This window comes from Bos grunniens, chromosome 11 (assembly GCF_055505025.1).
Source record: "Bos grunniens cultivar Pamir isolate PY7600 chromosome 11, Bosgru_T2T1.0, whole genome shotgun sequence".
Taxonomy (NCBI): domain Eukaryota; kingdom Metazoa; phylum Chordata; class Mammalia; order Artiodactyla; family Bovidae; genus Bos; species Bos grunniens.
Window position 1 is genome coordinate 48,390,997 of NC_141175.1, and position 1,153,433 is coordinate 49,544,429.

The 1,153,433-nt window shown below is 36.7% G+C and overlaps 1 protein-coding gene and 2 pseudogenes across 1 annotated transcript; 1 reads left to right on the forward strand and 2 right to left on the reverse strand.

The window, feature by feature from the left end:
- Positions 1 to 555,010: 555,010 nt before the first annotated feature.
- On the forward strand, positions 555,011 to 562,796 carry LOC147363073 (phosphatase and actin regulator 3 pseudogene; annotated as a pseudogene).
- A 203,594-nt stretch (positions 562,797 to 766,390) lies between these two features.
- Positions 766,391 to 767,672, reverse strand: LOC147363074 (V-type proton ATPase subunit D pseudogene; annotated as a pseudogene).
- Positions 767,673 to 917,517: 149,845 nt separating this feature from the next.
- On the reverse strand, positions 917,518 to 924,147 carry LRRTM4 (leucine rich repeat transmembrane neuronal 4). The gene is made up of 2 exons (XM_086323681.1): positions 923,499 to 924,147; positions 917,518 to 921,719 (listed from the first exon to the last, which is right to left on the reverse strand). The coding sequence occupies exons 1-2, from the start codon at positions 923,500 to 923,502 to the stop codon at positions 920,167 to 920,169; spliced, it is 1,557 nt and encodes a 518-aa protein (XP_086179807.1). The 5' UTR covers positions 923,503 to 924,147; the 3' UTR covers positions 917,518 to 920,166.
- Between the last annotated feature and the right edge of the window lie 229,286 nt (positions 924,148 to 1,153,433).

Below are 1,153,433 nucleotides of genomic sequence, written 5' to 3' on the forward strand. Positions count from 1 at the left end.
ACAATTATAAATATATATGCACCCAATATAGGAGCACCGCAATATGTAAGGCAAATGATAGCTACTATGAAAGGGGAAATTAACAATAACACAATAATAGTGGGAGACTATTATGACTATCCACTCACACCTATGGATAGGTCAATTAAACAGAAAATTAATAAGGGAACACAAACTTTAAATGATACAATGGACCAGTTAGACCTAATTGATATCTATAGGGCATTTCACCCTACAACAATGAATTTCACCTTTTTCTCAAGTGCACATGGAACCTTCTCCAGGATAGATCACATCCTGGGCCATAAATCTAGCCGGTAAATTAAAAAAAAATTGAAATCATTCCAAACATCTTTTCTGACCACAATGCAGTAAGATTAGATGTCAATTACAAGAAAAACACTATTAAAAATCCCAACATATGGAGGCTAAACAACACGCTTCTGAATAACCAACAAATCACAGAAGCAATCAAAAAAGAAATCAAAATATGCATAGAAACGAATGAAAATTAAAACAAAACAACTCAAAACCTATGGGACACTGTAAAAGCAGTGGTAAGGGGAAGGTTCATAGCAATACAGGCTTAACTCAAGAAACAAGGAAAAAGTCAAATAAATAACCTAACTCTGTGGTGTTGGAGAAGACTCCTGAGAGTCCCTTGGACTGCAAGGAGATCCAACCAGTCCATTCTAAAGGAGATCAGCCCTGGGTGTTCTTTGGAAGGAATGATGCTAAAGCTGAAACTCCAGTACTTTGGCCACCTCATGCGAAGAGCTGACTCATTGGAAAAGACTCTGATGCTGGGAGGGATTGGGTGCAGGAGGAGAAGGGGAGGGCAGAGGATGAGATGGCTGGATGGCATCACTGACTCGATGGACGTGAGTCTGAGTGAACTCCGGGAGTTGGTGATGGACAGGGAGGCCTGGCGTGCTGCGATTCATGGGCTCACAAAGAATCGGACACGACTGAGTGACTGAGCTGAACTGAACACCTAAAGCAACTAGAAAAGGAAGAAAGGAAGAACCCCAGGGTTAGTAGAAGGAAAGAAATCTTAAAAATTAGGGCAGAAATAAATGCAAAAGAAACAAAAGAGACCATAGCAAAAAACAACAAAGCCAAAAGCTGGTTCTTTGAGAAGATAATTAAAATTGACAAACCATTAGCCAGACTTACCAAGAAACAAAGGGAGAAGAATCAAGTCAACAAAATTAGAAATGAAAATGGAGAAATCACAACAGACAACACAGAAAGACAAAGGATCATAAGAGACTACTATCAACAACTATATGCCAATAAAATGGACAACTTGGAAGAAATGGAAAAATTCTTAGAAAAGTACAACTTTCCAAAACTGAGCCATGAAGAAATAGAAAATCTTAACAGACCCATCACAAGCATGGAAACTGAAACTGTAATCAGAAATCTTGCATTAAACAAAAGCCCAGGACCAGATGGCTTCACAGCTGAATTCTATAAAAAATTTAGAGAAGAGCAAACACCTATCCTACTTAAACTTTCCAGAAAATTTCAGAGGAAGGTAAACTTCCAAACTCATTCTATGAGGCCACCATCACCATAACACCAAAACCAGACAGATCAGATCAGATCAGATCAGTTGCTCAGTCGTATCCAACTCTTTGTGACCCCATGAATCGCAGCATGCCAGGCCTCCCTGTCCATCACCAACTCCTAGAGTTCAGATGCCACACAAAAAAAGAAAACTACAGGCCAATATCACTGATGAACATAGATGCAAAAATCCTCAACAAAATTCTAGCAAAGAGAATCCAACAATATATTAAAAAGATCGTACATCATGATCAAGTGGGCTTTATCCCAGGGATGCATGGATTCTTTAATATCTACAAATCAATCAATGTAGTACACCACATTAACAAATTGAAAGATAAAAACCATACGATTATCTCAACAGATGCAGAGAAAGCCTTTGACAAAATTCAACATCCATTTATGATAAAAACCCTCCAGAAGGCAGGAATAGAAGGAACATACCTCAACATAATAAAAGCAATATATGACAAACCCACAGCAAACACTATCCTCGGTGGTGAAAAATTGAAAGCATTTCCCCTAAAGTCAGGAACAAGAAGAGTGCCCACTCTCACCACTACTATTCAACATAGTTTTGAAAGGTTTGGCTACAGAAATCAGAGCAGAAAAAGAAATATAAGGAATCCAGATTGGAAAAGAAGAAGTAAAAATCTCACTGTTTGCAGATGAGATGATCCTCTACATAGAAAACCCTAAAGACTCCACCAGAAAATTACTAGAGCTAATCAATGAATATAGTAAAGTTGCAGGATGTAAAATTAACACACAGAAATCCCTTGCATTCCTATACACTAACAATGAGAAAGCAGAAAGAGAAATTAAGGAAACAATTCCATTCACCATTGCAATGGAAAGAATAAAATACTTAGGAATATATTTACCTAAATAAACAAAATACCTATATATAGAAATCTATAAAACACTGATGAAAGAAATCAAAGAGGACACAAATAGATGAAAGAATATGCCATGTTCATGGATCGGAAGAATCAATATAGTGAAAATGAGTATACTACCCAAAGCAATCTATAGATTCAATGCAATCCCTATCAAGCAACCAATGGTATTTTTCATAGAACTAGAACAAATAATTTCACAATTTGTATGGACATAGAAAAAACCTTGAATAGCCATAGCAATCTTGAGAAAGAAGAATGGAACTGGAGGAATCAACCTGTCTGACTTCAGGCTATACTACAAAGCTGCAGTCCTCAAGACAGTATGGTACTGGCACAAAGACAGAAATATAGATCAAAGGAACAAAATAGAAAGCCCAGAGATAAACCCACACGCCTATGGACACCTTATCTTTGACAAAGGAGGCAAGAATATACAATGGAGAAAAGACAATCTCTTTAACAAGTGGTGCTGGGAAAACTGGTTAACCACTTGTAAAAGAATGAAAGTAGAACACTTTCTAACACCATACACAAAAATAAGCTCAAAATGGATTAAAGATCTAAATGTAAGGCCAGAAACTACGAAACTCCTAGAGAAGAACATAGGCAAAACACTCTCCAACATAAATCACAGCAGGATCCTCTATGACCCACCTCCCAGAGTACTGGAAATAAAAGCAAAAATAAACAAATGGGACCTAACTAAACTTAAAAGCTTTTGCACAACGAAGGAAACTATACGCAAGGTGAAAAGACAGCCTTCAGAATGGGAGAAAATAATAGCAAATTAAGCAACTGACAAAGAATTAATCTCAAAAATATACAAGCAACTCCTGCAGCTCAATTCCAGAAAAATAAATGACCCAATCAAAAAATGGGCCAAATAACAGACATTTCTCCAAAGAAGACATACAGATGGCTAACAAACACATGAAAAGATGCTCAACATCACTCATTATCAGAGAAATGCAAATCAAAACCACAGTGAGGTACCATCTCATGCCAGTCAGAATGGCTGCGATCCAAAAGTCTACAAACAATAAATGCTGGAGAGGGTGTGGAGAAAAGGGAACCCTCTTAACACGGTTGGTGGGAATGCAAACTAGTACAGCCACTATGGAGAACAGTGTGGAGATTCCTTAAAAAACTGGAAATAGAACTGCCATACGACCTAGCATCCCACTGCTGGGCATACACACCGAGGAAACCAGAATTGAAAGAGACACGTGTACCCCAATGTTCATCACAGCACTGTTTATAATAGCCAGGACATGGAAGCAACCTAGATGTCCATTGGCAGATGAATGGGTAAGAAAGCTGTGGTACATATACACAATGGAATATTACTCAGCCAGTAAAAAGAATACATCTGAATCAGTTCTAATGAGGTGAATGAAACTGGAGCCTATTATACAGAGTGTAGTAAGCCAGAAAGAAAAACACAAATACAATATACTAATACATATATATGGAATTTGGAGAGATGGTAACGATAAACCTATATGCAAGACAGCAAAAGAGAAACAGATGTATAGTAAAGTCTATTGGACTCTGTGGGAGAAGGTGAGGGTGGGATTATCTGAGAGAATACCATTGAAACATGAATATTACCATACGTGAAACAGATTGCCAGTCCAGGTTCGATGCATGGGACAGGGTGCTTGGGGCTGGTGCCCTGGGATGACCCAGAGGGAAGGGATGGGGAGGGAGGTGGGAGGGGGGTTCAGGATGGGGGACACATGTACACCCATGGCTGATTCATTTCAATGTATGGCAAAAACCACTACAATATTGTAAAGTAATTAGCCTCCAATTAAAGTAAATAAATTAAAAAAAGACATTAATGAGAATGTCACATAGTAAGACAAAAGGCTCATGAACACAGGGCCTCTATTTTAGCATAAATATTCCTACAACATAAATCCAATCCTACCAGACATATATGAAAACACAATAGGACACAGTGGATACTTCTGAATTGTATACAAAACTTTCTTAAGCTGTGAGGATCAGCTAAATACATAATTCCATTGCCTATTATGTTATCATAAGGAGAAATGCCATAATGCAAATTGGTGACGGAATCAGCAATGCAGAGCTACACATTCTATGGATACACAATAGAAAGGCATTTCAGGGTTGTATTTATTAATTTTGCAAACAAAATTTGTCATAGGAAATCAAGTCAAAACATTGTAATAAGCTAATTTCCAATAAGAAATCAACTTTCAAATGTCAGTGAATGTTTGGGGAAAGCAAAAAATAACAATCAAACAAAAAATCTTTAATTAGCTTAGCCTATCATCCACTCATATTTCTGTATCAGATCTGGGTCATAAATTTTATTATGTGTGTTTTAATTTTAACACAAAAATCCATTATAGTGTTCTTTTTCAGAAAGAAAGTCATCTTTTGTTTATCTAAGCATACAAAACTGGACACAGGCAGAATACTTAAAATACAAATGTTCATATTTAATAAAAGGATTTTCTCCTAATTATAAGACAAAGGACCTGCAGAGTAAGAAAATAAGATCAGATTTGCTTTTGATACAATATTTGATATGCTGTATTAGTTTGTATCATTAGTATCATCTCAGAAAGAAACAAATAACTAATAATGACACCTTTCTGTGCAAGAAGGAAGTCACTGCATACAGTAAATTAAATACTAAACACCAGAGACTGGGAATATATATAAATTCTGCCAAGTGGTATATTAATAGAATGTTACTATTCAACTCCAGGAAGCATTTATTTGGCATATACTCTGTACAAAACAGAGGAACCATGGCTGCTCAAAAAATAGCAAGACATATCTCCATTCCTTTGTAAATTATAGTATACTAGGAAAGATGTGTGTGTGTGTGTGTGTGTATGTGTGTGTGTGTGTGCGCGTGCGTGCATGTGCGTGTGTGTATGTGTGATGGCACAAGGTAAGTTTTGCTAAATCTTCTAGTAGCTATTAGAGAATACAGTTTTCCAGGGAAGAAAAACTGTCTCGTGAGTTGCCAGTGTTGATGCTGTGAATGGTCACTCTTCTGCTGAATTCTTCATGGGGATGCTCTACAGATCTCTGGCATTCTCTATTTATGCAATTTTCCACTTTTTAGTACTTTTTACTATAAGTGTCAGTAACTACAGACTCCCAGCTCTGCTCCTCAATTTAAAGTCACTTGGGCTTTGCCTGGGTCCTCCCTCCCTGCACTGTGACCTGGAAACTCATTCAAGGCAGTAAGCCAGTGCAGTCATAGGTTTTACCCTATTTGTCTCCATATCTTAGGAATCACCATCTTGCCATTGCCTGATGTGTAGTGTCTTAAGAACCCTTGTTTTATATATTTTGTCTGGATTTTTATTTGTTCTGAGTGGAAGGGTAAAACCTATGTCTGTCATTCCATCTTAATGGAAATTAAAAATCTTCATTCATTCTATACTACTCTTAGAAGAAGAAATTTCTCCTTTGCCGGTGAAGAATTCAAAGCCTTATCAATATCAAATAACTTTCTGAGTTTCACACAGAACATGGAAGTATGAGTTAGCGTTCACGCTCAACTTTTTAGGAAAGTAGGGTTCAGGGTCCTGTTGTTATGCAATGAATGGCTTATGCCATTTTCTCTAGCTTTCAGGGAAATCATTCTTCCATTGTTATGCTTCATATTTGTTCATGTCTCCTCGACCCTTCCCCCTATTGGAGTACTTAGATATAAACAGTATGTTTTATCCTATAAACTTGCTTTCTTTATGGGAATCTAAAATCTTGATTATGGTGATTTTTTTCTGTATATCATAGACTTGGTTTTCCATTTTAAAAATAGTTTCTACTTATTCTTGCATTTTATTCTAACTTTACTTTTATAAATTATCAGTTATCTCTAATGCACATTCATTGATTTCTCTCAATATTTTCTGTCTACGTAATTGATATATGTGCATTTCTTTTGGAAGAAATAATACATAAGCCGAGCCACAAAGGGAAGCCCAAGAACTGGAGTGGGTAGCCTATCCCTTCTCCAGCGGATCTTCCTGACCCAGGAATTGAATTGTGGTCTCCTGTATTGCAGGTGGATTCTTTACCAACTGAGCTATGAGGGAAGCCCCTGATATATGTACATTGTTATTGAAAGAAACAATACATAAACTTATAAAGAAAAGAATCACATGAGGTTCAGTCAAGAGTTGCCTTTTTTGTTATCTCTTGATGAATAAATATACTTTATGCTGTTTTAAAACTTGGAAAACTACTTTTGACTTTACTTTGTTATGCTTTTTCATTTTCCTGAAAATTAGGAACCAGTATTTTGAAGGCACTACCAAATTGCCAGAATTGGTACCGAATGATTCTGGAATCTACTATCGTGTGCATCAATGATGTGGAATGTTGCATGGCCAGTGATTGTTCCTGTAACATATTTAGTCAAGAAACTAAAAAATATGATAGATTGCACAGAATTTTTTGCTTGAATTTTAAAGTTCAACTCAGAAAATAGATGGCAATCTTATTTTAAAGAATGTTTTCTCCCATTTCTTTCTTATTTTAGCTGAGACAGTAAAGAATTCAAATTACATAATATCTCTGTCTTCTAGACCAGCTGTGTTTTGTGTTCGTTAAATGTTTCAAGTGATTTTCAAACAGCTGGGCTTTCTCAGCAGTATCTTATCCCAGTTATATTTCTCCATGATCTCAAAGCTATTTGAAATGATTTTTCCCCTGATTCAATACACATGTTTATAGTAAAAAAAAAATTGGAAAATGGAGAATGAAATGGTGAAGAAAATGAGTCAGCTATAATCACACTAACCAGTGAAAAATAATGTTAACATCTTTTTATCACTAGTAATTTTTCTATACACATACAAGTACAATCCTATTGTAAATATTGTTTTATACCATTTACATACTATAGCATTAAGCTTCCAAATTTGTGGCAACCCACTCCAGTATTCCTGCCTGGAGAATCCCATGGATGGAGGAGTGGGCTACAGTTCACGGGGTCGCAAAGAGCCGGACACGACTGAGCGACTTCACTCACTCACTCATTCTAAAGTATGAACATTAATATCTGTAGTTCATTGTTTCTCCCCTACAACCACCTTCCTTTCCCAGCACCTCCCCCATCAGTTATGCCAAATTCATACCTTTCCCAAGCAGAGGAAATAGAGATCAAATTGCCAACATTTGTTGGATCATGGAGAAAGCAAGGGAATTCTAGAAAAGCATCTACTTCTGCTTCATTGCTATCCAGAACCCTTGACTGTAGGAGTCACAACAAACTGTGGAAAATTCTTAAAGAGATGGAAGTAACAGGCTACTTTACTTGTCTCCTGAGAAATCTATATTCTGGTCAACAAGCAACAGTTAGAACTTGACATGGAATAGCAGTGTGGTTCAAAACTGGGAAAGGGGTATGACAAGGGTGTATATTGTCACTCTGCTTATTTAACTTGTATGCAGAGTGAAAAAGTGAAAGTGTACACTGGAAGAGTGTACATCCAGCTCTTTGTGACCCCAACAGTCTCCTCTGCCCATGGAATTCTCCAGGAAAGAATACTGGAGTGTGTTGCCATTCCCTTCTCCAAGGGATTGCCCTGACCCAGGGATTGAACCAGGGTCTTCTACAATTGAAGGCATATTCTTTAACATCTGAGCCACCAGAGAAGCCCTAGTACATCATGTGAAATGCCAGCCTGGATGATTCAGAAGATGGAATCAAGATTCTTGGGAGAAATATCAATAGCTTCAGATATGCAAATGATATCACTCTAAGGGCAGAAAATGAAGAACTAAAGAGCCTCTTAATGAGGATGAAAGAGGAGAGTGAGAAAATGGACAATACTACAAAGCTATAGCCCTCAAGACAGTATGGTGAAAGTTAAAGTGACTCAGTTGTTTCCAACTCTTTGCGACCCCATGGACTATACAGTTCATGGAACTCTGTAGGTCAGAATACTGGAGTGGGTACACTTTCCCTTCTCCAGGGGACCTTCCTGACCCAGGAATTGAACCGGGGTCTCCTGCATTGCATGGTGGATTCTTTACCAACTGAGCTATCAGGGAAGCCCTTTTAGTACTGGCACAAAAACAGAAATATAGACTGATGGAACAAGATAGAAAACCCAGAGATAAACCCATGCACCTATGGATATCTTATTTTTGACAAAGGAGGCAAGAATACATAAATGGGACAAAGATAATTTCTTCTATAAGTGTTTCTGGAAAACTGGACAGTTACATGTAAAATAATGAATTAGAATACTTCTAACACCATCTACAGAGATAAACCCGAAATGGATTAAAGACCAGAAACTATAAAACTTTTAAAGGAAAATGTATGCCAAACACTCTATGACATAAATCACAGCAAGATGCTCTATGACCGACCTCCTAGAGTAATGGGAATAGAAACAAAAACAAACAAGTGGGACCTAATTAAACTTAAAAGCATGTACACACGCACACACACAAAAAGCATGTGCACAGCAAAGGAAATTAAAGCAAGGTGAAAAGACAACCCTCAGAATGGGAAAAAATAGTAGCAAATGAAACTGACAAAGGATTAATTTCAGAAATATACAAACAGCTCATACAAATCAATACCAGAAACACAAACAACCCAGTCAAAAAGTGGGCAAAAGACCTAAACAGACATTTCTCCAGAGAAAACAAACAGATGGCTAATAAACACATGAAAATATGCTCAATATCACTCATTATTGGAGAAATACAAATCAAAACTACAATGAGGTATCACCTCACACTGGACAGAATGGCCATCATCAAAAAATCTACAAACAATAAATGCTGGAGGGGGTGTGGAGAAAAGGGAACCTCTTGCACTGTTGGTGGGAATGTAAATTGATAGAATCATTATGGAGAACAGTATGAAGATTCCTTGAAAAACTAGAAATAAAATCACCATATGACCAAGCAATCCCATTTCTAGGCATAAACCCTGAGGAAGCCAAAACTGAAGAAGACACATGTACCCTCAATGTTCACTGAAGCTCTATTTAAACTAGCTAGGAAATGGAAGCAACCTAGATGTCCATCAACAGATGAATGGATAAAGAAGCTGTGGTGCATATATATATAATGGAATATTATTCAGCCATAAAAAGGAAGGCATTTGAGTTGGTCTTAATGAGGTGGATGAGCCTAGAGGCTATTATACAGAGTTATAAGTCAGAAAGAGAAAAAAATGTATACTAATGCATATATATGAAATCTATAAAGATGGTACTGTTGAACCTATTTGTAGAGCAGCAATGGAGACAGACATTGAGAACATACTTATGGAAATGGTTGAGGGGGACAGAGGGTGGGAGGTGTGGAAAGAGTAACGTGGAGACATACATTACCACATGTAAAATAGATAGCCAATGGGAATTTGCTGTATGACTCAGGGAACTCAAACCTGGGCTTGGTAGCAACCTAAAGGGGTAGAATAGGAAAGGAGATGGGATGGATGTTTAAGTGGGAGGAGACATGGGTTAACCTATGGTGGATACATGTTGGTGTTTGGTAGAAACCAACACGATGTTATAAAGCAATTATCATTCAATTAAAAATAAATAAATTTGAAAGAAGCTGGCTTAAAACTCAACATCCGAAAAACTAAGATCATGGCATCAGGTCCCATCTTTTCATCACACATAGAAGGGGAAAAAGTAGAAATAGTGACAGATTTTATTTTCTTGAACTCCAAAATCACTACAGATGATGACTGTAGCCATGAAAGTAAAAGACATTTGCTCCTTGGAAGAAAAGCTATGACAAACCTAGATAGTGTATTAAAAAGCAGAGACATAACTTTGCAGGCAAAGGTCTATATGGGAATGAAAGCTACAGTTTTTCTGGTAGTCATGTATGTATGTAAAATGTGGATCATAAAGAAGGCTGAGCACTGAAGAATTGATGCTTTCAAATTGTGGTGTTGGAGAACACTCTTGAGAGTCCCTTGGACAGCAAAGAGTTCAAACCAATCAATCCTAAAGGAAATCAACCTGGAATATTCATTGGAAGGACTAGTGTTAAAGATGAAACTCCAGTATCTTGGCCACCTGATGTGAAGAGCTGACACACTGGAAATATTGTGCTGGGAAATATTCAGGGGAAGAGGATAAGGGGGCAACAGAGGATGAGATGTTTAAATAGCATCACCAAGTCAATGGACATGAATTTGAGCAACCTCTGGGAGATAATGAAGGATGGAGGAGCCTGGTGGAGGCAGTCAAACCATGATGAGTGGCAAACTGTCAGACACAATGCAGTGACTGAACAACAATAACAACCATGGACTGGTCTATTACTCTTTAATTCACAACCCACATCCAGTCATCCTGATAACTACCTCAAAAATCTCCATAATCTACAACTTTCCAACCTCTACTGCTAACTCCTTAGCCAGTCTTTTTTTTTTTTTTAAATTTTCTAGTTGACAAGAGGAGCCTCTCTTCATCTGCTTTGCCACACCTAACCAAGAACCAAGATGAAGTAGCTCAGTCGTGACTCTTTGCGACCCTCTGGACTGTAGCCTACCAGGCTCTGCCATCCGTGGAATTTCCCTGGCAAGAGTACTGGAGTGGGTTGCCATTTCCTTCTCCAGGGGATCTTCCTGACCCAGGGATCCAACCCCAGTCTCCCGCATTGCATGCAGATGCTTTACTGTCTGAGCCACCAGGGAAGCCCTTGCCATGCTTACAATTGGTTAAATATGTCAGACTATATACTCCACTCAGAATCCACCAATGCTCTTCCTCACACTGTCAGTGAAAGTGAAGCGTTACTTGCTCAGTGGTGTCCGACTCTTTGAGACCCCAAGGTCTGAAGCCTGCCAGACTCCTCTGTCCATGAAATTTTCCAGGCAAGAATACTGGAGTGGGTAATTATTCCCTTCTCCAGTGGATCTTCCTGACCCAGGGATTGAACCTGCATCGTCCATCTGCAGGCAAATTTTTTATGGTCAGTCACAAGGGGGTCTTAATACATGCCTTGGCCTGCAAGAACCTGTATGACTTGTGTGTAGCTTCTCTTTGATCAATCTTTATCCTTTTCTCCTTTCTCACTGGGCTGCAGCTACAGTTGATTTCTTAAGGACCCTTGAACATTCTGTACTTGCTTCTGAGAGCCTTTGCTCTGGCCTTAAGACCTTTCCCCAGACCCTCATGGCTCCTTTTCTCAACCCATTAAGTCCTGTTCAAATGTTCTCACCTCAGATATCTACCTGTAAAAAATATCACCTGTGACTTGCTGTTCTACATTTTGCTTTAATATTTCTTCAGAGCATTTATTACCAGCTGATATGTTGTATATTTATGTACTTGTTTTACTTATTTTCTATATTCTTCATTAGAATGCAAGCTGAATAAAGATAGGGGCATTGCCATTTTTGTTCATTGCTATATACTCACCACTTACAAAGTAACTGACACACAATAGTCACTTATAAATAGATTAAACCAGTTTCCTTTAACTGCACAATTTTTATTTTCTCTTACAGACAATGATTTTAATCCTTAATTATAATTTAATAGTAAGCCCTAAGAAGTGAATTGCGTCATTTAAAAGATGTTAATATTTTGCAGAATGTTTCTTAATAACAGGTTGTTCTAATTTATGATTCCACTAACAGGGAATGAGAATACCTAATATTCTTATAATCAATGGACATTGTTTCTCTTATATTTTCCTCTTACTTGTGAGTCAAGGTATTATTTTCACAAATTTTAGGTACTACTATTGAAACTGCTTTGAGATCATTTATGTAAACAGCCTGCTACATAGTGAGCTATCAGTACAGGTTAGTAGCTTAAAAAAATTCTAAATGTGTTGTTGCTCTAAAAAGTCTTAGAATCTAGAGAAATTGTATTTCAAACATAAAAGGCTAGTTTTTAGCTTGTTGCAACAACTTGCCTGAGTTTCTCATTATCACTAAAATACTTGTCCCTGCTTCAGTAAGATTATTAGCCTCTTAATGAAAACTGTGCCTTGAGATCAATGAATAAACCATATTACAAAAGCATGCTGATTAGGCATGAATGCATTTTCTCTAGGCACTAAAATCCCAGAGGTTTAGTTCTAGTTATTATTCAATATTACAAACTTCATCTTAGAATTTATGAATACTTCATGTTATTTTATATGGTAATATTGTAATCATTGGTTAAAATATTAGTGACTATATCACTGAAAATAAATCAGGAGATATTTGGACATGACTCATTTGAAAGAGATATAGAAATTAAAAGTGCTTCTTACTATCACAAAGTCCTCCAACCACACCACCCTCGCCTTATCTCCATGCCAGCCACAGACTTTGACAGTTCCATGGTTACAGGCGTTTCTTTCTTTTATGACTTTGATCCAAAAGTTATTATCAACATCTTTGAATATACACTTCCTGACACCTTGTAGGCACCTTCAAGTTTTCTTGAATATTCATGAATCTATATTATTAATAAAAAATAAATGTTAGTTCTCTGTAACCCCTTAAACCTATGTATTTTATCTAATGTCATAGATTTCACAAAGCAGCTTGCAGAATCTTGAAGGCCTAAAGATGAATGAATAGACATTTTGAAGAATAGACATTTTGAAGAATAAACATTAAACAAGGACAGAAAACATGGTTGGCACCTCTTCGGCATCCAAAAAAGCAAATGGACACTGACAACTTGAAAAAAGGCCACACGTGGCATATCTGTGAGAGCCAAAGGGAGCAGCCACACAATCACCTCTCCTACATTGTGAGTTCACTTCAGGCTTTCCATCTGAAGAGAAAACCTTTCTGGCTATCATTTGAGCTAGAGTTGTCTGCCTTTGTTTTTGCAATGTGTTTATCTAGTAGATTAATGTGTTTCTGCAAGAATCAACATGAGAAACTGAACACCAACAGAACTGACTTCATGTGTAACTGTGCCTCACACACTTGGAAGGGCCTCAAGATTGCTCTTTTAATTAGCTGTTGAACAAAGACCTTACATTTTCATATTACTGATTCTAAACACCAAGGTGGCAGAGAGTTAGAATCCAAATTTCAATGGTTAAAAGTGAGTCTTCATTTGATTTGAAACGTAGGAATTTGCAGAGCTTCAATATTGGGAAAGGAGTACATCAAGGCTGTATATTGTCACTCTGCTTATTTAACTTGTATGCAGAGTACATCATGCTAAATGTCAGGCTTGATGAAGCTCAAGCTGGAATCAAGATTGGCGGGAGATATATCAATAATCTCAAATATGCAGATAATACCACTTTAATGGCAGAAAGTGAAGAGGAACTAAAGAGCCTCTTGATGAAAGTGAAAGAGGCGAGTGAAAAGGCTGGCTTAAAATTCAGCATTCAAAAAACTAAGATCATGGCATCTGGTCCCATCAGTTCAGTTCAGTTCAATTCAGTCACTCAGTTGTGTCTGATTCTTTGCCACCCCATGGGCTGCCGCATGCCAAGCTTCCCTGTCCATCACCAACTCCCGGAGCTTACTCAAACTCCTGTCCATCAAGTCGGTGATGCCATCCAACCATCTCATCCTCTGTTATTCCCTTCTCCTCCCACCTTCAATCTTTCCCAGAATCAGGGTCTTTTCAAATGAGTCAGCTCTTCGCATCAGGTGGCCAAAGTATTGGAGTTTCAGCTTCAGCATCAGTCCTTCCAGTGAATATTCAGGACTGATTTCCCTTAGGATGGACTGGTTGGATCTCCTTGCAGTCCAAGGGACTCTCAAGAGTCATCTCTAACACCACAGTTCAAAAGCATCACTACTTCTGTGCTCAGCTTTCTTTATGGTCCAACTCTCACATCCATACATGACTAATGGAAAAATCATAGCTTTAACTAGATGGGCCTTTGTTGGCAAAGTAATGTCTCTGCTTTTTAATATGCTGTCTAGGTTGGTCATAACTTTTCTCCAAAGAGTAAGTGTCTTTTAATTTCATGGCTGCAGTCACCATCTGCAGTGATTTTGGAGCCCCTCCCAAATAAAATTCTGTCACTGTTTCCAGTGTTTCCTCATCTATTTGCCATGAAGTGATGGGACCGCATGCCATGATCTCTGTTTTTTGAATGTTGAGTTTTAAGCCAATTTTTTCACTTTCCTCTTTCACTTTCATTAAGAAGCTCTTTACTTCTTCCCTTTCTGCCTTAGGGGTGGTGTGATCTGCATCTTTGAGGTTATTGATATTTCTCCCAGCAATCTTGATTCCAGCTTGTGCTTCATCCAGCCCAACATTTCTGATGATGTACTGTGCATATAAGTTAACTAAGCAGGGTGATAATATGCAGCCTTGACGTACTCCTTTCCTGATTTGGAACCAGTCTGTTGTTCCCTGTCCAGTTCTAACTGTTGCTTCTTGACCTGCAAATAGATTTCTCAAGAGGTCCCATCACTTCATGGCAAATAGATGGGGAAAAAGTTGAAACAGTGAGAGATATATTTTCTTGGGCTTCAAAGTTACTATGGTCAGTGACTGCACTCACAAATTTAAAGCACGCTTGCTCTTTGGAAGTAAAGCTATGCTGGGAAAGACTGAGGACAAGAGGAGAAGGGGGTGACAGGATGAGATGGTTGGTTGGCATCATTTTCAATGGACATGAGTTGGAGCGAACTCCCAGAGATAGTGAAGCACAGGGGAGCCTGGCACGCTGCAATCCATGAGGTAGCAGAGTCAGACACAACTGAGTGACTGAAAAACAACAACAGAATAGGAAAAATCACATATACACACACACACACACACACACACACACCAACTGTATGTTTTTCTTCCTTGATCATCTTTTTTGTTTTTGTTTTATGTTTACTGTTTGTATAATGTTTACTCCTTTACTTTTCTCAAGTTAATCTCCCATTTTCCTGACTCCCATTATACTACTAAATATGTTTCATAAGAATTAAATTTCAAACACGGAGCTTTTTTTCTATAGCAATAAAACATTAAAATAACTTATCCTCCTTTTGATAAATGGAGTTATTTGAACTTCATAAAGCACTAAGAAAAAATTTATAGTGTAACTGAATAATAAACACAGTTGGTGGAAGTCTTTGAGGTCTGGAAGAAGGAATGAAACAATGTATATGTCCTCCCATCTCATATATCTAATCCAATTTTCAGATCTAGGATCCATTCTAGTCACTTAAACACCTCATAAACTTCTTTGACATTTAATTATATTATGTGTATGCCTGGTACTATAGAAATACTGACAGAATGAAAACTTCATTGAGTGTTTTCCTGGCTGCCAACCAATGAAATGCTCTGTAAAAAGGGACAGTGGTTAACAAATGCCTGGCCTGGAAGTAAATTCTCCTGTCTTAAGAGAGTTTTGGAAAAAAGAGAGGCAGCTTGCTAAACTGTGGTTTAAATTGACTGGGGATACTTGTTAGGACTGAAATGAGCTCTAATAGGCTCCGCACAAGCTTGATTAGAGCCTGTATCACCAAGAGACACTTCACTCAGAGTGATTATTGTCTTTCAATTATAGTTGGGTCGCCTCCAGCCCCAGCGTTTTCCTGTGAAGGAGACATGAAGAAAATGTTTTTCAATAAGGCAGCCTTTTTGTGCCTAAGCTGAAGATGGGATAAATATTTAATCTGAAATGCTTTACTGCATTTCTCCATTAAAATAGGTTTTTTCCAAGGTCAGATTTAGATAAAGTTTGCATATGTTTTTGCTAAAAAACATACTCAGATCCATTAAAGGACAAATATGTGTACATATTTCATCTGGAAAGGTGTGCACATGAAATCACCTCACTCGAGAACTGTTTATAGGAAATATTTTTCTTTACTTAAATCATGAATGGTATAATCTTACTTCTGTCAGACAAGGACTATCTCTCATTAGCCATTTCATCAGATGTCTTTCATCAACCCCGGGCTCTCTTGACTTTCCCTCATGTCAGGGGAATATGAGAGCACTGGTTCTGTCTCAAAACATGAAATCCATAAGACATAAAGTATGAAAATAACTATTAATACTTTGTTCTTTATAACTTCTCATATTATTTCCATTAAAATGTGTAATTCATGTGTTTTGGATGTAAGCTATTCATTTATGTGAGTAATAAAATACACAATCCCAGAAGAATTGCATTCAAAGACAAAAATGCAGCAAAAATAAGGTAATTCAAGCCAGTTTTTGGTACATTTCTTCTTTTTTGAATTTCAGATTAGGTAGGGTTGGTTGACAAGCTTTAAATTTTATTACTTCTGCAGCAGTAGCATGGGGCAGATAAGGAGGAGAGAAGGAGTGTTATTTTTTTAAATAAACTTTTTCAAAGACTAGTTTTCGATTTACCAAAAAAAAAAGAAGAATTTTTTTGCCAAAAATGATAGTATAGAGGGTTCTCATATTCTGTACACCCTGTTTGTGCTATTCTTAACATCTTACAGTAGTGAAACGCTGGTATTACACTGTCACAGTTAATTTGCATGCTATTAGTCACTAAAATCCATTAAGATTTCCTTAATTTTTTCCTAATGTCTTTTTCTTGTTCCAGGACCCTGCATTACACGTAGTCTTCGTGTCTCCCTTGTCTCCTCTGGGCTGTAACAATGTCTCAAACATTCCTTATTTTTAATGACCTTGACAGTTTCGAGAAGTACTGGTCAGGTAGTTTGTAGCATACCCTAAACTGGGATTTTTCTGATGTTTTTCTCACAGTTATTTCAGAATTATGGGGTTTGGGAAGGAAGATCACAGAGGGGAAAGTGTTATTTTCATAAAATTTATCAAGGGAAATACTGTCAACATGACTTATCATTGGTGATGTTAATTTGTATTATCAGTTTCAGGTAGGGTCTTTTTATTTATATACCATAAACTTACTCCTTACTCTCATCCCTTTTCCATTCTGTGTTTTGTGGAAGAAATCACTATGCCCAGCAACACTTCAGGAATAGGGAGTTGTGATCTTTATTCTTGAGGAGGAGTATCAACGTCAATTATTTGGAATTCTGCATGTGACATTTTTCTATTCCTTCTCATCTCTTTACTTAATAACTCATTAATATTGGTATGACTCATGGATATTTATTTTATGTTTTGCTTTACAATCTATGATGCTTATTTTGGTTGCTGAAGTTGTTCCAGCTTTGATTATTGGGAGCTCTCCAGTTGGCTCTTAGTATCACTTTGACATGGGTATAAATTTTGTAATAATACAATAATCATAAAATAGTGAAAAGGCTTAAATATCCAAGGAAATGTAAACTTATCATCCCTCTGGCTAAAGGTCAAACAGAGACTTTGGTGAAAGAATGTGTCTCAATTTCTGCTCACTCTTTACATCAACTCCTACTGGTATTAAAGTGTTTTCCAAGTGATGATAAAAAGGAGCTAACACACCTCTACTACCCAGTTATTTCATATATGTTTCTTCACAAATAATGAGAATATTGAGAAAGAATATTCTCTCACCAATTATGAGAATATTAACAAATTCTGGGGCCCATGCATAGATCCTTTGTTAAAAAAAATAGTATATTTACCAAGTAAACTAAAGAAAAATGAGAAATAAGCACTCTCTGTAATTTATAATGCCTCTTGCAAAACCTGTACATAGGTCAAGAAATGACAGAACTGGACATGAAACAATAGACTGTTTCAAAATTGGGAAAGGAGTATGTCAAGGTTGTACACTGTCACCTTGCTTATTTAACTTGCATGCGGAGTACATCATGGGAATACAGGGATAGATAAAGCACAAGCTGGAATTAAGTTTGCCAAGAGAAATATCAACAACCTAAAATATGCAGGCCTGGCCACAGAGAGAGAAGGGAAAGGATCTCTTTGCTGGTGAAAGGAGCAGTGACCTCAGAAGAGACCGAGACAGACGTGCCTCTGAGAGTCCAGGAGTCTCTGGCAGAGGTATGAGTCAACAGTAGCCTGCTCCAGGGTCAGGGGCACTGAATACAGCAGTCCAGGCAGCCCCTGGACTCCCTGGGTATGCCGGCAAAAGTCTTTTTTAGGAGGTCCTCACTACCTCCATTTACTCCTACTACAGTTTGGCTTCAGGCCAAACTACAGGGAGGCGACACAGCCCCACCCATTAAGAGAAAATTGGCCCTGAGCATGGCCCTGCCTATCAGAGCAAGACCCAGATTTCCCCACAGTCAGTCCCTCCCATCAGGAAGCTTCCACAAGCCTTTTATCCTTATCCATAAGAGGGCAGACAGAATAAAAACCACAATCACAGAAAACTAGCCAAACTGACCACATGGGTCAAGCCTTGTCTAACTCAATGAAACTATGAAAACTATGAGCCATGCCCTGTAAGGCTACCCAGAATGGACAGGTGATGGTGGAGAGTTATGATAAAACGTGGTTCACTGGAGAAGGGAATGGCAAGCCACTTCAGTATTTTTGCCTTGAGAAGCCCATGAAGAGTATGAAAAGGCAAAAAGATATGACACTGAAAGATGAACTCCCCAGGTCAATGGAGATCAGTGGAGAAATAGCTCAGGAAAGAATGAAGAGGCTGAGCCAAAGCAAAAACAAGGCCCAGATGTGGATGTGACTGGTGATGGAAGTAAAGTCCGATGCTATAAGAACAATGTTGCATAGGAATCTGGAATGTTATATCCATGAATCAAGGTAAATTGGAAGTGGTCAAATAGGAGATGGCAAGAGTGAACATTGACACTTTAGAAATCAGTGAACTAAAATGGACAGGAATGGGCAAATATAATTCAGATGACTGTTACATCTACTACTGTGGGCAAGAATGTCTTAGAAGAAATGGAGTAGCCCTCATAGTCAACCAAAGAGTCTGAAAGGCAGTACTTGGGTACAATCTCAAAAACGACAGAATGATCTCTATTCATTTCCAAGGCAAACCCATTCAACATCAGAGTAATCCAAATTTATGCCCCAACCATTAATGCCGAGGAAACTGGTGTTGAACAGTTCTATGAAGACCTACAAGATCTTCTAGAACTAACACCGAAACCAGATGTTCTTTTCATCATAGAGGACCAAAATGTAAAAGTAGGAAGTCAGGAGATACCTGGAGTAACAGGCAAATTTGTCTTGGAGTACAAAATGAAGCAGGGCAAAGGCTAACAGAGTTTTGCCAAGAGAATGCATCGGTAATAGCAAACACTCTCTTCCAACAAAACAAGATAAGACTCTACACATGGACATCCCCAGATGGCCAATACCAAAATCAAATTTATTATATTCTTTGCAGTTGAAGTTGGAAATTCTCTATATAGTCAGCAAAAACAAGACTGAGAGCTAACTGTGGCTCAGATCATGAACTTCTTATTGCAAACTTCAGACTAAACCACTATGAGGTACCATTTCACGCCAGTCAGAATGGCTGCGATCCAAAAGTCTACAAGCAATAAATGCTGGAGAGGGTGTGGAGAAAAGGGAACCCTCTTAACACTGTTGGTGGGAATGCAAACTAGTACAGGCACTATGGAGAACAGTGTGGAGATTCCTTAAAAAACTGGAAATAGAACTGCCTTATGATCCAGCAATCCCACTGCTGGGCATACACACTGAGGAAACCAGAAGGGAAAGAGACACGTGTACCCCAATGTTCATCGCAGCACTGTTTATAATAGCCAGGACATGGAAGCAACCTAGATGTCCATCAGCAGATGAATGGATAAGAAAGCAGTGGTACATATACACAATGGAGTATTACTCAGCCATTAAAAAGAATACATTTGAATCCGTTCTAATGAGGTGGATGAAACTGGAGCCTATTATACAGAGTGAAGTAAGCCAGAAGGAAAAACACCAATACAGTATACTAACGCATATATATGGAATTTAGAAAGATGGTAACAATAACCCTGTATGTGAGACAGCAAAAGAGACACTGATGTATAGAACAGTCTTTTGGACTCTGTGGGAGAGGGAGAGGGTGGGATGATTTGGGAGAATGGCATTGAAATATGTATAGTATCATATATGAAATGAGTCGCCAGTCCAGGTTCAATGCACGATACTGGATGCTTGGGGCTGGTGCACTGGGACGACCCAGAGGGATGGTATGGGGAGGGGGGAGGGAGGAGGGTTCAGGATGGGGAACACATGTATACCTGTGGCAGATTCATTTTGATATATGGCAAAACCAATACAATATTGTAAAGTTAAATAAAATAAAATTTTAAAAAATTCAGACTAAAAGAGGAAAGTAGGGAAAACCACTAGAGCATTCAGGTAGGATCTAAATCAAATCCCTTATGATTATACAGTGGAAGTGACACATAAATTCAAGGGATTAGATTTGATAGACAGAATGCCTGAAGAACTATGGAAGGGGATTTGTAACACTGAACATGAGAAGGTGATCAAAATCATCCCCAAGAAAAAGAAGTACAAGAAGGCAAAATGGTTGTCAAGGAGGCCTTACATATAGCTGAGAAAAGAGAAGCAAAAGGCAAAGGAGAAAAGGAATATATATATCCATTTGAATGTAGAGTTTCAAAGTAGATCAAAGAGAGATAAGAAAGGCTTCCAAAGTGAACAATACAAAGAAATAGAGAAAAACAATAGAATGGGAAAGACTAACGATCTCTATAAGATCTTATTTGACCTATATCTCCTATTTGACCACTTCCAATTTACCTTGATTCATGGATATTAAGAAAATTAAAGATACCAAGGGAATATTTCATGCAAAGATTAGCACAATAAAAGACAGTAAAGCTATGGACCTAACAAAAGCAGAAGATATTAAGAAGAGGTGGCAAGAATACATAGAAAAACTATACAAAAAGATCTTCATGCCCCAGATAATCATGATGATGTGATCACTCACCTAGAGCCAGACATCCTGTAATACAAGATCAATTAGGCCTTAGGAAGCATCCCTGAGAACAAAGCTAGTGGAATTCCAGCTGAGATGTTTCAAATCCTAAAAGATGACCCTGTGAGAGTGCTGAACTCAATATGCCAGCAAATTTGGAAAACTCAGCAGTGGCCACAGGACTGGAAAAAGTCAATTTTCATTCCAATCCCAAAGAAAGGCAATGCCTAAGAATGTTCAAACTACCACACAATTGCACTAATCTCACAATCTAGCAAAGTAATTCTGAAAATTCAACAAGATATGCTTCAACAGTACATGAACAGAGAACTTCCAGATGTTCAAACTGGGTTTAGAAAAGGCAGAGGAACCAGAGATCAAATTGCCAACATCCATTGGATCATAGAGAAAGCAGGATAATTCCAAAAAAACATCTACTTCTGCTTCATTTACTATGCTAAATCCTTTGACTGTGTGGATCACAACAAACTGTGGAAAATTCTTAAAGAGATGGGAATACCAGACCACCTTACCTGCCTCCTGAGAAATCTGTATGCAGATCAAGAAGCAACAGTTAGAATCGGGCATGGAATAATGGACTGGTTCCAAATTGGGAAAGGAGTATGTCAAGGGCATATATTATCACCTTGCTTATTTAACTTATAAGCAGAGTACATCATGTGTAATGCCTGACTGGATGAAGCACAATCTGGAATTAAGATTGCTGGGAGAAATTTCAATAACCTCAGATTGCAGATGTTACCACCCTTATGGCAGAAAGGAAGAGGAACTAAACGGCCTCTTGATGAAAGTGAAAGAAGAGAGTGAAAATCTGCCTTAAAACAGCATTCAAAAAATGAAGTTCATGGTTCCAGTCTCATCACTTCATGGCAAATAGATGGGGAAACAATGGAAAGAGTGACAGATATTATTTGTTTAGGCTCAAAAATCACTGCAGATTGTGACTGAAGCCATGTAATTAAAAGATGCTTGCTCCTTGGAAGAAAAACTATGACCAACCTGGATTGCATACTAAAAAGCAGAGACATTACTTTGCCAACAAAGGTCCGTGTGGTCAAAGCTATGGCTTTTCCAATAGTCATTATGGATGTTAGAGCTGGACCTTAAAGATAGCTGGGCACTGATCAATTGATGCTTTTGAATTGTGGTTTTGGAGAAGACTCTTGAGAGTTCCTTGGACTGTAAGGAGACCAAATCAGTCAATCTTAAAGGAAATCAATCCTGAATATTCATTGGCAGGACTGATGCTGACGTTAAAGCTCCAATACCTGATGCGAAGAGCTGACTCATCGGAAAAAACCCTGATGCTGGGAAAGATTGAAGGAAGGAGAAGAAGGGGATGACACAGGCTGAGATGGTTGCATGGCATTACCGACTCAATGAACATAAGCAAGCTCTGGGAGATGGTGGACAGGGAAGCCTGGTGTGCTGCAGTCCATGGGGTTGCAAAGAGTTGGACATGACTGAGCGACTGAAGAACAATAATGTATACTGTCTCTGATGTTGACATCACAATGTGTTTTTTTAAAATTTTTATTTATATTGGAGCAGAGTTGATTAACAATATTGTGTTAGTTTCAGGTGTACAGCACAGTGATTTCCAAGACTTTCTCCAAAGAAGACGTACAGATGACCAAGAGACACATGAAATAATGCTTAACACCAAGTGATTTTTATGGTGTGAGTTGATGGCAGACAGGATTATAAAGTGGGTCATATGTGTCCTTGAAAGCAACTCTTCCCTGTTCTTTCCTTCTTTATTTTTCTCCCATTTTAGCAGAAACTTTTTTTTACCCTAGGCCACTTAGTGATTTCTGGCTGCCAATTTGACCCTACCTGTCATAGAGAAAAGCATCTCATAAACCAAATAACAGGGCACACAATAAATCACCTAATGCTTTGACTTATCACTTAATGCAATTGCACTTGGCAGACATTTATGGGGTAGTAATTTTATGCTAAACATAGGCATCATGGAGTGTAGCACAGCCTAGCACATGAGGCAGATACATACATAATCCAGATTCAGTGAGATTAAAGAAGTTTAGTATTATGCCTTCTTAGGATTTCATTTTTACCAGTGGGATTTATGTGTGTCTATTTTATTTAAGAATTCTATAGGGAAAAAAATGCTCATTTCAGGTGAATAGTACAATTTTAGACCTTAATTAGAGACTGTGATAGAGTGTGGAATGGGATACAGAATAAATGGGAATTCCCTTCATCTCACAAATGAAACCTAGAAAACTGACTATAGGCATTATTTTGGTTACATGGTGTTAAAACACCTCTTCATATTCTCACACACATATGCATGTTTATCACTGTATCCCTAGTACTCACAATAGAACATGATATTACAAAGTATTATAGGTGTATACTCAATAAATACTTTTATTCTCACATGCTTTGTTTATTTTTACTTTACCTGGACATTAAAAAAATATTGCTAGAGATGTTATAGTTTTCCAGCAAAATTGAGCATAAAGTGCGTTCTGAAACACCTTTGCCCCTACATATGTGCAGCCTCCCCCACTATTAGAATTCACTTGAGAATGACAGGGAGAAAGGAAGAGACTTCTAGAAGGAAGGGACAGGCTGAAGCAATTGTGATGCCAGGAGTAGGCATGGCTGAGTTTAGCATAAATGAGCAAGCAGTCTCAATAGCTTGATGATTCATTCTGATGTATAGTGGGCAATTATATTTCTTGGCTAATAAGCTATCAGATTGGAAGTTCAGTTTAGGTTGTTGCTGAGTTGGAGGTTATATTAATATACTAAAGTTGATATGATTATTATAGAAGTAAAAGACATGAAGGTTGAGGCTGTGCACAATGGAGCTGGGGTCAGGATGTATAAGAAGGAGCAATTAACTAACATTGACCCAATTACAATGTTGGAAATGGAATGAGTTATACCTTGTTTAATCCTCACAAGAACAGGAGAGGTTGCACAGATCCAAGAACAGATCCAATGTTGCACAGCTAGTATGTTGATGAGATCATATTTTGTTATTCCATTCCTGAAGCTCTGGGGAGCCATTAGAATTGTAGCCAGAGAGTAAGACTATGCCTATAATATATCTACTCAAGTTCTCAGAAACTTGCCCGGAAAACCTCCTTTAGTGTCATTTTAAAATGCAAAGTGCTTAAAATACTACTGTATGCTTAAATAATCATTGAATAAAACACATTTTTAACATGTTTGTATTAATGAATCTGGGCTTCAGAATAACATCATCTTGCTCCAAATATGCTAGTTTTTATACCTTATGTGAAAAGGATTGGTTTTCCTCTCCAGGGAAAATGAGCTGTGGGTATTTATAATAGAGCCTGTCCTCATTCTTAAGACGTAATCAGATTGGACTAACACTACAGGGTTTTATGCTGTCTTAAACTCTGGATAGATGAAAATCCAGAGCAAGTTCTTAAAAAAGTTAAGGATACAAAAAAAAAAAGTTAAGGATACAGAGAGCAATAGAATCATGGACATGGTGGATTGCAGCCTTTGGTCAAGGAGAGGAAAAAATAAAAGCTACAGTATGTTATCCTCTGTAATATTTATTTAAGCTTATGTCATATTTCATGATCTTTAGAGATGTTTTTCAATGTTAAAACTAATAAGACAAAAAAGTAAATTAATATTTTAACTTAATTTTTTAAAAAATTTGTTAAAACACAATGTCTTATTGATTTGTTGTGTTACTTTAGTGAGTGAAAAATATGATAGAATTTACTTACTAGGACATAATCTCTTCTAATATTAAATTTATACTTTAAAAATCTAGAAAAAATATGTGAAAACTATGATCTCCTCACAGTCATGACTCATTGAATTATTGAACATGAAGTCTGAACTAAAACGTCTTTCTTATTCCTCAGCCAGAATGAACAAATGCTAAGATGTAAAGTATATTGTAAAGTGACATAAAAATGGTAACCAGTCTTCCCTTTCTCATTTCCTTGCAAATAAAATACTGATGCATTCCAAATGTGCCCAATCCAATTAATATTTAAGGTAATTAAAGGGATAAGCTTGAACATGAAAGTTCACTCTTATATCACAGTGCCCACATATGCTGATAACCCTGTACTGAGACATATTATGGTACACACGTGTTTCCTGAGAATACATTTTTTAAAAAACTGGTTAATCCTAAATAAAAGACAACAGTGAAAAAATTTTATACACTATTTACAATTAAAAAATGAGAAGTCATGTACATTAAATATTAGTGAAATCAGTAAAAATAATGTTGTCCTAAGTAATTGTTGACATGGTTATGAAACAAAGCAAATAACAAAACAGTGTTTGAAATACAAAAAATGTAATAACATTCTGTTTATAACCTCATATTATTTTATCAAAACTTATTAAAATAAGATTATTAGTCTCTCATTATAGACTAAAATAAAGCTAGACTTCCTTGGTGGCTCAGAATCTGCCTGCAATGCAGAAGACCCAGGTTCGACACCTAGGTGTGGAAGATCCCCTGGAGAAGGAAACGTCAACCCATTCTAGTATTTTCGCCTGGGGAATCCCATGGGTAGAGAAGTCTGGCAGGCTACAGTCCATGGGGTCACAAAAAGTGGGACACCACTTAGCAACTATACAGCAACAACAGACAATGATAATAATATCCAGTATTTATTGCCATCTCATACCATATGTATATTACATAATTTAATCTTCATTCAAAAAAATCACCTGAGGTGGATATTCATAGTTTCTTTACTATGCAAATGAGAAAGCTGAACCTCAGAGAAGTTAGTTATTTGTTCAAGGTTATAAAAGTAGTATGTATGCTTCCCAAATTAACAGCATAAATAGCAAATCAAGTGTCACCATCAATGTAGCAAAACAGAGCCAGGAAACTAAGAAAGAACAATGAAACACTTTATAAATAAAATAAAGACTGACCAATTGGGCCTGGAGAGCAAAGCAACAAGCAAACTGTATTTTAACATTCTGTTAATAGATGAAGTACTTAAACATTGATGAATATCATTTCATAGCATTAAAAATATTGCTATTTCAAGAAAATCATGGGTAAAATTCAAAATCAAAGCTTTGCCACCTGACAGTGATACTTTTATAATTTTTCCACTCTCAAAACTGTGATTCACTTTCTAGATTGTTATTCTCAGCCTACCACTGCTGTTAAACCTTCAACTGAGAAAATAGATAATGGAACTTGTTCAGATTCCAGCTATCCCATTCAAATTCAACTTTCAAGTGGAACCATCATCCTCCTTTTCTTCTTCCAATTTTAGTAGCCTTCTGTGAAAGGTCAGTCTATCAGCTTTTTGCTTTTTCAGGAGTTCCAAACCATCAGTATACCCTCTCTGTGATCTGAATATCAACTTCTGTATCTCCTTGGCATGATGTTATGTTTTAATAATGCCCACCTTAGCAATGGTGGCAACTACAAGAAAAACTTCTGAATCCCTTATGCCTTTCCAGGTACACGTCTCACAGTTCTCTAGCCATTCCTTTCTCCAGGGTATCTTCCCGACCCAGTGATCGAACCCTGGGTCTCCTGCATTTTGGGCAGATTTTTTATTGTCTGAGCCTCCAGGGAAGCCCTTACCCTTTTTACTTTATTTATTCTATTATAATTCTACTTACATCAGACTTTTGTTCATGCTACACAATGGAACTGCTTTTTAATTGTTATAAATTTAATTGATGCACATTGTATCAATTAAAATTTTCATCTTTCATGGCCTCTTTTTTGAACTCTGTTGAGTAGTCAGCCTTCCTACCTGGCTTCTCAAAGTTGGCATTCCTCAGGTCTCCAGCTTGGTACTCACTTTCTTCTTGTTTAACTTTCTCTCTCTAGACTCTCTAATTTCCTGCTGCATCAAATTCGAAAAGACAAGACTGAAGGCCAGATCAGGGCCAGAGCTATAGCTAATTTAGTGGAACTGGAGGAGAATGGAAAGCTTAAAGATTGCTCCAGGCTCCAATGGGAGTGAGAGTAAAAGCAAAACAGAAATCTAGGATAAATTATTGCTTCATTTTTAGCTTTAGTTACTGGGAGGCAGAATCATTGCAAGAAATTTGTCATAAAAATAATGGACTATGTTTTAGCTATGTTAATCTTTGAGATTAACCTATTCAACTATATGTGAATATCTTTAGTGTTTTTTGCTTATAGAGAACTTTTTATAATACAGTCAATTATCAAAAATATTAAGATACCGAAACTCTCTGTTAAAAATAATAGAAAAAGTAAGCTTAAGTATCAAGTTGGCAATATTGGTAATGTGCATTTATAATTTAATACTATTTAAAATTCTGAATGCTACTATTGCACTCATAAAGTAAAAAATCACTGAGGCAAAAAAGGAGCTGGAAGCAGTTGCAATATCTTAATTCTCCATTATATCCATCCTCTGGATACTGAAAATAAGGACCAACTGGTAGGGCATCACCTAATGCGTTGACATTCATTTTTGAACTAAAAGTGAGGTGACTAGATATATGTTTTGATGTAAAATCATGGGATATGTCAGAGTACTGAGCACATCAACACGATGAATATAGAAAATAAATAAGAGGTGTCAATGAACATAAGAAATAAATGGAGACTGATTTTGAGCAGTCTGTGACCAGGGTAAGAAAAAATGAGTTGCTCCTACAACATAACGTGTCATACAATTGTGTAACAAAATAAGGCCAGACATTTATGGAAACGCACATTTAAAAGGGATGGAATCATCCCTTTTGCTTTGTTTAAATGCATCTTGAAACTAAGCTTTAACAGCTTGAGAAAAACCATAAAAAGTGAGTAGGATAATTCATAAATCTTGTCCCATCTTCAGAATTAAATTAGAATGGAAGAAAGATGGAGTGCATCCCTGGGTGCTACGTACAACTGAGGATAGACATTCTGCCCTGAGTTCTAATGTAACTGCTGCTTTTGTTTGTTTGTTTAGCCTTCATAATTTCTGAAATGCAAAGTATTTTTCTAGGTATAAAACTTACATAACCAGACTAAAAGAAGATCTGAGACCAAATCCATTGCAACGGAAAATCAGGAATACAGTGATATAAAAACAACACAAATTGACATAATTTTGCAGCACCTGGCATGGATCGTTTCCTTTGACTTCTCAGTCTTCTAGGTTTTAATTAATTTGAAAAAAGGTATACTAAAGAGATAAAGTGCTAGTATATCTAGCAAATATCTATCACAGTAGGGGAAGTGGAGAGGTGGGGTTTTCCCCTAAAATAGCTTCATTTACATATTAAGAAAGGAGAGTAAAAAGAAAATACAAAAATTTTACAAAACATGAGAACAAAAAATGTACCGGTGAATTAACTTACTGCCCATCCACGGAGGACACTGCCTAGTGTGTACTGGAACAGTCTAATAATTTTTTTAAAGAAATGTCAAATACATCATTTTGATTTTGGAAAATAGTGAAACTAAATAAACTCTTACAATTAAATGAGTGAAAATATAAAACCAAATTTGGCCCGTAAAAATATTCAGTAAAATTTTGATAGAAATGATAGTCCAGATTCAAACAAACATCATATATTCAGAAAAAAATTCTTTAGAAAAACAATAATGAGGAAACAAGAAAAGTAGAAATGGAACAAAATATATTGTTTGCTATTTTATATTGAAAAGAGTGAAAAGATCATGTATTAGTCTTGATACAATGATTACAAAATGAAACAATCAGGTAATAAAGAAAACCAGCACAGAATTTAAAAACAGGTTACACTACATACAAATCACAAGAGGAAATTAAAAAAAAAAAACAAAACATATCTTGTCCATATAGCAAAAGACTAGGGAAAATAACCCAGGTAGAAGAGAACAAAGAAACAAACCAGAAAGAATTAAGATGATAAAATATGAACATATTTATAACTAAATTGGCTAAAAACTTCAATTAAAAGAAAAGCTTCTCACAGCAAATGTGGTGATTTTAAAATACATTCACAGATTCTCTTATATTGCTCTCTTCAAGAAGTGAAGCCTAGTTCCTGTCCTTTTATGAGTTGGCTGGACTTAATAACTCACTTAACTAATAGAACAAAGTAGTAAAGACAGTGTGTGACTTCGAAGGCTGGGTTATAAAAATCAATGCTGCATTTGTATTATTCACGTTCTCTCAGATTGCTAGCTGTAGGAGAAGGTAGCTGCCCTGATATGAGAATATTAAAGCAGTCTTGGAGAGGGTCTCAAAGTGGAGAATTCAGCCATGTGAATAAGCCATGTGAATAAGCCATCTTGGAAATCTGTGGCACCAAATACACCTGGGGTTATTTGCCATCCCTCACGGCACTCTGACTGCAACCATGTAAGAAAGAGATGGGAATACCAGACCACCTTACTGACCTCCTGAGAAATCTGTATGCAGGTCAAGAAGCAACAGCTAGAACTGGACATGGAAAAACAGACTGATTCTAAATCAGGAAAGGAATACATCAAGGTTGTATATTGCCACCATGCTTATTTAACTTATATGCAGAATGCATCATGTGAAATGCCAGACTGGATGAAACATAAGCTGGAATCAAGATTTCCAGGAGAAATATCAATAACCTCAGATATGCAGATGACACCATGCTTATGGCAAAAAGTGAAGAAGAACTAAAGAACCTCTTGAGGAAAGTGAAAGAGGAGAGTGAAAAAGTTGGCTTAAAACAAAATATTCAGAAAACTAAGATCATAGCATCTCGTCCCATCATTTCATGGCAAAAAGATGGGGAAACAATGGAAACAGTGACAGACTTTATTTTGGGGGGGTGCTCCAAAATCAGTGCAGATGATGACTGCAGCCATGAAATTAAAAGATGCTTGCTCCTAGGAAGAAAAGCTATGACAAACCTAGACAGCATATTAAAAATCAGAAATATTTGCCAATGAAGGTTCAGATCAGTTCAGTTCAAGTTGCTGTTGTGTCCGACTCTTTGCAACCCCATGGACTGCAGCACGCCAGGCTTCCCTGTCCATCACCAACTCCTGGAGCTTACTCAAACTCATGTCCATCGTGTCAGTGATGCCATCCAACCATCTCATCCTGTGTCATCCCCTTCTCCTCCCACCTTCAATCTTTCCCAGCATCAGGGCCTTTCCCAAGAAGTCAGTTCTTCACATCAGGTGGCCAAAGTATTGGAGTGTCAGCTTCCGCATCAGTTCTTCCAATCAATATTCAGGACTGCTTTCCTTTAATTTTATCTCCTTGTTTTTATCTTTTATCTCCTGGTTTTATCTCCTTGCAGTCCAAGGGATTCTTGAGTCTTCTCCAACATTACAGTTCAAAAGCATCAGTTCTTCAGCACTCACGTATCTTTATGGTCCAAATCTAACATCTATACATGACTATGGGGAAACCATAGCTTTGACTAGATGGACATTTATTGGCAAAGTAATGTCTCTGCTGTCTTGGTTGGTCATAGCTTTTCTTGCAAGGAGCAAACATCTTTTAATTTCATGGCTGCCATCACTATCCGCAGTGATTTTGGAGCCCCCCAAAATAAAGTCTGTCATTGTTTTCATTGTTTCCCCATCTGTTTGCCATGAAGTGAAGGGACAAGAATCCATGAACTTAGTTTTTTGAATGTTGAGTTCTAAGTCAACTTTTTCACTCTCCTCTTTCACTTTCATCAAGAGGCTCTTTTGTTCTTCACTTTCTGCCACAGGGGTGATGTCATCTGTGTATCTGAGGTTTTTGATATATCTCCTGGCAATCTTGACTCCAGCTTGTGCTTCATCCAGCCTGGCATTTTGCATGATGTACTCTGCATATAATTTTAATAAGCAGGGTGGTGATACACAGCCTTGATGGACTCCTTCCCCAATTTGGAAAGAGTCCGTTGTTCCATGTCTGATTCTAACTGTTGCTTCTTGACCTGCATACAGATTTCTCAGGAGGCAGGTAAGGTGTTCTGGTATTCCCATCTCTTTAAGAATTTTCCACAGTTTGTTGTGATATGTACAGTCAAAGGCTTTGGCATAATCAATAAAGCAGAAATAGACATTTTTCTGGAATTCTCTTGCTTTTTCTCTGATCCAAAGGATGTTGACAATTTGATCTCTGGTTCTTTTGCCTTTTCTAAATCCAGTTTGAACGTCTGGAATTTCATGGTTCACATACTATTGAAGCCTGGCTTAGAGAATTTTGAGCATTACTTTGCTAGCACATGAGATAAGTGCAATTGTATGGTAGTTTGAACATTCTTTGTCATTGCCTTTCTTTGGGATTGGAATGAAAACGGAAACTTTTCCAGTCCTGTGGCCACTGCTGAGTTTTCCAAATTTGCTGCCATATTCGTGCAGCACTTTCACAGAGTCATCTTTTAGGATTTGAAACAGCTCCATCACTTCCAATAGCTTTGTTTGCAGTGATGCTTCCTAAGGCCTACTTGACTTCACACTCTAGGATGTCTAGGTGAGTGACCACACCATCGTGATTATCTGAGTCATGAAGATCTTTTTTGTATGGTATCTTCTGCTTCTGTTAGGTCTGTACCATTTCTGTGCTTTATTGTGCTCATCTTTGTAGAAAATATTCCCTTGGTAACTTTAATTTTTTGGAAGAGATTTCTAGTCTTTTCCATTCTATTGTTTTCCTCTATTTCTTTGCTTTGAACACTGAGGAAGACTTTCTTATCTCTCCTAGCTATTCTTTGGAACTCTGCATTCAAATGGGTGTATCTTTCCTTTTCTGCTTTGCCATTAGCTTTTCTTCTATTCACAGCTATTTGTAAGGCCTCCTCAAACAACCATTTTGCCTTTTGCATTTCTTTTTCTTGGGGATGGATGGTCTTGATCACTGCCTCCTGTACAATGTCACAAACATCTGTCCATAGTTCTTCAAGCACTCTCTCTATCAGATCTAATCCTTTGAATCTATTTGTTACTTCCACTGTATAAGATGAAGGGATTTGAATTAGGTTCTACCTTAATCGTCTAGTGGTTTTACCTACTTTCTTCAATTTAAGTCTGAATTTGGCAATAAGGAGTTCATGATCTCAGCCACAGTCAACTCCCAGTCTTGTTTTTCCTGACTGTATAGAGGTTCTCCATTTTTGGCTGCAAAGAATATAATCAATCTGATTTTGGTGTTGACCATCTGGTGATGTCCATGTGTAGTGTCTTCTCTTGTGTTGTTGGAAGAGGGTGTTTGCTGTTACCAGTGTGTTCTCTTGGAAAAACTTTGCTAGCCTTTGCCCTAGTTCATCTTGTTCTCCAAGGCCAAATATACCTGTTACTCCAGATATCTCTTGACTTTGTACTTTTGCATTCCAGTCAGTTATGATGAAAAGAACATCTTTTTTTTTGCTTTAGTTCTAGAAGGTCTTGTATAGGTGTGCAAAAATAGTTATTTTCAAAGACACGCAAATTCTGTCTCTTCTGGTGGAGATTAAGTTGACTCTTCCCAACATCCCTTTTCAGTTTTTGCTTCTATTTACATAATCTTTCAATATTCTTATCTATAATTATGTCTGTCTTTTGCATCCTTTTGACCAGTTATAATAGCTGCCTGGTTTTCTCATAAATTAATGAGTATAAAAATTTAGAATGTGTATATTTTATATCTGCATTTTAGTTATATCTTTTTTTAAATAAAATCAACTACACATTTACTTCAGGGAATAAAAGCTGTTTTTCTTCAACTGATGCTCATACATTCTTAAAAATATAGTATTTTCACATTCTCTTTGGAGTGTTTTCATGTTCAATAAATTCAAACCATTTAATAAATTCTTATTCTGAGTGGTACCAATACACTTACTTCATTATATTAACCATCAAATTACTTTAAGTATTGCTTATGCTTGTCTCACTAATGCTAAAGTAGACAGTTAGTAACAGAACAGAATCCCTTCCCTAGGGGAATTTAGAATATAATGAGGAAATTCAGTTAAGTCTGTTCAGTCGCTCAGTCGTGTCTGACTGTTTTTGACCCCATGGATTGCCACATGGCAGGCTTCCCTGTCCATCACCAACTCCCGGAGCTTGCTCAAATTCATGTCTATCAAGTCGATGATGCCATCCAATCATCTCTTCCTCTGTCATTCCCCTTCTCCTCATGCATTCAATCTTAGTTTGAATTAATTAATCTTAGTTATTAATTATTATATGTCCATATTAGTTAGTTTTACAATACTAGCTAAGTGAATTATCAGTTAATAATGATTCTAGTTAATAAAAGTTAATGATAAAATACCAAAGGAATATTTTAGCATTGTTTCCTGGCATTTCAGAGACAGATAAATGTGATTGGTCACAGAAGTTTTTAATGAAAGGATAGGTGTTTGGGACTGAATTTACTGGATCATCAAGTTTGGGTAGGATCTGAATAGTTACGGAGAATGATGGATTGGTTTCCAAATAGGGAAACAGTGTGATCAAATGGATCAAGACAGATTTCACAGAATATACCTGGTAGACAAGAAATGACACTTTAAACATAACCAATGACTCCATTTTACATTACTTTTTATTAATGTATTTATTTAGACATATTTGCTAAACATTTACATTGTTTAAAGGAAACTTTTTCAGGAATTAAGGCCTTAGTGATGTGAGCTTCATAAAAAAGTCCCAGATCTCTAGAAAGGCAAACAAAAAGTAAACTTTAAAAATAAACATCTCAGATACTTTCAGAATGGTATGTCTTATATAGTAAAGAAAATAAAGTAATAGAGTGGAGAATGACTAGAGGCAATGGCTTTTTAAGATGTCCATGAAGCTTTAGACAGTCAAGGAAGTTTCCCTAAGAAGGGCATTTTATCTGAGACCTGAATGATGAGAAGTCACAAAGAGTAATTGAAAATTGAAAAGTGTAAAGACACAATGGGAAATGATCATGACCAGAATATAAATAAAAGACAGTAGCTAGTTGTGTTGAGCAACATAAAGTAATACAAAATTGAGTGGGGAAATCCTCTTCTCAGAGAGGAAGTAGTCATTTGCTGTAAGGTTAGTAATGGCCCCTCGAATATGTTCATGTCCTAGCCCCCAGAACTTGTCCTGTGATTAAATGGAGAATCATGAGATATGGAGATTATCCTGGATTATATGAGTGGACCCAATGTAATCACAAGTGTTCTTATAAGAGTTAGGCAAGAGTCAGAGAGAATTTGATATTTTCAGAGTATTTTAGATGATAAAATATTTATATTTAGTACTAAATGTGATAGAAGAGAGAATGGAGAGAAGCAGAGAAGATTAAGGAGGAAAAAATGATCTACTTTACATTTTTATAAGACATTCTAGATGCTGGATGTAGAATTGGATTAAGGGGCTAGGTGTTGAAGTAAAGAGGACAGTTAAGAAGTTACTGCAGCAATCCACGCTAGAGATAAAAGCAGATTGGACCATTCTGAAAGCACCAGGTATGTAGAGTAGTGAGTGGGGAGTAGCGGGAATACAAGGAAACATTCTGATTTGGAACATATTATGAACATAAAGTTAATTGATAAACTGCTGGATTGGCTAAGATGGGGAGAGAATGGTATCCCAGGGACAGGGGAGCCTGGTGGGCTGCCGTCTATGGGGTCGCATAGAGTCTAACACGACTGAAGCGACTTAGCAGCAGCAGAAGCAGCATCAGGACTTGAGATGCTTCTTCTGTAATTTATTACCACAAAATATACTTATATTTTGCCCCAGATATTCTGTTTTGAAAAGCCTACCTCTGTTTTTATTCTAGTTATGACTTTCCATGTGACTGGCATCTGTGGAACTAAGGAAATGAACACAGTCGAAGCCTGTGCTGTCTTTCAAAGGTCCAAACCTCAGAACACATATCTTGAATTCTCTGCTCAAATAACCCCAAATCTCATTTCCACTGGAGATCAGGCACACAGGCTTAATAAACAGCCAAGGAGCAACTGATGCCTGGGATTGAAATAGTTATGGGTTGATGGTGTCCATACCATGTTTATGATGCTCCTTGAATGCAGGGAGACCTAGAAATAAGAAAAGAAGAGAAGCAGGATGCAAACTAGGTGTGTCCAATTGTACTCTTTCTTCAATCCCACAAATATTAGGGTTGTTCCTGCCTAGAGTGTTCAGTTTAATTCTACCATTAGCTAACTTAATTGGTCATTTTATTTCATGGAGAATCTCCCACTTATGACATCTGAGTTCATAGAATCTGCACTACAATCTGATCCTTGATTGTAGGCTGTCATGTGATTGCTTTTTGATTGATTGTAGACTCTCCTTACTCTTTGTAATCACATACAAATTGTATTTACTGTTTAGTACTCTATCACATATATTAGTTACTAAGTTCAATTTGTTATACAAAATATAGAGAACAAGGTACATGTTTCAATTAATCTGATTTCCTCTTCTATTTTTCTTTGGATTGCTGATTTTATCATTGTGCCCAAGAAAAGTTAAAACAATGTGTTATAGCAGCATCTTATTCTTGATTCCCTTAGAATACTGGACCTCTGCCTTACATTTTAATTCATCAAGATTGTAGACTTCATAGCTTTCAGTTATACAATTTGAGTTGATTTATTTTTTGAATAATAGAATCATGGAGAATGAAGAAACATGAATGACCATTCAGTTTACTCCCTTTCTTTGGCGGGAATCCACAGCATCCTTGAAGATAACTAAAGATTAATTGTCCATCTAATTAGCTAAACTTAGACTACCAGATGCATATATTGCAGGACTCTGAGCAGTTTTAAACTCACCAATGTATAATAATAACTTCCCAGAATAGAAACAAATCTCATAATTTTACATGGCAGAAGTAACAGTAATTTGATTACCATGGCTACTATTCTTTCATGGGAGAATCTTAGAGACCCCAAATTCATTCATGCCCAGTGTCCACATGGAACACTGTTCTTACTATCATCAAAGTATTCACATTTCTATAAACTTATGCTATCTTGTGTTTAATTCAGCTGTATCTACTCAATTTTTATCCTTTACATTTCACCTTCAAGGATTTTTTTTTTATTTTCTGCAAAAAAAAAAAAAAAGAAGAGAAAAGAAAAGACAAATTAACACTGGAAAGAAAGTTTAAACTTGCTAGCCTAATAGCTTTGCTCAACTATTTAATTCCTTCTATAGCATATATAATCCCAAACATACAATTCATTAGCTACTAAGAAGGTGTATTCCTTGATATCTGATCATTCAATTATCCACTTTTGCTATAATGACTTGAAAAACTGTTGTTCAGTTACTAAGCTGTGTCCAACTCTTTGCAACCACATGGACTGCAACAGGCAAGGCTTCCCTCTCTTTTATCATCTCCTAGAGTTGGTTCAAACTCATGTTCATTGAGTTGATGATGCATTCAACCACGTCATGCTGTGCCTCCCCTTCTACTGCCCTCAGTCTCTCCCAGCATCAGGGTCTTTTTCAATGAGTTGGATCTTTGCATCAGGTTGCCAAAGCATTAGAGCTTCAGCTTTAGTATCAGTACTTCAAATGAATATTCAGGACTGATTTCCCTTAGAATGGACTGGTTGGATCTCCTTGCAGTCCCAAGGGACTCTCAAGAGTCTTCTCCAGAACCACAGTTCAAAAGCATCAGTTCTTTGGTGCTCAACCTTGTTACGGTTCACCTCTCACCTCCGTACATGACTACTGGAAAAAACCATAGCTTTGAGTGTGTGGACCTTTGTCAGCAAAGTGATGTTTCTGCTTTTTTAATATGCTGTGTTTGTCATAGCTTTTTTTTCCCAAGGACCAAGTGTCTTTTAATTTTGTGACTGCAGTCACCATCCACAGTGATTTTACAGTCCAAGAAAATAAAATCTGTCACTGTTTCCACTTCTTCCCCATCTTTTTGCCATGAAGTGACGGGACCAGATGCCATGATCTTATTAGTTTTTTGAATGTTGAGTTTTAAGCCACTTTTTCACTCCCCTCTTCCAGCCTTGTCAAGAGGTTCTTTAGTTCCTCTTTGCTTTCTGCCATTGAAGAGGTATCATCTGCCTATCTGAGGTTGTTGATATTTCTCCTGGCAATCTTGATTCCAGCCCCATCCTGGCATTTTGCATAATCTACACTGTATATAAGTTAAAAAAGGAGGCTGACAGTATATAACCTTTATGTACTCCTTTCCCAGTTTGGAAACTCTCCATTGTCCCATGTCCAGTCTAACTGTCACTTCTTGACCAGCATACAAGTTTCTCAGGAGGCAGGTAAAGTGGTCTGATATTCCCATCTCTTTTAAGAATTTTCCACAGTTTATTGTGATCCACACAGTCAAAGGCTTTGGTATAGTCAATGAAGCAGAAGTAGATTTTTTTTTCTGGAATTCTCTCATCTTTTCTGTGATCCAATGGATGTAGAAATTTAATGTCTGATTCCTCTGCCTTTTCTCAATCCATCTTTCACATTTAGAAGTTCTCAGTTTACATATGGCTGAAGCCTGTCTTGAAGATTTGGGCATTACTTTGTTAGCATGTGAAATGAGGGCTTCCCTGGTGTGCAGAGGGTAAAGCGTCTGCCCACAATGTGGGAGACCTGGGTTGGATCCCTGGGTCGAGAAGATCCCCTGGAGAAGGAACTGGCAACCCATTCCAGTACTCTTGCCTTGAAAATCTCATGGACAGAGAAGCCTGGTAGGCTAGAGTCCATGGTGTCGCAAGGAGTTGGACACAACTGAGTGACTTCACTTGTTAGCATGTGAAATGAGTATAATTGTACAGTAGTTTGAACATTCTTTGGCATTGCCTTGTTTTTGGAGATTGGCATGAAAGCTGATTTTTTTCCCAGTCTTGTGATCACTGCTGAGATTTTCTAATTTGCTGACATATGGAGTGTAGCACTTTAACAGCATCATCTTTTACGATTTGAAATAGCTCAGCTGGAATTCCATCACCTCCACTAGCTTTTTCATAGTAATGTTTCCTGAGTCCCACTTGACTTCACACTCCAGAATGTCTGGCTGTAGATAACTGACCACACTGTCATGGTTATCTGGGTCATTAAGACTTTCTTTTGTATAGTTCTGTATATTCTTGCCACCTGTTCTTAATCTCTTCTGCTTCTGTTAGGTCCTTGTCATTTCTGTACTTTTTTGTGCCCATCTTTGCTTGAAATGTTCCCCTAGTATCTCTCATTTCTGTGCAGAGATCCCTAGACTTTTCCCTTCTATTGTTTTGCTCTATTTCTTCGCATTGTTCACTTAAGAAGGCTTTCTTATCTCCCCTCACTATTCTCTGGGACTCTGCATTCAGTTGGGTATATCTTTCCCTTTCTTCTTTGCATTTCATTGTTCTTCTTTTCTCAGCTATTTGTAAGTCCTCCTCAGACAACCACTTTACCTTCTTGCTTTTCTTTTTCTTGGGGATGGTTTTGGTCACCACCTCCTACACATTGTTATGAACCTCCATCCATATTTCCTCAGGCACTCTGAATTTGATTTAGGTCATACCTGATTGCCAGATGGTTTACCTCAAATTCATGATCCAATGAATATACTCCAACAAATACATTCATATATCAGTGAAAGTTTTGATGTCTGAAAGAAAGGATGTTAGAATGCTAGCATTTTTGTTCAACTCCTCTCATGACATCCTATTGTTACTAACCACTTCCCCATCTTTCCTGAGAATTTAGCCTTTAATGGGCCTTAATATTGAAAGTACCAAGCACCTGTGGACACTGTCAATGTGGGTACAATTCAGATATTAGCTTTAGTGTCTTTACCATGTTTCTTCTTTTTTTAGAATTTATATGTTGGCACATGTTTGTTGCAGTGCCGAAATTAAATGCAGTCTATAGCTGACACAGTATCGTATCTTTGTATTTTACATGTAGATGTATCATTTTGGCTTCTTTAAGTATTAAGCAATATTAGAATTGGTAACATTAAAAACATTCTATTTTGCAGAAATCCTCTGTGGATTGTTATATTAGTAGTTAAAAACAGTTTAGTGATTTCCAGGAAGACATTTGGGGGTTTGGATACACTTGGAACCCATTCTTTTCCTTCAATTTAAAATAATGTAATAGAGGTTCCCACTGTCTGAAAATTTGCTCTCCAACACACTGGCAGACACAAATTAGGTTTTGATACTTAGAGATGTCTGTGTTCTGCTTTATTGTATTGCTTTTGTTTAGCATGTCTGAGTTTCCTATCACCAATTTAATTGTAAACCATTTGGAAGTTTATCTTAGGCTTCTTTGCATCCGTATTGAGCATAAAATATGTTGAATGTGAAGCAGGTACTTTACACAACTTGAATCAACTGTATTCAAGTTGATTAAACTTCACACACACACATTCACACACACACATACACATGGTTTCCCTGAAATCACCTGGATTGCCAATCTTATGATAGAGCATAGTCTCTCCTATAGTCTGTTTTCCAGTACATCATTTTAGTGAGCTTTGGAAGTGATTCTTTTATCTACTCTGCTTATTAGGATAAAGAAGACTAAGAAACGCTTAGTTGCTGGATGAAAATTTGTTAAAATGTGAATTAATATCTTTAACTTTTCTATAATGCTTGAATTTTCTCAATGTATATTCAATTTATTATAACGAAAATGTTTTAGAATGAGTATATTTTGATATTAACAGACAGAATTTAAATAACACCAATCTAGTTACTAAGTCTTGCCATTTTAAATTAACCTCAACTCATGAATGAGAAAGTGAGATTGATTAAAAACTAGCTGACAGCAAATTTGGAAAACTCAGCAGTAGCCACAGGACTGGAAAAGGTCAGTTTTCATTCCAATCTCAAAGAAAGGTAATGCCAAAGAATGCTCAAACTATTGACCAATTGCACTCACTTCACACACTAGCAAAGCAATGCTGAAAATTCTCCAAGCTAGTGTATTCTACAAGAGTACATGAATGTAGAACTTACAAATGCTCAAGTTGGAAGGCAGAGAAACCAGAGATCAAATTGCCAACATCACTTGGAACATAGGAAAAGCAAGAGAATTCCAGAAAAACACCTACTTCTGCTTTATTGACTATGTCAAAGCCTTTGACTCTATGGATCACAACAAACTGGAAAATTCTTCAAGAGATGGGAATACCAGACCACCTGACCTGCCTCCTGAGAAATCTATGTGCAGGTCAGGAAGCAACAGTTAGTACCAGACATGGAACAACAGACTGGTTCCAAACTGGGAAAGGAGAATGTCAAGGCTGTATATTGTCACCCTGCTTATTTAACTTATATGCAGAGTATATTATGTGAAATGCTGGGCTGGATAAAGCACAGTTAAGTTCAGTTGCTCAGTTGTGTCCAACTCTTTGTGACCCATGAACTACAGCATGCAGGGCCTCCCTGCCCATCACCAACTACCAGAGTCCACCCAAACCCATGTCCATTGAGTCAGTGATGCCATCCAACCATCTTATCTCCTGTTGTCCCCTTCTCCTCCTGCCCTCAATCTTTCCCAGCATCAGGGTCTTTTCCAATGAGTCAGCTCTTCGCATCAGGTGGCCAAAGTATTGGAGTTTCAGCTTCAACATCAGTCCTTCCAATGAACAACCAGGACTGATCTCCATTAGGATGGACTGGCTGGATCTCCTTGCAGTCCAAGGGACTCTCAAGAGTCTTCTCCATCACCACAGTTCAAAAGCATCAATTCTTCGGTGCTCAGCTTTCTTTATAGTCCAACTCTCATGACTATAGTCCAACTCCATACATGACTACTGAAAAAACCATAGCCTTGACTAGAAGGATCTTTGTTGACAAAGTAATGTCTCTGCTTTTTAATATGCATCTTTCAGTGTCCTATCTTTTTTTATGATCCAATAAAGTACAGCTAAAATCCAAATTTCTAAGAGTAATATCAATAACCTCAAATGTGCAGATGATACCACCCTATGGCAGAAGGCAAAGAGGAACTAAAGAGCCTCTTGATAAAAATGAAAGAGGAGAGTGAAAAAGTTGGCTTAAAGCTCAACATTCAGAAAACTAAGATCATGGCATCCAGTGCCATCACTTCATGGCAAATAGATAGGGAAATAATGGAAAGAGTGAGAGACTTTATTTTCGGGGGCTCCAAAATCAGTGCAGATGGTGACTGCAGCCATGAAATTAAAAGACACTTGCTCCTTGGAAGAAAAACTACAACCAACCTAGACAGCATATTAAAAAGCAGAGACATAACTTTTTTGGACAAAGGTCCATTTAGTCAAAGCTATGTTTTTTGCAGTAGTTATGTATGGATGTGAGAGTTGGATCATAAAGAAAGTTGAGCGCTTAAGAATTGATGCTTTTGAACTGTGGTGTTGGAGAAGACTCTTGAGAGTCCTTTGGAGTGCAAGGAGATAAAACCAGTCAATCCTAAGGGAAATCAGTCCTGAATATTCATTGGAAAGACTGATGCTGAAGCTCCAATACTTTGGCTACCTGATGTGAAGAACTGACTCCTTTGAAAAGACCTTGATGCTGGGAAAGTTTGAAGGCAGGTGGATAAGGGGATGACAGAGGATGAGATGGTTGGATGGTATCACTGACCCGATGGACATGAGTTTGAACAAGCTCTGGGCACTGGTGTTGGACAGGGAAACCTGTGTGCTGCAGTCCATAGGTCGCAAAGTGTCGTACACAGCTGAGCGACTTAACTGAATTCAACTGATAACTCTTCTGATGCACTTAAAGATGCTCAAGACAAAGAAGACTGCAAGTCTCTAGGTGTGATGTGATGAAGGTCTGATTAAAGTTCAAGGTATTGCGACAGAAAGTTACAGAAGATTAGTAAAAATGTCAAGAGAACATGCTGATTTATCTAACTCAGTAGCTGAAGTGCCCAGAGGAATTTAAACATCAAGTTGTTAATGCTGAGATAAGAGAGATGGTGTAGTACACTAGACACATTTTGATGCTATTAGCAATATTGGAAAGTTATAAAATAGAACCTGATTTTAAGTTGGAACAGTTATTGTGTGTTTTTGTGAGTCTGCAGTGACTGTTAGACATCTAAGTGGAACTGTGTATGAAGTATTGATTTGGAACTTGGGTGAGTGAGCATAGATGAAAATACAGATTTGGGGGTTGTATGACATAGAAATAATGGTTGAGACCATAAAAGTAAATGAACTCTGCAAGAGAGTGATCATAAAGGGTGAAGAGTTTTATTTTAAAGCTCTTATTTTCCTTTAAAAGAATTCATTGTGACTTACTCATCCACATCCATGCAGCAAATTCGGATTGTAAATATGCCACTTGTCCTCCAACTTTGCATGGATGTTCTAAGTGGGTCAGAGTAGTTGAATCCATAAACTTAGCTATACCCAACATATTTTATCTCAGCAGTGGAGAAAGTAAATTAAAAGAAAATTAAAACACTTTAGCTGTCCTTATGTACAATACACCTGTCAAATATAAGTTAGTCTAATCACTATAAAAACTAGTAGAATAAGGTTAATCATTGACTTTCTCAGTTCAATTAACTATTTATTAGAATATCCACTTATAACCTTATATTAGTCAATATATATTATCAATAAGCATAATAAATTATAAATGATGTTGTTAGTAAATACATAATAATGTTTTAATTGTATTAGTCTTTAAAGTTATTGTGACTATAAAATGTTTAGCATGCTCAGCATTAAAATTTTTAAGAATAGAGACAATTTTAAACTATAAAAATTAAAAATAATTTCTTTTTAGAGAAAATAAAAGGATAATATTTGACATGTCTATATTTTAAATATATATTGTTCTATTTAATTATGAGTAACAAGGATAATTTTTGAATTGTCTATCTTCTCATTTCCTCAGTGGCATTATATCCTTCATATATGTAAGTCTTCACAGTGTATGTAATACTAATTGACTAGATAACCATGATATAGTTGAACAAGCTCTTATTTTTGGACTAGAGCAATTTCCAAATATCATTTACTCTAATTCTTCAATGAGAGTATTTGTCCTTAAAATTTGGTTAGTTTTCTCTTTGAATATATTCCTAGAATTAGAATAGTGAATCAAGACTTGTTGGTGTACTTAAGGCTCTTGGTTCACATTCAAGAGATAAGGTAACTATAGTCATGTAAGATAATTCCAGGTTCTGTGGATGTGTGTAAAGTTGTAAGTGATTGATTCTTTTGCTCATGGCCTCAAAGAGCAGACTTCTTTAATAGCTGTACAAGGTAGTTTTAAGATCAGAGTAGAATTAACAGCCTCTTCATCCATTTCCATCCTGCTTGCTTTTATTCTGAGCAATGTATCATTTCATCATAATCATATTCATCATGTATTTTAGAGAATATGCCATTTGTCCTGGGTATGCTTTCTCCTTGGTGACTCATTCAAATTCCTATTCAAAGATTGCTTTTCAACTCTGAGCTAGGATTTGTGGAAATATCAAAATATTTAATTTGTTGGCCTATATTCTACTTGTATAGATGATGCATATATAAAATGTATAGATCTCTTTGGAAAGGCAATTTTATATAAAATTCAAGAATAATAGAAGAAACACTATGCACAGTGTTCCGCAGCAATAGTTGAATACATGTCAAATGAGGATAAATAAGGACTGATGATGGGTATCCTCCCCGTAATATATGGATCAAGTTCCTGACCGAAACACACCCTCAAAGGGATTTAGGATGAAACATCCTGTGTTTTGGATACATGGGCCCTTAGATAGTTAAAATGGAAGAATTTCAGTAACACCAGATTCTTGCATCTTTTGGTACATAAACACTAAATTCATTAACTGAGATGTCTGATCCACATAACTAACAAGATGTATGGTTAATAACATGCTGAAACATAGTTGAAAGATATATATATATATATATATATATATATATCCAGGATCTTCTCCTACCTCTGTAAAGCAGTTTTTCAGCACTATATGAGAGGCTCTTTCCTGGGCCTATAGTCCTGAGTAAGTCCTCAAATAAAACTGAAACTCACAGCTCTTACATTATGCAAATATTTTTATTTCAGTCAATTTGAGTGATTTCAAAGAAGACTAACGTCACCATTACACTACGGCCAGTTAAGGGATTTTTCAGCTCAGTTCAGTTCAGTCACTCAGTCATGTCTGACTCTTTGTGACCCCATGGACTGCGGCATGCCAGGCTTCCTTGTCCATCACCAACACTTGGAGCCTACACAAACTCAGATCTATCGAGTCAGTGATACCATCCAACCATCTCATCCTCTGTCGTCCCCTTCTCCTCCTGCTTTCAATCTTTCCCAGCATCAGGGTCTTTCCCAATGAGTCAGCTCTTTGCATCAGGTGGCCAAAGTATTGGAGTTTCAGCTTCAGCACCAGTCCTTCCAATGAATATTCAGGTCTGATTTCCCTTAGGATGGACTGGTTGGATGTCCTTGCAGTCCAAAGGACTCTCAAGAGTCTTTTCCAACACCACAGTTTAAAAGAATCAATTCTTTGGCACTCAGCTTTCTTTATAGTCCAAGTCTCACATCCATACATGACTACTTGAAAAACCATAGCCTTGATGAGATGGACTTTTGTTGGTAAAGCAATGTCTCTGCTTTTTAATATGCTGTCTAGTTTGGTCATAGTTTTTCTTCCAAGGAGCAAGCGTCTTTTAATTTCATGGCTGTAGTCACCTTCTGCAGTAATTTTGGATCTCCCCAAAATAAAGTTTCTCACTGTTTCCATTGTTTCCCTGTCTATTTGCTATGAAGCGATGGGACTGGATGCCATGATCTTAGCTTTCTGAATGTTGAGTTTTAAGCCAACTTTTTCACTCTCTTCTTTCACTTTCATCAAGAGGCCCTTTTGTTCTTCTTCACTTTCTGCCATAGCGGTGGTGTCAACTGCATATCTGATGTTATTGATATTTCTCCTGGCAATCTTGATTCCAACTTGTGCTTCATCCTGTCCCTCATTTCTCATGATGTATTCTGCATATAAGTTAAATAAGCAGGGTGACTATATACGACCTTGACGTACTTCTTTCCTGATTTGGAACCAGTCTATTGTTTTGGAAAATCATAAAGATCCGATCTTCCCTTTACATGTGGGAAAATTAATAACAGGAATAAGACGTATCAGTTCAATGACTAAGTATGATATTCTGATTTATCAGAGATATGTTTTGGTCATTCAGATATGTTTGATCTTTGTCCACAGTTCCTGGATCACAGTCCCCCAAACCTTTGGAATATCCTGTGTAATAAAAACAATATGAAAAAAAAAAAAACAATATGAACACCTTTTGTCATAATATTTGGTCTCTTGTTATCACTTCTGAAATCGCTTCAGGGCCATAAATATGAAATGGAAGTCATTTTTTCATAACACAAAATAACTGGCTTAATCCTAATAAAGGTACAGTTGGAAAGCACGTAAAGATTAAGGAATGGTTGCAAAGAAACTGTGAATAGTTGGAGCTTTCAGTACCAATTCCTGATGTTCTGGGAGAGGAGAGAGAGAGTGAAGATTGAATTCAGTCACCAATGCCATTAAATTAACCAATTAAGCTTATAATGAAGCCTTCATAAAACCCCCAGCGGATAGGATTTGGAGAGCTCCCAAGCTGATGAACAAGTAGAGATGCAGAGAGAATGGAGCACTCAGAGGGCATGAAAACTCTGAACACTTTCTCCATAACTTGTCCTATTCATTTTTTCCATCTGGCTATTCCAGAGTTATAACTTTTTTCTCACAAACCAATAATCTAAAAGGTATAATGTTTCTCTGAGTTCTGTGAACTGCTTTAGAAGATTAATTGAACCCAAAATGAAAGTGAAAATCATTCGTGTCTGACTTTTTGCAACCCCATGGGCTATACAGTCCATGGAATTATTCATGCCAGAATACAGGAGTGGGTAGCCAGTCCCTTCTACAGGGGATCTTTCCAACCCAGGATAAAACTCAGGTTTCCCACATTGCAGACAGATTCTTTACCAGCTGAGCCACCAGGGAAGTTCAGTTCAGTTCAGTCACTCAGTCGTGTCCGACTCTTTGTGACCCCATAACTGCAGCATGCCAGGCAGTCCATCACCAACTGCTGGAGTCTACCCAAATCCATGTCCATTGAGTCGGTAATGCCATCCAACCATCTTATCCCTTGTCATCCCCTTCTCCTCCTTCCCTCAATCTTTCCCAGCATCAGGGTCTTTTCCAATGAGTCAGCTCTTCACATCAGGTGGCCAAAGTATTGGAGTTTCATCTTCAACATCAGTCTTTCCAATGAATACCCAGGACTGATCTCCTTAGGATGGACTGGCTGGATCTCCTTGCAGTCCAAGGGACTCTCAAGAGTCTTCTCCAACACCACACTTCAAAAGCATCAATTCTTCGGTGCTCAGCTTTCTTTGTAGGACAACTCTCACATTCATACATGACTACTGGAAAAGCCATAGCCTTGACTAGAAGGACCTTTGTTGACAAAGTAATGTCTCTGCTTTTTAATATGCTGTCTAGGTTAGTCATAACGTTCCTTCCAAGGAGTAAGCATCTTTAAATTTCATGGCTGCAATTACCATCCACAGTGATTTTGGAGCCCAGAAAAATAAAGTCTAACACTGTTTCCACTGTTTTCCCATCTATTTCCCATGAAGTGATGGGACCAGGTGCCATGATCTTCGTTTTCTGAATGTTGAGCTTTAAGCCAACTTTTTCATTGTCCACTTTCACTTTCATCAAAAAGCTCTTTAGTTCTTCTTCACTTTCTGCCATAAAAGTGGTGTCATCCGCATATCTGAGGTTATTGATATTTCTCCTGGAAATCTTGATTCCAGCTTGTGCTTCTTCCAGCCCAAGTGTTTCTCATGATGTAGTCTGCATATAAGTTAAATAAGCAGGGTGATAATATACAGCCTTGACATAGTCCTTTTCCTATTTGGAACCAGTCTGTTGTTCCATGTCCAGTTCTAACTGTTGTTTCCTGACCTGCATACAGGTTTCTCAATAGGCAGGTCAGGTGGTCTGGTATTTCCATCTCCTTCAGAATTTTCCACAGTTTATTGTGATCCACACAGTCAAAGGCTTTGGCATAGTCAATAAAGCAGAAATAGATGTTTTTCAGGAACCCTCTTGCTTTTTTGATGATCCCGCGGATGTTGGTAATTTGATCTCTGGTTCCTTTTCTAAAACCAGCTTGAACATCTGGAAGTTCACGGTTCATGTATTGCTGAAGCTTGGCTTGGAGAATTTTGAGCATTACTTTACTAGTGTGTGAGATGAGTGCAATTGTGCAGTAGTATGAGCATACTTTGGCATTACCTTTCTTTGGGATTGGAATGAAAGCTGACCTTTTCCAGTCTTGTGGCTATTGCTGATTTTCCAAATTTGCTGGCATATCGAGTGTAGCACTTTCACAGCATCATCTTTTAGGATTTAAGCTGGAATCCCATCACCTCCACTAGCTTTGTTCACAGTGATGCTTTCTAAGGCTCACTTGACCTCACATCCCAGGATGTCTGGCTCTAGGTGAGTGATCACACCATCATGATTATCTGGATCACGAAGATCTTTTTTGTATAGTTCTTCCATGTGTTCTTGCCACCTCTTCTTAATATCTTCTGTTTCTGTTAGGTCCCTGCCATTTCTGTCTTTATTGAGAACATCTTTGCATGAAATGTTCCCTTGGTATCTCAAATTTTGTTGAAGAGATCTCTAGTCTTTCCCATTCTTTTATTTTCCTCTATTGATCTCCAAGGAAGGCTTTCTTATCTCTCCTTGCTATTCTTTGGAACTCTGCGTTCAGATGTTTATATCTTTCCTTTTCTCCTTTGCTCTCACTTCTCTTCTTTTCACAGCTATTTGTAAGTCCTCCTCAGACAGCCATTTTGCTTCTTTGCATTTCTTTTTCTTGGGGATGGTCTTGATTCCTGTGTCCTGTACAATGTCACAAACCTCTGTCTATAGTTCATCAGGCACTCTGTCTATCAGATCTAGGTCCTTAAATCTATTTCTCACTTCCACTGTATAGTCATAAGGGATATGATTTAGGTCGTACCTGAATGGTCTAGTGGTTTTCCCCGCTCTCTTCAATTAAGTCTGAATTTGGCAATAAGGAGTTCATGATCTGAACCACAGTCAGCACCTGATCTTTTTTTTGCTGACTGTATAGAGCTTCTCCATCTTTGGCTGCCAAGAATATAATCGATATAATTTTGGTGTTGACCATCTGATAATGTCCATGTGTGGCGTCTTCTCTTGTGTTGTTGGAAGAGGGTGTTTGCTATGATCAGTGAGTTCTCTTGGCAGAACTCTATTAGCCTTTGCCCTGCTTCATTCTGTACTCCAAGGTCAAAAATTGCCTGTTACTCCAGGTGTTTCTTGACTTCTTATTTTTGCATTCCAATCCTCTATAATGAAAAGGACATCTTTTTTGGGTGTTAGTTCTGAAAGGTCTTGTAGGTCTTCATAGAACCGTTCAACTTCAGCTTCTTCAGCGTTACTAATCAGGGCCTAGACTTGAATTACCGTGATATTGAATGGTTTGCCTTGGAAACAAATAGAGATCGTTCTGTCATTTTTGAGATTGTATCCAAGGAAAGCTCAGAGTGTGGGTCATTGGAACTTCCAATCTGTAGCAGGTCAGTCAGGTGATAACCTGGAATTGTGACTGGGCTCTGAAGTGGAGAGGGGAGTTAATCTTGCAAGACTGAGCCTTAACCTATTGATTCTGTCATTATCTCTGGACAGGGTCAGAACTGAGTTGAATTGTAGGACAATTAGCTGATGTTTTTTCATTGCTTTATGATCTAGGGGAAATCCTTCACCTCCATGATGGGATTTGGTGACCAGCAGATTTACTATTTAGTTCATCAGTAAACCAGATTATTTGGGGGTAACTAATAATGTCAGGATCCTTATAGTCGAACTCTGGTGTCAGGTACGTGTTTCCTCAAGAGTAATTATCCCCATAGTAGCATCATATGGAGGATGTAAGAGACTAATAATGATTTAACTTAGCCAAGGGGATCAAAATACTGGTATTAATTCTTCCTTGTGAATAATTTTTTAGAAATATGACTTTGGTACAACTGCTTAACTTTTCTGAGCCTCAATTTCAGTGTTTTGAAGACTCTTGCAATTGCTCAGTAAATATTAGCCTCCTTCTTCATTGTCTAGTTAATGACTTTGATAATGCCCATTTCAACATTTGCAAGCACTTACTCCAGAGTATTCTCCATTTCTTCCTGTCTTCTTTCTCATTTTCATTTTCTTCCTCACATCTTTCCAAAAGGTCTCTCTTATCATGTCCTTTTGTTCCATCTTAATTTGTAAAGACACAGTGATGATACTATTGATAATTAGCAGTTAACAAAAAATTTATATACACCAGAGCTTGTGATAAATGCTTTACATGAATGTCACTTAGTTTTAATAACAACCACATATTATAAGATCTACCAAGCATATTCCCTTATTCTCGTACAGGGAATAAAGTTTTGGAGATAAGTACTTTCTCCATGTTACATGGGTAAGTAGCCCAGCTGAGATTCAAATCCACATGTGGCCAAAATCCAAGATAGTGCTCAATTTAGCAAAGAACTCACTTCCCAAAGTCTAAGAATGTAGAGAGCAAAGTGTAACCAGAGGCTAAAGTATGTTTGACCATGAGTTGTTAAGATTGGTCCTATGGAAGTTGTTTTAGTGTTTTCTCTTCTATTCCAAGAACATTTTAATATTAAGTTATATTGCTAGAGTAAATAAAAATAATATATGATACACAAAATCAGAGGATTTTCTCCATGTGGTATATAGCAGGTGAAATCTTAAAATGGGATCATCTATCACCGTTGAAGTTAAGAATGAAGGTAGAAGCAAAAATTTGGGAATATTCGAGTCATTTTTAGTACTGCTCAAATTTATAGTCTCAAAAGTGTCATAATCTTCAATTAATTAATATGTGAGATTCTTAATTGCATTTATCATTTAATTTATATTACTATAAGAAAATATTTTGGCTGAGCTATCCAGAAGCATATTTTCAACTTGTTTTTTTTGTACAGTATTTATAGTAGTTGTTTTTCTACTTCTAAGATTGTAGTTATTTTGTATAAGAAGGCTTTCTGCAATGTTTAATGTATACCCCTAAATCAAGAAGAATAACTTATTGAGTAGGAACAAATAATGTAACAATTTCAGACTCTGTCCTACTATTCTTCATGACAGCATAAAAGAATTTCAACTTGTGGAAACTATTTCTAATTTTATTACCTCAAATGCCTTTGCAAATTAGCTTTAGAATTCATTTCCCATTCCCCCAGTCAACCTCTGTTGAAGCAGAGAGTGGCACTTTGCTTCTCATTCTATTTGAAACTGCTATTAACACCACATTCTGAAATGTTACAGTTTCTTCTGTGAATCACACCTCCAAAAACATCCAGAAATGCATGACAATTCATTTAAATAATAGGTTATATTTTATAAATATATATTATTTATGTATTATATATATTATAAAATACATATTAAATATATATTATATTTTATATATAATTTATATAAATATAAAATATATTATATATATTTTATATATAATTTATATAAATATAAAATGTATATATCAAATATATATTTAATAAAATGATATTTTTGCATTCACAATAACATGGATTAGTTAACAAGAGCTTGTTGATGGACTTAAAGGGCTAAATAAACCAAATATCACTTTTGATTTGATGTTGGAAAATTTCAGCAATTTATACTGGATTTACTTTTCAATTACTGCAAGGAGATCCAACCAGTCCATTCTGAAGGAGATCAGCCCTGGGATTTCTTTGGAAGGAATGATGCTAAAGCTGAAACTCCAGTACTTTGGCCACCTCATGCGAAGAGTTGACTCATTGGAAAAGACTCTGATGCTGGGAGGGATTGGGGGCAAGAGGAGAAGGGGACGACAGAGGATGAGATGGCTGGATGGCATCACTGACTCGATGGACGTGAGTCTGAGTGAACTCCAGGAGTTGGTGATGGACAGAGAGGCCTGGCGTGCTGTGATTCATGGGGTCACAAAGAGTCAGACACGACTGAGCGACTGATCTGATCTGATCTGATGTTTCAGGATACCTACTTTTTGTTCTGAAAAGAAACCCATCCATCCAATTTGTTTCAATTTACATAATTATTTTGTTTTTACCAAGAACAATACTAACAACAAAATGTGTAACATCTATTCCTCAATAAAAAATTAAAGGGGATTTATATACCCATTATGGGAGCCAGATCACCTCAAGTCCTCTGTAATGTAAATACTCTGCACTAAATATCTTTGTAGTATTTTCCCCAAGGATATTTACCATAATATAGAGTTAATTATGAAACTGCTAAAAGATAAAAAGAAATTAAGAGACAGTGTGAAGAAAATAAGAAGCACTCTCTCAAATAATTGCTGACAACAGATGGAGAGTCAATGAAGTAGAGAGATACAGATATTTTATCCTCTATTGAAAATTTCTGAAAGGAAAGTTCTCAAAGCACAAACACAAAATTGTATTAATTGTCCTAGCCAGATCTCAGAGAATGTAAGACTCGCAGAGGAAAGAAAAAAATCCTTAATTAACCTTTTTATAACTAAAAACATTTTGCTCTCTCTAAATCCTCATACGATAATCTTAAAATAACAAAAAAAAAAAAGCAGTGAACTATATTTAATGTAGATTTACTTGACAATTTATAAATTTCCATTTTCCTTATAATTAAGTAATTATATTTTCTAACATAGTAAACCTCAATTGCATAATAGGCCATTCTGGTAGATTGTTTTGATTCTGTCATTTTCAATTAATAATGCATGTTTGCTGGAGATGGTTGTTCTGGAAAACTGTCAGGAAAATAGTATTCTAACACAATATTTCCCACATAGAGTGGGAATAGAGTGTTTCCATTATCATTAATAGTAGAAATGGATTTGCATGTATTGTATAACTAATTTCTTTATCAAATAATTATTTATTATGCTTATAAACGTATTTGGTTAATTTAGGTAATTTTTAAGTAAAAGTTTATATTTTTAAATTCTTAATCTTGTAAAACTGCCCAAAGGAGTCTTTGTTCCACATGTATGCGTAAACTCAATATCAGAGTCACACTAAGAAATTCTTGCTTAATCAAATGGTTCTGGAATTCTGAATTTTTCTTTTATTTACTTAGTAAGAATTATTGAGTGTCTGAAGGAAGCAGCAAGCAACTACAGTATTCTTGCCTGGAAAATTCCACGTATAGAGGAGCCTGGTGGGCTACAGTCCATGGGATATAACTAACATTATATGCCAGGCACCAAATCTGACCCTGAGGACATGATAATAAATAAGAGAGACCAAATATTGCTTCTATTCCTGAAAGGCCCTCCTTTAACTTTGCTTTTTAGGTTCTGATAATGATGTTCTATTGAATATCATTAATAATGACAAAAATTGTTTCTCCTTTTAATGAACTTCTTAGTAAGGAGGGTTATAGGACAAAACAAAATGGACTAACAGCCATTTGTTATTTTAAATTAATATTAGTGAAATGCATAATACTCAAGTTGTTATTATTCTTATTTTTCAAGGTCATTGTTTAAATAAAATACAGTGGGCAGAAAACAAATTTTGAGGGGAATTGCAAAAATAACTCTAAAATTATTTGAGCAAATGTAGAAGACATCTTCCACAAATCCAGCCTTTCCCTGCCAGTAAAAGAGCTTTCCTTTCCTTCTCTTATATCTCTCAGAACACGTCTGGTTATCCAGCAAATAATTTGAAGTAGAGAATATGTGGCAAAAACAGAACTATATTCAGCAACATGGAGCTGAACACTATTTTTCATATAAAGTTAAGCACATTATATTTCCTTCCTTACCACTTGCTTAGTCACCATCTCTTTGAGAGAGACAAGTTTCATCTAAATTATTTCATCTGATTGATGATTGTCCTTTATAACTTTATTGCTACTTCTGTCTCAGGTATTCCTTTGGAAAAGGTTTATGGATTCAATACATAGTCTAACATATTGTCTATAGATTATAATCTGAAGTCAAGCATGTATCTGCTGATATTTTTAAAGTTGACCTGTCTTTATACTTAGAAATGTCTCTCAATAGTAGACTTCCCTGGTGGCTCAGATGGTAAAGAATCTGCCTGGAATTCAGGAGACCCATCTCTGGATCAGGAAGATCAGGAAGATCCCCTGGAGAAGGAAATGTCAGCCCACTCCAGTATTCTTGCCTGGAGAGTTCCACGGGCAGAGGATCCTGGCAGGCTATAGTCCATGGGGTCACAAAGAGTTGGACACAACTGAGAGACTATCACTCCCTTACTCATCCAGCAAGTGCTTAGGTTTACTCGATGGAATTTTATCTGCTGCTCCTCACATACAGAAGATAGGATCATAAAACTAAACAACAACAACAAAATAAAACAAAACAAAAATCACCAGGTTCAATGCACGATGCTGGATGCTTGGGGCTGGTGCACTGGACGGCCCAGAGGGTTGGTATGGGGAGGGAGGAGGGAGGAGGGTTCGGGATGGGGAACACATGTATACCTGTGGCAGATTCATTTTGATATTTGGCAAAACTAATACAATTATGTAAAGATTAAAAATAAAATAAAATTAGAAAAAAAAATGAAACATAAAAAAAAATAAATAAATAAATAAATTGAAAAAAAAAAAAAAAATCAATTGATTGGCTTTCCACAGATGCCTTGCCTAGATGTAGTTTTCTATTTTCTATGGTAACAGATTTAAAAAAGAAAAAGAAAAAAGGAGAGAGTTGGTAATGATATATGGAATCTTGTTTCTGGTCATAAGTTTGCCATCTCTCTGACGGTGCATCCAGGAAACGTCACTTTCAATTTATTATCTTTAAAAGACCTTTGTAATACTGACGTGTGATGGGAATTTATTCCAATGAATACATTGAAATCTTCAACATTTAAATACCATGCAACTCCAGTGATTATTAGTATTCAAGATACACAATGTCAGTCAAAATTATAGAAAGTTCAGAGCCAGTTTGGAACCTGTAAAAAAGGGAAATGAAACCTCTCCTGTGTACATATGATAAAAAAGTTCAAGATAAAAAAAGTCAAATGATCCAATACAAAAATCAAACAGTGTATAAATATAAGAAACCAATGAAATAGCCAATAAAATATCAAATATTCAACTGTACTAATAACCAAAGGTGCCTAACTTAAAACAAAAGACATTATTTTTACATATCAAATAGGCAAAAATTTAGAAAGATATTAGTGAAACTGTGAAAAAATATGCTCACATGTACACTGCTCATAGGAGGCAAAACCTGAACATTCATTACTAAAAACTGAGCATTTTTATCATTAAAAATGTATTTTGAACTGAGTTTCAACAATTCAAACTTTCATTTCCCATATTTCATTTGAAATAATATCAAAATAAGAAAAATTCTGTGACAAAGTAAAATAGGAAGGAAATTGGCACTCTATTTTTCTATGAGTGAAAAATGATTAGGTTAAGTTATGAAATATATCTTTATTATAGGAGATTAGCTATTTTTTATAAATATATAGTTAGAGTTAGCTGTCACTTCTATGAATTCAGATGCAGAGAGAAATTTTCTCTGCTTAGAAATGGCCCCATAAGTTCAAAGTGATTCTCTAAAATAAGTGAGAAAATTTATACATTGCCACTCTTGTTTTTTTTTTTTGCGTCATTAACTTCGGTATCATAGTGCAGTTTTGCTCGTCTTCATTTCCAAGTGACAAAGAGGTAATTGTAATCATTTTGAGGGGCGCAAATAGGTAAATATGAGTGAAGAAGGAGTGAGAGCAATGGCTCTGGATGGAGGAGGAAGAGAGAACATAAAAGAATCTGAAGATGGTCAGAGTGTGATTTATAGTTTTTCCAGTCTCAATTTTATTTTTATATTTGCCCTTGATGACTTTCTGATGACTTAGATTTAGTATATATTCTACAAATCTAAAATTGCATTGTGAAATATCTTTAAATATATTTATATTTACTTCATTACATTTAATCCTCAACGCCCCTTTCAGGTGAGGCTTTTAACTTCTTTTTACAGATAAGAAGAATGAAGCCATACAGCAGTAAGAGGAAACGTAAGGCCTAAATTTAAGGTTTTAGTAATGGATAACTGGAAATATCTATGTTGACTAGATATTTGATGATAATAATAAATTAATTAAAATTTTACATCGAATACTAATATTATGGTAAAGTTAATGAGTTCTTCCCCTCACAGATCACTGCCTTGCCGTGGTGAAGGGGCTTGTGTAACTCAGTGAAGCTGTGAGCCATGTTGTGTAGGGCCACCCAAGATGCACATGTCATAGTGGAGAGTTCTGACAAGACGTGATCCACTGGAGGAGAGAATAGCAAAACTACCCCCATATCCTTGCCATGAGAACCTCCTGAACCATATAAGATGACAAAAAGATATAACACAGAAAGAGGCCTGGCATGCTGCAATCTTTGGGGTTGTAAAGAATCAGACCCAACTGGGTGACTGAACAACAACAATGGGTTGTCAGTTTTGAAATTGCATACTGAAATATTAACAGATGAAGTGATATAATTTCTCAGATACATTCAAAATCATCTGAAGGAGGAAGGTTGAATAAGGGTGAGTCTGGGCCAAGACTGACCAATGTTGATGGTGCTGAATTCAAGTGGTAGGTAGATGAGAATTTTTCATCCAAAGCTATTTATGTGCATGTTCAAAATTCTCCATTATGAAAATTAAAACAATATCAATACTAAATATTCCCATCACCAAAACCCACAATTTAAAACACTCACAGAGAGGGGTTCAGGATGGGGGAAACATGTACACCCATGGCTGATTCATGTCAATGTATGGCAAAAACCACTACAATATTGTAAAGTAATTAGCCTCCAATTAAAATAAGTAAATTAATTTAAAAAAGTAATTTCTTTATTAACATTTATTTGAGAAAGAATCATCTTCTCTGTTTTGGGGGAAACTGAATAATCTTTCCTTGGCTTTTGTTCTCATCTTTATGTCAGTAAGAGTTGAATTAAATAATTTTTGTCTACTGCTATATAATTTAGTTTTTAACTGAAGTATCACAAATAAGCAAAGAAACAAACAAACCACATATCATTTCTAATAATGTGGCTTAGAATTGGTGAGTCCCATGCCAAAAAACTTGTTACCACCATTGCTATTGACAAGGAGGGTTAAATTGTTTTAGAAAAAGAGATTATTTGGTGATAATGCCTCTCAACCTCATTTCTAAAATCACTGAACATCTTAGTAATGGGTCACTCCTGCGTACAGATTTTAATAAGAAAATCTGGTATAATGCTACCAAATCCATACACACTGTGTAGTTGGACTTCAGCCTAGAGGTTGCTTAGTCATTTTTAAAACCAATATGTTACCTTCATTTTGAGGAATTGCAATGAGATTCTTTGGTTACCAATTAAAAGCAAAAGCGAAGTCACCCAGTCATGTCTGACTCTTAGCGACCCCATGGACTGCAGCCTACCAGGCTCCTCCATCCATGGGATTTTCCAGGCAAGAGGACTGGAGTGGGTTGCCATTGCCTTCTCCAGGAATTAAAAGGCAGTAGTAAAGATGAGGGGAAGAGATGCTGGCAGGACTTATATTGATCAGAGATATAGTGGGACTGCAAATGCGAATTCATTTTAGTGGTGCAACTGAGAATTCCAGCCTCCAAATCTATAACTTCAGTTACCTGATTATACACTGTTTTGAGGTGAGAGAATTAAAGATTTGTGATTTATAAAGTAAAAGTCTGAATGTGAAAAAAACCAGACCATAAAGAAACTAAAATACGCCAACGTGATAAAACCAATGCATGTAACATTATTGAAAAACAACAATCAATATGAAATTTAGAGTGTATGTGACAAACTAGGAAACACAGGATCTGTTGTGGACAGCAATGTGAGTGGTAGCTCCCTGTACACGTGTGAGGAAGAATCCCTTCCTAGCAGAGAGTCCTCTACTGGAGGCTGTAGATGGACGGTGAGATTTAGTTACACTAGGTGATAACACCAAAGAGGAAGTGAGCACTGGCGGACACTAAAAAATACATTCCTTAGTATCCAGGCATTTTTCTACAATATTCAAGCACTACCTGGGGAGCTTACATCAATTTCTTTCAGTCTTTTTATCTAAAAAATGGAAAAGCTATTTATAAAGTTGTCTATGTGACAGCATTCTCCACATCAACAGTGCAAAAAGAACTGGAGCATTGATAAGGAAATAGGAGAGAGGCTCCTAAATACAATTAAGAATCAGTGCTCTAGTGCAGAAGGACACCTCAGAAGCTAGCCATCTTGCGGAGGCACTGAAAATTTGGAAGACAATTGATAAGGCAGTGAGGTAATTCCAAAAATGGGCTATTGCAGAGACCAGAGTGATATGAGTGAGGCACTTAGGGGGCAAAATTTAGGATTGCATTCACACTAGGGGGCTGAACCACCACTTGTACTGCCCTTATGAGAACCTCCTTAACATTTGTGCCCTAGATACCTTCCTCCCGGAAGACAGAATGAAAACCACAATCACAGAAACTAATCAAACTGGTCACATGGACCACAACCGTGTCTAACTCAATGAAACTATGAGCCATGCCCATGTGGGGCCACCCAACACAGACAGGTGATGATGGAGAATTCTGACAAAATGTAGTTCACTGGAGAAGGGAATGGCAAAACACTTCAGTATTCTTGTCTTGAGAAACCCATGAACAATGAAAAGGCAAAAAGATATGATACTGAAAGATGAACTCCCCAGGTCGTTAGGTGCCCAATATGCTACTGGAGATCAGTGGAGAAATAGCTCCAAAAAGAGTGAAGAGATAGAGTCAAAGCAAAAACAATGCCCAGCTGTGGATGTGACTGGTGATGGAAATAAAGTTCAACGCAGTAAAGAGCAAAAAGATTTAAGATAAAGTTAAGTCCATGAATCAAGGTAAATTGGAAGTGGGCAAACAGGGGATGGCAAGAGTGAACATTGACATTTTAGGAATCAGTGAACTAAAATGGACAGGAATGGAGAGCAAATTTAATTCAGATGACCATTGTATCTAATATGTGGGCAAGAATCCCTTTGAAGAAATGGAGTAGCCCTCATAGTCAACAGAAGAGTCTGAAATGCAGTCTTTGGGTGCAATCTCAAAAATGACAGCATGATCTCTGTTTGTTTTCAAGGCAAGCTGTTCAATATCACAGTTATCCAAGTCTATGCCCCAACCAATAATGTTGAAGAAGCTGTAGTTGAATAATTCTATGAAGACCTATAAGCCCTTCTAGATCTAACACATACAAAAAGATGTCCTTTTCATCATAGGAGACTGGAATGCAAAAGTAGGAAGTCAAGAGATACGTGGAGTAATAGGCAAATTTGACATTGGAGTACAGAATGAAGCAGGGCAAAGGCTAACAGATTTTGCCAATGAAAGCGCTGGTCATAGCAGACTCCCTCTTCCAACAACACAAGAGAAGACTCTACACATGGACATCACCAGATTGTCAATAGCAAAATCATACTGATTATATCCTTTGCAGCCAAAGATGGAGAAGGTCCATACAGTTAGCAAAAACAAGACCAGGAGCTGACTGTGGCTGAGATAATGAACTCCTTATTGCCAAATTCAGACTTGAATTGAAGAAACTAGGGAAAACCACTAGACCATTCAGGTCTGACTTAAATCAAACCCTTATGATTATACAGTGGAAGTGAGAAATAGATTCAAGTTATTAGATCTGATAGACAGAGTGCCGGAATAACTATGGACAGAAGTTCATGACATAGTACAGGAGGCAGTGACCAAGATCATCCCCAAGAAAAGAAATGCAAAAAGGCAAAATGTTTGATTGATGAGGCCTTCCAAATAACTGAGAAAAGAAGAGAAGCTAAAGGTAGGGAGAAAAGGAAACATATATCTATCCGAATGCAGAGTTCCAGAAAATAGCAAGAAGAGATAAGAAAGCCTTCCTTGGAGATCAATGCAAAGAAATAGAGGAAAACAACAGAATGGGAAAGACTAGAGATCTCTTCAAGAAAATTAGAGTCACCAAGGGAACATTTCATGCAAAAATGGGCACAATAAAGGACAGAAATGGTATTGACCTGATAGAAGCAGAAGATATTAAGAAAAGATGGCATGAATACACAGAACTATATAAAAAAAGATTTAATAACCCAGAGAACCATGATTATGTGATCACTCACTTGGAGCCAGACATCCTGGAGTTCGAAGTCTAGTGGGACTTAGGAAGTGTCACTTCAAAAAAAGGTAGTGGAGGTGATGGAATTCTAGCTGAGCTATTTCAAGTCCTAAAAGATGATGCTGTGGAAGTGCTGCACTCAATATGCCAGCAAATTTGGAAAACTCGGCAGTGGCCACAGGACAGAAAAAAGTCAGTTTTCATTCCAATGCCTAAGAAAGGCAACTCCAAAAAATGTTCAAACTACTACACAATTGCACTCATCTCACACACTAGGAAAGTAATGCTGAAAATTCTCCAAGCTAGGCTTCAACAGTACGTGAACTGAGAACTTCTAGACTCTCAAGCTGGATTTAGAAAAGGCAAAGGAACCAGAGATCAAATTGCCAATATCCTCTGGATCATAGAAAAAGCAAGAGAGTTCCAGAAAAACGTCTACTTGTGCTTTATTGACTATGACAAAGCCTTTGACTGTGTGGATCACAACAAACTGGAAAATTCTTCAAGAGATGGGAATACTAGACCACCTTACCTGCCTCCTGAGAAACCTATATGCAGGTTAAGAAGCAACAGTTAGAACTTTTCATGGAACAACAAACTGGTTCCAAATAGGCAAAGGAAAACACCAAGGCTGTATATTGTCACCTGCTTATTTAACTTATATGCGTCATGTGAAATGCTAGGCTGGATGAAGCACAAGCTGGAATTAAGGTTGCTGAGAGAAATATCAATAACCTCAGATATGCAAGTAACACCATCCTTATGGCAGAATGGGAAGAGGAATTAAAGAGTGTCCTGTGAAACTAAAAGAGGAGAGTGGAAAAAACTGGCTTAAAACTCAACATTCAAAAATGAGATCATGGCATCTGATCCTATCACTTCATGGCAAATAGATGGGGAAACAATGGAAATAGTGACAGACTTTATTTGCTTGGGCTCCAAAATCACTCTAGATGGTGACTGCAGCCATGAAATTAAAAGATGCCCGCTCCTTGTAAGAAAAGTTATAACCAACCTAGACAGCATATTAAAAAGCAGAGACATAACTTTTTTTGACAAAGTTCCATACAGTCAAAGCTATGATTTTTCCAGTAGTCATGTATGGATGTGAGAGTTGGACTATAAAAAAGGCTGAGGGCTAAGAAATTGATGCTTTTGAATTGTACTGGAGAAGAATCTTGAGAGTCCCTTGGATAGCAATGAGATCCAACTAGTCAATCCTAAAGGAAATCAGTCCTGAATATTCATTGGAAGGACTGATGGTGAAGCTGTAGCTCTAATACTTTGGCTACCTAATGCAAAGAGCCAGTTCACTAGAAAAGACCCTGATTTGGGAAAAATTGAAACTATGAGGGTAGGGGATGACAGAGGATGAGTCAGGTGGATGGCATCACTGACTTGATGGACAGGAGTTTGAGCGAGCTCTGGGTGGTGATGAAGGATAGGGAAGCTTGAACTGCTTCAGTCCACAGGGTTGCAAAATATCAGACACGACTGAGTGACTGAATAACAACATTAATGAAAGAGGAAATGGAAAAATATAAAATGTTGGAAATGGATCATTTATGAACAATGCAAGGGAGTATCTATTTTCCCACATAACTGATCATAGACTCCTTTAAGCCATCTGAAACATTGAGACTATCTCTAAATGTATTTAATTCCAAAGTTCCAGGTGATTTTGACTAAATAGAAGCAGCCAGTTTTGCTAAATCTAGAGCCCTTCTTGGGCCGAGGGCCCAGTTTTGCTAACAGTGCACATTCAGGGAACACTGTGAGCAATTCTATTTATCTAAGAGTTCAGATTCACGCTTGAGTTTGCAGGTGCAGCTGTAAATTTCAGGTGATTTACAGAGTGGGAAGCACACCAAATCTGAAATTATAATGGAGCTCAAGGCTCACAACATCTTTTGTTAGATGCCCTGGTTTTATGATTTTGGGTGGGTGCCACCACATTTTTCTTCCAAGTGCAATAAAAAAATGATGCCATTCAAGCTGAAAAGCTTAACAACCATTTACATTTATTGGATCTGTAGCTAATGTACTGAAGTAGCAGGGGTTTTGCTGCACATGTAATTTGGGGTTTTGTCTGGGCATCTTTTTATACCTTAAAAATGGGTTTTCATTGAGGACTAGTGATTTACCTAAAAGATCTAAAAATAAAGATGCATGACCTAATTTATTTTGCTGGCAGATGCCCACCTAGAACCAGTCAGAAGGAAATACTGAGTTAGAGATCATGAAGATTGTGAAGTTATCTTCTAAAAAATCCTGCAAGACTAGCTGTAGATTTAGGCAGTTGCTTAATCTCTGCACATTTCAGTTTTCTTAACAATTTGACAGGCTTGAAGTTAATCATCTTCAGTTTCATTCAAAGTGCAGGAGTGTACTGTTCTACGGAAACTTGCATGCTTAGTTAATTTGTTTGTTTGTTAATTTGATGCTGAGTGTTTTCCTAAGAGCCTTTCTCCAAACTATCTTCTTGGGGTATGGCAAACTGAGCATAGTTTTTTTTTTTTTTTTTAATTCTGAATTAGGTTATAATTCTGATTACAATAAAAATTATAAATTTTAATCCTATTTGCTAATCACATAAGAAATAGTCTCTAGGTTTCTACAAGTGAAGGGAGTAAGGAAAGTACAACTTTCATGATTGTGGCGTTTTAAGATAAGGCAGTATTATTTAAGGTTGAATCATACTGCATGTATATTAAAGTCCCAAGGAAACCTCATTTCTTCTAATGCTATTCACATTTTAACTAATAATTCTGAACACTTATTTCTTACACATTACCTTCATTATTGAATGTTATCATCAGAACAGCTTTATTGGAGGTAACAAATGAGTAAGCAGAGCTTGGATTCCAACTCTGAACTTCTTCCAAACTTAGAAGCTTTTTATAATATCTTTTCTATTAAATCATGCCTCTTACTACCACTCAGCACAGACTGGAGACACCATTCCTAGCATAATCTTAGTTTCCTACCATAATCTTAGTTTCATTCCTTCCTCATAATCATTGATGTTTTTTTGGATTGTTTGTTGTCATTCTGTCCTAGACTATGCAAACCTTACACTTACATTAAGATTTAAATGATGTCTCAATCCTCATCAGGAACTCTCATTAATAACTACATCAGATTCCATCAACTCTCTTTCTGAATATTTTTAGGGAATTTTGTCTGTATCACTTTTGGATGCAATTTTCTGTTCTCACATATTATTATTTATTAAATTTATGTTTGCTTACAAGCTGCTTTTTGAAAAACGCATATTTTTATGGCCACACAGAATATTTGCAATAATTATTATTTAATCCATCCATTCATTCAATAAAATTTTAACTTTCTTTGCTATGAAACAAGCAAATAAGATAAAGTATTGATAATATTTTAGAAATTTATAGAGTAAGACACTCAAATAAATACTCCAATACAATTCATGACTAAGCTTGCCTTAACTATTAAAAAAATAGATATGGAAATTAGTTTTGTGAATGGTATTTTAGGTTTGACAAAGCATCAATGAGGAGACTGGAAATTATAAGAAACTGAACTTTCAGTTAAGAGAGGACTTTGTTAGAAGAAAAGATGTATGCAAGTACAAAAATCGTATATTCTCAGAAAAGGATGGGAATCTGTGTATTAGAAAAAATTGAATAAAAAGAGATAACACAGAACTTAAACCTTGGTGCCTGTTTGTTGAAAGCTTTATACTTTGTGGAAAAACCTGGGCTTTATCTTAGGAGATGAAGAAGATTTTTCAGTTTTGTTTTGTGTTTGGCAGAGCTTTGATGTGAAAAATTTGGTGTTGGAGAGATAAAGCTGGGTATAGCATGGGGAATGCGTGGGGAGGAACTGTTGTCCTAATATAGCTGTAGTGAAAAAGGAGAAGTAAAAAATTGATTCAAGAGATGTTCAAGAAATACAATCAACAGAACTGATTGAATCAAGATAGGCTCTCAGTTCTCCAAGATTGTTTTTTTTTTTTTTTTAATATAAGTCTACCTTTATTTCAACATCCAAATTATTGAGAGCACCTGTCACCATTTAAATAGAACTCAATTTTCTTGCTGATTTTTTTCTAGGACAAGCCAAATACTTGTCTTTACCCTTTGGATGTTAAAGCTGTCTTTGAGTGTGAGCACTGTTCAGTTGTAGATAATTTGTCTAAGAAATGCTACCCAGGACATATACTTAAAAGTGACTTCCTTTGATACTAGTCAAAATAGGTTAAGTGGCAAATATTTGTACACAGAAAAAAAAGTTAATCCTAAAGAAAAAAAGATATTGAAAGTCATACTCAAACTCTTTTCCACAGTGGATATCAGGTACACAGTACATCAAAAATTTATTAAGTAAGTCCCAGATGAAGTCATTTTCCAGAGGGCAAAGAAAACAAAAAATAAAAATTTGATTGCTGTTCTGCAAGGACAAATACAATGGCAGTATTACAGTTAATCCTACACGAGGCTGACCTGCCATATGTGGCATCTGAAAGAATATGTTTTCTCAATGACACAAAGTTTAGTTTCATTTATCGCCTACTTATAGAAATTATTGAATATTCATATGTGTCTACCTCTCCTCAATATTGCAGTTTCTCATTTTTCTATCTATTAAAGTGTTCAATACTTAAGAAAATCACGGTCTGCCTTTATTAATAACCATGCTGAGTTGCCAAGCTTAAAGCCTTCATTCATATTCCACTTCTTTTCTAGCAACTAGTTCTTGATTTTGTTCAGGGATAAAATTATATTTCCAGTAGATGAGTTATGATTGCTCTAAGGCAATAGAAGTAGACTCCTTCTCATTGCTAGACATTCACTGTCACAGTCTCCCATGTAACTAAAAGTTGATCCTTTGACAAATAATCCCCCCACCACAGGTGGCACTGGTGGTAAAGAACCTGCCTGCCAATGCAGCAGACATGAGGGATGTGGGTCCAATCCCTGGGTTGGAAAGATGTCCTGAAGAAGGAAATGGCACCCCCCTCCAGTGTTCTTGCCTGGGGAATCCCATGGACAGAGGAGCCTGGCAGGTTATAATCCACTGGGTTGTAAAGAATCAGACACGACAGAAGCAACAGGTTAGCACTAATCTTTAAGGGAGCTTCTGCAAGAGCTTTGGCTGTCTGATAAAAGGGTGAGCCATGCTGAGAGTTTGGTTTTGCTTTCCCTTAACAAACGCATAGATCTTAAAATGAGTGGTAATACAGCTGAAGTGGTAATCTTCTTCCAATCATGAAGTAGCAAGTGCAATAATCCAAATCCGAATCAATAAGCATGGTAGAAACAAAGAAATGAAAAACTTGGGTCCAAAGAGATTCATAATCCACTTTTTGAGAATAAAATAATTAATGATTCATATTGGTTACCAATTTTAGTGTTATAAACATTCCTACTATTGCTGAATTGAAGTTACCAATCACTAAATATGTACCACACCACTCTGCTATGCTATGCTAGGTCACTTCAGTCGTGTCTGACTCTGTACCAAATGATTAAAACTGAACTACTAAGCCTGCTCTTTACTTTAAAGTAAAGTAAAGCCTGCTTACTTTAAAGTACTTCTACTTATTTTAAAAATATTTATTGAACACCTATTACGTGTCAAAAATTATTCAAGGCATTTAGAACACATCTGTGTGCAAAACAGAGAAAATATCTCTGCCATCATGGAAGTGAGATTCTAGAAGAAAGGGAAAGATAGTCAAGTAATTTTCTTTATTATTTCAATAACAATGAAAGCTAATACGTAATCAAATTATATAACATTTTAGAAGTTGATAAGTATTATTTTAAAAAGAAACAGTAGATCTGAGTAAAGATATATAGAGTTTAGTGGCCAGAAAAGATAAATTGCAGTAAGAAATTAGATGTCTTAAATAACACGGATTGAGACAGTAGCATTTGGCCAAAGATTTGAAGGAGAAGAAAGACTTAGCCAAGTAGATATCTGGGAGAAAAGTATTCCAGGCAGAGAGAATTGTTAGAGCAAAGGTTTTTGTTCAGAAGCCTGGGAGGCCTTATTGAGGAGTCACCAGGAGCAGATGAGGGAGAGAAAGAAAAATGTAACACGTCAGGGAGGACTTTTAGGTCACTAGTTGTTAGGTCATTGACCATCATTGCTGAAATAACTGAAGAAAATTACTGATCTATATCAAAGACACAGACTGATATTTATGAATGCCTGACCTCATACTCTTTGACAGTCCTTAAATGTTAATTCATGCTCTGTGAGATCAATTTTCTCTTAGAACTTAAAATATTCTACAAAAAAACATTTTTTCCTTAAATGATGGTTAGAACTAAAACTATTAAAATTTAAAAAATTTTCCATTTTTTATGAAAGAAAACCTGTATTCTGAAATTGTATCTTACTTGAAAAACAGTAAAATCATATAAAATATTTTATAAAGTTTCTTTTAAAGCTAGAAAAAATTATAAAACACATTCTGGAAGTAGATTATTGGTAGAGAAAATAAATTTCATTCATATGAGTCTCTTCCTTTGCTTCCACATTGTTTAATGAAACCACACACACACACACACACTCAAATAATTTTAAATCAACATTAAAATTAAAACCAGCAAATAGTAACATCAGTATGTCAAAATGCAAGCAAAAACTCTGAAAATATTTAATGTGGATACAACTGGCATAGTCAGCAGGATACCCAGCAGGTAGAAGAGCCTGAGGCTGTACTGGATGGAGGAAGCCAGTGGCCACCATATAGCATGCAGTACCATGTGGCTGCAATCCTCTCAGCATGGGCTTTGGTGGAAGGCTGAGAAGCGGCGGATGGTTCACTGGCTAGCACTGAAAGGGCGTTACAGGTGGTGAGTTCCCATTTGTCATGACGGCACAGACTGCCGCTGGCACCATGGGGTGGAGTTTTCCTGATTGCCCTGAAGGTGAATATAGATAGTGCTCTCTGGGATGCTTTGTCGATGTGCAATGTGCAGAGAGACTTAGAAGAACTAGAGCAATGTAAATTGGTCTTAGAGTAAGAACCCTGTGGCCCTGAAGAACCCAGCATCTCTGATAGCGAGGTAGGAAGTGATGCTGATGATGAACGTTATGAGACTGCAGTCCCCTCTTGGCAGCGAGGCCCACTGTACAGCAGAAAGTGAGGCATAGGGCCCAGGGTGGGGGGAATCCTCAAGGGGCCCTCCATGTGAGTTCACAACATATTGACCATATACTCAGGCAGAGTTGGTTGACTTGGGTACTCAATTTCAGAAAAAGCAAGGGGAACCCTTGGGAGCATGGTTCTTACAACTTTGGGACACAGGGGTGGACAGTATCATATGTACTGGGGATGAAATAGAACAGTTGGCATCTATAACCATTCACCCTCATTGAGACAAAGGTTGCAAAATGCTAGGCGACTCATGCAATGGGTGCCTAACCAAACACACACCCTCATGGAATGGATTAATGCTGCCATGCACACCATCTGGTCGAACGCAGGAGAGCTCCTGGATACTGTGAGTAAATGGCATATGTATGCCCAGTTGACCCGAGTGATGAGAGAACTGGGCATGAAGCAGTCAATATTTAACGCCAATACTCGAGGCTCATATGACGAGCATTTTACTGGTGGCATTCAAGACGCCATTTTGAACTGCGCCCCATCTACCACTTTCGGATCCCAGACTACTATTCTTGCACCCTATATGGGGTGCCCCATTTATGAAGTTGCCTCAGTGGTAGCTAGCTTGGAAGAAATAAAGGGATGAGGGCAGGCAAAGGGAATTAAAAGTGTGAAGACCCTGAAGGGGGCCTGAGATGGTAAAGACTTCATCCTGGTGACGATAACGCAAATGTGGGCTGATTTGCTGGCAGTGGGAGTTGACCAAAATAAAACTGATAGACAGCCCAATGCTCTGCTCCTAGAGCTCTGGAGGCAACTGAGACCAGAGAAGCAGTTTTTCCAAGTTTGGGAAGCACCCACGGCAAGAGATACAGGTGTTTCAGTTAGAAAACTACATGATGCCCAAGGATGTTCCTTTCAATGATGTCCTTTTCTGCTTTGAATAGGACTCAGACCAAGGTGTCCTTCTGAAGAGCCTGAGCAGGGACCAGAGGCCCCATATAGAATTTGCAATTCACTTGTTACTAGGTAATGTACAGAGAGTAATGGCCCTGGTTGATACTGGTGCCGAATGCAACCTTGTTAGTGGCAAGCCAGAGCAGTTTCATGGTCCTAGTGCATACACTGATGGTTATTGTGGCCAAATGATGTAGATTTAGACTGCAAAGATTTAGCTGTGTCATAGATTTAGAACAGGGTACTGCAAAGGTTGTGTCCTATGATATAGATTGCACTGTAAAGATTGTGACCTGTTATGTAGACTTAGTAGAGCAGTGTACTGTAAAGGCTGTGTCTATGATGTGTGGCTGACCTCTGATTATCTTGCAGATTTAGAATAGTGTGAAAGCTTTTGGAATCATGGGGTTGGGTTGTGAATGGTGCAAAAAAAGAAAAAAAAAAAAACAACCCTCCTTGAAGGGGTGGGCCTGGAGCTTGTGAGGGGTTTTGTGGGTCCTTAATAAAAAACCCTGCAGGGATGGAGTTGCCCCTGTGGTTGCTTTCCTGTAATCTCACAAGGTAGATGATGGACTGGAGTTGGCCATGGAAGATAAAGGCACTCCACATGCAGTGGGAGGCTCTTCAAGCCCCATGAGGGCAAGGACTGTAACACGAGTTCCAGGTGAGAGGAACTATAGTGGAAGATGGGCTGTGTATAGACTGTGAGGCAAGTGACCTTGAAGGGGTAGAGTGTAGAGAAAGAGCAAGTTAGCCAAGATGGTGTAGTCAGGCTCTCTCACCCCATGCCCTTTCGCCTCATATCCTGTAAACAATGACTTTGCATGGTTATGTAACAGCTGAGGTCACTTATAACACTGCACATGTGCATCACAAGGTACTCGCTTGGTCACAGGCTACTTTGTGTGGTACGTCTGTATGAGCTTCACCATGAAAGCCCTGGCTGCTGCTGCACCAGGGCTACACTGGAGCGACATCATGGTTATGTTATATGAGGTTATGTTATGGCTATGTTATGGCTGCTTCTATAGCTGTTGCATCAGCCAGGAGAGAGGCTGTGTTATGGCTTCCATGCCAGCCAAGAGAGAATAAACGTTTCTGCCATTCCTACAGCTCCTTGTGTCTTCTTCCAGTCTCTTAGCTCACACCTTGCCTACCCTGGGTTTAGCGAACAGTGTGGACAGTGTAAACAGCGAGACAGTCTAGAAAGTGAATCTGTTAACTTGGAAGAAGAGCAATCATCCTGCTATTGGCACATTTGGGTACTGTGTGGGTTAAGGGAGCTTGATAACAAGGCTCCCACCTGGGATGTGGAGTTGATGTATGGCAAAACCAATACAATATTGTAAAGTAATTAGCCTCCAAAAAAATAAATAAATATAAATTAAAAAAAAAAGCACAAATGATGCTGCTGTTGAAGGGTGAGAATAAATAGTAGATTTAAATAAAGACTCTTCAGGATTTTTTTATGGTGGGAAATTGAAATAACCAATTCATAGAAGAACTACAATTGGCTACTCTGGTAATTACTCAATTACTCTGATAATCAAAGAAACAAATTAAGAAAAAATATTATAATAATATAATACAATTGGATATGATATGAAGTTCAGGTTAAGAGATATCTTATATATGTAAATGTAAATATTGAAATAGGAACATATATTAGTAAGAAATATGAAGCCAAAGGTAGCAAAAACATTAATAGTATGTCTAGAATTTATCTCAGAAATTTGATTTCTAGGAATTTCCATTAAAAGATTCATACTGTTTTTGAGTCATTTGTGTACAAGTGCCCTTTAAATAGAAAAATAGGAAATGACCTAAATATTTACTATAAGTTAATACTTAACATACTTACTTATCAATAAGACACTTTATTTGCCATTAAGAAAAATACATATTAAACTATTTGTGAAAATGTCCCTGTATATCATTAGGCTGAATGTGTTTTAAACTTTATACTGTTTTTCTAAATATTTATGTCTATAATAAAAATATTAAATATACATATGACTGAAATAAAGTTCATGCAGTGATACAGCATATTTAGAATTGGTCATTGCATGATTTCTCTTTTTTGCTTTCTTGCTTTGCTCTTTCCCCTCCCAGGTTTTGAAAAATAAACAAGCATGTCTTTTGTTCTTAAAATAATCATTAAAACAAAAGACAAATGTAGAGCAAACAGTCTTCATAAGTATGTTTCTCTTATTGCTCCAGTATATGTTTACATTACCCTTTTTGTTTAAAACACGTATATTTACAAAGTTATCAATATAGTATACACAGAAGTATGTAATATTTATTCATATATTCATATGAATACACATATCAAATATTTGAATCTAGTGGATGGTTTCTGGGAGTTCAAAAACTCCAGGCAAAAGTTTGGAATTGTTGGTTTTCTGCGGCAGAAAACCTGGCATATACAACTGTCCATATCCTGTATTTCCATGTGACTTTTTATTCTATTTATTTTGTATTTAATCCTACATTGTAATATATCAAGGAAATTCTGAGGACAGTTACATAGGAGTTGAAAGAGAGTGACTTCTAAATCCCACTTTGTCACTAATCATGTCTTTTGGTTTGTTGTACATCATTTGAACTTTGTGTCTCATTTTTCCATTACTAAGCAATATTGTTAATATGAACACCATTTAACTTTTATTGAGCACCTAATACATAGTGGGCAGTATTCTGTGTATTTAGCAGATATTATACACAACTTAAAACAACTCTATGAGTAAATTTCTATTTTATAACTGTAGAACTGGAGGAAGCCAGAATAAATAGCTTTAAGAAAGAACAAATGACAAAGCTGAAATTCAGGCTCTTTCTGATTCCAATACCCTTGCACTCAACCCATATCCTTCACTTCCTCAGTAAGTTTAAATATAATATCTTTTAGGTATTCCTGCTTTAAGTTTTTTAATGAAGTACAATTAAGCTGTTAATACAGAAAATTGCTATGGAAAGTATAAATAGCTATGTTTTAAATATAAATTCAGTAACAGTTACTCTTCTGTATGTTGTGTTTAAAGAAGCCCCACAACACAGTTCTTTTCTTGCCAGAGAAGATCTGCAAACTGGCTTCTAAGACACATATGTGAAGAAATTTTCTTGGGGATTGTACCTGTCTTGGTATTCCAGAAACTTGAACTATTCAGTGTCCCAGGGATTTGGGAACTTCAAATATCAATTCATACAAATTAAGTTAGCAGGAAAGGTTTGGTGCCATGCAGTCCTCTGCTTAGGTGGCTGGTAAGGTCTGGTAGGACTGGTTGTTTGTACTCTTGGAACACAGTCTCTGACAGGTTGAGAGTTTGTCCTTGGGAAGTGAGGAAGCTCAGATTAAATGGCAATTCACAGCAGTGCTTAGAAAATGCTTTTTGAGATCTAGCAATCACTTGTTATTTGTTGCTTCTACCTAAAATTGCTGTGATCTTTGTTCTTTATTCAGAGAAGTGCTTGAAAAGGGTGATAAAGCCAGCTGCCACTTCTCAGGTGAGAAACAAATGCTGAGAAATGCTATTGTCCTGAAAAGATTAAACTGAAGGTCATTGTTCTGGATCAGACACAATAGACACTAGCATCATGTACTGCTGACCAAAAGAAAAGAATATTGTACTCTGAGGAGAGGGAGGGAAATATTATATACGCATGTATTATATATATATATGTGTGTGTGTGTAATATATTATATATATAATACATATTCTCTCTCTCTCTATATATATATATATGTATGTATGTATGTATATATATCAAAAATAGAGCAATGGTAATACTGGGGAATGCTCTATAAATGCAGTTTGTCTGTCAAATTGAATTTTATTGACTCATGAAAATGAGACTCTTATTCACATAAATTTGTTGACTATAAAGGAGAATTGGCCCAGCCCTGAATCACAGCCATGGTGGACTTCTTTCTCCTGCTGCAAGAATGAGCTGGGGCCCTGAAGGCTGTGCTTCTAGAAGCAGGAATGTTTTGAGGACTTGCCTCTACTGTTTCTCTCTCTGCAGAAACAGGAAAAAATGAAAAGGGATTACCACTGAATCCCAAGAAGCAAAAAGTCCACCAAAAAGCCTGTGCTAGCTACTGTCCCTGCTGAGCCATTTGACAACACATATAAGAATCTCCAGCATCGTGACTATAGCACATAAATTTCTTATACCTAAACCTGGACTCTTCAAGTTCAGGATGGCTTAGTTCTCTTCAGGACTAGAGCAACCATGCCTCTGAGAATTCAGTTTCAAGATTAAATTTTCTGTGTCTTTCTCCATTATTGCCATCAGAAATAAAATCTTCTCAGCAATCAAAGAATTGGAAAAAAATTGAAGTTAAAAGAGAAAATGCAACTTTAATAAATGAAGACACCTTGCTTAAAAGAAGGATTCTTATGTTTACAGAAAACCAATGGTTGGTTAAGGATGGCACCATCTGTATATTCTTTTGCATAATCTAGATTATAAAGCAGATTCTACACCCAAACTCTATTTTCTGCCCCCAATCCCCAGTTATCTACCTTTGCTAGGGAAGAATTTAAGTCATACACCACCACACTTGATTTCAAAATTGGAAGCACTTAGTTGGTGATTTAAATATAACCCCTCTGGACACTCCTACCTCCCACTTACCTACCATGTTCATTCAAATTAGTTGATTATTTGAAAACTTGGTCTCCTTGAGGTTATTATAAACTTCTGGGAAGAGAGAAAATACAGCTGCCTAAAGCCATGTAATGCATGTAATAATTCAGTTCACACACTGAATTGGTAAGATAGATAAAATTAAGAGTGCATATGTATATGTGTGTGTGTGTGTGTGTATTTCTATGTCAGAAAATCAAGATGTAGAGGTTCATGATGCCCGAGGTGGCAAGAATACATAGAAAAAAACAAAAACAAAAAAGATCTTCATGATCCAGATAATCACAATGGTGTTATCATTCACCTACAGCCAGACATCCTGGAGTGCAAAGTCAAGTGGGCTTTAGGAAGCATCACTACGAAGAAGCTATCGGAGGTGATGGAACTCCAGCTGAGGTATTTCAAATCCTAAAAGATGATGCTGTGAAAGTACTGCATGAATATGTCAGCAAATTTGGAAAACTCACCGGTGGCTACAAGAATGGAAAAGGTGAGTTTTCATTCCAATCTCAAAGAAAGGCAATGCCAAAGAATGTCCAAGCTACTGCTCAGTTGTACTCATCTCCCACGCTAGTAAAGTAATGCTCAAAATTCTCCAAGCCAGGCTTCAGCAATACATGAACTGTGAACTTCCAGATGTTCAAGCTGGTTTTAGAAAAAGCAGAGGAACCAGAGGTCGAATTGCCAACATCTGCTGGATTGTGGAAAAAGCAAGAGAGTTCCAGAAAAACGTCTACTTCTGCTTTATTGACTATGCCAAAGCCTTTGACTGTGTGGTTCAGAACAAACTGGAAAATACTTCAAGAGATGGAAATTCCAGACCACCTTACCTGTCTCCTGAGAAATCTGTATGCAGATCAGGAAGCAACAGTTAGAACTGGACATGGAACAATGGACTGGTTCCAAATTGGGAAAGGAATACATCAAGGCTGTATATTGTCACCCTGCTTATTTAACTTATATTCAGAGAACATCATGTGAAATGCTGGGCTAGGTGAAGTATAAGCTGAAGTCAAAATTGCAGGGAAAAATATTAATAACTTCAGATATGCAGATGACACCACCCTTATGGCAGAAAGTGAAGAGGAATTAAAAAGCCTCCTGATGAAAGTGAAAGAGGGGAGTGAAAAAGCTGGCTTAAAACTCAACATTCAAAAAATTAAGATCATGGCATCTGGTCCCATCACTTCATGGCAAATTGATGGGGAAACAATGGAAACAGTGACAGATTTATTTAGAAGCATTACTTTACAGACATAAGTCTGTATAGTCAAAGCTCTGGTTTTTCTAGTAGTCATGTATGGATGTGAGAATTGGACTATATTGAATTCTGAGGGCTGAAAAATTGAGGCTTTTGAACTGAGGTGTTGGAGAAGACTTTTGAGAGTCCCTTGGACTGGAAGGAGATCCAACCAGTCAATCCTAAAGGAAATCAGTCCTGAAAATTCACTCGAAGAACTGATACTAAAGCTGAAACTCTAATACTTTCGCCATCTGATGCAAAGAGCTGACTCATTTGAAAAGACCCTGACACTGGGAAAGATTGAAGGCAGGAGGAGAAGGGACGACAGAAGATGAGATGGTTGAATGGCATCACCGACTCAATGGACATGAGTCTGAGCAAGCTCTGGGAGTTGGTGGTGGACAGGAAAGTCTGGTGTGCTGCAGTCCATGGGGTCACAAAGAGTTGGACATGACTGAGGTACTGAACTAACTGAACTGAACTAGATCACCTAGTTAGTATAGCAGATATAGTGTATGAATCCTAAATTGCCCGGCACTAAATTTGCTTCGTATTCACTGTTCTTCAAAGGTAAATGTGTTTCATATTTATATATCTTGATTCCCTTTTCATTGCCTAAGGTCAAGTCCACAGTTTTTCAAATAACAATTATAAATAGATGCTAACTGCTGCTAAGTCACTTCAGTCGTGTCCGACTCTGTGCAACCCCATAGACGGCAGCCCACCAGGCTCCCCTGTCCCTGGGATTCTCCAGGCAAGAACACTGGAGTGGGTTGCCATTTCCTTCTCCAGCGCATGAAAGTGAAAAGAGAAAGTGAAGTCGCTCAGTCGTGTCCGACCCTCAGTGACCCCATGGACTGCAGCCCCCCAGGCTCCTCCGTCCATGGGATTTTCCAGGCAAGAGTACTGGAGTGGGGTGCCATTGCCTTCTCCATAAATAGATGCTACTTTTACACAAATAACTAAAACTCTGCCCAGAAATTGATAGAAAATATAGAGGAAGATAAAGGCATTTTCCTTACATATTTATTAACAAGCTAATTTTTCACAGTTTTCTGATGTTATAAAATATAAGAGAATCATATTTCACAAATCATTAACACTCAGGCATCTGAAAAACACTGGGTGACTGAATGAGACCTAAAAGGTCTTAGCTATTTAGAATATCATGCAACATTTAACTAAGATGAAATTTAGTAAGAATAAATGTTAAATACTGCATTCTGATTTAAAAAATAATCTGCAATACTTAAAAAGATTTAGAAACCTTAGCCTAAAATTTTAATTTTTGTTGTTTAGTCTTTAAGTTATATTCAGATCTTTGGTGACCCCATGGACTATAGCCTGCCAGGCTCCTCTGTCCATGGGATTTCCCGAACAAGAATACTGGAGTAGGTTGTCATTTTCTGCTACAAGGGATCTTCTTAATCCAGGGATAGAACCCATGTCTCTTGCACTGGCAGATGTATTCTTTACCACTGAGCCACCAAGGGAAGACCAACTTAAACTTTCTCACCACATTTTAGCAAGGGAAACCAAACAAATTATATCCCATTTTAAGGATAATGATAAGGGTTACTATGTAAATTGGGAATATACCATCAAAGGAATTTTGCTTGAGAGAATAAAAGTCTTGGGGAAAATATGATAGTCTTCTTGCAGCATTTTGACATAGTCATGTGGAACAAAAATTCCCCTTGTTTTTTAAGTGGTAGAATTCAGATCAAAAGGCAAAATATGGAGTCAAAATTTCCTCTCAATGTATAACCAAGCTGGCGTAAGACAGAATGAAATACCAAGGGGGTACAAATTTCCTCCTCTTGAATTTTTTATGCAGAAATTTAAAAACCATTTAAAAACCATTTGTTGGTGATTTCAGTGTTTGACAGTGCTTATAATCCCATCTAAATCTTGATCGTTACTTATTTATGCTGTTCATATTCTTGTAGCAGAGAATTGTTACTAGGGCTCTGACATCATTCTCTGTCCTTGTTCCTGGTTAGGTTAGGCTGCCCCACCCCACTCTCCCACAGCACAAGCAATCATTGTGTAGCACTTTGCACACATCCTGTTTTCAGAGGTTATTTACCTGTGTTTTCAAACTCTTTCTTTTCCTTGGGACTATATGCACCACTGGGGCAAGGATCATGTTCATCTTAATATTCATGGTTTACCCACCATGGGGGAAGAAGTCAATAAATATTTATTGACTGATTAATCACCAGAGTCCCCTTTTCAGGAGCTACTTCTGGATACTCATTGGTTAAAAAAAAAAAACAAGCGTTAAAGACCAATATAGTATTGATGCCAACACCACCATGGGATCTAGGGGATGGGCATGTTCCAGCTATCTCTATGGTCATTTTGAATGCAGTTTATAAAATTAAAGTTTTTTTTCCAAAATATCATTTTACAATTTTGTACCAAGTTTTCATTCACCTTTGTTACTTTATAGAGAAGTTATTATTGTTTCATAAAACTTTTATTGCTAATTTGAAGAGGTCAGTTTCTCTAGGCTTTTTGCCCAATTTCTCATTAAGCATCTGGAATCACAGGATCTTGAGCTCCCTCTCATAAGTGCTAAAAGTCAAGAGTTAAATGATGTTTTGGATTCAAGGAGATTGCTAAGATAAAACTTTAGTTTAAAGAATAAATCAAGCAGAAACACACATACTTAAGACATAAATGTTGACTAAATAAAGGGCAAAGACTATACATTTAAAGGAGAAAGAGAGAGAAACATTTTATCATGTGATTATCCTGTTTAGTATATAAAAGGAAAATGTATTAGGACAATCACATAATCACATTGTATATTACTGAATAGAGAGTAAGAAACTATATGAAATATATCTTTAGATCCCTGAAGATTAAGGTTAGAGTCTAGAATACTATTTTATGTTATGACAAATGTTGTGTATATCAAAATTCCCATGTCAAATCATTTAAATTGTTTTGAAAAAGGCATGTATTACTCTTAGGGTGATAATAAAACTCCACATAAGACTTCACTTAGCAGCTGGAGTGATATGAGCAGGTGGGGAGGAATCTTGATACTATTCTGTACCCCATCCTTGATGCAAACAAAATAGAGGAACTTGGTGCTATTCCTTCCAGAGCAATATAGTGCTCTTGCCAAAGAAGAATCCTTGTTACCTACCTCCCTACAAGATTTGTCCAAAGTTAGGGAATTAAATCCTTTTGAGGACCACTGAACATTTCAGAAGTTAGTTTAAATCTATCTGTATGCACTTCAATTGAGGACCAATCTCAGTTCCCACCATCCTTGTCTTTGAAGCCTTGACAAGCTTGCCAACATGAAGTGATTATGATGCAGTGGTCTCATTTTGAACATTTTCCTCAGGGTTTTCATCAGTTCTGTTGGTTACCTTGCTTTCCTTAGAGCAATTTCAATTTCCTTATGACTCAGCAAGCAGCATTGGATCAATACTGTATTTTTTCCTCTTTCAATTTTGGATTGGCCCTTCATCTCTCACCCCACCCCCAAGACAAATTAAAAACCTTTCTCTACCAAAAGGCAAAACTTTGAAAACTCTGAACTGCATCCTTTTACAAACAATCCTTGATTGATGTGTCAGGTTGTGTCACATCACTTTAGGTAACTCCGGTCTCCTTGCATGTACCTGTCAACGAACAAGTGAGAATGATAGACTAAACTGAACAAGAAACATTAGGATACAAAATGATTCTTGTTGGACAAGTTTCTTTGAGGTTTTATAACAGATGCTGCCAATGAATACAAATATGAAAACCTTCAGATCATGTTTGCAAACCAAATTGGATACAAGTAGGTTCAAGTATAAAATGATTTAAAGATGCCTAGTGAAGTGAAAGTCACTCAGTCGTGTCCGACTCTTCGCGACCCCATGGGCTATACAATCCATGGACTTCTTCAGGCCAGAATACTGGAGTGGGTAGCATTTCCCTTCTCCAGGGGATCTTCCCAACCCAGGGAGCAAACCTAGGCCTCCCGAATTGCAGATGGATTCTTTACCAGCTGAGCCACAGGGGAAACCCGAAGATGCCTAGGGTATAGCCAAAATTCTGGAAACATTTTTACTGTTGATTTGCTCTGGGTATCTTTGGTGTGGTTGACAAGTGTTTAAATTTTCATTTGTTTTCTTACATGAATGTTAGATCAGATCATATCAGTCGCTCAGTCATGTCTGACTCTTTGCGACCCCATGAATTGCAGCACGCCAGGCCTCCCTGTCCATCACCAACTCCCGGAGTTCACTCAGACTCACGTCCATTGAGTCAGTGATGCCATCCAGCCATCTCATTCTCTGTCGCCCCTTCTCCTCTTGCCCCCAATCCCTCCCAGCATCAGAGTCTTTTCCAATGAGTCAACTCTTCACATGAGGTGGCCAAAGTACTGGAGTTTCAGCTTTAGCATCATTCCTTCCAGAGAAATCCCAGGGCTGATCTCCTTCAGAATGGACTGGTTGGATCTCCTTGCAGTCCAAGGGACTCTCAAGAGTCTTCTCCAACACCACAATTCAAAAGCATCAATTCTTTGGTGCTCAGCCTTCTTCACAGTTCAACTCTCACATCCATACATGACCACTGGAAAAACCATAGCCTTGACTAGATGAACCTTTGTTGGCAAAGTAATGTCTCTGCTTTTGAATATGCTATCTAGGTTGGTCATAACTTTCCTTCCAAGGAGTAAGCATCTTTTAATTTCATGGCTGCAGTCACCATCTGCAGTGATTTTGGGAGCCCAGAAAAATAAAGTCTGACACTGTTTCCACTGTTTCCCCATCTATTTGCCATGAAGTGGTGGGACTGGATGCCATGATCTTCGTTTTCTGAATGTTGAGCTTTAAGCCAACTTTTTCACTCTCCACTTTCACTTCCATCAAGAGGCTTTTTAGTTCCTCTTCGCTTTCTGCCATAATGGTGGTGTCATCTGCATATCTGAGGTTATTGATATTTCTCCCGGCAATCTTGATTCCAGCTTGTGTTTCTTCCAGTCCAGCGTTTCTCATGATGTACCCTGCATATAAGTTAAATAAACAGGGTGACAATATACAGTCTTGACATACTCCTTTTCCTATTTGGAACCAGTCTGGGGTTCCATGTCCAGTTCTAACTGTTGCTTCCTGACCTGCATACAGATTTCTCAAGAGGCAGATCAGGTGGTCTGGTATTCCCATCTCTTTCAGAATTGTCCACAGTTTATTGTGATCCACACAGTCAAAGGCTTTGGCATAGTCAATAAAGCAGAAATAGATGCTTTTCTGGAACTCTCTTGCTTTTTCCATGATCCAGCGGATGTTGGCAATTTGATCTCTGGTTCCTCTGCCTTTTCTAAAACCAGCTTGAACATCAGGAAGTTCACGGTTCACATATTGCTGAAGCCTGGCTTGGAGAATTTTGAGCATTACTTTACTAGCATGGGAGATGAGTGCAATTGTGCGGTAGTTTGAGCATTCTTTGGCATTGCCTTTCTTTGGGATTGGAATGAAAACTGACTTTTCCAGTCCTGTGGCCACTGCTGAATTTTCCAAATTTGCTGGCATATTGAGTGCACCACTTTCACAGCATCATCTTTCAGGATTTGGAATAGCTCAACTGGAATTCTATCACCTCCAGTAGCTTTGTTCACAGTGTTGCTTTCTAAGGCCCACTTGACTTCACATTCCAGGATGTCTGGCTCTAGGTCAGTGATCACACCATCGTGATTATCTGGGTCGTAAAGATCTTTTTTGTACAGTTCTTCTGTGTATTCTTGCCACCTCTTCTTAATATCTTCTGCTTCTGTTAGGTCCATACCATTTACTATTATAAAAATTCGAGATTTTTTTTTCAGTTGAGGAGGTATCTGCTAATATCTTAGTTGCAAATGCTGCTACAGAGATCCTAAAAGCACGATGTACTTCCATTACTGCTCATATTCCCCCTATGTTATAAGACCACTTCAATATGTAATCACTGACCTTAACATTTTTTAACCTTTTGAAATAGATTGCTCTTGTTGATTAATAAAATTTGGCACTATGGGGCATATGTTGTCTGGAATAGAATATATTTTCTGTAAGACATGTACCTTCTAAAACACACATGTGTACACACACACACACACACACACACATGTATGTATATATGTTTCTTCTCATACTAATTAGCAATAGAAATACCATCAAAGACCCAAGATACATAGGATTGAGGTTGTATTTGCTTGTAGCCCTAGGAATTTTATAGAGATTAACTTCATTAGAACTTCTTATTAATTCTTCTGTTCAGTTCATTTCAGTCACTCAGTCATGTCTGACTCTTTGCCACCCATGGACTGCAGCATGCCAGGCCTCCCTATCCAACACCAACTATTGGAGTTTACTCAAACTCATGTCCATTGAGTCAGTGATGCCATCCAACTGTCTCATCCTCTGTCGTCCCTTGCTCCTCCTGCCTTCAATCTTTCCCAGCATCAGGGTCTTTTCAAATGAGTCAGTTCTTCACATCAGGTGGCCAAAGTGTTGGAGTTTCAGCTTCAGCATCAGTCCTTCCAATGAATATTCAGGACTGATTTCCTTTAGGATGGACTGGTTGGATCTCTTTGTTGTCCAAGGGACTCTTAATAGTCTTCTCCAACACCACAGTTCAAAAGCATGAATTCTTTGGTGCTCAGCTTTCTTTATAGTTCAACTCTCACATCCATACATGATCACTGGAAAAACCATAACCTTGACTAGACAGACCTTTTTTGGCAAAGTAATGTCTCTGCTTTTTAATAAGCTGTCTAGGTTGGTCATAACTTTTCTTCCAAGGATAAAGCATCTTTTAATTTCATTGCCAGAGTTACAATCTGCAGTGATTTTGGAGTCCCCAGAAATAAAGTCTGTCACTGTTTCCACTGTTTCTCCATCTATTTGCCATGAAGTGATGGGACCAAATACCATGATCTTAGTTTTCTGAATGTTGAGCTTTAAGCCAGCTTTTTCACTCTCCTCTTTCACTTTCATCAAGAGGCTCTTTAGTTCTTCTTCACTTTCTGCCATAAGTGTGGTGTCATCTGCATATCTGAGGTTATGGATATTTCTCCTGGCAATCTTGATTCCAGCTAGTGGCTTCATCCAGTAGAGCATTTCTCATTGTATCTGCATATAAGTTAAATAAGAAGGGTGACAATATACAGCCTTGGCATATTCCTTTCATGATTTGGAACCAGTCTGTTGTTCCATGTCCAGTTCTAACTGTTGCTTCCTGACCTACATACAGATTTCTCGAGAGGCAGGTCAGGGGGTCTGATATTCCCATCTCTTTCAGAATTTTCCACAGTTTGTTGTGATCCACACAGTCAAAGGCTTTGGCATAGTCAATAAAGCATAAATAGATGTTTTTCTGGCAGTCTCTTGCTTTTTCAATGAGCCAGCAGATGTTGGCAACTTGATCTCTGGGTACTCTGCCTTTTCTAAAACCAGCTTGAACATCTGAAAGTTCATGTTTCACATACTGTTGAAGCCTGGGTTGGAGAATTTTGAGCATCACTTGGCTAGCATGTGAGATGAGTGCAATTGTGTTGTAGTTTGAGCATTCTTTGACATTGCCTTTCTTTGGGATCAGAATGAAATCTGATCTTTTCCAGTCCTGTGTCCCCTGCTGAGTTTTCCAGACTTGCTGGCATATTGAGTACACAACTTTCACAGCATCATCTTTTAGGATTTGAAATAGCTCAGGATGGATTCCATCACCTCCACTAGCTTTGTTCGTAGTGATGCTTCCTAAGGCCCATGTGACTTCACATTCCAGGATGTCTGGCTCTAGGTGAGTGATCACACCATCGTGATTATCTGGCTCACAAAGATTTTTTGTATAGTTTTTCCATGTATTTTTCCCACCTCTTTTTAATATCTTCTGCTTCTGTTAGGTCCATAACATTTCTGTCCTTTATTGAGCCCATCTTTGCATGAAATGTTCCTTTGGTATCTATAATTTTCTTGAAGAGATCTCTAGTCTTTCCCATTCAATTGTTTCCCTCTATTTCTTTGCATTGATCACTGAGGAAGGCTTTCTTATCTACTCTTTGGAACTCTGCATTCAAATGTATATATCTTTCCTTTTCTCCTTTGCCTTTTGCCTCTCTTTTCACAGCTATTTGTAAGGCCTCCTTAGATAACCATTTTGCCTTTTGCATTTCTTTTTCTTGGGATGGATGGTCTTGATCACTACCTCCTATACAAGGTCACGAACCTCCATCCATATTTCTTCAGGCACTCTGTCTATCAGATCTAATCCCTTGAATCTACTTGTCACTTTCACTGTATATCATAAGTGATTTGGTTTAGGTCATACCTGAATGGTCTAGTAGTTTCCCCTACATTCTTCAATTTAGTCTGAATTGGGCAATAAGGAGTTCATGATCTGAGCCAAGGTCTGCTCCAGGTCTTGTTTTTGCTGACTATATAGAGCTTCTTTGGCTGCAAAGAATATAATCAGGCTGATTTCGGTATTGACCATCTGGTGATGCCCACGCATAGAGTCTTCTCTTGTTTTCTTGGAAGAGGTTATTTGCTATGTCCAGTGCATTCTCTTGGCAGAACTCTGTTATTCTTTACCTTGCTTCATTCCATATTCCAAGGCCAAATTTGCCTTTTACTCCAGGTATCTATTGACTTCCTACTTTTGTGTTCCAGTCCCCTAATAATGAAAAGGACATCTTTTTTTTTTGGTGTCAGTGCTAGAAGGTCTTGTAGGTCTTCATAGAACCATTCAACTTCAGCTTCTTCAGCATTACTGGTTGGGACACAGACTTGGATTACTGTGATATTGAATGGTTTGCCTCAGGAATGAGCAGAGATGATTCTGTCATTTTTGAGAGTGCATCCAAGTATTGCATTTCAGACTCTTTTGTTGACTCTGATGCCTACTACATTTATTATAAGGAATTCTTGCCCACAGTAGTAGATATAATGGTCATCTGAGTTAAATTCATCCATTCCAGTCCATTTTAGTTCATGGATTCCTAAAATGTCACTGTTTACTCTTGCCATTTCTTGTTTGACCACTTTCAATTTACCTTGATTCATGGACCTAACATTCCAGGTTCCTATGCAATATTGCTCTTTAAAGCATCAGACTTACCTCCATCACCAGTCACATCCACAAGTGGGTGTTGTTTTTGCTTTGACTCCCTTTTTTCATTCTTTCTGGAGTTATTTCTCCACTGATCTTCAGTAGCATATTGGGCACCTACCGACCTGGAGAGTTCATCTTTCAGTGTTGTATCTTTTTGCCTTTTCATGTGTTCACGGGGTTCTCAAGGCAAGAATACTGAAGTGGTCCACTGGAGAAGGGAATGGCAAACCACTTCAGTATTCTTGCCTTGAGAAAACCATGAACAGCATTAAATCTTACTGCCAAGTTAACAAGAACAAAAAATCCATCCTACTGAATCAGTTTCAGGTGTGGGGACATTTCATAGTTGATGAAGGTATTCTGTTTTACATTGGGCTAATGTGAGTATCGGCTTCCCTGGTGGCTCAGAGGGTAAAGCATCTACCTGCAATGCAGGACACCAGGGTTCGATCCCTGGGTTGGGAAGATCCCCTGGAGAAGGAAATGTCAACCCACTTCAGTACTCTTGCCTGGAAAATCTCATGTACGGAGGAGCCTGGGAGGCTACAGTCCATGGGGTTGCAAAGTGTCGGACACGACTGAGCGACTTCACTTCAATGTGAGTATCACAATCTAAGTCAGGGAAAAAATTATAAAGCCATCTGATGGAATTAGGTATTTTTTTCAGCTGAACTCAGTCAACCTACAGTAAGTTTTAAGAAGCAGACTCTCACCTAAGAAATCTTAAAGCTAATTTTTTCTGATATCATTATATATTGTTTGATTGATTAATAGCTCAAGGAGGAATCAGATTTAAGATCCAGTCTGTAGTCCTACCCGAATCTGAATCACATTTATTAAAATTTCAGTATCTTCTATCTATAGACATTCCACGGTCAGTTTTCAAAAAATGTTTTCTGGTGTGAACAGAATATGTAAGAAATATCTCTCGTTTATATAGCACCTTTCAATCAGAATGTTCTTTGTACACTGTACATGGTTTATTTTTCTCTCAAATACATGCATTAAACTCCCACGGATCTATCAGTAATTTCAAGGGGCTATTTTAAGATTATGTTAGAGAAAGTCTTTAGCAGAATAAAAAAACATAGTATAGCCCTCACTCAACTCAAGAAAGTTCAAGATATTTTTATATTGTCTTGTTCTATGCAGAAATATCATTAGGAACACAATAAAAAATATCCAGTGAATTTGCAATAGGCATTATGTAGGAGGGAGCTCAGTCACTTAAATAAAAAGAAGCATAAAAAATTAAACTGAGTCAGACTCAGATGAAAGAGGATGAAGTAGACCTTTGATCTTTTCTGGGTAGTCTTTTTTTTTTTCTTTTTCTTTTGCCCCCACTAAATCATCCTTTGTCTCATCCTACTCCCAAGTATCTCAATTTTCATTATAATTTCCCTGGCCACCCTATCAAGTTGCTTTCAGGAAAAGATAGGGAATTTACTTAATCCTACATATGTGCAATTGTTTACAGTTTTATTTGACCTCTCTGGGTTTTTGGATTTTTAAAAGTAATAAAACTTTAAGGTTACGAAGGCACATTTAGCTAGCAAGTTGAAGAGACTGAGCCTTCTCTTTGCCTTTCCAGTTGTATAACAGGATATCCCCCAGTTTCATGTATTATTTTTTATATTAGGCTTTTCCTAACCTTATAAATGCAGAGTAGCAAAGCTCAGAAATGTCACAGGGTATGGTTTGGCTTTTTCTGAGACTGATTTGAAGAATGAATGGGAGATGAAAAAGGCTAGGTGATTGATTTTTTAAAAAAAGATTCAGATCTTTGAGGGGAACTTAAAAAAAAAAATGTCGGCCAACTAAAGATATGCTTAAGAACATGGTTGATATTATGTGTGATATAAGTAAATGTATGCTATTAAAATCAAAATACAATATAACCAAAGGCAAAATGAATTTATTTAACCTAGGAAATATAATTGAAGTTTATATAATATGATTATAAGATAATCTGAAAGAAAGCTACAAACTAAAATAATTCCCAAGGACAACAAAATGTCCTAGCAGATAACAACCTATAAATTAATAATAGTAATGATAAAGGCAATAGTATTTTAAGTGTGCACATTATTTGTCATTTTACAGATAAATTTACATTTGCTTTCTTATAAAATCCCTTTTGAAGTGAATGATTGTCTAATCTATTTGGGACAGAAAGTGGGAGATTTTCAATGTAAATGAAAAACAAAAAGAGATTTAGGGAGACAGAAGATAATTACCCAAACTGGAATATTGCCAGAACGCATAGATTAACAGTTCCATCCTGGGAGAAGTATCCTGGGATCTTTAAAGCTCACCAGTAGCTAGTATCCTTTTTTATTTCTTACCGGAATGACATATGATGTTGTATCTTACTGAAGTCCTCCAGTGTTCAGTGTTTGCTCAGCATTTTTGCATACCAATGCCTTTTACTGCCTTCTCCAGGAAGAATACATAGTTTACATTTGGATCAGCAAAGCTGCTGACTGGCCTGATAAGCTCTTTTCCAAAGGGTTGTGTGCTGTATCCTACAATAAGAGATATTGTAACCCTCTCTGGCATCTCTCACTGATTTCTGCAGGACAGTACATTGTTGAATAACGATTGCATGAGTGTAGTCAGAACACCTTAAGCTCCATCCCTAGTATTTCCTGAAAGAAAAACTGAAATTTTTAGGGTAAAATATTTTCTTTGGGAAAAAAAAATATATTAGAAATGATTAGATAGCAAGTACAGGTATACAGTAGGTGAGTGAACTTTGTCCAGTATGTTTGTTTCTAGTGCTAAATAGAATACTGGTCAATTCCTTTTCTATCTTTTTAGATCTTTTGTTTTTCTCCATTTGTGCACATGTCAAACTTCATGGAAATGTTGTAACTCAGCTGATCCCTAATAATACACAGCTTAATCATCTTAACTTTGTACTAATCTCTGTTCTCTGAATGAATCCAGGGACACAGCTCCTGATTATGTGTACAGAGTTCTACACCTTACAGACTACACAATTAGGTTATAGCACAGTACAATGTAGATTATAAAATCTTTGAAAAAAAATCAACATGACATCAGCTTGGTTACTTATATTTTAAAATGGCATATTCTATACAGGGCTTCCCGGGTGGCTCAGTGGGTAAAGAATCTGCCTGCAATGCAGGAGATGCCAAGGATATGGGTTCAATTCCTGGGTCAGGAAGATCCCCTGGAGGAGGGCATGGCAATCCACTTAGGTATTCTTGCCTGGAGAATCCCAAGGACAGTGGATCCCAGCAGGCTACAGTCCATAGGTTGCAAAGAGTCAGACATGACTGAAGCCACTGAGTACATTCTATACTGTAGAGAACGAAGGTTGTTTCAACAATGTAGAGTAGCAAATGTAGAAAAAAAAAGACTTCCACTTAAGCATTTAAAAAGCCCTTCTGTCAAATTTGCCTTAAAAGTTAAAATTATTGCATGAAATGCACAGTAATAAATAAAATATTAGCATGAAAGAGATATCTAGTCCAATATCTTAATAGTATAGATGATGAAACTGGGCATTAGTGGAGTTGAAGATTTGACTAACCTTATATAGTGGTTAATGAGCATATTACTTTGCCAACAAAGGTCCGTCTAGTCAAAACTATGGTTTTTCCCATAGTCGTGTACAGTTGTGAGAGTTGGACCATAAAGAAGGTTGAGTGCCGAAGAATTGATGCTTTTGAACTGTGGTGTTGGAGAAGACTCTTGAGAGTCCCTTGGACTTCAGGGAGATCCAACCAGTCAATCCTAAGGAAAATCAGTCCTGAATATTCATTGGAAGTACTGGTGCTGAAGCTGAAACTCCAATACTTTGGCCACCTGATGCAAAGAACTGACTCATTTGAAAAGACCCTGATTCTGGGAAAGCTTGCAGGTGGGAGGAGAAGGGGACAACAGAGGATGAGATGGTTGGATGGCATCACCGACTCGATGGACTTGAGTTTTGGTAAGCTCTGGGATTTGGTGATAGACAGGGAAACCTGGCGTGCTGTCATTGTGACACAACGGACACAACTGAAGCAACTTAGCACACACGCTTATGACACAATTCAGGGAAAGTAAGATTTTGCAGATGACACCACCCTTGTGGCAGAAAGTGAAGAGGAACTAAAAAGCCTCTTGATGAAAGTGAAAGAGGAGAGTGAAAAAGTTGGCTTAAAGCTCAACATTCAGAAAACGAAGATCATGGCATCCGGTCCCATCACTTCATGGGAAATAGATGGGGAAACAGTGGAAATAGTGTCAGACTTTATTTTTCTGGGCTCCAAAATCACTGCAGATGGTGACTGCAGCCATGAAATTAAGAGACGCTTGCTCCTTGGAAGGAAAGTTATGACCAACCTAGATAGCATATTCAAAAGCAGAGACATTACTTTGCCAACAAAGGTCCGTCTAGTCAAGGCTATGGTTCTTCCAGTGGTCATGTATGGATGTGAGAGTTGGACTGTGAAGAAGGCTGAGTGCCGAAGAATTGATGCTTTTGAAGTGTGGTGTTGGAGCAGACTCTTGAGAGTCCCTTAGACTGCAAGGAGATCCAACCAGTCCATTCTGAAGGAGATCAGCCCTAGGGTTTCTTTGGAGGGAACGATGCTAAAGCTGAAATTCCAGTACTTTGGCCACCTCATGCGAAGAGTTAACTCATTGGAAAAGACTCTGATGCTGGGAGGGATTGGGGGCAAGAGAAGAGGATGACAGAGGATGAGATGGCTGGATGGCATCACCGACTCGATGGACATGAGTCTGAGTGAACTCCGGGAGTTGGTGATGGACAGGAAGGCCTGGCCTGCTGCGATTCATGGCGTCACAAAGAGTCGGAGACGACTCAGTGACTGAACTGAAGATTTTGCCTACAATAATTGCCTATGCTCCCGCCGTGTGTGTGCATTCTTGCTAAGTCATTCCGGTTATGCCTTATTATTTGCAACACTATGGACTCTAGCCTGTCAGTCTCCTTCATCCATGGGATTCTCCAGGCAAGAATGCTGGAGTGGGTTGCCATGCCCTCTCCAGGGGATCTTCCAGATTCTGGGATTGAAACTGTATCTCTTATGTTTCCTGCATTGGCAGGCAGGGTTTTTACCTTCAGTGCCACTTGGGAAGCCCACACTCTCACCATACACTGTCTCAAATAGTATTACTGCATTTGGAAAAAATAGTTTCCATTGAGGATGTGATGGAAGATCTGATGTGTCATGGGAAGCAAAATTACTCTCTCCATGGAAACACATCAAACTTTTCCAAATTATGAATGGTAATTTGATGGCAGTGCCTAATTAAGAAATGGATTTTGCTAGAAAACAGAGAGAAACAGGCAAAGGCCAGAGTCTATATATTTATTAGCAAATGCTTGTCATCAAAATTTGGCTTTCTCATTACCTTATACTCCTACTATCTGCATGACAATATGGATGGAAATGCATTGTAATTACTTGACTGACTCATTCATTTACTAATAATTACTCATTTTTAAACAATATATTACAACAAAATATGTCAGATTTGGCTAAATGTGGGACTACAAAGATGGCTTCCTGGTAATTTAGAGGCATCATGTGTGCATCATTAAAAATGAATGAACTATGAACTTATGTTTATTTTAGCCTGTATGCTACTTGGGTCATGCAGAAGCTTCTAGTTTCCAACACTGTGTAGCAGAATATACGGACATAAAAAAATTCCACAAATAAAATGCCAAAATGCCACTTCAGTAATGAAACAGGGATATTGGCAGACAATCTATAAATGAGAAATAAAAATCAATATAATAAATGAATAGATGTAAATTATAACAGATAAATGACAAATCTATAAGCAGAATATTTAACCTTTATCATATAACTATAAATGAGACCCGAGGCTGTCACCTATAAAATAATTAAATAATAAGAAATAAGGTCTTCTCTGGTGGTAGAGAATCTGCCTGCAATGCAGGAGACCAGGGTTTAGTCCCTGGGTTAGGAAGATACTCTGGAGAAGAGAATGGCTACCCACTCTAGTATACTTGCTTATAGAATTCCATGGACAGAGGAGCCTGGTGGGCTACAGTCCATGGGGTCATACCTACTGGTAACATTACTAGTTATTAATCTTGCAAAAAAAGTAATCTGGCAGTAGTATCAAGAGGTTAACTATATTCTACTTATAAGAATATATTCTAAAGGAATATAGAAATCATCAGAAACAGAGACTAAGATTACGTTACAAAATCAACCACTGAATTGCTATCTAAAATATCATAACATTAAAATGACATCAATGATCAATAACAAAAAAGAATTTCTCAGTAAACATTGGCCCATTTATATGATAGAATATTACATAGCTATTCAAAATATTGTTCTCAATATTTGATCATTATACTCAGAATTTATGTATTAAGTCTGGCCATTTATTTGTCCAGCCATTCATTTATGAAATGTTTATAACTATTTTGATACACACCTATTTTGGGAGTACAATTGTGTACAATGCATTGTTCTTGCCCTCATGAGGATTATTACCTAGCTATAGAGTTAAACAATGAATCAAACAATTTAAATGTGATATTGTGTGTGTATGTACTGAGATAAAAGAAAAAGGTACTAAAAGAACAGAATAAAAATTTGGTGAGCAAAGTTTGTTGAGCCAAAGTCAACTTTGACTTGTCAGGACTTCCTCAAGGGTTATCTAGGATGAAACAAGAAGGATAAAGAGAATTTCAGCAGACAAAGAATGTTTGGAAGAATTTTCCATACAGAAGAAAAATTATTTGCCAATGTCCAAAGAAATAAACATTTTCCTCTACAGCATGATTTGAATTTTCTGTAAAGTACTCCAGCATACTAACAATGATTCTCTGTGGGAAGTAGATTTTTGGTTTGTATTTATAACTTTTTCTAATTTTTAATTTTTTAATTAAATCTTGTTTATAACAAGCATGAGTTGCTATTAAATTAGGAAAAATTAATCTTGTAAATTTGCAAGAGATTCAAGTGATTAGAGGGGATTGACCTTCAAAGGAAGTAATCAATACTTAAATTTATTCTGTACACTGTTTATGAGTTCATTTGTGTTTAAATACATTAGCATCAGCACTAAGATATCAATCTATCAACTTGTTTTCCGTGCTTCACCTATTAATATATGTGACTTCAAGCAGCATGCCTGATGATTAAAAATAAGGTCACAGTAAAATGCCACCCAGTAGTACATGTCTTACACAAAGCTATCATAGAATTTAAAGATGGGATAAAGTGTTAGTCTAATTACCAGACTGAATGCCAGGGGAAAAATCAACAATCGCTCAGAGAAACTAGCTATTTTTTTTTTTTTTTTTTTCAGAGCTGGTTTTCCAACTACCCTGCATACACATAGGTGACTGACTAGATGATGGGAAATGTACCAGTGTCTAGGAGTGTCTAGGTCTGAAAATACTAAACAAATTATCTAATTTTCTACTATGATGCAAATGGATTTCCTTATGCCTTGAAAACTTTTGTTACTTGAATTTTTTCCTTCTTGTGGCTCAGCCGGTAAAGAATCCGCCTGTAATGTGGGAGACCAGGGTTTGATCCCTGGGTTGGGAAGATCCCTGGGAGAAGGAAACAGCTACCCACTCCAGTATTCTGGCCTAGAGAATTCCATGGACTACAGTTCTTGGGGTTGCGGAGTCAGACACGACTGAGCGACTTTCACTACCCTATGAAATAGAAGAGACATAAATTAGTTCTATGGGCAACATCAGCAACATAATCTTCAAAAACAGATTTTTGAGCATCTTGTCTGTCATAAATGTTTACATATTATGCTGTTATTAGATAGGTAAAAGATATTATACATGCCCTCAGGAAGTTTCACTCACTTAGAAGTGCATATTAGAGGGACAAGATACTATCAGTAGAATATTTTAAGTGCTGTGTAAGTGACATAAACAGTAAGTTCTCAGTGAGGACAAATGAAACCAGGACCATACATGGACCCTGGAGATGAGAGGTGGCTTCCTGGAGGTGACACTGAGCACTTCAATAAGGGGATCTATAAGCAAGTAGAGTGACATTCAGAGAACCATTTGCTGTGTGCAAAGACATTTTGGAAGGTAATTGTAATTTACATTGAAAGAGACACGTGTACCTCAATGTTCATCGCAGCACTGTTTATAATAGTCAGGACATGGAAGCAACCTAGATGTCCATCAGCAGATGAATGGATAAGAAAGCAGTGGTACATATACACAATGGAGTATTACTCAGCCATTAAAAAGAATGCATTTGAGTCAGTTCTAATGAGGTGGATGAAACTGGAGCCTATTATACAGAGAGAAGTAAGCCAGAAGGAAAAACACCAATACAGTATACTAATGCATATATATGGAATTTAGAAAGATGGTAACAATAACCCTGTATATGAGACAGCAAAAGAGACACTGATGTATAGATCAGTCTTTTGGACTCTGTGGGAGAGGGAGAGGGTGGGATGATTTGGGAGAATGGCATTGAAACATGTATAATATCATATATGAAATGAGTCGCCAGTCCAGGTTCAATGCATGATACTGGATGCTTGGGGCTGGTGCACTGGGACGACCCAGAGGGATGGTATGGGGAGGGAGGTGGGAGGAGGGTTCAGGGTGGGGAACACATGTATACCTGTGGTGGATTCATTTTGATATATGGCAAAACCAATACAATATTGTAAAGTTAAAAAATTAAATTAAATTTAAAAAATTGCATTTTTATTACTTTTATTGATTCACAATTATGTAACTGTTTTATGATAATTTTAATGGGGTTTCATGACTCTGTTTTTAACCTACTTCAAAGTAGAGAAAAAGCTTAATGTTTGGATATTGCAGCTACTTTCTCTTGATTGTAGACAAGATTTATCTCCTTTAAACACTGGATCAGTACCTTGCTGTTTTACTCAAAAGTAAATTGTATTAGTTATCTAGTGTTGCTTAACAGAATATCTCAAAATTAGCAGCTTGAGGCAGACATTTTCTGCCTCCCCATTTCTGTGGGTCAGAAATAGCTTCGTTGGGTCCTCTGCTTCAGAGTCTCTTACAAGGCTTCAATTAAGGTGTTGAGGATTGATTTGTAGATTTGACTGAGGAAGAATCTTCTTGAAAGCTTACTTACATAACTATTGACTGGATAAATCCTTGTGCACTGGGTGCATATAGACCGAATTCCTTGATGGATGTCAGAGGTAGCACTCAGTTCCTTACAACCCAGATCTCTTCATAGCACAGCTCATGAAACAGTAGCAGGCTTTTAGTTACCAAAGCGATAGTTACAACCATGTGTAATAGCCCATCAACTGCTATATTGTACTAGATAGAAGAAAGTCACACTTTTTCCCCTTTCAATAGGTGGAAATAATACCAGGAGGCAGAGATAATTATGGCAGAAACAGAAAATTTTTAATTCAATACATTCAATTCCTTGAGATATCCTTAACTAGATGATGTGGTAAAACTATGTAGATTGCTAAACTAGTTACTCATTAAAAGTAGACTATAGTATAAATTTTAGATGCTCTCAGTTCAGTTCAGTCACTCAGTCATGTCCGACTCTTTGTGACCCCATGGACTGCAGCATGCCAGGCTTCACTGTCCATCACCAACTCCCGGAGTTTACTTAAACACATGTCCACTGAATAGGTGATGCCATCCAACCATCTCATTTTTTGTTGTCCCCTGCTCCTCCTGCCTTCAATCATTCCCAGCATCAGGGTCTTTTCAAATGAGTCAGCACTTTGCATCAGGTGGCCAAAGTATTGGAATTTCAGTTTCAACATCAGTCCTTCCAATGATTATTCAGGACTGCTTTCCTTTAGGATGGACTGGTTGGATCTCCTTGCAGTCCAAAGGACTCTCAAGAGTCTTCTCCAACACCACAGTTCAAAAGCACCAATTCTTCAGTGCTCAGTTTTCTTTATAGATCAACTCTCACATCCATACATGACTACTGGAAAAACCATAACTTTTATGAGATGGACATTTGTTGGCAAAGGAATGTCTCTGCTTTTTAATATGCTTTCTAGGTTGGTCATAACTTTCCTTCCAAGGAGTAAGCATCTTTTAATTTCATGGCTGCAGCCACCATCTGCAGTGATTTGGGAGCCCCTCTAAAGTCTATCACTGTTTCCAGTGTTTCCCCATCTATTTGGCATGAAGTGATGGGACTGGATGCCATGATCTTAGTTTTCTGAATGTTGAGCTTTAAGCCAACTTTTTCACTCTCCTCTTTCAATTTTATCAAGAGGCTCTTCAGTTCTTCTTTGCTTTCTGCCATAAGGGCGGTGTCATCTGTGTATCTGAGGTTATTGGTATTTCTCCCGGCAACCTTGACTCCAGCTTGTGCTCCATCCAGTCCAGCATTTCTCATGATATACTCTGCATATAAGTTAAGTAAGAAGGGTGATAATATACAGGCTTGACATACTCCTTTCCCGATTTGGAACCAGTCTGTTGTTCCATGTCCAGTTCTAACTGTTGCTTCCTGACCTGCATACAAATTTCTCAAGAGGCAGATCAGGTGGTCTGGTATTCCCATCTCCTTCAGAATTTTCCACAGTTTATTGTGATCCACACAGTCAAAGGCTTTGGCATAGTCAATAAAGCAGAAATAGATGTTTTTCTGGAAGTCTCTTGCTTTTTCAATGATCCAACGATGTTGGCAAATTTATCTCAGGTTCCTCTACCTTTTCTAAATCCAGCTTGAACATCTGGAAGTTCACAGTTCACATACTGTTGAAGCCTGGCTTGGAGAATTTTGAGCATCACTTTGCTAGTGTGTGAGATGAGTGCAATTGTGCGATAGTTGGAGCTTTCTTTGGCATTGCCTTTCTTAGGGATTGGAATTAAAACTGACCTTTTCCATTCTTATAGCCACTGCTGAGTTTTCCAAATTTGCTGACATATTGAGTGCAGCACTTTCACAGCATCATCTTTTAGGATTTGAAATAGCTCAACTGGAATTCCATCACCTCCACTAGCTTTGTTTGTAGTGATGCTTCCTAAAGCCCACTAAACTTCTCATTCCAGGATGTATGGCTCTAGGTGAGTGATCACACCATCATGGTTATCTGAATCAGGAAGATCTTTTCTGTATAGTTCTTTTTGTAAATCTTTAATTCAATTTTCTGTTGATGGGGAAGGTTTGTGTTCCTTCCCTCTTGTTTGACCTGAGACCAAACTAGGGTGGAGGTAATGAAGATTATTTGACCTCCTTCAAAATGTTCCATGCATGCACTGCCCTACTCAGTGCCCCTGAATTTGCAGCAGGCCACCATCAACCCACACCTCCACTGGAGACTTCTGGACACTCAGAAACAAGTCTGGGTCAGTCTCTTGTGGCATCATTGCTCCTTTCCCCTGGGTCCTGGTGTGCACAAGTTTCTGTTTGTGCCCTCCAAGAGTCTATTTCCCCAATCCTGTGTAAATTCTGGTGGCTCTGTGATGGAGTTAATGGTGACCTCTTCCAAGAGGGCTTATGCCATACTCAGGTCTGCTGTACCCAGAGGCCCTACCCCTGTGGCAGGCCATTGCTGACCTTACCTTTGCAGGAGACACTCAAACACAGTTCTGGCTCAGTCTCTGTGGGGTCTCTGGGTCCTGGTGCACACAAGGTTTGTTTGAGCCCTTTGAGTGTCTCTGGAAGGTAAGGAGTTTGATTCTAAATGCGATTTTGCCCCTCCTTGCCCCATCTTGCTGGGGCTTCTCCTTTGCCCTTGGATGTGGGGTATTTTTTTTTTTTTTTTGGTGGGATCTGACATTTTCCAGTAGATGGTTGTTCAGCAGCAAGTTGTAGTTTTGGAGTTCTCACAGGAGAAGATGAGCACATGTCCTTCTACTCTGCCATCTTGAACAAATTTTGTCATAGTGTGTGGTTGAAAATGTATGTTTCTTTAGAATAGTGCTAACATGGGAAAACATTTTGAGTAAGAGAGTTTACTAACTTGGAATACTGTTTAGAGTTAAAAAAAAAAAAAGCAAACAAACAAAATCCCCACCTTTTAACTTGTTGCCATCTTCACCATAATTAAATTTAATGAGCTTTTCTCTAGTAGCCCCCAAGGAATCTACTGTCTATCAAGTCTAATTGGTATTTTCCCTAGAGATAAGAATTATATACACACACAGTGAAGAACATAGTATATGTAAAGATTTTAGAACAAAAGGGAGGTATTCTTTTGAGAAATGAGTATGATTTGGATTGATTTTTGACATACTTACACCTTATTTTAAAAAGTTGTTCATTTAAAATGTCTCAACTCAAAGAACACTTATAAAAGCTAATCAAGTACTCGATGTTAGTGCTGGGCATCAAACTACCAGAGACATAAAACTATCTAAAAACATTGCATCATTGCATTAAGATTAAAAATTGTTAGATAATTTTTGCTAGTTTAAAGGCCTGGGGAATGTACTGAAATGAATTATTTTTTTTACTGAAAGGTGGTTAGATAGCATCACCAACTCAATAAACATGAATCTGAGCAAACTCCCAGAGACAGTGAGGAACAGGGAAACCTAGCGTGCTACAGTCCATGGCGTTGCAAAGAGTCCGACATGACTTAGCAACTGAACAACAAAATCAGATGACCCAGAGGGATAGGATGGGGAGGGAGGTGGGATGGAGGTTCAGGATGGAGAACACATGTACACCCGTGGTGGATTCATGTCAATGTATGGCAAAACCAATACAATATTGTAAAGTAATTAGCCTCCAATTAAAATAAATAAATTTATATTAAAAAAACTCTATTAGGCATAACAGTATAAGAAAAATTTATAATTTCCATTATCCTTGTGTTGTGTGTGTGCTTAGTTGCTCAGTTGTTTTTGAGTCTTGTGACCCCATAGACTGTAACCTGCCAGGCTCCTGTGTCCATGAGATTTTCTAGGCAGGAATACCGGAGCGGGTTGCCATTTCCTTCTCCAGGGGATCTTCCCAACCCAGGAATCCATTATCCTTGCTGCTGCTGCTAAGTCGCGTCAGTCGTGTCCAACTCTGTGCGACCCCATAGATGGCAGCCCACCAGGCTTCCCCGTCCCTGGGATTCTCCAGGCAAGAACACTGGGGTGGGTTGCCATTTCCTTCTCCAATGCATGAAAGTGAAAAGTGAAAGTGAATTCGCTCAGTTCTGTGCGACTCTAGCGACCCCAGCGACCCCATGGACTACAGCCTACCAGGCTCCTCCATCCAAGGGATTTTCCAGGCAAGAGTACTGGAGTGGGGTGCCATTGCCTTCTCCGCCATTATCCTTAGACACACATATTTTAAAAAGCACAAAAGATAATATAATGAGTATCTATATGTGTGTGTACTTGCTAAGTCGCTTTAGTTGTGTCCAGCTCTTTGCAACCCTATGAACTGTATCCCTTCAGGCTCCTTTGTCCATGGGATTCTCCAGGCAAGAATAGTGGAGTGGACTGCCATGCCCTCCCCAAGGGGATCTTCCTATTTACCACTAGCACCACCTGGGCTCTAAAGTAACATATAATGCCTATGATTTTCATATTTGCTTCAGAACACTTTTGTTAACAAATTCTTATACACAAAATTGAATATCATTTTTATGCTCTTTCCTGTTCTTCATTCCTGCCATTCTACCTCCGTCCTTCAAAAGAGACAACTAATATATCATGAAAATTTGATATATCCAGTCCATTTTTGTATATTAATTGTTATTGTGAGTCTAAAAATAGTATATGGATTTTTATTTATCTACTTTATACATTAACTCTGGGTGAATTATTTTTCAGCTTATAAACTAATAACTTACTCTAGAACTTGGTAAAAAATAACATACTGATGGTTGCCAGAGACAGGGCTTGTTGGGGGAGTGGCTGAAATGCATGAAGTTAGTTCCAAGGTACAAACTTTAAGTTATAAAATAGATATCTTGGGAATGTAGTGTACAGTCTGGTGACTATAATTACTACTGTATGGTATATTTGAAAGTTTCTAAAAGAGTAAATCTTAAAATTTCTCTTCACAAGAAAAAAAATTTGTAAATATATGAGGTGCTGGATGTTAATATATATAGTTGTGTCATCATTTCACAATATACACATAGATCAGATCATTATGTTGTACAGTTGAAGTTGGTATTAATATGATATGTCAATATATCTCAATAATAACTTTAACCTAAAAGTAAAACAGTAATGGATATAAGTTGATATGACATGCATTAGGAAGGAGATGATGGTGTAATGAGGACCATGTCAATAGATTGGTTAAAATAAAGGCTTCCAGTCTCTTGTTTTCCAAATTTAAACAGCTTTTATAGTTTGTACAGTAAAGAAGCTACAGGCATACTTTATTTTATTGTAGTTCACTTTATTACACTTTGAAGAGGTTGTGAGGTTGTACTCAACCTCTATTAGTTTATAAGCTGAAAAATAATTCAGCCAGAGTTAATGTATAAAGTAGATAAGTAAAAATCCATTGTGTACACAACCACACAATCTTTTATAAATTAAAGATTTGTGATAATTCTGTGTCATCTATTGGCACCAATTTTCCAACAATATTTGCTTATTTTGTTGTTGTCACATTTTCATAATTCTTATAATATTTCAAATTTGTTATGATTATTTTATTTGTTATGGTCATCTGTGATCAGTGACCTTAGTTGGTCCTATTGCATTTGTTTGGGTGTACCACAAATCACACCCATATAAGACAGCAAACAATCAATAAATGTGTTCTGATTGCTCCACTGACCAGCCATTCTCTCTCACTCTCCTTGGGTCTCTCTATTCCCTGAGATGAAAAAAATCTTGAAAATACACCAACTAATAACCCCACAATGGCCTCTTAGTGTTCAAGTGAAAGGAAAAGTTTCTTGTCTCTCTCTTTAAATCAGAAGTTAGAGGTGATTAAGCTTAAGTGATGAAGGCACATTGAAAGCCAAGATAGGTCAAAAGCTAGGCCTCTTGAGCCAGTTAGCCAAGCCGTGAATGTAAAGGAAAAGTTCTTAAAGAAACTTAGAAGTGCTACTCTAGTGAACATATGAATGATAAGAAAGTAAAGCAGCCTTATTGCTGATATGGAGAAAATTTTAGGTGTTGGGGTAGGAGACTAGACTAGCCAGAACATTCCATTAAGCCAAAATGTAATCCAGAGCAAGTTTCCACTCTTTTCAGTTCTATGGAAGCTGAGAGAGACAAAGAAGCTGCAGAAGAAAAATCTGAAGCTAACAGAGGTAGATTCATGAGGTTTAAGGAAAGGACCTGTTTCCATTACATAAAATTGCAAGGTGAAGAGGCAAGTGCTAATGTAGGAGTCGCAGCATGTTATCCATCCAAAAAACCTTGCTAAGATAATTAATGAAGGTAGCTAAGACAAACAACAGATTTCTCTGTTGGCAAATGAGACTTCTATTGGAAGAAGAGGACTTCCATAGCTAGAGGGAAGTCAATGTCTGACTTCAAAGCTTCAAAGGAGGGCTGACTCTCTTGTTAGGGGGCTAAGGCTGCTGATAGTTTTGAGTTGAAGCCAATTACTCATTTACCATTCTGAAAATCCTAGGGCCCTTTAGAATTGTGCTAAAGCTACTCTAGCCATGCTCTATCAGTGGAACAAAAAAGCCTGCACGGTAGCACAATTGTTTACAACATGGCTTGCTGAATATTTTAAGCCCATTGTCAAGACCTACTGCTCACAAAAAAAAAAAAAAAAGAAATTTTTTTCTTTCAAGATGCTATATTTTATTGACAATGCACTTGGTTATTTTAGAGTTCTGATGGAGATGAGCAATGACATCAAGTTCCTTTCATGCCTGCTAACACAATATCCATTCTGCAGCTCATGGATCAAGGAGTAATTTTGACTTTCAAGTCTTATTATTTGAGAATATCTTTCATATGGCTATAGCTGCCATAGATAATGATTAAGCTCATGAATCTGGGCAAAGTAAATTGAAAAGCTTCTGGAAAGGATTCACCATTTTAGATACCATGAGTATTTAAGAATACTCATAATTTATTTCTGGGTTAAGATGGAAGAATAGAAGGACAACACGCTCGTCTCCTGCTGTGAGAGCACCAAAATTGCAACTAACTGTTCAACAACCATCAACAGGAGGACACTGTAACCCACCAAAAAAGATACCCCAAGTCCAAAGAAAAAGAAGGAGCTGTAGTGAGACAGTAGGAGGGATATAATTACGGTGGTGGGTATGGGATAAAATCAAATCCTATGCTCACCAGGTGTGTGACCAACAAACTGGAAAACAATAATAATAAAAACTTATCCCTCCATTGTGAAGATTCTGAACCTGTCAGGCTTCCCATCTTGGGGATCTGACAAAGGAATTGGAAATACCCAGGGAATCTTACCTTGAATGCTAGCAGGATTTGATTATGGGACTTCTGTAGAATTGGGGGAAATGGAGACTCCAGCTTGGAGGGCACAAACAAAATTTGTGTGCACCAAGACCCAGAGGAAAGGAGCAATGACCCAACAGGAGACTAAACCAAAACTACCTCCTAGTGTTGGAAGGTCTCCTGTGGAGGTGTGGATCAGCAGGGGCTCACCACAGGGATGGAGGCACTGGCAGCAGCAGTCCAGGAAGGTGTCCCTTAGAGAAGACCTCTTGGATGTTGCCATTAACCCTACCATAAAGCCTGTACCCCAGGGCTGGGTTGCTTTGGGCAAAACAACCTACAGGGAGGAAGCAGATAATTGGATTAAAGTTTTACTGAGCAAGGCTCTGCTCACTGGTTCAGTTCAGTTCAGTCACTCAGTCGTGTCCGACTCTTTGCGACCTCATGAATCGCAGCACGCCAGGCCTCCCTGTCCATCACCAACTCCTGGAGTTCACCCAACTCATGTCCATTGAGTCAGTGATACCATCCAGCCGTTTCATCCTCTGTCATGCCCTTCTCCTCCTGCCCCCAATCCCTCCCAGCATCAGAGTCTTTTCCAAAGAGTCAACTCTTCGCATGAGGTGGCCAAAGTATTGGAGTTTCAGCTTCAACATCAGTCCTTCCAATGATCACCCAGGACTGATCTCCTTCAGAATGGACTGGTTGGATCTCCTTGCAGTCCAAGGGACTCTCAAGAGTCTTCTCCAACACCACAGTTCAAAAGCATCAATTCTTCGGCGCTCAGTCCAACTCTCACATCCATACATGACCTCTGGAAAAACCACAGCCTTGACTAGACGGACCTTTGATGGCAAAGTAACGTCTCTGCTTTTGAATATGCTATGTTGGTCATCACTTGCCTTCCAAGGAGTAAGCGTCTTTTAATTTCATGGCTGCAATCACCATTTGCAGTGAGTTTGGAGCCCCCCAAAATAAAGTCTGACACTTTTCCCAGTGTTTTCCTATCTATTTGCTATGAAGTGATGGGACCAGATTCCATGATCTTAGTTTTCTGAATGTTGAGCTTTAAGCCAACTTTTTCACTCTCCACTTTCACTTTCATCAAGAGGCTTTTGAGTTCCTCTTCACTTTCTGCCATAAAGGTGGTGTTAGTTGCATATCTGCCACGGCTGCGACGGCTGCAACGGCGCACAGAGCGCGGGCGGCTGCGATGGCGTGCAAAGTGTGGCGGAGAGGAGATACCCCACGTCCGAGGTCAGGGGCAGAAGCCGGGAGGACCCCATGCCCAAGGGGCGGCGGCCAAGAGGAGCTACTCCCCGCCCGAGGCCAGGAGCGGCGGCCAGGAGGAGCTGCCCCATGCCCGAGGCCGGGGGGATGGCCGGGAAGAGCAACCCAGTGTCCAAGGAGCAGTGGCTACACGGGCGCCAGAGGGCCTAGAGGAGCTATTCCACGTTCAAGGTCTGGAGGGGCGGTGGTGAGGAAATACCCCTAGTCCAAGTAAGGAGCAGTGGCTGCACTTTACTGGAGTAGCTGTGAAGAGATACCCCACGTCCAAGGTAAGAGACCCCAAGTAAGATGGTAGGTGTTGTAAGAGGGCATCAGAGGGCAGACACACTGAAACCATAATCACAGAAAACTAGTCAATCTAATCACACTAGGACCACACCCTTGTCTAACTCAATGAAACTAAGCCATGCCCCCTGGGGCCACCCAAGATGGGCAGCTCATGGTGGAGAGGTCTGACAGAATGTGGTCCACTGGAGAAGAGAATGGCAAACCATTTCAGTATTCTTGCCTTGAGAACCCCATGAACAGTATGAAAAGGCAAAATGATAAGATACTGAAAGAGGAACTCCCCAGGACAGTAGGTGCCCAATATGCTACTGGAGATCAGTGGAGAAATAACTTCAGAAAGAGTGAAGGGATGGAGTCAAAGCAAAAACAATACCCAGCTGTGGATGTGACTGGTGATAGAAGCAAGGTCCAATGCTGTACAGAGCAATATTGCATAGGAACCTGGAATGTCAGGTCTATGAATCAAGGCAAATTGGAAGTGGTCAAACAAGAGATGGCAAGAGTGAATGTCAACATTCTAGGAATCAGCGAACTAAAATGGACTGGAATGGGTGAATTTAACTCAGATGACCATTATACCTACTACTGTGGGCAGGAATCCCTTAGAAGAAATGGAGTAGCCATCATGGTCAACAAAAGAGTCCGAAATGCAGTACTTGGATGCAATCTCAAAAACGGCAGAATGATCTCTGTTCCTTTCCAAGGCAAACCATTCAAAATCACAGTAATCCAAATCTATGCCCCAACCAGTAACACTGAAGAAGCTGAAGTTGAACGGTTCTATGAAGACCTACAAGACCTTTTAGAACTAACACCCCCAAAAGATGTCCTTTTCATTATAGGGGACTGGAATGCAAAAGTAGGAAGTCAAGAAACACCTGGAGTAACAGGCAACTTTGGCCTTGGAATACGAAATGAAGCAGGGCAAAGACTAATAGAGTTTTGCCAAGAGAACGCACTGGTCATAGCAAATACCCTCTTCCAACAACACAAGAGAAGACTCTACACATGGACATCACCAGATGGTCAACACCAAAATCAGACTGATTATATTCTTTGCAGCCAAAGATGGAAAAGCTCTATACAGTCAATAAAAACAAGACCGGGAGCTAACTGTGGCTCAGATCATGAACCTCTTATTGCCAAATTCAGACTGAAATTGAAGAAAGTAGGGTAAACCACTAGACCATTCAGGTATGACCTAAATCAAATCCCTTATAATTATACAGTGGAAGTGAGAAATAGATTTAAGGGACTAGATCTGATAGATAGAGTGCCTGAAGAACTATGGACAGAGATTCATGACATTGTATGGGAGACAGGGATCAAGACCATCCCCATGGAAAAGAAATGCAAAAAAGCAAAATGGCTGTCTGGGGAGTCCTTACAAATAGCTGTGAAAAGAAGAGAAGCTAAAAGAAAAGGAGAAAAAGAAAGATAATCCCATCTGAATGCAGAGTTCCAAAGAATAGCAAGAAGAGATAAGAAAGCCTTCCTCAGTGATCAATGAAACGAAATAGAGGAAAAGAACAGAATGGGAAAGACTAGAGATCTTTTCAAGAAAATTAGAGATACCAAGGGAACATTTCATGTAAAGATGGGCTCAATAAAGGACAGAAATTGTATGGACCTAACAGAAGCAGAAGATATTAAGAAGAGATGGCAAGAATACACAGAAGAACTGTACAAAAAAGATCTTCACGACCCAGATAATCACGATGGTGTGATCACTGACCTAGAGCCAGACATCCTGGAATGTGAAGTCAAGTAGGCCTTAGAAATCATCACTACGAACAAAGCTAGTGGAGGTGATGGGATTCCAGTTGAGCTATTCCGAATCCTGAGAGATGATGTTGTGAAAGTGGTGCACTCAATATGCCAGCAAATTTGGAAAACTCAGCAGTGGCCACAGGACTGGAAAAGGTCAGTTTTCATTCCAATCCCAAAGAAAGGCAATGCCAAAGAATGCTCAAACTACCGCACAATTACACTCATCTCCCACGCTAGTAAAGTAATGCCCAAAATTCTCCAAGCCAGGCTTCAGCAATATGTGAACCGTGAACTTCCTGATGTTCAAGCTGGTTTTACAAAAGGCAGAGGAACCAGAGATCAAATTGCCAACATCCGCTGGATCATAGAAAAAGCAAGAGAGTTCATAAAAACATCTATTTCTGCTTTATTGACTATGCCAAAGCCTTTGACTGTGTGGATCACAATAAACTGTGGACAATTCTGAAAGAGATGGGAATACCAGACCACCTGATCTGCCTCTTGAGAAATTTGTATGCAGGTCAGGAAGCAACAGTTAGAACTAGACATGAAACAACAGACTGGTTCCAAATAGGAAAAGGAGGACGTCAAGGTTGTATATTGTCACCCTGCTTATTTAATTTATATGCAGAGTACATCATGAGAAGTGCTGGGCTGGAAGAAGCACAAGCTGGAATCAAGATAGCCGGGAGAAATATCAATAACCTCAGATATGCAGATGACACCACCCTTATGGCAGAAAGTGAAGAGGAACCAAAAAGCCTCTTGATGAAAGTGAAAGAGGAGAGTGAAAAAGTTGGCTTAAAGCTCAACATTCAGAAAACGAAGATCATGGCATCTGGTCCCATCATTTCATGGGAAATAGATGGGGAAACAGTGGAAACAGTGTCAGATTTTATTTTTCTGGGCTCCCAAATCACTGCAGATGGTGACTGCAGCCATGAAATGAAAATACGCTTACTCCTTGGAAGGAAAGTTATGACCAACCTAGATAGCATATTCAAAAGCAGAGACATTACTTTGCCAACAAAGGTTCGTCTAGTCAAGGCTATGGTTTTTCCAGTGGTCATGTATGGATGTGAGAGTTGGACTGTAAAGAGGCTGAACGCCGAAGAATTGATGCTTTTGAACTGTGGTGTTGGAGAAGACTCTTGAGAGTCCCTTGGACTGCAAGGAGATCCAACCAGTCCATTCTGAAGGAGATCAGCCCTGGGATTTCTTTGGAAGGAATGATGCTGAAGCTGAAACTCCAGTACTTTGGCCACCTCATGTGAAGAGCTGACTCATTGGAAAAGACTCTGATGCTGGGAGGGATTGGGGGCAGGAGGAGAAGGGGACGACAGAGGATGAGATGGCTGGATGGCATGACTGACTCTATGGGTGTGAGTCTCAGTGAACTCTGGGAGTTGGTGATGGACAGGGAGGCCTGGCGTGCTGTGATTCATGGGGTCTAAGAGTCAGACATGACTGAGAGACTGATCTGATCTGATACCACCAAAACTACCATTTAATAGAAAAACTTGCAATGACTTTTTAAAATCTAGATGTGTATCAAAATTATCTTGGAAGCTTTTGAAAAATACGAATTCCCAGGTACTGCTTTTTATCCTCCGAAGTTCCAGACATGTTTCTAATGAGCAGGCATGTTTAAAAAACCAGACTATGTGGTGGTCTTTTACTTTTACCTAGTTTGATTTACTTTTTCTATTTCATATTCAGTGGTCCCATTTCATTCAGTTTATGTTTTCCAATTTCTCCATCTCTTCCTTTTTTTAGTTTTTATATTACTTCTTAAGCTTTTATCAAGCATAGTAGAAAAGCTTTGAATACATACATATATATATATATATACATATATATAGTATGTATAATATATATATCTTAGAAAGCTTATTAATTAAAATTTTGCCCAACTAAAGCATTCATGGCATTTTGATTTCACTTGTTTGTTTAGTATGAATCGAATGCTAGACGTTTAATTAAAAAAATATACAACAAGCAACAAAGGTTTACTGTATAGCACAAGGAACTCTAGTCAATATCTTGTTATAACCTATAACAGAAAATAATCCCCAAAATATATGTTTATATGTAGAACTGAATCACCTTGCTGTGCACCTGAAACATCGTAGGTCAACTATACTTTAATAAAATATATACGAACAGAGAAAAAGAATATTCATGATTTATGGGGGAAAAGTTAAAGTATCAACATTGACAGCAGATCAAAAGAAGCTGATTTCAATCTCCATGGATAACTTTTAGAGAATCAAGATTTCAGTGTAGAAAGTAACTTGAAATATGATGGAACTAGCAAAAGAACCAAAATTAGAAGTGGAACTTGAAGATGTGAGTAAGCTGCAGCAATCTCACGATAAAACTTCAATGGATGAGGAGTTGCCTTTTATGAATGAGCAACAAAATGGTTTCATTTTTTAAAATATTATTTTTTTTAATTGAAGAATAATTGATTTACAATATTGTGTTGGTTTCTACCATTCATTAATGTGAATCAGCCACAGGTATACATATGTCCTCTTCCTTTGGAACCTCTCTCCCACCTCCTACCCCATTCCACCCCTCTAGATTGTCACAGAGCACCAGTTTGAGTTCCCTGAGTCAACAGCAAATCCCCACTGACTATCTATTGAGACTAAACCTACTCATGAAGAAGATGCTCTGAAGATTATTGAAATGACACCAAAGATGGTGCAACCTGAGAAGCCATGTAGAAGACAGTAGCAGCTGACTTTGATAGAACTGACTTCGAATTTGAAAAAATTTCTGCTCTAAGATGCTATCAAATTGTATTATACACTCCAGAAAAACCACTCATGAAAGAAAGAGTTAATGCATTCTGAAAACTTTGATATTGTCTTATTTTAAGATGTTGTCACAACCACCCACATCTTTATCACCCACAACCACAATCTGTCAGTATCCATCAACAGTGAGCAAAACCTTCCCCCAGAATGAAAATTATGCTTTGGTAAAGGTTCAGAGGATGGTTAGAAATTTTTGGCAGTCAAGTATTTTTTAATTAAGATATTTACATTGTTTTTTTTCAGATTTAATGATATTTTATACTTAAATGACCATAGTATAACTTTTATTAATATATGCATTGAGAAAGCAAAAAGTTACTCTGACTTGCTTTATTGAAATATTTATTTTACTACTGTTGTCCAGATCTTAATCTGCAATATTTTCAAAGTATGCTTATATTCTAAACTTAAATGATTTTTTTAAAATTTAAATTTATTTATTTAATTGGAGGCCAATTACTTTACAATATTGTATTGGTACTGCCACACATCAACATGAATCCGCCACAGGTGTACACATGCTCCCCGTCCTGAACCCCCCCTCCCACCTCCCTCCCCGTACCATCCTTCCAGGTCATCCCAGTGCACCAGCCCCAAGCATCCTGTATCGAACCTGGATTGGAGATTTGTTTCTTATATGATATTATACATGTTTCAATGCCATTCCCCCAAGTCATCCCACCCTCTCCCTCTCCCACAGAGTCCAAAAGACTGTTCTATACATCTGTGTCTCTTTTGCTGTCTTGCATAGAGGGTTATCGTTACCATCTTTCTAAATTCCATATATATGCACTACTATACTGTACTGGTGTTTTTCTTTCTGGCTTACTTCACTCCAGTTTCATCCACTTCATTAGAACTGATTCAAATTTATTCTTTTTAATAGCTGAGTAATACTCCATTAATTTTGGAATTTTCATCTAGTATGTATCAGAGGCTTTGAAAAGTAGAGAAAGTCTTACAACTTTTCAGTTCAGTCACTCAGTCACGTCTGACTCTTTGCGACCCCATGAACCTCAGCATGCCAGGCCTCCCTGTCCATCAAAAACTCCCAAGTCCACCCAAACCCATGTCCATTGAGTCAGTGATGCTATCCAACCATCTCATACTCTGTCATCCCCTTCTCCTCCTGCCCTCAATCTTTCCCAGCATCAGGGTCTTTTCAAATGAGTCAGCTCCTCGCTTCAGGTGGCCAAAGTATTGGAGTTGCAGCTTCAATATCAGTCCTACCAATGAACATCCAGGACTGATCTCCTTTAGGATGGACTGGTTGGCTCTCCTTGCAGTCCAAGGGACTCTCAAGAGACTTCTACAACACTACAGTTCAAAAGCATCAATTCTTCTGTGCTCAGCTTTCTTTGTAGTCCAACTCTCACATCCATACATGACCACTGGAAAAACCATAGCCTTGACTAGATGGACCTTTGTTGACAAAGTAACGTCTCTGCTTTTGAATATGCTATCTAGGTTGGTCATAAATTTCCTTCCAAGAAGTAAGCATCTTGTAATTTCATGGCTGCAATCACCATCCACAGTGATTTTGGAGCCCAGAAAAATAAAGTCAGCCACTGTTTTCACTGTTTCCCGGTCTATTTGCCATGAAGTGATGGGACTGGATGCCATGATCTTACTTTTCTGAATGTTGAGCTTTAAGCCAACTTTTTCACTCTCCTCTTTCACTCTCATCAAGAGGCTCTTTAGTTCTTCTTCACTTTCTGCCATAAGGGTGGTGTCATCTGCATATCTGAGGTTATTGATATTTCTCCCGGCAATCTTGATTCCAGCTTGTGCTTCCTCCAGCCCAGTGTTTCACATGATGTGCTCTGCATAGAAGTTAAATAAACAGGGTGATAATATACAGCCTTGATGTACTCCTTTTCCTATTTGGAACCAGTCTGTTGTTCCATGTCCAGTTCTAACTGTTGCTTCCTGACCTGCATACAGGTTTCTCAAGAGGCAGGTCAGGTGGTCTGGTATTTCCATCTCCTCCAGAATTTTCCACAGTTTATTGTGATCCACACAGTCAAAGGCTTTGGCATAGTTAATAAAGCAGAAATAGATGTTTTTCTGGAATTCTCTTGCTTTTTCCATGATCCAGCGGATGTTGGCAATTTGATCTCTGGTTCTTCTGCCTTTTCTAAATCCAGCTTGAACATCTGGAAGTTCACGGTTCACGTATTGCTGAAGCCTGGCTTGGAGAATTTAAACTTTTAGCATTTAACATTTTTTTAAAAAGCTACAGGTAAATTTTATTTTGAGTAGATTCTCTCTACCCTGATTCTTTGGCAAAGTTTTTGGTTAATTCATTTATTTCCTTACATTTAATTAGTAGTCTGAAAAAAGTTGATTGAAAAATATTTTATTAGTTAAAATATCCATAATTTTGTGCAATTTCAATAAGGAAGAGTTTATACATTTTTAAAGCAGTCATTCCTTTTAAGTTATTTTTCTGCTTGAATGTATACGTTTTCAGAAATTAATGACTATTCTACTTTTATGAATAATTGTTAATAAACTAAAGGATAAGCACTTTATAAATGCATGTAATTTAGTGTTCTTAGTGTGTGTGCTCAGTTGCTAAGTCATGTTCAACTCTTTGTGACCCTACGGACTGTAGCCAGTCAGGCTCCTCTCCATGGACTTTTCCAGGCAAGAATACCAAATTTATTTTTTCCATGACCACAACTACTACAACAGCAATTCCACAGCCTGCTAATAAGTGAGTTGAGAACTCAACTGGGATTTGATTTTTCATAAATGACCATGAAGCCAGAGGAAATTTTTATCATCCTTTAAAGCATCAGTTTGAAACCAAAGTTCTATAAAGCCTAACTAGCCATCAAGTGTGAGAGCACAAATGAACATTTTCAAACGTTTAACATTTCCGAGAGTGTACTATTCACATGGATATAAGAGTTGGACCATAAAAAAGACAGAGAAGTGAAGAATTGATGCCTTCAAATTGTGGTGCTGGAGAAAAGTCTCAAGAGTCCCTTGGACAGCAAGGAGATCAAACCAGTCAATCTCAAAATAAATCAACCTTGAATATTCATTTGAAGGACTGATGCTGAAGCTCCAATACTTTGGTCACCTGATGTGAAGATCCAACTCATTGGAAAAGACCTTGATTCTGGGAAAGATTGAAGGCAAAAGGAGAAGAGGGCAACAGAGAATGAGATGGTTACATAGCATCACTGACTCGATGAACATGAGTTTGAGCAAACACCAGGAGATAATGAAAGAGAGGGAAGCCTAGTTGTTGCTGTCTGTAAAGTCACAAAGAGTCAGACACGACTTAGCCACTGAACAACAACAACAATTATTCACACATGATCTATAAAATTCTTTTACCTTTGTTAATAGAGCACTTTCCCCAATTAAATTTACAATGATAGTTTATGTCTGGTATTATTACTATTATCTCAGGATGTAACTTTTTTGAGGTGAAGATTTGCTTTGTTCTTTTAAATGTTTTCTTACTTCCTCTTTTATTTATGTTTCTTTCTTTTTATGTAGCCAAAGATACTGAATTTATATTAATGTTAATGTTTTAGTTAAGTCTTGGTAAAGAGTGTGTTTTAAATTCTACTTGTGTTAACTTTTAGGGGAAAAAAAATAAGGATTATTTGTCTCCCTAGTAACCATTATCCAAAATGATTAGAACTTGATTTAAAAATAAATTCCTAGTATGAAATTCTATTTTCAGTCACACTTAGCCCTTGATGCTCTGCTTCAACTCTGTGCCTAAGCATTTTGTACTATGATGTTCAAACTAGATTGTGAGTATCCAAATGAGAAGCTGGGACCTCTTTATGTTGCATCTCCACCACATGGTAATAAGTCAAGGACATAATTTTTTTGTTGACCAAAAGATACATTAATTGGTATTGGAGTGCTATCCTTCATCTTCAGCACTTTTACAGCTCTTAAGCTCCTCTTCAGGCCCAGGAGAACTTTCTCCTGGCAGGTTTCTACCACACTCCTATACCCCAAGATAACAAGAAGACCTAGCTCTGGAAGGTTTGTTTTAGTAGCAACCCTACGGATTTATCTAAAAGGGAGGAATGGTGGTATTAAATTTGAAAGAGAATTTTTGTACCCAAACTAAGCTGTAGTCTGAGAGCCAGATACACATAAATTCAACCAAAAAGGTACTCACAGAGTATGCATGATTGGGGCAGTGAAAAGTCGACAAGAGAAGATCCTATTAGAAACAAAAAAGTCAAAACTGTCTCACTGTACTCCTCTCTTCCTCCCATCCCACTTTTTCTCATGAATCCTTTCCTCAGGAATTGGGGAGTTTGGAGCAGTCCCAGCCCCTGAAAATTACTTCATCAGGCATCTCAGTGTCAATGAGCTGGGAGAGCTAAAGTTGAGCACTTCAGAGATCTCTTTAGAGATTCAGACCTTGAGTGTGAGTCTTTAGATTCAGAGTTTGAGCTAAAAAGTCTTTTATATTGATCCTAATGTAATCAAAATTTAGATGTTTTATTGGTACCTACTTTAGACTAAGCAAGTCAAGTGTGACTTTTAAAAAATGCCTTTGAATCTTATTTTTGTTGAGCACTTGATTTTATAACAGGCACTGTGCTATACTATTTGTTATATTATTTCATTGAATTTGCACAACAATCCCATGAAGAGAATTAAAAAGAAGCTTAAAGAAAGAGTAAGTTGCCCAAGTCAAAGAGCAAGTTAGAAGTCAGGGAATCCTAAGTCAACTGTCAAAAGCCAAATCATAATTACCATGATAACTACTTTAATACAAAATTACATATGTATAATACTGGATATTGGGATAAAACTAAATTCCAGTGATGGACAAATGTTTAAGCAAACTATGGTTATATCTAAAGATTATTATATGCCTATTAATTGATTCATGCATAATGATGTTTCTGTTAAGCCAAAGAAGTAGAATGTAAAATTGTGTGCAACGTAAGATTACAACCTCATATCCAATTAAAACAGCACCACAACAAAAAACATTCAACATGGGGGAAAATATACTGAAAGCTTTTAAATGCTGAAAAATTTAACCCAGTAATTCTATTGCTTATAATCTGTTTTAAAGAAGTAATATAAAAGGTGGATAAACACATGTTTATCTCTAAAGATGTTTGTTAAAGTGAAAAAATGCAAGCAACTTAAGTATCCAAGTGCACTTTCAAGAAAATTACTGTGCACACATAGGATGCAATTTTACATAGTTACTATGCCTTATAAACATTTTTAATAGCAAAGAAAAATGCTTGCAGTATAATGGTAAGCAGAATTGCAGCATGCACAATTGTATGTGTAGTATGATCATAAAATATAAGCACAGATTAAAAAAACTGGAAATAAAGACATGAAAATGTTACTAGTGGTTTTCTCTGAATATTAGGATGATTATTTGGTTTCTCTCTCTATAAGTTTCTGTATTCTACAAATTTTCCACAATCCCTATATTTTATTTTTATTTTTTAAAACAGTCACTCCAACTTCCAAACGTTCTCAAATGTTTATTTTTACAAAGAAGTAAACAAATGTAAAAGGATATTCAATGTTGACTTACAAGATAAGATCCTACTCTATCGGGCTATAAACACTAAAATGCAGCAATAGCATCTTTATAGTATGTGTATTCCCCTTACTTACCACTCTGCTCAATAACTGTTAACTGAATCAATAACAAGAAAAGACATGGACGATTTGAGCTGACTGATAAACAGGAAGGGAGCTTTGACCAAAAAAAAAAAAAAGTCTAGAAAATATCATGAGCCATTGGGAATTTAAATTACATGTGAACTTTCAACTAATAAATGATAATTTTGTATATAAACTTTACCAGACCCTAAGACAGAAACCTTTCAGTTTACTTGGAAAAGCTAGCAACACCTCAGATAAATAAATGTAACAAAAATAGCACCTTCCAAAAAACTAAATGAAGAGTTGATGTAGTTTAGTCACTAAGTTGTGCCGAACTCTTTGTGACTCCATGGACTATAGCCCACCAGGCTCCTCTGTCCATGGGATTTCCCAGGCAAGGATACTAGACTGGGTTGGAATTTCCTTCTCCAGGGGATATCCCCAATCCAGGGATTGAATGCATATCCCCTGCAATGGCAGGAGGATTCTCTACTTCTGAGCCACCGGGAAAGCCCAACAGAATAATACAATGTAACCAATAGAGCCATTTCTAAACTTAAAAAATGTTCAGCAAATCTTATTAAAAGGTTAAACCTAAAGGTATTTGAGAAAAGTGAATATTCAGAATATAAAATCAAAGCAAAGCTAAGAAAATTAAGAAGATAAAGAGTATTAGGAAATAAAAAAATACAATATATTTCCCTTAATGTGACATAGGATACTTACCTCAAATAAAAAACAATATTTTATTTAATAATCAGCAATAGTCTTTACTTAAGTCCAGACACTTGAGACTTCACCATTAGTGATAATTAAACACCCTGAAACTTGCACATACATACATTGTTATGTGATATCTGGTGATATGTGGATTAGCTTGAATGTCCATGGAACTCAGGTTAAACACCTCTACTTTGAGGAGTTCCCTTTCAGGTTAAGAATAAGTAATGACTCCCATGATCAAGCACTTTTATGGTACTTTGCTCTATCTCATGCAATAAAGCCAAAGGTGAGATAATATGAGTTAATATGAAGAAAAAATGGAGACATATCTTTAATTTCAAGAAGATATAGTTTACTACCTGGAAAACCACAGGAAAAACTGAAAAGCCCATAGACTTAATAAGCGTGTTTGTAAAAAATGTCTGGTACAAAAATAAGAACAGAAACATAATTTTCCTAGATACTAAAGATAATCATTTAGAAAGTGAAGTATATAAAAAAAGATTAACAAAGAAAAATATTAAATACCTGGTAATGTTAGCACTATATGTCTAGGATCTGTACAATTAAAACTATCTTATTTCAAAAACAAAACAACAACAAAAATCTATCTCATTCCTGAAAGGTGAGGAAGAAAAAAAAAAAAAGAAAATCGTTTTATTATACTACAAAACATTATAACTTTTTGGCCTAATATATTCATTCAAATTTGTCTGCAAGTCTAAATGTATATTTCAGAATACCTCAAAGTTATAGTTAAAGAAGACTTGCATTGCATTATTATTGCATCATAGTTACTTACTTTTAAAACTGAGTGGTATTATCAGAATGTATAGACAGATTTATTACATGAAATATAAGTTGAAGAAAGAGACACAGATAAGCAAATACTTTTTCATAAAATATAAATTATATAAAAATGAGTTTGAATTAACTGCCTAGCTCATTAAATGAGAAAGAAAATAATTCATATGCTAAAATATCAAAGTATAAAGTGAAAGTAAATGTACAAAATATTAAATTTTGGCCACATTTAATTTAATAAATCTTGTTTGTGTACACGGGAAATTCTAAGGCTCAAAGTAATAGCAATAATAATTAAAAAACATGATAGATGTTAATATATAACCAACGGTACCATCACTTCAAAACAGCAAGAATGACAAAGAAATACAACAATTAATACTCTTAATTTATATTTATATATACTTACATATATGTCATAAATATATATACGGCATATATACACAGACTATACTTATGAATGTTTTTATATATATATGTGTATATACACATTCCAAAATAAAATACAATAAAAGATAAAATTAGAAAATATTTCATGATTAAAATTCAAAAAAATAGTTGAGAAAAAACATGAAAGAATAAAATAATTTACCCAGTGGGCAGTGGAATATAATATAAAATAATGATGTACTACTTTTACATTTTGGCTATCAAATTGTCAAGGTTAAGAAAAAATGCCTAAGTTATCAAGTGGAGGCTCTAATATTCTCCTTATCGATGGTTAAAATAACAGTCTACTTGGAGTTGAACCTGTATCTGTTTATTAAAAGCCATTAAAATTATATACACTTTGAGCCATAAGCTATATATGTGTGTAAATATACACACAGACATATATATTCTTAATGTCTTCTATTGTGTGGGTGTATATAAAGAATATTAAAGAAAAAAGATATAATTTATATATATGTATACATATGATTTTAAAGAATATGCATTTAGCTGCAAATTTTGGAATAATAATGAAATGCAAATTATAACCCTGAAACTCATTATATATGTATATATACTTTACTTTGTAATGTATAATACATAAAGATAACATGTATTTTGTCCTTGCACACACACACATCTAAATGATTATATTTTAAAGCTTTACAATTATCCTTTATGGATGAATATATTTATTTTTTAATGTGCATGCATATCTTTCATTATAAATAAAAACATATCTAAGACTAAAATATAGCTTACTTCAAGTAAGGAAATTAAGAAAGATATTCTGGTTGTTGAGATGGCAGATGCTTCATAACTATTCTCATAAACAAAAATTATCATCTTAATTTCATTTCAATTCAACTTTCAAAGTTCATTTTAATTATCTAATAGTCTAATCTAATTCTTTTTCTAAATTTTAGTCTGGACCACTGCTTTCCTTGCCTCTTATATTGTATTTTTAGTAATATTTATTTTGCTAAATACTTTTTTTTGGCTACTCTAGAAAAATAACCGGAGAAGGCAATGGCACCCCACTCCAGTACTCTTGCCTGGAAAATCCCATGGACAGAGGAGCCTGGTGGGCTGCAGTCCGTGGGGTCGCTAGAGTCAGACTCGACTGAGCGACTTCATTTTCACTTTTCACTTCCATTCATTGGAGAAGGAAATGGCAACCCACTCCAGTATTCTTGCCTGGAGAATCCCAGGGACGGGGAAGCCTGGTGGGCTGCCGTCCATGGGGTCGCACAGAGTCGGACATGACTGAAGCGACTTAGCAGCAGCAGCAGCAGAAAAATAACATTTACTCTTTTGCATCAGACACCTAGTTGCCACATCCAAAGAATGACTTTTTTAATGATCTGCCGATTAAATCAAGTTTATAGTTTAAAAATGGAGCATAGTTATTCTGACCATCCTGCTTTCCCTGTTTTAAGACAAAGAATGTGAATCTAAATTTTTCAATTAAGGCATGCCAGGAACCTAGTTTCAACAATATTTTTTTTCTTAAGGAAACATATGTACTTAAATATTCCAAAATAATACTTCCATTTTAACTCTGAATTAGAATGCTACTATCACACAAAAACAAAAACTTCTATGAAAAATTGAATTTAAAGTAAGTAGACTATTTCATTTAATGGAGAAATAGGAACATTTGATCTTTACTTTGGTTGGATTAACTGTGCAATTGATAAAAAATGAGTAATTTTACCTTATCACCATTTTAGTTATCTGTTTATAAACTAAGATTTTGATTTTAGTCTTAAACATACTTCAACCACAAACTGCTTAGCATGATGTAACTTAGACTGAGAAACTAGATATAGACTTTGAAAAATAAATATTTCTGTATAGACTAAAAATACTGGTTTTTGTGTATAGTCTTAAAAAAAAGAAATGAGAAAGTCATATTAATAGAAAAGAAGTAGGAAGAATCTTTGCTTGAAATAGGTCTTTCATTTCAATGGTACTAAAGTAAAATCAACTGTCACTTCTTTTGATATTTTTATTATTCTTAAAGATTATTAGTTTTAATATCTGATTTATGAATTTAAGAAATGAAGATTTGAAGATAGGCTAGAAAATTCACAACAGATACGTAAAAATAATTTGACTTCAAAGATCTGAGGATACAGAAGCAAATGAATATAAGAAGCTGGATATTGAAGCAAATGGAAGGTCAAGATAACTGATAATGCAGTTTGCAAGGTGGCAGGCAGGCACCTGAGTAGTAGCCCCACCATATTCGGAGTGGCTGTTTAAATTACATAGGAGAAAAGTTATTCTTGTTTTTTTTTTTATCTTTCTTTGGTTTCTATCATGTAGGAGAGGAAAGGAGAAAAATAAAATAGGGGAAAAGAGAGGAGAGAGAAACAGAAGGTAGACAGTGAGATTGAGATAGAGAGAATGACTGCAAAAGAGAGCAAACAACTTGTAAGTGATGATCCATGTCCACAGGTTCACCTCAGAGCATTCTGTTCTGTGGCTTATTCTTAGATGAATGACTTCAGGGCTATTTGCTGAAGTCAGTCGTTTTACTGGGGCTTCCCCGGTGGCGCTAGTGGTAAAGAATCTTCCTGCCAATGCAGGAGACATAAGAGACGCAGGTTTGATCCCTGGGCCGGGAAGATCCCCTGGAGAAGGAAATGGCAACCCACTCCAGTATTCTTACCTGGAGAATCCAATGGACAGAGGAGCCTGGCGGGCTACAGTCCATAGTGTGGCAAAGTCACTTCATACACAACCAAAGCGACTTAGCATGCATGCACCCAATCATTCCATCAGGAGCAAAAATATCTGAGGTCATTTGCTGATGAATGTCTTATCCAGGATCAATGAAAATTAGTAACTGTAGCACACACACTACCAAAAGCAAGATAAAAACTCAGAGTCTTAGAGCTGGATTTCATCATCTTACCACTCCAACCCAATAACTTTATGCTGATAAAGTCACTTGACCTGCCTGTTGAGAAATCTGTATGCAGGTCAGGAAGCAACAGTTAGAACTGGACATGGAATGACAGACTGTTTCCAAATGGGGAAAGGAGAAAGTCAAGGCTGTATATTGTCACCCTGCTTATTTAACTTATATGCAGAGTACATCGTGAGAAATGCTGGGCTGGATGAAGCACAAACGAATCATGATTGCCGGGAGAAATTTCAATAACCTCATATATGCAGATGATACCACCCTAATGGCAGAAGGCAAAGAAGAACTAAAGAGCTTCTTGAGGAAAGAGAAAGAGGAGGGTGAAAAAGTTGGCTTAAAATTCAACATTCAGAAAACTAAGATCATGACATCTGGTCCCATCACTTCATGGCAAATAGATGGGGAAACACTGGCAAAAGTGACAGACTTTATTTTTTTGGGCTCCAAAATCACTGAAGATGGTGATTGCAGCCATAAAATTAAAAGACGCTTATGCCTTAGATCGGAGAAGGCAATGGCACCCCACTCCAGTACTCTTGCTTGGAAAATCCCATGGATGGAGGAGCCTGGTAGGCTGCAGTCCATGGGGTCCCTAAGAGTCGGATACGACTGAGCGACTTCACTTTCACTTTTCACTTTCATGCATTGGAGAAGGAAATGGCAACTCACTCCATTGTTCTTGCCTGGAGAATCCCAGGGACGTGGGAGCCTGGTGGGCTGCCATCTATGGAGTCGCACAGAGTCAGACACGACTGAAGTGACTTAGCATAACATAAGCATGCCTTAGATCCAACCAGTCCATTCTGAAGGAGATCAGCTCTGGGATTTCTTTGGAAGGAATGATGCTAAAGCTGAAACTCCAGTGCTTTGGCCACCTCATGTGAAGAGTTGACTCATTGGAAAGGACTTTGATGCTGGGAGGGATTGGGGGCAGGAGGAAAAGGGGACGACAGAGGATGAGATGGCTGGATGGCATCACTCACTCAGTGGACTTGTGTCTGAGTGAACTCCGGGAGTTGGTGATGGACAGGGAGGCCTGGTGTGCTGCGATTCATGGGGTCGCAAAGGGTCGGACACACTGAGCGACTGAACTGAACTGAACTGAACACCTTAGAAGGAAAGTTATGACTAACCTAGACAGCATACTAAAAAGCAGAGACATTACTTTTCCACACATGTCCATCTAATCAAGGCTATAGTTTTTCCAGTAGTCATGTATGAATGTGAGAGTTGGACTATAAAGAAAGCTGAATGCCAAAGAATTGATGCTTTTGAACTGTGTTGATGGAGAAGACTCTTGAGAATCCCTTGGACTGCAAGCAGATCCAGCCAGTCCATCCTAAAGCAGATCAGTCCTGGATGTTCATTGGAAGGACTGATGTTGAAGCTGAAACTCGAATAATTTGGCCACCTGAAGCGAGGAGCTGACTCATTTGAAAAGACCCTGTTGCTGGGAAAGATTGAGGGCAGAAGGAGAAGGGGACGACAGAGTATGAGATGGTTGGATGGCATCACTGACTCAATGGACATGGGTTTGGGTAGACTCTGACAGTTGGTGATGGACAGGGAGGCCTGGCGAGCTGCGGTTCATGGGGTCGCAAAGAGTCGGACACCACTGAGTGACTGAACTGAACTGGAGGTGTTAATGAACACATTTAGACAAAAGATTAAACATAATGAACAGAATTCAAGCAGTCAAAAACTACCAGATTTGTAGCAATTGGACAAAAAAACAGAAACTTTTTTTTCCAGATGGCAATCTTTTATTGGCAATCTAGGGCAGGATTGCAAATTATGGCTCACAGCCTGACATTCTGTTTTGCAAGATGAAGTTTTTGTATATAAAGTTTTATTGGAGCACAACCATGTTCATTCATTTCCATACTGTCTATAGCTGATTTTGTACAACAACAATAGAGTTAAATAGTTGTGACAGGAAAGTCACAGCCAAGGAGGCTTAAAGTATTTATTATCTGACTCTTTCAGAAATGTTTACTAACCCTTGCCTTAGAGAATCAGTGATAATATTACCACAAACTACAACATTTCCTATAAGGTGGCAGAATATGAAATAATCAGGCAAAAGTCAATAATCTTTACATATGAATAAGATCTAGTTAGAATATTGTAAGAGTAAGCTCAATTTGTAATAGCAATATTAAAAAAAAATCACTTTAAATTCTTGGTTGTTTTACCACCAATGCAGACGGGGACAGCCACCATGGAGAACAGTATGGAGATTCCTTAAAAAACTAAAATATAGCTATTTACATATGATTCAGCAATCCCACTCCTGGGCATATATTTGGGAAAAATCATAATTCAAAAACATGCATGCACCCCAATGTTCATTGTGTGTGTGTGCGTATATATATACACACACACACACACACAAGTGCTCAGTCGCTCAGTTGTGTCCAGCTATTTGTGGCCCCATGGATTGTAGCCTGTCAGGTTTCTCTTCGCTTCGGGTAGCCAAAGTATTGGTGATTCAGCTTCAGCATCAGTCCCTCCAATGAATATTCAGGATTGATTTCTTTTAGGATTCACTGGTTTGATATCCTTGCAGTCCAAGGGACTCTCAAGAGTCCTCTCCAACACCACAGTTCAAAAGCATCAGTTCTTCAATGCTCAGCCTTCTTTATGGCCCAACTCTTATTCCATACATGACTACTGGAAAAACCTTAGCTTTGACTATATGGACCTTTGTAGGCAAAGTAATGTCTCTGCTTTTTAATATACTCTATGTCTATAACTCTATTTCTGCTTTGTTGATAAGTTCATTTGTATGCTTTTTGCAGATTCCACGTATAAGTGTTATCATATGTTATATATGTTTCTCATTGACTTCTTTCAGTTTGAAAATCTCTAAGTCCATACGTATTGCTACATATGGCATTATTTTGTTCTTTTTTATGGCTTAGTAATAGCCTAAATATATATAGAATATCAGAGAAGGCGATGGTGATTGCAGCCATAAAATTAAAAGTTTTGGTATAGCTTTTCTTCCAAGGCTGTCTAGGTTTGTCTCAGCTTTTCTTCCAAGGAGTAAGCATCTTTTAATACCATGGCTGCAGTCACCATCTGCAGTGATTTTAGAGCCCCCCAAAATAAATTCTGCTACTATTTCCATTGTTTCCCCATCTATTTGCTATGAAGTTATGGGACCAGATGCCATGATCTTAGCTTTTTTAATGTTGAATTTTAAGTCAGCTTTTTCATCCTCCTCTTTCACCTTCATCAAGAGGCTCTTTAGTTCCTCCTCACTTTCTGCCATAAAGGTGGTGTCATCTTCATATATGATAAAAGTAGCATTTCAAATTACTGGGAAATATGGAGATAATATGGATTTTTTACCATTGAAGTATTAGGTAATCAGAGAGCCATGTGGAAGAAGATGAAACTAGATTCATACCTCACATAAGAATAAACTCCAATGAATAAGATATCTAATGTATGAAGTGAAGACATACATGTACTAGAAAAATTAGATTAAATAATCTACAACCTAGTAATGGAAAAACCTTTTAAAATTAGGATTCAAAATCCAGATACAAAATGTGAAAGATAATTAATTTGATAAAATTTCACACAGATACAAAAGAAGAAAGTAAATATAGACAAAAAACAAAAGATAATTATGGAGAAAATATATCTAGAATGTATCACAGATGAAAAACTAGTCTCCCTGTAATTACAAAGAGCTAAAATATGAGTAGAGGAACTGAAAAATAAAATTCAGAGTGGTGTCTATTTGGTATAGTGTATGGAAAATAAGTAACTTAATATGGCTATTGTATTATTCAAGTTTCCTTATGTTATGATTGTGAAAACTAGAAAACTTAAATGAAATTTAATTTGTCTTAGTTATTATATAAAATAATTTATGTAATAATCTGTTAAAATGTAAATGCTTTAAAGTAAATTACAACTGGTGTATCTTTCTAGTCAATTATAATAGTAAAAACCTGTGAGTTGGTTTCTGGAACACAAGCCAGCCTCCTTCCCAGATTACCAGCTTTTCTGATTCTATTAACTCCCCCCGACCCAACTTTTTTTTTTAAACCCATGTTTGCCTCTTGTGTACTGATTTTTGAGCAATGAGCATCTGGTCTTGAGTTCGGTAACATAACCACTGAACCCAAACCGTACCCCAATCTCTAGGTAACATATCCATGCTGGGAAATTGTTCACTTGTTTACCTTTCTCAGTCCTATTTGTCCTTTCTGATGCAAAATGATAAGCTGAATTTATCATTCATTTACCAATACATATTTTGATTACTCTCTTTTTCAGTTTTGGATCTTCGACAATAGTCCCTCGTTTTCTAGTTCCTTGATGGTAGTGCAAACCTCCCATGCTGATAGTCCTGACTATTTCATTCTGCTATCAAGTTGCTGCCAGGTCCATGGTATAAATATTATAATGTTTTACAACTCTCATGCCATTTTTCATTGCTTATAGAGTAGATTTTTAGGAAGTTAGAGTTAATAGACTCCCACTGTAGGCATTTTGAAAACTGATTTAAGTGTAAATTACTTTTGATGGCAAATCTAAAAACACTGATGAATATCAGGAATTCCCAAAACATGTTCCAAGGAACCACAAAAGTCAGTAAGTTTAATTCTAAGAGGAAAAATATCAGTGGGCTGGTAGGAATTCAAAATGAAATACATTTAGGAAAAGCTGGGTGATTTTGAATAGTTTAAACTCAGAAGGTCACAAGACTTTAAATATTCATTATGACCCTAGTGTGGAAATTAACTAGATGGTGCCAGTCAGGCTTTCTCACCCCACATTCTCATGCCTTCTTGCTCCATAATCTGTGAACAATGACTATGCACAGTTATATAACAGTTGAGATCACTTATAGCCCTGTGCATGCACATCAGGAGGTACTTACTTGGCCACCGGCTACTTTTGTTCTGTAAATATACATCAGGTTCACCTGAAAAGTCCTGGCTGCTGCTGCACTGGGGCTACATTGGGGTGGCATCAAGGTTATGTTATATGAGGTTATATTGTGGCTACGTTATGGTTTTGTTATGGCTGCTGCTACAGCTGTTGTGCCAGCCAGGAGAGAGGTTGTGTTTTGGCCACTGTGCCAGCCTCCTTGCATCTTCTTCCAGCCTCTTAGCTCGACCCTTGCCTACCCTGGGTTCAGCGAACAGTGAGAACAGTGTGAACAGTGAGACAGGGTCAGCAATACAGCAATCCGACAAGAAAATGAAGTATGTTGCATTTCCCAAATATGTTTTCCTTGCATTGTTTTTCATGGGAGATTGTAAAGGACTAGAGTTCCTCAAGAATATCTTTGGGAAATTTGACTTGGAAGGAAATGTGACAAGAAACATTGAAATGACACTTCAGTGGCATGCTTAGGGGATTATTAAAAATCATTCCTAATGACATATTCACAGTTGTCCCCAAAGAATGAAAAGATGCTGAAAATCATGATTAGAGGACTATTGCTTAATTTGAACCTCAGAGAAACAGACGTAACGATTATCAGCAGAAAACAAGCAAAACAAAATCAATTACTTACTTCAAAATCAATTAATACAAAACCAATTAATTAATAATACCAAATTGATTGATTAATATAAAAGTTAGTGAAAAAATGACCATAGAATTTGAATTTATAAATCAAGCATTTAGTGAGATTAAAGAAGTAATATTATTCTATTATTATCACAAAGTCAATTAGGTATCTTTTATATTAAAGGAAAAAGCTTTTTCATTTGACTTTTAAAATAAATTCAGATATATGTTATTTTAAAAAGATAAAAAGAAATACATTTTTATAAAGTCACCTGCAAATAAAAGGAATACTTTTCCCTCAAAAGGAGGATATTTTAAAAAGCCATTATTAACCTCAGTAGAGGCAGAACAACTTTAACAACCTAATAATCTCTGATAAATTTGATTTAATTTAAAAGTTTTAAAGAATTAATATTCAAAAAGTATTAAAAATAGATAATTCTTAATTCTTGGTGAGTTATTTCAAACATTCCAAGAGTAGAAAATTTACAGGTTATTTGGTCTGTTTCAGGGAGAAAAATGTGTAAACAATCCAAAAATATTGTTCCCAGGTAGATGAACAAGCTAAGAAAAGCAACATAAGCAGGTTGTATATTCCAGGCCAATTTATGGCATGGTTTGGTTGTATATTTGTTGTTGTTATCAAGTACTATATACGCATGGACAGAGGGAAATTTTACTGGAATTCCACAGAGATCTTGATTCATTCTCATCCTATTTGATACATGGTATGTGTGTGTGTTTGTATGTGTGTACCTATGAAATAAGAGTGTTAGTTGCTCAGTCATGTCTGACTCTTCGCAAACTCTGGACTGTAGCTTGCCAGGCTCCTCTAATCATGGAATTCTCCAGGCAAGAATACTGGAGTAAGTAGCCATTTCCTTCTCCAGGGAATCTTTCCAACCCAGGGATCAAACCTGGGTCTCCTGCATTGCAGGAGACTCTAGCATCTGAGCCAACAAAGAAATCCAGGTATACTTATCCAAGGTATCAACTTTATTCTAAGCTGATGTTCTCTGTTCTAGTTAAGGCATGGGTCTTCTGGGATTCTATTTGCTTGAAAGAGAGCTCATCCTAAGGACACTGGCATATTTCCTGACGAGCATGGCCAGGATCAGAGATAGAGAAATTCTAGTTGTGTCAATGCATCCTGCCCCTATGTTTTCGTTAAAAAGTTGCAGACTCATCCCTGGATCCCAAGGATTAAAACAAAACAAAACAAAACCCAACTCTAAGATTCAAAAGAGTTGTTTTAATTTAGTATGCACTGTGCTTGTACGTTTCACATATTTAACACTAGAAAGGAGAAAGATACTTTTTATTATTTAGTCATTAGCCACCGTGCAGTCAACAGCTTTTCCATATAAAATATGGGTCACTTGCCATGTGAGAAATTTGAGATTTTAAATGGTCTAAGTTCAAGCAAGTTTACAGTACATCTGGTCCAATCAACTGTAAGTAACTCTCTTAATTAAATTGAATTGTGCATTGATACTGAAAAAACAATAGTTAATTTTATGTAAAAATGATCTTTATTAATGTATGTTGTTACAGATATGCAAAGATGACCAGTGGACAAAATTTAAAGAGAGATAAACTTTGCGTATTTAAAACTTCTGTTCCTAAAATCAAACGGTGTTTCCAGTGAAGTCAGTTTCCTTGAGAGACAGTGGTTATTTTTTCACATGCTAGAAAATCATATAAAAATAATTTATTAGCAAGAATTCAGGCACTGATGGATAACTGGACTATATGGCATATCACATTCCACTACCTGGAATTCTTTGATTCTTGTTTGTAGAAAGCACTCAGTCATTTGATCCTTAATATCTAAATAGAGGCCATGTCTACTTATGGATTCTAAGCTGACCACATTTGAGGATAATATGTTTAATTCATTTTATTAATTAGCTTGGTCATAATCAATTGAAACTTTGTTAGGTTGCTACAACTTAAAGAAGCAGATCACCTGATTTTTAATATGGTGGTTGCAATTAAATAACATCTTGTTGGAAAAATGTTAATGTTTCTATTTTCAAAATGGGCCAAATGTTAACTCTTTTGTAAGACTGAATTCTATTTGGTGAAGATATTATTAAAAATCATTATTATAAATCTTTTGCAATAGTTTGGTTACATTTTTTATTCTTTTATTAAACTAGCAATTCAACTCAGCAAACAGTTTTAAACACCTGACTGTAAGCTTGCTTAACAGGTATCTATATATAAATATTTGTGTTGTGTGAGACATACATACATATTATATATATGTATGTATATATATATATATATATATATATATATATATATATATTGGCTTCCCTGGTGGCTCAGACAGTGAAGAATCTGCCTGCAGTGTGGGAGACCTGGGTTCAATCCCTGGGTTGGGAAGATCTCCTAGAGAAGGGAATGGCAATCCACTCCAATATTTTGCTTAGAGAATTCCATGGACAGAGGAGCCTGACGGGCTACAGTCCATGGGGTCGCAGAGTCAGATATGACCGAGTGACTACAGTTTCACTTTCTTTTCATGTATATATATATGTGTGTGTGCATGTATATATAAGTTTATATGCATATAATGCATATATAAGTGCTTATATATGTATATACACACACACAGACATTGTTTATTTCAAATATATGTGTACAAATACATATAGCTATACTAGATGTTTAGAAATATAGTTAATGACACTTGATTTAAGCTTTATATTATTATCTCTTAAAATAAATTACAGTCCTGCAACTTTCACCTCCTTAGAAATTTCACTTACCAAATATTAAAGAATGATATTTCATTTTTCAAATAAAACACGGAAAAATGCTTTGGCAAACAATGCAGTCAGAAAAAAAGAAAAACAGATTTAAAAGAGCCAGGTAGACATTTTCCCACTACAAAATTTTAGCACTTCATTTACATTTCTATTTGTAACCTATCTACTTTTTATAGCATTCTGTGTTATAATTCCAACTCTATTTTTATAAAACTTGTGGAAGATGGTAGACTGATTTGCTATGGATAAAAATACCTCATATTCAAATAAACTTTACAAAATAAATTACCTGTGAGTTCTTTACTAGTGAATCTATTCTCGTTGCAGTACCATTTATCCATCAAAGAGGAAGAAGAGGTCATAATAAAAATAGTGCTTTATGGGGTATTTATGTAGCCTATACAATTTATAAATCAAGGTCACAAATATTATCTCATTTTTGGTATAGATTCTCAGAACAAAGGCAGATTTGGTGACAAATCAAGATAAAATTTTTCATTTTTTCAGTCAGTGGGTATGTAACTGAAAAAATTGCAATCCTCAGAATTTTCTTCCCTTCTAGTTATGTTTTCTGACAAAGGGAAGCAAACATATTGTTAGAGGTTTAAATACTTCTCTCTTTTGCTTGAATTCTAGGTCTGTCCGTTATCTGTCGCTAAATCTGGCACACTCTTCAGGTTGTACAGTTAAGACAACAATATGTGCCTTCATCACTCCATCTGAATGGAATGTAAAGAGCCATAGGGGCAAACACAATGCGAAAAATATATTGGTGGATTTAAGCCCAATTCTCTCTTTTTATGAATAATTAAGAAAATGTTTAACTTCCGGGCAGACTAGGAAGGGTAGCAACATAACCCCAATTATTTACATTGACAACTGAATTAATTTGCTTCTTTTCTTTTTCTTTTTTCAATAACATATGGGTTCCACTCAGCTGTATAATATGGTGGAACCTCACTGGGATCACATCTGTCAGGTTTACAGGGTAAATAAAAGGCTCAGCAGGTTTGTGTGCTAGTGTGTGTGAATACAGAGTTGGATAGGTGCCAACTCCATGTCCTTGGAAAAATACTTTGGCTTGTCCCAAAGATGTTAAAGATCATTATCTATTACATAGATGAACCCTACAAAATATCCTTTATGGGAAAATTCCAAGAAAAATGTGAGTATGTAAAATGCCTTACACTTGGTTAGAGTTTCTCTGCAGCTCACACACCCATAGTTTGGACTCTGTTATGTTTTTCCTATGGGGTGGCCAAAAAAAATCACTTGATCTATAATTTAGATAAAAAATATCATAACCTATGCAGTCACAATTAGTTAAAATTAGATAAAGTTAAAAAAGCACATTGTTTCGTACATAAAAATAAGTTTTCATCAATTATAGACATATTTTAATTTCTACCTGCCCTGGCAAGGGCACTGAAAATTTTATTTTTTTGTGTGAAAAAAAGTCATCAGGCTTGAACAATCCATGTGGCTTATCTCAGGTACAATTATTCATGACATGGCAAAAAATCTTAAAAATTAAGTATACTATACTTGGCAAAAGTTTACTTAGTTCAAAATATATCAGATACATGTCAGTTATTTAGGGTCTTCTCAAAACAGAATCACTTTAGTTAAAACTGCATCTCTTTATATTTTTATTTAGTTTATGAAAGTGCCATCTCATCAAATCTTTAAGAGTCAGTCTGATTTTCAAATCCTTTCATTTCATAGCAAGTGCTTATTGGACACATTCTGACAGGACTTTTAAGGACTATGATTGCTATATATGGTTTATATGATGTGTTTCTTGTACTAGAGGCACATTATTTGGCAAACGAGTTGCCAGTCCAGGTTCGATGCACGATACTGGATGCTTGGGACTAGTGCACTGAGACGACCCAGAGGGATGGTATGGGGAGGGAGGAGGGAGGAGGGTTCAGGATGGGGAACACATGTATACCTGTGGTGGATTCATTTTGAGATTTGGCAAAAATAATACAATTATGTAAAGTTTTAAAATAAAATAAAATTAAAAAAAAACATAGAGTTAAATAATTACACAAAGTGATTTCTAATAAACTATGGTTTTTCCATGATCCAGCGGATGTTGGCAATTTGATCTCTGGTTCCTCTGCCTTTTCTAAAACCAGCTTGAACATCATTTGTATGCAGGTCAGGAAGCAACAGTTAGAACTGGACATGGAACAACAGACTGGTTCCAAATAGGAAAAGGAGTACGTCAAGGTTGTATATTGTCACCCTGCTTATTTAACTTTTATGCAGAGTAAATCATGAGAATTGCTGGGCTGGAGGAAGCACAAGCTGGAATCAAGAGTGCCGGGAGAAATATCAATAACCTCAGATATGCAGATGACACCACTCTTATGGCAGAAAGTGAAGAGGAACTAAAAAGCCCTTTGATGAAGGTGAAAGTGGAGAGTGAAAAAGTTGGCTTAAAGCTCAACATTCAGAAAAGTACGATCATGGCATCTGGTCCCATCACTTCATGGGAAATAGATGGGGAAACAGTGGAAACAGTGTCAGAATTTATTTTTGGGGGCTCCAAAATCACTGCAGTTGGTGACTGCAGCCATGAAATTAAAAGACGCTTACTCCTTGGAAGGAAAGTTATGACCAACCTAGATAGCATATTCAAAAGCAGAGACGTTACTTTGCCAACAAAGGTCCGTCTAGTCAAGGCTATGGTTTTTCCAGTGGTCATGTATGGATGTGAGAGTTGGACTGCGAAGAAAGCTGAGCGCTGAAAAATTGATGCTTTTGAAGTGTGGTGTTGGAGAAGACTCTTGAGAGTCCCTTGGACTGCAAGGAGATCCAACCAGTCCATTTTGAAGATCAGCCCTGGGGTTTTTTGGAAGGAATGATACTAAAGCTGAAACACCAGTACTTTGGCCACCTCATGCGAAGAGTTGACTCATTGGAAAAGACTCTGATGCTGGGAGGGATTGGGGGCAGGAGGAGAAGGGGATGACAGAGGATGAGATGGCTGGATGGCATCACTGACTTGATGGATGTTGAGTCTGAATGAACTCCGGGAATTGGTGATGGACAGGGAGGCCTGGCGTGCTGTGATTCATGGGGTCGCAAAGAGTTGGACACAACTGAGTGACTGAACTGAACTGAACTGAATGCCATTATACAAAAAATATGTGTTATACATTCAAGACAGAGAAATTAGAAGAAATCTGTGGAGTCTGTATTTTTAATTGTTTTGAATCTGGTAAAGAGATTATTCTGATGAGAGTGCCCAGTGTACTTAATTAAGATAGACATTCTTAGGTTGTTTCAAAAAGGAGGTGGTGGTTTAGACAACTCTACAGTTATTGCACTAATGAGTCTGAAAAAGCCCAGATTCTCTGAGAACCTGAGATCTGAAGGCAAGCTTTGAGCTGAATTTTAGTTGCTTATCCAGGTCAGAGTAGTGGGGTGGTGTGGGAAGGCTGCCTGATAATACAATCACCTCCTCTGCTGCATCTTGTGAGTGGATAGAAGAAAAATATGTTGTCATGCAATATCTGTACACCTCAAATTTTATCTCTATATGTCAAATAAAGTAAGAGTTTATATGATAACCAATACTTATTTTTATTACTAAGTCTATTGGGCATAAATGATCTAAAATGAATTAATTTAAATTTTCTCATGAAATTTGTGCATTGTGTGTATTCTCTACAGAGCATATAACATTATAACAAAATCACCTTTTATTAATCTTTGGTAAATAGACATAATATTAAATGTAATAAATAAAAAATGAAAAAGAATAAGATGAAGTCTTGAATTTCTTACATCTTAGTCAGTTAAAGACAGTCATCAGAGCTGTTGCTGTATATATATCCGATTTTTACTTCCAACATCCGATTTTTACTTCCAACTAGTACAACTAGCAGAGAAGGCAATGGCACCCTACTCCAGTACTCTTGCCTGGAAAATCCCATGGACGGAGGAGCCTGGTAGGCTGCAGTCCATGGGGTCGCGAAGAGTCCGACACGACTGAACGTCTTCACTTTCACTTTCATGCTTTGGAGAAGGAAATGGCAACCCACTCCAGTGTTCTTGCCTGGAGAATCCCAGGGACGTGGGAGCCTGGTGGGCTGCCCTCTATGGAGTCGCACAGAGTCGCACACGACTGAAGTGACTTAGCAGCAGCAGCTGCAGTACAACTAGGAAATAATATACTGTGAAAGTGAGAGTGAAGTCGCTCAGTCGTATCCGACTCTGCGACCCCGTGGACTGTAGCCTACCGGCTTTCTCCACCCATGGGTTCTCTAGGAGAGAATACTGGAGTGAGTTGCCATTTCCTTCGCCAAGGGATCTTCCCGACTCAGGGATTGAACCTGCATCTCCCGCATTTCAGGCAGCGGCTTAAACTCTGAGCCACCAGGGAAGTCCTAACATACTGTAGCAAAGATAATGTTTTAATCACTGTTTTAATTAATGTTTTAATCACTGAGTAGGCTACCGTCAGTGAATGCTATTTGCTTCAGGAACTGGGGCTTGGTCATATGTTAATGAGAACATTTCATAGGCTAGTCATTTGCTCTGTGGACCCTTGTCCTTGAATTCTACATTTATTCATGCCTAGACAATTGGTAACATAGGAAGTGATTACAGGAATTCATTCCAGAGGAAGGAAAAACAAAGTAGATTTTTCATATTAGTAGAATCAAGCCATCAAAAGGGAAGACAATTTAAAAAGGGAAGATTTTATATAGGAAAAATATTCTAATCTCTTCACTGTTTCAAAACTCCAACCCTTAATAAGATGGCCCAGATTTGATCCTTTGTCCAGTCTTCCTTTAGAGTTTCTCTGTAGATATGGAATAAAGAAGAGAGCTCAAGTGAATGACTAAACCCCATGTAGTATCAGGAAATTTAGCTAAAAGAAATGTGGCAGTTTCACATAGGCTCTCTTCTTTTATAAATATATTTTCCTATGTATTCTAAAGGATGCATATTGCTATTTACGTACATTGTGTAATACTCTTGGTTGTTTCTGCTTCTTAATTCTGTATAAATAAAAAATTTGTACTTATTATAGAGTGACTATGCATCTGTTTTGAATACATAGGAATGCCTCTGCAACGTTACTTTCTTCTCTTAAAAAATCCCAACAATTAGGAATTTTATATGGAATGTTTGTTAACAAATTTTGGGAGATCAGCAGATTATATACAGTACTTGAGACAATATGACAACCGTTTGAGTAATTTCCTCTTGTATATTGCAAAATTTTACTTCTGTAGAAAAGGGTAGTTTCAAAATGTTCATAATGGTATGTTCATAGTATGGCAATGAGTAGTGGTACCAAATAATTTAATTAATGCCCCCTGTTGAAGTCCGTGTTAATATTTTTATTATTAAGTCATGTTGAGTTTCCTGAGCAAATATCTCTAGAGATATAGTGTCTTATGGAAGATGTCTATTAGATTTAAAAAGAACTAATATGCTATCCACCTGCCAATGCAAGAGACACAAGAAATGAGGGTTTGATCCCTGGGTTGGGAAGATCCCCTGGAGTAGGAAATGGCAGTCTGCTCCAGTATTATTTCCTGGAGAATTCCATGGACAAAGGAGCCTGGCAGACTACTGTCCATGGGGTCACAAAGAGTCAGACATGACAGAGCAACTGAGCACATACAATATATGTTATGAGATACAAGATATGGGTTATATATATAAATATATATATCTTATATGATGTAGAAGAGGTATAAGACTTTTACATATGTTATAAGATGTAGGTTATAAAAGGTATATGTTTTCTATGTCATGAAAGGTGTTAGATATGTCATAAGAGGTATGATACATGCTATATTATAAGAGGTAGACGACACATACATGTAGCTTTCACTGTAACTTTGCACATAATGTAGACCAATTACTATGTCATACTTTCTTTCTAATGCTTAATTTAGCAAAGATTGATTTTCCTGGGAAATAGAACCTAGTTTGTATAAGAATGTGCTCTTTGATTAAGTTACATTCACATATCAGTAGAGGAAAAAAGGTTTATGGTCACAGAGTGTTGAAAGATTGGTTAATTCCACATTTGAAGAACTATAAAATTCTTAGCTAACTCCTTACACCAAAATGAATCATTGTTTGAAATAAAATGAAAAATTTAAATGAAATATAGGTGAATGTTTACAAACTCAAGATAGAAAAGAACTTCAATAATTTAATCAACAAAAATATATATATATAGAGAGAGAGAGATTCTGGGGATACAGAGGTGAACAAAACTTCATAAATACTTGTCCTCTAGGAGCTTACATTCTAGTGGAAGGGAGGAAGACAAATAAGCAGCATGTCTATGTACATTGTACCTTCTAACAGTAGATGATAAATATTATTGAGAGAAAGGATGAAAAAATGTGGGTGGTATATGGTTTAAGAGTTGTGAGTAGACTGGCCATGGTAGGCCTTTTGAAGATGCCGTATGAACAAAGACTTGAAAGAGGGGAGGGATCAGTCCTAAATGTTTCTGGAGAAAGGCTCCACAAAGAGGAAACACGGAAACGGAAAACACCTAAGGTGAGCTCATGCCTGGCTTACTGAGGGAGCAAGAAGATACAGGAACAGAGAGAAGGATGGTGAATAATAGGAATATTATTAAAACCATAGATGGATTTATTGAAACAATCGATAGGTTTAATTACATATGCATTTATAACTTCTGAACATTATAGCAATTAATGAATAAATTAAGAGGCAACAGACAAATTAGGGTCAAATATCAGGAACAAATATAACAAATTGTAATCCACTAAATAGCAACATCTATGAAAGCAAGATCATTTCTTTGTTCACTGTAGACTCTCCAGAACTTAGAACAGTAACTTTTGCATGATCTCCATACTAAATATAATTCTTGAATGTTCTTTAATAACTTTCTTGTGGTTGTAGAATATGGACTTTTTCAAGTATTAGAGAGTTAAAATACCTATCAAGAGTCTCATCATTTCATGCTGTTAAATTCAATCATTGTCTCTATTCCTTCATCTTGTTTAATTATTTTCAAAATAATAGTCATTCTTAGCATTATATTTTATATTTACTTTAATATATGTATCTATTAGGGTAACAGCGTTGTTTTGTTCTTTCTTGTATGCCAAATTATAGAATAGTTCCTGGTATATCATAACTTTATATAAATAGTTTGTGAATAAATGAATGAGCTATTGTACTTCTAGCAAATAATCCAATTAAAATAAGGAATTAAGTCAAAGATCTATGGAAAAGGATGTTCATTTCATCATATTTTAAAAATAATGAAATAATAAAAAACCTAGCATTTGTAAAATAAAGGTAACAATTAGAAATTATTGCATATCCATTTGATGGAATATCATAAAGGAGTAAATCTTCTTTGCAAAGAACATTTAATATTACAAAGTAATGTTCACAGTGTGTTCTGTTCAGTTCAGTCGTTCAGTCGTGTCTGACTCTTAGCGACCCCGTGGACTATACAATCCATGGAATTCTCCAGGCTGGAGTACTGGAGTGGGTAGCCTTTCCCTTCTCCAGGGGATCTTCCCAACCCAGGGATCAAACCCAGGTCTTCCACATTGCAGGTGGGTTCTTTAACAGCTGAGTCACAAGGGAAGCCCAATAACATATATGATGTATATGTTTCTAAACATACATGTTTTTAAAACAAGCATACTGTGATAGAATTGGCTCTAAGATTGAATGTCAATATGACAGAAAGTCTGTCTTCTCGTCCTGTCTTTTTCTGGTCCTCTGTCCACTGCTAAAAATATGCAATAACCACATATCTCCATTGTGAAAATTCTGAGAAACTTGCATTATTTTTTCACTCATTTATACTTTCTTGAAATGCTATTTCCTCTAACTCAGTCCACAGTTTTATTACAATGAATTCTCAATAAATATTTTGAACTTTAATTCCAGAGATTTTGTCACATATCTCTTTCAAAAGAACAATTCAAAATCCTTTTCTACCATCTACACATAATAATTAATTTGCAGAAGATACTTATGACATTGTGGTCTTGATGGAATTGGTCATTTTGTAGCCATTCCACATTTTTCTTTTTTCTCTTCATTTTCAATAGAAATAAAAACATTTTTCCCCAAAAGGATAAAATTTGACATATTCCCTGCTAGTTTCAGATAAGCTGCTTTACATCCAAACTAATGTGAGGTTTCTGTCACAATACTTGCAGTGCTTCAGCACAGTTTTAGACTACAGACATTCTTATAAAATCAGTCTAGGATGCCTGGTTTTGAAATAAAAGTTTAGTTTCCCATTAAATTCTGAAGGCTTTGCACTTGTGCAAAAGAATGACATTGAGGTTTTAGCAGTTTATTTAAAAACCTAGAGAAGACTTCATTCTCATACCTGCCACATTTGGTGATATGTAAGGTCTAATAAAATTTAAAAATTGTCAATTTGATTTATTTGTAATTTGGGGGACTCAGCTGGTAGCTATTTAGAGCTGGGTTTTTGGTTTAGAGGTGTTTTCTTGTATGTCTAAATATACAAGGATGGAAAAGCAACAAGTAAAATATGGTATGTAAAATGAAGCACCTCGCTCAGCCTATGATGAATTCTCAACAAATGGTCTTTGCCTTCCACTTCATTTGCCAAAACACCATTATTCTAGGCTATATCTCTACCACATTAAAATTAGTTCATATATTTGAAACATTTTTGTTAGTATCTTTTTTGATTGTTTTCCATTTAAATATGTTTGCTTTACTTTAAAATAACTTTAGACTTATGGAAAAGTAGTACAAAATTGGAGAAGGAAATGGCAACCCACTCCAGTATTCTTGCCTAGAGAATCCTGTGGACAGAGGAGCCTGGTGGTCTGCTGTCCGTAGGGTCGCACAGAGTCAGACACAACTGAAACAACTTAGCATACATGCATGCATTGGACAAGGAAGTGGCAACCCACTCCAGTGTTCTTGCCTGGAGAATCCCGGGGATGGAGGAGCCTGATGGGCTGTCGTCTATGGGGTCGCACAGAGTTGGACACGACTGAAGCGACTTAGCAGCAGCAGCACAAAGGTAAGTATAGAGTTCCCATATACCACTCACCCTATTTCTCCCATTTTTTACCTCCTTATATTAGTAGATTGGTAAAAACTAAGCCAGTCTCAGTATAATATTATTAACTGAACTCTGTACTTTACTTAAATTTCACTATTTTCACCTAATGTCCTCATTTCTATGCCAGGCTCCCACCCAAGATATCACACCAAATTTTGTCATCATATCTCTTAAGCTTTTTCTTGACTGAGACAATTTTCTCAGACTTGACTTAATTTTTGATGACAACCATTTGAGTAGTATTGGTCAAGTATTTTTCAGAAAGCTGCTCAAATTGAATTTGTCCAGTGGTTTTTTCCTTAAGGTTAGACTGGGATGGTGGATTCCAGGTAGGAATGGCGCAAAGGTGCAGTCCCTTCTCATTACATTGTATCAAGTATGGGTTCTTTTAAGATGACTTACAACTTCACTTTCACTTTTCACTTTACTGCATTGGAGAAGGAAATGGCAACCCACTCCAGTGTTCTTGCCTGGAGAATCCCAGGGATAGGGGAGCCTGGTGGGCTGCTGTCTCTGGGGTCGCACAGAGTCTGACATGACTGAAGTGACTTAGCAGCAGCAGCAGCAGCATCATTGATGATAAGCTGCCCCCTGGTGGCTCAGATGGTAAAGAATCTGCCTGCAATGGAGGAGACCCAGATTTGATCCCTGGGTTGGGGAGAAGGGACTGGCAACATACTCCAGGGGAGTTCAGGACACTTAGGAGGGAGAAAAATACTGGCAGCCTAGCAACAATTACACTGCAGCCACTCCTCACTGTGGAGAAGAACATGGCAACCCACTCCAGTATTCTTGCCTGGAGAATCCCATGGACAGAGGAGACAGGTGGGTTACAGTCCACAGGGTCACAAAGAGTCAGACACGATTGAGCAACTTCACTTTCACACTTGATCACCTGGTAGAGGTAATGCTTGCCACATTTCTCCACTGTAGTTATTCCCTCAAATTGGTTTTCTCATGTCCTGCCCTTTGAAAGTAAGTCATTAAGCACAGCTCACAGTCAAGTTTCATCTTCTAGAGTAGGTGTGTGTGTGTGTGTGTGTGTGTGTGTGTGTGTGTGTATGTGTTAATCACTGAGTTGTGTCCCACTCTTTGCGACCCCATGCACTGTAGCCCGCCAGGCTTCACTGTCCATAGAATTCACCAGGCAAGAATACTGGAATGGGTGAAGCCATTCCATTCTCCAGGGGATCTTCCCAACCTAGGGATCAAACTTGGGTCAGTATCTCTATAAATGAATTGGAATTCTTTTGCTTGGAAGATTTGTCTCTTTCTCCCATTTGTTCATCTGCCTAATGTTTTATTTATGTCCATGTAGATTCATGGACATTGGTTTTATCCTGTAGGTCACATTATTTTTTTGTTGTTGTTGCTCAAATTGTTCCAAGTTTGGCAGTTGGGTTTCTTTCATGTTTCTGTGTCCCTTTGACATGCCCCAGTTGTTTTGATTTTTTATTACTTCCTTACCTTCTAGCATTACAAGATGTTTCAAACTCATCTTTATATTACTGCTCCAGCCCAAGATAATCAGCCATTTCCATAAGAAGACCTGTGTCTTTTTATTGAAAAGAACATTGGAAATTAAGATCTAGGTGCTTGATGGCTCATTAATATCAGGTTCATTTTTTGTTTTGTCGTATAAAATGTCAAACATATACAAAAGTAGAAAAATTATTGAATCCATCAAAGTCTTCAACTCAGTCAGTTATCAACAAAGGCAAATCTTATTTTTCTGCTCCTTTACCAGTTTCTCTCACATACTTGCCAGGTTCTACTGTCCTTGTGTTTACAAAGTCTCTAAAGGATAAATACATTAAAAAATATATATATATATATAGCCACAATGCTTTTATCAAACTGAAAAAATTCATTCTGCCATATCATCCAAACACCAATGAGCATGAAAAATTAACTCTCATATTTTAAAAATTGATTATTTTCTTCCCAAGTTTATTTAAACTGTTTAAAAATCCAGGAATTTTATGGTAGCTTTAGCCATAGGCAGGCAGAGAATTATACTGCTAAATAATTGCTGAGGCCATACAACTAGGCTATTAGAAGCTGGCTAACAAAACTTGTAGTTTCTAGATCAACACATTAGCAAGAGAGTAGGGAAAACCACTAGACTATTCAGGTATGACCTAAATAAAGTCCCTTATGATTACACAGTGGAAGTGACAAATAGATTTAAAGGATTAGATCTGATAGACAGAATGCCTGAAGAACTATGGATGGAGGTTCGTGACATTGTATAGGAAGCAGGGATCAAGACCATACCAAAAGGAAAAGCAATGCAGAAAGACAAAATTGTTGTATGAGGAGGCCTTACAAATAGCTATGAATAGAAGAGAAGTGAAAGGCAAAGGAGAAAAGGAAAGATATACCCATTTGAATGCAGAGTTCCAAAGAATACCTAGGAGAAATAAGAAAGCCTACCTCAGTCATCAATGCAAAGAAATAAAGGAAAACAATAGAATGGGAAAGACTAGAGATCTCTTCAAGAAAATTAAAGATACCAAAGGAACATTTCATCCAAAGATGGGCACAATAAAGGACAGAAACTGTATGGACCTAACAGAAGCAGAAGATATTAAGAAGAGGTGGCAAGAATACACAGAACTATACAAAACAGATCTTCACCACCCAGATAATCATGATGGTGCAATCACTACCTAGAGCCAGACATCCTGGAATGTGAAGTCAAGTGAGCCTTAGGAAGCATCACTATGAACAAAGCTAGTGGAGGTGATGGAATTCCTGTTGAGCTATTTCAAATCCTAAAAGATGATGCTGTGAAAGTGCTACACTCAATATTTTAGCAAATATGGAAAACTCAGCAGTGGCCACAGGACTGGAAAAGGTGTTTTCATTCCATTCCCAAAGAAAGGCAATGTCAAAGAGTGTTCAAACTACCACACAATTACACTCGTCTCATATGCTAGTAAAGTAATGCTCAAAAATCTCCAAGCCAGGCCTCAGCAATATGTGAACCATGAACTTCTAGATGTTCAAGCTGGATTTAGAAAAGGCAGAGGAACCAGAGATCAAATTGCCAACATCTGCTGGATTATCGAAAAAGCAAGAGAGTTCCAGAAAAATATCTACTTCTGCTTTATTGACTATGCCAAAGCCTTTGACTCTGTGGACCATAACAAACTCTGGAAAATTCTTCAAGGGATGGGAATACCAGACCACCTGACCTGACTCTTGAGAAATCTGTATGCAGATCAGGAAGCAACAGTTAGAACTGGACATGGAACAACAGACTGGTTAAATCAGGAAAGGAGTACATCATGGCTGTATATTGTCACTCTGCTTATTTAACTTATATGCAGAGTACATCATGAGAAGCACTGGGCTGGATGGAGCACAAGCTGCAATCAAGATTGCCAGGAGAAATATCAATAACCTCAGATATGCAGATGACACTACTCTTATGGTAGAAAGTGAAGAGAAACTAAAAAGCCTCTTGATGAAAGTGAAAGTGGAGAGTGAAAAAATTGGCTTAAAACTCAACATTCAGAAAACTAAGATCATGGCATCTGGTCCCATCATTTCATGGCAAATAGATGGAGAAACAGTGGAAACAGTGACAGACTTTATTTTTTTGGGCTCCAAAATCACTGCAGATGGTGACTGCAGCCATGAAATTAAAAGATGCTTGCAACTTGGAAGAAAAGCTATGACCAACCTTGACAGCATATTAAAAAGCAGAGATATTACTACTTTGCCAACAAAGGTCCATCTAGTCAGGACTATGGTTTTTCCAGTAGTCATGTATGGATGTAAGAGTTGGACCATAAAGAAAGCTGAACGCGGAATTTATACTTTTGAAGTGTGGTGTTGGAGAAGACTCTTGAGAATCCCTTGGGCTGCAAGGAGATCTAACCAGTCCATCCTAAAGGAAATCAGTCCTGAATATTCACTGGAAGGACTGATGCTGAAGCTGAAATTCCAATACTTTTGCCACCTGATGCAAAGAATTGACTCATTGGAAAATACCCTGATGCTGGGAAAGATTGAAAGTGGGAGGAGAAGGTGATGACAGAGGATTAGATGGTTGGATGGCATCACCGACTCAATGGACATGAGTTTGAGTAGACTCTTGGAGTTGGTGATGGACAGGGAAGCCTGGGGTGCTGCAGTCCATGGGATTGTAAAGAGTCGGGCATGACTGAGCAACTGAACTGAACTTAACTGATGTTTATCCCTGATTATAGCTGCTTCTTCTGGAGAGCAGGGGGATGCTTAATGGTATAACTCCATGACCACTATGACATATATGTTAGCACAAAGTGATGAAACCTGGCCACTAAACTGCTAGATAAGAGATGACCGAAGGTAAGCTAAGACCACAAAGTGTTTTGTCTGGATCTGATAGATTAGATGTTCAGCTCTGTTCTACTACTGACTATACTAGGCACTTTGTAACTATTTCCAGAAGCAAATATAACTGCTTTTCACCAGAATTATATTTTGTCTAAATTATCTAGTGTTTGTCACTGGCATTATTTTTTCTGTTTGTATTACCTATATATGCAATCATTCATCCCTCTGATATTATCATTCAATGACTTTTTCTTTTAGAGGCAAATAGCATTTGATTGTTGTTTTTGAATTAGTTTGGGACTCACTGACTTTCATGAATAAAAATTTGGAGAATTCACTTTTATTTCAATAATTTATAAACAGTTTTCTCTTCTTTTCATGTTTATTCTTACATTTCTTAGCCACTGCATGTTTTTCCCTTTATTTTTTGTATTGAGCACAATTTATCTTCTCTACCCTATGCATACCCCATATATTCTAGGAAAGCTTCTGCTTTGCCTTTATAAAATTATAGTTTGTTTGGCACTTAATTTAGCCAAATCCCACCATATTAGTATTATGCACAACATTCTCAAATTTGTCTTATTTTGATGCTATTACCTTACTTCATTTCACAATTGCTAATAGAAATATTCTCATTTCATATATCTTCAGTTATGTCAGTGATAATTTGGTGATAGTTTGGATTAAGCATCTGGTCACCAGTCAATTTCAAAGAGGAATGTCTTTTTATCTTTTTTTACATTCCTGAAATAGTCACATAAGATGGCCCACACATGCATGCGTGCTTGCTCAGTCACTTCCGACTCTTTGAGACTCCATGGACTTTACAAGCTCTTCAGGTTCCTCTGTCCTCCAGGCAAGAATAGGGAAGTGTGCAGTTGTCCTTTCCTCCTCCAAGGGATCTTCCTGACCCATGGACTGAACACACTTGTCTCCTGCATTGGCAGGTGGATTCTTTGACCACTGAGCCATCTGAGAAGGCTGACCCACACATGAGCACATGAGGCATCTTTAGTATTGTTGTTAGAGAGATATAAAATATTTTTGACTTAACTTTTTTTGACACTTAGCCTGTTTTTGCTTAGGTTCCTGATCATCTTTCTGCAGAAGAAGTGCTATTGAGGGACAATCTGAAATGTCTTAACTAGAATGGAGCCTTGATACCTGGGCAGCAATTTACAAAAGATCAAGTGAGAAGTAGAGAGAAACCTATTTACATATTTCTGAAAGCTTCTGTTATATAAAATCTTTTACTCTCAGAAACTCTCTTGTACCAAACACATGTTTTAAATCCGAGGCAAAACACACATATTAGAGATCAGAGTGGTTATCTTTAAATTAGAACTCAAGTATCCAAGGTGTACTGCTCTACCTTTACAACATATTTTCCTGAACTTTTCTCATTTATTCTCTATGAGCTCTACATATTTATGTAGATGAACAACATATTCATCCCATTTCTCTTTTTCTTTGGCTCATTGGAGCCATAACCACAGCTCAGCAAGGACTTGATGGATTGAAATAAAGTCCATTTATGTATCTATCCCAAATTCCAAAGACTATTTCAATTCTATTCAATTTAGAAGGTACTACAAAGTTTTTATTCTATGCCATTCTTTTAGGCATTGAAGGCAATAGAAAGATAAATATGTATAGTTCATTCTACTATAATGTTTGTTTTAAAGATGCACATTAGTTTCAACACAGGTAGTATATTAACAAACAATCTGAGCATAATATGAATTTTGATTTACTTATGCATAATTTCATTTGTGAGAAATACTAGCAGAATGCAGAAAGCTGTACACATCTGAACTGAGACAGCTAGTTCAGTTCAGTTCAGTCGCTCAGTCATGTCCAACTCTTTGCGACCCCATGAACTGCAGCACGCCAGGCCTCCCTGTCCATCACCAACTCCTGGAGTTCACTCAAACTCACGTTCATCGAGTCGATGATGCCATCCAGCCATCTCATCCTCTGTCATCCCCTTCTCCTCCTGCCCCAAACCCCTCCCAGCCTCAGAGTCTTTTCCAATGAGTCAACTCTTCGCATGAGGTGGCCAAAGTACTGGAGTTTCAGCCTCATTCCCTCCAAAGAAATCCCAGGGCTGATGTCCTTCAGAATGGACTGGTTGGATCTCCTTGCAGTCCAAGGGACTCTCAAGAGTCTTCTCCAACACCACACTTCAAAAGCATCAATTCTTTGGCACTCAGCTTTCTTCACAGTCCAACTCTCACATCCATACATGACCACTGGAAAAACCATAGCCTTGACTAGACGGACCTTTGTTGGCAAAGTAATGTCTCTGATTTTTAATATGCTATCTAGGTTTGTCATTACTTTCTTTCCAAGGACTAAGTGCATTTTAATTTCATGGCTGCAATCCCCATCTGCAGTGATTTTGGAGCCCCAAAAAATAAAGTCAGCCACTGTTTCCACTGTTTCCCCATCTATTTCCCATGAAGTGATGGGACCAGATGCCATGATCGTACTTTTCTGAATGTTGAGCTTTAAGCCAACTTTTTCACTCTCCTCTTTCACTTTCATCAAGAGGCCTTTTAGTTCCTCTTCACTTGCTGCCATAAGGATGGTGGTATCTGCATATCTGAGGTTATTGATATTTCTCCCGGCAATCTAGATTCCAGCTTGTGCTTCTTCCAGCCCAGCGTTTCTCATGTTGTACTATGCATAGAAGTTAAATAAGCAGGGTGACAGTATACAGCCTTGACATACTCCTTTTCCTATTTGGAACCAGTCTGTTGTTCCATGTCTGGTTCTAACTGTTGCTTCTTGACCTGCATACAGGTTTCTCAAAAGGCAGGTCAGGTGGTCTGGTATTCCCATCTCTTTCAGAATTTTCCACAGTTTATTGTGATCCACACAGTCAAAGGCTTTGGCATAGTCAATAAAGCAGAAATAGATGTTTTTCTGGAACTCTCTTCCTTTTTCCATGATCCAGTGGATGTTGGCAATTTGATCTCTGGTTCCTCTGCCTTTTCTAAAACCAGCTTGAACATCAGGAAGTTCACGGTTCACATATTGCTGAAGCCTGGCTTGGAGAATTTTGAGCATTACTTTATTAGTGTGTGAAATGAGTACAATTGTTCAGTAGTTTGAGCATTCCTTGGCATTATCTTTCTTTGGGATTGGAATGAAAACTGACCTTTTCCAGTCCTGTGGCCACTGCTGTTTTCCAAATTCACTGGCATATTGAGTGTACCACTTTCACAGCATCATCTTCCAGGATTTGAAACAGCTAAATTGGAATTCCATCACCTCCACTAGCTTTGTTTGTAGTGATGCTTTTTAAGGCCCACTTGACTTCACATTCCAGGATGTCTGGCTCTAGGTGAGTGATCACACCATCTTGTCATCTCATCTGTTGCCTCTTAACAAATTTGTTCTTAAGCCAATTACTACCTCCTACAATCAGGATCCTGCTCCCTTGTAGGCAACTTTGCTCCACCCAGCCTATTAAAATACCTTAATGCCCCTAACAGGCCAGGTAACTCACTCCTTTGTCATTACTTCCTTATTACCTAAAGTGGGTCTATGAGAATGAAATGTTTACCATTGGAAACACCCTAGACTGCTCTTATGGAGGACTAGGGGAAGAAATCAATGACTTAAATCCCTTAATGCAGTAAGAGGATAAGCTTATGACTGTTAACACTGTTTCCCAGTCTCAGGGCATAGGTTTGGATTGCTTTACATCATGGTATCTATTCCCATCTGTGGTGAACAAACTGGCAGTGAGTTAAAATTACAACTCCTCAATCCTACCCAGCACTGATCATTCTGGAGATCTTGGGGATGCCCAACTTCAGTTGAAGCGTCTCAGGAGGTCAACCTGTCTTGACCTGCCTATGGATCTGGTCCTTGAAACGTTGTCACACCTCAGTCTGCTTGGGGATCTGCCAGTCCAAGGGTCCCAGGAGGTCATTAAGCCTCGACTTGCCCAGGGACCCAATTCTTGGGAGGCCAACTTGCCTTGACCTGCCTGGGAATTTGATCTTCAGCAGGCTATCATGCCTCAGCCTGCCTGGGGACCTGAACCCTGACTCAGGGACACCTGGCTCTAAGGTTGCAACAGGGTAGGATAAGCTTCAGAAAGACTCACCTCTAAGGAAGTGCACCCATGGAAATTGAAGGAGGCCTGTTAGTTTTTTCTTTTTCTTTTCCTCCCTGCCATGACTGTCTTTCAGATGGGAAATAATCAATCCACTTTCCGGCAGACACTCTTGAGATGCATCCTTGATAACTGGAAGCTGTTCAATCCTCTAACTCTAAGAAGTCACTTAAAATTCTTTTGTGCCACAGCATGGCCAAAGTATCCACTGGGGGACGAGGAACTCTGGCCTGAGGATGGGAGTTTAAATTACAATACCATCCTGCAACTAGAATTATTTTGCAAAAGACAAGGAAAATGGACAGAGATCCCCTATGTCCAAATTTTCTTCCAACTAAGAGATATGAAGGAGCTCTGTCATAAGTATGGGATTGTTGTATGCCCTAAAAGTGAGCCTACTAGGCAAATGGTGTTACTCACAGGCAACCAAGAGAAGGAACCCCCCCCCCCCCCACACACACACACACCCATAAAGGCTCACCTCCCACGTTCCCAAAGAGACTGGAGCCTCCCACAGCTCCCAAGTTGCCTGGTGTTCCTTCCTTGTATCCAAATGTGCCCCCATATCTGGGAGCACCCCCTCCACAAAAGCCAGCTTCAGTATATCCCATAGTTGAAACTGGAGGAGCATTTGAACCAATCTGGGTCCATAAGCCCTTCTCCCTCTTAGAACTATGACAGATCAAGCAAGACCTGGGAAGCTCATACAGATGACCCAGGCAAATATATAGATACATTCCAACATATTACCTTGGCCTTTGACTTGATGTGGAAGGACATCATGGTCATATTTAGTCAAACTTTATCTGACCTGAGCATGCTAGGGTCTTAAAGCAAGCCCAAAGGTACGCAACAGGGCTTCACATGTCAAGTGATAAATACCCAGTAGGGGAAACTGCAGTCCCCTCCTCTGATCCTAATTGGAATTATAATGACCCTGAGCACATCTGGGAAAGAGATCATTTTCTAATCTGTGTGAAGGCAGGACTGAAAGCAGCCCAGCAAAAAGTAATCAGCTATGCCTGGGTCTCAGCAATAACTCAGGAGCCCAATGAGAACCCCATTGCCTTTCTGGAGAGGCTAAAAGAGGCACTCCAAAAGTTTACCAACCTGGACTTAGACTCTTACGAGGGACAGGTGATTTTAAAGGACAAAATCCTGTCCCAATGTGCATCAGATGTCAGAATTAAGTTACAGCAACAACAGCAGGACCCTGCTGCCTCTTTAGATGAGATGGTCCAGACAGCCACCAATACATTTAAAAACAGAGAACAGGCCAAGGCCCAGGAGAGGGAGAGAAGAAAAGAGACAAGGCATGCCCAGATGCTGGCTGCCCTCCAGGGAAGCCCTATGGCAAACCCCAAGTCCCTAAAGGACAAGGCAAGAGGCAAATGCCTAATCTGTAGACAGGCGGGACATTGGGCCAATGAGTGTCCAAATTGTGACAAGTCTCCTAAAATGGCTTGCTACAAATGCCATCAACTGGGATACTGGGCACTCTGCCCTCAGAACCCAAGAGCCTCAAGGTCAAATGCCAAGCCTTCCCTCATGATGGTTCAACAGGACTGAAGTGGCCTGCTCCAGCCGCCTGCCTGTCGCAGATAATCATTGCTGGGCTGGAGCCAAGGGTGCAACTGGATGTGGCATGTAGGTCCGAGAATTTCTTGGTTGACACGGGGGCTATCTACTCTGTCTTGATCTCCTACTCCGGAGCCTTCTCCTCCCAAACCTGTACCATTTTGGGTGCTACTAAAAGACTACTAAAAACAACTACTAAAAGATTCACCCGAGCACTTCTTTGTTGCTGGGATGGACAAATATTTCCCACCAGTTTCTGGTGGTCCCTGAGTGTCCTACTCCCTTATTGGGAAGAGATATACTCATTAAACTGGGGACCACTCTTGAGATAGGAAGCTTTTCAGCCCCTAGAGCCCTACAGCTCCTGGTTACTACTGAAGAACCCATTACACCCTCTCCAATAGAGAGGGACCAAAAACAGTGGAGGACAAAAGTAACCCCTAGGTGTGGGACCAGGGGACTCCTGGATGAGCCCACCAAGCTGAATCATCATCATTGTCCTCCGAGATCCCACTTGGTTTCCTAACTGGAAACAATATCCTCTCAAAAGAGAGGTTCGGGAGGGACTACAGCCTTTAGTAGATAAATTCCTTGCTTGTGGGCTATTGGTCCCCACCAATTTGCCAGTCCTCTCAGTAGAGAAAAAGGACGGAACCTGGCGAATGGTTTAAGACCTCCGGATCATAAATGAAACTGTAGTCCCCCTCCATCCCACAGTACCCAATCGCTATGTAATCTTGGAAGAAATCCCACCTAGGGCCAAGTGGTTTACAGTCTTGGATCTCAAAGATGAATTTTTTTGCATACCACTGGCTAAAGAATCCCAATATCTTTTTGCCTTTGGGTGGGAGGCCCTAGGAGAAAAACACCAACAGATGACTTGGACAGTATTACCTCAGGGGTTCAGAGATAGCTCCCACCTGTTTGGACGGGCCTTTAGCTGGGATCTCCTATATCTGGACCTGGGACCTAATGGGAAATATTACAATATGTAGATGACCTACTAATCTGCTCTCCAGATGAGAAAAATGCCCAACAACATGCAATTCAGGTTCTAAACTTTTTGGCAGAAAGTGGATATAAAGTCTCTCTTGCTAAGACACAGATGGTTGAGACAAAGGTCACTGACCTGGGAGTTCAGATTACATACCGGCCCAAGAGGCTGTCCTCTGATGGGGTACAAGGAATCTTCCAGTTGCCCTCCCCTACGACTCAAAAACAATTGCGAGCTTTCCCGGGGCTAACTGGGTATTGTAGAATCTGAATACCTAACTATGGTCTAATTGCCCAGCCCTTATATGAAAGCTTAAAGGGACAGGATGATTCAATCCCACTGATGTGGGGAACTCCTCCAAAGAAGGCACAGGCTACACAAAAACAAGCCTTAACTCAGCCACCTGCCTTGAGGTTGCCAGACCCAGAAAAAGCATTTGAATTTTATGTCCACGAAAAAGAGGGAATAACCTTGGGAGTGTTAACTCAAAGGTTGGAATCTGAGCCCCAGCCTGTAGCTCACTTATCCAAGAGGCTCAACCCAGCTGCCAGAGGCTGGCCTCCCTGCCTTCGAAATCTTTTAGCTATTGCAATCTTGATAGAAGATGCTTTAAAACTCTCCTCTGGGGGCAAACTATTTTTACCAGCCACCAAGTGAGACAACTAAATGGGAGAGGCCATTTACGGATGTCTGATCAAAGAATCCTCAGATATCAAGTAGTGCTGATGGAAAATCCAGGCCTCACTATATCCCCTTGTGAGGTTCGTAACACAGCCACCCTCCTGCCTACCCACGAGGGCTCTCTCCCCTTTCACTGTTGTCTAGAAACCTTGGACCACTGGACAAAAACCCAGAGGGGTTGTTAGAAGATCCTCTGACCAATCCTGGGTTAATCTGGTACACTGATGGAAGCAGCTTTGTCCTGGATGGAAAAAGAAGAGCCGGGTATGCAGTAGTCTCTGATTTTGAGACCATAGAGGCTAAGCCTCTGCCACCAGGTACTTCAGCCCAATTAGCTGAGCACACAGCCCTGACTTGAGCTTTAGAGCTGGGAAAAGGAAAAAGAGGAGCCATTTACTCTGACTCCAAGTATGCCTTTCTGGTGCTACATGCACATGCTGCTATTTGGAAAGAAAGGGGCCACTTCTCCACCCAAGGGTCCCCAGTCAAATATGGTGATCAAATTCTTAAGCTCTTGGAGGCAGTCCGTGTGCCCACTGAGGTTTCAGTATCCCACTGTAAAGGACACCAAAAAGGGAGCATGGATGTGGCACGAAGGAACCAAGCAGCTGATCAGGCAGCTAAGAGAGCAGCATTACAGAACAATGACCTAATAGGGATTGCCACCTTAGTTCCACAGACTAATTTGCTAGAAGCTCCTTCATATACTGAAGGTGAGACTCTTAAAGCTAAGGGTGAGTGTTTTCAAGAAGATCATATGGGGTGGTTCCAAAAGGAGGGACTCCTTTTTCTGCCTGGGAACCTCCAATGGAAGTTGGTTAACTCCTTACATGCCACTACTCATTTAGGAGAAAAGGCCCTCCAAAGATTACTAGAAAGGTCCTTCAGAGAAACAGGCCTCCAAACAACTATAAGGCAGGTGGTCTCCTCTTGTCCCACTTGCCAATTAAACAACCCCCAAGGAGCTCGAAGACCCCAGCTGGCCCAGCCCGTCCAACGATGTGGGGCCTAACCAGGAGAGGACTGGCAGATGGACTTCACACAGATGCCAGTTTCTCAAGGGTATAAATACCTATTAGTCATGATAGATACATTCACAGGATAGACTGAAGGTTTTCCCACTTGGACTGAGAAAGCTGAGGAAGTGGTAAAAGAACTGCTCCATGAAATCATTCCACGATTTGGTCTGCCCAGGTCATTACAAAGTGACAATGGGACATCATTTACTTCTAAGGTCACCCAAGGGGTCTCTAAAGCATGGGGCATTACTTAACATCTCCATTGTGCCTGGAGGCCTCAGTCTTCAGGAAAAGTAGAAAGAGCCAACCAATTAAAATCAGTGATAAGAAAGATTACCCAGGAGACCTCCCCGGGATGGAGGGAGGCTTTGCCAATAGCTCTCCCCTGCACCCGTATTGCCCCTAAGGAACAGGTTGGTCTTCAGTCAGTTCAGTTCAGTTCAGTTGCTCAGTCGTGTCCGACTCTTTGCGACCCCATGAACCACGGCATGCCAGGCCTCCTTGTCCATCACCAACTCCCGGAATACACCCAAACCCATGTCCATTGAGTCGGTGATGCCATCCAACCATCTCATCCTCTGTCGTCCCCTTCTCCTCCTGCCCTCAATCTTTCCCAGCATCAGGGTCTTTTCCAATGAGTCATCTCTTTGCATCAGGTGGCCCAAGTATTGGAGTTTTAGCTTCAACATCAGTCCTTCCAATGGACACCCAGGACTGATCTCCTTTAGGATGGACTGGTTGGATCTCCTTGCAGTCCAAGGGATGCTCAAAAGTCTTTTCCAACACCACAGTTCAAAAGCATCAATTCTTCTGCGCATGTGAGATGCTATATGGGAAGCCTTTTGTTTATGTGAATGACCTCTTCCTAGATCCAGAGGTTCAGACTTTCCAGTCTTATACCATGGCCATTGGGCAATTCCAACAGGATATACACTTGTGGGGGGTGTGAACCAGGACCCAAAAGATCCAAGGAATCACCACTATATGCTCCAGGAACTCAAGTCCTAATTAAAGTCTGGAAAGATGGGTCCCCAAAGGCTCAACTCCAGCCCACATAGAAGGGTCCCTACCCTGTAATACTTTCTACCCCCACAGCAGTCAAGGTACCAGGACATGACTCCTGGATTCACTACTCATGAGTCAAGCCATGGAAGAAAATCGAAGAGGACATTCAATACACCTGTGAGCTCCTGGGAGATCTCAGATACATATTCATAACTACAAGTGAGTGCCATTCTAATGAACACCCCCAAAATCTAGTTTCTGGGGATAATATTTCTCAGGAAAGCTCTAAAGAGCCAACACAGCTTGGCAGGGGTTGTACTCCAAAACAGACAGGAGACAGATATTCTGATCCCTGAACAAAGAGGGACTTGAGCCATCCTGATGATGGGAATTTAGAGTTTGATAATGGCACCCCACTCTAGTACTCTTGCCTGGAAAATCCATGGACAGAGGAGCCTGGTAGGCTGCAGTCCATGGGGTCATTGAGAGTTGTACACAACTGAGCGACTTCACTTTCACTTTTCACTTTCATGCATTGGAGAAGGAAATGGCAACCCACTCCAGTGTTCTTGCCTGGAGAATCCCAGGGATGGGGAAGCCTGGTGGGCTGCCATCTATGGGGTTGCACAGAGTCAGACACGACTGAAGCGACTTAGCAGCAGCAGCAACAATGCCCCTACTAGTCCTTGTTATGCCATATTGATACTGCTTATGACTGCTCCATGTATTATCAATTGTCTAACATGTTTTGTCTCTGCCCAGGTCAACAAGCTACAACATGCAGTTCCAGTTCAACAAACATATAAAACTACAGCCGACCACGGAAAATATCGCTCACCCTTAGATGGACATCGCTATAAGGACTCTGAGGCCTGAGACTAGCAAGAGGGGGAAGCCCAATACCCCTCGCCATCCCAGTTCAGCAGGAAGTAGCCAGAAAGACCTCGATACCCCTATTCCCAAAGAATTGGGCCTCCCATCTCTTGAGGGGGGAATGTTAGATAGTTAGAATAGGAAAAAGGAGTCCAGAATGGCAGTGGCTAAAGACAAGGAAGGGAAAAGTCCATGAAAACAGAACAAAGGAAGGTCCAAGGACCGGAGTGAGGACCTCGTGTAGAACGAACAGCACTCCTGGCTAGTCCAATTTACATAGTGCAGACCCAGAGGGAGGAAAAAACATAAAAAGAGGAGTCAAAGGGCCGGGGGTCTGTCTCTTTCCCTTGCTTGTGGGCGCTCGTTCTCTCTCTCTCTCTCCTCTTCGCATCTTTGGGTAGGCATGCCCTCATGCCTCAAGGGTGTATTTTCCTATTATTTTCTAAATAAAATTGAGCTGTAACATGGAGCTGTAACACTGATCTAAGAGGTATAACAAGGTCTGTTCGAGACCTGAGAGCTATAACATGGTCTGTCCAAGACCCAAGAACTATTACACGGTCTGTCCAAGGGCTATGACATGCTGAGGGCTCTAATGTCTGTTACTTCAAATCTCTGTTGAGATGAGACAGAACCGAGGAGAATACACTCACCTGACAGTTCTACCTTAGGTGACTATTTTGAGGACTCAGTGAAATATGCAATGTATTTAAGAGTATTTTTATGAAGGATTGAACAAACCTTAAATACATTTACTTTTCAAAAATAGATAAAATAAAGCTATAATAAATAGTCTCTCAAAGAAAAACTTTTTAAACAAGGCTATGCCTTTGCCAATCAACAATAGTACTGATCCACTCTATATTAGAGTGAATACATAATATACATAACACATTTTATACATAACACACGCATTCTCTGGTTCATTCCTTCTAAAGAGAGCCCATCATTGTCTACTATTGAAGAGTAAATTGATGGAGTTAAAGAGAGCTGAATTGCAGTTGACATTTTCATGAATTGTTATAACTGTGATGATAATAGTGCTTTCATGAAGAAGAAAGAAATTTCCCCTTGATTGCATCCACCTACTATTCTGTATCTTAAAATTTCCAAAAACCTACTTCAGAAAAGCTCATAAATATGAAAATTCTTCCTAGTTTCAGTATGACCAAAGCAAAGGCATGTGAACACATGTCAAGATGATGAATGGAGACATATTACATCTGTTTAATTTATTTCTGCATTTAAATTGTAAGTTGACAACTATTTATGTTGATTTTACTTATCTTGTTCTCATTTGTATTTATTAAGCTATTTGCAGTACTTAGATTTCATATGCATGTAGTTGATTTCACTAAAAGTCTTTGTCAGTTGTTATCTTACATTTTTTCCCTTGGAGCCCTCCCTTTGTTATACTTACATGATACCTGATGCACTATTGTATTTATATAAATAGTTTATTTGTTTTGGAATATGAATCAGTCCCAAATTGACACAATTAAATTTATTCTTTAGAATTTTAGTATATAGGGGATTAAGAAATAAAAGGCTCTCCAGTATAAAAAGTCCATGTTATAAAACTTTGTTCTTCTTTGTAGCTGTGATTCCCACATGTCAAATATGAGAGATAAAGGAGATATGCCAGAGACAAATAGAGGAAAAGATGAAATGAAAAGGCCGTAATGTAAATCTTGATTCTTGAAGCTACCTTCTTTTTTATGATTTGGTTTTCCAACAGTTATATATTTTAAGAGTCAACATATTTGTCTGTTCTCCTCCATTAATTTAGTTTTGTTTCTGTTATTTGCAGTGGAATTCTAGTTAATCAACTGTTATGGAGGTAGCAAAAGAACATACGTAATTTAGCTTCCCAGATTGTGCCTTATGTTTTCTCAGTTTACAAATTCAGTCTAATGTTTTGTTTCTTTCTCTAGAATTTTTCAGTTTTAGAGCATCTATATCTGTAAGGTTTTCAACAGTTGGAACAGGAGATAATGAGACTAAGCTGGTAAAAGGAGGTAAGTCTCCTCTAAGTAATAAGATTTATTTTCTCATAAGATTTATTACTTTGAAGGTCTTGTTCTTTAAATATAATTAGACTAAAGTGATTCAAATAAGCTGACTAATTTTGTAAAACACATAGCCTAATTGCCTTTTTAAATTTCATGCTGCTGGAAGGCAGAGAATGTGCCTTTCCAATTTTTATATGGCTTTATATCAGATATAATAGTCACATAATAAACGTTTGTTGAAGGACAAGAGCCATGTGGATGTGGGAATTTGAGTTTGTGACAAAAGTCGCACTTTAGAATCACACCTCACATCGGATGCTTATAATCCTTTAAATATTGATAAAATAAAAATTCAGTGTTAATTGGAATTCTCTATTTTGACTGTCAGTTCTCTCATTTAAAACATTAAAAGTGGTTAATGTATAATTTATTGAGTAACAGCAAAAGCCATCCCAAAGTGTTATGAATGTGTTTAAACAAGTGCTGGATGAGCGGCTGAGATGTAAAGACTTTTAATTTTGTGGTTTCAAGATCAAATTCGGCAATGTGCCTGTGGGTTTGACCACTACTCATGCAGGAGCTTTGAGGATTTTTGATGATGTAGAACAATCAGTGGTGAAAAATCAAAGGCTGGAACATTGAGGGCAAATACAGGTTCATGAATTTTAAAGGCGGTCATGCTTTAAATAATTTCAGTGCATAGAATGAAGCTGCTAGGACTGGTGAAATGGGCATTCAAGGAAGCCAACTTACTTTATCTTTAGATGAATAGGAAAAGATAACTATAGCCCAAAATATGGACGTTTTTTCAATTTTTTCAAACTAACTGAAAGACCTTTAATTAGTTCAAGGAATAAAAATGCTTGTAAAGATTGCTTCTTAATTTCTGATAATTTCACCTTTTAACTTAACACCATGAAAAAATTAATTAGGGACTATCAAAAAGCAAGAATGTGATGTAGCCATCTTTAATATAAAATTGTATTAAATCAGTTTTCTAGGATTGGTTCTATGTTACTGTATTTAATTTCACATAAACTTTAGAAAGTTTTATGTAATATAGTATGCTCTTACTTTTAGAGAGAATTTAATATAGCTTTTGTGACAAAAACATTGTGAAAGTGGGCAGCTGATCAAATTATAGGTTTAGGTTTCCATTGAAGAAAAAGCATCCTTAGGACACTCTTGACTGCACATTTTAACAAAAGCTGAAGTTCACCAGCTCACCTTCTTTTCCAAGCTCAAGCTATGAATGCTTCAAAGAAATAAAACAAATTAGGCCATAGAGTTAAAGGTCACACATATTAGTGAAAGGAAGAAAGAGGTTGTGCTTTGTTTTGTTTTGTTTTTCCTTTGTGGATTGCTCTTATTTGTTTATCATCTCTCCTTTGCCTTTCTTGCACTTCCTTCACTGAGATGGCCTGGAGGACTCTCATACTAGGAGGGGCAGCTCACTAAGATCTAAATGATTAGCAACACAGGGCCCACAGACCACAATCATCCTGTTCCACACCAAGTCTGGCTATGCTAATTGGTTTTTGAATCGCATGTGTCTGCTTTCAAGCTACCATGGCAAAGTTAATGGTTGCAACAGTGTCTTATAGCCCAGAAATCTTTATTTATATTTATTATCTGGACATTTACAGAAACTATTTTTCAACTCAGCAGTGCTAGGTTCAGGTGGAAGAAGTATAAACTGAGAATTTTAAGCTGACTCTGCTCTAGTTCTTAGTTTTTTCTATCTTGGATTTTCCATTGAGACTTTCTTTGCTAATAGGGTGAGAAAGTTTAAATGTCTTAGTAGAGACTTCAGGAATATTGAGAAGGGTAGACATGCTTCTAGTCTTGACTTTAAGTAAAACATGCCAAGTAAGGTCTTAAACTAGTCTCGCATAATTCAAAAAGGTACACTCTGTGGGGGTAAAATGGAACTCTTCATGTACAACAATAAATTGAACATTTCCCCAGCATTCACTCCATGTAAATCCTTCATGGATCTAGTGTAGAACAGGACTCAGAGTCTAGTCACATTCTCTAGCATCAGTGATCTAACAAAACACACGGCTCAAAAATGAATATCAAATGAACCTCACATATCCGATCTTTTGAGCTTGTTCATACATAAGGAACAGAAACAAAAAGGTCAATCTGCTTAGTAGCAGAGCTCTAAAAATAAATCAATTGCAATTGGAGTTGCTTTTATTTATTTTTTTAAAATTTTACTTATATCAGATTGTTTTAGAATGAAATCCAGTTTAAGTGGGAGAACTACCTTTACTTGTGGGATTTTTGGTGTTTGTTGTTTTTTTGTTTGTTTTTCATTTATTATCCCTCTGCACAAAGATTGCAGATGAGTGATGTTTCAACTTCAGACTCTGTGTCATAATAGTATATTTCCTAACAACCAATCACAACACATCATAAAACTTGTCTTAATGGGATTTTGCCTTAAGCATGATCTGTAATTAGGTAGGAGGTTACCCTTGCAACTCTATCACTGTGATTTTTAGGTGAATCTCTTGGGGTTCTTTTGGCCTCTGGGTTTCCAAGCTTGATAGCATACCTTGAACATTAGGTGAGCTTCTGCTGATGCTCAGGCGCACACACACACACACACACACACTCACACACACACACACAGTATGGTTAATATTCATCAACATTTCTGTAATTAGCGAATGTGTCTGTGCTGAAAGTTTTATTCTTATTTTATTATTATTTCTTTCTTTTTGCACATATTGGCTCTTTTGATGTAAGTACAATCAAATCTAGAGACAGAAATAAACAGCAGATGCCACACCAGAAGTGTGCTGATGACACCATCTGCTTTTTGCAACTCTCTCTTGGTCACTGATTTCCCTGAGAGGTTTTCTTTAAGATAGTTGGACAATCTTATGGCATGTTGTGTGACATATGGAGTACTATTTCATTAGTGACTTCAGTATGCTGGAGTTGAGAAAGCAAGGAATGTGGAATCAGACAGATTTAGAAGTCTTGGTTGGTTTCCTCACTGGATAAAGTCATATGTCCTTTCTGTCCTTAGTCTCCTAAGCTGTACAGTAATAACCAATGTCATCAAGCTGCCTAAGAGGTGCTGTGATAAATAACTTTAATACTGAAAGTGCTAGATAAACTATAAGGTGATATTTAAAAATAAATTATAATTATTGTTTTTTACAATTATCTTAGTGAAAGTCAAATCATCTCTATTATCAAAAAGGAAACTTTTCACTCCAGCCCTAGTGATATTTACATCACTTCTGTCAGCACTGCTTAAAACTCATAGACTCTGTTTGATTTTTGAAGTGTTAGACTTTTGTTTGGAGAATTTGCCCACATTAGTTTTGTATCAGTATCTTATGTCTGTAAGAAAAATTTATAGGATTATGGTACAAAATCAATGAGAAAGAGAGATATAATAGATCCTTTGGAAATAAAATTAAATAAAAAACATTAAACTTCTTTATCAATTATAAAGCCCATGGTAATGTAGTAGCTCGGAGAAGGCAATGGCACCCCACTCCAGTACTCTTGCCTGGAAAATCCCACGGAAGGAGGAGCCTGGTAGGCTGCAGTCCATGGGGTCGCTAAGAGTCGGACATGACTGAGCAACTTCACTTTCACTTTTCACTTTCATGCATTGGAGAAGGAAATGGCAACCCACTCCAGTGTTCTTGCCTGGAGAATCCCAGGGATAGGGGAGCCTGGTGGGCTGCCGTCTATGGGGTCGCGCAGAGTCGGACATGACTGAAGCGACTTAGCAGCAGCAGCAGCAATGTAGTAGCTCCTATATCTATTAAGTCAGTATGGAAGCTATTAAACAGAGGAGATTATTTGCGTTCTTGACATTTTTAGAAGCATACACTAATAAATATAAGCAATAATACTTATGGCTCTCAACATTTTATTAAACTTATCTTCTGTAATGAAATGAAAAAAGCATAGCATAGTGGAAAACATTTCCTTATTCTCTCCATAAAGTTTTCCTTTGATTTTTAGTCATAATGCTCTCTTTGATTTTTTCCCTTGGCAATACCATTTTTGATTCATGAGTATGGGAAAAGCTTCCCTGATGTGCCCATAGTTTTCCTGCATGTATTCTCAGTGTTCTCTTTTTTCCAATCTCTTACTCTCTCTCTCACTCTTTTTACTTCCCCCTTTCCTAATGCCTTCCAGCTGTCTTATTGATCAAGACAGTCCCTCATAACTCTCAGGGTTGGATTGACAAAATCCAATTGACTGGCTAAGGGCTTGATTTAAAGGCTGAATAAAAAACAAAACCAAAACCTATTTACACCTCAGTCTAGAGTTCAGCACTTTCAATAGTCTATATTTACTATACATAAAGCTGATCCTTTGATACCTATCTTACTCTCATTCTAGTTTTCAAGTGACATAGAATCATTAAGTGGCAGATTTTAATTAGTACCTTGAAAACTCCAACAAATGATTTCAATATCAAAGTGGTTTTCATCAGGTTGAGAGAAAGAAGGCTAGCAGGACAGAGAGGTTGGTAAGTGAAAGAATAGACTAAAGATGCAGAAGTATATCTCCACAAGATATTTGACTCCAGTTCTGTCTAACCTGAGAATTAGTCAAAATAGTCACAGTGATGATTGTGTTATCCCTTCTTTCCCCTTGTTTAAAGTGAATTTTATTGTATTTATCCTGTTCATCTTTCATACTGTATATTAACAGACACAGAAACACATATCTTGAGCCATGGGCATTACATGAGAATGTGACCACATCCCAAGTGGTTGGGCTTTGAGTTGGAAACATGAATTAACTGAAACCTTGATGATACTCCCTTCAGGGAGGGAACAAATATGTTCGTTTATGAGAAGGACTCTCACCATTGTCAGGTGATCAAAGCACAAACTGATGAGAGTTGTTGCCCCCCACTGATAACCATTATTCACTCTTTCCCTTAGTAATAAAATCTCTAACTTATATCTGGACCCATAAGAAAAATATTCCCCTGCCTTGGTGACAGGTATCTGTGACCACTGTACTAAATTGTGACAAAGGAATGTGAGTAGAAGTAGTAGGTGCAAGGAATATCCTAAAAGGAAGGAGAAGCACATCCTTCTTTTGTATTCAGTATGTACTCTGAGCCTCATTTGTCTCATTTGTAAATACAAAGGACATTTTCTAGAATAATATCAAAGGTCATTGCCAAGTCTAAGAAGTCTATCACTTTCTGAAAGTGAAAGAGTCATTCAGTCGTGTCTGACTCTTTGTGACCAGATGGACTGCAGTCCACCAGGCTGCTCTGTCTTTGGAATTGTCCAGGCAGGAATACTGGAGTGGGTTGCCATTTCCTCCTCCAGGGAATCTTCCCGACCTATTAATTGAACCTAGGTCTTCCGCCTTGCAGGCAGTCTCTTTACTGACTGAGCCACCAGGGAAGACCTATCACTTTCTGATAAACCTTTAAAATCTACCTCAGAAAGATATAGCCAGAATTTGCCACTGGTAAGTTTTAAAGTAGATAAAGATTTTTAAAATGAATTTTTATTGGAGTATAGTTGCTTTACAATGTTAGTTTCTACTGTACAGCAAAATAAACCAGCGATACATATACATATATCCCCTGTCTTTTGGATTTCCTTTCTATTCAGGTCACCACAGTGCAGTAAGTAGCATTTCTTGTGCTCTACAGTATTGTCTTCATTAGTTATCTATTTATAGTATCATCAGCATATACTTGTTAATCCCAACCTCCCAATTCCTCCCATCTCCCCTTCCCCTATCCCCATTTGTTCTCTATATCTGTGTCTCTGTTTCTGTTTTGCAAATAAGATCATCTACACCAGCTGTCCCCAACCTTTTTGGCACCAGTGACCAAATTGTGAAAAACAATTTTTTTTCACAGATAGAGCGAGGATGGTTTTGGGATGATTCAAGTACATTACATTTACCATGCCACCACTGATCTGACAGGAGGCAGGGCTGAGGTGGTACTGCAGGCAACAGGGAGCAGCTGTAAGCACAGCGGAAGCTTCTCTTGCTCACCAGCTGCTTACTTCCTGCAGTGCGGCCCAGTTCATAACAGGTCACAGACCAGTAATCAATGGGTGGCCCAGAGGTTTGGGACCCAGATCCCATTTTTCTAGATTCCAGATACATGCGTTCATATATAATATTTGTATTCTGACTTATTTCACTCTGTATGACAATCTCTAGGTCCATCCACATCTCTGCAAATGACCTAATTTCATTCCTTTTTATAGCTGAGTAATATTCCATTGTGTGTGTGTATGTGTATGTGTGTGTGTATGTGTGTGTGTGTGTGTATATGTATATATATATATATATATGCACCATGTCTTCTTTATCCATTCCTCTTAAATGCTGGAGAGTGTGTGGAGAAAAGGGAACCCTCATACACTGTTGGTAGAAATGTAAATTGATACAGCCACTATGGAAAACAATACAAGGATTCCCTAAAAAACTAAAAATAGAGCTACCATATGACCAAGCCATCCCACTCCTGGGCATATACCCAGAAAAACCATAATTCAAAAAGATACATGCACCCCAGTGTTCATTGCAGCACTATTTACAATAGCTAAGACATGGAGGCAACTTAAATGCCCATCAACAGAGGAATGGATAAAGATGTGGTAGAGATGAAACTTCTTAAAAAATTCCAACAACTTTCTTTCTTTGGTTTTATCATTCTTGTAAACTGTCACATTCCCAATCAGAAAGGAAGCCTGTTAAGTTATTTCTAAGAGTAGTGATGATAGAGGTATGAGTGAATTCATACCAATTCATACCAATGTGTTGGTGACATTCTGCATTAATCCTCTACAGTGTTTGCCTTTTGAGGAAAATAAATACACATACACATACTATACAGACATCTCCTTCTTTTAGAAAGCTTGCTTTATGCCATTTTGCTTTTACAAAAGACCAACATTAGTATCTATTTTCACTAGCCAAAACAAATCTGAGAAAATATTTTCACTTCTATGAAAAGGAAAACTGATTCTTTACTTTAAATCATTTTGGCTTAAAAGTTTTCATAGGAACCTTCTACTTTTGAATATGAGGGAACATACACCACACATGTATTCTCTCTCTGTACATATACATAAATGCATATGCATACACACATACATAAGACAGGAAAGTGTTTGTGTTAAGAAATTAGCTTCACATAATAGAATTTTACATATTTTATTAACACAGAACAGTAATTTGAGGACTTTCCTGGTGGCTCAATGGTAAAAAAAAAATCTGCCTGCCAATGCAGGAGACATGAGTTTGATTCCTGGTCCAGGAATATCCCACATGCCACAGGGCAACTAAGCCCATGCACCACAACTACTGCGCCTGTGCCCCACAGCCTGGGAGCTGCAAGAAGAGAAGCCACCACAATGAGAAGCCACTGCACCGCAGCCAGAGAAACACCTGCAGATCCAGCACAGGTGAAAATAAGGTCATGACTTCTAAAGTAATTTGAGATACCTGGATTTTCTTCAGTTCCTCAAATCCTAATTTGGTGGTTACAAGCTTTAGTCAGTAAGTAACACTGAATACCACAGTAAGTCAATTTATGACAAATGACAGTAAATGTATCTAAATAGCACACTTTAAAAAATCTGTGAAATAACTTCAATTCACTGCATTTAATTTCATATCAAAGTAATAATTGTGAGTTCAATGAGAAAGATATGCTTCCTCAAGCAATAGAATTGTATGTTATCCCATTCTAGTATTGTAAACCTGCCAATTACTACATATTAAAAATGTTTTCCTGTATCCAAATATAGGCATTCTTTTTTATGTCACAGTTTTCTATCAATAGCTACTTTCCCAAACATTTGATCGTGTTTCTAGTACTACAGTTAGAATCAACTTTTGCATATTTAGCTGCCTACAGTAATTACTGGAGAAGGAAATGGCAACCCACTCCAGTAATCTTGCCTGGAGAATTCCATGGACAGAGGAGCCTGGCAGGCTACAGTCCATGGGGTTGCAGAGTTAGGAATGACTGAGCAACTATCACTCACTCACAGTAATTACAGGATGATAAATAGAACTCAGGTGTGTAAAAGGAGAGGCGTGCATATTAATTTTTTAGAATTTATTAATAAAATTAGCCTCTGGTATTAATAATTGCATTCTTTCTAGGATACAGTTTGAAATAAGAATATGCAGGATTTGATCCATTGGTGTACTCACTGTAGCTATTATATTGATTGAAAGCTGCTAGATAAATCATTCTTCAGTTACAAGGTGTTGACTGGATCAGAGACTGATGATTTAAATAAATAAAGAAGGAGAAATTTCTGAGCACAGCATTAGTGTCAGAATCAATGAATTGTTCCTGCTGAGTATTTGTTAGTGTACCTAGAAATAAAAAACTGACTTTATAGACAGCTGTGACATTCCAGGGAAAGTTGATGAAAAATTTAACCCTTCGCTCCAAATTTACATTTCCCTCTGCGACTTGATTTGAATATTAAAAGTAGAAATTTAAAGTATATTGGTAATAATCTGCCCTACAGAGGCACTGCTATGCTGAGAAATAGCATCTTCATGTTAGTGGCCAAGATATCAACGACATTCATTTGTTGATTTACCAAATGATCACTTTGCATCCGGCCTTCAGTTTCAAAGCACGATTCTACATTAAAGGAAAATAGAGCACTGTAGGGAAGTTCTAGTGAAAGATGATACTTATCAAAACATTTTGATAACAACTGTTCCTGTATGGCTATGATGGAAAACATGGCAAAGAACCAGTGTGCTGGTCATTCTGATCTTTGGATGGAATTTTCATTTTTTTAACTTGATTTTGCTTATGCATCAAATAATCCTTTTATTTTAATGAAAGTACTATGCAGGATAATTGGTGGATATAACTGATTTTATCAAATCACTGTGTATTTTAAAAAATACCTAAAACTCTAATACCACTTGAGTAAATCACTGAATCAAAGTATCACTTGTAAGCAATGAAGGAATGTTGATTTTGTTTAACATTTGGGGGCTTTTAATAGGCTCTGCTTCATTAAGATTTTCCTGTTTTCACTATAAATTTTAAAAATACTTAACAATAAACTTTCATCCCAATTTGTGTTTTTTAAAAATAATTTCTGGTAAAGAAAATTTCTTTACCTCTGCATTTCTTCAGCTAATTTCAACAGATTTTATTTTTTCCCCCTGACATTCCTCAGTTCTAATTCCATCTAGTTGGCAAGTCCAGAGAGAGTACAAAGAATAGTCTTGATGTTTTAGACAAATTAAAAATGCTTCATTTGACCCTAAGTGCCTGGCAAAGTTATATATTTGGCAAAGAGCCATACTGATTATATTTTAGAAACTGGAATGAAACTATTATATTTCTTAATTTCAGAGACAAAAGAATATAAATTATTATAAAAAGTGTATCTCAAATTATGATGACAATTTTAGAACACTTTCCCTGATTATGGATCACATAATTTCGTTAGAAAAATCTTCTTCATAACTGCTTTTTATTGTTTGTAGTTATGTTTTGGGAGATGTGATTTGACACATGGTGTGTTTAAATATAGGAATTAGTAAGTTAGATTTTAATGATCCTCACTGAATAAAATAGATGGGAAAACAGTGGAAACAGTGTCAGACTTTGTTTTTTTGGGCTCCAAAATCACTGCAGATGGTGATTGCAGCCATGAAACTAAAAGACGCTTACTCCTTGGAAGGAAAGTTATGATCAACCTAGATAGCATATTCAAAAGCAGAGACATTACTTTGCCAACAGGGGTCCGTCTAGTCAAGGCTTGGTTTTTCCAGTGGTCATGTACGGATGTGAGAGTTGGACTGTGAAGAAAGCTGAGAGCTGAAGAATTGATGTTTTTGAACTGTGGTGTTGGAGAAGACTCTTGAGAGTCTCTTGGACTGCAAGGAGATCCAACCAGTCCATTCTGAAGGAGACCAGCCCTGGGATTTCTTTGGAAGGAATGATGCTAAAGCTGAAACTCCAGTACTTTGGCCACCTCATGCGAAGAATTGACTCATTGGAAAAGACTCTGATGCTGGGAGGGATTGGGGGCAGGAGGAGAACGGGACGACAGAGGATGAGGTGGCTGGATGGCATCACTGACTCCATGGACATGAGTCTGAGTGAACTCCGGGAGTTGGTGATGGACAGGGAGGCCTGGCGTGCTGCAATTCATGGGGTCGCAAAGAGTCGGACACACTGAGTGACTGAACTGAACTGAACTGAATAAAATGAGATACTATATTTTGAGTGACATAGAATTTTTCTCTAATATTTTTCTTTATGTTTATACAAATTGCTCAAGGAGCTTAAAAGCTGTTCTGCTGGATTGTAGTCATATGCAAGCAGGAAGGCTATTATGGAAAGTTCTTTTTGAAAGGTGTTAGTCTTTTTATAATGTTATATTTGAAAAAATTAATAGGAAAATAAAATATTTTAAATTATTAGATTTCATCTATCTCTTTTATAAAATGTCTTATTTTCATTTTGTGTTCTTTTTATTTTTTAAAGTGTGTATTACAATTTTGGTCTTCTAATTTCATTAATCCAACCTATAACACAGAGCATTACAGAAAAGAAATGCCTAGGGAAGGCAAAGGAGCAACGAAGATTTAGGTTTCAATTGTTTGTTTTTCTTTGCAGCAAAGCTATTCTCTATAGAAACTTCTGTGTCTGTGAAGAAGGCTTGGGGGATCTGTTGGCATCAATATTTGTTTAAGCACACTTTTAACATTCTTATTTGATAAAATTATTTGTGCACAGACCCAATGAGGAAAGCATATTTCTATTATGCTAATAGTAAAGAGAATACATTACTATCTAAGAAATTATATTCAAGGAAACTTGGAATCAACCTAAATATTTTTTAACAAGGAAGTTGATGAATAACATTTCTGTACTCTATTCATTCTCATTGTCCCCTTTCCATCCTCACTCCAGGTAGGAATGACATCTTTGAGCAGCAAAATAATGCATTAAAATTAAGTCACTTGAAAAGTGAAAGTCACTCAGTTGTGTCCGACTCTTTGGGATCCCATGGACTGTAGCCAGACAGTCTCCTTTGTCATGGGGATTCTTCAGACAAGAATACTGGAGTGGGTTCCCATGCCTTCCTCAAGGAGATCTTCCCAATTCAAGGATCGAACCCATGTCCCCCACATTGCAGACGGATTCTTTACCAGCTAAGTCACCAGAGAAGCCCCCTATCCCTTCTCCAGTTGATCTTCCCCACCGAAGAATCCAAGAGGGATCTCCTGCATTGCAGGCAGATTCTTTACAGGGGAGCTACCCTGGGGAAGATGAACCGTTAATAAGGGAAATATCATTTTGTCCTAGATGTATGCCTAGACTTAAGAATGTACTATCATGATGAAATGGGTCAAGGGTTTACAATTTGTATGAGTCAATTTGAGTCAAAACTTGAGATTGAGAGAGTGACAGTATGAAATAGAATGAATTGGATAGTGGGACAAAAAGATGAAGCCAATTGTAGGAGTGAATAAGACATGCTGACCAAAGACAAGGGTCAGGGAAATTTTACCGCCCATATTAAACTAACTCAGCTAAGAATACAAAGCAAATACAGAGGAACAGCATATAAATCTTTTTATTACCCCTTGGACTCCAAGTATATTAATAGTCTAGGAGTATCATAGGGTTATTTCTGATGAAGCCTGTCATTTGATCTATTCAAGTATCTTAGGAATATTCACATAACTGTCTTCTATTGGTGATGACATGAATATTCTGAAGTGAAGACATTTCCAAGTCTTTTTGAAAGTTAAAAACAGAAAAAACACAAATTAAATTTACTTACTATTTAGTTACATTAATGAAAAAGTATTATGCTTTGCTTTATAAAAGCAAATATTCCTAAAACTATCCTCTTGGTATTATAAAAATCAAATTTAGTTGCAATAAACCACTCAAGTAACAGAGGACTCATGTCCCACTTGTCTTCATTGAATTGTGGCATATTAGACTGTAAATATGAAGATCTGGTGACTTTCCATGTATTTGTGACATTGCGCCGGCTGTGATGGACTGTTCAGAAGTGGGGCCGAGAGGAGCTACCCCTTGCCCGAGGTCAGGGGCGGTGGCCGAGAGGAGCTACCCCATGTCCAAAGGAGAGGCGGCTATGCGGGTGCAGGAGGGCTGAGAGGAGCTACTCCACATTCAAGGTCAGGAGGGGTGACCAAGGTAAGGACCAGTGGCTGTGCTTTGCTGGAGCAGCCATGAAGAGAGATACCCCCACGTCCAAGGTAAGAGAAACCCAAGTAAGACAGTAGGTGTTGTGAGAGGGCATCCGAGGGCAGATACACTGAAACCATAATCAGAGAAAACTAGCCAATCTGATCACATGGACCACAGCCTTGTCTAACTCAGTGAAACTAAGCCATGCTGTGTGAGGCTACCCAAGATGGACAGGTCATGGTGGAGAGGTCTGACAGAATGTGGTCCACTGGAGAAGGGAATGGCAAACCACTTCAGTATTCTTGCCTTGAGAACCCCATGAACAGTATGAAAAGGCTAAATGATAGGATACTGAAAGGGGAACTCCCCAGTTCGGTAGGTGCCCAATATGCTACTGGAGATCAGTGGAGAAATAACTCCAGGAAGAATGAAGGGATGGAGCCAAAGCAAGAACAATACCCAGTTGTGGATGTGACTGGTGATAGAAGCAAGGTCCAATGCTATAAAGAGCAATATTGCATAGGAACCCGGAATATTAGGGCCATGAATCAAGGCAAATTGGAAGTGGTCAAACAGGAGATGGCCAGAGTGAACGTTGACATTCTAGGAATCAGCCAACTAAAATGGACTGGAATGGGTGAATTTAACTCAGATGACCATTATATCTACTACTGTGGGCAGGAATCCCTTAGAAGAAATGGAGTAGCCATCATGGTCAACAAGAGTCCGAAATGCTGTACTTGGATGCAATCTCAAAAACAATAGAATAATCTCTGTTCGTTTTCAAGGCAAACCATTCTTTTTTTTTTTTTTAATTTTATTTTATTTTTAAACTTTACATAATTGTATTAGTTCTGCCAAATATCAAAACGAATCCACCACAGGCATACATGTGTTCCCCATCCTGAACCCTCCTCCCTCCTCCCTCCCCATACCATCCCTCTGGGTCGTCCCAGTGCACTAGCCCCAAGCATCCAGTATCGTGCATCAAACCTGGACTGGCAACTCGTTTCTTACATGATATTTTACATTTCAATGTCATTCTCCCAAATCTTCCCACCCTCTCCCTCTCCCACAGAGTCCATAAGACTGTTCTATACATCAGTGTCTCTTTTGCTGTCTTGTACACCAGGTTATTGTTACCATCTTTCTAAATTCCATATATATGCGTTAGTATACTGTATTGATGTTTTTCCTTCTGGCCTACTTCACTCTGTATAATAGGCTCCAGTTTCATCCACCTCATTAGAACTGATTCAAATGTATTCTTTTTAGTGGCTGAGTAATACTCCATTGCATATATGTACCATAGCTTTTTTATCCATTCATCTGCTGATGGACATCTAGGTTGCTTCCATGTCCTGGCTATTGTAAACAGTGCTGCAATGAACATTGGGGTACACGTGTCTCTTTCCCTTCTGGTTTCCTCAGTGTGTATGCCTAGCAGTGGGATTGCTGGATCATAAGGCAGTTCTATTTCCAGTTTTTTAAGGAATCTCCACACTGTTCTCCATAGTGGCTGTACTAGTTTGCATTCCCACCAACAGTGTAAGAGGGTTCCCTTTTCTCCACACCCTCTCCAGCATTTATTATTTGTAGACTTTTGGATCGCAGCCATTCTGACTGGTGTGAAATGGTACCTCATAGTGGTTTTGATTTGCATTTCTCTGATAATGAGTGATGTTGAGCATCTTTTCATGTGTTTGTTAACCATCTGACAAACAACTAATCTCAAAAATATACAAGCAACTCCTACAGCTTAACTCCAGAAAAATAAATGACCCAATCAAAAAATGGGCCAAAGAACTAAATAGACATTTCTCCAAAGACAAACCATTCAATATCACAGTAATCCAAGTCTATGCCCCAACCAGTAATGCTGAAGAAGCTGAAGTTGAACGGTTCTATGAAGACCTACAAGACCTTTTAGAACTAACACCCCCAAACAATGTCTTTTTCATTATAGGGGACTGGAATGCAAAAGTAGGAAGTCAAGAAACACCTGGAGTAACAGGCAAATTTGGCCTTGGAATACTGAATGAAGCAGGGCAAAGACTAATAGAGTTTTGCCAAGAGAATGCACTGGTCATAGCAAACACTCTCTTCTGACAACACAAGAGAAGACTACACATTGACATCACCAGATGGTCAACACTGAAATCAGATCAATTCTATTCTTTGCAGCCAAAGATGGAGAAGCTCTATACAGTCAGCAAAAACAAAAACAAAAACAAAAAAAACAGGAGCTGACTGTGGCTCAGATCATGAACTCCTTATTGCCAAATTCAGACTTAAATTGAAGGAAGTAGGGAAAACCACTAGACCATTCAGGTATAACCTAAATCAAATCCCTTATGATTATACAGTGGAAGTGAGAAATAGATTTAAGGGACTAGATCTGATAGTCAGAGTACCTGATGAACTATGGACGGAGGTTCATGACATTGTAGAGGAGACAGGGATCAAGACCATCCCCATGGAAAAGAAATGCAAAAAAGCAAAATGGCTGTCTGAGGAGGTCTTACAAATAGCTGTGAAAAGAAGAGAAGCAAAAAGAAAAGGAGAAAAAGAAAGACATTCCCATCTGAATGCAGAATTCCAAAGAATAGCAAGAAGAGATAAGAAAGCCTTCCTCAGTGATCAATGCAAAGAAATAGAGGAAAAGAACAGAATGGGAAAGACTAGAGATCTCTTCAAGAAAATTAAAGATACCAAGGGAACATTTCATGCCAAGATGGGCTTGATAAAGAACAGAAATGGTATGGACCTAACAGAAGCAGAAGATATTAAGAAGAGGTGGCAAAAATACACAGAAGAACTGTACAAAAAAGATCTGCATGACCAAGATAATCACGATGGTGTGATCACTAACCTAGAGCCAGACATCCTGGAATGTGAAGTCAAGTGGGACTTAGAAAGTATCACTACGAACAAAGCTAGTGTAGGTGATGGAATTTCAGTTGAGCTATTTCAAATCCTGAAAGATGATGCTGTGAAAGTGCTGCACTCAATATGCCAGCAAATTTGGAAAACTCAGCAGTGGCCGTAGAACTGGAAAACGTCAGTTTTCATTCCAATCCCAAAGAAAGGCAAAGCCAAAGAATGCTCAAACTACCATACAATTGCATCCATCTCACATGCTAGTAAAGTAATGCTCAAAATTCTCCAAGCCAGGGTTCAGCAATACTTGAACCATAAACTTGCAGATGGTCAAGCTGGATTTAGAAAAGGCAGAGGAACCAGAGATCAAATTGCCAACATACTCTGAATCATGGAAAAAGCAAGAGAGTTCCAGAAAAACACCTATTTCTGCTTTATTGACCATGTCAAAGCCTTTGACTGTGTGGATCACAATAAACTGTGGGAAATTCTGAAAGAGATGGGAATACCAGACCACCTGATCTGCCTTTTGAGAAACCTATATGCAGGTCAGGAAGCAACAGTTAGAACTGGACATGGAACAACAGACTGGTTCCAAATAGGAAAAGGAGTACGTCAAGGCTGTATATTGTTACCCTGCTTATTTAACTCATATGCAGCGTACATCATGAGAATCGCTGGGCTGGAAGAAGCACAAGCTGGAACCAAGATTTCCAGGAGAAACAGCAATAACCTCAGATATGCAGATGACACGACCCTTATGGCAAAAAGTGAAGAGGAACTCAAAAGCCTCTTGATGAAAGTGAAAGTGGAGAGTGAAAAAGTTGGCTTAAACCTAAACATACAGAAAACGAAGATCATGGCATCTGGTCCCATCACTGCATGGGAAAAAGATGGGGAAACAGTGGAAACAATGTCAGACTTTATTTCTTTGGGTTCCAAAATCACTGCAGATGATGATTGCAGCCATGAAATTAAAAGATGATTACTCCTTGGAAGAAAAGTTATGTCCAACCTAGATAGCATGTTAAAAAGCAGAGATATTACTTTGCCAACAAAGGTCCGTCTAGTCAAGGCTAGGGTTTTCCCAGTGGTCATTATGGATGTGAGAGTTGGACTCTGAAGAAAGCTGAGTGCCGAAGAACTGATGCTTTTGAACTGTGGTGCTGGAGAAGGCTCTTGCAATTCCCTTGGACTGCACGGAGATCCCACCAGTCCATCCTAAAGGTGACCAGTCCTGGGTGTTCATTGGTAGGACTGATGAGGCTGAAACTCCAATACTTTGGCCACCTGATGTGAAGAGTTGACTCATTGGAAAAGACTCTGATGCTGGGAGGGGTTGGGGGCAGGAGCAGAAGGGGACGACAGAGAATGAGATGGCTGCATGGCATCACTGACTCTTTGGAAGTGAGTCTAAGTGAACTCCGGGAGTTGGTGATTGACAGGGAGGCCTAGCGTGCTGCGATTCATGGGGTCGCAAAGAGTCGGACACGACTGAGCGACTGAACTGAACTGAAAAATATTTAACTTATTTTCCTCAGCTTTTCATATGCTTTTAGATCCCCTAGATGCTCATTTATTAATTTATTTTACTTTGTTTTAACATGGAATTCAAGTAAATCATTTAATTATAATTTTTATTTCATATATAGGATAAATTATTAACATAAGCATATTTAAAATTTAAATATGTCATAGTGTTATGCAAATTTTAAATTTGCATAACACTATGACATATTTAAAATTTATGTAAAATTAAAAAATTACATAAAAAATACATGGAAAATGAAATACTTATACAGTTAAGGTAATATTCTAACATATTTTGTGTTAAAGACTTCTGGCATTCTACTTATTTAAGCATAAACCTGGAAAAAATGTAAGGCATGATATACCTTCTAAATAATAGACTTCATATATTTTAGACATTGGAGATAGGATACATCTGGCCTCAATTTGCACGTGTGGTTCACTGGAAATAATTTATTTGTACTCTTAAGCACAGTATCTAGTATGTAAAGAGAACAGAAGAGGTATATGTATAATGCTATTAATCATCATGACAATAATAATGATACTTATGCTATTCTTTTATTATTATTATTATTATTATTACTGGTTGACTTCTATGAAGAAATCAAGGCTGTTGAACCCTGGTCATTTTATTTCCTGATACCTATCAACTCAAATGTAGAAATGTTAATAACACATTTATAGGATCATGGTCAAGGATATTGATAATGTTCCAATTCTAGATGAAGAGCTTTTAAGATCTAGTACAGTTCTAATATATTCAAGCTCTTTGATTCATCGTCATTCCCTCTGTCCTAGCTGGAATATGGGGTGATCAAAGGGCATGAGCCCCCCTGCTTTCTGGGATATACTTCTTTCCTAAGATCTGTGAGAGTTAATTTACATCAACTCTGTTAAACATTAGGGACAATATGCACTTTTCTTTTTTCCTTTGACTTTTTCTTGCCATCAAAACAGTGAGTTTTATAGATAAAATTTAGAGGAAAAGAGAACTGAGGAATCCATTAGATCTATTAGAGTAAAAATCTCAGGCCTACTTTCTCAGCAGTAGAGTTTTTGTATCTATGGAGTCCAGTTTAGCTCACTCACCTTTGAGATTTAGGCCCACATGGAAATAAGAATAAAATGTTCCTTCCTTGCTGTCCTCTGAATCTACATCTCCACAAAGATACATGTGATGTAATTATCTTAGGATAAATTTCACGACCTTCTCTGATAAACTTTCCATCAGGCCCAGGATTATAAAACTTTGTAGATAACATATTCCTTTACCTCTTTCAAACGAGGAAGCTATTTGAAAGCTAATGGAGAATGGATTGAAATATGTATAATATCATATATGAAATGAGTCACCAGTCCAGATTCGATGCACGATACTGGATGCTTGGGGCTGGTGCACTGGGACGACCCAGAGGGATGGTATGGGGAGGGAGGAGGGAGGAGGGTTCAGGATGGGGAACACATGTATACCTGTGGCGGATTCATTTCGGTGTATGACAGAACCAATACAATATTGTAAAGTTAAAAAATAAAAAAATAAATTAAAAAAAAAAAGAAAGCTAATGGAAAGGAGACTGAGGACAAAACAACAAAAAAACAAACAAACAATTAAATCCCAGATATCAAACACGGTAAGTGACAACATAGGAGTGACATGACATTAACAAAAGAGCAAGAAAAGCTAAATCAGAATAAGTTATTTGGTTTATGAAAAGTTGTTTCTGAGATTTGTGGTATAAGAACACAAACATTCTGCAGAATCTATAAACTCCTCACATATCACACTTTCTAGGTGAATATTCACACTTTAAAAACTTCTGTATTTACTAGAATAGAGTATAGTACATTCTAGCAATTTTGTAACTGGTAGCTTATCACTGGGAAAATTCTGGTTATGGTACTTTTAGAGTATCTTTAATGAACTTTAAATTTTAGATGACTTAACACAATAGAAATTTCTAACTTAGACAACGTTTCAGTACAGTTTCTCTTGGCTACTTTCCTCTGCATGAAGTTTCACGAATGCAGATTGATTTCATCATATTCTCTATAGTCTTGTAATCCTCACATTCAACATCAAATGAGGGAAAAAGTAGTGCAGACATACTGTACTTTAAAAATCAGAAAATTTCATGCTTCAGTTCTGCTCATATTCCAGTAGTGAAAGATAGCTTCCTCCCAACAGTACCTTCATTATTATGAAAAATAAAATACATTTTTTGGTAAATATCTTCTCCTGATATTGAAAGAATATAATAATATTTTGCCACTCTTCTGATAGATATTATGCTTTTTCTATGTTAAATGACAAATTTTCTTCTGACCCCAAAATTGTGAAATAGATTTTATCCAAAACTATTAAGGTGTATCAGATAATTCTAGATGGCCTGATTTTTAACTGACATTCTTTTAGTAAATCGGTATTCAATAGCTTCTAAGTGGCCAGAAATCATCAATAATTCTCAACATTTTGAAGCAAATTTAGGAAAAAAATATCATGAGTCATTTTCCCACAAGTAATTTATTGACACTATTGATTCTTATATTCAAATGTACGCTTTACAGGCTTGTTTCATTATTTCAAGATCAAGACGGCTTTGGTTCTTTAAATACTCTGTTTCTTGTGTACGTGTGCAAATCTCAGATTATATTTATTGTGTAGACTTCAGGAAGAGTTCCTGAAGAGGGTATGCAGTTTAGGTCTCCACTCACCTTCCTTACACTGTGCTAACCTGCATCCTTTGCTTATTTATGCCCAGAATTTAAACCTAAAGCCCCAGCTCTGGCAAAAGGCATCCTTTCAACTAAAGCCTCTTTTCTTTCTCTCTTCTATTACAAGGCTAGCAAATCAAGCTTCATGTTGCATTTCACTACCCACTGACTTGTTACCACTTAGTTTTCCCTAGAACTGAGTCTGATTCTCATAGCTGTGTTAAGGAACTCATTTTTTTTCTTAATATTGTGGCTGGAATTTTATTTTTTCATATTATATAAGAAAGAATGAAAAATAAGGTAAAGCACAATACAGGAGAAGATAAATGAAAATGTATGCAAAATATTATTTCAGAAATATGATCAAACAAGAAGGGAAAATGTGAAAAAGAAGAAAAAGTTGTTTTCTGTTTCCTGCTGCATTCACTAGCAGGATGTACATATACTATATATGTTTCATATGTTTAGTTATATTTGATTAATTTGGGAGCAAAAATAGCTGTTTATATTAAACAAGTTCTAAAGGCATTCAAAGAAAAGTCAGATGAGAGTATTAAGATTTAGAGATAATTGATGTTTTGCCCTTTGAGGAGACCAGACAAAAGAATACATATTTCTAATGCTTAAATCTCTGTGCTAATTCTTCTTTGCTTAAAGACATTCTCAGAGAGTTTCAGTGAGAAAAGAGAAAGCTTATAAATGTCCATTACAAAAATAATATGCCCAATAGTCTTACGCTGAGCTTTTATGAACACTCAATCTACCTGTTAATACATTAGAACCTTGGGCAAGTCAGCAACTTCTAGTATCAAGAGGTCTTTTTATTTCATCAGTTCTGTTCTGTTCTGTGCTCAGTTGTGTTTGACCTTTTGTGACCCTATAGACTGTAGCCTGCCAGGCTCCTCTGTCTGTGGGATTTCCCAGGCAAGAATACTGGAGTGGGTTGCTATTTCCTCCTCCAGGGGATCTTCCCCACCCAGGGATCAAACCCATGTCTCCTGCATCTTCTGCATTTCAGGTGGATTCTCTACCACTTAGCCACCATACTGAGTAGTTTTAGGTTTTAATTTTTCTCTTCTTTTTTTTTTTAGCTGTATGACAATTTATATAAAACTTTTAATAAGAATGTGGGGAGTGCTAGGTACCAAATATATATTAATTTCTGTCTTATGGCTTTCTAATTCCAAGATGAATGTATATATGAAATAACATATTTTGTAAAGGAAGGTATTTTGTAAATATAAGTAATTAATATTGCCAATGCTTAAAACTACAAGTTGCAAAAAAAGAAAGTGTTTGTCCTGTCTGACTCTGACCCCATGGAGTGTAGCCCGCCAGGCTCCTCTGTTGTGGAATTCTCTAGGCACGAATACTGGAGTGGGCAGCCATTCCTTTTTTCAGGGGATCTTCCCAGTGCAGGGATTGAACCCGTCTTCTACACTGAAGGCAGATTCTTTACTGTCTGAGCCACCAGGGAAATCATGTAGTTCTAAATCACGTATTATTTGGTCATAAAGTATATGTCCGCTGGTCCTTTTCTTTAACAGGCAATGAAATTTTGAGAATTATAAATACACCATAAAGTGATAATCAGTAGATAAACTCTACAATCAGTAGATTTTAGTCCTTTCTTCATGTTAGAATTCCTATAAAGCTGTTATAACATGCCAATCTCTGGATTCTGAAACCCTCAAGTCCCCAAATTCTGTTTTTTTAAAATTTGTGATAAGGCCAAAATGTCAATATTTTTCAAAGCTCCAATTAATATACAGGTATTTTTGTGGTTCACTTAATCAAAAGGTTCATTGCCAACAGTATTAATGCCATGAAGAGATGTTTACACTTATGGTCTATTTGTTTTCATTACAATTTATTTCTCTATCTCTAACAATTCGGTTCTGCTCTACTACTCTTGTGAGCTCCAGACTTCTGTATCCCACTGCCTTCTGGTTGGCTTCAACTGTGTATCCTGTAGTAATCTAATCTTCAAAACACCACAAAAGGAATGTATTACTTTTGTCTCAGGTCTACTTTTTCTTTCAATAAATGGCACTAACACACATTTGTTGTTTTAAAGCAAAAGCAAGAGCTTCAGCATTAATGTCTTCCTTGATTTCTTCCTTCACACACAATCCCACACACCAAAAAAAAAAAAGTCTGATGGCTTCTCCTTCTTATACATCTCCTTTATCTTTTCATACTCATGGCCATTACCTCAGTACCACTATCTTACCTTTCCTGGACTATTTCTATAGCTTCATCACTGATTCCCTTGATTTTAGCCTTATTCGTCATCAATCCAAATTCCATGCTGAGTCATCAAAAGAACATATGATCGCATCTTTAGCCTAAATATTAACATGGCCTCTGATGCCCTTTAAAATTGGCTACTACTTGTCTCTCAGGTCTCATTTCTCTTCACCCTCGTATATTCCTGTCACACTAGGCTTCATTCTGCTCTGCCTTATGCATGCTCTTGCTCTTTGAATACGCATCAACACCTTGTGAATCCGTTTCCTAATACCTCTCCTTCCTACAAACGCATACTTTCATGTCATCTCCTCAAGGCAGCCTTCCCTGACACTTAAATCTAGTTGAAATTTCTTCCTAGAGCCTCTCATGGTACTACAATTCCTTTCTCAAAATATTCACAACAGTGTATTGAATTCTCTATTGTTTATTTGTTCAAAAACACTGAAGTTCTCTGATGGACATAACTGCTTTGTTCTCAGATATGTCTCCAGTGATTTTCCCAATGTCTGAGAAGTAGTAATCACCTAATAAACAAAGAAAGAAGGTAAAGATGATAATGCATTGTTTATGAGAATGAAAGAACACAACTTATGGAATATTTATGGGTACATTCACCTATAAATTGGAATTAGTGGGAGGCAAATGAAGATAAAAAGTTTCAATGCCATTGTTTCCAATTTTGTTCTAAAAGTGCCATCATATTCATTTATTAAAAAATTGACTATGGTTATAGATAGAATATTCAGTTAGTAAAATGTAAAGCACTTTTCCAGGTATTCTCAGAGTATATTTTAGAAGACCAAGCAGGAAATTTACCAAAGACAAGTAAAAGGATCTTCGTAGTGAATGAAGAGATATTCAAAATTATGTATTTTTAAATGTATAAGTCTGTACTCATTGGGGATATTAATGAATGTTCTTCAGCTTAGACATAAGAAAGGAGATAACTGGGTTGTTTAATTTTTTTGTATTGAGCTGTATAAGTTGTTTGCATATTTTAGAAATTAATCATTTGTGAATTGTTTCACTTGCAAATATTTTCCCAATCTGAGTGTTGTTTTTTTGCTTTGTTTATGGTTTCCTTTGCTATGCAAAAAAGTTTAAACTTAGTCATGTCTCACTTGTTAATTTTTTTTTATTTTCTGAGGGGGTGGGGGGATCAAAAAAGATCCTGCCATGATTTATGTCAGAATGTTCTGCCTATGTTTTTCTCTAAGAGTTGTATAGTGTCTGGCTTTACATTCAGGTCTTTAACCCATTTTGAGTTTATTTTTGTGTATGGTGTTAGAGAATGTTCTAATTTCATTCTTTTACATGAAACTGTCCAGTTTCCTCAGCACTACTTATTGAAGAGACTGTCTTTTCTCCATTGTGTATTCTTGCCTTGTTTGTCATAGATTAGGTGACCATAGATGCATGAGTTTATCTCTGGGCTTTCTATCCTATTCCATCGAAATACATTTCTGTTTTTGTGCCAGTACCATGCTGTCTTGATTACTATAGCTTGGTAGTAGAGTCTGAAATGAGGGAGCCTGATTCCTCCAGCTCTATTCTTCATTCTCAAGATTGCTTTTGGTATTTGAGGTCTTTTGTGTTTCCATACTAATTGTAAAGTATTTTGTTCTAGCTCTGTGAAAAATGCCACTGGTAATTTGATAAGGATTGCATTTAATCTTTAGATTGCTTTGGGTAGTACAGTCATTTTCACAATATTGATTATTCCAATCCAAGTACATAGTATATCTCTCCATTTGTTTATATCATCTTTGATTTCTTTAATCAATATCTTAAACTTTTCTGTACATGGGTCTGTTGCCTCCTTCTACTTTTAGCTATTTTCTTCTCTTTTTTGCAATGGTAGATGGAATTGTTTCCTTAATTTCTCTTTCAAATCTTGAGTTGTTAAATAACCAGAAGACCTAAATAGACATTTCTCCAAAGAAAACGTACAGATGTCCAACAAACACAAGAAAACATCCTCAACATCACTCATTATTAGAGAAATGCAAGTCAGAACTACAAAGAGGTCTCACCTCACACCAGTCAGATTGGCCACCATAAAAAACAAAAACAAAAACAAAAAAAACTGCAAACAATAAATGCTGGAGAGGGCGTGGAGATAAGGGAACCCTTTTGCACTGTTGGTGGGAATGTAAATTGATAAGCCACTATGAAGAACAGCATGGAGGTTCCTTAAAAAACTAAAAATAGAATTTCCGTATGACATAGCAATCCCACTGCTGGGCATATAGCCAGAGAAAATCATAACTCAAAGAGCCATATGCACCCCAGTGTTCATAGCAGCACTATTTATAATAGCCAGGACATAGAAGCAACCTAAACGCCCATCGACAGAGGAATAGATAAAGAAATGGTACATATATACAATTGAATATTATGCAACCATAAAACGGAATAAATTTTGTCATTTGTAGAGACGTGAACGGACCTAGAGACTGTCATACAGAGTGAAATAAGTCAGAAAGAGAAAAAACAAATATCATATTTAATGCATATATATGGAATCTAGAAAAACGTTATAGATAATCTTATTTATAAAACAAATAGATTATACAGACATAGAGAAAAAGGTATGGACACCAGTTGGGTAGGAGGTGGGTGGGATGAATTGGGACATTGAGATTAACATATATACACTATTGATGCTATGTCTAAAACAGATATCTAATGAAAACCTACTGCATAGCTCAGGAAATATCACTCAATGTGCTATGCTGACCTAAATGTGACAGAAATCTAAAAAAGATGGGGTATATTTATATGTATAGCTGGTTCACTTTACTGTAGAAACTAACATAATATTGTAAAGCAACTACACTGCAATAAAAATTAATAAAATTTCTTTTAAAAATTATGAGGTTTCTACAAAATTTACTTGGGAGGTTATTGGAGGAGTTCAGGACTACTATAAAAGGTCATATAGTTTGTGGAATTTAGAAATCATACTGTGGAGTCAGGACTGAGATTTAAGGATTTGGAAATCTTAATTCATGGTTAGGGCAGTTGTGCTTTGTCTAAGGTCATGAGTAGAGTAAATAACAAGACATTATGACATCTATATGAATGAAATATAATTACTTAGAATCTTAACCAAAATAATCACTTGATATTTTACTTATATCTTTGTAAATAATAAAGGATAGAATATGCAAATAACTTCAACGCCAAGGACATCGTTCATAAGATAAAGCAACTAGGATATCTAAATGACACTTTTGATGTTTTTTGAGAAAAGTAGGAGAAGGCAATGGCACCCCACTCCAGTACTCTTTCCTGGAAAATCCCGTGGACGGAGGAGCCTGGTAGGCTGCAGTCCATGGGGCCGCTAAGAGTCCGACACGACTGAGCAACTTCACTTTCACTTTTCACTTTCATGTATTCGAGAAGGAAATGGCAACCCACTCCAGTATTCTTGCCTGGAGAATCCCAGGAACGGGGCAGCCTGGTGGGCTGCCGTCTATGGGATCGCACAGAGTTGGACACGACTGAAGTGACTTAGCAGTAGCAGACTCACTTTAATGTATATTTACTGGTCTCAGAGTAACAACTTATTCAGTGAAGAGAAAATTGCTGTGAAAATGTCACCATCGTAAAATGTATGATATTTTATTTTAGCAGATTGAAAATGGCCCCAAAAGCGTGGGGCGATATTGGTGAAAATGAAGAGTCAATTGGTGTGGCAAATGTGCAGTGCAGTTGGTGGCAGAAAGAGGATCACGGTGTATACAGTTTGTTAAATACCTTTTCATAGAATTAGAGCCAGCATTTGATGAAAAAGATATTTTTAACCTATAAGGCACTGAAAAAGGGATGTGTGTATTTTTAATGCAAAAAAAATTTTTTTAAAGACTTATAACGAACTTCAACGGCTTCCATCGTAGCTCAGTTGGTAAAGAATCTGCCTGCAATGCAGGAGATCTGAGTTCAATTCCTGGGTCAGGAAGGTCCCCTGGAGAAGGAAATGGCAACCCACTCCATGATTCTTGCCTGGAGAATTCCATGGACAGAGGAGCCTAGCAGGCTACAGTCCATGGAATCCCAAGAGTTGGACATGACTTAGTGACTGACCACAACCACCAGAATGAACTTCAAGAAAAAGACAACAGGAAAACAATAAAATATTGATTAATATTTGTGGAAAACATTTGAGATAAAAAATGAAACATCTCAAACAATGATATTTTGAGTGAAAAATGTGTATTTTTTCAAAGAAGCACTAATGAAGACTGGATTTTTATAATAGCAACAGGGAAACTGATTTTTTTTACTTTATTTCATTCAAGTATGCAACCATCATTGTATCTCCAATTAAGAAATTATGATAAGAAATTCATATATCCTTTCTCATGCTAGTTGTCCACTCAATTTTTTTTTAAATAAAGGTTTCTCTTAATAATAATAAAACTTAAAAGAAAGAAAACCCTAATCCTAACCCTATTTGCTGGAAATCTCAATGCAATGTTATTAAAGTACAGCATTTTGCCATGTTTCCTAAATATAGGCACATTGAGTCTTGACTCAGGTAATGAACACCTCAGAAGCTGATTATTTCCTTAGACTTAAATATATTCCTGGAAGATGATTAAAATCATTCTGGAGAGTAAATATTACAAGGAAATTACACTTCTAATTACGTTAAGTGGGACTGGTATAAGCATATGTTTATAAATTAATACTTTTTTTTTTTAGTTTTGCATTATCTTTATAACTTGTTACAGACTAGATGTCTGTGTCTTTCAAAATTAGCATGTTGAAACTTAACTCCCAATGTGATAGTATTTGGATGTGGGGCCCTTGGGAAGTGATTAGCTTATGAGGCGAGAGCGGTCATGAATGTAAAATATCCCAGAGAGCTACCTCCCTTCTGCCATGTGAGCGTGGAGTGAGAAGAGAGTGGTCTATGAACCAGAAAGAGTTCTCACCAGACATCAAAGTCTCACTAGACTTTATCTTGAATTTCCTATCTTAAACTTCTTCCAGAACTATGAGAAATTAATTTCTTTTGTTTCTAAGTCACCAGTCTACAGTATTTGCTACAGCAGCCCTAACAGATAAAGGTAAAACTATAAAGCAAATTCAAATTACAATAAATATATGAGGAATAGAAAAACTATTATCATTTGCGTGGAAAGATGTACAGTGTTATTATGCATTTAGAAATACGGCTATATATAAAAGTACAGGTAAGACTTGAGTTATTTGAAAAAGTCTTAGCAGTAAAGTGCCAAAAACATATACCAAAGAATCATGTACACTGGATAACTCTACACTTCCTAATATTTAGTGAACTTGGTTGGTTATTATTTCTGAACCTCAATTTTTCTTTAAAATTGAGATAATAATGTATACATTGCTGGCTTCATTGAAGGAATAAATGCAACAGAATACATAAAGCCTGGCCAATTTCAGCAGCATAGTATGGATGTAACAATGATAAATATTTTGCTCAAACATGCTATAGTAAAAATTTGGTCTTTAATCTGCAAAATTATACAATATAAAAAGAAGTTAATTTTTGCCCTGAAGTTTCATTGAAACTTTTAAGTATCACTGGAAATATATTCAATGTACATGAATTTATGAGTCATTATTTAGAATGCTGAAGCTGAAGCTCCAAAACTTTTGCCACCTGATGCAAAGAGCTGACTCATTGGTAAAGACCCTAATGCTGGGAAAGACTGAAGGCAGGAAGATAAGAGGGCAACAGAGAATGAGATAGATGGATGGCATCACTGAATCAAAGGCCATTAGTTTGAGCAAATTCTGGGAGAAGTGAAGGACAGGGAAGCCTGGTGTGCTGCAGTCTATGGTTTCAAAAATAGCCAGGTATGACTCAGCGGCTGAACAACAATTCAAAACATGTCCTTTCTGACAAATAAGGCACACCTGGCATATACAGGTGAGAAAGAGAACAAAATTTTAAGTCCCTTTCTTTTATTATAATTAAAAAAAATTATTATAATATCACCAGGAAGGCCTGAAAGAAGACATGGTTTGATAATGATAAAATGGTTGGAATGATAAATAAAACAACTTATAAGTGTGATGGTATCAATGGTTTTGTATGAAGGGAGGGGAGATTTTGAATTCTCAAATCTTGGTCTGGAAATTTGAAGCAAATATTGAGATTTGAGATGGAAAAAATGAATTTTTTTAATATGCTAAGTGTACTTAACTGAACATCAATCAGGAAGAATAAGATGGTAAGTTGATAATCATAAGTAGCAGCAGAAGTAGAACTAATTGAATGCATTCAATATTCCTGAGGCTATAGTGAGCTACTTTATACCTTATTTCATTCAAACTTCATAAAGGCACTATTACTAATAGCCTTTGCCTTGTAGAAATGAGAAAGATATTACATTATATAGGGTACACAATTTGCCTTGAAGTCAGATTCTTGAATTGTCATTTTAAATTAAGTATAATAGTGTAGAAATTATGCTTTGTTTGTAAAGCTCTAATTTATCAATATCATATCAAAAACATACATGTATGACTTAGTGCCTCACCCCATCTTATCTAATTCATGTTTGCACATTCAAGGAATCAATTTACAGATAAAACTGAGCAATGAGACATATTGACCCAGACAGACACATGGATAAATTGATAGATATTTGTACATACCCATGCATACAAGCATGCAGAAACACATGCACATATACAAATATCATTCTAATTTTGACAATTTACTTTAGAGGGCAGCTGCCCCTTAGAGAGGAGTTTCAGTTACAATGAATACAATACAACCACTAATCACAATGTCCTTTAAGCTTCACTTTGAAAATGTGTATTTTATTTTTAGATTTGAGAGAATAAGCGTGTTTTACACTAGCTTCTTAGCAATGACCAAACAGAAGAAAGGTATTTCAATGTGACTCTTCAGATAAAAGTAGTTATGAGCTGCCCAAATACCCTGATCTTCTTCCCTCATGCCCTGTACTGGAGCATCTTTTAAAATTATATACTATTAGTTGACTTCTGCACTTGTCTTTTTTGCAGTTCCTCAACCTATTTTATTCACTACAGGATAGAGAGGAAGGAAACTTTGACTTAAGGCAAAAGATCCCTAAATACTGTCAGAGCTGCAAACTGCACAGCAACAGCAAGTGACCCCATCACAAATCTATTCAATGACAAGAGGAATAGAGCTGTCTTTTGTTTCCTCCCGCTCTCATTACTTGCTGCTATTGTGAGCAGAAAACAGATAGAAGGCATGACAAATATACGTTGGGGCTATGATCCTATTGTACCTATAAATCCTTTTCACAATTTAATTAGACTAGAGATGTGTGTAAACCTACGTGACTAAACTCTCATGGGTTTGTCATATTACAAAGCCTAGTCTATTTTAATCTTATTTCATTAGTCTATTGAACATATTTGCAGAGGAAATTTAATAATCTTACACTATTTAGAAATACTATATTTTTAGGATTTCTCATCTCTTTTCATTTATCTAATTTCCATTTCCTGTAGAAATTGTCATAGTAATTTCATTTGGAATCAATTCCTTGGTCTGATTATGATTCTGCAGGTGTTATGTAGTAACTTAATAATAGTTCTTAGGCAGTTAAGTCACTGGAGCTAATTTATAGTGGAAATGCAGATGGAATAATATATTGCTGCTCTACTGAATTTCAAAGGAATTCATTATGATTAATAATATTACAACAGCAATAGCAGGAAGTAATGATGATTTGCCACAAGTTGTAAAGACTCATTGAATAGTTTTAATCTTACTATATTTAAACATTGAACTGAAAGTAAATTCAGCGATACTCAGTAATGAGATTTGGGATTCATAATAATGCCATTAATCATAGCTAGGTTTTGTAAATTTTATGGCAAAGACTACATGATATCTGCTGGATTTGATTTAAAATATTTTACTGATTTTAAATTAAGCTATCTGTGTGAGATTTGAAGCCTGTGGTGATTAAGTCTTTACAAAGGCCGTATTTGTTCCAAGTGATTGATAGGTTTAATTCTCTCTAGTGACTATTCCATATTTACACCCAAATTCAACTCTTTCATACAATTAAGAGAAGTAGAGAGCTTTAGGGAAAAAGAACAATGTTCTAATAAAAAATACATTAACACCCACTTTCCTGCTTCTTAGGCATTCCTGGCCCTTGGAGTCAATATTAAATTTAGATGCATTTTTAAAAATGAGTTCAAGTAAATGAATAATTGCTAAGTTTCTAGATCCACATTAAAGACTTAGGATATAAATATAAAGAACTCAGGCTGCTCACTCTCATGGAATTCCCAATAAAGTAGATGCAGAGCCACATACAACTAAATATAACACAATATAAAACCTTCTCTCCTGTAAGCTGGAAAATACTCCAAAGAAAGAACAATTCTTTCTGCTTGAATAGTTCACAGAAACCTCATAGATAAGATAACATTTTTAAGCAGACTTGATGGATGAAAGGAATTACAGCTGTTGGGGGTGGCATGGAAAAAATGTGCCAAAAATATTAGCAGAGAAGTGATAATGCTCGGTGACCACAGTATTTGGAAAGATCTCAGATTTTTCTTGTATATGTGTGTTTCAGTTGACTTACCTGTAAACTATGTCACTTCTGTGTTATTGTGATAATTTGCACATATCTAACAGAATTATCATCACTGAACACATTGGAATAGTCAAGATCACCTTGTGATATTGTAAACACATTATTTATTTTGATATGAAATACTTATAATGATAATGTTAGAAAAATAGAGAAAATGGAATAACAGGTTCAACAGAAAAGAGATAAGATGCTTTATCATTGACTGGTCAAGATCATGGACTAAGTCTCATTTTATCCAAAATTAAGACATATGGGAAAATAAATAAGTAGGAAAAAATAAGGGATAAATAGGCAATATGTAAAATTGGTAGATGGTAAGAAGTCAGCAGTAAGAGGCTTAAGCTTGACAAGAATGAACAGGCAGAGACATGGTACAAGCAAAGAGAGGTGGATTCTCAAGGGATGGAAAGAAAGTAAGAGTAGCAATTCTTGGGAAACTAATCAAGCAAGCCCTTCCAGATTTATGAGCATTTCTAAAAGAATTGAGAAATTCTTAAAGAGCTTTCCCAAGGAAAAAGTAAGAACAATTCATAGTTCTGAAGAATAGCCTAGAAGTATATCATAAAATGTCACCTCAGAGGCCTCTATGGTACCATGGCATTAAATTCTATTAACCTTCAAAACTGTGAATGTGAATGTTGTCTTTGAATTTTAAAAGGTTAAAAAAATGCTAAATTCTTTGCTGGATCAAGGCGATACTGATTAATTTACTTGAAATAATATCTGGTGAGCCAGAACAAATTTCTATCCAAATCTTCAATGATTGTTTTTACACATAGCTTAAAAAAAAAACCCTACAATCTGTACAGAGATTGTAAGAGATTGGTGCTCCTATAAGAGTAGTTTTAATACATAAAAAAAGGAAATCTTGAGACTTGACCCAATTCTTGTAAAAAATTAAATAAAATTTTTAAGATCAGTTGTAGTTGAAAGAGCTTTCAGGAAGAGGTTCTGTCATAGTTAGATTATAAACTGCACAAAGTCAGGACTTTTATTTTGCTATTTTTTCATTCACTGCCAATAAATATGTGTTGGTTGAACAAATGGAAGTGTAAGTAAAACATTATAAGACTAATTATACAGAAAAAAGTAACTTTCAAATAAGACCACAGCTATTATATTCCAAATAAATAAACTCTGAACATTATTCATCCTTTGAAAATGCTAAAAAGACTCTTTCCATTCCAGGATTCCTGAGTTAGATAACAATTGTGCTTTTAGAATCAGTTGTCCTTGTATTGAAGCAAATATAAGATAAGCTAATGATTTTAAATTTCTCAATACCAGTCCTTCATAAAATATATCTTCAGTGATAAAACAATATGATTTCTCCATATCACTAAAAGCTATAGAACATTAATTTATTGCTTCCAGAGTTTATGTTTATATTTGAATGAAAAATATTTCCTAATAGTCATATGCTTGTATCTTTACTAATGTATTCAGAATATAGTTTAGTTCTATTTTTGGATAATTATAAAGTCTATCGCAAGGACAAGCAATAAAAGTTTCCTGAAAATATAAGATTTGGATTATTTAATAATAATATTCTCTGCACTATTAATAGTTTATTGATTGGGAATTAATTGATTGCAGTATACAAGCACATTAGCCTATGCGAATGAAGGCGATTCTGACTCAAACAGTTACTAAGGTTAGGTTACTTAGTGGCATATTCTTTTGCCTTCCTGGAAAGAGCTTTGTTATCACCATTAATATGTAGCATAATTGAGGAGCTGTTTTGCCCAGCATCTAAATGTGCATCATTAATGAACCTAAAATGAACTCAAGTTCCCAGATGTCAGGAAAACCTCATTGTTTTCCTGATAATGTGTCTCCAAATATACCAGGCAGATGCATTCACTTGCAGCCTGTTTTACTTCATTTCAATGCTTTGGAGGAGGAATGCATCAATGTGGTTTACCAGTAGATCTACCTATTAGTATTTTTCTATTTTAACAAAGAAATAAAATATAATAACTATGCCACATATTATTTATGATGGTTTTAGTCTAGAAGATTTATACAACAGTCAACAGATAGATCTTTAAATAATACCTGAAAAAAAATTACTAAGTGAAAATGTACATAAGTAAATTCTTTTCAATTGTCCCCAAATTTAAAAGTAATCTTACAAGTATTAAGTAATAATAAAACTGGAGTGGAGTGATAAGAGTTAACTAAACTTATAGCTTTGATCACTTTGTAATGTATACTAATATTGAATCAGTATGTTGTATACCTGAAATTAATATACTGTTATATATCAATTGTACTTCAATTTAAAATATATAAATAAACAAAATACATTTGTGTGATTAACAGACTAGAGTTGTGTGTTCTGTGATCCTACTGACCAGTGTGCAGGCAATATGAATGACAAGTGTTTGTAAGTAAAATGATTAGGAGAGCAGTTGATTTGAGTTGTTTTCTTCTAGTCTTAAAGTGAAAGTGAAAGTCTCTCAGTCATGTCCAACTCTTTGCGACTCCATGGACTATACAATCCATGGAATTTTCCAGTCCAGAATACTGAAGTGGGTAGCCATTTCCTTCTCCAGGGGATCTTCCCAACCCAGGGATGGAACCCAGGTCTCCTGCATTGCAGAAGGATTCTTTATCAGCTGAGCCACCTGGGAAGCCCTCTAGTTTTAAGGGTGACCTCTCTTCCACTTAGATTTTAAGAAGCCCATTTTATCCACAAATACATTTCTTTTCAACTTTACTTTTCATAAAGAGAGAATATGTCTTCTCTCTTTATGAGAGAAGAAAACAAATCACTGGACCACATCTTCTTTCTATTCCAAACAATATTTGGGGGAACTTTTTTCTCACAATAGTGAAACATAATTTAAGAATTACAAGGTTAAAAGTGTTGTTTTGCTTTCTAAAATAACAAGAATATGTATTAACTATTCAAAATTTGAATGTAACTTTCACAATTTCAAAAGGATTATTTTCAGTTCCATTATTTACCCTTTAATCCTGGGCAAACTTGGGTTATCATATGTTCTTCGTGACTGGAAAGTGAATTCTATGAGAAAATGACTAAATTCAATCCACTTTCTATTAACAGGATGAAAGGCTTCAATATGAGAAGTAATAGCCCAAGTCCCTCAAAATGTCACACAGTCATATAATTTTGACAACTTCTCAAAATAGGATGTTAGAGTAGGTTTCCTTCAAGAGATATAAGCCTTTATTTTATTTATTTTTTATTTTGTATTGGAGTATAGTTGTGTTAGGTAGGAAGTTAGGCATGAGCAATGAGGGGCGACCTCGCTGAAAAACATTTAAGGTAGTCTCTAAACCCCACTCCAGACATGCCCAAATGCAGCCTAGGAGAGCTCACAGATATGCTACAAAATAACCAGAGACTTTTCTAACTCCAGCACATGTGCTCTAGGTACACAGGGATACAAACGAACTACAGGGGCTTTTCCAACTCTGGCCCCTGAACCCTGGATGCATAGTTGTGTCCTCAAATGATCTTAGGCAGCAGGACCCCACTAAGGGTTCATAAATATTCTATACATACATACATCTGATTACAACAGACTGAATTATGGGACAGACATGTGCATAAGAGCCTGTTGTTATTTAAATTGCAACTGTTCATCAAAACTGTCAGTCCATGCCCAGCTAGGTGAATATTTAAAAGCCCTGTCTTGAAAACCCCTTGTACTACATCATTCTGGAGCCAGTGCCTCTCTTGGCTTGGCCCACCTCTCTACAGAGGTACTCTTCCTGTTCTTTCTTTAATAAACATGGGCCAGTGCCTCTCTTGGGCTTCCCTGGCAGCTCAGATAGTAAAGAACCTGCCTGCAATGCAGGAGACCAGGGTTCAATCCCTGGGGCAGGAAGATCTGCAGGAGGAAATGACCACCCACACTAGTATTCTTGCCTGGAGAATTCCATGGAGAGAGGAGCCTGGTGGGTTACAGTCCACGGGGTCAGAGTCAGACACAACTGAGTGACTAACACATACACACACACACACACACAATGCCTCTCTTGGCCAGGCTCACCTCTCACTTGAAGTGTTCATTCTATTCTTTCCCTAATAGACTTGGTTTTGCTATGGGTAAGATCTCAGATTCTTCTTTGTGTCCTTACCAAGAACTGAGGCCCAAAAGGGAGGGTCTTCTTCTACCCTCTCCCTACCTGGTAACAGTTGTCTTACAATATGTTAGTTTCTGCTGTACAGAAAAGTGAATCAGTAGATATATATATATACTGACTCTTTTTCAGTTTTCCTTTCCATATAGGCCACCACACAGCACTGAATAGTGTCCCCTGTGCTATACAGTTATTGCTCATTAGTTATTTTATACATGGTAGTGTATATATGTCAATCCCAGTCTCCCAATTCACTCCACCTTCCCTTCTTCTTGATATCCATAAGTTGGTTCTCTACATCTGTGTCTCTATTTATGTCTTGCAAATAAGTTCATCTTTACCATTTCTCTAGATTCCACATATAAGCCATATTATATGAAATTTTTCTCTTTCTGACATACTTTAGTCTTTATAAAAGTCTCCAGATCAATCCACGTCTCTGCAAATGGCATTATTTTATTCCTTTTCATCAGATCAGATCAGTCGTTCAGTCATGTCCGACTCTGTGACCCCATGAATCGCAGCACGCCAGGCCTCCCTGTCCATCACCAACTCCCGGAGTTCACTCAGACTCATGTCCATCGAGTCAGTGATGCCATCCAGCCATCTCATCCTCTGTCGTCCCCTTCTCCTCCTGCCCCCAGTCCCTCCCAGCATCAGAGTCTTTTCCAATGAGTGAACTCTTCGCATGAGGTGGCCAAAGTACTGGAGTTTCAGCTTTAGCATCATTCCTTCCAAAGAAATCCCAGGGCTGATCTCCTTCAGACTGAGTAATATTCTATTGTATATATGTACCATATCTTTATCCATTTCATTGTTGATGAATGTTTAGGTTGATTCAACATTTAGCTGTTGTAAACAGTGCTGTAGTGAACTGTTGTATAAGAACATATCTTTTTGAATTGCTTTATTCTCCAAGTATATGCCTAGGAGTGGATTGCTGGATTACATGGTAAGTCTCTTTGTTTTTTGAGAAACCTTCATATTGCTCTTTATAGTGACTGTACCAATGTACATTCCTAGCAGTGTAGAAGGCTTTCCATTTCTCCACATCTTATTCAGCATTTACTGTTTGTAGATATTTTGATGGTGGCCATTCTGACTGGTGTGAGGTGATACCCCATTATAGTTTTGATTTGTGTTTCTCTAAAAATTAGTGATATTGAGCAGCTTTTTGTGTGTTTTTTGGCTATCTGTATGCCTTCTTTAGAGAAGTATCTATTTAGATCTTCTACATATTACTTCACTGAGTTGTTTGTTTCTTTGATACTGAGCTGCATGAGCTGTTTGTATATTGGAGATTATCCCTTGTTGGTTGCTTCATTTGCCTCTTGATGGGGGTGAAAGAGGAGAGTAAAAAAAAACTGGCTTAAAATTCAACATTCAGAAAACTAAGATCATGGCATCTTATCCCATCACTTCATGGCAAATAGATGGGGAAACAATGGAAACAGTGGCAGATTTTATTTTCTTGAGCTCCAAAATCACTAAAGATAGTTACTGCAGTCACAAAATTAAGAGATGCTTGCTCCTTGGAAGAAAAGCTATGCCAAATCTAGATAGTATATTCAAAAGCAGAGATATTACCTTGCCATCAAAGGCCGATCTAGTCAAAGTTATGGTTTTTTCAGTAGTCAAGTGAGTCAGTACGGATGTGAGAGTTGGATCACAAAGAAGTCTGAACACTGAGAAATTGTTCTCAAATTATGGTGCTGGAGAAGACTCTTGAGAATCCCTTGGACTGCAAGGAGATCAAGCCAATCAATCCTAAAGGAAATCAGCCCTGAATATTCATTGGAAATACTGATGCTAAAGCTGAAGCTCCAATATTTGGCTACCTACTGCAAAGAGCTGACTCTTCAATACCGGGAAAGATTAAAAGCAGGAGGAAAAGGGGATGACAGAAGATGAGATGGTTGGATGGCATCACTGACTCAATGGACATGAGTTTGAGCAAATTCCAGAAGATGGTTAAGGACAGGGAAGCCTAGGGTGCTGCAATCCATGGGGCTGTAGATTTGGACACTACTGAGTGACTCAACAATAACAACAACAACAACAACAGATAACCATAGGTGTGTAGGTTTATCTCTGGGCTTTCTATCATGTTCCATTGATCTGTATTTCTGTGCCAGTACTTGTGTGTGGAATTCTCAAGGCAAGAATACTACAGTCGGTTGCCATTCCTTTCTCCAGAGGATCTTCCCAACCCAGGGATTGAACCCAGGTCTCCCACATTGCAGGTGGATTCTTTACCGTCTGGGCCACCAGGAAAGACTTATCAGATCAGATCAGTCACTCAGTCATGTCCAACTCTTTGTGACCCCATGAATCGCAGCACGCCAGGCCTCCCTGTCCATCACCAACTCCCGGAGTTCACGCAGACTCACGTCCATCGAGTCAGTGATGCCATCCAGCCATCTCATCCTCTGTTATCCCCTTCTCCTCCTGCCCCCAATCCCTCCCAGCATCAGAGTCTTTTCCAATGAGTCAACTCTTTGCATGAGGTGGCCAAAGTACTGGATTTTCAGCTTTACCATCATTCCTTCCAAATAAATCCCGGGGCTGATCTCCTTCAGAATGGACTGGTTGGATCTCCTTGCAGTCCAAGGGACTCTCAACAGTCTTCTCCAACACCACTTCAGTGTTCTTGCCTTGAGAACCCCATGAACAGTATGAAAAGGAAAGACTTATAGGTGCTGAAATTTTCCCAAGATAGTTGCAGGGCTGTTTATTCATAGTTTTCACACCTGTAATAAGAGATGTCAGATTCATTCCTTAGTTGCATGGCACTTGGGGCTCAGTTGTGGTTTTAGCCCCACCTCTGCATGTGGGCCTCCCACAGGGGTTGGCTCCTAAGGCTGCCCTGGAGCTTTCAGTTCTGCTCCAGTGAGGACAGGGCATGGAGGTAACACAGATGCTAGGGTCACTGAGCCTCGGGGGAAATAGGTGTGTAGGGATCAGCAGCTGTGAGAAATCCAGCCCCATCAGTGATAACACACTGGTGACCAAGGGAATGAAAGATTAAGCCCTGGTGGGAGCCTGTCATTGCTCCTGCCCAATGGCAACCAATTGCCAGCCCTAGCAGGAGCCTTTTCTAATGTTTAACCATAAGTGCTAAGGGGCTTCCCTGGTGGTTTAGTGGTAAAGTGTCCACCTGCAGTACAGGAGACAGGAGATGCAAGTTCGACCCCTGGGTCAGGAAGATCGCCTGGAGGAAGAAATGGTAACCCACTCCAATATACTTGTCTGGGAAATCCCAGGGACAGAGGAGCTTGGCAGGCTACAATCTGTGGGGTTGCAAAGAGTCAGACATGACTGAGCAAATGAGCAGGCACGCAGGCACATAGGTTAAACCCTGGCAGGGTCTTTTCTAGTGTTCAGCCTCAGGTGTAAGAGACCCAGCCCCAGAAGGGGCCTTTTCTAACACTTGGCTGCAGGTGAGAGAGGGTCAGCCCAGGTAGGGGCCTTTTCTAGAGTTCAACCACAAGTGCAAGAGGGTCATCCCCCTTGGGAGCCTTTCCTAGTGCCCGGGGTGGGGGATTGGGGTGGGGGTGGGAAGGGGCCAGTGTGTGTGTGTGTGTGTGTGTGGAGAGGCTGAAATGACAGCTCCATTCCCTGTGCTTCACTTACTAATGGTGCCTTGTTTCTATGGCAGTCCACGTTTCCTCCATAAGCATTCCCAGCTTTGTGTTTCCTTACTCTTGGCCCCTCAGTCTGTCTCCTCACATCCAACAGCAGTCTTCTTTCAAAGTCTGATCTCCAATCTCCACATTCCAGCACCCAGCACCCTTGTGCACCAACAGACATAAGTCCCAGGCTGGGGTGTGCAGGTCTATGGCATGAACCATCTGTGTAGGTCTTACTCTGTCCTGCCTGCCACAGACCAGCCATGTCACTCTCCTCCAATAGCCCCAGATGCTCCTCTTCTGTCCCAACTGATTTCCACATTGATAAAAGGGTTTCCCTGGATACAGGAATCTCTCCACTACTTCACCCCCAGGGGCACAGGTCCCATTCTGCTTCCTGTCCTGTTCTTTTTCACTTCTTTCTTTCATCCTACCCAGTTATGCAGGAATCTTTCTTGTCCTTTCTGGTGTCCAAGGTCATCTGCTAGTGTTCAGTTGGTGCTCTGTGAGAATTTCTCTCTCTATGTATGTATATGTATGTATATATACACACACACACACACACACATTCTTGATATATTTGTGGAGAGAGATGACCTCCAGATCTTCCTACTATCCTTCCATCTTGCTTTTTCTTATGCTTTTATTTCATTCAAGCTTAACTATTCTATTGTCTTTGGTTGCAGTTTCAGCTATTTTCAACTGTAAACCTTGGGACCTTTGAGATAATTATAAAATCTTTAACTCTTGATATGACTCACATGCACCAAAAAGTTGTCTTATTAACTACAAAATTCCAAGGGAGAAAACATTTCTCTACTTTTCCCCTTAATACGAAATTAAATATTTTTAGAGAAGCTAACTATTTGCATGCAGTGGCAAGGCAGAGGGCCTGTGTGATAATCATAGTGTCAAATTTCTTGTGCAAATCTCACCCCAGGAGTCCAGAATGAAAACCAGGAACAGTTTTGACAGAATTTCTTGATTGATCAAAATTTCAAGATGAAATCTGTAGCTCTCTGGCATGATGTGCTGATAGATTTTCTAAATCAAAGGTAAGCAACTGAGCCCCATAATTATTGGAATGAGCAAACATTGAAATGCACCCACTCCGACTCAAAGGAGGGATGCCCACTCATATCACTTCTATTTAACATAGTATTGGAAGTCCTAGCCATGGCAATCAGACAAGAAAAGGAAATAAAATTATGCAAAATAAAAACAAAGAGATAAAATGGCATGCAAATAACTCTGTACAGAGAACCCTAACGTCTCCACCCAAAAACTGTTAGAACTATTAAATGAGTTACAGAAGGTAGTAGGATGCAAGATTAATATATAAAAATTGTTGCATTTCTATACAATAATAATGATATATCAGAAAGAAAAAAGCTTTTTAAAACCTCATTTAGACTTGTATCAAAAATACCTGGGAATAAACTTGTCTCAGTTCAGTTCAGTTCAGTCGCTCAGTCATCTCCGACTCTTTGCGACCCCATGAATCGCAGCACGCCAGGCCTCCCTGTCCATCACCAACTCCTGGAGTTCACTCAAACTCACATCCATCAAGTCGGTGATGCCATCCAGCCATCTCATCCTCTGTCGTCCCCTTCTCCTCCTGCCCCCAGTCCCTCCCAGCATCAGAGTCTTTTCCAATGAGTCAACTCTTCACATGAGGTGGCCAAAGTACTGGAGTTTCAGCTTTAGCATCATTCCTTCCAAAGAAATCCCAGGGCTGATCTCCTTCAGAATGGACTGGTTGGATCTCCTTGCAGTCCAAGGGACTCTCAAGAGTCTTCTCCAACACCACAGTTCAAAAGCATCAATTCTTTGGTGCTCAGGTTTATTCACAGTCCAACTCTCACATCCATACATGACCACTGGAAAAACCATGGCCTTGACTAGACTTGTCTAAGGAGGTGAAAAAACCTATATGCTGAAATGTACAAAACATTGATAAAGGAAATTGAAGATGATTCAGAGAAAGGAAAAAATAGTTGTTCTCTTGAATTGGAAGAAGCATTATTTTTAAAATAGCTACACTGTTCAAAGGATTCTACAAATTAGGTGCAATTCCTATCAAAGTATCATGGGCATTTTCCACAGAAACAGAACAAATAATCATAAAATTTATACAGAACTGTAAAAACTCCAAGTTGCCAAAGCAATCCTGAGGAAAAAGAAGAAAGCTGAACATGTAACTATCCCAAGCTTCAGTCTACACTACAAAACTATAGTAATCAAAACAGCATGGTTTTGACATAAAAATGGGCATATAGATCAAAGGAACAGAATTACAGAGTCCATAAACCCACACACTAGTTGTCAACTAATCTATGACAAAGGAGGCAAGAACCTACAATAGAGAAAGACAGTCTTCAACAAGTAGTGCTGAGAGAACTAGACAGGTAGGTGTAAAATGATGAAATTAGAAAATTTTCTAAAACCATTCACAAAAATGTCTTAAAGTCCTAAATATAAGACAGGACACCATAAACTTCTAGATGAGACCATAGTCTAGAGTCTCTTTGACATATATCATAGCCATATTTTCTTTGATCACTTTTCTGAGGCATCAGAAATAAAAGAAAAAAAAAACAAATTGGATTTAATCAAGCTGAAAGTTTTGTCATGGCAAAGGAAACCATAAACAAAGCAAAAACATGGAAATGGCAGAAAATATTTGAAAATACTGTAAGCAGCATGGATGGAATGGGAGATTATCATGCTTAGTGAAATAATTCAGACAAAAGATTACTAAACAATATTACTCATCTGTGGAATCCAAAAAATACCAATGATTCTATGTACAAAATAGAAACGCATTTATAGACATAAAAACAAGCTTACAGTTATCAAAATGGAGAAAGAAGGAGAGAGAGAGACAAATTAGGGCTATCAGATTCACAGACACAAGACCCTGTATACAAAATACCTATTTTATATATTGAGCTATATGAACTTCTTGTATGAGTTGTACAAGCAACAATGATTTACTCTATATCACTGGGAATTATATATAATTCTTTGTAATAAATTATAACCTGAGAAAAAACTGAATCACTATGCTATAAACTTGAAACTGACACAGGTATTATTATAAATCAATTACATTGAATAAAAATTGCAAATAGTTCATCACACAGTAAATTTCCCTTAAATATGTATACATATTTAACATATGTGTGTGTGTGTGTTTTATTTGCATAGAAAACCTGAGAATTGGAGTTACATAAGATTTTTTATTTTTCTATCTATGATTTTCTATTTTTGAACTTTATAAAATAAACAGCATTATTATTGAAAAGACAGAGTAGACAATTTTAAAGTATAATCTCTTCCATCTAAATGAATATAATGCAATATAGACTTGTATGATCTCTTTATTATTAGTCTCAAAAATTGCATCATAAAATTACTTTACAGTCAATAATATGTGGTATCTTTTCACGAATGCTCATATTAGCCTGCACACACACACACACACACACACACACACACACACACAGAGGAACACTACATATCCTTTTCAGGACCACGGTATATTAAAAACAATTTCCTGAGGATCAAGATAGTAAAAGATTAACAGGACTTTAGAATCACATGATGCTTTAAAACTTGACTATTTTCTACTGTATTACCTTTTGGAAATTATTTTTCCTTTTAAAATAAAATCTGTGTGGTTATAATCCAGCCTCTTAAAAATCTGAATTTATACTGTCCTTATGAGGTTTAAATTGAGAAATATACTTGAAATGTTTAGTAGAATGTTCAGCATGTTATAAAAAATAAATGCTCACCATTTTTATTGAATAATGACTACACATAATGTACTGTGCTAGGACTGTGGGGGGAATGAAAATAATACCACAAAATGATTTATTTTTCCAATGTAATTTTGGAACCAACACTTGTAAAAGACTAGAGAGAATGTAAAATTCTATTTTCAGTGCACCAATCAGCATCCATGGTGGAAATCTATTAACACATTACATATTTTGTTTCTTAGTTATTATAATAACAAGATAAAATTGGATAGTATAATACACTGACTTTTCTGATCATCTACCACTCTAGAAAGTGATGTTTATTTTCAGGTGACACATTTATCTATTTATGTAATATAATTTGAAATCTTTGAGCAGTGAGGAAATGCTGCCCAAACATGAAAGATTTCTCGACATCATCATTTTCTGAGTCCTGAAATTCCCAACTGCTACAATATGCCTTATTTGCAATATCAGAGCATTTCAAAAAAGTGAAAGTGAAAGCCACTCAGTCTTGTCCAACTCTTTGCGGCCCCATGGACTGTAGTCTGCCAGGCTTCTCTGTCCATGGAATTCTCCAGACAAGAATACTGGAGTGGGTAGCTGTTCCCTTCTCCATGGAATCTTCCCAACCCAGGGATCAAACCCAGGTCTCCTGCATTGCAGGCAGTTTCTTTACCATCTGAGTCGCCAGGGAAGACCTATCAGGGTTAGAATTTCACAAATACATTAACTTGCCAACATTTCTATACATCAAGAAATTACCTATCATTGTTATTCAGAGCTTTGCCTCTGCCAATTTGAGAACAATTTATCAAAGAATGCCTACTTTAAATAATCTTTCAGAATAAAATTGTATGTTATCTTTCTGTAAGAGAATAACTCTAATATAGCTGAGTGTCATAGGGAAATAGACCTTGACCAGTTTCTTATTGGAATACGTTGACTACTTTGTTCTTCTCCAGAGTTTGGAAAAGGAGAGAAAGAAGCAGGGTAAGGAGATGGGTGAAGTCATGAAATAATGTGTTCCTGTTTAATTTTGTTCTTTGTTGAAACATCTTTCCTGTTTCTTGATGAGTGCCACAAAATAGAATCAGATATTTGTGAAAAGCATATCAGTATATGTTTTAGAAGACTTTGAGGCAATTCAAGCAAAGAATAAAAGAGTGAATTGGTATATATATTTATATGTATGACATTCAGTGTGATTTTGTCCTCTGATTTGAAAGGTTAAGATTACATAAAATTCTACTTTTGTTTCTGCTATATGAACTTTATGATATTCTATAAATTCTCTTGACTTCCTCTCTTTTAAAAAAGATTTTAGTTTCCTACCACAGGAAATATTTTGGACAGCTATCATTATCCTGAAATACACGCAAATACCAGAGTTTCAGAAGCCAATTGAATCAATTGCAATTATTATTGTTTTTAATCTTGGCAAAGTAATCAGCTCTAAGACTCTCCAAGGCCCCCACACCTCTCAATAAGGAAATTATTCTCATTTGGAAATTCTTAACTGTGAATTAATAGCTTTTAATCATAAAAAAGTAAATAGATTATGCCAACACATGTGCAAAATATGAATTAAATACAGGAGTGTGGACAAAAATGGTTCATAATATTTTGCAGTATAAACTTTTAATTAACAGTAATAGTGAACTTCATTCCATAACAGTTTGAAATAATGAACCATATTAGCCAGCTCTGAGGACTATGAAATTGACACTGCATCCACCTAGAAACAATCATTTCCAAGTTTTACTGAATTATTATGACAGCAACAATCTGTAGGTGAACCTATGTATTATTTAGTTGGAAAATTAGTCAACTACTTAAGATGTATTTTACTGAAATTAAATAACCAATGTTTCTATAAAAATAGTATAATCAATTATATACTATCTAGCATAAACAGGATGGTAGAGTAGAAGGACGTGCATTCATCTTCTCCTGTGAGAACTCCAAAATTGCAACTAACCACTGAACAGCCATTGACAGGAGAATGTTGGATCCCACCAAATAAAGATACACCATGTCAAGGGCAAAGGAGAAGCCCAAAAAGACAGTAGGAGGGACAAAATCGTGTTTAGAATCAAACCCCACACCTATCAGAGATACTTGGAAGGCTCAAAACAAAACTTTGTGCACACCAGGACCCAGGGACCTCGCAAGAGACTCAGCCAGATCTGCCTTTGAGTGTTTGAGTGTCTCCTGCAGAGGCATGGGTCAGCAGTGGCCTGCCTTGGGGACAGGGGCTCTGGCTGCAGCAGATATAGGAGGAGTGACATGCAAGCCCAACCATAGAGGCACCGAGCAAACAACCAACAAACTGGAGGACAATTATGCCAAAGAAATTCTCACATTGTTGTAAATGTTCTAGGGCCCACAACAGATTTCCCAGTCTGGGGATCTGGCAAAGGGATTGAGAACCCCTAGGGAATTTGACTTTAAAGGCCAGTGGGATTTGATTGCAGAACTTCCATGGGACTGGGGAAATAAGAGTCTTGGAGAGCACAAACCGAATTTTGTGCACATCAAGACCCAGGGGGAAGGAGCAGTGATCCCACAAGAGACTGAGCCAGACTTGCCTGTGAGTGTCCAGGAGTCTCCAGTGGAGGCGTGGGCCTGCAGTGGCCTGCCGTGGGGTCAGGGGCATTGAATACAACAGTCCTGGTATAAGTACTTTTGAAGAGAGCTGTTATTACCCCTATCAGAGTTTGGCCTAAGGCTAACTGCAGGGAGGGAACATAGCCCTACTCATCAACAGAAAATTGGATTAAAGATTTACTGAGCATGACCCTGACCATCAGAGCAAGAACCAGATTCCCCCATAGCCAGTCTCCACCCTCCAGGAAGCTTCCAGAAGCCCTCTTATCTTTATCCATCAGAGGGCAGACAGGATGGAAGCCATAGTTATAGAAAACTAACCAAACTGTTCACTTGATCACAGACTTATCTAATTCAATGGAACTATGAGTCATGCCGTGTAGGGCCACCCAAGAAGAATGGGTCATGGTGGAGAGTTCTGACAAAACATGGTCCACTAGAGAAGGGAATGGCAAACCACTTCAGTATTTTTGCCTTGAGAAGCCCATGAAGAGTATGAAAAGGCAAAAAGATATGACACTGAAAGATGAACTCCCCAGGTCAGTAGGTGCCCAATATGCTACTGGAGAAGAGTGGAGAAATAGCTCCAGAAAGAATGAAGAGGCTGAGCCAAAGCAAAAATGACACCCAGTTGTGGATGTGACTGGTGATGGAAGTAAAGTCCAATGCTGTAAGGAACAATATTGCATAGGAACCTGGAATGTTAGGTCCATGAATAAAGGTAAATTGGAAGTGGTCAAACAGAAGATGACAAGAGTGAACATCAACATTTTAGGAATCAGTGAACTAAAATGGACCAGAATGGGCAAATTTAATTCAGATGACCCTTACATCTATTTCTGTGGGCAAGAAACCCTTAGAAGAAATGGAGTGGCCCTCATAGTCAACAAAAGAGTCCAAAATGCAGTACTTGGAAGCAATCTCAAAAACGACAGAATGGTCTCTGTTCATTTCCAAGACAAACCATTCAATATCACAGTAATACAAGTCTATGCCCCAAAAATTATGCCAAAGAAGCTGAAGTTGAACAGTTCTATGAAGACCTAATAGACCTTCTAGAACTAACACCCCCGCCCCCACACACACACATACACAAACACACAAAAAGTCTTTTTCATCATCACAGGGGACTGGAATGCAAAAGTAGGAATTCAAGAGACACCTGGAGTCACAGGCAAGTTTGGCCTTCAGGTACAAAATGAAGCAGGGCAAAGACTAAAAAAGTTTTGCGAGAGTAGTCACTGGTCATTGCAAACACCTTTTTCCAACAACACAACAGACAACTCTACACATGGACATCACCAGATGGTCAATGCCAAAATCAGATTGATTATATTCTTTGCAGCCAAAGATGGAGAAGCTCTATACAGTCAGCAAAAGTATGACCAGAAGCTGACTGTGGCTCAGCTTATGAATTCCTTATTGCCTAATTCAGACTTAAATTTAAGAAAGTAGGGAAAACCAACAGACCATTCAGGTAAGACCTAAATCAATCCCTTACTATTACACAGTACACATGACAAAAAATTTAAGGGATTAGATCTGATAGATAACTCTGAAGAACTATGGATGGAAGTTCGTAACACTGTACAGGAGGCAATGATCAAAACCATACCCAAGATGAAGAAATAAAAAAAGGCAAAATTGTTGTCTGATGAGGCCTTACAAATAGCTGAGAAAAGAAGAGAAGTGAAAGGCAAAGAGAAAAAGGAAACATATATCCACTTGAATGCAGAGTTCCAAAGAATAGCAAGGAGAGATAAAGCCTTCCTCAGTGATCAATGCAAAGATAGAGTAAAACAATAGAATGGGAAAGACTAGAGATCTCTTCAAGAAAATTAAAGATACCAAGGGAACACTCATGCAAGATGGACACAGTAAAGGACAGAAATGATAAGGACCTAATAAAAGCAGAAGATATTAAGAAGAGGTGGCAAGAAAACACAGAACTACACAAAAAAGATCGTAAAGACCCAGATAACCATGATGGTGTGATCACTCACTGAGAGCCAGGCATCCTGCCATGTGAAGTCAAATGGGCCATTGGAAGCGTCACTACAAACAAAGCTAGTGGAGGTGATGGAATTCCTTCTGAGCTCTTTCAAATCCTAAAAGATGATGGTGTGAAATGCTGCATTCAATATACCAGCAAATTTGGAAAACTCAACAATGGCCATAGAAGTGAAAAAGGTCAGTTTTCATTCTAATCCCAAAGAATGGCAATGCCAAAGAATGTTGTAACTACTGAACAATTATACTCATCTCACATGGTAGCAAATTAGTGCTCAAAATTCTCCAATCTAGGCTTCAAGAGTGTGTGAACTGAGAAATTCCAGATGTTCAAGCTGGATTTAGAAAAGGCAGAAAACCAGAGATCAAATTGCCAATATCCATTGGATCATAGAAAAAGCAAGAGAATTCCAGAAAAACATTTACTTCTGATTCATCGACTACATTACAGCCTTTGACTGTGTAGATTGCAACAAACTGTGGGAAATTCTTAAAGAGATGAGACTATCAGACCACCTTACCTGCCTTCTGAGAAATCTGTATGTAGGTCAAGAAGCAACAGTTATAACTGGACATGGAACAATGGCCTGGCTCCAAATTGGGAATGGAGTATGTCAAGGATGTATATTGTCCCCTTGGTTATTAAACGTATATGCAGAGTACATAATGTGAAATGATGGACTGGATGAATCACAAGCTGGAATCTAGATTGCAGGGATAAATATCAATAACCTCAGATTTGCAGATGACCCCACCCTTATGGCAAAAAGTGAAGAGGAACTAAAAAGCCTCTTATTGAAAGTCAAAGAGGAGTGTGAAAAAGTTGGCTTAAAACTCAGCATTCAAAAAGCTAAGATCATTGCATCCCATCCCATCACTTCATAGCAAATAGATGGGGCAACAATGGAAACAAGTGTCAGATTTTATTTTCTTGGGCTCCAAAACCAGTGCAGATGGTGACTGCAGCCATGAAATTAAAAGATGCTTGCTCCTTGGAAGAAAAGTTATGACCAACCTAGTCAACATATTAAAAAGCAGAGACATTACTGTGCCAGCAAAGTTCATCTGGTCAAAGCTATGGTTTTTCCAGTAGTCATGTATGGATGTGAGAATTGGACCATAAAGTAAGTTGAAGAATTGATGCTTTTGAACTGTGGTGTTGGAGAAGACTCTTGAGAGTCCCTTGGACTACAAGGATATCAAACCAGTCAACCCTAAAGGAAATCAATCCTAAATATTCATTGGAAGGACTGATGCTGAAGCTGAAGCTCTAATACTCTGGCTACCTGATGCAAAGAACTGACTCATTGGAAAAGTCTCTGATGCTGGGAAAGATTGAAGGCAGGAGGAGAAGGAGATGACAGAGAATGGGATGGTTGGATAGCATCACCAACTATATGGGCATGAGTCTGAGTAAGCTTTGACAGTTGTTGATGGACAAGGGAGTCCTGGTGTGCCGTAATCAATGGGGTAACAAAGAGTTGGACATGACTGAGCGACTGAACTGATTATATATATTGGGCTTCCCATGGGGTTCAGTGAGTAAAGAATCCACGTGCAATGCAGGAGCCACAAGAGACATGGGTTCAATTCCTGAGCTGGGAGGATCCCCTGGAGGAGGTCATGGCCACCCACTCCAGTATTCTTGCCTGGAGAATCCTGTGGATGATATATATATATATATATATGTATGTATGTATCCCATTATCATTTTATTGTTACCTTCATTCTGTAAAGTGGGTTAAGAAAAAGAGATTTAAAATATTTTGGTACTCACAGAAATGCTCTCACCTCTCAAAATTCTGATGTATTTACTATTATAAAATCTTAATATTTTTCTGTTTAGACACAAAAAATATTTTTTAATGTGTGAAATTGTTCCCAGTAAATTGACCTTATGTTTGTTGAAAATTAGCCATGTTCACATTATAAATGAGCTGTCAATGAAGAAATAAACATTTGAAGATATTTACTTCCAATATAAAAATTCCTGATTAAATATAGGAATTGGAAAAAGCAGGAATCTAGAATAAATTCTTGTTTAAAGAGAAAAATGTAGCAATTTTACATATTTTTTATCCAAGATGTATAATACTAAGCCATTATCTGGTCTGTGCAAAAATAACAACGAATATTAGTTTTTCAATTCAGGAACAAAGCAAAACAAATAGCAACCCATACTACTTGTAATTAATAGAAATGGATTCAGAATGTAGAAGAAAGGAAATTTTTGCCTAGATCCTTAGCTCCACCTTTTGGTTGTTTTGCAGTGCACTGACTCAGCAAAATTGTGCTGTCTGAATGGAAAATCCATTTCAAGTTGATACTTACAACCTCTGTTTATAGGCAACTCTATGCTGGTTTGTGACTCTTGGCTTTTTTCAGCAATGACGTTTCCTGAGAGAAAGATCTCCTTCTTACCTAGTGCCCTAAATATTTCTAGTTATTCTAAAAAATGAAAGTGAAAGTGCTAGTCCTTATGAATAAAGCATCACGAGAGTGGAGTGTGTGGAGTGGGGAGAGAAGCAAGGTCCTTTTTCTAAAATTCACTATGTGCTAGATTCAACACAACTTTCCACATGATAACAGAAGGAGAGGGGCCCTTGGATCCCGCTGAACTTCTTTCTGTACTTATCCCAAATTCACTCCATATTTTCAGTTAGTGCCTTCATGGAAGGATAAAAGAGCATCTTCTCTACAGAGCATTATGACCACCAGTATAAAAACATCAAAGTCCCTAGATTGCTGCCATGTTAAGAAATAGTAAGACCTACATATGTCATTAAAGAGGATTTTTTCGGAAATAATAAAGACTGATTCATGATAGATTTGTAGTGTTTTCTTCTTCAACTAGCGTTAACCTTTTTAATATATGAAACCTTTTGCTACTTATCTTCCACAAGTTTTTATCATGTTTTAGCACTACTCTGAACACATTCTTCTTAAGGGACATGATTGTTTGATCAACAGTGGCCAGGGTTGGCTGTCATCAATTAAAAAAAAAAACATTAAAATCATAAATGCAAAATATTATCTTTATTCTACTTTTAGCCAAAATAATTGGGGAAAGAAGCATCCTGGGTAACATAAGCAGTTGAATAGAGACATCTATATGCATTGGAATGGATGTCGGACCAACACTTAGACATGGTTTTATAATAATGGAGTCAGTTTCTCCATTTCTGATATGAATTTATAACCAAATAAAGGCAAAAGCCTATTTTGGCTATCCGACTTTAGATGATACATGATATATACACATAAGTATGTATGTGCATGCTCTGTCATGTTTAACTCTTTGAGACCCTCTGGACAGCAGTCCACCAGAGTCTTCTGTCCAGGGGATTTTCCAGGCAAGAATACTGGAATGAGTGGCCATTTTGTCCTCCAGGGGATCTTCCCAACCCAGGGACTGAAACTGTGTCTCCTGGGTCTTTCGCACTGGCAGATGGATTCTTTAACACTGATCATTGGGGAAGCCCATATATACATATATGGTTAACTAATTTTCAACAAATTTTACTTCAACAATATACTTTCAAATTTTGCTTAAGGCAGTTGAATCTTTGATAAATTAGCAGATGTGCTAGAATGTGACACAAATTTAGGATCATCATTATGAAGTTACTTTATCTTCATAACAAAACTATGAGTATAGATATTGTATGAAGTTGACCACATTTATGTCATAACCATACATATCCTGAGCTTATTTTCTGTAGCACATGCCAATAATTTGAAAGAGAGTAACCAAATTAAAATATCTAAGAAGAGCGTTTTGTACAAGACAGTTTGTACAAGATTTGCTGCTGCTAAGTCGCTTCAGTCGTGTCCGACTCTGTGTGACCCCATAGATGGCAGCCCACCAGGCTCCCCCGTCCCTGGGATTCTCCAGGCAAGAATACTGGAGTGGGTTGCCATTTCCTTCTCCAGTGCATGAAAGTGAAAAGTGAAAGTGAAGTCGCTCTGGCGTGTCCGACTCCCAACAACCCCATGGACTGCAGCCCACCAGGCTCCTCTGCCCTTGAGATTTTCCAGGCAAGAGTATTGGAGTGGGTTGCCATTGCCTTCTCCAATGTACAAGATCAGATACTTACAAAGATTATAATACAAAATATTATATTTTGGGGGATAAATGGATGGTGACATTTCTAAATAGTGTATATTACTTCCACTCTTCCGTCTCTCAGTTTTATTGGTACATACATCTCTCAGTACATAAAAATATACTGCCTAGATTAATAAATCAGATGTATACAGAGATGTCTAATGAAAATATTTAGAATTTTCCTAATAACCAACAAAAATATTTTTCCCTTTCAGGAGAGGGACTAGATATTAAATATTGAACTTGTGAGTTGGAGTACCTTTTATTGTTCACATTTCTTAACCCATGAATGTGTCACCTTTTTAAACCAAAACAAGTAAAATAAATCTATGAACAAACACATAGCAATATAACTGAGAATTTCTAGCATAATATGAAATTAAATGGTTACTAGAATAGGTAAAAAAATCTAAAAAGTGACAAGTAACAGGAAAAAAAATCCCAGAAAGTATTACAGGTTGCTTATTCAATATATCAAGACAAATAAATGTAATGGTACTTCAACATTATCAAACAATTTTTAAGTAATCTAAAATTTCCAACACATTATTAAATGCCATCATGACTTTAATCAAAAGTTGATTAAAAACTAGTATATATATACAAATATACAAACATATACATACCCTCAGGGCAATTAAAATCATTGATGTAAATAAAAAATCCAATTTAGAATTCTAACAATATTCTAGCAGTACATTAAAATATGACACATAATCAATTTGTTATTATTCTAAGAATGCAAAAATACTTCAGTATAAATATTATTTAGTCAAAGAATGAAAAATTCCAACATTATTACCTTACTTTATGTAAGAAGTATACTTAAAAATTAAATTATTCTTAACAGAATTTTTATTAAAGGTAGATTTTTTAAATATAATTAATTTTAAATTATACATATTACAAATCAGGAGTCAACATTAAATTAAATGACAAAACCCCAGATGCTTTCCTCTAAAGTCAAGGGTATGATAATCTTAGATGTCACTCCTCTGAAAGTCAATTATGATGAATAACAGCATGACAAAGATGGAAGTATAAATTTTGGAAAAGAAGAAAAACTACATACACCGATACATCCACATCTGTACTGAGAGAAAAATGATGCGTCACAAAATAGATATTTTCTTATATTTCAATAATTAATGTTTTGTTGAATATCACAATTATCTTTGAGTAAAACAATCTTATAATACAATAAAACTACACTATAAATATAAATGTTATAGCAATAGAATTTTGGATAAAAGAAATTATTTTAGTCAACAAATATCAGATAAAATTTCATGGAAGTAGTTAGAATTAATCTGGAATTTAAGAATAAGTCCCTGAAAGCCATATAACATGTATGCCTATTGTTGTGACCACAAGAAATTCAGTTTATTTGAGGATTGAATAGGATAGTAACATTTTGCAGTAAACAATCCAACTAGTCTTAAGAGTTTTTCTCTAGTGTGTTTCCTTGACTGTACACAACATGAGACATTTGAAGGAAATTAATTTATGATAAATGCCAGGTTTACTTTACAGAATATTTCTATAATATCCAAAGTCAGGATATCTGAAATTTCCCTTTGATCTTCCTGTATGTATCTTGACATTTTTCCCTGTGCCTGAATCAAACTCAATAATTCCATAGACATTTGTACCACCTGCCATGTATTTAAATTGTTTGATGTATTTCAGACTTGTTTGACTTATTCCAGTCACATTCTTTATTCTCATGTTTCAAATTCAGTGAGTCAGAAAGTTTTCCATATTTTATCTCCTAAATATGTCTCCAATGTATTCCACTCTAGTTGCAGGATCTCTATCAATTCAGACTCTAATAATATCATATCAGTTCAGTTTAGTCACTCAGTCGTGTCCGACTCTTTGTGACCCCATGGACCGCAGCACGCCAGGCCTCTCTGTCAATCACCACTCCTGGAGTTTACCCAAGCTCATGTCCATTGAGTCCGAGATGCCATCCAACCATCTCATCATCTTTCAGTGTCCTATCTTTTTGCCTTTTCATACTGTTCATGGGGTTCTCAAGGCAAGAATACTGTCATCTTCCAAAGTGGCAATTTTAATCATGTCACTCAACAAATTATTATTTCTACTATTGGAATGTGGGCATGGGCTCTTTTTAATATCCCTGCTTACCTCCTTTTTAAATTTTCTCAATTAACTTTTCATCACTTAACCTAATCACACAAAATTATTTGTAATTCATCAAACTGGCCATGGTTATAAAACTTGCTCCTTTGCCCATGAGAATTCTTAGGATATTCTTTTTTCTCAGCTACTATATAGTTTTGTCCAATTTCTACTAACTCTTTAGGTCTTACATTATATATAATCTCCTTTGAAAAGCAGATTTCCCTATTTTTTAAAATAGCACATTGTAAATACCAATAACACTCATTACATTCTCCCCTGGATTTTAGACTTTATACAAACAGACCCTATATCCTATGTTACCTCTGTTTCCAGCAACTAGCTCTGTGCTGATGCAGTATAGTGGTTTAACAAATATGGAGACGAAAGTTGACTGAGGACGGGCATGTCATTGTCAACTCTTTATTTGATTAAAAAGGCAATAAGGGATGATTGAAAGATTAAAGATGAAAGTAAGCGAAGTAAAGAAGCTCAAATGTCAGTTATACCATTCATCTATCTGTCATCAACATTTTGGCACATATTCAGGCATTTATTTATGCAAACCTTATATTAAACATGTACCTTACAAGGTATATGTAGAAACTGTTTAATTCACTAATGATAATCAAATAAATATAAATCAATACTGCACTGGGAACTCTAAAAGGAAAATCAAATTTGGCAATGAATCTAAAATCTAATAATACATTGTTGTGGTTGTTTTAATCACTAAGTCATGTCTGACTCTTTTGTGACCCCATGGACTGTAGTCCACCAAGGTTTTATGACCATGGAATTTCTTAGGCAATAATATTAGAGTGGGTTGCCATTTCTTTTTTCAGATAATCTTCCCAACCCAGGGGTCAAACCCATGTCTCCTGCATCAAATAATTTATAGCCTTGGTAAAACGTGAATATAGAAATATGTAGAGTATACAAAATCAAATTAATCTTTCCCTTTTGCATGCTTTCTGTCTGCTCTCTTCCCCTCTATATCTACCTACCTTTCTATCTTCTCTTGCAAGCATGCATGTATGTATCTGTATATACACATATACATATATGTGTGTATGCTGTTTGTTGTTTAGTCTCTAAGTCTTGTCAGATCCTTTTGCAACCCCATGGACTGTTGCCTACAAGAATCCTCTGTCCATGGGATTTTCCAGGCAAGAATAGTGGAGTTGATTGCCATTTCCTACTCCAGGGGATCTTCCCCACCAAAGGACTGAATCTGTATCTCCTGTGTCTCCTGCATTGCAGGTAGATAGATTCTTTACCACTGGGCCACCAGGAAAGCCATATATACATACATATTCCTGTCTATTGGAGGGAGAAGGAAATGGCAAGCCACTCCAGTATTCTTGCTTGGGAAACCCCATGGAGAGAGAAGCCTGGCAGGTTACAGTCCATGGGGTTGCAAAAGAATCAGGAATGGTTTAGTGATTAAACAACAGCAACAACTCTCTCTCTATATATATAAATATATATATATATATATATATATATATATATATATATATATATATATATAAAACTTTCAGTCAGTCTGTTCTTCCTCAGTAGCTTTCCTTTAATCTTTCGTTCATTTGGCTCTTAGTTCATTTGGGTTGGCCAGAGGAAGAGAATAACAAGTATTTATGATAGAGGGAAAAGGAACATGGAAGGAAGAAAAGATAAAAGATGTACCACACAGTGCTTGATAATCCACACAGTCAGGTAAGGATCCTCACCCTGAGAAAATACCCTTATCCTAGTTTAGGCTTCTGCCCAGCACTCAGAGTTCAAAGGCTGCTACTGAGCAAAGCACTTAAAGTAGATTGCCTTACTCATCGATTTGTGGCTTCTTTTTAAAGATCTCACAATCCCAGAGTTTTGTTGTCAATGTATTGAATCAAAACTGAGCTCCTCCTGTCAGTACCTAGGGAGCTGTCAATTACCTTGCAGTCATTTAGCCTTTGCTAATTGCAAAATAAAGTCTGCTGCCCTTTTCGCCCTCCCAAAGGGCTTTTCTCTCATCTATACAGCATATCCAAGGATTTTCTATTGTCTATTTCACTTTTTAAAGTTGAAGGATCTGATTTTTTTTAGAACTTAGAAGCATGGTTAAAGAATAGCTTTGGGTCCCCTTTAAAGGTACCCTTCCTTATGTTAACAGTCTTTATGTAAACAGCTAGCTAGACTCTTGTGAGGATGGGTTAGGTGCTGAAGGAGTAGTATCATAAACCTTACTTCTTACCTAGTCATTCTGCAAATTAAGCTTTATTCTATTTTGCAGAAGTTCTGGTATCTTTTTTTTTCTATCTATTTTTTGGTTTCTGCTCTCCCTGTTTCTAGCTGGTGCCAGATACAGAGATGCAAAAATGCAAGAAAAATGATGTTTTTAGTGCCTCAATCCAGAAGCATATGTCCTAGAATTCCTCCAAAAAACAACTCTAGAAAAGCTGTCAGTACAGCTTTAAATATAGAAGAAATTTAAGCCATTTCTGGTAAAAATGTGCTGTGCTGTGTTTAGTCACTCAGTTATGTCCAACTCTTTATGACCCATGGACTGTAGCCCATCAGGCTCCTCTGCCATGGGGATTCTCCAGGCAAGAATATTGGAGCGGGTTGCTTGCCTTCCTCCAGGGGATCTTCCCAGCCCAGGAATCAAACCCAGGTCTCCCTCATTGTGAGTGGATTCTTTGCCATCTGAGCCATCAGGGAAGCCCAAGAATACTGGAGTGGGTAACCTATCCCTTCTCCAGGGGATCTTCTCAACTGAAGAATTGAACCAGGGTCTCCTGCATTGCAGGCAAATTGTATACCAACTGAGCTACCAGAGAAACCTTTAGGTAGACATGCTGCTGCTGCTGCTGCTAAGTCGCTTCAGTTGTGTCCGACTCTGTGCAACCCCATAGACGGAAGCCCCCTAGGCTCCCCTGTCCCTGGGATTCTCCAGGCAAGAACACTGGAGTGGGTTGCCATTTCCTTCTCCAATGCATGAAAGTGAAAAGTGAAAGTGAAGTTGCTCAGTCATGTCCGACTCTTCGAGACCCCATGGACTGCAGCCTATCAGCCTCCTCCGTCCATGGGATTTTCCAGGCAAGATTACTGGAGTGGGGTGCCATTGCCTTCTCCGTTAGGTAGACATATGGATAGCTAAATACTGATTATGTGCAGAATGAAGCTTTGCATTTTCCATACAGTTAACAAAACTTTCTAACAGTCATAACATGCCATAACAATGAAATAATAAAATAGCCTCAGTAATAATATAATAATGATGATGAAAATGATGATATTGGTAAAGATTTTGAGTACTTATTGCATTCTCAAACTATATTGTGGACCTTTTGTTAGTTGTTTTTGGCTACATTGTCTTCATTTCTCACAACAGCCACAAGAGTTGAAATTGTTCTGTTTTTAAAAATGACAATAAATTGAGATTTAGAGAAAATTAATACCTGACCCAGATTCTCAAATTCATCTTTCCTAGTTTGTGTATTATTCGATATATCTCTATTCGGCTGGAACTTTTAATAACTTTCATGTAATTTCAAATTGGAAACAATTTTAGAGATTTCTCATCCCATATTCACTCCTTTTAGGGACAGGAAATTCACAGAGTTAAGTGATGTGCCCATGGTCTGTCAACCAAAAATTCAAAGTAGTACACGGCACAGTCTTCTTTTTTGTGACATTTAAAATGGCTCCAAAAACTAGGACTCATAATTTGATAACTGTGAATAAGTATACAGGGTAAAAGTGATAGAATATTTTAAATTTCTGAGAAGCCAGTGTATGCATTCAGCATACACCACGCTACCTTTTTTAGTTCATAGACAAAAGCAATGTATTTCACAGTATTCAATTCTGAATACTTGTTCTTCTCCTAGCATTCATGACACTAATAGTATTATAAATAGTAAGGAATCAATTTTTATTCTATTGCAAATTCCCAAATGCTCCTTGTTGGTAAGAAGTTACATAAATTCAGCAATATTCATGGCATAGTTTACAAATATGATAAATATTATAGAAATAGCTATTATCCTTAGCTCAATAACTTTTGAAAAATAATTGGTTTGAGTAATGAAACCTGTAATTTCTCACAAAAGGAAAATACCCTGAAGTTATTTCACACCATCTTCACATATGGTCTGCCAAAAGTTATATAAAGTCAAACCTCCCAGCCTAAAGCTGTAGCAAGGTAATTAGATTTCTATTTTACAAATGAATATGTTGATTTCATTGGAAGATGTTTAATCATATATTTTGCTTATAATGCTAAAATGTCACATTTAGAGGGTGATAAGTTGAATTACAATTAATTGAACCATTTAGGGGAATAATTGGGGCAAAGGCAGTATAAAGTTCCCATTGAGATGTAAATGAAGCCCACTTAGGTTTTAGGACCATTGATTTATTTGCTGTTTAGAACCAACCCCTTTATTCAAAGACTTGCAGAGTGAAAAATCTGGTGACAGTTCAAAGCAGCATGTGAGGATGGCTAGGCAATTTGATAGTCTAACATTCCTAGATTCCTGAACTGGAAACAGAAAGCAATGTTCTTTGTGTTGGGACTGATGCTAGAGGAGAGAACAGCAGTCTTCTGAGACAGATAAGATGGACTCCCAGGAGCACTTCCTCAAAGTCTGTAATGAGGATAAGTTGTTACTGCATGTGCCTGTATGTTTGCTGAAAGCCAACTTTGTCACTCAACCTACCCAAGTCAGACTATCATGAGTTGGAGTCCTGGAATTTGCACCTCTGATAAGCATAAGAGTATGCACCTAGTCAATTCTGAATGCAGAGTGAAAGTCTGACAAACATTGGTCCCTAGATTTTGATGGCAGGCTATTGATGAGAGAAAACCAGATGATTAACAGGTGCTAAATCTCACAAGGAATATCAATTGAGCTTTATTGGGAAAACAAACCACTTCATCAGGGGAACTAGGAGATATTCAGATAAGTAATTAGCATCAGAGGCATCTGTGAAGCAGAATAGGAGCAGGCAGGGCTCTAGTCTCAGGTTTGGGTAGAGTTCTGATCTCAAGGAAGAAACAGTTATCAGTGTAGCCCCTCGTTTGAGAAATATTGGTCCAAACCTGTGTCAGATCAGATCAGATCAGTTGCTCAGTCGTGTCCGACTCTTTGCAACCCCATGAATCGCAGCACGCCAGGCCTCCCTGTCCATCACCAATTCCCGGAGTTCACTCAGACTCACGTCCATCGAGTCAGTGATGCCATCCAGCCATCTCATCCTCTGTCGTCCCCTTCTCCTCCTGCCCCCAGTCCCTCCCAGCATCAGAGTCTTTTCCAACGAGTCAACTCTTCGCATGAGATGGCCAAAGTACTGGAGTTTCAGCTTCAGCATCATTCCTTCCAAAGAAATCCCAGAGCTGATCTCCTTGAGAATGGACTGGTTGGATCTCCCTGCAGTCCAAGGGACTCTCAAGAGTCTTCTCCAACACCACAGTTCAAAAGCATCAATTCTTTGGCGCTCAGCCTTCTTCACAGTCCAACTCTCACATCCATACATGACCACAGGAAAAACCATAGCCTTGACTAGATGAAACTTTGTTGGCAAAGTAATGTCTCTGCTTTTGAATATGCTATCTAGGTTGGTCATAACTTTCCTTCCAAGGAGTAAGCATCTTTTAATTTCATGGCTGCAGTCACCATCTGTAGTGATTTTGGAGCCCAGAAAAATAAACAAGGAATAAGGAGTCAGCTTGAAATGGAGAACATAGGGCCAGAGTTTAACCTTAAGAATTGTTTTTAAATATGTTGACAAATACATTCAATCATTAGATTGTGGACTTGTTTTTCAAAGTTTTCAAACTGACATAACAGAAAAGAACAGAAAATAACATGTCACTCCTCCAGAAATAAGTGGAGAAAACAGAACAAAAATCAATAAGATTTAAATTGTAATGATAAACTTTTAAACAGTTATTTACTTTTCCATAAAGTGAGAACTGATGATTATAGGATAGTGTTATATTTCATAGCACAAATCATACTGTTTTATTGATCCAAGAAGAAATGGAAGTCTTTATTGTTGGGGGTCACCATCATTTTTCTTTCATGGCCTTTATTTAAAATGCAGCATAGAACCTGGCTGTTTTTCCAGCACTTTCCCAGAAGTCAGCCACTAAAGGAAAAACTCAACCATTCTCAACAGATTTTACCCCAGAAGATTTGTCAGTAAAAGAGGGCCCTAATAGTATTTCCATGAAAATCCTGGTCAAATCTACTCATCCAATTAGATGAGGGAGGTCTGGGAGGATGAGGATGAGGGTATAACAGAGAGTAACAGAGTATGTCAGTGCTAGCACCCACTGTGAGCCTCTCAGCAGAGAGAAAATCTCCTCCTCCTCCTGTTAATATATGCAAGCTCCTAATTAATGGTACTCTGAAGTCACCAATCTCTCTCTGCTTTATAAACATTGTGTGTAATTCGTTTATTCACTCAACACTTTTTAAAACCTCCTTCTGTGTGCCATGTGGTAGTTTAGGCACACCCATAAATAAAACTGTTGATGTGTCTAACTTCCTGGCATTTAGAATCCCTCATGACAAGCTTTGTCTGAATTATCATACCACCTCTCAGTGAAAAATATTTACCATATGAAATAATGAAATTAGTATGATGAAAAGATTTGCTAGAGTTAATTCTGTGGTTCCCTTGCCTGCTTTTCCTTTAAATGGTAAGCCAGAATATTGAGTAACGATTTCTTTGTACCAATGATACCTATGTACCATTCGGACCAGATCAAAATGAGAATGTTTTCTTTGATACTAAAACAATGAAATCAGGTTTTGACTCCCTGAAGTGGATGACATGTATCTGGTGAGATAAAAGCTAATCTTATTGCATAAATAGTGGTTTATTTGATGGCAGTTGGAAGGAAACTGATAGCTGACAAAGAAAGGGTTGGAAGATCAGTAGCATTGAATTAGACTTTGATTTCTATGATCTTAAAATCATAGGATAAATAACTAAATGTCTTGAAAGTACTAATAACAAAGTGTTAACAATTTATTTTATTATGTTTATATAATAGCAGAGTAGCCTGGTGGGCTACAGTCCATGGGGTTGCAGAGTTGGACATGACTGAGTGACTAACAACACACACACCACTTGTCCATAATTCCAGTTACATTAAATTACTGAATTCATTGATTTTTAAAATATTCTTAAGAGGAAGAAATTTTTTGTCAGAAGTTTTAGCTCTCCAGTGCATAATACAAAAAATATGTATCATATTTGATATCCATATTCTCCTGAAGGTAGATATGCTTTTACTTTTTCCATTGGCTAAAGTTTTCAGATGGAAAAAAGTCTTGATAGGTATTTGGAACACTCTACCCAAGAAAATACTGCCTTTCCTGTCAGACAGGGAGAATTGCAGACCATCTCACTTCTGATGAGCTCTAATATATACTTTCGAAGGTAATGCTCATTTCTATTCTATCAGTGCTAATACAACCAGATAACCCATTTATGCAATTTTCTACTTTCCTACAAGATGGATGAGTAAGCTTAATGTATAAAAGATGACAAAATGAAATATAGAAGTCTGGACAGAACAGAATAACCATACAATTACTAGCATCTGTCAATCTTTCCCTATCATTTGTCATTCACTCTGCTACTAAATCTCACAGTTGAAATTATATGTCATAGAATAAATGCGATAGAAAGCTACTTTCCAGCTTTTCGTACATGAAGAATCAATGAAACATGTATTGAGAAAAAAATACAACTGGTATTGCTGAAGATGCTTGTCGTGTTCGCACCTTCAGGGTGGAGGAAAATGCACTCTTCAACGCAGCACTTGTTAAGAACATAGTACATAAGGAGAATAATTTCCAGTTCCTTAGAAAAATGTCTTGTCATCTGTTCAGATAAATGCACAGTTTCTAATGCCAAATCATATGATTATTAATACATTTGCTCTAGCATATTTGTATTTTTTATTCTGACATACCAGAATATTAACAATAATTTAGCAGATTTTTAAACATATTTTGACATTGCTATTCCTGAAAGTTAATTTTTCTTAAGTTAGAAATTTTATGCTGGGAACACTAGAAAGTTTGAAAATACCAAATCATAATGTTATTATTACAAAATATAGTGTATTTTATATTAACCAAATCCTTACTTTGTCTATAGGGCTTACCAGGTGGTTCAGTGGTAAAGAAGCCACTTGTCAATGCTGGAGACCCTGGTTTAACTACTGGGTTGGGAAGATCCTCTATAGTAGGAAATGGCAACCGACTCCAGTATTCTTGCCTGGAAAATTTCACGGACAGAGGATTCTGGAAGGCTATTGTCTATGGGGTCACAAAGAGTCAGACATGACTGAATATATGTACACTATGACTATAATCACCTTGGCATGTGTTTTTGAAACATCTTTATATGTATTCTCTGTTTCCTAGCATTCAAAATTGGTAAATTGATAAACAGTGGCACTGTGAAGAATGACTTGTTTTTATAACTATCACATGAACTATGTACAGATGTATGTTGATAAATATCAAAAGAAACAAACAAACAAACAAAAAGCCCTGATTAGTAGCATCAGCTGATTACTGTGATGTATCCTCCCACAGTGATGGGTCTGCAGCTATCAATCTAATATCATGATGGTGGAGAGGGAAAGAAATGTGCGATTGGTCCTATCTTTGAGCACACCACTGTACTCATTTAAGAAAAAGTAGCATATCCTCTATGGGGTTGCAAAGAGTCAGACATGACTGAAGTGACTTAGCAGCAGCAGCAGCAGCATATCATAGGCTCAGGGAGCTCATCACTTTTTAAATACTAACCAAATCTCTCTTTCTAGTAGAGATTTCTTAAGTAATACCCCCATTTGTCATGCATGTGGTGAGAAACAGGCCACTTTGCTCTTAATGCCTAGTTTAGGCAAGGAGGATACATCTCATTTGCTCACTAGGGATTTGAGGACAAAACCTAACAAGAATTTTAAAAGGAGCATTTTCTGACCAATACTCTGTGATTTTCTAGGGAAAGTCTGGCAGTGGAGGGAGGTTGTTTTCAGAAATTACTAACCAGTGTGAAATAAAACATGTATCTGCCATATTCTTCCTTCCCCTACTATTCCTTATATTAAGCATTTTATTTAATATCACTACATTTTAATTTTCATATCTCAAAAAAAGAAAATAATTATACCCACACTAAAAATCAAAAGATGATTTTGAGGTGAATGTTATGAGTTAATTATGGAAGTACACCTCTATGCAGAAAATATTAAACACATATGAGGAAGATTTATTATTGGACCATTTTTGGCAGAGTCCTTTATAAAAGACCTTGAAGTATCTTTATGATGATACAAATAACCAGCAAGTTTATAGGAAGCAATGAATCAAATTAGTATCTTCTTCTTATTCATTTGTTTTTATTGTTATTCAATTGTTAAGTCATGTCTGACTCTTTGCAACCCCACTGACTGAATTACACCGTGCTTCCCTGTCCTTTACTGTCTCCTATAGTATGCTCAAACTCATGTCCATTGAGTCGGTGATGCCATCTAACCATCCCGTCCTCTATTGTCCCATTTTCTTTTTGCCGTCAATCTTTCCCAGCACTAGGGTCTTTTCCAGTGAGTTGGCTCTTCCCATCAGGTGGCCAAAGATTGGAACCTCAGCTTCAGCATCAATCCTTCCAATGAATATCCAGGGTTGATTTCTTTTAGGACTGACGGGTTTGATCTCCTTGCTGTCCAAGGGACTCGAAAGATTTTGCAGCTAATCAAATAGCAATTAAATGATCTCAGTTTAGTTCAGTCTCTCAGCTGTGTCCAATTCTTTGCGACCCATTGACTGCAGCATGCCCAGCTTTCCTGTCTGTCCATCACCAACTCTTGGAGCTTGTTCAATTAAGTGATTTAGAAATAATTAAATATAAATTCTAGAGATAAAATAAGCCACAGAAAAATTTAAGAACAGGTAGCTTCTTATTTTGTTTTTGTTTTGGGGTTTTGTTTTCCTAATAAATTTTGAATTCTTGGTCATTCATGCCATGTTGTATGGGTTTTATTTTTTTATTATCTCTAATTTTATGGGGAAAATCACATTTCTTTTATTTAATTATAGCTCTTATTATCATAAATATGGTCCTTTTATTAAAATTTTGTTTGTATACCTTTCATATTAAAGAGTTTTATGCAATCTCCAATCCACTTACAGACATACTCTGTTATCTTTTCTGCTTTAAATGAATGAAAGATGTTCTCCTAGAAATTTTTCCTTTGCTTGCTTAGCACACAATTAACCATGTGAAGAGTCTTTTAATAATAGCAGAATATGTCTATGTCAAAATTCATTTTAAATAATAAAATCAAAAGAACAAATGCAATCAAATTATGACCTAATTAGACCTGGCATCAATGGAAAGCAAAACATATTGTTCTCAATTTAAAGAAATCCATTAAAAAATATAAATAATAAGGTTGGATAAACTTATCATTAGTTAAGAGACAAATCATTATTATATATCAGTAGTTATTCTCTCAATTCTTATATAACTCTATGTAGTCTCTGTTTTTAGGTTTTGTAGCTGTCTCCGCCTTCTCCATAGTTCTCTGCATGTTGGTATGGCTCAGGCTCAGAGAAAATTGTTTCTCTACCGACACATACCATTATTTTTCTCATCCAGCTCTGTGGCATTAAAAGGCATCAATATGCTGATTTCACTGCGTGTGTTTGTGTGCATGTGTGAAGTGGGTGCCTGTGTAGATAATTTTCTCAGTGGAAACCTTCCCTTTGAGCTAGCAACTTGGCCATTCCCTTTGGATGTTCCCACGTCAATATTAATAAATTCAAGATGGTGCTCTTGATTCCACAACCCTTTTCATTCTTAATGGCACCAGCAAATATCCTTTCTTAAAATAAAATGCGTACCTGTGGCTGATTCATGTCGATGTATGGCAAAACCCACCACAATATTGTAATTATCCTCCAACTAAAATAAATAAATTAATTAAAAAAAAAATGCCTAGCTGTACTGATTTTCTATACCCACCTTCCAATTTTTTGTGCATGTCTGAAATTTTTTGCTCATCTTCTCTTGGGAATAATGTGTGATTCTTAACTTTTGATCAAGTTAAGCACAAACACCCATAAACTTACTTGCCTGGTATCTATCACAACTTCCTGCATAGAACTCACACAGCATGAAGACATATTATTGAAAACTAATTCTGAAAGATTAAAAATATTGGCTTATTCTCAATTAAAAAAAAATTTCAGCAGGTAGAGTATGAACCACTGTAGTCATCCACACTTGAATCAGCAGCCTGTTGATAACCAAAATATCTGGGGCTACCTTTCAATGCCCAAGGCATTGAAATATTACAATAACTATAGCAAACTGTTATTGGATTCCTAGGTCCTCACAAGCATAACTCATGTAGAGGTTTTTTTCCTTTGGAATATTGATAATGTTGAGACCAGGAAAATATGACATTCCATTTTTCTTGGTATAATTGTTGTCAATTGGTGATTCTTTATTATATTTCATTATGAAACAGCAAAGTAAAGCATAGGAAATATGTTTTCTCTTTCAAAAGCCTATAATAAGAAAACAAATAAGGATTAGAGTAAAAACTCTTTTTATCCAAATGTACTGAAAACAGTGGGATGCCCTTTTATGCTAACTATGTCTAGGAAAGAATTGAAAGGCTTACTGAGCCAGAAACATAAATGGCCTTGATAGCTCTAGAGTTGAAAACCTTTATTTACATTCACTCAGTGTGAATGTGAGCTTCCATATGGTCAAACCTAAGGCTTATGAGTCTGTGGGGAGGGTTAATATGTTATCTGGCTTTTCTCACACAAATTATATTCTGATGGTAACCATTAGCTCTCTCATAGTTTTCTTTCTTTTATGAGCCTTCCCAAACTTTTCTCCCTCTTGGCCTACAAGCAGATTTCTTCCTCTACTAGGCTGGTTCATCATGATCAACTCTGAACGCAAGGTCCTTTCTTTTCTAATACAGAAAAGTAGTGCTTTGCTAAGGCATTTCTTCGGAAGGATTTAGCTGTTTGAAATTTAGATACAGGAAAGAAAGAATCAAAGCACATGTTTGGCTTAAGCTAGAGGATTTTATTGCTTACTTATGTTGGTGATGATGAATGATAATAGCTCTAGTCATTTTTCTTATATAACATGAAAATATATTTTTCAATGTCTGCTTTCACATTTATTTTGATAGTCCAAATTCTCACTTACTAATATGGCCTCCAACTTATGGGCTCTTGTATTCTAAGCAATGGGGCTGAATAAAAGTAAAACTGATGAGATACTACAAAGCACTTAATCATTTTTGTCATTAACTCAGTCGTTTATTCAATCAGTGCATATTTCCAGATACCATATCTATAAGGTATACTAACTACTTGCAGCAGAAAGGGAAATTTAAGCATGTCTGGTGAACTGATAAACAGATCTCCCTGTAGTTGGTTTGCATGAAAACATTTATTTTGAGATGGTGAAAGAGGAGACTTTATGGGTACTGGCATCTGGTGACTGAGCCTAGGAAGGAGTTGGTGCAGAATAGCGTATTGTCCTCCCTTACCTTGTGGCATGAACTGGGTCTGAGGTCTGAGGAAACAGAGATGAAGAAGAAACTGCATAACCTATTTTCATGTAACCTCATCCTTGATACTGAGAGACAGCCTAAACTCATGTTTTCAGATAATATAAAATGACACAGAGTGGGAGAGAAGGGTTTTGCTCTCTGTTCCACACATGTAATATAGTATTAAGATTATCATAACATGTGTGATTTCATGGTGATTTCCAGTGCTTAGAACAGAGTCAGAGACCAGAATGTTCAATGGTCAATGAAGATTCTTGACCTCCACCAAGTACTCAGCAGTTGCTCACCTTAGTAATAGCAGTTTCCACTATTATCATGTATACAATATCAGACATTTCTTGGAGACTCCCAGAAAAGCCTGGATATTCGTTCATGTCACTGAAATGCTACATGAGCAGAGGTAGGAAAGAACAAATGGAAAATCTGACAACTTAACCTCACTTCAACCTGCAGATTGCTGAAGCCTAAAAAAGAGAGGTCTCACTTTCTAGAGGTAACTTAGATTTTAGGTATTAAGCAAAGAAAAGGCATACCTACACAACATGAGGCCAAGGTACTCATTTAGTAGGGGCAGAGGGAAGGACAGATATAGAAAGGGTTACAACCTATTAGGGGATACTATAATAATTCAGGAAGAGAGAGTGATATGTGAGCACAGAGGATAAATATATAATCTATACTTATAAGACAGTTCAGAAAGATACAGGCAAAAAAATTAGAGAAAGCATAAAAAGCACTGCAGTAAAAGGATTAGCAAGACATTCTAAGGTATAGTCATGGATGTGCTAAAGCTTGGTAGTGTATGAAGCAGATTTTTAATTAGGGCATAAACGATAGATAGGTAGATAGATCAATAAATAGAGCAGAGAGATAGTAAGATAGAGAGATTGATAGATGTGAGTTTAGAAGACAAATAAGGCTCATGTCATAAAAATATCTTGTATTGTTTACTGGTGTCAGGTCCTACAAGGCTAGGGACAACATCTCTCCTATTCACTGCTATACTTCAAACAGCATCCCTGTTACTGGTAAGCAGCAGAAATCTAACAAATAGTTGTTGACTAAATAGATAACTATATAGTAGGGTGATTGAAGTTTATCTTATACCCAATGTAAACCACTGGATAATAGCAGGCAGGGGAGAAGTCTTGTCATGGGAATAAAATACAAAGAGTAACAGTTAAAAGTTTCTTTTATAGGTGATAGAATTGAGCATATTTATGTACTAGAAACAGAGAAGGCAATGGCACCCCACTCCAGTACTCTTGCCTGGAAAATCCCATGTATGGAGGAGCTGGTAGGCTTCAGTCCATGGGGTCGTTAAGAGTCGGACATGATTGAGCGACTTCACTTTCACTTTTCACTTTCATGCATTGGAGAAGGAAATGGCAACCTACTCCAGTGTTCTTGCCTGGAGAATCCCAAGGACGGGGGAGCCTGGTGGGCTTCCATCTATGGGGTCGCACAGAGTCGGACACGACTGAAGCGACTTAGCAGTAGCAGCAGCATGTACTAGAAAGAAAAATCCAATAAGGAGAGAGAAGATGAATATTTAAGACAAGAGACAACTGTTTAAGTATCTAAGAGGAGTGAAGAAATATATCTAAAATAATGGATGGAGGAGTTTGCCATGCACAGAGAGAAGGATACCTCCTCCACTTGAGACGGAAAAGAAAAAAGGTGGCAGTGAGCATGGAGGTCAATCTTATGACTGGAGAGATGAGATTGGGGCAAGACAGGAAGTTGAGAATGAACCCTCTTATGTTTCTATTTTCTCTATGAACTTCTCTCAGAAGTTCAGGAATAGGCAAAAAAAGAAAAGAAAAGAAAAGAAAAATCAGAAGATTAACCTGATCAGAATCAGGTTGATGGATGGGGAGAAGTTACTGAATATCTTGGCTAAAGCTAGAAATAAGATCAGTGCTAGAAATTGAGTGTATTATTTATCTTCTCTAAGTTTTATTTATAAGGAAGTAAATGAAAAGGAAGTGGATCATTGTGTAGGGAACACACATACGATGCAGAACAAGCTTTTTATTTGGAGCTTATTTTGTGTAGATTAGTATGTATAAGACAATGGGAGTTCAAATAGTATAAAGAAACATCTCCCTTGACATTGTACATGAGTATGACTTACACCTCCCCAAGTTAGCTTTGAACTCTTTGAAAAAAGGGGTTTGTAATTTATCTAAACATCATTGCACCTAGCCTGCAACTTCACTGCTTTGGACATATACCCATTTTTGTTTCTAATTAATAAAGGAAGAAGAGTGGTGTAGTAATGGTGGTGGTGGTGGTTTAGTCGCTAAGTCGAGTCTGACTCTTGAGACCCCATGGACTGGAGCCTGCCAGACTCCTCTGTCCATGGGATTCTCCAGGCAAGATACTGAAGGGGGTTGCCATTTCCTTCTCCAGATGTAGTAATAGTCCATTCTGAAGGAGATCAGCCCTGGGATTTCTTTGGAAGGAATGATGCTAAAGCTGAAACTCCAGTACTTTGGCCACCTCATGCGAAAGAGTTGACTCACTGGAAAAGACTCTGATGCTGGGAGGGATTGGGGGCAGGAGGAAAAGGGGACGACAGAGGATGAGATGGCTGGATGGCATTACTGACTCGATGGACGTGAGTCTGAGTGAAGTCCGGGAGTTGGTGATGGACAGGGAGGCCTGGTGTGCTGCGACTCATGGGGTCGCAAAGAGTCGGACATGACTGAGCGACTGAACTGAACTGAACTGAAGATCTCTTTCAGGTCTAGCAATATTCTCAGTCAGGGTGCTTTTCTTCTCTTCTTATTATTTCTTTTTCTTATTTTTTCCCTTTTTTAGAAGAATAAATGTATAAAATTAATGATAATGATATTATAAGGCATTGAGACATGTCTTACTGTGCCTCTATGGAAACGACTAAGTCAAGGTGACAATGTTTTGTACCACATGATACCATCTTAGCCATTAGCAGGCACTCAACTCAAGAGTAACCATCCAAAAGCCACTCAGCAACCCTTAACTTATTATTTGGCCTCAAATTATGAGAATGTTCTAAATCTAAATATTCTAACTACCATCTCTTACAAGCCAGAACTACTGATAGAAAGGAAAAAATAGGTTTGGGAACTAAGTCTCAAAATATTTCTTAAAAGAGTTGTAAAGAATCACTGGTTCTGTGATGGAACAAGCACAAAATTGAATATGTAAGAGAGAAAAAGGTATAAATAAGCAGAAAATTCCACATGGAAGATAAAATAGGATGAAATGCCAGTGTGAACTAGAGAGTGTGAAGAAGACCCTGTGCAGTCTATATGAAACAAATTTCTAGACTATGTTCCTCTGTTAATAGCTTCTCATTTCCTTTGTATTTGTGAATATCATGGCATTTAAAGGCATAGTCTACATAAAGAAATTTCTTGGGTTTGAATAAAAGCTCTATTATTCACTAAACGTGTGCTCACTGGAAAGTTAAACTTTCTGGCATCAGTATCATCATTCATAAGACAGAAATAATAATAGTTATGATGGTTAAATTAATTAATAGAAAACACAACTGAGTCCCTGGATAGAGCTTTTGCTAAAATCTGGGCATCTCTATCCTCAGTTTCCACAAGTGTCTCTGGAATATTTTAAGTACTATGGTCTGAATGTTTGCATCACCCTCCCACCCCATCACATGTTGTAATCCTAATGCCCACTGTAATGGAGTTAGGAGGTGGGACTTTGGGGAGGTGATAGGCTCGTGAAAATGGAGCTATAATGAATGGGATTAATGCTCTTATAAAAGAGATCCCACAGAACGTCCAAGTCCCTTTTGCCATGAGAAGTCTAAAATTCAGAAGAGGGCCTCACCAAACCATACTGGCACCCTGAAATCTACTCCCAGCCCCCACACTTATGAGAAATTCTGTTGTTTGAGCCTACACAGTCTGTGGTTTTTTGTGATAGCAAACATCTTATATATTTTCTCAAACTAGTTGTGCTTAGCTTTATGTATTTGCCAAAGGTGGGCTTCCTTGTTGGCTCAGACGGTAAAGAACCTGTCTGCCAATGCAGGAAACATAGGTGACATGGGTTCATTACCTGAGTCGGGAAGATCCCCTGGAGAAGGAAATGGCAACCCACTCCAGTATGTTTGCCTGGAGAATTCCATGGACAAAGGAGCCTGGCAGGCTACACTCCACGGGTTGCAAAGAGTTGAACATGACTGAGCGACGAATACAACAACACAACATTTGCCAAAGGCAGACGTGGGGGTGTGGCTGACTCTGAGTAATAAATCTAGATTGCTTAAAATTTTTCAAGTATGTAATTAAAAAAAAAAAACTGTAAGGTAGAAGGATAAACAGATGGGATATCTCTACTACTCTATCTGTCTTGCAGAAAGATGCAAGAAAAGAGAAGACAGCTGTGGAAAGAAGCCATTCTCCTAAAAGACATGTTTTTTGCACCAGATTATTAAGACAGATAAACTCTAGCCTGGTGTGCTAGCAAGCTAGTGAAAACCTAGAGGCGCTTTTGAAGCCAGTAACTAACTGGAGTGTGGTAAGTAAGGGCTTTGACCCCAGCGCTTCACGTTTCAGAGCAGTGCCTCCTGAAATGAGCACAGTCAACATCTCATGACCATGAGAAAGTATTCTAAGTGCTTCAACTTAGATCTCAACAAATGCCAGAGGTAACGATTAGGTTGCAAGTACCATTAAAGAATTAAAGGAGTGGAGGAACTATATATTTCTGTATTAAATTTTATTTCTTAAATTTTTAAAAATTGTTATGGAAATCAGAGATTTATCCCCTATGGTTACATACTGATATTTAAGTGTTCTTATCCAGTTAACACAGTAGGCTTGTCCTTTGCTGGCCTTCAATTTCTTTGGGGTACAATCATAATGAAATGATTAATGTAGTTATCAAATGCTGTTTCACTCAATTACAAGTAGTTGCCACATAGTAAATGTTATAAAATGTTCATATTCAGTGAATAAATATAATCATTATTTACCTTGTTACATTTGAAAAAATAATAGTGTTCATTAATTCCCTACTCAACAAGTATTAACCTTGTTTTAGACATCGCATCCTGGAAAATAGAGAGATGTGACCATGAAAATCATAGTCTCTGCCCTAAAAGAGAAACTCAGATGGTAGTAAAACAAAAAAGACTCTTTCTCAGCTATGCCTCACTCAAAAATTCACAGCTGAGAATAGCAACTAGGCAACATCAATAGAAATCCCCACTCACCTAAGGGCATTTACTCCTACTGCATAAATTCTGCCTAGGTGGAGACAGTCGGGCTTTGCAAATTAAAACCTTTTTTTAAATATAATTATTTCATATTAGCATGATTTAGAAATACATAAGTAACATTTAAAAAATCAATTAAAAAAGAGTCCAGGGTTCGCTGTACAGTAATGGAATGCATAATGTGAGTTTTGATAGAGGTAATACTAAAAATCAGGTACTTTGAGGAGTCTTGATTTCCTTAACATGATAAACCTTTGGGAAACTGAAACTAAACTGCCTTGGAGGAGGCATACTGGCCCTTTGGTAGAAGATCACGTTTTTAAAAAAGCTTAGAAGCATATCTGCTACAAAAGAATTGCACACAGTGAATTTATATTTTCTTACATCATCAGTCCTAAGTCTGACTGTATTATATGTTCACAAATATTACTATGAAATGACATCTGCCATATTTCTTTTACTTATCTAGTTATCTGACCCTTAAAGTCTGCTATCAGCCTCCAGTGATTCACTCAAAGTCTTGTTGCATTTAAATACAAAAAAGTAAGGAGCCCCAGTGAGAAGGAAAATCATTAAAATAATATGAATTCTTAGAATATTTCTAACATTTATATTATTTCACTCTGAAAATCCCAGTGATGCAAAATGGAAAATATTTTTAACCACATAAAGATTTTATTTTAAAGCCATCAGTCTCTTTCAAGGGATTTAAATTAAATAGAAAGAAGAGAGGAATTTGAAATCTATTACACTCATGTCAAGGTTGATAAAAAAAAAGCAAATTTGCATAATTCTTGATCTTTTATGGGTGAGATGTGACCAACTAGGGGAAATTGAGTTGAGTGATGAAATGTGACCTATTCCAGATGCTGCTGCACATGTATGTAGATCAAGCACAGATCTGGTGAGACCAAAGGAGCATGGGTGAAATCCAGAGTTGAACAGAAGAATTTAAAAGTTTAATTTGAAAGAGATTCAGGAGTAAATAAAAAAACAGGGTAAAATATGAAAGCCAATATTTAAATTTACTTGCAAAAATAGAATGCACTTTTAACCCCTTACTTCAAAGCAAGTGAAATGAAATATTAAAAATTGTAAGTTTTATTTTCAATCTTATGCCTACTGCTGTGGCCCTTCTATGACAAGACGAAAAGCATTTCTCAAACAATTTTTCTTAGGCTCCAAATGCAGATAAGTAAATTGAGGCTCTGGCAATTAAATAATTTACTTGAAGTCACACTTCAAATTAAATAAAAGTTCATACTTAAGTCCTTTGACTATAAATATTATCTTCTTTATAGGATAGTACCATTACACTCAAAAGATTTTAAGTAGTCCATTTAATTCCAGCAAACCATTAAAATGAAAAAGACCATTTATTTCTGCCTGCATAGGAGGATTGCTCTACAATTCAGAAATGCTTTAATAAACCCAAATATACAAGAAAATGATCAATATGGAATGGAGCAGAAAAATCCAAATTGGCTGTCAGTTCCCACCTCATTTTCTTAGAAATATATCACTGAACAGTCATGTTTCTTAGTTTATACTTGTATTTTATTTATATTGTATTCTTCAAAATCATATTTGAGAAAGAAAATGACTTGGGGATTGTTTCAATCATCTTCATGTAATCCAACTCTGCATATCATTTCTGTGAGATGAAACAATATGAGGCCATAAAAAATTTAAATTTGTCTGTCTTCATCATGACCTAGTTTGTAGATAAAAGTCCAATAAAAATAGTGATATTGGGTCCACATGGAAGTTTCACTCTTAATTATGCATGCACCTATTATTTTTGTATATGTTTTAAGATGGGAAGCAACAGAAATTGTAACAACCTTTTGAAAACAGCAGGATGATTCCCAGTGCAACTACCCGACACCTGCTGCTTGTGATCATTATCTGAATTAAGATTCAACACATGGTTGGTTACCTAGACAATTATAGTTATTTACAATTTTAAGGAAATTTACCATGCTAAAATGTTACTAATTTCATTTTAGAAAAGTAGAAACATACAATGCAAAAGGACCCTCTAACTAAGAATTAACATACTGTGGTTCCTTTGAGACATGTTGTCTCAGCTCCCAGATGCATTATTAATTTAATAACAGTTGCTTTTGAGTGTGAAATATATTTACTGTTAGCACACATTGAAATTTGTTTCTTGGATTCAAAAATTCTTCATTTAGAAATATGTAGATTTTATTCTTTATAGAATTAAGGAACAATGTAGTACATGTCTATGAAAACAAGCAACAGAGATTTATAGCAGACACTGTTACATAGATTTCACTGTTCTACACCCCCACTCCCTTTTTCTGTGATGACTTATATGCATGGTGGCCATGTGATAACATTTTGACTTATGAGACTTTTGACTTAGAAGTATGTCTGGATTTGACATACTCAGCCAAAAGCCTTTCTGCACCACCTTCTTCTTCCTAGGGGCTTCCCTGGTTTAGATGGTAAAGCATCTGCCTGCAATATGGGAGGCCTGGGTTCAATTCCTGGGTTGGGAAGATCCCCTGGAGAAGGAAATGGCAACCCACTAGAGTACTCTTGCCGGGAAAATCCCATGGACAGAGGAGCCTGGTAGGCTACAGTCCACAGGGTTGCAAACAGTCAGACATGACTGAACGACTTCACTTCCCTTTCTTCTTCCTGCCTTAGACTGGGATGTGATGCCAAAGTTAGGGAAGACTTCTTACAACTGGAAGCCAAGAACCAACACAGTCAGGTCAGTAAATCAAAAAGGGGCATAAGACTCACATATTAGGGATATCGTGGAGCCACTGAATGAGCGCTATAGAAAGGTAAACTCCTACTTGTTCAAGTTCATGTTGATTGGATTTGCTGTCACTTGCATGCTAGATCATTCCTAACTATACTGTTCACTCTCAGGTTAATATGATCAAAAAACTGAAATGAGAATATTGTATTCAGATTTGTATAAATAGATAATGAAATGGAGGTTTGACAAAATAAGAATTATTAAGTTTAGAAATAATATAAAGATTTTTCTTCTGAATTTTGGGGAAATTAATTAATATAACATCATAGACATTCAAAGTATTTTAAATTTAGAATGAATTATATACACTTGAGTCTTTTAAAATCTCGTAACTTCAAGCAGCTCCTCTCATAATTTTCCTCCAAAAATATATATATATTTTTACATTTTATCAAAATGTGGATACTCTTCAGGAAACTTTAAATTTTGTTTGAAAGTATTGCATATATATATGATGAATTCCCAATTAGAAAACTAGTAAAAAGATTTTTATTAGAAAAATGTAAAAGTTGTATATATCTAAAAAGTTCCCAGCTGTGAATTAATAGGTGGGATAGTGTTTCTTTGAGAGTAAATTGAGAAATTGCCTCCTCTGTTTTAGAAAGTCTTCCCAGAGATATTTGCTTTCTACTTAGAGTCCCAGTGGGATAGCATTTCCTTTCTTTCTTCTTCCAATACCACAGAAAAGGAAGAGAAGAATGAGAAGGAATAGGATGCCCCTTCCAGAGACCTTGAGTGACAGTAAGGCACACAAGAGTCATCACTTTAATTAGCTTTAATAATCCAAAGCAGAGTGTGAGATCCCTTCCCGAAACAAAAGAAATCAGCCGCTGAAAGGATGTTAGTGAAAATTCTGCTGTGTTAAAAGTCTTGCTGCATGATTGAAGTTTTTGTTAAGGAGTTCAGGAAGTTAGAGGCTGCTGAGTAATGTATGAGAGGCAATCAAAACAGGAGATGAAATCAGATGCTTTGTTTTTTTGTTTTCAGCTAAAAACTAGCTTTTTAAATGGCACAGTCTTAGTATATTATGGTAGCTTTATTAGCACACCATATGCTCAACACTTTTAATGATAAAAGAGAATATTGAAAGAGAATATGAATCATTAATAAATGCCCAGTAAAGAATGAATTTGTCCCACTTCACCCAACTCACATACTTATTCAGAGGTTTCGAAGAGTTGAAAACAAATAATTCAACCAGTGAAACTCTAAGGTCTCAATTCATAATCTTCCACTTGGCTGGATCTAGTAAGTTGTGAAATCCTTTGACCCTTCATTCACATTGTAAGTTTAAATTTTATCAACTGCTTTATCATCCAGAAATATGACTGGTTAGTTATTTTAAATAGTTAGCTTTAGATTTTCACTGGACTCTATCCTTTGTACTTCAGCAATACCACATGTTCTAAAATATTCCTTTGGCATATTAATTCAAATTTTCATTGTTTGACTTGAACTCTTAAAGAGTGTACATTTAAAAATCTATTCTTTGGAAAGTTAAGCATGAGTATTTTCTCTTCTGGTATCAATTAATAAATGGATTGGGCTACAAGAGATTTAGCAACAAAGGAGATTCTCATAGACTTTAACTGGAAATTTAGTAGGTACATTCCTTTTGGAGGTCTGATGTGCATAAAGACTGCAAAACCTAGATCAGAGGTTTTCCCTACATAAGGCAAATTCTACCCATTTCTGGGTTACTCTTGTATTTTCCTTTTGGAAGTTCCCCCTCTTCTACAAAAACAAAAACAAAATTACTTGTTTGTGCTTCTAGTTCCTGAGAGTAGGCATAAAGTCCACTGTGGTCAATCTGAGTACTTTTGGTAGGTAGTAATATGTAAGCTATCTCTTGCTACTAAAATCTCAGAAGTTGAAGACAATGGAAGCCCAGAGTGACCTGACACAGTATCCTGCTGCTGCTGCTGCAGCTAAGTCACTTCAGTCGTGTCTGACTCTGTGTGACCCCACAGATGGCAGCCCACCAGGCTCCCCTGTCCCTGGGATTCTCCAGGCAAGAACACTGGAGTGGGTTGCCATTTCCTTCTCCAATGCATACAAGTGAAAAGTGAAAGTGAAGACACTCAGTCGTATTCTACCCTCAATGACCCCATGGACTGCAGCCTTCCAGGCTCCTCCATCCAAGGGATTTTCCAGGCAAGAGTACTGGAGTGGGGTGCCATTGCCTTCTCCATACAGTATCCTAGCACACATAGTAGGTTTGTTTGAGAATGAAATCAATAGACAAAATCTGAGCCAAGGGATGAAGTAAAAAAGATAAATTATATTTTTTGCTCTCCTAGATTGAGCCATGTCTGGAGCAAGTTTTAACCCTTGGACTTTGTAGTTAAATGGACCATTACGTTCCTTTTGTTTTAGCTAATTTGATTTTGGTTTCTATGATTTGAAACCATAATAAACTTGAAAGATACACTGCTTCATCCTCAATTTGTAAGGTAATCACAGAGGACATTTTAAAAACTAGATCATAGGGACTATCTTGATCTCATATTTATCTGAAAGTCAACAGCCAGTGGTAGAAAGAAACTGCTCCAAAAAAGTGTTCCTCTGTTGTCTCTGCACAAAGCAAAGGAAAAAGATCAAATCCAAATTTGGGAAGAGTGATACAGGTTAGTAGGAATTAATCTGATTTTACTTATGTGGTCATCCCTACTTCATAAATTCCATGTAAGAATTGTCCTTAAATAAATTACTCATTATCAATTGTTACATTTTCCTGCTATTAAGAAGTGATGTTTACTTTTATAAGCAAAGGATGTGTAATATTTGGTCGAAGTCAGAATGCTAGAGCTTATTACATGTGGAGCAGTGTGGGGAGAGAGCAAATTAGCCAAGATGGCATGTTCAGGCTCTCTCACCCCACATTTTGTAAATAATGACTATAAAAGCTGAGATCTTTTAAAGCACTGTGCATGCATGTCACAAGGTGCTTGCTCATGAGCTGCTGCCAAGTCGAGTCAGTCGTGTCCGACTCTGTGCGACCCCACGGACTGAAGCCCACCAGGCTTCTCTGTCCATGGGATTCTCCAGGCAAGAACACTGGAGTGAGTTGCCATTTCCTTCTCCAATGCCTGAAAGTGAAAAGTGAAAGTGAAGTCGCTCAGTCTTGTCTGACCCTCAGCGATCCCATGGACTGCAGCCTACCAGGCTCCTCCATCCATGGGGTTTTCCAGGCAAGAGTACTGGAGTGGGGTGCCATTGCCTTCTCCGATGCGTATATAAGCTCCGCCTAAACAGTGGTGGCATTACTGCTGCCTCATGGCTGTGTCCCTTGGGTCAGCCACGAGAGGAGAGAATATAGTGTGTCTACTGCTACTGCTGCTGTGTCAGCCAGGAAAGAGGTTGCGTTGTGTTAGGTTATGCTATAGCTGCTGCTACAGCTGCTACATCAGCCAGGAGAGAATAAACATGCCTGCATTTCCTGTGGCTCCTAGCATCTTCTTCCAGCTTCTTAGCTCTAGCCTTCCCTACCCTGGGTTCAGCAAACAATGTGAACAATGTGAACAGCATGACAACTGGCATCACGAATGGGATCAGCAACATTTCAGGTACCTACACGTCACCTGGTAACAGCATATGAACTCTTCAGTACTAAGTACTGTGTTATACATTTATGCTTTAACAATTAGAACTCTAAAGAAGAAGTTCTACAATTGGCCTGTAGTCAGTTTAGTCTCTCACTTTCACCAGGTGATTTCTAAAGCAGTGGTTTTCAAAGGAGAGCCAATACATCTCAGGGAATGTTTAGAATTATGCAATGGGGTCCAGAAAGAAAATGCATTGAGTTTCTATTGATTATTTTTCCATTCATAACTCTTAAGTTTTCTAAGTCATGATGGGATAGCAACTCCAAAATCTTAGTAGCTTAACATAAAACCTCTCTCTCTCACCATGTTCAGAATATGCTTGTTAAAGTTTTTGATCCACAGTACTAAGAGACCCAGGATAACAGTCTCTATTTGTGTGTGTGTGTGTGTGATCCTTTAGCTTTCTGTTTTTTTAAATTAAATTTTATTGAATTATAGTTTATTTATAATGTTGTGTTGGTTTCTGCTATACAGCAAAATGAATCAGTTTTATGTATATATGTATATACACTCTTTTTAGATTCTTTTCCCAAATAGGTCATTACAGAGTATGGAGTAGTGTTCCTTGTGCTGTACAGTGGGTTCTTATCAGTTACCTATTTTATAGGTAGTGTGTATGTGTTAATCCTGATCTCTGAATTTACCCCTTACCTCTTTCACTCTCAGTATCCATAATGTTGTTTTTTATATATGTGACTGTTTCTGTTTTGTAAATAAATTCATTTGTACCATTTTAAGACTAGAGATCTCTTCAAGAAAATTAGAGATACCAAAGGAATATTTCATGCAAAGATGGGTACAATAAAGGACAGAAATGGTATGGACCAAACAGAAGCAGAAGATATTAAGAAGAGGTGGCAAGAATACACAGAAGAACTATACAAAAAAGAACTTAATGACCCAGATAATCACAATGGTATGATAACTCACCTAGAGCCCAACATCCTGGAGTGCAAAGTCAAGTGAGCCTTAGAAAGCATCACTATGAAGAAAGCTAGTGGAGGTGATATAATTCTAGCTGAGCTATATCAAATCATAGAAGATGATGCTGTTTAAGTGCTGCACTCAATATGTCAGCAATTTGGAAAACTCAGCAGGGCCACAAGGCTGGAAAAGGTCAGTTTTCATTTCAATCCCAAAGAAAGGCAATGCCAAACAATGTTCTAACGGCCGCACAATTGCACTCATCTCACATGCTAGCAAAATAGTGCTCAAAATTTGCTAAGCTAGGCTTCAACAGTATGTGAACCGAGAAGTTCCAGATGTACAAGCTGGATTTAGAAAAGGGAGAGGAACCAGAGATAAAATTGCCAACATTCACTGGATCAGAGAAAAAGCAAGAGAATTCCAGAAAAACTTCTGCTTCTGCTTCACTGACTACCCTAAAGACTTTGACTGTATGGATCACAACAAACTGGAAAATTTTTCAGGATATGGGAATACCAGACCACCTTACCTGCCTCTTGAGAAATCTGTATGCAGGTCAAGAAGCAACAGCTATAACTGGATATGGAACAATGGACTGGTTCCAAATTGGGAAAAGAGTACATCAAGGCTGTATATTGTCACCCTGCTTATTTATATGCAGAGTACATCATGTGAAATGCCAGGCAGGATGAATCACAGCTGGAATCTAGATTTCTGGGAGAAATATCAATAACCTCAGATATGCAGATGATACCATGCTATGACAAAAAGAGAAGAGGAACTAAAGAGCTTTTTGATGAAGATGAAAGAGGAGAGTGAAAAGCTGGCTTAAAACTCAACATTTAAAAAACTAAGATCATGGCATCCAGTCCCATTTCTTCATGGCAAATAGATGGGAAACAATGGAAATAGCGAGAGGCTTTATTTTCTTGGGCCCCAAAATCACTGCAATGGTGACTGCAGCCATGAAATTATGAAATTAAAAGACACTTGTTCCTTCGAGAAAAGCTATGACCAACCCAGACAGCATTATTAAAAAGCAGAGACATTACTTTGCCAACCAAAGTCTATCTAGTCAAAGCTATGGTTTTTCCAGTAGTCATGTATGGATGTGAGAGTTGGACCATAAAGCTGAGCATAGAAGAACTGATGCTTTTGAACTGTGGTGTTGGAGAAGGCTCTTGAGAGTCACTTGGACTACAAGGAGATCAAACCAATCCATCCTAAAAGAAATCAGTCCTAATTATTCACTGGAAGGACTGATGCTAAAGCTGAAACTTCAATACTTTGGCCACCTGATGTGAAGAACTGACTCATTAGAGAAGATCTTGATGCTGGGAAAGATTGAAGGCAGGAGGAGAAGGCGATGACAGAGGATGAGATGGCTGGATGGCATCATTGACTCGATGGACGTGAGTCTGAGTGAACTCCGGGAGTTGGTGATGGACAGGGAGGCCTGGCGTGCTTCGATTCATGGGGTTGCAAAGAGTCGGACATGACTGAGCAACTGATCTGATCTGATCTGATTGTGTAAATATATGTTTTGAACTATTCTCATGAAGTTGAATTGACTAATGTGTTGAATAACTAGCAATATGCTGTCAAATTCGTGTCATATTTACTTCATTATGAACAGTCTTAGAGAAGTGTGAGGTAGAAGAAAGGCCATATGCTTGGACATAAGAATTTCACAATTAGGTGACAATATGCTGTGAAAGAGATCTATTGCTACTTTATTAGAAGTTGACTCAATGTCTTCTGGTCAATTGCTTATTACATGCCCTTCAGTGAGTGACTCATCATTCCCAGCAGAAGGCAGTTCAAGAAACTGAGCTTTTCCTCAAAATACGAATTCTATCGCCTCCTCCACACATACAGACAAAAGGAGATAACAGATCAACATTTTTCACTTTACATGGACATGGTTACAAAAGCTCATGAAGTTTAGCTGAATTCTTTTTAGAGCAATTGTAACAAGAAAGAACATATCTGACTCTGTATTAGATCTGTTTTTTTACTTTAACCTTTGTGCACTGTTGCTGGTGCTTAGTCATGCTGGCTCTGCACCTTTTGTAAAAGAATGTCATCTAATAGTCTGAAATACATAGGATAGCCGATTCTTAGGGTTCTGACCTGTAAGAGTCCATTCCGAAAGATAAAATTTTCAGGACAGAGAATAACATTTGTTTTATTGGAAGTTTGCAGGAACATCATGACCTGACCTAAGTGGACAGGTACAAGAACAAAGGATTCTGACAATAAGTGTGCAATAACTAATCACACCCATCTCTCACCTTGCTTTTTTGGCCAATTTGTTTTTTAATTGAAGGATAATTGTTTTACAGAATTTTGTGATTTTCTGTCATATCAACAAGAATCAGCCATAGGTAGTCCAACATCCCCTCCCTTCTGAGGTCCCCTCCCTCTCATCTCTCTCCCCACCCCACCCTTCTAGATTGTCACAGAGTCCCTGTTTGAGTTCCCTGAGTCATACAAAATTCCCATTGGCTATTTTACATATGATATTGTAAATTTCCATGTTACTCTCTCCATACATCTCACCCTCTCTGTCCTCCCCTCCCCTGGATGTCTATAGGTCTGTTCTCTACGTCTGTTTCTCCACTGCTTCCCTGAAAATAAATTCATCAGTACCATCTTTCCAGATTCCATACATATGCATCACTATATGATATTTATATTTCTCTTTCTTACTTCACTCTGTATAAGAGACTCTAGGTTTATCCACCTCATTAGAACTGACTCAAATGTATTCCTTTTTATGGCTGAGTAGTATTCCATTGTGTGTGTGTATATATATATATATATATATATATATATATATATATATACCACAGCTTTTTTATTCTTTCATCTGTTGATGTACATCTAGGTTGTTTCCATCTTCTAGCTATTGTAAATAGTGCTGCAATGAACATTGGGGTACATGTGTCTTTTTTTCAATTTTGATTTCCTCAGGGTATATGTCTAATAGTTGGATTGCTGGGTCATATGGTAGTTTATTCCAAGTTTTTAAAGGAATTTCCATACCATCTTCCATAGTGGCTCTAACAATTTACATTTCCACCAGCAGTGCAAGAGGGTTCCCTTTTCTCCATACTCTCTTCAGCATTTATTGTTTGTAACATTTTGATGATGGCCATTCTGACTGGTATGAGGTGGTATCTCATTGTAGTTTCGATTTGCATTTCTCGAATAATGAGTGATGTTGAGCATCTTTTCATGTGTTTGTTAGCCATCTGTATATCTTCTTTGGAAAAATGTCTGTTTAGGTCTTTCTCCCACTTTTTGATTGGGTTGTTTGTTTTTCTGATATTGAGATGTATAAGCTGCTTGTATGTTTTGGAAATAAACCTACCTAAGGAGACAAAAGAACTTTAAATGGAAATGAAGAAGACAATCCCAGGGTTGGGACAATCCCCTGCAAAAGGAAATGGAATCCCACTCCATTATTCTTGCCTGGAAATCCCATTCACAGAGGAACCTGGTGGGCTATAGTCCATGGGGTCACAGAGTCAGACACAACGTAGAAACTGCTATTGCTACTGCTAAGTCACTTCAGTCGTGTCTGACTCTGTGTGACCCCATAGACGGCAGCCACCAGGCTCCCCCATCCCTGGGATTCTCCAGGCAAGAACACTGGAGTGGATTGCCATTTCCTTCTCCACAATGTAGTAACTAATCAACAACAAAAAAGATGCCCGACATCAGTAATTATCATAGAATTGCAAATCAAAACCACAATGAGATAGCACCTTACATCTGACAGAATGGCTATCATCATAAAAAAGTACAAAAAACAAATGTCACAGGATACAGAGAAAAGGGAACGCTTATACATTGTTGGTGGGGATGTAAATTGGTGCAGCCATTATGGAAAACATTATGGAAATTCCTCAAATCATTAAAAATAGAACTACCATATGATTTAGATTTCTACTTCTGAATATACGTATAGCCAAAGGAAATATCTCAGAGAGATATCTGCACTACAAATTCACTGCAGCTAAGATATATTCATTAGGAGCCAATAATGAATACATTCATTATTCATAGGAGCCAAGATATAGAAATAACCTAAGCATCCATCAAAAAATGAATGAAGATTCACAAATATAAAGTGGAATATTAGTAAACTATGAGAAAGAAAAAATTTATGCCATTTGCAATAACATGGATGGAACTTGGGGGGCATTCTGTTAAATAAAATAAGACAAAGATGAATATTGTATGGTCTGACTTCTCTATGAAATCTAAAAAAGAAGAAAAGAAAAAAAAGAAAAGAAAACAAATGCATAGAAACAGGGAATAGTAAAGTGGTTGACAGGGGCTGTAGTGTGGGAAATAGCAGCTTTAGGATGAATAATATCTGAGGGTCTCATGTATAGCATGGTTACTATCATTGGTAACACTACTGCATAACTGAAATTTGCTAAGTCAGTAGCTCTCAAATGTTCTCATTGAAAAAAAAGAAGATAAATGTGGCAGATGATGAATGTGTTAATTAACTAAATAGTGGGAATCCTTTTACAAAGTATGCATATATGAAATCACTACTTTATGTTATAATTTTCTCAATTATACTTCGATAAAGCTGAGATTTTAAAATTAATAAAACTAAAATTAAAAAAGAGGTAACAGTAATTATGAGATTCCTAGTGTCTTACTAATGAAAGTTGTATCAGTTTCTATAATTTTGCTTACTGTCCCATAAAATGTTTTTTTGTAGCTTACCAAAACAGAAAAAGAATATTTCAGAGTAAAAAAAAAGCATATGAAGTGTAGTTACTTCTTTGAAGAATTGTGGGGAGAAGCCAAGTCAATGATTGTAAAGGTAAAAGAAAATTTTGCTTAATACCAAATATTACTAAAAATTAACAGAGAAAAAATAAGGGTGACTATAAAGCTGTATTAATTTCTAAGCACAATCCTAATACAACTGATCTCTTGCCTGAAAAATGTGAAAATCTTATAAGTACAAATGAGTAGGGTTGAAGTTTGAGAATAAACCTCTGGAAATATTCTTTAGGAGAAAATGTACAATAATGTTAATGATTGGTGAAGAGTTACCTGAAAATCTGCTGAGATGAAATATAAAAATAAAACTGTGTATTTATAGAAAAAAATATGTTTTTCTGCATAACTGAGTTATTGGCCTAAGAGCCACACCTAAAGCAATTTTTTTTTTTAAGAGACTTACTCTTGCAAGCACTTTGCAGGAACTTATCAATATTTTAATATATCTAGAAAGCAATCAGAGCACATGTTAAGCCAAGTCAGTGTGTGGTCCCAACAGTAAATGTTGGTTCTGGTCAAAGAAGAAGAATCCAGAGCCATAGGGATAAAGTATTGTTGGATTATTTTCTGTATTTATGCAGATCCGGATATTTCTGATGGATTTCTCAAAATGTCTTATTACAAAACTGCTTAAACTTTTAAATAACCTAATTTCACTCATTCTGATCCCATGCCCTCTAGGCAACCGTCAACTTACAAAACTAAATCAAAAGGACTTCAAATATTTATGATCTGTCTGATTATGATTTCTAGAAGTGAAAGGACTCTCAGTCCTCAGTCCTGACTATTTTTTCTCCTTTTGGTCCCCATGCAGTTTGAATATAGTGACAGTTTTTTTTTTTTTTTTGTAAATATTTAAATATATTAGTGTACCTGTTGGTATAAATGTTTTTCCACTGTAAGTTTAATGATTTAGCAAAAGTAAACCTCTCCACAGGTGATTTTTGTACATGGTGAAGTCTGACATCTATTGCTCTAATTGGCCATCCCTTTGGAGAAAGAATCAATGTGAAACAAGAGTCATTGGTGATATCCTCAGTTACACTTTCCTTAGTTTTTTTCTTCTTTTTTTTTTCTCCTTTCTTCATAAGTTAAAATTTCTTTTAGTCAGTCTTGAATTATAGTCCCTTTGTGGTAATGACTCATTCCAAACACTTTCAAACAGAACTGCACCAGAATCAATAAATCAATATAATTAAACCACAATCATAAAGAATATTATTCAACATTATGAGAACTGTAACTATGTGCCCTAATGTGTGTTCCTCTTGGTTTCCTATCCTGTGAGTGGATATAATTCTCAAGTGAACAGTTTTAGAAAATATCTTGATAGACTCTCAAGATGTACTTGAGCGACTGGTACGTGGTAATGATGACTGTGACTTAAGTCTCTCTGGGGGCCAATCTTAGGGCCATAAAAAATGCGGAACTCTAAGAAAGAAAACAAAATAGCTCGTGAGGAGTCTGCAATAATAATGTGAGATACCAGAATTTTCTCTCAGTTTTAGAAAATAACATATTTTTAGCCTACTCAGGCTAAAAGAGAACTACCTTGTTTTGTATCATGAGAGCAATAGAGGGCATTTGAGGTTTCCCTATTTTCCTCAACTTTCAGACTTTATAACTTGAATTATTTAAGCTGTTATACAGTACAAATAATCTACATATTTCTGGTACATTGAATTTTCTCCACTGGCTTACACTGAATCTAATTTTGTCTTTCACAGCACATCATTTAGAGTTTCTGTAGCTGTAACCATTCCTCATTTGTCTCAGGATCTCAAATAGAAACATTTCGAACAATTATATAATATGGATTCCATACTTTTACAAAATTGCTTCAAAATGCCATTTTCAGATGGTTTCTATTGTACCTTAAAACTAAGTTGTTACAGTTTAAAAGTGTACAAGGGCAGTGTGACAGTTCTGTATACTATGGAAAGAACTAAATGGATGATGATAATAGCTTTTTTCAGCCAGAAAACTGTACAATAGATTGTTCTTCTTTACATATAACTGAAGGTAGACTAAAAATACAGACTGTGTGATTTTTTTTTTCTTTCTTTTTTGGGGGGGTGTGGGGAGGGGGTTTCTGAGCCTCATTTACCTTGATGAATTGACAAAAGCCTCAGACACTACCTGAGCTGGAGAAAGACTGGGAAAGTGTGTCCATAGGTGGAAAGCATGACCCTGAAACAAACTGTGAATGAGCCTGTGGGCAGCCGAGGCACAAGAGAGTCCTTTGGACGAGCATACAGTCTATCTTCTTCTCAGCTTTAAAGGATTTCTGGGAGGAGTAAAGTGTTGGTAATTGTATGGTCTTTTCTATCATACAGATGCTGGCATTTCACATTTGAAGGGCTATAATAACTGATAGCCTGGGAAATGATGTGACAGGTTTAGTATGCAGACCGGCTAGTAGGAGGATCGAGCATTGTTACGTTCTCTTTGTCTTCCTGGTGGTACCTATGCTATGTGAGAGGTGAAGGGATCACCGGGGTAACCTACAACCCAATATCGTTAACTGTCCTCAGGGATAGCAGACTTCAGAGGTGCAGCACTGCTGCTGCTGCTGCTGCTGCTGCTAAGTCGCTTCAGTCGTGTCCGACTTTGTGCGACCCCATAGATGTCAGCCCACCAGGCTCCCCCGTCCCTGGGATTCTCCAGGCAAGAATTCTGGAGTGAGTTGCCATTTCCTTCTCCGATGCATGAAAGTGAAAAATGAAAGTGAAGTCGCTCAGTCCTATCCGACTCTTAGCGACCCCATGGACTGCAGCCCACCAGGCTCCTCCGTCCATGGGATTTTCCAGGAAAGAGTACTGGAGTGGGGTGCCATCACTGGACTGCCTTAAATGAGAGGAAGTGGGAGGAATCACTTTATTGTCCCATCATTCATGGCACACAGAGCAAAAGAGAGATACATATCTTGAGTTGTCCTGGGAAATTGCAGATTTTAAGAGTAATAGACTAACAGATTACTCTGGCCATTCTTTCATCTTCTTGGTTTTTCTCTATAGCCATCATTTGGGCTCTGTTCCCTGTCTCAGGAAGCTTCCATTTTTTCACTCCTCAAGTTAACCCATACCCTTACATGCTGGCAGTAGAGGGAAGTTTTACATGGGAAACCCCTGGTTCTTTCTCCCTGGAATCTCTTTGTCCTTGAGAATGCAGTCACTGTCCCCTCTGTTGTAAGGGAGGCCATCTACCGCCTGGTAACCTCAGAGGGGAACAGTTTAAAGACATTGAAACAACATTAAAAATTAAGCCACACAAATGAAATACTCTTCCTAAGCCCAAAGACTAACAAAGATAATAGATGGACAGTATATTCAAGCTAACTAATAAATGCTATCTGCCTTGCTCTCTGAGGCTGTAAGCCCAACCCAATCAAAGAGTTGACTAACTAGACTGTAGCAGATGTCAAACCTAAGCAGCAACTTCAGAGAAGCTTATAACTTCCCTTCTTGAAATTTACTTTCAAAGGCTTGTGGTCAGAGGGAAAAGACAGTTTTTTTACTAGCCAGTCTTCAGATTAACAATGAATTTCATTTTTTTTCTGTTTCTGGATCACACTTTTCCCTTGAATAGTTGGCAAGGTATCCAAAATGATTAGTGTAACTAGAGAGCCAGGGTTTCTGCTCCCAGGAATGTGTTGCTTCAATAAGACAACCTTATCTGAATGTAGTACAACATTCCTAAGCCAAATGCATGTAAGTAATGGTGTGTGGGGGGTGCAGGGGGTGGTGTGATGTCAGTAGATAGGGAGTATCACTGTGGGTCAAACATTCTCTTTCTCTGCATGATAGAATTAATCATTGCTAATACTTCTTTGAGGACAAAAGGTAAGATTAGACTCAATGAATAGCTGGAAAACAACATCATCTCTGAACTCTCCTTTACCCTCACAGCCACTTCTCTTCATCTCCACTGAAAAATAAGCCCCTCCTGTACAATCAGATCAGATCAGATCAGATCAGTCACTCAGTCGTGTCCAACACTTTGCGACCCCATGAATCGCAGCACGCCAGGCCTCCCTGTCCCTCACCAACTCTCGGAGTTCACTCAGACTCACGTCCATCGAGTCAGTGATGCCATTCAGCCATCTCATCCTCTTTTGTCCCCTTCTCCTCCTGCCCCCAATCCCTCCCAGCATCAGAGTCTTTTCCAATGAGTCAATTCTTCGCATGAGGTGGCCAAAGTACTGGAGTTTCAGCTTTAGCATCTTTCCTTCCAAAGAAATCCCAGGGCTGATCTCCTTCAGAATGGACTGGTTGGATCTCCTTGCAGTCCAAGGGACTCTCAAGAGTCTTCTCCAACACCACAGTTCAAAAGCTTCAATTCTTCAGCGTTCAGCCTTCTTCACAGTCCAACTCTCACATCCATACATGACCACAGGAAAAACCATAGCCTTGACTAGACGAACCTTTGTTGGCAAAGTAATGCCTCTGCTTTTGAATATGCTATCTAGGTTGGTCATAACTTTCCTTCCAAGGAGTAAGCGTCTTTTAATTTCATGGCTGCAGTCACCATCTGTAGTGATTTTGGAGCCCAGAAAAATAAAGTCTGACACTGTTTCCACTATTTCCCCATCTATTTCCCATGAAGTGATGGGACCGGATGCCATGAGCTTCGTTTTCTGAATGTTGAGCTTTAAGCCAACTTTTTCACTCTCCTCTTTCACTTTCATCAAGAGGCTTTTGAGTTCCTCTTCACTTTCTGCCATAAGGGTGGTGTCATCTGCATATCTGAGGTTATTGATATTTCTCCTGGCAATCTTGATTCCAGCTTGTGTTTCTTCCAGTCCTAGTACTCACTGTGAGAGACACTGAAGGATTGAGAATTTTCCGCAGTGCTTCATGTGCCTTTATTTTGGCAACTGTTTCTTCCACTACCTCTTTTACATGACCATAGCGCCTTACTACTACCTCCTACTCCTCTTGACAAAATTCATGTTGCATAAACAATGACTGGTGATCTACACAAATAATTCCTTCTCAAGAACCATTGTTGATGAACTATTCTGGAAACTAGTCAAACTGCCACTTGTCCCGTCTGCTGTGTGTGTGTGGGTATGTGCTCAGTCGTGTCCAACTTTTTGCAACCCTGTGTACTATAGCTGGCCAGGCTCTTCAGTCCATAGGAGTTTTCAGGCAAGAACACTGGAGCAGATTGCCATTTTCTACTTCAGGGGATCTTCTTAACCCAAGGATCAACCCCACATCTCCTGCACTGGCAGGCAGGTTCTTTAACACTGCGCCACCTGGGAAGTCCACCCTGCCTGCTAATCCTCCTTAAACCCTTCAACCCTTCTGCCCCAAGTTAGGATGTTTCTTTGGAGCCTTCTCATGCTTGGCATTTTCAAATAAAGATTTGTTTTCATGATAATTGATTTTCTTCCACCCAGTGTATAAAACACATGCTTAATATTTTACCCTCTTTGAATTAATCACCTTTGCAGATCTTCAATATCACACTTTGTTCTTTTGAGATGATATTGTGATTTTCCTCATCTTCAAATGTATAATTGACTTCTTTTGAACTGCATATCTTAGTTTGTTTTTCAAATAAGCTTTTAAAGTTTTTGCTGTGAACCCCAAAGCAACTCTGAGAGACTGCAAGTTGGGGGTCTACCCATGTATGAAAGGAAGTTGTAAAAGTGATGCATTATTGAGAGTAGATACCCAGTTCCTGGCTGGAGGGATTATTTTTTTCGTATATGCAGATTCTCAGCAAATATTGCAAGCCATATATCAAAAATTTTAACATGTGGGCCTTTTTTTCCCCTATAACCATCACTGCTGACTTTGTTCCATCTGAAACCATCATTCACCTGAACTCTGTTGCCTTCTAAGCAGCATTTTTGCTTTTATACTGGCCCCTTCTGCAGCCTGTTTATTTCATAGCAAACAGATTATTCTTAAAAATGTACAAAAGAATGTGTCACTCTTCTGCTTAAGCTCCCAAGGCTTCACACCACAGTGCTCTTTGTGTTTCCTGGAAACAAGGAGTTCATTTTTTTCTCTGCCCTTGATGCACCCTTGTCATCCTTACTCTCATTTCCTCTTCAGACCAATTTCTTCTCGCTATTCAGGTCATTATTTAAAAGGTTTCTCATCAGAGGTGTCCCCTGGAAGACTGAATCTAAATTCATACCTCTCCCTTCAGTCAATTTTTACCATATTAACGTGTCCTATTTAGCTAATTTTTTGAAATATGTATCATTTGTTTAATTATTTTTAATTTTTACTTGTATAATCACTGTCTTACACTAAGAAATTTTGCTGTGTAGAGCAAAACCTTGTCTACAGTGGTAACACAGTGCCTAGAACAGAATTGATGCATAGTTGGTGTTCAGTTGAATTTTTATTTAAATTTTTTTATATCTAACCTTTACTTTTGCAAAAAGGATATATTCAATCTTTCTTCTTTTATATCTTTACTTTTGCAAAGAGAACAAATCCAATTTCTCTTCTCCTAAAGTCCTGTAGATTAAAATTGCAGGTTCTTTATGTATGTGCTGTTTGTGCCATTTTCTTCTTGTTGATGGAATTTTCTTCATGTATTTTTTATAACTAGATTTTAAAATTCATGGTAATTGTGTATTTCAGTTTATTTGCTTATTATTATTATCATTGGTATTGTCATTATTATTAAACATGTACATGGAGCTTATACTATTTTAGGAATTATTCTAAGAAATTTACAAATATCAGCACATTTACTAACATTCTTCTATAATCACATAGATAATATCCAGTCTTATACACAGAGAGTGGGAAGCTCAAAGAGAATAAGTGATGTTCTTGATCACACCGGTAATAAATAGAAGAACCAGAATTTAAACACAAATTCAGGTAGTCTATCTGGAGAGTCCAACTTCTCAAATGAATAAATAGGTCAGACCTCCAAATGGCATATATTTAAAATATTTTCTCGTATATTCATTTCTTTTCAATCATGCTTTTCAGATAATTTCTATTTCTTAAACAAAGAATATCTACTCATTCAAGGGGAGAAAAATATGGCTTAGAATACAGGGGTTACTGCTAATGTTTAAATCGTGAATCTAACATTTTTGGAAATGCAGTCATCACAATAATTTAAAATATAGGCCCCATTGAGAAAAATATTATTTTTCTAAATTCTAAAAATCAATTTTTACTAAGGTCAGATATCAAAGATATGCTCTGCAGACAATGGTAACAAGTAGTTGGGGATTATTGCTTAAGGTTGTCCTGTTCCAAAAGTAAAGTCTCAGGAAATACATGAAAATTTAACATTGGGATCAGAGTCTCTTGCCCTTAGTCAAATCCTATATCTATATGGCATTCTGAAGCAACTCTTCACAATCTGTAGGTACCAATAGTTGTAGAAAAATAGACCTAGATATCTCAGAATTTAGGGGCTTCCCAGGTGGCACAGTGGTAAAGAATCCACCTGCCAATGCAGGAAATACCAGAGGCACAGATGTGATCCCTGGGTCTGGATAATCCCCTGGAGAAGGAAATAGCAACCCACTCCAGTATTCTTGCTTGGAAAATTCCATGGACAAAGGACCCGGGAAGGCTACTGTCCATGGGAATGCAAGGAGATGGACATGACATCCTGGAATTTGAGGCTATGGAATTCTTGAAAAGAACTGGTGGGTTAGAACGAAGGTCTGGGATAGGAATATAGGCGTTGCAAAAATGAACCTCTTGACAGCAGTCTCTGGGATGTGGTAACAAGCCACCCAAAAGGAACAGGCAGAGCCAGTCACACCAGACCCTGACACGGTGGACACCACACCCTGACACAGTCAACACCAGACCCTGACACAGTGGACACCTTGTGTCCTGTGTCACCCTGTGTCACCTTCACCCTGACACAAAGTGAAGAGACAAAGGCAAACTAGGCTTGGGAAGATTGATGGAGGCCAAAGGACAGCAGTTGGACCAAATATGTCTCTAGCCAAACACATTCATAAAAACCTCTTCTTATATACAGATTTGAGGAGGGCAAAATGTAAACTTTATAGGGAAAATAATAGCCCAATATGATTGTTTTTAATTCCAACGATCTTTTATTAACAAGAATCTGAGTTAATATGAAAGACCCAACTTTAACTTGGGAGAACTGGGGAGAAAAATAGAAACTCAGGAGAATCAGATCTTTTTCTTATAAAAAATAAAGAGAAAGGATTTTTTGGGGGGAGTGGGGAGGGCTCACACAAGATGTAGCATATGCACATTTATAATTCTATTATCTAAGATAACTAAGAAATCACAGAGGAGATGTGAGTAAACAGAGGAGATCATTAAGACTCCCTTGAATATTGCATTAAAAAAAAAATTGCCAGCCTTTAGGCATAGTGCAAAATATTATAGCAATTTGAAAAGATCAAGATGACAGTCAAGCATGTAAAATCTGTTGAAGTATATTGGTCATATGATCAAATTCTATTCCCATGTGTAAGAACATATTGGAAAGCAATGAAAGTCTATGAATAAAAATAACTATTTCCATCCATAGGAGGACCAAAGAAAAACTGGCTCCAAGCTTTGAGAAAGCATTGGTCTGTCATACTCCTTTCCCTGTCTGATAAAGTGTCAACAGGAATGTGTTCATAAATTATACATCTGGCTGGCATATTAGTGAATACTTTTACAACTAACTCTCACCATTCGGGTCTCTCTTAAGGGTAGAGACTAAAGGAAGGTATTTACAGTGTTCTTGCAATGGGTCAGTGGGAAAGAAATGCAGCACATGTTTCATTCTTCTTCAGAGAGGGTTTCATGAATAGAAAATTGACTCTTCCTAATTGCTCTCCTATAATTAACTGCCATGTACAATTCCATAACCTACATCATTCTACAGAAGACACGGCAAAGGTTGTGATTTTGTTCTACATCCAAGACAGCTCACAGAGCTTTATTGTTTCTTCAGTGAATTGGGTCATTCACTGAAAATACAAATGTTTACTGTGCTTCAGATATATTTTCTAAGGTATTAACCTCCACTGCAACCAAAGTGAAATATGGAAGAAAATAAGCCGCACCAACAATTGCAGAACCTTGTTGTTTAACCAGTCACTTATTATGTTTGAATAGATGCATTGATAGAGGAGACAATGAAAAAAGAAAATAAATGAAAACCTCAAATCTAGTTTGACCTTAAGGTAAATTAACGTCATCCTTGATGACATTCTTTACAAATGGCATTCTTTATAAAAAGACTTTTAAAAAAAAAGCTACTTGAGTTGGTGGTATGCATATTTATTTATGTTTAGCCCAGCATCTTAGTGAAAACTGATACATAAAACATCTAATCTTATTTTATCTTATAATGAAATGTAATCTTTCTTACATTTTTTTCTTGAACTATTATCATTCCTAAAAGCAGAATCATGGAAGTGTCATAGAATAATGGGTCAGAGTCTTCAATGTGTTCATAATAAAAAAGCTTCACTCAGAAGCTAGAGTAACTGTGAGCAGTTTCATCTCATCACTGATGTAATACCAGTTGAACTTTTTTTTAGAGAATTCTTGATTTATTTTTAATTGGAGGATAATTGCTTTACAGTATTGTGTTGGTTTTTGCCATGTTTCCCCTTTCTCTTGAACCTCCCTCACACTTCCCACCCCATCCCACCCCTCTGGGTTGTCACAGAGCCCCAGATTTGAGCTCCCTGTATTGTACAGTAAACGTCCAATGACTGTCTAATTTTGCGTATGGTAATATGTGTTTCCATGCAATTCTCTCCTTTATCCCACTGTCTCCTTCCCTCCCAGTGTCCACAAGTCTGTTCTCTATGTCTTATCTCCATTGCTGCCCTGCAGATAGCTTTATCAGTTCACCTCTTTAAATAAGTTTGCCACTGTTGTCACCATAAGACAAACAAGGTAGGGGTGAGGAGATTAAATTCTCTAGGTGTTGACAGTGCAATGCCGACCAGCTTTGTAAATGCGCAACATCTGAGTATCAGACTGAACTCTTGTCTTTCTTGCAGAGGTGTTTGCCATGTAGCTCATGCTTATATCAGTAGTCAAATCATGTACATTAACTCAGTCAATTTATTGCTTCTGCCTGGGACGTAGTGATTTCCAAATGTACCATTTTTATAATTGTTTTCTAGGCCTGAAGGCATGGCAAGGCATCGGCAATGCCTTTCTGGTAGCTTATTGCTTTCTCTTTGTAGAATTCACTGTTTCTGACTGGGTTAGCACTTTATATATAACACTTTTCTCTGTTATTCAGTTTGCCAGGTCTCAAGCCACATTGGAGCCAAGGAGGAAAAAAGAAACCGAAATGATGAAATGCAGCTGAACAGTTTTGCTGACATCTTCTTGTCTCATTTCATTCACAGAGTGTGAACCCCTGGAGTTTTACAACCATTTTGAAATTCAAAGGCAAATGCTGAGGGCACACCATCATGAGAATTGGCACCAATAAAAAAGTTTGTCAAAACTTTTTTGGCACTGATAGCAGCGGATGTTTCCCAGTGTAAGCGGAAAGCTGACACCATTCATGCACAAGGGCCGACCCAAAGGAAAGAATTTCTTTCCTCGCAATTACCATATGACTTCAACATGGAAGTCTATAAAAAATACTGTTTTTCTCTGACATGTGTTCTGTGGCATTATTTTCTTTATCATGAGAGGTTTGTCCTCTCATATTTTCCTTACAACTGGAATATGCATTTTGGAAGCCTACTATTGATTTTGAATTTCAAACGAGATAACAAGCATGATTCATGTACTATGACTCATTCCTAAGTGTTCTAAGTGTTCTAATTGTATAAACTACATCCTTCAAAGCATACTACAGACACATTAAATATTAATAAATGCATTTAAAAGAGCCAAGAGGTATGATACCTTCAGGATCACTGATGAAATTGTAAATGATCCTCTATGTCTACAGTGAAAACTAAAGCTAAAAAGCTAGTAAGCCTTTCATTTTTAATATTAAACTTGAACACACCAGTTCTAATATTCCAGAATCCCCATGTTAGGAATCAGTGGAAATCAACTCATCTTCCATATTCATGATTTTTTATAATTTCCACCTTGCTTCAAATAAAATTTAAATTGTTTATTGTATTTTGTAAAAATTTTTACCGATAGGTTTATTTCTTTTAATACAACGTACCATTCTATCTCCTAATAATTTGAGAAAGAAATGATCATTAGTCAAAACTTTTTAAATAAAACCACTTCCAGTCACTACCTACCATATGATTCTCTAATTTTGCTCAGGATACTTCTCAGACTCTCTAATCATTCTTTTGCTTGTCATAGCACCTGTCTCCTGTCATTAAACTTTATGTTCCATCAGTACAAGGCCTTTTTTCTTTAACACGTTCAAAGTACAAGGCCTTTTTTCTTTAACACGTTCAAAACTGTATCCCCTCCCACTAGAACCTAAAAGAGTAGCTGGTACTTAGGTGGTAATAGGGAACATCTACTGAATGAATGAATACAGAAATAAACAAATAAATGAATAAATCCACTGTTCAGAGTGAGGTTAATCAACTAAAATCCTATCCACAGGTAATTTTCTAAGCTGAAATTGATTGTTTCAGGGCCCTGGAACAGAATGTTACTTCACCATTCTTACCACATAAAAACAACATTCAAACAGAATTGAGCAGCTAGGGATCAAGTATCAGTTGGGGTTTTTTTTTTTTTTTTTCTTTTTTTTCTAATATTACTCATCTATATAGGGGGCTAAGATATTAAAATTACTGAATTAGTCAATTTTCTGTGACTATCAGAGGTGTATGAGTAATCAAGAATAGTACTATCTGGTAGGATTATAATGTGAGTTGCCTGTGTAATTCAAAATTACCTGTGTAATTCAAAATGTTTTTGTAGCCACATTGATAAATGAAAAGAAAGATGTGGACTGAAGGATAGTGCTCCTCCCCCTCACAATTCATATGTTTAAACCCTAACCCCCAGTAGTTGACATTGGAAGATGAGGATTTGGGGAGGCAATTAGGTTTGGAAGAGATTATGAGAGTGAAGCTCCCAGATGGTAATCATGACCTCATAAGAAGAGGAAAAGACTAGAGCGCTCTTCTTCATGTGAGGACACAACAGGAAGGTGGCTTATTTACAAACCAGAAAGAGGGCTTTTACCAGACAACGAATCTTCAAGCATCTTGATCTTAGATTTCTCAGCCTCCAGAACTGTGAGAAATAAATGATGGTTGTTCAGGCCATTTAGTCTATGGTATTTTGCTGTAGAAGCCAGAATTTACTGAGATAGTAAAAAAGCAATTAATTTCAATATATTTCATTTAACGAAAAAATTTCAAAATGTTATATAATCACATAAAAATTACTATTACTGATGAATTTACTTCCATTTATCTACACTAAGTCTTAAAAATTCAGTGTGCATTTAATCCTCCTAGCTGATCTCCATGTAGACTGTGTTTGCGCTCAGTCACTCAGTTGTGCCTGACTTTGTGGTCCCAGGGACTGCAGCCACCAGGATCCCCAGCCCATTTAGACTAGTTACATTTAAGTGCTCCACAGTCAAATGTGCTAGTGGCTATCATGTGGGACAGAGTAAAATTAGAATAACGGACTTGTTATTGAGGCTAGACACTCTGCAACCTTGAGAACTAATGCAGGAGTCTTCAAGGGTTAACCTCTATGTTTAATGTTGAGCCAGATGTTTCTAAAGGTCAACCTGATTGACACCTGGAGAAGACTTTCTTTGTGGACAAGAATGAAGAAAGAGTGGAACATCGGACAAAATGCAGCACACCTGTTTCTCACCTCCTCCAAGCTAGATGCCACAGATGGCTTCACCATGGACCTACTGACCCATGTGGTCCAAAGCTCACAGCTACTGAAGGAAGAGAACTGAGGGGAGGTGCAGAAACTGCAGGCTCAAATGCTGCCTCACACATACAAGGTGAGGTGACAAATCAGCGATAATGCGTGCTTGCCAGCTGCCATAGTGTTTGAAGCCCTCGTCAAACTTTAAAGCATAAACATACGGCTACTTCTGCCTTCCAAGTCACACATAAAATGTCTTTTGCGGCCAATGGCAACCCTGTGCCATACAGAGAATGAATTCTGGGAAGTGAAGTTCTAGTTTAAATCGATACAGTGTCAATGCGCCTACTGGAAGCCTACTCCAGTATTTCCAAGTTCTATTAAAACTGAAATTATTCTTTGAAAACATCATCTCAATGATATTATAACAGAGCTGTTTGAAGCAGATGTTCTAATGAAAATTCCTGTAGGGCAGAAGAGTTTTTACACTGAGAAATTAACACCTATAGACTTTGTATTTCTCTCATCCTCTACTGCTGCTTTTTTTCCTTAATCTGAAACTATAGATGTAGACAAAAAATTCATTCACCTGCAGAGATCCTGAAGAGTATAAAGAATCATCAACAGAGCCCAGGAAGGATTGATGAGTGCTAACTGCACTTGAAATAAAAGTATCATAGGCTTACAGACTAGAAGTGGTGTTCAAGTTATCAGATTGACTTTCCAGATGAGGAACTGAGACCCAGAAACATAAAATGAGTAACCTCAAATTTGTTTATGCAACAATTCAGCAAAAACTAGGACTCTGTTTTCCAGAGACCTAATACACTATAGCTGAAATAAAGTGAGATGAGCAAATAAGAGTCAATCAAATAAGGATTGCTTTCCTGGTTAAATTTAACACACTACACTAATATAATTATTATTTGTAGTTATTGTCCACAACACTGTTAAAAACTTAACCTGTATAATGAGTATAGTACATTGTAAGTGACAAGTAACCTTAAGGAACATCCCGTCAGAGAAAAGATACACGTTCAAGAAATGTACTTTTAATCGCAACAAGCAGATTTAATATGAATGATTAAGGTTATATAACTTTCTCCCCACTTTCCATCATTCTCATTTTCTTTCCTTTTTACTTTCTTTATTCTCTAATTTTTCCCACTGAAAGAAATCATTACAGAAAGGTCTTTGCTTACCCAATTTTGGGTTGAATTTCAAGGGAAGAAGTGAAACTATTCAGAACACTTGAGATGGAAACAGGGAGCAGGAGAAGGTGTGTACCTTGATGATTCTAGTTTGTCTTTTGTGCTCCTGTGTGTTGGCTGCCTAGAGCAAATGTGCGCTTGAGACATGTTTGGGCAAAGATATAGTCTGAGGAAAGTGCCAGACATTCTCTATCTCCCAGGAAGTAGAGACAGGGTCTTCCTGTTGAGCAAGCTTGCCTGTGAGGTCACCATTCTGAGGAAAAAGTGGCCTCAGAAGGAACATTGCAGGCAAACCAGAAGTCAGATGGAAGTCAAATCCAAGCCTAAGATGATCTGCACTATCAGAAACTGAGGTAAGATAATTAACATCAGTGATGATATGGAACGGCCCTTCCAAGACATTTGCCTCAGCAACCAGTGCTGAGAGGACTGAATGATTTACTGTAGCCTCTGGCATTCTAATCAGTGGCGACAACAAGGGCAGAGGTCAATGCTAACCAAAGCCAGCAGTGATGACAATCTTCTCAATACATTTACATACTCTCTTGAAGAAAGGAAGGGTCAGTAAAACAGTGTGGGATGGGAGGAATAACTCGAGTAAGAAATCTGAGTTTTGAAATAGTTACCTATTTACCCCAATAGATCATTGTAACTATAAAGAGACCGTTGTAAGCTGGAAGGATCCGCTACCTTCAACTGGATGGGTTACTTAACTTCTTAGTGCTTCGGTATTCTATGAGTAAACTGAGGACCACTGTACCCATATTGAAAGGATTTTGAAGGTAAGATTTGGTTTAGTTAGGTTACTTAGATTAGTAAACTTACATGTTTTTTCATCCCCCAATGTATGAATCAAAATGAGTAAATTCTCAACCCTGTGCTATGAGTACGATGAGGAAGCATGATGAATATGATCAGGTATGCAGGGTGATAATAAACTCAAATAGTTTTTTGTTGTTTGTTCCTCCTACATGCAATGGATTTGTAGGACTTGATGGAGAGAATGAATAGAGAGAAGTGTGTGAGGGCAAATAACATTGAGAAGGCCAAATTCATAAGAAACAAAAAGAACTAGACAAAAGTCAAAGAATAGGCTGACTATAAGCACAAATATGCTTAGAATGCAGGACTGTATGAGTATATATATTCTACTTATAAAGGAAGCATTAATTTGTTGTTAAAAGTTTATGAAACACAAACAAGGCAATCCTATCCTATATAAAGCCCCACTTGCACTTTTTCCATGTAAGAACTTTTATATAGTTAATAAACACTCTTTATGTGATTGGCTATCCTTTTTCTCAATAACATTACAAAACAAGCATTTATTGTTGTTTTTGTTGCTAAGTCATGTCCAACTCTTGAGACCCCAGGGACTGTATTCAGTATTCTCTGTCCATGGGGTTTCCTAGGCAAGGATACTGAGTGTGTTGCCATTTCCTTCTCTGGGGATCTTCCTGACCCAGGGATGGAACCTGAGTTTCCTAGATTGACACGCAGATTCTTTACCACTAACCACCTGGGAAGCCCTACATGCATTTATATGCCATCTAATAAAACTTTTTATAAATATTATTTTAATGACTACATAAGATACCATGATTGACTTTGTTTCTTTCAAAAAACTTTGTTATTCAGGGACTGTGATGGTCTTTTGGTTTGTCAAAGTGGCTAGGCTACATCTCCAATTATTCACTACACGTTAACCTAGATGTTGCTGTGAAGGTATTTTGTAGATGTGATTAATGTCCATAATCAGTTGATGGTCACAGAAAATATCCTGGATAATCAGGATGTATCTGATTTAATCAGTTAAAAGGTCTTAAAAATAGAGCTGAATCATCACCCTATGGACAGTAGCCTTGCCTGTACCCAGAGCTCCACCCTGCCCTTCCTGGAAGTCTACCCTATACTACAAATTTCAGACGTCTAACCAGCCCCTTCTATTGCAACTGTGTAAGCCAATTCCTTGAAATATCTCTTAATATATAACTCCCACTGGTTCCACTTTTCTGGTTGAACTGCACTGATACAGGAAGAAAATCTTTCCTTTTAGAAATAATATTGCCATGGAATATAATCTGAATTAGTAAATAACGACCAAGAAAATCTCATCAGACTAGTGAATGCATGAAGTGCATAGGAAAAAAGAAACTGGAAATCTGAAATCTCTCGAGACTATCTCTAAGTACTAGATTTGAAATGTCAAAGAAAATGGAATGTCATTGGCATGCTAACTTAACTTTGTTTTGTGGGTGAGGAGTAAACAGTGAGAAAGAAGAGGAAAAAGAAATAGCTCTTAATTGATGACCATAAATAAGTTTTTCAAACTTAGAATTTTGGGATAACCAGGATTTTCCTCCTAGCACCATAAATCCTGAAAGTATTGTAGCCATGCTGATGTGCTAGCTCAGACGGAAAGGTTTCCACGTCTATTTGCAACTGGACCACATAGGTTGCCTATTCTCTCATGCTGGGTTCCTAGTTCTGTTGAAAGACAGAGCATAAAATATCCTGCCCCTGAAAATGCAAATAAACTTACCCTTACTGAGGTGCCCACTCACAAAAGATAAATGGAAGCCTTGAAATGTTTCCTCTAGTGAATTACGTATTAGAATTACACTTTCTATTTCTGGGAACTTTACATTCTCATCTATTGCCTTGTTCAACATTTGCAGCCTCAGGCTGCAGAAATTGATTAGGAAGAAAGGCCACTTGGAGATTTGAAATGATTCTGTATTGACTTCTTCTTCTTCTTTATTTTTTTTTTTAAATAAAGAAGATATAGCCAGCAGAGAGATATGCAATATGCACTGTTTATTTAATTGCAGCTAGAGTCATATCTTGTTTTCTCTGTTTTGCAGTAGCAAACTATGAATAATCCATGCTTCTTTCTCAATTACACTCAGCTAAAATATATTCTGTTACTCTTTTTAAAGGCAAAAGGGAAGAGAAAAAACATTAGGCAGTAGGTGTTTTGCCCTTTGTTGCATGTGTGTTAAGTCCCTTCAGTAGTCTCCATGTCTGACTCTTTGTGACCCTGTGGACTGTAGCCTGCAAGGCTCCTCTGTACATGGGATTCTCCAGGCAAGAATACTGGAATGGATTGCTATGCCCTACTCCAGGGTATTTTCCGAACCTAGGAATCAAACCTGCATATCTTCTCTCTCCTGCATTGGCAGGTGTGTTCTTTCCCACTAGTGCCACCTGGGAAGCTAACATCAAAAATAATCCTCCAAGACAAGTGTCATAGATGAGAATACTGGGGCTGCAGAAATTGTGTCATATCCAATGCAGAAACAGGATTTTAATCAAGACTTACTCTTTTTTTGCTTTGCCATGCTGCTACTAGAAGTTATACATATATTCTAAAAAAGTCACATTTGACATAAGTCCCATTTTAGTAAATATGCTTGGGAACAATTTCATAAAAATAATCTCCTGTAAACTCCTTTTGTGGAATAAATGCCATCCTTATTGGCTTTCAGTTCAATTCAGTTCAGTCACTCAGTCATTTCTGACTCTTTGTGGCCCCATGAATTGAAGCACGCTAGACCTCCCTGTCCATCATCAACCCTGGAGTTCACTCAAACTCACCTCCATCAAGATGGTGATGCCATCCAGCCATCTCATCCTCTCCTCTTGCCCCCAATCCCTCCAAGCATCAGAGTCTTTTCCAATGAGTCAACTCTTCGCATGATGTGGCCAAAGTACTGGAGTTTCAGCTTCAGCATCATTCCCTCCAAAGAAATCCCAGGGCTGATCTCCTTTAGATGGACTGGTTGGGTCTCCTTGCAGTCCAAGGGACTCTCAAGAGTCTTCTCCAACACCACAGTTCAAAAGCATCAATTCTTCAGCGCTCAGCTTTCTTCACAGTCCAACTCTCACATCCATACATGACCACTGGAAAAATCATAGCCTTGACTAGACAGACCTTTGTTGGCAAAGTAATGTCTCTGCTTTTGAATATGCTATCTAGGTTGGTTATAACTTTCCTTCCAAGGAGTAAGCGTCTCTTAATTTCATGCCTGAAATCACCGTCTGCAGTGATTTTGGAGCCCCCCAAAAAATAAAGTCTGACACTGTTTCCACTGTTTCCCCATCTATTTCCCATGAAGTGATGGGACCAGATGCCATGATCTTCGTTTTCTGAATGTTGAGCTTTAAGCCAACTTTTTCACTCTCCACTTTCACTTTCATCAAGAGGCTTTTAAATTTAGTTCCTCTTCACTTTCTGCCATAAAGGTGGTGTCATCTACATATCTGAGGTTATTGATATTTCTCCCGGAAATCTTGATTCCAGCTTGTGCTTCTTCCAGTCCAGCGTTTCTCATGATGTACTCTGCATAAAAGTTAAATAAGCAGGGTGACAGTATACAGCCTTGACGTACTCCTCTACCTATTTGGAACCAGTCTGTTGTTCCATGTTCAGTTCTAACTGTTGCTTCCTGACCTGCATACAAATTTCTCAAGAGGCAGGTCAGGTGGTCTGGTATTCCCATCTCTTTCAGAATTTTCCACAGTTGATTGTGATCCACACAGTCAAAGGCTTTGGCGTAGTCAATAAAGCAGAAATAGATGTTTTACTGGAACTATCTTCCTTTTTCCATGATCCAGCTGATGTTGGCAATTTGATCTCTGGTTCCTCTGCCTTTTCTAAAACCACCTTGAACATCTGGAAGTTCACGGTTCACGTATTGCTGAAGCCTGGCTTGGAGAATTTTGAGCATTACTTTACTAGCATGTGAGATGAGTGCAATTGTGCGGTAGTTTGAGCATTCTTTGGCTCAAAGCACTCTTTGCCTTTCTTTGGGATTGAAATGAAAACTGACCTTTTGCAGTCCTGTGGCCACTGCTGAGTTTTCCAAATTTGCTGGCATATTGAGTGCAGCACTTTCACAGCATCATCTTTCAGGATTTGAAATAGCTCAACTGGAATTCCATCACCTCCACTAGCTTTGTTCGTAGTGATGCTTTCTAAGGCCTACTTGACTTCACATTCCAGCATGTCTGGCTCTAGGTGAGTGATCACACCATCGTGATTATCTTGGTCATGAAGATCTTTCTTGCACAGTTCTTCTGTGTATTCTTGCCACCTCTTCTTAATATCTTCTGCTTCTGTTAGGTCCATACAATTATTGAGCCCATCTTTGCATGAAATATTCCCTTGGCATCTCTAATTTTCTTGAAGAGATCTCTAGACTTTCCCGTTCTGTTGTTTTCCTCTATTTCTTTGCATTGATCGCTGAGGAAGGCTTTCTTATCTCTTCTTGCTATTCTTTGGAACTCTGCATTCAGATGCTTATATCTTTCCTTTTCTCCTTTGCTTTTAGCTTCTCTTCTTTCACAGCTATTTGCAAGGCCTCCTCAGACAGCCATTTTGCTTTTTTGCATTTTTTTCCCATGGGGATGGTCTTGATCCCTGTCTCCCGTACAATGTCACGAACCTCCGTCCATAGTTCATCAGGCACTCTATCTATCAGATCTAGTCCCTTAAATCTATTTCTCACTCCCACTGTATAATTATAAGGGATTTGATTTAGGTCATACCTGAATGGTCTAGTGTTTTTCCCTACTTTCTTCATTTTAAGTCTGAGTTTGGCAATGAGGAGTTCATGATCTGAGCCACAGTCAGTTCCTGGTCTTGTTTTTGCTGACTGTATATAGCTTCTCCATCTTTGGCTGCAAAGAATATAATCAATTTGATTTCGGTGTTGACCATATGGTGATGTCAATGTGTAGAGTCTTCTCTTGTGTCTTTGGAAGAGGGTGTTTGCTATGACCAGTGTGTTCTCTTGGAAAAACTTTATTAGCCTTTGCCCTGCTTCATTCCGTATTCCAAGGCCAAATTTGCCTGTTACTCCAGGTGTTTCTTGACTTCCTACTTTTGCATTCCAGTCCCTGATAATGAAAAGGACATTTTTTTTGGGGGTGTTAGTTCTAAAAGGTCTTATAGGTCTTCATAGAACTGTTCAACTTCAGCATCTTCAGCATTACTGGTTGGGGCATAGACTTGGATTACTGTGATATTGAATGGTTTGCCTTGGAAACGAACAGAGATCATTCTGTCGTTTTTGAGATTGCATCTGATTACTGCATCTCGGACTCTTTTGTTGACCATGATGGCTACTCCATTTCTTCTAAGGGATTCCTGCCCACAGTAGTAGATATAATGGTCATCTGAGTTAAATTCACCCATTCCAGTCCATTTTAGTTCGCTGATTCCTAGAATGTGGACGTTCACTCTTGCCATCTCCTGTTTGACCACTTCCAATTTGCCTTGATTCATGGACCTAACATTCCAGGTTCCTATGCAATATTGCTCTTTATAGCATCGGACCTTGCTTCTGTCACCAGTCACATCCACAACTGGTACTGTTTTTGCTTTGGCTCCATCCCTTCATTCTTTCTGGAGTTATTTCTTCACTGATCTCCAGTAGCACATTGGGCACCTACTGACCTGGGGAGTTCCTTTTTCGTATCTTATCATTTTGCCTTTTCATACTGTTCATGGGGTTCTCAAGGCAAGAATACTGAAGTGGTTTGCCATTCCCTTCTCCAGTGGACCACATTCTGTCAGACCTCTCCACCATGACCCATTCTTCTTGGGTGGCCCTACACGGCATGGCTTAGTTTCATTGAGTTAGACAAGGCTGTGGTCCTAGTGTGATTAGATTGACAAGTTTTCTGTGATTATGGTTTCAATGTGTCTGCCCTCTGATGCCCTCTTGCAACACCTACCATCTTACTTGGGTTTCTCTTATCTTAGACGTAGGGTGTCTCTTCATGGCTGCTCCAGCAAAGCGCAGCCACTGCTCCTTACCTTGGATGAGGGGTATCTCCTCACCGCCACCCCTCCTCCTGACCTTGAACATGGAATAGCTCCTCTAGGCCCTCCTGAACCTTATCCACACCCTTTCCATGTATATATATTTTAATTTTGAGAAAGATATAAAAGAATCTTTTTTTCTCTTTATTAAATGTACATGCTAGGATTTGATAAATACAGGTAAAGAGATCATATGCTGACGCTAAACAAAAGTAGTAGTAGTGCTTAAGAACAAATAACCATAATGAAACGTTGATACGTAGATATATTTTATATACAATTAATATGTCTAAATATCTGGCTCATGGCATGTATGTTTAAATCAATATGTACTTGACTTATTTTTAGATGTAATGTACAGATTGCTTAGTTTAATAATCTAAAGAATTGAGAACTGAAAGAATTATTTTGCATTTTATATTTTTAAAATCTTGTTTCTACTCAAAACATTACATTTCTGTTATGTGATGAAAATAACTTCCCTATCACTTCATGGGAAATAGATTGAGGAACAGTGGAAACAGTGGCTGACTTTATTTTTGGGGGCTCCAAAATCACTGCAGATGGTGATTGCAGCCATGAAATTAAAAGATGCTTACTCCTTGGAAGGAAAGTTAAGACCAACCTAGATAACATATTCAAAAGCAGAGATATTACTTTGCCAACAAAGGTCCACCTAGTCAAGGCTATGGTTTTTCCAGTAGTCATGTATGGATGTGAGAGTTGGACTGTGAAGAAAGCTGAGTGCTGAAGAATTGATGCTTTTGAACTGTGGTGTTGGAGAAGCTTCTTGAGAGTCCCTTGGACTGCAAGGAGTCCATCCTAAAGGTGACCAGTCCTGGGTGTTCATTGGAAGGACTGATGCTGAGGCTGAAACTCCAATACTTTGGCCACCTGATGCGAAGAGTTGACTTATTGGAAAAGACCCTGATGCTGGGAGGGATTGGGGGCAGGAGGAGAAGGGGATGACAGAGGATGAGATGGCTGGATGGCATTATCGATTCGATGCACATGAGTTTGGGTGAACTCCGGGAGTTGATAATGGACAGGGAGGCCTGGTGTGCTCTGATTCATGGGGTCACAAAGAGTCAGACACGACTGAGCGACTAAACTGAACTGAACTGAACTGAAAGAAAAATGTTTTTTGTCTTTTTTTTTTTTTTTAACAAAATCTCATTTTGTTAAGCTGTAGAGTACTGACTTATCAATTGTTTTTGTTTTTGCTCTTTTTCTCTTTGTGAACAGATGAAAATAGATCAGGAGGGGTGTAAAGCCCTCTTTGATACCTAAGGATTCCTAAGGGTCCTTTTATTTGTTGATGGCTGGGATTTTCTCATTTACATTCTGAGAATAAACCATGTAACTGTCATATCGTATCTGTGTCTGGATAAGCTTTTGTACTAGACTGCTGTGTATGGATTAACTCATGGTGATTATTGATTCAGATTTCCTACAGCATTTTTTTCTGAGCAGAAGATAGAAACCAGTCTCTTCCATTCCTATCATAACAACAGCACCCAGGCCAATTTCTAGAATCATTACATGTTGGTTATAATAAAAAAGATGTGATATTTCTTTCTTGAAGTTAAATTCTGAATTGCTAATAGTTCAGAAGAAGTTAGGCTGAAAGTTTACATTAACTCAGAAAGCTTTCTAACCATACAGAAAAAACAATTTTTTAGGACAAGGTTTAAATTCTTTAAAAATGTTTAAGTCTTTTGATGCAGAGTGAAAGGTATAAATTCATATAAAAATTTGGTATGACAATTATAATTATTTTCCTTTCAAAAAAGCAAGCCATGGATTTCTAAGGGAGGTAGCAGTGTTAGCCTAATTTTAGCGGTGGTTTTTGTTTGAATGTGGAAAACATACTTTTTTAAAATATTTTTTTATTCTGAAATTTAAATTCTTTCATGTAGTACTCTGCTCCTCCCCACCCCCAATCTCAGCCTCTAAAGCAAAAAGAAGGAATGCCTTGTCACACAAATCTAGTGAATTTGCAGCTCCAGTCTTGAATCTCACACCTTGGAAGACCCCAATCTGCTGTTCATTTCACAGTGCCATGTGAAAAACTTCCCGAATGAAATATGAAAACTCAATTTTTAGAGTTGTTATAGAAAGTCACAATATAATGGCACTAACAAAGAAATGGTATTGAGTTTTACAAAATAAGATTTATTCAAAAATATATAGCTGGATACTGACTTTTCCCTGTTTTACAAATAAAGACAATGTAGGGCACTGACCCTGATTATTGATATCTCTTGTCATTATTAGGGCCTCCAAAACCTTAATGTAAAAAAATGCTCATTTTGAAAATATTGTATAGTGTTTAAGGATACCATCTCTGATGTCAGAATATTTTAAATCCAAAATATATTAATATTTTAAATCTAAAATTTATTACTTTATATGTGATCTTGAGAAGATTACAAACCTTCCCTAAACCTCAGGTACCCATTCCAGTGAAATGTTACTATGAATCTCATTGAATGAACTGTTGTGACGATACAACAAGAAAATGAATTTAAATCTTTAGTATGATAATTGAAAGACAGTAATTGTTTAAAAGGGTGAGCATGTATTTATACCCCTAACCTAGTGATACAAATTAAATCATTTTGCTGATGAAAGGAATTCTTGTTTCTAAAACATTCAACCAATTTTAAGAGAGACCTATTTGGTTACATTTACATTAGATTATTACTTTAATGATACTCATCATACAGGAATTGAACACATAACTGACCAGAATATTTTGTCAGAAGTGGGGCTATAAGATAAAATTTTTAAGTATGCAGTACTGACTTTGGTACCAGGTATGAGTGGGTTAAGGCTAAATGAATGTCAGGAGACAGACAGACAAGATTAAGCTGAAAAAGAAGGGAAGAAATTGTTATTGGAGGTTGAAAAACATAGTGATCTGAGTATTTTAGTGGAATAATTGGCAAAACCGTACCCTGTTCTTGATTAGAAAACATGAAATATGCTTAATGAACCAAGAAACTGAGATTTCCAGACTGGGTATTATAAATTTGATTTTTTTTTTTAATCTGTGTGTATTGAGGTACGGGAAGAGAAAACTGAACTAAGAAAATTTTCAGTTCACAGGTGGAGTTAACAGTAAATATAGAGGACACAGGACTTGCTTAGTTTGAAAAGACAATTATATTTTCTCCAGTCCTTCCCAATAGTAAAATAGTCTCAAAGTAAGTGGACTCACAGTAAGGATTAAATCTAGAATAGCTATGGTGGTGGTTTAGTTGCTAAGTCATGTCTGACTCTTACAACCCCCATGGACTGTAGCCCTCCAGGCTCCTATGTCCAAGGGATTCTCCAGGCAAGAATACTGGATTGGGTTGCCATTTCCTTCTCCAAGGATAGCCATGCTGCTGCTGTTGCTGCTAAGTCGCTTCAGTCGTGTCTGACACTGTGCGACCCCACAGATGGCAGCCCACCAGGCTCCCCCGTCCCTGGGGTTCTCCAGGCAAGAACACTGGAGTGGGTTGCCATTTCCTTCTCCAATGCATGAAAGTGAAAATTGAAAGTGAAGTCGCTCAGTCGTGTCCGACTCTTCGCTACCCCATGGACTGCAGCCTACCAGGCTCCTCCATCCATGGGATTTTTCCAGGCAAGAGTACTGGAGTGGGGTGCCATTGCCTTCCTTCTCCAAGCTATAAGATCCTCTTCATAATTTAGAAACATTTATGGAGTTACCGTCAGCTTCACAAAATGCTTTTTAAGTACCTAAAAGCCTCTGTTCCAACAATCTATGCAAAACAGAGAGAAGTCTGTTTCAGAAATAATTGTAGATACAGCTTTTGAAACATGGTGTAAACAGTTACATGCATATGAAGCTCACCTTTTTAAGGGAGTGGTATCAAATCTCAGATTGAACTAAAAGGGTCAGAAGTAGTTCAAAATGAAAAGATATCTCTATGCCCACATAGTCATTTCTATGACCAAAAAGCAACCTGAGAAGATACTCAGCCTCAAAACTGGTCATTTCTTAGAAAAGAAAAAGTGTATTTCACAGGGTGGAGCCAAGAGTCTCCAGAGATAAAGAATTCAAGAGTCATGTTCCCAGTTATTAGAAATAGACTCTAATGAGAAGCATTCTGTCTGTCTTTGGAGTGGGAAATCCTGAGAACACCCAACTCTTTTCAGAATTGTTGTGTACTAGTGACTGCCTCTCATTTCTTAACTTTTTGAACAAGAGTGCTTATTGCAGTTATTCCGTACTTGTCTCATCACTGTTCAGTTCAGTAGTTCAGTCGTGTCTGACTCTTTGTAACCCCATGGACTGCAGTACACCAGGCTTCCCTGTCCTTCACCAACTCCCGAAGCTTGCTCAAACTCATGTCGGTGATGCCATCCAACCATCTCATCTTCTGTTGTCTTCTTTTCTTTTCATCTTCAATCTTTCCCAGCATCAGGGTCTTTTCAAATGAGTCAGTTCTTCACATCAGGAGGCCAAAGTATTGAAATTTCAGCTTCAGCACTAGTCCTTCCAGTGACTATTCAGGACTGATTTCCTTTAAGATGAACTGATTTGATCTCCTTGCAGTCCAAGGGACTCTCAAGAGTCTTCTCAACACCACAGTTCAAAAGCATCAATTCTTCAGCACTCAGCTTTCTTTACAGACCCATTCTCACATCCATACATGACTACTGGAAAAATCATAACTTTGACTAGATGGACTTTTGTTGGCAAAGTAATGTCTCTTCTTTTTAATATGCTGTCTAGGTTTGTCATAGCTTTTCTTCCAAGGAGCAAGTGTCTTTTAATTTCTTGGCTGCAGTCACCATCTGCAGTGATTTTGGAGCTCAAGAAAGTAGTCTCACTGTTTCCCTCTATTTGCCATGAAGTGAATGGGAGTGGATGCCATGATCTTAGTCTTTTGAATGTTGAGTTTTTAGCCAAAGTTTTCACTTTCCTCTTTTACTTTTATCAAGAGGCTCTTTAGTTCTTCTTCGCTTTCTACCATAAGCGTGGTGTTATCTGCATCTCTGAGGTTATTGATATTTCTCCCAGCAATCTTGATTCTTGGATTTGATACAGTCATCACTGTATATTGGCAACATTAAGGTGTGTGACTTAGCTTTTTACTTTAATCATTCCTGGAAAAACAGGAACACGTTAAAGCTACTGCAAATAAGAAATATTATCAATATCCAGAACTGCTATAGAAAAGGAACATGGACTTCCAGACCAATACCTTGATTGAATAAGATATCGGAGTTTTGGCAAAGTGTGAATTTATTTTATAGATGGATCAGGGCATTAATCATTGTACTTAGAGAGCAGAACAGGGCAAAGTGTTGTACATTACTTGGGGCTTCCCCTTCTGAAATATCATGGCCAAAGGGATATCAACACGCATGACACAAGAAACGATATGATAAATGATTACATATCTGAGCTTGCAAGCTGTCACTATGTTAAAAAAAAAAAAATCACACTCTTCACACTAAAGGTCACATGGAGGGAGATATCCTATTATCCCAGCCATCCCCACTAAGCCCTGCCCAGCTGAATGTAGCTGCCTGAATACACCCAAGTGAAATTAGCAAAAAAAACTTTCTTCCAGCCCACAAAATCAATTAACAAATATATGTTTCTTGTTTAATCCTCTAAATTTGAGAGTGATCATACAGCATAGATAACAAATTCAATTACTAATGCCATAAATTCTAACACCAGTGTCTTATCTCACAAATGCATGCCATTGGTTGCAAAGAGTCTAGAATAAGAATAATAAAACAATTCAAGTTCTTAAAAAAGAAAGAAGAAAATACAAAAAGAAATAAAAGGGGGAAAACATTTCTTTGTTACTAATTGTATGACAGTGAGTGAGCCTTGTAGCCTCTTCTTTTTTTGTTTTTGTATCATTTTTCTCATTTATGGATTAATAAAACATATTTTACTCATTTAACATTTTCTCACTTAAGGGTTAAATGAGGTAATATATGTGAACCACTCTAAAAAATATAAGACAGCCAGAATAAAGGTGTTTGTAAAAGTGAATAGTAAGAATTGCCTTATTGAAAACACGTTTTAAGCACTGAGTCTAGCACATCATTTCATAAGGATGTTTGGAAAGCTAGTTAGGATATATCTAGTTTGAAATGCAATGAGCTTTTAAACCAATAATACAAATGGACAAAACTAGAAAAAAAAATTACCAATAGTAATCAGTTTGAGAAACTATACTGTTTTGTTTCAATTAGAACAAGAAAGACTCGATCCATATTTTTGAAATTCTGAGGCTTTCAACAATTCAGGGCATGCATATTTTCACATTTTAAATTGTGCTAAGATCCCTCCATAATTAGTGTAAATTTATGTCACATTCTAAAAGTTAAAAATCTTAAGTAACAAAGAGGTCTATAATGCTTTCTTTCTCTAGCTAAACCCATGGCCCCTTAATAAGTCATAAATATTTCCCTGGAAAAATACAATGAACTCTTCCTTATGTGTGTTATTTGCAATCCTTTCAAATGATCTCTTGAAGTAGGTTGATTCATAACTACAATATCCAATTCCTCTCTACTGCTATTTATCATGATGCCTAATATTTCATCCTTGATATGACTAGGCCCTTCTGCCTCCAGTGAGCACAGGACAAACTTTGGAGGTAGTTTGCACATGCTTGGATGTAAGAGAAACTTAGTCCCCAGTCCCAGATTGCTCACTACATTGGTGAGCATTAATATCTTTCTTCTTTTCTGCAGAGCAGTTATTTCAAATAGCAACACTTCCCCCCCTTCTCCCCCTTCTCCTCTTCCCTTTCTCCCCCCTTCCTCCTCCTCTTTCCTCTTTCTTCCCCCTTCCCTTTCTCCTCCTCTTCTTCTTTTCCCTCATTTTCCTCTTTGATATTCTGAATCTGTGTTCTTTTTTTCCTCAAGAGTCAGAATAAAATCCATCAATATTTCAACAGATATATCTTTCAGAAATTGAGCAGTATTGGGTGCCAAAAAAATGCCAATCTGTTCCCTGTTCTCCATTGTACAATAGCTTAGTAAGTGACTAAAGGTAAGAGTCAAGGGAGAGACGATCATGTTAAAAAGTAAGTAGGATAAATACAGAGTCACCAAAGAATGCTTGTTCAGGCAGTAGCATGATATTACAAAGACTTAACCACCTCCACCAAGAAATGGAACAGGACTTAATGGTCCTTGCCGCATGTCCTTAGACTGCTTTTTGTCTGTGGAAAAACTTTAGCCAAAGAATAAGTTAAATCAGAAAAGTGAGAAAGTGCAGAACAAGACTTAGTAATAATAGTTTAGTCATTGAGCATAGTCAAAGGCATTTAGTCCCTTTTCCAAGGCTACCAATAATATTCTGAGCCATATATTGTGAGCTGTCTTTTAGATACTGAAACCATTGCCAGGTGAAAGATGTTAATTACATAGGGACCAGACTGTAGCCATGACTTAAGTTGCCATAATTTCAAGAACTTGCCTCAAAGAAATGGAAACAAACTGACCCTGGAACTAAGGACTAACTGCACTTAAAGCAATCAAGATGACACTGATCAGGCTTCATACAGCCTGACTTTCAGAGCTGACTGTGCTTCTTCTACATGGCCCCCTCCCTCTGGTTGTCAGTGGCAGGCAGTCGGCCTTTGGACAAGAGTCCCCCACCCGGACTGCTGGCATCCTAAATAAAAGAAGCTTTCCTTTACACTAACCTTGCCTCCTTATTAGTTTCAGAGCAGCAAGTGGTCAGACTCCCAATTTTGTAACAACCAGGCCTTGCCAGAATATACATGGCAAATGATTCTTTCTCCCTTTATTCCTTATTTTGAATGTAATTTCATCAATGGCCATTTCTACATACTTGAGACCTTTCAAGTATGTGATCAGTATTCCAGAGGTTATTAGATCAGTATTCCAGAATACTAGAATCAGAATATTAGATCAGTATTCCAGAGATTAAAGTCAATTACTACTTCTAACAAATTATCTTGCTATATGAATAAACACAATATGACTGCACATGCCTCCTACTTAAGTCAAAATAAAGCATGTACAATGGGGGAACAGCAAGTGCATAGCCCTTAAACAGTTATAAGTTATAAACACTAAGACAATTTTTTTGGCCTTAGTTAAGTTTTGCTAAGTGCTTTTTACTAAGTGCTTCCCCAGTGGCTCAGCAGTAAAGAATCCCCCTCAATGAAAGAGGTGTGGTTTCCATCACTGGGTTGAGAAGATTCCCCAGAGAAGGAAATGGCAACTCACTGCAGTATTCTTGCCTGAAAAGTCCCATGGACAGAGGACTCTGGCAAGCTACAGTCCATGGGGTCACAAAAGAGTCAGGCATGACCTAGAGGCTAAACAACAAGCAATGACATTATAGTGCAGGCTGTGGAAACTTTAGTAATTAGCCCTAAAAGAGAAAGAATCTTTCGATGTATTACATTGGTGATAATAACAGCTAATATTTATGTTCTAGGGGCTGTTTGAAGAACTTAACATGCATAGTTCTATTTAATCATCACTGAAACCCTATGAGGGAGATATTATACTTTGTTGATTTTACATCTAAGGAAAGAAAATGAGACTCAGAGAAATTAAAAACTTTGTGCAACCTGGAAGGTGGAGTCAACTACCAATGTGCCAGACTCTAAGTGTTTGATTTTTAACTAAGTCAAAAATTACAGGAGTAGTTTCTGTCCAACATATGTATTTGTAAAAAATCGAAATTATTACAATAATTTATAGTGAGTTTTATCATCTTTTAAATTATGTTGCAAAATTACAACCAAAGTAATACTAAGTGACTAATCTAGTTTTTATTAAAATTTTATATCAGACTCAATTTCAATTATTATACCGTATATGTATAAATCATTCTACCAAACCTGAAAAACAGTTTATTTTCATATTAAAATTAAAATCCTGAATGAAAAGAAAGTCTATTTGCATTTTTGCTTGCATATCACACACAAACACGCATACACTTTAACCCAAGTATTGTTTCAAAATTTTTGTCTGAACTAAAATTATATTTGGGGGGAAATTCACAATACAGTATGAGCTATAGTGATACACAAGTATTCAAAAGAAGATTTCAATATTTGTAAATACAAGTAGATAACAGATACATCTGTGAATATTTAGTACAATGTTACAGAAAATGCTAATTTAAAGGAAAATATGTAGTATCACATAATGAAAGGTCAGTAAAGAAAAAAATCTCTCCCTTTAGTTACAACTCTGCACAGAATTTGTGTTTTCCCATCTATCACCTTGATCTTTCTGTATCTGCCATACCACCAAGCAGTACTGAAATTACAGTGGCCATATCTCACACTTCCTGTATGCCATTGCTTTCCTTGCCTTCTCCCCTGAATTATTTATAGACTGAACCCTTAGATATAGAGCTACTTTTCTGACACAATGTGAGGCCATCTCTTCTTATTTGCATGCTTCTTCATACCAAAGAATGCCATGTAAGGGTAAGATAGAATGTTTCATAGGGAAATAGATGCTTTAACCTGAGGAGTTTTTTAAGTTACAAAAATTAGAAAGTTGAATTGACTATTATAAGGAAGTAATGATGCTTTTAAAATAGCTTCTATGATAAACTTAATTGTCACAACAATTAAGTTGCCAAAATTAATTTGTAGTATATACATATACCAGTGATTGAGAGGTTATAAGAGCACTTACATGCTCCTAAACTCAACATCCAGGTGGCAGGATCAGAATGGGTGGGTAGTCACTTAGGAAGTATATGGTAAACACTGTTTATCAGCCAGTATAGAAGCAGTTTAATGTTTTAACAAATGGCATGATTGTACCAATTCTACTAGTATAATATCAGCTCTGAGTGTATAAAGTGCTTCTTGAATCACTAGGAGCCTTCTAAATGATTTTAATTAAAAGTGAATTTTCTAAAGGATCATTCTATCTAGTTTAATCATTTACTGAACTGTCTTTTAAAATAATATGGGGAAGTATTACAGATATCAAGATGTTTGAATTACAATATTCAGTTCAGTTTAGTCGCTCAGTTGTATCTGACTCTTTGCAACCCCATGAGCTGCGGCACGCCAGGCCTCCCTGTCCATCACCAACTTCTGGAACCTACCAGAACTCATGTCCATTGAGTCAGTGATGCCATCCAGGCATCTCATCCTCTGTCGTCCCCTTCTCCTGCCCCCAACCCCTCCCAGCATCAGGGTCTTTTCAAGTCAGCTCTTCACATCAGGTGGTCAAAGTATTGGAGTTTCAGCTTCAACATCAGTCCTTCCAATGAACACCCAGGACTGATCTCCTTTAGGATGGACTGGTTGGATCTCCTTGCAGTCCAAGGGACTCTCAAGAGTCTCCAACACCACAGTTCAAAAGCATCAATTCTTCTGTGCTCAGCTTTCTCTATAGTCCAACTCTCACATCCATGCATGACTACTGGAAAAACCATAGCCTTGACTAGACTGACCTTTGTTGGCAAAGTAATGTCTCTGCTTTTGAATATGCTGTCTATGTTCATCATAACTTCCCTTTTAAGGAGTAAGAGTCTTTAAATTTCATGTCTGCAATCGCCATCTGCAGTGATTTTGGAGCCCCAAATAATAAAGTCTGCCACTGTTTTCTCTGTTTTCCCATTTATTTGCCATGAAGTGATGGGACCAGATGCTACAATCTTAGTTTTCTGAATGTTGAGCTTTAAGCCAAATTTTTCACTCTCCCTTTCATCAAGAGGCTCTTTAGTTCCTCTTCACTTTTGCCATAAGAGTGGTGTCATCTGCACATCTGAGGTTATTGATATTTCTCCCAGCAATCTTGATTCCAGCTTGTACTTCTTCTAGCCCAGAGTTTCTCATGATGTACTCTGCATATATGTTAAATAAGCAGGGTGACAATATACGGCCTTGATGTACTCCTTTTCCTATTTGGAACCAGTCTGTTGTTCCATGTCCAGTTTTAACTGTTGCTTCCTGACCTGCAGACAGAGTTCTCAAGAGGCAGGTCAGGTGGTTTGGTATTCCCATCTCTTTCAAAATTTTCCAGTTAATTGTGATCCACACAATCAAAGGCTTTGGCATAGGCAATAAAGCAGAAAAAGATATTTTTCTGGAACTCTCTTGCTTTTTCCATGATCCAGTGGATGTTGGCAATTTGATCTCTGGTTCCTCTGCCTTTTCCAAAACCAGCTCAAACATCTGGAAGTTCACAGTTTACGTATTGCTGAAGCCTGGCTTGGAGAATTTTGAGCATTACTTTACTAGCATGTGAGATGAGTGCAATTGTGTGGTAGTTTGAGCATTCTTTGGCATTGCCTTTCTTTGGGATTGGAATGAAGACTGACCTTTTCCAGTCCTGTGGCCACTGCTGAGTTTTCAAATTTGCTGGCATTATTGAGTGCGGCACTTTCACAGCATCATCTTTCAGGATTTGAAATAGCTCAACTGGAATTCCATCACCTCCACTAACTTTGTTTGTAGTGATGCTTCCTGAGGCCCACTTGACCTCACATTCCAGGATGTCTGGCTCTAGGTGAGTGATCACACCATTGTGATTAACTGGGTTGTGAAGATCCTTTTAATATAGTTCTTCTGTGTATTTTTGCCACCTCTTCTTATATCTTCTGCTTCTGTCAGGTCCATACAATTTCTGTCCTTTATTGAGCTCATCCTTGTATGAAATGTTCCCTTGGGATCTCTGATTTTCTTGAAGAGATCTCTAGTCTTTCCCATTCTCTTGTTTTCCTCTATTTCTTTGCATTGATCGCTGAGGAAGGCTTTCTTATCTCTCTTTGCTATCTTTGGAACTCTGCATTCAAATGGGTATATCTTTCCTTTTCTCCTTTGCTTTTCACTTCTCTTCTTTTCACAGCTATTTGCAAGGCCTCCTCAGACAGTCATTTTGCTTTTTTGCATTTCTTTTTCCTGGGGATGCTCTTGATCCCTGTCTCCTGTACAATGTCACAAATCTCAGTCCATAGTTCATCAGGCACTCTATCAGATCTAGTCCCTTAAATCTATTTCTCACTTCCACTGTATAATCATAAGGGATTTGGTTTAGGTCATACCTGAATGGTTTTTGGTTTTCCCCATTTTCTTCAATTTAAGTCTGAATTTGGCAATAAGGAGTTCATGATCTGAGCTACAGTAAGCTCCCTGTCTTGTTTTTGCTGACTGTATAAAGCTTCTCCATCTTTGGCTGCAAAGAATATAATCATCTGTTTTCAGTGTTGGCCATCTGGTGATGTCCATGTGTAGAGTCTTCTCTTGTGTTGTTGGAAGAGGGTGTTTGCTATGACCAGTGCATTCTCTTGGCAAAACTCTATTAGCCTTTGCCCTGTTTCATTCTGTACTCCAAGGCCAAATTTGCCTGTTACTCCAGGTGTTTCCTGACTTCCTACTTTTACATTCCAGTCCCCTATAATGAAAAGGACATCTTTGTGGGTGTTAGTTTTAAAAGGTCTTGTAGGTCTTCATAGAACCGTTCAACTTCAGCTTCTTCAGCATTACTGGTTGGGGCACAGACTTGGATTACCGTGATATTGAATGGTTTGCCTTGGAAACGAACAGAGATCATTCTGTTGTTTTGAGATTGTATCCAAGTACTGCAGTTTGGACTTTTTTGTTGACTATGATGGCTACTCCATTTCTTCTAAGGTATTCCTGCCCACCGCTGCAGATAAAATGGTCATCTGAGGTAAATTCACCCATTCCAGTCCATTTTAGTTCTCTGATTCCTAGAATGTTGATGTTCACTCTTTTCGTCTTCTGTTTGACCACTTTCAGTTTGCCTTGATTCATGGACCTAACATTCCAGGTTCCTACACAATATTGCTCTTTACAGCATTGGACCTTGCTTCTATCACCAGTCACATCCACAACTGTCGATGACTTGCATTTATTTTATTGCACATGAATTACAATGTGCATTGCATTTATTTTAGCCTGTTTGCCCAATTCTTACTATGTGAATTTTAACATATTGCGTTTGTAATATCCTAAGAGTATGTTCACTTAAGTTCTATTTGAGAAGCACAATACTGCTTAAGAGCCGAGTGTATGTGTGTGTTAATTGCTCAGTCGTGTCTGACTCTTTGGACTCCATGGACGGTAGTCTGTCTGTCCATGGAATTCTCCAGGCAAGAACACTGGAGTTGGTTGCCATTTCCATCTTCAGGTTATCTTCCTGACTCAGGAATAGAACCTGAGTCTCCTGCATTGCAGGCAGATTCTTTACTGTTTGAGTACCAGGGAAGCCCTTAAGAGCAGAATAAAAATTATTGATAGAATTAATATTGATTAGTTTTTAAAATTAATTTATTTTTTATTGGAGGATAATAGCTTTACAGAATTTTTCTGTTTCTGTCAAACTTCAACCTGAATCAGCCACAGATATACATATATCCCCTCCCTTTTGGAACTCCCTCCCATCTCCCTCCCCATCCCACCCTTCTAGGTTGTTACAGAGATCCTGTTTGAGTTTCCTAGTCATATAGCAAATTCTCAGTTGACTATCTCTTTTACATATGGTAATGTAAGTTTTCATGTTGCTCTTTCCATACATCTCACCCTCTCCTCATCTCTACCCATGTCCTGTAGCTTTTTCTCTTTTTTAAGTAACTGTTTCCAAATTAAAAAAAACATAGAATTGAAATAATGCACAAACACGTAAAATGAACTATTTTTCACTTTGTACCCATATAAGCTTTGGTAAGGTTTTACTCCAATTAAAATAAATAAGCAATTATTCATGGTATTAATGATTAAACTAATAAGTTTTCCATGGAGAAAAGGAGGGTTAACTTAAAGAGTTTAACATTCAGCTAGAAAAAGAAAATACAAATGTACTTAAGTCTGAAATTCAAAACAAATTTGAAGAAGGAATAAGCATCAGAAGGTACTATATGACTCACTAAGAAATAAAAGGTACATAGATTAAGAAAGTTGGCAAGTGTTAAATGATATAAAAGTGGGATACCAGAAACCTAAAGCATGAATGAAAATTAAGTGTCGGAAACCATTTAAAAACATTAATCAGAGGATTTCCAGGAAAAAATGTTGAGTTTAGATCAACTTTCTAATCTTCTATCACTCCATTAAAAGACTTCTGGGGAAGCCCAAGGGAATATAAAATAAAAAGGAATCATCCACATGACTAAAAGCTTAAAAATGTTTTCTTGGATATTAGATGCTATGAGATGAGATTCAAAGAAGGCAAAAAAAACTATGCTCAAGTCATCTTTTCTGTATGAGAATGAATAAAACAGAAATTCTGAAAACAAGGAAAAGATATCAAAGATCTGACAAAATTATTATGATGTGGATTAAAAGACAGCACACTGAAAATAAACAGTTTAAAAGAAATGGTGATATAAAGTCAAAAATTAGGAAAACAACAGAGAAACTATTCATAAACAATAAAGTCAGAGTCATCTATGCAGACAATAAATTCTCTGACTTAGTATACAGGTTTGATAACTCCAGTACTAAAAAGTAAAAGTCAGAGATGAACACTGTGAAAGAGACAACTTGATAAGGAAGTCAGAAAATAGAAATCTAATATACGGTGATTAGAATTCCTAAAGAGGAAAAATAAATAAATAGTAGTCAGGAAATTACCTCAGTTTTCATTACATGAAACATTCTTGAGCAGAGGAAAGATCTGTTTCTAAATAAAAAGAATCATCATTTACCTTGAAACATTAACTTTTTTTTTTAACCCAACTTTTACATCTGGATATTCTCAGTTTACTGAGAGTTCTAGATTGAAGGATTTAGAGAATGTGAATCTTACCACATGTGAAATGAGCACAATTGTATGGTAGTTTGAACACTCTTTGGCATTACTCTTCTTTGAGACTGGAATGAAAACTGACATTTCCAGTCCCATGGCCACTGCTGAGTTTCCTAAATTTGCTGGCCTATTGAGTGCAGCACTTTCATAGCATTATCTTTTAGGATTTGAAATAGCTCAGCTGGAATTCCATCACTTCCACTAGCTTTCTTCATAGTAATGCTTCCTAAGGCCCACTTGACTTCACACTCCAGGATGTCTGGTTTTAGGTGAGTGACCACACCACTGGGTGTTATCCAGGTCATTAAGACCTTTTTTGTATAGTTCTTCTGAGTATTCTTGCCACCTCTCTTAATCTCTTTTGCTTCTGTTAGATCCTAATGTTTCTGTGCTGAGACCGTTCTCTCTCTCTCTCTCTCTCTTTTTTTTCCCCTTTTTCTGTTCTGTGGCTGAGATTTCCACTATTCTGTCTTCCAGATCAAAAGAAAGCAATGGCACCCCATTCCAGTACTCTTGCCTGGAAAATCCCATGGACGGAGGAGCCTGGTAGGCTGCGGTCCATGGGGTCGCCAAGAGTCAGACAAGACTGAGTGTCTTCACTTTTACTTTTCACTTTCATGCATTGGAGAAGGAAATGGCAATCCACTCCAGTGTTCTTGCCTGGAGAATCCCAGGGATGGGGGCGCCTGGTGGGCTTCCATCTATGGGGTTACACAGAGTTGGACATGACTGAAGTGACTTAGCAGCAGCAGCAGTCTTCCAGTCTTATCCATTCTTCTGCTTTAGTTATTCTGCTATTGCTTTCTTCTAGTTTTTTTTAATGTATTTTTGTTTGTTTGTTTTCATTTCAGTTATAGTTCTATTCATCTCTTGTTTGTTTGTTTGTTCTTTGGCTCTTCTAGGTCTTTTTAAAACTTTTCTTGTATGTCCTTGATCTGTGTCTCCAATCTGTTTCTGAGATTTTGTATCCTCTTTACTATCATTGTTCTGAATTCTATTCCAGATAGATTTACTGTCTCATTTTGTCAGACTTAACTGTGTTTGTGGCCTTCTTTTCACAGCCTAGAGGATTTCAGTTCCTCTTGCTTCTTGAGTCTACCCATGATGGTGATGATGTTGATCCAGAGAGTTGTGCTGTTATCCCCTTGAAGGGATTTAGATTTGTTTTGTAGTGATCAGAACTTATCCTAATATTGAGCAGGGCTTCCCCTTTATGCTGTGGTTGTCATTGCTCTGCCGGAGGCAGGGTCTGCTCCCTAGTTGTTGGAATAGAGTCCTCCATATCTGTTTCTTAACTGTGATTCTGATCTGTGGTGCAAGGTAGGCAGGATTGGAGCACTGCCACTGGGAGAGAAGCTGCTGAGTTTTCCTCCTTTGGTGGTGTTCACTTGTGAATGTGCTCTGTTGTGTCCCCTTTCGCCTGTTTTGTGGATTCGCAAAGTGTACTCTTGGCATTGCTCTCTGTCTCAACTTAAGTGTTGGTATGCCAGCAATTGGCCCTGGGGCCTCTTGGGTATTGTTTTCACCTTGCCACAGGCACAGGTCCACTATAGTTAGGTCCTACTAGTGCAGGAGTTGTCCATTTGGACCCCCTGTGGGAGCTATGGAAGCAGCTTGAACTCTGGTCTGGCTCGGTCTCCATGTATAAGCGCCCACATCTGCTAAAGCTAGACCCATCCCAGGTGCCAGAGCACTTGCTCTCCTTTCAGATGATTCACAGGAGCTGAATTTAGGAAGCCATCAGCAAAGGTGTAACTCTGCAGTTTGTGCAGCTGTGAGGAGAAACTTTAGCTCTTCTTCCTTAGTCACAAAACCCCTGGGGCTCAACAGAGGTTCATTCCCTTCTCTGGGTGAATTTCCTAGCAAGGGTGGGAGGGAGCTATCTGCACCCTCCTGGGACTGTGGGTCAGGGCCAGGCACCCACTGGTGTATTTCCTAATAGGGAAAACTATCCATGTGCCCCAGAGTAACAGGGCAGGTTTATGCATCCGACAAAGGACCTCCTAGTCATGGAAGCTCTCTGTGCCCTCCTTGGACACAGCATGCCCATCAGCATGGGCAGAGCCTGTGGCCTGCTGGCAGAATTCCCAGTGGAAGAAGCTATCTGTGCTCTTCTGGTTCAGCAGGTGCAGGTTCTGGGGCCCTTGGTGGAATTGCTAGTATCTGGATTTCTCCATGCCCTTCTGGGTCAGCGAGTGTGGGTCCTGTGTTCTGCTGGCAGAATTTATAGTTTCAGAAGGTGTCCTAGTCTTTCCAGATTAGCAGGAGTGGGGCCTGGTATCTGCCTACAGGCCCAGAAGAGGCAGCTTCTTGAGCCCTTGAGGCAGAGGCAACCCATGCTCTACCCTAGAACTCCCTTAGACTGTGCCCTGTTGTATGGTAGCTCTCACAAGGAAAGAAGTTTTTGCGGTGGTCCTGCCTCTTTCCTTATGCACCTCCCAATAATGATGCAATTCCTCTCTTGCAGGCCCAGGCTTTCTCCCAATACACCCTTATTTGCCACAGACTGAACTCTTCAGGCTGTTTTGTGCACAACTCTGATCCTTTCCCTGGGACTGAGTTTCAGAATCTGAGCGTCACCATCCAATACCCGCCCTCACCAACAGTGGAGTATGTCAGATTGGAGAGAAAACACGGTGGATGTGCCAACTCTCTGTGCAGGTTACTCTCCATTTTGCCTTCTACAAACCAGTTACTGCTCTCCCCCTTTGTAGGCTCCCACATTCCTATCTCTATCCAGTCTAATTTCTGTGATGGTGAGGAGCCTTCTCACATGCAGGTAGCTTTCCACCGTCACAGCTCCCTCCCCAGTGCACAGGCTTTGTCCTGACTTCTTCTTTTTCCCTTTGATCTTACCCAGTTACATGGCAGTTTTCTTACATTTTCAGACATCTGAGGTTTTCTGTTTCTGAGTAAATCGTTCCACTTGTAGAAAAATTTTTAATGTTTCTGTGGAAGGAGGTGAATTCTGCTTCTTATTCCTCTACTATGTTGATCCTGACCTGCCTATGTAATTTCACTTTAATGAAACTCTAGAAATGCAAAATTGTAGAAATAATGAAGAGAGTGTCTGATCTCACAGAGAAGCTTGGAGTGTGAGAGAGGTGGCTGTAGCTTTAAAAGTGAAATGAGAATCTTTGTGGTGAAGGCAATGTTCTATATTTTGACTCTATAGATATCAATAGTCTGGAATAATTATTGCATTATAGTTTTGTAGGATGTTTACTTTGGGGTAAACTGTGTAAAGGGCACGTGGTATTTGTCTGCATTATTTCTTAAAACTGCATGTGAATCTAAAGTTATCTCAAAATAAAAAGCTTATTTAAAAAAAGGAAAATCCTTGTTAGTCACCTTTGAAGGACAGCAGGGAAAGATTTATTTTCTTTAAAAGAAATAATAGGAAAAAAAAGCTCATCTTTATCTTGCCTTTCTTATATGAACTATAACACTAATAGTAGATGAGTGAAAATTCTCTTCATAGAAGCATTCCTATTCACAAAAAAGAATTATACTATCATCATTTTCAACCCTCAAAACACCAGTGACTGAATATCAGTGGTTGTTAACAGCATCAAGCAAACACACACAATATGCTTCCTGAGGAAAGAAAACATCATCTGTATCCTTGACAAAGTGACTAAAACTAGTCTATCAAGTCTCTGGATTCAGCTGCCTATTTTCAAGAAAGACAAAGGCAAAGGAATGTTGAACTGCAGGGTGCTTGTGAAATCAGCAAGACATCCATACCGTAGGAGACCTAAATGCACTGTAATCTTCTAAACATAACTGGGAAGAGAAAAATAAAAGATGGAGAAAGAATCTGCTGATTGAATGTAAAATGCATATCACATTTTAAAAATTTGAACAAGGTTAAACTATAGTGTCTCGGGAAGTACACATTGATGTTAAAACAAAAAAATAAAAACAAACCAAAACTCACACACAAAAAAGCAGTTGCTATGAATGTCAGATGGAGAAGGCAGTGGCACCCCACTCCAGCACTCTTGCCTGGAAAATCCCATGGACGGAGGAGCCTGGTGGGCTGCAGTCCATGGGGTCGCTAGGAGTTGGACACGACTGAGCAACTTCACTTTCACTTTTCACTTTCATGCACTGGAGAAGGAAATGGCAACCCACTCCAGTGTTCTTGCCTGGAGAATCCCAGGGATTCTGGTGGGCTGCCATCTATGGGGTCGCACAGAGTGGGACACGACTGAAGCGACTTACCATCAGCAGCAGCATGAGTGTCAGAAAAGCACTTAATTTGATTGAATTGGTGCACTTGGACAAGACCTGCAGGAGGCTGGCAAAATTCTGTTTCTTGACTTGGGTTTTTGTTACAAGGATGTTCATTTTATAATATATAATTAAGTTCTGCACTTCCCAGGTGAAGCAGTAGTAAAGAATCAGCCTGCCCATGTAGGAGACATGGGTTTGACCCCCGGGTTGGGAAGACTCCCTGGAGCAGGAAATGGCAACCCACTCTAGTATTCTTGCGTAGAAAATTCCATGGACAGAGGAGCCTGGTGGGCTACAGTCCATGGGGTCACAAACAGTCAGACACAACTGAGTATACACACAACCCAGTGCAAGTTCTGCACATATTTTTCTTTTTCGTTTTTTTTTTTCATATTTTTCTTTTAACTCAATATTTAAGGAAGTATTTTATAGTGAACACTTCTCCACATTTTAAAAATGCTTTGAAATCTTTGTTTTAAACTAATATAATATACCTTTATAGGGTATACAATACTTATATAACAATTTGCCATAATAGAACAATTGTAGCATTTCTAGTTTTTAATATCACTCATAAAGGTACAGTAAGAATGATTTCTGTTTAAAAGATGGATTTTAAATATTGATTATGTTATAGTTTCAGCCTCAGGCAGGCTGCTGCTTTGTTAAATGCCCTCAAAATATGGAAAAGATAAAACTTTGATGACCTGAACATATTATAGTATATCTCTTTATGTAAAGTTTAAGTAATTCATCTAATGATCTATAGGGATTTTTTGGTATTAAGCCAGTTAATAAGATGTTGTTACATTCTGAGAGACAAATAAGCCATCTTTATCATATAAAATTAAAATTATAAAATTTATCATATAAAATTATTTTATCATATAAAATTATTACTATTAGAAGTGAGCTGGACAAATAGTAAAACAGATCTCTGTATTATTTGTTTCAACTGCATGTGACTCTATGATTATCTCAACATACAAAGTTTAATTTTTTAGAAAAAATCAAGTTGTTGTTTTTCAGAAACAGCCTATGATTTTCAATACCTAATATTCATTAGCATCCTGAAATGCTATAAAAATGAACAAAAGTGCACTTCGATGGTACAAAACTAACATATATATTTAGTACAGGGGTAATATTTTTTATGACATCCATGCTTGTTATAGTTTAAAAAATTACAATCAACTCGGGTATTTTTCAACAAGTTTATGTTAATTTGTATTACATCTGTAACATGGAATGCAGACAGAAATAAAAGAGAATGGACTATTGATAAACACAATAACCTAGATGTCCAGAGAATTATGCAAAATGAAAAAAAGTTCCAAAAGATTATTTATTATAAAAATCCTTTTAAATAAAATTACAGAAATAGTGAAAAGACTAACTGATCTCACTGATAGGCTAGAAGTATGAGAGGTGGCTGTAGATATAAAGTGAAATAAGGAAACTTGTGGTGAAGGAAATGTTCTGTATCTTGACTCTATGGATATCAAATGAGAGGATAAGTCATCCTATCTCCAATATTAATCTTTGCATAGACTAGACTATTATATTCCCTATCTCCTCAAATATGGTTAAGTATAGTCTATGCTCAGATCTGCATGGAGAAGAGTTCTTTGCAGGTTTATGGTGGAAGAATTCTTCAACTTTTCTGTGTTTTAGAAATATTTTTTCCATGAATTAAACTGACATGCAGTACAGAAGAAGATGGTGATTTAATTTGTCAATATTATTTACAGCTGCATGGCCAATATTATATACAATATTAATATATTGAGAGTAAAAAAACTAATTATGCATTTATTGCTTACATAATTATGAGTTAATTATACCACTAATGGAAAATGTCTTTCATTGCTGTTAGACTTCAATAAAGATATTCTTTATAATCTTTACTTGGCATTTAGTGTGCATTAAATGTCTTCATAAATATAAATTCAATGCTTTCTTGAGAGAGCCCATTTAAAATAATAAACTCATGTGACAATGATCTTGTTTAGAAAACATGAATTTTAAATACTAAATAGATTACAAACTATGCTGATTCCTTGGAATCACACTATTCTTTCATCATAGTCAAAATTTAAAGCCCTTCTTCACAAGACAGTATTTCTGTTGCAACTTTTCAGTTACATTTCAACTTAAAAATACCAGGTAACTAGATTGTGATTGTCTCAAAAGTTATTTTTTCCTTTTCATCTCTGTGCTGTTTTATCAGGAGTTTTAACATATTCTTTAATATAAAGTGTGTTGTAGGTGGATGACTTTTACATAGTACAATTGGTAGAAACATATTTTATGGTTTAATAGACAATTAAAATTGAGAAAGAAAGAAAACTTGTATGTTATAAATTTCTAGTAAACCAATATGATAAAATTGGTAGTAAAAAAAGATTTCCAAACATACCATTATTGAAATATAACTACTCTAAACAGATATTATTTATAAATAAGATAAATTTAAAAATAAACAGATAAACCTTAATAGGATTTTGATGTAGCTCTCTAATGCCTTATAAGGAATAACACTTGTATATATCACTATAAACCATATAATAATAGTTAAATTTCTCCATTACAGGAGAAATTTAGAAAATTTCCCCTTAGAAAAGAAAGGGAAGAAAATGGGATCAAGCAGATCTTAATGAGTCAGGCTTGTTTTCATTTGTTCAAGTGTTCATTTATTCATTCAACAAATACATTGAAGTTCTGGTTTGTGCAGAAATTTGCTGTAGTATACGGTAACAAGAACAAAACTGAGTCCCTATTGTCATGGAGCTTACAATATCTTGGAAAGAGAAAGAAATAGAAATTTAATAGACCAGTGGTGAGTGCCATGAAGGAGCCTACAGAAAATTAACAGAGAAATGGGACAGGGTTGGGGGAGTGGTGAAATATGAAATAATTAGGCCAAACTCTGATATGGTGAAAATTACACAGGGATTTGAAATGAATGAGTTAACTACATGGCTTGAGAGAAAAGCTTCAGAAAGAGGAAATGGTAATTAAGGGCATGCAGCACTGAGGGACGGCAAGAAGGCCAAGTTCAGCTGGAATAACGGTGAACGAGGTAGGGAAGACAGATCACGTAGGATAGGATAGAACATGCTATGAAAGTTGGACTTTACTCGTTAAGATGGGAAACTGAGACATTTTAAATGAGAAGATACAATATCCATCTGACATGCTACAAAACTAAAACTCTAGCTTCTCCAAGCTCTGGCTTTTCAAAGCTATTCTCTGATTTCTATAAGGAAAAATACTGCAGAGCTGGGGAGAAAGTATAAGGGTGTAAACAGAGAGTCTGGTTAGGAGCTAAATGCTATATTGCAGGCCCACAATAAAGGGCTTCCCTGTGACTCAGATGGTAGAGAGTCTGCCTGCAATGCAGGAGACCCGAGTTCAATCCCTGCATTGGGAAGATCCCTTGGAGAAGGAAATGGTAATCCACTCCAGTATTCTTGCCTGGAAAACCCCATGGATGAAGGAGCCTGGCAGGCTATACAGTCCACAGAGTCACAAAGAGTTGGACAAGACTGAGTGACTTCACTTTCTTCTTTTCTTCTTTCAAGGTAATGGCAGGGGACACCAGGGCAGTTGCTGCAGAGAAGGTAAAGGAGATCAGGTTCCTGGCATCTTCATATATGATTTTATATACCTATGAGATGTAGGTATATAAAAAAGAAGAGTTGATAGTCAAACTAATATGTTGTGCTTGAGTAACTGGAAGATTTCCTTTAAGCTAGGCTTCCAGAGTACATGGCCGAAAACTTCCAGATGTAGAAGCTGGATTTAGAAGAGGCAGAGGAACCAGAAATCAAATTGCCAACATCTGTTGGAACAGGAATTTCAGGAAACATCTACTTTTGTTTCACTGACTACACTAAGGCCTTTGACTTTGTGGATCACAGCAAACTGTGGAAAATTCTTAAAGAAATGGAAATAGCAGACCACCTTATCTGCCTCCTGAGAAACCTGCATGCCGATTAAGAAGCAACAGCTAGAACCAAACATGGAACAACGAACTGGTTTAAAACTGGGAAAGGAGTATTGCAATGGTATATATTGTCACTCTGCTCATTTAACTTCTATGCAGAGTACATCATGTGAAATGCCAGGCTAGATGAATCACAAGCTAGAATTCAGATTGCAGGAAGAAATATCAACAATCTCAGATATGCAAACGATACCTTTCTAATGACAAAAAGTGAAGAGGAACTAAAGAGCCTCTAGATGAGAGTAAAAGTGGAGAGTGGAAAAACTGATTTGAAATTCAACATTCAAAAAACTAAAATCAAGGCATCTGGTCCCATCATTTCATGGCAAATAGAAGGGAAAAAGTGGAAGCCATGACAGATTTTATATTCTTGGGCTCCAGAATCACTGCAGATGATGATTGCAGCCAAGAAATTAAAGCTTGCTCCGTGGAAGGAAAGCTATGACAAATCTACAGTATACTAAAAAGCAGAAATATCACTTGGCTGACAAAGCTCTATAAATTCAAACCTATGGTTTTTCCAGTAGTCATGTACGGACGTGAGAGTTGGACCATAAAGAAGGCCAAGTGTCAAATTTATGCTTTCAAACTGTGGTGCTGGAGAAGACTCTTCAGAGCCCCTTGCACAGCAAGGAAATAAAACCTATCAGTCCTCAAGGAAATCAATCCTGAATATATGTTGGGAAGACTGATGCTGAAGCTCCAATAATTTGGGCACCTGATGTGAAGAGCCAACTCATTGGAAAGACCCTAATGCTGGAAAAGATTGAAGGAAAAGGAAAAGGTAGCAGCAGAGGATAAGATGATTAGATGAAATAACTGACTAAATGAACATGAATTTGAACAAACTCCAGGATATAGTGGAGGAGAGAGGAGCTTGGTGAGCTGCAGTTTGTGGGGTCACAAAAGTCAGACATGACTTAGTGACTGAACAACAATAACAAGATGGTCACCTCATCTATGACAAAGAAGGAAAGAATACATAATGAAGAAAAGATAGTCTCTTTAATAAGTGGTGCTGGGAATACGGGACAGCTGCGTGCAAAAGTATGAAATCAGAACACTCCATAACACCATACACAAAAATAAACACAAAATGGATTAAAGACCTGAATATACTACCAGACATTATAAAACACTTAGAGGAAAACCTTGGTAGAACAGTTTGACATAAATCACAGTAGGTTTATTTGACTGACCTTAGAGGATAATGAAAATAAAAACAGAAATAAAGAAATGGGATCTAATCAAACTTAAAAGTTTTTCCCCACAGTAAAGGAAACAGATGAAAAGACAACGCTCAGAATGGTAGAAAATGTTTGCAACTTCACTTTCACTTTTCACTTCTTTCTTTCTAATAAGCAACTAATGTTTAGCAGAAGGGAATCTACTCATTGACCTGTGGTGACCTAAATGGGAAGGAAATCTAGACAAGAGTATCAGATCAGATCAGTCTCGCTCAGTCATGTCTGACTCTTTGCCACCCCATGAATTGCAGCACGCCAGGCCTCCCTGTCCATCACCAACTCCTAGAATTCACTCAGACTCACGTTCATTGAGTCAGTGATGCCATCCAGCCATCTCATCCTCTGTCGTTCCCTTCTCCTTTTGCCCCCAGTCCCTCCCAGCATCAGAGTCTTTTCCAATGAGTCATCTCTTCGCATGAGGTGGCCAAAGTACTGGAGATTCAGCTTTAGCATCATTCCTTCCAAAGAAATCCCAGGGCTGATCTCCTTCAGAATGGACTGGTTGGATCTCCTTGCAGTCCAAGGGACTCTCAAGAGTCTTCTCCAACACCACACTTCAAAAGCATCAATTCTTCGGCGTTCAGCCTTCTTCACAGTCCAACTCTCACATCCATACATGACCACAGGAAAAACCATAGCCTTGACTAGACAGACCTTTGTTGGCAAAGTAATGTCTCTGCTTTTGAATATGCTATCTAGGTTGGTCGTAACTTTCCTTCCAAGGAGTAAGCGTCTTTTAATTTCATGGCTGCAGTCACCATCTGCAGTGATTTTGGAGCCCAGAAAAATAAAGTCTGACACTGTTTCCCCTGTTTCCCCATCTATTTCCCATGAAGTGATGGGACCAGATGCCATGATCGTCATTCTCTGAATGTTGAGCTTTAAGCCAACTTTTTCACTCTCCACTTTCACTTTCCTCAAGAGGCTTTTTAGTTCCTCTTCACTTTCTGCCTTAAAGGTGGTGTCATCCTCATATCTGAGGTTATTGATATTTCTCCCGGCAATCTTGATTCCAGCTTGTGTTTCTTCCAGAAAGAAGAAACAAGAGTATATATATGTATAACTGATTCACTCTTTTATACAGCAGAAACTAACACAACATTGTTAAGCATCTAAAACCAATAAAAAATAAAAAGAAATAGAATTGACTTAAGCCTCCGTCTCCATCACAAAATGAAATTGTGTAATAGGTATTTTTTGGAATTGATTTTTTCATTCAGCATATTTCTCTGAACACCTAGGTTGTTGTCTTTATCAGCAGTCCATTCCCTTTTATTTTTGAGTGTATTCCACCTTATGGATGTAATACAGTTTAACGATTCACCTGTTGAAGAACATCTGAGTTGATCTCAGTTTTTAAATATTACAAGCACAGCTGTTATAAAACATTTCCCCACCCACTAATATGTATGCTACTTTTGTACCATCATAGTGCATGTTTTATTAATTTTTTATAGCATTTCAGGATGTTAATGAATATTTGTTCGTGCATGCATGCTCAGTCACTCAGTCGTATCCAACTCTCTGCGACCCCATGGATTGTAGTCTGCCTGGCTCCTCTGTCCATGGAATTTTCCAGACAAGAATACTGGAGTAGGTTGCCATTTCCTTCTCCAGAGGATCTTCCTGACCCAGGGATCAAACCTGCTTCTCCTACATTGCAGGTGGCTTCTTAACCACTGTGCCACCTGGAAAGCCCTCAATAATTTTAGGTATTGAAAATCATAGACTGTTTTTCAAAAAGAGAAATCTCTCTCTAGATATATTTAAATTAAACATTTTAAGAGCAATCTCTCTATTTATTTTAAATTAAACTTATGTTGAGATTACTGAAGATTCACATGCAGTCAAACAAATAATACAGAGATTTATTTTACTATTTTCTCAGCTCCTCCCAGTGATATATATGAATAAGAATACAAAAATAAATGTGCATAGGCTTTAGATGAGCCACCATCTTCATTTTTCTGGATAAATCCCTTGGAATATAATCGATAGGTTGCATGGGAGCTGCATGTACAGATATCTTTAAGAAACTGCCATAGTGTTTTCCAGGACCATAATACCATTGTACATTCCCATTAGTAGTGTGTGAGTGATCTGTCATATCCTCAGTAGCATTTGAGGTTGTCACAAGTTTTAATTTTAGCCATTTTCATAGACATGAAGTGACACTTCACTAGAGTTTTTATCTGCATTTTCCTAGTGGCTAATGATGTTAAAACATCTTTATGCACTTATTTGTAATCTATAATGTCTACTGTGATGCAATGCCTCTTTATGCTTTGTTGGTGATATAATTGGGTTATTTACATTTTTTGCTGTTAAATTTTCAGATACCTTATATATTCTAGATTTTGGTTTTTTATCAGGAATGGTTTGCTAATATTTTCTTCTACTCTGGAACTTGGGCTTTCATATCCTTAACAAACTGTTTCAAAAGTCAAAATGTTTAACTTTAATAGTCTAATTATTTTTTTCTTCTTTGGATCATGGTTTTATGTATCAATCCTACGAACTTTTGTCGAGTTCTTTTTAAAGAACCAACTTTTTGTTGCATTGAGTTTCTCCATGGCTTTTTTGACTTCAATTTTATTCATTGCTTCTTTTATCTTTTTTGTTATAAAAGGGCATGGTTTATTGCACAGAAATTATTATTCAATAAATAAAATGTAAAATGAGTTACTCTTAACTTCTACCCCTTGATTTATAGACCTACATATTCTGGTTATAAAGGAAAGAGCAACCTTGATTTTTCAGTTGAAAATATATATTGTTCTTGCAAGATATGACATTTCTCTGTTTTGTCTATATACCACAACTAAATTAGGGCATTGCATTGTTCATCAGGAAAGTTCAGTTCATAAGCATAAGTCCAAATCTAGTCTTAAGTATAAAATTCATTCCATTAAAAAAAATATTTGTTATACCTGATGTACTTGCATTTATTAATTAAATTAACTAATAATAATCACCCAAAGTCCATGGTTTACATTAGAGTTTATTCTTAATGTTGTACTAAGAGCTTATGTAGTGCATAAACTTTGTGCTGTACATAAGTATATAATGATATAAATCCATCATTATAGTATTAATCAGTATTTTCACAGTCCTAAAATTTCCATGTGTTTGGACTAATCATGACTCCTCCTCCCCCTCCCAAAAACCACTAATCTTGTTTTGTCTTCATAGTTTTGACATTTCTAGAAGTCTGTTAGGTTACAGTTATTTAAGATTCCTCCATTCTTTTCAAGACCAGATACTTTATTCATTTTCTGAATGCACCACAGGTAATTTATCCACCTACTGTAGGATATCTTGATTTCTTCCAAGTTTTGGCAATTATGATTCAAGCTTCTATAAATATCCATGTGCAAGTTTTTGTGTGGGCATATGCTTTCAACTCCTTTAGATAAACACAAAAATTGCTGGATCATATGTTAAGAATATATTTAGTTTTGTAAACAAAGTGACTTCCAAAAGTGACTGTCTCATTTTGCATTCCCAGCAGAAATATATGAGAGTTCCTTTTTCTCCACATCCTTAACAGAATTTGATCTTTACTGGATATGGCTATTTTCATAGATATGTAGTGTTTGCATGCTCAGCCATGTCTGACTCTTTGAAGCCTCATGGACTGTAGCCCACCCGGCTTTTCTGTCCTTGGAATTTTCCAGGCAAGAGTACTGGAGTGGGTTGCCACTTCCTACTCCAGGGCATCTTCCTGACTCAGAGATCAAACTTGGGTCTCCTGTATTGCAGACAGATTCTTTACCACTGAGCCATCTGGGAAACTCTGCAGATATGTGTGTTCTTAGTCGCTCAGTCATGTCTGACTCCTTGCAACACCATGGACTGTAGCCTGCCAGGCTCCTCTGTCCATGGGGATTCTCTAGGTAGGAATACTGGAGTGGGTTGCCATGCCCTCCTCCAGGGGATCTTCCCAACCCAGAGATTGAACCAGGTCTCCCTCTTAGCAGGTGGATTTTTTACCATCTGAGCCACCAGGAGAGCAGGTATGTAGTGGTGGTATCTAATTGTTGCTTTAATTTGCATTTTCTTGATAACATATGATGTAGAGCATTTTTTCATATGCTTATTTGTTGTCTATATGTCTTCATCAATAAAGTACCTGTTAAAGACTTTGGTTCATTTCTTAATTAGGTTGTTTTTTCTTATTCTTGAGATAAGAATTCTTTGTATATTTTGAAACAGTTCTTTATCAGATGTACCTTTTGAAAACATTTTCTATCTGTGGCTTGTCTTTTCTCTTGCCATTCTCTTTTACAGAGCACATATTTTAATTTGAATAAAGTTCAGATTACTAATTATTTCTTTAATGGATTGTACCTTTGATGTTGTATCTAAAAAAGTCATCACCTTATCCATGATCATTTAGGTTTTCTCTTATGTTATATTCTAGTAGATAAAGTTTTGCATCTTGCATTTAGGTCTCTGACTTATTTTGCTTTAATTTTTGTGACAGTTTCAAGGTTTTGTATCTGGATTTATTTTCTTAAAGCGGATTTCAAGTGGATTTCCTTTTGTTTCAATGCCATTTGTTAAAGAGATTATCTTTGCCCAACTAGATTGCCCTTGCTTTTTTTTTTCAAATATAGTTGACTATTTTTCTATGTGTCTGTTTCTGGATTCTCTATTCTGTTCCATTGATCTATTTGCCTAATTTTTTGTCCATACCCCCACTGCTTTGATGACTACAGCTACATCAGTCCTTCAAATTTATCTTTTTTCTTTGATATTGTATTGCTATTCTGGGTCTTTTGTTTCTCACTAAAAACTTTAGAAATAGTTTGTCAATATTCAAAAGATTACTTGCTGGAATTTTGATTGAAATTTCATTGCATCTATAGATCAAGTTGGAAAGAACAGACATCTTAACATATTACTCCTGCTTGGAGTTTGCTTATACTTTTGAATGTGAAGATTCATGGCCAGATTTGGGAAGTCTTCAGCTATTATTATTTGGATACCTCTTCAACACTGTCTTTTCTCACTTTTCCTTCTAGAACTCTGATAATATGAACATTAGAATATTTGTTGGAGTCCTACAGATTCCTGAATCTTTGTTTTTCAGCTTGTTTTATTTATATCATTCAGACTGACTTCTATTTTTTCATTTTCTGTTGCACTGATCATTTCCTCTGCCTTCTAGTAACACAGTGGGACACAGAACACATCCACTGAGATTTTTTACTTTGGTTATTTTATTCAACAAAGTTCTAAAATTTTATTTATCTTATTTGTTCAGTTCTAAAATTTCCATTTTGATTTTCTTTGTATCTCCTTTTTTATGAAGCTTTTTTTTCTCCTTTGTGAAATGTGTCCTTAATAGCTTATTGAAGGTTTTTTATTGTGGATGTTTCAAAATCTTTGTCAAATAATCCTAACATCTTTGTCATCTCAGCATTGGCATCTATTTTTTATGTTTTGCATTTTTATATTAGGTTTTATATTTTTGAAGTTGAGTGATGAGTGATTTTTAAATGATACATAGACATTTTTGTATTATATTCTGCTTTAATTGTCTTCTTCTGACCCCATTTCAGCAAAGGAATAGAGGGTTACCATCTCTTTGTACAAGAAAGATGTAGAAGTCTGGGTTATTTTATTGGTCTTCATTGGCCCCTAAGAGGATGTTTTATCATTACTTCTGAGTGGAGGTCGAAGTTCCAGATTCTCACATAGTCTCTACTTAATATCATGGTAGGTGAAAACATCAGATTCCCATGTGATCTCTGCTGATACCAGGGCATTGCCATCCCATGGTAGTGAAAGTCCCATTTCACCATCTATTCTGCCGCTATCTAACCAGCAGAGAAGGAGAGGGAAATCCAATTATTGCTGAATAAGAATATATGTCCTTGTTGCCTACAAGGGCTCCATTTCCACTGTAGTATAGAAGGTCTTGTTACCAGCTGATAGTGAATTCTAGTTCTAGACTTTACTTTTTGAAACCACTCTAAGGGTGTTGACATGTGTTATTAGAGCCTCAGGTGGATAGACATTTAACCTCTCACTCAGTTGTTGCTGAAGTGAACAGAGATGAGGTCCATGTGTATATATGTGTATATATATATATATATATTTTTTTTTTTTTCTGTAGTGTTTGGACGCCATAGAGCATGTATCTTGTAAAAGTTTTTTTGTCTTGCTAACCTGTTCCTCTCCTGGTCCTTTGGCTAGATAGAAATGACTTTGCTAGGACTGTTTTTATCTGTGTGTATTGGTATTTCCACATTACCAGCTTCTCCATCTTCAAGTTGGAGTATATGAGACAAAGGAAAAGAAAAAAAAAACTCACCATTTTGTAGCCCGAGTCTAAGATCCCTAAATGATGTGCCTTCTCTTCATTTTTCAAATTCTTCTTATATTTCTTTTGTAAATAATGGCAATGGTCTTTATTTGTAATTGGGGAAAATAATAAGGCAAAATAGGTCTATTCCTTCTTCTCGGAAGTAGTCTCTTCTTTTAAAAAACGTACTTGATTTTATCATATTTGTATGTGATTGTATGGCTTGTAGTTAATTGCAATTTTTAGCCTTAGTGAAGTTCAGAGTTTTCCACTTTTAACCATATGGAGGTTGATAAGTTGTATATTGACCTGTTTTGACATTAAAATATTCTTAGATATGGTACCAATGTACTTTCTCATTCTTTTAGTCTTAAATCTGTAAGTAACTATATTTCATATTTTTCACAGTTTTATGTCAATTTTACTCTAGTAATTTTGGTTATCTGATGTTTAATATCTAATAGAGTTTTCAAGAAGTTTTCATGGGAACAATATTCTGACTTCTTACTTGTTGATAACAACTTGACTGTACTCCTTATACTTGAATGTCAAGATGGGTTAATATAAAATTCTTGTCTCACAGCTTCTCTTTATTGTCTTAAATATGTATAGCATTTCTCATGAATACATCATTGTGTTTGAGAGCTTTGATTATAATCAAGGTTTCAATTAATTTTCTTTTTTAATCTATGTTCACAAGTGATTTTCTTTTGTTAAATCTAGTAATTTCATTATAACTCTCTGTGTTTGTTAGTTAATACTCTCTGGTACATGATTTGCTCTTTTGTTTTATAAGCTATTATTCCTATATGAGATTTACTTTTTTTCACCCTTCAACATTTATCATTTTCATCTTAAATAGTTTAGCTTTTTAAACTAATGTCCAAGGTTAAGAAGCAATAGTTAGAAGAACCAGATATGGAACAACTGACTGATTCTAAATTGGGAAAGGAGTACATCAAGGCTGGTAATTGTCACCTTGCTTATTTAACTTATATGTGGAGTATATCATGTGAAAGGTTGAGCTGGATGAATCACAAGCTGAAATCAAGATTACTGGGACAAATACCAAGAACCTTAGATATGTAAATAGTACCACTCTAACTGCAGAATGTGAAGAGGAACTAAAGAGCCTCTTGATGAGGTGAAAGAAGAGAGTGAAAATACTGACTTGAAACAACATTCATAAAACTAAGATAATGGCATCAGGTCTTTATCACTTTATGGCAAATGGGGAGAAAGTGGAAGCTGTAAAAGATTTTATTTTCTTTGGCTCCAAAATCACTGCAGATGGTGCCTGCATCCAGGAAATTAAAAGATGCTTGCTCCTTGGAGAAAAAGCTATGACAAACCTATACAATGTATTAAAAAAACAGAGACATCAATTTGCCAACAAAGGTCCACATAGTCAAAGCTATGGGTTTTTTTAGTAGTCATGTATGGATGTGAGAGTTGGACCATAAAGAAGACTGAATGCTGAAGAATTGATGCTTTCAAATTATGGTGCTGGAGCAGACTCTTGAGAGTCCCTTGGACAGCAAGGAGATCAAACCAGTCAATCCTAAGAGAAATCAATCTTGACTATTCATTGGAAGGACTGTTGCTGAAGCTGAAGCTCCAATACTTTGGCCACTTGATGCAAAGAGCTGACTCACTGGAAAAGACCCTCATGCTGGGAATGATAGAGGGCAGGAGAAAGGGGGGACAGACTATGAGATGGTTGGATGGCATCCCTGACACAATGGATGTGAGTCTGAGCAAACTCCTGGAGATAGTGAAGGACAGGGAGGAAGCCTGGAGTGCTGCAGTCCATGGGGTGGCAGAGTTGGATATAGCTTAGTGACTGAACAACAGTTTTAGCATTTTCTTCATCTTTTCTTGAAATTTTAAGCTCTTGTATTTCCTTTTATCTTGTATCTCTCATAAGGCATTATCTGTTTTGTTTATTTGCTTTTGTACTTCTTCTAGCTTCAACTTTATTTCCAAGAGGAATTTTTGTTTTGAATGCTACTGGTTTTCTGAGCTTATCTAATTTTTAAACTTTTTCTCTAAATTTTATTTTCATCATTCTTTCATATCATATATTTTGATTTTAATGTTTTTGATCTCTTTATACTTATAAACTTATATAATTTTTTGGTTAATCTGTTTTGCGGAGATTTGTAAGGATTTTCAACTTTAACATAAAGAGTGGTGAGGACATTTCTTCTCACTTATCAGTGTTCCTTCATCTTTTATTATTCTATACTATTCAATAGTATGGGAGCTCACTTTCTGAGCTTTCCTAGCTCTCCTTTTTCCTCACTTTTATCTGCAATTCTCTTTTCTTCATTTCTATTTTCATTGCCTTGTTCAATTTTGATTCAATTACAAGAATTTTCTCCCCATTAAAGAACCATGTCTTAGAAGGTGGAAGTCTTGGTTGGTTACTGTTGAGAATTCAGAATTATTTGCTCTTTCAGTGCTTATAACCATGAGCCCAGGCCTCTTGTACTTACTTATCTTTGGGGTGGGTGAAATGTTTCCCAGGTCTTCTGTCTCTACCTACTTGGATTTGAGGGTTCATGGGAACTACCTTCTCATCTACTTTTATAGTAAATTTTATTCATGAGTTTTTAATTTAGCTGTCTCATTTCTCTGTCCATTCTTATGTGGGATTTGTGGTGATTCAAACACCCTGAACTTCTAAAACCACATTTTCTCACAATAAAAAAGATAATTGACTTTTATGATATTTTTGGACTATTTATAAATTGGTCTTCCTAATCTCAAGCAAGATAAACAGTCTTCCATATTTAGCCCTTTCCCGCATGCACCATTTTAACTAAGGGGGTAAAATAGAGAAAATAATACTGGTACAAGGATCATTTCCTTCTTAGCAAGTCTTTTCCCAAGAGAACACTCATTTATGATATGGGGTGAAATTAGGGGAGGGTTTCAGTATGTGTGGATGTGATAGTGATGCTTTTCAACCTTTCTTAAAATAAAATATGGGAAAAGTCAACATTATCAGAATTAGTATGGCACTGTACATATTTGTATCAACAAGAAAAATCTTGAATTAGAATATTTTCCAAAATAGTTTAAATATATTTTAGCACATTAAAATTCAAGACAGATACAAAATGCAAACGTGTTGAAGTAGGAACTATGCGGGAAGAATGAGACGAGACTATCTTGCAGGCTAACTGCAGACAGAGAGCTTCTATTTCTTTAATATTTTCAATATATTTTCAATATACATATATATTTCAATATATATATTCAATATATTTTCAATATTTTCAATATACATATATATTCAGTTCAGGGATATAATGAACTAAAGTGGAAGAAAGGGACATTTTAATCTAGAAGGAAAACAGAAAAGGAATAAAAGCTGCTTCATGGTGAATATGAACTGACATTAATAGAAGGCAGAGACTATACTAAAAAATTCAACTTGCATTTTGCCAATGTATTTTCCATAATGGAAAATTATCTTTAATTTGAAACAGTGAAAGCATCCAACTAAAAAGGAAAATGTAGCTTAACATTTGAAGGGGTAGTAAATTGGCACCTAAAGGGGTCATAAGTTAATATATATCATGTTATTTTAAAGGGATTTAAAAAATTGTCAAAAATTAATAAGTTAAATGTTAGAAGACCAGAGATAAGAAAATGATTTTTAAATAATGAAAATACAAATTCTGGAATCAAGCAGAATATCTAGCTCTTCCAAAAGTTTAAATTGAATTATAAAACTGAGCTTTTCTCAACAATAAAAAATTGCAAATATTGAATAAATGAGTGTAAATCCAGTTAAGACTTGTCAATATAGATAATTTACTTTTCTGATGAGATTTTAATAAGTTTTATTGAAGATAAATAGAAGTTCTGAAAAAGCATGTACAACATTTCACTAATTCTAATACTTTTCCTCTCTACATTTTTAATATCTCTGAATAGAAATACTGTATATTTCAATCAATGATATCACTTTATAGTTATGGTATATGTTTTAATTGTGAAGTTGTATATTGGTTGGAAAGTGATAACTGGAGTTTGCTCTATCTGTAAAAGTAGTGCTTAAGCTGAACAAGTAAGTTTTTCTTCACCGAGGAAATCAAACTAAATTGAAAATGGATTTAGGTAGAGTTGGAATTAGCTGAGGTATTCTATCAAAACTACAGTGGTTAATGGTAGTCTTCTTCATCTTGCCTTTTCCCTCAGGGAAAAGTTTCATGGCAGGAATGCCTAGGACTGTTGACTTTGCTTTCTACAGAGCCAAACTCTAATAAAAATTATAATTACGGGTAAAAGGAGGTTATCAACTGTCACAGTGAAATTAATGTTAGCTACTCATTTTTAATTGACAGTTTTTAGAGAAAATGGTTTATCTCAGGAAAATGAAAATCTTCAAAACTAGAATATTAATGCTATTTAACCCTTACATAGCAAATACTATTTGCAAGAAATCTTACAAGTGCTTAAGAAATAAACTTTCTAACACCATTGATGTTATGAGGCTTGCTCATGGTCACTCGGAGTGAGTAGTGGGACTCAGTTGTAAACCCATGTTACTGGCTTAAGAAAGTATGTTTTGAAGTGCTGCACTGTCCTGCTTCTCAAACTGGAACTATCCTAAAATAAAATGGGTTAGTCCCAGAGCCTATCACTATCAGTCATTTCACATAGCATGAAATTTATTCAGTCATTATATACAAGGTCTGTTAATTGAATTTGTAGTCTGATTTTATGAGCAATGAGGGCCAACTTTAAGATAGCGTGGTTCTAAGAGAAGTGATCCTTTTCTGTGTCACAAATCACATGCTATGAATAATAAATATATATCCACCTATTTATTCAGCTGCGTTTTGTTCCTTCTCTGATATGCTTTAGTATATTCTCTTTGGTATCTGAAATCTACTGCTTTATTTTTAAAGCAGAGTGATTCTGTGTAGTGCATAGAAAAGGGATTGATCACCCAAAATATTCCTGCCATGTTTCATAAGTTATCATTAAAAGGGCAAGATATTTTATGGTTTTGTTAACTGTCACTTTTAGTTTTAATTGCTTGCTTGGCATTTATGTAGCTCTGACAAAATGTAAAATTACCTAGGGTTCCAGGATTATTATGTTTGGGAGTTTACGAATACTCAGGTGTTCTGATCTGGTAAAAAGTGTGTGTGTGTGTTAGTTGTTCAGTCATGTCAGACACTTTGTGACCCCATGGACTGTAGCCTTCTAGGCTCCTCTGTCCATGGAGTTCTCCAGGCGGGAATACTGGAGTGGGTTGCCATTTCCTTCTCCCAGGGATCTTCCTGACCCAGGGATCATACCTGGATCTCCTTTGTTATAGGCAGATTCTTTACTGTCTGAGCCACCAGGAAAGCCCTGAGATATGGGCTTCCCAGATGGCTCTAGTGGTAAAGAACACACCTGCCTATTCAGAAGACATAAGAGATGGGAGTTTGATCCCTGGGTTGGGAAAATCCCCTGGAGGAGGGCATGGCAACCCATCCCAATATTCTCACCTGACCCCATGGACAGAGGAGCCTGGCGGGCTGCAGTTCATAGAGTCGCAAAGAGTTGGACATGACTGAAGTGACTTAGCACACACACACAAACATGAAATATGCCTAGCATACTAACCATTTACCTTTCCTAAGCAATATGATATTAAGTACTAGAGAGCAAGAAACCAAGGATATACGCATATCTAAGGAAGTTTTACAAAGTCTACATACATATGTACTCTAAGCAAATGTCAGCAGAGTGCCCTAATACCAACTATATATTTCGACAAAGAGCATGATAAAAATATAAAGACAAGTAGCACTTAGTCTTTTTACGAGGTATAATTGACAAACAGTAAAATGCACATATTATGCTCATGCTTGTGCATGCTCAGTCATGTCCAACTCTGTGACACTATGGACTGTAGCCCACCAGGCTTCTCCGTGCATGAGATTTTTCAGGCAAGAATACTGGAGTGGGTTGCCATTTCCTTCTTCAGGGTATCTTCCTGAAGTAGGGATTAAACTCAAGTCTCCATTTCTTGTATTGGCAGGCAGATTCTTCACCAGTAGCACCACCTGGAAAGCCCCCATATATACTTAGTTCAGTTCAGTTCAGTTCAGTCGCTCAGTCATGTCCGACTCTTTGCGACCCCATGAATCGCAGCACACCAGGCCTCCCTGTCCATCACCAACTCCTGGAGTTCACTCAGACTCAGGTCCATCGACTCAGTGATGCCATCCAGCCATCTCATCCTCTGTCGTCCCCTTCTCCTCCTGACCCCAATCCCTCCCAGCATCAGAATCCTTTCCAATGAGTCAACTCTTAGCATGAAGTGGACAAAGTACTGGAGTTTCAGTTTCAGCATCATTCCCTCCAAAGAAATCCTAGGGCTGATCTCCTTCAGAATGGACTGGTTGGATCTCCTTGCAGTCCAAGGGACTCTCAAGAGTCTTCTCCAACACCACACTTCAAAAGCATCAATTCTTTGGCACTCGGCCTTCTTCACAGTCCAACTCTCACATCCATACACAACCACAGGAAAAACCATAGCCTTGACTAGACGAACTTTTGTGGGCAAAGTAATGTCTCTGCTTTTGAATATGCTATCTAGGTTGGTCATAACTTTCCTTTCAAGGAGTAAGTGTCTTTTAATTTCATGGCTGCAGTCACCATCTGCAGTGATTTTGGAGCCCAGAAAAATAAAGTCTGACACTGTTTCCACTGTTTCCCCATCTATTTCCCATGAAGTGATGGGACCAGATGCCATGATTTATAAATTAAAAATCATTTTGACAAAATATATATGGACCAAATGAATGATTATATGTATAAATTCCGTATAAGCTATAATCACATTTTAGGAAAGTGTGAATAGTGTCATTAGCATTTTATCCTAACAGCTTTTCTTTAAATATAAATGTTAAAGTTGAACTATTTTTGATATAGTAATTTTTAAAGAGGACCAACTCTATTTGAAGGAAAATAATGTCAAGAGCAGTTAATGACAAGTTTTGATTATAATACACAAAATACTCTTGGAGATTTCTATAGAATACTAGACTGATTTGTTATCTAGTATATCATCTGATTGATGACAAACATTAATTAGATTGTACTTGCACTGCATCAGTCAATGGAGATTCACCCCTCATTAAGAATACTCTTTGAATAGGTGTGGAGAAAAGGGAGCACTCTTGCACTGTTGGTGGAAATGTAAATTGATACAGCCACTATGGAAGATGGTATGGAGATTCCTTAAAAAACTAGGACTAAAACCACCATATGACCCAGCAATTCCACTCCTAGGCGTATACCCTGAGGAAAACAAAATTGAAAGAGACACATGTATCCCATTGTTCATTGCAGCACTATTCACAATAGCTAGAACATGGAAGCAACTTAGATGTCCATTGACAGATGAATGAATAAAGAAGTTTAGTGTATATACACAATGGAATATTATTCAGCCAAAGAAAAGAACACATTTAAGTCAGTTCTAATGAGGTGGATGAACCTGGAACCCATTATACAGAGTGAAGTGAGTCAGAAAGAGAAAGATAAATACTGTATTCTAACACATATATATGGAATCTAGAAAAATGGTACTGAAGAATACATCTACAGGGCAACAATGGGGAAACAAGAGAGTTCCAGAAAAACATCTGTTTCGGCTTTATTGACTATGCCAAAGATTTTGACAGTGTGGATCACAATAAACTGTGGAAAATTCTGGAAGAGATGGGAATACCAGACCACCTAACCTGCCTCATGAGAAACCTGTATGCAGGTCAGGAAGCAACAGTTAGAACTGGACATGGAACAGACTGGTTCCAAAGAGGGAAAGGAGTTCGTCAAGGCTGTATATTGTCACCCTGCTTATTTAACTTCTATGCAGAGTACATCATGAGAAACGCTGGGGTGGAAGAAGCACAAGCTGGTATCAAGATTGCCGGGAGAATTATCAAGAACCTCAGATACGCAGATGACACCACCCTTATGGCAGAAAGTGAAGAGGAACTAAAGAGCCTCTTTGAAAGTGAAAGAGGAGAGTGAAAAAGTTGGCTTAAAGCTCAACATTCAGAAAACTAAGATCATGGCATCCAGTCCCATCACTTCATGGCAAATAGATGGGGAAACAGTGGAAACAGTGGAAAGAGTGTCAGACTTTTTTTTTTCTGGGCTCCAAAATCACTGCAAATGGTGATTGCAGCCATGAAATTAAAAGACGCTTACTCCTTGGAAGAAAAGTTATAACCAACCTAGACAGCATATTCAAAAGCAGAGACATTACTTTGCCAACAAAGGTCTGTTTAGTGAAGACTATGGTTTTTCCAGTGGTCATGTATGGATGTAAGAGTTGGACTATAAAGAAAGCTCAGCACTGAAGAACTGATGCTTTTGAACTGTGGTGTTGGAGAAGACTCTTGAGAGTCCCTTGGACTGCAAGAGATCCAACCAGTTCATCCTAAAGGAGATCAGTCCTGGTTATTCAATGGAGGGACTGATGCTGAAGCTGAAACTCCAATACTTTGGCCATCTGATGGGAAGAGCTGACTCATTGGAAAAGACCCTGATGCTGGGAAAGATTGAGGGCAGGAGGAGAAGGGAATGACCAAGGATGAAATGGTTGGATGGCACCACTGACTCAATGGACTTGGGTTTGGGTGGACCCCGGGAGTTAGTGATGGACAGGGAGGCCTGGCATGTTGAGGTTCATGGGGTCGCGAAGAGCCAGACACGACTGAGTGACTGAACTGAACTGAACTGAATGGAGAAACAGATATAGAGAATAGATTTATGGACATGGGGAGAGGGGAGGAGAGGGTGAGATGTATGGAAAGAGTAACATGGAAAGTGACATTGCCATATATAAAAGAGATAGCCAAAGGGAATTAGCTATACGGCTCAGGAAACTCAAACAAGGGCTCTTTAAAAACCTAGAGTGGTGATATGGGGAGGGAGATGGGAGGGGATTTCAAAAGGGAGGGGATATATGTGTACCTATGGCTGATTCATGTTGAGGTTTGACAGAAAACAGCAAAATTCTGTAAAGCAATTATCCTTCAATAAAAAATAAATTAATTAAAAAAAGAATACCCTTTGAATGTATTTAAATTGCATGTTATATTCAAGTCAAAAATCTCATCTCTCCATTCACTTTGCCAATATCCTGCCCTATGTCTGGCAGAAAGTAGGCTTTCAATTAATATGTATTTAATTAAATAAATGAATAAGAGATTTCTAGTCATGAAGAGATTATACATATAATTTAAAATGTGACTAAATTATCTGATAATCCAAATTAAATTGAATAAGAAATTATAGGTAAGAAAAAGAAAAGCAGGACCAAATCTTAAGAATGCCTCTCCACCCACAAAATTGAGGATGGATTAAGAGTAAAAGTGACAGTAAAGGAAACTGAAAATTGATTTTCCGGGCACACAAAAAGAAATCCAGGAGATTGTGGTGTCCTGGATTCAATGAAAGAAGAATATTTCTAGGAGGAGGGTGATGTCAGCTCTGTTGAAGACAACTAATAAGTAGGGTAAATTCAGAAGAGAAACATGTAAATTGAATTTAGCCACATGGAGATTATTGATGACCTTTGAAAGAGCAAATTCTGTGAGACAAAAGGGATTATTTTAAACATATTTTATTAGTGGTAAAAGCTGCTTTAGTCTTCATATATGGAGAACTCATATTTTTGAAAACCAAATTTAGAATAGGTTAAACAGTGACTGAGAGATTATGAATATATTTTTCAGTAAAATAACTTAGAAGGAGATTTCTATCTTTACGCTTTTCAAATTGCCTTGCATACTTAAATGCATCTAATCAAGAGACACTTTTAAACTGAATGCCCAGAAATATTTATTTTTCTCATAAGAAAGAGCTTGTCATATAGTGTAGCACAAAGGAGACTCAATTTTAATTTTTCTGGTTGATAGTTCCCTATTCTTTTCACAACAAACTACAATATAAATCTCTGAAGTAGACCTTAACTGAAAGATGACACTAGCATTAATTACTTTCTAAGAGTTTGATTGACCGTTGGAAGTTAAATCTAATCAATAGAGCAAATTTTCAATATTATTAAAGGCTTTTTAAAAAAAGGCTTTAAATTGATTAAGGAACAGCCTAGTGGTTTTGCATCTCGTCCAAACACTTCATGGCAAATAGATGGGGAAACAGTGGAAACAGTGGCTGACTTTATTTTTCTGGGTTCCAAAATCACTGCAGATGGTGACTGCAGCCATGAAATTAAAAGATGCTTAGTCCTTAGAAGAAAAGCTATGACCAACCTAGACAGCATATTAAAAAGCAGAGACATTACTTTGCCAACAAAGGTCCATCTAGTCAAAGCTATGGTTTTTCCAGTAGTCATGTATGGATGTGAGAGTTGGAATAAAAAGAAAGCTGTTCAGTTCAGTTCAGTTCAGTTGCTCAGTCGTGTCCAATTCTTTGTGACCCCATGAACCACAGCACGCCAGGCCTCCCTGTCCATCACAAACTCCTGAAGTTTACCCAAACTCATGTCCATTGAGTTGGTGATACCATCCAAACATCTCATACTCTGTCATCCCCTTCTCCTTCTGTCCTCAATCTTTGCCAGCATCAGGGGCTTTAAAAAGAGTCAGCTCTTTGCATTGGGTGGCCAAAGTATTAGAGTTTCAGCCTCAGCATCAGTCCTTCCAATGAATGCTCAGGACTGATTTCCTTTAGGATGGACTGGTTGGATCTTCTCTCAGTCCAAGGGACTCTCAAGAGTCTTCTCCAACACCACATTTCAAAAGCATCAATTCTTCGGTGCTCAGCTTTCTTCACAGTCCAACTCTCACATCCATACGTGACTACTGGAAAAACCATAGCCTTGACTAGATGGACCTTTGTTGACAAAGTAATGTCTCTGCTTTTGAATATGCTGTCTAGGTTGGTCATAACTTTCCTTCCAAGGACTAAGCGTCTTTTTATTTCATGGCTGCAATCACCATCTTCAGTGATTTTGGAGCCCAGAAAAATAAAGTCAGCCACTGTTTCCACTGTTTCTCCATCTACTTGCCATGAAGTGATGGGACTGGAGGCCAGATTCTTAGTTTTCTGAATGTTGAGCTTTAAGCCAATGTTTTCACTCTCCTCTTTTCACTTTCATCAAGAGGCTCTTTAGTTCTTCTTCACTTTCTGCCATAAAGGTGGTATCATCTGCATATCTGAGATTCTTGATATTTTTCCTGGCAATCTTGATTCCAGCTTGTGCCTCATTCAGCCCAGCACTTCACATGATGTACTCTGGGTATAAGTTAAATAAGCAGGGTGACAATATACAGCCTTGACGTACTCCTTTCCCTATTTGGAACCAGTCTGTTGTTCCATGTCCAGTTCTAATTGTTGCTTCCTGACCTTCATACAGGTTTCTCAAGAGGCAGGTCAGGTGGTCTGGTATTCCCATCTCTTTCTGAACTTTCCACAGTTTGTGGTGATCCACACAGTCAAAGGCTTTGGCATAGTCAATAAAGCTGAAATAGATGTTTTTCTGGAACTCTCTTGCTTTTTCAATGATGAGCACATGTTGGGAATTTGATCTCTGGTTCCTCTGCTTTTTCTAAAACCAGCTTGAATACCTGGAAGTTGTTGGTTCATGTATTGCTGAAGCCTGGCTTAGAGAATTTTGAGCAATATTTTACTAGCGTTTGAGATGAGTGCAATTGTGCGGTAGTTTGAGCATTCTTTGGCATTTCCTTTCTTTGTAAATGGAATGAAAACTGACCTTTTCCAGTCCTGTGGCCACTGCTGAGTTTTCCAAATTTTCTGGCATATTGAGTGCAGCATTTTCACAGTATCATCTTCTAGGATTTGAAATAGCTCAACTGGATTCCATCACCTCCTTTAGCTTTGTTCATAGTGATGCTTCCTAAGGCTTACTTGACTTCACATTCCAGGATGTTTGGCTCTAGGTGAGTGATTGCACCATCGTGATTATCTGGGTCGTGAAGATCTTTTTTGTACAGTTCTTCTGTGTATTCTTGCCACCTCTTCTTAATATCTTCTGCTTCTGTCAGGTCCATACCGTTTCTGTCCTTTACTGAGCCCATCCTTGTAGGAAATGTTCCCTTGGTATCTCTAATTTTCTCAAAGGGATCTATAGTTTTTCCCATTCTATTGTTTTCCTCTATAATTGATGCTTTTGAACTGTGGTGTTGGAGAAGACTCTTGAGAGTCCCTTGGACTGCAAGGAGATCCAACCAGTCAATCCCAAAGGAGATCAGTCCTGAATATTCATTGGAAGGCCTGATGCTGAAGCTGAAACTCCAATACTTTGGCTACCTGATGTGAAGCGCTGTCTCATTTGAAAAGACTCTGATGCTAGGAAAGATTGAAGGCAGGAGAAGTGGATGACAGAGGATCTGATAGTTGGATGACAGAGTATCTGATGGTTGGATGACATCATTGACTGGATGGTCATGTGTTTGAGTAACCTCTAGGAGTTGGTGATGGACAGGGAGGCCTGGTGTGCTGCAGTCCCATGGGGTTGCAAAGAGTTGGACACGACTGAGCGACTGAACTGAAATAATGGTTTTGAGATTTCAGACTTCAACTGAATCTCTCTAGGATATTAGAGAATGCCTTACTATCAAAGAGTTCAGATGTTTAATTAATTAAGATACAATAATTCCTTAGATAAAAGCTAAGGAATACAAATTGATAACTTATTCACATGCTTTCACTTAAGACATATAATAAAGAACCTATCACAGAACCAACAAAAGAAAGCATTATGTTGACAATAAAAACCAAAGTCAGAGGAAATATTGAAAAAAAATTTGTAGGTATAGAAGAAGATAGAAAAATAAAATGATTGCAAAATAAAGTTCATATAGCTTGAGGTATTTGTTGTCCTGTGCTTAGTTGCTCACTCGTCTCTGACTCTTGCGACACCATGGACTGTAGCGTGCCAGGCTCCTCTGTCCATGGGGATTCTTCAGGCAAAAATACTGGAGTGGGTTGCCATGCCTTCCTCCAGGAGATCTTCCCAACCCAGAAATCAAATCGGGTCTTCCACATTGCAGGCGGATACTTTACCATCTGAGCTACCAGGGAAGCCCAGCTGGAGGTATATTTCTTGTTTTATCCACAGTTACATATAGAGATTACATGGTTTCATGGGCCATAGTGTTATTACCTGTATGTTCCTTTGTCCAGGCTAATTTTAAACTCCTGGAACAATATTAATTTTTCCAAGTAACAAAATTTTATTTAAAAATTTTCTATCATAAAGATCCTACTTGGATATCATATTCTAATCAAAGTCATTCCTGATTAGCTTAGCAATGTGGATCTCTACCAATGGTTGGCCCCCTGCAATCTTTACTGTTCATTGACTTTCGGGCCCTCTCTAAATATTAATTTTGCTTTTCACACAAATTGATCTTATCTCTTAAACATATTATGTATACTGTATAATGCTGGTGCTATTTCTTTATAAATCCTTTTATGTACTCTCTACAGAGACTTTCATATATTAGATATTGATAATTTGGCTTTTGTCTAATAAGCTTGATATTGTTGAATCTCTGGAAGAAAGAAGAGTCCCTCTAGTTGACCTAATAATAGTGACTGAAAAGGAAGATGGTGAGAGATGTTTTATCATGCCCCTTGTAGCTTAACTAGGGATTTCTTAAATTTTCTGTTCATCAATGCAAGGCATAGAAACTCTTCTAATCTGAGTCTTTGGAGGAAAGATCTAAAAGTTTCTAGAAGTAAAATGAGCCCTAATTATATCCTGCAGGGTGCTTACTCAGATGTTTAGCATTCTAGAATTTCCCTTACCCTTACCAGTTATGTGATATTTCCTTCAATAAGTGGCCCCTGAACAAGATGATATTGAATTTCACCACTTTACTCTCCCTTAAATCAGGTCATCAAGGCAATGGGATGGGATTCCACTGCTAAGCTGTAATCATCTAGGGAGTCAAGAGTATATATTCATTTATAATTTCTTCAGTACAGTAGTCCACACTTATCTGCAACTTCCTTTTGGTTTTAGTTCCTTGCAGTTTTAGTTACCATACCATTTTATCCATAAAATATTAAATGAAAATTTCCAGAAATAAGCAATTCATAAATTTTAAATTGTGCACACTGAGGAATGTGGTGAAATCTCCCACATGGGAGGTGAATCATCCCTTTGTCCCACATTTCCCATCTATTAGTCACTTAGTAGCCATCTCAGTGATCAGATGAACTGTCAGAGCTATTACAGTGCTTGTGTTCAAGTCACCTCTATTTTATTTAATGAGGGTACCAAAGCATGAGGGTAGTAATGCTGGAAATTCAATTATTCTGTTACTATGCCTAATAGTAGTAGTAGTAGTGTTAGTCGCTCAGTCGTGTCTGACTCTTTGTGATCCCACAGACTCTAATCCACCAGGTTCTTCTGTCTATGGGATTCTTCAGGCAAGAATACTGGAGTGGATTGCCACTCCCTTCTCCAGAGGCTCTTCCCAACCCAGGGAGTGAACCTGGGTCTCCTGCGTTGCAGGCAGACTCTTTTACCGTTTGAGCCACAAGGAAGACCTACTGTGTCTAATTTATAAACTAAACTATGTGTATGCATAGGAAAGATCATAGTAGATATAAATTTCAGGAATAACTTGGAGATCACAGGATAGATCTGCCTTGGCTAAGCAGGGGAACTACTAGTTAGAAAGACAGGACATGGGTTTCAGAGATACTGGCTTCCCAGTAAAGGTCTTCACCAAATTCAGTGAGGGTTAAAATATCTTAGAGAAACTGTTAGAAATCAAGTTCATATTTGTCATCAAACAATGTGGTGTCCTGTTGTCTCTTTGAGTCTTGAATTTATAAAGAACTTAGTCACTTAAATCAGTGTAGGCCATAATATTTCCCTCTATCATCATTGTTTAATCCTGCCTGACAGGCAATTTCAAGCATTACACACACCCTAAATGTTGTGTTTGTCTCTGATTACTTGGAGCACTACTTGCAAATGTAACCATGTCAGTGATTTCTCTCATAGCTGTTTATTCCTATTCTAACCAAAAAGAATCCTCACATACATGTAATACATTGTGTCTCCTTCAAACAGGAAACACAAATCTCCCCTTTTAAAAATTGTAAAGCCTCAAATTATGGGAAGGGCTGCTTTAATTTTGACTTAAGGAGACTGTTTAGGATCTCTATGCAGATCCCAATAGACACATTTTATGTTTGTTTTCAATTTCCAGTATTTCTGGCTAGAGTTGAGTTCTGCCTCCAATTAACTGGTTACAGAATCTAAATGCATTCTCAATTTTAATTTCACATTTTAAATTGGTTTCACATTAATGTGCTTGGTGGGAAGTACACATTTTTCTGGTCCATTCTCTCAAGGACTTCAGTAATGAAGTATGCCCGGAGGTCAGTGTCTAGTGAAACTATCAGAATTTTCAGGCTCATATTCTTTGCTGAAGTCCAAATGAACCTAGTGGCCTTCGAAATACCCATATAATTACAGTAAAATGATTTTCTCCCCAATAAAGCATCATTTCTTTTTTAGACAACTGATATTTTCTTCCTGAGTATTTATCACTAATACATACTATTTCTGAGAAAAATCTCTATAGCCTTTTGAGTAGAAAAAATTGCAGAACTTTGCAATTCAATATTCAATTACTATTGAATAATTCAATATTCTTACTATGGTTTTCCTTAAAAATCTTTTAAAAAGAAGCAAATGATGACCATGATTTTTAATCTTGATATTCCACTCAGAAATTCAACCTTTGAAATTTGCCTAATACATTGATATCTGCCATGTACAGTCAGGAGCAGCTTCGTTATTAAAATTCACCTGATCTTAGGCATGTTGCCTCCAGTCTAAAAATAGCATCTATTTTGTTTAATTTTGGCTGTTTTCATAACTTATCATTTACATTCTGGCTAATTTTTTAAAGAAAACTTACATTGCTCAGATTCTATGAAGCCATGTTTCAGCATTATCCATGTCCATGCCAAATGTTGAAGTGATGCAAAATTTTGGCCTCCCTTCAACTTTATTTCTACCATTAATCCCAGCAGTACTTGTATGATGAGTATTAGATAAGATTTTAATACTGCTAGAATGGAAATCATCATCCTAAAAGATGATGTTGTGAAAGTGCTGCACTCAATATGCCAGCAAATTTGGAAAACTCAGCAGTGGCCACAAAACTGGAAAAGATAAGTTTTCATTCCAATCCCTAAGTAAGCAATGCCAAAGAATGCTCAAACTACCGCAAAATTGTACTCATCTCACACGCTAGCAAAGTAATGCTCAAAATTCTCCAAGCCAGGCTTCAACAGTATGTGAACCGTGGACTTCCAGATGTTCAAGCTGGATTTAGAAAAGGCAGAGGAACTAGAGATCAAATTGCCAACATCTGTTGAATCATCAAAAAAGCAAGGGAGTTCCAGAAAAACATCTATTTTGGCTTTATTGACTATGCCAAAGCCTTTGACTGTGTGGATCACCACAAACTGTGGAAAATTCTTCAAGAGATGGGAATACTAGACCACCTGACCTGCCTCCTGAGAAATCTGTATGCTGGTCAAGAAGCAGCAGTTAGAACTGGACATGGAACAACAGACTGGTTCCAAATAGGGAAAGGAGTACGTCAAGGCTGTATATTGTCACCCTGCTTATTTAACTTATATGCAGAGTACATCATGAGAAACGCTGGTCTGGAGGAAGCACAAACTGGAATCAAGACTGTGGGGAGAAATATCAAGAACCTCAGATATGCAGATGACACCACCCTTATAGCAGAAAGTGAAGAAGAACTAAAGAACCTCTTGATGAAAATGAAAAGAGGAGAGTGAAAAAGTTGGCTAAAGCTCAACATTCAGAAAACTAAGATCATGGCATCCGGTCCCATCACTTCATGGCAAATAGATAGGGAAACAGTGGAAACAGTGGCTGACTTTATTTTTTTTGACTCCAAAATTGCTGCAGATGGTGACTGCAGCCATGAAATAAAAAGATGCATAGTCCTTGCTGCTGCTGCTGCTGCTGAGTCACTTCAGTCGTGTCTGACTCTGTGTGACCCCATAGACGGCAGCCCACCAGGCTCCTCCATCCATGGGATTTTCCAGGCAAGAGTGCTGGAGTGGGGTGCCATTGCCTTCTCCAGCTTAGTCCTTAGAAGAAAAGTTATGACCAACTAGACAGCATATTAAAAAGCAGTGATGATTCTTTGCCAACAAAGGTCGGCCTAGTCAAGGCTATGGTTTTTCCAGTAATCATGTATGGATGTGAGAATTGGACTGTAAAGAAAGCTGAGTGCTTAAGAATTGATGCTTTTGAACTGTGGTGTTGGAGAAGACTCCTGAGAGTCTCTTGGACTGCAAGGCGATCCAACAAGTCCATCCTAAAGGAAATCAGTCCTGAATATTGATTGGAAGAACTGATGTTGAAGCTGAAACTCCAATACTTTGGCCACCTGATGTGAAGAGCTGACTCATTTGAAAAGACCCTGATGCTGGGAAAGATTGAAGGTGGGAGGATAAGGGGACAACAGAGGATGAGATGTTTGGATGGCATCACCGACTCAATTGAAATGAGTTTGAGTCAACTCTGGGAATTGCTGATGGACAGGGAGGCCTGGCATGCTGAAGTCCATGGGGTCTCAAAGAATTGGAAATGACTGAATGACTGACTGAACTGAGAATGGAGTCATTAGCAAAGCCCTTTCATGCCCACCTCCCACCAATTTTACTATCTTTCCACCTTTTTTTAAAGCCAGTTCTCAATAAATCATTTTGAAAATGAAATAATTTAAGATTTTCTTGGTGACTCAAGTTTTTAATCAACACAGTGTAAATAAAGGAGTTAGTGACTTTCCTTCTCTCTTACCCTACTGTTCATACATAGCACTATTTCATAATGCTTTTTATTTCTTTACACATCTTTCCCCATGAAAGTGATAGTCACTCAGTCGTGTCTGACTCTTTGTGATCCCGTGGACTTTAGCCCGATCGACTCCCTTATCCATGGAATTCTCCAGGCAAAATTTCTGAAGTGGATTGTTATTACCTTCTCCAGGGTATCTTCTCAACCTAGGGATTGAAGCAGGGTCCCCCACATTGTAGGCAGATTCTTTACAGTCTGGGACACCAGGGAAGACTTTTCCCATATTAAACCAAAAATAATTGAGTTTAAGGACTATATTATATATGGCCTTGTTCCTACTACTTGTAGTGAGTATTTTAAGAATCTGTAAAATAAGCAATAGAGCATTTAAGATACTGTAGGTGCAGTGAAGGTCAATAGATTTCTAAGTTCATAAGCAATTTGAATGAGGTTACATATCTGCAGAATAATGATGAATGCAATTAATGAAAAAATAAATCAAAATCTTTCTTTGCTTATATAGGACAAGAGAAGTGATTAATTTCTAAAATAGTAAGAAATATAAAGACATGACCTATTTAACATCTAAAAGACCTATCATCTGACTGTTCTAAGACTAAGGACTTCACAAACCAGCTTCTAAGAATAAAGAAGCTAAGGGTGGTTAAGTTTTGCTTTATTTTGTTCTGTTTTGATTTTTGATAGAGGACTTAAGTCCAAGCCAGGTTATATCCTAAGACAAGTCCAAAACCTCTTTCAATGATTTTTTTTTTGTAATTGAGCTGAAGTTGATGTAAAATATTATATGTTCCCTGATGGCTCAGTGGTTAAGAATTCACCTGCCAATGCAGGAGACACAAGTTCAATCCCTGGGTCTGGAAGATATCCCCTGGAGGAGGAAATGGTAACTAACCCACTCCAACATTCTTGCCTGAGAAATCCCATGGATAAAGGAGACTGCTGGGCTACATTTCATGCAGTTGTAAAAGAGTCGGACACGACTGACCAACTAAGCAACAGCAACAATAATATCATGTGTTTCAGATGTTCAACTTATTGGCTCACATTTTTTAGAAGTTCATTTAGAGTTATTATAAAGAATTCACTATATTCCCTGGGCTGTACAATATTCCTTATAGTTTATTTTAAACATAAAAGTTTGTGCCTTTGAATCCTCTACCCTTAATTTATCCCTTTCCCTTCTTTCCTCATATGGCAACCCACTGGTTTGTTTTCTGTGTCTATGTGTATCTCCTTTGTTATATTTACTAGTTATATTATTTTTTACATTCTATATATAAGTGGCATCATACAATATTTGCCTTTCTCTGTCTGACTTATTTCACTTAGCATGATACCCTTCAAGTCCATCTATATTTTTACAAATGGTAAAATTTTATTCTTTTTCAAATTTTTTTTTTATGGCTGAGTAGTATTCCAACATATGTATATTGATGTATATTACATGTAGCTGTTCAGTTTTCCCAGCACAACTTATGGAAGGGAATTTTTTTTCTTCATTGTACATGCTTGCCTATTTTGTCATAGATTAATTGACCATAAGTGCCTGAGTTTATTTTTGGGTTCTTCATTATGTTCCATTGATCTATTCATCTGTTTTGGTGCCAGTATCATACTGTTCTGACTACTAGTCTGAAATCAAGGAGAAAGTGAAAGTGAAGTCGCTCAGTCATGTCCGACTCTGCGACGCCGTGGACTGTAGACCACCAGGCTCCTCCATCCATGGGATTCTCCAGGCAAGAATACTGGAGTGGGTTGCCATTTCCTTCTCCAGGGGATCTTCCCCACCCAGGGATTGAACCCAGGTCTCCCGCATTGCAGGCAGACACTTTAACTTCTTGGCCACCAGGGAAGCCGAAATCAAGGAGAGGGTTTCTTCAAGTTTTGCTTTCCTTTCTCAAGATTGATTGTTTTGACTATTCAGGGTTTCTGTAAAAATTTTAAAATTATTTGTGTTTCCATACAAATTTTAAAATGATTTGTTCTTTTGTTATTGTATAAGTTGCTAAGTTGTGTCTGACTCTTTGTGACCCCATGGACTGCAGCACACCAGGCTTTCCTGTCCTTGACTATCTCCCTGCTGCTGCTGCTGCTGCTAAGTCACTTCAGTTGTGTCCGACTCTGTGAGATCCCATAGATGGCAGCCCACCAGGCTCCCTTGTCCCTGGGATTCTCCAGGCAAAAACACTGGAGTGGGTTGCCATTTCCTTCTCCAATGCATGAAAGTGAAAAGTGAAAGTGAAGTCGCTCAGTCGTGTCAGACTCTTAGCGACCCCATGGACTGCAGCCTACCAGGCTCCTCTATCCATGGGGTTTTCCAGGCAAGAGTACTGGAGTGGGGTGCCATTGCCTTCTCCACTATCTCCCTGAGTTTGTTCAAATTCATGCCCATTGAATCGGTGATGTCACCCAATCATCTCATCATCTGTTGCCCCCTTCTCCTCCTGTGCTCAATCTTTCCCAACAGCAAGGTCTTTTCTAATGAGTTGGCTCTTCACACCAGGTGGCCAAAGTATTGGAGCTTCAGCTTCAGCATCAGTCCTTCCAATGAATATTCAGTGTTGATATCCTTTAGGATTGACTGGTTTGATCTCCTTGCTGTCCAAGCCATTGGTATTTTGATAGGGATTGCATTGAATCTGTAGATTGCCTTGGGCAGTGTGGAATTTTAAGAATATTACTTCTTTCAATTAATGATCACAGTATATCTTTCCATCTATTTGTGTTGTCTTTAGTTTCTTTCATCAGTGTCTTATAGTTATACGAGTACAGCTTTTTACCTCCTTAGAATGATTTGTTCCTAGTATTTTGTTCATTTTGATGTGATTGTAATAGGATAATTTTCTTAATTTCTTTTTTTTTGGTTGTTCCTTGTTAGTGTATAGAAATGCAACAGATTTCTCTACATTAATTTTTAATCCTGGAACTTTTTCATATTTATAGATGAACTCTAGCAGATTTTTGGTGGCATATTTGGGATTTTCTGAATATGGTAACATGTAACAGTGACAGCTTTAACTCTTTCTTTCCTATTTGTATGCCTTTTATTTATTTTTCTTTTATTATTACTGAGACTAGGACTTCCATTACTACGTTAAATAAAAGTTGTGAGAGCAGGCATCCTTGTCTTATCTCTGATCTTAGAGAAAATACTTTCAACTTCTCACTATTGTGTATTAGGTTAGCTGTGGGTTTATCATATATGACCTTTATAATGTTGAATTGGTTTCCCTGGTATCTCAGTTGGTAAAGAATCTGCCTGCAATGCAGGAGACCCAGTTCAATTCCTGGCTCAGAAAGATCCCCTGGAGAAGGGATAGGCTACTCACTCCAGTATTCTTGGGCTTCTTTGTGGCTCAGACAGTAAATAATCCACCTGCAATGTGGGAGACCTGGGTTTGATCTCTGAGTTGGGAAGATCCCCTGAAGGAGGGCATGGCAATCGAGTCCAGTATTCCTGCTTAGAGAATCCCCATGGACAAAGAAGCCTAGTGGGTTGCAATCCATAGGGTCACAAAGAATTGGACATGACTGAGTGACTAAGCACACAGCACAGTGTTGAGTTATATCCCCTTTATTTCCACTTTCTGGAGAGTTTTTATCATAAACACAGCTTGAATTTTCTCGAAAGCTTTTTTCTGCATGTATTGAGAATAGCTCCCTTGGTAAAGAATCCACCTGTAATACAGGAGACCTCTGTTTGATTTCTGGGTCAGGAAGATACACTGGAGAATGGATAGGCTACCCATTCCAGTATTATGGCCAGGATAATTCCATGAACTGTGTAGTCCATGGGGTCGCAAAGGGTCAGACATGACTGAGTGACTTTCACACCACCATTGAGAAGATCATATGGTTTTATTATTCCGTTTGTTAAGATGTTATATCACACCATTTAAAATACTGCAGGTATTTAAAAATCCTTACATTTCTGTGATAAATCCAATTTGATCATGGTGTATAATCCTTTTAATGCATTACTGAATTCAGATTGCTAATATTTTATTGAGGATTTTTGCACCCATGCTTATGGGTGATATTTGACATGTAACCTTTCTTGAAAAGCTGTTGTATTGGTGCTGAACTATTTTAGCTTTTTCTTGACTATAGAAGTTTTGATCTCACCATCAAATCTAAATGAGAGATTTGCTGAGTATTCTTTGTTGTACATTTCCCCCTCTTTTGTCACTTTAAATATACTGTGCTACTCCCGTCTCGCCTAGAATTTCTGGTATAAAATTAGCTGAAATGGGTGCTCCCTTGTATGTAATGTGTTACTTTTCTCTCACTGACTTCAATATTCTCTCTTTATCTTTAATTTTTGCCACTTCAATTACAATGTATCTCATTGTATTCCTCTTTGGGTTAATCCTAAATGGGACTCTCTACACTTCTTGGACTTGGATGTTTGTTTCCTTTCTCAAGTTAGGGAAGTTATTAGCTATTATTTTTTCAATTATGTTCTCAGCTCTCTTTTCTCTCTCTTCTTCTTCTGGAACCACTTTAACGCAAATATCGGTGCACTTGATGTTGCCCCAGAGTTCTCTTAAACTGTCCTCATTTCTTTTCATAATTTTTTTCTGTTCAGAATCAGCAATTTCCACTACTCTGTCTTCCAGCTCACTGATCCATTCCTCCATATAATTTAGTCTACAGTTGATTCCTTATAGTATATTTTTCATTATTTATTATATCCTCTATTTCTACAGGTGGTGAGTTCTTTATAATTTCCAACTTTGGGATAAAAGCTTCTAACTTCCCAATCTGTGAATTTATCCTTCTCTCAAGTTCTTTGATTGTGTTTAGAATCACTACGTTAAAGTCTCAGTTCAGTTCAGTTCAGTCCAGTCACTCAGTCGTGTCCAACTCTTTGCGACCCCATGAATAGCAGCATGCCAAGCCTCCCTGTCCATCACCAACTCCTAGAGTTCACCCAGACTCACGTCCATCGAGTCAGTGATGCCATCCAGCCATCTCATCCTCTGTCGTCCCCTTCTCCTCCTGCCCCCAATCCCTCCCAGCATCACAGTCTTTTCCAATGAGTCAACTCTTCGCATGAGGTGGCCAAAGTACTGGAGTTTCAGCTTTAGCATCATTCCTTCCAAAGAAATCCCAGGGCTGATCTCCTTCAGAATGGACTGGTTGGATCTCCTTGCAGTCCAAGGGATTCTCAAGAGTCTTCTCCTACACCACAGTTCAAAAGCATCAATTCTTTGGTGCTCAGCTTTCTTCACAGTCCAACTCTCACATCCATACATGACCACTGGAAAAACCATAGCCTTGACTAGACGGACCTTTGTTGGCAAAGTAATGTCTCTGCTTTTCAATATGCTCTAGCCTGGATATATAGCCTTTCTCCACCTCACTTAGTTCTTACACTGTTGTATCTTGTTCTTTCATTGGGAACTAGTTCCTCTGCCACCTCATTTTGTCTAATTGCTATTTTTATCCATCTGGTGGTTGGCTATGTTTCCTGAAATTGAAAAAGTAATCTTTTGTAGTAGAAGTCCTATGTATCTCAGCAGCACACTCCCTTCTCATCACCAGAGTTATATGCTCTAGGGGTCCCACTATGATGGTTGTATGGGTCTTTTTGTTGTGAAAAGCTGACTATCTGTGCAGTCTGGCAGGTTTGGTTGGACCTTAGTCCATTTGGTTCCCAGTCTTGTCTTGTGTAGAAGCTGCCTGCCACTGTTTGGCTGACTGAGGAACCCTAGGTGGCCCTGGGGCTAGTGCTGCATTACTTATGAGTGGAGTCAAGGTTCAGGAAAACCCAGGTTTGCTGCCTGCCCACTGGTGGGTGAATCCAAGTCCTAGGACTAGTGCCAGCCTACTGGCAGGCAGGGATGGGTCCTGGTTACAGGGCCTAAAGGTTCCAGAACAAGTGGTAGATTTCTGGTGGGTGGGGCCAGTTCTGGACACAGTTGGCCCAATGTGCCTTAAGACTTTGTTGGCCTGTTAGTGGGGCAGGTCCAAAACCTAGCCCATCCCATGCTGGATCTGGCCTGTTAGTGATTGGGGTGAATTCACAACCTGTGGGACTGTGGTTTACTTTTGACTAGTATCTGCTTTATTGAAAGCTTTAATACCTAGTAGAGTTACACACCCTTCGTAGATACTTTTAAGTAGTTTCCTGGCTATTCTTGTGTATTTTATTTCTGCATATGACACTTGGTATTAAATTATCTGGCCATGTAAAATATTAGTTTGTTGGTATTTGTTCTGAACAGGGCAATTTGCAGGTGGCTCAAGTGGTAAAAAATCCAACTGCCAAGGCAGGAGACGCAAGAGACGTGGGTTCAATCCCTGGGTCAGGAAGATCCCCTGGGGTAGGAAATGGCAGCCTACTGTAGTAATCTTGCCTGGAGAATTCCATGGATAGAGGAGCCTGGCAGGCTACAGTCCATGGGACACAAAGAGTTGGACATGACTGAGCGACTAACACTCTCACTTTCATTATGTATCCAAATTATAGCTCTTTATTTGTTAATACTTGCAGATATTTTAACAAATGCTATACATGGAATAACTAAAAATAGACAAGTCTTGTTTAATCTACTGAAACTCTAAATGAACCTTAAAGTTGTATCATAAGAAGCTCAGATTGTCAAATTGATAAATTTCAACTAAGCCTCGGTAAGCTCAGTAAAACTTAAAAAACAAGAAAGAAAATAAAGTCATCAGACTCATGTTTCAGTAACCCTACTTAGAAGCACTAATAAACGGGCTTCTCAGCAGGCAAAATACTCTGAAATCTTGGCATATGACAATTGTAGAGGTTAAACACTCAACTACAAACCCCATACATTTCCCAATATTCAAACCAGTACAATATTCAAACACCAGTACAGGTGTTGTAGTATACTGAATTTAGGAAATATAGATTTCCTAAATTTATAAGGAAATTATAAATTTAGGAATTTAAGAATTCCTAAATTTAGGAATGAGATTGAGAAGTCAAAAGAATAGATATTTGGACACCAGTCATTCATTCCTTTAGTAGTTTTAAAGAAGACCAATTATGTGAGTTCACGTTCTGTATGTGTATAAAGTGAGAGGAAATATTACAAATTAAAAAGAGAAAAGAGACATAACAACTGAACACAATGTGTGACCCAAATTTGTTTTTTTTTTTTTTTCCTATAAGGACATTATTAGAAAAGCTGGAACATTCTGAATAAAGCCTCTAGTTCAGATAATATTATACCACTATTAATTTAATCATTTGACAATTATACTATGCATATATAAAAGAATGTCCTTGTGTTTTAGGAAATACACACTGAAGTGCTTATGGGTAAATATTCCAAAAAGTAAAAAGAAGGAAAACTATAAAGCAATATGACAAAATAGTAACATTTGGGAAGTAAGAATTAAGGATACATGGGAATTCTTAGCTGATTGTACTTTCCATAAATCTCAAATTTTGTCAAAATAAGCTAATTTTTTTAAAAAAGATATAAACAAAAATATCTCTCCCTATTATAAGTTTTAATTTGATGTATGAACCATGGTAGTTACTTAACATCTGTTATAATTGGTACTCAACCAAATCAGAATTATAGCAAGACTGCATTTTATATGTATAATAGTGTAGAATAAAATATGTGCTCTTTTTATTATACAGAAAATGGGACGACCCAGAGGGATGGTATGGGGAGGGAGGAGGGAGGAGGGTTCAGGATGGGGAACACATGTATACCTGTGGTGGGTTCATTTTGATGTTTGGCAAAACTAATACAATTATGTAAAGTTTAAAAATAAAATAAAATTTAAAAAAAAAAAAAAAGAAAATATTTTAGAATAAAATGTAATTTTATGCAATCCTTATGATCATGTGTAAATGCTTTATGTGAATGTCATATAATTTAATGTTCCTAATGGAATGTTTATAAATTTATATTCATCAAGAGCATTTCTCTTGATGGAAGTAACTGTAAAGACATCTGTAGTCAGAACATTAGACTCCTCCCCTTTCTTTTCCTCCTCTTCCTTAGACCTCTTCCACTGTCCTTGGGCAAAGCCTTTGGAATGGACCCTAGGGTTGAAAGATAGGGCTTTATCTGTGCCAAACAAAGGGATAAAAACTAGGTCTGGAGTTGTGGTTTGCAACGAAGGGTGAGGGGAAGCAGAAGATATCTTCTTTGGGCTCTGTTTTTCTTCTATCAAGATGCCCTGATTCTCTTGGGAACACTCAAGCCTAGGAAACCTTGTGTGTGGTTTTGTTAGGCCAGCTCTGTCCTTGGGCTAGAAAGTCAAACTAGTTTTCCCATTGTTTGCTGCTTTGCTTCTTGTATTCACCTTTTATTGTTGTGTAAGTGGGTATGGTTCTGAGAAGATAAGAAGCTATTTTTCCATTTTGGTTGTAGGTCAATGGTTGATTCTAGTGTAGGTATTCACATTTGAGGGTAGTGTTCCAAGGGACAACTGACTTTATTTTGCATGTTTAAATTTTCTCACTATCTGTAAGAAGTGTTACCTATAGGAGAATGGAAAATGAGGATTCAAGCATCCTCAGCAAACATTATCTTCCAATTCTAACACAACATACAACATTGCAAAAAGAAGCATTTTTGAGAAACTGATATTTCTTTGAAGGGTCTTCTTGTAATGCTTGCAGAAGTGTTTTTAAGAATGCTTAAATGAATGTTGCTGTGTTCAATTTACATAGCCTTGCCTGGAGAGTCCCAGGTACGGGGGAGCCTGGTGGGCTGCTGTCTATGGGGTCACACAGAGTCGGACACGACTGAAGTGACTTAGCAGCAGCAGCAGCTGAAATCTAATTCAAACCATAATCAACAATGACACTGTGAGAAAGTAGAGAGAGAAAGAGTTAAGCAAGTGCTGTCTGATTCAAAAGGTACAATATGGGAACATTTAATTATAACTGGAATATTATCATATAAATGTGTAGATTAGAGCCAAATTTTATGAAGGATGATGAATCAGGACCAGTCTAATGATCCTATAATCTGGGCAGAATTCCTCTGGCAAACATTCTTCATCTTAAAAAGACAAAGGATTTCTGCTGAAATGATAACTAATGGGTGTTAAGCTCTATATGTCAGGTAAAAATAAATCAATTATAATTTATTTGCAATTAAAATTGCTAAATGGTCAATTCTGCAACCTGCAAATTGGTAAAAACAATTTTTAGCCCACATCCTGGGTAAGAGTTTAGTGAGCCTCGAAACTAACGAAACGCCTGCACACTTATCTCAGGATGTGCAGTACTCCATTTGGGAAGATTACCACACATTCTACTTCATTTGTTTGTTTCCTTCCACATCTTTTTACCAGATAATAATAAAAAATGAAGACAGAAGTCATTAATGCATTAAACATTCTAGGGAACTTCCTGTCAGTATTTTAATAACTGCTGTAGGGATTACAATATCTTTGTTTAGCCCTCACAGTATGGGAATACACACCAAAAGGACATATTGTCCTTTAGGCTTGAGTACCTTGAACTGACCTGAATATAAGGTGCATAAAATTTGCAAAAGCAATATTATTTTAATGGAATCAAACATACACTGCTTAAATATTGATAAAATAGTTCAGCTAAAGATAATCTGCAAAATATGGTGTTTAGAATATTTATTTGAAAGCTTGCCAATTATATCAAACTGTCCAAAGATTACTTTGTATAAAAAGCTCAAAACTACTGGTGTTGATCTTGTTCTCTTTGAAAGAAAAAATATTTTAAAAGAAAATTCATGCAGATCTTAAAGTTGACCTTAAAAATATTATAATAATGTATTTTTCTGAACAAATGCAGGTATTAGAGGAGGGAAGGATGTATATAGGAGTGAAACTAGCTTACTTGATGTCTTTTCCATGACTAACATATTTTTGGCATTATACACATATATATTATGGACAGGCTGGCATATATGAGGCTTATGTATGTAAGAATATTTCAATAGTGAAAACTATGTGAATATGATAATCAGTTACCAAGTGTTACATGTTATTATCTACCTTTTAAATTCATTAACATAAACTGTCTTTACATGAAAAGGTCACATGTCATTTTTGGAAAAAAAAATGATTTGGCAAAACTAATACAATATTGTAAAGTTTAAAAATAAAATAAAATTAAAAAAATAAAATATTAAACTCATCTCTGAGAAGCCCCACAATAAGCTAATTTAACATTAAAAAAAAATGGAATATACGAATGAGGTTAGAAAGTTAATGTTAACCCAGAACAAAGCTAGTAAATCTGAAAGGAAAGGTAAAATTGGAACCCAAAGTTTGGGATTCTGAACTTGGTATCCTCACTGTTTGTGTTTGTTACAAAAAATTTCAAACTTCATTAAAAAATAGAGGAAATCTTGCAAATGAACTCCATGCCCATCACTCAATTTCAACAAGCATCAGGATTTTTGCCCCATTTTTAAAATCTATCACTTTTTTTTTTTCCTTTGCTGAAGTAGTATAAATCTAATTCCTGGTATCATATCATTTCACCTCCAAATTACATCTCTATGCATTTTTTTCAAAAATATAGGACATGTTTGAACCTAAGAATAAGTCCATTTTTATCCCTAAACAAAAATTGATGATATTTGAAGCATTGTATATCTGGTCCCTAATTCAATTTCCCTGATGGCTTCAGAATTTTTTTTAGTTGATTTGAATCAATATCCAATCCACACATTGCATTTGTTTGCTATGTTTCTTGTTTCTTTAATGCAGAACAGCTCCCTCACTTTTTCTTCTATTCAGTTCAGTTCAGTCACTCAGTCGTTCTCTTTGTGACCCCATGAATCACAGCACACCAGGCCTCCCTGTCCATCACCAACTCCTGGAGTTTACCCAAACTCATGTCCATCGAGTTGGTGATGCCATCCAGCCATCTCATCCTCTGTCATCCCCTTCTCCTCGTGCCCTCAATCCCTCCCAGCATCAGGGTCTTTTCCAATGAGTCAACTCTTCGCATGAGGTGGCCAAAGTATTGGAGTTTCAGCTTCAGCATCAGTCCCTCCAATGAACACCCAGGACTGATATCCTTTAGGATGGACTGGTTGGATCTCCTTGCAGTCCAACTGACTTATTGGAGAAATCAGATTAGTTGTTCTATAGCATGTTCAGCATTCTGGATTTGTATATTGAATTCATTTTATGTCATTTAGGTTGTTTTTCTATTTTCTCATATTCCTGTAAGTCTGACAGAAATTGAACCATTAAGAAAACAATACTTCCTAGGTGGTTCCATATAATGCATTAGAACCAGGTCTACAAGCCTAGAAGAAAGGGTATTATCTTCTTTGCAAGCATTACATATTACCTTCCTTTACCCTACTCTATAAACTTTATCTCTAGGAACAATCGTTAGCATGAAGGCTAGCCAAAGTCCAAGGTGTGCAATGGAATGTTTTGTTTTGGGGGGCGAAAATCATTAGAAATCATTAGTAAATGGAAGTTTAGTGCCAACCTAGTTACTCTATCATTTCACCAAGTAGTACAAATCAAATCTGATATTCAATTGCCACAGAGACCTAGCAGACAGTCTGAATGATGAAGTCCCTGGAGGAGACTTTGGCAGAATGACAAGAGAAGATACTGCTCAGCAGGAAGATAAGCTGAGTATGACACATACACACTGGAGACTGCAGTGTGGATTTACCATTTTCTTCCCAGGAAACAGTTGCCTCAGTCACAGTGTGAAAATAGAAGAAGATATAAGATTAAAAAAAAAAAAAAATGAAGCATAGGGAATAAGGCAGAAAGATATTTGCTCCATAGTATTGTCACATATGCATTTGCATACACACAGTTTTTGTCATACAGAAAAAGACAGTTTGACTTTGGACAGAGTTGAAGGGTTTACTTTGGAGTCATCAAACCAAATGAGGTGACTCTAGTGGGATAAATAAAAGAGAAGCAGAAGTGTGGTATTGATAAGACTGACAGAAATTTGTAGAAAGAAGAAAGAACTGGAAGTCCATCCTTTGGCTCTTTATTTTGATTGCTAACTTATTCCACAGGAAGATGTCCTTCTCCTAACTCCAAGAATCCTAATCTTGGAGGGATTAATCCTCCAAGTGTCCAAGAATCAAGGCACATTTTGTCGCAATTTAGGAGTTAAAATGTGTTTAGTGGTTCAGAAATATGTTACATTGACTCTTGGGAGAAATCCTGATGAGAAGAAATCCTTGTTCTTGGCACCCTTACTGAGTTTTTTTTTTTTTTTTTCCTTCTTAATTTTACAGAAGTATAGTTGATTTACAATGTTGTGTTAATTTCTGCTGTGCAGCAAAATGATTCAGTTACACATATGCATATATATATATTCTTTTTCATATTCTTTTCCATTTTGGCATACCTTTTATCAAAGTATTTGTGATCTTTTTTAGTTTCAAGTATGACATTAATTTAAGCCAGGTAAGTACATTGCTAAATGTACTGAAATTTAGCCAGTCACTGTAGGCAATTTGTTGTTTACTTCTCAGAGTTGTTCGTAAGCAGAAACCTAAGTAAACTGAGCAGTTGCTGCTGCTTCTAAGTCACTTCAGTCATCCGACACTGTGCGACCCTATAGACGGCAGCCCACCAGGCTCCCCTGTCCCTGGGATTCTCCAGGCAAGAACACTGGAGTGGGTTGCCATTTCCTTCTCCAATGCAGGAAAATGAAAAGAGAAAGTGAAGTCACTCAGTCGTGTCTGACTCTTCGGGACCCCATGGACTGCAGCCCACCAGGCCCCTTTATCCATGGGATTTTCCAGGCAAGAGTACTGGAGTGGGTTGCCATTGAAGTTAAAAGACAAAGAATTCGTTTGTGTGAGCTGCCGTAACAAAGTAACACAAACTGAATGGCTTCAGCAACAAACGTTTACAGAGACTAGAAGGCAGAGGCCAAGGCGTCAGCAGGGTTGGTTCCTTCTGAGGGCTAGGGGGGCGAATCTGTTAGATGCTTGTCCAGGCACATATGGTGGTTTGCTGGCTGTTTTTGGTGGCCTGTGGGCTGTTGAAACATCACCCTACTCTCTGGCTTCATTTTCATATGATGTTCTCCTGTGTGTGTTTGGGTCCAAATCTCTCCTTTCGTAAAGACTTGAGTAAAATTAGATTAGGGGCCTACCCTATTGTGTCCTTACAACTTAACTGTGTACATCTGCAACCAATTATAACTAATTGCAACCAGGACCATATTTCCAAATAAAGTCATATTCTGAGGTACTGGGGATAGGACTTCAACTTATGAATTATAGGGGAGGACACATTTCAACCCATAACATCCACTATATCATTTAGACTTAGATGGTAAAATATTTGAATTCTCAACCTCAGTTTTACTGATACATTGGATCTGCTGATTCTTTGTTGGGTGGAGGTATGGGCTGTCCTCTACACTATAGAATACATCATCCTGCACCTCTACCAACTAAAGATCAGTAGCACCTCAACCCCGAGTCATGGCAATCAAAAATGTCTTCAGATATTACCAAGAATCCCCTGGGATGGAGGGATAGCCTCAGCTAAGAACCCACTGAATGATTAGATAGCTTTTAAGGTATTTCTGTATGTCTACAGATCTGAAAATTATCATGACTCAGAAGCAAGTTAGCTCTTATTATTCCCCTTAGCAATAGTAATTAAAGAAGAGTTAACTTGTTTTTCAAAGTGTTAAGTTTGTATTTTATTTTTATATCTAGATAAAAAATATTTTTCTCTAAAATGGATTTCTCTATTTTCTCATCTGTATCTCTCTGCATTTTTATTTTGATCTTATAAAAATTAATTGAAAGTGAAGTGAGGTATAGGCAATGGAAGGAGCTGTGTTAACAGGGGAAAATAAAGCAACATATACTTCTGATCTACATAAAATAAAATAAAATAGATAAATTGTGTGTGTGTGTGTGTGTGTATGTGTAAGGGTATACTTAGATGGGCCAGCCAAACAATTGACATGAAAATTTGGTTTTATCATCAAGTGAGTCAAGAGAGGTAGAATCATACACTTATTTGGGTATTGTAACTCTGTTTTGGCATGGACTGTTTTATTTAAAAAAATGAACAGTCATTATAGATCAATTTTCAGAGATAGGCAATACAGTTGATTGTGTTAAAGCTTCTTAATATAACCCTGTAAAAACTGGAGACTCAAATAGAGAATCCCTGTATGCATATAATTAATATAATGCTTCAAAAAATAGGCCTAAATAAATTCTGGTGATTTGAAAGAAAAAAATCCTTATTCCTTGCACATTTGTTATTGAAATGTTTTTAGTGTATCTTTTCGTAAATCTTGATAAAATGAGTACAATATTACTTCCTTGCCTTGAAAATATACAAAGAAAGAAGAAAAATAGACATCCTTTGGCCAGTCTCAATATCTCTTACCCAAATGACTCTCTAATAAGGAATATAACAAATTTAGATGAGTTGAGCAAATCTTTTACTCTTTAGGTTTCTATTTCGTAAAATAATAACAGTGAAATGACCAAAAGTTTAATAATAAGTATTAGAGCAATATCACACCCCCCACGTTTTTTCTTTTGGAATAAACACTGGACCCCATGACATGCTCCTAGACATTTATTTGGAACAGAAGTCAAAAACAGTGTCTGATGGACTGTACTTGTCTGCAGCTATGTTTTATTGCAGCAGACACTTTCCTTTTCATTTTCTTTGGTTTAAATTCATTAAAAGAAATAGAATCAGAACTTTTCCTTTAAAAATCCAAGATTTCAGATTTTCTTGAGAAATCAGCAGCTCTGAAATTTCTGATTACGCATTCTTACACAACAATCAGCTGATAAGAGTTCAAAAGCTGTAGGGCTTTTTTTGGGTATGTTTTTCTGTAGGCTACTGGGCCCATCACTGTCAGTTTTCCCCAATAATGTCTAATGCTAGATGTTTTATGTTTTGTTGTTGTTGTTCAGTTTCTCCCCTGGCTCAGTGGTAAAGAATCTGCCTGCAATGCAGAAGCCACAGGAGACAGGAGAGTTTGATCCCTGGGTCGGGAAGATTTCCTGGAGGAAGAAATGGCAACCCACTCCAATATCCTTGCCTGGAGAATCCCTATGGACAGAGGAGCCTGATGGGTGACAGTCCATGGGGTTGCAAAGAGTTGAACCCAACTGAAGCAACTGACTGGTTTGATATCCTTGCTGTCCAATGTACTCTCAAGAGTCTTCTCCAACATCACAATTCAAAAGCATCAGTTCTTTGGTGCATGGTCCAACTCTCACATCCATACATGACTATTGGAAAAACCACAGATTTGATTACAGCAAAATGTAGTGAAATTTTGCTGTAGCAAAATGATGTCAGAAAATGATGTCTCTTCTTTTTAATATGCTAACTAGATTTGTCATAGCTTTCCTCCCAAGGAGCAAGCATCTTTTAATTTCATGGCAGCAGTCATTGTCTGCAGTGATTTTGGAGCCCAAGAAAATAAAATCTGTCACTGTTTCCACTTTTTGTCCATTTAATTGCCATGAAGTGATGGGACCAGATTCCATGATCTTTGTTTTTTGAGTGTTGAGTTTTAAGCCAGCTTTTTCACTCTCTTTTTTCACTCTCATCAAGAGGTTCTTTAGCTCCTCTTCACTTTTTGCCGTTAGAGTGGTATCATCTGCATACCTGAGGTTGTTGATATTTCTCCAGGCAATCTTGATTCCAGGTTGTGATTCATCCAGCCTGGCATTTTGCATGATATACTCTGCATATAAGCTAAATAAGCAGGGTGACATTATACAGCCTTGACGTACACCTTTCTCAATTTTGAACCAGTACTTTGTTCCATGTCTGGTTCTAACTGTTGCTTCTTTACCAGCATACAGGTTTCTCAGGAGACAGGTAAGGTGGTCTGGTAGTCACATCTCATTCAGAATTTGACATAGTTTGTTGTGATCCACACAGTCAAAGTTTTATGTATGTGTTTGTTCTCTTCTAGCTTAATCCATCAATTTTATGACCCTAAAGATATCATAAACACTTGCCGTTTCAACTTAAAACTTGAAATCATTTTAGTTTAAAGAAACATGTATGAGAACACTTCCATTCAAAATTATGACAAAAATATAAGGCATCATTATGAAGGTCTAGAATCTGAACCCACAAGGGTTTTTTTTTTATTTATACATTCAACAAAAGTTTTTGCCACTAACTCACTGGCACTGTTAGAAGCAAATTACGTCTCTCATCTAAACTGATACCTTGAGTATTGCAAAATGATACTTCTTTCGCCAGCTAAAAGAAGTCTTAGCATTAGTTAACCTATCCAAACCTCACTTTCCACTTCTAAAATAGAAAAAGTAGTTTTTGCTTATTGCATAAGCTTATGTAAGTATTTTAAACAGATAATGTACTTTGTTTAAAATTATGTTTGGCTGAGTAAGCATTAATTAAATGTTACCTATTATTATTCTTGCTATAATTATTCTAGTAACTCACTCACTCATTCTGTAAATAATCGTCATGTCTTATATTCCCAACTGATTCAAACAAATGAGTAATTAACTTTACTTGTATCTGCTTAGGTCCATCCATCTCCAAAAAATGTAATAGATAACATTAAATACTAGTGCAACTGTTCTCATTGCTGGGTGGCTTTGACTTCTGACCCCATGAGAGAGTTAATTTCTGCAGACATTTTTGATCGTCAAGACTAGGGGTATGTGATATTGTTATCTAGTGGATAGAAGCCAAAAATATTCTTAAATAATCTTCAATACACAGGATAGAACCCATAACAAACAAACATATGGTCCAAAATATTAATAGTGTGGGATTTGAGAAAACTGCATTAGAGAGATATTTACTGATATAACTTAAAGAATTACTATTATGAAAGAGGGTAAAAAGAAATAATCAGAAAAGGGAGATATGTCTAGAGAAAGTCCAAATGACAGTCATAAGGTGTTTTTATTTGTACTATATATTCCTCAAAGAAGTTTTCATTGTCAAATGAATTGTTTTTCTTTGGACTATAGAAGTTAGACTATAGACTTTCAAAAGAAAGCTTTTAGAATCAGAATAGATCTATCATTTTAACACCTGACTAAACTGCTGAAACCAAAATAAATTAAATCCCCCAGTGGATCACTAGCCATGTGTGCCAGTCTGCTTCTAAAATTAATACATGTAACGTCATGCCTTGAAACCAGTTTCCATAGTTTTTCTCTGGGGTATATAATACATCAAACTTTAAAGGTCCCTAGACATCTATAAAACCAATTTTTGTGTAAGACTCATCTGTTAGCATTAACTATTTACATAAAGTCTAAATTGGTTATCAAATTTGCAATCTGAGCACCTGGATAAAAACTTCGTATAATTTTTTTTTCACTCTGTCTCACTTTATCAAACAGGAAACTAAAAACAGTCTCTGGTTTTCAAGACAGTGGAAGAATCTGTGAAAATCAACCAGCCATTTCTTCTAGTATGCTATTGTTTTTAAGAGCCATAATTGTTTCTTGGGTCCGAAGTTCTTTCGTTTCTATTTTTCCTCAAAGACCTGCAGTAATTTATATGCAACTTAAAAAAACAAATGCGTTTTATTTGTAGATGGAAGCAATATCTTTGGAGACATTAGTAGCCATTGACCCCAAAAGCAATCAATGAAAGAAAAGCAACAGCACTCATAACCTGGGAAAAAGAGCACCAAATAAAATAAGGTTACATCTCCTTTCTCACAAAAGAGAATCATGAGGCTCTTAAAAGAGATCATTTATGGCCATATTATTCATATAATATGTTATAGTTTCCTCTTGTCTTTTACTTCATGTATTTTTTACTGAACTAGAGGAAGAAGCCATATGCTATCATGTTTTATAATGATACTGTGTTCAGAATCTACACACTAGGTTTTATTCTAATTTTGCTAATCGCTTCATTTATTTCTCTGTAATACTGAAGTATACATCTGTGTGCAAGTGTTTGTGTGTGTATCTAAACATCCTTGTGAAAGTTTCCATTAATTTTCTATTTTAATTATTTTCTTACAATACCTAGGATGCTGACCCAAAAGTTCAAAACGTAAGTGAAAAATGTGCTTGATGCAATGCTTAGCCCCGTTGATTTTTTCCAGGGCATGTACAATGGAATAGCTTTCCACTTGAATTTACGAAAATAAGATTTCAGGTGCCATTGAATAATTTTTGAAAAGGAGCTAAGAATTCCAGGGAAGAAGATTTAAAAAAAAGAGACAACATCAAATGATGATAAAGGGATATTTTACTAACATTTTTAGGAGAAACAGGAAGCTGTGTGAAATTTAAGAGAGATTAAGAGAGTCCTTGATGATAACTACAATCTCACTGGTTCAAAGAAACTATAAGACAAAACATAAGTTTATCACTAAGACAGAATTCAAGTACTGCACAAATGCTATATATATGGGACATTTTGCTTCTATTTGTAAATATATGACATCTTTTTCTCCTAAAGTTCCATGACTGATAACTCTAAATGCTTAAGTCTGAATAGGATATTCATATTTAAAAATAAAAAGGAAATGAACAAAATTTATTAATTAAATAAGCCACAAAACTGGGATAGTGAAAGAGGAAAAAAGAAGACTGAACAATTAATGTTCAATATGAAGCTTGGTGGGCCAAAGTGTTTAAAAATCAATATATATCATCAGGAACCAATGATAACAGATCTGTGGAAATGAATAACAGAAAGATAACTGTAGGTATTTGACTCTCAATTTTAAAATAATACACTTAAAGTTTGCTTTGTGTTTTCTGCCGATTTATCCCAGGCCTAAAATGATTGCTTACAGCTGACAGCTTGCTGATCTCCTAGTGATTTCAATAATTATCTCTATTGAGTTAGCGTATTGATCTGTAGCTGCAAGCCATTTCAAAATTCCCCTTTTATCCTACTAGAGGTAATAGAATTAATGAGCCTCTTTGCCAAACATAGCAGGAACACTGGGTACACAATTAGGTCACAATATGAAACTGAAAAAATAAAGCAAATTTAAATGAAAATTTTGAGCTAAAATAAATGTATATAAGGCAGTTTTTTTCTGTTTAATTTGTTAAATATTGACACAATAACTGGGCTTCCATGGTGGCTCAGATGGTAAAGAATCCACCTGCAATTCAGGAGACCTAGGTTAGATCCCTGGGTCAGGAAGATCCCCTGAAGAAGAAAATGGCAATCCACTCCATTCTTGCTGGAAAATTCCATGGACAGAGGAGGAGCCTGGCAGACTCAAGTCCATGGCGTCACAAAGAGTCTGAAACGACTCAGCAACTAATACTTTCACTTTCCTTTTCAGGCATGCTGTTAAAACAACAACCAAAGAAATCAGATTGATTGATTATTGCATTTTCAGACTATCCTGTGCTAATATGAGTAGTAAAGCAGCTCAATACTGCTTAATACTCAAAGTAATTTTGAGTTAGAGAAGTACTTAGTAATTTAAAAAAAAAATCATCCATGGTTGTTACATTTGTGATAAGTTTCTGAGTTCCAGTTCTGCATCAGCATGCCTGAAATAAAATCTGGGGCTTTGCTTACTTTCTAGCTGTGAGACTTTGTTTCAGTGTCCTTGTCTGTAGAATGGGTATAGAATTGTACTTTCTTCAGGAGATTCTTCTGAGGAGTCAGTAAGAAAGCAGGTCATGGGGAAGGTGGACCATGGGAGAAGATGCCTTTATACAATCTATAAAGTTCCATCAAAATAGACAAGTGGTTAGATGGCTCAAGGAATGGTTCCAAGTGAACTCTTAAAAAAATAATTTTGGTTGAGAAAGTGTATTGCCTATTGTTCAAAATCACAAATTAATAGAATGGGAATATGTCCAATCACAGGTTTTAAAACATTTTTCCAGAGGCATTCACTTTTACTTTGCAAATAATTACACAAACCTGGGGATACAGACTATTTGAAATGATGAGAAATGAGGGAAATTATAAAATTTTTTCACTCCTATACAAAAAAGTATATTTACTTGTTTGACTGTGTACTTTTAATTGTTTATAAGAAGGATTTTCAAAGCTATCTAATAATAAAAGACCTAAAACTACAGGATAAATGGAGTAAATAGGCTAAACATTTGAAGTAGATACTATTAAGGAAAAAATTCAAAACTATATATTTCCTAGTTGGTATTCCTAATAAACATAGGTATTATTACAACCTGTGCCTTAAGTGTCCCCATTTACAATTAGAGCTATACCCTTAGTTTAAAGAATCATGGTTTTGAAAAGTAGAGAGGTTACCACTGGCTGGCCACTGTTTTTTAAAAGTAAAAACAATCAGACTGCTATTTCTTTACTTTGAAAAATTGCAATTTTTAAAAGTAAGGTAGGCATCAGTGACTGGAAAAATTGCAGAATCAGTGGCTGGAAAAAATCATTTTGATCAATTTATCATCACAACAAGTTTGTTTTTGACTTGCTCATTTGCAACCACCCTGCCCCAAGAAAAACACACTCAGTTTATTTGCAGTCAAATCGCATGCTTTCCATGAAGTAGGAGTTGAGCAGCTGCATTTATTCTTGATCCAAGTGCAAGGTTGGGCCAAGAGCAAGGGCCCTGTGAGAGTGGGTTTCCAGCAAAGAAACGGTGCTGGCAGAGGAGGACACTGCCTCCCATAGCTAAGAGCTTCCAATGCAAGCACAGGAAAGGAACAGTCCAACAGAGAGGCGATTTGACAGCTGTTTCTGCTGACTGTCTCTAAGAACTGCTAGATACCTGAGGAAACAAAGTGACAGAGCACCTAAATTACTCCTTGTCTCTGGGACTGGGCCTGAAATACTCAAGGAACAACGTGCTCAACTGCTGACCGAAGTCAGCTGTGCTCTTTTTGTTTGGGCACACATCTTATTTATAAAACCAACTTGAGAATAATAATTTCATATATGAAAAGATATAGAGAAGTCCAAGGGAAGAAAAACCAGCCAAAAACCCTGACATATCCTCCTTTGAAATCAATTTGCTTTAAAAACGAAGTTTTTTTTTTAAGTCAAATTTAATTTTAGAATTATACTAGTTTTAAAAGTATACCATGTTTACAACAAATTTAAAATACAAACTAGGCAATAGAGAGAAGATTGGCTATAACATAAAACAGTATACATGACCTAAACATTTAAACAAAGGCTTAAGATCAATGAAAAAAATAAAGACTGAAGAACGAATAAAAATTGAAAAGACTGTCATTGATATCTACATAAAAATAAGATACAATAACATTTTTTAAAAGTCATTCTCTGTAGAAATAGTTCAGATTTTACATTACTGTGAACTAGGCAAATTTTTATATACATAGCTATATTAGTGGCTAAAATTTTGAAACCCAATGATGTAAGAAAAGAAAAATCAGCTTCCAGCCCCCCACCCTCAATGGTTGCCTTTTACAGAAAAAAGTATATTATCTAATTTCCCTTTGTATTCTAAATATCTAAAGACAAGGTTTTAAAAGATAATGATTGTAGAACAAGAACTATAGCCAAATTTTAGTTCACATAATATGAGATTTGGCAAACTATAGCTTGTGTACCAAACTTGATCCACCACTTGTGTAAATAAAATTTTACTGTAACGTAGTCATGTCCATTCATTTACATGTTGCATATGGCTGCTTCCAGATTATGTAAGAGTAATTGCAATGGAGACTGTATGGTCTGCAAATTTAAATTTTTACAGTGGTAAATATTAGGTATTTCCTATCTGGTTTTTTTACACAAAAACGTTGCCAATCCCTGATATAAAATTTGCTAACCCCTGATCAAAAGAGTATATAAAAATTTAGAAGGATTATCTCACATTTATTTTTCCTATGAAGATATTATACAAAATAAATTTGGGGAAAACCCTGTAAAACACAAGGTATAAATAACTGTCATGTTACTATGAAATCTATTTACATGTAAAAATTTTCTAGAACAGAAGAGGCTAACAGTATAATATATACTTATTATTGTAAGCAATTGAGATAATGTGTGTGAAAATGCTTTGAACCCTGGAAAAAGCTAAACAGATTAATTAAATTATCATTAGGCACAAGACCATTAATTAGAGAAAGAGCTTGTTTACAATATACTAGCATACAATTTAGTTGTTAAATCATAGAGCAGGCATGGTTAATTTTACCTTTCCTTACTATTAATAACATGAATCTTGGTCTGGCTGTTTTGATTTCAAAGAATTGGGAACCAACCAAGTTAGTCCCAAGGTTCTTATCCTGGCTGCACATTATAGTCACCTGAAGAGCCTTCAAACAAAATACCAAGTGCTGGTCCAATATCCCAGATCTATTAAATTAGAACCTCTTGTTGATTTTCAAAAACTCACCAGACGCTTCTAATATGCAGCCAGGTTCAAGAAGCATGAACTGTTGAAATAAATATATAAATAAAAGGAACTGGTTTTTAGTGTTGATATGGAATGCAGAGATAAATTTCATGGGAAGCTAAGACTAAAATTCATAATAGCCCAGGGATTCATGGAACTTTGAATTAAGAAAGTTCCCATAAGAATAAGCAGGCACAGATATGTGACTCAGTCCCATTTCTTTTGTCAACTTTTCTTCAGTTTCTATTCTCCCATAAATTTTTGGTCAGTAGTTCAGAGTTCTCATGGACCTCTGGTGTCAGTTCCAATTTATGGCAAAATTACAATAATCTTTTATTTTCCTATACCTAATTTCTTCATTTTTAAAAATTCAATCTAACCAACCAAAAAACCCTCAAGGTAAGATAGCTTTCCTCACTGTTTTTATTTCATGGCAGATTGTTAGTTACTGGGCATTCTTTTTAATTATCCGTCTTTGGTCTTGTAGCCAGTGTTTCTGGCTGAAGGGGGATAAACTAAAGAGTGCGAGCGCCAGCCAACAGGCACATGAAAGGTGTGGAGCACCATCAGTTACCAGGGAAATGGAAATCAAAAGCACACTGAGAGATAACATTACTTCTATTAGAATGGCTATTGTCAAAGAGACAAAAAATAACAAGTGCTGGGTGAGGATATGGAGGAAAGAAAACTCCTGTGCACTCAAAAAATTAAAAATAGAGCTACCATATGATCCAGCAATTCTACTTCTGAATATTTATTCAAAGGAAATGAAAAGAGAAAGAAATCCCCCTATGCTCACTTAAGCATTATTTACAACAGCCTATGCATTTAAGCAACCTATGGCATTCAGTTGATGAACAGATGAATAAAGAAATTTATGTAAATATATACAGTGGGATATTCAGTTCAGTTCAATCGCTCAGTAATGTCCAACTCTTTGCGACCCCATGAATCGCAGCACGCCAGGCCTCCCTGTCCATCACTAACTCCTGGAGTTCACTCAAACTCACGTCCATCGAGTCAGTGATGCCATCCAGCCATCTCATCTTCTGTCGTCCCCTTCACCTCCTGACCCCAATCCCTCCCAGCATCAGAGTCTTTTCCAATGAGTCAACTCTTCACATGAGCTGGCCAAAGTACTGGAGTTTCAGCTAGACATTTTGCTCTAATTTTCATTAGTGGCTGGTATATTATAACTATGGGGTTTCCCAGATGGCATTAGTGGCAAAGAACCTACCTGCCAACATTGCAATACGTGAACCGTGAACTTCCAGATGTTCAAGCTGGTTTTAGAAAAGGCAGAGGAACCAGAGATCAAATTGCCAACATCTGCTGGATCATAGAAAAAGCAAGAGAGTTCCAGAAAAACATCTATTTCTGCTTTATTGACTATGCCAAAGACTTTGACTATGTGGATCACAATAAACTGTGGAAAATTCTGAAAGAGATGGGAATACCAGACCACCTGACCTGCCTCTTGAGAAACCTGTATGAAGGTCAGGAAGCAACAGTTAGAACTGGACATGGAACAACAGACTGGTTCCAAATAGGAAAAGGAGTACGTCAAGGCTGTATACTGTAACCCTGCTTATTTAACTTCTATGCAGAGTACATCATGAGAAACGCTGGGCTGGAAGAAGCACAAGCTGGAATCAAGATTGCCAGGAGAAATATCAATAACCTCAGATATGCAGATGACACCACCCTTATGGCAGAAAGTGAAGAGGAACTCAAAAGCCTCTTGATGAAAGTGAAAGAGGAGAGTGAAAAAGTTGGCTTAAAGCTCAACATTCAGAAAACTAAGATCATGGCATCTGGTCCCATCACTTCATGGGAAATAGATGGGCAAACAGTGGAAACAGTGTCAGACTTTATTTTTTGGGGCTTCAAAATCACTGCAGATGGTGACTGTAGCCATAAAATTAAAAGACACTTACTCCTTGGAAGGAAAGTTATGACCAACCTAGATAGCGTATTCAAAAGCAGAGACATTACTTTGCCAACAAAGGTCCGTCTAGTCAAGGCTTTGTTTTTTTCCAGTGGTCATGTATGGATGTGAGAGTTGGACTGTGAAGAAAGCTGAGTGCCAGAGAATTGATACTTTGGAACTGTGTTGTTGAAGAAGACTCTTGAAAGTCCCTTTGACTGCAAGGAGATGCAATCCGTCCATTCTAAAGAAGATTGGTCCTGGGTGTTCTTGGGAACGAATGATGCTGAAGCTGAAATTCCAGTAATTTGGCCACTTCATGCGAAGAGTTGACTTATTGGAAAAGACCCTGATGCTGGGAGGGATTGGGGGCAGGAGGAGAAGGGGATGACAGAGGATGAGATGGCTGGATGGCATCACCAACTCAATAGACGTGAGTTTGAATGAACTCCGGGAGTTGGTGATGGACAGGGAGGCCTGGCGTGCTGCAGTTCATGGGGTCACAAAGAGTTGGACATGACTGAGGGACTGAACTGAACTAAACTTTTATTAGTAGTTCCGTTTTCTAAGCAACTTTTATAAACTTCTACATTACTTAGCCTAGTCAAAAGTTGTCAATTTCTAAAAAAAACAAACTCTTTCTTTTCCCACTAAACTTTGTCAGTCTTCTTTTTATCTGCTAAGCTCTGCAATGGTTTTCTGAAACTGCAACTAAATTTCTTCTTTTATACAGAGTTATTTAGCATTCTTGAATCAAGAGAAATAAACAATGACCATAAAACAATGTACTTCAAAACAAATATATCGTGTTGATCTCATTTTTTTTTTTTTTAATTTTCCTCACAAATGTCTTGGGATTTGGAAGGGCGTTTTTCTTTCAGTAATAAACCATTATCTTGTCACAGTGTATAATAATTCCTTTAGTAGAATTGTCTAAATATCCCCAAGTCTTTTTCTTTTTTCACTTGGTTAGCTTCAGCACTTAGATATTAGAATAAAATAGTGAGAAACTAAGTATAATGGCTTATGTTTTGGCAAGGGATCAACACAAGCTCTGTAAGTGAGGTGCCAGTTCCTCACTCATCATTTGAAACATATTTCATAGGCCTGAGCAGCATAATTTGTTTAGAATCAAGTCAGGGGTAAGAGACACAATGATTTTGTTTCCTTTTCACGTGAGTTATATGGAATCTTTTAAATCTGAATAACACTCTTCTTTTATTGGCATGTTCTACACCAAGTGATTAATCTTTACACAGTGGCAGTTCAGTAGGCAATAATAAAAGGCGATACATTTTTCCTCAGTGATCTGTATCTGTCCTCTTTTGGGAAGAGTGAAACAGTAAAGCAAAAAGCATTTGCTCACATCTTCAAGTCACTTTTTATATTAAACATGTCCTTTTCTGTCTCATGATATTCTATTATACCCTGAATCATATTGCCAGTTCTTCTCAAGAACCCCAACTTGATATTTTCAATTGAATGTGGAAAAGGCATCTCAAGGAATATCACAGTCAAAGTCATACTCTTCATTTTGTTTGTTTTGTTTTCTTTGCGAGAGGCAAGGTAGAATGAAGGTGTAAAGCAGAGGCTGGCAAACTATGGCCCATGGGCCCAATATAGCCCTCTGTTTGTGCATGGCCCTTGAAGTAAGAGTGCTTTCTACAGATAAACATTTGCAATCTATGATATGATAGGTAACATTGGAATCGATTTATCTGGAAAGCATCTTGCTTTGGCTAAATTACCTTGGGCTAGTTATGCAATCTCCCTATGCTTTAACTACTTCACAGCTCATATGCTTAGAAAAAAAATAAATAAAAATAAAAAACCTACAAAGACATATGCCTAGATGGTAATTGCAGTTTTCAGTGGAAAAATTGCAAATAACTTCTTCTTTTTCTCACATGATTTTTTGGATACAGGACATTTGCAAAAGTTTCTGTGGTAATTAGATAATTGTTTTATAATACAAATACACTATGGAAATTATTAAGCAGTAAATGGAAAAATTTATATCAAATGTCCTTGGAGAACATGGATTAGCATCAATTTTTTTTCTCGGGAAAAAAGAATATGTATTTGAAATTTTAAAAATATTAAAGCAACTGCTGCTGCTACTGCTAAGTCGCTTCAGTCATGTCCAACTCTGGGCGACCCCACAGATGGCAGCCCACCAGGCTCCGCCGTCCCTGGGATTCTCCAGGCAAGAACACTGGAGTGGGTTGCCATTTCCTTCTCCAATGCATGAAAGTGAAAGTGAAGTTGCTCAGTAAGTGTCCGACTCTTCGTGACCCCATGGACTACAGCCTACCAGGCTCCTCCGTCCATGGGATTTTCCAGGCAAGAGTACTGGAGTGGGTTGCCATTGCCTTCTCTGATTAAAGCAACTTAGCTGTATATATTCTTATTTGTATTAAAAATATTCAAACCTTTTGGGAAAACAAAACCTACAAACATAGGGTCATACTAGACAAATTTAACCATTACTTTACGTTTACAATAAAATATGTAAAGTCATCCAATGTTAAGGAAAAGGAATATCTATATATGATATGCTGCTGCTGCTAAGTCACTTCAGTTGTGTCCGACTCTGTGCAACCCCATAGACGGCAGCCCACTAGGCTCCTCTGTCCCTGGGATTCTCCAGGCAAGAATCCTGGAGTGGGTTGCCAGATATAAACACCATTAAAAAAGCTAAACATCTCTAGATCGAGTTTGTTTATGATTCAAATTTGGCTTCTACCATTTAACAGCCCTTACCTTGGGTACTTGTAATTTATATTTCTTTCTTTTTTTTCCCCCCAAATAAAGGAAAATACAGTATTTTCTTAATAGGGATGGTTTGAGTGCTAAGTAAGATATATCATGAAAAGATTTTAGCACAAGGCCTAGAATGAAAAATGCTTAATTGTCATTCAAATCCAATTTATATAAAGGTATTATTTCTATGTGTACGTCTTTGTTTATCAAGTATGAAGTAGAAGCAGTAGCAAATCAGAAAGTTAAATCATTAAGAGGCAAATAATTATTTACTATATTTCTTATTATTATAAGAAGCATATCACATAGAGTCAAAAATATCAACTCAAGTCCTAGCTTTGCCACTTCCTTAATTTATAACTTTGGAGATGACATTAGATTTCTTTCAAGCTTAGTTTCTTTAAATCTATAAAATCAGTACATATCAGTTGTCTTCTTATTTCACAATGTCAGTGAAAAGCAAATTAGATAAGGCAATATCCTTTAAATTACAGATAGTAGTAACAATTTTAATTGCTTGGCAAATCTTAAAATTGCCAAATACTTGCCAAGTACTTGGCAAGTCTTAAAATTAAGTTTGTATTGCTAATAATTTTAAATCCAGGGTGTTAAGCCTGCTCTCATCTGTTCCTTAATTTACCCTAGTCTACCAGTATCTGAAAACAGTGGTCTTCAAAATCAGAATAATAAACCTGCTGAGATTCTGAGAGCCAAAATGTTAATTATTTCTTGACTTAATGTGATGCAGAAGCTTTCAAAGTGAGATCACTGCTGCTTCAGGCTTGCACACTGCATCAGTCTGAAGGTATGTGACAAACATTCTAGTCCCTCCAGGAAGAGAGTTCAGCATGGGAGCCAGATGAATATGACTAACCGTGCTTTGTTTCCAGAAATGCTATTTCCCAGGCTAGTATAAAATATCATATTCCTATATATATCAAACCAATTCTCAAATATGATTTTCCATTATCCTCTATTCTAAATGATCTACCTCACAATTTCAAGCAACTAAATCCTATGAATCTGTGATTCATTAATGTGAACAATCATGAGTTAATTGAACTAGCTCTGTCTCTCTGTGTGTGAGAGACATATATATCTCCAAACTAGTCACTCTATGTTTTCACCATTGCCAGATGAATATGTTGAACCCTAGTTGACTTTCAAAGTCATCTACACAGTACTTAATAATTGATAGCTGTTAATGATCCAATTAAACAAAATATTTTATGGAGGTTCTTTGAGAATGTGTAAAGCACAAGTGACCTTATAAAGCATGGTGTAATGAAAATAGCTAATGTCCTGGGATATGCCTATGAAAGATGTGTGAAGGGAATAGAAAAGTAAGAGGGAGTCCAACACATTTGTTTCATTGGTCAACTCTGACTTGAATTGACCTTTGAAAACCTCTCTTCTTTTCCTGCATAAATTCTGCATATTTCCATTGTTGGACAAACCTCCAATCTGGTAAATTTCTATTTGCAGTAACTTCAGGATCCAAACAAAATAGAAACATCAGTATTTGCAATTTATTTTAGCTTCTGAACCAGATTAATCGAAAAGCATATGGCAACGAGAAAAGAAGATAAGAATTTCTCCTTTAAAAATGCTAGAACCCTACATAATAGTAGAATTTCAGTCTCTGCAGAAAAATGATAAGAAAATCTGAAGAGAACTAATACATGCAACTCCGTGCATCAATTTAAAGCTAATAATAATTTTAATCAGTGTTTAAATGACGAGTAACCTGATCTGGTAATTATTTCAAGTTTTCTAACTTGACAAAGCTCTTTCTGGAAAATGACCCAGTTCTTCTGCCTACTCAATATGCATAGTGATTATACTGATACTTTAAAAACCAGGGGTTGTGGCAGACTCAAATAATTCAGGAATTCATTTGCCCTCTTTCTCTTTCTCGCCAACATAGCATATTCTTAGATCTTTCATGATATCTTATTCTTGCCTCCAATAAAGTGCTGCTGGGACAGGTGGCTTAGAGTTCTCCAAAACTTAATCATACTTCAACATTCTGTAATGTTGGCACAAGATACAACACTCTGCAGCACAGATGCAGGAAGTTAGAGGTAGGCCTTAATTGTTCAGTGCAAATTTTAGGGCTTGAACATTCTTCTGATAATTCTTCTTCAGTATTTTGCTCCCCTTGTTCTTTTTATGGTAGCATAACCTGCTGGTCATTGCTGTGTTCATATTTTAAATTATGGTAAGGTCTCCAAAGACTTGTTTTACATCTGTTGAGTTCATTCTATTTAGAATAAAGTAATGCTGCTTCCTTAGCCTGTGTATTTGCTAACCATGGAGTCTTTATATAATTTGCTTTTATGTTTTCACAAAATTACATGTACAATTACTAACCTGAAAAAAATTTAGAACAGAAAAATGTGTGCTTTTTGGTGATAATTGTGCTCTGAACAGAAGATCCATGTGCAGTCTTTTCTAAATTATGCTCTTTTTTTCCCCTGAAAGTCTTGAAAAGATGCAATTGAACAGAAAGGGCAAATGCTATTTAAGTTCAAAATAAAAGGAATTCAGTTTATAACATCTGAAATTTCAATAACTTTAAATGTTGTTCATTAATTTTGGTCAAAATTAAATTGAGCAGATTTTCGAAACATTCCATTTCAAGTCAAATTTCCATCTCCAAGCATTCCATTTCCAAAATGTCAAATGCTTATTATAGTAAACTATAAATTCTGAATTTATAGCAAGTTTAATCCTTCTGCATTGTGTTTTCCCTAATCCAATCAACTCTATTCTGTAGTTATGAGAAGTCTACCACATGCCACTAAAATAAAGATTATCGATGGTCTGGATTATTATTTTTGTGAAGGAAATAAAGGTTATTTGGGAAATAGATTAAAAAGTAAAAGTATGAGTAGGAAGAAAGATTCAGTCATGTGTGTGTGCATGTATGTGTATGCATATTTTCAGCATGACTTTCAAAGAAGATTATAATCTGTTTCCTTAATGTACTTATGAAATGTGGAAATATAATTCAAAAGAATGCATTGGGAAAAAAAAGTTAACATTTTCATCTCAAAACCAATTCAGGTTTGGTTTTTTTAAAAAAGGCTTGGGAAACTCTAATTTTATTCAGTCATACTCCCACCTGAGATAATATTGCATAAGTTTAAGAAAGTGATAACTGTAAAATGATGTCTTGCAACAGTATGCCTATGTATTATTTAAAACAGTCCTTCAGTGAGCAATCTGATAATTGCCCCATTTACTGAAAAATATATAGTGGAGGTAAAGCATTGAAGGCTACAGAGGAAGCTAGGGAAAGGTATCTTAAGAATTTAATTTAAAAGTAGATTTCAAAGTTGACATTTTCTCCCTCACTGAGAGTTTGAAGCAAATTGTGGCAGAAGACACAGATATATTTCCTTTGAAAGGCACCTGTCAAAAATAATTTGGCAGAACAACTCTTAGCCACATTCTTCAGGCCAGGGAAGTATATGCATACCTTAGAAGATACCATCTTATCTTCAAGCAAGGTTACCCTTGGTCATGCAGGCCAGAAATGAATCATTCTGCGCATTTCTCCCACAAGATGAAATGGCATCTTAGATTTGCTTGATGCTGTTTCTTCATATTCTCTAAGGAATATATGACCAAAAAGTTATTCAGCTTTTTGGGGAAAATTTTTGACACAGACAAAGGGAACTTTCGAATATTCTATCTGAGCTTTGGTATTTTTTTGGTACCTTCCTCCCCCACCCTTTGCCTTTCCTGATTGACAGATTTAACCTATTCTTGGGGAATGTAAATATCACCTACATTCTGAAGCCTGCCTGTGCAAGGACATCTAATCCCTAGATATTCTAGGATCTGATAAATCTTTATAATTAATGTTGATTAATGTTATTTAGCACCTATTGCATTCTACTGTGTTTCATTCAACACATATTGACTTAGCACCGATAATAATAGTTAGCATTAACATTTTATTGAAAAAAGTATCATGATTCCAAGTATCACAATGAATAATCTATACCATTTATTTTAATTCTCATGGAAGTCCTTTCAAGTATTACTAATCCTATTCAACAGGGAACTTAGTTATTTTCCTACTGCTAATTGGGTTGTAGAACTGCTTTTCTACACAGATCTACTGGACTTAGAACCATGATTTTTTCCCATCTTTATATTAATATACAGTAATGGACCCAGAAGTTCCAGAAATAAAAGCCACAGCCGTTCGTCTCAGAAACTGACATATAATGATGAAAATTAATTTTGAAAAATATATTTTAAAATCAATGTAAGATTAAGTCATGCCTCACTCTTGTTTGATCATTTTTGGGGATCTTAATATCTTCAGCATCTCAACTTCCCTATAAAGAATGCTAAGTACTTTTTTGTTGAATGGGTGAGTAAATACCATTGTGTGCACGCTAAGTCACTTCAGTTGTGTCTGACTCATTGAGACGCTGTAGCCTTTGGAGAAGACAATGGCACCCCACTCCAGTACTCTTGCCTGGGAAATCCTATGGACAGAGGAGCCTGGTGGGCTGCAGTCCATGGGGTCGCTAAGAGTCAGACACAACTGAGCGACTTCACTTTCCCTTTTCACTATCATGCATTGGAGAAGGAAATGGCAACCCACTCCAGTGTTCTTGCCTGGAGAATCCTAGGGACGGGGGAGCCTGGTGGGCTGCCGTCTATGGGGTCACACAGAGTCGGACATGACTGAAGCGACTTAGCAGCCTGCCAGGTTCCTCTGTCCATCAGATTTTCCAGGCAAGAGCACTGGAGTGGGTTGCCTTTCCCTCCATCAGGGGATCTTCCCCATCCAGGGATAGAACCCACATCTCTTATGTCTCCTCGCATTGGTAGGCTGGTTCTTCACCACTAGCACCACCTGGGAAGCCTGTAAATACCATATGGTACTAAATTACATTTTGTAACAACTGAGTTTGACAGAATAACATTCTCAATTACATAATATGAAGCTGCAGGTAATGCTGGAAAATTTTGGGGCTGTGGTTTAGGATAGCATATTCAATATCAAGAAGGGAGGTATAACATAGGAACAAAATATTTGGCAGAGTAAACTCCTGATCCAAAGCTAGGAGCCTTTGTTAATATTGCCCTTTGATTCTTCTCCCATTTAATAACAGAAAGGAGTTTATTTCTAATTTACCCATTTCAATCATTTTCATGGTTGTCATAAGCTCTGAGCATCCATTTTTATGTTGATGAAAAAGACAAATGATGTCAGCCTTATGCATTTCATATAAATTAAATCATATGTGTGAGATACCAATTACAGCTCCAAGTACTTAGTTTGTGCTTAATAGATGTTTGGTTTTTGTGAAATGGGATATAATAGATCTTTCCTACACACTATGGCAATGTCTCAGATAAATCTAGGATTTGTAAATAAACTCCACCTTTTCATAGTGAAGAAAAGTGACATACTGTAGCTTTCTCTCTTGGATTCCTCAAGGCTAACTGTAACAACATTTATTAGTGAAAGGCAGGAGAACATAGTGGTTAAGAACTCAGATGCTGAGCTAGATTTCCCATTTCAAATCCTGTCTTTATTAATTATTATTTTGTAACCTTCAAAATGTTAAGTTTTTATGTTTCAGTCCAACCATCTATAAAAGGTCACTAGTTGTACTGGATCTGCCCAATCTGTTGTATTAAATGAATGGCGTTTACAACAGTACTGGCATGCAGTGAACATCTTAAAAACAGACTGATGGGCATCACCTCTGTGGGCAGCAAACTGTAGTAGTAAATTCATGCTCTGAAGTTCAAATTCTCTTACTTGGTGTGTTTTAGAACTCAAGATTTAAAGCAAAATATTGAAACCATAGGGTCACTAAGGCTTAAAAGAAGTATAGTAATGGCTAGGAATCAGGAGATTAACAGGAAAGTGCAGCAGTTCATCTACTGTGATTAAATGCCAACACAAAAAATAATTGAAGACTCTTCTTGTCATAGAGAAACTTGATAAGTAGACACCTACACAAGTAAATATGTAAAAAAGGAACATAAATATATTTAAAAAGTATAAACCCACTAAAGTTTAGCATTTTGTGAAAAATGAACTAAAGACGATGAGACATTTAGGTGAAGTCTTGAAGAATTACTAGTAGTTCTCTAAAACAAGGTTGACTAGTAATGAATGCTGTGCAGTGATATGTCCAGAACAACTGTATGGCTGAAGGATGGACTGGCTGCTAAATTCCAGCCCACGATCTGATCTGATCAGAAACCTATCAATATTGCCCTGTTCTTGATGAAAGTGAAAGAAGAGAGTGAAAAAGTTGGCTTAAAGCTCAACATTCAGAAAATGAAGATCATGGCATCTGGTCCCATCACTTCATGGGAAATAGATGGGGAAACAGTGGAAACAGTGTCAGACTTTATTTTTTGGGGCTCCAAAACCACTGCAGATGGTGACTGCGGCCATGAAATTAAAAGACGCTTACTCCTTGGAAGGAAAGTTATGACCAACCTAGATAGCATACTCAAAAGCAGAGACACTACTTTGCCAACAAAGGTCCATCTAGTCAAGGCTATGGTTTTTCCTGTGGTCATGTATGGATGTGAGAGTTGGACTGTGAAGAAGGCTGAGTGCCGAAGAATTGATGCTTTTGAAGTGTGGTGTTGGAGAAGACTCTTGAAAGTCCCTTGGACTGCAAGGAGATCCAACCAGTCCATTCTGAAGGATATCAGTCCTGGGTGTTCTTTGGAAGGATTGATGCTAAAGCTGAAACTCCAGTACTTTGGCCACCTCATGTGAAGAGTTGACTCATTGGAAAAGACTGATGCTGGGAGGGATTGGGGGCAGGAGGAGAAGGGGACGACAGAGGATGAGATGGCTGGATGGCATCACTGATTCGATGGACATGAGTCTGAGTGAACTCCGGGAGTTGGTGATGGACAGGGAGGCCTGGCGTGCTGCGATTCATGGGGTCACAAAGAGTCGGACATGACTGAGCAACTGAACTGAACTGAACTGAGTGTGTGTGCTTAGTTGCTCAGTCATGTCCGACTCTTTGCAAATGCCTGGACTGTAGCCCACCAGGCTGCTCTATCTGTGGGCTTTTACAGGCAAGAATACTGGAGTGGGTTGGCGTTTTCTCCTCCAGGGGATCTTCCCCACCCATGGATTGAAACTGTGGTCTACTGTGTTTCCTGCATTGCAGGTGGATTCTTTACTGCTGAGCCATCTGGGAAGCCTGCCATTGTAACTGTAATTTGGCATTAATAGAATTGTCCTATTAATAAAATATGTCCTAATCTGGGTGCATTCTAGCACAATAACAGGAAGTAAGCAAAGTGAATATCTGTCAGGAAGCAATCTGAATTTTACACCGTGTTGTGTGCTCAGTTGCACTGGAGTCGATTGTCATTTTCCTCCTCCAGGGAGAAGAAAACAATAGATAACATTTAAATCACTGACAAAACTTAAGAAAAAATCCTGAAAAGTAGAGAAATTTCTAAATGATAAAATGAAGATAAAACAGAACAGTGGAAATGGCTGATGATCTCATTGCTTATTGCAAATTAGAAAAAGTACTCCTAGGTATTAAAATCTGGCACTAAAATAACCAACAACAATTTCTGATTAGGATTATTGGCGTAACTAATACAAAGGACCCCAATGAAGGCAATGGAGAATTCAGATAATGGTTCATATTTTGATACAACGAACTAAAATTTTAAGCATCTCTCAAAGATAAGATGGAATACTGCAGGTCAATGAATTAGAAAAGATGAATTTCTCCAGAACTCAAGGAGAGATTACAGGATAAATATTATGAGAAAGCCATAAAGAGAAAAACTAGGATAGTTGACTTTCAAAGGCACATATGCATGAAATAAGAATTTCAGGAAGAAGGAAGAAAACAGAAATTGAAGAGGCCATAATCCAATTCATCATAAGATATATTATCCCTGAGCCCAATGATAGCCTCAATTTAGAGAGAAACCTCTTACTGAGCATAGTCAAAATAAATGAAAAGAAATATGTAAGTAGAAATATAAACGTATGCTAATTTGATGTGTATCAAAAAGAAAAAACATACTGATAGATTTTTATTTTCTTTGTTTAAAATATATAAAATAAAATAAAATATTTGGATACATAGTGTCAATCTATAGTCAAGATGCTGCTGTTGGTGCTAAGTCACTTCAGTGGTGTCTGACTTCATGCAACCCCATAGAGGGCAGCCCACCAGGCTCCCCCGTCCCTGGGATTCTCCAGGCAAGAACACTGGAGAGGGTATACTCAAGATAAGCGACTATATATATGAAGTGTTCTTACAAATTATTATATATTTATTAATAAAAATATATTCATGCTAAATATGAAATAGGGACAAGAAATATAGAGAGGTCTTGTTTCATTTCTGTTTGGGGTTTTTATTTGTGTTTTTTGTTTAGAGATACAGACGTTAGTTGTGTAAAATATGTTGTGGAAGGAAGAGTACACATTACATATATTTTAGTATATATATAATTTCCTGCTTCTTAAAGAATCCTGTCTCTAAAATGGAAAAAAGAACATTTGCCAACCAGAAACTGGGTGGCTATTTCCTTCTGACTCCCAGTGCTTCAGTTTTTGGCTTGTTTATTTTTTTGAATTGAGTATAATTCATATACCATAAATGTCACCATTTTAAAGTGTATGAGTCAGTGGGTTTTAGTATAATCACAGTCATGCGATCATCACTATCTAATTTCAGAACATTTTCATCACTCTGAAAAGAAATCTCAAACCTATTAACATTCATTCCTCATTCCCCTCATCTCCCAGGCCTTGGGAACCACTAATCTACTTTCCATCTTCATGAATCTGCCTATTCTGAACATTTATAAAGGTGAAATCAAACAATATGTGAAATTTTGTATCTGCCTTCTTTCACTAATAGATGTTTTCATGGTCCTGCATTTTATAGTATGCACCTGTACTTCATTTCTTTTTATGCAGAATATTCCAATGTATGAGCTTACTACATTATGTTTTCCATTATTTGATTGGACTTTTGGGTTGTTTCCATTTTTGACTATTATGAATAATACTGCTATTAATATACCTGTATATGATTTGATGGATATATTTTTAAATGTTCTGAAGTTTAAATGATGGATCTATTTTTAAATGTTTTATATGTATCTAAGAGTGTAATTGTTGAACCACATGGTAAATATACTTAACTTTTTGAGGACAAGGCAACTGTTTTCCACAGTGGCTGCACCATTTTGCATTGTCAACAGCAATGTATCAGGGGTCCAACTTCTCCACATCCTAGCTAACATTTGTTAAAACCACACTTGATCAAAACCACACCCAAGAAAAAGAAATGCAAAAAGGCAAAATGGTTGTCAGAGGAGGCCCTACAAATAGCTTAGAAGAGAAGTGAAGGGCAAAGGAGAAAGGGAAAGACACACATCTGAATACAACATGTCAAAGAATAACAAAGAGAGATAAGAAAACCTTCTTAAATGAACAATGCAAAGAAATAGATGAAAACAATAGAATGGGAAAGACTAGAAATTTCTTCAGGAAAATTAAAGACAACAACATTTTATGCAATATGGGCACCATAAAGGATAGATGGTAAGGATGAAACATAAGCAGAAGAAATTCAGAAGAGGTGGCAAGAATACACAAAAGAGTTGTACAAAAAAAATTAAAAACATCTTAATGATCTAGATAACCACAACAGTGTGGTCACTTTCCTAGAGCAAGATATTATGGAGTGTGAAGTCAAGTTGACCTTAGGAAACATTACTAAGATCAAAGTTAGTGGAGGTGATGTATTTCCAGCTGAGCTGTTTCAAATCCTAAAAGATGCTGCTGCGGAAGTGCTGCACTCAATATGCCAGCAAATTAGGAAAACTCAGCAGGACCACAGAACTGGAAAATGTGTTTTCATTAAAATTTCAAAGAAGTGCAATGCCAAATAATCTTCAAACTACCACATAGTTCTGCTCATTTCATATGCTAGCAAAATAATGATCAAAATTCTCCAAGCTAGGTTCTACAATACATGAACCAAGAACTTTCAGATGTACGAGCTGGATATAGAAAAGGCAGACAAACCCAGATCAAATGCCAACATCAGCTGGATCATATAGTAAGAGAATTCCAGAAAAACATCTACTTCTGCTTCATTGACTACACTAAATCTTTTGGATATGTGGATCACATCAAACTGTGTAAAATTCTTGAAGATATGGGAATACCAGAAAACCTTACTTGCCTCCTGAGAGACTTGTATGCAGGTCAAGAAGCAGCAGTTAGAACCAGACATGGAATAACAGACTGCTTCAAATTTCGGAAAAGAGTATGTCAATACTGCATATTGTCATCTTGTTATTTAACTTACATGCAGAGTACATCATGTGAAATGCTGGGCTGGATGAGTCACAAGCTCACACCACCCTGATTGTAGAAAGTGAAGAGGGACTAAAAAGACTTTTGATCAAGGTGAAAGGGGTGAACAAAAGGCTGGCTTAAAAGTTAACATTAAAAAAATCTAAGATCATGGTATACATAATTTAAAGGGAAGTAGATGGGGAAACCAGTACTCTTGCCTGGAAAATCCCATTGATGGAGGAGCCTGGTAGGCTGCAGTCCATGGGGTCGCTAAGAGTGGGACACGACTGAGAGACTTTACTTTCACTTTTCACTTTCATGCATTGGAGAAGGAAACGGCAACCCACTCCAGTGTTCTTGCCTGGAGAAGCCCAGGGACGGGGGAGCCTGGTGAGCTGCCGTCTATGGGGTCACACAGAGTCGGACACGACTGAGGTGACTTACCAGCAGCAGCAGCAGCAGCAGCAGCAACTATTTCCAATCTTTTCTCCATCTGCTGCTGCTGCTCCTAAGTCGCTTCAGTCGTGTCTGACTCTTAGCGACCCCATGGACTGCAGCCTACCAGGCTCCTCAGCCCATGGGACTTCCCAGGCAAGAGTACTGGAGTGGGTTGCCATTGCCTTCTCCGTGGAAATAGTTACAGACCTTATTTTCTTGGGCTTCAAAATCACTTTAGACAGTGACTGCAGCCATGAAATTAAATGACGCTTGTTAAAATTCTCCAAGCTAGGACTCAACAGTATGGGAACCGTGAAATTCCAGATGTTCAAGCTGGATTTAGAAAATGCAGAGGAACCAGAGATCAAATTGCCAACATCCATTGGATCATAGAAAAAGCAAGAGAATTCCAGAGAAGTATTGACTTCTGCTTCATTGAATATGCTAAAACCTTAGGCTGTGTAGATCACAACAAACTGAAAATTCTTCAGAAGATGGAAATACCAGACAACCTTATTCTCCCTCCTGAAAAATGCAGGTCAAGAAATAACAGTTAGACCTGGACATGGAACAATGGACTGGTTCCAAATAGGAAAAGGAGTATGTCAAGGCTGTATATTGTCACTTTGCTTATTTAACTTATATGCAGAGTACATCATGTGAAATGCCAGGCTGGGTGAAGTACAGGCTGGAATCAAGATTGCCGGGAGAAATATCAATAACCTCAGATATGCAGATGACACCACCATTATGGCAGAAAGCAAAGAACTAAAGAGCCTTTTGATGAAAGTGAAAGAGGAGAGTGAAAAAGCTGGCTTAAAATTCAACATTCAGAAAACGAAGATCATGGCCTCTGGTCCCAATACTTCATGACAAATAGATGGGGAAACAATGAAACAGTGAAAGACTTTATATTTTGGGGCTCCAAAATCACTGCAGATGGTGACTGCAGTCATGAAATTAAAAGATGCTTACTTCTTGGAAGAAAAGCTATGACCAACCTAGGCAGCATATTAAAAAGCAGAGACATTGCTTTGCTGACAAATGTGCATTTAGTCAAAACTATGGCTTTTCCAGTAGTCTTGTTTGGATGTGAGAGGTGGACCATAAAGAAAGTTGAGTGCCAAAGAATTGATGTGGTGCCAAGAATTTGAACTGTGGTGTTGGAGAAGACTCTTGATTGTCCCTTGGACTGCAAGGAGATCTAAACAGTTAATCCGAAAGGAAATCAGTCCTGAATATTTATTGGAAGGACTGATGCTGAAGCTGAAGCTCCAATACTTTGGCCACCTGATGTGAAGTGACTCATTGGAAAAGACCCTGATGCTGGGAAAGATTGAAGGCAGGAGGAGAAGGGGGCATAAGAGGATGAGATGGTTGGATGACATCACTGACTTGATGGACCTGAGTTTGAGTAAGCTCTGGGAGTTTGTGATGGACAGGGAAGCCTGGCGTGCTGCTGTCCATGGGGTCTCAAAGAGTCAGACATGACTGAGCACCTGAACTGAACTGCTCCTTGGAAGAAATGCCTTGACAAGCATAAACAGTGTATTAAAAAGCAGAGACCTCACTTTGCTGACAAAGTCCATCTATAGTTTTAGATGGACTGTAGTTTTTCCAGTTGTCATGTATGGATGTGAAAGTTGAACCATAAAGACAGAAAAAGCACCAAAGATTTGATGCTTTCAATCTGTGGTTCTGGAGAAGTATCTTGAGAGTCCCTTGGACAGCAAGGAGATCAAACCAATCAATCCTGAAAGAAATCAACACTGAATATTCATGGAAAGGACTGATGCTAAAGCTGAAGCTCCAGCATTGGCCATGTGATGCAAAGAACAGACTCACTGGAAAAGACCATGATGCTGGGAAACATTGAGGGCATGAAGATAAGGGGGAAAGAGCGGATAAAATGGTTTTATAGCATCACCAACTCAATGGACATGAGTTTGAGAAAACTCCTGGAGATAATGAAGGACAGGGAAGCCTGGTTTGCTTCAGTCCATGGGGTTGCAAATAGTCGGACTTGACTTAGTGACTGAACTACAACTATAATAACTTTATTTCAGTTCTTTTAGGTACCTCCTGATGCTGTGAAAGTGCTGCACTCAATATGCCAGCAAATTTGGAAAACTCAGCAGTGGCCACAGGACTGAAAAAGGTCAGTTTTCATTCCAATCCCAAAGAAAGGCAATGCCAAAGACTGCTCAAACTACCGCACAATTGCACTCATCTCACACGCTAGTAAAGTAATGCTCAAAATTCTCCAAGCCAGGCTTCAGCAATATGTGAACCGTGAACTTCCTGATGTTCAAGCTGGTTTTAGAAAAGGCAGAGGAACCAGAGATCAAATTGCCAACATCCTGTGGATCATAGAAAAAGCAAGAGAGTTCCAGAAAAACATCTATTTCTGCTTTATTAACTATGACTGTGTGGATCACAATAAACTGTGGACAATTCTGAAAGAGATGGGAATACCAGACCACCTGACCTGCCTCTTGAGAAACCTATATGCAGGTCTGGAAGCAACAGTTAGAACTGGACATGGAACAACAGACTGGTTCCAAATAGGAAAAGGAGTTCGTCAAGGCTGTATATTGTCACCCTGCTTATTTAACTTATATGCAGGGTACATCATGAGAAACGCTGGACTGGAAGAAACACAAGCTGCAATCAAGATTGCCGGGAGAAATATCAATCACCTCAGATATGCAGATGACACCACCCTTATGGCAGAAAGTGAAGAGGAACTAACAAGCCTCTTGAGGAAAGTGAAAGTGGAGAGTGAAAAAGTTGGCTTAAATCTCAATATTCAGAAAACGAAGATCATGGCATCTAGTCCCACCACTTCATGGGAAATAGATGGGGAAACAGTGGAAACAGTGGCAGACTTTATTTTTCTGGGCTCCAAAATCACTGCAGATGGTGACTGCAGCCATGAAATTAAAAGAGGCTTACTCCTTGGAAGGAAAGTTATGACCAACCTAGATAGCATATTCAAAAGCAGAGACTTTACTTTGCCAACAAAGGTTCATCTAGTCAAGGCTATGGTTTTTCCTGTGGTCATGTATGGATGTGAGAGTTGGACTGTGAAGAAGGCTGAACGCCAAAGAATTGATGCTTTTGAAGTGTGGTGTTGGAGAAGACTTTTGAGAGTCCCTTGGACTGCAAGGAGATCCAACCAGTCCATTCTGAAGGAGATCAGCCCTGGGATTTCTTTGGAAGGAATGATGCTAAAGCTGAAACTCCAGTACTTTAGCCACCTCATGTCAAGAGTTGACTCATTGGAAAAGACTGTGATGCTGGGAGGGATTGGGGGCAGGAGGAGAAGGGGACGACAGAGGATGAGATGGCTGGATGGCATCACTGACTCGATGGACGTGAGTCTGAGTGAACTCCGGGAGTTGGTGATGGACAGGGAGGCCTGGCGTGCTGCGATTCATGGGATTCATGGGGTCTCAAAGAGTCGGACACTACGGAGCGACTGATCTGATCTGATCTTATTGTTCTTTATAGTGGCTACACCAATTTGCATTTCCACCAACTGTGTAGCAGTGTTCCCTTTTGTCTACATTCTCTCTGTCATTTGTTTGTGTGAGGTGATAACACATTGAGTTTACTTTTTAGGTTCCTTGTATATTTAATATTGTACAATACTTGTTTTTCTTTGTCCGGTTTATATTGCTTAGCATAGAGTACTCATAGTTGATTCATGTTGTCACAAGTAGAAAGATATTTTTTCTCTGGGCTCAATAATTATTGCACTGTATATTATACCACATATTTTATCTGTTCATTTGCTGTGCATTTGGACTGTTTCCATATCTATTATGAGTAATGTTGCAATAAACATGGGGGGTGCATATAAAGTAGTCAAAATCCTGGTTTCATTTTCTTTGGGTACATATCCAGAGTGGAATTGCTGGATTATATGATAGGTCTATTTTTAACTTTTTGAAGAATCTTTATATTGTTTCCATTATAATTAGTTCAAATTTACATTTCCATTAACAATGTACAGAGGTTCCCTTTCCACCACATTCTCACCAGCACCAGTTGTTCCTCTCTTCTTGATGATATCCATTCTAACAGGTGTGAGGCGTCTGTCATAATGGCTTTGATTTGCATTTCCCTGATGCTTAGTGATGTTGAGCATATTTTCCTGTGCTTGTTGCCCATTTTTATGTCCTCTTTGCAAAAGTGCCGGTTTAGTTCTTTCACCCATTTTAATGGAACTTTTTTGTTAAGTTGACTGAGTTGTTTCTATATTTTTGATATTAATCCGTTGTCTGATAGATCATTTGTAAAAATGTTCTACCATTCTGTCTGTTTTTTCCTTTTGTTAATTTCTTTATCTTGCTGTGCAGAAACTTTTGAGTTTGGCATCATCCTATTAATTGATTTTTGTTTTTGTTGTTTGTGCTTTTGGCATCATGTTCAACAAATCTTTTCTAAGACCAGTGTCAATGAGTTTCTTCCCTAAGTTTTCTTCTAGGAGGTTTATGGTTTCAGGCCTGATGTTTAAGCGAGTGGTATGAGATAGTGTTCCAGTTTCTTTCCAGTATTCCCAGAAAAGAGACTACCCTTTCTACATTGGGTGCTCTTGGCTTCTTTGTCAAATATTAGTTGATTGTGTATACCAGCCTTTAATTCTGAGCTTTCTATTTTGTTCCATTGGTCAATATGTCTATGTTTGCACCAGTACCACTTTCTTCTTACTATAGATTTGTAATATAGTTTGAAATCTGTAAGTGTGATGCTTTGTTCTCTTTCTCTCAGATTTCCTATGGCTATTCAGAAGAAAATTTTGTTCCCCACATACTTTTAGAATTGTTTCTTCTATTTATGTGAGAAACATAAAAAAAATAAATAAATAAACTCTTCTTTGCTCCAATTATATACCATTGTCCCAGGCAGTTGCAAAGTTTAAAACAATTGACTGCAAATGTTTTTTGATACTCCTCATGGGAGAAGTTTTAGCCTTCACAAGCTAGAGTCAGGTCAATTAAATACAAACTTTTGAATAGACACTTCTAGGTAATGGCCAAACTTTTCAGATAATAACAATTGTTTGTGAATGAACCTTGGAAAGAGTGTTTGTTTTTTCTTCTCCTTCCAGTTCCTGAAATACAAGTCATTTTATTTTTATCAAGACTACTATAAAATTTAAGAACAAGGAATGGGACTAGGACCAGACAAAATGCCATGAAACACACTGATATTACAGTCAGCCATGTTTTTTAAAAAATAAATGAGTTAAACCAGGGGAAAAAAATCTCAAGTTGTAATCATTATAAAAACTATGAACAGGTAAAACAAATTTGAGATTAATTATTTTTATTTTGTTTAAAAACTATGTACTGAAGAATACATTCTCATTCATGGCTATATATATATATATATATGTATATATATTCCCATTCTGTGCTATAGACTCTTAACAACAACAGTATTTGTTGTTGATAAATAAAAATCTTCAAACAGGCTCCACAATCTACCATTTGGAGAGGAAAGTTGCGGGGGACTAGTGTTTAAGCTTTGATTATGCATCATCCATACTACAGCCCATGAAGCATTAAGTTGGTTGGTGGTACAGAATAGGAAAACTGACAGATGTTTGAGATTCTGATTTGGTAGGACTTTCTCATTTTAGTTCATGTCACTGAACTCTCCAGCAATTTTTCTACTCTCTCTAATCTCTCAAAATTGTTATTTGATTTTGCTTAATAGAAAATATACATTATTTTTATTTATATATATATACACACATATATATGATTTTCTATATCAAAAAACAGAGTTAGAAGAATGATATCAAAGATTCAAACCCATATATTCCATGCTGTTAATTTAAAAACATAAGTTTGAGAACAGCTCCTGTCAAAAGCATAAAAATAGAAGAAAATTAAATCAGCTGTTTACAATGCTGACTCTATTTAAAATTTATAGATTAATCTCTTCTAAAAGGGTAATCTTTAACTAAATATCCAGATGAGTCATGTGAAAGTTATAAACTATTCAACAAGTTTGTCATTATAACGGAGGCATTATTTCCCTGAATAGAATTGATAGCCTGAACATACAAATATATCTAATTTCAAAATACAGTGGGTCCTTGAACAAACATGGGATTGAACTGAATTATGTACTATAGTACTATTTGTTCCATGGTTGTTTAAATCCACACACATGGAATGGTGGATAAGAAAGGCTAACTATAAATTTGTGAGTGAATTTTCAACTGCACTCCACCCCCACCCCCACATTGTATAATAATTAATTGTAGATGAATCCAAAGACTTGGAACATATGATTTTTTAGATTCAAACATCCCACATGGTTCACCCAAGAATACCTTACCAACACTTTTCCACAATCCTCAAAGTTTATATGATTTTATCAGTTCTCCAACTACTTGTTTCTGTCAGATTGCAATACAAGGCTTTGGAAGATTATGTTTTATTAGAATATAAATAATTTTGCTAGTTTGTACTAAAGATTTTAGGGGAAGAACAAGAAAATGGGTCTAAAATATTCTGGTTTAAGTTTTATCATGTTATCATTTTTGATATAGTAAATTCATCATAAATATAAAGAATATATAAATTTAATATATTAAATACAAGTATAAATTATTTGCTTATGACATTTTTGATAATGCAAAAGTGCATAAAGAAACAGAAATATTATCCTTTAGCATGCCTTGTTAATCCTCACTTTCCAATTGTATTCCCATAAGAGATTTTTCTATATGTAGAAAACCAGTCTACATCCTAGGTACAAAATCAGAATTTGTGTTTAAACAAAATCCCCAGGTGGTTTATGTGCATGTTATGGCTTGAGATAACATATATATATATGTTAATATCATATAGAGGCAACCACTATTGAAATTTTGATGGATACAGAGGTGTTTTGTCTCCCCCAGTATATGCAGAGTACATCATGAGAAATGCTCGGCTGGAAGAAGCACAAACTGGAATCAGGATTGCCGAGAGATATATCAATAACCTCAGATATGCAGATGACACCGTCCTTATGGCAGAAATTGGAGAGGAATTAAAAAGCCTCTTGATGAAAGTGAAAGAGGAGAGTGAAAAGTTGGCTTAAAGCTCAACATTCAGAAAACGAAGATCATGGCATCTGGTCCCATCACTTCATGAGAAATAGATGGGAAAACAGTGGAAACAGTGGCAGACTTTATTTTTTTGGGCTCCAAAATCACTGCAGATGGTGATTGCAGCCATGAAATTAAAAGACACTTACTCCTTGGAAGGGAAGTTATGACCAACCTAGATAGCATATTAAAAAGCATAAATATTACTTTGCCAGCAAAGGTCTGTCTAGTCAAGGCTATGGTTTTTCCAGTGGTAATGTATGGATGTGAAAGTTGAACTGTGAAGAAAGGTGAGTGCTAAAGAACTGATGCTTTTGAACTATGGTGTTGGAGAAGACTCTTGAGAGTCCCTTGGACTGCAAGGAGATCCAACCAGTCCATTCTAAAGGCGATCAACCCTGGGTGTTCTTTGGACGGAATGATGCTAAAGCTGAAACTCCAGTACTTTGGCCACCTCATGCGAAGAGTTGACTCATTGGAAAAGACTCTGATGCTGGGAGAGATTGGGGGCAGGAGGAGAAGGGGATGACAGAGGATGAGATGGCTGGATGGCATCACCGACTCGATGGACAAAGAGTCTGGGTGAACTCTGGGAGTTGGTGATGGACAGGAAGGCCTGGCGTGCTGCAATTCATGGGGTTGCAAAGAGTCAGACATGACTGAGTGACTGAACTGAACTGATATTATAGTTTGCATATTCATACAATTTTATATTATATTATGAATATTTTCTTATATCTTAAAAGTTATTCTTATTATTTTCTAATTTTATTATTAAATATGACTTTTTGCAAAAATGTAGCAAAGTAGAGCACAAATTGAAAACAACCGGATTCTTACCACTTAGTACACATTTTGATGCACATTTTTTCAATAATATAAATTTATTAATATATTGCTGTATGTTAAACAGTATACATATAGAATATGGAATTGTATAGTAGTGTAACATGCTTATTTAAATGATACTTTTCTTGCTATAATGTTTCATTTCTATGTTATAATACCTCCTGTAAACATGTTCTCAATATTATTTTCCATAAATCATTAGCATTATAAATTTATTTTAGTATTGAATCTTAAGAAATGAGTTTTTAACCAGAAAATTATCCATTATTAATTTTCATTTTTTTTGATTTTCAAATACACTGTTAAAGAAGGGTATAAAGGAATGAATGTGTATTATTATCGAAAATATAATACAGATTCTAATTTTGTATAACAAGGGAAAATCTGATATTTCCTTTGACTTTTTCCACCTGTATATTTGTACATATTTTTGCTTGTAATAGCACTTTTAAAATAGCCATGGTTAAGTATGCAAATTTCAGCAAAGTTTTTTTCTAGAAATGTGGTAAATTCTTTATTTGCCTATTCCTATATTTTTTCCAACTGAGAGAATTTTATTAATTAGATATGCTTTTACCATATGTATTTATAAAAATACATTCTTAATTAATTCTATATTTTTTCTTATGAATATCTTATCTTTGTGTACATTTGTACTTTTTTCCTGCATTCTGAAAACCATTACAATTTTGACCTTCATATGAATCACTCAGTATTGCAGTGTCTATTTTATGTTTCATAATCTTCAGTGGAAGTTTAAATGTTTTAATGGATATTTTAATTGACCCAAATTCACCTTTATCTATTTCTCCTTTAATTTTAGTCTATTGTCTTATTATCTGAATCTTGATATCTTTCTATTGTTCTCATACATAACGATCTGTTCTAATTAACCTTACTAACAGAATGGGTTTGTGGATTATCTCTTTTCATACAGCCTGTGTTCTTGGAACTGTTTGATCAACATCTTCAACTTGGAAACATAAAGTGCATTTCTGTTGACAGTCTCTTCAATGCCTCCCTCTCTTGAAGCTGACTTTATCATGTGGGAAATGGCAATAATAAAATGACATGGTTCTACTCTTTTCACTCCTGCTTGGAATTATAGAAACTCAAGGTTAAACATTCAGCATTCCTTGCTTCTTTAGTTATGTTGTTAAGCTTACAAAAATACTCTATTTTTGGTGACTGAATTTTCAAGATTGTGCTTTCCTGAATTTTTTCTGTCAGTTATCTGTCCTCTATCTATATCTATATCCATTTACCTATCTGTGTGTGTGTGTGTATCAATCTATTATCTATCTCTATCATCTATCTAGCCTTCTATATTTGGATGGATGGATTTTATGGCTGTGAATTACATTCACCAATAGGGAGCTGAAAGAAAAGTCCTGATTTGGAACAGAGGAAAGGAGGGCTGTTTTAGAAATTACCATAAACATTAGAATGACATCAGGTCAGTGGTAATGGATCTGGTCTTTCTAAACTAAGGTGGAAAAGCTGAGATTAGATTTTCCTATAATTCTTAGTTGGCTTGCAGAGTTGTACCAGCATTTGAGTTAACCAAATAAGTTCCCTCAAGTTATTGTTTAAAAGAAAACCAAATACAGCAGCAGAAGTTTGATTTAATCTTGTCCTTTTTTTTTTTTTCAGAACATAATGATATTTCACTCTTTGCTATATTTTAGTAAATATTTCAGTGGAAATGTGGGTGACAGAATATCCAGACTGCTAGTGAAGTGAAAGTGCTAGTAACTCTTTCTAATCCTGTATCCTGCCAGGCTCCTCTGTCCATGGAATTCTCCAAGCAAGAATACTGGAATAGGTAGCCATTCCCTTCTCCATGGATCTTCCCTACCCTGGGATTGAACCATGGTCTCCTGCACTGCAGGCAAATTCTTTACCATCTGAGCCACCAGGGCAGCCCTCCAGACTACTAACTCATAAATTCAAGCCAGGAGTTATTTCTGGATCATGTAAACCACATCAACATTCTTGTATCAAAGTTAACATTTATTTTATTTTAATGTATGATCATCAGTGAGGTTTTCCCACAGAGTAAGTAGATGAGATTCCCCCTCCAGTATATTATAAATCTGAAGCTGAAAAGACTAACATAAAATATAGATAGTGTATCCTTCCAAACCTTGTCCAGAGATTGAGTTTTGACTGAATAGTGTCTCAAGAAGTGGATTATTTGATTATCATTTTCTTTACTTGTAAAAGTTAGACTTAATAAAAAATAACCTGGATACTCTGCTTGTCTTAGTGAGGAAATCAGCAGTTAAAATGCTTTAATTTTTTTCAGACTAAATTGAGTTTGTGGCTATATTTAGTTTTTATCTCACAAAACAATTAAAATTATGCCTTGTACACAATCTAGGTACTCATGATATGAGTGGCAATACTTAATAGCTATGCTGGCAATACTTAAGATCTCTTTATAAACTCGTCATAAGCTGCCTATTATTTTCTCATATATACAATTGGATTAAAATGTGATAAAAGAAATCTAAATTGAAAACTTTTTTTTTTTACTTTGTTTTAAATAGTGTGATGAGCAGTTAAGTCGATTTCCTATAGGGTCAGTCTAAAGTCTGATGAAGATTCCTTTCCAAGAACTGTTCCCATTTATTTCAGATTTTTTTCCTAGCCCTATGTTGATCAGTAAGGCTTCTGATATTTACGTAAAGCAGAAGACATTTTCATTCTTTCAGAGCCATTCTTTGAAGAGAAAGATGCTACAGCTTGGAAAACATTCATTAGAAGCACATCTAACATGTACTGCTTGTCAATGAGATACAAAACTTAGTAGAACTCATAGTGTCCTGGAAAATAGAAAATTTCTTCAGTGCTTGGGTTTAACTTGAGAAATTACTCTAATTTGTAGCAAAATGTATTGTACACAGGCTGCAACATATTTGCATATTTTAAATACTTTTTAAAAAGTTGCTGAAGCTTAAACTTCAATACTTTGGCCACCTGATGTGAAGAACTGACTCATTGGAAAAGACCCTCATGCTGGGAAAGATCGAAGGCAGGAGGAGAAGGGGACAACAGAGGATCAGGTGGATGAATGGCATCACTGACCTGAATGACATGAGTTTAAGCAAACTCCAGGATTTGGTGATGGACAGGGAAGCCTGGCATGCTTCAGTCCATGGGGTCTCAAAGAGTTGGGCACGACTGAGTGACTGAGCTGAATACTTTTAAAGACTGTTTCACCAAATGATTCCTTAATGGAATTCACAAGTTGAAAAATAGGACAACAGTTTTAGCCCCCGGAATATCAAACAGGCAGTGCATTAAAAAAAACAGATATTATAGCAACAAGTGTCATGATAACACGGATTCAATGTAGTGTTTTTGTTTATTTGTAACAAATAAGCATGAATATCTTCATGTGTTTCTTGGGTGAATAATATTTATTCTTTTTGCTATATTTATATGAAGCATGAGTATTGTCATTGAATGTGCCCCTAAATTATCCTAAAATGTTGCATTAGTAGAAAAAAAATGGATAAAAGTCACACAAATGTCATCCGTTTTTGCTGGTTTTAAGTTGTATGATTTTGAGATAACTCATTGTTCAAATTATTCATGAATGGCTACTTTATTTGCAAAAATAGCCTTTGAGAGACTGTGAGTGCTTTCTTATTACTAGCTCTATGCTAGATTTGTGCATACAAAAATTTGCCTCAATTTATCCCTTTATCAAGAACCATTTTTCTCTCCATTTACACTGATAGCAATTAGGTTGAACAAAAAGAAAAACATAAGTGCAGCAAATTTAAGATGGTACTGCAACCGTTGGTATCAACTCTCATAAGTACCTAGGTGGTCTACAGTTATTTTTCATTGTTTAATTATGCCTTGCTATATCTCAGGAAGATAAATAAATTCCAGAAGAATATCTTTTTTTTTTTTGCATGCCTTTTCTCATTGACTTTCTGTTCTAATTTGTACTTATTTATATGCTTTGTATTAAATTCCAGGAATATTGATGTGCCCTTTAGATTTTGATCTTGAGGTGTAGCTTATTTTTGTTTTTCCTGATTGCTTAGTTGATTCAGTTTTTACTACAATTGTATTTATCAAACACACATAATGTGTCTAATACTGGCCCACATGCTGGAGGACCCAGACACCCAAACTCAAAGACTTTACTATCTTGTTTCCTTTTTCAAATGAGTTTTATCATAAAAATTGTAATTAAATTTAAATATATATATTTTAAAAGTTAACATTTATAGTGATTTATTACAGTTTTCTCAGTTGAAAACAACTTTACAAGTCTATTTAAAGACAGTTTATTTTAAGTTTAGATCTTTAATCCATTTTGAGTTTATTTTTGTGTATGGTGTTAGAAAGTGGTCTAGTTTCATTCTTTTACAAGTGGTTGACCAGATTTCCCAGCACCACTTGTTAAAGAGATTGTCTTTAATCCATTGTATATTCTTGCCTCCTTTGTCAAAGATAAGGTGTCCATATGTGCGTGGATTTATCTCTGGGCTTTCTATTTTATTCCATTGATCAATATTTCTGTCTTTGTGCCAGTACCATACTGTCTTGATAACTGTGGCTTTGTAGTAGAGCCTGAAGTCAGGTAGGTTGATTCCTCCAGTTCCATTCTTCTTTCTCAAGATCGCTTTGGCTATTCGAGGTTTTTTGTATTTCCATACAAATTGTGAAATTATTTGTTCTAGCTCTGTGAAGAATACTGTTGGTAGCTTGATAGGGATTGCATTGAATCTATAAATTGCTTTGGGTAGTATATTCATTTTCACTATATTGATTCTTCCAATCCATGAACATGGTATATTTCTCCATCTATTAGTGTCCTCTTTGATTTCTTTCACCAGTGTTTTATAGTTTTCTATATATAGGTCTTTAGTTTCTTTAGGTAGATATATTCCTAAGTATTTTATTCTTTCTGTTGCAATGGTGAATGGAATTGTTTCCTTAATTTCTCTTTCTGTTTTCTCATTATTAGTGTATAGGAATGCAAGGGATTTCTGTGTGTTGATTTTATATCCTGCAACTTTACTATAGTCAGATCTAAACATAAGACCAGAAACTATAAAACTCCTAGAGGAGAACATAGGCAAAACACTCTCCGATATACATCACAGCAGGATCCTCTATGACCCACCTCCCAGAATATTGGAAATAAAAGCAAAAATAAACAAATGGGACCTAATTAACCTTAAAAGCTTCTGCACATCAAAGGAAACTATTAGCAAGGTGAAAAGGCAGCCTTCAGAATGGGAGAAAATAATAGCAAATGAAGCAACTGACAAACAACTAATCTCAAAAATATACAAGCAACTCCTACAGCTCAACTCCAGAAAAATAAACGACCCAATCAAAAAATGGGCCAAAGAACTAAATAGACATTTCTCCAAAGAAGACATACAGATGGCTAACACACACATGAAAAGATGCTCAACATCACTCATTATCAGAGAAATGCAAATCAAAACCACTCTGAGGTACCATTTCACACCAGTCAGAATGGCTGCGATCCAAAAGTCTACAAATAATAAATGCTGGAGAGGGTGTGGAGAAAAGGGAACCCTCTTACACTGTTGGTGGGAATGCAAACTAGTACAGCCACTATGGAGAACAGTGTGGAGATTCCTTAAAAAACTAGAAATAGAACTGCCTTATGATCCAGCAATCCCACTGCTGGGCATACACACTGAGGAAACCAGAAGGGAAAGAGACACGTGTACCCCAATGTTCATCGCAGCACTGTTTATAATAGCCAAGACATGGAAGCAACCTAGATGCCCATCAGCAGATGAATGGATAAGAAAGCAGTGGTACATATACACAATGGAGTATTACTCAGCCATTAAAAAGAATACATTTGAATCAGTTCTAATGAGGTGGATGAAACTGGAGCCTATTATACAGAGTGAAGTAAGCCAGAAGGAAAAACATAAATACAGTATACTAACGCATATATATGGAATTTAGAAAGATGGTAACAATAACCCTGTGTACGAGACAGCAAAAGAGACACTGATGTATAGAACAGTCTTATGGACTCTGTGGGAGAGGGAGAGGGTGGGAAGATTTGGGAGAATGGCATTGAAACATGTAAAATATCATGTAGGAAACGAGTTGCCAGTCCAGGTTCGATGCATGATGCTGGATGCTTGGGGCTGGTGCACTGGGACGGCCCAGAGGGGTGGTATGGGGAGGGAGGAGGGAGGAGGGTTTGGGATGGGGAACACATGTATACCTGTGGCGGATTCATTTTGATATTTGGCAAAACTAATACAACTATGTAAAGTTTAAAAATAAAATAAAATTAGGAAAAAAAAAGAAAAAAAAATAAAGACAGTTTATTTTAAAAGGGATTATTCAAAAGGGCATCATTCACATACAGTACAATAGATCTAGATCAGTTCAGAAAATTGCTGTTGGCTTAATAAATTGAGAACTCATACAGATAAACCATATGTGAATCCATATCATGTACTATTTGTATTTCTCATCTTATTTCAAAAAATCAATACAAGAGAGAGAAATATAAAATAAAAACCCACCTCTTTGGTTTTGACATTAACGTCACAGAAAAAGCTTTCTCGATTTTTAACATGCTTGTCTTTTTTCTTATAAGAACTTCATTACTACTTATAATACATTGCACATTTGCTCTTAAAGAAACAATGCAAATGTCTTGTAACATATACTATATACAATACCAGCAATATTTTGTCATTTTAATTTATTGTTTCTATTCTATTGTTTTAGAAGATCAGCTTGTTATGACTCATATATTTGGGATAATTCCAAGCCTTTATAAAGCCTCAAGAAGGAGAAAAAAGTCAGCAATGTGTTGATATATTGAAAATTACTGTTTTATTAATTTATAACTTTTAAAACTATGCCAATATATCTATCTGATTGTTACCTGTTTGATTGATACGAAAATACTATATTTGTACAGCGTGATTTTGGTAAATAAGTCCAGATTTGTTCATAATTTTATTTGTGAGATGATCAAAGTCCAAAGTCCTTTACTTTTTCATAGAATGAAAGTCAGCATGGTGGGGATTGCGTCATGCACCAAAAAGACACAAAATGTGCTAAGGATGTGGCTCACCTCCCCAGGTTCCCAATTAGCCACCCTATGGGGCAAATAATGTCATGCTAAGAATATGTAGGAGTGAGTACATGAAGTTAAAATGCTAAATCCTAAGAGATACTAAAGGGTTTGCTCACACAGAAAAAGTTGTAGCAAATAAAACATCTACCATATGTTTCACCAACCATTTATTTCAACAATGAAAGCCAGTAAAACAGCCAAAACAAAGATGGTACAGCCAGATAAATGGCAAGTTCATCCTAGCAAATATTAGATTGTCAAGCAATATAAGTAGTTCTCACTACTTCTTAATGAATATTTAGTAAAAAACAATAACTATAATATTCTTCTTAATATTCTTACTCTGTTATTGAGGTTGACTAAATCCCCATAGCTAGTCTCCCTTCCTTCTTTCACAGCATTAGAATTTTGCAATTTTTAACTGGAAACAATATTTAAATAAAAATGTGATTAATTTCTCATCAATGATATAAAAACACAAGATAAAACTTCCAGTGAGCATTACTTAAATGAAAATTTATTTTGTCTTTGCCTACCTTTAAATAGTTTTACATTCTCATGCAGAACTATGTAAATTACTAGATACATTTCAAGTTATAAAACCTCTCCAAGCCTCAGCTGGTTTAATCATAAACAGCTATAATAATATCACCTACTACATATGATTTTCATGAGAAATAATTTCAATACCATATATAGAAGTTTATCTTAGTTAAAAACACATATTAGATGCCCAAAATTTATATTATAGATATACATGTATTTATAAAATTCCAGTTATATGTTTTTTTAATTACAAGCTACAGAAAAGATAGTGGAACATTAATATAGGCTAGAGTTTAATACTTTGTGTGTGTGTGTGTGTGTGCTCAGTTGTGATCCCATGGACTGTAGCCTGCCAGACTTTTCTGTCCATTGATTTTCTAGGCAAGTGGAGTGGGTTGCCATTTCCTCTTCCAGTTAATACTTTGTAGTGGTGATATAATTTTATACACACACATACACAATAAAATTTAATTCAAAAATATCTATTGTAAAAGTCAAAGTTATCTCTTCTATAAGTAAGATTTTACAATTCCTGTATTGTAACAATGAATGCCTATATACCAACTAAAGCTAATCTGATTAGCAGTATAATTTCAAAAGCAAATCTTCCTATTACTGGAAAAGAATTTTTTCCCTATATCTATGTTAAACAGCTAAATTTAAGAATTTTCAATATATTTAAGCTTATGAAGAAATAGTTTATGGACTATCTTTTCTTTAATATCACATTGATTATTTTTGATATATGTATATATAGTTAATAAATCACATAAAATATTTTCATTGATACCTGAACATAATTTTATAGTCAGCTTTTTAACTTAGGATATTTGTTTACCTAGAAGTATTATGTACTAGCAATAGCTCAAGAATCAATGAACAGTTGAAAGTAAAAGCACCCCTGTCCTGAAAGCATATTGTAAATTTTAAGTGGCCTTTGAGTCTTACCTCAGTGAAAGATAAATTAACTTAAACTAGAAGTTATTAAAGATTTATATAATTCCCTATTCTCTTTTTAATGAGGAATTATATATTAAGAAAGAACTGTAATCTGCCTTTGTATTCTGTGGAAAACTAACTGCTGGTGTGCCATTTATTGCTTTTTAGCAAACACTGTAAGATACACAGTTTTCTTCCTGACATAATTCCTTTAGTTTTTACCAAGAAAAATATGCTCAACTAAAAAGAACAATCAAATTATTTTTATTTTGAATCATTATCATATTTTCTTTATCTATTTTCAGCACTTTGTATATCATATAATGATTTTCTGCTTGTTTAAAAATGGCTTGTTACCACAAACTTTTTAACCAATGTAAAATATATGAAATTAAAATTGTTTCTAAATGTTCTTAGTTCCTAAATCTTCTAAGCACTTATTTGCATGAATATTCTTATCTTCATAAAACTTATATAGATAATGAAGAGCCAAAAGGAAGAAAATATTCTATGCTATTGTCATTACCCTATAATATAAGCCAGTTTTTGAAAAGGGGACAAAACATGTGAGTTAAATTTAGGTTAAAATGTCCTGTGACAGATCATACTGATTTAAGTAATTGGGAATTGCATTGAAGATGGATAGGAAAAAATAATAATAGTAGAAAGTATTCATAGAACATTTTAATATTCAAGGAGTTTTTCTACACAGTTTTTCTATACATATTCATTTAATCATCACAGCCATCCATAGAAAAAGTTATTCATATGCTCATTTTTCAGATGAGAAAAATGACTCAAGGAGAATGGCAGCTGGCCTACTTCTAACATCACAGAGGTGAGGCAGCTAGAACTCAAGCTCAAGTGGTCTGTCTCTAATCATGCTTTTTACTAATATATTCTGTTTCCTCTTAAATGTTTCATTGCTTCTAATTTTTAAATCATTTACTCATGTTTGTTTTTAAGAAGTTAATATTAGAGGTCACACATCATAATTAAAAAACAACAATAATCTTCGTGCAAAGTGCTTAGCCCTAGCACAGTGAATTAACACCACGATTAAATGTCAGAGAACTGACTTTTCTCTCTAGCAGCAATGTTATCTAAATAACCTAAAGAAACAACCTACAAACACACCTAGGCATTCTAGGTAAAATGGTAAACTACATTCTTTTATAAACCATTGAACCTGAAGCTACAGTATAGTATTATAGATTACCAGAGGCTCAAAAGAAAAGGGAGTTAGAAGTAAAAATGGCAAGTTAATACTAAAACTAAAGCAACCAGTGCATTGCTGCTGAGCTTATTAAGCAAAAGGTTTGTTTGCTGGCAGCTTGGGTTTTAATAGTGGCTCTGGAGACAGAAAACAAGACATTAGGTTAAATAGCATCAAGAAGGTAGGCGTGCGCGTGTGCACGCACGCACACACACACACACACACACACACACACAGTGAAGCTGAACTCTCAAAGCCTTCCTTTCTAAGTGAATTGGTGAACTAGAAAAATTGTTCCTGCTGGCAATGGTGAAAAACCACAAGATAATTAGCCTATCCTGGCCAAAGGTCTGGTGGGAAAAAAAATCTCTTCCATAAAAATTCACAGTCACAGCCTGCTCTCGGCATTTAGGACTCTGATTTTACAATTGGTCCAGGAAAAATTGCTGATCAATAAGTTCAATAAAATTTCCTGACTGGATTAAGCCTCAGTACTCTTCTGATGTGTAGATCCTTAACCAGTCTTCATAGAAGTCTCACAAACTAAATCCTGGGAAACCAGAGCTCACCATTTAAAATTACTAAGTACATGAACACACAAGTCACACTGGGTGAGAACCACCAGGAACATTTATAAAAAGAACACAAACAACAACAGCACAGTGTAAAGATAATAAAATAATTGGATGAAGAATATAAAACTATGTTTAAAAATATTGACAGAGTTGAGAACAATAGAAAGGCAAGTGGGCAATTGTAAAATGGGCAGAGGACCTAAATAGACATCTCTTCAAAGAAAACATACAGATGGCCAAGAGGTACATGAAAACATGTTTACCATTGCTCTTAGAGAAAGGCAGATCAAAACCACAGTGAGATATCTTCTCACATGAGCCAGACTGGCTATCATGAAAAAAAAATTAACACACAATAAATGCTGGAGAAGGTGTGAAGATAAGGGAACTCTCCTGCACTGTGGGAATGTAAATTGGTGCAGCCACTATGGAGAACAATATAGGGGTTCCTTAAAAAACTAAAAATAGAGCTACCATATGACCCTGTAATCCCACGTCTGGGTATACAGCCAGAGAAAAACATGACCCAAAAGAATACATGCACCCCAATGCACATTGTAGCACTGTTTACAATAGCTGAGACAAGGAAGCAATCTAAATGTCCACCGAGAAATGAATAAAGATGTGGTACATATATACAATGGAATATTACTCAGCCACTAAAAAGAATGAAATAATGTCATTAGCAGCAACATGCTGAACCTAGAGACAGTCATACTGAGTGAAATAAGTTAGACAGAGAAGGAGAAGTATCATATGACATCCCTTATCTGTGGAATCTAAAAAGAAATGATACAAATGAACTTACTTACAAAAAAGAAAGAGACAGACTTGGAGATCAAACATGGGAGAAGGATACAGGAAAGGGATAGTTTGGAAGTTTGAGAAGAACATGTACTCACTGCTATATTTAAAATGGATAGCCCATAATGACCTACTGTATAGCACATAGAAGCCTGCTCAATGTTATATGGCAGCCTGGATTGAAGTGAAGCTCAGGGGAGAGTGGACATATGTTTATGTATGGCTGAGTCTCTTTGCTGTTCACCTGAAATTATCACAACATTACTAAGGGGCTATGTCCCAATACAAAATAAAAAAGTTAAAAAAGAGAATGAACAGCTGTGAAAACATATTTACAAAAGAAAACATAATCATTTAATTTAATTAACTGTTAGTAAATATGTGCAGAAATAAAATAATGGAAATATGACAACATGTCAATATATTTCTTTTCCCATTTTCTTCTTCTTGAGGCATAACATCATACACATACACTTCATTGGGAAGCGTAATACCAGGGAAGCTGAAGAGGAAAAGGGAAGTGAAGCAGGAAAAAAGCAACAAGAGATATAACCAAGTGGATTGCTGAGGAAGCTACAACTTCATGACAAGTGAAATGATTGGTCTTGCCTCAAACAGGAGGAGGAAGAGAGGAGAATTGATCTTGATCACTGGATTTCTTCTATTTGCCAAAGTTTATGACCTAAGGAGTTAAGTCCATATACTTTCCAGTTGCAGATGTACAGATATCAAATAGATCCCACAGAGTCTTATGACTCAGAAGCCACTGGAAGCCCTGAGGTGAAGACAAGAGGGACAAATGAGAGGCATGATGTTAGTACCATTTGATATTATTCTTTGAATCATTCAGTGGTAGAAGGGCTTAGGAGAAGCCTCAGAAGATCCCTCAGGCTGTGGGGATGGTGGTCATAGTGACCTGGCTCCAGGACAGAGAAAGAAGCAGCACATACCATCTGTAGAGCCTTTGGACTATACTGTGAGGCAAAACACAGCCTCAATCTAGCTGTCTGTGAACTGTCTCCTGAAAATAAATATCTACAAATACTCCCTGTGTTAGAGGTCAAGGGTAGTCTAATGTCCAGCTACTTGATGTCATATGGAGGTGACACCAGGCTTCCCAGTCACACTAGTGGTAAAGAACTCACAGCCAATGCAGGAGACTAGAGACACAGTTTTGATCCCTGGATTGGGAAGATCACCTGGAGAAGGGCATGGCAACCCACTCTATATTATGAGGAAAAATGATCTACTCAAGTAAAAAAAAAATACCAATAAAAGATTTTCAGTAAAAGAATTATAAAAGAGTGTTCTCTGTGAAGAAGAAAAAATCATATAAGAAAATATCAAGGCATAAGACTAATGAGTAAAAATATTGAATAACATGAGACAATATAAACAAAATAGAGTGTATATGATAATAATACAAATGTTCATAATGAAAATACTGGAAAAAAGACAAAATTGAAGTTAAATACCAAATTACAACATTCTATACAATGGAAGGGATTTATAAAAGCTAAAATACTATATATTTTCTGAATTAACTTTAGAGTGGGGGTAGAGACAATAGAGGACTTTCCAGGTGGCTCAGTGGTGAAGAATTCACCTGACAAGGCAACAACCACAGGAGATGACAGTTTGATCCCTGGGTCAAGATGATCCCCTGGAGGAGGAAATGGCAACCCACTCCAGTGTTCTTGCTGGGGTAATTTCATGGACAGAGAAGCCTGGTGGGTTCCATGGGTTCTCCTGATGGGTCCTCATAGTCCCTGGGATTGCTAAGAGTTGGACATGACTGAGCGACTGAACACACAGATAATAAATATCTGTTGTTCAATCACTAGGTCTTGTCTCACTCTTTGTGACCCCATAAACTATAGCACGCCAGGATTCCCTGTCCTTCACCATCTCCCAGAGCTTCCTCAAACTCATGTCCATTGAATTGAGGATGCCATCCAATCATCTCATCCTCTGTCATCCCCTTCTACTCCTGCCTCCAATCTCTCCAAGCAAGAAGGTCTATTCTAATGAGTAGGCTCTTCCCATCAGGTGGCCAAAGTATCAGAGCTCCAGCTTCAGCATCAGTCCTTCCAATGAATATTCAGTGTTGATTTCCTTTAGGATTGACTGGTTTGATTTCCTTGCAGTACAAGGGACTTTGAAGAGTTTTCTCCAACACCACAGCTCAAATGCATCAATTCTTAGGTGCTCAGCCTTCTTTATGGTGCAACTCTTACATCCATATATGATTATTGGAAAAACCACAGCTTTGACTAATCGAACCTTTGTTGGAAAAGTAATGACTCTGCTTTTTAATATGCAGTTTATCTTCGTGAGAGATTTTCTTCCAAGGAGCATCTTTCAATTTCATTGCCACAGACACCATCTGCAGTGATTTTGGAGCCCAAGAAAATAAAGTCTCTCACTGTTTCCATTGTTTCCCCATCTATTTGCTGTGAAGTGATTGGACTGGATGCCATGATATTAGTTTTCTGAATGTTGATTTCAAGCCAGCTTTTTCACTCTCCTCTTTCATATTCATCAAGAGGCTCTTTAGTTCCTCTTCTCTTTCTGCCATAAAGGAGGTATCATCTGCATATTTGAGATAATTGATATTTCTCCCTGCAATCCTGATTCCACCTTGTGCTTCATCCAGCCCGTACTTGCATGATATATTCTGCATAGAAGTTAAACAAGCAGGGTGACAACATATAGCCTTGATGTAATCCTTTCCCAATTTCAAACCAGCCTACTGTTCCATGTCTGGTTCTAACAGTTGCTTCTTGACCTGTATGCAGGTTTCTCAGGAGACAGGTAAGGTGGTCTGATATTTCCATCTCTTTAAGAATTTTTCAGTTTGTTGTGATCCACACAGTCAAGGCTTTAGCACAGTCACTGAAGCAAAAGTAGATGCTTTTCTGGAGTTCTCTCGTTTTTGTATGATCCAAAGGATGTTAGCAATTTGATATCTGGTTCCTCTGCCTTTTCTAAATCCAGCTTGAACATCTTGAACATTGGAAGTCCTCAGTTCACATACTATTGAAGACTACCCTGGAGAATTTTGAGCATTACTTTGCTCACATATGATATGAGTGCAACTGTGCTGGGAGGGATTGGGGGCAGGAGGAGAAGGGGACAACAGAGGATGAGATGGCTGGATGGCATCAATGACTCGATAGACATGAGTTTGAGTGAACTCCAGGAGATGGTGATGGGCAGGGAGGCCTGGTGTGCTGCAATTCATGGGGTTTCAAAGAGTCGGACACAAATGAGCGACTTCACTGAACTGAACTGAGTTGTGCATTAGTTTCAATGTTTTTGGCATTGCCTTTCTTTGGGATTGGAATGAAATTGACCTTTTCCAGTCCTGTGGCCACTGCTGAGTTTTTAAAATTTGCTGACATACTGAATGCAGAACTTTAACAGCATTGACTTTTAAGATTTGAATGGCACAGCTATTCAACCCTCAATATCCAATGAATACTCAGTGTTGATTTCTTTTAGGATTGACCGATTTGATCTTTTTGCTAATACTAGATATAGGTATTGTCAAATCAAATATGAATGCTTGCGTGTTTAAGAGTAACTATTGGGAGTGAAAAAGTTGGCTTAAAGCTCAACATTCAGAAAACGAAGATCATGGCATCCGGTCCCACCACTTCATGGGAAATAGATGGGGAAACAGTGGAAACAGTGTCAGACTTTTTTTTTTCTGGGCCCAAAGTCACTACAGATGGTGACTGCAGCCATGAAATTAAAAGACGCTTACTCCTTGGAAGGAAAGTTATGACCAACTTAGATAGCATATTCAAAAGCAGAGACATTACTTTGCCAACAAAGGTTCGTCTAGTCAAGGCTATGTTTTTTCCTGTGGTCATGTATGGGTGTGAGAGTTGGACTGTGAAGAAGGCTGAGTGCCGAAGAATTGATGCTTTTGAACTGTGGTGTTGGAGAAGACTCTTGAGAGTCCCTTGGACTGCAAGGAGATCCAACCAGTCCATTCTGAAGGAGATCAGCTCTGGGATTTCTTTGGAAGGAATGATGCTAAAGCTGAAACTCCAGTACTTTGGCCACCTCATGCGAAGAGTTGACTCATTGGAAAAGACTGTGATGCTGGGAGCGATTGGGGGTAGGAGGAGAAGGGGATGACAGAGGATGAGATGGCTGGATGGCATCACTGAGTCGATGGACATGAGTCCCGGGTGAACTCCGGGAGTTGGTGATGGACAGGGAGGCCTGGTGTGCCGCGATTCATGGGGTCGCAAAGAGTCAGACACGACTGAGCGACTGATCTGATCTGACCTGATTAACAATAGAAAATAGATTATATAATTTCTATCACTGGGAAAAATTAGATAAGCTATTAATCTAAAAGGAGGAAGAATTTTTAAATGTAAAATACAGCTTAGGAAATCAGAGTAAGTAGAAAACTTACATTGACAGAAATAATTCCAAATATATATTATCCATTTAATGAAATTGGATTAAACTCTTCAGTTAAAAATAGTAATTTTAGGCCTCATTCAAAATAGAAAAATTATATGCCAACAATATTTCCATGTTTATTTTATTATAGAACTTAAAAGGAACACAAAATGTGGAATTATACAATATTTGAAAGCAGAGGGACATGGCTAAGAATATTCAGAATAGCAGTATTTCTCACAGTGAGTCGCTCAGTCGTGTCCAACTCTTTGCGATCCCATGGACTGTAGCGTAACAGGCTCCTCCATCTATGGAATTTTCCAGGCAAGAGTACTAGAGTGGGTTGTCATTTCCTTCTCCAGGGGATCTTCCTGACCCAGCCATGGAACCCAGGTCTTCCGCATTGCAGGCAGACACTTTACCATCTGAGCCACCAGTTCAGTTCAGTCCCTAAGTTGTGTCCAACTCTTTGCAAGCCCATGGACTACAGCATGCCAGGCCTCCCTGTCCATCACCAACTCCCGGCATTTACTCACACTCATGTCCATTGAGTTGGTGATGCCATCTAACAATCTCACTTTCTGCCGTCCCTTTCTCCTTCTGCCTTCAATCTTTCCCAGCATCAAGGTCTTTTCCAATGAGTCAGCCCTTCGCTTCAGGTGGCCAAAGTATTGGAGTTTCAGCTTCAGCATCAGTCCTCCCAGAGAAATATTCAGGACTGATTTCCTTTATGATTGACGATTGGACCTCCTTGCAGTCCAAAGGACTGTCAAGAGTCTTCTCCAACATCACAGTTCAAAAACATCAATTCTTTGGTGCTCACCTTTCTGTATAGTCTAACTATCACATCCATACAAGACTACTGGAAAAGCCACAGCTTTGACTAGATGGACGTTTTTCAGCCAAGTAATGTTTCTGCTTTTTAATATACTGCCTAGGTTGGTCATAACTTTTCTTCCAAGGAGCAAGCATCTTTTAATTTCATTGCTGCAGTGACCATCTGCAGTGATTTTGGAGCCCCCCCAAAATAAAGTCAGTCACTGTTTCCACTGTTTCCCCTGAAGTGATGGGACTAGATGTCATGATCTTAGTTTTCTGAATGTTGAGTTTTAAGCCAACTTTTTAACTCTCTTCTTTCACTTTCATCAATAAGCTCTTTAGTTCTTCTTTCCTCTCTACCATATGTGTGGTGTCATCTGCATCTGAGGTTATTGATATTTCTCTCAGCATCTTGATTCCAGCTTGTGCTTCATCCAATCCAGCATTTCTCATGATGTGTTCTGCATATAAGTTAAATAAACAGGGTGACAATATACAGGCTTGACGTACTCCTTTCCTGATTTGGTACCAGTCAAGTTCTAACTGTTACTTCCTGACCTGCATACAGATTTCTCAGGAGGCAGGTAAGGTGGTCTGGTATTCCCATCTCTTGTAGAATTTTCCACCATTTATTGTGATCCACACAGTCAAAGGCTTTGGCATAGTCAATAAAGCAGAAGTAGGTGTTCTTCTGGAACTCTCTTGCTTTTTTGAAGATCCAATGGATGTTGGCAATTTGATCTCTGGTTCCTCTGCCTTTTCTAAATCCAGCTTGAACATGTGGAAGTTCACAGTTCACTTACTGTTAAAGCCTGGCTTGGAGAATTTTGAGCATTACTTCGCTCCTGTGTGAGATGACTGACATTGTGTGGTAGTTTGAACATTCCATTCAGGTATGACCTAAATAAAATCCCTTACGATTATACAGTGGAAGTGAGAAATAGATCCAATGGATTAGATCTGATAGACAGAGTGCCTGAAGAACTATGGTTCATGACATTGTACAGGAGGCAGGGATCAAGATCATCTCCAAGAAAAAGAAATGCAAAAAGGCAAAGTGGTTGTCTGAGGAGGACTTACAAATAGCTGTGAAAGGAAGAGAAGTGAAAGGCAAAGGAGAAAAGGAGATATACCCATTTGAATGCACAGTTCCAAAGAATAGCAAGGAGAGATAAGAAAGCCTTCCTCAGTGATCAGTGCAAAGAAATAGAGGAAAACAATACAATAGGAAAGACTAGAGATCTCTTCAAGAAATTTAGAGATACCACAGAAATATTTCATGCAAGATGGGCACAATAAAGGACAGCAATGGTATAGATCTAACAGAAGCCAAAGATATTAAGAAGAGGTGGCAAGAATACACAGAACTATAGAAAAATGATCTTCATGACCCAGATAATCATGATGGTGTGAGCATTCACCTAGAACCAGACATCCTGTAATGTGAAGTCAAGTAGGCCTTAGGAAGCATCACTATGAACAAAGCTAGTGGAGATGATGGAATTCTAGTTGAGGTATTTAAAATCCTAAAAGATGATGCCGTGAAAGTGCTGCACTCAGTATGCCAGCAGATTTGAAAAGCTCAGCAGTGGCCACAAGACGGGAAAAGGTCAGTTTTCATTCCAATCCCAAAGAAAGGCAATGCCAAAGAATGCTCAGACTATTGCACAATTGAGCCACCAGGAAGTCTATTTTTTCTGATAGCTGAGTATTTATATACAGTTTTGTCCTCCTATAGATAAGGAAAAATAAACCATGATCTTTTCATGTGTATGTATTACATAGCAGTGAAAATGAATGAATTACACCCATATATGTCAAAATGAATGAACTGTACAAATATACTGTTAGGCATAAAAGTTGGAGAATAATGCATATATTTCAAGTTTATGTACATGTACATAAATTATGCACATCAATATTACACATGGTTTAAGAAAATAAATATTCTACAAATATATGCATGTATACATTTACATACATTTTATATGATTACCTTCAGAGAAAGGAAAATTGGATGCAGTTGAAAATGTTGGCAAGGAGATTCCAATAGATATTACAATGTTTTATTAATGTATTTTATGCACATGATGCTTTTCTTTATTCTTTCTATGTATCAGAAATAATTTATAATGAATGTTAATCAATAGGGAGAACAATCAGGCCAATGTGTAAATGTCTCCTTATGTCAAGAATTTGAAGAAATAGTTGTTTGTATTGAATAATGTGATTATGTGAAAGCTAAGCATCTGATTAATATTCCAAGTATTTTAGTATAATGAAATTTATTTAAATTTAAAGTTCATATGAACATAATTTTAAATAAAATAGTAATATATTAGTCACAGTCATTTACATTTTTTTGAATGTGCAGTACAAAAATAAATCTGTACAACTTTCTGAAGACCATAACTTAATTGGTCTATAAACAGACTTCATTCTTTTCCACAAATTATTCTCCTCTTTCCTTAAGCTACCCATTGATTTTTTTTTTCATCCTCTAGTGTTCTCTTGTTCCTTTGACTAACATGCAATGAATTTTCTGTCATTTCTGTATCATTTACGCATTAACCTCTTTATCAGCCTCACTGCACTCTTTGACACATTTGCATTAATAATGTTGACTGTGATAAAAGACTGAGTATCCATCACTTTTTCAAGAATTTATGCTAACTTGGGTTAAGAATTTATGTCATAAAGCACTTCATCAGATGACACTCACAATACTCTGACATGCCTTTTTAAAAACTAAACTTCACACTCTACATTTCCATTTACTAACATTGTAAAAGTTAACATAATGCAGTAGAAAATGCACAATATTACACATGAAGTGTTCTTGTTGAGTTGAATTATACCTTCTAGTTTTAATGTAGTTTACAAGAAAAAGCACAGAATGAACGTCAGGTTAAACCTCACCACAGGGATGCAATCAAGCAAATTCAGCATGTGGAACATTCTATAGGACACATAGTCTGGCTTCTCCAATGATAAGTATCATAAAATTTCAAAAGCAGAGTCTCTTAAAACCCCTTAAGAGATATAATATTCAAATGCAATGGGCAGCTATGTTTGGTTTAGTTTAAAATAAATGAAATGTTAGGGAAAAAAAAAAAAAAAAACATTGAGATAATCAAGAAAAAGGGACTATGGATTTACTATAAGACACCAAAGAGTTTTTTTGTTTACTTTATTAAAAGCATAATATTATGGGTGTTGTTTAAAATATTGCTATGCTAGGTGCTTATATTGAAATATATGCAAGTTTTGGAATTGTTTTATGCTTTTAGTAAAAGTGGCTCTGATTCTTTCAGCTAATGTTACCATTCAGAAGTTTTATTATTTCATTTCATGTTTAAAAATAATATTCTGGATTCCCTTAGGTTGTAGTAGAGTGCTATAACCACTGAAGACAATGAAAAATATTTAAATAAATAAATGAGTAAAACAATCTTGACTATAAGTAAATAAAGTATTTGCTTTCTAAGCAGCACACACACTATACATATAGTAATAATAATCAATCTTTAATAATTGTATAATATAATATATAAGATATAATATACAGCAAGATATAACACAATATAAGTAACAATATCTTAAAATACCTATGCTAATGAAGAGTTGACTCATTGAAAAGACTCTGATGCTGGGAGGGATTGGGGGCAGGAGGAGAAGGGAATGACAGAGGATGAGATGGCTGGATGGCATCACTGACTCCATGGACGTGAGTCTGTGTGAACTCCAGGAGTTGGTGATGGACAGGGAGGCCTGGCGTGCTGTGATTCATGGGGTCGCAAAGAGTCAGACACAACTGAGCGACTTAATTGAACTGAACTGAAATGAACTGAATGTGCATATGCATATATCATAATATGTATGTGTATATATATACATATATATATATATGCATATGTTTATCCTTAACTGCCCACTCTTCATATCAGAAATTCTTTTTATAAGAAACCTGGCTTATCTAAAAATGTATTCTGTACACAAAATAGGGAAGGTAAAATTAGACAAAAACTATAAAAACTAAGCAATGCCATTAGACTAATAGTAAAGTTTTTTCATTTTAGTATATATTCTGATAAACAATATTTCTAAATATGACAGTACTATGCCCAAACAACATAATTAGCCTTCAAAAATATTGAGGCAAAGATACCTAAAATCTAGTTTGTTATGGTCATTTGCTGTTGTCTTGCAGCCAAAAGCCTCCTTTAGAACCTCCTTTTTATGTGATTCTGCAAAATATACTTCCAACATTTCCTAAGTCTGTTGGCATTCTATTAGATGATGCAAATTGCAGGAATGAAGTAGAGATTATAGTACATATAAATGGATTTCTTTCCTGTATTCTAGCAGTTACTATCTATTAATATACTGTTACAGTGGCAGATGATCACTGACTCCAGGCTGAAGCTTCTTTCAGCCCTTAAAACCCAGGTTTGCCATGTCTTCATGGCATTTAGTATACCAAGCACTGCAGGCAGCCTTGCACTGGCTATGTGGTCTAAGTATCAGTAAGGCCTTTCCTCAGAAGCCCAAACCTCTGTTCAGTGTTGCTTCCCATGCCTGCCCTGCTACTCCAATTAAATCTCTGCACTAGTGGACATCCAGAGGATGAGATGATTGGATGGCATCACTGACTCAATGGACATGGATTTGGGTGGACTCCAGGAGTTGGTGATGGACAGGGAAGCCTGGCATGCTGTGGTTCATGGGGTCACAAAAAGTCAGACACGACTGAGCAACTGAAATGAGTGGACATCCATCATGCTACTCCTTCAGTTCAGTTCAGTTCAGTCACTCAGTCATATCCAATTGTTTGTGACCACATGGACTGTAGCACACCAGGTTTCCCTGTACATCAACAACTCCCAGAACGTGCTCAAACTCATCTCCATTGAGTCGGTGATGCCATCCAACCATCTGATCCTTTAAGATTCCCTTCTCCTTCTGCCTTTAATCTTTCCCAGCATCAGGGTCTTTTCCAAGTCAGTTCTTTGCATCAGGGGGCCAAAGTATTGGAGTTTCAGCTTCAACACCAGTCCTTCCACTGAATATTCAGGACTGATTTCCTTTAGGATTGACTGGTTTGATATTCTTGCTGTCCAAGGGATTTTCAAGAGTCTTCTCCAAAAGCACAATTCAAAAGCATCAATTCTTTAGCACTCAGCTTTCTTTATGGTCCAACTCTCACATCCACTGGAGAAGGAAATGGCAACCTACTCCAGTAATCTTGCTTGCAGAAATCCATGGACAGAGGAGCCTGACAGGCTTCAGTCCATGGGGTTGCAAAGAGTCAGGCATGACTGAACAACTATTACTCACTCACATCCATACACAATTACTGGAAATAGCCATGGTTTTGAATAAATGGACCTTTGTCAGCAAAGCAATGACTCACATTTTTAATATGTTGTCAAGTTTTGTCATAGTTTTTCTTCCAAGGAGCAAGAGTCTTTTAATTTCAAGGCTGCACTCACCATCTGCAGTGATTTTGGAGCCCAAGAAAATAAGTCTCTTACTGTTTCCATTGTTTTCCCATCTATTTGCCATGAAGTAATTGGACCAGGCATCACCGACTCGATGGACATGAGTTTGAGCAGGCTCTGGGACTTGGTGATGGACAGGGAAGCCTGGCGTGCTGCAGTCCATGGGGTCCCAAAGAGTCAGACACGACTGAGTGACTGAACTGAACTGAATTTGAATGGATGGCATGATCTTCATTCTTTGAATGTTGAGTTTTAATCCAGCTTTTTCATTCTCCTCTTTCGCTTTCATCAAGAGGTTCTTTAGTTCCTCTTCTATCTGCCATAAGGGTGGTGTCATCTGCATATCTGAGGTTATTGATATTTCTCCTAGCAATGTTGATTCCAGCTTGTGCTTCATCCAGCCCAGCATTTTGCATGATGTATTCTGCATATAAATTAAATAAGCAGGGTGGTACTATACAGCCCTGATGAACTCCTTTCTTGATTTGGAAGCAGTCTGTCATTCCATGTCCAGTTCTAACTGTTGTTTCTTGACCTGCATACAGATTTCATAGGAGGCAGGTAAGGTGGTCTGGTATTTCCACCACTTTAAGAATTTTCCAGTTTGTTGTGATCCACATAGTCAAAGGTTTTGGCAAAGTCAATAAAGTAGAAGTAGATGTTTTCTGGAACTCTCTGGCTTTTTCAATGATATAAAAGATGTTGGCAATTTGATCTCTGGTTCCTCTGCCTTTTCTAAATCCAGCTTGAACATCTGGAAGTTCTCAGTTCACAAACTATTGAAGACTAGCTTGGAGAACTTTGAGCATTACTCTGCTAGCATGTGAGATGAGTACATTCTTTAGCATTGCCTTACTTAGGGATTGTAATGAAAACTGACCTTTTCTAGTCCTGTGGCCACTGGTGAGTTTTCCAAATTTGCTCATCTTTTAGGATTAAAATAACTCAACTGGAATTCCATCACCTCCATTAGCTTTGTTCATAGTGATGCTTCCTAAGGCCCACTTGACTTCATATTCCAGGATGTCTGGCTCTAGGTGAGTGATCACACCATCGTGGTTATCTGGATCATGAAGATCTTTTGGTATAGTTCTTCTGTATATTCTTGCCACCTCTTCTTAATATCTTTTGCTTCTGTTAGGGCCATACCGCTTTTGGTCTTTATTGTGCCCATCTTTCCACAATTAGAAAATCTCAAATTTTCTTGAAGAGATCTATAGTCTTTCCCATTCTATTATTTTCCTCAATTTATTTGCATTGATCACTTAGAAATACTTTCTTATCTCTCATTGCTATTCTTGGAATGCTACATTCAGGTGGATATATTTTTTCCTTTTTTCCTTTGCCTTTTGCTTCTCTTCTTTTCTCAGCTATTTGTAACACCTTCTTCAACAAGCATTTTGCCTTTTTGCAGTTCTTCTTCTTGGGGATGGTTTTGATCACTGCCTCCTGTACAATGTAACAAACCTTCATCCAAAATTCTTCAGGCACACTATCAGATCTAATCCCTTGAATCAATTCACCACTTCCACTGTATAATCATAAGGGATTTGATTAGGTCCTACCTGAATGGTCTAGTGGTTTTCCATACTTTCTTCAATTTAAGTCTGAATTTGCAATAAGGAGTTTGATCTGAGCCACAGTCAGCTTCAGGTCTTGTTTTTCTGACTGTATAGAGCTTCTCCATTTCCCACTGCAAAGAATACAATCAATTTGATTTTGGTATTGACCATCTAGTGTTGTCTATGTGCAGGGTTGTCTCTTGTGTTGTTGGATGAGGATATTTGCTATGACCAGTGCATTCTCTTGGCAAAACTCTGTCAGCCCTTTCCCTGCTTCATTTTGTACTCCAAGGCCAAACTTGCCTGTTACTCCAGGTATCTCTTGACTTCCTACTTTTGCATTCCAGTTCCCTATGATAAAAAAGACATCTGTTTTTGGTGTTCATTCTAGAGGGTCTTGTAGGTCTTCATGGAGCCATTCAACTTCAGCTTCTTTGGCATTAGTGATTGGGGCATAGACTTGGATTACTGTGATATTGCATGGCTTATCTTGGAATCAAACAGAGATCATTCTATTGTTTTTGAGATTGTACTCAAATACTGCATTTCAGCCTCTTTTGTTGACTATGAGGGCTACTTCATTCCTTCTTAGGGATTCTTTCCCACAGTAGTAGATATAATGGTCATCTGAACTAAATTCACCCATTCTGGTCCATTTTAGTTCACCAGTTCCTAAAATGTCAATGTTCACTCTTGCCATCTTGTTTTACTACTTCCATTTACCTTGATGCATGGATCTAACATTCCAGGTTCCTATCAATATTGTTCTTTATAGCATCAGGCTCTACTTCCATCACCATTCACATCCACAACTGGACTTCTTTTTTGGCTTTGGCTCAGCCTCTTCATTCTTTCTGGAGATATTTCTCTAGTCTTCTCCAATAGCATACTGGTTATGTACTGACCTGGAGAATTCATCTTTCCGTGTCATGTTTTTTGCCTTATAATACTGTTCATGAGGTTCTTAAAACAAGAATAGTGAAGTGGTTTGCCATTCTCTTCTCCAGTGGACCACGTTTTGTCAGAACTCTCCACCAAGACCTGTCTGTATTGGTTGGCCCTCTGGCTTCCCTGGTGGCTCAGAAGGTAAAGAGTCTGAGGTAAAGCATCCTGCAATGCAGGAGACTTGGGTTCAATTCCTGAGTCAGGAACATCCCCTGGAGAAGGAAATGGCAATCCACTCCATCACTCTTGCCTGGAAAATCCCATGGATGGAGAAGTCCATGGGGTGGCAAAGAGTCAGACACGACTGAGTGACTTCACTTCAATTCACAATGGCATAACTCATAGTTTCATTGAGTTAGACAATGCTATGATCCAAGTGATCAGTTTGGTTAGTTTTCTGTAATTGTGTTTTCCTTTCTGCCCTCTGATGGATAAGGATAGGAGGCTCGTGGAAGCTTCCCAATGGGAGGGACTGGCTATAGAGGAATTTGGGTCTTGCTCTGATGGGTGGGGTCATGCTCAGTAAATCTTTAATCCAATTTTCTGTTGATTCATGGAGCTATGGTCCCTCCCTATAGTTTGGCCTCAGACCAAACTATAGTAGAGGTAATGGCAGTAATGGCAACCTCCTTCACAAGGACTTGCCAAGACTGTTGTGCTCAGTTCCCCTGATCCCACAGCAGGCCACTGTCAACCCATGCCTCCACTGGAGACTACTGGACACTCACAGGGATATCTGGCTCAGTCTCTTGTGGGGTCACTGGTCCTTTCTCCTGGGTCCTGTTGCACACAAGGTTTTGTTTGTGCCCTCCAAGAGTCTGTTTCCCCAGCCCTGTGGAAGTTCTGTAATCAAATCCCACTGGTCTTCAAAGTCAAATCCCTTCACAGATTCCCAGGTTGGGAAATCTGTTTTGGGCCCTAGAACTTTAACAGTAGTGGGAGAACTTCTTTGGTATAATTGTTGCTGCTCCTAGATTTGGTTGACTCCATATATTTTGACTTTTTTTCAGTAGCTATAGAGGTGAGTGCTGCTTTCGGCAGTTATGAATTTCTATGTTACTTCAGAGTTCTTTTCTGATCTTTCAAACTTCCAAAATCAGGGTAAACAGATTTCCTTTGCTTGAAGTATGCAATGTTTTTCTGAAACATATTCTAAGTGAAATATATTCTAAGATGGGGATCTTAGTACATATTTATACCTTCTATAATTTCAAATTATTATTTAAATGAACAAAGAAAGGTAATACTTGGCAATGGTGTTGGCAAATAATTTTAGCTCTAAATCGAAATTAGGGGGTAATATTTTGGATTCAGGAAAAAGAGTGGAAGAAGGGCTAAAAATAATGTGAAATTCTGGAGTTATTGGGCTTAATCAAGAAACTCTGAATGCAGAAGGAATGTCTTCTGGTGGAATTTCCATAATATTACATAATGCTGTGCTGTGCTGTGTTAAGTCACTTCAATAGAAAGGACTGATGCTGAAGCTCTAATACTATGGCCAACTTATGTGACGGGTGGACTTATTGAAAAAGACCCTGATGCTGGGAAAGATTGAAAGCAAAAAACAGAAGTCGGTGGCAGCAGATGAGATGGTTAGATATATCACTGACTCAATGGACATAAATTTCAGCAAACTCCGGGAGATAGTGGAAGACATAGGAGCCTGGCATGCTGCACTCTATGAGGTCACAAAAAGTCAGAGGCTACTTAACAACAGCAATATTGTTTATGGCTGCTTCTGTACTATAAAGTTACTACTTAGCCCTTTATTGAAAAAAAAAAATAGTGACGTGGTTGACAGTATATCCACGAGTAAATTATGGTGCTATATGCACTGAACAAAGTTTATTCCCCAGATTAATTCCAAATATTAGACCTGATGCAAGAACTTACACAGATAAGACACTGAAAGTTTTATTCACCACAGATTTCATTTGGGGGGTGCAATAGGCTGAACATGAAAGGTGAAGTCCACTGACATAAGTTGTTGCTAATGATGGATATCACGACATCTGGAAAGTTAAGATATCACAAAAATGATATTAATAATAGTTAATAATAAATTGGCTTAAATCACAGAAATAAAAGAATCATTTTGTCCTCCAAGGCTAGCACACATTGTAAAAAGGCACAGACAACTGAAGATTTAAACTGGCAAATTGAATCTAAAGTTTTTCTATCTCCCATGTCATGGAAGATATAAACAATTCAATGCAATCTGTAAGAGAATTCTTGATAGTGTAAAAAATAGTCATACATCTATTAGAATAAGAAATCATTTTTTCTCACTGAGCATATGAATTGGATTCAGCAATTTAAAAAGAAAGGGGAACTGTCTTTGAATTCTATATTAATATCCACTTAGAAATGAATTTACAGTGTAAAAGATTTAAACTTTTTGGTATCTGTAATTGTCCTTCAACATAATTCATAAGAGCATAATATGTAACAGAATAGGCAGCTAGGACAAGACAATACACTTAGTGAGGGAAACTGATTCAGGTGGAAATGTTACCCAATTTAAAAATACAGTGGAGACAGTAAATAGCAGATTGCAAATTGCAGGAAATTCAATTATTTATTAATTAAAGCAATTCTGAAATTTAGGTAAAAATAAAGAAAAGCAAGACAAAGAGTGAAGATAATTAGATAGAGCTCTATGTATTAACTGTCAATGGAATTCCAGACTCAAGGATTTACTGCTTATTTGACAATTTCACTTGAATATCTAATAAGGATCTCAAATTTAACAAAATCAATACAAAATTATTTGTATCATCCAAATCACCTCTGCCTCCCTGGTCCAGGTCAATATCTTCACTCACTTGAACTGATATGAAAGCCTTCTTGAAATCATTCCTGCTTCCACTTTTGTCCTTCAATACGTTCTCCACATGGCAATCAGAGTGATCTTTTAAAAATGTAAATCAGATCTACCATTGTCCTACCAAAATCCTTAATTAGTTCCTTCGGCAAAAATAAACTGTAGGAATTTGAAGGCAGTGGTGTGGTAGATTTTAATTTCATGAGTACTCCCTTAAAACATGTGGGCAAGGATAGCAAAACCTCAAACCCACACACAATATCTAAAACAAAGCTAAATGTTAACATATTCCTACAAACCTCAAAATATAATCAGGTCGTGAAAAACTGCTAAGAGCTAAAGAACCAGATTTATCAGAATTTGTGCAGAAGGAAGTACATTATCAACCAAAACTGAAAAGAGTACAAGAAGTCCTCACTGGAGTGCATGGTGAAGCCAATTTGATGATAACAACTGAGAATGAGATAGATGAGTTTAACCCAATCCAATTAGGAGGTGAGTCAAGAGGAGGTGAGTGAAGGATTCAAGGGGCCATTTTACCCTTCAGATAAGCAGAACATCACATAAGAGGATGTAAACAAACATGCATAAAACTGCTAAAGAGAGCAAAGACGACTCAAAACAGGTGAGCACAAAGAAAGTCAGGGAAATCTGAAAAAATTCAACTTTCTGAGTTGAAAAATAACTAAAATATAAAGCAAAATGTATGTTTTAAATAACTGAAGATAGGATCAATAAACAGTAATATGGATGTTAAGAAATTATCCAAAGTGCAGCAGAAGCCACTAAAGAGATTAAAATAGAATATGTCTAGTTGTTCAAGCAATAGAGGACAGAGAACATGAGGGAGAGATAAATGCAAAGTGATATGACTTCACATTTTCATAACTGAATAAAGATAGGAATAATTAGATGCAGGCATCCTATACACACACAAAAGAGATGACATAAAGAAAGCAAACTCCACATCTAATCAAACTGGAGTAAATCTGAACACTAAAACAATGGGTAAAATTGATCAGTGGGAAACAACTAAGCACTTATAAAGAAACCACAACTGTATCACCTCTTAAAATACTAGGAAAAAATAGTGGCAACTTAGAATTTATACTCAGCTAAACTATCATGTTAAAACCAATAAAATAACCAAATCAAATAAAAATAAAATCTTCAAACAAATCCAAATTTACCAACCTAGTTTTGCTGAACTATTAATACCTCCTGTATTGCCTATGGAGAATAGCATTGACTCCAATAAGGATGGAACTTTAAACTGATACAAACATAAATTACTATTATATATTTAAAAAATGTTTAAGGTTTACATCCTTTGCACCAGAAATTTCTTATTTATAAGTCTTATCCTAATAATTTTGTCATGGATATGTGCAAATGTTTGCCTATAAGAAAATTTTATTTTCCTAATATTAAAATCAGAAATATTTTTGACATCCAATAAAAAGGAACTTGGAAAATATTAAAATGTTATACCATCTTTTATCATGTTTTTATAGAGAGACATCTGTCTAAAGGCCTGAATATGTATCAAAGTTATATTATTTTCAAATGAAGTCTACATTACTTCATAAAGTTCAAATATAATTTTTGAAATATTACTAGAGGCATATCTTTCAAAATATTAAAATTATTTTTGTCAATGGAATTTCAAATTGCATTTTTGTGCCTGACTGTATCTTAAAATTAATTCTACAATTATCATTTGCTTTTATACTCAGAAGAAATATTATCAAAAATAAGTGTTATCTTTGGGTATAAATATAGCCTCAGTTTTTGAAACTGTGAAAACATAGAACTTGAAGAAGGCATGTAAGAGCATGAACTAGCCGTTTTTATTAGCTTGTGAGTGAAGAAAGTGTTAAGAGAGTTTTTCTGCAATGGACCATGACCTTTACTCTCACATGATTAAGTATAAAAATGTGTGAGGCAGGAGGAGAAAAACTGAGAAGAATAGGATACTCAGGGAAATTGAAGGCTGTTTATAAGGGAACTGTGTATATTCGAACTAATCTCAAGATATAATAACTTATCCAGAGGTCTTCCATGTAAGCATATAAATACTGACTTTTAGTAAATGCTATATTTGATGATTGCTACTGTTTATTTCTATTTATTTTAGTTTTCCTTGCAAATAGAACTTGCAATAATTTTTTATTGCATGACCAAGAAAGAAGTTAAGCTACCAGTTTCAACTGAGATTATAAATGGATTCAAAAGTACCAAAAATATGTGATATCTTATAATTTTTACTTAAAATTAGTCCATATATGAATATAAATCTAGGCATAGACATTATATTGAAAAGTCATAGTTGCAGATAAAAGATGTTTTCCCTTTTATATAACTTTTCCAGTTGGTAAATCTGCAGCTTTGCAGTGTTACACAAAATATTGTATTGATTTTTAAGTACAATGGTCAGGAATCACTAATGTGTTTAAACAGACAGGGTATGTATGATGTACACACGTCTCCCACTGCAAACAGCATCAAAATTGCAACTAGCTATTGAACAACCATCCACAGGAGGATGCTGAAACTCAAAAAAAAAAAAAAAAGAAAAGTGCACCACATCCAAAGATAAAGAAGAAGCTTCAGCAAGGTGGTAGGAGGAGCACAATCATAACAAATTCAAATCTCATTCCCACCAGGTGGGTGAACCACAAACTGGAGAACAATAATATAAAAGAAGTGTTCCCACTGTTGTGAAGGATCTGAACCCCACATCCGTCTTCTCAGTCTTGGAGTCCAGCAGGAGAAGGAATCTCCAGAGAATCTGACTCTGAAGGCCAGCAGGATTTGATTGCATGACTTCCACAGGACTGAGGGAAACAGAGAATCCAGTCTTGAAGAGCACAAACAAAATTCTGTGTGCACCAAGATCCAGAGGAAAGGAGCAGTGACCCCATAAGAAACTGAAGCAAAACTACCTGCTAGTGTTGGAGTGTCTCCTGTGGAGGTGTGGGGCAGTTGAGACTCACCACAGGAGCAGGGGCTCACCATAGGGGCAGGGACACTGGCAAAAACAATCTGGAAAGATCCCCTTTGACATAAGCCGTCTTGGAGTTCACCATTAACCCTACCAGGCTTCCCTGGGGGCTCAGAGGATAAAACGTCTGCCTGCAATGCAGGAGACCTGGGTTGGATCCCTGGGTTGGGAATATCCCCTAGAGGAGGAAATGGCAACCCACTTCAGTATTCTTGCCTGGAAAATCCCATGGAAGAGAAGCCTGGTGAGGTACAGTCTATGGGGTCACAAAGAGTCAGACACAACTGAGTGACTTCGCTTTCACTTTTCAGAGCCTGTAGACCCCAGGGCTGAGTTATCTCAGGCTAAACAACTGCAAATGAGAGAGCACAACCACACCCATCAGCACATAATTGAATTAAAGCTTTACTGAGCAAGGCCCTGCCCACCAGAAGAAGAGCCATATTTTCCCACAACCAATCCTATTTGGAAGCTTATATAAGCCTCTTAGCCTCCTCCATCAGAAGCAGACAAAAGAAGAAAGAAAAACTACAGTCTCACAGTGGCTAAAACAAAAGCCACATTACAGAAAGTTAATCAGGATGAAAAAGAAAGTTATGTTCCAGAGATTAGCAAGGAGAGATAAGAAAGCCTTCCTCAGTGATCAATGCAAAGAAATAGAGGAAAACAATAGAATGGGAAAGACTAAAGATCACTTCAAGAAAATTAGAGATACTAAGGGAACATTTCATGCCAAGATGGACACAATAAAGGAGAGAAATGGTATGGATCTAACAGAAGCAGAAGATATTAAGAAGAGGTGGCAGGAATACACAGAAGAGCTATACAAAAAAGATCTTCATGACCCAGATAATCATGATATTGTGATCACTCACCAAGAGCCAGACATCCTGGATGTGTAGTCAAGTGGGCCTTAGGAAGCATCACTATGAACAAAGCTAGTGGAGGTGATGGAATTCCAGTTGAGGTATTTCAAATCCTAAAAGATGGTACTGTGACAGTTCTGCACTCAATATGCCAGAAAATTTGGAAAACTCAGCAGTGGCCACAGGACTGCAAAAGGTCAGTTTTCATTCCAATCCCAAAGAAAGGCAATGCCAAAGACTACTCAAACTACCGCAAAATTGCACTTATCTCACACGCTAGCAAAGTAATGTTCAAAATTCTCCAAGATAGTCTTCAATAGTCCATGAACTGAGAACTTCCAGATGTTCAAGCTGGTTTTAGAAAAGGCAGAGGAACCAGAGATCAAATTGCCAACATCCGTTGGATCATCGAGAAAGCAAGAGAGTTCCAGAAGAACATCTATTTCTGCTTTATTGACTATGCCAAACCTTTAACTATGTGGGTCACAACAAACTTTGGAAAATTCTGAAAGAGATGGGAATACCAAACCACCTGACCTATTTCTTGAGATATCTGTTTGGAGGTCAGGAAGCAACAGTCAGAACTCGACATGGAACAGACTGGTTCCAGATTGGAAAAGGAGTATGTCAAGGCTCTATATTGTCACCCTACTTATTTAACTCATATGACGAGTACATCATGAGAAATGCTGGGCTGGATGAAGCACAAACTGGAATCAAGATTTCTGGGAGAAATATCCATAACCTCAGATAGGTAGATGACACCACCCTATGGCAGAAAGCAAGGAAGAACTAAAGAACCTCTTGATGAAAGTGAAAGAGGAGACTGAAAAAATTGGCTTAAATCTCAACATTCAGAAAACTAAGATCATGGAATCTGTTTTCATCACTTCATGGCAAATTGATTGGGAAACAGTGGTTGACTTTATTTTTCTGGGCTCCAAAATTGCTGCAGATGGTGACTGCAGTCATAAAATTAAAAGACTCTTGCTCCTTTGAAGAAAAGTTATGACCAACCTAGACAGCATATTAAAAAGCAGAGACATTGCCAACAAAGGCCCATCTATTCAAAGCTATGGTTTTTCCAGTATCATGTATGGATGTGAGAGTTGGACTATAAAGAAAGCTGAGCACCAAAGAATTGATGCTTTTGAACTGTGGTGTTGAAGAAGACTCTAGAGAGTCCTTTGGACTGCAAGGAGATCCAACCCATCCATCCTAAAGAAAATCAGTTCTGAATATTCTTTGGAAGGACTGATGCTGAAGCTGAAACTCCAATACACTGGTCATCTGATTGGAAGAACTGACTCACTTGAAAAGACCCTGATGCTGGGAAAGATTGAAGTCAGGAAGAGAAGGGGATGACAGAGGATGAGATGGTTAGATGGCATCACCGACTCAATGGACATGAGTTTGGGTAGGGTCTGGGAGTTGGTGATGGACAGGGAGTCCTGGTGTGCTGCCATCCCTGGGGTCGCAAATAGTTGGACACAACTGAGTGACTGAACTGAACTGAACTGAACTATGTTCCAGATACAATCCCAGAAAAACAACTAAATGAAGGGAACAGATAAAATCCCAGAAAGTCAACTAAATGAAGTGGAGATAGGCAAATTACCAGAGAAAGAATTCAGAATAATGATAATGAAGATGATGCAGGATCTTAGGAAAACACTGGAGAAGATGCAAAAAATGTCTACCAAAGATATAAAAGAACTAAGTAACAAACAAACAGAGATGAATAATACATTAGAAGGAATCAACAGCAGAATAACTGAGAGAGAATGGATAAAAGACCTGGAGGAGAAAATGGTGGAAATGAAATCATCATAGAAGAGAGTATAGAAAAAAGAATGAGATAGCCTAAGACTCCTCTGAAACAAAATTAAATGCACCAACATTTGCATTATAGGGATCCCAGAAGGAGAAGAGAGAGAAAGAACCTGAAAAAAAATCTAAAGGGATAACAGCTAAAAACTTTCCTATATGGGAAAGGAAATTGTCAACCAAGTCCAGGAAGCACAAAGAGTCCCAGGCAGGATAAACCCAAGGAGGAACACATGGAGATAATAGTAATCAAACTGAAAAAATTAAAGACAAAGATAAAATATTAAAAACAAGGGGTAAGTGACAACATACAAGGGAACTCCCATTAGGCTAACAGCTTATTTCTCGAGAGAAACTCTACAAGCCAGAAAAGAGTGGTATGATATATTTAAAGTGATGAAAAAGAAGAACCTACTACCAAGAAAAATGTACCCAGCAAGACTCTCATTCAGGTTTGATGGAGAAATTAAAAGCTTTCCTGACAAGCAAAAGTTAAGAGAAATTAGCACCACCAAACAAGTTTTACAACAAATACTAAAGTAACTTCTCTATGCAGGAAACACTAGAGAAGGGAAAGACCAACAGAAAATAAACCCCAAACAATTAAGAACTCATTAATAGGACCAAATGTACCTAGCAAAAGACATAGACCTGTTGTGCCTGTATGCACTTCCACTTACCACATCACTCTGCTTGACCCCCAAAATTGTAAGTAATTATTTTATATTGTTAGATATTCATGTTCCCATTATGGCTTACAGTTGTAATTATCTTTTATTTTTAATCTGGCTATTGATTGTGAAAACTTATAAACATAATTTACTATTGTGATAATGTAACTAATACCCACTTAAAACCATTTTGTTATGATTGGGCAAACAGAAAAATAATAGAAAGTATATTCTAAGTCATGAAAAAGAAGAACTTAAAACCAAGAATACCTTACCAAGCAAGACACTCAATCAGATCTGATGGAGAAAGAAAAATCTTTACAGACAAGCAGAATTAAGAGAATTCAGCACCACTAAATCACAGAACTGAAGTGACTTATCATGCACTCAGGCAAACCAGTTTTACAACACATACAAAGGAACTTCTCTAGGCAAGAAACACAAAAGAAGGGAAAGAGCTAAAAAAATAAACCACAAACAATGAACAAAACAGTAGTAGGATTATACATGTCAATAATCACCTTAAATCTAAATGGATTAAATGCACCAACCAAAAGACGTAGACTGGGTGGATGCAAAAACAAGACCCATATTTATGTTGTCTACAAGAGACCCACCTCAGACCTGAAAGTAAGGGGATGGGACAAGGTACTTTACACAGATGGAAATCATAAGAAAGCTGGAGTAGCAACACTCACATCAGAAAAAAATAGACTTTGAAACAAAGACTGTTATAAGAGACAAAGAAGGACACTACATAGTGATCAACAGTTCAATCCTAGAAGATATAACAATTATAAATGTCAGTTCAGTTCAGTTCAGTCACTCAGTTGTGTCTGACTCTTTGTGACCCCATGGATTGCAGCATGCCAGGCCTCCCTGTCCATCACTAAATCCCAGAGTTTACTTAAACTCCTGTCCATTGAGTCAGTGGTGACATCCAGTCATCTCATCCCCTGTCTTCCCCTTCTCCTCCTGCCTTCAATCTTTCGCAGCATCAAGGTCTTTTCCAATGAGTCTTTGCATCAGGTGGCCAAAATATTGGAGTTTCAGCTTCAGCATCAGTCCTTCCAATGAACACCCAGGACTGACCTCCTTTAGGATGGACTGGTTGGATCTCCTTACAGTAAATGGGACTCTCAAGAGTCTTCTCCAACACCACAGTTCAAAAGCTTCAATTCCTTGGTGCTCAGCTTTCTTCACAGTCCAGCTCTCACATCCATACATGACCACTGGAAAAACCATAGCCTTGACTAGACGGACCTTTGTTGGCTAACTAATGTATATGCACCCAATATGGTAACACCTCAATATGTAAGGCAAATACTAACAAACATAAAGGGAGAAAAGTTGAAAGCATTCCCTCTAAGACAGGGAACAAGACAAGATGTCCACTCTTACCACTTTTATTCAATGTAATTTTGGAAGTCCTAGCCACAATACAGGAATCAGAAAAGAATTAGAATAATGGGAACCCAGATTGGAAGAGAAGTTAAATTGTTTTCAGATGACATGCTACTATACTTAGAAGATCCTAAAGATGCTACCAGAAAACTGTTAGAACTCACCAATCAATTTGGTAAAGTTATAGGTTACAAAATTAATACACAGAAATTTGTTGCATTTCTATACACTAACAATGAAAGATCAGAAAGAGAAATTCAAGAAGCAATATCATTTACCATTGGATCAAGAAGAATAAAATAGGGAGGTAGGAGGGAGATTCAAGAGGGAGGGGACATACATACACCAATGGTTAATTCATGTTGATGTATGACAGAAATCAAACCAATATTGTAAATCTATCACCAATCAATTAAAAGTGAATAAATATTTAAAAAATTAAAACATGATAAAGAAAAGCTTAACAAAAAAAAGAATAAAATACTTAGGAATAAACCTACCTAAGGAGAAAAAAACCTGTGTTCCAAAAGCTATAGGAAGTTGATGAAATGTATCAAAGAAGACATTAAAAGGTGGAAAGAGGTGCCATATTCATGTTTTGGAAGGATCTATATTGTTAAAATGACTATACAGATTCAATGCAGTCCCTGTCAAATTACCAATGACATTTTTCACAGAACTAGAACAAAAAATCTCAAAATTTGTATGGAGACATGAAAGACTGTGAATAGCCAAAGCAATATTGAAAAAGAAAATCAGGAATTGAGGAATCAGTCTTCTTGAATTCAGACTATACTACAAAGCTATAGTCATCAAAACAGTACAGTACTAGCACAAAAATAGAAGTATAGATCAATGGAAGAGTTTAGAAAACTCAGAAACAAGCCCAGGCACCTATGGCCAATTAATCTATGAAAAAGGAGGCAAGACTATACAATGTTGAAAAGACAGTCTCTTCAACAAATGTTGCTGGGAAAACTAGATAGCCACATGTAAAAAAAAAAAAAAAAATCATTACTTAACTCCATACACAAAAATAACCTTAAAACGAATTAAAGATCTAAATGTGAAGACCAGTCACTATGAAACTCTTAGAGGAAACCATGCACAGAACACTCTTTGACATAAATCACAACAACATCTTTTTCAATCTGTCTCCCAGAATAATGAAAATAAAAGCAAAAATAAAGATATATGACCTACTTAAACTCAAAGCCTTTTTCATAAGGGAAACCATAAACAAAATGAAAAGACAATTCACAGATTGGGAAAAAATATTTTGAAATGATGTGATTGATAAGGGATTAGTATCTACAATTAACACACAGTTTATAATGCTTAATAGCATCAAAACAAACAACCCTGTCAAAAATGGGTAGAAGACCTGAATAGACATTTCTCCAAACAGGACATAGAGATGGCCAATAGACATATGAGAAGAAGTGGAACATCACTAGTTATTCAGTTCAGTTCAGTCGCTCAGTCGTGTCCCACTGTTTGTAACCCCATGAATCGCAGCACACCAGGCTTCCCTGTCCATCACCAACTCCTGGAGTTCACTCAGACTCACGTCCATCGAGTCATGATGCCATCCAACCATCTCATCCTCTGTCGTCCCCTTCTCCTCCTGCCCCCAATCCCTCCCAGCATCAGAGTCTTTTCCAATGAGTCAACTCTTCACATCAGGTGGCCAAAACTGGAGTTTCAGCTTTAGCATCATTCCTTCCAAAGAAATCCCAGGGCTGATCTCCTTCAGAATGGACTGGTTGGATCTCCAAGGGACTCTCAAGAGTCTTCTCCAACACCACAGTTCAAAAGCATCAATTCTTCGGTGCTCAGCTTTCTTCACAGTCCAACTCTCACATCTATACATGACCACTGGAAAAACCATAGCCTTGACTAGACGGACCTTTGTTGGCAAAGTAATGTCTCTGCTTTTCAATATGCTATCTAGGTTGGTCATAACTTTCCTTCCAAGGAGTAAGTGTCTTTTAATTTCATGGCTACAGTCACCATCTGCAGTGATTTTGGAGCCCCCAAAAATAAAGTCTGACACTGTTTCCACTGTTTCCCCATCTATTTCCCATGAGTGATGGGACCAGATGCCATGATCTTTGTTTTCTGAATGTTGAGCTTTAAGCCAACTTTTTCACTCTCCACTTTCACTTTCCTCAAGAGGCTTTTGAGTTCCTCTTCACTTTCTGCCATAAGGGTGATGTCATCTGCATATCTGAGGTTCTTGATATTTCTCCTGGCAATCTTGATTCCAGCTTGTGCTTCTTCCAGCCCAGTGTTTCCCATGATGTACTCTGCATAGAAGTTAAATAAACAATATACAGCCTTGACGTACTCCTTTTCCTATTCGGAACCAGTCTGCTCTTTCATGTCCAGTTCTAACTGTTACTTTCTGACCTGCATACAGATTTTTCAAGAGGCAGGTCAGGTGGTCTGGTATTCCCATCTCTTTCAGAATTTTCCACAGTTTATTGTGATCCACACAGTCAAAGGCTTTGGCATAGTCAGTAAGGCAGAAATAGATGTTTTTCTAGAACTCTCTCGCTTTTCCGATGATCCAGTGGATGTTGGCAATTTGATTTCTGATTCGTCTGCCTTTTCTAAACCAGCTTGAACATCTGGAAGTTCACGGTTCACGTATTGCTGAAGCCTGGCTTGGAGAATTTTGAGCATTACTTTATTAGCATGTAAGATGAGTGCAACCGTGTGGTAGTTTGAGCAGTCTTTGGCATTGCCTTTCTTTGGGATTGGAATGAAAACTGGCCTTTTCCAGTCCTGTGGCCACTGCTGAGTTTTCTAAATTTGCTGGCATATTGAATGCAGCACTTTCACATCATCATCTTTTAGGATTTGAAATAGCTTAACTGGAATTCCATCACCTCCACTAGCTTTGTTCGTGGTGATGCTTTCTAAGGTCCACTTGACTTCACATTCCAGGATGTCTGGCTCTAGGTGAGTGATCACACCATCATGATTATCTGGGTCTTGAAGATGTTTTTTGTACAGTTCTTCTGTGTATTCTTGCCACCTCTTCTTAATATTGTCTGCTTCTGTTGCTGCTGCTGCTGCTAAGTCGCTTCAGTCATGTCCGACTCTATGCGACCCCATAGACGGCAGCCCACCAGGTTCCCCTGTCCCTGGGATTCTCCAGGCAAGAACACTGGATTGGGTTGCCATTTCCTCTGCTTCTATTAGGTCCTTACAATTTCTGTCATTTATCGAGCCCATCTTTGCATGAAATGTTCCATTGGTATCTCTAATTTTCTTGAAGAGGTCTCTAGTCTTTCCCATTCTGTTGTTTTCCTCTATTTCTTTGATTCATAGCTGAGGAAGGCTTTCTTATCTCTTCTTGCTATTCTTTGGAACTCTGCATTCAGATGCTTATATCTTTCCTTTCCTCCTTTGCTTTTCGCTTCTCTTCTTTTCACAGCTATTTATAAGGCCTCCCCAGACAGCCATATTGCTTTTTTGCATTTCTTTTCCATGGGGATGGTCTTGATCCCTGTCTCCTGTACAGTGTCATGAACCTCAGTCCATAGTTCATCAGGCACTCTATCAGATCTAGGCCCTTAAATTTATTTCTCACTTCCACTCTGTAATCATAAGGGATTTGATTTAGGTCATACCTGAATGGTCTAGTGGTTTTCCCTACTTTCTTCAATTTAAGTCTTAATTTGGTAATAAGGAGTTCATGATCTGAGCCACAGTCAGCTCCTGGTCTTGTTTTTGTTGACTGTATAGAGCTTCTCCATCTTTGGCTGCAAAGAATATAATCAATCTGATTTCAGTGTTGACCATCTGGTGATCACTAGTTATTAGAGAAATGCAAATCAAAGCCACAGTGAGATATTACTTCACACTGGTCAGAATCATTATCATCAAAAAATCCACAGAAAACAAATTATGGAGAGGGTGTGGAGAGAAGGGAACTCTCCTGTCCCATTGGTGGGAATGTAAATTGGTACAGCTTCTACGGAGAAGAATATGGAGGTTTCTTAGAAACCTAAAAGTAGAGCTAGCATACGACCGTGAAATCCACTCCTGGGCATATAGCCAGAGAAAAACATGGCCCCAAATGATACATGCACCAAAACATTCATTGGAGCATTGTTTACAGTATCCAAGATATGGAAGCAACCTAAATGTCCATCAACAGAGGAATAGATAAAGAAAATGTAGTATACACACACACACACACACACACACACAATGGAATATTACTCAGCCATTAAAAAGAATGAAATAATGCCATCAGCAGCAACTTGGATGGAACTAGAGATTGTCATAGTGAGTGATGTAAGTCAGGCAGAGAAGCAGGAATACCATATAACATTCCTAATATGTGGAATCTAAGAAGAAATGATACAAATGAAGTTACTTGCAAAATAGAAAGAGACCCACAGGCTTAGAAACTGAAATTACAACTGCTGAGGGGAAGGGAAATTTAACGACTTTGGGAAAGTCATGCACACACTACTACATTTAAAATGGATAACCAAAAAAGACCTATTGCATAGCACATGGAACTCTGTTCAATGTTATGTGCCAGCCTGGGTAAGAGGGGAGTTTGGGCGAGAATGGATACATGTCTATGTATGGCTGAGTCCCTTCACTGTTCACCTGAAATTACCTCAACATTATTAATGGGTTATACCCCAGTACCAAATTGTTTTTGGTGTTAAAAAATAAAAATGAAAAAATATTATAAGAGGTTTAATTTATTCAAACATTCTAAAACAATTTTGGAGTCCAGATATGTTCTAGGCTCTAGAGCTTATTTCTGCCTTAGAATTCAAAAGTTAATTTAGTCTGACTGCATACTGTTCAGATAGATGTGATTCTAGCACTATAGAAGGTATTTCCATCTGCAAAACTCTAGCACTATGCGGTTCAAAATTCCTGCATTGTACCCAGAGCATTTATTATTGCTAAAATGTAGAATTTCACAACTAAATTACTACTTCCTATGTTCTAAATTCAATAATGTAGAAATCGCAACTAGGAGGTAAATTTGCTATCTTCAGGAAATGTTCCTCATCACACTGACCTCGTTTATTTATATAAGGCCAGACCTTCTATCATGGGCTGTCATTACTAGAAATTGGGAAGGTTTTGTAGAGATGCTGTCACTCGGAGGAAGGTCCATTTTTTGTCACTTTGGTTAGAAAAAAATCTGATAAACTATCCTTGGAAAATAAAGTGTTAGTCTTATTTGCAAACATTATTAAATTATAGTTTGGTCTAGGAACATTAAGTACTAATATTGATGAAATATACTGAAAAAACTATAGCCTCAAACCATGGAGAGTATCTACTTTCTTCATGAAGGAAAATTATATAGACATTAATAATATCATTGCAGCTGGTAAGTGACTGACTAACTCCATTTTTATGATTTGCCGCGGTTTATGAGTTGGCAGAGACACATAGTTTCTTTCAATACTGCTTTCTCATTATTAAGGATCAAAATATTTCAGTGATTGATAGAGCATGCAACATTGCTGAGACATCATTACACACATTTATTTCTAACTCTTCAGCTTTTGACAAAGTATAGCTTTTTAATCTAACAAAACTGAATCAATCACAGTGAATGTTCATCACTGAACACAATAGACATAGTCCTGAAAAGGGAAAGGTGGTAAGGCTAACTGGTTAAACCATGTATTAGGGAGCTATGTTTCCTGACTTATCATTATAATATATGAGTGTTAGAAATAAGTTACTTTTTTTTTAGATCTTGATTTTCTCACCTCTCAAATGGAGATAATAATGGTATAGAAATGCTTTGAAAATCAAATGAGAAAATCTGTAAAGCTAGGTACACCATATAAGTTTTTGTTCTCATTTCTCTCTCATAAGTTTTGAAGAGGGGGCATACTAATAATCACTGTTGGGTAAGATGCATAATGTAAGATTTTCTGAGCAACATGGGTACATGATTATTCTATGTAAAGCACCCTTAGCTCAGTGCTTGACACTCAGTAAAAGTTCAATTAATGCAAAAAAAAAAAAAATTGCTATCTTTCAATTGTTCAGTCATGTCTGACTCTGCAACCCCATGGAATGCAGTCCTTCCTTCACCTGTCCTTCACCATCTCCCAGAGTTTCCTCAAACTCAAGTCCAATGAGTCAGTTGTGCCATCCAACCATCTCATCCTCTGTCATCTCCTTCTGCTCCTACTTTCAGTCTTTCTCAGCATTAGGGCCTTTTCCAATGAGTCAGCTTTTCGCATCAGGTGACCAAAGCATTGGAGCTTCACCATCAGTCCTTTCAATGAATAGTCAGGATTGATTTCCTTTAGGATTGACTTGTTTGATCGTTTTGCAGTCCAAAGGACTTGCAAGAGTCTTCTCCAACACCACAGTTCAAAAGCATCAATTCTTCAGTGCTTAGCCTTCTTTAGTTAACAAAGATTAGTAAAATTTTAAATTTTATCTATTTACCTGTTGTTTGAAGAGCAAATCTCCTTTTTTAAATATTTTGAGCCAAGAGCAACTAAGAGCAAAATCCAACCCAATGAGTCCTAGGAACTTTGCTCATAGGCAGAGCTATCAAATAATCATTAATTTGTGTAAGCAATGTTTACATTGCATCCTTTATTCCAAGTATTGGAGTAGGTACTGTAGATAGAGCAAAGAGGATATAGTCCTTGCCCTCTTGGAGCCTACTTTTTAAATACACTCAAGGGACAACAATGTTTAGGAAACTTTTAAAAATTTTTATTTACTTTTTTGTTCTTTTTTTTTTTTTAGAAATGGAGTTCGACAAAAGTTAAACATAAGGAAAGAATGTTAGGATAAACATGAACTGAAAGAGTCATTAGGACAGGAGTCCTAATACAAAGAATGAGACCAACCTTTTTTCTGTCATTTCTAGAGAATAAAGCTCTTTGGAGGACACAGTAACCTCATTACCTACAAAGATATTTCTTTACAAAACTCTTGTAATAAAAGGAATTCTAAATGATAGTCTGAAAATGTGTCCCAGAGTATGCTGAGAAACTAACTTACTGTTGAGATCTAATTATGTTTAGAAGAAGAAGGAGGGTGGGCAGAGAAGAAGGGCTTAAATTGCTTGGTATGAACAAATTGGGAGGAAAACTTTCCAAAAAGTGTATTCCACAATAACACCTAAGATTCTATGTTACTTTTTATTGAATATAGTTGATTTACAATGTTGTGCTAGTTTTAGTTGTATAGAAAGTAAATCAGAATCTGTTCAGATTCTTTTCCCATATAGGGTATTGCAAAATATTGAGTATGGTTCCCTGTGCTATGCAGTAGATCCTATTGGTCAAATGTTTTATATATACTAGTGTGTATAAAGAGGCAACCAATGGTGTAAATCTGCTTTTCTAGCAGAATTTCTGAATTAAGCTTGACTGAGAGCTCTTAGAATCTTAAACATCACTGCTCTGGGTAAGTTACTCCTCTTTTCCATGCTTCTTTCCTACTCTTCAGATCAAGACTGGAACTGAAGTATAAAGATATTCTACTTACAGAATATCTTCTATAAGTTATCTAGGTTATCTAGGGTCTAGGACTCACATAAGTAAGGGTGATCTCCATTTATGTATAATCCCCCAAATCTCAATGACTTAACAAATAAATGCCTACTCTTTGCTCATGGAACTTTAGTTACTGGTTGCGCATACCTCTAAATTTGGCTCAGAGATTCAAGGTATTTCATAACCTGTTGGTCCTGGGTTGCAAGAGAGTTGCAAGAGAGCTGGAATATGTGTGAGGAAATATAAATATTCAACCATCAGCAAAATGCATCATCTACATGGCTGTATTATCACATAGAGAGCAAGTTAACAGAAATGGCATTATAGTTAAATTAAGTTTAGGATTTGAACAGGAACTGAGATGAATAGTGGTGAGAATTTCTAAGGGTGTGCTTTATTAAAGAGTGAAGAAATGTTTCAGAAAGAAAGTTATCAAAACTACTTAAAAGCAGAGCTATCCCTCAATATTAATTCAAAAATATGAAATGGAATATTAAAATGGATAGTTTTTAAAGGAATCAGAAAATTGAGATACATAAGATTTTCAAATACTTCACTAATTTTCTGGGTCAATAATATAATTTCATGCTTCTGATGTTTCATTTTCAGCACCAGATTGAATCATCTCTCGTTCATAAACTCACTTTCTTAGACACAAGTCCATTGATAAATGACTTGACAGTGCCAGAAAATTGATATATATATTTTTTGTAAAGGACAATATTTATCTTGTTCAGAAAACAAAATCTGCACATTCAAAGAATGTCTTTGGCATCTGTGATAGAGCCAAACACTTCATTCACTTCACTGATGCATGGTATTTGTGTCACTGGAGGAAAAAAATTTTTTTTTCATCAACACATCTTATCCTCTGACAGTCTGAGAAAATAATTTAATGTGTCTTTCAACAGCAGTCTACAGTTCTATAGTGCAGAACCTCAAGTCTTCAGAATGATTTTGAAGCAAACCTTGAAAAGCAAACCTAGGAGCTGTATGTGTCTATGTGCTGGTTATATGTGTGTAGGTGTACTGTTTGGGAGATAATGACAAGAGAGATAAATACCATAAGGGACAGTTTTAATGCCAAACCTCATATCTAGGTGAAAGACTTTAATTTTTTTTGGAAATGGGGGGAAAGATAATGTGAAAAAACAAGGTACCAACTCATTTCTTTTCATGCTTCCAACAGCTGTATCACCCTAAATTTTGACAAGAGTAAATGTCTGAATTTTAAAAACTAAGCTCTATGTAATGATTTTTATCATTAGCTCTTAATCTTAATATCAATACAAACATTTTCAAAAGTGGAACTGAACTGCACTTAATTAAGAACATAGCATAATAAATTATCTCTCTCAGGGGATAAATAGTGTGGTGTTGTGCCTCCTCAATTTAAAGCAAAAACAAAGTGTTAAGAAATATATATTTCTTTTGATGCTTAACATTTAAAAAGACACACACTGCAAAAATTTGAAAGCCAAGATGCTTGCTTTGGAAAATTATGCAAAGTTTGGTTTTGCAAGGTGAGTAAGAGTTATTCAATAATAAATAAGATTTTCATGCCATGGAAATTTTAAAAATATACAGTAATTTAGAAGATGATAGGGAGTTCTTGTGGAAACAAATTTCCATAGGAAAATAGCAAAAGTTTTACTGTACATTCATGGATTCATAATGATTATGTAGATTTATTCTTTAATTTGAAGGATGATTTTATTCCAGATTCCCTGGGTAGATGACATTAGCTAATTATTTTTCTATCATTTTCTATAATTGAGATGATGTTTCAGATTACTGTCTTTCACAGGAAGACAAGAAGGCAGCAATGATGTAAGCTACCCTGTGGTGGGTTCCCATTACAATGTAAAATTCTCAAATGTAAGAATTTAGCATAAATCTATTTTAAATTTAGATAGCATAAACCTATTTAAATTTGAAATATTACAGAAGATTGATTTATTAATAATTGTGCAATTTTGTAAAATATTTGCAATATAATTATCAGTAATTGCTTAGTAAGTTGACATTGCTGCTTTGTTTTGGAATATAGAGATAGGCACAATATTTATAAATATTGTGCATATAAATATTTATATATATACCACATAGTCTATATTATTTTATAAACAACTAAATATAAAAATATTTATTTAACAAGGTTCACATTAAAAGCTAGAGATATTCACTGTTTCATAAAAAGAACTTGCACAATTTATCCCTTCCCTCCCCCTTTTCTCACAGTAACCATAAGTTTGTTTTTTATATCTGTGTCTCAATCCTGGGGGGTCACAGTGCATGACTTATGGAATTTTAGTTCCACATATAAGATTGGAATTGACATATACAGACTACCATATATAAAACAGACAACTCATAATGACTTATTATAGAGCACAGGGACTCTACTCAGTACTCTGTAATCACCTATATGGGAAAATAATGTAAAAAGTAACAGATATATGTATAACTGATTCACTTTATTGTACACCGAAACTAACACGATATTGGAAATCAACTAAAAATTGATTGTAAAGTTTTGCAATTTATACATTATTGCAAATCAATAAATTTTTTTAAAGAAGAACTTGCACAAGCATTCCATGAGTAAAATGGTTGAGTTCAGTGGGAACTACTTACATCAGATACTACAGAATAATCACATTACAAACCTTACTGCCATGCCAAGTACATTAAAAATGTTTTTGTAGTATAACAGTGTGTGGTAAATTTTCATGATTTTCTTTGTGGTCAGTTCCTTTTTAAGTATCTTCCTTCATGGGAAGTTCTCATGATGCAAGATATACTCTCTCTATAGATATCTGAAAGTACATATTTTGAACAAGCATACACCATTCTTGAAATTTGCATATGGGTAGCTCAGAAAGTCTGATATTGGACAATTGAATGTTAATATTCCATTTGGAAACTCTATCATCCATCATCCACGAAAGTACTTTTCCCCATGGGAGTCTGCTCACAGACTTAACTGAATAAATGATAGAAAATCATCCAAGTGAAAAGCTTCTCTCAAGTAATAAATGACAATAATATTAAGGAGAGGCAAAATTCAGAAAACCCAGCAATCTGTAATGAGTGAAAAGTAATTAATTTTGAAATAGTATTTGTGTGATTCTTATCAATCCAAGTAATTCAGCAGTCCCTCAATTTGCCTCAAAGCTTTTATTTATGTAAAACATGTTAAATTTATATGTGTCCACTCTAAGAGTCAGAAAAATGATAAGATCCTGTAATAAAAATCACTGGCATGGCTCAATGTGTTAAGAACATCAAACAGTGAATTAGAATCAATTTTAAAATGTGAAAAAATATTTTCTTATTTTTAACACTGAATATCTGAATTAATTTACAGAGTGAGAACCAGCCTAGGAAGCAAATGTGTAAGTTGAGGTGTTTGCTTTAAAAGTAAACAAAAGAAAAAATTTCCTCCTTATATACAACCCCACTTCCATCTGGAGAGTGAGAGAGAGAGAGGAGGGAAGGAGGAAAGGATGGAGGGAGAAGTATAATTTAGTCTTTTTATTTGATATCTTGGCATATTAACTTTCCTGATGAACTCCATTTACTTAAATACTTTTTTTTTTTTTTTTTCTGTTTTCTGACTTGCAGCCTAAGGTAAATAAAGAGAGAAGGAAACTCCAGCTGAATCACATAGAAACCTTAAATAGCAATGCTGCAGTTCTTCTTCCGTATTCATTAGTTTCTGTGGATTTTGTGTGGAAATGAGCCTTTACAAGGAACACAGTATCCTTAATGGCATAAGTTCATGAATCCAATATCTAATCCTTGACCTCAAGTATCATATTCAATATAGAGATGAAGTAAAACACATTTTTCGAGTAAAACTTAGATGAGAAGGTTTAAATTTATTTTAGAAACTCCTAATTCCATCTCATTTTATTCTTTTACCTTCAATGAAACAATGAAAAAGCTTTTCCTTATTCATACAAAATAAGGCTTCTAATATTATTTTCACATCAGGAGTTATTTGCTATGCTGATGCATGTTGAGTGGCACCAAAAGTGATTTTCACTATGGCCACAGCAGTATTCCAATTAAAACACTAACATGAGACTTCACCTGTTACCTTCTCTGCCTTGAGTGCTGAAGAATTGATGCTTTTGAACTGTGGTGTTGGAGAAGACTCTGGAGAGTCACTTGAACTGCAAGGAGATCAAACCAGTCCATCCTAAAGGAAATCAGTCCTGAATATTCATTGGAAGGACTGATGCTGAAGATGAAACTCCAATATTTTGGCCACCTGATGCAAAGAATTGACTCATTGGAAAAGACCCTGATGCTGGGAGGGATTGGGGGCAATGTTTTAAATTCCCTTATTTTAAAAAAAATGGTCATAAATTTGGGCATAGAGTAGGATTAACTAGTTCAGAACTTTAAAACAAAAATTGATTATCAATGTGTCAGTTTATGTTTCAGAAGAAAACTTTCAGTAAGATAGGATGCAGATCTCTTATCTAAGTCACAAATCTCACCAGATAATCTGTGCTACCTGTATACCTCTTTGTTGACCTTTGATTAAATCGGCAACACTGGAGTCACTCTCTGTTTCTAGTTCCCTGGAGGAAACGCTAATAATTTTGATTCAGTTTTGTACTCCTCTAGCCATCAGCACAGATTCACATATCATGTTTCCCGGACAATGGAACATGGCAGCAAGATATGCTGCTGACTGTACTGTTTTTTGACCACGATGTAACTCATTAACATCCATCTTCTTCAGGTCAATACATAACATTGTGCTGATTCTTTAAAAACATTTCTATCTGCATGTCTTGCAGATATGTCTGAAGGGAATAGGAATCAGCAAGCAGAAACTGGTAGCTTGTGAGGCATTCTGGGCCTGGTTGTGCAGGACATGTTTTGAATAAGCAACAAGGGTGTATCAGCTGATCCTTTCTTATCTTCCTAATTAGAGATCCTCAAAATCCATAACAGTAAATGACCCTTCAGATTGATGAGGGAATCTGATTGAAAAGCATCCAAAATTTTTGCAATGCCATCATAAATAGACCTTGGCAGAATTCCTTTAAAAAAATTTGGCCACAAGTGTACATAATTAATTGCAGTTCTGACTCACTGTATTATAAGTCTGGATCCTCAGAATAGAAAGTCATATTTTGGATGACATCTGTGAAATGGTATTCCTTGGTCCTAGGTGATTTAAAGATTCTATAAACACTCCTTCTATAATTTTATATGATATGATATGGAGATGAAAAAGATAGCCCACTAAGCCTTGCATCAGAGACAAGGGAGCATGTGTACACAATTCCCACCAGAGCTGACTTTCAATCCCCTCTTACAGGAAACTGGTGCACATTTAGTAGACCAGGATTCGCTTTTCATCCTGTATTATTTTCTATTTTAAAAGCCCCACTCATGTCAAACCTTCTTTATCATTTGGGTTGAAGTTATTGATAATTACATGTAAGCAACAGAAGTATATCAGGACTGTTCTGCAGTAATAAGTTTACCACAGTTGTGATAATTCCCTGAATGCTCCTTTTTTGACATTTAATGATATTTATTGTCTACATAATCAATAAAATGAAGTATGTGCATTCTCATATGTCCTGTGTATGTGTGTGTGTGTGTGTGTGTGTGATTTAAGAAAGATATAAAGATATGGACATTTTAAACCTCTACACTGAAAAATATGAGATTGTCATTTCTAGATTATATGCTTTTAAATATCATTATGCCTAGTAGAAATTTCATCTGAAGCTAGTAACAGAGCTTTGAATCCAGTGACCTAAACAAGTAGTGATTGCACACACATACACACATATGTGCATATATACATATAGAAGTGTGTATATAAATATATTCATATGTACATAAATATATGGATCATATATAAACATATAAGTTGTAGACTATGTACATGTATACATATGTGTGTACATGTTGAGTAAAAATAAACTATTCTTCAACTGGGAACTGAAATAACTGTTATTGTCTCTATATAAGCAAGTAAACTATTTTTATAGAATTCTTTATACTCTATGTTGAAAAACTAACTTGCCTATGTTGCTGTTTAGTTCAAAGTGGCATAATCCAACAAAGAAATACATTAATAAATACTGCTCAGAGATAAACTAGACACTGGACAGACAAAATATTTTAAGAATCATTAACAATTACAAATTAATAAGGGAATAAGTGTAGATATTTCATATTGGAATTATAAGGCATACAATGAAGAAAAAACAGAGAAAAAGTTTGGGAGATGGAAGTGATCAGATTATTGTTCTAGATTTCGGTATCAGTGCATCTCCTCCTTGCTATGGTATATTTCTTCTTGTGCAATGAATGGACAAGATGCTATATCTCAAATGTAAATAAAATGATTCCACTGTAAGAGAGGTAAGAAAGATAGATTCCCTTCATGGAAAATCAATTCTCTAAGCTTGCTCTATATGGGTTTCTCTCATCTGACAAATAAAATGTAGCATGTAGAGAGAAATGTGAGATGACATAAGGGTCTTGTCAGGTCATTCCTAGAAAGATTAGGAGCTATTAATGGGGTCCTTTGCCAACAAAGGTCCGTCTAGTCAAGGCTATGGTTTTTCCAGTAGTCATGTATGGATGTGAGAGTTGGACTGTGAAGAAAGCTGAGTGCCAAAGAATTGATTCTTTTGAACTGCGGTGCTGGAGAAGACTCTTGAGAGTCCCTTGGACTGCAAGGAGATCCAACCAGTCCATTCTGAAGGAGATCTGTCCTGGGTGTTCTTTGGAAGGAACGAAGCTAAAGCTGAAACTCTAGTACTTTGGCCACTTCATGCGAAGAGTTGACTCACTGGAAAAAACTCTGATGCTGGGAGGGATTGGGGGCATGAGGAGAAGGGGACAACAGAGGATGAGATGGCGAGATGGCATCACCAACTCAATGGACATGAGTCTGGGTGAACTCCGGGAGTTGGTGATGGACAGGGAGGCCTGGCGTGCTGCAATTCATGGGGTTGCAAAGAGTCAGACACTAATGAGCAACTGAACTGAACTGAACACCACTGAATGGGGTCCTCCTGGTGTTGCTTTAATAACATCTAAAATGAAAGAACAACTTCAATGAAGGGTATCAAAATGATGAAAGGAAAATCAGACATTTAATCCTTGAAAGACGTTTGCATCACCGGCTCTTTCCAGGAGAGAGTTGCAGTCCTTTGAGTTCAAAGATATTTACCCACTATTTTTTTTCTTTTTCTGAGTGCACCTGGGAATTATAACATGGAAAGCCAAGGATTACAAGGATTCCTTGCAATTAAGGAACTGGATTGCAATTCCAAGAGGTCTTAGAATTTATTTTTCATTCTGCTACTGTGATCTGAAGATTTCTATATTTCTTTTATGTACAAATCCATCTTTTCCCCATTTTCACCTTCAATCTTTTATCCTCTAAATATTCTGAAAACTTGCATGATATGCCATGATTTTTTTTCCTCACCAGTATTTTTATTTGACACCTCTCCTCCACAGTTTAGATGCCACTTACTCAATGTCTTTCCTAGACACTCAAGCTCTAGTAGTCTCAAAGAATCCTGAACTCAATGCAACTTTTCTCATTTCCTTTTAATCTCCTGCAAATGCTGTCTTATAAGTTCCTTGTGGCTCATCATTTGCTATTAGAAGCTATTTAATGAATAAATTAATCAAAATTACTTAAATTTAAGCTGCATTAATCATATGAATCCATAAACTAATGCAATATATTGCAGCTAATCTCCAAGATATTTCAAAGTGTATTCAGCTTTTGATATTCACTTAGTGTGTAGCTTCCTTCCACATTATACCAGAATTGGTTTCTGTGACTGATAGAATATAAAAACAGTGTTAGGTCATGTTTCAGGTAATATTATCAATGACTGAAGCTTCCCTTTTGATTATCTTCTCTCTCTCTCCCTTTCTTTCTCTCTAATTCTTTGCTCTGGGGGAAGTTATGTTGCTGCTGCTCAGATGCTCAGTCATGTCTGATTCTTTGCAACCCCATGGACTATCACTTGCCAGGCTCCTTTGTCCAGGGAATTTTCCAGGCAAGGACACTAGAGTGGGTTGCCATTCCCTACTCCAAAGGAGAAAGGAAAATCATGCCTAAATCGTTACTTTAAAATGGCAGTGAAAATGATATTTTTCATATTTTTGTGTCATGTTGATTTTCCACTTTGTCCTTGCACATAAGTGTTTCCAATCAAAGAAAGTATATTTCTATCTCTGTATCTCCTCTGTTTTCCTGGGCTTATTATTCCCAAGGCATATTTTCAGAAATCTAGCCACCTAGCCATAGCCTGAGAGCATTACTTTAATCTAGGCATGCAAGTAGTGAAAAAAATGAGCAGTTCACTCCCCTCCATAACCTCTAAGACTGACTGATCTCTGATCATACAGTGGTCTCACAGAATGAATAAACAAGATTTTCACTAAATGCTGATACTAAGCACTCTTATGGGTAAGGGTAAGGGAAGGACAAACCTTCCATATCCTCTCTACAAACAAATGCTAGTAATGCACAGGTAGGTACTCCTGCAAGGAAGAGGAAACTGATTAGTTAGGTCTGGGACAGTGCAGAACTATGTGAAGTGCAAGCACAAATGTACTCTTTGAGTGAGTGGACATAAGCCCTCTGTTGCTTTTATTTAACCAAGCTTTTCTTTGTATTTCAAGCTGGTTCTCTCGAACTTTTACTATTTTGAATAAAATGTGTCTGACCGAAAACCTGCTTAAATGAACTTGAGTTTCTGGCTTCATTGACATGCTTCATTGAAGAGTTACAGTTATTCCTTTGTGATGAGAATCAAACCTTGCCAGACATGATCTTAAGTAAAAGAAAAGAAAAAGTGTCTTACATAGATAGCATAATCCCAGATACACAAGGCTTCCAGGAAATCTCTCTGTAAACTTTGCTGACAGCTCCATGGAGCATCACATATTTCAAGTAAATGACTACCTGCACCATATGACCATAAGGCCTTTCACAGAATTGTCACTGTTTACTGTTAAGTGAAACTGAATTGGTTCTCCTTTGAGACAAAGCTTGCTTAAGGAAAGCAGCTATTAGTAACCCAGAATGGTCATCAATGATTCCAAACATCGTGCAATGTTAAGCTGCTGCTGCTAAGTCGTTTCAGTTGTGTCTGACTCTGTGCGACCCCATAGACGGCAGCCCACCAGGCTCCCCCGTCCCTGGGATTCTCCAGGCAAGAACACTGGAGTGGGTTGCCATTGCCTTTTCCAATGCATGAAAGTGAAAAGTGAAAGTGAAGTTAAGGTAACACTTAAAATAGCAATGACACTAAGTAATCACAGAGATATGCCTATCATGTATTCTTCCTCCCAAACAGGTCTCATATCACATATTGGAGGTTCTTATTAGGATTTAGATAGCTCAGTTGGTAAAGAATCCATCTGTAATGCAGGAGACCCCAGTTTGGTTCCTAGGTTGGGAAGATCTGCTGGAGAAGTGATAGGCTACTCACTCAAGTGTTCTTGGGCTTCCCTTTAGGCTCAGCTGGTAAAGAATCTGCCTGCAATGCAGGAGACCTGGGTTCCATCCTTGGGTTAGGAAGATCCACTGGAGAAGGGAAAAACTACCCACTCCAGTATGCTGACCTGGAGAATTCTATGGACTGTATAGTCCAGGGGGTCGCAAAGAGCTGGGCACAACTGAGTGACTTTCACTTTCATCTTTTCCTTTCACTTTCTATACATCTTTTGAGTCTACTAATAACCTTGCCTTTAGAAAAAGCAGCTACCAGAATCTCTTAATAATAAAATATGCTTTATTTTATCATTCTATCCCCATCAGTTATTTTTAAGTATCACACATTGGATGTGTGAGAAAAATGCACAATAGTTTCTAATTTAATTAAGATAGTTGCGTCTAGCTAATAAATGAGAATGAAAAAGTAAGCAACAAGGCTCACATGCTTTGATCCAGAAGTCTTCAACTTGCATTTGTTCTAGGAATAAGTGGAGAAGCCTTTCCCACTCATTTCATGTTTTGGATCCACATGGTGTGTTCACAATTATATTTTCTTTAAATCACCCTCTGGCTTCATCATATATGCCTACCTCATTGTTCTTTAACATGACTTTCTATCATGAAATGTATAACTTTAGGAATATTGCAAATAACTAGATTATTATAAAAGTTAAGAAGGAGGGACCTTTGCTTATTCTTATTCAGGAGTGTGCAAATATATATATGTGTGTGTGGTGTAAGTAAGAGAGAAAAAGAGATTCATAAAATTATCAACGAATAGAAACTTTTTTTTCACTTGAGTAACTTTTTTTTATGACCTAAAATTTTTCTCAATACAGCTTTCAGTTCATGATATATTAAAGTTAATCCATGCTTACTATCCAAGGACTGTAGAAAAGAACACAGAATTTTGAAGTGTGGCTTAGGGCCAAGAACATGAGTTATTTGTCAGAGCTGTTTTTAATGTGTATCAGTGCTTTGTAATGGATTTATTACTAGGGAAATTAGTTAGAGGGAAAGACTTATTGAATTTCACAAAAACATAAGTATAATTGAATGTATTATTCACTTGGTATAAATCCAACTTTATTAACAAGTGGACATCATTCAATTTTTCACGTTTTCCAAAGGTCAATATCCTTTCCTCAAGGCTGGTGAAAAGTCATTAGTCTTCCAGTCATTATTTGGATGGCTTAAGGCTATGACAGAAGGAGAGTTATTTATTTGACTTTTTTTTGATCATCATTTGCAAAATGTGGAAAGCATTAAAGAGATTTCTAGAGTAAAATAATAATAGTTATTATTTTGGATGTTACACACTATACTATAATATATAATATTTGTGTTTAATTTATCTTTTATTATTTTATTTCATTATGCAGTACACAGAGGGAGAAAGTCTGATAATAAATGTGTACTAAACAAAGCTTCATGTAAATGTTTTATAGATATTTAATCATCATGACAGGGCTTTCCAAGGGGTGCTAGTGGTAAAGTACCCACCTACTGATGCAGGAGACATAAGAGACGTGGGCTTGATCCCTGGGTCAGGAAGATCCCCTGGAGCAGGGCATGGCAACCCATTCTGGTATTCTTGCCTGCTGAATCCCCATGGACAGAGGAGCCTGGTGGCTACAGTCCATAGGGTTGCAAAGAGCTGGACATGACTGAAATGATTTAGCATGCAAGCACACAGGCAATCATCACAACCACCTATGGGGTAAGTTATTACCCCAGAAGTTATTGTAACACTACTTTATTAGTGTTATTCCCATTTTACTGACAAAGGAATTAAAATTCAGAGAAATTAAGCTAAACAAGATCACTTCCCTTGTGAGTGTCAAACCTGGAATGAAACATCAACTCTGGAAATCCCAGCTCTTTTAGCACCAGTATTTCCTTTGCTGATTCAGCCATGATTATCTGGCATGTTAAATATGTAAAAGTGAACTGACGGAGTTAGCTTGTCTTTTATTCAATGATATATTTTAAATATCTGGGTTTGGGATTTAACTGAACCAAAGCTGTAGTTCATAATATATTGTGCACTATCCGAGCATAATTTATTTTAAAAGATGGTATACTGCATGGGATGGTGGAGAAAGGCTGGATGTAAACTTCTCAGCCTAATCTGGGCTGTACACTTTCCAGAGGATGTCAATGTTGAGAACCTGGGGGAGGAATTTAGAGTTATGTTTCCAAAGGTAGGATCCAAAAGCCTCTCGTTTCTCAATAAATTTTCTGTGAATATATTGATGTAAACACTTAGGAGGAAACATCCCTGAAAGATTCAGGAGATGAATTTTAAGAAAAAGAGAAGGAAGAGTGAAGAGAAATTGGAAGAAGAAAGAGAAGGTGGAGAAGGAGGAAGAGAGATAAAATGCATATGAGTATAAACATTAACTGATATTCTTTTACCTGGAGTGAATCTTGCAGCTCCATAGAAAATGTACTTCAAGTTTTGAACATAGCCAATGGCTAAAATAAGCATTTTGAGTATAAAATATGTCTACTACTGATACTCTACTAACTGATGTTCCTTTGCCTGGAGTGAATCTTGCAGCTCCATAGAGAATGTAGTTCAAGTTATTGAACATAGCCAATGGCTAAAATAAGCATTTTGAGTATAAAATATGTCTCTGTTGGGTTTTATTTGTTTAGAAATGGAGCTAAGCTAGTGTTGGCAGCTTTTCAAATATCTAAGACAGAGACCAGCTAGCTCAGTAGTAACTGAAATAAACATCAAGAGCTTTTAGTGTGACATGACCCAGCTTATAGGTTTCCCAGGGGGATCATAGTGGTCATTACTAGTGGTAAAGGCCCTGCCTGCCAATGCAGGAGACTTAAGAGATGCAAGTTCAATCCCTGGGTCAGGAAGATCCTTCGGAGGAGGGTGTGGCAACCCACTCCAATATTCTTGCCTGGTGAATCCCATGGACAGAGAAGCCTAGTGGGCTACAGTCCATGGGGTCACAAAAAGTCAGACATGACTGAAGCGACTTAGAAAGCACACACAACCCAGCTTATGCATCTCTTTCTTCATTGTTTTTCTCAGTTAACTCATTTTCTCTTTTGTTTTTCCTGGAAAAAAATTATTTAGTGGCTTAGAGTCTATGCTTAAATCTTCTAGGAATTCCCACAGATCATGATTCACACTAGCCAAAGCAATATAAGACAAAACTTTGTCCAATCAAATCAAGAAAAGATAAATTCACTACTTTAATGGTTGGTTCTATGTCAAGGTGAATCAACTTTTACTGAGGGAAAAGTGGGGATGTTACCATTAATACTTTATCAACAAGCAGGTTAAGGAACCAATGCTTTCTTGCTTTGGGCATCAGAGACTTCAGTTTTGTCATGAAGTTAAGGCATACTGATTTATATTGTGGGAGAAATATCAACAACCTCAGATACGCAGATGATACCCTGTAGTAGCAGAAAGTGAAGTGGAACTATAGAACCTCTTGATGAAAGTGAAAGAGGAGAATGAAAAAGCTGACTTAAAATTCAACCTTCAAAAAACTAAGATCATGGCATCCAGTCCCATCACTTCATCACAAATAGATGGGAAAAAAGTGGAAACAGTGACAGATTTTATTTTCTTGGGCTCTAAAATCATTGCTGATGGTGGCTGCAGCCATGAAATTAAAAGACACTTGTTCCTTGGAAGAAAAAGTATGACAAACCTAGACGATGTATTAAAAAGCAGAGACATTACATTGCCAACAAAGGTCCGTCTAGTCAAAGCTATGGTTTTCCAGTCGTCATGTCTGGATGTGAGAGTTGAATCATAAAGAAGGCTGAGCACCAAAGAATTAATGCTTTCAAATTGTGGTGCTAGAGAAAACTCTTGAGAGTCCTTTGGACAGCAAGGAGATCAAACCAATCTGAAAGGAAATCAACCCTGAATATTCATTGGGAGGACTGGCGCTGAAGCTGAATCTTTAATCCTTTGGACACCTGATGGGAATAGCCAACTCATTGGAAAAGACTTTGATACTGGGAAAGATTGAGGACAGGAGGAGAAGGGAGAAATTGAAGATGAAATAGTTATATAGCATCACTGACTCAATGGTCATGAATTTGGGCAAACCCCGGGAGACAGCGAAGGACAGGGAAGCCTGGCATGCTGCTATCCATGGTGTCACAAAGGGTTGAATAGGACTGAGTGACTGAACAACAACAATAATTTGCATTTTGTGTCAAGTGACACAAGCTATTTCCCTTCACAGATGTATATGCACCCTGGTACTGTGGGTACCATGAAATATATTAGCACAATGATAATTTCCTCCTCAAACTATTGCCATTGTGTTACAAATGTCATCCTGATACTTGAGACATGGGTTACCACAGTTAGGTGGGATTAAAAGCATCTGGTTTCACTTTGTTTTATTTTCCCATTTTCATGCATATTTGAAGAATTTAAACCACTTAGTATTTTAAACAGTAAGAAGAGGTTTAAAAAATGAGTTATACCTGCCATGTCCAAAAATCAATGCTATATATTCTTTTGTGGTAGCTAAAATTGAAAACGGCAAAGATTTAAAAGCACTAGGCAAAATTATCTTAAATATAAATATAAAATGTACCATATCTATTTTGAGTTTGCTTCCTTGATAGCTCAGTTGGTAAAGAATCCACCTGCAATGCAGGAAACCCAGGTTTGAGTCCTGGGTCCAGAAGATCTGCTGGAGAAGGGATAGGCTACCCACACCAGTATTCTCTTGTGGCTCATCTGGTAAAGAATCCACCTGCAATGCAGGAGACCCAGGTTTGATCCTTGGGTTTGGAGGCTACCCACTCCAGTATTCTGGCCTGGAGAATTTTGTGGACAATCCATGGGGTTGTGAAGAGTCGGACATGACTGAGAATGACTTTCACTTTTATTTTGAGTAAAACTTCATATATATCTAGGATCAAGAGATAGTAAAGATAAAAATTGGCACGTTTTTCAAGCTAGCAGTTCAAAATTGAATGATTTAAATTTATAAGGAATTTAGATCTGATACTGTCATGACTTGTTTATGATAAAAACATGCAAAATGTGTGCTATCAGGTAGCTTACAGTTTGAAGTATCCAGTTTAAGGCAATTGTTTTTAGATAATTGATGACTTTGTCCAATATTTTCATGCACATTTTTTTCCATTAGAAAAATGTTGTATTAGCTTTTTGTTGACCACAATAAATTCAAGGTTTAGGAGATATTTGTCATTAAAAATATGTTACATGTATTTGTGCTATATACGGATTTTGTTCTCCTGCTAAGGGACACGGAACATTTGGCTTTAATGCTTCAATTTTTATAGAACTAAATATATCAATTTTCTTAACTGATGCGAACATCTTTTTCATAATGTAATTAATCATAAAGTGAATTAAATGGGCATAAATTCTTTATTTACTGCCTCTGAGCCCAGATTAGAATGTAAAGAGAGATTATTCCCATTTAAAGACAATATTAGGAAATGGCAAATTTAGTTCTTCAGAAAGAGAGTGTGATCCTTAACATTCAAAACTTTCAGATGCATCAATAACATTTATTTGCAAAGTACTACAGAAAGAAATTTTGAAATTATGCTGGCTAAAAATTATAGTGGAATAAAAATCTGAATAAAAATGGACTGGTTAAAAATATTCCATCCACATTTTGAAAAGCCTGGATCTGCGGCAGTCCCCCATCTCATGCAGTACTAGTTTCCTGGAAAACACTGGCCCATATGCAGGGTTTACATCACTAACCATAGTTTTAATTAGTGTTGAAGGACACCAGATCTTTCTCTGCACGAGGCTGACCCATGTGTCCCTTTTCAGAGACAGAGCATTCCTTCTCTGAGGATCATTCATTATGTTCAGTGGCACATGCCTGCTTGCTTCTGTCCTCACTGTAGTCAGGATACAGTCATCAGTGAGGAGTTTTCCATCCTAGTGATAAGGGTCTTCTGGGACTACAAACTCCCTGCAACATGTGCATTAGACATCAATATAGTCCATGACAGAACCACACATATATAATAAAATGGGTTATGGCAGAACTTGCTTTAGAAACTGAATGCTATATTTACTCATTACAACTGAACATTCTGATTAATCTTCATTGGATTTCACAAACATCTCATAAATCTGTTATGGAGGAGAAAGTCACTCAGTTATGTTCAACTCTTTGCAACCCCATGGACTACAGCACACCAGATTTCCCTGTCCATCACCAACTCCTGGAGCTTGCTCAAATCTCCATTGAGTTGGTAATCCCATCCAACCATCACATCCTCGGTCTTCCCCTCTCCTCCTGTCTTCAATCTTTCCCAGCATCAGGGTCTTTTCTAATGAGTCAGTTCTTCACATCAGGTGACCAACGTATTGGAGTTTCAGTTTTAGCATCAGTCCTTCCAATGGATAGTCAGGACTGATTTCTTTTAGGATTGACTGGTTGGCTCCCTTTGCAGTCCAAGGGACTCTCAAGAGGCTTCTCCAACACTACAGTTCAAAAGCATCAATTCATTGGCACTCAGCTTTCTTTTTTTATTATTATTATTATTATTTTTTTAATTTTATTTTATTTTTAAACTTTACATAATTGTATTAGTTTTGCCAAATATCAAAATGAATCTGCCACAGGTTTACATGTGTTCCCCATCCTGAACCCTCCTCCCTCCTCCCTCCCCATACCATCCCTCTGGGTCGTCCCAGTGCACTAGCCCCAAGCATCCAGTATCGTGCATCGAACCTGGACTGGCAACTCATTTCTTACATGATATTTTACATGTTTCAATGTCATTCTCCCAAATCTTCCCACCCTCTCCCTCTCCCACAGAGTCCATAAGACTGTTCTATACATCAGTGTCTCTTTTGCTGTCTCGTACACCGGGTTATTGTTACCATCTTTCTAAATTCCATATATATGCGTTAGTATACTGTATTTATGTTTTTCCTTCTGGCTTACTTCACTCTGTATAATAGGCTCCAGTTTCATCCACCTCATTAGAACTGATTCAAATGTATTCTTTTTAATGGCTGAGTAATACTCCACTGTGTATATGTACCACTGCTTTCTTATCCATTCATCTGCTGATGGACATCTAGGTTGCTTCCATGTCCTGGCTATTATAAACAGTGCTGCGATGAACATTGGGGTACACGTGTCTCTTTCCCTTCTGGTTTCCTCAGTGTGTATGCCGAGCAGTGGGATTGCTGGATCATAAGACAGTTCTATTTCCAGTTTTTTAAGGAATCTCCACACTGTTCTCCATAGTGGCTGTACTAGTTTGCATTCCCACCAACAGTGTAAGAGGGTTCCCTTTTCTCCACACCCTCTCCAGCATTTATTATTTGTAGACTTTTGGATTGCAGCCATTCTGACTGATGTGAAATGGTACCTCATAGTGGTTTTGATTTGCATTTCTCTGATAATGAGTGATGTTGAGCATCTTTTCATGTGCTTGTTAGCCATCTGTATGTCTTCTTTGGAGAAATGTCTATTTAGTTCTTTGGCCCATTTGATTGGGTTGTTTATTTTTCTGGAGTTGAGCTGTAGGAGTTGCTTGTATATTTTTGAGATTAGTTGTTTGTCGGTTGCTTCATTTGCTATTATTTTCTCCCATTCTGAAGGCTGTCTTTTCACCTTGCTGATAGTTTCCTTTGATGTGCAGAAGCTTTTAAGGTTAATTAGGTCCCATTTGTTTATTTTTGCTTTTATTTCCAATATTCTGGGAGGTGGGTCATAAAGGATCCTGCTGTGATGTATGTCAGAGAGTGTTTTGCCTATGTTCTCCTCTAGGAGTTTTATAGTTTCTGGTCTTACGTTGAGATCTTTAATCCATTTTGAGTTTATTTTTGTGTATGGTGTTAGAAAGTGGTCTAGTTTCATTCTTTTACAAGTGGTTGACCAGATTTCCCAGCACCACTTGTTAAAGAGATTGTCTTTAATCCATTGTATATTCTTGCCTCCTTTGTAATACCAAAACCTGACAAAGATCCCACAAAAAAAGAAAACTACAGGCCAATATCACTGATGAACATAGATGCAAAAATCCTTAACAAAATTCTAGCAATCAGAATCCAACAACACATTAAAAAGATCATACACCATGATCAAGTGGGCTTTTTATCCCAGGGATGCAAGGATTCTTCAATATCCACAAATCAATCAATGTAATACATCACATTAACAAATTGAAAAATAAAAACCATATGATTATCTCAATAGATGCAGAGAAAGCCTTTGACAAAATTCAACATCCATTTATGATAAAAACTCTCCAGAAAGCAGGAATAGAAGGAACATACCTCAACATAATAAAAGCTATATATGACAAACCCACAGCAAACATTATCCTCAACAGTGAAAAATTGAAAGCATTTCCTCTAAAGTCAGGAACAAGACAAGGGTGCCCACTTTCACCATTACTATTCAACATAGTTTTGGAAGTTTTGGCCACAGCAATCAGAGCAGAAAAAGAAATAAAAGGAATCCAAATTGGAAAAGAAGAAGTAAAACTCTCACTATTTGCAGATGACATGATCCTCTACATAGAAAACCCTAAAGATTCCACCAGAAAATTACTAGAAATAATCAATGACTATAGTAAAGTTGCAGGATATAAAATCAACACACAGAAATCCCTTGCATTTCTATACACTAATAATGAGAAAACAGAAAGAGAAATTAAGGAAACAATTCCATTCACCATTGCAACGGAATGAATAAAATACTTAGGAATATATCTACCTAAAGAAACTAAAGACCTATATATAGAAAACTATAAAACACTTTTGAAAGAAATCAAAGAGGACACTAATAGATGGAGAAATATACCATGTTCATGGATTGGAAGAATCAATATAGTGAAAATGAGTATACTACCCAAAGCAATTTATAGATTCAACACAATCCCTATCAAGCTACCAACAGTATTCTTCACAGAGCTAGAACAAAAAATTTCACAATTTGTATGGAAATACAAAAAACCTCAAATAGCCAAAGCGATCTTGAGAAAGAAGAATGGAACTGGAGGAATCAACCTACCTGACTTCAGGCTCTACTACAAAGCCACAGTTATCAAGACAGTATGGTGCTGGCACGAAGACAGAAATATTGATCAATGGAATAAAATAGAAAGCCCAGAGATAAATCCACGCACATATGGACACCGTATCAGCTTTCTTTATAGTCCAACTCTCACATCCATACATGACTACTGGAAAAACCATAGCTTTGACTAGATGGACCTTTGCTGGCAAAGTAATGTCTCTGCTTTTTAATACTGTCTAGGCTGGTCATAGCTTTTCCTCCAAGGAGCTAGTGTCTTTTAATTTCATGGCTGCAGTCACCATCTGCAGTAATTTTGGAGCCCCCCAAAATATATTCTCTCACTGTTTCCATTTTTTCCCCTTCTATTTGCCATGAAATGATGGGACTGGATGCCATGATCTTAGTGTTCTGAATGTTGAGTTTAAAGCCAACTTTTTCACTCTCCTCTTTCACTTTCATCAAGAGGCTCTTTAGTTCTTTGCTTTCTGCCATAAGGGTGGTGTCATCAGCTTATCTGAGGTTATTGATATTTCTTGCAGCAATCTTGATTTCAGCTTGTGCTTCATCCAGTCCAGCATTTGGCATGATGTACTCTGCACATAAGTTAAATAAGTAGGGTGACAATATACAACCTTGACGTACTCCTTTTCCAATCTGGAACCAGCCTGTTGTTCCATGTCCAGTTCTAACTGTTGCTTCCTGACCTGCGTACAGATTTCTCAAAAGGCAAGTTAGGTGGTCTGGTATTCCCATCATTTGAAAAAATTTTCACAGTTTTTTGTGATCTACAAAGTCAAAGGCTTTGGTGCAATCAATAAAGCAAAAGTAGATGTTTTACTGGAACTCTCTTGCTTTTTCCATGATCCAACAGATGATGTCAATTTGATCTCTGGTTCCTCTGCCTTTTCTAAATACAGCTTGAACATCTGGAAGTTCACAGTTCACTTACTGTTGAAGCCTGGCTTGGAGAATTTTGAGCATTACTTTGCTAGCATGTGAGATAAATGTAATTGTGTAGTAGTTTGAACATTTTTTGCCATGCTTTTCTTTGGGATTGAAATGAATACTGACCTTTTCTAGTCCTGTGGCCACTGCTGAGCTTTCCAGATTTGCTGGCATATTGAGTGCAGCACTTTCCTAGCATCATCTTTCAGGATTTGAAATAGCTCAACTGGAAAACAATAGAATTGGAAAGCAACTGATAGGATCTAGAAATTCTCAATAAGTCTACTGTTGTGCATATTCTTTTGTTTTTTGCAGTATTAATTTTGAAGGCTTTTACATATATCTGTATAAAATTTAGATATCAGTGCTTTGAAAGTAGCCACAACAAATATGAGAACTACAGGGATATAGGTAGCAATTCAATGTGAAAATAACTAATATAGCAAAATGAGTGAAGAAACAACATTTTTTGTTAGTGACTCCTAATATTATTATATGCCATTTTGACTATTATGTATCTTATCTAAGGCTAATATTACATTAATTAAGGGTTTAAAGGTTCTGAGAATGGAAGTACTGACACTCAACATTTGAGTAAATGGAAAGGTGGAAAAATTGCATTTCATGGAGATAACAGGGAGAGGATACAAACCTAGGCCTTCAACTCCAAAGCCTCTTATCTAAGTCACAATTCTACACTTTGATTATTACATTCATCTCTAGAGTTCCTAATGTTTACTATGCTACAGCCAGAGCTGGAATAGACTGAAATATCTGCAGTTGACAACACACTGAGGTAAACACAGAAGTACAGATAATAAATGTCCTCCACACTAAAGATTACAGGTTTTATAGTTCAGCCACAGGCTTGATGGTTTTAGACAATGATTCCTAGAAATCTTCCTCAGGAATTAATATTTATTGTGTTGGCCAAAAGATTCATTCATATGGTAAAACCCAAATGAAATTTTGGGCCAGCTCATAGAATTAATACTCCTGAAATGTATGACACCATTTACAACATCAAATTGTTTCACACTTTTTCACCACAAATTTTTGACAAGACTTTTTAGCAAACTGAAAAATCCTCTATGTTGTACCCTATGAGTGAGTTCTTTTTCTTGTTTCCGTGGTTTCCAGGATGTTTAGTTCAATGACTAGACTAGATTGAAAACCCTAATGAGCCAGTTTCCTTTTGGTTGCTTCTCACCATCTTCACACACACACACACAATATCTGTGTATCTCTTAAAGCATCATTAATTAAAGGAAAAATTTATGGTTCTATGCATAAGTAAAAAAGGTAATATCCAGTTTTTATCTTAATATACTGAGTAAATAAATAAATATTTGAATTAATTTTTTAATTCAAAGATTAGCTACTATCACATTCTAGATGTTTCTCCTTAATAAATAAGTCAAAGTAAGTCAGTTTTAGTATAACAACATGGTCCTTGACCCCTGAGCCCGACGGTGAGAAACTTTCATAAACTTTGGGAAAAGATTTTTCTGAAGGTGGGTTGAGGAAGGGAATGACAGTGATGATGTTTTACATGTTTTACAATGCTAATATGTTTCTAAGACAGACATATATATAAACACATTTTTTTCATTTATACTATACATGAGAAAACTGAGTGGAAGGGATATTAAAAATATTTCCCCCAAAAAATAAAATAAAATAAAAATATTTCCCAAAGTCCCACTCTCCTTGTGACAAAACCATAGTACTAAGTTTTTAGTTCAGAAAATCTTATTGCATTAAATATTAAATTTTCCTTCAATTTGAGTTCTCTGTCCCCACACTTAAGCAAAATTAGTATCAACACCACTAATAATGAGGCAAATATTGGAATGATGGGGATTCAAATCCAGACTGGATGATTTCTTAAATCAATACTTCTAATTCCAATTGTAACTATTCTGAGTAAAACAACCTGTTTTGCTTTTTTGCCAGTTATCTTGTTTGAACCAATTAATCTTTACAATTAAAGTTATTTTAATATAATAATTTATATTTTTTTAGCCTTGAAATATCATTAGTGTATAGGAAAACACTGTAATAATAATCATTTTGTTTCAGTGAATTCCAATGCTCTCTGTGGTGGTAAAACACGTTAATTTTGATACCAAAAATATGTCAGTGGCATTTGCTTCGAGGGGTGATCTGAGTTTATGCTTATAGCATTCCCCTTTTCTCCAGAAGTTCAATGCAAATAATCAGTGGTATAGAAAAACAGAGGAAGCAAACTATACAACTAAGAATCTAGGACAATTTTCTCATACACAAGCCAGAAACTTTTCAGAATTTCTGCAGGTTATTAAGAAAGAGAAACTGGATTTAAGGAAGGGTCAAATGATTCATTGTTTACAATGAATAAAATAAGACTCCAGAGGGAAAATAAAGGGGCAAAACAATCAAATGATTTTCAATGCAAACTTCTAGTTTGAAATAAAGGGTGACATTACAAAGAAGACTTTGGATAATCAGTTGAGACTAGATGTAGATATGAATATATTTTTTCTGTAAACTCACTAGGTTTGCGAGTTCATACATGGTCAAAATGTCTGTGGTCATTCCATATAACTTATTGCTGCAGGGTAGTTTCCTCTGGGAGCTGATTCAGGGACAGAGCTTAATGTTAGGATTAAGAAAGACAGCAGTTTAGCAGAAGGAGAAGTTAAGTTTAGCAGAAGGAGAAGTTACGTGATTAAGAAGGTCCAGTTATAGGTTTGGCCAACTCAGTGGGAAGGCCTGGATATGGTCTTCCATATCTGAGTTGTCCTGATGTGAGTCAAAATGTCCAGGCCTTTATTACCTCATAAGTTGGTCACTGTAGGTAGATCTTCCTGGGAAGGGCTGTGGCCTTGGATAAACTGACTTTCTGCAATTAAGGCACTTCCTGAAGGAGCGGACACCTGAAGTGTGCTTGCTGACAATACTCTCAATTAACCAAGCTACGGGTCCTTCCTTGACAGGAGACATGTGAGGACAATAACCTGCTCATCACACCTACCCAGGAACAAAAATAACACCAGTTTCTGATGGCAATGGTCATGCTGGGTAGAGAAGGAAACACAGAACCATCCATGAATTACAAAGAAGACAAACTGGTCCAAGATAAGGATGACTGCCACAGTTGCCTTCATCTATAGTTTCTACTGAACTCTGCAGATAGAAGAACAAGAATTCAGTGCTAGAAAAATAACACTTTAGAAAACGTAAGCTTTTCCCTTCTTTATTATGTGACTGTAAAATTAAGAGAGTTGTGCATATGTAGAATTCCTCTTAGCTACCAAATTATGATAGTCTATAGACTATCATGGAGAGACAATAAAAGAGAAAAAATAGAACAAGTCATATAGAGAAATTTGGCAATTCTAAAGAACAGAAAATATCTGGGGAACAAAGTAAATATATTTCAGAGAAATAGAGTTGCTGGAAGGACCACTAGAAAGTTGTCATTTTTCAGGGAGATTTGAGAAGACTTTGAATTTATTAATTTGGGAAACAGTAAGATTGGAGATATGTTTTCTGATATGATTAGAAAAACTGCAAACATGAAAAATATAAATAATGTACAGTAAATAAAACATGTAAAAATCAATTTATAGCCTTGAAAGGAAAGCCAAAAAATATTAATTTCAGCAAGAAAGAATGGCAACATTAATAGAAAATGATAAACATAACAGGCAGAGAGTTAAAAACTAGGAGAGAAGCAATATTCATGGAATATGAAGTCCAAAAGTAGAGTAGAGTAACTGACAAAGAATAGTAAAAAAACAAACAGAAACAGTCTTTGAAGATGAGAAAGCCTGTTTTATGTTTATTTTTCTGCTTTCTATATTTTAGAATTTGATACAGTACATCTGTATTAATTTCACAACAAAAGCAGAAAATGATATATAGGATAATATCTTGAAGAATTGCAAACTTAGTTGTCATCAGAGTTTTTCTCTTAAATGTGCATGTATTCCTGGGTAAGAAAAAATAATAGCCCTAGAGCATTGCTTATGCAGTTGTGCAGTCTTAGTATTGTGTTACAAAGATTATCCTCCTGCCAAGAAAATTTAAAATCAAAGATTTTCAAATCCATCACCTTTAATCTACAGTCCTCCATCTGGCTGAAGTGTGGAAACAATATTAAAAATGTGGTCTTTTAAATCTATATTCAGACCTTGTTAATTGATAGTATATATTTAACCTCTTAGTACATATTTATTTATTTTTAGACTCCATTTTTAGAATTAACCATTTAGCACTATATCATTGGGCATTTTATATCTAGAAATATACGATACTGTTTCCATGTTATTCTGCAACAATTAAGAATCTGAGGACTGGCAGCAAAATTACAATAGTAAAGGGTTTCATGTCTAATTTTAGTGAAGATATATACATAAACTCTTGTAATACTTTGCATTTTCAACAATCTTCATTTCAACTCCAGCTTAAAAATTGTTCAAGATCAAGAGTGCTTTGCTTACATTTCCTTGTGGGAGAAGCACAGTATAGATGTTAGAGACATGGTGGCATGTTCATCCTTTTTAATTTTAGAACTGAGAAGTCAAACTAATTTAGACCTGAACTATTAGGACATCTATGAAACAAAGGGCTCTGTTGCAACACTGGGTCATTACTAACTAGAAATAGAAGCTTTTTAACTTTTAGACTAGGATAACAACAATTAAAACTTTCTTTTTCCATGGCTATCACATTTCCCTTTAGTTCCTTTAAAAGCCAGAGATTTCTATGATATAGAACACAGAGATTTCAGAAAATAAAATACATGTTTTACTAATATTTCATAATTTTCTCTTATTCAGTTCAGTTCAGTCACTCAGTTGTGTCCAACTTTTTGTGACCATAAGAATTATAGCACTCCAGGCCTCCCTGTCCATCAAAAACTCCCAGAGCCTACTCAAATTCATGTCCATATCCTTGGTGAAGCCATCCAACCATCTCATCCTCTGTCATCCCTTCTCCTTCCTCCTTCAGTCTTTCCCAGCATCAGGATCTTTTCAAATGAGTTGGTTCTTCGCGTCATGTGGCCAAGGTATTGGAGTTTCAGCTTCAGCGTCAGTCGTTCCAATGAATATTCAGGAATGATTTCCTTTAGGATGGAGTGGTTGGATTTCCTTGCTTTCCAAGTGACTCTCAAGAGTCTTTTCCAACACCACAGGTCAAAAGCATCAACTCTTTGGCTCTCAGCTTTCTTTATAGTCCAATTCTCATATACACATATGACTACAGGAAAAACCATAGCTTTGACTAGATGGACCTTTGCTGGCAAAGTAATGTCTCTGCTTTTTAATATGCTGTCTAGCTTGGTCATAACTTTTCTACCAAGGAGCAAGTGTGTTTTAATTTCATGGCTGCAGTCATCATCTGCAGTGATTTTGGAGTCCCCCACCCCCCAAAAAAAATGTCTCTCACTGTTTCCATTGTTTCCCTATCTATTTGCGATGAAGTGGTGGGACCTGATGCCATGATCTTAGTTTTGTGAATGTTGAGCTTTAAGCCAACCTTTTCACTCTCCTCTTTCACTTTCATCAAGAGGCTCTTTAGTTCTTCTTCACTTTCTGCCATAAGGGTGGTGTCATCTGCCTATCTGAGGTTATTGATATTTCTCTCAGCAATCTTGATTCCAGCTTATGCTTCATCCAGTCCAGCATTTCACATGATGTACTCTGCATAGAAGTTAAATAAATAGGGTGACAATATACAGCCTTAACATAGTCCTCTTCCAATCTGGAACCAGTCTGTTATTGCATGTGCAGTTCTAACTGCTGCTTCTTGACCAGCATACGGATTTCTCAGAAGGAAGGTCAGGTGGTCTGGTATTCCCATCTCTTGAAGAATTTTCCACAGTTTGCTGTGATCCACACAGTCAAAGGCTTTGGTGTGGTCAATAAGCAAAAGGAGATGTTTACTGGAACTTTCTTGCTTTTACATGATCTAATGGATGGATGTTGGCAATTTGATCTCTGGTTCCTCTGCCTTTTCTAAAACCAACTTGAACATCTGGAAGTTTACAGTTCACGTACTGTTGAAGCCTGCCTTGGAGAATTTTGAAATTACTTTGCTAGTGTGTGAAATGATTGCAATTGTGTGATAGTTTGAACATTCTTTGCATCACCTTTCATTGGTATTGGAGTGAAAACTGACTTTTGTCAGTTCTGTGGCCACTGCTGAGTTTTCCAGATTTGTTGGCATATTGAGTGTGGCACCTTCACAGCATCATCTTTCAGGATTTGAAATAGCTCAACTGGAGGGAGGCGCCAAGATGGCGGAGGAGTAGGACGGGGAAAACACTTTCTCCCCCACAAATTCATCAAAAGAGCATTTAAACGTCGAGTAAATTCCACAAAACAACTTCTGAATGCCGGCAGAGGACATCAGGCACCCAGAAAAGCAACCCAACTCTTCGAAAGGAGGTAGGAAAAAATATTAAAGACAATAAAAGAGACAAAAGAGGGAGGGACGCAGTTCCGTCCCGGGAAGGGAGTCTTAAAAAGAGAGAAGTTTCCAAACACCAGGAAACCTTCTCACTGCCAAATCCGTGCCGAGCTTTGGAAGCACAGAGGGCAACATAACAGGGAGAAAAAATAAATAAACAATTAAAACTCGCAGATTGCGAGCCCTACGGTAACTCCTCCAGCGGAGAAGCAGCGCAGACGCCTGCATCCGGCATTAGCAAGCGGGGGCTGGGCAGGGAGGCGCGGCGCAGGCTGCATCGCTGAGAGTAAGAATCTGGCCTGAATACCCTGAGCACTATCTGAGCGAAATAATTTGGGCTAGCAAACCAGACTGTGGGATATCTACCATGCGAAAAGCCAGCCCTAACCTAAGACACCGCCAGCCCGCGCACGGAACAAAGGACTAAACAGAGATAGCTGGCTGCAGACCTTCCCCCTCTGGTGACAGGCAGCCAGAGCCGGAAGGGGGCAATTGCAGCCCCAGAGAGACATTATCTATAAAACTGGCTTCTTTGCTAACTAAAACTTATTGGGGGTCTGGACGGTCAACATCTGCCTGAGAAGGTGCGCCGGTTTTACACCCAGATAACCGAGTGGCGGGGAGGTGATAAGTTGCAGCATTGGCGCTCGCCAAACACCTCATCACCTGAGCTGCTCGGACCTGGGAAGAGCACAAAACGCAGGCCCAACTGAGTCTGCGCCTCTGAGGACTACCTGAGTGCCTGAACCTGAGCGGCTTGGACCTGGGAGGTGCATGCAACCCAGGGCCAGCCTCGGATTGTTCCCGGCGGAACAACCTAGAGCCCGAGCAGTGTGGGCAGGGAGGCTACACGCGCCGTGAGCGGGGGCAGACCCAGTGTGGCTGAGGCACTGCAAGCGCACGCCAGTGTCATTTGTTTGCAGCATCCCTCCCTCCCTCCCCACAGCGCGACTGAACAAAGAGAAGAAATACAGCTCCACCCACCAGAACACCGACACAAGCTTCTCTAACCAGGAAACCTTGACAAGCCACCTGTACAAACCCACACATAGCGAGGAAATGCCACAATAAAGAGAACTCCACAAACTGCCAGAATACAGAAAGGACTCCCAAACTCAGCAATTTAAACAAGATGAAGAGACAGAGGAATACCCAGCAGATAAAGGAACAGGATAAATGCGCACCAAACCAAACAAAAGAGGAAGAGATAGGGAATCTACCTGATAAAGAATTCCAAATAATGATAGTGAAATTGATCCAAAATCTTGAAATTAAAATGGAATCATAGATAAATAGCCTGGAGACAAGGATTGAGAAGATGCAAGAAAGGTTTAACAAGGACCTAGAAGAAATAAAAAAGAGTCAATATATAATGAATAATGCAATAAATGAAATTAAAAACACTCTGGAGGCAACAAATAGTAGAATAACAGAGGCAGAAGATAGGATTAGTGAATTAGAAGATAGAATGGTAGAAATAAATGAATCAGAGAGGATAAAAGAAAAACAAATTAAAAGAAATGAGGACAATCTCAGAGACCTCCAGGACAATATTAAACGCTACAACATTCGAATCATAGGGGTTCCAGAAGAAGAAGACAAAAAGAAAGACCATGAGAAAATACTTGAGGAGATAATAGTTGAAAACTTCCCTAAAATGGGGAAGGAAATAATCACCCAAGTCCAAGAAACCCAGAGAGTCCCAAACAGGATAAACCCAAGGAGAAACACCCCAAGACACATATTAATCAAATTAACAAAGATCAAACACAAAGAACAAATATTAAAAGCAGCAAGGGAAAAACAACAAATAACACACAAGGGAATTCCCATAAGGATAACAGCTGATCTTTCAATAGAAAGTCTTCAAGCCAGGAGGGAATGGCAAGACATACTTAAAATGATGAAAGAAAATAACCTACAGCCCAGATTATTGTACCCAGCAAGGATCTCATTCAAGTATGAAGGAGAAATCAAAAGCTTTTCAGACAAGCAAAAGCTGAGAGAATTCTGCACCACCAAACCAGCTCTCCAACAAATACTAAAGGATATTCTCTAGACAGGAAACACAAAAATGGTGTATAAACTCAAACCCAAAACAATAAAGTAAATGGCAATGGGATCATACTTATCAGTAATTACCTTAAACGTAAATGGGTTGAATGCCCCAACCAAAAGACAAAGACTGGCTGAATGGATACAAAAACAAGACCCCTACATATGTTGTCTACAAGAGACCCACCTCAAAACAGGGGACACATACAGACTGAAAGTGAAGGGCTGGAAAAAGATTTTCCATGCAAATAGGGACCAAAAGAAAGCAGGAGTCACAATACTCGTATCAGATAAATTAGACTTTAAAACAAAGGCTGTGAAGAGAGACAAAGAAGGTCACTACATAATGATCAAAGGATCAATCCAAGAAGAAGATATAACAATTATAAATATATATGCACCCAACATGGGAGCACCGCAGTATGTAAGACAAATGCTAACAAGTATGAAAGGAGAAATTAACAATAACACAATAATAGTGGGAGACTTTAATACCCCACTCACACCTATGGATAGATCAACTAAACAGAAAATTAACAAGGAAACACAAACTTTAAATGATACAATAGACCAGTTAGACCTAATTGATAGCTATAGGACATTTCATCCCAAAACAATGAATTTCACCTTTTTCTCAAGCGCACATGGAACCTTCTCCAGGATAGATCACATCCTGGGCCATAAAGCTAGCCTTGGTAAATTCAAAAAAATAGAAATCATTCCAAGCATCTTTTCTGACCACAATGCAGTAAGATTAGATCTCAATTACAGGAGAAAAACTATTAAAAATTCCAACATATGGAGGCTGAACAACACGCTGCTGAATAACCAACAAATCACAGAAGAAATCAAAAAAGAAATCAAAATTTGCATAGAAACAAATGAAAATGAAAACACAACAACCCAAAACCTGTGGGACACGGTAAAAGCAGTCCTAAGGGGAAAGTTCATAGCAATACAGGCACACCTCAAGAAACAAGAAAAAAGTCAAATAAATAACCTAACTCTACACCTAAAGCAACTAGAAAAGGAAGAAATGAAGAATCCCAGGGTTAGTAGAAGGAAAGAAATCTTAAAAATTAGAGCAGAAATAAATGCAAAAGAAACAAAAGAGACCATAGCAAAAATCAACAAAACCAAAAGCTGGTTCTTTGAAAGGATAAATAAAATTGACAAACCATTAGCCAGACTCATCAAGAAACAAAGGGAGAAAAATCAAATCAATAAAATTAGAAACGAAAATGGAGAGATCACAACAGACAACACAGAAATACAAAGGATCATAAGAGACTACTATCAACAATTATATGCCAATAAAATGGACAACTTGGAAGAAATGGACAAATTCTTAGAAAAGTACAACTTTCCAAAACTCAACCAGGAAGAAATAGAAAATCTTAACAGACCCATCACAAGCACGGAAATTGAAACTGTAATCAAGAATCTTCCAGCAAACAAAAGCCCAGGTCCAGACGGCTTCACAGCTGAATTCTACCAAAAATTTAGAGAACAGCTAACACCTATCCTGCTCAAACTCTTCCAAAAAATTGCAGAGGAAGGTAAACTTCCAAACTCATTCTATGAGGCCACCATCACCCTAATACCAAAACCTGACAAAGATCCCACAAAAAAAGAAAACTACAGGCCAATATCACTGATGAACATAGATGCAAAAATCCTTAACAAAATTCTAGCAATCAGAATCTAACAACACATTAAAAAAAAAAAAAAATTCACACCAAATTTCAGGAACTTAGTACAAGGAAAAAAAGGATATCTCTTGGTAATTTTTACACTGGATATGTGTGAAAATTATAATATCCTGGATATATTAATATATCATTAAAATGAAAAAAAAAAAAAGAAATATGCCTTTCCTTCTTCAGTCAATATCCAAGGTCTTCCATATCTAAATAAGTGTGTCCTCCAGAATGTTCCTCTTTGGAGAGTATGTTTATCTCAGAACTGCTGCCATTGCTTAACTCTAGAAGAATCTAGAAAGTTTATTCCTAAAGCTTAGCTTGTTTCTTTAAAGGGGGAAAAATATTTCTTCTTCCAGCCTGACTTAAAGAGAAATGTTATCTTTATGAGTTCATCAATAAAAGCAACCATATTAAAATTTAGTGCATAGACTATGGGAGCACAGCTATTTTGGGCCTGAATCCTCATTTTGTCTGCTTTCTGTGAGAAAACATGGTGCTACAGGATTCTGCAACTCTGTGCAGCAAAATTTTATATACAAGAGAAATGGTTAAAGTTGCAGCAGATCAATCTCATTTAAAGAGTTCTGTATGGGGTAACTGCAAGTGCTATCTTGCAGTCTCTAAAACTATTTTAAAATTGAATTTATTTTGCAATCAATGTATCACATCATTTATACCTATAAATATTTGATCTATTTAATGTAATTATTTTCTTTTTCTGCCCTAAATTTATTTAAATGCCATCCTATTTTCAAAAGGGACTTATGGCAGTCTACAAAAATACACACAATGAAAAAAAAAAAGAGACAGTGAGATAACCTATTATTATGCTTTTATAACAAAGAATCTATGTAAGGTCTAGCTGTAAGCAGAATGTTGCTAAGAGGTGACCTAATGGTTGTCTTGTTTCCCTTGCCTTTCTTTATGACACAGCGCCTGGAATATATTTGATATTAAAATAATGTAAAAATGAAGCATGCCTGAAAAAAAAAAAAAAGAAAGCATATCATTAAATCCCTTCTTCTACATCTAAATTATAGTAAAACCAACAATTTCAGTTAGGAGTCTTCGTTTGCAAGCAACAGAAAAAAAAAAAAAAAAGAAATAGCTCAACTGGAATTCCATCATCTCCAGTAGCTTTATTCATAGTGATGCTTCCTAAGGCCCATTTGATTTCACATTCCAGGATGTCTGTCCCTAGGTGAGTGATCACAATATCATTATTATCTGGGTCGTGAAGATCTTTTTCGTATAGTTCTTTTGTGTTTTCCTGTCACCTCTTCTTAATATCTTCTTCTTCTGTTAGTCCATACCATTTCTGTCCTTTATTGTGCCCATCTTTGCATTAAATGTTCCCTTGGTATCTATAATTTTCTTGAAGAGATCTCTAGTCTTTCCCATTCTATTGTTCTCCTCTATTTCATTGCATTGATTACTGAGGAAGTCTTTCTTATCTCTCCTTGCTGTTCTTTGGAACTCTGCATTCAAATGGGTATTTCTTTCTTTTTCTCCTTTGCCTTTAGCTTCTCTTCTTTTCTTAGCTATTTGTAAGGTCTTGTCAGACAACCATTTTGCCTTTTTGCATTTCTTTTTCTTGGGGATGGTCTTGATCATTCAGTTCAGTTCAGTTCAGTTCAGTCACTTAGTTGTGTCCAACTCTTTGCCACCACATGGACTGCAGCACTCCAGGCTTCCCTGTCCATCACCAACTTCTGGAGTTTACTCAAACTCATGTCCATTGAGTTGGTGATGCCATCCAACCATCTCATCCTCTGTTGTTCCCTTCTTCTCCTGCCTTTAATCTTTCCCAGCATCAGGGTCTTTCCAAATGAGTCAGTTCTTTGCATCAGGTGGCCAAAGTATTGGAGTTTCAGCTTCAGCATTAGTCCTTCTAATGAATATTCAGGACTGATTTTCTTTAGGATGAACTGGTTGGATCCTCTTGCAGTCCATGGGGCTCTCAAGCCTCTTCACCAACACCTCAGTTCAGAAGCATCAATTCTCCAGCACTCAGCTTTCTTTATAGTCCAACTCTCACATCCATACATAACGACTGGAAAAACCATAGTTTTGACTAGCTGGACCTTTGTTGGCAAAGTAATGTCTCTGCTTTTTAATATGCTGTCTAGGTTGGTCATAACTTTCTTCCAAGAAGCAAGCATCTTTTAATTTCATGGATGCAATCACCATCTGCAGTGATTTTGGAGCCCAAAAACATAAAGTCTGTCACTGTTTCCACTGTTTCCCCATCCATTTTCCCTGAAGTGATGGCACTCGATGGCTCCTGTATAATGTCACGAATCTCCATCCATAGTTCTGCAGACATTCTGTCTATCAGATCTAATCATGTGAATCTGTTTGTCACTTCCACTGTATAACTGTAAGGGATTTGATTTCGGTCATACCTGAATGGTCTAGCGATTTCCCCTACTTTCTTCAATTTAAGTCTGAATTTGGTAATAAAGAATTCATGATCCGAACCACAGTTGGCTCCTGGTCTTGTTTTTGCTGACTGTATAGAACTCCATCTTAGGCTGCAAAGAATATATTCAACTTGATTTCAGTATTAACCATCTGGGGATGTCTATGTGTAGTCTTCTCTTGTGTTGTTGGAAGAGGGTGTTTGCTAACACCAGTGCATTTTCTTGGCAAAACTCTATTAGCTTTTGCCCTGCTTCATTCTGCACTCCAAGGCCAAATTTGCCTGTTACTCCAGGTGTTTCTTGACTTCCTACTTTTGCAGTTTCCAGTCCCCTATAATGAAAAGGACATCTTTTTTGTGTGTTAGTTCTAGAAGATCTTGTAAGTCTTCATAGAACTGTTCAACTTCAGCTTCTTCAGCATTACTGGTAGGGGTATAGACTTGAATTATTGTGGTATTGAATGGTTTGCCTTGGAAACGAACAGAGATAATTCTGTTGTTTTTGAGATTGCATCCAAGTACTGCAATCAAACTCTTTTGTTGATAATGAAGCCTACTCCATTTCTTCTAAGGGATTCTTGCCCACAATAGTAGATATAATGGTTATATGAGTTAAATTCACCCATTCTGGTCTATTTTAGTTCACTGATTCTTAAAATGTTGATGTTCAATCTTGCCATCTCCTGTTTGACCACTTCCAATTTGAATTGATTAATGGACCTAACATTTCAGGTTCCTATGCAATATTGCTCTTTACAGCATCAGACTTTGCTTCCATCAGCAGTCACATCAACAGCTGGGTGTTTTTTTTTTTTTTGGCTTTGGCCCCATTTCTTCAGTCTTTCTGGAGTTATTTCTCCTTTCTTCTCCAGCAGCATATTTGGATACCTATAGACCTGGGGAGTTCATCTTTCAGTGTCATACCTTTTTGCCTTTTCATACAGTTCACGGGTTTCTCAAGGCCAGAATAATTGACACCTTCTATTTTACAGTGGAAACAGCTCAAATCTCCAACCATTGTACCAGTCTTAAATAACTTCTTTTACTCAGTTAAGCCACTTATTCAGACACTATAAAGAATTAAGAATCTTTCCCTTATTCTTATCATTTTTAAACAAAGATTACTTGAGCATTACTTGAAAAGAAATGCAAAAAAGCAAAATGGCTGTCTGGGAAGGCCTTACAAATAGCTGTGAAAAGAATAGAAGCACAAAGCAAAGGAGAAAAGGAAAGATATAAGCTTCTGAATGCAGAGTTCCAAGAATAGCAAGAAGAGATAAGAAAGCCATCCTCAGCGATCAGTGCAAAGAAATAGAGGAAAACAACAGAATGGGAAAGACTAGAGATCTCTTCAAGAAAATTAGAGATACCAAGGGAACATTTCATGCAAAATGGGCTTGATAAAGGACAGAAATGGTATGGACCTAACTGAAGCAGAAGATATTAAGAAAAGGTGGCAAGAAAACACAGAAGAACTGTACAAGAAAGATCTTCATGACCCAGATAATCACCATGATGTGATCACTTACCTAGAGCCAGACATCCTGGAATGTGAAGCCAAGTGGGCCTTAGGAAACATCACTATGAACAAAGCTAGTGGAGGTGATGGAATTCTAGTTGAGCTATTGCAAATCCTGAAAGATGATGATGTGAAAGTGGTGCACTCAATATGCCACCAAATTTGGAAAACACAGCCATGGCCACAGGACTGGAAAAGGTCAGTTTTCATTCCAATCCCAAAGAAAGGCAATGCCAAAGAATGCTCAAACTACCACACAATTGCACTCATCTCACACGCTAGTAAAGTAATGCTCAAAATTCTCCAAGCCAGGCTTCAGCAATATGTGAACTGTGAACTTCCAGATGTTCAAGCTGGTTTTAGAAAAGGCAGAGGAACCAGAGATCAAATTGCCAACATCTGCTGGATCCTCAAAAAAGCAAGAAAGTTCCATAAATCATCTATTTCTGCTTTATTGACTATGCCAAAGCCTTTGACTGTGTGGATCACAATCAACTGTTGACAATTCTGAAAGAGATGGGAATACTAGACCACCGGACCTGCCTCTTGAAAAACCTATATGTAGATCAGGAAGCTCCAGTTAGAACTGGACATGGAACAACAGACTGGTTCCAAATAGGAAAAGCAGTACATCAAAGCTGTATATTGTCACCCTGCTTATTTAACTTCTATGCGGAGTACATCATGAGAAACACTGGGCTGGAAGAAGCACAAGCTGGAATCAAGATTGCCGGGAGAAATATCAAGAACCTCAGATATGCAGATGACACCACCCTTATGGCAGAAAGTGAAGAGGAACTAAAGAGCCTCTTGATGAAAGTGAAAGAGGAGAGTGAAAAAGTTGGCTTAAAGCTCAACATTCAGAAAACGAAGATCATGGCATCCAGTCCCATCATTTCATGGGAAATAGATGGGGAAACAGTGGAAACAGTGTCTGACTTTATTTTTAGGGGCTCGCAAATCACTGCAGATGGTGATTGTAGCCATGAAATTTAAAAGACACTCCTTGGAAGGAAAGTTATGACCAACCTAGATAGCATATTCAAAAGCAGAAACATTACTTTGCCAACAAAGGTCTGTGTAGTCAAGGCTATGGTTTTTCCTGTGGTCATGTATAGATGTGAGAGTTGGACTGTGAAGAAGGCTGAGCGCTGAAGAATTGATGCTTTTGAACTGTGGTGTTGGAGAAGACTCTTGAGAGTCCCTTGGACAGCAAGGAGATCCAACCAGTCCATTCTGAAGGAGATCAGCCCTGGGATTTCTTTGGAAGGAATGATGCTAAAGCTGAAATTCCAATACTTTGGCCACCTCATGTGAAGAGTTGACTCATTGGAAAAGATTCTGATGCTGGGAGGGATTGGGGGCAGGAGGAGAAGGGGACGACAGAGGATGAGATGGCTGGATGGCATCACCGACTCGATGAATGTGAGTTTGAGTGAACTCCGGGAGTTGGTGATGGACAGGGAGGCCTTGCGTGCTGCAATTCATGGGGTCGCAAAGAGTCGGACACGACTGAGCAACTGAACTGAACTGAACTTGAGCAGTACCTTGGGGCTTCCCTGCTAGCTTAGCTGGTAAAGAATCTACCAGGAAATGTAGGAGATCCTGGTTCAATTCCTGGGTCAGGAAGATCTGCTGGAGAAGGGATTGGCTACCCACTCCAGTTTCTTGGGCTTCTCTGGTGGCTCAGCTGGTAAAGAATCTGCCTGCTATGCTGGAGAGCTGGTTTTGATCCCTGGCTTGGAAAGATCCTTTGGAAAAGGGAATGGCTGCCCACTTCAGTATTCTGGCTTGGAGAATTCTGGCCTGGAGCAATACCTTATTTCACACAAAAAAATAATTTAGAGGGAGCCAGGTTTTCTGACAAACAAATTCAAATTAACTTAGAAATCAGTGCAGTAGCCATTAGATGACAGTATCTGATTTCATAATAATTAATAAAATATTTAATCTGAAAAACTGTAAAACTTTCCCAGAGAAAATTAAGAATACAGAATAAATATAATGATGGGTGAACTTAAAGGTATTATTTTCTACACACATATTCCATTTTACCATATCATTAAACATACAAAGTTCAAACAAATGATTTCAGTATTGTTGGTTCCTATATTTTCACCTGCTATTTATTGCCAATAAAATATGGTACTTCAATATCCTGCTCAGGGAAGATACTGATACAGATATGCCTGCAAGAGGGAGATCCCTTCCCTGATGACGAGTCACAAGTACTGTATATCAAATCTAATAGCACAGCTTAGACAATAAAACATATGTTCCAGGAGCACATTTAATTAGGACAGGAACTGTTAGTGTGCAAGAGAGCAGAGCAGAATTAATGGCACGGTTTTTCTCTGTGGGCTCTGAGCGGTTTGTTTTCATGTGATTAGAAAAGATCTGTCAAGTACATTATACTATCGCTCTTTTATCCTGTTACCAGGACTCTCTTAATTTGGGTGTGCATTCTCACTCACAAGTTTTTCTACCCTGGCTTCAGTACTTTCCTACTTCCCCACATAATTCAACTTACTTTTGTCAATGGTAATGAGGTTGCATTTGAATGATGGACATGAAGTGAAAGGTGAACTAATTGCAGTGCTGTAACAGAGGAAGCTGGCACCTAGAAAGACAAACACGTGACAGGAGAGGAGGGAAAGATTGGCTTGGAATTATGGTGCCAAGGCTAAAGAAAGAAGACCTACAATGAATAGTTCAGGGAACAGTTTTGTTTAGATATTTAGTTGTAGCATTTCACAAGTTGTTGGTAAATTACCATCACGGATTTTCTACAGTCATAATCCAACAAGGAAACAAAAGGCAGGGGTAAAAAGTAGCACTCTGACAGCAGAGATGCTTAATACAGTCTTCCCTCAGTATCCCCAGGGAACTGGTTCCAGAACATACAGCCCTATATCAAAATATAGAGGTTGCTTAAATCCCTCATTCAGTCCTTGGTTTCTCCAGGTTCCTGCATCTGGGAATTCAATGGACTGCAGATCATAAACACAGTATCCTACTAGAGGTTGGTTGAATCTGCAGATGCAGAACCCACCAAAATGGAGGGCTTAGTGTATTACCTACATACATTATATATATATATATACACACACATACATACATACCCAGACACACACATATTTATATAAATACATATACAGGGCTTCAGTGGAGGCTCAGGGGTAAATAATCTGTTCACAAAGCAGGATACCTGGGTTCAGTCCCTGCATCAGGAAGATTCCCCTGGAAAGGAAATGGCAACCCACTGCATATTCTTGCCTGGGAATCCCACTGAGAGAGAAACTTGCTGGGCTATAGTCCATAGGATCACAAGAGTCTGACACAACTTAGTGACTAAACCACCACCACCACACATACATATATATATATATATATGTGTGTGTGTGTGTGTGTGTGTGCGCTTATGTAAAGACAAAGTGTAAATGCCACTTGAAAATAAACATATTTCACCAAAAGAGTGAGAACTTAAAATGACTGTCAGCTTCTGGATCATTTTTATAAATGAAGAATGTCAATCAATTTGTCTCTTCATGATTGAAAACTCACTGTTCAGCAGATTTACAAGTTTGTATATAAATACAGTGTTTTATTAGGAGGATCCTGAAATCTTCATTTTGTTATGAAACAATTTTTATTTAAAAGGAAAAGGGAGAAGATAAATAATAACAGGGGAATATTATTCAAGTTTTCCTGGTTTAATTGTGGTAGGCTGGGTTTTTTGTTCTGTATTTTGAAGAATAGAGAAAAATTCAATAGAAAGGAAAATTCGGGTATCCTATTATTCTTATTACTTAGGGCGGATTTTCTTTCCAGTTTTGCTCAGGTTTACCTAACAGCTGAGCTCAGCCTCATTAGTTAAAGTTCAAATTCTGTGGCAAAGTAGTAGCTCTTTTTCTGTCTACTAAAAGAAAAAACTCCATGAAGCCCCTAGGAAAAGTGTTAATGAACAAATTAACTGGAAATAAATACAAATTTTCAACCTGGCTTAGAGATAAAAAATAGTCCCAAAGGACCATATTGATTATCTTCATCATATCAATAATGCATGTAAGTGAGGCTGTATGGCCTCCTGGGCAAATCTAAGAAGAGAGCTCTATCAAGCAGGAGGGGGAGTGAGGCAGAAAATGATTGGGGTAGCCGCCTGGGAATCCAAGTTCAGTGAGGTGTGAGACTCTGGCAGTGAGGTGCTCAGTGCTTACCAATGAGGCATGCAGCCCCTAATGAGTCGGTCTCCACAGAGTCACATTCAGAAGTTCTCATATTCTTCCTTCACACAGATAATTTTCCCTGAGTGATTTAAAGTCTTCTAGAAAAGCCTGGTATGTTAGAAACCAATCTCCTTAATGAAAATTCAAACAGGTTTTTATGCTTCCTGACAATGTGGTTTCTACATTTTTCACAGATCAGATCAGATACATCCTGCAAGTATGTATCTGCACCCATCCACAATAGAACACATGCTCTTTCTTTACATGAAGAGATCCTGTGAGCTCTTCAATAGGCCAAGGAATCTGTGAAGTTAATGAAAGTTCTAGATGAATGCTATTCAATAAAAATACAATGGGAGACATACATGTGAGCCACATACGGAATTTTAAATTTTCCATCAGTCTCATTGAACAATTTTTAAAATTGAAATTAAAGTCATATTTTACTTAACCTAATATAGCTAAAATATTATATTTCACAATGCAATTAGTAAAAAATTCAGATGTTTTACATTTTTTCCATTGTGTATTTTTTCCATTACGGCACCTCTCAAGTCAGACTGGCCATATTTCAAATGCTCACTAGCCTTATGTCTAAGGCTATAGTACGTGCTAACACAATTATTGGTTCTAGACTCAGAAGAATATGGTGTGAATATACAGTTTACCTTTGACAAAGTGAAAGAGGGTGCTGTTGGGGATACTGACATTCTATGCAGTCAAAAATCATGTGTAATTTATAGTTGGCTTTCTGCATATGTTTCTCAGTAACTGCAAATTCAAGCAACCATGAATCATGTAGTACTGCAGTACATGTTTAGTGGGAAAAAAAAAAAAACAACCCTACCTGCAAGCAGACCCATGCAGTTAAAATCTACTTAATTGAAGAATATGTAAGAAAATAATATCATAGTTATTTGTTCAAAAAACAGCCTGAGTGGCTAAGGAATACAGGTGGCTATATTCCTTTTCATCTTTTAAATTGTATACCATATCTTAATATTATTCAAAAATAAAATCATACTCTTAAATTAAATAACTGTGTCATATTCCACACCCCACCACCACCATCCCTCACCTCAATGCTGTATTCGCTTCTATTGCTTTAATTCTTTGGGGAATTTTTCTCCATTATTTCCTTAAAGTTAGTTTTATCTTTGTCTGACTTTCCATTTGTTCAAAAAATTGAATACATTTATACACTTTAACAAACACCATGTAATGGAAAGCAGATTGGAATTCCCTTAGGCATTGTAAGTATATTTATAAACAGAAAGTCTTTATTTTCTTATTTGACTCTAACCCAGAGCAAATCATGGGTATAAAGGCTTTCTAAAATACTCATTATTTTCTTATATTAAGTTTTATTAGTTTACATTTTTGAAGCAAGAAGACTTTTATCTCAGTAATGCTTTCATGAAATCTTACCCAATCACATATCTTAAAAGGATAAGCATGTAGACAGGATGGGTATAAAACTTAACCAACATCTGGAAAATGCAAAGAAGAAACTAAGACTGTAGGTGTAACTCAGGTTTCTCTGCTTAGAGTCATTAATCGATGTCCAGGCTTCATGACCTTTCTTCACCTGTATTCCTTTTGTGAATTTCCAAAGGAATTCCCAAAGGGTGTCCAGTTTGGGCTTGAAAGTGAAAAGTGAAAGTGTAAGTCATTCAGTCGTGTCTGAGTCTTTGTGACCCCATAGAATTCTCCAGGCCAGAATGCTGGAGTGGGTAGCCTTTTCCTTCTCCAGAGGATCTTCCCAACCCAAGGACAGAACCCAGGTCTCCTGCATTGCAGGTGGATTCTTTACCAGCTGAGCCACAAGGGAAGCCCAAGAATACTTGAGTGAGTAGCCTATCACTTCTCCAGCAGATCTTCCCAACCTAGGAATTGAACTGGGGTCTCCTGCATTGCATGTGGATTCTTTACCAACTGAGCTATCAGGGAAGTCCAATTTGGGCTAAGAAAGACACTTAACTGGTATGGTATCCTTATTGACATCATGTAGGACTGCCGTTTGATCCCACCAGAGGCCAAAGAGCACCACCGTGTTAAGAGCACTTACTTGCTTACTCTGGAGACTCATTGCCCAGGTACACCATACATGTGACCTGGAACCTTGGACATAACTCCTCACTTTTTGTATCTTAGTTTATTCATACCCAGAATAGGAAAGTGAAGTTGCTCAGTTGTGTCTGACTCCTTGTGACCCCATGGACTAAGGTTCCTCCATCTAAGAGATTTTCCAGGCAAGAATACTGGAGTGGGTTGTCATTTCCTTCTCCAGAATAGAGATAGAAATTACATATTAAGGACTTGCTATGTGATTTAAATGAGGAAATTCATGAGACATATGTATAATAATAAGTAACTCAATAGGTCCCAATTATTCATTATTTTTCCCCTATTCAACCTTCATCTTTTTTCTTTTTTTACTACATATATTTACTCTAATATTTGGGCTTTCTCTATGGCTCAGTGGCAAAGAATCTGCCTGCAACGCAGGAGCTGCAGGAGATGCAGTTTTGATCCCTAGGTTGGGAAGATCTCCTGGAGAAGGAAATGATAATCCACTCTAGTATTTTTTCCTGGGGAAAAAAATCCCATGGACAGAGGAGCCTTTAGGGCTACGGTCCATGGGATCACAAAGAGTTTGACATGACTGAGCAACTAAGTACAATCACAAGCACTCTATTTTCCTTGTCTTCAAATTTTTACAGAGGTGATTCCTTAACACTTTTAAGGCTCACAGATGACCTCTTCCCCTTTAGCAGCAATACTGAACTTTTAGGGAAAGAGGTGCTGAAGATTAGTGCTATGTTCTGCAGTTGTCAATATGCTATAATTGTGTTGTCTACAGATGAGGGGAAAATGCTCCCTGACCATATTGTCTTTCTTTTTTGGCTTTGTGGCATGTGAGATCTTAGTTCCCTAACCAGAAAATGAACCCATGCACCCTGCATTGGAAAGAGAGAGTCTTAACCACTGGACTGCCAGGGAAGTACCCCTGCCTACACTTTCTGTAATAGTGTGTTGCATACATAAAGGATGGCTACCTTGATTCTTAAGTCCATAGTCTTGAATGAAGTTACTTCTTTGAGTATTTTGTACAGCCCCTAAGATCTGAGAAATAGTAACTCATGTAAATTAATACGAAAAATAAATTGAACCATTTTCTCTTTCTTTAAAGGCCAAGGCAAATGCAATTTTTAACCATGAATAATGATACAGAATTCTGCTATTTCTATTACATCTTAAATTAAAAACTCACATACCTTATTTAAAAGCTGAATTTTCATTTTATGATGATACGTATTTTTATATTGGTTTTCTAGGTGGAGTATTCCTTTGAGCAAAAAGAGTATTTTTAGGGTTAATAGGATCTGTTCTCATTAAAACTAAAACTCATGAACGATTTTAGATATCACCTAAGGGAAAACACAGCAAATGCGAACTGCCAACTCATATATATGCATTCTAAAATCTCAATCAAGCACAGTGAAGTCTTTTTAGGAAAAATAATTATTCTCCTGATTAAAGAGTGCATTTTTTCTGTCCCTAGTGACAAAGGAAACATTTAATTATTAAAAGCTTATGGTTCACAGTTGACATCTTGTTTAATACACCTCTCCAAATATATTATAATACTCTAGTTAAGAAAAAACTCTTAGAACTTTCAGATGGTTTCACAGAAGGTTAAAATAAATGACTATTATTTCAATATTAAACTTTCTAGTTACTAAAATCTAATCAGCATCAATTGGCATGAAAAGCCAAGGAGTTGTAGGATAGTAAAAAGTGTTCTGAATTGGCTTTATGAAGCCATTCATAGCACTTTTCCATTCCTAGCACTTCCATGAAAGCTGTGATGTTAGCAGAGACATATAGCTTTTTTATCTTTTTAGTTTCCAGGTAAAACAACTATAGACTTCGCCTAAACATGCTTTATGGTCCATTATAGAGGCAAACTATTTATTTCTTTTCTTAAACAGCTTTCTGTGCACTTGGTCCCTCTATAATAAGAAAAAAAAATTACAAATTGCAATTGAACAATTAATGGCCAATCTAAACAATAAGAAAATAATTCTAAATGAAAGCACATTTCATAAATTCTGGATTTGACAATGCAATGCTGATTAGCAAAGAAAAACAGCTGATCATAATTCACATTGGAATGAACACTGCTGAAGCAAGTGTGAATATTAAAAAACTTTATGGATTGTAACTTGTAAAGATGCATTCAAAGCCGTAAAATTTGCCATTTAATTCAACATTCCTAAGAATTTATCCTAGGACAATAGGCACATTTGCAAAAGTGGTTTACATTTGTAGGTAAGAATATTTAGCATAGCTGTTCACAAGAGAAAAATATGAAGTATATAAACAAATATTAAAGAACAGGTGATTAGTACATGGATGTTGATAGGACTCTGCACAGGATAATAAGAGTTAGAAAAGTGGTATTTGAAATCAGAGAACCTGTTTCATTTCAGGTCTCTGAAATTTCATTAACCACTCAATTTCTGACCCTTTAAAATGGTACTAAAAGTAGTATCTTTATCAGAAAATTGTTATGAGACTAAATAAGACATGATTTATATTGTGCCTTGAGCTCTTAATTCTCAATTTTAATATAAGTACACATGATGAACAGTCCTAGGTATCCATTAGCAATGATGGTGCAAAGTTAGGTCAACTGACATAGGAGGTAATTCATAATTAATTGTTAAATTAAAAAAAAAACAAAAGTTAGATAGCAGCAGAATAACTTTAAAGTAAAATCCTATTTTAACTGTAAATAGGAAAGGAGAATGAAAAATCTTCATATAATTTTTAACTTATATAGTCTAACTTTTCTATGATATTCACACATTATTGTTTAGGTTTTTAGAAAGAAATTTACCCTTTGTTAAATTGTATGTAAGCCTAAGATTGAGTAAAATTATGATATTCATGAAATTAAAAAAATAGAACTTGTAATCATACTTAATTACAATGAAATGATGGAAAGATAGTATATTTAAGTTCTAATTCAAGTTGTATTTATGTAGTTTGAGAAAAAACTTGGGATAGAATCAGACAAATAATAAAATATGCTTTTTAGATTTTTGGACAACATAGGGATTGTGATAAATCAAAATGACTCAAATTTGGCTATAAATCCATGAAAATTTTAAATACTGTTAAAATGTTTTTTAATACATTATGATATGGTAGAGTAGATGCCACAAATGAAGAAAGAATGAAAGGAATTACAGAAGTGGGATCTGAAAACCAAGATGTAGTATTTATCTTTGAGGAGATGACTAGAAAAAAATTCCTTTCATTACCCATAGGAAGCTTAGCTTCTAAAAAAATAGATCCCTAGAGTCCCACTGATGGGGAATTTAAAGGAGGAGAGATATGAATAGTGCTTCAGTGAACACTGGGGAGCATGTACCTTTTTGAATTACAGTTTTCTCCAAATATATGCCCAGGAGTGGGATTGCTAGATCATATGGTAGCTCTATTTTTAACTTTTTAAAGGAATCTCCGTACTGTTCTGTATAGTGGCTGTACAAGTTGGAAGCAATCTAAATGTCCATCAATAGATGAATGGTTAAAGAAAAGATGGTACACATATTTAATGGAGTATTACTCAGCTGTAACAAAGAAGGAAGTAATGCCCTTTGTAGTAACACGGATGGACCTAGAGATGATCATACCAAGTGAAGTATGCCAGGCAGAAAACAACAATCATATGACATCACTTATGTGTGAAACTTAGGAAGGAAAGATACAAATGAACTTACATACAAAATAGACTCACAGACACAGAACTTATGGTTACCAAAGTGAAAGTGAAAGTTGCTCAATCATGTCCCACTATTTGCAACCCCATGGACTATACTGTCCATGAAATTCTCTGGGCCAGAATACTGGAGTGGTAGCTGTTCCCTTTTTCAGGGGATCTTCCCAACCCAGGAATCAAACTGGGGTCTCCTGCATTGCAGGCAGATTCTTTACTAACTGAACTATCAGGGAAGCATGGTTACCAAAAGGGAATGGAAAGATAGTGAAAGTCGTTCAGCTGTGTCCAACTCTTTGCAACCTCATGGACTATACAGTGGACTATACAGTCCATGGAATTCTCCAGGCCAGAATATTGGGGTGGGTAGCTGTTCCCTTCTTCAGGGATTGTCCCAACCCAGGGATTGAACACAGGTCTCCCACATTGCAGGTGGATTATTTACCAGCTGAGCCACTAGGGAAGCCCAAAGGGGAATGGGTCTGGAAATAAATTAGGAGTTTGGGATTAACATATGCACACTACATATACTTGACCAACAAGAACCTAATGTGTAGCACAGGGAACTATATCAATATTTTGCAATAACCAAATAAGGAAAAGAATCTGAATATATATACATATATATATATATCACTGAATCACTTTGCTGTACAACTGAAACTAACACAACATTGCAAATCAACTATACTCCAATTAAAGGAAAGATTAAAAAGGTAAATTTAATTTTAAGTATATTTTATAATATAACAATATGGCAAAACCAATACAATATTGTAAAGTTAAAAAATAAAATTAAATTAAATTAAAAAATTACAAAATTAAAAAAAGATAAAAAATAAAAATAAAGGAGGAGAGCTGTATTAATTTGTAAAAATGTGCAGTCAGCTATAAAGAATTACAGTTTATAGACAACATGAAAAAATTGAATTTCAAGATAATGCTAATTTAGCTTATAGGAAACACAACTAGGACATAACATAACAAAATATGATAAGAATTTTAATAACTTAGGACATACAGGTAGGATAACAATTATAAAGAAAGAAAAGGATACAAAAATGAAAAGGAAAGTGCTTGAAACTAATGTCTATTCACAGGAGAATGGTTAAATAAATTATACTATTTTCAAGCAATGGCAATTTGGAAAGAAGTAAAAATGAATCAATCCAAGCTTCATGAATTAAAAGGGACATTGTCCAAAGATGACACAGAGCATATTTCAGTATGGTTCTAAAAGTGTAAAACTAAAAACACCTGAAACAATGTCATACATTACTTATAAATACATTGTAGAATCAGTGTCAGCAAATGCATTTAAACAAGAAATTCAGGGTGATATAGGAACATGGGAACTGGAAAGGGACACATTAAGGTCTTTAACTGCTTACTAATGTTTTGTGTTTTTCTTTTCTCTCCAGGTCATTAGTAGACATGTTATTCTTTATATATTTTGTGTTTCTGAAATATTTCACAAGAATCAAATAATAAAAATAATACCCTTTTAAAAGATAATTCAGGAGCTAAAAGGTATATCCAAGAGGAGGGTTACTTAACATTAGAAAATCTAAATATTTTATTTTTCACTGCTGCCTAAGAAAATCTAATCTATACTGTGGAGTTTATACATATATAAGAAAGAGAGAAAGAAAAGAAGAAGGCTATGATGTGGAGTGGGGTCTATCAATAAGATGTCAAGAACTGTATGAAGGGTCATATTACTTAATATAAATTTCAATAGAATGTGAATATCACAAAAAAGGCCAAGAAGAGAAATTTTTGGGACTAACAACATGAACATATATAAATATGATGTTAAGAAATCCTAATAATGGACTTGTTTTAGTCTTGACTTCAAAATTAATGTTTCTCTTTGATCATTGTATGTGATATTTGATGAATTTTATCAAGACAACATTTTCCCAAGTGTATGAGTACACTTATCTTGTTGATCCTAGTATTTGACTTGATATATTTATGGTCAGAGTAGAAAAGGATTCTACATCTAACTAGAGATAAGCCTGTGATGTAAAATTCCTGTCATCTTACTAACTTTTTATATACCTCCTCTATTATTAAGAGATTGATATTGTAATCTCCCATGAAGACAGTGGATTTTAAAATTTCTCTTCACAGATGCATCACATTTTAAATCATGTATTTAAAAACTCTTATTAGGTGCATTGTAGTTTGAAAAATTTTAAGATGCCTCAGCTGTGAACAGGTGATTCATAGGTACTCATTCAGTGGCCACAGTGAAACTTGAAAGTCCCAGGCAGTATCACTGCTACCAACCTCAGCTGGAAATTGTCAGAAACTTGGTGTCTTCCTGTATTATCATCAGGAAATCTTACTAGAAAATAACTACTTTCCCTTCTTTCACACTTTCAAAATTTTACAGGGATGGGCTATGCTGATAATCCCTCATCTGGACCCATAAATATAAAAGGATACTAGAAAATGTAGTTTCAGGTTTCCAGAAAATACTGCATGTTAAAATTACATTAATGCAATATTTATAATTGATAACCCAGCTCTGTGTACTACCTTGCTTACTCAACACCCACAGAAATTCTCTACCTTCACTTAAATATCTATATACAAACAACAGTATTCTTTCACCAAACTTAATGTAACTACCCATTACACAACAAAAAATGTGCATACCCTTTCTCCCAAAATAATATGAACAGAAGTTCTTGGAAGTGATCCTATGTGATAAATATCTGCAATATTTATTCCAGTTCCAGCTCAGTCATGATCTCCCTGTGATAGATGTATCAGTGAAGATAGAGAGGGTTTTGGCTTAGAAACAAATAAACCCCAAATATCAGTAGCTTAAACAAATGAAAAGTTTACTTTAAGACATGGTACATTTCCATGTGTATCAGTGAGCTTTTCTGCCCTATGTCTTTCTGACTTTATGACTCAGGGTAAAAGAGGCAACATTATCTAGATTGCTGGTAGTCAAAACAGCAAGGAGAAGAGAAAATGAAGACTGGAGCATCAGTTAAATGCTCAATTCAACAGGTCACCTCTATCCGCATTTGATTGATCAGATCAGGTCTCATGTCCATGCCGAACTCTAAGTGAGGGGAAGACTGGTCTTCCTGATTTCCTGAATGTAGACGGAAACTACAGTATCAATAAAGGACAATAATATTTAGCATGATAATTTGTGATAGAAAATAAGATTTTTCAAGCAATAATAACCAAGGAGGTAAATAAAAAATAATCTTAGATACTTCCACTCTCAAATACTTCATTACCACATTTTGCCTCATAATTTTAAACATCATAAAGTATGTTTTATTTTCAACAATTAATTTATTTATTATTCAGTCAAGATTTGACATTTCATTATGAAAGAATGTTGTAAAATGGTTGGCTTTTCCTCCTCCATGTCTCCTTAATTAACTTTTGATTTATTTTTACATTTCTGTCTCCCTAACATTATTGAGTAGAACTAGAGACAAAGTAGGGAAAACCACTAGACCATTCAGGTATGACCTAAATCAAATCCCTTATGATTATACAGTGGAAGTGAGAAATAGATTTAAGGGCCTAGATCTGATAGATAGAGTGCCTGATGCGCTATGGAATGAGGTTCATGACATTGTACAGGAGACAGGGATCAAGACCATCCCCATGGAAAAGAAATGCAAAAAAGCAAAATGGCTGTCTGGAGAGGCCTTACAAATAGCTGTGAAAAGAATAGAAGCAAAAAGCAAAGGAGAAAAGGAAAGATATAAACATCTGAATGCAGAGTTCCAAAGAATAGCAAGAAGAGATAAGACAGCCTTCTTCAGCGATCAATGCAAAGAAATAGAGGAAAACAACAGAATGGGAAAGACTAGGGATCTCTTCAAGCAAATCAGAGATACCAAAGGAACATTTCATGCAAAGATGGGCTCGATAAAGGACAGAAATGGTATGGATCTAACAGAAGCAGAAGATATTAAGAAGAGGTGGCAAGAATACACAGAAGAACTGTACAAGAAAGATCTTCATGACCCAGATAATCACGATGGTATGATCACTGACCTAGAGCCAGACATCCTGGAATGTGAAGTCAAGTGGGCCTTAGGAAGCATCAATATGAACAAAGCTAGTGGAGGTGATGGAATTCCAGTTGAGCTATTCCAAATCCTGAAAGATGATGCTGTGAAAATGCTGCACTCAATATGCCAGCAAATTTGGAAAACTCAGCAGTGGCCACAGGACTCCGGAAAAGGTCAATTTTCATTCCAATCCCAAAGAAAGGCAATGCCAAAAAATGCTCAAACTACCGCACAGTTGCACTCATCTCACACGCTAGAATGCTTAAAATTCTCCAAGCCAGGCTTCAGCAATATGTGAACCGTGAACTTCCTGTTGTTCAAGCTGGTTTTAGAAAAGGCAGAGGAACCAGAGATCAAATTGCCAACATCCACTGGATCATGGAAAAAGGAAGAGAGTTCCAGAAAAACATCTATTTCTGCTTTATTGACTATGCCAAAGCCTTTGACTGTGTGGATCATAATCAACTGTGGAAAATTCTGAAAGAGATGGGAATCCCAGACCACCTGATTTGCCTCTTGAGAAACCTATATGCAGGTCAGGAAGCAACAGTTAGAACTGGACATGGAACAACAGACTGGTTCCAAATAGGAAAAGGAGTACGTCAAGGCTGTATACTGTCACCCTGCTTATTTAACTTCTATGCAGAGTACATCATGAGAAACGCTGGACTGGAAGAAACACAAGCTGGAATCAAGATTGCTGGGAGAAATATCAATAACCTCAGATATGCAGATGACACCACCCTTATGGCAGAAAGTGAAGAGGAACTGAAAAGTCTCTTGATGAACGTGAAAGAGGAGAGTGAAAAAGTTGGCTTAAAGCTCAACATTCAGAAAACGAAGATCATGGCATCTGGTCCCATCACTTCATGGGAAATAGATGGGGAAACAGTGGAAACAGTGTCAGACTTTATTTTTTTGGGCTCCAAAATCACTGCAGATGGTCACTGCAGCCATGAAATTAAAAGACGCTTACTCCTTGGAAGGAAAGTTATGACCAACCTAGATAGCATATTCAAAAGCAGAGACATTACTTTGCCAACAAAGGTTCATCTAGTCAAGGCTATGGTTTTTCCTGTGGTCATATATGGGTGTGAGAATTGGACTGTGAAGAAGGCTGAGCGCTGAAGAATTGATGCTTTTGAACTGTGGTGTTGGAGAAGACTCTTGAGAGTCCTTTGGACTGCAAGGAGATCCAACCAGTCCATTCTGAAGGAGATCAGCCCTGGGATTTCTTTGAAAGGAATGATGCTAAAGCTGAAACTCCAGTACTTTGGCCACCTGATGTGAAGAGTTGACTCATTGGAAAAGACTCTGATGCTGGGAGGGATTGGGGGCAAGAGGAGAAGGGGATGACAGAGGATGAGATGGCTGGATGACATCACTGACTTGATGGACATGAGTCTGAGTGAACTTCGGGAGTTGGTGATGGACAGGGAGGCCTGACATGCTGTGATTCATGGGGTCACAAAGAGTCGGACACGACTGAGCGACTGATCTGATCTGAGAGACATTAAAAAGTACAGCTGTCATCAAGTTATTTTGGATATAAAGTTATATCTTAAGATATTTTCTGTTTTTCAAAGAATATATCCAAAGAATAAGACCAATTGAGCATAGATTAATTTTATATTGGTCTCCTCTAACATTTTAACTGAAATCAGTGATTTAACAAATGTTCAATTTTATGAAAGAATTTGGTAAGAGTATTAGAAAACTTGTAGTATACATTTGAGCATTTAAGTAAAGCTTAGCTATCCAATCCAAAATATAATTTAAAAAGTAGAAAAACAAAGAAGTTTGAACACTTGTCTACAGGCAAGATAAAGTATAGATATATTCTTTGCATGGCTAGAAATATATTTCATAAACTTTTTTTATTGTTTCACATATAAGGACTTGAGGAGTCATGAGAATATTCTTGAGGAAGAACAAGGCTATCATAGTGCTTGTTTTAAGCAACACAACAATAGTCTTCAGAAATGAAGTCTCCTAAAGCCCTGCCTTCAGTCATCGTACAAGTTTTCTTGACCTCTTCCTCCCTTCATCTTCCTCCTTTCCCATCATACCACACATATCTCCAAATACCTAAGTAAAGAAAGGAGAATTTCTTTCATATATTTGGGCAAGAAACTTGAATAGAATTTATCTATGAATGTATCAGGTATTTTTCTTACAAAAAGAACTCTAGGGACAGAGATTGAAGGCCTTGGAGAGGAAAGAGGAAACAGAAGATACAATAAGCTTATCTTTAATGACTTTTTATTTCTTAAAGAGTAAACTGTTCATTCATACACATTTTAGTAAAATAAATAGAAAGAAATATCATAGGTGGACAGGACAAATAGAACCCCCTAACCTTTTTTTTTTCCATATGAAGAAAGCCGAACATATTGAAGGCAAAGACAAATGTTCTAAAGGCAGAGATACTTTGAATAGAAGAAAATTAGAACAAATTTTGTTCAGTTTTCTTAAGTACTTGAAAGGGGTTTAAAAAGAGATGACAGCTTTAAAGAGAATAATCACTTTCTCTTCTAAAATGGGAAGAAAGGCTGAGAAGATAAGGTAAAGTGATAAGTATGTATAGATAAAAAGTGCAACAAATATGGGATTTCTTGTTAGACGTTTCTGTAAAGCAAGGGATGATACCTTCTGAGAATGATGGGCAAGGTATTCAATAAAGACAGTACTTGAAAAAGAAATATACAGTCCTAATTAACTACAGTGAAGAGTTTGCCATGGAAATAATCTTAAATAAATCCAGAATCAATAGGTAACAGCAGCATCTAAATTGAACTTACAGGATCTAAAATTGAATTTGATCATAATTTCATCTCCCTTGCCAGATCATAACAAAACTGAATATTATTGAATGAATGAAAAATGAGTAAAGTGCCATCCCCCAAAAGTAATCAGTTTAAGTTCAAATGAAGAGAATGTTTCCATTTTACTTTCCTTTTCCTAATCTCCTCAAAGAATGCCAAAGTTAGGCAGGAACTTGGGATCTAATTCTCAATTGTAATATCTTTTATAAAATTCTCCCAAAAAATAATGGAAAGTTTCCTATCTGGGCCCTGAAGCTTGAGGACAGTGGGTGGTAGGCAGATTCGGGGATCCGAATGGCCTTCATTACTTGAACTCACTGTGCCTCCTCCACTGAGTCCTCTGCTATCATGACAGATTGCTTTCTTCCTGTTTGATATGAAATTTACTCAGATGTTTAAAGTCAGCCATCAGGTTAATATTTTCCAGACTTGTGAGACTATATTCCAGTTTGTCAAGGAAGGCCTCATCACATAACTCTATACCTGTGTTGAGATATTTATACAGATTATACAAATAGGAAGACCAAAAGTCCCATTTTTCCTGAACTAAGGGGACTCCCAGGAGATCTGACTTTCAATGCTAAAACTAGGCAAGGCCTATGTCAATTGAAATGATTTACTCACCACTCAACATATAAATTGCTTTGTTCATAATCAACCATCACAGGAAAATATTTACTTCTAGATTTGGTTTCAATTTCTCTCTCTCTTTTTGGTAATCCCTCTGGAAAAGGTGCTAATGACTGAATCAATAGTTAGGCAGCAGGAGGGTGATGGCATGGGGAACAGTCAATATAAATGACTTACACTTGCATTGTCAGGACCAAAGTAACTGAAAAAAAAAAAAAAAAAGACTCCTCTTATACTACACTGTGAATTGAGAAAATAGGAAACTTACTTAATATGGTGGTTTTATGATATGCTAGGCATTCCACTATTTCATCTACCGCAAACCAAGTCAAGTCAATTAGATTCTTGATGCACAAACAGACAATAGCAAGTTATTCAACATATCTCTTGGAATTGTGTCTTAGAACCTTATTTAGAAAACAAAATACTATCTTCATTCAGATTGTGAGGAAGGAATCCATAGAAGAGCTTCACAGACTGCTTTCCCATCTTTCCACTATGTCCCTAAGTGTCTTCTAGCTTCAGAGTACTTCAAAGATTTATTCATTCTTTTAAAACTATCAAGGTACAGAAATCTATCTCTTTTAACAAAAGCATTTTTATTCAGAAGTCTACCCAGCCTCATCAAGGGGGGCTTCTTGAAAATAAACCTACCAAGCCAGAATGCTTTCTTATGGCTTTCATTGTCAAAAGAACTTTCATGATTGAAGTCCAGATTTTCAAATAAGCATAAGAAACCCCCGGGCCCCAGTGACATTGAAACAGGATATTTCTTAAGCCTTTGATTCTTTCCAGTTAAAACATTAGCTGCAACATGCATGACTTTATCCTCTTACCACACATGAAGTCAGTTGACTCAACTGACACTTCTGACCCCCTCTCAGTCCTTTTCGTGGCACATTCTTTCTGTTCCCTTCGAGTCAGTTGTCTCCAAAACTCCATAGATTTAGAGTCAGTTATAATTAACAAGGGCTTTCCTGGTGGCTCAGTGGTAAAGAATCTGCCTGCAATACAGGAGACGCTGGTTGGATCCCTGGGTCCAAAAGATCCCCTGGAGGAGGGCATGGCAACCCACTCCAGTACTCTTGCCTGGAGAATTCCATGAACTAAAGAGCCTGTCAGGCTACATTCCATAATTTAACAAAGTTCCTTTTGGGAGACTCTTTCTACAGTGAGAGATCCAAAGAGGGAAAATTATTTCATATGCATAGCAGTATCAACAAGCTTATTGATACTGAGTTAAAACATGTAAAACATGTAAGGTTAATGAAGGAGTCCTTGGGCCTAGAAAAGAAGATAAAGACCTCAAAGGCCTTGGGCCTGGCAAAAGAAGATAACAGCTTCAAGGGCCCTTGCTGAGCCACCTGACTTCGGGGGTGACAAAGCTGAACTTTAAGTCCCACCTGGATACTCCGGGCAGAGGCATCAGCCTGGGACCCTCCACCCCTCGGCCCAGGACCCCCCCAACCCTGTTCATCTGCCTGACTAACATCTTCCCCTATTGCTTCCACAAAACCTCCCCTTAAATATGAATCCTCCCTGATCCTGCGCGCCCTCAGCCTGGTCGTTAGACCAACTGTCACCCCTCCTTGCCTGAATAAAGGTAACCTGTCTTGGCTGAGGTCATCCTCCTTTCTTCATTGTCTCGTCTCGAACTATACCTTACAGTCAAAACGTGTAAAGCACTTAGAAGAATGTCTGGCACATGGAAAGTGCTCAAAAGATGTCAGCAATAGCTGACAATAATAATTACCTGTTATTAATACTGTATTATAATAAATTAATGTTTTCTTAATATTTATATGGTTCAAGAACATTAAAAACATAGAAGTTGCATGTAGGAGAATATAAAATTACCTGGAATCATTCTGCTCAGAGAATTATTCTTCTCAGATAATATTTGTGTATTTGAAATTATTCTACATAGAGAATTTAAAGCTCTTTGTTTTTAGTGTTTCACTATTTTATATATTCACTCTGTGATATGAAAGTATCTCCTGCCATTAATAAATAAGAAATGTCACAACCATCAGAGATTTTTGATGTGAGTGAGAGCTCTCCAAACTGTGATCTGACACAGTTAAGTTCAGTTCAGTCACTCAATCGTGTCCGACTCTTTGCGACCCCATGAACCACAGCACGCCAGGCCTCCCTGTCCATCACCAACTCCCAGAGTTCACTCAAACTTGCATCCATCAAGTCGGTGATGCCATCCAGCCATCTCATCCTCTGTCATCCCCTTTTCCTCCTGCCCCAAGTCCCTCCCAGCATCAGTCTTTTCCAATGAGTCAACTCTTCAAATGAGGTGGCCATGCTGCCACCATCCCATGGTGGTTGCTGAGGGGCTAGGGAGTAGAAGAAGCAAGGTGAAAAAGGAAACAGGATTGGCCCCAGATAGCTGAGGTACATATGAAAGGAATAATTTTGGTGAGCCCAGAGGCTCCCATCTTCCCATGCATAGAATGCTAAATTCCTTGATACCTGGTATTTGATGTTCAGACTGCTTGTTCCCTTTGTTGCAAACTTGTATGTAGCCTGACTTTCCCCTACCTCCTTGGAACAGTTTTCTCAGAGCTACTGAGATGCTTGCCGTCTCTCAGGCTGAGTCCTAAACATTCCAACTAAACAAAATAACTCTCTAACTTCAAGTTGTGACTATATTTTTTAGTTGACAACTTGATGTCTTTGAAATGTTTTATCAAGGAGTTGTAAAATAATATAATTGATGAATTCCTTAATAATGAACATCAGCTTTGCCTAAATTTTATTATTTTGAACAAGTTTGGGTGTTATTATTTACCTAAATTTTCCTTTAGATCAAATTCTGATGGTGAATACTGGGGCCAAAGGATACAATTTTTAAAATGTGATTCATATTATAAAACTAATCTAAAACAATTTTGCCAATTTTCCTTCACCTGTGTAGTGACAAATTTCCGAAATTCTCAAATTCTTATAAATGTATGAAGATACACAAAAATATGGGCTTCCCAGATGACCCTAGCAGTAAAGAACCTGCCTGCCAATGCAGGAGACATAAAAGATGCAAGTTCGATTCCTGGGTCAGTAAGATCCCTTGGACAAGGGCATGGCAACCCATTAAGGTATTCTTGCCTGGAGAACCCCATGGACAGAGAAGTCTCTCAGGCTACGGTCCATAGGGATGCAGGGAGTTGGACATGAGTGAAGGAATTTATCATCATCCATATATACAAATGTAAACATAAAACTGGAATGTACATTTCATTATAGGGGACTGGAATGCAAAAGTAGGAAGTCAAGAAACACCTGGAGTAACAGGAAAATTTGGTCTTGATGCAGGGCAAAGGGTAATAGAGTTTTGCCAAGAGAACACACTGGTCATAGCAAACACCCTCTTCCAACAACACAGGAGAAGACTCTACACGTGGACATCACCAGATGGTCAACACCGAAATCAGATTGATTATATTCTTTGCAGCCAGAGATGGAGAAGCTCTATACAGTCAGCAAAAACAAGACCAGGAGCTGACTGTGGCTCGGACCATGAACACCTTATTGCCAAATTCAGACTTAAATTGAAGAAAGTGGGGAAAACCACTAGACTATTCAGGTATGGGTATGACCTAAATAAAGTCCCTTATGATTATGCAGTAGGAAGTGAGAAATAGATTTAAGGGTCTAGATCTGATAGACAGAGTTCCTGATGAACTATGGATGGACGTTTGTGACATTGTACAGGAGACAGGGATCAAGACCATCCCTAAGAAAAAGAAATGGAAAAAGACAAAATGGCTGTCTGAGGAGGCCTTACAAATAGCTGTGAAAAGAAGAGAAGCAAAAAGCAAAGGAGAAAAGGAAAGATATAAACATCTGAATGCAGAGTTCCAAAGAATAGCAAGGAGAGTTAAGAAACCCTTTATCAGAAATCAATGCAAAAAAAAATAAAGGAAAACAAAAGAATGGGAAAGTCTAGAGATCTCTTCAAGAAAATTAGAGATGCCAAGGGAATATTTCATGCAAAGATGGGCACAATAAAGGACAGAAATGGTATGGACCTAACAAAAGCAGAAGATATTAAGAAGAGGTGGCAAGAAAACACAGAAGAACTGTACAAAAAAGATCTTCATGACCCAGATAATCACTTGATTTTATTAAGATATAACAAATATTCTAGTGATCTTACAATGTATATGGGGCTTCCCTGATAGCTCAGTTGGTAAAGAATCCAACTGCAATGCAGGAGACTCCGGATTCATTCCTGGGTTGGGAAAATCCTCTGGAGAAGGGATAGACTATCCACTCCAGTCAGTATTCTTGGGCTTCCCTTGTGGCTCAGCTGGTAAATAATCCGCCTGCAGTATGGGAGACCTGGGTTCAATCCCTGGGTTGGGAAGATCCTCTGGAGAAGGTAAAGGCTACCCACTCTTTTATTCTGATCACAAAGAGTTGTACATGACTGAGCGACTTTCACTTTAGGATATATATATTCCAAATCACCAGAGACAAAACAAAAATCTTTAACTCCAAAATTCTGATAGTGGCCAGTATTAGAAATGTGATGACAAAAACGCATCACTTTAGGAAATTTATAGTGAAAGAAGGTATATTGTGGTGCAATGTCCCTAAAAAGCATTTGATAAATTCTAGCACATGTTGATGGTTTTTAACTAAATACAATGCCTTTTAAATAGAAGGATAAGTAAATATCATGTAAAGATGATCACACAAAAAAGCTAAAATTCTATATCATGGAGAGTTTCTCATTAAAATCAATTAAAAAAAAAGATGTCTGACTTATCTACTGTTATGAAAGTACTAGCCAATGTAATTGAATAAAAAATGCTTTTAAAAAGAGATAACAAAATTGGAATAAAAGTTAAAACAATGACAAATTACCTTGAAATCACAGAAGAAACAATTGCAAAAAGATTAGAATTGTTCCAAGTATAGTATAAATAACCAAAACTACATTTGGCTACATCAAGATTGTACAATTAATGTTATATTTCTTTAGTCCATTTTTGCATTAAATTTTTCTTTCATCAAAAAATATTTTGTTAAAAATTTGAATGAAAATATATTAAAATAAACTACATATCTAAATAAGAAATTAGAATCATTTTTATAGCATAGAGATTAATAAAGCCTTATAATTTTATTAATGTTAAGGCTTTTAATAATTTCCTTGAATGTTTACAAGTATTATTAATAATTATACCTCATTTCTCTTTATTTATATGAAAAAAGTAGTCTGCTTTTTCTTAGAGCTAGAAAATCATGAGCCATAATACTTCAGTGTGAGTGAGGTTATTAAAAATTTACTTTATATAAATTTATCTTATTCATATCCTTTTCTCACATACATACAACAAAGCAGGCTTTACATGCATTACTTTAAAAAATATCCACAATGTCTGTCCAAAATATAAATTATTATCTCTTTTTTTTTTTTAAACTGGGAAAACACAGACACCTGGGGTTCATGGGAAAGAAGTACTGAGATTTATGACCATTACCTCTCACTAAGTATCCACAGAGAGAGAGTTGAAAACTGATGAGGGATTTCATATAAAAACTATACTTTGGTGAAAATATCTTTGAAGAATTGATTTATAATCAGTTGATTTCTAGCTATACTTTAAAAATAAACACTACAGGAAAAGCTGAATTATTGTTCCTGTCCTGCCCCCAGAATGTTATAGGTATATTTTGGCAATGCCAACAATAATGCTCTATTAGAATTACATATAAAACATTTCCCAATATAGCTCCATTTAAAAGTTTGTCCTTGGAATGATTCCAGGTTGAGTTCCACTTCACTCAGCTCCCTCTTACCCCAGTCATAAATAAAACAAGTAGAAGTGGGAGATACTGATTTTTGCATGAATGTTAAGTCTGCACCTCCTATGTAAAGGTGGTCATTGTTATTTCCATCTCGGGATATATTATAATATTGCTTTCTTGCTAATAAAATTGAAAACCAGAAAGGTATTATGTGACTTTACATCTTATGTCAATGTATTTGGGAAATAAGATAGCATTGATAGGGGTATATTCTCTCCTCATGCCTTTTATTATTCATATAGAGGGATTGCTAGGGCCTGAGCCTCACATCAGATTGACTAAAACAAAAACAAAAACAAAACTTGATGGTGAGCTCCATATACTGCACACTGTACTGGCAGTGATGAAATACATGGACCCAAACTAATACTTCTGACCTTTACCTTCCCACTGCCTACTCATCAATCATTCTTGCCCATGAGAAGAAGAATACACTTTATATTTGGTAATCTTTGCATAAGGCATTGAGCATCCCTGACTTAGTGATGCTGCTTCTGCTGCTAAGTTGCTTCAGTCGTGTCTGACTCCACAACCCCATAGAAGGCAGCCCACCAGGCTCTCTCGTCCCCGGGATTCTCCAGGCAAGAACACTGGAGTGGGTTGCCATTTCCTTCTCCAATGCATGAAAATGAAAAGTGAAAGTGAAGTCGCTCAGTCGTGTCCGACTCTTTGCGACTCCATGGACTGCAGCTTACCAGGCTCCTCCTCCCATGGGATTTTCCAGGCGAGAGCACTGGAGTGGGTTGCCATTGCCTTCTCCAGACTTAGTGATAGCATTCTTAGAAGCCAGCATATCCTTAGATCCACATGTTCTGATCTCCTCTCTGTCATGTGATAATGAGGCTGCTCCTGATAGGAAAATCTATCATTTTCCTGTGCCGATGAGATGAATTACTAGCGTGCTTATTTGTCTGCAGATCTAGAGTAATTTTCAAAATAGCTCTATTAGTGATAAAATTCATACTTTATCCATCAGGTTTACACATTTATTTTTTTATTGAATCTGGAAATGGATGAGAAGAGTGAAAGAGTGACAGTTGCTCAGTCATGGGGTCTTTCTGACCCCATGGACTCTAGCCTGCCATGCTCCTCTCTGCCCATGGAATCCTCCAGGCAAGAATACTGGAGTGAGTCGCCATTCCCTTCTCCAAGAGATATTCCTGACCCAGGGATTGAACCTAGGTCTCCTGCATTGCAGAGAGATTCTTGAATAGAGTGGCTGTTACTTATATATCACCCCTTCCACATAACTCCAAGAGTATAATTTCCATTTTACTTTACTTTCGCAGTTGAGAGTTAAGGAAGTGAAATGACCAAAGTCAAACAGCAAGTGTGTGAGTGCATGTCTGGGGTGATCATGTGTATTAGGGTTTCTGGTAGAGGTGATGAAATCAAACTAAAGTACCCACAAGAAACAGATTTTTTTTTTTTTTTTTAAGAAACAGATTTTAAATTACACATTGAGCTTGTTTCTCATTCAAGATTAGATAGGTGTGCAAAAGTCACAAACATGTTTTAAAGCTAACCTTCTCCATAAGAGTTAGGTAGGTCAAATGTTTAGCAGTTAGGATCATAGAAACTCAAGTAAAAAAGATCTAGTTTTAACTCCTGCTCAGCCCTTTGCAAGTGGCAAATTATTTTAGGCAAGTTACAGAACCTCTCCAACTTTAATTGGCTAAAAATGAGAGTTTACCTTACGAACTTTGCAAAGGGATTATGTGAGATTACTCTTGTAATACCTTCAATGCAGTGTTTGGCATATAGTAAGCAGTAAATATCAGCTACTATTATCATTACTTTGTAAGGAAGAACTGACACCTAGAGACAAAATAGGTAATGTGTTTACTATCATAAAGCTACATGGTGTTGGAAAGGAACTAATATAAATTGGTTTTAATATTATTCAACATCACAACCATCTTCATCCCCATGAACCTCGGTCAGAGTAGTTCCCATGAATTTAAATTCAGATTTGGTCCTTACCTCCTTCTGCTATTTATCAGTTCTAATTTTATGTTACTTTTTACATGAAACTCTTCAAGATCATCAGGGAGTGCTTACTCTTTCATTAGCAAATATAGCTAGCATGTCTCATGTAGTCTAATCAGAGATTTCCTTGGTTTGAAATGAATTATGAAGGCTGATGGTTGGATGATGTCACTGACTCTACGGACATGAGTTTGAGCAAGCTCTGGGAGTTGGTGATGGACAGGGAAGCCTGGTGTGCTGCAGTTCACGGGGTCATAAAGAGTCGGACTTGACTGAGCCACTGAACTGAGCTGATGAATATCTTTCAGTTACTTTGCTGGATTTTATGACCCTGGGGAGCTGTCTTATTTCTTTATCATACGATTTTACAAAGAATCAGCATTTAATCAGTGTTTGCCAAATAAAAAATAAATCAGAGAAACTGCCAATATTTACTTAGAAATCACTGTGTTTCTCAAAAACTTGAAATAATGAGATTGTAGAAACAATTACAAAGCTAAATTAATTAAAATTCCATAGGTCTCATGTAAAAAGGAAATGATTCTTTAGGATGAAAGTTAATTGCTTTGAAATAAATTTAACCCAAGTGGTGTTTCTATTATAGCCAAGTATCAATTATATAATCCTTCCAATGTTTTATGGAAACATTTATATTGGGCAATGAATACTCGACATTTAGCTATGAGTTGAGGTAAACTTTTCCCGATATTATTGCTAACTCACACAAAAAATCCCAAGGGCTATTAATAAGTTTTGGAACCACCATAGACGCTATTTTAAAAACATACTAGATTGTAATAAAGATTGAAAACAGAATAATATATAGAACTATTGGCAAGGGTTGGTAGATTTGTCTTTAAAAAGCTATTACATTCTTTTCACCCTATATGTCTTCCTAAATAATATCAAACAAGTACTACATATGTTTAATATAACTTGTAGTCTGAGACTTTTTTAATCCAAACTTATGGTTATATTGATGATACATAAATTTAATACACATTTAGAATGACATCACTATAAATAATAAAATAAATTAATTAACTGTGTAAATTAATGTGTGAAACATTTAATGCTAGAGTTCATATCAGATCAGATCAGTCGCTCAGTCATGTCCGACTCTTTGCGACCCCATGAATCACAGCACACCAGGCCTCCCTGTCCATCACCAACTCCCGGAGTTCACTCAGACTCACATCCATTGAGTCAGTGATGTCATCCAGCCATCTCATCCTCTGTCGTCCCCTTCTCCTCCTGCCCCCAATCCCTCCCAGCATCAGAGTCTTTTCCAATGAGTCAACTCTTCCAATGAGGTGGCCAAAGTACTGGAGTTTCAGCTTTAGCATCATTCCTTCCAAAGAAATCCCAGGGCTGATCTCCTTCAGAATGGACTGGTTGGATCTCCTTGCAGTCCAAAGGACTCTCAAGTCTTCTCCAAGACCACAGGTGAAAAGCATCAATTCTTTGGCGCTCAACCTTCTTCACAGTCCAACTCTCACATCCATACATGACCACAGGAAAAACCATAGCCTTGACTAGACGAAACTTTATTGGCAAAGTAATGTCTCTGCTTTTGAATATACTATCTAGGTTGGTCATGACTTTCTTTCCAAGGAGTAAGCATCTTTTAATTTCATGGCTGCAGTCACCATCTGTAGTGATTTTGGAGCCCAAAAAAATAAAGTCTGACACTGTTTCCACTGTTTCCCCATCTATTTCCCATGAAGTGATGGGACCAGATGCCATGATCTTCGTTTTCTGAATGTTGAGCTTTAAGCCAACTTTTTCACTCTCCGCTTTCACTTTCTTCAAGAGGCTCTTTAGTTCCTCTTCACTTTCTGCCATAAGGGTGGTGTCATCTGCATATCTGAGGTTCTTGATATTTCTCCCAGAAATCTTGATTCCAGCTTGTGTTTCTTCCAGTCCAGCGTTTCTCATGATGTACTCTGCATAGAAGTTAAATAAGCAGGGTGACAATATACAGCCTTGACGAACTCCTTTTCCTATTTGGAACCAGTCTGTTGTTCCATGTCCAGTTCTAACTGTTGCTTCCTGACCTACATACAGGTTTCTCAAGAGGCAGGTCAGGTATTCTGATATTCCCATCTCTTTCAGAATTGTCAACAGTTGATTGTGATCCACACAGTCAAAGGCTTTGGCATAGTCAATAAGGCAGAAATAGATGTTTTTCTGGAACTCTCTTGCTTTTTCTATGATCCAGTGGATGTTGGCAATTTGACCTCTGGTTCCTCTGCCCTTTCTAAAGCCAGCTTGAACATCAGGAAGTTCACGGTTCACATATTGCTGAAGCCTGGCTTGGAGAATTTTGAGCATTAATTTACTAGCGTGTGAAATGAGTGCAATTGTGCGGTAGTTTGAGCATTCTTTGGCATTGCCTTTCTTTGGGATTGGAATGAAAATTGACCTTTACCAGCACTACACTAAATTTTAGGTTTAGAGAAGATACTTCTTCCAAGGAAGTCATTAATCTCAGGATTTAGATGACATTTTTATCTTTTTTCTATTTTCTAGGCTAAGATCTACATTTGATACTATCACTTTGCATGGAAGATGGTGAATTATTAACAGCTCATTTTCATAGAGGACATTCTGTTCTCCTGAATAGAGATAAGACTACTGTAAGGTAAGTGAGGCACTCATCCCCATACAAAATTTCAGACATAACAAAAGACATGGTAACAAGATAAATGCTATGTTTATGTAATATTAAAGAATCAAATCAGCAAATCATGACCCATAAATTGGTTGCCTATTTTGCTAGGAAAGTTTTGTTAGAAGTAGCAATGATAGGTAAAGTGTATATTCAGTGTCATGGGGTTTTAGGCAAAGAATCTTGCTGATATTGATTAAATTATATCATAATAGAAGTCAACACAATACAATATGTTGATCTGCTCAAGTGATGTTTGAAGAATATAGACTGAAGCAGAGTTTTCTCTTTAAAAATAGTAGAAAATAGTGATTATTATGGAGATTATAGACTCTTTAGTATTTATTTATGTATTTGGCTGCACCAAGTCTTAGCTATGGCGTGTGTATCAGGATCTTCATTGGGGTATGTGAGATCTAGTTCCCTGACCTGGAATTGAATCTGGCCCCCTGCACTGGGAATGTTGGAGTCTTGGCCACTGGATGACCAGGGAAGTTTCAAGATTATAGATTTTAAAAGCCTTTCTCTTAATCCAATTAACAGAATGTGGCAATTACTGCATCATCACTTTGGTAAATTCTTTTAATTTAGACTACTTTCACTGCACTTAATTATGTAGTCTTCTTCAGTTCCATATTCAAGAATTGAACACCAAAAGAAAGCAAGAGATGTAAATCCTTCTAATTTGATGAAAAACTAAAAATGATTGTAGAAACACAAGCATATTTGAAATGTACTAATAGCCTTAAATAGTGAGATTTTTATATGAACTACAGAATCAAAGTTATTTCAACAAATAATCATTTATTAATGATGACTATACCAAGAGGTTTATTAGATAAATTCAGATAATTTGATTTAGGAAATTTTATTCATATTTTAGAGATTAAAAAAATTAAACAAGAAGTAAGCTAATTACTGGTGGACAACTGTTAGAACAGATTTTTCATTCAAAAGTCCATGGTCTTTCTAACAAAACATGTTGCTGAAATTAACTTTAGAAGTTATATAATGCAACTGCTTTTTTCCATGAAGAAAGGAATTCTTGTCCTGATTACAAGCAGAATGAGGGTTATACTAATTCCTCTGACTACCCAGGACAGGTATTTTCTCATTGTCCATGATAGTAGTAATGCAACTGCCTCATCCAGGTCCAATTTACTATAGATATACTTTTCCATGACTGCTAAAAATGCTCAAAGATATACCTTTTGTATATCAGAAGCCATCATACTAAAAAATGCCCAGAATAAGAATTCATCTGTTGCCAATGACAGACTGATGTTGGGGTGCTAGGAGCCCAGCCTCCTTGCATAAGGTGGGACAGCTGAGGTGCAAGTGAAACACCAGAGTTCCCTGCACAATGATGTTGAACCTAGATGTTTATTCATTTATTTTTGTTTTAAATTTTCCATCCCTTAACAAGCAAAATCTTGGTAAAATGTCCCGTGAGTCAATGATGCCATCCAACCATCTCATCTTCTGTCGTCGCCTTTTCCTTCTGATCTCAGTCTTTCCCAGCATCAGGGTCTTTTCAAATGAGTCAGCCCTTCGCATCAGGTGGCCAAAGTATTGGAGCTACAGCTTCAACATCAGTCCTTCCAATGAACACACAGGACTGATCTCCTTTAGGATGGACTGGTTGGATCACTGTGCATTCCAAGGGGCTCTCAAGAGTCTTCTCCAACACCACAGTTCAAAAGCATCATTTCTTCAGCACTCAACTTCTTAATAGTCCAACTCTCATATCCATACATGACTACTGGAAAAACCATAGCCTTACAAGACAGACCTTTGTTGGCAAAGTAATGTCTCTGATTTTTAATATGCTGTCTAGGTTGGTCATAACTTTCCTTCCAAAAAGTAAATGTCTTTTAATTTCATGGCTGAAATCAATATCTGCAGTGATTTTGGAGCCCCCCAAAATAAACTCTCTCACTGTTTTCAAGTTTCCCCATCTATTTGCATGAAGTGATGGGACCAGATGCCATGATCTTCGTTTTCTGAATGCTGAGCTTTAAGCCAACTTTTTCACTCTCCTCTTTCACTTTCATCAAGAGGCTTTTTAGTTCCTCTTCACTTTGCCATAAGGGTGGAGTTATCTACATATCTGAGGTTCTTGATATTTCTCCTGGCAATCTTGATTGCAGCTGGTGCTTCTTCCAGCCCAGCGTTTCTCATGATGTACTCTGCATATAAGTTAAATAAGCAGGGTGACAATATACAGCCTTGATGAACTCCTTTTCCTATTTGGAACCAGTCTGTTGTTTCATGTCCAGTTCTAACTGTTGCTTCCTGACCTGCATACAGATTTCTCAAGAGGCAAGTCAGGTGGTCTGGTATTCCCATCTCTTTCAGAATTTTCCACAGTTTATTGTGATCCACACAGTCAACGGCTTTGGTATAGTCAATAAAGCAGAAATAGAGGTTTTTCTGGGACTCTTGTTTTTTCGATGATCCAGCGGATGTTGGCAATTTGATTTCTGGTTCCTCTGACTTTTCTAAAACCAGCTTGAACATCTGGAAGTTTATGGTTCACATATTGCTGAAGTCTGGCTTGGAGAATTTTGAGCATTACTTAATTAGCATGTGAGATGAGTGCAATTGTGCAGTAGTTTGAGCAGTCTATGGCATTGCCTTTCTTTGGGATTGGAATGAAAACTGACCGTTTCCAGTCCTGTGGCCACTGCTGAGTTTTCCAAATTTGCTGGCATACTGAGTGCAGCACTTTCATAGCATCATCTTTTAGGATTTGAAATAGCTCAATGGGGATTCCATCACCTCCATTAGCTTTGTTTATAGTAATGCTTCCTAAAGCCCCCTTAATTTCAGATTCAAGGATGTCTGGCTCTAGGTGAGCGATCACACCAGCGTGATTATCGGGGTCGTGAAGATCTTTTTCGTACAGTTCTTCTGTGTATTTTTGTCACCTCTTCTTAATATCTTCTGCTTCTGTCAGGTCCATTCCATTTCTGTCCTTTGTTGAGCCCATATTTGCATGAAATATTCCCTTGGTATCTCTAATTTTCTTGAAGAGATCTCTAGTCTTTCCCATTCTACTATGGTAGTGTGCAAAAAAAAAAAAAATTATGATTAAAAATAAAAAAAAAATAAAAATAAAGAAACTCTGTAGACCACTCAAATAGAGAATTTTTCACAAAATTTACTAGGTTAAAAATCACTGAAGTAATGGAATATTAAAATTAAAACTAATGATAAGTATTAAGAAGACTTAAATTATAAGAAGTTTGTTAGGAATTTTTTTTACTTGTATTAAAAAAGCAATATTTCTTAATAAAACACAATTTGATCTATTTAAATAAAGGAGAAGTAGAAAATTCAGATAAATAAGTTGCTATATGGGAATTTTGTTGAAAAACATTTGAAAGAAATTCAATTTTTTACAGTAGTTAAAATATTTTTTCTATATCTCTATCATCTAGAACTATAATCATGATTTGGAGAATATGATGGGCAGCGCCATTCCTTTTACAGGATAGGAACAATAGTACAAAGTTTTATCTGGTAACTATATGTTTAAATATGTAAAAGATAAACATGAAGATAGCCAACTGGAAAATAAGATATGTTATGCCTCTCAATTCAGCTCAGTCAGTCGCTCAGTCATGTTCAATTCTTTGTGACCCCATGAACTGCAGCACACTGGGCTTTCCTGTCCATCATCAACTACTGGAGCTTACTCAAACTCATGTCCATCGAGTCTGTGATGCCATCCAACCATCTCATCCTCTGCCGTCCCCTTCTTCTCCCTTCTTCAGTCTTTCCTAGCATCAGGGTCTTTTCCATGACTCAGTTCTTGGCATCAGGTGGCCAAAGTATTGGAGTTTCAGCTTCAGCATTAGTCCTTTCAATGAATATTCAGGACTGATTTCCTTTAGGATGGACTGCTTGGATCTCCTTGAAGTCCAAGGGGCTTTCAAGAGTCTTCTCCAATACCACAGTTCAAAAGCATCAATTCTTCCAATCTCAACTTCCTTTTATAGTTCAACTCTAACATCCATACGTGAGTTATGGATGTTAGAAAAAAAACCATAGCTTTGACTAGACAGACCTTTGTTGGCAAAGTCATGACTCTGCTTTTTAATATGCTGTCTAGGTTGGTCATAATTTTTCTTCCAAGGAGTAAGCGTCTTTTAATTTCATGGCTGCAGTCACCATCTGTAGCCATGAAATGTCTATGCCTCTACATACAACAGATAAACTTTTTACTATGTACATGAAACTAGAATGTTCCATACCTGAAAACTGGCAAAATGTCCAAAACAATTGAATTTGATACTGTATACATGGGTTCGAGCCATGTGCTGGGAAGATCCTTTGGAGGAGAAAATGGCAACCCACTCCAGTATTCTTGTCTGGAGAATCCCCATGGACAGAGGAGCTTGGTGGGCTACAGTCCATTGGGTCACAAAGGGTCACACATGACTAAGCGACTTAGCCTGTATGCACTATACATACTGGATGTTTATGGGTACAATGTTTATAGGTAATATAAATTGATTAAAACTAGACTGTATTTTTAAAAAATAAATGTTTTTTACTTCATATATTTATGACTGTTGCTTCCATTTCAGCAAAATCACTAGGTAGGTTGCTTAAGACAAATTTCAACATAAATGTATTGACATTGATATTAAACAAGACAATCTTTCTCAAGGTATTGTGGTTCTAGGTTTTTTAAAATTTTTATTATAAATTGCTATATAGTCCTCAATTTTTACATTTAAATGAAATTGTAACTATGGTTCTTAATTTCTTTTTTTCCCAAGATTTTCAGTGTGACTTAACACTGAAAAAGGAAGAAAACCAAAAAATAGCAGCATGTTGTTCAGTTGACTATCACTCTTATTTTGAAATTGAGAAAAAGACTTTTTTTCTAAAATAAGTTAAAAGAATTTTATTCTCCAAAGTGAAATTGTCAAACTTGTTTGTTTTCACTATTTTTGTAAGCCATGACAGAAAACTCTAGATGGCATCAGTTCAAAATTAATTTGATTTTCTGCCAAAGAGCACAATTGACTTCTAATATATTTTTTGCCATATATATTATATTAAATCAAATTGTTATTACAGAATTTAGATGGTACTACCATTGTGGATCCAAGAGGGGCTTAAAGGTAAAATTTTGTGTCTCTTCACAAGATATTTCATCTTTGGGCAGATTCCAAAAGCATCATGTATAATATTTGAAAATTTTCAAAGAATATCACTGCTATTAGCTCAGTAGCACAAATAATAGATTGTACATGGAAAAATAAAGCAGTTGATATTCTGCCAAAATTCTGGCTTATACATTTTTCCTTGTTCTTGATAACATTTAAATTATTCAAATAAAGCTAAAATTTTCATTTTTAAAAAAATTAAGTGTTAAATAATTATATAAAGTAAAATAATTTACAATGCCTGTGTTTAAGAATCTACCTAGTTGTCAATATAAAAATTGGTATCACATCTTACTCAAGTAAGATATACAAATTTGAGGAAATATGAGTTTTTAATATCACAGAATGTCCACCATTGAACACTGTTAGGACACACTGACATATATATGAGGAACACACAGAGAAGCAAGAAGATGGAAACTTGCCCTTTCTGGGAAGTGATATAAGAGATTCTGCCAGAATCTCTGGGTCTCTCTAAGAGAAAAGATTTTGCAAGTTAATTCATCTAGGCTCTTTTGTTGCTTAAAATTTTACTGTTCTGTAGTGGACAGTGGTGAAATTCACACACCTTAGAAGCGTTCCTCTCTAGTCACTTTTTGTTTTGAGGATTAGGATGAGAGTTGCAGGGAAATGTTTCATTGATGCTGAGTGATGGTGTGTTGTAGGGATCCTCTTTCCAGGGTTTGAAGTGGTAATGAGGAAACTAAGAGAAATGCTAACATCTTGAGGATGAAATATTGAAAGAGAGAGAATTGGGTTTTGGATGATATCATTGAGCCCCTGAAATAATCACCTCTAGAACACACGTACCTCCAGAATTCTTATGTGAGAAACTAAAAGTCCATTGATTTAGACCATGTTTACTTAGCGTATCAGTCAGGATTTAAAGAGCAAGTAAGAAATTGCTTTCTGTATTTCAGCATAAAGAATTTAATGTAGCAATTACCAAAGCAATTAAATATGTGGAGAAATGGCAGTCCAAGAAGTCACAATTCAACATGTCAATCTGAAAAGCTGAATGTGAGGGTCTCAGCATTTGCAGGAAAGCTGCCACAGTTATTAAAAATCTGTAGCAGTTTCCATAAAGTGTCTAGATAACATCAACAAATCAGATGTTCTCAAGAGCTTACTGGCAAATGACTAGAAATGTCCTGACTTCCCTGTTCATCTGGATATAACTGCTTTCAGAAAACCAAACACTATCTTCCTCTTGAGCTTCTGAATCTCACACAACAATATCTCATTAGAAGAATCTGATCTATAATCTGGGTGGAAAGGGACCCTGAGTAACTTGTCTGGGGGGCTGCTTTTTGAGAGAGTGCACATGGGGGCTGCCATGTTGCAAGTTGACTACAGACAATTCAACATGTTTTGGTTTTCTTTCCTTTGCAGCAAAAGTACCCCAGCAAAGCACTAAAAGTATTGAGATTAAATAAAGAAAAGATAAATGACAATTTATTTTTAAGAATGTCTAACATAGTAATACAATTAAAGTATTTAAATGTCATAGTGTTTTCTGTACATGTAATCTGTTAAAACTATCAGATGTTTGACAAACCATGATGGAAAAAAATCCCTTGATACACCATTAATTAAATTTAATAATATTACATTTTGTTTGTATATACCATGTATTCTCCTGTATTTTTTGTTATTCAAAATAAGCATGTGTTATATTTTAAGAAGTTTATTGGATGGGAGGAATTAATTCTTTATCTTACTTGGTTTTCTTATAAAGATATGCTTCTGAAACTGTATTAGGATTAATTTGTTTCAGAAAAACTTAACAAATTATTAACACTAATAATACATACAAAATTTTGGAGGCATTGTTACATACAAATACACAGCAGGTAAATACTGGAATCAAAAAATTTTAAAAGCTAGACATTTATAACTTAAATAGGCAAGACCTTTTATACAAATTTTAAAATCTTTAATAACAAGTATGAAAATTTAGCATCTACTATCAAGAACTATACATAAAGCTAAATCATTTATTCAAAATTTATCAAATACATAGGCAAAACACTCTCCAACATAAATCACAGCAGGATCCTCTATGACCCATCTCCCAGAGTATTGGAAATAAAAGCAAAAAAAAAAAAACAAAAAACAAATGGGACCTAATTAAACTTAAAAGCTTTTGCACCACAAAGGAAACTATAAGCAAGGTGAAAAGACAGCCTTCAGAATGGGAGAAAATAATAGCCAACACAGCAACTGACAAAGAATTAATCTCAAAAATATACAAACAACTCCTGCAGCTCAATTCCAGAAAAATAAACAACACAATAAAAAAATGGGCCAAAGAACTAAACAGACATTTCTCCAAAGAAGACATACAGATGGCTAACAAACACATGAAAAGATGCTCAACATCACTCATTATCAGAGAAATGCAAATCAAAACCACAATGAGGTACCATTTCATGCCAGTCAGAATGGCTGCTATCCAAAAGTCTACTAGCAATAAATGCTGGAGAGGGTATGGAGAAAGGGGAACCGTCTTACACTGTTGGTGGGAATGCAAACTAGTACAGCCACTATGGAGAACAGTGTGGAGGAGATTCCTTAAAAAACTGGAAATAGAACTGCCTTATGATCCAGCAATCCCACTGCTGGGCATACACACTGAGGAAACCAGAAGGGAAAGAGACACGTGTACCCCAATGTTCATCGCAGCACTGTTTATAATAGCCAGGACATGGAAGCAACCTAGATGTCCATCAGCAGATGAATGGATAAGAAAGCTGTGGTACGTATACACAATGGAGTATTACTCAGCCTTTAAAAAGAACACATTTGAATCAGTTCTAATGAGGTGGATGAAACTGGAGCCTATTATACAGAGTGAAGTAAGCCAGAAAGAAAAACACCAATACAGTATACTAACGCATATATATGGAATTTAGAAAGATGGTAACAATAACCCTGTATGCGAGACAGCAGAAGAGACACTGATGTATAAAACAGTCTTTTGGACTCTGTGGGAGAGGGAGAGGGTGGGATGATTTGGGAGAATGGCATTGAAATATGTATAATATCATATATGAAACGAGTCGCCAGTCCAGGTTTGATGCACGATACTGGATGCTTGGGGCTAGTGCACTGGGACGACCCAGAGGGATGGTATGGGGAGGGAGGAGGGAGGAGGGTTCAGGATGCGGAACACATGTATACCTGTGGCGGATTCATTTCGATATTTGACAAAACCAATACAATATTGTAAAGTTTAAAAATAAAATAAAATTTAAAAAAATAAAAATAAACTGGATCTTGAAGATTGAATCTTATAGGAAAACTTCCACACGTGTAGAAAGATCATTAATTTTCCAAGAGAGAAAGAAATCAGTCTCTTTCATAATGGCTCTTGAACACGTATTAAATACTTTGAGATTGATTTTAGAGATTATTAGACTTGAAGATGTACTCTTCTGACAACTTCCTATTCAAACACCTTTATATAATGCTATTATTTGAAATAGTTGCTATCAATCTATTATCAGTTCAGATCAGTGGCTGAGTTGTGTCTGATTCTTGAAGGCCTTATGGATTGCAGTATGCCAGGCTTCTTCATCCATCACCAACTCCTGTAGCTTACTGAAACTTATGTCCATTGAACTGGTGATGCCATCCAATCATCTCATCCTCTGTCATTCTCTTCTCTTCCTGCCTTCAATCATAAAGTCTCTGCTTTTTAATATGCTGTCAAGGTTTGTCATAGCTTTTCTTCCAAGGAGCAATCAACTTTTAATTTCATGATTGCAGTCCCCATCTGCAGTGATTTTGGAGCCCAAGAAAATAAAGTCTGTCAATGTTTTCATTGTTTCCCCATCTGTTTGCCATGAAGTGATGGGACCGGATGCTGTATCTTCATTTTTTGAATGCTGAGATTAAACCAGATTTCTAGCTCTTTTCTTTCACTTTCATCAAGAGATTCTTTATTTCTTCTTCACTTTCTGCCATAAGGGTGGTGTCATCTGTGTATCTGAGGTTATTGATATTTCTCCCAGCAATCTTGATTCCAGCTTGTTTTACCCAGCCCAGCATTTTGCATGATGTATTCTGCATAAAAGTTAAAAAAGAAGGATGACAATAAACATCCTTGATGTATTCCTTTCTCAATTTTGAACCAGTCTATTGTTCCATATCTGGTTCTAAGTGTTGTTTCTTGACCTGCATATAGATTTCTCAGGAGGCAGGTAAGGTGGTCTGGTATTCCCATCTCCTGAAGCATTTTCCGCAGTTTGTGGTGATGCACACAATCAAAGGCTTTAGCGTAGTCAATGAAGCAGAAATAGATGCTTTTTCTGGAATTCTCTTGCTTTTTTGATGATCCATTGGATGTTGGCAATTTGATCTCTGGTTCCTCCGCCTTTTCTAAATCCAGCTTGAACATCCGGAAGTTCTTGGTTTAGGTACTATTGAAGCCTCAGCTTTGAGAATTTTGAGCATTAATTTGCTAGCGTATGAGATGAGTGCGATTGTGTGGCAGTTTGAACATTCTTTGGCATTGCCTTTCTTTGGGATCAGATTGAAGATTGACCTTTTCTACTAAAATTTTGTTCTGTTAATCTTTAAACAATAAATCACATGAAAAATGTAAATGAATTGGGAGACAGCACCCTGGTGTGATCCCTCAATGAGTCATAGTTTATGATTTTGCAACTATATTTTTTAATGAGAACTTGCTCAGGAAATCAACCCCTTTTAGCTGAACTCCAGTTATTCTATCTGTACAGTGTCTTTTGTACCATGTGCATTTTTCCCATCCACTTGCCTAGTATATCTTTATGATAGGGAGTGATAATATTTTAATTAGTTTTCTATCATTTACTGAAAACCTGATGTCTTCCAAAGGAATAGACAAAGTTCTAGCTCTGTTGCTTCGCATGCATTATATCAACAAAGAGAAATATTGTGTTAAATTCTATTTTCATTTAAGTATTTTTCTTCAATCTTCAGAGAAAAAAAATACACACACATATGCAAACATAAACATGATTTTATGTTGACAGCTATGAGTTTCAGTTAGATCAGACCAGATTATATGATAGTACACAAAACTCTCAAAACCTTAACAGCTGACACAACAAAATTTTGTTTCTTCCTCATGTAACTTGCACACTGAGGGTTGCTTTGCTCATTGCACATTCTCTAGGACCAAGAGCATTTGAGACTTTACCTTGACAGCCTTTTGGCTCACTGCCATAGTGGGTAGGAGCTTCTGAGGGTCTTGAACAATCTGGTGCTCTGGCCTGGTAGTGACACATGCCATTCCCTACACCATTCATTGGCTAGAAGAGCACTCTCTCTCCACACAGACTGGAAGATTCAACTTTTCTTATATCAGGTTGTGGTCAAAAGAAGAAGGCCTAGATATCAGAAAGCACCTCTAAAAGTTTACACTGGGCAATGCTGTTGGCTCAGAAACTATAACAATGTTTGCTTCCATTAGTTTCAGATGCAACATCATCACATTTGTTGAGTGATTAGGTTATCATTAGAAAGATTGTTGTTGTTCAGTAGCTCAGTCATGTCCAACTCTTTGTGGCCCAGTGGATTGCAGCATGCCAGGCTTCCCTGTCCTTCAGTATCTCCTGGAGTTTGCTCAAACTCATGTTCATTGAGTCGATGATGTCATCCACCCACCTTGTCCTCTGTCACCTGCTTTTCCTCCTGCCTTCAATCTTTCCCAGAATCAGGGTCTATTCCAGTGAGTCAGCTCTTTGCATCAGGTGACCAAAGTAATGGAGCTTCAGCTTCAGTATCAGTCCTTCTAATGAATATTCAGGGTTGATTGCCTAGAAAACTGTTTGGTTTGAATTCCTTGCTGTCCAAGGGACTCTCAAGAGTCTTCACCACCAAAGATCGAAAGCATCAATTCTTCTGCACTCAGCCTTCTTTATGATCTAATGCTCACATCCATACACGACTACTGGAAAAACTATGTGCATGTTTGTGTATTAGTCACTCAGTCGTGTCTGGTTGTTTGTGACACCATGGATTGTAGTGAAACCATAGCTTTGACTATATGGAATTTTGTCAGCAAAGTGATATCTCTGCTTTTTAATTAGAAAGATTGTTAAAACTAAAACTAATTGTAATTCAATCAAACTAAATTGAAAATATATTATTTGGAATCAAGATGGGATAAAAGTTCAGAGAGCATTGAAAACATTTAGTTATATCAATGGACATGAGTTTGAGCAAGCTCCGGGAGTTGGTGAGGGACAGGGAAGCCTGGTGTGCTGCAGTCCATGGGCTTGCAAAGAGTCAGACATTACTGAGCAACTGAACTAACTGAAGTATATCTAGAACAGAAATTATAAACCAGATTTCTTTTAAAAGAAACATTTAGCTGCAAAACGAGTGAACTCAGTTATTTGTTTCCAATCATTGACATTTCCTAAAATACTGAATTATCTTCATTTTCACACTACAGCACAAATCCACCACCTTTGCAGAGCCTTCTCTACTAGAACTAATCTAATTTTCTTTGGTTATTCAGTCTAACAGAGATCCAGAATGATCTCTCTTTAAGCATCCCACCTACATCTCCTGGATGTTCATTGTGTATTTTTTTCCTTCTTATTTTTAATCAGTACTCTCCCCAGACTATAAATATTAATGCTATCTTGTCAGGGACACCATCTGCCCTGTTAGTTTTTGGAGCCTACCACACAATGATTGCCTTTTCCAACTTCTGAATTCCTCTGTGTCTTTGGTGTGTCTGTAGCTCTGCATTGGCACTTTGGACCCTTAATACAAACCTTCCAATACTCTTTTGATAATACTTATTGGATGCTAAATCATTAAATGCTATTAAATATTCTGTATAGGGCATTAAACAAATTGTCTAATAATAATGATAATAGCAAGCACTTATCTAGCACTTGCTACTTACCAGATAATGAAATTTTATATATTTTTAGTTCATTTGGCCCCAAACAATCACTTTTTGAGGCAGATCCTATTATTATACTCATTTTACATGTAAAGGAATTAAAAACACAAAGAGTGAGCTAAAGGCCCAAGCTCAAATAGGTAATAGGTTGTAGAGTGAAATCCAACCTCAGTCTGACTTGACAGCCTGTGTTTTCACTCATTACTCTACATTGGAATAATCATTTCCCCAGTTTTTGTTTGCTTGTTTCCCTTCTGTAATTGGGAAAAAATTGAAACCAAATGATCCTCTGATCCCACGTTTCATTGTATGTATCCATGTATAAGGTAATGGAAATTGTTTTAAATCAAAAACTTTTAGATACAAGAATTTTTACATTTTCTACTCAGATATAACTGACAGAGGTGACACAAATCTCACTTGTAATGCCCTATGCTGTCTTATCCTGTCATGCTGTTGTACTTCAAAGACAAGGAATGATAGCTGTTTAATAAGGGAGGTTTACTCATTGTAATTAATAAAGAGCAAACATAAATTAGTTTCAAGAATTCCATGTCCAAGATAAGTGGAAACCTCAAATGTTATAACCAAGAGAAAGTTAGGAGTCAAAGGCATTTGAAGCAAACATAAATACATTTCTTTAAAAGTTCAAAATTTCTAACTGTTTTTAACGGTTCAGTGTCTTCAAGAAGTAGTTAGATATAGAATCAATTTCATAGTCAAATACATATAAGAAGTTTAGATTAGGCAAATTTCTTAGAATCTTTACTATGATGATAGAAATCATATACTTTTATTAGAAGGTACAGACTGTCCAATTTACTATGGAAACTCTACTTTTCTCATCAAGCATCTTGTGTGAAACAAGCTTCAGGAGACATTGATTTTGGAGTTAAGGAAACATGACCTCAAAAACAGTGGGTTCATTTTAAATGCCCCAAGAATTTTAAAGAAACCATAAAATTTTAACTCTCTTAATAATGTAACTTTCTAATCAAAAGTTTAATTTCTCTGTGGCCTGATACATATAGCTATACTGCCCCAAATTAAGAAATCTGTATGTGTATATATATATCTATATATATACACCTTACTCAAATATATATATATGTATAATTATTGTTACATTTTATACATTCCAACAAAATACAAACTCAATTGACAAAAGTAACTACCTTTCTAGAATGTTTACAGACATGAATATCCACATTGGAAAACTATCTTTAGTGGATTTATCCATGTTCTCAGAAGCATATTTGATAAGGGTAGGGATTGGAAAGAATCATGCTAGTACGGTGAAAATGCTCAGTGAAATATAATGTTCACTTATTTTTTCCCTAGGCTACAACTCACTGCTATAAAGGTCAACAGTTATAGTTCTCAGCGGATTCTTAGAATGTAGAATGAGGGAGTTTGAAATGATTTGTTCTGTCACCTGTTCCCAGAAATCTGACATAATTTAATATGATGACTGTTCTCCTTTACCTCATTAAATTGGTAAAGGAAAGCTGGATAGAATCCCAAGTTATTTATGACCAACTACTTATAAAATATGAGTTTGGAATTTTAAACTTTACTTGCCACAACTGCCTTTCTGTTCCCACCCACTAGCCAAAATCATTCATATGCACATATAGAAAACCTGGGACAAAATCCCTCTAAATCATCCCAAGGTGAGTATAAATAATCACATCATAGCTTACTATGTAACACCACCTTTAACTTTCAGCAAACCAATGATTTAAGAAGAATTACTGTTATTGTCAAGGCTCAGAACCAGTGGATTGCAAAAGAAAAAAACAAAAAGGAAACATTCAAAGTATGAACAACAAACAGTAAAAAAAAAAAAAAAAAAAAGAGAGATTAATTAAAAATTTTCAAATAGTACTCCAAGGTAGTGGCTGACAACCTGGATTCTTTAAGGTTAACTACACAATAGTAAGAGGGACCTGCAAAGTATATTTTAGAGTTTTAGAAACCAAATTAGGAGTCATCTATCACCGGGGTGCCCAAGAAAATAAAATTCTACATTTCATTGCTTTTGCCTAGAATTAGTTTAAGCCCATGCTATGTAATACTGACCATGGGCATCAGAAATTGTGTGTGTTTAATTGATTGAATTTTTAGGAAAATAAATAATTGTCACTTAAAAGAAAAGTACGTCTGACAAAAATTCTTCACAAGTTGTGACAAATGGAGAAGTTTATTATGCATTACTAGTAAATATGTTTATGTTTACCCTATGTATAATGTATACATATGTTTGTACGTGTGCTTCCCTGGTTGCTCAGATGGTAAAGAATCTGCCTGAAATGCAGGAGATGAGAGTTTGATCCCTGGGTCAGGAAGATACCATGGGGGAAGGGAATGGCTATCCACTTTGGTATTCTTGCCTTGAGAACTCCATGGACTGTGGAGCCTGGTGGGCTATAGTCCATGGGGTTGAAAAGAGTGACTAACACACACATATATGTATGATATGTATGTGTATATTTATGAGTATAATTCAAATCCAGAAACAGAATGCAAACAAAGAAGAGACAATTTTTATGCAGAAAGGACTATACTGAAACAAACAAAAGAAAGGTTTATATCTTGCAAAATTCCTAGTGGAATAAATAAAATGGGCATAAGAGCAAAAACCTAATATACACCAAGATGTAGTGACATTCTGTAACATTTCTGATAAATCGCCTTATTATATTCAAAACCACAGGGTTTTGTTCCTAGTCTACTAGGAAAGGATGCCATGGATGTGTATTCAGATCTGTCATATATAATCTTATCTGCCAAAATTTTGAGACTAAAAGATGAGCTCATGTACAAGCTGACAAGAGGTGGTAATGAGTCTAGGCTTTCTCGAAGGTTGTTTAAAGTTTAAGTTCCCCCATTGTGCAGATGCTGTCTGAATTGGCTCGGCAATTTTTATAATGTCAGCTGCTGTCAGGTGAGAGGGTAAATTATTCAGTTCAACAGGGAATGTTGTCAGTAAGAGTAAAAGGGTGCTAGATATAGAGGGGGCCCCAGATAGTGTAGAGAGCGACTTGTGTAAACTTATCAAATCTCTCTGGGAATACTGAGCTGTTTCATTTTTCCCCAGGTATGCTTTAAAATAATCACTTCTACTGATAATTACACTTACATCACATGGAAAGTGAAATGAAATACTTAACCAGATTAGCTGAAATAGGAAAAAACCCCAGACATGTGATCTGGAGATTTTGACCCTGACATCTCCAACTCTGATGATTCCTTATAAATGATATTGCTGCCAATTACTTTGTTAGTAGCAGTAGAACCAATACTAATACGTGTACTACATGGTGTATATATTCACAAATGTCTACAACTTTCAATTATCTCACTTAATTGAAATGGTCAAGCAAAATAAGTTGCCAATTTATACTGGAATTTGGATAATTATTTTCTCTAGGTGAGATAGTGCCCAAGATGTCAGAGAAGTTGCTCAAGAATTTATATCTGACTGCAGTATCCCAAGCAAATAAAACTGGAATTAATGTCATTCTTTGATATAAATTTAAAGGCTTAGGGCAATTTTAGAGAGTTGTTACAGTTGTTGCTTTATTTTTCTATTTAATTTTATTTTTGTCTTCTCAGGTTTTCCTTTTTAAAGATCTATTTTTGAAAATTTTACCTAGAGACAAAAGTAGGTCTCCATCATCAGGAGAGAAATGGACAGATTACTCAACAGCAACAAGAACAAGGGCCCTGGTAAATGCTTAGTTATACAACTTGAGAGTCCTGGAGATTAGATATCGCTGACCCTGCCCACAGCACCGGTTGTCTTGCTGTATCTCGCTGTGCATTGTTCACTGAACCCATGATAGGCAAGGTGCGAGCTAAGAAGGGGGAAGAAGATGAGAGGAGCCTTGGGAACTGCAGATGCGTTTAATCTTTCCTGGCTGGCACGGCAGCCATAGCAGCAGACATAACATAACACAACATAAATGCACACAACCTTTCTGGGCTTTTCCAGATAAAGCGTATATATACTTATAGAATAAAAGTAGCCCGTGGTCAAGCAAGTAAGTACCTATTGACCCGCACGCCATAAGCAGTCTCAGCCGTTACACAACTGTGCAAAGTCATTGTTTACAGAGCACAGGGTGGGAGGGCGTCAGAGTGTGGGGTGAGAGAGCCTGGCTGTTGCCCTCTTGTTAATTTTCCCACAATAAGGAATGGTAAACAATAAAAGAAAAGGATGTTAAGAAAAAAAAAAAAAGAATCAAATCACACTGTAAATACTGAAAAACAGCACATATAATTTTAAATCAAATTCAAGTAGACTTCTTTACTATTCACTACTTTAGGTCAAGATTGCTGTTGGAATCTGACAGTGAGGTCTAACTTATAGGCAGGGTTTCAGGGCTCCTTCCATGTCTAAAATTCTCAACCTGTTTGTCACTAGCTCTTTGTTCTCATGAGGCTCCCTCCATTTCAGTTTCCTAAAGGACTTTAAGTCTTTGAATGATTATCAAATTATGAAAATTATAAATTCGTTATTGAAGAGAAACACTGACGTACTTTTTTTTCCTTTTGTTTTAGACTACAGTAGAATTTGCAAACAAGTTGTAGCTTAAAACATACTGTTGCTCCATCTCCACAAAGAAACACTAAATCAAAATTCCCTGGAAATCAAAATTAGACACCAGTGTTTTGGGAAATTCTCAAGGTGATTTTAATGTGTGGCTGTAACAACCAAGTGTTAGTATCTAGATGATTCTTAGAGAAAATAGTGTGCTTGCAAAGCTTTTGTACATGAGAAAACGGGATGATTTAATATCAAACTCCAAAAGCACAAACATCACAATAATTACTCTTCTTGTAAGGCAGGGTCAATATCCTTAAAACACAGATGATATTTTAGAACTAAGTATTATCAATAATGGTGTAATTTAAATAAAGTTCATTTGTTGAAACACTCAAACATGTTTTCCATCTGACCATTTACAGACATTTCATTTATCTAGCAAAAAAAAAAAAGCAAGAGTTCTACTGAACTTTAATCTTGTCATTTCGTTTACTAAAAGGAAAAAAAGGCAACAGAAAACAATTACATTGAAACAATGCTCTGACCTCAATAATCACACATTGAAAATACTTTTATCTGGAAAAAGCCATTAGGAGAAATTGTGAACAAGGTGAAAACAGCTTTTGTGTGTTTTGGATAATAGTAACTCAGCAGGACTACAAAAGTAAGCCCTATTAAATCTACCTCACATTCTACGATTCTTGCTCTTCACAGAGTAAAAACTCTGACTCCTAGTTTCAAAACTTTCTGTTCTCAACCCAGAATACAATAATATAGCCATCTATCTGGCTTTTGTGAGCATTATACTTGTCATTAGGATGTGTTAGACACTATAGGAATCCATTACAAATACACCAAGTTATAGTTTATTTACAGAAATAGTAACTAATTTTGTTGCTGATGACTTCTAACATGACAAGAGATTGGCTAGACATTTGAAAGAAAGATCAGGAACAAAATAGATTTAGCTTCTCCCTATTACCTCTGTGCCTTTTTCACTCTCATCCCCATTAATAATAACATCTTTGCTTCTTACTTCATAATAAAACAAAAATCACCAGTACTAGCTTTTCTGGAAAGCTATAGTTCCTGAAGTCCTCTCTTTCCCTGAATTTTCTTCCCCTTCCTCTTATAAACCTTTCTTTTAGCTCTCTAATATCTGGAAAGAATAGAATCCTTTAAAATATATTAAACTTCCTAGAAAAAGTCACAAAACAAATTCAAAAATTTAGGAAACAAACAGGAAAACTTACCACACTGACAAAGCATGCATCATTTTGCTTTGTTTTTGAATTTGTGTCATATTCATAGATAATTTTATATATCTTTTCAGTTGAATCTCCTTTCTCCACAATCTTTACTTGTCTCTCTCCCAATAACCTTAGATCACACAGCTAGTTAATTGTGGGAATAAAACTCTAATCAAGCTCAGTTTGACTCCTAGTTTGCTGTCCTTCACATCCTCCCCCTCTCCCTGCATTTTCAGGGTCTGGTGATGTCTTTGAAGTTGTGCTAGAAATTTAGAGCTTTTTTGGAGGTTTGGCCTGAGGACATTCAGCTACTCATTTCCCTGTATTGAAAAATTATCCCTTCTATATGGCAAGTTTAGTTTACTCCCCAAACCCGTAGCTGCAAGAAGGACACATGGCGCATGGAGAGAGACTGATGCGCTGTCTCTACTGTCCATGAGTCCAGGAAACTGCGCTTAGCTACAGAGGATCAGACGTGGTAGCCCAACCACTGCCTGAAAGGTGCAATGGATGTGAAAGAGTAGCCACCCGGCCCTAAGGAATCTGTCAGATGGAAAGTATCTCTGAAACTTTCCTGTGCTTAAAAGATCGAGCCTAAAAAAGAGAACCCAGATAATTCTAAAGAGTAATTTAACCTGGGGAACTAGACACAGATGTTTTGCAAAACTTGAACACTAATGAAGGTGTGACAACAGAGTGAAATGCATATAGAAAGTATGTTCAGCTTTAGAGCTAGAAAGACAATCATGAAAGGATATTGCTACCAGAAACTAAGTGCTAACACCACCATGCAAGAATGGAGGAATGAGAGGGGATAACCAGTATGTACTAGAATCATGAAAGAGAAGGTAGATACTGCCGTATCAGAACAAAAGTAGGGGGAGGAAATGAGAAATACTCAGACTTCTCCCGTTCTTATCTCCTCAGTCTCCTGTCTACAGTGTCCACATTCAATGCAATAGGAAGCTGTGGAGAAAGGGAAATGAGTTTAAGAGAAATGAGCAAGTGATTGACCCAACCTCCAAACTACTCACAATTTGATTCTGAAGATAAAGTATTTAAAGAAAATCAAATACTTATTATATTTGTTCAATAATACCCAAAGACATATTTCCACCTGGTTCTAATAATTATTATCTCCATGATCATTCTAACTCAACCACAATTTTTTTCAGGGGAGTAAAATGGGTAAATGAATTCATTTTAACTTACTATGGGATCAATTTAATGTCAGAAAGACTCCATTCACATAGCTGTGTCTCTTGACACTAAAACCTTCTGAAGAAGACATTTATGTTAAATTTCCTTTAGGTGTTCTCTAGATAACTGAGGTCTTTCACCAATCTTTATCTTAAGTATAATATGAAGTTTAATTATTACATACAATTGTATTTTCCAATTCTTCTATTCAATTAAAATTTTATTATGTGGTATAATGTTCACTAATTCTTCATAAAAATTTCTTTCTGACCTAGTAATAAACTCTTTGTGAATAGAAATAGTGAGTAATATGTCAGTGTCAATGACACCTGAACCAGTACTATGAATATAGTGATGAGTCAGGGTTAATGAAATATGCCCCCTTTTTTTGCTTATCCTACATACATATCAAAATGTACTGTGCATGAGAGATGATCTAATGTACATGAACAAAGACATAATAAAGCATTATTGAAATGATCAAATGACATCATTAAGTTCAGAATATTTAGGGAAACACTCATTATTCTACTCTGATTACTTAACAAATACTAATAGCTATTATAATGTTAATAATTACACAGAAGAGTTTACAGGGATATTACACAGAAATGTTTTCTGTAAAAATGTAAATTTATTTTGGAATTTGTGGAGTTATTATTAAATAAATATTAATTGGTTTATATTAGCTCAATGTAATCCTGAAAACTGACTCATGTGATAACAATGAATATTCCTATTTTAGAGGTGAGGAAAATTGATGTACAGAAATTTAAGCAAACTTCCTTATATTAAATAATTACTAAATTATGACATTAGTTTGAGAACTCTAATTTGTTACTTTATTTGAATGTATTTGCTCCTTACTCCTGTGTCTTATACAAAAACTCTAAGGTAGTTAGTCTATATATTATGCTAGTAAATTTATTTCTAGTAAATTGTTTATACAATCTTTCTTGGTTAAAAAAGGTGTAGTATTTATTTTGTGTACTTAGTCTTTGAAAATAAAGGGAGATGAAACATTTTAGGAATGAGTTGTAGAGTCCTCATAACACTCTTACTTTGTACCCACTGATCACATAATGAACTTCATTGCACTTCACTAAAAATATAAAATATGTATGATTTGAAGATTTTTATTTCTGTCAAAACTTTATTTCAAGGTTGCAAATTGATCTACTAGTCAAGGTTAAGTTAATTGCTCTGAATTAGTAGTATAACAACTCTCATTAACACCAATTAACAACTGCAAATGAGATAGAGAAACAAAAGAGACTGGTAGGTCATTCTGTCAAGAATACTGTTCCTCAATATAGTTCCCAGTTTGTTTTAAGTAAAGTTGTCATCAACTTTAGCTTGTAAAGTAGGGATATGCTGTCTTGCCAAACATTGGCACTCTGATATCTAGGAGTTGGTGAATGCAGACTGATAGTCAAATTCAGGAATTCCTGAGCTAGATGAACTAAATTTGAATCTCAGTCAGCTTCTCAACTCGTTGCATCACCTGGTCATGTCCCTGAACCATTCTTGGCCTGTTTCCTCATCTACAAAATGGTCATGGATATCATAGAATCTATCTCATAGGGTGGTCATTAAGAACAAATGAATTAATATATGTTAATTACATAGAGGAGTGTCAGGCACACAGTATACTCTAAACAAAGCTATATGATATCATTATACCGTGCAAGCATTTGCAATGAGGCCATACATTATCTTCCAACAGGAAAAAAACAAGATAAACTTCTCCATCAGCTTTCCTTTCCCAATGGATGCTGAGGTTTGTAAAACTAAGACTCTCACAACCTGTGTGAGACTAAGGGATAGGCTGAGGTGGCCTCTTCTCTTATCTCAACTAGCTTCAGTTCAGATGGCTAGAGAGTCTTAGGAGTTTCTGGGAAAGTATAATTGATTTTTTGTTAAATGGAACTCCAGTGAAGATAAAAGAGCTTTACTTGATTTATCCTAGTCAAATTATGGTGTTGGAGAATTTTGAGAGTCCTTTGGACAGCACGAAGTTCAAACCAGTCAATCCTAATGGAAATCAACTCTGAATATTCATTGGCAGGACTCATGCTAAAACTGAAGCTCTAATACTCTGGCCACTTGATGTGAAGAGCTAACTCATTGGAAAAGACCCTGATGCTGGAAAAATTGGAGGCAAGAGGAGAAGAGAGTGTCAGAGTATGAGTTGGTTGGATAGCATCATGGCATCAGTTTGAGCAAACTCCGAGAGAAAGTGAGGGACAGGGAAGCCTGGCATGCTGCAGCCCATGGGGTCACAGAGAGTTGGACATGACTTAGTGACTGAACAACAGCAAATCCTAGTAGTAGGGCAGATGTGGAAAAAGTATGGAATGAATGAGAAACCAAACTGTCATCACCGTTCAGCTCCTATAATATAAGGCTATATTCTGCCTAAGACTTATTGCCTTTGTCATTTACAGTCTATTTTTTACAGTAGGAATGATAATATTTCTTTGCATAACTATTAGTATTATTAAATTATATACTGTATAGATTGTTCAGTTCTATGCCAGATGCACAGCAGTTTCACAGATGAGGCTACTGCTACTTTATTTGCTTGCCTTCAATGAGACAATTATGCTCTTCAATGGCAGAACTTAACTGATGCTTGCATAGTTTGACTCCAAAATGGTGAAATTACTTTGCTGTTTTCAGTAGAAAAGATAGTTGTGGGAAGATTTAACTTATTGAGTTCATAGTCATTATTCATGTACATGCCATGCTTATATTAGTAAAACTTCCCTTAACTACAACATGGAAAAGTTAATTAAATGGCAAAACTACTAATTTTTATAGAGATTATTTTTTAAACCAATTCTAATTCACTGATATGGACAGTCATCTCCAGCCATCTGTCAATTCTATTCTCCACAAAAATATTTATTTATAATTCTGTCAGAAAGTCCCTCTTTGAATTAAACAGATATGGTAATGGTTAGCATTCTAAAGAGGCACTCTTTCATCTTTATTCCAAGGTGACTAAGTTTTCTGTGAGATAGCTTCTAATATTTTCTTTCACTAAACAGCGTAGAGTCTGCCTTCTTTGGATTAAACTTTGATTTTAATCCAAGATCACAAAGTTCCTATATTCTTTAATTGGTTTATGTTATATTTAGTAACTTTCCAAATGTCTGTTTTTAGTAAACTGATGACTATCTATATATTCCAGGTGTGGTTTAATGTAGTTAATTTTGGGTGGCTACTGCTTCATCAGTCTCCATATGCAAGCTCATGCTTTAATAAGATCCCTTCATTTAACAGTAAGAGCCTTAGGATATCAACTACAATTGGTTATGTACCAGAAGACATATTTTTAAGGGAAAAATGCTAGGGAAGAGGAAAGGAAGAAAACAAAAGATTGTGGAAGAAGGTTTTGAAGGGAAAGAGGTCAGGGGAAAAGGAATCACTCTTAAAAACTTGTGGCCTTCATGACGTGAAGGGTGTTTTAGATGCTTCATTATTGAGAAGAATAACCTGACCAAAATAGGCTTCAAAGTTATATTATACATCTTGGACACTTCTATGCCCAAATGTATCACTTGCCTTTAGGACAATGCCATGGGCTAATTAGGAGGTAGTCTAACACTATATATTTAACAGTGTAGAATTATGCCCATTTTTTTCTTTAACTATTCTTGGCATCTCCTCAGTAAGCACAAATTGGCTTCTTCCATCATACTTAGAGCACAAATGAATTGAAGCCTTACTTTTGGAATGAGATATTGACACTTAGTTCCTATCCTTTTCATTTGAAATGGCTATGAGACACCTTTTTTTATTCATGATACTAGAGAATTGTTTCCAAACTAAAAATCCAGACTTTTCTTTTACAGTTTAGTTGAACTTTGGTCAGTCTATTTTCTTTGGAATGATTGACTTTAATTACCACAACCAAGCAATGTCAATTATCGTGAAAACTTCATATAATTTTGTTGCTCATGCATTTTTATTAGTGAAAAATTTGAAATAATTGATATATATTTATACATATCATTTAAATTTAGAATTACTAATGATGACATCAGCAAATTATTGGTCAGCTGTAGGATTGCTTCCTCATGCATAATTTAATCCCTGTTCCTATTCTTTGCTATGTCACATGTAAGCTGCTAGAGTTGGTATAGGAATAAAGAAGGAGAAGCTTCTATGTCTTGCAGAAAAGCTGAGGACTATGGTGCTTTGAAAAGCCCTCCTATAGTAATACAGCCAGGACAAGAATGAACTTAAAAAATTACATATATAGCATTTTTGAGATTACAAAAAGGTAATGAATATCTTCCTGAACAAAACGTGAAATGTGCTTGATACCATTGCTAGAATACAAAATGGAAAACTTGGGTGGACCTGGTTGCAAAGGAATCCCAGATACTTTTAAATGAGAGTTTATAACTTTTAGTGCATATAGTAACTCAAACACAAGGCTAATAAAACATTTTTTAGAGGAAATAAAAATGAGCTTACATCAGGAAATGTATGATGCATTTGTAAAAAGTAGTATAAAATTTCTCCCTTAAAGATAACTTGTTCACATAAGCAGGTATAACTGAGTCTCCTAAATCTTAATTTTATATTTGAATGGGAAACATGTGACATAAGCACAGAAATAAGCGTTCTTAACCCAGGCATGTTTCAGAGTTTTGCAAACTTACGTGTGGATCAGGAGCACATAAGAAGATGTTTGACCACGTGGGAGTGTGATCAAAAATCCTAGGCCAATGATGTCTGATCATTGTTTGATTCATTGATCAATGCATACTACGTCAATGAATCAAGATTTCCAGGAATAGTTCAAGACAGGTATCCAGGTCTTGATGCTCTTGTGAAAGCAGAAAAAATTAGATGGCTAGGACAAAGCATTGCTCATCTCCAAGTTCTACAGGGGTTAGCTTGTAACCCACTGCAGTCACTGACTGGCAGTGCACTCTGAATGGAATTTAGGATGAAAAGCAGAATGAAACATTCTGCGCTTTGCGCTAATGGGTCTTTAAGTACTTAGATGCATACCTCAGAAAGAATCAGTGACCCCATACTCTCATCTTCCATACATAGAAAAGACTAAAATCATTAATTTGAAATATCTATTCTTTGTGACTAGCAGTAATCTTTTATGCTTCAAGATATATGCTTCACTGCATGTATTTCCTAGCTAAAACTCATATATATACTTATAAATTGGCCTCTTCCCCATTTCTTTGGAACAGTTTCCTCAGAGCTTACTGGGTGACTGTCTCCTGGGTTATAGTTCTCAACAAGACCCTGGGTAAAAATTAAATTCACAATTCTTATGCTGTGTTTTTCTTTAAATTGACATTCTTATAATTTTTTTTTCATATGATTCTGATGTGCACCTATTATTGTTAAACATTTAATTCTTCTCTTGAGAGTTTAGGCACTCTAGAATTTTAAGGTCAAACTATTAGAGGTAATAATATTTAATAGTACATATCTGATTTTGCCAGCAAATTTGGAAAATTTAACAGTGGTCACAGGAATGGAAAAGGTCAGTTTTCATTCCAATCCCAAAGCAAGGAAATGCCAAAGAATGTTCAAACTACCACACAATGGCAGTCATCTTACATGCTAGCAAAGTAATGCTCAAAATTCTCCAAGATAGGCTTCAACAGTTTGTGAACCAAGAACTTCCAGAAGTTCAAGCTGGATTTAGAAAAGGCAGAGGAATCAAAGATCAAATTGCCAACATCTGATGGATCATAGAAACCGCAAAGAGTTCCAGAAAAATATCTACTTCTGATTTATTGACTATGCCAAAGACTTTGACTGTGTGGATCACAACAAACTGTGGAAAATTCTTCAAGAGATGGGAATACCAGACCACCTTACCTGCCTCTTGAGAAACCTGTATGCAGGTCAAGAATGAATAGTTAGAACCACACATGAAACAAAGGACTGGCTCCAAATTGGGAAGAGCATAGGTCAAGGCTGTATATTGTCACCCTGCTTACTTAACTTATATGTAGAGTACATCATGTGAAATGCCAGGCTGGATGAAGCACAAGCTGGAATCAAGATTGCTGGGAGAAATACCAATAACCTCAGATATGACACCTAATGGCTGAAAGCAAAGAGGAACTAAAGAGTCTCTTGATGAAGGTGAAAGAGGAGAGTGAAAAGGCTGGCTTAAACCCAACATTCAAAAAAACTAAGATCACGGCATCTGGTCCCATCACTTCATGGCAAATAGATGGGGAAACAATGGAAACAGTGACAGACTTTATTCTTTTGGGCTCCAAAATCACTGCAGATGGTGACTGCAGCCATGAAATTAAAAGATGCTGGCTCCTTGGAAGAAAAGCTTGGCCATCCTAGACAGCATATAAAAGATCAGAGACATTACTTTGCTGACAAAGGTCCATCTAGTCAAAGCTATGGTTTTTCCAGTAGTCACGTATGGATATGAGAGATAGACCTTAAAGAAACCTGAGAGCTGAAGAATTGATGCTTTTGAACTGTGGTGTTGGAGAAGACCCTTGAGAGTCCCTTGGACTGCAAGGAAATCCAATCAGTCAATCTTAAAGGAAATCAATCCTGAATATTCATTAGAAGGACTGATACTGAAGCTGAAACTCCAATCCTTTGGCCACCTGATGAGAAGAACTGACTCATTTGAAAAGACTCTGATGCTGGGAAAGATTGAAGGTGGGAAGAGAAGGGAATGCCAGAGGATGAGATGGTTGGATGGCATCACTGACTCGATGGACATGAATTTCAGCAAGCTCTGGGTATTGGCGATGAACAGGGAATCCTGGCATGCTGCAGTCCATGGGGTCACAAAGAGACACGACTGAGCGACTGAGCTGAACTGATCTGATTTATGGGCTTCCCAGGTGGGGGCTAGTGGTAAATAATTCACCTGCCAACAGGAGACATAAATGATGTGGGTTTGATCCCTGGGTCAGGAAGATGCCCTGGAGGAGGGCATGACACTCACTCCAGTATTGTTGGCTGGGAAATTCCATGGACAGGGGAGTCTGGCAGGCTACAGTGGATAGGGTTGCAAAGAGCCAGACACAACTAAAGTGACTTAAGTACATATGCACATCTGACATATATAGTCACTAAGTTTATATTAACAGAGGACAACTTTGGCTACATAACAGAATGAACCACTTATGTTTTTGACCCCTTAATTTAAAGATAACATACAAATAATAGAAATCATGTTTCTAGAATTGAGTTCAAATTACCCCTCACATAAACTACAGCTAGAAGTATCAAGGCAAACACACCTGTTTTTTGGATCATGTTGGTTTTGCTCCCTTTACTGCTCTGATGTACCATGTTTCAATCTATTTTAAGATGGCTTTTTTCCTTTCTAAATGCTTTAATACCAACTGTAGATAAATTATAAAGCCTAATTAATACTTGTAATGGGGTTTTCACCAATCCCAATTTCATATAGTAATCTTCTTATAGCCTTGGTTGCTAATGACAACATATATAACATTAATGTTGTAAAAACCTTGATTTACAAGTAAATACAATGCAAGCATCATTATATTAGAAGCTGTGTCTCCTTTGTTGGGTACTATACCCACAGTCAAGGACTTCCCAGTGGCTCAGTGGCAAAGAACTTGCTTGCCAATACAGGAGACACAAGTTCAATCTCTGGGCCAGGAAGATTCCCTGGAGAAGGGAATGGTGACCCACTCCAGTACTGTTGCCTGGGAAATCCCATGGACAGAAAGAGCTACAGTCCATGGGGTCTCAAAAGAGTGAGACATGACTTAGAGACTAAACAACAAAATACCCACTATCAGCACCTAACACATGATAGAGGCTCAATAAATGTTAATTAAACAAAACTGAGCTTTATTTTTCTTAAAACTATTGCTCACACTTGAGTTCTTTTTTGTATGTATTCAGATATTTTATCTTCAATGTAATTTTTATACAAGAAAAAAAAAAAAGCAAAAGATAGATTGTGCAAAAAATGACTGTCTCCTACCCTAGAAATTATCTCTCTTAATTTTCTATAGTTCTGCTCTGTATTTTTCTGCTATTTTAAAAAATTAGTCCTATGATATTAGAAACACTTTTAAGAACTGTCAGATATTTAACGAAGGGTAAACAGTTTCAAAGTTGAAAAAGAATGAGGATATTTCTGATATATCCCCAATATTCGAAACCCTTGGTTCCATGATCTTTCCTTAGTGGCATGATCAAACATGTCTCTGACCTATAGCCACCAAAGCATTTAATGCTACATATCTGCTTCACAGTCAGCAAAAACATGACTGGGAGCTGACTGTAGCTCAGATCATGAACTCCTTATGCCAAATTTAGACTTAAATTGAAGAAAGCAGGGAAAACCACTAGACTATTCAGGTATGACCTAAATCAAATTCCTTATGATTATACAGTGGAAGTGAGAAATAGATTTAAGGGACTAGATATGATAGATAGAGTGCCTGATGAACTATGCACGGAGGTTTGTGACATTGTGCAGGAGACAGGGATCAAGGCCATCCCCATGGAAAAGAAATGCAAAAAAGCAAAATGGCTGTCTGGGGAGGCCTTACAAATAGCTCTGAAAAGAAGAGAAGCAAAAAGCGAATGAGAAAGGGAAAGATATAAGCATCTGAATGCAGAGTTCCAAAGAATAGCAAGGAGAGATAAGAAAGCCTTTCTCAGTAATCAATGCAAAGAAATAGAGGAAAACAACAGAATGGGAAAGACTAGGGATCTCTTCAAGAAAATTAGAGATACCAAGGGAATATTTCATGCAAAGATGGGCACAATAAAGGACAGAAATTGTATGGACCTAACAAAAGCAGAAGATATTAAGAAGAGGTGGCAAGAATACACAGAAGAACTGTACAAAAAAGATCTTCACGACCAAGATAATAATCACGATGGTATGATCACTCACCTAGAGCCAGACATCCTGGAATGTGAAGTCAAGTGGGCCTTAGAAAGCATCACTAAGAACAAAGCTAGTGGAAGTGATGGAATTCTAGTTGAGTTATTTCAAATCCTGGAAGATGATGCTGTGAAAATGCTGCCCTCAATATGCCAGCAAATTTGGAAAAATCAGCCGTGGCCACAGGACTGGAAAAGGTCAGTTTTCATTCCAATCCCAAAGAAAGGCAATGCCAAAGAATGCTCAAAATACAGCACAATTGCACTCATCTCACACGCTAATAAAGTAATGCTCAAAATTCTCCAAGCCAGGCTTCAGCAACACCTGAACTGTGAACTTCCAGATGTTAAGCTGGTTTTAGAAAAGGCAGAGGAACCAGAGATCAAATTGCCAACATCCACTGAATCATCATCAAAAAAGCAAGAGAGTTCCAGAAAAACATCTATTTCTGCTTTATTGACTATGCCAAAGTCTTTGACTGTGTGGATCACAATAAATGTGGAAAATTCTGAAAGAGATGGGAATACCAGACCACCTGACCTGCCTCTTGAGAAACTTATATGCAGGTCAAGAAGCAAAAGTTAGAACTGGACATGGAACAACAGACTGGTTCCAAATAGGAAAAGGAGTATGTCAAGGCAGTATATTGTTACCCTGCTTATTTAACTTCTATGCAGAGTACATCATGAGAAACGCTGGGCTGGAAGAAGCACAAGCTGGAATCAAGATTGCCTGGAGAAATATCAAGAACCTCAGATATGCAGATGACACCACCCTTATGGCAGAAAGTGAAGAGGAACTCAAAAGCCTCTTGAGGAAAGTGAAAGAGGAGAGTAAAAAAGTTGGCTTAAAGCTCAACATTCAGAAAACGAAGATCATGGCATCTGGTCCCATCACTTCATGTCAAACAGATGGGGAAACAGTGGAAACAGTGGCTGACTTTATTTTTGGGGCTCCAAAATCACTGCGGATGGTGATTGCAGCCATGAAATTAAAGGATGCTTACTCCGTGCAAGGAAAGTTATGACCAACTTAGATAGCATATTAAAAAGCAGAGAGATTACTTTGCCAACTAAGGTCTGTCTAGTCAAGGCTATGGTTTTTCCAGTGGTCATGTATGGATGTGAGAGTTGGACTGTGAAGAAAGCTGAGTGCCGAAGAATTGATGCTTTTGAACTGTGGTGTTGGAGAAGACTCTTGAGAGTCCCTTGGACTGCAAGGAGATTCAATCAGTCCAATCTAAAGGAGATCAGTCTTGTGTGTTCTTTTGAAGTAAACTGAAGTCGCTCAGTCATGTCCGACTCTTTGCGACCCCATGGACTGTAGCCTATCAGGCTCCTCTGTCCATGGGATTTTCCAGGCAAGAGTGCTGGAGTGGATTGCCATTTCCTTCTCCAGGGGATCTTCTGAACCCTGCAATCGACCCAGGTCTCCCGCATTGCAGGCAGACCCTTTACCATCTGAGCCACTAAAGCTGAAACTCCAATACTTTGGCCACCTCATGCGAAGAGTTGACTCATTGGAAAAGACTCTGATGCTGGGAGGGATTGGGGGCAAGAAGAGAAGGGGACAATGGCTGGATGGTATCACCGACTCGATGGACATGAGTTTGGGTGAACTCTGAGTGATGGACAGGGAGTCCTGGCTTGCTGCAATTCATGGGGTCGTAAAGAGTCAGACACAACTGAGTGACTGAACTGAACTAACTGAACTGACCTGCTTCACGTGAGCAACAATTTCAATCAGCTTGAATAATGTGGCTTTTAACAACACTATTTGTATAAAATTTGTGATGCTTTTATGGAATAAAAAGTGCCAGATACTAGTCAAAGCACTATTTTAAATTTTTTATCAATGTGTAATTGAATTATAATGTTGTGTTAATTTCTGCTATACAGTAAAGTCACTCACTTCTACATATATATTTTTATATTCTTTTCCATTATGCTTTATCATAGGACATTGAATATAGTTCCATGTGTTATATGGTAGGACCTTGTTGTTTTCCATTCTATATATAATAGTTTGCCTTTCCTAACCCAAACTACCAATCCATCTCTCTCCCATCCTGCTTCCCCTTGGCAACCACATCTGTTCTTTATGTCTGTGAGTCTATTTCTGATTCATAAATAAGTTCATTTTTGTTCTATTTTTAGATACCACATGCAAGGGATATCATATGGTATTTTTCATTTTCTTTGTGGCTTACTTCACTTACTTTTATAATCTCTAGGGCTATATCTTTTGCTACCAAAAGCATTATTTCATTCTTTTTAATGGCTGGGTAGTAGTCCATTGCATTCCACATCCTCTTTATCCACTCTTCTGTTGATAGGCATTTATGTTGCTTCCACCTCTTGGTTATTTTGAATAGTGCTGCTATGAACATAGGGGTACATGTATCTAGAGAAAAAGCACCAACTTACATTCCTACCATCAGTGTAGGAGGGCTCCCTTATTTCCACATCTTCTGTTTGTCGATTTTTTTGATGAGGACCATTCTGACCTCACTATAATTTTGATTTTCATTTTTCTATAATCAATGATGTTGAGAATCTTTTTTTTTTTTATATATGCCTATTGGTTCTCTGTATATCTTCATTGGAGAAATGTCTATTTACATCTTTCATGAAGCAAAGCATTATTGACACTGAGATTAAAAAAGACTGAATCCCTGTCCCCAAAGTGTTCAAAATAAAGTGAAGAAGATAAAAATGGAAACAAATAAAACAATGCTTCTAATAAGTGCTGGGCTTTGTTAGAGTACAACAGAATATTAAAGTGTTGGAATTCTTCTGAATAATGTCAAAATCATACTTTACCAAAGATTCTTTCTTAATAAACGTGGAGGCATGGTGAAAATTTATTCTGTCCCTGCTAAAAATATTATAAAAGAGGCAGGAAGGATCTATAACATTCAGCCTGATACTTCCTTGAATTTTTTAGATGGGAAAATGCTTCAGCTATATTTGTCTCAACATGTATGGGTTTGGGAGAGTGGATTCTTTAATAAAAGCAATAGGATTACAATAAAAAAGCGAGGTTTACACCATCAGGTCCTCTTTATATTTACTTTGCATACATAATAAGTTTGTTCTGTTCTGGTCACCATCTGAAATTATAGGTCAAAGAGCATAGCCCTACTAGGCTGAAAACTATCAGACAGCCTAAATACTCCTCCCGAAGAGTAATGCACTTCTTCACAGTCAGAAAGTCCATAGGGGAAAAAAAAAAACAAAAAACAAACAGAGTCGTGATTTAACAAGCGCTTATATATGGTAAACAAATATCCAGTATCCTTGTTCACAGTATTGAAAATTTCTGAGAAGAGAATGATATGCTATGCTATGCTATGCTAAGTCGCTTCAGTCGTGTCCGACTCTGTGCGACCCCATAGATGGCAGCCCACCAGGCTCCGTCGTCCCTGGGATTCTCCAGGCAAGAATACTGGAGTGGGTTGCCATTTCCTTCTCCAGTGCATGAAAAGAGAAAAGTGAAAGTGAAGTCGCTCAGTCGTGTCCGACTCTTAGCGACCCCATGGACTGTAGCCTACCAGGCTCCTCCGTCCATGGGATTTCCAGGCAAGAGTATTGGAGGGGGGTGCCATTGCCTTCTCCAGAAGAGAATGATACAACAAGCCTAATAAGATTCTTAACAGTGTAGATGCTTTCTTGACCTGAAATGGTTTGGGCAGGACAGCAAGGGAAATTAGGCAGAGTAAACTTGAGAATTTGAGACACATCTTTGCCACTTGGCAGGTAAGTGACTTCTAGAAAGTCATTTTAATGACAATGACAATAGCTAATGTTTCTAAATTGCCTGTGGTATGGGCTGCACTCCTCTAGGTATTTTCCCTTCTTCTCTCCACAACAAATATTTATTGAGTACTTGTTAAGTAAATAGGAGAGAACTTACAGTCTATGAGGCCTTGATAGATTCACAAATCTCTATAAATGTTTATTGAGTTAATTAATAATGTCATACACATTTAAATTATTGTACATAAATAAGTAATTACTATTTGGCCGAGATCTACATATGCTATGGTGAAAGCAGATGAAATATATAATATGGCCATCGCTTGAACAGCTTTATCTAGGGAGAAAAATTAAAATGCACCTTAAAACTGATTTGAGTTGCCTAAATCATTGTCTTTGCTTTTAGTATAAATTTCCTCATTAAAATAAAATATTTTACAGAGAAAACAGAGGTAGACTTTCTTATTTATCTACAGAGATGACATCTAACAGTTAACTTTGGAATTGAACAGTAAGTAGATATTATGCCTGACAAGCAATTTATTCTTACTGCATGGCAGGACAAATAAAGGATGTAAAAAAATATGTACATTACTTTTATTTACTATTTAGATTTTCATAAAATGTATAATGTTATGAATTTTATATTTATTGTATTTTAAATTATACTTGTTTTTGAAGAGAAATATTTATTTTCATGCACTTTAGATGACTCTCATATCATAAAGAATTTTATTTAAAATGATTTAAACAAGGCAATGCCTTTAAAAAAATTTTTTTTTAATTTTTCAAACATTTATAAAGTTGATAAATCCCAAGCAAAGTTGACTAACAAAATAAGAGAAAAAACCCTCCAGAATTTACCAAAACTATTAATGTATATCTGTCAGAGAACTGTTTCTTCCACTCCCTTTCCTACCCTGGATAAAACGAGCTCAGTTAGGATTAGAGGTCACAAGGCAAAAATAAAAATTACAAATGGATCAAACATAACTTCTATCCTTTTTAATTTTTATGATAGTTCAATGCCCTTTTCATTAGAGAATAGAAGTATATAAAGGCTCATGTATGCTCCAGTCCCCCAATTAAGATGAATAAGAGCCTCGTTCTTGTTGTTAGCATTAGTTTTCTATCATCTAATATTTCTACTGCTAATTTATTACAGATAGGATAGGATGACATATATCTTGCAAATGTCCAAAACGATTTCTTATATTTAATAGTTCTTTGAGAAAAGTTTGCTAAATAAATGAAAGTTTTCTCAAAAATTAACTTAAAAAACTCATTTGTTGAGATTGAAAAACAGAACATTTGTTCTCAGGTATAGGTTTTCCCTCTCAAGGCAAACATATATTCTATAAATCTGTCCTTTGACACACTTTGAATTTCTAAATAGGAACACAGTTAGGTGGACTATTACTCTGAAAATAGAATTATTTGCACAGGCACAAGGGAGAATGTACTAATAATGAGTAATTTTAGAAAGATGATGGATTTTAGACAGAGTGCATGCACTATGCATCTAAGAGCTGAACTAATCCCCCAATTCAACATCCTATATCTCTTTCCTTGGGCTCCAGGTTATATTTTCAATGTGTCACCTTACATTCTACTGGATGGAAAGTTAATGAATGTGTTCTCCATTGACAGTTATTCCCAGTCATATCTAGGGACAAGCTGAGGCAGGGTTAATACGACTGCAACCTGGTCTTCTATTTTTCAGCACTGGTCGTTGCTAAAATCTGCCTTACTAGAGTAATACTTACATCACTTTTCCTGCCCCCCTCCCCAAGCCAGTTTTATGAGTGTTAGCAGCAATCTGCTTTAAGAATTTAATGTGCAGCCTCTGAGAAACAAAATGAAAGGAAATTGTACTTTTATGAATTTCTGAATTGCCATACCTCACATTCAATGTTTATTTCATTTTAATATTACTGCCAATGGGTTTTAGTGAGTAAAATAAATTTAGCACTAATGAGCATATTTTGAAAGTTTAAAAACATAATTTAATAAATGATTCAATGTAATCTCTACAAAAATGACTCTAAGAGGCTGAGGAGTCATTGAGCAGGAGGGAAACCATGAAGAAATAATAGGCAAAAAATAAATAGGTGGAAACAATTATGATTTTTATATTAGCAATTAATCAAGGAGTTGTTTCTTTTCAGTATCACAAAGACAGTATTGAGCAATGACAAAGCTAAGTCAATTTAATTACAAACATGCCTGCAATAGTTACTTGAATAAATTAATATAACAATAGAATGGGAAAGACTAGAATCTCTACAAGAAAAGTAGAGATACCAAGGGAACATTTCATGCAAAGATGGGCTAAATAAAGGACAGAAATGATAGGGACCTAACAGAAGCAGAAGATATTAAGAAGAGGTGGCAAGAATACACATAAGAATTGTACAAAAAAGATCTTCATGACCAAGATAATAACGATGATGTGATCACTCACCTAGAGCCAGACATCCTGGAATGTGAAGCCAAGTGGGCCTTAGGAAACATCACTATGAACAAAGCTAGTGGAGGTGATGGAATTCTAGTTGAGCTATGTCAAATCCTGAAAGATGATGCTGTGAAAGTGCTACACTCAATATGCCAGCAATTTGGAAAACAGCCATGGCCACAGGACTGGAAAAGGTCAGTTTTCATTCCAATCCCAAAGAAAGGCAATGCCAAAGAATGCTCAAACTACCGCACAATTGCACTCATCTCACACGCTAATAAAGTAATGCTCAAAATTCTCCAAGTTAAGCTTCAGCAATATGTGAACCGTGAACTTCCAGATGTTCAAGGTGGTTTTAGAAAAGGCAGAGGAAACAGAGATCAAATTGCCAACATCTGCTGAATCATCAAAAAAGCAAGACAGTTCCAGGAAAACATCTATTTCTGCTTTATTGACTATGCCAAAGCCTTTGACTGTGTGGATCATAATAAACTGTGGAAAATTCTGAAAGAGATGGGAATATCAGACCACCTGACGTGCCTCTTGAGAAACTTATATGCAGGTCAGGAAGCAACAGTTAGAACTGGACATGGAACAACAGACTGGTTCCAAATAGGAAAAGGAATACGTCAAGGCAGTATATTGTTACCCTGCTTATTTAACTTCTATGCAGAGTACATCATGAGAAACGCTGGGCTGGAAGAAGCACAAGCTGGAATCAATATTGCCAGGAGAAATATCAATAACCTCAGATATGCAGATGATACCACCCTTATGGCAGAAAGTGAAGAACTAAAGAGCCTCTTGATGAAAGTGAAAGTAGAGAGTGAAAAAGTTGGCTTAAAGCTCAACATTCAGAAAACGAAGATCATGGCATCTGGTCCCATCACTTCATGTCAAATAGATGGGGAAACAGTGGAAACAGTGTCAGACTTTATTTTTCTGGGCTCCAAAATCACTGCGGATGGTGATTGCAGCCATGAAATTAAAAGACACTTACTCTTTTGAAGGAAAGTTATGACCAACCTTGACAGCATATTAAAAAGCAGAGACGTTACTTTGTCAAGAAGGTCCATCTAGTCAAGGCTATTGTTTCTCCAGTGGTCATGTATGGATGTGAGAGTTGGACTATAAAGAAAGCTGAGCACCAAAGAATTGATGCTTTTGAACTATGGTGTTGGAGAAGACTCTTGAGAGTCCCTTGGACCTCAAGGAGATTCAACCAGTCCACCCAAAGGAGATCAGTCCTGGGTGTTCATTGGAAGGACTGATGTTCAAGCTGAAACTGGAAGGACTGATGTTAGGCCACCTGATGTGAAGAACTGACTCATTGGAAAAGACCCTAATGCGGGGAAAGATTGAAGGCAGGAGAAGAAGGGGACAACAGAGGATGAGATGCATAGTATCACCATCTCGATGGACATGGGTTTGGGTGAACTCCAGGAGTTGGTAATGGACAGGGAGGCCTGGCATGTTGCGGTTCATGGGGTCGCAAAGAGTCAGACCCGACTGAGCAACTGACTGAATTGAATTTTACAGAACCTGGAACATAGTAGGATTTAGATAGGTTTGTTCCTTTCTAATCTATATTTCTTTCTTGTTTTGCCTTACAATGTTTTAAATAAAGATCAAATAGTGTAGTCTAGCAACTAATTTTTGCAGTTAAATTTATGAATTAGTTACCTAATAGTTGCTATATTTTAAACTAAAATTATTGTTTTACAGTAAGAAATGTTATAAGGAACTTATTTTCTAGGCTTTAAAATATAATTGCACTTTCTAGTTTTTGTGTTATATATACACTTACATTATTATTGCTTCTTTTGAATTGTGCTATCATAGAACTATTTTGTTTCTTCTTATCACTATTTAAATAGCAATTAACTTATCAGTATTATATAGGACATATCAGGGAAAATAAAATATAGGAGTTACAGAGATATTTTCATTATTTTTAAATCTAATACTAACTTGGTCTTGAAATTGAACACAATTATAAATAATTATATCACAGTGTAAGTCTAGGCAGGGAAATTCAAGGAAACTGATAATCAGAGATTCAATTTTTTGCTCATGATCCATAACAGTTTTAAGATATTAATCATAGTGGATGCTGTCCAAATGCATGATTTTCCACCAAGGTTTATTTTTTCCACATCACAACTTAATATTTACATTGTTGAGTGCTACCTGTATTTTTTTAACTCTACCTACCATCTTCTCTTTCTTTCTTGAACCACTTACAATGTTTTGCCCTGTTTTATTCTAGATTGATTTCCTCCAGTCTGGTCACTCAGCAAAGAAAAAGTAATTTTCTGCAAAACTCTACAGAAACTGGCTAGAGTTTAGTGAATAAGGCATTCAATCCTGGACAGCCCAAACTGAAACTGATGTCACCAGATCATGTCAGAATAATCTGATCATATTTTCTAACCAAGGATTCTTATGTGGGGAATCTTACTGCCAATGTTTTATCTTATACAGCTACAAGCTCCAAACTTGGAAACCAGCCCACTGATCACCCCAGGGAAAGAGCTGGTACTGCTCCCAGCTATTCAAGCTGAGTTAGCAAGATTGGGTTGCAGCCAAGTTTCTGCCAAAATGTATTCTGTTGTGTCCTGCCCTTGTTCACACCAGAAGAAGAGCTAGTGGTTATTTAAATCAGCATAAGATTCCCAAAGCCAAGCTTCCTCATTAGTACTTTTATGTTCATTCTTGCTGGATATCTGACAGTTACCTTAGAATGAATGTGCATGATAGGATCTGTATATTTGCTCCTTCTCCTGTATCTGTGAGTTTTATCCCAGTGAAACCAGGGGACAAACAAATGTACTCTTTGACCACTTAACTCCCCCGCCTCCTCAATTTTTAATGAAAATACCCAATTATCCACAAAACTGCTGGCCTACCTCCAAGTTTACAGTTCAATTATCACTTTTCTATCCTTATACTACTCACCCTAGCAGGGGAATGAGTAATGGCTAGATGGTAAAGAATCTGCCTGCAAAGCAGGAGACCTCAGTTTGATCCCTGGGGTCAGGAAGATCCCCTGGAGAAGGGAATAGCAACCCATTCCAGTATTCTTGCCTGGAGAATTTCATGGACAGAGGAGCCTGGCAAGCTACTGTCCAAAGAGTTGGACACGACTGAAGCAACTAACACACACCCTAGCAGCAGAATTTGACAGCATTGATCACGATCATTCAAAACACTTTTTAAATTAGTTTCTGGAATATCATACTCTTGGTTCTTTCCTACTTTACTAACTCCTTATTCTCTTTTGTTGGATTATATTTGAATTGATAGATTGTAAAATTAAAGTGTCTAAGCATTCTGTACATCTCTACATTCCTCTATACTCATTGCCCAGATGACCTTGACTTTGAACATCACCTATAATTATTGTGTGATGGTTTTATTTTCTAACTTCAATCTCTTATCTAAGCCACAAATTCATTTATCCAACTTAGCTTCTCAGCTTTGTAAGGAAGTCGTAAGCAAATGAGTTCTAACTTTCTTTGATCTTTAAGGAAATCTTTATTTTACCTAGATTACCAATTAGTATTTCAAATTTAATAAGTCTAAGTTTTCCCACCCCTAAACTTGTTTCTTCTTTAGACTTTCCATTGTCATTGAATGACAATCACATTTTTCTAAATAAGACTAATTCACTTAGTATCCTTTTTGATGTCCCTCTTTCTCTAGTATTCCATATCTAAGCCATCAGCAAATTATGCATACAATTCTTCTGAAATATATCTAGAACCCAACTTCTTTCACTCTACCTCCACAGTCCAAGGCAACATCATGTCCTGCCTGAACTGAATAATAGTTTCCTAGCAATTTTCTGTGCTTTTGCTCTTGCCCTTTTAGTGACTAGTCTTCAAGCAATAGCAGCAGCAGAATGAGAGTTTTAAGAAGAGGATGGATGTCACCTTGCTGCATGTGTGTCATTAGTTTCATGAAACTTCCTTGAATATCTCAAGTACATGTCTGCTCAATTTCTGCTGCCTAGAATATTCCTGCTGCCTAGAATGCTATTGTCTTAAATAGCTGAATGGCTGCTTTCCTGTTTTCTTCAAAGCTCTGTTCACATATAACATTATCAGTGTCTTCTTTTTTTAAATTTTATTTTAACTTTACAATATTGTATTGGTTTTGCCATATATCAAAATGAATCTGCCACAGCTATACATGTGTTCCCCATCCTGAACCCTCCTCCCTCCTCCCTCCTGTACCATCCCTCTGGGTCGTCCCAGTGCACCAGCCCCAAGCATCCAGTATCGTGCATCGAACCTGGACTGGAGACTCGTTCCATATATGATATTATACGTATTTCAATGCCATTCTCCCAAATCATCCCACCCTCTCCCTCTCCCACAGAGTCCAAAAGACTGTTCTGTACATCAGTGTCTCTTTTGCTGTATTGTATACAGGGTTATTGTTACCATCTTTCTAAAGTCCATATATATGCGTTAGTATACTGTATTGGTGTTTTTCTTTCTGGCTTACTTCACTCTGTATAATAGGCTCCAGTTTCATCCACCTCATTAGAACTGATTCAAATGTATTCTTTTTAATGGCTGAGTAATACTCCATTGTGTATATGTACCACTGCTTTCTTAGCCATTCATCTGCTGATGGACATCTAGGTTGCTTCCATGTCCTGGCTATTATAAACAGTGCTGCGATGAACATTGGGGTATATGTGTCTCTTTCAATTCTGGTTTCCTCAGTGTGTATGCCCAGCAGTGGGATTGCTGGATCATAAGGCAGTTCTATTTCCAGTTTTTTAAGGAATCTCCACACTGTTCTCCATAGTGGCTGTACTAATTTGCATTCCCACCAACAGTGTAAGACGGTTCCCTTTTCTTCACACCCTCTCCAGCATTTATTGCTTGTAGACTTTTGGATCGCAGCCACTCTGACTGGTGTGAAATGGTACCTCATAGTGGTTTTGATCTGCATTTCTCTGATAATGAGTGATGTTGAGCATCTTTTCATGTGTTTGTTAGCCATCTGTATGTCTTCTTTGGAGAAATGTCTATTTAGTTCTTTGGCCCATTTTTTGATTGGGTCATTTATTTTTCTGGAATTGAGCTGTAGGAGTTGCTTGTATATTTTTGAGATTAGTTGTCTTCTTTAAAAAATAAATTCTTGTATAAAATATCACATCCCTTACAATAACTTTTTATCCTCTCACTTTGCTTTATATGTCTTCATTTCATTTACCACCACTGGAAATATTATATCTATCTATATATCTTACCCAGAAAGATATGCTCGTCAGGAGAGCAGGATTATTTCACTTTTGTCATTCTGCTAATTTTTAAGATCTTATGTCTGTTTGAAGTGACTTCCTTTGGAGTTTTTAGTAACTTGTAAATTTAGTTTCAAAATAAAAGATTTTAATATAAAAAGTCACATTCTTTGCATCATTCAACTTGTACACTAGGCAATTATATTATTAAATGTTAATCTATAATTACTGATTATTTGATGTCAATAAATTATTTATCAAATATACTTTTAAAAGACTGTGCTAAATAGTATTCAGATTATATATATAAATAAGATTCATTGTTTTCCTGCAAAACTATAGAAAAACTATAAGTACCATCAGAGAAAAAAGATATAAAAATAACAATCTAAGAATGTTCCAAAGACAAATTATTCCTAAAAGGACAAAGAACAGTAATAGAAAGTTTTGTTTCATAACTGGCCATCAAACGAGGTCCTGATGTAATCTAAAAAAGACTAAGAAGAAATATCAATTCCATCACTAATTATATGATCTTTGAAAAAATTTTCTCTTAAACTTTTATTGATCTTTTGTTTTTAATTTTCTGATATTAAGTTTCATCTATAAATGGGGAATTTCATGTATATTAAATGAAAAATTCATAAAGCATATAACCTAGTGCCTGCACATATAATTAATATTATAATAGTAAAGACAAGGACTTCCTTGGTTATCTAGTGGTTAAAAATTTGCCTTGCAATTCAGGGCACATGGGTTCAATCCCTAGTCAGGGAACTAAGATCCCACATGCCCTGGGGCAACTAAACCCGTGCTCCACAACAACTGAGCCTGAAAGGCAATGAAAGAGATTTTATGACAACATGAGATGACATATGTCACATGACACAACAGAGATTCCACATGCCTCCACTAAGACCATATGCAGCCGAATAAATAAATATTTTTTAAATAATAAGTACAATACAGATTAATGAATGATGTAGCCATACAATGATAAGCTTATGTATAAAAGAAATGGTTATTATCTATAAAATAGATAGTTGTTACTTTAAGAATAAGCAAATAGACCATAAAACTATTATAAAAAATAGACAAGATACTTTCTATTATGTAATAGTACTTTTTGTGTACGACCAACTTATTTACCAGTTTTTCACTCTTCCTCACAAAATTTCCAATTAATACAGGTAGAGCTGTGAAAGTTAGCAAATAAAACCACAAGGTTCCATGTAAATAAAAAATAAATGTCTATATAAAGTGAAAGTGAAAGCTGCTCACATGTCCGACTTTTTGAGACCCCCACAGACTATATAGTCCATGGAATTCTCCAGGCCAGAATACAGGGGTGGGTACCCATTCCCTTCTCCAGGGGATCTTCCCAATCCAGGGGATCTTCCCAATCCAGGTCTCGCACATTGCAGGCGGATTCTGACCAGCTGAGCGACCAGGGAAGCCCAAATGCCTATACAAATGTGTTCCAAATATTGCGTGTGATATGCTTATATGTGAAAAAAACATTTTAAGCTGAATCTCAGATTTAACTGGCATGCCTGGATTTAATCTTGGAAGTCTAAATACAATGTCTTCTTTTAATTTAAAAAGAAGTATGCTTATAAAGAAGCTCATCAAAAACATATGCACACATACACACATGCATGGGCATATACACACATATGCACACAAAGGTCTTATTGCCAAGTTTGCCAATTTCATCTATTGAATTAATAAAGACAAGTTCTTATATACAACTGAAAGGAAACTCAGAAAACTAGAAGGGATCTTAAAAATCAAATTAAGTTCCATTTAATGTATATAGTGAAGTAATCCACAACCTAAAGGCCTGAGGCTACATCTTACCTATGGCCTATTTTGGCATAGCCCTCAAGCTAAGAATTTTTCCTACATTTCTATATTTTGTATTTTAATTTCTAAACAAAGAATACTATGCAATGAGAACTTACATGACCCATAAATCTTAAAATGCTTATTATCTGGCCCTTCATAGAGAAAGTATGTCAACTCATGAAGAGGGAAAGGAACACATTCATCATTTATTCATTCAGTAGATAATTTTGACATAAATGCAATAAATTAAATACTGAACTAAATCAATGTGCAGTCAAATCTATGTGAAAAGTATATAGACACAAATGACTCTAAATTTAGATATTTTGACTTTTTGTAACACAAGCTAGTAACTTAGTCTGGCCAAGAATGGAGATCTATTTCTGATTTCTTTTTATGTTTAGTGCCTGGCATTTTAAATACTTAATTCAAAACTTTACTTCTCATACACTGTTGTTTTTCTTCAGATTATTCCTTAATTCAACGTTTTTGAAGAAATTCTAACAAAGCAATGTATTACACATGTATTAAGCATAGAATAGCCTCATTATTTTATCTAAAATGAAACTTTCAAGAAGGCATATGTTGAGTGATAAAAGATGAATGAATAATGCACTCAAGCAGCCAGACCTGCCAAATCTACTTTGCTTATGAGTGTGATGGTAGTTATTATTGCCCAATACGCTTCAGATCTGATCTTTGTCTTTACTCATAGCTAACATATTTTCCTAAGTCTTGTACTCTTTTATTTCATTAACAGTTAATAGTAAAGTGGAAGAACTTGTTATTTACACAATATTAACATTTCTGCCTAGACACAGAATTTGAGTCCTTAAATTCTACTTAATATATATCTTTTACATCATTCATGAAGGGCATGTTCTCCACAGAGAAACTGTTGTTGTTTTAGTCACACCCTGCAACTTACACGATCTTAGTTCTCCAACCAGGGATTAAGCCCAGGTCTCTGCAGTGAAAGCACCTAGTCTGAACCATAACCTGGAAATCCCCACAGAGAAACTTCTGAAAGACTCTTCAAAGATTAATTCCAAATATTGCCCAGTTTGGTGGGATTGGCTTCTTATGAGCCTCATGGTTTTGGCTTGCATCTTTAGCACAAAGTCTAAATCCTCCTTCCCCAGGTACTTACACTAAACTTTATGGACACAATAGGATCTTATATAGTTGGTTTTATCTAAAATTCTGAAAAAGATAGGAATACCAGACCACCTGACCTACCTCCTGAGAAACCTGTATGCAGGTCAGGAAGCAACAGTTAGAATTGGACATGGAACAACAGACTGGTTCCAAATAGGAAAAGGAGTACATCAAGGCTGTATATTGTCACCCTGCTTATTTAACTTATATGCAGAGTACATCATGAGAAATGCTGGGCTGGAGGAAGCACAAGCTGGAATCAATATTGCCAGGAGAAATATCAATAACCTCAGATATGCAGATGACACCACCTTTATGGCAGAAAGTGAACAAGAACTAAAGAACCTCTTGATGAAAGTATAAGAGGAGAGTGAAACAGTTGGCTTAAAGCTCAACATTCAGAAAACTAAGATCATGGCATCTGGTCCCATCACTTCATGGCAAATAGATGGGGAAACAGTAGAAACAGTGGCAGACTTTATTTTCTTGTGCTTCAAAATCACTGCAGATGGTGATTGCAGCCATGAAATTAAGACGCTTACTCCTTGGGAGAAAAGTTACGACCAACCTAGACAGCATATTAAAAAGCAGAGACATTACTTTGGCAACAAAGGTCTGTCTAGTCAAGGCTATGGTTTTTCCAGTGGTCATGTATGGATGTGAGAGTTGGACTATAAAGAAAGCTGAGCACAGAAGAATTGATGCTTTTGAAGTGTGACTCTTGAGAATCCCTTGGACTACAAAGAGATCCAACCAGTCCATCTTAAAAGAAAACAGTCCTGAGTATTCATTGGAAGGACTGATGCTGAAGCTGAAACTCCAATACTTTGCCCACCTGATGCGAAGAGCTGACTCATTTGCAAAGACCCTGATGCTGAGAAAGATTGAAGGCAGGAGGAGAAGGTGATGACAGAGGATGAGATGGATGGCATCACCAACTCAATGGACATGAGTTTGTGTAAACTTTGAGAGTTGGTGATGGAAAGGGAGGCCTGGCATGATGCAGTAGATGGGGTCGCAAAGAGCTGGACACGACTGGACACAGCTGGACTGAGTGACTGAACTGAACCTTTTACTCTGTTGATACAGATTGAACATAAGACAGGAAATCTCTGAATCCCCCTTATTATTTTGCCAAAGGCAAAAATGTGACATAATCTTAAAGTTTTGTAAAAGGCAATGTGAATATACAGTCATGAACATTTATTAATTATATAAGGTTATTCCCACCGCTAAGTCAAAAATTTAATAGAAAAAAATTAAAATATGCCTAAAGTAAATGGTTCTTCAAAGTGTTGAATATATTTACATTTTAAAAATCATATTTTTATGTTAATATTTTTGTAGTTGAGTGAAACTGTTTAAGTTCTGAGGTGAATTGTCAGATGAACTAATTAGCTCAATTATTTGTCTTTAGAAAGTGTAGCAAAACTATAACAAGAAAAAAATCTTTAAAATAAAATTAAATATGTATAAAATAGATTTATAGATAGATGATATATAAAGAGATTGCTTTCCTTGAGACTTTTTAGCTTTCTAGGATAAGTCATGGTTAGAAATCTACCTTCCTGGGTTACAAATCTTTTGATAAATTACAATTTTAAATTTAGTTTTTCTATAGAAATGAAGTGTTTATGAAGTATTTGGAGGCTTGGACCTTGCTGAAAAAGTTAAAACCTACCACTTTGCTCTCCTTTCTGATCAACCTTTAATCTTCCTTGACAAATTCCTAACTGGGAGACTAGTTTTATAGCACTTTATGAAACAATCTGGACTTCTGGGAGACTCTTCAATCCAGCTCAGTTATAAGAAATCTTAAAATATTGAAGTTATCTCTATAAAATTCAGAGTTGACATCCTTAATTTTGTTAATAGTATAAACTCTTGGAAATCTTTAAATCATGCTGTACTTAACTTTTATGTTTCTAATTGCATTTATGATACAATATTTTGATCTTTTATGTTTCTACATCCTGAATTTTACATTTCAAGATATTTATATCACTAACTACAAAATTCCAATGCTTTTACTCACTAATAAATTCATATACAATTTGATAGCTTAACAATTGTTGCCTTTGTTTTGTGTGAAGTTGTATCTGACTTTTTTGTGACTCCATGGATGTACCCTACCAGACCCCACTGTCCATGGGATATCTCAGGCAAGAATAATGGAATGGGTTGTTATTTCTTTCTCCAGGGGGTCTTCCTGACCCAGGGATCAAACCCATGTCTCCTGCATTGGCAAGTGTATTCTTCACTGAGTTGCTAGGGAAGCTCAGCTTAACAATTAAGAACATTTATTTAAAGTGTTATTGTAAATCAAAAAATCAGAGGATAACTCCTGTTCATGAAACTTATCTGCTAATTATTTGACTTATTTCTCTAAGTAGCATGTTTTCTGAGTAGCATGTATGTGACAGCTTATTGTAGCTTATATGTTGTATCTTATTGTATCATGCATGCTCAGTCATGTCCAGCAAGAATATTGGAGTGGGTTACGATTTTCTACTCCAGGGAACCTTCCAGACCCAGGGATTGAACTGGCATCTCTTATGTTTCCTTCATTGGTAGGTGAGTTCTTTACCACTGTGCCACGTGGGATATAGTACATGATTTATCTGGTAATACAAAGGTCACATCTATTGAACTGGGTCATGAAAAACCAGATCGTACAAAAGAGATACATATTCTGTTGTTTCTATCCCCCTTCATATTTTCTGATATTCTATGCAGACTACTCACAAGAACCTCAGCTAACTAGTCTACCTAACCATGATAACAGAATAGCCCAGTGAGGATGATTTAACCCCTTGGAAAAGATATTTATCTCATTAGCTCACAAAGACAAATCACTCTAATGATTTCAAATAACCTGTGACTACAACTTGGATGTGGCCTCAGGTAGAATATGTTTCCGCAGGTGTAAAAAATATGACCTTGGTTGGTTTCACTGAAGGAGGTAAGATGAATATCTTCAAATAAGTTTGTGATTATAATTGATTTAAGAACATTATGGCTCATATGGAAAGATTTGTTATTTCACACACTTATAGGAACCTTTAGAATGATTAGAGCAGTGATCTTAACCTTAGCTGCTCATTAGAATCACCAAGGTAGATTTTAATAAATACCCATGTCTGGGGCTCTGCTCACACCAATTAATTAAGAATCTCTGAAGATTAGGATTTGGCATAAATATTTTTTAAAAATATACCCATTGATTCTTATCAGAACTCAGGATTGAAAGCCATAGCATTAGAAGTTATGCACATTGCTCAAGTTTATGGGGTTCTCAACTATAGTTGCATGTTTGATATACCATTTTTGCATTATAGTTATATGCTTAGTACTGCTGCAAGAGTTCTGTTTTCATCAAAGATACAAAGATCTGTTAAAAACCTAACTCCCAACAACAAAATCAGACAGAGTACAAAAATTATAACTTTCTTAAATCCAGATTGGTGAACACACATGGTTACAATATAGTTTAAAATTTAAGAACCTCCCCACCTCTGCACAAAGGACATGGTTTGCAAGCACAGTTAACTTGCTACAGAGCATGAGGAGGAGAGACACAAAGTGCCCCACTAGCAAGTAAGAATAATTCGGTCTAAAATTTTAATGAACTTCTAAAGTTTGAGAGTGAACTATAATACAAGTATAGAATCACTAGGCATTACAGACATGAGGGAATTTACACCCACTCTGGGACTCTTTTTCATGAACTTCCATCAAGTCCTCACTTAACAAGATAGGGAACATAATGAGCAACATCAGAGAGCCTCTTCTGGTTGGGTAAATCTGGAGAAAGAGATTGCCACTATGAGAGGAAAGGCACAGAGCTCCATCTAAATCCTTCTTGTCTACTATTCAAAATCTCCAGGCTGTCTGGAAGGAGCAGCAAGCTCTGGATGCCCCAGGGCACAGGTAAAAATCACTGTGACTGAGAAAAGAGCAAAGGAAAAATAATAATAATAACCCTAACACTATGAGTGGAACAGCTTTTGGATGCAAAAGCTAAAGCAACACATTTGGCAGTCTCTCAGCTTTGGAGGAGAGTAGGACATTCTCTCTGAAAAGTACCCAAGAAAGAAGACAGTTTGTCTGCTATGCATAGGAGACACTGCAAAGAGAAGCATCACTGCAAAGATAACAGTGTTTGTCTAATGCTGAAAGTCAATCATGAAAACAGAGATCTGCCCCTTTTCCCCCTCAAAACCATGCTAGGAAAAACCAAGTAACAGGTAATATTAATAGTGATCTTCTGCTGGTAGAAGGAAAATTATATGCAGAGATCTAAGCAAAATAAATATTAAAAACAAAGCAAAAACTAAAACACTGTTAGACAATATATTTAAGTTGCTTAAAATCAAAGATACAGGGTCAATTTTGCAGGCAGCCATTTGAAAGAAGAAATATACTGATAGAAGATCAAAGGCAAGAATTAGAGTAGACTTCAGAAACTGTGCATCTAGAATACAAAAAAAAAGCATCATTAAAATACTGAAATAAATCAAAACAAAAAGTCAAACCAAGATATATTCAGTAGCGTAAGCTTTCTAAATTAAAACAAATATTTTCTAGATAAAAAAATTACTAAGAAGATCCATTACCAGCATACTTACACTGTAAGAAATGTTAAAATTCTTCAGAGGAAAGGAATATATCACAAATAAATTTGAAATAAAGAGCTTCAGAAATGGTCTCAATGGTTTTAAAAATGATAAAGTATTTTTATTTTTAATCACTTTAAATATAATTGAATGTCCTGTCCAAGCAAAAATAGTAGAAATCCATTGTAAATGTAACATATGTAAAGATAATACAATAATACAAAAGAGGAGAGGGAGGAAATAAAAGTATACTACTGTGTATACTTGTGTATACTGCACAAAATTGCATTAGATTTGAGTATTACTCGAATGTAGATTGTGACAAGAAAATAAATAAGCAAGCAATATTGTAGTTAAAGTGGAACAATAAAAGGTATACCCAATCATTCAAAAAACAGTGTAAAAGAGGAAAACCAGAACAAAGAACAGATATGACAAATAGAAAACAACTAGGAATTTGCCAGGTTTTAGTCTAACCATATCAGTAGTATAAAACGCACAGTCTAAACATGACAATTAAGAAAGATATTATCAGACTGAATATAAACACTAGACCCAACTATATGCTGTCTAAAGAAAAATCATTTTAAACATAAAGTTATCAATGGATTGAAAGTAAAAGGATGGGGAAAAAGTATACTTTACAAACATTAATCTAAAAGAAATCTTGATTAACTATATTAATGACTTAGTAATATTTTCAGGGATACTGGGGGTCATTTCAAAATAAGAGAGTTTAATTCATCCAGAAGATGTAATAATCCTAAGCATTTTTGCACCTACTAACAGGATTTAAGAATTCATAATGCAAAAAGTAATAGAACTGAAAGCAGATTTTAAAAATCAAGAAATTTGGTTGAGGATTTAAATGCTTCTCTCTCAGTAAGGATAGAATAAGTAGAAAGATAGTACAAATAGAAAATATCTGGAGAATATTATTTGCTCTTCAATCTGTTAAGTGAACCTGTTTCACCTAATTAAGGAACAATCCACTGACTAACAGCAGAATACATGTTTTTTTTCCAGTGCACATGGGCTATTAACATATAGAGGTGACATATGTAAGATATAAGCTCTGCAGTGTCATTTCTTTTTTCAATATACATGACAAATGGGAGACTAGTGATATAAATATAAATTATATAGTTATACATATTTGTATATATGTTAACTTTATGTTTCAGCTTGATTGGGCTAAGGGATATCCAGATAGCTAATATTTTAAGGCTCTTTATTCAATTTCAATGGCCTATATGTATACCTCTACACCAGTACCACACTGTTGCGATTACTGTAACTCTATAAGTTTGGAAATCTGGAAGTGTGTGGTCTTCAAATTTGTTCTTTTTCAAAATTATTTTGGCTATTCCAGATAGCTTGAGATTCTGTATAAATTTAAGGATGAATTATGCTGTTTCTGCTGCTGCTGCTGCTGCTAAGTCGCATCAGTCGTGTCTGACTCTGTGCGACCCCATAGACGGCAGCCCGTCCCTGGGATTCTCCAGGCAAGAACACTGGAGTGAGTTGCCATTTCCTTCTCCAATGCATGAAAGTGAAAAGTGAAAGTGAAGTCGCTCAGTCGTGTCCAACTCTTAGCGACCCCATGGACTGCAGGCTACCAGGCTCCTCCATCCATGGGATTTTGCAGGCAAGAGTATTGGAGTGGGTCGCCAGGTTTCTGACCCCTCCCCCCACCACCAAAAAAAAAACCAAAAACACATGGACTTTTGATTGAGAGTGCTTTGAATCTTAGACTGCTTTGGATAGTATTGAAGTATTTAAGTGACAATGAATTTTTAGATATGACACCTAACCACAAGCAAGAAAGCACATACAGATAAACTAGGCTACATGAAAATTAAATGCTTCTCTACAGGAAAATTAAACACTTCTCTGCATTGAAGGACACAATCAACAGAGTGAAAAGGCAGCCTATAGAATGGGAGATGATATTTGCAAATCACATACCTGATAAAGGGTTAATATCCAGAATGGGTGAAGAACTACATACAAGTCAATACATGCACAAAAACCTAATTAAAAATGGGAAAATAATTTAAATAGCTATTTCTCCAAGGAAAAATGCAAATGTGAAATAAGCACATGAAAAGATGCTTAATACCACTAATCATTAGGGAAATATAAAGCAAAGCCACAATGTGATACCACCTCACATCCTTTATGGTAGTTACTATCCAAGACAAATATAAATACAGAAAATAAGATGTTGGTGAGAATATGGAGAAATTAGAACCTCTGTGCACCATTCATTGGAAAGTAAAATAAAGTAGCTGTTATGGAAGACAGTACGGTGGTTTTTCAAATAAAATAAAAATTGAATTGCCACTTCTGGTTATAAACACAAGATATTTTTAAGAAGGGCCTTAAAGATATATTTGTACATCCATGTTTATAGTAGCATCATTCATAATAACCAAAATGTGAAATCAATTCAAGTGCCTATCAATGAGTAAAAGGCTAAATATGTATATATATATGGTCTATACTTTGGAATAATATTCAACCATAAAAAGGAAAGAAATTCTGATACGTTCTACAACATAGATGAACCTAGAAAACATTTTGCTAAGTGAAATAATCCAGTCACGAAAAGATAAATACTGTATTATACTACTTATGTAAACTAATTAAAGTGATAAAATTTATAAGACAGAAAGGAGGCTGTAGTTGCCAGGGTTTATCGGAAAGTGGGGAATAGAAGGTGTTGGTTACGGGGTATAAAGCTATAGTTATGCAAGATGAAAACAGTTCTGAAACTTAGTTATACAATAATGGAAATATACTTTACTGAAATATATGCTTAACGATTAAATGGTTAACTTTATGTGTTTTTACTACCATTGAACTTTTAGTTTTTCATTTTCTTATATCTCTTTAATTTTTAAAATACTTTTGCAATGCTGTGTTAATTTCTGCCTTACAACACTTCCCCTCCCTCTCTAGCCTCCCTCCCCTCCAGCCATCCCATTCCTCCAGGTCATCACAGAGTGCCAGACTGGGCTTCCTGTGCTACCAGCTCTTCATCTTACATTTGACAGTATAGATATGTTGATGCTGCTTTTTCCATTTGTCTCCTCTCCCTCCCCCACTGTGTCCACATGTCCATTCTCTGCATCTGCATCTCCATTCCTTCCCTACAAATAGGTTCATCATTACCATTTTTCTAGACTCCATATGTATGCATTAATGTATTTACTTGTTTTCTCTTTCTGACTTACTCTATATAACAAGTTCTAGGTTCATCCACTTAGCTAGAACTGACTCAAATTCATTCCTTTTATGATTAATATTCCATTGCATATATGTACCACATTTTCTTTATCCATTCATCTGTCAATGGACATCTAGGTTGCTTCCATGTCCTGGCTATTAGTAGTGCTTCTATGAACATAGTCTTTTTCTATTACGGTCTTCTCAGGGTATATGCCCAGTCATGGGGTTGCTGAGTCACATAGTAGATTAATTCCTATTTTTTAAAGGAATCTCCATACTGTTCTCTGTGATGTCTATATTGGTTTACATTCATCATGAATAACAGACACTTATATCTAGAAGTTTTAAAAGAAATTTTCAGCACCAGAATGGAAGCAAATATATGGGTGAGTGATAAATATCTAAAAATAGAGATCATGAAGACTTCTCTGGTGGTCCGGCAGTTAAGAATCCACCTTGCAATGCAGAGGACACAGGTTTAATCCCTGGTTGGGAAATTAAGAGTTTTGCCAAGAGAATGCACTGGTCATAGCAAACACCCTCTTCCAACAACACAAGAGAAGACTCTACACATGGACATCACCAGATGGTCAACACTGAAATCAGATTGATTATATTTTTTGCAGACAAAGATGGAGAATCTCTATACAGTCAGCAAAAACAAGCCCAGGAGCTGACTGTGGCTCAGACCATGAACTCCTTATTGCCAAATTCAGACTTAAATTGAAGAAAGTGGGGAAAACCACTAGACTATTCAGGTATGACCTAAATCAAATCCCTTATGACTAAACAGTGGAAGTGAAAAATAGATTTAAGGGACTGGATCTGATAAATAGAGTGCCTGATAAACTATGGACTGAGGTTCATGACATTGTACAGGAGACAGGAATCAAGAACATCTCCAAAAAAAGAAATACAAAAAAGCAAAATGACTGTCTGAGGAGGCCTTACAAATAGCTGTGAAAAGAAGAGAAGCAAAAAGCAAAGGAGAAAAGGAAAGATGTAAGCCTCTGAATGAAGAGTTCCAAAGAATAGCAAGAAGAGATAAGAAAGCCTTCCTCAGCAATCAAGGCAAAGAAATAGAGGAAAACAACAGAATGGGAAACACTAGAGATCTCTTCAAGAAAATGAGAGATACCCAGGGAACATTTCATGAAAAGATGGGCTCAATAAAGGACAGAAATTTTATAGACCTAACAGAAGCAGAAGATATTAAGAAGAGGTGGCAAGAAAATACAGAAGAACTGTACAAAAAAGGTCTTCATGACCCAGATAATCATGATGGTGTGATCACTCACACTCACCTAGAGCAAGAAATTCTGGAATGTGAAGTCAAGTGGGCCTTAGGAAGTATCACTATGAACAAACCTAGTGGAGGTGATGGAATTCCGGTTGAGCTATTTCAAATCCTAAAAGATGATGCTGTGAAAGTGCTGTACTAAATATGTCAGCAAATTTGGAAAACTCAGCAGTGGCCACAGGACTGGAAAAGGTCAGTTTTCATTCCAATCCCAAAGAAAGGCAATGCCAAAGAATTCTCAAACTACCGCACAATTGCACTCATCTCACATGCTAGTAAAGTAATGCTCAAAATTCTCCAAGTCAGGCTTCAGCAATGCATGAACCGTAAACTTCCAGATGTTCAAGTTGGTTTTAGAAAAGGCAGAGGAACCAAAGATCAAATTTCCAACATTCGCTGGATCATCAAAAAGCAAGAGAGTTCTAGAAAAACATCTATTCCTGCTTTATTGACTATGCCAAAGCCTTTGACTGTGTGGATCACAATAAACTGTGGAAAATTCTGAAGGGGATGGGAATACCAGACCACATGACCTGCCTCCTGAGAAACCTGTATGCAGGTCAGGAAGCAACAGTTAAAACTGGACATGGAACAGCAGACTGGTTTCAAATAGGAAAAGGAGTACATCAAGGCTGTATATTGTCACCCTGCTTATTTAACTTCTATGCAGAGTACATCATGAGAAGCGCTGGACTGGAAGAAGCACAAGCTGGGGTCAGGATTTCTGGGAGAAATATCAATAACCTCAAATATGCAGATGACATCACCCTTATGGCAGAAATTGAAGAACTAAAGGGCCTCTGGATGAAAGAAAGTGAAAGAGGAGAGTGAAAAATTTGGCTTAAAGCTCAACATTCAGAAAACTAAGATCATGGCATCCGGTCCCATCACTTCATGGCAAACAGATGAGGAAGCAGTGGAAACAGTGGCTGACTTTATTTTTTGGGCTCCCAAATCACTGCAGATGGTGACTGCAGCCATGAAATTAAAAGAAGCTTACTCCTTGGAAGGAAAGTTATGACCAACCTAGACAGCATATTCAAAAGCAGAGAGATTACTTTGCCAACAAAGGTCTGTCTAGTCAAGGCTATGGTTTTTCCAGTAGTCATGTATGGATGGGAGAGTTGGACTATAAAGAAAGCTGAGCACTGAAGAATTGATGCTTTTGAACTGTGGTGTTGGAGAAGACTCTTGATAGTCCTTTGGACTGCAAGGAGATCCAACCAGTCCATCCTAAAGGAGGTCAGTCCTGGGTGTTCATTGGAAGGCCTATGTTGAAGCTGAAACTCCAATATTTTGGCCACCTGATGCAAAGAGCTGACTCATTGTAAAAGACCCTGATGCTGGGAAAGATTGAGGGCAAGAAGAGAAGGAGATGACAGAGGATGAGATAGTTGAATGGCATCACTGACTCGATGGACATGGGTTTGGGTAGACTCCGGAAATTGGTGAGGCCGGGTTTGTTGTGTTCATGTGGTTGCAAAAAGTCAGACATGACTGAGCGACTGAACTGATCTATACTGGGGAGCTAAGATCCCACGTGCCTTGGAGCATCTCAGCCCATGGGCCACAACTCAAGCCCTGAAGCCATGGTTAGAGAGTCCCTGTGCCACAACCAAAAGATCTTGCATGGCACAACAAAGATTCTGCATGCTGCAACTAATACCTAATGCAGTCAAATAAATAAGTAAATATTTAAAAAGAACATTTTAGAAAATAAATAAAAATCAAGGTTATGGCAGGCAGTTTCTGAAATGACGTTATGCCCTCCATCTTGATGTTCATGCCTTCATATCATCTCCTTTCCTAGAGTATATACTGGACCAGAGGCTGATCATTAATGGAATATAGCAAAAGTGATAGCATGGAAATTTAAGATTAGATGACACTGTAACTCCCCTCTTGTTCACATTCTCTCTCAAGGCCTCTTTCTTATGGTCTCTCTCTCCCTCTCTCTCTCTTCCTCTCCTCCTCTCTCTGCCTCTCCTCACTTGCTCACTCTGATGAAGCATGTTGTTATATTCTCAATTGCTCTATGAAGAGGCCCATAGGCAAAATCTGAAGGAAGCCAGAAGTCCAAAAAGAGTCAATTCCTAAAGGTCCAAGTGAGTAACCTTGGGAGGGGAATCCTTTCTCAGTAGAGCCTTGATATGTCTCATGCCTTGGCAAACACTTTGAACTCTTAGGAGAGGTTCTGAGACTGAGAGGACCCGATCAAGCCATGCCCAAATTCCTGACCCACTTTATTCTGAGATTATTATTTTTCATAATTATTATTTTCACTTAATTTTGGAATGTTTTGTTAGACCATAATAAGTAATGACTATGACAAATGACATTGAGTGAGACAGAAAAAAAAAATATATAGTGAAAGTGAAAGTGAAAGTGAAAGTGAAGTCGTGTCCAACTCTGCGATCCCAAGGACTGTAGCCTACAAGGCTCCTCCTTCCATGGCAATTTCCAGGCAAGAGTACTGGAGTGGGTTGCCATTTCCTTCTCCAGGGGATCTTCCTGACCCAGGGATGGAACCTGGGTCTCCCGCATTCCAGGCAGATGCTTTAACCTCTGAGACACCAGGGAAGCCCATATATATATATATATATATATATATATATATGTATGCAATAATTATTGTCCTCTTTGAACTTTCTTCTATTTATATATATATATATATATATATCAGATAAGATCAGATCAGTTGTTCAGTCATGTCTGACTCTTTGCAACCCCATGAATTGCAGCACGCCAGGCCTCCCTGTCCATCACCAACTCCTGGAGTTCACTCAGACTCACATCCATCGAGTCAGAGTCAGTGATGCCATCCAGCCATCTCATCCTCTGTCATCCCCTTCTCCTCTTGCCCCCAATCCCTCCCAGCATCAAGTCTTTTCCAATGAGTCAACTCTTCGCATGAGGTGGCCAAAGTATTGGAGTTCCAGCTTTAGCATCATTCCTTCCAAGGAAATCCCAGGGCTGATCTCCTTCAGAATGGACTGGTTGGATCTCCTTGCAGTCCAAGGGACTCTCAAGAGGCTTCTCCAACACCACACTTCAAAAGCATCAATTCTTCGGCGCTCAGCCTTCTTCACAGTCCAACTCTCACATCCATACATGACCACAGGAAAAAACAATAGCCTTGACTAGACGAACCTTTGTTGGCAAAAAATGTCTCTGCTTTTGAATATGTTATCTAGGTTGGTCATAACTTTCCTTCCAAGGAGTAAGCATCTTTTAATTTCATGGCTGCAGTCACCATATGCAGTGATTTTGGAGCCCAGAAAAATAAAGTCTGACACTTTCCACTCTTTCCCCATCTATTTCCCATGAAGTGATGGGACCGGATGCCATGATCTTTCTTTTCTGAATGTTGAGCTTTAAGCCAACTTTTTCACTCTCCACTTTCACTTTCCTCAAGAGGCTTTTGAGTTCCTCTTCACTTTCTGCCATAAAGGTGTTGTCATCTGCATATCTGAGGTGATTGATATTTCTCCCGGCAATCTTGATTCCAGCTTGTGTTTCTTCCAGTCTAGCGTTTCTCATGATGTATTCTGCATATAAGTTAAATAAACAGGGTGACAATATACAGCCTTGACAAACTCCTTTTCCTATTTGGAACCAGTCTGTTGTTCCATGTCCAGTTCTAACTGTTGCTTCCTGACCTGCATACAAATTTCTCAAGAGGCAGAGATGGGAATATATATATATATATATACATATATATATATATGTATATATGTATATAATAATTAGAAAATTCAAAAAGGACAATAATCTCCAATAATGCTGGCAGAAATAATACCATAAAGCTTGGAACTCAGCATGTTCCTAAAATTTCCTACACATAGAACATGTATGTTGGTGGTTTTGAAGTGATGGAATGGGAAGGAACAGAAAGGAATGATGAAACTTTCTCAATCATTAGCAGAGATATCCATTTCTAGTTTCTGAATGAACTGTGGGAGCATGAAGCAACATTTCAACTGCATGAATTTTATACCTGGAATCTCACAAGAGAAAATCTAGTCCTAGTTAATTGTCAGAAATCTACATTGACTAACCATATAATGTAATTGGCCAGTTCTATTAATCTTAAATGCCAGTTAATTATTAGTAAATCCTTAGCTGAATTATCTATCTTCTGTGAGTTTTTCCAATGCCTGGTTTGGCTAGCCTACTCTAGTGATGAGTAGGCAAAGCTGTCTTTATTTGAAATGTGTGTGGTTCTAGATATAAACAATTTCCAAGTGACAAAATAAATTGTTTTACTAGATTTAGTGACTGATCAACAGTTTATATTCTACAGTCAAATTGCTTAGAGATTAAGAGACACCTGCGTTTGAATCTGCCTTCTAATCTCTGCTTCCTCACAAATTGGGGCTTAGACAAGGTATTTTACTGGCTCCACAGTGTGGTCAGCATGATGGAGGGCACAGTCCAAATCTGTGTACTCACTGCAAAGGTAAATAAGTGAATTTGCATATAAATGAACAACATTATATACCTGTGCTATTAAACATTATCACAGGTGACTGCTGAAATTAAAGTTAAATATTTCACTCCTCTGTCACACTAAATATATCTTAAGTTCTCAATAGCCATATGAGTTTAGTGGATACTGAATTGTATAACACAGGTATACAACATTTTCATCATCATGAAATTCTATTGATTTTCAATACCATCCTCTTTGATTTTCCCATCTTTAAAAATGAAGATGAAGATTCCTGTCTACCTCACAATATAGGTAGGGAAGTGGAAATAAATGTAAAATTTCTGTACCTATTATTATTGTTGTTGCTTCCATTGTTTTGATTCATTTTCGTCAATGAAAATATGACACATCTGAATGAATTAATAGGAAACTTCTTCCATCATAGCTTAGTTGGTAAAGAATCTGCCTGCAATGCAGAAGACCCTGGTTTGATTCCTGGGTTGGGAAGATCCACTGGAGAAGGGATAGGCTACCCACTCCAATATTCTTGGGCTTCCCTTGTGGCTCAGCTGGTAAAGAATCTGCCTGCAATGCAGGAGACATGGGTTTGACCCCTGGGTTGGGAAGGTCCCCTGGAGAAGGGAAAGGCTACCCACTCCAGTAATCTAGTCTGAAGAATTCCATAGACTGTATAGTCAATGGGTAGCAAAGAGTCAGACATGACTGAGCTACTTTCACTTTCTCAGAAGTAAACATGCCAGCCAACAGAAACATTTACAAAGTGAGATGTTTTATACTCACATTCATAAATTACTATTTATAATATTTTTAAAATCATATTTTTACCATTGTAATCCATGCAATTTTTACTTCTTTTTTCAAATAAATATCCTTCTTTTAATAGGATGAGATGTTAAATTTATATAGATAGATATTTGCAAAACATTTTAACAAAAGTGCAAAGTGTGTCATACATTGTTTTTAATAATATGATAATCACTTGAAAACATATTTTAAATTAATAAATAATGTTCAGTTGATAAATATTAATGGTAACTAAAATAAAACAAAATCTAATACCACAAAGAATGGGAAATACACTGTGTACAAAATTGAGTACCTGCTATTTCTATGCAGTTAAAACTTGATGTAGGTGAGTTGAATGATTAAAAAATCACACTAGTATATGACTTATTGAAATATTTCCTTTTCCTTTTTATGTAGAGGCCTGAAAAGCCTTCCTTCTGTTTTCTAGTTTCTAGCAATAGTATTTTTCAGATAAGTATTTAAGAATAATTGATTAGTATGTTCTTCCCCTTCATGGATCACTGCCTTGTCATGGAGAAAGAGCATGCATAACTGATGAAACTATGAGACATGCCTTGCAGGGCTACCAAAGATAGATTGGTCATAGTAAAGATTTCTGACAAAACGTGATCCACTGAAGGAAGGAATGGCAAACTACCCCAGTATACTTACCATGAGAATGCCATGAACTGTATAAAAAGATGATACTGAAAGATGAGTCCCCCAGGTCAAAAGGTGTCCAATATGCTACTGGGGAAGAGCAGGGGGCAACTACTAATATCTCCAGAAAGAATGACGTGTATGGGCCCAAACAGAGTGGGTAAGAATCCCTTAGAAGAAATGGAATAGCCCACCTAATCAACAAGAATCTGAAATGCAGTACTTGGGTGCAACCTCAAAAATGACAGAAAGAGCTCAGTTCGTTTCCAAGGCAAATCATTCAACATCAGAGTAATTCAAGTCTATGCTCCAATCATCAATGCAGAGGAACCCAAAGCTGATTAGTTCTATGAAGACCTAGAAGACCTCTTAGAACTAACACCAAAAAAACACAAAACACCCTATTCATCATAGGGTATTGGAATGCAAAAGTAAGAAGTCAAGAGATACCTGGAGTAACAGTCAAGTTGGCCTTGGAATGCAAAATGAAGCAGGGCAAAGGCTAACAGAGTTTTGACAAGAGAATGCTGTGGTCATAGCAAATACCCTTTTCAACAACACAAGAGATGACTTTACACAGGGACATCACCAAATGGTCAATACTGAAATCAGACTGATTACATTTTTTTGTAGCTGAAGAGAGAACCTGCATAATCAACAAAAACAAGACCTGGAGCTGACTGCGGCTCAGATCATTAGCTCCTAATTGCAAAGTTCAGGCTTAAATTAAAGAAATGGGGGGGGAAACCACTAGGCCAGCCAGTGATGACTTAAATCAACCCCCCCCTATAAATATATAATGGGGACGACAAGTAGATTCAAGAGATTAGATCTAGTAAGCAGTTCCTGAAGAACTGTGGACAGAGAGGTCCATGATGTTTTACAGGAGGTGGCAAACAAAACCATCCCAAAGAAAAAGAAAAGCAAGAAGGCAAAGTGGTTGTCTGTAGAGGCTTTACAAATAGTCGAAGAAAGAACAGAAGTGAAAAGCAAGGGAGAAAGGAAAGGGTACACCCAACGAAATACAGAGTTCCGAAGAATAGCAAGGACAGACAAGAAGGCCTTCTTGTCTAGAGATCTTTTCAAGAAAATTGGAAATATCGAAGGAAAATTTCACCCAAAGATGGGCACAGTAAAGGACAGAAAAAGTAAAGACCTGATAGAAGCAGAAGAGATCAAGAAGAGGAAGGAAAGAATTCACAGAAGAACTGTACACAAAAGATTGTAGTGACTTGGATAACCACGATGATGTGGTATTCACTCACCCAGAAGCCAGATATTCTGGAGTGTGAAGTCAAGTGGGCCTTAGGAAGCATGGCTGTCAATAAAGCTCGTAGAGGCGATGGAATTCCAGCAGAGCTATTTGAAATCCTAACAGATGAGGCTATCAAAGTGCTGCACTCAATATATCAGCAAATTTAGAAAGCCCAGCAATGGCCATAGGCCACAGAAATGAGGAAACTGTCAATCCTCATTCCAATTCCCCAAAAGGACATTACTAAAGAATATTCAAACCACCAGACAATTGCACTCATCTTCCACAGTAGTAAGGTTATGATCAAAATCCTGCATACTAGGCTTCAGCATTATATGAAATGAGAACTTCCAGATGTCCAAGCTGGGGCTTAGAAAAGGCAGAGGAACTAGAAATAAAATTGCCAACATTTTCTGGATCATAGAGAAAGCAAGGAAATTCCAGAAAAACATCTACCTCTGTTTCATTAACTACATCAGAAACTATCACTATGTGAATCATAAACTGTGGAAAACTCTTAAAAAGATGGAAATACCAGACCATCTTACCTGTCTCCTGAGAAATATGTATGCCGATCAAGAAGCAACAGTTAGAACCTTGTTTGGAAAAGCTGACTAATTCAGGATTGAGAAAGGAGTACAACAAGGCTGTTTATTGCCACCCTGCTTATTTAACTTATACACAGAGCACATCATGAGAAATACTGGGCTGGATAAGTTGCAATCCGGAATCAAGATTGGCAGGAGAACAACAACCTCAGATATGCAGATGATACCAGTCTGATGGCAGAAAGTGGAGAGGAACTAAAGAAGCTCTTGAGAGGGTGAAGGAGGAGAGTGAAAAAGCCAGCTTAGAACTAAATATTTTTTTAAAAACTAAGATCACGGCATCCAGTCCCATCACTTCATGGTAAATAGAAGGAGAAAATGTGGAAGCAGTGACAGATTTCCTCCTCTTGGGTTCTAAAATCACTATAGATGGTGACTGTAGCCATTAAAATAGAAGATGACTGGTAGAAAAACTATGACAAACCTAGACAGTGTGTTAAAAAGCAAAGACATCACCTTGCTGACAAAGGTCTGTATAGTCAGGACTATGGTCTTTCCAGGAGTCACATATGGTTGTGAGAGCTTTACCATTAAAAAGGGAGAGTGACAAATAGATGCTTTCAAACTGTGGAGCTCTTGAACATCCCTTGGACTGCAAAATCAAAACAGTCAATTCTAAAGGAAATCAAGCATGAGTCCTCACTGGAAGGACTGATGCTAATGCTGAAGATTCAATACTTTGGTTACTTGATGCATAGAGCCAATTCATGGGGAAAGACCATACAAGATAGATGGGAAAGATTGAGGGCAGGAGTAGAACAGGGTGACAGAGAATGAGAGAGCTGGATGGCTACACCAATTCAATGGACATGAACTTGTGCAAACTCTAGGAGATGGTGAGGAATAGAGAAGACTGGTGAGGAGCAGTCCATGAGGGCATGAAGTCAGACATGACTAGGCAAATGAACAACAGTAATATAATGTGAATTATATATAATTTAACACATTAATATAAAGTAATACAATTTTATGATATGGTGATTATGTTATTTAATATGTTATAGGTATGTTCTTTTAACTTTGGAAACTGTTTCCTTTGAAATTTGGTTATTCTAGGAAACAAGAAGCAGTATCATTACATATCCAAATATAATTTTTAAAAATTGCTGAAAGTTTATATATTCACTATGTAAATATATATATGAATTTCACTACACATAAGTATTAAGTATTTTATAAGTATATAAATATACACATCTATGAATTGATTTGCAAAATAATACATGGACAACAAATAAGTACATAAGTGTATATGTTTTTATATATACATATTCATTTGCAAATTTAAACTACGAGTATAAAATCAAATATATCTACATTGCTTCAGAGGAAAGCATAGACTAAAAATGTTGATATGAAATAAAGTTACTTATTAGAAAGCCATATTAAATTTGAGTAAAAATTGTTAATTTCTATGTTACTAAAATTACATTTTATACAAAATCAAATCAAATTGTCATTTGAGTCTGATAGCCAAGAAGTAAACTGCAATGCCAAACTTTATATAATTCTGTGTTCAGTTCAGTCGCTCAGTTGTGTCCGACTCTTTGTGACCCCATGAATAGCAGCACCCCAGGCCTCCCTGTCCATCACCAACTCCCAGAGTTCACTCAAACTCATGTCCATTGAGTAGGTGATGCCATCCAGCCATCTCATCCTCTGTTGTCCCCTTCTCCTCCTGCCCCCAATCCCTCCCATCACCAGAGTCTTTTCCAATGAGTCAACTGTTCGCATGAGGTGACCAAAGTATTGGAGATTCAGCTTCAACATCAGTCCTTCCAAAGAACACCCAGGGCTGATCTTCTTTAGAATGGACTGGTTGGATCTCCTTGCAGTCCAAGGGACTCTCAAGAGTCTTCTCCAACACCACAGTTCAAAAACATCAATTCTTTGGCGCTCAGCTTTCTTCACAGTCCAACTCTCACATCCATACATGACTACTGGAAAAACCATAGCCTTGACTAGACAGTTCTTTGTTGGCAAAGTAATGTTTTTGCTTTTGAATATGCTATCTAGGTTGGTCATAACTTTCCTTCCAAGGAGTAAGTGTCTTTTAATTTCATGGCTACAGTCACCATCTGCAGTGATTTTGGAGCCCAGAAAAATAAAGTCTGACACTGTTTCCACTGTTTCCCCATCTATTTCCCATGAAGTGATGGGACCAGATGCCATGATCTTCGTTTTCTGAATGTTGAGCTTTAAGCCAACTTTTTCACTCTCCACTTTCACCTTCATCAAGAGGCTTTTGAGTTCCTCTTCACTTTCTGCCATAAGGGTGGTGTCGTCTGCATATCTAAGGTTATTGATATTTCTCCTGGCAGTCTTGATTCCAGCTTGTGCTTCTTCCAGCCCAGCGTTTCTTTGCATATAAGTTAAATAAGCAGGATGACAATATAGAGCCTCTTGAGAGTCCCTTGGACTGCAAGGAGATCCAACTAGTCCATTCTGAAGGAGATCAGCCCTGGGTGTTCTTTGGAAGGAATGATGCTAAAGCTGAAACTCCAGTACTTTGGCCACCTCATGTGAAGAGTTGACTCATTGGAAAAGACTCTGATGCTGGGAGGGATTGTGGGCAGGAGGAGAAGGGGATGACAGAGGATGAGATGGCTGGATGGCATCACCAACTCGATGGACGTGAGTCTGGGTGAACTCCGGGAGTTGGTGATGGACAGGGAGGCCTGGGGTGCTGTGATTCATGGGGTCGCAAAGAGTCGGACACCACTGAGCCACTGAACTGAACTGAATGTAGAGCCTTGACGTACTCCTTTTCCTATTTGGTACCAGTCTGCTGTTCCATGTCCAGTTCTAACTGTTGCTTCCTGACCTGCATATAGGTTTCTCAAGAGGCAGGTCAGGTGGTCTGATATTTCCGTCTCTTTCAGAATTTTCCACAGTTTTTTTGTGATCCACACAGTCAAAGGCTTTGGCATAGTCAATAAAGCAGAAATAGATGTTTTTCTGGAACTCTCTTGCTTTTTCGATGATCCAGTGGATGTTGGCAATTTGATCTCTGTGTAAGTACTATTAACAGAAAATCACAAGTCATATGCAACTCAAGATTCATTTAACAGTGAATGGGCAAATCCAAGGTGAAAGTTGGACATTTTTTAAAATTGTTTTACATTATTAGGTTGTATATTGGGTTGGCAAAAAAAATTCCTTTGATTTTCAAGTAGAAATAAGAGACACAATTTTCATTTTCATCAAAAACTTTACTGAACAACATATTAACCATTTTGTTCCACTTTTTGTTGTTCAGTCATGTCCTACTCTTTGCAAGCCCACAGATCACAATGTGCCAAGCTTTCCTGTCCTTCACCATCTCCTGGAGCCTGCTCAAATTCAAGTCAATCAAGTCACTGATGCCACCTAGCCATCTCATTCTCGGTCATCCCCTTCTCCTGGTGCCTTATTTTTCCTCAGCATCTGGGTCTTTTCTGATGAGTGAGCTGTTCACATCAGGTGGACAGAGTATTGGAGCTTCAGCTTCAGCATCAGTCCTTCCAATGAATGTTCAGGACTAATTTCCTTTAGGATGCACTGCTTTTATCTCCTTGCAGCCCAAGGGACTGTTGGTCTTCTCCAACACCACATTTCAAAAGTATCAATCATTCGGCACTCAGCCTTCTTTATGGTCCAACTCTCACATCCATAATGACTACTGGAAAAAAAAAACACAGCTTTGACTATACAGACCTTTGTTGGCAAAGTAATGTCTCTACTTTTTAATAGGCTGCCTAGGTTTGTCATAGCTTTTCTTCCAAGGAGCAAATGTCTTTTAATTTCATGGCTGCATTCACCATCTGCAGTGATTTTAGAGTCCCCTAAAATAAAGTCTCTCACTGTTTCCATTGTTTCCCCATCTATTTGCCATGAAGTGATGGGACTGGATGCTATGATCTTCATTCTTTGAATATTGAGTTTTAAGCCAGCTTTGTCACTCTCCTCTTTCACTTTGATCAAGAGGCTCTTTATTTCCTTTTTGCTTTCTACCATAAGGGTTGTGTCATCTTCATATCTGAGGTTATTGATATTTCTCCCAGTAGTCTGTTGCAAAGGATTTTCAACACTCGATTTGGATATTTTGAGTATGTCAGCTATCTCCCACATGGTATAAAGTTGATTATTTTCAATTAACGTCTCAATTTGATTACTATTAACTTCAACTAGTCTACCAGACTATGGTGCATCATCTAGAGATAAATCGCCACCATGAAACTTTGCAAACCACTTTTGACACATTCAATCAGTCACAGTAACTTCATACATGGCACAATTCTTTTTTTTTTTTTTTTGCATTTCAGTTGGGTTTTTACCTTTTTTGAAATAATAAAGCGTAATAAGCCAAAAATGTTGCTTTTTTCTTCTATCTTCAATATTAAAATGGATCCACAAAAATTCACCAATTTTGATATTTTTTAAATGCACAGTGGTATGACAGCTGCCACGATACAGTCTGGAAAAATTGTTTCAAATGAACTTAAAGACATTTAAGTGCAGCTAAAGCCATCTAATGAGGAAAAAAAAAATGAACAAACTCTTTGTGTGCTGTGCTTAGTTGCTCATTCATGTCCGACTCTTGCACCTCCATGGACTACCAGGCTTCTCTGTCCATGGGGGTTCTCCAGGCAAGAATGGTGAAGTGGGTTGTCACACCCTCCTCCAGGGGATCTGCCAACCCACAGATCAAACTTAGGTCTACTGTATTGCAGGCAGATTTTTTTAGGGGGGAAGCTCCAAACAAACTCTTTGGCCAGCACAGTACTTTGTCTCTTTCCACATATGTGCCTACCCTTTTGATCTTTATTGATATACTTTTATTAATATTATCTTAATGTATACATAATAAAAGCAATTTCTCTCTAATTTTGAAAAGATCATAAATTCTTTAGGATTTGAGTTAGGAAAAACAGATTAAAAAAAAAAAGCTATGAAAGCATTTCAGAAAAATAAATACTTCAGCAAATGCATTTAAAATTTATTTCTCTCTGAAAGAACTTATGGTTACCAGAAGGAAAGGGCAGAGGGAATGAATAGTTAAGGAGTTTGAGATGGACATTTACTATATTTAAAATGAATAACCAGCAGGGAACCTACTGTATAGCTCAGGGAACTATGATCAATATTATGTGCACCTGAACTATCACAACATTATTAATTGGCTATACTCCAATATAAGATGAAAAGTTAAAACAAATTCTAGTTCTCTCCAACATTCCCACTGAAGTGATTAAAGGCCATAGAGCATGTGTACATGAATATTTGAATGTTGTTGTTGTGTGTTTACCTTTTTCCTCTCTCATTTCCAGAAAATAGCTGGGCTTTGTTCTTTGTTTTCTGTTTTTAATTTGCCACAGATCTTGAATGAGAAGAGAAAGCTAAAAGTGTTCTTCTTTTTTGTGTGCAATTTTAAGCTCAGCAAAGAAGATGCCTAGGATTTCCAAGGAAATTGATGAATAAAAGTATGAATAAGAAGCAACTAGATGGGAAAGACTGAGACTGAGAACAGGGTTGACAAATGTGTGTCCTTGGGAATGCACCACATCCCAGGCAGAAGGCAAGAGCTCAGGAGAACATAATTGAAACATATGTATACAGCTTGCTGTGTACAAACATTGGTTTCAGAACTTCACCTGTATATTTTTAACCCTCAAAAAGATATTTGAAACCAAGTGTTAGAATTTACATTTTGCAGTTGAAAAAAAGTGAGGCAAAAGGAAGTTACATAGCATGCAATGCCACACAATAAATACTAGAGAAAGTATACTCTGCTCAGAACTGCTTTGCTCCACTGCCTTTGTACTCACCTACTATAAGCTTTCACTTATAGTTTGTTAATTATTCTAGGCTTCATTTAATCATGTGTCTTCTTGACAAATTTCTCACTGTTGTGGCACTAAATAAAGACCCATGAGAATTTGTCTCTTTAAAGGTGATATTTGAGTATGTGATATTGTTAGAGTATGAGCATTTCTGAGATTGAATTTTCTACTGGCCAGCTGTCATGCATGTTCAGAAGCATAAGTTAATTTAAAACAAAAATTTTAAAAATATCAATACTCTCACACATTTTCAGACAGAGAATAGCCTGTAAGAAACTTTGAGGATTTTAGACAAGATGGAATACTGAAAGGACTAGCTCTGGTAACAGGACAAGAAAGCCACCATTCACCAAATTCAAGCCACCATAGACCTCAAATATGGGAGGTATAGTCTGCAAAATCAGTATTCTTGTTTCAAAATATCTGGGATTAGAGATAGGGAAGCAGCTGGAGCAGATGGGAGGTCTAAGTCTTGATCCAACTGTGGCCTTGAGGAAAGTCACAGATGGCTGTGATGACACAAAGTAGGGATCCAGTGTTTGCACTTATTGCTCCCAGCTTAAACTCGGGGGGCAGCTGGACGTGCTAGGAAAAGAGGTTTAGTATTTCATATGCTTGCAAAGAAACAGAGCAAAACAACAGAATGGGAAAGACTAGGGATCTCTTCAAGAAAATCAGAGATACCAAATGAACATTTCATGCAAAGATGAGCTCGATAAAGGACAGAAATGGTAAGGACTTAACAGAAGCAGAAGATATTAAGAAGAGATGGCAAGAATACACAGAAGAACTGTACAAAAAAGATCTTCATGACCCCAATAATCATGATGGTGTGATCACTGACCTAGAGCCAGACATCCTGGAATGTGAAGTCAAGTGGGCCTTAGAAAGCATCACTACGAACAAAGCTAGTGGAGGTAATGGAATTCCAGTTGAGCTATTTCAAATCCTGAAAGATGATGCTGTGAAAGTGCTGCACTCAATATGCCAGCAAATTTGGAAAACTCAGCAGTGGCCGCAGGACTGGAAAAGGTCAGTTTTATATCCAATGCCAAATAAAGGCAATTCCAAAGAATGCTCAAACTACCACACAATTGCATTCATCTCACACGCTAGTAAAGTAATGCTCAAAATTCTCCAAGCCAGGCTTCAGCAATATGTGAACCGTGAACTTCCTGATGTTCAAGCTGGTTTTCGAAAAAGCAGAGGAACCAGAGATCAAATTGCCAACATCTGTTGGATCATAGAAAAAGCAAGAGAGTTCCAGAAAAACATCTATTTCTGCTTTATTCACTATGCCAAAGCCTTTGACTGTGTGGATCACAATAAACTGTGGAAAATTCTGAAAGAGATGGGAATCCCAGACCACCTGATCTGCCTCTTGAGAAATTTGTATGCAGGTCAGGAAGCAACAGTTAGAACTGGACATGGAACAACAGACTGGTTCCAAATACAAAAAGGAGTTCGTCAAGGCTGTATATTGTCACCCTGTTTCTTTAACTTATATTCAGAGTACATCATGAGAAACGCTGGGCTGGAAGAAACACAAGCTGGAATCAAGATTGCCGGGAGAAATATCAATAACCTCAGATATGCAGATGACACCACCCTTATGGCAGAAAGTGAAGAGGAACTCAAAAGCCTCTTGAGGAAAGTGAAAGTGGAGAGTGAAAAAGTTGGCTTTAAGCTCAACATTCAGAAAACGAAGATCATGGCATCCGGTCCCATCACTTCATGGGAAATAGATGGGGAAACAGTGTCAGACTTTATTTTTCTGGGCTCCAAAATCACTGCATATGGTGACTGCAGCCATGAAATTAAAGGATACTTACTCCTTGGAAGGAAAGTTATGACCAACCTAGATAGCATATTCAAAAGCAGAGACATTTTTTGCCAACAAAGGTTCGTCTAGTCAAGGCTATGGTTTTTCCTGTGGTCATGTATGGATGTGAGAGTTGGACTGTGAAGAAGGCTGAGCGCCGAAGAATTGATGCTTTTGAACTGTGGTGTTGGAGAAGACTCTTGAGAGTCCTTTGGACTGCAAGGAAATCCAACCAGTCCATTCTGAAGGAGATCAGCCCTGGGATTTCTTTGGAAGGAATGATGCTAAAGCTGGAACTCCAGTACTTTGACCACCTCATGCGAAGAGTTGACTCATTGGAAAAGACTCTGATGCTGGGAGGGATTAGGGGCAGGAGGAGAAGGGGACGACAGAGGATGAGATGGCAGGATGGCATCACCGACTTGATGGACGTAAGTCTGAGTGAACTCCGGGAGTTGGTGATGGACAGGGAGGCCTGGCGTGCCACGATTCATGGGGTCGCAAAGAGTCGGACATGACTGAGCGACTGATCTTGTCTGATCTGATGCTTGTTTTTCTAGTAAATAAGGTAAAATGAGCTGAGAATGAGAAAAATTCCCTAATCAACTTTTAGTGACACAACTAAAATGGAGACAGAACCACATTCCTACATATTTTGAGTGTAACCAGTTCAAACCAAAACAAACCCAGTCTCTGTGATGACCCTTCTGAAATTTCAATGACACCAAACACACTGGTTTAGCAAGGAAAAACCATCACTGAAAATAAAGTAGACAGACTACCATAGGGAGAATAAGAAGAAAAAAATGTTACCTGCATCTTAGCTAAAAACATCTCTTTTCTTTGTTTGGAGGAGTGGGTATAGGGGAGTGGTTTAAATATAGATTTATTTCCTCATAATTCTGGATACTAGAAGTCAAAGATAAAGGTGTTGCAGTGTTATTTCTTCAGAAGTCTTTCTCCTTGGCTTGTAGGTGTATTTCTCCCTGAGTCTTCACCCTCTGTGTCTGGCTTTTGAAACTTTGTAAAATTATCTTGAATTCCTTTCAATGCCTGATTACACTATGCTCTGCACCAATTTCATAGCTCTTTGAAGTTCAAGGGTTTCTCAAGTATTCATCATGCTAATGCTAAGGAGATTGTACTCTCCTTGTTTTCCACCTTTTACATTATTTACTGGCCCCAATATATTGGTCCTAATATAAAACATGATGCTTAGTCCTTCTCTTTCAAACAAACAAAAATTAATCAAAATCATTACCTAAACATTTGTGTGCTGAAAATATGTTTGAGCCTTACCACAGCGGTTATAATGATTATATCAGAACTTTTCATATCCTCCCTGATTCTCTCCATCTCTTTCCTCACACATAATTCAGCAATCATTCGTGGTTCTTGAGCATCCCCTTAGCTTCTTATCCACAAGCAAAATATTTTTCCAATAAAATTTTCTCTTTAACAGGAATTCTTGCACCAGCTGTTCAAAGAAATAAATATTTCACCTCAGATGAAAAACATGATAACTGATGTAAAAACTGTAAAGCAGGGAGTGTACAGAATGTTGGATATTGTAGAAGCCCACGTGAATACTAGATGTCAATTTAAAGAAATATTTCACAACGTATCTAAGAAAAAAGAACAAAAATTATGAGAATAAAGAAGGTAGAGGAAATTGTACATTGTAATACAATTAGTTGCCCAGATTGCAGTCAAGGATAAGCAGAAAGTCAATAATCAAGAATTAATAAAATGGATTTTTCTGTGATGAAGGAACACTTGAGATTAAGATGGCTTAAAAAGTACTATCAGGGACTTCCATCACTGTCCATGGTTAAGACCAGGTTCTCAGTCCAGGGAACGTGAGTTTGATCCCTGATCTTGGAACTAAGATCTCCCACGCTGTATGGCATAGCCTAAATAAATTTAAAAGAATAAATAAAACAAACAAAAAACTACCATGCAGCATAAATATATAGAGGACTTCAACTTGGTGCTTAGCCCTATAGAAAATCTTAAAGTTAAAACAAATAAGATTTTCTAAACATTTTCAGAAAAACAAACACAAATTCAACCCACACTAGAAAACATTTTATGTTGGTGGAAGACTTTTATTCTGCATCAGCAGTGCCAGAAAGCTATAAGATAATTGGCTCAATAGAAAGGGACATGTGTGTGTGTGTGTGTGTGTATATACATATATATAATATATATATATTTGTTTATATACATATGTATGTATGCATGTATGTGCTTGGTTATTAATTTATTCAAAATCCTTCAAACTATAATGCATAAACCATGGCACCAAGTGAATATTGCCAGAAATTAAAAATTTTCAAAAAGTAATATAATCATAAAAAAATTATAAACCTCTTAAAGATGTACTCAAATTACTAAGAAATTAATCACAGTGAAACATCAGTTCTCAGTTGCTCAGTTGTGGCCAACTCTTTGTGACCCCATGGACTGTAGCCCACCAGGCTCCTCTTGTCCATGGAGTTTTCCTGACAAGGATACTGGAGTGGATTGCCATTTCCTTCTTCAGGGAAAACATCAGTAATAAATGTTAAACAAACAAAAACCTCTGTTTCCTTCTCTACTCTTCCTGCTAACTACAGTGGAAAGAAAAAGGCAGACTGGCAAGGGAGCTTGATGTCCAGTGGCAAATTCTATGGGTTTTCTGTTTTCTTCAAATATTGTTGATTTTGTGCAACAAAAGTAACTTGTAAACAACAAATGGACATAGATGATAAAAAAAAAAGTCCCCCACAAGCCTAGTCCTCTCTAGAAAAACAACCAAAAATGAGATAATCTAGCAAGAGAAAGCTTTCAGAAAACAACCACTTTACTCCATCCAAACCACACAAAAAATTATGGCCCCATCTCCACCCACATCAGCAAATGACCAGAGTGGATCTCTGACTCTCATCCTCTACTAGGTGGATCAAAGAAATCTAAGTGTTGAGATAGGAGCTTCAGGCTTGCAGAACAAGTGGGAATCCATTCCCAGCCAAGGGTAACAAAGTAACCCTTCTTATTCTTGACTGAGGTGGTATCAGAGTGGACTTGGTAGAGAGTCAGGACTTCATCACTACTCAATTGTAAAAAAAATCTCTCCTTCTCCCCAGTGTGAAAGGAGACTGAGTAGGGAAAATGAACTTGCACTCTGTCCTAACATTCCCCCATCCTTTGAAAGAGCAAAGCCAAAGAAGGTCAACTAAAACAAGATTTAAATGAGATCCAGAATCTTATACATAGTTCCTCAAATATCCATAGTTTAATTAAAAAAAATCTCTTGACATAACAAGAAACAGAAATACCTCAACTTAAGTGAGAAAAAGGAACAAACAGGTGCCAACACTCAGATGACACAGATGTTAGAAATATCTGACGACTTTAAATCACCCATCATAAAAATAAATAATTATAAACACGCTTGACAAAATTGTTTTAAAAAGTCTCTGCAAAGCAGAAGATATACAGAAGTGTGCAGAGAGAACCTTGGACTGCAAGGAGATCCAACCAGTCCATCCTAAAGGAAATCAGACATGAATATTCATTGGAAGGACCGATGCCAAAGCTGAAACTCTAATACTCTGGCCACCTGATGTGAAGAACTGACTCATTTGAAAAGACCCTGATGCTGGGAAAAATTGAAAGTGGAAGGAGAAGGGGATGACAGAGGATGAAATGGTTGGATGGCATCACTGACTCAATGGACATGAGTTTGAGTAAACTCTGGGAGTTGGTGATGGACAGGTAGGCCTGGAGTGTTGCATTCCATGGGGTTGCAAAGAGTTGGACATGACTGAACGACTGAACTGAACTGAACTGAAGAGAGAACAATAGAAATCATGCAATTTGAACAAGAAAAAAAAATCTGCATAAGTAACACAAAATCAGAGGCTCAAGGATCTGTGAAACTATATATAGGATCTAGTACTCATGTTATCAGAATCTCAGGAGAAAAAGAAAATGGCAGAATTGGAAAACATTCAAATAAAAGTTGAAAGAATTCCCCAAAGTGGCAAAAGACATAAACTTATATATTCAAGAAACTCAGTAAATCTCAAACAGGATAAATTCAAAGAAATTCACACCCAGATATATAAGTAAATTTTAAAACCTAAAGAAAAAAGTTTGAAAGCAGACAGAAAAAGCACTTTGTTTATAGGAGAAAAATACTTGAGTGGCAATGAATTTCTCATCATAATCCATGGGAGCTAAAATGAACAGACACATTTTTAAGAGTTAAAAGAGCTGTCATTTCAGAATCTATAGCCAACAAAAATGTCTTTCAGAAATAAAGAGGAAATCAAGACAAACTCAAATGATGGAAATCAAGACGAAAGAAACAAAAGAGAAACATTAGCAATAGCAATGAAAGAGAACTACTGCCAGACAAATTTACCACATAAGAATGTCTTAAGGAAGTTATCTAAACAGAAAGAGAGATAAAAGAACAAAATTTGGAACATCAGGAAGAAAGGAAAAAGAACAAACAAGCAAAATTATGGGTAAATACTATGATAAATAATTATTAAATCATAATACTATTATTAATAATACTATATTATGCATTAATTATGTAACAATGGTAATGTATATTAATAATACATTATTACTAAGAATGGCTAAATAATAATAAGACTGTGGCCCATCAGAACAAGATGCAGTTTCCCCCTCAGTCTCTCCCATCAGGAAGCTTCCATGAGCCTCTTATCCTTCTCCATCAGAGGGCAGACAGTGCGAAAACCATAATCACAGAAAACTAACCAATCTTAGCACATGGGCCATACCCTTGTCTAACTAAATGAAACCATGAGGCATGCTGTTGTAAGGCTACCCAAGATGGATTGGTCATGGAGAGTTCTGACAAAACATGGTCCACTGGAGAAAGGAATGGCAAACGGCATCAGTATTCTTGACTTGAGAACCCCATGAAAGGTTTGAACAGGCAAAAAGATAGGACACTGAAAGATGAACTCCCCAGGTCAGTAGGTGCACAATATGCTACCTGAGATCAGTGGAGAAATAACTTCAGAAAGAATGAAAAGATGGAGGCAAAGCAAAAACAAAACCCAGTTATGGGTGTGACTGGTGATGGAAGTAAAGTGCGATGCTGTAAAGAGCAATATTGCATAGGAACCTGGAATGTTAGGTCCATGAATCAAGGCAAATTGGAAATGGTCAAACAGGAGATGGCAAGAGTGAACACCGACAATTTAGGAATCAGAAAACTAAAATGGATTGGAATGGGTGAATTTAACTCAGATGACCATTATATCTACTACTGTGGGCAAGAATCCCTTAGAAGAAATGGAGTAACCATTGTAGTCAACAGAAGAGTCTGAAATGCAGTACTTGGATGCAATCTCAAAAATGATAATGATCTCTGTTTGTTTCCAAGAGACACCATCCAATATCACAGTAATCTAGCCTATGGTCCAACACGTAATGTTGAAACAGCTGAAGTTGAACGGTTCTATGAAGACCTACAAAACCTTCTAGAACTAACACTCAAAAAAGATGTTCTTTTCAACAAAGGGGACTGGAATGCAAAAGTAGGAAGTCAAGAGATACCTGGAGTAACAGGCAAATTTGGCCTTGGAGTACAGAATGAAGCAGGGCAAAGGTTAATAGAGTTTTCCCAAGAGAACGCACTGGTCATAGCAAACACCCTCTTCCAACAACAGAAGAGAAGACTGTACACATAGACATCCCAGATGGTTAATCCTGAAATCTATTGATTATAATCTTTGCAGCCAAAGAAGGAGAAGCTCTAGACAGTCAGCAAAAACAAGACTGGGAGCTGACTGTGGCTCAGATCATGAACTCCTTATTGCCAAATTCAGACTTAAATTGAAGAAAGTAGGAAAAACCACTAGACCATTCAGGTAGGACCTAATTCAAATCCCTTATAATCATACAGTGGAAGTGACAAATAGATTCACAGGAATAGATCTGCTAGACAGAGTGCCTGAAGACCTATGGACAGAGGTTCATGACATTATACAGGAGGCAGTGATCAAGACAATCGCCAAGAAAAAGAAATGCAAAAAGGCAAAATGGTTGTCTGAGGAGGTCTTACATGTAACTGAGAAAAGAAGAGAAGTGAAAGACAAAGGAGAAAAGGAAAGATATATCCATCTGAATGCAGAGTTCCAAAGAATAGCAAGGAGAGATAGGAAAGGCTTCCTCAGTGATCAATGTAAAGAAATAGAAAAAATAAAATGGGAAAGACTAGACATCTCTTCAAGAAAATTAGAGATACCAAGGGAACACTTCATGCAAAGATGGGCACAATGAAGAACAGAAAATGTATAGACCTAACAGAAGCAGAAGATATTGAGAAGAAATGGCAAGAATAAACAGAAGAACTATACAAAAAGATCTTCATGACCCAGATAACTACAATGGTATGATCACTCACCTAGAACCAAACATCCTGGAATGAGAAGTCAACTGGGCTTTAGGAAGCATCACTATGAACAAAGCTTGTGGAGGTGGTGGAATTCCAGTTGAGCTATTTCAAATCCTAAAAGATGATGCTGTGAAAGTGCTGCACTCAATATGCCAGTAAATTTGGGAAACTCAGCAATGGCACAGGACTGGAAAGATCAGTTTTCATTCCAATTCCAAAGAAAGACAATGTCCAAGAATGCTCAAACTATTGCACAATTGCACTCGTCTCACATGCTAGCAAAGTACTGCTCAAAATTCTCCAAGGCAGGCTCCATCATTATGTGAACTGTGAATTTCTAGATGTTCAAGCTGGATTTAGAAAAGGCAGAGGAACCAGAGATCAGATTGCCAACATCTGTTGGATCATCAATAAGCAAGAGAGTTCCAGAAAAAAATCTACTTCTGCTTTATTGACTGTGTCAATGCCTTTGACTTTGTGGATCACAACAAACTGTGGAAAACTCTTCAAGAGATGGGAATACCAGACCACATGACCTGCCTCCTGAGAAATCTGTATGCAGGTAAAGAAGCAACAGTTCGAACCAGACATGGAATAACAGTTCAGTCGTTCAGTCATGTCTGACTCTTTGTGACCCCATGGATCACAGCACACCAGGCCTCCCTGTCCATCACCAACTCCCAGAGTTCACTCAAACTCATGTCCATCAAGTTGGTGATGCCATCCAGCCATCTCATCCTCTGTCGTCCCCTTCTCCTCCTGTCCCCAATCCCTCCCAGCATGAGGGTCTTTTCCAATGAGTCAACTCTTCGCATGAGGTGGCTAAAGTACTGGAGTTTCAGCTTCAGCATCAGTCCTTCCAATGAAGAAGTATGTCAAGGCTGTATATTGTCACCCTGCTTATTTAACTTGTATGCAGAATACAACATGAGAAATGCTGGACTGGATGAAGAACAATCTGAAATCAAGATTGCCAGGAGAAATATCAATAACAGATATGCAAATGACACCACCCTTATGGCAAAAAGCGAGAACTAAAAAGCCTCTTGGTAACATGAAAGAGGAGAGTGAAAAAGTTGGCTTAAAACTCAATACTCAGAAAATTAAAATCATGGCATCAGGTGCCACCACTTCATGGCAAGTAGAAGGGGAAACAATGGAAACAGTGACAGATTTTATTTTTTGGAAGGCTCCAAAATCACTGCAGATGGTGACTGCAGCCATGAAATTAAAAGACACTTGATTCTTGGTGGGAAAGTTATGACCAACCTAGATAGCATATTCAAGAGAAGAGACATTACTTTGCCAACAAAGGTCTGTCTGGTCAAGGCTTTGGTTTTTCCAGTAGTCAGGTATGGTTGTGAGAGTTGGACTATAAAGAAAGCTGAGTGCCGAAGAATTGATGCTTTTGAACTGTGGTGTTGGAGAAGAGTCTTGCAGTCCCTTGGACTGCAAGGAGATCCAACCAGTCCATCCTAAAGGAAATCAGTCCTGACTATTCATTGGAAGGACTGATGCTGAAGCTGAAGTTCCAATGATTGGCCACCTGATGCAAAGAACCGACTCACTGGAAAAGATTCTGATGCTAAGAAATATTGAAGGTGGGAGGAGAAGGGAATGACAGAGGATGAGATTGTTGGATGGCATCACCTACTCGATGGACATTAGTTTGAGTATGCTCTAGGAGGTGGTGATGGACAAGGAAGCCTGTTGTGCTGCAGTCCATGGGGTCATAAAGAATTGGACACGAGTGAGTGACCAAACTGATGCCTAAATAAAATATACTTTCTTTTTTTATTGAGTTTCTAATTTATATCTGGTGATTACAGCAAAACTTGTAACACCATCTGTTATAGCTCTCAAGAAACATAGATTAGTTATTTAAGATGATTATATCTTAGGTAAGATAGAGCTATATAAAGGGAAAGAATTTTTCTACACTTTAATCAGACTGTTAAAATGTTTACACCAGTACACTGTTATAAACAATGTAATACCTAGAGCAAATATTTTTAAATTCTGTATAAAGAGATTTATAAAAACATCATAGGTAAATTAAAATGAAATTCTAATTTATGTTCAAATAATCCACAGGAATAAAAAGTAAGAAAATATAAATTGAAATACAAAGGAAACAATTAGGAAACAAAAAATAAAATGACAGTCATAAGCCCTGACATATCAATAATTACATTACTGGTTAATTATCTGAATTCAATAGTTCAAGTACAGACTAAAAGAGTAGATTGAGAAATATGATACAACTATATGCTATCTGCAAATAATCTACTTAAAATATAATAATGTGTATAAGTGAAACAAAATATTTATGAAGAATGTTCAAATAGCCAAAAGGAGGTAGAAGAGGCTATATTGATATACCAGGCAAAGTATATTTCACAGTATAGAAAATAATCAGTGACAGATGGTTCATTGTGTAATGATAAAAGAATCAGTCCACAATAAGCCAGTAATACTAAATGTGTATGCACCAAAGAATAGAAGGGCAAAATAAAATATGTGAAGCACTGGATCATCGAAAAAGCAAGAGAGTTCAATAAAAAAACATCTATTTCTGCTTTATTGACTATGCCAAAGTCTTTGACTGTGTGGATTATAATAAACTGTGGAAAATTATGAAAGAGGTGGGAATACCAGACCACCTGATCTGCTTCTTGAGAAACCTATATGCAGTTCAGGAAGCAACAGTTAGAACTGGACATGGAACAACAGACTGGTTCCAAACAGGAAAAGGAGTATGTCAAGGCTGTATATTGTCACCCTGCTTATTTAACTTCTATGCAGAGTACATCATGAGAAACACTGGGCTGGAAGAAGCACAAGCTGGAATCAAGATTGCCAGGAGAATATCAATAACCTCAGATATACAGATGACACCACTCTTATGGCAACCTCCTCTTATGGTGAAGAGGAACTAAGAAGCCTCTTGATGAAAGTGAAAGAGGAGAGTGAAAAACTTGGCTTAAAGCTCAACATTCAGAAAATGAAGATCATGGCATCTGGTCCCATCACTTCATGGGAAATAGATGGGGAAACAGTGTCAGACTTTATTTTTGGGGGCACCAAAATCACTGAAGATGGTGATTGCAGCCATGAAATTAAAAGACACTCCTTGGAAGGAAAGTTATGACCAACCTAGACAGCATATTCAAAAGCAGAGACATTACTTTGCCAACAAAGGTCCATCTAGTCAAGGCTATGGTTTTTCCTGTGGTCATGTATGGATGTGAGAGTTGGACTGTGAAGAAAGCTGAGCGCTGAAGAATTGATGCTTTTGAACTGTGGTGTTGGAGAAGACTCTTGAGAGTCCCTTGGACTGCAACGAGATCCAACCAGTCCATTCTGAAGGAGATCAGCCCTGGGATTTCTTTGGAAGGAATGATGCTAAAGCTGAAACTCCAGTACTTTGGCCACCTGATGCAAAGAGTTGACTTATTGGAAAAGACTCTGATGCTGGGAGGGATTGGGGGCAGGAGGAGAAGGGGACGACAGAGGATGAGATGGCTGGATGGCATCACTGACTCGATGACCATGAGTTTGGGTAAACTTCGGGAATTGGTGATAGACAGGGAGGCCTGGCATGCTGCAGTTCATGGGGTTGCAAAAAGCCGGACATGACTGAGCAACTGAACTGAACTGAACTGCAGAAGAAATAGATCAATCCACAATTATAGTTATTTTCCACACTCACCTCTCAGAAAGTGGTACAAAACTTGACAGAGAGTTGGCAAGAAGTCCACATAATTATCAACCAACAGGGTATATAGACATATATAGAATAGTCTACCTAACAACAGCAAATTACACTTTATTTCTATAAAGGATATATCAAAATAAACCGTATTAAAATCATGAAGAAAATTCAAAATCTTCAAAAGAACTTAAATCATACCAAGTGTGTTCTCTGATTCCAATGGCTTAGAATAGAAATCAATAATGGAGTAATAACAGCACACTCTCCAGACATGTAAAAACTAAACACTAGCTTCTTAATAATCTATGGATCAAAGAGAAAGTCTAAAGAGAAATAGAAGGAAATACATTTATCTGAATTAAAATAAAATTACAACCTATCAATATATGTGGGATGAAGCTAAAGTAGTGAAGAGGGCAAATTTATATCACTTAAATGCCTACATTAGGAAAATTAAAAAAAAAAAACTCATACTAATAATCTAACTTCCTACATTAAAGAACTAGAAAAAAGTGAGTGAAAATAAACCCAAATTTTGCAGAAGAAATAACAGAAACACAAGCAGAAACCAATAAAGTGAGAAATAGAAAAACAACGGAGGAAGTCAGTGCAACAAAATCTAGTTTCTTGATAAGATTAATTAGTTTGAAAAACCTCCAGCATAATAAACATGAAAAAAAAAAGAAAAAAAAATATGTCATTGTCATGATGAAATAGAGGATACCTTTAAGTCTCTGCAGATCTCAGTGGGATAGTAGAGGAATAATGCAATAATTATACAAAAATTGATTTGACAACATAGATGAAATGGACCAGTTTTTAAAGTACAAATTATCATTACTCAGTCAACAGTAAACAGATAATGCAAATGGCCCTATAGCTGTTAAATTTAGTTTAAAAATCCTGAAAGAGAAATATTCAGGCTCAAAGCATTTCACTGGAAAATTATATAAACACTTGAAGAATTAACAATGTTAAACTAGCAGAGGAGTGAAGACTTCCTAATTCACTTTATGCAGCTAATATTGCATAGATACAATCTCCAAGTGACAAAAACTGCAAAAACAAAGAAAGCAAGAAAAGCAGTTAAAAGACAAAAGAAAGAAAGAAAGAAAACTAGAGATCGAAATCCCTCATAAATATAGACACAGGATTCTTAACAAAATATTAGTGAATAGAATTCAGCAATATAAAAAGATACACTTTGACTAACTGGGATTAACTCTAGGGATGCAAGGCTAGATAAATATTCTAGAATCAAGAAATATAATGAACTCAGATAAATTAGGAGTATGGGATTAACAGATGCATTAGCAGATGAACACTATCGTACATATAACAGGTGGCATCTGGTCCCATCTCTTCATGGGAAATAGATGGGGAAACAATGGAAACAGTGTCAGACTATTTTTGGGGGCTCCAAAATCACTGCAGATGGTGACTGCAGCCACGAAATTAAAATATGCTTACTCCTTGGAAGGAAAGTTATGATCAACCTAGATAGCATATTAAAAAACAGAGACATTACTTTGCCAACAAAGGTCCGTCTAGTCAAGGCTATGGTTTTTCCAATAGTCATGTATGGATGTGAGAGTTGGACTGTGAAGAAAGCTGAGTGCTGAAAAATTGATGCTTTGAACTGTGGTGTTGGAGAAGACTCTTGAGAGTCCCTTGGACTGCAACGAGATCCAACCAGTCCGTTCTAAAGGAGATCAGCCCTGGATGTTCTTTGGAAGGAATGATGCTAAAGCTGAAACTCCAGTACTTTGGCCACCTCATTTGAAGAGCTGACTTATTGGAAAAGACTCTGATGCTGGGAAGGATTGGGGGCAGGAGGAGAAGGGGATGACAGAGGATGAGATGGCTGGATGGAATCACCAACTCGATGGACCTGAGTTTGAGTGAACTCTGGGAGTTGGTGATAGACAGGGAGGCCTGGCGTGCTGCAATTCGTGGGGTTGCAAAGAGTCGGACACGACTGAGCAACTGAACTGAACTGAACTGAAAAAACAAGCTTTTACTGTGTAACACAGCGAATTATATTCAATGACTTGTAATCAACTATAATGGAAGAGAATGAGAAAAAAAATATATATATATAAATACATATGTGTATATATATTGGAGAAGGCAATGGCACCCCACTCCAGTACTGTTGCCTGGAAAACCCCATGGATGGAGGAGCCTGGTAGGCTGCAGTTCATGGGGTCGCTAGAGTCGGACACGACTGAGCGACTTCACTTTCACTTTTCACTTTTCACTTCCATGCATTGGAGAAGGAAATGGCAACCCACTCCAGTGTTCTTGCCTGGAGAATCCCAGGGAGGGGAAGCCTGGTTGGCTGCCGTCTATGGGGTCGCACAGAGTCGGACACGAATGAAGCGACACAGCCGCAGCAGCAGGGTATATATATACATTAATATATATATATATATATAAGCCACTTTGCTGTACACCTGGAACTAACACAATATTATAAATCACTTGCTATTTAATTTTAAAAGAAGAAAGAAATATAATCAGCTAATATAATACTTAATGGTAAAACACTGAATGCTTTTTCTCTTAGATTAGGAATATGGCAAAGTAATGTAGTTTCATTACTGTAGTTTAACATACACATGGAAGTTCTAGCAAAAAAAATATGATTAGAAAAAGAAAAAAGACATATATAATGTGAAGAAAGAAATGATTTCCATATACAGATGATTTGATCGTCTACTTAGAAAATCCTCTTCAAAACCATGCAAAAACCTTTCTAGAATTTATAAGTGATTTCAGAAATTTCACAGAGTGTATGATTAAAAAAAAATCAACTACATGTCTAAGTGCTAGCAAAATATATGAAAATCAAAATTAAAATATAATACAAGTTATAATCTCTCAAAAAAGAGAAATACCTATGCATTTAATAAAACATATAGAAACTTTCTATGTTGTAAATTATAAAATTCTGATAAAGTCAAAGATTGTAAACATACCATGGTCATGAATAGGAAGACAGCATAGGAAGTAAACTGAAATAGACATTTGACACAATTTCTATCAAAATCCTAGCAAGCTATTTTGTAAGCATACACAAGATTATTATAAAATTTATATGGAAAGGCAATGGATAGATAACATTTATTTAAATATGATGCATTTGCAGGAATTATCAGTCTACCTGTTTATATGACTAATTTTAAATCTGCAATAAAAGCAAAAGAGTTTCAGAAAAACATCTATTTCTGCTTTGTTGACTATGCCAAAGCCTTTGACTGTGTGGATCACAATAAACTGTGGAAAATTCTGAAGATGGGAATACCAGACCATATGACCTGCCTCCTGAGAAACCTGTATACAGGTCAGGAAGCAACAGTTAGAAATGGACATGGAATAACAGGCTGGTTGCAAATTGGAAAAGGAGTACATCAAGGCTGTCTATTGTCACACTGCTTATTTAACTTATATGCAGAGTACATCATGAGAAATGCTGGGCTGGATGAAGCACAATCTGGAATCATGATTGCCAGGAGAAATATCAAGAACCTCAGATATGCAGATGACACCACCCTTATGGCAGAAAGTGAAGAACTAAAGAACCTCTTGATGAAAGTGAAAGTGGAGAGTGAAAAAGTTGGCTTAAAGCTCAACATTCAGGAAACTAGAATCATGGCATCCAGTCCCATCACTTCATGGCGGATAGATGGGAAACAGTGGCTGACTTTTATTATTATTATCATTATTTGGCTCCAAAATACTGCAGATGGTGATTGCAGCCATGAAATTAAAAGACACTTACTCCTTGGAAGGAAAGTTATGACCAACCTAGACAGCATATTAAAAAGCAGAGACATTACTTTGCCAACAAAGGTTCGTCTAGCCAAGGCTATGGTTTATCCAATAGTTATGTATGGATATGAGAATTGGACTATAAAGAAAGCTGAGCACCGAAGAATTAATGCTTTTGAACTGTGGTGTTGGAGAAGACTCCTTGGACTGCAACGAGATCCAACCAGTCCATCCTAAAGGAGATTGGTCCTGAGTGTTCATTGGAAGGACTGATGTTGAAGCTGAAACTCCAATACTTTGGCCAGCTGATGCGAAGAGCTGACTCATTTGAAAAGACCCTGATGCTGGGATAGATTGAGGGCAGGAGGAGAAGGGGATGACAGAGGATGAGATGGCTGGATGGCATCACCGACTCGATGGACATGGGTTTGGGTAGACTCCGGCAGTTGATGATGGACAGGGAGGCCTGGCATGTTGCAGTTCATGGTGTCGCAAAGAGTTAAACACGACTGAGAGACTGAACTGAACTGAACTGATATTAGCAAAGAGTTAGACACATGGGTCAATGGAATAAGATAATCCAAAAACAGACTTACAGAATTACAGCCAACACATTTTTGACAAAGGGGGAAAAACAAAGGGGGAAGAATATTTTTTCAACAAACTGTGTTGGAACAGTATGACACCTATAGGCAAAAAATAAAGAAAACAAAACAAATAAATCTCAACCTAAATCTCAAAAGTTACACAAAATTTAAATCAAAATGTACTGTTGACTTTAATAAAAACAGAAAATCTCAAAACATTTTGTAAACATAGGAGAAAATCTTTGAGACTTTAGCCTTGGTGAATAATTCTTAAACACGACAACAAAAAGATCTATAAAAAAAAGATAAACTAGATTTTGTCAAAGTTTTATGATAAATTCACCCAACTCAACAAGGAAAAAAATGTCTATTTAGAAAATAGGCAAAATACTGGGAGAATTCATGAGTGTATGTGAGATGTTTAATATCAATAGCCACTAGGAAAATACAAATTAAGACCACAATAAGATGCCACTACACATCTATTAGAAAATAAAACACATTGACAATACCGAATTTGGGATGGATGTGAAAAAATTTTATCTTTCACACATCGCTGAAGGGAAGGTACAATGATAGAATCCCAATGAAAAATAGCTGGGCAATTTCTTTGAATACTAAACTAAATATTATCATACAACTGATTGATTGCACTTCTGGGAATATATCACAGAGAAATAAGAACTTATATACACAAAAAAATCTATACATGATTTTTCATAGCAATTTTATTTATAGTAGCCAGAAACTGAAAGCAACAAAAATGTTACTTTATACATAAATGTTAAACATTGTAGTATCTCCATGAACAGTTCTCAAGAATGTGGTGCTGAGTGAATAAAGCTAATTTCTAAAGATCACATACTATATATTTCAAGTTTATAACATTATTAAAACGACAAACTTCTAGAGATGGAGAACTGATTAATGTTTACCAGGGTTTAGGGATAGTAAGGGCTTATTTAATTTATATGCAGAGTACATCATGCGACATGTTGGGCTGAATGAAGCAAAAGTTGGAATCAAAAATGCTAGAAGAAATATCAATTACCTCAGATTGCAGATGACACCACCCTATGGAAGAAGGTGAAGACAAACTAAAGAGCCTCTTGATGAAAGTGAAAGAGGAGAGTGAAAAAGTTGACTTGAAACTCAACATTCAGAAAACTAAGATCATGGCATCTGGTCCCATCACTTCACAGCAAATAGATGGGGAAACAATGGAAACAGTGAGAGAATTCATTTTGGGGGGCTCCAAAATCACTGCAGATGATGACTGCAGCCATGAAATTAAAAGATGCTTGCTACTTGAAAGAAAAGCTATGACCAACCTAGACAGCATATTAAAAACAGAGACAATACTTTGCCAACAAAGATCGGTCTAGTCAAAGCTATTGTTTTTCCAGTAGTCATGTATGGATGTGAGTGTTGAACTATAAGTAAAGCTGAGCACCAAAGAATTGATGCTTTTGAACTATGGTGTTGGAGAAGACTCTTGAGAGGCCCTTGGACTACAAGGGGATCCAACTAGTCAATCCTAAAAGAAATCAGTACTGAATATTCTTTGGAAGGACTGATGCTGAGGCTGAAACTCCAATACTTTGGCCACCTGATGTGAAGATCAGACTCATTGGAAAAGACCTGGAGGCTGGGAAAGATTGAAGGAGAGGGGAGAAGGGGATGACAGAGGATGAGATGGTTGGATGGCATACCGACTCAATGGACATGAGTTTGAGCAAGCTCGGAGAGTTGGTGATGGACAGGGAAGTCTGGCATGCTGCAGTCCATGGGCTCGCAAAGAGGTAGACACGACTGAGCAGCTGAACTGAAATGAAGGGCTTTGGGCATGACAATAAAGGGGTAACATGATTGAGATCTCTATGGTAAAGAAGTAGTTCTGTATCTTGAGTGTGTATTGTAGTGGGCTTCATGAATACACGTATTTGATAATATGACAGAACTGTATTCAAATTTCATTGTGTGACCATTTTCCCGATTTTGCTATTGTGCTTAGTTATGTAATACGTACCTAAGCGGGGCAGCGATTTTGTTTTTTTGTATTTCTTTTTCTTGGGGATGGTCTTGATCCCTGTCTCCTGTACAATGTCATGAACCTGTGTCCATAGTTCATCAGGCACTCTGGCTATCAGATCTAGTGCCTTAAATCTATTTCTCACTTCCACTGTATAATTGTAAGGGATTTGATTTATGTCATACCTGAATGGTCTAGTGTTTTTTCATACTTTCTTCAATTTAAGTCTGAGTTTGACAATAAGGACTTCATGATCTAAGCTACAGACACAGCCTTCCTCAGTGATCAGTGCAAAGAAATAGAGGAAAACAATAGAATGGGAAAGACTAGAGATCTCTTCAAAAAAATTAGAGATACCAAGGGAACATTTCATGCAAAGATGGGCACAATAAAGGACAGAAATGGTATGGACCAAACAGAAACAGAAGATATTAAGAAGAGGTGTCAAGAATACACAGAAGAACTATATAAAAAAGATCTTCATGACCCAGATAATCACGATAGTGTGATCACTCATCTAGAGCCAGATATCCTGGAATGTGAAGCCAAGTGGGCCTTAGGAAGCATCACTATGAACAAAGCTAGAGGAGGTGGTGGAATTCCAGTTGAGTTATTTCAAATCCTAAAAGATGATGCTGTGAAAGTGCTGCACTCAATATGTCAGAAAATTTGGAAAACTCAGCCATGGCCACAGGACTGGAAAATGTCAGTTTGCATTCCAGTCCCTAAGAAAGGAAATGCCAAAGAATGCTCAAACCACTGCACAACTGCACTCATTTCACACACTATAAAGTAATGCTCAAAATTCTCCAAGCCATGCTTCAACAATATGTGAACCATGAACTTCCAGATATTCAAGCTGGTTTTAGAAAAGACAGAGGAACCAGAGATCAAATTGCCAACATTCGTTGGATCATAGGAAAATTAAGAGAGTTCCAAAAAACCATCTGTTTCTGCTTTGTTGACTATGCCAAAGCCTTTGACTGTGTGGATCACAATAAACTGTGGAAAATTCTGATAGAGATATGAATACCAGACCACATGACCTGCCTCCTGAGAAATCTGTATACAAGTCAGGAAGCAGGAGTTAGAACTTGACATGGAACAACAGACTGGTACCAAATAGGAAAGGCAGTACATCAAGGTATATTATATATTGTATATTATCACCCTGCTTATTTAACTTATATGTAGAGTACATCATGAGAAACACTGGGCTGGATGAAGCACAAGCTGAATCAAGATTTCTAGAAGAAATATCAATAACCTCAGATATGCAGATGACAACACCTTTATTGCAGACAGCAAATAAAAACTAAAGAGCCTCTTGATGAAAGTGAAAGAGAAGAATGAAAAACTTGGCTTAAAGCTCAACTTTCAGAAAACTAAGATCATGGCATCCAATCCCATCATTCCTTGGCAAATAGATGGGGAAACAGTGATCGACTTTATTTTGGGGGGGGCTCCAAAATCACTGCAGATGGTGACCACAGCCATGAAATTAAAACACGCTTACTCCTTGGAAGAAAAGTTATGACCAATCTAGACAGCATATTAGAAAGCAGAGACATTCAGTTCAGTTCAGTTCAGTCACTCAGTCGTGTCCGACTCTTTGTGACCCCATGAATCACAGCACACCAGGCCTCCCTGTCCATCACCAACTCCCAGAGTTCACTCAGACTCACGTCCATTGAATCAGTGATGCCATCCAGCCATCTTATCCTCTGTCATCCCCTTCTCCTCCTGCCCCCAATGCCTCCTAGCATCAGAGTCTTTCCGATGAGTCAACTCTTTGCATCAGGTGGCCAAAGTACTGGAGTTTCAGCTTCAGCATCATTCCCTCCAAAGAAATCCCAGGGCTGATCTCCTTCAGAAGGGGCTGGTTGGATCTCCTTGCAGTCCAAGGGACTCTCAAGAGTCTTCTCCAACACCACAGTTCAAAGCATCAATTCTCCAGTGCTCAGCTTTCTTCACAGTCCAACTCTCACATCCATACATGACCACTGGAAAAACCAAAAACCATAGCCTTGACTAGACGGACCTTTGTTGGCAAAGTAATGTCTCTGCTTTTTAATACGCTATCTAGGTTGGTCATAACTTTTCTTTAAAGGAGTAAGCACCTTTTAATTTCATGGCTGTAGTCACCATCTGCAGTGATTTTTGGAGCCTTAAAAAATAAAGTCTGACACTGTTTCCACTCTTTCCTCATCTATTTCCCATCAAGTGATGAGACCAGATGCCATGATCATAGTTTTCTGAATGTTGAGCTTTAAGCCAACTTTTTCACTCTCCACTTTCACTTCCATCAAGAGGCTTTTTAGTTCCTCTTCACTTTCTGCCATAAGGGTGGTGTCATCTGCATATCTGAGGTTCTTGATATTTCTCCCGGCAATCTTGATTCTAGCTTGTGCTTCTTCCAGCAGAGACATTATTTTGCCAATATAAGTTCGTCTAGTCAAGGCTATGGTTTTCCCAGTAGTCATGTGTGGATGTGAGAATTGGATTATAAAGAAAGCTGAGCACTGAAGAATTGATACTGACTCTTGAGAGTCCTTTGGACTGCAAGGAGATCCAATCAGTCCATCCTAAAGGAAATTGGTCCTGAACATTCATTCAAAGGACTGATTCTAAAGCTGAAACTGCAATATTTTGGCCACCTGATGTGAAGAACTGACTCATCTGGAAAGACCCTGATGCTGGGAAAAATTGAAGGCAGGAGGAGAAGGGGACAACAGAGAATGAGATGGTTGGATGGCATCACCAACCCGATGGACATGAGTTTGAGTAAACTGGGGAAGTTGGTGATGGACAAGGAAGCCTATTGTGCGGCAGTCCATGGGGTCACAAAGAGTTGGATATAACTAAGTGACTGAACTGAGCTAAACTGAACCTATGGGGTAATGTCTTCCTTGTAGCTCAAATGGTAGAGAATCTGCCTGCAATGCAGGAGACCCGGGTTTGTATTCTGGGTAGTGAAATCCCTTGAAGAAAGGAATGGCAATCCACTCCAGTATTCTTGCCTGGAGAATCCCATGGACAGAGAGGAGCCTGGCAGGCCAAAGTCCGTTGGATCCCAACAAGTCGGACACAACTGAGCTGCTAACACTACTACTACTACTACTACTACCACCACCTATAGGGGAAACTGGATAAATGGTATCTGAAAACTCTTTATACTGTCTTTGCAGTTTTCTCTTAATCCATAATTATTTCAAAATAAGAAGTTAGCAACAAAAAATAGGCCAAAAATAATTAAATGAAATAAGTACTAGTCATTAAAATAGTAAACTTTCATGTTACTATTAAACCCCTGCATATATAGTGATTTATATAGTATTTTAAATAAAGAAAAGTATTTAAAAATTTGAATATAGAGCAAATTGATGCTTTCATGTCCCCACTATCCTCATATTTAATATTATAAGTTCCACAACTCAAATATAAATTTCAGTGTATCTTTATTGGAATAAGACAAAATCCCCATAAATTTTACCTAGAAGAATAATATGAGCAACATTTTCAAGAAGATTTTGGGCAGGAAAAATAAAGCAATAAAGACATGTGTCTGTGATTCCTTGGTAGCTCAGCTGGTAAAGAATCTGCCTGCAGTGCAGGAGACCCTAGTTTGATTACTAGTCAGGAATTTCCCTGGAAAAGGGATAGGCTTCCCACTCTAGTATTCTTGGGTCTTCCTGGTGGCTCAGACAGTAAAGAATCTGCCTGCAATGCTGGAGACCTGGGTTTGATTCCTGGGTTGGGAAGATCCCCTGGAGGAGGGCATGGCAATTCACTCCAATGTTTTTCCTGGAGAAACCCCATGGAGAGAGGAGCCTGGTGGGCTACAGTGCATGGGGTCACAAAGAGTTGGAAACAACTGAGGGACTAAACACAAGGACATTTGGCAACAGAGGTTTGGAAGGAGCAGGGAAGAAGAGCTTGCACTAGAAGACATCAAAATATATTAAAAAATACTATAACTAAAAAAAATACTATAACTATATTAGTACATTATTAACCAGAAATTAACACGGAGATATTTGGCACTAATTCAGTTCAGTTCAGTCTTTCAATCGTGTCCCACTCTTTGCGACCCCATGAACTGAGGTACACCAGGCTTCCCTATCCATCACCAACCCTCTGAGCTTGCTCAAACTCATGCCCATTGAGTTGGTGATGCCATCCAACCATCTTATCGTCGTCCCCTTCTCCTCCCACCTTCAATCATTCCCTGCATCAGGGTCTTTTCAAATGAGTCAGTTCTTTGCATCAGGTGGCCAAAATATTGGGAGTTTCAGCTTCAGCATCAGTCTTTCCAATGAATATTCAGGACTGATTTTCTTTAGGATGGACTGGTTGGATCTCCTCACAGTCCAAGGGACTCTCAAGAGTCTTCTCCAACACCGCAGTTCAAAAGCATCAATTCTTCAGCACGCAGCTTTCATTATAGTCCAACTCTCACATCCGTACATGACTACTGGAAAAACCAAAGCTTTGACCAGATGGACCATTGTTGGCAAAGTAATGTCTCTGCTCTTTAATATGCTATCTAGGTAGGTCAGAACTTTTCTTCCAAAGAGCAAGTGTCTTTAATTTCATGACTGTGGTCACCATCTGCAGTGATTTTGGAGCCCAAAAAGATAAAGTCTGTCTCTGTTTCCACTGTTTCCCCATCTATTTGCCATGAAGTGATGCGACCAGATGCTATGATCTTAGTTTTCTGAATGTTGAGTTTTAAGCCAACTTTTTCACCCTCCTCTTTCACTTTCATCAAGAGGCTCTTTAGTGTTAATTAGAAAGTCCAAAAACAGATTTTATTTTAAAAATTATAACGTCCTTTAAAATGTTATTCCTTGAATCCTGGCTCTCAACATTAACTAGCTATGTGGCAGTAATGAATTATTTAACATTCCAAAAGCATACCTCAAATAATTGTAAAGTAGTCAGGATTAATATTTCTCTTAAAAAGATTTATAAGTATTGAGAAAATGCACATAATATGCTGAATTCCTGACATGTAGCAAGTTTTAATACATGTTTGTACATCATTTGCAAGCCTGAGAGGAAATAGTTTATTCAATGTTAATGTAATCAGTTGACTTTTCAACCTTTCCATGTATGACACCTACAGGTTTGATGAACAAAGAAATTCAATAGAACAGCCCACATCAAGAGCCTTTGTAGGTCAAAATAGTCATAACTCTTCAGTTAATTATTGTGAATCGAAAGACATACATAGAAAGGAAAGGAGAGGGCAATCTATTTGGAGAACGGGGAGGCAAGCAAAAGCTGAATGTCAGAAGGTTTAAGATGTGAATTAAAAGAAGATCAGCCTAATAGATCATAGAATTCTTTTTGGTACTAGTAGGAGAAAATCTCTATGAAGAGATTTTGGAAAGTCGGTTTGATTTTTAGCAGAGAGGTAAATTTCTGTTCAGCTTTACAGTGTTATGGGTCACAGCACAGGTTATGGAGGTAAAGAGTGCTCTCATCTGAAATTGCACAAAAGAAGCTGAAGAGATCAAAAACATGAGCAGAGCACAAGTGTATACAAAAGTTCCTCCCAAGTATCCAACATTAGATTTTTCTTAACTCTTGACCTTTTATTAAAGAGATTGGAACTGCCAAGAGTGTGTGTGTGTGTGATTGGTAAGTTGAAGTGTTGCTTTCAGAAAAGAATACAGTGTAATCTATACATTAGATATAAGAATAGCATTTCACAGAAGTGAATTTTTGTAGGATAGTTGTGATTCATAACACAACATTATACAAATGGCAACATTTAGGTCTCAAACCATTTCTTGCCAGAATCTGCCAAAATGTTTTTCTATTAATCATTAACTATGGTGTTATAAAAGATTCTAATTTGTTATCTTTCAGTTATTGATGCTATTAAGAAAAGAAAATACAAACTGAGCTTGTGCCAAGATGCAAAGTTAGTTCAACTAAACTCATAGGCAAAGATGCAATAAATGCAAGTCAAAACATAACCTTTTTCATAGGCAATTGGGCATTTACATTTCTGAGTAGGTTTTTAGAATTATAATTATCCAATTTAGAAGTCAAAAAGATAATTTCCTAATGAAAATAAAGCCTCACCAAGCCTGATCAAAATGCACTTGGGGACCTTATACTAATTTATGATGCCGGAATTGGAGACAATCTTAGAGTAATGATTTCAGGAGATGAATCACAGAGCAATTTGTACTTTTCCCCATCATGAGGCAATAATTTTAAAATAATCATCTCCTATATTCATATATATACTCGTTTCACGTTTCCTCTTATTTCCACTGATAAGTGTTATGTAGGCACAAATTGGAGGAATCATGAATTTTGTGTTTAGCTGATAGGAGATGGTGGAAAACTGACATGTAACTGGTTTCCAGTTCCTCTAGAGAATGGATTGAGAGTATTGTGAGTATTGAAGATTATGCAGTGTTCATGAAAAGAGTTCTCAAATATTATGGAGTTACTAATTATAAAAAGAAAAGAAATTGGATAAGAGTAAGGCAAAGAGTGGTAAAGAATGAGGAAATAAGAATGAATGGTAAATTTACTGCTTATCAAATATTTCATTTGTTCCATTCATTTTGCAGTTTTCTTGCAGCTGGCAACTGCCATATGACAACTTCTAATCAATGGACTCTGAGCAAAAGTAACTGGCATCATTTCTGGATTTCTGGACTAAGGTCATAAAAATGTATATACAGGATACCTTTTCTTGTTCTGATAAACCTGGAAACATTTAAGTTTGTTCTGTTACACAAAGTTCCCATTAGCCTTGTGAGTGAGTGTATTAGTCATTCAGTTGTGTTCGACTCTTTGCAACCCCATGGACTATAGCCCACCAGGCTCCTCTGTCCATGGAATTCTCCAGGCAAGAATAATGGAGTGGTTTTGCCATTGCCTTCTCCAGGGGATCTTCCCAACCCAGGGATCAAACTTGGGTCTCCCACATTGCAGGTGGATTCTTTACTGTTTGAGCTACCTGGAAAGCCCATTAGCCTTAGTCCCTGAGTAAGTAGATCTCCTTGGTGACACAAACTAGAAATGAAACATGAAACAGATATAAAACTGGATCACTTTAACCCATTTTTTTAATATATCCAAACCTAACCTCTCTTGAATAATACACATGAGGCTGGGTACAGGATCCTATGATGAAAAATGGATAAATGAGCCTGTAAAGTATTCCTAACAGCATTAGGATTACTGATTCTGGGAGAGAGAAGGCTTCCTGTCCAGGTCTTTGCATCTTATTGACTTTGAGCAAAAAATAATAATAATAAAAAAACCCATTTCCCTTTCATATACTAACAGCTTTAAAATAAGCTTTATTTTCAAGAGCTTTCAGATTTTTTCAGAGTTTCATATACCCTTTACCCAGTTTCTCTGATTGTTAGCATCTTACATTAGTATGGTACATTTGTCATAAACTGATAAACTGCCATTAATAGATTATTATTAAAGTTCATACTTTATTTGAATTTCTTTAAGTTTTAACTAATATCCTTTTTCCTGTTCCAGGATCCCATCTAGAATACCATGTCATTTATTTTTCATGTCATCTGAGACTCTGCTAGACTGTGACAGTTTCTTTGAGTTTCTTTGTTTTTGATGACCTTTGCAGTTTTGAGGTGTACTCATCGGGTACTCTGTAGACTATCTTTCAATCTGAATTTGTCTGATATTTTTGTCACAGATTGTGGTTATGGATTTGAGGTGGGAATATCACATCACACCAAGAGCACATACTTTTAAAATGACTTATCACTGATGATTTCCTCCTTAAGTACCTGACTGAGGTAGTGTTTCTTAGGCTTCCCTCACCATAAAATTACTCTTTACTCCACAATTTTATACTGTATCCCATAGAAGGAAAGTACTCGCACACACATTTATAGAACTAGATAATTCTTCCTGGAATCTTTTCCTCCACTTGTAGAATGTCCTGATATTTTTAGTATCTTGTCCAAAGGGTATCTATACAAAGGCAGAACTTCAGGTAATGAAGACTTTACTTATAGAAAGATACATTAGGTTCATTCTTCTTTAACACTTTTCCATGTAAATACCGTTTTATATACATAATCTTATAGCAACTCAGAATATTAACATTTTAGAATTGTATAAAGGAAGATAAATTAATCTGCTCAGGCTGCCATAAAAATACCACAAAATAGGTGGCTTACACAACAAAACTTATTTTCTCATATTTCTGAAGGTTGGAAGTCAAGGGTGAGGATTCTCCTCCTGGCTTGTAGATCACAGCATTTCCCACTTTATATGGCCTCTTCAGTCCATTCATGTGGAGAGAGAGAGTGAATGAACCCTCTTCTAATAAGGGCCCTGACCCTATCAGATCACTCCACCTTTATGATCTCATTTAACCTTTTACTGACTATGCCATTGACTGTGTGGATCACAATAAACTGTGGACAATTCTGAAAGAGATGGGAATACCAGACCACATGACCTGCCTCTTGAGAAACCTGTATGCGGGTCAGGAAGCAACAATTAGAACTGGACATGGAACAACAGACTGGTTCCAAATAGGAAAAGGAGTACGTCAAGGCTGTATATTGTTACCCTGCTTATTTAACCTTTATGCAGAGTACATCATGAGAAATGCTGGGCTGGAAGAAGCACAAGCTGGAATCAGGATTGCCGGGAGAAATATCAATCACCTCAGATATGCAGATGACACCACCCTTATGGCAGAAAGTGAAGAGGAACTAAAAAGCCTCTTGATGAAAGTGAAAAAGGAGAGTGAAAAAGTTGGCTTAAAGCTCAACATTCAGAAAACAGCTCATGGCACCCGGTCCCATCACTTCATGGCAAATAGATGGGGAAACAGTGGCTTACTTTTTCTGGGCTCCAGAATCACTGCAGATGGTGATTGCAGCCATGAAATTCAAAGACGCTTACTCCTTGGAAGGAAAGTTATGACCAACCTAGATAGCATGTTCAAAAGCAGAGACATTACTTTGCCAACAAAGGTCCGTCTAGTCAAGGCTATGGTTTTTCCAGTGGTCATGTATGGATGTAAGAGTTGGACTATCAAGAAAGCTGAGCACCGAAGAATTGATGCTTTGAAACTGTGGTGTTGGAGAAGACTCTTGAGAGTCCCTTGGACTGCAAGGAGATCCAACGAGTCCATCCTAAAGAAGATCAGTCCTGGGTGTTCATTGGAAGGCCTGATGTTGAAGCTGGAAGTCCAATACTTTGGCCACCTGATGTGAAGAGCTGACTCATTGGAAAAGACTCTAATGCTGGGAAAGATTGAGGGCAGGAAGAGAAGGGGACGACAGAGGATGAGATGGTCGGATGGCATCACTGACTCATTGGACATGGGTTTCGGTGGACTCTGAGAGTTGATGATGGACAGGGAGGCCTGGCATGTTGCGGTTCATGGGGTTGCAAAGAGTCAGATACAACTGAGCGACTGAACTGAACTGAACCAATATCCTTGGAGGCTCATCTCCAACTTCTCCCACACTTGGAGTTTAGGTTTCAACATATAAATTTTTAGTAAATACATTCTAAAGATATATAACTGAAGGTAAAGAATAAAATGAAAGCCAATTATTTAATGATAATATATGAAATCTAATTTCTCTATCACCTAATATAAATTACTGGGAGAGTGTTTTGTTTTAATTGACACTACTTGGAGAAGGAAATGGCAACCCACTCCAGTACTCTTGCCTGGAAAATCGCATGGACACAGGAGCCTGGTAGGCTACAGTCCATGGGGTCGCAAAGAGTGGGACACGACTGAATGACTTCACTTCACTTACTTCACTCACTTCATACTTTCTCACTGGAGAAGGAAATGGCAACCCACTCCAATATTCTTGCCTGGAGAATCCTATGGACAGAAGAGCCTGACAGGCCATGGTCCATGGGGTTGCAGAGAGTCGGACACGACTGAGGTGACAAAGCATGCACGCATTTGACTACTGTCTTTGGGAAAGCAATAATATTTACCTTTCATATGTGCACAGAGTGTCGAGACATGACTAGATATAAATCTATTCAAACCAACCCTAAAATGAGCCCCCTTATGTAAAAACACAGGGCAATTAGAATGAAATGGTCATCTCAGTACTGCTCTACTAATTAGAATTGCCTCTATGAAATGACTTATTCTTTTAATTAAAAAGCCCATTATGGATCTCATTCAAAATGCTGTTCACTGAACTCTTCAGAATAAATCTAATTTGTTTTAGTGGAGTGTTTAGAAGCCATTTTTATTTGTTTTCAAAGATGGTAAAACAACAGGGTCTTGGAAAATATAATGAGCCACTTACCAAGAGAAGTCACAGTGAATGGCTTTTATAAGTTGATAAAGCCTTAAAATCAAAAGGGAAGTCATGTCATCATAAAATGTCAAGAAAAGGACAAAAGAGGTTCTGCTTAATACAGCACAGAACAAATGATGTAATGATGTAAAATGTAAAGCTGTCTTTTATTTTCTAGTCACTCAGCATTTTTATAAAGTTGTATTTTACTACTCTAATTACAATATTTGAGAAAGAAATAGTACAGTAATATCTGTTGCATTAGTAACATCTTCAAATTGATGTACTATCTAGTTTTATGTATATATATTTCATTTAATACATGTGAAACCTTGAGGAAAAGCTTTTCAAACTCAAAGAAGTGAAGATAAATCTTTAGTCTATAAAAACTTAGAATCACAAAGTGATAGGAAAATAATGAGTAAGTAGTTAAATTAGAACAAATGATTATTTTAGCAGAAAGAAAATGAATCTTCCTAATGTTGTATTCCAAAATTAATTTCAAGTGGAAAAAGATTTAAATATCAAAATATAAGCAGCCATCAGGACTAAAATATCACTTCAACAGTTTCGTACAATAAAATGTGAGAAAGGAGTGGTAAATGATTTAGTAGTGGAGGAAATGACAATCTAAGGGTCTACAGAGGGGGTTCTGATAACAAAAGCATTGATTTGTCCCACCCATCTCCTGAGGGGGTCCAGTCAGAATTATAGTGGACAGCGGGAGGCCCAGGTCTCCTGCACTGTGGATGGATTCTTTACCAGCTGAGCCACCATGGAAGCCCAAGAATATTGGGGTGGGTAGTCTGTCTCTTCTCCAGTGGATCTTCCTGACCAGCAATTGAACCAAGGTCTCCTGCACTGCAGGTTGGTTTTTTAGCCTCTGAGTTACTAGGGAAGCCCTAAGTGGGAGATTAAAATTATGTTTGAAAGGCCTACTTTTTCTGATTTCAGGAAGCAAGGGAACACTTTTACAGATCAGTAGAGCTACAGAAGGCAATGGCACCCCACTCCAGTACTGTTGCCTGGAAAATCCCATGGATGGAGGAGCCTGGTAGGCTGCAGTCCATGGGGTTGTTAAGATTCGGACACGCCTGAGTGACTTCACTTTCCACTTTCATGTGTTGGAGAAGGAAATGGCAACCCACTCCAGTGTTCTTGCCTGGAGAATCCCATGGACGGAAAGCCTGGTAGGCTGCAGTCCATGGGGTTGCACAGAGTCAGACACAACTGAAGTGACTTAGCAGCAGCAGCAGCAGCAGCAGAGCTACAGAGGCTCTGGATGTGGAAGACACAGGGCCATTTGAGTACAGGAACAAAGCATCAGACTGAAACATGGGGGAAGTGAGGTTGACCTACTGAACTCGGAGATTTCTCCCTCCTCTCCCAATGCGCTCCTTGGAAGTAGGTTGGAGACTTGAAGATTGCTCAATAAAGTACTGACTATTCAGAGAAAACAAACAAGCAAAACCATTGAAAGAATGGTATTTGGAGGAAGGAGGAGTCCCCACAACCCAAAATATTTTGCTCCAGATCTCTGTACAGTAAAACTACCAGGAAACAATTGTCCACATATAAATCTTCCAATAAACTTTTTAATGCTTTAATTACTCTCAAAGACACTCCCTAGAAATGACTGAAAATAAGAGGGTATAAAGCAGAAAATTTAAAACTTTAATCCAGAAGATCTAACATATCACTAAAATAGAAAGACCATATATTCCAGTTTGCTCTGGTCAGTCCTGTTTAGAACTGTTTTTCCAGCATATATATTGGTAATTTCAAGTATAAAAATATCCTAGTTCAGGTATAAGATCATACTACCAATTAGAAATTTTTAAGAAGGAATAAAAAATTAAAAAAAATAAAAATTTCCAGTAGATGCTGGTAAAACATCAGAGCACTGATGTTAAATAGAGGATTCTAAACACCTTCAGAAATGGGAAATAACACCACATACATAGCATCCATATGAAAATGACTAGACATCTGAACAGCAATTTTATTTTTTTCCATCTACAATCTCTCAACTTTCTTTCAGTTCAGTTCAGTTCAGTTGCTCAGTCCCGTCCCCGACTCTTTGTGACACGGCAGCATGCCAGGCCTCCCAGTACATCACCAACTCCTGGAGTTCACCCAGACTTACGTCCATCAAGTCGGTGATGCCATCCAGCCATCTCATCCTCTGTCGTCCCCTTCTCCTCCTGCCCCCAATCATTCCCAGCATCAGAGTCTTTTCCAATGAGTCAACTCTTCGCATGAGGTGGCCAAAGTACTGGAGTTTCAGCTTTAGCATCAGTCCTTCCAAAAAATTCCAGGGCTGATCTCCTTCAGAATGGACTGGTGGGATCTCCTTGCAGTCCAAGGACTCTCAAAAGTCTTCTCCAACACCACAGTTCAAAAGCATCAATTCTTCGGTGCTCAGCTTTCTTCACAGTCCAACTCTCACATCCATACATGACCACTGGAAAAACCATAGCCTTGACTAGACAGAACTTTGTTGGCAAAGTAATGTCTCTGCTTTTCAATATGCTATCTAGGTTGGTCATAACTTTCCTTCCAAGGAGTAAGCGTCTTTTAATTTCATGGCTGCAATCACCATCTTCAGTGATTTTGGAGCCCTCCCAAAATAAAGTCTGACACTGTTTCCACTGTTTCCCCATCTATTTCCCATGAAGTGATGGGACCAGATGCCATGATCTTCGTTTTCTGAATGTTGAGCTTTAAGCCAACTTTTTCACTCTCCACTTTCACTTTCATCAAGAGGCTTTTGAGTTCCTCTTCACTTTCTGCCATAAGGGTGGTGTCATCTGCATATCTGAGGTGATTGATATTTCTCCTGGCAATCTTGATTCCAGCTTGTGCTTCTTCCAGCCCAGCATTTCTCATGATGTACTCTGCATATAAGTTAAATAAAAAGGGTGACAATATACAGCCTTGACGTACTCCTTTTCGTATTTGGAACCAGTCTGTTGTTCCATGTCCAGTTTTAACTGTTGCTTCCTGACATGCATATAGGTTTCTCAAGAGGCAGGTCAGGTCGTCTGGTATTCCCATCTCTTTCAGAATTTTCTTTGTTACCTCATTTTATTTTTTCTGTCAAGTTTTATTTTCTTAAACTTGGTTCTAGGCCTTTTCATGTTATTGTATGCTTTAAACTTAAGTGATTTGATCTATACACAAAACTTCAAATCTATCAATAGGTCAATGACTTTCCAATTTGTATTTTGGACACATCCTTTATATCTGAGCTCTGAGTCAGATATCCAAATGCCCATTTGACATTTCTACTAAAACAACAACAATAAAAAACTCAATATCTTAATTCTACTATTCCTTTCATCACGTCTACCTCCAACCTGGCCCTCTTACATGCATGTTTTTCCTGGGTGGTACCACAAAGCACCATCCAGACATTAGAAGGTAAAATTCTTGGAGTTATCTTGACTTGTCCCTCTCCAACACTCATATTGAATTTGTTACTATGTCTTATTGATTTTCCCTCTTAAATATCCCTGTATCTCTGTCAGTCTCTGCATTGTTACTCCTGTTACTCTGCCATTGCTCTCCTCTGAATGCCTGGAATAAGCTCCTAACAGCATGCATTTTGCTAACTTACCTTCCAATTTCTTTTGAATGATATAAAGTAAGTGATCTTTTCAAAAGACAGATGTGATCAAATCAGTTACTTACCTAAAATCTACTAAGAAATCCCAAGTGTTTTTAAAGCTATGAAAAAAAAATCTTATTAAAGTTTCATTCATCTGCCTTCTCTGTACATTTCTGTCTTTTCCATCCCTTGTTCCTTCTTCACAGCAGACTAGCCATAATGACCTTCCTTCAATTTTTCTACTCCAGTGTTTCTCAGAGTATGATCTCTGGACCAGCAATAGCAGTATCACCAGAGAACTTGTCAGAAGTGTGTTTTGTGTAAATTCTTGGACCCTGCCCTAGACTTATTGAATCATAAGCTCTAAGATGCAGCTCAGAATGTATGGTCTAACAAGACTTCCAGGTAATTCTGATGTACTCTAAAGCTGAACTTTTCCACATGCTGATTTCTTCATTTGCAATTATTTCCCTCCTCTCGTTCCCTTGCATTTTACTTTTTCCCATATTTCAGCTCAAATTTTATTTCTTCTGGGGCATCTTTCCTGACATTTCATCTCTCCCTATGTCTAAATTAGCTTTTTTTGTAATAAGCTCTCACAGCTTTCTTCCTGTATTTATCATTCAAACCAACTGTTACAGCCTGTTATTATATATTCGTGTGATTAGTTGATTAAATGTCTATCCAGACTTTGCAAAACAGAAAGCCCTGGACCTGGTCAGATTCATTCATAATTTACCAAGAATGGTACCGCATAAAATGGTGCCAATAAATATTACTAGCTTACTGTGAATAAGTTAAACATAGAGATGAAATGGTGGTGAAACAGCAAGGTAAAGAAAGCCAGGTAGCATGCTGTATTGTTAATGATAAGTGTTCACTGATATAAGACAATAGATTATATGTCATTATATGAAACTTACTGAATCAAAATGTCTGCGGGACGTTCTGTCAGTATCATTTGCAAATATAGACAAAATTCAAATACCAATGCTGATAATCACTTAATAAGACAAAACAGTGCTTGGAATACGTAGCATGATTATACAAAGCTCAATTGTAAACAAGGACCTTGTTTAAGCTCTTTTTTTTTTCCCTTAATGTCTTTTTCTTTCAAGTCACAAGACATTTTATTTAGTCTGTGCTTGTCTTTCATCTCTTTTTTATAACATCTTGTATAATGTTTAACAAAAAATCAAATAATAAAAGAGACTGAATAGCTAAGTGTTTTGTCTTTGAGAACAATGATGTATTGGAAAAACTTGAGCTCAACTCCTAAAGCCCTAATTCCTTAAATTCTGAATTTTGTTGCTTGGTTACTAAGTAACAATAGGGCTTCAAGAAAGACCCTGCAATGCTCCTTTCATTGTGTCTCTTACCTGTGATTGTTGAGAGATACTGAAGTTAAGGTCATCTGGCCACAGACATGCACTAAAGTAGAAAGATTATTTAAGATCTGAACTGGGGCAAATGTCTGGATTGACTGATAAGACAGCACTTGTTCATCTGCATCATTCTGCAGAGGCTTGGACAAAAGTAAAAACCTCTCTCTTGATTAGTTATGTATATGGGCCGCTGATTTTAAGAAAGAAAGGGACAGTTTAGAAAAATGACCTAGAAAATTGAGAAGTTAGGGCTTAATTGGAAGAAAAAAATTAAAAAAAAAAGATATTAGGTCTTGCTCTCTATCTGCCAAAAAGGTTGTGAAATTGCATCCTTTTGCATTTTATTCAGGCTCAAAAGGGATATTATTTCGACAAAATCTATCCAGAATGACTGGTGTGAAAATAAGGTCGCTCTTGCTTTGCTGTGCTCCAAATATTTTCTTTTTTTATGATAAAGATAATTCTTACTTTGTGTAGTATTAATAATAAATGTACAGTAAACACTCTGTGGGATTAAAATCTACTTCTGCTTTTTTTCAGGAGCCTGACTATCAAGGATCCTAATTTCAAAACCCATATTATTCTCCCTCACTGTTATTTGACCATTTACATTACTGATATCATTCCCATTCTCCTTTGTAAGCTCATGTCTCATAAAGTACCTAGACTCTGAACTATGAAATAAAAGATTTTACTGACTACTGCTGACCCTCCTCTAATTCATTCGTGAGGCCACTTTACTACCCAAGCCAAAGATTCTATAATATTATACTGTCGGCCCATTGTTCCATGGCTTACTATCACGTACAATTGATTAACAGCCAGATATCTAAGTAAGTTAGTTCAGTCACTCAGTCATGTCCAACTCTTTGTCACCTGATGGACTGCAGCATGTCAGGCTTCCCTGTCCATCACCAACTCTCTGAGCTTGCTCAAATTCATGTCCATCGAATCAGTGATGCCATCGAAACATCTCATCCTCTGTAGTCCACTTCTCCTCCTGCCTTCAGCTGTCCCAGAATAAGGTTCTTTTCCAATGAGTCAGTTCACATCAGGTAGCCAAAGCATTGGAGTTTCAGCATCAGCATCAGCCCTTCCAATGAATATTCAGGACTGATCTCCTTCAGGATGGACTGGTTGGAACTCCTTACAGTCCAAGGGACTCTCAAGAGTCTTATCCAATACCACGGTTCAAAAGCATCAAGTCTTCAGCGCTCAGCTTTCTTTATAGTCCAACTCTCACATCCATACATGACTACTGGAAAAACCAGAGCTTTGACAGGACGGAACTTTGTCGGTGAAGTAATGTCTCTGCTTTTTAATATGCTGTCTAGGTTGGTCATAACTTTTCTTCAAAGGAGTAAGCGTCTTTTAATTTCATGGCTGCAGTCACCATCTGCAGAGATTTTGGAGCCCCCCAAAACAGTCTGTCACTGTTTCCATTGTTTCCACATCTATTTGCCATGAAGTGATGGGACCAGATGCAATGATCTTAGTTTTCTGAATATTGAGTTTTAAGCCAACTTTTTCACTCTCCACTTTCACTTTCATCAAGAGGCTGTTTAGTTTTTCTTTGTTTTCTGCTATATGTATGGGGTGATCTGCATATTTTAGGTTATTGATATTTCTCCCAGCAATCTTGATTCCAGCTTGTGCTTCATCCAGTCCAGCATTTCTCATGATGTACTCTGCATATGTTAAATAAGCAGGGTGACAATAAGTAGCCTTGATGTACTCCTTTCCTGATTTGGAACCAGTCTGTTCTAGCTCTGGTTCTAACTGTTGCTTCTAGACTTGCATACAGATTTCTCAGGAGGCAGTTCAGGTGGTCTAGTATTCAACCTCTTTAAGAAGTTTCCACAGTTTGTTGTGATCCACACAGTCAAAGGCTTTGGCATAGTCAACAATACAGAAGTAGATGTTTTTCTGGAACTCTTTTGCTTTTTTGGTGATCCAGCGGATGTTGGCAATTTGATCTCTGGTTCCTCTGCCTTTTATAAATCCAGCTTGAGCATCTGGAAGTTCACAGTTCACGTACTGTTGAAGCCTGCCTTGGATAATTTTGAGCATTACTTTGCTAACGTGTGAGATGAGTGCAATTGTGCAATAGTTTGAGCATTCTTTGGCATTGCCTTTCTTTGGGATTGGAATGAAAACTGATCTTTCCCAGTCCTGTGGCCATGGCTCAGTTTTCCAAATTTGCTGGCATATTGAAGGCAGCACCTACACAGCATCATCTGGGGATTTGAAATAGCTCAACTGGAATTCCGTCACTTAAATGAGCTTTGTTCGTAGTATTGCTTCCACTTGACTTCGCATTCTAGGATGTCTGGCTGTAGGTGAATGATACCACCAATGTGATTATCTGGGTCGTGAAGATCTTTTTCTGTATAGTTTTTCTGTGTATTGTGGCTACCTCTTCTTAATATCTTCTGCTTCTGTTAGGTCCATACCTTTTCTGTCTTTTATTGTGCCTATCTTTTCATGAAATGTTCCCTTGGCATCTCTAATTTTATTGAAAAGATGTCTAGTCTTTCCCATTCTAGTTTTTCTCTCTATTTCTTTGTATTGATCACTGAGGAAGGCTTTCTTATTTCTCCTTGCTGTTTTTTGGAACTCTGCTTTCAAATGGGTTTCTATTTCCTTTTCTTCTTTTCCTTTCTCTTCTCTTCTTTTTTCAGCTATTTGTAAGGCCTCCTCAGATAATCATTTTGCCATTTTGCATTTCTTTTTCTTGGGGATGATCTTGATCACTGCCTCCTGTACAATGTCAAGAACCTCCATCCATAGTTCTTCAGGCATTCTATCATATCTAATCCCTTGAATCTATTTGTCACTTCTGATGTAAGTGATTTGTTTTAGGTCACACCAGAATGGTCTAGTGGTTTTCCATAAACTTTCTTCAATTTAATTCTCAACTTGGCAAAAAGGAGTTCATGATCTGGGCCACAGTCAACTCCCAGTCTTGTTTTTGCTAACTTTATAGAGCTTCTCCATATTTGGCTGCAAAAAATATAATCAATATGAATTCAGTATTGACTATCTGGCAATGTTCATGTGTAGAATCTCCTCTTGTGTGTTGGAAGAGGGTGTTTTCTATGACCAAAACATTCTCTTGGTAAAACTCTATTAGCCTTTGCCCTGCTTCATCTGTACTCCAAGGCCAAATTTTCCTGTTATTCCAGGTATTTCTTAACTTCCTACTTTTGCATTTCAGTCCCCTATAATGAAAAGGACATATTTTTTGAATGTTAGTTCTAGAAGGTCTTGTAGGCCTTCATAGAACATTTCAATTTCAGCTTCTTCAGCATTACTGGTTGGGGCATAGACTTGGATTACTGTGATATTGAATGGTTTGCCTTGGAAAGGAACAGAGATCATTCTCTTGTTTTTGAGATTTCAGCCAAGTACGCATATCAGACTCTTTTGTTGACTATGATGGTTACCCCATTTCTTCTAAGGGATTCTTGCCCACAGTAGTATATATAATGGTCATCTGAGTTAAATTCACCAATTCCAGTCCATTTTAGTTTTCTGATTCCTAAAATGTCGATGTTCACTCTTGCCATCTCCTGTTTGTTCTGTAACCCAGTAACAGATTGCTTGTTCATTGTTATCTCCCACTAAAACATGCCTCCACCACCAAGCCCTCTGCATACATATTCCACAAGCACAGATGATTCAAACTTAAGATATCTTTTAAATTTATTTGCCTATATCCTGTTGCTTAACACCTCCCAGCCATTATACTTGCTGTGCTCATTTACCCAAAATGTCCAGTGACTTCTCTAGATTTCTCTGTCTGGTTAAGTCTTAGTCCTCCTTCACGAGGGCTTATGTTACAGTTCTCCTTTGAAAACTACCCCAATCATCCCTCCCCTCTTTTCAATAAGCATGATTATCATACCCTCCATTATGCTCTTATTGTCTCCATACATTTATCAACACATGACATATCATATAGATTTTGTGGAGTTTTACAATTAATTTTCTGTCTTCCTCAACTAGATAGCTACTTAAAGATGGTAAGTTGCTTGACAACTTTATACCCAGTGCCCTGTGTGTGGCAAACCATCAGTAAGTATACTATAAATGAGTAATTTAAATTTAATTAAAATATAATAATTTACATTTATAGTCCATTATACATTAGACTGAACTGGGGCTCTGTTATATTTATCTTTATAGTTGCAGTGCCTTCCCAAGGCCAGTGCAATTTTAAGTATATAATAAAACAATTTGAATGGATGAATCTGTAGTTTAAAAAGGTTATCAGTTAAATTGCTGAACTAGACATATTATAGTAAAGAAGGAATTGTTTGTTCCCACTCACCTTTCCTTTTACCCTATTTAGCCCTGTTTCTTCACCCCAGGTCCTATACTTTGCCTGTTTTCACTGGTCTTTGCTTTTCTTCTTCCTACCCCATCCTTTTTTTCCCCTGGTGGCTCAACTGGTAAAGAATCCACCTGCACTTTCAGAAACCTAGGTTTGAAACCTGAGCTGGGAAGATCCCCTGGAGAAGGGAACGGCTACCCACTCCAGTATTCTGGCCAAGAGAATTTCATCAACTGTATAGTCCATAGGTCACAGAGTTGGACACGACTGAGCAGCTTTCACTTTTACCCCATCCCTTGCCCATCAGTTGGAAAACCCGTGCCACCTGGGACTGTTATTGAGGTTGCTCCTTGATGACTCAGGCATACTGGCACTTTAATAGGATCAAAAAACAGAAAGATTTTAAGGTCCAAAAGAAATAATGAATCATTCAAAGGGAATTCAAGAAATCTGATGAACATAATAATAGCTATTTGTGAATTATGGAATGCAGAAAGAGGAGAAAGGGGCAAAGAAAAAAAAAATTCACACTGCCTGCCCTGAGAAGGTCCAGAATTTCTTTGAAATGAGGTCGTTAAACAAGCCTGTTGATCACTACTTCTACTCCTTGACCATCAAAATAAAGTAAGTCTTCTAAATACCAGAATTTTTTTTGCAAGATGCAGATTTATTCAGAAAGTCATATTTTTACATAAAAGTCTATGATTTGACAGCTTTTAAAATCATGTATTTAGAGTACAAAGAGCTTTCAATGGCAATATCTTTTTAGTGAATTCCATCTTAATATTTTCATTCTATGTGGCATAACAAATTATAATGGGACCACTTTTAATCAACTTGTTTTTTCATCCTGTTAATTTCCATGTCTATTTGGGACATCCATTAAAGTCAATATCCTTAATTTAATGGAAGATTTCCTTTTGAAGTTGTTACATTTTTTTCTGTCTAAATTAACACTGAGGATGTGTAATGGATGTGTTAAATAGATAACGCTATTAATGGGAAAACTGCATAAATTAAATACAAGCCTGATAATTTTCAAGGCATCTGTTTTATTTTCAAGAGTTTAGGCTCTCATGCAGTGAGCTCTGAAGCAAACAGACCTTTATGCCGAACTGTCTATTACACTAGAATTATAATCACTATGGCAAAAATGTTAGTCACTAAAATCTATTTTTATTGTGATATGGATTAAGCAGAAGGAAGCATATATGTTAATATTCAGTCTCGTGGACAGCATCTTCACTGACACACATAACCAGGGGTTTATGTAGACTTTAAGTGGGAATCATTATTTAAGAGCACTGTAAAATGAAGAGACACTTCAGAGAATTAAGTGTCAATTTTTTTAAATGTTTAAAACAGATAAAAAGCAAAATGTGTAGTTCTAATTTTATGTATTCTGTTTAGAAACAAAATAACAAGACCAATATATAAAATAAGCAGTAGGAATTTTTAAAAGTTTTTGTTTTATGTTTTGTTTTTGATATCTGAAAGCATTTAGAAATAGATACAACTGTGAGATTCTTGGAGAAGGAAATAGCACCCTATTCCAGTGTTCCTGCCTGGAGAATCCCAGGGACGGGGGAGCCCGGTGGGCTGCTGTCTATGGGGTTGCACAGAGTCGGACACGACTGAAGTGACTTAGCAGCCGCAGCAGCAGTGAGATTCTTAAACTGCTGATTACATATACCATGCATTGATTTTACAGAATATATGACCATGTATCAGTCCCAAGGCTCTGAAAACAGCACATTTTCCTTACTGGTAAGGTAAATGCAAGATGCCTACTTCTTACCTATTTCAGTAATAACAAAATTCTTAAGAAATGACCCTCACAAAATGTGTTTTTTGAGTTTCTCCTAAAAATTTTGGCTAACGATTCTTGAAACTCATTATTTTGATTCCTCTGGAAGCATTTATGTTCACTCTGGTGAAATAATGTTGTGTTTTTTTTTTTTTTTCCAAAGCCTTCATACTCTTGTTCTCTTTTGCTTTTTCTCTTTCTTTCATATGTGAATACACACACAAAACATTGAAGCTTTTTGGCAACTAAGCAGATTTTCTTGTTGCCCATTCTACATAATTAAAAGTTCAAATAATTTATTACAAAAAGGTTAATGTGCATTTAGATGGGATTAAACCCAAGGATTTTAATGTTCTTTGGTGATGTTAAATGTGGTCTTGGCATTCCGTTGTAGCTTTCAGTTCAGTTCAGTCGCTCAGTCATGCCTGACTCTTTACAACCCCATGAATCACAGCACGCCAGGCCTCCCTGTCCATCACCAACTCCCAGAGTTCATCCAAACCCATGTCCATCTGGTCAGTGATGCCATCCAGGCATCTCATCCTCTGTCGTCCCCTTTTTCTCCTGCCCCCAAATCCCTCCCAGCATCAGAGTCTTTTCCAATGAGTCAACTCTTTGCATGAGTTGGCCCAAGTACTGGAGTTTCAGCTTTAGCATCATTCCTTCCAAAGAACACCCAGGACTGATTTCCTTTAGAATGGACTGGTTGGATCTCCTCGCAGTCCATGGGACTCTCAAGAGCCTTCTCCAACACCACAGTTCCAAAGCATCAATTCTTCAGTGCTCAGCTTTCTTCACAGTCCAACTATCACATCATACATGACTACTGGAAAAACCATAGCCTTGACTAGACGGACCTTTGTTGGCAAAGTAATGTCTCTGCTTTTGAATATGCTATCTAGGTTGGTCATAACTTTCCTTCCAAGGAGTAAGCCTCTTTTAATTTCATGGCTGCAGTCACCATCTGCAGTGATTTTGGAGCCCCCAAAAATAAAGTCTGACACTGTTTCCACTGTTTCCCCGTCTATTTCCCATGAAGTGATGGGACTGGATGCTATGATCGTCGTTTTCTGAATGTTGAGCTTTAAGCCAACTTTTTCACTCTCCTCTTTCACTTTCATCGAGAGGCTCTTTAGTTCCTCTTCACTTTCTGCCATAAAGGTGGTGTCATCTGCATATCTGAGGTTCTTGATATTTCACCCAGCAGTCTTGATTCTAGCCCAGCGTTTCTCATGATGTACTCTGCATAGAAGTTAAATAAGCAGGGTGACAATGTACAGCCTTGACGTACTTCTTTTCCTATTTGGAACCAGTCTGTTGTTCCATGTCCAGTTCTAATTGTTGCTTCCTGACCTGCATATAGGTTTCTCAAGAGGGAAATATCTCAAACTACAGAGGAGCATGGAGATACTACAGGTGCAAAAAAGGTCCTGGTGTCTGGATGATAAATGTATTCAACTAACCATCCATATTTTTATGGATGGCATTTTTTTGAGAATCAACAAGAACACTTCCAAGTTGGCACTGGGGAATATTTTACAACTCTGTGGCTCTTTTATATTGTATTAAAAGCAAATTTTAATTACTCAATCAGAAATTTCCAGGTGACATTAATGAACTGAAATTGCAAAGTGTCAAAAGATTTTGGCAAAAAATACTTACTATAGCTGCCAGACATCCTGGAATGTGAAGTCAAGTGGGCCTCAGAAAGCATCACTAAGAACAAAGCTAGTGGGGTGATGGAATTCCAGTTGAGCTATTTCAAATTCTGAAAGATGATGCTGTGAAAGTGCTGCACTCAATATGCCAGCAAATTTGGAAAACTCAGCAGTGGCCATAGGACTGGAAAAGGTCAGTTTTAATTCCAATCCCAAAGAAAGGCAATACCAAAGAATGCTCAAACTATTGCACAATTGCATTCATCTCACACACTAGTAAAGTAATGCTCAAAATTCCCCAAGCCAGGCTTCAGCAATATGTGAACCGTGAACTTCCTGATGTTCAAGCTGGTTTTAGAAAAGGCAGAGGAACAAGAGATCAAATTGCCAACATCCGCTGGATCATGGAAAAAGCAAGAGAGTTCCAGAAAAATATCTATTTCTCCTTTATTGACTATGCCAAAGCCTTTGACTGTGTGGATCACAATAAACTGTGGAAAATTCTGAAAGAGATGGGAATCCCAGACCACCTGATCTGCCTCTTGAGAAATTTGTATGCAGGTCAGGAAGCAACAGTTAGAACTGGACATGGAACAACAGACTTGTTCCAAATAGGAATAGGAGTTCGTCAAGGCTATATATTGTCACCCTTTTTATTTAACTTATATGCAGAGTACATCATGAGAAACGCTGGACTGGAAGAAACACAAGCTGGAATCAAGATTGCTGGGAGAAATATCAAGAACCTCAGATATGCAGATGACACCACCCTTATGACAGAAAGTGAAGAGGAACTAAAGAGCCTCTTGATGGAAGTGAAAGAGGAGAGTGAAAAAGTTGGCTTAAAGCTCAACATTCAGAAAACGACTATCATAGCATCCGGTCCCATCACTTCATGGGAAATAGATGGGGAAACAGTGTCAGACTTTATTTTTGGGGGCTCCAAAATCACTGCAGATGGTGATTAGAGCCATGAAATTAAAAGAGGCTTACTCCTTGGAAGGAAAGTTATGACCAACCTAGATAGCATATCAAAAGCAGAGACATTACTTTGCCAACAAAGTTTCGTCTAGTCAAGGCTATGGTTTTTCCAGTGGTCATGTATGGATGTGAGAGTTGGACTGTGAAGAAGGCTGAGCACCGAAGAATTGATGCTTTTGAACTGCGGTGTTGGAGAAGACTCTTGAGAGTCCCTTGGACTGCAAGGAGATTCAACCGGTCCATTCTGAAGGAGATCAGCCCTGGGATTTCTTTGGAAGGAATGATGCTAAAGCTGAAACTCCAGTACTTTGGCCAACTCATGCAAAGAGTTGACTCGTTGGAAAAGACTCTGATGCTGGGAGGGATTGGGGGGCAGGAGAGGAAGGGGACGACAGAGGATGAGATGGCTGGATGGCATCACTGACTCGATGGACGTGAGTCTGAGTGAACTCCGGGTGTTGGTGATGGAGGGAGGCCTGGCGTGCTGCGATTCATCAGGTCGCAAAGAGTCAGACATGACTGAGCAACTGATCTGATCTGATCTGGCTATATTACTTTCCTAAAATTAGCTTTTGGAGTTTTAATATAATGACTCATTTTTAATATCCACCAAAGCCCTTTGTTGTTGTTGTTGTTGTTGTTCAGTCACTAAATTGTATCCAACTCTATGTGACCCCATGAACTGCAGAACTCCAGGCTTTCCTGTCCATCACTATCTCCCAGAGTTTACTCAAACTCATGTCCATTATGTCAATGTCATCCAACCATCCTTTGTGGCCCCCTTCTCCTCCTTCCCTCAGTCTTTTCCAGCATCAGGGTCTTTTCCAATGAGTCAGTTCTTTGTATCAGTTGGTGAAAGTACTGGAGCTTCGGCTTCAACATCACTCCTTCCAATGAATAGTCAGGGTTTATATCCTTCGGAATTGACTGGTTAGATCTCCTTGCTGTCCAAGGGATTCTCAAGAGTCTTCAGCAGCACCACAATGCAAAAGCATCAGTTCTTCTTTATGGTACAGCTCAGCTTCTATATGGTCCACCACAATTTGAAAGCATTCAAAATCCCTGGGTATATAACTTCAAAGAGTTGGACACAGCTTAACAACTGAACAACAAAGACAACAACAAAGGGAGCCATAGACAAGTTAACAAAAAACAACTGTCATTAGGCAATCCTTTTTCCCCTAAAATTCCAAACTCAGATAATTTGACAGAGTGTGCATTTGGAAAGGAAAAAAGAGCCACAAGATTTTGACGGCTTTCACTGGGTGTGGGTTCCATTCAATTAGCCATGTGAACTCATTGCATCAGGCTCTGTGAGAGTCAGTGAGGACACAGAGATGATGAGGAATGTTCAAGAACACTAAAATTCTTTTAGTGATGGAAATCACAATCTATCCAAAAGCCAAAGGTTGAGTTTTAAAAGAAAAAGAGGGGAGCAGAAAGGAAGGGAAAGGGAAAGAAAATGGTTGCTATGCATCATTTAAACCCATCCTGGCATATGCATAAGCAGCTCTGGCTGCCTATAAATATTCTCTTCCCTTAAAACTTACACAAATTTAGTACCCACCTACACTGATTTGCATTGTTTCTGCAGAAATTTTTCTACAACTTTTAAGCTAGATTATAAAATCCTGCAAAATGAGAGTGGTATTTTATGTTTTCTCTTCTCCCTCTAAGGCATTGATTAGTCTCCTTCATAATTGGCACTAAATTAATATTTGTTGAATTTTTTATAGAACCAAATATAGCCTGATGCAATCAATAGAAGCTCAGGAAATGTTCTTCTATAATTTAAAAATATAACTGATAATCGGGCAAAAATACTCTGTAGGTTATATTACCGTACAAAAATACTCCTGAAAATAAAATCAGGAGCATACAAATTGATTCAAGGGGCTTAGTAGTAGAACTTTAAAAACTATTCTATTTCTTGCCTGGTTTCAGCCATTCTGTAAGAAGACATAGGCCTGTAGGCATCTACAAATCCATTTCTCCCTATGCTAGACCTCAGCCTTGCTCACCTTTATTCAAACTGAGTGATAGTGCATAGCTTGTAAATTGTTATTAAATACAAGCACTAGAAAGTTCCAGGACCCTCAAGGTTAGCATGACACCAAAGACACAGATAATATACATAAAAAGAGTAAGACAGATAAAGGGATAAATTAGATAATGAAAGATTTCCTTGAAGATTTTGCCTTGGAAAAAATGATTACATGAATTCAACTTTTAGTATGAGATTTCATTGGATTTCCCCACCCTTAAGATGACAATCTTATTCCTTTTGAGGCTTCAGGAAAGAACTAGCTTTCAAAAACTGGGTTAAGTTATTGAGTAGAGAAGAGTTTCCTGGCTTAAATATATGGGGTAGAAGCAGAAGGCAATGGCAACCCACTCCAGTACTCTTTCAAGGCTCTGGCGGGAAAAGTACTGACCCTTCCCTCCGAGGACAGCTTTCCACGCCCACGGGGTCTCCTCATCTCACCACTGTCCGCCGGCCTCTGCCCCTCAGCCGCGTCACTGAGGAGCTGCACAGGGCACTGGCCACCAAGCACCGCCAGGACAGCTTCCAAGGCAGGGACAGTAAAGGGTCCCCGAAGAAGTGCGTGGACGTCGGGCTGTCAAGGACGTGCAGCGTGGAGCGGGGCAAGGAGCGGGAGGAGGCCTGGAGCTTCGACGGGGCCTCTGACGGTAAGCGGACTGTGGCCAAGGAGTCTGAGGAGAATAAGGAGAACCTGATCCTGAATTCTGAACTCAAGGACGACCTGCTCTTGTATCAGGACGAAGAGGCCCTGAACGACTCCATCATCTCTGGGACGCTGCCGAGGAAATGCAAGAAGGAGCTTCTAGCGGTGAAGCTGAGGAACCGGCCCAGCAGGCAGGAGCTGGAGGACCGAAACATCTTCCCCCAGAGGACGGATGAGGAGAGGCAGGAGATCCGGCAGCAGATGGAAATGAAGCTCTCCAAACGATTGAGCCAAAGACCCGTGGTGGAGGAACTGGAGAGAAGAAATACCTTGAAATAAAGGAATGATCAGACAGAGCAAGAGGAAAGAAGAGAAATCAAGCAAAGGTTGACAAGAAAGCTTAATCAGAGACCCACGGTTGATGAACTGAGAGACAGAAAAATTCTGATACGATTCAGTGATTATGTGGAGGTGACGAAAGCACAGGACTATGACAGACGGGCAGACAAACCCTGGATGAGACCGTTGGCAGCAGATAAGGCAGCAATTCGTAAAGAACTGAATGAATACAAAAGTAATGAAATGGAGGTACATGCATCAAGCAAGCATCTGACAAGATTCCAAAGGCCATAGAGATTTTCTTCTGAGAAGGATTGTGCTTAATTTTTGATACCAACACTGAACATTCATCAGGGAGCTTTCCTGAAGTTCAGCTCATGACTACCTGCTGTGTTTGCCAGAAAAGCAGGACCACACACACAGGTGAAATCCTGGCTGCGCTCACCTGTGAGAGAATGACCAGAGGACACCCTTCACTCTCTGGGGCCTGAGGAGTGTCAACTGTTGGGGTCAGAAGAGACCCCAGGAACTCGACCTGAAGAAAACTGTTATTTGCCTTCCCGCCTTGTTTTACAGTTCTGCAGTGTGACCGAGGATGGTGACATGTGTGTGCAGGGTCACCACACTGAGGCTGTGACCAAGGGACGTGTACGCAGTGTCTTCAGTATCATGTGGAAAAGACCTTTTTATTCTCATCACAATTAGAGAACTCTTTAAGTTCCTGTTATACAAAATGATTTACTGTATTATACTTTTTCTTTTTTTATATAATGTCTAACAAAAAATACAGCTGCAACATTTTGATTCCTGTTAATTTTGTTCTTTAATTAAATGACTACTTATTGCAGGAAATTAAAAAAAAAAAAAATCCTGAGAAAATCCCATGGACGGAGGAGCCTGGTAGGCTGCAGTCCATGGGGTAGCTAAGACGACTGAGCGACTTCACTTTCACTTTTCACTTTCATGCATTGGAGAAGGAAATGGCAACCCACTCTAATATTCTTGCCTGGAGAATCCCAGGGACAGAGGATCCTAGTGGGCTGCCGTCTATGGGGTCGCACAGAGTCGGACACGACTGAAGTGACTTAGCAGCAGTAGCAGCAGCAGCAGAAGCAAAACAACCAAAGTACAAAAAAAGTGTTAAATATCTCCTTAACTACTGCTCAATATTATCCTCTTATTATTAAATTATAATTCTAATCATTATAAACAAACTGGTGGTTTTAAATTTTTTATTTGCTGAAAATCTCCCAAATTAACTACTTCAGAGTCTCAAGGAAGCATTACACTATAGAAATATATATCATGCTAAAAGCTAGAAAAAAGACAGGAAGGAAAGAAGGAAGGAGGGGGAGGGGAGAGGGGAAGGGAGGAGGGAGGGGGTAAGGAGAGAAAGAAAAAGGAATCTTGTCACAGGAAGTATATGTATATATAAATACAGGTTGCCCTCCATATCCACAGGTTCCACATCTTTGAATTCAACCCACCATAGATCAAAAATAACTGAAAAAAATTTCATAAATTTTCAAAAAGCAAAATTTGAATTTGTCACAGAGCAGCTATTTATATAGCATTTACATTGTACTCTCTATTATATGTAATCTAGAGATGATTTAAAGTATATAGGAAGATATGTACTGGTTATATGCAAATACTATGTCATTTTATATAAGGGACTTCAGCATCTGTGGAGTTTGGAACCAATCTCAGGAAATTCTGGAACCAATCCCTTAGGTCTGTACAGTAAAAGTAAATATATATGTGTGTGTGTGTGTGTGTGTGTGTGTGTATATATATACTACATATATAATATATATATTACATATATAATATATAAATATATATATGTATATACACATATGCATGTGCATGTGTTTATTTTTTTCTAAACATTGGCTGCTGGAGTAACTCATAGAAGGAAAAATATTAGAAGCAGGAAGGAACATGAGGGATTGAAATAACCCTTGTCTTCCAGCAGTGAGGAGACGGGAGAGCTCTCTCTGATAACGGATGAGGGGAAACTGAACAAGACCAAACAAAAATCATAAGGAGAAGAGGCCAAATTTAGCGTTTAGAGATAGAGGATGAGATGTGGGTAGTCACCTCAGTCACCTTATTGCACTTTGTTCTTAAAATAATGGCTTCACACCCTCTGTCAGTATTCTGTGCTCTAGAATGCTTATTCCTTAAAAGGTAGTACACAAAGACAGTGACTTACTACTACAAATCACATGGCAGGGCATTAGGAACAATTCAAAACCTACATTTTCAAATAATTTTCCAAAGTGTGGCACATACTTCCTTGTTCCATAGTTTCACTTTTTGGAAAAGTTACATTCAAAACCAATTACAGACAGCAACAGTAGCATGGAGAGCATATTTTCTGAGAAAATAAATTTTATTATGTTCAGCTTTTAGTACCTCTATATAGCAATGAAAAATACTTTGTTTTAGTTCATTATAAGTTTATAAGTGGGCTTCCCAGGTGGCGCTAGTTGTAAAGAATATGCCTGCCAATGCAGGAGACATAAGAGATGCAGGTTCGATTCCTGGGTTGGAAAGATCCTCTGGAGGAGGGCATGAAAACCCACTCCAGTATTCTTGCCTGGAGAATCGCATGGATAGAGGAGTCTGGTGGGCTACAGTCCATAGGGTTACAAAGAGTCAGACACATTGAAGCGACTTAACATGCAGGCACAGCAATGAAAAATACTTTGTTTTAGTTCTTATGAGTTTAACCTATCTCTCTCTGATCTGGCCAGTTATATCACAAAGAAAATCATTGTTTTCACAATTGCATATTATTGCACAGAATATTAGAACTTGTATATTATGAAAATGTATAATACAAAGACATAGGATAATGAAGAGGTTAAACAGAAGAGATATCCACCTGTGTTTTTTCAGGTATCCTTTCAAACACACAAAAAATTAAAGTTATACACAAATTGTTCACATTTTCCACTCCTTTTCTCTACCAGTCTTCAGCAGGAAAGGAGTAAATGGGGATTATCTTCATGGTTAGATTATTTGAACCCAATCCATTGGGGAATGCTAATTTGGACATTTTCTGGCTTAGACTGGGTTTAATGCACTGCTAAATTTCTTCCTTCATATGTAAAAGCAGATGATCTCATTTTCTTAAGTGACAAATGGATTCTGTACAGTATAGTTCATTCGTAGTGAACTTTACAAATGACTCACACCATATATGACTTGTGTAATTACATTTACATTTGCCTGTCATATTTACTCTAAAAATGTCACTGAGTGCTTTTTAAAGTAGCTCTATATGGCAAACTAAAGATGAAAAAACTTAGTTATACATTTCAGATTAATTCCAACACTGATTAGATCCATAGGAAAAATAAATCAAATTCACTTGCTAGGGTTAACTGGAGTTTTTCACTTGGGATTTCTCTCTCTTTCTCCATCTCCCCTAGAAGTCACACCGAAAGCCTCAAAGTCACACTGAAAGCTAATTACCATGTTGGAAAGCTGTGGCATTTTACTTGGAAAGGTCACATGGCATAGTGAAAAGAACACTGAACTTATAATTAGAAGTCCAAGATTCAAAGCCTGGTTCTCCTCCTGTCTAGTGGGAATGAGTATGGTATAGTAGGTGCATCTCTAAAGCCCTTCTGACCTTTAACCAGGAATGTGACCTTGAGCAAAGACACTTAGGTCTCAGTTTCCTCATGACACATTTGTTTTTTAATAGTACTTGTTATGATCAAAAGAGACTATACCTGACAAACATTTAGAAAAAAATATTAAATTTATATACAAATGAGAAATTTAAACTCTATTAAATGAAAAATATCTCTTTTGCATATAAACCTATCCTGTGACATCTGGAAGGAACTTAAAAATTCACCATATGTATGTCTGTGCATGCTTGATTGGCATTCTTGAAACATGTTTTTCATTCATCAGGCATCTCATAGCAATAAACTGAAATTGCCTTGAAAAATCACAGTGGTAGAGCACTAAATGTCACTTAAAAAAAAAAAAAAAAGATTTTCCCTAAATTTCATAAGGAGATATGAGAAGAGTTGGCAAGAAAAATAAAAGCCAAAACTATGAGTTTCAGGATATGTCTAGAGGGAGTCAAGGGAGCAGCTATACCAATATAGCTGAAGAGGAAAGACAGATACATACGGAGGCTATAGATTCCCCACCCACAACATTTAACTTCACCTGTCAGATTAGGAGGTAGTATATTCCACATGTACTCCACCACTTTACGGCTTAATACCATTTGGCAAGTGTAGAATTTTTCCTCCCATAAGCACTCTCATGGGCTTGGTATTTTAGTGCTGCTGCTGCTGCTGCTAAGTCACGTCAGTCGTGTCCAACTCTGTACGACCCCATAGATGGCAGCCCACCAGGCTCCCCCGTCCCTGGGATTCTCCAGGCAAGAACACTGGAGTGGGTTGCCATTTCCTTCTCCAATGCACGAAAGTGAAAAGTGAAAGTGAAGTTGCTCAGTCGTCTTAGCGACCCCATGGACTGCAGCCTACCAGGCTTCTCCACCCATGGAATTTTCCAGGCGAGAGTACTTGCCATTGCCTTCTCCGATTTTAGTACTTACAGCAACATAAATCCCACTGCCCTCAATCAAGTAAGATGCATATTGTGCCCTTTGTAACTTGGCTCAAAGCAATGAGATTTCACTTGTCTTGTTCAAACACTTTAGTGTGGTTATAATAGGCCAAGGTGACTCTGTAAAACTGGGAAATCAGGTAGAATGTGATGCATAGTTTTAGAGATTACTACAAACTAAAAGTGTCAAAGTTTCACCCATTACAAAATTTTAGGTCTAGTTAGAAGAAACTACAAAACTTTTGAAATCTAATAAATAAACTATTGCTTGGATCCTCTTCATGAGATCCAATTCACTGTCATTCAAAATAGCTCTTTCATCTTTGTGCTTTTCTGTAGTTGCTCAGTCACGTCTGACTCTCTGTAGCCTGCAAGAGTCCTCTGTACATGGAATTCTCCAGGCAAGAACACTGGAGTGGGTTGCCATTCCCTTCTGCAGGGGATCTTCCTGACCCAGGGATTAAACTGGGTCTCCTGCATTGCAGGCAGATTCTTTCATCTCTGGATAACTTAAATTATGTAGATACCAAAACTCTTTCCATGCATCTACTAAATATTGGTTTTATCAGTGGTCAAGAAAAATAAACCTACTTCTGTTTAACCTTAATGAACTTTAAAAAGTTGATAATATTATGCCAGATTTTTTTTGATCAAGCTAAATATTTCTTCAACCAAATTTATTTAGATTGTTAGTTATACATCATTTTAACCACTCTCCTATGAATATGTTCCAGTTTGTCTATGTTTCCATTGTAGTATTCAAAAGTGGATATCTTACATCAATGGTTGTTTAATCCATAACATACTATGGAACACTTACTCTCTTTTCCTATACATTAAAATTCTACTATTTGAGTATTACATATTGCATCAGCTTTTAATAATAGATTATTAATATATGACTATTATAGAATCTAATAAAATCTCTGAGTTTATTTTTTATGGTAAAACATCACAATATTGTAAAGTAATTATCCTCCAATTAAAACAATTTAATTAATTAAAAAGAAAAAAGTTAGAGATAAAAAGTACCTAAAACAATAAAATTTGAGTTTACTTTAAAATTTTATTATTAGAAATTTTAAATGTATATAAAAGCAAACTAATATAGAAAATGCCCCATTCATCACTCTGCTTCAATAATTCTCAGTTTCCAGAATGTTCCCGGCCTTTAAGCCATGAAGTTGGTTGAATATTACCTATAACGTAATGAAGAGAGAATACGATGTTTTTAAGCAGGATATATTAAACTACAATGATTATATGATTATACAGTGGAAGTGAGAAATAGATTTAAGGGATTAGATCGAATAGATAGAGTGCCTGATGAACTATGGATGGAGGTTCGTGACATTGTACAGGAGATAGGGATCAAGAATATCCCCATGGAAAAGAAATGCAAAAAAGCAAAATTGCTGTCTGAGGAGGCCTTAAAAATACCTGTGAAAAGAAGAGAAGCAAAAAGCAAAGGAGAAAAGGAAAGATATAAGCATCTGAAAGCAGAGTTCCAAAGAATAGCAAGGAGAGATAAGAAAGCCTTCCTCAGCAATCAATGCAAAGAAATAGAGGAAAACAACAGAATAGGAAAGACTAGAGATCTCTTCAAGAAAATGAGAGATACCAAGGGAACATTTCATGCAAAGATGGGCTCGATAAAGGACAGAAATGGTGGACCTAACAGAAGCAGAAGATATTGAGAAGAGGTGGCAAGAACACATAGAAGAACTGTACCAAAAAGATCTTCATGACCCAGAAAATCACGATGGTGTGATCACTGACCTAGAGCCAGACATCCTGGAATGTGAAGTCAGGTGGGCCTTAGAAAGCATCACTATGAACAAAGCTAGTGGAGGTGATGGAATTCCAGTTGAGCTTTTTCAAATCCTGAAAGATGATGCTGTGAAAGTGCTACACTCAATATGCCAGCAAATTTGGAAAACTCAGCAGTGGCCACAGGACTGGAAAAGGTCAGTTTTCATTCCAATCCCAAAGAAAGACAATGCCAAAGAATGCTCAAACTACCACGCAATTGCACTCATCTCATACGCTAGTAAAGTAATGCTCAAAATTCCCCAAGCCAGGCTTCAGCAATATGTGAACCGTGAACTTCCAGATGTTCAAGCTGGTTTTAGAAAAGGCAGAGGAACCAGAGATCAAATTGTCGACATCCACTGGATCATCAAAAAAGCAAGAGAGTTTCAGAAAAGCACGTACTTCTGCTTTATTGACTATGCCAAAGCCTTTGACTGTGTGGATCACAATAAACTGTGGAAAATTCTGAAAGAGATGGGAATACCAGACCACCTGACCTGCCTCTTGAGAAACCTATATGCAGGTCAGGAAGCAGCAGTTAGAACTGGACATGGAACAACAGACTGGTTCCAAATAGGAAAAGAAGTACGTCAAGGCTGTACACTGTCACCCTGCTTATTTAACTTCTATGCAGAGTACATCATGAGAAATGCTGGGCTGGAAGAAGCACAAGCTGGAATCAAGATTGCCGGGAGAAATATCAATAAGCTCAAATATGCAGATGACACCACCCTTATGGCAGAAAGTGAAGAGGAACTAAAAAGCCTCTTGATGAAAATGAAAGAGGAGAGTGCAAAAGTTGGCTTATAGCTCAACATTCAGAAAATGAAGATCATGGCATCTGGTCCCATCACTTCATGGAAACTAGGTGGGGAAACAGTGGAAACAGTGTCAGACTTTATTTTTCTGGGCTCCAAAATCACTGCAGATGGTGATTGAAGCCATGAAATTAAAAGACTCTTACTCCTTGGAAGAAAAGTTATGACCAACCTAGATAGCATATTCAAAAGCAGAGACATTACTTTGCCAACAAAGGTCCATCTAGTCAAGGCTATGGTTTTTCCAGTGGTCATGTATGGATGTGACAGTTGGACTGTGAAGAAAGCTGAGTGCCGAAGAATTGATGCTTTTGAAGTGTGTTGTTGGAGAAGACTCTTGAGAGTCCTTGGACTGCAAGGAGATCTAACCAGTCCATTCTGAAGGAGATCAGCCCTGGGATTTCTTTGGAAGGAATGATGCTAAAGCTGAAATTCCAATACTTTTGCTACCTCATGGGAAGAGTTGACTCATTGTAAAAGACTCTGATGCTGGGAGGGATTGGGGGCAGGAGGAGAAGGGGACGACAGAAGATGAGATGGCTGGATGGCATCACTGACTTGATGGATGTGAGTCTGAGTGAACTCCGGGAGTTGGTGATGGACAGGGAGGCCTGGTATGCTATGATTCATGGGGTCACAAAGAGTTGGACACGACTGAGCAACTGAACTGATTAAACTTACAAATTGCACTAGAAAACTATTGTAAGTGGTTGTAGGAAGAAAAAGACAATGTCCACTACATGACAAAACCAGATGCATTCCTTAGAGATTTCACTCTCTCAAAGTAGAGAATGAATTACAATAACTATGTTAGATGGATCAATACTCAACCCAAGGATGTCTACATCCTCCCAAGTCTACTCATTGCAGGCAGATTCTTTACCAACTGAGCTACAAGGGAGGCTCATTAATAAATATTATTAGTTTAATATTTTTAAATTATTTACACATTACCATAACTTTTCTTCAAGTAGAAATTGCTTTTAAAATTCAGCTCACTTTATGTTGTCAACAAGGAAAAATCAGAAATCTTGTCAAATGCTTAGCTAAAATACAGAACCTATCTGCAAACCTCTAATATCCCCAGTCTATTGAACTACTAACCACATTAAAAGAAGAATTTAATTAGTCTGAAATGACTATTTGTGTGAACTCATACTGGCACTGCAGAGTATGTGTTCCTTCTTTCAGGTGCCATGTGCTATGCTTAGTTGCTCAATCATGTCTGACTCTGCGACCTGGTGGACTGTAGCCTGCCAGGCACCTCTGTCCATGGGGGATTCTCCAGGCAAGAATGCTGGAGTAGGTTGCCATGCCATCCTTCAGGAGATCTTCCCAACCCAGGGATTGAACCCAGGTCTCCAGCATTGCAGGCAGATTCTTTACTGTCTGAGTCACCAGGGAAGCCCTTGTTTCAGGTACCCACTAATAATTTCTCTTAAAATCAGTTCAAGAATTTCATCTGAAATCAATGTCAACTTCATTTGGCTAATGTTTGTCCAATGCTTCACTCCAAAGTTATTTCATTCCAGAAACCTATGCTTAGTATTTCTTGTGATATAAAGTATTGTGTAAGTTTATAAACAGTTTGCAGTCTGGGAAAAGTCATTCTCAGTGTTCCAAAATGAAAAGTGAAGTCGCTCAGTTGTGTCTGACTCTTTGCGACCCTATGGACTGTAGCCTATCAGGCTCCTCCGTCATGGGATTTTCCAGGCAAGAGTGCTGGAGTGGATTGCCATTTCCTTCTCCAGGGCATCTTCCTGACCCAGGAATCGAACCGGGGTCTCCCACATTGCAGGCAGACACTTTACCATCTGAGCCACCAGGGTTCCAAACCTCATAATAAATGATTCCTGGAGATTATAACAGTGTTTCCAGCATTTATAATTTCTAGATTTTTAAAAAAAATGTAAACATAATAGAAAGATTTTCAGTGAGAAAATTCACAACCAGCTAAGCTTCTGTATCTAGGGTCTCCCATTTTTCCAGCTCTCTCTTCATCTTCCCAAAGTTCCAAAGCTCTGAATCAGAAATCGGACCAGCTTCTGAAACACACAATTCTCTTTCATTTATTTCTCAAGGTTTTTAAAAAAGTGTTAACTAATATGAAACTTGATATCTAGCCTCTTATATTGTCACATGCAGAGTACAGTGTTGTCAACTCTGTGGACAATGTTGATCTGCACAAGCAGATCTTTACAACTGTTTCATCTTGTATGTCTGAACCTCCAAGCTCATTGAACAGCAATTTGCCTATTCTCCCTCCCATTGCCCCTGGCAACCATGGTTCTAATCTTTGTTTCCATAGCTTGACTACTTTAGATAAATACTAATCTACTATTCCATGGACAGAGGAGCCTGGCAGGCTATAGTCCATGGGGTTGCAGAGTCAGAAATGACTGAACAACTAACGCTTTCAGTTTTTCAAGCTATGTTTGCATGAGTTTAGCCTTTTCAGATTCTACACATAAGTGAATACTATGTAGGACTTATTTTCCTCTATCTGATTTATTTAACTTGGCATAATATCCTCAAGTCTCACCCATGCGTTGAAAATGGCAGGATTTCTTTCATTTTCATGGCTGAATAATATTCTATTGCATATATATACCATATTTCCTTTGTTGTTCATCCATTGAGGGACACAAATTGTTTGCAACTCTTGGCCATTGTGAATATGGGTTCAATGAAGATGGGAGTACAGATACCTATTCAAGTTGTTGTTTAGTTGTTACACTGTGTCCAACTCTTGCAACCCCATGAACAGTAGCCCACTAGTTTCCTTTGTCCATGAGATTTCCCAGGCAAGAATACTGAAGTCAGTTGATGCCGGGATCCAGCCCCGGCTGATCCAGGGTATTCGAAGGAGAGACGGCCTAGGTGACTATTTATATGTTAATTAGAGATATAAAGAGTAATAGAATGAGGATAGCTCAGCAGGAAAATTCAGTGGAGAAAAGAGGCTGAGTAGCTTGGTTTACTTGGAAAATCAATATAACCTGTGACACCAGGTTAGCTCTGACCACGGAGGCCACAGGCACCCTCTCGAATAGCGGAAGGTGCCCCACCTTAGACACCTTCTAGAGTGGGTCTTAGAAGCCCAGGCAAATAAGTGGTCGCAGAGGATATCCACGCTCCAGATGGAGACTTCAGCCGGAAGTTAAAGGAAAGAATGACATGGGGAGACCAAGCATTGGTGAGCAAGGCCCATAGCTTTATTTTTAACAGGGGCTTATATACCCTAAGTTACACATAGAGGATAATAGGGGATGCAAAGTCAGCAGTCTTTGATTCTTATCAAAAACCAGGGTTTCTTTCCTGCAAATTTATCATATACAAATGGTTTAGGTGATTTACATCATCTTCTGGCCAGAAGGCCTACTAACATTTTATGACTCTTGACAAGGACTTATCAACAAAGACTTATTTTCCCTAAGAGTAATTATTTTAAGGTTTGGCACCATCTTCCGAAGATAAAATTGCATTCCTATAGGGAGGACGTGTAATGGGTTTACAACAAAGGAAAGAATTTATTACCTTAAGGGTCTAAAGTTACTAACACCAAGGCCACTACTTATTTTTTCTATATACCAACTATATTAATTAATACACATTCAAGCATACAATTCAGGGGATGTGAAAACTTGGCAACAAGCATTGACTCATCAATGAAATCCTTTACTAGTCTTATTCTGACAGTTTCTAACTCTCTGAGCTCTAAGCTATTTGAATATCTTAAGCTTCCTGTGCCTCTCGAGGCTGGGAGACTGTAAACAATCGTATGCATAGCTGTAGGAGTCCAGGTAAACTTGTCAGGCGAGTTAGAGAGCCATCTGAGGGGTTTGGATTTAAACACTCCTAATTGCCCAGGAACTTTGTTAATTGGAGCTGTAAGTTAACTCTTCGACAAAGAGAGCGAGATGGTGGTGGGGGACAGCCCCCAGTAAAGTCAGAGGTGAGAGCACAAAGCAATAAAGTAGGCAGACTCTGGTTTTTTGGGGGCAGATGCTCGAGAATATCTGGGGGGACTCCTGAGGCTCGATCCCGCCTTTGCGTATGTCGAGCCTCCTTCCTCATGACCTTTGTCACGAGTGGAATGCCTCACGAGCTCCTGGCAAGTTGACATTTATTTCTCCAAAGGATCTTCCTGACCCAAGGATTGAACCCATGTCTCCTGCTTTTCAGGTGAATTATTTTATTGCTGAACCACTAGGGAAATCCATCTATTCAAGATTCTATTTTAAATTATTTTAGATAAATACCCAGAAGTGGACTTGATGGATCACATGGTACTTTTATTTTTAATTCTTTGAGAAGTCACCCTTCTGTTTTCCATTACATGTGTACCATCTTACATTGTAGATTTGTTTCTTAACTAGAGCTTCAATGTATCATCATTTGCACTACACTAGTACACGAACAACAACAAGTACCTTCTATAGTTGCTATCTCCACAACATTTTACTGAAGAACTAGGAGTCACCATCAATATATTTCTTGTTCATTGTTCAGTACCTGAGATGTGTCCGACTCTTTGTGACCCTATGAACTGCAACATGCCAGGCTTCCCTGTTCTTCACTGTCTCCCTGAGTTTGCTTCAATTCATGTCCGTTGAGTCAGTGATGCCATCCAGCCATCTTATCCTCCTATTGTTCCCTTCTCCTCCTATGTTCAATCTTTCCCAGTAGCCAAAGTACTGGAGCTTCAACTTCAACATCAGTCCTTCCAATGAATGTTCAGGGTTGATTTCCTTTAGGGTTGACTGGTTTGATCTCCTTGCGCCTAGTCCAAGGGCCTCTCAAAAGTCTCTTCTAGCACCACAATTGGAAAACATCAATTCCTGGGCATTTGGGCTTTTTTATGGTTCAATTCTTACATCCATACATAACTACGGGAAAAACCATAGCTTTGACTAGATGGATCTTTGTTGGCAAAGTAATGTCTCTGCTTTTTAATATGCTTTCTAGGTTTGTCATAGCTTTTCTTCCAAGGAACAAGGATCTCTTAATTTTGTGCCTGCAGTCACCATCTGCAGTGATTTTGGAGCCCAGGAAAATAAAATCTGCCACTGTTTCCACTTTGTCCCCATCTATTTGTCAGTAAATTAAAACTAGTAGAGGTGAAATAGGCCATTTTTCACATATCAACTTCTTAAGCGGCTCAGGTTACATAGTAAAAGAAAGCACTGCTTTCATTTGTGATTTAGGTAGTAGGGCTATCAGTTTGCAACTGTTCCTAATTGCCTCCTTCTCAGTAAGGAAAAAAAAAAAAAAAATAGCATGACAGAAGTGGTACAAGTAATATATATCCAAACAGTTTTCAGCCTTTCAATGATGGGCAGGTATATGCTAATGGGTGAGACACAAGCCTTCACTTAAGGAAATGTGTTAAGGAATGCATGCAAACAAAGTCACAAAAACATCTAAGTGTAGAGGGAATTCACACAGAGAAAGCTTGACCTCTTAACTTTGTCAGTTCTGATTTCCATCATGCTTCGTAAAATACTTAAAAATAAAATGCAGGTGGCATAACCAACAGCTTTTAGTTAACCTATTTTTTTTCCTGTTTTTAATAAATCACTTTTTCCTTGTGTTATTTTCTGAATATCTAAAAATATTATCTTGAGATTCCTCAAGTGTATTTTAAAATTGTGTTACTGTATCCTTTCTTCATGCCACAATTGAAGCTTGTTTCTCATTTTGGAGTTAATAAATAAGGGCTACTTATTGTCCAAATCTTTCCTTGGGCTGAGTTACATGTGGGCGTGATGTACACTTATAGTATAGTAGTAGTAGTGGATATAGTATAGTAGTGGATATATCAAACATGCACACATGGTTTGTTAATGATAATTCTCATATTGTCTCAGAAAACAATATTCTGCTAATATTAGTTAAAGCCAGATGACAACACATACTGAAAGTTGAAAGCTATCTAAAGTGGTGGATAATTGCATTTTATTTTCTTTTTCTATCTAATGCATTTTTCTTAAATATAGAAAGTATTAATAATTTAAAAAGAAAAGAAACTATGTTTAAAATTTCACATGGACAGGTGACATATTTACTCTTAGGTGTCATCAAATCATTGAAGAGATAATTAGGTATATAGGAGGTATTGAATACATTGTTCAATAATCTCAATATTCCAACTCAAATGGTCTCTGGTGCTATCTCTTCCCCATCTCCATTCTGCAGGTGATTAGGAAACGTTTCTCAAGATGGAATTCAAAGTTAATGATGGAGTTAAAAATGAAATTTGCTTCCTAAGTCATTCTGTCTTCCTTTCACCTCAATCTGGTATTTGCTTGCATGATTTCACAGTAGCGAGGAAGATATGAATGTAAATAAATGAGAAAATGAAGAAATCAGAGGAAACTGAATACTGATAAACTCAATACTTCTTAAAATCTGCTTATCTAATATCAAACAGGCAATTCTCTCAGAAACTGGGGAAACCTTAATACAGTCATCAGAGTCCTTTTTACAATTACAGAGGTATTAAAGAAAATGCCCAACAGCGAGGGGGGAATCTTAAGTAGTTTAAAGACTGCATTTAGATGATGAAGATAAGAGCAATAATAATTCATGCTACTGTAGAGCCTTATTCCTGGAAGCTCAGAGTATTTATCTAAAGGTCAAATGGTATAAACCCCTGATAGCTGCAAAACTAGACAGAAAAACTGAACATTTTGTGTTGTTTCCTGCCCTTTTATTTTCCTAAAATAAGAAAAAAAAACAACAAACTGGTTTTTGGTTTTAGGACCTATGTGTGAGCATTTTAGCACAAATTTGCTTTAAAAAGCAATGAGGGTATTTTCAACTTTCAGTAAGAGGAACTCATGTAGTGCTGAGTTTAAAGGAATTGTTAGGGTCGGGGATCAAGATGGCAGAGGAGTAGGAAGGAGAGTTCACCTCCTTTCACAGAAACATTGAAAATATATCCACAAGTGGAACGATTCACAAAGAACAGCTTCTGAGCACTGACAGAAGACCTCAGACTTCCAAAAAGACAATAAAACCTCCATGTAACCAGGTAGGACAAAAGGAAAAAGAAAAGGAAGAAATCAGAACAGGTCCTGTGCCCTGATGAGAGGGCTGTGAAGGAGGAAATGTTCCTGTACTTTGGAAAGGCTCCTGACCAGCAGAGAAATTAGACCAGATGGATGAGGGAGTTTTGAAGCCAGAGAACAGGAGAGCAGCAACCAGTTTGTGGAAGGCAAAATGGAGAGCTACCTGCACAGAGGGTCAGCACAGCCACTCTGTGCTCCCCAACCTGAAATACTCCTCTGTCAGTGAGGGTGGGGGTCAGGTGCTGAGCTCAGACTATGGAGCTTGGTCCCAGGGAGAGGACCAGGGTTAGGCACAGAAACAGTTTGATGAGTTCAGGTCATGGCAACTGAGGGTTATTAGGAAAAAGCCTGGACCCACCAAAGAGAAAAGGCACAATTACTGGAAGAGGCGTGAGGAGAGGATTGGGACCACCATAAAAGCATCTTTCCCCACGAGGGCTCCCAGGTAAGAAGAGTCTGTCTAGAGGAGCACCAGAGCAGGCTTAGTCACCAACACCAGGCCCTGCTCCTATTAACCAGAAAGGGTATGGACAGATCTAGCCTCTAGCAATTCCACCAACTAGGCCCTAGGACCAGCCCATTCTATTCCAGGAGGGTGCGGACAGCTCCCCAATCTAGAAATGTGCCAGTGGTTACAAGACTCACCCCCATTGACCAGGAAGGGCTCAGAAAGATCCAGCCACTAGTAATTCCACCAGCAGGACCCACCCACCACCACTGACCCAGAGGATGCAGAAATTCTTCTGTCACTAGGAAATCCATCAGATTTCCTAGAACCTGTCCCCATTATCCTGGGAGGGTGAAAAATAGCTGTCATTAGTGGGAAATCCACCAGCAGCTGCCAGTACCTGCCCTCATGTCTCAGGAAGGTAGGATAACTCTCCCTACTAAGAAATATATCTGTAGATTCCTGAAAGTGCCCCATTGTCCTGGGAACATGTAGAAAACTCTTGCTACTAGGAAATTTGCCAGTGGGTTCCGAGACCCACCCTGCTTACCTAGGAGGGAACAGATAGCTTCTCCCACCAGTAAATTCACCCAGCAGAGGGGCTGAAACCACAGCTAAGCCCTGGGGCCTGTGTGACTGAGGGAGAAGAGTTGAACTCTTTCCTGTGGCTGTACACACTGTGAAGTTACACCTCTGCTGATGGCTTCCTAAATTCAGTGCCTGAAAAACACTTGAAAGAGCAAGTGTTTTTGCAGCTTGGACAGGTCTGGCTATAGTAGCTGTGGATTCTGTGGGCATAATCACATGGGGATAGGGACAGACCAGAATTGGAGCTGCCTCCATAGCTCCCACCGTGGATCCAGGTACAGGATTACTGCAGCACTGGGACCTAACCTCAGTGTACCTGTGCCCGGGGACAAGTGAAAACAACTACTGAGAGTCACCAGGACCAATTGCTATCATACCCACAGTTTAGGTGGAACTAAGAGAAATGTAGACAACAGTGTACTTTGTTAGCCCATACAACAGGTGAAAGAGGACACAACAGAGGACACTCACAAGTCAACAGCTCCAATGGAGGAAAATTCAGTGACTTTCCCCCAAGTGGGAATGCTACAATCCTGTCTACCTTGCATCACAGATCAGGATCACAGCTGAGCAATAGATCTGGGGTCCTCTACTCCAACAACTAGGGAATAGACCTGGCTCCTGACAGGGCAGTGATAAGTGAAAGTGAAGTTGCTCAGTCATGTCCTACTCTTTGTGGCCTCATGGACTGTAGCTTACCAGGCTCCTCCGTCCGTGGGATTTTCCAGGCAAGAATACTGGAGTGGGCTGTCATTTCCTTCTCCAGGAGATCTTCCCAACCCAGGGATTGAACCCAGTCTCCTGAATTGTAGGCAGACGCTTTATCATCTGAGCCACCAGGGAAGTCCATTGGCAGGTCGGTATAAACACCGGACAGGGTTTCTGCCATAAGCCGTATGAGGTCACCACAGAACCACAGAACAGTGCTCCTCACTTGCTTCGTGCAGGGCATGTTATTCATTCATACAAGCACACTGTAGAGTTAGTCAAGTACAGAAGAAAACATGTTCGCTAGGAGAACAAAGAACTAGAGCTCCAAGCATCCTTACCTTGTTCTGAAGAATCCTGGAAGGCCCCCAAGATGAAAGTTTGCTGCTGAACCACAAAAGATGCCAAGATTCTTGGCCTTTGGATGAGAAGAATTCAATCTGGGGCCAGTGACAAGGCTTGATTGCTCAGAGATTTTGTGTAATAAAGTTTTATTAGAGTGTAAAAGAGATAGGGAAAGCTTCTGACACAGACATCAGAAGAGGGCAGAAAGAGTGCCCCAGTGATAAGCATAAAGAGGAAGCCCTGTTCAATATCTAGGGTAGGCTCTGTTCACCACAACACTGATCAACCCCCTGCCCCCTCCACCACCATCAAGTGGGTAATAGGAAAAGCCTCTCAACCAACCTCACCCACTAAGGGGCAAACTCCAGAGGTAAGAGGAAATGAAATCCTGCAGCCTGCAGAAAGGAGAGCACAAACAGAATAAGTCTGAAAAAGTAAAATGACAAACAATAAAGTTTCAGGTGAAGGAGCAAGACAAAAACTTACAAGAATGCCTAAACGAAGAGGTGATAAGCAATTCATCTGAAAAAGAACTCAGAGTAATGACGCTAAAAATAACCCAAGATTTTAGAAACAGAATAGAGGCACAAATTGAGACAATAGAAGAAAGGTTACAAAGATATTGAAGAACTAAAGAACAAACAGACATGGTTGAACAAGACAATAATTGAAATTAAAATTCACCAGAAGGAATCAATAATCAAATAACAGAGGCAGAAGAACAGATAAGTGACCTGGAAGAGAGAATGGTAGATATCTCAGCCACAGAACAGAATAAAGAAAAGAGAAGGAGAAGAAATGAGAACAGTCTCTGAGACTTCTGAAACATTTATCACACCAACATTCAAACCATAGAGATTCTAGAAAATGAAGAGAAAGGGTCTGAGAAAATATTTGAACATACGATAGTTGAAAATTTCCCCAGCATGGGAAAAGAAATAGTCACCCAAGTCCAGGAAGCACAGAGAGTCCCTCTCAAGATAAACCCAAGAGGAATACACCAAGACACACATTAATCAAACTAACAAAAATTAAATACAAAGAAAAAATATTAAAAGCGACAAATCATATACAAGGGAATCCTCATAAATTTAGCAGCTGATTTTTAAGCAGAAACTATGCAGGACAGAAGGGAGTGGCAAGATGTATTTTAAAGTGATGAAAAATAAAAACCTACAACCAAGAATCCTCTACCCAGCAAGGCTCTCATTCAGATTCAACAGAGAAATTAAAAGCTTTACAGACAAACAAAAGCTAAGAGAACTCAGCACCACCAACCAGTGTTACTACAATTGCTAAAGGAGCTTCTCTAGGCAGGAAAAGCAAGAGAAAAGGACAAAAGAGGAAGGGAAGAAAAGAAGGCCTACAAAAACAAGCCCAAAACAAGAAAATGGCAATAGGAACATGCATATCTATAATTACCTTAGGGCTTCTTAGGTGGCTCAGTAGTAAAGAATCCACCTGCCAATGCTGGAGACATGGGTTCAATCTCTGGTCCAGGAAGATCTCACATGCCATGGAGCAACTAGCCCATGCACCACAACAATTGAGCCTGTGCTCTAGAGTGAAGAACTGCAACTACTGAAGCCTGAGAGCTCTAGAGCCCGTGCTCTGCAACAAGACAAGCCACTGCAATAAGAAGTCTGCACATCACAACTAGAGAGTAGCCCTCACACGCCACAACTAGAGAAAAGCCTACTCAACAATGAAGACCCAAGAGAGCCAAAAATAAATAAATACAACTTAAAAAAAATCACCTTAAATTTAAATTGATTAAGTGCTCCAATCAAAAGATAAAGACTGGCAGAATGAATACAAAACTAAGACACGTATATAAGCCGTCTACAAGAGACACACTCAGGACCTAGGGGCACACATAGATTGAAAGTAAGGAAAGGAAAAAGATATCTCATGCAAATAGAAATCAAAATAATGTTGAAATAGCAATACTTATATAAGCGAAAATAGACTTTAAAATAAAGACTATTAAAAGAGACAAAGAATGACACTGCAGAATGATCAAGGGATCAATTCAAGAAGATATAGCAAATGAAAGATATTTATGAGTCCAACATAGGAATAGCTCAATGCATAAGATGAATGACAACAACCATAAAATGGGAAATCAAAAGTAACCCAACAATACTGGGGAGAATTCAATACCTCATTCATATCAATGGGCAGATCATCTAGACAGAAAATTTAATAAGGAAGCACAAGCCTTAAATGGCATTAGATCAGATAGACTTAATTAACACTTAATAGGACATTTCATCCCAAAACAGCAGAAAACACATTCTTCTTGAGTCTTGAAACATTCTCTATGATAGACCACATCTTGGGTCACAAATCAAACCTTGGTAAACTTAGTATAATTAAAATCACATCAAACATATTTTCTGACCACAAAACATTGAGATTTGAAATCAGTTACAAAAAAATAAGTGTAAAAAACAAAAACAAGGGTTCTCTGGTAGTCAAGTGGTTAAGAATCTTCTTTGCAATGCAAGGGACACCAGTTCAATCCCTCTTCCTGGAAGATACCACATTCCTTGGAACAAGAAAGCTAAGCTCGTTCGCCACAACTACAGAGCCTGCACTCTGGAGTCCGTGAGCTGCAACTACTGAGCTGCATGCCTAGAGCCTGTGCTCTGCAACAAGAAAAGTCACCACGATGAGAAGCCTGCACACTGCAACAAAGAGTAACCCCCTGATCGCTGCAACTACAGAAAGTCTGTGTGTAGCAACGAAGATCCACCACAGCCCAAAAATTAAAAATGCATAAATCTTTACAAAGCCCCCACAAACACAGGGAGGCTAAACAATATGCTACTAAATAACAATGGATCACTGAAGAAATCAAAGAGGAGATAAAAAAATACTTAGAAAAAAAATGACAACAAAACATCATGACCCAAAACCAATTGGATATAGCAAAAGCAGTTTTGAGGGAATTTTATAGCAACACAACCTCACTTCAAGAACCAAGAAAAATCACAAATAACCTTAATTTACACCTAAAGCAGCTAGATAAAGAAGAACAAAATTAAAGTTAGTATAAGAAAAGAAATCACAAAGATCAGAGCAGAAATAAATGAAATAGAAATGAAGAAACTATGGCAAAGTTCAGTGAAAGTAAAAGGAGGTTATTTTAGACAAAAAAAAAAAAAAGGATAAAACTTTAGCCAGACTCATCAAAACACAAAGAGAGAGGACTCAAATCAACAAAATTAGAAATGAAAAAAGAGAAGTTACAATTGACATCACAGAAATACAAACACTCATGAGAATAGTATGAACAAATGTATGCCAATAAAATGGACAACCTGAAAGAAATGGAAAAATTCTTAGAAAGGTACAAATTTTCAAGACTGAATCAGGAAGAAAAAGAATATAAACAGACCAGTCACAATTAATGAAATTGAAACTGTGATTTTAAAATCTTCCAAAAACAAAAGTCCAGGACCAGATGGCTTCACAGGCAAATTTTATCAAATATTTAGAGGAGAGCTAACATCTATTCTTCTCAAACTCATCCAAAAATATCACAGATGGAGGAACACTCCCAAGTTCATTCAGCAATGTCACCATCACCCTAACATGAAAAATCGACAAAGATATCACAAAACTTGAAAAAGAAAATTGCAGGCCAACATCTTTGATAAACACAGACACAAAATCCTTGCAAACAGAATCCTAAAGCACATTAAAAGTATTATACTCCATAATCAAGTGGCATTTATCCTGGGGACGCAAACATTCTTCAATATATGTAAATTAATCAATGTGATACACCATATTAACAAATTAAAGAATAAAAAATATGATCATCTCAATAGTTGCAGAAAAAGCTTTTGACAAAATTCATCATCCATTTATAATAAAATCTCTCTAGAAAGTGGGCATAGAGGGAACCCACCTCAACATAATAAAGGCTATTATACAAACCCACAGCATTTCCTCTAAGAGCAGAAACAAGGCGAGTGTTCACTCTTGACAATATTATTCAACATAGTTTTGGGAGTCCTATCCAAGACAATCAGAGAAGAAAGAGAAATAAAAGGAGTCCAAATTAGAAAAGAAGAAGTAAAATTGTCACTGTTTGCAGTTGACATGATTCTATGCATAGAAACTCCTAAGTGAAAGTGAAAGTCACTCAGTCGTGTTCAACTCTTTGTGACCCCATGAACTATACAATCTATGGAATTCTCCAGGCCAGAACACTGGAGTGGGTAGCCTTTCCCTTCTCCAGGGGATCTTCCCAACCCAGGGCTCGAACCCAGGTCTCCCACATTGCAGGCGGATTCTTTACCAGCTGAGCCACAAGGGAAACAGAAACTCCTAAATATGCTACCAAAAAACTACTAGAGCTAATCAATGAATTTGGTAAGGTTGCAAACACAAAATTAATACACAGAAATCTCTTGCATCCCTATACACTAACAGTGAAATATCAAAAAGAGAAGTTAAGGAAACAGTGCCATTTACCAATGCAATAAAAAGAATAAAATACCTAGGAATAAACCTACCCAAGAAGGCAAAAAACTTATACTCAGAAAACTCAAAGATGCTGATGAAAGCAATCAAAGATGAAAGAAATCAAATAGATGGAGAGATATACCATGCTCCTAGACTGGAAGAATAAATATGAAAATGGCTATACTATCCAAAGGAATCTACCAATTGAATTCAATCCTTATCATATTACTAATGGCAGTTTTCACAGAATTAGTACAAAGAACATTTACAATCTGTATGGAAATACAAAAGAACCTGAATACCCAAAACATCTTGAGAAAGAAAAATGGAGCTGGAGGAATCAGGCTCTGTGACTTCAGACTATACTTCGAACTACAGTCATCTAGACAGTTTGGTACTGGTACAAAAACAGAAGTATAGATAAAAGAAATAGGATAGAAAGCTCAGAGATCAACCCACCCACCTACAGTCACCTGATCTAAGACAAAGGAGGCATGAGTATATAAAGAAGAAAAGACACTCTCAAGGAGAAATGACACTCTCTTCAATAAGCAAGGCTGGGAAAACTAGACAGTTATAAGTAAAAGAATTAAATTAGAACAATCTCTAACACCATACACAAATATAAACTCGAAATGGATCAAAGACCTAAATGTAAAGCTGCTGCTGCTGCTAAGTCGCTTCAGTTGTGTCCAACTCTGTGTGACCCCATAGACGGCAGTCCACCAGGCTCCCCTGTCCCTGGGATTCTCCAGGAAAGAACACTGGAGTGGGTTGCCATTTCCTTCTCCAACGCATGAAAATGAAAAGTGAAAGTGAAGTCGTTCAGTTGTGTCTGACTCTTAGCGACCCCATGGACTGCAGCCTACCAGGCTCCTCCATCCATGGGATTTTCCAGGCAAGAGTACGGGAGTGGGGTGCCATTGCCTTCTCCAATGTAAAGCTAGACACTGTAAAATTTTGAGAGGAAAACACAGGCAGAACACACTTTGACATAAATCACAGCATGGTCTTTTTTTATCTACCTCCTAGAATAATGGAATTAAAAAATAAACAAGTGGGATCTATTTAAACATTATAACTTTTGTGAGGCAAAGAAAATTAAAACAAAAACAAAAACACAACCCTCAGAATGAGAGAAAATATTTGCAAAAGAAACGATTGACAAGGGATTAATCTCTAAAATACACAAGTGACTCATACAGCTCAGTATCAAAAAAACAACAACCAGATGGGATCTGAATAGACATTTCTCCAAAGGCATAGAGGTGGCTCAAAAACATATGAAAAGATGCTTAATATCACTGATTATTAGAGGAATGCAAATCAAAACTACAGTGAGGTACCACTTTATAGGTCAGAATGGCTGTCATCAAAAAATCTATAAACAAAATATGAAAAGGGCACCCCTTCTACACTATTGGTGGAAATGTAAATTGGTACATCCACTATAGAGAACAGTATGGAGATTCCTCAAAAAACTAAAAATAGCACTATCATATGACCCAATGATTTCACTTTTGGGCATATAACTGGAGAAAACCATAATTTAAGAAAATACAAATACCCCAATATTCACTACAACACTATATATATATAAGAGCTATGACATGGAAGCAACCTAAATGTCCATCAACAGAGGAATGGATAAAGAAGAGATGTTACACATATATACAATGGAATACCAATCAGCCATGGAAAGGAACAAATTAGTGCCATTTGCAGATGTGGTTGGACCTAGAGACTGTCATACAGAGTGAAGTAAGTCAGTAAGAGAAAATTAAATATTGTATAATATTGTGTATTTGTGGGATCTAGAAATATGGTAACGATGAACTTACTTGCAAAGCAGAAATAGAGAGACAAACGTCGAGAACAAACTTATAGATATCAAGAGGGGAAGGAGGGATGGAATGCACTGTCAAATTGGGATTGACATATATACAGTACAATTTATAAAATAGATAACTAATGAGAACCTACTATATAGCAATGAGAACTTTACTCAATGCTCTGTGGTGACTTAAATGGGAAGGAAATGATAGCCTTAGCACTCAATCTTACTTAATCAAGACTAGTTTCTACCTCCATCTCCAAATAAAATTATTTGTAGTGCAAATGTCCCTTCTTTGAATTTAAAAGCCCTTGATTTTTAATCCCTAAGAGAACTATATTTGGGTTTCTACCTGAATCTGTGTGACAGGGATTGCAATTCTTTGATCACAAATAAATCTTTCTGCTTGACAATTGTCTCCTAGGTTTATTTAGATTGACCATATTAATCTAATAAATCTTGGGAATTTTATCTACTATAAACTTGTATGTTTCCTGCTATTTACAGAGCTGGAAGAATACGCTGAATGGATTGTTTGGAGGAATTGCTTTAATCTTACAAACTCAGCTTAGGTATACAGATTAAAATCTAGAATTTGAAGATGCTAAGACTATCATTCATACTTGAAAGTGTGTTTTTAAATACATAAAATGCAAGATAGACAAATTTTACATTAATAAAGCATTCTATGCCATTTAAATGATAATGATTGTGGAAGTTGATGTTAGAAAATAATTTTTGATTATTAATCATCATAATTTTAATCTAATTCTAAAAATCATTTAAAATCATAATTGAATAAAAACATACCAAATGTTAACTAACATTTTGGCCTTTAAGCATCTGCTAGTTTAACATTATAAAATGCAAATGATTTTTTCACTCAATTGGAAATTTTCCTTCACTTTAAATCACCATCAACAAAACTATATATATATATATATACAGGAAAAAATCCTGTAGCAAAAAGAAAATTATGTTGTAGAAATTATACAGTGATAATTAAGAAAAATAGAAGTTAAGAAGAGGGCTTCTATTTTAAATTGGTATCTCAATACTAGTTCCTAATTTAGCCTAGGCCAGATTTTGTGAAAATACTCCTTAAGCCAATGGAAAAAATTATAACCAAAGAAATTTCTAAAAATTTTCATTTTTAAAGGGGAAATGATACTAGTTGAAACTTGTATACTTCATTGCACTAAAGCCTTTGACTGTGTGGATCACAATAAACTGTGGATAAGTCTTAAAGAAATGGAAATATCAGACTACCTGACCTGCCTCCTGGGAAATCTGTATGCAGGTCAGGAAACAACAGTTAGACCCAGACATGTAACAACAGACTAGTTCCAAATTGGGAAAAGAGTACATCAAGGCTGTATATTGTCACTCTGCTTATTTAACTTATATGCAGAGTACATCATGCAAAATGCTGGGCTGGGTGACTCAGGAGCTGGAATCAAGATTGCTGGGAGAAATATCAATAACCTCAGATGTGCAGAAGACACTACACTAGTTGCAGAAAGCAAAGAGGAACTAAAGAGCTTCTTGATGAAAGTGATAAAAAAAACTTGAAAGAGCTGGTTTAAAACTTAACATTCAAAAAACTAAGATTATGGCATCTAGTCCCATCACTTCATGACAAATAGATGGGGAAAATATGGAAACAGTAGCCAACTTTATTTACTTGGGCTCCAAAATTGCTACGGAAAGCAACCACAGCCATGAAATTAGGAGACACTTGCCCTTTGGAAGATAAACTATGACAAATCTAAACAGCATATTAAAAATCAGAGACATTACTTGGCCAACAGAGGTTCATCTATTCAAAGCTATGGTTTTTCCAATAGTAATGGATGGATGTGAGAGTTGGATCATAAAGAACACAGAGCCCAAAAGAATTGATGCTTTCGAACTGTGGTGCTGGAGAAGGCTCTTGGGAGTACCTTGGGCAGCAAGGAGATCAAATCAGTCAATTCTAAAGAAAATCAACCCTGAATATTCATTGGAAGGACAAATGCTAAAGCTGAAGCCCCAATACTTTGGCCACCTGATGTGAAGAGCTAACTCTTTGGAAAAGACTTTGATGTTGGCAAAGATTAAGGGCAGCAGGAAAAGGGGCAGCAGAGGATGAGATGGTTGGATAGAATCATCGACTCAGTGGACACAGGTTTGAGCAAACTCTGGGAGTACAGACATGGGGCTCTTCATAGCTGTCCCTTCTTTACCTAACAGAAAGCACAAGTATACATAAAGGCAATTCCTTTATGCTACAGTAGTAGACAAATCTGTTGTCTGGACATTCTTTAAGGATAATTTAAAGCAAGACAAGCTACAACAACAACATTGATTCCATGGTTAAGAAAAGAGGAAAATAAAAACTTCATAATTTGAAAGTGATCTTATCTCTGAATATGAATGAATCGAAACTTCAGAAGGAAAACACAGAAAACTGATATACCAAATAGATGGTAATAGAGCATGATCCCCATGAATCAGAAGCAGAGCGTAAAATGGAGAAAATAGACTAATTAGGAAAATTAGTCTAAGTAGTAAATTTAAAAGGGAAACAAAAAAGGAAGAATCATAAAGTAAAAAGCAATAGCAAAAATAGAATCATTAATACAATTTGGAGTAACAACAGACATAATATTTCAGAAAAATGATACAGATAAACATTTTAAAAAAGTAAATTAGGTTATTGAGATGTAATAGGTTAGACATACTAAAGACAACAGTATACTGAAAATTAAAGTTTCCAAAAGAAAAGATGAAAAATTAGAGAAGCAGAAGTTAAAAAGCAATGCTAAATTAGAAAACGATATTTATAAATTATGAAAAAGATTATACATACTAGTTGAAAAACCCATTATCTTCCGGATAGTTTCTTTAACCCATCAACATATCACTGAAACTGAGCCCCTGGGGCTGCCCAAGTACAAAGGCTCTTCCATGGCTCCTGTCTTTGTGTACAGAAAATCTGGTTTCCCGAGCCTCTCTGAATCACAAAAGAGCAGGCTTAAGCAGTTAATGATTAGGACAATAAGGTCACAGAATCTTTCAGTGTCTGATGCACATTTCTAGTTGCTTTACCGATACTATAACTGACACCAGCAGGAAAAAGCTAACTACAAGATAGCCAGCCTGTGTCCACAACATAAGCTGCTCCATCTTGAGCAATATTCAATCTATGGTTAGCACAATTCCAAGAACTGGATTCAAGAGAATGGCAATAACAGTATTGCTCACAATAATCTATATGTTGTGGGCATCAAACTAATTGCAGGTTGCTTTGATCATATATGTAAGTGGGCAACTAAAATTGTCACTAAGTTTATTCTACAGACCTATGTTGCATCATCCACTCTAAGAATACAGTACCCTGTGTCACCATAAAATTACTGAAGCCAGACCTTTGCCCCAATCCTACAGAACAGAATGATGTTGGACAAGTGAGGATTTGTAATAAGCTTTTTAGCCCATTTAGTGTTTGCCTATTCTGTCTTTCTAAAATCTTAATTATACAAATGAAATCTCTAGGTAACATTTAACCTAACTCCTGATGTATGCTCTACTGAATGCACACAATGCATTGCCTAACTTGTTGATTCTCTTCCTAAATTTAAAGAAGTAGCAATGAAGAATTAAGTAGCTCAAGAGTGACTAGCTCTCACTAGCATTAGCCCCCACCAATCCTGCGGGAAAACCATACAGACAAGATAATATCTGAAGAAAAATCATGGGGAGCCTGCATTAATGGAAAACAACTCAGAAACTGACCTCCTGCTTAAGTGTATCCTTTCATTGTACCCTTAGTTGTATCCTTTTATTAAAACCAATAGTCTATGCATGGACTGGACAGAGGTGCACACAGAGTGGTAGCATTATGTATATATTTTTAACTTCCTTTCTTAATTCAGTTCTTTTTTTCTCCTTAGCACAAAAGCATATCTTAATTTAGGCTCTAATATAAAACGGGTGATTTTACTTTCAAAAGGAAAATTTAAAAGGCAGTGGTGTTATAATCCCCAAATTTATAAACTGTGTGTATGAAAACAGTTTGTTAAATGATTGTATCCTTCATTAGTTACGTATTTACCTCCATGCTTGCCTTATATGCTGCACAATTACCATCTCCCTAGAGGTACTAGGGATCTCTTCAAGAAGGCTAGAGATCTCTTCAAGAAAATTAGAGATACCAAGGGAATATTTCATGCAAAGATGGGCACAACAAAGGATAGAAATGGTATGGACCTAACAGAAGCAGAAGATATTAAGAAGAGGTGGCAAGAATACACAGAAGAACTATACAAAAAAGATCTTCATGACCCAGATAACAATGATGGTATGATCACTCACCTAGAGCCAGACATCCAGGAATGCAAAGTCAAGTAGGCTTTAGGAGGCATCACTATGAGCAAAGCTAGTGGAGGTGAAGGAATTCCAGTTGAGCTAGCTCAAATCCTAAAGGACGATGCTGTGAAAGTGCTGCACTCAATATACCAGCAAGTTTGGAAAGCTCAACAGTGGTCACAGGGCTTGAAAATGTCAGTTTTCATTCCAATCCCAAGAAGGGATTGTTCAAAGAATGTTCAAACTACCACACAACTGCCCTCATCTCACATGCTAGCAAAGTAATGCTCAAAATTCTCCAAGCCAGGCTACAACAGTACATGAACTGTGAACTTCCAGATATTCAAGTTGTACTTAGAAAAGGCAGAGGAACCAGAGATCAAATTGCCAACATCCATTGAATCATCAGAAAAGCAAGAGAGTTCCAGAAAAACGTCTACTTCTGCTTTATTGATTACACCAAAGCCTTTGACTGTGTAGATCACAACAAACTGCGAAAAATTCTTAAACAGATGGGAATACCAAACCACCTTACCTGCCTCCTGAGAAATCTGTATGCAAATCAAGAAGCAACAGTTAGAAGGAGACATGGAACAATGGACTGGTTCCAAAATTGGAAAAGGAATATGTCAAAGCTGTATATTGTTATCCTGCTTATTCAACTTAGATGCAGAGTGCATCATGAGAAACACTGGGTTGGAGGAAGCACAAGCTAGAATCAAGATTGCCCAGAGAAATATCAATAACCTCAGATATGCAGATGAAACCACCCTTATGGCAGAAAGTGAAGAGGAACTAAAGAGCCTCTTGGTGAAAGTGAAAGAGGAGAGTGAAAAAGCTGGCTTAAAACTGAATATTCAAAAAACTAAGATCATGGCATCTGGTCCCATCACTTTGTGTCAAATAGATGGGGAAACAATGGAAACAGTGACAGACTTTATTTTCTTGGGCTCCACAAACTGCAGATGGGAACTGCAAACATGAAATTAAAAGACATTTGCTCCTTGGAAGAAAAGTTATGACCAACCTAATATGACAGCATATTAAAAAGCAGAGACATTACTTTGCTAACAAAGGTCCATCTAGTCAAAGCTATGGTTTTTTCAGTAGTCATGTATGGATGTAAGAGTTGGACTACAAAGAAAGCTGAGCACTGAAGAGTTGATGCTTTTGGACTGTGGTGTTGAAGACTCTTGAGAGTTCCTTGGACTCCTAAAGGAAATCAGTCCTGAATATTCATTAAAAGGACTGATGCTGAAGCTGAAACTCCAGTACTTTTGCCACTTTAATCAAAGAACTGACTCATTGAAAAAAACCCTGAGGCTGGGAAAGATTTAAGGGGATGACAGAGGATGAGATGGTTGAATGGGATCACCAACTCAATGGAGAAGAGTATAAGCAAGCTCTGGGAATTGGTGATGGACAGGGAAGCCTGGGTGCTGCAGTCCATGGTGTCACAAAGAGTTGGACATGACTGAGTGATTGAACTGAACTGGAGGTACTATCATAACTCTGATTAACCTTTATCTTAACCATGGTCTTCCAATGCACAGTTGACAAAAGAGTGCTATTTTGTCTCATGCTGATAATAAAACATACAGAATCAAGATTACATGTTTGTGTTTTTAGGAATTGCTCTTTGGAGGCTAATCTGAGTTACTACTGACAACTTGGATTCTGGGGCTTCTACTTAGTCCTAACTGTCTCCAAAGTATGCATATTGATTGAATTTCATACGCAATGAATATATAAGATTTTTTTTTTTCTGTTCATTTCTGTCTGAAATACTAACATCTCAATGTTTAAAATCTGAGGAAAATTTTTCTTAAATATGAAAAATCCACATTATTCATCTCTTCTGCCATTTTTCATGTTTCTCACAATACTGTCCCTTCATTCTTTCTCTTGGTCACTTGCTCTCAGTTTATTTAGCTCCTGATCCCTCAGGGAAAACGCATGAATTATATCCAGAAGGAAATATTTTCTCATCATAATATTAAGAACAGTTTTGCTTTTCCATCAGTTGACTTTTCCCTGTTAATTTTTTAATGCCTTGTAAGCAGCCTTACATATTTTGTGAACTAAAACAAGTGAAAATTAATGAAAGCATATAAAAGACTGGAAGGAAAATCTGTGTGATTCATGAGACATGGTGGAACCAATAAAAATCCTACTCTACACAAAAGTAAAAGTTTTAATCTCTCCATTGAGTCTGACTCATTGAGCCCCCATGGACTGCAACCCACCAGGCTACTCTGTACATGGAATTCTCCAGGCAAGAATAATGGAGTGGTTGGAGTGGGTAGCCATTCCCTTCTCCAGGGAATGATCTTCCCTACACAGGGATTGAAATCATGTCCCCTGCATTGCAGGAGGATTCTTTATTGTCTGAGCCACTATGGAAGCCCAGTCTACACACATATGAATGTTACCATCATCAATAGCAGTAAGTATTAAATGATATCTTTCCCAGTCATCACATACTATTTATTTCATATAGGTGAACATTTATTTGACAATTTTATTTAGATGGTTGAATTAATACCCAAGGAGGTCTCATAGCTTTCACAGTCCAAACTAGGATTACTATCTAAGTCACTACACAATATGGCCTTACTTATAATTTTAGCTTTTTTTTCTTCTTGTCACACTATGTACTAGATATGACATCAGTTCAGTTCAGTTCAATCGCTCAGTCATGTCCGACTCTTTGCGACCCCATGAATCATAGCACGCCAGGTCTCCCTGTCCATCACCAACTCCTGAAGTTCACTCAAACTCATGTGCATTGAGTCGGTGATGCCATCCAGCCATCTCATCCTCTGTCGTCCCCTTTTCCTCCTGCCCCCAATCCCTCCCAGCATCAGAGTCTTTTCCAATGAGCCATCTCTTTGCATGAGGTGGCCAAAGTATTGGAGTTTCAGCTTTAGCATCATTCCTTCCAAAGAACACCCAGGACTGATCTCCTTTAGGATGGACTGGTTGGATCTCCTTGCAGTCCAAGGGACTCTCAAGAGTCTTCTCCAACACCACAGTTCAAAAGCATCAATTCTTCAGCACTCAGCTTTCTTCACAGTCCAACTCGCACATCCATACATGACCACTGGAAAAACCATAGCCTTGACTAGACGGACCTTTGTTGGCAAAGTAGTGTCTCTGCTTTTTAATATGCTATCTAGGTTGGTCATAACTTTCCTTCCAAGGAGTAAGCCTCTTTTAATTTCATGGCTGCAGTCACCATCTGCAGTGATTTTGGAACCCAAAAAAATAAAGTCTGACACTGTTTCCACTGTTTCCCATCTATTTCCCATGAAGTGATGGGACCGGATGCCATGATCTTCGTTTTCTGAATGTTGAGCTTTAAGCCAACTTTTTCACTCTCCTCTTTCACTTTCATCAAGAGGATCTTTAGTTCCTCTTCACTTTCTGCCATAAGGGTGGTATCATCTGCCTATCTGAGGTTCTTGATATTTCTCCTGGCAATCTTTATTCCAGCTTGTGCTTCTTCCAACCCACAATTTCTCATGAGGTACTCTGCATATAAGTTAAATAAGCAGGGTGACAGTATACAGCCTTGATGTACTCTTTTCACTATTTGGAACCAGTCTGTTGTTCCATGTCCAGTTCTAACTGTTGCTTCCTGACCTGCATATCTGTTTCTCAAGAGGCAGGTCAGGTGGTCTGGTATTCCCATCTCTTTCAGAATTTTCCAGTTTATTGTGACCCACACAGTCAAAGGCTTTGACATAGTCAATAAAGCAGAAGTACGTGCTTTTCTGGGACTTTTTTGCTTTTTCCATTATCCAGCTCATGTTGGCAATTTGATCTCTGGTTCCTCTGCCTTTTCTAAAACCAGCTTGAACATCTGGAAGTTCACGGTTCACGTATTGCTGAAGCCTGGCTTGGAGAATTTTGGGCATTACTTTACTAGCGTGTGAGATGAGTGCAATTGTGTGGTAGTTTGAGCATTCTTTGGCATTGCCTTTCTTTGGGATTGGAATGAAAACTGACCTTTTCCAGTCCTGTGGCCTCTGCTGAGTTTTCCAAATTTGCTGGTATATTGAGTGTAGCACTTTCACAGCATCATCTTTCAGGATTTGAAATAGCTCACCTGAATTCCATCACCTCCACTAGCTTTGTTCATTGTGATGACATAGGATAGTAATTAATCACTCTGAACCTTTAGTGTACATATATGTGAAATAGACACAATGGTGACATTTCTTCAAAGGTTATCTTAAAGAATGAATGAGACAATGTCAGGTAAGCGCTGAGTTAATGTGTGATCATACTGCTCCCCAGTACATGGTTGTTACTACATTAACACAACTATTGGTTGTTGTGGTGTTAGTACACTTAGTCCAGTAGCCATTATAATAAACCTGAGAGATAAGAGCTATATCCATCTAGGTTTCCCCTCTGACATCTACTCATACTAAGCCTCAAGTACCTTTTAATTTGACTTTTTTTTTCATTCATTTCTTCCTCTGAATTCATTCACTTCTCCAGAGAACTCCTTTCACTCATTCAACAAATCTTTGTTGAGTGTTTATCATGTGATCAGAACTGTGGAAAGAGGTGTTGAAGTTCGAGTGGTATGGAATTCAGGACACTAACCTGTGTGTGACAGTCTGAGCCACAGTCAGACCCTGCTAGTGACAATCACCATGCTTGTTCTAATTCATGACTTTTATTTCTTCCCTGTCAAAATAAGATATATAAAAGGCTTTGTCTTCTTGGGAATGTTAATTACAACTTCCATCTCTGATGTGCTTAATTACTCAGTCACGTCTGACTCTTTGTAACTCCATGGAGTGTAGCCTGCTTGTCTTCTCTGTCCATGGGGATTCTCCAGGCAAGTATACTGGTGTGGATTGCCATGCCATCCTCCAGGCAATCTACCCAACCCAGGGATTGAACCCAGGTCTCCCACATTGCAGGTGGTTTCTTTACCATCTGAGTCACCAGGGAAGCCCTTAAAGTTTTCTGGTTTCAGCCAAATCTATCAATAACCCTGTGACAATTCCACTTTATCAGGAGAAGAATAAAAGACATTGTAGTTTTGAGCAGGTGATTAACACTTTCAGTTTTATATTTTAGAAACATTTACCTGGGGCAGGTAAATTATAGAAGGGGCAGGACGGAAGGGTTATATATATATATATATACACACATACACACAACTTAAAAGTTGCAATTTTTATATTGTTTGGAGACCTTAATGAAGACTACAGCCCAGAAGACAGCTGCTCAGATACCAGTGAGAAACTGATCTGAAAAGGTAAGAGAAAAGTCAGGATATACAGAAGTTTTGCTGAAAAAAAAATGTGGTTGAATATCAAACCATCATTGTTAATTTACAAAAACTGACAACAAACACACACAGCTCAAGTTCATGATGTTAGTGCTTTTCTTTTCATGGGAAGATGTAAGAATGACTTATTGAAAACTATTCCTTTGATATGCATCTTAACTATTAGCTTCCCTGATGGCTAAGTTGGTAAAGAGTCTGCTTGCAGTATGGGAGAACTTCATCCTCTGGAGAAGGAAATGGCAATCCACTCCAGTATTCTTGCCTGGAGAATTCCATGGACAGAGGAGCCTGGTGGGCTTCAGTTCATGATGTCACAAAGAGTCAGACACTGAGTGGCTAATACCTTCTTCCTTAACTATCTCTGGTTGATTCCTGTGTTATCCTGAATTCCCCCTAGGGCACACCTGGGGGTGGCTGCAGGGTCTGAGGGCTTGAAGGAAGACAGCAAATGTTTTTTACCAGAAAGGTAGGCAACATTGTTTGTTTACTTAACTGACAGGCAAGCAACTTATTATTTTTTGGCCACACCTTGAATAGTGACAGCTGGGTGCTGTGCTCAGCCATGTCTGACAGCCATGGACTGTCACTTGCCAGGCTCTTCTGTCCATGGAATTTTCCAGGTAAGAATACTGGAATGGATTGCCATTTATTACTGCAGGGGATCTTCGGATCTTCCTGATCCAGGGAACAAACCCATATCTCTTTCTTCTCCTGCATTGGCAGGCAAATTCTTTACCACTAGCACTATATGGGATGACATCTTAGCATATGTACCCTAACCTACTCAGAAGCTAGCCACTTCACACTGCTGATCTGATTTGCTTCCCCATTTTATCTTCACACTCTTGACATGCATAGTGGTTTCAACCAAAAGCTAGGTTATATTAAGACAGATTGTATTACCCTAATATTATCTCCACACAAAGTGGCTCTGTTTCTTCCCTTTCCTAAAAACTGCCTGGTAGTAATTTCCTGATTCATTTCACAGAACGAATTCAGTGAGAACTGAAGTGACAGGTAAGAAGTGAATTTATTTAGAAAGAAACACACTTCACAGATGGTGTGGGCCATCCTAGAATGCAAGAGTGTCCCTCAGAAGGCATGGTTACTTTTCATAGGCTGGGTAATTTCATAGGCTAAGTCAGATAAATATTCCAACTATTTTGAGGAACAGGTGGGGATTTCCAGGAGCTGGACCGCCTCCCACTTTTTGGTCTTTGATGGTTGGCCTCAGAACTGCCATGGTGCCTGTGGGTGCGTCATTTAGCTCGCTGATGTGTTACAATGTGTGTATACTGAGACTTAAGGTCTAGTGGAAATGGACTAGTTCCCTATCTTGGACCTATTTTGTTCTTATCAGTTTATGTTGTCATCTTTTTATGACAGCAATTTATGTTGTCATCTTTTAAAGTTTGTGCCCTATCCCCTTCCCTCCTATTTCAATTCTCCACAATTTATTTTTGCATTCTATCACAACTGCCTTAGAGGAAATCTTGAATCTTACTATTAATACTATTGAGAGCCATTTGCAAAAAAAGTCAATATGCTCAGTGATTACAAAGAAACATATATTTAATATAAAAACCTTTAAATTTTAAAATGAAGGACAGATTTAGCTATTATTTCATAAAATGATAAGAACTAGAAATGGTCTATGGACCCCACATTGAAGCAAGAACTATTATTATTTTGGCACAATTATTTGTTTTTATATTAGATTTATATCTTACTACTTTACATTTGGAATTCATTTTTTATGATTTCTGATTAAAATTTTACTTCCAAGATGTGAGTTTGCAGTGATGACTAGAAGAGTATGTCTGTTTCTCTCTCCTCCTCTATTGCTCCTCTGGTGCACAGAAAATGAGCCCATTTCTGTTTAGCTCTTTTTTCCTCCTAGATGACTTAGACAGTATGTCTAAAATAGTTTTTATATGATTTCATCTGTTCTCATTTCTGATGAGTCTTCTATCTTTCATTTTATGAGGTGTTGCTAGGCAATGTCTAAACTATCCTTTATTTCTTGTGATTCCTTAGCTCCTCGATGTTACAGAATAAGTTTTGAGTAGAGGGCACAGAAACACAATATGCCATTTCTACCCTGTGTTTGAATTTCTCTTGATCCCAGACTAACCAAGCTTCAGATGAAGGGAATGGGGTACTATTTGTTTAAAGATTTATTAGCAAAAATTCTACCTAACAGTTCAAACATAGGGAGAAACATAATTACATGTGCGGATTGTCAGCTGCCTCCTGAATTCCTCTGTGTCTCACGGGACAGAATAAAAATGGCAATTATAGTTCAAATTTCAGAGGGGATTGTTTTGATAGCTTTAGCAATAGCTTTCTTATTTTTTATAAAGTTATGTTCATAAAAGAATGTCTGTGGTAATTTTTGCAATATTACACTTTGTTAGCAGTAATTACTACTTAATATAATCTATGTGACATAATGACATAAAAAAGCTTTCTGAGACATACACTATTTCAGGGTAAAACCTCATGAAATATCATTCTTATTTATGAAATATTTTGTGGTAATATTTTATCTAGTAATATCTACTTAATTTTAGCAATAGTTTATTTCTCTAGCTATGACATATTTTTCAAATTTAATTTCTTTATTGCATAAATTTAAAATCAGAAATTATCAACATTCAATGGTTATACAATTTCAGAGCATAAGAATCATCCATTTTCTTAAAAACCTGTTTGGATATGCAAATTTAAATAGAAAAGTACTCTTGCAAAGAAGTGTCTATTTCAGAGAATATTGAAAATGTGTAGTATGATTTTTTTATAAAGGTTTATATCTTCTCTGTTAACTTTACACAAACCAAAAAATTCAATTAACTTTAAAAAAGACAAAGCCTTACATGTATAGGCATGTATCCTGTTTAAAAGAAGAAAAAGATAAGAAAAAGTCTATCTATTTAGAGTTGTTTAACATGTTTTTCAGTTTACTGAAACTGGATATTTACCACGGTTTACATGTTTCTTTTAATTTAATATTATTGCTAGTTTTAAAGATGAAGATGTAGAAAACAGGATATCACAGAATGCCAATTGATATCTGAATCAGTCAGATAAGATAACTGATAAACATGAAATGAACATATGAATGTGTACATTAAATATAGCTCTCAAATCCTTATATAAGGTGGAGTAGTTAATAAATGATACACATGTGTGTTGTATTTGATTTACATACACCACAGTAGCCACCAATTACTGAGCATTTGATGCCCAAAGTTCAGTCTTTGTATAAACCATTGCCAAATCAAATCTTGGAGACAGAGTTTTGGGTGAAGTAGAAAAGGATAGCATTATTGTTTTGCCAGGCAAAGCAGGACAAAGTGGGCTCCTGCTTCAAAAATCCATCGCTCCCAACCTGGGAGGAGGATATGGTGAGGAATTTTACAGCAATAGTTCAAGGGTGAGAGTGTGCTGACAAGATTAGGGTGTGTTCCAGGTTTCAGGTGGTTGGTCTCCTAATCTTGGTGAACTTCTCTGGTTCTTGTAATCTTGCCCCAGGTGGTTTCTTACTTCTTTTCCTTGATTAGCAACTGTTAAAATCTGTCCTTTGGAACTCAGGGAAGGTTATGAAGACTGGAGTCTTGCCTACAGAAACGGGGATAAAAAAGGCTTCTGTGACCAGGAGCCCCACAGAGTCCTCCTAGGTTACACAATTCCTTTGTGCTAGACACTGTACTAAGTGGTATGTATAATTATTATAATTTATTCATAACTCTACCTATCTCCTGAGAAACATGTATACAGGTCAAAAAACAGCACTTAGAACCAGACACGAAACATCAGACTGTTCAAAATTAGGAAAGCAGTATGTCAAGGCTGTATATTGTTACCTTTCGTATTTAACTTATATGCAGAGTATATCATGCAAAATGCCAGACTGGACTGATCATGAGCTGGAATCAAAATTGCCAGGAAAAATATCAATAACCTCAGATATGCAGATGATACCACTCTAATGACAGAAAGTCCAATAATTTGGCCACCTGATGTGAAGAGCTGACTCATTGGAAAAGACCCTGATACTGGTAAAGATTGAGGGCAGGAGAAGAAGGGAATGACAGAGGATGAAATGGTTGGATGGCATCACTGACTCAATGGACATGGGTTTGGGTGGACTCCAGGAGTTGGTGATGGACAGGGAAGCCTGGCATGCTGCTGCAGTTCATGGGGCCGCAAAGAGTCGGACACGACTGAGTGACTGGACTGAACTAAACTGAACAGAAAGAGGAACTAAAGAGCCTCTTGAAGAAGGTGAAACAGATGAATGAAAAAGCTGGCTTAAAACTCAACATTCAGAAAACTAAGATCAAGGCATCCAGCCTGATTACTTCATGGCAAATAGATGAGAAAAAGTGGAAACAGTGGAAGATTTCATTTTCTTGGGCTCTAAAATCACTGTGGTTGATGACTGCAGCCATGAAATTAAAAGACTCTTGCTTCTTGGAAGAAAAGCTATGACAAACCTAGCATGAGTGTGTGCTACGTTGCTTCAGTCATGTCAAACTCTGTGCAGCCCTACAGACCCATAGCCTGCCAGGTTCCTCTGACCATGGAATTTTCCAGGCAAGAATATTGGAGTGGATTTCATGCCCTAATCGAGGAGATCTTCCTGACTCAGGGATCAAACCCACTTCTTTTATGTATCCTACATTGGCAGGCAGATTCTTTACCACTAGTGACACCTGGAGTATTAAAGAGCAGAGAGATCACTTTGCTGAGAAAGGACCTTATAGTCAAAACTATGATTTTTCCAGTAGTAGTGTATGGATGTGAGGGTTGGACCATAAAGAAGGCAGAGCACCAAAGAATTGATGCTTTTGAATTGTGGTGCTGGACAAGACCCTTGAGAATCCCTTAGACAACAAGGAGATCAAACCAGTCAATCCTAAAGGAAATCAACCCTAAATATTCATTGAAAAGACTGAAGCTGAAGTTGAAGCTTCAATACTTTGGTCACTTGATGCAAAGAGCCTACTTATTGGAAAAGACCCTCATGTTTGGAGCAATTGAAGGCAAATGGAGAAGAGGGTGACAGAGGAAGAGGTGGTTAGATAGCATCACTGACTCCATGGACCGATATTTGAGCAAACTCTGTGAGATAGTTAGGACAAGGAAATCTGGTTTGCTGCAGGCCATAGGGAACCAAAGAGTCAGACATGACTTAGCAACTGAGCAACCAAACAACAACTTATGTGCTATTTATTATAAACTTTATATTATTGTTGAAGAATTGAACCACATATTAAGTAAATGAGCCCAGAATGGCCCATCTAATCTTTAGGCAGAACTTTGGTAGAACTTAGCCCTAATCCATAGGCTGTAATGCTGAACTGTCTCAACTCTTAATTATTTTGTCCTCTACCTTCTATATAAAAGTACTTCAAGAATCTGACCAAAGTTTAAAATATTTCTATTTTTCACCAAATAGTATCACTGAAAGTTTAGCTCGAGTCTTCAAGGTATGATGACAGTTATGATTGAATAAAATGACTTGTGAATAATCATTTGTACAATTAGATATAAAATAATCCCACATTTTCTTGAAGACATCACTTTCATGTACTCTATTAGACTTCATGGGCCTCAAACAAACTAAAAAAAAAGTCTTTATCAAAACATGTCCTCTCACTTGGTGACAATGTGTTATGTCTCCATGTATCTGCCAACATGTTTCCGTTGAAAAGTTAAAGTGTTTCTTTTCAATAAATTACAATGATATACTTCTTTACATTTCTGTAGAGAACATCTAAAGAATAAACATCTCTGAGGATAAATATCTCCACAGGGAGACTCGATGTGTTTTACAATAGATCAGTTCAGTTCAGTTCAGTCACTCTGTCATTTGCGACTCTTTGCGAACCCATGAATTGCAGCATGCCAGGCCTCCCTGTCCATCACCAACTCCCAGAGTTCACTCAAACTCACATCCATCGAGTCGATGATGCCATCCAGCCATCTCATCTGTCGTCCCCTTCTCCTCCTGCCCCCCAATCCCTGCCGGCATCAGGGTCTTTTCCAATGAGTCAACTCTTCACATGAGGTGGCCAAAGTATTGGAGTTTCAGCTTTAGCATCAGTCCCTCCAATGAACACCCAGGACTGATCCTTTAGGATGGACTGGTTGGATCTCCTTGCAGACCAAGGGACTCTCAAGAGTCTTCTCCAGCACCACAGTTCAAAAGCTTCAATTCTTTGGCACTCAGCTTTCTTCACAGTCCAACTCTCACATCCATACATGACCACTGGAAAAACCATAGCCTTGACTAGATGGACCTTTGTTGGCAAAGTAATGTCTCTGCTTTTGAATATGCTATCTAGGTTGGTCATAACTTTCCTTCCAAGGAGTAAGTGTCTTTTAATTTCATGGCTTCAATCACCATCTGCAGTGATTTTGGAGCCCCCCAAAATAAAGTCTGACATTGTTTCCACTGTTTCCCCATCCATTTGCCATGAAGTGATGGACCAGATGCCATGATCATAGTTTTCTGAATGTTGAGCTTTAAGCCAGCTTTTTCACTCTCCTCTTTCACTTTCATCAAGAGGCTTTTTAGTTCTTCTTCACTTTCTGCCATAAGGGTGGTGTCATCTGCATATCTGAGGTTCTTGATATTTCTCCTGGCAATCTTGAATCCAGCTTGTGGTTCCTCCAGCCCAGTGTTTCTCATGATGTACTCTGCATATAAGTTAAATAAACAGGGTGACAATATACAGCCTGGACGTACTCCTTTTCCTATTTGGAACCAGTCCAAACATGGATCATTGTTCCAAGTCCAGTTCTAACTGTTGCTTCCTGACCTGCATACAGATTTCTCAAGAGGCAGATCAGGTGGTCTGATATTCCCATCTCTTTCAGAATTTTCCACAGTTTATTGTGATCCACACAGTCAAAGGCTTTGGCATAGTCAATAAAGCAGAAGTACGTGCTTTTCTGAAACTCTCTTGCTTTTTCGATGATCCAGCGGATGTCGACAACTTGATCTCTGGTTCCTCTGCCTTTTCTAAAACCAGCTTGAACATCAGGAAGTTCACGGTTCACATATTGCTGAAGCCTGGCTTGGAGAATTTTGAGCATGACTTTACTAGCATGTGAGATGAGTGCAAGTGTGCAGTAGTTTGAGCATTCTTTGGCATTGCCTTTCTTTGGGATTGGAATGAAAACTGACCTTTTCCAGTCCTGTGGCCACTGCTGAGTTTTCCAAATTTGCTGGTATATTGAGTGCAGCACTTTCACAGCATCATCTTTCAGGATTTGGAATAGCTCAACTGGAATTCCATCACCTCCACTAGCTTTGTTTGTAGTGATGCTTTCTAAGGCCCACTTGACTTCACATTCCAGGATGTCTGGCTCTAGGTCAGTGATCACACCATCGTGATTATCTGGGCCGTGAAGATCTTTTTTGTACAGTTCTTCTGTGTATTCTTGCCACCTCTTCTTAATATCTTCTGCTTCTGTTAGGTCCATACCATTTCTGTTCTCTATCAAGCCCATCTTTGCATTAAATGTTCCCTTGGTATCTCTAATTTTCTTGAAGAGATCTCTAGTCTTTCCCGTTCTGTTTTTCCCTCTATTCTTTGCACTGATCACTGAGGAAGGCTTTCTTATCTCTTCTTGCTATTCTTTGGAACTCTGCATTCAGAGGCTTATATCTTTCCTTTTCTCCTTTGCTTTACACTTCTCTTCTTTTCACAGCTATTTGTAAGACTTCCTCAGACAATAGATAATAAGATAGTTTTATATGGACAGGATTTTATTTTTCCAGACTCGATTTTAGAAATAGATGGTTCAGTAGCAAATATTCTGCTACTACATGAAAAAGAAGCAATGTTCCAATTCCTTTTGTCATGAGACTGAATTTTGAAGACTCTATTGCTTATCTCAGGAATCTTTGTTTTGTTCTAAAGTTGAAAGTAATTATATCTCACCATTCATAATGTGGTAATGAAGAAAACTTAATTGTTATATAAATATATATATTTTCCTTATCAACAAAGCCTGTCTGTATTATTACAACCATGTAGACTGTTATATTAAAAATTTAATGGTTATTACTATATTAGTTTTCTTAATATGCACTTCAGCTAGATTGAATATTTTCTTCTAATTCATTCAAAGGAAAATATTTTTATACATTTTGAACATTTATGTTTAAATTTTTTATAAATTTTTTATGCATCATCTTCTATACATTTTAGAAACCATACTAAGTGCTTCTCATAGACTTTAATCGTCAGCAAGTACTTATCACTATTAGGTTACAATAATATTAGTAGTAAAGCAAGATAATTTAAAGTGCCAACAAAATTCCATTTTTTTGCTTCAAAATGAATATGCTAATGACATTTTTATTCAATTTATTTTTCCTCTGGAATGATAACAGCAGGACACTTTCTGATGAATGTAAAATTAATTAATCAATTGCAAACTTCATAACATTAGACTGTAGAGAGGACCACTTAATGCATTCTTAGTTCATTATTTGGTCCATAAGCTATCACAGTGGTTTTCACCTCTGGTTTTGCATAAAAACTACCTCTAGAATTTTCAGAAAATAGCTATTCTTGGATTCCAGCATTTAAGATATTAAGTTTGGAGTAAGATCTGGGAATTGATTTTAAAATTTCCTTTAGTGGTTCTCCTATGAAATAATTTTTAGAACCACTTGTCTGTCTTAATTAGATTATCCTCTTTTGAGAATGGATCCATAGGGAACACATGGTGATATTACTTCTGGTGACAATCCACTTGTATTGATCTTGGATTACTCAAAGGAAGAATTTACTCTTCTTGTGAGTTTCCCAAAGATCACATGCTCATTCATCATACTTAATGTGCAAGGGTTCTGTAGAATAGAAATTTAAATATATCACCTACTTTGGGGAATGATATAATAGTTTTTTTTTTTTTTTAAAGAAGAAGAAGCATCAGCAGCTCATTTTCTAAGTGGTAAAGCCTTTAACACATGATCTTGTGTCAGTCCTAAAGTAGCACAGTTGTTGTTCAGTCGCTCAGTCATGTCCGACTCTTTGCGACCCCACGGACTGCAGCATGCCAATCTTCCCTGTCCTTCCTTATCTCCTGGAGTCTGCTCAGACTCACATTGAGTCGATGACGCCATTCAATTGTCTCATTCTCTGTCATTCCCTTTCCGTCTTACTTTCAATCTTTCCCAGCATCAGAGTCTTTTCCAGTGAGTCACCTCTTCGCATCAGGTGGCTAAAGGTTTGGAGTTTCAGCTTCAGCATCAGTCCTTCCAATGAATGTTCAAGACTGATTTCCTTTAGGGTTAACTGGTTTGATCTCCTTGCTGTCCAAGGGACTCTCAAGAGTCTTTTCTAGCACTACAGTTTGAAGGAATCACTTCTTTAGCACTCAGCCTTTTTATTGTCCAGGTCTCAAATACATACATGACTACTAGAAAAACCATAGGTTTGACTATATAGACATTTGTTGACAAAGTAATGTCTCTGCTTTTTAATATGCTGTCTAGGCTTGTCATAGCATTTCTTCCAAGGAGCAATAATCTTTAAATTTCATGGCTGCAGTCACCATCTGCAGTGATTTTGGAGCCCCAGAAAATAAAGTCTCTCACTGTTTCCATTGTTTCTCCATCTATTTGCCATGTAGTGATGAGACCAGATACCATGATCTTCGTTTTTGAATGTTGAGTTTTAAGCCAACTTTTTCACTCTCCTCTTTCACTTTCATCAAGAGGCTCTTTAGCTCCTCTTCACTTTCTGCCATAAGGGTGGTGTCATCTGCATATCTGAGGTTATTGATATTTCTCTCAGCAATCTTGATTCCAGTTTGTGATTCACTCAGCCTGACATTTTGCATCATGTACTCTGCATATAAGTTAAGTAAGGAAGGTAACAATAAACAGTCTTGATGTACTCCTTTCCCATTTTGTACCAATCTTTTGTTTCATGTTTGTTTTAAATGTTGTTTCTTGATTTGCATACAAGTTTCTCAGGAAGCAGGTAAGTTCACCTGGTATTTCTGTCTCTAAGAATTTTCCACAGTTTGTTGTGATCCACAGTTTCAAAGGTTTTAGCATAGTCAATGAAGCAGAAGTAGATATTTTTCCGGAATTCTTTTGCTTTCTCCATGATACATTGGATGTTGGCAATTTGATTGCTGGTTCCTTTGCTGTTTTAAATCCAGCTTGTACATCCAGAAGTTCTCAGTTCACATACTGTTGAAGCCTAGCTTGAAGGATTTTAAGCATTATTTTGCTAGCAGGTGAAATTAGGGCAATTGTATGGTAGTTTGAATATTCTTTGTCATTGCCCTTTTTTGTGATTGGAATGAAAACTGACCTTTTCAGTCCTGTGACCACTGCAGAGTTTTCAAATTTGATGGCATATTGAGAGCAGCACTTTAACAGCATCATCTTTTAGTATTTGAAATAGCTCAGCTGGAATTCCATCACCTCCACTAGCTTTGTTCATAGTGATGCTTCCTAAGGCCCACTTGACTTTGCATTCCAGGATGTCTGGCTCTAGTTGTCTGGCTCTAAAGTACATTGTAATCAGAAGGGATTGTTAGTTTAGATAACTCGGAGAACTTAAAATTAATGAACTAAGAACAAGGGGTTCACTACAAGGGCTACATTATTATTAATTTATTTTAAAGTTCCATTATCTGATTCTGTTATAAGGCCAAAATGGTCTGAGAGTCTTCGATATGATTGCATTCACAGATAACATATAGGGGTCTCTTAAAAAGACTGTAGCCAAACTTAGTAGAAGAGCCCCTAGGTATAAATAGACCAAGGAACAAACCAGGCTTATTTAATCCCTCATCCCAAAGTGCAGAAAAAGAGAAGTAAGCACGAACTAGTTCATACATGAGGAGAGTCCCTAAGATCAACCTACTAAAGCCTGTTTGTGGTTTTCTCTTTTCGCTATTTCTCACTGTATAGATAGAACTGCTAGACAGAAGGCATTAAATTCATCAGGTATACAGTGAAATGTGGTGACCATAGAATAACTGGACTGCTCTCTGTAAGTAAAATAATCAGTCTCATTACATCTTACCAAACTTTTAATACATCTAAATAGGTCAAACTGTCTCTTCTTTTTATATACTGTGATGTAAAACTCATGTAAGAGAGGCATTTTTAAAACAGTAAAAGATGGAAAAGAGTTTCTGTAACCCCCTTAAGGCAATATGTGTGAAGAGACTGTCCAGAAAGAAGTGAAAGAAATATGTAGGGGGGAAAAGCAGCAAGATTTATTAATGACAGAATGCCAGGATACTAGTGGACTTTATATTCATTACCTAATGGAGCTGTGATGAAGACTTGGGGGCACTGACCTTTCTCTTCTGTGCTGATTCCAGCTTTCAGTTTATGAAACAAAAAGGGACCTGGAACAGGCTCTACCCCCATCAGAGCACTCAGAAAGAACCAATTCTGCCAACATCTTGATCTTGAACTTCTAGCATCCAGAACTCTTAGAAAATAAATTTCTGTGGTTTAAGTCACCCAGTCTGTGGTAGTTGTTATGATCGCCCTAGCAAATTAATCTAATGATGGTAAACTCATATAATTGAATTTGTTATTTTATCAATATTATTGGAAAAGAGGAATTTGCTGAAACTGTCAACACAGAATGTAAAGTACTGATCAACACACAACCTCATATCTCTTTTATAGTTTAAGGAAAAATATATGTTTAAATAGGAAAAATTATAAGTAGCAGAAAGCTTTTTGATTAAAAGAAGATAAGCTCTTTTTTTAGGGAAAATGTTTTTATTTTTTTATAGGGAGAAAACAATTACTGAGAAATAAGCTACTTTTATATCTCATATAAGAAGATACTCAAGATATGTTCTTAAAATAATATATAAAATAATCACATTTGCTTTAAATTAAACAGAAAAAATGACAATATTTTCAGTTCTATAAACAGTTGGCTAAATTTGTAACAAGTGGCAGTAATATAAGTATGGTTTATAGTATAACTATACTATGGCTAGGAATCCTAGTATTATTACAAATATATAAAGTTGATTATACCCTAAAAATAAGATGATTTTTATCACCTACAGTTATTTTATGTCTATAAATTTTTCATGACAAATAAATGTACTTTAATTGCAACCTTGAAATGTTACTTAGATGGAGCTGAGTGATTAAATACAGAAAATAATTGTATATAGTGAATGCTTGTTTTGATTTTTCCAGTTTTAAAATATAGATGATATTAAAATATAAATCTTGTGTGTATTACCCACTGCAACTGAGCTCAATTCTTTTCTAGTGTCATTTTGAGTTCCCTGTTGCCATAGTTGCTGCTAAGAAAATACATTTTTCTAAAAGATTTATAAATAATGATTGCAATGTTTTTAGCTCTTTGTAGTGAAATACAATATCCGATGCCTCTGAGAAGAATATAAATCCAAGCACTAGGGAGCCATTCAGGTCACACTTGAGTCTTGTTACAAGTAGGGCAAGAAAAGTGTCTCACTGGTATCCATTAATGTGTACTCTCCTGCCCACTCAAAAGATAAATTCCATGTATTTAGGTTCAGAAAAAATATATAAGACTGTCTTTAAGCTTTACATCTGCTTTTGTTACTCCAACATCTTGTCAAACAGAAAAAGATTGCATTTATTAACCCTTCTCTTTTCTAACATTACTTACTCTCGTCATTCTTCTAAATGCTAAGTTAAAATATTTAATTTATGTGAACATGTTTTGCCAAGTGCATTCTTAATTCTCTGAATATTAGGTAAATTCTAATTTTTTACTATAATAAGGAATCAAAGTTACCTATATTTGATAAACTGATTTTCATTATGTCTTTTCATATGAGATGTAAATTAATATTCAAAGGTCCTTTGCTCCTCATTTCCCTCCAAACAAGCCACTATTTACTAATTGAATAATTGTTTGCTATTCCACATATAGTGTATGCTATCTGAAAGAGCAAATGTACCAAAAAAAACAAAAAACAAGAAAACAGAGGATGCCAATAAAAATAACATAAAAGACTAGCATCTAGGAAAAAGGAAAAATTGAATGTTTCTGATATACACACACATAAATACACATATCTGATATACATGTCAGCAGTATATACACATTGATTATGTAGATTGTTTAGATTATGAAGCAGTAACAAAATCAAATTTGCATGGGCTGAAAAAACAAAGGTTTGTTCCTTCCTCACATTTATACTCAACTCTGTTCAGTGAAAGAGTTTGCTTTCCTTAGCCACTCTGGGACCCCTAAGACTGCTGAAGTTCCATAGTGTTATAACACCTCCATCTCATCATAAAATTTCAGAGTTCACTGAGGGCTTCCCAGATGGCTCAGTCAGTAAAGAATCCGCCTGCAATGCAAGAGATGCAGGTTCAATCCCAGGGTCGTAAGATCCCCTGGAGAAGGAAACAGCAACCCACTCCAGTATTCGTGCAGGGCAAATCCAATGGACAGAGGAGCCTGGCGGGCTATGTATTCCACAAGGTCACAAGAGTCGGACATGACTTAGCCATTAAACCATCACGGTGGTAGGGGAAGAGAAGGTTAGTGCTGCAGGCTCTCACATGAGCAATTAAATGCTTTGGCAATAGTATATTACTCACAGTTGGTCAAATCACCTTGACTAATTAAAGGTGATGAAGTAATATTCCTTCCATATGTCTAAAAAGAGAGTGTCTATCAATAAGCATTAGAAAGATCAATCACAATGTTTTGCACAACTATTCATTCTCTTACTACTTCTCTTCTGTTTTTTATGTCTTATTTATATCTTGCCCAAGAGTGTCAGTAATAATGTTATCATTTTTATGTTAATAGATACCTATATTATCACCTTAGTGGTTTTCTGATTTTCCATTATATAGATTTCAAAAAAAAATGTTCCATTTTATCCATTCACCCGTTTCCCTGTTTTTTCTTTTAATAGGTTGAAATATGGGTCACAGCGCTTTGTACATGGTGTATCTAATGAATCATACAGTTTACAATTCTCCTTCTGGTCTTGTGTATGTTTGCGTATGGCACCCCTAAGTTCTCAAAACCTGTTAGCTCTTATTATTAATACTTTTGGTCACAATCACTTTTTATCATTTGAGTTTCATTTTTAGTATATATAGTGATGCTATGCTATGCTAAGTCACTTCAGTCGTATCCAACTCTGTGTGACCCCATAGACGGTAGCCTACCAGCCTCCCCGTCCCTGGGATTCACCAGGCAAGAGTACTGGAGTGGGTTGCCATTTCTTTCTCCAATGCATGAAAGTGAAAAGTGAAAGTGAAGTCGCTCAGTCGTGTCCGACTCTTAAGGACCCCATGGACTTCAGCCCACCAGGCTGCTCCATCCATGGGATTTTCCAGGCAGGAGTACTGGAGTGGGTGCCATCGCCTTCTCCAATATAGTGAAAACTCTTCCATTTCTTCTTTGACGTTTTTCCCTCCTGATTTTACATTTTGGTACTATTTCTCCAAAATGTCATATTTTCCAATAGGATCCCATGATAATATGAAAAGGAAAGGAATTAAGTACACAAGCTCACAGTGTATTCATTTGTGAATTTTTTTTTTTAGTGCAAAATTTTTTAATAAAAATTTTCCTCTTGACAAGATGTGGTAAATTCTGAAAGCATACTGGACTTACATGTGATCTGGATTTAGCTTACAATTCTATTAATAACTAAGGATGTGTTTTTAAGAAATAATCTATTAGAGTTAAATATTTATTATATCATTCAAATAAATCAGTGAGTAACAAAAGTAGCTAAGATGTATTATGATAAATAGAAAAATGCAGAGAGCATGTTAAAATATAATGGACTGTTAATACAGGTTTGTTTGTTTTCTTTTCTCCACATTTTCTCTTTTCTGAAATTTTAAACCACACAGAAGCTCTGTTAAATATTTATATGTGAATAGTGTTATACTATTTTTAAGCTTTTGATTTTTACTGGCAATCACATAAGTTGATATCAGTGGAAGTAAATAAGACACACTTATGTAAATATAAAGGAATTTAATTTTATGATTTTTTAAAATTTTGAATTTATTTTTTCCTTTTATTTAAAAGAACAGTTTATTTTTATTATGTATCTTCTTATGTTATTTTTATAATAAAATATATTTTTATTTATTTTTCAGTAGTTTTATATTTATAGAAACGCTAAGATTGAACTGAAATGAAGATAGTAATGAAAGTTTCCATATAACCTGCACCCAATTTTCTCTATTACTAACTTCTTGTACTAGTGTGGTAAATTGGTTACTATTAATAGATCAATATTGATACATTAGTATTAACTAAAGTTCATACTTTATTTAGGCTTTCTTAATTTTCAACCAATGTCCTTTTTCTGTTTCAGGGTCCCATCCAACTTAGAACATAAAATTAGTCATCGTGTGCTATTCAGCTTCTCTCAAATTTGCTTTTCAAAAGCAAAACCAGAGCTCCTCCATGGCTCCTGGTAAATTAGCTTCTTCTGCTTCTAATCTTTGCTTCCTGGCCCCATATACAATGAAAAATTTTTAAAGTATGCTTCCTGATGCTGTTCTTTGTAAAATTAGAAGATAACGGGTAAGAATAATAGTCCAACACTCAAAAATCCAAAGCACTAATTTATGTGCTACATACTTAGTTCATGAAGTTTATATAACAATACAATAAGGTAATCTGTACGGAGTCTGCAGAATCCTCATTTATTTATTTATTATTATTACTTATGATAGAAGAAGTCATGCTCTCTTGCTCTTTTATTCCAAGTTTCTTTTGTGATTCAAATTTAGCTAAAGCAATGTAAGAGAAAAATATTTAGCAAGGCTTCAAGGAAAGTTTGTGTAATATACAAACTCTCTTGGCATGTCACTTTCCTCTTTATCATTTGCCCTACCCCATGATTTTTATGTTGAATAACAAAATTCATTTTGGTTGATAGAAGGACAGAATCTATTTTATATATTATGGATGAAAGTCAACAGCTAAAATGGAATAAGAACATAAAAGTAACAAAGACCATTTTTTATATTTTTGTAGCTTGTATAAGCCCCAACAGCCTAGCTCCATAATTTTTGTGTTTTGAAAAAATAATTTTCTAATTTTTGTTAGTACTAGTCGATTGTGTGACTGCTGCCATTAACTAAAATCCTAGTTGACATTCTAAATTAAATCTTAAGAATAAGGCCTGGTACAGGTACTTTGATGTTTTTAGTAGATATTGTTATAAAGACATCTACCAGTTCAGAAAATTAAAGCTACCAAAATATAAACACCCAGAATATATTAAAATTTGGTTTTCCTTAATAAAAAATATTTACATTAAATATTTTTACACAAAATGAACAAAGTGGGTCATCAGCCATTTCCATATACACATGACAAAAAGAGAAACTTTGCTGTCTCCAGGACAACAGTAACTCACAAGCCAAAATACAAGATATGGAAAAAGAGGAGTATTTCAAAAGAAAAATAGAAATTGAACAATACATATCATCTAAGAGCAATTATTGAAACCAAGAAAAAATAATTTAAAGTAAGCTTAATAAATATATTTAACTAAAAGAAGGAAATTATTACCAAGTTAGATATGAATGAAATGAAGAACACAGTGGGAGAGATAAAATGTGGAATGAAAATAAAAAATGTGAGATGAATGATCACATTGAGATAAATTTCACAGAAGATGGTGAGAGTAAAGTGATCTAGAAAACAAAAGAAAATTTAAGTTTAGAGGAAAAAAAGCATAAATATCCCAATTATATGGGTATCGTACAGAGAAAAATAAAATTAGAAAGGTGAAAATATTATGGTATTAATGGAATAAAAATTGCCCAGATTCAAATAAATTTCATAGATCTTAGACTAAATGGTTCATAGAGTACCTGCTAGGTGAGAGAAGGAAAATTTTAACCTAAATATGTAGTAAAACTTTAATACATTGATTACAAATTAAAATTTTTTAACCTTTTTTTAAGCCATACAATATGGTTGATTATAGCCTTCTCCAGCAACCGCCTATTTGTTCTCTTCATCTATGAATCTGTTTAATTTTTTTATATTCCACACTCTGAGTAGGGCACCTTTCCTACCTTATTCAATAGAATAGAATATGAAGCTATCTATGGGCTATGATAGCAGAAAAGGAGCAGGTAACCCAGAAATAACGCATTCCCACCTGAGGTGTGTCTTACACTGAAATAGAAAGATGCCCAGGCTGAATGATCACTGGAAAATCAGGGCTCAGAGATGTTTTGGGAATCAGATGCAGCATGGAAGAACACAAATTCGAAGAACTGTAAGTAACTGAGTATAGCTGGAGCATTTTGAAAATCCTGTCACTGTAGGGAAAGCAAGAAGAAAAAGAAGCTAAAATTATAAGTAGGGCCATATTGTCAAGTGACTAAGATGGTAATACCTTAGATGAATACCTTTCTAATTCCAAATCTCCTTAAGATGGCATACCAAGTTTTGTTAAAACATGTCTTTTAACATCCCTGTGTAACATGCAAATAATTATGCTGTGTAAATTAACCAATTGTTTTATTCATTCATTATGGATTAATTCTTCACATTAGGAGCATCATCATGCATATGTATGAAAAGAAGGGACATTGCTAATGTACATCAATTCTGAGAACATTGGAGCATATAAACTGAGGTTGAAATGATGAGCATAAAATACAGTTATTTGAGATTTTAATTATTGCTTTATACTCAGAACTAGTTAATTCAGCACTGATACAACATCAATTGTCTAGTTTTCTTCATTGGCTTACATATGAATTAGGCTATTTTGTTTACCTCTTGTTAAATTTCTTATTTTTTTTAATATTATAAATTCAAATCCTGTATATATACTACAGAAATTGAATTATAAACAATATTTTTGTTCTTTATTCTCAAGAATATGTTTAAAAGCATGCTTGAACTTAATTTAAATTCTGAGTGAGAATTACTCTTTTCTCTAACTTCATACGTCTTACAAAGATTCAATATGGGTAGTTCCAAAATAAATGATTTTAAAACAAAATATTTTTTAGTAAACTTCCTCAACTTTGCACTTCATTTATTAAAACCGGTGCCTGAAAATAGTTTCAAAGTTTATATACATTGTGCTAAATGAAGTGCTTTAGCCACTAGCAATTTCAGGTATTTAATATTCAACATAGTTCTAAAAGTTGGTGCATGTTTTAAATTTTCATTGCATAGCCATATGTTATTGCTGAGCTCTTAAAATCATTGCTTCGTTATACTACTAAAAGTTGGCAGATGACGTATTCATATGATACTCTAAAATTTTAAAGTAAAAAAAGGTTGATGTATTTTCTGAAAGTTGTGCAGTGATATGCTTAAATAGTATGACAGAATTCTCTCTATGTTCTCAAAATAACAACCCAGTACGTTTTAAGCTTCCAAAAAATATATGAAATCATTACTACTGTTTCAATATATTTTATTCTGAAAATTTAAATAGGAAAAAATAAAAGTATGTGCATATATGTATGTACAGAATGGATCACATCATTTGAAATCTGTATTTTCCTTATGCTTATGTGTTATGACCATGTGCCTACATCTCTACCTTTTTCTTAAAGGCTACATATTATTCTTTACCTTGCTGAATAATAATTTGTTTATTCAACCCAAAGTTATGATTTTTCAGAAATAATTTTAATATGTATTGCTTTTTAGTTTGTTAATTAACAACAAAAATCAGGTTCTGTGCTCTTTTGCATCCTGCAGCATCTGACATGTCACTCAACAATGACAACTTGCAAGGACAATAACCAGCATCAGGATGGTGTATAACCTCCTTGCAATAGCTCTATTGCAATTTACCATAGACTTAAGATATTGCTGATGGGGCTCTTGTTGCAAAACCTTAAGATAGTTTCCATTAAGTTGCACCTGAGGCCTTGGGAGCAGACATGTCCCAAAATGATATGCAAATATGACAATACTAGTATTCAAATGACTATTCAGCTTTTGCAGCTGAAAATTCTTACTATCTCTTTTCTCATCTCCTCAAAGCAGTTAACCGAAGGCCAATTAGAGATCATTTTAATGCAATTTTCTGTGATGTAGTTACCTATCCGGGTTGAGAATATGAGAAACAGCTATATTTGGAGAATGGTTCAATACATGTGACCCGCTTTCCAATTTTTTTTATTCTTCAATTAGGTTATAAAATAATGAAATAGAAGAGAAAAGTCAGATGCCAAGCAGTGAATTGCAACTGAGGAGATGAAAGCTCTAATATTCTTCAATCACTTAAAAAGGAAGATTAAAAATTATCTGTCATTTTATCTAGTTTCTAAAATAGTATTTATATTCTGCTTTTACATGTTTTTGTAGTCTACTTTGGGTAGTAAAATTGTATAAAATAAAATATAAATGGGTTAGAGGTCAGCTTGAAATTTTTTCTGAAATATGAATTACCAGTTACTTTTTGCTTCTTAGCTGTCCTTATTTTCTCTATCCACCAAGTATCTCAACCTCAGATTTCATTTATCAATAATACACCTTTTTTCCATATATGATATGATGTTTATAATTTGAACTTATTTTTAAAATTTAATGATTCAATAATATATGTATACACATATGCCACTTCTAATACAAGTATACAAATACGCACTTTAGCATGTTACTTGCTTCTGTATTGGAAAAAGTTTAAAAAGCATGAATGCTTATAATGAAATATTTGGTGTTAAATGGGAAGTTTCTTATATTAACAAAATGCAGTACACATTTGAAATGGGCCCTTCCAGATACAAATTCTTTCTGTGTCCCTCCTCACCTCTCTGCCCATTTCTTATTTGTAGGAAGGCAATGGCACCCCACTCCAGTACTTTTGCCTAGAAAATCCATGGACAGAGGAGCCTGGTAGGCTGCAGTCCATGGGGTCGCTAGAGTCGGACATGACTGAGCGACTTCACTTTCACTTTTCACTTTCATGCACTGGAGAAGGAAATGGCAACCCACTCCAGTGTTCTTGCCTGGAGAATCCCAGGGACGGGGGAGCCTGGTGGGCTGCCGTCTATGGGGTCGCCCAGAGTCGGACATGACTGAAGCAACTTAGCAGCAGCAGCATGCTTCATTCACCCTCCTTGACCTTCCTTGAGTTCCAAAGGGCAAATTTAGCTGGTTACTTGTCAGGGAAGGGAAGGAATGCAGAAATGAAGGAGGAACAGTCAAGAAACAACAGTGCAGTGATAAAGCACTCCCCCTCAAGGAATTTGTATTATACTATCTTTGAGGTCTTCTGCAGGAAATAGTCTTTACCCAAGTGGCAGATACTGCGTATCAAAGGAATGATTTCAGTGGACCCAGAACTTTGTATCTTTCCATGCATAAAAAGTAATAAATTCATTAACTTGAGATGCCTCATTTTCCTTAATTAACAGTAGTCTTTTGATGTTCTGTGGTGATGGCTTAGTCACTAAGGGGTGTCTGACTCTTTTGCAACCCCAGAGACTATAGCCAACCAGGCTCCTCTGTCCATGAGATTTCCCAGGCAAGAATACTGGTGTGTGCTGTACTAAGTTGCTTCAGTCGTGTCTGACTCTGTGGGACCCTATGGCCTATGTTCCACCAGTCTCCTCTGTCCATGGATTCTCCAGACAAGAATGCTGGAGTGAATTGCCATGCCCTTCACCAGGGGATCTTTCTGACCCAGGGATTGAAAACGCCATCTCTTATGTGTCGTGTGTTCACAGGTGGGTTCTTTACCACTAGTGCCACTGGGATGTTGCTATTTCCTTCTACAGGAGATCTTCCCAACCCAGGGACCAAACCTGCATCTCCTGCATTGCAGGTGAATTCTTTACCAACTGTTATTGCAAAAACTCATATGGATCCTAGCTCCTTCCTTTCATCTTCAATGAAGTCCTTCAGAGATACCTGAGAGGCTATCTACCAGGCTTAAGTTCTTGCAAAGTTCACTGAAAAGATGTGCAGTTCTGTCAGTCAATGAGCCCGAATTATTACCTTATGTATGAGACTTTCAAACTATGCTTTATTCCAGAGTTTGGAATCTATGCCAAGCACATCCTAAAGCTCAGTAGAATGTACAGATTTTGACTCAATAAATAAATAAATACCTAACAATAAATGTAAAATTACAAAAAGGATTTAACTTTAAATTCTGAATCTTCTGGCATCAATAATGCAAATTGCAAAAACAAGCAAAAATGTACATAAGGCACAAGAAAACAAAGGCCCAAATTTCAAGAATAATAGGAGAAAAATAAACCCATTAATGATTATTCTTTGCTGTTTCCAATTCAGAGAGGAAGAAACTGGAATGCAGTTCAAATAGCACACTTTTAAATGACATTAAAATGGCAACATGTCCTGAAAATCAACTGGACATGTCTTTAAGGAAGGGTGTAATGACAAAATCTGACTCCCTCTTTCCTTTTCTTTGGACTTAGTAAATGTGAAAACTTCACTGATCTTCCAAGTTATATAAAGAAATCAAATGTTGAAAATTTTGTGTAACATCGTAAGGTATAGGATACCCATTAAGTGCTGTCTTGTAATTAACCTTGCTGAGGACATACCTGAGACAATATAGTGGAGGAATTCCACAGTTCACAGGGGCCCTCTGGTTGGGAAGAAGCCCTGGAAGTTCTATCAGGCTGGGGAGTTATTAACTGGTAGGAAATCTAGCCCTCAGGGATGCTAGTCACAACACTAATAGGCATAACTTCAGTGGAATCCTTGGCAGTACAGGAGCTTTATAAGAGAAGGCTGAAAGCACAGACCCCTTCAGAGCAAAAGGCTTAAATAATCCACACCACATCCATATCATGGAACCTTCTGCCAATGTTAAAATAGCAGTGTAGGTCACAGATGGGCAATTATGATCCACAAAACAATCATGGCACATCTCTTGTTTTTGTAAATAAAGTTTTATTGTAAAAAAATACATATTCATGCAGTTATCTCTTATGGCTGCTTTTAAAAAAAGAGTTGAATAGTTGCAACAGAGATCACTTGGGTTTGCTTTTACACAAAGTTTTCTTGTTTCTGGTGAAAAAAAAAAAAACACAAAAACAAAAAAAAGAGGTGAGAAATGAAGTATTTCCTTCCATATCAGTAAACAAGGATGTCACAGTCGGTGACATTGGAGGGCTAGCGATTGTAGCCCTCCAGTGTGAGCTGGTGGTTCCAAAGGGCACTCATTCATGCTATGTCACTTCAGTTGTGTCCAACTCTTTGTGACCCCATGGACTGTAGCCCGCTAGGTTCCTCTGACCATGAGATTCTTCAGGAAAGAATACTAGAGTGGGTTGCCATTTGCTTCTACAGGGGAATTCAGGACACTCAGGAGGGAGAAAAATACTTGCAACCTAGCACAATTAGACTGTAGCCCCTCCTCACTGTGGAGAAGGACATGGCAACCCACTCTGGTATTCTTGCCTGGAGAATTCTATGGACAGAGAAGCCTAGTGGGCTACAGTCCATGGGGTTGCAAAGAGTCAGACATGACTGAATGACTAACACACGTACACACACTCCTCATTGTGAGCCCAGGATGTGAAAAACACAGGATATTGGCCCTAGATAGCTGAAGTTCTTATGAAAGGAATGATTTCAGTAAACCCAAAGTCTTGAATCATCCCATATATAGAAAAGTGTTAAATTCTTTAACTTGGGACATCTACTTTTCTTTAATTAAATATTTTTATATTTAGACTACCTGTCCTTCATTGCAAAACTTCCATATAGCCTGGCTCCTCTCCTCACCTCCTCAGAGCAGTTTTCTCACGATTACTTGAGATGCTGTCTTCTGAGCTTGAAGTCCTCCCTCCTCGAGGGGATCTTCTCAACCCAAGGCTTGAACTCAGGTCTCCCACATTGCAGGCAGATTCTTTACTGTTTGAGCACCAGGAAAGCCCATAAAACATAACTCTCAACTTTTAGGTTGTGAATATTTTTTTAAGTCAACAGAGGTATATTTACGAACATGAAAACATTTTTGTTAGCTAATATTAAGTGTAAAAGGAAATTATAAAACTATGTATGCCAAGTTCATACATTTTTTTAATACCTAAAAATGTGTATGTGTAAATGCATGTATGTAAATGTGTTTGTGTATGTGTGTGTTTACTTACACACACATTTGTGAGCTTTATAGGAAGGATAAATATCATCTAAACAATGGTTCTGGCTATTAGAAAGGATTATTAGTGACTTCCATTTTGCCATTATCTATTTTTAAAATTTTTAAATAACCCTGTGTACAAGACAGCAAAAGAGACACTGATGTATAGATCAGTCTTATGGACTCTGTGGGAGATGGAGAGGGTGGGGAGATTTGGGAGAATAGCATTGAAACATGTATAATATCATGTATGAAACGAGTCGCCAGTCCAGGTTCGATGCACGATACTGGATGCTTGGGGCTGGTGCACTGGGACGACCCAGAGGGAGGGTATGGGGAGGGAGGAGGGACGAGGGTTCAGGATGGGGAACACAGGTATACCTGTGGTGGATTCATTTTGATATTTGGCAAAACTAATACAATATTGTAAAGTTTAAAAATAAAATAAAATTTAAAAAAAAAGAAAGAAAGGGAAAAAAATTTTTTTCCAAAAGAAAGTACATACATTAATACACACAAAATATTTTTTTTTTTTTAAAGAAAGTGAGCAAAGCCTTTGAGACATTCTTTATCATTGGTTGTACAGTTGAATTTTAGAAAAGGAGAACAGACCCTTCTTGTGCTTCAGTAGTGTGGAGCCTGCCAGCCTCAAGTAACATGTAGGCTTCATTCTAGTGCAGGACAGTCTGCAAATTATGTCAAGGTTCTATGAGTTTGACAGCCGTTGTCTGGAAGGGGACAACTGCTCATTTTCAACTGTGGTCTCACAAGCATGGAGAGACTGTTATTTTTCTCTGTGCTCCTTCAATCGAACACAGAACATCTGTCACAAGACTAATGTCTGATGTGGCAGCAAAGATTTCTCTTGATCTAAGAGCCCAGTAGCTGCTACAGGAAAGGAGATAAGATGTATAATCAACATGTCAATACTGTACCAGACTTCCATGATTAATTAATTTTTTAATGACAATAAACATTGGAACATTAGCAATAATGATCATGGCAGTGTGTGCATTATATATATATATATATATATATATATATATATTTATTTAGATTTTGTTGAGCCTGTCTTTAACAAAAATACTCCTGTTATTAAGGGAAGAATGCAATAATATATTTGAAATATCTCTAATAATTAATGCTATTTATTTTCGGTATGAATTTAAGCCTTTGACTTCAAAGTTTGCTTTTCATTATTCAATATAAGATTGCAAATATTGTCACAAATATCCCCAAATTATTTGAGGGTACTAAGGTTTTTGTTTGTTTGTTTGTTCTGCAAAAATTGAGTTGAATTCAAATGTAACTATAAAACAAGGTGAATAAATCTTACCCAAGATTTGTGCCCAAGATAACAAATTAAGGTGCAAGAAATTTGATGAATTTTAAAAGCCTTGGCCTTTTAAAAAATGTTATCTATGTATTATATTTGATTTATTAAACCTCTCCTACTTTATGCTGGCTACAAGGAAAATTATAGATGAAATCTGGGGCTCAGAATGAATTACTTAATTTAGGGCACCGGAGGGGTGAATGTTTAACAAAGTACCCAGGTTAAGAGCATAATCTCTAGAGATTGGGGTTGAATTCTACTTACTGACTTTGAAAAATCAGGCAAGTTTCAAGCCCTCAGCTTGCTTATCCTGAGAGTGTAGGTAGTTATACTATACCTGTCTCCCTCATAAGTTTATTTAATGGTCTAATAAAAGTGTTTAGCTCGGTAGATGACATGTATCAAAGACTGTGTATATTACGTACTGGTTAAGTAAATCATGACAAGTGTGAGGTTTATTTGTTAGATCATAATGAGCCACCAATGTAGTCACTGGAGAGAGTGAACATGAATAAAGAAACACTTAGGAAGGGAAGATGAGCTTTTGATTGCAAGCTGACATCAGACACAGAATTTAACAAATTCCAAAAGGAACAAGACTATTGAGAATTCTGAATATGATAGAAAATGTGATGACTAAAGATTGAAACAGTCTAACAAAATATTGAGTTGTCTGGAGAAATGTAAGCAAAGTTTGTTCTACTCTTACCCTGGCCCTTCTGAATTAATATGAGGTAATCCATGCAAGGGACAATGGACTCTGATTTTTTTTTTCTTCTTCTGTATATTCCACAAATGACCAGCAAGCACAGTACATTTTTCTTTTTTATCATCCCTCACTGTGAGAGTGTTGGTGAATTCCCATATCTCCACCCATCCCTCAAAGCCCCACCTTGGACACCCAAACTATTAAAACAGGTGATGCATCTTTTAAAGGTTGTTTGACTTCAATCCATTTCACTGCCCACATATCCTTGTCATTAATATGAATTTCTCCCATTTATTTCTCAGTAGTGTATTCTATTCCACAAAAGTACATAATTCCTAAGAGTTAATTGGATATCATTTAAAACTTCCTAATGATGTGAAACCAACCTGCTTATTCACGATGTATTTCAACCTCTTTTGGACTGTGATTGTTTCAATTAGTGAAAAAAAATTCTATTAAATCTCATCAACAAGTTATCAACAAAATTATGTAGATGTGGTTTTATTTTGTGGGCATTACCAGATAATTTTAGATTGCTATGCACAGCTTCAATTATCCACTTTGTACTTCAACTTAAAAATCTAAAATTTAAAGACAGAAATATTTCTCAATTTAAATATTTTTGTTAGACAATACAGAAGTATTTTTATTTCTCTATGATTTATAAAACCTATTACTTCATATTATATCTACTCTGCATAATTACCTATGTGATTCTTTTTTTAAATTTAAATTTATTTATTTTAATTAGAGGCTAATTACTTTACAATATTGTATTGGTTTTGCCATACATCAACATGAATCCGCCACAGGTGTACACGTTTTCCCAATCCTGAACCCCCTTCCTGCCTCCCTCCGATACCGTCCCTCTGGGTCATCCCAGTGCACCAACCCCAAGCCTATGTGATTTTTAAAGCACACACATAGCTATATACACATAAACACACATATACACACACATATACTTTCATAATATTGCTTAAACCTTAAGTCCTTTCTAAAATCTTACCTAAGTAAATGGAAATCCATCATCTGATAAGCTTGAAAACTGAAGTTAAACAGATACCAACTCAAATAACTCAAAGACTAAAATAGAGATTTGATGTGGTCTTTTTAACAGAACTATCCAATTTTAATTTTGGGATGTTGAAGTCACAAGAATAAGGTCAAGGGAGTCAGTACCAAAGAATATTCAATGATTAGAATTCTAGAAATGAAGGGGAGAACCCTTGAGAAAGACAAAAATGCATACGTAAAACTGGAATGCTTAATTTTATAGAATAAGTAGGTGTCATCTCTGTAGGTTGTTTCATTTATTTCCATTGTTAAGAAAATATAATCCAAATCATAGAGTGGATTTTCAGACTTTTTAAGTCAAAATCCACCATCAAAGACTAAACAGCTTCCTGGAAGCTGTTGCTGTGATATCCCTCTATACTTTTTGTTTCATCCTGGCATCCTCTTGAAAGACTTGGCATACAACATCTCCCTTGCTTATTTATTGCTATTCTGATCATCTGTGTGGTATCTTTATCCCCATTCTCTCCTCCATTTTGGTTTATATCACATACTATTGACATTATTCTTTCTGAGACAATGCCAACACACTTCTCTTTGAACACAAAAAAATACTCTTAAACTTCAATAATTCCCCAAAGATAACCCAGTAACATCCAAATTCCTTAGAAAGTTAGCTCCACTCAGAATCAAGATATTTTATTAATAATGAGTTATTATACTCCTCTTAGAACAGAAGTTTGTTATTTATTTTACAAAAGTCTAAAGTAAATTGAAAAAAACATTTCAGTGGAAATAGCTATTTTCAATTTTGAACCAAATTTCCTTTGCTATCTCTGAATGTTGATAATGTAACATACTATCCTCTGGGGCCAAATAGGTAATTTTTGGAAGACATGGACATTTCAGATATTGTAGAAAATAAAACTTCACATGCTTTAGATCAAGCTTATTTATAGTCAGTTCATGTAAATTTTAACTATAAATAAGTAAGCTTGATCTGAAGCATACAAAAATTTGTTTATAGTCAGATCATCTACATTTTGGGGCTTCCCTGGTGGCTTAGGTTCAATCCCTGGTTAAGGTGGACCTGGGTTTGATCCTTGGATGAGGAAGATCCCCTGGAGAAGGGAATGGCAGCCCACTTCAGTATTCTTGCCTGGAGAATTCCATGGACAGAGGAGCCTGGTGGGTTACAGTCCATGGGGTTGCAGAGAGTCAGAAATGACTTAGTGATTAATTTCTAAGTTTTTATTCATTTTCTTTTCTTGGGTGATTGAATACTGAAAAAAATTATAATAGAGGTTTCTACAATTATAGTATTTCTCATATTCTAGGTACATTTTGCTTGGACTTCCCTGGTGTCTCAGTAGTAAAGAATTCACCCTCCGATGCAGGAGATGCAGGTTTGATCCCTGGGTTGGGAAGATCTCCTGGAGAAGGAAATGGCAACCCACTGTAATAATCTTGCCTGGGAACTCCCATGGACAGAGGAGTCTGGCACATTACAGTCCATGGAGTCACAAAAGAGTCAGACACAGCTTAGTGAGTACACAACAAAAACAACACAGTATTATCAGTCCAATGTATGCTTAAATATTAACTAACAAAAATAAGAAAATAAATTCATCCTATCAAATAGAGGTAAATGCTGTTCAGATCTTGGTTTATAGCCTTATATAAATGTTATATATACATATATATATATGTATATATAACAGTTTTCTAAAAATAAGATTATAACATTCTTTTCAATCAGATATTGTTCACTAAATGTTATATGTTCTATCTTTGGGAGGTTTACCAATTAAAAGTTATTCTGCAAGATCATTTACTAGCTTTGAAATCATAGGGGAGTAGGTTAGCATCTCTTTGATTAAATTTTCTAGTCTGAAGTACAGAGATGAAAACTGTACCTTCCTCTTGGGCTCCTGAGAGGATTAAAAACAAAGTATTACAAAACACAGTATGCACTGCAAAATAATAATAACAACACGTTATTTCAGATCTTCCTCAACTTACCCATTGGGTTATCTCCAGTAATCCCACCCTAAATTGAAGGTAGCATACACTGAAAAAGCATTTAATACACAAAGCTACAGAACAGCATCACTTAGCCTGGCCCCTTGAAGGTTCTCAAAATACTTATGTTAATTTACAGTTGGACAAAATCCTTTAACACAAACCCTATCTTATAATAAACTGTTGAATATCTCATATAGTTTATTGACACACTCTACTGAAAGTGAAAAACAGAATGGTTGTCTGGGTCCAGAATGGTTGTAAGTGTATCAGTTGCTCAACCTCAGTACCATGTGACTGACTGGGAGCTGCCTGTAGGTCACTGCCCAGTACTGTGAGAGGGCCTTATACTGCATATCACTAACTTGGGAAAAGATGAACATTCAAAATCCAAAATCCAGTTTCTACTGAATGCATGTTACTTTTGCACTGTCATAAAGTCAAAATATTGTAAGTCAGGGGCCATCTGTATTATTGTGCAAAGATAATTTTTTTTCCTGGAGTAGTATATGGTTTGTACACATTTTTATTGTTTCATTGCAAACAATCTATATGAAATAGTAGAAGCTTGCTTAAACTGCAAAGTGTCAAATAAAAATTTAGAATGATATTCTAAAGTATTGTTTTTTATGAAGAACAATTTTTAAAATACACTGTTGATTAGAAAAAATAGGTAACAGATTTGCATAACACATGTAAATAACTAGTTTAAATTTAGGTTTCCTGCCACTCAGTTGTTTCTCATTTTTCCATAACAAATATAGATTGCTAGTGTTGCAAAATTTACTAAATTGTAAAGTGAAATACATATGCTGAAAATTATTTGTGATAATTATGACTAATTGAGTTAATTTCTTTGAATATCAAAGGTCATTTAAGTTATCAAGACAGCCTAAATGTTTATTTTAGCTTGGCTAAACTTTAGACCACCTTCTTTCTAACTCTAAACCTCTAATTTCCCATTTCTGACAGTGATTTAATTGTGAGGGAAATGTAATAGTAAATCCTTGTTCTACCCAAAGCCTCCTGCCAGTTTCATAAGCCAAAATTGTCTTTCTCAAGGATCCAAGAAACTACTTTTTGACACAAAAACATCAGGAAATACAGCTGAATTTTTTACTGCTTGATCTGTAATTTGGGATGAGTTTTATAGCTCAATCACTAAAGAATCCACTTGCAATGCAGGAGACCCCAGTTTGATTCCTGGGTTGGGAAAATCCGCTGGAGAAGGGATAGGCTACCCACTCCAGTGTTCTTGGGTTTCCCTTGTGGCTCAGCTGGTAAAGAATCCACCTGCAATGCAGGAGACCTGGGTTCTATCCCTGGGTTGGGAAGATCCCCTGGAGAAGGGAAAGGTTACCCATTCCAGTATTCTGGCCTAGAGAATTCCATGGACTGTATAGTCCATTGGGTTGCAAAGAGCTGGACTGGACTGAATGACTTTCACCTTCACTTTAATGATTATGCTTCAACTTTTGATTTGATTTGTAAATAGGAATTTACAGCATCTCTAAAGCAAGGTGGTTGTTACAGGATTAAAGAAGATAACACAATATGTAAAGTGTTATGGGGGCTTCCCAGGTGGCTCAGTGGTAAAGAATCTGCCTGCCAATGCAGGAGACACAAGAGACATGGGTTTGATCCTTGGGTTGGGAAGATCCCCAGGAGGAGGAAATGGCAATGCACTCCAGTATTCTTGATGGAAACATCTTGTGGACAGAGAAGCGTAGCAGTCTGTGGGGTTGCAGAGTCGGACATAATTGAGCACACATGAAAGTATTGTGCAGAATGATACATAGGAAGTGCTCAGTAAAGATTAGGAATAAGGCAGACTAGGGTTTTAAATAGGCAGTTGCAAAAATAATCTAAAAAATATTTCATGTCAATTGTAAGTTTCTCTTTAATGGAAGTTGAAACAGTAAAATGTTAGTTTATTTTTTTAAATGTCTATACAGAGTTGGCAGACTTTTGGCAAAGAAAATATTCTCACATATCAGGAGTGAAAATATAAATTGCTGTTTTATTTCTGGAGTAATAATGACATTAAATATAAGAAATATTTAAATGTGCATACTTACAATTCTGCTTTTAAGGTTAAAATATAGTTCAACATTAGTAAATATTAAGCAATACAGATGTTTATCTCACGTCTACTTGTAATATAATTATATTATTATTTTTATTATTGGAGCCAACCTTAAGAAACCAAATTATAGGAGATAAAGCAATTAACAACTATTCAAGGGAATGTATTATATAAATGTTTAGAATCACGTTTAAGAACCTATTATATGTTGAGAAAATTTTCATGATAAATATGAAGTGAATAAAAAGTAAAACAGTTTGTACATTGTAATCCACACGTTCTCAACAAAGAGATCTAGTTAGCAGTCTAAAATACATACACACACACACACACACACACCCCCTTCACTGTGATGGTCATCTTTGCAGTTTTCTGCCATTTCACAACTAATCAAAAAATATGTAAAAATGATCAAAGTAATCAACTTTGGTATTCATCTGCTAGTTAAAAAGAAAGATTTTCTTCTAGGTCATTATTTTTCTAGAAGAAATTAAAATAAATATTTGTGCACTATTTGATGTCTTCCTTTCAGGCATTGTTGACTGCTTTCTTTTAGCATTTTAACTTCATTCCCATGTGCAGGCCTGCACAGTTGTTCAGTGCTGTCCAACTCTTCGCGATCCTATAGACTGTAATCCACCAGGCTCCTCTGTCAGTGGGATTCTCCAGGCAAAAATACTGGAGTGGGTGGCCATGCCCTCCTCCCGGAGATTTTCCTGACCCAGATCGAACCCGAGTCTCCTGCACTGCAGGGGAGATTCTTTACCTCTGAGCCACCAGGGAAGCCCTTATTCTCATGAACTCTCATTAACTCCTTTATACAAACCTATAGTAAATTGTGTTATCTCACAATTAATGTAATATCTTCTATATTTTTATATTTGTAAGACTGTCCCATATCCCAAAGAGACAATCTTTCCTTACATATTTTCTTTTTGTTGTCAAGTGGTATTCTTAAAGTTATATAATGCTATGTATTGTTTCCAGAGAGTCAGTAAGCCATAAGTCAGTTCAGACAGTCCACCGATGATATGAGGACTAGAAGGAAGCTAGAAGGCAATCTTTTTCTGTTTGACTTTTAATAAATATGTGTGATATATTTCTGTTCTCCACATAAACGTAAAACCACTGCCTGCATGCAGTATATTGAAATAAAAAAACTGGAGGATTTTATTTGTTTAGACTATGTAAAAATAGCTAATTGTAATTTAACTACATTTATAATTATATAATTGTTTTCCTCTCCAAATCAACATTTTCTTTTAAATTTCTAATAATTTTATTCAAAGCATATTTATATGGTAAGTTATTTAGCATAAATGATGTTGTTGAATTGTTACATATGACTTATGTGGAGATACTCAGGAAACTCAAACTATACATTTATGAACTTAAAAACATCATAGGAAAGCAAATTCAGAACCAAAATTTCCATACACCTGCTGTAGATCACATTACCTTTAGCTTAAAATTAAAATGACACCTGGAAAACATAACTACCCTTTTCAAGGGCCAGATCTGAAATCTAATAAACTCCTTACTTAATATCATTTTGGCTTGAAACAGGACAGTTAATCGAATTTGGGTAAAGGAACAGGCAGTATCAATTTATTTATGTGGCATATATACTGTTCTCTTTGATATCATAATGATAATTATAATTTTATAATGCGTAATTTCTTAAGGTTGATAGTCTTTTTACCAGGTTTCATTTAAAGCTACACTATTACAAAGATTTGTAAGAAAGGACACTTTAGAACTAAAGTAAATCTGATAGACTTCTAAATTCTGAGCATCACAGATTATTTATACACCCATCTGCTCATTTATTTTTTGTTTTGAAATAATGTCAAACTTAGAAGTTGCAAAAATAGTACAGAGTGCCTTTATACTTTCACCCGGAATCCTCTATTGTTAACAGTTTATAAGACCACAGAACAATGATAGAAGCTAGGAAATTACATTAATATAATATTTTAAACTGACTGGCTGATATTCTTTGAAACTTGCCAGTTTTCCTGCCTATGTTAGTCCAGTCCAACCTCCTACATTGCCCATAGGTGTCACGTCTCCTTAGATTCCTCCTTTGATAATTTCTTAAGATCCCTTCTTCTTTATGATTCAGACAATTTTGATGAATACTAGTAAATTATTTTGTATAATGTCCCTCAATTTGGGTTTATCTGATATTTTCTTAAGACTAGATTGAAATTGTGGATTTTGGGTAAGAGTAGCACTGCATCTCATCATGTATGTATGATGTTATTCTAACTTACTTTATCCTTGTTCTTCAGAAGTAGGTTACACCCTTGAAAATATCATAGAAGTAACTCTTCATCACTATCCCCAAATGCTCACACTGAATAATTCATATTTATGCCTATGATGCCTGATCAAAAATTATCATTAAGAAAGACGAACAGATCAAATTGCAAACATGCATTGTATCATAGAAAAAGCAAAAGAGTTCCAGAAAAACATCTACTTTGGTTTTAATGACTATGCCAAAGCCTTTGACTGTGTGTATGACAACAACCTGTGGAAAATTCTCAAAGAGATGGGAATACCAGACAACCTTATATACCTCCTGAAAAATCTGTATGCAGGCCAAGAAGCAGCAGTTAGAACTGGACATGGAACAATGGACTGGTTCCAAACTGAAAAAGGAGTGCGTCAAGGCGATATTCTCACTCTGCTTATTTAACTTATATGGAGAGTACATCATGCGAAATGCCGGGCTGGATGAAGCACATGCTGGAATCCAGATTGCTGGGAGAAATATCAATAACCTCAGATATTCAGAGTACACCACCCTTATGGCAGAAAGTGAAGAAGAACTAAAGAACCTCTTCATGAAAGTGAAAGAGGAGAGTGAAAAACCTGGCTTGAAACTCAACATTCAAAAAACTAAGATCATGGCATCTGGTCCCATGACTTCATGGTAAATGGATGGGGAAACAATGACAAACTTTATTTTCTTGAGCTCCAGAATCACTGCAGATGGTGACTGCAGCCATAAAATTAAAAGATGCTTGATCCTTGGAAGAAAAGCTATGACAAACCTAGACAACATTAAAAAGCAGAGACATTACACAGACATTACACAGATGTATAGAACAGTCTTTTGGACTCTGTGGGAGAGGGCGACAGCAGGATGATATGGGAGAATGGCATTTAAACGTGTAAATTATCATATGTGAAATGAATTGCTAGTCCAGGTTTGATGCATGATACAGGGTGCTTGGGGCTGGTGCACTGGGATGACCCAGAGGGATGGGATGGGGAAGGAGGTGGGTGGGGAGTTCAGGATGGGGAACACATGTACACCCATGGAGGATCCAAGTCAATGTATGGCAAAACCAATACAATATTGTAAAGTAAAATAAATAAATAAACAGAAAAAAAAATCCAGCACACACACACACACACACACACAGCAGAGACATTACTTTGTCAACAAAGGTCCGTCTAGTCAAAGCTATGGTTTTTCCAGTTGTCATGTATGGATGTGAGAGTTGGACCATAAAGAAAAGCTGAGCACTGAAGAATTGATGCTTTTGAAGTGTGGTGTTGGAGAAGCCTCTTGAGAGTCCCTTGGACTGCAAGGAGATCCAACCAGTCAATCCTAAAGAAAATCAGTCCTGAATATTCATTGGAAGGACTAATGCTGAAGCTCCAATACTTTGGTCACCTGATGCAAAGAACTGATTCATTGGAAAAGACCTTGATGATGGGAAAGATTGAAGGCAGGAGGGAAGGGGGACAGCAGAGGATGAGATGTTGGATGGCACCACTGACTCAGTGGACATGAGTTTCGGCAAGCTGTGGGAGTTGGTGATAGACAGGGAAGCCTGGTGTGCTGCCCTGTTGGACACAACTGAGCGACTGAACTGAACTGAACTGTGCTTTTAGAAGTTAACTCCTCATTTTCCTAATTTCAAATTATAAACTTCAATATTTTTCTATTAAGCTGAAAGTGAGGCTAACATATGACACCAAAAAAGCCATAGTGCTGCATCTATCTTCCAGAATGAAATCTCTGTATTGATATTTGAGACACTGGGGTTGGCAGAAACCTAAGTTTACTAAGAACTGTGTGAATTCAAGCACAGTTTAAATGGTGTTTTGATATTAATTTTTGGTGTTTTGACTGGTGTTTTAATATTAATTTTTAGCAATGCCAAAAACTATATCATAATTATATATATTAAAGAAAAATACTTAATATTGAATTTCGAGAGATGTCTAATTTGGTCAGTTGAATAGGGAATAATAGAAACTATGTACAAACTGTCAGTTCTAAGTACTAGGGATGTAATACACAGCATGATTAATGTAATTAATATTGCCATGTATTTTATATAAAAGTTGTTAAGAAATTATTTTCAAAACATTTCCTCCAAACTCAAATGAAATATAAAGAATAGGTACAAGAAAATGGGATGTTTTTAATAGTTGGAAATTTACCATTACTCATTGTTGGAAGTCATCCTTATCCAATTTAAGCTAAGACCCTGAGTCCCTTGACATAGTTGAGATGCCATTTATTTCTTTGAAATGTGGTAGCCAATATTAGAAGAGCATAATATATTTAGGTTGATATAAAATAAAGGAAGGCCACAATTGAAAAAGAGACCAAGTAAAATATGCCAAGAGTAAATGCTAATATAGTTTTAACAGATCAAAAATCCTAACGTTTATGACAATTTTTCCTATATGAGCTTTTAAAATCTTAATTTTTAATATTGAAAAACATTATATACACACAGAAAAATGTTACAAAGTCAGCGTGAGTTAAAACAGTACATGTGAGTTTATCTGTAATTGGAGTTATGCTGTCACCTAGATTACTTCAATTTTATAAGCATTCAGCATTTAAATAAATTATTAGGCTATAAGACATATCAATTTTAGCTACTTTGATATTTCATCTCTCACTTTTTGACAGAGACCTGATAGGAATACTGAAAAAACTGGTGCTGAGCTTTGTAAGGATTTACGTTAGAAACAACAATAAATACAGACTGCTTCATGTCATGGCAAAATATTACTTTCTCTCATTTCTGCTTAGTTTTATTTTAAAAAATCTACAGAAAGGATATTCAAGTAACCTCATAAATTTATTACTAAAAGCACCATCTACCGGTTAGTAGAAACTGGTGCATTTCAATCTGTCTGTCTTCAGTTCCTCTGATAAAAAAATAGAAACTCATTTCACTCTTGCATGCCTGCACAGTTTCTCCTCTGCATACTGAAGCATAGAGAAACAGGAGGTAGATTTCATTGGTAAAATGTTTTAGTCTATGTGTGTGTTTGTGCAATGGAAATCAATTTTTCAGCTTGCCTTTTATAGGAAATCTTAGTTATATAAATGAGAGTATTTTCTCTTCTAAATCAGTCTTACATTACCAAATGGCAATTTTCAGCTCAGTAAGTGCAAAAGCCTGCCCCACAGGAGACATTACAGCATCTAAATTGAAGTTTTTAACTTGTCTAGCCTGTAGCCTGATTCTAGCCCACAGTAGGTTCTAAATAAGTATTGGCTGAATGAAGTAAGGAAAGATAAATTCCTGCTCTGACAAGGATGTGAGATAAGACAAGAAGGGGGGAACCTCATATTTTATATTCATTAGAAAGATTTTTTTAACCATGACAAAATTTGATGTATGAATTTAACATTAGCAAGGGAAAAGTGAAGCATTTTATTTTTAAAGCAAGATTGTCATACAAAGAATAATTTTAGAATATTTTGAACTTTCAAAACTGTAGCAAGGTATTATTTCTGGGAAGTTTAAAAGACTTTCAGTATGAACATTTGACCTAATGGATTACAAACACAGAACAAAAAATCTGTTGCTATGTAGCTTTGTTGTAAATTCAATAGAACTCATTTCCTACATTCTCTTGAGAGGATTAAATTGATTATTTCCAGCTGAAATTTAAGAAATGAAATTTCTATTTTTAGGAGAGAAAATTTTGTTTTATTTTGATATTAATTTCTTTTGATTACAGATGGACAATTTGAATTTCAAGGATAATCAAGGCAATATCACATCACAAAAGTAGAATTGGTAGACATTTGGAATCAGGCCTTTTGCTTACAAGATGATTTTTCAAATTTGTGAAGAAGAAGCTCAATTATACCAGTCAATCTGCTGGGAGGTGGGTAGCTGAGAGTGAATCCTTGTTGTTTTGTAACCCCATGGACTGCAGCACTCCAGGCTTGCCTATCCTTCACTATTACCTGGAGTTTGCTCAAATCCATTTCTATTGCTTCAGTGATGTTATGTAACCGTCTCATTCTCTGCTGCTCTTGTCTCCCGCCCTCAGTCTTTCCCAGCATCAGGCTCTTTTCCAATTAGTTGGCTCTTTGCATCAGGTAGCCAAACGACTGGAGTTTCAGCATCAGTGTCAGTCCTTCCAATGAGTATTCAGAATTGATTTCCTTTACGATTGACTGGTTTTATCTCCATGCAGTCCAAGGGACTCTCAAAAGTCTTCTCTGACACCACAAATTCGAAAGTATCAATTCTTGTTGCTCAGCCTTCTTTATGGTCCAACTCTCACATCCATACATAACTATCAGATACTTAACATGTAAATAGGCAATTTCCTCTAACTTTTACTAGGATGCTATTTCACCAATCATCTTATTTGATCCAAATATACCTCATTAAGTAAAATAAATTGACATTAAGAATATTTCCTATGCATTTGGCTCATCTAAGCAATTTGAGGACAAACTCTCAGTATTTCAAGATGTGATTCCATCTTAGTATAGTTAAAATAAAAATGATTGTGCATTCACTAAATGATGGACAAATTTAACAAGTCATTCCACAGATACTTTCCCAAATATTGAAATGTTTCTGAATCCAGTGAGGAAGGGGAAAATGCATTCATACAAACTATGTAGATGACTATTAAAAAATGTGCATGCGAGAGAGTTTGGCATGGCTTTAGGGAGAACAAATGGCTTCTGTCGGAAACACATACCTAACTCTAGGGTAAAAATAACTTTCACAGATCACAATATAAATAAGAGATCTTCACCAAAAAGGTATCAAACTTAGTTTAAAAAGTGAAACAAATAGATTTCACACAAATTTTTATAAACTCCATCTGATTTTGGTATGCCTGTGCCAAAGAAAGTAAAAGATTGAGAGGTAGGATTTTGAAACTAAATGACTCTACTCTCCCCCAACCCCAAATGGTTTGTTCCAAATATCCAGTTGTATAAAACAGAAACATTAGCAACCAACACCTGTTACATAGATATTTATATTAAAACCAAACACTATAAAGGCATTATATAATATTTAGTGAAAACTCATTGCTTGTCTATCCAATATCATTGTCTCTCAATAGCATCCAGAGGTTCCTTGGGCAAATCACCCTATTTTCCATTGTGTCTAAAACATAAGGTGTGGATGGCACTGACTTCTGGGGAGAGCTATGATTATCATACACCAGCTACTGCTCTACTCTTCATTCCTCAATGGGCAGTAGCCAAGATATTTGCAACTGTCTCATGGCAATCATTCAGGTATGACCTAAATCAAATCCCTTATGATTATACAGTAGAAGTGACAAATGGATTCACAGGATTAGATCTGATAGGCAGAGTACCTGAAGAACTATGGTCAGAGGTTCATAGCATTGTACAGGAGGCAGTGATCAAAACCATCCTCAAAGAAAAAGAAATGCAAAAAGGCAAAATGGTTGTTGAGGGAGACCTTACAAATAGCTGAGAAAAGAAGAGAAGCTAAAGGAAAAGGAGAAAAAGAAAGATATGCCCATCTGAATGTAGAGTTCAAAAGAATAGCAAGGAGAGAAAGCATTCCTCAGTGATCAATGCAAAAAAATAGAGGAAAACAATGGAATGGGAAAGACTAGAGATCTCTTCAAGAAAATTAGAGATATCAAGGGAAGATTTGATGCAAAGATGGGCACAATAAAGGACAGAATGGTATGGACCTAACAGAAGCAGAAGATATTAAGAAGAAGTGGCAAGAACACACAGAAGAACTGTACAAAACAGATTGTAATGACCCAGATAACCATGATGGTGTGATCACTCACTTAGAGCCAGACATCCTGGAGGGAGGGTAAAGTCAAGTGAACCTTAGGAAGAATTTCTACGAACAAAGCTAGTGGAAGTGATGGACTTCTGGTTGAGCTATTTCAAATCCTAAAAGATGATGCAGTTAAGTGCTGCACTCAATATGTCAGCAAATTTGTAAAACTCAGCAGTGGCCACAGCCCTGGAAAAGGTCAGTTTTCATTCCAATCCCAAAGAAAGACAATGCAAAGAATGTTCAATTTACTACACCATTGCACTCATTTCACATGCTAGCAAGGTAATGCACAAAATTCTTCAATCTAGGCTTCAAAAGTACAAGAAACAAGAACTTCCAGATGTACAAGCTGAATTTAGAAAAGGCAGAAGAACCAGAGATCAAATTGCCAATATCCACTGGATCATAGAAAAAGTAAGAGAGTTCCAGAAAAATTCTGGAATTTACTTCTGCTTCCTTGACTATGCTAAAGCCTTTGACTATGTGGATCATGACAATGTGTGGAACAGTCTTAAAGAGATGGGAATACCAGACACCTGACCTGCCTTCTGAGAAATCTGTATGAAGGTCAAGAAGCAACAGTTAGAACTCGACATGGCACAGTGGATTAGTTCAAAATTGGGAAAGGAGGATGTCAAAGCTGTTTATTATCACCCTGCTTATTTAACTTATATGCAGAGTACATCATGCATGCAAAATGCTGGGCCAGACGAATCACAACCTGGAATCAAGACTGCCCGGAGAAATATCAACAACCTCAGATATGCACAATATACCACTCTAATGGCTGAAAGTGAAGAGGAACTAAAGAGTTTCTTGATGAAGGTGAAATATGCGAGTGAAAAAGATAATTTAAAAATCAACATTCAAAAACCTAACATCATGATAGCCAGTCCCATCACTTCATGGCATATGTGCTGTGCTTAGTCACTCAGTTGTGTCTGATTCTTTGTGACCCCATGAACTGCAGCCTGCCAGGCTCCTCTGTCTATGGGGATTCTCCAGGCAAGAATACTAAGTGGATTGTCATGTCCTCCTCCAGAGGATCTTCCCAACCCAGGGATCAAACCCAGGTCTCCAAATTGCACATGGATTCTTTACTGCCTGAGCCATAGATGAGGAGAAAATGGAAACAGTGACATATTTTATTTTTGTGAGCTCCAAAATCACTATGGACAGTGACTGTAGCAATGAAATTTAAACACTTGCTCCTTGGAAGAAAGGTTATGACAAACTTAGCATATTAAAAAGCAGATACATCACTTAACTGACAAAATTCCATCTAGTCAAAGCTATGCTTTTTCCAGTAGCCATGTATGGATATGAGAACTGGACCATAAAGAAAGCTGAGTGCCAAGGAATTGATGAGTTTGAACTGTGGTGCTGGAGAAGACTCTTCAGGGTCCCTTGGACTTCAAGGTATCAAACCAGTAAATCCTAAAGGAAATCAACCCTGAATATTCATCAGAAGGACTGATGCTGAAGCTGAAGCTCCAATACTTTGGCCACCTGATGCAAAGAGCCAACCAATTGGAAAAGACCCTGATTCTGGAAAAGATTGCAGGCAGGAGGAGAAGGAGGCAACAGAAGAAGAGATGACTGGATGGCATCATCGACTCAATGGACATGCATTTTACCAAACTCTTGGGAGATAGTGAAGGACAGGGAAGCCTGGCGTGCTGCATTCCATGGGGTTGCAAAGAGTCGGGCATGACTGAGCAACTGAACAACAACAACAAATCTCCAGTTCACTTTGATTCCTGACTACAGTTATACTGAACAGAGTAAATCCCAGAACTTCCTTCCCCAAAATTTGTTTGGTTGTTAAAGGAAAAACACTCTCTCTAAACCAGAAAGAAGTGCTTTCATTCTCTGCCACTATCTGAGAACATAAAGGAATCTAACCTTTAAATAAAGCTGCTAGTCCAGAAGAGCAATATGTTGGAAAAATCCTGCACCCTGGGTCACAATGATCTGACCCTCGCCTGGAATCCACCTTACATTGGATGCTCAGCTACATGAGCCAGACATTTCCCTTTATTGTGTATGCCAGTTTGATTTAGGATTTCTTCTAGTTGCAAACAAATACATAATCATAATACAGTGGCAATGACATTAGTTATTATTATTTGAGTATTTCCTAAATGAAAGATATTGTGGTAAATGCTGACCTGGGAAGCAAGTGCTTTTCTTGCTTCCATTTCAGAAATAAGGAAACAAATTTGAAGAAGTTAAATGACTAGCTTAGGATCTTACATCTACTAAATTGTTAGAGCTATCATTCAAATGACATCTTTCTAATTATAAAGTCTATATTCTTAAACCTTAAACCAAGGGAGCCCCGAATGAGAGCATGAGTGTTAAGAAAATTAATCTCGAACTTAATTATTGGCTTCACTATCACTAGCTGTGTGATCTTGGGCACATTATTTAGCCTCATTGCTTCTCAATCTCTTCAAACATAATTTTTGGAAAAAGAATAGATACTAACTTATATGAGTATTAAAGTTGTTAATACATATGAAGTGCTTGGAAATGTACCTATGTGATAGTAATCACTCAAAAGTACTGGCTCCTTTTATAATTACTAGTGATAAAGTTAATTTGTGTACTAGGACTCACAAAATGGAGGCTGCCCCCGGGGCCTGACATACATCACAAATATAAACCTAAGTCAACCTACACTTCCAGGGAACACCTGTCAAGGAAGCCTAATATGCACCAATCACAATCTTCCAGCTAATCTTTCTTGATCTCTCCTTATCCTAGAAAGCAAGACCTGCTCACCCTCTAAGAAAATGCCTGATCTCCTAGCCCATCCTGTTCTTCTAACCTCTGTAAAACTCGCTCTTGCCCTAAACCCCTAAGGAGTAGTGCTCCACTGCTTGTGAGGCACTGAACTCCCCTAGTCCATGGATTGCTCTCCCTTGCATTCAAGAAGGACATCAAACTCAATATGAAATTGCTTTAGCCACTTGGCACTAGGCTCACATTTGCTAGTTTTCATATTAGGTTTCCTAAACAACAGAATACAGATTCTTTAGGTACCTCATCCTTGCCTGAAAGTAGACCTAGATAAATCTCAGCCAGAAACACAGAGTTTTCATAAAGCTCAGATAAGAACGGCTGCAATATTTCTGGGTTTTGCCTTATATTCCATATGTATTTGACCTTTTCCCACATATGTTTATTAGCATTTAGCTTGTGTTTCAGAGTTTTGGAGAAGGGGAACAGAGTAGCATATATAAAGTATGTAAAATTTTTACTTTCATGAAAAATAACAGTCTTGGGTGGTGTAGGAGAGAGATAATTAATAGGGAAACTCACACATAAAAGTATATTTCTGACAAGTGCTACAAAAGTAAAGTGTAGTGTACTGTGAGACCCATAAGTAAAGACTCAAATCTAGTCCAGGAAGCTCAGGGAATGGTCCCTTGTGAATGAGATTTCTATCTAGAACTTGCTTCTTCTGGAGAAAAGTGTTTAGAATAGAGGACAGTGTGAACAAAAGCCATTAAATAGGAAACAACTTCTGCTTTTAGGAACTTTTATGTCCTCTAGAAGCTAAAGAATGCACTTCTTAGGTAGCTCAGTGGTATCAAGAATCTGCCTGCCAAGCGGGAGACGTGGGTTTGATCTTTAGGTCGGAAAGTTCCCCTGAAGAAGGAAATGGCAACCCACTCCAGTATGCTTGTCTGGGAAATCCCATGGATAAAGGATCCTGGTGACTACAGTTCTTAGGGTCTCAAAAGAGTCAAACATGACTTCATGACTAAATAACAACAACAAGAAGCTAAAGTAGTCAGGGGATAGGCAGTTGGGGAACTGACTGGAGAGGTTGACACAGAACAGATCATATGACATTTTTTAGATCACTTTATAGATTTGTAAATTTATCCTATGAGTCTTAGTTAAGGCAGTGAGGTGGTTTCATTTTGGTGTTTTAAAAAAGGTACTGACTGTTTTGTGGATAGATGAGAGAGGCATACCAATGGATTTGTGAGGAATAACTAGGAGAATATATTATATATTAGAAGAGCAAAACTATTACTATGAACAGGGTAATGGTAGAACGATAGAGGAAAGTAGCTAAATCAATAATTATTTTAAAATTTGAGTTAATGGGCTTGGTGACCCACTAGATATAGTTGATGGAACAGATACTATGGCTCTCTCTGGCTCTGCTTTCTTGCTCAGTTGTGTTTGACTCTTTGCAACCCCATGGACTGTAGTCCATGGAATTGGTGGCCTACTCAAGTCTGCTCTACTGGCAGGGTACTGTTTAAATAGGTTGCTGCTGCTGCTGCTGCTAAGTCACTTCAGTCGTGGCCGACTCTGTGTGACCCCACAGACGGCAGCCCACCAGGCTCCCCCATCCCTGGGATTCTCCAGGCAAGAACACTGGAGTGGGTTGCCATTTCCTTCTCCAATGCATGAAAGTAGAAAGTGAAAGTGAAGTCGCTCAGTCGTGTCCGACCCTCAGCAACCCCATGGGACTGCAGCCTTCCAGGCTCCTCCATCCATGGGATTTTCCAGGCAAGAGTACTGGAGTGGGCTGCCATTGCTAGCTTACTCTTAATCCCTTTAAGAGAGAAATTCGACACCTGCTTGAAAGTTAGATGCCACTCTTCATCCTTTATACTCACACCCTAAGTTAATGACTGTCAATCTCCAAAGGACTGTCCCCCTTGTCACAGAATATTGTGTATCCAAATCCCTATCTCAATCTTTGCATCTAGGAAACCTGAAATAAGATACCCAGATAGTTGTCAAAGGAAAAAATACTCCCAGGATGATTTTTGATTCTTCTGGCCAAAGCAACTTGGAAATACCACTGGAGGTAGGACTGAGTATGGGGGTTATATGCAAATTCAGCTGGAGACGTTAAGGGTTTGAGACTTGTAAGTACCAACCAGGTAGAGATGTAAAGTTTTTGCTTAGCTGAAGCAAGGAAGTGGTCCTTTATGGACCTCAGAAAGGAAAGGAAATAAAATTTGATCATGTAGATATCATAAAAAGTAAATGCAACTTGGGAATGAGAGAGAGAATAACATGAGAAAAAGGGTAGGCTTCCCCTCAAAGATTTGGAATTACAGGGAGCAATTTGCTGACAAAATTTTCTCCACTTCTTCTCTGAGGTTCCTTTCATGTTGAAGTTTGGGAAATTTACCCTTGGGTTTGTTTTGGTGAGGGCACTATTTCTGAAGTGCTACCAACTATTTTTGCAGCTTTCAGCTCTTTGTACTTTGTACTGGTAAAAATTGTTGTGAAAGCTTTTTTCCTTAGGCAGTGCATCAGCTTTATCTGGGGTTGATTCTGCCAGTAGAAATATTGTGTGTCATGTTCAAACCACTCACAGTTTACCTTTTTTATTGTCCAAATAGATCACTGCTCTGCCAGTCTCTACTTTAAATAGAATCTATAGAATCTAAACTTATTTCCAGCCAATGGAATGAAAGATACTGCATTCCATCCTAGTGGAAAGGGACTAGTTTCCCTTTCTCTGTTACCATCTTATCACAAAAGTGCATGCTTGGTCTGTGCAGACTTGAAGCTATCATTTGACACATTTTCACCTCAATTTTGCTTATAAGTTTCCCTTTCCCTCTTCTGCCTGTATTAATTTCAGAATGCAAAACGTTTCCTAAACCTGGGTCTGAGCTGTCTCTGCTGCAAGACATGTCTTAGGTAAAAGGGAGATTTGTTTCATTTGCTTTTTCACCTTGGTTCTCTTCTCTAAAGTGGATACAAGTGAAGGAGTAGGGGAAAGAGTTTCTTCCTAAGTTAAATGTAAAGGACATCTCATTACCTGAATGCAAGGATGGAGATCAGCTAATTTATTATATTAAACCAATATATACACTCTGGAACTAAAGATTAACACAGTATGAATCAAAGGTGTGGGTCTAAGCACACTGTCCAAAATACAAATAAGTACATAAATAATAGCTTAAAAGCCTGGGTAACTTGAGAATGTGATAGAAATTGTTTTTTATATAATTTCAAATCTCTCAGCTCCTACATTTCCCCAATATTATACACTACTTAGGTGAGTATAGAGTACTTTTTTCCACACTAATTAGTAAAAATATCAATAACAATGAAGATCTATTTTGCTATATATATATATATAAACTATTATGTAAAATTGCTCTTAAGTGATGGTACACTTTGTATTTGAAAAAGTAACAAGTTCTCCATAGGTAACAGAGGGAGTGAAGAACAATAGGTTATAAGTTGGGCAGGTAGAGATAAAGGAGAGAGGAATTGAAGGATTCTTTATTCTTCTACATGATTACAGTAGTTTGGACTGACATTATCTCTCATTTGCTTTGCAGTTTTTTTTAGTTTAATTTTAAGGAAGCATACCCACTCCAGTATTCTTGTCAAGAGAGTCCCATGAATAGAGGACCCTGGGGGGCTACAGTCCATGGGGTTGCAATGAGTTGGATACAACTTAGGAACTGAATGACAACAAATCTTCTCTAGGTAGTGTGATTTTGGGAGAATAGGGAGCCCAATAATATTTACATGGTTATCAGAAATGATTTCAATAGCAAAGTGTAGAAAGAAAAATGTAAAGAAACATAGAATAGAATATTGTTAAATGGGGAAAAAACAGAAAGAAGGAAAATAAAAATTCAACTGAGAATGGAAAGAATAAAAGAAGGGAAGAAGTGAGAAGGAGGGAAAAGAAAAGAGTGATTTAAAAGGGAGTGGGGAGAAAGATAGTCAGAGGAAAGAAACTGGTAGAAGGAGATTAAAGAAGAGAAGTGAAAACAAACAGGGGAGGAAAGGCTACTTGGTGGATTTTTCATTTCACAGATTTATATCCAGAATCTGCCTTTTATTAAAATACACATGTTAAAAGACACAACATTGCATTTCTTAATACATACTGTGCTAAACCCTCAGTGACCTCTTATTTTTGGTAATACAAGATGATTTCAGGAAATAGGTTTCATCCTTTAACTCCATAGCCTACTTGATACAACTTGAGATTAAGCTAAATTTAAAGTCCAAGTCAGTTCAAAGGTGTAGATGAAGGTTGCCTCTACTAGGCCTAACTGAATAATAGACCTTTGTAAAATCCCAGCCTTGTGAAACCCCTGCTCTGGCAGTCATAGCAACCTCGTCACGTCAGCTGTGATTGCTACCAGAGATTTCGCTGATTTTTCCATGGAAAATCCTGAAGCTTGTTGTGTGAGTTGACATTTTTATAACTGTGTGGTTGAAGGGGGATCTTTCCAGTAATGGGGAGTGGTATTATCTTTCTTTCTCCCCTTCTCTCCCATTCTTCTTTCCTTCTTTCTCCCTGAATCTCTCCTCCTCTTTCTTTCCTTGACAACAACTATTCCATTAGGACACATTCTGGTCACAGGGTGAGGGTATAAAGATTGGAACTGTATAATGATAGTTTCCTAAGCTGTAACTTTCCACATTCGTGAGCAAAATGTGAAGCCCTGGGGGAAAGTGAAGTGAGTTATGATCTATGGTTTACAAGTGCTGTCACTGGGAGAAGTTACACAGGAGTCTTCATGTAACTGAGAAAGTGATTTATTTCTATTTGGGGATTTCAGGAAGCACCACAGGCACATAAATTGAAATAAACGGATGAATGGCTTCTATACTTCAGCACTGATGCTCATATTTCCTTCTCCAATGCATGAAAGTGAAAAGTGAAAGTGAAGTTGCTCAGTTGTGTCCGACTCTTAGTGACCCCATGGACCACAGCCTACCAGGCTCCTCCATCCATGGGATTTTCCAGGCAAGAGTACTGGAGTGGGGTACCATTGCCTTCTCTGGATGCTCACAAAAGGCATTGCAAATGCTCTAGATATAGAATCACTTCAGCAGAGATCTCTTGAGAACGAGGTGAGACAGGAACAGCCAAAGGGTTCATCAGCTACCTGGGAACCTTGATCTTTGATGTTTCTGAACTGAGTTTCTCACTTGTAACATTTAGCCAGGATTTTGTGAGGCCCAGATGAGACGACCATTAAATGTTAACATCTTCTTTTATATTATTGATATTCGAGCACTTAGGTGGCTTGCCCCAGTATAAGACTAATCTTAGTCCAGCCACCCACTCATCACAGAAGTGGCTGTGGTACTCCATTGTCTGGTTAAAATGCATTTAGTATGAGTAACTTTACTTAACTCAGTCCAATTTACCAGAAAATTCCTCATGTAAAATTGTGTCATTACCTCTGTGTCCTCTTACTTTCTAATCAAATATAGGTTTTCATTCAATAGATATTTAAGTGAGCAACTAATATGTGCTGGTCTAGGAATTCTTCCAGATAAGAAATACTGGCATGAACACATGGAAACAGAATCTTATCCTTGGGGAGTTTAAATTCTCCAGGTAACTGGCAATTGGAAAGGAAAAAACAGAGATGTACTAGTAAAAGCTATAGTATGTTTAACAGTGCTTAAATGCTAAAGAAACAAATAAAACCAAGGAGGGCTTGGATTTGACTGATGTTCTAAAGCTGCCCACACAATAGTTGCTGGACTGAAGCTGCTCAGTTTAATGAGGGGGTTAGGTAAAACAACAAATATGATGCATGGGTCATAGATTCCCTCACAATAGGATGCACAGGAACACGTGGGAGGAAAGTGATGAGAATATTTACCTGTAACGTGTGTGAGGCAGAGAAAAAAAAATTGAGAAAAATTTCATAGAAAGAGTTAACATTTGTTTGGGGTCTTGAGAGTGTATAGAATTTTTCCAGATGACATTATTGGCCAGTATGAACATGTTAGAAGGGTAAATAATAATTCCATTATTATTAGAATAAACTGAATCATCCTGTTTAGCTAGAAGTCCGGAGTTTAATTAGGCAAGGAACAGTTAGGAAACTAAAAGAATGGACAACAACTTGGGCTTGACTGGAGGACGAGGAGGGATGGGAAGACAAAGAAAGTTAGAATCAGATAACCCAGATTTTTTCCCCCTGAACAACAGACTTGATTCGTTTGGAACCTTGGATGATAGAGTGACTGACTTAGATTTGTATTTTAGAAATGCCACTTGGTAAATGTTACTTGGATGATTTTGAGGGGCAGGATTGTAGGTGGGGAGAACATTTGCTTATTACTGATTAGGCATTCATTAAAAGTTTTGGAGTTGTTTTGATAATTAATTGTTTGCTTTCCTAGACTTGGTTACTTATAATGTGCCCACATAGTTCAAATGACTTGCTAATTTTCCACAGAAAGAGCTGACATGCATCCAATTAATAATGCTTTATTCAGTAGAGCTGATTGCAATCTAAATTGTGATATTTAAAATATTATTAATTGTTTATGTTTTGTTGAGTGGGGAGAAATTAGTCCTTCAAAGAGTTTCATCCTACACTAAGTGAAGAATAATAAGTTGATAAGCTGCCATCCCAAACTATGTTTTCAAAATTTTTAATAATATAAGGAAATTCACATGTTGCACCATATGAAATAAAATGAAAAATTGTGTTTATAATCTAGTTTCTATTTTATATATGTATAATATATATACAAATAAAATATGATATTTCATAATTGATATCTTTAATACTTGCATATTGGATTTTTCTTTTTTTATTTATACTTATGTATATAATAAGAAAACTGTTCTAAACTTTCTTATCCATCAAACTACTTACTTGAAAAAATAAAATTTAGGAAATTTCATGTATTTAGTTCTTCTTAATGATGGAATCAAATTCAAAGCCCAGTGCTTCATAATGCTTTTTTATGTTATGGGAAAAGGAGGTGATTAAATTGTCAGAATATCACAATGTCACTTTGCCTATTATATAAATAAAGCAGGGTGACTCAATTAGAGGTTTATTTATTAATTTTTGTTCATTAAGACTCTGTAAGGGGGCAATAATATATTTGTTAAACACTGGTTTATGTAATTTGAAAGACAAAACATCCAACTTGGATGGATCTAAAAATTCAAAGAAAATAGTATTTTAGGGATCTAATTTGGTACTCAGTATTTTTATCTCGTTTTCTTTTATTATCTTTCTCTTCAGTTCTCTTTCCACTTTGCTTTTTTCTTCTTACTGAGATTATTCTCTCTTACTTCAGGTATGTATTCTTTCCATGATACAAGTTTAGCCATTTCACTAGAAAAAAAAACAAAAAACAAAAACTACCTTCTAAGAATTATATAGTGATTTCAAAGAAGATTCACTGACCTTGTTTGATATGCATTCCCTTCATTGTACTAGTTATTATAACTAGGGCAAAATAATGAGGGATGATGATTGCCTAGGCCTACTTGTAAAGTTTGGAGAGGGAAAAATACTATAATTAAAAGTGTATTACTCAGCAATTAAAAAGAATACATTTGAATCAGTTCTAATGAGGTGGATAAAACTGGAGCCTATTATACAGAGTGAAGTAAGCCAGAAAGAAAAACACCAATACAGTATACTAACGCATATATATGGAATTTAGAATGATGGTAACAATAACCCTGTATACGAGACAGCAAAAGAGACACTGATGTATAGATTGGTCTTTTGGACTCTGTGGGAGAGGGAGAGGGTGGCATGATTTGGGAGAATGGCATTGAAATATGTATAATATCATATATGAAATGAGTTGCCAGTCCAGGTTCAATGCACGATACTGGATGCTTGGGGCTGGTACACTGGGATGACCCAGAGGGATGGTACGGGGGAGGGAGGATGGAGGAGGATTCAGGAAGGGGAACACGTGTATATCTGTGGCGGATTCATGTTGATATATGGCAAAACCAATACAATATTGTAAAGTTAAATAATAAAATAAAATTTAAAATAAATAAATACTGGCTTCAGAAAAAATAAAAAATAAAAAAGTGTAGGAAAGTGAAAGTGAGGTCGTTCGGTCGTGTCTGACTTTTTACGACCCTGTGGACTATAGCCTACCAGGCTCCTCTGTCCATGGGATTCTCCAGGCAAGAATACTAGAGTGGGTTGCCCTTTCCTTCTCCAGGGGATCTTCCCAACCCAGGGATTGAACCTGGCTCTCCAGCATTGCAGGCAGATGCTTTAACCTCTGAGCCACCAGGGAAACCCTTAAAGTGTATAGTCAATAGTGAGACCTCAAAAAAGTGTATAGTCAGTATTTAAACAGCAAGTCTGCAAAATGTTCTCTCCTTTTATTAGGTGCTATCTTAGAGAAAGGGCGCAAAAGTTATGAACCTATATGAGTGAAAATGGAGAGGTTGCATGATTAAATTGACTTAAAGTCTGTAAGTTATGTGATTGCATACAATGAGTAAGAACCTCTCATGTTGATCTGGGCCTGAATGTGACAAGAGAACATATGGGAAATTGTATTTGAGGTCTCAGAGTTTTCTCTGCATTGAGTCTACCTTGTGGTTACTCTAGAACACTCGTAGAAATTTTAATACAGTTGATACTGAGAAAGATCTTTAATTTTGGCAAGTATAATTGACCACTCTGTCCTTTGTGTTAAGCCTTGCCAAAGCCATATGGAAAGGAATTGGGATAGTTCCCTAAAGAAATAAATGGGCACACACAAGTAAATAAATTTTTATGAAAGATCTCTGAATTAAATATGTATTGCAAGCCTATGCAGACAGACATAAAGTATATTTTTACTAATTAAAATCAATTTTAGTTTCAGGGAAAAGTGACAGATATTGTCATAAATAATAATGATATAAATTTGTTTCCTAAGAAAGGCTAGCATTCCTACTTTTTTAGGAAAAAACTTAAATATTGTAAACTGGCTAAATTCCAGGACTGAATTTCTTCAAAATGTAAGGACTATCATAGATATTACAATCTGATATGAGTAAAACATAGAACAAAAAAGTACAAGCAAATTTTTTTTAGATTTATTTGCACTCACTCCTCTAAATTCCAATTTAGACACTTGGAATTTGACTTATAAATAAGCCAAACAATAAATATGGCAATCCACAAAGGTCAATAGTTGGATGTTTGGGAACTTCTGGTGAGAGTCAAAAAAAAAAAAAAAAAAAAAAGAGAGAGAGAGAACCAGGAGCTTCATAATAAGTAAATAATAACCCAAGGGCTCAGCTGGTAAAGAACCCAGTGCAGGAGACACCGAAGATGCATGTTGTCAGGATCCCTGAGTCAGTAAGATCCCCTGAAGAAGGAAATGACAACACATTTTTTATTAAAAAGCAGAGACATCACTTTGTTAACAAAGGTCTGTATACTCAAAGCTATGGTTTTTCCAATAGTCATTTATGGATGTGAGAACTGGACCATAAAGAAGGCTGAGCACCAAAGAATTGATGCTTTCAAATTGTGGTACTGGAGAAGACTCCTGAGAGTCCCTTGCAGGGCAGGGAGATCAAATTAGTCAGCCCTAAAGGAAATCAACCCAAATATTCATTGGAAGGACTGATGCTGAAGCTGAAACACCAATACTTTGGCCACCTGATGCAAAGAGCCAACTCATTGGAAAAGACCCTGATGCTGGGAAAGATTGAAGGCAAAAGGAGAAGGGTATGGCAGAGGATGAGATGGTTAGATAGCATCATTGACTGAACAGACATGAATTTGAGCAAACTCCTGGAGATAGTGAAGGAGAGGGAAATCTGGTGTGCTATAGTCCATGGGTCTCAAAAGAGTGAGACATCACTTAGCAACTAAAAACAAGAACAAGTAGCTAAACTAGTCAGAGGGCATGCAATTGGGGAACTGACTGGAGAGGCTGACACAAAATAGATTATACTGCATTTTTTAGACCATTTTATAGATTTGTGAATTCATTCTATGAGTTAGACATGACTTAGTGACCGAACAATCATAATTATGAACTTGTTTTTTCTCTAAAACAAAGTATGTACTAATGCTCTAATAAAGGGATATGTGAATAATAATACTAAATCTGAAGGGGTTCTTCCCTTGGCCAAAGTGAAAATGAAAGTGAAAATCTCTCAGTTGTGTTCAACTCTCTGCAACCCCATGGATTATACAGTCCATGGAATTCTCCAGGCCAGAATACTGGAGTGGGTAGCCGTTCCCTTCACCAGGGGTTCTTTCCCAACCCAGGGATCAAACCCAGGTCTCCCAATTGCAGGCAGATTCTTTAGTAGCTGAACACCAGGGAAGCCCTTGGCCAAATCATATATCAAATTCTACCTGACTTCTACCTTTAAATAGGCTTCAAGAAAACATTGTTAATTATATTCATTCTTAAAGTGCAATCACGGAAGGGTCAGATTAGAGTTCCAAGCATTTTCCTCAGTAATAATATGAAAGTGGTCCAATATCCCCAAGTTTATTAATTATTTTTTGCATTTACTTGGATATACAATGTGCATAGCGTACCATTTGCTAGTCTTTGTGCTGCATTGAATCTCATACCTATACTGGACAATTGTGTAGCTTTAATTATTTACAATTCTATTTATACATATTTTAATTTTTAGAAGCACTAAGCTTCCATTGAGTACAGTTACATTCTTCCTTAGTATATTTATCCTTATTCTCTACTATCTATCCATCTTTCTTATAGATGGTGTTCTATTTAGAGATAAACTATGTTTAGTCAAAGACAGGATAATTGTCTTTATCTTTTCTTTCAGTTTTGTCACTCACCCACCACAGGTACCATTACACATGATAGTTTCTTAGGTATAAAACTACCTTGAGCTTTATCTTCAAAATAGAAATAATAACTCTCTTGAATAGGTGTTTTTACCAATAGAATACCTAAAATGCAATTATAGTATCTGGCATGAAATAAATGTTTAGAAAATGTTAGTTTCCAATGCTAATACTCTCTTTTCCCATTTAGATAGTCTTGTAAATTTTTTCCTTAATTTGTTTCTTTTATTTTCCTATCTTAATAGCTCTAAATTCTTATCAATAATATAAACGTTACCTTTTGCTAGTAGCTTATATTAACACGAATATTGTGAGATACTCTGCTTTGTTATAGAATCTACCAATTGATCTAAAATGGAATTGGAGATTTTGGTGTATTTTTTTGTGTTCAATCTGTTTATTTGATCAAAATCTTCAAATCACTTCCCACTTCAGATTTAAAACCATTGCCTTACAATGGCTACATGCATGAAACAATCTGAATGAAACAGTGACCTCTACTCAACCTACTTGGTCCCTTGTTGAGTTGGTTTTAGTCAGGCTGGGCTCATCCCTGCTGACCATTTAACAGGCAGACATATCTGTTTCAGGGCCTTTGCACTGACTTTTCTCTCTGCTGGAAATGCAGATACTTCACAATTCCCCTAGCTGCATTATCATCTTCTTCAGGTGTTTTCTCAGATTACTTCTGTTTCAGTTCAGTTCAGTTCAGTCGCTCAGTAGTGTCTGACTCTTTTCAACCCCATGAACCGCAACACACCAGGCCTCCCTGTCCATCACCAACTGCCGGAGTCCACCCAAACTCATGTCCATCGAGTCAGTGATGCCATCCAACCATCTCATCCTCATACTCCTGTTTAGGAAGGACTATCTTCATCACATTCCAGTCATTCCTCAGTATCTGAGGGAGATGTGTTGCAGGACCACCTCCTGCCCCCACTGGGATACCAAAATCTGTAGATGTTCAAGTCCTTTATATACAATGGCATAGTATTTGCATATAACTTATGAATGTCCTTCCATATACTTTAAATTAACAGTAGATATTGCTTAAATCACTGCAGATGGTGACTGCAGCCATGAAATTAAAAGATGCTTACTCCTTGGAAGAAAAGTTTTGACCAACTTAGATAGCATGTTGAAAAGCAGAGACATTACTTTGCCAACAAAGGTCCATCTAGTCAAGGCTATGGTTTTACCAGTGGTCATGTATGGATGTGAGAGCTGGACTGTGAAGAAGGCTGAGCGCTGAAGAATTGATGCTTTTGAACTGTGGTGTTGGAGAAGACTCTTGAGAGTCCCTTGGACTGCAAGGAGATCCAACCAGTCCATTCTGAAGGAGATCAGCCCTGGGATTTCTTTGGAAGGAATGATGCTAAAGCTGAAACTCCAGTACTTTGGCCACCTCATGCGGAGTTGACTAATTAGAAAAGACTCTGATGCTGGGAGGGATTGGGGCAAGAAGAGAAGGGGATGACAGAGGATGAGATGGCTGGATGGCATCACTGACTCGATGGACGTGAGTCTCAGTGAACTCCGGGAGTTGGTGATGGACAGGGAGACCTGGCGTGCTGTGATTCATGGGATCGCAGAGAGTCAGACACGACTGAGAGACTGAACTGAACTGAACTGACAATTTAAATGCTATGTAACTAGTTGCAAATACAAAGTGAGTGCTATGTAAATATTTGCCAGTGCATGGCAAATGCAAATTTTGTCTTTTGGAACTTTCTGGAATTTAAAATATATATATTTTTGATTGCATTTGGTTGAATCTATGAATGCAGAACATGTGAATTCCAAGAGCCAGTTGTATTTAAAATTGCACCTTGTCCAAGTATCTTCACTTTTCTTTATCTCTTATAATCTGTTCTTGTATTGAACACAAATAATTTGCTTATTTTATTTATTATATCTAAGTGATATATTCTTCAGTGCTTCCCATGTGGTGCTAGTGAAAAATAACCTGCCTGCCAATGCAGGAAACACAAGAGATGTGTGTTAAAACGCTGGGTAGGGAAGATCCTCTGGAGGAGGGCATACCAGCAGCTCCAGTATTATTGCCTAGAGAGTCTAATGGACAGAGAAACCTGGCAGGCTTCGGTCTATAGGTCCATAGGTTTGCAAAGAATCAGATACAACTGAAATGATTTTGCACACACAATATCAGTTCAGTTCAGTCACTCAGTCTTGTCCAACTCTGTGACCCTATGGACTGAAGCACGCTAGGCTTCTCTGTCCATCACCAAATCCTGGAGCTTGCTTAAACTCATGTCCATCGGGTTGGTGATGCCGTTCACCCACCTGATCCTCTGTGGTCCCCTTCTCCTCCTGCCTTTAATATTTCCCAGCATCAGGATCTTTTCCAATGGGTCAGTTCCTCGTATCAGGTGGCCAAAGTATTGGAGTTTCAGCTTTAGCATCAGTCCTTCCAATGAATATTCAGGACTGATTTCCTTTAGGATGGACTGATTTGATCTCCTTGCAGTCCAAGGGACTCTCAAGAGTCTTCTCCAACACCACAGTTCCAAAGCATTAGTTCTTCAGCCCTCAGCTTTTTTTGTAGTCCAACTCTCACATCCCTACATGACTACTGGAAAAACCATAGCTTTGATTAGACAGGCGGGTTTCAGTCCATAGGTCCATAGGGTCACAAAGAAATCAGACACAACTGAAACAACTTAGCACACACGGTATATAATTCATTTATTTATCATAATTCTTGTTCCTGTAGTTTAAACTCCAAGAGGAAAGGAGTTTATGCCTGTTTTGAACAATGATGAATACAAACTGCACAGGCCATAGGAAGCACTAAACAACCATGTTTTGAATGAATGTATAAATTGATCCACAATTAGGCTTATTTTCATAATTGTGCCTTGATTATACTAAATTTTGGGGTTATTACATGTGTTTATCTAGTGTTGATAAGTTTGAGATTGATCTTGGTATTTCCTCAAATAGCTCAGAATTCCTTTAAAAGATGTTTCAGTGGAAATACCTCTTCTTCATCCTATGTATTCACAATATATATTAAAGTAAACCATTCAAATATTTTTATCTCATTTTATTATCTCTGTAATACTTACACATACCATCAATTGTTTATATGTGATAAATTGTTTATATGTGATAAGTCTATCAATTTATTTAATTATATTTTTTCAAAAAATGTATAAATATATATTTCATTGTAGACAATATTGTTTAATAGTACTATAAAATGCATGAACTTTTTTCATTAAAAAAATTTTTTTTAATTGGAGGATAATTGCCTTACAATATTGCATTGGTTTATGCCATATATCAGCATAAATCAGCCATCAATATAGGTATGCCTCCTCCCGTTTGAACCTCTTTCCTACCTTTCACCCCAGAGGTCTGGCAAGCTTGGATATGAACACAGATTCTAACATTTCCTAGTTAGTTGGTCTTAAATACTCTAACTCCAGTTTTCTCATCTTTAAATAGGGTTGATACAGTACTTTGCCCATGTGATTTGTGAGGTTGAGTGAGGTACTGCAATAAAACACTTAATGTGATGCCTCCTACACTGTAATGCTTACTACATGCCCTTGCCATAAAGAGACATTTGCTGACCTAGCACTGCAGAATGTAGTGAACAGGTCCATATTTCCTTGGCATGCCCTTTAAAACCAAATTTGTCATCTCTACTTCAGTCAGGACTTTTCAAATAGAAGTAATTTTTGAGCTTCTTGCAAAGTATCCCCCATTAATTTGTCATGTCTAATAGTCCTTGTACTCAACAGGTTAGGGGTTAGTGCAGGGGTCAGCAAACTTTTTCCATAAAGGAGCAGACAGTAAATATTTTAGGCTTCCTGAACTATGTAGTCTCTATCACAGTAACTCAGTGCTGCTGGCATAGCGCAATAGCAGCTGTAGACAACACATAAATGAATGGGTGTGGCTGAATTCCAATAAAATTTCTCTTAGAAAAAACAGCAAGTGAACTGGATTTGGTCTGCAGCCCAAAATGTGCAGATCCCTACTCCAGTGATAGTACAGTTCTTTTGTAAGTTATTTCTGAATAAAATAAATAAGAGAGGGAGAGAGGGGGGAAAAGAATTAAAAAAAAAAAACAAACAAAAACACTACCTCAGAATACCTTATGAAAGCCTTGGACTTTCAACCATTAGCTCATAAATGAATTTTTGACCAAAATTGTAAATTGTTTCCTAAAATTCCTTTTAAGATACATCAAAATACTGTCAAGAGTCTCTTCAAATTATTCTTCATGTAATATTTTAAATAGTTTCATTATCTTTTCTAAAGTGAACAGTCAGGATATATAGTTTTTTCTTTCTCTGCCATCAGGATTTTGGAGGTCAGTGAAGGTCACTGATCTTTGTACAGTGGTACAAAAATCTCTCAAAATCAGTCCCTTATTGTAACTGTAGCCAAGTCTAGTACATCTGCTTCTTTGCTTTAAAAAGTAAAATGGTTTTCAAGCTTTAAATAGTTTAAAACAGCCTTAAAAGTTTTTTTGACTAAACTAAATAAATCCTCTCTTACAAAAACTTTACTTTTACATCTAGGTCAAAAAAGAATGTCATATCAATGTGGTCATAACTGAAGTTTATATTGTTTAAACATGGTATAAGTTTATAGTCACCCATCTGTTTAAGGGAAAGACTTAGAATGCTTCTGTGACTGCAAGGACATTTTACCAATCAATTTGATATTCTTTTTAACTTGTAGCGACTTAAAAAATAGTTGACATACAACTAATAAGACCCTGCCTTGAAATGGCTTTGTGAAATGATTTGACAAGCCCAAATTTAATTGTGCCACCAACTTATGAGTGACCAATTATTCACATAACTGAATAGATACTATGTAAGCACCACAAATATTTATGGCTTCCCAGGTGGTGCTAGTGAAAAAAGAACCTGCCTGCCAATGCAGAAGATGTAAGAGATGTGGGTTCCCTGGGTTGGGAAAATCCCCTGGAGGAAGGCATGGCAACCCACTCCAGTATTCTTGCCTGGAGAACCCCATGGAAACAGAGGAGCCTGGCAGCTTACAGTCCACAAGACTTACAAAGAGTCAGACACAACTGAAGCAACTTGACACACAAACATTTGTCAGCATCAGAGGGCCCTGTGCATATGTCTGGATGAACTAGAAGTTTCTGATCACTGCTGTTCACCCTAATGTTGCTCTTTGCTTTACTTGGTCTCTTTATTCCAGAAAATTAGCCTGCTTCCCTCCTCTGACACCCACATTCTGAATAAATTTGAAGAGACTTCACAAAATAAAATATACACATAACACTTCACATTTCAGAAAGTTATGGCTTGTTCTATCACTTTATTTATGCCTCATTCAAAACCTGGCTTCTCAGGAAAATCTTCCTTGCCAACCCTATCTAAAGTACCCTCCTCTGTTTCCCCATCAGTCTCCACTCCTCCCTTTCTTGCTTGCTTTATTTTATGAAGCAGTTATTACTATTTGATAGTATGTTTACATGTATAGGTCTTCAGTTAGATAGTCTCCTTTCAGTCAGTAAAGAATCCGCCTGCAATGTGGGAGACCTAGGTTTGATCCCTGGGTTGGGACAATCCTCTGAAGAAGGGAAAGGCTACCCACTCCAGTATTCTGACCTGCAGAATTCCATGGACTAGTCCATGGGGTCACAAACCATCAGACACCACTGAGCGACTTTCACTTTACATATTTATTTACTTGTTTACTATTTGTCTTCTAATTGAATTCCATAAGGGCAGCATGGCCATGTAGCAGGTGTTTAATAAGTATTTTTAAATGAATAATTAGGTAAACTTTGTTTATTGGAGATGTTGTATTTACGGGCCCTAAATTAGAAATGAGGAAAATGAGACTTGATGCATAAAAGATGTGGTTGAGACCATATAGCTCATTATTAAGGTTTCCAGACACTTTCAGAAAACTAAGATCATGGCATCCAGTCCTATCACTTCATGGCAAATAGATGGGGAAACAGTGAAAACAGTGGCTAACTTTATTTTTCTGGGCTCCAAAATCACTGCAGATGGTGATTGCAGCCATGAAATTAAAAGACGCTTACTCCTTGGAAGGAAAGTTATGACCAACCTAGACAGCATAATCAAAAGCAGAGACATCACTTTGTCAACAAAGGTCCGTCTAGTCAAGGCTATGGTTTTTCCAGTGGTCATGTATGGATGTGAGAGTTGGACTATAAAGAAAGCTGAGCGCCAAAGAATTGGTGCTTCTGAACTGTGGTGTTGGAGAAGACTCTTGAGAGTCCCTTGGAGTGTAAGGAGATCCAGCCAGTCCATCCTAAAGGCGATCAGTCCTGGGTGTTCATTGGAAGGACTGATGTTAAAGCTGAAACTCCAATACTTTGGCCACCTGATGCGAAGAGCTGACTCACTGTAAAAGACCCTGATGCTGGGAAAAATTGAGGACAGGAGGAGAAGGGGGCGACAGAGGATAAGATGCTTGGATGGCATCAGCAAGTCAATGGACATGGGTTTGGGTGGACTCTGGGAGTTGGTGATGGACAGGGAGGCCTGGCGTGCTGCAGATCATGGTGTTGCAAAGAGTCGGACATGACTGAGCGACTGAACTGAACTGAGACACTTTTTCCTTAAAAACTCTCACTTTATTATGCTGCTTTATCATCCCCAGTGTGAGATGGGTCAGAAGCAGATATATAGAGACTGGATAGAAGGAAGAAAGGGTTACAGCTGTATCTCCTCTCTCAGAGGCCGGAAGTAGTGTGACAACTGAAGGAGAAGAATAGACTCAACCCCTAAGCAGAACAAAGCTCTCTGTCAAGGAAACTTATGTATTTTTAACCCTCATCATTGGGTTTATTCCCTTCAGTGAATGTTGTTTTCTTTCTAACTAGAATGATATCCAATGATAATTGTGACCAAAGAAATGGGCAACACTGAAAGGCTATAAATCTGTAGTCTGAATGTGAGTTTATATGGACTTAAAGGAATCCTAGTTTAAAATAGATTTCATAGAAATGTGATGCACCACATTCTGTTAGATTTTCATGAAATCAGTTAACATATATCCTCAAGAAATAGATTTCATAGAGTAAACTTCATTCTTGCCAGGCAATTTAGCACACATCTGTTTGGTTTTCAGTTCAGTTCAGTCGCTCAGTCATATCCGACTCTTTGTTACCCCATGGACTGCAGCACACCAGTCCTCCCGGTCCATCACCAACTTCTGGAGTTTACTCAAACTCCAGAGTTTGAGTAAATGTCCATTTAATCAGTGATGCCATCCAACCATCTCATCTTCTCTTGTCCCCTTCTTCTCCTGCCTTCAATCTTTCCCAACATCAGGGACTTCCCAAATGAGTCAGCTCTTCCCATCAGGTGGCCAAAGTATTGGAGTTTCAGCTTCAACATCAGTCCTTCCAATGAATATTCAGGACTGATCTCCTTTAGGATGGACTGTTTAGATCTCCTTGCAGTCCAAGAGGCTCTCAAGAGTCTTCTCCAATACAACAGTTCAAAAACATCAATTCTTCAGCGTTCATCTTTCTTTATAGTCCAACTCTCATATTCATACATGACTACTGGAAAAACCATAGCCTTGACTAGGCAGACCTTTGTTGGCAAAGTAATATCTCTGCTTTTTAATATGCTAAGTTGGTCATAAGCTTGTGCTTGTGCTTCTTCCAGCCCAGTGTTTCTCATTATGTACTCTGCATAAAAGTTATATAAGCAGGGTCACAATATGCAGCCTTGACATACTCCTTTTCCTATTTGGAACGAGTCTGTTGTTCCATGTCCAGTTCTAACTGTTGCTTCTTGATCTGCATACAGATTTCTCAAGAGGCAGGTCAGGTAGACTGGTATTCCCATCTCGTTCAGAATTTTCCACAGTTTGTGATGATTCACACAGTCAAAAGCTTTGGCATAGTCAATAAAGCAGAAATAGATGTTTTTCTGGAACTCTTGCTTTTTTGATGATCCAGCAGATGTTGGCAATTTGATCTCTGGTTCCTCTGCCTTTTCTAAAACCACCTTGAACATCTGGAAATTCATGGTTCAGGTATTGTTGAAGCCTGGTTTGGAGAATTTTGAGCATTACTTTACTAGCATGTGAGATGAGTGCAGTTGTGTTGTAGTTTGAGCATTCTTTGGCATTGTTTTTTACTAAAATATAAATGTTAAATATATACCCTCAGCCATGCACTGTTAGAAGTAATAGCATAAAGCAGTGGTGAAGAATGTGGCTTTGGAATCAGAAAGGAATATATACGTAATTTGAAGTCACAGATATTGTGCAAAACAACCATACTATATGGGTGTCTTCAACTATAAAATTTGGTATTAAATAATCTACTATATAAGACTGTTGTGAAGATTATACAACTCAGTACATGTATGAGTTTATTACACTACCTGGAACATTGTAAATCTTACTAAAGATTAGGTATTTCTGTTCAAATAATCAAATACATACTTAAATGCTGAAATAACACTAAATTAACCATGCTAAAACTCTTCACAGATTGTTGACTTTTTTTAATACTTTCATTGTTCTATGCAGAAAATGAGGGGTGCTTATACTCGGGGAAGAATTGGTAGGGATGGAATTGTGAGTCAAGAGTTCTAATTAATGGAAAAATAAAAGAATTTATGGTGCCACTGTGCTTGTAGTGCCTTCCTTTATCATTTATTGAGACCAGAAGTTATTTTAATTGGCCTCCATAATTCACGATTTCAATATTCTTTTAAGGCATTTGAGTCTACAAGTTTCTTAATATAATAAAAATATGGACCTTGCTCAGGGAGCATGATCTACATTTCAAAGTTAAAGAAGTTTAAAAAAAAAGTTATTTGGTGAGAGTATAGAGAGGAAATTTAACAGTGCATATCACATAACCTCATAAAATACCTCTGAGTCAGAGAACATTCAGGCAGCATAAAATCCTGACATAAAGCATTTTGAAATTCTAATTTCAGGTATTCTGCCAATGAAATGAAATTCTTCATATTCACAGTGATGTACATACAGATCTGTTACTATCCCATAGATCATCAAGACTATAAGTGGTTCATTTAATCAGAAATATCCTGTGAATAACTAACACTCTGTTAGCCACAGGGGCAGAGGTGAAGACTAAGGACACAGTCTTTAACATCTGGCTGATGTTAAGGTGGAGAAATACATCATCTCCAGGTGAAGAAATACATCATCCCCAGGTGGAGAAATACATCCATACTTGTACTAAATTCCTCTTCACATGCTCAAAACCTAAGATAAATTCCTCCTAGAATTTTTGTTTGCTCCCTTTTGCCTCTGAGCACTTGTTCATGTTTTCTTCCTGTTTATGACACTCCTTTACACTGCCACTCCTTTTGCTGTTCTTCCTAGAACCTCCTTAGCTCTGAGGTTAAAAGATTTCATGGAAAATAATGCAAATCATATCATTGAATTAAAATATTAGAGATTCCTTACCCTGAAGTTAGTTACGGGCTTTCATTCAAAGTATATTTAACTTTTTAAGACCAGTAGATCTCAAACTTGTAATAATAATTTTTTATTCTGTACCCTATTTCTAATTTTAGTCCTATAGGACTAGTACTACTTCTGTAACTTGTACTGATGTTTACCAGAAATGTCTGGTAAAGCTAAAAATAAAAGTTGAAAAAGTTGAAAATATTATGATTGTAACCATTATGTACTCTAAATATAGAATAATAAAACAATTTTTAATTATGTATAGTAAATTTATTAGGTATTTGCCTACTATGTTCTGGTTATTATGCTGCAAAACTGTTTTTACATTAATAGTGAAGACACATGATGAGATAAAAACCTTGTATTTTAGTACAATGAAGTAATAAAAATGTGACATATATATATATATATATATATATATAGGCGTACCTCAGAGTGATTGTGTATTAAGTTCAGACCAACACAATAAAGCAAAAATGGAAATAGTCATTTTATTCATATATTTTAATAAGAATATATGAATATTTTTGTTTCCCAGTGCATACAAAATTTATATTTGCACTATCTTTGAGGTTAATTAAGTGTGGAATAATATTATGCCAAAAAATTATACAAGTCTTAATTTAAAAAAAGATTTAATTGCTAAAAAATGCTAGGCATCATCTGAGTCTTCTGAGTTATAACTTTTTGTAATAGTAACATTGAAGATTATTTATTGAAGAATTATTATAAAAATAAAATAATAATGAAAAAGTTAGAAATATTGGGAGAATTACCAAAATGTGACACACAGAGTCATAAAATGAGCTTTTGGAAAATGATGCTTTTGGAAAAATATCTCCCATAGACTTGCTTGATGCAGGGTTGTCACAAACCTTCACTTATAAAAAAACAAAAAAAAATGATATCTGTGAAGCACAATAAAATGAGATATGTCTGTATGAAAGATGTCGAATAAAGCTTTTCTGAAGAAAGACTATTAAAACTGACATCTGAAAACAGAGAAGTGAGGCAGGTAAAACTGTGTGAAAATTGAATCAAGGAATTCAAATTCTTGATATAAAGTTTCCTAGAGAATTAGATTGTTGTACTAACAAAACGCAAGAAGAGATGGGATGGCTAGAAAAAGGCATGGGAAAACTGGATACAAAATAAATAAGTGAATTTTAAAATTTGTGCCTTTCTGGCCATTAAGTGATATTCACACAAGTATGCTAAAACAAGCAAGTGAAGAAGCAAACAAAAACATTCTCTATATGTGGATCTAGTGTTCACAAAATAATAATCAAACTATTTGGGATACAAACCAAAATTATTCTACATATCAAACACATATATAATAATGAGTATTTAGTCACTCAGTCATGTCTGATTCTTTGCAACCCACTGGACTATAGCCTGCCAGACTCCTCTGTCCATGGGATTTTTTAGGCAAGAATACTGGAGTGGATGTCATTTCCTTCTACAGGGGATCTTCCTGACCCAGGGATCAAATCCAAGTATCCTGTGTCTCCTGCATCTCAGGCAGATTTTTTATCCACTGAGCTAGTGGGGAAGCCCCCATATATCATAATGTCTGCTCTGTCACTAAGTCCTGTCCAACTCTGCAGCCCATGGACTGTAGCCCACCAGGCTCCTCTGTGCATGGGATTTTCCAGGCAAGAATACTGGAATGGTTTGTCTTTTCCTTGTCCAGAGGATCTTCATGAACCAGGGATTGAACTTTGTCCTCTGCATGTCCTGCAATGAAGGTAGATTCTTTACCACTGAGCCACCTGAAAAACCCTATATATCATAATCAATCATATTAAACACATAGCATAGCATATTGATATGTCATAATAAAAAGACAATTAACAGATACTAATTAATTTTGAGCTACTCAGATAATGAAATTATTTTACAGATTATATATAAACAATAGAAGTAAGAATGAGTACCTCAAATGAATTGAGACACATGAAATCTTGGCAGATAAATAGAGGACAAAGTTTTAGAATGAAAACTTATTGATTGAGCATCATAGGAGAATGGGACTTACATAAGAAAGTGTGAGTGAACCTGAAAATATAGCAATAGAAATTATCCAATATTAATAATAGGGAGGGGAATGATTGACAATTAAAATGAACATTAAGCATTAGGAACTTGTGGGGCAATACTAAAAGTGTAACATTTATATTATTATACTACCAGAAGAAAAGAAGAATGTGGTGGAGAAAACCTCCAAACTGTGAAAATGATGAATTTACAAATTTAAGAAGCACAGAGAATCCCAGATGTTATTAACTCAAAGAAATCTGTGCTTTAGAGCAATTCCTAGAAACATCATACAAATAGTAAAACATTCAATAAAAACTAAATAAAATAATAAAAACATGCAGACAATTGAAAGAAAAAAAAAAACAAAAAAAGAGTTGTAAAATAAAGGGAAAAGAGGAGAAAACAAAAAGTAAAATCCAAACATTCTAATAATCATATTTAATATAACTTGTGTAATCATATTAATTAAAAAGAAAAACAGGCAGTGAGAATATATTTTTAAACTGGTAAGTTAGCCTTTATGAAATTAATTGCATTTTCTCTGAGAAATTCATTGATAAAAGAAGAAAAAGGCAATCCACAGGACAATGCAAATTCAAATATCAAAATATGAGATATCACCATATAGCAACTAGAATGAAACAATGATAGCAGAAATGCTCTGACAATACCATTTGTTGATGAAGATGAGCAGCAACCGGAAAGCCAAACATTTATTGATGAGAATGCTATGTAATAGAGCTACTATGGTAAAAAGTTTGGCATTTTCTTTTAAAGTTAGATATACATTTACATTATGAATTTGCAATGTCATTACTAGTTATTTACCATAAGATTAAAGCCTACATTCACACAATAAATATACATTATGCTTATAGAAGTTACACTGATAGCCAAAAAATGTAAATGCCCTTTTCTGAATGGATAAACTCTGGTGTTTTGTACAATGAACTACTGCTGCTGCTGCTAAGTCACTTCAGTCATGTCCAACTCTGTGTGACCCCATAGACGGCAGCCCACCAGGCTCCCCTGTCCCTGGGATTCTCGAGGCAAGAACACTGGAGTGGGTTGCCATTTCCCTCTACAATGAACTACTCAGATCAGATCAGATCAGATCAGTCGCTCAGTCGTGTCCGACTCTTTTCGACCCCATGAACTACTACTCATCAATAAAAAGGAATGAACTACAGTTACACACAACAACCTATGCAAATCTCAACAGTATTATGCTGAGTAAAAGAAACCATTCTCAAAGGGTTATTTAATACTGATTCCTGTATAGTACATTCTGAAAATGGCAAATTAAGGAATAGAGAACAGATTAGTTCCTAGCTGCTAGGCACAGAGTAGTTTGAGTACAAAGGATTAGTACCAGGTGAGATGATAGAGCTGTTTTATATCTCAATTATGACAGTAGTTATCTGGATCTAATCATATGTTAAAATTCATAGAGTGGTAAAACCAAAAAAGGTGGCTTTACTAAAATTTTTTTTTTTAATTTTGAATATAAGAAAAATTTTTGGTTATTTATTTTCAAGTTTATGTGCGTCTGTTCTAAGTTGCTTCAGTCAAGTCCAACTCTTTGCAAACCTATGGACTGTAGCCTACCAGGCTCTTCTGTCTATGGAATTCTCCAGGCAAAAATCCTGGAGTGAGTTGCCATGCCCTCCTCTAGGAGATCTTCCTGATACAGGGATGGAACCCACATCACCTGTGTCTCCTGCATTGCAGGCGGATTCTTTAGTGTTGAGCCACTGGGAAAGTTCTTTCAATTTTCAGTCAGTTTAGTCCCTCAGTAGTGTCTGATTCTTTGAGATCCCATGAACTGCAGCATGGCAGGCTTCCCTGTCCATCACCAACTCTGGGGGCTTGTTCAAATTATTGTCCATCCAACCAGTGATGGCATCCAACCATCTCATCATCTGTTATCTGCTCCTGCCTTCAATCTTTCCCAGCATCAGGGTCTTTTCCAATGAGTCAGATCTTCACATCAGGTGGCCAAAGTATTGGAGTTTCAGCTTCAGCATCAGTCCTCCCAATGAATGTTCAGGACTGATTTCCTTTAGGATTGACTGGTTGGATTTCCTTGCTATCCAAGGGACTGTCGAGATTCTTCTCCAACACCACAATGCAAAAGCATCCAAGGGACTGTGAAGAGTCTTCTTCAACACCACAATGCAAAAGCATCAATTCTTTAGCTCTCATCTTTCTTTATGGTCCAACTCTCACATCCATATGTGACTACTGAATAAACCATAGCTTTGACTAAATGGACCTTTGCTGACAAAGTAATGTTTCTGCTTTTTGTTAGGCTGTCTAGGTTTGTCATAGCTTTCCTTCCAAGGAGCAAGTGTCTTTTAATTTCATGGCTGCAGTCACCAACTGCAGAGATTTTGGATCCCCAAAAATAATCTGTCTGAAAAAACTGTTCCCATTTTTTCCCCATCTATTTGCCATGAAGTGATGGGATCAGATGCCATGATCTTAGTTTTTGAACGTTGAGTTTGAAGCCAGCTTTTTCATTCTCCTCTTTCACCTTCATCAAGAGGCTTTTTAGTTCCTCTTCACTTTCTGCCATAAGGGTGGTGTCCTCTGCATGTCTTACTGATATTTCTCCCGGCAATCTTGATTCCAGATTGTGCTTTATCCAGCCCAGCATTTTGCATGATGTATTCTTCAAGTTATACACAGGCAAAAATTGTGTTAGAAAAAAATATAGGTTTGAAAGAAAAAGTGTTTTGTGAAAAATAAATGCAAAGAAAAAATGCAAGCAGATTATACTTGAGGAGAAATTTTGCAAATCACATGAATCTATAAATTTTAATTAACCGTAAGTTATGAAGAGTTCTTGCCAACTGATTTTTTAAATTGATATTCAAATTCAAAAATGGTTAAAGCCATGTTGTCTATTCACAGAAAATGGAAATAACAATGGTTAATATGATATGAAAAAAGTTCAAATTTACTATCAAATAAACATAAATTTAAGAAGTATGAGAAGTATGCCTAACAAAATGACAGAGATAGACACGTACAAGTGTATGCAGGAGTAGGCCTGTGTGGAGGAGTCTGTGTACTTAACTGTGTACATGAGCAATTGACTGCATAAAATAGGACAGGGAGATCAGTTTCTCCCCCACAAATTTATAGAAAGATCATTTGAACACTGAGCAAATACCACAAAACAACTTCTGAACGCTGGCTGAGGACACCAGACACCCAGAAAGGCAGCCTATTGTCTTCGAAAGGAGGTAGGAGAAACTATAAAGATAAAAAGACAGATAAAAGAGTTAGGGATGAAGACCCATCCTGGGGAGAGAGTCCTAAAAGAGGAGAAGTTTCCAAACACCAGGAAACCCTCTCACTGGTGGGTCTGTGGGGAGTTTTGGAATCTCAGAGGGCAACATAACCGGGAGAGAAAAATAAATAAATAAAACCCAGAGATTATGCACCTAACTGAAACTCCCAGCGGAGAAGTAGCCCAGAAGCTTGCATCCACCACCAGCAAGCGGGGGCTGAACAGGGAGGTGCAGGCTGCATTGTTTAGGGTAGTGACAGGGTCTGAATGCCCTGAGGGCAATCTGAGGGAGCTAATGTGAGATAGTGAGCCAAACTGTGGGATAGCCAGAGAGAGAGAGAGAGAGAAAGAGGAAAGAGAGAGAGAGAACTTTCCCATGAAAAGCTCTAACCTAAGGCACTGCCAGCCCACTCACAGAACAAAGGACTGAGTGAATAACAGAGGAGAGCTAGCAGCAGATTGGCCCATCCCCCACTGGAGGCAGGTAGGCAGGCGGGCAACAGCCAGAGCCAGAGGGAGAGGGGCAAACTCAGCTCCAGAGGTGGCATCCTCTACCAAACTGTGAGCAGGCTCCCAGTTGCTAACCAAATCTTCCTGGGATCCTGGATGGTTGACATCTGCCAGGAGGGTCACAGCCAGAGATCAACTCCCTAGAGGAGACATGTCACACTTGAGACGGCACTCCGCTGTGCACCCAGGAAACCAAGCGGCTGGGACAGAGGAGGCGATAAGCTACACCACCTCACCTGGGGAGAGTGCACTCGCCAAGCACCTGGTCGCCTGAGCAGCTTGGACACGGGAAGGGCACAAAATGCAGGCCCAACCAAGTCTGTGCCTTTGTGGAGTACCCGAGAACCTGTACCTGAGCGGCTTAGACCTGGGAAGTGCACTCAACTCGGTGCCCTCATTAGACAGTTCCCCTGCACAATAACCTGGAGCCTGAGCAATGTAGACCAGGGAAGCACACACGCCATGAGTGGGGGCAAACCCAGTGTGGCCCAGACACTGTGCACACTTCCCACACATGCCAGTGGTATTTGTTTGCAGTGTTCCTCCCTCCCCACAGCACAATTGAACAAGTGAGCCTAAATAAATGACCACCTTCGCCCCCTTGTGTCAGAATGGAAGTTAGATAATGAAGAGACTTGTGAATAGCTGCTAAGTCATTTCAGTCGTGTCCGACTTTGTGCCACTCCATAGACAGCAGCCCACCAGGCTCCCCCGTCCCTGGGATTCTCCAGGCAAGAATACCGGAGCGGATTGCCATTTCCTTCTCCAGTGCATGAAAGTGAAAAGTGAAAGTGAAGTCGCTCAGTCGTGTCTGACCCTCAGTGACCCCATGGACTGCAGCCTTCCAGGCTCCTCCGCCCATGGGATTTTTCCAGGCAAGAGTATTGGAGTGAGGTGCCATTGCTCTCTCCATGTGAACAGAGGAAGCCAAAATAAAGAAGAGGGAACCACTTTGGAAGTGACAGGTACAACAGATTAAAACCCTGTAGCTAGCATTGGCTACATTGGAAGGGACCTATAGACCTTGAGAAGAAGTATAAGCTAGAACAAGGAACTATGTGAAGTGGAACTGACCCCACACTGCCCTCAACAGCTTCAGAGAAATTCCTAGATGTATTTTACTATTACCATTTTTTTTAGTTTTTAATTTTTTTAAGTTATTTATTACACCTTTAATTTTCATTTTTAAAACCTACTATTACCTTGCAGGAAAAAAGACCTATTTTTAAAGCAAATTTCACATATATATTTTTTATAACTTTTGTGATTTTTTTTTTTAATATTGTATTTTTGAGAGTCTAACCTCTACTCTAGATTTTTAATCTTGCTTTTTCGTATTTGTTATCAATTCTGTACCTTAAGACTCCAATCTTCAGTACCCATTTTTACTTATGAGTGAGATTACTGGCTTGACTGCTCTCTCCCCTTTTGACTCTCCTTTTTCTCTCCCAGGTCACCTCTATCTCCTCCCTCCCCCTTCTCTTCTCTACTTAACTCTGTGAATCTCTTTGGGTGTTCTGGGCTGTGGATAAAACTTAGGGAACTGATCACAGGCTAGATTGGTCTCTCTCCTTTTGACTCCTCCTCTCCTCCAGGTCACCTCTATCTCCTTCCTCCCTTTTCTCTTCTCTATGGAACTCCATGAACCTCTCTGAGTGTTCCAGACTGTGGAGAGAAAATAGGGAATTGATTACTGGCTAGATTGCTCTCTCCCCTTTTGATTCCTCCTCTTTTCCTCCTGGTCACCTCTATCTCCCTCCTCCCTCTTCTCTTCTGCATATAACTCTGTGAAGCTCTCTGGGTGTCCCGCTCTGTGGAGAATCTTTTCACCACTAACCTAGATGTTTTATCATCAGTGCTGTATGGGTGGAGAAGTCTTGAGGCTGCTGTAATAATAAGACTGAAAGCCAGAGGCAGGAAGCTTAAATCCAAAACTTGAGAACAACAGAAAACTCCTGACTCCAGGGAACATTAATTGACAAGAGCTTATCCAAAAGCCTCCATACCTACACTGAAACCAAGCTCCACCCAAGAGCCAACAAGTTTCAGAGCAAGACATACCAAGCTAATTCTCCAACAACACAGGAACATAACACTGAACACAAAAATACAGACGTCCAAAAGTCACACCAAACCCATAGACACTGCAAAACTTGCTACTGGACACTTCTTTGCACTCCAGAAAGAAAAGATCCAGCTCCACCCACCAGAACATCAATGCAAGCTTCCCTAACCAGGAAACTTTGACAAGACACTCGTCCAATCCCACCCACAGGGAGGATCCCCCACAATAAAGAGGAACCACAAACTTCCAGCATACAGAAAGGTCACCCCAAACACAGCAACCTAAACAAGATGAAAAGGCAGAGAAATATTCAGCAGGTAAAGGGACATGATAAAAGCCCACCAAACAAAAACAAAGAGGAGAAGATAGGGAGTCTACCTGAAAAAGAATTCAAAATAATGATAGTAAAAATGACCCCAAATCTTGAAAACAAAATGGAGTTACAGATAAATAGTCTGGAGAAAAGGATTGAGAAGATGCAAGAAAAGTTTAACAAGGACCTAGAAGAAATAAAAAAGAGTCAATCAATAATGAATAATGCAATAACTGAGATCAAAAGCACTCTGGAGGAAACCAACAGTAGAATAACTGAGGCAGAAGATAGGATAAGTGAGGCAGAAGATAGAATGGCAGAAATAAATGAAGCAGAGAGGAAAAAAGAAAAAAGCATGAAAAGAAATGAGGACAACTTCAGAGACCTCAGGGACAATATTAAATGCCCAAACATTTGAAACATAGGAGTCCCAGAAGAAGAAGACAAAAAGAAAGACCATGAGAAAATACTTGAGGAGATAATAGCTGAAAAATTCCCTAAAATGGGGAAGGAAATAATCACCCAAGTCAAGGAAACCCAGAGAATCCCAAACAGGATTTTGGGTGAAACACCCCAAGACACATATTAATCAAATTAATGAAGATCAAACACACAAAAAACAAATATTACAAGCAGCAAGGGAGAAACAACAAATAACTCACAAGGGGATCCCCATAAGGATAACAGCTGATCTTTCAATAGAAACTCTTCAAGCCAGAAGGGAATAGCAGGACATACTTAAAGTGATGAAAAAGAAAAGCCTACAACCCAGATTACTGTACCCAGCAAGGATCTTATTCAAATATGAAGGAGAAACCAAAAGCTTTACAGACAAGCAAAAGCTGAGAGAATTCAGCACCACCAAACCAGCTCTTCAACAAATGCTAAAGGATCTTCTATAGACAGGAAACACAGAAAAGGTGTATAAACTCGAACCCAAAACAGCAAAGTAAATGGCAATGGGATCACACTTATCAATAATTACCTTAAAGTAAATGGGTTGAATGCCCAACCAAAAGACAAAGACTGGCTGAATGGATACAAAAACAAGACCCCTATATATGTTGTCAACAAGAGACCCACCTCAATCCTAGGGACACATACAGACTGAAAATGAAGGGCTGGAAAAAGATATTTCACGCAAATAGAGACCAAAAGAAAACAGGAGTAGCAATACTCATATCAGATAAAATAGACTTTGAAATAAAGGCCCTGACAAGAGACAAAAAAGGACACTACATAATGACCAAAGGATCAATCCAAGAAGAAGATATAACAATTATAAATATATATGCACCCAACATAGGAGCACAACAATATGTAAGGTAAATGCTAACAAGTATGAAAGAGGAAATTAGCAGTAACACAATAATAGTGGGAGACTTTAATACCTCACTCACACCTATGGATAGTCAACTAAACAGAAAATTAGCAAGGGAACCCAAACTTTAAATGATACAATGGACCAGTTAGACCTAATTGATATCTATAGGACATATCACCCTAAACCAATGAATTTCACCTTTTTCTCAAGTGCACATGGAACCTTCTCCAGGATAGATCACATCCTAGGCCATAAATCTAGCCTAGGTAAATTCAAAAAAGTTGAAATCATCTCAAGCATCTTTTCTGATAACAATGTGGTAAGATTAGATGTCAACTACAGGGAAAAACTATTAAAAATACAAACACATGGAGGCTAAACAACACACTTCTGAATAACCAACAAATCATAGAAGAAATTAAAAAAAATAAAAATATTCAAAGAAACAAATAAAAATGAAAACACAACAACCCAAAAACCTATGGGATTCAGTAAAAGCAGTGTTAAGGGGAAGGTTCATAGCAGTACAAGCCTACTTCCAGAAACAGGAGAGAAATCAAATAAATAACCTAACTCTACACCTAAAGCAACTAGAAAAAGAAGAAAGGAAGCACCCCAGGCTTATTAGAAGGAAAGAAATCATAAAAATTAAGGCAGAAATAAATGCAAAAGAAACAAAGGAGACCATAGCCAAAATCAACAAAGCTAAAAGCTAGTTCTTTGAGAAGATAAATAAAATAGTTAGCCAGACTCATCAAGAAAAAAAGGGAGAAGAATAAAATCAACAAAATTAGAAATGAAAATGGAGAAATCACAACAGACAACACAGAAATGCAAAGGATCATAAGAGACTACTATCAGCAACTATATGTCACTAAAATGGACAACTTGGAAGAAATGGATAAATTCTTAGAAAAGTATAACTTTCCAAAACTGAACCAGGAAGCAACAGAAAATCTTAACAGATCCATCACAAGCACAGAAATCAAAACTGTAATCAAAAATCTTCTAAAAAACAAAAGCCTAGGACCAGATGGCTTCACAGCTGAATTCTACCAAAAATTTAGAGAGGAGATAACACTTATCTTACTCAAACTATTCCAAAAAATTGCATAGGAAGGTAAACTTCCAAACTAATTCAATGAGGCCACCATTACTCTAATAACAAAACCAGACAAAAATGCCACACACACACACACACACACACACAAACTACAGGCCAATATCACAGATGAACATAGATGCAAAAATCCTTAACAAAATCCTAGCAAACAGAATCCAACAACATATTAAAAAGATCATACATCATGACCAAGTGGGCTTTATCCCAGAGACACAAGGATTCTTCAATATTCGCAAATCAATCAATATGATACACCACATTAACAAATTTAAAGATAAAAAACATATGATTATCTCAATAGATACAGAGAAAGCCTTTGACAGAATTCAACATCCATTTATGATAAAAACTCTCCAGAAAGCAAGCATAGAAGGAACATACCTCAATATAATAAAAGCCATATGGATGGCATCACTGACTCGATGGATGTGAGTCTCAGTGAACTCCGGGAGTTGGTGATGGACAGGGAGGCCTGGTGTGCTGTGATTCATGGGGTCGCAAAGAGTTGGACACGACTGAGCGACTGATCTGACCTGATCTGATATATGATAAACCCACAGCAAACATTATCCTCAATGGTGAAAAATTGAAAGCATTTTCCCTAAAGTCAGGAACAAGACAAAGATACTCAGTCTCACCACTACTATTCAACATAGTTTTGGAATATTTAGCCACAGCAATCAGAGAAGAAAAAGCAATAAAAAGAATCCAGTTTGGAAAAGAAGAAGTAAAACTCTCACTGTTTGCAGATGACATGATCCTCTATATAGAAAACCCTAAAGACTCTACCAGAAAATTACTAGAGCTAATCAATGAATATAGTAAAATTGCAGGATATAAAATTAACACACAGAAATCCCTTGCATTCCTATACACAACAATGAGAGAAAGAGATATTAAGGAAACAATTCCATTCACCATTGCAAGGAAAAGAATAAAATACTTAGGAATAAATCTACCCAAAGAATCAAAAGACCTATATATAGAAAACTATAAAACACTAATGAAAGAAATCAGAGATGACACAAATAGATAGAGAAATATACCATGTTCATGAATTGGAAGAATCAATATAGTGAAAATGAGTATACTACCCAAAGCAATCTATAGATTCAATGCAATCCATATCAAACTATCAATGGTATTTTTCAGAGAACTAGAACAAATAATTTCACAATTTGTGTAGAAATACAAAGAAACCTACAATAGCCAAAGCAATCTTGAGAAAGAAGAATGGAACTGCAGGAATCAACCTGCCCAACTTCAGGCTCTACTACAAAGCCACAGTCATCAAGACAGTATGGTACTGGCACAAAGACAGAACATAGATCAGTGGAACAAAATAGAAAGGCCAGAGATATATGCACACACCTATGGACACCTTATCTTTGACAAAGGAGGCAAGAATATACAATGGAGAAAAGACAATGTCTTTAACAAGTGGTGCTGGGATAACTGGTACACTAGTTGCAAAAGAATGAAACTAAAACACTTTCTAACAACATACACAAAAATAAACTCAAAATGGGTTAAAGATCTAAATGTAAGACCAGAAACTATGAAACTCCTAGAAGAAAACATAAGCAAAACACTCTCTGACATAAATCATAGCAGGATCCTCTATGACCCACCTCCCAGAGTAATGGAAATAAAAGCAAAAATAAACAAATGGGACCTAATTAAACTTAAAAGCTTTTGCACAATGAAGGAAACAATAAGCAAGGTGAAAAGACAACCTCCAGAATAAGAGAAAATAATAGCAAATGAAGCAACTGACAAAGAATTAATCTCAAAAATATACAAACAACTCCTGCAGCTCAATTCCAGAAAAATAAGCAGCCCAATCAAAAAATGGGCCAAAGAACTAAACAGATATTTCTCCAAAGAAGACATACAGATGGGTAACAAACACATGAAAAGATGCTCAACATCATTCATTATCAGAGAAATGCAAATCAAAACCACTATGAGGTACCATCTCAAGTTGGTCAGAATGGCTGCTATCAAAAAGTCTACAATCAATGCTGGAGAGGGTGAGGAGAAAAAGGGACCCTCTTACACTGTTGGTGGGAATGCAAACTAGTACAGTCACTATGGAGAACAGTGTGGAGATTCCTTAAAAAACTGGAAATAGAACTGCCATATGATCCAGCAATCCCACTGCTGGGCAAACACACCGAGGAAACTGGAATTGAAAGACACGTGTACACGCATTACTGTTTACAATAGCCAGGACATGGAAGCAACCTAGATGTCCATTGGCAGACGAATGGATAAGAAAGCTGTGGTACATATACACAATGGAATATTACTCATATTTAAAAGAATGCATTTGAATCAGTTCTAATGAGGTGAATCAAACTGGAGCCTATTATACAGAGTGAAGTAAGCCAGAAAGAAAAACACCAATACAGTATACTAACGCATATATATGAAATTTAGAAAGGTGTTAACAATTACCCTATATGCGAGACAGCAAAAGAGACACATATGTAAAGAACTAACTTTTGGACTCTGTGGGAGAAGGCAAAGGTGGGATGATTTGAGAGAATAGCATTGAAACATGTATATTATCATATGTGAAATAGATCGCCAGTCCAGGTTTGATACATGAGACAGAGTGCTCAGGGCTAGTGCACTGGGATGACCCTGAAGGATGGGGTGGGGCGGGAGATGGAAGGGAGTGTCAGGATGGGGAACACATGTACACCCATGGCTGATTCATGTGAATGTATGGCAAAAGCCACCACAATATTGTAAAGTAATTAGCCTCCTATTAAAAAAAAATAAATTAAAAAATATGCAATCAGCTATCAAAATGATGCTGAGAAATATATTACTTAAAAGGAAATAATCACCATAACAGAAAAATTAGATACAGGATATAAAGACATTTTTATAATATATTCTAAACATTATTTATATATTTCTTGACTTGTATACTATCCCAAATAATACAAATCATGTGCATTACATGTTATATTTTTCACTCTCTTTTACAGATCTCTACCATCTCCTCCTTGCCCTAGAACTACATCAATGGACTCTCCTGCACCCTGGCTTCCAATCAGTTGGGCCAATATAAGCTTTGACAAAATTGGAAAGGAGGGAGAAGATTGAAATTGGTTATTCCTCAGCTCTCTTCTTGAAGAGAAGAATCACTACCATTTGATAGTGGTTACATCCCTTGACCAAAGGCTATATGTAATTCCTGTCAAGTGGTTAAATCCCATGCCAGAATTCACACAGACTTCCAGTAACAGCTGTCTCCTGTTCAGACTCAGGAGATATGATGGCTTCACACAAGTCCCAATTATGGAGTTTTTCAGCTTCTCTTGCCATTAACCTTAAGTTTTTGTAACTAGTATATTTCTTAAATTCTGTCAATAATGAGCTCATTTTAGTACTAGGCACTTCCTGCCAGGATCTGGAATGTTACTTTCACCAAAATATTAGCAGAAATTATTCCTTGCTATGGAAAAGTATTTATTTATTTACATGACTTTCATATGGATTTACTTCTATGTGTGTTTTATGTATTATTTTTATGTGGATTTTTGTAACTACAATAGGAAAAATATACAATTTACTACAATATTGTTTCTTAAGCTACCTATTGTAAGAGATTAGTTGTTTTTTAATCAATCATGAATATGCAGTTTTATAAAATATAATGAAGATAATTATAAAAAATTTAATATATATATATATATAAGCCAACATCTCCTATATTTAAATTCAAGAAACAAAGTTTCTCTGTTAAATTCCTAGAAAATGTTCTAAATGTTTTATCTAAGTTTATGTTTGTGTACCCATAACTATTTGCAGACCACAGTTTGGTAGCATTGATCTAAAATATGACCAAGATGGTACCTGTATCTGTACCAATGTCAGGTATGCTCAGGCGCTCAAGTGTGTATGACTCTTTGCTACCCCTTGGACTATAGCCCACAAGGCTCCTCTGATGATGGTATTTCCCAGGCCAAAATACTGGAGTGGAGTGCCATTTCATTTTCCAGGTCATCTTCCCATTCTAGGGATTGAACCCACATCTCTTACAACTCCTGCATTGACAAGTGGATTTTTTACCACTAGTGCCACCTGTATATATATCTATAGCCAAATATTATATCTATTTGATCTACATTTATCTACCTATACTTACATATAATTAATGATACCTAAACAATACCTTGTCACTTATCTGCTACTTAATAAATACTTGATAAATATATGAACGAACATTGAAAAATCAGTTATGACATGCAGACTATACACAAACGTATGTACAGTCTCTTTTGTTGTTAGGTTTCAGAGAATACTGCTCTCTCATATACTGCCGGGGGGGCCAAAAATAGGCACAAATGATTTAAATGTTTAAATGAGCATACTTTTTGACCTGACAATTCAACTTAGCAGTATTACTCACAAGACAAGAAAACTGAAAAAATCAAATAGAGGTCCAATCAAATGGAAGAGTTTAGAATGCTTTCATAAAATTATAAGAGAACATAAAGTCAACCCTCAAATGAAAAATAGACATACAAGCAATGTCATGGAAAGAAATATTTAGCTAAGTGAAACAGTTTACAAGTATACAAAAGAGAATGTCAAAATTTTAAAGAATATTTTCTTGAAAAATATAAAAACATTATGTTAAAGTCTTTATTTCTGTTAGTGAGATTATATATTTTTGATTGTATGCTTTTTTTGTAGGCAATCTTAAAATACCTTCAATGAACCTGTATTTTGAAATTAAAAAATAAACACATACAGATAAAACTTTATGAACATAGTTACAAAAACTATACTAAAATAATGGCAAATAGAAGACATTAATATAAAAAGATTACTTTAAAGTAGAATGTATTACATGAATCCAGAGGTGGTTGGTTAAAAAAAATCTATCAACATAATCTCACATTCATAAATTAATGAAAAAAAATGAAAAGGCATTTGATAAAGTAGAGCAGCCGCTTAAAATAAAAACTCTGAAAATTACAAAAATAGAAGACCATTAAAACTGACAGCAAACATGCCTATAAATGCCAAACCACTTAAAAGCATTTTCAGTAATATGAGGAAGTGGACAGGGATACTAACTAACTCCCTTTTTAAAATCAATAATGTTTTAGAGGATCTAGTGAATGCAATAAGAAAATGAAATAACGTCATAAACGTAGAGACAATACCCTATTTATGTTTATAATATGAAAGACTAGTGAAAAGCCATTAAAGTTAATAATCGACTTTTGTATGTTGGCTCCATACAAGGTAAACACATTAGAAAATAAAACCCTAGTTCTTCTCTATCCCATCAGCAATTACCTGAAAAATCAGATAGAAATTAAAAAAAAAAGTTTTTCTATTCATAACTGCAATATCACCTAGAAAGTGCTCATGAGTGTATTTTGTAAGAATAGTCCAGAAGAAAGGGTGAAGGAAACTCTAATCATAAAGGACATAAAAAAGATTTCAACAAATCAAAGTTATGCTATGCTTTCAATCAGAAGCTTATTTTCTCAAGATTTACTGTACATTTAAAATAATTATGGAAACAGAAGACTTGTGGCATTTTCATTGTTGATGTGCTTTTTGTTGTTTTGGGGTGGGAGATGGTGTGGAGATAAGACATTAAAGTTTAAAAGAAAGAATAAATGCATGAAAAAGAATGACATTTTTTGCTACATAATAATGGCAAAAGGGGATATGTTTTACCAGATGTTAGAAAATCTATAAATTTACTGCAAATTTATATGGAAACTGTAAAAAAAAAGTCAATAGAGTAAAATAAGAAATTCACAAAAATAAAATTCCAATGTATATGATAGCATAGTATTCCAAATCAGTAGGTAAACAAGGTGTTTACTGTTGTCAAGAATGATAGCTGGATATCTAAAAAAATATAAAACTATTCTCCTGTGTTACACCACATACAATAATAAATTGCCAATTATTCCCCTAGAACTAGATTCAGACTCTTCAAGAACAGAGACCTTAACCTCAGAAGCTTCAATTTTTTTTCCCCTCCTAAAATTTTCTTACAGAGAACTTGATAAGGTTTCAAAGAAACCTTATCAAGTTCTAAGTGCTAAGGTTTCAAAGAATGAATTTGAGAAAATAAAATAATTTGGACTAAATAAATATTTAAATGTAAAAACTTCTTTAAGATTTCTCTGAAATTATATGCATAATGCATTTTTAAGGGAAGACAAAGACTTGAAATCTAAAACTATGAAAAAATTGAGATATATTTAACTATAAAAAGATTAAGATAGTTTGTGGAAATACCACAGATGAATTAAAGGTACAAAGGATAGAGTTGGAAAGAGTTAATTCTACCAGCAAGCAGAGAATGACTACAAAATGTCCAAAAGCATATGTGACAATGTTCAGACTCAGCAGTACTCAAGAATATGCGGTGTATAAACCTATTTCATTACAGTAAAGTTTCATTTTGAGATTTTCACTAAAAGAGTAAAAGTGAACAAGCAAACAAAAATCTTTGCTGGTGAAAATATAAATTGTTACAGTGCTTTTTGATATCAAGTGGTCAAAATCTATAAAATTCAGAAATACATATTTTCTTTGACAAGATATTACAAATCCAATATTCTATTTCTTGGAAATATCCATTATATTTAATTATACAGTGGAATTATATTTATTGAAGTATTTATTGCAGTATAATTGTGAAAGAATTAAATTGAATTCTCCTCTGTAGTCGGATGGTTAATGATCTTGTGCTACATCTGTATCATGGAATATTTAAGGATAAGTAGAAATACACCAAATGACTTGCAAGCATTTCTATGGGACATATTTGAATGATAAAAGCAAGATAAAAAATATACTTTTATGAATGAATGACAAACTCATACATGTGCATTCATGTTATGGGTTTGCACTCACACACACATATACACATGAAGACTATACAAAGAAAAATATAGAAGGATTCATATTGAGTTATTAATTCAGACCACAGTACTTGGTGTTTAATGTGAGCAGTGAAGAGGCAGAAACAAACAAACAAAAAAACTAGAACAAAAAGAGGATTGTACTACCACAAAATAGCAACAAGAAAGATAAATGTGAAAAAATATAAATAAAACAATAGAATTCCTGTAGTGTGTGTAGTTTGCATTTGCAAAAATACAAAATAAGAATTACTATAAAGTGCATTTAAGAACAGTTGCTATTTCTTGCCTATATTCCTCTAAGTATCCTCTTTGTTTCATTTTGCATAATTTTATTAACAAAGTCACCTTTATTACATATTTAAAATATGTGACAGTGTAAATTAAAATGAGAAATGAAGGATCGAGGTGCATGTCATAATTCTTAGTCAATCACATGAACATCAGTTGGGAATGAGGGAAGATTCTATTATTACAGAACAACTTTTCTTGTCCTCTGTTTAACATTCATAAGAAGCTGTTCACTTTCCTTTTGTTGCTGAGCCTGACCTTCCTTTATGAAATAACAGTTTAAAGCTATTCATTTAGTTTTCTTTATCAATGTTTGAATAATAATTAAATTTAAAGAGTGAACTCATATTGCTGATCTGATGCAGAGTTCACCAGATGGTCAGTAGAAAATGTATCAGTTTCCTACATTTGACTGCTATGAAGAGTAATTCAAGCTCTCTTTCAGTGACCTAACAGACTGAAGACAATGTATTCTGGTAATTATTAAGTGATCTGAGGTACCCTTGAATCATTTTGGAAACTCCAGGAATTTCAATTAATGTTATGCATGACCCACCTTATTTAGAACACTTTCCCAAGAAATTGCTTGAAGCTAGATGTAATCAGAAGTTCTGATTGTTCTACGTGTTTACATTTGAGAAGAGGCCAGATTTCTCCCTGCTTAATAAAGAGTTATATTTTAACATGAGTTATTGATCTAAAAGTGACAATACAGAGATCCCTTAAGCCTTGCAACAATTACATTTTCCAAACCAGGATAAGATTTTATAGCAACCTGTCTATAAAAGGAAACTTCAAGGAGTTAAGGAAGAGAAAACCAAACAAAAAACCCCCAGTTTTTTTTTTGTTTGTTATCATTGTTCCCTAGTGCAAGATATTACAAGTGCCTTTTCAGTGAAAGTTGATTGACAGAGAAATAGGAACATAAAGATTAGGAGGCCAATTGCACACTTTTTAGCAAAGAGGCTAATTGGTAGCATTAAGCACTCAAAATAAATAGCTGTAACTAATTTTTATACATATTCTTATTAATGAAAAAGTAAAAGTGAAAGTCACTCAGTCATCTCCAACTCTTTGTGACCCCCATGGACTATACAGTCCACGGAATTCTCCAGGCCAGAATACTGGAGTAGGTAGCCATTCCCTTCTCCACGGGGTCTTCCCAACCCAGGGATTGAACCCAGGTCTCCTGCATTGCAGGCCAATTCTTTACCAGCTGAGCTACCAGGGAAGCCCATTCTTATTAACAGATTTAAGTGATTAAATTTTATAACTAATTTTATTCTGTGAAATTGAATTTTACAACATTTAAGGTAAGCAATATAAAATGCTTTAAAAATTTTAAGTACTGGCTTTACACAGATGTTAAAAAAGGAATTAAAATCTTTTCTTTAAAATGCTTTTATTTATATTACAGTATATTAGGTATAGTAACATTGTAAAAGCATTGTAGTAACATTGTAAAAGTATCGTAGTAAAAGCTTAAAGCATTGCTGTTTTTGTTGTTTAGTCACTAAATCATGTACAACTCTTTTGCAGCCCCATGGACTGTAGACTGCCAGGCTCTTCTATCCATGGGATTTCCAAGTAAAGAATTCTGGAATGTGTTGCTGCTTCCTTCTCCAGGGGATCTTCCCAAAAAAGGGATGGAACATTTATCTCCTGCATTGCAGGCATATTCTTTACCACTGAGCCACAAGGGAAGCCACGGTTACATTAGAAAATGCAAAAATTAAAACTAGAAAACTTAAAAATGAAAGAAAGAATCACTGTATCATCCTCAGTTAATAGATATTAACTTTTAATCCATATTTTTCAAAGATTTATTTTCTTTTTTCCTCTGAACAAATAAAAATGTGTATATACTTTGCTGCTCACTGTATATTTTTAAGCATTTTTTAATGTTTAAAATTTCTAGATTGCTGAGGACTAAGTAGTTTTCTTCTGTATGGCTAAGTCATAATACATACAGTGCATTTCCTGTTCTTAGATATTCAAGTTGTTTCAACTTTTTCATTATTTCGATATAAACTGTAATAAACTATCCATAGGTGTGCATATGTGCTGTTGCTTCAGTCGTGTTCAACTCTTTGTGGCTCTATGGACTGTAACCTGCCAGGCTCCTCCTTCAATGGGATTCTCCAGACATGAATACTGGAGTGGGTTGCCGTGCCCTCCTCCATGGTATCTTCCCTACCCGGGGATTGAACCATTGTCTCTTACATCTCCTACACTGGCAGGCTGGTTCTTTAACACTAGTGCTAACTGGAAAACCCAAACATCCATATACATGTATCTTTTTTGAATTGTGTACATAGAGATAATGACACCTTGCAGGATTCCCAGGTGGCTCAGTGGACAGTGCAGGAGCTGCAGGAAACATGGGTTAGATCCCTGGGTTGGAAGGATCCCCTGGAGGAGGAAAAGGCAACCCACTCCAGTATTGTTGTTGGAGAAATTCCGTGGGCAGAGGGGTCTGGTGGGTTACAGTTCATGGGGTTGTGAAAAGTTGGACACAACTGAGCATGCACACTTGCATGAGGTAGTAAAAACATTTATATTCTCATCCAATTATTTTATTGTTCTATTATTTATTTTTGCCCTTTGAGGTTTATTTTGGTATCAAAATATACCTTAATTCTTAAACCAAATTTATTTAAAATATACCAGTATAACATTGAGTAATTCTTACCCACTGATATTAAGTATGACTTCAGAGGTAGGATTGAGATAGTGAAGTAGAAAAACCCTGAGCTCAATTCCTTTCACAGACAAAGAAAACTACACCTATATATAAAGCAACTCTCTCTGAGAATACCCTGAAGGCTAGTAGAATGGTTCTTCTACAGCCAAGGTTATAAAGAGCAAAATCACACTTAGAAGGGTAGGAGAGTAAGAGAGGCTATCCAGTCAAGATTATAAACCCAGTGGGTGACTAGAAAAAGAAAGGTTAAATAACAAACTCAGGTTCTCCCTAAGGAGTAAATCCCACACTGGGTAGCCCAGATTTGGTCACTGGAAATAAGGTCAGTTCAGTTCAGTTCAGTTGCTCAGTTGTGTCTAACTTTTTGTGACCCAAGGAACTGCAGCATGGCAGGCTTCCCTGTCCATCACCAACTCCCTGAGCTTACTCAAAATTATGTCCATTGAGACGGTGATGCCAACCAATCATTTCATCCTCCATCATCCCCTTCTTCTCCTACCTTTTATCTTTCCCAGCATCAGGGTCTTTTCCAATGAGTTATTCTTCACATCAGGTGGCCAAAGTATTGGAGTTTCAGTTTTAGTACCAGTCCTTCCAACAAACATTCAGGACAGATTTCTTGTAGGATTGACTGGTTGGATCTCCTTGCCATCCAAGGGACTTTCAAGAGTCTTCTCCAACACCACGGTTCAAAGGCATCAGTTCTTCAGTGCTCAGCTTTCTTTAGAGTCCAACTCTCACATCCATACATGAGTACCGGGAAAACCATAGCTTTGACTACACAGACCTTTGTTGGTAAAGTAATGTCTCTGCTTTTTAATATGCTGTCTAGGTTGGTCAGAGCTTTTCTTCCAAGGAACAAGCATCTTTTAATTTCATGGCTGCAGTCACCATCTGCTGTGATTTTGAAGACCAAAAAAATAATCTCTGTCACTTTTTCCATTGTTTCCCTATCTATTTTCCATGATGTGATGGGACTGGATTCCATGATCTTAGTTTTCTGAATGTTGAGTTTCAAGCCAAGTTTTTCACTCTCCTCTTTCACTTTTATCAAGAGGCACTTTAGTTCTTCTTCACTTTCTGCCATGAGGGTGGTGTCATCTGTGTATCTCCCCTTAAATGGTTTTGGAAACCACTGGGGTTTACAAGCAGGAGCACTAGAGGGCTGTAGGAAACCAATATTATACACTAAAGAGTGTGTGCACAAACTCATACTCTCCAAGTACCAACACAGAGGCAGCAGATTAAAAAGCACCTGGTGCTTTAGCTAGCAAGCAAAGGCAGTCTCAATATGCACTCAAGCATGCACTCAGATCCAGCTCCAAACGTCATGTCAAGGTGACAACCCATATGCATCATGGTAATAGGATGGCCTGTACTCTAGCCTCTTTGATTCTAAATGTCACTACCAAGGTGGCAACCATGGAGTGCCTCCAAAAATCATATCGGCCTGTGACCTATTCAACCCTAGTGCGCCTGTCAAAGCCACTAAGCATATGCAGTCTTCTTAGGGATGTCCCGCACAAGGGTGCATCTTAACACTGGTAAAGGTAACTGCTATGTCTAATTCATAGAGACAAGCACAGAAAGTCAAAAAAAATGAGAAGATAGGGGAATATGTCCCATATGAAAAAACAAGACAAATCTCCTGAAAAAAAAAAAACTAATGAAATGGAGATAAATAATTTTAAGTGATACAGAATTTAAAGCAGCAGCCATAAATGCTCACCAAACTTGAGAGAATAGTGGAACACAATTAGAACTTAAAATAAGAGTTATAAGATATAAAAAGAAAACTTATCAGAGCTGAGGAATACAATAAAAATTTAAAAAATTAGAAGGAATTAATAGTAAATTAGGTGATACCAAATAATGCAAGTTATCTGGAAGACAAAATAATGGAAATCACCCGAACATAAGTGAAAAAGGAAAATAATTGAAAAAAAAATTAGGGTAGTTCAAGGTAACTTTGAAATAACATCTAGGCACTAACATTTATAAGGGTCCTAAAATAAGAAGAGAGATTAAAGAAAAAAGGGTAAAAAATATATTTGATTAAATAATGGTGTAAAACTTTCCTAAACCATGCTCCTCTATCCATGGAATTCTCCAGGCAAGAATACTGAAGTGGGTTGGCATGCTATCCTACAGGGTAACTTGGGAAAGATAACAGATATTCAGGTCCAGAAATCACAGAGTCCCAAACAAGATGAACTTAAGAGTGATGCACATCAAAACATACAATAAAAAAATAGCAAAAATTGAAAATAATGAGATATTTTTAAAGGCAATCAAAGAAGAAATGAATCACTTACAAGGAAATCCCCATAAAACTATCAACTGATTTTTCAGCAGAAACTGTAAACCAGAAGGTATCAGTATGATATATGATATTTAAATATATATATTTAAATATTTAATATTTAAATATATATGATATTTAAAGTACTAAAAGGAAAAACAAAAACAAAAATCAAGAATATATATCCCAGCAAGTTATTTAGAATTGAAAGATAGGTAGTGTTTTCCATATAAGCAAAAGCTAGAAGAGTTCATCACTGCTAAACCAGCCTCATAAGACATTTAAAAATTTTTCATTTTGCAACAACAACAAAAAAAATCTGTAAGAAAAAATTCAAAATATAAGTGAAGGAAATAATCCCATTGGTAAAAGCAAATATATAGTGAAAGTAGTGGATCTACCACTTAGAAAGATATCCACAGAACATTCTATCCCAAAATAGTACTTGTTTCAAGTATACATGGAACTTTTTCAGGATATATAGCATACTAGACCACAAAACAAGTCTCAATGAATTTAAAAAGACTGTAATCATATCAAACATTTTTTGGGATCACAAGGATAGAAATTAATTAAAGAAAAACACAAATAAGTGGAAAGTAAACATCATACTACTTAAAAAAAAAACAAAAAACACAAAAACAAAAACAGTAAGTCAATGAAGAAACCAAAGAGAAAATTGAAAAATAGCTTGAGGTGACTGAAATTGGAAACACAACTTTCCAAATCTATGGGATACAGCAAAAGCAGTTCTAAGAGAGAGTTTATAGAAATACAGGCCTACCTTAGGAACAAGAAAAAATAATCTAACTTTACACCTAGAGTTAGTGAAAGTGAAAGTCACTCAGTTGTGTCCGACTTTTTGCAACCCAATGGACTTTCAGTTCAGTTCAGTTCAGTTCAGTCGCTCAGTCCTGTCCGACTCTTTGCGACCCCATGAATCACAGCACACCAGGCCTCCCTGTACATCACCATCTCCCAGAGTTCACTCAGACTGACATCCATCGAGTCAGTGATGCCATCCAGCCATCTCATCTGTCGTCCCCTTCTCCTCCTGCCCCCAATCCCTCACAGCATCAGAGTCTTTTCCAGTGAGTCAACTCTTCACATGAGGAGGCCAAAGTACAGGAGTTTCAGCTTTAGCATCATTCCTTCCAAAGAAATCCCAGGGCTGATCTCCTTCAGAATGGACTGGTTGGATCTCCTTGCAGTCCAAGGGACTCTCAAGAGTCTTCTCCAACACCACACTTCAAAAGCATCAATTCTTCAGCACTCAGCTTTCTTCACAGCCCAACTCTCACATCCATACATGACCACTGGAAAAACCATAGCCTTGACTAGATGGACCTTTGTTGGCAAAGTAACGTCTCTGCTTTTCAATTTGCTATCTAGGTTGGTCATAACTTTTCTTCCAAGGAGTAAGCGTCTTTTAATTTCATGGCTCTAATCACCATCTGCAGTGATTTTGGACTTCTCATGGAACTGCCCATGAAATTCTCCAGGCCGGGATACTGGAGTGGGTAGCCTTTCCCTTCTTTAGGGAATCTTTCCAATCCAGGGATTGAACCCAGGTCTCCTGCATTGTAGGCAGTTTCTTTACCAGCTGAACCACAAGGGAAGCCGAAGAATTCTGGAGTGGGTAGCCTATCCCATCTCTAGCAGATCTTCCCAACCCAGGAATCAAACCGGGGTCTCCTACATTGAAGGTGGATTCTTTACAAACAATGAGGGAAGCCCTACAGAAACTAGAAATTGAAGAATAAACAAAACACAAATATGAGAAGGAAGGAAATAATATCAAGCTCAAAAAATAAAGACAAAGAAATTAAAAATCAATCAAACTAAAAGTTGTTTGTTTGAAAGGATCAACAGGGACTCTCCTCATGGTCCAGTGTTTAAGACTCTGTACTCCCACTACAGGGGGCCTGAGATTCAGTCTCTGATTGGAGAACTAGATCTCACACATGGCAACAAAAATCCTGCGTGATACAAACAAAGCACAGTGTAACCAAATACATTTAAAAAAAAGAAAGATAAACAAACTTGATAAATTGATAAACCTTTAGTTAGATGCAAAAATCCTGTACAAAATATTAGCAAATCAAATTCAATAAGACATTACAAGAATCATTTCTTGTTCAGTCACTAAGTCATGTCTGATTCTTTGTGACCCCATAGACTATACCATGCCAGGCTTCCCCATCCTTCACTATCTCCTGGAGTTTGCTCAAATTCATGTCCATTGAATTGGTGATGCTTTCTAACCATCTCGTCCTCTGCCACCCTCTTATCTTTTTGCCTTCAAACTTTTCCAGCATCAGGGTCTTTTCCAGTGAGTTGGCTCTTCGTGACTGCTAGCCAAATGTTGGAACTTTAGCATCAGTTCTTCCAATGAATATCCAGTGTTGATTTCCTTTAGGATTGACTGGTTTGACCTCCCTGAAGCCCAAGGGACTCTCAAGAGTCTTCAGCAGCACAATTCAAAAGTATCAATTCTTTGGTGCTCAGGCTTTTTATGGTCCACATCTCACATCTGTACTTAGCTGCTGGAAAAACCATAATTTTGACTATATGTACATTTGTTGGCAAAGTGATGTCTTAGCTTTTTAATACACTGTCTAGGTTCATCATAGCTTTCCTCCCAATTAGAAAGCATCTTTTAATTTCACGACTGCAGTCACTGTCCACAGTGATTTTGGAGCCCAAGAAAATAAAATAATAAAATCAAAAATCATGCATCATATGTATGATTTATATTCTTGTGTGAATTATACAAGAATCATACAACATGATGAAGTGGGGTTTACTTCAAGGAAGCAAGAATGTTTCAATATCCACAAGGTAATCAATATAATACACCACATTAGCAACATGAAAGATAAGAATGATATCATGGCTTCAACAAATGTAAAAAAGCATTTAACAAAAGTCAATATCCATTCACAAAAAAGTCTCAGAAAAGCTGGCATAAAGGGAACACAATAAAGGTCACTTATGACAAACTCGCAGGTAATATCAGATTCCAAGGTGAAAAGTTGAAAGCATTTCCACAGGACCGTGTGGCCCACTGGCGCCACTTTTATTCAACACATTGTTGACCAGGGGTTTTTACAGAAACTAATGCCTGTTGCTATTGATTTTTATGTCTATTTAAATGTCTCTGGTTTATAATTTTTGGGTAGCAAAAGATGTTTTCATATGTCTCTGGTGAAAATTGAGTTAACACAGTATTGGAAGTCCTAGACCAGTAGTCAGATCAAAAAAAGAAATAAAAGGCAACCACATTGGAACTAAGTTTGTAAAACTCTCAGTATTTGCAGATGACTTGAGTTTTATACAGAAAACCCTAAAGACTCCACCACAAAGCAATAGAACTAAGAAATAAATTCAGCAAAGTTGTAGGACATACAATTAATATACAGAAAACCTGTTGCACTTTATATGCTAATAACAAACTATCAAAAAAAGAATTTAAAATAATCATATTTACAATTGTACTAAAAAGAATCAAGTACCAGGAACAAATTTAACTGAGGAGATGAAATACCTGTACTGTGAAAATGATAAGACATTAAAGAAAGAAATTTAAATAATATATGGAAAGTTATGCTTTTTTAATGGATTGGAAGAAGTAATATTTTTAAAGTGTCCATACTGTCCAAAACAATCCAAAGTTTCAATGTAATCTTTATTAAAACACCAATGATATTTTCCACAGAACTAAACAAAGCATTCAAGAACTTGTATGGACTCACAAAAGATACAAGTAGCCAAAGCAATCTAGAGACAAAAGAACAAAATGGAGGTATCATGCTCACTCATTTTAAACTATACTACAAAAAACTCTAGTAATCAAAACTGTAGGGACCTGACACAAATAAACGGATGTATATGTCAATGGAAGTAAATAGAGAGCCCAGAAAGAAACACTATGAACGTACAATTAATTTATGACAAAGAAATAGTAATATATAGTGCAGAAAAGATAGTCCCATCAATAAATAGTTTTGGACAGCAACATGAAAAAGAACTAAACGGGACCACTTTCTTCCTCCCCCCAAAAAAACCCTCAAGCTCTTAAATAGAAGACCTGAAGCCATAAAATTCTTGGAAGAAAGTAAAAGTAGGTGGTGTGTTCTCTGAGTAAGGTCTATGCAATATTAGCACATTTTTAAGATTATTTTAGGGCACCAAAAGCAAAAATCAGCAAAATGGAACCACATCAAAGTAAAGATCTTTTGCACAGCAAAAGAAACTACTGACCAAAGGAAATGGCAAAGTTGAATGGGAGGACAAGTTGGCAAATGATTGATAGTATCTAAAATATATAAAGGAACTCAAACAACTCAATATCAATAAAATAAACTTTGATTTTAAAAATGGACAGAGGACCTGACTAGCCATTTTCCCAATGAAGAAATACAGATGACTAGTAGACACATGAAAATATAGTCAAATCACAAGTCATCAGAGAAATGCAAATCAAAACCACAGTGAAATATTATCTTATACTGTGTCAGAATGGTTATCATAAAAAAGGCAAGCAATAGCAACTCTTCAATAGTGAAGATGTGGAGAGAAGGGAATCTTTGTGCACTGATCATGGGAATGTAAATTGGTGCAACTACTGTGTTCAACACCGAAATCAGATTGATTATGTTCTTTGCAGCCAAAGATGGAGAAGCTCTATACAGTCAGCAAAAACAAGACCAGGAGCTGACTGTGGCTCAGATCATGAACCCCTTATTGCCAAATTCAGACTGAAATTGAAGAAAGTAGGGAAAACCACTAGACCATTCAGGTATGACCTAAATCAAATCCCTTATGATTATGCAGTGGAAGTGAGAAATAGATTTAAGGGCCTAGATCTGATAGATAGAGTGCCTGATTAACTATGGAATGAGATTCGTGACATTGTACAGGAGACAGGGATCAAGACCATCTCCATGGAAAAGAAATGCAAAAAAGCAAAATGGCTGTCTGGGGAGGCCTTATAAATAGCTGTGAAAAGAAGAGAAGCAAAAAGCAAAGGAGAAAAGGAAAGATATAAGCATCTGAATGCAGAGTTCCAAAGAATAACAAGAAGAGATAAGAAAGCCTTCCTCAGCAATCAATGCAAAGAAATAGAGGAAAACAACAGAATGGGAAAGACTAGAGATCTCTTCAAGAAACTTAGAGATACCAAGGGAACATTTCAAGCAAAGATGGGCTCAATAAAGGACAGAAATGGTATGGACCTAACAGAAGCAGAAGATATTAAGAAGAGGTGGCAAGAATACACAGAAGAACTGTACAAAAAAGATCTTCATGACCCAGAAAATCACGATGCTGTAATCACTGACCTAGAGCCAGACATTCTGGAATGTGAAGTCAAGTGGGCCTTAGAAAGCATCACTATGAACAAAGCTAGTGGAGGTGATGGAATTCCAGTTGAGCTATTTCAAATCCTGAAAGATGATGCTGTGAAAGTGCTGCACTCAATATGCAAGCAAATTTGGGAAACTCAGCAGAGGCCACGGGATTGGAAAAGGTCAGTTTTAATTCCAATCTCAAAGAAAGGCAATGCCAAAGAATGCTCAAACTACCGCACAATTGCACTCATCTCACATGCTAGTAAAGTAATGCTCAAAATTCTCCAAGCCAGGCTTCAGCAATACATGAACCGTGAACTTCCTGATGTTCAAGCTGGTTTTAGAAAAGGCAGAAGAACCAGAGATCAAATTGCCAACATCCGCTGGATCATTGAAAAAGCAAGAGAGTTCCAGAAAAATATCTATTTCTGCTTTATTGACTATGTCAAAGCCTTTGACTGTGTGGATCACAATGAACTGTGGAAAATTCTGAAAGAGATGGGAATACCAGACCACTTGATCTGCCTCTTGATAAATTTGTATGCAGGTCAGGAAGCAACAGTTAGAACTGGACATGAAACAACAGACTGGTTCCAATAGGAAAAGGAGTACGTCCAGGCTGTATATTGTCACTCTGCTTATTTAACTTCTATGCAGAGTACATCATGAGAAACGCTGGGCTGGAAGAAGCACAAGCTGGAATCAAGATTTCCGGGAGAAATATCAATAACCTCAGATATGCAGATGACACCACCTTTATGGCAGAAAATGAAGAGGAACTAAAAAGCCTCTTGATGAAAGTGAAAGAGGAGAGTGAAAAAGTGGGCTTAAAGCTCAACATTCAGAAAACGAAGATCACGGCATCTGGTCCCATCACTTCATGGGAAATAGATGGGGAAACAGTGGAAACGGTGTCAGACTTTATTTTTCTGGGCTCCAAAATCACTGCAGATGGTGACTGCAGCCATGAAATGAAAAGACGCTTACTCCTTGGAAGGAAAGTTATGACCAACCTAGATAGGATATTCAAAAGCAGATATATTACTTTACCAACAAATGTCCATCTAGTCAAGGCTATGGTTTTTCCAGTGGTCATGTATGGATATGAGAGTTGGACTGTGAAGAAAGCTGAGCACCGAATTGATGCTTTTTAACTGTGGTGTTGGAGAAGACTCTTGAGAGTCCCTTGGACTGCAAGGAGATCCAACCAGGCCATTCTGAAGGAGATCAGCCCTGGGATTTCTTTGGAAGGAATGATGCTAAAGCTGAAACTCCAGTACTTTGGCCACCTCATGAGAAGAGTTGACTCATTGGAAAAGACTCTGGTGCTGGGAGGGATTGGGGGCAGGAGGAGAAGAGGACGACAGAGGATGAGATGGTTGGACGGCATCACTGACTCGATGGATGTGAGTCTGAGTGAACTCCAGGAGTTGGTGATGGACAAGGAGGCCTGGTGTGCTGCGATTCATGGGGTCACAAAGAGTCGGACACGACTGAGCGACTGAACTGAACTGAACTGAACTGTGGAATATGTTACAGAGGTTTCTCAAAAAACTAAAAATATAAGTACCAAATGGTCCAGGAATTCCACTTCTGAGTGGTGGAATTCTATACAGTAGCCAAGATTTAGAAGCAACCAAAGAGTTGTTCATTGACAGTTGAATGAATAAAAAATGGATATATATATAAGGAAGGGAAAATAGATGAAAGGGATTAAGAGGTACAAACCAGTTATAAAATAAACAGGTCAAAATGGCATAATGTACAAAACACATCATATTGTCAATAATATTAGAATAATTTTGTACGAAGGGTAATCTAGAAAAATTTAAGTTGCTATCCTATACACTTGAACAAATATAATATTGTAAGTCAACTATACTTCAGTTTTAAAAAGTACTACATATACTTCTTTCTGTGTCTATACTTTTGTCCCTATATTGGTGCACTTATATTTGTAACATTTGTGTTTACATATATGTAAATATGTATTATGTGTACATGCATACATATATTCTTATATATGTAGGTATATATGCCATTGGCCTATCCATTCACTGTGATATTCTGATTAAATTTTGATTTTTGAAACTTATTATAGACTTGGAGGCGGAGAAGGAATGGCATCCCACTCCAGTACTCTTGCCTGGAAAATCCCATGGATGGAGGAGCCTGGTAGGCTGCAGTCCATGGGGTCGCGAAGAGTCAGACACGACTGAGCGACTTCACTTCACTTTTCACTTTCATGCATTGGAGAAGGAAATGGCAACCCACTCCACTGTTCTTGCCTGGAGAATCCCAGGGATGGGGGAGCCTGGTGGCTGCCGTCTATGGGGTCACACAGAGTCGGACACGACTGAAGTGACTTAACAGCAGCATAGACTTGGAGTATACTGGATATCAGACAGAGCAAGTCAAGTCTCATTCTTGTTTCTTTAAAAATCTAAGATATTCTTGCCAATTTATTCTGCCAATTGTTGTTTAAACTATTCTCTGTCTTTAAAATCTCTTTGTAGTTTTAAGTTCTTTAAACTTATAAACACATTTCTAAAGAATACACAAGTTGGCCATATCTGAATCCTCTAAGATTGTGCAAGCCAGAAGAAATTTGCATAAAAGTAAACAATATGGGAAACTGTCTTAATTCCTCTCAACTTGAGTATCCTTTTTTTTTTTGGTAAGTGAGTATGATAATAATTCATATACATAAGATTGCTACAAAGATTAATTGAGGTAATTTGTGTGATACAAAACAGTATCTAGCACAAGTAAGTTCTCAAGATATTATATTTATTATAAATGAAAGCTGAATAACTGAATATGAGCAATCTAATACCAGTTGACAGTTAAATAATTCATCACTTGGTGAAACAATATTTTCCCAAAAAATTTTATATCAAAATAAATTTTGGTTCAGTTCAGATCAGTCACTCAGTTGTGTTCAGCTCTGCAACCCCATGGACTGGAGCATGGCAGGCTTCCCTGTACATCATCAACTCCCAGGGCTTGCTCAAACTCATGTCTGTTGAGTCAGTGATGCCAACCAACCATTTCATCCTCTGTTGTCCCCTTCTCCTGCCTTTTATCTTTCCCAGCATCAGGGTCTTTTCCAAGGAGTCAGTACTTCTCATCAGGTGGCCAAGGTATTGGAGCTTCAATTTAGCATCAGTCTTTCCAATGAACACCCAGGACTGATCTCCTTTAGGATGGACTGGTTGGATCTCCTTGCAGTCCAAGGGACTCTCAAGAGTCTTCTCCAACACCACAGTTCAAAAGCATCAATTTTTTGGTACTCAGCTTTCTTTATAGTCCAACTCTCACATCCATACTTGATGGCTTTAAAAAAAAAAACAAACATAGCTTCGAATAGACAGACCTTTGTTGGCAAAGTAATGTCTCTGCTTTTTAATATGCTGTCTAGGTTCGTAATGGTTTTTATTCCAAGGATCAAGCACCTTTTAATTTCATGGCTGCAATCACCATCTGCAGTGATTTTGGAGCCCCCCAAAATAGTCTGTCACTGTTTCTATTATTTCCCCATCTATTTGTCATGAAGTGATGGGACCAGATGCCATGATCTCGGTTTTCTGAATGTTGAGTTTTAAGCCTACTTTTTCACTCTTCTTTTTCACTTTCATCAAGAGGCTCTTTAGTTCTTCTTCACTTTCTGCCATAAGTGGTGTCATCTTCATATCTGAGGTTATTGATATTTCTCCTGGCAATCATGATTCCAGCTTGTGCTTCATCCAGCCCAGCATTTCAAGTAATGTACTTTGCATGTAAGTTAACTAAGCAGGGTGAGAATATACACAGCCTTGATGTACTCCTTTCCCAATTTGGAACTAGTCTGTTGTTCCATAACCAGTTCTAACTGTTGCTTCTTGACCTGCATATAGATTTCTCAGGAAGCAGGTCAGGTGGTCTAGTATTCCCATCTCTTTCAGAATTTCCAAGTCTGTTGTGGTCCACACAGTCAAAGGCTTTGGTGTAGTCAGGAAAGCAGAAGTAGATGTTTTTCTGGAACTCTCTTGCTTTTTCGATGATTCGATGCATGTTGGCAATTTGATCTCTGGTTCCTCTGCCTTTTCTAAACCCACCTTGAACATCTGGAGTTTCATGGTTCATGTACTGTTGAAGCCTGGCTTTAAGAATTTTGAGCATCACTTTGCTAGCATGTGAGATGAGTACAACTGTGAAGTACTTTGAACATTATTTGTCATTGCCTTTCTTTGGAATTGGAATGAAAACTGACCTTTTCCAGTCCTGTTGCTGCTGCTGAGTTTTGCAAATTTGCTGGCATATTGATTACAGCTCTTTAACAGCATCATCCTTTAGGATTTGAAATAGCTCAGCCGGAATTCCATCAGCTCCACTAGCTTTGTTTGTAGTGATGCTTCCTAAGGCCCACTTGACTTTTCATTCAAGGATGTCTGGCTCTAGGTGAGTGACCACATCATCCTGTTTATCTGGGTCATGAAGATCTTTTTTGTATAGTTCTGTATATTCTTGCCACGTCTTCTTAATTTCTTTAGCTTCTATTAGGTCCATACCAGTTCTGTCCTTCATTGTGCCCATCTTTGCATGAAATAGTCTCTTGGTGCCTTTAATTTTCTTGAAGAGATCTATAGTCTTTCCCAATCTATTATTTTCCTCTATTTTTTTTTTTTTTTTTGCATTGATCCCTGAGGAAGGTTTTTAATCTCTCCTTGTTACTCTTTGGAACTCTGCATTCAAATGGGTATACCTTTCCTTTTCTCCTTTGCTTTTAGCTTCTCTCCTTCTCATAGCTATTTTTAAGGCCTCCTCAGACAACCATTTTGCCTTTTTGCATTTCTTTTTCTTGGGGATGGTATTTATCCCTGCCTCCTGTACAATGTCATGATCATCCGTCCATAGTTCTTCAGGTACTCTGTCTATCAGATTTAATCCCTTGAATCTATTTGTCACTTCCACTGTATAATTGCAAGGGATTTGATTTAGGTCCTACCTGTATTATCTAGTGGTTTTCTCTACTTTCTTCAATTTAAGTTTGAATTTGGCAATAAGAAGTTCATGATCCGAGCCACAGTCAACTTCCTGTCTTATTTTATTCTGACTGTATAGAACTTCTCCATCTTTGGCTGCAAAGAATATAATCAATCTGATTTTAGATTGATCATCTGGTGATCTCCATGTATAAAGTCTTCTCTCACATGAAATAAATTTAATTATTCTATTTATTATTGTTTTTATTCTTAAAAGAATATCTGGTTTATTTGTTTTTATTCTTAAAAGAAAAAAAGTGAGAGAAAGCAAGTAACTAACAGTTACTTATGATCTAACTGCTCATCATTTGCTTAGGAGTACCAGAGTGAAAAATCTGATCAATCTTCTTTCCCTGGAAGAAGGTAAGAAAACTCTTTAAAGTTGTTGGCAATCCTATAACATGGGTAGAGGAAAAGGCAAACAAATAAATAAAACTGTCTTTATTTACAGACACATGTATTTATTTGTTCTATTAACAAGATGATGATAAATAATAAATGATAAATTTAATAATAAATAAATAAATAATAAATGATAAATTTGTCTGCAAATAGGTAACAGGAAGGAAGGAACAGACAGAGAGAGAAGGAAGGAAGAAAGGAAAGATGGAAGAAAAGATAGGTTAAAAAAATGAGAGGAGAATGTCAGAGGAACAGACAGAGGTAGAGGGAAGAAACAAAGATATTAAAAAGCTGTGGCCTGTGAGTTAGGAGATGAATTTCCAGACAAGTGGTTCTTAAACTTTAGCAAGCATAAAAACCATCTGGAGAACTTCTTAAAACACAAATTTCTCTGACATACCTCCTAGAAATTTTACTCACTACATCTGGGGTGAGGCCACAGAATTTGCATTTCTAATAGCCTTCCAGATGCTGCTACTGTTGTTGATTTGAGGACTACACTTTGGATAGCATGTTCCAAACTTCGTTTTTGCTAATCAACCATATAACTCAGTGAATTTCCCAGAAATAAATTTGCAACCAGAAATCTTAGGCTAGTGTTTTAATAAAGGAAGTTCTTCCAAGAGACATTGGAAAGCAAATGGGGGAAACAGAACAAGAAATGGAGTAAAAGACCTGCAAAGCTGTGATTTTAGGCCGAGTCTAAAGTTTAGCCAGATATACCACAAGAGGTCTCCAAGGTACAGGTGCTTTCTGAGAGAGCTCAGCACTTCTTCTTAGCTGTAGGCAGCGGAATTGCACTTTCACGAGTCAGCCACTGGCTAAGGACCTCTTAGAAAGAGACTCAACATACTCCCAGCCCTTCTACCTGTCTTCACCTATCAGAAAAATGATAGAGCTCAGAACAGAATCCACAGAATGGATCACAAAGCCCAGTTCTCTGTCTCTCTCGGTAGCCAGGAGTTGCTATTTCCTCAGTTGGGTTTTAAATACACTTACAATAATGATAAAAATGAAATGAATAGAAACCAAGTAAATGATTACATAATCTCTCCCCACTCCATAGAATGCCCTATTTTATTGAAATGTATTCTTGAATATGAAAAAGAATATGATCATGTCATGCATGAATTCTGTATTAAAAGCACTCAAATGCCCAATAACTTGCTTCTAATATTTGTTATGCTATGGTCTAATGACTGTAAGCACCATTTATTATATCATATGTACTTATAGGTAAAAAGTGTTGGATGACATATTTGGGAATTCTAAATAATTCCATTTCATGTGAAAATAACAACTGAGATGGTGTTTTTAAAATAAAGGATGAATATTATAGAGTCAGGGCTCCCCTGGTGGCTCAGATGGCAAAGAATCTGACCACAATGAGGGATACCTGGGTTCAATCTCTGGGCTGGGAAGATCCCTTGGAGAATGCATAGCAACTCATTCCATTATTCTTGCCTGGAGAATCCCCAAGGACTGAGGAGCCTGGCAGGCTATAATCCATGGCATCATACAGAGTCGCACACAACTGAGCAACTATACACAGCATAGCATTATAGAGTCAACCTTCCCTTCCTATGCAATTTATGCTGGTAAACAAAGAATAAATTTGAATATCTTTCCTTCTGTTTCCAGAATCTTCCGAAAGATCTCTTTGAGAATTTCTTACTACTCAAAATAAAGTATCAATGTTGAAAAAGTTGCTATGCCAAAATGATCTGTCTCAAGTTTTCCTGATCACTTGCATGGCCATAAGTTGTTGTAACAATAATCTTATCAATGGAGAACATGCATATTCAGAGAAAGGACAAAGAAAAGACAGATTCTGATAACTTTTCTCAATATCAAAAAGATCAAAGATAAAACATAAATTAAAAACAAAAAATACCACAGACACCTGTCAGGAAGAAAAGCAGTTGAAAGAACAAAGATAAAGGGCCTGTAAGGTGATGCCTGCTGAGGACTGACAGTTGGTTTGATTGCTTCTGGTTCAATGAAATGCACTAGAGTCAACCCTGTTGAAGTTTATGTTGGAATTAAATTATAGGTGGGCTTTGAATGCCAGGATAAAGTTGTTTTCCTTTTGTTTTAAAGGCAGATCACACAATAATTGAAACATTAAATATTTCCCTCAGAGGAGTAACATAACATAACCATGGCAACATTTTGAGTATTTAGTAGATATTTAGTATTTAGTAGATATTTAGTATTTAGTAGATATTTAGCACCCCACTCCAGTACTCTTGCCTGGAAAATCCCATGGATGGAGGAGCCTGGTAGGCTGCAGTCCATGGGATCGCTAAGAGTCAGACACGACTGAGCGACTTCACTTTCACTTTCCACTTTCATGCATTTGAGAAGGAAATAGCAACCCACTCCAGTGTTCTTGCCTGGAGAATCCCATGGACGGAGAAGCCTGATGGACTGTGGTCCATGGGGTCGCACAGAGTTGGACACAACTGAAGCAACTTAGCAGTAGCAGCAGCAGCAGCCTTTATGATAGTGGTCTGAAAGATCTTCTAAAAGACATTAGACCAATTATGAAGGTTCCTAAAGTATTTCAGGTTTGAAAAAATCTCTACTAGTGTGATGACAGTAGGATTCATCTAAGTGTGAAAGTGTTAGTCACTCAGTCATGTCTAATTCTTTGTGACCTCATGGACTATAGCCCACCAGACTCCTCTGTCCATGGAATTCTCCAGCTAAAAATACTGAGTGTGTTGCCATTCCCTTTTCCAGGGGATCTTCCAACCCAGGGATCAAATCCAGGTGTCCTGCACTGCGGGTGTAGTCTTTAGCATCTAAGCCACCAGAGAATTCCTTTCATTTAAAGGCACTGATAACTCAAAGGAAAATAATAACAGAAAACATTCAAAGATGAAAGAACTTAAGGGAAGGGAGCTTCAAAATTCTAATATGCTGAAGCTCAGAAACTGGAAGAAATGAATTTCTATAAACTAGAGCAGTATAAAAGATCACATCAAAGGCAAAAGTGTCTTCAGCTTATTTTATTAGAATGAGAACAAAGATAAATTTGTTTTGAGAAATGCCTATACAAAGGAATCAGTAAGACAAGGCATCTATATGCTTGCCATGCCGTGGCACTCTGCTATCATTTTAGAACAGTTACATAAACATGTATAATTCCCCAGGGGCTAGTAGGCAAGGCTAAATGAAAAAGCCTATGTCAAAAGCCTATTTCAAAAGCCTACTTGAAATAATTATAAAGCCAAAAGCTTGAAATCCAATTCTTACTGCTAGGTCTAATTGATTGTGGGATTTTAGATTCTTATCATTTTTATGTGTCAGTTTTTCTATCTGTAAAATGAGGATATGTGCTATATTCTAGGTATTATAATTGCTATGAAAGGTCAAATTACTTAATACATTTGAATTTTTTTTTAATGAGTATTACATGACATTTGACTATCATGATTATAAAACACCTAATTCACCATGTCTTTTTCCTTTTATTTTGAAGAAGTTTACAGTGACATTTTTTAGTTATTAGTGACAAATTATTACTTGGATACTGTACTTTATGATCTCTTCTGTTTCATGGCTATGAACTAGAATCAGATTAAATTGTGTTTTACTTGACATATTTTATTATATGGTAGAATTATATTCACATTCCTTTTTCCTACCTTCAGAATGGTTACATTGATTTTATTATTTAAGTAATGTATTTCCTTCACAGTTTTTTCTCTATTCATGACTAGTACCATGAATATATAATATTTTAGAAAAAATTAGGGTCACTTGAGCTTCCCAGGTGGCACAGTGGCAAAGAATCCCCTTGCTGATGCAAGAGACGCAAGATATGCAAGTTCGATCCCTGTGTCGGAAAGATCCCCTGAAGTCGGAAATTCCAGTTTTCTTGGGCAGTGAAATTCCATGACAGGAGAGTCTGGAGGGCTACAGTCCATGGATAACAAAGAATGTGACACAACTGAGCTACTGAGCACACACATACAAGGTCATACTTTATAGACTGCTTTGAAATCAGATATTTTCCCCACCTAATATATACTGAATTAATATTCTTAACCTTTCCTCTAAAACACATGATTTTATGTCAGGAAAAAATTTCCATTTTGTGGTTATTTTCAGGTTTTAATAGTATTCCTTTTCTTACATATTTTTCCACACTTTGAAATTTTCAATGAGATAATTACTAAGATGTTGAATTACTCTGTTAAAAAATATGAAGCTCAAAGAAATGTACACTAACACACTATATTCTTGAGAAATTTTTCTAATGTCTAAATCCAACACCAGTAAATGAGATTGCCTTATGACTTTGGTAATATTTTTACAATGTTAAAATTTTTCCAATTTAATTTAAAAATGATGCTCATTATTAATAGGGTACAAGTATTTAATATATACTTTAGCTAATGCAAAACCTTTTATTTTTTAATTTCCTCTCTTGATACTTTGTCCCTTTCCCCATTAGGTGATTCAGCTTTTTCTTACTGATTGATGAAAATATTTCATTAAGTGTATTAATTGTCACTTATTTTTCTTTTAATTACAGAAATTTTCTTTTTTAATGCTTTAGATTAATAAATTTTTAAAATATTATGTAATGTACCAAATTTCATTTTTTTTGCATTTGAACTTAGTCATAAACCTTTCTCAGCCTAAAATCAGATAATTACTCTAGTTTGTAATTATATTGTATTCCTGTTTTCAATTTTAATATTTTAATTTAAATTAAATTGATTTCTGTTACTGTTAGGCAAGGATCTTCTAGTTTTTTCCTCATATCCAATCAAATTATTTAAATTAGATTTTTTATATAATCAATTATTTCATGTAAAATTCTTGCAAGTTTTGGGGTCTCTTTGAGTTTTCCATTATATTTTTTACCAATAATAAATTATCTTAACTCCTGTAGTTAAAAAAATTCCCATCTTATGTATCCCTTATTCTCTTCTTTCATTGCTTTATTGTTCTGAGAATTTTTCTAATTAGAGAAAAATGTGAATATGTTTATGACATAGTATGTGCAAATCTTAAATACATTGCTGTAAATTCTAAGACTCTTCAATCTCTCTGTAAACTAGTTCAGCTCAGTTCAGTCACTCAGTCATGTCTGACTCTGCGACCCCTTGAATCACAGCATGCCAGGCCTCCCTGTCCATCACCAACTCCCTACTAAGAGCAGTGTAAAAACTGGGAAAACTAAGATTTTGCATCATGCATGACTTAGTTTTGAATTCTGGATCCGTCACTATATACAATTGCATTAAGTCAAATTATTTTCAACTGTAAAATGTGAACAGGTGTGTGTGTGTGTGTGTGTGTGTGTTTGTGTGTGTGGTGTGAAGTCGCTTCAGTCATGTCTAACTCATGCTGCAGTCCCTGGGGTCACAAAGAGTTGGACACGACTGAGTGGCTGAACTAACTGAACTCTGTGACCCTATGGTCGCAGCCTGCCAGGCTCCTCTGTCAGTGGGATCCTACAGGCAAGAACACTGGTGGGTTGTCATGCTCTCCTCCAGGAAATCTTCTCAACCAAGGGAAAGAAGACTTGTCTCTAGCATCTCCTGCTTTGGCAGGTGGGTTCTTAACCATTAGTGCTACCTGGGAAGCTGAGCAGTTATACTTCCTTCAAATGATGCTTGCACAAATTGAGAGAGAGAAATAAGTTCTGCAAGTTACCTAATACATAACATTTGCTGTATACTTTCCCCTGAACTTCTGCTCAACAGAGTAAATTAAATTTAAATACATTATGGCCAATTTAAGTTAGTTAAAGGAGACATTACTGATAGTGACTTTTGAACTTGAATTTTTCGGCTTTATATTCTTTAAAAAACAAAATGATATATGTTTATCTGAGAAATGCAAATGTAGTACTGTATAAATGTGTTATAATTGCTAATATCAACTTTTCTTTAAACTTCAGTGCTTTTATTTACTAATTTATTCACCTGATATAAATTGAATGTCTACTAAAAATACATACTGCAATAATTTCTAGATAAAATAAATTAGCCCAGTGAATTTAAATGAGTTTAAAGCACTTTTGCTAGAGAGAAACAGAGAAGAACTGGGATTTGGGATTCTAGAATATTTTCAGTAGTCCAAAAGTACTGTGATACAACTTAATAGATTTAAATGAAATTCAACAAATACATTGGGAATGTTAGCTTTAATTAGTTAGTAACCGTTGATTCCTCCAGGTTACTCTTATTTCATTATGTATTTCTCCTTTATCGCAGCTTCCTTATGACAATCTTCTTTCTTATTCATTATTTTCCCTCCAGTATTTCACTCAGAGGCTGTCACATCTGCCACCATTTCTATCAGTATCATATCACTGGACTTACTTTCTTAGTTATTCACCTTTTGTCCCAGGCTGGGATAAATCCAATCATTTAGATTTTCTGTTCTGATCTTGGGCAGCTGACTAAATGAATGAGAAAATTTCACAATCTTGTTTCAGCTTCATAAAATATCCAATTTCACCCAGTAAACTCTGAGAGATCCTCCTCAATGTGTTCCTAGTAAGTTATCTATGAACTCCTTCAAGAATTCTTCTAAATATTGCCTTATTTCCTGCAGTCCTATATGCCTCACCCCCTTCCTCCTCACAGCAAATGATCTTCCCTCCTTAAAAAAAAAGAAAGACAATCAGGCAAGAACTTTCTAAACTTATCCTTCTTTTGCCACTTGCGGGTAAATGAAACTCTCTCCATTCTTCCATCCTTTCATCCTGGTTAGTTGAAGAGGTTTCTTTCTCTAAGTGAAAATGTATGCCTTTCTTAAGCTTTATTCTTCTGTGACATTTTGAGATATTGTGCTATTTTAAACACCTTCATCCTCTCCATCCTCACTCAAGCTTTTTGTGACTTATTACCTTAGCTAAATTATAACACTCAATTTCATCTCATCTTAAATGAAAATTTTACCTCAAATTCACATCTTCTGGTAACTATGGTTCTACATACAGTATTCTCTTCAAAGCTAAACTACTTGAAAATATAGTCTAGAAGACATACCATTTATCTTTTCAGTACCTGATATACTTTTAAATAGTCCATGAATCTAAATTTACAAGATAAACACAAACAAAACTGGCAAAAGCTTTGAAAGCTTAATATGGATGACACAAGTTGAAATCTGGATGTCATTTTAGGATCATTCCATGTCAACATCAAATATTTTACCTCCTGTATTTCTTAAACCCACCCCTCTTTCTCCATTTCTATCGCTATAGCCAGTGATATTTCACAGTTTAGAAAACTGAGGCTAGAAAGTTTAGTTAAGTTGCTGAAAGGGGCATATTCCTAGATTTCATTCCAGGCAATCTGTCTTCAGAGGTCATCATTTTAACTATTAAACTTATCCGTTTTATACCCAAGCTCAGTATTTTCTGGTCAGACGAAGATTCTAGAATGTAAGACTGGTGTCCCTAAGTAAGGTAAACATAAATAGAACTTAAGTTCATACCGCTCTGTTTGGGAAAACCTAAAGCAGTTGGAGATCAAACCAATACTTCTAATGTAGATCAACTTTGAGGGAGAAACTAAGTGGTTTGAAAGACAAGAGTTGAGGACAGACAGTATGATAATGCTGATCCTATTCTTCTCTGTGAAAGGCAATATGAGGACTGGCCTAATTTAGCTACCATTCTAGAATAGCCCATATTATGGCAAGTAAAATCTAACCAATGATGAGATATTGAGAATCTGACTGATTCTGCCTTGTCCACCTGGGCCATAAGATAGAAGGTATCATAAGTATACCTTCTATTTTTTAAAAAATTTTCCCTATAATGATCATATAAATGATTCCTACATTTAAATGTTTACTTTATACATTTCTTAAGACAAATCAAGTCATTAGGAAAACTAGAACAGTTTGTAAACAAACGGTACTTCAACATTAGCTCATTTCTTGATTTATACAATAAGAAAATTTAGCTTAATTTCAATGTATGATTTTATGTATTTAACAAAGGATATTCATAAGAATCCATAAAGGTACTATCATTGTCCGCAGATGAGAAAGTGTGGGTTAGTCACTCAGTCATGTCTGACTCTTTGCGACGCCATGGACTGTAGCCTACCAGGCTCCTCCATCCATGGAATTCTCCAGGCAAGAATACTGGAGCTGTTTGCCATTTCCTCTTCCAGGGGATCTTCCTGACCTAGGGATTGAACCTGCATCTCCTGCATTGCAGGCAGATTCTTCATCTGAGCCACCAGGAAAACCCAACAGATGAGAAGATTGAGGTGATAAAATGTTAAGCAAAAAGTCAATAAGTAACACGTGCAAAGAGGACATTGGAAATTTAGCAATATGTCCCCCAAATCCGTGTTCTTAACTACAATGCTGTCTTGTCTGTTTACAAATTATACAATATCCATCATTAAAATCTACAATAAATATCACCAGGGTTAGTAATAAAAAATTACATCTTGCCTCCAAATTTCATGTTATGTGGTTCTCTTGGGCTATCACATAGCTTTAGTACTTTGCACCGAATATTGAAAAGAAAAAAAAAAGTGGGAGGCAAGGAAGAAAAATAATGAAACTGAAAAATGCAGGAAATCAGAAGAAGAAAAATGTGCACCTAAATATATAGCATATAGTCCTCAACTGACATGGACTCCAGCATTGTCCCTAATGACAGAAGTGAGATGGAGACTAGCAAAGCCTGGCATCCTTACTGTCATCCCACTGAATAGAAGTAGTGGTGGTAATTCCCCTTATGTCCTTTAAGGGATCAGGGCCATTCATCATTTCATGAATTCTGTGTCCTGTCATCCTGAAATGGTTTACCGAGCTTTGCATCCAGCCCAAAACTGTGACACAAATAGAAATTACTAATAAAAGTGTTCTTCAAAATTCTGTCTCATTAACATTAGGCCCTTAATAAAAGGGTGAGAATTTAACACACATAATTGCATTCCCTATATAGACCACAGCTCTAACTGAACACAAAGTATGTGTATATGATTTATCTTCTCCTTTACAAGAAGGTATTAAGAGGAATGCTTTGGAATTTTAACTAAACCTATTATATAACTCTTTGAATTCTCAAATGAAAAGAAACTCTTTAAAATAGTTGAATTAGGGTGCTTCTTGGTATAATGGAAATTTTCAATCACAAGTGTATACATAATTCACATATGATTGACAAATTTACCACAGTTACAAAATTACTAAAGATAATGAGCTACATGTTCCCTCTAAACATACCTAAATTAGAATCTCAAAAAGCAAATTTAGTAGGTAACATCTTTCTCATACATTGTGCATTCAGAAGCAGAGAAGGTCATGGACAACAAGCGGGGGGGGGGGGGGGGAAACCACCTTATTTACTTCCCTGTGTTTGCATGAACATATTTGCATTCAGCATCAGCACACCTGCCACGTTGCAGCAGGATGAGCTGTTTCTGAGCACAGGAATGTGAACCTCTGCTCCTAAGCACACATTTGTTTAAAATTTCGCTAAAAATTGAATCTTCTGACTAACTGCCATATATAGAAGACGTATTTGGAGAAAGCTACAATTGATTTCACTTTAAAGGATTTAAAGGAAACTGTGGATTCAAGTCAAAACAAGAAAAGAGGAGTTAACCAGCAGAGGACCAAGTGTTAACTTACAGACAAAAACCTCTACCAGGATATTTTAAAGGTACAATCCTAAGAGTCTAGCAACCATAACAAAAATCAAAGACTGTTCTTTGAGCTTACAAAGCTATTTGAATTCCTGTTGTGCCCTCTGTAATCCCCAGCATGTCCTTTCACCCTTTCCTTTCGCTACATCCTTCATCTTACCCTCAGTGAGTCAGTAGCCTCTAATGCAGCCTCTAGTTCCTGAAGGAAGAAGACAGCAGTCCAACTAAATCCATTCAGTAAGTAGCTATCTTAACAGTAAGGCGGGCACATAAAATGAGCCTAGATATCATAGAACCATCATAATAACCAGATTCACCTATATTATTTTTGCTGTTTTCATTGCGGCAGTAATTTCTATGTGGGAAAATCACTGCTTTTAGATTCACCAGGGTAGAACAAATCCCCAGTAATCACATAATCCTACCTCTTAGCAGATAAACAAACGACATTTATTTAAATCAAACTTTGAAACCAACATTGATCCTTTCAGTGAGAAAGGGCTCACTTTTATAGATTCTATCAAGTCTTTCAAGGCCCAAACCTCTACTTGTATTTTCAGAGTAGAAGTTGAATACTTATGAGTTGTAAGAACTAATAATCTTTAAAAGAGAAAAAGAGAGAAATATATTTTCCTTATGCATGTACAGTCTAGATCTACATATTTACTCTTACATGTTAAAAATAGCCGTAAGTAGAAAAACATTTATCAAGAACAGCTTTACTGAATATTGATGTTCTTAGAGAAATGATAAAAGCCATGTTATCACCTAGTTAATTTCCAAATACTACAAAGTTCATTTCAACCCCAAAACATAATATTTAATTATATCTTTTCAGCCTGTGTTCCAGCTCTGTGGAAGCACTGTATTTATTTTAATACACAAAAGAATTATGAATAAACTAAGGAGGCATTCAGTGATCAAGCAATCAGAAAAGCTTTCATGATTTTTCTCTTGAACCAGTTTTTTTTTCATAGAGGTAGATAAGTTTTGGCATGTCTCTAAAATAAACTATTAGAACTCTGCCTAAGTAAAGGAGAGGTAAATAATAAGATTTGCTTGTTGCTTATTACTTTGCCTGAGTGACTTTATTAATACTTATTAATATAAATATCACCTATCAGTATGTGCAAATAAAACATGTAGAAGTGTTAGGATTGTGGATGCTTTTGTTTTCAACTTTATCTTCTCTGTGTACTATTTTTTGAAAATCTAAATAATAAATCCCTTCTTGTTGATGGAACAAATACATGGGTGCAAGCATGTATGCTGAGCTGCTTCAGCCATGTCTGACTCTTTGAGAACCCATGGACTGTAGCCTGCCAGGCTCCTCTGTCCATGGGAGTCTCCAGGCAAGAATACCGGAGTGGATTGCGATGTCCTCCTCCAGGGGGGTCTCCCTGACCTAGGGGTCAAACTCATGTCTCTTACCTTTTACGTCTTCTGCATTGGAAGGCTGGTTCTTTGCCATTAGTGCCACCTGGGAAGCCCATATAGATACATATACCATACATATATATGTATATAACATATGTATGAAAGGAAATGTGCAAGATTGCTTCATGTATCACTTTGAAAGTTAAGTCAAAAAATAAATATAATGAACTTTCTTTTCAAAGACAACTTTGTTAGAAGCATTGTCCATAATTTTTACATTTATTGTTTTAACTCTTTCTCACACATTCCCCCAATCTAATCTGGTGTTTTGTACTGTCTTCTTCCACAGCTTTTCTCACCAAGGTTCCCAGATCTAATGGTCATTTGCCTAATGGTACTAACTTACTTAATTTCCTAGTTGAATTCATTTCACTTCACCGTTTTCTCTTTCTTGAAAATGTTTTTCCTTGACTTCTAAGATATATCCTTTCCTCTTTCTTTAATTACTTCTCCACCTTTTAACCTTTATTGCCATTCATCCAATATTTCACTATTCACAATCATCTAGGCTTATTCTTAGATGGCTTTTTTTTTTTTTTTTTTTAGTTTATATTCTCCTTTGAATTGTCTCATTTCCACCCCAAGCCAAATTTATATCTCTAGCTCTGGCCATTCCTAAAATCTCCCAGCAACTTATTACCTTTTTATCTGACATCTCCATTGGGTGTCTCAAAGGCCAATCTCATAAAAATTTGATCTATAATTCCTCTTTCCTCTCTCAAACCCTGCCAACTTCCAGTTATCAACTTCCCTTATCTCAATGAAATGTACCAGCATCCATGCAGCAGTATAAGCAAAACATAGAAAGTCATCAAGGATGCTTATTTCATAGTCATACACTATACTATACTATACTCTCTTCAGTCTAAAGTATTATATTTACTATTTTAATTTGTGTGCATTTTTATGTCTATCTCAATCAACATCCTTGGTCAAGTTATTATCATCTCTGTTCCAGACACTGCATTATCCACTTAACTTCTTCCTCTCCCATCTGTCTTTCCAAACTACAATCAAAGCAACATTTAAAAAAAATTACAAGTCTAGTCGCACCTCTATATCTCACTCTTCCTCCTTCTTATTATTAATAGATTTCAATTGATCTTACATGAAGACAAAATCTTTTTGAAGCTCTCAACTAACAAGACACTTCCACAGAGAAGCCTTTCTTTCCTCCCAAACTAGGCTGATGCCCTTCCACACTTCCATGTAGGTTTCCATAGCATTTGCATTTGTTGGTATCATTATTATTATTTTTTTTAGTATCACTTACTAGATAACAAACTACATGAAAGAAGGAGCCTATGTTTCTCTTGACTACAATTTCAGCTACTGTCATGAGAATATGTATGTGAGACCATGATTGATTGTGAGTACATATCTCATTTTCTACTTGAGGTAGTAACCTGTATGGAATTGAATAACTTGGGTAAAGGACTTCTGAATAGGGCACACCTCTTGTAAACTTGTGAAGTAAGCAAAAACCACTGATACCTCTGTTCTCTTCTCCCTTTTTTCCTGCTCCCTCCCAATTTCCGGCAATTCCTCATCTTTAGAAGCTCAGTGACCTCTATAGCAGGCTTCAGTTACTCTTACTAAACAATTGTAACACACCTCTCCCAGAATACTTCTGTTTCCCAGTATCTAAAGAAATAGAGAAATTATGCAAAGTTTAAAAACAACTAGGGATTGAATAATAAGAAATAACTAGGAACTGTGCTCTGTCTAGGGAAAACATTCACTTACACATCCATTAATAGTAACAGTTTCCATTTGTTGATAGTAAAATTTTGTAGCTACACTGGTCACTAACCACTTATAATTATTTAAATTTAAGTTAATTAAAACAAAATATTATATCCTTGTTTGCAAGGAAACACTTTAGGTGATGTTGTCCCTCATAATATAAAGCTCAATTAGAAAACACTGTTCTGTAATTTTTGTTTTAACTAAAACAAAATTCTCTAGTAGGAAAACATTGCTTCCTCTGTCAGAACCTAGACTTATCTCCTGATTCAAACCACCAGAAGTGTCACCTGAACTAGCAGAAGTGGCTTAGAGATCCAGCTTTCTACTATATTACCTCTCCAGTGTTCACTATCCTCTTCACCCAGGAACAGATTCTCAAACTAGGGCAACCTCTCTCTTCTCAGATAATTTGGAATTTGGGCTGAAGAAGAGAAAGATCAATTTATCTCCAGGTAACTCACCTGTTTCTACCATGTATTTTTGGGGAGGAAGAGTAATTGAATTCAAGAAATAAAGAAGATAGCAGGTTGCCATCAACCAGTTATGAGGAGGAAAATGAAAGTCATGATTGTATTCACATTCAGTCTTGTTCTGAATCCTTTCTTTATCCTTGCCCTCAGGGTATTATGAACTACCTTTGAATCCTTAAACATGTTCAGATCAGATCAGATCAGATCAGATCAGTCTCTCAGTCGTGTCTGACTCTTTGTGACCCCATGAATCGCAGCACGCCAGGCCTCCCTGTCCATCACCAACTCCCAGAGTTCACTCAGACTCACGTCCATCGAGTCAGTGATGCCATCCAGCCATCTCATCCTCTGCCATCCCCTTCTCCTCCTGCCCCCAATCCCTCCCAGCATCAGGGTCTTTTCCAGTGAGTCAGCTCTTCGCATGAGGTGGCCAAAGTACTGGAGTTTCAGCTTTAGCATCATGCCTTCCAAAGAAATCCCAGGGCTGATCTCCTTCAGAATGGACTCCTTGGATCTCCTTGCAGTCCAAGGGACTCTCAAGAGTCTTCTTCAACACCACACTTCAAAAGCATCAATTCTTCGGTGCTTAGTCTTCTTCACAGTCCAACTCTCACGTCCATACATGACCACAGGAAAAACCATAGCCTTGACTAGATGAACCTTTGTTGGCAAAGTAATGTCTCTGCTTTTCAATATGCTATCTAGGTTGGTCATAACTTTCCTTCCAAGGAGTAAGCCTCTTTTCATTTCATGGCTGCAGTCACCATCTGTAGTGATTTTGGAGCCCAGAAAAATAAAGTCTGACACTGTTTCCACTGTTTCCCCATCTATTTGCCATGAAGTGGTGGGACCAGATGCCATGATCTTCGTTTTCTGAATGCTGGGCTTTAAGCCAACTTTTTCACTCTCCTCTTTCACTTTCATCAAGAGGCTTTTTAGTTCCTCTTCACTTTCTGCCATAAGGGTGGTGTCATCTGTATATCTGAGGTTATTGATACTTCTCCTGGCAATCTTAATTCCAGCTTGTGTTTCTTCCAGTCCAGCATTTCTCATGATGTACTCTGCATATAAGTTAAAAAAACAGGGTGACAATATACAGCCTTGACGAACTCCTTTTCCTATTTGGAACCAGTCTGTTGTTCCATGTCCAGTTCTAACTGTTGCTTCCTGACCTGCATACAAATTTCTCAAGAGGCAGATCAGGTGTTCTCGTATTCCCATCTCTTTCAGAACTTTCCACAGTTTATTGTGATCCACACAGTCAAAGGCTTTGACATAGTCAATAAAGCAGAAATAGATGTTTTCCTGGAACTCTCTTGCTTTTTCCATGATCCAGCAGATGTTGGCAATTTGATCTCTGGTTCTTCTGCCTTTTCTAAAACCAGCTTGAACATCAGGAAGTTTACGGTTCACATATTGCTAAAGCCTGACTTGGAGAATTTTGAGCATTACTTTACTAGCGTGTGAGATGAGTGAAATTGTGTGGTAGTTTGAGCATTCTTTGGCATTGCCTTTCTTTGGGATTGGAATCAAAACTGACCTTTTCCAATCCTGTGGCCACTGCTGAGTTTCCCAAATTTGCTGGCATATTGAGTGCAGCATTTTCACAGCATCATCTTTCAGGATTTGGAATAGCTCAACTGGAATTCCATCAGCTCCACTAGCTTTGTTCGTAGTGATGCTTTCTAAAGCCCACTTGACTTCACATTCCAGGATGTCTGGCTCTAGGTCAGTGATCACACCATTATGATTATCTGGGTCATGAAGATCTTTTTTGTACAGTTCTTCTGTGTATTCTTGCCATTTCTTCTTAATATCTTCTGCTTCTGGTAAGTCCATACCATTTCTGTCCTTTATCGAGCTCATCTTTGCATGAAATGTTCCTTTGGTATGTCTGATTTTCTTGAAGAAATCCCTAGTCTTTTCCATTCTGTTGTTTTCCTCTATTTCTTTGCATTGATCACTGAAGAAGGCTTTCTTATCTCTTCTTGTTATTCTTTGGAACTCTGCATTCAGATGTTTATATCTTTCCTTTTCTCCCTTGCTTTTCACTTCTCTTCTTTTCACAGCTATTTGTAAGGCCTCCTCAGACAGCCATTTTGCTTTTTTGCATTTCTTTTCTATGGGAATGGTCTTGATCCCTGTCTCCTGTACAATGTCACCTCTTAATAAATATAAGCTAGCTTGTATAACATTTATTTAATCCTCATAATAAATCATGAGGTATATCAATATTTCTATTTACAGATGAAGAGATTTTGGTGTAAAAAGTTCAATAAAAATAATAGAGCCCCAATTCAAATTTGTTTGATTTATGTGAATTGAAAACATGTCTTATTTTTATGCTACTATACTTGCAAGGTATAAATCTATGCTAGAAGTTGGGATTAAAGAATAAATAAGTCATTGTCCTTGGTTAATTATATTTTTAATCAATTGTGAGTCAAGGTATATAGGAAAGAAACAGGGAGTAATGATATTGATGCAGGATTGTGTGCATAATATAGGAAAATCTCAAGGAAAGACAAAGACGGACATCATCCTCAAACCTTTCTTATCAACAAAGGACAGTTACCAATAACACGTGAAAAGATTGGAGTTGAAATATCCACAAAGACTGTAGTCAAGCATTAAATCCAACAATGATTTAAAAATGAATAGTGTACATGGAATTTCTAGAGAGAGACTCTCTTCACTAAAGCTAATCTAATCTCAGGCCTGGAAAGAAACAAGGGAAAATATTGAGTCTGGCTTAAGAAAGCAAAGGGGCAGAGGTCAGAAAATGGGGACAAATCTGACCTAAGACCATCCATATATAGACAATCAAGTTTCTAAGACTAATAACTACTGCCCAGAGAAATGATACTTTATGAAACATCAACTTTTGCATAAGGTTGATTTGACAGTAATCTGTATTTTCTAATTTTGGGGAAATAGCAGGAGGTTTATTCATTTCCAAACTGTAAGTGAGATAATGCTTCTATGACTACCAAGCAAATATGAAAAAAATACAAAGACTTTTTTTGTTGTTTTTGAAATTTAAAAATATGTCTACGGATGACTAGTCAGAGATGGCAGAGTTTAGATATGATGAAATGTACTGATACAGCTATCTGTCAAACAGCATGATTAAAATCATTCAGACCCTGAAAATGGAGCAGGGAACATAGGCTTTATTTCTGTAAACTGAACTGTCACCATCAAACTTAAGTGCTCTTGTCTTGTCAAAAGATTTATTATTATTTTGAATTTCTCTGACATGCATTTGCCAAGTGCTTTATTGAGGTTCCCCATCACTCACAGTTCCTCGGTGACATGGTCTGGCTAGACTTCAATAAAAAATAGAACAGAGACATCCATGCAAATTAACTTTAGTTTTATGCCCAAGGCCCCTCATTAATACATGATTTCAAGACAAGTTGGATTTAATCTATAATATTATTAGTTGGATGGGAGAGGACTATATCACATAGTGAAAAGGTTTTAGAATATGTATGTCAGTTTCCACTTTTACTGGAGAATCAAAAACAGTGAATGTTCTATTTAAAGGATGTTACTCATCCATCACCTCAATGGTCAGCTACATCTGTAGATGTACAATTAACTAGGACGTGGGATGGGCATATAACTTTAAGGCTCATCCCAGAATAATTGGCAACAGATATTATTCTCTGTCTTAACCAGGAAAACTAAAATTCTAAGATGGGACTTCTCTCCTACTTCAGAACAACTTGATTCTGCCAGAGACCATTATATGACAAAGTTTTAAGAACTCTACAGACATGCAAAACTCAACTGGCCCTCAACACCACCTCTCAATCCCATTACCTGTCTGTTTTTCGTCAGTTACCTCTTCCATTTTCTTACTGACAATTTCAGAACTATTCTTTACCTCAGGCTTGCTCTGCACTGAATTCTTACCCCCTCCTTCAGCAGATGGCCTGACAACCTAGAAAATTATGGCCAACAGACTTGATTTTTCTCATCTTTCCACATCTTTATTAATCTGTTGCCACAGCCATTCTTTCTTTCTTTCTTTCCTCCATTCTCACAGGATAAAATAGCCTTCCTCTTGCTCTAAGCTATCTTTTACTCTTGAGCCTTAAAATTATCTTGTCAATTTTGCTGTAGGAACTGACTACATCAGTCATATCTCTTTCACAATACATTCAATCTCTCCTTTTTGCTCCTCCCTCTGAGCCTAATCCTCCAAATCTGATAGACTGCCTTTTGGCCTCAAAGTCTCCCTAGCTACTCACAAAGTCATAAGGTGCTCTAAGCTAAATCATTATTCCAAGAAACTTGAAGGGAATGGGATTTTACTCCACTTGAAAATCAGCAACTCAGTCTGCCACAGTTTTATGCATAGTGGCAGGAGACATAAAACTTTTATGTGGAGATAAAAAGGGCTCTATTACTCACGGTACAGCAAGAGGCATGGGCTTTATGTTTGCTTTGATTGCCCAGGCCACCAGGGCCCACAGCAAAGATGCATTTGGCCAAGGGGGTACTGTATATACATTGGGCTTATCTTATAACTAAGGAACCAAACATACTTCGATGTATTATAGCAAGCTGCTGGCAGATTCATCCAACTTTGTGCCAGAAGACTTTATCTTTGCTCTTCTGATCAGAAACAAACTTGCCCTCTGCCCAAGAAGAAGAATCTATCTCTATTTTTCAAGGCTTTCTGTTGTACAAATAGTCTTGGAAATATAATCTGGGACAAAAACTGTTTTGAACCATGTAGAAATGCCATGGAGAATTGACTTCAAAAGGTTGCCTTTTAAAATTTATATTTTTATGAATTTAAAAAAAGCTACTGAATATTTTTTATATTGTAGCTATTTTGCTACATGGGGAGTTACAGAGATGCAGAACATAGTGCAGTACTAGATTTGAAGAACTGAATTCTTAATAGACACAATGAACCTCTGCACATTTTAAAAATAATGGTAATTTTTAAACATTCTTAATTATAAATCATAAATTACATATAGTCATTTCATTATAAACTGCTAAAAGGTTACTAGTCATTCAGATCAATCTCCACATGTATTAGTATTGATTCAATAAACAAGAATAAATTACAAATAATATTTCAGCATTCACAGTCCTTTCTTCACTCCAGAAGGCACAAATTGTACTTCATGAAAAATTATTATAGTTGCTATAAGCCTCCATGTTGTTTTAAGCCAACAGTCAAAATTACATTATATTAAATAACTGTGTGTGCTTGGTCTTTTGGGGTAGGGATGAGAAAACATATTTTGCCAAGTTTAGCCATTGTGAGTTCAAAGTTCAGAAGCAAATGCAATTCTTGCTGGAAATAAGTGCAATAGAACAGCTGGTCAAACACAATTTACTTGCTCACAGAAATAAACTTAATGATTTCTGTGGGACAGAAAGGCTTACTAAAAAGAGCCATAAGAAATAGCAACCAAACTGGGGACACTTTTGACCTAAATGGTGTTAAACCCATATGCATCTTTTCCCAGTCTTGAAAGACAAGATAAAAATAAAAATAAAAAAAGAGAAAAACTATGACAATATAATAGTCACTCAAAATTTCTAAACTTAGATTGATGGATAACCTATAATGAGGATTTTTGAAAAGGGTAGAAAAGAGATTATGGAAGAAATAAACAGTTAATATATTGAATGTTTTCAATATTATCAGCCAGAAAAGAAAGCTCATTTGGGAGAAAATGTTAGAAAAGAATCTGTCTTCAATTTCTGTCTGTCTCCAGACTCAGAAATCCAAGGCTTATACCAAATATAAAATGGAGGCACTGTTCTTCAACAAGATTGGTAATGTGTTTTGAGGTATATAAAACATTCACTGCTTCCTGTCCCCCACCATTTTCCTTTTTTAACTTTTTATTTTGAAAAATATTAGATTAATAGAAAGGTGTAACAACAGTGCAGAGTTCCCAGGTACCTTGCACTTAACCTCCTTCAATAAAAACATCTTAAAGTATATAACATCAAACCAGGAATTGGACTGTTACCATACTGGTAACTAAGCTATCAACCTTTTTTGGATTTTTTTTGGATAATGTTTCTTTTCCTCCCCTTCATTTTCAAGGCTCATAGAAGACAACTCATAGAAGAGAACTGACTAGGAAGTATGTAGTGGGAATCGGACAGAAGTGGAAGTGGAGGTGCCCCTTTCTGGGGACCTAGCTGTTAACATAAAGTCAGAAAAGTTTAGGCAGCAATGGAAGCAACCTAGACCTCTTACAATGAAAAGTCCACTCTGTGGTAGAAAATGGAGTTCAGAATGCTCAGACAGAGTAAAAAAGTCAAAGCCTCAATGGAAATGAGAAACTGGACAGGGAGCTTTCAACATGACCTCTTAATTTCTTGCCTCTGAAACTAGAGGGCAAGTTCATGTTCACATCCTGCCTAGCCAAAGTTGACACTGCTGAATTAAAATATAAAACATTAGGAAGTTTGGCACACTCAAAAGATTACATGAAGATGTGAGGCTGAAGGAAATAGCTATAGGGAAGAAAAACCTGAAATTAGAAGCAAATGAGCTGCTATGAAATGTGAGATAGAGGAGCTAAGAAAGTATTTCAAAGCAAATGGGAGTAAATATAGTAAAGACAGAAGAAGAAACTGACTTGCAAGGAATTAAGCAGTGTAATTCTTCTTTCCATAATTTTCAAAGGTATTTAAGAAGAATAATCCAAGTACTAAAATTTAGTACCCATTTCCCCTATGGTTTTCGTATAAACAGACATGATTTTCTCAAATAAACATATAAACAACATCCCTCTCCTCCACTATTTCTCTTCTTAAAGGTGTTCATTTAAATGTGAATAAGACTAATAATAGCTTTGCACATTTTGTCATCTTCTCTAATGTGGAAGTGAAACTCACTAGATGGTAATTCTAAGGTGTATAGTGGGACTTTTCTTCTGGGTGACAGTCAATTTTGGTTCCAATAGAGTGAATACTCTCAATGACTATTTATTTTTACTATGAAACTTTAGTGCCAGTCTTAATTGCTTTCAAAGCTCTTGACTAGAGACCATCTGGTCTCAAGATTTATCTGTAACTAGCTTACAAATGCAATATCAAGCATTCTGTGGTGGTAGCACTCCTTGATCTAGTCGCTTACTATAAATTTTAAGTTCCAAGGTCATTTTGTAGAGAACTTCCTAGTTTTCTTTAGTGAAATGGAAGAAAAGTATTATTTTTTTTTCCTAGTATAAGCTTTATATTCTAAAACTTTTTTCAGAGAGTATTGGATAATTCTACTAATATTTCAGTCACTTTCCTCAGTTTCTTCTAATTTACTTAGTTTCCTAGATTCCTTGCTTCCTAAATTTCTTATGAATATTAGTTAAAATCTTATTTTTAGCAAAGTTTACAAGTTGTTAATCCAGTCATTCTTTTTCTTTCTACTCTTTCTCTCTGTGAACCTCATCACTGAATGAAGACTCAAATTTTACAAGTTTAAAATCACCACTTTATACAATCAAGAGGACTCTCTTGATTAAAAAAAATAAATGTAGCTGTTATTAGGAAACAGAATTTGCTTGTAATTTGCTGCAGTTATTTTCACTTTTTCTAGGGAAAAAGGACACAACAAAATTAGGGAAAAAATAAACAAACAAACAAAAAACCTTAACAGAAAAGAAACAAAAAGCACATCGTATTTATTACTAGACTTCTAGCCTCCAAACCCAGGAAGTTGGGCTGATCATTTCACTCAGTGCTTACAAATGTGTGAACACTAGAGGGAAGCAGCTTGAGTTGGAATCTGTGCTCAACTGTTTCCTAGCTCTGTGATGTTGGGCAAGTAAAATATCTGACTGTGTGTCTTCATTTCTTTTTCTGTGAAATGGGAAAATATGACTGTTGCTTCATGGAATGTCTGTGAGAGGAAAAAAATGAAACAAATGAAGTCCTTAGAAAATTGCCTGATAATTAATATGCAACAATAGCAAGCTACTAACCTTCATCTCATGGGGCAGTAAAAAAAAGGCCATGAGCTGGATTTGGCTGAAGAGGTATAGCTTTCTGACCCTATATAAGGATTAATTATATTACTTTATGTAAAAATTAATTAATTAATTTTACAATACAGATTCGTCTATATTTTTAGTCTTACTGATTCAGATAGTATCTCTAGAACAATGTAAAATTGCAGCAACTTTTGTCATGAACTCTAAGTATAAATGAATGTTCTATTGCTTCGGGGAAAGTGAAATGTTCTGTGCAAGTTTTTAATAACACTACTTATCAGGTTAAGGAAGTAATCTTCTACCTACAACTTGCTAAGAAAAATAAATATCTCTTAAATGGGGGGCTCAATATTATCACATGCTTTTCTGAATCACAAGGGAATATCACTTAAAAAAAAAATCAGTTTATGTGGTGAATTACGTGAACATATTTTATAATTAGATTTCCTTCACTGTTTGAGATCAAATTTTCTTCAGTCAGGGTATATTTATCCTTTCATTGCTTTGAAAGACATGCTAATACTTGATTTTATATTTTTGTATCTATCATCTTAAGGTAAAATCAGTCTATTAACTTTTTAAAATTAATTTGATCTCTTTAATATCTGTTTTCCTATCAAACTTTTGTCGTTCAGTTGCTCAGTCATGTCTGACTCTTTGTGACAATACAGTCTGCAGCACATAGGCTTCCCTGTCCTTCACCATCTGCTGGACCTTGCTCAAACTCATGTCTATTGAGTCAGAGATGCCATCCAACCATCTCATCCTCTGTTGTCCCCTTCTCCTCCTGCCCTTCACCTTCCATCTTTCCTAGCATCAGGATCTTTCCTAATAAGTTGGCTCTTCACATCAGGTGGCCAAAGTATTAAAGCTTCAACTTCATTATCAGTCCTTGCAGGGGAATTCAAGGTTAATTTCCTTCAGCACTGACTGCTTTGATCTCCTTACAGTCCAAGGGACTCTCAAGAATCTTCTCCAACACCACAGTTCAAAAGCATCAATTCTTTGGTGCTCAGCTTTCTTTATCATCCAACTCTCACATCCATATATGCCTACTAGAAAAACCATGGCTTTGACCAGATGAACCTTTGTTGGCAAAGTAATATCTCTACTTTTTAATATGTTGTCAAATTTTGTATAGATTTTCTTCCAAGGAGCAAGTGTCTTTTAATCTCATGACTGCAGTCACCATCTGCAGTGATTTTGAAGCCTAAGAAAATAAAGTCTGTCACTGCATCCATTGTTTCCCATCTATTTGTGATGAAATGATGGGATTGGCTGCCATGATCTTAGTTTTATGAAAGTTGAGTTTTAAGCCAGCTTTTTCACTTTCTTCTTTCACCTTCATCAAGAGGCTCTTTAGTTCCTCTTTGCTTTCTGCCATAAGCATGGTGTCATCTTCATATCTGAGGTTATTGATATTTCTCTCAGTAATCTTGATCCCAACTTCTGCTTCATCCAGCCTGGCATTTAGCATGATGTACTCTGCATATAAGTTAAATAAGCCTGATGAAAATTTACAGCCTTGACACACTCCTTTCCCAATTTTGAGTCAGTCCATTGTTCCACTTCCAGTTCTTACTGTTGCTTCTTGACCTGCATACAAGTTTTGCAGGAGGTAGGTAGGTTGGCCTGGTATTCTTATCACTTTAAGAATTATCTGCAGTTTGTTGTGATCCACACAGTCAAAGCCTTTAGCATAGTCAATGAAGCAGAAGTAGACATTTTCCTGGAATTCTCTTGTTTACTATGATCCAATGAATGTTGGTAATTTGATATCTGGTTAATCTGCCTTTTCTAAATCCAGCTTGAACATCTGGGAGTTCTCAGTTCACATACTGTTGAAGCCTAGCTTGGAGAATTTTGAGCATTATTTTGCTAGCATTTGAAATTAGTGCACCTGTGTGGTAGTTTGAGCATTCTTTGGCATTGCCTTTCTTTGGGTTTGGAATAAAAACTGATCTTTTCCAGTCCTGTGGCCACTGCTGAGTTTTTCAAATTTGCTGACATACTGAGTGCATCACTTTCACAGCATCATCTTTTACAATTTGAATTAGCTCCACTGGAATTCCATCACCCCCACTAGCTTAGTTTGTAGTGATGCTTCCTAAGTCCCACTTGAGTTCACACTCCAAGATGTCTGCCTCTAGGTAAGCGATCATACTGTTGTGGTTATCTGGGTCATTAAGATCTCTTTTGTGTAGTTCTTCTGTGTATTTGTGCCACTTCTTCTTATCTTCTGCTTCTTCCAGATCCATACAGTTTCTGTCCTTTACTGTGCCCATCTTTGCATGAAATGTTCCCTTGGTATTGCTAATTTTCTTGAAGAGATCTCTAGTCTTTCTCATTCTATTGTTTTCCTCTATTTCTTTTCATTGATCACTTAGGAAGCCTCTTTGGTTTTCTCTGGAACTCTGCATTCAGGTTGATACATCTTTCTTTTTCTCCTTTGCCTTTCACTTCTCTTTTTTTCCTCTGCTATTTTTAAGGACTGCTCAGATTAACCATTGTATCTTTTTGCATTTCATTTTCTTGGTTATGGTTTTGACCACTGCCTCCTGTACAATGTTAAGAACCATGTCCATAGTTCTTCAGTCACTCTGTCTATCAGATCTAATCCTCTGAATCTGTCACTTCCACTGTATAATCATAAATGATATGATTTAGGTCATAGTGGTTTTTCCTCCCTCCTTAATTTGAAGGCTGAATTTGGAAATAAGAAGTTCATGATCTGAGCCACAGTCAGCTCCTTTTTTTTTTTCCTGACTGTGTAGAGCTTCTCTCCATCTCTGGCTGCAAAGAATATAATCAATCTGATTTCAGAATTAACCATCTGGTGATGTCCATGTGTGTAGTCATCTCTTGTATTTTTGTAAAAGAGTGTTCACTATGACAAGTGTGTTCTCTTGGTAAAACTGTGTTAGCCCTTGCCCTGCTTCATGTTGTACTCCCAGGGCAAATTTGTCTGTTACTCCAGGTATCTCTTGAGCTCCTACTTCTGCATTCCAGTCCCCCATAATGAAAAGGACATCTTTTTTTTTTTTGGTATTAGTTCTAGAAGGTCTTATAGGTCTTCACAGAACCATTTAATTTCAGCTTCTTCAAATCAGTGATTGGGGCATAGACTTGGATTATGGTGATACTGAATGCTTTGCCTTGGAAATGAAGAGATCCTTCTGTTGTTTTTGAGATTGCACCCAAGTGCTGCATTTCAGATTCTTTTGTTGACTATGAGGGCTGCTCAATTTTGTCTAAGTGATTCTTGCCCACAGTAGTACATATAGTGGTCATCTGAATTAAATTGGCCCATTCTGGTCCATTTTAGTTCACTGATTCCTTAAATGTCAATGCTCACTCTTGCCATCTCTTGTTTGAACATTTCCAATTCACCTAGATTCATGGACCTAGCATTCCAGTTTCTAAGCGATATTGTTCTTTACATCATCAGACTTTACTTTCACCACCAGACATGTCCACACCTGGGCATTGTTTCCGCTTTGGCTCAGCCTCATTCATTCCTTCTGGAGCTATTTCTCTACTCTTCTCCAGTAGCATATTGGGCACCTATCAACCTGGGAAGTTCAACTCTCAGTGTCATATCTTTTTGCCTTTTCATACTGTTGATGGATTTCTCAAGGCAAAAATGCTGAGGTGGTTTGCCAATCCCTTCTCCAGTAGACCATGTTTTGTCAGAATTCTCCACCATGATCTGCCCATCTTGGGTGCCCGTACACAGCGTGCATCACAGTTTCATTGAATTAGACAAGGCCGTGATCAGTTTGGTTAGTTTTCTGTGACTGTGGTTTTCATTCTGTCTGCCCTCTGATGGATTTGGATAACAGGCTCATGGAAGCTTCCTGATGGGATGGACTGGCTGTTTGGAAAATCTAGGGTAGTTGCAATACTTTGAATTTCCAGCAAGTTCCCAGGTGATGTTATTGCTGTTACTTCAGAAACAAGTCTTGAGAACCACTGGTTAGTGATTCTAGAACTAGAAGGGTGGAGCCTGATCTCTAATTCTGTCATCTTTAAGTTATGTGACGTTTAGACAATGATTAATATCTCTGGGCCTCAGTTTCTTCATCTATGTAAAGGAGATGGTAGAATTTTTGTGTAAGATAGCATATGTAATGGCAACCCACTCCAGTGTTCTTGCCTGGAGAATCCCAGGGATGGGGGAGCCTGGTGGGCTGCTGTCTATGGGGTCGCAGAGTCAGACACAACTGAAGTGACTTAGCAGCAGCAGTAGCAGCATATGTAAATTGCTTAGAATAGTACCTGATACATATGTTAAGTGCTCAGTAATTATTAACTATATTGATTTTTATATTCTCTGGTGGTTCAATGGTAAAGAATCTTCCTGCCAATGCAGGAGACACAGGCTTCATCCCTGGGCTTGGCAGATCCCCTGGAAAGGGAAATGGCAACCCACTCCAGTATTTTTGCCTGGGAAATCCCATGGACAGAGAAGCCTAGCTGGTTACAGTCCATGGGGTCACAAAGAGTCAGACACAACTTTATGATTAAGCAACAACAACAAATATTTAGTTGCAAACATTAATACATCCAACTCTTTTTTAAACTATTTGTGTGTATGTGTGTGTTGTGATTCAGAAAGGCAAAGCACTGAGAAATAGAATCTGAACTGTGATTCTCAGAATAGCTGAGAAGAAGCTCATGAGGTATAAGAAAATTATGAGCAAAGCCTTAGTAGAAGATTCAAACAATTGTACAATGAATACAAAGAGCCTCATTAAAAAAAAAAGTTTTCTGTGAGAAGTGGAAGTAAACAAGGATGATTTTTAAAGTGGCAGGGTAGAAGTCAGAAAGTCAGGTAATTTTTAATAAACATGGCACTGGATCTGAAATGTACAAAATTCATGATGAATGTTTTTAAGCATAAAATTATCACTACTTTATTGGTAGTTAACATGATCCATCGTTTTCTCAGTCATTTTACTTTCATTTTTAGAATATGAAATTGACATAATTTCCAGAATTTAATTTGAGGTACAAAACATATAAAAGTATTTTCCTTGTTCTTTGTGAACATGCTAGCAATAAAATTGAAACTGAGGAAATCCTGATTTTTATTATTCCACATGGTTTATTGGAAGGACTGATGTTGAAGCTGAAACTCCAGTACTTTGGCCACCTGATGTGAAGAGCTGACTCATTTGAAAAGACCCTGATGTTGGGAAAGATTGAGGGCAGGAGGAGAAGGGGACGACAGAGGATGAGATGCTTGGATGGCATCACCTACTCAATGGACATGGGTTTGGGTGGACTCCGGGAGTTGGTGATGGACAGGGAGGCCTGGGGTGCTGCGGTTCATGGGGTCACAAAGACACGACTGAGCGACTGAACTGAACTGAACTGAACTGATTCCACATGGAGAATCTGCCTTTTTTTTTTTTTTTTTTTTTTAAGGAACAGGCTGTGCTGTACCAGAGTTTCATTTAAATCAGATTTTTAAACAGCAAAAGTAACCACATAACAGGATAATATCTAAAGATACAAAGGAAGTGGTTTTGGTATGACTAATACTCTACCAATTGGCACATTTTCAGCTTAGATCCCCTGTATAATTAGATTTCAATTTAAAGAAAATAGTCCTTTATGTTTTTAACAGCATCACTTTATTCTAATCTAAAATGATATGAGGAAAAAATATAGTAGTGGTATGTAGTAGGGTATAGTATAGTATAGTAGGGCAACATAATAAAGTCAAATTAACATTGCTAAGGTCTACATAAAGGACAAATACCTTTGCTAGTGTTTCAAACTGTGGTCTGTGGGTGCCTGCCCCAGAATCACACAGGATGTTGGTGAAAAATTCAGGTCTCTAGGCATTTTCCAGGACCACTGACTCATAACCTCTGGGAGTTCAACTCATGAGTCAATTATCTTAGATATATAGCAAGCACTTTTCTCCTGAACCTGTAACTCCCTGATGCTTATAAGTGCAGACTTCCTGAGAGAAACTGCGTAGTTAAAAATAAAATGCATTTTCTTCCTGTAGGTTAGAAACTGTGAAAATAAATTAAGCTTGCCAATCAGTGATAAAACACTTGCAGAAAGAACAAAACATGCATTAATAAATATTTACTTCATATTTAGCTTGAAAAGCACTGTCATTTTCATGTATGCCAGATTTAACATAGAAAAACCTTCAAAGAATTAATAAATCTGAATACTTGAGTCTTAACCATGATTTGAAAAACAGAGAAAAAAAAATGAAAAACAGTAGAAAATTTATACAAAATTATTCTCCTTATACAAATATCTTTAACTTGAATATATCTAAAAAGGAATTCATATTGCATGATAACAATACAACAAATATTCTATGGCTTGTTTATATATATTATTCTAGTTGAGGAACTGAACTATCTTATATATTTATTATGTATTACATTTATAAATTATATAAAATTTTCTCCTCCTAAAGTCCATCATGCTGTCATAAGAAAATAAAACATCTCAAACATTCTTTTTCTGTACAAAAATGTGTATGTGTGACTATATGGTAAGTACCTAGAAGTGAGTTTACTGGATATTCTTTTTCAAAATGCCACTAAATAACTAAAAAAGCTATTATAACTTGCACGCTCATCAAAACATTAAAACAATCAACTCCTTTCCCAAATTCCCAGTCACATTGACTGTTAATAAACTTTTCCATTTTTACCTTACATATAAATAGAAATGATATATCTTTATTATAATTTGCAATTATTTGTACATTGGTATGCTTATTGGCTATTTATGCATTTATTGACTAATTTTCTACTGGTCTGTTTCACTTTCTCTTATTGTTTTTTTTTTTTTTTTTTCTTTTTCTTTTTTTTTTAAATTTTAATTTAATTTTATTTTTAAACTTTACATAATTGTATTAGTTTTGCCAAATATCAAAATGAATCCATCACAGGAATACATGTGCTCCCCATCCTGAACCCTCCTCCCTCCTCCCTCCCCATACCATCCCTCTGGGTCGTCCCAGTGCACTAGCCCCAAGCATCCAGTATCGTGCACTGAACCTGGACTGGCATCTCATTTCATACATGATATTTTACATGTTTCAATGCCATTCTCCCAAATCTTCCCACCCTCTCCCTCTCCCACAGAGTCCATAAGACTGTTCCGTACATCAGCGTCACTTTTGCTGTCTCGTACACAGGGTTATTGTTATCATCTTTCTAAATTCCATATATATGCGTTAGTATATTGTATTGGTGTTTTTCCTTCTGGCTTACTTCACTCTGTATAATAGGCTCCAGTTTCATCCACCTCATTAGAACTGATTCAAATGTATTCTTTTTAATGGCTGAGTAATACTCCATTGTGTATATGTACCACTGCTTTCTTATCCATTCATCTGCTGATGGACATCTAGGTTGTTTCCATGTCCTGGCTATTATAAACAGTGCTGTGATGAACATTGGGGTACACGTGTCTCTTTCCCTTCTGGTTTCCTCAGTGTGTATGCCCAGCAGTGGGATTGCTGGATCATAAGGCAGTTCTATTTCCAGTTTTTTAAGGAATCTCCACACTGTTCTCCATAGTGGCTGTACTAGTTTGCATTCCCACCAACAGTGTAAGAGGGTTCCCTTTCCTCCACACCCTCTCCAACATTTATTATTGGTTTTTAAGAGGTGTTTTATGTAAAACACTTTGCCTTCTTGCTGTCATATCAGTTCAGTTCAGTCACTCAGTCGTGTCCTACTCTTTGCAACCCCATGGACTGCAGCATGCCAGACTTTTCTGTCTACCACCAACTCCTGGGGTTTGCTCAAATTCATGTCCATCTAGTTGGTGATGGCATCCAACCATCTTATTCTCTGCCATCCCCTTCTCTTCCTGCCTTTAATCTTTCCCAGCATCAGGGTCTTTTCCAATGAGTCAGTTCTCCGTATCAGGTGGCCAAAATATTGGAGTTTCAGCTTCAGCGTCAGTCCTTCCAATGAATATTCAGGACTGATTTCCTTTAGGATTGACTGATTTGATCTTCTTGTAGTCCAAGAGACTCTCAAGAGTCTTCTCCAACACCACAGATGAAAAGCATCAATTCTTTGGAGTACAGCTTTCTTTATAGTCTAACTCTCACATCCATACCTTACTACTGGAAAAACCTAGCTTTGATTATACAGACCTCTGTCAGCAAAGTATTGTCTCTGCTTTTTAATGTCATATAGCTGCCAGTGTTTTTTTTCTGGTTTGTTATTTGTCTTCAGTTTGGTTTATTATATCATCAATACAAGAACTTTAAAATTTTATGTAATCAAATTCATTGATATTTTCTTTTCTGCCTTTCATTTATGTGTCACACTTAGAAATTGTTCAATGATTTTCTAGGTCTGAAATCTCTAACTTTTCAATCTCCATTTTTCAGTGCTCTCATAAATTAATAATAATAGCTAATTATATGCTATATTACAAACACCTTATTTATATTTACTTTTACTAGGTTTATGAGGCTTCTCTGGTGACTCAGACAGTAAAGAATCTGATTGCAATGCAGAATATCCAGGTTCAATCCTTGGATCAGGAAAATCCTCTGGAGAAGGGAATGGCTATGTACTACAGTGTTCTTGCCTGGAGAATCCCATGAACAGAAGCACCTTGTGGGCTACAGTCTATGGGATCACAAAGGATTGGACATGGCTGAGCGACTTTCACTTCACTTTACTATGTATTTTGTTCCTCCCATTCAAAGTAATTGCGTCACCAGCTCACAAGGATGATTCATGCAAATAACTTAGAAAGTTCAGAAAGCAGGAAGAAAATTAAAAGAATTCATCATGTGCTCAGTTGCTCAGTCATGTCTGACTCTTTGCAGCCCCATGGACTGTATCCCACCAGGTTCCTCTGTCCATGGGATTTCCCAGGCAAGAATACTGGAGTGAGTTGCCATTTCCTTCTCCAATGGATCTTCCTGACCCAGGGATCGAACCCACATCTCCTGTGTCTCCAGCATTGACAGGTGGATTATTTACCACTGAGCCATATTACCTAAATACTGAAACTAGCACTAGTTGATATATGTTATTCATTCATTTTCTTGTGTCTTATTTATCAATGTGTTAATCAATTAATTTGACCAAATTTTTATCTCATTGTGTATATTGTTTTGGACTTCACAGGTGACAGTTGTAAAGAATCCGTCTACCACTGCTGGAAACCGAGGAGCTGTGGATTCGACTGCTGGGTCAGGAAGATCCCCTGGAGGAGGAAATGGCAACCCACCTCAGTATTTTTGCTTGGAAATTTCCTTGGACAGTGGAACCTGTCAGGCTACAGTCCATGGGGTGTATTGTTTTATAAACTAATTTTTAATATGTGCTCAGTCACTTCAATCGTGTCTGATTTTTTGAGAACCAATGGACTGTAGCCTGCCAGGCTCCTCTGCATGGGATTATCCTGGGATAATAAGAATACTGGAGTGGACTGCCATTTCCTCTTCTAGGGGATCTTCCTGACCCAGCAATCAAACCCATGTCTCCTGCTTGGCAGGCAGAGTCTTTACTGCTTAGCCACAAGTCGTTTCCCCAAAGTTCCTCAGAAACTTACTTTAATAGCCAGATAAACACTTCAGTATCTAGATATACAGCAAGTTTTAAGCAGGCTAATTGAAGGATTTTTTTTCTTTTTTTGCTATTTTATTTAAAATTGTGTTAAGTATTTTTTTCATAGTCCTCTGAATAAAATTATCATTATGAACAATTCTTAGACGTTAAACTCCTGAGTCAATCTATATGAATACATTTTCAGCTTTTCTCAAAAGTTGATGTTTTGCTCTAAAGAGATATGTTACTGACTGTTACTCCCTGAGTTATATATGACATTTTTTCTTTAACTGAAACCTTGGCAATGTTTGATAATGTTTCTTAAAGTCCATCTATAAAAATGAAAGTCTTTGAAAATTTAATATACAAAAGATTTTTTAAACTAATTATATGTTTTCATGAAATAATTGCTATTGTTTTGTCTTAACCTAATCAGCTATGTTTAAAGATCTATGCTGTTTGAGATAATTGCTAAGAATTCTAACTTCATAGTCTGAAAAAAAATTACCTAAAGAGATCCACATATGCCTTTTTGTTGCTTACCATCTGCATATAAATACACTATTATAAAACTGTAGATTATCAAACACTAAATGAAAATTTTCAAAGACTAGAAATAAAAATAGATTAACTACAAATCAATAACAATGAGATTTAGAGCAAAATTCCCAACTTCAACATAACTGTCAGAAAACAATGACATCAAATGTATAACTTTTTGAGAAAAATGGCATTCAAATCACCAGATTAACTAACACTGATATAAGTTGGCAAAATAAAAGATAAAACTAGATATAGTTTATTTATAAGGCTTTTCTAAAGAACTACCACAAAGGTATAATTCAAGAAGTTTAATTCTGGGGGAAAACACAGGCAAATACCAATTATAAGCAAATAAATTGATAGTTATGTAGGGAAATCTATATATAATTAACAGTAAGTATCAATATTAATAGTGGGAACTAGTAGAGGAGATTAAATTTAACATAGAGGTAAAATAAAGGGCAACAATAATATACCATGCGTAAGAAGAGACCATGGAGTTAACTAATCTAAATGACAGATGTTATTGGAAAGATAATGGGGTGTAGAATTCTTTAGATGCTGCCATGCCAAATACTCATACTACAGATATACACACAAACATTAAAACTACAAAAATATACACAAACATTAAAACTACATAAATACAAGGTATTACTTCCATAAATATAAGGTATTGCTTCCAAACCAGTGAAGATAAAGAAAGGAAATAAAAGTTAATACAGAAAATCCTATCAATGAATAGATGTTCAGAAAGGAGATGAGGGAGAAATAATAAACACTGACAGTATAATCACAAAATATAGCAAAAAAATTAAATTCAAAATATTAGTAATCAACAGTACAAGTGAAATTTACTCTTAAAATACTGAAATAATACTCAATGGAAATATATACATCTTAAATATAGACACCTCTGAAAGCTATAAGATTAAAGGCAAAAAGTGAGAAAGTACACTATGGAGTCACAAATGATAGGAACATTAGACAAAATGAGAAAAAAAAATGAGCATTTTTCATCACAAAGAGAGTTATTATGAATGGCAACAGGAAGATAAATTTCTGAGCTTTTGAAACATGAAATGGCAAACATATGTCACATAATATATTCCAGCCCAGCCTCTTCAGGTTGCTCACTATGTATCACAACCAAACAGGAGGGTCCACTGTACACACAAGGTGACTGAAGCAGGTGAAAGGTTAAGTGCCCAGCCCGAACTCATACATCTAAACATGGATAAAGTCAAATGTACACAGTAAACTTGGCTGCAAAGCATAAGCTGGTGCAGGCCATAAGAAGCTACCACAGTTACCTTTGCCTCACATATAAAAGAATGCAAACTGAATCCAAGCATGTGTGGAACTTTTAACAAACTTGATCAGGTTACAAAGAAAAGGTCTCAGAAACACCTAACAGATGAAAATATATGGAGCATGTTCTCAAAGCACTTAGTTACTTATTCAGATAAGGATATGATAGCTCCCAAAACATATTAAAGGGAGAAATTAAAAAAAAATGCACACACAAATAAAGAATTGCAATAAAAAGACAGAAAACAGCAAAATTCTGTAAAGAAATTATCCTTCAATAAAAAATAAGTTAGTTAAAAGAAAAAGAAATCATAATAAAAATAATATATATTTAAACAATGAAACACCAGTTTTCTAAACATGGGGAATGAATTTAAGGACACCTTTGAAATAAAAATTATACTCTTAAATGTATTGGAATATAGATATAATATCAATTAATTTTATTTATTAGTAGGAAAGGAGGGCAAATCATCCCCCAAAGTAAGAGAAAATTGTACAAGCACATTTGATAAAGTAGAAAATGAATTGAAATACAACATAGAGAATAATTAATATCTTTAGATACTGTTATTTGAAAAATAAAGGAAAATAGACATGACAAGGTTTCAAATGGAGGAAAAAAAGATTCAGTTCAGTTCAGTTCATTTCAGTCGCTCAGTCATGTCCGACTCTTTGCGACCCCATGAATCGCAGTGGTAATTTCAATAAAATAACATTTAAATGAAATAGGTAATATAATTGCAGACACATAATTTTTAAAATTATAAATGAATATCATGAATAATTATAAACAAATAAATCTGAAAATATCAACAAAATTAACTTTTGTAGAACAAAACTATATTTGAAAGTAAAATTCTTAATCGCTCAGTTGTGTCCTACTCCTTGTGAAGCCATGGACTGTAGCCCTCCAGGCTCCTCTGTCCATGGAATTCTCCAGGTAAGAATACTGGAGTGAGTTGCCATTTCCTTCTTTTTAAAAGATGTAAAATATTGATGGGGCTTCCCTGGTAGTTCAGCTGGTAAAGAATCCACCTGCAAGGTAGGAAACCCCAGTATGATTCCTGAGTCAAGAAGATCTCCTGGAGAAGGGATAGGCTATCCACTCCAGTATTCATGGGCTTCCTGTTGGTGGATTCGATCCCTGGGTTGGGAAGATCCCAACCTAAGATGGTGGAGTAGAAAGACATGCACCCACCTTCTCCTGTAAGAACACCAAAATTACAACTAGTTGCTGAACAACCATAGATGGGAGAATATTGGATCCCACCAAAAAAAGATACTCTATGTCCAAGAGCAAAGGATAAGCCCCAACAAGATGGTAGGAGAGGTGCAATTGCCTTTAAAAGCAAATCTTAGACCCTCCAGATATCCTCAGAGGGTGCAAACAAAACCTTGTGCACACCAAACCCAAGGAACGTGGCAGCAACCTCCATAGGAGACTGAGCCAGACCTGACTTTGAATGTATGAGTGTCCCCTGTGGAGACATAGATCAGCAGTAACCTGCCATGGGGACAGGGAGTCTGGCTGCAGCAGAGCTGGGAAGTGTGGCATAAGGCATAAATCCTCTTGGAGGAGGTTGCCATTAGCTTCACTATAGAGCTGCTGAGCAGATGACCCACAAACTGGAGAACAATTATGCCAAAGAAGTTCTTGCAGTATTGCAAAAGTTCTAGGTCCCACAACATATTTCCCCACCTGGGAATCCTGCAAGGGACCTGAGAATCCCCAGGGAATTTGACTTTGAAGGCCAGTGGAAATTGATTACAAAACTTCCACAGGAATGGGGAAAGAGACTCTTGCAGGGCACAAACAAAGCTTTGTGTGGACCAGGAGCCAGGAGAAAGGAGCAGTGACCCCACAAGAGACTGAACCTGACTTGCCTGTGAGTTTTCAGGAGTCTCTGGTGAAGACATGGGTCAGCAGTGGCCTGCTGTGGGGTCAGGGGCATCAACTACAACAGCACAGGGAGCCATGGTGTGCTGGCATAAGTCCTTTTGAAGGAAGTCTACATTACTGCCATTACTCCTAGCATAGTTTGGCCACAGACCAAACTACAAGGAGGAAACACAGGCCCACTGATCAACAGAAAATTGGATTAAAGATTTACTGAGCATGGCCTTGCCCACCAGAGCAAGAATCATAAACTCTGACGGTCCAGCAATCTGTGCTATGATAACCCCTTCAAGGAATACAAATACAAGCTTAAATATGAGAACAACCACATTGTTCTGTGGTTGTGTTTAATTTTATAAGTGGGTTAACAGATGGAGATGCTGCAATAAATTAGGCTACTATTGGTGAACAATGCAAAAAAAAAAAAAAAAGAGGAACACAATAGAATGTGAAAGAATAGAGATCTCTTCAAGAAATTTAGAGGTACTATGGGGAGATTTAATTCAAAGTTGGATGCAAAAAAGGACAGAAATGGTATGGACTTTACAGAAATGGAAGATACTAAGAAGAGGTGGAAAGAATACACAGAAGAACTGTACAAAAAGATCTTAATGACCTGGATAACCACAATGATGTGATCACTCTCTTAGAGCCAGACATCCTGGAATGTGAAGTCAAGTTGGCCTTAGGAAGCATCACTATGAACAAAGCTAGTGGAGGTGATGGAATATCAGATGAGCTACTTCAAATCCTAAAATATGATGCTGTTAAAGTGCTGCACTCAGTATTCCAGCAAATGTGGAAAACTCATCAGTGGTCACAGGACTGCAAACGGTCCGTTTTCATTCCAATCCCAAAGAAGGGCAATACTAAACAATGTTCAAACTATTGCACAATTGCACTCATTTCACATGCTAGCAGGTAACACTCAAAATCCTCCAAGCTAGGCTTCAACAGAATGTGAACTTAAAACATTCAGATGCTCAAGCCAGATTTAAAAAAGGCAGACGAACCAGAGATCAAATTGCCAACATCCATGGGATCATAGAAAAAGCAAGGGAATTCCAGAAGAACATCTACCTCTGCTTCATTGACTACACTAAAGCCTTTGACTGTGTGGATCACAACAAACTGTGGAAAATTCTTAAAGAGATGGGAATACCAGACCACCTGACCTGCCTCCTGCAAAACCTATATGCAGGTCAAGAAGCAGCAGTTAGAACTGGACATGGAACAACAGATTGGTTCAAAATTGAGAAATGAGTATGTCAAGGATGTAAATTGTCACCCTGCTCTTTAACTTATATGCAGACTACATCATGTGAAATGCCTTACTCGGTGAAGCTCAAGCAGGAATCAAGATTGCTGGGGAAAATATCAATAACCTCAAGAATGCAGATGACAGCACTCTTAAGACAGAAAGTGAAGAGGAACTAATGAACCTCTTGAAGAAGGTGAAAAAGGAGAGTGAAAAAGCTGGCCTAAAACCCAACATTCAAAAAACTAAGACCATGGCATCTGGTCCTATCACTTCATGGCAAATAGATAGGGAAACAATGGAAACAATGGCAGACTTTATTTTTTTGGGCTCCAAAATCACTGCAGATGGTGACTGCAGCCATGAAATTAAAAGACACTTGCTCCTTGGAAGAAAAGCTATGACCAACCTAGACAGCATATTAAAAACCAGAGACGTTACTTTGCCAACAAAGGTCCGTCTAGTCAAAGCTATGGTTTATCCAGCAGTCATGTATGGATGTGAAAGTTGGCCTTCCCAGGTGGTGCTAGTGGTGAAGATCCCCTCTGCCAGACATGAGACGGGGATTCAACCCCTGGGTAGGGAACATCCCCTGGAGGAGGAGATGGCAACCCACTCCAGTATTGTTGCCCAGACAACCCCATAGACAGAGGAACCTGGTGGGCTACACACAGTTTACGGAGTCACAAAGAGTCAGTCACACTGAGTAGTTCCTATTTTCATGTACCTGCTTCAGATTTTCACTGTCTTTATTCTATTAAAAGGCACTTGCTCCTTTGAAGAAGAGCTATGGCAAACTTAGCATACTAAAAAGCAGAGACATTACTTTGCCAACAAAGGTCAATGAAGTCAAAACTATTGTTTTCCCAGTAGTCATGTGTGGATGTGAAAGTTGGATCTTAAAGAAGGCTGAGCATCAAAAAATTGATGCTTTCAACTGTGGTCTTGGAGAAGACTCTTAATAGTCCCTTGGGTTGCAAGGAGATCAAACCAGTCAATCTTAATGGAAATCAACCCTGAATATTCATTGGGAGGACTGATGTTGAAGCTGGAGCTCCAATACTTTGGCCACCTGGTGTAAACAGCTGACTCAGTGGAATGGACCCTGATGCTGGGAAAGACTGAAGACAGAAGGAGAAGGGGTTGACAGATGAGATGGTTTTATGGCATCACTGACTCAATGGACATGAGTTTGAGCAAACTCTAGGAGATGGTGAAGGACAGGAAAGCCTGGCATACTGCATTCCACGGGGTCACAAAGAGTAAAATGCAACTGAGTAATTGACCTAAACTGAACTGAACTATTGGTTGCTATATAATTACTCCTAATATTTATATTTTGTTAAACAGCATATTTTACAATTCATTGTATCAATTGTTCAATTAATGACTTCATATTCATTGAGAGCTTTCAGTGTACATGAAATTAGGTTCTACAATGGATCAAGAAATATATAAGACATTATCATTTCTCTCAAAGAGCTTTTAATATAATTAGGAAGATAAGAATTTAAAAAATATAGATAATTAAAAATTCTATCTATAGTTTGATGGTTTAACTTAGAGTGTTAGGTCTTGCATTGGAAAAACTGGGTTTGAATCTTTATTCTAATATGATTAACTGTGTAACTTTATGTTATTTGTGATTAACTATGTAACTTTATGTTATTTGTTTAAATTCTTGGTTTCTAAATTTTTATTAAAAGATCTCAAAATACTAGGTTATTAAGAACATTAAGTCAGAATGTGTGCATTTTGGACAATGTCTAACATATTAAGCTTCCAATAAGTGTTAATTACTTATCACTTCCAATAAATGTTAGTTACTTATCACTACATCTCTTGCTACTATTACTACTAGTAGTAGTACTACTAGAAGTTTGCTATCTATACTAAAATGATTAAAAGAGATTAATTATCAGTTGATTAAATTGAAAATCACTGAGGATTGGGGTATTAAAGGAAGGGTTTAAAGAAAGATGAGCATAAAAATGTCTTTATCTTTCTCTAGTGAAAAGGAAAAGGATTTGGTAAAAAGAGAAATTCAAAAGAATATTTCTGGGAAAATAATAAATCAGTTTTGATACAACAGATTTATAAATGAAAGTAGGTGAAGATAGTAAGTTTAGATTTAAAGTTAGTATATATGGGCACTTTCTTGCTGTAAATTAAAATTCATCTCTTAAAGAAATTTCACATGTTATATAAATAATAAGTGCTATAGCAAAACTATGAAAATTATAACACTAAAGTAATAGCATTTACAAAAATATAATAATCTTCCAGCTATAGCATTTTTTAATCCTTGAAATTCCCAGTGGAAAATGCTTAGGAAGAAAAACAAAGTAAAAAAAAGAACACCATAAGAAAGGGAAAAAATAATATTGGTAGGTAAAGCATTTTAAGAGGTAACAATCACAGTAGAATCTCTGAAGGCTGAAAAATAGAACAAGAGATAATGGAAAATGGAATTCTTCCAAAGGGATCAGAGTAGATTGCACTCTAATGACCCATTTGATTTTATAAATTCCATCAATAATTCTAACTGTACATTTCTCAACCTTTTATCCTTAGGGCTTAGCCAAAATTAAGTCAACTAGCAATAACATTAACAATAGACAAGAGAATAGAATTGTGTTTACTGTGGTTCCAAAGAGATTTCTGAAGAAGATTCACTGGTTTAAAAAAAAAAAATCCCCTTAGCTATTGTTGGCTTTGAAAATGTTTGTGTAGTAGAAATTCTTTGCCCCTCAGTTAACCCACTCACTGGCTAATTAGGCAGCTATCCTAAGATAACCATAAGCTTTAAGATAGGAGTAGATTTCTAGCAAAAACTCAGATCAAATAAGCATAACATGATATTCTGAAGATAATCAAGTTAACTTTAAAACATGCTTTTGAAATTGTATGGACCTCAGAATTTCTCACTCCATCAATAATGCCAGATGTTCTAAGCCAATAGGTAGATGTTCTTATTTTTAATTTTTTTCTTTTTGGACAAAGATCTAGATTATACATATTAATAAGGCATGTTACATGGTACAGTTTTAGAAGTTCTGATGTAGAAGATAGATTGCTTCTAAGAGAAAGTATTTTTAGGGGCTTTCCTGGTGGCTTAGATGGTAAAGAGTCTGCCTGCAATGCAGGAGACCCAGGTTCAATACCTGGGTCAGGAAGAACCCCTGGAGAAGGGATCGATTCCTCCTGCCTGGAGAACTCCAGGGACACAGGAGCCTGGTGGACTATAGTCCATGGGGTCAGAAACAGTAGGACATGACTGAGTGACATTCACTTTCACTTTATTGAGCCGAACTCCTGATCACATTGTTCTTAAAATAACTGAATTTGAAAGCTATAAAAAAAAAAAAAAGAAAGAAAGTAATGCTAGAGATGTTAGATCAATAAACTTTCTAACATGAACAAAAGTGACAGATTTCATATATCTATAAATCTACTTGATCCTCTATTAGTACATCTATATAAGGATGTTGTTCCGTCTTAACAAGGTTAAATACAATTTGTGCATCTACTAAGTCAATAAAGCAAAGAGAAATTTTTAAATCAAAAGTTGATTATTGGCCTCGCTCCTCATTCTTATGAGACTCATACAAGTTATTTTTCAATGTGTTACCAGTTCATTTCAATCACTCAGTTGTATCTGACTCTTTGCAACCCCATGGACTGCAGCGTGCCAGGCTTCCCTGTCCATCACCAACTCCCGGAGTTTGCTCAAACTCACGTCCATTGAGTCGGTGATGCCATCCAACCATCTCATCCTCTGTCATCCCCTTCTCCTCCTGCACTCAATCTTTCCCAGCATCAGGGTCTTTTCTAAGGAGTCAGTTCTCATCAGGTGGCCAAAATATTGGAGCTTCAGCTTCAGCATCAGTCCTTCCAGAGAATATTCAGGACTGATTTCCTTTAGGATGTTCTGGTTGGATCTCCTTGCAGTCCAAGGGACTCTCAAGAGTCTTCTTCAGCACCACAGTTCAAAAGCATCAATTTTTCAGCCCTCAGCTTTCTTCATGGTCCAATTCTCAGATCCATACATGACTACTGGAAAAATCATTGCTTTGACTAGATGGATCTTAGTGGCAAAGTAATGTCTATGCTTTTTAATAAGCTGTCTAGGTTTATCATAGTTTTTCTTTCAAGGAGCAAACATTTTTTAAATTCATGTTTTTAGTCACAATCTGCAGTGATTTTGGAGCCCAAGAAAATAAAATCTGTCACTGTTTCTTTTGTTTCCTCATGTATTTGCCATGAAGTGATGGGACCGGATGCCATGATCTTAGTTTTTTGAATGTGAGTTTTAAGCTAGTTTTTTCACTCTCCTCTTTCACTTTCATCAGTGTGTTACACCAGATTTAGATCCCACTGCTTCTATGGAATGATTTTATGACCAAGAGTCAGGTAATATTTCTTGTGAGAATATTAATTTCCTTACCTACTTAACTGAGAATTATATAATATTCTTCACAGACAAGGTTTAGAAATTAGAGTAAAAGTATATGGGGAACACATGTATACCTGTGGTGGATTCATTTTAATATTTGGCAAAACTAATACAATTATGTAAAGTTTAAAAATAAAATAAAATTTAAAAAATAAATAAATAAAATAAAATAAAGGATGCAAATGCTTAAAAAAAAGAAAATGCCTAGAATATAAGTCATTTAATAGATATTAAATATAACTAGATTTGGTTGATTTGAATATCTAGTTTCCTAATATCCTTAGGAAAGAAGACACACAATATCAACACCATTTACATTAGCTAGGACATGGAAGTAATTTAGGTGTCCATGGGTAGATGAAAGGATAAAGAAGTTGTGGTACATATGTACAATGGAGTTTCAGTCAATTGTGGTGATGTGGATGAACCTAAAACTTGTTGCACAGAGTGAGGTAATTCAGGAAGTGAAAAAAAATACTGTATATTAATGCAGGAACCTAGAAGATTAGTACTGATGAACCTATTTGTAGGGCAGGAATAGAGACAGGTGTAGACAACAAATCTGTGGACACAGAGGAGGGAAGAGGGGATCCAATTGATAGAGTAAATAGTATTGACATATATACACTACCATATGTAAAATAGACAGCTAGTGGGGAGCTACTGTATAGCACAGAGAGCTCACCTCAGTCTTCTGTGATGACCTAGAGAGGTGGGATGGGGGTGTGGGAGGGAGGCTCAAGAGCAAGGGGATATATACATACTTATAGCTGATTCACATTGCTATATAGGAGAAGCCAACAATATTTTAAAGCAATTTTCTCCCAATTAAAAATAAATTATGAAAATAAAAACACCCAAAAAAGGAAAAAGAAAAGGGGATATTCTAATTTTATAAGCACTTTGATTTATATATAAAGGTGAATTTTCTACATTAATTTTTTTCTTTGTTTATGAGCACTTTTGAAAGACAAGTTTTCATTGATCCTGCATGTTTCTTCTAAGCAAAGGATATGTTTCTTTGCTCTTTGGGATTTAACCATTTGGAATAAAGTTGAGCACTTTTGGTTCTCTTTAAAAGATTGGGGTTTCCTGAACTCAAAGTTGCTCATTACCAATCTGGACAACTCCATGTCACCCAGCAGCACTGGGGAAGGAAGCTTCTGCGTTCTGCCTTGAGTTCTCATGCACCTTCTCCCCACTTCTATGAAAATGTGGCTGACTAACCTGTTAGCTTGGGGGCAAGAGGAGAAGGGGACAACAGAGGATGAGTTTGCTGGATGGTATCACCGACCCGATGGACATGAGTTTGAGTAAACTCCAGGAGTTGGTGAGGGACAGGGAGGCCTGGCGTGCTGTGATTCATGGGGTAGCAAAGAGTCAGACAGGACTGAGCGACTGAACTGACAGACTGACTGAACCTGTTAGCGTGCAAGCAGGGTAGCATCTTGGGCCCTTCACAGTTCTTGACAAGGACTAGCTTACCTAAATGGAAGTCATTCCACCTGATGAGAAAAATTATGTATAAACTAGGGACATGGCAGTGAGTTGGAAAGCATAAGCCTAATAGCTAATAAAATTACTTCACCATTACCTCTACTTGTTTGAATAGAGATTATATTAAAATGTCCTCAAGCTATTATCATATACCACTTCACTGATAGTGAAACAAAAATATGATAGAAGAAATTTAAATGGATTCTTTACTTCATATTTCCACAGAACTAGGATAAGATCAGTTTCTTGTTCTTTTTCTGCTCACATCACTCTTTTGATGCAGATTTTTTTTCCCTGACTGGATGAAGGCCTTTGTTGTGTCTTGTGGTGAATTGATTTACCTGACAATGTAATGGAAGACTAAGAGACATGACCATCTTGACAAGAAAGGAAAAGACAGATTATTAACTTCAGTCTTCAAAAATAGAAAATGTGAGGATTTCTGAAATGAGCAGTCATTCAGGCCCTCTGTGTAGAGAAGTATATGAAATGAATCTTCACAGAAAAGATTAGATTAGATATAGAATGTTAAAGCTGGATCAGACCATAAATATCATCTAGTCTCAGTCGAGAGAGGTTGGGTTCCTTCTCCAAGGTCACACTGTGTAGTTGGTGGCACACAGATCTCATAACTACAAGGCAAGAATATTATTTCTCTATATCAGACACTGAAAACTGTGACAACAATACAAAAGGAGGCAGAAGCCCCTGATTTGGAGGAGATAAATGTTAGAGAGCTTCTCTTTTTCATTCATTGTTTCTTTCCTTCACTTTAGTGTGGATGTTATTTTTCTTTCATGCAATTGTATTACAGTCACAAGTAAATTTTTTTTGTTTTGTGAGATTTATATTGTTTATCACCTAGGCAAATTTATAAAATCTCTCTATTTCAAAAATTTTATATACAAAAGTATAGTATATATGCAACAGTAATATTTATGAACAGCAGTGAATCAGTATGGTGTCAATTGTATTTCAAATTTTGTACTTAGCTGGTTGTTTTCTTTAAGACTTTTTGTCAACATTTTCCAAGGCAGGTATTTTAGTAAATGTGTTTTGTGTCATGAATTCCTTATGTCACTAATTTATTTCAGTGAATTAATAAAACAAGTAAAAATATGAATGTGTAAATGAATATGTAAAATAGCATATGTGCTCAGTTCAGTTCAGTCGCTCAGTCGTGTCCGACTCTTTGTGACCCCATGAATCGCAGCACGCCAGGCCTCCCTGTCCATCACCAACTCCTGGAGTTCACCCAGACTCACGTCCATCGAGTCAGTGATGCCATCCAGCCATCTCATCCTCTGCTGTCCCCTTTTCCTTCTGCCCACAATCCCTCCCAGCATCAGAGTCTTTTCCAATGAGTCAACTCTTCGCATGAGGTGGCCAAAGTCCTGGAGTTTCAGCTTTAGCATCATTCCTTCCAAAGAAATCCCAGGGCTGATTTCCTTTTGTTGTGTCCAAATCTTTGTGACCCTATGGACTGTAGCCTGCCAAGCTCCTCTGTCCATGGGATTCTCCAGGCAAGAATACTGAAGCGGGTTGCCATTTCCCTCTCCAGGGGATCTTCGCAATCCAGGGACTGAACCCACATCTCTTGTGTCTCCTGCTTTCGCAGATGGATTTTTTACAACTGGTGCCACTTAGGAAGCCCAAAATAACATATGGATATTTTTTAATATAAATATATGTACTTTGTAATATATATTTTATGCATACCATTTTGTGCTTCTAGAGGTACTCACACATTACTACAATTTTCCTATAGGGTGCACATAGCATTTTAGAATCATTTTGCAATATGAAATAATCATATCACCATAAATTAGTATATATATAGGTTTAGACATCATTCATCTGAAGCATGATCTCTGTTCTTCACATTGGTGAACCAGAATATTCTTTATATACTCTAAAGCTATAATTACAAATTGTGTTTTTACTATACAAGTACATATGTATAAATTCAACTTTTTTCAAAAAGCTAAATAAAATGACCTTTATATAAATATAATTTAGAATTTTGAGTTACATTAAAATAGAGGCAAAACACATTATATAATTTTAAATAATTTAGAGAAAATAAGTATGTTGCTTTAATAAGTTAATATTTTGGTTGGTTTAGTTTATATTTTTATTAAACATATCTAATTCTATACTCTTTTTTTTTTTAACTTTACAATATTGTATTGGTTTTGCCATATATCAACATGAATCCGCCACAGGTATACATGTGTTCCCCATACTGAACCCTCCTCCCTCCTATTCTTTGAGTAAATCATGCTTTAATTTTTAACTTCTTTGAGCATTGAGAATGAGTAGAAAGATTCTTGGTGAAGCAGGAAATTTATAAATATAACAAGAAAAAAGTGAAAACAAAAGGAAGTATGTAAACTTTAGAGAGGTTGTCTGCTTAAATTTTTAAAAACTTGAGACAGTGAAATGGAGCATAATTTTGTAGGGCATGACCCACTTAAAATTTTCAATCAGGACTTTATAAATTCTTTATTAATAAATGTTTAATTACTCAATTACTGATTGAAACAGTGAAACCAAAAAAAAAATTATTCTTATGAAATCCACAGCATGAATAGGTCAGATGAAAGCTTTATAACTTTATATCATTTACTAGTTGAAAATATAATTACCCATAGAAACATTAGAAATGTGTGTGTTTCTATTTACATGTATTTTCTTGAGCAAGCATAAAATGTCTCTGAAAGGACATTTGGGGAAACTCTAACTCTGGTTATCTCTGGGAAGGGAAGTATAGGCTGGGTGGAGCAATATGCTTTCTCTACTCTTTGAACATTGTGCATATGTTACCTATTAAAAATAGTTTTTAATTCAAACATCTTTAAAGAGATCTTGGTTGAAAATAGGGAAATTCTTTCACAGCTCACATTAGTCAGTTCCTTTCTGTATTCAATACACAAAAAAAGAAGATATTATAGCCAATACTTCTATAGAGTATTGAACAAATAACTGAATATCATTTACCTAGAAAAGGAAAACATAAAGGTAAAGAAACAAACCAGACTGGCAAACATGGAGTTAATTAAGACAGGTGGAGGGGAATGTAAGAGATCTTTTAAGGCAGAGGAATCAAGACATAGGAGGCTCACTGTAGCTGGAGTTTAGTTTAAAATGGATAAACTGGAAATGAACAAAAGATCTAGATCACCTAGGGCTTTACCTTAAATTACTTCAGTTCAGTTCAGTTCAGTTCAGTTGCTCAGTCATGTTAGACTATTTGTAACTCCAGGGATTGCAGCATGACAGGCTTCCCTATCCATCACCAACTCCCTGAGCTTCCTTAAACTCATGTCCATGGAGATAATGACACCATCCACTCATCTCATTCTCTGCCATCCCCTTCTCCTCCTTCTTTCAATCTTTCCCAGCATCAGGGTCTTTTCTATTGAATCAGCTCTTCACATCAGGTGGCCAAAGCATTGGAGCTTCAGTTTCAGCATCAGTCCTTCCAATGAATATTCAGGACTGATTTCCTTTAGGAGTGACTCGTTGATCTCCTTGCAGTCCATGGGACTCTCAAGAGTCTTCTCCAGATGCCTTATCTTTTACAAAGGAGAAAAGAATATACAACGGAGAAAAGACAATCTCTTTAACAAGTGGTGCTTGGAAAACTGGTCAACCACTTGTAAAAGAATGAAACTAGAACACTTTCTAACACCATACACAAAAATAAACTCAAAATGGATTAAAGATCTAAACATAAGACCAGAAACTATAAGACTCCTGGAGGAGAACATAGGCAAAACACTCTGACATAAACCACAGCAGGATCCTCTATGACCCACCTCCCAGAATATTGGAAATAAAAGCAAAAGAAACAAATGGGACCTAATTAAACCTAAAAGCTTCTGCACAACAAAGGAAACTATAAGCAAGGTGAAAAGACAGCCTTCAGAATGGGAGAAAATAATAGCAATGAAGCAACTGACAAAGAACTAATCTCAAAAATATACAAGCAACTCTTGCTGCTCAATACCAGAAAAATAAACGACCCAATCAAAAAATGGGCCAAAGAACTAAACAGACATTTCTCCAAAGAAGACATACAGATGGCTAACAAACGATGCTCAACATCACTCATTATCAGAAAAATGTAAATCAAAATCACAATAAGGTACCATTTCATGCCAGTCAGAATGGCTGCTATTCAAAAGTCTACAGGCAATAAATGCTGGAGAGGGTGTGGAGAAAAGGGAACCCTCTTACACTGTTGGTGGGAATGCAAACTAGTACAGCCACTATGGAGAACAGTGTGCAGAGTCCTTAAAAAAAAACTGGAAATAGAACTGCCTTATGACCCAGCATTCCCACTACTGGGCATACACACTGAGGAAACCAGAATTGAAAGAGACATATGTATCCCAATGTTCATCGCAGTGTTATTTATAATAGCCAGTACATGGAAGCAACCTAGATGTCCATCAGCAGATGAATGGATAAGAAAGCTGTGGTACATATACACAATGGAGTATTACTCAGCCATTAAAAAGAATACATTTGAATCAGTTCTAATGAGGTGGATGAAACTGGAGCCTATTATAAAGACTGAAGTAAGCCAGAAAGAAAAACAGCAATACAGTATAAGTTCAGTTCAGTTTAGTCACTCAGTCGTGTCTGGCTCTTTGCAACCCCATGAATCGCAGCACATCAGGCCTCCCTGTCCATCACCATCTCCCGGAATTCACTCAAACTCATGTGCCTCGAGTCAGTGATGCCATCCAGCCATCTCATCCTCTGTCGTCCCCTTCTCCTCCTGCCCACAATCCCTCCCAGCAACAGAATCTTCTCCAATGAGTCAACTCTTCGCACGAGGTGGCCAAAGTACTGGAGTTTCAGCTTTAGCATCACGCCTTCCAAAGAACACCCAGGGTTGATCTCCTTTAGAATGGACTGGTTGGATCTCCTTGCAGTCCAAGGGACTCTCAAGAATCTTCTCCAACACTACAGTTCTAAAGCATCAATTCTTCGGTGCTCAGCTTTCTTCACAGTCCAACCCTTGCATCCATACACTGCCACTGGAAAAACCATAGCCTTGACTAGACAGACCTTTGTTGGCGAAGTAAGGTCTATACTTTTGAATATGCTATCTAGGTTGGTCATAACTTTCCTTCCAAGGAGTAAGCGTCTTTTAATTTCATGGCTGCAGTCACCATCTGCCGTGATTTTGGAGCCCCCCAAAAATAAAGTCTGACACTGTTTCCACTGTTTCCCCATCTATTTCCCATGAAATGATGGGACCAGATGCCATGATCTTCGTTTTCTGAATGTTGAACTTTAAGCCAACTTTTTCACTCTCCTTTTTCACTCTCATCAAGAGGCTTTTTAGTTCCTCTTCACTTCCTGCCATAAGGGTGGTGTCATTTGCATATCTGAGGTTATTGATATTTCTCCCGGCAATCTTGATTCCAGCTTGTGTTTCTTCCAGCCCAGCATTTCTCATGATGTACTCTGCATATAAGTTAAATAAGCAGGGTGACAATTACAGCCTTGACGTACTCCTTTTCCTATTTGGAACCAGTCTCTTGTTCCATGTCCAGTTCTAACTGTTGCTAACTATTGCTTCCTGACCTGCATATAGGTTTCTCAAGAGGCAGGTCAGGTCGTCTGGTATTCCCATCTCTTTTAGAATTTTCCACAGTTTATTGTGATCCACACAGTCAAAGGCTTTGGGATAGTCAATAAAGCAGAAATAGATGTTTTTCTGGAACTCTCTTGCTTTTTTGATGATCCAGTGGATGTTGGCAATTTAATCTCTGATTCCTCTGCCTTTTCTAAAACCAGCTTGAACATCTGGGAGTTCACTGTTCAAGTATTGCTGAAGCCTGGCTTGGAGAATTTTGAGCATTACTTTACTAGCGTGTGAGATGAGTGCAATTGTGTGGTAGTTTGAGCGTTCTTTGGCATTGCCTTTCTGTATACTAATGCATATATATGGAATTTAGAAAGATGGTAGCAATAACCCTATATGTGAGACAACAAAAGAGACACAGATGTATAGAACAGTCTTTTGGACTCTGTGGGAGAGGGAGAGGGTGGGATGATCTGGGAGAATGGCATTGAAATATGTGTAATATCATATAAGAAACAAATCGCCAGTCCAGGTTCAATGTAGGATACAGGATGCTTGGGGCTGGTGCACTGGGATGACCCAGAGGGATGGTACAGGGAGGAAGGTGGGAGGGGGTTCAGGATGGGGAACACATGTACACCCGTGGCAGATTCAAGTTGATGTATGGCAAAACCAATACAATATTGTAAAGTAATTAGCCTCCAATTAAAATAAATAAATTTATATTAAAAAAAAGAGTCTTCTCCAACACCACAGTTCAAAAGCATAAATTCTTCAGCACTTGGCTCTCTTTATAGTCCAACTCTCACATTCATACATGACAACTGGAAAAACCATAGCTATGACTAAATGGACCTTTGTTGGCAAAGTAATGTCTCTGGTTTTTAATATGCTGTCTAGGTTGGTCATAACTTTTCTTCCAAGGAGCAAGTGTCTTTTAATTTCATGGATGCAGTCACCAACTGTAGTGATTTTGGGGCCCTCCAAAATGAAGTCTCTCACTGTTTCCATTGTTTCCCCATCTATTTGCCATGAAGGGATGGGACTGTATTCTATGATCTTAGTTTTCTAAATGTTGAGTTTCAAGCCAAGTTTTTCACTCTCCTCTTTCACTTTCATCAAGAGGCTTTTTAGTTCTTCACTTTCCACCATAAGGGTGGTGTCATCTGCATATCTGAGATTATTGATATATCTCCCAGCACTCTTGATTCCAGCTTGTGCTTCATCCAATCCAGCATTTCTCATGATGTACTCTGCATATAAGTTAAATAAGCAGGGTGACAATATACAGCCTTGATGTACTCCTTTTATGATTTGGAACCAGTCTGTTGTTCCATGCTCAGTTATAACTGTTGCTTCTTGACCTGCATACAGGTTTCTCAGGAGGCAGGTCAGGTGCTCTGGTATTCCCAAATCTTCAAGAATTTTCTACAGTTTGTTGTGATCCACACAATCAAAGTCTTTGGCATAGTCAGTAAAGCAGAAATAGATATTTTTCTGGAACTCCCTTGCTTTTTTGATGATCCAGCGTTCAGGTATGACCTAAATCAAATCCCTTAGCATTATACAGTGGAAGTGACAAATAGCTTCAAGGGAGTAGATCTGATAGAGTGCCTGAAGAACTATGGATGGAGGTTCCTGAGATTGTACAGGAGGCAATGATCAAGACCATCCCCAAAAAAAAGAAATGCAAAAAGGTTGTCTGAGGAGGCCTTACAAATAGTTGAAGAAAGAAAAGAAGATAAAAGCAATGGAGAAAAAGAAAGATATATCCATCTGAATGCAGAGTTCCAAAGAATAGCAAGGAGAGATAAGAAAGTCTTCCTCAGTGATCAATGCAAAGAAATAGAAGAGAACCATAGAATGGGAAAGACTAGAGACCTCTTCAAGAAAATTAGAGATACTAAGGGGACATTTCATTTAAAGATGAGCACAATAAAGGAGAGAAAAAGTATGGACCCAAAAGAAGTAAAAAATATTAAGAAGGGGTGGCAAGAATACACAGAAGAGCTCTACTAAAAAGATTTTCATGACACAGATAATCACGATGGTGTGATCACTCAACTAGAGCCAGATATCCTGGAATGTGAAATCAAGTGGGCCATAGGAAGTATCACTAGGAACAGAGCTAGTGGAGGTGATGGAATTCCAGTTGAGCTATTTCAAATCTTAAAAGATGATGCTGTGAAGTGCTGCACTCAATATGCCAGAAAATTTGTAAAACCAGCAGTGGCCACAGGACTGGAAAAGGTCAGTTTTCATTCCAATCCCAAAGAAACACAATGCCAAAGAATGTTCAAACTACTGCACAATTACATTTACTAGAGTTTAAATTTTATCCAGAGGGTTTTGGGGAACCACTGACAAATTTTTAGCAGGCAAGTTACTGTAATTAGATTTGTGTTTTAGAACAATCACTTTGCTACAAGGTAAAGAATAAATTGGAAGAAGGATAGAATAAAGCCAGATACAATTAGGAGGATGCTGGAATTAGCAGAGTCAAAATGATTATGGCCTAAATTAAGGAGATTGCAGTAGGGACCTAGTGTGCTTGCATAGGTGCTAAGTCGCTTTAGTTGTCTGACTCTTTGTGACCCTATGGACTATAGCCTGCCAGGCTCCTCTGTCTTGGCATTCTCCAGGCAAGAATACTGAAGTGGGTTGCCCTCCTCCAGTGGATCTTCCCCACCCAGTTGTTGAACCCTTGTCTCCTGTGACTTCTGCATTGCAGGCTGATTATCGCTGAGCCACTGGGGAAACCCCATAGGGACCTAGATGAATGTACAAATTTTCTTGTTGATTAATTTGCTTTTAGGTTGACACATTGGTAATTCACAGCCTTCCTACAGTCCAGGTTGCCAGATTCATCAAATAAGAATATAAAATGCTCAGCTAAATGTGAATTTTAGATAAGCACACAATTTATAATATATAAATATGCCCATGTAAATTTGGGGCATTTCTCTAAAGAATTGTTCCTCTTTTATCTGAAATTCAAATTCAAACCAGTGTCATGCATTTAATCTGACAACTACATTGTGGAACCATATTAGATATAAAGCATGCATTTTTGCAATATTCAGGACTTCCTCTAATTTCTAAAGCATATACAGGTTTATATTTCATGTAATACAATTCATAATTTTAAGTCAAGGATACCAGAAAAAGCAAATCTATGACCAGAAAAGACTGGAGAAAAGCCAACTGTGTAAAAATAAAAGAGATTTGAAAAAAAATTCAAGGAACTCATTTTTATTGTTATAGTGCCCCTGGCTTCCTTCCAGATTTTCATGCAGGAAGCCAAAGTATTATCAACATATATGTGACAATAAATTTGCCGATTTCAGGGTTTTCTTTTTCTCTTCCTTGCTGATTTTTGTTTTTGTGTTGTGGGGAAGGGTTATTACTCAGAATTAATATCTGAGAAAATACTAGCCTAAAATTTGGCATGTGTAAACTCATTTAATTTTTAAACAATTAATGTAGATATTAATGTTATTCTAACTTTAAGATATCTACTTACTAAATAAGACTCAAAAAGTTAAACATTTACTTGAAAGCACATAGCTAGACCCAAATAAGCCAGTGCTTAAATTTAGATAGTTTTGATTATGACACAATACTAATTCCTTTGTAGAGACTCTCATCTACAACTTTCCTCATGTTGTTTTGGGTAACATAGGATTTTATAAGCTGGCAAGCCTTAATAATTTTCTCTTATGCTTCTATCCTAGTTGGAGCTTCCCTCGTGGCTCAGATGGTAAAGAATCTGTCTGCAATTCAGGAGACCCAGGTTCAATCTTTTGGTCAGGAAGACCCCCTGGAGAAGGTAACGATAACCCACTCCAGTATACTTACCTGGATAATTCCATGGACAGAGGAAGCTAGCAAGCTACAGTCCATGGGGTTGCAAAGAGTTGGACTTGACTGAGCAACTTTCACTTCTCACTTCTATCCTAGTCAGGTTGCTGTGTTTGAAAAAAAAAAAAAAAAAATATATATATATATATATATATATATATATATATCTATCTATCTATCTATCTAACAGAAACATTGTCTTGGTAAAAATAAGATGTATTTACTCTTTGCTTATGCTTAGAGACAAATGAGACTAGCTAATCAGTGATGTTTTCAAAACTTCATTTATATTTTTAGTCTACTGGGAAAGGACTTGTTTCAAATTATTTAGACACTCAAAAAGTATTTTGATGCTTTAGTGTTCTCTTAATATCCATTTTAGTACCACCTCAGTTGTTGTCCTTAGATTTTTTTCTTAAATGACCCAAGTTTCCTCCTAATTTTGCTACATTTAAAATAATTAGATACAAATGGATATGTTTCTATGACATTAGCTAAGAGACAAGGAGTTAATTTTGTTCATTGTTAATTATTTCATATCTTTCATGTCTTGGAATTGATATTTTTATTGAAACATTTCTTTAAACATTATTAAAATCCGGTTTATATTTGGAATCACTTAGATTCTATTATCAAGGAATGCTTAATTTTGTTGATTTATTTATTATACCTACCAAAATAATTTACCCATTTTAACATTTTAAAGGAAAATTAACACAGAAAAAAGCCCCCAAATTGTGTATACATATGTGTGGACCTGTGCACATATGTACATGCATCTATTCATATGCATTCTACGTTTACCTTTAGCACTTCAGCAGAAAAGTAATCTCCACAAGCTGCTGGATTCAATAGACTTTGTTTATGCTACTCCTATGGCTTTCATCATTTTTGGAGCTTGAATTCAAGCTATTCATGCATATTTCTTGTCTCCTCTAAGATTTTCATCTTTTAATTCATCTTTTTTTTCTCCCACAGTACCTACATACAGCTTTGCATACTGTGAGCACTTGTTAAATGTTTGTTAAATGAATGACAGAAAAAAATGAAAATTTAGTTTATTTGACCCCTCTGTCTAGAAATATTTTATTAAAATGCAGTAAATCTAATCCCTATAAAAGATTTACCCCAGACCTTTCTTTTATTTCTTACTGATGTATTTTATTTCTCAATCTTTAAATTATTTTTGTCAATAAGTACCATCTTCTATTGCAGATGTGAGGTTAGAAAAGGGATTTAAGGTGAACAGAGGATACACTTGAGATTTGTTATCTTGCTTTTCGATTATATAATCCTTCTATATTGTCCACTGAAGCAAAACAATACAGTACCTGATACGGCGTCTTAACTGAATAGTCTACGAATACCAAATACCAAAAGCTTATCCCAGTGGCCTGGATGATAAAGAATCTGCCTGTGATGCAGGAGACCCAGGTTTGTTGCTGGGGTCAGGAAGATCCCCTGGAGAAGGTAATGGCTACCTACTCCAGTATTCTTGCCTGGAAAATTCCATGGAGAGAAAGGAGCCTGGCAGGCTACAGTCCATGGAGTCACAGAGTCAGGCTAAGTCAGAGTAGACGAGTCAGAGTAGACTTAGTCAGAGTAGACTAAGCAACTGTCACTTTCACTTTCCCCAAAGACCAAAAGCTTATTCCATAGAGGGTCTTCAGAGAATAGTGATGACTTCAGAACTGGCAACCAAAATTCCCCTCTTTGATATCAGAAGTTGACTGAACAAAGGTATTGGGTTTGTCAGAATGTTTGTGTGGGGTTTCCCATAACATCTTATGGAAAAATCCAAATGAATTTTTGTTCAACCCAAATTATAAAAGTAGAGAAAATTTGTATCAGTGCTGTTAACAGAGAAGGAAGAGATCTACATTTTGGAATCCTCAAGGGATTTCCTCTTAATTAAATTGGATAGAACCTAATTGAAGGACAACCATTTACTTCCTTAAATAGCAATACAAGCTGCTGCTAAATACATTGGTGGAGGGGGCGGGGGCAGGAGCGTGGGGTGGGTTGTGAAGAATCCCACAAACAAGTCTTAATTTAGAAAGATGAGAACTGAAGGAAAACAATGGAACTATTCTGCTAGGAATTTCTTTGGCCATTGTATATTAAAAAATATATATATTTTCAAGTTAGTGGATTTGCAGCAAAGTTCATGAGCAAGCATCATTGTGGGCACACTAAATTGAAGTCAGTTAAGTTTCTATTTGGTAAAGGTTTCTCCCGATAGACTCCTTTCTTATGATGAGTACCAACACAGGCGGCTAGGCACACCACTCTGTTTGCAAAGTACAGATGAGTAGAACAAAAAGCTGATCTCTATAAGGGCAGAGTTAAACAATATAGAGAAAAAAGTCATGTTTCAATATACCCCTTGTGGGATCACCCATGTCAATCCTTAACTTTTTGGTTTCTAGATCACTAATCCAATTAAGGAGAAGGCAATGGCACCCCACTCCAGTACTCTTGCCTGGAAAATCCCATGGACGGAGGAGCCTGGTGGGCTGCAGTCCATGGGGTCGCTAAGAGTCGGACATGACTGAGCGACTTCACTTTCACTTTTCACTTTCATGCATTGGAGAAGGAAATGGCAACCCACTTCAATGTTCTTGCCTGGAGAATCCCAGGGACGGGGGAGCCTGGTGGGCAGCCATCTATGGGGTCACAGAGAGTCGGACACGACTGAAGTGACTTAGCAGCAATCCAATTAAATAAACTTGTATCAGTCACTTTTCTGCCCTTTCCACACCTGAATCTCCAGAAGGAATATCCTATCAATAGATGCATTAAGAATAGAGATCTAAAAGTCTATTTACATCATTTTGAAGTAAAAATAAAATTATAAACTTCATTTTCTTTCTTCAGTAATAATAAAAATACCAAGCCTCTAGAACTGTGAGGGACATTAATAAACTTCTGTCGCTTAAGCCAAAAAAACAAAAGAATAATAAATGAAACCATGACCTTCCTTTAACAAAAAAGAAAATCGAGATGCTTATGAGTTAAAAGAATGGTATACAATATAAAGATATACTACAGAACGTTTATAAAAGCTTGACTTTCATTAAAATTTTTGAAATATGTGATCTGTTTGTTTAAAAAGAGTTTTACAAAGATTGTGGCATACAAAAGTGCAAACATAGCTGCTTCTCCTTGCACTGAAGCTAGAAAAAAATATATTAAAATTGATTTTCTTATCTTTTATTAACAATCTTGGCTAGATTATACTTGTGTTTGGATTGTCAGCAAAACAAGGAAGCCTCACAGTTGAACTTACTCCTTACCAGATAAAATATGGCATGGTTTCTGTCAAAAGTCATAGGAATGAGAGTCATCTGACTAGAAGGTTGGGATCAACTTAACCAAAAAGACCTTTTAATACCTGAGTGTTTAAAATTCTCAGGACACAGTTTGTCCCGATCATAAGTGAAGAGAGTCATTTTGGTGTCCAGGGCAAAAATATCAGTGGTGATTTAAAATGTACCTTAAAGGGAAAGCATGACACAGAAAATCCCTTTCTTGCCAGTGAGAATGTAAAAGTGTTTATCTTTTGATGCCCCTTGAATATCATTAAATTATTACAAGATGAGGAAATTCTTACCACAGCATATTCTATGTGGTAAACTCAACTTTTTGAAACATTCAAAAGCAACTGAATTACCTGTTTATATCAAATATTTGTTATTTTTCCTCTTTCTCAAAAAGATGTAAGTAGCTAATGAGTACCAAAATAGAGTGGATATTTCTTTCACAAATAACTACTCTAATTTTCAGAAATCAAGGCATTTCAAGCCAAATTTTAGCACATAGATTCATGGGAAAATTTAAAAGTTTAGAATCTCCTAAATTTAGAGGCACTTCCCATTCACAGAGCTGACCTGGGAATATAGTTTCTCAATTCTTTTCAACCACTTAATCAGATTAAAATATAACATGAATCCAGTCCTTTAGAAGTAATTTAACTTCTTACTCTTTTAAAAACACACAAGTTTCTTTGTAAGGGGGGGATAATGTTGCAAAGTACAGATACAACTGACCACTATTGGTTAAAAAAAAAAAAAAAAGATCTTACTGCTGACAGTTTATCCATAGTACATGTTTTTAAAAAAGCAAAAAACTTACTTTGGAGTTGTATATGTGTAAGTTTTTGAACTTCACCTCTCGCTGCAATCTCAGTCAGCTGATTCTGACTCTTTTGTATCCTGATTCTCACACTGACTGACTGAGATCTTGAGCAAGTTACTAAAATTATGTCTTAGCTTTCACTTCTGTAAAATGGTCTTTTTTATAATATATATCAGTTCAGTCACTCAGTTGTGTCCTACTCTTTGCAACCCCATGAATTGCAGCACGCCAGGCCTCCCTGTCCATCACCAACTCCCGGAGTTCACTCAGACTCACGTCCATCGAGTCAGTGATGCCATCCAGCCATCTCATCCTCTGTCATCCCCTTCTCCTCCTTCCCCCAATAGACTTATTAAGGAAAATATCTACAATCATATTTTTTCTTAAATAACATTTACCCATTGACAAAAATGTTATAATAAAAACATTTTTGAAGTTAACATAAAAAATAAATAACAGCATTTATTGAGCAACTGTTATGTACTGAGGTCATTACATGTGTCATCTGATTTTAATTGGTAGTTTCATATTTTTTAAAAATATTAGTTTCCTCTTTAACACTTTATTTTTTCATTGTCCGTTTGCAGATAACTATTGCTTCAGAGAGCCTCACTTACTCAATATTCACTCAACTGTATAGATCCAGGGATTTTTAAAAAGTATCTACAGTGAGTGATCTCTTGGGATATTCTAGACAAGGAGGCATTACCCTTGGTCGTTCTGAAGTTCTCTAGTGTTACTCAAAGGACGCAGATCACCACAATGATCATGCAGGTCACACCACAATTGTGCCACTGTCAATGGAACAATGCTGCCGTATCAGTAAGCAAAAGATGTTGCAGCCATCAAGCCATCACATTACAACTACCCCTCCAGTGAATACCAAAGGAACACAGGATGGAACAGGATTCTCATATCTAGCAGTCATCTAGATCTGCAACTGGAGAAGGCAATGGCAACACACTCCAGTACTCTTGCCTGGAAAATCCCATGGATGGAAGAGCATGGTGGGATGCAGTCCATGATGTTGCAGAGTCGGACACAACTAAGCGACTTTACTTTCACTTTTCACTTTGATGCATTGGAGAAGGAAATGACAACCCACTCCAGTGTTCTTGCCTGGAGAATCCCAGGGATGGTAGAGCCCGGTGGGCTGCCATGTCGCACAGTCGGATACGACTGAAGTAACTTAGCAGCAGCAGCAGATCTGCAACTATGCTCTATGGTGAGCCCTGAGGAAACTCAGGATGTGGAAACACAGGATACTGGTCCCAGATAGTTGAGTTGCAGATCAAAGGAATGATTTCAGTGAGCCCAGACTCTTGCATATTCTTATGCATACAAATGCACTAAATTCTTTACTTCGAGATGTGTGTTTTTTTTAATTAACAGTAATTTTTTTTATTTTTTGACATCTGGTCTTCATTGCAAAAAATCCTATGAATCCTGGCTCCTCTCTTCTCTCTTTCTAGCCATTCTTTAGAGCTATCTGAGAGGCTGCCTCTTTAAGTCCCCAGTTTTGTCCACCATATAAAATTCTCAATTTGAAGGCTGTGCATTGTTTTGAGTCAACACTATCTACCCTTATTTTCAGTTTGAGCAACTGAACTGAACTGAACTGAGGGTCTATATTTCATTAAAGCTTTCCTGAATAAATCACACATACACATGATATAGTCTTTCTCTGGTTAATAAAGAATAATCTCAAATCCCCTTCAGTTCAGTCACTCAGTTCCCAGCATGAGGGTCTTTTCAAATGAGTCAGTTCTTCGCATCAAGTGGCCAAATTGTTGGAGTTTCAGCTTTAGCATTAGTCTTCAGCAAATCCTCTTAAAATCCAAGAAACATTACTACAAATATCTTTTTCATGATAGGCCAAAATGATTCATGCTATATTATGAGAGTTTAAGGAAAACAAGTGTCAGTTTTATGTTTCAGTAGCATAGCTGACAGCAAGTTATTTACTAGTGAGACAAAACATCCTGTACACATTCCTGAACAACACATAGAACAGAAAAGTGATTAAGTGGTATTGTTACTGCTGGAGGGTTGAACAGCAAGGTCAACTGAGATCAATGTCTGAATATAAGTTTCATAACAGAAGGTTATTTATGCACAGAAGATAGTACATTGCTACTGTCTTTTATTTTTCCTCTTCACTTTACCCATGGGAAAGTTGTACATAACAGGAACCTCTGATCTGTGGCTTCCAATACAGCAATACACAAAGATTGACTGAGTCTTTGATTTACTGATACATTCAACAAACTCTTACTAAGTGTAGAGATTGTGCAATACATGCTGGGCACTGAACAAATGCAATTCAAACAGATTTTTGTATTTATCAAGTTCCTTTTTATATGTGTTGTTTAATTGATTATCAAAATAAATATGTGAGGCTATACCAAAATATTTCCATTCATATAGTTAATGTGTAACAGGTGTAATAACTCCTGTCTTTCAATAAGTTATACAATCAAGACTGGAGCTTAGGTCCTCTGATTCTATATTTCACAGCTATGCTTATAATTTCCATCTTCCTTATTACAATGTGCTAAAGCTCAGTATCTTCCTTTATGGAAGGAAGACCTCTAAGACTGATTTCTGCTAATTAAATGCTGACATCAGCAGATAATGAATCAGAGAAAAGATAAGAAAAGCCATTTTAAAAAATTTGATAGCCCACAGGCCAGTAGGATGTGATTATTACCTGATCAAATTAGTTATCTCTAAGAAATATTGCATCTCTCTAAAGTGGTATGGCTGCTTGCAGGGCATAGAATACAAAGGAGAGACATAAAGAACCCTTTCGAAGCTCATTCCAGAGTTGTGCTAAGCCTTGAGGTACCTAGGGCCAAGAATTTGATTTACTTTTTCTTTTTCTACTAAAATTATTTGCATACACTATCCTCAGTTTATCTCATGCATATGCCACTAAATATTTAAACTCACACCATTATCTCCTATTTAAAAAGACCTTCTATGATAATCAAACAGAATGATGAATACCATTGTCTTCCTATGCACTGGTCCTTATGTGCTATCCTCTTACCAGTACATTTTTAAACTGACACTTTGAGTATAATTTGGCTTTCTACACTACACCCCTTGCCTATAAGGTCACTTTGCATTATATAGGTTGTTCCTTACTGTCTATAGATCAATAAGGAGTAATCAAACACTTGCTGAAGACATAACAAAAATCAGTGTCCTTGCCCTTAAATGTGCATAAACTTACACAAAAATGAAATTTGGAAAACATGTGACATTAAATCTTGTATTTCAACAAAAGTAATTATGATTTTGGACCATGAATTTAAAATCATTATAATTAGGCTCAAACACATCTTTATTAATAAAAATAGGAGCCATTATAATCAAAACATTTTTCCCAGTGAGAAATAAGTGTATTTCTATAGCATGAATGTGCTTCAGGATTTGATGAAATCCTGGAAAGCACTTTTTGCTTCCTGCTTGTTGTAGAATCATTTTCCCTGCAAAAGTTGCAGTTGAAGTGGTAGTTGGCTGGCGAGTTTTTTTTTTTTTTTTGCTACAAGTTTGCCTTTGGGAAATGCTTTGGAATTTCTTCGTGGTCCAACTCACTGAGCTGGTCATTGCCAGTTGTATAAAATCCACTTTTTGTCGCATGTCACAGTCTGATCGAGAAATGTTCTTTGTTGAGTAGAATAAGAGAAGACAATACTCCAAATTGATGATTTTTTAATTTTCAGGTACCAACTTATTGAGCTTTATCACCTTTCCAATTTGCTTCAAATGTTGAGTGACTGTAGAATTCAGTTGATGTTGAATTCTTCAGCAAATTCTCACATAGTTTTAAGAGGATCAGCTTTGATGATTGCTCTCAGTTAGTCATTGTCAACTTCCCATGGCTGGCCACTGTACTCCTTATCTTCAAGGATCTCATCTCCTTTCTAAAACTTCTTGAACCACCACTGCCCTTTACATTCATTAGCAGTTCCTGGGCCAGGTGTGTTGATGTTGCAAGTTGACCCTGTAGCTTTATGACCTATTTTGAACTCAAATTAAAAAAAAAAAAAATCACTCAATTTTCTTTTTGTTTAACACCAGTTCCCTAGTCTAAAATTCATATAAAATAAATAGCAAGTAATAAATCATTAGCAAAAAATAATAAAGCAAGAAATGTGCATTAAAACGATCTGTAACATAACCACATTTATTTAAGAATGCATTCCAATATCAAACAGCAATGCAAAACCACAATTATTTTTCCACCAACCTAATAGTTCCCTTTTCATTTTATCTATTTCAAAGTGGCTAAAATTATAGACCATAAATACAGACAACTCGGAGTTGAAAACTATCTCAGAAAACATGCTAATTTATGAAATGGTCAACTAATTGTTCCTATAATATAATGTTGTTAAGATGATTAAATGAGATAACATCATCTGACATGGCACATTCACAAAGCACCATCAGTTGCTTCAGCACTGCCCTTGCAGGAATGAAGATGCCCACAGGACTCAGACAACTCACTGTCTTCACTCTAGGCCTCATCATTGACCCCAAAAGACTAGATGTAGAGCTATGAAAGTCTTGTTTCTCCTCGTGAGAACATCATTCTTTCTCAATATTCCCATATCATCAAGGATGATACTACTCAGTTTCAAGAAAATGCAATAACTTGAACTTGAACACATACTCCCCCCATTATGTGCTAGGCTCAGTAGCTTCAGTCATGTCCAACTCTTTGCAATGTTATGGACTGTATCCCACTAGCTTCCTCTCTCTATGGGATTTTCCAGGCAAGAATACTGGAATAGGTTGCCAGGGGATCTTCCCAACTCAGGGACTGAACTCACATCTCCTGCATTGCAGGGAGATTCTTTACTGCTGAGCCACCAAGGAAGCCCCATTATATGCTATATACAGCCTAATTTGAGTCCCATTCCTCCCTCTGCTCTTTAGCATATCTCCTCATCCACAGACTACCCAATTATTTCTGTGCATATCTGATTCATTAAATCAGGCTGCCCTTGGATAAAATAGATTCCTTGGAAATCTTTTCATGATGCAGATGTCTTTCTTTTGTCTATTTTCTCTTATGCCAATTCATAGAAATCCTGGAGGTAAGCAGTTTTCTTTGTTATTCCCAGGTTACAAAAAATATAAGTAGTCAGATAGAAATAAGTATATCCTCTTTATACATATTCTATATTTTCACCTTTGTATATCAATATTGAGCTTCTCTGGTGGCTCAGTGGTAAGGAATACACCTGTCAATGCAGAAGATGTGGGTTTAATCCCTGGGTTGGGAGGATCCCTGGAGAAGGAAATGGCAACTCACTCCAATATTGTTGCCTAGGAAGTCCCATGACAGAGGAGCCTGGTAGGCTAAAGTTCATGGGGTCACAAAAAGGAGTCAGACATGACTAACCAACTAAACAACAAAAATATCAATATTAGTCTTAGTTCTCTCTTGTGTCTATGATAACAATCCTCTAATCATGAACAAGATGCCATCTCTTCTAACAAACTCAAAAACCTCAACCAGCAATTTTTCTCAATCTTTTCCCTTTTATCAAAGTTTTCGTCTTAGCTGGATAATTCATGTGTATATTCTGTAATATTTCTAGTTTTTACCACAAAGGAGAGGAAAGCTACTTATTTCTATACCTTTCCAGTCACGTCTTCATTGTCTGTTCCATGCATTAGCACAGATTTTCAAGAACAATCTGTAAACACTGTGTCTACTACTTTTTTTCCCATTCTCTCTTGAACTTCATACACAATTTTACAATTTAGTGTCACAATTTAAAAGAAACTGTCAGTGTTATGCCTGTGGTCAATTCTTCAACTTCCTCTTTACCTTTCCTCACTGTATTTGATCATTATGAGCCCATACTTCTTGAAACACTTTCTTTACTTGGTGACTAATGCTTTATTCTTTTTTTCCTTCATCCTGTCTAATGCCTATTCTGCCTTTTCACAATTTTTATTATTTATTTTTCTCTATTGCCTACAGGTGAATAATTGACCCTTCAGTTTGCTCTAAAGATTGCAGCTGAGGCATCAGCCCTACAATTCAGCTGGCTTCCCAGACTGAAGTGCTTTAAACTGTCATTGACTTCTTTATTTCTCTTTCATCGCACAGCTCATCCATCAGTATGTGTGGTTGCTTTATATCTAAAAAAACAAAACAAAACAAAACAAAAACACTCTCTTCCCTTTGTATATCATTGCCTAGTTCATGGCCAAGATATTCACCTGAATAACTGAGGGAAGTTTCTGACAAGTCTCTCCATCCTTTTCTTGCTTTACTTTCTCAAACTTTTGTCTCATGTTTATATACAGCAGGCAGAGAGGGATTTTGATAATGCCATTTTTCTGCTGAAAAGTGAAAGTGAAAGTCGCTCAGTCATGTCCAACTCTTGGAGACCCCATGGATGTACAGTCCATGGAATTCTCCAGGCCAGAATACTGGAGTGGGTGGGTAGCCTATCTATTCTCCAGCGGATATCCCAACCCAGGAATTGAACTAGGGTCTCCTGCATTGCAGGTGGATTCTTTACCAACTGAGCTATCAGGGAAGTCCATACAATGGTGGTAGATTAAAAAAAAAAAAAAAAGATAGTCCTTTTGTTCATAAAAGATGTACACACTTTTCTATTTCTTAGCAGTCATTCTTCAAATATAGATCAATATTAATGCTTAGATTCCTGTGAGAACATTTTCATGTTTCATTCTTTTTATGCCACTCTCCACACTAAGCCTAATCTAGCTTAAGAACAAATCTCATCATACCAATCATACCATTTTTGTGCTGAAAACCTAATGGTGACTGCTTGCTAACCTCAGATAAGTTTGAAAGTTCCTAATCTGATCAATTCAAGCTCTTAATAATCAGTTTGCCTTTTTATTCTGAACTTTTAATATAATTTCTCCACAGTCATCCCCTAAACAAACAAACAAGCAAGAAAAAAAAAAAAAGGGTGGGGAAGAATAAAAAATGCCGTCTTGATTTCAGGGCTCTAATCCTCCTTAACTAATTTCAGTCATTTGGTTATTATTTCTGGTACTATAGACATATATTGATAATTGTGTTTTTCTCTATCCAAAATCTTTCCTATTCCCTTTTTTGCTTTTGTATCCTGATAACTCCTGTTTTAAGATCTCTTCTCAGAATTCCATAGCAATATAAAGGCTGTTGCAATCCCCATAAACTGACAGATTTACTCTCCAGTGTGTATTCATGGTACCCTGGTCACTCTCCCAGAAATCACTTACTGCCAATACTGTGTACTGATTGTCATATTATTGCAAATCCCTTGAGGCCAGAAAGTATATGTTGCTTCAAGTAGATTTCTAGTACTTGGATTAGAGCAAGTATTTTATATTTATACAAAAAGGGAGATGAGTAAATGAATGAGTGATGAATGAGAAATAATGGAAATTGGTAAGACTTTATGTACATAATAGAAATATATATATATATAATATATTAGCTATATATAACATATTAATGTGTATATTATATAAATATATATATTAAAAAACAATTTACCATCAAATATATTGAACTTTATTCCTTCTTTTGGAGAGGGCAATGGCAACCCACTCTAGTACTCTTGCCTGGAAACTCCCATGGAGAGAGGAGCCTGGTAAGCTGTAGTCCATGGGGTCACACAGAGTTATACAGGACTGAAGAGACTTAGCAACAGCAGCAGCATTCCTTCTTTATAATTTTGCTCTACTTAATAAGTATTTAATCAATGATTTCTAACTGTTCAGTAATGGGATTAGGACTTGCTAGGCCCTAGATAATTCTAAGACAGTTGTCAGTCCTTAGATAATTAGGGTGGGTCTTAGATAATTTCTCCCTTTAAATCTCTGTCTACTGGGGTTTATGTGTCATATTTTGTCATTATCATCTTGAAGCTTCATCCTACCCTAACCCTGACTATATCATGCAGTAGCCAACACTTAACAAAACTGATTTTTTTTTTTTTTGGTGTTGTTGAATGAGTAAGTGTATCTTTTTTCCTGTTTATACAAGAAAGAGACATATATTTTAGCAAAGGAAACTTGGTTGAGAGATTTTCTTTTTTACTAAGAAGAAAAATGTTTATTATACTTTAAAAATCATTTAATAAAATGTCTTATAGATAAATATAAGTAATTTATTGTTACAGTTCTAAAGGATCCATCTTTGCCTTCAGCATAAATTGGAATTATAAGTTGTCTTGCTTGGAAAAATGAGTCAATACCACTTCTATTCTAATTTATTGTTTCATATAGAACTGTCCTTGGATCAGTTCTTATTACAGGAATTTTGCATGATGATATTCTGGTTTCTGATTTACCAATTCACTCTACTTTAAAATATTGCCATATAAATAATTTATAGAAATAAAAAGCAAATACAAGATTTATGTAATTGTGTGCTGGTGAAAAAGTATGCTCTTCAGTTGTCACTATTTTTAATTTCCCCATGATCTTTTTTCAGATGACTGCTACTTAATACTGGAAAACAATTTTATTCAATTTGATGTGTCAGCTTTTTATAATATAGGCACACCACCTTCTACTGTGCTTCAGTTTATCACATTTTGCAAATATCATGTTTTTTACAGATTGAAGGTTTGTGGTAACTCTGCCTCAGGCCAGTCAGTTGGTGCCATTTTTCCAGCAGCATTTGCTCACTTTATGTCTTTGTGTCACATTTTGGTAATTCTCAGTATTTCACACTTTTTCATTATTATATTGTTAAGGTGATCTGTTATCAATGATTTTTGATGTTACAATTTCAAAAAGATTACTCATTGAAGGCTCAGCTCACTTTACTTTTTAGCAATACATTAAAAAAATATATATATGCATTATTTTTTACATATAGTGCTATTGTGCAGTTAATAGACTATAATATAGTGTAAGCACAGCTTGTATATGCACTGGAAAAAAATTATTTGACTCACTTTATTGTGATATTTACTTTATTCCAGTGGTCTGAAACTAAATATGGAGTATCTCTGAGGTATGCCTATAATTATACTGTAATTAGCAAAAATGCTTGCTACTATTAACACTTTCTCTATTGGACACTATATTTCAGAAAACAACTCAGTTATCTAATAAGAGCAAGAAAAACATTTTCCCTTAAGCAAACTTAAGGGTAAAAGAGGTCCTTAGAATAATAGGAAATGCTGAGAATACATATATAGTAGCTAAATACACTGCTTAACACACACACACACACATATATATATATATATACACACACACACACACACACACACATATATATTTATGTATATATATATAAATATATACATGTATATATATGTATATACATGTATACATATATATAATACATATATATATTTTATATATATATATGGCAATATTTTAAAGTAGAGTGAATTGGTAAATCAGAAACCAGAATATCATCATGCAAATATATATATATATATATATATATATTCTAAGAACAGTTTGAGCTCTGATTGTTTAAGCATAGTGAATTGTCAAATGGGCTAAAGAAATTTAGAATTTTCTTTCAACACCATTGAAACCTCCAACTTTCTATAAAAGATAGTTAAGCCACAGCCAGATTCATCAAACTCAACCCATTATCTGCCTATCTCACAGGAGTGGTGGGAAATAATTAAAACGACCACAGGGAACTTATAAATAAGTAGCTGAATGAAATAAAAGTAAAAAAAAATAATAACATTTTTAGTTAAGTAACAGGAATCATTACGTATCTTGAATTACTTCTAATATTTTTCATAAAACTTAAAAGCTTCTGCACAACAAAGGAAACTATAAGCAAGGTAAAAGACAGCCTTCAGAATGGGAGAAAATAATAGCAAATGAAGCAACCGACAAACAACTAATCTCAAAAATATACAAGCAACTCCTACAGCTCAATTCCAGAAAAATAAATGACCCAATCAAAAAATGGGCCAAAGAACTAAACAGACATTTCTCCAAAGAAGACATACAGATGGCTAACAAACACATGAAAAGATGCTCAACATCACTCATTATCAGAGAAATGCAAATCAAAGCCACTATGAGGTACCATTTCACGCCAGTCAGAATGGCTGCAATCCAAAAGTCTACAAGCAATAAATGCTGGAGAGGGTGTGGAGAAAAGGGAACCCTCTTACACTGTTGGTGGGAATGCAAACTAGTACAGCCACTATGGAGAACAGTGTGCAGAGTCCTTAAAAAACTGGAAATAGAACTGCCTTATGACCCAGCAATCCCACTGCTGGGCATACACACTGAGGAAACCAGAATTGAAAGAGACACGTGTACCCCAATGTTCATCGCAGCACTGTTTATAATAGCCAGGACATGGAAGCAACCTAGATGTCCATCAGCAGATGAATGGATAAGAAAGCTGTGGTACATATACACAATGGAGTATTACTCAGCCATTAAAAAGAATACATTTTAATCAGTTTTACTGAGGTGGATGAAACTGAAGCTTATTATACAGAGTGAAGTAAGCCAGAAAGAAGAACACCAATACAGTATACTAACGCATATATATGGAATTTAGAAAGATGGTAACAATAACCCTATATACGAGACAGCAAAAGAGACACTGGTGTATAGAACAGTCTTTTGGACTCTGTGGGAGAGGGAGAGGGTGGGATGATTTAGGAGAATGGCATTGAAACATGTATAATATCACATATGAAACGAGTCACCAGTCCAGGTTCAACGTGCAATACTGGATGCTTGGGGCTGGTGCACTGGGACGACCCAGAGGGATGGTACAGGGAGGGAGGAGGGAGGAGGGGTCAGGATGGGGAACACGTGTATACCTGTGGCAGATTCATGTTGATATATGGCTAAACCAATACAATATTGTAAAGTTAAAAAATAAAATTAAATTAAAAAAATAAAATTAATTAAAAAAAACTCTCCCCTTCCTCCTTTTCAAATTATTGAACTTTCATATTGTTGGTAAAGGTGATGCCACTTTTTAAGATAAATTTATAAACTTGTTAAACACTCTGCAATCAATATTACTAAATAGCAGGTATAAGCCATGGCTTAAATTACTCTTACAGTGCAATTTTAAAAGTCTAACATAAAAACTCAGCTTTCACAGATGTTTGAGTTGAAAGCTTCCACTTATCAGTCTCACTTTAATTGCAACCAAATTACCACAATTTGACTTATGAGGCCCATGTTCATTATGAATTGGCTGCCCCTCTGGGAATGATAAAAATCACACCAATATTTTTACTGTATGTGTGCTCAGTTGTGCCAGACCCTGCAACCCCATGGACTATAGCCCACCAGCCTTCTCTGTCTATGGGATTTTCCCGGCAATAATAGTGGAGTGGGTTGTCATTTCATTCTCCAGGGATCAAACCCACATCTCATGCATTGACAGGTAGATTCTTTACCACTGAGCCACCTGGGAAGTATAGCATTTTCACTACTTTACCTCAAAACTTCCCTGGTGGCTTAGAGGGTAAAGCATCAGCCCGCAATGTAGGCAAATCCAGGTTCGATTCCTGGATCGGGAAGATCCCCTGGAGAAAGAAATGGCAACCCACTCCAGTACCCTTGCCTGGAAAATCCCATGAATGGAGAAGCCTGGTAGGCTACAGTCCATGGGGTCACAAAGAGTCAGACACGACTGAATGACTTCATTTTCACTCTCACCTCAAAACTGGGATAGGGGTGGAGGAAGATCCTGGACATGGTAGAAAGCTGATATTCATAAAATGGGCTGCTGTTAACAGCTCTAAACCTTTAAAATCTTGTTTCTATCCTGCTGAATAACATGCATGAACCTGAATGTGATATATCTCTTAAGTTTTGAACATAGTTTCATTGTATTGCTGGATCTTATACAATTAAATCATTATACTACTCTTCTTAGCCAGTGACTTTTCTTTCACTCCTTTTCAAACTTTGCATGTATGATACTGATTTTTGTTCAGTACTTGATTCAAAGATATACCCTTTCAGAAATTCTTTTTTAATCCTCTGAAATTAATTTAGCAACGGAGCTACTCCTGAAACAAAAGTGATATTGACAATTATAATTGGTAAGTGACCTTGAAAGTGAAGGAATTTGAAAGCCAAGAAACAAACCTCCAAGTCCAGCTATCCTGCATCTACCCAGAGTCTTTTTGTATTGAATCTCTTGGATTATCTCTGTTTTACCATGCTGAGGAAAAGGAAGCAGTTTCTTCTTACTCTCCTCAGTAGAGTATGTCTCATCTACCAGTTTCCATAGCTTTTATTTCTATCATCTTTGACTTCCCCAGTGGTCTAGTGGTTAAGGCTCAGTGCTTCCACTGCTGGGAATGTAGGTTTTATCCCTGGTCATGGAACTAAGATACCACATGTTATGTGATGTGGCCAAAACTTAAAAAAAAAAAAAAGAAAAAAAATTAGTGCTTCCCTGGTGGCTCAAATGGTAAAGACTCTGCCTGCAATGTAGGAGACCCAGGTTCAATCTTGGGACAGGAAAATCCCCTGGAGAAGGGAATGGCAACCCACTCCAGTATTTTTGCCTGGAGAACTCCATGGACAGAGGAGCCTGTCAGACTGCAGTCCATGGGGTCACAAAGAGCGGCACATGACTGAACGACTAACACTCTCATCTTCTTTGTGGGTACATCATCTGACTTTCACACTAGACAATGAACTTCCTTTTCTTTATCCTTGTAACAAAACCTAACACTATGTACATAATCAGTAGATATTGTATAAGTAACCTAAAAAATAAATGAACAGAAATATTAACAAACTAATAGGTTCACTCACATTTTAATAGAATAATGTTGGGTCGTTCAAAAGGTTTGTCCCATTTTTACTGTAGGATGGCTCTGGCAGTTCTTAGTTGTCTTTAACTTCATTTGAAGAAATTTTGTTAGATTGCATCATGGTAACTGTCATATCAGTATACATTTTTTGAGAACTTAACAAAATTTGTGAATTTTTGTGAAACCATTTTAATATTGAAAATGGAAGGAAAAAAGCAGTAGCATATTATGCTTTATTGTTTCAAGAAAGGTAAAAATGCAACTGAAACACACAAAAAAGATTTGCACAGTGTATGGAAAATATGCTGTGACTGATTGAACATGTAAAAAGCGGTTTGTGAAGTTTTGTGTGGGAGATATCTCACTGAAAAATGTTCCATGTTTGGATTGACCAGTTGAAGTTAACAGAGATTGAATCGAGACACTAATTGAGAAGAATCAATGTTTTATCATGTAGGAGATAAATGACATACTTAAAATATCCAAATCAAGTGCTGAAAATCATTTGCACCAGGTTGGTTATATTCTTTTTTTTTTTGATGTTTGAGTTCCACGTGTGTTCAGTTGCTCAGTTGTGTCTGACTCTTGCAACCCCATGGACTGTAGCCTGCCAGGATCCTCTGTCCATGGAATTTTCCAGACAAGAATACTGGAGTGGGTTGCCATTTCCTTTTCCATATAAATTAAGAGAAAAAAAAAGCACCTTTTTGACAAATCAATTCTCTATTGAAATGTAACAAAAACAGTTCTGTTTTTAAAACAAGTTGTGACAGGGGATGAAGAGTGGATACTGTACAATAATGTAGAATGGAAGACATCATAGGACAAATGAAATGACCATCACTAACCACACCAAAGGCCATTCTTCATCCAAAGAATGTGATGTCATGTATATGGTTGGATTGAAAAGGAGTCCTCTGTTATGAGATTCTTTTGAAAAGCCAAACAGTTAATTCCAACAAGTACTCCTCCCAGTTAGATCAACTGAAAGCAACACTTGATGAAAATCATCCAGAATTAGCAATGGAAAAATGTATAATCTTCTATCAGGATAACACAAGACTGCATGATTCTTTGATGACCAAGCAAAACTGTTATAGCTTGACTGGGAAGCTCTGATTCATCTGCCATATTCACCAGACATTGCATCTTCAAATTTCCGTTTATTTTCATCTTTACAAAATTCTGTTCATGGAAAAATTGTCAATTCCCTGGAAGACTTAAAAGGCACTTGGAACAGTTTTTTGCTTGAAAAGATAAAAAGGGAAGACAGAATTATGTAGTTGCCTTAAAAAATGGCAGAAGGTAGTGGAACAAAATGGTAAATACGCTGTTCAATAAAGTTTTTAGTGAAAATGAAAGTGTCTTTTATTTTTACTTAAATAAGGTGAATGAACTTTCTTGCAAACCAAAAATATTTGGCCAACCAATATTTGCCAAAAGTAACCTTTCTTTAGTAGTTGGGAGGAGGAAACAAAAGTGGGGAAGTAAGAAAAAAAGGCTATACCTGGAAACTGGTCACTAGAATTTGGACCGAAATTCAAATTGAGACTGCTAATCAATTGCTAAAGTAAGCAACTGATTAATATGTATTAGGTTTTATGATAGGGACTTCTATTTTGCTAATATTAGTTTAGCCTAGTAAAAAGAATTCTTTTTATTTTAAAAAGATAATATAATTTTTACTATGAAACCTGATGGTCATCAGACCACTTTGCATTGTCCATGGATTCTTCCTTCAGTGTGATAGGTTATCTCCATTTCATACAAAGAAATACAGAAAAAGAAAACTTTTTTGCTCTAAATCCACAAATAACAAGGAAAGACTGGAAGACAGTGATCTTATATCTTAAAAAATATATGACCAGCAAAAAATAGGTATTTCCATTCTAATGGGAAACAACTGAGGAAATATAGTACCCAACGCTCTGGGAGAAATAAATTTTCCTTCAGCAGGCTGGTGATGCATATCCCACAAAATTAACTACTGTAAAGTTGATCAATAAAGCCAATCTTTTAAATAGATAATTTCTAATTGTAGAGGAAGTATTTATTCCTTAGACCTGGATTATTGAACTCACTTGTAATTAAAAGTAAATCTTAGCAAGAAAACCTCACAAAGAATTGGTATCTGCTTGGTTGCTTTGTACTATTTATCAGGGCCGAGGAATTTATACATATACACCAATCTTACATGCCTCCATTTGAGAACAATTTGAGACAGTGAAAAGAAAATATTTGATTAGAAGAAAACACAAATTGTATAAAGAAAAAAACAACAAAAAACACTTCATATTCTGTTCAGAAAGTGCCTGAGGTTCCCTGATAGCTCAGCTGGTAAAGAATCTGCCTGCAATGCAGGAGACCTGGATTTGATCCCTGGGTTGGGAAGATCCCCTGGAGAAATTAATGGCTACCCACTCCAGTATTCTGGCCTGGAGAATTCCAGGTCCATGGGGTAGCAAAGAGTTGAACACCACTGAGTGACTTTCATTTTGAAATGCTTTTATATGTATGAGATGTAATCACTGCATGAAATTTTGAGAGCTGTAATCTTGATGTGTCTATTTCAGACTAAGTATGAAGAGTGAAACTACAGTTTTAGACAAAAACTACTTTTGTACTATTTTTGAGCTCATGTTTTAAGTTTGCGTTTATTGTTAGTTTGTGTTTTTGTTTGTTTTGGTAGTTAAAGGTCATCGATTTGACAACAACAGTCTTGGGAAAAATCACAGGTATACATTTAAAAGACTGAAAATAGCTTCGTATTACTCTCAGGGTTATTTCAATGCCTCCAAAGTTGTCTCTGGATACTAACTCAAGCCCTTTTCCAAACTGTTTGCAAGTCTTTGATCTGGGTATATTTTTTGAAGATATAATGATTGTGCCAAATAACCTGGCAACAGGAGAAAAAAAAATCACAAATGCTTAGCTAATTTTTTTTTGGTCAAACTTATAGCTTGTCCTTTCACCCTTGGTGTGTTTCAGAAGGAAACTTGTGTTAATAAATCAAAGTCTGTAGGCTCACATATATGAGTGTCTATTTCTCCACATTCAAAAAATTATCAACTCCGATCAGGAAATATATTTCCCATAAATCTTTCCATTTTAAAAATCAGTTTTCAGCATTGATGTTTTCTATTCTCATCCTTTAATCTCACTTCCTAGTGAAAATGATTTTTTCTTATCCATGTTTAATAAGAGTATGTCCTCTGCCATACTCATGATATCTCTTCATGATAGATTCTAATCTCACAGAAGTAGAATATTTGCCCTTACATCTGCTACTGAAATTTATCTTTTAATTTAGCATTTCTTTGTTAATAGCTCAATATCTATCATGGTTTGAACTATTTTCCAGACATAATTTTTCATAGACCAAATTATATCAGTCATAAATCCCAATTTGAAATATGTTATTAAAAGATGCTGCTACTAATTAGGACTTTCTTTCATCTGTTAAGTTTAGAATTCAAATCCCTAAGAGATATAATATAAAATCAATATTCAATTTGCTGAAATTATGTTCACAAATATTTCTCATTGTGTGTTTTCTCATAAAAATAAGTAATTGCAGCAACTGAGCCACTGACTGCTTTGTTCATTAAATTACCTGTAAGCCCTGAGTGTCTCCAGAAGCCTCCCAATCCTCTTGTCAGGGTTAGGTGTTCCTCTTCTGTCAATCTTATTCCCCATGTGGTCCTTGTCACTCTAAATTATAATTGCTTTTTTACTTCTCTGTATCCCCCATTAGACTAATGCTGTTCAAAAGAAGAAATTATGCCTGTTAAATCCCAAGTGTCTGATACAAGTGTTACAGTTTCTGTTTAATAAATGCTTTCATGAAAAAAATTAATATCAATTAAAGTCAATTAGGAAATTAGGAAAATATGTAATGAATCGCATGTGCATGTTCTGCTGTTTTCTGATACTAATGATTCACATTTTATGAGAAAATATTATAATTTAACCAATTTTATGGGGGAAAATATAGCTGTTTTCATCTAATCATACAAATAACATTCTTCCACTGAGAGTGTGTTTGTGTGTTTTTTTAAAGAACATTGACTCCTGTCTTGTGGAATTTCTTCAAGTTAGTTAATGGTAGAAAAAAATGAACACAATAATATTTTATCCTCACAGGATTACATTGAAAATTAAATATAGTATATACGTAAGAGTATCTGATACAAAGTAGCATTTAAACATTTGGAGACTTTTTTGTTTATTTGTCTTTTAGGTTGTATATTTGTGTGTGTGTGTGTGTGTGTGTATGAGCATGTGCATGCATGTTTTTACTTCTTTTAGAAGAGGTGTAAAACAAAAAAGATAAATAATTGACAGATTTTCTTTAATAAGGAATGTCAGTTCTCAGCCTTTTTCTTTTAAAAAATAAAAACCATTTTTTTTAAAAGTAGAAGAGTCTTATCTTTAGTTTTAACTTATCTGCCCTAAGTTGATATTAAAATTGACTGGAAAGTTAAAGGAACAATGCTAATCAAACCCACAGAGAAAATGAAAGGCAGTTGTAACCTCCTACTGGAGCACTTCTCTGGTGGCCATCTTGCCCCTCTTTGTCCCACTTAAACTTTTGATAAGGAAAGCAGAAAATGTTCATTAACAAAGAAACCTTGGCTTAGCTTTGAAAGAAAACTGCTTGGATTAATTTACCTGTCAATGCTAAACTTGTCCCACAAATCATTATATTATATTTTATATATATATATATATATATATAAACAAACATATGTATATATATATAAAATATATAAACAAACATCATAGATTTTAAAAGATACTATAAAGAACAATTTACAAATAAATATTTTCTAAAATTCAGGACTATATTCAATAGAATAGAAATCACCAGAAACTTTTCATGTCAGATATAACTGGGGTTTTAGGTTTGGAGAAATGGGGCCAACCTCATAAGTAGGGAACCAGTTTTGTTGTGATTTTAGAGGTCTATTTTAAAGACCTCCCTGTCCTGAAATAGCTCCCATGCTGGTACTTGAAACCCCTATTAGATATCTTAAGCCCTAAAGATTTTGGTCCTCACATTTTCCTATTAAATTGAAATTGCTTTACAAGATGTAACACCATAGGAAGCATCAGCTAACACCTGATCAGGAATTGCTTTCCAATCTGGCACACAGCTAATTAAGTGGGATAGTCCCTATGGGAAAGTATATTGAAAATAGGGTGCCATAAGGAGTAGAAGAATACTAACTGAGAAGAAGGAAGCTAAAGAAAATTTGGGGAAATTGAAATTTACTCTGCTACTGCTACTGCTAAGTCACTTCAGTCATGTCCGACTCTGTGCAACCCCACAGACGGCAGCCCACCGGGCTCCCCTGTCCCTGGGATTCTCCAGGCAAGAACACTGGAGTGGGTTGCCATTTCCTTCTCCAATGCATGAAAGTGAAAAGTGAAAGTGAAGGTGCTCAGTCGTGTCTGACTCTTCGCGATCCCATGGACTGCAGCCTACCAGGCTCCTCTGTCCATGGGATTTTCCAGGCAAGAGTACTGGAGTGGGGGATACATATATTGGAAATCAACAGCATTTTCTTTCTCACTCACTAAAGTACTGATATTTAGTCAGGGACATATATCAGAAGGATCTGGGGGTATTAAACAATGTTTTAATTCAGCCAGTTAGTTGAATGCATCAGAATCTATGGTGGATAAAACTGGACTGTCCAGGTCTGCATATTTAAAATCACTCCAGATCATTCTGTTATATACACCATTGCCATAAGAAGTCAGCAAGGTAACAACTTTGGGCACAGTTTCATTCAACAAACATTCATTGGAAATTTACACATAGAAGAAACAATGTTGAGGTAATATGAATGTAACTGGTAAAAAATATGAGTTTTATTTTTAAGGAGATCATAATCTATCAGGAATAATAAATAATGAGCATTAGACATGCAAGGCATAATTTAGCTCAGTTCAGTTGCTCAGTCGTGTCTGACACTTTGCGATCCCATGTACTGCAGCATGACAGCCTTCTCTGTCCACCACCAACTCCTGGAGTTTACTCAAACTCATGTCCATTGAGTCGGTGAAGCCATCCAACCATCTCATCCTCTGTTTTCCCCTTCTCCTCCCACCTTCAATCTTTCCCAGCATAAGGGTCTTTTCAAATGAGTCAGAGAATTTGAAACTCAATGAGTATTGGAGTTTCAGCTTCAGCATCACTCCTTCCAATGAATATTCAGGACTAATTTTCTTTAGGATGGACTGGCTGGATCTCCTTGCAGTCCAAGGGACTCTCAAAAGTCTTCTCCAACACCACAGTTCAAAAGCATCAATTTTTCAGCCCTCAGCTTTCTTCATGGTCCAACTCTCACATCCATACATGACTACTGGAAAAACCAGAGCTTTGACTAGATGGACCTTTGTTGACAAAGTAATGTCTTCTGCTGTTTAATATGCTGTCTAGGTTGGTCATAACTTTTCTTACAAGGAGCAAGCATTTTTTAATTTCAAGGCTGAAGTCACCATCTGCAGTGATTTTGGAGCCAAAAAATAAAATAAAATAAAATCTGTCACTGTTTCCACTGTTTCTCCATCTATTTGCCATGAAGTAATGGGCCCAGATGCCATGATCTTTTCTGAATGTTGAGTTTTATGCCAACTTTTTCACTCTCCTCTTTCACTTTCATCAAGAGACTCTTTAATTCTTCATTGTTTTCTGCCATAAGGGTGGTGTCATCTGCATATGTGAGGTTATTGATATTTCTCCTGGCAATCTTGATTCCAGCTTGTGTTTCATTCAGTCCAGCATTTCTCATGATTCACTATGCACATACATTAAATAAGCAGAGTGACAATATACAGCCTTGATGTACTCCTTTCCCTATTTGTAACCAGTCTGTTGTTCCATGTCCAAATCTATCTGTTGCATCTTGACCTGCATATAGATTTCTCAGGAGGCAGGTCAGGTGGTCCGGTATTCCCATCTCTTTGAGAATTTTCCACAGTTTGTTGTGATCCACATAGTCAAAGGCTTTGGCATAGTCAATAAAGCAGAAATAGATGTTTTTCTGGAACTCTCTTCCTTTTTTTGATAATCCAACGGATGTTGGCAATCTGATATCTGGTTCCTCTGCCTTTTCTAAAACCAGGTTGAACATCTGAAAGTTCATGGTTCACGTATTGCTGAAGTCTGGCTTGGAGAATTTTGAACAGTACTTTGCTAGCTTGTGAGATGAGCACAATTGTGTGGTAGTTTGAGCATTCCTTGGCACTGCCTTTCTTTGGGATTGAAATGAAAATTGACCTTTTCCAGTCCTGTGGCCACGGCTGAGTTTTCCAAATGTGCTGGCGTATTGTGTGCAGCACTTTCACAACATCATCTTTTAGGATTTGAAATTCAACTGGAATTCCATCACCTCTACTAGCTTTGTTCGTAGTGATGCTTCCTGAGGCCCACAAGACTTCACATTCCAGGATGTCTGGCTCTAGATGAGAGATCACACCAGTGTGATTATCTGGGTGTGAACACCTTTTTTTTTTTTAATATAGTCCTTCTGTATATTCTTGCTACCTCTTCTTAATATCTTCTGCTTCTGTTAGGTCCATACCATTTCTGTCCTTTATTGTACCCATCTTTGTATGAAAAGTTCCCTTGGTATCTCTAATTTTCTTGAAGAGCTCTCTAGTCTTTCCCATTTTATTGTTCTCCTCTATTTCTTTGCATTGATCACTGAGAAAGACTTTCTTATCTCTCCTTGCTATTCTTTGGAACTCTGCATACAAATGGGTTTATCTTTCCTTTTCTCTATTGCCTTTTGCTTCTCTTCTTTTCACAGCTATTTGTAAGGCCTCCTCAGACAACCATTTTGCCTTTTTGCATTTCTTTTTCTTGGGGATAGTCTTGATCCCTGCCTCCATACAGTGTCAGGAACTTCTGTCCATAGTTCTTCAGGCACTCTATCAGATCTAATCCCTTGAATTTATTTGTCACTTCCAATGTATAATCATAAGGGATTTGATTTATGTTCTACCTAAATGGTCTAGTGGTTTTCCCCACTTTCTTCAATTTAAGTCTGAATTTGTCAATAAGAAGTTCATGGTCTGAGACACAGTCAGCTCCTGGTCTTGTTTTTGCTGACTGTGTAGAGCTTCTCCATATTTGGCTGCAAAGAATGTAATCAATCTGATTTTGGTATTGAGCATTTGGTGATGTCTATGTGTAGTGTCTTCTCTTGTGTTATTGGAAGAGGATATTTGCTATGACCAGTGTTTTCTCTTGGCAAAACTGTGTTAACCTTTGCCCTTCTTCATTCTATACTCCTTGGCGAAATTTGCTTGCTACTCTAGATAGTTCTTGACTCCCTACTTTTGGTTTCCATTCCCCATTATCTATTAAATATAAAATTTTTGCAATGCGGAGGAAATGCATTACTTTTGTAGAGGACATTCAGTAAAAGCTTCCTGGAACACACATCCAGCTCTCTTCCTGATTTCCCTTACCTTTCCCTGATCTCTCACAAAGGACTCTCACAGTGATCTAAACCATAGCCTCAGTCTCCTTTGTGTCTCCTTTGTGTTTGGCTTAACATCACATGTATCCTCAGCAAAATCTTGGGGTGGGATGTGACCCTAGATTCTAGTCATTTTCCTTTATACTTTTTTGTGGGATAGGGTACACAAGCATTTGATCCAGGATCTTGGATTTTTTTTTTCTTTTTTAAATCATTTTATTGTTTATACCATATTCATATTTGAATTGGCAGAATTGTTCCCATGACAGACCAGAGACCTATTATTTAAAGAAAAATAGATGAAGGTTTTCATAAAGCTTGAGGAGAGAAATTCCACAATAACTAACACAAGAATGGCTGTAGCAATCTCGGACAATGGTGCCAAGGTGTGTGAACAGATAGGAACAAAGGGTGCGCCAGCAGCAGCTGGTCTACGTATGTTGGCCTGAGAACACTGCTGCTTCCTAAAAGGGATTTCTTAGTATGTTTGGTAAGGGGATCACTTGTAACAGACATAGAAGTGAGGTAGGGTGACACTTGTGCAGAATAAATTCTACAAGTTCCTGGGCAGGTTTTACAAATTTCATTGGTGATTAATAGTTGTTTAATTATGACTCTTCAAAGGCAGATCCCATAAACAGACATCCAGGGACATTTAACAACTGGTGAAATTCTTAAGCCAAAAAAATAAATAGCCACACATACCAAACCTACACACCATGAATTAAAATGGTGCCATGTTAGGCCTTCTGGAAGAACCAGAGCAGGAAATGTTATTCAAACAGAAGATCTTCGTCTTTCTCTTGAGCCAGGAGATTAGCAGGCTCTGTCACTTCTCCAGCTGCCCTCCTTTGCTCTAAGTCCTTATCAGATTTTTCCTTGAGAATCTTTTTATTCTCCTGTATTTTTTTTAACCTGTAGAACTCTTCTCACTCTCTCTCGTTCAGCTCTGTGCTGATATAGAAAAGGGTAGTTTCAATCCAGGGAATGATGACATGTTCAATGGCATTTACACGCCTGTTGATTATCTTAATAGCTTTATCCAAAGTAACAAAGGAAGTCTGCAGCAAAGCCAGTTCCACCTGTAATTCCACTGCTTTGGCATAATTCCTCTTCAGTTTAGTCAAACTGTTTCCCACCTCAGGCTAAACCAGTCAGTTCGTAACTGTCAGTTCCTTCATGGTAATATTCAAACACTGGCAAAGGAACACCTGTTACATTATCTTTCTTCATTCTAATCTTCACTTGGGCTCCATTTACATTTTGGATAACTGGGGTGCTTAAGTCCCTCGCTGTGAACTTGGCCTCAGAAAGTGAAAAGGCAGCTTCTCTCATCACTTCACCCATCTACATTTTAGTCTCTATTATTATCTTCTTAAGGATCTGTCGAAAGAGTTAAGGCATTAGATTTCTTCTTTCTTCATGAAGTTTCCACCTATCTGTGCTCCTTTTAACAGAGCCTTCATGATGGTCTGTGCCACTCAAGAGGGAAAGATTTCAGTTCAGTCTTTGCCTGACATTCTGAGGAGGGCTGGCTTGGGTCCCTGGCTGGGTAACCGTGGCTGCAACAACCTAACCACTGAGTCTTTCTAAACCTGAGTCAGCTGCTTGTGTCATATGACTCTCTCACAATGCTAAGAGGCAGCCAGGATATGCCGTCTTCACTTCTGTTTCCTCTTGGTACCGATCAGATCTTGAGTTTCTACTGCAGCACTTACACCCTACACCAGTGTGTTTACTTAGCCAACTTACAGAAGGCTCCCTATGGTGGAAAGCAGTATGCTGGGCTCTGAAAAATAGGAATGTATAAAACCCCATCCTTATCCTTGGGGAACGCATGACCTACTGATAATGGGATGTAGGTTTTAGATTCTGAGTTCATACTGTACCCTTGCTTGTCTCACTTTAAGAGTGAACTTCTGTGACATCAGCCCAGTCACCTGTCCCAATCTTAGTCTTCCCACAGGCATAACTGTGGGCCTTGGAGTAGATTCTTTAAAGACTAATCATTTATTCCTAAATTTTACTGGCTACAGTTCTGTTTCACTTTGGCATTATTTATAGAGACCTCTAAGTACTCCCCATGCAAATATCTCCTCAGTGTGAATAAATACAGGTGGATCAGTGGAGTAGACAAGGATCACAGATGTCTAGAGTATCTGAAGGCAACATTTTAGTTTGCGGTATAGCCAAGATTCTAGCAGGATGTCATTTGGAAGAAATTAGTTTATCTCTGAACAAAGGCTAGAAGACAGTGGAAGAAAAGTATCTCTCTTAATATGTTCCACTCCTGAATTTTCCCCAAATCTCTACAGTATACTACAGTTGTATCTGTTTACCTACACTGCAAATGCTCTATATTTGCAAGCATTTTGCAAGCAGCTATGAGTGTTTAATTTTGGGATAATGCCTTCTCGATGTGCTAACCCCAAGAGTATTTTGAACAGACTAAATGTGAATTATGGTTGTAAAAAGAAAATATGGCTACTTCAAATCATGTCTGTCTGTAGTTGAAGACATGACATTGTTGAAACTCAAGGTCATATCTATGCAAAGAAAGCCCATAAGGGTATCTTTGGCAGCAGGACTATCAGGGGAGATGTGGGTAATAATTAATCAGAAACTGCCATCATTAATTATATACAATTTTGCAAATTGTTCTACATTTTATCAACATCACAGCATGGCAGAGATATATTTATATAAAATGTTAAAATATCTTGATTTAACTTTTTGCCATCTAATTTCTGTACCTCAATTTCATTGTCAGTAAGAATAAAATAAGTAATGCTCCTTTTTGAGCTATGAAAGATATCCTCTTACATTTGCTTATTAATGTACTACTTAATAAGTATTTTAACATACATTGTATCTATTGAAACTCACAACTGCATTTTTTAACCAAACAGGGGAGATTTGTCCTTTTTCTTTTTTTGGGTAGTCAGTTTCTCAACTGCAAAGGTGACTAACCAACAAAGTACAGTTGCTTAGTGGCAAGATTATTGACTCAAATATTGGTTTTATACTTCTTAATTCACTATTTGCACCATTAATGATTATCTTGCTTGTCATTAGAGGAAATCTTGACCCAAACTATAATAAACTGAAATGAAATTGCTTGGTTAAATAGACCTGAAAAGAATATGGTTAATTCTGGCTTTACCTGCAGTAGCTTAAACCAGGTAATGGAGATCCCTATCTTAGGACCCTTTCCTCTGTTTCATCATCAAGTTGATTTTCTTCAGGATAACCAATTGACTTGAGCAGTTCCAGTCTCCTAAACTGGCACTACTCATTCCAAAGACAATGAAAAGTTTTCCTTTTCAGAAGTCCCAGCAAATGTATTCTTTGATCAATTCTGTTCTGTGTTACTGAACCCAATTATTGCAGAGTGTGAGATGGATAATCCAATTGGTTTAAACCAATACATCTGTTGGATAAAATTCTATTCACAGATGAGAACTAGAGGCATGATTTGTCACAGGAAGTTCAGGAAATTGTTTCCAGTGTGAGAGAATTGATGTTGAGAAGGAAAATCCTTCTGTAGGGTTCTCCGTCATCTAACCCTCCTCCCGCAGACAATGTCAACTATTACCTCCTGGAACGAAATCATGCATTTATGTGAATCCATGTTTTAAACACCAGGCAAACATCAATAACATCTCTTGTCTAGTTATGCTGTTAGTTGCCTCAGAAACATCCCCAATTATGTGGATGGCTGGGAGTTCTTTACCCTAACTTGTTCACCAAAAGTCAGTGAGACTTTCCTCCAAGCAAGTTTACCACAATGTTTAATTATATGTTCAATTATATGTTTAATTATAAAATAAAAAAGAGGATATATTTGCAATACTTCTGAGTGACAAGATTCTTAAATGTTGGGAGAAGATTAGATTGCTATCTGAAATAAAATTTTTAAATTTTCTAATTCCATCTGATTATGTCTGTTTCTTTCTTTCACCTTCTTTCCTTTTTTCTCATCTTCCTCTTCTTTTTTTTTAAAGTCTTTTCCTATCATCCTTCCATCAAACAAACAGATATTGAAGGTTTTCTAGGTGTGAGGAACTGTACTATAGCACAGCTGAGAAAACAAAGATAGAGTCAGAACTTTACCTTTAAGGGCAAACAAACAAATGCACAGATAATTAAAATTTAGTCAGATAAATACTATGAAAAGAGATGGTGAGTATTATATGGACAGCCTCTCTGCTATCTCCGACTGACCTACGCAAGGAAGCCTTCTCTTGTTTGTTTTCCTATCTTTGTCTGATCAGTGTTCTTTCTGTGTTCCCAAAGAGCCCTGATCATTCTTCACTTTATCTCAGTGTGTTTTAATTTTCTCCTTTTCTTGGCCAATGGTAGCCCTATCAGGACTAAAACCAATTAGAGACCATGAACTCCATAAGGACAGATTCCCAAGCATAATTTGACATCAGTAAAGGATGCATATTTTTCTAAAATTTCTCATAGTAATTAGGGATTGTTCTGATCCAATCATGCTTTCTCAGAAGACAGACTATTATTAGGGGAGGAACAAGTTTGAAGTGAGCAGTCTAGCATTCATGCCCCAAAATTTATGGTCATTGACTGATGATTTGTGAACAAAACACTAGCCCTCCATGCACACACTTTATACATTTCTCCCCTTCACACATACACAGTACCAGTAATTCATTTCTAATACATGAGCTACCTGGCTAGAAAGTCAAACATCAAAACATCAAACCTAAAATCAAAGATGAGAAAATTGCTGAGAGGGTAGCTACCAATTGTATCACCATAAAACAAATCAAGAGGTAACTGTTTGAGATGGTGAATACGTTAATTACATAACTGTGGTGATCTTTTCACAATGTATACATATATTAAATATCAAATTATATGCTTTAAAATAAGCAATTCTATTTGTCAGTTTTACTTCAAAAAAAGCTGAGGAAAACAAGATGGAGTTTGACTATTTTCAATGGCTTTCTTTTTTCACATACAATATGGAGTTAGATAAAATAATCTCTAAAGCCCTATTGAAATCTAATCATTCTATACGAGGTTTAGAAAGATTTAATGGTAGCAATTTAGGAAGGAGTGAATATTGATCATGGTTCTAAATTGTACTGACCTGTTTGCGTTCCAGTATACTGCAAATCAGAGTCACTGTAAAATCACTAAAGAAGACATAAATAAGTTTGCCAGTTTTATTCAAATGTTTGATACATGTTTTCTTTCTGAGGAAATACTTTTTTTTCTCTAAAAAAGTATTGTATTTCCTAATCATATTCCTGTACACAATACTTATAATGGAATAATTGCCATATTTTAGCTATAGTTAATAGACTTTGCTTAGAGAAATGTATTTCTTCATATGAATACTTATTCACTTTTACTGAATTAAAGATTACCCTCTTTAATGTACATGCTTGTTGAAAATGTATTTTCCTTTTTATGAGTTGCAAGAATACTACTGTATTCTTCCTTAAATTTACTCTTTCTCAGTTGTACAGTCATCAAGATTTTTTGATGGTTTGAGATTTATCCTTATGACCCTCTTAAATTCCAAGTGTTAACCATTTGGACTCACATTTACTTCTTCCAAAATACCACGTCCCCTTGTCTCCCTCTGAGAACAACTTTTGTACATACTACTCTGTCTGCATAAAACATTCTATCTCCCCACTTATTTGCTGCTTAAATTTCTTTTCAACATTGAGAGTCATCATAAGTACTACTGCTACTGAAAAGTACTACTTCTTCCAGGATTCTCCCATAGAATCTCTTTTATTAATACAGATGTCTCTTAGGAACTTTCCATAGTACCTTGCTTTTCTCTCAACATTTTGTATTGTGATTATCTATTTATTTGTATGTACCTTCTTGGCCTGAAATCTGATTCCATGAGATCAAACACGGTGTCTGTCTCACAGACTTCAGCACAGTGCTTGGTACATGATAGGTGCTTGCTGGGTATTTGTGATATATATAAATAAATGAATGTCATTGACTAAATGCAGTTAACCCAGCACACCCAAACATGATTGATTTATTCTTGATTAGTAGATTATGATTGAAATTCTCTATGTGTGTGTGCATGCCCAGTCATGTCAGACTTTTTGTGACCCTATGGACTGTAGCCAGTGAGGCGCCTCAGTCATCTTGATTTTCCAGGCAAGAATACTGGAATGGGTTTCCATTTTTTCCTCCAGGGGATCTTCCTGATCTGGGGATCTAACTTGTGTCTTCTGAGTCTCTTGCATTGGCAGGCAGATTCTTTTCCACAGAGCCGTCTAGGGAAGCTTAAAATCCTCTATAGGAAAAATATATAATTTCCTAATATTTCTCTTAATTTATACTTTAGAATCAAGGCATATTATGAGAATGTACAAATATTTTCTCTCCGTAGTCCATATCACATCTATTTTTTCTTTAAAATAAAATATGGTTTATGCTTTTCCCTTTGTGCATTGAGTCCATTTTTCCAACATGCAATAATACAGAAGGATAATATTTCCTTCATTTTGTTCTCTAAATCTTGAGAACTTTCAAATCATGACTGCAAAATTCATGACTAATAGTTAACAGCTGATAAATAATTCACCTTCATAAAATTTGTAAGCCTATGATGGTCCTACAAAAGAGCAAGTCTGATGTTATCACACTTTTTGTATTTTAGTAACAAATATTATCCTGTGGTCTCTTACAGATTATTCAGCCCATCTACATTTTTTTTTTTTCTGAAGTAAATATATGCAGGGTATGCACACAAACATTTGTTTTTATGGGTTGCTACTGAATGAATGCCTTTGTTTTGTTCACAAATATAGCTCACATTTTACAAAGGCTTATCATTGTAAAAACATAGAAATGGCTACAACTTGATTCTCAAAAATAAAAAAATTCATATTTTCTGAACTTCTGTTAAAATGAACACACAAAAAATTACTATCATCAAAAGATTTTTCTTACTATGGACATTTATTAATGGAATCTTAGTAAAAACATACCACTTCTATAGCTTAGAACTAGACTCCCTGGGTTTAGTAAAAAGAACTCCTTTCTGTAAGGAAAACTAAAGGAACTGAGTTAAAGAAAAAAAATGAGATATAAAGATAACTAAATAAATTAAACTTTGAAATAATGAGATATTAAAATACTATACTATTTTATTTTCATTAGATCTAGTTATTTAAAAACATCAAAAACCTTAACATATGAGGTTTTTTTTTAAACTTTTAGACCTCTTCATTTAATAATTTAATAACAAGCAGAAATTATCATGGTATTCTCAGTCATGTGTTCGTTCAGCATGTAATTTTTGAGTACCTTCTCTGGTAATAAAGATGCTAGAGATAGATCAGTGAACAAAAATAGCAAACCTACAATATCTACTTTTTCCCTTTAGTCATAGCATTTATCAGACATTTATTTTGTATATAGATTTTCTTACACTTTTACATTGAAAATAGCCTTCTCTTTTTAAAGGATGCAATCTGTTTATAGGACATATGTTAAATTAAACTTAACCTTAAAATTGCTTTCCAATATCCATTAGGTGCAACAAACACTGTTTGATTTCACTTGTATGAGTCACCTAGAATAGTCGGATTCATAGACTCAGAAAGTACATCGGTAGATGCCAGGGGCCTAAGAATGGAGGAGGTGGGGAGAAGGAGTAGGGAGTTGGTGTTTACTGGGAACAGAGTTTTTGTTTAAGAAGGTGGAAAATTCAGGATATGGATGATAGTGAGAGTTGCACAACAATGTGAATGTACTTAGTGCCACTGAACTGCACAGTTAAATATGTTAAAACAGTATGTTTCATATTATGCGATTTTGCCACAATAAAAGAAATTTTTAAAGTGAGAAACCTGTAATATTTATTTTACATAGAGTCAACACAATGCAAACACAATGAAAATGCATTCCTGATTATTTTTATGCTATGGTAATGTTTTATGAGGGGAAGGGGAGCATCACACACTAATTATTATATTTTATTATTTTCAAAACAGAATTCAGAGCTTTCAGGAAAGCATGATAGTAACTAACATCAGATGTGCTTTCTTTTGCCTAATAAATTATAGTAAATGTGTGGTTAAAAAAAAAATAAAAGCCCTTCCCTGCCAAACTTAATGTTTTACATTTCTTGAAAGGCAGAATCAAAAATATTTTCTAAAATCAATGCAAATTAATTTTTAAATTTTCAGTATTTCATAAAATTTTACTTTTCTTAAAAAAGTATTTATATTAAATTTCCTTTTGCAAATAGCCTGCTAAATATGTTTTTGCTCTCTAAGATGTCTCTATAAACAGATGTCTTTTAATCAGTGAGCAAAGAATTTGAAAACATGTTAAGAAATTAACTATTTTGAGAAATCACATAGCGATAACTTACTCTTGCAGTATATGCTTTTGCATTTACTTTACATTTTTAATTGAATTGTATCTGATTTATAATATTATATTAATTTCAGGTATACAATGTAGTAATTCAATTTTTGTAGATTATACTTTATTTAAAATTACTATAAAATATAAGCTATGTTCCCTGTGCTATACAATGTATTCTTGTGCATACTTGTGTGCCAAGTCACTTCAGTTGTGTCCGACTCTTTGCAACCCTATGAACTGTAGCCTACCAGAATCCTCTGTCCATGGGATTCTCTAGACAAGAATACTGGAGTGGGTTGCCATGCCCTCCTCTAAGGGATCTTCCCAGCCCAGGGATCAAACCCGTGTTTCTTATGTCTTCAGCATTGACAGACACGTTCTTTACCACTAGCACCATCTGGAAAGCTTGTAGATTATTTATTTTATACATGGTATAAATTATTTATTTTATGCATAGTACATATGTAGTAGTTTGTCCTTTTACTCCCCTGCCTCTATTTTGCCCTTCTCCCTTCTCTGTTGTCAATGGTAACTACTAGTTTATTCTCTAAATCTATGAGTCTGTTTTGTTATATATATTTGTTTTCTTTTTAATTCCACATATAAACAATAATATACATTATTTGTCTTTCTGTAACTTATTTCTGGCATATTTTAATTAAATAAAATTTTTGCCTTATACACACCCCTGGTAGCTCAGAGGGTAAAGCATCTGCTTGTATTGTGGAAGACCTGGATTCTATCCTTGGGTCGGGAAGATCCCCTGGAGAAGGAAATGGCAACCCACTCTAGTACTCTTGCCTGGAAAATCCCATGGATGGAGAAGCCTGGTAGGCTATAGTCCATGGGGTCACAAAGAGTCAGACATGACTGAGCGACTTCACTTTTGCCTTATAAATATTTGAGTGCCAGAATTACTATACTGTTGTTTGTTTAACCAAGAAATCAGTATTTTAAAGTATTTTCTTAAGTTTTCATTTTAGAATGAAACACAAATAATATACCTCTTTGAAATAATATGATTGAAAGTTTGGATATTCTTATTCAGAGTCCTTTATGTGCATTTCACATGCTCACTTTGTGGCTCACATTTTATTAAAAGTAGATGAGAGAATCAAGTAAAAGTCTATATCCTAAATAGAACCACCTTCAGACCTCAGTTTTAAAAACTGCATTTCTATGGCTTACTCACTTTTTTCAGTTTCACAACTTTGAGGAACAAGAAATTCTAAGAACACAGTTTTCAAGTCAGTACCAATGAGGATCATGGAAATCTATCATACTTATCATTAGGTTTTTCCCTGGTTTTTACTGGATAAAGTCACCAACAGTCCAAATGTATTAGACAAAACTAATTTCCACCAATTGATCCTAAAGGAAATAAACCCTGAATATTCATTGGAAGGACTGCTGCTGAGGCTGAAGCTCTAATACTTTGGCCACTTGATGTGAAGAGCCAAATTATTGGAGATACCCTGTTGCTAAGAAAGATTAAAAGCAAAAGGACAAGGGGGCAGCAGAGGATGAGATGTTAGGTAGCATCACTGACTTAAAGGACATGAATTTGAGGAAACTCTAGAAGATAGGGGGGCTTCCTAGGTGGCACAATGGAAAAGAATCAACTTGCCAACACAGGAGAAGAAAGAGTCACAGGTTTGGTCTCTGAGTTGGAAAGATTCCCTGGAGTAGGAAATGGTGACCCACTTGCCTGGAAAATTCCATGGACAGAGGAGCCTAGTGGACTAAAGTCCAAGGGGTCACAAAGAGTCGGACATGACTGAACACACACACACAAACTAGGAGACAGCACCCAAGATGGCAGAGTAGAAGAATGTGAACTCAGCTCCTGTGGGAACACAAATTTGCGACTAACTGCTGAACAACCATCAATAGGAGAATGTCCGATCCCACCAAAAAATGATACCCCGAATCCAAGGGTAAAGGAGAAGCCCCAGCAAGATGGTATGATGGGTGAAATCCTGTTTAGACTCAAACCTTATACCTGTCAAAGATGCACAGAGGGCCCCCCAAAACCCTGTGGGCACCAGGACCCAGGGAAAGGAGCAGTGACTCACAAAAGAGACTGAACCAGACCTGCCTTTGAGTGCTTGAGTGTCTCCTGTAGAGGCATGGGCCATCAATCACCTGCCACGAGGACAGGGGCTCTGGATGCACCAGACTTGGGAGGTGCAGTGTGTGGTATAAGTCTTCTTGGAGGAGGATGCCATTAACCCGACCATAGGCTGAGCAGATGACCCACAAATGGGAGAACAATTACAGCAAAGAAGTTCTTGCAATTTTGCAAAAGTTCTAGGGCCCACAACAGATTTCCCAACTTGAGGACATGCCAAAGGAACTGAGAACCCCCAGGGAATTTGACTTTGGAGGCCAAAGGACTTGATTACAGAACTTCCACAGGACTGGGGAAACTGACTCTTGCAGGGCACAAACAAAACCTTGTGCACACCAGGACCAAGGAGAAAGGAGAAGTGACCCCAAAAGAGTTTGAGCCAGACTTGCTCGGGAGTGTCCGGGAGTTTCCAGCAGAGGCATGGGTCTATAGTCAGGGGCATTGAATACAACAGTCCTGGGAGCTGTGGTGTGCTGGGATTACTCCTACCACAGATTGGCCTCCGGACAAACAACAAGAGGGAACACAGCCCCACCCATCAGCAGATAATTGAAATAAAGATTTAGTGAGCATGGCCCTGCTCACCAGAGCAAGCCCTTGTTTACCCCACAGCCAGTCCCTCCCATCAGGGAGCTTCCACAAGCAGCTTATCCTCATCCATCAGAGGGAAGACAGAATGAAAACCACAATCACAGGAAACTAGCCAAACTGCTCATATAGATCACAGCTCTGTCTGACTCAATGAAACTATGAGCCATGCCCCATTCAGTTCAGTTCACTTCAGTCACTCAGTCATGTCTGAGTCTTTGCAACCCCATGGACTGCAGCACGCCAGGCCTCCCTGTCCATCACCAACTCCCAGAGATTACTCAAACTCATGTCCATTGAGTCGGTGATGCCATCCAACCATCTCATCCTTTGTCATCCCCTTCTCATCCTTTGTCATCCCTTTCTCCTCTCACCTTCAGTCTTTCCCAGCCTCAGGGTCTTTTCAAACGAGTCAGCTCTTCCCATCAGGTGCAAGGTATTGGAGTTTCAGCTTCAGCATCAGTTTGTCCAATAAATATTCAGGACTGATTTCCTTTAGGATGGACTGGTTGGATCTCCTTGCAGTCCAAGAGACTCTCAAGAGTCTTCTCCAACACCACAGTTCAAAAGCATCAATTCTTCTGTGCTCAGCTTTCTTTATAGTCCAACTCTCACATTTCCTGTAGGGCCACCCAAGACAGACGGGTCATGGTGGACAGTTCTGAAAAAACATGGTCCACTGGAGAAGGAAATGGAAACCCACTTCAGCATAATTGCCTTGAGAAGCCCATGAATAGTATTAAAAGGCAAAAAGATATGACATTAGAAGAAGTCCCCAGGTCAATATGTGCCCAATATGCTACTGGAGAGAGGACAAATAGCTCCAGAAGGAATGAAGAGGCTGAGCCAAAGTGTAAACAACTCCTAGGTGTGGATGTGTCTGCTGGTTAAAAGTAAAGTCCAGTGCTGTAAAGAACAATATTGTATAGGAACCTGGAATGTTAGGTCCACGAATCAAGGTAAATTGAAAGTGGTCAAATAGGAGAGGGCAAGAGTGAACATTGACATTTTAGGTAATGGACAGGAATGGGTGAATTTAATTCAGGTGACCACTGTGTCTACTACTATGGGCAAGAATCACTTCAGTGAAATTGAGTAACCCTCATAGTCAACAAAGGAGTTGTTGCATCCAAAATGCAGTACTTGGGTGCAGTCTTAATAATGAAGAATGATTGTGGTTAGTTTCCAAGGAAAACCATTCAGTATCATAGTAATCCAATTATATGCCCCAACCACTAATGCCAAAGAAGCTGAAGCTGAACAGTTCTATGAAGATCTACATGACCTTCTTGCCTTAACACTGAAAAAAATGTCCTTTTCATCATAGGGGATTGGAATAGAAAAGTAGAAAGTCAAGAGATACCTGGAGTACCAGGTACAAAATGAAGAGAAAGCACTGGTCATAGCAAACACCCTCTTCCAACAACACAAAAGATGACTCTACACATGGACATCACAAGATGGCCAATACTGAAACCAGACTGATTATGTTCTTTGCAGCCAAAGATGGAGAAACTTTATACAGTCAGCAAAAACAAGACTGGGAACTGCCTGTGACTCAGATCATGAACTCCTTATTGCATAATTCTGACTTAAATTGATTAAAGTAGGGGAAAAAACTAGGCCATTCAGGTATGACCTAAATCAAATCTCTTACAATTATACAGTGGAAGTGACAAATAGATACAAGGGATTAGATCTGATATGCAGATGCCTGAAGAACTATGGTCAGAGGTTCACAACATTGTACAGGAGGTGGTGATCAAAACCATCCCCAAGAAAAAGAAACAAATAGGCAAAATGGTTGTCTGAGGAAGCCTTACAAATAGCTGATTAAAGAGAAACAAAAGACCAAGGAGAGGAAAGATATGTCCATCTGAATACAGAGTTCCAGAGAATAGCAAGGAGAGATAAGAAAGCCTTCCTCAGTGATCAATGCAAAGAAACACAGGAAAACTATAGAATGGGAAAGGCTAGAGAAATCTTCAAGAAAATCAGAGATGCCAAGTGAAAATTTCACGCAAAGATGAGCACAATAAAGGACAGAAACAGTAGGACATAAAAGAAGCAGAATATATTAAGAAGAGGTGACAAGAAAACACAGAACTATACACAAGAGATTTTAATGACCCAGATAACCATGATGGTGTGATCACTCACCTAGAGTTAGACATCCTGGAGTGTGAAGTCAAGAGGGTCTTAGGAAGCATAACTGGGATCAAAGCTAGTAGAGGTGATGGAACTCCAGCTGAGCTATTTCATATCCTAAAATGTGATGCTGTGAAAGTGCTGTACTCAATATGCCTGCAAATTTGGAAAACTCAGCAGAAGCCACAGGACTGGAAAGGGTCAGTTTTCATCCCAATCCCAAAGAAGGGCAAAGGCAAACAATGTTCAAACTAACTCACAATTGCACTCATTTCATGCACTAGCATAATAGTGCTCAAAATTCTCCAAGTTAGGCTTCAACAGTACATGAACTGAGAACTTCCAGATATTCAAGCTGGGTTTAGAAAAGGCAGAGGAACCAGAGATCAAATTGACAACATCCACTGGATCATCGAAAAAGCAAGAGAGTTTCAGAAAAAAGCATCTAATTCTGCTTCATTGACTGCACTACAGCTTTTGAGTGTGGATCACAGCAAAGTGTGGAAAATTCTTCTTGAAATGGGAATACCAGACCACCTTACCTGCCTCCATAAGTGCCTGCATAAGTGACACCTTATGCAGGTCAAGAAGCAACAGTTAGAGCTGGACATGGAACAACAAACTTGGTCCAAATTGGGAAAGGAGAACATCAAGGCTGTATATTGTCACCCTGCTTATTTAACTTATATGCAGAGTAAATCATGAGAAATGCCAAGCCTGATGAAGCACAAGTGGGAATCAAGACTGAAGGGAGAAATATCAATAACCCCAGATATGCAGAAGACACCACCGTTACAGCAGAAATTGAAGAGGAACTAAAGAGCCTCTTGAAGAAGGTAAAAGAGGAGAGTTAAAAAGCTGGCTTAAAACTCAACACTCAATAAAACAAAGAAAACTCAACACTCAATAAAACAAAGAAAATGGCATCTTGTCTCATCACTTCATTGCAAGAAGATGGAGAAACAATGGAAACAGTGACAGACTTTTATTTTTTGGGCTCCAAAATCACTGTGGATGGTGACTGCAGTCATGAAATTAAAAGACGCTTGCTCCTTGGAAGAAAAGCTATGACAAACCTTGACAGCATATTAAAAATTAGGGTCATTATTTTGCCAACAAAGGTCCACACAGTCAAAGCTATGATTTTTCCAGTAGTCATGTATGAATGTGAGAGTTGGAGAACACAGATGGCTGTGCCCCAAAGAACTGATGCTTTTGAACTGTGTTGGAGAAGATTCCTGAGAGTCCCTTGACTGCAAGGAATTCAATCCAGTCAGTCCTAAAGGAAATCAGTCTTGTATATTCATTGGAAGGACTGATGCTGACACTGAAGCTCCAATACTTTGGCCACCTGATGTGAAGAGCCAACTCATTGGAAAAGATCCTGATGCTGGGAAAGATTGAAGGCAAGTGGAGAAGGGACAACAGAGGATGAGATGTTTGGATGACCTCACCGACTGATTAGACATAAGTTTGAGCAAGCTCTGGGAGATGGTGAAGGACAGGGAAGCCTGGCGAACTGCAGTCCATCTGGTTGAGAAGTCAGACACAAATTATCCACTGAACAGTAACAGTAACAATTGCCATCAAGCATCCGTTGAAACCCTTGGCTGCCACTCTTTCAAAAGATATCCTTTGCATGACTTCTTGTTTTAGAGTATTTACTGTCATGATTCTATGGTAAATTGCTAAGGAATCCTTCCTCCCTAAGACCCATTCAGATTTTATCTGAATTCACTCCAGAGGAAGAGGTAAACATTCTTATTCTTATACCTTATCTCTTCTGACAACTGGTGAAATCAGAGAAAAAGATGCATGGATATACCATTTTCCCATAATACTAATTATATTAAAGATACCTGATGATTATCATTAAGTCAATCATTTAACAGTTATGAAGTTTGAAATGTATTTAGTTAAAGGAAAATTACGTTTACTAAAAGAAAAAAAATTATATGCTAAAACAAACTGAACATTTTTTCAATCATATAAACCAAGCTATATGTGATTTTGGCTCTTGAAAATGTTCTAATCATCCTTGCCCTTTCATTTATTTTCACTTTTGCCTATTCTTGACATAAGCTACATAGCAATTTCCACCCACTCACACCCCTGACTTCCTTTAAAACTGCTTCAAGGCATCTTTTCCAATAAATCTCCTGTTGAAATCTAAATTCATTCTGACCACTGCTATTTTGTATTTCCACAGAACTTTATATCAAAGTCAGAAAGAGGTTATCCCAAGCTTATTTTAATTATCTCTGTTTATATAATCATGTCTGAACTTCTAAGTATATAATAGACTCATGAAGGTCAGGAAGTCTCTTTCAATTCCATTATTTATCCAATTATACTTTGAACAGAATTGTATAAACACCAACAAGACAGCAAATAACTACTCAATTAACATACATTAAATTGTTAAACTCTCTCTTTTTAAGATAATGAAACAAGAACACAAGATGTGTGAAACATATTTTTAAAAATTGAGTTACACTCTGACCCCCAGAACAGAATCAGGGAAGTAAAGTCAAAGAGGGGTTAGGGACTCTGACTTCTTCTGAGAAAAACAGGCCTAGGAGGACACAGTATCTACTCTGCTATATCCTGATAAGCTGACTTTACTAATACAAATAGCCCATACTGATAGGAGGGATCAGAGATGTGGAGGAATGGGGTCTGATGGATTACTATACACATGAATTCTTGGCACTGAGGTGTCCTTGTTTGTGTGAGCCAGTAGAGTGTATCTGCTGAGCACCAACTGGCCCAGTTTGGTGGGCCAAGTGCCCCTTCAACATTAGGAGGTGAATTGCACCTATCTAGATGTTGTGCTCAGAGAAGGCGATGGCACCCCACTCCAGTACTCTTGCCTGGAAAATTCCATGGAAGGAGGAGCCTGGTGGGCTGCAGTCTATGGGGTCACTAAGAGTCAGACATGACTGAGCGACTTCACTTTGACTTTCACTGTCATGCATTGGAGAAGGAAATGGCAACCCACTCCAGTGTTCTTGCCTGGAGAATCCCGGGGACGGGGGAGCCTGGTGGGCTGCTGTCTATGGGATCGCATAGAGTCAGACACGACTGAAGTGACTTAGCAGCAGCAGCAGCAGCATATGGGGAACTATTGCTGATCTTGCCTTCCTGGCTACCCTTTTAAGTGAAAGTCACTCAGTCATGTCCAACTCTTTGTGACCCTATGGATTGTCCATGGAATTCTCCAGAGTGCAATACTGGAGTGGGTATTCTTTCCCTTCTCCAGGGGATCTTCCCAACCTAGGGATCGAACCCAGGTCTCCCGCACTGCAGGCACATTCTTTACCAGCTGACCCACAAGGGAAGCCCAAGAATACTGGAGTGGGTAGCCTATCCCTTCACAGCGGATCTTCCCAACCCAGGAATGGAATCAGGGTCTCCAGCATTGCCGGTGAATTTTTTACCAACTGAGCTTTCAGGGAAACCTGATAGAGCTATACATAAAAAGTATAATTATTTCTCTATCATGCATCTGAAAAAGACCTACTTTTTCTTGGCAAAGACTAAGAACCAGGAGCCTCCCGTTATTTCTCAAGAGAAGACAGTTCTGAAGCCCATTTACTTTCAGCCCGCAAGAAAGAAAGCCCACAGAAAGTCTTCTGTGTATTCCTGCATGAATGACAACTTCTTAGTCCCTATTCTCAGAAGTTAATAATAAACACCCACTCATGCTGAGGAATGGTCTGTTGTGAAGGTATGTGTGTATGCACGCACACACTCAGTTCTGTTTGACTCTTTACAACCCCATGAAATGTAGCCCGCAAGGCTCCTCTGTCCATTGGATTCTCCAGGCAAGAACACTGGAATGGGTTGCCATTTCCTTCTCCAGTGCATGAAAGTGAAAAGTGAAAGTGAAATTGCTCAGTCATGTCCGACTCTTAGCGACCACATGGACTGCAGCCTACCAGGCTCCTCCGCCCATGGGATTTTCCAGGCAAGAGTACTGGAGTGGGTTGCCATTTCCTACTCCATGGGGATCTTCCTGACCCAGGGATTGAACTGGCATCTCTTACGTCTCCTGCACTGGCAGATGGATACTTTACCACTGAATCACCTGGGAAGCCCCCTCTAATATGAATGGGATAGTATAAATAGACAAAAGGAATTAACTCCTTATTTAAGGGACTCATTTATTTGAAAAATAGAGATCAACCTGACAAATTGCCATAGGTTATTTTCTCTGAAGGAGGTTTAATAGGAGAGAATTTTAGCCCCAAAGGGAAAAAAAAAATTTATATTTCAAATTTTTAAGAGAATGCTAGAAGTTTATTACAAAAGAACTATCTGGGAAATATATACACATATCTATATGTATATATACATGTAGATATATTGTGCACAATTGTTTAGTTGCTGTCGTTTCTCTGTGTACACACATACATATCATTTCTACAATGTACATGTATGTACTGTGTACAGTTGGAGGAGGAAATGGCAACCCACTCCAGTACTCTTGCCATGAGATTTCCCATATATATCATCTGTACACACATGTATAACACAATATATAATTTGAAAAACCAAAGGAGAATGATAGCAGAATAGATAGTTTTGAAATAAAGTAATGGTCTAGAATACAAATAAGGATAATTACTTAACATTACTGCGATGGACTGAACTGTGCTGACCCCAAATTGGTATATTTATGCTTTAACCCTCACTGAGACTGAATTCAGAAATAGAGCTTTTCAAAGAGGTCACTAACGTTAAATGGGCTCCAAATACAATAATTAGTAGCCTTACAAGAAGAATAAAAGATCTCTCTTTCCATCATGATTGCCATCTATAACACAAGACGAGAGCCCTCACCTGATATCGATCCCTGATGGAGCTGAATCATGCTGGTATCCTAATCTTGGATGTCTAATCTCCAGAACGGTAAGAATATTAATTTCTGTTGTTTAAGCCACCCAGTGTATGGTATTTTGTTATGGAGGCTTAATCTAAGACAACTGAGCAAGTTTTTTTAAAAACTGTAAAGTAAAACTGAAAGCTTATAAAAGAAAGAAAATATGTCACTCTACTTTTTGGATTATAAAACTTCCAGAAGGAGCTGCTGCTGCTGCTGCTAAGTCACTTCAGTCGTGTCCAACTCTGTGTGACCCCATAGACGGCAGCCCACCACGCTCCCCCGTCCCTGGGATTCTCCAGGCAAGAACACTGGAATGGGTTGCCATTTCCTTCTCCAGTGCATGAAAGTGAAAAGTGAAAGTGAAATTGCTCAGTCATGTCCGACTCTTAGCGACCACATGGACTGCAGCCTACCAGGCTCCTCCGCCCATGGGATTTTCCAGGCAAGAGTACTGGAGTGGGTTGCCATTGCCTTCTCTGTCCAGAAGGAGAGAGAGGACCAAATGAAGAACACGATCTCAGACGGCTCATCCCCACAAATTAGTTTAATGGCATAGCAAACACGGACTTGCAGTGGAGAAGCCCTTAGGCATTAAGAAGAGGTACATAGCACCCCCATTCCAGCTATTCCTGTGTCAAAAGTCTCTTAGTTTAGGCTCTAAGAAATGTTTGCTGTTTATTAAAAAGGTAAGCAATGTGGATTTATGGAGTTCTCCAAACTGCTTTTGTGAGGTAGGGGCAATAGCATTGTTGGATATAGTATACCTAATGATTTTTGTTTTAAATCATTTAAATCACATTTAAATATGTGACTTAATCTGGTTGATTGAAATATTTTTGTTCAACCTTTTGATGATTTTGTACATTAAATTAAGAAAAATGCTATGTTTAAATATTAAAACACTCAGAAAGTTTTGATCAGGTTAGATGATGATTATTATTCATATCTAAGAAAATTTCTGATCACTGTAGCGTATGTTTTTAGCTTATTTTGATAAAAATAAGTTGAAGTAAGACCCTTGTTATCCTAACATTACTAAGTATTCTCTGCTCAAAAATTTCCGATGATTGCCAGTCATGTGCAGAGAAAGATACAAAGTCCTTCTATGACTCCTCAGCCCTGCACAAGCCTGTGCCCCACTCAAGGTGTCTTTGACTTTATCTTTTCTTTCCATCTGTCTCAACCACGTGACTCCAATCCCATGACAGGTATGTGCCTGCCTCAAGCCTTTGAATTGGCTCTTCCAGAGCACAGACGTTATTCTCTAAGTCATACACATGACTTTGCACACAATCAGATTGTTAGATATGTCTGTACTATCCTGTTTCAGTTTAGACACATCTCCATAGATGTACTCTTTATCTCCTGCCCTGCTTTATTTGTACCAACTTCCATTATACCGTTTAATTTACTTACTAGGCCAATAGACTCTTAAAATGGCTCCTAGGATCCCAGCATTCTGATGTTCACTTACTTTTCATGTTTATTATTTATCTCTTCCAGTTATATAGTAAGTTCCATGAAGGCATGACGTATTTTCTGTTTTTAGTTTGCTTTATTTACTGAGTACTTAGCATACTTTGTGTACAGGAAGCAAAAAAAAAATTTTGTTGCATGAACTTACTGTCTATGCTGTGATTAGAAACGTCTGAGCCCAAAATTAATAATGCCTCGTTGACAAAAAATCCCATATTTTGACATATGTTACATTTTGTTTGGGATCTATTACTAATTTATGAATATCCAAATTTTCCCCAATGTCCATTATGAACTTTATAGAACAAATACTGGTGAGCTTAAAAATTAAAAAAGCCTGTAAGTTTAAAAAATGAAATTAAAAACCAAAACAGGAAAGCAAGGATGAATCACACTTATCCAGCTTCTTTCTCCCATACATGTACAGTAAAATAAAAGGAAAATATGATCAGTTACAGAAGGAATGTGGTCAGTAAACTATCATGCAGTAGTTTGTACTGTTGCCCTGTCTCCTATAAGGGAACATTTGGTAATGTCTGGAAACATTTTTGGTTGTCACAAATGAGGGAGAGGTGTTACTGGCATTGAATATGCCTGCAATGCAGAAGACCCAGGTTAGATCCGTGGGTTGGGAAGATCCCCTGGAGAAGGGAATGGCAACCCATCCCAATATTCTTGCCTGGAGAATTCCATGGATAGAGGAGCCTGGTGGGCTACAGTCCATGCAGTCACAGAGTCGGACACAACTTAGAGACTAACACATAACAACAATGGGTAGATGCTAGGGCTGCTGTTAAACAGCATTCAGTGCACAAAACACACAACGAAGAATTACATGAACCAAGAAGTCAATAGTACTTGGGATGAGATGCCCTTGTATGACAGAATGAAGGTAGTTCCATATTATAGGACAGCCGCACATATGAATCTTACAGTAGAGCTCAAATCAGCAATTTTTCAACAAGCATCAAACATTAACAGAGACACCTTCAAATGAACTGGGCCACTCAGGGAAGATGCATGGCGACATCAGAGGTGCTTGGTGCTCCACATGCACAGCTACTCCAGCAATTTTTCAACAAGCATCAAACATTAACAGAGACACCTTCAAATGAACTGGGCCACTCAGGGAAGATGCATGGCGACATCAGAGGTGCTTGGTGCTCCACATGCACAGCTACTCTCACTTGTGTGTTCCTCCTCAAGTTTGGGTTCCTGGAATTGTTACTCCACTTCTCTTGGTTTCCAAAATGTTAGTCCACAGTAGGTTTGCTTCGGATTTTGATTAATTTTTAAAATAATTATATTAAATTGTTACTTTCCACATTTATGTGCCTGAGGGTAAAGATATGGATTCTTTGCTTTCATTTAAGTTTTAATTAAAAAATGGTAAAAGCAGTTTGTCCCACTCAGCAACTCTCTTCTTAGCTGTAGGGACAGCTGGCTGCTTTTATATATAGCATGGGTTCTTGAATGAAGTTGCTCATGACAAGTTTGCTTTTATTCACTGTCAGCGCCTAGAGCCAAGGCTGGGACTTTTACCAGAGACACGATTGTCCAGGGATTATGTTCAGAATATAAAGATTTCTAAAACATAATTCTTTCACTTCCATTTACGAATGCTACACAGAAAGTAACAGAACTCCTGGGTTGATTTTTTACAAACGTATCTTTTCAATGTGAATTTGGCAAAAACTAACCAAGTACATTAGGCATATAAGACTTTCACCTTTGAAATACTCTAACATTCATATTTAAATAGAATGAGAACTGATTAATTTTAGTCTTAAGTAACACATGTGGCAAGGGCTCATACTGTTTCCTATTAATAATTTGCTTTTAATGCAGTCAAAATTTGAAGTTCCCTTGACTTATATCTCAGGTGCAGTGATTCTGCTGGTCTCTCTCTTATGGAATCACTACGAATATAAAACTTTAGTATTTTGTCTGCTTAGTGAATTTATCTGTAAATATATTGCAGTGGCAAAATAAAATATAATAAAACAGTAAAAGTAATAAATAAAGCCATTTTTAAAAATAATAAAAATAAGCAACCCTTTAATGGAACAAATAAAGAAAGGAAAAAAAGGTGTGTTAATTTTTGGGTGAAGAAGTCTCAAACAGAGTTCTTTTTTCTTTTTTTAATTGACCATGGTAAAGTAACCATTGAATTGGGAAAAAAAAATAAATTCCTTTGAAAATCAATATGAAATGCATACATTTTTAGAAAAATTAAAACAACTAGACAAAATTATCCCCAATAAAGAGAGAAGTCTAAAAAGGTCAGTTACCGAAGAAATAAAGTTGTTAAAGAACACAAAACCAAACCTAACAAAAACCTAGGTTCAGTTAGTTCTATAGAAAATTGTTCCTCCTGACAAAAGAACTGATGGATAGCTTGTCTCCAAAACACAATCTTCTGGAATGGAAAATTATAGAGGCTTTCTTGGTCACATACACACACACACCAAAGCAAGGATACTCACTACACTACGTGTGCATGCTAGGTTGCTTCGGTCGTGTCCGTCTCTTTGGGACTCTATGGACTACAGCCTGCCAGGCTCTTCTGTCCAAGGGATTCTCCAGGCAAGAATACTGGAGTGTGTTGCCTTGCCCTCCTCCCAGGCATCTTCCTGATCCAGGGATCAAAACTGCGTCTCTTACATTTCCTGCAGTGGCAGGAGTGTTCTTAATTGCTGAGCCACCAGGGAAGCCCCATCTCCACTACTACCTAGATATTATTGGAGGTATTACCAAATCCAATTAGAAAGCAATAAGAACCATAAGAACTGGAAAGACAGAGATAAATAAACCTATTTTTTTTCAGAAGGTATTATTGTGGATTAAGAAAACTGGAGTCAATAAAAAATGTACTTCAATGAGATAATTGGGCAAAGTAGAAATTTATAAAATCAACACAAAATTAATAGCTTTTGTAACAAAATAGCTTGTTCCAAGATGTAATGGAAGAAAAGAAACTACATTTAGTATAATTCTCAAAAGAGAAGACATTCAGGCAAAGATTAAAAAAGAACTCCAAACCCTATACTTCCAAGAAATGAGAAATTGACTTAGTACAAGTTTAATTCCAATACTTGGTGCAAATGGAAAGAGGTACTTTACTCCTGAATACAAGACATTAACATCATAAAAATGAACGACTTCCCCACTTTATAAATTTGATATATTACTTAATTGTTACTAATTTTAAAACTGAAATTAAACAAAACAAATAGAGTTAGAATAGTCAGGAAATATCTTATTGAAGGGGAGGGATCAAGCCTTTTGGATATTAAAATATATATTTCTAAATTAAATTAGTGTGACTTGGACACATAGACCAAAGTTAAAGAATACAAAATGTGGAAAAAATTGTGAGTGTTTTAAGAAGTTAAACACAGATTTACTATATGATTTAGCAATTCTGCCACTAGATAGATACTCAAGAGAAATAAAATGTATATTGTTCCCATCAATACACATGTGTGGATGTTCACAGCAGCATTATTTTCAGTAGGCAAAAAGTGAATACAATTCAAATATCTGTAATCTAATAATATCCTTCTTCCGGGGATCTTCTCAATCCAGCTATTGAACCCTGGTCTCCTGCATTGGAGGTGTATTCTTTACCAGCTGAGCTACAAGGGAAGCCCTTGTAATCTAATAATAAGATTTAAAATGTTGTGTATCCATAAAATGGAATATCATTTGACAATACAAAAGAATGAAGTACTGATACATGCTACAAAATATATAAATCTGAAAACATTATGTTTAGTGAAAGAAGTCAGGTTTACTTATATAAAATTTCCAGAAGTGGCAAATTTCTGAAGACAGGAGATTGATTAGTGATTTCTTGGGGCTGGAGATGGGAATGGAGAGTGTTGGCAAATAGTAACAGAGATATTTTTGGAGTGATAAAAATGTTTTAAACTTAGGTTTTGATGATGGTTGTGCAACTCTATAATTTTACTACAACATTTCATTGTCTATGCACACAAATATATTTTGTATTTAAGATAGTGATGCTCAAAATAGATTGATATTGTTTTCCAGGGAAACTTTGGTAATTTTGGAAACATGTTTGGTTGTCAAAACTGGGTGGGGAGGTGCTTCTGGCATCTATTGGTTAGAGAAGAGGAAAATTGCTAAACAGTCACCCAGATTGTACTCTCTAAATTCTGTTTTCTTAAAAACAAACAAACAAAAAAACAGAACTCCTTGGAGAAATAGTGGATTCCAGACCTGATCAGGAAATGTACAAAATTTGTTTGAATTAACTTGTTACAGTAGACAGCAAGGCCACTAGATGTATTAAAGGAATTTAGGAAGGCTCAAACCAATCAAAAATAGGAAAACATGAGCATAAGTTGGAAAAGTACATTATACGAAAGACATAAAATACATTTTAAATCATGAATTTATAATGATACTGGAAAAAAATCTCATATATCTTCTCAACAAAAGCTTGAGAACTAACCATTTTGAAAACTGAGTGAGTGAAATCGTTCAGTTGTGTCTGACTCTTTGCGACCCCATGGACTGTAGCCTACCAGGCTTCTCCATCCATGGGATTTTCCAGGCAAGAGTACTGGAGTGGGGTGCCATTTCCTTCTCCAGAGTATCTTCCCGACCCAGGGATCAAATCCAGGTCTCCCACATTGTAAGCAAGACGCTTTACTGTCTGAGCCACCAGGGAAGTACTTGAAAATTGAGAAATAAAGGAAAAACATACATTCTGTTCTTCATGTGTAACCTTTAGGATAAGCTGGTAGTTCTCAACTGGGGACAGTTTTGCCTCCAGGATAATTTGGCAATGATGTGGGGGCGTTTTGTTTTTTTTTTCTCTAGGGACTGAGGGAAGGGTGCTAACAGTATCTAGTAAGAAGAGGCCAGGGATGTTACTAAGCCTTCTGCAGTGCAAAGAAGAACCTTTCACACAGAATTATCCAGTCTAAACATAGTACCTGCGTTGAGAAAGCTTAATTTAATTCAAGTAGCTGAAGAAATAGAAATTTTCTTTTTAGAAGTATTCTTGTTGATGTTTAAAATAAAATACTTTCTGCAAACTCTAATAAAGGTGGTGTTGAGCATTGATGATCATCAGTGACTCATAATATCACTTAAACATGAAAGAGCAGGACCATTCACAGTGTTATTGACAGAGAACTAAATTCATGTTTGACAGGAGAACATTATAAATTGGACCTGCTGCTGCTGCTGCTAAGTCGCTTCAGTCGTGTCCGACTCTGTGTGACCCCATAGATGGGAGCCCACCAGGCTCCACCGTTCCTGGGATTCTCCAGGCAAGAACACTGGAGTGGGTTGTCATTTCCTTCTCTAATGCATGAAAGTGAAAAGTGAAAGTGAAGTCGCTGAGTCGTGTCCTACTCTCAGCGACCCCATGGACTGCAGCCCACCAGGCTCCTCCGTCCATGGGATTTTCCAGGCAAGAGTACTGGAGTGGGGTGCCATTGCCTTCTCCCATAAATTGTACCACCTAGATGTAATTAGCTAAATCCATACTTTGAGAAATTCTACTGAACTGATGTCTCAACTTCTTTATCAAGTGAATTGCAAAGAAACAGCCAGCAAAAGTAGATATGTCAACCATTTCAGGTAATGGAAGCTTTTTGGATTCCCAAAACCAGAAAACATTTATAAGACCGTTATGAAGTTTTGAAAAGAAAGTGAATAGCTGATTATAATGTTAAGAACTTATTTAATTTTTTATAAGGGTGTGACAAAGATATGGTGGTCATATTTTTAAAAAGCATTCTTAACTTTTCAAGATATTGTTTGAAAGATGTTTCAAGATATTGTTATAGAAAAATTATACGATGCTAGTTGGTAGTTAACTCAAAATAATCTAGGATGGAAAAAGAGGATATGTGTAGGAATATACAGGAACCAGTTTGAAGTTATGAGTTTATACCATTTTGTCTACTTTTACATTTTTCTGAAATTTTGCATCATTTTTTAAAAGTCACATGAAAGTTTTGTATTAATGTAGCCATAATTAAAGGGAAAAATCAGGTGATGAAATTGCAATAAAATATTCCATAATGCATATCAACTTGAAATAAAACATTATATATTCTTTAATATAGCATTTAATCTTATTGTATACAACTTTGAATATTAATTTTAACTTTCTATTTATATTAAATTATCTCTAAGCTCTATTCATTTTCAAGAGTCATTTTATTGTTAGATAATGGCTTATTAAATAAACATCACTTGTTTAATTTACTTTCCAACCCCTACTTACCGTTTAATTTTTTTCTACTTTTCAGTATTATAAATAGTGCTGAAATAAACAGTTTTGCATATAATATAATTTCTTATTTAAACTCATTCATTTTGGGGCATACAGGCCTTGTATAAATCAATCTCTTTGGAATAATTCCCAGAATTTAAATAACATAATATAAATTCTCATCATTCTAAAGATTATTGAAACATAAAGACAAATCACTCTGCAGAGATTAAGAGAGCATTTGGCAGCCAGTAATTGAACGTCCTATAATAATTACTTAAATAAGTGTTTTGTTTGTCTCACATAATATGAAGCTCAGGGCTAGTACAGTGGCACAATGATGCCATCAGTAACACAAGTTCTTTCTGTTCTTCTGTTATGCCATCTTTAGTGCTATCTTATGGTCATGATTCCTTTTCTGTTGCCACGTACCTAGGCACCAGACTGGAATAGGGTTGAAGATACAAAATTTCCTTTCAAAGCTTTGTCTTTGCATACAGACAGGCAAGTAATTCCTTGTAGACTTCTTCTGACTTCTCATTGGTGAGAATTGACTAGAACTTGTGTAGGAAAAGAGAGTGTTTATTTTTATAACTTCCACTAGAAAAGGACAAGGTAGTTATGAATGGCTGCTGAGTAAGTCAACTCATGGTAGATGAGCCCCACATGGTTCAATAATACCAAAGTGTTAAATGACATCCAATTTCTGATACAGTCATTTGCATTTCATTTCTTAATAATTTTACCTATAAGATGCTGTTTTTAAGTTGCGTTTATTGAACTGTTAATGAGGTCAATTTTATTAGTTTTGTTATATCTTCCCTAAGCTACCTAAATAGATATCTGTATATTTATTAAACAGCACATGTCAACAGTTTTTGGATAAGCAGACGTTATAGTGTTTGAAGGAATTGAAAAATTAGAATCCAAAGTTAAATAGCCTAGTTTAGTGTAATACCCCAGCCCTTAGTTATCATGCAAACTTGGCATGTTTCTAGGCACAGAGCAAGCATTCTAAGTTTTAGTCTGTTGTTGTTACTAAAATAAGAGACCAGTGGAAAGTTGAATTCAAGGAAAATATCTTTGAAACAATGTTTTTCATTCACCCTCTATGAATAGTGCTTTAGCTCTGGGACATTTTATTTTGTTCCTGTGCTTTCAAAAGTACTTCATAATACATCTCACAGTCTAATAAGCTGATATCACCTCACTGTCACTTTAGAAAATATCAGATAAGCTTCTTAGTACTAAAGTATTAATAATAGACATGTTAATCATTCTCTTATAGAATATTTTAATCTTAAACAAGGACCAGTCCTTATTCCAATAGAATATATATTTTACCATGTGTGATGTCTCTGTTAGCAACTTTCTGATGAATAAAATATTATATAAAAAGGCAAATTTCCAGAAACTATCAAATAACACCTTAAAGATGATTGTATAAATTACCATCACTGTTAAAATGAATTTTTTGAGATTGTTTAACAAGAAAATACATCAGAACAGAATATTTGAGGGGATGAGGGGCATTTAGCTATAAACTTGAGGAAATTCCAACTTTAATCATATACACCCTCTGGGTAAAATTTATACTGTATTTAACTATAGACCTAGGAATGACTATAGATGACAAAGCTAAGTGTTAATGAGTCCATTATTAGTGTTATTTTTATTAAAATACCACAAAGCTCCAGGAGGTGAACTAATATATTCCTTTTTATTTTAGATGCCTGATATTTTAAATGGAATATGAAGCATCTTTGAATCACAGTGGCAGATTCTTGAGGATGATTAAGCATGGTGTCTATTAAAAAACTATGTGAATTACAAAAAGATCTGTGCTAAATAAAACTGCACTCATGCAGTGAGAAATTTAGCATTTAATAATCTTCAAATATTTTTATTTCTTGAAATATCTTCCTGCTTTTAGTTGTTCAAAATAACACAGTGTTTGAGAGTTAGGGACTAAGTTAAAAATCTTTCAGTTTCATAGACCAAATACTTACAAGAGCTGTCCGTATTGGGTCTTTTAATTTCCTGTCCTTTTATACAATTCTCAGCTTAGTCATTAGTTTAGAGTATCACTCTAAGTTGTTCATGGTAGTCACCCATCAAACTCCTCTGTTTAAAATATATTGGCTATTTATCAACCATCATACTACTTGTCTTCTAAGCAGCATTCACTCTTGTTGACATATTTTCCCTTGGCTTCCTGGTCATTTCTTATTTGTTTTTCTTTTCTTATGTTAGATTACCCATTCTGTGCCTCTTTCTGGAGACTTAACTTCTCTACTGATTGGGATTTCTGAAGACTCTGTCTAAAGTCTTTCTTCTTTGTACTCTATAATATTTCCTTAGGTAATCACAGTAATCATTTACATACCAATTGATACCTATAAATGGGGACATATAGATTTATATGTTTAGACCAGATGTCACTGTTAACTCTAGACATCTAATATATTGTCTCCTTAACAACTTCTCTTGGATGTTTCAAAGGTATTGTGATCCCTCAACGTTCTATATCTATTCTAGTTGTAGTTTAGTAGCTAAGTCATGTCCAACTCTTTTGGGACCCCATGGATAGTAGCCCACCAGGCTCCACTTTCCATGGAATTTCTCAGGCAAGAATACTGGAGTGGGTTGCCACTTCCTTTTCCAGGGGATCTTCCCAACCAGGGATGGAACCTGCATCTCCTGCATTGGCAGATGAATTCTTTACCACTTACAATGTCGGATTCTCTGAAGATTCTCCGATTTCCGAAGAAGAAAATTTAGCTTTGGGACCAGGGACCAGGCTTAGTCACTCAAGAGCTTTTGTGTAGCAGAGTTTTATTAAAGTGAAAAGGGACAGAGAAATCTTCTGACATAGACATCAGAAGGGGGATGAAGAGTGTTCCCATCGCTAGTCTTAGCAAGGGGATTATATACTTTTTAAATTGGTTATTACAATAAATCAAAAGAATGTCTCAAGATTATAGAAATTTTGCCAGACCCACCCCCACAAGTTACATTTTAAGATAACTGAATTAGAACTTAACAATTAAAATTTTACCAGACCCACTCCCATAATATACATTTTAAGATAACAAGATTAGTCAAAAGGTTTTTAAGAAGGAGAAACTGTCCTCAAGCAGGATACGTTGTTATTGCTACATTACAATGTATTGTTACATTGTTATAATCCTTACTAAGGAATGTAGGAAAAAAATGTTTGTCCTTTCCTCCTCCTTGAGAATTCCAGACCCCTTTCTCCTCCTTGAGAGCCCCAGACCCCTTTCTCCTCCTCCTCGGGGACCCTTGGATTTCTTATCAACCTGCCTAGGAATTGACGCTCTCACACTGAGCCACCATGGTGGTGGTGGTTTAGTCACTAAGTCATGTCCGACTCTTGCAACCCCATGGACTGTGGTCTGCCAGTCTCCTCTGTCTATGGGATTCTCCAGGCAAGAATACTGGAGTGGGTTGCCATTTCTTTCTCCAGGGGATCTTCCTGACCCAGGAATTGAATCCAGGTCTCCTGCATTGCAAGCAGATTCTTTACTGATTGAGCTATGAGCAAAGCCCCCCACCATATTGCCTTTCAAAATCTGTCTTCTCATATAATAAAATCCCTATGCATCTAGTTACTCAAGTCAGTAATTGAGTCAACCATTACATCCATTCCTTGATCTCTATCAAATTCATCAAAAATCTCAAATACACATTAAATGTTATCCAAACTCATTTACCTCTGAATATATCTTATGTCAATACCATTTTCCCTGCAAGTTACCATTATCTCTATTTCATGTCTATAGTAGAGACCTAATTCGTCTACCCACATGTATCCCCTCACCCCCACTGCCCTACACTCAGCTTTCTGCCAGAGCAATACTTTCATCACAGTAATCTGATAATAGTTTTCAAGTAAAATGCTTGTCAGTTTCCCTTTTCTCCTAGAAAGGCTGGTTGAATTACTCCTGTGGGTGGGCTAAGTCACTTTAGTTGTGTCGAGCTCTTTGTGACCCCATGGACTGTGTAGCCCATCAGACTCCTCTGTCTGTGGGATTCTCCAGGCATGAATACAGGAGTGGCTTGCCAATTCCTCCTCCAGGGAGGGGATCTCCCTCAGCTAGGGATCAAATCTGTTTCTCCTGCAACTCCTGCATTGCAGGCAGATTCTTTACCACTTGAGCCACCAGGAAGCCCCTACCAATCCTTCACTGAGGTTATCTCCTAGCCCTTCGTAGTTATCTGTTTCCCTGCAGTCTCAGGGCCTCTACTTTGAATTATCCTATTTATTAATTTTTATTTATTCTTCTGATCTGATTAATGTATCTACTCTCTTTTCAAAGTTATAATTCTGTATTTTGTCATAAAACTATTGAATGTTTGTGTTCCCCATTATTCTTTGAGCTCCATAAGAGCAGGAACCATGTCTTGTTTAATTTACTCCTATCACCTAGCAAACTGCTTGGAACCTTGTTATTATGTAAGAGGGATTTGTTGAAAAGTAATACATAAATACATTCATGTCATATATTCCTATCTAATTCTACCTTCATATATATTTTCCTTTTTCTTAAACTAAGACATTTAACAAGTTAAATATTTTTCTCTTTGGAATACTCTTGCTAAAGTGAAGAAAAAGTACACACTTTTATGCATACTTTAATTCATGCACCAATGCTCTATCAACTTAGAATATAGAGAAAATTCTGTTTTATTGGTTATTTGAAGTTAAAATTTTCACAGCATCATGAGATAATCAAGCTAGTTATGTAGTTGATTTGTTGATTTAGAATATATTTCACCTTAGATTATATGATATGGCCTGCTACGGGGAGAGAACACTCTGCATTTTTGAATATGCAATTTTTGCTTAGATCCTAAAACAAAAACTTAGCTGAATGGATGGAATTCTTTGACTATTGACATATAAAATGATGTTATTAATGTTTAGCATCTTATATGCCGTAAAGTATTTTAACAAGTGCTGAAGACTAACATATATCTGTCAGATTTTTCACTTGGAACTATGGAAATTAACGATGCCCACATTACTTGTTCAATAACTGTGTCATAAGTAAAGTAAAAAAGGACAAACTTTACAATTAAATAAAAATAATGTTTTGCTAAATCCTGTGTTCACGCTCAGTCACTCAGTCATGTTTGACTCTTTGTGACCCTGTGGACTGTACACCCACTAGGTTCCTCTGTCCATGGAATTTTTTTAGGCAAAGATACTGTGGTGGGTTGCCATTTCCTACTCCAGGGGATCTTTCAGATCCAGTTATCGAACTTATGTCTCCTGCATTGGCAGGTGGATTCTTTACCACTGAGCTTCCTGAGAAACTATAGTGTGTCTTTATTTTTATCATTTCACCTTGACCTTTTAAAATTGCCAAGAGCAGCTTGGCCGCAGCTCATATTTTGATGCATGGAAATCATTCACGTAATGTAAATGAGTAAAACATTTATTTTTCCCATTCTTATGAATAATTCTAAGAAATGTTTTTCATTTTTGAGTAATAGATTCAAAATAACTTCAGTTATATACTGAATAAGTGATAAAACTGAGAAAAAATGTTGAAGTCGGCCTGTGTATTATCAACAGGTAAAGTCTTTCATGGGCTTCCCTGATAGCTCAGTTGGTAAAGAATCCACCTGCAATGCAGGAGACCTTGGTTTGATTCCTGGGTCAGGAAGATCCACTAGAGAAGGGATAGGCTACCCACTCCAGTATTCTTGGGGTTCCCGTGTGGTTCACCTGGTAAAGAATCCACTACAATGCAGGAGACCCTGGTTTGATTCCAGGGTTGGGAAGATCTCCTGGAGAAGGGAAAGGCTACCCACTCCTGTATTCTGGCCTAGAGAATTCCATGGATTGTATAGTCCATGGGTCACAAAGAGTCAGACACTACTGAGTGACTTTCACTTTCCCTTTCAAAGTCTTTATTAATGATATAAAGAGGCCAGTGAACAGTGGACAGAGCTAAGGCATGGTTTTAAGCAAAGTTTCTTCATTGAGACTCTTAAGTAAGCAATAAAGCTGAATTGCTCAATGATTAATAGAATCCTCTGAATGTCTTCAAACTCAACATTGTGCCTCAAGACTCTGATATATTTTTAAGCACATAGTGTGATGCTTAACAAATACATTTTGATTGCCATGAATAAGGAGTAAACACAGTTAGGAGAGAAAGAACAAAGCTAAATTAGTGCTCTACTGGGTGGTAAAAGCTAACAATGTCATTCCCCAGGTTTGACAGTAATTTTATTTAAAGATTTTTATAAATAACCTAAAAGTGGGAGTACACAGCAAATTATCCAAGCTTTCTTCAGCAAAGGAATGCTGAGTCAGTGGGAGTAAAGTGCTCATGAAGCTGTGTGGGATAATGTAAATGGCAACTGAGCTTCAATGTGGGTAAGTGTGAAGTAAAACATTTAAGGAACTGTTCCAGATATGGAATAATAGATTATGAGATACCATTTATGATTCAGGAAGATGATCTAAGAATTACAATATGTTATTTCATTCAAAAATGTTTTGTAAAATATTCACTCACTGTAGACTTCTTGAAGTTGAAAGTGTAACTCCCTCAATTGTGTCTGAGTCTTTGTGACCCCATGGACTGGGGCCTGCCAGCTCCTCTGTCCATGGAATTCTCCCAGCAAGAATACTGGAGTGAGTAAATGTTCCCTTCTCCAGGGGATCTTCCCAACCTAGGGATCAAACCCAGGTTTCAGTCATTGTAGGTGCATTCTTTACCAGCTGAGCTACCAGGGAAGCTACCAGTGGACTCCTTAAATGTGGGAATTCCTTAGAATACCACAAGTCTACATCTGTATCTTCGTATCCAAGGTAATCTGCTTCCAAATCTTGTTTTGATCCAAAATACATAATGAGTATTTCTCAATCTTTTTTTTTTTCCCCACTATTGCATTCTTGTTTTGCCTGGCTGTCTATTTCCCTTCTTGGGAAGATAATCCAGCTTTCTTTGGAGAGAATTCTCTGTGTCCTTTACCTAAATGTTTTCAGATGATTTGAAGCTACATGTCTCCAAAGATGCAAGATCAGTACATTATCATCCTGTACCTTGTCCATGCCTATTGGTTCAGGGGAGAGAAGTAACCTTGTTTCAGTAAAAGAGATATGAGATGATTGGTGGAGCTTTGGGAGAAGAAAAGCATGCTACATTTTCTAGGTTGTGGTCACATGAAAATATGGATTCTAGCTAATAATTGTTGAGAAAAACCTGAGGCTGATAGCAGTCTTCAAATGTATCCCGAAAATGAGATTAAGCCAAAAGAAATACAGAAAATTTACATATTTGGACCCCATATTGATTTTTAGCAGAAAAGAGCAATATATCAGTGAAAAATTATATTTTCTCTATTTTTGAATTGGTTTTCTGTCACTTTCAATGTAAATAAATGTTGATCAATATAGTACATATGCTTACAGTACTTATACTGTTGTACAGTCAGTCACTTCAGTCACTCAGTCGTGTCTGACTCTTTGCAACCCCATGGACTGCAGCACGCCAGGCCTCCCTATCCATCACCAACTCCTGGAGTTTACTCAAACTCATTTTCCATTGAGTCGGTGATGTCATCCAACCATCTCATCCTCTGTCATCTCCTTTTCCTCCTGCATTCAGTCTTTCCCAGCATCAGAGTCTTTTCAAATAAGTCAGTACTTCACATCAGGTGGCCAAAGTATTGGAGTTTCAGATTCAGCATCATTCCTTCCAAGGAATATTCAGGACTGATTTCCTTTAGGATGGACTGCTTGGATGTCCTTGCAGTCCAAAGAACTATCAAGAGTCTTCTCCAACACCAAAAGCATCAAGTTCAAAAGCATCAATTCTTCACCACTCAGCTTTCTTTACAGTCCAACTCTCACATCCATACATGACTACTGAAAAAACGATAGCTTTGACTAGACGGAACTATGTTGGCAAAGCAGTGTCTCTGCCTTTTAATAAGCTGTCTATGTTGGTCATAGCTTTTCTTCCAAGGAGCAAGCGTCTTTTAATTTCATGGGTTCAGTCACTATCTGCATGATTTTGGAGCCCAAGAAAATAAAGTCTGTCACTGTTTCCACTGTTTTCCCACCTATTTGCCATGAAATGATGGGACTGGATGCCATGATCTTAGTTTTCTGAATTATGAGTTTTAAGCCAACTTTTTCACTCTCCTTTTTCAATTTCATCAAGGGGCTCTTTAGTTCTTCACTTTCCACCATAAGGGTGGTGTCATCTGCATATCTGAGGTTATTGATATTTCTCCCAGCAATCTTGATTCCAGCTTGTGCTTCATCCAGCCCAGCGTTTCTCATGATGTACTCTCCATATAAGTTAAATAAATACTGTTGTACACTGGTAGGTTATTTGAAGTGCCAACTGCAGCTTCTGAAATCCAGCCATAATTCCAATTGAATGTATATGTTTATTTGAGTGCATGTGTGTGTGCTCAGTCACTTCAGTCATGTTCAACTCTGTTTATTTGAGTATTTCATAGCAATGTTATAAATTACATATTGAAAATTGATCTCTCTATTTTGTCCTCCAAAGTGTGTCATTTGTCTTATATTTTGTATTTGTGGAAGGTAAAATTAATATATTAATGTTCAATCTTAATGACATTAAGATCAATGCAATTAAATAGAGGAAAACAATAGAATGGGAAAGATTAGAGATATCTTCAAGAAAATTAAAGACGCCGAGGGAACATTTTATGAAAAGATGGGCACAGTAAAGGACAGAAATGGTATGGACCTAACAGAAGCAGAAGATATTAAGAAGGGGTGGCAAGAATACTAAGAACTATACCAAAAAGATCTTAATGATCTAGATAACAATGATAGTGTGATCAATCACCTAGAGCCATATATCCTGGAGTATGAAGACAAGTGGGCCTTAGAAAGCACCACTATGAACAAAGCAAGTGGAGGTGATGGAATTTCAGCTGAGCTATTTCAAATCCTCAAAGGTGATGCTGTGAAAGTGCTGCACTTAATATGCCAGCAAATTTGGAAAACTCAGCAGTGGCCACAGGACTGGAATAGGTCAGTTTCAGTTTTCATTCCAACCCCTAAGAAAGGCAATGCCAAAGAATATTCCAACTACTGCACAATTTCACTCATCTTACATGCGAGCAAAGTAATTCTCAAAATTCTCCAAGCTAGGCTTCAACAGGATGTGAATCAAGAACTTCCAGATGTTCAAGCTGGATTTAGAAAAGTAGAGGAACCAGAAGTCAGTTGCCAACATCTGCTGGATCAGAGAAAAAATAAGAAAATTGCAGAAAAACATTTAATTCATTGACTTAGACTAAAGCCTTTGACTATGTGGATCATAGCAAACTGTGGAAAGGTCTTAAAGAGATGGGCATACCAAACCACCTGACATTTAATGAATTATCAAATTAGAAGACTTTAATAATTACAACTTGTATAGCTTTCAAGAAAATCAGAGATACCAAAGGAACATTTCATGCAAAGATGGGTTCGATAAAGGACAGAAATGGTATAGACCTAACAGAAGCAGAAGATATTAAGAAGAGATGGCAAGAATACACAGAAGAACTGTACAAAAAGATCTTCATGACCCAGATAATCACGATGGTGTGATCTCTCACCTAGAGCCAGACATCCTGGAATGTGAAGTCAAGTGGGCCTTAGAAAGCATCACTATGAACAAAGCTAGTGGAGGTGATGGAATTCCAGTTGACCTATTCCAAATCCTGAAAGATGATGCTGTGAAAGTGCTGCACTCAATATGCCAGCAAATTTGGAAAACTCAGCAGTGGCCACAGGACTGGAAAAGGTCAGTTTTCATTCCAATTCCAAAAGGTAATGCCAAGAATGCTCAAACTACCGCACAATTGCACTCATCTCACACGCTAGTAAGTAATGCTCAAAATTCTCCAAACCAGGCTTCAGCAATATGTGAACCATGAACTTCCTGATGTTCAAGCTGGTTTTAGAAAAGGCAGAGGAACCAAAGATCAAATTTCCAACATCCACTGGATCATGGAAAAAGCAACAGAGTTCCAGAAAAACATGTATTTCTGCTTTATTGACTATGCCAAAGCCTTTGACTGTGTGGATCACAATACACTGTGGAAAATTCTGAGAGAGATGGGAATACCAGACCACCTGATCTGCCTCTTGAGAAATTTGTATGCAGGTCAGGAAGCATCAGTTAGAACTGGACATGGAACAACAGACTGGTTCCAAATAGGAAAAGGAGTACGTCAACGCTGTATATTGACACCCTGCTTATTTAACTTATATGCAGAGTACACCATGAGAAACGCTGGACTGGAAGAAACACAAGCTGGAATCAAGATTTCCAGGAGAAATATCAATCACCTCAGATATGCAGATGACACCACCCTTATGGCAGAAAGTGAAGAGGAACTAAAGAACCTGTTGTTAAAAGTGAAAGAGGAGAGTGAAAAAGTTGGCTTAAAGCTTAACATTCAGAAAACGGAGATCATGGCATCCGGTCCCACCACTTCATGGCAAATAGATGGGGAAACAGTGGAAACAGTGGCAGACTTTATTCTTTTGGGCTCCAAAATCACTGCAGATGGTGACTGCAGCCATGAAATTAAAAGACGCTTACTCCTTGGAAGGAAAGTTATGACCAACCTAGATAGCATATTCAAAAGCAGAAACCTTACTTTGCCAACAAAGGTCCGTCTAGTCAAGGCTATGGTTTTTCCTGTGGTCATGTATGGATGTGAGAGTTGGACTGTGAAGAAAGCTGAGCACCAAAGAATTGATGCTTTTGAAGTGTGGTGTTGGAGAAGACTCTTGAGAGTCCCTTGGACTGCAAGGAGATCCAACCAGTCCATTCTGAAGGAGATCAGCCCTGGGATTTCTTTGGAAGGAATGATGCTAAAGCTGAAACTCCAGTACTTTGGCCACCTCATGCGAAGAGTTGACTCACTGGAAAAGACCCTGATGCTGGGAGGGATTGGGGGCAGGAGGAGAAGGGGATGGCAGAGGATGAGATGGCTGGATGGCATCACTGACTCGATGGACGTGAGTCTGAGTGAACTCCAGGAGTTGGTGATGGACAGGGAGGCCTGGCGTGCTGCGATTCATGGGGTCGCAAAGAGTCGGACACGACTGAGCGACTGATCTGATCTGATAGCTTTCATTCCTTCTTATTATCATTACTTTATTTCAGCTATTAATATTTCTTACCTCTCCCAATTGACCATGCTTTACATAATGCAGACCCATCCTTTCCAATATTAATTATTGTGATTTTGACAATAAAATGCTCTATTACCACTTCCCTATTTGAAATATTTCGATGGTTTTCCTGGATTTTTGAAATTAATTATAATTGTTTTATCTAATCCTTAGGAACTTTATCTTGAATCCTTCCCTGTTCTGTTCAAGTCTTTGGCCACATTCCTATGCATCATGCTCCTTGGGAGCACTGAACTGCCTGGAGTTACTCAAACAAATCAAGCTTTCCTGTACAATTTAATTTTACATTTAAAAATTTTGTTTGGTCTACCTGGAATGTGCTGCATTCCCACTATTCATAAGCATTTTACCAAGCAGAACTCAGATTTACTGGAGTTTTGCATGGACTCCTTTTTTTGGATTTGTGATGCTCTTAGATTCTCCTATTTTATAAAACTGCTCTGGTTGTACAATACTATGGGGCAATGATTGAGGTTTTTTTTTGTTTTTTGTTTTTGTATAATTTCAGTAACACATAAACCGTTATCTCCTTCATTTTATATATTGTCACCCTGTTTATTTAACTTATATGCAGCATACATCATTCTAAGTGCCAAGCTGAATGAATCATCAACTGGAATTAAGATTGCCAGAAGAAATATCAACAACCTCAGAAATATAGATGATACCATGCTAATGGCAGAAAGTGAAGAGAAACTAAAGATTCTGTTGATGAGGGTGAAAGAAGAGAGTGAAAAAGCTGGCTTAAAACTCAACATTCTAAAAAACTAAGATTATGACATCTAGTCCCACCACTTCATGACAGACAGAAGGGGAAAAAGTGACATATTTTATTTTTGTGGGTTCCAAAATCACTGCAGACATGAAATTAAAAGACACCACTTGGAAGGAAAGCTATGACAAACACAAAATATTAAAACAGACAGCATATTAAAAAGCAGAGACAGTACTTTGCCAACAAAGGTCCATCTAGTCAAAGCTACGGTTTTTCCAATAGTCATGTATGGATGTGAGAGTTGGACCATAAAGAAAACTCAGTGCTGAAAAATTGATACTTTTGAACTGTGGTGTTGGAGAAGACCCTTGAGAGTCCTTTGGACTGCAAGGAGATCCAACCAGTCAATTCTTAAGGAATTCAGGAGTTCTGAATATCCATTGGAAGGAGAGATGCTGAAACTGAAGTTCCAGTATCATCATCTGATGCAAAGAGCAGACTCATTGGAAAAGACCCTGATGCTAGGAAAGATTGAAGTTAAAAGGAGAAGTGGCAGGCAGAGGATGAGATCGTTAAACAGCATCACCAACTCAATGGACATGGATTTGAGCAAACTCCAAGAGATAGTGAAGGACAAGGAAGGCTGCCTTGCTGCAGTCCATTGGGTTGCAAAGAGTCAGACACAATTTAGCAAGTGAACAACAACAATATAAGGTGTGTGCAATGGCGCAAGATTAGTACATGGATGAATAAATGAATGTACCTTGCCTTTTCCAGCTACTCTTATCACTGTTATATTAAACATTTCAACTATGATTTTTACTTTAACTTGAAATATAGGATCGCATGGGAAAACAAATACCCAAATACTTGCTTTTTCAGCTATATAGTACCCATCTGCCTCTGAAGATAGAGACAACGAAGACTAATGAAGTTATGTACAAAATACTAAGTATTCTAGAATTCCAAAGGAAATATTTTTAGGTAATCATTAAATTTGTATTTGATGCAGAGGAGGAATTATTAATTTTATTTTTAAAAAATATACTTAATAATTTTTATCTAGAATTCAAAGCAATTCTGATGTCTTGAAATATTTGGTTTACGTTCTGCTTTTTCTAGTTCATAGTCTCTATTTACTATGTATGTATGTATCTATCTGTATATTTATTCACATTTTCAATTTTAAAACAAACATTATTTTGGAAGCTATATCAAGTAAAAAGTAATTTAATTAGTAATGCAACATACTCATTTCTGAGCTGCCTTGGTTGCTCAGATGGTAAAGCATCTGCCTGCAATGCAGGAGACCTGGGTTCCATCCCTGGGTTGAAAAGATCCTTTGGAGAAGGGAATGGCTACCAACTCCAGTATTCTTGCCTGGAGAATTCCATGGACAGGGGAGCCTGGGGACCTACAGTCCATGGGGTCGTAAAAAGTCAGATGCAACGGACCTACTAACAGTTTAATACTTATTTTCATTTTGAAAATTCTGCCACATGTTATCTTTTTTAATTAATTAATTTATTTTAGATAGAGGATATATTATCTTTTGTATACCTTTCTTCAGACTACCACTACAAAATTCCAAGTGCAGATGAATTTTGCAATTTGCCAGTGAAAATTCCAAATACATTCAATGATGATAAGTTACCTCAAGGCAAGGCTTTTTGTTTAATTGTTGTTACAAGGTAAGGTCAACTTGCAATTTGTCACAAAAAGAATGCCTTGCAAAAACTACTTTAACCATTTAATAATTTCATTTCATTCTAGTGATATTTTCAAGCTCTGTAAAGCATTAGACTTCAAACATTTTAGTCATATGCTCCATGTAAGGCTTTGAAAATCAGAGATCTTCTTGTACTTTATAAATTCATGTCTAGGATTATTTTATATTAAAATCATTGTGAAAGATGTATTTTTTTTTGGAAAATTATACTTGGTATATCCTTTAAAAATATTTTTATTAAACTTTCAAGGGACAGATTTATCTCATTCAATTTAGGGGAAATGCCTGCATTGGTAAAAATCCTATCATTGTAAAGTCATTCATCAAAATTAGACAAATATTAAAAATTAAAACAAAGATAGACTCAGGTCCTTGTAATAACCTTCTTACTATAAATTCTAATTCTTGCATAGGTAGAGAAATTAAGAGATACATACACATTTCATATATCTTTGTATATGTGTGTTTACACACATACACATACCAAGACAATATTGAAAGTATTGGTATGAAGTATTGAAAAAAGTCGATACTTATTTCATTCTAGAGATAAGCAAGAAGCATATGACTAGGATGAAATCAGATTCTGTTCCTTTCAATACTAATTAACATTTTCTTTGCTTTACTTCTGGGATTATCCTTCAGAAACAAAGCATTCTCCAATTGCTTCTGTGCTTGGTGCCCTGGAGATTTTTAATAGCTCTTTTCAGTGGAAAGACGGTAGCTGAATGGAAGTTGTTTTTTTCCTCTGTTAAATGGGTAAGTCTTAATTAAGATGAGGGTGGTGAGAAAAGAAAATCTGCAGTCAGTAGATAGTTCTTAGGTAGGTCAACTTTAGGAAATAGTGTATATGGATCATGAAATTAAATTCCTAAACCTACTCATTCCTGTGGAAACCCTGAGCCTTCTTCTTGTACCATGAGAAAAAGCATTCAATCATTTGAAGATGGCTGCCCTGTAGAAGGACTCAGGCAGGCCTCCCCATCTACTTCCTTAAGTAGATGACTGCTTCCTTATGACTGCAGTATGAGAAAAAGCAGAACGTGCTGGAAGTTATGATGTCAAATTCTGAGAAAATAATAAGAAAGATCAAACAGAATCATTAATGACATCATGAAATAAAAACAGACTGGGGAGCCAAGAGGATGATTACCTTAATTTCAAACTTGCACTGCTGTTCACAAGTCTAAGAATGCCTACATTTCTAAAAGTCAAACACTATGCATATAAAGTATTCTCACTATAGTGTGTCTGTGTGTAATGAAAGATTATACATATTACATATGACTTTGATAAGTTTTGTTCGTATTTAGTTTCTAAGTTGTATCTGAAATTCTTTTGGGACCCTGTGGACTATAACCCACCAAGTTCCTCTGTCCATGGGATTTTCAAGGCAAAAATATTGAAATAAGTCACCATTTTCTCTTCCAGGGAAACTTCTTGACACAGGGATAAAACTCACATCTCCTGCATTGGCAGGCAGATTCTTTACCACTGAGTCACCTAGGAAACCCCTTTTATAACTACCTATCCATTAAAGTTCTCTTTTCCCTTATAGGTTATTACAAAACATAAAGTATTATACCCCATGCTATACAGTAGGTCCCTGTTGGTTATCTATTTTATATATAGTAAGCTTATTTATCCATTTTTATTTCCTCATTGCCATAAGATCTTCAGCCATATTTCCATAAATTAAGGAAATATATAGCAGACATTAGAAAAAGAAGAATCCTTGGCGTCTAGATTTTCAAGGGCTCAAGTCCCAACAAAACCAGTAGGAATGGAAGGAAATTTTTTAAGCCATCGTGATGCTTAGAGAATGAGTAGATAAACCTCGTTTTATCCAGTTTGAGCTGAAATGTGGGAAGCATCAGCAAGCAGAACAAAATAATTGACCGAACTTTGAGAAATCTTTCTGAGAAATAGCCTTCCTCAATGAAACAGAGAAAGACTATTTTCTTGGGCTCCAAAATCACTGCAGATGGTGACTGCAGCCATGAAATTAAGACACTTGCTCCTTGAAAGAAAACCTTTAAGAAACCTAGAGAGCATATTAAAAAGCAGAGGCATTACTTTGCAAATGGTCAAAGCTATGGTTTTTCCAGCAGTCATGTATGGATGTGAGAGTTATCCATAAAGAAGGCTGAGTGCCGAAGAATTGATGCTTTTGAACTGTGGTGTTGGAGAAGACTCTTGAGAGCCCCGTGGACTGCAAGGAGATCCAACCATTCAATCCTAAAGGAAATCAGTCCTGAATATTCATTGGAAAGACTGATGCTGAAACTGAAGCTTTAATGCTTTGGCCAGCTGATGCAAAGAGCGGATTCAATAGAAAAGACCCTGAAGCTGGGAAAGATTGAAGAAAGGAGGAGAAGGGGATGATAGAGGATGAGATGAGATGATTGGATGGCATCATTAACTTGATGGACATGAGTTTGATCAAGATCCAGGAGTTGGTGATGGACAGGGAAGAGTTGGACATGACTGAGTGAGTGAACTGAACTTGTTTTTCCACCCTTGTATGAACTTCATGAGAAGTAAAACAATAGAATCTTTAGGCAAATTTTGGGATTCTAAAGCAGAGAATACCTTTAAGGCTGGTTTCATGGGCCTGCAGGGCATCAGGTTCCAGATTTCCCTTGACATGAATATGTTGCTGTATCAATAAAATTGCATATAATCATCTACTGTGTTTAGATGTAAGATTGCCCTACTGAGCTTCCCACTGGAGTCAAAATGGCATAGGATAACATCCAAAAGTTCTCTAAAGAGAACACAGAATTACACCTTGGTCAGGATGTTGAACAAGCTATGTATATGAACACATTATCAGAGCCCAGTTTTTTAAAAATGACTTCTAAATGCCAGAGAGGTATTTTGCTTGCTGAATGAGGATAAGGAAAACAAAAGGCTGCAAGTGATACCAAAATGGGTCAGTAGTCACCAAGAACTCAGACACCTTTCATGAGCTCAGAAACTTACATGCAACTTTAGAGATAAAGGGAGAACACAGTAAACCATAATTTACTAAAAAATTAATGAATTATTTGAGTTTATTGACAATTGCTTAATTTTGTTTCACCACCAGGCTAAAAATATCTGGTGACAGAAATAAGTCATGCAAAAAGTTAAATTATTTGCACACCAAAACTGATATATCTTCACAACCATCCTTACACAAAATTAACTTAATAGTTGCCATTTATTGAGTGCTTACTTTTTGCCTGCATTACTTTACCTTCACAAAACTCTCAAAACTTAGACATCATTGCTATAGCATTACTATTTTAAAGGTAAATAAAGTTTAATGAGTTGACTAAGGTTGCTGCTGCAAAGTCGCTTCAGTCGTGTCCAACTCTGTGTGACCCCATAGACGGCAGCCCACCAGGCTCCCCCATCCCTGGGATTCTCCAGGCAAGAACACTGGAGTGGGTTGCCGTTAGGAAGCAAATAAATAGTAAAATCAAGAATTAAACCCAAGTATGTATATTCATAATAATTCTGCTTCTAAAAACCATACCATAAGAAGAAGTAACCAAGCCATTCATAAGCAAGTAGGGTGATACTGGTGAGTGAGTATATACATTGAAACTGAATTCAAGGTTTTATGTTTACTTTTTATCTCAGCACGGACTTCCCTAGTGGCTGAGATGGTAAAGAATCAGTTGCTCAACTGAAAATTATTAAACAGGTCAATTATATATAGCCTCTCATTTCTAAAATAAAAGTCATAATACCAACTTTGTATAATATTTTTAGGGAATAAAATGAAACAATAAACACGAAACTTGTTTAACTGTAATGCCAGGAGATTAAAACCATGTTCACCTTGACCATAAGCACAAGGGGAAAGTAAATCAAGGATCAATGGAACTCTCAGAGAGATACTTGACTCATGCCCTTACTCAGTTCTAATTCTTTTATGTCTTCCACAAGCACATCTTTCCTTAGAGAGTTTTGACTCTCCATGTGTGTGCTTATTTCAAATAAGATAAAGTGTTATAAGAAAGTTATTAAAAGGAATATTAAAATTATTGAATTGTTCTTTACAGTGAAGAAAACATGCCTATATTTTTATGGGCTACTACGAGAAAGAATGATCAGAGCAGGAACAAAATTTTTAATAGTCTATAAACAATTTAATAAAGCCAAATATGTTGCAATGTGCTAAAGTTATAGTGATCATATACCCTGGCCTCCAGGTGATGTCACTGATTTTAGTGCAATGATAACTAGATTACTAAAAATAAGAGGATCATCTGTCTTGGAGGATCAATGTTAAGGTGGTTAGATAATTATATAAAATCAATTATATATTGTCACTTATGGCATTATATACTTAATATAATTGATTTTACATAATTATATAATTCCCTAGAAAGTAAAATTAAACTTAGGAGTCATATCTTTATATTAGGAAGAAGTAAATTTAGGACCAATGAAAGAAAGATTCATTTACTGTAGAAATCGTCACTTCGAGAAATGACATGCACATAGCAAACTAAAGATTCTAGAACATTTTAGATAGATTAAAATGGGTAAGTCACAATACACAATCTTTAGATTATGAAATATAGTGAAAAAGTAAAAAGCAAAAAATGTTACATCTTCGATCTTTACAAATATTGTATTTTCGCTGTTAGTGCTATAATCACAGTAATCAACTATTTTCTGTATGTAACATACTAGTTGTCAAGATAATATTTTATATGCACGAACATAGAATTCTGCCAACTTTTTCTCTAAATTCTTGAAATAGCAATTGAACTAAGTTTAAGGACTTTTACTTAAAAAGTAATATGCAATCTGTGCTTGGTTCAATACTGAAACAGGTATATTTTTATCAGCTGAGAATACACACAAAGTATAACAACTTCAACATTGATATTAATAATTGAGCTATAACTCCTATGGGTCTTGTTGTATGATTCCAAAGACAGTTATGCTTAACTGTTTCAACAATGATCTGGTTAAAAACAACCCAGAGTATAATAAATTTGCTAAGAATACCTTTTAATTATGATCTTTCAACAATATTGGCTTGTTACATTTCTACTTGCCTAAATGATTTCTATGAATTTTTTGACCAAGAAAATGCTTAGGATAAAGAAGTAGATATATTGATAGTATTTTTAAACATGAAAAGTAAAGCTTATTAAATATGCCCTTCTAAGCAGGCAAATGTGAGAAATTTAAAATAAGCTTTGCCTTTCACAGCAACTTCATATTATACAGACTCAACCCTCTAATGAACTCCATTTGTTGATTCATGCAAGAAAACAAGGTAATTGTATTATCTCAACCTTTCTGACTTTTGAGCTGTGGTGTTAGAGCTATTACATTCAGTACTTGCAAAGAAACATATTAAAACATAATCAAGTTGTTTTGCGGAAATTGGGGCACAACCTTTTCATATTAAAAAAATGAAAACATTGAATTGGGGAAAAGAATATTTCTATTAGGGACATTTAACTCACTAGATACATGTGAAACATCATCATTGTTCTTGTAAAGTTATTGAAGTGGTTAAAAATAACAAAAATGCATTACAAAAGTTGATAGAAAATATAAGGTTAGAATATTTAATGAATATCTATTTTAGATTTTTTTTTGTTTCTGTAGACCATTTAACATTATCTCATTCCTTTTCGGAATATTTTTCTTCTGAATGTAATAATTAAATAACCACATATTTATTGAACATTTGTACTATACCAATTACCTCTAAATAAGAACAGAATAGAAACTATGTCAAGATCATTAATCAGTTATAAAGAATTAACAGTGTACTGTGATTATAGCTACACTACATGAGTGCAGTTCAGTTCAGTCACTCAGCCATGTCTGACTCTTTGCGACCCCATGGACTGCAGCACACCAGGCTCCCCTGTCCATCACTAGCTCCTGGAGCTTGCTCAACTCATGTCCATTGAGTCGATGATGCCATCCAACCATCTCATCCTCTGTCGTCCCCTTCTCCTCTTGCCTTTAGTCTTTCCCAGCATCAGCATCTTTTCCAATGAGTCAGTTCTTTGCATCAGGTGGACAAAGTGCTGAAACTTTAGCTTCAGCATCAGTCCTTCCAATGAATATTCAGGACGGATTTCTTTTAGGATTGACTGGTTGGATCTCCTTGCAGTGCAAGGGACTCTCAAGAGTCTTCTCCAATACCACAATTCAAAACTATCAATTCTTTGGTGCTCAGCTTTCTTTATAGTCCAAGTCTCACATCCATACATAACTACTGGAAAAAACATAACTTTGACTAGACAGACCTTTGTTGGCAAAGTAATATCTCTGATATTTAACAGGCTATCTAGGTTTGTTATAGCTTTTCTTCCAAGGAGCAAGTGTCTTTTAATTTCATGGCTGCAGTCACCAGAAAGAAGTATAGACAGTAGTGGATGTTATTTCCAGAAATTCTGCCCTGCCAACATTCTGAATGTTTCTGAGAGCAATGTAATATGGAAAAACATGGGCACAGAGAAGTGAAGTGAAGTGAAGCACTCAGCTGTGTCCCACTCTTTGTGACCCCATGGGCTATAGCCTACCAGGCTTCTCAGTCCATGGAATTTTCCAGGCAAGAATACTGGAGTGGGTTGCCATTCCCTTTTCCAGAGGATCTTCCTGACCCAGGAATCAAACCCAGGTCTCCCGCATTGCAGGTAGATGCTTTACCTTCTGAGCCACAAGCACAGAGAACTCTGGGTTAAGATTGGATACAGAAGAACAAATGTAAAGAGGTTTTTTAAATACCATAACATTTTATTTTATGTATATTTCCCTTTTATCAACGTACATCGCTCAGTCATGTCCGACTTTTTGCGACCCCATGGACTGTAGCCTACGAGGCTCCTCTGTCCATGGGATTTTCCAGGCAATAGTCCTGAAGTGGATTGCCATTTCCTTCTCCAGGGGATCTTCCCAATCCAGGGATCAAACCCCGGTCTCCCACATTGTAGACAGATGCTTTACCATCTGAGCCACCGGGGAAGTCCATCGATGTACATACCATTGTCTAAATAGTCTACAAGCATTATCTCAATAATTAAAATATACAATATTCTGACTGACAGGAAAGCATCATGTCATATTTTTATTTTCTTTCTAAGACTATAAAATCATGACTCTTATAATTGATGGCGTTTCAGGTTTCTTGACTCAGTAGTTCATGCATTTCGATGGAAGTAAGAAGAAATTTTATACTCCATAAGTCAAAACTGTTCTTCCTTCCAGGCACAAAAATTTGACTGATACCCACAAGCAGCATGCTGATTACATTAGTGCCGTCAGCATAACCTCTTTCAAAGATGAATGTGTGTCAAGCTCTTTTGTTATCAATATTGCTTGAAGACATAAAAATGTTTAAGTATCTGTTAAAGTTCTTAGAATTCCACATATCAAATATGCATTATTGCTAGAGCAAATGTTTGTGAATATTATGCATGTTCTAAGCCCTGTGAGAAACTATAAGAACTCAGTGGTGAGCGACAAAAGACAGTTTGCCCCCTCATTTCATTTTGGTACTCAATGCTATGTGGAGAACAGAGTATATAGAGATGCATGTTTGGTTCAGCTCAATTCAGTTCAGTTCAGTCTCTCAGTCGTGTCCAACTCTTTGTGACCTCATGGACCGCAGCACTCTAAGCCTCCCTGTCCATCACCAACTCCTGGAGTTTACTAAACTCATGTCCATTGAGTCAGTGATATCATCCAACGATCTCATCCTGTCATCCCCTCTTCCTCCTGCCTTCAATCTTCCGCAGCATTGGGGTCTTTTCAGATGAGTCCGTTTTTCCCTTCAGGTGGCCAAAGTATTGGAGTTTCAGGTTCAGCATCAGTCCTTCCAATGAACATTCAGGACTGATTTCCTTTAAGATGGACTGGTTGGATCTCTTGCAGTCCAAGGGACTCTCAAGAGTCGTCTCCAATATCACAGTCCAAAAGCATCAATTTTTCAGCCCTCAACTTTCTTAATGGTCCAACTCTCACATCCATACATGACTACTGGAAAAACCATAGCTTTGACTAGATGGAAGTTTGTTGGCAAATAATGTCTCTGCTTTTTAATAATCTGTCTAGGTTGGTCATAACTTTTCTTCCAAAGAGCAATTGTTTTTTTAATTTCATGGCTGCAATCACTATCTGCAGTGATTTGGGAGCCCCCAAAAATAAAGTCTGTCACTGTTTCCACTGTTTCCCCATCTATTTGCCATGTAGTGATGGGACCAGATGTCATGATCTTAGTTTTCTGAATGTTGAGTTTTAAGCCAACTTTTTCACTCTCCTCTTTCACTTTCATCAAGAGGATCTTTAGTTCTTCTTCACTTTCTGCTATAAGGGTGATGTCATCTGCATATCTGAGGTTATTGATACTTCTCCTGGCAGTCTTGAGTCCAGCTTGTGCTTCAGCCAGCCCAATGTTTCTCATTATGTACTCTGCATATAAATTAAATAAGCAGGGTGACAATGTACAGCCTTGACGTACTCCTTTCTTTGTTTGTAAACAGTCTGTTGTTCCATGTCCAGTTCTAACTGTTACTTCCTGACCTGCATACAGATTTCTCAAGAGGCAGGTCAGGTGATCTGGTATTCCCATCTCTTTCAGAATTTTCCAGAGTTTGTTGTGGTCCACACAGTCAAAGCCACATTTACAAGGCAAACCACTCAATATCATAGTAATCCAAGTCTATGCCCCAACCAGTAATGGTGAAGAAATTGAAGTTGAACAGTTCTATGAAGACCTACAAGACTTTCTAGAACTAACACCCAAAAAAGATGTCCTTTTCATTTTAGCGGACTGGAATGCAAAAGTAGGGAGTCAAGAAACATCTGGAGTAACAGGCAAATTTGGCTTTGGAGTACAGAATGAAGCAGGACAAAAGGTAATGGAGTTTTGCCAAGAGAGTGCACTGGTCATAGCAAACACCTTCTTCCAACAACACAAGAGATGACTCTATACATGGACATCACCAGATGGTCAATACCAAAATCAGATTGATTATATTCTTTTCAGCCAAGGAGATGTATGTTAGATGAATTTAGCTAAGTAAAGGAGGTCAAAGAGGATATTTCTGAAGAAGTGACTCTTTGGTAAAGGTCCGATTGAGCCAAAATATTTTAATTTCATGGAGATGATATGGGAAATTATTCTGTGTGTTCACATTGATATGTTCTTATTATCACCATTGTGTGAATTGAATTACATATACATTTATATATATACATATATATCAATATACCTATCTATCTATATGTGATCAATTTTGATCAGCTTCTGGAACACAGTAGAGCTCACTTAGTATACTAGCTAAATACATTCTCTTTGTTCTTTTTCTTTCTGTTCCCAAGTCCCCCTTCTTCTTCTAATTATCATTATAGGCATAAAGAATAATATACTCAGAAGCCTTGTGTCATGTGACACATATATAGCTATTAAAAATGGTCTCCAGAAAAGATAGTGGGTTCCAGTGGAAAGAGAAAAAAAAATAATTGTGTAAGGTGGGCTAGAGAGGGAGAGAGTCAATCTAGCCACAGCTTTGTATACTGAAAGTGAAAGTGTTAGTCATGCAGTCCTGTCCAATCCTTTGTGAGTCCATGAACTATATAGCCCACCAGGCTCCTCTGTCCATGAAATTCTCCAGTCAAGAATACTGGAGTGTGTTGCCATTTCCTTCTCCCGGGGAACTGCCAGACCCAGGAATTTATCCGGGGCTTCCTTCATTAAAGGCAGATTCTTTACCATCTGAGCCACCAGGGAAGCCATTGTATGCTGAGCTGCTTTTATTAAGTTCTAATTAAGATTTCAAAAGGAAAGAGGGAAGAGTGAATATAAACTGATTATATTTGAGCTTATCCAAAATGATTCTTCCTCTGTTGAGCCACAGAGATTGGCAAGGGTCCGACTGGATGCACGTCCATCAGTCAGATATCTTGGTAGCTGTCCAGAATAAAAAGTTGTGCCATGGAGGATATAACATTTATTTTGTATTCAATAAGTATTTTATTATTTGCATATCTTGAAAATACAGACAAGTAGGAGAGCAGCACATATAGTTATTTTGTTAAAGTGGGGTACTATAGCTATTTATTATTATTATAATATCTACTATAATTATTGAAATGAAATCCTGGGATGATAGAATATATAACATGTGAAGCATTCTGAGTTCCATGGAAGAAAAATAAGTAATATAAATATAAGCATTTTTCATAGCATAGCAGTGTCTCATAACATTTTGTGTTAATAACATAAAGTGTTATTGTATTCCTAATATAGACATTCAAAATGAAATTGTTAATTGACTCATTTCTAAATTAAATACCTTCTCCAATAGCTACAGTAGTATCAGACAACCACCATCAACAGCAATAAGACTCTTACTTGGGTTGAATATTATGAAAAACATTTTTAAATAGTAATTAGTAGAGGGAAAGAAGAAGATGAACAAAGACACATGGACAAGAAGATGATCAGATCTTAGTCACAATATAAGAGTTTAAAGAAATTAACTTGGGGGATATTTGTCAAAGAGATAAATCAGAACTAATTGGATATATCTACAAATGATCAGTGTAATAGAAATCAGGGACTCTTAGTAAGATGGTAATTAAGAAATTAAGGTTACTTCTTTTTTCAGGAACAAAACAAAGATGCCCACTTATACCACTTTTATTCAACATAGTGTTGGATTCACTTTGCAGTCTTATGTCAGACTTGAGAACACAGATATCCCTTCAGATAGTGACAAGTGACTTGGGAAATATTATGAATGACTCATGATCCAATACAATACATGCCACCAAAGAGAGGCAGGCCACCTAAGTGTGTTAGAGATAAAAAAGTACACTGAAAATATCTGAAATATTAGAACTGGGGTTAAAAATAATAAAAACTACTCAGTATATCACCTGTTGTTAACTGAAGTTCTTGGTTGCCCAGTAACCAAAAACCCTAACTGATATCTCAGATATCACCTGCTGCCCACCTATAAATGACACTACTTGTTTCTTAACTTGTCTTTCAACTACCCTCAAACCAGTTAAATAAATGCAGATCAATTCTATTTCACTATGCTACCAAGCTATAGTTATTGAAACAGGATACTATTGCCACAAAAAGACAGATTAATGGAACAGAATCAACAACTCAGAATTAAACCCACAGGGATATGGTCAATTAATTTATGACAAAGGAATGAAGAGCATGCAATGAGAATAATCTCTTTAATAAATAATGTTGGGAAAATTGGAGAATTGTGTGTAAAAAATAAACCTGGAGCACAGTCTTACATCATAAGCAAAAATAAACTCAAAATGGAGTAAAAGTTAAATGTAAGACCTGAAACCATAAAACTCCTAGAAGAAAACATAGCAGTGCATGCGGACCTACTGATATCATTTTTGATCTCTCCTCAGGCAAGGGCAGCAAAAGCAAAAATGAGTAAATGGGACAACAATAAAACTAAAAAGTTTTTGCACAGTGAAGAAAACTATTGACACAATGAAAATGCTACCTACTAATGGAGAAGACATTTGCAAAAAATACAGTAATAATTGTTTAATATCTAAAACATATGAAAACTTCAAATAACTCAATATCAATAAAAACAATCTGATTAAAAAATTAGCAGTTATGAATAGTTTTTCCAATGAAAAAATTGCCAACAGATACATGAAAAGTGCAAATCAAAACATCAAAACATAAGACATCACCTCTAAGCTGTCAGAATGGCTATTATCAAAAGTTTTGGTGAGAATGTGGAGAAAAAGGGGCCCTTTTGCCTCATTGGTGGGAAAATAAATTTGTTCAGCTACCATTGAAAAGAATATGGAGGTTCATCAAAGGATTGAGTGAAACAACCATCCAGCAATTCCACTCCTAGGTATTTATCAGAAGAAAACAAAAATATTATTTTTAAAAGATATATGCACTGCAGAATTATTTACAATAGCTAAGATATGGAAGCATCTTAAGTGTCTATTGGTAAATGAATAGATAAAGATGTGATTTATATCAAAGGAATATTTTTCAGTCATAAAAAAAAGAACTCTTTCAAATTGCTGCAACATGGATGGATCTAGAGGATATGTTAAGTGAGATAAGTCAGACAGAAAAAGACATATGATTTCACTTACATGTAGAATCTAAAAAAATGAATGAACGAAGAGGCCTAAACTTCCAGTTATAAAATAAATAGGTCATAGGAATGTAATGTACAGCATAAGAAATACAGTCAATAATATTGTAATAACATTGCATGGAGATGGATGATTACTAGACTTATTATAGTGATCAATTTATAATATATAAATATTTTGAATCATGATGTTATATACCTGAAACTAATATAATATTGTATGTTGACTATACTTAAGTAGAAATAAAAGAGAAAAAATACTAACATAAAAATATTAATATCTTTTTTTATTACTATAACACCCAATCATTTGAATAACATTTATGCTTTGGATCAGTGCTCATGGATAGACACTTAACTTGTTGTCTATGAATAAAAGATGTGGATACTGTGGATACACATGAAACAAGTCACAGTCACAATGTTTCCAGGAGAATATTTTACTCATCAATAGTAACCTTTACATTTCCAGAATAAATTCATGTTTTCTGAAGTTAAATATTTCAGAGCAGTGATACAAGTGCTTACTCTTAAGATTGTGTTTCCTTTTATTATATTATTTTTAATAAAGAACTGTGTTAAAGGACAGATTACAGGCTGGTAAAATTTATTATCTTAGGGTTGCTAGCAGGTAGGAGGAGATATAATGAAAGCACATGATATTCTTTGCATAATTATCTCTTTGCATTTACCATTTCACTTATTACAATGATCATATATTGCTGATTTGACATACAAAATATCAAGTTAAAAATTAAACTTTAAAAATGTAAAACTCTTTTAACATTGATTTCAACCGTCATGATAATCACTAGACTCAAAATAGCAGTTTCTATTAAATTCACAGGTTATTGAATGACATTTTTCAATATGTTACATCAACCTCCAGCTTTCTATCTGTTGGAAAGTATCAGGAAAAAATGTCTCACACACTTTCATGTCATTTTCCTTTAAAACTCTTTGAAATATGGTAGGCATTCAGCAAAGGTAAATTATTGCTGTTACCAGTATTACTATTCATTTTATTTTGCCAAATCAGATTTTGTCATCAAGCAAAAAATATGTGACATGTTCTAAATTCCTATGGGACAAGTTTTGAGGACTGATGTACAGCAAAATGTAAATACTTTCAAAACAGCATCATCATCATACAATTTTTATAAACAACATAGATCATCACTTTCCTAAATGCGATACTCTGCAAGTAACAATCCATCTATTCATTTATTTAATAAAATGTCATATTTCTTCTACAAAATGTCTTCTCTACCTTGATTTTAATATATATATATATATATATATGAGGAGGGCGTGGCAACCCACTCCAGTATTCTTGCCTGGATAATCCCGTGGACAGAGGAGCACTGGCGGGCTACAGTCAATGGGGTCACAAAGAGTTGGACATGACTGAAGTCACTTAGCATACATACTTATATAATATATAAGCATACATACTTATATTTCAATATATAAGATTGAAAGTGGAAAGGGAAAGATTCAAGGTGGGAGGAGAAGGAGATGAGAGGATGAGATGGTTGGATGGCATCACCAACTCCATGGACATGAGTTTGAGTAAGCTCCAGGAGCTTAGTGATGGACAGAGAAGCCTGGCTTGCTGCAGTTCATGGAGTCACAGAGTCAGACAAGACTGAGCGACTGAACTGACTGAACTATATAGTCTTAGTTCATAGATTCAAAAACTGCATTGATTTGATTGTATAATACTTCTTTTGTGGGAGGTCGTCCTGTACATTGTAATCTGTTTAGCAACATCTCTAGTCTCTTCCCCCTAGAAATCAGTTACACATCCCATGCCCCAGTTGTAACAATATCTCCAGACATTGCCAAATAGTTCCTGGCAGGCAAAAATATCTGCCTGGTTGAGAATTACTGCACTACTTTGATCTGCAGATATGACAGTGGTATTAGTTGCTCATCCTCAACCACAAAGTACAACTTATGGGGGGAAAATAAGAGGATAAAAAGATGAGATGGTTGGAGTCCATCACCAATTCAATGGAGATGAACTTGGGCGAACTCCGGGAGATGATGAGGGACAAGGAGGCCTGGTGTACTGCAGCCCGTACTGCAGTCCATGGGGTAGCAAAGAGTCAGACAATTTAGCAACTGAGCAACAACAGCAACAACAACATAGATTATTTTTACAACTAACTTAGTACCATTAACAATCTTCAATAGTTAGCTCTTTGTGGGGCCAAATTTTGGTCTAGTTCCAATGTAAACTCACACCTCTTTGGGCTTCATTAAGGTTTAACATCAATCACATTACCTTCTTTCATGTTATTGGTAAGCCAGAGTTTGAACTCATAGCTACAACAAGATAACAATTTAAATATGTAAAACTGATGCCCTAGTTTTTTGAACTTTCCTGAACAAATGCAATTTTTCTCTGTAAAAAATACCCTGGCAATCTCTGTAACCCAGATTTGATGAAATATGCTACTCCCTTTTACATACAGAAAACAATGGAAATAAAAAGTCAGGCTTTGAAGTTTCACAAAAGTGCCCCAAATTATGAAAACATATTTGGAAATGAACTCAAAACTCCCTTGTTGAATCAAAGAGTTCCCAAAGTACGAAGCCAAGCTAATACAAAATCAAGGTGAAGAAAGTATATAATCTTGTGAAGTAAAAGAACTTTTTAAACATGATACCAACAATAGAAATCAAAAGGAACTGGAGTCTTATCGTATATGTGTTGTTTATGAATGTATATTTATGGAAGAAGATTAATAATTTTTATTAGATTCAGCAATATTTTAATAACTCCAAATGCTACTATGCTACACTGTATCACTTAATTTTGCTATAGATAATTCTATTAAAACACTTGATTTAAAAGTGCAAATTTGTTTCAAGGCAATTGATATGTACATAGATGTAATATGTCATATAGTTATATACTATATATAGTCAAATATATGATATACATGCTACAGCAAATATATGTATATAGCATAGGTTTCTTTGCCTCTATATAGATAAAACTATATTTTTTATTTGAAATTGCTTTAGGAATACTAGATGAATGCTAAAAACTGCACCCAGCTGAAGGCAGCGAGGGAGCAAACACACTTCAAAGTCTACCACCTACCTTAATTCACTGTGCTATTAACTAGGACCACCTACATCTGGTGTCCAAATTCAAGAATTCTCCTTCTATCACTGTATTATAATTTAGGAGCTCCAATCACTCTAAATGGAGTAGGAAATGGAAACCCACTCCAATACTCTTACTGGAGAATCCCATGGATAGAGGGAGCTTGGTGGGCTACAGTCCATGGGGTCGTAAAGAGTCAGACATGATTGAGCATACATGTGAATCAGTCTAAAGCCTACTTGCATCATCAAAGTTTAGGTATTTTTCAAGGTTCCATAATCATTGTGCTTATCTCTATATCTTAACAAATCAACATGTATAAAGCTACCACACTTTCATTAGAGTCTTATAATTTTTAAGAAATATGTCATATTTAAACTTGTGAGTGTTATACTCCTAACTCCATTTTCCCACAAGCTCTTTAGTTTTCATTGCTTAATTTTGTATATCACAGTGGTTTCCAGGAACACGTATGTCAAATTAAAGCAGATCAGCTTTAGTTTAATGATAGTGTTGTTGGAATTAGCTGTTTTATAAAGGCTTTTGTAACTAATGCTGAAATGTGGAAATGTCAGCATTAAGTTAGTACAATATATTTCTTAAACATTTTCCTTATTACCTAAGAAGCAGAGAAGGCATTGTTTATTTATTGAGCAGATTAGATGAGTGAACCATTGAGAAGCAGGAGCAAACTGCAAAAGAGAGAAAACAAATTATGAAAATGTTCCCATTCCTTAATCATCTTATAATAAACTTCTCATGCCCCCTCAAGGGGATAGAAGGAAGGATGTGTGTCATATCACACCAGAGGGTGGCATTATCTACTGTATTACCATCATGAAGATTTTGCATAAGAATTAGCTGTTGTGGTGTAGATGGCCTAATATACTCTGACCTCCTATCCTGCACTATGATTTAACCACAGACACCCTCAGATGACTGGCAAGGCCTAAGCATATCTTCTGGTTGAGGTCAGTCTTTTACTTCAGTGATGAAATTATTATTCATTTTTCACATAGTACCTTTAATAACCTCATCTTTAAATTGCTCTTTAGCCTTCAACAATAACTACACTCCTAGGGGAAAGCAGTTTATAATATGTGTCTGTATCATTCTAATTGTATTATCAAAAACATAAAAATATTTTTCAAGTAACTTCACCACTGCAGCTTGGACTTTAAAGTTAACCATTATTTCATGTGTTCTAACAAAAAAAAGAACTAGAGAAGGAGTTCATAAATATGATTCTTACTCTTCTCTTTACTTCCTAAGGATTTTTCCCAACAAAAAACTGGGAATAAAATATTTTCTTACACACAAACATACATGCTCACATATTACAAAGTAAACGTTATCAATTGGATATGTTATGACTAATTGCACTGCTTTTGTACTAACAATAGAAAATCATGGGATTTAAAATAAATGATGTCACATGTGTGGAGAGAGAACTTTCACTCTTTTGCAAAGCTGGGCTTTTGTCCTTCTTTGTTCTCCTTTGGTACCTCAAAGGGCAAAAAAATTGCACTATCTGTTAACCTGATTGTTTATAGCTAGCCATTTCCTTCTCCAGGGGATCTTCCCGAGCCAGGGATCGAACACAGGTCTCCCGCATTGTAGACAGACACTTCACCGTCTGAACCACCGGGGAAGTCCCAGGAGCTATACTAGCAAACACTTAAAAAATACTAAGCACTGTTCTAAGCACTTCACATGTATTAGGTCATTATATCCTCATTTGCAGTGTTATTCTTGTGTTATAAGGAGAACAGTAGCACAGAATGCTTGGGAAACTTGCTAAAGAGACCCCCTACAATTCCTCACGCTGCTGTTCTGTGTCATATAGAAATGGAGTGATGCTGAGTTTCTTATAACCACAACTAGGCACTTTCATTTTGGCACCTGGCTATATAAGAGAGAAGAAAAGAAAAGTTTTGTTTTTTTTTTTGACTGAATTTTGTATCTATCTGAGTTGTTGAATTGTGCAGGACTCCTTCGTGCTCAACTGTGATGCATATGCTCAGTAGCTCAGTCATGTCTGACTGTTTGCAACTCCACCGACTGTAGCCTGCTAGGCTCCTCTGTCCATGGGATTCTCCAAGCAAGAACACTGGAGTGGGTTGCCATGCCCTTCTCCAGGACTGTGACGCATGATTCATTGTTATTGGAATGATGTTTCCATATAGGGCTCACCATATAATCGTTAGAGTCAAATTGGACAGTTATGCCTATGCATGAGTTGAGATGGGGAATACAATCAAGGTGAATTTTTTGACCTGGAGGATTTGGGGAGAGAGATCTGGCTTTCTCAGGGGTTTCAGAAGACTATAAAGAAACTGTAATAAGTATTTAAGTAACAGTCCCATATAGAAGAAATAGGGCTTCCCTAGTGCCTCAGATAGTAAAGAATTTGCCTGCCATGCAGGAGATAGAGTTTTGATCCCTATGTTGGGAAGATACCCTGGATAAGGGAATGGATGCCCACTGCAGTATTCTACCCACTGAGAATTCCATAGACAGAGGAACATGGTGGGCTACAGTCCATGGGTTGCAAAGGGTCAAACACAAATGAATGAATGACACTTTCACTTCGTATAAGAAAGCCAGATTCCCTATAGCTTTTGTTATCTTTCTTAGTAGGGGAGAACCTTATTTTGCCTGTAGCCCTGAACACTGAATCCAAAAAATAAAGAGAAGAAAATTAAATAATCAGAGAAGGAAGAGGGTATATAGGTTTAGGGGGAGTTATGAGTTCATTTCTTATTCTATGGGTTCCTCAGCCTTTGTTTATTCTTCCTCAAGATAGGACAAGATGCTAAAATACAGTTAAAAGTATTAGGCATTGATTGAACTATGATTACTACTCAGTGCCTTAAAATACCAGAAGCCATGCCTGCCTTATATTTCCACTCATCCTGCCTTCTCCCATTCCCATCCTCCAGCATGGGACTCACTAACCTTCCTTTCTATCTATCTGTATGGATTTACATGGCTGGACACATAGAAATGATAACTTGATTCAGCCTCCCAACACCACCTATCCATACCCTCAAGAAACAGTCATTCTCTCTCTTCCTAGTTCCATTTTGTTAAAAATGTGACTTGGGACATGAGTGTGTCTGTGCTAATTTGCTTCAGTCATTTCTGTCTCTGTGCAACCCTATGGACTGTAGTTCTCCAGACTCCTCTGTCCATGGGATTCTCCAGGTGAGAATCCTGGAGTGGGTTGCCATTTCCTCCTCCAGGAGATCTTCCTGACCCAGAGATTAAACCTGTGTCTCTCACAATTGCTGCATTGGTAGGCAAGTTCTTTAACACTAGTGTCACCTGGGAAGCCCCATAACTTGAGACATGGTCACCTCTAACTCATCACAGATGCAACAGAGTACATGTATTCTAAAATTAGTAAAGAATAATCTAGATTACTTATGAAAGACTTGAGGCTTCAACTTTAAATGTTCTGCTCCAACTTAGCATTTTCTAGAGCTCAGCATCTTAGTCAAAGCTTGTCAATGGCATCTCTGACTCCCACCCTATTCCCTATTGCATGAGGACCAGAGATTAGTCATTTATACATATCTTGTCATAATTTACTTTAACAGGATTAAAAACGCATCCTTAAGGATTACCAAAACTTTTAATATAGTAAGTAAAGCTTTGAATTTTTCACCATTAAGAAATATCTTGAATTTCAATCATAAAATTATACCACAGAATTGTGAAAATTATTTGATATATATTTAAGGGGGATGGGAGCATAGGGAGGAATGATTAGAAGATGCTGAAATGTGTAGTTCACTTTTCAATTGACACAAATAGCTTCATTTTGCTTTATAATTTTCTTAAGGATTCTGAGAAAAAAAAAAATAAATGCAGTAAAATGACCCTATTATATTACAGAAGGAACTGACGCAGGTCCCATTTCATGTAACTAAAGTGCTTGCAGTTGATTCAAAGCTGTTTAAACGAGGTCCTGCACAAAACTGATCACACATGTTACTTTCTTGGCACTAAATAACTCAAAATAAATTCAAGAAATCTTAGTCAAGGAATTATTGTAGGTGTTTAGATTTTATTTTTCAGTGCTATTCATGAAATCAGTTCCTTAAGAAGCTATCAGCCTTACTTTTGCAATTATAACCTTCCTTTTCAGGTAGGGCTCCCTTTAATTCCCACTTTGAGCCCATTGAAATATGTCTAATACTTAGGTTGAGAGAAATGTTATTTTCAAGAAAATGGTTGTGGAGTCAAGCAGATGGAAAAATCTATGATAATGTTAAGTTGAACCAGAATCAAATAAGTTGAAGTGTACATCTACGTGTTCTGGAACAAGTACATTCATTCAACAAATATTCCAACAAAAAAAACCCATGGCAATGGTTTTTCAGTCTCAATGGGTATAAAAATAACCTGAGATATTTTTTAAAATATGAAGAATTCAGGGCCCCACCTCCAGAGATTTTTGTTAAGTAGGTTTGGAGTAGGATCAAATCCCTAGTGTTTTTAATGCAATGAACTCATTGAATCCTTGGGAAAGAAATAAACATGATTAAGAGACACTTGTCTCTAAATTTACTAAAGATTGAAAAGATGTCAATAAAATTGCTTTTCAAATTGAGCATTTCATGAACAGAAACAAGACTCTAAGGTAAATAGGCTAATAAACAAATACAACAATGATCCATGTGATTAAAGAAGCCTGTACACAGGACTAAAGGACCACAGAGGAAGGGGATGCTAACAGCAGCACAGGCTTCAGGCTAGAGACACAGCAACTAGAGTTCTTGTAAGAAGTAACTAGGAAAAGACAGAAGTAAGAGTGGTGGACCCTGGTGGGCTACAGTCCATGGGATTGCAAAAAGTTGGATATGACTTATTGATAAACAACAGAAAAACAAAATAGTGGTACAGACAGAGAAATTCAGCAGCATATCCAAAGATATTCACAGCAAGACTTTCTCTCGAGATCAGGAATTACAAACTGCTTAGCTCAAGAATGAGGTTGCATGAGGGAAAATGAGGCTGCAGGAGAAGTTCTAGAATAAAGTAGTTCCCACAATGAGTGTCACTGTTCTTCTGTGCTGTGCCCTAGGATTTGTTCTAAATCTAATAAAGAGCAATTTTTATTTAGTTTTATTTTTTTAATTTAAATTTATTTATTTTAATTAGAGGCTAATTACTTTACAATATTGTATTGGTTTTGCCATACATCAACATGAATCTGCCATGGGTGTACATGTGTTCCCAATCCTGAACACCCCTCCCACATCCCTCCCCAACATATGATTATCTCAATAGATGCAGAGAAAGCCTTTGACAAAGTTCAACATCCATTTATGATAAAAACTCTCCAGAAAGCAGGAATAGAAGGAACATACCTCAACATAATAAAAGCTGTATATGACAAACCCACAGAAAACATTATCCTCAATGGTGAAAAATTGAAAGCATTTCCCCTAAAGTCAGGAACAAAACAAGGGTGCCCACTTTCACCACTACTATTCAACATAGTTTTGGAAGTTTTGGCCACAGCAATCAGAGCAGAAAAAGAAATAAAAGGAATCCAAACTGGAAAAGAAGAAGTAAAACTCTCACTGTTTGCAGATGACATGATCCTCTACATAGAAAACCCTGAAGACTCCACCAGAAAATTACTAGAGCTAATCAATGAATATAGTAAATTTTCAGGATATAAAATCAACACACAGAAATCTCTTGCATTCCTATACACTAATAATGAGAAAATAGAAAGAGAAATTAAGGAAACAATCCCATTCACCATTGCAACAAAAAGAATAAAGTACTTAGGAATATATCTACCTAAAGAAACTAAAGACTTATATATAGAAAACTATAAAACACTGGTGAAAGAAATCAAAGAGGACACTAATAGATGGAGAAATGTACCATGTTCATGGATCAGAAGAATCAATATAGTGAAAATGAGTATACTACCCAAAGCAATCTATAGATTCAGTGCAATCCCTATCAAGCTACCAACGGTATTTTTCACCTTATCTTTGACAAAGGAGGCAAGAATATACAATGGAGAAAAGACAATCTCTTTAACAAGTGGTGCTGGGAAAACTGGTCAACCACTTGTAAAAGAATGAAACTAGAACACTTTCAAACACCATACACAAAAATAAACTCAAAATGGATTAAAGATATAAACATAAGACCAGAACCTATAAAACTCTTAGAGGAGAACATAGGGAAAACACTCTCTGACATAAATCACAGCAGGATCCTCTATGACCCACCTCCCAGAATATTGGAAATAAAAGCAAAAATAAACAAATGGGATCTAATTAAAATTAAAAGCTTCTGCACAACAAAAGAAAGTATAAGCAAGGTGAAAAGACAGCCTTCATAATGGGAGAAAATAATAGCAAATGAAGCAATTGACAAACAACTAATCTCAAAAATATGCAAGAGCAATTTTTAAAAAAGTATTGTGTGAAGGAATATAATCCTTTTATTTGAATAATCAGAGACTGAGGGCAAAAAAATTAATAGGAATATATTGCTATAATGTGGGCAAGTGATAATGAGGGCAAAGGGAGTGAGAATGCTTTGGGAGTGAAGGAGGTGGGGGAGTTGTTGCTTGGAAATGTACTCAGAAGATAATGTTGATGGTATTTGGCCAATGGCTCGATTTGGAGGTTATTCAGAAGAAGGCGTCTGTGTCTTCAGGCTTAGGAAGGAACACACACATCAAGTTCAAAAGATCCCCAGAGATGCATAGGACATTGGATAGCCTGATATTTGAGTGAAGAACTCCAATTTTTAAATGTTGACAACTAACTCAAAGAATTTAAAAACACTATAACTAACCAAATAAAAGATATCTGTTGGATGTATATAGCCCATACTCTGCAGTATTCACCTTCTGATTCAGTTGGAAGGAAAATAGGCCCCAAGTGATAAACTGTTCAAAATTATGCAGTTCGTTAGAGGCAGAGTAGGACAAGAATGCTAATTTTGTTTTCCACTAACAATGGTAACACTTTTAAACATTTTAATCTGAAACATTTGCATGTGTCCAAATTGTGTGCTACTATGTATGCACTATTAGGTTGCTTATTGAAGAAGAAGAAAGGAGTAGTTGTGGGGAAGAGGCAAACAGCACCATCTCTGTGGGTGTGGCTGATGCTGATTCAGTTGTGTAAAGAGAAAAGTTTTGCAGGGTAAGGGTCTATAACTAATTTATTGTGTATTTAGAAGTTTAATAACTTTATTGCTTGTTTTTTGTCAACTACTATCATGGTTTTGGAGTCCTAGCTAACAAAATAATGTAAAGTGAAAGTGAAAGTGACTCAGTCATGTCAAACTCTTCACAACCCATGGACTGTAGTCCATGGTATTCAATTCTCCAGGCCAGAATACTGGAGTGGGTAGCCTTTCTCTTCACCAGGGGATCTTCCCAACCCAGGGATTGAACCCAGATCTCCTGCACTGCGGGCAGATTCTTTACCAGCTGAGCTACCAGGGAAGCCCAAGTATACTGGAGTGAGTAGCCTATCCCTTCTCTAGTGGATCTTCCCAACCTAGGAATCGAACCGGTGTCTCCTGCATTGCAGGCAGATTCTTTACCATCTGAGCCATCAGGGAAGCCATAATAATGTAAAGGTAGAGTTAATTATCTTATGTTATCTTGCTTTTGGAATCCTAATTAACATAATAATGTGAAAGTAGAGCTAATTATCTCCCTTTGATTGTGCTGTATTACCTTTTTTTTCCAATGATCATCTACAGAGTCAATATTGCATCAGTTGTAACTGCCACTCTAAGTCTTTTCTGAATTGAAGTCAGCTGATTATGTCTAAATGTAACTATATGATGAACATGAAGAATAATATCAAGATAGGTAATTATGGGGATACTAATATAACATTTCTAGAGTCAAATTAAAATCACTTTAAGCTAATTTGTCAAAAATGAATAATGTATTTTGTTTCCAGAATTAATTATGCCACTAAAATAAACTGTTTTGTCATTGTTAAAAAATGCCTATAAATAGCTATCCAATTACTAATGTAATAATTACACTTTTAGTTAATTAATATGTTGCTAATATGCACAAATGTGTGTTCTACCTGAATTAATCTGCTTATACCCTAAAAGTGAGAAAGACATAAGTACAAGATCTTGTGAGAAATAGAAAAAGAAAGAAAGATTAAAAAAATAAGCAATGGTTTGATATCAGCACACTGGAAACAAATGTATACCTCTGCAGACTGAAAGAGAGGTAAAAATCTTTGGATGTTACAGATCCTTTCAGGGCATGAAAGAATGGTGGAAAGCTTGAATGTGGAAAAGGGAGTTGTGAAGAATTAAAAGATCCTTCTCAACCGCTCAGCATATAGCATTAGCTCTATTTGTATTCATGTTTTTAAAGGACTTCAACAAAATCAGTCACTTCAAATCACAGGTTTAAGATTGTAGATTTTGGCACAAAGTAAGATCTCATGCTCCTTTAGAGCTGGATTGTAAAGAAGGCAGGACACTGAAAAATTGATCCCTTCAAACTATGGTGCTGGAAAAGACACCTGAGAGTCCCTTGGACAGTAAGGAGAACAAACCAATAAAACTTAAGAGAAATTAACTCTGAATATTCGTTGGAAGGACTGATGCTGAAACTCCAGTATTTTGGGCATCTGAGTGAACATCTGACTCATTGGAAAAGTCCCTGATGCTGGGAAAGACTGAGGGCAGAAGGAGAAGAGGGTATCAGAGGGTGAGATGGCTGGATTGCATCACCAATGCAACAGACATGAACTTGGGCAAAACTTCAGGAGATGGTGAGGGACAGAGAGGCCTGGTGTGCTGGTCCATGGGGTCACAAAGAGTTAGACATAACTGGGTGACTGAACAACAACGACTCATGTGGATTTCCATGGTGGCTCAGTGGTAAAGAACCTGCCTGCCAACACAGGAGACACAGGTTTGATCCCTGGGTCAGGAAGATGTCCTAGAGTAGGAAACGGCAACCCACTCCAGTAATCTTGCCTAGAATATCCCATAGACAGAGGAGCCTGGCAGGCTATAGTGCATAGGGTTGCAAAAGAGTCTGACAAAACTTATTAACTAAACAACAACAAGGATTCATATATATGTTACATCTCTGCCTCTTTTTCTTGAAATGTGATTATATTACATAATCAATAGCGTATAAAATTTGCACACAGTGTAAAAAGGATTAATAAAACAAAACACGCTATTCAGATTTTAAAAATTGAACATTTTCAATTCCTTAGAGACTTCTCCTGTACCAATTTCTGATCACATCTTTTTACTTCCAAAGGCAGTGATGCACTCAATCTTGTATATGTTTTTCCCTTGTTTTACTTTTAAGTGTCACTATTAAAGCATTACAAAATAAGATTATTTTATGACCTTAGTTTATCATATATTACATTATTTTATTATTTATAATATATTAAATAGGTTTCTCCTGGTATTAAACTTTCTACAAATCAACTCATAATGTATATGTATCTTTGGGACTTACTCCTTTCATTTAATATTATGCTCTTGAAACTCTTTCATTTTGATGTGTGTAGTTGTACTTAGTCTATTTTCACTTCTGTAAATTGCCAACATCTGCTGGATCATCAAAAAAGCAAGAGAGTCCCAGAAAAACATCTATTTCTGCTTTATTGACTATGTCAAAGCCTTTGCCTGTGTGGATCACAATAAACTGTGGAAAATTCTAAAAGAAATGGGAATACCAGACCACCTGACTTGCCTCTTGAGAAACCTATATGTAGGTCAGGAAGCAACAGCTAGAACTGGACATGGAACAACAGACTGGGTCCAAATAGGAAAAGGAGTACATCAAGGCTGTATATTGTCACCCTGCTTATTTCACTTCTATGCAGAGTACATCATGAGAAACACTGGGCTGGAAGAAGCACAAGCTGGAATCAAGATTGCCAGGAGAAATATCAATAACCTCAGATATGAAGATGACACCACCCTTATGGCAGAAAGTGAAGAGGAACCAAAAAGCCTCTTGATGAAAGTGAAAGAGGAGAGTGAAAAGGTTGGCTTAAAGCTCAACATTCAGAAAACTAAGATCATGGCATCTGGTCCCATCACTTCATGGGAAATAGATGGGGAAACCGTGGAAACAGTGTCAGACTTTACTTTGGGGGGCTGCAGATGGTGACTGCAGCCATGAAATTAAAAGACGCTTACTCCTTGAAAGAAAAGTTATGACCAATCTAGATAGCATATTCAAAAGCAGAGACATTACTTTGCCAACAAAGGTCCATCTAGTCAAGGCAATGGTTTTTCCAGTGGCCATGTATGGATGTGAGAGTTGGACTGTGAACAAAGCTGAGCAACAAAGAATTGATGCTTTTGAACTGTGGTGTTGGAGAAGACTCTGGAGAGTCCTTGGACTGCAAGGAGATCCAACCAGTCCATTCTGAAGGAGATCAGCCCTGGGATTTCTTTGGAAGGCATGATGCTAAAGCTGAAACTTCAGTACCTTGGCCACCTCATGCGAAGAGTTGACTCATTGGAAAAGACTCTGATGCTGGGAGGGATTGGGGGCAAGAGGAGAAGGGGACGACAGAGGATGAGATGGCTGGATGGCGTCACTGACTCGATGTACGTGTTTGAGTGAACTCTGGGAGTTGGTGATGGACAAGGAGGCCTGGCATGCTGGGATTCATGGGGTCACAAAGAGTCGGACATGACTGAGTGACTGAACTGAACTGATAGCCTTATATTATATAAAGCAAATTTTTATTTTCAATTTTCCTGCTAATACTGTACCTGTGCATTTCTAATTCAGGCTATTATGAACAGTGCTACCATAAATATTTGTCTGAGCATGAACAAGAATCTCTTGGAGTAGTTCTAGGAGTAAAACGGTCAGGTTTTGTAGTGATCCCTCTGTAAGACATTACTATAAGTGGACTTTATTTATCAAGAGTCAAAACAGTGTATTATTTCTGAATGTACCTAGGAAAGTTACTGTTTTTAGTAACTTTGTTTCCTGTGGAAACAGTGATAGATTTTATTTTCTTGAGCTCCAAAATTAATGCAGTTGGTGACTGCAGCCATGAAATTAAAAAACACTTGATCCTTGGAAGGAAAGCTATGACATACCTAGATAGTGTATTAAAAACCAGAGACATCACTTCAGCGAATAAGGTCCATCTAGTCAAAGCTCTGGTTTTCAAATAGTCATGAATTGGACCATAAAGAAGGCTGAGCACCAAAGAATTGATGCTTTTGAATTGTGGTGTTGGAGAACACCCTTGAGAGTCCCTTGGACACTGAGGATATCAAAGTAGTCAATCCTAAAGGAAATCAACATTGAATATTCATTGGAAGGACTGACAACTAAAATGAAGCTCCAATACTCTGGCCACCTGATGTGAAAAGCCAACTCATGGGAAAAGATCCTGATGGGAATGATTGAGGGAAGGAGGAGAAGGGGCTGACAGAAGATGAGATGTTTGGTTGGCATCATTGACACAACTGACACAAGTCTGAGAGAAATCCAGGACAAGGAAGCCTGTAAAGCTGTAGTCCATATGTTTGGAAAGAGTCAGACATGACTTAGCAACTGAAGAACACCAGCAATCTAGCAAAGGTAAAAATGTACTTTAAAAAAATTTTTTTTTCTTTTTTTTTACTTTACAATATTGTATTGGTTCTGCCATACATCAACATTAATCCACCACGGGTGTACGCGTGTTCCCCATCCTGAACCCCCCTCCCACCTCCCTCCCCATACCATCCCTCTGAGTCATCCCAGTGCACCAGCCCCAAGCATACTGTATCGAACCTGGACTGGTGATTCTTATTTTTAGTAATTTTTTTAAGTTGAACATATTAATAGGAAATGAACCTCATATTTTTGAAAAGTGGCAAGTTTAAGTCATTTTAATATATTGCAACTGACATTGGAATCTTTGAAATTCCATGATCATAAATATGGATAAATAAGGAATTCTTTGACAGTTTCTTCTGTGTCTCTGTGAGTCCTAATATAAGAAAGGACAGAACATTGAGTCTAAAACCAAACATTATTCTTTAAGTTTATGTATTCCTTTTCTGTCATTGGCTATCAATTTCAGATTATTAAGTGATCTAAAATCTAATGGAAACTATTTCAAGCACATGAATATATGTTTAAGGCAATTATATTTTGTTAGTACATTAAAATATCCCAACAGATTTTGGAACAAGAGTAGTTGGCTTGGATTTTAGAATTTGACATGGTTTGGTTAAAATGTTGACTTTTCAATGGGTTAATTAGAACCTTTGCTTTGCATGTCAATTATTTCATTTTCTATATGATTATGATAATGTCAGAATTGTAGCAAGTTTTAAATTAGAGAATATAGAGTGGAGTGAATATTCGTCATCTTTTTTCTTGGCTTTTCTGAATTTTGAACCAGTATCTTTTCTTCAGAGAATATCGCACTTCATGAGATAAAGTACTCTGGTATCGATGGAAGCTAAAAGTGTCAGGCTCATTCCCCAGCCTCCGTTATTACTAGGATGCAATCAGGTGACTCAGACTCTGCCAATTAAACATACCCTCCAGGAACTTTGAATTAGAAGTTAGTGACAGAAGGCAGTAGAGACTACACAGAATCCACTATGAAAAGAGGTAGGCTCTGGCAGCAGCTGCATCTGTTTCCCAGAATCAGCAGTTCTGTGGTCCAGTGTGCTGTGCTGATGGGGTCAGTGTTGCCAACTGCAACTTCTGGTGCCTGGTGTGACCACAATCTAATTTCACTGCATCATCTCCTTTGGCATAAATTTGGACACAGTTACTGGCTATCTCACCTCAAATCCTGCTGTCCAGCTCCACTATTGATGAATTCTGCTGAAACTTAAACCAGCCCGTTTCTCTTGCTCTTGACCGATACACTATATTAAACACTTAACCAGTACCAAATCTGTGGTAAATAAATGAACATAAGCTCCAAGAGTAATTATATTTAATTTGTTAAGTGTTATATTTCCAGCACCCAGCTGAGGTTAGCAGATAGTGGGCACTAAATAAACATTTACTGGATAAAAGCTTGCTGTTATTATTTCAGGATTAAATATCAGATTAAAAAAATAGTCAAGAAAAAATGTCATTGAAGTATTAAAATGATTATTTAAAAAAATTTGATATATTTTGATGATACAACACTACTTTATATTTACTTTAGAGACATTATTCAACAGTTTAGGAGTTACATATTATTAACTCTGCCCTTCCCACTGAGGCTGCACATAGATACACAAACACATCTCATCAGGTACAAAGTTATGGGGCACATAGTAAAAATTATCTTGTTTCATTCTTATTAACCAAAAAATATACTCCTCAATGAAAATCTATCAGACTAGGATTTAAATCCCAATTTTAACTTAAATGAACACCATAGAAAGAGAGATCATTTTTTTCTGTTTTAACAAAATAATTTCTGATGATAAGACTAAATGAAGATGGATAAAAGTATTTTTTTCCACCTCAGTACCAGTAATCATCACTGTGACTGTACTGGATTTTTAGGGCTGGAAAAACAGAACCTATCTATCTATAAACAGAAATCATCCACATAGTCAAAACTATGGTTTTACTAGTAGTGATGTATGGATGTGAGAGTTGGACCAACAGGACTTGTTGATGGATTGGATGTGGAAAGGAAACAAAAAAAGGTAAAATAAAACAGAGGTCCTCCTACTTAGTAAGAACTTTGAATATTATTCTAAGAGATATAAGAAAACTTGGAAGGTTTTGAGAATAAATGTGTTATTAACTCATTTTAACGACCTTTGTAACAAAAGCAGAGTATATGATAGCAAGGGCTAAATTGCAGCAATGGACATAGAGTAAAACTGTTTTAGTGGATTTGGTTAGGAGGCAGAGGAATGTGCTATCAAAGGATATCAGATGCACAACCTGGTCAGTGACATAGGCTCCCAAGCTCAGAGAGCACTTGGTGCTCAGAAAGCTTAAGGTTCTGGTGTCCTTGTCTTAATAATTTTTTAACAAAAGGCCCTGCGTTTTCCTTTTGCGCTGGAGTCCTGAAAATTATGGGTGCAGTTGGTCCAGCTAAAAAGTCACATTCAAAAGTGGAAAATAACATTAAAGAAGAGGTAACAGTACCTAAAATGATGGCTTTTTTAGTCAAAAAAAATTTTTTATTAAATCCAGTATACCATAGGCCACTTGGAAGAACTAAGAGTTACATTTCCACCTTTCAAGTCTTTATTCAATGTACTTTTGCACAACACTAACTGCCTCCTACTGCTTCAACCACACTTGTGTAGTTACTGATAATGTAAGTGATCTTTTATACAAATATTCTATGCATATTTGGAAATAATTTTTGATAATATGGGAGATAGTTTAATATAGAACTACTTTCTTCTCTAATTGCTTATAACATCATCTTTAGTTTACACTTGTCATCCCCTATACCTCCTTATTATTTGCTGACTCTATTCTCTATCCACTCTAGTAATCTTCCATGGAGTATTTTGGTAAGACTTCTTTGTTTCTCTTCCTTTGATAACTTACTTTTAATTAGTGGTTTTTAAATGCTATCTATGTGCTAGTTGAAACTCCAATATTTTGGTCACCTGATGCAAAGAGCCAACCCATGGGAAAAGACCCTGATGCTGGGAAAGATTGAAGGCAGGAGGAGAAGGGGACAACAGAAGATGAGATGGTTGGATGGCATCACCAGTTCAATGGACAAGAGTTTGAACAAACTCCAGGAGATAGTGAAGGACAGGGAAACCTGGCATGCTGCGATCCATGGAGTTGCAAAGAGTCTGACATGATTGAGTGACTAAACAACAACAATATGCTAGTTAACTTTAAATTCTATCTCTGACTCTGAAGATTCCCCAGAGTTGGATATTTCAAAGTCTACCTGTTTAGTGATAGATTACACTTAACAAAGCCATATAAGTATATTTTATTTCCCTTTCTCTCACCACAAAAGTTTTCCTTCCTCAGATTTTCGTATCGCAGTGAGTACGATATAGTTAGTAAAGCTAATCATTGATTTCTTCTTTTCCTTCATCAGTTCAAGTCTCTTTGCACACAATCTAAAAACTCTTCAAGTTCTGTTATATCTTAACACAAGATCCACTTCTAGTCCAGTCACCTTCATTTCTCAGCAACTTGCCTGAGTTGGTTCATTTTTCTATAAAGAAGCCAAAATGGTATTTTAAAATAGAAATCATACATATATCTTTCCTACTTAAAGTCACTTAAACAGCTTTCAATTTCTTTTTAAAAAGTTTCTAAAGCTGTATCATGTACCAAAAGACCTGTCATCTTTCTACTGTTCATTTTCTTATGCTCTGATGTCTCTTTCGTCTTTCTTATCTTCCATCAGTGCATGGAAGCCAGTGCAATGGACCTGTTTTTGTCCCTCCAAAAGGCCCATTTTATTCTTGAATTAATTCCTTGATCTTTTTTGTCCCATAGTATAAAAAAGTCTCCCCATATATCATCACCTGGCACCTTCTTCTCTTCATCATGCTTCAGCCCAAAGGTCAATTTCTAAGAGATACCTTCCTACACTCTTGACACAGTTTTATTTTAGAGTTCACTCTGGCTATAGTGCAGACATGGATTTAGAGAAAGGAAGTCAGGCTAGAAACAGTGAGTCCAACTTGAAATTTAAAATTACCCAGGTGAGAGAAATGCCAAATCTGTCTCATAGGTAGCATTGGTTTAAATCCTTAGATTAACTCTCTATTTAAAACCTAGTCCTTGCATATGTCCAATATATTTTTCCACCACTGCAGAGTGCATATAGTCAATAATTCTTTTCCAGATTTGGGATTTAAAATGGAATCTATCAGAGATTATGTTGATCTCTGTTCAAATATTTCCAGACCAGACAAACAAATAAAGGGAAAGGTTTAGAGTTGCTCTATTTTCACTTGCCAGGATGGAGCAGCAAGAGAGCTATAACCAGAAAGAGCAGAGATATAGTGCTTCACCTTTCTGCCAAATAGTTTCTTTCTGTATTTCTCAGAGCAGCAGGCTTTAGCTGGGTCAGTGGCATTCTTTACAGCTGGCATCATTTCCTTCTTTTGGAGCCAGCTGTACCACTGCCTTGCTTTACTTGAAATGTCATACATGCCAAATGTAACCTGGGAAGAAGCACCACTGTAGGCTTGTCCTATGGACTTTATTTCAGATTTGATAGAAATCTGGGGAATAATGGGATCAATTTGTACTTCTCATCAAAGGCACAGAGGTTGCCTTTAGCTCCAACTTTCACGGGTGCACATGAAAGAATGTTAGTGGGATTCAACAGTGCAGCTACTACCCCTTATACCCAGATGGGCATTTCCATCTTGGTAGAGACTCACTGGATGGTTGACTGCCCTATTAAGTGTTCATTCTTGCTATTTATTTTACAGAAATTCTTCAGTATTTTTCACATCTGAATGGCTTCCTGGATTTAAATATTAATAGGAACTTTTGCTTTAATTGCATTAACTTTTTTCTCATTTCAGTGTAAATGCATATTCAAGTCTTTTATCCATTTTGAGTTAATTGCTGTGCTTGATGTAACATACTAATCATATTTCATTCTTTTGTATGTGGCAGTCCAATTATCTCAACACCACTTATTAAAGAAACCATCCATTCTTCACTGTATGTTCTTTGCTCCTTTGTTGTAAATTAGTTGTCCACATATGTTTGGGTTTATTTCTGGGCTTCAGTTCTGTTGCTTGGACCTGTGGATATGTTTCTGTGCCAGTATCACTCTTTCGATGACTGTAGCTTTATAGTACAGTTTCAAGTCTGGGAGCATGATACCTGCAGTTTTGTTCTTTCTCAAGGTTCAGTTCAGTTCAGTTCAATCACTCAGTCATGTCCAGCTCTTTGTGACACTATGGACTGCAGCATGCCAAGCCTCCCTGTCCATCACCAACTCCCAGAGCTTGCTCAAACTCATGTCCATTGAGTTGGTGATGCCATCCAACCATCTCATCCTCTGTCATCCCCTTCTCCTCCTGCCTTCAATCTTTCTGAGCATCAGGGTCTTTTCCAATGAGTCAGTTCTTCCTATCAGGTGGCCAAAGTATTGGAGCTTCAGCTTCAGCATCAGTCCTTCCAATGAAAGGACTGATTTCCTTTAGGATGGACTGGTTGGATCTCCTTGAAGTCCAAGGGACTCTCAAGAGTCTTCTACAACACCACAGGTCAAAAGCATCAAGTCTTCGGCGCTCAGCCTTCTTCACAGTCCAGCTCTCACATCCATACATGACTACTGGAAAAACTATAGCTTTGACCAAATGGACCTTTGTTGGCAAAGTAATGTCTCTGCTTTTTAATATGCTGTCTAAGTTTGTCATTGGAAAAGGAAATGGCAACCCATTCCAGTATTCTTGCCTACAGAATCCTGTGGACAGAGGAGCCTGGTGGGCTGCTGTCCATAGGGTCGCACAGAGTTGGACATGACTGAAGCGACTTAACAGCAGCAAGTTTGCTATAGCCTTTCTTCCAAGGAGCAAGCTTTTCTTCTCAACATTGCTTTGGCCAAATGAGGTCTTTTGTGGTTCCATAACTTTAGGATTGTTTGTTCTATTTCTGTGAAATGTCATTGGAGTTTTTTTTTTTTTTTTCACTTTACAAATACATTATATTTTATTCTTTTTTAAAGTTTTACTTTATGTTGGATTTAGTTGATTAACATTGCTGTGTTATTTTCACTACAGCAAAATGATTCAGTTATATGTATACATGTATCTATTCTTTTTCAAATTCTTTAACCATTTTGGTTACTATGGAATATTGAGCAGGGTTCCCTGTGCTATACACTTTGTCCTTGTTGGTTATCTATTTTCAATATAGCAGTGTGTGCATGTCAACCTCAGACTCCCAATCTATCCCTCAAATCCCCTTCCCCTCTGGTAACCATAAGGGCATTCTCTAAGTCTGTGAGTCTTTTCCTGTTTCATTAATAAGTTTATTTGTATAATTTTTAAGAGTCTGCATATAAGTGATATAATCTGATATTTGTCTTTGTCTGACTTACTTCACTTGGTATGAAAATCTCAGGTCCGTACATGTTGCTGTAAGTGGCAATATTTCCTTATTTTAAATAAATATGACTGAGTAAAATTCTATTATACATATGTAGCACAACTTTATCCATATCCCTGTTGATGGACATTTAGGTTGCTCTCATGTCTTGGCTACTGTAAACATTTCTGCAATGAAAATTGGGGTGAATGCATCTTTTCACACCATGTGTTTCCTCCAGGTATATGTCCAAGAGTGGGGTTGCAGGATCATATGGTAGTTCTATTTTTAATTTTTAAAGGAACCTCCATACTGTTCTCCATGGTGGCTGTACCAATTTACATTCCCATCAGCAGTATAGGAGAATGCCCTTTTCTCTACACCCTCTCCAGCATTTATTCTTTGTAGATTTTTTGATGACAGTCATTCTGACTGCTGTGAGATGATGTGCGATGATGATACCTCATTTTAGTTCTGATTTGCATTTTTCTAATAATTAGCAATATTGAACTTTTTTTTTTTTTTTTTTTTCTCTTCAATGTGCCACTTGGTCATCTGTAAGTCTTCTTTGGAGTAGCAAGGGGAACTTTGGATCTTTGGTATAATGGCATGAGCTGTTAGTATATTTTACAGACAAACCTTTTTCTGGTCACATCATTTGCAAATATTTTCTCTCATTCTGTGTATTGGCACATTTTTAATTGTGTCTTTTACTGTGCAAAAGCTAGGGAGGGAATATATGTATACCTATGGTTGATTGATGTTGAGTTTTGACAGAAAACAACAAAATTCTGTAAAGCAATTATCCTTCAAAAAATAAATTTAAGAGAAAAGCTTTGAAGTTGAATTAGGTCTCATTTGTTTATTTCTGTTTTTATTCCCATTACTCTGAGGGATGGATCAAAAAGAATATTTCTGGGACTTATCTGAGAGAATGCACTGCCTATGTTTTCCTCTAAGAGTTTTATGGTATCCAGTTTTACATTTAGGTCTTCAATAAAAGCAGTAAGACAAAAAAAAAAAAAAAAAACACCAGCAAATAGCATACAAGGGAACTCCCATAAGGTCATCAGCTGATTTCTCAGCAGAAACAAGGAAAGAAGTGGCATGGTATATTTAAAGTGGTTAAAGGGAAGAAACTACAACCTAGAACACCCTACCCTGCAAGGTTCTCATTCAGGCTCAATGGAGAAATCAAAAGCTTTACACAAGTAAAAGCTAAAAGGATTCAGCACCACCAGACTAGCTTTGCAACAAATGCTAAAGGAACTTCTCAAAGCAGAAAAAGCCACAACTAGAAACAAGAAAATTGCAAATGGAAAAGCTTACCAGTAAAGGCAGGAAATCATTGACACAGAAATATGATATCACAACCAGTTGTGAGAAGGGGAGAACACAAACACAAGATATTGGAAATGCATTTGAAATTAAAAGAAAAACAATTTTAAACAATCTTTATATAAAGGCTGCTGCTGCTACTGCTGCTAAGTTGCTTCAGTCATGTCCAACTCTGTGCGACCCCATAGACGGCAGCCCACTAGGCTCCTCTCTCCCTGGGATTCTCCAGGCAAGAATACTGGAGTGGGTTGCCATTTCCTTCTCCAATGCATGAAAGTGAAAAGTGAAAGTGAAGTCAAAAGTGAAAGTGAAGTTGCTCAGTTGTGCCGGACTCTTGGCGACCCCATGGACTGCAGCCTACCAGGCTCCTCCGTCCATGGGATTTTCCAGGCAAGAGTACTGGAGTGGGGTGCCATTGCCTTCTCCGATATATAGGCTACTGTATAAAAACTTCATGGTAATTGCAAACTGAAAATCTACTCTAGATACATACACGCACAAAGAGAAAGGAGTCAAAATGCAACACTAAAAACCAAACCATAAGAGAAGAGAACAACCAAGGAAGGGAAGGAAAAAAAAAGACCTACAAAAGCAAATCCAAAACAATCAATAAAATGACAATAGGAACAAACACATTGATAATTACCTTAAACTTAATTAAATGTTCCAACCAAAAGACATAAACTGGCTGAATGGATGCAGAAACAAGAACTGTATATATGCTATCTAGAAGAAACCCTGTATATATGCTATCTAGAATAGATGGGGAAACAATGGATACACTGAGAGACTTTGTTTTTGGTGGCTTCAAAACCACTGCAGATATGACTACAGTGATTAAAAGAGCTTGCTCCTTGGAAGAAAAGTTATGACCATCCTAGATAGCATATTAAAAAGCAAAGACATTACATTGCCAACAAAGGTCCATGTAGTCAAGGCTATGGTTTTTCCAGTAGTCATGTTGGATACAAGACTCAGGCTATAAAGAAAGTTGAGCACTGAAGAATTGATGCTTTTGACCTGTGGTGTTGGAGAAGATTCTTGAGAGACCCTTGGACTGTAGGGAAATCCAAACAGTCAAACCTAAAGGAAATCAGTCCTGACTATTCGTTGGAAGGACTGATGCTGAAGCTGAAGCTCCAATACTTTGGCCACATGATAGGAAGAACTGACTCATTGGAAAAGATCCTGATGCTGAGAAAGATTGAAGGCAGGAAGAGAAGGGGTCGACAGAGGATGAGATCGTTGGATAGCATCACTGACTCAGTGGACATGAGTTTGAGTAAACTCATGGAGTTGGTGATGGACAGGAAGGCCTGGCATGCTGCAGTACATGGGGTCACAAAGAGTCGGACAAAACTGAGCAACTGAAGTGAAGTGAACTGAACTGAATGTCATGCCTGGCTGATGCTTCAGTGAAATAACTTTCAATAAAATATAATCAGGAAAACAAGGGACTTAGAAATAAATTCTTTTTCATGACACACTTAAATCTTTATACTCTTTGTGTAAATTGGTTTTGATTAAAAAAAAATTTTGCCATGAAACTATGTGACTCTTGAATAATCATTTATGATAATGGAATTTCAAATGCTTCTGAATTAATCTTGTCTTTTAGCAACAGGCTCTTTCCTTGTGTTAAGTTTAGTTCATAATTCTTCTTATTGCAATGACCAGTTCATCAAGTTGCCATCTAGCCTATGATCATGATGAAAAATGATGATATTCAAATTACTACATTTCTCTTTCCACTTGAGTGAACTAATTGCAATAATTCCACATCTGCATCCTCCATGGATGCAGAGAGGAGTACAAGAAAATATAAGGAGAACTGACTGAATACTTAAACATCTATGTAGCTCCTGAACAAAATGAAATTTCCATATGTTACAATCTGTAAATATTCCACCCATAATCTACCTAATCTAGGCTGCTACACAAAATTAAGAAGGTTTTCTTTTCTGTCTTTCTTTTTCAAATCTATTTTTAATCGTATTTAATTCTGTATATTGGAAGTTAAATGGTTCTATGAAGACCTAAAAGATCTTCTAGAACTAATACCCCCAAAAGATGTCCTTTTCATTATAGGGGACTGGAATGTGAAAGTAGGAAGTCAAGAGATACCTGCAGGAACAGGCAAAATTTGGCCTTGGAGTACAAAATGAAGCAGGTCAAAGGCTAATAGAATTTTACCAAAAGAACGCATTGGTCATAGCAAACATCCTCTTCCAACAGCACAAGAGAAGACTCTACACATGGACATCACCAGATGTTCAATACCAAAATCAGATTGATGATATTCTTTGCAGCCAAATATAGAGAAACTCTATACAATCAGCAAAAGCAAGAACGGCAGCTGACTGGCTCAGATCATGAACTCCTTATTACTATGAACCTCCTTATCATGAACTTCAGATGTAAATTGAAGAAAGCAGGAAAAACCACTAGACCATTCAGGTATGACCTAAATCAAATTCCTTATGACTATTCAGTGGAAATAACCAATAGATTCAAGAGATTAGATCTGATGGAGTGCCTGAGGAACTATGGATGGAGGTTTGTGACATTGTACAGAAGGTAGTGATCAAGTCCATCCCCCAAAAAGAGAAATGCAAAAAGGAAAAATGGTCATCTGAGGAAGCCTTACAAATACCCCAAAAAAGAAAAGATGCAAAAGGCAAAGAAGAAAAGGATGGATACACCCATTTGAGCAGAGATACAAAAAATAGCAAGGAGAGATAAGAAAGCATTCCTTAGCGATCAATGCAAAAAAAATAGAGGAAAACAATAGAATGGGAAAGACCAGAGCTCTCTTCAAGAAAATTAGAGATACCAAGGAAACACTTCATGCAAAGATGGGCACAATAAAGGACAGAAATGGTATGGACCTAACAGAAGCAGAAGATATTGAGAAGAGGTAGAAAAAATACACAGAACTACACAAAAAGACCTTCACAATCCAGATAACCATGATGATGTGGTCACTCATTTAGAGCCAGACATCCTTGAATGCGAAGTCAAGTTGGTCTTAGGAAGCATAACTATCAACAAAGCTAGTTGAGGTGATGGAATTCCAGTTGAGCTATTTCAAATCCTAAACAATGATGCTGTGAAAGTTCTGCACTCAATATGCCAGCTAATTTGGAAAGCTCAGCAGTGGCCATAGGACTAGAAAAGGTCAGTTTTCATTCCAATCCCAAAGAAAGGCAATGCCAAAGAATGTTCAAACTACTGCACAATTGCACTCATTTCACACACCAGTAAAGTAATGCTCAAAATTCTCCAACCAGGCTTCAACAGTACATGAAATATGAACTTCTAGGTGTTCAAGCTGGAATTAGAAAAGGCAGAGAAACCAGAGATCAAATTGCCAACATCCACTGGATCATCGAAAAAGAGAGTTCCAGTAAAACATCTACTCCTGCTTTATTGACTATATCAATGCCTTTGACACTGTGGGTCACAATAAATTGTGGAAAATTCTTCAAGAGATGGGAATACAAGACCACCTGACCTGCCTCCTGAGAAATCTGTGTGCCAGTCAAGAAGCAACAGTTAGAACTAGGTATGGAACAATAGCCTGGTTCCAAATCAGGAAAAGAGTATGCCAAGGCTGTATATTGTCACCCTGCTTATTTAACTTACATGCAGAGTACATCATGAGAAATGCTGGACTGGATGAAGCATAAGCTGGAATCAAGATTGCCATGAAAAATATAAATAACCTCAGATATGCAGAGGACACCACCCTTATAGCAGAGCAATGAAGAACTAAAGAACCTCTTGATGAAAGTGAAAGAGGAGAGCGAAAAAGTTGGCTTAAAACTCAACATTCAGAAAATTAAGATCATGGCATCTGGTCCCATCACTTATGCAAATAGATGAGGAAACAATGGAAACAGTGAGAGACTATTTTGAGGGGCTCCAAAATCACTGTAGATGGTAACTGCAGCCATGGAAATAAGAGACATTTGCTCCTTGGAAGGAAAGCTATGGCCAACCTAGAAAGTGAAAGTGAAGTCGCTCAGTCTTGTATGACTCTTTGCGACCCCATAGACTGTAGCCTACCAGGCTCCTCTGTCCATGGGATATTCCAGGCAAGGATACTGGAGCAGGTTGCCATTTCCTTCTCCTGGAGTTCTTCCCTACCCAGGGATTGAACTCGGGTCTCCCGCATTGTAGGCAAACACTTCACCGTCTGAGCCACCAGCAAAGTCAACTTCAGATCAGATCAGATCAGTCGCTCAGTCATGTCCGACTCTGCGACCCCATGAACTGCAGCACGCCAGGCCTCCCTGTCCATCACCAACTCCTGGAGTTCACTGAGACTCACGTCCATCAAGTCAGTGACACCATGCAGCCATCTCATCCTCTGTCCTCCCCTTCTCCTCCTGCCCCCAATCCCTCCCAGCATCAGAGTCTTTTCCAATGAGTCAACGCTTCGCATGAGGTGGCCGAGGTACTGGAGTTTCAGCTTTAGCATCATTCCTTCCAAAGAAATCCAGGGCTGATCTCCTTCAGAATGGACTGGTTGGATCTCCTTGCAGTCCAATGGACTCTCAAGAGTCTTCTCCAACACCACAGTTCAAAAGCATCAATTCTTCGGTGCTCAGCCTTCTTCACAGTCCAACTCTCACATCCATACATGACCACAGGAAAAACCATAGCCTTGACTAGATGAACCTTTGTTGGCAAAGTAATGTCTCTGATTTTGAATATGCTGTCTAGGTTGGTCATAACTTTCCTTCCAAGGAGTAAGCATCTTTTAATTTCATGGCTGCAGTCACCATCTGTAGTGATTTTGGAGCCCAGAAAAATAAAGTCTGACACTGTTTCCATTGTTTCCCCATCTATTTCCCATGAAGTGATGGGACCAGATGCCATGATCTTCGTTTTCTGAATGTTGAGCTTTAAGCCAACTTTTTCACTCTCCACTTTCACTTTCATCAAGAGGCTTTTGAGTTCCTCTTCACTTTCTGCCATAAGTGTGGTGTCATCTGCATAGCTGAGGTTATTGATATTTCTCCCGGCAATCTTGATTCCAGTTTGTGTTTCTTCCAGTCCAGCGTTTCTCATGATGTACTCTGCATGTAAGTTAAATAAACAGGGTGACAATATACAGCCTTGACGAACTCCTTTTCCTGTTTGGAACCAGTCTGTTGTTCCATGTCCAGTTCTAACTGATGCTTCCTGACCTGCATACAAATTTCTCAAGAGGCAGATCAGCTGGTCTGGTATTCCCATCTCTTTCAGAATTTTCCACAGTGTATTGTGATCCACACAGTCAAAGGCTTTGGCATAGTCAATAAAGCAGAAATAGATGTTTTTCTGGAACTCTCTTGCTTTGTCTATGATCCAGCAGATATTGACAATTTGATCTCTGGTTCCTCTGCCTTTTCTAAAACCAGCTTGAACATCAGGAAGTTCACGGTTCACATATTGCTGAAGCCAGATAGCGTATTAAAAAGCAGAGGCATTACTTTGCCAACAGAGGTCCATCTAGTCAAAGCTATAGTTTTTCCAGTAGTCATGTTGGATGAGAGAGTTGGACTATAAAGAAAGCCAAGTGCTGAAGAATTAATGCTTTTGACCTATGGTGTTGGAGAAGACTCTTGAGAGTCTCTTGGACTGCAAGGAGATCCAACCAGTCAATCCTAAAGGAAATCAGTCCTGAGTACTCATTGGAAGGACTGATGCTGAAACTCCAATACTTTGGCCACCTGATGCAAAGAACTGACTCATTGGAAAAGACCCTAATAGTAGGAAAGATTGAAGGCAGGAGGAGAAGGAAATGACAGAAGATGAGATGATTGGATGACATCACTGACTCTATGGACATGAGTTTGAGTAGGCTCTGGGAGTTAGTGATGGATAGGGAAGCTTAGTGTGCTGCAGTCCATGGGGTCATAAAGAGCTGGACACGACTGAGGGACTGAACTGAACTGATCGGAAGTAGTCAGTGTTTGTGTTAACTGTTCAGTCGTGTCCAACTCTTTGCAACCCCAGGGATTGTAGCCAGCTAGGTTCCTCTGTCTTTGGAATTCTCCATGTAGGAATACTAGAGTGGGTTGCTGTTACCTTCTCCAGGGGAAACAGTATGAGTACTGAACTTAAAGAAAGCTGAATGTGCACCTTTGTTAACATTATAAACTTTGGTTAAACTACGTAACTACTTTGAGCTTTCTTTTATCGGTAAGAGAGAAGCCATCATAATCACTAGTCTGAAAATGATGATGAGAAATCTCTTTTACATGCCTGTTTACTGTAGGCAAGGGAAAAAAAAAAGGTAGTTTATCTCTTGATATCATTTTTCTAAGTCCTGACAGCCACAAAAATAAATTTTAAGTGATTAAATTTATAGTTCATTAACCAAAGTAATTATTCACATGTAATAGAATAATTGAGAAAAAGAAAAAGAAAAGAAAAACTTTCCTTTTGAAATAATGTATGATAGTCAGAAAGATAAAAATTAGTTTAAGTATTTGATTTGGTCATTAGAAAGCAAGTTTTGCATTTCTAGAGTGATTGACTATCTTTGTCCAAATTTTGAGCACCAGGAAAAGCCCTCAGGAAGTAATTACTTTGACCTAACTCTATTTGGGACAGCACTTCCAAAAAAGCAACTATATTCTGGTAATCTGTTGTGACACTGGGAATTTCAACTCATTTCCCTGACCCTCTAGGAAACCTGACATTTGTGAAAGTATTGTTTTTCCCATTTAACATTAAAATGGAATATAGACTAAATTTTAAAGTATTTGACAATTACAAAGGAGTAATTGATAGAAAAAAAATTCAACCCAGAGTCAATTATTTTTAATTCACAGGCTAATTCACTTTGGTGCACTTTAATTTTCTTATTTTTTAAAACATCAAAGTATATTCATACATATACATACAAATACATATAATTTATTTATATATATGTATGTATATACATATATATACACAAACAAATTGTATATGCTAATTTTGGTGTCTCTTTTCTCTGACTTAGAACTCATACTTATTTCAGGAAACATGGAAATACATGAGAATACATTATAAATGACCCAGAGGTATCAACTGTTACCATGGTTTTTGTTTTTTGGTTATTGTGCATGTGTGCATGCTCAGTTGCTTCAGTCATGTCTGACTCTTTGCAATCCTATGCACTATAGCCCACCAGGGATTCTCCAGGCAAGAATACTGGAGAGGGTTGCCATGCCCTCCTCCAGGGGATCTTTCCAGCCCAGAAATCCAACTGAAGTCTTCTGCACTGCAGGTGGATTCTTTACTACTAAGCCACCATGGAAGTTCTTTGGTTATTGCCATTGTTCAGTCACTCAGTTGTGTCCAACTCTTTGGACCCCATTGACTACAGCACACTAGGCTTCCCTGTTCTTCACCATATCCCAGAGCTTGCTCAAACTCATGTCTGTTGAGTCAGTGATGCCATTCAATCATCTCATTCTCTGTCATCCCCTTCTCCTGCCTTCATTCTTTCCCAGCATCAGGGTCTTTTCCAGTGAGTTGGCTCTTTGCATCAGGTGGCCAAAGTATTGGAGCTTCAGCTTCAGCATCAGTCCTTCCAATGAATATTCAAGGTGGGTTTCCTTTAGAATTGACTGGTTTGATCTCCTTGCAGTCCGAGAGACTCTCAAGAGTCTTCTCCAACACCACAGTTGGAAAGGATGGGTTCTTCAGTGCTCAGCATCTTTTGGTTATTGTATGCATCTTCAAATGCAAAGAAATTTATTCAGAGTCAGTACTTGACAGCAGCCTTGGTATTTGGATTTCCTTGGCTCTGCTCATTTGAGTACTGTTTAAATATCTCCGTAGATTCACAACTGAAGGCAAATACCTGCCTGCCATGGTGTGGTGCTCAGTCTCTTCAGCTGTGTCCAACTCTAGGTGACCCCATGTACTGCATCCTGCCAGGTTCTTATGTCCATGTGATTCTCCAGGCAAGAATACTGGAGCAGGTTGCCATTTCCTTCCTGACCCAGGGATCCAACCTGCATCTCTTATGTCTTTTGCATTGGCAACCTGGTTCTTTACCACTAGTGCCACCTGGAAAGCCCTCCTGTCATGGCAGGGATTATGAATTTCAGAGGCCATACAAACTGAAAATGTCAAAATATTCCATTCCTTAATTACTTTTATGCAATGAAAATTAAGAATAGTACAATATTTTAAAGCAATCATAAAGGGTACTATTTTACTAATAAGGACTGCTTTTATGATTATTTTGAAATAATAAATATAAACCTATTTTGCTAAAAAATTACATACTTCATTGGGGACCTGAGCAATCTCTCTACAGTTAATCCAATTTATTCTGAAGATTTAAGAGCATTACTGCTTTTTCACTCAGCATCCCCTGATTTGTGGCTGACTTTGTTCTCTCACCCTGGGAGTATTGAACTGTACTGAGCAACCAAAAAAATGACTTTTCAGTCAGTTGCCTCAAAATAGCTGGTTGAACTACTATTCTTTTATCTGATTATTTGTTTTGCTTATCTGCCTGCCTTTAGCAAAAACCTACTGCTTGCTTTCATCTTTCTGTACGTATTCATTAATATCAGTCAGGTCATAATCCTTAAAAAAATAAAATAAAATAGTGCCTTGAATCCACTTTTCTCTGAAAACAAACTGAGAGCAACTGAACACATTCTTTCTCTTTTTTCCCTTGCTGTCTACTCACTAAACAAGTGGTTCAATTGACACTTTCTTTGGGAAGTCTGACTTGAACACCCCACATGCTCTGTCCGCACAGTACCCCATGTATAACTACCAAAGCTCTTATGCTCTCTGCAAAGGTCAGTGTGTTTGCTCTGTTTCTCACAGTATTGTGAAAGTCATGATGTGAGCACTGAGTATTTATCCCTAGTACACAGCAAAATATTTGACAGAGAGAAGTCATTATCAAAATCAAATCTCTCAAGGGAATGATTATCATTTCAGAGAGAAAGCAATCAGTCCAGACATTTGGAAAGTCTCCCTTTATATAGGAATTACTGTGGTGAAGTAGTCTTCCCTGGTAAAATTGGAGTGAGCTCAGTGGAGAACAGGAGCAAGGGCTATTAGAGTCCAGCCTTCTTCTCACTCTTCTTTGCCCAGCCCCACCCTCACTTCTGATCACTACCAATCGGGAAATAATCTGCCTTTCTTGACACAAGAAAACCTGACAGGGAAATTGGTCTAGCATGTGGAAAAGCATAACTGGCTCACCAGGAAAAAAATTTAAAAAATAAAAACAGGTGGCAGGAAGATCTACCAACAGCTCTCTTTGATATTCATGCTGTTGCTGGATTCACAGATGGTGAAATACTCACAAAAAAAGGCTTTTAAATGGAAACAAAGTGGGTCTTGCATCCATCCTAATTAACAACCAGCATAAGAAAAAATAAAATCACAAATCGCCTACCTGTGCAAAAATCAAATCACATATGATTTTTGAAATTTTGATTCTAGAGCAGTCCTTCTTGTTTAAACAGAGCTTTCTAGAAGGGTTCATTTGCATATATTTGTGTGTGTGAGCATGTACGTGTGTTTTGGAATCGAACAGTGAATTAACAGAGTAGTATCTAGGCAAAGGTTATTAAAGTCTCAAAGAAGAAATGAGTAGGAAGCAAGAGAGATGAATTGTTTGAATTGTCAGTGCTAAATTTAATTATTATTCTATTAGATCATCTGGGAAATGGCAACCCACTCCAGTGTTCTTGCCTGGAGAATCCCAGGGGCGGCGGAGCCTGATGGGCTGCCCTTTATGGGGTCGCACAGAGTCGGACACGACTGAAGCGACTTAGCAGCAGTAGCAGTAGCAGCAGCAGATCATCTTGGTAAATAAGTGAGAAATCCTCTTCCCTTTATGTTAAAATATGTTCATGAATAACTTATATATTGCAAATCTGAAATATTATGTATGAATACAAATAATATGTTAACCAATAAACCAAAATCTTTCATATGTTTATAATTATGAAGTTCACAATAACTTATAGATATCTATATTGCAACACAACACTGGAAAATGTTTACGGTTTTTAAGTGCATTTTGTGATAGTAATTGATCTCCAAGAAAATCACTATTCTCTGCCAGAGAAGAGTGATTATATTTTGTATAAATGGAAGGTCAGTATATATTTTACAGTTGTGACAATGATACTAAGATTTTCTCATTCACAGACCTTCTTATCTTCCCCCTACTTCAATCCCTATTAACATGTGCAATAATGAATAATGAAGTAAACTTACATATTTTATCATTGAACTGCAGGACCATTTCTAGTAATATATTTTATAATATAAGTGCAGTCAGTGATTGCATGTCCTCTCTTTACACCTTATCACTGGTTGCTCTAAAGTACACAATAATCAGAAACATTACCATTGCAACATTTTAATAACTTCAGGAGTGAGTCAATGAATTGATTAATACAGAGTTACACAATAAATATTATAGGTACATCTTTTTTAAAGATGAAATTTGAAATGATTTTGATGAAATAGTAGGAATGTATGATATAGGGTTGTATAGTATTGTTTGGATGGAGAAGGCAATGGCACCCCACTCCAGTACTCTTGCCTGGAAAATCCCATGGGCAGAGGAGCCTGGTAGGCTGCAATCCATGGGGTCGCTAAGAGTCGGACACGACTGAGCAACTTCACTTTCACTTTTCACTTTCATGCATTGGAGAAGGAAATGGCAGCCCACTCCAGTGTTCTTGCCTGGAGAATCCCAGGGACGGGGGAGCGTGGTTGGCTGCCGTCTATGGGGTCGCACAGAGTCGGACATGACTGAAGTGACTTAGCAGCAGTATTGTTTGGAAGGACAGACAAGGCAAATAACCTGGATGCAGGCTGGTACAGAACATAGCAAAGAGAGTGCATGGGGTCAGTGTGGCATTGCATGGGATAAGACTAGGGAAATATCAGAAAGCTCCATATGTGCCAGAGTAACATGATCCTGGAATTAAGTGTGGGATATCAGTACAATTATTTTCATAGATTTTCAAATAAACAATGGCTCAAACTTTGTCTAAGACAGTAGTCCAATAGAACTATAATGTGAGCTTCATATATCGTTTTAAATTTTATAGTAGCCATATTAAAAATGTTTAAGATGGTAAAATTAATATAACAATATTTATTGTTTATCTTAATATGGGTTTCCCTGGTAGCTCAGCTGATAAAGAATCTGCCTACAATGCGGGAATCCCGATTCAATCCCAAGGTCAGGAATGTCCCCTGGAGAAGGGAATGGCTACCCACTCCAATATTCTTGGGCTTCCCTGTTAGCTCAGATGACAAAGAGTCTGCCTGCAATGTGGGAGACCTGGGTTTGTTCCCTGGGTTGGGAAGATCCCCTGGAAAAGGGAATAGCTACCCACTCCAGTATTCTTGCCTGGAGTATTCCATCCAACATATCATTTCAGCGTGTAATCTGTATAAAAATTACTTATGCATCACATTAAATTAATTTTTTAAACCAAGTCTTCAAAATCCAGTGTGTATTTTGTATTTTTATCCCATCTCAATTTGGGCCATTCATCCTTCAAGAGCTTAAGAGTCATATGTATTGACAATGCAACTCTCAGACAATAATTGGTCTTGAGTAAGTCTGTTTTTCTGAAACCTCAGTTTAGGGCCTGATATTACAGTGGCTAACTATGTTAACTACCTATTCTTTCAGACAATTTTGTCTCAAAAGGTGACCAGTGAGGGACCGGCTTTAGAATCACCTCAGACGCTTATTAAAATAATCTTCTACCAAGTTTGCTAAATTAGGACCTTTGGGTTGGGTGATAAGAATTAGCATTTTTCATGCACTTGACTATTTCTTATGTAATTATATACCTGAAAACACAGATTTAAAAAATACTTCTCCAATAAGCAAATGACAACAAGGAGTGATACTACATGAAACCATTAACATGTTAGAACCAAATCAATCCTAATCACCTTTTACCTTGAGAGGCTGCATGGTAGAGAATTAAAAAATTATGAAATGTGTAATCACTATATTCTCAGAAGCTCAAACCCCTAATGTTTCTTCATAGCATTTATCACTGCCCCTCACTGTAATATAGCTTATTGTCTTTCTGCCACCACCAGTATATAATCTTCATGAAGTTTGGGACCAATGTATGTTATCCACATTATATATAGTATATTTCTATTAAAACATGCCCTGGCAAAATAGTAGGTTTCCAACAAATAGTTGATTAATGAATGAATGAAATCTTCCTTTAACCAATTACTTAACTAGTTAAAAATATGTCCATCCACAAACTGAAGATAATATGTATCTTTAAGTATTATATGAAATGAAAATTGATTATTACATATGGAGTTTTCAATCAACATAACTTTTCCCAAACAGCTTTCCTCTGAGGGAGAAGAATAAATTCATAAACTCACAGTTGTTAATAACCTGCATTCTGTCTCCAAGAACATCTGCATTTTAAAAGCACATATCTGAAGAGATTCACTTCAATTCATACAGATGGATCTAATAGTTGTTATTCTGTCTTGTGATCACACTGGGGGACAAAGAAAATCTCTTATAATTTTATTATATAGATAGGCACTTTAGATTCACCCACTGTTTAAATCCTAGTTGAACTCAACAACTATAGTAGGGAAAAGCATTTGTTTCTGCCATAGATTTTACCTACTCACTGTGCTGGAAAGCACTTTCTTTTAGAACACAACAGTTTCAATATTATGATTTCCCTTTTGATTTATTGTTTTTAGCCAGATTTCTCTAGTTTTCTCAGATACTGTCTTCCTGGTCTGCACACTGATTAGGCTGGCATTACAGAACAATGCATACAGGCAGCTGGCATCTAAGGTAATGAAAAAAACAGCAGACTTCTCAAATGCAATATGGACTGTTTTTTATTGCACCATTATTTTGCTTAGAGATTATATAATTCATTCATAGAACATAAAAGGTGTCTAAGGCAGTCCCTAAGCAACCATTACTCTTTTTATGTAAAGAGGAGATCTTTGTTTTAGAGAAAAACAACAAGACTTTAACTATGGGATACATTTCTTAGAAACAATAGAATTAAATTCAGATCAGTTCTCCACAGACCTTCCATTCCGAACAAAGCTTGTCAGAAGGGGGCATATGGGGACAGGAAAGGCTTGTGAATTTAATTGCATGGAAGAGAAAAGAAACCTGCTTCTGCAGAATTCTGATTTTTTAAAAACACCCCAAATTAATTACTTTAGAGAAGTCAGAATTAAATTGGTCTTGGTTACCACTGAGCAGGAAAAGAAAAATAATGAGACTATCTGGCAGTTAAATGTAAGTATTTTGAGTTTTATAACCTCAAAGGTGAGGTTAATGGCCTGGGAGAGACACCTTAATGCAAGGAACCGAGGTTGCTGATGCGATGCCCTAGAGTCACTAACTAAACAATCCAATCTTTCAACTATTTCATGTTTTAAAACATCTCTTCTTTTTATATTAAATGATAATATCATGTTTCTTAGTCACTTTTTCTTTGTGAATAATCAATTCAGATCTGTAGAACGCCAACACAAGAAAGTTCCTTTTCCAGTTCTTTGTTTCTGAAATCATCTTTCTCCAGTAAAATATTTGGTGCTGTGACAAAAGCTTCCAAACTACATATAGCAACTTTCACTTTCTGTTCACTACTGAAACTAAATATCACATTTTACATGCTACATTTTTATTTAGAATGAGCCTTTCTTTTTACTGAGGGCCTCTTTGTGGAGTTGGGGAGAGGGGATGGAGTTTGTCCGGCTGAAAGATGGAAGCTCATGGAAGCTCTTGAGTTCTGAGTTTTCCAAAAAGTCTGGTGGTCAGCACACTGTTTCCTTACTTATTTATGTTTTCCCTGTTTGGAATATCCATCCTGGCACATAGCAGAAAAACTCAGCCCCCTCCATGGACAATTACAACATGACCTTTCCATATCTTGGGCTACCTGGGATTACATGACAGCCATCTGTTATTTTACATTTCCCTTTAAGGAGTCTAAGTGCGTGGATAAAATTCCACTTCAAATGGCCCAAGAATGTACTCAGAGTCATACACATGTTTGTAACTGCATATGGGTACCTGTAGGCTTTTATGCTTGCATTCTTAAACATCAGGAAAGCAAAGGGGATCTTTTGAACATATTCTAACAATAATACACGTCAAATAAATCAGGCCAAAAGCACAGTAATTTGGTTTTGAGTTAGGCTGAGGTTGAGTATATAAATAATGTAACAGTGGTTTTAAAGACAATGTAAATTGACATTTCATTCCAAAAGCTGTATATTTTTAAGAAAAAAGTAGCAAAGTGATGTTAAGTTTGGATGGTAAAAAAACATGACAAGACCTTTAGAAAAGCAACACACCCTGTCCTCTTTAAAATCAATGGCCATCAACACTGAAAAAATATTTTGAATAAATCAGAGGTTATTTGTTGATTTGTCTTTTTCTCTATTTATATTTGAATAGCAATCAGAAGCACTTATGTAGTTCTCTATGTTAAACAGGACATTCAAAATGCCATGTTGTATGGGTATTTATTTATTTACTTTTGTGTTGTACATTTATTTCGTTGGCTTCTCCCTTTCTTTCCAAAATGTCTATGATGTCTATTATAGTATTTCCAGCCAGCAACTGTTGCATTTTTTTATAGCCCTCTTCTGCTTCTTCTCCAGAGAATAAAAACCAAAGGAACAGACAATATCAAGGAAAAAGTCATTACAATCTCATTAAATAATTATATGTTTGCCTATCATTGATTTGATTTTTTTGTTTCTATTCATTGCCTCATTTGACAAATATTTAGTTCTTACTATGGGGATGGTGAAAGTGAAAGTGTTAATCACTCAGTTGTTTCTGACTCTTTGACACCCCATGGACTGTAGCCCACAGGTTCCTTTTCCCATGGAATTCTCCAGGCAAGAATACTGGAGTGGGTTGTCATTCCCCTTCTCCAATGAATCTTTCCAACCCAGAAATTCAACCCAGGTCCCCTGTATTGCAGGCAGATTCTTTACCATCTTAGCCACCAGGAAAGCCAGCATAAAAATTAAGAATCATTATTAATTGCAAATGAAAAGATACTTATTACACATTCTGCATCCATAGGAAGCCCAGAGTCAGGCAAATTGATAATTCTGTTAGAGCATGCTATCATATAAAATCAAAGTATGCTTAACGTATTTTTGGAGCCATCTGTATTCATTCTTCAAATACGGAAAAGCTATTTTATTCAGAGGCACTAAGTTATCATTGGGCTTAGAGTCCATAAGGAAGACAGACACATCAAAGGTCAATTGCCACATAGAGGTGAGAGCAGTACAGTGCTCTGGGGCCATCTTTGCCAAGATTTGGGAACATGGATTCTCATTGAAGGGCTCTGGACGTCTTCACACACTCACCTATCTCTTTTCTAGTTCTTCTTCTGGTTCTATGTCTTGTGTTCTTAGGGATTTCTTCACGCCCGCTTCCATGATGTGATGTCTACCACACATAGTGATATCCCTAAAGGCCCAAATTGATCCTCTTTCCTTCACTCATTGGAGCACCACAAGATATCTACTCTCAGTCTCCAAAGAGATGATAGAAAATGTCTACTAAGCGGACATATTCTGAAATTTTAATCCCTTAGAAGTACCTAGTATAGTGTGTTGCCTGTTTTTGCCATATTTGTTATGAAATTGAAAACTAATCTAGTTTTTACTTAGGATGGCAGGACTGTACCCCCATTAGTGCATAAGGTGCCTTGATTAGAGAACACAGGAACGGCGCTTTCACACCCAGCTTTAGTGCTTTTTTAAAAGGAAAAGCAGAGAAAGGAAGTGAGGAGGGAAACACAAGAGGGGAAGAGATTAGTTTGATTCCTGGCTAAACATTTACATTTGAGGAATGTAGTGTGACTGCAAGGCTGATCTCTAAAAACTACAGACTCTGCCTGGGCAAAGGCAGCAGCAAGGGTTTGCCTCTGAAAGCTGGGGCAGCAGGGAAATCACAACCCACACAGAAGCATCTTTATTTCACAGAAGGCCAGTAATAAACTACTCAAACAGAAGCCTATTTGATGGAGAAAGAGAGAATGTGTCAGAGGGCAGAGAAAAAATCCTACAAAGAATTCAAACTGAAATTTAGTAATAGAGAGCTAATGTACTGCAAAAATAAGCTTGCTGCTAACAGTAAAGACATTGCCAAGAAATCGATGGGAATTAGTGCCAGGTTAACACATAAATCAAAATTTTGCAATTATGCAAATGGTAAAGCTAGAGACTTTATTTCATTTCCATATGATTCCAGAATAAAGGCCCTAATTTTGATGAATATATAAAAAGCTTTTAAGAAAGTGAGATGATGAATTGCAGCAAACTAAAGATATCAATCTCACTCTGGAAAAGGAAGATGATTAAATTTTTCTATATACGTATATCACACATATATTTTAAACATGTATATGAATTCATATATTGCTATAAATGTTCAGTATTATAATTTTTACATATTCAAGTGCAACTTTTTCTATAGCACTTTTTCTATAGCACTTATACATCTGACATTTTTACATAACTCTTGATAAGACTGATATAATTGTCTTCATTTTTAAGTGAATTATTTTAATATCACAATAGAGTTAAAGTTTCCTTATTTATAAGACAGATAAGAAGGCAGAGATTAGCTCAGTTGTGTCTGACTCTTCGCGACTCCACAGACTGTAGCCTGCTAGGCTCCTCTGTCCATGGAATTCTCCAGGTAAGAATACTGGAGTGGCTTGCCATACCCTTATCAAGAGGATCTTCTTGACCCAGGGATCGAACTTGGGTCTCCTGCAGTGCAAGCAGATTCTTTACTGTTTGAGCTACTAGGGGAGCCCTCCATTATTTATAAAGATACAGTTAATCACAATAAACATATTCCTGAAATATTACTACTACACACTACTATGAAACACATAGATGGGTTAGATAAGGTAAGAAATGAGTCACTGAGGATAAATTTACTCTAGCTCTAATAAGTAGAGTTTCTTACGATTGACTAAAACTGTTACTGCAAAGCAAGGACATATATATGTTCAGGTTGTAGACAAATGAATTTAAAAGGTGAGGAGTGGCGGCTGTGAGGAGATACACCACGTCCAAGGTAAGAGAAACCCAAGTAAGTTGGGCTCAAAGACAGGGCATCAGAGGGCAAAAAGACTGAAACCACAATCACAGAAAACTAGCCAATCTGATCATATGGACCACAGCCTTGTCTAACTCAATGAAACTAAGCCATACCGTGTGGGACCACCCAAGATGGCTAGGTCATGGTGGAGAGGTCTGACAGAATGTGGTCCACTGGAGAAAGGAATGGCAAACCACTTCAGTATTCTTGCCTCGAGAACCTCATGAACAGTATGAAAAGGCAAAAAGATAGGACACTGAAAGAGGAACTCCCCAGGTCAGTAGCTGTCCAATATGCTACTGGAGATCAGTGGAGAAATAACTCCAGAAAGACTGAAGAGATGGAGTCAAAGCAAAAACAACACCCAGTTGTGGATGTGACTGGTGATAGAAGCAAGGTCTGATGCTGTAAAGAACAATTGGAACTGGGAATGTCATGTCCATGAATCAAGGCAAATTGGAAGTGGTCAAACAGGAGATGGCAAGATTGAACATCAGCATTCTAGGAATCAGCGAACTAAGATGGACTGGAATGGGTGAATTTAACTCAGATGACCCTTATATCTCCTACTGTGGGCAGGAATCCCTTAGAAGAAATGGAGGAGCTATCATAGTCAACAAGAGTCTGAAACGCAGTACTTGGATGCAATCCCTGAAATGACAGAATGATTTCTGTTCATTCTCAACCATTCAATATCATGGTAATCCAAGTATATGCCCTGTCCAGTAACACTGAAGGAGCTGAAGTTAACAGTTCTATGAAGAGCTACAAGAACTTTTAACTAACACCCCAAAAGATGTCTTTTTCATTATAGGGGACTGGAATACAAAAGTAGGAAGTCAAGAATCACCTGGAGAAACAGGCAAATTTGTCTTTGAAGCAGAGAATGAAGCAGAGCAGAGGCTAATAGAGTTTTGTCAAGAGAACTCACTGGTCATAGCAAACACCCTCTTCCAACAACATAAGAGAAGAGTCTACACATGGACATCACCAGATGGCCAGCACAAATATCAGATTGATTATATTCTTTGCAGCCAAAGATGGAGAAGCTCTATACAGTCAGCAAAAACAAGACTGGGAACTGACTGTGCCTCAGAATATTAACTCCCATTTCCAACTTCATATGTAAATTGAAGAAAGCAGGGAAACCACTAGACCATTCAGGTATGATCTAAATAAAATCCCTTATGATTACATAATGGAAGTGAGAAATAGATTTAAGGGACTAGATCTGATAGATAGAGTGCCTGATGAACTATGGACGGAGGTTTGTGACATTGTACAGGGGACAGGGATCAAGACCATCCCTAAGAAAGAGAAGTACAAAAAAACAAATTGACTGTCTGAGGAAGACTTACAAAGAGCTGTGAAAAGAAGAGAAGTGAAAAGCAAAGAATATACTTACTTGAATGCAGAGTTCCAAAGAATAGCAAGCAGAGACAAGAAAGCCTTTCTCAGTGATCAATTCAATGAAATATAGAAAACAATAGAATGGGAATGACTAGAGATCTCTTCAAGAAAATTAGAGTTACCAAGGGAACATTTCATGCAAAGATGGGCTCAATAAAGGACAGAAATGGTGTGGACCTAAAAAGTAAGATCATGGCATCTCGTCCCATCACTTAATGGCAAATAGATGGGGAAACTCTGGAAACAGTGGGTGATTTTATTTTCTTGGGCTTCAAAATCACTGCCGATGGTGACTAGAGAGTATATCAAAAAGCAGAGACATGACTTTGCCAACAAAGGTCCATCTAGTCAAGGCTATCGTTTTTCCAGTAGTCATGTATGGATGTGAGAGTTGGACTATAAGGAAAGCTGAGTGCCAATGAATTGATGCTTTTGAATTGTGGTGTTGGAGAAGACTCTTGAGACTCCCTTGGACTGCAAGAGATCCAACCAGTCCATCTTAAAGGAGATCAGTCCTGGGTGTTCATTGGAAGGACTGATGATGAAGCTGAAACTCCAATACTTTGGCCACCTGATGCCAAGAGCTAACTCATTTGAAAAGACCCTAATGGTGGAAAAGATTGAGAGTAGGAGGAGAAGGGGAAGACAGAGGATGAGATCATTGGATGGCATCACTGACTCAATGGACATGAGTTTGGTAAACTCCGGGAGTTGGTGATGGATAGGGAGGCTTGGTGTGCTGCAGTTTATGGGGTCACAAAGAGTCAGACATGACTAAGAGACTGAACTGAACTGAACTGAATATTACACAAGAGAGCATGTATCATTTGCAATTACCTATCATATAGCAAGGTAGAATATTTCATGTTGTCCAACTATTTCCTTAGGAACTAAGGATTAAGACCTTGGTTTTTGACATGTGAAGAAACAGATGAGTGGACATAAGAATTTTGGAAGGCACATCAAATTGATGCTGAATATGTTGAAAATTAGATATAACAGAGCCCAAGTGATACAAAGCAAGTATTTGAAAAAATGAAATATATTTTAAAAGGAAAATAGAAAAGATGTGCTTTCAGAGTAACTAAAATACTAATCCACCAAAAGACATTTGTTTTTCTGTCCAATGAAGCTGTGAGCAGCATAAAGGTGAGTCAGCTGACCAGCATTAGGTAAATATAAAGACTGCTGTGTCAAGTAAGTTTACAATGTTTATGGCACAATTATAACCTTTGGTTGTTGCAAGTCCATAAAAATGTATCTCAGCACAATAATGATTTACCAATCAATCAATAATTCATTTGGTATTTTATGATAGATACACTTAATGTATTAAGACTTTGCATTTACACATATAGAACACAAAATTGAATTCTTGTGTCTTTAAGATATAGCAGTATTTTTAAATGTACAACTTTTATTTTTTGCTTATAATGATGAATAAAGGCACAACAAGGTCATGCCAATTGTTTTTGAAGTCATGGGAAACTTTGTGGATTCAAATGTACCGATAAATCAGACATAAACACTCAAAAGAACATAAATCACTTGTTATTTTAATGTACAGAACTCCATTTCATCACCTTGTCTCCTTCTTGCTTAAGGATCCCTTTCAGTCTCTTGGCTTTAAATGCTGGAAGCAACAGTTAGAAGTGGACATGTAACAACAGACTGGTTCCAAATAGGAAAAGGAGTACGTCAAGGCTGTATATTGTCACCTGCTTATTTAACTTACATGCAGAGTACATCATGAGAAATGCTGGGCTGGAAGAAGCACAAGCTGGAATCAAGATTGCCAGGAGAAATACCAATAACCTCAGATATGCAGCTGACACCACCCTTATGGCAGAAAGTGAAGAGGAACTAAAACGTCTCTTGATGAAAGTGAAAGAGGAGAGTGAAAAAGTTGGCTTAAAGCTCAGCATTCAGAAAACGAAGATCATGGCATCTGGTCCCCTCACTTCATGGGAAATAGATGGGGAAACTTGAAAACAGTGAGAGAGTTTATTTTAGGGGGCTCCAAAATCACTGCAGATGGTGACTGTAGCCATGAAATTAAAAGACACTTACTCCTTGGAAGGAAAGTTATGACCAACCTAGATAGCATATTCAAAAGCAGAGACATTACTTTGCCAACAAAGGTCCGTCTAGTCAAGGCTATGGTTTTTCCAGTGGTCATGTATGGATGTGAGAGTTGGACTGTGAAGAAAGCTGAGCACTGAATAATTGATGCTTTTGAACTGTGGTGTTGAAGACTCTTGAGAGTCCCTTGGACTGCAAGGAGATCCAACCAGTCCATTCTACAGGAGATCAGCTCTGGGATTTCTTTGGAGGGAATGATGCTAAAGCTGAAACTCCAGTACTTTGGCCACCTCATGCGAAGAGTTGACTCATTGGAAAAGACTCTGATGCTGGGAGGGATTGTGGGCAGGAGGAAAAGGGGATGACAGAGGATGAGATGGCTGGATGGCATCACTGACTCAATGGACGTGAGTCTGAGTGAACTCCAGGAGTTGGTGATGGACAGGGAGGCCTGGTGTGCTGCAATTCATGGGGTTGCAAGTAGTCGGACACTACTGAGCGACTGAACTGAACTGAACGTGTATGATTCCCAACATACTAGTTATAATCACACAGCAAGTCACGCAACTCATAACTCACACAACAACTGAGGATGCGATGCTTCCACTTGTATTTGACACATCTGTGCCTGAAACTTGGCATACGAAACCAGGTGCCCAATTGTCCCTTTTCCCTACGCCACACTTCATATAGTTTTTTCCCCACTTGCCAAAAGCAATTCCATTCTCCCAGGTGCTCAGACAGTCATTATGGAATTACCACAGACTCTTCTTTTCCCATACCTTATACAAAATTAGAAAATCCTATCAAGTCTATTTTTCTAATGGATCCAAAATTCAACCATGCCTGACTGTCCCAGTACAAAGTATCATTATCTCTCAAATTACTGTAATGAGCTCCGGAATTGTAGTAGTTTCCAAAATTAATTCCTGCTTCACTCCCATTCACTCTCTACAAAAGTCAGAATAATACACTTTAAATATGTCAGATTGTACTGCTCATCTTCTGAAATCCTCCTTGACTTCGCTTTGCCCTCTCTAATGCCTCATGTGACCTATCCCTTTACAGTCTCCATGATCTCATCTCCTCTCCAATCTCTACCTCTCTCCATTTTCCCCAGGCTTTCATGTTGATTCTCAAACAAAAGGATAGTGATGCTGCCTCAAGTTTTGCACTTGTTCTTTGCCTAGAAGACATTTGTGATAGATATCCACATGGCATCCTCCCTAACTTTCTTAAGATCTTTGTGCAAATGCCAGCTTGTCATAGAAGACTTTACAGGCAGCCTTAGACATATGCACACACTCACCATTACCAGCAGCAGCATTCTCTGTACCCTTTACCTTGATTTTTCTCCAACACATTTTTTACCATATGGTATGTTTTAGACACATACGTACATATAGTCTTTCTTCATTTTTCACAAATTTTATATTTGCAAATTTACCCACTCACTAAAATATAGTTGTAACCTCAAGCCTTGTACTTGTGGTATTTTCAAAGTCATTTACAGGCATGTGCAGTGTTGTGAAAAATTTGGCACCCAGAGGCACATTCTCATGTGAGGTTGAACTCTCTCCTTCTTGTTCATCTCTCATATTGTAAACAAGTATCCTTTTTGCAGTATATATTGTGCCATGTTTTTCCCATTTTTCATGTTTTTGGTAGTGATTTATCTGTTTAAAATGGTCCCAAGTGTAGTGCTGAAGTGCTTTCTAGTGTTCCTAAATGCAAGAAAACTATGCTGTGCCTTGCAGAGAAAATGTGTGTTAGATGAGCCTTGTTCAGGCATGAGTTACTATGCTTTTGGCTGTAAGCTCAATGTCAGTGAATCAACAGAATCTATTAAACAAGGTGTCTTTAAGCAGAAACACATATAAAACAAGGTTATATATTGTTCAGTCTACAAATTCTTGTGGCCAGAGGCTCACAGGAACCTACACTGTATTTCCCCTAACAGCAATGGTTTAGAATGTGTTAATTCAGTGTTCCTGGCAACATTATAAAACATAACTATTGTAAATAATGTGATTTGGCTGTATGTGTTCTTTTTTATTGTCATACTCTTCCCTATAATGTAGGAGCTTCTAAAAAAGTAGGGCTTTGTTTATTTTCCTAACTCTTCAGTGCTTAAATCTATGCCAGGAATATAGATGGCGCTCAGTAGTAATGATACATTATTACAGCATGTAATCCTCTCAACAGTTTAATGTCATAAGAGCTATCACAATCATTTGACAAATAAAAAAGCTTATAACAAGGAGGTCAATCACTTACTCAAAATAACTCAGTGTAAAGATATGAAGCAGGAAGTGTGTTCAGATTCCTAACCACCTGCGTATTCCTCAAGGTGACGTTAGTGGAAAATTATGAAGTTGATGAATGAAATGAATGAAGGAATAAATGAATGAATTAAAAACACATGCATTTCAGGTGTATCTAATCCTAAACTGAATTTACCTTGTTTTGATCACAAACAAGCCCATATCACTTGATATCAAACTAATGGTGATATTAAAATTTGTTATTATCTCTAATTAAAAATACCAAATAGACATAGGCAGTGATTAATTTGAAATAGAAAACAGCCTGGAGTAGATAACAAATTGATCATATATTAATAGCAATGTGGACTCTACTACTGTATCAGGCTACTGTTTTTTTCCCCCTTAGACACACACAAACACACACACACAGACACACTTCCATACGCCTACCATCTATCCTCTCTATCAAGTCAAAACTGATTTTGCAATGATATTTACATATAAACTTACTTCCTTACCAACTTTTCTGAATTGTTAAAAGAATCAAGGGATCATGAATGTAAATGGAATTTTAAAATGGCTCAGTGTTATGAAATACTAGATAACCATTTTATAATATGAATTATTCTTCTAAGATTTGAAGCAAATATTTATCCAGGGATTCATAAAGAGGAAGTTTAGAATAAATATAGTTATTGTTATTATAAAAAAACATGTAAAATCAAACACATATACACAAATTAACATCACTCAGACATAAGAGTTTTGCTTTCCCTTCAGGCTAATGGTATTGATTTTATGCACAGTGCTCACCTGATAACTCTATTAGTCTTTTTTTTTTTTTCTTTCTAGAAATGAGTGGGACTGATGTTCAAGTAAAATCAAATAAAGAAAGGACTATTGACCCTATTGCAGCTTGACAACTGTGACAGAGAGCACCTTCGCCTCATAGACTTTGAGCTTTGGTTTTTACCTCATGAGGCCTTCTGAGCTGTCACTTTGACTTAATTGTTTCTTTGGGGAGTAAAAACTGATAGTTGACCATGATTTGTGTTGATTTTCAATAAAGTCACTGCCAGGGGTATTTAAGCCAACACATCTGCCTGACAGCTTTATTGGAGTCAGTGTATGTGACACTAATAAAGAAATGAAAAGGAGATTTCCTTCTACTGTGCATTTTCTCATCTTTCTTTGGCAGGTAGAATTCTAAGTACTGCAACAGTCAGGCCAGGTCTACTTGTATGTCATTACTACAAATAACCACTTACTCAATTAGTCCTGATGATTTAAAGTATTCATGGTCACTTCCTTTGCTTAGAATGTAAACCAAGTGAATTAGTCTGTTTTGTTCTGGTTGTATCATTCCTCGTGTGTACTACATTGAAACAAATTGTGTGTGTGTGATTTCTGGATCAGTGATGTAGAAAAAATATCAATCATGGAATTTACACTTAAAGTGTGTGCATGTATTTTTTTTTTAATTTTCAGAGAAAAAACCATTTTGTTAAATTATGGCAAAACCAATACAATATCGTAAAGTAATTAACCTCCAATTAAATAAATTTATATTAAAAAAATAAATCTCATGTGGCTAAATTGTTTCAAAAAATTAACATGTGTGGATGGATAGGCTGACAGAGGAAGGGATGGAAAGAGAGAAGAAGAGAGAGCAAAAGAATCAGGGAGCACCTGAAAAACAGAGAAGTAAAAGATACTGACTAGATTCTGAGTTATCTGTCTGGGGCTGCAGCTGTTTTTTTTACATAGGCTGAAACTCCAATACTTTGGATACCTGATGTGAAGAACTAACTCACTGGAAAAACCCTGAGGCTGGGAAAGATTGGAGGCGGGAGGAGAAGGGACCAGTGTGGATGAGACAGTTGGATGGCATCACCGACTCAATGGACATGCATTTGAGCAAGCTCAGGAGTTGGTGATGGACAAGGAAGCCTGGCATGCTGCAGTCCATGGGGTCACAAGAAGTCGGACATGACTGAGAGACTGAACTGAACTGAAAGATGTTTTTTACAAACTGACAGTCCCATCTTCTGCTTTGTTAACTTAATCATATTTATGCCTTTCTGACAGAACCTAACTGACAACCCTTACATGATTCATAGTATATGTAATAGTCACAGAAGCCTATATCAGTGGAAACTTCTCAGTAGGGGTGAACTTCTATGACAATGTCAAAACTAAGATTGGAACAGAATTAATATGGCAGTTAGACTTGGTAAATGTCCCCTAAAAAAGTCAAAATTAAATCAAGACAGTAAATATTTTAAATGGCAGAAATTAAAGAGGAACTAAAAAGCCTCTTAATGAGCATGAAGGAGGAGAGTGAAAGAGCCAGCTTAAAACTAAAAAAACAAAAACAAAAAACTAAGATCATGTCATTTGGTCCCATTACTTCATGGCAAATAGAGAGGGAAAAAGGTGGAAATAGTGATAAGTGATTTTCTTCTTGGGCTCTAAAATCACTGTGGATGGTGACTGCAGCCATGAAATCAGAAGACGTTTTTTTCTTGGCAGGAAAGCTATGACAAACCTAGACAGTGTGTTGAAAAGCAGAGACATTACTCTGCCAACAAAGGCCCATATAGTCAAGGTTATGGTTTTCCCAGTGTTCATGCATGGTAGGGAGAGTGAGATCCAGACCAGAAAGAAGGTGGAGTGCTGAAGAATTGATGCCTTCAAAATGCGGTGCTGGAGAAGACTCCTGAGAGTCCCTTGGACAGCAAGGAGATCAAGCCAGTCAATTTTAAGGGAAATCCACCCTGAATAGTCAACGGAAGGACTAATGCTGAAACTCCAGTATTTTGGTCATCTGATGCAAACAGCTGACTCATTGGAAAAGTCCCTGACCCTGGGAAAGGTTGAAGGCAAAAGGAGAAGAGGGCATCACAGGATGAGATGGCTGATGGCATCACCGATGCAATGGACATGAACTTGGGCAAACTTCAGGAGTTGGTAAGGGACAGAGAGGCGTGGTGTGCTGCAGTCCATGAGGTTGCAAAGAGCAGCATACAACTGGGCAACTGAACAACAACAACAGCAACAACAACAAATATTTAAAGGTTAAATGATTATAGTAAATGGGTAACCAAATTTGTAAAAAACAGATCATAAACTACTAGTTTTCTTACTTATACTTGATATTTGAGCCATATTGACTTATTTAAATCCAATATATTTATGATTAAGGGTCAAAATGATTTTTTTTTTTTGCAGTTATAGGGATGATCATCTTTCATTCAATTATGTTACTTGTAATGATGAGTAATCCTTTTATATTGTACTTTTTGTAAAATAATAAGGTTATAATATGATGAAGGCTTCAAATAATCAACATAAATCTTTGTAATATGAATGCAGTTAAGGCTTTTAAAACATCATTGTTGACTGGCAGGCAGCATCACTGCACTCATCTGCTGGTATCCAAAAGCCCAAATTCCATTTTGTGTTGAGAGTAAGCTGAGGAAAGGAAGAGGTCACTATGCTGCAACAACTGGTTGTGTGAAAGACAGACATATAAGCATTAAGAAAAATTTATGACCAAGAGAGAAGATGTATTTGATGAGAAAAAATTTTCTTCTAAAATATGTAAAAGAAGAGAAAATATTGTTTCCCTAAAACACCAGCTATATGTTGTAGAGGAAGTAACTCCAATCTATGCATATGAAGAAGCACAGATAATACTGGTTTGATAATTCAGTTCATGCATAAGTAATTAATTTAGCTTAACTCAGAGGAACACATTAATCCCATTAAAACTTCAAGCTTTAAAGAGATAGCCTGCATTATTTTTATAGCCCATTGCATATTGCTAGATATCATAGGTTAGTATCATAGTGAACAATGGCTAAATTGCTTTTCACAAATATATTTTCTATTTTGAACCAACAATACATTGTATTTTATTTAAGGAATATACAGTAAATTATAAAAATTTTTTTCTCACTTTGTAGATATTTTTTTTCCTGTGGACAAGGCAAAGATGAATGTCTGTTTCTTTAGGCAAGTTTCTCAAGTATATGGTTTATAGGTTAACTAAGATGCATTTTTAAAGCTTTTTGATACGTATTTCTAAATTATCTTCTAGAAAGATCTTGAATTCTATTTATTTAGACAAGTTTCACAAGTATATGCTTTATAAGTTAACTGATATGCATTTTTTAAAGCCCTTTGATACATATTTCTAAATTATCTTCTTTAAAGTTTTACCCATTCTCCATCAACACTAGCATCTAGTAATTTTTTAAATATACTGATAATATTGTCAATCTGACGAACAAAAGATGATAATTACTTTTAGTGTAATTTGTATATATTTTATTTATGTGTAAATTGGGGATATTCCCTTGTGGTTCAGCTGGTAAAGAATCTGCCTGATCTGCCTGCAATGTAGGAGACCTGGGTTCAATCCCTGGGTTGGGAAGATCCTCTGAAGAAGGGAAAGGCTACCCACTCCAGTATTCTGGCCTGGAGAATTCCATGGACTATAGTCCTAGGAGTCTCAAAGAGTCAGACACAACTGAGAAATTTTCACTTTTCTCATGTATTGGACATTTTATATTTTTTTCTTTACTAGGTTTCCTGTTCATATTCTTTTCCCTTTTTTTATTTAAGGTTTATGATATTTTATCTTTGATGAATTGATTTGTAGACCTATTCTTCCTATTTAATGAAATAACATTTTCCATTATAGCAATCTATATGTTTTGTTTCTTTTCTATTTTATTTAAGGTTTTATTACACACAAAAAAATAATCTTTTGTGTTTCCCTGTTGATCAATACTGACTTTTACTAACACAGACACACTAAAAATTTTAATGAAAACAATGGAGGCTTTTCTCAGGATAAAGAGTTCAATTGAATCTTTTCTCATGAGAAAAAATTACACAGAAAACTTTGCTTAAACATGTAAAAAGAATCATGAACTATCTGAGCCCTTTAGTGACAAAAGAAGCACCATCTTTCTTATTGCCCTTTTTGTGCCATATCTGCAATGCCCATCTCCCAGTCATCCTTGTCTAGACATACACCATTACGTCATTGTTTTTTAAATATTCCCATTTATTCACATATGTCAATTTATTGTTATACTTGTTATAGTTATTGTTATATGTTATAGTCCCTCTTTTTTTCCCCTAAAATAGTTAATCAGTTATCCCAACTCCATCAAACTAAATTTCCATTTCTCACTGATAAGAAATACTTAATGGATATATGTGAGACTCATAAATGTATTACTTTTTATACATAAAGTTTTTTTTTTTTAACTTTTCCATTTTGGGGGAAATTTTTAATACAGTTTAGTCAGTCCTTGACATAGCAAACTTATAAAAACATAAATAAGGGTTTCAAGTAAAGGGATAATGTAATTGATAGGATTTATTTTAGACATAGGTATCGAACTATCAATACATATTGAGATCTCCTGGAGAAGGACGTGGCAACCCACTCCAGTATTCTTGTGAAGGAAATCCCATGAACAAAGGAATCTGGCAAGCTGTAGTCCATGGGTTGCAGATTCAAACACCACTTAGCAAGGAAGCAACAACAATTGAACTATCAAACAGGGTATTCAATTCTTATGTGCTTGTAGGACATTTTCAAAATTTAATCATATTCTAAATGAAAATTAAATACAAAAATTCAAAACTAGTAAATATATTGAACTGATTATTTGATTATAATGAAACAAAAGCCACAAATTAGTTTAGTAGTAAAATATTTCAGGAATTAAAGTCAGCACCAATTTTTATTTTTAATAACTCTTACACCAATAAGAAAATGTTTACAATATAATCAAAAGAGTAGAAATGATGAATTGTAGTCAAGGCTATATTCAAAGAAAAATTTATTCTGGAAAATCTTTATAATGATAAATAGTGCAGTTTAAAAATAATGTTGCAGTAGCATAAAGACTGTAGGATAAAGAGCAGTATGGAATGATTGTCATACTAAAGCCAGTGTCAAACATTATTTAAATCAATAATTTGATCTTTTAAAAAAATAATAGTCTAAGAAAACAATTTACAGTAGTGTATTTTACCAGAAAAATAGGGGAATAAATGTTTTCTCTACGAGATAAGACTGAAGATTTTTTCCCCAAAATAATCCAAATTATGTACAATTCAAGACTACTGAGAATTCAGGGAAACAGTCTTTAGGAAATCAGCAGGCACTAAAGAAAATAAAAGTATTTAGCCAGGTACCTCTGAAATATCCTTGTGATATAATAGATGGCACTTCAGTACAAAAACTATTTCTGAAAACACACACACACACACACACACACACGCACACAAATACTAAAAAAAAAGAAAAGAAGCCCCTTTCAACTTGAGTAAAGGAAGCCCTGAAAGAATTTAACACGATAATGGCCCTGTTTTGTAGAGTTAAAACTTTATTTCAAACTTTTCCATAAGTACAAATGGAATAGTATGTTCCCTTTATCATCCTTTTAAAAAATGATTTATTTTGAGATGCATATCAATGCAATATAGTGTTTTAAATGTATAGTTTTCATGCTTGTTCAATAAACACATGGAGCAGGTACTGTTACTTTAACACTAAGAATGAGGGAATTAGGCTCACAGATGTTCATTTTCTTCTTCAAGGAAACATAGATTCTAAACTTCAAGATAAATTACATTAACATCTATTTTGAGCAGACTTATAAAACCCTGGTCTCCCCACTAGTACTTGCCTCTCTAAAATTGTATTTTCTTTTCAATGTTATATGTTAACAAAATTGATCAGGACTTGTGTAAAGGTAATGGAAGCATACAACTCCAAATGGTGCTCATGGAAAGGAATCTCTTTGTTTGTCATTGTTAGTTCAAAATGTAATTAAAGACGAAAGTATTATTCTTAAGTGAGACTTTATCTTTACATCCATGCAAATATTATTTGTCATTCAACATAGCTCAGTTTTCAAAATTTTCAAGATGAACTGTTATGGCCTCAAGAGTCTTCTCCAACATAGTTTACCATGGTAAAATAGCTAGTTAGTGACCAGTGTTTATAAGAGAGAAATACCTATTGATCAATGGGGTTTGGAAAGTGTGAAAGTTTCTCGGTACTGAACCAATTGCTTGCAGAAGCAAAATTTTCTCCTTAAGGAATCCAGAAAAAAATATTTAAAACACTAACCACTTACATAGGACACTTTGTATTTCCATACCTAAAGTTTTCTAAATAACCTCTAAGATACCTAGCAATTTAAAGAAGACTGGATAAAGGCCATAACAGTTCATCTTGAAAATTTTGAAAACTGAGCTGTGTTGAGAGCTCCTTGGACTGCAAGGAGATCCAACCAGTCCATCCTAAGGGAGATCAGTCCTGGGTGTTCAATGGAAGGGCTGATGCTAAAGCTGAAACTCCAATACTTTGGCCACCTTGTGAGAAGAGTTGACTCATTGGAAAAGACTCTGATACTGGGAGGGATTGGGGGCAGGAGGAGAAGGAGACGACAGAGGATGAGATGGCTGGATGGCATCACTGACTCGATAGACATGAGTTTGGGTAAACTCCGGGAGTTGGTGATGGACAGGGAGGCCTGGTGTGCTGCGATTCATGGGGTTGCAAAGAGTCGGACACGACTGAGTGACTGAACTAAACTGAACTGAAGGTATATTGTCAGAATTTACTTCCATCATTCAGTCACATCCACAAGTGGGTGTTGTTCTTTCTTTGACTCCATCTCTTCATTCTTTCTGGAGTTATTTCTCCACTGATTTCCAGTAGTATATTGGGCACCTACTGACCTGGGGAGTTCATCTTTCAGTGTCCTATCTTTTTGCCTTTTCATATTGTTCATGGGGTTCTCAAGGCAAGAATACTGAAGTGGTTTGTCATTCTCTTCTTCAGTGGACCACGTTTTGTCAGAACTCTCCACCATGACCTGTCCATCTTGGGTGGTGCTACACTGCATGGCTCATAGTTTCATTGCTTAGACAAGGCTGTGGTCCATGTGACCAGATTAGTTAGTTTTCTGTGATTATTGTTTTCATTATGTCTGCCCTCTGATGGAGAAAGATAAGAGGTTTATGGAAGGCTTCCTGATGGGAGAGACTGACTGAGGGGGAAACTGAGTCTTGTTCTTATAGGTGGGGCCTTGCTCAGTAAAACTTTAATCCAATTTTCTGTTGAAGGGTGGGCTGTGTTCCCTCCCTGCTATTTGACCTGAGGCCAAACTATGGTGGAGGTAATGAAGATAATGTTAACCTCCTTCAAAAGGTCCCATGTACACACTTAGTGCCCCCAGTTTGCAGCAGGATACCACTGACCCACGCCTCTGGCAGAGGCTCCTAAACACTCAAGGGCAAGTCTGGGTCAGTCTCTTGATGTGACTGGTGATGGAAGTAAAGTCCAATGCTGTACAGAGCAGTACTGCATAGGAACATGGAATGTTAGGTCCATGAATCAAGGCAAATTGAAAGTGGTCATACAAGAGATGGCAAGAGTGAACATCAACATTTTAGGAATCAGTGAACTAAAATGGAGTGGAATGGGTGAATTTAACTGAGATGACCATTGTATCTACTAACGTGGGCAAGGATCCCTTAGAAGAAATATAGTAGCCATTATATTCAACAAAAGAGTCCAAAATGCAGTACTTGGATGCAATCTCAAAAATGACAAAATGATCTCTGTTTAGTTCCAGGGCAAACCATTCACTATTACAATAATCCAAGTCTATGCCCTCACCAATAATGCAAAAGAAGCTGAAGTTGAACAGTTCTATGAAGACCTACAAAACTTTCTAGAATTAACACCCAAGAAAGATGTCATTTTCATTATAGGGGATTGGAATGCAAAAGTAGGAAGTCAAGAAATACCTGGAATACAGGCAAATTTGGCCTTGGAGTACAGAATGAATCAGGGTAACGGCTAATAGAGTTTTGCCAAGAGAATGCAGTGGTCATAGCAAACACCCTCTTCCAACAACACAAGAGAAGACTCTACACATGGACATCACCAGATGGTCAACACTGAAATCAGATTGATTATATTCTTTGCAGCCAAAGATGGAGAAGCTCTATACAGTCAGAAGAAACAAGACCAGGAGCTGACTGTGGCTCAGATCATGAACTTCTTATTACCAAATTCAGACTTAAATTTAAGTAGGAAAAGCCACTAACCCATTCAGGTATGACCTAAATCAAATCCCTTAGGATTATACAGTGGAAGTGACAAATAGATTTAGGGAATTAGATCTGATAGAGTGCCTAAAGAACTATGGACAGAGGTTTGTGACATTGTAGAGAAGGCAGTAATCAAGACCATCTCAAGAAAAGGAAATGCAAAAAGGCAAAATGGTTGTTTGAGGATGCCTTAAAAATAGCTATGAAAAGAAGAGAAGTGAAAGACAAAGGAGAAAAGGAAAGATATACCCATTTGAATGTAGAATTTCAAAGAATAGCAAGGAGAGATAAGAAAGCCTTCCTCAGTGATCAATGCAAAGAAAGAGAGGAATACAATAGAATGGGAAAGACCAGAGATCTCTTCAATAAAATTAGAGCTGCCAAGGGAATATTTCATGCAAAGATGGACACAATAAAGAACAGAAATGGTATGGACCCAACAGAAGCAGAAGATATTAAGAAGAGGTGGCAAGAATACACAGAAGAACTGTGCAAAAAAGACCTTCATGGTCCAGATAATCACGATGGTGTGATCATTCACCTAGAACCAGACATCCTGGAATGTGAAGTCAAGTGGGCCTTAGGAAGCATCACTATGAACAAAGCTAGTGGAGGTGATGGAATTCCAGTTGAGCTATTTCAAATCCTAAAAGATGATGCTGTGGAAGTGCTGCACTCAGTACGCCAGCAAATTTGGAAAACTCAGTAGGGGATACACGACTGGAAAAGGTAAGTTTTCATTCCACTCCCAAAGAAAGGTAATGCCAAAGAATGCCCAGCTACTGCACAATTGCACTCATCTCACACACTAGCAAGGTAATGCTCAAAATTCTCCAAGCCAGGCTTCAACAGAACATGAACCGTGAACTTCTAGATGTTCAAGCTGGAATGAGAAAAGCCAGAAGAACCAGAGATCAAATTGCCAATATCTGTTGGATCATGGAAAAAGCAAGAGAGTTCCAGAAAAAACATCTATTTCTGCTTTATTGACTATGCCAAAGCCTATTTATTCCACAATAAACTGTGGAAAATTCTGAAAGAGACGGGAATACCAAATCACCTGACCTGCCTCTTGAGAAACCTGTATGCAGGTCAGGAAGCAACAGTTAGAACTGGACTTGGAACAACAGACTGGTTCCAAATTGGGAAAGTAGTACGTCAAGGCTGTATATTGTCACCCTGCTTATTTAACTTACATGCAGAGAATATCATGAGAAAGTTTGGACTGCCTGAAGCACAAGCTAGAATCAAGATTGCCAGGAGAAATATGAATAACCTCAGATATGCAGATGACACCCCGCTTATGACAGAAAGTGAAGAACCAAAGAGCCTCTTGATGAAAGTGAAAGAAGAGAGTGAAAAAGTTGGCTTAAAACTCAACATTCAGAAAATTAAGATCATGGCATTTGGTCCCATTACTTCATGGCAAATAGATGGGGAAACGGTAGAAACAGTGACAGACTTCATTTTTGGGGGCTTCAAAATGACTGCAGATGGTGACTGAACCCATGGAATTAAAAGACACTTGCTCATTGGAAGAAAAGCTATGACCAACATAGACAGTTTATTGACATTATATGACAACAAAGATCCTTGCAATCAAAGCTATTGTTTTTCCAGTAGTCATGTATGGATGTGAAAGTTGGACTGTAAAGAAAGCTGAGTGCCGATGAATTGATGCTTTTGAACTGTGGTGTTGGAGAAGACTCTTGAGAGTCCCTTGACTGCAAGGAGATCCAGCCAGTCCATCCTAAAGGAAATCAGTCCTGCATATTCATTGGAAGGACTGATACTAAAGCTGAAACTCCAATACTTTGGCCACCTGATGCAAAGTACTGACTCATTTGAGAAGACTCTGATTCTGGGAAAGATTGAAGGTATGAGGAGAAGGGGACAACAGAGGATGAGATGGCTGGATGGCATCACCGACTCAACGGACATGAGTTTGAGTAAACTTCAGGAGTTGGTGATGAACAGGGATGCCTGGCGTGTTGCAGTCCACCGGGTTGCAAAGAGTCCGACACGACTGAACAACTGAACGGAACTGATAGTATACTGTCAATGCAACTCTCTCAATTCACCCCACCCTCCTCTTCACCACCTCCCTGTTCACATGTTCATTCTCTACATCTGTGTCTTTATTTCTGCCTTGAAAATAGGTTCATCTGTACAGCTTTTTTCTAGATTCCACATAAATGTGTTAATATACAATATTCATTTTATTCTTTCTGACTTACTTCACTTTGCATGAAAGACTAGGTCTATCCACATCTCTGCAAATGACTTAATTTTGTTCCTTTTTATTGGCAAGCAATAGTCCATTGTGTATATGTAGCACATCTTTATCCATTCATCTGTCAAAAGATACTTAGGTTTTTCCTTGTCCTGGTGATTGTAAATAGTGTTCTAAAGAACACTGGGGTACATGTGTCTTTTTGAGTTGTGGTTTTCTTTGGATATATGCCCAGTAGTTAAGATTTCTGGATCATATAGGTATGATGATACCTTTCTTTTTAGTTTTTTAAGGAACCTCCATATTCTTCCCCACATTGGGTATAGCAATTTACATTCCCACCAACAGTGTAGGAGGGTTCCCTTTTCTCCACAGCTTCTCTAGCATTTAGTGTTTGTGGATTTTTTAATGATGGCCATTTTGACAGATGTAAGGTAATACTTCATTGCATATACTAATTATTTTCCTGGAAAACAATCTGAGTTTCAAGATATTCAATTAGATAAAATGCATTTGTATTTGTTTATGTCATTTCAAAAGCACTTACTTCTAAAGGCCTGTAAGTCTTTGATGTGAAGACACTGTCTGCTATAATCGCCATATATGAGTTTACAGTTTTTATATTTTCTTAAAGGAAAAAAAAACCTAGTCTTGATCGGTCCCTTATGGTGAAAGATTTTTATGTAATTCAGCATTTATTTTTCCATAAGGAGTTTTCTGTCTCTTAAGCTATTTTGTTTCCTCGTTGACCTTTTCATTAATGTGAATGTCTGATTTTTAAAAATATGAAAGTGAGGGTGAGAATCTTTTAATGGGCTTGCTATCACCCACCATAAAACTGTAGAGGAAGTGAAATACTCCCAAAATGAATATTTTTCTGATGACAAAATATATCTGACAAAAAGAAAAGATCAAATAGGCAGTACACTTTGTAAAAGCACTGAAGGTTTCAAAAAGCAAGTCCTCAGAGTTGCTGGAGAGTGCCACCTTAGCAGGATACTAATCTCTCCAGACTTATAAACAAAGATCGGTAACAGGAGGTGACTTTGATTGTGAAAGTGACGTGACCTGCAGGAAGTACACAGTGCAGTACTGCCCCGTAAGTCATTTGGAGGCACAGTGGGTCTCAGGGTTAGAGGAGGGATCTTGCCATTCCTTCATGCCATTTCCTGACCCCTCTCTTTCATGCCCATAGATCCTCAGACCCTTTAGAGTCAGTGTACACTTCATCTTCTCATAAAGACTGTAAGCTACCTGTTACTCAAATAATACAGAAATAGAAAAAAGCTAAATGTCTAGGGGGAAAAAAAAAGTATTTCAAATAATACCTTGCTTATGACACAAAGTTTTCTTGTCTAGGATCTCATTGGACCCTTTACCCTTAGCTTAATTTGGCCTATAATGGTGATTCACCACCATCCAGATAAGAAGAGTGAACTTCCCAGAGTTAGAGTGCATGCAGAAATTGTTGGAATATGGTATAAAGGATAGATGGGGTCTGCCTGGGCCCATGCTCTTTCATTTACACTGCATTGCCTGAATATTAACCTTAGCAAATTTTACCTGATTAATGAAGTTTGTGTTAGTGGATTTCTGCTTTCAAGAGGAAATTATCAAGTGAAAAGAACCACACAAGAGAAGGGAAGCAGAGCATTTGCAAAAGATCTCCACCCTATTTCCTGGCAGTAGATAATTCAGAAGGTTCTCACTCTTCCTTAGAGGTGTCTTGTGCTAATTCTTGCCCTATTTTTCCAACAGATAGTGTGTTCTTTATATTTTAATGTTAGCAACTGCAGATGCAAAGAAATAAGAACACAGGCCATGAAAAATGAATAGTCACCTCACCCAGGGTTAATGTCTGACTGCTCACTGGACACTTGTACAATTCACCAACTTGAAGGTAAACAGGCCCAAGCAAATCAACTAATGTATCATTTCAATTCTTGGATAGATCTTTTACTGCCTACTCCATACAGCCACTATTAATAAAGCAGGCAAATTAAGCACTGCCAGGAGCACGGGGTAAAAAGGAAGTGCAGGCATAAAAGCTCACAATTTACAAAAAGAATAACCCATATGAGTCATTCAGCATCACTCTCCACATTCTGAAACTCAAAACTTGCTGTTTTAGGTGTGTGGGGGGGAGGGGGGGTGGAGACAGAGCAGATCCAGAGACAGAAAGACAGAGACACAGGGAAAGAGAGAGAGCCAGAGACAAACAGACAGGCTGCAAGAGTTCTTCGTGCAGGTTTTTCGCTCACTTTTTTTCTTCACAGTTCAAGTCCACATCCAGATGCAACACAGAGTCACTGAATCACTAAACACACCCCACCCTGTCACATCTGAAAGGGCCTTGAGTTGATGTTTGGTATTTCAGATATGATCTATATGAAAGCACAATATTAGCCATCTATCTATTCAGTCTCTGACTAGAGAATGTCAACTCTTACCACTAAGACTATTAATTCACTGCCTACTTACTGGCACCCTTCAGGAAAAAGCAACGTGAAAGTTAATTAACATTACTGAGCACATTCTCTGTGACAGCCCTGCTTTAAACTGATATGTATGTGAGCTCACCTAATTCTGTTTACGTCTCTGTGGTGCATGGGTCTAGTATTCTCTCCATTTTACGGAAGAAAAAATGAGGTTCAGAGAAGCAAAGTAACCTGCCTAGGATAAAGCACAGCTGAGATTTAAATGTAGCAGTCTGGTTCCTGAACCTGCCTACTTAACTATGAACAATACCTGGCTTCAGCAAGGCAATGCATTAGGGTTTCTCTTCTTTTCACATTAGAGAACCAGGCAGACGAGAGTAGGTGGAGTCCACTTTTGCCTAGATGACCCATTATAGAAGCCTGATGAAATTAAACTAGAGTCATGTTTCTCCAGCTAGTGGAGCCTATTGATCATGCAGGTTCAAGATGAAGAGAGAGACAAATGTCAAGGGTAGAGATCCCACCACCCAGCTTCTCATGCACTAGGAGTCACCCTTAGTTTCTCTCTCCATGTTCTTTCCTTTTTAATTGAAGATTGTAAGATTGTTTTTCGTTTGTTTTGGAAGTGTGTGTTATTTGTCTCAGGCATGACTTGTAAGAAATTCTTTAAATGTATTCATAAATTTGAAAGCCCCTTTTCCAAAACAGCATGATTATTCAAAGGATAAGGGCAACTGCTCCAGGTTAACCTGTTTCACATAGCAAGCTTACAGTGTAACAAAACAAGAGGGTGGAGGTTGATTTTATTTCTTCTATTTATTTTGGGACCTGACCATAAGCATGAAATACAGCGTTTCTCTCAAAATTCCTGGATTGAATGGTTGCAATTTTTAGGACATAAAACTAGGGTATAACTCTAATTTCTAACCAGGTGTATGAAAATAATGAATAAATGGTCTAAAATACCAAATGAAATATTGTGTTTCAAAGCAATAGGTATCTAAACTTTTCCTGAGTTTGAATTAGTGACTTCAATATAAAGATGATAATGGATGGGGGAAGCATGTTATGAACTATGATGGCTGATTTTCACAAATTTGAAGTTGCTGGTGCTTTTTTCCAATACAATTTGGCCAATCTTTATTCCAACTGTGAGGGAAGAGAGGAACCTTTATTTCTCATTTGATTTCCTACAAGGCATTGGATTTTAAATCAAATACCCTACATGAGGTTTTTGAGACTTCATGAAGTAAATGAAAAGGCAAAAAAAAAAAAAAAAAAGAAAGAAATATAAATTACTGGAAAACAATGTATTTTTGAATATAAAAATCCTATAGAAATACTCCTGAAAGACAAAATAAGACATATCATTAAATTTTCATTCTATTTGAAAATGTTAGAGAATAAAACTTGACAAAGATTCCAGAGAGGTATTGATCCACAGACAAAGATAATAATCATATGACAAATTCAAAAGAAATTTAAAATCATTTTATAATATGTTTGGTATATTTTTAGATGTAAGATAACATGGGAAAATATCTTTCATCCTTCTATAATTTAATGCTAGTAACTATATGTATCACTTTCAAAATCAGGTTTTAAAAATTTACTATTCATTTATTTATTTGGAATGTATTTCATTTACTAGAATGAATTAGTATTAACTCATGAACAATAAAATCTGTTTGTTCCACCTCTCAAGATATATTTTATCTAAGCTAAATTTTCAAGTTATTGAGTTAAGATGCCATGAGATTCTAAGTTATAATGCACATCTATCTATCATCTAATCATTTATATTTGATAAGTGAATTTTGTGTCTTGGGTGAAATCTGGAAGACTCCATAAGGATATTTTTTTATTCAAATGGGTGATAGATGAGTAAATAACAGAGGATGTCAAAGCCTGAGAAAGAAGACTTGAGTGAAATTTCCTCTTTGGTGAAAAGCTCTATGCAGCTAGAGAACAAAAATTACCTTGAGTGTGAATTGAAATTTAAATGAGTGAACTGCAAAAAACTTTGGGGGTTGATTTCTGGGACAGCTCTTCTCATGAAAGTTATTGGTGTGAAAAAAAAAAAAGTTTATCTACCAAAAAAATTTTAGTAACATTATTTTTGGTTGATGAAGCAAGCTGACCATCTGTATAGATGAGATGGTAAGTATCTTTAACAATAGCTTGAATGTATTGATTGTTATAAGTCAGAGATTTTATCTATTTTATATAGACCTTTTAAAAATACTTCAAAGTAAGGTTTTCCTTTGTTTTTACATCATTGTAAGTCAGTCTTAGGAGGCTTGTCTAATACTAATAGAAACAATATGTGTTGTTATGTTACCATTAAACCATAGCATAGTGAAATACAATTGGGTTGCATTATTTGACTGGTTTGAGTGTAACTGAAAAGTGCCTAGGCACAAACATTTTAAGAAGCAAATAGTGGCATCCATAAGTAGGCAGTAGGCAATGACCAAGGTAGGTATTTTGGCTACTGGGTAACCGAGCACTTCAGTTAGCAACAGGAGATTCCTTGGGCAGAAAGATTGAGTTATTTTTTATAGTCCAATGACAATTTTTTTCTGGTATTTTCAATATATATTATTTTCTCTAGCACATTTAAGTGGCCTGTTCTCAAGTCTGTTCTCAAGTCTCTGTTCTCAAATCTGACATGAAATGGAAAAGGGGCAGTGGACTCAAGACTGGTCTAGAATATGAGGGCTTTTTCTTAAATTTACAGTTGTCTTTTAATAATCTCAAGGTCAAGAGCACTGCACAGAGACTTTAGAATTTTAATAAAGTTTTCTTAAACTTATATATTTTAGTATTCTAAGTAGAAACACATTTTAGAAATCCTCAAAATAATCCTGATCCTAGAAAGTATAACTCTAATTTGAAAATTAGTTTAAGTGATTAAATGCAAATGCTAAAATGTTAAATGGTGGGCCTCCCTAATGGCTCAGATGGTAAAGAAACTGCCTTCAGTGCAGAAGCCTCAGGTTCGATCCCTGGGTTGGGAAGATCCCCTGGAGAAGGGAATGGCCCCACTCCAGTATTCTTGCCTGGAGAATTCCATGGATAGAGGAGCCTGGAGAGCTATAGTCCATGGGGCTGCAATGAGTCAGACATGACTGAGTGACTAACACACACACACAGTTAAAAAACATATTCTCAGGGTTTTTTTCTTTGTATTGGTAAACTCACTCTTCCTTTAGTGTTTTAATAGTTAATTAAGATCAATCTTGAAATTACTGGTTTACATTATTATAACCTGAATTTACCCAAGAACAAATGGAAATCAATGACATGTTTATCAATGGAGAACACTGAGGAATATCTAGGCATGGAATTGTTATAGAAAGATGAGGAAAATTCAGGTTAAAAACAAAAAATCTCAGTGAATCAGAATCTCAAGTAGGATTATAATAAGTTCCACAATTGGTTTCTGCTCATTCAGTTATTTACACTATTTAATGTGTTCTTCAGACTATGTTTACTTTTAAAATTTATTTTTGAGAATATTTTATGTGTCAGACAATTTACAAGACTCCTAGATATTAAAGATAAATGCAATGTATAAGCTCAAATTCACATGTGGAGTATGGTATGTAAACAAGGAGTTTTGCTTTGTTTTTTTTTTAAAGTGGGTCACATAATGCAAATTTGCGAGAGAGTGTGCAAAGCTTGAGAGTGCACCACTAAGCCACTTGGAGAGTTGAAGGTTAAATTTGAACAGGATCTTAAATAAGGGTGATTTTCCAAGTAGATAAAATAGCACAAATAACAATTGACACCGAGAGGAAGAATGTGTTGTTTCTTTATAGTTGTGAACCAAAGTGCTCCTGCTGGGGGAAAAACAAAAACAACAACTGTATAATGGGAATTAACAGAATTTTAATTCAAATAGAAGGTTTGAAATCAGATCATAAAGATTATAAAGAGGTTAAGAATTTGGATGTTATCAGGAAGAGAAAAAAAGTCAAGGAGATTTTCATAGCAAGAGTGTGACCCAAGATTTCTTGAGAAGACAGCCCTGGAGGCACTCAACAAAAATTAGGATTGTCAAATTCATCCTTGTACTTCCTCAAAGAAAAGGCTGCATTTTTAAATAAATTTTAAACTTCTATTACACTTTATCGGAGCACAATAAATATTCTGAGACTGTTACAAAGTTACCACTTCCAAAATTAAGTCATGAAGACTATTTTAATTAGCTATTGCTTCACATTGATTGGAATATACATTTCCTTCCAACTCAGAACAGGTTCATCGTAAAAAATAGTAATGCCAGTTATTCTCATAGAAATTAAAAATACATGAACTACTGGATGTTGGAAACAAGTGAAAAATTGATTATTGTGTCCTTTCTCTTCTTCTTTAGAGAAAGAGAAAGAGGACAGGAGGGGGGATATTTCTTCTCTTAAAATTAATAAAATCTTCTCTCAATAAAATTACCCTTTACAGATATTTGTGTAAGAAACTATATTTGTTTTGTATTTAACCTTAAAAAAGGACATGGTGTAATACTTTAGATTATAGGTTACAAGGACAAAATCACTATAATCACATACAATTGCATACTTCTTATGAAAAAAGATATATTATTTAGCAAGTTAAAAAACTATTTTAAAGTTTAGATATATGGCATGATTGATCACTAGCCTATGTATACTTTTAAATTAGTCCACTGAGATGAAGAAATAAATAACACTAAAGAGATGATAATGCCTATTTCCAACTCTTGTGATAAACCTCTAAAAATGACAGATTTATATTCTGAAAGTTCTGCTCTCATTTGAATGGAAAGAGACATAAGAAATAACATAGCATGCAGTAAGAATGCAAAATTAAATAGCTAAATATTTCTGTTCTCACAAATAATTTACAACAATTCGAAGAACTGTGTGAATACCATTTAAATAATGAAAATTTAAAAATTAAGTGGAAAGAGCAGAATGTTGAAAATTTAAAGGAATCTTAAAATGACATTTTCAGATCTATCAAGGAAAATAACAAGTTGCTCTTTAGTACAAAACAAATATGAATCAATTTATGGAATTAATAAACTTATTTGCAACCTCTCTTCTTATCCATCACTTATCGCCTTTGCCATGTTTGAACCTGAACTGGAATGAGTCTTACACAACACACTTATATGTTTGATACATGTACAAAGGGCTTTAATAATTCATACCTATTTGTGACTCCAAAAAATGTTATAAAATATTACCCAAAGGATACTGGTATATATAGCAGGTATACAAATTAGTAATATTAATACATGTGAAGTGAAGTGAAAAATCACTCAACTGTGTTCGACTCTTTACGAGTCCCTATGGACTGTAGACCACTGAGTTCCTCTGTCCATGGAATTCTCCAGGCAAGAATATTGTGCTGGGTTGCCATTTCCTTCTCCAGTGGGTATTCCCAACCCAAGGACTGAGTCTGAGTCTCCTGCATTGCAGGCAGACTCATTCCCCTTTGAGCCACCAGGGAATGTAATGATGGCCAAATGGTCTCTATATATCTTGATTTTTCAATACTGCTATATGATGTTTCTGCTTTTGAATATGCTATCTAGGTTGGTCATAACTTTCCTTCCAAGGAGTAAGCGTCTTTTAATTTCATGGCTGCAGTCACCATCTGTAGTGATTTTGGAGCCCAGAAAAATAAAGTCTGATACTGTTTCTACTGTTTCCCCATCTATTTCCCATGAAGTGATGGGACCGGATGCCATGATCTTCGTTTTTTGAATGTTGAGCTTTAAGCCAACTTTTTCACTCTCCACTTTCACTTTCCTCAAGAGGCTTTTTAGTTCCTCTTCACTTTCTGCCATAAGGGTGGTGTCATCTGCATAGCTGAGGTTATTGATACTTCTTCAAGCAATCTTAATTCCAGCTTTGTGCTTCATCCAGTCCAGCATTTCTCATGATGTACTCTGCATATAAGTTAAAAAAGCAGGGTGACAATATACAGCCTTGACGAACTCCTTTTCCTATTTGGAACCAGTCTGTTGTTCCATGTCCAGTTCTAACTGTTGCTTCCTGACCTGCATACAAATTTCTCAAGAGGCAGATCAGGTGGTCTGGTATTCCCATCTCTTTCAGAGTTTTCCACAGTTTATTGTGATCCACACAGTCAAAGGCTTTGGCATAGTCATTTCCTGTGGTCATGTATGGATGTGAGAGTTGGACTGTGAAGAAGGCTGAGCGCCGAAGAATTGATGCTTTTGAACTGTGGTGTTGGAGAAGACTCTTGAAAGTCCCTTGGACTGCAAGGAGATCCAACCAGTCCATTCTGAAGGAGATCAGCCCTGGGATTTCTTTGGAAGGAATGATGCTAAAGCTGAAACTCCAGTACTTTGGCCACCTCATGCAAAGAGTGGACTCATTGGAAAAGACTCTGATGCTGGGAGGGATTGGGGCAAGAGCAGGGGATGACAGAGGATGAGACAGCTGGATGGCATCACTGACTCGATGGATGTGAGTCTGAGTGAACTCCGGGAGTTGGTGATGGACAGGGAGGCCTGGCGTGCTTCAATTCATGGGGTCGCAAAGAGTCGGACACGACTGAGCGACTGATCTGATCTGATATGATGTTTACTTCTGATCTCTTCAAATTGCTTCTACTGCAGAAGACTATAATCTGTCTGAACCTGTGCAAATATTACCTTCTGCAGAGAACACATGAGTTATAGCCACAGGTGGTCCTTCAGGTTTACATTTACACAGAACTGAGATTAATCTACAATTTACCAATCTTTCTTAGAAGTCTGCTTTTACTGTGATTTGGAGAACTAGGGAATGATACTCAAAATATTTAAGCAACTATCTATAACATAAACTCTGATTTATGATTACACAAATCAACAAGTCAAAGAAACAAGAATAGGTAGTTCACAGATATTTGGCAAAACTAATACAATTACGTAAAGTTTAAAAATAAAATAAAATTTTAAAAAATTAAAAAAAAAGAATAATAATGCCAGCCACTAAAAAAATAAAAATAAAAAAAATAAACTATTTTAAACAATCCTGTTATAGGAAACATTCAACATTTATAACAGCATACATCTTTACAAGTTTTCATTATTTCAAAATCATGGTCTACAGAGCCTGAAGAATAATTTTCATAGTCTTGGAAGATACCTAAACAATTTAGTATTAAAACAAAACAAAACAAAAACAATTATTATCACTTATAGCATGCAAGAGTTGTAGCTGTACTACACTAGATGGCAAAACCTATACTAGATTTCTAACTGCTAATGACTCTCATGTATGCTTCTCATCATTTACCTTCCTTACTATTATCACTATAATACTCCAAGCAGATTTAAAGTATGATAGACACTTGTATAGTGGAGGTAACAAGCCTCTTGCAAGAGGACATACTACCTTGAGTGCTAAAAGTGTTCATATTTTTAGAATTGCTATTACAATTACTCAACTGCTATATAAAGATATATTATATTTTGTCTCTATTATAGTTAGTCCTTCAGTCATGTCCAACTCTTTGGGACCCCATGGACTATAGCCCACTAGGTTCCTCTGTCCTTGGAATTCTCCAAGCAAGAATACTGGAGTGGGTAGTCATTCCCTTCTCCAGAGAATCTTCCCAACTGTGGCGTTGAACCTGCATCTCCTGTCTCCTGCATTGCAGGCAGATTCTTTACCATCTCAGCTGCCAAGGAAACCCATATTAGAATAGATGTATTTAATTAATTTCTTTTAAAATTTGGTGGGTTAAGCCTATTCAGTTAATTATTATATTTTTCAGATACAAAAATTACATACTTTTTTTCATAAATATAAAATGACATACAGGCAGTAGATTCTCATTCATATTCTCTGACCTTAACATTATGGTTCCAGTATGCACCACAGAGAATTGACCACCCAAGTTTCATTTATAGTTCCCAAACATATTTCTTATATTTAATCCTATATTTGGAGCATGTGCTCCAAAATAACTTTAGGCTCAGGCTAGCTAGATTATAAGTATGGAGAAAACAGAAAGACACATCCATATATGGAAAGACCCAGAATATATACCACTTTTACCTGTTTGTCCTATAAGCAATTGTTTGAAGACTGAGTCTATTTGATGAGACATAAAGCAAAATAGGGCTTCCAAGGTGGCGCTAGTGGTAAAGAACCCAACTACCATTGCAGGAGACATAAGAAGCGGGGTTTCCACCCCTGAGTCAGGAAGATTCCCTGGAGGAAGGCCTGGCAACCCTCTCCAGTATTCTTGCCTGGAGAATCCAATAGACAGTGGAGCCTGGTAGGCTAGAACCTGTAGGGTAGCAGAATCGGACATGACTGAAGTCACTTAGCGCACATGCACAACAAAGCAAAATAAACTGAAAAAAAAAAAGAGATTATCTTATAAAGATGTCTGGGAATATTGACAATACAGTACATATATTACTAAAGTATATTTTTTCATAAATTTGGAATAAAGTTGAAACTTAGTGTAAAAAATTAATATGGGAAAATACAATATCTCCACAGAGATTCATATTCCTCTATTATAAGGGTATATCTGGTAGTAAGAAAAGCAGAAGTAGTTTATGAGAGGTGTAGTCCACAGAAGAAAAGTGCTTACAAGAAGAGGCTATTTTTGTCATTGTAACTTTTACTATCCTGTCTTGCTGCAAAGTATTAATATGAGCATACCTAGATGATGATTGCAGCCATGAAATTAAAAGATTCCTTGGAAGGAAAGTTATGACCAACCTAGATAGCATATTGAAAAGCAGAGACATTGCTTTGCCAGCAAAGGTCCATCTAGTCAAGGCTATGGTTTTTCCAGTGGTCATGTATGGATGTGAGAGTTGGACTGTGAAGAAAGCTGAGTGCTGAAGAATTGATGCTTTTGAACTGCGGTGTTGGAGAAGACTCTTGAGAGTCCCTTGGACTGCAAGGAGATCCAACCAGTCCATCCTAAAGGAGATCAGTCCTGGGTGTTCATTGGAAGGACTGATTATGAAGCTGAAACTCCAATACTTTGGCCTCCTCATGTGAAGAGTTGACTCACTGGAAAAGACCCTGATGCTGGGAGGGATTGGGGACAGGAGGAGAAGGGGATGACAGAGGATGAGATGGCTGGATGGCATCACCGTCTCGATGGACATGAGTTTGGGTGAACTCCAGAAGTTGGTGATGGACAGGGAGGCCTGGCGTGCTGCGATTCACGGGGTTGCAAAGAGTCAGACACAACTGAGCGACTGAACTGAACTGAACATAGACGATATTAGGGATTCAGTTCCAGATCACTCTAATAAAGTGAATATGGCAATAAAGTGAGTCACACAAATTCTTTGGTTTTCCAGCACATATAAAGGATATATTTACACTATACTGTAGCCTATTAAGTGTGCAATAGCATTACATCTAAAAAAAAAAAAAAAAAACAAGGTACAACTATAATTAAAAAAAAAAGCAAAACATTTTCTTGCTAAACAAAGCTAACCATCAGCGGAACTTCAGCAATTCTTTTTTTCTTATTTTCTTAAATTTATTTATTTTCAATTGGAGGATGATTGTTTTACAAATCCTTTTGCTGGTGGAGATCTTCCCCGGATGTTGATAGCTGCTTACTGAACAGAATGGGTAAAAGACTACCCATTAAAGACTGCGTGACTGCTGTAATTTCTTAAAATAAGAAATGAGTTTGCTACATGATGGCAATTTCTTAAAATTAAGGAATAAGTTTGCTACATGACTGACCATTCTTTCCACTAATGATTTATCTGAGCATGCAATGCCCTTAGGTAGCATTTTTTACCTAGCATATTTTTTCTTTTCAAAATAAAAGATAATTGTTGTGGTTTTATTGACTATGCTATTATCATATTCTAAGTCCTTTCTTGCCATTTAACTAATCTGTAAAGCATTTTCACCAGTAGATTCTGTCTCAAGAGTCTACTTTCTTTACTCATCTATAAGAAACAAATCCTCATCCTTTCATGTTTTATCACAAGACTGCATCAATTCAGCTACGTTTTTAGGTTCTATTTCTAATTTTAGTTCTCTTACTATTTCTATCATATCCGCAGTTACTTTCTCCACTGAAAATGTGAACACTTCAACGTCATTCATGGGGGTTTGAATCAATGACTTCAAACCTCACTTAATGTTGATATATTAACCTCTATCCATGAATCAGAAATGGTCTCCATGGCATCTAGAATAGTGAATCCTTTCAAAAAGCTTGTAGACTGACTTTGCACAGATGTAAGCCAAACTGCTGGGAGGTGGTGATGGACAGGGAAGCTTGGCGTGCTGCAGTCCATGGGGTCGCAAAGACTCAGACCCGACTAAGTGACTGAACTGAACTGAACTGAAGCCCAGCTCAGTTTATCTGTGGCAGCTAAGAAATGTATAATTATTTAACAAAAAGACTTGAAAGTCAAAATTACTCCTTGATCCATGAACTAGAATGAATGTTATGTTAGCAGACATAAAAACAGCATCATTCTCATTGCACATATCCATCAGAGGTCTTAGGTGCCCAGATGTTTGATAAATCAATAGTCACATTTTGACAGGAGGAATCTTTTTCTAAGTAGCAGGTCTGAAGAGTGGGTTTAAAATATTTGTATACTGTGTTGTAAATAAATGTGCTATCATCCAGAGTTTGTTGTTTAACTTACAGAGTACAGGCTGAGTAAATTTAGCATATTTTGTAAAGGCTCTATAATTTTTGAAATGGTAAGTGAACATTGGGTTCAATTTAAAGTCACCAGCTGCATTAGCCCCTGATAAGAGAATCAACCTATACTTTGAAGTTTTCAAGTCAAGCAATAACTTCTACTCTCTAGGTTTGAAAGACCTAGATGGCATCTTCTTCCAATACAAGTTGTCTGATCCATGCTGGAAAATCTGTTGTCTAGAGTGGGGAATTTTATTATTTCATTTTGTCTAGATCTTCTGTATAAACTTGCTGCAGTTTCTGCATCAGCCTTTACTGCTTCCGCTTGCACTTTCGTGTTATAGAGGTGACTTTTTTCCTTAAACCTTGTGAATCAACCTCTGCTAACTTCAGACTTTTTACTGTAGCTTCCTTACCTCCCTCAGCCTCCATAGAATTGAATAGAATCAGGGTCTTTCTCTGGAACAGACAGGCTTTAGATTAAAGGGTAATTGTTGCTGATTTGATCTTCTCTGCAGATCACTTTCTCCATATAAGCAATAAGGCTGTTTCACGTTCTTTTCTTATCATTTGTGTGTTTATAGGAGTAGCACTTTTAATTCCTTCAAGAACTTTTTCTTTGTATTTAAAGAGGCCTATGTTTTGTCCCAACTTGACCTTCAAGATGGTTTCCTCACTAACCTTTGATTTAAAGGTAGAGACATGGAACTTTTTTTTTTTTTTTAATTTGGGTAATTAGAGCCCCTTGAGAGGTCACTAATTGTCCTAAATTTCAACATTATTGTGTGCCAGGGCACAGGAAGAGAGATACGGAAAGTCAGTGAAGGAGTCAGAACACACTGCATTTATTAAGTATGCCTTCTTATATGAATATATTTCCATACAAGTAGAAGATACAACACTTGCTAAAATATGTGCAACTAATATAGTAGCAATTAAATATATAAAGCAAATGTTAACATACTTAAAGGGAAAAATAGACAATAACACAATAATAACAGGGGTTTTTAATAATCTGCTTACCTCAAAGAAAAATCATCCGGACAGACAATCAGTGAGAGATATATTCTTATATGACAGGTTAGATCAGTTGGATTTAACAGATGTGATAGTCTGGGCTTCCCTGGTGGCTCAGAGTGTAAAGAATATGCCTAGAATGTGGGACACCTGAGTTTGATCCCTGGGTTGGGAAGATCCCCTGGAGGAGGGCATGGCAATCCATTCCAGTATTCTTGCCTGGAGAATCCCCACGAACAGAGGAGCCTAGCAGGTTACAGTCCATGGGGTCGCAAAGAGTCAGACATGATTGAATGACTAAGCACAGCACAGTCCATCCAAAACCAGTGATATACCTTTTTTTTTTTTTTTAAGTGCACGTGAAATGTTCTCCACACTAGGCCACAAAACAAGTTTCAAAAATTTAGAAGGATAAAAATTCTATCAAGCATCTTTTGCAATCACAACAGCATGAAACTAGAATTCAATAATAAGAATAAAAATGGGACAAATGCAAACACTTGTAGACTAAAGAGCATGACACTGAAACACAGAAGATCATGAAGAAATCAAAAAGGAAATCATAAATTACCCTGAGGCAAACGAAAACAAAAACACAATTTTCCAAAAATCTATGGGATGCCGCAATTTCACCAAAAGGAAAACATCCAAGAGGGAATACAAGCAATACAAGGCTACCCTAAGAAGCAAGAAAAATATCAACTGAACAACTGAAACTCCTATCTAAGGAAATTTGAAAAAGAAGAATAAACAAAGCCCAAAAGTCATCAGAAGAAAGAAAATCATAAATATCAGGAAATGAATAAAAGAGACAGAAAAAAACACACAAAGTAATAGATCAATAAAACCAAGAACTGGTGTTTTGAAAGGATGCACAAAATTAATAAGCCTTTAACCAAGATTATTAAGAAAAAGAGAGAGAGAGACCATAAATAAACAAAATGAAAGAGGAGCATCTGATATCAGAGATAGAAAAAAATCATAAGAGAATATTATGAAGTTAAATGCCAACATATTAGACAACCTACAGAAAATTTCTAGACTCATCCAATCTTCCAAGACTGAATTACATGGGAATAGGAATATTAGCAGGCCTATCACTAGTAGGGAAATAAAAGGAAACAAAAGGAAGGATAAAGATCACATGATCATCTCAATAGATGCAGAAAAAGTACTTGACAAAATTCAACATTCATTCATGTTAAAAACCCTCATCGAAGTGAGTATAGAGGGAACACATCTTCTTATTAAAAAAGTCATTTATGACAAACCCATAGCCTACTTTATAATCAATAATGGAAAGCGGAAAGCTTTTCCTCTAAAATCAGGAATATGACAAGAATCCCTACTCTTGCCAATTCTATAACATAGTATTGGAAGTCCTAACCACAGGAGTCAGACCTGACAAAAATAAAAGGCATCCAAATTGGAAAGAAAGAATTAAAACAATCAATATTTTCATGCCATGACACTATATTAAGGAAACCCTAGTCACCACAAAAAAATCTGTGAATACTAATAAATGAATTCAGTAAGTAGCAAGATATAAGATTAATATGCAGAAATCAGTTGCTTTTATATAAACTAATATTGAACTATCAGAAAGAGAAAATAATCCTGTTTAAAATCACATCAGAAAGAATAAAATATCTAGGAATAAACAACAAGGAAGTGAATGGTCTATACACTGAAAAATAGAAAACAATAATGAAGGAAATTGAAGATAATACAAAGAAATAATAAAGATAATTTAAAGATAGCTAGCATTGATTGACTGGATAAATTAATATTGTTAAAATGCCCATAATACACAAATCAATATATTGATTTAATTCAATCCCTACCAAAATGCCCATTTTTTTCACTGAACTAGAACAAATAATCCTAAAATATATATTGAAACACAAAATACCTCAAATATCCAAAGTGATCTTGGGAAAAAAAAAACACTGGAGGTATCACACTCCCTGACTTCAAACTGCACTACAAAGCTACAGTCATCAAAACAGTATTGCACAAAAACATAAACATAGATCAATGGAACAGAATAGAGAGCCCAGAAATAAGCTCACACACTTATGGTCTATTATTCTATGTCAAAGATGACAAGAATATACAACAGAGAAAAGACAGTCTCTTCAATAAGTGGTGCTGGGAAAACTGGACTGCTGCTACATGCAAGAGAATGAAGGTAGAATATATTCTCATATCACACAGAAAAATAAACTCAAAGTGGGTTAAAGACCTAAATATAAGACCATAAGCCATAAGACTCCTGCAAGAAATCATAGAGATAATACTTTGACATATAGTGCAGCGATATTTTTCTTTGTTACTGTCTCCTACTGTAAAGGAAATGAAAGCAAGAATAAATGCATGGAACCTAATTAAACTTATAAACTTTTACATAGCAAAGGAGACAACTAGTAAAATAAAAAGACCACTCAGTGAATGGGAGGAAATATCTGCAAATAATATGACACAAACAGGTTAAGATCCAAAATACATAACCAGCACATACAAATCAATATCAAAAAAACAACTTGATTAAAATATATAGAAGATCTGGATAGACATTTTGCAAAGAATACATACAGATGGCCAACAGGCACATGAAAGGATTCTCAACATTGCTAACCATCAGATAATTGCAAATCAAAATCACAATGGCATGTCACCTTACACCTATCAAAATTACAATCATTAAAAAGACCACAAACAACAAATTTTGGTGAGTGTGTGGAGAAAAGGGCATATTTTGGGTAGGAATGCACATTGGTGCAGTCACTGCACTAGAAAACATTGTGGAGATTCCTTGGAAAAAAAACTATAGAACTATAATATGATCAAGCAATTCCACCTCCGAGTACATAATCAGAGAAAATGAAAAATCTAGTTTGAAAAGATACACTCACTCCAATGTTCATAGCAACATTATTTACAATAGCCAATATATGGAAGCAACTTAAGTGTTCATCAACAGACTAATGGACAAAGAAGAAGCAGTATATATTTAATGGGATGTTACTTAGCCACAAAAAGTGAAATATTGCCATTTGCATCAATATCATAGATGAACCGGGAGGGTATTATTTCTAGTAAAATAAGTCAGACAGGAAAGACAAATACTGTATGCTATCACTTACTTGTGGAATCTATAAACATTAAGACAAATGATATAACAAAACATAAATAAACTCACAGATATAGAGAAAAAGTAGTGATTACTAGGGGTGAGAGCATGAGGGAAGGGGCAAGATATGAGTAGGTGATTAAGAGCTATAGAGTACTATGTGTAAAATAAATATGCTGCAAGTATATACTGCATTGCACAAGGAATATAATCAATATTTTATGATAGCTTTAAATGGAGCCTAATTTATAAAAATATTGATGTACTGTGCTGTACACTCAAAACTAAAATGATAGTAAATCAACTATACTTCAATTTAAACACACACATACACAATCTGTAAAGCTCAACAAAAGATACTATACCTACATATTAAAATCAGGCAGCTTAGAGAAATATAGTAACTCATTACAGTAAAAAATTGGGTAAAAACTTGCTAGAATTTGAAATTAAGCTTTTAAGCATCTCAGGTTGACTTCTAGTGTTGCTGTATATTTGAGAAGGACTTTCCACAACCTCACATTTGGACACTATAGTCAGCCCTGCCCCACTGTGTCTTTGCAATACTGTATCTGAACCAATATGTCTTTCATTCATGAAGAAAATATGAGATTGGTAACAATATATGACAGAACAAAAGGAAATGAAAGAAAAGTCAATATCATTAAAAACTTTGAAAAAGATTAGAGAAACAGTTCACAAAATGGTTCTTTTTCTTTGACATGATAAGATACAGTGATATCTGACAGTCATCAAAGAGGATAGAGTATTAAAACTGGAAAGAGTGTTGGTATGAAAAAGCAACAGAATGAGAAAATAGAAGAGAGAATGTAAGAAAGGGAGAAAAAAAAAGCAGACGAGCAAATTTCAAAGAAAGTGCAAATTTCAGAGAAAAACTCTGGATTACAGGACATAAAGATCTAAATAGCTTGTTGAAAATTAAAGTTACAGAAGAAATATTTGAAAATAATACTCTGAATGTGAAAGAGAATTAAAAAGCTAGGAAATACTGAGAGATTACAAACTAGATAAAGAGGAAAGTGAAAGAGAAGCCAATTATTGATAAATACAGAAGTAAACAAGAGATAAAGGAAGTAAAACAGAAAAATGATTGGATGGAAATTAGCAATGTTGCTGAGATGAAAAATGCCATATACATATTTAAATGGCTTATCACATCTCAAACAATATCATTCCAACAGCTTAGTACATACTAGATAAATGCAAGAATAATGTGCAAAGTTCCACCTTGCCAAGCAGGTTTTAATGCTGCAACATAAGGATCCAATGATATAAAAAAGAAGTCGAAAAAATCCAAAACACCATTGTTCAATGCATACAAACTAAATAAATTTTAAAACATTAAGTATTTATGCAAATATATATGTGTAAATTATATAATAGATTATAATTGTGTAATATTATAATTATATATTATATAATAGTAATAAAGTTAGATCTAAAATAATGATAAGAATATATTGTTGAAGAAAAGGGAAAGAGAAAAAGAATGCTAAATTCTTTGTCTCAGAAGTGGGCATAAAATTTTATACATTTCTTCATTTTTCAGATAATTAGTGGAACCAGAAATTTAAAAACTTTAAAGAATGAAAAAAATGAAGACACCTATTTGAATTATGAAGAAAGGTACATACCATTTGAAGATAATAAAGATAAGAAAGTATAAAGTTAAAAGGCGTGCAATCATATTGTAAAATGTGAAGAATGTGTCTGTTACACATAAGAATTATTTCAAGTGGACTTAAGGAAAAATTTAAATTTCATCTAAAACTATTTTATGAGTCATTTCCAAAGTTGAAAAAACAAAATTCATACTTAAAAATAACATATGACATGTATAAAACCTTATCTTTGACAAAGGAAGCAAGAATATACAATGAATTAAAAACAATCTCTTTAACAAGCGGTGCTGAGAAAACTGGTCAACCACTCGTAAAAGAATGAAACTAGAACACTTTCTAACACCATACACAGAAATAAACTCAAAATGGATTAAAGATCTAAGTGGAAGACCAGAAACTATAAAACTCCTAGAGGAGAACATAGGCAAAACACTCTCTGACATAAATCACAGCAGGATCCTCGATGACCCACCTCCCAGAATATCGGAAATAAAAGCAAAAATAAATAAATGGGACCTAATTAAACTTAAAAGCCTCTGCACAACAAAGGAAACTATAAGTAAGGTGAAAAGACAGCCTTCAAAATGGGAGAAAATAATAGCAAATGAAGCAACTGACAAACAACTAATCTCAAAAATACACAAGCAACTCCTACAGCTCAATTCCAGAAAAATAAATGACCCAATCAAAAAATGGGCCAAAGAACTAAATAGACATTTCTCCAAAGAAGACATAAAGATGGCTAACACACACATGAAAAGATGCTCAACATCACTCATTATCAGAGAAATGCAAATCAAAACCACTATCAGGTACCATTTCACGCCAGTCAGAATGGCTATGACCCAAAAATCTACAAGCAATAAATGCTGGAGAGGGTGTGGAGAAAAGGGAACCCTCTTGCTGTTGGTGGGAATGCAAACTAGTACAGCCACTATGGAGAACAGTGTGGAGATTCCTTAAAAAACTGGAAATAGAACTGCCTTATGATCCAGCAATCCCACTGCTGGGCTACACACTGAGGAAACCAGAATTGAAAGAGACACGTGTACCCCAATGTTCATCGCAGCACTGTTTATAATAGTCAGGACATGGAAGCAACCTAGATGTCCATCAGCAGATGAATGGATAAGAAAGCTGTGGTACTTATACACAATGGAGTATTACTCAGCCATTAAAAAGAATACATTTGAATCAGTTCTAATGAGGTGGATGAAACTGGAGCCTATTATACAGAGTGAAGTAAGCCAGAAAGAAAAACACCAATACAGTATACTAACGCATATATATGGAATTTAGAAAGATGGTAACAATAACCCTGTATACGAGACAGCAAAAGAGACACTGATGTATAGAACAGTCTTTTGGACTCTGTGGGAGAGGGAGAGGGTGGCATGATTTGGGAGAATGGCATTGAAACATGTATAATATCATATATGAAACGAGTTGCCATTCCAGGTTCGATGCATGATACTGGATGCTTGGGGCTGGTGCACTGGGACGACCCAGAGGGATGGTACCGGGAGGGAGGAGGGAGGAGGGTTCAGGATGGGGAACACATGTATACTTGTGGTGGATTCATTTTGATATATGGCAAAACCAATAAAATATTGTAAAGTTAAAAAAAAAACCTATACATTAATATGTAGAAAAGTATATAGAAAAAAAATTTTAAATGCAAGATTACAAAATTAATACAAAATTTTAGAGAACTTAGGTGAAAATAATTTTTCTGAACAAAAACATTGGTATATATTTCTAATTGTACTATTCCTAAAGGATACAAAAACTCCTGAATCATTCTATGTGGAAATAGTAGAGAATAACAATATATAAACACCAACCTATTTCTACTAAAAAATAAAATAATTGAGATTTAAGGAGCCACTATAAAACTCAGTGTGGAAAACTTCATGAAATTTACATGTAGCTCTCAGTTTTGAGAGATCAATAGATAGGCAAGAAATTAAACAGCTTAAAATCATTAAGATAGTTTATATATTTACTGTTATGCCACAGAAAGAAACAATACATTTTTGTACCCAGGGACTAAAGTACTTAAAATATTGTATGCACTGGTCAACATGGAAACATCTCAATTTGTTTTACAAAGTAAAAGTAATGCAATAAAGTTAAAAAAAAAATTAAAATTAATTCAAATGTCTCAAAAAAAAAAGCAATTCAAAACCCAAAATATAAACCTTCTTTTAAACTAAACTAGGTTGAAAATAGACAACAAAAAAGTAATTAACATCTGTTTAAAAATTATGGACAATCAGAACCATGCCCATCACGGCTCATGGAGGGAAGCCAAAACTCTACTCTGATCAAATATCATGGGTTAAATTCTTTCATTATGAAATAAAAAACAAAATTTAAAAAACTAAACCACACTTAGTAATACAAATGATAAAAATGTATTTAAGGAAAGGTATAAATTAGTAACAATTAAACAAAGATATTCAGTGTATCAATAATAAAAATCAGAGGACCATTTTTAAGAAAAATAATATATATGCAAATATCTTGAAATCAAGATCAGAGATATATGCGTTAAATACGTGTATTTAAGAAAGGGGTGAAGACCAAAACAATAAGTCACTTATAAAACTACAAATTGAGAGACTTTTTAAATTTTATATTTAAAGTATCTATTTCTATTACTTTGCAAACAAACTTGAGTATCTCTTAGAAATTACCTTCTAAAAAGTATAAATTTTTGAAACTATTTCATGAACACTTTAAATAAATTCTTAAAAATAAAGATATACAAAAATGAGTTAAGAAATATATGTTCTGTAAAAGACCCAGAATCCAGGATCCCAAGACTTTAAAATATAACATAAATTAAATACACATCCATTTTTATGTACTTTACTGCAGAATTATGAAACTACCGAAAGCTTCACAATTTTTTAACAAACTGAGTTTAATTCTGCTAATAAAAGTCAAATTGGAAAAAGTACTAATTAAATTTTTACAGGTATAGATACCTAATACTTAATATTTTATAATGAATTTATTTCAGCCATATATTACCATGCTATTCTATGATAGAGTTTCAAGTAGTAAAGTGATGATGGTTGAAAATTACGAAGTCTCACAACATAAATTAACTTTAGTAATAAGTTAATAGCAATTATTTCCATAGATATGGCTTACTTCTATATTAAACTTCAATATACATTTCCTATAAACCCATTATAAACTGAAAGCACAACATTTTCTTAACATGTTAAAGAATTTATAACTAAAAGCAAGTGCTACTACAAAAGACCTGCCAAGTTTTGTCTATGAGTGTAGAGAATCTATAAAAGGAAAAATAAACAACAAATTTGGGGACAGAAGTTCATTTAACAAATTTATTTGTTTGAATTTGGTTTGGTTTTGATTTGTCACCAGGCAATCCCTCCCTAGATCTCTATTACAAAACCTTTCTTGATCTTTCTCATGGCTGTCAGTGGTTCTTCTACACAGTGGGAGGTGATGAACAGTGACTTGTGCCCTAGATCCCCAGTGACAGTGTTCCCTAGATCCCCAGTTTCCCAACATTTAGATACTTATAGTTATGCTCTTGGCCAAGTTCTAGGAAACATCAGGGAAGGAGATCAGCAGATAGTTAAAAGTGAAGCTTCCTTTCCCCATTACTGCTTCTCTACTCTTAAGAATTTTTCATAGAAAAATCCCCAAACCTGTGCACTGTTTTTTTCCCACTTCTTTTTATTTTGCATGGTCCAGGCTATTCTCCTTCAAGACAGTGTTTGCATTGTTTTTTTTAACAGCTTTACAGAGTAAAATTAACATGCTATATATATATATATAGAATGCACATATATAGACTACACAATTTAATGAGTTTTGGAATTTGTATACACTGGTGAGACCATCAGCTCAAGACCATGAGTGTATCCACCACTTCCAGAAATTTCTGTGTGCCCTTTTTTAGCCTTCCTACCAATAATTCTCTCCATCTCCAGGAAACCATTGATCTTTTATCACTGTTCATTAGTTTGTGTTCTCTGGAGAGCTACACAAATGGAATCATGTATAACATTCTCTCTTTTGCTTGGCTTCTAGCACTCACCATAAATACTGAGATTCTTCTATGGTGCATATCATTGCTGTGTCCATTTTTATTTCTGGGTAGTGTCCCTTTGTATGGATAAAACACAATCTGCTCACCTGTTAATCTGTTGATGAGCATAAGGGTGATTTCTAGTGATTGGATATTACAAATATAGCTGCTATGTTTATTTATGTACAAGTCTTTGTATAAACATGAGCTTTCATATCTCTGATTAAATATGCAGAAATAGAAGTATTAGGTCACATGGCTATGATCATATTTAACATTTTAAGAATCTGCTAAAATGGTTTTCCCAAATGATTTTACCATTTTACATTCTCACCAGAATTGAATGAACGTTCTAGTTCTTCCAAATCTTTGTCACCATTTGGTATGACCTATCATTTGTATTTTAGCTATTTCTCTCAGTCTGTGGCTCATATTTTTATCCCTTTAACCGTGTTTTTCCAAGAGCAAATTTTTAAAGTTTATTTTGTTCTTTTATGGATCATACTTTTGTTATCATATCTTAAAAAAACACAAAATTTTATCTACTATACTATTTAGGAATTTTATAGTTTTAGGTTTCACATGTAGGTCTATGATCCATATTGTTAAATTGATATGAGGTATGATGCATTTTGTTATTTTATTTTCTGCATATGGATATTAAACACCATTTGTTGAAAAGACAATGCTTTCTCCCTTGTACTGGCTTTGCATCTTTACCAAAAATCAGTTGTCCGTATAAATATGGGTTTACCTTCTGAACTTTATTCTGTTGCATTGACTATCTTTATATCAGTTCCACACTGTATTGAATATTAATGCTTTATAAGTCCTAAAATAAAGTAATTTTCCCTCCAACTTGCTCTTCCTTTATAAATTTGATTTGATTATTCTAGGTCTTTCACATTTTAGCATGAAATTTAGTTAGTTGCTCAGTCATATCTGACTCTGCAACTCCATGGACTATGGCCCACCAGTCTCTTCTGTCCATGGGATTCTCCAGGCTTCAATGTTAATGTGGCATTTTCCACAAAAATAAATCTGCTGTGATATTGTTTGTAATTATATTGGATCTTTAGATCAATCTGGGGACAATGACATTATAATAGTACACAGTCTTCTGATTCATGAAGAAAAATCTACCTCACTGATTATTTATGTGTTTGTGTATTATGTATTTATGTATTATTTATGTATTCAATATTTTGTAGTTTACAGAGTACAGATCAAATCTTGGATATTTTATTTCAGATTTATTTCTTAAGTAATTCATATTTTGATATTATCATAAATAGCATTGTTTTTATTTAAATATTTATTTATTATTAATATGGATGGAAATTGATCTCTTATAATAATATGGCACACTGTAATCATGATAAATTTACTTATTCTGTGAGTTTTGTGTTGCTGTTTAATAGATCCCCTTTGATTTTCTATTTAGATGGTCTGTTTTCTGAATATAGTTTTATATCTTTCTCTCCCATCTGGATGGATTTGGTCTCTAATTTCTGCCTATTGGCTAAAATTTTCACATCACAAAAATAGAAAGTGAAAACAAACACTTTTGTCTTGTTCCTGATATTATGGTGAAAGCCATATTATTATTTTCTAATGATCCTTATCTGGTTGAGGAAGTTCCCTTCTATTCCTAGTTCGCTGAGTTTTACTAGAAATGTATGTTGCATATTGTCAAATGCTTTATCCATATGTACTTAGCCAAGTATATGCTAATTATACCACATCATAAATTATGTTGATTGATATTAGAATACTATACCAGGTGGCACAGTGGTAAATATCCACCTGCCAAATCAGGAGACACAGGAGGCATGTGTTCGATCTCTGAGTCGGGAAGATCCCCTGGAAAAGGAAATGTCAACCCACTGTAGTATTCTTGCTTGAAAAATTCCATGGACAGAGGAGCCTGGCAGGCTAGAGTTCATGGGATCACAAAGAATCAGACGTGATTGAGCAACTGAGCATGCATGCACTATACCAAAAGTTTTCCTGAATTCCTGGGATAAACTCTGCTTGGTCACGATTATAAATTTTGAGGTATGTGTAGAACTTTTAGATTTATGTTTATTAAGTGCATTTGCATGTAGTTTTCTTTTTTTGTAATTTGTTTGCCTGCTTCTGGTACCAGTGTAGTGACGATTTTACTGGTGAGTTGGAATGTTTCCTCCTCTTTAATTTTCTCTTCAATCCTCTTCAGTTTGTATATTTCTTTATTCAATTAATGATAGAATTTATCAGTAATGCCACTGACCCCTGGAGTTTCATTTGTGGTGCTTATTTTATTTAGTTAATAGACATAAGGATATTCAGGTTATCTCCTTCAGTAAACCTTAGTATCTTTTTGTCTTTTGATGAATTTTTTAGTTATGTCTAAGATATCAAGTTAATTTACAAAAATGAGCTTGTAATATTTTTTACTTTGCTTTTAATATATTTGGAAACTGGTATGATCCAACCTCTCTCATTCCTGATACTGATCTTCATGTTTTTTGGGTTTTTTTTTGCAGATCAGAGTTTAATCAACTGTATTGTTTTTTTTAAAGAATAATTTCCCGTATTATTTTATATTTTTTATTTGATAGATTTCAACTTCTATCTTCACTAATTATTATTTCTGTTTACTTTAAGTTTGATTTACTCTTTTTTTCTAGTTTATTAAAGTAGAAGTTGAGGACATTCACATGAGACCTTTCTTCTTTTATAATATAGGCATTTATCACTGCAGATTCCCATAAGTAATGACAGAAGTTTTGAAAATTTTTTTCAGAGCCTATACTCAGGATCTTCCTCCAAATATCCCTTATGTCACACTTTCATACAGCTTCAAAAAGTCAGGAAGACAAAATATTTTAATCCCAGAACTATATCCACATTAATGTACTCACACACACACACATGCACACACACACTCTATTCCTCTCTCTGTTTCTCTCCCTGTGTATACATATGTGTGTATATATATATATATATGCATGTATATGTGTATAAATATGGATTTACATGGAATTATATAAACATGAATATAGAGAAAATATATATATAATATTTTGTCTTATGTAATGGCTTATTCCAAAGTGCCATCACATATTCCTTAATATGCTTAACTAGTTGATAACAGTAATAAACATAACCCAAAGTTAATGACATCTTAATAAAGAGAGAGGATATTGCATGCATAATACTAATATCATAATAGCTACCATTTGTTAAGGATACTCTGTGTCAGACTATGTTATGTCTTTTACTATATGACATCTTTATATAAGCTTTAAAGTACAAAAGGCATCAGCATTTTATAGATAAGAAAACAGGTTGACATGGGCTTCAAAGTCTGCCCATGATTCCAGAGCTAATAACATGGCTGGGTTAGTGTTAGATCCTAGGTACTTTTGACTCCAAAGTGCTCCTATAGGAGAAAAAAAAAAAAAGCAGTCTTTTTAATTTCAGCCTGTCCATGGCACCAATAAGTCTGTGACATGTGTTCAGACTTCATAACTTCTGATCCTCAAACTCAACTGGAAGAAACCTTTCATCAAGAGTTTAACCATACCCCTCCCATTTAATAGTGGGAAATTCTACCATCCGTGAAGATTGCTTCCTCTAATACAGCAAGTCTTCTGAAAAACTATCTTCTTAGAGATTGTAGAAAATTACAGAAATGCCTCTGCCAGCCCCAGGTTTTTCCTGAGGCTAGTTTCTTCTACACATTTTCATTTGGTGTGTTCAAAAATCTTTTATTTGCTTTTCAGTTCCCCCCTTGATTCTTGCTTTGCAGGCCTTCCAACTTTGAAGTGAGAATAGGAAGTCTTTCATTATGGTTTTTCCCCTTTCTATATATATAATAGTCAAACAAAGTCATAGTTTTAAATTCACTGATTAATGCATTAAATATTGTTAGGCCTGATTGGTGCTATTCATGTTTCCCAAACCCAATTATTCAGGAGCTTTGTGGAAAGACGTATTTGAACTACCATGTGCATGATTTTCCCAGCATTGCCTCTCTTTATGCAAAATTCTCTAGACCTGCACTACTACCATGGGGGCAGCAAAATCATTCATTTCTTCTTATTCTTTCCTGGAACAGGACTGATCATTTTATCTGTACGCCCTTGTAAGTCCTTTAACCTTGGATAACAGTTATAGTAAAACAAAGCATCTCATTCCTGTCATCAACAATAACCTGATGTTAAAAGCTTGACATAGAAGTCTCTAAATTTTGATGTGAGTCTGAGTTTAGAGTTACCTATTCATCTCTGCTTCAAATACCTCTTGTTCCGTACATATGACATCAAGATTTTGAAGTCTGAGGATCACTAGTGACCTTTTCTTGGCTATAGCCATGTATTCTTATCTCTCCAAGATCAAATTCTATGTGCTACCTCAGTGGTTTTCAATCACGGCCAATATTACTTCCGTTTTCCCAGGGGATCATTTAGCACTATCTTGAAACACAGTCAATTGTCATAACGGAAGAGTGGGTATTGTTGCTGGTTTCTAATGGATCAGGTCAGGCGTATTTTCCATGACGCCCAAGTCAGATCAACCACATCCCCCACCACCAAATATGTGATCCCAAATGTCAATAGTGCTGAGGTTGGAAAACCTTCTACTAGATCATTTCCTACTTTAGGAGTTTTCTGGAATAGGAGTATGAAAATATCCATCCTTCAGCAAATACAAGGCCTTGAGGAAAGCTTTTCTATTTCTAGTTCTCTGCACACTTACCTGAACTTGCCCGGTTGTTAACTGTGTTTCATTATTTTATAGATAAGAAAAGAAGTTGACATAGGCCGCAAGGTCTGCTCATGTCACTGTAAGTTTCCAAAGTTGCACTGATTCTTAATTCTTATATTTTATACTATTGCTTCATATCATCTCTCTTGCCGTGGAAGACATTGGAATTTGCCTAGGTTTCATTAACTGCAACTCATTTAATGAAAATTTAAACAGAGAAGATTCCTAATATTTTGGCTCAAACTTGCAGGCTTATTTTGGCTCCCATGGCAGCTACAATCAAATCAAAAGTCTACAAGTGCTAAAAGAAGCATAATAGAAGACACTAAGAAAGAAAGTGGTATCACTCAGCAACTTGTTTAAGTCTACTTCATCCGAGTGGAAACATTCCCATTTGAGAATTGCTTCCAGGCCACCTAGTGCATCCTTTTCATGCAGAAGAGTTTTAATATCCACTATAAACACTGCTCTATCACTTGAACATTGTAGGCTTTGTCCCAAATCATACACAGTAATGATTTTCCTCCTCAAAACTATTGTGAAAATGAGAGAGAGGGAAGTTGTTGACCAACCTAATTGGTCAATATCATTTTAGACATTTAACTAAAATAAAAGATGCAAATTTTAACAGCTGGGAGAGTTAAGAGATAATGGATAAATGAAGAATGTCCTATTTATTAAATCAAAGAAAATATACTTAAACACAATTATAATTAACATTTCAAATAGTGTTGTTTTTAGTTGCAAAAGGCACATAAAAAATATAACTTCCCCACTCCCACATACACACACAAATAAAGATTAGGTGGATGATAGCAAAAAACAGGTAGAAAATACCAAAAAAGAAAAATTCATCATGTACATATTAGGAACAAAGTTAAAATACAGTTGACTTTGAACAATGCAGAGATTAATCTGCTTATAATTTATAGTTGGCTTTCTGTATTTGCAGTTCCTCAGCATCCTCAGATTCAACCAATGATGGACCATGTAATACTGTATTACATGTATTATTTACTATTGAAAAAATCCATGTATAAGTGGACCCAAGCAGTTCAAATTGCCTTCAAAGGTCAACTGTAATTGTAACATATGTAATATAAATTTTTCTCACATGCAGAATATTTTAGTGTTTAAAAAGTAGAGCTTTATCATATTTAAGATGAAAAATTTATAATTTGTTATTAATCATTCCAAATTATTCTTTAAAAATAACACAATTCCAATAAAAGTATCAAAAAATTTTATTAGGGTATTGATATAATAATTCTAAAGTTTGTCTCTATATTTTCAAACATCTCACTTGTCTACCACTAGAGAATCATTTTAGTAAACTGAAAACAAAGAGGTAGATCTTTATTTGCCATCATGGATATAGGTCCAAGATATATTACAAGATGCAAAACCAAAAGCATACAAATAGAATTTAGATCAGTACAGGTAGTATAATATTATATAAGAAGAAAACATATTCATTTATAAATGCACAGAAAATATCCAGAAAATTACAGAGTAAAATGTTAACAGTGATTTATTTCTAGAATATGATTTTGGAGAGGTTAAAAGGCAATAGAAAGCAAGATAGTTGAAAGAACTACATACACACTTAATATAATGTATATTATAAATAATATATATATGCATATATAAAGTATATATGTAAATGTATGAAATACTATATATAGTGCCTTTTATAATTAAGTTAGAAACTCAAAATTATACCCAAAATATTTTATAAATATGAACAATGAAATGTAATTCTACTGATTATATTAAATAAAAAGTAGGAGGAAAATTAAAAGTTTAATAGAAGAGCATGTGTATAAATATGTATTTATATAATATAGAAACATATATGTGAAAACATAATCCATACATATAACATATAAACATATATGCATACTTTAATATATGTAAGTAACGCTATGAGATTAACAAATCAAATATTAATAACCATGAGTAAATAACTAATAAGACTGCAGAACTAGGCAAAATTTTGACAACAAAAAGTTAGTTGAATTAATGATTTGCATGCAAAAAATAAAACCATGAAACAATTAGAGGATCACAAATGAATATTTATTTAATATTTCTGGAGATAATTTTGTACCATACAATAAAGGCAGAAACCATAAAATAAAACATACAATAACTTAATTATATGAAATTAATTGTCTAATTATATAACCAAAATCCCACATAAAATAATTAAAAGATGAATAAAAATTGCTGAGGAAAACATCTGTGATATTTATAAAAGCTACAAGATGAATAAATTAATTTAAAACCTATAGAAGTCAATAAAAATTGGCAAAGCAAGTGAACAGAAAATACAGAAAGTAAAATATAGAAATGTCAAACAAATGTAAGGTATTACAGTGTATCATTAGTAATATAAATGGTGAATCTTAAAAAAGCAACAAAATGTCTTTGATTTAAATTGTAACAGATCACCATCAATTTTTTTTTAATTTTGGATAAGATGGATTGGAATATTAATATAAAATTATAAATATTTAGAAAGATATAAGTTCAAAAGTGGTCATCTTAAGTTTATTTATTCCAAACATTTTGCAAAAGCCACTGGAATAAAACTATAACCCACATATATAGTAAATCAATATATAGTACTATGTACTAACTAAAACTACGCTGTAGGTGGATGTTTAATATGCTCACAATAGAGTAAATAAAACTGGCAGATTATAAACACCTTGCTTTTATTAACTTTATGTTTGTTACAAAAATATACAAAAATTCTAGGAAAATAGTAAACCAAGTTATACATAGGTATTTTTCTTGTTGTTTGCCCTTATGTATTTTGTCATTTTGAACATAGACATAATAAGATGATATATTAATAAAAAGTCAATCAGAAAAATTATTACAAATGAGCTACATCAGATCTATATTATATAGTTTGACCTTTAAATAATGAAAGAAACTTACTAAATTTTAAAGACAAAAATTTATAGAGACTTTTCGAAGAAGAGAGCCAATTTTTGAAGGCAGAAAATAGTAGTAAAATTTGGGAATGCACTTATTTATTCTTGCAATAAACTTTTATGACATTCCTTTTCTATACAAAGTATGGAATAAGGCATTGAGATATAAGGTCAAACAGAAACAGTCATATGGTACCTTTGCATGGATACGGGAGATTCAAATAGAACTTGAAGATGTTAATCAAATCACAATTAAAAAGAACTGGTGGTGATGAAGAATTAAATCTTGTGGCTTGACAATATAAGAATTTTAACAATGGCTTCCTGAGGAGATGATGAGCTGGAATAAATTGAGTGAGTAGCATTCTAAGGCTGGCTTACACAGTAATGTTATCAAAGGATAGAGCATGACCAGTAAGAGGAAAAGAAAAGGAAGTCAGTACAGAATGTAGAGGCTTCTTTGGTTGGAGATTTGAGAGCAAGAGGAGTATGGGTGAGAAGGATCTGTGAAGAAAGAATCAGATTATTCAGGGTTTTTAAGGTTATGCTAAGGGTCTTAGTTTTTATCCAAAAACAACAGGACTCCACTAAATTCCCTAAATAAAGGAGAACGGTATCATGATCAGCTCTTGTGTTGAAAGATTCACTTTATATGCAGTGTAAATACAGAGAATAAATCCAATGCAGCAAGAGTTAAGCCTGGGAGAACTACATAGGACAAAGGTGACAATAGTAAAGATAGAGAAGAACGGATGGATTTGAGACATACTCCAAAAGTGATTTGTTTACGGGATTTGAGAGTGTGTACAGAGAGTCAAGGAAGATTCCTGATTCTGACTTACAGAAATGGATAGCTTCATTGACAAGACATGAACTGCCAGGAGGAAAATAGTCTTAGAAAGAAAGGCCGTGATTTGCTTTGGAAATGGGCTTAAGGTACTCTTGGATATTTGCATTGAGATGTCGAATAGGAAATTGGTATACATATGGAGAACTCAGGGAAGAGTTCAAGTAATAGAGAATTAACATTTACTGTTAGTAAATAAATGATAATGCACGCTGTGTGTGTAAATGCTACCACTGAGAGAGAGGGAGGGAGAATATAGTGATACAAGAGGAGGTGCAAGGTAAGACCCTTAAGGAAAACATACAATTCAAGTAGAGAAAGTTGAACTTATAAAGGATATGAAAAAGAAATATGTTGGAATGAAGAGGAAATAGTTTGACTATGGAATTCTGGAAAGGAAAACATTTAAAGAAGGAGGAAAAGACAGTTTTGAATATTATGGAGATGTCACAGTGAAGCAAAGAATTTTAAATAAGGGCATAGCATTTAGTGACAATGAAGTCAGGGGTAAATTTAGCAAGACCTCTTTTGATGGTTTAATAAGCTCTAATTACAGATTGTAGAAATTATGGGGTAGAATCTTATAACCAGAGTCTCTATTAAGGGGAAGACTAATATAGGACAGTAGTAGAAGAAAGTATCAGGTTAGGAGAAAATTCTATGTTGTTCACTCCTGAGTGTTAAGACCAACGCATGTTTAAAATGACCTAGGTTAGGAGTCAGCAAACTATAAAACCTGAACCAAATCCACCCACTGCCTGCTTTTGCAAATAAGGTTTTACTGGGACACAGATGTGTTCTTCTTCTACATATTTTCTATGGTTGCTTTCATGCTATAATGGCAAGGTTAGGTAGTTGTAACACACCATATAGTTCATAAAGTCTAAAATATTTACTATCTGGTCCTTTCCAGAAATATTTTGCCAATCTCATAGATCAAAGAAATAGTTTGGCTATATAAGGCAGTGAAATGTAAGATAACGGTAAGATAAAATAACTTAGAATGTCTGAGAGTATTGGTGGAAGAATTCATTCAGACATAGATGATATTATACCATGGGAAGTGGCACACTGATATAATTTCCTGTAGTTTGAAGGTAATTCTTCTCAAATTCTTTTAAAAAATAATAAATCTGCAAACTTTCAGGAATTATGAACAAGAATAAATTAACAAAACTAAAATGCGAAAAAAGTACAACTAGAGAAATTTTATACATCATGAAGGAATTTTAAACCTTAAGGAAAAAGTACATCTAATACTTTAAAGACTTTTATTCTGGATTATCAGAATATAGATCAAAGAAATTCATCTGCCTCATTTACAATTTCTAGTATAGTGGTCCACAGAGATTGAATGAACAACTACATGGCTAGAGAAGATGTTTAAGAAAATGTAATTATCACATAAATCATTATATATGCTACATTTTCAATGAAATGGGTGTTTTCTAGGAAATCTATTTCAACATTGTGATTCAAGGACACTAAAAGGCAAAAAATATCCGGATAAAATTTAAACCATTTTGTCAATACTATGCCCAAAAAAGACACCACAAAGGCAGTTTATGATAAATATTTTGTAAATTTAAAGGAAAAGATCATGTCCATATTATTTTACCATTTCAGAAACAGAAAAAGATAAATAATAAATGTAACATCTGATAAAGAGAGTATAATTTTGAGTTCCCTTATTAAGAGAGGTTTAAAAATTGCAGACAAAATAAAAGTAAACACAGTGAGGGCTGATCTAGGAAAAATATTGTGAAAAACAATCATAATATATTCCAGAAAGGCAAATATATTTTAACATTAAGAAATAAAAATATATAATTCATATAATCAATAACTAAAAGGTGGGAAAAATACAGGACTCACAAAAAGAGAAAAATGATGTTCTCAAATGTCATTAAGTAATACTTAATGTCCATTTTAATAAATGTGTATTTTATAAATGGAGCTTAAGGTGTAAAAATGTGATAAATAAAATTTTACCTAAAATAAAGTATGTTATCCACTATTGTAAACACAGCACTGAACCCAGTGTTAACAGACACAATGAAGGTATATAATACATTTTTGTTGAATAAATAAGTAAATGAATAAATAGAATGATAAAATGTATAAAAATACAGGAGGTAGTCTGTATTAAAATTAGAAACAGAAGAACTTTGTTACAGATAACCATAATCATGTAACATTATTCTAGAAATTTAGGAAATACAATATAGAAATATAAGTCAGAGAAATGTAACTATTATAAAGATAACATGTTTTTTCTTTACAAAATTATTTTTGAACTAGAAATGTCAAAAAAATTAACAAATTAAGGATTTGGTCAAAATAAAATAATATTATATATATACATATATGTTTTTATACACATACTTAAATCATAATAAAAAGCAAGTCATCTTGTGTTTATTGAGAATATAAGAAATAAAAAACATAAATGGAGCTCTCTGCCATTTTTACTCCATAACATTTCTTTTTGACAGCTTTAGATATTTCAGTTATTTACAAATGAATTAATTGAGCCACAAAATCTCAGTCAAAACAGTGTGTGTGTGTGTTCTACAAAAAAAAAAGAAACAGAGAGACAAAGATGCAAAATTTTATTTAAAATGAAGGTATTGATGAATAAACAAAGCAAAAAATATATGTGGAACTTAGTATTAGAAATAAGGACACATTTATTAAAGAAATATTTAAAAACTATAAAAATATTATTTTGATATAAAATAGAGAATAAACCAATGGGAAAAGTATATAAAACAAAAACTTGTGTGGAATATGAAAATTCTACATTAAAATGGTAAAACACACTGAAAAAATATAATTCTTTAGTGAAAAAATAAAAATTAGGTCCATGTTTCACATGATATACTAAAGGATATTTTAGCTATACTAAAGAAAAAATATAAAAATTAAATTATTGAGGGAGTGATCAAAACATAGCAAATGTTTCCTTGCAAGATGGAAGGGCCTTTCTAAAAATACAAGCAATGTACAAAAGATAACAAAAACTAGTATTACTGTCGATACCATGGACTATTTATATACCATATTTCAAAATAATAAATCCAATAACACAAAATGCACAGAAAAAAATAATTCTACAGCCTAAAGCCAAAAACATGTATATTAAACACCAGAAAACTGTCAACTTGTTGGAAAATGAAGATAAATAACGCTGGCATATATGTGGGAAAAAAGCTCATGCAATTCGTCTGGTAATACAAATAAGTAGAGAGTAATTTGGTCACATGAGCTAAGTTTAACATTTTCATTGTTTTGGCTATGTGCTTTATCTTCTAGGAATCTATCTAGATAATGAAGTCACTGAAGAAATATTAGTAACAGTAAAACAAAGCATCATGAAAGTTCAACTAAAAGGAAGGAGCAAATAGAATATGACATGTTATTAATGTAACTTCAAAAACTAGTATTTTAAAAAGTGACTCTATTCATCACAGAAAGTTAACTTTAAAGTAACAGTATGTATATAAATCTATACAACAGTTTTCAATGCTAAATTAATTTTATAAACACTCACATACACATATTTGTGTATATTATTAGATATAAATGTAGCAGAATCTCTGCATAGTGGTATTTTTTATCGTCTTTCTGCTTATTTTTATAACTAATCTCATATTTTCAACATTTTCTAAACAAAATATCCATTTATAATTAGAAAATAAAAAATAAAAATACTTCAGGTTAATCCACAAAATTATACTTGTTCATATTTCAGAATAGGATTATCTTTGTTCACTATCAATAGAATAGCAATAGTTGGACAACATTAATAAAAATGTATATTTATTTACACACTTGTTCATTATATTGCAATAAACTTTCACTAAGAAATGAAATGAGAAAGAGAGTAGATGCTATCTTCTTTCTTGGCCAATCATCCTTGCCAATCTTCATGTTTTGGAGGAAACCTATGCACATTCTGAAGGAAGGTGTTATGCCAAAATTAAAGGGAAAACCGTTGGAATCTTGATTTAAAGTCATCAGTTATCCTCTAATCATTTGAGAAAAGGTACACTATGAGGAGATAGAAAGCTCAGATAATTATGAACTGCAAAAAGCTAGAATTTTATATTTATATTTTATATCATCTTTCTTTTAAGTTTATAGATTAGAGTCTAAGCAGTAATTCTTCAAACAAAGAAAATCTGGTTAGAATACTGTGGACCATATTCCAGGATGATAAAACTGATTGACAATCTGGTGACTGTAGTGGGGAAAGAGATTGAGAAAGTAATTCAGGATTAATGCCTCTGTTGTCACTCTACACTCCAGGACAGAAATTACAGTGGGGACAGCTACCACTGAACTGACATTCTTAAATGCTATGTGAAAAATGAGATCCTTATTTGGCACAGGCCTAGTGCCAAAGACATGATGGGCAGCTGTACCATATGGAACTGTAGAGTCAAAGAAGTAATCAATATAGTCTGATTCAAAAGAGACTTATGATATTGTCAATTTAATCATGATGTCCTCAGAAAAAAACCAGTACACCAATAGTCTACTAAATTCTTACTTGATCTGTATAAGTAGAAGAATACTAGGTCCAGTGAACAGAAGTCTAATGTGAATCAACATATGTGTACATACAGCTATTTACCAAGGTGACGGTACTTTTGGGAAAGTGAAGTAAACAGACTTTTGGTCATTACTGGGAATGTCAACTCCAAAGTGACACTAACCTGGAGATCCCAAACATCACTGTGGTCCTCCAGTCAAAGTAGGGGTCATGAAAGCAACGGATTTGTAGCTCAAGACATTTCAGAGTTGAATCAGTGGGTCTGCAACCCCATTATGTAGTTACTTCCCTCATTCTAGAATATATAACTGGAAGAAACATTCATTAACTGGAAGAATCTCCAACTTGTAATAATTTCACCTTCTCAATCACAGAGAAAACAACTTATTGTCTTTTCTAGTAACGCTAGCATTTTTCTTTTGTCTGCAGGTTGCCAGTTTCTGCTAAGTGGTACCCTTTATTTTATAGCACACAATAATATTTCATGTGAAAACTTAAATGTTTTTCATTTTAAAATATATCATAAATCATGGGAAATATGTAACCATATATTTATGCAAAAATAAGAGCTCATACTTTATTCAACCAAAATAAAGACTTACTATTCACATCAAAGCACTAAACATGTATGTGTGTATATGTACATACATGTATACAACTAGAGAAATATATGGTTCATAAAATCACATATTAACTTATTCAAAAGAAATACCCTACATATTATTTGAAGAGTCTCACTTGTCATCGATAAAAACTTTGGGGAAATTAAATTTACCTCTGTTATGAAAATGAATTGACGGGCAATAGCTGATTAGATTGAAAATTTATAAGTTGTTTCTATAATCCATTTCTTCTTTAGCTGCTGCTGCTTCTAAGTTGCTTCAGTCATGTCTGACTCTGTGCGACCCCATAGACGGAAGCCCACCAGGCTCCCCCGTCCCTGGGATTCTCCAGGCAAGAACACTGGAGTGGGTTGCCATTTCCTTCTCCAATGCATGAAAGTGAAAAGTGAAAGTGAAGTTGCTCAGTCGTTTCCGACTCTTAGCGACCCCATGGACTGTGGCCCATCAGGCTCCTCCGTCCATGGGATTTTCCAGGCAAGAGTACTGGAGTTGGGGTGCCATTGCCTTCTCCATTACTATAAAGTGAATTGTGAATGCTGCTTTCTTTGAAAGGTGAAAAAACGTTCAGTCAAGAGAGTATTTACAAATCCTGAGTATTATTTAAATATTAGCATGTTTGGTACCCAAACTAAATTACAGCTTAGACAAGGGACTGAAAATTCAGGTTTATTATTCACTTTATTAAAACCACACTTTATTAAACCACAACACTTGTTTCTACATAAGGCTATATTATAGCCATCATTATAATTAATAATAACAATGAAAATAATATAGCCACATTGTAGTTTAAATTTTTCAGTAGACAATAGGGCTTATGGCTAATAATCATTTATATTTACACTGAAAAATTTTTTATGGAATACTTCAGAGTGGTTTTCGAATAGAAGGTCATTAATCACTTCAACAAGTTAGTTGGAAAGTTATCATCCCAATTCAATAGATGGAAAAATTATATCACAGAAAGGTCAGATATATATTTGATTGTCCAATATTATAGAAGTAAACCAAATTTCTGAGACCTCTTTTTCACCCCTTTATCTAACTACTGAATCAATGTAATTTTGGTCCATGTTGTGGTTTGACCATCAACCTAAAGTATTTAAGCCTGACCTCTCTGCTATTACTTTTACAGAACTATAAACACAGAAGAAAATAACAATTTTTCATCTACAGCTACCATACCAAAAAAGAAAAACATAATTACTTTATATTTCTAGTATTTTCTTTTTTTAGTCTTATTAGGAATATTTAACAATGGTTGGCATTAATTTAAAATAATAAATATCCAATACTTAATAACAGTGAAATGCATCATGATCAAATTTATGCTGAAATAAACAAGCAATATTTTCAGGGCTTCATTTGCACATAAATGTATTTAATAGGAGTCAGTTAAAGGAAACAAGAAATCAACTTTTAATAATTCCTAGCACAGCATATTAGATAGCCAGCAGAAAATGAAAAAAGAAATGTTTCAGTAAACATGACTTAAGGGAAGAAGGAGAAATTGAAAAGCAAGCATATAATTTATATCCAAAGATGTTTTCTTGTTTATTTTAATAAAATCAATATAATTTCAAAGATTTATCTGATGATGTTTAACTTTAAAAGAAGGCAGAAAACAGCAATTGTCATCTTTTCAAAAGAAAATATACAGTGAATATGAATTAAGCAAACTCCAGGAGATGGTGAAGGATCAGGAAACCTGGTGTGATGCAGTCCATGGGGTCGCAAAGAGTTGGACACACCTGGGCCACTGAACAACAATAAATTAATTAAGTACCATTGATTTTCCAAAATAAAACATTTTCAGGAATTTTCCCTCTTTGTCTGGAATCGTTTGGTGTGCCAAGATTAAGGTCTATATGGTTTTGCTCTAAAAGTGACCTCAAAAATGGCATCAATTCGTAATATTATATATTTCTATTTTGGAATACATTTGGTTACTGAAAGTGAAAGTCACTCAGTTGTGTCTGACTCTTTACAACCCCATGGATTATATAGTCCAAGGAATTCTCCAGACCAGAATACTGGAGTGGGTAGCTGTTCCCTTCTCCAGGGGATCTTCCCAACCCAGGTCTCGAACCCCAGGTCTCCCACATTGCAGGCAGATTCTTTACCAGCTGAGCCACCAGGGAAGCCCTGCTTGGTTACCAATATTCTAAAAAAAGAGTGAGTTTTCTTAAACAAATTCATCTCTACTCATTTTAGTTTGTCTGTTTCAAATATTCAAATATATTGTAAAAAACTAATGCAATTTTTAGTTTTTATAATTCAATGAAATTTGAAGATCCTAACCACTAAAATAGTAGGTAAAATGGTAATCATAAATTTGTTTAGGAAGTTTCATTTTGAAGCTATACTTTCTTTCTCTTAAAATGCTCTTTTAAAATCAAAGTTTCAAACATGTTTACTGTACCTTACTTTTTATATACTAGAAGACTTAAAAAAAAAGAAAAGAAAACCAAAGAAATTACCCTAAGTTCAGTTTTTACATCTTTATCCCTAATTCTAAAGTCTGAGAATTCAATGAATATATAAATGACTGAGGCAAAGGAGAGACATGCTCTATGGATATCCAAAAATTCAGAAAACCATCATGGTGCATTAAGGCAATGAGAAAAGAAACAAAATTATTTTGATGCCATTGTATTTTTTTAATATCTCCTCCAAATAATTATTTTTGAGGCAATTCAGGTATACTGGACATGTTAGTAAAGAACAGGGCTCATTCAAAAGTATAATATAAATTAATCTACAATCTGTTTGCAATATACATTTCAGTATTTTAAAAATATATGTATGTGGGACATATGGGTTTTTAATGTCATATGGTTGTTTGAAAGCAATTATACTTCAAAGTTATTTTTCTTTATGTTTAATAAGATTATGTATATAATATTAAAATATATTATTTTCATATACAAACAATAATGCTAAATGTCATAATCTTATTTAGTTATACACATGTTCATTATCTGATATCCAGGCATCAGTTTTGTTTAGCTTTTGCCTTTCGTCAAGCTTGTTCATAATTTTTGGAGATGGATTTTTTTCAGAATTTTTTATATTCTCACTCTTACTTAAACCTTTTATTAATATTTATTATTTTTGCCATCATTTCATTTTCAAACCTTACAAGTATTAAAATATGTAAGCTCTGTCTTAAAATCAAATATCTTACTTTTAAAGGACTTTAATTTCTCTTGGTGGTTTAACCATTACTTTTAAACTACTCAGGAGTATAAATCATATCCTTTGTACATATCGAGCAGTTTCATGTATATTAAAGCAGTTTATTAAAAAGTCAATGATTCTGATATCGAGGAAATACTGTGCTTTTTATCAATCTTCATTAACTGTTAAAATTTTAATTGGCTTATGGAGTGCATGAGAAAAATACCCTCACAATTTCTCTTTCATTTTAAGAATATTGAGATTTTATTAAGCTGACCCAATGAATAATGGTTCTTTTGGTACTATAAAAAGCACTTTTAATTTTTAAAACATATTCAACATCTCTTTTATGCTCTCCACTGATCAAAAGACAGAGTGATTTTTCAAAACTTTCAAAAGTGTATATCAGTGTCTGGTGATATATACTGGTGAGTGCCTGGTCTCATTTTGATTTAGTGATTCATGAAACTCTAGAGACATGCAAGTTCTGATGAGTCACCACGTACCCAATGCTAATATTTCTGAACAACTTCCAAAGCATAAAGCTATCTATAAATGTAATTCTTGAGAACTAGGATGACGAGATTTTGCTGAATATAGGAAAGTCACAAGAAGAAAAAGTCTGGAGTCATCTAATAAATACTTGGGTGTATGAAAAGCTATACATTCCTAATACCAGAGTCAGACTTCTCAACTTGGATTCTTAAAGAGAAACCATTTACTAAAACCTTGTTCATGAGATGCTAACATAAGCTAATTCTAGCAAAAAGAATTGAACCTTTTATTGTCAGCTTAAAAATTATTCCTAAATTAGCCATATCAGGCCTTCCTGGCAGCTGTCACTCTTCACCAGTACTATTTGCAGACTTTAATAAAAAACATATTCATGAATGAAATTTAGTTGGATCAAATTTAGAGAGTATATTTTTTAAAGTCATATTTAAATGCTTTCAAAATAACTGGTTACTTGGAAGAAATTAAAATACATATAAATTTGTGTGTGTGTGCTAACATGTATATATGCTCGCTTCAAGCATAAAGAAATTGTATGGCTGCTCACCTGAGCATGCCACTTTTTAGTTAACTCAAGATGTTCTCTCTTTTCTCATTGATGATGATTACAAATAGCTCAGTTTTTCTTCCACATCCCATCTTGCTCTTGTAAGCCTGGGAATGATCACAAAGATTTTACAAAGTTGACTATTCTTAGGAATAATCTGAATTGAGATATACTCGACTAGGTGAATACACTCATTCAGTGATGGTTCACAGAGAAATGAAATGACTAGCCCAAAGTCACAGCAAAATTGATAGTGTATAGTTTAAATTCTACTTTTTCAAAAAAGAACATTAGAATATCTGGACATAAGACACGTATAATTTTAGAGAGGATGAAACATTTATCTTAAGAAGTATTTTCCTAACAAATTCCAGTAATTATGACCCAAATTTTTGTTATTAGTATTTCACGTGTTCAGAATGGACAAGATATACTTTTTCTGTCTCTAAGCACATATACTTAATTACATAATACAAAACACATACATACAGGCACACACACAAGCATAAATAGACTTTAAATATACAAAGTATAGTTTCAATTGGAACTTTTTAATATGACACAGTAGTAGTCAGCCAACAAAATTAACTTTGTTTTCCATAGCTTCATGGAAAGGGTATTAAACTTAGTGATTCTGAGCCTGCTTCACTTAGAATCCTGTTTGAATATATTATGAATTTTAGCTCCTGGAAATTCATTCAATATACTTCAAAATATCAATTCCTACAGTGAAGAAAGAAGTTAATATGCCCTTTTAAATCAGTAGTTTGGACCTGACTTAATACATTCAATAAATATAAATTATTAGAAATGGTCTACACTACCCACTGCACAGCAGTGAAAGAAAGAATATAAGCCCAAATGACAGTCAATACAGTTTTATTTTAAAGAGTATAACCAAAATATTAAATATTTGGAAAATATATACCTAATGTCATCTATATTGCCACTTTTCTAATGGCAGCACTGTTAGCATTATGGGATCATTAAACTTTATATTTCAATTACTTCTCCTTTAAAACATTCTAAAATGCAGGATCTCTCTAGAGACCACATTTATTCATGTTAAGGTTTTACTAATTTCAGCTATTTTAATTCAAAAGACAAACTCTCTTGGTTTATATTCACAATGATTAATTGTATAAAAGTTTTTACTATTTTCTGTTGATAAAACATATCTTGGAAGAACCAGGTATTCAAAATTTTGTTTTGTATAACCTGTAAGTAAAATTTTGGTATGTGGAATGAAGTAACTTTATAATTTTGTAATCTTTTTATGCAATAAAGCTATCCAAAGTTTCACAAGCTATTTTCAAAAGTAAGTATTTGCAATTTTCTCTGTCAAAGACACTAATCTTTAGACAAAGCTGTATCCTTTTGGTTTTAAGTTCCCTTCTTTGAACACATGTTGAGAACAAGTTGAATGATTCAGTGCAACCAAGCACACTGATCCACTCAAGGTATGATTGAGATGAATCTATCAGAGTTTTGCCATGTATCTTTAATTATTCATTTCTATCTACTCTATTCTTTTATAGATAGAATAAAGTTTAACTGTCTAAATTATTATAATATTCTTCAGATTCTTATCATGTAATGTGCACTTGGACCTTTAAAATTCGTAAAGAACAGAACCAAAATTATTTACTTTATAGATCACATGCCATATATGTGTGGTGGGTCATAGATATTATTCTAAGGAGGAATGTTAATATTTTTATTTTCTTCTTAAAGAGAATAGACAAAATGAATATTTTAACCATATTTAGACCATGATAATCGATGGTAACATCAACTATGTAAGTAAAATTTTCAATTTAATGCAATTTTTTCAAGGCACTATCTTAGAAATTAGCATTAGTGCTAAGTTCTCTAGTTAAATATTTATGGCTTTATTAGGTAATTCAATGTTTGAATAACAAAGCCTACCTCAAAAAAATATACCATAAATGTTAAGGTTCTCTATTTTTCAAAGTTATTGATATGTGAGGTTTGTCAAAACACCACCAGACCTAAACTCAAGGTACATCCACTGTCCTAAAATGCCATAAACTTGGGCAAATCACATCTCTCTCTTGGCTTCATTTTGTAGAGTTTTCTCAACAAAAGAAATTTTACTCTGGGTTGATATAGAAGTACATTGAAAATTATTGTTTTCATAACACTTTCTAAGAATCTACTTTTCCTCAGTTCTTATTTCCATCTGTAACTATAATAAACTGGGCAAGGAGGAGTGGCAGTTGCTCTGTTTGTTTCTGTGTATTTGTGTTTCAAAATAAATTAATATTCATTTCAATGTAGCTTTGTTGAACCCCATACACTCAAAAGTGCAGTTAATGATCTCAGATGTATAGCTTACCATTTTCTACTTTAAGGGTTTGATCTATTTCAGTAGGGCTACCATTTCAATTGAACATCTTCATTACAATGTTTAGTTAAATTTTTCATTACTTACTGCTGTAACACCACACCCATCCCCAACAATGTCACCACGATTTCATGACCATAAACACAACTCTACGGAACATATATAATATCAAAATGCATTTTAAAACATGTTTCTATGGAGTGAAATATGTTTTTATTTCGTTTCAATCATGGTAATGCCTGTGGTCTTTAAAGGATGGTCTCTGGGATTTAAGACCTCTGGAAAAGTTTTAGAACTACTGTTTTGAAATGCCAGCTCTTTAAGAATCTTTCCTGGTGATTCTTTTAAATAAAAATCACCATGCTAATACAAACTCAAAGAGAAAATGAAAGAATGGAACTGGATTTTAATTTTCTTTTTACATTACTAGCTTTTAGGAGGATCTCAAAATACAAGCCAAATCTAGAATAAAACAGAATGAACTTTCTTTACTAATATTCACAAATATTGTATAAATACTACCTTGCAATAAAAACATCAAGACTTGCTAGATTTTTATATAAAATTTTGTATTCTCTTTAATTTTTAAGGACAATTTCTTGTACAGGTTTCTCTTAGGGATTTATTATCAGGGATTACTTTTCTTATTTACAATCATATGTAAGAGGAGAAAATAAACTTTGTGAAGAATAGCTCAATATTTCAAATTACACTGAGTTGGAGATAATTTCAAACTCAGTACTTTGTCTGAAAACATTTTCATTAGCTCTTAAGTTTGGGTTGTGGAAAGATTTGGAATATATATCATAAAAGAGCAAATTATATTTTTCAACACTCATGCTGCTGCTGCTAAGTCACTTCATAACTGGTAGTAAAAAGGGCAAAGTCTTCAAATGCTTGTTAAAACTTTCTTTTGAGAAAGTAATCATGTAAAATTGGATATTAAGATGACACAGAGCCAGAACTTTACCTCTCTTTACTAATTTATTCTAGTAACAAGGCTTTGGCAGTCTCACAATCTTTGTACTTTTTAATTAATTTTACCAAATAAAGAATAATTGGCATCCACCATTACTTATTAACAAGTTGGAAATTTGTGACTATTTTTCTTCTCTAAATACATTCCTATCTGTGATCTTTAAAATACACTGACTCCAAACTTATTCTCATGAAAATAGTATAACACGAAACACCTTCATTTGAGATGATTGTTACAGAAAGGGAAAATTCTCAGAACCCAAATCTCCTCTTTTTATTTATAAATATTTGCATCACTTAGTTTTGGATTAGTGTAACAAGAATCCACATTATGTCTTTGGGGGTGACAACAACACTGACAAACAGTCTCTGTTATGCTTGTCATCATGTTATTGCTAAATCACCCACAATATCATGACCTATTTTAGTTACCAGGGAAAAGCTAAAACGTGGAATTTAAGTTTCATTCTGATTACATACATATAGCCAGCACTTAAAAAACCTTTGAAAATGATCTATGTCCAGTAATTAAAAAAAAAAAAAGAAAGGAAAGGAGGAAGTAAGGAAGAAAAGAAAGGAAGGAAAGGAGAAAGGAGGGAAGAAAGGCAGGAAGGAAGGAAAGAAGGGAAAAAAGACATCTTTTAATGCCTTAATACAATTACACAATAGGCCTGACATTCTCTATGCTGGTATAATAAACAAGTGGCAAGTAACATAGAAACAGTTATCCCTGTGAGATCCCTGTTGCATGCTTTAATTAAAAGTAAAAAATATACAACAAAATCAACCCTTGGGTAAATTGCTCTTTGGTTTAAATCTTCATTACCTCCTGGAATTTTGGTAAAATCACTTTGTTTTTAAATTAAGCCAGCCCCTCCTTTACTAGATTACAAAGTCAAACAACAAAAACCAGACATAAATTTTAGGATGAAAAGAGTTTTGTTTGTGTGTATGTGTGTCTGTAAGTCCAACCCCTATACACAACCTGTTTAAAAAAAAAAAAAAAAAACAGATGCTTTAACATAGTGCTTTATTCCAACTTAATCTCATCCTTGAATGAACTTCCTTCAAGTTTCAACCATTTAAGGAAAAATAAAAAGAGCAGTCAATTTCCTCGTGGTTGTAATTTAATTAAGTAACCTTGCACACTGAGCAAAACCCAAAAGCAAAAGGGTCATTAATCTTTCTAGTGATTAGAGACACCTCTAGAGCTTCAAACATTTACCTCTCCTTCCCCGCAGTGGAAATGCTTTTAGGAGGATCATGGTTCATACCTCACATTCCCTGGAGCCAGAGATGGTATATGTGCAGGGCCCAGATCCATTAACCGATATATCCATGGTCTCAGAGTTCGTAGGCTTGTAGTCCACATAATACTCCTGTAAAGGGGAATTCATTTGTCTCTCAGACTCTCTGGTCTTTTTCCGCCGCCTCTTCATAAGAGAGTGTTGCTGAAGTTGTTTCATGCTGGCTGGGTAGCGTTTCCAAGACACATAGATTACCAAGAGGATCATAGCCACTGAAAGAAAGAGAGCCACGCTCCCTGCAATAATTTTGTGGAATGAAACATGCTCATACTCTTGCTCTGTGCCAGGAATCTGAAACCCCGGGGAAGGGCTTGGTGTTTCAAGGGTGGACCGGCTAGGGTCAGATTTCAAGGTTGTAGGTTTAGGGATAATCAGAGGCTTCTGGGGAGTTTGGGGTACCACGTGTGATTTTTCTGTGTTGACCACTTGGACTTCAGAGCAGATATTATATGTTTCCACTGCATCACTAACCTTTTCACCTTGCATGTGCTTAGGTCCTGCACATATCATGGTGCTTTCCTTATTTCCTTTGAAATTCTTAAGCCAATAAAATAGAGGACAAATGCTCCGACTGCATTCCCACATATTCCCAGACAAAGTGATGGATATTAATGATATCCATGCATTGACAGTTTCCTGTGAGATGTTGGTAAGCTTGTTGGAATCCAAATTCAATTTTTGCAAATTGGGCAAACATTTAAATGTGCCTGGCTCAATTCCTTGGATATCATTCCCTGATAAATCCAAGTTGTGTAAGGAACTCCAGGTCCATGTCAAGCCTTGGCTAATGGAGCGAATTCTGTTCCATTGTAAGTAAATTGAACGGAGGTTGAAGAGACGTGGAAAATGAGCAAAGTTGATCTTGGAAAACTGATTGTGCTCCAAGTGGAGCTCTTTTAACTTCAAAAGGCCAGCAAAAGCATTTCGCGACAAGCTTCGAAGACGATTATAGCCCAAATCCAAAAAGTCAAGATTTCGACAGTCTTGAAAAACTCTGATTGGTACAGTCTTTAATGAGTTAGATCTCAAGTGCAAAATGATAAGTTTCCGAAGGCCTTTAAATTGTTCAGATTGCAATGACTGAAGCTTATTGTAGGAGAGGTCCAGACTGCGCAGATTGGGAACCGGGTGAAATGTTTTATTGTGCAGATAGGTAATTTTGTTGGAGCTTAGAATTAATTCTTTCAGTCTACGGATGCCTTGAAATGCATCTTCATCCACTGAGCTAATGTAATTATGGTCAAGATAAAGCCATATAAGCTGGTTAAGGCTGGCAAACTGATTGGATTTGAGTTTCTGAATGCTGTTGAACCTTAATGATAAGCCTTGTGACCCTCCAGAAATGTTCTCAGGAATATCTGCAAAAGCATGAGACTCACAGTACACAATTTTGCCATCACATCTGCAGTTCTTTGGGCAAGCTCTCTGAGCCCCCGTGAGCATAACAAGCAGCAGTGTAGGAAGTAGCACTAGCACCACACGCATGCCTCTCAGCTGCGTAATTAAATGGAAACCTACAATATTAAAAAGAAGACAAATGCACATTGTAAAGCTATTAATGTAAATCACTACCAGCTTACCAATATCAGGGGCATCTCATCTAGTGTAGTAATGGAACAGTTGATTTAAGAACAATGTATTTGACACTTAAAGCCTTATTTTCTTCAGTATTGCATGCTTACTATCTAGGTTTCATTCTTTCTTCCTTGATTTCCAAATTGCCACAGTGTCATAGAACTAAGAACAGCTTCCTGAGTTTCAGGAGTTCATATGCACATCAACACTGGAAAACATCCATCCTATCTTATCACATAATGACAACATTTAATGACATCTACGTTTGGCTAGTCACTCTGTTAAACACCAGTACCAAAAGGAAGAATATTAAGTCTTCTGGTAATGGGAAAAATGTGACTTACTAAACCCTATATTTGAACATCTTTCTTAGTTGAGCAAAGAGGCTGTGTTTTGGCAAAGGAGCTTCGGTAAATTGTCAAGGTAACCCAAGTTTGCCCAGCTTGAAATTGCAGCCCTATTGCATAATGAGGTAACCATATAGGAGCTCTGACTGGGACCAGTATACACAACCAATGAAGTGTGGTATGCAGACTAGTAACAGTGGGGAGTACTGTCAATGTATTAATAAGCATATAAGCTCTCAACATTCAGGAAGAGATTCCTACTAAGGTTCTCCTACCCAGTGATCACCAGCTGAGAGTCCTAACTACTGATAGCACAGAATGCTCCAAAGTTATGATAATCAAATTTCTATTAAATATTTGCACAAAATACAAAATAATCTTGTGAAGTACTTATTGTTTTTATTATATGCTTAACACAGATGCTTTTCCAAAAGAGAGAACAGCAGACTACTAACCTCTCCCATCCCAAACTGCTCAAATTTCTCACTGACTTTTTTTCTCCCCTACCTTCATTAACTTCAGAAAATCTGCAAAGTTGAAATCTATTGGCACTGATGCTGCATTTCCAAGTCATAGCATGTTAAGGGACTTCTTTCCTCTGTCAACAGTAGATTTATTATTTTTTAGTGGTGAGAAAAAAAAAGTACCTTGTGCTGCAGTATTAATCTTAAATATTCATGTTTTTAAACTACAGGCAATCAGCCAAATTCTTAATTTAAGAAAAGAAACTCTTTTACTCAACGAATTAATTTATTTTTTTTAATCTGAAACCCCATCTTGCTCTCTGTCCTCTTGCCAGCTACAGACTCATTGAAATACATTCCAGCTCTCCCAGACAGGAGAAAGGGGTGGGGGGGCTGGGGAAGCCAGCCACACTTGAAAAAATAAGACTGGCAAATGACTGCTGGATATTTGGAAGCTGTGTTGAGTATTCATCCTCAAAGATAAAACAAGCCCTTGTGCGACCTCTGATAAAGTAATGACCCCACCCCTACACACACGCAGTAAAGTGTTGACAATCTTCCTGACAGCAACCAGAAATACAAGCGTGGTTAATATTATCAAGAAATAGAAGCAAATATATAATTTATCTCATGCTCAATTCCCAAGCAAGGATATGCATACGGAAGAAACAGTCATAAAGATATTTCTCCAGAGTCTGTTTAAGTCCGTGTTATGCATTTACAGTTTAAAAAAATAAAGGAAAATGATCTAAAAATATAATAGCAACTATAGTGAGTCAACTGGCAAACTCCAAGGCTGCCGCTTTTTGCCTGTTTTGATGTTTTTTTATCAGCTAATGCCACGACTGAGAATAGGAAGCCAAGAGGATCAGCTTTGCTAAGAAGGAAACAACAAAAGTTCACTTACCCATCCTTTGTCATCCAAAACGGATCCCCCCTCTCTCAGCGTTCTTCTTATTTGGTCTCTCGTGCTGAAACCACCACCACCTTCATGACACAGTGCGGCTGTCATTCACACAATTCTGATCCCGCATGTGAGCTAGTAGCCCCACACAAACTTCCCCGGAGAGGACAGACAAAAAAATATATATATATGTACATGAAAAAAAATTCAGCATGGGGTGGGATGGGGGGCAGGGAGGTGGAAGCAGTAGGGGGGTGGGGGAGGGCCTCTAGGCTCTGAGCATCATTGTGTAATTCACCAGAGATCCATCAGCAGTAACTGGCAATCTGTGCAAAAGAGCTACAGCCCATCTCGAAGGTAACCAACTTCTCTGTAAAAAGAGAGGAGGAAAAAAAAAAAAAAAAAAGAAAATCTTCAGAATACCTGGCATTCCTTATTGTGCTGGCTTTTGCCATTCCCAGATAAAGCAATTCATCCTCTGGATTTTCAGTTCTTCCAGCAAGTAGGCCTCCTGTGCTGTATGAGACCCCAGTTTAAAAGCTATGCAGGCTAGGTTTATCCATTTAGCTGGTCAGGTTTAAAGTGTTTTGTAGCTGTGCTGAGAGGCAGCCCTTGTCTAATTCAGAAGGCTTTCCAGAGACTGATGATGCTCAGAGCTTGTTGGTGCTAATGCTTGAGTTTGTGATACACTGAGTGCCCTCCGCTGGAGAAAACAGATTGCACATTAAAGACGGGAACAAGTGAGCCTGTCAGTGGTGTGCAGCCTTCCCTCTCTCAGAAAGGGAAATTAAAGGCACAGGATCACTTTTTTTTTCCCCTCTGATAATATATATTATGAAAGGTTTATGCCAAAGAGCTTTATTCAGTGATATCAAATATTAAGTAAAATACTGCCTCTGTAAATATTAAACAATTAGTAGTTTTTAGTTACTTTGACCTGATATTTTTCCTGTATGCATCACAGGGGATATATATTTTTTAACAGTAGAAATAATTTATTTTTTTATTTTTGTTGATGTTGGTTTGTTTTAAATACACATCTTTTTTGAGCAAAACACAAAAAGAAATAGTCTCTTTTTAGCTGAATTACATTTATTTTTATTCAATAACTTCATTCAGACTGTTGTTCATTATCCATATATCCATCACTTTCTTGATTGTTCATATGGACAAAGAGTTCAACAGAAAAAACAGCCTAAACTGAATCTCATCAGCCATATATGCAGAATTCTAATGCATAAGGCCTGAAATTAATAGAGACTTTTCCCTTAAGAATCATTCATACTCAGGGAAAACTATCACTTTCAAAGATAGTTACATTAAAAAAATTAGACCTAACTTTTAAATTTCCAATTTTTGATAATAAAATATATTCTTAATTTTGCACGTTTATTAAAGGGGCTAGATCATTACTTTCAAAAGTGTAAATTTTTAGCCTTAAAACAGTCTTTTTTAAAAACTATATTACCAAATGTGCAGATAGCTAAGAGAGACTAAATTTTAGAAAAGAGAAGAATTCCAGTTTGACATTGTTACTGCAATCACTTTTTTTCTTAAACTTATCTATATCTATAATGCAAGTTTCCCTAAGAATCAGTTATAATGGACAATGCCAGAAAAACCAAACCATGTGAGATCATTGGTGTAGTTCTCTAAAATTTGCAGAATATTCTCAGAATTATGGGGATAAATGATATAATACCTGAAATATGTATTTTTTAAACTACACACTTTCCTTAACTTATACTAAACTTTGAAAAAAAAATAGTGTAACTCATCATTTCCATTTTGTTTCTATTCTTGTTTATTCCAAAATCTTATGGCAGATAATAATTTTAGGAAGAATCTAGAATACTGACCCAACACAAAATAGAGACTGCTAGATAACATTGCTAAATTAATTTAGCAGGTATGAGAGGTTTAACTGAATTTTACATAAGTATCTAGAATTGCTATAGATCATTGAAAATGGATAGCTTTAGAAATAGTCTTTGATTTTAAGTTGTTTGCCAAAATATTAGTAAGGGATGCTTATTATATGAATAGTATATATTATTTAATTCAGATTTATGAGCAAGGAATATCAGGCCATTGCCTAATTACAAAGATTTCTCAAGGAACAAATAAATCCTTTTTTCATTAATTAAAACTTAAATTCCTATTTTAGAAAGGTATACCTTTGGTTTAAGGCTTAATACTTATTAAAATGCAAATGAACACTGAAAGGGAGATTAATAAAAATTATATATGTTTCTAAGAAAATCAACATAGATGATGCACATATAATTTGTGTGGTTTACATAGGAATCCAAATTTCACCTAAATACTCAATGATAGAGGATTAGTTCAGAAAAGTTAACATATTCATGAATTAGAACACATGCTGCCATTGAAATTGAAACAGTTTGTATTTGCTAAGAGGAAATGATGACCACAATGTATGAAATAAGAAGAGGAGGGGCAGAGACCACAAGCACTGTAGGATAATGTTAGGGATTTTATTTCTGTACCCATTTTTTATTTGCATAGGCACAAAATAAAGCAGATTTTCCTGGGAAACTAATTTTTACTTTGTTTTATTGTTTATGATTTTTCATCTATTTGTATTTTCTGTTTTTTTAATATAATGAATATGTTTTACCTGAGATGTGTATATATGTGTATGTGTGTATAAATTTTTCTTTGTTTGAATGGAAGATATGAGAACAGTTTTGATAGTAGACCAGAAAAAATCTCACGATGTTACCCACATTTATGATGTAATAATCAACCAAAATGTAAGTTTTGTTTGAAGTACTAAGATGTGTATTTTCCAAAGGAGATACTAGACCATAGGCAGAATTTATAAACAACGTCATCAAATTCAGTTACAGTTCTCTTGAACACACTGTGAGGACATTAAAGGGCAGAGAGAGATGAGAGTAAAGAAAGGATATTACATAGAAGATTTCTTTGGAAAGAGCTTCTCTGTATTACCACCTCTACATGTTCACAAGACACAAAAACATACACACACACACACATACAAACACACATCCCTCACCCAAAAGAAGGTGGGAGGGCTGTCAGTTGCCCTCAGCTTTACTGTAGGGCAAGGGACTTCTCCAGGCTATTTGGAGAGCTTGATATGTCTTTCTCTCAGTGAATCCAGCACTATAAAATGGAATCTCACTCTGGTCTGAGAAATCCAGAAGATAAGAAACGGGTTTTCCAAAGCAAAGAAGAGCTAAATTAGTGTTGGGATTGACGTTCACTTTCAGAGTTTGGATAAAAATGTGTACAAATACTTTCCATGGAAGAGAGAGGGGTTATGAGAGAGAGGAGAAAGACTATTACAAGCCATTTTAAATCATGGTAATAACCCCAACAGAATGAAACTGTGTAAGTGCATTATCCAAAAGTGAAAGTGAAAGTCACTCAGTCATGTGCAAGACTCCTTGCGACCCCATGGACTATATAGTCCATGGAATTCTTCAGGCCAGAATACTGAAGTGGGTAGCTGTTCCATGCTCCAGGTGATCTTTCCAACTCAGGGATTGAACCCAGGTCTCCTGAACTACAGGCAGATTCTTTACCAGAACAGCCAGGGATTCTTTAACAGCTGAGCTACCAGGGAAGCCCACATTATCCAAATAACAGGCAAATAAAAAAGAAAAAGAAATCAATCAAGTTAGAAAAGGCACCAAACACATGAAGAAAAATGTCATCCTTATCATGGGAAATTTTACCAATTATTCTTAATGAAGCTATTAAAGATCTATCAATGTGTCCATGAAAAAGATTAGTACTTTTGACCTCTGCTAGGCCCAAAGATCAAACAACTTTTTCACAATTGTACCAGTCAACTAGAAAGTTCCCCGGGATGAGTAGAAACAGCAGTAAGACAGAAGTGGAAAGAGGTAAGCAAGAATGAGCGAAGCTGACTTCACTTCCTCTTTTCTTTTGGGTAGCAGATGGCTCATCTGCAAGTGGGCCTCCAGGGGAACAGGAAAAAAAATGCTTAAGCTTTATGTGAACTATGAGGTATTAATTAGTATGATGGACAATGTTTTAATTTACTGAATTGAGACATTATGAACTCAGCATATAATAGGAAATTTTGTTACTGTGTAGAGAATTTAGTCACTTCATTTTATAATTTGAAATTGACATTTGCACAAAGGAAATCAGCAAAAACTAAATTTAAGGCATGATCTTCTGTTTTGTTGAATGTCTAGAAAGTAATGGAAAAAATATTAGTATTACAGGTTAAACTTAAAAGCACACTGTATCTATAGCCATTTAATTACAAATAGCACACAGATTGAGACACATTTTTCCAATACTTGAGCAAAGAAATTACTCATGCCATTGACAAGTGAAATTCCAATATATGTCCAATAATTCCAATATATGTTATTTCACTTTTGTCTTACTCATTAATGTATCAGACAGTATACATGTTGGACACATTTCTTACACACACACAATGCACACACATATTGAAAATATTTAGAAATAATTTACTCGTCAAGTCACAGTTTTATTATGTATATAATTCAATTTCAACCTGAAGAAGAACCTTGAGTCATCTTTTTCAAACTGAATGACCTTTTCTCCTTTTTCAATTTACTCATCCTAATTTAATAGTATCTCTTTCTTAATAGTAGTGATAATTACTTGTTAAAAATTTTAAGAAAAATAACATCTTATTACATGTGTTTAGCTGAATTTGGGAATCTTAATGTCCATACTCAAAGCCTTTAATCTCAGTGTGTAAATTAAGATAATGTTCACATTGTTAATATAGTCACAGCAAAAATTGTACTAAAATATAGATACATAAAACAGACTACTTTCTATGTCTTATTTTATTAACCAGTAAGCTAACTTATTAAAAGAGAAAAATAAGTTGATAATCTATGATAGGGTATGATTAGGTAGATAATGATAAACAATAAAATGAGGTTTGAGGTGCATGGAAATTGGATTTGAAGTCAATAAAAGCTAAGGTGAGTATATAATTTATGGGCTTCCCTGGTGGCTCAGATGGTAAAGAATCTGCATGCAACGCAGGAGACCCAGGTTCAATCCTAGGTGATTATAGATTATGATACATGTTAGTAAATGAAAAAAGTGGTAAAGGATCTGCTTGCAATGCAAGAGAAGCTGGTTCGATCCCCAGGTCGGGAAGATCCCCTGGAGAAGGAAATGGCAACCATTCCAATATTCTTGCCTGGGAAACCTGATGGACAGGAAAGCCTGACAGACTACAGTCCCTGGGGTCACAAAAGAGTCAGACACGACTTAGCAACTAAGCAACAAATGAAAAAAGAAGTTATGAAGCATAATAGTGGAAAAACTGGGAAAGGAATCTTTAAAAATTTTAATGGACTTTCAAGTAAAATACTTTCATATATTTTAGAGGATAAATTGATTTGTAGGACTAAACAAATGAGAGGACTGAACTAAGTAAAAAAATTGAGGATAGCAGAGAAAACAATAAGAAAATAGTTTGGGGAGAGAAATGCTTTGCATTGTTTGAATAAATAATAAGAAAAAACAAGCAAACAACAGAAACAGACTAGGGATAATTCAATAGTAGTTATCAGACACAGACTTAAAAATAATTGTTGCTACAATCTGAAAAAATAAATCACAAGATGGAGGATTTCAGCAGCTAAATGAAATTTGTAAATAAGACTCAAATCAAAAAATTTAAAACTAAAAACAGAATATCTGAAAATAATTGAAATTAATAACTATTTAAATGGAAATTGTGCAGAGCAGAATGGAAGATTAGGTAGACAACTACTTTAAACAATGGAATGGGATATTTAATTTAGGGAGTTTCAAATATATATGAATTTTTTTTTCACCATCACCCACAGAAAATGATACATTTTACAGAATTAAAAATACCTTTTATAAAACAATTTTTCTGATTTTTAAAAATTTTGTTCTACAATATAATGATACTGTACTTAATTGACTTCTCCGTTTACAGTTTAAACAACACTAATTTGAATCTATTGCTATATAAACTAAAGTTAAGCTTTGTAGCCTTTTCAAAATTTCACAAATAGTTAACATTAGAGCTCTGAATAGAGCTCAATGCAAGTGAAATAACATCATTTTTTTTCTTTTTAACCTAACATGAGCATTTCATCAGTTACAGTAGTAGTGTTATAGGATTAGCAGCAAAATTCATTGGAGTTGCACCTCAAAGTTGTAACTATGGCTCAATTTGCCTCCAAGTTCTGCTTTTTTAATAAAATTTGAAGTGATAAAATAAATCACACAAAAATTGCTGACAGATTCTTATTTCAGTTCAGTTCAGTCGCTCAGTCGTGTCCGACTCTTTGCGACCCCATAAATCACAGCACGCCAGGCCTCCCTGTCCATCACCAACTCCTGGAGTTCACTCAGACTCACATCCATCGAGTCAGTGATGCCATCCAGCCATCTCATCCTCTGTCGTCCCCTTCTCCTCCTGCCCCCAATACCTCCCAGCATCAGGGTCTTTTCCAGTGAGTCAACTCTTCGCATGAGGTGGCCAAAGTACTGGAGTTTCGGCTTTAGCATCATGCCTTCCAAAGAACACCCAGGGCTGATCTCCTTCAGAATGGACTGGTTGGATCTCCTTGCAGTCCAAGGGACTCTCAAGAGTCTTCTCCAACACCACAGTTCAAAAGCATCAATTCTTCAGCGCTCAGCCTTCTTCACAGTCCAACTCTCACATCCATACATGACCACAGGAAAAACCATAGCTTTGACTAGATGGACCTTTGTTGGCAAAGTAATATCTCTGCTTTTGAATATGCTATCTAGGTTGGTCATAACTTTCCTTCCAAGGAGTAAGCGTCTTTTAATTTCATGGCTGCAGTCACCATCTGCAGTGATTTTGGAGCCCAGAAAAATAAAGTCTGACACTGTTTCCACTGTTTCCCCATCTATTTCCCATGAAGTGAGGGGACTAGATGCCATGATCTTCATTTTCTGAATGTTGAGCTTTAAGCCAACTTTTTCACTCTCCTCTTTCACTTTCATCAAGAGGCATTTGAGTTCCTCTTCACTTTCTGCCATAAGGGTGGTGTCATCTGCATATCTGAGGTGATTGATATTTCTCCCGGCAATCTTGATTCCAGCTTGTGTTTCTTCCAGTCCAGCGTTTCTCATGATGTACTCTGCATATAAGTTAAATAAGCAGGGTGACAATATACAGCCTTGACGTACTCCTTTTCCTATTTGGAACCAGTCTGTTGTTCCATGTCCAGTTCTAACTGTTGCTTCCTGACCTGCACACAGATTTCTCAAGAGGCAGGTCAAGTGGTCTGGTATTTCCATCTCTTTCAGAATGTTCCACAGTTTATTGTGATCCACAGAGTCAAAGGCTTTGGCATAGTCAATAAAGCAGAAATATATGTTTTTTTGGAACTCTGTTGCTTTTTCCATGATCCAGCGGATGTTGGCAATTTGATCTCTGATTCCTCTGCCTTTCCTAAAACCAGCTTGAACATCAGGAAGTTCACGGTTCACATATTGCTAAAGCCTGGCTTGGAGAATTTTGAGCATTACTTTACTAGCATGTGGGATGAGTGCAATTGTGCGGGAGTTTGAGCATTCTTTGGCATTGCCTTTCTTTGGAATTGAAATGAAAACTGACCTTTTCCAGTCCTGTGGCCACTGCTGAGTTTTCCAAATTTGCTGGCTCAACTCACAATTTTAGCTTCAGTGATAATTTTAAGAAAAAAATATAAGCAATACCGCCAGGGTCCAGCCCCGGTGGATCCAGGGAATTCGAAGCGGGGACAGCGTCGGGGAGGTTCAGGAAACAATTGCTTAATTAAACGTTAATTAAGGATATAAAGAGTAATAGAATGAGGATAGCTCAGTGAGGAAATTTAGTGGAGAAAAGAGGCTGAATAATTCAGCCAGAAGGTAAGAGAAAGAATGACATGGTGAGACCAAGTTTCGGTGAACAAGGCCCGCACTTTATTTTTCAAAGTAGTTTTTATACCTTAAGTTATGCATAGAGGATAATGGGGGAAGGGGTAGAGTCAGGCAGCAAGCCAGGCTTTCTTTCTGCAAACTTATCATATGCAAAAGCTTAGGTGATTTGCATCATCTTCTGGCCCGGAGGCCTGTTAACATTTTAAGACCTTTTCTTCAGAAAACTTATTTTTCTCTAAAGGTGATTGGTCAGGAGCCACCCTCCAAAAGCTTTAGATAAAGTTGCATTCCTACAGAGCAAAGGTGTGGTGGGCTATAACAAGAAAAAGAATTAACTCAAGGGTCCCAGGTTACAAACATTAAAGCTACTACTTACACCAATTATATTAATCAATACACTGCCAGGGACACAGCAGGTAAGGGATATGGAAACTTAGCAGCGAACATTGGCCCAACAAGTGAAAATCCCTTCACCAATACAATTTCTAATCAATCTTTTAACTGCTCAAAGGAATCTGTGTTTAGACAGTTTAGAACATCTCCTGCCTCTCACAGTTGGGAGGCTCTGAACAATCACATGTGGCCGGAAAAACCTATTCAGGCAGGCTAGAGGATTTCCAAAGGAGTTTGTAGGTTAAACACTGTCACACCCAGGAATTATTAACTGGAGCTGTAAGCTAACTCTTTTTTCAGAGAGAGGTAGTGGGGGACAGCCCCCTGTAAAGTCAGAGGTGTAGGTGAAAGCACAAAGCAGAAAGTAGGCAGACTCTGGTTTTGGGGGTAGATACTCGAGAGAATTTCCAGGGAGACTCCTGAGGCTCGATCCCGCCTTTGCGTATGCTGAGCCTCCTTCCTCATGACCTTTGTCATGGGCGGAGTTCCTCACGCTGGCTCCCGGCAGTGATAGAATTCCAGTTGAGCCATTCCAGATCCTGAAAGATGATGCTGTGGAAAGTGCTGCACTCAATATGCAATATGCAATATGCAATATGCACTCAATATGCAATATGCCGGCTCCCGGCACAATACATCAAGACTTTTCCCATAAGCTATTTAAAACTACTTATATGATGCTGTGAAAGTGCTGCACTCAGTGTGCCAGTAAATTTGGAAAACTCAGCAGTGGCCACAGACTGGAAAAGGTCAGTTTTCATTCCAATCCCAAAGAAAGGCAATGCCAAAGAATGCTCAAACTCCCGCACAATTGCACTCATCCCACATGCTAGTAATGCTCAAAATTCTCCAAGCCAGGCTTCAGCAATACGTGAACTGTGAACCTCCTGATGTTCAAGCTGGTTTTAGGAAAGGCAGAGGAATCAGAGATCAAATTGCCAACATCTGCTGAATCATTGAAAAAGAAAGAGAGTTCCAGAAAAACATCTATTTCTGCTTTATTGACCATCAGTCAGTTCAGTACAGTTCAGTCACTCATTCGTGTCTGACTCTTTGCAACCCCATGAATTGCAGCACGCCAGGCCTCCCTGTCCATCTCCAACTCTCCGAGTTCACTAAGACTCACGTCCATCAAGTCAGTGATGCCATCCAGCCATCTCATCCTCTGTCATCCCCTTCTCCTCTTGCCCCCAATCCCTCCCAGCATCAGAGTCTTTTCCAATGAGTCAACTCTTCACATTATTGACCATGCCTAAGCCTTTGACTGTGTGGATCACAATAAACTGTGGAAAACTCTGAAAGAGATGGGAATACCAGACCACCTGACCTGCCTCTTGAGAAACCTGTATGCAGGTCAGGAAGCAACAGTTAGAACTGGACATGGAACAACAGACTGGTTCCAAATAGGAAAAGGAGTTCCTCAAGGCTGTATATTGTCACTCTGCTTATTTAACTTATATGCAGAGTACATCATGAGAAACGCTGGGCTGGAATGAAGATTGCTAGGAAAATATCAATGACCTCAGATATGCAGATGACACCACCCTTATGGCAGAAAGTGAAGAGGAACTAAAAAGCCTCTTAATGAGAGTGAAAGTGGAGAGTGAAAAAGTTGGCTTAAAGCTCAACATTCAGAAAACTAAGATCATAGCATCTGGTTCCATCGCGTCATGGGAAATAGATGAGGAAACAGTGTCAGACTTTATTTTATTTTGCGCTCCAAAAAATCACTGCAGATGGTGATTGCAGCCATGAAATTAAAAGATGCTTATTCCTTGGAAGGAAAGTTATGACCAACCTAGACAGCATATTCAAAAGCAGAGACATTACTTTGCCAACAAAGGTCCATCTAGTCAAGGCTATGGTTTTTCCAGTGGTCGTGTATGGACATGAGAGTTGGATTGTGAAAAAAAGCTGAGTGCTGAAGAATTGATGCTTTTGAACTGTGGTGTTGGACAATACTCTTGAGAGTCCCTTGGACTGCAAGGAGATCCAACCAGTCCACTCTGAAGGAGATCAGCCCTGGGTGTTCTTTGGAAGGAATGATGCTAAAGCTGAAACTCCAATACTTTGGCCACCTCATGCGAAGAGTTGACTCATTGGAAAAGACTCTGATGCTGGGAGGGATTGGGGGCAGGAGAGAAGGGGACGACAGAGAATGAGATGGCTGGCTGGCATCACCGCCTCAACGGACATGAGTTTGAGTGAACTCCAGAAGTTGGTGATGGACAGGAAGGCCTGGCGTGCGCAATTCATGGGGTCGCAAAGAGTCAGATACGACTGAGAGACTGAACTGAGCTCAACTGAACTGATATTATAGATGCTATAATATGATATCAGAAATTCAGTAAATCAAATGAAAAAATGTAAAATATATAGCCCTACTATGAAAAAAAAATGTAAATTAAACCACACATCAAATATATTATCAGATATTATATTTTAAATATACTTGTACATATTTTATATTTATCATCAAACCTGTATCTATAGTTGTTGTTTAGTTATTGTGTCACATCTGCCTCTTTTGTGACCCCATGGACTATAGGCTCCTCTGTCCATGGTATTACCAGGCAAGAATACTGGAGTGTGTTGCCATTTCTTTCTGCAGGGGATCTTCCCCACCCAGAGATCAAATACATGTCTCCTGCATTGGCCGGTGAATTCTTTACAACTGAATCACCAGCGAAGCCCATATAGTAGATCTATAAATTAAAATAATTTTTATGTATTTAGCAGTAAGTATCAAGATATATAGAAAAAAATGTTCTAAGCCTTTAACTAGTGTTTCCATTCTAAGATGTCTTTAGATAATAGAACACAGTAGTCAAACATATACATTGTAATATTCTTAGAAAGAAAAGGGGAAAAAGTCACAAAATAAACTTTATAAAAGAGATAATTTTTACTGAATGTGTCACATTAATCAATAAAATATTTGCACTCAATAAGTATGAAAGAAATTCTTATTATTAAAGTGAAACTGTGTTCATCTTATTGATAACAGTCATGCATAAAACTACACTAATGCTCAGAAAAGAATGAAAGTAATACAGATAAGAATGAATTGATGAATATATAACTTTTTGATAATTTCTTTATGCCTATAATTCTCTTTTTGCAATACATATGAATCAAAAGATAGAAGATGATTTCAAACATGTGATGAATTCATCCTAAACTATGCCACATTAATTTCAGGTAGCAGTCAAGTTTCTGAATTTATTACTGAAAGATCTGGGATACTTTGTAAATGATTTTGCTCTGTCTTTCCTGTCTACAATAACACATGCAATCAGACATCCATTACAGGATATTGATTGATTAGGTATTTTACACCGTAATAACCTTTCTATCTGAACCATGCTGATAAATCTCTTCACCCTTTGCATTTTGTGTTTATCTTCTGTAAGGAAGAGGATGATAACACAAATTTGGAAAGCAGAGGTATTTTGAAAGTTAAATAACTGATGATAGAAAACATTTAAAGACCTATAAAATGTTTAGTTCTGCTATAGTATTGCAGGTAGAATTCATTCCTATATGCATGGTAAAAATTGTATTTACAAGTACTAGTGTTTATTTCAGAGAAGGCAATGGCACCCCACTCCAGTACTCTTGCCTGGAAAATCCTGTGGACGGAGGAGCCTGGTGGGCTGCAGTCCATGGGGTCACTAAGAGTCGGACATGACTGAGCGACTTCACTTTCACTTTTCACTTTCATGCATTGGAGAAGGAAATGGCAACCCACTGCAGTGTTCTTGCCTAGAGAATCCCAGGGACGGCTGGAGCCTGGTGGGCTGCCTTCTATGGGGTCGCACAGGGTTGGACACGACTGAAGCGACTTAGCAGCAGCAGTAGCAGCAGTGTTTATTTGTTTCTGCAGATTGTCCTGACATATCTATCAATTATATTTTGGTATTTGTCATGGTATTGCTGTTGTTGATATCGTCTTGGCCTTCTACAAAGTGTGATTTATCCTTCCTAGGATAAATTGATGCTAGGAAAGATTGAAGGCAGAAGAGGGCAACAGAGAATGAGATCATCAGATGGCATCACCAACTAAATGGACATAAGCAAACTCCAGGAGATAGAGAAAACTCTGATGCCGGGAGCCGGTGAGGCATTCCACTCGTGACAAAGGTCATGAGGAAGGAGGCTCGGCATACGCAAAGGCGGAATCGAGCCTCAGGAGTCCGCCCGGATATTCTCGAGCATCTATCCCCCAAAAAACCAGAGTCTGCCTACTTTATTGCTTTGTGCTCTCACCTCTGACTTTACTGGGGGCTGTCCCCTACCACCATCTCGCTCTCTCTGTCAAAGAGTTAGCTTACAGCTCCAATTAATAAAGTTCCTGGGCAATTAGGAGTGTTTAAATCCAAACCCCTCTGATGGCTCTCTAACTCGCCTGACAAGTTTACCCGGACTCCTGCAGCTATGCATACGATTGTTTACAGTCTCCCAGCCTCGAGAGGCATGGGAAGCTTAAGATATTCAAATAGCTTAGAGCCTCTCAGAAAGTTAGAAACTGTCAGAATAAACTAGTAAAGGATTTCATTGATGAGTCAATGTTTGTTGCCAAGTTTTCACATCCCCTGAATTGTATCTTTGAATATGTATTAATTAATAGTGGGTATGTAGAAAAAATAAGTAGTGGCCTTGGTGTTAGTAACTTTAGACCCTTAAGGTAATAAATTCTTTCCTTTGTTGTAAACCCATTACACATCCGCCCTATAGGAATGCAATTTTATCTTTGGAAGATGGCGCCAAACCTTAAAATAATTACTCTTAGAGAAAATAAGTCTTTGTTGATAAGTCTTTGTCAAGAGTCATAAAATGTTAGTAGGCCTTCTGGCCAGAAGATGATGTAAATCACCTAAACCATTTGTATACGATAAATTTGCAGGAAAGAAACCCTGGTTTTTGATAAGAATCAAAGACTGCTGACTTTGCATCCCCTATTATCCTCTATGTGTAACTTAGGGTATAAAAGCCCCTGTTAAAAATAAAGCTACGGGCCTTGCTCACCAATGCTTGGTCTCCCCATGTCATTCTTTCCTTTAACTTCCGGCTGAAGTCTCCATCTGGAACGTGGATATCCTCTGTGACCACTTATTTGCCTGGGCTTCTAAGACCCACTCGAGAAGGTGTCTAAGGTGGGGCACCTTCTGCTATTCGAGAGGGCGCCTGCGGCCTCCATGGTCAGAGCTAACCTGGTGTCACGGGTTATATTGATTTTCCGCGTAAACCAAGCTACTCAGCCTCTTTTCTCCACTGAATTTTCCTACTGAGCTATCCTCATTCTATTACTCTTTATATCTCTAATTACCATTTGAATAGGTCGCCGACGCCGTCTCCCCTTCGAATACCCTGGATCAGCTGGGGCTGGTCCTCGGCACTCTGGTGCTGTGCAGGCCGGGTTTAGAAGGACATACACTCATCTTCTCCTGTGAGAACAACAAAATTGCAACTTGCTGCTGAACAACCATCCACAGGAGAATGTTGGATCCCACCAAAAAAAGATTCCTCACATCCAAGGGCAAAGGAGAAGCCCCAACAAGATATTGGGGGCAAAATTGCTTTTAGAATCAAACCCCATACCTGCCAGAGATGCTTGGAGGGTTCAATCAAAACTTTGTGTGCACCAGGACCCAGAGATCACACAGAGACTGAGCCAGACCTGCCTTTGAGTGTTTGAATGTCTCCTGCAGAAGCACAGTCAGCAGTGGCCTGCCACAGGGATAGGGGCTCTGGCTGCAGCAGACTTCAGACATGCAGCATGTAGCATAAGCCCTCTTAGAGGAGGTCACCATTAGCCCCACCATAGAGTTGCTGAGTTGTTGGATCATAGAAAAAGCAAGAGAGTTCCAGAAAACTACTTCTGCTTTATTGACTACACAAAAGCCTTTGACTGTATGGATAACCACAAACTGTAGAAAATTCTTAAAAAGATAGGAATACCAGACTACCTTAGCTGCCTCCTGAGAAATCTATATGCAGGTCAAGAAGCAACAGTTAGAACCAGTCATGAAACAATGGACTGATTCCAAATTGGGAAAGGAGTACATCAAGGATATATAGTATCACCCTGCTTATTTAACTTATATGCAAAGTATATCATGTGAAATGCTGGGCTCGATGAAGAACAGCTGGAATCAAGATTGTTGGGAGAAATGTCAATAACTTCAGATACACAGAGGATAACACCCTTATAGCAGAGAGTGAAGAAGAACTAAAGAGCCTCTTGATGAGAGTGAAAGAGGAGAGTGAAAAATTTGGCTTAAAACTCAGCATTCAAGAAACTAAGATCATGGCATCTGCTTCTATCACTTCATGGCACATAGATGGGAAAACAATGGAAACAGTGACAGACTTTATTTTCTTAGGCTCCAAAATCACTACAGATGGTGACTGAAGCCATGAAATTAAAAGATGCTTGCTTCTTGGAAGAAAAGCTATGACAACCTAGACAGTATATTAAAAAGCAGAGACATTAATTTTCTAACAAAGGTCCGTCTAGTCAAAGCTATGTTTTTTTCAGTAGTTATGTATGGATGTGAGAGTTGGACTATAAAGAAAGCTGAGTGTCAAAGAATTGATGCTTTTGAATTGTGGTGTTGGAGAAAACTATTGAGAGTCCCTTGGACTGCAAGAAGATCAAACCAGTCAATCCTAAAGGAATTCAGTACTGAATATTCATTGGAAGAACTGATGCTGAAGCTGAAGCTCCAATCAGAAGGCTTTGGCCACCTGATATGAAGAACTGACTCATTGGTAAAGACAATGATGCTGGGAAAGATTGAAGGCAGGAAAGGGAGACAACAGCGGAAGAGATGGTTGGATAGCATCACTGACCCAATGTACATGAGTTTGAGCAAGTTCCAGGAGTTGATGATGGACAGGGAAGCCTGGCAGGGTGCATCCCATGGGGTCACAAAGAGTCAGACACGATTGAGCAACTGACCTGAACTATATTTTATATTGGGGCTTCCCAGGTGATAGTAGTAAAGAACCCGTCTGCCAATGCAGAAGACATGAGACACAGGTTTGATCCCTGGGTCAGGAAGATCCCCTGGAGGAGGGTACGCAACCCACTCCAGTATCCTTGCCTGGAGAATCCCATGGATAGAGGAGCCTGGTGGACTACAGTGCATAAAGTTGCAAAGAGTCAGACACAACTGAAGTGACTGAACATGCATGCACATATTTTGTATCAACTATTTCATGAAGCTTTAAATGATACCACCAGTCAACATTATTTTTCTTTCTGCCACACTGGTACATTTTTTTTTTTTCAATTGAAAGCAAACACTGCATTAGGAAGAACATGATTATTGAAGTAAAAATGATTTGCATTCCAGTGCAGCACTATTAACTGTTTCTCCATTTATCAAGTAGAGCATGCACTGTATCAGTGAGCAAAAAGAGAACTGTCTCTATGTACTGGATTAAAGAGAAAAAGTAAGTTAATAAATTAATAAATTAACCATTCCTACTGTAGCTACTTATCTTTAAAATGGAAATAATATGATAATAGTACATAACTGCTAAGGATGTTTTGGGCATTAAGTATACACATATCTATATCAATCTCCATATATTGATAGGCATAGCAATACATTTGTATTTAATTAATGCATGTTTGGTGTTTTCATAGATAGATTTAATAATATTCAGCTCAGCCTGTCTACGCATTTTGTGTTTTTCACTACCAACTTTTCTCTTGAAAGAGAAAATAGGCTTTAAACTATTGTTTTTTACTAGCTGTCATTGTCAGTACATTAACAGACTGCTCAAGTCTTCACTCAAACATATTTGACTGCACTGCACTAACACCAAGGGAGCTTGTGTTTTGGCATAGATTCAACTACAAAACAGCAAAATAACCTTAGTACTATTACAATCTGGCTAAATCTTTTCCCCCATAATCTCTAAAGAAAAGTATCAGAGTGCTTCAGGTGCTAACAGTCTCTGATTAATTTCATACTAACTGAATTAAAGCAAACAAACAGTAAATTATAAATATGAAGAACATACAAGACACTATTTGATCATCTTGCTTGTTTGTAAACCCTAACATTAGAGCTATTCTGGACTATTCTATAGTCACTAACATTCCCTTCATCCACATCATGTATTATATAAAATAAGAAGAAAATGCCCTAGAATTGGGTGAGAAGACATTAAACTGCCACCTGCCCAGATTAAAGTCTTCTATAAATCAATTTCTGACTTCACAAGTAAGCCCTTCATTTCTAAATAGGAAATTTTGTAACTGAAAAAAATATCTGAAGTATTTCATACACTTAAACTCTCCTTATCTGTAGCTGTAGAGAGCCCAATTGGGGGGGAAATGCAAAAAGTTTAGTTTATATGTAACAGTTTATAGCAAGTTCAGAGTTAGAATTGCATATATATAGGAAAGTGAGATACATATTTATGCTCAAGGACCCCAAATGATCCTGAGTCATTCACATCTGAAGCAGGAGGTTTGAAAAATAGTGACAATATCAATTGAACAGAATGAACATGCTTCAGCAACTTAGAATAGATTTCACTCCATTCTGTAGGAGCCTAAGTAAGGAGGCAACAGGAACTTAAATGTTTATTATTGCAATTCCTATACCCTCTGAGTATAATTAGAATGTAATTAAGAAGTATCTAAATAGTACTCTGAAATACACATCCATCAGAAAACACTCTGAGTAGGAACACTGATTTCTTATATACATATATACAGGAGCCCCTGATGGCTCAGACCGTAAAGAGTCTGCCTGCAGTGTGGGAAATCCGGGTTCGATCCCTGGGTCAGGAAGATCCCCTGGAGAAGGAAATCACAACCCACTCCAAAATTCTTGCCTGGAGAATCCCATGGATGGAGGAGACTGTCAGGCTACAGTCCGTGGGGTCACAAAGAGTCAGACATGATTGAGCGACTTCACAGACATATATATATCTCATATATATATATGAGAACACACACACTGTTCTATGCATGGCTTTCCCTTTAAATTACCTCTCATGAAGATATAGTTGTATTTAAAACAATTTTCCAATAGAAAATTCTCATGTCTAATTTATAACTGGCCATTGCAGTAATGGGAGAAGGCAATGGCACCCCACTCCAGTACTCTTGCTTGGAAAATCCCATGGACGGAGGAGCTTGGTAGGCTGCAGTCCATGGGGTCCCAAAGAGTCAGACATGATTGAGCGACTTCACTTTCACTTTTCACTTTCATGCATTGGAGAAGGAAATGGAAACCCACTCCAGTGTTCTTGCCTGGAGAATCCCAGGGACGGCGGAGCCTGGTGGGCTGCCGTCTATGGGGTCACACAGAGTCCGACATGATTGAAGTGACTTAGCAGCAGCGGCAGCAGTTACAGTAATGAAAAACCCCAAAGAAAACTGAATGTCACTAGAAATTAACAGAGGAAAATGCAAGAGTCTGCCAGTTTGGCAGGACTCTAGGGTTATAGTGTTATCCAGATACTAGTTATGAAAACATGACTTGGCTTAGTTATTTCAAAATTCAGGACCTTAATTTTCATATCTGTATACAGTCTTCTAAAATTGAATATATTTAATACAGATAATGGCAACAATAAATAGGTATTCATAGGTTAAAAATGTAGACCTGAAAACATCCACAGGATAACTAAAGCATATTTCCAGGGGATCATAAACTGAATTTAAATTTAGAAGAGAGGTTTTATTTCATGTGATGGTGTTTCTTAATTATAGTGGAAACAAAGTAGACTGCCCAGTGTAAGGAGACAAGTACCGAACTTCAGCATGAGACAAGAGAAATGAGACATGTAAGATATAAGAGCTTGTTTCAAAGGACAAATGGACTGGGGAGACATAACATGCTCTATACCTCAACACAGATGCTGGAACCCCAAAGATGCCTTGCTCCATCCATTCAGATATGTGACCCTAGGACTCAGTTGAAGTGCAGCTGGCAGAGGAAGGATATAGAAGGGCAGCCTTCAACTCCTTGTGATAAACTCCATAGTCATATATCAGAGTTTATAGCAATCATCATAATGATAACAATAATTAACATCTCTTTAATGCTTGGAGTTGTACCCACATGCTCAGCCTCTGGGCTGGCCCCACTGCAAGCTGTTCTAGACAATTGCTCCTGAGAATGTCAGGAACAAAATCAAACTTGTAAATCCCCACAGTCCTGGTGGTAGTCTTAGTTGTAACCAGATCTGAGTTTTACTCTAAATTTGTATGGACAATGATTAATCTGTAGAGCTAACTTGGGCAACAAACTCACTTTGAGTTAAGAAAAGTGTGAGAGCTGTAACCTCTGGGCATCTCCCCTGTGATAACACATTTGTGTGGGCTAAGATCTCCTACAAGTGGATGATGGAGAACACAGAACTGTTTCAAAGAATGGCTGACTGCATTTCCAGGTCATTCAGAGAATGGTATTGTTCACATACCCAAACTGAACTGAGTGATGGTGGTCATACTAATGGAAAGCTGATGGGGTAAGGACAACTAGAATCATACATTTACTTTTAATCGACCAATTAGCCTAAAGGAAAAATTAGAACACCTGGAAGACATTGCTTTGTTGTTGTTGTTGTTCTCAAGTTTTATAATTCCCTCTGAGGCCACATATTTTATAAATGCAATTCACTGATTATAATATGTTATTCCATGATGAATTATTTAGTATGACTTGCTTAGCCTGGTGGTATTAGAAATTAGAGTACAAATAAATATGATATATATCCAATTTAAAGGTATTTTCTGAGTTTCTAAAGGAAATAATGCTCATATTTTAAAAGATAGATTACAAGAATACTTAAATAATGCTTAAAGTTTATAGATGTTAAAGTAATTAGACAAGGAGGTGGCTCTGGTGCCTTAGCAGCCTGGGAAAGCAAACTGAAACTAAGCCAGAATCAATGCAGTCAAATTCAAGAATATGAAACTTAAGAAGAACCAATCACAAACAGCGAGCCAGCTTTCCCAAGTAAGGTGGCCTTAAACTTCAGTCAATCAAATAATTTCCCTGTTTTTCTTCCATGTCTTCTCTGTAAAAATCTCTCCCCTAGCTCCAGCAAGTAGAGTACCACTGAGTGAGTGAAAGTTGCTCAGTTGTGTCTGACTCTGCGACCACATGGAGTATACAGTCTATGGAAATCTCCAGGCCAGAACACTGGAGTGGGTAGCCCTTCTGTTCTCCAGGGGATCTTCCCAAACCAGGGATCAAACCTAGGTTTCCTGCATTGCACGCGGATTCTTTACCAGCTGAGCCACAAGGGAAGCCCAGAGTACCCCTAACCACTCCTGGTTTGCTGTTGCCTGATTTGAACTGACATATGTTCAAATAAACTCCTGAAAATGTTAATGTACCTCAGTTTATTTTTTAACACAGTACATGACAAAGAAGTATGATAAAACTAAGCACTGGAAGTGTAGAATATGAATGTGGTGAATTACTCCCATGACTCTTGCAGCTTTTGACAGAGAACAATTTTGTAAGGCTGGAAGCCATTTGTCTGTTAACAGGAGTGTCAGCAAAAACTCTTGTAATTCAAGTCTTCTTAGGCTGTATAACAATTCAGTCCTTACTTATACTATCCTTTTAGGTCAAACTGTCTGTGAGTTCATCATGGCACTGAGAACATCTATGAGCTTTGTTAAATTTTTATCCAATAATAACCTGTAATTTGAGTTATGAGGTTATTGCATCACACTGCTTTTCATTTCAGTATAGACATATATAGTCATATGTGACTGTTTATTACATGATACAAAAAGAGATGTATACCATTATAACTCTACAAAAGCATGAGTGTTATTTAAAAATTCATACTATGCACTGACTGTAATTTTCAAAACTCCACAACTATGAGAAGCTTGATGAATTAAGCAATATTTGGTGTCTTAATGTCATAGCTGTTTTTCATAGATGTAACCAACATTTAAAACCCATGTATAAATTTTAGAATAAAGGAGTTCTTAATAATAAAGAAAACTGTGTTCAATATGTCCATTACATCACAAAATTGCATATTATCAGGATTCAGTTTTTACTTTTTAATACTTGCACATACATGCATTATTTCTTTACTTGCAAACTTTACCAAACTGTTCCTTGGAGAAAATGTTGGAGCTAATGAAGCTTATTTTATTATTGACTTGTGACTTGTGGTTGATTGACTTCTTAACTTAATAAGTGACTTGACTAAATACAACACTTAAACACTCTCTTGAAATAGTCTTTACCAATGATGTCAATGGTGCTGGAGTTACTTTCTAAGGAAATGCTTGGTTCAGTGTTTAAGGGTATGATTTTTGCATAGTGATTAATATTTTTGTACAAGATTTTTCAAGGACAGCTTTTTTGGTGTTTTGGATGGGATAATTCTTTTTCTGGGAGCTGTTCTGTGCATTGTACGGTAGTTAGCAACATCCTTGTTCTCTATTCATTAGATTTCAGTAACAAATTCCCACCTTCAGTTGTTATGGTCTCAAATGTCATCAGATATTACTAAATGGCCCCTGGACCAAAATATACTCTCTCTGCCTTTGAGAAATACTTTTTAAGTAGAAGAGAAAGGTGAAGGCAATCCAGAGATCACAAATCAAGGGCAGAATATAAGCAGAGGAATTTTTCTAGAAAGGTCTTAGAGGTACAGAAGCATGATTTAGTATAAATTTAATTGAAGAATTAAAATCAATATATTTTATGTTAAAATTATTACAGATAAATTGATTATTAATGCATGTATTTTTGAAAGTCAATTAGCTTCAGGACCAAATTAATATACTACCTACTCCATTTAATATTATCTGAATTTCCAGTTTAAGAAAATATAGTATTTGAAGGCACTGCTGTCTCTTTTTCAATTTTTTTTGGCTGCACTGTGAGGCATGTGGGATTTTAGATCCCCAACCAGGGATCAAACCCAGGCCCCCTGCTGTGGAAGTGCAGAGTCTTAACCACCGGACCACGAAAGTTCCAAGACACTGCAGTCTTTGACAGATTCTTTTGGTCTGAAAATATTAGACCTTAAAAGTCTATCTTCTAGAATCTTCAAAGTGGAAGACTAATTTTATTTTTGAAAATGACTGACATTTTCAAAATGAGGTATTTCTTACATGACCTTCCCAACCCAGGGACTATACTGAGGTATCCTGCATCCAGGCAGATTCTTTATCATCTAAGCCACTAGGGAAGCCCTGAGCAATGATAACAGTCTCCAATTATTATTAATCATTTTAAACATAAGAATAAGGAAAATATGTATCTTGAGAGACATTGTTTGACTATCTCAAATATGTGTAAATATAATTTAAAAGATGGGTGGACACTAAGTTCTTAGAACAGTCTATCCTTTTTTCCTGATATTTGGAAAACACAAATATGACAAATTATAATTATAGTAGTTTTGTTAATATACCTTTTAATTAACATTATCCTCAAGTAATAATGATATTAATAAGACCTGAATTTACTAGCACCAGCTCCAAATCTTTCCTTAGACAGTAAAAATTATCATTTATATTAAAGATCAGCCTAGAGTTAGTTAATTGTGCTGGGGTGCCATAAAAATAATTCAAACTTGGCAATTCTTAATAAATTTAGAGTCTATAATTTGTGTCAGCCTCAGAACAATTCAACAGACTAAGAAGTCACTGTCCTCATTCTTAATGCTATTAAGAAAGAAACTTACCAGATATGCAATATTCAATGACTACATTAACATGTGTTCATTTATACTTTGGATTAGAAAATTAAACTTCTGGCATTGTTGCAAGCCAAGATGTCTCAATTTTTAAATCAAGACAAGATTAATAAACGTGTCTGTAATGTATCACAGACCCTCTTGCAAGCTTCACACTGTTTTCCTGCGGTGGTGGTGCCTTAATTTCTGTAAATAAAGCTACTTTGAAAAACAATGGATATTACAACCACATCAAGCAATTCAAAGGATTTCAGAGACAAACTATTCACACACAGCTGATGAGTTTTCTTTTGTGAAAGTGTTAGTCACTCAGCCATGTCCAGCTCTTTGTGACCCCATGGACTATATGTAGCCTGCCAGACTCCTTTGCCCATGGGATGCTCTAAGTAAGAATACTGATGTGGGTAGCCATTCCCTTCTCCAGGGGATCTTCCTGCCCCAGGGATCAAACTCAGGTCTCTTGCATTACAGGCAGATTGTTTTACCACCAGGGAAGTTGTGAGGCTCTGACTAATTGTCTCATTCACTCTGTGTGAAACTAACCCTAAGGCTGCCTGTAAATAGACAAACCCAAGTTCACATTGGCAGGTGAAAATAATTAATATAATATGTTGGCTAGATTTCTACAGGAAAATGCTGCCTGCTAAAACATTTTGTATCCGTGCTTTCTATGTTCTTGAAAGCATTGTTCTAGATTCTACGTACAAGTGATTTAAAGACAAGTTGTTTCTAGGAAAATGGAAAACTCCAATGTGTCTAATAGTACTACTATTGAGGCTCTATCAGCCTCTTCTTTGTGAATATTATGGTTGTAGTTATGGCTAAAATATATACATATACTGTTTCTTTCACCAATATTGGATTTGGACTGCTCTACTTCTGAAAATTATTGCTTGTTTTGGGAGGAACTCTTCCATGTGGCTAACCAGAGGGAATTTGATCCAGAGTCTAGAGGCTCCAGGAAGAATATCTTAATTTCTCATTGACAGAGCAACTCTAAAGGGTAAAATGTAGAGAGAGGCAGAGATCAACCTGGATCATTTTGCAGATACTTCCCATGCAGTATTTCAAACTGAATAACTGAGTATTTGGACCTGGCCTGATAGGGATTGTCATTTTCTGACAATTATTTTTGTAAGACTTTCAGATTGTCCTCAAAGTCTCAGGCTCAAGACATTCAGCAACTATTGCAGATAATGGAAAACAGAGGCAAGGACTTTAGGGGAGTAGGTGGCTGGACTTGGAGAGTGGACAGCTACTGTGATGGAAGTTACTCTCAGTTACTGAGGTGAGCTGGTTTCTGTATGGTGGTGGTTTTTATGTTTAAAGCTCATTTACAAAGTTTTGCCAATATTATATATTGCTGCTGCTAAGTCACTTCAGTTGTGTCTGGCTCTGTGTGACCCCATAGACAGCAGCCCACCAGGCTCCGCCGTCCCTGGGATTCTCCAGGAAAGAACACTGGAGTGGGTTGCCATTTCCTTCTCCAATGTAGGAAAGTGAAAAGTGAAAGTGAAGTCGCTCAGTTGTGTCCGACTCTTCACACCCCAATGGACTGCAGCCCACGAGGCTCCTCCGTCCATGGGATTTTCCAGGCAAGAGTACTGGAGTGGGGTGCCATAAATCTTATTAAATCAGACACCTTTCTCTAGAGTGATTATCAATTCTCTTTGCATCTTTTAATGAAACTGCTTCTTTTATTTTTACAGCATTTAAATTAATTTTGAGTAATAGATAATAAATATGGCTTTAAAAGTTTTTAAATATATATTTTGTATAATACTTTCTCCTAGAGATAACTACTGTTCATGTCTTTAGTAGAAATCCAAATTATATTATGATTAAACCTAAGTAAATACTCATGCCTATATAATTTTCAAAAATGCCAAATTATAAATTTGCCCCAATGGCATAATTTTACTGAGAAATGTATACATATAAAAGTCAACAAGTATTTTTCTGAAGTGTTTCTTTAACATAAAATAGCAAAATCTATATAAATGAATTAAATCATCTAGCTTTAAATTTTTGTGTTTTGGGAAAACATCATGCTTTCCAATACCTCTATTCTACCTCTGATTTTCTTCACTTTAATAATCAAAAATTAAAGAATGATAAGAACAATTGTGAGTAAGCATACAAAAACTGCATCTATCTCTCTGCGTAAATTTTTATATTGGTTGTGTGCTCAGTCGCTCCATCACGTCTGACTTTGCAACCCTATGGACTGTAGACCACCAGGCTCCTCTGTCCATGGGAATTTTCGAGCAAGAATACTGGAGTGGGTTGCCATTTCCCTCTCCAGGGGCTCTTTCTGACCCAGGGATCAAACCAGTGTATCCTGTGACTCCTGCATTACAGGTGGATTCTTTACCTTTGGAGCGTTAACAGCTTTAGTTAACAATGTTTAGTGATTGTACTGTTTATGCATTGCTAAAGAATTTCTGCGAATTGGTGTTTTTAAATTATTTTTTGCTTCAATAGAAATGGTCAAATGATGTTTTTCTTATATGAAATTTTACACAGTGGATTATATTTATAGGTATGAAATGTTAAACTATATTTACACCAGTGGAATGAGCTATACTATTGAATGTTGTGTTGTCTCTTAACATATTGATCACTTCAATTGTGGCATATATTATTAAAGTTGCTTATCTATTATTTTCTTTCTTGTACTTTTTTGAAGTTTTTCTTTTTCTATTAAATAAAAATTTAAAAGAATCAATTTTCCTCATAACATAAACTTAAAACATCTTAATTATTTGAAATTAAATATTTTTTTATTTTACCTTTTTAGTTTTAGTTATGTCAGTATAAAGTCTTCCTTGGTGGCTCAGATGGTAAAGAATCCACTTGCAATGCAGGAGACTTGAATTCTATTGCTGATATGGAAAGATCTCCTGCAGAAGGGAATGGCACTCCACTCCAGTGTTCTTTCCTAGGGAATTCCATGAACAGAGGATCCTGGCTGGCTGCAGTCCATGGTGTTGCAAGGAGTCAGACAGGACTGAGTAACTGACACACACATCACTATAGTTTAAACTGCCTCCTTGCTAAGGCATTACTTGTTATATTTCAATTTTCCCCAAGAAATTTAACATTTGCTTTTATTATTATTTGATAGTTTTCTTTGATTATGATGAAAACTTGTGCACATATTTAACTTTAGGAAAGAGTTTAGGGATTTCTTTGGCCTCTAATATATAAAATATAAGACATACTATTTTATCAAAAAATAAAAAAAATATATAAACATATATACACACACATATGTGTATATCACATTAACATTTTATAATATGCTGTCCTTCATCATGTCTCTCTCTCTGCAGTGCCTGTATATTCTGTTGTGTCTGACTCTTTTCGACCCCATGGACTATAGACTGCCAGGCTCCTCTGTTCGTGCAATTCTTCAGGCAAAACTACTGGAGTGGGTTGCTATTTCCTCCTCCAGGTGATCTTCCCCACCAAGGAATTGAACCCACATCTCCTGCTTGGCAGGCAGTTTCTTTGCCACTGAGCCACCTGGGAAGCCCTGTCCTTTATTATACTTACAAACTGACTCAATGGACATGAGTTTGAGCAAGGTTTGGGAAATAGTGAAGGACAGGGAAGGCTGGTGTGATGCAGTCCATGGGGTCGCAAAAAGTTGGATATGACTAAACAACTGAACAACAATGACTTGCTAATTTTTGCTGTCAAAAGTGATAGTGATATTTTAAAAATCTCTCTCACTTGATTAAAAAGAAAACACATAATGAAAGAGCAGTGAGTTTCGATTTTATTCATGCACTTTACTGATGACTGTAGTGTAGGAGACAGCCTCTCTGTAGCTCACAGGAACTGCTCCAAAGAGGTAAGGGAGGAACTTGCACATATATGAATTGTTTTGCAGGGAAATATATGTAGGTAAGCATATGTCTTAGTAAAAGATGATTGCTAATCACAGAAAACAGATATCTCAATTTTATGATTTTAGTGTTTCCTAATTCTGGGGTTTAATTGTGAAAGCTGGACTACAAAGAAGGCTGAGCACTGAAGAATTGATACTTTTGAACTGTGGTGTTGGAGAAGAATCTTGAGAGTCCCTTGGACTGGAAGGAGATCCAACCAGCCCATTCTAAAGGAAATCAGTCCTGAATATTCGTTGGAAGGACTGATGCTGAAGCTGAAACTCTAATACTTTGGCCTCCTGATGCAAAGAACTGACTCCTTGGAAAAGATCCTGATGCTGGGAAAGATTGAAGGCAGGAGGAGAAGGGGATGACAGAAGATGAGATGGTTGGATGGCAGCACCTACTCAATGGACATGAGTTTGAGTAAACTCCGGGAGCTGGTGATGGATAGGGAGTCCTGTGGTGCTGCAGTCCATGAGGTCACAAAGAGTTGGATACGACTGAGCAACTGAACTGAACTGACTGAACTGAACTGAATTCTGGGGTCACTGGAATTCTTCCTTAAATCTGTATCTTGACTAGGGAAATTTATCCAAAGTACAGAATGCTTCATCTTATTATTCACCATCCTGAATTTCCCTCAAGACATGTTGTGTGTGACTGCTACGGGTTGCTACATGACTCTTTCTATAACTGGATGATGAGAAACCTTTTGTTCTTTTGTTTACACACTATTATATTTTAATTTACTATAATATTTATGAAGTTGTGTTAATAAAATAATTATGCTAATAAAACTTCAAGTTTAAACTTTAAGTTTATCTTAAATTACACAATATTCCATACAATTTGGGATAGAGTAAAGCATATTGATTTTTCTGACCTTGAGACTTTGATTACCTTACTTTATGTTTTCCATACTTATTCTTTTTTTGATTGTTAGTTAGAATAGGAAACAGGAGTCCAGAATGGCGGTGGTGAAAAGACAAGGGAAAAGCCCATGAAAATAGAACAAAGAAAGGTCAGAGGACCAGAATGAGGACCTCAGGTAGAACAAACAGCACTCCTGGCTAGCCCAATAAATAGGGCAGGCTCGGGGGAGGAGAAAAAACATATAAAAAGAGGAGCCAAAGGGCAGAGCTCTCTCTCCTCCCCGGGCTCAAGGTCTCTCGCTCTTTCTCTCTCTCTCTCTTCTCTTCCCATCTTTTGGGTCAGCATGCCCTCACACTTCGAGGATGTATTTTCTTGTTATTTTCTAGATAAAACTAAGGGAGCTATAACACTGTCCGAGAGCTGTGATGCACTGAAGGCTTTAATGTCCATTGCTTCCAATTTTTGTTGAGACAAGACAGAACCGAGGAGATTACACTCCCCTGACATGATTAAGCACATATTTCAAATCTTCACTTGGGTTCAAATCATTTAGAAGTTATGTATTCTTTTTGCTGTCTGACATTCTTGAAGACGAGATAACTTGTGTAAACTCTGCTTAAACAAAATTTCAAAATATTTATCATGATAATCTGATATTCCACAGGCAGAGGTTACTTTCTGTGAAATATTTCATCTCATTACAATTTTTTTTCCATACCTTAATATGTGGTTAAGCAACAGCATGCTTTATTAACACCATTGTTTATAGTCCTTTCTTTTTTTAATCAGTTATCCTTTTTATTGTTATTTTATTTCACATTCATAAATACTTTTCCAGAATTTTTATGTGGTTGGTATATTAAATGAGTCTTTGCATGGCAATGAATTTGTGAGGTGATAGTAAAAGAATCATGGTTTAACTGATTCAAATTTCTTTAGTCACAATCTTTTAACATTAAATTCTAAATCCTACTTTCATAACTTTCCTTCATGTAGAGATATTTGAGTCCAACTAGGTTCTTTTTTTTCCCACTTAATAGCTAGTATGTCTTTTTTGCATGAATGCTTGTATGATTTTTTTCCCATCATTAATTTTCATGAATATTTCTTAAAAGAACATTTAAAATACATGTTCCATATCTCAAACATATAGAAACATTTAAATGTAATAAGATTAATGTATAACATTTATAGCTATACACATATTAGGCAAAAGGAAAAGAGCATAGCTACTTGACAAAGATTAAAAAGTTGGATAGTTAATATCTAGTGACAACAGGAGTTTAGAAAAAAATAATAAACTTAAATCCTGAGTGTAATTATTTCAGAATATCTGAAAATATGTATAGACATACATTCTTTTCCATGCAGCATTTCCATTCTAGGTATTTACTGCAAGAAAATTATTAACTAACACAACAAAGTTATATAGAGTCTATGATTCTTAAGGTTTTAACAATAATTATCAAATAACTATTCCATATATATCCATAGAAAATATACTATATAAACCACTGAAATAAACTGTTGAAAGCAGAAATGAAAACACACATATATGGTCAAGTTATCTTTGACAAGGACACCAAAACTGTTCCATGTGAAAAGGATAGAAGAGTTTCCAGGAGTCTTTGTTGAGAAACTGAATGGCCACATGCAAAAGAAAGAATTTGGAAGCTTACCTAATATATACAAATTTAACTCCAAATGGATTAAGACCTAAAAATAAGACCCCAAATTATAAGACTTTTAAATAAAAACATAGGGGAAAATATTCATGGCACTGGATTTTACAAAGATTTTTAAAATATGACATTGAAAGCACAGGAGGAAAAAAGTAAAAGGAAAGGCAGGTAATTGAATTACATCAAAATTGAAAACTTCTGTAAATCAAAGAACATAATTAACAGAGTAAAAGAGCATCCTGTGGAATAAGAGAAAATATTTGCTAATCATATATTTGATGACAGATTAATAAACAATATATAAAGAATACTCCCGAAGTACCAGAGCAGAATAAAGGTCATATATGAGAAACTCAAAGGTAAAACGTTAAAACTTTTCTTCTAATATCAGGAACAAGATAAGGCTGTCCACTCAATACCACTTTTTGCCAACATAGTACTGAAAGTCCAAGCAACAACACTAAGGTAAAAATAAATAAAAGGCATTTAAATCACAAAGAAAAAGTAAAATTTCTCTATTTGTGAATATGATCTGATATATAGAAAACCTGAAAGACTCTATCTAAAAACTGTTAGACTTAAAAAATGTCTTCTGTAAAGTTACAGGATACAAAAATTAAGATATAATAATCACTTTTTTTTTAGCTATTGGATTATAATTGTTTTACAATGTTGTCTTAGTATCTGCTGTGCAACATCATAAATCAGGCATATCTATACACATATTCCCTCCTTCTCAAGCCTCCCTCCCACCCTCCCATTTCACCCATCTAGGTCATCATAGAGCAGTGAGCTGAGCACCCTGTGCTATGCACCAGCTCCCTGCTAAGCTAGTTATTTTACTCATGGTAGTGTATATATGTTAATGCTATTCTCCTGTCATGCAGAATGAAGTTAGAGAAAGAAAAACAAATATCCTATGTTAACACACATATAGAATCTAGAAAAATGGTACTGATGAACTTATTTGTAAGGTAGGAAATTAGTGGTTTTTTCATACATTAATAACAAACTATCTGAAAGAAATAATAAGAATGAAATCCCATTGATAATAGCATTAAAATCAGTAAAGGACATAAGAATAGCTTTAAGGAGATAAAGACCTGTAAACTAGAAGATACTAATAAAAGAAAGTGAAGAAGACATGAATAAATGAAAAGATATACAGTATTTGTGGTGAACAGAATTAACCATTTTAAATACCCATACTATTTAGAGTTCTACAGACTCAATGCAATCCTTATCACAATTTCAGTGATATTTCTAATAGAAATAAAAGAAACAACCCTGAATTTTTTTTATAAAACCACAACATGCCCCAAATATCCAAAGCAATCTTCAGAAAGAAGAACAAAGTGGAAGCATCACACTCCCTGATTTCAAACTATATTACAAAACACCAGTAATCAAAAAGTATGGTACTATAATAATAACAAGCACATACAACAGGGGACTAGACTACTCCAGAAAGAAAACTGCAAGTATAAGACCAACACATTTTTGATAAGAGCACCAAGAACACATAATGATTAAAGGATAGTCTTTTCAATAAATCGTGATGGGAAAACTGGATATCTATCAGCAAAAGAATGAAGTTGGCCTTCTTACACCACTCTCAAAATCAACTTGAAATTAATAATAGAGATTTAAGTTTAAAGTCTGTGACCATAAAACGTTTAGAAGAAAACATAGAGTCAAAACGCTTTGACATTGGTCTTATCAATGATCTCTTTGATAAGATACCAACCAAAGAACAGGAATCATAAGCTAAAATAAGCACAAGGGACTACATCAAACAAGACAACTTTGCATAATGAAGGTAATGACGATAAATTGAAAAAGTAATCTACATAATGGAAATAAATATTTGCAAACCATATATCTGATAAAAGGGTAATATACAAAATATATAAAGAACTCATAAAACCCAATAGCTAAAAACCTCAAATAATCAGTTAAAAATGAGTAAAGGACTTGAGAACACATTATTTTCAAAAAAAGACTTACAAGTGCTTAACATGAAAAGTGCTCAACATCACTAATCATCAGTGAAAAGCAAATTAAAAAATATAATAAGATATTACCTCACATCTTCTAGGATAGTTATTATCAGGAAGACAAAAGAATTAAGTGTTGACAAGAATATAAAGGGAAATGTTGTACACTGTTGGTAAGAATTTTAATTGGTATAGCTTTTATGGAAAACAGTATGGTGTTTCCTCAAAATTAAAAATACACCTAGCAATTAATAAAGGACATAGAGGGAAACAATAGAATGGGAAAGACTAGAGATCTCTTTAAGAAAATGGGAGATACCATGGGAACATTTCATGCAAAGATGGGTACAACAAAGTACCCATTAGATGCAGAAGATATTAAGAAGAGGTGGCAAGAGCACACAGAAGAACCATATAAAAAAGATATTAATGACCCAGAAAGCCATGATGGTGTAATCACTCACCTAGAGCAAGATATCTTGGAATGTGAAGTCAAGTGGGCCTTAGGAAATATCACAACAACAAAGTTAGTGGAGGTGATGGAATTCCAGCTAAGCTATTTCAAATCATAAAAGATGATGCTGTTAAAGTGCTGTACTCAATATGCCAGCAAATTTGGAAAACTCAGCAGTGGCCACAAGAAGGAAAATATCAGTTTTCATTCCAATCCCAAAGAACAGCAATGCAAAAGAATGTTCAAACTACTGAAACTACTGCACATTTTCACTAATTTCACATGCTAGCAAAGTAATCCTCAAAATCCTCCAAGCCAACAGTATGTGAACTGAGAACTTCCAGATGTGCAAGCTGTGTTTCGAAAAGGTGGAAGAAACAGAGATCAAATTGACAACATCAATTAGATCATAGAAAAAGCAATAGAATTCCAAAAAAATATCTACTTCTGATTCATGGACTACACTAAAGTCTTTGACTGTGTGGATCACAGCAAACTGTGGAAAATTCTGAAAGAGATGGGAATACCAGACCACCTTACCTGCCTCCTGAGAAACCTGTATACAATCAAGAAACAACACTTAGAACTAGGTATGGAACAACAGACTGGTAAAACATGAGCAAGGAGAAGGTCAAGGCTGTTTATTATCACCCTGATTATTTAACTTCTATGCAGAGTACTTCATCCGAAATGCCAGGCTGCATGAATCACAAGCTAGAATCAAGATTGCTGGGACAAATATCAATAACCTCAGATATACAGATGACACCACCCTTATGGCAGAAAAGGAAGAGGAACTTAAGTGACTCTTGATGAAAATCAAAGAGGAGAGTGAAAGAGCTGGCTTAAAAGTCAACATTCAAAAACAAAGATCATGGCATCTGGTCCCATTATTTCATGGCAAATAGGGAAACAATTGAAACATTGAAAGACTTTATTTTCTTGGGCTCCAAAATCACTGTGGATAAAGACTGAAGCCATGAAATGAAAAGATGCTTGTTCCTTGGAAGAAAAGCTATGACAAACCTAGACAGTGTATTAAAAAGCAGAGATAGTACGTCACCAACAAAGATCAGTATAGTCAAAGCTATGTATTTTTCAGTAGTCATGTATGGATGTGAGAGCTGGACAATAAAGAAGACTGAGACTGAAGAACTGATGCTTTTGAACTGTGGTGTTAGAGAAGACTCTTGAGAGTCCCTTGGACCATGGGGATATCCAACCTGTCAAGCCTAAATGAAATCAGTCCTAAATATTCATCGGAAGGACTGATGCTGAAGCTGAAACTCCAATACTTGGCCACTGATGTGAAGAACAGAATTATTGGAAAATACCTTCATGCTGGGAAAGATAGAAGGCAAGAGGAGAAGGGGATGACAGAGGATGAGACGGCATATTTTTCCTTTGTTATCTTCAATTTTATATATTTAAAGATTTTAATTTTGACAAAGGAAGCAAGAATATACAAGCTGGATGGCATCACCAGCCCAATGGACATGAGTTTGAGCAAACTCTGGGAGATGATGAAGGACAGAGAAGCCTGGTATGCTGCAGTCCATGGGGTTGCAAAGAGTTGGACATGACTGAGGGACTGAAAAACAGCAACAAAGTAATTAATAGGCAACAAAAGATCTTTTAAAAAAAATTAAAAATTTTTTTCATTGAACTGTTGTTGTTGATTTACAACATTGTGTTAGTTTCCAGTGTACATAAAGTGATTCAGTAATGTATATATGTATATACATTACATGTGGTGACAAAGAGACATGACTGAAATATGTTGTGCTGTGCTTAGTTGTTCAGTCATGTCGTCATGTCTGACTCTTTGTGTCAGACATATACATACACAACATGTATACAGAGAGTGACTCAGCTGGTAAGGAATCTGCTGCAATGCAGGAGACCTGGGTTCGATCCCTAGGTTGGGAAGATCCCCTGTCAATGGAAAGTCCACCCACTCCAGTATTCTGGCTTGGAGAATTCCTTGGATGGTATAGACCATGGGTTTGCAAAGAGTTGGACATGACTCAGTGACTTTCACTTTCATGTATACCATATTTTCTTTATCCATACATGTTGAGTGACATTTAGATTTCTTCTATGTCTCAACTATTGTAAATAGTACTGTTATGAAATTTGGGGAGCATGTATATCTTCAAATTATGGTTTTCTCTAAATATTATGCCCAGGAGTGGGATTGCTGGATCATATGTTAACTCTTAGATTTTTAAGGAACTTTCATACTGTTAAGTATAGTGGCTAAACCATTTTACATTCTCACCAACATTATAGGAACATTCTCTTTCTTCACATCTTTTCTGGAATTTATTAATTGTAGTCTTTTATTGATGGTCATTCTGACACATGTGAGGTGAAACTTCATTGTAGTTTTGATTTGCATTTCTCTAATAATGATGTTGACCATCTTTTCATGTGTCTGCTGGCCATCCATGTCTTATCTGGAGAAATGTCTATTTGAGTCTTCTGTCATTTTTTGATTGAATTATTTGATTTTTGTTGTTGTTGTTATTAAGTTGTATGAATTGTTTGTATATTTTGGAAATTAAGACCATGTTGGCCACATCATTTGCATTATTTTCTCCTAGTCCATAGGTTGTCTTTCATTTTATCTATGTTTTCTTTGATGTGCAAAAGCTTATAGATTTGAGTTGTTCAATTTGTTTATTTGTGCTTTTATTTCTATTGCCTTGGTAAATTTACCAAAGAAAACATTGGTGTGATTTATATCAGAGAATATTTTGCCTGTGTTTTCTTCTAAGAACTTTATGGTGTCATGACTTGTACTTAAGTCTTTAAGATGTTTTGAGTTTATTTTTGTGTATGGTGTGAGGGACATCAACTTCACTGATGTACACGTGACTATCAAACTTTCCCAATACCACTAGCTGATGAGACTGTCTTTTCTCCATTGTATATTCGTGCTTCCTTTGTCAAAAATGAAATCTTTAAATATATAAAATTGAGGGTAACAAAGGAAAAATCTGCCTACCTATTAAGCCAAATACAGGTGCTGGTTTTTATACTAGTGGTTCTCAGACTTAGTGTGCATCAGAAGCACCTCAAGTGCTTATTGAAACACAGATTAATGAGTTTTGTCCGAGTTTCTAATTCAGCAGGTCTAGAATAGAGTCCGATAATTTGTATTTGCAATGGTTCCCATGTGATGCTGATGCTGCTGGTCCTCGATCTACACTTTGGAAACAACCAATGAATACTTATTTGAAAATGCACATTCTTGACATTTTTACTTTCAAAAAGAAAAAAGTGTAATTCCATTCACAATGCTACTGTCTACTGAGCCAAAACCTGTGTAGCAGGTTCTTGTGTATCTTATACATGATAGCCTGCTTCAGTGACAGCCATAAAAGTGTGATTCCCTCTGTGACGAAATTGACCAGTATAAGCAACTGATAGTTATTTTTCTAAAGGAATTACAGATTTTTCTCCTCAGGTATGTCATATCCATGGTTTGTGATTACATGCATTTTCTCATTGGATAGGTGAATTCCTAAAATTTTGTATATACATATTTCATATTACAAACAACAGATGGACATGAAAATAAAAGTAAACATTTAAAGTATAGAAAAATGGTTCAAAATAGAAAGTTTATCAAATGTTGAAAAATAGAAATTATGAAACATGGAGGTAAAAGGAAAGATAAAGAAATGATGACTCCATTGACTACATTCACCAGAGATTGCGTGAATTTCTGCCATAAAATAAAATTATATTCTTCTAGGCCTAACTGCCAATACATGTGGTCCCTATAATTTTTTAATAGACCACACGTTTTGAATAGCCAAATGACATTTATTAATAGTAATTAGCATAATTTGAATAATTAAATATTCATATAACTGTCAGTTAAAAAACTATCAGCATGATATTCATTTATATTCTCAAGACATGTCCTTTGAGAGTTCCTTGAGCCAGTCACTGAGTTAAAAGTTACTCTGGGAAGGCAAAGATCGCTCAGGAATGTGCAGGCAAATGTGGAGTACTGGGTGGCCCCTCAGTATAGATGGCAGCCTTTGATGATTCACTATTTGAAGTTGATAAAGTGTCTGTTGTAGATATGAGTTGATCCTTCTCCATATCTTTCATGTATGGGTGAAATTAAAGAAGAATCATTTAAATTTACTATATTTTCCTTTATCCATTTAGAGATACACAGAATAAAGAATCAGAGAGAGAAGAAAGAATCTGACACAGCTTAACAAATGTTGATCGTGCAGTCTTGTTGTTTGGAGGGGGGGAAGTGAAAATATATTCAGTTCAGTTCAGTCACTCAGTCATGTCTGACTCTTTGTGACCCCATGAACCGCAGTACACCAGGCCTCCCTGTACATCACCAAATCCCGAAGTCCGCCTAAACCCATGTTCATTGTGTCGGTGATGCCATCCAACCATCTTATCCTCTGTTGTCCCTTTCTCCTCCTGCCCTCAATCTTTCCCAGCATCAGGGTCTTTTCAAATGAGTCAACTCTTCATAAGAGGTGGCCAAAGTATTGGAGTTTCAGCTTGAATATCAGTGTTTCCAATGAACACCCAGGACTGATCTCCTTTAGGATGGACTGATTGGATCTCCTTGCAGTCCAAGGGACTCTAAAGAGTTCTCCAACACCACAGTTCAAAAGCATCAATTCTTCAGTGCTCAGCTTTCTTTATAGTCCAACTCTCACATCCATACATGACTACTGGAAAAACCATAGCCTTGAATAGACGGATCTTTGTTGGAAAAGTAATGTCTCTGCTTTTGAATATGCTATCTAGGTTGGTCATAACTTTCCTTCCAAGGAGTAAGCTTCTTTTAATTTCATGACTACAATCTCCATCTGCAGTGATTTTGGAGCTCAGAAAAATAAAGTCAGCACTTGTTTCCACTGTTTCCCCATCTATTTGCCATGAAGTGATAGGACTGGATGCCATGATCTTAGTTTTCTGAATGTTGAGCTTTAAGCCAACTTTTTCACTCTCTTCTTTCACTTTCATCAAGAGGCTCTTTAGTTCTTCTTCAGTTTCTGCCATAAGTGTGGTGTCATCTGCATATCTGAGGTCATTGATATTTCTCCCGGCAATCTTCATTCCAGCTTGTGCTTCTTCCAGCCCAGCATTTCTCATGATATACTCTGCATATAAGTTAAATAAGCAGGGTGACAATATGCAGCCTTGACTCCTTTTCTTTTTTGTAACCAGTCTGTTGTTCCATGTCCATTTCTAACTGTTGTTTCCTGACCTGTATACAGGTTTCTCAAGAGGCAGGTCAGGTGGTCTGGTATTCCTATCTCTTTCAGAATTTTCTACAGTTTATTGTGATCCAAACAGTCAAAGGCTTTGGCATAGTCAATAAAGCAGAAATAAATGTTTTTCTAGAACTCTTGTTTTTTCAATGATCCAGCGGATGTTGGCAATTTGACTTCTGGTTCCTCTGCCTTTTCTAAAACCAGTGTGAACATCTGGAAGTTCATGGTCCACATATTGCTGTAGCCTAGCTTGGAGAATTTTGAGCAATGCTTTACTAGCATGTGAGATGAGTGCAGTTGTGCAGTAGTTTGAGCATTCTTTGGCATTGCCTTTCTTTGGGATTGGAATGAAAACTGACCTTTTCCAGTCCTGTGAGCACTGTTGAGTTTTTCAAATTTGCTGGCATATTGCATGCAGCACTTTCACACCTACATCTTTTAGGTTTTGAGATAGCTCAACTGGAATTCCATCGCCTCCACTAGCTTTGTTCGTAGTGATGCTTCCTAAGGCCCACCTGACTTCACATTCCAGGATGTCCTCCTCTAGGTGATTGGGAGTGATCACACCTTCATGATTATCTGGGTCATGAAGATATTTTTTGTACAGTTCTTCTATGTATTCTTGCCACTTCTTCTTAATATCTTCTGCTTATGTTAGGTCCATAACATTTCTGTCCTTTATTGAGCCCATCTTTGCATGAAATGTTCCCTTGGTATATGTAATTTTCTTGAAGAGATCTCTAGTCTTTCCCATTCTATTGTTTTCCTCTATTTCTTTGCATTGATCACTGAGGAAGGCTTTCTTATCTCTCTTGCTATTCTTTACAACTTTGCATTCAGATGCTTATATCTTTCCTTTTCTCCTTTGCTTTTCACTTGTCTTCTTTTCACAGCTATGTGTAAGGCCTCCTCAGACAGCCATTTTGTTGTTTTGCATTTCTTTTTCTTGGGGATGGTCTTGATCTCTGTCTCCTGTACAATGTCACGAACCTCCATCCATAGTTCATCAGGCACTCTGTCTATCAGATCTAGTCCTTTAATTCTATTTCTCACTTCCACTGTATAGTCATAGGGGATTTGATTTAGGTCATATCTGAATGATTTAGTGGTTTTCCCCACTTTATTCAAATTAAGTCTGAATTTGGCAATAAAGAGCTCATGATCTGAGCCATAGTCCGCTCCCAGTCTTGTTTTTGCTGACTGTATAGACCTTCTCCATCTTTGGCTGCAAAGGATATAATCAATCTTTTTTCGGGGTTGACCATCTGGTGATGTCCATGTGTAGAGTCTTCTCCTGTGTTGTTGGAAGAGGGTGTTTTCTATGACCATTGCATTCTCTTGGCAGAACTCTGTTAACCTTTTCCATGCTTCATTCTGTACTCCAAGGCCAAATTTGCCGGTTACTCCACATGTTTCTTGACTTCCTACTTTTGCATTGGAGTCCCTTATAATGAAAAAGACATCTTTTTTAGGTGTTAGTTCTTGCAGGTCTTGTAGGACTTCATAGAAATGTTCAACTTCAGCTTCTTCGGCGTTACTGGTCAGGACATAGACTTGGATTACTGTGATATTGAATGGTTTGCCTTGGAAATGAACAGAGATCATTCTGTCATTTTTGAGACCGCATCCAAGTACTGCATTTCAGACTCTTTTGTTGACTATGATGGCTACTCCATTTCTTCTAAGGGATTCCTGTCCACAGTAGTAGATATAATCATCGTCTGAGTTAAATTCACCCATTCCAGTCCATCTTAGTTTGTTAATTCCTAGAATGTCTATGTTCACTCTTGCCATCTCCTGTTTGATCACTTTCAATTTGTCTTGATTCATGGACCTAACATTCCAGGTTCCTATGCAATATCGTTCTTTACAGCATCATTGTTTCTGAGCAATTCAGTCTTTTGATGGGGCAAATAATTCTTGGGAAAACAGAAATTAAGCTTTCTTTAAGTAAAGCCTATATATACTCTGGAAATATTATTTTCTATTTATTTGCTTTAAATATTTTAAGGTTTAGGCAGATATAGAATGTAATTATCTCATTTGGTCTACAATGACATTTGTTTCCTTAGTTTTAGATTAGAAACTTAAAAACATGTTTGTGTGCTCTGTTGCTTAGTCATGTCCAACTCTTTGTGACCCTGTGGACTGTAATCCATCAGTCTCCTCTGTCCATGGGAATTTTCCCTGCAAGAATACTAGAGTGGGTTGCCATTCCTTTCTTCAGGGGATCTTCCCAACTCAGGGATCGAACCCAAGTCTCCTGCACTGCAGGCAGATTCTTTACATCTGAGCCACTAGGAAAGCCCTTTAAGTTAGTTATCATTAAAAAAAAAACAAACTTATTAACAACAATTAAATTAAAGATATAAGTGATAAGACCCATACCCCAAGATTCAGATAACAAATACAAAAAGGAGTTTACTCTGATAACAAAATAAATCAAATTAATTAAAGAAAAGTCACTCTCTACAATCTTCACCACAGGTTCAATCCATCAACGATTCTCATAGTTTACTTCAATATAAAGTGAGATTCCTGTCCCCTGTGACCTCCCTAGTCTAAGGCTGTCATCACTCACCTTAACTACTGCAAGAAATCCTTGTAATTCTACTGTTATGTAATTTGTCCCATACTGAAGAGCCAAGATAATATTTTAAAAATATATATAAATCATACCATCCCTGACAAGATACACCCTTGGCAGATGCATGAGGGCACCCAACCAGTAGGCTCAGAGATTCCTACTTCTTAGGTTTTAGATGTATGTCTTGAGTTGGGACCCCTGCTTCTTCTCAGAGGAACACACCTTAAATTACTAGACTCTTGTAGTTAGGGTGTGTTAAGTTTCTAAGAATGTAGGCCAAAGCAAAGCAAGTTGGAGACAGTATTCTCCTCTATGTCAACACCTAATGTATATTCAGAAACAGTAAAATCAAAATTTTCTTCTCTCCAACTCCAGCATAAGCATCTCATAGGCACTGTCCTCTCATTTGTCACTTCTGCCTGCTATTCTAATGTAGACAGCGTAACAGCCATTCATCTTGGAATCCCCTTCATTTATAAGTGAATGCTTGGGTTAATTTGCCCTTCCCTCATCCAGCTTGCAGTGTAACTGAGAAACATTTTTCAAAGTATTCTTCAGGCAGTTTATATTTGTTAAACTTACTACTGTTGTGTAACTAATTAATCAAAATTAACAGCTTAAAACACCTAATTTTTTCTGCTCACTGTTTCTGGGGGCAGAAATTTAGACAGAGCATAGCAGGGGGTGGCTTTTCTCTACTTCACAGTGTCCAGAACCTCAGCTGGGAACACTGCTGAATGCTTGTTCGCTCCCATGTCTGGCACCTGAGCTTGAAAGATGGGAACACTAAGGAGGCTGATTCGAGTTATGTTTCCCTTCTCCATCTTTTGCTTAGCTTCCTAGCAGCTCAGCAGACTCAGGCTGATCTTCCTTTAATGCTCAGAGCTCTAATCACAAATGTTACAATCAAACAAGGCAGAAACTGTATCCCTTTTTATGACTCAGACTTCGAGTGACACAGCGTCATTTAGTCCATGGTGGCTCAAGTAGTCACAAGCTTGGCCAAGATGGCCAAAAGGAAGGGAATGTGTCATTGAATTGGGAGTCATGTATTAAAATCTCCTCAACACTGATCCTTGTACTGATACAGTCATCCCTCCTCAACTCTATATTCTTTTGATCAGTATTGGGAAACTGGAGAGAACAGAGTGATTAGGCTGTGGAGGCAGCTACCAAAGGATAGGTAGGGGTTCATTTGGAAACCTCATTTACCCAACTCCATTTGTCAAAAGAAGTAGAAATGAACAAGGACCTATGAAAATAAACCTGATCACTCTACTGATTAGAGGTTTGTTGATGGGGAAGATGATGTTGATGTTTTACTTACTAACATTACTGGATTTTTAAATTACTTGAAACTTATGAATATGAGAAGTAGGAAAGTCAAAGAACACAAGCAGTCTTTAGAAAGAAAAGTCAGGGCAAGAATTTATGGAAAAAATGAATACACAAGAAATTTAAAAGATTTTACCTGTTTTCTTTGGGATTACAAGAAGTAGCAAAACATTGTATATGTGCTATGCATGTGTGTGTGTGTGTAATTTTGTTTGATTCACTAAAGTTACCACAGAGAAAGTTTGTACAGAAGATATGTTAAGAAAGCAAAGGCTAACATCCCTGTTTTTATTTTTCATTGTACTTAACTTTTAATTTGTTGATTTGTTTTAGTAGAAATAACATCCTGCAACTAATTTTTAAAAATTAGAATGTGTGCGTGTTAAGTGTCTGATTGAATATAGTCATATCTCAAGTAGTCAATAAATTTATGGGTCTGGTGCATGTGCGTTCAGTCATGTCCAACTCTTTGTGACCTGATGGCCTGTAATCTGCCAGGCTCCTCTGTCCATCAGGATTTGCCAGGCAAGAATACTGGAGTGGGTTGCCATACCCTCCTCCAGGGAATCTTTCCAAACCAGTGATTGAAGCCACATTGCTTTTGTCTCCTGTATTTGCAGGTGGGTTCTTTACCATTAGCACTACCTGGGAAGCCCATGGATCTGCTACTTTTCTTTAATTAAAAAGCTTTAATATGCATGCTATGTAATATATTTGGTATATTTTATATATAACTACATATAGTTAGTAATTGAAATTGTGCTAAATACATTTTAATGCTTTTTATTTTTATAGCATCTTAAAACATGAATCTCAGGACTATGATTTTAACCATCAGCTTTTTATAAGGCAGATCTTTTAAAATATCAGTTCAGAGAGAATTCTGGAAAGTTAAATAATGGTTATTTAGGTGGTTGGTCTACATACGTTTCTTGGAATTAAGATGTTTTATAGTAGAAATACTCTGCTGCTAACACACAAGTGTCCTTTAAAAACAGATGGAATTCTTATACTCAAGAGTCCAATTAGTGCTTCTTAGTGAATTTTTATTCTAGTTTCTGTTTTGGGATTGGGGAATATTATCCCTTGAAGAAACATATTTGTAAAATATTAGTAATGCAAGTATCTTTTAGCCTCAAGTGAAAATGCTAAAAATGATCATGCAACATTATTAAACATTATAACTATGTCATATCCTTTTCCCCTCAGAGGAGCTCTTTTAATTTTTAAGTTGTTATCTCTTAAATCATTCTGAATTTCCCAAATTACTCCATTATTTAAATCATAAGCAAATAATAAATAATACATTATGTACACTGCAGTACTATATTTAGAAAAAAACATAAACAATAGCAAGAAAAAATATACAATGTATTTTCAATAAACTATCATATATTAGTTGTATCAAGTAAAATAGTAGTCTTTATGAAAGATATAATATTCCTTTTTGCAGTCAGAGGGGTGATAGAGAATAGACATATAAATTCAATTTTCTGTGTAATGTTTCTGATAATATTTTGTCAAAAATTGTTTGGTTATTTTATGCCATATATTATTTAATAAATAATTTAGAATCACTTCAAATGACAGAAAAAAAAACATATTTTCATCAAAAGAAGCAAAAGAATAGAAAACTAAACCATATTTGAGTTTCCAGAAAACAGGGTGATATAATTCCATAAACTGAAGAACCTCGGACTCCGAAATTTTCATAGAAATAAGCAAAGGAATTAAAAAACAAGAAAATGTATGTTTTTTATGCTGAATACCAAGATAAAATATGCCTTATACCTCACTAACTTCTAGGTGTCTGACTGAGATATAAAGTTGGCCAACGTGACTGACTGTATGATAATGACCATTTCTTTCTTGTTTATGGTGAGGAGGGCTTATGAAAATGAAATATTTAACAATTGAGAGCTGAAGTCACATCTGCTGCTGCTACTGCTAAGTCGCTTCAGTCGTGTCCAACTCTGTGTGACTCCATAGACGGCAGCCCACCAGGCTCCCCCGTTCCTGGGATTCTCCAGGCAAGAACACTGGAGTGGGTTGCCATTTCCTTCTCCGAAGTCACAGCAATTGGATCTAAATCCTGGTGGCATAACAGCCAATGGGGGGGCAGACATTGATCCTTGACACTAACTCTCCTTCAAAATGAATTGTGTATCAATTCTACAATCAGAACTGCAGAGAGAAAAAAAAAAACAAACTTGTAAAATTTTTGTATTGCAAGAAAAATTGATATGATTACAAAATACTTTTGAATTATATCTTAAGTGATGTCTTAATGGGTTATCAAAAAATGTAACTTTAAAATATTCAAGGGTATAACATATAGAAAATAACATATGTATAAATTCTATAATAATTAATATTAGTAACGCAATTGACTAAATTTTTTAATATACAAACATGATCTAAAACACAATATTAAACCAGCTGAAACATAAAAGTGATGGAAGGTAAAATTTGAAAAGCTAAAATGGATGGATTGTCTTTTATTCCATAAAAACTGGCAAAGATAATTTTATTTTATTGTATATAGTTTTAAAAGCATGTTTCACCTCATTTGAAACTTATGTCTAAATTGATTCTATTTAAAATACATTTAAATGAGTTTTTTAAAAAATTAAAGATAAATTAAAAGCTAAACTAAGTTGGTCTTTTTTCCAAATTGTCAGTGAATTTTTGAAGAAAAGAAAAAAAATAAACATTGCAAAAATCATCATAGCTGAAGGTAGAAAACAATTTAAAAATTATGAAAAGCAGGTAACCGTCTGGAAAAGCTATATAATTTATGTTTCTATTTATACAACACTCTGGAAAAAGTGAAATTATAGAGATGGAAAATCAGTGGTTCCAGGAAATTTAGGAAAGAGAATGTGTTTGTTGAAGAGGTAAAACAGATTTTCAGCATCATAAAATTATTCTGTGTAGTATTTTAATGGGTTGTTACATAACATTATGCATTTATGTGTCAAAACACAAGGAACACAGAAAGAGTGAACTTTAATGAATGCAAATTAAAAAAAAATCACTCATGTCACACTGTTCTAGTGTGAAATACAGACTGTGACAAAAGACTCTCAGTTGTATTACAAATGAATAGAATGGTCTCACTCTGGGACCCTAGAAAATACATACCAAAAAACTATTTTGAGAATGCAAGTTGACTATAAAATTAAAAGCAAAAGGAACTACATGGAAGCATTATAACCCAGTTGAAAAAGATATGTTTTTCTATAGAATGTGGGTTAACAGTATTAAAACCACTATAAAGGTATACTGGAATTTAAAAAATAAGTAAATGGATGGTGGCTGTCAGGAACCATGTTTCTCACTGTTGGAGGTGACAAACAAGAAGAGAAAGCTAGAATAATGTGTGATAAAGTAATGCTCAAAATTCTCCAAGCCAGGCTTCAGCAATATGTGAACCATGAACTTCCAGATATTCAAGCTGGTTTTACATATTAAGGCAGAGGAACCAGAGATCAAATTGCCAACATCCACTGGATCACCAAAAAAGCAAGAGAGTTGCAGAAAAAACATCTATTTCTGCTTTATTGACTATGGCAAAGCCTTTGACCGTGTGGATCACAATAAACTGTGGAAAATTCTTCCAGAGATGGGAATACCAGACTACCTGACCTGCCTCTTGAGAAACCTATATGCAAGTCAGGAAGCAACAGTTAGAACTGGACATAGAACAGACTGGTTGCAAATAGGAAAAGGAGTACATCAAGGCTGTATATTGTCACCTGCTTAGAGATGGCTGGATGGCATCACCGACTCGATGGACGTGAGTTTGAGTGAACTCCGGGAGTTGGTGATGGACAGGGAGGCCTGGCGTGCTGCGATTCATGGGGTTGCAAAGAGTTGGACATGACTGAGTGACTGAACTGAACTGAACTGAATGGGTTAGAATTCATGACATCAGTATGAACTAGTCATCAGTATGACATAGAGGAACACATTGATAGATATCTATATATTTAGATTAGTATACACACATATGTTTTCATATTCTGTCACCAGAGGTGACATAGAATATTGACATCCTAGGAGTAACAGCGAATGTAACACCCATATACTGATTGTTGACACCATTCTTCAATGTAGAACCACATCTCCTTGGAACAATGGCTGATTCTAGGGCTGGAGTAGAGGATATATAGATTGATCCTGATCATCTTTCCATGCTAGAAATTAAGAAAGTACTTAAAATAACAGCAGCAAAAAAAAAAAAAAATATATATATATATATATATGATGAGAGTATATGAAAGTGACAGAGAAAAATCAACTTTAAGTGCACTTAATAATCAACCTTGGAGCAATTTAAGCAACAATGTAAATAGCATATTATTGCTATTTACCCAATATAACCCAAAGTATAAGATAAATATCCTTAAGTCATGTGAATATAAATAATTAAGTAAATAAAATGGGGGAACAGAGACCAATTTCCCACATGGAACAAATCCAGATAATTTATGTGTTTACACCGTCTTCAAAAAGGAGGGAGCACAACAGTGCACTTTCAAAGTTTGTGTTTCACACTGACTTTATTCATAAAAGAACAATATAGGAAGGGGGAAAAATAACTTTAAAGTAGAGATATCTTATAAACACTACTTACAGGCAGATGACCAAGGTTAGTATTAAATATAATTACTTATATTGACACTCTTTATTCCTGATAATTATTTAAAGAAAATGGCACTTTACCTCTGTTGGCATCCTTTCTGGAAAACAAAAACAAAACAAAAACTTCTGTCTAATCATGATAAAAATTTAAAAATCTCAATTACTAGATAGTCTACAAAACGTATGGCTAATATTTCTCAAAACAATCATGATCATCAAAACAAAGAAAGTCTGAGAAATCCACAGTCTAGTTGATCCTAAGAAAATAGAACTTCTGAATGAAATGTGTCTTGGATAATATCTTAGAAAAGAAGAAAGAAATCAAAACCTAAGAAAATTTGAATAATGTATGGACTTTAGTTAACAAAAACATAGTATTAGCTTGTGACTGAATCCAAGCTTGACCTGCTTGCTAAACAACAGAGCAGTAATCAATTCGGAGATGAAGTGTTAAAGCAAGAAATAGTGGACTTTATTTAGAAAGCTGAGCATCTAAGAAGATGACAGATAGCATTCTAGAGTACCATCTTATGGGGTTTGGATTAGTTTCTTTTATAGAAGAGAGAGGCAAAGGAGGTGAGAGAGTAAAGTGAAAAGTCCATGTGTACTCAACTGCTTCAGTCATGTCCAACTCTTTGCGACCCCATGGATTATGGTCATCCAGGCTTCTCTGTCCATAGGATTCTCCAGACAAGAGTACTAGAGTGGGTTGCCATGCCTTCTCCAGGAGATCTTCCCTACCTAGGGATCAAATTCATGTCTCTTAAGTTTCCTGCACTGGCAGGTGGGTTCTTTACCACTAGCACTACCCTGGGAAGCCCATAAAAAGGCCATAAGTCTTGCTAAATATCTCCTGACTTGGCAAGCATTGGGGAAGGAATGTGCTAATTTCTTCTTTTCCGCAGCAGTTTACAGGTGGTCAGTATCAGAATGTCTTCCTGTAAGCTGAACAAAGGCACTTTGTTTTAATATTCAGGCAAGGGGACAGCTTCCTTAAGACAGGCCATGTGTGTGTTTACATCTATAGACAGCATCCTTTCAGTGATTATAGTAACAAAAGCAACAGAAAGCCAAGATTAAAGTTAAAGAAACAGATCAAACATGTTGTCAGATTCTGTTCTTCCCTGTTATAGGTTCTTTAATTATGACAATTTATCATATTGATGTAAAATGTTAATAGTAGGAACATTCGATGTGATGATAGGAGAAGCACACTGACTGAAACCACCCACCCTGGCCAGGCACCACACTAACCATTTGCATGAGTTGTTTTATGACAGGAGGTCCTGGTAAGGAACGCAGAACTAATAAGCCACCACCAGCCAGAAGAGTTAAGGAGAGGTCAAAAGGTGACACCACATGTCCAACCACCTCCCAGAATCCTTCTCACTGGTATCTGTCTTTGCTGAGCAAAGCCTCTGCCACCAGGAGGGACTGTGAGTCAGAATGATTGGCCAAGGACAACCCAGAAACTAATCCCATCGTCATAAAACCCAAGACTGCGAGCCACACGGCAGAGCAATTCTCCTGGGTTCCCTTACCCTACTGCTCTCCACCTGGCTGACCCTTCGCAATAAAATCTCTTGCTTTGTCAGCACATGTGTCTCCTCAGACAATTCATTTCTGAGTGTTAGACAAGAGCCCGCTTTTGGGCCCTGGAAGGGGTCCCCCTTCCTGCAACAGTGTGACACATGAAATTCCTTTGTACTATCTTTACAACTTTTCTATAAGTTTCAAACTTTTCAAAAATGAAAGTCTGTTTTTAAAAATCCTTTTAGTCTTGTGTGATAATGTCATCTCAAATTGATTATCTGTCCTGTAAAATAGTACAAACCTTTTTAAAAAAGTGAATAAGTAGCAAAATTAGAGAGTAGTTTTGATATAGATACACTACCATGTGCAAAATAGATAGCTAGTGAGAAGCTGCTATATAGCACACAGAGTTCAGCTCAGTGCTCTGTGATGACCTACAAAGGTGGGATGAGGAGTGAGAGGGAGACTCCAGAGGGAAGGCAAATATATGCTTACAGCTGATATATGTTGTTGTACAGCAGAAACCAACTCAATATTGCAAAGCAATTATCCTCCAATTTTAAAGAAAGTTCAGTTTAGTTGCTCAGTTGTGTCCAAATCTTTGCGACCTCATGAACTGCAGCATGCCAGGCCTCCCTGTCCATCACCAACTCCTGGAGTTCACTCAAACTTATGTCCATCAAATCAGTGATGCCATCCAGCCATCTCATCCTCTGTCGTCCCCTTCTCCTCCTGCCCCAATTCCTCTCAGCATCAGTCTTTTCCAATGAGTCAACTCTTCGCATGAGGTGGCCAAAGTACTGGAGTTTCAGCTTCAGCATCAGTCCTTCCAAAGAATACCCAGGACTGATCTCCTTTAGGATGGACTGGTTGGATCTCCTTGCAGTCCAAGGGACTCTCAAGAGTCTTCTCCAACACCACAGTTCAAAAATATCAATTCTTTAGCGCTCAGCTTTCTTCACAGTCCAACTAAAGAAAGAACAAACTGTAAAACAAGCAATTGGTTAAAAAAACAACAATGAAACAAATGCAAGTACACTGATTCCCAAAATTAAAATATAGAGCCTCTAAGATTTGGTCATCCAAAACTAAAAAAAAAAGTCAGCAACTCAAAAGGGATAAAGTAAATAGCACATGAGTTTAAAAAAAAAAAAAAAAAGAAAGAAAGAAAAAATAAACAAAAAACCCAGCAGTCATCTTCAAGCAAAAATACAGCTTTTGTCCTACAGCAATATTGCAATATATAGAACTAAATAAGATCAAGAGTGTTCTTTTTAAAAGTAATTATCTGTCTTATTCAGAAGTTTAGCACACTTTCCAAAGGTTCAACTCCACTGATAAATGCCTAATCCCACAAGTGCCTAATCTTGTTTACCACTGGATAATGAAGGTAAATATCAAGATACATTGTTAAAGCTTAAAAATATCACCAACAGTTAAACTATTGTTATGGAAGAAGTTCCCCTTCTCCTGTTGCTACTGTCAGCTCTGAGTGTTACAGAAAAGCCAATTATGACTCCATGTTGGAAACTCTTTTTTTGTCTTGCTTTTCATTGCTTTTGTTATTATATATACATAATGGCCTGCCTCAGAGGGCCCTGCCCTTCTGCCTGAAGGTGAAAATATTATTTGCTCAGTCATGTCTGACTCTTTGTAACCCCATGGACTAGTAGCCTGCCAGGCTCCTCTGTCCACAGAATTCTCCAGGCAAGAATACTAGAGTGGGTTGCCATTTCCTTCTCCAGGGGATCTTCCTGACCCAGGGATTGAACCTGGATCTCCTGCATTAAAGGTAGATTTTTTTAACATTTTGAACCACCAGGGAAGCCCTGCCCCTCTTCCTGAATGCAAACTAGAGTGCTTTTGTTCAGCTCATAGAGAAATAATTTGACCCTTCCCGTCTACGAATACCTATAGCAAAAAGAAGAGATTAACACAACCCTTCCAAAGGTTGGCCATTCCCAGAGATATTTTGGAAGACCGAAGGCCCTTTCACTTTACTTCCCCACTGCCTCTCCCTCCCTTTCACTTTAGTCCCCACTACCTCTCCTCCTCTATTCTGCCTTTTAACTTCAGTTCCTCATTGATTCTCTCTCCCTGACTTGGTGAAAGAACCTGGCATCCAGACCCTGACAAGATGATTACTCTGAGACTCCAGTCTGCCATCTTTTCAGTTAGCCAGCTTTCCGAATAAAGTTGTATTCCTTGCCTCAACACCTTGTCTCTTGGATTCACTGGCCTGTCATGTGGTGAGAAGGGTGAGCTTGGACTCAGCAGTACGAGCACTGGTGGCCATCCCTGAGCCTGGTCAGTCCAAACACGAACGTAGTCTCCATTCTTTGTCACAACTGATTCCGTATGCACTTCTCATTCCCTGCCCTTTTCCCTACCCTTGTCCTTGTCACATCCATTTTAAAGCCAGTGACAATAAGTCTTTTACACATTTCATAGAAATGTCTTAGAAAATATGTGATAAATCCTTAAAGGTTGGTTTGAATGTACAATAGCTGTACAATGACTAGAAATACCATGAAAATTGAAAGTAAGATGAAAAAGCAGGAGTGCATAAAAATATTTAAAAAAGAGATATTACCAAGTAAAAAGAAAATTTTAAAAATTCCAATAAGAGAGGGTTTAAAATGTAACTATGATACATTTAAAAAGAGCCTCTTGATGAAAGTGAAAGGAAAGTAAAAAAGTTGGCTTAAAACTCAGCATTCAGAAAACTAAGATCATGGATCTGGTTCTATCCATTCATGGCAAATAGCTGGAGAAGCAATGGAAACAATGACAGACTTTATTTTCTTGGGCTCCTAAATCACTGCAGATGGTGACTGCAGCCATCTTTCTTCCAAGATGCTTGCCCCTTGGAAGAAAAGTTATGACCAACTTAGCATATTAAAAGGCAGCGACATTACTTTGCCAACAAAGGTCTGTCTAGTCAAAGCTATGGTTTTTCCAGTAGTCATGTATGGATGTGAAAGTTGGACTATAAAGAAAGCTGAGCACTGAAGAATTGATGTTTTTGAACTGTGGTGTTGGAGAAGACCCTTGAGAGTCCCTTGGACAGCAAGGAAATCCAACCAGTCCCTCCTAAAGGAAATCATACCTGAATATTTATTGGAAAGACTGATGCTGAAGCTGAAACTCCAATACTTTGGCCACCTGATGGGAAGAACTGACCCATTTGAAAAGACCCTGATGTTGGGAAAGACTGAAAATGGGAAGAGAAGGGGATAACAGAGGATGAGATGGTTGGATGGCATCACTGACTCAATGGACATGAGTTTGAGTAGGCTCTGGGAGTTGGTGATGGACAGGGAAGCCTGGCGTGTTGCAGTCCATGGGGTCACAAAGAGTCAGACAGGACAGAACGACTGAACTGAACTGAAAAACGTGAAACATGTCTAGTATTACTCACAGTCAAAATTTTTAGCTTTTAATTTTAACTTAATGATCAAAATATATATATATATATTTAATAACAGTGAAGTTGCCCAATGAAATGGACAGTTTCAAATATATCTAGAGTGTATATTGTTATAAACTTTCAGAAGGAATATGTGCTGAAGAAATAATCCTAAATAGTTGCAAAACCATTGGCTATCATAATAATCTGCATTGCCAGGATGACCATAATTAAGACAGTTCAAATTCTCTATAAATTAAAAAAGTGGATTAGATAAACGTGTAATTTATACAGTGGAATAATAAAAGGGGCTTTCCTGGTGGCTCAATGGTAAAGAATCCTCCTGCTAATGCAGAAGACACAGGTTCAATCTGTTAGGTAGTTAGAATAGGAAAAGGGAGTCCAAAATGGTGGTGGCTAAAAGACAAAGAAGGGAAAAGCCTGCAAAAATGGAACAAAAATAAATTCATAGACTGGAGTGAGAATCTTGGGTGAAACAAACAGCCTTCCAAGTTAGCCCAATTTGAGTAGGACAGGCTCAGGAAGGAGGAGACAAAATGTATAAGAAGAAGCCAAGAGGGATTAACGCCTCTCCTTTGGGGTTGGCCCCCCCTCACACCTGATGGGTGTACTATCCTTTGTTTTTCGAATAAAGTTTGAATTGTAACCGAGCTGTAACACTGGTCCCCCATTTCAAATCTTTGCTGCAATGAGACAGAACCAAGGAAATTACACACTCCCCTGACATATCCTTGGGTCAGGAAGATTCCCTAGAGAAGGAAATGACAACCCACTCCAATATTCTTGCCTAGGAAATCCCATGGTCAGGGAAGCCTGGTGGGCTATAAAAAGTCAGATACAACTTAATGACTAAACAGTAACAGTATTATATAACCATTTGACTAACTTCTTAGGCAACATGTAATGATGTAGAAGGTTGTTCATAATATTTGTATAATTAAAGTCTCATAATTGTTACAATAGTACATAGGTATGATATCACTTTAAATATATGTTTATGAAATTACTAAAAGAATATCCAATTAAGGATTTTAATCTAAATAGTGGGATACTATTTAATTATTATCGTCATTTAGTGTGTAATGACTGTATTTAGGAAATAGTCATTTATGTGCAGTTAAATATTGTTATATTTCATCAGTTATTACATGAATTTTTTTCACATTTTTTCCCTTAAAATCTGATACCACATATCAATTTACTCACATGAATAAATAGGGATTTAATAATTATTTTCACAATGAGAATATGACTTTGCCATTTAAATGATGAAAATAAAAGCATTCTATTATGAAGTTTGACAGTTCTAAAACATAGACTAATTTCAGACTTTCAAGTGACCTTTCACAAACCATGGGCCATACTGACTCTGTTTTGACATTAAAATTTTTTATATGCTGACAAAATATTGATGACATTCTGATGGACCCTTCCATTAATAATGCTTAAATCTTCTATGGAAGAATTTTCCAAAGCATTAGGTTACTGAAGAAGTTGTCTTCTACATTTTTCTATTTAGTTTGCTACTTCTGCTGCTAAGTCTCTTCAGTCGTGTCCGACTCTGTGTGACCCCATAGACGGCAGCCCTCTAGGCTCCCCTGTCCCTGGGATTCTCCAGGCAAGAACACTGGAGTGGGTTTCCATTTCCTTCTCCAATGCATGAAAGTGAAAAGTGAAAGTGAAATCGCTCAGTCGTGTCCAACTGGTAGTGACCCCATGGACTGTAGCCGACCAGGCTCCTCTGTCCATGGGATTTTCCAGGCAAGAGTACTGGAGTGGGGTGCCATTGCCTTCTCTGTTCTATTTAGTTTATCTCAGTGTAAACAACATAGAAAAAAACAAAAGTTTATTAAGTTTTGCTTTTCAGTCCATTTGTCTCCTTTTTATATCTTATATGAATATGAAGATATGCTTTATTTTCTGTCCATACTGTTGACTTGAGACAGTCAAAGTTTACATACTAATTAAAATAGAAAAACATCATTCAGTAATGCACTTTTGAAACAGAATTTTTCCTAAGTCTCACAACACTGGATACAATATTAATTCTTACCACATTTTTGTATCTTTTGTTTTTCTTTTTTTTAAATTTTTGCACCAACTTACTTTAACCTTTAAGAAAATTAATATTCATCCATTGATCAAGATAATTAGCAATTGGCCATTTAATCAAGTGATAATTAATATTTCATTGACAGATTAAACATTTCAATGGAATTACTTGTATATCATTTTCATAATCATGATCTTCTACAGGTCAAATCAAACTAATTTTCTTTGACTCACATATGATTTTCCTTTGTTTTAGCAATATCAATGATTAGAATATTACTTAACCTTTATTGAGTATTTACAACATGTCAGGTATGGTTCTATAGGTTTTAAATGAATTAAGTTGATGTTTGTAATAACTCAAGGAGATAGATGACTTAAGTTGACTTCCCTAGCAGTAAGACTAGAGAAAAAGATTTATGAGTATGTGATTTATTGAAGCAGTGTTGTCTGAATTACCTGTAAGGACACGAGAAAAGCAGGATAGAGACAAGAGTTAGGCATGTAAAAGAATGTGGAGTTAGGGGCGGTCTAACTGAATATCATCTCAAGGGGTGCTCTGGAGGATAAATTACTCCAAAAACTCTATTCTACTTTGAGTGAAAGGAGAAGAGCTTTGGTTTCTCTCGAATTGTCTGTGACCTCAAGGGAGGGAGTATGGGAGAGGGACAGGTATAATGCCCAAGCCGCTCCAGTGAGGGAACCTCAGTTTCAGGAGGATATTCCTTAAGAATACAACTGTGTGCTGTTTAAAAAAGTACCTAGCACCCCAAGAATGGGAGATAGGCACAACCACAAAACTGAATAATGCACTCCAGAAGATCTAGGCAGGGCATCACAGGCACCTGATGTGATTATTTCACTCTTTTTACAACTTAGGATGCAGGGTCGAATAACAATGCGTGGTTTGCCCAATGGCACACCAGTAGAAAGTTACAGAATTTGATGTAAGTCTTGTCAGTCTGGTTGTAGAGCCATAATCTTACATCTGTATATTAAATTGACTCAGGTGTTCAAGTTAGCATTGTATTTGTAGAGATTTTTAAAAGCATGTTTGAGTAATTACTTAAAATTTTATATACTGTCTAGGGCACTAACTGAACCAGAAGTCCTATAGATGTTAGAAAGCACATAAGAAAATTTTCTTATTAACACAGAACATTTTTTTTTTTTTAATTAACTTCAAGCATAGGAAGTGTGTGTGTGTGAGTCACTCAGGCATGTCTGACTCTTTGCAACTCCATGGACTGTAGCCTGCCAGGATTCCCTGTCTGTGGAATTCTCCAGGCAAGAATACTGAAGTGGGTAACCATTCCTTTCTCTAGGGGATCTTTCCGACCCAGAGATGGAACCCAGGTCTCCTGCACTGCAGGCAGATTCTTTACCATCTGGGCCACTGAGCCACCAAGGAAGTATAACTGCTCCACATTTCTTTCCACACAGAAGTTCCTTCATTTAAAAGCTCATTGAAGTTTGACAGAAAACGGCAAAATTCTGTAAAGTAATTATCTTTCAATAAAAAAAATAAATTAAAAAAAAAAGCTCATTTTACCTTCTCAGGGCACTTCCTATTTTATTATTTGAGCCATTTTTCAGAAAGATAAGAATTAATCTATTTAGTCAAAACCTTCTCTCTCTAAAACCAAGACTTTTCCCAGAAAACTTGTTTAATAAGGAATCCAAAATCAATATGTAATTAAAGACATGCACAAGCAAGATTTTAAAATTACCATAATAGGTAATATGCAATGGGAAATAAACATTTTAAGTTGAGTTATATGTGGTCTTGCCAATAGCAACTAGGATGTAACATGCTGCAGACCCGGGTATTCCACGACTACAATAATAAATATTCAAGAATATAATATAAGCACACAATTATGAGTTTTAATAAGGATATGCTATGGCTAAAGTTGGAAATGCTTCGGGGGTAATGGACCTACATAATTTAAAGATCGGCAGTAAACTACAGGCGGTAAAATTCAATTACACTGACTATAAAGATGCATTCAAACCTTCTCCCATGAAGCACACTATTCCCAGCATCATTTTGCTGATAATGTTTCCTATGGTTATGGCTGACCACACTTTTATTCTGATCATTTAATGTATGAATACAAGACAGAAACTGAATGATTTGTTTGGGATTAGAAAAAGAAAAACCCTTATAGTTTCTCACAAATCCTATCTTCCAAAAGCATATGTGGACTTTGTAAAAGCAACTACATAGTTTAACAAAAAAGGGTAGTTGTTAATCAGGGTCCCAAGTTTATTAGGAAATGAAAAAAGTTATATCAGTTGGAGAAATAATGTTCATGAGAGGAAGCCGGAAGAAAAACATGAAGATAGATAATGCTAGACAGCATGTCATTCTGAGAATAAGATAATAGCTTCAACTATTCATTTTCAAGGTGATCAGATGAATTCAAGAAGGAGAGGAAAATTACTTCAACTATTTTCTCTAAGGAGTACATAGCAACTTAGTAGAATTTTTATTTCATTTCTTCAATAACTGTGTCTATATTATGTTTCTTAGAAAGAGTCATTGCCTGCTGTATGATGGTTTTTAAAGTCCTATATTACACAATGCTAGTATAATGTATCTTTTACAAACACAGTAATTGTGTTTAAAAGTACTTCTGCAAGGAAAATAAAATTGTTCACAATATATGCAAATTACAAGGAAACTTTTGATCTGAATGAAACGTTCATACCCATAACTGACAGATTATTAGATACTGGGAAGAGAATATAAGACATTACACTTAGCAAATGTACAGATCATAAAAGGAAAGCATACATTAAAGCTGTTTGTATCGTACATAACAGGCTACTGAAAACTTACATATTAAGTTGAGCTACACACTTTATTTTGTTAGCAAAAGCAATCCAAATAAATGTAAGTATATTTATATTGTGTACAACTGTCTGTATGTTAGTTTCAAAAATTAGTCATTATTGGAAAAAGTAGCAAAATGTTAATCTTGCATTTTTCTTCATTATATCCACTATCTCAATTCACAAAAATGAAAATGTCATATAAATAATACCTGTTAGATTCACCTTCTTCTTAGAAGTAGTAATAACTGTCAGCAACTTAAAAGTAGTTACTAAGAAGTAGCTACTTCTTAGAAGTAGTAACATGTGTCTTCTTAGAAGTAGTAACATCTATGTAGTAACATAGAAAATGGTGGAGAAGCCAAAGATAAGGCTTTCATAATCTTGGAAAACATAGTGTAAAATGTTAGTTTTCATTCCAATCCCAAAGAAGAGTAATGTCGAAGAGTTTTCAAACTATTGTACAGTTGTGCTCATTTCACATGCTAGTAAAATTATGTTCAAAATCCTTCAAGCTAGGCCTCAGCAGTACATGAACTGAAAGCTTAAAGATGTACAAGCTGGATTTAGAAAAGACAGAGGAATCAGAGATCAAATTGCCAACATTTGTTGGATTATAGAGGAAGCAAGGGAATTCCAAAAAAACATCTACTTCTGCTTCACTGACTATGAGACAGCCTTTGTGCACCACAACAAAGTCTAGAAAATTCTTAAAGATATGGGAGTACCAGACCACTTTACCTGCTTCCCAATAAACCTGTATATAGGTCAAGAAGCAACAGTTAGAAACAGACATGGAATAATGGACTGGTTCAAAATTGGGAAAGGAATACATCCTGGCTCTATATTGTCACCATGCTTATTTAACTCATATTCAGAGAACATCATGCAAAATACCAGGGTAGATGAAGTTCAAGCTGGAATCAAGAGTGTCAGAAGAAATGTCAACAACTTCAGATATGCAGGTGGTACCACTCTTAATAGCAGAAAGTGAGGAGGAACTAAAGAGCCTCTTGATGAAGGTGAAAGAGAAGAGTGAAAGAGCTGGCTTAAAACTTAACCTTCAAGAAACTAAGATCAAGGCATCCAGTTCCATCATTTCATGGGAAATAGAAGGGGAAACAATGGAAACAGTGACAGACTTTATTTTCTTGGGCTCCAAAATCACTGTGGATGGTGACTGCAGCCATGAAATTAAAAGACACTTGCTCCTAGGAAGAAAAGTTATGACCAACCTAGACAGCATTTTAAAAAGCAGAGACATTACTTCACTGAAACAGGTCCTTATATTCAAAGATATAGTTTTTTCAGTAGTCATGTACGGATGTGAGAGTTAGACCTTAAAGAGCACCAAAGCTGCCGATGCACCAAAAAACTGAGCACCAAAGAAGTGATGCTTTCCAACTGTGATGTTGGAGAAGAGTCTTGTGAGTTCCTTGGGCAACAAGATCAAAGTAGCCAATCCTAAAGGAAATCATTCCTGAATATACATTGAAAGGACTGATGTTGAAGCTGAAACTCCAATACTTTGGCCACTTAAGGCAAAGAGCCAACTCATTGGAAAAGACCATGATGCTGGGAAAGATTGAAGGCAGAAAGAGAAGGGGACGAGAGAGAATGAGATGGCTGGATGATATTGTTGACTCAATGGACACAAGCTTAAGCAAGCTCTGGGAGATAGTGAAGGAGAGAGGAAAGTGTGGTGTGCTGCAGTCCATAGGGTCACAAAAGTTGGACACTACTGAGCAACTAAATAACAAGTTAGTAAACAAGACATTGCATAGGAATTATAATTAGCATTCATGAAAGAAGACCATTTGGAGACAGCAAAACTCAAATTTAAATAATGTCAGAAATCAAGTGAAATTATTCTTCAGAATTATACTGTGTAGTAAAAAATATAGAGTTGAGAGAGAGATTAGGTCAGAGATTTTCACTCTTAATACCAGGGTGGTCCTGTCCAACCTGCTTTTCTAAGCCAAAATACCTATCCTGGAAAGCTGATGGATTTTAAACTGTAAAACACGATGGAAATGTGAAAAATCTCAATTTATGGGATAGAATTGAGTTTTACTAATGAGAATATATTTCAGTAAATATTCATTATGTACAATTACTGACTTCATTGATCTTTTCTAAATATCACCATAGGTTTGCTTATTTCATCTTTGAAATATTTGATAATCATGCCAATCATGGTCCACAGGACCAAACTTCACCAAGGACCATTTATTTTTTTAGTGGAGGAAGCATGCAACTAATGTAGTATAAACATGTGACATGCCTGAATTTCAAAGATTATCTTTAGTAACTAAGCTTCATTATTGTTTTTCTTTTATACTCTCTCATCATCTTCATGTGACTTTTTATATTATAGTTAAAACATTTAAGTGAAAATAATTATTTTTCTATTATAATTTAATTTCTCCCTAGGATATAAGTCTAGTCCTAATATACAATAGATTATTCCATATAATTTCTTAAGAATTTGTTTTATTTTAATATACATTTTATACTTATCTATTATATATAATATATATATTATATATTTATACTTCCATATGTTATAATTCCCAATTATATTGACATTTAAAATATATTTTGATGCCTTGATAAAATTAAATTATAGTAAAATCATTCTGTACAACTTCCACAAATTTAGAAATAGTTTAACCAAAGGCATTTCTTTCTTTGCAGTGCATGTATTATTTGCAGAACAGGACCTTGAGGAGGTTTGTTATTAATTGGCTTTTCAAGCTTTGTGATTAAAACTCAGAAATCTTTAATTTAACAAAACTACTTAAATTAAATATGTAACAGTAATAAACTCTGTTTTTGACCTAAATCTAATTCTTAAAAACTTTAAACTAATAGAATACTTCAGATTATTTCTTTTATAGTTCTTTTGAGTGACACATAGATTTCTTTGCACAAAGTTTTTATCTCTGTAATATGATGCTAAAGGTATTTACATTTTTATGTACACATATGAACTTTTATGATAAATACTCTATGCTATGCTAAGTCACTTCAGTCGTGTCCGACTCTGTGCAACCCCATAGACGGCAGCCCACCAGGCTCCCCTGTCCCTGGGATTCTCCAGGCAAGAACACTGGAGTGGGTTGCCATTTCCTTCTCCAATGCATGAAAGTGAAAAGTGAAAGTGAAGTCGCTCAGTCATGTCCGACTTTTAGTGACCCCATGGATTGCAGCCTACCAGGCTCCTCCATCCATGGGATTTTCCAAGCAAGAGTACTGGAGTTGATAAATACTCTAATATTTCATAAAAAACTGAGCAGAGTCATCCAATAAAGTGGAACATATAATTTCAAGTAATTTCAAATAATTCTTCCTCCCTTGTAAAAATACTATTCTAAGGACTTCCCTGGTGGTCCAGTGGCTAAGACTCCATGCTCCCAGTGCAGGGGATCTGGGTTTTGTCCCTGGCCATGGAATAGATCCTACATGCAGCAATTCAGAAACAGCAATCAAGTAAATAAATATTTTTTAAAAATGCTATTATAAATGTTAGACGACAAACATATTGGCATTCCATTTACTTGCATTGTCTCTGGAAGTGAAGTAATACAAAGTTTGAAAAATAGTGCTTTCAATAATCAAATATGCTCTGTCAGCAATTTTTTAGGCATTGAGTAATTTATTTAGCTCACATCATTAAATAATGTAATGACAAAATCTTCCTCAGTTGCCTGTAATCCTCAGAAAATATAAATTTGTCATTATCATTCCATGTTTATGTTGGTTTTCCATTTCTTGTATCGGGTCTCAGATGATTTCATTAAATACCTATACACTAGTACTTTGATTCAAAAGCTAAGCAGGTCCCATCATTTGTGGATAAATAAGAACTTATATTAAGGCAGACTACACAAACTTTACATATGTTTCAATATTCATTAAATCAGTTTGTCCTCACAATAACCCTGTGAGATTCATGTTAATTTATGGCATGGATGAGTGACAGAAAGAGAATTTACATGACCTTGTATACCATGACTTTAAGAGTGACAGGATCTATTTTCCAATTTAAAGAAGAGAAGTGAAATAATATGAGGCAGATTTAAATAATAATATGATCCTGGAGAAAAATTAGAGCTAACAAAAGTAGAAATATGGCCACTGTAATTGTCTAGATGAGGGGTAGCAGTGGTCTGAAACCGAGCTTGGAAAATGGAAAGAGGTAGAACAAGTCTAGATTTCTGTTTGGAGCAAGACCAGCAGGACTTAATGGTAAATAAATATGAAAGAGAAGAAAAAGAACATACTTTAGTGTTGGAGCTTAAGCAAATGGGAGGGTGACATTTTGTAGAATCAAGGAATCTTGAAAGAATCAAATTAATGGGAAAAAAATCAAGGGCTCTGCTTTGGAAACCTGGCATTCCAAATGACTAGGTTGTCATTTGGAATGACAAACAATAACAAACAATGACTCTGTTGTCTAATACAGTACCACTAAATGTGAGTGCTCAGTCGTTCAGTTGTGTTCAACTCTTTGCATCCCCAGGGACGTAGCCCACCAGGTTCCTCTGTCCATGGTGTTTCCTAGGCAAGAATACTAAGAGTGGGTTGCATTTCCTCCTCCAGGGGATCTTCTCAACCCAGGGATCAAATAGGTGTCTCTGTGGCTCCTGCATTGGCAAGTGAATTCTTTACTGCTGAGCCACATGGGAAACCCAACCAATGATCACGTGTAGCTATTAATATGCAATATATGAATAGTCAAAATGAAAACAATAGTAGTGAAAAATACGCATTGCATTATGAAAGCATAGTGTAAAATAAAAGAAAGTAAAAATGTTTCAATAATTTTATATTGATTACAATTTATTGATATTTTGTATATATTTAATTAAATAAAATGTTAAAATGAACCTCTATAAAGTTAATCTGTGGTTTACATTATATTTCTATTTGAAAAAAGCAGATTAGGCCAGGTGTCACAAACTATTATCTCTTTTAATAAGGCCTGTGAGCTAAAAGTGGCTAATGGGTAAAACAAATTAAATCATTATATTTATTTTATTAAAGTAACATAACTTCCTTGCATTTTTCATGCTCCTAAAAACACCTATATGGAGAAGGCAATGGCACCCCACTCCAGTACTCTCTTGCCTGGAAAATCCCATGGACGGAGGAGCCTGGTAGGCTGCAGTCCATGGGGTCGAAAAGAGTCGGACATGACTGAGCGATTTCACTTTCACTTTTCACTTTCATGGTTTGGAGAAGGAAATGGCAACCCACTCCAGTGTTCTTGCCTGGAGAATCCTAGGGACTGGGGAGCCTGGTGGGCTGCCGTCTATGGGGTCGCACAAAGTCAGACACGACTGAAGCGACTTAGCAGCCTCAAAAACACTTATATAGACTATACAAGAAGATCTGCCCCCTGCCAGCCCTGTAACATCTATTCCTTAAATAAAACATTTTCTATGCTATAAAATACATGACCTGTATAAAATGCAAGACCTAAAATCTTTCACATGAAATCCAAAAGCATGGTGATGTCTTCTCATTAAAAAAGTGAATAAAGTAAAAATTCCCTGACTTACCTTAAAAATAATTATGTTGCTAAATATTTTTCTTTGTTACTTAAATCTATCTTTTTTCTAATTTCCTCTACTTTGCCTAGGAAAAAAGGATGTCATTTTTAGGAGTTAGTGATTAGTATGTAGAACAAAATTTTATACACTTTATAACCATACTCTTAAAATACTACTTAAAACATGAAACAATTGTGTATGTATAAACACACATGGTAGTAAGTGACTACAGAGAACAAGTCAGTGATTGGGGAAAAGAAAATATTTGTGCTTTTTAATTCAATGTAATATTTATGCATAGAGGCGGTCAAACTTCTGTGCTGGTGATATGTTTAAACAATAAAAGACATATCTGATTTTTTGTTTCCTGGTTTGCAGGAAAGACATAGGGGGTGTCATTCAGAAATAAAGGAAGATTATCTTGTGTAAAATTTTAAGGAGAGTGAGTTGGGAGACCACAGTTCTAGCCCTGATTCAGTTATGACAGGCCAAAAGATACTGGATAAATCATTTATTCTTTCTTATTTTTCTCTCTTACAAATATGGTGCTGTGGATGATAAGCTTCTTTCTCAATCCATCCCAAATTGGAAATTACACATTCCATTGCAAAATAGTTCTATGCATAACAAGCCACAAGTCCACAGCTCCAGCTAACATGTATTAAGATTATATAACACTTCCATATTAATTCTAAAACATATTCACTAAGAAAAATGGCTATTTGATCCTTGCTGTGTTAGTCTTTATCATCTGATAATATGTAAGCAAACTAAACACATTTTTCCTTAGTAAGGCATTTATCATTTCAGAAATACAATGAACTTAGCAGATACATAGTAAACTAAAATATTGGCTTTTCTCATCAGGTTCATTTTTTCTCTATTTTATCACTTTGAACAAAGATGCAGAGCACATAATTGATCATGTTTCATATGCAGACCCTGCCACCAAGTTTATTGCTTCCTTTGATCTGTAGTAGCTTTTAAATTTCTAAAAGTAGGGCAGATATATAATCTGTAGCAAAAAAAAAGGAACATAGTCTTCAACAAAAATTATTTTCTAATTACTTGAGCTTCAAAAAATAATTTCAAAGGGAGGTCAGAAAAATTCACTTTTAAAGGTTTATCAAAACATAGATTCATGTTCACAGGACTGAAAAGCTGGAAAATTCAAGAAACTGAAGAGACACAGGTGCAAATTGAATTCTTGGAAACAGTTGTTAAGAAATGAGCACTGTCTTAAAAATACAGAGCTGTAAATTCAAACAAATGAATTATAAAACTATAAGGATATTCAATATCATTTTTAAATCTAATAGATTTTTTTAAATGCACTAGGTTTGCATTAATTAGTGCATTCAGCATGACTTTTCAAAAAAGAGAAGGAAAATCCCATCTTCATGATAGCACTTGGCTATTGACCAGACTTCCATATCACACTGTCTCCTATCTGGGCTCTGTCTTTTCAGCATTATATATTTTTTAAATTATTCTTGTACTTTCTTTTTTTTTTTTTATTAAATTAAACTTTACTACTTTCAGCACTTTATTACTCTAATAACAAAGGCTTCCATAAACTCCTTTGATGACATATATTTTGGCAATAAAGGTCTTCAATACCAGTCCTTTACCTTCTTTTCTATACCAATATACCAGGAAAGAAACTATTACTTTGCATTACCTTGTCTCATTTTGATTTTCTTTCCATTTTGATTTTCCCCATACTCCCTTCTTCACAGGCATAGGTAAGGAGATTAGAGCTTCCCAGGTGGCACTAGTGGCAAAGAACTCACCTCCTAAAGCAGGAGACATAAAAGACACAGGGTTGATCCCTGGGTTGAGAAGATCCCCTGGAGGAGAACACGGAAATCCACTCCAATATTCTTCCCTGGAGAATCCGATGGACAGAGGAACCTGGTGGCCTATGGTCCATAGTGTCACAAAGAGTTGGACATGACTGAAGCGACTTAGTATGCACACACACACACACGAGACCAGTGCTAGAGAAGGACAGGCTTCAGACTGTGAACCCAAAATTATCCTATGTGGGGTGGGGATTGAAACAAAAACCCAATTCCGACAGAAGATGCAACCAAGCCTAAGTATGAAGAGGCACATCTCAAGGTTGTGGAGCAATCCTCCTAAGAGGGTAGAGGAAAGACATGATGAAATGAAGAGTCAAGAGAAGTTCCCTGAGCCATCAGAACTCTGCATGTAGAAAGTATGTGGAAGCACAGGGCATGTGGAGAATTTTCTTTTAAGGTACCAAGGGGATTTTAGTCTTTAGTTGTGAAAGAGTGTGAAAGTGTTAGTAACTTAGTCTTGTCCGACTCCTTGTGACCCCATAGACTAGCCTGCCAGGCTCCTCTGTCCATGGTGTTCTCCAAGGAGGAATACTGGAATGAGTAGCCATTCCCTTCTCCAGGGGATCTTCCTAACCCAGGGATCGAACCCATGTCTCCTGCATTGCAGACAGATTCATTACTGTCTGAGTTTTGATAAATTAAGTTTAAAAAAAAAAGGATAAAAGGGAGAGATAGGAAGTACAAAGGGAGAGACGGTGGAAAGAAGAGAGAGCAAGCTCAAGGGTGGAAGAGAGATAGCAAACAACTAAAAAGAGAGGAAAAAAACATACTGTAGAATTTGAGTGGCCCTATTCTTCAGAATGGACTATTTCTGTCTATCCCAGAAGTGGTTATGAAGCAGATTTTAGGCTTAGATATTTAAATATAATTTTTAAATGTTCAGTTCTTCAGAATTATAAGGGCATTACAACTAGATGAAATATAATTTTTCATCATCTAAAAAGATGTCAAATTCCTTTGAGCAATTTGAAACATTCCAAAAGAATATTGACAGACCAGCAAAAATTAAAGGATATTTTCATCACCTTATGAAATGGTGATCAAAGGAAATGTACCACCCAATTAAAACATGATCAATGCTTCCATTTCCTTTCTTTTCTGTCATAAACTGTACCTAGAAAAAAATGTTATTATTTTTAAAAGCTGGCCTCATCTTGATATGCTTGTGCTCAGTCTGTCAGTCGTGTCTGACCCTCTGCAACCCTTTGGACTTAGCCCTCCAGGCTCCTCTGTCCATGGGTTTTTTAGGTAAGAAAACTGGAGTGGGTTGCCATTTCCTGCTCCAAGGGATTTTCCCAACCCAAGAATTGAAGTCCTGTCTCCCGTGTCTCCTAATGTTATATAAAAAACCAATTTGGATCACTAGAACTGAAATATACCATGGTGAATTGTATTGATATAATTTTATGAAGGCAGTATTAATCATATTTGAAATAAGTGGCAGTCTCTCCAGTAGATAAAGCAAAGCAGTTGACATTCGTAGGCTTAAAATGCTTTTATGCTTTTGTTCAAACATATATAAAAACAAAATTAAGATGAATTACCAACTTAAGAGATCATGATATTAATTGTTTTAATTAAAGCCAGTTATAATAAAGCATGTTTTCTTACTTAATGTACCTATTCCTTTTTCTCAGAAGAAAGCCAGCTTGGTAATTTGGATATATAAAAACAGAAAGTACATTTTCTTTGTCTGCTACACACCATTCTAATTATGGTCCTGGACAACTTAGGAAGACACATATGGCTCAGGACATGCTAAAATGTCAACTATTAGGAATCTGGACACATCTAGTATACTACAGTTCCAGGGCCAATGATTAAAAACTGTCAAAACCTCACTGAGATTAAAAGGATCACAATGAGGTTCTCAAGGACAAATGTCTTAAAGTGACAGTCTGTATGCTTCTTCCCTCTCACCCTAGGGGCATCTGCTATTCTCTCTCTCTCTCTTTTTAATTTGCTTTTAATTGAAGGATAATTGCTTTACATTATTGTGTTGGTTTCTGCCAAACATCAACATGAATCAGCCATGGGTATACATATTCTCTTCTTGTTGGTAGAGTCTACTCTACCCTTCTTGTACCTTTTGGGAGAAAGAATCATGATGTTAGCCACAATCCCAATAGCTCTTATCACTCTTAGTCACAGAACTGAACCTCCAAGTGAGTCATGCCCTCCTGAATATGTTTTGAGATAGAAATTGAGCTAGACCCTCTTCCCTTAGCATATCAGCTAGTATACTTAAAGTAAAACATGTCTCACCTGTAACTCATTTGCCAACTCTAGAAGGCAAGGCCAAAGAGCTAGGAGGTAGGAAGACCTTTGCAGGAAAGTCCTTAAAAAGAGAATAGCTGGGCCATGTGACAGACAGTCAATATCAAGGGTTCTCACTCTTCTTAGCCTAACTACAGCTATGTTTCAAGTGAAATAGAAAGTAAGGACCATTAACAGAGAAAAACATTGGAAGAGAAGATACTGAACTGAAGGATAAAGTCAAAGAATGAGAAACAGAAGTCTACTAAAAAGGAAGAACACACAAAGTGTGAGTGGCTGAAGCATTTAAAATTCAACTGCTTGGAGTCACTGAGGGAAGTACACGGTTCATGATCATAAACTTGAATTTGGTTTAATCATTATGAGTTTCCCCAGTTATTTTAGCAGCAGAGGACTAAATTGTTTATAGTTGGAAAAACAGTGTATGAGGGTGTGGGAGTGTTCTTTATAAGGAGGACAGTGGGTAAAATAAAATAAACAATTTAAAAGTATTCTCTACCTTTTTATCACAGTGCCATCATTTTCCTGTAGCATTAATAATTTATTCCTTTTGACTAAGGTATATGTTTTATAATGATTTGTAGCCAGCTAATTCGTGTGATTTTATAATTAAAGTAGTAATTATATAAATTATTTGGAAGGCATCTTCACTATAAAAATAATATATTTAAAAAATAAAGTAAAAAAGTCAGAAAGCATTAAATTTGCCCTATAAACATACAAAATATATTTACATTTTATATAGTTACCATCTTGATGAGTTTTTGTTAAAAATATTCATGAACATACTTAAAAGGAAAAAAATACTGTCAAGAGGATTGTAAGGAAGGATTTGCCTATGTACAAAAATTCTCTAGTACCTTATTTTAATGAACATAATTTTTCTATTAAAAAAATTTTAGAGTGATAAACACAGCCTTGGATTGACTGCATATATTTTATGCCCTAAAGCAGACTAGCACTGTGAGTTCCAGGGAAGGAAGAGTTTGCAATTTTCTGAATGCCAAGTAGCAGGATGGAGGGGCAACTACTTAGAAATTTTAATAACACAAAACATTGCTTATTTTTTGTGTGGTGCTTCTATTTTTGTATCTGTAGTAACATAGACTTAAGTTTCTCATATTAAGACAACTTTTTGCTCCATGTATTAATTTCTTTTTAGTCTTTTCAGTTGATATTCTTAAATGCTGTTTATTACTAGCACTTAGTATTTTCTTGCATATTGATTCATAAAAAAGATTGTTTTCCAGTCCTCTTTTACTGTAGTTGCCTTTTTTTAAAGGCATAATTTTGGTTAAAAATATGCCTTAAATTGTACCATGCAAATTTTGAATGTTGTTTTTGTAATAATCTGTCTTCCAAAAGTTTGAATGAAATAGTGAGACACCATCTAAATGGAGTTTTATTTGGTAATGTTTTTGTAACTGTTTTCAATTCTTTCCAATCTTATTTAAAATGTTCTATGTATTTCATATCGTTTATTTATATTCTAGTTAATAAAATTATTGCATAGACACTGCAGAGATTTTGGAAAATATATTAAAACAAACAAAAAAATAAGCTTAACAGCAAATAGCCACCATGAACATTTTGGTGTATAGAAAATTTCCCATACTTCCTAATTTTCCATTTGTAAATCCTTGGTCTTGATACCTTATCTTCTTTTCCATTTCGAGCTTTTCCCGACAGCCTTCTAAATGACTTTTATGGAGTTGATCTCACTTTGTACCTAGAGAGTCCATTAAGTATCCCAGAAATTTCTTTTAGAAGTTTAAATGGATCATTTAAAGCTATTTAAGTTTTTTTGATGTTGATTGTCCCCAACCCAGATTTCTCTAGATACTTTAGTATAACACCTTTTAAAGCCTGTGGTTTCTTGTGTTTGAAGAAAGCAAAATAAATCTGAGTCAAATATGCCAAAAGAAGTTTGCAACTTAAACTTTCATTTGCTTCTGTCTGTATGAGTGACAGTCTTGCTATACTCACAAGACATTTTCTATTACGGAAGCAAAGCAATTTGTAAAAGTCAGTGACTTCATTTTGGAGAATGACGAAATGACCAAATCATTGCGTTGTTAACAACTTGTTTCTATTAACTACTGTGGAATTATAAAATTTTGTATTTGGGATAATCAAATATTTTAAGTAGATTTCCTGCATGTTATAATCCAGATTGCTCTTTCACACTTCTGCTGAACCCATCTTGCTTTTTCAGTAGTTAAGAAAGAGTCTCTGGCAGAGCACCAGGGATTGTATGAGGAGGAAGTCTCACACCCTTGTACCATTAGTGCATGCACATGCAAATATTTTTATTTATCACAGGGTATAAAAAGATGAGGTTGTGTCTGTGGCCCTAACAAACTCTCTCTAACCTTTAAGAAGATACTGTCTAATTTATTTCTACTTCTCTTTTTAGCATAAATAATCCTATATTTCCACATAGTCAAATCTCTCTCACTAGAACATTCCATTGCACTCGAAGTTCAGAGTTGCCAAGTCACATGGTCCATTGGTATTTCATTGTCTCCTGTGTGTCTTTTCCTCAGATATCTGAATGGTATGAGAACATTAGTGCATTTCAAGATATCTTAGTCCCAGCTTTATTATATCTATATACATCCCTATTTTTCACACAACTTGCCTTTACAAAGATTTTTACATACATCTAGGCAAAGACATATATACAAAGATGATTATTAAGCTTGTATGTAATGTAAGATATGAGCAAGAACTTTTAACAAATAACCACTTTAATCCAATTTGCTAAATATTACAAAAGAGTGCTGTATGGCTATTAAGAAAGATCTTTATTTTTGATTCATATTTCAGATGTTCAAACAGCCTGCATTCTTCATCATCCTTCACTTCTGAGATTGTAATGTAAAATTACCTCAACTTTTTATATTGATTTCATATAATTAATGTATATATCACATATCACAAGTTTATTACATATGTTGAAATTATACTGCTGTATGTATATTGCATTAAATACATATATTATTAAATTAATATCATCTTTGATTTTTAGTTTTAAATGTGATCACTAAAATTTTAACTTGTATATACACCTTTTTACTTATGTAGATGACAAAATACATAGATATAGATTTTCCAGGCAAGAATAGTGGAGGGGTTGCCATTTCCTTCTCCAGATGATTTTTCTGACCCAGGGATCAAACCCAGGTCTCCTGCATTGCAGGCAGACTTTACAGTCTAAGCCACCAGGAAAGCACTTAAGTATGGATATACATGTGAATACAAGCATTTACATGGAAAAAAGATCTGCAAAAACATGCCTTTCAAATAATGACTATTTCTGAGTGATATAGGTTTTTACAATTATCCTGAACAATAAGCCTTTTAGAGATATGCTGAGATATCTACCTGGCTTATTTTTCTCTTTCGTTGACAAACTTCTTCTTAGAAATAAGAGCTATAATCATCACTCCTTGAAAAATTGTCTTCTTCAATTTCCAATGGTATATTTTAACATCATTTGACCTGGACTCTAATGGAATTAATTTCATTCTCCACACTTCTGAGCTTGAATTTGTTTGTGAAGTTTCTTTTACATTCCCCAAATGCCCTGATTTCCATTCCAAACCTTGCTGCACAAAACAAAATTGTAACCTCCAACACTAGGTTTTCTGTTCTTTTTTACAGGTTTCTAACTTGTGAAGCAAATCCTTCCTGAATCTGTAAGAGACTTAGAATCTTAAGAGTGCAAGAGTTAAATCTTAGGATGTACAAAAATTCATTTTCAAAGAAAATGCATTTTAATAAAATTATACTCACTTCAATATGTAAAATTATTGGGTACCTGGTTAAAATATTTTCTAATAATTAAAATTTTATAATAAATGTGAAATGTTTTCTTCATAATACTGGCAGTCCTCTTCATAAAAATGCTTTGCTTATTACCTTATAAATATTCTGTATGTATCACAGAGGCATTAGTTTAAAGAAAGCAACTTCTCTTAGCAATATTAAGATATTGACTCTGGAATCAGTCAGGGAATGAAAAATGAAGTTATGCATATTTAATCTACTCAGTGAGGATTCCAGGCTGCCTCTGAGAATAAGAGAGAAAATTAATAACTCCCCACCCTCCTTCACAAGGATATTTATGAGGACAAAATTATATCAAAACATATGGGAAAGCATTTAGAAAGTATAACAGGATATAAAATGTAGGACAGTTTATGATTATTTTTACGATAGATAATTAGAATATTTAAACTTTAGAAGAAACATTCATTTGACTTTTGTGAGTTTAACACTTCCTTTAAGCCCTAAGGGCCAATTCCCTTCTTTCTTCAAATAAAAAAGTCTATTTCACATCAATAATAGGATATATGTTTTCTTACCTTTTTTTAACCTTACAAGAATAATAATTTATGAGGAAAAATGTTTATCCTTGGATGCCTTTTTAAAACAGTCTGAGCCAGGAAGACTCTTATATGCTATTCCTCTCAGAAAATTAATGTATAGAATACTGTTTCAATCAGAGGTAAAGAAAAAAGGGGTTAAAGAGAATAAAATATTTTTTTCATTTTCCCTTATTGGCTAATATATATAATATTTTAAAGTATTATAGTATTGTATTCATTAAGTTAATTATACTAAAAATCATTAAACCAATTGTTATTTTTCAAGCTAAGTTGTACACTATACAAGAAAGAAAGAACAAAAGAAAGGAAGGAAGGAAGAAAGAAGAAAATCAAGAAAGTGGGGAAAAGGAAGGAAATGTTAGACATGCAGGAGACCTGGGTTCCATCCCTGAGTTGGGGAGATCACCTGGAGCAGGGCATGGCAACTCACTCTAGTATTCTTTTCTGGAGAATCCCCATGGACAGAGGAGCCTGGCGGGCTACACCCATGGGTGCAAAGAGTCAGACATGACTGAGCAACGAAGCACAGCACAGGAAGTTAGGAAAGGACGAAGAAAGGAAAGAGAAAAGTGGAAGTTAGGCACTAGATTGAAGGAATACTTGGTAAGCACTAAATTTTAACTGTACTTTCAGCTATAAAATAGACTAATATTAAACAAATTTCTAGTCTCTAGTTTGGGGATTAGAACTTATTTTTAAGAAACATTCCTAACTACGATCTGGGACAGAAAGTGGTAGGTTGGACTTTTTAAGGCATGAGGGTATGTGACAAGACGTACACTGTCCTTGTTGCACCTGTGAATACTGAGCAAACCAGGAACTTCAGACTAAAATGCTACCATTATTTCTAATAAGAAAATGTAATTTGGTATATAGTATTGTGCTTCCTTACAATATATATTTTCTTCAGAAGTGTGCCAAATGAATTCCAAACGTTATTAATTTTGTACCATGTTACTCCATAGGTGAGATGTAAGGATTTAGAACATCTCGGGAAGGGGTAATAGACTCAAACTAGAGCTGACATCCCTTAGAGAAACTATTTTCAATATTGTGGCCATCTAGCTTCGGAGAAGGCAATGGCACCCCACACCAGTACTCTTGCCTGGAAAATCCCATGGACAGAGGAGCCTGTTAGGCTGCAGTCCATGGGGTCGCTATAGTTGGACAGGACTGAGCGACTTCACTTTCACTTTTCACTTTCATGCATTGGAGAAGGAAATGGCAGCCCACTCCAGTGTTCTTGCCTGGAGAATCCCAGGGACGGGGGAGCCCGGTGGGCTGCCGTCTATGGGGTTGCACAGAGTCGGACACGACTGAAGTGACTTAGCGTTAGCACAGCTTCGGTATTGAATTTCTGTTTGTGCTATGACTTCAGAAAAATCATAGGATCCTAGTAGGACTATGGAGTTTTTTGTTTTTGTTTTTGTCAATAGTGTGCCCAGTTGAGTAATAGTAACAAGGTCACCTGTAGCTGTGTGCCTGTATGCTCAATTGCTCAGTTGTGTATGACTCTCTACAATGCCATGGACTCTAGCTCGCCAGACTCCTGCCCATGCAAGAGTACTGGACATCCTGTCTAGGCAAGAGTACTAGAGTGGGTTGTCATTTCCTCCTCCAGGAGATCTTCCTGACCTGGGTATGTAACCTACCTCTCTTGCATCTCCTGCATTGGTAGTTTACTAAGAAGGAATACAGAGGGAGGAGGGAGGAGGGAGGAGGGGGGAGGCAGGAGGGGGGAGGGAGGAGGGGGGAGGGAGGAGGGTTCAGGATGGGGAACACATGTATACCTGTGGCAGATTCATTTCGATATATGGCAAAACCAATACAATATTGTAAAGTTAAAAAATAAAATAAAAGTAAAAAAAAAATAGAACGAGTTCTGTAGCACTATATTATGTGATCAAATGTTTTTTATTTTTATTTTATTTTATTTTTTATTGTATTCCTTGTTCTTCAGATTTAAATAGATTTTTTTGATGACTAGTCTTTTATAGGAGGCAAATTTCTTTTTGTTTTTTGTTTTCACTTTACAATATTGTATTGGTTTTGCCATACATCAACATGAATCCACGATGGGTGTACACGTGTTCCCCATTCTGCACCCCCCTCCCACCTCCCTCCCCATATCATCCCTCTGGGTCCTCCCAGTGTCCCAGCCCTGAGCATCCTGTATCATGCATCGAACCTGGACTGGAGTTTCGTTCCACATATGATAATATACATGTTTCAATGCCATTCTCCCAAATCATCCCACCTTTGCCCTCTCCCACAGAGCCTAGAAGACTGTTCTATACATCTGTATCTCTTTTGCTGTCTCGTATACAGGGTGTGGAGATTCCTTAATATCATCAAATATTTTTTAAAAATGTAACGTTTTTGTCACTACTCTGTCATTCTTTTAGCTCCCACCCTGTTGGGTAACAAACACACTTAGATTTGTCAATGAACAATACTTCATCTACTTCTACTTTAATGTCTTATTTCATTAATGTCTACTTTAATGTCTTATTTCAGCTTAAATACTAATTCTAAGTCATAATTTTCATAATTAATTAAATAGTCCCTTTTGATGACTTCAGTATACACGTTTTTCATAGCTGAATTCTCCCCTCTTGCTGTTCATCCTCTCCAGAAATTTTGCTATTTTGAATAATGGCTATGTGAGTGAGGATCTTATTGAGTTTTCATTTTAATAGCAAAAAGGAATAGTAGGCTGGGACCTGCAAATGACAACTTGTTTCTGCAGTGGGGAGCACCTAGACTGTTCCCTAGATTACTGATTGTTTTAATGCAGCTGACCCGTTTTGCTATTGAGTGTCAAGTTTTGGCTCCTGACACTGGAATCTGTTTTGCGATAATATGACTCAGGGCAAACCCAACAGTACCTAAGTGGGATAGAAAGATCATAGGGATGTCAAGCACTGTTTTCACTGGTTTTTAACCTGTTATGTTTGTTAAGGAAAGGCTTAAGCTTGTATACAGAAGGCATGATGTCAGTTGGAACAAATCTTCATTTTGGTATCCAACTTTTATTCATTTTGGTGTATTATTTGTAAATGGGCATTTGTATGTTATAATGAAAACTGGATATACTTGCTGCTAAAATGAAAAGGGAAATTGAAGTAATTATTCCCAAACAAGATACTCTTTGTTTAGATACTAGTTTATATTTGTAACTGTTTAATTTCTGACATTCCGCTCCTCTCCTGACCTATTCTTCTCCCTCCCTTAAACCCATACACACATGCACAAGCATGAACGTGCTCACGTACAGACAGGAATATAAGACTTGGAGGACAGGGACTTGCTTTATTCATGGCTGTATTTCTAAACTTAGGAAGTTGCCTAGTATATAGTGAAGTGTCAATAAAAATTTCTGCATACACACATAAATCTTCATTTATACAAGCCAAAAACTCAGTAAGAAATTGTCTGGTTGATTAATAAACATTTATGTCCTTTATACTCAAAGTGCAGTCTGTGGAAGAGCAGACTTCACATCACTTGACAGGTTGTTAAAATACAAAATCTGTGTCCCACCCCAGACCATAAGAAACAGAACCTGCATTTCGTCATTTCCTAGATGCTTCATATCACACATGAGGTGCTAGTCTTTTTTAAGCAACCATACATATTTCCACACGCTCAAAAACAACTTTTCCCACTGAATCTCACTTAATCAAGACTCAAAAACCTTGTCCAACTTCACATAGCTTTGACTGATCAATTGATATTGAAATATGAAGGGTTATAGATATTTCAGTGTTTAATAAAGTAACTTTCTTAACATTTTAATCTGAAGAATTAGTAAAACTATAGCAGTTGAAAACTTAAATGAAACTATTAATAAAAAAGCACATATGGAATGGTAAATAAATTATTAGCACTGAATTATGAGTTCTAGAAGATAAAATCTCAGTAATTGATCTCTTAATAAGTCTATTATTTTATACATAGGCCAAAAAGGGAGAAAAGAAATAAAACTACAAGGATTAGTAACCAAATAAATCATTCTGTGTCCACCTGGTGGCTCAGTGGTAAAGAACCCCCCTGCCAATGCATGAGACTTGGATTTGACCCCTGGGATGCCTGAGGTATGAAGATACTCCAGAGAAGGAAATGGCAACCCACTCCAGAAATCCCAGAGACAGAGAAGCCTGGCGGAGTACAGCCCATAAGGTCTCAGAGTAGGACACGACTTAGAGACTAAACAACAACAAATCAATTTGTAATGCTCATTAATTTAATAAGTATGAAAACTAATATTTCTAAGTCCAAAAATATAACTGACATGTTAGAAATTTTCTGATGTAAACATATAAAGGAACTTGCAAGAAGTAGCATTCTAGCTCAAAATAATAAAATTGATACTCAAAGCAAGTAAAAGTTTACCCAAGAGAACAGAGGATAAAATGGTGTTTTGAAACAGTTGTGACTTGCCTCCTCATAGAAGTTAGTAAAAATACTCAAATACATAGAAAATTAAAAGTGGCTGTATCTTCAAAGGAAGAGAGAAGACATCTCTAATGTTTGCTGCTTGTCATCCCTCTCTTTAGGGAACTAGACCTACTCTGCTCCAATCCTGCCCTTTCTTTTCTTTTCTGACACACACCCCAGGAAAAGAGGGATGAAAGTGTGGCCAAAGTTACTCAACCAGACTTTCTTATCTGGGCATTTGAATCATGAGAGAAGGTTCAGGGACTAAAGGCTGTTGGAGTTGAGTCATTGCTAACAGCCCTTGATGAAGTTTCATGAATTTATGCTGGTGAAATCTTGGGCACAGCCTGCTTTTTACCTTGTCTTTTGATAACAGTGAGACATCAATATTCTTTAATTATTATCCTTTATTTTTTTTTCACTTAGCCAGATTTGGTTTCTATTTCTTATAAAGAAACCCATTTGATAAAGAAAGAAGAATGCAAGCAAATGACTCAAGTGAAATAGCACATTCACAATTAATTGTTGAAAAGATGGGGTTAAATAGAGGATTTTGGAATATATATAAATCCTGAGTAGGATAGCATTATACAGTATACATTGAGGAACCAGATATTCAAGTAATCACCAATATACTTACTGAGAATAAAACCTGTGATTCAGTTCAGTTCAGTTCAGTTCAGTCGCTCAGTCGTGTCCGACTCTTTGCGACCCCATGAATCGCAGCACGCCAGGCCTCCCTGTCCATCACCAACTCCCGGAGTTCACTCAAACTCATGTCCATTGAGTCGGTGATGCCATCCAGCCATTTCATCCTCTGTCGTCTGCTTTTCCTCCTGCCCGCAATCCCTCTCAGCATCAGAGTCTTTTCCAATGAGTCAACTCTTCGCATGAGGTGGCCAAAGTACTGGAGTTTCAGCTTTAGCATCATTCCTTCCAAAGAACACCCAAGGCTGATCTCCTTTAGAATGGACTGGTTGGATCTCCTTGCAGTCCAAGGGACTCTCAGGAGTCTTCTCCAACACCACAGTTCAAAAGCATCAATTCTTCAGCACTCAGCTTTCTTCACAGTCCAACTCTCACATCCATACCTGACCACTGGAAAAACCATAGCCTTGACTAGACAGACCTTTGTTGACAAAGTAATGTCTCTGCTTTTCAATATGCTATCTAGGTTGGTCATAACTTTTCTTCCAAGGAGTAAGCATCTTTTAATTTCATGGCTAGTCACCATCTGCAGTGATTTTGGAGCCCAACAAAATAGAGTCTGCCACTGTTTCCACTGTTTCCCCATCTCCAGTAGTCATGCAATACTTTGGCCACCTGATGAGAAGAACTGACTCATTGGAAAAGACCCTGATGTTGGGAAAGATCGAAGGCAGGAGGAGAAGGGGACGACAGAGGATGAGACGGTTGGATGGTATCATTGACTCAATGGACATGAGTTAGAGCAAGCCCTAGGAGTTGGTGATGGATAGGGAAGCCTGTCCTGCTGCAGTTCATTGAGTTGTAAAGAATCATATATGACTGAGTGACTGAACTGAACTGAAATGTGTCATATGGAGAGAGGTTAGTTTAAAGATGAACACTGTCAATTTTAATAAAAACAATATTTTGCTCACCTTTATGTTGCTCTTATTTCTTTAGAGTGAAAATGACAAGATTTTTCCGGAATAGGGCCACTAGCCAAAGACGGCGGCTTACCTGCAGCTGAGTATGGCCACTTGCCTGAGTTCCAGTCAATGGCATGAAACTGAAAGCATTTGTGAAATTTCTGGGTCATACTAAGGAAGTGAAGTGGCAGGATCTTCATTCCTTCCAACTTTCCACAGACTAGAAAATAAAAGGAGGTAGAAACAGCTTTATAGCACAGTATCGAATCCATGAATTTAAGATGTCTGAGCTTCACTAAGAAACATTTACAGAGCCCTTGGTTCCTTATATTTGGACTATAAGCTGAGAGAATTTTAAAATTCTATCTTGTTCAGCCGCTGCTATTTTGACTGTCCTTAGGAAACCTGATCATTATCTTTCCTACTACACAAATGGAGGTTGCTCATAGCAACATTAAAAATGAGAAAATGATAAACACAAATTTGAAATTCTTGCCTCAAGGTATGGGATAAAATGCAAGGAATTTTAGCACCAAATTTTAGTGCTTAAACCTGTATAGAGAATATTACTCAGTATTAAACTCAGCAACTATTTTCACACAGTTGGGGATAAATAACAATTGAGCACATTGTCTTTTGAAGTGTTTTCTTCTCTCTGAAACCTAGGATGTGAGCAGAGAAAAATAGCATCTGAACAATAAGAACGATGATATAACTGAGAATTCAGAGATTTTGGATAATCTTAAATCACCAAAACTTACAGAAAATTATTTATGCTCCACATCTCCTTTGCCTGATGACATTTTTCTTTAAAAGGAAAGTAGAAAAATAACTCTTTATGTTCTCCCCTCATTTGCTTAAGTAAAAAGTGATTTTGAGCACAGCGTGCACTAGTGGTAAAATGCAAAGAACAGCCAAGTTTAATATTATGTCCTAAAATTGTTCACATAAATTAAGAAAAAATATTGTAAAAATTCTAAAATTATCAGTGGGAAAGAGAAATGGGCAAGACAAAGAGCATATTAAAGTCTTTTTATTTTTTTTAAATGTTGTTCAGTTTATTGACATCAATACTAGAGAATCTGCAATGAACAATGTATGCCAGGGTATATTTTTCTTGGTATGTTAAACTCCACTACATAACAAAATGGACAAAAATTCCTCTAAGGTAGAAGCAAAGCATCAAAACAAACAAACAAAATATATTCTAGAATTTTAGGAAATTAAACTTATGCTTGTACTACCCTGAGTGATATTTTTAGTATAGTGTATAAAATACTTTTCCAGGTGTTTAGCTTCACTTATATACCAACTCCCTAACTAATCTGATTTTGATGTATAATAGGCTTAGAAAACTAAACAAGTTCCAAACAGATTTAACTAATTTCTACACCCATCCCTTTATCCACAAATTTCTTGCACAGGCATCCCCATTTCTATAATTGGTACCAATTTTCATTAAGTTGCCAACACACAAAACCATGATGTCATTATTTATTTCTGTGCTTCCCTTTTATTCACATCCAACCCTTTATCAAAGAGACTAATTTTCAAACTATGTTCAGAGTCTGACCACATAGAATGACTTCTGCTTTGACTTTTCTAGTCCGGGTGCCTCCATTTCTTGCCTGGAAGATCACGGTAGCCTCTTAACATGTCTCATTTTTCTTTCAATGGCCCTCATGCAAAATTTTGCTATTTCCAGGCCAAGACATAAAACATAGATTGTTGTGTTCTTCAAAAGATTTTCCTGATAGAAAAGAGTCAAGGAAAGAAAGAAATACTTTTGAAAAGAATCCATTAAGATAGTGACAATTTATAATTAATGAAAAAGAAAGAAATTGAAACAAAAGAGATAGGTGAAATTGAAGGGTTCAATTTATAATGTGGATTTATAATCAACATTTTTTTCATCTGATCAAGTCTAGGCAAGGAAGAAAACATTATAAATATATTTCATAGCTCCAGGTAATCTCTTATTTTTTAATATTTTGTCATTGAAGTAATTTCTAGTGGTTAGTGTAAGAAGTTTGATATTATTTAGTTTTCATTTGTGTCCACCAATTCCATCTCTAACATTCTTTGAGTGGTTATATGATCTCTTATAGACTGTGAGTCAGGCCCTCTTTAGCTAGAAGTTAAGAGCATTGGTTTGAATAATGGTGGTATTAATTTTTCTCTAAACAAGCCTTCTTCCACAGCTTATCCTTTTTTTATACACTGTATTCCAGCTTTAATTCACATCAAAATATTTTCAAATTTCACTGTGATTTCCTATTTGAATCAAGAGAGTTTAAGATTATAATGTTTTGCTTTCAACTGTCTGGACATTATCTTTTCTTAATTTTTAGTCTAATTCCTTCTATAGAGAACATGCTTTTATTATTTTAATTGTTTTAAGTTTGCTGATGACTTTTCTATGGTCCATAATGGGGTTTAACTGGGTAAAGGTTCTATGTGTACTTAAAAAGAATAGGTAGTTTATGTTAATATTTAATAGAGTATTACATACATAGAAGTTGGATCATGTTACCTGACAGTTTTCTTTAGGCATTTCATATGTTTCACTGATGTTATCTCTCTTTGTTTCATTTATTATAGAGAGAAGAGTGTGGAGGTCTTCAAATATAACATATTAGTCTATTTCCATCATTTTTTTCTTTAAATCTCTGATGAAATGATAACTTTATATAATGTTTATTTTTAATCCCTGATAATATTATTTTCTTTAAATTACTTTACCTAATAATAATATATAAGTTCATCTTTTTTTAACTTAGTGATAGTATGATTGAGTGAGTGAAAGTCACTCAGTTGTGTCTGACCCTTTGTAACCCCATGGAGTATATAATCCATGGAATTTTCTAGGCCAGAATACTGGAGTGGGTAGATTTTTAAACACATAGTTAGTCTTGCTATTTAAAAAAAATTTTGTAATATCTTTACTTTAATTGGGGATATTTGGTATCTGCTTTAATGCAACAATTTGTATAATCATATTTGTATCAACCATGATATTTAGTGGTTTTCTATTTGTTCCCTTTTACAATGTTTGTTTGCTATATGATTGTGTTCATTTTATTCCATTTTATGTTCTCCTTTGGCTTACTTGTTATAATCTTTTATAATTTAAAGTGCTCTAGGGTTAATTACGGAGAAGGCAATGGCACCCCACTCCAGTACTCTTGCCTGGAAAATCCCATGGACGGAGGAGCCTGGTGGGCTGCAGTCCATGGGGTCATGAAGAGTCAGACTCGACTGAGCGACTTCACTTTCACTTTTCACTTTCATGCATTGGAGAAGGAAATGGAAACCCCCTCCAGTGTTCTTGCCTGGAGAATCCCAGGGACGGCGGAGCCTGGTGGGCTGCCGTCTATGGAATCGCACAGAGTCGGACACGACTGAAGCAACTTAGCAGCAGCAGCAGCAGGGTTAATAATGTATGTCTTTAATTTATCATAGTCTGTCTTTAGGTAATATTAGACCAGTTCACATATAGTACAAAAGCTTTACAATTTTTATATATGTCATAAACCCACAGCAAATTTTTACTAATTTTTGCTTTAAACATTAAGTTACATTTTTAGGAATTAAGATGAATAGAAAAAACATTTTATATATTCACCTCCATTTTTACCATTACCACAGGTTTTCAGTTATTTATATAGATCCAAGTTTTCTCTGGCATCATATAGCTTGCTTTAAGAATATCCTTTTATCATTTTTTTGCAGCACAAGTCTGTTGGAAGTGAATTCGCTAAACTTTTGTGTCTTTAGAAATGTCCTTATCCACTTTGTTTTCAAAAGATATTCTTACTGTGCATAGAAGTCTATTTTGACAGGGTTTTATTTATTTATTTATATTCTTTCTGTACTTCAAAGATATCACACTATCATCTTCTTACTTTCTGAGCTCTGACAAGAAATGTGCAATGATCTTCATTATTGTCCTCTCCAGATAAGATGTCCTATTCTCTGGCTCCCTTCAAGAATTTCCTTTAAATATGATGTATATAGCTGTGTTTTATTTTATATTTATTCTGCTTGAAGTGATCTGAGATTCTTGAATATGTGCTTTGCCATCATTTATTATTTGAGGGAAATCATTGACAAGTATCTTGTCAAATAATTCCTTTGCTTCTCCTTGTTCTTATCTGAGACTCCAATTGCACATAGGTTGAATCATTGAATCTTCAGCATTGTTGAGTCTATTAATCTGTCCACTGAGAACTTTTTTGCCTAACATCATTAAAAAATGTATTTCTTGCATTTCCTTTCTTAAAATGCATCATTTTCAGAAATTCCTAACTTTCTCATGTAAGTTGTTAACTTTTGCCATTATATGTTTCACTATATTACTCATAATAATTTAAATGTCCTAGTGAGATTATTCTAACATGTAAGAAATTTGAGGGGGTGGTCCCAAGATGGTGGAAGATTAGGATGGGGAGACCATTTTCTCCCCCCACAAATTCTTCAAAAGATCATATGAATGAAGAAACATCCACAAAATAACTTCTGAACACTGGCAAGAGGGCACCAGACACCCAGAAAGAAAACCCAATGTCTTCAAAAGGAGGTAGAACAAAATATAAAAGATGAAAAGAGACACAAAGGATTTAGGGATGGACCCATTCTGGGAAGGGAGTAGTGAAGGAGCAGAACTTTCCATACAGTAGGAAACCCTCTCATGATGGGGTCAGTGGGGAGCTTTGGGATCTCAGAAAGCAACATAACCAAATAGAAACACACACACACACACACACACACACACACACACACACACACAATATGCACCTAACCGCCATTACCAGTGGAGAAGCAACTCAGATGCTCCCATCTACCAGGAGGGAGTGGGGGCTGGGCACAGAGGTGCGGACTGCATTATTGGTCCTTAGGGTAAGGACTTGGCTTGAATGCCCTGAGGACAATCTGTGGGGGCTAATGTGACATAGCAAAACAAACCGTGGGAATGCAGAGAGATAAAGAAAAAGAAAAAGGGGGGGGGGACCTTTCAAGCTGAACTTAGAAAAGGCAGAGGAATCAGACACCAAATTGCCAACATCTGTCGGACCATAGAAAAAGCAAGAGTTCCAGAAAAAACATCTACTTCTGCTTTACTGACTATGTCAAAGCCTTTGACTGCGTGGATCAAAACAAGCTGTGAAAAATTTTTAAAGAGATGGGAATTCCAAGCCACCCTACTGCCTCCTGAGAAATCTGCATGCAGGACAAGAAGCAACAGTTAGAAGAGGACATGGAATAACAGACTGGTTCCAAATTGGGAAAGGAGTATGTCAAGGCTGCATATCGTTATGCTGCTTATTTATTTAATTTATATGCAGAGTACATCATGCAAAATGCTGAGCTGGACTAAGCACAAGCTGGAATCAAGATTGCTGGGAAAAGTGTCAGATATGCAGAAGACACCACCCTTATGGCAGAAAGCAAAGAACTAAAAAAGCCTCCTGATGAAAGTGAATGAGAAAAGTGAAAAAGCTGGCTTAAAACTCACATTCAAAAACTAAGATCGTGGCATCCAGTCCCATCATTTCATGACGAATAGATGGGAAAACAATGTAAACAGTGACAGATTTTATTTTCTTGGGCTCCTAAATCACTGCAAATGGTGACTGCAGCCATGAAATTAAAAGACACTTGCTCCTTGGAAGAAATGCTATGACAAACCTAGACAGCATATTAAAAAGCAGAGACATTATTTTGTTGACAAAGGTCCATCTAGTCAAAGCTATGGTTTTTCCAGTAGTCATGTATGGAAGTGAGAGTTGGACCATAAAGAAAGCTAAGTGCCAAAGAATTTATGCTTTTGAATTGTGGTTTTGGAGAAGACTCTTGGGAGTCCCTCAGACTTCAAGGAGATCAAACCAGTCAACCCTATAGGAAATCAGTCCTAAATATTAATCGGAAGGACTGATGCTGAAGCTGAAACTCCAATACTTTGACCATCTGATGCTAAGAACTGACTCATCGGAAAATACGCTGATGCTGGGAAACATTGAAGGTGTGAGGAGAAGGAAACAACAGAGGATGAGATGGTTGGATGGCATCACCAATTTGATGGACATGAGTTTGAGCAACTCCAGGAGTTGGTGATGGACAGGGAAGCATGGAATGCTGCAGTCCATGGGATCCTAAAGATTTCTACATGACTGAGTGACTGAACTGAGCTGAACTGAACCCAAAACAATCTATGGATTCAGTGAAATCTCTATCAAACTACCAACATGTTTTCAACAAAACTATAACAAATACTTTCACAATTTGTATGGAAACACAAAAAGCCAAATAGTCAAAGCAATCTTGAGAAAGAAGAATGGAACTGGAGGAACCAAACTTTCTGACTTCAGACTATATTGCAAAGCTACAGTCATCCAGACAGTATGGTATTGGCACAAAGACACAAATATAGATCAATGGTACACAATAGAAATTCCAGAGATAAATCCACACACCTATGGACACCTTATCTTTGAGAAAGGAGGCAAAAATATACAATAGAGGAAAGACAGTCTCTTCAACAAATGATTCTGGGAAACCTGGTCAACCATGTGTAAAAGAATGACATTTTAAAGTTTTCTTTTTATAATAAGGCAATAGTAATACAATAAATATACTATTATTAATCATCATATATATTTATATAATAGGTTTCCCAGGTGGGACAGTGGTAAAGAATCTGTCTGCCAAAGCAGGAGATGCAAGAGACACTGGTTTGATCTCTGGGTCAGGAAGAGCCCTTGGAATAGGAAATGGCACCCCACTCCAGTATTCTTGCCTGGAGAATCCCACAGACAGAGGAGCTTGGCAGGCTACTGTTCAAGGGTTTGCAAAGATTTGGAAACGACTGAGCAACTAAACACACACAAAAACACATAATAATATAATATATATTATGATATTAATTATATAATATAATAACATGTTATATATATTTAGCCCATTGTATTTTGTTCATAAGGAGCCTGTATATTCAGCTTCAATATAAACATTTTTAGAGTACTTACTGTACACAAGGTGTTGCAGTGAACATGATATGGTTCCTACTATTGAGGAGTCTATAATCTAGTGAGAAAAATCATGCAGAACAGGTGGAGCTCAAATGAAAACAAATAAACACTTTAAAAAAATCATTTTTCATTAAGTGCCCTGAGTTAAAGGCTATGGAGATTATGATAATTTATTGCCATATGAATAAGTAAAATAATTGTGGTAGAAAAATATTTAAACTGGAGGAATAAAAATTGAAGACTAATGATCAGGTCTAAAGTCTTTTTAATTGATGAAAAACTATATTGTCTTTTGAAAATAGGTGGCTGAATTGGAGAACAAATATCTCTTAGAAATGACATAAAAATAATTGGCTGTAATGTATGATTTAACATACTGAAATCTCAAAGAAAAACACACTTAAGGAGTAGGTTAGATAGGGGTAAAATATTAGGTAAAGCAGTGGGAGAGTGCCAGTTTGAAAGAACATAAGCCAAGAGTCAAACTAGTATAGTCAGAGAGTTTATGTAACAAAGGTGTACACACACATATACACACAAATACCCATATATGTATGCTTTTATATTTGTAAATACATGTATTACTTAACTACATTTATACGTGCATATTTAAACATATATAAATTTAATTAAGATTATTATAAGTAATAAATTATATGCAAATACATCTTTTTCCAGAAAGAATTTGAGTAGTAGTCTGGAATGAGCAAGAAGAGACTTTTTTTTTTTCCTCAAATGTAATGGATTTGACAGAAAAGAGATAAATGGCCCAATTTTATAACTCTAGGATTTCTATCAGAGAAGGCAATGGCACCCCACTCCAGTACTCTTGCCTGAAAAATCCCATGGATAGAGGAGCCTGGTAGGCTGCAGTCCACGGGGTTGCAAAGAGTTGGACACGACTGAGCAACTTCACTTTCACTTTTCACTTTCATGTGTTGGAGAAGGAAATGGCAACCCACTCCAGTGTTTTTGCCTGGAGAATCCCAGGGACGGGGGAGCCTGGTGAGCTGCCGTCTATGGGGTCACACACAGTCGGACACGACTGAAGCAACTTGGCAGCAGCAGCAGGATTTCTATAGAGTAAATTGCCAAGATTATGTTTTCTGTTCCATATGTACCTTACTTGAAATAAGACATTAAAATGCATAGCCAAATAATTAAGCTGAGTTAAGTTAGTCTACTATTGCGTTTATTTAATCTACATTTAAGATACTATTAAGTTTCTGGGAAAAAAGAAAACCCCCTAAAGTCAAAAGGGAAATGCATAAGCAGAATCCAGAGCACTCATGGTGTTCTCACTCATGGTGTTCATGACTCGTGGTGTCATGGTGACAATGTGAAGCAATGAGAATTTTCATTCACTATCGGTGATAATGAAACATGGTACAGCCACTTGGAAAACACTGGGCAAATTTTAAATAAAACTAAGCACACTCTTGGAGAAGGAAATGGCAACCCACTCCAGTATTCTTGCCTGGAGAATCCCAGGGACGGGGGAGCCTGGTGGGTTGCCGTCTATGGGGTCGCACAGAGTCGGACACGACTGAAGCGACTTAGCAGCAGCAAGCACACTCTTACAATACAATCGAGAAATTGCAACCTTTGGTATTTACCCAAAGGAGTTAAAAACTTGCATACAGATATTTTTATAAAAATATTACTCAAGATTGTCAAAACTTCGAAATGACCAAGTTGTCCTTCAGGATATGAATAGATAAACACATTAATATATATTTAGACAATAGATTATTCAATACTAATAAGAAATGTGCTATCAAGTAATGAAAAGACATGGAGGAAACTCCAATGCACACTCCTAAGAGAAAGAAACCAATCCTGAAAAACTAAATGCTGTATAATTCCAACTATATGATATTTTGGAAAAGGTAAAACTATGGAAATGTAAAAAAATTATTGGTTGCTAGAGGTTGTGAGTGAAATAGAGATGAATAGATGCAGCACAGAAACTACTCTGTATGAAACTACAAATTCCATTTGTTCAAAGCCATGGAATTACAACACCAAGAGTGATTCTTAATATAAACTATGGACTGTGGGTGATTATGATCACGTAAGTTCATTGGTTGTACAAATGTACCACTCTGGTGGGGGATATTGATAATGATAGAGCGATACATGAGTTGGGGCAGGACATATATGAGACATCTTTGTATCATATAGCAAATTTTTGCTGTGAACTTAAAACTGCCCTAAAAAATAAAGTTGATTTAATACAAGCAAAAATCCCACATTAATTAGGTAGGATATGGGCTTAAAAATCATTTAACAAATCATATATACAGCTGGAATAAAATAATCAATGTTAATGCTCCTTTTTAAAAGAGGAACTAAAATCTGCAAGTTCAGAATGACAATAAGAAGTAACTTTTTACTTGTTGAATGTTTATTATATACCAGAAACTCTTCAAAGAAATTTACATGTATTACATCATTTATTCCACACATGAAAACATACATGTGCTTATATTATTCCTGACTTATTTAGATCAAGTAACTGAGGTCCATGGAATTTAAACAATTTTCCTAATGTCACATAACTCATAAAGGGTAGATCATCAGATTTTAATCCAAACATTAGAATTCTTGAGTTATAAGCACTCTCTACTATTTTTCACATAGTTATCACTTGAATGTTCCTTATGATATTATTATGAGTTTAGATTACTACATCTAGACAGGTAGAATAGTGTGAAAACCAAGTCTCAAATGTGTTTGCTTCTGTAAGGTAAGGTTGGAAACCATTCATTCAGGAAGACTAATTTCTTTCACTACTGTAGGAAAAAGGGAATGAGGACTTGACCCCATCAGGTTATAAACTGGGTAATACAGTTTACTTCATTATTCATCATGAAGGTTATAGATTTCTGTGCTTTGGTTTCCAGAAAAAGGGAAATCGAATGCATGAGTTGGTATCTATTTTTTTTTGTTTTAATCAAATAATATTGAACCTTATTTCATATTTTTAAGCTACACTCTATAGAAAACAGTATTCCACGAAATATGAAAGATTATTTTAAGAGTTGGCTGACTGAACTTGTTTAGCAAAATTTTATGCAGACAAGGTTAAATAACTTATTCAATTTTCCCTAATACTTAACTCAATAATAAGGGGGAGGGAAGTATGAAGTGTTTCCCAAACTCATCACATCATTACAACTTTTGGTGTATTTTGGGGATAATTTTATAAAATTTTGCTGCCCTTGAAAACCCCCATGATAAATTGAGGTACCTATGCTTAATGTAACTTTACTTTTATGAAAAGTATGGTTGAAAAATTTTCAGTGAATAAAGCTAAAGGTTAATATTTCAATGTTGTTAAAATGGAATAGTTTAAACCCCACCATATGGTTTACACCTCAAAATCTGAGACTAAAGGTATAAGCAGATAAGCAGAGTAAAATTGCAATTAAATACTTATTTTTCCCCAGGACAATGGTGTGTTTTCTTTTATCTATATTAATTGAAAACAGATCCATTTAGCTAGAGGAATTTATTAGGGAATTTTAACAGTGAAAATTGACGTAACTCAGGAAAACATGGAGGATCTAATTTTGGGGAAAAAAAAATAAAGAATCCTTAGGATTTGGGAGAATGGCATTGAAACACATATAATATCATGTATGAAACGAGTTGCCAGTCCAGGTTCGATGCACAATACTGGATGCTTGGGGCTGGTGCACTGGGACGACCCAGAGGGATGATATGGGGAGGGAGGAGGGAGGGTTCAGGATGGAGAACACATGTATACCTGTGGCGGATTCATTTCAATATTTGGCAAAACTAATACAATTTTATAAAGTTTAAAAATAAAAATAAAATTAAAAAAAAAAGTAAAAAAAAAAAAAAAAGAATCCTTAACTTATACTTGGAGAAGGAAATGGCAACCCACTCCAGTATTCTTGCCTGGAGAATACCATGGACAGCAGAGCCTGACGGGCTACAGTCCATGGGCTCGCAGAGTCGGACAAGACTGAGCGACCTCACTTTCACTTTCTTTCTTTACCTCATACTACATTAAAGGATCGATTCTAAATGACTTATGGAAGTATTTTAGAATACAAAGAAATTATTTTTCTTTGTGAATATATTTATAATCTTAAGTGCACATAAGGCCATATTAAGTAAAGAAACTAAAAATAATAATACATACTGCAGGGGTTAATAGTCAGCTGCCTGTTGCTCTGGCAAAGCCATGAGAAAATCACCATGGGAAAAGAATAGAAGTAAAATACAGCAATACAGCATAACCCAAATAAAAGTACATCGGGTTGATTAGTTGGGGTCGGCATACCCTGCTAAGCTAAGGAAAAACAGTGTGGACCTTAGAACGCCAGGTTAGCGCAAGTTCAGAACACTGCTTGTGCACACACTAAGATGTTTTCCCAGAGCATATATGGGTCTATGACTTCCAGCTAGGTGATAGCCCTTGTATAAGAAAATAACAAAGACAGTTTAAAGTAATCAGTAAAATGGGAGAGGTGATCAGGGACACAGAAGGCTGATTTCATGGTAGCACAACAGACACTTTCTGCTTTCCAAGAAACTCAGTAAAAGTGATGTGGCTCTGAGCAACAGGGCTCTTGATCCAAGAGGTCTTGAGTCCCCCAGTCCCATCTTTACAACTTTAATTCTGTCTCTAATTTCTTTTTCCCAAACTGTGTGTCAACCACTTTCAGTCCCTACCTGCTGTGATGCTGTGGCAAAATACCACAGATACTCCCTGTAAAATACTATATTCTTTATGTGAATTATCTAATCAGTTCTCATAATTGCCTCTTTACATATTTATTAACCTAGCCAAGAGAGGTTTTTGTCTAATATTCTAATTGCTTAATATCATAGCAATAAAGTGATAAAGTTAGAATTTTAAATAATTGAATTTGGCTCTAAAAATCCAATAGCAAAATATAGATAATACATTCATATTGTCATAACTTTTTAAAAATTATATATTTTCAGTGATACCAAAGATAAGAGGGTGAGGTTGTTTTTCTATAATATACCTACTACAGCTTGATACATACATTTTGAGGATGATTTGGCACTAAAATTTAAATTTAAAATATGCCTACCTCTTGATTCAGTGTTTGCACTTGTAGGAACTTAGTAATCCTTGTTAGAGTTTTTAACTATTTTTCACTACCCATGAAAAAAATATGACTGCAATTTTTAGGAGGTTATTAAGTTTCTAACTTGGCTTTTAGAAAACAGAATTTAACAAATATGAAACAAGGGCTGAATAGAATGTAGGTATTGCATAGCCCTTCCTTTTATTAGATAATTACCAAAAGGAGACCTGGAGAGGTCAAACATTTATTTCTAGTCATATAGCTAATTCTTATTGAGATAAGAGTAGAATATACTATGTTGTTTCCTGTTCCAGTAATGGATCTTTTATCCCACAGACATTTTATTTGCATTATTCTGCAGACATTAGTCATGTTATTCTGCAGATGTTTTGTTATTCTTGGAAAATAATCATGCAATTTGTACCACAGTTTAAGAAATCTTTTGTTCTCTCAAAATTCTAGTCCCTCAAAATACACACATGCCAAGTTATTCCAGTGTGATGAGCATGAAGAAATAAAGACTGTATTGGGCAGCTAAACAGATTCTATGTGAATATATTATTTTACATTTATAGAAAAATATTAAATATCATTCATAATACATCCCAGTGCATATTAAAACTCAAAATAAGTAATGTCATAATCTAGTAATAGCTAAATCCACAAAAGGAAGAATAGTTTTGAAAAATTAATATAGGATTATTACTGTTAAAATGTACAACTAGTACCAAAATTTAAGGACGCCAAAGTTAAAGTGACTCAGCCAGCTTCTCAACTAATATCATGACACACCTCAGAGAGCACTATTCAAGCGTGCAAGTACTTTTGCTAGATATTTCTCTATGTACCTCGTGTTTGCATTTTCTCTCTGTATTTCAATTTCACCTAAGTGGAATTATGCTTTGAAAATCTTTTCCTGTTGAAAAATAGATCTATCATTTTCCTTTCAAGTAAAGTAGAATGTTCTTTAAAATTTTCTCTAATAGTGGTCATTATTCTGTTCCAAATTTTCTCTATTACATAAAATATCACAATGGATGTCCTTGAGCAAATAACTTTGTATTCTGGTGCCAGTGTTTCTAATAAATAGAAGAAATGTAATTGGCAGGTCAAATAGTATACATTTTATATTTGTTAGTAAAAAATCATCTCAAAGAGCTATTCCAGTTTAAACTTCCAACAATTGTGTAGGGAATGAGTGCTTCCCCATAATCTTGCCAATTAACAATTATATATATATTTTTAATTGGCTTATATCAATGGTATTACACAAATATTTTCATTTTAGATATTACTTGAGATGCTTAATGCATTTAATGTGCTCATTTAGTTTATGGACAGTTTGTATTACTTCTTATGTTAACAGACTCAAGTCCATAGTTAATGACAGTTCATAACTTTGCTCCTTGTGTTTTGTTTTTTTCCCTGTGGTACTGACTCTTTCCTTATAGAAACTGAAGTCACTCAGTCATATCTGACTCTTTACAACCCCATGGTTGGCTACAGCCTACCAGGCTCCTCCGTCCACGGGATTTTCCAGGCAAGAGTACTGGAGTGGGTTGCCGTTTCCTTCTCTAGGAGATCTTCCAGACCCAGGAATTGAACCCCAGTCTCCCTCATTGTAGGCAGATGCTTTACCACCTCAGCCACCAGTGAAGTTACCTCTTTCCTTATAGCTTTGACACAAATATTTGTATTACTATGTTCTAGTCTATTATTTATTCAGATAAATGCATCTAGTCTTTCTTATTTTTCAGAACATCATATTTTCAGAATGCTCATATCACCTTTGCCACCTAAAATTGATTTAATTTTCATATGGTTAATTCAACTGATGATTTGCTTTATGGCTACAATCCATAGGGTTGCAAAGAGTCCAGCACAGCTGAAGTGACTTAGCATGCAAATATACACATGTTTATACATCTGTGTGTGTATATATGTGTATGTACTCTTCTAGTAAAATCTTTCATGTATCTTAATTTTTTATATGAGAAAACATAGCTGAAAAACTTAACTATTTTCCAAATTGATGAACATTGTTTCAATATCATTTTAAATATTGTTTAATAATCATCTGTAATATATATATATATCCCATATATACATGGGATCTCTTACTTTTTGGTTTTGTGTTTGTTTTTTATGTTATTATTTTTTATAAATCTGTGAAGTGCCAAATAATTGAACATTTTTTAAGGTATAGTAAATTCTCCACAATTTTATTTCCAGTTTTATTTTTTTTATTTTTATTTTTTAACTTTACAATATTGTATTGGTTTTGCCATATATCAACATGAATCCGCCACAGGTATACACGTGTTCCCCATCCTGAACCCTCCTCCCTCCTCCCTCCCCATACCATTCCTCTGGGTCATCCCAGTGCACCAGCCCCAAGCATCCAGTGTTGTGCATCAATACAGTATACTAACGCATATACATGGAATTTAGAAAGATGGTAACAGTAACCCAGTATACGAGACAGCAAAAGAGACACTGATGTATAGAACAGTCTTTTGGACTCTGTGGGAGAGGGAGAGGGTGGGATGATTTGGGAGAATGGCATTGAAACATGTATAATATCATATATTTCCAGTTTTATTGAGATATAAATCACATATAACATTACATCAGTTTAAGGTATACATCATAACAATATAATATATAGCTCATATGAAAGAATTTATGTTTGCAGAACTGTATACCTTTTCATTTTTCCTCAGTTGGCTAATTCTACCCTGATAGTCTATGTGTTTTACTAGCAGCAGCATATAGTCATCAAATTTCAATATTCTATTTGGTTAGATAAATTGATCAAGAGTTATTGCTTAAGTATTATTTAGTTTGATTTACAAATCAAAATGAATTTTTCCAAGGCATGAATAAGAGCCTTTATTTTCCAGCATGCATAACTTTTTCTGTCACTGTCATATAGTTAATTAGTTACTCTTTTCTTTGTTGCTGATTTTTAAATTAATAATTGTAAAGTAGCATTGTAAAAACACACGTCATTTCATCAGAACAATGAGAACAAGCACACATTATTGTCCAACATTGCTATGTGCACGTAGAATAATTATATCATTTACAAAGACAGCATGTGTTTTTACTAGATAAGAAAATCTTTAGGCTCAAGGTCCTTTAAGATCATTACTTCAAAACCGCTTATTTAGATATGATGATATTGAGACCTTCACATATTAACTAGTGAGGTCCTAAATCATGGAGTAACTTTGCATATCTGCCTAGATCAGATATTTATATCCTTAAGGAAGTTTGTGTTTCACCTTATGTTTTATGTCTTATACTTTTAATTTTCATATGTGCAGGTAGTTTGAGCTCTGAGAGTTAGTATTTTCTCTTCAGCCCAACAGGAGAACCAAAACACAGTAGTGAGCCCTAAATCATATGTAGAAAATATGAAATGCTATTTAAAATGAAGCAAACTATTCCCATAAGAAGTCAAGTCACTAAGGAGTCTGTGTTATTTTCAGGATAAAAAAGTGTTGCTACTTGATTTCATAGAACTACTTATCAGCTGTGGTGTCCACATACACAGCCAACACCCCAAACCACTTCATGTTAAATCAGCTTATGAAAATACTAAATACTACAAAGACAAGTTTAAAAAAATTACACTTCTGCAAAGGATGATAAACAAAAAGTACAGTTGCATTTAAGAAATATTTGAAGTTCTTTTTCAAAAAGATTGGCTGCAGAATGCTGAAATTTGTAGCATAAAAGAAAGACTTTGGTATCACACATTACAGTTATTTTATTTCCTTTGCAATCCGCATTGGATTATACCCTGTCACTGTGTTCTTTTTCACAATTTTTAAAGGATTTGCATAATAGGGAGAAAAAGGTTTTAATTACTGTCTCTCAGATGAAAGATGGCTACTATGTTAAAACAGATAATTTGTGGTTAAAATATGTGTATAGTCTGTTTTAATTCCATTTCTATAAACAGCACTATTCCTATATTTCATAGAATTATACATGAATGAAATTTCTTCCCTTTTTCATTAGAGTAAGGTAGGAGAAGTAAACAAAAAGAGAGACAGAATGTACATTGTAATTTGTGATCTATAAATTTCAAACACAGATGTTACATGTCCCCTGAATAGAAAATCACAATTATACGAGCTCCTCAAAATTAGTAGTAACTGGTTTACTTGTAACTTTGAAAACATAATCAATTAGGAAACAAACTTAAAATATATTCTGTAGATATATTTCTTAATGTGCATGCGTGCTTAGTTGCTTCAGTTGTGTCCAACTCACCAAGACCCCATGGACTGTAGCCTTCCAGGCTCCTCTGCCCATGGGATTTTCCTGGCAACAATACTGGAGTGGATTGCCATGCCCTCCTCCGGGGGGTATCTTCCTGACCCAGGGATTGAATCCACATCTCCTGTGTCTACTGCATTGCAGGCGTATTCTTTACTGCTGAGCCACTGGGAAAGCCCATATTTCTTAATATTACTAGTTATAAATTGGAATGCAAATCAAAATAGAGGCAAGATTCCTATATTGATAAACAAAAATGTAAACAAGTATGTAGTTAAAAGCTGTGCTAATAAATGTTGCAATAAGCATGCCTTACTATCAAATTTGTACTTATAGAATGCATTTTCAAAGGATTATATAAGGAATAAACTCACTAAAATATTTGACTAGCATTTCAGCTTAGTGATTTTCAGGCATTAGAGAATCACAGCTGAAAATGTAGTATTTAGAACTTGTTCTGTAAGGTTTAGGAAATAGTCACAGCTTTATAGAAATCTAGTGCAGTTCTTCAAACACTTCCAGTTCATGATTTACCTGTCAATCAAGTGGAGTCAGAGATAAAGAAATTTTCAAAGCCCTGTTGAAAACTGCTGGCAGACATCAACACAGAACTAAAAAGAGCATTAGAGACAGTTGTGTTTACCAGCAATTAACTGGACCCAAAGCCCTGTCAGCGGTTCTGGAAGTGCAGGCCTGCTTTGTGTCTGTTCCTTAGCATTCAAATAGCCTGAAAAACTGAATACCTCCCTCTACTGCCACTGATACATATGAGAAACTGCATATGTATCAGTTGAAACTCCATAAAGTAACAGTGATGTATCCAAGAATTATCACTCAGTGTGAAATAAAGAAGTAGTTTGTGAAGATTTTGTGCTAGTAAAATTTTTCCAGGTTAAAACACACACATTTTAATAAAAATCCTCCAATCATCAACTAACCAGCTATCCCTCTGGCAGAGTTTAACAGAACTGAATTCATACTCTTATTAATACAAAGGATTCTGGCTCAAAGCTTTAACCTTAGATAGTCATATGACTGCATACGCGGTTTTTCTTTTTTAAAAGTAAATCACAATGGAAGGGAGTAGGGCAGGTTTTATTTATGTGGTCACATATTGGCAGAGCACTTCAGAGCTGCCCTTGGGTAATGTGAATTAGTGGACGTTCTTCCTCTTTTTTTTTTTTTTTTAAAGAACTAGAAAAATAAATAAATGAAATGAGTCTTCCAAATTAAGATATTATAACTTTGCACTCTACTTATGAGTTTTTAATGAACCCTTAAGACTTTCTACTCAATTGGCATTCCAGAATACAAATTCGGATAATAATCTTGAAGAAAATAGTTGAAAATGAACTTACAAATCATTATAATATTGACAGGACAGTTATGCAGTTGTTAACAAACTATATAAAAATTGAGTTTTCTGTATGTCAAAGTACTTAAATAGTCATTATGGAAAAAATCTCATGACTATAAAGAAGTTTATGTAGAGATCTCTCTGAAGTATGGCACAAAAGAAAGACCTAATAATATTCAGAACAGAACTAGTAAGATCTGTTTATTTATTTACTTAACATTTTATTTTATATTGGAGGACAATTGATGAACAATGTTGCATTAATTTCAGATGTACAGCAAGGTGATTCAGTTATACATATACATGTATCTACTCTTTTCAAATTCTTTTCCCAATTAGGTTGTTGCAGAATATTGAGCAGAGTTGCTGAGGTTGTCCTCCTGAGTGAAGTAATTCAGACAGAGAAAGAGAAATATCATATAGTATCACTTACATGAGGAATCTTGAAACAAAAATTGATATGGTCTGTTAAATCATACAAATTCTCCCTACAGGAATTTGACGTTGTACCCAGAAGACAAACAATGCAACAACAAACTACAAGCTTGCTCAGGTCCCCAGTGTCTTCCAACTGTATCCTATTACTTATAATTTGGGGTTTCTTAACTTGATGGTAGAATATGGGCTTTACTATCTGATTAAGGGTAAGCTTCAGGCAAGGTACTCTCCCTGAGTGTTAGTGAGTGTGAATTTTTAGGTTCTCCTGTCCAGCCTCCTGCACTTAGGCTAGCCCTGTTTTGCCCTCCTGGTTCTCTTCTTCAGGTTCAGTAAGTGTTTGCCTTTCAGCAGCTTCTTTGGTGCACTCTTTCCCCATTTGTTCTGATGGACATGAATTAGTTAGCATGTTTGTACTTTGCTCATTTTTCCTATTTTACATTTTTACGTGTAGCAAAAGTTTAGTATCTTTAAAAAGGGAGAGATAGGGATCAAGATGAAAGCCCTTAGTGTTGCCTTTACCATCATAGATTAAATGTTTTATTCCATTGGAGAAAAAGGCTAAAAGGATCAGCCTGGACCTCCAGGACAGCTGATATTCCCATACCTAGATGTGCTCCATCGGAGAAGGCAATGGCACTCCACTCCAGTACTCTTGCCTGGAAAATCCCATGGACGAAGGGCCCTGGTGGGCTGCAGTCCATGGGGTTGCTAGGAGTCAGACACAACTGAGTGACTTCACTTTCATGCATTGGAGAAGGAAATGGCAACCCACTCCAGTGTTCTTGCCTGGAGAATCCCAGGGACGGGGGAGCCTGGTGGGCTGCCGTCTATGGGGTCGCACAGAGTCAGACACGACTGAAGTGACTTAGCAGCAGCAGCAGCACATGTGCTCCATAATGAACACTTCTTAGGGCTATTGTACAATATTTTACGAATGATGCTGCAATGAATAGCATTGTACCTTTACAAGATTAGATAAATGATAGATAAAATGTCCTACTATATACTTTAAATTAATTCTAGAGAAGAATACACTTTGTCATAGGAAATTTGATTTTGGAAAGAAGTAAATATTGGTGTACAAAAAACTAAAATTAACCACACACAAAGAAAAAGTTATTGTTTTATATATAAATAAGTGAAACATATAAAACACACTAACTCTACACCAAGGTTAACACACACACAAACACGCATACAGGAACATATATATTCATTGGCTACCTCTTTCATATTGAAAATGTATTATGTAGGGGATAGCCAGGAACATTGTAAAGTAGATGAGTCATGGAGGAGCACCTGCTAAATTATTTGGTGGTGGTGGTTTAGTTGCTAAGTCATGTCTGACTCTTGAGACCTCATGGACTATAGCCTGCCAGGCTTCCCGTCCATGGGATTCTCCAGGAAAGAATACTGGAGTGGGTTGCCATTTTCTTCTCATAAGTTATTTAAAGATGTTATTAAACTCTAATAATGAAAACCTTCTGGTACTTAGTTTGAAAGTGAATTTTGTGAAAGAAAAAAATAATTTTGTAAATAAAAAACCAGGAAATCATTTGAATGAGGCCTGTGATGATGTCAACTTTTAAAAATGAGCAGTAGATGTTAGGCTATTTATTAAGTGGCTTTGCTTCAGTTGTATAACCTTTCACACAAATGGTTGCTGGATACTTTGCAAAAACAGAATTTCAGAATGTATGAAATGTGTAGATGAGAAATAAAAATTGAGCACTAACTGCTTGATGATATTTTTATGGGTATTTTTTTAAGTTGTATTTTTAATTTCTTTAATTATTAATGAAAGCTCTGTTGTTGTGGTTCAGCCAAGTGGTTTGCAACTTTTTGTGACCCTGTGGACTACAGCACTCCAGGCTTCCTTATCCTTCACTATCTCCTGGAGTTTGCTCAAACCCATGTCCATTGAGTCAGTCATGCATCCTCTGTTGCTCTCTTCAACTCCTGCTCTCTATCTTGCCCAGCCTCAGGGTCTTTTCCAGGGAATCGACCCTTTACATAAGATTGCCAATGTACTGGAGCTTCAGCTTCAGCATCAGTCCTTGACTATTCAGGGTTGATTTGCTGTAGGATTGACTGATTTGATCTCTTTGCAGCCAAGGGACTCTCAAGAGTCCTCTCCAACACCACAGTTCAAAAGCATCAATATTTTGGCCCTCAGCTTTCTTTCTGGTCCAACTTTCACATCAGTACATGTCTACTGGGAAAAACCATAGTTTGGACTACATGGACCTTTGTTGGCAAAGTGATGTCTTTGCTTTTTAATATGCTTTCTAGGTTTGTCATAGCTCCCCCTCCAAGGAGCAAGTGTCTTTTAATATAATGGCTGCAGTCACAGTCCACAGTGATTTTGGACCCCAAGAAAATAAAATCTGTCCCTGTTTCCTAGTTACTATAAAATGATTTTTAAAACATTTAACACTAATAAATCTAGGTGTAGCATAAGAATATTGGGAAAGTTTGGTGTTGATTCTATTGGAGCTGCATTAAGAAAAATACAGTTATCTAAATAAGTGGTAAAATTAAATTTAGTGAGATAATTAGTGTGTAAGCATTTTATTTACTATTAGACTGTGTACAAATGTTAGTTATTAATCTCACTAGTATAGTAAGTGCAATTAATAGGGTTGGGTGGAGAAGAATAGAAGGAGCTAGTTTCATTCAGAAGGGTATTAGAACAGTCTAGGTAAAAGCAAGCCAAGTATGAGGCAGAAGGTATCAATAGTACTGTAAAATAAGAGAGAAATTTATTATATTTGGATTAGATGCATAAAAACCATCAGAAGTAATATCAACTGATACGTCTAGTATTACATTTCTAGTCCCATATTACCTTCCCTTACATACCATACCAAAATACTGATTCACTTCTTTTTTTTTTCTATCATTACATATATTTTATTTATTTTTTTAAATTTTATTTTATTTTTAAACTTTACAATATTGTATTAGTTTTGCCAAATATCGAAATGAATCTGCCCCAGGTATACCTGTGTTCCCCATCCTGAACCCTCCTCCCTCCTTCCTCCCCATACCCTCCCTCTGGGTCATCCCAGTGCACCAGCCCCAATCATTTGGTATCGTGCATCGAACCTGGACTGGCGACTCGTTTCATACATGATATTATACATGTTTCAATGCCATTCTCCCAAATCTCCCCACCCTCTCCCTCTCCCAGAGTCCATAAGACTGATCGGTACATCAGTGTCTCTTTTGCTGTCTCATACACAGGGTTATTGTTACCATCTTTCTAAATTCCATATATATGCGTTAGTATACTGTATTGGTGTCTTTCTTTCTGGCTTACTTCACTCTGTATAATAGGCTCCAGTTTCATCCACCTCATTAGAACTGATTCAAATGTATTCTTTTTAATGGCTGAGTAATACTCCATTGTGTATATGTACCACAGCTTTCTTATTCATTCATCTGCTGATGGGCATCTAGGTTGCTTCCATGTCCTGGCTATTATAAACAGTGCTGCGATGCTGCCTTCCCTTACACTCCATACCCCAGTACTGAATCACTTCCAATGTGAATAAAGTCTTGTGTGGTGTGGTTGCCTGGATTTTAGATAACATGGATAAGAACAGTCCTATTGTTTAATAGACCCTGGAGTTCTTGCTGTTAAATAAGACTTATAGAAGTTCACATGATAACCATAGCAGTAGTCAATGCAACTCATATCTAAAGCTTCACATGCCCTAACATTTTTCTTACAAAACTTTATGACTTAGTACATATTTTCCTGTATAGTATAGATATCAGGTATAAGGTACAGGACTATGGATGGAGGTTCATGACATTGTAAAGGAAGCAATGATCAAGACAATCCCCAAGAAAAAGAAATGCAAAATGGTTGTCTGAGGAGGCCTTACAAATAGCTATGAAAAGAAGAGAAACAAAAGGCAAAGGAGAAATGGAGAGATATACCCGTGTGAATGCAGAGTTCCAAAGAGTAGCAAGGAGAGACAAGAAAGCCTTCCTCAGTGATCAGTGGAAAGACGTAGAGGAAAAAAACAGAATGGGAAAGACTAGAGATCTCTTCAAGAAAATTAGAGATACCAAGGGAAGTTTCAGCAAAGATGGGCACAATGAAAGACATTGTGGACCTAACAGAAGCAGAAGATATTAAGAAGTGATGGCAAGAATACACAGAAGAACTGTACAAAAAAGATCTTCACGACCCAGATAATCACGATGGTGTGATCACTCATCTAGAGCCAGACATCCTGGAATGTAAAGTCAAGTGGGTCTTAGGAAGCATAACTATGAACAAAGCTAGTGGAAGTGATGTGATTCCAGTTGAGCTATATCAAATCCTAAAAGATGATACTGTGAAAATGCTGCACTCAATATGTCAGCAAATTTGGAAACCTAAGCAGTGGCCACAGGACTGGAAAAGTTCAGCTTTCATTCCAATCCCAACAAAAGGTAATGCCAAAAAATGCCCAAACTGCTGCACAATTGCACTCATCTCACACGGTAACAAAATAATGCTAAAAATTCTGCTAACCAGGCATCAACAGTACATGAACTGTGAACTTCCAGATGTTCAAGCTGGATTTAGAAAAGGCAAAGGAACCAGATATCAAATTGCCAACATCCACTGGATCATCAAAAAAGCAAGGGAGTTCCAGGAAAACATGTATTTCTTCTTTATTGACTATGCCAAAGCCTTTGACTGTATGGATCACAATAAACTGTGGAAAATTCTTAAAGACATGGGAATACCAGACAACCTGACCTGCCTCCTGAGAAATCTGTATGCAGGTCAAGAAGCAACAGCTGGAACTGGACACGAAACTACACACTGGCTCCAAATAGGAAAAGGAATATGTCAAGGCTATTTATTGCCACCCTGCTTATTTAACTTATATGCAGAGTACATCATGAGAAATGCTGGACTGGATGAAGCACAAGCTGGACTCAAGATTGTTGGGAGAAATATCAATAATCTCAGGTATGCAGATGATATGACCCTTATGGCAGAAAAGTGAAGAAAAACTAAATAGCCTCTTGATGAAAGTGAAAGAAGAGAGTGAAAAAGTTGGCTTAAACCTCAACATTCAGAAAATTAATGTCATGGCATCTGGTGCCATCACTTCAGTCAAATAGATGGAGAAACAGTGGAAACAGTGACAGACTTCATTTTTGGGGGCTCCTGAATCACTACAGATGGTGACTAAAAACATGAAATTAAAAGACGCTTACTCCTTGGAAGAAAAGTTATGACCAACCTAGATAGCTTATTAAAAAGCAGAGACATTACTTTTCCAACAAAGGTCCATCTAGTCATTGCTATTGTTTTCAAGTAGTCATGTATGGATGTAAGAGTTGGACTATAAAGAAAGCTGAGCACTGAAGAATTGATTCTTTTGAACTGTGGTGTTGGAGAAGACTCTTCAGAGTCCCTTGAACTGCAAGGAGATCCAACCAGTCCTTCATAAAGGAAATCAGTCCTGAATGTTCATTGCAAGGACTGATGCTGAAGCTGAAACTCCAATACTTTGGCCACCTGATGCAAAGAGCCGACTCATTGAAATAGACCCTAATACTGGGAAAGATTGAAGGCGAGAAGAGAAGGGAACTACAGAGGATGAGATGGTTGGATGGCATTACTGACTCAATGGACATGAGTTCGAGTAAACTCCGGGGGTTGGTGATGGACAGGAAGGCCTGGTGTGCTGCAGTCCATGGGGCTGCAAAGAGTCAGACACGACTGAGCAAATGAACTGACCTGATAAGGTACAGAAGATTCATGTAAATTACTCAAGATATTATAAGTTTTATAAGACAAGTTCAGGCTGGCTGTCTCCAGCTGACTGAGCTGTTTTGTTCCTGAGGAGATTAATGTTTGTTGTATTTGGCATAAGTTTTTCTTACATCTCTCAAAGTGATTAAACCCACACACAGGTATTCTCCAAATTCCTTTTTACTTTAACTTAGTGAATTTCCAGCTCCTTTCTTCTCTCATGCCTTCCTCCCTCATAATCCAACTTTGCAGAATATTCGTAAGTACTGAATACTGACATTTGGCAGTGTTTTTGAATATCTGAGTAGTAAATTATTTCTCAAATATTTTATTTTCTTGTCTCAATCACTCAGATGGCTAAAGAAGAAAATATAACCAAAGCAGTCTTTAATAGCATTGACATGATTAACCTCCAAGTCTAAAATGATGGAAAATTGACTATTAATGCTAAAATATTTAATGAGAAATCAATTATTAGGTTTGTAAAAATCACCTCATCCCAGTCTTACCAATGTCTGTTATTATAGCAACTATCATCTCATTTCTTTATTAAGTAGTATGACTAAGAGCTAGGCTAAACTTCAACAGTACATGAACCAACAACTTTCAGATGTACAAGCTGGATTTAGAAAAGGCAGAGAAACCAGAGATCAAATTGCCAACATCTACTGGATCATAGAAGAAGTAGGAGAATTACAGAAAAACATCTACTTTTTCTTCATTGACTAACCTAATGCCTTTGACTGTTGACTGTATGGATCACAGCAAACAGTGGAAAATTCTTAAAGGGATGGGAATACCTGACCACCATACCTGCCTCCTGAGAAATTTGTATGCCCAACAAGAAGCAACAGTTAGTACTGGATATGGATCAATGGACTGGTTCCAAATTGGGAAAGGAGTACATCAAGGCTGTATATTGTCATACAATGTCCCTTATATGCAGGGTATATCATGCAAAATGCCAGCCTGAGTGAAGCTCAAACTGGAATCAAGATTGCTGGGAGAAAAACCAACAACCTCAGATATGCAGATGATACCACCCTAATGGCAGAAAGTGAGGAGGAAATAAAGAGCCTCTTGATGAAGGTGAAAGAGGAGAGTGAAAAACTGACTTAAAACTCAGCACTCAAAAAATGAAGATCATGGCATCGGGTCCTATCACTTCATGGCAAATAGGTGGGGGAAACAATGGAAACAGTGAACATTTTTATTTTCTTGTGCTCCAAAATCACTGCAGGTGGTGACTGCAGACATGAAATTAAAAGATGCTTGCTCCTTGGAAGAAAAGCTGTGACACACCTAGCCAGTGTATTAAACAGCAGAGATATCACTTTGCTAACAAAGGTCCAAATAGTTAAAGCTATGTTTTTTCTAGTTGTGAATGTGATAGTTGGACCATAAAGAAGGTTGAGTGCTGAAGAATTGATGCCTTTTGAAATGTGGTGCTAGAGAAGACTCTTGAGAGTCCCTTGGACAAGCCAAGTCAAGATTCAACCAGTCAGTCCTAAAGGAAATCAACCCTGAATATTCACTGGGAGAACTCATGCTGAAATAAAGCTCCAATGCTTTGGCTACCTGATGTGAAAAGCCGATTCACTGGAAAAGATCCTGATGCTGGAAAAGATTGAGGGCAGGAGAAGTGGGCGATAGAGGATGAGATGATTGGCTGGCATCACCAACTCAATGGACATGAGCTTGAGCAAACTCTGTGGGATGGTGAAAGACAGGGAAGACTGGCTTGCTGCAGTCCGTGGGGTTGCAAACATTTGGGCACAACTTAGCAACTGAACAACAAAAAAAGCCAAAGTCAACATATAGCCTGTTGGCTCCATTGATTTGAAATCATATAGTTGTGATATTGAGTCACCCACAATAAGTGCATTCTGCTCCAGCGAAAGATGGGAAGATGATTGTATCAGCATGCAGTAATAGTAGCTTAGAAAAATATCAAAGTATGTGAATGTACATTTAAATCATATGACATTTTAGCAGTTTTTATATTTATGTCTGGATTAATGCTCATAGTACTCAACTGGAAATGGATCGGCAAAGATGTAGGAAGAAAAACTAGAAGGAAAATTAATAGATTAGGTATGTAATACTATTTTTTAGCAACTGATAAAGCTTTGTCTAAGGGCCTATATCATTAATGTATAATATATATTCTCTTGAATCACTTCACATGGTTTTAATTTTATACTTTAAAATTAATAATTTAATAAAATATATTATTTTAAATTGCTTATACTTTCAAACTTGTCATTAAATATGGCTATTTTATGAACTGTAAACTACTTGAAGAGAGCTCTCAAATCTTCTCTATGAACTTTAATATACAAAGAACAGAAATGCCTTTTCACAATGTAGGTCAAGGAAGCTGTAAATTAAAACCGACAATTGCCAAAACTGGAAAAAAATTTTTTTAGGAAACAAAAGTCTGTATTATAAGCATTTTACATTTATATACAATTTTAATGACTATATAGTTAAATATGCTAAAGTTTAAACATTGTGAAGAGATGAGGTTACTAACATTTAAGCTGATGAATGTGAAGAGTATACCAGTGTAATCTTTTAAGAAAGATTTTATAATTTTTCACTGATATTTTTGTAATAATAATAATGGTGATACTGATGAGTTTAACAAAAATAATGCCCAAGATTTAAACAAGGATACATTTATTTTATGTAAATGTTAATGCTCTTTTTCAGGGGGAAAAGTCTCTATTTTACATCCTGAATTTCCTCTAGCATTTAGTTTCTTTAGTGAACTGCTAATAAAATCACCTAGAGCTGAAATCATGTTAAAGAAGTTAATATGCAAATGAAATTCTCTGTAAGAGCCACAATTCACCTTCTCTATAAATAAATATTTTAACATACAATGAATCATGAATAAAGTGTCAAAACACAGAGGAGTAAATATTAGTAATTTCTTAAAATTATAGGAGGAGTGAATAACATGACTTTTCCTGGACTAGTACCTGCTTTAAAAACTTCTCCTTCTGATTACTATCAGCTTGAGAAGAAAAACCTACATTCTTACTGGCATTGAAAAATATTGTTAATTAGCTAATTTTTTAATTGCAAAATTAACATCTTAACAAAAATAGCTCATTTCCAAGTAATTAAAGACAAAAAATATTACCAATAAAGAAGTTCAAAGGAATAATTGATGCATAATATTTTATTTCTATTTGTACATGCCTCTGTATTTAAAAGCAATTTCTTAAGGAAACCTTGGTTCAAAGAAATTTATCAACATGGAAAGTTTGTGGACAAGAACTGTGTGTCGTTAGTTTTAGGGGAAAATATCCAGCATATTTTGACTGTCTTTTCTCTGTTTTGTCAGTCGATTATTTTCAGAAGCCTTTCTCTTTTATATATATATATACATATTTAATTCACAACTGGTAACAAACGAGGAGACACTATAATATTGTAAAGTTAAAAAATAAAATAAAATAAAAAAAGAATACTAAGAAATACAGTGTAAAATGTGCTTAAAGTGTGTAACTGTTCTTTGTCCTACCCATCTAGCTAAGCTTATGCCTTGCATTCATCATGTCCAGGCTCTCTCCTTACCATTCCTGTAAATTCATTAAGGAGCCTGAACTTCTTCCAGGGGCCTCCCTTCTCTTCTGACAGGCGGTTGGTTTTCCTGTCTCTGTGTCCCCATTCTAGCTTGGCTTGTTTGCTTAGTTACAGATCGCCATACCAATTCAACTGTAAATCACCGCCATTTCTAGACTATGTTACCACAACGTTTTCCAATGGTCCTATCTTCAAACATTCTCTTCACATTGACTATGTGCTAGACACTTTTCTAAGTTTCAAATATTAACTCATTTTGGCCTCCAAATGAGTCTTTAAGTTAGATATTCTACACTATTTTAAAAAATAAGCAAATGGAAGCAGGCAGCAGTTACCTGCCATAAATTCATGAATCCTAATGGCAGAAATGAGATTGGAATCCAGGCAGAATCATAATGCCATGAGTTGAGTTTAACCATAAAATTATCTCTGATTTGGACTGTTCAATGCTGCTGAACCTAGTTTTGGATAGCATCCAAAAGCCTTACTATGACTTACAAGGATGCTTCTCCACTAAAACATCTTGACATAATACTGCACTGTGGATATACAGTAATATTTTTATTTTCATGATGGTTCCTGATCTTGGTTTATTTTGATTTTTATATAGTTGCTTTTATTTTACTTTAAATCTTAGCTTAAGTGGCTTACTTGAAGAGGTCACACACCTTAGATATATGATATAAACTGTAAATTATTAAAACATCTGATATATCTCTGACCGTACCTCTCACCAAGCTCTTCTGTAAGTGCATGCTTATCTCTTCATAAGACAATATGATTTGTGAATATATGTCATATTTTATGCCTATAATTTAGTAAAAACCTTGATACACAGTATATAATCAATATACATTATCCAAATATAGCAATGAAAAAAAATGACTGAATGGATAAATGGAAGAATTTATCAGAATTATTTACTATCACATTATATATAAAATACTATTATATATAGCATATAATATATTCCATATAAAGTATTATATATTTTATAGGAATATAATTATAATATATTTCTATTATATTTTTTGAAGATATATAACAGTGACTTTAAAAAACATAACTTCTTGTCTATAGCTGTAAATGTATCAGAAGTTATAAAGTAAGTCAAACTCAGGTGACATGGTTAAGGAGAAAACCTAGTTTTAAATGATATTGATGCACTTTTCAATATTTTGTCTTAGTATCTTATAAGCTTTGTATGTATAAAGAACTGTGCTAGGTGTCATGATAGAGTGAAAGTAAAAATCATAGTATTTTTTGGTAAAATTTGCCATAGGGAGCTGCATGAATTTCATCTAATAAGGGTGGTAGAAGATAAATGCAATTAAACTTCTGATAACTGAAAGAAATACCTGCAGGGAACAAAAAGGCTTCACAGAGAGAGAAATTTGGCTGGAGCTGAGTAATTGTGAGTGATCACACCATCGTGATTATCTGGGTCATGAAGATCTTTTTTGTACAGTTCTTCTGTGTATTCTTGCCACCTCTTCTTAATATCTTCTGTTTCTGTTAGGTCCATACTATTTCTGTCCTTTATCGAGCCCATCTTTGCATGAAATGTTCCCTTGGTATCTCTAATTTCCTTGAAGAGATCTCTAGTCTTTCCCATTCTGTTGTTTTCCTCTATTTCTTTGCATTGATCGCTGAGGAAGGCTTTCTTATCTCTCCTTGCTATTCTTCGGAACTCTGCATTCAGATGCTTATATCTTTCCCTTTCTCCTTTGCTTTTCACTTCTCTTCTTTTCACAGCTATTTGTAAGGCCTCCTCAGACAGCCATTTTGCTTTTTTGCATTTCTTTTCCACAGGGATGGTCTTGATCCCTGTCTCCTGTACAATGTCAAGAACATCCATCCATAGTTCACCAGGTACTCTGTCTATCAGATCCAGTGCTTAAATCTATTTCTCACTTTCACTGTATAATCGTAAGGGTTTTGATTTAGGTCATACCTGAATGGTCTAGTGGTTTTCCCCACTTTCTTCAATTTAAGTCTGAATTTGGTGATAAGGTGTTCATGATTTGAGCCACAGTCAGTTCCTGGTCTTGTTTTTGCTGACTGTATAGAACTTCTCCATCTTTGGCTGCAAAGAATATAATCAATCTGATTTCACTGTTGACCATCTGGTGATGTCCATGTGTAGAGTCTTCTGGAATGAGAAGTTAACTGGACCTTAGAAAGCATCACTACGAACAAAGCGAATGGAGGTGATGGAATTCCAGTTCAGCTATTTCAAATACTGAAAGATGATGCTGTGAAAGTGCTGCACTCAATATGCCAGCAAATTTGGAAAACTCAGCAGTGGCCACAGGGCTGGAAAAGGTCAGTTTTCATTCCAATCCCAAAGAAAGGTAATGCCAAAAAAAGCTCAAACTACCACACAATTGCACTCATCTCACAAGCTAGGAAAGTAATGCTTAAAATTCTCCAAGCCAGGCTTCAGCAATATGTGAACTATGAACTTCCAGATGTTCAAGCTGGTTTTAGACAAGGCAGAGGAATAAGAGGTCAAATTGCCAACATCCACTGGATCATCAAAAAAGCAAGAGAGTTCCAGAAAAACATCTATTTCTGCTTTATTGACTATGCCAAAGCCTTTGACTGTGTGGATCACAATAAACTGTGGAAAATTCTGAAAGAGATGGGAATACCAGACCACCTGACCTGCCTCCTGAGAAACCTGTGTGCAGGTCAGGAAGCAACAGTTAGAACTGGACATGGAACAACAGACTGGTTCCAAATAGGAAAAGGAGTACATCAAGGCTGTATATTGTCACCCTGCTTATTTAACTTATATGCAGAGTACATCATGAGACATGCTGGGCTGGAAGAAGCACAAGCTGGAATCAAGATTTCCAGGAGAAATATCAATAACCTCAGATATACAGATGACACCACGCTTATGGCAGAAAGTGAGGAGGAAATAAAAAGCCTCTTGATGAAAGTGAAAGAGGAGAGTGAAAAAGTTGGCTTAAAGCTCAACATTCAGAAAACGAAGATCATGGCATCCGGTCCAATCACTTCATGGGAAATAGATGGGGAAACAGTGGAAACAGTGTCAGACTTTATTTTTTTGGGCTCCAAAATCACTGCGGATGGTGATTGCAGCCATGAAATTAAAAGACACTCACTCCTTGGAAGGAAAGTTATGACCAACCTAGATAGCATATTCAAAAGCAGAGACATTACTTTGCCAACAAAGGTCCATCTAGTCAAGGCTATGGTTTTTCCAATGGTCGTGTATGGATGTGAGAGTTTGACTGTGAAGAAAGCTGAGAACCGAAGAATTGGTGCTTTTGAACTGTGGTGTTGGAGAAGACTCCTGAGAGTCCCTTGGACTGCAAGGAGATCCAACCAGTCCATTCTAAAGGAGATCAGTCCTGGGTGTTCTTTGAAAGGAATGATGCTAAAGCTGAAACTCCAATATTTTGGCCACCTAATGCGAAGAGTTGACTCATTGGAAAAGACTCTGATAATGGGAGGGATTGAGAGCAGAAGGAGAAGGGGATGACAGAGGATGAGATGGCTGGATGACATCACCGACTCAATGGACGTGAGTCTGAGTGAACTGTGGGAGTTGGTGATGGACAGGGAGGCCTGGCGTGCTGCGATTCATGGGGTCGCAGAGTTGGACACGACTGAGCGACTGAACTGAACTGAACTGAACTGAGTAATTGTAATACTGTATATAGGTCACAAAGAAGGAATAAGACGAAAAATACAGAAAAAGTAGTTTATCAATGCTTGTAAATATTATGCAGATGATGAAATATTTTAGGCCAGAAACAAACACATGTATGCATGACATAGATTAGACAGGAAAATGTAGTGCTGTCTGCCTGGTGATGGAGTCATGTATTAGCTTTTCAAAAACTTCCTGGTTTTCTCACTTCAAAGAACACTGGGACATCCCCCAATAAATACGACCAATCACATTACTGCATCATAATTTTCATTATTTATTAGAAACAGCCAAAAGTCTCTTAAGACAGCTAAACAATGCTTTTTCTTTAGCAAGGAATTATGGCTGCTTTTGCTCTATCATGGACAAGCACAAAAAGACTTATTGAGATAATTCTTTCAAATAAGTATGATATTATAACATTAAGAAAGGAGCGAATGAACTGAACTGAACAGAATTTAATATTATATGTCCAGAAATAAGCAAATTTCATAAGACATCATTAAACTGGAGACAATTTTCATGTACAGGAGAATTAACTAATTAAATCATTTGCTGTTCCTAGCTCAGGAAGATACAAAGCAGCTCTGCCCTGGAATCTCAGCTTTGACAATTGCATTGTTTGTCTTCTAGTAAACACTCAAGTTTTTATCATGGGCTCATAGAATGGGATAGCGATGAATTATCTGGAGACTTTAAGTGAAAATGATTCATTTTGCATCCTTTGCAAGATTGTCCAGCTAGTTATTTTTATGTTATCTGTTTTTCTGACTCTCCTTTTCAACATTGTTTAAATTAAATGCTACATGGGGAAGGTGTTGAGACATTTACTTAAGTGAAACTGTTCTTTTTTTCTTTTACTGAATAATAAAATATTCTTAGGAAGCTTTCCTTAATAAGTAAGCTCAAAGTGATGCATGATTATAGAATTAAAACTGAAACATTTTTGATCATTTGGTCAATTACCACAAGCTTTTCCAGTCAAATGTTTGCCTTTCTTGGAAAAAAAGTACATTTTATTTTTTTATCATCACTCTTGGTAATATCTGGTAGAATGGATAATTTAAGTCAGATCATTAGTTTTTATATGTGTCTCAAATCATATGATTTAAATTAAAACCAGTATATGAAATAAAATACAAAACACTTTATATTTTTTTTTATTTAGTAACTAGTCATGAACCTACTTGCTATTCAAAACACATATACCCAAACAAAAAATAAATTATTTTAGTAAGATTGCTGGCCTTAGATTCCTATCAGGAAGACTCCTACAGCTGTATTCTTAATGCAAGATACAAACCGAACACTCTTAGTGGTTTTTAATTCAAGATGGAGAACTAAACTGATGCTTCAAATCATTTGATGGTCACATTTAATTTTCTGTAAAGGAATACAAAGGGAACCAACTCATAGAAGCAGGAAGCAGTGGAATTGAGCAATAGTGGGCAAGAGGTTTCAGTGCATTTCTAGGAAACAACAGGCAGATGATAGAAAGTTAACAAAAGACACAATGGAGGAGGCTTCAGGCTGCAGGTCAGATGGAAATAGCTCTGTAATATAGGAGAAAACCAAGAAGCAAATTATGAAGTTCAGTGGGAGGCAGAAAATGAGTCATATCTGATCTATTTACCAAATCAGAAAGGAGTTTATTAAATATGCCTATTGAGATTATCCATTGTCCTTTTATATCAAATGTTTCATCATTATGGTTTAAGGTTACCAATTTAAGGTACATAGAATTTTTTGTTAACTTTGTCAGATTGCTTAATACAATTATATGCAATTTTATTTTATATATTAATATTATAGATCTTACTTCTGTTGATGTTATATTTGCCTAAAATATCTTCTTCATTGTTTTTTATTAAAATTTTCTTGGCCATTTTTTTTCTTCTGTTTCTGTATTTCAGGGGGGAAAGTTTATTCATTCAAACATTTTGATTCTTCTATTTTTAGAATTCTTACTTAACATTACTAAGTTTCACTATTGAAATATCTGCAATTATTGCTCATACTAAGTCGTGTTGGAGAAGACTCTTGAGAGTCCCTTGGACTGCAAGGAGATCCAACCAGTCCATTTTAAAGGAGATCAGGCCCGGGTGTTCATTGGAAGGACTGATGCTAAAGCTGAAACTCCAATACTTTGGCCACCTTGTGAGAAGAGTTGACTCATTGGAAAAGACTCTGATGCTGGGAGGGATTGGGGGCAGGAGGAGAAGGGGACGACAGAGGATGAGATGGCTGGATGGCATCACTGACTTGATGAACATGAGTCTGAGTGAACTCCGGGAGTTGGTGATGGACAGGGAGGCCTGGTGTGCTGTGATTCATGGGGTCACAGAGAGTTGGACACAACTGAGCAACTGAACTTAACTGAACTAAATCACTTAGTCATGTCTGACTCTCTGTGACCCCCATGGACTGTAGCCCACCAGGCTCCTCTGTCTGTGGGATTTAAGACTAATTATATGCTTTTGTGCTTACTTGGCTTCTCATGTTTCTTACACCCGTTTTCTCCTTTTTTATATGTATGTAAGTTTTCTTTTCAGAAAGACTATGTAATGTTTTGAAACCTTACCTGGCAAGATCTTGCTTACTTCTTGATCAAAAGTTTGGCCAAGAATGGGATGCTAAGTTAAAATATTTATTCTTAAATTTGAGGTAAGTGTTACACTATTTTCAGTACTCTATATTTCTGAGAAATGGTCTGAAAAGAGCCATAATTATTTTGTAAATATATTCCTTCTCTTCAAGTTATAGGGCACTTACCCCTTCTTCTTTATCTTTACAGTCACTGTTTCTTTTGTACATATTAATGTGTTTTCTCACATTTATGATAGTACCTTTGAAAGACACTTTGATCTCTTTCCATGATTTTTTTCCCATAAGTTTTGGCATATTTTCTTCAATTATGCTTTTGTATTTCTGCACATGTATTTTATCTTGTATCTCCCTTTGGATAAAATCTTAATAAATGAATATGAATATTGGAAACACTGGATCAATTATTGACCTTACATTTTCTTTCATACTTTTTAACTGTTTGTTGTATAGGAGTATTTTATGGGAGTGCTCATCAACTTTTTCATGTGACTAAATGGTAACTATTTGTTCCTGTTATATTTATCAACAGCTAGCCTAAATACATGGTAATTACTTAAATAACTTAATGTTTCAAAGACAGGTCTCTTTTCTCTCTCTCTTCCTTTAGCTCTGTCTCTGTCTCTGACTCCTGTTTCTTTTTTTCAAATAAACCAAATCTCTTATTTTTCTGAAGGATAATAACTCAAACCTGATTCTTTTCTTCAAATAATATACTCTCTTTCTGAATTTTTGGCTTGATAATACATATTTTCTTCTTAATTAACTGTCCCAGTACTGTTGGTGATCATTAAAAACTTTCTAATTCTTGTTACATGGATACATACACACATACAACTGTAAATGAGTAGATAGAGGCTTTTAATAAGTGAAATGACAGTTACAGATTCCTCATGCTAATTATGGAAGCCCTGGCTATCATAGTGAGTAAGGATTTGAATTCAGGCTGTTTAAAAATCTTCTGTTTAAAATATATTTCATATCAGTTTTTTAAAATCTTATGTCTATGTCTATATCATAAGACAGCCATGTTTTTTGAAAGTCCACAAATTAAATTGCACAGCTTGAGGATTTACCACAAGCTGAATATCATGTATCTATTATGCATGTTAAGAAAGAGAAAAAATATATATTGACACATATACAAAATCTAGAAAAAGAATATTTATGAACCTACTTGCAGGACAGGTATAGAGATGCAGACAGAAAACAGACTTGGGATACAGTGGTGGAGGAGGGAGAGGGTGGGAAGAATTGAGAGAGTAGCACTGACATGCATATACTACCATGTGTAAAATAAATAGCTAATGGGAAGCAGCTGTATAGCACAGGGAGTTCAACTTGGTGCTCTGTGATGACCTGCAAGGGTGGGAGGGAGGGAGGCGTGCGGGAGGTTCAAGATGGAGGGGGTGTTTGTATACTTGGAGCTGATTCATTTTGTTGTACAGCAGGAAAAAACACAACATTGTAAGGCAATTATCCTCCAATTAAAACATAAAAATAAAAAAGCTGCTTCAAAAAAAAAAAAAAAGGAAAAGAAGAAGGAGAAGGTTTAAAGAGAACGTATTACAGAGCTGAGAGCCAAACTCTATGACTGAGTCTGGGAGAAGGGACCTTCAGTATCGAGGCATGCAGATGTTTCTCACACCCTCTCAAAAACGTATCACTAAACATGTAAACACTATCATTTAGGCTTGTTATTTTAAATTAATATAACCCTTATCATGTAATGTGCATTAATATGTATATGCATTCTTCAACTCAATATTATATTTCTGAGGTTCATCCCTATCTTTTCATATAGCATCAGTTAGTTTATTTTCATTGCTGCATAACAATCCATTTTATGAATATTCCACAATGTAGTTCTGCATTAATTCTATGGTTCATGGGCATTATTTTCAGCTTGGGCCACCAACAAATTATACTGAGATAAACATTACTGTACATGTCTCCAGAGAAAGCTTTATATTCATTCACAATGCTGGAAATAGCCTGCAAATATTGACATGTTTTTACTCTCATAAATAGGGCATGCTGACAATGAAAGTTTTGATAGTTTATCTTCATTATAAAAAGATTAAAATTTCTATATATTATCTGGGGCAAAAAGTCACAATATGCGGGAGTAGGAGGCAATTTTCCCAAAAGTTACAAATTAATTATCCTCTGGCTACTTCAATACCTTCCTTACTTTCTGTTCTTACGAAACACAGAAAAATAAAGTCAGCCACTGTTTCCACTGTTTCCCCAACTATTTGCCATGAAGTGTTGGGACCAGACTGATGCTGAAGCTGAAACTCCAATACTTTGGCCACCTCATGAGAAGAGTTGACTCATTGAAAAAGACTCTGATGCTGGGAGGGATTGGGGGCAGGAGGAGAAGGGGACGACAGAGGATGAGATGGCTGGATGGCATCACTGACTCGATGGACGTGAGTCTGAGTGAACTGTGGGAGTTGGTGATGGACAGGGAGGCCTGGCGTGCTGCGATTCATGGGGTTGCAAAGAGTCGGACATGACTGAGCGACTGAACTGAACTGAACTGAGAAGAGGTAAATTAATTACAGTCCTTTTGAAACAGAATTAAGGGATTTAATGAGTGAGTGAAAAGACAAGGGTAGGAAAACAGTAATAGCAGCAGAAATTTTTTTGAACTGCTAAATAATTTATACGATCATATCTAATGAGCTCACTGAGTTGAAGTAAAAATTTATGTCATATGCCCACCTAGAAATATCCAAAATGAAATATGGTTGAATGGCTCAGCATCTGTTCCACCCTCCTACAGTGTCCACCTGCATTGAAGAGGCAAGTCAGCTAAAATGCAGTTTTTTCAGACAATTTTACAACTAGAATTTGTATACAATTTAAAAAGGAGCCTTTGCTCTTTGCTTCCAATGTTTCTCTTCTCTAGCATAATTGAGCAAGCCCTGAGCTTTCCTGGGTGTCAAAAGTAAGGCACAAACATCCTCTCTGGGTCAAAACTGTGGTTCAGCCACTTGTGATAGTGTCGGATTCCTGATGTCTGGATCATATATAAAGATTCCTTATTTCTCATTTTTGTAATTATACAGGGGCAATGTCATCTTTGATAAGCCCAGATTGGCAATGTTACTCTGAAAGGCATTCCTGGAGTTCCCTAAAGTCATTGCTGCCAAGTTGCTGCCAAGTCGCTTCAGTCGTGTCCGACTCTATGCAACCCATAGATGGCAGCCCACCAGGCTCCGCCTTCCCTGGGATTCTCCAGGCAAGAATACTGGAGTGGGTTACCAGTTCCTTCTCCAATGCATGAAAGTGAAGTCGCTCAGTCGTGTCCAACTCTTAGCGACCCCATGGACTGCAGCCTACCAGGTTCCTCCATCCATGGGATTTTCCAGGCAAGAGTACTGGAGTGTGTTGCCATTGCCTTCTACTAGATCTCAAAGCACTTTAAATACCTCTCATAGAAGCCTTTAAGACTTTACGAAACGTCAAACAGCAATTAATATAAAGGTAACATTTTCTGTCTGAGAAAGTATCAGAGCATTTCACAGAATATTTATTTGACTATTCTAAACACTGCAAAAATTGATGTTCTGAACTATAGCATGTTTTGATTTAAAACACTACCACTGTTTCTGTTTTCTCCATCCTAATTCTGACTTTAAAAGTATTTGATATAAGAAATGAATTCAGACAATGAAACCTCAAGTAAAAATCCACGATTAGCTGTCTCATGTGATAGGGTTTGTAGACAGTGATGATTTGTCCCGATAAGAAAATAATATTATTATAAAAATTAGAAAGAATAAATATAAAGATTTAGGAATACATAAATGCTGAAGTGGATTTACCTGTTGTATTTATTCATTTGACCATGTTTGCTGTGGCCTTTAAAGAGAAAAGAATCAGTTACAAAATTTCTTCTAATGGCCTCAAATAAAATGCCTATCAACAACAAGGCAATGAGAATGAAGAATACAGGATACAAGAGGGAATTAATTATACCAATCTATGTAGTAAAACCTAAGTAAAGTTACACTAATAAAGCTTAGATCTATGTATGATTAGAAGACCAATATTCATTCATATCTTCCTTAAAACAACATCTTTTGCTATTTATCTTAAAAGTAAGGAGCCAAATACAGACAAACTTAAAGCCTTTGGGTTGTTCAATTATTTATTACAATGAATTTGCAGTCATTTCAAATATTCCATGTAGAAGTTAAGATGTTTATAAGTACTTGAATCCAAAATTATGGTCTTTTTGTCTGGATAGTAGTCCCTCTTCCACTATATGATGAAGATTACCCTTTCTTTTTAGAAATAATTTAAATGTCTCAAAAAGGGATGCCTATTTCCTCTTACGTCACCTCTACTATCATCAGACATATAAAAACAAGCAAAGTGACTCATTAGTTATATACACTGTTTAACCAAAGAAAGTAATTCTTATAGACTAAAAGACTTACTATTTTGATGAATTTTACCAAGTATTCAAAGAAATATAATGCCAAATGGGTTTCAAACGTGCTATAGTAGAGCTGAGGAAACAATTTTTCATCAGGACAAGTTTGTGAATATGATATACTTATCAAATGTGTTGCATATATTATCATCCACTAGCTAGAGACAACTCTCTTTTCTTGCTCAGTTGGGAGAGTACAGCCTAGATTTAACAGTGGCCAACAGTAAAATAAGTTGAAATGCCAGGAATCAAAGTCTAACTTGGAGGAAGAAACTCAAAACTTTATGTGAATAAAGAAGTTGGTTTGATTTAACCTTTTGACCCATGAACTCAATCTCTACTAAGCCCCACAAAAGAGTGTAGATGAAAAATTATTTATAAAGCTTTGTCAGCTAGGTTATTCCACTGAAATAGTCTTCCCCATTTCTGCACGGAAGATGTGAGCTTACAGTTTCATTTAAGGACCAGGACTTTAGCAGATCTCATAAAGGTAGCAGGTCCTTTGGGTCAGACTGGTTTGACCCAAGCAATAAGAGATGGTTGTTAATGGATCTTTGTGCTCATAGGAAATTAAATATATGGGAAAATCTTAAGATCTATTATCAACAATGTAATCGGAGAAAAAACATTCTGTGACAATAACAACAGCAACAACAAAAAAACTAGACCTGACAATAGCTTTCTAATCTGATTGGAAAAGAGATGCACTCATGATTTTTCATTAAATTCCCAGAATGATTCAGTTCACAGGCCTAGATACTCTCAAATAAAGAAAGACATTGATAATAACAAGGAAAGGCTCTGCAGTACTCCACACACATTTACTGTAAATCTTCTTCCTAGCATGCTTCAAGGTGACCAGAAGTTGTTTACAAGGTAACTAGGCTCAAGGGGAAAATAAAATTTTCAGATCTTTTGAGAATTACTGAACACTTTCTCTCTGTTAATATTATTCTTGGGAAACTCAGAACACCTATTTAATCCTTCAGTTAAAGTAGAAAGTTAAAGGTATTGAGTAATAAATGGAATTTTAGCTTGGGTTCATTTCATAGTGATCCCAGTGAGTCTATGAACACCCTGTAGTCATTTTCTCCATCATGCAAGCAAAATATAAATATTCAGTCATCATGCAAGCAAGAGCTGCTATATTTGCACTTCAAAATATTTTTTGAAAACTTGGTAAATATATTGTGCTTCATGTTCTCTTATGAGGCTTAGCTGGATTGACTGACTCAATGGGTCTTTGGTTAAATCAAATCTAACATTCCTCTCATTGATGCTTTTGAGCTTGGTGTTGGAGAAAACTCTTGAGTGTCCCTTGGACTGCAAGGAGATCCAACCAGTCCATCCTAAAGGAAATCAGTCCTGCATATTCATTGGAAGGACTGATACTGAAGCTGAAACTGCAATACTTTGGCCACCTGATGCAAAGAACTGACTCATTGAAAAAGGCCCCTGATGTTGGGAAAGATTGAAGGCAGGAGGAGAAGAGGATGACAGAGAATGAGATGGTTGAATGACATCACTGACTTAATGGACAAGTTTGAGCAAGATTCGGGAGTTGGTGATGGACAGGGAAGCCTGGCATGCTGCAGTCCATGCGGTCACAAAGAGTCAGACATGACTGAGCAACTGAGCTGAACATTCTTCTCTCCTTAAATCTTTGGATTTCTTTCCTTTTTTAAATTACATGTAGAAATTTTTGGTATTTCAACTTCATTAAATGTTGGTCACTTGACTGTCTGGAATAATACTCAGAATTGTGTGTTGTCTTCTATAATAAGGGTTATTTATGATAGGCAGTGACAACTTGAGCAGTAAGAACTAATCTTCCCATATAGTTAATTCCAAACAATACCTCAGTCCACAGGGAATTGAAACAGTTAATAAAAGGTCTTAAAATATGAAATTGTGAATATTTCTATAACATTTTCTTTTAATTCTGCTGTTTTGACTCTACGAAGATTAACAATTTTTGGAGAATGATTTTGGATCATTGACATCTTACTTATGTGAAGATTCTAAGTGTCTTACAAAGTTACAGCTAAACCATTAGTTCAGAGGAAACAATTCTGAAAGTATATGGTACCGAACACCAAAATCAGTGTATTTATTAAATCAGAGACTATTAGAAGATGTTCTGTCTCTAAATAAGAATTACCCCACATACCATCACTCCCAATGACTGATAAGGGAATTTTGTGGTTTTCATCCCCCTAACCAAGGTCTCTACAAATGATGGCCATGATCTTGAATGAGTAAACTGGATAAAGACTGAATACTTATGCTTAGAACTGGGGAAGGGGTAAGGATATCTAAATGCAGTTTTCTGATACTCCTTTCATTATAGTACAGAAAATCTGAACATTACAAAAGGACATAAATCAATATTAAAAATACAGCTATTAGAAAATAAATAAAACTATATTCACAAATTGCATCATCATATGTGTAGAAAGATCTCAGAAATGTACCAAAAAAGCTAGCAGAACTAAGCAATTTAGAGAGTTTTAAGACTATAAGTTATTTTTTAAAAGATCCTTTGCGTTTATACATGTTAACAAGAAAACTTTAAGAACAGGACTTACAGAGAGCATGAAGCCAGCAAGCTGGAGGAATAGGAAGCTCCAGACTGTCCTTGCCCCAAAGATGACACTAATTCAACAAAAATACAAAGACCACCTCTCTCTGTGAGAAATATTTTGGCCACTTGATGTGAACAGCTGACTAACTGGAAAAGATCTTGATGCTGGAAAAGACTGAGCACAAAAAGATAAGGGGATGATAGAGGATGAGATGGTTGGATGGTATCATCAACTTAATGGACATGAGTTTGAGCCAACTCAGGGAGATAGTGAAGGACAGAGAAGCCTGGTGCACTGCAGTTCATGGGGTTGCTAAGAGTGGGATACAACTTAGCAACTGAACAATGAAGACTAAGAAATATTCTCTAAATGAGTTGAAGCGCAAGCATCAAAAAGGGTAGTAAATCAGAACAGTATTATCCCATTGTGCATATGTAAGTATGTGTACGTTCTTGTGTGCATGGGCATGCAAAATTGGTATTTCATGTTAATATGGAAAATTTGGATGATGTTAAAAAACATTAACTGTAGCTTTATCTTACTTATTGTATCAGTTTTGTTTTCTTTTCTGTTTGAGTTTTCTATAATGGACTTCATATAAGAGGAAAGAAAAGAAAAACAGAAACTATATTAAAACTAAAGTATTTACAAATGTCTATACAAGAAATGTGCATTAAGGAAAGTTACAGAAGTGGAACCCTGATTCTTGAAACGAATACTGGTAATAATACCCATTGCACTCAAAACTGAAGAATTTCTCACTTTTGTCCAATTCCTCACCCTGCCTTTTTTTTTTTTTTTTTCTGGTACTCTTCTGAAACATGTGTCTTTAATTTTGTTGGGTTAACTGAGCTAAAATAAGTGCTTCGATATCTATCCCATTTAACTCCTGTATTCCTATTAGTATTCCTCCTTCCCCTTATTTCATTGGTAAAGAATCCACCTGCAATGCAGTAAACACAGGGGACACAGGTTCAGGTCAGATCCCTGGGTCTGGAGTATGGTTTCCTGGAGGAGAAAATGGCAACCCAGTCCAATATTCTTACATAGAGTATCCCATGAACAGAGGGGTCTGGTGGCATACAGTCCATAGGGTTACAAAGAGTGCCAGGACTGAGTGACTGGGCACACACACACATGGTAGTCAGTAAGACAAAAAGACAGCCCTCAGAATGGGAGAAAACATTTGCAAACAGAGCAACTGACAAAGGATCAATCTCAAAAATATACAAAAAGTTCATGCAACTCAATATCAAAAATTAAAAACAAATTAAAAATGAGTGGAAGATAAAAATAAACATTTCTCCAAAGAAGATATACAACTGGCCAACTAACACAATGAAAAGTTGATCAATAAGAGGACATAAAGAAAAGGGAAGCCTCTGGCACCGTTCATGGAAATGTAAATTGTACAGCCACTATGGAGAACAGTATGGAACGTCCTTAAAAAACTAAAAGTAGACCTACAAATATTCTTATCCAGTCTTTTCAAATCACAGAAGTAGTAGTTAAATTCAAGGTAAATATACCTAGACGCACTACTTATAGAAAATACTGAACACAGTAATACCTAAGCTTAATATTCACTAATATTGTTAGATTTCTTTTCTTTTTTTTTTTTTTTTTGTTAGAATTTTGTTTGGTTTGGATTTTTTTTCCTTTTTTTAATTTTTTTAATTTTATTTTATTTTTAAACTTTACAATATTGTATTAGTTTTGCCAAATATCAAAATGAATCCGCCACAGGTATACCCTCGTTCCCCATCCTGAACCCACCTCCCTCCTCCCTCCCCTACCCCCCCTCTGGGTCATCCCAGTGCACCAGCCCCAAGCATCCAGTACCATGCAAACTTGTAAAAGAATGAAACTAGAACACTCTCTAACACCATACCCAAAAATAAACTCAAAATGGATTAAAGATCTCAACGTAAGACCAGAAACTATAAAACTCCTAGAGGAGAACATAGGCAAAACACTCTCCGACATACATCACAGCAGGATCCTCTATGACCCACCTCCCAGAATATTGGAAATAAAAGCAAAAATAAACAAATGGCACCTAATTAAACTTAAAAGCTTCTGCACAACAAAGGAAACTATTAGCAAGGTGAAAAGGCAGCCTTCAGAATGGGAGAAAATAATAGCAAATGAAGCAACAGACAAACAACTAGATTTATTTTCTATGCAATTATATATTTTGGTAACTTAAAAATATTATGTTTAAGAGAACTAAATTTGTGAAAATACAAATTGACTTTTCTGCAAGGCATTAAGATTTAACTTGATTTTCAAACATATATAAGTTACTGTTAATAACATTAGATGAGAGAAACTCCAAGAAAGTAAAGAAGCTCAGCTACTTTTTCTTCTTCAAGATTACAGTGCTAGTTTTTCCATAGAAATCTTTATGGATTGAGGTTTTATTCCCATTAAAATTGTAATGCTTTGAAGTAATTGTATTTTTTAAATTTATTTATTTTTAAATAATTGTATTAACTTCTATTAACCAGTAAACAGATAACATCTACTGTATTCAGTACAGACAAAATATGTAAACATATTAAATGTATTTTACATAAAATCTTCTATTTTGGCAATATTGCAAGATATAACAATATTCCTTGTGGAATCTCAAACTATCTATTAAGATTGACTAGAGAAAGCAGTCTTAGTACCAAACCTAAAATAACAAGCTTTTTTTTTCAGATTTTATTTTTTCTAATTAACTTATTTATTTTAATTGGAGGCTAATTACTTTACAATATTGTAAGGGCTTTTGCCATTCATTGACATGAGTAAGTCATGGGTGTACATATGTCACCCATCCTGAAACCCTCTCCCACCTCCCTTCCCACCCCTTCGCTCAGGGTTGTCCCCATGCACCAGCTCTGAGTGACCTGTCTCATGCATCCAATTTGGACTGGCAATCTATTTCACATATGGTAATATACATGTTTCAATGCTATTCCTTTAAATCATCTCACCCTCTCCCTCTCCCATGGAGTCCAAAAGTCTGTAACTTACATCTGTGTCTCTTTTTGTTTTCCATATAGGGTCATTGTTACCATCTTTCTAAATTCCCTATATATGTATTAGTATACTGTATTGGTGTTTTTCTTTCTGGCTTACTTCACACTGTATAATAGGCTCCGGTTTCATTCACCTCATTAGAACTGATTCAAATGCATTCTTTTTAATAGCTGAGTAATATTCCATTGTCCATATGTACCATGTCTTTCTTATCCACTCGCCTGCTGATGGACATCTAGGTTGCTTCCATGTCCTAGCTATTGGAAACAGTGCTGCGATGAATATTAGGGTACATGTGTCACTTCCAGTTCTGGTTTCCTCGGTGTGTATGCCCAGTAGTGGGATTGCTGGATCGTATGTCAGTTCTATTTCAAGTTTTTTTAAGGGATCTCCACACTGTTCTCCATAGTGGCTGTATTAGTTTGCATTCCCACCAACAGTGTAAGAGGGTTCCCTTTTCTCCACACGCTCTCCAGCATTTATTGTTTGTAGACTTTTTGATGGCAGCCATTCCGACCGGTGTGAAATGGTACCTCATTGAGATTTTGATTTGCATTTCTCTGATAATGAATGATGTTGAGCATCTTTTCATGTAGTTTGTTAGCCATCTGTATGTCTTCTTTGGAGAAATGTCTGTTTAGTTCTTTGGCCCATTTTTTGATTGGGTCACTTATTTTTCTGGAATTGAGCTGCATTAGCTGCTTGTATATTTTTGAGATTAATTCTTTGTCAGTTGCTTCATTTGCTATTATTTTCTCTCATTCTGAAGGCTGTCTTTTCATTTTGCTTATAGTTTCTTTCATTGTGCAAAAGCTTTTAAGTTTAATTAGGTCCCATTTGTTTATGTTTGCTTTTATTTCCATTACTCTGGGAGGTGAGTCATAGAGGATCCTGCTGTGATTTATGTCAGAGAGTGTTTTGCCTATGCTTTCCTCTAGGAGTTTTACAGTTTCTGGTCTTACATTTATATCCTTAATCTATTTTGAGTTTATTTTTGTGTATGGTGTTAGAAAGAGTTCCAGTTCAATTTTTTCACAAGTGATTAACCAATTTTCCCAGCACCACTTGTTAAAGAGATTGTCTTTTTTCCATTGTATATTCTTGCCTCCTTTGTCAAAGGTAAGGTGTCCATAGGTTTGTGGATTTATCTCTGGGCTTTCTATTTTGTTCCATTGATCTATATTTCTGTTTTTGTGCCAGTACAATACTGTCTTGATGATTGTAGCTTTGTAGTATAGTCTGAAGTCAGACAGGTTGATCCTCCAGTTCCATTCTTCTTTCTCAAGATTGCTTTGGCTATTCGAGGTTTTTTGTATTTCCATACAAATTGTGACATTATTTGTTCTAGTTCTGTGAAAAATATTGTTGGTAGCTTGATAGGGATTGCAGTGAATCTATAGATTGCTTTGGGTAGTATATTCATTTTTGCTATACCGATTCTTCCAATCCATGAACATGGTATATTTCTCCATCTATTTGAGTTCATTGATTTCTTTCATCAGTGTTTTATAGTTTTCTTCACATAGGTATTTTGTTTCTTTGGGTAGATTTATTCCTAAGAATTTTATTCTTTTCATTGCAATGGTGAATGGAATTGTTTCCTTAATTTCTCTATTTTCTCATTGTAAGTGTATAGGAATGCAAGGGATTTAGGTGTGTTAATTTTATATCCTGCAACTTTACTATACCCATGGATTGGCTCTAGTAATTTTCTGGTATGTCTTTAGGGTTTTTTTTTTTTTTTTTTAATGTAGAGAATCATGTCATCTGCAAACAGTGAGAGTTTTACTTCTTCTTTTCCAATATGGATTCCTTTTATTTCTTTTTCTTCTCTGATTGCTGTGGCTAAAAATTCCAAAGCTATGTTGAATAGTAGTGGAGAGAGTGGGCACCCTTGTCTTGTTCCTGACTTTAGGGGAAATGCTTTAAATTTTTCACCATTGAGGATAATGTTTGCTGTGGGTTTATCATGTATGGTTTTTCTTAGGTTGGCATATATTCCTTCTATGCCTGCTTTCTGGAGGGTTTTTATCATAAATGGATGTTGAATTTTGTCAAAGGCTTTCTCTGCATCTATTGAGATAATCATACAGTTTTAAATTTCAGTTTGTCAATGTGGTGTATCCCATTGATTGATTTGTGAATATTGAAGAATACTTGCATCCCTAGGACAAAGCCCACTTGGTCATGATGTATGATCTTTTTAATACATTGTTGGATTCTGTTTACTAGAATTTTGTTGAGGTTTTTTTCATCTATGTTCATCAGTGATATTGGCCTATAGTTTTCTTTTTTTGTGGCATCTTTTCTGGCTTTGGTTAGGGTGATGGTGGCCTCATAGAATGAGTTTGGAAGTTTACTTTCCTCTGCAATTTTCTGAAGGAGATTGAGGAGGGTAGGTGTTAGCTCTTCTCTAAATTTTTGGTAGAATTTACCTGTGAAGCCATCTGGTCCTGGGCTTTTGTTTCTTGGAAGATTTTTTGTTTAAGTTTCGATTTCTGTGCTTGTGATAGGTCTGTTAAGATTTTCTATTTCTTCCTGGTTCAGTTTTTGAAGGTTATACTTTTATAAGAACTCATCCATTTCTTCAAAGTTGTTCATTTTATTGTCAAATAGTTGTTGATAGTAGTCTTTTATGATCCTTTGTATTTCTGCATTGTCTGTTGTGATTTCTCTATTTTCATTTCTAATTTTGTTGATTTGATTCTTCTCTCTTTTTGTCTTAATGAGTCTGGCTAATGGTTTGTCTATTTTATTTATCTTCTCAAAAACCAGCTTTTAGTTTTGTTAATTTTTGCTATAGTCTCCTTTGATTCTTTTTCATTTATTTCTGCCCCAATTTTTATGATTTCTTTCTTTCTACTAATCCTGGGGTTCTTCATTTCTTCTTTTTCTAGTTGCTTTAGGTGAAAGTTAGGTTATTTATTTGATTCTCCTCTTGTTTCTTGAGGTAAGCTTTTATTGTTATGAACCTTCCCCTTAGCACTGCTTTTACTGAATCCCATAGGTTTTGGGTTGATGTATTTTCATTTTCATTTTTTCTATGCATATTTTTATTTCTATTTTGATTTCTTCTGTGATTTGTTGGTTATTCAGAAGCATGTTCTTTAGCCTCCATATGTTTTATTTTTAATAATTTTTTTCCTGTAGTTGACATCTAATCTTAATGCATTGTTTCAGAAAAATGCTTGAAATGATTTCAATCTTTTTGACTTTACGAAGGCTAGTTTTCTGGCTCAGCATGTGGTCTATCCTGGAGAAGGTTCAGTGTGCACTTGAGAAGAAGGTGAAATTCATTGTTTTGGATATCAATTAGGTCTAACTGATCCATTGTATCATTTAAAATTTGTGTTTCCTTGCTAATTTTGTTTGGTTGATCTATCCATAGATGTGAGTATTATTGTGTTACTGTTAATTTCCCCTTTCATATTTGTTAGCATTTGCCTTACATATTGTGGTGCTCCTATGTTAGGTGCATATATGTTTGTAGTTGTTATATCTTCTTGGATTGATCTTTTGATCATTATGTAGTATCCTTCTTTGTCTCTTTTCACAACCTTTATTTCAAAGTCTATTTTATCTGATATGAGGATTGCTACTTCTGCTTTCTTTTGGTCTCCTTTTGCATGAAATATCTTTTTCCAGTCCTCCATTTTCAGTCTGTATGTGTCCTTTGTTTTCATGTGGGTCTCTTGCAGACAGCATATATAAGGGTCTTGTTTTTGTATCCATTCAGCCAGTCTATGTCTTTTGGTTGGGGCATTCAACCCATTTAAGGTAATTTTTGATAAGTATAACCCTGTTGCCATTTACTTTGTTGTTTGGGGTTTGAGTTTATGCATCTTTTTTGTGTTTCCTGTTTGGAGAAGATCCTTTAACATTTGTTGAAGAGCTGGTTTGGTGGTGCTGAATTCTATCAGCTTTCACTTGTCTATTAAGCTTTTGATTTCTCCTTCATATTTGAATGAGATCCTTGCTGGATATAGTAATCTGGGTTCTAGGTTTTTCTCTTTCATCACTTTAAGTATTTTCTGTCACTCCCTTCTGGCCTGAAGAGTTTCTGTTGAAGATCAGCTGTTATCCTTATGGGAATCCCTTTGTGTGTTATTGGTTGCTTTTCCCTTGCTGCTTTTAATATTTGCTGTCTGTGTTTGATTTTCATTTGTTTGATTAATATGTGTCTTGGGGTGTTTTGCCTTGGGTTTATCCTGTTGGGATTCTCTGGGTTTCTTGGACTAGGGTGGCGATTTCCTCCCCCATTTTAGAGAAGTTTTCAACTGTTATCTCCTCAACTATTGTCTCATGCACTTTCTTTTTGTCTTCTTCTTCTGGTGTTCCTATGATTCAAATGTTGGGGAATTTAACACTGTTTCAGAGATCTCTGAGATTGTTCTCATTTAATTCTTTTTTCTTTTTTCCTCTCTGCTTCATTTATTTCCACCCTTCTATCTTCTACCTTACTTACCCAATTTTTTGCCTCAGTTTTTCTACTGTTGGTTCCCTCCAGAGTGTTTTTGATCTCAGTTATTGCATAATTCATTATTGATTGACTCTTTCTTATTTCTTCTAGGTCCTTGTTAAACATTTCTTGCATCTTCTCAATCCTTGTCTCTAGTTTATTTATCTGAAAATCCATTTTGTTTTCAAGATTTTGGATCATCTTTACTATCATTATTCTGAATTCTTTTTCAGGTAGACTCCCTCCTATCTCCTCCACTTTTGTTTGGTTTGGTGGGCATTTATCATGTTCTTTTACTTGCTGAATATTTCTAGCCTTTTCATTTTATTTAGATTGCTGTGTTTGGGGTGGCCTTTCTGTAGGCTGGAGGTTTGTGGTTCCTCTTTGTTGTGGCAGTTGCTCCCTGTGGGTGGGTTTGGACTAGAGGCTTGTCAAGGTTTCCTGGTTAGGGAAGCTTACATCGATGTTCTGGTGGGTAGAGCTAGATCTCTCTCTCTGGGATGCAATGAAGTGTCCAGTAGTGAGTTTTGGGGTGTCTATGGGTTTGGTGTGACTTTTGGCAGCCTGTATTTTAATGTTCAGTGTTGTGTTCCTGTGTTGCTGGAGAATTAGCATGGTATGGCTTGCTCTGGAACTTGTTGGCTTTGGGGTGGACCTTGGTTTCAGTGTAGATATGGAGGATTTTGGATGAGCTCTTGTCAATTAATGTTCCTTAGAGTCTGGAGTTTTCTGGTGTCCTCAAGTTTTGGATTTAAGCCTCTTGCCTCTGGCTTTCAGTCTTATTCTTACAGTAGCCCCAAGACTTCTCTATCCATACAGCACAGATAATAAAACATCTAGGTTAATGGTGAAAAGATTCTCCACAGTGAGGGACACCCAGAGAGGTTCAAGGAGTTACATGGAGAAGACAAGAGGGTGGAGAGAGATACAGGGGATCAGGAGGAGAAGAGGGGGAGTCAAAAGGGGAGAGAGGAATCTAGCCAGTAATCAATTCCGTATGTGCTCTCCACAGGCTGGAATACCCAGAGAGATTCACAGAGTTTAGTAGAGAAGAGAAGAGGGAGGGAGGAGATAGAGGTGACCTGGGGGAGAAAAGGGAGAGTCAAAAGGGGAGAGAGAAATCAAGCCAGTAATCACACCCCTAAGTAAAAATGAGTATCGAAGATTAGATTCTTAAAGATACCACATTGATAAAAAATACCAAAAAGCAAAGATTAAAAATCTAGAGTAGAAGTTATACTCTCAAACATACAATATTAAAAATACAAAACAAAATCAATCACAAAAATTATAAAATATATATATATATATGAAATTTGCTTTAAAAATAGGGTCTTTTTTTGCAAGGTAATAGTAGGCTATAAAAATTAAAATTAAAGGAGTAATAAAAAACTTTAAAAAAATTTAAATTAAAAATGATAATAGTAAAAATATATCTAAGAATTTCTCTGGAGCTGTTTGGGTCAGTTCAGTTTCAGATAGTTCCTTGTTCCAGCTTATATTTCTTCTCAAGGTCTATTGATCCCTTCCAAAACTTAGTCAATGTTAACTACAGAGTTTTAATCTGTTGTACCGGTTGTTTCCAGAGTGGTTCCCTCTTCTTTGTTTATTTTGGCTTCCTTTGTTTGCAAGTCTCTTCAGTGTCTAATTTCTGCCTTGAAACCAATGGAAGAAGGTGGTCATTTATTTAGACTCACTTGTTCAGTTGTGTTGTGGGGAGGGAGGAACACTGCAAACAAATATCACTGGCATGTGTGGTGAGTGCTTGCAGTGTATGGACCACTCTGGGTTAGCAAGCTTATTGTTTGTGAAAGTATTCATAATATCCATAATTGATATAACTTTTTCCTAGTGGCTTAGATTATTATAAAAGTGAGTGATATTATTTGACAAAGTGACATAAGAAGGGCAGAAGTTTCAAACCTCATCAGATAGATAATAATGGACTAGAACAGATAGATTTCTATCAAGAAATACATGCTAGCTGCTTTCTTCTATAAAATTGTTTAACTTCCTCAAAGATATACAAAGTAGTTCGTGTAATTTATGACTCAGGAAACTGAGTCAGAGAGAGATGCCTCTTAGTATCCGGCTACAATACAAACAAAATCTGATCCTCAAAGACATGGTTCTTCCTACTCTTTTGAATGTGTCTATGAATGTATTTGCATAAATATAGTTCTGCAAGATGACATCTAAACAGGTAACATTATATATAACATATGTACTACATACGTGGTTTCTTATAGCTTTATAATGACATAATCCAAAAATGTAAATCACCTTCACTAAAATATTTGATTTATAAATAAATTTTTGATATGTAACAGCAAAGCAAGTAAAAAGAATTTGCCTACTGAGATGGACACTGAGAATAGATTTAACAATGTTTCTGAAACTTCCTATACATATTACATGGGCATCTTGTTAAAATGTAGATTCTGTTTCAGTAGGTCTGGAGGGGGGCCTAAGAAGCTACATTTCTAACAAGCTCTGTGTGATGTTGATGCTGTTTAGCCATGAACTACACTTTAAGTGACAATGGATTATAGGGTCTAATCATTTACAATTCAAAAAGCTAACCTTTCTTTTTAGGAGGAGCTATTAAAATGCTTATAGAAAGCTACATAAATAATTTTAAACTATATTAAAAATAGCAAGCAGTAAAATGCATTTTACTGTGTGACTTTTTTATCATCACTGATTAGACTGACTAACATTGGTACAAAGTCCACAGTGTCTGTTGTTTCCATATATCTACATAAAATGTTCAGCTTCTCTTACTCTCAGCAGGTAAGGTCTCATTAGCACCTGTGATTTAAAAAGCCTGAGCTTCTCCCAGCAAGATGCAGTTTTATTAATACATGCTATATTTATATATCTCTCACTTTATGATGTTATTATGTGCAACCAAATGTATAGTTATTACTCTAGGACCTGTTTACTTCATAAATATTGACTGCTAAAGGTGTGAATCTTACTAGAGACTTTTGCATAACTATATGAGAGTAAACATTAAACAAAAATGACTTAAGAATAAATGAAAATAGTAACTTGGATTAAGTGGAAAGTAGGATGACAAGAGTAATAAAATAATAGTTGTGAAATGAATATGCTTGCTAGCTGCTATTAAATATGAATGCTATTATTTTTGAAGTAATAAATATATAGATTTCTAACTATCACTTTCAGGAGAATTGTGACTTTTTTACTAAATACAGTGTCTGAAATACCTTTATTTGGTTGTTCTTAGTGCTGTGGTGTGACAGTAAATATTTAACAATTAGCATTCTCTAATAAAAAAGTCAAATATGCAGCATTTTCAGGTTTCCACAGTGTAAAAGTTCACCAAGATCAATTTCTACCAACCAACACGACATTGCTGAGCACAGAGTTAAATAAAGATGCTCAAGTGGGCTCTTTCAAGCCAGTAGAAGCTGTTTGTAACACACCACTGACACTGACTCAACAACAATGAATATGATTTTGCTTTAACAATATTGTATTGCAATAATTGTCAATGAACATTCTTTGTGATACCTATTATATGTTTTAATAATAAAATGTGGACAATGCAAGCAAGATAAAGACAAAATTAATAATAAATCTAACATTGAAAATATAATAATATTGGAAAACCAAGAAAAAATGGACAAGTTTTTAGGATCATATACCTGCCAAGACTAAATTAAGAAGAAAGAAAAGAAATAAACAATTTCAATATACCAAAGAAGATATACAGATGGCTAACAAGCACATGAAGAGATACTCAGTATAATTAATCATTAGAGAAACTAACGCATATATATGGAATTTAGAAAGATGGTAACAATAACCCTGTGTACGAGACAGCAAAAGAGACACTGATGTATAGATCAGTCTTATGGACTCAGTGGGAGAGGGAGAGGGTGGGGAAATTTGGGAGAATGGCATTGAAACATGTATAATATCATGTATGAAACAAGTCACCAGTCCAGGTTCGATGCACGATACTGGATGCTTGGGGCTGGTGCACTGGGATGACCCAGAGGGAGGGTATGAGGAGGGAGGAGGGAGGAGGGTTCAGGATGGGGAACACAGGTATACCTGTGGCGGATTCATTTCAATATTTGGCAAAACTAATACAATATTGTAAAGTTTAAAAATAAAATTAAAAAAAAAATAAATGCAAATCAAAAACACAATGAGATATCTCCTCACACCTGTCAAAATGTCTATCATGGAAAGTCTACAAATAGCAAATATTGGAGAGAATATGGAGAAAAAGGAACCCTTGTAGACTTTTAGTAGGAATGTAAATTGGTACAGACACTATGAAAAACAGTATGAGATAGCCTAAAAAAACTAAAAGAGAAGTAACGTATCCATCAATTCCACTCCTGGGTATGTATCTGGAAATGAAACATTATTTCAAAAAGGTATATACAATCCAATGTTCATAGCAGCACTATGTACAATAGCTAAGATATGAAAGCAACCTAAGTGTCCATCAACAAATGAGTGGATAAAGAAGATATGGTATATGTGTGTGTGTATAAATGCAGTGGAATATCATTCAGCAGTTAAAAATAATGAAATTCTGCCATTTGCATCAACATGGATGGACCTGGAGGACATTATGCTTAACGAAATAAATCCAATAAAAAGTAATGTATGATAACACATATTTTGAATCTAAAAAAATAAGACAGAAGAAGGTATGTAGCAAAACAAACTCACAGATATAGAAAAGCTACTAGTCACTAGTGAGGAGAGGCAAAAAGAGAGGGGGCAATTTGGCAGTATATGATGAAGAGATACAAATTACTATATATTAATATAAAATATATAAACTAAAAGAATACATTATATAGCACAGGGGAAGATAGTTATTATAATAATTTTAAATGACTATTATCTGTAAAAAAAAGCATCACTTGAAATTTAAGTTCATTTTTAGACACAGTGAAGTATTTCTTCATACAGCAGGCTTTGGAGTTAACAAGTTCATTTCAGTCACTCAGCTCTGACTCTTTGCAACCCATGAACTGCAGCATGCCAGGCTTCCCTGTGCATCAACAACTCCCAGGTCTTACTCAAATTCATGTGCATCGAGTTGGTGATGCCATCCAACCATCTCATCCTCTGTTGTCCCCTTTTCCTCCCGCCTTCAGTCCTTCCCAGCATTAGGCTCTTTTCCAATGAATCAGTTCTTTGCATCAGGTGGTCAAAGTATTGCAGCTTCAGCTTCAGCATCAGTATTTCCAATGAATATTCAGGACTGATTTCCTTTAGGATTGGCTTATTGGATCACCGTGCTGTCCAAGGGACTCTCAAGAGTCTTCTTCAACATCACTGTTCAAAAGCATCAATTCTTCTGTGTTCACCTTTCTTTATAGTCCAACTCTCATATCCATACATAACTACTGGAAAAACCATAGCTTTGACTAGATGGATCTTTGTTGGCAAAGTAGTGTCTCTGCTTTTTAATATGCTGTCTAGGTTGGTTATAGCTCTTCTTCCAATGAGCAAGCATCTTTTAATTTCATGGCTACACTCACCATCTGCAGTGATTTTGGAGTCAAAAAATAAGTCTGTCACTGTTTCCATTGTTTCCCCTTCTGTTTGCCATGAAGTGATGAGATTGGATGCCAAGAGTTAATAAAATGTTCAGTGAAGTTTATAGACACGAGTTATGTTAGTGTATCATGACAACAAATAGTATACCATTCATAGTAAAAATATGCTTGAAAAAATTTTTGTTTCCTGGATTTTAAAAATAAAAAATCTACAATGATGCATTTAAAAAAATTAAATAATGTAAAGTAGGAAGACCAGAAGAGAATCAATGTTATAGGATCTCTATTCATATCCAGGTGTTTTTAAAGTTAGTTTCCTATTTGGTTTATTGTCTGTGAAAAATATAATTAGTTACTTAGTTGGAGCATTTAAGACAACATATTTAACTTGGGGGTCAGAAATATTTATATACTTGCCTTAACTTCCTAGTAGAAAGAAAAACAATGCATTAGCTAAAGACAAAGTATAAAGTTTACTCACTTCCTAGATTAAAAAGTGGAAGAGGGATTTGAAAAGTGTCAAGGAAACTGACAAAAGCTTAAATGGAGTGCATTTCCAAAGTTTAATCCAATGGAATCTTTTAGGATATAGAAAACTTCAGTGTGAACTGGTTAAATTTCCCCCCAAGTAGATAGCTTATTAGACAATGATTATCACTTGCTCTCCATATCCATGGAAAAGATTTAAATAAATATGGAAGATATTTACATCAGACACATTTATGAAGTTCTTAACTGCCTGTGTTTATAGAATAAATATAAGAGCCTCTCCAGGAATAGTCTATATCCTCTCATAGGAAAAATTTCAACCTATAAGCACACTATTCAGTTGAAAAAGATGGATTCTCAGATCTCTTTGTTTCACCTCAATATTATAAATTTCTTTTGCAGAAACTATAAAAGAATAAACTGCATTAAAGATGCATCCACAGAAAGTATGTCTGATCCTTTGTGACCCCATGGAATGTAGCCCACCAGGATCCTCTGTCCATGGAATTCTCCAGGCAAGAATACTAAAGAGGGTTGCCATTTCCTTCTCCAGGGGATCTTCCCCACCCAGGGATTGAACCTGGGTCTCCTGCATTGCAAGCAGACTCTTTACCATATGAGCCACCAGGGAAGCCCATGTATTTAAAGAGGACACAGCAAGTAGTTTGACACAAGCTCACAGGCTGTTACTTCTACTCTTTGACCTTCTGGTTTGAAAAAAAGAAAAACAACAACAACAACAAAGCTTTTCACTATATCCCAGTAATACAGTTTTTACATTCATTTCAATAAAAGAAAATCCCTGTATATAAACTCTCTTTCATCACAAGAGTAGAATTCTAGCCACCTTAAAAAAAATCATTATGTTCTATACTCTGTTATGAAGGTGTTAACAGAGTTCTTATTGTTTCATTATTTATTTATCCTTTTTTAGTTTGTTACATATTGGTATTTTCACTAAATTTCAGGGTTAGGACAAAGCTATTGTTTTTAGGAAAACTTTTCAAGTGAAGGAAGAGTAAAAGGAACATGTTCATGGATCAGCCATGAATTAGAGGCAATCTTATGGAAATCTCCCTTGTGAAACATGTTTATCTGAGCCTCAGATAAAACTGTGCAAGAGTAGATTATTCAACTTGAGGCAAAACAAGTTCATTTTGATAGAAGAAAAAAGTTAAAGTGGACAGAAGCTAAGTTTATATATGGCTATCTATGGCAAACAAGTTTTTGTTAATTGTCTCAAGAACTATTCATGATGCCGCTTGGGTTGGTTATTCTTTTTTATCTAAAAAATACAGCATTTTTTTCAGTTGTTCTCAGGCAGAAGAATGAGATAGGAGCACATACTGTGGCCTTTAGGTCCCCTAGAACAGTAGTCTTTTGAACTTCCCTCTAAGGGGCCATTGCCCACTAATCTGATGATAGGCAGGGTAGCATATTAATGAAATTCAAATAGGTAGAAATTTCTGGTCTGGACTTGTATAGACAAATGCATGCCACTGATTGGCATGCATTTGACAAAATGCCATTGGTATATGGCAATTATATAACAAATGACTGAAGAAAATGCCCTGATTTGCCATTTCTGTGCTATAGCTATTCCCATCTATGTTTACTTAAAGCTAAGAGTATATTACTGAACATTGAGGGAAAATGGGCAATAGCATGTCATTGTATTTTATTTATAACATGCTGAAACAATAGAATATATATAATCTCAAGGGTATGGATAACAGTAAAATATAGGAACTAGGAAGTAAGTTTGGGTATTTAAAGGATTTGCATCTTTAAAAATAATGTATTAAAATGTACATTTATGCAATTTAAGTTTAATAATCAATTAAAAAACTTTCTGAAAATTGAAAATTTTTTTCTTATGAGTCAGTTCAAGCCAGCTCCAGGAGATTATCGAATACAATCACATATACATATATGGTGTGAATGTATGTACATCTTAATTAAAGCTGCTCTGTTACAAACAAATTGTAGTAGTTAGCCTTATATCTAGGGTCTGTAAATCTCACTGTAAAATAATATTTCTTTTGAGAGTCTTGTTTGATAGCTTGGAGGGCTGTCTTTAAGGCTCCTTATAAAACACAGAGCACTAAACTCCTAAACCGCCACTACTTAGTGCCATCTGAAACTAAATGCAGGATATCTGAGGTCACACAACATAGTTGTCATTAGCCAAAATAATAATCAATTCTTACATGATACATCCGTCTGAATATCATAGCTAGTGCCCTATCTTCATGTGCTGTAGTAACATTCTTGTCGAAAATCCCATCAGTTTTTTCTATCAGGAAAAATTCTCCTTGTTTGTTTTCTTCCTTCCTAACCTTATTCTTCAAATGCCCATGTTAAGAAAAGGATTTCACAAATAGATTGGAATAATACCCTCAACAGCAGATAGTATAATCCTACATATTACACAGAGGAACAGAATTTGACTCCATTTGTTTTCTTTCTTTCCTTCCTTCCTTTCTTTTTAACATTTTTACTGAAAGTTCCTCTAAAAAGAGCAAAGGTACTGGTGTTCTTTGTGACCTAAATGCCACTAATGAAGTTAGTTACCAGTGGAGGAACATGACATAGAAATTGGTAAAATTTTCTGCCCCATCTTTTTGTATTATTGTTATTCAGTCTCTAAGTCGTGTCTGACTCTTTGCAACCCCACAGATTGTAGCATGCCAGGCTTTCCTGTCCTTCACTATCTCCCAGAGTTTGCTCGATTCATATCCATTGAGTCAGTGATGCTTCGTAACCATCTCATCCTCTGCTGCTGCTGCTGCAAAGTCACTTCAGTCGTGTCCGACTCTGTGCGACCCCATAGATGGCAGCCCACCAGCTTCCCTGGTCCCTGGGATTCTCCAGGCAAGAACACTGGAGTGGGTTGCCATTTCCTCTCCGATGCATGAAAGTGAAAAGTGAAAGTCAAGTCACTCAGTCGTGTCCGACTATTCGTGACCCCATGGACTGCAGCCTACCAGGCTCCTCCGCCCATGGGATTTTCCAGGCAAGAGTATCTCATCCTCTACTGCCCTATTTTTTCAAGCTTTACAAACATCCAGGTCTTTCTCAGTGAGTTGGCTATTTGCATCAAGTGGTCAAAGCATTGGAGCTTCAACTTTAGCATCAGTCCTTCCAATGAATATTCAGTGTTGATTTCCTTTAGGATTGACTGGTTTAGTCTCCTTGCTATCTAAGGGACTCTCAGGAGTCTTCTCCAGCACCACAATTCAAAGGCATCAGTTCTTTGCCACTCAACCTTCTTTCACATCTTTCACATCTATACTTGACTACTGGAAAAACCATAGCTTGACTATTGGACCTTTGTTGGCAAAGTGATGTCTCTGCTTCTTAATACACTGTCTAGATTTGTCATAGCTTTTCTTCCAAGGAGCAAGCATCTTTTAATTTCATGACTGCAGTCACCATCTGCAGTGATTTTGGAGCCCAAGAAAATACAGTCTGTCTCTGCTTGCACTTTTCCCCCATCTACTTGCCAGGAAGTGATGGGACTGGATGCCATGTTCTTTGTTTTTTGAATGTTGAGTTTTAAGCCAGCTTTTTCACTCTCTTCTTTTACCCTCATCAAGACACTATTTTTTAAAATTTTATTTTATTTATTTATTTATTTTTTACAATATTGTATTGGTTTTGCAGTTTGTCTTCACTTTCTGACATTAGAATGGTATCCTCTGCATATCTGAGGTTGTTGATATTTCTCCCATAAATCTTAATCCAAGCCTGTTATTCATCTATCCTGCATTTTGCAACATGTACTCTGCATATAATATACAGCCTTTGACATACTGCCTTCCCAATTTTGAACCAGTCTATTTTTCTGAGTCTGATTCTAGCTGTTGCTTTTCAGGAGACAGACAGGTGGTGTGGTATTCTACGTCTTGAGGAATTTTCCACAGTTTGTTGTGACCCACATAGTCAAAGACTTTAGTGTAGTTAATTAATCTTAAAAAAAAATCAGTATCTTTGGTTATGTCATTTTACCATATCACAGAAACTGAGATGAAGAAATTCTACAAATTACCTAGTACTAGTTATTATCTTTTGCTTTGCTAAGTCACTACAGTCGTGTCCAACTCTGTGCGACCCCATAGACAGCAGCCCACCAGGCTCCCCCGTCCCTGGGATTCTCCAGGCAAGAACACTGGAATGGGTTGCCATTTCCTTCTCCAATGCATGAAAGTGAAAAGTGAAAAGTGAAAGTGAAGTCGCTCGGTCGTGTGCGACCCTCAGCCACCCCATGGACTGCAGCCCACCAGGCTCCTCTGTCCATGGGATTTTCTAGGCAAGAGTACTGGAGTGAGGTGCCATTGCCTTCTCTCAAATATAGTATTATTTGTTTATATTCATTCTATGCAATTCATAAAATTCATTTTAATTTTTGTTAGCTTGTGTTGAGATACAGGGCTTCCCTCTTGCTATTGAGCAACAATTCTGCCCTGAAACCTAATTCTCTTATCATTGATGTGAAATCTGGCATCCATATGTCCTTTCCTACAGGACATCTCAAATATTTGAAGAAATATTTCCTGTGCCAACTTATTTATTTATTCTAGAATATATATGGCCTGGTTATTTAAAATCTTGTATGTGACATGATCTTGAGTATCTTTTTTCTCCCATTTACTTTCTTTGGAATTCACGCGAATTCATTACATTGTCATTATAGTACTTTGCACAGAACTAAACACAATTCTTAAAGGTTGTCTCTCACTAACTCATTTTAACTCTAACTCTCCTACAATTAAAAACTTTTATTCTCAGACTTTTCATATCCTCTTTACCTGGGCTCATTTTCACTTGTGAAAAACTTATTATGGGACATAAAATGTAGATTTAAACTATGAATTTCATCTTTGAAATGACTTTCAAATAGTGCTTACAAAAAAAAATTACTAAGCTGCTCAAAGTTGATAGATTATGTCAGCCAACATACTTTCTCCAAAACATATGCCCCCAAATGGTCTATTATAGGCCACTTAGACTGTCTTTGATATATTTTTTTTAACTTGAAAATGGAAATGTGTGGTGTAAAGAATATTTTCTTTAAATGAAATTTTCATTGGAGGTGAAAATCTAGAATAGTGACCTCAAATTTTCTCTTCTCCTTAAAAAAAATAAATTGAAACAAAGTAAAATAATTAAACATATTATACAGAGTGAAGTAAGCCAGAAAGAAAAACACCAATACAGTATACTAACGCATATATATGGAATTTAGAAAGATGGTAACGACAACCCTGTATGCGAGACAGCAAAAGAGACACAGATGTATAAAACAGTCTTTTGGACTCTGTCGGCGGGGTGGGGAATGATTTGGGAGAATGGCATTAAAACATGTATAATATCATATAAGAAACGAATTGCCAGTCCAGGTTCGAGGAGGATACAGGAAGCTTGGGGCTGGTGCACTGGAATGACCCAGAGGGATGGTAGGGGGAGGGAAGAGGGAGGGGTTCAGGATGGGGAACACATGTACACCTGTGGTGGAGGCATGTTGATGTATGGCAAAACCAATACAATATTGTAAAGTAAAAAAAAAAAAAAGCCTCCCATCTATGTAGTGACTCCAGGTTTGAATGAGAAGGGATTTGGACAAAGTGAGTCTGTTGTTGGTGGTGGCAGGGCCCAGTGAAATGAATTGATGGGTTATTATAAGGGCTTCCTTTGTGGCTCAGCTGGTAGAGAAACTGCCTGCAATGAGGGAAACCCGGGTTTGATCCCTGTGTTGGGAAAATCCCCTGGAGAAGGCAAAGGCTACTCACTCCAGTATTCTGGCCTGGAGAATTCCTAGGACACTATAGTCCATGGGGTCACAAAGAGTTGGACACGACTGAGTGACTTTCACTTTCACTATAATAATTAAAAGAATGAAATTAGCTTAGAATGACTATAAAATCTTTAATAATAGTGACATATAGATCTATATTATATCATATATATTTTTCATTTTTAACATCTTTTTTTTTGAGTACCTAATTGTGTGTTTTTTTTGTGATGTTCATCTTAACATTTTTGTGTTATAAATAACTTACTATTGGAGGACTGATGGATCACCATTTTAATGTAAATTCCTGCTGTTTTTATGCCTTTCTTTTATGAATCTATACTGATCTGAAGTTGCCATTATGTTACTCTTTTTTCAGGATCTAAAGTTTAACTGGGGATAACTTGAAACAGAGTTTCTTTTTTCTTTTAGATAAAATTATTTTTGTATCATTCCAATGCCCTTTCCAAACTCATTTTTTCCAACTCTCAATTTCACATGCCATAATTTAAATGCCATGCATCACTGGGTCCAAACAGATCAATTAAATAAGCATTGGAGTGGGAATTGGCTTATGGTAACATCCTAGACATTCAGAGAACAACTTTGAAAAGCACAACACTAGCTTTCCCTAGTGGATGAAGACTCCATGACTATATCATAGGTTTCAGGAGAGAAGATTATGATTGAACAGAAAGATCTGAATGTTATATGTGCAGAGAAATAAAGTATTAGTTTCTATGTTCTTATTTGAAGAGAGACTGACAAATTCATTACCATAAAATACATTAGAATAAGTTGATTTATGTATATAAATTGTTGATTTACTATAATGGACTAAAATGTATTTTGCAGTTTCCAAATACTGTAAAAACAGAGTGGAGAGGGATGTATATCCTCGGGCATGGCCTTAGCTACAGAGAGAAAACACAAGTGATAAACAACATATGGTAGTGCCTTTATTTCCCTTCACTTTAACACTTTCTTGATGTGAAGAGAGAGTTGCTTCTTTAATCAATACAATTAACATAACTTCAGATATAGCCTTTCGCTTTATATTCTAGGCCCCTTTCAAAGTCCCCTTTCCTTCCTTGCCAGCACGTTATTGTCATGGTCCTATTCTGGCATTATCTGGTATTAGTATCCCAGATTTTAGCTTTGGATAGTCTTCTCATTTTATTTTTAGTAGTTTATCGCATTCCAATCCTAGTCTGTGAAGTTATTTAGCCCCTCTCCTTTTTTCTCTCTCCCTTTCCTTGTTATTGTCATAGTTTTTTAGGAAGATAGTTGAAGATGACCCAAAGGCTGTAACTTCTTGATATCCTATGTGGAACTGCCAATCATCCACTGATGAACTTCTGATTAAATTTCCAAATTACAGCTAACTGACCAAACCAGACTTTAGCTACATGGTTATCTCCTAAAGATGCAGCAATTTACAGAGCAAAAAATATCCTCTCTGTTTATACAAAGTAGAAATGTAATTCAAACAAGCAAGATTAACAGATTATCCAAAACACTATTTGAAGAATTTCTGCACATGAAACTTAAAATTCTAGCCAGTGAATACTTACTACACAGGAACCACAATTCTTAGATTGTACGCAGTATATACCCTTTTCTGTGTCCATTGCTGTCGCATCTACTTACTGTACTTCCTCTATTCTTCCATGAATTCAGTCACTCAGTCGTGTCTGACTCTTTGCAACCCCGTGAACCACAGCACGCCAGGCTTCCCTGTCTATCACCAATTCCCAGAGCCTACTCAAACTCATGTCCATTGAGTTGTTGATGTCATCCAACCATCTCATCCTCTGTTGTCCCCTTCTCTTCCAGCCTTCAATCTTTCCCAGCATCAGGATCTTTTCCAATGAGTAAGTTCTTCCCATCAGGTGGCCATAGTGTTTCAGCTTCAGCATTAGTCCTTCCAATGAATATTCAGGATTGATTTCCTTTAGGATTGACTAGTTGGAGCTTCCTTGCTGTCCAAGGGACTCTTAAGAGTCTTATCCAACACCACAGTTCAAAAGCATTAATTCTTCAGTGCTCAGCTTTCTTTATAGTCCAACTCTCATATCCATACATGACTACTGGAAAAACCATAACTTTTACTAGATGGACCTTTGTTGGCAAGGTTGTCTCTGCTTTTTAATATGCTGTGTATTATGCTTCAGCATATTTGTTGCAAATAACATTTAGCTGGCACCTTTCCATATATATATATGTATGTATTTTAATTAGGTGATATGTGAGAGACTGAAGACAGGGGTTTCATGACCCTACTCTCTCTATTTTGGGCTGAATCTATGTCATTGTCTACATTTTTGCTGGATTTGAGCCTCTACCCACTCCCACCCGCACTCCCACCCAGGAACAGCTCTTCTATCCATGGACACAGTTTCCACTTGAAGCCCTCATTGTTGTTTCAACTTCATCTAAATAACCTCACATTGGAGGTTTTGGTAAGACCCTTTCCTCTTGCTCTTCCATCCCCAGAAAGGTAAGAACTATTATAGTCAATTTGAATTACATTAACTTTTGTTGCTATTGTTGTGTATTGATCTCTTAAAAGATTTTTAGTTACTAGTTTCATTTATTGTGTGCATGCAGGCTTGCAAGCTTAGTCATTCAACCATCTCTGACTCTTTGCAACCCTTTGGGCTGTAGCAAATTAAGCTCCTTAGTCCATGGGGCTTCTCTAGGCAAGAATACTAGAGTGGGTTGCCATGCTCTCATCCAGAGGATCTTCCAGACCCAGGGATGGAACCCATGTCATCTGCACTGCAGGTGGTTTCTTTACCCATTGAGTCATTGGGGAAATCCCTGTTTATTGCATGTGTTGAACTAATTAGAGAGGGCTCCTTATTCTGACCTGAGCTAGACTGATACGTTTTGAAGTGTATCTGCGTATCTGAATGAATCTATATAAGTGGATGGGTTTCAACTTCAATTAGATTCTCAGGCATAGCACTTCGAATGTTCATTCTGGAACGTAAGAAAGAAGGTTTTTTTCTCCACTCAGTTTCTGCTCTCCTGCCAGGCATGTACAATGTCCATTTATCTAAATAAGTGACAGAATGAATAGATCTATTATGTTAACAGCTAAATGCAAACCTTGAATAACTATCAGACAGTGAGCTCATAAGGTCCTATCCCTGATGAAGTATATCCAACTTAATCTATGTAATATAGTCTGGAGTCAGGGAGCCTGATTCTTCCAGCTTCTTTTTTCTTTTTCAAGAATGCTTTGGCTATTCACTGTTTTTCATGTTTCCATACAAATTGTAAAAAAAAAATTTTTGTTATTCTAACTCCGTGAAAACTACCAACTGTAGATTGCTTTGGATATAATAGTCATTTTCACAATATTGATTTTTCCAATCCAAGAACATGGAATATCTCTCAATTTGTTTGTGTCATTTTTTTATTTCTTTTATCAGTATCTTATGGTTTTCTGAGTACAGATCTTTAACCTGTTATGTAGGTTTATTCCAAGGTGTTTTATTCCTTGTTGAAATGCTAAATGAGAGTAGGAAAAATATTTACAAATGAAGCAGCCAGCAAGGGACTAATTTCCAAAATATACAAACAGTTCATGCAGCTTAGATATATGAGCCTGATAAAAAACAAAAATAGGCAGAAAATCTAAATAGAAATTTCTCCAAAGTAGAAATACAGATGGCCAAGAAGCACATGAATATATGCTCAACATCACTGATTGTCAGAGAAACCCAAATCAAAACTACAATGAGGTTTCACCTCCCACCAGAATGGCCATCAAAAAAAAAAAAAAAAAAAAACATGCAAAAACTAATACTTGAGAGGACGTGGAGAAAAGTGAACTCTATTATATTGGTGGGAATGTTTATACAACCTCTATGAAAATCAGTATGGAGCTGTTGTTGTTCAGTCACTCAGTCATGTCAGACTCTTTGCAAACCCATGGACTACAATACACCAGGCTTCCCTGTCCTTCACTACCTCCCAGAGCTTGCTCAAACCCATGCCCATTAAGTCAGTGATGCCATCGAACCATTTTGTCCTATGTTGTCCCCTCCCCCTCCTGCCTTCAATCTTCCCCAGCATCAAGGTCTTTTCAAATGAGCCAGCACTTCCCATCAGGTGGCCAAAATATTGGAGAATCAGTTTCAGCATCAGTCCTTTTAATGAATATTCAAGATTGATCTCTTTTAAGATTGATGATTTGATCTCCTTGCAGTTCAAGGGACTCTCAATAGTCTTCTTCAACACCACAGTTCAAAAGCATCACTTCTTTGGCTCTCACATCCATACATTATTCCTGGAAAAACCATAGCTTGACTATACAGACCTTCATAAGCAAAGTAATGTCTCTGCTTTGTGGCTTAGCTGGTAAAGAATCTGCCTGCAATACAGGAGACCTGGGTTTGATCCCTGGGTTGGGAAGATCCCCTGGAGAAGGAAAAGGCTACCCACTCCAGTATTTTGGCCTAGAGAATTCCATGGGCTGTATAGTCCCATTGGATTGCAAAGAGTCAGACAGGACTGAGTGACTTCCACTTTTCACCAGGTTTGTCATAGTTCTTTTTTCCAGGGATAAAACATCTTTTAATTTTGTGGCTGTCGTCACTATCTGCAGTTTGGAGACCAAGAAAATAAAGTCTGTCACTATTTCCATTGCTTCCCATCTATTTGCCATGAAGAGATGGGGCCAGATGCCATGATCTTGGTTTTTTGAATGTTTAGTTTTAAGCCAACTTTTTTATTCTCCTCTTTCACTTTCATCAAGAGGCTCTTTAGTTCTTCACCTTCTGCCATAAAGGTGGTGTCATCTGCATACCTGCTGCTGCTGCTGCTGTTGCTAACTCGCTTCAGTCGAGTCCGTCTCTTTGCTACCCCATAGATGGCAGATCACCAGGCTCCGCCGTCCCTGGGATTTTCCAGGCAGGAACACTGGAATGGGTTGCCATTGCCGTCTCTGTCTGCATATCTGAGGTTATTGATATTTATCCTGACAATCTTGATTCCAGTTTGGGCTTCATCCAGCCAAGCATTTCTCATGCTGTACTCTGCATATAAGTTAAATAACCAGGATGACAGTATGCAACCTTGACGTACTCCTTTCCCAATTTGGAACCAGTCTGTTGTTCCATGTCCAGTTATAACTGTTGCTTCTTGACCTGGATACAAGTTACTCAGGAGGCAGGTAAGGTGGTCTGAGATTCATATCCTTTCAGAATTTTCCAGTTTGTTGTTTTCCATCCAGTCAAAGGCTTTAGTATAGTCAGTGAAGCAGAAGTAGATGTTTCTCTGGAATTCTCTTGCTTTATCTATGATCCAACAGATGTTGGCAATTTGAATTCTGGTTCCCCTGCCTTTTCTAAACCCAGCTTGAGCATCTGGAAATTCTCAATTCATGTACTGTTGAAAAATGGCTTGGAGAATATTCAGCATTACTTTGCTAGCATGTGAAAATTGTGCAATTGTGTGGTAGCTAGAACATTCTTTGGCATTTTGCTTCTTTGGGACTGGAATGAAAACTGATCTTTTCCAGTCCTGTGGCCACTACTGAGTTTTCCAAAGTTGCTGGATATTGAGTGCAGCACTTTCACAGCATTATTTTTTAGGATTTGAAGTAACACTGCTGGAATTCCATCACCTCCACTAGCTTTGTTTGTAGTGATGCTTCCTAAGGCCCACTTTACTTCCCACTCCAAGATGTTTGACTCTAGGTGAGTGACCATACCATCATGGTTATCTGGGTCATTAATATCTTTTTTGTATAGTTCTTCTGTGTATTCTTGCCACCTCTTTTTAATGCCTCCTGCTTCTGCTAGGTCCATATCATTTCTGTCCTTTATTGTGCCCATCTTTGTATGAAATTTTCCCTTGGTATCTCTAATTTTCTTGAAGAGACCTCTAGTATTTCCCATCCTATTGTTTTCCTCTATTTCTTTGGATTGTTCACTTAGGAAGGCTTTCTTATCTCTCCTTGTCATTCTTTGGAACTCTGAATTCAGACAGGTATATCTTTTCTTTTTGTCTTTGCCTTTCACTTCTCTTATTTTCTCAGCTATTTGTATGACTTTCTCAGACAGCCATTTTGCCTTTTCGCATTTCATTTTCTTGGGGATGGTTTTGCTCACTGTATATATCTAACTGATTCATTTTGTCATATACCTGAAATTAAAACAACATTGTACATCAACTGTATTTCCAAAATATTTAAAATGCTGTTTTGAACATAAGTAAGGAGTATGTAGGTACGTGGAAAATAGTAAAATGCTAAAGAAATTTAAGACAGCCGTATGATCAAATATCCATAATAAAAGCAAGTTCTTGACAACTATTCCTATCCTAGTTAATCTTTCTAAAAGAAGAAAAATAAGGAACTCTGTAGTCTACAAAGAAAATTTCATATAATTTTACTAAACAGATACTTTGTTAAATCTCTAGCTTTATAATCTGTCTTGTCTGCATGATGCTTTTTAACTTTCTTAAACTTTAATAAACCTCCTTAAAAATATCTATATTATTCAATGCTATTTTTCAAGCCTCATCAAAATTCAAGTCATTCACTATTTTAATGCATTTAATTAAACACTGAAAACTCTGTCTTTTAGATCAAAGTAAGTTTAAAGTAGATAGACCCAGTGAAGTAAAGTCAGTTTTCCCTAAGAACAATCTCATTGACAGGTGCACAAAGAAGTCTCCACAAGAATTTAATTATGTGAAGTAAATCCAGTGTATTGAACTTCATATGGTACCTGACACAAAGTAGATGTTTCAATTAAATATTAAGATTTTATACAGAAACATTTTACTCAAATTAATAATTTGTAAGATACAGATGTAAACCTCTGACACAATGTTAATCAGTCCAGTTGAGTGGACACATATATTTAGAAATGTGGATCGTTTCAGTGTTTCCAATTACATCTCCTTCAACAAAGGTGTTCCACAGTATGCCCTGGTGAATTGAAAGGTATTGCAGGTGTCAAGTCGATATGCTCAGTTGCATCCAACTCTTTTTGAGCCCATGAAGAGCCCATCAGACTCCTCTATCCATGTACTCAAAGCAAAACAGCAGCACCGGTGATGGCCTCAAGATGTGACAGGAAATTCAGCTGAGGTCCTTCTGCTCTTGATCTGGAATAGCCTTCATCATGTGCTGTACCTCTAGTCTAACAAGTTGAAGTTTCTGGGCCATTTTTGTTTCACCTCAATGATCTGTATGGATAAATAGGGAAATAGTAGTTTGGGGATGTAAAATAGAATGTCTAATTAAGGACAGTGATGACCTTAAGGAGTTACAGGAACTTTCATTTTATTCTCCTCTTTTGACTTTAATATCACTTCTGGACAAATAGCCAAGGAAGGCATGTAAAGATTTTTAGGCTTGTTAACATCTTATTTCCTGGACACTGTTAGCTTCCAGTGATCCTTGTTTTTTGACTCATATATGTACTTTGTTCTGACATTTGTATATCATGACATTATATACAACGACCAAATTCTGTCTTGATGCTGGGGCCACAATGGACCTGGAAACGGCAATCTGCATTGTGCTGTATCAACTTCTCTGGCCATAATCTAATTTTGCTAGTATTAAGACACTATGAATTGTAATTCAAATATACTAAGCCTTTAAGTAAACTTTTAGGCTTTACTTAAATGTTTTAGTAAAACAATGTAAAATAAAATTTACATTAGTATTAACAAATAGATGAAGTATAGAGCATAACTGTTACCAACTTCTATAACTGTGGGTCTTGCTTAGAAAATCAATTCCTACTTTAAAAAATGAATTGGCTACAGTTTCCAAACAGCAGATGAGTAGGTTTGGATCTAATTTTCTGCTATTGCCAATCTAAATCTCATGATGTCCTAATTTGCCTCTTCACTCTGTCCTTCCATTGCTCTTCAGATTCGCCATACCAACTACTTTTCTATTCATTTCTTCTGTATCTTCCTCTGTCTCATAATTTAGAATCCCCTTTGTTTTGCCTGATAATGCTCTCAGCCTTAGAGATAAGGTTGTGCATTTAACTTTATGTATACTTTAATTCCTAGAAGTGCCACTTGAATGTAATTTTCCAGGAAATACCAGTAATTGTTTTTAAAGAACTTACATGTTAGAAACAAAAATTATTGATTCATTTCTGCAGGATGTCTTGGAGCTAAGCATGAGGTATCTAACACAGTTGTAAATTATTAAAGATGACTTCAAATTTATTGTCACTCCTCCCACTGAGAGGTGAGGTCTAATTTCCCTGGCCTTGAATATGGATTGATCTCAGAGACTTGTTTGACCAATGTAACGTGGCTAGAATGTTTTTTACTCTGTGACTTCTGAGGCTGCGTCATAAAAACTATTTGGGATCCTGCCCAGGTTTCTGGGAACTCATGTTCATAGAGCCCTCAGCCATCATGTAAAAAGTCTAGCTACCCTCTTTCAGAGACCAAATGAGAGGCTTGAGACTATTTGGGGAAGTAAAGGGCCCAGCTATGCCCAGTGTTCAAGCCATCTCTGCTAAGGTGACAGACATCTCAGTGAAGCCGTCTTGGCCATCCAGACCACAAGCTAAATACCACTGAGTGATTCTCGTCAATACTGTATTGGAGCTAAAAGATCCCACTGTAGAAATTTCTCCATTACTTCAAAGATACACAATAATGAAGTATGTTTGTATGACTATTGCTTCAGACCCCTAACTTTTGAAGATTGCTGGGTATAGAGCAAAAGGTCATTGAAACACAGTTAAACATCAAATTGGTCAGATAGATGGCCAGTGAAAATGGCAAGATTCCTTTTCAGAGTACTTATTACCTATAACCAAGATGCAGGTCATATTTGGTATTAGACAATCCAAAATTTTGTGAAAACTACAGGAATAATATTGAAGTACCTCAGCTACTAGTTAAATATTTAAGTCATAAGGCATCTTGTATTAAGTTCATTCTATCTTATAATCATTATGAATTTCTTTCATAATCCTTTCTTGAAATCAGTAAGTGTGGTAGATTAGGAATGGGAACAACTATGTTTAGAATGAAAGTAACATAATTTAAAACAACTTCTGTTCAAAATCTCCCTAAAGAATAAATATGGTATATGTGTGTGTGTGTGCATATGAACAATGTATATCTGCATTTATTTATTTATTGTCTTTGTTAGTAAGTTAAAGACAAAACACAGTCTCAGTCTTACTAGTCTTAGGTTATCTAGAAATGCAATTTTTCACATTTTTTCATTTTTAGTTTTTATAACTGTGTCTGCCAGTTAAACAGAGTCTGCTGGCATAAACTCTGAGCCTCTGTTAAGAAATAGAAAAGTTGACAGAACAGCGATCAGTACGTAGGCAACATTCTCACATTCTGAGGACATCACTGATGCTTCTATTTTATTTTGTTTTGTTTTGAGTACATATATACCTACAGAAACATAAGACTGCCATTTTATTCTACTGCTAGGAAGGACTTGATTTAATAGAACTTTTATGGAAACAGGAACGAGAAATAAAGAGAGGTTATTTATACTAAATGTTTTTAGTAAAATTCAAAATTAAATTGTAGACGAGGTTTACAGCAACTAACACTTTTCATTTCACCATCTATGTCTTACTCTCCCTGTTCCACCATTTTTACCACTTATACTCTTGAAAATCACAAACCAACCAAACAACCTTGTTTTAAAATTGAGCACTGTGCACTGATTTTAGATCTTTCCCTTCAACTTTGTAAAATAAGAAAAGTAAACAAAATATGAAACATTATATAATTTTACCTTAGCATTAAAAAATATCTGATCATAATTTCTATGAAATTAGCAAACATCTCTAACATCCAAATATCCCATGAAAATGTACTTAGCCCTTATTGTTATTAATTTCTTTCAAAATCAATATATTTAGCCTCCAAATATGAAAAATGTAGGAGCTTTTAAAACATGGGCCATGAAAAAATTGAAAGTTCATTCTAATAGAAGGGATATTTAAACGCTACAAGTTGAAATATGATAAAAACAAGTTTACAGTTTCCAATTCCTGGATGAAGCAATGAGATTCTAAAGCCAATAATAGGTATATCTGCATGAAAACATAAAATCATAAAATCCTTAAAAGGAGAATCTGAATGGTGGTCCCTTGTACAGTCTTTCCAAATTGTCATTAAAAATAACTATGAAGATACTAAAAACATAAAAGAAACTTTCAAAATAAAATACATGAAGTTCAACTCATCATCCAAATGACAGATTTAATAGTAAGACCTTGAAGAAATTTTATACTCACAACATGCTAATTAAGAAAAAGTTATTCAATTACCATCTCATAAAACAGACCATTAAGAAGTATTACTTATATCTCCCACACTGCATATATATATATATTTAAGATTTCAGGGAGCCTGCTCCAACATTATCAAGGAAACTGAATTTCCATGACTTGTAAATATAGGCCAGAATTTGGTTTACTTTTGCCTATTCCATACCTAACCTCCTTTATCACTCTTATAATGTGTTCTTTTGATTTAGAAAATAGCACTGCTCTCAAATCTATTGATGTACAAGAACCAAAGTACTGTTTTGGAAGTTCTTTGGGAGGAACAAAGTAAGGTTCACAATTTTGATGATCATTTAAAAAAAAAATTTTGTATTAAAACAAAATAAAACAACAATGAAACAGTCAGGACATGGAGGTGAGAGAAGCTTTCATTTCTGGAGAATAGAAGATCTCCAGCAGAGAATATTTAGTAAGTAGAAGATGACCTTTGGTTGTAATCATCAACTTGCTGCTTTGCAATGTCAGACCACGAAAAAATGGAAGATTAAAGAAGTAAAGTAATAATCATAACAAATCAAAAGTCAGGGCTCCGGGAATAAAAATAGGAAGGAAAACTGTTCTGTGAGGATTCAGAAGAAGGGTATGTCTCAGAAAATTATCTTCTAGAGGATGGCATGTACATTTCACAAGTGGGGGCAGTGATATCTAATATCTAACCAATAGATAATGGTTAGAAGACATTCCTTACACTAAAGAACAAATAATTTAAATGGAAATATTGATCTAAAAAGTATGAAAGCCACAAGTGAGTTGTTACTGAAGAAAATGATTGAATAGAAGAGAAAAAATAAAAATATTATACAAAATGAAAAGCTATTTTTGAAGAAATAGTAATAATAAAGAAGAAATAAATAATAGAATAAACTCTCCAGCATGACAAACTTAGGTTTTCAGGATGGGGAACACATGTATACCTGTGGCAGATTCATTTTCATATATGGCAAAACCAATACAATATTGTAAAGTTAAAAAATAAAAGAAAAAAGAAAAAAATATTATCCTTTGCCTTAAAAAAAAATAAATAAAATTTTGAATGTCAGATATACTAACTTTAAAAATATACACTTGTACCTTGGTGGAATTTATGAACTCATATGATAAAGAGAAATATGTCTAACCTATACAAAGAGAAGTGTTTATGTATAAAAGAAAAAAAAAATATTAGCATAAGAATCAACTTCTCATCCACAATACTAAAAACTAAATGTCACTGGAATTTACAGACTTCAGAAAAATAGCAGACTATATATTCTGAAAAAAATTTCCAGCTACTGAATTCCTAAACATGCTGGATAAAACAGTGCAGTCTCTCCACACAAACACAAGCACACAGGCTTGGGTATTAAGACAGTAAGGGAAAACCAGCCAGTGCAAACTTTGCATGAATTAAAAGCTGCATAGAAGATATTTGTTGACAAAAATTCATGGGCCAACAATAATGTGGAAGGTGGAATTGATGTTCTTGAAGACACTGCAGTGCTTTCATTGTAGGGTGGAGCTTGCTAGAAAAATATCTTCCTTCTTGCCAAATTGTATTTCTTGATTATACATCTGGCTAGAGAATAAAGGCAATTTCCCACAAGAATTTAAAACCCAGACTTGTCCAGTGTATATTTAGGATTTAAATGTTCATTATCTCTGAATTGAAGACCTCAAGTCCAGAAAATATTTTTAAGTTTTCTCTAGTTAGCAGTCTCCCAGTCCACTAGAGAGAAGCAACTGAAAAATTTCCCTGGAGGAATATAACTTAAACTCAGACTCATCAGGTCACCCAACATATCTCTGAAAAAATAATACACATGAAAATCTCAGGGAATAAACAGTAAATCAAAAAATTAGACCTATGAGTATCTCAGATATAGATATTGTCAGGAAGGATTATGGAATAGATCCATGTAAAAATTAATAAAATTAAATGGTACTAGACTAAATTAAATGATTGCTGCTGCTGCTAAGTCGCTTCAGTCGTTTCCGACTCTGCGAGACCCAATAGACGGCAGCCCACCAGGCTCCCCCGTCCCTGGGATTCTCCAGGCAAGAGCACTGGAGTGGGTTGCCATTTCCTTTTCCAATGCATGCAAGTGAAAAGTGAAAGTGAAGTCGCTCAGTCGTGTCCGACTCTTAGCAACCCCATGGACTGCAGCCCACCAGGCTCCTCCATCCATGGGATTTTCCAGGCAAGAGTACTGGAGTGGGGTGCCATTGCCTTCTCTGAATTAAAGGATTAGGAACTACAAAAATGGCGCTCGACTCTACAATTCTTTTAAAAGTGTATGCTTTGTACCAAATTCCAAATGCCTGAGATATTGGAGACCATTGCACTACTTGTGTCACTAATCTTGTATTTAACCTTGGAAAAGATTCAATAATTATACAAAAGAGCACCTCAGGGGTTTACCAATATTCTACCTACTACCAATGTAGGGGGCTCTAACTGCAACCAGTCAATGCATAAATGTGATTTTTAGGATCACATTTTTTTAAATGAACTTTATTATTTAGAAAAGCTTTAGATTTACATAAAAATAAGATAATACACAAAATATCCATATACACTGATATCTAATTTCCCCTGTTATTAACCCAGGAGCATAAGCTTGTTACAATGAATCAATGTTAATTATCATTAAAATCTAAAGTCCACAGCTTATTAAAATGTCCTTTGTTTTTAGGTAGTGTTTCTGATCCAGGATCCCATCCAGAGTACATTATATTTCACTGTCGTGTCTCCTTTGGCTCCTCTTGGCTGTGACATTTTTTCAGACTACCAATTTCTGATGACTTTGTCAGTTGAGAGGAGTACTGATGCGGTATACTACTATATGATGTTTCACAACTGAAATCCATTTTATGTTCTCGTAGTTAATTAGATATGGGTTATGAGTTTTGAGGAAGACAATCACTATGGTAAAGTGCCATTTTCGTCAAATTTTATTAAAATGTTTTAAAGGAAAATTCCTGCCCGGCTGCCTTAAACACATCCAACAAGCCCAAAGCGAGAAGCTGCAAAGTGTATGCAAGCCTGATGTCACCATAGTCTTCACCCATCACATTTTATAAAGTGGTCTTTTATATCATCCAGTTTCAAGTACATATTGCTTTGTCATACCCTATAATTTTTCTTTTCAAATAACTGAAATCATTCCTCAAATTTCATTTGGCACATCTTACACATGATCACAAACTCATATATACATATATCCATCTCATTCCCTCTACCACCTAATCTCCCCAATTCCTTGTCCATTGAACACTTGTGATCTATTACCTGTTTACCCTCCTGACTCTGATCTACTTCCTCAGCTTAAATTCTGTGATCATCATAATATCTTTCTTGCAAATATCCTGTTTTCCCACCTGTAGACTGCTATCATCATGCTCACTTGATGAAATCATACTGATTAAATATAATCCAGCCTACATCACACCCACCCCAGAAACTAAATAGTGCTGTAGGGAAAAAAAAAAAAAAAAACCTGCATTGACAAATCCCACTTGAAACAATGACTGTTATCATGAAATGGTCTCCAAATAATGCACAAAATTTACAATGTTATACAAATGCTGTACAAAAATTTCACTGTATTTTTCTAACCATATATTCCACCATTTCCCTAGATAACTATCACTTTTCTTATCTTGAAACCTACAACAGAGCTTCTCTCATGCTCACTCTTAGCTCATGAACTTTTCCTATTTCACTGAGAAAATTAAGCAATCAGAAGCAAAAGTCCACAAACTCCCACAACTTCATGTTCCAACCCTCTACCATCTGCACCCATAATATCTACCTTCCCACCTGTTACTATAGTGAACCATCTGTGCTCTATATGTAGCCAAAATCTCCACTTGTGTATAGATTCCATCCCCTCTCAGTTGCTTAAGTAAGTGGTTCCAAGGATTCTTCTCTCTCTCCTGCTTTGTTAACTTTGCCTCTTTATCATTTCTTTCAAAATGGAAATATATTGTTAACTCTCTAATATTATATAAAAAATAATATGCCATAACTTCCTGAATTTTCTACCAGACTTATCCCACTTCTTTGATCCATCTGCAGAAAACTCCTTGAAAGAAATACATTTATTCATTGTATCTTTTCCTCTAATTTCTCTATACTAAATTTACTTAAATCAGGCTTTTGTTTCCACCATTCCTTGTTCATGTGTATGTTATCAATAACTTCATAATTGATACCTCAATATAACATGGCTATTTTTAAGTACTATATTACTTGAAGCCTTGGACAGAGTTTATCTCTCTTTCCCTTCTACTCTTGATTTCTGATATACTGCACTCATGTGGCTGTGTTCCTACCACACTGATTCTTTCTTTGTGTGTGTGTGCTATTTTTTTTTTCTTTATTGGAATACAAATTTTTTTTACAGTGTGTGTTATTTTCTACTATAAGCAACTTTTATTCATTTTTTTTTTTTTTAATCTCAAAGTTCTTAACATTGAAGAATGCCATGATTCAGTTCTTGGTTTTCTTCTCTGCTTTAACTACACTAACTCCCTTTGTGATGTCTTTAAAAACCTTCTAAACTCTAGTGACTCACACATTTAGGTTTATGGCTCAGATTTATTTCTCTAAATCCAAATTCATATGTTTGGATTAATTGTTAATTAATTGTTAATTAATTGTTTCCTCAATATTTTCATTTGGTCTAATAAATATCAATATTTCGTATCCAAAGTGAACTTTTGTTTTTGTCTCTCAAACATATCCCATACATAAACCACCCTTCTGAGTTAATAGCAGCTCTTAATCTAATTGCTCAAGCTTAACATTTCCTCATTTTTCTCTAAGAAACCAAATATAATATTACAGGAAATCCTTGATTGTCTTCACAATATATCTATATTACTGTCGGAAACTTATGATAAATGTAGTGGTACTTTCCACCAATTGTCATCTTTTATGTAGTTTTTTGCAATAAATTTCTGTTTTCCTGTTTCCAACATTGCCCTCATCAGTCTGTACCTGGATGAACAGAGTGATCTTTTTAATGTACAATAATGTTTTCCTTTCCCTTAAAACCACCTGATGGTTTTGCACCTGACCCAAGATGAAAGCCAATATCTATACAATAACAAAAACCAGTGCAAGAAGAATTCTCTCTTTTCTGTTAATACTACTCTGTCCCTCATACCCTTTGCCACTACCAAAATCTACGCATTTCCTCAAACATGCTAAGCGTCTTCTGATCATTATATGTTAGTGCCAAATAATTCTTCTGTGTGGTATAATTTCATTACAGTATCTTCATGGGAAATTCCTTTTTTGAATTCAAATTATTGCTGTAATTCTATCTTTTTCAATGAGCTTACCTTAACTGACCTATTTAAAATGGCAATTCATCATCCCTAAGCTGATTTTCCATAAATTTATTGCTTTTTAATATTTTATGATTCAAACAAAACAGTTATGTCTGGAATTTGGTATGCTCTCAATAAATATTTATTTTATGAATGAAGATTGAAAACTAGGGTGAAAAAAATTATCTCAGTTAGAAAAGAGCTGGAGTTCAATCTGAGAAATAATAAAAGACAAAACAAAATATTATAAATTAGTAAGAAAAATAGAACAAGAAGATAAAAATAATATGCATTAATATAACATATTTTATTGGTTATTAATTTAAAGTACAGATACTTTTATGATAAAGACATCATTTTATTCGTATTTTAGCAATGTTCTCTGTATTTGAGATAGGTATATCATTTTCCAAGTGCTTTTTCAGTATATGTTATATTTTCTGAAACTTGAATGATCAATATTCATACTTTTATTCTCATTAAATCTATTAATGTAAATAATTCCAGTTCTTCCTATCTCTGGCATCTTTCCCTTTAGAAAGGGAAAATACTTTCCCTTTCTAACTTACTATATACATTAATTATTATTCTTTGCATCACTTGCTCTCTCCTTATCCAAAATTCAGGTCCTATGAGGGCAGTAATCACATGGTCATTAATACATACTCAATAAAAATATACTGAATAAATGAATTGTTATTATAATTTCTATGACTGAACTATTCTTGAAATTCTAGGATACTTAATTCTTTGGATATATTACTTTATTCAGTTAACATTTCTCAATAAAGTTTACTTAAATGTATTAGTATTTTAAAAGCCCATATTCTTATGAATTATGGGACTGTAGATTTCTTTACTGCAAGGTCATTACTGTGGTTTTGTATCTAAGCTATTGGTATTACAAAATAACTTGCAATGTTTTTTTCTATGCCCTGCTTCACTTTTGAGCTTGGAAAATTTTTTCTATGAATAAAACCTTTAGTAGTTTATAAATTTAACTTAGGACATTGCATTACTAATATCCTAGTACTAATTTGCCAATGGCTTCGTAACATGAAATCTAGACAAAGTTATTTTCATTGGTTTAAAATTAACATCTAAATTTAATTTATCAAATATTATTTAGCTAATTATATAACCTTAAATTATATGATGTTAACAAATACTTTTTATACAATCAAGTAATAAGAAAGTGACCCCCCCACAAGAGGCTGAGCCAGACCTGCCTGGGAGTGTTTGAGGGTATTCTGTGGAGACATGAATCAGCAGTGGCCTGCTGTGGGGACAGGGGGTCTGACAGCAGCAGTCCTGGGAGGCATGGCATGTGGCATAAGTCCTCCTAAATGAGGTCACCTTTAGCTCCCCCATAGACTGGAGAAAAATTATACCAAAGAAGGTTTAGCACTGTTGCAAAAGTTCTAGGCCACACAACAGACTTGCCAACATAGGCATCTGACAAAGGGACTGAGAACACCCTGAGATTCTGACTTTGAAGATCAGTGGGGTTTGATTTTAGAACTTCCATAGGACTGGGGAAACTGAGACTCTTAGAGGGCATAAACAAAACCTTGTGCACACAGGACCCAGGAAAAAGGAGCAGTGATCCCACAAGGGACTGAGCCAGAATTGCCTGTGAGTATTTGGGATTCCTCAGCAGAGCCATGGGTTGACAGTGGCCTGCCACGGGGTCAGGGGCACTGGCAGCAGCAGTACTGTAAGGTAATGTTTCCTGGCACAAATCCTTTTGGAAGAGGTTGCTATCAGCCCACTCTACTTTGGCCAAAGTAGAGAGAGGGACCACAGCCCCACCCATTAACTGAAAATTGAGTTAAATACTTATTGAACATGGCCTTGCCCACCAGAGCAAGACCAGTTTTCCCCACAGCCAGTCCCTCCCATCAGGAAGCTTCCACAAGCCTCTTATCCTCATCTATTAGAGGGCAGACAGAATGCAAATCACAAACACAGAAAACCAACCAAATGATCACATGGATCAAAACTGTGTGTAACTTAATGAAGCTATGAACCATGCCATATAGAGCCAGCAAAGACAGATGGGTCATGGTGGAAAGTTCTGACAAAACACCCAGTAGGGAAGGGAATGGAAAACCACTTCAGCATTCTTGCCTTGAAAACCCCATGAGCAGTATGAAAAGAAAAACACATGACACTGAAAGATGAACCCCTTAGGTCAGAGCATGTCTAAATGATGCGGGAGAAGAGAAGAGAAATAGCTCCAGGAGGAATGAAGAGGTTGAGCCAAAGTGGAAATGACACACAGTTGTTTACATGTATAGTATTGAAAGTAAAGTTTGATGCTGTAAAGAACAATGTTGCATAGGAACCTGGAATGTTAGGTCCATGAATCAAGGCATATTGAACGTGGTTTACAGGAGATGTCAAGAGTGAACATCAACATTTTAGGAATCAATGACCTAAGATGGACTGGAATAGACAAATTTAATTCAGATGACCACTGTATCTACTACTGTGGGCAAGAATCCCTTAGAAGAAACTGAGTAGCCCTCATTGTCAACAAGAGCTCGAAATGCAAAACTTGCCTGCAATCTCAAAAATGATAGAGTGATCTCTGTTCGTTTCCAAGGCAAACCATTCAATATCCCAGTAACCCAATCCTACGTCCCAACCACTGGAGCCGAAGTTGAATGGTTCTATGAAGAACAACAAGGTCTTCTAGAACTAACACCAAAAAGGATATCCTTTTTGTCATAGGGTACTGGAAGGCAAAAGTGGAAGTCAAGAGATACATGGAGTACAAGGCAAGTTCCTTGTAGTACAAAATGAAGCAGGCCAAGGCTAACAGAAATTTGCCAAGAAAAGACACTGATCATAGCAAACACCTTCTTCCAACAACAAAAGAGATGACTCTACACATGGACATTAACCAGATGGTCAATACTGAAATCAGATTGATTTTATTCTTCACAGCCAGAGATGGAGAAGTCAGAAAGAAAAAAAAAAAAGACTAGATGCTGATTGTGGCTCAGATCTTGAACTCCTTATTGAAAAATTCAGACTTAAATTGAAGAAAGTAGGGAAAACCACTAGGCTCTTTAGGTATGACCTAAATCAAATCCCTTATGATTATCCACCAGAAGTGACAAATAGATTCAAGGGATTAGATATGATAGAGTGCCAGAAGAATATAAATGGAGGATTATATCATTACACAAGAGGCAGTGATCAAGACCATCCCCAAGAAAAAGAAATGAAAAAAGGCAAAATGGATGTCTGAGGAGGTTTTACAAATAGCTAAGAAAAGAGAAGCGAAAGGCAAAGGAAAGATATACCCATTTGAATGAAGATTTCCAAAGACTAGCAAGGAGAGATAAGAAAGCCTTCCTAGTGAACAATGTAAAGAAACAGAGGAAAACAATAGAGATCACTTGAAGAAAATTAGAGATACCAAAGGAACATTTCATGCAAAGAGGGCACAATAAATAATAGAGAAGATATGGACCTAACAGATGCAGAAAATATTAAGAAGAGTGGCAAGAATACACAGAAGAACAGTACAGAAATGTGTTAATGACTATGGATAACCATGGATATGGTTCACCATGGTTAATGGATAACCATGATGGTATGATCATTTCACCCAGAGTCAGACATCCTCGAATGTGGTCAAGCGGGCCTTAGAGTGCATTAGCAGGAACAACACTAGTGGAGGCAATGGAATCCCAGTTCAGCTATTTCAAATACGAAATGATGATGCTGTAAAGGTGTTGCACTTAATATGCCATCAAATTTGGAAAAGTCAGCAGTGGCCACAGGATTGGAAAAGGCCAGTTTTTGTTCTAATACCAAAGAAGGTCAGTCTCAAAGAATGTTCAAACTACCACACAATTGCAGCCATTTCACATGCTAGCAACGTAATGGTCAAAATCCTTCAAGCTAGTCTTCAACAGTATGTAATGGAGAACTTCCAGATGTACAAGCCAGATGAGAAGGCAGAGGAACTGGGGATCAAATTGCCAACATTTGTTGGATCATAGAAAAAGCAAAAGAATTCCAGAAAAACATATATTTCTGCTTCATTGACCACACCAGAGCCATTGACTGTGTGGATAACAGCAAACTGAAGAAAATTTTTAAAGAGATGGGAATCCCAGAACACCTATATGCAGGCCAAGAAGCAATAGTTAGAACTGGATGTGGAACAACAGACTGGCTCCAAATTGGGAGAGGAGTATATCAAGGCTGTATATTATTAACCAGATTATTTAACTTATATGAAAAATACATTATGCAAAATGTGAGCTGGATGAAGCTCAAGCTGGAATCAAGATTGCCAGGAGAAGTATAAAAAACCTCAGATAGGCAGGTAACACCACCCTTATGACAGAAAGGGAAGAGTAACTAAAGAGGTTCCTGATCAAGGTGAAAGAGGAGAGTGAGAAACCTGGGTTAAAACTCAGCATTCAAAAAACTAAGATCATGGCATCTGATCCCATCACTTCATAGAAAATAGATGGGGAAAAAATGGAAACAGTGACAGACTGTATTTGCTTGAGATCCAAAATCACTGTGGATTGTGACTGCAGCCATGAATTTAAAAGACGCTTGCTCCTTGGAAGAAAACCTTTGACAAATCTAGACAGCATACTAAAGAGCAGAGACATCAATTTACTGACAAATGTCCATCTAGTCAAAGCTATGATTTTTCCAGTAATCATGTATGGATGTGAGAATTGGACCATAAAGAAGGCTGAGCACCTAAGAATTGATGCTTTTTTACTGTGGTGCTGGAAAGGACTCTTGTGAGTCCCTTGGATGGCAAGGAGATCAAACCAGTTAATCCTAAAGGAAATCAACCCTGGCTATTCATTAGAAGGACTGATCCTAAAGCCGAAGCTCTAATACTTTGGCCACCTGATGTGAAGAGCCAACTCATTGGTAAAGACCCTGATGCTGGAAATGTTGAGTGCAAGAAGAAAATTGGGCGACAGAGTATGAGATGGTTGGATAGTGTCATGTACATGAGTTTGATCAAACTCTGGGTGATAGTGAAAGACAGGGAAGCCTGGGGTGCTGCAATTCATGGGGTCAAAAAGGGCTGGACTTGTCTGAGTGACTGAACAAGAACAATAAAATAGATTAGATATACAATTACTATTTTTATACTTGTTCAGTAATTTATCTGTGAACTTCTTAATAACATTTTTAATGAAGAAACTAGATAGATAATTTATTTTTATTACAAATTTTTGCATGAGGAATTGAGAAATAATTTCATCTAAAGTGTTTATGTATATTTTTGTGTTTGTTGATGTATATAACTATGTTTGAAAACTATAAGGAAATCTTTATAGCTCAATTTAAGGAAATAAACTGAGACTAGATTAACAGTCTACATTAAGAAACTAGATTAAGAAAGAAAGTAAAAAGTCATCTGTTACATAACATGTAATAAATTTGGACCTGGTGATGGGAATGAACCTGGCATGTTGAAAGAACATGAGAAACCCATAGAGTCTGGAGCAGTGTGAGTTAAAGTGAGAGTTGTTCAAGAGGGTGTTAGATAGAGGATGGAATCAGGGCCTTGTAGAACATGGAAATGCCTTCTGAGGTTATTGCAAATATTTTCATTTCATTACAAATATTTTTTTCATATAATTAACACACACAATAACTCTACAGCAATGACTTTTTATTAAAACATGTAGACACTCTTGTTTTTAAACTTGAAATCTCTTAGGTAAATTAAGAACATATTAAAATCATATGGTATATTGACATATAATATCTCTCTTCAGTTCAGTTCAATTTAGTGACTCACTCATGTCCGACTCTTTGCAACCCCCCATGGACTGCAGCACACTAGGCTTCCTATCCATCACTAACTCCTGGAGCTTGCTCAAACTCATGTCCATTGTGTCAGTGATGCCATCCAACCGTCTCATCCTCTGACATCCCCTTCTCCTGCCTTCACAGGGTCTTTTTCAATGAATCAGTTCTTCACTTCAAGTGGCCAAAGTATTGTAGTTTCAGCTTCAACATCAGTCCTTCCAATGAATATTCAGGACTGATTTCCTTTAGGATTGACTGGTTTTATCTCCTTGCAGTCCAAGGGATTCTCAAGAGTCTTTTCCAATACCACAGTTCAAAAGCATAAATTCTCTGGTGCTCAGCTTTCTTTATGGCCCAGGTCTCACTTCAGTACCTGACTGCTGGAAAATGCGTACCTTATACTTTTGACCAGACCAACCTTTGTCGGTAAAGTAATGTCTCTGCTTTTTAATATCCTGTCTACGTTCGTCATAGTTTTTCTTCCAAAGAGCAAGCATCATTTAATTTCATGGATGCAGTCACCATCTGCAATGATTTTGGAGCGCCCCAAAATAAAGTCTGTCACTGTTTCCATTGTTTCCCCATCCATTTGTCATGAAGTGATAGGACCAGATGCCATGATCTTAGTTTTTTGAATGTTGAGTTTAAACAAGGCGTTCACTATCCTCTTACTTTCCTCAAGAGGTTCTTCAGTTCCTCTTCATTTTCTGCCATAGAGGTGGTGTCATCTGCATATCTTAAGTTATTGATATTTCTTCCTGAAATCTTATTTCAGCTTGTGCTTCATCCAGCCTGACATTTCACATGATGTACTCTACATAGAAGTTAAATAAGGAGAGTGACAATATATGGCATTGTCATACTTCTTTCCCAATTTGGAACCAGTCCATTGTTCCATAGCCAGGTCCAACTGTTGCTTCTTGACCTGCATACGGATTTCTCAGGAGGCAGGTAAAGTGGTCTGGTATTCCCATCTCTTTAAGAAATTTCCACAGCTTGTTGTGATTCACACAGTCAAAGGCTCTAGCATAGTCAATGAAGCAAAAGTAGATGTTTTTCTGGAACTCTCTTGCTTTTTCTGTGATCCATCAGATGTTGGCAATTCGATCTCTGGTTCCTCTGCCTTTTCTAAATCCTGCTTGAGCATCTGGAAGTTCTCGGTTCACATACTGTTAAAGCTTAGCTTGGAGAATTTTGAGCATTACTTTAGCTTGTGTTGTGAGTGCAATTGTGTGGTAGTTTGAACATTCTGTGGCATTGCCTTTCATTGGGATTGGAATGAAAGCTGACCTTTTCCAGTCCTGTGGCCACTGCTGAGTTTTCCAAATTTGCTGGCATATTGATGGACCACTTTCACAGCATCATCTTTAGGATTTGAAATAGCTCAACTGGAATTCCATTACCTGTGCTAGCTTTGTTCATGTTGATGCTTCCTAAGGCCTACTTGACTTAGCAGTCCAGGATGTCTGGCTTTAGGTGAGCGATCACACCATCATGGTTATCTAGGTCACTAATATCTTTTTTGTATAGTTCTTCTGTGTATTCTTGCCATCTCTTCTTAATATCTTCTTCTGTTAGGTCCGTACTATTTCTGTCCTTTATTGTGCCCATCTATGCATGAAATATTTCCTTGGCATTTCTAATATTATTGAAGAGATCTCTAGCCTTTTCTGTCTTAGGGAAGATTAAGTACATATTAAAATCAATATTGTAAAAAATCATATGATGTATTGACATAATATCTCTCTTAGATGAAAGCAAAATCAAGTAATTTTCTACAACTTAATTTTTTTTCAAGTAGTAGGCTTATCTGGTTCATGCCAAAAGGAGCAGTTATTTCAAGAAAAGAAATTACTTTTATTCAAAGGTGGTTCAAAGTTAAAGTTAGTTTCCACTTTGGAAGTACTATGCATTTTATAATTTTAGATAAATTTTAAGCGAAATACCTAGTAATGTATGTGTTCTCCCTAGCATAAACCATTGGAATATGGAAATCAAATTTTATAATGTCAGATCTTTTTGCTGCTTAGTCTGTTTTAAAACTTGCATTGCTTAAGGGGGAGAAAAAAAGCTTAGGAAAAGTGGCACATGTTATGTATGAAAGAAATGTAGATTTGTTCAGATCTATGACACAAAAATATCTATTAAACATCTATGGAATTTCCTTCTTTATATGTACCAAAATTTGTATTGCTCCAGGATAATTTTAATTAATTTAAAAAATTGAATTCAAATATATGCCACTGAACATGTATTTTCCCTGGGTAAGGATACAATGTAAAATGATGAAATGTATTGATCTTTTTGTATTTTTAAAGCATCAGAACAATAAACTTCTTATTTCTGTCATGGTAAATATAGATTTGTAATATCAGAATGATGATACAGTAATCAACCTCTTCTCTCCTCAAATATTTATAGACTAAACCCTCAAACAATGAGACTTACAAAACTACATGTCATTTTTTAAGTTATGTTTCAAAATTGAATATACTTAAGAAGTTACATTCTCTAAAAAAACCAATGTAATGGCAATTTTAATGTTTTACCAATTAATCATCTCTTTGTTCAGATACAGTTTTTTGGTCATAGTTACAAAAAAATCCTGCTTCTGTATTTAACAAGAAAGAAGAAAAACAAATTTTTATCTCTATAAGGAAGCAAGTTACATAAAATTTGTCATACAGTATATATTAAGTAGCAAAATTCAAATGTACAATATATGAGCTATTCTCAAAAAATTTTTTTAGTTACAATGGTAATGATTTAAAAACATTCCATTAATTCTTTTTAAAATGAAGAACATTTAAATGTGCTGAAGCAAATGAAAATCTAATTTATTTTTAACAACAATCAAAATTCTGAGTTATTTCACAGTCCCACTGACATTTTTGAATCAACACTCACTTTTATAGATTTAAAATCTAATCAATTTCTACAGCTCCATTTTCAAAAATACACATCCGCATGTGCATATCTTGTTAAAATAATAAAAACTTGAAGTGTCAAAACATGAGCACGTTGTCTTATTTCCCCTTCTCCAGTCTTGCCCAGTCTTGCTACAGTGTCAAGTAAGACCGCAGACTCAGAACTGAAAATCTTCTACCTATGAAGATTTTCAATAGAAAATTTTAAAGATTAAAAAAAAATCTGAATTGCAGGAAAGAAGGAAAAAAGTTTACACATCAGGATCTGGTGTCAACCCCGCCAATACATCGAACTCCAGATATGTTGTGTCCAGAGTACCACCTAAGACACTTTCTGAGAAAGGCTTTGTGTGAATCAGATGAAGAAGACTTCTTCACACTCAGGATGGGTGGAGTTCATTGCATGAAAATGGTATGAAATATGGGTTGTGATTTTCTAGAGAAAATGACACAATAATAACTGATGAAACTTTAAAATAATTATATTTGAAAGACATGTTTATAACAAATATTTGGGAAGTGTTGCTTTGTCTCTATAAAACTTTTCTTCAAAAAACATTTCTTCTCATAAAAGCATTTTGATTTCTTCAACATGCCTGTCTTGTATCAGGAACACAGTTGTAGATCACTTTAATCATTTCTAAGGTTACCTCCATTTGATCTTTCGTTTTTACTTTTCACAACCAAACTCCTGGTTTTGCCCTTAATCAGGCCATGTAGCAATGAAAACATTCTGACTTTCTCTTTGTTCACCCTCCCCTTGTTCACTCTCTGCTTGTTTCTCTGTCTTCAATCAAACAGGAATAAACATTTTATAGCACAATTTTGTTTTAAGTCCTTTTATAAAAATATATGTACACTTTAATCTCTAAAAAATCCAATTATATTGTCTTCTAAGTTCTGCATAAACAAAATTGCTTAATTCAAATGAAAAAACATGTGGCATCTAATATTTATGTTTGGATATGTTAAATTAATACATCTCTTACAGTTGGGAAGGCATTTTTTCTTGTATTCTCTAAAAACATAAAGTTAAGTAATTAAACTGTACGCGTGCTGAAGGCACAAAGTCTACATCTAAGACCATTTAAACAATTAAGAACATTTAACATTTTAAGACCATTTAAACATCCACACACAACAAAAGCCAAACCATATGTGTTAAATATGTGCCTGGTAACTTATTCTCTTGTTTTGTGTTATAAGAGAAAGAGCCTGTGTATAATGAATGATAATATGGTTTTTAAAAATAAAAATTAAAACATTTGAATCACAGTTTTAAAACTATGCTTCCTTATGGATATTTGATGCATATTGAATATCTTTACAAGTTCTAATACAAAATATTCCATGAATTTGTATTATTTGTTCCATCATATTGCTTCACAAGAATTGTTGATATAAGATTAATTTTTTTTTAATTTGTTAGTTCTTGTCCTGCTTGCTCTCTGAATCATTTCAACTCTGTTCTCTGTATCTCAGGAGAGAGACTCCTGCAACCTGTATGTGGGGAGCCCTATATCAGTTGATTTCTGCTGGATGGATCAATGGAACATTGAAAGGCAAGAGAAACAAAGACAAAAAACTTCTTTTCTCTTTGCATTGGGTGGTGTCTCTGGCATCATGTATCATAGGGCTTCCCTGGTGGCTTAATGGTAAAGAATACCCTGGCTAGTATAGGAGATGCAGGTTCAACCCTTGGCTCAGGAAGATCCCCTGCAGTAGGAAATGGCAACCCATCCCAGTATTCTTGCCTGTGAAATCCCATGGACAGAGGGACTGGATGGGCTACAGTCCATGGGGTTGCAAGAGTCAGACACAACGTAGCAACTAAATAATGACAGCAACATGTGTTATAATTATATTATGGATACATTCTCCCATACGTGAAGTTAATATTGTCTTCTAAGTCTGCTCATGTGATCTTAGTACACTAATACTTAGTGGTGTCAAGGATGCTTCAAATCTCTGATTGGTTTCTCAGAATGCTAGACATGTGCACCTGCAGCCGATTCACATTTATGTATGGAAAAATCCACCACAATGTTGTAAAGCAAGTATCCTCCAATTAAAACAAATTAATTGCAAAATATGTCTGAAGAATACAACCTCATTAAATATAATACATTTAATGAAGGCAAATCAGTAATTTGATAGAATATTATAGTGGACAGATTAAGGTAAATAGCAATTTGAAATTTTATTTTTTATTATAGAAATAACATGATTATTTTAACCTCTTGACGAAAAAAAAAAAAACAGAAATGAACCAAATCAGACACAATTCTCTTCTAAAAAGGAGAAATCCATTGTTATCATTGTTATTGTTATCATTGTTGCCATTTCAGCTTATGAGATCTCTCCTACCTATTATATAAAAAAGAAGTTTAGAAAAAATTTTATGTATGTACATTTATATACATAAAACTTGTATGACATATGCTATGTAGTATATGTATGCTTAGTCATTCAGTCGTGTCTGACTCTTTCAGACTCCATGGACTATAGCCCACCAGGCTCCTTTGTCCATGGAGATTCTCCAGGCAAGAATACTGGAGTGGGTTGCTATGTCCTCCTCTAGGGGATCTTCCCAACCTAGGGATCAAACCCAGGTCTCCTGTGTTGAAGGTGGATTCTTTATTGTCTGAGCCACCAGAGAAGCCCATGTATTATATGCCAGTAAATAATTTGTAGCTTATTTCATATATATATTCCAACTTTTATTCTTGCCTTATATCTGAGTAGCAAAGAGGTGGGCTTCCATTATAAACATTATTTTATTAAAAACAAACAAATTAATATAATAAATATATTTTGTTGTATGACATCTTCAGTTTAGAATGAGATTCTTCCTTCCTGGTTATGAAGTACATAAGGATGTTTGTACTTCTTTTGGTGGATACATCTCTGTTTAGCTTATGAACAAAGTACTTTGTTTCTAAGCAAATCTCCCTTTCCACTTTGTCTATGAGAAATCTTAATTGATTTTGTGGCCCATCTGTAAGCATTGTAGGCCATGAATAAAATATTGAGCCTTTTTCCTGATTCTATTTCATTTTTTACCTTTGTTACCATCTACCTTGGGTAGGTATCTCTATTAAATATCTGTATAATCTTTTGTTGTGTTGCTTAATCACATATTTTTAACCATATTATTAAATTATACAAAAGCTAAAGTTCAAAAACTGTCCTCATAAAATATATGCACACAAAATATAAAATTTTTGGATTATTCATTTACTTTTAAATTATCTATAGACTTTTCTCCTTTTTTAACTTTTTTTAAACAAGTAACTCAAATATGCATTCGGTTTTCCTAGTTCTGGGATCCCATCTGTTTTTTATTCAGAAAAGACTTCAAAAGAAAGGCCAGAATATGAAAGTATCATAACAGACAGACACAGAGCTTATTTAAGCTTGAATTGTAATAAAAATATTTTTAACTAAATACAAATTACTGTTGAAATAGCTTACAAAAATATAGTAGCAGTCAAAATTTTGCATCTGTTGACATATTCTTCCACCTGTGAATTTAAACTGGCTGTATAACAACTTAATTCTAAGAAACAGCCTTGTTCCTTGTAAAGTGAGATTATACTTTTAAGAAAGTGTTGGCCTATAAATTTTTCTCTAGACTATCCTATTTAGGTTGAGAAAGAATTGATGATATAAAGCAGGAATAGTCAAACTTTTTGTAAAAAGGTTTAGACAATAAAAATGTTAAGATCTGCTAGGTAGGTAGGCTATTTAACAACTACTCAAACTTGTTATTACGAAAGCAGCCACAGACAGTAAATAAGCAAATGGACATAAATGAACATGCCTGTGTACTAATAAAATTTTATTTAAAAAATATGTTTGGCTACCAGGTCATAGTTTGTTGACCTGTGAAATAAAAAGTCTATATTATAGTTATTCTTATTAAATTTTCATCTTGAGTTTTTGGTAGATACTGTGCACTGCAAAAAATGAAAAATAAAAATATCACTATTAAGAAATAATTGTTATTTTTGATATCTTGATGTTTTTGGTTTAGGCAATTTTAGTTTTCTTTAACATATATAAAATGTAATTATATAATGAATATATAATTTGTTGATAAAAATCTGTATATATGTTCATTCTGTTACCATTGTCTTTTCATGTAACATTATGTTAATATTCAGAGAAAAAAAACTGAATCATGCTTGTGTCTGAAAATGTCTATTTTGTAGTATCTTTATCTCTTTTTCTTTTTAAATTCTGTGATAGATTCTTATAGCATCCTATAATTTCACTTCATTTTAATCATTACCATTATAACCATGACCAAATTGCTTACCAAAATGTTTATGCTAACATTCTGCAAGACAGTTTATGAGCATGGGTTTTTAATAAGGTAACAGACAAACTATCACAGAAGAGATTTTAGGGGGCCATCATAAACATAGCTATGAAACAATCTGTTTCTTCATCTCTAGGTTCTCGGAGGTATGGGACCTGAAATTCATAATGCTCAGTTATTATAAAAGTTTAAACATAGCATTCTCAAGGACTTACACAGCTACCAGAAATATTTCAAATGATAGTAAGAATTTTTTTTAGCTCAGAACTCTATATAGCAGTTACAACATTGTTGTATATTAGTTATTAAATTTTTATTTTCATCCTTTTCTTTATCTCTGTCAGTAACTATAGGAGGGGAGGAATGGTTTCTATGCTGTTCAGTTGTACAAACATAGCCAAATCTGTTATGTTCAAGGGGCCTGGAGAGCTGATGAGTACTGGGTGATGATAAAGCAAGTAGTCCTAAAGATTAACATAGATTCTATTGCCATGGATTTCCATGAAAGTATTATTCAAGACTTAGTATATATATACAGTGGAATATTATTCAGCCATAGAAAAGAATGAAACAATGCCATTTGTAGCAATATGGATGGACTTAGGGATTATCATCCTAAGAGAAATAAGCTAGGCAAAGGACCAGGGAATCAGCTCATGGAAAAGGACCAGGGGGCCAACTCAGGAAACCATACGTAATATCTTATAATAACCTGTAATGGAAGAGAATGTAAAAAGAGAATATATATGTATAACTGAATCGCTTTTATGTTTCTCTGAAACTAACACAACATTATAAATCTACTATATTTCAGTATATTTTAAAAGGTAAAAAAAAAAGTAATTTTTAAGACCTAACAATGATAACATTAGAAAGCAAATGCAAAGATGTGATTAAGTCAGAAATATATCTTAAAGTAGTATAAATAAAAAGATGCTTGAGGACGTTTTGGAAATTTCTTTACAACTTTTCTTTAGAAGGTAAAAGTTTATCATTATTTGAGAAATGCCTTTCACAGCATTCACCCAAAGGTACAGTTGAACTCTTACCTATGTAGTTCTAACTTCCTAGAGGAAGCAAACACATTCTATGGGGGCAATGCCACAAACCTTTCAATGTATAGACTTGCAGTTGGTTACATCATGGATGTCTGGAAGAAGGGAACAAGTGCAGCATGTTTACAGAGAGAGGAATGGGATGTTCTTGTCACCTAAATTTCTGAATGGCCATAGCTTAGTGGCAAATTCTCCTGATTCTTTTCTCAATCAGAAATTTTCTTTAACTCTAATACAATCAATCTCACAAGGATAATTTAGGCTTAAGAATTTTCTTGCTTGAGTTATAAGCATTTTAGCATCCTTTCTAAAATGTTCATTATAGTATATTATTCTAAATCATTTCTCAATTTTATTCAGTTCAAAATGTTAATTGTTAATCTGTGGGAACCTTGAGCTTTTGAGACAATGTAGAAACATGTAAATATAGACTCTGGCCCTGAAGAACTTACAAGAATGTGGGGAGAAGATAAACCTGGAGATGAAATCATAGTCCTAATATATGGCAGAGTGTGATCAGTGCCTTAAGAAAAATGCAAAGTCCTAGAAACATGAGGAGAAACAGATCACATTTGACAAAGTAGATCAGTAATAATCATGACAGTGGTGATGGCTTTTGGGAATGTCATGATACTAACATGATGAAAGTTATATTGAACAAATATGATGAGATGGGAAAGGCTAGGCTCTATCTGTAGCATATGAAAAATTCAGTTTGATTGGAAGCAGTTGACTCCTGTAATGTGTGAAGAAGAATGTGCTGGAAATAATGTGGGAAGATAGTCTAATGAAAGTCGTCAAGAATGGAAATTATCTGTACACTGATTTTAAGCCTGGGGTCTGTTTACATACTAATTTCTTCACCACTTTTGATGCCAAACATGGTTCTTGGCCTTCCGCAATTGAAAAGAGGTGAGACAATAAACTCAGACATTACTGGGGCCCTTGCTGCAGCAGGGAAGAGAGTGAGAACAAGTAACAGATTTCCTTGCTTGCTTACTCCCTGATGGAGGGAGAGTTTGTTACTTATATAGGATAAGGAGAGGCTTCCCTGGTGGCTAAGACATTAAAGAATCTGCCTACAATGCAGGAAACCTGGATTTGGTCTGTGGGTCAGGAAGATCCCCTGGGGAAGGGAATGGCTACCCACTCCTGTATTCTTGCCTGGGAAATCCCAAGGACAGAGAAGCCTGGCTTTTCTGGCTAGAGTCCATTAGGTTGCAAAAGTCAGACATGACTGAGGGATTAAAACTTGCACTTTTTTCATGGGATAATGGGAGGGCTGTGTCCAGGGATCAGCCCAGTGGGTGGCTTAGGTTTTTATCCACTCCTGTTGTGGTGTGGAGTGCGTGGACATGCACAGTTCCTTGCTTATGCTCCCCGTTACCCTGTTTTTGCTCCAGGCTCATTAGAAGTTGCTGTTGAGTTTCTCGTTTTTTGCATCTTTTTATCAATACTTTGCCCCAACTGCACATACATGCACATAGTTATTTTTAGTTCCTTAGAGTTTCTTTGAATTTTGTTGTTGGAGGAGAGGTTTGTCAAGGTGCAAGCATTGCAGCAAAGGGACCCAGGTCCCAGTCTGTTTCACTTTTAGCTCAAGTCAATGTTTTTCCTTTATTTCTTTGTGCAATAGAGGTACAGAAAAGCTAAATTAATGGCAGAGTAGGATCCAGGAATGAGACAACAAGAAAAAATTCAAGAAATGCCTGTATATATGTTTTTAAAAGCCACATTACTCTAAAATTGTGCAGCATTGTTCAAATGTATTAATTTAAACTACTTCCATTTTTGTGTTTTAAGGAATAAAAAAACACTTTCACATATATTATGTATATATATTTAGTCCTCAACTATACTGTAAAATAAGAAGAGGATGCACAATCACTTTATGGATGTGGAAATCAAGCATTGGAATATGAGAAAGGGTGATCAAATGGAGAGATGATACTATCTAAAAAGCCTAAATTTCCAAAAAAGATGAATAATAAAACAATAGCATTGCTTGACAAAAAGAAATGGGTTGAGATTTTTCTGGGTTGGTACAGCTAAAAGAAATTATTTTGAAACTTAGTTTCAGAAGTAAAGAACCAAGCTCAAGACTGTTGTTAGAAAGAAATAAATGTCACTTCAGTTTTGAATTAGGAAAACTAGTTCAGTTGAGGGACATCAGAGAGAGGATTGATGCAAAGTTTATTCTGAACAGAAACAGAAACTAGAAACCAGCAAAACTCAAATCACTGCAAGCATTTGCAATGAAAGAAAAGCACACTGTGACCACACTTAATTTCCCCTGTGTGGCAAGTGAAAGATCTGTAGTGTAGGATCATCAAAAGAATGTGACCAGCGCAAAGCAATTTAGAAGACGGACAGGGGTAGAAAGTGACTAAACACTTCATAGTACAATACATTCCTACTATCTGCCATCCCAATGTTCCTTTTTGTGAAAGAATATTATTATAATGGACTCTTGTCTGGTTTCTTCATTTGGGATGAAGACTATCCTAGTGGGACAGTCTTTAGAAAGGTTTCTGGGAAATAAAAGAGCTAGGAATCCTTAGAGAGCCCTTCTAGAGGCTCAAGATTACGTTACAACTTTTACCCATATTTGTAATACCAACTGCATTCCAAAGCCAACTCTTACTGTTGGGATTCAAGTGAAGTATTTGTTTAACTGATGTAATATTTTTTTACATCTCTTATAAAATTACCTTTTATAGACTGCTCCAAAATCTTCACTTTATATTTCAGCTGTTGCCGAAAAAAAAGAATCTATAGACCAAACTCTTTCAGGAAACAGTCCAACCTAACTAAGCCTTTGACATTTAAATTCCACTCATTGCTCTCTATTTTGAGTCTTTCTATCCTCTTTGAAATCAAAGACAGTATGTTGATTATCAACTGCACAGAACAGGCATTGAAGTGCTGTTAAGAATTGTAGAGCTCACACTTACAATATGTTACCCAGGAAATTGCTAAGGATGTCTTCTGCATCATTTTGGGTTACACTGTTGGTTGTAACAAATGGTTAACAGCACCATGCTTCCCAAAGCTTTGGCCTTTTATGTCTTAAATTGTAACATAATTAATTGGTATTTGAAAATTCATGTGCTGAAAACAGCTACTAAGATATTTCTTTGGAATTAGATATTTGAATAAATAGTAACGTAATTACTCTAGCCAAGATAGAGTAGTTGAATTTTTTGTTTTATTTTGCTTTTACTATGTATTGTTGTTGTTTAGTTGCTCAGTCATGTCCGACTCTTCGCTACTGCATGGACTGTAGCACATCAGACTTTCCTCTCCTTCACTATCTGCCAGAGTTTGCTCAGGCTCATGTTCATTGAGGCGATGATGCCATTCAACCACCTCATCCTCTGTCACTGCCACCTCCTCCTGCCCTCAAACTTTTCAGGATCAGGATCTTTTCCAATGAGTCAGCCTATGCATCAGGTGGCCAAAGTATTGGAGCTTCAGCTTCACAATAAGTCCTTACATTGAATAGGCAGGGTTGATTTCTTTTAGGATTGACTGGCTTGATTTCCTTGCTGTCCAAAGGACTCTCAATAGTTTTCTTCAGCATCACAGTTCAAAAGCACAAATTTTAGCACTCAGCCATCTTTATGGTCCCGGTCTCACATACATACATGACTACTGGAGAAACCATAGCGTTGACTAGACAGAACTTTGTCAGCAAAGTGATGTCTTTGTTTTCAATATGCTGTCTAGTTTTCTTCCATGGAGCAAGTGTCTTTTAATTTCACAGCTGCAGTCACCATCTGCAGTGATTTTTGGAGCCCAAGAAAATAGAGTCTGTCACTGTTTCCATTGTTTCCTCATTTATTTGCCATGAAGCAATAGGACCAGATGCCATGATTTTAGTTTACTGAATGTTTAGTTCTAAGCCAGCTTTGTCAGTCTCCTCTTTCACTTTTATCAAGAGGCTGTTCAGTTCTTCTTCACTCTCTGCCATAAACGTGGTGTCATCTGCATATCTGAGGTTATTGATATTTCTCCTGGCAATCTTGATTCCAGCTTGTGCTTCATACAGCCTGGCATTTCACATGATGTACTCTGCATAGAAGTTAAATAAGCAGGGTGATAATATACAGCCTTGGCATACTCTTTCTCAGTTTGGAACCAGTCCATTGTTCCATGTCCAGGTCTAACTGTTGCTTCCTGACCTGCATACAGATTTCTCAGGAGGCAGGTAGGGTGGCCTGGTATTCACATCACTTTAAGAATTTTCCACAGTTTGTTGTGATCTACACAGTCAAAGGCTTTAGCATAGTCAATGAAGCAGAAGTCTCTTGCTTTTTCTATGATCTAATGGATGTTGGCAACTGGTTTCTCTGCCTTTACTAAATCCAGCATGTACATCTGGAAGTTCTTCAGTTCACATACTGTTGAAGCCTAGTTTGAAGAATTTTGAGCATTACCTTGCTAGTGTGTGAAATGAATGCAATTAGACAGTAGTTTGAAAATTCTTCTGCATTGCTCTTCATTGGGAATAGAATGAAACCGACCTTACCTGTCCTGTAGCCACTGATGAGTTTTCCAAATTTGGTGGCATATTGAGTGCAGCACTTTAACAGCATCATCTTTCAGGATTTGAAATAGCTCATCTGGAATTCCATCACCTCCATTAACTTTATTCATAGTTATGCTTCCTAACACTGACTTGACTTCATACTTCAGGGTGTCTGGCTCTAGGTGAGTGATCACACCTTCATGGTTATGTGGGTTATTAAGACCTTTTTTGTATAGTTCTTCTGTATATTCTTGCCACTTCTTCTTAGTATCTTCTGCTCCTGTTAGGTCTGTACCATTTCTTTCCTTTATTGTGCCCACCTTTGTGTAAAACATTCCTTTGGAAACTCTAATTTTCTTGAAGAGATCTCTAGTCTTTCCCATTCTATTGTTTTCCTCTATTTCTTTGCATTGCTTGCTTGAGAAGGCTTTCTTATCTCTCCTTGCTCTTCTCTGGAACTCTGCATTCAGTTGGTCATATCTTTAGCTTTTTCCTTTACCTTTCACTTTTCTTATTTGTTCAGCTATTTGTAAGACCTTCTGAGACCACCATTTTGCCTTTTTGCATTTCTTTTTCTTGGGTATGGTTTCAATCACTGCCTTCTATACAGTGTTACAAACTTCTGTCCATAGTTCTTCAGGCACTCTCTCTGTCACATCTAATCCTTTGAATCTATTCATCACTTCTACTATATAATTGTAAGGGATTTGATTTAAGTCATACCTGAATGGCCTAGGGGTTTTCCATACTTTCTTCAATTTAAGTCTGAATTTCACAATAAGGAGTTCATGATCTGAGCGAAAGTCAGCTCCCAGACACTTCCCCCCAAAACCTTTTTTCAAAATCTCATATGCATGATTTTTCTTCCAATTATAAGACCTTCAGATATAACATATAGAGTTTTTCACAATCAGCTTCCATAGAGAATTTCTAGTTATAATCAATCTCCATCCATATTAACTAAACCTCTATTCCTTCAACATATCACACAGGTTTATAATCTGTGTCTCTGCAAATGTTATTCACTTTGTTTGAAATAAATTAGGCCTCTCATTATTGTAGTCAAACTGTTTCATGTTTCACACTAAATTTATCTCAAGTCTTTCAGCTCCAGAAAACAATTAACTTCTAAGTTCCCAATTATACTTTTTACCTCATATGCCATTCTTTGCTTAGAGCTAGACTTTCCCTGATGGGCTATGCTATATTAGATTATCCATCTTAAATTCACAGGACCTGACACAGTGTAAATAACAGTAGGTACTTTTTCTGTTTCATAAACTGTCCCTGTGTTAAGATTCCTAAAATTTTTTGGACTCAATATGTATTAGATAAAGTAATCATTTATATCCAGAGAAGCCAAGAAGGTTGTTACATTGCCTTTTCACTATCTATACCATTATCTTTTACCATCAATATTTACAAGTGAGACATTCTTCATTTTGACATATTTCCAGAGCAATTGCTTCCTGCACGGCATGAAGTCATCCTATAAAACTCACCTTAATTTGGCAATTAATTCCTGGTATGGTTCATTACTACAGCATTTAGGAAGGTAGGACTTAAGGATATATTCGAAAGTTTACTATGGTTTAGGTCAAAATGTATAGAATACTTGGATGTAATTTTACACATTTTTATTTATCCATCCCCACTACACTCCCTCATTGCCACACTTTGATCTTGTTATATCATCATACATTTACTTCTTTCATACTTTTATCTTGTTTTCACTCTTTTTGAATGAGAATCTGTGGGTGACTTGGCACCTAACTACAACCTACAGTGCATGTTATTTTAATATTAAAGGCCTTTCACATACACAATGATTCATAACTAAAATCACATTGTTGACATTTTTGGAAGTTGATCCACCATGACAAGTGTGTGTTCAGGGATGTGGGTGTTTATATTTGTGAGTTATGTACTTGAGTGATGAATCATAAGTATAGGAGAGTGATCTATGTTTACCATCTAAATTAGAAATGTGGGGGAAAAAAAAGAAAATTGGAAATAAAAGAACACTAATTTTAAAAGTTAGCCATGATGGAGGAAGAAAAAGTGACAAGAGTGAAAAAAGATTAGTTCTCACCTCCCCACATTTGTAATTTTTCTGTTATAAGGACTCCAATAAGATGAAACAATTCACTTTACATTGAAAACTGAAGAAAGCTAGTATTGTGCCCTAAGTTCTTTGTCTAAAACCACGAATAAGATCTTCTTTTCCCAAATTAAAACACACACACACAAACACATACATACACACACACACAAGACAACCTTGAATTTATTCTCTGCAAATTAGTGGGATCATAGTGGAATCGTTTGTAGATCTAGCTAAAGAATAGAATCTGGAAATTATGCATGGCTGACATACCTACAAAGTGCAGAATGAGTTTACTTTTCTTCTGGCTCATAGACTGTCTGCAGAAATCAAGGCTATATTTACATTTAGTATTTACTTTAATATCTATTCCTGTATTATCTGGGTCCCAGATATAAGTAATGATGAATTTTGAGATGTATCAGGTTTGTATGTGGGGAAGAAATATATCTAGTCAAGGCTATGGTTTTTCCTGTGGTCATGTATGGATGTGAGAGTTGGACTGTGAAGAAGGCTGAGCGCCGAAGAATTGATGCTTTTGAACTGTGGTGTTGGAGAAGACTCTTGAGAGTCCCTTGGACTGCAAGGAGATCCAACCAGTCCATTCTGAAGGAGATCAGACCTGGGATTTCTTTGGAAGGAATGATGCTAAAGCTGAAACTCCAGTACTTTGGCCACCTCATGCGAAGGGTCGACTCATTGGAAAAGACTCTGATGCTGGGAGGGATTGGGGGCAGGAGGAGAAGGGGACGACAGAGGATGAGATGGCTGGATGGCACCACTGACTCAATGGACATGAGTCTGAGTGAACTCTGGGAGTTGGTGATGGACAGGGAGGCCTGGCGTGCTGTGATTCATGGGGTTGCGGAGTCAGACACGACTGAGCAACTGATCTGATCTGATCTGATCTGATGATCTCTATAGGCATGGTTGTTAGGCTAGGATTTTGAACCTGTACAAAATTGAAAACAAATATGATGAATTTCAATGTGCATTTATCCATTGGTGATAGAACACGATAATGCAATGATCAGGACGCAGTGTGTTGTGAATGAGTAGCAGATTTTACTGATTTGACTACTTACTTGTCAAGACCTTTAAGGGCATAAGTGATTTAAATGTTGCATAATTTTGTTGATGATGGTTTATTCATAATTTTAGATTGTTCTACAACTCAAGAAACAAACTTTTCTGATGGAATTTAATTGTGTATTTTTCCCAGTTCGTTATATTTGATTGAGGTGCATGCTTCACTGATTTAACTGAATACATCTCAGAATAAAATTTTAGTTTTTATCAATGGAAAACTATATTTCCATATCTTGATTTTTCTAGTAGAGAAGTCAGAGTATGCAAAAGGCAGTTTTGTTGTTACTCTGATTATCATTTTCTTTGATATTACTTTGCAATTTGGTTTAAAGAGTCTTCCAGGCTCATAAGCATTCTCAGCAAAGTAGTTTCTAAACAACAAAAATGGGGACAGAAATCAAAACAACCTGTTGGGTTTAGTCCTCCTATTTGAACTTCAAGTAGCAGTGAATATCAGGTGTTGGAATTAAAGTCTCTTTGGAATGTTACTTCTTTCATTACACGTGAGAAAGGTTGTTTTTGAAGCACACATTTTCTTGATTAGAATTTTTAAAATAGGAGTCAAAAAGTAAAATTTTAGTCACTTTATTTAAATAAACACCAACCTTCTAATATTCTTATTTCTTAGATTAAGATTTTTGGAGTATCACAGGAGAGTTTCAGATTGGTAGAAAGAGACCACAGATAATATGGGCAAAACTAAATTAAGTTCCTAATGTATACAGCAGAGCATATAGGAACTTAGCTGAAGCTCTTTGGGAATATGGAGAAAGAGAAGTAAAAGTAACATTTAATAAATTTTCTCTTGTTGTTCAGTCACACAGTCATGTCCAACTCTTTGCAATACCATGGGCTGCAGCACACCAGTCTTCACTATTTCTTGGAATTTGCTCAAACTCATGTCCATTGACTCAATGATATCATCCGACCATCTCATCCATTTTTGCCCCCTTATTCTGCCCTCCATCTTTCACAGCATCTCTGCTTCTGACAAATTAAAGATTTATAGAGGGATCTCAAGATGAAGACAAGGATTTCCTTTCATATATCATGTGCCCAGAATCCCTTGTTGTGCAAATCTCAGATCATCCAAAATTCAAGAAGGGAAGTCACAATGGATAAGAGGTATAAGAATGTGCAGTTCACAGAAGAAACCCAAAAGACCAATAATCAAATAAATAACGTTTCAGTCCTACTACTAAGTATTAAAGAGTGTAGTTGAGTTCAGTTCAGTCACTCAGTCGTGTCCAACTCTTTGCAACACAATGAACTGCAGGTCTCCCTGTCCATCACCAAGTCCCGGAGTTTAGTAAAACTCATGTCCATTGAGTTGGTGATGCCATCCAACCATCTCACTCTCTGTCATCCCCTTCTCCTCCTGCCTTCAATAATTCCCAGCATCAGGATTTTTTCAAATGAATCACTTAGAATTAGGTGGCCAAAGTATTGGAGTTTCAGCTTCAGCATCAGTCCTTCCAATAAATATTCAGAACTGATTTCCTTTAGGATGGACTGGTTGGATCTCCTTGCAGTCCAAAGTACTCGCAAGAGTCTTTTTCAAGACCACAATTCAAAAGCATCAATTCTTTAGCACTCAGCTTTCTTTATAGTCCAACTCTCACATCCATACATGACCACTGAAAAATGATATCTTTGATTAAAAGGACCTTTTTTTTGGCAAAGTAATGTCTCTGCTTTTCAATATACTGTCTAGGTTGCTCATAACTTTTATTCCAAGGAGTAAGCATCTTTTAATTTCACAGCTGCAGCCACCATCTGCAATGATTTTGGAGTCCCCCAAAATAAAGTCTCTCAGTGTTTCCATTGTTTCCCCATCTATTTGTTATGAAGTGATGGAACCGGATGCCATGCTCCTAGTTTTCTGGATGTTGAGCTTTAAGCCAACTTTTTCACTCTCCTTTTTCACTTTCATTGAGGCTCTTTAGTTCTTCTTCACTTTCTGACATAAGGGTGCTGTCATCTGCATATGACAGATGACAATAACCTCATCTGAGGTTATTGATATTTCTCCCAAGATCTTGATTCCAGCTTGTGCTTCATCCAGGCCAGCATTTCTCATGGTATTCTCATGGTATACTCTGCATATAAGTTAAATAAGCAGGGTGACAATATTCAGCCTTGATGTACTCCTGTCCCGATTTGGAACCTGTCTATTGCTCCATATCCATTTCTAACTGTTGCCTCCTGACCTGCATACAGATTTCTCAGGAGGCAGGTCAGGTGGTCTGGTATTCCCATCTCTTGAAGAACTTTCCAAAGTTTGTTGTGATCCACACAGTCAAAGGCTTTGGCATAGTCCATACAGCAGAAGTAGATGTTTTTTCTGGAACGCTCTTGTTTGTTCAATTATCCAATGGATATTGGCAATTTGATCTCTGGTTACTCTGTCTTTTCTAAAACCAGCTTGAACATCTGGAAGTTCATGGTTCATGTACTGTTGAAAGCTGGCTTGGAGAATTTTGAGCATTACTTTGCTAGTATGAGATAAATGCAATTGTGACATAGTTTGAGCATTCTTTTTCGTTGCCTTTCTTTGGGATTGGAATGAAAACAGATCATTTCTAGTCGTGGGACCACTGACGAGTTTTTCAAATTTTCTGGCATATTGAGTGCAGCACTTTCACAGTATCATCTTTTAGGATTTGAAATAACTCAACTGGAATTCCATCACCTCCACTTGCTTTGTTCATAGTGATGTTTTCTAAGGCCCGTTTGACTTCACATTCCAGGATGTCTGGCTCTATGTGAGTGATCACACTATCATGATTATCTGGGTCGTGAAGATCTTTTTTGTATAGTTCTTCTGTGTGTTCTTGACACCTCTTCGTAATATATTCTGCTTCCATTAGGTCCATATCATTTCTGTCTTTTCTGAGCCCAGCTTTCAATGAAATGCTCCCTTGGTATCTCTGACTTTCTTGAAGAGATCTCTCGTCTTTCCCATTTTATTGTTTTCCTCTATTTCTTTGCATTGATCACTGAAGAAGACTTTCTCATCTCTTCTTGCTATTCTTTGGAACTCTGCATTCAAATGGGTATATCCTCCCTTTTCTCCTTTCCCTTTCACTTCTCTTGTTTTCTCAGCTATTTGTAGGGTCTCCTCAGACAATCATTTTGAGTTTTTGCATCTTTTTCTTGGAGGTGGTCTTGATCATTGTCTGCTGTAAAATGTCACAAACCTCCATCCATCGTTCTTCAGGCACTCTGTCTATCATATCTAATCCCTTGAATATATTTGTCACTTCCACTGTATAATCATAAGGGATTTGATGTAGGTCATACGTGAATGGTCTAGTGGTTTTCCCTACTTTCTTCGATTTAAGTCTGAATTTTGCAATAAGGAGTTCATGATCTGAGCCACAGTCAGTTCCTGGTCTTGTTTTTGCTGACTGTATAGATCTTCTCCATCTTTGGCAACAAAGAATACAGTCAGTCTGATTTCAGTATTAACCATCTGTTGATGTCCATGTGTAGAGTCTTCTCTTTTGTTGTTGGAAGAGGGTGTTTGCTATGACCAGTGCATTCTCTTGTCAGAACTCTGTTAGCCTTTTCCATGCTTCATTCTGTACCCCAAGGCCAAATTTGCCTATTACTCCAGGTATTTCTTGACTTCGTACTTTTGCATTCCAGTCCCCTATAATGAAAAGGATGCTTTTTTGGGTGTTAGTTCAGGTAGGTTTTGTAGGTCTTCATAGAACTGTTCAACTTCAGCTTCTTCAGCATTACTGATCAGGGTACAGACTTGGATTACTGTGATATTGAATGGTTTGCCTTGGAAAGGAACATAGATCAATCTGTTGTTTTTGAGATTTCCAAGTACTGCATTTCGGAATCTTTTGTTGACCATGATGGCTACTCCATTTCTTCTAAGGGATTCTTGCCCACAGTAGTAGATATAACGGTCATCTAAGTTAAATTCACCCATTCTAGTTCATTTTAGTTCGCTGATTCCTAAAATGTTGATGTTCACTCTTGCCATCTCCTGTTGATGACTTCCAATTTGCCCTGATTCATGGACCTAACATTCCAGGTTCCTATGCAATATTACTCTTTACAGCATTGGACTTTACTTCCATCACCGGTCACATCCACAACCCATGCTGTTTTTGCTTTGACTCCATCTCTTCATTCTTTCTGTAGTTATTTCTGCACTGATCTCCAGTAGCATATTAGGCACCTACCAACCTGGGAAATTCATCTTTCAGTGCCCTATCTTTTTGCATTTTCATACTGTTCGTGAGGTTCACAAGACAAGAATAATGAAGTGGTTTGCCATTCCCTTTTCTAGTGGACCACTTTTTGTCAGAGCTCTCCACCATGACCCATCCGTCTTGGGTGGCCCTACATAGCATGGCTAATAGTTTCATTGAGTTAGACAAGGCTGTGGTCCATGTGATCAGATTGGTTAGTTTTCTGTGATTGTGGTTTTCAGTCTGTCTGCCATCTGATGGAGAAGGATAAGAGGCTTATGGAAGCTTCCTGATGAGAGAGACTGACTGAGGGATAACCTGGTCTTGTTCTGGTGGGTGGGGCCATGCTCAGTAAATCTTTAATCCAGTTTTCTGTTAATGGACAGGGCTTTGTTTCCTCCCTGTTATTTGACCTGAGGCCAAACTATGGTGGAGGTAATGATAATGGTGACCTCCTTCAAAAGGTCTCATGCACTCAGAGCCCCCAACCCTGCAGCAGGCCACTGCCGACCCACACCTCTTCCAGAGACTCCTGGACACTCACAGGCAAGTCTGTGCCAGTCTCTTGTGGGGTCACTGCTCCTTTCTCCTGGTTCCTGTTGCACACACGGTTTTGTTTATGCCCTCCAAGTCTGTTTCCCCAGTCCTGTGTAAGTTCTGGTGGTTCTGTTCTGGCTCATATTTCATTGGATCCTAGGTAAAATAGCTAAAATAAAGGCCAAAAAGAATTCATTGAAGGTAATTTCTTCTTGCTATCAATACTCATTTCTAACTCATTTCCCCTTTTCTCATTACTTTTCATGCAACCTAGTCCTCTGTCCATTCCCAGAGCAAACACTGTCCCATCATTCACAAACATTTACTCCCATGGTCCCTATTACTGGAATCCTTGCTTTCACCTCTAGAACAAACTGAATCTTACTCTTATGTCACATTCCAATTCTAGTGACATTGTCTATTGAAAGATTAGCTGGCCACTCTTTGTTCTATTATTAAATAAAACAAGTATTAAAGCCCAAGTACCTTATGTTTTCCTTTATAACATGTATTGTACTTTATAGCCATTTTTATTTTCAGTGTATAGTAACTTTTATTACATATTATTGCCACAGGATCATACAAGTGTCATTGGTGTTATAAAAACAGAGTTGTAAGCTGAATTTATAATTTGTCCGAATGAAATGGGGATAGTATGAAACTCTTACTTCACCCTGCAAGGATACCTTCTGGCTATGTCATAGGTAAAAACTACCAAGTATAAGTTTGTTGATGATATTTTTACTTGTAGGTTTAGTTTGTGAGCCTCTCATATGTTGCAAATCTATTTATTTGTAACACTTCAAAGATACTTTTGGTTCTTTTGAATCTCATATCTGGATTCTTCCATTATCTGCCTGTGTGACCTTGGAACATTTTTTATTTTTTATTTATTTTTTTTCTTTTTTGGAACATTTTTTAATGTTGAGATTTTTCCTTACAGATACTAATGATTAATCATATACCATTGTGTTGAATAATTAAATAAATTAATACATGTAAAGAATATAGAACAGTCACCCACCCTTAGTTAACATTCAGTAGCTAATGAATCCATGTCTGTTCATCCACTATATCTATCTACAGCAGTTGCTTCCAAAGAACCTGCACATAATAAAAAATAAAAAATCAATGATAAAGATAAATGTGAATACTTATTAATATATATTACACAAATACTTGTTGAGTTTGTAATTAAACTTAGAGTAAGATTCTATTTAAAATGGATTCATGTTAGAATGATCTAACACAGTCATGAGAGTAAGCACATTGCATGGCAAAAATGCATATTAGTTGACATATTATTTTCATTAGATTACTTTTAAACCATTTTTCTATGTTTTATGTTCAATTTCAAAAGCAGAAATGTGTGTAAGAGCTCAGGCAGTCTAAGAGTAGTAATACATTCAATTTCAAGGATATTAACCTCTGACAATGTGAGGTATTTTTCTCCTATAATAATTTTTCTCCAAATTGATTAGATGTAGAGAAGGCAATGGCACCCCACTCCAGTACTCTTGCCTGGAAAATCCCATGGATGGAGGAGCCTGGTAGGCTGCAGTCCATGGGGTCGCTAAGAGTCAGACATGACTGAGTGACTTCACTTTCACTTTTCACTTTCATGCATTGGAGAAGGAAATGGCAACCCACTCCAGTGTTCTTGCCTGGAGAATCCCAGGGACGGGAAGCCTGGTGGGCTGCCGTCTCTGGGGTCGCACAGAGTCAGACACAACTGAAGTGACTTAGCATAGCATAGCATAGAGCTTTTAACAGTGTGACATTCTCATGGATGTTTGCATCTGTGAACATCATGAAGACGCCAGTTCACATTGCAAGTTGATGTAAATAAACATGCACAAAGAGCCTGCTCTAAGGGTCACTTCTCTTATAGCAAGAAAATCTAGAGCTATAGGAGGTGTGAAAAGATAAACTGAGGCATGCTAAATATGTCAAAATTTTATTTGAGCTTACATCAGTTTGAATCAGGCAATGTTAAACTTCCTGGTTAGGAGAGCTCCAAGACAGGGGCCAAAGAGGTTTTAACAGAATACACAGAATTCAAGTGAGAGAATTGTATGTGTGTGTGTTCAAGTTTAGGTTCCCTATTTTTTTTTCCAGTTTAATTGAGTTGTAATTGACATATAACTTTGTAAGCTTAAGGTTAGCATGCTTCTCCAGGGAATCTTCCCACCCCAGGAATTGAATTCAGGTATCCCACATAGCAGGAGGATTCTTTACCTTCTGAGCTATCAGGAAAGCCCAAGCATACTGGAGTGGGTAGTCTATCCCTTCTCAAGGGGATCTTCCTGACCCAGGAATAGAACCAGAGTCTCCTGCATTGCAGGCAGATTCTTTACCAGGTGAGCTATTTGATACACATATATCATAAAATGATTACCACCATAGCATTAGCCAACATCACAGTTACATTATTACCTTCTATATTTTGAGATGAGAATATTTAAGAACTATTCTCTTAGTAGCTTTCAAGTATATAATTGACTATAGCTTAAGAGGGTTCCTGGTTAGGATAAGCCTAGTTGGCTGTTTTTGATTAGTTGTTTTAGATTTCATTGTCTCTGATTGAAGTACATTGACTATGGCTTAGGTTTTGGTTTGCTTACTGGGCTACCAAGGCAATAGAGTCACCCTAGTCTAATGATCTAGATTACACTGCTGTAGATATGGTTGCTCAAGTGCTGAACTTTAAACAAACAGAATTTTTAAACAGGTTAAGAAATGTTTTGTGTGTGTGTGTGTGTGTGTGTGTTCATGCATATGTGTACCTGTAAAGAAATAGACAATTTTGGAAGAACTTTATTTTCTTATCCAATTTGTGTATATTTATTTTTGTTTTGTTCAAGTTGTTCTGACATCTTCAAGTTGATTCAAATTCAATTAGATTAAATTTTTATTGAGAACCTATGATTTGTATTAACACTGACTAGGATAAGAATAATTAAGATCACTGACTTAAGCAAAGCTTAAATTCATTTACTTATTTTTATGAGGTAAATTTTCTCTCCAACTTCAAGCTGAATTTTTTTTCTGCCCTATAAATTTCTGTGCACTTAACAACAATAGCAACAATAAAACCTTCTAAGTACACAAGCTGTTTTAATATTCAATAGCAACTCCCTTTATACTCAAAGGTAACATGAATATCCAATTCCATAGATGTCAAAGAATATTATGGGAAGATTGACATCTGTTTTTAATTGTAAGTGGAATCAAAATTGGGTTTCCCAAGTGGTGGTAGTGGTAAAAATCCACCTGCCAATGCAGGAGGTATTAGAGATGTGGGTTTGATTCTTGGGTTGTGAAGCTCCCTTGGAGAGGGGCATAAAAACCTACACCAGTGTTCTTGCCTGGAGTATCCCCTGGACAGAGGAGCCTGGTGGGCTACAGTCCATAGCGTCGCAGAGTTGGACATAAATGAAATGACTTAGCATGCATGCACGTAGAATCAAAATCAGGTCGTTTTTAAAACCTGTCTGTATCGCTGATTTACCCCGTGCACTGTGCCAGTTGTCTCACCGTTCGTACTATCCACACTGTTTATTGAACCCATGGTAGACAAGGTGCAAACAGGAAAGCTGGAAGAAGACTCCAGGAGCTGTAGGAGCTGCAGACGTATTTATTCTCTCCTGGCTGATGCAGCAGCTGTAGGAGCAGTCATAGCATAACCTAACACATACAGCCTCTCTCCTGGCTGACGCAGCAGCTGCAGCGGTAGACATTCTCTACAATATACAGCAGTATATTCTCTCCTCTCGTGGCTAAACAAATGGACACAGCCTTGACACAGACGTAATTGCTGCCACTTCTTTAGGTGGCGCTTACATATGCATACAGCATAAAGTAACCTGTGATCAAGCAGGTACCTCGTGACTCACATGTGCAGTGCTATAAGTGATCTCAAGCTGTTATGTAATTGTTATTTACAAAATATGGGCCGAGAGAGTCTGAAGAGGCCATCTTGGCTAATTTGCTCCCTCCCCACACTCTCAGACTAGAATCCAAAACCTAATGACAATTATAGTTATTATTATAATTATTTAATTATTAACTCTCTGTTATCTAAATGCATTATAAGTGTAGCACTAGCAATCTCAAGAATTTATATCAGTGAATTTTGCTCTTGATTATATGTTTTGTTGCTAATATTGTCCATTTCAATCATATACTTTGGTAAAATTTTATCTGCTCTTTATTTAACTTCAAAATTATCTTTATTGGTGGATGATTTTTACTTCTATGCTTAACCACTTGTTGGAACTCTATGCTGTGTGAATATAAAGTATTTGTTGTGACTTGAAGCTAAAATCATAGGCCTTAAAATTCTTTAAGTCTATTAATCATTCACAAATTAACATAGTATAGATTTTAGGAATCAATTTGGAGAAAAATACAGCAATCTACAAATATAATCTATACACTTAGTATATACTGAATTTGTTTGATGCTGACTTTAATCATCATATGCTGATTTAGCATTATGTAAATTGTTGATGCTTTTGAACTGTGGTGTTGGAGAAGACTCTTGAGAGTCCCTTGGACTGCAAGGAGATTCAATCAGTCCATCCTAAAGGAGATCAGTCCTGGGTGTTCATTGGAAGGACTGATGCTGAAGCTGAAATTCCAATACTTTGCCACTTCATGCGAAGAGTTGACTCATTGGAAAAGACTCTGATACTGGGAGGTATTGGGGGCAGGAGGAGAAGGGGATGACAGAGGATGAGTTGGCTGGATGGCATCACCGACTCAATGGACATGAGTTTGAGTGAACTCTGGGAGTTGGTGATGGACAGGGAAGCCTGGCGTGCTGTGATTCATGGGGTCACAAAGAGTCGGACACCACTGAGAGACTGAACTGAATTGAAATTGTTCCTAAAAATGATAAAAGCATCAGAAATCTAGTTTATTAGATAATTTGGGAATCATCATTCAGCTCCATAAGGTTATCCTTCAATTACAGGTTAATATTTATCTACCACCAAAGGAAAATTTTAGAAAAATAAGTAAACCTTAGTTTTATTACAAGACTGCCCCCTTCAAACCAGCCAGCCATTCATTTTAACTACTTCCTTCAGGCAAAAACAATCCCCAGGCAATTATAACTCTGCTGAGATAGAATAACAGGTATAGATTTACCCTACTGCCTGAAATAAGCAAAATAAGGTGAAACAATTCCTCTTAAATACTTCAAGCAATGAAGGTCACTTATCCTTGAGAGCTGGAAAACAAATAAGATGAGTTTGTGATTGACCTAGCTTGATAAAGTTTAGAGTCTAAAAAATAGAGTAAGCAGATGGAGACTGGTGCTCTCCCTGAATCAGAGAGATATCTGGAAGTCCAGAAAATTTGAGTAGTTAAAATTCATAGGATAGAGTTCTGGACAGAAAAAGAGCTGCAACAAGAGAGAACTCTGGAGATCTCTAGATGGTACCCTTTGAATAGTTAGCTGAAATTACTCAATGCTGAGAAAATAAGTGCCAGGCATTATTAGAGATAACTATGTGCAGTGTTCATGCACATCTAAGAATAGTGCTTCTTCTCACAGTAGATGTGAAACCTTATGATTCACATGGATTTATGTTCAAAGCAAGTTGTGTCTCAATGACGGGGAATAATAGCCCTAGAGTGACACTGACTCTGGATCTAACACATCTTAAAAGCAAACTCCTGAATAAAACACTTATCAAGTAACTTAATATCATATCTAAGTTCCAAGAGTAAGAATAAAAGATTATTATCAGAAAGATAAGTATCAATTAGCCAAGAAAACTGCATTACATAAAATGATAAAGGAAGACTAAGACAGAAGAAAAATGACAAGAGTATTGACCTGCACAAATGAATGAAGAATAATGGAGGCAGTAGCTACACAAGTAAAATTTTAAGATTTTATTATTATTTAAATATCAGTAAAAGATACTTAGTTGCTTAGCATAATAATAATGTGGCTTAATGCAATTTTGCAATTTATTTGCAAAATGCAATAATGTAAAAGTAAAGTGTATAACAAATTAGCACAAAAAAAGAGAACTGATAGCGTATTGTAAGTCTCTTATATTGTATGAGACATGCCACGTGTGTGTGTGCTCAGTGGTGTCTGAGTCTTTGTGACCCCATGGACATAGCCTGCCAGGTTCCTCTGTTCATGGGATTCTCCAGGCAAAAAAACTGGAGTGGGTTGCCATTTCCTTCTCCAGGGGATCTTCCCGACCCAGGGCTCAAACTTGTGTCCCCAGTGTCTCTTGCATTGACAAGTGGCTTCTTTACCAGTGAACCACTGGAAAGCCCCTATGAGACATGGTATAATATCATATAAGGGCTGAATCTAAAAAAAATTGCAAATATATATTATAAACCCCAAATCATTCACTAATTAACAAAACAATGAGTTACAACAAGTAAAGGAGTTGAAATACAATCTTAACAAAATTTTATTCTAAAAGAAAACTGATAAAGAGGAAAAGAGAGCAAAGTATAGATGAGACAACTTTACAGTAAATAGATGATTGTGATAAACCTAACACTATCAATAATACCATTTATAAATGTTCTAAAAACTATAAATGAAACAGGGATTGTGAGAATAAATCAAAAAAGCAAAAGATCATTATAGTCTGCCCTCATAAAATCATACTTTTAGGTAAACAGACACCAAACTAAAACACAATTTAAAAATTAGAGTGGTGACTGCAGCCATGAAATTAAAAGATGCTTACTCCTTGGAAGGAAAGTTATGGCCAACCTAGATAGCATATTCAAAAACAGAGACATTAATTTGCCAACAAAGGTTCGTCTAGTCAAGGCTATGGTTTTTCCTGTGGTCATGTATGGATGTGAGAGTTGGACTGTGAGGAAGGCTGAGCGCCGAAGAATTGATGCTTTTGAACTGTGGTGTTGGAGAAGACTCTTGAGAGTCCTTGGACTTCAAGGAGATCCAACCAGTCCATTCTGAAGATCAGCCCTGGGATTTCTTTGGAAGGAATGATGCTGAAGCTGAAACTCCAGTACTTTGGCCACCTCATACTAAGAGTTGACTCATTGGAAAAGACTCTGATGTTGGGAGGGATTGGGGGCAGGAGGAGAAGGGGACAACAGAGGATGAGATGGCTGGATGGCATCACCGACTCGATGGACGTGAGTCTGAGTGAACTCTGGGAGTTGGTGATGTACAGGGAGGCCTGGCATGCTGCGATTCATGGGGTCCCAAAGAGTCGGACACGACTGAGCGACTGATCTGATCTGATATTATTATCAAAGTAACTTTCAGAGAAAGGTAGATTATTGGAGATTAAGAAGTTTATTGTATAATTATAAAGTATTAATCCAAGACAACATGCCAGTCTTAAGTTTTTATGCACCAAAGTTTCCAAATCAGTTTTCAGTCACGCAATTGTGTCCAACTCTTTGTGATCCCATGGACATCAGCACGTCAGGCTTCCCTTTCCATCACCAGCTCCCAGAGTCTACTCAAACTCATTTCTATTATGTCAGTCATGCCATCCAACCATCTCATCCTCTGTTGTCCCCTTCTCCTCCTGCCTTCAATATTTCCCAGCATCAGTGTCTTTTCAAATAAGTCACTTCTTCACATGAGGTGGCCAAAGTATTGGTTTCAGCTTCAGCATCAGTCCTTAAAATGAATATTCAGGACTAATATCCTTTAGGATTGACCGGTTCGACCTCCTTGCAGTCTAAAGGACTCCCAAGAGTCTTCTCCCAAACCACAATTCAAAAGCATCAATTCTTTGGTGCTCAACTTTCTTTATGGTCCAACTCTCCCATCCGTATATGACTACTGGAAAAACTATAGCTTTGACTAGACAGACCTTTGTTGGTATAGTAATGTCTCTGCCTTTTAAGTCTGGGTTGGTCATAGCTTTTCTTCCAAGGAGCAAGTTCTTTTAATTTCATGGCTGCAATCACCATCTGCAATGATTTTGGAGCCCCCCAAAATAGTCTGTTATTGTTTCCCCATCTATTTGCCAAGAGGTGATGGGACCTGATGCCATGATCTCAGTTTTCTGAATGTTGAGTTTTAAGCCAACTTTTTCACTCTCCTCTTTCACTTTCATCAAGAGGCTCTTTAGTTCTTCTTCACTTTCTGCTGTGTGGTGTTATCTGCCTAACTGAGATTATTGATACTTCCCCTGGCAATCTTGATTCCTGCTTGTGCTTCATTCAGCCCGGGATTTCACATGATGTACTCTACATATAAGTTAAATAAGCAGGGTGACAATATACAACCTTGATATACTCCTTCCCCAATTTGGAACCAGTCTGTTTTTCCATGTCCAGTTCTAACTGCTGCTTCCTGACCTGCATACAGATTTCTCAGGAGGCAGGTCAGGTGGTCTGGTATTCCCATCTCTTGAAGAATTTTCCACAGTTTGTTGTGATCCACACAGTTTCCAAACACATGAGGTAAAATGAGAGAAGTATAAGGAGAAATAGAGTTCCATAATTATAGTTAGATCATGTTATAGTTCTCTTTCATGATATATCAAAAGTTGTGAAATGCTGATAAAACAATACTTAGTGGAATTTATAGCACAGAACACTAATATTATAATAAAAAGAGCAAAGATTTCAAATCAATGACTCAGCATTCACTTAAGAAACCTTAAAAGAAAAACAAAAGAAAGATAACATAAATAGATGAAATATAATAACAAGATCACAGAAAAAAAAAAAACAGCAGGGAAATACAAAACAAATTAATAAGCAAAAATCCCAAAAGTTACACCTCAAGTTTGTTCTTGAGAAAAGCAACATATATACAAAATGAATTTTATTTCTACAATTAGCAATAAAAATTGGCATTAAAAATAATATTTAAAATAACACCAAACTATGAAATAAAGGTAAGTCTGACAGAAGATATGGAATCACCTGTAGAGTAAAAACTAGAAAACGATAATGAAACTGGTGTCAAGTTTGATAAAATACACAATGAAACATAAAGTTTCCAGAAAAATATTCAATGTATGTATGAATATTTGATTATTGGAAAAGGTACTCCTGTTGATCATTCCTGTTAAACAAACAAAAGGAAGTGTATTTTTAAATCTTTTACTTCTACCAGCTCTGTTATGACTTTTAATCTTTATTTCCTCTAGTTAACTTGTATTCTATTGTAAGGATGAAATGAATGCATTAATTACCTTTTTAAAATGTTGAATCAGACATACTCATAAAAATTGAAAAAAAAAAGGTAATATTGTAATATTCAGTGATTATAACATAATAACTTTCTTGTAACCTGAATCCAGGCTTCCCAGGTGACACTAGTGTTAAAGAACCTTCCTGCCAATGCAGAAGGCATAAGAGATGTGGGTTCGATCCCCAGGTCAGGAAGGTCCCATGGAGGAGGGAATGGTAATCCGCTCCAGTATTTTTGCCAGGAGAATCCCTTGGACAGAGGAACCTGGTGGGCTATGGTCCATAGAGTCCTACAGATTTGGACACAACTGAAGCAACTTAGCACACACACATGCAACCTGAACCAAGAAGTAGAATCTGTTAACACCAGAAAAACCCCCTTATACTCAATTTAAATTGCATCCCTTCCTAATTCCTAAGACAGAACCATTAACTCTGGGCTCTCAATTCTGTTCCACTGGTCTATGTGTCCATTATTATGTCAGTAACACAAGTTTTAATTAGTATACCTTTGTAGTGTAATTTGAAATCAGGAAATGTGATGCCTCCAGCTTTATTCTTTTGTCTCATATTGCTTTGGCTATCGGGGGTCTTTTGTAGTTTCATACAAATTTTAGGAATTTTTTTTCCTATTTCTATGGAAAATGCCATTGGAATTTTGAAATTTCATTGAATTTCACTTTCACTTTTGGTAGTGTGGACATTTTAACAGTATTAATTCTTCTGATTCATAAACATTTGTTTGTGTATTCTTCAATTTATTTCAATGAAGACTTTTAGTCTTCATCCGACAAATCTATCACTTCATTGGTTAAATTTTTCCTTAGCATTTTACTGCTTTGATGCTTTAGAGTTTTCTTATTTCTTTTTCAGATGTTTCATTGTGTATAGAAATGTAAGTAACTTCTTTATACTGATTTTGTTTCCTGCCACTTTTTTGAATTTAAGTTCCAATAGCTTTTAAGTTGAGTCTTTGGGATTTTTTATGTATAAAACGATGTCATCTGCAAATAAAGACAATTTTACTTCTGTCATTCTGATTTAAATTCATTTACTTCTTTGTCTTATCTGATTGCTCTGGCTAGGACTTCCAGTACTATGTTGAATGGGCTGTTATTGTTCTTTATCTTTGAGGAAAAGCTTTCAATTTTCCACCCATTGAGTATAATGTTCACTGTGGGTTTGTAGTATATAGCCTTTATTATGATGAGTTTGTTTCTTAAATACACAAACTGTTGAGGATATGTATCATGAAAGAATGTTGATTTTTTTTCAATTTTTCTTTGCATCTGATGAGATGATAATATAATTTTTCTTAATTTTTTTTCTTTCATTCTGTTAATGTGGTGTATATAATTAATTGATATACATATGTTAAGCCATCCTTGCATCCCAAGTGTAAATTCCCCTTACTCGTGGTGTATAATACTTTTAATGTGCTTTTGAATTCACTTTGCTAATATTTTGTTGAGAACTTTTGCATCTATCTTTATCAGGGAACTTGGTCTATCATTTTCTTATCTGGCTTTACTATGAGGGTAATGTTGACCTTGGGCTTCCCTCGTGGCTCAGCAGTAGAGTACCTGCCTGTCAGTGCAGGAGACACAAATTCAATCTCTGGGTCAGGAAGAATCTCTGGAGAAGGAAATGACAACCCAGTCCAGTATTCTTGCCTAAGAAATCTCATGGACGGAGGAGCCTGGTGGGTTACAGTCTATGGGGTCACAAAGAGTCAGACACATCTTAGGGACTAAACAACAACAGCAACAACAATGTTGTTTATTGTTGAATTTATTTATTCAACAATTTTGTTTATTCAACTATGTTGAATTAATTTGGAATTGTTCTTACTTCTTCTACTTTTCCAAAGAGTTTGAAAAGGATTGGCATTAAGTTTTCTTAAATATTTAGTAGAATTCACTAGCAAAGCAATCTGTTCTTGGGGTTTTCTTTGTTGGAAGGTTTTAGATTACCAATTCGGTCTCCTTACTTGTTATTGGCTAGATTTTCTATTTCCTCATGATTAGGGTTAGTAGGTTGTAAGTTTCTATTTTTCTTAGGTTATGTAGTTTGTATGGCCTATGATTGTCCATTTTAGTCTTTTTTGATCATATGCATTTCTGTAGTATCATTTGTAATATATTCTTTCATTTCTGATTTGGAGTCTTCTGTCGTTTTTCTTAGTTACTCTAACTGAAATATGTCAATTTTGTTTATCTTGTTTTGAAAAACCAGCTCCTAGTTTTGTTAATCTTTTCTATTCTTTTCATAGTCTCTATTTCATTTATTCGTGCACTAATAATTTTATTATTTCCTTCTTTCTGATAACTTAAGCTTAATTTATTCTTTGTCTAGTTTTTTTGAGGTTCAAAGCTAAGTTGCTTATTTGAGATATTTAAAAAAATGTATTACATGTGTTTATTGCCATAACACTCTCCTCAGAACTGCTTTTGCTGGTTTTGGTATGTTGTGCTTTCATTTTCATTCATTAGGTTCATAATATTTTTTTGATTTTATTTTTGATTTGTTATTTAACCCATTTATTTTTCAGAAGCATCTTGCTCTTCACACTGTTCACTGAACCCAGGGTAAGCAAGGCATAAGTGGGGAATCTGGAAGAAAACTCAAAAAGCTGTAGGAACTGCAGATATGTTTATTCTCTTCAGGTTGATGCAGCAGCCATAATAACAGACATGCTATATTCTCTCATAGTTGACCCAGCAGGCACAGCCATAATGCAGCCTTAAAATAGCTATAACATAGCTTCAAGTGCTTTTCAGGTGGGTTTATATATGGTTACAGGACAAAAGTGGCCTGTGACCAAGTGGGTACAATGTGATGTGCATGTGCAGTGCTATAAATGATCTCAACTATTATATAACCATGTATTTACAACAACTGGGATGAGAGTGAGAGGTCATGGGGTGAGAGAGCCTGACCCACCACCATCTTGGCTAATTTGCTCTTTCCCTACATTCCACCTCTTAAGGTCTCTCACCTTACAATCTATTCACAGTCCATCTTCTGCCATATTCCCTTGCTGAGTAACACTGACCCTTGAATCCACATTCTGCAACAGCTGTAGATGCTACAACAACAAATAGTTATAGCCTAACACATAGCAAAACCCAATGTCAGGTATCACCTGGAACTCATGTTGGAAATCACCTGGAAATCACCTTGCCCTCATGGGGCTAGAAGAGCCACCAGCTGCATGTGGAGTGACTTTATCTTCCATGGCCACGTCCAGTCCAGCATCTATCCTTGTGAGATTACAGGAAAGCCTTCACAGGGGCAACCTTACCCCTGTTGGGTTTTTATTAAGGACTCACAAAACTCTCCCGACAGACTTCAGGTTCATCTCTTCAAGGAGAGGATTTTTGAAGTGTTTACAGCCCACTCACATGATTCCAAATGCTTTCACACTGTTCTAAATTTACAAGAGAATCAGAGGTTAGTGGCCCATCGTAAGACACAACCTTTACCATACACTGTTCTACATCTACATCATAGGACACAGCCTTAACAGTATACCTCTGCACAAACATCCACATAACCTGGATGTGGCCTTTACCAGCTTGACCTCCCTTTGGGGTCTTCACACTTTCAAAATGGCATCTCACATGCCATTGCTCTACTTCTCTTGGTAAGGTTAAAAAAACCACCCACAGGTGCCAGGCCCACCCCTTAAAAGAGGGGATTTTTTTTGCATTCACAGCTCAGATCATTGGTCTGTATCTTCATGGTCACAGCACACATGGTAAGCTCATGTAATGGCCTGTATCTCTTGTGGTGGGTGCTTAAACTTCTGTCTTAAATTTCAGGACCTTCTCAGTTGCATGATGGGTTTCACTAACAAGTGGGGACCCGTAGTCTTATAATGTTCTACAACCTTTGTCTCAATGAGGGGTGAATGGTTACAGATGCCAACTATTCTATTTTGTCCCTGGAACAAATGATACGGCCCACCCCTGTGTCCCAGAGTTGCAAAAGACATGCTGCCAATAGTTCCCCTTGCTTCTGCCTAAACTGCTTACCCAAGTCAGGCAATGAAATTCTGCCTGAGAATATGGTCAGTACGTTGTGAACTCAGTCACGCTGAGGTCCCCTTGGGGATACCCCCATGAACAATAGGCTGCTCATGTTTCACTTTCTACCGCACAATGGGCCTTGGTGCCAAGCTGGGACCCACAATCTCACAACATTTGTCATCATTGTGCCTCATTACTTCACTGTCCAAGGCACTGGGTTCATCAAGGTTATGCATCTCTTGCTCCAGCATGTGTATAAGCACTATTCCAACTCTTCTTCTCATCTCTGCAGTTCACACATTTGTGCAGCATCATGGAGGGCACTATCGATATTGGCCTTCAAGGCAATTAAGAAAACCACCTCATGGTGCCAGCAGCAGTCTGTGCCACCTTGTCCAGTAAATGGGAATTCACCACCTGCAAAACCTTTTCGGTGCTATCTGGTGAGCTGTTCACTGCTTCCCAGTGTTCCACCAGGGCCCATGCTGAGAGAACCATGGCCACCTGGTACCACATGCTATGTATTGGCCACTGGCTTCCTCCACCCACTGGAGCTTCGGGCTCCCCTACCTGCTGAGTATCCTGCCAACTAAGCCAATTGTCTCATTGTATCTCACTGTTCACTGAACCCAGGGTAGACAAGGCATTACTGGAGAAACTAGAAGAAAACTTGAGGTGCCGTAGGACCTGCAGACAGGTTTATTCTCTCCAGACTGGTGCAGCAGCCATTAGAGCAGACATGCTGTATTCTCTCATACTTGACCCAGCCTTAATGTAGCCTTAACACAGCCTTAATATAGCCATAAAATAGCCTCAGGCGATTTTCAGGTATACTTATATATGTTTACAGAACAAAAGTGGCCTGTGAAAAAAGGTACATTGTGATGGGCATGTGCAGTGCTATAAGCGATCTCAGTTGTTACATAACCATACATTTACAACACCTGGGGAGAGAGCAGGAGGCTGTGGGACAAGACAGCCTGACCACTACACTTTTGGCTAATTTGCTCTTTCCCTAAAAGCAGTGTGTTGATTAGTTCCACACATATTTTTCAATTCTCCTCTTGTTGTTGATTTGTAGTTCCATATGATTATGGAAGACCTTTTAGAACTAACACCCAAAATAGATGTCCTTTTCATTTTCAAGCCTGTATATTGTCATCCTGATTATTTAACTTATATGCAGAGTACATCATGTGAAATGCTGGGCTGCATGAAACATAAGCTGTAATCAAAATTGCCAGGAGGGAAAAATGTCAATAACCTCAGATATGCAGATAATACCACCCTTATGGCAGAAAGCAAAGAGGAGTTAAAGAGTGATGAAAGTGAAAGAGGAGAGTGAAAAAGCTGGCTTAAAACTCAGCATTCATAAATTGAAGATCATGACATCTGGTCCCATCACTTCATGGCAAATAGATGGGGAAACAATGGAAATAGTGAGAGACTTAATTTTCTTGGGCTCCAAAACAACTGCAGCCATGAAATTACTAGATGCTTGCTCCTTGGAAGAAAAGCTATGACTAGCTTAGACAGTATATTAAAAAGCAGAGACATTACTTTACCAACAAAGATCTGTCTAATCAAAGCTATGGTTTTTCCAGTAGTCATGTATGGATTGGAGAGTTGGACCATAAAGAAATCTGAGTGCCAAAGAATTGATGCTTTTGAACTGTGGTTTTGGAGAAGACTCTTGAGAGTCCCTTGGACTGTAAGGAGATCGAACCAGTCAATCCTAAAGGAAATCTATGAATATTCATTTGTAGGACTGATGTTGAAGCTGAAGCTCCATTACTTTGGCCACCTGATGCCAAGAACTGAAGTCATTGTAAAAGACTCTGATGTTGGGACAGATTGAAGGCAAGAGGAGAAGGGGATGGTGGAGGATGAGATGTTTAAATGGCATCACCAACTCGATGGACACGAGTTTGGGCAAGTTCAGTGAGTTGGTGATGGACAGGATAACCTGGTGTGCTTCAGCCCGTGGGGTCAGAAAGACTCAAACACAACCGAGTGACTGAACCGAAAATCTTAAATTTTCTAAAACTTGTTTTTTTCTTATCATATGATACATTCTTGGAATACTTCTTGTGTATCTGATAAGAAAATGGATTCCGCTACTGTATACAGTCAATTTTTCCCATGAGAACCAAGAACCACCATTATGCAAAGAGTCATCTCTTTAACAAGTGGTTTTGGGAAAATTAAATAAACACATGCAGAAAAATTAAATTAGACCCCTGTCTTACACCATCCAGAAAAACTAACTTGAAATGAATCACAGATTCCATAAACCTCCTACAAGAAAACTGGCAAGAAACTCCTTGTCCTTGGTCTCTGTAATGGCTTTTTAGATATGGCACCAAAATCACAAAGAACAAAAGCTGAAATCAACAAAGTGGACTATGTCAACCTTATAAGACTTTTTACAGCAAAAGAAACCATTGACCAAAGAAAACAAAAGAAAAAAGCAATCTGTGAAATGGGAGTAAATATTGCCAAACCATAGATTAAATAAAGAGATCAATATGCAAAATATATAAATAATTCATACAACTCAATAACAAAAAGAAAAAAAATCATCCTGATTTTTAAGTGGGCATATGAACTAAATAAACATTTTTCCAAAATGATATCCAAAATGCCATTAGGTACATGAGAAGATGGCCAACTTCATTAATCACCAGGGAATTGCAAATCAAAATTACAAGAAGAGATCACCTCATGATTGTTAGAATGGAATCATCAAGAAGATGAAAGATAACAAATGGTGAGAATATTGGGAAAAAAGGAATTCAGTATATTGTTTGTGGGAATGTATATTTGTTCAGTCACTATGGATAACAGTATGGAGTTTCCTTAAAAATTTCAAGTAGAACTACTCCATGATTCAGCAATTTCACTTTGATGTATATACTCAAAAGAAATTAAAACCAAAGATCAAAGAGATATAAGTATTCCCATGTTTATTGCAATGTTAGTCACAGTAGTCAACATATGGGAACAACCTAGGTGTGTTTCAATGGTGAGTTGATAATGAAAATGTAATATATATTTGTAACAGAATACTATTTATTCATCATTGAGGGATAAAGGAAATCTTGCCATGGGCAACAGCATTTGTAGACTTTGAGCATATTAGCCTTGGTGAGACAAATTAGACAGAAAAAGGCAAAAAATGTGTGATGTCACTTATTTGTGGGTTCTGAAAACATAGAGCAAAATTGTGATTATCAGGGCCTGGAGGCTGGGGAAGAGGAGAGATGTTTTTAAGGATACAGCATACAACTTATAGATAAATAAGTCCTGAAAATGTAATGTATGATAAGGTGATTTTAGGCAAAAATAATGTATTATAAACATAAAACTTACTGAGACTACGTGTTAATCATTCCAGTCACAGAAAGGATATAGTTTTCTGTGATAGTTCAGTTCAGTTCAGTCACTCAGTCATGTCCGACTCTTTGTGACCCCATGAATCGCAGCATGCCAGGCCTCCCTGTCCATCACCAACTCCCAGAGTCTACCCAAACCCATGTCCGTTGAGTCAGTGATGTCATCCAGCTATCTCATCCTCTGCCATCCCCTTCTCCTCCTGCCCCCAATACTTCCCAGCATCAGAGTCTTTTCCAATCAGTCAACTCTTCGCATGAGGTGGCCAAAGAATTGAAGTTTCCTCTTCAACGTCAGTGCTTCCAATGAACACTCAGGACTGATCCTGTTTGGATCTCCTTGCAGTCCAAGGGATTCTCAAGAGTCTTGTGCAACGCCACAGTTCAAAAGCATCAATTCTTCGGCGCTCAGCTTTCTTTATAGTCCAACTCTCACATTCATACATGACCACTGGTAAAACCATAGCCTTGAGTAGATGGACCTTTGTTGGCAAAGTAATGTCTCTGCTTTTAAATATGTTATCTAGGTTTGTAATAACTTTCCTTCCAAGGAGTAAGCGTCTTTTCATTTCATGGATGCAATCATCATCTGCAGTGATTTTGCTGCTGCTGCTAAGTCACTTCAGTCATGTCCGACTCTGTGCGACCCCCATAGATGGCAGCCCACCAGGTTCCCCTGTCCCTGGGATTCTCCAGGCAAAAACACTGGAGTGGGTTGCCATTTCCTTCTCCAATGCATGAGAGTAAAAAGTGAAAGTGAAGTCGCTCAGTCGTGTCCGACTCTTAGCGACCCCATGGACTGCAGCCCACCAGGCTCCTCCATCCATGGGATTTTCCAGGCAAGAGTACTGGAGTGGGGTGCCATTGCCTTCTCCGGCAGTGATTTTGGAGCCCCCCAAAATAAAGTCAGCCACTGTTTCCACTGTCTCCCCATCTATTTGCCATGAAGTTATGGGACCAGATGCCATGATCTTAGTTTTCTGAATGTTGAGCTTTTAGCCAACTTTTTCACTCTCTTCCTTCACTTTCATCAAGAAGCTTTTTAGTTCCTCTTCACTTTTTGCCATAAGGGTGGTGTCCTCTGCATATCTGAGGTTATTGATATTTCTCCTGGCAATCTTGATTCCAGATTGTGCTTCTTCCAGTCAAATATTTCTCATGATGTACTCTGCATAAGTTAAATAAGCAGGGTGACAATATGCAGCCTTGACGTACTCCTTTTCCTATTTGGAACCAGTCTGTTGTTCCATGTCCAGTTCTAACTTTTGCTTCCTGACCTGCATACAGGTTTCTCAAGAGACAGGTCAGATGGTCTGGTATTCCCATCTCTTTAAGAATTTTCCAGTTTGTTGTGATCCACACAGTCAAAGGCTTTGGCATAATCAATAAATAGGGTGCTAGCTAACACTACAATGCCAATCATGTTGCATTATATAAATGTATTAAATCAATGTGTTCTATACCTTAAACTTATACAATGTCATCAGATCAGATCAGATCAGTCGCTCAGTCGTGTCCAACTCTTTGTGACCCCGTGAATCACAGCACGCTAGGCCTCCATGTGATAAACTGACTATTATGATAAAACCTGTTTGCTCTCCTTTAAGCTTTTATTAGATAAATGTAAAATCTCTAATCGGAGAAGGCAATGGCACCCCACTCCAGTACTCTTGCCTGGAAAATCCCATGGATGGAGGAGCCTGGTAGGCTGCAGTTCATGGGGTCAGTAAGAGTCGGACAGGACTGAGCAACTTCCCTTTCACTTTTCACTTTCATGCGTTGGAGAAGGAAATGGCAACCCACTCCAATATTCTTGCCTGGAGAATCCCAAGGACGGGGGAGCCTGGTGGGCTTCCATCTATGGGGTCGCACAGAGTCAGACACGACTGAAGCAACTTAGCAGCAAAATCTCTAGTTAGCACTCTATTTGTTGAATTATTGAAACACACACAATAATGGAATTAAATAGTACATATTATTTTTGTTTCTGGTTTCTTTAGCTCAAAATTCTGTTTGTGAGTTCCATGCATGTTTTGTGGGTTTAGAAGATAAATTTTTAGTACTTTAAAATAGCATGTTAATATGAGTAAACCATATATAACTATTTATTATTGTGCCAATGGACATTTAGTTTCTTTTTTTAATATTAAGTTATTGCTGCAATGAACATGTACAAAACATGTTCATGCATGTGTGCATTTCTGTTAAATTTTACCTAGGATTATAATTGGAATCATATAGTATGGAAATATTTTAACTGATTAGCCAATGCCAACCTCTTCACTAAGTTATTTTATAAAACAATACTCCCATAAGCAATGTATAAAAATTCCAGTTAAAATATGTCCTTTTAGTATTTGCTTTTATCCTTGTTTTTTGTCACTTGGTGATTGTTAACTTTATTAGATTTTTATTTGAATATCTTCCTCAATAATGTGCCAATTTGTGTCATTATTTACTACATTTTATTGCATAATAGGGGTTTCCCTGGGGGTTCAGCAGTAAAAAATCTGCAGGAGAGAATCAAGAGATGTGGATTCAATCCTTGAGTCAGAAGGATCCCCTGGAGTCGAAAATGGCTTCCTGCTCCAGTTTTCTTGCCTGGCAAAGCTCATGGATGCAGGAACCTGTTGGGTTACAGTCCATGGGGTTGCAAGGAGTTAGACAGTACTGAGCAACTGAACACACATATTGCATATTAAGCTACCTAAAGTTTACTGGTTTAAAACAACAGTTCTTTTGCTTACAGTCTGTGGATGAATAATTAGGACTAATCTCAACTGGACTCACTGATGCAATTGCAATCACTTATCATGCTTAACAGTACAGCTTTGGTTCTGGGGTTGGCTAGCATAAGCTGGATAATAGGGATGACAAAACCATATGTTCCTTATCATCCAACAGGTTAGCTTGAGCTTGTTAACCAGCTGGGCAGGACCAAGAGCCAGAACAGAAGCATGAAAGACTTCTTGAAGCTTAATCTTATACGTGGTCCAACATTGCTTCGGCCATATTTTCTTGTCAAAGAGACAAGCAAGTCATTCCTGATTCAAGAGCTAGGAGACATTGCTTTAATATTCCATGTAACAAGACATTTCTAACTTTGAAATTATATATATTCATCTGTACTATTTTTTAAATGCTATTGGATTAGCTACTTAAACTTGGGTATACAATCTATTTGAAACTGATTTTTGTGTTCTTAGGTCAATACTTTCTTCACATTTATAGTCATTATCTCAATAAAAGATTAAAAAGACCAACCTTTCTCTTTACTCTGATGTGATATCTTGATAAGAGATTAATAAATTAATGAGTTTAGTGTCCTTAAAGGCAATGGTCAAACCATTTCTTGTTTTCTATTTGGTCTATTTGCATGTCTTTGAATCAAATATACTGCAGTAGTTCAGACATTATTTTAATATACCTTGTTATTAATTATAGTGAGTATGCCCATTTTATCTTTCTTCTACAACAGTTTCTTGGCTATTCTGGGCCTTTTACCTTCATATATAAAGTTAAGAATAATTATAGATTAAAAAGAAATTTTTGGAAGATTGATTGAGATGCTATCAATTATACAAACCATTTATTTCCAAATGATATGTTATCATGCCAGTTGATTAATAATCTCTTGTCCATGTAAAACTATAACAATTCATTGGATTATTTTTATTAAGTTGTGCACGTGGTTTGTTAGATTTAATCCTAGGCTTTTGGTGTTTTCATGCTACTTTAAGTGGTATCGATGTGGGTCTGAGTGAACTCCAGGAGTTGGTGATGGACAGGGAGGCCTGGCGTGCTGCGATTCATGGGGTTGCAAAGAGTCGGACACGACTGAGCGACTAAACCGAACTGAATTTAAGTGGTATCATTTGAAAATTTTATATTTTGTTTGTTGCAAGTATAGAAGAATTTATATAATCTTTATGTCATTTTTGTATCCTGCAACTTTGCTAAATTCACTTATTTATTCTGATTGTTAAGCCTTAAAATTTTCTGTGTATCAGTCATACAATAATGTAGGAATAATCTTGTTTTGTTTCTTCCTTTCCAGTTGTATATCATTTCTTTCTTTTTCTTATCTTACCAGACTGATAAGACAGGGGTGGTGGATATGCTTATATAATCACTAGTCTCAAATGAAAACATTCAACATATTGTTAAGTACAATACTTTCATTAGAGATTTTAAAGACCCTATCACTTTATCTAACTTCTCTTCTTTTCCTATTTTGCTATGTGTTTTGTCATTAATGAATTCTGATTTCATCAAATCATTTTATATTAATATTGATAATTTACTCTCCCAATTATTCTTTAATTTGATAAATTACATTGATTATTTTTAAATGTTAGATCAACTTTCATTATTGAGAGTAAATCCAAATTGGTCATATTTAATTTTTTATATAAAGAGATGGATAACTTTTGATAAAATTTAAAAAGTTTTTATTAATGCTAATGATTAAGATTAAATTATAATTTCCTTTTTCTTATTATTCTTGCTATGATTGAATATCATACTGGCTTCACAAAATATGCTAGAGTATGTCCATTTTTTTTTTTTTTTGTAACCTTTGGAAATGTTCCATGTAGAATAGTGGCCATCTCTGTGTTAGATAAAGCTTAGTAATAAGGCTTGAAATACTATTTAAGTGAAAATATTTAATTTTTTTTTTAATTCTAGAACTTAAAGTTTTTGTTCTTTAAGTTTTAAGTTTCTGTTCTTTATTGTCATTATTTATGAGATATTTTTCTATGACATAGCCATATTATTTGCTTTATCAATTATATGGACTTAAAATATTTGTATGATATGCCTTTTCATCTCTATGTATTAACTGGATATATGTTCATTACTTTAATTTATTTTATTAATTATTTGTGCCTTTTCTTTTTGCGGTCATTGTAGTCACTTGTTTTATTAAGTTATGGAAATTTTGAAGCTAATTTTAACTTTGTTAATACTCTGTCTTGTCCTTGTTTTATGGTTAATTAATTACATCACTCACTGTTTTTTTCCTTCTTCAAACTTCTGTGGCGTTTTCTTGGCTATTCTCTCCATGTTGTGAGGATATGGCATTACATTTTTAAAAACTTTTTATTTTCATAAAAATTTAATTTTAAAATGTTTATACATTTTTAATTCTAAATTATTTTTAAACTAAAAGTAATGTTGTCATAGTTATCATTGATCTAATGTCACCACAAGTTGAAGAGATGCTGAACTGTGTTTTCCAAGGGTCAGAACTTAGGGCTTGAAGTCAAAGACCTCAGATTTCCTTCTTTTTTGTGAGGCACTAGTTTTTCTCCAGCTCTTGCTCTCAGGTACAGAGCACTAGCTCTGGTAGGAGGGTCACAGATCCTCTAGTTATGCCTATAGTAAACTCACTTCACGTACATAAATACCCAAAGCAGGAGAATTGATGGTGGATCATGAATTCCCAAGTAAGGGAGTAGGAACCCAAAGTAAAAGAAAAAGAGTCTGGAGAACAAAGAGGTTAAGGTAACTCAATCTTCCCAGGTGGCACTAGTGGTAAAGAACCCGCCTGCCCATGTGGATTTGATCCCTGGGTTTGGAAGATCCCCTGGAGAAGGGCATGGCAAACCACTCCAGTATTCTTGCCTGGAGAATTCCATCGATAGAGGAGCCTGGCGGACTGCAGTTCACAGGGTTACAGAGTCAGACGTGATTGACGTGACTTTGCCCCCCCCCACACACAGGGGCATTAGTAGTAGTCTTTTTGACTTGTTTCTTGTGGTGAGGAACATCATCTCTATGTGTTGAATGAGAAAGAAAAATGACCTGGTATCCTTTAGTAAACGGAAGGAGCTCCAAAGTCTAGAACATGCTCATGATTCATCTGATATTTAGCTTCTATAACATGCATCCTGTAGGAATGAGAAATACTGGTGGTTTTTACCTCTTCCAGGGAAACATAACTGTCCTAGAGTGCAGGCTAGGGGATGAGAGCACTTAATGTTAAGCATATCCACTCAGAATAGAGCTTTAGTCACATTGAACTGAGGGTATAGGCAGGAAGTAGATATGGCTTAGGTAATACATACTCACAGAGAAGGCAATGGCACCCCACTCCAGTACTCTTGCCTGGAAAATCCCATGGACGGAGGAGCCTGGTAGGCTGCAGTCCATGGGGTCGCTAGGAGTCAGACACGACTGAGCGACTTCACTTTCACTTTTCACTTTCATGCATTGGAGGAGGAAATGGCAACCCACTCCAGTGTTCTTGCCTGGAGAATCCCAGGGATGGGGGGAGCCTGGTGGGCTGCCGTCTATAGGGTCGCACAGAGTCGGACACGACTGAAACAACTTAGCAGCAGCAGCAGCAGCAGCAGCAGCAATACATACTCAAACTTTTTACGAAGATTTATTGTAATTTCTTGGATAAATATTTTTTTTTTCATTTGATGTATGCCCTTAGAAAATTTCCCAAGGATTTTATTTTACATACAACTTTTAGTAGTTACGGTTGCTTCACTGGGAGTATACACATGGAGCTCCGCATACTGGCATCCATGAAATGCTCCCTATTTTTACTGCCTTTTCATTTATTCTTTAGTATTTTCATTGGCCTATCTGCTCATCACCACCAAAAAATTTCTTTTAAAACAGAGGTTATTAAACTACTGCCCATAAACCAAATCAACCTCACTGCTTAAGTTTATAAAATTGTGTTGGAATACGATTATTCCCACATGTGTATGTATTGTCTATGCCTGTCTTTTCTGACTTTGAGTTACGATGGTAGAAATGGGAAGTTGTTTTGAAGACTACATGGGCTTGAGAGTCTAAAATATTTATTTTCCTGCTCTTTATAGGAAGATACTGATGATGCTAGTGGTCCTAATGGTTCTTTAATGAATACTTTGATAGCACTGGTGATAGATGATAGTAGGCCAGGAAGGCCGGCAGTGTTTGGTACTTTTTGGGATTGTCTACAAAGTCTTTTTGCTGTATTAATGTGAGGAGTTCTATGGTAAGTAGGATGGGAATAAACATGCTATTAAGAAGAATTGAACATCTGGCAAAAAGGTTTAAATTTTACACAATTACCGGGCTCTCCCACCTTAAGAGATCCTGTTCTTGGTCAGTTCAGTTCAGTTCAGTTCAGTCGCTCAGTCATGTCAAACTCTTTGTGATCCCATGAACTGCAGCACACCAGGCCTCCCTGTCCATTACCAACTCCTGGAGTTTACCCAAACTCATGTCCATTGAGTCGGTTATGCCATCTAGCCATCTCATCCTCTGTCATTCCCTTCTCCTCCTGCCTTCAATCTTTCCCAACATCAGCAGGGCTGTATATAAACTAATTGAATTCAGAACATATCATCTATTAGTTTGAAGGGAATTTTATAAAGTAGATCTTATTTCTTTATTCTTTTGTACTGCAAGAAATATACAATACACAGAAACCAATCTAGATTAGTCTGAATTCAGATTATGTAGGACTTTAATCATGGAACAAATGAAACATTGATATCACACCATTGATATATTACACCATTGGGATATCCTGATCCAACATTGACATCATAAACTATATTGTCCATATAAACTCTAGAGTAGGACTAGCCTGTTATCTCTAGGGTAACTTGTTCCATTGATCAATATATTGGATCAGTAAATGATAAAGTATTTTAACAAATTAGTCTAGAATTTAATCACTTGGGGGTTATTTTGTCTTCTGGGGTCACCCATAACCAAGTTGTTAGCCCATTTAAAATTTTGTTGTGCCTTGAACTTATGTCTTGTTTTAATGTTTTTAGACAAGTTAGATAAACCTCCGTAAGGTTTTCTCATCCTATTATGCTATCCTACCCTTTTTTGTGGGAAGGTCAATTTAACATTAAAACTTTTTTTAAAATTCTGTATTAATGCATTCCTATTCTCTCTACTTTATTCATTTTTTTCCCAACTTCCCCATCTTGAGCTTAGATTATATACTATTAAACTTTTACATTCTTATAATATTAATATTTTAAATATATCTTCCTATTTGTTTCCCCATAATATTATTCCTTTAAAAAATATGCTTTATTTGTTGATTAGAACATTACCTAAAATATATCCTTCATCCTTCATATTAATTGTGTATATGCTAACTTTTTAAAATACTTGTATAATTACAATGTCTTTTCCTTACAGATAAGTGATATTTTAACTGAGAATAGGATTCTTGGCGCTCTGTCCTTTAATTTTTATTCTATATGCTGCTGTTGAATTATATAGTCTCTTCTTGCAAAGGAGAAGTCTGTTAATTTTTTTGTGTGTGTGTTAGGATATTTGTTTTTCACTTGTAAGATCATTCTCTTTAATCTTGGGATTTCAAATTTCCACTATTGATAATCATTCATATTGATATTTAATTTTAATTTTTAAAAAAGTAATCCTTTCCAAGCCTGGTGAAAGCTTTCCATTCTTCAGAGTCAATTTCTTAGTTACAAAATGAATATTTTTCTGTAATAATTGAGTCTAACTGTATTTTCCCCTTGGAGAAGAAAATGGCAACCCACTCATACTTTTCTTTTTAAGGAAGGCTTATATGTCCCATGTTATTGCTCATGTATGAGTATACCAAGGTACTTACATTTTCACACATTTTCCTACCTTTTTACACTTTAACTACATATTTTAAGATCTGTCTTCAGCTGGAAATTTGAGAAAATTCTATTGCTTCTTAGTAGTAATAGTCTCATTTCTATTTTGCCTATTACATTTCCAAATTCAAAATTCTTGAATTAGGTGTCTAAAATTTAGTGTCTAAAAATATTTTCAGTTCAGTTCAATTCAGTCGTTCAGTCGTGTCTGACTCTCTGCAACCCCATGAATCGCAGCACACCAGGCCTCCCTGTCCATCACCAACTACCGGAGTTCACTCAGACTCACGTCCATCGAGTCGGTGATGCCATCCAGCCATCTCATCCTCTGTCGTCCCCTTCTCCTCCTGCCCCCAATCCCTCCAAGCATCAGGGTCTTTTCCAATGAATCAACTCTTTGCATGAGGTGGCCAAAGTACTGGAGTTTCAGCTTTAACATCATTCCTTGCAAAGAAATCCCAGGGCTGATCTCCTTCAGAATGGGCTGGTTGGATCTCCTTGCAGTCCAAGGGACTCTCAAGAGTCTTCCCCAACACCACAGTTCTAAAGCATCAATTCTTCGGCACTCAGCCTTCTTCACAGTCCAACTCTCACATCCATACATGACCACTGGAAAAACCATAGCCTTGACTAGATGGACCTTTGTTGGCAAAGTAATGTCTCTGCTTTTCAATATGCTATCTAGGTTGGTCATAACTTTTCTTCCAAGGAGTAAGTATCTTTTAATTTCATGGCTGCAGTCACCATCTGCAGTGATTTTGGACCCAAAAAAATAAAGTCTGACACTGTTTATTTTCCTTAAAAATTCTTAATGTTTTCTTGCATTTAAATTTCTCATATGAATTTTCCATGAGTTCTATTTCAGTGGAAACTACTTTTTTTTTTTTTTTTTCAGATTCACTTTTCATTCAGTGATCTGAGTTCACTAAGTTCAGTAGTACTCAGCCTTCCTGTACATTACAATCACCTGTGGGGCTCTGGAAAACTACTTCTTACTAGTTACCTACAAATTTTGATTGAATTATCCTGTGAAGGTCACTGGTGATTTTAATGCGCAGTCAAGGTTGAGTTCTTGTTGTTTTTGTTTGATTATGGCTCTTCTTCTCACCGTTAGGGGAAAAACAACTTTGATAATGGAAACAGGAGCAGAAATATTGGATCAAATGTTTGGTTGGAAGAGTTACATAGAAATTGCAGAGCCACAAATGAAAATAACTAAGACTCCTCAAAATATCATTACCTCTGGGTTGTATACTGGAAAAGTGGATTTTCAATTAAAAAATAAACTTCAGGTTACAAGTCCAAAATAATTTTTGTCCTCATTTTATGGCTGTTTTACCTTATCTTTAATAGCAAAACCTTATAGTTGCTAACCACTTATACCAATACAACAATCATTGGGGAAGATGGAGAGTTGAAAGACAACTACATTTTTTGTCTTCATATGCCTTTCATATTTTCTGGGACAAGAACAACTTTTCCCCTATATGCTTCTTTTCTGTGTAAATAAACATTTGACATGATGCTAACACTGTCTTTTCATAAATCTAAATATTTTCAACTAATGAGTACTGGATGTTAAAACGATTTGCTAATATTAATTTCTCACTTAAATACTTGGACCTTTCTTGCCTGAATAACCCCTGCTTTAATGCACTCTAGAACTCTAGTTGACTTATACAAATAGAACTCTTCTATCAGTATGCATTTCAGGTTCAATCATTTCACTATTCTATCCTACTTGGAAATGTTGGCTCATTGAACTAAAACAGAGTCACTAATTTAGACAATTATTCACATAATTTCTTGTATAATTATGTGATTTATGTCTATATATCTTGTCTTGGTATTATAAGTTACATGAAGTTAGAATTAGTACCTTATTTTTCTTTATAACAACTTTGATTCCTGGCATCATGCTGGGCAAATGGCAAGTATTCAATAAATATGACATAATTATTTTTTCATAGTTAAACTAATTATATCACATGGTGGAAGAAAATGGCAACATTATAGAGGCATAACATTGAGGACTACTGTATTCCTGTTGTTCAAAGTAATCCTCTATGAACAGTTGAATATATTACTTTTCAGAAGTTTTCGCTTATATGCTATTATCTGTTGAATTTACCATTTGCTTTTCAGAAGTAAGGTCATTCTGTAAATAATCTTTAGCAACTTACTGGTTTTCAATAAATAAATAAATTTATTGGCCATTTTTAATGATAGACCCAGTTCAATCCCTGGGTCAAGAAGATCCCCTGGAGAAGGAAATGGATAGCCACTCCAGTGTTCTTACCTGAAGAATTTCATGGATAGAAGAGCCTAGTGGGCTAAAGTTCATTGGGTCACAAAGAGTTGGACATAACTATGCAACTAACACTTTCACTTTCATATGTATTTCTAACTATTGTAAGGGCTAAATAATTCCATTAATATTTCTGACCAAATGAAAATGTATGTCTGTGTGTACTCAGTTGTGTCTGACTCTTTGCAACCCATGGACCATAGCTTCCCAGTCTCCTCTGTCCATGGAATTCTCCAGGCATAGAATGAATAGCCATTCTTCTTCAGGGGATCTTCCTGACCCAGGGATCAAAGCCATGTCTTCTGCATTGGCAGACAGACTTTTTACCACTGTGCCACCTGGGAAGCCTTGCAAATGAAAATATTTTCATATTATCAGGCTTAAGTGGAATTTATAATTTTATATACAAACAAAGGGTTTTTAAAGTCACACACTTACTAAAAATGATATTGAGAAAAATTCAGTATCATCTTTTAGGGTTAAAGCACAGAGTACGAAGATCTTTTCCTTCTGAACAACTCTTTACTTCTTTGAACTTCTTACAACATTTCTTGTTCTCTCTTTCCAAACTTGAATTGGCAAAAGAGAGCTATATTTGCCTTCCTTATTGGCATATGCTCCTCCCACAATATACAGGGTTAAGTGAAGATAAGACGATTCTGAGGACTAGAAAGAATGGAATATTACATGTGTCTGGCTTGGGTCTAGGCCTAAGAGCTGAAAGTAACTTTTGATATTTCTAAACTAATTAGCCTAGCTATCTAGAGAATTAAAACACAGATTTCAGGATTAAACAGGACCAAAAAAAAAAAAAAATCAACAGCTTGGGCATATATAATATTTTGTCTAAATTTTAATTAGAAAAGAATTAAATGAATGATTGAAGCTTGACTATACATATATTTTCTTAAACCAATAACAAAAGATTTTATATTCCAAGGGACAAAGAAAATTGAGAAAAAGCAACAGTATGTCTGATATTTCAACAACACTTGAAGACAAAAGGGAAATTAGAGAAGTGCTAACTGCTTCAGGAAGCAATTACTGGGTGCCTGTGGTGTGAAAAACAGTGAGCTAAAAGCAAAAGTGCTCCACAGAATCCTTAAAGTTTTCTTATGTGAAAGAACCAAGTACCACAGAAAGCTGGGATTGGGAAGAAAGAATTGCCCAAAATCAAAGTGCAAAGGAGTTGGACTCTCAAGATCTTCTTAATGGGAGTATTTATTTTATTTTATTTTTTTTTAATTTTATTTTTAAACTTTACAATATTGTATTATTTTTGCGAAATATCGAAATGAATCTGCCACAGGTATACCTGTGTTCCCCATCCTGAACCCTCCTCCCTCCTCCCTCCCCTACCCTCCCTCTGGGTCGTCCCAGTGCACCAGCCCCAAGCATCCAGTACCATGCATCGAACCTGGACTGGCGACTCGTTTCATATATGATATTATACATGTTTCAATGCTATTCTCCCATACCATTTCACGCCAGTCAGAATGGCTGAGATCCAAAAGTCTACAAGCAATAAATGCTGAAGAGGGTGTGGAGAAAAGGGAACTCTCTTACACTGTTGGTGGGAATGCAAATTAGTACAGCCACTATGGAGAACAGTGTGGAGATTCCTTTAAAAACTGGAAATAGAACTGCCTTATGATCCAGCAATCCCACTGCTGGGCATACACACTGAGGAAACCAGAAGCGAAAGAGACACGTGTACCCCAAAGTTCATTGCAGCACTGTTTATAGTAGCCAGGACATGGAAGCAACCTAGATGTCCATCAGCAGATGAATGGATAAGAAAGCAGTGGTACATATACACAATGGAGTATTACTCAGCCATTAAAAAGAATACATTTAATGGGAGTATTGAAAGCCATCCAGGAAAATGCCATTTCTTACATTCACAAGGCACATCGATCCATTCTGTGGTAAACTGGCATTCAGGATCGATGTGCCTTGTGAATGTAAGATACTCCGGATGGAAGGAGCATAAGCCACTTCAGAAGGAAGCTACCTATTCTTAGCTGGAGATTTAATTAAAAAACCTACATATTGACTGTGGCAATACATTCTTTTGGACCCAGCTTCTGCAAAGCAAGTGGGAAAATTTACACCCTAAATAGAGGTTTATACTCTAGAAAGAGAGGCCCTTGGACTGCAAGGCGATCCAACCAGTCCATTGTAAAGGAGATCAGTCCTGGCTGTTCTTTGGCAGGAATGATGCCTGAAGCTGAAATTCCAATACTTTGGCCACCTCATGCGAAGAGTTGACTCACTGGAAAAAACATGAGAGGAACTGGGGGCAGGAGGAGAAGGGGACGACAGAGGATGAGATGGCTGGATGGCATCACCGACTCAATGGATGTGAGTCTGAGTGAACTCCGGTAGTTGGTGATGGACAGGGAGGCCTGGCATGCTGCGATTCATGGGGTCGAAAAGAGTCGGACACAACTGAGCGACTGAACCGAACTCTAGAAAGAGGCTAAAAGAATACCCACTTTATAACTGGGCGCTGAATGAAGACAGGACAGTGCCAAGTTTAAGCTGATACTTGAGGACTGAGCATGTGAGGCCATCTCCTTGGGTAGGTGAGTGACAGGGAAGACTGAAACACTAGATGTTTAGTGAATTTAATTTGGAAAAAATTGTAACATGTATACAAAAGATCAATTTGAGCATTTGTAATAAAATAACAATAGAAACATTGTTTGGAAAAAATAAAGAGAAAGTAACTGCATGGAGAAACAATTGAACAGTATAGAGAGGTTAACTGAAAGTTGAGACTTAGAGTAGAAATAGGGGGTTGGGTTTACAATTGTGTTTTCAGTTGAAAGTGTTTTTAGGCTTATTTCATGTTTTATAAATGATGAGTTTATTCAGTTCAGTTCAGTTCAGTTCAGTCGCTCAGTCGTGTCTGACTCTTTGCGACCCCATGAATCGTAGCATGCCAGGCCTCCCTGTCCATCACCAATTCCCAGAGTTCACTCAGACTCACGTCCATCGAGTCAGTGATGCCATCCAGCCATCTCATCCTCTGTCGTCCTCTTCTCCTCCTGCCCCCAATCCCTCCCAGCATCAGAGTCTTTTCCAATGAGTCAACTCTTCGCATGAGGTGGCCAAAGTACTGGAGTTTCAGCTTCAGCATCATTCCTTCCAAAGAACACCCAGGACTGATCTCCTTTAGAAGGGACTGGTTGGATCCCCTTGCAGTCCATGGGACTCTCAAGAGTCTTCTCCAACACTACAGTTCAAAAATATAAATTCTCCGGCACTCAGCTTTCTTCACAGTCCAACTCTCACATCCATACATGACCACAGGAAAAACCATAGCCTTGACTAGATGGACCTTTTTTGGCAAAGTAATGTATATGCTTTTCAATATGCTATCTAGGTTGGTCATAACTTTCCTTCCAAGGAGTAAGCATCTTTTAATTTCATGGCTGCAATCACCATTTGCAGTGATTTTGGACCCCCCTAAAAATAAAGTCTGTAACTGTTTCCACTATTTCCCCATCTATTTCCCACAAAGGGATGGGACCAGATGCCATGATCTTAGTTTTCTGAATGTTGAGCTTTAACCAACTTTTTCACTCTCCTCTTTCACTTTCATCAAGAGGCTTTTTAGTTCCTCTTCAATTTTTGCCATAATGGTGATGTCATCTGCATATCTGAGGTTATTGATATTTCTCCTGGCAATCTTGATTCCAGCTTGTTTCTTCCAGCCCAGCATTTCTCATGATATACTCTGCATATAAGTTAAATAAGCAGGGTGACAATATACAGCCTTGACATACTCCTTTTCCTATTTGGAACCAGTCTGTTGTTCCATGTCCAGTTCTGACTGTTGCTTCCTGACCTGCATATAGGTTTCTCAAGAGGCAGGTCAGGTGGTTTGGTATTCCCATCTGTTTAAGAAATTTTCCACAGTTTATTGTTATTCACACAGTCAAAGGAACTAAAAAAAAAAAAAAATGTCAGACTGGGTGAATTACTGTTGAATTTAGGAGTCTTCCAGAATCTATTAAGTTTCACTTGCCACCCCCACCACTTTTGCTAATAGCTCAGCCAGGTAATCCTCCACATAGATAATTTAACAGACCACAACGTCTTCTGGAGTAAACTCTGGACAGGGAGGCCTGGCATGCTGCAGTCCATGGGGTCACAAAGGGTCGGACACGACTGAACGACTGAGCTGAACTGAACTGAACATCTGCCTGTTTGCATTGACACCATGTATTTGCCCCAGGATACTACTACACGTTTCTTGCACCAAAAGTATACCTATGAAACCTTTCATAAGTCAAAATGATATATGAAAAAGAGGCAATTACTTTAAGACACATCTTGCTAATGGATGTACAGAATAAACTGAGTAAGCACAGATGCTCACAAACAGTTTGAAGTTGTGGCAGTTTGTTACTGAGATGTCAAGCATAGTTTCAGGGAAAGGAGCTTGTGGCTAGAGGCACTCTACCTGCTCAGGGTGCATACTGCCTTTGTAAGGATGCACTTTTGATCTTCTAAAAGGAAAGATTATCCTAGAATTTCTTTTGGTTATCAAAAACAGGTGTCTATGTGGGTCTTTCGTGAAAGAGAAGTAGCATAATGCCAACTTTCAAAAAGTGGAAGATACATATACCACTCTATGTTCATCCAAGAAAGACAAGAAGTCCTATTCATCTGTGCATCTTTGAAAACAATGACCTCTGGGAAATCTTTTATGAAGATTTGTGGAGTGTTTCTATGGAAGGAAAGATCTTACAAACTCTTATATATCATAACAGAAATAACAGTAGAGGTGATTTTAATTTTTCTAGCCATTTTTAATTTTCAAATTTTCTCTGATAAATGTAAACTGTCTTATATCTTAAATAAAGCATGTTTCTTTAAAAAAATAAGAAAATAAATACTTTATTTACTTCCAAATTTGTCCCTCTACTTTCTCACAAAGAGAATTACTTTTTGTTTTCTTTACAGGTAGAACAATGACTATGAGTCTACATTTGTTTTTGTTCCTGTGTCAGGCAATGAGATATGAGAAAATTGCAGGCTTTTCTTTTAAGGTTTATATTTGTGGAAAAAAAAAAAGTCTCCTATATTGTATACTAAATGTTTTGTTAGAATAAACTAAAGAGGGTGTGATTTCTTTTTTTTTTTTTTATCATTCAAACCTCATTTTATTTATTTTTTATTTTTTTTAAATTTTATTTTATTTTTAAACTTTACATAATTGTATTAGTTTTGCCAAATATCAAAATGAATCCACCACAGGTATACATGTGTTCCCTATCCTGATCCCTCCTCCCTCCTCCCTCCCCACACCATCCCTCTGGGTCATCCCAGTGCTCTAGCCCCAAGCATCCAGTATCGTGCATCGAACCTGGACTGGCATCTCGTTTCATACATGATATTTTACATGTTTTAATGCCGTTCTCCCAAATCTTCCCACCCTCTCCCTCTCCCACAGAGTCCATAAGACTGTTCTATACATCAGTGTCTCTTTTGCTGTCTCGTACAAAGGATTATTACCATCTTTCTAAATTCCATATATATGCGTTCGTATACTGTAATGGTGTTTTTCCTTCTGGCTTACTTCACTCTGTATAATAGGCTCCAGTTTCATCCACCTCATTAGAACTGATTCAAATGTATTCTTTTTAATGGCTGAGTAATATTCCATTGTGTATATGTACCATGGCTTTCTTATCCATTCATCTGCTGATGGACATCTAGGTTGCTTCCATGTCCTGGCTACTATAAACAGTGCTGCAATGAACATTGGGGTACACGTGTCTCTTTCCCTTCTGGTTTCCTCAGTGTGTATGCCAAGCAGTGGGATTGCTGGATCATAAGGCAGTTCTATTTCCAGTTTTTAAAGGAATCTCCACACTGTTCTCCATAGTGGCTGTACTAGTTTGCATTCCCACCAACAGTGTAAGAGGGTTCCCTTTTCTCCACACCCTCTCCAGCATTTATTATTTGTAGACTTTTGGATCGCAGCCATTCTGACTGGTGTGAAATGGTACCTCATAGTGGTTTTGATTTGCATTTCTCTGATAATGAGTGATGTTGAGCATCTTTTCATGTGTTTGTTAGCCATCTGTATGTCTTCTTTGGAGAAATGTCTATTTAGTTCTTTGGCCCATTTTTTGATTGGGTCATTTATTTTTCTGGAGTTGAGCTGTAGGAGTCGCTTGTATATTTTTGAGATTAGTTGTTTGTCAGTTGCTTCATTTGCTATTATTTTCTCCCATTCTGAAGGCTGTCCTTTCACCTTGCTAATAGTTTCCTTTGATGTGCAGAAGCTTTTAAGGTTAATTAGGTCCCATTTGTTTATTTTTGCTTTTATTTCCAATATTCTGGGAGGTGGGTCATAGAGGATCCTGCTGTGATGTATGTCAGAGAGTGTTTTGCCTATATTCTCCTCTACGAGTTTTATAGTTTCTGGTCTTACGTTGAGATCTTTAATCCACTTTGAGTTTATTTTTGTGTATGGTGTTAGAAAGTGTTCTAGTTTCATTCTTTTACAAGTGGTTGACCAGATTTCCCAGCACCACTTGTTAAAGAGATTGTCTTTAATCCATTGTATATTCTTGCCTCCTTTGTCAAAGATAAGGTGTCCATATGTGCATGGATTTATCTCTGGGCTTTCTATTTTGTTCCATTGATCTATATTTCTGTCTTTGTGCCAGTACCATACTGTCTTGATAACTGTGGCTTTGTAGTAGAGCCTGAAGTCAGGTAGGTTGATTCCTCCAGTTCCATTCTTCTTTCTCAAGATTGCTTTGGCTATTCGAGGTTTTTTGTATTTCCATACAGATTGTGAAATTATTTGTTCTAGCTCTGTGAAGAATACTGTTGATAGCTTGATAGGGATTGCGTTGAATCTATAAATTGCTTTGGGTAGTATACTCATTTTCACTATATTGATTCTTCCGATCCATGAACATGGTATATTTCTCCATCTATTAGTGTCCTCTTTGATTTCTTTCACCAGTGTTTTATAGTTTTCTATATATAGGTCTTTAGTTTCTTTAGGTAGATATATTCCTAAGTATTTTATTCTTTCCATTGCAATGGTGAATGGAATTGTTTCCTCAATTTCTCTTTCTGTTTTCTCATTATTAGTGTATAGGAATGCAAGGGATTTCTGTGTGTTGATTTTATATCCTGCAACTTTACTATAGTCATTGATTAGCTCTAGTAATTTTCTGGTGGAGTCTTTAGGGTTTTCTATGTAGAGGATCATGTCATCTGCAAATAGTGAGAGTTTTACTTCTTCTTTTCCAATTTGGATTCCTTTTATTTCTTTTTCTGCTCTGATTGCTGTGGCCAAAACTTCCAAAACTATGTTGAATAATAATGGTGAAAGTGGGCACCCTTCTCTTGTTCCTGACTTTAGAGGAAATGCTTTCAATTTTTCACCATTGAGGATAATGTTTGCTGTGGGTTTGTCATATATAGCTTGTATTATGTTGAGGTATGTTCCTTCTATTCCTGCTTTCTAGAGAGTTTTTATCATAAATGGGTGTTGAATTTTGTCAAAGGCTTTCTCTGCATCTTGAGATAATCATATGGTTTTTATTTTTCAATTTGTTAATGTGGTGTATTACATTGATTGATTTGCAGATATTGAAGAATCCTTGCATCCCTGGGATAAAGCCCACTTGATCATGGTGTATGATCTTTTTAATGTGTTGTTGGATTCTGATTGCTAGAATTTTGTTAAGGATTTTTGCATCTATGTTCATCAGTGATATTGGCCTGTAGTTTTCTTTTTTTGTGGGATCTTTGTCAGGTTTTGGTATTAGGGTGATGGTGGCCTCATAGAATGAGTTTGGAAGTTTACCTTCCTCTGCAATTTTCTGGAAGAGTTTGAGCAGGATAGGTGTTAGCTCTTCTCTAAATTTTTGGTAGAATTCAGCTGTGAAGCCATCTTGACCTGGGCTTTTGTTTGCTGGAAGATTTTTGATTACAGTTTCAATTTCCATGCTTGTGATGGGTCTGTTAAGATTTTCTATTTCTTCCTGGTCGAGTTTTGGAAAGTTGTACTTTTCTAAGAATTTGTCCATTTCTTCCTCGTTGTCCATTTTATTGGCATATAATTGTTGATAGTAGTCTCTTATGATCCTTTGTATTTCTGTGTTGTCTGTTGTGATCTCTCCATTTTCGTTTCTAATTTTATTGATTTGATTTTTCTCCCTTTGTTTTTTGATGAGTCTGGCTAATGGTTTGTCAATTTTATTTATCCTTTCAAAGAACCAGCTTTTGGTTTTGTTGATTTTTGCTGTGGTCTCTTTTGTTTCTTTTGCATTTATTTCTGCTCTAATTTTTAAGATTTCTTTCCTTCTACTAACCCTGGGGTTCTTCATTTCTTCCTTTTCTAGTTGCTTTAGGTGTAGAGTTAGGTTATTTATTTGACTTTTTTCTTGTTTCTTGAGGTGTGCCTGTATTGCTATGAACTTTCCCCTAAGGACTGCTTTTACTGTGTCCCACAGTTTTTGGGTTGTTGTGTTTTCATTTTCATTCATTTCTATGCAAATTTTGATTTCTTTTTTGATTTCTTCTGTGATTTGTTGGTTATTCAGCAGCGTGTTGTTCAGCCTCCATATGTTGGAATTTTTAATAGTTTTTCTCCTGTAATTGAGATCTAATCTTACTGCATTGTGGTCAGAAAAGATGCTTGGAATGATTTCTATTTTTTTGAATTTACCAAGGCTAGCTTTATGGCCCAGGATGTGATCTATCCTGGAGAAGGTTCCATGTGCGCTTGAGAAAAAGGTGAAATTCATTGTTTTGGGATGAAATGTCCTATAGATATCAATTAGGTCTAACTGGTCTATTGTATCATTTAAAGTTTGTGTTTCCTTGCTAATTTTCTGTTTAGTTGATCTATCCATAGGTGTGAGTGGGGTATTGAAGTCTCCCACTATTATTGTGTTATTGTTAATTTCTCCTTTCATACTTGTTAGCATTTGTCTTACATACTGCGGTGCTCCTGTGTTGGGTGCATATATATTTATAATTGTTATATCTTCTTCTTGGATTGATCCTTTGATCATTATGTAGTGACCTTCTTTGTCTCTTTTCACAGCCTTTGTTTTAAAGTCTATTTTATCTGATATGAGTATTGCTACTCCTGCTTTCTTTTGGTCCCTATTTGCATGGAAAATCTTTTTCCAGCCCTTCACTTTCAGTCTGTATGTGTCCCCTGTTTTGAGGTGGGTCTCCTGTAGACAACATATGTAGGGGTCTTGTTTTTGTATCCATTCAGCCAGTCTTTGTCTTTTGGTTGGGGCATTCAACCCATTTACGTTTAAGGTAATTACTGATAAGTATGATCCTGTTGCCATTTACTTTATTGTTTTGGGTTTGAATTTATACACCGTTTTTGTCATTTGTCACTTTAATATGCTAAATTGTGCATTCATCATGTTTCTGATGGATTCCCACCCAAACAGGTAAGTCTAATAAAGTAAAATGCAATTTTGTAATTTAGCAAAAAATATCTGTAAGTTTTCTCATATGCTTTTTCTTGCAGGATTGTATTCATACACTATTCTGTAGAATCTCTCTCTTATAAACATGCATGTTTTGATAGGAAGAACAACAAAAAAAATTGTAAGACTTGGGCTTGAATTTCAACTCTGTATTGAAATATTATATGTGAAAAATAATGTTGCATTAGAATCAGTAAACTAAAATGGGATAGAAAGTGTGAATTTAATTCAGAAGGCCATTGTATCTACTTCTGTGGGCAAAACTACCTTAGAAGAAATGGAGTATCTGTTATAGACAGCAGAGTCCAAAGTGCCATCAGTTCAGTTCAGTTGCTCAATCATGTCTGACTCTTTGTGACCTCATGAAGTGCAGCATGCCAGACCTCTCTTTCCATCACCAACTCCCGGAGACTACCCAAACTCCTGTCTATTGAGTCCGTGATGCCATCCAACCATCTCATGCTCTGTCATCTGCTTCTCCTCTTACCCTCAATCTTTCCCAACATCAGAGTCTTTTCAAATGATTCAACTCTTTGCATCAGGTGGCCAAAGTATTGGAGTTTAAGCTTCATCATCCATTCTTCAAATAAACACTCAGCACTGATTTCCTTTAGGAAGGACTGGTTGGATCTCGTTGCAGTCCAAAGGACTCTCAAGAGTCTTCTCCAACACTACAGTTCAAAAATATCAATTCTTCGATGCTCAGCTTTCTTTATAGTCAAACTCTCATATCCACACATGACTGGAAAAACCATAGCCTTGACTAGATGGACCTTTGTTGACAAAGTAATGTCTCTGCTTTTTAATATGCTGTCTAGGTCAGTCATTACTCCTTTCCTTCCAAGGAGTAAGTGTATTTTAATTACATGGCTGCAATCACAATCTGCAGTGATTTTGGAGCCCTCAAAATTAAAGTCAGTCACTGTTTCTACTGTTTCCCCATCTATTTGCCATGAAGTGGTGGGACTAGATACCATGATCTTAGTTTTCTGAATGTTGAGCTTTAAGCCAACTTTTTCACTTTCCCCTTTCATTTTCATCAAGAAGCTCTTTAGTTCTTCTTCACTTTCTGCCATAAGGGTGGTGTCCTCTGCATATCTGAGGTTATTGATATTTCTCCCAGCAATCTTGATTCCAGCTTGTGCTTCCTCCAGCCCAGTGTTTCTCATGATGTACTCTGCATATAAGTTAAGTAAGCAGGGTGACAATATACAGCCTTGACATACTCCTTTTCCTATTTGGAACCAGTCTGCTGTTCCATGTCCAGTTCTAACTGTTGCTTCCTGATCTGCATACAGGTTTCTCAAAAGACAGGTCAGGTGGTCTGGTATTCCCATCTGCTTCAGAATTTTTCACAGTTTGTTGTGATCCACACAGTCAAAGGCTTTGGCATAGTCAATAAAGCAGAAATGGATGTTTTTCTGGAACTCTCTTGCTTTTTTGGTGATCCAGCAGATGTTGGCAACTTGATCTCTGGTTCCTCTTCCTTTTCTAAAACCATGCCATACATGGTTGCAATTTCAAAAACAACAGAATGGCCTCTGTTCTTTTCCAAGGCAAACCATTCAATTTCACAGTAATACAAGTCTATGGCCCAACTACTAATGCTGAATAAGCTGAAGCTGAAGCTTCTATGGAGACTTACATGACCTTCTAAAAACACCAAGAAACAAACAAAAAAACTTTACATTATAAGGGACTGGAATGCAAATGTAGGAAGTCAAGAGTATTGGAGTAACAGGCAAGTTTGGCCTTGCAGTACAAAATGAAGCAGGGAAAAGGCTAACTCAATTTTGCCAAGAGAATGCACTGACCAGAGGAAAAATGCTCTTCCGACCACACAAGAGATGACTCTACATGTGGGGATCACTAGATGGTCAATACAAAAATCAGAGTGATTACACTCTGTGAAGCCGAAAATGGAGAAGCTTATACAGTCAGCAAATACAATATCGGGAGCTGACGGTGGCTCAGATCATAAGCTCCTTGATGCAAAATTCAAATTTAAGTTAAAGATAGCAGAGAAAACCACTACACCATTCAGGTATGACCTAAATTAAATCACTTACAAAGATGCAGTGTAAGTGACAATAGATTCAAGGGATTAGATCTGATAGACAGAGGGCCTGAAGAGCTATGGATGGAGGTTCATAACATTGTATAGGAGACAGTGATCAAGATCATACCCAAGAAAAAGTAATGCAAAAAGGCAAGATAGCTGTCTGAGGAGGCCTTTCAAATAGCTGAATAAAGAAGAGAAGTGAAAGGCAAAGGAAAAAGGAAATATATACCTATCTGAATGCAGAGTTCCAAACAAAGGCAAGGAGAGATTTAAAAAGCCTTCCTAAGTGAACAATGCAAAGAAATAGAGGAAGATAATAAAATGGGAAAGACTGGAGATCTCTTCAAGAAAATTAGATACCAGGGGAACATTTCATGCAAGGATGGGCACAATAAAGGACAGAAATGGTAGGGACCTAACAGAAGAAGAATATATTAAGAAGAGGAGGCAAGAATACACAGAAAAACTATACAAAAGAGATTTTAATGACCCAGATAATCACGACAGTGTCACTTATCTAGAATCACATAGCCTGGAGTGCAAAGTCAGGTGGGCCTTAGGAAGCATCCCTACGAACAAAGCTAGTGGAAGAGATGGAATTCCAGTTGCTGCTACTGCTAAGTCACTTCAGTTGTGTCGGACTCTGTGCGACCCCATAGACAGTAGCCCACCAGGCTTCGCCATCCCTGGGATTCTCCAGGCAAGAACACTGGAGTGGGTTGCCATTTCCTTCTCCAATGCATGAAAGTGAAAAGTGAAAGGGAAGTCGCTCAGTCGTGTCTGACTCTTTGCGACCCCATGGTAGTGTGCAGCCTACCAGGCTCCTCTGTCCATGGGATTTGCCAGGCAAGAGTACTGGAGTGGGGTGCCATTGCCTTCTCCAAATCCAGTTGAGCTATTTCAAATACTAAAAGATGATGCTGTGAAAGATGTCCTGCACTCAATATGCCAGAAAATGTGGAAAATTCAACAGTGTAATAGGATTGGAAAAGGTTAGTTTTCATTCCAATCTCTAAAAAAGGCCATGCCAAAGAATGTTTGAACTACTGATCAATTGCACTCATTTCATATGCTAACAAAATAATGCTCAAAATTCTCCAATCTACAGTATGTGAACCAAGAAATTTCAGATGCTCATGTAGGATTTAGAAAAGGCAAAGGAACCAGAGGTAAAATTGTCAACATCAGTAGGATCATAAAAAAAAGGCACAAAAATTCCAGAAAAAACACCTACTTCTGCTTTATTAACTAAGCTAAAGCCTTTGACTGTGTGGGTCACAACAAACTGGGGAAAATGTTTAAAGAGATGGAAATACCAGATCACCTGACCTGACTCCTGAGAAATCTGTATGTAGATCAAGAAGCAACAGTTAGAATCAGACATAGGACAATGGGCTGGTTCCACATATGGAAAGGAATACATCAAGGCTGTATATTGTCATCCTGCTTATTTAACTTATATGCACAGTACATCATGTAAAATGCCAGACTGGATGAAACACAAGCTGGAATCAGGATTGCCAGGAGAAATATCAGTAACCTCAAATATGCAGATGACACCACCCTTATAGCAGAAAAAGAAGAGGAACTAAAGAGCCTCTTGATGAATGTTAAAGATGAGAGTAAAAAAGCTGGCTTAAAACTCAGCATTCAAAAACCTAAGATCATGGCATTCGGTCCCATCATTTCACGGCAAATAGATGGGGAAACAATGACAGACTTTACTTTCTTGGTCTCCAAGAAATCTAAATCACTGTAGATGGTGACCTCAGCCATGAAATTAAAAGACTCTTGCTCCATGGAAGAAAAATTATGACAAACCTAGATAGCTTATTAAAAAGTATAGACATTACTTTGCCAAGAAATGTCCATATAGTTAAAGCTGTGGTTTTTCCAGTAGTCATGTTATGGATATGATAGTTGGACCATAGAGAAAGCTGAGTGCAGAAGAATTAATGCTTTTGAAGTGTGGTATTGGAGAAGACTCTTAATAGTCACTTGGACTACAATATCAAACCAGTCAATCCTAAAGGAAATCAGTCCTGAATATTCATTGGAAAGACACATGCTGAAGCTGAAGCTCCAATATTTTGGCAATCTGATGGGAAAAGCTGACTCAATGGAAAAGACCCTGATGCTGGGACAGATTGAAGACACAAAGGGAATAGGATTACAGAGGATGATATGGTTGGATGGCATCATTGACTCAATGGGCATAAGTTTGAGCCAACTCTGTGAGATGGTAAAGGACAGGGAAGCCTAGCATTCTGCATCTATGAGGTCATGAAGAATCAGACACAACTGAGCCACTGAACAACCATAGGTAGTGTGCTGAGAAAAGTAGATGGGATAATTAATGCAAAGTGCTTTTATAATCAGAGAAACTTATTACTTAGTTTTTGGTCCATTACACTTCTAAAATGTATGCAGAGCTGAATAAGAAACACAGCTACAATGACATAAAAACTTGCAATGTAAATGTCTGTCACCTGAAGGTGAATCATAAAAAAGCTGAATGTTACTTGTTCAAAGCCAGCTGGCAAAAAGCTTATGTTGAGTTAGTGTTTCAATTTCATTACAGATATTTAAAGAGCACACACAGTCGTACACACTCACACTCCTGGGTCCTACTTTGTAAATTCTATTATGCCAATTGCAGCCTTGGCACAATCACTAACTAGAGCTGCTATCAAAAGGTCACTTTTACTCATTCCTTTAGAGCCATTAAAGAATAAGCATCAATTACGTACATTGCCTGACTATTTGAAAGGTCAAAAGTTGTAAAAAGGCATACCTTTTACTTAAAAATGTGACTATGCTTCATGAAAATTACAACTCAAGTTCATCTGAAAAAGATAACAATATTTTTGTCAAAGGGCAAGCATTGCAAAACCAAGAAATGTTTTTGAATACTTTTATGCTTTTTAGCTGATATACAAAATATCCATGGAGTTTGGGGAATACTGTTGGACAAAGCAAACAAAATAGTGATTTAATTTTAAAAAAATTTGTTCTTTTCATGTAAAAGTGAAATATATTTATTGTAAAAAATTAGTCAAAATACAAACCAATTGTTTTTTTTTTAAGATGTTTCAGTTCAGTTCGTTTCAGTCGCTCAGTTGTGTCCAACTCTTTGTGATCCCATGAGTTGCTCCAAATAATTAAATATATCCACTTTCAATTTTAATAAGATTGACAAAAATAATGAATAATTAAAGTACCAGAATTTCTCCCAGTGAAATTCCAAAATAAAATTATATATTTTTAAAAATCAGAGCATTGTGTCATTATAGACCAAAATTATAGAGTTTTCTGAATTATACACTACACAAAGTTTGCATCTTAGAAAGGAAGTGCTTAAATTATTGATAACAAGCATGTGAATAACAGAACCACCTCAAATGCAACTGGCTTGCTTTCTTGTTAAGATACCAATGCATACTGAAAATTCCCAGATGTTGATTATTCCTAACTTGCTTATCAATTGAGTTGCATTTGTAATTAATATCTGATGCTAAAGTATCAACAATAGCAGGAACAAAAGGCAAAGGTGGCCAAAGACAGTCCATGTGATGAAGACCTTGCCAGAAAACTGAACGATTTGGTCCAAACAGTAACTGACATTTTCTTTTTCCTTTGCAGATGCCTTTGAAACACATGCCAAATAAAATAATGGCATGATTGAAGTAGGTTACTTAGCAGGATTGTCCCAAAATAAGAGAAAGCAGGGGGGTTTACTGAAGCTTGTCTTGGGTGGTCACAAGACTAGTAAATCCAGTAGGAGGGACATATGTACCAGGGAGAGTGGAAGCAATAAGGAGCCTTTAATTGCCCAGGTCCAGCTCTTAAGATCAACTGGCACTTGGCTTCTCAGTGATCTCCCCTGACATGATACTCCTCCTAACCAGCACATACACACTTCTCTCTTCCTTTTTTTGAAATTTGACCTGAGCTGTCTGCAAGGGGTGTCACAAGGATGAATGTAGCCCATTTGAAGGCTCTCTGTCTACACTGGAGGCAGACAACAGAGCAATAACATAGGTACATGCAAGAGAAAGCACAGATTCAGATAACGTTTCCCAAAGTAAGTAACATTTTTTTTCCACCAAAAACCTCATAATCTGAACTACTGATTTAAGACCCCTAGTCTGGGACTCAGAATACTCAGGGCATTCATATTTACCCTTATGTGATTTAACAATGATGATGCATTAGCAGACTCATCAGGTCTGAACACAGAAGATTCTGTTTAGATAATGGCACAGTTGCTTACTTGAGAGGCAGTAAAAGTGAGAGACAGGGAAGCCTGGCTTGCTGCAGCTCATGGGTTTGCAGAGTCAGACATAACTTAGTGACTGAACAACAAGAACTAAATGTCCAAGCTCATCCTATTTTGGTGGACAGCTTTACTTACTAGAGAGATTTTTAGTGTTGAGTAAAGACAGACTTTGTCACATGAGGCTTGTTGCGTGACTTTAGTAGGACTTTTATGTGTGCTACATTATTCTCCAGACCAATAGAGGGGCCAAATTAAAATGCAGGTGGAGAATAGAAAACACCCATCTGGCCCTGAGGAGAGAGAGGTTGGCAGCTTTAGGACCTGGGTCTGGTGTACATACCATACATGTCAACTGGGGCAGCAGCATGGTCAGGCCTGAAGAGATGGACTAGGGGTGAGATACGCCGGACCAGGACACCCGCCTTCTGCCCTCTTTCAACACTGTATATTTCTGTTACAAATACAGTGCATTTCAACAAGTCCAGCTTGTAGCAGGACAATACGATCCCAGTGAAGGTCAAATAGCTCCACCTCACGCAGATGTGTTAAGACCCCACCTTGCCCATCACAGTGGGGCCTTCCGCTACAAATTCCAGTAAATAATACCTTTCTGGGTGAGTTGGGACTTGGTGTTCTCAGGAGTGTAGCATATTGATTCAAGGTGAAAGTCAGCTGATGGCTATCTCCTGAGGCTTTCATATCTTTAAGATGATTGGTATCTCATCAGTGGCCCCCAGTCTGGCATGTGAAACAACAGGCCCCACTGACTGATCATTCAGATATATTAGTTCTATACTTTAGTTCACTCAGCCGAGGTATTAATAGTTTTACCTGTTCATAATTTAATCTGAGGCTTTAATTCCATTCTTCCTTCCTATCAACCTTGCTGCTTGTCTGTTATAGGGAAGATGGAAATTTATTCAATGTCATGCTTTTTTACCCACTCTTAAATATTGTGACCTTTGAAATGTGACCTGCAATCATTGTCTATTTGACAGTGGTCCTCAGCTTCTCTAATCCCCAGCCTGATTTGCTTTACATCAGGGGAAACCTTGGGTTAGACCAGACGTGGTATCCATACAAACCAAGGCATATTTAAGGGTTTTATTTTTTAAATATTATTTATTTTAATTTATTGATGATTGCTTTACAATATTGGTTTAATTTCTTTCACACATCAAATGAATTAGCCATAGGTATACGTATGTTGGGCTTCCAAGGTGGTGCTAATGATAGAGAATCAACCTGCCAATGCAGGAGACATGAGAGATGGGTTTGTTCCCTGGATAAAGGCATGGAAACCCACTCCAGTATTCTTGCCTGGAGAATTCCATGGATAGAGGAGCATGTCAGGCTAGAGTCCATAGGGTCACAAAGAATCAGACATGACTGAAACAACTTGACACATATACATGTACATATGTCCTCTCCCTCTGGATTCTCCCTCCCACCTCCCAGGGTGAGATGAATGGCAAAAGAAGCATGAAGCATATACACAAACATATGCAAATAAATAGCCAATGGGAATTTGCTCTATGACTCAGGGAACTCAAACAGGGCCTCTGTAATAACCTAGAGTTGTGGGAATGGGCAGGTGGTAGGAAGGAGATTCAAGATGGAGGGACGTATGCACTGCTGCTGCTGCTAAGTCACTTCAGTCGTGTCTGATTCTGCGACCCCATAGACGGTAGCCCACCAGGCTCCCCCATCCCTGGGATTCTCCAGGCAAGAACACTGGAGGGTTGCCATTTCCTTCTCCAATGCATGAAAGTGAAAAGTGAAAGTGAAGTTGCTCAGTCGTGTCTGATCCTCAGCAACCCCATGGACTACAGCCTACCAGGCTCCTCCGTCCATGGGATTTTCCAGGCAAGAGTACTGGAGTGGGGTGCCATTGCCTTCTCCGGACGTATGTACATCTATGGTTAACTCATGTTAATGTATGATAGGAATCAAACCAATATTGTAAAGCAATCATCAATCAATTAAAAATAAGCAAATATTTTAAAAATACAAAAAATAAAAAATAAAACTCTCAGTGACAGGGATCCAAAAAAATCAATTTGCCAGTCCTTCACTGGTTGTAAACCCTTGTGCGTAGTCCCAGACTCCTTCGCTGGTTGCCTTGGGCCTTGTTTAAAACACAAGGATGTGCTTTTACTGTATTAACCAAGTCACTGTGTTCCAAGGGCAATCCATCTGGGCCCTATGGTGGTCATTCTTCTTATGTACCAGTCATCTACTGTATCATTTGAAGGGTCAGTTGTGATGACTTTTACCTAAGTTTAGGCATCAAATTCCTAATTCCAAGAGAGTATAAGTGCCTTATGACTTGGGACATGGAAGGCAATAAAGACTATTTCAGGCTCTTTGGCCTGGAGAATTCCCATGAACAGAACTGGCTCTCTTGAGTGATCACCAGCCAAATTCAGTTCAGCTCAGTTCAGACGTTCAGTCGTGTCCTACTCTTTGTGACTCCATGGACTGCAGCATGCCAGGCTTCCCTGTTCTTTACCATCTCCCAGAGCTTGCTCAAACTCATGTCCATTAAGTTGGTGATGCCATCCAACCATCTCATCCTCTGTCATCCCCTTCTCCTCCTGTCTTCAACCTTTTCCAGGATCAGGGTCTTTTCCAAAGAGTCAGTTCTTTGCATCAGGTGGCCAAAGTAATAGAGCTTCAGCTTCAGCCCTTCCAATGAATATTCAGGACTAATTTCCTTTAGGATTGACTGGTTTGATCTTCTTGCAGTCCAAGGGATTCTCGAGTCTTCTCCAGCACGACAGTTCAAAAGCATCACTTCTTTGGCGCTAAGTTTTCTTTCTTACATCTCTACATGACTACTGGAAAAACCATAGCTTTGAACTAGATGAACTGGCTACTATGATATGATTAATCCAGTATTCTGCCTAGAGAATCCCTATAGACAGAGTGTGGTAAGTTACAGTCCATAGTGTTGCAAAGAGCTGGACAGAATTGAAGTGACTTAGCACACATGCATGCAGGCTTTTTCAGGGAATCACAATGTCTTTACTCTAAGATCCAGCTCTCTTGAGTGATCACCAGCCAAACCTACTTGCTATTATGATTTGTTCCTATTTTTATCCAGATGGTGTCAGTGTTGAGCTGATTAGTAACTGCAGTCCATATGGATGGGTCGACCCAACTGACTTATAAGTATCAGGCTTTAGTGGTGAGAGCGCCAAATCCTAACCACTAGACCACCAGGGAGGATGTCCTCCATTTCCTCTGTATAAGCTACTTGGAGCCTCCAGAGGAATGGGAGTGGGGGCATTTGGAAGATACATGCTATACAAAGTCTAGTAGCACTCACATTTCCAGAGATAGTGCATTGGCAGACAGGTGCTCCTCTGCTACAAGTAGGTGTACCCGTTAGTCAAAGTGAAAATTTAAGTCATGGCAGAGGTGGGCCAATGGATCATAAGCTTAAACCACACCTTCACAGAATAGGAATTTCTTAACATAACATGCTATTTCTTTGTGAGATGATCTACCTGGAGAATTGCTGTGTACACTGCTGGTAGTTGCCACTTTGGGGAGGTATATTAGGTTTTTGTTCCCTTTCAGATCAAAACACGTGGGATACTATATCTTTCTGTTGTCTCTGCCACAGTGCTCACTCCATGTATCTAGGAGTCATGGATACAGTTAACTCAAGTCGGAGATTCTTAGAGCTTTTATCTGCTTCAGTAGTATTTTTTTCCTTCTTAAAGGCACCTTGTTACTCTGATCCCCACTTCCACAAGTGCATTTTCTTTGTGGCAGTAAAAAGGATGTCCTCCTCACTGTGCCAGGAGGAGAATAAAAGTCTTCTAAAGCTCCCAAATTCCTCTAGAGACTCAGGTCTCTTTTATATTTTTAGCAAGTAGACAGGTTTGCATCACCTTATCAGTCATGGTTTCTGGGACAATATGTGTCTAATCCAGCCATATGACTCTCAGAAACTTTACAATTGTGCCTTGGAATTAAATAAATTAAATTCTATTTGAGTTCACTACATATCCTCTTCTGCAGAATTGTTCCAGGAAAGTCTGCTGAGTGTCCTGCATCAGAGGCAAGTCTTCACACATTAACACATCGTCAATGTAATGGCTCCATTTTTACAGGTGGGAAATGGTAATAAGGACAGGTCTTGGGCTACTGTGCCATGTTGTGGGTCTGTGCAGGTGGCCTTGGGAAAGTGCTTAAATGGCTCATTGTTGTCCTCCCAGGTGAAATCAATTTAATCTTGGGACTCAGCAACCAGGGATTACTGAAAAAGCACTTGCTAAGTCAGTTAAGATGGCAGCAAAGTTGGGCACATGATGGGGATGAGGTGGCATTAGCTTGCTTATTTCTTAGTAGTCCATGATCCTCCTCCATGAGTCTTCTGGCTTTTTTACCTGCCATACCAGCTGTTTGAAGCACTAAGGATAATGCGTACAAAACCTATGAAGCACAATTCTTGTATAGTTTCTCCTTCCTCCTTATGCTCAACAGGCAATTTATATTGTTTGACAGTTACTAGTCTTTTGAGAGGGGAGGAGTGGTAGACGTACTGGTTCTCAGTTGGTGATTCCACTTAGCACTTTGGTTATTCTAACTTGAAGGCAGAATTCATCTCTAGAAATTTGTAGACTGTGACCTTGTAGGGTATCAATGCCCAATATGTTCTCTGGTATCAGTGAGACAGAAACATCATATTGTTGTGCAGGCGAATGCCTAATTTGCAGAGTCAGAGTGTCTTTCCTGACTAACCATCTGCCCTCCATACTCATCCATTGTGCTGAGTGGGACAGAGAAATCCTGAGGGTGACCGTGCGTTAGAGTACATTCAGCTCCAGTAAGCACCAGAGCTCTCAGCTTTTATTTTTTCTTGGGGACCAGTGAATAGCAAGCTCAGTGCCTCCAAAGGCTATCCACTGGAGCTGATTTTGACAAGAATCCTATACCAGGGGCATAGGAAAAACTCAACTAGAGTAAAACTATATCATTGAGGCCTCTGCTGGAGCAGGTGGGGCATCAGGGAAGGTAGGGACAGGAGGCAGGCCTGAACTGCTATTCCAGTTTAAAGTTTTCCACAGGCACACCAACACAGTGCTGGACTGCTATTCTACCTTTGCAGATGGGATCCTGGGAGCAACGAAGTAAAACCACATTTGCCTCTGGGTTACCTTTATTTGATGCTTTGTAGTGGATTGGCATAGGTTTTGAGCTTCCTCTCTGCTTATGGCCTTTCCCAGCTGTATACAACTTGTTCCTGATCTTGTTAGTTTCCCCTGATCAGCAATGGGTTGCCCAACATCACAAATGTCTTGTCCCATGACTGGGCTCAGCATGGATATCGGCCTCCTGCATCAGGTGCTGGGGGAAAACTGAAGTATACTGACTTTCATTCTAACAGTCAGTGTGGCCCAATCAGGATCTTCAAAGACAAGTGTGTAGATGGCCTGACTCATCCCCAATTTCCTGAGACTATGTTGCCTCCTCTATAGATTTCCAACTGCAGAAAGAGCCTCCTCACTGAGCCAACTCCATTCAGGCTTGAATAATCCAATCTACAAAGTGGGGGGGATACCTTAAATTCTCCAGCGTCCACCACTGTAGCCGAAGAGCAGGGCATATGGTGATGCTGCTCATGTTCTCTGCCTCCTGCCTAATCAGAGAAAGCTAGCACTTTCCATATCCCATTGCCTTACTAACCACGCCTGGATACTTTCTGTGACTTTTTGCTGGAACTTGGCAGTTACATCAATAAGCTCTCCAGGAGTATATTTTCTCATTGTGAACATTTCCTGAACTGGGGTCTGCCTCGCTGGCTGTGCTTTTGCTTTCTTTTGTACTAGGATGGCAAAGGACACTTCATTTGTTCCACCTTCAATCATCACACATCCTCTTCTTTGCCCTCCTCACTTTCCTCCAGATTCCACCTCTTAGTGTCTTTATCTGGATTTCCCACAAGTACCTATGGCTGATTCATGTTGAAGTTTGACAGAAAACAGCAAAATTCTATAAAGCAATTATCCTTCAATAAAAAATTAATTAATTAAAAATAAAATACTTTATTTGCTGAAGCCTGCACCCTCCTGGCTTTGCAAAAGCCTCAGGCTAAGGTCTCCAGCTTATTATCCTGTTCTCCCATCTTGTCTGCAATCCCCAAAGGGAACAGAGAAGTGGACACCATAAGTCCTTCTCTAACCTGAGCTTCTGCCTCTAGCTGGACCTTCAACCTGCCCACAGTAGGGACCACCCACTCCACAGCCTTACATTTTCCTCTCTGCTGCCAGTCCTCAAACAAATCCTTAGACCAGGCATTTTTGAGGCATCCCTGTACTCACACAGCAGTCCACCGGCAGTTGACATACATGCTATCCCTTCCGGAAGTCAATGGCCAGTGGATTTCCCCTGTGGTTACCTTTTCCTCAAGACCTATTTGGTCACCTGGCTGGGTTGTCAACTGCTGGTGAGAAATCTCAGGAGTTCCCTGGGTGAAAGCACATGGCTTCAGTACATGGAGGTCAGGGAGAAGTCAAAGCAAAAGATAGATCACTCCAGATTAATAGATGGCAGAGAAACTTACATACAAGTAGATACCTGTGCCCACCTGCCAGAATCTTAAAAGTTTATATAGAGGCTTTAACGGAGTTCAGTCATGTAATCAGTTTAACTATCTCAATACCACATTGCTTTCCCAAGGCTAGCGTAGGAATAATAGGTAGGATATACATTCCAAGGACAGGGAAGAGGGTAACAAGCCTCCAGTTGCATGGGTCTAGCTCTCATGTCAATCAGCAGTCATGTTCTCTCTATTACCTCTGCCAAAGCACACATATGAAAATGGCCTTGACCTGGCGTTTTAAGTGAGACATGAGACATTACTATTATTGCCAATAATAGCTTCCATGTGTTTCAAACATATTATTTACAGGTAATTTAACTGCTCTAAAGTGGCACCTTTTTGAAGCTTTACAAAATCTTAAAATAAACAGATATTTCCCTTATTTTAGACAGAAATAAACTGAGTTGGGGCAGAGATTGTTGAAAAGAGAAAGAAGCAATTTTAAAAAAGAAACTATTTTTTTTAATTAGAGAAAAAAATATTTTATTTTGTACCCTAAATACCACATACAACACAAAATATTCAGAAATATCCTATCTGTTGGCTTTTTAAATATGAATTTTATTTCCAAAAATATTTTATTAAATGTGTTCAATCTCAAAAATAATTACACATGTGAAAATATAAGTAAAGAGCTAAAGCAACAATCAATACCTAGATAACATTATTTTAACATTTTGAATATATCATTTTAGAATTTTTTAAAAGGAAAAAATATATATAAAATGTACTGTGCTACAAATAAAATTTTAAGACGTGTTATTAACATATTAAGACATTTTCCATGTACATGTTTTTTTCTGTGTTGACCATTATTTTTAATGGCTGGACATTATTGGTTAGCTATATTTATTATTCATAATTGAAAATGTGTTTTCAGTTTTGTTACTAATATTAAAAAAACCTTCATATATAAAGTAATATATCATAGTAATATATATTATATATTTGTAAATATATATACCCATACAGTATATGTGTGTGTGTATTTTTCTGAATACATATTTGGAATAAATGACTATAGTGAAATCATTAAATCAAAGAATAAGGAAAGTTTTAGGAATTTTGGGTCTATTAATACTACTGTATATTTTAAGGCAATGTCACTTTGTTTTCTTTACAAATATATTGAATACATCTCAAGATTACTATTTTGTTACTGCCCTTTGTGAACTTCATTGTCTAATTTTCTTGTTTTATCAGGTAAAATTTATTATTTAATAATGTTGCTCAAAATTGTAAATGAACTTAGCAATTACAGAAATGTTTTATTGAAAACAATTTCCTCCAGCGAGACAGTGAATAAACTTTTAGTAGACAGGTCATTTCTATTCCATTACCTGATCAATTTTAAATCCACAAAAAATCAAGGGTTTAGATAATTTCAGAATCATTTTTACTATTAAATCTCAAAATAGGGTGTTCTTAGATATCTGCACAACATTATATTGTGAGGTAACTGAATAATACACACAATTTTTAACTCATACTTTGTCCTCTGTGACTTCTACTTCCAGCAAAGTCGTCCTTGATCTCTGTAGTCGACATTCATTCACATATTTCCAGGAACTGAGGACATATAAAATTATTATATCCAGTTCAAATACTGTAGCCAATTTTACTTTTTCTTTTCCTTTCGTTTTTTTTTTTTTTTTTTTTTGAAGATGGTTATTTAAGAAGACTTCATAAGATAAAAAAGATGGAGGCCATTTCAAGAAATCCAAGAGACATGATAAAATGGAGGAGAGAAAAACTGTATATCATTTGTGATCAGATACGTGAATTAAGTAATCAATGCTGTGTCCTTAAAGTTGATTACTAGAAAAATATATGCTTTTATAAATGTGTACAATGAAAAGTGAGTATAAATAACAGATTGTAAATTTCCTAATCCACTAAAAGAAAATAAATACACACACACATAAAATAAAGGAAAAATTGCTTCATATATGAAAATGTAAAAAGCAAACCATAGATAAACACAAAAATAAAAATATAAACTACGAACCAAAATAAGAAATTGCTTTGAGCACTAATAGTGCATAGAACTTGCCTTGGAGTTTTACATGTACTAACTCATTTAATCCTCCTATCTAATTTATGACCTAGATATTTCCACAAAGCTCAGGCTCTAAAGCCAGACTACCAGGTTCTTCTTTTTCAGTTCTACCACTCACTAATAATATGACCTTATTCAAATTAATTAAAATTTCAGGGCTTCAGTTCACTCCCTTGAAAATTGGGCATAATAACAGCAATGTCCTGAGGACTAAATACATTAACAAAGAGCAATGCTGTATGTTGTCTTTAAACAACTTTTTCATTTAGCACAGGTACAATTTTTCAGACATTACTATTGTCAGAAAATAGTAATTGACATTACTATTTTAACTCTAACTTAACAGATATAAAATAACCTCCAGATTGAGACTGGGCAGCCAGCAAGATAGAAGGAAAACTAAGTAAATTTGATAACCCACAAACTAATAGATGAAGATAGAAATGTCACAGAAATTAAAAAAAGAAAAAAACAATGACAAAGTAACAATGAGGGCAGTGGATACTGACAAAGTGGTTTCCTGTCATGAGGAAAAGGAAGAGGAACTTAGGGTACATATCATAGCAGTCTGAACATGGGTTGGAAAAGAATTTCCAGACATAGAGCATCACATAAAAGAGTGAGCTTATTAAGGACAAAGAGCAGAGCACAATA